This window comes from Ambystoma mexicanum, chromosome 9, assembly GCF_040938575.1.
Source record: "Ambystoma mexicanum isolate Mex_15411 chromosome 9, UKY_AmexF1_1, whole genome shotgun sequence".
In the NCBI taxonomy this organism is placed as follows: Eukaryota; Metazoa; Chordata; class Amphibia; order Caudata; family Ambystomatidae; genus Ambystoma; species Ambystoma mexicanum.
This window is the reverse complement of record NC_090931.1, coordinates 196,570,784-197,724,216: the sequence shown is the minus strand read 5'-3', so window position 1 is coordinate 197,724,216 and position 1,153,433 is coordinate 196,570,784. Positions and strand designations below refer to the sequence as shown.

The 1,153,433-nt window shown below is 47.2% G+C and overlaps 2 protein-coding genes and 1 non-coding gene across 10 annotated transcripts; all 3 read left to right on the top strand.

Moving 5' to 3' along the window:
- Positions 1–95,384: 95,384 nt before the first annotated feature.
- On the top strand, positions 95,385–241,480 carry PAFAH1B2 (platelet activating factor acetylhydrolase 1b catalytic subunit 2). Of its 7 annotated transcripts, none has more exons than XM_069614490.1 (7): positions 95,542–95,604; positions 199,350–199,438; positions 200,458–200,555; positions 200,834–200,923; positions 201,195–201,311; positions 201,959–202,081; positions 239,705–241,480. In XM_069614490.1, exons 3-7 carry the CDS (start codon positions 200,553–200,555, stop codon positions 239,981–239,983), a joined length of 612 nt encoding a protein of 203 aa, XP_069470591.1. In that variant the 5' UTR covers positions 95,542–95,604; positions 199,350–199,438; positions 200,458–200,552; the 3' UTR covers positions 239,984–241,480. The 7 variants fall into 7 exon arrangements, with proteins under 7 accessions (XP_069470585.1, XP_069470587.1, XP_069470586.1 ...); XM_069614488.1 differs by having other exon boundaries at positions 95,542–95,623; positions 199,347–199,438; XM_069614489.1 differs by having other exon boundaries at positions 95,594–95,623.
- Positions 241,481–396,031: 154,551 nt separating this feature from the next.
- On the top strand, positions 396,032–396,138 carry LOC138490567 (U6 spliceosomal RNA). The gene has a single exon (XR_011275513.1). It is a non-coding gene; the product is annotated as a U6 spliceosomal RNA (small nuclear RNA).
- Positions 396,139–497,653: 101,515 nt separating this feature from the next.
- Positions 497,654–1,044,141, top strand: SIDT2 (SID1 transmembrane family member 2). 2 transcript variants are annotated; one of them, XM_069614482.1, is made up of 26 exons: positions 497,654–498,975; positions 591,440–591,561; positions 592,769–592,933; positions 615,363–615,408; positions 616,860–616,961; positions 617,146–617,229; positions 687,427–687,526; positions 736,827–736,892; positions 737,821–737,911; positions 738,264–738,322; positions 785,636–785,707; positions 822,626–822,700; positions 859,910–860,028; positions 860,631–860,704; positions 882,098–882,164; positions 899,374–899,447; positions 899,686–899,809; positions 906,069–906,186; positions 943,190–943,326; positions 963,184–963,292; positions 971,609–971,685; positions 972,450–972,496; positions 976,318–976,423; positions 996,351–996,461; positions 997,118–997,231; positions 1,035,000–1,044,141. In XM_069614482.1, the coding sequence occupies exons 1-26, from the start codon at positions 498,796–498,798 to the stop codon at positions 1,035,060–1,035,062; spliced, it is 2,502 nt and encodes an 833-aa protein (XP_069470583.1). In that variant the 5' UTR covers positions 497,654–498,795; the 3' UTR covers positions 1,035,063–1,044,141. The 2 variants fall into 2 exon arrangements, with proteins under 2 accessions (XP_069470583.1, XP_069470584.1); XM_069614483.1 differs by lacking the exon at positions 497,654–498,975 and adding an exon at positions 521,468–522,845.
- Positions 1,044,142–1,153,433: the final 109,292 nt, after the last annotated feature.

Sequence of the window (1,153,433 nt, the reverse complement as noted above, 5' to 3'; positions counted from 1 at the left end):
AGAACAGTGATTGCTATTGAGGAAGGGTATAGATTGACGTCATTGATGAGGATATGTTTAGAGACGACCCATCAGATGACAAAGTGGTGTTCGAGATGAGCATTAATTATTGCATCAGGACAGAAAGGTGAGAGTCCCACAGAAAATGATGATAGTGCAGTAGCACCCCGCATTATTTGATGAAGATATGGAGAAAGTGGCAGTTTCTTTATGAACTACGGGCTCCTATGACAGGGCCTGTTGAAGGGAGTGCGAGAAGTTAAACTTAAATTTAAACCAGGAGCAGTTTTACTTCAAGCAAGACAGTATCCTATGTCTGGAGAGGCTGATGAATGTATTTTCAAGACTATGGGCCTCATTACGAGTCCGGCGGTAACCGTGCCGGAAATTCCGGCAGGTTACCGCCGGACTAATATTACCATACCGCCTCCGTGATTGCCGGAATCACCGGGGCATTACAACCCCATTGAACCAGTAATTCCGGAGGCGGAATTCTGTTAATCCCCATTCCCATGGAGTCCGATAGGAATGGGGAAGTGGAAACACTGCCACCATGCTGTAATTGTGCCGGTGTTTCCATGTCCGCCTGCAGGCGGGTGGTGTTAAACCCGCCAGGTCAGATCTGGCGGGAGTGACACCTCCCGCCTGAAGGACTCTTAATCAGCCGGTCTGGAAAGAACGGTGGTGGCGAATTTACCACCACCATTCTTTCCGGACCGGCTGGCTCGTAATGAGGCCCAATATCAGCCATGATGGATCAAGGAATCTTAGTGACGCCAAAGTCACCATGCAATACCGCAGTGTATCCTATCAAGAAATCAAAAGGGGGGGTTGTGGCATTTAATTAAAGATATGAGGCTGATTAACCAGATTGTAGAGGCAGAGTTTCCTCTAGTTCCTAATCCGGCAACGATATTATGTAGCATGCCTGTTAAAGCACGATATTTCACATTGATTGACTTAAAACAATATGGGCCTCATTACGGGGTATGCCGGTAGGTGAAAAACGATGCCGGTATGCTAATACCGGCATCGTCATCCGTTCAGTTGCATTCCGACCCCCAAACCCAGAATGAACGGCACCCTAAACCACGGTTCCGTTAACTGCGGCATAGGCGCGTACACACGGCCCTCCATTGAGTAAATACCGGCATGCCGGTATAAGGGGGGAATCACAACCTACGCATACATGGAAATACCGGCATCGTGAACCCGGTAATCACGTGCTGCACGATGCCGGCCACACAGGAATCTCCGACCACCCGCAAAAAGTAATCAGGATACAAGGCAGCTGCCACAGGAGCACAGAATCAGTCAATGTAGGCTGAGCCAGTATAAACTGAGCACACCTACACACAACAACCCTTCCCAGACCAAAATGCCCCAAGTATCAGTTGCAACCATGGCACTGTTGGACATGCCTATACTGCTCCAACAACAGCAACTACAGCAACAACTGACACAGCAGCAATAATAGGCAGCACAGAGGAGACGCAGGAGGAGAAGGAGGGTGAGACAGGGCCAGCAATTACCACCAGCGCAGACACCAGTGCCTTGTAGGCAGCCACCAATCCCTCTAACCAGACCCCACACCATCACCACCATAGTGTACATGATACATTTTCATCCACGTATAAATACGCACTGCCATCCCCCCACCACCAAGGGTGCTGTCTGTGCTACACTACCTGTCCGCAGGCACCTACGGGCCAGCTGCATGGCAGTTCACAACCACCATCTACACGTATGCTGAACCAAGTGCACGATGCCCTCATGAAGCACACAGGCAGCCATGAATCCCCATCACGGACTGGCCAGGATATCCCCAAAACCAAAGTATGCTTCCATGCACTGCCATGCATGCCCAAATTCGTAGGTGCCATCGACTGCACCCATGTAGAATAGTAATATTCCCATAACATAGAGGCTGTGTCCCGCAATCACAAGCAATACCACTCCCTCAATGTGCAAATGGCATGTGACTCAAGCAAGATCATCACCCATTGCTGTCCCCGAATCCCTGGATCCACACATGATGCCATGGTACTGCGCAAGTCAACCCTACACCATCACATGCCGCAACATGCTGGACCACGTGCCTGGCAGCTTGCTGAGTCAAACCACAAGGCCATGGCCATGCTGTGGGGTACTGATGTGTGCGGATGCAGTAGGGGGGTTGGCCCACTGCACCAGGGTGGGAAAGGTGTGTGTGCAAAAGCACACCAGTGCGCCAATAGCCATTGACTTGGGAATGCATGCAGAGGCAAACACTCCTCACCTGAACCAGCCGAACGGAACAGGACACATCACTGTGCCACACATCCCAAATGATGCATACGGATGAAAATATGTAAGAGGCACAACCAGGGCAGCATGGTGTTGGCAAGCAATGCATGACTGAATGGGATGGCAACTACGGCAATGCGGCTAGTCTGACCATGCATAGCAAACAATATCCCTCATGAATCTCCAGACTACACATTGTTGCAATACCGCAACACATGACCCTCAGCATGGAGGAATAGACCCTGTATCTTCCATTCAATCCCATCCAGTGTACCACATCCCATTACAGCATACATTGCATCTAGGTGACCATTTCCTACACGTACTGGGACATGTGCATGCCCACATCAAGTAGCTGCTGACATGACTGTGCTCCCTGAAGGTGGTAGTTCTGAGCAACACATACCGATTCGTCTCCACCTGCAGGTGATGGAGGACATCCCTTGAGGCCTTGGATACTTACTCCTGTGCGTAACCTGCAGAACTGCCACGAAGAGGAGTACAGTTATGTGCACATTCGTACCCGTGTAGACATTGAGCCGGCCTTTGGCCTGCTGAAGGTGCATTTCCGCAGCATAACCAGGCCTGGTGGGGCAATCCCATGTAGGCCGGAGAAGGTGGCACAGATCACCATGGCCTGTGTCATGCTGCACAACATGTGCGTCTGAAGGAATGTAACACTGCCACCTCACATTCACAGGCATGGCCTGGGTGAGGATGAAGGGGATGTAGACAGAGGCGAAGGAGTCCCCCTGCCAGTACGTGCTGCACGGGATAGACACGCTGTACGCCAATGCAAAATATGCACAATCCATAGAAACGCATGGACGATGTGAGTAATGTGTCTATGACACACAGAATCAGGACATGCACACCTTGATGTTCCCAATTGGCCCACTGTACACCAAACAAAATGAATGCACATGTCTGAAAAGAATGAAGTCCAAACAATGATATGCTTGCACACTACGGTATATTTCAATCAAACGTGATGTGGCGGACATAATACCCTCAAAACACCCCTGTGAACTCCCTCTCCCACCCCACAAACCCTCAAAACACCCCTGTGAACTCCATCTCCCACCCCACAAACCCTCAAAACACCCCTGTGAACTCCGTCTCCCACCCCACAAACCCTCAATACACCCCTGTGAACTCCCTCTCCCACCCCACAGATGCAAAGTGTCCCCATATGTGCAACGAACAGTGCTCCCTTCCCCAATGTGGTTCTCCACAATGTCATTGTCCGTGCATTCACTTCTTTGGAGGTTTTGGTTCGGGGGGTGCCATGGCCGACCGTTGTGCGCTCCTCCTCATCAGACGCACTGGACTGGATTGCGATGAGGTGGTAGGGTTAGTTGTTGCGGAGGTATCTATTGTCAATTCACTGTGGCAAGGTGTGGCCGCTGCATCTGAGCGTTACCTGCAAGGAGGGCCTCTGTCAGTGACCCCATGCACTCCCTGAAGGCACGCGTATATGCCTCCACTGCAGCAGTATTGGCTGCAATAGCCGTTACAATGGCACTCATGGCCTCTTTCCCTGCTTCTACCTGCTGGTGCATGATTTGGAGCATGGACTCCTGCCGAGCCTCTACCCTTGTCAGGCGGGACTTCAACGAGGTGTCGTCCGCAGGTGTGCTGGTTGCTGGCCGGGTGGAGGAATGCAGAGTGGTGGCTTGAAGAGTGGTGGCTGGCAGGGAGGTGGCTGGCAGGGTGGTGGCTGGCGGGGTGGAGGAAGGCAGAGTGGTGGCTTGCAGAGTGGTGGCTGGCAAGGTGGTGGCTGGTAAGGTGGTGGCTGGCAGGGTGGTGGCTGGCAGGGTGGTGGAAGGCTCCTGCGCGGAGTCCTCGTCCGGGGCACTGTCCTCAAACAGCGCATAGTCTGATTCCCCGAGGTCTGAGTCATGTAGACAGGGATCATTGAGGCACTCAGACTCCGCAAGAGGTTGTGGGCTGGCAATGTGGCTTGTGGTGGGTGTGCCAGACATCAAATCTGCATCATCTTCCACCTCTGTGGACACAACGTCCCTGGTGGCTGGGGGCACGGCTCCCACTGTTGTGGTTCTCGGTTGTTGTACAGTGGGTGCAGGTGTCCCCTGCAGGGTTGGTGCCTTGCGTGGCACACTGGCTTTGGCAGATGTCATTTTCTTGGCCTGGCGGGTTGCGGTGGCCCTGGTCCCCTTGCGTGCACTGGACGTGCTTGCACCCCTGTCCAGTGGTCCACCTTCCTCATTGGTGCCTGGGGGATAGAAGAGATGCAGGTCATCAGTGATGTTGTCAAATGGCAGCTATGATGAATTGCGGTGGGATATGTTCATGCATTCAGCCATCATTTCATTTCTGGGTTGTTGCTTTAGGTGTACTGAGGGGGTATGTGGGGAATCAATGCATGGCTGGTGGGGTAGCATTAGTTTGGTCTCTGTGTGGTGGGTGCATGGGCATGGTTGGGTCATGTGGCACCTCTGTTGGGATTGGGGTCGTCACTCAGCGTCCATGTGGTGCAGGGAGTGACAATGATTATTCTATGGATATGTTGATGTATCACCTTGCCCACTCTAACTTCCCCATCAGTTGGGCCAAATCATGTGTCGTAATACGTGGTTGTGATGGTACACTCACCTTCCTCTGTGGTGATTGCTGTGCCGGCCTCTGATCTCAGATCCCCTCAATGGATTCAGGGTCGATGAAACCACTTGCTGTCTCCTCCCATGGCATCAATTTGACTGGGGAGTGTGGGCCACCGCCTGTCGCCATTGCGGCATTCCGGTTCTCCGACAGGAACCTCCGGACACGGAGGCGGAGGTCGTCCCAGCGCTTCCGGCAGTGACGCACACTCCTTGGGGCGCTCCCCACTGCTGACACCCTCTGAGCGACCTCAAGCCAGACCTCTTTTTTGCAGGTTTGGGCCGCATGCTTTAGGTCTGTGCTGCGGATTATGTCAGCATGCTCTTCCAGGGTGTTGGCGAGCATGGTGAGCTCAGCGCCCGAGAAACGCTGCTTCCTCTTCCTCTGGGTGGATTTCCTGCTGGCCTTGGACATGATGATGCTATTGTGACACACGACGACACGGGAGGAGTGGTGGTTGTGGAGGATTGCAATGGATTGTGTTTTTAAAGATGGCCACCGGCCCATTTCCCGTTCCTTGTGCGATGATGTAATTTCCGGGTCCGGTTTTGCGAACACGGTGATTCCGTGCCGGAGTTACCGTGCCGGTTTTTAGTGGTTCTTTGAAGGCGGTTACGGAGTGGACGCAAGCCACAATGCCGGTATAGGGGAGTTGGTGGGCCGTTACCAGGATGGCGGTTTTTCCACTACCGGCATGGGGGGACACGCGTGCCCGCGCACTCGTGATCGACCGCTGTTAGCGGGTTCTTTAGTGCACGGACACGCACTTCCCGCCATGCCGGTAATTGAGCCGGATTTTCCAGGCAACTCGTAATGAGGCCCTATATGTTTTTCTAAATTCTTTTGCATAATGATTGCATTCCATCAGACTAAGCTGAAAAGCATACGTTTGCCCCAGGGGTATTGTGAGTCTCCATCAATTTTCAATAGGGTCCTCCAGATGGACCTAAGCAATATTGATTTGCCAAGTGTCGTGCTGCAATACATAGATGATATTTTGGTATGTAGTACATTAGAAGAAAAATGTAGATGAGACTCGATTCAGCTAATGATTATTCTAGCTGAGAAACGATATAAGGTAGACAAAGAAACATTTCAGTACTGTCAAGAAGAGGTGTCGTGCATAGGTCAGTTTATCTCTCATGAGGGAAAGAAGGTTATGCCTGAAAGAGCTGAGGTAATTCTTAAAACAGCAAAACCGCACACGATAAAGCAAATGCAACAGTTTTTAGGACTATGTAATTATGTTAGAGCATGGGTATTTGATTATAGTTTATATACAAGGCCCTTGTTGCAGGCCCTGAAAAAGGCACAGGTAAATCAGTAAAAAATTGAATGGACTGAGGAGATGGAGAAGGGCATTGATGAATTAAAAAAGGCAATATGCGGAGCTTCAGTTTTAGGAATTCTGAGGAGTCATTTTTATTTTCACACACCAATGGGACAGTCAGTAACTACAGCATTGCTTACGCAGAGAACTACCGTGGGGTACAAACCTTTAGCATATTACAGTGGGATTTTAGACCCAGTAATGAGGGGCCACTTCCCTTGCGAACAATCATTGGCTGCAGCCATGTTTGCTATTGAGAAATCTGCCAGCATAGTAATGGGGTGTCCCATGACTTTATTTGTCGAGCATGCTTTGTTTACTGTTTTGAAGAAACCTAAGGGTACGCTGACGTCTCAAAGAGCCTCTGCTTATGGGGTGGTCTTTTAGAATCCAGAGATCAAAATAGTCAAGCGTAAAATGGTGAACCCTGCCACGTTTGTAGCTGAAACACTGGCAGGGGATGAACAAGTGCATGATTGTTCAAACTATGAGGAATTCTATGATGAGTTCCCCAGGGTAAAGGAAAAATCTTTAGCAGGAGGGGAGATTCTTTTTATTGATGTTTCTTCAAGGATCGATCAAACTTATGGAGAAACGTATTCAGGTACCGCTGTAGTGAAACACTAGGCTAATGGGGAATTTGAAGTAATAGTGAGTGCAAGACTACCATCTCACTTTTCAGAACAGGCTGCTGAATTCGTGGTGCTGATTGTTGCACTCGAGAATCACGCAGACCAGGATGTAACAGTGTATAGTGACTACGCCTACGTGACGTTAACCAGGCATGCAGGACTAGCGCATTGGAAAAGAAGGTGCAACCACCGAGCGGATGGCACTCCAGTGCAACACGCTGCACTATTGGAGAGGCTTATTAAAGCACTACAATTCCCAGTAGCCATTGCAATAGTTAAGTGCGCAGCACACACTAAGAGAACAGACTTTGTTTCACATGGAAACCAAGCTGCAGATGAAGAGGCAAAAAGGGTTGTGTATTCACCTTATATAATGAGTTTTGATACGCCTGACGTGAAAGAGAAAATTGTTGTGATGATGGTGAAAGCTTTAACCACTTATTGGGAACACAATTGATGGAAGTTCAGGGTGAAGCCCCACAGGAAGAGAAAGACCTGTGGACACGGAGGGGGTGTTCTTTATCCCCGTCCGAGGCATTTTGGTGACAAGACAGTGCTGGTAAACCAGTGATGCCTGTAGCCTTATTAAGGGTGGCGTTATAACAGCTACACTACTCTGCGCATGTCACTAGGGAGAGCCTTGCAGCAACAATAGCAGAGGACTGGTTCGTACTGAACCGGCTAGAACAAGTCATTAGAAGAAGTTCAGCACATGCAGACTCGATCAATGACAAGGAAGAAGGATGCAGAAACTGTCTAAGATAAAAGTGTACATTTGGACTGTGGCTCCACTGAAACACTTGTTGTAGCTGCTATTCAAGGAGTGAGCACGTTACTGTTCTTGAGCCACAGGTGTTTTGCTGACATTGGACTGTGGAGTGCAGAAGTAAGCAAAATATGCCTGACTTGGATTTTGTATTCGACGATTGGAAGAGGGAGCAGTTCCTTGACTCATTTCTCACTGAATTTCTCTTTGGAGGTGCTTATGGTACTTACTGATGCTAATGTACGCAGACTACATCTTGCTGACTTCATATTTATACTCAGAGCTTACCCTGCTCTTGTTGGGAGGGGCACTAACATGCATACTTTTCTCCAGGATCCTAAGAATGGCCCAACTATTAGACGTCTAGTGACAACAATAATGGTGCAGATTAGACTATTACCTGAGCATCGTACTGCAGGTACAGATGGACCTGTCTTGTGATGATGCCCACAAACGACTTGATATGATATTTTACTAATTGCTTCAAGTTCATCCCTACCTTATTTGGCGAGACATCAACACTTTTGTGTTTATGCAAGATCCTATAAATTGTCCAGCAATTAGCAAGTTACTTGTGGAAATCATTGAACAGATTCAGCAACTACCGGAGCTTCTGACGAGTTTGCCTAAATAAAATGAGTTTTTCCTTCCTTAAAAAGTAATCACATGCAAATAAACATGTGGTCCGTAAAGCATATTGCAGGTCCAGAAAGTGAGCAGAGTCAACGACGAGTGGAGAGGTGTTGATGGTGGAGCCTTATGTATTGGTGCATAATATATGCCTGTTCTACGTTTATCATTGTTTTTCTGATTTTGCCAAATCACACTGGGCCTCATTAGGACCCAGGCGGTAAGGGGTTTACGGCGGCGTAAACAGCGCCGACCCTTACCGCCTGATTCTGAGGTCCCTTAGCGCCATGGAGGATTTAACACCTGCTTTTAGCAGGTGTTAAAATCCATGGCGCTAAGGGACCTTGTTGTTAATTACGCCACCGTAATTTACGGTGGCGTAATTAACGCCTTCCCCACTCCCATTATGCCCTATGGGGCAAAAATGGGAATGGGGAAGGGTAAATGGGTTAATGGGGACTTACCGCCCCGCCAACCTCGGAATGGGGCGGTAAGTCCACCAACCACCATGGCGTAAACGTAGTTTACGCCATGGTGGTAAAGGTACGACCCAGGCGGTAACTTATCGCCTGGGTCGTAATGAGGCCCACTGTGTATTTCATTGGTCCCAAGAAGGCAGTGGTCATGTTGATTCTTCCCACTCCAGTTACCTTGGCAGAACTAGACATTGTGAGACAGCCAAGGCCTTATGTGATTGTCCCTACTCCAGTAGCTTTTGTCATATTCATGTACCTATGAATATGACAAAAAATCCAAACCTTCCCTTTGGAGGGAGATCTGTTTTTGATTTACTTTATGGTCATTATAGGGAGAATCATTTGGCAAGAATGAAACAGAGACCTAAGACAAGTGCAAGGGAGGATGATTATGAATTAAACAATTATTTGGACAGTATAGCACATTTGGGGAGCAACATGTGGTATCAGCACATGAAAGAGGTGGGAAGAGTACTTCTGAGGAGGATTGCTATGTATGTGCACTCCTCCCTTATGCTATGGGAAAATCTAAGATATTCATAGCTATTGAAATAGATGTTCAAATGGCTCATTGCCTTACTCACCTTGCACTCTGCCATACAAGAGGTAAATTCCAGAGTCAAACGGCATCCTTGGTATGGGTGACAGAATGGTCAGCACTAGATGAAGATAATTATGTCCAAGATTTGAAGAAAAGAGCAAGACCATACACCAAAAATCATGTGATAAGATACGAACAGCCTGGTATGAAGGAAGGAGGAATCAGATGGGAAGTCAACAGAGGACTCAATTGTAAAGGAAAAACTGATGAAGAGGTTTGAAGGAAAGAGACCAGATGCAGATCTGGGGAACAGTGCTTTTTCCGCCAAATGGATAGAAGCTTTTGATGCCAATCCATATGAACACAGATTGTTCAGCAAGACTTCTTCAGTTTTTACTATTATCTTTATGCCTGGGATTCAGATGATTGCAAATACCAAATGGTTACAGATAACCAGATGGGAGCTTTTGCAGATGGTCAACACCACTATAAAAGGATTCAGTGCTATAAAGGAGGAGCTGGGAGCCATAAGACTGATGACTCTTCAGAATAGATATGTCCTAGACATGATTACACCTATTGATGGAGGTGTTTGTGCCAAAATTGGTGAATCATGTTGCACAATCATACCTTCTCACAACAATGAGAATGGCACCTTTACAAAGGCCATTACGATGCTGACAAACCTACACATCAAGATGGAAGATGAAGTGGAAGACATTGCTGATGACAGCTGGTTTGGATCAATCTTCTCATGGGTTCCACAATGGATGGCGAATATCTTCAAGTTACTTGGAGCCCGTCAGTGATGATCATGTTTGGATTTTGTGTGATCAGGATAATAATTACACAATGTAAAAAGACTGCAAAGAAAGCGGCATGGATGAAGATTGTGATTGATGTCGAATCAGGATTTGAACCAAAGGAGCTGACAGATGAAGAAATCAGAGACTAAGTGAAGGCCAGCATTCATGCACCTGAGGGAACAAAGTTCCTGTACCCAAAGAACCACAAGAAATATGTGGGGGGATGGATTTATTGCATTCCCAATGGACAATGCATGCTCATGACTTGGAGTATTGATGAGCATGTGAAATCAGCACAATGCCTGAAGGGAGTCATAAAGATATGGTTCCCAAAGAAGCACTTCTTCAGGCGAGGATGTCTTGATATGAAGATTGATGAGGGAGTGGTCGATGAATCGCAGAGAGGGGGGAGTGTAGAGGAGGAGTCAAGTATCCCCACCAAAGCTCTGCCCCCATGTTGCCTATATGCTGGGAACTGGAAATTGCGACACATGCAGTACCAGTGAGAATGCCTGTACCGCAGAGAATCCTGGAAACAAGGTATCCATTAAGAAAACCCTATATGCATTCACAAAGATATGATGGACTTCTGGACAAAGTCCTGGAGGAAGTATGAAAAGAAGACTTGTGACGTCATGCCGAGCAGAGCTGGTGCACCCAGAAAAGATGCGTGAGGTAAAAAAAGAACATAGATATTCTATAAGATCTGAAGAGAAGGTGGTAAAGATAAGCAACATATCGGGCTCGAGATGAAGATGCTCATGCTGCAGAAATGCTGAAGAAAAATGCAAATTAGTTTACACTTTTACAGACGCAGTAACGCAAGTAGACAAAGTGATCTTAAGGCTGGCTACATGGTGAATAGTTGTGGCGATGTGCCAATGTATAATAAATAGGAATGTATAGAACCTGGATTTTACAGGATGCACTTTAAACAAGGCTTGAAACCCTGTGGTTAAAACAGATTTTTCAGTGTGGCGCAGTTGGAAAATAAATGAAGGTGATGGAGAAATACAAGAAAGGCTTGGCTGGCCCAGCACCAACATGTCGAGGCCACTGTGAGCCTGGTTGTCCATCCAGTTGTCATGAACTACAGAACACGCCCCTTTTGGACTTCCTGGTGTTTGTCTCAACGGGGCTCACACTCCCTTGTACTCCCAACATGGCCGTCCACTGTGAAACACCTTCCTCGCTCTACAACTTGGACCTAGCTTGTTCTATTAATAGACCACGCCTCCCGCGGCTCCGTGCGTCTCAATGCTATTGCGAAGTAGCGACCAGACGTGTGCTCCGTAGCTCGCGGTATTGTTTTCCTTGCTTCGTTCCAGCCAACCCCATTCCTAGTCCCTTTCCTTCCTTTCTTGATTCCTGGACTTGTGTGCTAGTAGCGCACTCTGTAAATTTCCCGGATTCCTGGATCTTTGCATCCCGGAACTTTGAACGCAAGCTGGAGTCGGAAGAGACTTGTGCAGCCTTATTCAAGACTCGATCCGTCCGCAAGAAGGCATCGATCAAGAAATCCAGCAAAGATCGAACTCAGGTGAGAAGGGGGCAACTCCTTGACAGTTTGAGACGCCACCCGACCGAACTCGATATGGACATGGAAGCGGCCGTCCAGGACCTGATGTGTGGCATGCAAGAGCTATCAACCGAGGTGCAGAATCTAAAGCCGGAAAACACCGCTCTCAAACAATAAGTTCTATCCCGTGATTCTGCCACAAAAGAAAGTGTGTTGCTGGGCGACATAGTGGACAAATAGGATGGGTCGGCAAAAACCCTTCGTGGATTCCTGGATTCATGTATGGTCCACTTTACTTTTAAGCCCTACTACTTTTCAACTCCCAGGGCTAAGGTGGGGTTCATAATTTCCCACCTTTCAGGAAACGCCTTAACCTGGGCTACGCCCCTCGTTAATTCCGGCAATGCTCTCCTAGATGACTATGATGGCTTCATACAAGCCCTTAAGACCCTGTTTGACCGTCCAGAGCAGATCTATAGTGCCCAGGAACGCCTGTTAGACTGTCAGCAAGGATCCCAGGATATGCTCACCTATGTTACCCGATTCAAGCAATTAGTCAAGGAAGCTGATTGGTCCCCTGAGACGAGTTTTACCCTTTTCAGGAGAGGACTGAATGAGGAGATTAAGGATGAGTTGGCAGGAGTGGCTCTCCCAAACTCATTCCAGGCACTAATGGACCTTGCCATGCAAATAGATTTTTGTATCCAGGAAAGGAAGGCAGAGAAGAAGAAATCCAGAGGTAATCCTCTGGAGCTGTCCTTTGAGAGTACCACCAAGACGGACACAAACCCAGGCTCAGTCTCTGAACCAGAACCCATGCAGATAGGAGCCTTTCCGTGGACCTATATCCCTGCAAGAAAGGATGAGAAGGATTCATACGGGGTTGTGCATGTATTGTGCCTCAGACAAAAACTTGGATAGGGAGTGTCCTCTAGCCTCTCCTCGGCGTTCGGGAAACGCCAGCTCCCGATCCTAGCAGAGCTTCGGGAGAGAGATGTTTGCTCCACATCAATCCCATCCTTGAACTCTCCTATACAAAACAATTTGGTGATACTACAGGCCTTCCTGTCGCCCTCCAAGAATAAGACCTATCCCATTCTGGCCTTGGTAGACTGCGGAGCTATGGGAATTTTCATTGATCAAGACTGGGTTGTTAGTCATCATATTCCGTACGAGACACGAAGCACCAAGCAGCTGGTGGAAGCAATCAACGGAAGACCCCTCACTTCAGGACCCATACGCCTGCAGACAAAAGAGATCCAGCTTTCCATAAACCATCACCAAGAGCGATCACATTCAACATCATTAAGTCAGCTCATTACCCCATGGTATTGGGTATGCCCTGGTTACAGAAGCACAATCCGTATATCAATTGGACAGCAGGATCACTATTCCTAGGCTCAGAGTTTTGTATGTCCCAATGTCTATTCCTGGATCCCTCCTCGACACCCCCTAAAGAACCACTAAGAGACCAGCAAACACCACTCATGGTTTCCAATATCATACAAGTCCCAGAGGCTTATCAGGGATATGCTGATGTATTTTCAACTGCCATAGTCCAGGCCTTACCCCCTCACAGACCTGAAGACTGTGCCATAGATACAGATCCCTCAGCAGTGATTCCCTTCGGCAGAATGTTCATCCTTTCCGAACCAGAGAAAAAGGCCCTCCGAGAATACCTGGATACCAACCTTGAAAACTGCACCATAAGACCCTCAAAATCTCCAGCGGGTGCTTCGTTGTTCTTTGTTCCCAAGAAGGACACCAAGGAACTCAGACCTTGCCTCGACTATAGTGGCTTAAATCAATGCACCCTCAAAGATCGGTACCCATTCCCCCTGATCTCGGATATCCTGGAAGCTGTGAGAGGCGCTGTAATATTCATGAAGTTGGATCTCCGGGGTGCCTATCATTTGATCCGTGTCCAGGAAGGAGACGAATGGAAAACAGCCTTTAGAACACCCTTTGGTCACTATGAATATCTAGTCATGCCCTTTGGACTAGCTAATGCCCCCGCAGTTTTTCAACGTTTTATGGATAGGGTGTTTTCTGACATGTTATTCCTCTTCGTCATTGTCTATCTGGATGACATATTGATCTTTTCCAAGGATCCTCTAAAGCACGAAGAACATGTAAAGGCAGTATTACAACGACTCCGTGAACACAAACTTTTAGCCAAACCCAAAAAATGCTTGTTTCACGTTACTTTTGTTCACTACCTAGGATTCATCCTTAGCCCAGAAGGAATTGGTATGGACCCATCAAAGGTAAAGGCCATACTGGCATGGCCCGCTCCCACGTCAAGTTCAATACTTCCTGGGGCTTGCCAACTTCTACCGGAAGTTCATTTCTCCCTTTTCCGAGATCGTTCAGCCGATCGTTGCCCTCTTGAAGAAAGACACCCCCTTTATCTGGTCTACACCGCAAGATAAGGCATTCCAACGTCTAAAGACAGAGTTCACGCAAGCCCCCATCTTGGCCCAACCCGACATAAATCGGCCATTCCTAGTGGAAACGGATGCCTCTAACTACGCCACAGGAGCGGTCTTGAAGCAGGAACTTGAGTATAAACTGGAACACCCCATTGCTTACCTCTCACGAACCCTGACTCCCCGTGAGACACATTACTCCGTCCTGGAAAAGGAACTGTTAGCCATCCGCCAAGCCTTCACTGAATGGCGACATCTACTTCTGGGTGCTAGATATCCAGTTCAGGTCCGCACGGACCATCGGAATCTTCAAATTCTACAGTCGTTGGAGTGCAGGAACAGTCGTCAGGCGCGTTGGGCCTACTTCTTTGCCCAGTACCAATTCCAAATCACTCATGATCCCGGATCACAAAACCTGATTGCTGACGCCTTATCTCGACGTCCTGACTATGTAACTACTGAAGACAGGACCTATCTTAAGATGTTTCCCCACACGATCTTTGTAGCTCAAGCAGTCAACCTCCTGGAAGAAGTTCGAATGCAAACCCAATCCTCTGACCTCTGGAAGGATATTTCAAGGAAGAATCCATGGAACCTAAGAGTTAAGGAAGGATATTTATTCAAGGACAATGCACTGGTCATTCCTACACAGAAATTACAACAAAGAATAATAAACCTCTGTCATGATATGATATGATATGATATTTTATTGACCAGGCAAAGGGAGGGGAACAGGGAAGAAAACAAAAACAACGATCTTACTAGGCCCAGTGACATTAAAAACGCGCAAGTGCATGGGGAAGGGAAAAAGGGGGAAAATGCATGGGGAAGGGAAAAAGGGGGAAAGTGCAGAGCATAGGAGAGAAACAAAATAAATAGTAAGTACATAAATAATTAAATAGTCTCAGATTTAGGGGGTTCTTTGTTAAGGTTAATACCAGGATCCTCCCTCTCTTCCTTCTCACCTGATTCTTGTTCCTCAGATGAGCTCTCAGTAGGTATCGTCCTTCTGTTTCTCCAAGCTCCCTCTTCTCTCTCTTTGTAGGTTTTGGGACGAACTCGTCTGGAGGCCACCTTGCCAGTTCGCAGATTTGCTCGGCAGTGGGACCCTCAGGGAGTCCGCCCCCAATCCCAGGGAAAAAGGCGTATGCCGGAAAAAACCCTGGCGTGATGGTAAACTGCTGCGGGATGGAATGCAGGAGAGCGTAGAACGTGATTCCCAATAGACTCGTCCAAGAACCAAACAAAGCGAAGCGAAGCAAAATCCAGGCACAACAAGGCGGAAGGTGAGTGAATGCAGCTGAGTGGAAGCAGGATTCGTACACGAAGGGAAGCGAGAAACGAGAGCTGGACCAGAGAAGAGAAGCATAGAGCGGGGACGGAAGGCAAACAAGGTAAGCAAGCAAGGTAAGGCGGAGGAATGAGGGAGACAGAGCCCCAGCGGGGAAAACAGCTGGAAGGCAGAGAAATACTCACACGGAGCGCGAAGGAAGGAACTTCAGCGTGTTAACCCGAAGCGGAGACTGAGGGTTGCAACGCATCGGCGTAGCTGTTCGGTGCGTAGATAACGTTGAACCTCAGGGGGCGTGGCACGGCAGTCCGGACACTAGACCGTAGTGTATGGTTCCGTTCCGTTAGTGTTTCCTCCATCGATTCCACAGTTTCCAGGACAGACGCGTCGTGACAGTATAACCTCTTCTCCTCTGGACTCCTCCGGGTTTCCCCGGATGGTTTCTATGGAAGAGACGTAGTAGTCGGGGTGCACTGAGGTTTCTTGCAGGTTCCCAGGACCTTTCGGTCCAAGGGTATCCCTTCCAAAGTATGAGGTACTGGAGAACCCCGTGTCTGTAACGAGAGTCCAAGATTTGGGAAACTTCATATTCGGGGTTTTCTTCTAAGTTTGGGATGCATTTCTTGATCGGTCTTAGATAAGGATCTTTTTTGTAAGCCTTGAGAAGGGACACGTGAAACACTGGATGGATCCTTCGTAAGAAAGGGGGTAGCTTAAGTCGAAAAGCTACTGGATTGATCTGCTGTTCAATGATGTATGGGCCAATATACCTTGGAGTGAATTTTCCTGGACGTATACGCCTTGGTAAGTATTTTGTGGATAACCAAACCTTATCTCCAGGCTTCCAGAGCGGATTTGCTCGTCGCTTTCTGTCGGCCCATTTCTTATAGGATTGACGGCTAGCTGTTAATGTTTCCTGAGCTCTCGAGTGGGTTTGTTTGAGAGTATTTAACAATTGGTCTACAGTAGGTATGTTAGTGGTTGGAATCACTGACTGTGGGATATGTCGAGGTTCGTATCCATAAGTACATTTGAAAGGGCTCATACCAATCGCTGAATGTGCTGTATTATTATAGGAGAACTCGGCTATGGAAAGAAGTTGGCTCCAGTTATCCTGTGTCTGGTTGCAGTAACATCTGAGGTATTGTTCCAGGGTAGCGTTTAGTCGTTCGGTTTGTCCGTTGCTCTCGGGATGGAATCCGGAAGACAATGCCCTTTGGATCTGTAATTGTTTACACAATGAGGACCAAAATTTCGAGGTAAACTGAGTCCCTCGATCCGAGACTATTGTATGTGGTAGACCATGTAGTTTGACTACGTCTTTCAGAAATACTTCTGCAGTCTTAGTAGCAGATGGAGTACCCTGGAGGGAGGAAAAATGAGCAAGTTTACTAAATGAGTCTACTACAACCATGATGGCTGTGAATCCTTCTGAAGGAGGTAAGTCCACGATAAAATCCATGGATATATGCTGCCAGGGACCCGCAGGTAATGTATCCTGTTGGAGAAGGCCCAGTGGTTTGGCCGTGCTGTATTTACCTTGGGCACACGTGGGACAAGAAGATACGTAGGCATAGACATCCTTGACCATTGTCGGCCACCAGAAGTTTCTCTTTAGTAGGTGTAATGTGGCTGCTCGGCCCTTATGTCCTGCCGTGGGTAGATCGTGACACCAGGCTAGTGCTTGAGACTGTAGACCGGTATTGGGTAAGAACAGCTGGTCGTCTTTAAACAAGTATTCACCCTTCTTGGTTAAGGATGGAAAACGTGTGAATATGGATCTTGTTTGGGCCTCAAACACTTGTTGTAAAAAGGTGTTGACTGCTCCTATGAATTTCTTCCCTTGAAGTAACTGTTCGTGATCGGAGTATGAACCCGATTCTTCCCCAAAACTTCGGGAGAGGGCATCCGCTAGGTGATTCTCCTTTCCTGGTAAGTAGGTTAGTTCGAAATCATATTGAGCGAAGAAGTATGCCCACCTGGCATGGCGGGAATTCCGACATTCCATACTCTTGAGTACACTAAGATTTCGGTGATCAGTTCGTACTTGGAACGGGAAGTTCGCTCCTTGTAAAAGGTGTCTCCATTCTTCACATGCCTGTCTGATGGCCAACAGTTCCTTTTCTACTACAGAGTAATTCTTTTCACTCGGGGAGAGTGTCCTAGAATAATAAGCAACAGGATGCTCCAGTTTATCTTCCTTCTTTTGGAGGAGAGCAGCTCCAATCGCTCCTTGTGAGGCATCTGTCTCTACAATAAAAGGTAAGGTTTGATCAGGTTGCCTGAGGATGGGTGCGGAAATGAAAGCCTCCTTGAGATGTTTGAAAGCCATTTCAGCCTCTGTGTTCCAGGAAAATCGTGTGCCTTTCTTTAGTAAGGCTGTGATTGGTAGGACAATGTTGGAAAAACCCAGGATAAATTTACGGTAAAAATTTGTCAGTCCTAGGAACCTCTGTATATCTTTTACAGAGTTTGGAGTGGGCCAGTATTGGATGGCTGAGGTCTTGTTGGGATCCATTTCTACCCTTCCTTCTGACAGGATAAATCCCAGATAAGGGACTGTAACAGCCTCAAACAAACATTTTTCTGGTTTGACTAGCAGATGATGAATACTGAGCCTTCGAAGTACCTCTGATACCTGCTGACGATGTTGTGTAAGGGTTGATGAAAATACCAATATGTCATCCAGATAGACCACTACTGAATTGAACAATAGATCACAGAAAACCTTATCCATAAATCTCTGGAATTGAGCTGGAGCATTCACCAACCCAAAAGGCATCACTTTGTACTCGTAATGACCCAAGGGAGTCCGGAAAGCGGTCTTCCATTCGTCTCCTTTTCGTACCCTCAAGAGATGATATGCTCCTCTTAGGTCCAACTTGGTAAACCACTTGGCTCCTTGCACTGCTTCCATTACATCTTTGATCAAGGGCATGGGGTACCGATCCCGAATGGTCAAGCTATTAAGACCCCTATAGTCAATACAAGGTCGGAGCTCCTTGGTGCCTTTCTTGGGGATAAAAAATAAAGATGCTCCGGCTGACGAGGTGGATTCTTGTATGAGACCATTTTGAATATTGGTGTCCAAATAATCTCTTAGAGCTTCCCTTTCAGGCAGAGACAATGGAAACATACGTCCGAAAGGAACTACAGCATCCGGTACCAGATCGATCTTACAATCCTCATTGCGACTTGGTGGTAAAGGTCTGGGTTGAACGTCTGCAAACACATCAGCATACTCTAGATAGTGTCTTGGAATGGTGTTGATACTTCTTACAGAGAGAGTAGACACTTGAGGACATAATTGTTCCTTATTGGATAAGCAGGATCGAAGACATTGTTCAGAGCGGAATTCCACTATATTGGCTGTCCAGTCAATGCCAGGATTATGCCTTCTTAACCATGGGATGCCTAGGATTATAGGAAAGTGCGCTGCTTTTATGAGATCGAACACCATCTTTTCCTGATGAAATTTCATCTTTACTCCCAGTTCTTGAGTCTCCTGCCTGATAAGGCCCGAGGACAAAGGGGTACCATCCACCCCTTCTACAGGGATGGAGATAGGTTTCGTTCTTCTGGGGATAGCATGATCTAGAGCCCATTGATCGTCCATGAAGTTCCCGGCCGCTCCACAATCCAACATGGCCAGACATTCTACAGAGTGTCCTCCTTTCCAATCTAGAACCACAGGTAAAACCATCAACTGATGTGAGGCATTTGGTACTTGGGGTGTACTAGTAATACAGGGATCTGCTGTTTGAACCCCTTCCTTGTCCCTGTTCAGGGTCGGGGTCTTTCGTTTCCCGATCTCCTGGGAGGTACATGCGGACAATCTCACAGTAGGTGTTTCTCAGAACCACAATACATACATAAGTTCAAGTCTTTACGTCTTTTTTTTTCTATTACAGTTAGAGGCCCTCGTGCAGTACCGACCTGCATGGGTTCTTCTGTTTGTCGCGCGGTCCTTTCAGGTACTGTAGGAACAAAGGAGAAGGAAGAGGAGGGTGTTATTCCAGACTTGTATCTTCGTCTCTCCGTGCGTCTCTCGGCCATGCGGAACTCTATCTGAAGAGCCAGAGTAACCAGTTCCTGGAAGGTCTCTGGTCTAGCGACCCTCGAGAGTTCATCTTTAAGTTCATCTAGTAAACCCCGTCTGAAGAGGGTCTGTTTGGCAGAATCTGGCCATCCTGTTTCCGCTGCGATTCTTTGAAAGGTTGACAAGTACGTCTGTACGTCTTGAGACCCCTGTTTTATATCCACTAGGTTCTCATATGAGGAGAATAGTACTTCAGGTCTTTCGAATCTTGTGTGGAACTGTTGAACAAAGGCTCCATAATCAGCTAGAATTGGGTCGGCGTTAGTCACCAACGGAGTAGCCCAAGCAAGGGCATTGCCTCCTAGATTGGAGATAAGAAAACCGACCTTGGCTCTGTCAGATACAAACATCCGAGGGCGAAAGGTAAAGTAAACTCGACAGGCATCAAGAAATTCTTTCATTCCTTTGGGATTTCCTTCGTACTTGCCACAGGGCAAGGGCATAGGAGGAAGGTCATCTCGTACCTCCTCCCTTTGTGTAACTTGTAGGCGTAGAGCAGCATTATCTGCTTTTAATGCATTATTATCGACCCTTACTGCCTGCAGTTCGGCTGTAATCCCCTGAATAGCATTGACTAGTTCCTGATATTGCTCCAAACTGGCCATCCTTGGGCGTTGCAATCTCTCAGATTTAGGGGGTTCTTTGTTAAGGTTAATACCAGGATCCTCCCTCTCTTCCTTCTCACCTGATTCTTGTTCCTCAGATGAGCTCTCAGTAGGTATCGCCCTTCTGTTTCTCCAAGCTCCCTCTTCTCTCTCTTTGTAGGTTTTGGGACAAACTCGTCTGGAGGCCACCTTGCCAGTTCGCAGATTTGCTCGGCAGTGGGACCCTCAGGGAGTCCGCCCCCAATCCCAGGGAAAAAGGCGTATGCCGGAAAAAACCCTGGCGTGATGGTAAACTGCTGCGGGATGGAATGCAGGAGAGCGTAGAACGTGATTCCCAATAGACTCGTCCAAGAACCAAACAAAGCGAAGCGAAGCAAAATCCAGGCACAACAAGGCGGAAGGTGAGTGAATGCAGCTGAGTGGAAGCAGGATTCGTACACGAAGGGAAGCGAGAAACGAGAGCTGGACCAGAGAAGAGAAGCATAGAGCGGGGACGGAAGGCAAACAAGGTAAGCAAGCAAGGTAAGGCGGAGGAATGAGGGAGACAGAGCCCCAGCGGGGAAAACAGCTGGAAGGCAGAGAAATACTCACACGGAGCGCGAAGGAAGGAACTTCAGCGTGTTAACCCGAAGCGGAGACTGAGGGTTGCAACGCATCGGCGTAGCTGTTTGGTGCGTAGATAACGTTGAACCTCAGGGGGCGTGGCACGGCAGTCCGGACACTAGACCGTAGTGTATGGTTCCGTTCCGTTAGTGTTTCCTCCATCGATTCCACAGTTTCCAGGACGGACGCGTCGTGACAAATAGAGTGTTAGCAGTAGTAGTGCCGCCTGTAAGAGGCAAAGGTGCTAGGTTAGTCAGATAGGGAGTATCTGATAAGTGCAGAAGAAGAGTGGGTGGGGAACTGTGTGGGTACAGACACAGGCCCCAGTGCAAGGGGTGGCCCGGAGGCAGTGCAGGGGGGTGGCAGGGTGAGCAGGTACCTGGGCCCGAAGGGCAGAAGATGGCCAGATGCAGAGTGCCGAGGGAAAAAGGCAGATCAGCAGGGGAGAAGCGGTGCAAAGGCAGAAGCGAAGAGGAAGGTCTTGAGGAGCTTCCGGAACCGTAGATGGTTCTCCTCAAGTTTCAAGGTGACAGGGAGGCTGTTCCAAAGGGAGGCCCCGGCTGAAGACAGAGATCTACCTCCAGCTCGTTTCTTTGAAAAATGACTGACCCTGAGGGAGTTAGATGTAGAGGAGCGAAGGGCTCGAGAGGGGAGGTATTTACGGAGGGATAGTTGAAGGTATTTCGGACCCAGGCCCCAGAAAGCCTTGTGGACAATGCAAAGGGTTTTAAATTTAATCCTTGCATCCACTGGGAGCCAATGAAGGGATTTCAGGGCTGGAGAGATACGATCCTAGGGCTTGAGGCCAAGGACAAGTCTCGCAGTCCTGTTCTGGATTAGTTGTAAAGGGCGGAGAGTAGAGGCAGGTAGATTTAGAAAGAGGCTGTTACAGTAGTCCAATTTAGAGAGAATCAGACCTTGAGAGACAGTGAGCTTCTGAGGGAAAGTGAGGAAAGGAAGAGTACCTCTAAGGAGGTGCGATATGAAGTTTGATTTTTTTGAGACATCAGAGATGTGTGGGGAGAAGGAAAGTGTGGAGTCAAAGATGACCCTGAGGTTCTTAGCTTTGCAGGTAGGGGCAGGAGGAGGGCCAAGGGAGGCTGGCCAGAGAGTGAGGGGAAAAGATGGAGAGGGTGTACCAATGAGGAGGATCTCAGTCTTGTTGGCATTTAAACAGAGATCGTTGGCGGCACACCAATTTTGAATGGTGATGAGACAGTCAGAGATGAGGGAAGGAGAGGAGGTGGCTGAAGGAAGCCTGAAAATGAGTTGGGTATCATCAGCATAGCACTGGAAATGTGAGTAAAAGATGGAAATGCAGTATGCGAGAGTTGTCAGGTATTAGTTGAAAAGCCAGGGCGAGAGGTTAGACCCCTGGGGAACACCACAGGTAGAGAGGGAGACAGAAGATAGGAAGGACTCAAGTTGTACCTGGGAGGGTCGATCAGAGAGAAAAGAGGTCAGCCAGGCCAGAGCCTGATCAGTGATACCCAGGTTGTCACTGAGACGATTGAGCAGGGTGGTATGGTTGACTGTGTCGAAAGCAGAGGAGAGATCAAGTAGGATGAGGACAGAGGGAATGTTAGAGTCAAGGTTGGAGAGCAGGTCTTCACGGATGTTCAGGAGAGAGGTTTCCATGCTTCTGGCTGATCTGAAGCCAGATTGGTGGTCGTGGAGAGAGCCAACAGAGTCAGAATGAAGGTTAAGCTGAGAGATGGCAAGCTTTTCCAGGAGCTTACCCAAAAAGGGAGTAATGGAAATTGGGCGATAGTTAGCCGGGCAAGAAGGATCAGTTGTGGGTTTCTTGAGGAGAGGATGCACAAGGGAGTGCTTCAGAGGGGAGGGGAAAGATCCAGAGGCAAAGGAGAGGTTGCAGAAATCAGCAAGGGCCGGAGCAAGGGTATCGATGTGGTCCTTAATGGTTTTAGAGGAACAGGGACGGACCTGTTTTGATGAGGCTTTCATGGATCGGACTTGTTCTTGATACCCTTCACTCCGGACATCGTGGCATAACCAACACCCTCCGTCCCATACAAAGACAGTTTTTGTGACCTGGAATGAAGACCAACGTACAGCAGTACATCAAAGCTTATACTATCTGCAGTCAAAATAAATATGATAACAAGAGACCGGCGGGTCTTCTACTGCAACCAACACTGCCAACAAGGCCATGGGAATTCATTGCTACAGACTTCATTGTGGAATTACCACCTTCCCAAGGATACACGACCATCATGGTTACCATAGACTTGTTCACTCATATGGCTCATTTATACCCCTGTGTAAGCTACCATCCTCATCCGAGCTTGCTGGAATCTTCCTGGAACACATATTCCGTTTACATGGACTTCCTTCCAAGATCATTTCTGATCGAGGACCTCAATACGTCTCTCAATTCTGGAAACATCTCTGTCGCATTTTGGGAATCCAACGCGCACTCTCATCTGGTTATCATCCCCAAACCAACGGGGCCACAGAACATGCTAATCAGACCCTGGAACAGTATCTTCGATGTTTCGTCACCAAGGTTCAGGATGACTGGTCGCTCCTGATACCCGTGGCAGAATATACCTACAACAATTCCGATCATTCAGCACTTAAGACCAGTCCCTTTTATTGTAGCCAAGGTTTCCATCCATCGGTTCTACCCTCTGTTCTCCCTCATCCTCCACCAGTACCTACTGTCGACTCCTGGATAGAAACCCTCATCAACGTACACCAGAAGGCCAAAGAAAACTTAGAGAGGGCCAGAACACAGACTAAGAGGTATGCGGAATCCAAAAGAAGACCAGGTCCTTCTTATGCAATTGGTGATCAAGTCTGGTTGTCCTCGAAATTACTACCCCAACATCTACGGCCAACAAGTTGGCCCCTCGGTACTATGGTCCATTTCCCATCAAGGAAATTACCAATCCAGTTTCATACCGGATCAGACTACCAGACTCCTGGAAGAAAATTCACCCCGTATTTCACACATCGTTATTAAAACCCTACACCCAATCCTCCCGGAAATCCTGCCGGCCTCCTCCTCTGCTGGTCGACAACCAATTGGAATATGAAGTATCCCGAATATGTGACTCCAGGTATAAACAGGGTCAGCTTCAATACCTGGTTGAATGGAAAGGATATCCTCCTAGTGAAAGAACCTGGGAACCACTTTCTAATCTCAAGGCCCCTCGACTGCTCAGAAGATTTCACCTTATACACCCGGGCATACCCGGAGGAACGGGTCATCGGAGGAGGCATGCTGTCATGAACTACAGAACACGCCCCTTTTGGACTTCCTGGTCCTTGTCTCAACGGGCCTTACACTCCCTTGTACTCCCAACATGGCCGTCCACTGTGAAACGCCTTCCTCGCTCTACACCTTGGACGTAGCGTGTTCTATTAATAGACCACACCTCCCGCGGCTCTGCGCATCTCCATGCTATTGTGAAGTAGCGACCAGACGTGTGCTCCATAGCTCGCAGTATTGTTTTCCTTGCTTCCTTCCAGCCAACCCCATTCCTAGTCCCTTTCCTTCCTTTCTTGATTCCTGGACTCGTGTGCTAGTAGCGCACTCTGTACATTTCCCGGATTCCTGGATCTTTGCATCCCGGAACTTTGAACGCACGCTGGAGTCGGAAGATACTCGTGCAGCCTTATTCAAGACTCAATCCGTCCGCAAGAAGGCATCGATCAAGAAATCCAGCAAAGATCGAACTCAGGTTAGAAGGGGGGAACTCCTTGACACCAGTGGTTACATGAACATGAGAAAGAAACACACTTCTGTTTCAGGTGAAATAGAAAATCACTGAAGGCGTCAAGAGTTCATCATTTAATGCTGCAAAGAGCTTAAAAACGGGGTCTTCAAGTCACATGGTCAGATCAAAATAGACATTGGGTCGAGCTACACCGAAACCAAGAAGATACTCCCTTTATTTCTCAGGCACAGAGAGCTTCTGCAAGGCCAAGTTCAAAGCCTTAATTGACTGGCACACTGCAAGAGTGAAGTGATGATAGATGTTGGGCTAATTGGGTGGGGAGGCAGGATCACGCCGACCCTCCCTGCACCTGTTATGGTAGCCTGCGTGCTGCTAGCATGTGGAATATTCCAGAAGAGTACAAGAGTGTCAAACCAATTGCAGAGGGCCACGTATCAAAGAGCCCTATAGTTTGTATGACCAATGAAGTGTTGAGTATTAGAGTGGCACCGAAGATGAGTTGCACTTGGGATGGGCTTAGTTGCCCACCTGACAGTAGAAACCCAAACACAACCCCGTTAGTATGGAACGTATACTTAGATGTTCCCTGTAAGCCTATCACATCCCCAAGTAGGTTTTTGTAGTTTGTCACATAGTGTGACGTCTTTTATGATGAGTGTTGACTATAAAAATAGTGTTTTTTATAATATGCGCTGAGAGAAATTGAGCCAACATCCTTTGATGTCTGTTGTGACTCCCTGTTTTGGACAATTGCAAATAAAACAGACCAGGTTTTGTCAACTTCCTGAGTCAGTTTTGTTTATTGATGTTTGAGTACATTCTGCATCCCCATCTATCTCTAAGTATTTCTACCTCGTCTTAAAGGGCCCTAGGTCTATGGGTTCAGATGCATATAAGCTTATTAGATAAATATAAACTGCGTCTTCGTTGGTTTCCGGCGGTTTTGCATGCCATTACAGAGGCTAAAGTGGCGGTGGGTCCTCATTGCAATGAAGGCTGGTCTCCAATATAAGGTGCTATGCACAGATATCCACAAAGGTGGTCGATATGTTTTTGCTGTTTTGGGTTTCGGCCCTAGAAGGCTCACAGTGGCTACAGTGTACACTCCCAATACGGGCCAAGAGGCCTTGATGAAAACAGCTATCACACAATTGGAACTGTTTAGCGAAGTGGAAATATTGCAATTAGGAGATCGCAATGCAATCATCTTTTGAAGCAATCTGCCCCTTCCAAGTTGCTGAATCAAAAATTTGACAACTTAACATTGGTAGATGTTTGGCCAGCATTAATGGGGGAGAAGAAGGGCTATATGTTTTATTCACATGTGCACCGTTCCATCTCCTGCATTGATTATGCTTTGGCCTCTAAGACTCTGTTAAGTAGGGTTACCGCAATAGCTTGTCATCCGATAGCGCTCTCGGATCATGTCCCCATGACAATATTGATTGATATGGCAGGGATGACACAAAGAGTGTGGACCTGGCATTTCCCCTCAGAAACACTTCAATATATAGTGGTATGGGAGAAAATAGAGGGTAAAATAAAGGATTTTTTTAAAATTAATTCGATATCTCTATAAACATGATGTGGGATACGTTTAAAGCTGCAATTCGTGGGTCCTGAATAGCAGAAGTGGAATATAAATGGCAACAAAGATTCGCACTGGAGTCTATATTGGAAGCGGAATTACAACAAATAATGAGGCAGATGGAAACACGAACAGATCCAGCAATTTTAAAAGCATATAGAATAGCAAAAGGTAAACTGAACCTGCTTCAAACGAAAAAAGCAGATAAATCTATGTCAGGTTTATTAGGCCAAGGCTAATAGGGCAGATAGCTTAGGGGCGCTGCAATTGCATCACAAAATTGCTTTGCAAACCATTCAATTGTTCCATGTTTCTCTCCTGAAACCAATGAAACCAGATGAAGTCAAAGGCATTCTGGTTTCCAAGATAGTGCGATCAAAACTATATTACTTGATCGACTGGGAGGGTTATGGACCCCAAGACCGAACATGAGAACCTGTTGAATTCATGCATGCATCCTCCACGACTAATCAGACAATTCCATTGTGACAATCCCGCCAAACCTAGACCAGGCAGAAGAACTCCTGTGAGAGGGGCCTTGAGGGGGGATGCTGTCATGGTCACAGGGCAAGGACCACTATCTTTATCAGCTAAAGGGTCCAAATGGACCCTTTCTTGTCGCCTTTGGCGCCAGGCTTATAAGAAAGTGTGCTCTGCACACCTAATGTCTGGGGCAAGTGTTACTTCCTCCCCAGCAGGCTCCCCACGTGCATCCAGGCCGGGCGTGGCAATTGGGAAACATTGAGGTGCACGTGCAGCAGTCTCTGGGACTGGCAAGGTAGGTCCACAAGGCGGAGCCAAAGGGGCGTGGGTGGGACCAGGCTATTTAAGCCTGCCCCTCCCACATGCAAGCTGTTCACGTTAGTCTGCTTCTTGCAGCGTTACACTTACCGCCGCCTGAAGCGCTCTTACCTGATTCCAGTTCATCATCTTCAGTGCGCAGCTCACCTGATTCCAGTACATCATCTTTGGCACGCACCTTACCTGACTCCAGGAGAAGAGAGGAAAGGAAGAGAAGGAGGGAGGGCATGGTTAAAGGGGGGGTTGCAAGCACATACTGAGGGGGAATAGGAAAGGGAGGGGAGGAGAGGGTGGACAAGATGTCCTTAGTTTTTGAGATAAAGTGAGAGGCAAGGTCATTGAAGAGAGCTTGGGAGTTAAGAGGAGGGGTAGAGACTGCAGCAGGGTTGGCAAGCTCCTTGGAGATTTAGTTCAGCCGAGTTGTTAGATGCCGCAGAGACACAGGCTTGAATGTGGACTCTCTTCTTGATGCGGACAGAGAGTCGGTATTGCCTTTGGAGCAGGCAACAGGCGAGTTTGTCAGAGGATGCACAAGAAGCCCTCCATTTCCTCTCAGCCGCTCTACACTTACGTATAAGTGTAGCTAGGTCGGAGTCAAACCAAAAATTACACTTGGCTTTGGACTTCAAGTGGATCCTCATGACAGGGGCAAGAGCATCAAGAGTATCAGAAATGGAAGAGTAGATAAGGGACAGGGTTCTATCCGGGTGTGAGTCACCCAGAGGAGGAGAGGGGGGAGAGAAGGTAGCATCGAAAGCCTCAACTGACACATGCTTCATAGGTCAGATGTCCAAGAAGGTAGGTACAGTGTTGGGGTGAGCTTGGCTTTGGGGGAAGAGAGTGAGAGATGAGAGGAGAGAAGGCAGTGGTCACTCCAGGAGAGAGGAGTGGTCAGAGGGATAAAGAAGGGGAGACCAGAGATCAGGACATCGAGTGTGTGTCCTGCAGAGTGCGTTGGGCTAGAGGGGAGGATAGAGAGGGCATCGCACAGGTCGCGAAAGAGCAGAGATGAGGGACAGGGGGAATCGAGGTGGATGTTGAGGTCACCAAGGAGGAGGAGTTGAGTGGTAGAGGTCAGGAGGGAGGAGGAGAGGTCAGCCTACTCAGAAAGTAAAGAGGTGATTTGCCCAGGGGGCCGGTAGAGAGTAGCAACAGTAAGAGAGTGGCTAGGAGAGATTTAGAGCCTGCAGGCAAGGCATTCGGAAGAGGAGTAAATCTGAGTGGGAATGATAGTGGCAGGAATCCACTCGGGAAAGATCAAGGCTACACCCCTTCTGGGCCGGGTGGATCTGGGTGCGGAGAGGATCTTGTAACCATCAGGGAGGAAAGTGTCAAAGTTTGTGACAGAGCTGGCCATGAACCATGTCTCTGTAAGACTGAGGATATCAAGGTCTAATTCTTCAAGGAGGTGGCAGATGTCAGAGGATTGTTTGACAGCAGAGCGAGAGTTGAGAGTGGCAAGATGAAGAAGGTTGCCCACCTTAAAGAACTTCACAGGAGGGGTACAAATCAGAGGAACCACAGCAACACGCGACGCCATCTTCTATCCCGGTGGAGCATGTGCGTTCAATCTCTGATCCCTCAACAACACACTCTTTCAAGGAAACCACTGATAAGTTGGCGGTAAGTTTTTACCCATTTTCTTATGACAAAAGGAGTCGGTCTATCCCTAGTTCACTGTGAGAGTTTCACCACTGTCTTTCTACCGCTGTGCGCTCACAGATCCAAGCCTTCAACACGAAAGACTGGTATTATATGTGACCTCACGTTTCACATGAAGGATATTAAACTTCCCCTTCACACCCATCAGGGGTTTTCTAAGGCTTTATAACGTATTCTTCACATCTAATATACCTCCTTTCCTTTCTCCTTCTGTGCTAGAATTAGTATATCCTTTGAACATCGCCTGAACTGTATCCATCTTCGCTGGTCACAAGAACACATCGTCCAGGAGCAAGCAGAGTTTTCTTCCCCAGAGGGTTTCCCTGGCGTTCTCATTCCTTACTGGCTATCAAGCAACGGAGGGAAAAGAGTCCGCCAGGTCACTTTTCTATTTCATCACAGCTGTTGTCTCAGGATAAGGTTGGTGGACTGTGTACCTTCTGAATTGGTATTATATAATCTCAATTGTGTACTAGTACTAGCAAATATAACAGACACCAACGCCCAACAGACCATTCAAGGGTACACGATCCTTCGACATGGATCAGGCGCAGCAACAACAGTTATCTGCAGCTGTTCAATCCCTTGCAGCTGAGGTGCAGGCCCTGAAGCAAGAGAATGCACTTTTGCGCCAAGAGATGGTGAGATCCCCTAGTTGCTCCGAGCTCCCACCAGGTCCATTACAAGGGGGAAGGTCCGATGGGAATCCCCAGAAGTTAAAGGTACTTATGGAATCTTGTACTGTACAGTTCACATTTAAAGCAGCCTTCTTTCAGACTGATAGTGATAAGGTTGGCCGTATGATTTCGCATCTTACTGGCCCTGTTCTAGCATGGGCCACGCTGTTAGTTACCACCAATAACCCAATTCTTGACTCATCCACACTTTGCCAATAGTTTGAAGGCCAGGTGTGGGCGACAGGAGATTGCGGTAGCATCGCAGGAACAGTTATTAGACTTAAAACAAGGTTCTCAAGATTTGTTGTTGTATATCACTCGATTTAAACAGATGGCGGCAGACACTGCTTGGCTAGAAGATGCTCTCATCACATTATTCCGACGTGGATTGAACGAAGATCTAAAGGATGAAGTGTCCCAAGTGCCACCTCCATCCAACTTAGCCGAATTGATCACGTTAGTGATGCAGTTGGACTATCGACTTCAGGAAAGACATTCTGAGAGATGAAAACACTGTGGTTGTCGAAGCACATCTGATTACCAGACAGTGAATTATAAGACCCTGAATACATAGGAACCCATGCAGATAGGAGCAGCCAGAAGGAAGCTGGCCAAGCGCACATGCGCACAGCTTAGAGGGAACACTGCTTACCATATTCATCCGGTAAATAAACCACCAGTGGCTCCAGAGCAAAAATAAAAAGCATTGGAGACCACTGACACCCCTGCCTTGTACCCTTACTTAACTGCCTTTGTTCTGAAACGATTGTGCCCGTTTTGACCCTAGATACCGGTTTGTTATACAGCAGTCTTACTGTCACCGGGGTCGGTGATATCTTCGTCCGAAAGTGTAGCTTCTGAAATCTCCCCCTCCCCCGACTCCTCACCTTCTTCTTCCTTCCAAGAACCCTTCTTTTCTTTTCTTCGAGTAGACACCTTTTTTTTATGAAGATAGGGACGACCCCGGAAGGAAGCCACCGTGCTCCCCAAAGAAGGGAGACCAGGGGGCCCACCCCCGGGATCGACCAAGAGGGGAAAAAGCCTTAGGCACAAAAAACCCCTGTAGAATCGTTGGGTGTCTTGTAAACGTGGAACCAGGAGTACTCTAGGTAAGATCTGGTAGAAGTGACTGAAGACAACACGTGGAGTGAAGATTCAGAAACACAGGCAGTCCATTAAGAGGTCCGAGGAACTGGTACACAGGCCAAGTAAGGAAGTACTGATGCAGCAAGCAAAGGCAGTCCAGGGGAACAGGCCGGAGTCTGGTACACGGGAGGTCACAGAAGCAATACTGAGGGTAGGTGAAGGAAGAGCGGGAAGAATAACAGACAGGAAAAGGAAAAATGCGGTAAGTGAAGATGGGAAGGTGGGAGGGGAAGCAAGATGGAAGGAGGGCAAAGGAGAATAGTTGCGAATCAGGAGAGAAAGGGAAAGGCAGACAGATCCAGCGGAATGAATGACAGACAGGTTCAGACAGGGTACGAGGACCCGACCAGCAGCAAGCGAGAGAGCAGCACGAAAGCCACAGGCAGCAAGCAACTCAGCCTACGGACGAAACCGGAAGCGTTGCAACGCGTCCGTGACCCGGAAGTGGCTGGTTAAAACACCGGGCCGCGGAGCGTCTAGCCAATCAGAATCAGAAAAAGGAAACCAGGAAACAGGGGGCGTGGCCGAAGCGAACGAAGCTAGGTTCCGCGTCGCCAGCGGCTCCATAGACGCCAAGAACTCGGCCATCCTGACACTTACCCATTTGATGTATGTCGGTCCTGTATCAAACCTTTCTAACACCGACAGCAGCCACGGCCATCTGACCGAATCAAATGCCCTGACTGAATCTAGTGATGCCATCACACATTGTTTTGTATATCCTTGTGTACAATCTATTACGTGGTGCAATCTGCGCAAATGAATGGTAATATTATTATGCAGGACATATCCTGTCTGGTCTGAGTGTATAAGCTTGGCTATGATTGGTTTGAGTCTTAGCACCATTACTGCAGTGAGTATCTTCATATCCTGATTCAGTAACAAAAGGGGCCCATACAAACCACAGTCTGTATCTGGCTTATTCAGTTTGAGAAGAGGGACAATCAACGACTCTCTTAAGGATCCGGGCAATCTGCCAATGTCCAATGATTCATTAAGCATTTCCAGCAGTGGAGTTAGGATTTCTGTCTTGTATTCTTTATAGAATTCACTGGGGAGCCTGTCCGCCCCCGGGACTTTGCCTTTCGGTAGTTCTTTGATCACATACTCTAATTCTTCTATCGTGATGGGGACTTCCAATCTGTCTCGACATTGTCCACCGGACAATGTCTGGTACTGTCTTGAGTAAGCCCTCCCCGTCCCGGCTTGATGGATCCGTATTCCTTGCGGATCTGGGCTACTCTGTTCCAGGGGAGCCAATATCCTGCAAACTGCGTCCAATATTTATACTCTCTTCCATGGTCCTCTGCTCAGAATGGGGACCACTGTATTACCAGTTGCCCTCGTGCAACACCACCCTGCATGTTTTACAGCTCCCGCCATAGTTTGATGTTGCAAGCCCCTTCCCAGAGTCAGGAGCACTGTGGGTGTGGTTGCGGCCTGTGCAGTTATGTCTATTAGAGGCTGTGTGCTATTATAACCAGTTACGGGAAAGCCGTAGTTATAGCGGGTCCAGGTACAGTTTTATAGCGAGTTCAACCGTGTTATCTCCTCCTTAAACTGCCTTGGATCCTCTGAAATCACCTGCTTTGTCCTCCATCAGCCCACGTCTGTCTGTTCTTTGCTGTCTCCCTTATCAGCAGGCCGTGCTGCTCGATGCTAGAGCCTTCCTTTGGTCTTGCATTGCTATTATAACAGTATAAGACTTTTACCGGGTCGAGCAGCCATATCCCCCCTGGCCCACAGCTGCAGTGACTATCGCTGTAGTTTCACCTCCTCACTGTCCATCCATGATGCCGCAGTCAGGTCGCTGCTGGACTCTGCTGGCGTGTAGTTTCCTTCATCTTACTTTGTTGCTCACAGTGTGTAATGAATGCACTCTGTGTAGTGCACCTTACTTGCCTTCGGCGTATATGCGCTTCCGTGTCTCAGTGGTCTTTGATTAGTAGCGTAGTTTCAGAAGGCTCGGGTAGTGCCTTATTGGTATTTGCAACTGTATATTTTATACAATATCCCATGAGTTACACTGGCAGTTCCCAGCGGAATGTATTTACTTAGCCCCCTGCGGTATTGGTTACGGCTTTCCTTACGTTCGTTTCTATCTTCGGGTGTTACAGGTACACCATTTCTGCGATGGCAGGTTAGGCGTCATTGGTCTCGGTGTGGAAGCATGTTACGTGGAAACTCCAATATGGCTAGAGAGAACTGCTCCAGCAGACTAGTTGTTACTTGCTGCCGGCAGACGCACATGAATGATCACGTGACCCATCTTAAGGAACACGGAACACTACTTTGATACGTCGCTTCTGCTGAATGTGATGCTCCGTAAGTTCGCAGAGAACCCTATCCCTGTATCTGTGCCATATTGAATATAATTGAACTCTGCCTTCTGACTCTCTCCCTTCTGAGTACCTTTCTTTTCTTCTTAGAAGTCTGTCTCTTCTTGGTCTTCCCGCCATTCGCTCCCTTCTCGCTTCCCCGAGTCTCTCCCATACTTCCGAGCTGGGCTTCCGGTTCGAATCACAAACCCGATACAGAAAGGAAATCTGCTGCGCAGAAGTAGGTTCCTTTTGCTACGTTGACTCTCACTTCCCCCCCTTTTCTTTTGTGCCGTTACTAACAATCCTTACCTTGCTTGGTGCTCCCTCTCCTTCGATCTACATCACTCCCAGCTCCCAGGATCAGTCAGCTCGAATGACCTACTTCCAGTCACATTAGTCTTCAGTAAGTGCAAATCTCTTCCACAAGACTGCCATTCGTAGCCCTCCGCTCCATCTGTTACTTACCTGTCCTTCTCTCGTCTTGTAGGACTCCTCTCCACACTCGCCACCCTGAGAAGAGCCATCAACCCAAGAAAACCGACCCAAGACGTCCAGGGTTTTTTCCCCTAGAGGGTTTCCCTGGGGTTTGTGTTTCCCTTTGCTGGTACTCCGATTTCCGGTGATTCGGGGGAACAGGGACTCCTGGGTGATCCTTTCATTCTGCAGTTGTTGGTCCAGACGAGTTGGTGTCCGATCAGGTTAGTGTCTATCCATTGCCAGTTCTCCCTATGGACTTTGTTTATATAAATACAGTGTTGTCAGTGGTTGATAGACGTTCATTTGTAACAGTCGTAACAGTAAGCGATGCCAACAAAGTTCAAAGAGACTTAGCCAGATCTGGCAGCGGCAATATGGAGCAACAAATGCAACAATTAATGGCCGCCATGTAATCTATGTCACTAGAAATGCAGACTATCAAACAGGATAATGCCCAATTAAGACAACAAGTGACCCGAGCATTTTCAGAGACACACCCTATTGCATTGAGCACGGGCAAGTTTGATGGGGAGCCACATAAACTCAAGGAGTTTTTGGATAGCTGCACCGTTCAATTCACATTTAAGTCCCTATTTTTCCCGACGGACAAGGATAAGGTGGGATTCCTTGTATCACACTTGTCAGGTCCCGCTTTAGCATGGCCCACCCCCTTAGTTACGTCAGGTAACGCTATATTAGATACTTATTCAGCATTTGTCAACAGTCTGAGAACTATGTTTAGTCGCCAGGAAATTTCCGTTACTACCCAAGAGAAACTTCTAGATCTCCGCCAGGGAAGTAAGGATCTTATTTCTTACATCACCCAATTTAAACAATTGTCCACTGAGATTGGATGGCCAGATGACAGATTGTTAACTTTGTTCCGTCGAGGTCTGTTGGAGGAACTGAAGGATAAGGTCTGCAAGGTTCCTCGGCCGGCAAATTTGGCAGAAATGATCACCCTCACTATGCAAATTACCGGCTATGCCGGCTACAAGAACGGGCCCATGAGAAAAAGAAACCTAGGGGAATTCGTTCACATACCGATCCACTCCCAAGTGTTTACAAACCCTCTACGGTTTAAGAACCCATGCAGATTGGATCAGTCAAAGGTCCGTTGACACTCACAGAAAGAGAACGAGGAAGGCTTTAGGACTTTGTATGTATTGTGGCTCCTCCTCTCATATATTACGCCATTGTCCATTAGTTCCTCCGCGTAGGACAAGAGCTCTGACGCTGGGAAACGCCAAGTCCCTGCCGTAGAGGGAACAACGGTAGGGAAATTAGATAGGGGTTCCCCACATCGTTTAGGATTATCCCTTGAACCCTCCACCTTCAATCAGTCCATTATAGTTCTATCTTTGACCATTAGCTTGCCAGACCGATTAATTCAAGGTATTCCTGCCTTACTTGATTGTGGTGCTGTGGGGAATTTCTTGGATGACCAATGGGCAGCCACAAACGGGATTGCTAGGATTCTTAAATCCTGCTCCACGCCTATTCAAGGAGTGAATGGTAGTCCGTTAGTCTCCGGGCCTATTCGGCAACAGACCAGACCGGTGACTTGCCTGGTCACTTCTCATAAGGAGAGCCTGGTTTTTGACCTGATAAAAGCTGGCCACTTCCCGGTTATTGTGGGACTCCCTTGGCTAAGCACCCATAACCCGTTTATAAATTGGACGGCAGGAACTCTCTTTTTGGGTTCTGTATTGATTAGCCCACTGTTTATCACAAAATGCAATTGGAATTCAGATCCCGTCTGAGATTTCTGGCATTCCCGATGTGTCCTCTATTGGTCAGTTAAAGACAGTTCCGAAATGTCATCAGCAGTACTACAAAGTCTTTTCAAAACCTCTCTTTCCCACCTTACCACCTCATCGCCGGGATGATTGTAATATCACGCTGCTCCCCGACCAACCTCTTCCGTTTGGACGAATGTATGTCCTTTCATTGAAAGAAAAGGCTGCTCTCAAGGAGTACCTCCATTCTAACTTACAGAATGGGTTACTCACTGAGTCTAAATCCCCGGCCGGGGCCTCTCTATTTTTCATTCCCAAAGAAGACTCAAAAGAGCTTCATCTGTGTATCGATTATCGGGGGCTTAACGAGATCACCATCTTTCCCCTGATCAAATATATATTGGAAGCAGTCCAAGGAGCTGCACTGTACACCAAACTAGATCTTCGAGGAGCATACCATTTGATTCGAATCGCACCGGGAGATGAGTGGAAAACAGCTTTCCGTACCCCCTTTGGCCACTTCCAATACCAGGTGATGCCATTCGGACTAGTAAATGCACCTGCTGTATTCCAGAGGTTTATGGATCACCTGTTTGCATATATCCTTCTTCATTTTTTAATCATCTATTTGGATGATATATTGGTTTACTCAGCTAATGAGAGCGATCATATCCATTTTTTTAAACATTTATTTTATTGATTTTATGCAAACAAAACGACAAAACCAAACAAGCAGCATAATCATAATAGTTCGATTACACATGAAATTATCTTAATCACTGCTCCCACTACCCCTCCTTCCCCCTGTGAGCCAATTTGTTAATCTCGTTCAATGTTTGGCACATGCTGCTGGGTTTGGTTCTCTTCGGAGTCAGTTGGATCTGATATTACTCCAAACAATTCTGCTATTAGAGTTTTCCAAGCCAACAGGGTGCCCGCCTCCCCCTCATCAGCCCGGCTACTCGCTTCTTGCCATGCCACCGTTTCAGCCTCCGCCCATTTCTGCAAGTCCTTCCACCATACATCCACCTTGGGTTTGTGGCATTTCTTCGACCCCATGGCGATCCTACGTTTCGCAAGCACATACGCCACATTTCTCAGTTTCTCAATGTGCTTAAGTTTCCGTGGCCTAGGAAACCCGCCCAGTAAGCAGGCCCAGGCCTTATCTGTGACAAGAGTAACCCCTTAATCAGCCAGTTTCTTCGCCACTTCTCCCCAAAAACACCTAATGATCGGGCACGACCAAAACATATGTGTCATGTCAGTGTTCTCCAGGTTACATTTAGGACACACTTGTCTTCCAGCGTTTCGGAACTTAGATATCCTCAGGGGGGTCATGTATGCCCTATGCGTAACATACAGCTGTATTTGTTTTAATCTGGCATTTCTAGACACTTTTTTGTGGTAGCCCAGGGCACGCTCCCACACCCCGTCCTCTATCGGGGCCCCCACTTCCGCCTCCCAGTCCAGTCTCAGATGTGTCAAATCTTTCCCCACCTTGGCCATCACCATCTCATACAGTCTCGAGATCTCATGACCCCCTTCGGATATGTCATATATTGCTCCCAAAACTGCATCTGGTTCTTCTATCAAAACTGTCTCTGGCCAGGTGTTCTTAATCATCCGCACCAGCCTAATGTACGTGACATATTGTCCTGTGTGTAGCCCCGCTTCCTCGTTGAGTTCTATGAACTCCTTAATGGATCCCTCTTGCCAAACATCGCCTAGCGTTGCCAGCCCCACCGATTCCCAGTAGGATCTAACAATCACCCTCAGTTGATTATCCCCTCCTGTCAAAGCAACCAGCGGTATCTGCGGGAGGCACAGGCACGGGACTTCATCAAACGACAAGCCCTCCGCCAAATTTTCCATCCAAGCCTCAACATCGCAGGACGCCCCCTCATTTCGGTTTCAGACAGCCAAATCATCTCTTTCAAATAGAACGGGGCGCAGTCCTGTCCAAGCACCCTGTGCTCAGGGGTCACTTCATCAGAAAGCCACTTAGCCACATATTGTAACTGTCCCGCTAAATAATAAACCTCAAAATGAGGTAGTCTAATACCTCCTTTTTCACAAAAGTTCTGCAGTTTCCAAAACGCCACTCTATTTCTGGTACCATGCCACAGGAAATCCCTACACATGCTGTTCAATTTACTGAAAAACTTCTTGGGTATTATGTATGGGATATTACTAAAGTAATGCAGGAGCCTGGGCAGAACTACCCTCTTGAGCATAGCCCCCCGCCCCATCATCGCCAAGGGCAGCCTTGCCCAGAACTGCATGCTGTTCCTAATTTTCTCGACGGCTACTTCCGTATTATGTCTGTGTTCTTCCTCCACCGTGTGATATACCTCTACACCCAAGTAACGAAAATAGCTATTTGCCCATGGTACCTGTAGCACCGGTAGTCTATCTACGGGGGTCCCCTTATAGCTACCTAGCGGGAATATGACAGACTTTTGGGGGTTCACCGATATGCCCGACAACTCTGCATACCTTTCCATCACTTCAAGTATGTATAAGAGATTTTCTTCTGGGTATTGCAAGTACAGTAACAAATCATCTGCGTACAAGGATATCAAGTGTCGTTCCGCTCCTACCTCAATGCCTATCGCATCATACTGTGCCCTAAGGCATATTGCCAGAGGCTCCAGGGCTAGGATGTAAAGCATCGGGGACCAGGGGCACCCTTGTCTGGTGCCTCTACCAAGCTGCCATCTCTCGGATATCACCGCTCCAGTTCGGCCCCTGGCAAATGGCTCACTATATAACATCCTAGCCCACCTGATATAGCCCGGCCCCATTCCATACCCTTCCAAAGCAGCCAATAGCCATGACCACTTGACCGAATCAAAAGCTTTAACTGCATCTAGAGACACTATCGCCATCTCACCCTCGTTCTTACTACCCCATTCGATCACCCGGTGAAGTCGCCTATGGTTGTGTGTTATGTTCCTGTTCGGGACATAACCCGTTTGATCCGGATGTATGAGTCTCCCAATCACTTTCTGCAATCGATTTGCCAGGACAGCCGTGAGAATCTTGCTGTCCTGATTTAGCATCGACAAAGGCCTGTAGGAACCACATCTATGTTCCGGCTTATTGGGCTTGGGCAGTGGTATTATGATCGCCTCTCTGAGTGACTAAGGCAACCGATCTCGAACGCTTCATTAAGCATGTCTAGCATTGGGGGAAGGATTTCCTCTCTGTATACTTTATAGAATTCGCTGGGGAACCCATCTGCTCCCGGGGTCTTACAGGTAGGCAACTGCTTCACAACCTCCTCTAACTCCTCCAACGTGATTGGCTCATCTAACTCCTCCCTCTCTTCTTCACTTATCTTGGGCAGCCCTATGTCTTCTAACGTTTCAATTATCTTGCGTTGGTCACCCATCTCATCATCTTGGTGCTGTAGTTGGAGTACCAGCTCTGTGTCTACATCACCGCTCTTCAATGCCGTTTCTAGCTCAGTTTCCGTCCTCTGCAGGTCAGCCAAGAACCCACCTTGTAACCCTCTTGACTTAGCAATGTCTGCCCCCCGCATCACCACTTTAAAAGCTTCCCTTAACGTACCCGCGGAATCAACACTCCCAGTATTCTCCTCAAAGAAATTAGTAATCTCTTCCCTTATATCTTCTCTAAAGACCGGATCTTTAAGCGCCTCCGCTCGGAGGCGCCATGTAGGGATCTTCGCCCTCGGGGGGCAATATTGCCATCCGAGGATCAGGGGCGAGTGATCCGAGAGGACTCTAGCCTTATATTCGATTTGGGTAATCTCAGACATCACATCTGCTGTAGCAAAGACGTAATCAAGCCTAGTGTGCAGTTGATGCAGGGCTGAATAGTGCGAATATTGCCTCTCAGTGGGATGTTTCATCCTCCACGCATCTGTAAAGCCAAAATCAGTTAGCAGTGTCTGCAACGCTCTCGCCGCTGGGCTAGGCTTACCCACCCCGCCATCAGATCTATCTACCACAGGATCCAACACACAATTAAAGTCCACACCCCAGATCACTGCGCTCCCTATACACGTACTGAGATTGGTACACAGGGCTCTGAAGTATTCTGCTGTGTTTTGGTTGGGGGTATATCTATTTACTATACATACTTCCCTGCTCTCCACCAGCCCTCGCAATGTAGCCATCCTTCCATCAGTTTCAACTACCTCTTGTGACGGTTTGAACGGGACATGCAGTGCCACCCAGATTAACACACCCCGGGCGTAAGCCGAGTATGGCGAGCCCACTACAGTCCCTTTCCACTTTCTCTTAACCAGGTCTAACTTCTCTCGCGTCAAGTACGTCTCCTGTAGTAGTGCGATATCAATTTTCTGCCTTTTCAGATACATCATGATTTTGTTTCTTTTCAGATAACTGTTAAGGCCCCTGACGTTCCACGTTATTATCCTGAGGTCCCCCATAGGTCGTTAGTAAGCACTCTCCCGATCCTCCGCCAATTCCACCCCTTCATGCACCGCAAGTACAACATGCTGATTCCTTCAAATAGGCTCGAAAAAAAACCTCAAACTCCCCAAAACCACACACACACTCAACTTCCCGTCCCCCCACCTTCTTCCTACCCACCCCTCCCCCAACAATACCCTCCCCAACCGTTGCCCAGCTCCATTCCTGGATCTCAGGCACCCCCACATCTAGCCCTGCCTAGCACAAGCTTCTACTCAGGGCCCAGTAGGGTTAAGCCGCCCTAATGGCCGCTGAAACTAATAATCTATTGGGGTAGGTCGTCCACGTTTTGTTGCACCTTTCAAAAAACATTACGCATACAGATGCCAAACAGTTACCAATTACAGTTACACTCACTATATTCCAGTCCAAGTCGAGCACCAGGCTCAGATTACGTTCAAAGTTCAGCCAGTTACAGTTTCTCTGTACAGTCAGGGTCCATCTCCCGCTCACCCTCACAATGTCCGTATAACAAAATCTTCATTCAGTATGATCCTGCCGATCACGATCCGCTTCTTCTTCCGGGCAGACCTGCAGGTCCAGCCATGTGACAACATCCTCCGGGGTATCAAAAAACAGCGCTTTGTTCTTGTGTAGCACTTTCAATCGTGCTGGATACAGCAGCATATATTTGACTCCCGCCGCCCTCAGCCTTCTTTTGACGGTGACGTAACTATACCTCTGCCTTTGCACCAGTATCGTATAGTCCGGGTATGCTGTGATGTTGGTGGATGCTCTCTCTATCGTACCGCCCTTACGAAAATATTCGAGGATCTTCTCTCTGTCCCTGTAATTCAGGATCCTTGCGATGATCGGTCCTGGCGGGGCCCCCGGCCGGGGTTTCCTCATTAGGGCACGGTGCGCCCTCTCCACCGTAAATCCCTGCGAAAGATTCCCTGCTCCGATCCCTTGCAGGATCATGTTTTCCACATAGTTTGTGGGGTCTTGGCCTTCTTCGCCCTCCGGAAGGCCAACCACGCGAATGTTGTTCCTCCTCGCCCTTCCTTCCGCCTCTTCCACACGATTTTCCAGGTTGGCGACCTGTTGTTTTAAGACATGAATCTCTTTCGCATTGCTCGTGCTAACATCGGTGTTTATCTTCACCCCACTTTCCAGACCACTGGTCCTTTCTGCAAGCGCCCTGACATCTTGACGTAGCAGGGTGAGTTCCGTACCCACAGCATAAATATTAATCTCTAGAGCTGTGCGTAGGTCCGCCATTGCCAAGTCCCATTTAGCACTCAGTCCCGTTATAGCCTCCAGGATCTGGTGCTTGTCCCCTTCGGGGGCGTCTTCCGCAGGGGTCACGACCATGCTCTGCGCCGATGTTGAGGGGGTCCGCTGCATTTTCGCGAAAGCATCCATCGTGGGTTGCTTAGTCTTGACTCTCAACCCTTTCCCCGACATGGCGCTGCCCTCTACCCCTGTATGACTCCACCTTAGTGCAGCTGTTGCACTGTACCTGGCCCGACAATGGTCTGGCTCTCAGGTCTCCTGACTCACATTCGGGACGGCACTTCGAATTGTCTTACGGGTGGGCTATGGCCTCGCACTCCTCGTTCAACTTCCGTAGGCCTTGTCGCCCAAGCATCCAATGTTATCTCCTCCTGCAGTCAGATCGGCAGGGTTCCATTAGCGTTTGCCAGGCCGGGCGCTCTCATGGTGCTAGTTCGAACACTCTGTCATATTTCCCTATCATACTATTCCTCCAGGCAGTTTTCGCAGCCATGTCCCGCAGTTTCCCGGGAATCAGTTTCGTTTCTCCTCGGAGGCCTCTCCTTTGTTAGCCGCCATCTTGGTGCCGAAGCGGCCACACTGCCGTACCAACCAAAACATGTATATCTCGCGATTCCCCAGGCCTATGAACTTCTCCAACGAACTTCACTTGGCGTGCGGCTTCCGACGCCTGATCCCCAAAGTTCTAGGCGCTCGTTGCAGTTTCAACGGGTAACTTAGGCAAAATTAAAGTCGGATCATCAGGAGCTCCTCACGCAGCACGTCCTATTCCATGGCCAGATAGCCACGCCCCCGAGCGATCATATCCATCATGTCAACATCGTCCTGGATCGCCTTCAGGCCAACCAGCTATATTGTAAGGCCGAAAAGTGTGAGTTTCATCAAGCACAGATCACCTACCTGGGGTTCGTCTTGTCAGCTCACGGCATCTCCATGGACAAGAGGAAGGTTTCGGCCGTCGTAGATTGGCAATCCCCAACCTCGGTTAAAGAGATACAACGATTTCTCGGATTTGCGCACATCTATCAGAAGTTCCTTCCTTGCAATTCCGAGATCGTCCTACCCATAACAAGACTACTAAAGAAGGGGGTCACATTCTCCTTGTACGTATAGGCTCAACAAGCATTTGAAACTTTGAAGGGTTTGTTTACCTCTGCATCACCCCGATCAGACTCGTCCCTTCATCGTAGAAACTGACGCCTCGTATCATGCATTGGGGCTGTCTTATTACAGCAATCAAGGCAAGGGGATGGAAGACCTGTAGCCTATCTCTCCAAGACATTCACTCCTTCCGAAGAATATTATTCTGTACTTGAAAAAGAACTCCTGGCCATAAAAAGAGCCTTTGAAGAATGGAGGCATCTCTTACTGGGTTCACCCTTCCCTATAGTGGTCCGCAAGGATCATCAGAATCTTAAAGTCCTTCAACAAGCTCAAACAACTAACAGCAGGCAAGCACGATGGGCACATTTCTTTCTTCCGTATCGGATCGAGTTTACTTTTTTTACCAGGGAATCAGAACCTGCAGGGGGATGCTCTGTCGCGCAAGAATCCTCAAACCACCAGTTTCTGTTCTGAGAAGATGTTTCCCCGAGCCCAGTTTGTTTCCGTCATCTCCGATTTTCTCCAAATCCTTAAAGTTGAGACTTCTAACCAACGCCAACAGTGTGAAGAGTTATCTACCTCCCACCATCTTACCAGAGATCAGAATCTGTATTTCCATGCTGACCAAGTGTTAGTTCCTACTCAACCTTTACAATTGGAGGTTCTTCGGATGTGCCATGACACGCGGGCAGCAGGACATCGAGGCATTCAAACCACTCTCGACTTGATTAAGTGTAATTTTTGGTGGCCTACTCTTCATTCTGATGTCACAGACTATGTCAAGGCATGCAGCATTTGTATTCAATCAAAAACATTGCGCACTCCCCCCTTTGGTCTACTTGTCCACATGCCCATACCAGAAAGACCTTGGCAGGTCATCTCTACAGATTTCATTGTGGATCTTCCCCCCCTCATCTCAGAATACCACTATTATGGTCACCATCGACTATTTCACCAAATTGGCCCACTTTACTCCGTTACCTAAAATTCCAGGCGCCGCTCAGATGTCTAAAATCTTCATTTCAGAAATATTTTCAAGACACGGCCTTCCAGATACAATCATCTCCGACAGAGGTCCTCAATATACGTCTCATTACTGGAAGAGAGTATGCCAAGTCTTAAGTATCAAGAGGGCTCTAAGTTCAGGTTATCATCCCTAGACCAACGGACAGATGGAACGTCTAAGTCAGACCCTAGAAGGCTACCTACGCTGCTTTGTTTCAGCAGCCCAAGACAACTGGGTAGATCTCTTACCGTTTGCAGAGTTTGCTTACAACAATGCCAGACACTCAGCATTGAACACTAGTCTCTTCTATTGTTTGTACGGATACCATCCTTCGTTTATACCGACCATCTCCTCGGTATCTTCACGATTTCCCGGAGTAGACAGTCTGGTTGCTGATATCCTAGAGGGACACCGGACTTCACGCTTGGCACTACAAGCAGCCCAAGATCGTGCCAAGAAATTTGCGGATCAACATCGCCAAGATGCCCCAACCTTTAACAGAGGAGACAGGGTGTGGTTGGCTTCTCGCTTTCTCCCCAAACACCTGGTTCCTTCCAAATTGTCTCCAAGATTCTTTGGACCCTTCAAGGTATTGGAACTGGTGAGGACTACAGCAGTTCGATTGTACTTACCTCCCTCTTAGTCTCGTATCCACCCAGTGTTCCACTTGTCCCAGATCAAGTTTGATGTACGAGATTGTTTCCCTTGATCCACCAAACCTTTACCACCTCCAGTCATGACCAGTTCTGGAGCAGAATTTGAAGTGGCCGACATCTGTGACTCTCGGTATCGTCGGGGCCGCCTCCAATTCCTCATTGATTGGAAGGGTTACTCACCTGCAGACAGAACATGGGAACCGGCATCGGGGGTTCACGCGCCTCGTGTGGTGCGATGTTTTTTTCGTCTTCACCCGGGTAAGCCGGGTTCTCCTCCCCTAATGAGGGGGCATACTGTTACACCATTCCTGCGATGGCAGGTTAGGCGTCATTGGTCTCTGTGTGGAGGCATGTTACGTGGAAACTCCAATATGGCTAGAGAGAACTGCTCCAGCAGACTAGTTGTTACACGCTGCCGGCAGACGCACATGACTGATCACGTGACCCCTCTTAAGGAACACGGAACACTGCTTCATTGCGTCGCTTCTGCTGAATGTGATGCTCCGTAAGTTTGCAGAGAACCCTATCCCTGTATATTGTATATAATTGAACTCTCCCTTCTTACTACCTTTCTTTCCTTCTTAGAAGTCTGTCTCGTCTTGGTCTCCCCGCCGTTCACTCCCTTCTCGCTTCCCCGAGTCTCTCCCGTCCTTCCGAGCTGAGCTTCCGGTTCGAATCACAAACCCGATACAGAAAGGAAATCTGCTGCACGGAAGTAGGTTCCTTTCGCTACGTTGACTCTCACTTCCCCCCTTTTCTTTTGTGCCATTACTAACAATCCTTACCTTGCTGGGTGCTCCCTCTCCTTTGATCTACATCACTCCCAGCTCCCAGGATCGGTCAGCTCGAATGACCTACTTCCAGTCACATTAGTCTTCAGTAAGTGAAAATCTCTTCCACAAGACTGCCATTCATAGCCCTCCGCTCCATCTGTTACTTACCTGTCCTTCTCTCGTCCTGTAGGACTCCACTCCACACTCGCCACCCTGAGAAGAGCCACCAACCCAAGAAAACCGGCCCAAGACGTCCAGGGTTTTTCCCCCAGACGGTTTCCCTAGGGTTCGTGTTTCCCTTCGCTGGTACTCCGATTTCCGGTGATTGGGGGGAACAGGGACTCCCGGGTGATCCTTTCATTCTGCAGTTGTTGCTCCAGACGAGTTGGTGTCCGATCAGGTTAGTGTCTATCCATTGCCAGTTCTCCCTATGGACTTTGTTTATATAAATACAGTATTGTCAGTGGTTCATAGTCGTTGATTTGTAACAGTCGTAACAGTTACATTGTGAGCACTCCATTCCAGTCATGTAAGTGCGTTGACGGCTCTGCTTATATTTAGAGCAGCCCGTGTGTTCACTTCTCGGGAGGCACAGCGAGGTTAAAAGGCTTCCTATAGTATCTAACGTCAATTCCACGTAGGTTGCTCAGAATCTGGAGCCGCGCCGCACAAGTCTTGTCTTTTCCAATCCTCCGTGTGCGCTCCTCCACTTCGTTTTGGTCCATCAGCCCGTTATCTTAATTGCACCGGGGCTTCCGCTTCAGTCCGCGCTGTGTAGAACCGCAGTACTGCTGCCCTCTTCTTCATGATCCGGTAGCTCCAGCTTTCTGTAGTCTGCTCCTGACACGTCTGCAAATGGCTATCCGTCCTCTTTTGTTGTAGCTCGTCAGAGCAGCCCTTTGTCTTTGGCTGACCGCCATCTTGTTTCTTCTGTCGTCGAGCTGCAGCAACCCTTCTTAGGCTCACAATACATGAGTCATGCTGCCAAACCTGCCAAAATCGTACTCAAGTTGTGCAGTGCATGTTCATTAACCTGTAGTTTATGAATGTGCCCCTCGTGGCAGACTCTGTGCATATCTTCTTATCAGGATCATTTAGGACAGCAGGAGCACCTCTGGAACACGTCCTATTGCATGGCCCTGTCCAGTAGAATAACATCTATAATGTCCACTATAGGTGGTAGAATACTCAGTACCCAATTGGTTGGCCCGATAGGTTTTCGGGAGAAGGGCCCAAGTTCTGACGTCATGCTGACGACATATCACAGTATCACAGTAAAACCAGCCGACGAGCAGAGGAGGAGCGAGATGTGCATGTATTTTTCCTGTTCCTGTGCTGTTCCCGGTTGGTTTTGCTGTTGAGTGAGTCCTCCGTGTATCCTGGGAGAGGAAGCTGGGCCCTACAAGTGCGCAGACTTCCAGTGTCCCAAGACCCACACAGCTTTTCCCTAATTAATCAGAAAAACTACACCACCCACAATCCCTCCACACTGGTTTCTTCTACAAACACTGAGACGAGGAAAAGCGGAGCAGAGACAATAAAGATCTTTCAAAACACCACTGAGAGACAGAAGAAAGACTATGCTATATTAAGACTGGACTGTCCCGCTAATGTGGCCAGGCAAGGTCAGGCCTCTTTTTCTAACTACTCATACCTGACTCCACTTGGCACTCCCAGGAAGTATAGAGGGCAGAGCAGGAGAGCACACTTTGAGCGAGCTGGGGATGCTGGAGGGTGCCAGGATGCCAGAACGCCAGAGAGAGACCTGTGGTGCTGAGAGGAACCTGGAAGGCCTGGAGGAGAAATAACTACCCAGACACTCAGCCTGACTGTGCAGGGGAGGTTGCAGTGTGGAGTGGAAGCTGTGCTTCCAGGAGATCTAAACCAGGGGCAGCTGGGGTTACCGAGTGGGACCCACAACAAAGCTCCTCCCCTCGGCTAAACATGAGGCCATGGGGGGCAGGTGGTGAGGCCCTGACCCCCAGGTAAATTTGCCCTAGTGCTCTGGCGGCTCCTAAAACCAAAGGAATGCTGTTTTGGGAAGCTGATGAAGTGTGAGCAAAATGCCAAGAAGCCAAGAACTGCATTATGGGACTGGAAGTCCAAAGACATTCTTTTTTGTTTTGTTTAGATATTCTGAAGGAGGCTCTGAACCCGGCAGAGGTAGACCCTTTGTTAATTTTTAGAGAGTCTAAGTCCGGCAGAGGCAAGCCCTTTGTGAACATTGAGAGAGGTCAGAGCCCAGCAGAGGGAGACGCCTTGAGAACCTTTGGAGATGGGTGTGAGCCCAGCAGAGGGAAGCCCTTTGTGAACCCTGAGAGGGGTCCGAGCTCGGCAGAGGGCGACCCTTGTGAACTTTGGGAGAGGGTCTGAACCCGGTGGAGGGAGACCCTGAAAGACTGAACAAAGCCAAATAACAAAGAGAAGATTGCAGGAAAACCAATAAATACTTTTTGAACTATGTAGTGTTGAAAGAGGAAGGGTACAAACAACAGAGTGGCCAGGTGAAGAAAACCGACCAGTCGAAGGGGAGGTTGCAAAAGTCGAAAGTCTTGGTAAAACGTGTTTCGAACTCAGATGCGATTGAAGAGAGGGAGAATTAACTCAAGAAAATGCTTGTGGTCCAGAGCGAAAGGGAACCTCAATGAATGTTCAAGGGCTTGTGCCTGAATGAGGGAAGCCAGAGAGAATGTGAAAGTTGAATACTGTAACCCTGGTAGAGCAAAGCCAAATTGGAAGTGAACTTTGTATGAGAACTACAGATACCAGAAACCATTACAGAGTCAGGAATAAAGTCGAAGTGGTCACGTGAGGGTCCGAGTCAAACCTCCCTCACACAATCAAAAGACTTTGAAGCAAATGAATAATGGAAGAAGGTGCGAGCCCAACAAAGGGAGACCTGTTGTAAGCAGAATTGTGAAACAAAGAGAAATAGCAGCATTGATTTGAACTGTATCCAGAGGCTCAAAAGTGTGTTCCGAGCTCCAATGCGACGCCTTGTTCCGTGCCTAAAGACGTGGGGAAGGGGATCACATTTACTAAGTCATTCTGACTTATTCTTTCCTGAACACCTATAATTTATACATTGCAATATCCCACACACCTTTTGTTATATAGAGTAAGTTTTGGCAATAGTATTTTTTAGTATAGGCCATGTTTATTTTGACACAACATGACTAGGACAGAGTTTTCTATTATTTGATGGTCGTAGCTTGCTCCCATATATAGATTTAGGGATAGATAGGCGTTTATCAGACCTGTGTTAAAGTTCAATAAACACCCTTGAACTGTGGACACTTGTGTCTGTCTTACTATTGATACCACGATTTCCTTACAGGTCCTAGATACAGTCCAAGGTTTCCATTTATAATTCTATCACCATCCACTTCAAGTAAGACCTCTGAGGCGATTATACTCTGCGAAAGAGACCAGCAGATGCTGGATGCAAAAATAATAAAAGTAGCCCTAAAAACAGCTTTTATCCAGGTAACAGACATCGGAGAGGGGTTCATAAGCAACTTGTTTTTGGTGAAAGGCAAGCACAAGCTGAGGCCAGTGATCAACCTCAGGGAGTTGGACAGCTTCATGGTTTACAGGCACTTCAAAATGGAGGGAATACACCTCCTAAGAGACATATTGCAACAGAAGGATTGGCTTGCCAGGATAGATCCCAGGGACGCATATTTAACAGTGCCCATTGCAGCGGCGCACTGGAGGTACCTGCGGTTCCGTTGGAGGAGGTAAACTTGGGAATTCACCTGCCTGCCCTTCGGTCTAGCGTTGGCACCTCGGTGCTTCAGCAAGCTGATGAAACCTGTGGTAAGCCAACTACGAGAACAGGGCCTTCGTTTGATTATTTACCTGGCGATCACATGTATAATGTGCCAGGACAAAGATCTGCTACAGAAACAAGTGGCATTTACAATCAACCTGCTTCACCGTCTAGGCTTCCTGGTGAAATGGGAGAAATCTCAGTACAGCCGGAGCAGGCTTCGTGGTGGACACGTTACAAGGGACCCTCAGTTTACCGCTTCAGGAAAGAGATAAAGGCCACGCTGGCGAAAGAGTCGATATTGATGAGGGAGTTAGCAAAAATAGTGGGACGTCTAGCGTTATCCATTCAGGCTATTTTCCCAGGTCCACTCCGCTACAGGGCCCTGCAGAGACTGAAGATTCAACACCTCAGGAAAGGGCTATCATATGAGCACAAGGTTCCGATATCGCAGTTAGTGAGAGTGGCATTGGAGTGGTGGTTTCAGCATATGGAGGCCTATAACGGGAGCGCAATATTTGGCTCATCCCCGGACCTTGTTATAGAGTCCGATGCCAGCCGATGGGGTCTGAGGAGCCAGTTGCGGAGAAAGGGCGACAGGGGCAGATGGTTGTGTCGAGAAATCGATCTTCACATCAACTGCCTAGAGTTGCTAGTGGGTCCTTTGCAGTGAAGTGTTGGACCAAGGAGAGGGTGCAGCTCTGCATCCTACTTAAAATGGAAAACATATCCACAGTCAGGTATATCAATCGCCTGAGTGGGACAAAATCTAAAATGATTGCAGAGTTGGCAAAGGTCTTCTGGCATTCATGCCTACAGAGAAATGTGTCAGTGACGGCAGAGTATTTGCTGGTCTGGCAGAACGAGGTTGCGGACTGGAACTCCAGATACCTCAGGGATGACAGCGATTGGATGCTGGATGCAAAAGTATTTTGGGAACTAATGACATGAAGGGGTCCCCGTTGGAAGGATTTCTTTGCTTCAAGGGTGAACAATCAGTTACCTCGATTTTTCAGTTGGAAGCTGGATCCAGAGGCTGTAGCGACAGATGCGTTTCTCCATTCCACCATTCTCAATGATTTCGAGGACGCTAGCACAAGCAAAGAGGCAGAAGGCCTTGTTAGTGTTAGTGACACCAGATTGGAAGGGACAAGTGTGGTACCCCACATTATTGGAGATGGCATTCAACACTCCATTAATACTTCCGAGATGTCTCGGGAGGATAGCTCAGCAGCAACGTGCTTGCCTTGGAAGCAAGACAACCTGAGCAACACAGGTTTCGAGCCCCTGGTCCGCGCTTAGAAACCTTTGGATATTAAGTGCATTATAAATAACCTATCATATCATATCATATCATATCATATCATATCATATGGGACACAATCATACGAGGAACCAGAGGAAACAGTCACCCGTTGGCACAAGGGGGTTACCTCAACCTGATGCGTGGCCAATCTCCGGGGATCCTGGGCTAGGCCAGGACTTTCAGGAGAGGCTGAACGTATCATTGAAGAGTCATGGGTCCAAAGACTAAGGAAGGCTTATAGATCAGCATGGACATAGTGACATAGCTGTCGTATGGAGGGGAACGTGCATTCCTCTGGAAAAGATGTGGTGCATGTAGAAAACTTCCTTGCCCAAATGGCTGCGCAAGGGAAAGCCTGTAAATCAATCAACACAGCTCGTTTGGCGATTTCAGCGGGTCATCCACATGTCGAAGAGTTGGCTGTAGAACATCCATTGATATGTAGATTGTCGAGAGGTATAACATTGATGAAGTCTCTGAGACCAAAGTACACTCAACTGTGAGATGGCGATAGAGTGTTGAGGATGTTTGTGGAATGGCCAGACAATGTTGATTTATCCAGGAAAGCACTTGCTGCCAAAGTGGCAACTCCATTATGCCTCATATCATGTAAGAGGGCGTTGGACGTGAGAGCGTGATAGGTTACCAGGAAGTTGGAGTCTCCCATAGGGGTGACCTTTGCAATTGCGAGAAGAACGAAGACTGCGGTCACGATCCATGCCCCTGACCCCCTCAGGTATAACAGCCCCCTGGCAGTAGTGGGGCTAAAGCCTTTACATTGGCCTCAAGGGCCTTAAAACTCCATCGGAAACATACATGGAGTCAGTCCTGGCGCCTTTGTCAATCCAGTGCAGGTGGTCCTCCCTGGGGCAGTACCTTTGGCCACACCAGAACATTTTACAGGGGACCCAGGAAAATATGCAGCATTCATGAACCAGTGCCGCCTCCATTTTCTTTGCAGACCCGGAGCCTTTCCTAACGATCAGTCGCGGGTTGCCTTCATTCTGTCATATCTGAGTGGCAGTGCCGCGGATTGGTCCATACCGTTAGTAAGCCAGGATGACCCACTCTTGCGGGATTTCAGGGGGTTTCAACAGGAGATGGAGAAGCTGTTCGCCCAATATACCCAGGGCCAAGCTCTGGATAACGAACTTCTGTCCCTCCGCCAAGACAGCCACGATTTGTTAACATATATCGCCACTTTTAACAGACTTGTCGTTGAAACTGGGTGGCCTGAGGAGAAACGAACAACGTTATTCCATCTAGGATTACAGGCGGAATTGAAAGACGTCCTAGCCCAGGTGGTAAACCTGCCAAAAGACTGTGCAGAGTTCATCAACCTAGTGGTGCAGCTAGACCACAGAATGCAAGATCGATGGACATATTCAGCCAGAACCGAGAATCAGACTGTGTATGTACGCTCAAAGGAGAACAGTCCGCGTTCATCAGAAAACACTTCGGAACCCATGCAAATTGGGGGGTTACGGAGCTCATTAACCAAGGCCAAAAGAGACAAAAGGAGACAACAGCAATTATGCCTGTACTGCGGGAAATCAGGTCACTTCCTCAGAGAATGTCCCGTAAAACCCACTAGGAGAACAGTTGGAGCTACAGAGAAAGAAGGAGGAGAACAAGAGTCGGAAAACTTCCAGGCCCGGCAAGCATAGAGGTCCGTTTGTTGAGCGAAGGAAAAGAGCCACAGACCTCACACCCTGCCCTGCCTGTGATTTTGATCAGTCAGCAACAAACGTCTCGGATGCATGCTGTGGAGGCATACATAGACAGCGGAGCCGTTGGTAACTATATAGACTAAGGCCTGGCAACAAGGATGGGGCTTCCCCTCTGTCAGAAAACGACAACTGAGAAGGTCACCACTGTCGACGGCACAGAGATAGCTTCTGGTCCTGTAACTCAACTCACAGCAGAATTGACCCTTCTGTGCCAAGACAGACATCGAGAAGCTATTGCCTTCGACCTTATCAAGGCCCCTCAGTTCCGGGTGATTCTAGGGATGCCGTGGTTGGTGGCTCATAATCCTAACATCGACTGGCGAGCCAAGAAATTAGCTGTCTCCAATGAGTGTGCTCATGCGTGCTACCAAGAGGAAATGCCATTGTCTGACGCAGAGACACCTGTCCAAGATAAAGAGGTGTTGATACTAGGTGTAATAAGTACACTAACAAGCGAATACCACGATTTCCAAGACGTTTTCCAAAAAGAACAGGCTAATACCTTACCCCCTCACAGGCCATATGATTGTCAGATCGACCTTGTACCTGGTGCACAAATCCTGTGTAGTCGAATTTATGCACTCACCGAACCTGAAAATCTCCACTTGAAATCATATCTGGACCAATACCTGGCAAATGGTTTTATTCGCCTGTCGAAATCCCCGTCAGCCTTGCCCCTATTCTTCGTACCCAAGAAGGAGAGGGACTTGAGAATGTGCATCGACTACCGCACACTAAACCAGTTAACAGTTAAAAACCGTTATCCTCTATCCCTTAACCTAGAACTGCTGGACCAAGTCAAGGATGCCCAAATTTACACCACATTGGACCTCAGGGGGGCATACCATCTCATGCGTGTAAAGAAAGGAGACAAATAGAAGACCGCCTTCCGTAGTAAGTATGGGCTGTACGAATATCAGGTGATGCCCTTTGGGCTTTGCAACGCTCCTGGCGCATTCCAGTACTTCATGAACGATGTACCACGGGACTTGATCAACGTATGTGCCCTAGTTTACATCAACGACATCTTGATGTACTCCTCTTCTAAACAGGACCATGTCAGGCACGTTCGCTCCGTCCTTGCAAAATTCTGACAGCACCAGCTATACACCAAACTTGAAAAATGCTCCTTCCATGTCACCGAAGTCAAGTTCCTTGATTTTGTCCTCACTCCCAGAGGTGTCCGGATGGATATGCACAAAGTAGACGCCATCCTTAGCTGGCCATCACTGTCTTCAGTCAAAGTTTCTCCCAGATTGTGCACCCGATCACTTCTTTATTACGAAAAAACAACAAACTGCTCCAATGGACAGAAGAGGCGGAAAAGGCCTTCTAGGAACTCAAGAAAAGATTTACCTCAGCCCTGGTGCTACAACACCCCGCCCAGATCTCCCATATGTAGTGGAAACAGATGCCTCCAGCATGGCAGTGGGGGCTGTTCTTTCCCAAAGGGACCCCGAAACAGGCCAGTTACATCCCGTGGCCTTTTGGTCACGAAAATTTACTACACCTGAACTTAACTATGCAATAACAGACAAGGAACTCCTAGCGATCAAGGCAGTCTTTAAGGCTTGGCGGCATTACCTCCTAGGCGCCAGACATACCATCACAGTAATCACCGACCATCGCAACCTACAATACCTCAAGACGGCAAAGGCTCAATCATCCCGTCAACTCCGATGGGCGCTATTCTTCGCAGAATATGATTACATAATCACGTACCGACCTGGAGTCCAGAACGAAAAGCCGACGCCCTATCCCGCATGGGTATTGATGAGAACACATATTCAACCCCAGACCCGGTGGCCATTATTCCAGGTGACAAACTACTAGGACATACAACAACGTTATCTCTGGACGAACTCCAAAAGGAAATTCGGCTCCTAATGATTACAGGGGCTCTACAAGACTGGACCACTCAAGGTGAACATTACACAACAAAGAACCAACTCACGTATTTCAGAGGGCGTTTATATCTACCGAATAAGGCACTACCAGAACAAGTAATTTCTGGTTATCACGACCCCCTGATAGAAGGACATCCAGGAATTGCCAAGACCCTAGCCAAGGTGAAAAGAAATGATTGGTGGCCGACCTGGCGAAAGGACATTACGCAGTGTATTCTGTCATGTGGCATTTGTGCACAGAATAAATCCCATCTGCAGGCCTTCTTCAACGCCTGGAAATTCCACCTGCACCTTGGCACACACTCTCCCTCGATTTCATCACAGATCTGCCTCGCTGTCAAGGGTTCAACACTATCCTAGTGGTTGTTGACCTATTCTTTAAAATGGTCCATTTCATTCCGCTTAAGGGTCTACCAAACGCATCCAGTCTGACAAAGGTGTTTTTAGAGCAAATTGTACGAATACATGGTTTCCCCTCCGTCCTGATTTCTGACCGAGGGAGACAGTTTGTGTCTAACTTCTGGAGGAAGAGTTGTGCAATTGCCCAAATCGATATTCGTCTGTCCACTAGTCAATATCCCCAAACTGATGGCCAAACTGAGCGGACGAATCAGGCACTAGAGCAATACCTCGGTGCATGTTACATCAAGTGGAAGAAAGCTGGAAGGATGTGCTGTGGTTAGCCGAATATGCCTACAACAACTCGCTACACACCAGTACCGGATAGAGTCCATTCTATACCGTATATGGAAGGCACCCACGTATTTCCGAATTAGATACCCCCATGGCCTTGGAAATGCCCGCGGTGAAGAATTTACATACGACTATCACTCAAGCCTTCAAAAAGGCAGCAGAACACTTGATCCAAGCCAAAGAAAGACAGAAAAGATTCTCTGATCAACACCAGAGAAATGCCCCAGACTACCAATTCGGAGATGAAGGCTGGTTGGCGTCCCGGCATGTGCCCATAAGAGGAACTCGAACATTTCGTCCCAGATATCTAGGGCCTTAAACCATCAAGGTTATTATAAATCCTGTGGCAGTAAAACTAGCTTTACCACCAAATATGCAGATCTATCCTGTATTCCACGTGTCACTCTTAAAACCTGTTCAGCCTGGAACTTGGGTCAAAACACCACCAAATCTGGTTTCTGGTTAACTGAGAACCCGAATTTGAAGTCAAGGACATCCTAGATTCTAAACTCACCAGGTCCAAGTTATATTACTTAGTGGACTGGAGGGGATACGGCCCTCAGGACAGGACATGGGAGCCTACCGATCACGTCTATGCGCCACGAGTGGTAAGACAATTTCATCAGAACCATCCGACCAAACCAGGGCCAGACGGAGGATATACCTTGAGAGGTGCCTTAGGGGGGAGTGCTGTCACGATCCATGCCCCTGACCCCCTCAGGTATAACAGCCCCCAGGCAGCAATGGGACTAAAGCCCTTCACACTGGCCCCAAGGGCCTTAAAACTCCATCAGAAACATACATGGAGTCAGTCCTGGTGCCTTTGACACCAGGCTCATTATCAGGAATAAAGTAATACCAGTTTTGGACCTTAATCCAACATGGAGGCCTATTATACAGCTCAGTTCTTTAGAACAAAGCCATGCGGTCTAGTGTTTTGGATGTGGCTGGGCCTGGAACTACTTGGCCTGGAACTACTTTACCTGGGCTATTTAAACCACACCCAAACAGCAGAACACGCTTTGCGTTATTCTGCACTCCTGCAGCGTAACGCTCACTGTGTCCAGCTCCTGCTCATCTGCTTCTCCGGTGGCCCGATCCTGAAGCTCTAGATCCGGATTCCATTAATAACCTGGAAGAACAAGAACAGCATTAGCGCGCAAGAACACCTACCTGTGAAGTAACCGGCATTGAATCCATTGTGCGCTTCACTTACCTCGCCCATCTCCGGAGTTCGCCGCAACCTGCAAAGGTAAAGAAACAAGGACAGCATTATTAACAATTCTTACCTTGGCAAGCAGCGCTTCGATCGCTCATCACTCCGGAAAATCACTGCAACCTGTACAAAGAAGAGAAGAGAACAGAGGTTAGCAATTAACACCAATAAACAGCAAAGCGGTCAGCGCATCAATAACTCACTGTGGTCTTCACCATCGGCGCGGCAACTCCGAGATCGCAACCATCCCTGTGAAAACAAAAAGAGACATTGTTAAGGAACAGCGTAGTGGAGCCAGACGCCGAGAAGACAGAGAAAACGGAGGGAAAGAAAGCGACAGAATAAAGACGGAAAAGACATTATAACTCCCCTTGAAGACAGCAAGCAGAGTCAGAGTCACAGCCGGTCTGGATCTGACATAAGGGCACACGGACCAGTGATGCAACTAGGTCCACGGAACGCCCGCACCAACCATGTGCCCCTGCACAGAGACACAGGACAGAGCGTTCAATGCACAAAAACCTAAGGTGAGCAATAACCCCAAGGGAGGGGATTTGGACCAGAGGGAGGTGGGAGTCCACCCATCACAGAACCAGTATCTTAACCCTCCATTCTCCTGTTATAGGCGCTACCCAACGTCTGGCACATAACCAAGCAGAGTGTAGTCTGGGCTAGCGCTTAGACCTCCATCCAGTATCGTGCAGCGCCCCTGTCGATACTAGGTGAGCGTAACACTAGTTTGTGGTCAATTTCATATGACGCCTTTCCAGACCAGCTGAAACTTTGTCCGGTTCAATGTCTAACGGCTTATGAGAACATGACAGAGAGCCTGAGACTCACAGGAGTGATGCAATTGCTCATAGCGTTGCATAATACTTTTGCAGCAGTAACTCCAGCGACCCTGGTGAGATGAGTGAGATGAGTGATGAAACAGGCGGGTATTGACGTGGTATGTTATGGCGCTTAAACAGTGGCTTCTAAAGCGTTCAAAGTAGGAGCACGGCTGGAGGACATACTTAAGGCAGCAAATTGGTCGAATTACTTGTTTTTCAAAAGTTTTTATTTCAAACCTATTGAAAAGATATACCGTTGGTTGTAGGTAAGTTTTCAACAAGCATAATCCGAGCGTCCGGTCTTGAGGTAGAATCAGATTTTCAACACTAACGTAACAGAAAGTCATAATTCTATTAAAGACACGGAGGCAAAGGATTATCCCACCCTTTCAATCGTGAATGTTTAGATGCTGTTGCGCTCACCTGGACCCCACAGGGGTGTCGATCGGACCCGGACAGTTGCGGTCTCCGTCAACGTGATGCGTAGTGCAGAGATGACTGTCTGGACTGGCCCGCCTAGTCTTGTCTGCTGGACCCGAAGAAGTATTTTCCTGCAAGTGGAGACAGGGATTAGCCACCTGTGAGTTTTAGTGATGGCCTCCCAACTGTTCTCGCTCTCCCCCACTAATCACCTCCGATATCCCCTTAGTAACCTCACCTTATGTTTGTAAAAGATGAGCTCTCCATCCTGCGTGTCTTGCAGGGGGGCGTAGATACCAGTTACTTCACTGGTTTGAAGGCGTTGGGAGAGTTCCGGTAAGCATTGACTCTGAAGTCCCAGGCGGGATTGGTAAGTATCAAGTTCAAAGAGTTCAATGTGCCCGATGTTCACTCTTGTCCCCTTCCTTCCTTAAGTTGCAACTGAGTTTGTGAGAAGAAGGTCTCGTAGCTGCTGCTGGCGTTCAGGTAAGAGTCTGTGTTACCCAACGCTGTCCGGTAACTATTGCATGCGTTAACGTGTTGTTTTTCTCCCTCTTTACAGATGCGGCATATGAAGATATGGAGAACAATACTGCCGGTGGTAAATCAGGTAAGTCTATGATGGTAAGAGGTATTTGTTGATTCCCTTGGCTCACCTTGTTATTCTTGTGCCCCTAGGTGCAAGTGTACGCCGAAGAAATAATGGAGACAGTGCCGGATCGAAAGATGCTGTGAGAACTGGTGAGTATGGCGCCGTGCTGGAGCTGGCGAAGCGACGCGTGCAGGACTGATGTACTTTCCAGGTCGGGAGATGAAATGGATCCGGACTCAGGTGAGGAATTTGAAATAAGTTTGCTTTCTAACCTTGTCCTTTTCTTCGAGGCGGGCGATGCAGAAGACTGGATGCTGGCTGCAGGCACGCGGGCGTGGCAGAAGACTGGATGCTGGCTGCAGGCACGGTGAGAGTCACGTTGCTGGATGCAGAATAACACGGAGCATGTGCTGCTGTTCGGGCGTGGTTTAAATAGCCTCCAAAGTAGTCCCAGGAAAGAAGTTCCCCAGGACCACACCCGAGTAAAAAATAGTCCCTGTAGTAAAATAGTCCCATTTAGGCCTCACGTTGGCTTGGATATATTTACAGCATGGTCTGCATGAGGAAAGTAATGTCTATGAGCCTGGCGCCTATGGCGCCAGGACTGATTTTTATTATGAGCCTGGTGCCTACGGCGCCAGGACTGAACCCAGACAGCCCCTAGCTGGGGCTGCTGGGGTTTTTGTAAATGTCTGGATGCCTGCTCCCGGGGCTGATGGGCTTGATCCGGATGCCCGGGGTTAGGCATCATGACAGCACTCCCCCCCCAAACCCCCCCCTAAAGTTGTTCTTCCCCTTGGCCCTGGTTTGTCTGGGAAGTTCCGATTGAATTTCTTCACCAACCAAGGTGCATGAACGTGGTCACTAGGCTCCCATGACCTTTCCTGTGGTCTGTAACCTTTCCAGTTGATTAAATAAAAAAGTCTTGATTTAACCAACTTAGAGTCCAGGATATTGTTTACCTCGAATTCAGGTTCTCCATCTATTAGGATGGGGTCAGGTGGTTTGGCAAGTCTTGTCCCGGGTTGAACTGGTTTCAGAAGTGAAACATGAAAGACAGGATGGATCCGCATATTAGAGGGTAATTCCAACTTGACGGCCACCGGGTTGATAATGGCCTTAATAGTGTAAGGTCCCAAATACCTAGGATTAAAAGTCTGAGTTCCTTTTAGAGGTATGTGTTTTGTAGCCAGCCAAACTTGATCCCCATTCTGATATCGTGGAGCATCGCTTCTATGTTGATCAGCATTTTTCTTATATTTCTCTTTCGCTTGTTTCAAATGTTCTGTTGCCTCCTTAAAGGCTTGTGTAATAGTAGAGTGTAAATGACTAACTGCAGGCATTTCTCAGTGCTGAGGCGAATCGAGTTCTGAGGTTCGAGGGTGATGTCCGTATATGGTATAGAAGGGGCTTTGTCCAGTTACAGAATGTACTCAGTTGTTGTATGCATATTCGGAAATCCATAAAATATCCTTCCAATTGCTTTCGGTCTGGTGCAGCATGCAACGTAGGTACTTTTCAAGGGTCTGGTTGGTCCTCTCCATCTGACCATCGGTATGGGGATGGTGACTGGTTGATAACCTCATGTCGATTTGCGCCAATTGACAACATTTCTTCCAAAATTGTGAAATGAATTGACTGCCTCGGTCAGAGACCAATACGAAAGGAAATCCGTGTATTCGAACAATGTTTTCGAGGAACTCCTTGGCCAAAATTGAAGCGGAAGGTAATCCTTTTAAAGGAATAAAGTGGGCCATCTTGGAAAAAAGATCCACAATAACTAGGATGGTGTTAAATCCATTACATGGAGGTAGATCTGTAATAAAGTCTAAAGACAAGGTGTGCCATGGTGTAGGTGGAATATCCAAAGGTTGTAAAAGGCCAGCAGGTTTTTTCTTCTGGCTTTTGTTTTGGGCGCAAATGCCACAAGACATCACAAATAACTCTGTGGGCCTCATTACAAGTACTCCGGTCCGGAATTAACACTGCCGGTAAAACCATACCGGCACCGTTTGCATGTCCGCGCAATCATGACCCGCGGCCCCGGTAATAGCACCACCCTAAACCGCCACCGCGGAAATAGGGTTCCCCTTAATTCCGCCTGCACGGAAACCCCTCCGTTACCGGCAACACGAAACACCGTGAGCATCACAACTAGCGCGGACACGGAAATACCGGGAAAAAAATGGCGGAAATACCGTGATCACGGTGGCGGAACCGCCGCCACCGCGAACATGGCGTTATACACTGCCGGCTGAACTGAATCAGGGCACAGGTGCACCAAATCAGCCCAGCTGGACCTAGCAGGCCACTGGGAGCCTACAAAAGGGCCACACCCAGCCCAACACAACACAGAACCATGCAGGCAGCAGGGCTAGTAGCACTGGGACTGGGCCTACTCAACCAACAGGCAGTACTGCACATGGTGGCAGCAATGGCGCAGAGGAGGAGGCGTAGGCGGAGGAGGCGCAGGCGGCAACCAGCCAACCCTGCAGCTATGGCAAACCCCATTGCCCAGCCAGCCCGACCCCGCCGCCAGCCACCAATACCACGCATCAGGGCCTCACCCTGGAACCTCACCCCAGGACAGATCCACACCCTATACCGGCTGGACCGTGCAACAATCATGCACATCACCGCCATGATTGAGGACAACATCAGCAGCCTAATTGACACCCCCACCGCCATCCCCCCCTCTTGAAGGTTGTCTCAGTTCTGCATTTCCTTGGCACTGGCACCTATCAACACACGGTTGGTGAGCTGCACGGCATATCACAACCGTGTTTCTCAAAAGTCCTGGTACAGGTACTGGATGCCCTGTTGCGCCATGTGTCGGAACACATAGCCCTACCCCGCACCCTCCCCGAGGTCATTGCCACCAAGTTGGCCTTCCATGCCATAGCAGGCATGCCAAATTGCATAGGCGCAGTTGACTGCACCCACGTCGAGCTGACAGTACCACATGCAATTGAGGCGGTGTTCCGCAATAGGAAACAGTATCACTCTTTGAATGTCCAGATGGTTTGTGATGCCATGCAACTGATTACACACTGCTGCGCACGTTTCCCAGGCTCATCACATGACTCAATGGTACTGCGGAATTCCACGTTGCCACGGTACATGGAACGCTATGCCGGACAAAGCACATGGCTATTGGGTGAGTACAGCTGACGATGCTACAACCCTGTCGGAGTGGTGTGTGTGTGTCCAGGCCAATGAGCATTGTGAGTGTGCCGCTGTGACCGCACATGCATCACCCCCCTTCCATCTACCAAATACACAGCGGATGCCAAACATCATGAAGGAAGACATGACAGGGCACCACAATGTGCCCGTGCACACGCTGCCACAGCCAATCCCGTCACTGTCCCATGAACCCTGTGCCACTGCAGACACCCACCCTCAATTGAACCACTGCCCCAAAAAGCACGAGAGGCGTGTAAATGATACGACGAGTATTTACTACTTCCGTACAGTGGAGTCACTCTGCCATGTGTGGACAGCACTGCACCATGACATGCACACAATCAAATGTCACCCGCAGGGCACAGCAAACATGCAAGTTGATGTGTAGGCCCATACGCAGTCAGCGACATTCCTCGTGATGGCCAAAACATACCTCCAGACACTGCATGGTTCATATGCATGAATGAATGATGATACAAGAATGCACAGCAGCAGATGAGGACATGATGCCACAAACACTGACATGTTCCCCCATCTACATCCCATGTAGGTGATGCGGGATATGCACTCACGCCATGGATGATGACACCTGTACGGAGACCAAGGAACAGGCATGAAGAGGCATACAATAGGGCACATATCCGCACACGTGGAATGATTGAGAGGACATTTGGACTGCTGAAGGCCCGTTTCCGCTGTCTGAGCAGATCTGGCGGATCACTGCTGTACAGCCCAGTGAAGACGGGCAAAATCACGCTGGTATGTGCCATGCTGCACAATATATGCCTGCGCAGGAACATCCCATTGCCACCAGACGCAGATGAGGAAGATGGGGATGGGGATGGGGATGGAGATGGAGATGGGGATGGAGATGGAGATGGGGATGGGGATGGGATGGCACCGCCTCCCCCTGGGGGTGCACATGATGGCCAGAGAGCACGGGATGCCCTGATTCGCATTTACTTTTGAGTCACAGCACATTCACAGTAATGCACAAACATGGTGACGACAATGAATTGATAGTTGCACTGCAAAATAAATGATCAATGTCCACACATGTATGTCTTGATTTGAAATGGTGATGTATTGATGTAATAACAACAGGGAAGAAGGTGCATTGGTTAGGGAAGCTGTACACCCGGGGCCACCCACCACCCAAACGTGCCCACCCCCACCCAGAGCCCATTGTCCAAACCCCCAAAACTACCTACCCCACCACCCAAACGTGACCACCCCTCTCACACCCTTGTAGTCCACATGTGTCCTGCACTGCCTCACACACATGCCATCACTTCCGTGTGCGCTTCTGTGCAACCTTGCCCAAGGGACCCGTTAGCCTACTCGAGCGCCTCCTTGGACTGGCAGTAGTGGAGCTGGATGGGGTGGTAGTGTTTGATTGGCCAGAATCAGGGATTGAGGGCATCCGTGCCAGATTTGCCTGTTGGCCAACCAACATGGCCTCCACAAGCCTGGAGGTGTGGTCATTGCCCTCCCGCACATGGCGTGCAAGGGTCACTATGGTGGTCGCAAAGCGTCCAATGGACCTCGACAGGCGACGCACTGAGGCGCTGTAGCTCTCCCTCTGCAGCCTGGATTCCTCTAGCTGCCTCTCCACCAGCTGGGTGAGGGTAGCCTGCTGGTCTTCCATCCGCTGCATGCGGGCATTCAGTTCGGCCATGGATGGGGTGGGCGACCTCATGGGACTCCCCAGTGAAGTGGGGCTGAACCCCAGCTCATGGAAGGAGCCCAGGTCTTCCAATGTGGCCATCTCCCCCTGTGGCCCCGTTTCCGAGTGCTCTTGCGGGGCACTGTTATCACTGCAGGCCGCCCCCTCTGCAGTGCTGCTGCCTTCGGTGTTGTGTTGGGTGGCCATGATAGGTTCCTGTGGCACCTGTCTGGACTCAGCCAGTGTGGAGATGGTGGGGATGTTGGTGGTGGTGTGCTGCACATCTGTAGTGGCTGGTAATGTGGCCAGAGGTGCAGAACTGCCGGCAGCATCCTCCTGTGTGGTGGCGGTGGCTAGTGTACTTGCCGATGCTGATTGGCTGGCCTGTTGTGCAGTATCACTGTCACTTGAAACGGCTGTGGGGACACAAAGGGCATGCAATTAGTGTTGTTGTGGTGGCAGATGGGTGCATCACATGCGTCATTAAGATTGTACATTGAATAGTGTTAGTCACATGCATCTGATTGCTGGTGTCTGCATTAAGTGATATTGGTTGCCATACGGATCATTATGGGTCCTTTGGCCCACACATGCACTGCCTGGGGGGGGGATTGTTAATGGGTCCTTTGGCCCACACATGCACTGCCTGGGGGGGGATTGTTAATGGGTCCTTTGGCCCACACATGCACTGCCTGGGGGGGGGGGATTGTTAATGGGTCCTTTGGCCCACACATGCACTGCCTGGGGGGGGGGGGGATTGTTAATGGGTCCTTTGGCCCACACATGCACTGCCTGGGGGGGGGGGATTGTTAATGGGTCCTTTGGCCCAGTACTCACAACTGCATATTTACATGTGCCATTCATGTTTGGGCACTTACCGGCATCTGCAGGTGGGCTCACTCCTGCCTCAGCCTGCCCAATCCCATGGATTCCCTCTAGGTGGAGGACGCTGCTGCAACGCTCCTCCCATGCTTGCAGCCTCAGTGGGGAAGGGGGTCCTCCGCCTGTCCCACTGCTGCGTTGGCGGTGCGTGGAAATGAGGTTGCGTACCCTCAGCCTCAGGTCGTCCCAACGCTTGTGGCAGTCCTTCACGCTCCTCACTGCCACGCCCACAGCGGTGCACTTGCATGCAGCTTCGGCCCACACCTCCTTCCTCCGCTGCTGTGTGGCACGCCGTTGGTCGGCGCTGAACAGCATCTCAGCATTGTCCACAATGTGCTCCACCAAGACGGTTAGCTCCGCCTCGCTGAAGCGCTGTTTGCGCTGCCTCTGAGCAGGAATCCTGGCAGACATGTTGGTGGTCCCTTTTGGCTTCTCAGAGTCAGGATTGTGCTTGTGCTGGCTCTGGATGGCAATGGATTGTGCTTTTATATGATGGCCGCCTCTCTGTTTCCTGTTTTGGCGATCATGGTATTTCCGGTTCCGTGTCCGTGGCGGCGGAGGCGGAAACGGGTTTTGCGCCACTTGTGGCTTCGTTATTTCCATTTCCGTGGGGTATTCCGTGACGGCGGTCACAACGTTTCCGAGTCCGTGTGGTGCGCGCGACCGACAGCGTGTAATCGGGCGGTTTTTCCGCACCCTTGCGGACACGGAAACGTTTTTACCGCCATCACGGATTTTGCACGGTCCCGGACTGGCAGGTTGTAATGAGGCCCTATGTCTTTTTGCCAAGTGGGCCACCAGAACTGTCTCTTAATTTTCGCTTCAGTTTTTGCGATACCTGGGTGCCCTTCCAACAGGGTGTCATGGTAATTGGAGATGACTAGTTCTTGTATTTCCTTGTGTGGTAGAAATAGTCGTCCTTGATAGTAAGGTAGGTCATTGACGACTGAGTAGTCCGGGCCTTTCTTTACCCAGTCCTGCAGGGTTACTGGATCGAAGAGTTGTTGGATTTTTGAATGAATATCTTCTAGTGTCTGTTGAGTAGTTATGCCAAGAATTCTTTGCTCAGGAATTATTGGCACCGGTTCCAGGTTTGCATATGCTTCTCCCATCCCTATTTGGGTTAAGGCATCTTCTTTGCCATTTTTGCAGCCTGGTCGATAAGTGATGCATTAATGATGACATGGCACGATATGGCGGTGCCACGACTAGAAGCCAAATATACGGAGCCGATTACGACAAACAACTCAGGATCAAGGCTGAAAATTAACGCCAAACAACTGTCCACGTTCACTGAAAATTACGTGACAACTGCTACAGCGACTCCAAATATCAACTATAGCCCGCTCCTGATGCAGATCAGAGCAGACATCGCTAATCAAAAGATCCATCATGTAATCAATAAACATCCTTTCAGCGAAATCCTGTGCTCAGCTAAGAAACAACTACGCAGCGATCTAACAAAGATAAAGAAAGGAAAAGGCAAAAAAAGTGCCGACCAAATGAAAAAGCGGCGGCTGCGCTATAGAAATTGGCTAAAAGCATTCAACACCCAGCGCGATCAGGAGCAAGCGGAAATCATGCTGAAGACCATTTTGCGAAAAGACGCACGTCAGTTAAGGGAAATAATAAATACTGGATCAGTTAAATCAGCCTATGATATGGCGAATGGGGTAAATGACGCAAGATGGGTCTCCCATTACACAGCAGTCTTTGATATACAAAATAGCGAATGCACAAAACCAGCAATTGGGAACTCTTGTAATTGGCCCACTCCGGAAACAGCGGAGGACATCAAACGCGCCATTCAAAAATTAAATAATTCCAGAGCCGCTGGCCCAGATGGTATTTCCAACGTGATGCTGAAAACAAATATTTCTCTGTGGGCAAGATTCATCTCCACATTGTTTGAGAGGATCGCTACATGTAAAACCCTACCAGAATCCTGGAATACAGCAATTGTTGTGCCAATCTTCAAAAAAGGAGACCGTAGCGATCCGACAAACTATCGCCCCATCACGTTGCTTGATACCATCGGAAAAATATTTGCCGCTTTCCTTAAAAAAAAACTAGCACTCTGGGCCGACCAAGCAAAGATAATTGACAAACGCCAAACAGGATTCACCAAGGGAGTCGGCGTAGAAGTGAATCTAATCATTCTAAATACCATAAAACTGGAAGCCATCAAGAGTGGCAATAATGTGTTCCTCGCCTTCATAGATCTGAAACAAGCTTTTGATACCATCAATCGTCAGAAGTTATGGGAAAAATTACTATCATGGTCTTGCCCTCCTGAGATTCTGCTACCTATCATGGCATTGTACACAAATACTTCCTTCCGGGTTAGAATGAATGCAAAAGGAGACCTCTCTGATACAATCCTTACAAAGAGAGGAGTAAAACAAGGTTGCCCTCTTGCAGCTCTACTGTTCAAACATTTTATATCGGATCTATATATCACCCTAACTGAACCAAAACATTCCCCCCGAAGATAAACAACCATCATGTATCCTGGGTCATATATGCTGACGACATAGTCCTCTTAGACACCACACAAATTGGACTTCAACGTTCTTTAGACGCTCTTCAAAAGTACTGTAACAACAATGACCTGCTAATAAATACTAAGAAATCAAAGATCATGGCAATTAATAGCAGACATAAAGGGAGCAAAAACAATTTCAGCTGGTCTCTCAATAAAGAGAAAATAGAGGTCACAAACTCTATTCGATACCTTGGAGTGCAATTCAATGTCTCAATTCGTGAATGGAATTGGACCCAAGACCTATTAACGCGAACTACAATGTTTGCCTTGCAAGGGCTGAAACTCCATGCTGCATATGGCAAATTTACGCTAAAACCATTACTCTCCTTCTACCTGCAAAAAGTTGTGCCGGCCCTAACGTTTGACAGCGAGGGAGGTTGGAATATACCCGCAGATTTCTGGTGTAAGCTAGAGGGCAAGTTCTGGCGGAAAGCACTACGTCTTCCACAGAATCTTTCAATAGTAGCGATCCGCTACGAACTGGGCTTGGAGCCGTTATATGCCACAGTGCTATGGAAGTCTATCTCGGCATGGCGGAAAATGAGAATGGCCCAAGCAGCCGGTCCCTATGAAATACTGCAAAAAAACACCAATTCCAACAAGTCGGATCTAATCTGCGTGTGGGAACGTAAACTGAATGCAACTATGCGATCTGCAGAGTTGAAAGAAGAGCTAGTGATAAATATGCCACAAAGGGCAAAAACAAAATTGAGCCGTTGGAATTGGATCCAAAATGAAGCGAAGCGAAAAACGTTGAAGTCTATACAAGACCTGGGAACTTCATCGCATGGTCTTGGTGAAACTCCGAAATACTTATGTAAATTTCCTTCGCGATACCATCGCAATCAATTCTTGAGACTTCGTCTCAACCTACTTAAGACCAAAGTAGTTCGAATGATGAATCGGGACCCTGACATCACGGACATTCTTTGCAGATACTGCATCAACGCTGCCGAATCAGCAAAACACCTAATAATCGAATGTCTAGCCATCAAGGACGAAAGGACATTGCACCTCGCAAGATTTGCTCCAATAGATGACGATCTAGAACAATGGTGGAACTATATAATCTCCGGAACAAACACACAATTAACATGTGCAGTGATAAATTACCTGGACTTAATCCTGACAATAATCTAATGCGACTTCGACCAGAGTAAAATGTGCAGCAACATGATGGATTGTCACGAAAAAGACAGAGGGAATTGTGTAATAAAAAGTTTGTTTCTTTGTAAATTAAACTAAAAATTACAATAAAAAAAAAAAAAAAAAAATAAGTGATCACGAAATCGAATTCGGCAAAGAACAATGGCCATCGAAGTTGTCGTGATGATTGGGCTTTGGCTGTTTTTAAATACTGCAGGTTCTGGTGATCAGTGATTACGGTAATGGTATGCCTGGCACCAAGAAGGTAGTGCCGCCAAGCCTTAAAGGCAGATTTGATAGCTAATAGCTCTTTATAGGTAATCACATAGTTTAACTCAGGTGCTGAGAACTTTCTGGACCAAAACGCTACTGGGTGAAGTTGACCAGTTTCAGGATCCTTCTGGAACAGGACAGCTCCCATGGCTAAATTGGATGCATCAGTTTCTACTATGTATGGAAGCTCAGGGCGTGGATGCTTTAAGACAGGTGCTGATGTGAATTTCGCTTTCAGCTCTTGGAAGGCCTTTTCAGCCTCTTCGGTCCACAAGAAGCGTTTGTTTTTTCGCAAAAGTGCTGTGTTGGGGTGTACATCATGGGAGAAGTCCGGAATGAATCTGCGGTAGAAATTCGCAAATCCGAGCATGCTTTGTACCCCTTTGACTGAACTGGGTGATGGCCACTTGAGAATTGCGTCCACCTTTCGAGAGTCCATTCGGACTCCCTTTGGAGTCAGGATAAATCCAAGAAATTCAACTTCCGTAACATGAAAAACCATTTTTCCAATTTTGCATATAACTTGTGCTGGCGTAGTTTCTCAAGGACTGCACGCACGTGCTTAACATGGTCTTATTCTGAGGAGGAGTACACTAGAATATCATCTATGTATACGACGACACAGACGTCAATGAGTTCACGAAGGACATTGTTCATAAAATACTGGAAGGCTGCTGGTGCATTGCACAACCCGAAGGGCATCACCTGATATTCGAACAATCCGTACTTGGTGCGAAAGGCAGTCTTCCATTCGTCGCCTTTCTTGACACGTACCAGATGATATGCCCCTCGGAGATCTAACTTAGTGTAGATACAAGCACCCTTTACTTGGTCTAGTAATTCGGGGATCAGAGGCAATGGGTATCGGTTTTTTACCGTAATCTGATTTAATGCACGGTAATCTATGCACGTTCTAAGGTCACCTTCCTTTTTTGGCACGAAGAACAAAGCTGAGGATGCAGGAGACTTGGAAGGACGAATAAAGCCATTAGCAAGGTATTGGTCCAAGTATTGCCGTAGGTGAATATTTTCAGGTTCCGTGAGGGCGTAGATTCTACTGCATGGGGGTTGTGCACAGGGTAGGAGGTCGATTTGACAATCGTATGATTTGTGAGGAGGTAATGTATTGGCCTGTTTTTTTTAAAAAACATCCTGAAATTCTTGGTATTCCTGAGGTAACTGCACGATTGGGTTAACGACTGTAGCCAGGCCTTTGTTCAAAGTTTTCTCCGGTGTGTGCACAATCCGGGAAGGTTATTCTCTTCTCTCACCATTCTATACAAGGATTATGTGTTTCCAACCATGGCATCCCCAGTATTATCTGGAACTGTGGGGCTTTGATTAGATCAAACACAATAGTCTCTCGATGCCCATCTTGACTCAACAGTGTCATCTCTGTAGTGGAATGAGTTACAGGCCCTGAGGCAATCTCAGTTCCAACAACTGTGGTGATGACATCTGAAGTGGTCTTTTTGCAAAGAGGTAGATTCATCCTTGACACCAATTTGTGGTCCATATAGTTTCCTACGGCCCCGCTATCTATGTATGCCCTTACTGCGTGCATACGTGATGGCTGCCTGGGATCAAGTAGGACCATTGGGATGATCAGATGCGAGGTCTGAGTGTCCTTCTTTAAGCTCGGCAAGCGGACCTCTACGCTTGTCGGGCGTGGTCGTTTCCCGAATCAGGTTCTATGTGGCTTTTATCAGCAACTCCTATCACCTTCTTGGGTGGTTTTGTAGGGCAATCCCGTAGAAAATGTCCTGAGGTTCCACAGTACAGACACAACTGCATCTGTCGTCTTCTTTCTCTTTCCTTTTGAGTTAAGGGTCCTTTAACCCCCCCGATCTGCATAGGTTCAGATGCATCTGTTCCTTTGGGGGCAACGTTGGGTTTAACCAATACCTGATTCTAGCTGGACCACTAAGTCTATAAATTCTGTGCAATCCTGAGGTGGGTTCACAACTTGAGCCAAGACGTCTTTGAGTTCTCCCCGAAGTCCACGATGAAACAATGTAATTCGTTTTTCCTCCGGCCACCCGGTTTCCACCACCAACCTTTTGAAGGTTGCAATATAGGTTAGCAGATCCTGGTTACCCTGTCGTAAGGATAAATGTTTGTTGTCCAGGGCTTGACCCTGTGAGTGTGTGGCGAATAGTTTTTCCATGCTCCTTTGAAAACCCTGAAAATCCCGGAGAAGAGGATCATCCTGGTTGACTAACGGAATGGACCAATCCGCTGCGCTGCCACTAAGATATGACAATACAAAGGCTACTTTGGCTTGGTCATTTGGAAAGGCTCCCGGTCTGCATAAAAAGTGCAAGCGGCATTGGTTCATAAACACGGCGAACCTTTTGGGGTCCCCAGCAAAGCGTTCGGGTGGAGGTAACGGAATATTTCCTGGTAAAACCACTTGCACAGGATTGCTTGATGAAACGGGGGTTGGTTTTCCCCCTATCCAGGTACGGGCTTTTGCCCAGCTTGGTTTTGCAGTAGTTGCCTAGCCAGATCATCAGTGCGCTCCTTTGAGACAATCAGTTCTCTCCTGAGGGCATTAGTCTCTTGGCGAGCGGCATGTACTTCTGCCCTAAATTCCCCCAATAATTGGGCCAGTTGGTCGGTTTCAGAGGTTTCCATAACACCCGGGTGGGTATTTTTAGAAAGGCTTTGTGTTCTGTTACGCTCACCTGGACCCCACAGGGGTGTCGATCGGACCCGGACAGCTGCGGTCTCCATCAACATGATGCGTAGTGCAGAGATGACTGTCTGGACTGGCCCGCCTAGTCTTGTCTGCTGGACCCGAAGAAGTATTTTCCTGCAAGTGGAGACAGGAATTAGCCACCTGTGGGTTTTAGTGATGGCTTCCCAACTGTTCTCGCTCTCCCCCACTAATCACCTCCGACATACCCTTAGTAACCTCACCTTATGTTTGTAAAAGATGAGCTCTCCATCCTGCGTGTCCTGCAGGGGCGCGTAGATACCAGTTACTTCACTGGTTTGATGGCGTTGGGAGAGTTCCGGTAAGCATTGACACTGAAGTCCCAGGCAGGATTGGTAAGTATCAAGTTCCAAGAGTTCAATGTGCCCGATGTTCACTCTTGTCCCCTTCCTTCCTTAAGTTGCAACTGAGTTTGTGAGAAGAAGGTCTCGTAGCTGCTGCTGGCGTTCAGGTAAGAGTCTGTGTTACCCAACGCTGTCCTGTAACTATTGCATGCGTTAACGTGTTGTTTTTCTCCCTCTTTACAGATGTGGCATATGAAGATATGGAGAATAATGCTGGCGGTGGTAAATCAGGTAAGTCTATGGTGGTAAGAGGTATTTGTTGATTCCCTTGGCTCACCTTGTTATTCTTGTGCCCCTAGGTGCCGGAGTACGGCGAAGAAATGATGGAGACAGTGCCAGATCGAAAGATGCTGTGAGAACTGGTGAGTATGGCGCTGTGCGGGAGCTGGCGAAGCGAGGCGTGCAGGACTGATGTACTTTCCAGGTCGGGAGATGAAATGGATCCGGAATCAGGTGAGGAATTTGAAATAAGTTCATTTTCTAACTTTGTCCTTTTCTTCCTCTTTATTCTAGGAGCTCCGGATTTGAGGCGGGCGTGGCAGAAGACTGGATGCTGGCTGCAGGCACGCAGGCGTGGCAGAAGACTGGATGCTGGCTGCAGGCACGGTGAGAGTCACGCTGCTGGATGCAGAATAACACAAAGCATGTGCTGCTGTTCGGGCGTGGTTTAAATAGCCTCCAAAGTAGTCCCAGGAAAGAAGTTCCCCAGGACCACACCCGAGTAAAAAATAGTCCCTGAAGTAAAATAGTCCCATCCAGGCCTCACGTTGGCTTGGATTTATTTGCAGCATGGTCTGCATGAGGTAAGTAATGTCTATGAGCCTGGCGCCTATGGCGCCAGGACTGATTTTTATTATGAGCCTGGTGCCTACGGCGCCAGGACTGAACACAGACAGCCCCTAGCTGGGGCTGCTGGGGTTTTTGTAAATGTCTGGATGCCTGCTCCCGGGGCTGATGGGCTTGATCCGGATGCCCGGGGGTAGGCATCATGACAATGCATTATGTAATAATTACTTACGCTAAGAATTAAAAGTTAGAGGGCGCTGTTGTGCACCGACAAAAATGGCTGCTTAAATTTGGAGCTCCGCACTGCACAATATCCTTCAAGACACATTGTACGTTCTGAAGGACTGTACTACTGCAGAAACGCTGTCGGACACAGGTGAAACTTCATTGCAAGCACCCGCCCTAACAAGATAGCGCAACAAACCTCAGAAAGCCTGGAACAACTACACCGGCCCACCACCTGTACTGTGTTTGAGTGGAGGTGCACGTACCAGGGGGGAAAGGCGGGACGGGACACCGGAGGCATTTACGAGTGAGGCCCCATAGATCACACAGAGGGGGAAGTCGGCGGTGGACCGGCGCAGTGCAAGCGACTTTCCGGGGGCTCCATAGGTGACGGAGTGTGCCATGGCTGACTCTCTCCACCGTATCTCACACAGCCATAAGTGGAGGCTGCAGCACCGGCGGAAGTGGGAACATCCGAGCAGGTACGTACAGCGAGCCCACGCCTGATACACCCCGCTGAGCAGGAAGCCTGAAACTGGCGTGTCACAGCTCCAAGGCAGAGCGGTTGGTAGACATTGTTGGCCCCAGACAGCCCCAACAACACCTGAACCCTGCGCTGAGCACCCGGTGGACAGCCACAATATACCGTGCTGGACACAAACAAGCACTGAGGAGGGGGAGCACCCCACTTCCCGGCACCCACTGCACAGGCGGAGCTGTAACAGTGAAAACAAAGGACAAAATAAACTGTGTGGGGCACACGCAACAACTGAAAAGGAGCCAAAACTACATGACCTGACCAGCACAGCAACCAGCAGCACAACTGAGGGCAACCAAGCTAAATACCATGCCATATATCCAAATTATGACATGGGGAGTCCCTAATGCTAATGCGCCATGGGATGAGGAGGGTGCAGCCTGCTCCCAAGACCCCCACCCACAACAACATTGGCAAGTGCCAACAAGCCAACTGACCCTTACATGGCGGCAATGCAGGCTGGATTTGTGGCAGTAAACAGCAAGCTGGACGATATACGCACAAGTGTAATCTCGCTAAGGTCATACCTACAAAAAGAAAGCAGCCGGATCACAGCAGCTGAAAACTGAGTGAGTGACCCAGAGGACACAGTAGCTGCACATGAAAAAGACATTGAAGAAATTAAAAAGGAGTTGAAATCATTCCGCCTAAAGTGTGAAGACTTGGAGTCCCGATCCTGTCGAAACAACCTAAGAGTGGTTGGCCTGGTGGGGAGAACCCTAAACGTTCCCATGTAAGTGTTCCTGGAGGAAGCCTTGCGCCCAATGTTTCTGGAGGCACAATTATCTGCCCAATTCATTGTGGAACGAGCGCATAGATCCCTGGTTCCAACACTCAAACCCGGAGCCCCACTGCGGACAGTCTGTCAGATGCGCCCTGGCCTCGTAGTTTAGTAGAGGAATTCTTCCTGCAAATGTACCCGTCTGGTTGATAAAAAGTACAACCAGAACAGTCAATTAGTGGAAAGATAGGATGCCAGATGAGAATCAGGAACTACAGGAGGTGAGACAAGAGCAACAGGCGGATACACAGGAGACACAGGAGGATGATGGGAAGGGCTGCAAGGAAAGCACTGGGTTAATACAATGCAATCCATAGCAGTACGTAGACAATAAGCGTACCAGAATTCCCACTAACCTGAGGTTACTAACCCCAGAGGCAGTCAAGGTGGTAAGTGAGACTAGATGCAGGCACCTAGTGAGATTCCTGAAACAAGAACCCAAACAAGGTCAACAAGATTCCTATCAGGTTACTGCTTCACAAGAGGGCAAGGATAATGGAATTATTTCACAAGAAGGCAAGGGTGATTGGATCTTACCGTGCAGGTATCCTATCGATGAAAAAATACAAGAATTCCAGAAGTTGAGAGGTAACAGGACACCAGTACAATCCACAAGAGAGAGCATAGGAAAATTCACAACAACCTATCCCCGACGGCACGAGGACGCCTCAAGAAGTACACCACGGCAGTCTCTAGTCCGTGTACTTCCAATGAACAAGTTTCAAAAGCAATCCCAAATGTCCACAAAAAAGTTTGAGTCCAATAGAAAACCGGATCAGCAACAGAGTGAGCACATTAGTGGCAAAACGGCAGGCAATCCATTCCAGGAGTGGACCAAGGTCAAAAACGTGAGCAGGCAGCGACGTATCCAAAACATAGGCAAAATGCAGGTAGGAAAGCATTTCGAGCCCATGGTCGAGTCAACGTGCGGGCGATGGAAAGACAGAACGTAGGCAAGAGCGGGTCCAATGCACAGTCCGGGTCGTAAGCTCAAGGTCATCAGATGCAAGGTGGGTCCGGGCGAGGGGAGGCAGCATTGAAGGGGAAACAGGATCCAGAAAGGACAGAAGGAAACAAAGGATTCAGAAACGCCACTGGATATGGAATCAGAAGCACCAGCGTACCACGAGGGCGGTGCTTATGAATACAAATCCCATGACGGGACCACGCGTTGAACAGCGCAGGAGGCGTGACAAAGAAATGTGAGAGGGATGCCAGCGTTGCCATGCCAATTTCCAGCCACCTGGCCGCATGTACCTTAATGGGCCAGAAGCACGCTGTTTACTGCGAGCACCGTAAACAGAAGACATGCATTTGCTGTGCAGGCCACGCATCCTAAGTCCTAGTGGTGCGGGACGCTGAAATCTGATACAGTCATTGCCCGCCTTCTGAACTAACAGGATCGGGACGAAATCCTACGACTGGTGCGTGAAAAAGGCACCCTGCAATATGATTCGACCAGAATACACATATATCCGGACTTCCCTGCTGGAGTACAGGCAGCCAGGTACAATTTCAACCACGTCAAAAAGGCCCTCAGGTAACGAAAAACACCATATGCAATGATGTTCCGTAGTAGGGTGCAACATGCTGGAAGAGCCCAGTTTTCTGAGTCCCCGGAAGATGCAATCACCTACATCAAACTGAACATCCCAATTCCACCTGCCAATGGCTGACACAGGCGATACCCAAGAAGGTCCTTCAAGTACAACAAAGCCACGAAGTGTGGCTCTGATCTGTTGATCGTTAGATGTTATTAGTTGGGGTCGCACATTGTCTCCTACTGTTTCAGAATTGGTTCAGTTTAAAGGGGTCTACACTGTCTGGTTTGGGAGATGGTGCAGGTTGGAGGGGGGAGTTGGGGAAAGGGAAAATACGACGTTCTATCATGGTCAGTTATACTCTGTTGGAACTCCGACATCCGTATATTGCCAAGTGGGACTTGATGGCTGGACCAGACCACACGATCAGATTACTCACGTGGAATGTTAGGGGTCTGCAAAACCATATTAAGACACTGAAAATACAAGCCTATGCGACAAGACATTACATACGGTTCTTGATGCTACAGGAGACGCATGCTCAAAGTAGGGTGGTAGATTCCTTTGACCATAGCTGGGGTCCACAGAGACTGGGTAGGGACTACTCGATGCAATGAAGGGGGCTAATGACCCTCATACATCATTTCCTGGGATTCCAGATAGTCAAGTCCAAAATTGACACACTGGGGAGATACGTGATCATATGGGGCACAGTTCAGGGACAAGCCACTATCCTAATAAACACATATGGGCCAAACAAAGACGACTGAGACTTCTATCTCCAAATAATCAAGCTGATATCCCCACTAGATGATGCCAGGATATTATTGGGCAGGGACTTTAACACAATACTCGATCCACTGAGGGACAGGACCTCTAGGGACCCCTATACTACTCACACTAAAGCAGCACAAGTTATTCTTCAATGTATGAAACATATACCCTTGGTTGACGCATGGAGGGAGGCACACCCCCGAGGGGAGGAGTTTGTGTTTTACTCTGCAGTTCACGACTCTGGGTCACAAATAGACTACTGGTTGTGCTCACCAGAGTATGTTCCTTGCACTCTAGACTGTGCCATTTTCCCACGCACTATATCTGACCATTCCCCGATTCTATTAGAAATCAAATTAACTCAACAAGATTGTAGTTCTGGGCTGTGGAGGATGCCCTCTGCACTTTTACAAGATAGCACAATACTTGAGCCACTGAGGGTAGAAATAAAGGAATACTTTGATCGTAATGTAGGATTGGTAGGGTCTATGGCCATAGTATGGGAATCCTTTAAGGTCTGGCTATGGGGACACTTACTATCCCTAACACATGGATCTCTGCGAGCCATAAGGTCGTAATTACAACTGGCTGAGAATAAATAAAACAAATACAAACTACATGTATTGGAAAATATGCATGCTTTAGCCCCTGAGGAGGCCACATTAACCCTACTCCAGACACAGCTGGATGAATTTCACAGGCTGCCAGATCGAGAGGTCCAGTATATCACTACGCCGGCCAGGTACGGAGAGGGAGACAGGGCAAGCAAGACACTAGCTAGATTGATTAAAACTGAAAGCAACAAACAACCAATCACCAGTGTTTGTGGCGGGAACGGGGAGGTCCGCAATGAGGAGAAAGCGATTGATAAGGTGTTCTTGGAATTTTATACAGCAGTGTATGATAATGTGGATAATGATACAACAAACGAGCTGGCCCAATATATCGATGCTATACCTCTCTCCAATCTCTCTCCCGAGGCCACAGCTGCACTGGAATCACGCCTTTTCATTGAGGAGATAGCACAGGCGATAAAAGACCTAGCCACTGGGAAGGCTCCCGGACCAGACAGTCTTCTCGTTGACCTATATAAATGCTACCTGCCAGAAATTGCCCCTAGGCTGTTAGACCTGTGGGGGGAGACCAAGGTGACGGGAGCATTACCCCCGACATTAAGGGAGGCAGTCATCACAGTGCTGCTTAAACCGAATAAACCAACACAAGAGGCATCATCCGACCGCCAGCTCTCATTAATTAACACAGAAAGGAAAATCTTTGCCAAGGCTATAGCCAACCGGCTCTTACCCCACATGAATTCTTTGATACACCCCGATCAATCAGGATTTATCCCAGCCAGATTCATCGCCCTAAATCTGTGCAGGCTGTTCACTATAATATCTCAGCTAGACCCTAAAGCCAAGACGGTCGCAGTTTCCCTTGATGCAGAAAAGGCGTTTGATTCAGTATCCTGGAAATATATGTTTACGGTCCTGGAACGGTTCAGGGTTGGGCCCCAGTCCCTCAACTATATTCGAATATTATACACAAATCCGTGCGCCGTGGTCAGGGCAAATCATGCCAATATTACCAAGATTCCCTCTTCGCAGGGGTACACGGCAGCCTTCATTCCCCTTCATCTTCGCCCTCAGGATTGAATTGATGACTGCATTAATATTAATACAACAAAAACACTGTATCCGGGGAATACGGATCAGAGAGCCCCCCCAGCTCATCTCGCTATATGCTGATGACACATTGGCTATATTAGAAACCCTGAGATTAATCTAGCCCCTATCATGCAAGACATTAATGAATTTTCCAGATATTCGGAATACAGAATCAACGCTGTTAAATCTGAGATAATTCCATTAACACGATGGGTGGCCCACTTGTGCTCAATGAGGGGCTCCTGATGGTCCCATTGCTGACAGCGGAACTGTTGGCTTGCGCTGGGAAAGCTCAAGCATGTGCTGTACTCAGGAATCCCACCTTGTCCTGTGCTCAAAATGTGGGGAAGGGAGACCCCGGCTACCATATCCTGACATTTTTTACGCACACTTCTTTCTTTTTTATGAACATTATCCCACACTCTTTGTTTGTATTTAGCATAAGGATTGCTAATAGGTTTTTCTTAGTATAGGCCCTTTTATTTGACAAGACGCCACCAGGACTGCCTTATTATAATTTGATGGTCGTACCTTGCTCCCATGTTAGATTTAGGTTTAGATTAGGCGTTTTTCCAACCTTCCTATACAGTTTAATAAACACCCCTAAACTGTGATCACTTGTGTCTGTGTTTACTGTTGCCACTATGAGTTCCTTACACAACCCACTTCCTGGCAGCAAACACACATAGCCCTCGAGTAGCCTGCCAAAAGCCTCTGCTTTCCCAGGCACTGGAAGTCCATATGAGGATTTTCCTTGCCTCACAGGCCATGAAGAAGGGTTAAAGACTGTCAGGAATGGCACTCTGTCAAGGGTGGCACAGGGTACCCAGGTAGGTTTTGGTGGCTGTGCTGAAGTAAGATAGCAGATAAGCACACACAGCAGGATGTTCAAAAGAAAGAAGAGTAGGAAACTGTAGCTGTGAGCCAAAAGGGGCAAAAGATACAAATTTACAAACAAACTGGATTCCCTCTTGGGGTGTATGCTGAAATGGGAAAGAGTGTTCCACGAACCTTAGGAAACTCCAGCCTTCTGCACAGATTGCTATAACAGAGGCCCACGCTGTATGCTCATGGCTGGGAACAACAGCAGTGGGTGTCTGTAACACTGAAAACACGACAAGGGAAGGGGCAGAGGTTGCCTGCCGGAAACTGACAGGCAAGCTCTGTACAAAGGAATTACATAAGACACATGTGAAGACAAGAACAGATATATCCAGTGAAAAGGAAGTCAATGAGCAATCTGGCAGAAGGAAATGAAGGAAAGGCAGTTAGACTGAAGTAGATACCCTAAGGTGGAGTACAGAGGACTCAAGGAAGAGAACAAGGGAGCAGCAGTCAGGAAAACAGAAGGGCTGCAAAGTAGGAAGCAGGTCTGCAGTCAAGAGTGGGACTAGGTGCAGGCAAACTGTAGTGGACTGCTGAGGACTCTAGTAGGCTGCAAGGCAGGGAGTCCAGAAGAACAGGACAGAGAGAGATTAGTAGGAGGCGACAGACAAGAGAGTCCAAAAGAATAGGGCCGCAAGGTAGGGAGCCCAGAGGAGCAGGGCTGTAGGCAGCGGAGGGAACAGGCTGCAAGGAAAGAGCCCAGAGGACAAGGGCTGTAGGCAGCCGAAGTGAGACAGGCTGCAGGGCAGGGAGCCCAGAGGACAAGGACTGTAGGCAGCCGGAGAGAGGCAGGCTGCAAGGCAAGGAGCCCAGAAGAGCAGGGCAGCAAGGAGTGAGCCCAGAGGAGCAGGGCCACTGACTGTAGAGGGCTGCAGAGGACTGTAATAGGCTGCAAGGCAGGAAGCCCAGAGGACAAGGGCTGTAGGTAGAAGGCAGAGGAGCGTGATCGGCTGCAAGGCAGGGAGCCCGGAAAGGGCACTGGATCAAAACAGGATAATGCAGCAACAGGAACAGCATACAAAGTAAAGGGTCAAGGCAAACAGGAGCGGGGAAATATCAAGATGCAAGACACCGTGCTCCTGCAGGCAGCTGCTTATATACAGCCCCGCCCTGTTCTGGGGCAGGCTAATTGACAGCACCTGGAGCAGCAGACCTGAAGACAATCTGCCTCCTCCCTCTCTGGTCCTGAGCAGGTGGAAGCAGCACTGGCCGGTAGGGCTTCTGGGGATTGTGGTCCCAATAACGATGAATGAGAATAGCCAGGAATTGAGGACTGCAGCCAGGTGCATTATGGTAAATGTAGTCCTGAGGACCAAAGGGCTGAGGATATCGCTGTTTGCTGTGGCGAGTGTTATTTTCAACCAGGTGGAGAGGAGAGGAAAACTGAGGTGCGTGTGCCTGTACCTTTAATTCACCAACTGACCTGGTCACCTGATCTGGTCACCTGACCTTGGTCAAACAGGTACTTAAGGCCGCCTCTTTCGCCCTTGTGGCGCTAAGCCCTGAGGACCTAAGGGCTGAGGATATCGCTGTTTGCTGTGGCGAGTGTTATTTTCAACCAGGTGGAGAGGAGAGGAAAACTGAGGTGCGTGTGCCTGTACCTTTAATTCACCAACTGACCTGGTCACCTGATCTGGTCACCTGACCTTGGTCAAACAGGTACTTAAGGCCGCCTATTTCGCCCTTGTGGCGCTAAGCCCTGAGGACCAAAGGGCTGAGGATATCGCTGTTTGCTGTGGCGAGTGTTATTTTCAACCAGGTGGCGAGGAGAGGAAAACTGAGGTGCGTGTGCCTGTACCTTTAATTCACCAACTGACCTGGTCACCTGATATGGTCACCTGACCTTGGTCAAACAGGTACTTAAGGCCGCCTCTTTCGCCCTTGTGGCGCTAAGCCCTGAGGACCAAAGGGCTGAGGATATCGCTGTTTGCTGTGGCGAGTGTTATTTTCAACCAGGTGGAGAGGAGAGGAAAACTGAGGTGCGTGTGCCTGTACCTTTAATTCACCAACTGACCTGGTCACCTGATCTGGTCACCTGACCTTGGTCAAACAGGTACTTAAGGCCGCCTCTTTCGCCCTTGTGGCGCTAAGCCCTGAGGACCAAAGGGCTGAGGATATCGCTGTTTGCTGTGGCGAGTGTTATTTTCAACCAGGTGGAGAGGAGAGGAAAACTGAGGTGCGTGTGCCTGTACCTTTAATTCACCAACTGACCTGGTCACCTGATCTGGTCACCTGACCTTGGTCAAACAGGTACTTAAGGCTGCCTCTTTCGCCCTTGTGGCGCTAAGCCCTGAGGACCAAAGGGCTGAGGATATCGCTGTTTGCTGTGGCGAGTGTTATTTTCAACCAGGTGGAGAGGAGAGGAAAACTGAGGTGCGTGTGCCTGTACCTTTAATTCACCAACTGACCTGGTCACCTGATCTGGTCACCTGACCTTGGTCAAACAGGTACTTAAGGCTGCCTCTTTCGCCCTTGTGGCGCTAAGCCCTGAGGACCAAAGGGCTGAGGATATTGCTGTTTGGCGAGTGGCGCAAGGCAAATAATCGGACGATATTAGTCTGTAAGAAATGGATCCATCTAATCTCAGTACATCTAATGTGCTGCTAAGAACTAGAGTTCAAGTAAGACAAACAGCAAACTTAGAAGTTCTGCAAGCGAAAAAATCGAAAACCAAAAAAGTAAGTCAATACTTTTCCTGTGGGTCAGCAACTGACATTATTGACTTAGCTGAAGATGTATCTGTAACGCCGCTGGAAGATGTGTTTGAACCCCTGAAAACACTGGATGTTGGCCTATCACCTATTTGTGGCACGTTCATACCCCTTAGCTTACATGCGCAGGCTATTTCAAGCCCTCCGTCCCCACTGCCCCCTCCCCTTCCGTTGCAAGTAAAACAAGTAGAGGGGGACGGGGGCTTGGTCTCAATGTTCTGAAACCAAGTGAAGAGGACCAACAAAAAAAACAATATGAATAATATGAAGAACATAAAGTCAAGTGGTATCGAGATAGAAGAGAACAGTAATATCGACCTTGAGTCGCGGATTGGCCGGGCCGATGTGCCGCTGTCGCCGAGTGGAGCGGAGACCGCTGCCTCGACGGGTGTTGTGCCGGTATGCGAGGACGCTACCGAGGAGTGGAGAATGGAGGATGCCACAAAATCCCCTGCCGTGGCAGCCGTTGATGATGTTGGCGGGCTGGGCCAGGGGGCGTGGCCGCTGGTCGCGGGCGAGCCCGGCGCCGCTGTGGGGATTGTGAGTGAGGCGGGGAACGTGCAGCGCCTGGTGGATTTGGCAGATGCTGCAGTGGGCTCTGCTTTGCTTCCTCCCCCTGAGTGTAATATGAGGCTAACCGCTTCGCCCAACGGGACAGGTGGCGCGGGCGATGGACACGGAAACACTGTAAGTACAACTACCGATTCTCTCATGTCGCTGAGCAATCCTGTAAATGCCTCGCTGTGTGATTCTTTTGCCACCCCTCCAAACGCTAGGAGCCCCATTTATGCTTCACAGCCCACAGAGACCCCCCTTAAGGATTCTAGCCTGAAGACAACATCGCATAGTGAAAATACACAGATTATTCAAAATGCTACAGGAAATGGTTTACTAATCAATGACAAAAGAAACTCGTTAGAGGTAGTCTCTGCAGTCCTACAGAACCTAATAAGTTTAAACAAATCCAGATCTTGTAACTGGTCGGATGTATCTAATCTACCTCATGAGTTATTATCCAAAGCCCCACAGAAAAGGACTTGTATGAGTGTCACTAACTCAAATCCAGATATATGGGGAATTGGTAATTATAAAAGAAGTAAACCATGCGTGACAGAGTCTTCTGATAATTTTGAACCATCACAAGAGGGAAATGTGGCCGATTCGCAGAAAAGATTGCCTATTCCACCCAAGACTGGTCTGTCCAGCAACAAGAGATGTTACTTCATTGGAAGTAAAAGCTCAATTTGTGAAGAGACATCTGACGATTCTGATACGTCGGACTCTTCGATTGGTGACCGTCCGTTTCCTAAGATTAGGAGGGAAGGGACATGCTCTAGACGCATTCCACGTAAGTTAGAGGGGAGAGTGGAATGTGATCGGCCAGCTCCTTGTGTTCATGTGCCCTCTAATGATCTTTTAATAGCTCTTACATCGGCAATGTCAATTTCTCTCACACCCTTCACGAAGTTATATGAAACCTTAAATGATAACGTGAAGGATGTCACAACTCTACTAGCTCTGATGAATTCAAAATTGGTTCACCTAGAATCAATGCAGGGTAGAGATAGACACAAACAAGAAGAGATGACTCATCAAATTATGGCGGGCATCCTAGCAACAAATGAGGCTAAAAAGAATGATATGATTGACAAAAAGCTGTTTGCAGAGGTTGCAAAAGAAGCCTTGTCCTTATTTCATAAATCTCACACAGCCATAGTAAAAAAAAAAGATGAACTACGGGACGACGGTAACCTGAAAGACTTGGGAAGTAAAGCTTTAGCTGCCAATTCGAATGTTTGCGTAAACTCTTCAAAACTGGCCAAGATGCCTGATCTACATTTACAGCCCGTCCAACCAGACACGCAATTTCTCCTGCATAGTAAGTCACCAGGAAGTTCAATGATAGAAGTGATTGACATCACGAATGAGGGGCCTAAAGAAAGCGCTGCTCCGTTGGAAATTGAGGTGGGCAAGCAAAAGCTTGTTGATGAATCACATTCCAAAAACGATTGCTTAGGAAAAGTTCTTGATATTTCGTTTAATACAGCTTTTATGCAAGCAAAAAATGCATCTAATCCAGCCTTAGTGGACCCTCAAATGGCCTCCGGTTCATCTCCACTTCAGAAAATTATAGAAGGGGTTTCTGACCCGCAGAATGTGTCGGTGACAACAGCGAAGTCTGCAGGTCTGTTTCCTATTTTTCAAAGTTTAGATCTAGAAATGCAACCGACTTCAACTGTGGGTTCAAAGAAAAATCATCCTCTAATGAAAAAGCAAAAGAACATGCCTGCTCGAAAAAAATCGCAACAAAAAGGAGCCCGAAAATTCTTACGGAATTTAAATATGTTTCAAATAGTTGACAAGGCTATTTCGACCAGTTTGAAATTAGCGGACACAATAAAGGAGACTCAGATTGTGCACCTGGAAATAGACGATCCAAAATCTAATTCGATGGAGAGTTTGCCCAACGAAGAGGACTTGGCAATACAAGCGGAATTAATGGATCTATCAGTTTATGAAGACAAGATTGAACTCGATGTTGAACCGGTTAAAACTGTTGCGGAAGTACGCGTCATTCAAGAAGCTGTAGTATCTGCATTGGAAACAAAATCGAGCAGCGATAATAAGATTACATCATTCGAGAAACAAAATTGCACCCCGAATGAGTCACAGAAGGGCGAAGCTCCATTAACCTGTCCAAGAAGTGTAGTGAGAGATAGACTGTGCGAGATCATTCCGCCAGTTGTAGAGGAGAAGGAAGAGGGTAGAGTGCCAAGGAGTCCGGAATTCATGACACTACAAGCTAAAAGAGAAAGACAAAGGATACAAGGCCAGTTGAAAGCACAAAATACTGTCGACTCAAGTCAGTGCAACTTATTTGAGGGGTACCTTGAGAAAGAATTGGGATCAGACGCGAAAACACCTCTTGATGCCAAAGTAGAAATGTTTCAGAAATCAGACTTATTTAAGCCCAAAATGTTAGCGCAAAACTTGAAAAACAAGAACAGGATGCCTGCCGGACAAACGGCAGAGCCATTGTTCCTGATTAAATTAATGTTAGAGCGACTGGAGGGCTCGGATAAACTTATTCTGAACAGAACTAATGTGCTACGACTACTTCATCATGTACCCCGTCTTCGCTCTTTGGAGACGAAAGATCTGAAAATTATTGAATTCCCAGAGGAAAGGTGCACCGATAAGGTGATTTTACATCTAAACTCTAATCTAATCGCAAATGTAATTTTGGATGCAAATGAAGAGCTGTTATCAATGGGTTTCGACACTTATAAAGTGAGGGACCCGGAACGACGCGAAAAAGAAGCGATGTTAAATCAGCCACGAGAAGCTTGGCCCTCTAATAAGTGTACCTCTAAACCTTTTGAAGTGGCGAGAAAGTTGGATCAAAGTGAGAGAACCTGGCGATCCTCGTCCGACCTGAATGGTCTAACTAGCAGTGCGCATTCAGCCGCTTCGCCTCCCCAAAGTTTTGTGGTGGTTGAAGAGGTCATGAGCTTCAGAAGAAGTTCAATGGAAAGAATTAAGATTACTATAGACAATGAGAGACAAACTGAAAAATCCTCCTTGATAAAAACAAGCACTCAAAGAGAACATGTCCCCGTAGAAGACTGGAACTGGATGGCCTCGTCACTAAATGCAAATTTGAACAGCTAATGCCCGAAGCTTAATGTGGATCAAGAATGCTCTTTTGCCTCATGGAATACTCGTGGTTTTTCACATCTCTTAGATAATAATTGGGCACACGAGTTATAACTAATCTGTTTACAAGAAACCTGGATCTGTGAATTACCAATAATCACAGACTATGAATGTACAATCAATCCAGCCATAAAGGCAGAAAAGGACCGCCTAGTAGCAGGTATCCTGACATTGATTAAAAGGTCATCGGGATACCGGTTGCAGAACTCGACAAACTATACGCCCTACATCCAAGTCTGTGAGTTACGCAAAACTGCCGCTCCCTTCAAACTTTCCGACATGATCTATATTATCAACTTATATTGGAATCACCAACGGACTGGGTCACTTCCATTTATTGATCAGGTTACCGCAATTCTCGATAATTTGTTGGAATCAAACAGTGGAAGTGCTTTGATAGTTTGTGGCGACTTAAACATTGATTTGTTTAATCCCCAGTGTCCCGCCAAAGGTCATTTGTCAAAATTATGGTTAGAAGAAATGGAAGTAAGAGGACTCTCAATGCTAAATGGTCGAATGCAAGGTGACATACCGGTTAAGCCCTCGTGGCAGCGGGAAGGTCAAAACTCCATCATTGATTATATTTTTGTTTCTGACACGCTGCATGGAAAAATTAAGACCATGAAAGTTCGTTCCATGAAGAATAGCGATCATGAAATGCTAGAATTATGATTTCAAGACTCACAAAGTCCGCAAATCAAAAAGTGGAAAACTAAATTCACAGTGGAAACAAATCATCTTCGTCTAAAATTGGAAGAACACGACGTGGCTAAGATATGTAAACAACTCAAGTCGAAGCCAGACAAGATTGAATATATGCCAATTTTATCTCAATTTAAAACCAAAAATATTGGTCTGAAAAACTGGTCTTTCGTGAACAAACATAGTTTTGATCTTATGGTAAAACAACGAAAAAGAACAATGCGAGCTGAAATTCGAAAGAATAATAAAGGCCCAAAGAGTGAAATAGCTGTAAAAAACAAAGTAGTCAAACAAGCCTATAAAAATTGGATCAAAAGCCATCGATTTATATTACATCCAAACGATGCTGAAGCAATGATGAAGATCCTTACGAATAAAAACCGTGGCGAGTTTTGGTGAACTATCAACTGCATGGAAACCTCGCAAGTGGCCCTACAAGCTTGCCCTATTTCTGAAATAGAGTGGGTAAACCACTTCACAGCCCTATACTTCAAAGATCTTGCTCCAAATATGTCAACTACCAATCTAACATCATGGAATTTATATTTCACAAAGGACGATATCCGAGATATAATCATGAGAGCAAAAAACTTGCGGGCCCCCGGCCCCAATGGATTGTCTAACTATATGATCAAACAGTTTCCTGATCTATGGACAGACTTGTGTTTTGATCTATTTACGAAAATCAACTTGCAAAAGCAAGTGCCAGCCTCATGGAAGACTGGGATAATCATGCCAATATTTAAGAAAGGAAACAGAGCATCACCGGAAAATTATCGTCCGGTGGCCCTGCTCGACGTTCTGGGCAAGATTTTCTCATCCCTGTTGCAAGTAAAACTGATCACTTGGGCTAAATCAGCGAAAAGAGTAGATGAAAGACAGGCGGGTTTTGTGAAATTTGTGGGGTGTTCACTAAACCTTCTGGTTCTAAATCTGCTGAAAATGGAAGCTTTGAGAACTAACACGAGAGTGTATCTTGCTTTCGTTGACTTCTCCATGGCCTTTGACATGATTGATCGTGAACTATTGTGGCAAAAGTTGTAACTGTGGGGTTGTCCGGTTGGCTTACTTGCAGCAATTCAAGAGCTTCACTCTAATACTTCAATTGCCGTTCGGCTGGACATATCGGGGACGTTGTCAGCTCAAATCAAGACATGCAAAGGAGTCAAGCAAGGTTGCCCGTTAGCAGCTGCAATCTTCGGCCTGTTTATCTCTGATATTGGGGACGCAATTCAATCGGTGCGATCTTTTCCACCAAAACTCAATTCATCGAAGGTAAGCTGGCTGTTGTATGCTGACGACTTGGTAATTCTAGATTTAACACCGATTGGTCTTCAACGCAAACTCAAAGCTGTTCAAAAATATGTTTGCCAGAATAAATTGAAGATCAATATAACCAAGACAGAAATACTGGTGTTTGAAAATTTAAAAACAAGTCGTAACTCAAGAGACTTAAAATATTTATGGTATCTAAATCAAATGAAATTACAGCTCTCAAAAAGCGTAAAATACCTCGGCATGAATCTAAATTCCAGCATATGTGACGACCCTTGGGTGGTCGATTCAAAGCGAAAATGTGGCCAGCTGGCCTGCCAGGGCTCGGTGATACATAGAAAATATGGGCGATTTTCATTGCAACCGCTGCGTAACTTCTATGAACTAAAAGTTGTGCCGATTCTGGCTTACGGCGCGGAAAATGCCTTTGGTTGCCCGGCGACACACTGGAACTCATTAGAACATATGTTCTGGACCAAAACCTTAAACATACCACCTGGAATTGCATCAGCTTGCATACGATACGAATTAGCTTTAATTTCACTGCACGCTAGGATATGCTGGAACCAACTAGCACTGTTTCGAAAAACTAGAGCAGAGGAAGGAATATTCCAATTCCAGATATTCCACAATGCTCCATCGGGAGGCTCAGATATTCTCTCTCAATGGATAAAAAGATGTGAAGATCTTTTAGCATTTAACAACATTAGCTTGAAAACTCTTCACACAAATCCTACGGCTGCTAAAGTGACCCTATTGCGCGCTGACTGGATAAATACTTGTAATGAGCGTTTAGCCACCAATGCGATGAAAAATTCTCCTGCTGAATCAAGGGGTTACAACATCCTTCAAAAATATCTGACTCGATTCCTGAATTCGAAAGCCAGAAGACTATACATGCTATTTCGGCTGAATGCAATGAAAACGAAAGAGCGAACCGGCCACTGGGCGTGTAATGTGGGACTAAATTCTATCTGTCGCTTTTGTAATAAGGAGTTGGAGTCCCTGAAACAATTAGTCCTCTTTTGCTCAGCGTTGAAAGATGCAAGATCAATTCATCTGGGCCGGTGGTATCACGAAAATCAGTCTGCATGTGCAGACGAGTGGTGGAGGAGAATGTGGAATGGATTAGATATGAAATTAATCTTGCCCTTGACCTCCTTCCTGGCCGTCATTGATGACAAACTAAAAGATCAAACCGGACAATTGTGAGAATGCCTGAATGAGTTTAAGTGCTTTCAAGGTTGATCATGGAAAATAAGATCTGTCAATGTGACTTTTCTGTTGGGGCAGCGAGAAGGAAGGAGGTCAAATTGGGGGGGAAAAGATAAAGGTCACTGGACTTTTGTGGTTTTTACTTCTGTTGATTTTGGTTGTGTAATATTTTAAAGGTTTGATTTTAAACCAATAAAATTAATTTTAAAACATTTTTTAAAAAAATGTAGTTAATTGAATAAAATAAGAAAGAACCAAAGTTGAGCAAATGGAAATAAAAGACCAAGGCGTGAAAAGGAGTTGTTCAAGGAGTATTAGGAGGATAAATGAGTACCAAGTAGTCCATGATGGTTGCCAATGCGTGCGCCAGCGGCGCGGGCATGACAAAGACAAGATGGCCAAAGGACAATGAAAAAACGATGTGGCCCGGCCATGTTTGCACACTAGCCACAATTAGTAGCCAAAAGCGGTAAATGCATTAAGGCTAAAACGACATACTCCAGAAAATAGCAAAAAGTAACTGCTGCCAACAGCTTGTCCCTTTAGCACACCTAGAGTAACCAAAAATCCTCTGAGTGCTAGTCTAGGGCAAAACAAAAAGTGTACCCATTGTAAGATGTAGTGTACAATGATAAAAAGTTTCCCCATGACAGATGAGCAAAAGCCAGTGTAGTGAAGCTTAAGGCTTCACTGCACTCAATCCATGATCTTTGTGATGATTAGAGCCCTTTTTACTTCTAATAGAATATCTACGCTCACTCATCAGAAACCTGCTGGTCATGTGAAAGCCCTGGAGCAACCTTTCAACACATGGGGCCTCATCGCGAGTTTGGAGGTAACCCTCAAATGTGGAGGTAACACTATTACCGCCGCATTTAAGGGTCTGCCAAATCATGGGCTTGGCAGATTTACCCCCAGCTCTGAACTGGGGGCAAATCTGCTGTGATTTTGCCGATTATTGGCACTATTACCACTGGCGGTAGTACCGCCGGCGGTAATAGCGCAGAACATTCCCCATTGGGCCCAATGGGAAATGGGAAATTCCTGAATGGGCCCAATGGGGAATGGGAACTTACCATTCTGCCAAACCCATGATCCGGCACTAATAGCGCCAGGGCGTTTGGCGGTGGGGCTAATAGCCCCAGTGGTCATACCGCTGGGGCTAGCGCCCAACTCGTGATGAGGCCCATGATCTTTGAATGCAAAGTTGTTCATTCATTATGGAAACATGTATGGAAGATTTTGCAGAAATGTTTTAAATTCCATGCCCCTCTATCTTTACAGCATATTTTTATCAATTCTTCTGGTACACATGACTTTACAATTATCGATTCCTCAAACTTATTTATTTTATTTGTTACCCTAGCCTTACAAATGATTACTAAATACTGAAAAAACACTCTGGGATTATATATTAGAGAATGGTGGAATTTACTTTGTTATGCTCACTGAATTGAATCTTGTATTGCAAAAGGCAATAATCTAATTATCACATTTCAATGCAGATGGACTCCCTTTATTTCATTTTTTTAATTATAACATTCCATCAACTTATGTTCAACATTTTGGTCCTAATTCGAATGTCCCAAAACCACCATGAAATTGCTTAAATATGTGTTGCTTAAACACACCATGCAACCTTTCAAGGCCCCAGGGAGGGTGAAAGCAGGCGATTTTGTTTTGGGCAAGTCAGAGCCCGCTGAATTGCATGGGCGGGTAAGGGGCTTGGTGGGTGGTTAAACTATTTCCATGGCAGGTGATACCTGCCAATAGTGTGTGTGTTGAGAGCTATGGTTTACATTTGTCTCTCCCCACTTATCATGTATGTCCTGTTTATCTCTTGTCACTTATTCTATTACAGTTGTCCGTTTTATAACGTGATTTCCACTTTAAGATACATTTTCAATGAAATTATACTTTCTCTTTAATTTCCTGTGTTATGAAATGTTCCTTTTTGATATAATGTTATTGTAGCCATTTATATCAATTAATTGTACTTCTAAAATATTGAAATAAACATCAAAACATTTTTAAACAAGCATTGACAATGCCAACAGTTTGGGCTTTTGCTTAAGCATGGGAAAGACACTTGCCAGGCACAGCCGTAGAGGTATTAACTGGCCATTGCTGGTAGCAGGTGCAAAATGGTGCAAGTACCTGGGCTTCTAACAGCAGTGCTTGGAAAAAACCGAATACTTACACACAATGTTAAAGTTAAAGGGTACTTGTACTGTGCACTGTCACCACCGGAGTGGTCCCCAGGCGTTCTGGAGGATCTGAAAGGAGGGGGTGAAAACAGGTGAGGTTGGGGGGTCAGTAGGGTATAGTGGGAATAGAAAAATGAGAGTTGCGGTGTGCTGTTGGCAGCTTCAGTTCGGTTTTCAGCGTTTGCTGAGCATTAGTGCGATTTCTATGTTGGTGCGATTCGCATGTGCTGTTGTGCCGGGTTATGTATTGTTTGTATGTTGTAGCAGTGTAGTGAAGTACGTGCGAATTGCTGTGCAGAGAGAGAGTCGTGTGAGTTTCTGTATGCGAAGTGTATGTGAAAAATTGAGGTTTTAGACTTGGGTTAGCAGGTTTTCCTTACCTCTTTGCTTTGGGTTTCTATGCTCAACATCTATGACCATACTCTTTTTTTGATTTTGTTTTGCAGTCTAGTTGGCATGCGTGTTGCAGAGTGGTAGTTTTCCTCTGCAGAATTGTAGTGGTATGTGGAGATGGGTGATGAAGGTGTGTTGTTCTCTCCCTGGGGTTGGATGGTTAGGCTGGGAGATTATTACGGTCCTTCCCTGGCCATTGTTTTGTCTGCCTTGCGTCCCGCTACTCGGTGACGCAAGGCGTCTAATAAAAGCCCCGCCCCCGCAGAGTGGGAGGCAGTACCGGGGCAGAGAACCCAGCGAAGCGCGTCTGTGTGTTATTTCGCTCCTGTTCGAGCTTCGTCACCGAGGCCTACTCCCACGGCCTCGCTCGCCCTGTCCCAGGCCGCCGCAGCGCTGAGACAGGATTCTACACTGGCGAGGAGGACGCGAGAACTACGGAACACGCACAGGGCACCATCACCTGATTTGCTGTGCACGGCACGACAAAGAATTTTTGGAAACGTGGTGGGGGGGCACATAAACCCCCGCCTGCCCCAATAAAAAATACAATTTTTTTTTCTCTCTTTTCTCTCTGAACCACAATTCGACTCTGAGATAGAGAAAGTGCCCTGTTCCAACACGTGGCCACAACTAGGACCATTAAAAGATCCCCTGACAGCGTGGGGTCAGAGACACGCTGCACAACGCTGGGGAGGCCCTAACACGGAAATAATCTTCAACTGGACTCAACAACCCTGCACTTCGACATCTGACAGGGGTGGCACCTCCATATACGCCCCACAAGGGAACGCACACGCGAGGGAGAAAGCGGACCCCTGCAGAGACACACCCAGGTGAGCCAGTAGACCCCGCTAGTGGCAAGGTGAGACCCTGTCATGGCCATCGGCACATCCACCCCCAGGCCAGGAACGCCATCTAGACTCGCTGCAAACCTATCAGTGTCCACACCGCAAGCCCGCCCACAAGGTGGCTCGTCAACTATGATACATCCTTTTGACCCTTACACTGATCCATCGTCGGTTGGCCCCAGATGGCAACTATGGATCCAAAAGTTTGAAATGGCGATGGAATGCAAGGACATCACTATGGCTAGAAAAATTAGATCACACCTGCTGTTGAATGTGGGGGATGAGGTGCTGCGTATTTTCAACTCGTTAACCATTGATGATGGCCAGGACATTTACCAGCAAGCAAAAGATGCCCTAACGGCCCATTTTCTCCCACAACTCAACCCTCATTACGAGACATTTATATTCTGCACTACCATTCAAGCGGAAGAGGAGACCTTAGACGCCTACCACACCCGGTAAACTGGCAATATCCTTCGAATTCACTAACATTGAGAAAGAAATTCAGAGACAGCTCATCAATGGCATCCAATCGGAAAAACTGAGAAGGATGATAATGAGTGAAAAAGGCATCTCATTGACACAAATTCTTGAATTGGGTCATCAGAGGGAACTAGCACACGCCAGGGCAGCTCACATGGGCGCCACACTCCAAAAACTACAACCAGCACTTACGACAGCCACAGTAGCCCAGATCACCAATCGACAGTCAACCAGGGAGGAAACTGGTGGAAGCTACACGCAGGCCAGATGGCAGCCCCGGATCCCGGGGCTCATGGAGTGCGGATGGTGTGGAGGACCGAGACATGGACGGCGGAACTGCCCGGGACAGGGGACCACGTGCGGCGCATGTGGCAGGAAGGACCATAATGCCAAAGTGTGCCAGTCGTCAGGTGCCCAACAACAAGCTCCGGAAGGAGCCCAAGAAAAGAGCGGGGCTAAGAAGAAAAAACAGGCTAGCGCCCGACGAGTGGAGACCACGAATTCCTCGACCGAGGAGGAAGAAGATGACACAACCGGGGCCCAACTTGAGCCTGTAAACGACCGACGGAGAAAAGGAAGGAAAGTCTACCTTGTATCAGCCCTCAATCATGGGCAGGCCACACCCAGGAAAAGACTCAGGAGACGCAAATGCCAAGTCATAATCGAAATTCAGCAAGTATTGATGACCATAGACACCGGGGCATCCGTGAATGTCATGCCCATGACCACCTTCCAGACACTGCAGCCACAACCTAATTTGAAGGAAACGGACACACTGCTGTTCGCATACGGGTGCAAGAAACCATTACCCGTGGTTGACAGGTTCCGTACCACCCTGAGGCACGGCGAAACTGTTCTACCGTCCAAAATCTATGTGGTAAACGTGGGGATCGAATGCCTCCTGAGTGGCTATGCTGCAGAAGATCTGGGGCTGGTGAGCTTCATCTGCGAAGTGAAGGACTCACAAGAAGTCAAGAGGGTCCTAGGAAATTACCCCAACCTGCTAAAAGGGATAGGATGCCTAAAGGGGAAGTTGATCAGACTCCACATTGACGAGTCGGTCCAACCAAGAGCTGGACGACACAGGAGAACCCCATTCCACATGCGAGAACTAGTAGAAAAGGAGCTCAGAGTGTTGGAAAAGGCTGGCATTATAGAAGAGGTAACTGGACCCACGCCATGAGTCTCCACTATGGTGGTCACTAAAAAGCCTAAGCAACCTGGCAAAGTTCAAATCTGCATAGACATGCATCTGCCAAACGCCACCATCAAGCGGGAGCACCACATCACTCCCACACTGGACGAAATTGTGGCTGACCTCACTGGGTCCACGATATTTTCAACAGTAGACTTGAAAGCTGGCTATCATCAGTTGAAGTTACACAGGGACTCCCGATACATCACCACCTTTTCTACACACATCGGTCTACGACGGTACAAGCGTTTAAGTTTTGGGATCTCCTCAGCTGCCGAGGTGTTTCAACAGACAATACAAGAAGTCATTTGAGGCATACCAGGTGTCCTAAATGTCAGCGATGACATCCTGATCCATGCAAATAACAGGGAGGAACACATGAAAAGGCTCCACATGCTCCTCAACAGGCTAGAAGGGGCAGGACTAACCAATCACAAAGAAAAATGTGAATTCCTGAGAACCGAGAAATCTTTTTTTGGCTACACATTCAGCAGTACAGGTATCTCACCGGACCCCCACAAAGTTGCTGACATCCGGTCCGCCAACCCTCCCACCACGCCAACCGAAGTGCGCAGTTTCCTGGGGAGGGCCACGTACTGTGGGAGATTTAGCCCAAATCTGGCCACACTGTCGGAACCCGTTCGGGAGTTTACAAAGACCAGCACAAAGAGGGAGTGGGGAAATGTGTGCCAGGAAGCTTTTGAAAGCATAAAAGCGTTGCTATCAGCAGACACCACGATGGCGTACTACGACACCACACTCCCAACGGAACTATACGTGGACGCTAGCCCCATCAGCCTAGGGGCAATCCTCACGCAGGTGACAAAAGCGGGTGAGCAGAGGCTGATCGCATACGCCTCCAGAGCACTCACGCAAACGGAGCAACGTTACTCCCACATTGAGAAGGAGGTGATAGCCATACTGTGGGGATGTGGCCACTTCCATCTCTACCTGTATGGCAGAAAATGTACAACATATACAGATCATAAACCACTGCTGCCAATATTCATGGGCACATCCGCCTACCCACCAGCGAAGATTGCCAAGTGTTTATTACACATCCAACAATACAATTTCGAACTGGCATAGCAACCGGGAAGTGGAAACCCGGCAGACTTTCTGTCAAGGCACCGCTGAGCGGCAACGCCAAAGGAAACTCAGGTAGCCGAGGAGACGGAGGAGCATATCTGCCAGGTAATACGAACCATGAGACCCAGAGCCGTCCGTTTGGAAGACATTGTGGAAGAAACGCACAAAGACCTGTGTTGCAACCTGATCAAGGACGCCATTATGTCAGGGGAATGGAAGTCATTCCTGAGGAACACCCACAACAGGACAGCAGAGGCAAAGGACTTCCTCACAGGGATGTTCACCATACGGCAAGACCTCTCTATCACGGGACAGGGGCTCCTACTCAGAGGAAATCGGATCATCATCCCACCAAGCCTCCAGGACAGTATAGTAGCACTAGCACATGAGGGCCACCAAGGGATGGTGCGGACAAAAGCTTGAATCAGGCATCGAGTGTGGTTCCCGCAGATAGATGTCAAAGTTGAAAGACTGATCAAAACCTGCCTACCATGCCAAATAACGGGGGCTCCACCAGACCCCGAACCGATCCAATCGGCTGCACGTGGACTTGGCAAGTGGGACGCAATAAGCACATGAGGGCCACCAAGGGATGGTGCGGACAAAAGCTCGAATCAGGCATCGAGTGTGGTTCCCGCAGATAGATGTCAAAGTTGAAAGACTGATCAACACCTGCCTACCATACCAAATAACGGGGGCTCCACCAGACCCCGAACCGATCCAATCGGCTGCACGTGGACTAGGCAGGTGGGACGCAATAAGCATAGACTTTAGCACGCTACAAGAAGGCCTCTACCTCCTAGTGGCCATAGATGACCACTCACGCTACCCCGAGGTAGAGATTGTGAACTCAAGGGCAGCGGAGGTGGTCATTCCCGCGATTGAAAAGATGTTTGCGACGCATGGACTGCCCACAAGAATCAAGAGCGACAATGGCCCACCCTTCCAAGGGGAGGAGTTCAAGCAATACCTGAAAGAACTAAACATACGCTACCACCACATCATGCCAAGGTGGCCCCAGGCGAATTGGGATGTGGAACGGTTCATGAGGACACTCAATAAGGTCCTACGGCTAACAAGGGCCAATGCCAGTCTGTGGCAAGTCGATCTTTATCGGTTTCTGCGAAACTGCAGAGTCACCCCTCACAGCACGACTGGTTTCCGCCGGCAGACCTAATCTTTGGCACTGTCATAAAGTCATCCATACCACACCACCCCAGCAGAAGCCCTGACAGGATTGACTATGAGCGAACAGAAGAGAAAAGGACTGGAGCCAACCCACAAATGAGTTCCAAGAGAAGGGCGAAACAATCCGACCACCGTGTGGGCGACCAATGTCGAGTGATGTCGAATCCGAGCACCTGCACGAAGCAGATGACCGAACCCTGGAGCTGTGGAACGAATCAGAAATGGGAGAGCTGGACACTGAAGGTGAGACACCCAAAGAGACAATAGGGCCCAGGTCCAGGGGTGGGGGATACGGGTTGAGAAATGCCACGAATCCGCCAGCCCGGCTCAAAGACTATGTATGGCAGATATTCCCCTAATGACTCTAAAGAAAAGGGGACACCCTGTTGGGTAGTTTAAGAATTGAAAGTGAATGTCAATGTTTTGTTTTGGTTTAAAGTTATGATAAAGGAGGAATGTTGTGTCTGCCTTGCGTCCCGCTACGTGGTGACGCAAGGCGTCTAATCAAAGCCCCGCCCCCGCAGAGTGGGAGGCAGTTCCAGGGCAGAGAACCCAGCGAAGCGCGTCCGAGTGTTATTTCGCTCCTGTTGGAGCTTCGTCACCGAGGCCTACTCCCACGGCCCTCGCTCGCCCTGTCCCAGGCCGCCACAGCTCTGGGACAGGATTCTACAGCCATCTACATACATGCCAACATTCTGCATCACTTTGAAGGGAGATTGTCTCACAGAAATCGGGAAAACCAAATTCTTCCATTGGATTGCATTGGGATTACCATTATTTTAGGAGGGAGAAACGAAAAAAAAACATATTTTCAAATGAAAAATCGGGATCCTCGTGCCTAAATCAGGAGGGTTGACACGTATGCATCTAGCCAAAACTATTGGCTTTGCCAATGCTTCTTTTTAACAGGACTCCACTGAAGGACACAGAGGGCCTCATTACACGGTAGGCGGTGAGCCATGGCGCTATTAGCGCCATGGCTCATGCCGGTAAAATACCGGCACCGCCTTGGCGGAAAGGGGATTTACCGCCCCATTCCAAGGTTGGAGGGGCGGTAAATCCCCCTTCCGCCATTGCCCTTCCCCATTCCCATTTCTGCCCCATAGGGCTCTATGGGAATGGGGAAGGCGCTAATTACGGCACCGCAATTTTGCGGTGCCGTAATTAGCTCCGAGGTCCCTTAGTGGGTTGGTTTTTAACGCCTGCAAAAAGCAGGCGTTAAAGCATCAACCTGCTAAGGGACCTCGTAGTAAGGCGGTAGGGATTTACCGGTACCGGTATTTTACCGGTACCGGTAAAACCCTACCGCCATCCGTGTAATGAGGCGCAGAGTGTTTATAAATCGAGTGGCTGAAGGCAGACCTGGTAAGACATTATTACACCAGTAGCGAGTTTACAACTCCAATTAAGTAATACACTCTCAGAAGACTGGTTTGAAAAAACATTGTCAGACACTTTGAGTGCAGCGTTTGATGGCAAGTTTTGATTAAAGCAAGCTCCAAAAGTTCCCATGAGGAGGGGGTTTGGGCGGGCAGGGGGCGGGGCAGGAACTGGGTGGGAATGGCCATTGGGTCGGGATTAGCATGGCAATGGCCAGTTAATGGACGGGCACATCACCAAACAACACTTAGTCCCTCCTCATATAGCATTCCTCACTGTCTGTACTCTAAAGCAATGGTTTCCGCTTGTATGTGTCAGGACACCTAATAGCCCAATAGCCCAAACTAAAAAGGGGTTACAAGCCAGAACTACTTTCCGCATTAAACCCAAGACCAAGATGGCCGCCACGTTTGGAGTGACCATCGATTTTTAATAAAGAATTTGTATAAAAGTATTTCTTATGAAAATGTTAAAATAACCATAAGTAAAACTCTGACAATAAATCTACACGTCGACTGATATCAGGTATGCAATTAGAATAAAAGATGCGTCTCCAAATGGTCGACAGCCAGGTAAACACTTTTCTGAAACCATTCCTCTTCTCGTGGCCCTTCTTTATATCAATGATTCAGAGGACTTTGAAGGCGGGACTTCCGGGAGGCTGTCAGTGTGAGTGACAGCGAGCAGGAAAAGTGAACGGACCCCCTGTGACAGGACCTCGGCAGACGGGTTACGGAGCGGGACCGAGGGGGCGGGACATCCGGACACCGGAGCCAGTGTGAAGCGGTGAGACCGGCGGGAACTCGTAAGTAATTGGGGTGCAATGGTGTACGCAGGTATTGTGGTAAATAATGATATGGTCCACAGAAGCGGCTGCAGTGGCTTCTCTCGAGGTCGATTTTGATAGCAGGGGTCTATAGATGTGGGTTTTGCAGGTGTTCAGTAGAAGGGTGGCGGGGGTTTCCTGGGTGTTATTTTTAAAAGGGATGGGGACAAGGCAAGAGGCCCCTTAGACGGGAGCCCTCCAGCACGTTTTGTTTTGAAGGGGGTGGCGGATTCTGCAAGGTGCTCTATTCGTTTTTTTTTTTTTTTTTTTACAGGTTTTCTCTAGAAATTATGTGTTTTGCAGGGCGTATTTGGAAGGGGACAAGCTGCAGGGTGCCCTTTCGAAGGGGGTTTTAGAAGCGGTTATTTGGGTCTGTCTCTTAGGAGGGGTGGTCTGTGGGGAGCTCCTTAGAAGGCTGGTGTTCTGCAGATTGTTCATTTGAAGGTGGCTGTTTGGGAAGTAGTCATCCAGTTCAATGGTGTTTGGTGTCTGGGGCGATGTTTTTAAAATGTAAGGGTCTCTGCAGGAAAAAAAAACCGAAAGAGGCGCTGCTGTAATTCGTTAGAGAGGAAGCTTTGCAATAAACTCCCTAGGGGAGTGGGGTGGCGAGAGGGACTACCAGGGAGACCTTCGACATGACGTCTGAAATTAGCTCTTAATGTAATGTGCCTGCAGAGACCACCACTGAAAACGGAGTTGAGAGGCTTTAGTTAGCTTTATTAGGTAGCTCTGCAAGCTATGTGGTTCATTTAACCCAGTCTGCTGTGGGTGGTCGTTAGAGTGGTCTACCATTGGGTATTTTAGAGATTGGGTGGGGCGTGGTCCTACGGGTTCTCTTTACAGAGGGTATCTTCTCCCTCTCTAAGTGTAGAGGGGCTCATGAGTGTTCTGTCCTGCGGTCACGCAGGCCAGGCTGACCAAGTCTGGAGGCACCCAGCGACACACGGACTGCGATCACAGAAGCAGTACGGGAGGGATCACCCTGCTTATGTCTGGATCACCCGGCATGACATCACGGCTGGGGGCAGCCAGCTCTGGACTGAGGGCAACCAGTCAGCCCGTGTGTGCACAGGCCCCTCCTAGGCCTGGGGGCACCCAGTCCTGCACATGTAGATGGTGCCGGCGCTGCTCAGCAGGGATGCTGGCATCCCGAGGTAGTTGCCCAGAAGGGGCTCTACCAGCATCGCAGGCAACCATGAGGGACAGCGTTGCCCAGCAGGGGCACTATGGTGGAGGGCCCTGCAGGCCAGACCCTCTGCAATAAGGACACAGCACACCATGTTCAGTTGCTTTCAAGGCTAATGAACTGGAGGCTGCTCCATTCCTTTTATTCAATTCCAGCCACGTGGTCTGTCCCTGCCATGAGACAGGAGCACAAGCCTGGGAGATACCAAGCTCCCTGGAGGGGTGACCCATTACACTGTGCAGAATGTTTTTTATCATGTGTCAGTTACGCAGTTAGTGGAATTTGGCCAGGCCTTTTGTGTCATCCATTAGCAGACATAGTATTCCATAGGCATACGGGTTAGTCTGACTAAATGGGGACTGCTGAGTACTGGTGACTCTTCACTTGAGTGGGTCAGAAAAGAGGCTGCTCTGAGGAAGACGGTTTGCTACTTATGGCATGTTTGTCTGCTGGGTACGATTGCGCAAAGTTCTTTGTGATTGAAGAGGAGTCAAATGAAAAATTTGCAAGTGTATTGGTAGCCAGTACGATTGCAGTATTGTTGTTATGTAATGTGACTCATGATTTGCCTTTGCCGGAATCAGATATTTTGGGGTTTTATCCCCCCCCCCCCCCGCTGTTTGAAGAATCAATCTGTATCGTCGTCCAGTAGAACATAGAGCCATTAGTCAATCACTTCCTGTTTGGACTATACATTTGTTGATCAAACTCCGGCAGCGATGCAGTGTCTTTGACATCGACACAATATCATTAGCGATCGCGCCACTCTAATATGGTCTATAATTTTAACTGGTCCTAGCAATCTAACTTACATTGCAACTGAAGTTACGTATAGAATTCAATGTACTTGCATTATTAATACTGATTGCAATGCCAAAACCCTTTCTGGTTTCTTTGTAACACATCCAAATCAAGGAGGAGCTCGCACAACAACCCGTCGGGGCTTATTTGACGTGCTAATTCAAAATAAAGAGGGTATACCGTTGAACCAGAACCTCTATCCAAAAGGGTCTGAAGCTAACACTTGAAGAAAAAAACAAATGCCTGAGCAATCGATGTACTAGATGGGAAAAACTTGCTCGGAGCTCATAAAGCTTCCATGTCAAATGCTAATTGGATATTTTTATTTAACCTGTTGCGTAGCAACGACAATAAAAAGTTCTGGTGACTTATTAGGAGCCAATATGCTGCTATACAGCTGTTAGGGGGGTCATTTAGCTTGTACATCACTTGCCAGACAGCTGTGCAAGTCGCTGATTTTGTTTTGTTTGGCATCCTTTTTACGGCCGAACCACCTCCGTAATCATCTACGAATTGTTTTCATCTGTATATAATATATTCTTACTTTGCTTATCTGTGTGTGATTGCTCGAGAGCAAGTACTCTAATGTGCATGTGTTGTAGTCTTCCTGACTACATTACCCATAAGCACTTGGCATTAAATAGGAAGTCCAGGCGCTTCAGCGCTGGCGCTTCTGCGACGTACCGGTCTTCACCAGTCATGCCGCAGCTCACCGGCTTGCCGATCTGAACCATTTTGTCGTGTTGACTAAGCTCTAACCCTAGGAAGACCTGCACGCAGGTTGACTGCACCAGTAGGCTTTCTCTCACTGGTTTTTCATTGTACACAACTACACGTACTCTAAATAACCATGTGCTTTAAAAAAACAATGCGCGCACATAGTGACAAAGTGTCAAACATGGCGCCCTTGCTAGTCCTGTCACTCTCACTGCTGAATACTGGCTCACTTTACAAACATGGCGTAGAAATAACCGACCATGTCAATATATGCAATCCCGATATTTTTGGTATAACCGAAAGGTGGCTCAATTCCAATCTACCTACTCGAGCTACGCTTTCTACTCCAGACGAGTACACTCTTTTTATAGAGCAGATCGCACACAATGCAAAGGAGGAGGGGTTGCACTCATGTTCAAATCAAGCCTCAATTGCCATGTTTTGCCAAACACCTCACCTGACGGATGTGAATTTTTTGGGAGAAAATCGTAACCACTCCTCACACGTCCCTAAAAGTGCTTACAATCTATCGGCCCCCTAGGGGCATGCCTCTCTTTGAGGAACAACTGCTCGATCTGATTGCACACGTGCAAAACTAAAAGCCCTCTCATTATAATGGGTGATTTCAACTATTGGGCAATCAGCTTGACAAAGCTGGCACTAGCCTATTAGACTCCATCAGTTCTACAGGCTTACAACGGGTTAACACACGCACACAAAAAAAAAAGTGGACACACACTTGACTGGCTTATCTCGCAAAATGCAGACATTTCCCAACTTACAGTGGCTCCATGTATCTGGTCAGATCATGCTCTTATTCAGGTAAAACTCACTCTGCCTAACCCTTCCTCAAAACCCAATTCCTACCTGCGTATTCGCAAATCGACTAGGAACTTAAAAAATATTACTACTACCACTACTCCACTCTATCAGCCAACTTGCAGCTATTGACTAATTTTGCAGACTCCTCTGCACTAGTCGATCATCTTGCACATGCCATTAATCAAGTTATCAGTGAACTTGTCCCTCTGAAAATGAAAGTGATCAAATTAGAAGCCATCAAAAATACCTGGTTTTCAGAAGAAATCGTTACTGCCAGACAATCCAAAAGAGACCTGGAAAGTTCTTGGCGGAAGAACCCTGATGTAAACAGTCCACCTGCTTACAAAAAATCCATACAGGAATTTAAAGCACTCCTCACCACTGCCAAAGCTACTCACTACAACAAAATAATTATAAACGCTCAGTCTAATGTCAGAGGACTGTTTAAGATCCTGGCAGAATTTCAAGAGGGGCCTGCGCCATCTAACAATCTTAAGGACTCAGAATGGTGTCAAGAGATCCACAATGGGTTTCTGTCCAAGATTACCTCCCACAAGGAAAAGATCAAAGACTCACTCAATAACATGGATCCTTTGATATCTGCCCACACCGCAAAGTCACCTAATAACTCCCTAGACAAAATCCTGCAGTTTTCATTCTCTCATTACTCGGAGAAACAAGTGCTTTAGGTGATACAAGATTTAAAAGCCACATCCTGTCCCAAAGACGATTGTCCTAACAGTATCTATAAACAATCGTCAGACCTTCTCGTCCACTGGCTCACCAAATTGATAAACCTGTCGTTTGACAAAGGCACAGTACCATTGCTCTCAAATCCGCCTGGATAACACTGCTGCTGAAAAAAGTAAATCTAGACCCTACCAATAAAGAGACCTGTAGACCCATAACCAATCTACCTTTTTATCCTGAAGATTCTAGATAAATCAGCCTACATCCAACTTCAGGCTCATGTCGAAGAGCTTAACATTCTAGGCACTCGACAATCTGGTTAGAGGGCTCGCCATGGCACAGAGTCTGCCATGCTTGACCTTAAGTCCACCGTAGCTGGCATAGCAGACAAAAACCAAGCCGCGCTGCTGATGCAGCTCAACCTCTCCGCAGCCTTTGATCTTGTTGATCACAATCTACTAGTGACAAGGCTCGGAGAGGTTGTGAACTGTTCCACACTGGCATCCAAATGGATAGCTTCTTTTCTGTGTCCGCGAACAGTGAGGGTCTATGTTGCCAACAATCACTCTATTCCCATCTCTCAGACCTGTGGTGTACCGCAAGGCTCTTGCCTGTCAGCGTTGCTCTTTAACATGTATATTCGACCACTACTGGATCTCCTAAATAGCCTGGGTGTCTAATAAACAAACTATGCAGATGACACTCAAGTTGTTATTCAGCTAAGCGGCTATTACAAGAATGATGTCGAATCCATTAACAACATCTACAAAGCCATCCAGAATTGGATGGCCTGTAATTCTTTGGCTCTGAACAACAGTAAAACGGAGCTTATGATAGTGTCCACTAAGAACACCCGGAGCAAGTTTGCAACAGACTATGCAAATTTCCTGATAGCTGATAATGTCATAACTGTCCTAAAGATAGTGAAAACACTAGCCGTTATTCTGGATGATGAACTCTCCATGAAGCCTCATGTATCCAATATCCGTTCAAGTTGTGGGCTCATCAATAAACAAATCCAATATATTTGTCCTTTTTCTAACAACCGGAAACTGCACTCTTTTGCCCACAGCAGTGATAAATTCCAGACTGGATTACTGCAACAACCTGCTGTCCGGCACTACGGCCGCAAATCTACAATATCTTGATGTCGCTCAAAATAATGCTGTGCGCGCCATTTTATTGCGCCGCACCCACATCTCCAGAAAGAAGCTACACTGGCTTCCTGAAAAACAAAGAATAACGCACAAGGTGTTGACAACAGTGCACAAATGTGTGTCCCTATGAAGCCCCATATATCTGTCAGAGCGTATTAAGATCAAACCAACCAGTAAGAACCTTTGCTCTACCATTGCCGTGGTACTTGTTCAACCGAAATCCAGACCTGCCAAGTTCGGAGGCACTAGTGTTGACTCTCAGTGCACTACGCTCTCGAACTTACCTCCGGCGGCCATACGCCAAATACAGAACTATCCTCTTTTTAAAAAGGCCATAAAGACTCATCTTTTTAACATTAAGTATTGCATCTGCTTCCCTTTCTCTTCTCTGGCCTGTTCCATGTTATGTTTGTCCTATTGCTTTGTGTGCCCTGAGGCCTACGGGTATGTGGCGCGTTAAGGATTAAAATAAATAAATATACACCAACGTGATGAACGCAGTACCTAAGGCTACCTGGGTGGAATCCATCACGGCTCTCTCTTATGATGCTGCTTGTAAGCCTCCAATTTACCCAACTAAACCATATGAACAGTGGGGGTTTTGACCTTGACACTTTGGACATTCAACTTATTATTAAGGGACTTAAACTCTACAGCATCAGGACCTGATAGGATTGCTAATGCTGTGATTAGGACTAATCTGGATTTCTGGTCATGCATTTTGGATGACCTTTGCAAGAAAATCTAACTTCTGGTAACCTTCCCATCCAACATTCAAGAAAGGCGTTGGAAGTAATCCAATGCATTACAGCCTTCTTGCCATGTTGGCTAGCAGTTCCACAATCTTTGCTGCATTATTACTAAAGAAACTCCATGCACTGGCTGAAAGCCGACATCTTTTGCATACTTTTCAAACAGGCTTTCGAAATGCCCACTCTACTTCTCATATGTGCTCCATTAGGTATCATGTCTAAAGCATCCATTAAGGACGGCAACAGTTTATATCTGTGTTTTATCGATGTTCTCCAAGCATTAGATACCGTAACATTTACCCTCAGTTGTTGCATTTTTTATGACACTATATTTCAACACCTCTCTAGCAATACGAGTAAACCAAGATGATCAATTGCACCAATGTAGCTTTAAAGCAGGGTTGTGTTCTTGCGCCTCCATTATTTAATTTATATATTTTTGATATGGCGCAACCCATTAATTCTGCATGCAATTTCCTCCCCTCGGTAGGCAGGAACCTATCGTATGGTTAAATTACACCAATGATATACTATTGGACCATACACCAGCTCTCTATTGGTGCCCTAGTTAAATATGCCAACCTGAATCATTTAGTCAGTAATATTAGTAAAACCAAAAGTGTAAATCAAAAAGCAAACCACTAGTTACCTTTTGAAAATTTCGAGCCAGCTGTAAGTTCTATAGTGACTTTTTTTTTTGTGTACCTACGATCATAAAAACATGGTGGATTTTAAGAAAATTAATTTGCAAGCATGGCGGTTTTAGAGGGATTCATTTCCATCTAGTGAACGTTCATTATACCCGGAACACTATATGGAGCGGTTTTTGTACCAGAAGCCAAAACAAAATGGCTCGAAACTCTTGAAGGAAAGCTCTTGCGGTCTGTTTTTCAATTCCACTGGAGGCATTGAGACTGGAGTTAGGCATGCCATCCTTGAGGTTTGAGTGGCTGGTTCAGAACTGTAAACCTGTATTATCTATGCACATAGCTCTTTCTCAGCCTGATTATCTACTTGGTCTTGTTAAGCATCTCTCGTCTTTCAGTACAAATGCTTCTATGCTATACCTATGCACAACTTTTAATGAACATTTAGATTCCATAGGACTCTCTGAGATGGCTCTTGTGGACTACCCAAAGGGAGGGTATATTTAGAAAAGAAAAAAAATGTGTTTGGGATATAGCTGTGCTTGTTCAAACTGCATAAAAAAAAAATAAAACCTGTAGATTGTTTTCAACCTTTTTTACACCCAATGCTCCATGTTCCGGTATGCAATTAAAACGATTTATCGTTTACCTAAGCTTCAATATACTTCCAACTAGCGAACATCTGGAGCTGGACTGGGATACCATATCAAGATGGACTCTCTGGCTTGTGCAATTCGGCAATAGAAGCCTCTCGGCACGTTCTTACCAGCTGCCCGGTTCGAACTGATGCATATCTTAAAAGTTACACTCTCACTACGAGTCATTAGGATTTTATTCTATCGGATCAATTTTGGAATAATATTTACTGTGCTAGATCTACTGTAGTAACGGCTTTGGCCTACTTTATTTGGAACGAGGCACTAAATTTGATCACACAGCTAATTTACATGCTTCATTTATTCACATCAGATTGTATTTTATGCATTGTTTATATTTCTAGAATTTTAGCACTTGATTTCTTTTTTGATGAATTTTATATTGTATGTTTTGAATTTATATTGTTGTAATTAGTTTGTGCTTGAGGTTTTGTTGTATAACCATTTCACTATTAAAAAATAAAATGAAAAAAATGTTTTAGCATGTCAGTTAAGGATTTAGTGGGTTTCTGGATGGTCTTTTGTGTCATCCAGATCTGGCCTTGTGGCGGGCCGGCATCCCCCTGGGGTGCCATGCCCCCCAGGGTGCCATTAGCCCCATGCCACGGCAGCTTGGGGGGGAGGGTTTCAAGGGCTCCCCCGAGCTGACGTAGTGGGAGAAGGCGTGGCAGGTGTCCTTTTGCAATTAAATGCGCCTGTGGAGGTGGGACACATTTAATGACTATAGGGAGTGGTGCTTTGCGTCAACACCCATCTCGCAGGATTTCTTCCTTGTTCCGACGCAGTAGCAAGGCGGGTGTCATGCCCCGCATTCCTGTTTCTGGACGCTCGCGGGTGTTTACTTCCAGGTGGAAACTACCCTGGAGACTGTTTACAGCTCACGGAATCCGCCGCACTAAAAGGTCCAGAATTCCATCTGCTTGCGGTCATGTGAAACGCCCGCAACGTGCCTCGCGTTCTGAAACAGACTCCAGTACTTAGTGTGGCGTGTCCCTGTAACGGGTGCTCGTAAAACTGACTATTCAGTTCGAGTACTCGACATTCTGTTACTCTGATTCCTGTTTTATTACTGACCCGGCTTTGTATCAAGGACTATTCTGAACGTCTTTTCCTTCGATTTCTGGCTCCTGACTCCCTCGGTTGTTTCCCCTGGTTAACGAACTCCTGGCTCCCATTTCGGATTTGTTCTCCGCCTGCTCCCGTATGTTATGGTATTTGGATTTATGCAAGAATAAAAGACCTCCAGTGCTACTCTCTGTTGAAAACTTCCACGCACATTTTCTTTATCCCTAGTGTGCTATCATTCTTGCACGAGTTTCTTGCTTTCCTTCCCCTTCGCCTATTACACGGAACATATACAAACTCTTTACCACGGACAGACCCACGGCGCTGCCCGCTGCACAAGAAGACAACGCTCTACCTACTGAAGTGACCAAACGGACGCTCTCCTGTTTCTGGTGGTCACTCCCTGGATTGGTTACAAACACTTGGGGACGCTCTGCTGAATACACTTGGGGATTATTTTTAACACTACTAGTTGCGCCCTCGTGCCGTTCGGGTTAGGTGGACCATTGCACAGACTTCCTTCCACTGGAACTTCCATTTTCTATTATCAAGTCACCATCCTACTGCACTCTCTGAGGTTACGGGACTTCCTGTCTTGCTAAGCAGGTAAGAGGGGGCATGTACGGGGGGAGGGAACAAGTGCTGTAATTTCGTACCTCTTTGGCTGCTATCATGAACTATCCTTTTCTTTGTTCCCTTAGCTCTGTTGTCGCTGCTCCTGCCTTTCCATTTAAGCCCCTTGCCTGTTAGCTGGTATACTTTCTACAGGCTGCGCTCTTGGGGGGAAAGTCTTGTGCAAACATAGCGTCCAAGATATCCCAGAACCATCTTGGTGATAATCCAGGACATCCCAGAGTGAAGGGGTTCCAAAAGCGGATGTTGGCCTTGTATCCTTTATAAATCTGTATCCTTTTTCCAAATTGTGTAAAAGTTGTGACAGATTTAAGAGCCTATTATTTTTGCCTATCGGTCATGGAAACTGGAGCTGATCCAATGGCTGCTTTGATGCAAGCCTTTGCGACCTTACGCTCCGATATGGCATCTGCGAATGCGACTCCATCAACGTATGGATGTACTACAGAGTTTTGTGCAGCCCTTACCCCCCGATGAGGAGTTCGGTGATGCTGCTGCCGCAGCAGCCCCTCCTGTACCCCAGGCACAATCTTCTGCTTCCGCACCCATTGTGCTTCCTGGACCGTTCCCTTTGGCCCCTCCAGAACGCTTCTATGGAGATCCTAAGACTTATCGGACCTTTGTAAATCAATGCCGTCTGCATTTTCTTTGTCGACCTCTGGCACTTCCTGACGCTGTTACCAAAGCAGCGTTTCTCCTTTCACATCTGGGAGGAACAGCAGCGGCTTGGGCTAACCCATTACTCAAAGCCAATGATCCAGCCCTATATAATTTTGATGCCCTTATTCAGTCTATGAATAGCGTATTCGATATGCGTTACAAGGCACAAACCTCGGACCTCGAATTCCTTGCTATCAGTCAAGGCAAATCAGACCTTCCGTCTTACCTTGCTCGCTTTAATCAATTAGCAGCAGAAACCACCTGGCCCGAACAGAAGAAGGCAGCTGTCTTTTATAAGGGTCTTTCGGATGAGTTAAAAGACACCTTTTCAGTGGTACCGGCTTTACCAACCGGCTTCCCGGAATTGTTGGACTTGGTCCTACAGGTCGACGCTCGGCTGCGGCAAGGACGTGGCGAACGGCGTAGTCCTGATCTTCGCCTCTCAGTCAAGTCAGAAACAACTCCGACTACTTCCTCAGGAGAAGCCGAGCCGATGCAAATAGGGGCCATCAGAGGTCCTCTAACCAAAGCCGAACGAGAACGACGTATGGTTAATAACCTATGCTTCTATTGCGGTCAATCTGGCCATTTCATTCGTGGATGTCCTAAGAGACCTGTTAAGGTAGCGGGAAACGCCAAGACTCGTCCTTAAACCGAGCCCTAAGGATGAGTCGCCATATGGATGGCTCGGACCAATGCCCTTCCTCCTCACACATCTATCTTGCCATGTGTTTTGTCCTCCCTGGTGTTGAGCCCTTCACCAGTCCAGTTATGATCGATTCAGGGGCTAGCGGAAACTATATGGACATACAATTAGCTCAACACCATGGCATACCGGTGGTTCCTAAAAAAAGACCTGAGGAAGTACATGCAGTAGATGGTTCTGATCTGGTGTCCGGACGGATAACGGAACAGACTGTCCCACTTCGCATGTTTACCTCAGAAGACCACATTGAGCAAATAGTTTTCGACCTTATTTCAGCCCCCCAGTTTGGGATCATTCTTGGTCTTTCTTGGCTCCGGACTCATAACCCTATGATTGATTGGGTCCAACAAACGGTGCATTTCTCTTCAGCGTTCTGTACCCAACATTACTCTCGAAGCCCCGGTGTGACGCCTTCGTCTCCTTGTTTGGCTTTGGTGTCTAATGTCTCCTCTGTTAATGCCACGTCGGGAGATCTAAATCCCGAACTACCAGCAGTATACAAAGGCTTTTCCGATGTGTTTGACAAAGGGTTATCCGAAAAACTCCCTCCACATCGTTTTTATGATTGCCCCATTGATTTGGTACCTGGGGCAGTGGTACCTCATGGTCGTGTTTACTCCCTGACCAGGAACGAAGAAGAACACCTGAAAGAGTATGTGGAGAAGGCATTGCGTCTGGGACATATTCGACCGTCCCGGTCCCCTGCTGCCTCTCCCATCTTTTTCGTACCGAAAAAGGAGGGGGATCTACGCCCTTGCGTGGATTACAGTGCCTTGAACAAGATACCAGTCAAGAACCAGTACCCGTTGCCCCTCATAACGGAACTGCTTGATAAGATGACATCCTCCACTATTTTTACCAAATTAGATCTCAGAGGGGCATATAATTTGGTGAGGATACGAAGCGGGGACGAATGGAAAACCGCTTTCAAAACAAAGTTTGGGCTATATGAGTATTGCGTCATGCCATTCGGACTTTGTAACGCTCCAGCCACATTCCAACACTTTGTTAATGATATTTTCGGTGACATGCTAGATTGCTATGTGGTGATCTACTTAGATGATATCTTGATCTTCTCGGATTCATTCACTCAACATATCCAACACGTTTGCTCTGTACTGCAGCGTTTACGTACACACACTCTCTATGCCAAATTGGAAAAATGTGTATTTCATGCATCATCAGTTGAGTTCTTGGGGTTTCAGATATCTGCGAAAGGGGTGCTCATGTGTACTTCCAAGGTTAAAGCAGTTAAGGACTGGCCAGTCCCAGATTCTGTAAAGGCACTTCAATCTTTTCTGGGTTTCTCGAACTTTTATAGGCGCTTTATTGCCTCGTTTTCTGAGATAGTAGCACCCTTGACCCGTCTCACCAGCCCGAAGATTCCATTCCTTTGGGATTACGAAGCCCAGTCGGCCTTTGAAGCATTAAAAGAAGCCTTTACTACTGCTCCTGTTCTGCAGCATCCAAACCCTTCCCTTCCGTTTATAGTGGAGGCTGACGCCTCCGCTATCGCGGTGGGGGCCATTCTGTCACAGATCTGCCCCACTACACAGCAACTGCATCCAGTGGCTTATTTCTCCCGTAAACTATCTCAGGCTGAACGCAATTACACTGTTATGGAGAGGGAACTCCTAGCAATCCGAGCAGCTTTTAAAGAGTGGAGACACCACCTTCTGGGTGCTCGACATCCAGTAACTGTGTACACCGACCATCGGAATCTACAGGCTCTTTCACACGCAAAATGTACCAATGCTCGACCAATAAGTTGGCATTTATTTTTCACGCTATTTGACTTCACAGTTACTTATCGCCCTGGACCTCTACACGGAAAGGCAGATGCCTTATCCCGTGTCGGAGCCGATTTCAACACCCGGGAATCGGTTACCTCTATGCTACCTTCGGGTTCTGTCATTTGTGTTTGTTCGGTCTCCCCCTCACTTCTGGAACAAGTTCGACAGTGGGCCAAAGAACATCTTGATACCTTGGGTGCCCAGATTGTCACAGGTCTTCCTTATGTTCATGGTCTTTTATACTTACCTGACGACCACACCAGACGGAAGGCTTTGGAATGGGCCCATGATACCCCGTTAGCTGCACATCCAGGTCAGCTTAAAACCTATGACCTGTTACATCGATGGTGCTGGTGGCCAGGTATGAATAAGGACACCGCGTCATGCGTATCTACGTGTGCGATATGTGTACAATGTAAAAGGTAACCGGGGAGACCCTTCGGTCTGTTGATGAACATGCCGCTTCCTCCACACCCGTGGCATACGGTTTCACTCGACTTTGTGGTAGAACTGCCCTTGGTTAGGGGAATGTCAACGGTGCTTGTGGTGGTGGACATATTCACAAAGATGGCACGATTTATACCATGCTCAGGTATACCTACCGCCTCATCATTGGCTACTCTTTTTTTTTTTTTTTTTTTTTTGATCATGTGGTACGCTTCTTCGGCCTACCCACAATCATGATTTCTGACCGGGGTACCCAATTTACTTCACGGTTCTGGAAAGCCCTTACCCATTCTTTGGGTATTGATGCACGGCTTTCGTCATCCTATCATCCTCAAACGGACAGACAAACCGAACGCACAAATGGCACCATGGAACAATACCTTCGTTGCCTGTGCTTGCAACATCAGACAAATTGGTTATCCGTTCTGGGAACAGCGGAGTTTGCTTATAACAACTCTCGACATACTTCAACAGGATGTTCCCCGTTTTACGCCTTTTATGGATTACATCCAAGGATCCTTCCTCCTGTCTTGCCTTCCTTGGACCAAATCCCTGCAGCAAAACCACGAGGGACACTCTGGTTGCTATACGGGATTCCGTTATGTCACATCTACAAGCTGCGCAGTCCCGGGCAAAGACGCAAGCGGACAAACCTCGGTCGCCTGCCCCCTCCTATGCACCGGGTGATCGTGCCTGGCTGGCAACTAAACATCTCAACATTCGGGGTAAACGGAAACTCATGCCTCGTTATGTAGGTCCATACAAGATCCTTTCTTGTCTCAATCCTGTTGCTGTCCGTTTGAACATACCATTCCATTGGCGGATTCACCCAGTCTTCCACGTATCCCTGCTCTGTCCTTTTATACCTGGCACTCGGCTTCCTGTTACCCCTGCTCCAATTATTGTACAGGGTGAAGATGAATATGAAGTACGTGCTATATTGGACTCCCGTCTGCGTCGCGGAGTGCGTTTCTACCTGATTGATTGGAAGGGTTACGGTCCTGAAGATAGGATTTGGGAACCGGCCTCAAATCTGCATGCACCCCGACTCTTGCGGGCCTTTTGGTTGGAAAGACTGCGTGCCCGCAGGGGTGGTCGTCCTTTGCGGGGGGGTACTGTCATGCCCCGCATTCCTGTTTCTGGACGCTCGCGGGTGTTTACTTCCAGGTGGAAACTACCCTGGAGACTGTTTACAGCTCACGGAATCCGCCGCACTACAAGGTCCAGAATTCCATCTGCTTGCGGTCACGTGAAACGCCCGCAACGTGCCTCGCGTTCTGAAACAGACTCCAGTACTTAGTGTGGCGTGTCCCTGTAACGGGTGCTCCTAAAACTGACTATTCAGTTTGAGTACTCGACATTCTGTTACTCCGATTCCTGTTTTATTACTGACCCGGCTTTGTATCCAGGACTATTCTGAACGTCTTTTCCTTCGATTTCTGGCTCCTGACTCCCTCGGTTGTTTCCCCTGGTTAACGAACTCCTGGCTCCCATTTCGGATTTGTTCTCCGCCTGCTCCCGTATGTTATGGTATTTGGATTTATGCAAGAATAAAAGACCTCCAGTGCTACTCTCTGTTGAAAACTTCCACGCACGTTTTCTTTATCCCTAGTGTGCTATCATTCTTGCACGAGTTTCTTGCTTTCCTTCCCCTTCGCCTATTACACGGAACATATACAAACTCTTTACCACGGACAGACCCACGGCGCTGCCCGCCGCACAAGAAGACAACGCTCTACCTACTGAAGTGACCAAACGGACGCTCTCCTGTTTCTGGTGGTCACTCCCTGGATTGGTTACAAACACTTGGGGACGCTCTGCTGAATAAACTTGGGGATTATTTTTAACACTACTAGTTGCGCCCTCGTGCCGTTCGGGTTAGGTGGACCATTGCACAGACTTCCTTCCACTGGAACTTCCATTTTCTATTATCAAGTCACCATCCTACTGCACTCTCTGAGGTTACGGGACTTCCTGTCTTGCTAAGCAGGTAAGAGGGGGCAAGTACGGGGGGAGGGAACAAGTGCTGTAATTTCGTACCTCCTTGGCTGCTATCATGAACTATCCTTTTCTTTGTTCCCTTAGCTCTGTTGTCGCTGCTCCTGCCTTTCCACTTAAGCCCCTGGCCTGTTAGCTGGTATACTTTCTACAGGCTGCGCTCTTGGGGGGGGAAAGTCTTGTGCAAACATAGCGTTAAAGATATCCCAGAACCATCTTGGTGATAATCCAGGAGATCCCAGAGTGAAGGGGTTCCAAAAGCGGATGTTGGCCTTGTATCCTTTATAAATCTGTATCCTTTTTCCAAATTGTGTAAAAGTTGTGACAGCGGGTTGCATTGGAATAGGACGCTCCTGCATTAGTGTGAGTGTTCTATTCTAATGATTAGCTCCCTGAGAGGTGCCGGAGCAAGGAGGTAGAGAAAAAATGTAGCGCATCCTGCCCCCACCCTCTGTTGACCCGGGGGGGGGGGGGGGGGTGTTGCCAATTGCTGCCACTAAGGCCGGCCCGGGTGTCATCCATTAGCAGACTTTCCATAGGCATATGGGTAGGTCTGACAAAAGGGGGACTGCTGAGTTTTGGTGGCTCTTCACTTGTGTGGGTCAGAAAAGAGGCTGCTCTGAGGAAGACGACTTGCCACAGATGGCATGTTTGTCGGCTAGATTCTCTGGATGCTCTTGCGTAAAGTTCTTCGTGATTGAAGTGGAGGCTTTGTAAAGATTTGCAAGTGCATTGGTAGCCAGTGCGGTTGCAGTATTGTTGGGTTATGGTTCTCTTGCTCGTATGACCACCTTCGCTTCTTGATTTTTGTATTATTTTGTAGTTACTGAAGACCTTGCTTCCCAACTCCCTTGTAGAGGGATCTATAAATAGTTTAGGTGTAAATTGGTGGTGATGGGTAATGTTTTTTTTTTGGAGAGGAACACTTTCACTACCAACTCTCCAGATTTAGAGCAACTGCGTCTTGTTCAATACATCCTAGGTGCGTATGTTGTCTCTAGCCATCAGCCAAAGATCCTATAAAGATGGGCCCTGGCTAAAGATGACTCTGACATCCTGGGATGTACCAGTGACTAAGTTCCTTGTACATCAGGTAGATAAGGTCCGGTACACATAAGTTAAGGGCAACATGCACCAGCATCCTCTCTCGGGGTCTACATCTCCAACTGACTCTCGCAGATCACCACTCCTACATCAAGATTCTCTCAGGCTGCATTCTATGTCACTCACTCCAACATCCCATGCGATCTACTCTGGGTCGAGGGGAAGCTTAGTCACTACATATCTCCCCCCGCATCCCTTAATAATAACAAACACCTACCAGCAAAAGACAGACACTCCCAAACACACACCATCCAAGGCACATGCATCTCTTACCTCAAAACGGGAACACCCTACACACACAGACAAACCCTTAGACTGTCCTCACCCTGTGGGACAATTACTTCTCCAAACAATGTCTCCCCTTTTCTCCACAGTAAAGAAGAGACACCATCAACATCAACAAAGATACCCTTCCAAACTCCTCAATATTATCAGGCATACCAGCCCTTCTACAAGTTTTCTCATCTCACAGTGCACAACATCACATCATTCACCCGGCTCCCTCACAACCCTGTCCATAGCACAACTCACTGGCTGCACACACCACATTGTCCATTTAACCAGGCTGGATATTCCGAATACCCGGATAGCCAACACCACAACACTCAGTGTCACTATCCCACATGTGCCTGTGTTGACAAACACCTTCTACACACACATCTTCAACTACAGGGAGCTCTTCATAACGCCACAACTTTTCATCATACCACAGGACATAAGTCAAACATTTTCTCCACTAACACTTCAACATGTCATACAATTTCAATAACTTTGCATTTTTACCAACAATGAGTTCTGTTCTTAAACTTCCATCTTCTCTACCATGAATAAAAGTCCCACCTGTAAAAGCAAAATAGTTAGTGTGGCAAAATTTCACAAATCACGTTTCTGAACTCAATTTACTTCAAAACTAACCAGTCCACATTGCCTATTAATGTTAAAGTCCATCTGTGGGGAAAAAAACGGTTAAAAATACTTTTACTTGGTTGGCCACCAGGGGGCGCACGGATGAACAACTCCTTCGTGTGAGCTCCGTCCCGAGGTCCCAGAAAAGTGGATTGAGCCCCCACTTGAGACACCCCCCCCCTTAGTACGCTCGATGGAATGGTGTGGGAGAGGACATCTACCATGACATGAAAAAAAATCTGGCGAAAATCGTGCAAGTATTCGTGGAGAAACGTTGAAGGTCCCGATCGCCGGCTTAACTGCGCAACGCACGTGAACTCCAGAAGACTACAGAGGCGACTGGAAACTTGTACAGGGATAGTAACGGCCTGGAGGGAAGCTGAGAAACGTCGTGGAGAGGGAACATCGATCGGAACCATCACGACCGATTTGAAAAGGTGATCACAAGCAACCAACATCAAACACAACACGGCGCCTCTACGCTGTGATTTGAATCCACCGCCTGGAAGGACTGAAATACTACGCGGCCCCGGCCCTCTCAGCCTCATCGCAGCCCATAGCGGCGCCGCTTACACACACCCGGCGCTTCGTGCGGAGAGTCAGCCACGTCCAACCGGGACCATTGTGAGAATCGGCATTCGACCCCAGGCGAGAGCAATACTACCAGAGCGGTTGCGAGGGCCGAGTGACCGTGCCCGCTTACACGGAGCAAGAGAGACCCCTCTCTCGCGGGGTGAGCAGACCCGGAAGGGGGGATTTCACAAGCACAAGGATATCATACTATAACTGAGGCCTCGCAAGCGAAAACGCATGCTATATATGTCAGGGGACATAAAATAAGCCATAGGCACTCTGTAAACCTTGTGTATTAGTTGGTAGTAAAAGAGGGGAGGCATTGAACGAAGTAAAGACGTAATACACTCATATACGTGTGGAACCACGCTGAATCCACCCACAGAGAGTGACACCCCTCAGAGCTTGGGGAAACTCAGAAGACAGAGACCAAATTTGGAGAAAGCAAGAGGGCGAACGTTCCCTGTGACCCAGTAATTGGCACTCCTCACCCAGTGACCTCCCCAAAGAAGTCCACAATCGCTCAACACACTCGGAGATTACCCCAATCACATGGTCTGACCATGATATGGTCACCATCGATGTTCATTGGGAGCATCTACCACGTAAAAATGGAAAATGGAGGTGTAACGAAACTCTGTGGAAAGACCCTGTCTTTCAGACGGGAGTTGGAAACCGAAATTACCGAATATTTTAGAATTAATAACACAGGTGAGGTCTCCAAGCAAGGTGTTTGGGATGCGGGGAAAGCCACTTGGAGAGGATTTCTTATAAGAGAGGGCGCTCGGGAAAAAAAGGGAGAACACTGATTGAAAACAGAATTGGAGAGGAAATCCACCAGCTTGATAAAGATGCAAAAGAGGGGGACCCCCCAGACCATAGTAGGATAGATGAGGCAAGGAAGAAAAGAGAGGAGCTCCGCCTTTTAGAGCATGATCAAATCACCCGCAAACTCCTGCTATTAAAACACAGGTTCTATGAGAAAGGGGATAAAGTGGACGCATTATTAGCGGCCAGATTGAGGGAACAACGAGCGGAACGCAGGGTCCGAGAGATAGTGGCCGGGGGGGCCCGACACGGATGTTGGCAAAACTACTATCCCTGAAGCATTTGCAGACTTCTATGAAGCGCTGTACACCCCGGAGACAGTCCCGAACTCGCACGACATTGAGTCATATTTAAACAACATAGCAATGCCCAAAATAACTTCCGCAGAGTCAGTCTGCCTGGAAACCCCCATAACGGGGAAGAAATACAAAATGCGATAAAAAGATTGACCCTAGGTAAATCCCCAGGAGAGGATGGATATACGGCTGGTTTTTACAAGTCATTTAGTGCCCAACTTACCCCTTTCTTGGTCGAGCTATTTAACGAAATCCTGGAAACGGGCAAACCACCTGACTCCTTTGCTAGGGCCCTTATCACGGTGAGCCAGAAGGAGGGAAAGGACCCCAAAAAATGTGGATTGTATCGTCCCATATCTTTGTTAAATGTAGACGCGAAAATCTACACAAGAGTCCTTGCTGCCAGAATTGTATCACATATGCCCCATCTTGTCCACCCCGATCAAGTAGGCTTCGTACTAGGCCGGCAAGGAGCCGACAAACATGGTGGGAGACCCAACCTTGCTCTCCATCGATGCAGAAAAAGCTTTTCAAAGGGTCAACTGGGACTTTCTAATGTACCTCCTGCGCAAGAATGGTATAGGACCCAGGTTTAGAAGGGGAATCCAGGCAGTATATACAATACCTAGAGCGTCGGTATCCGTCAACAGAGAATATTCCAGGTGGTTTGAACTAAAGCGAGGTACCAGGCAGGGATGCCCACGGTCCGCTATTCTGTTTGCCCTCTCACTTGAACAACTCGCACAAAAGATGAGAGGCGACACACAGATAGAGGGAATCCACTTAGGACAGGCAGAGTACAAAGTGGCACTTTATGCTGACGATGTACTCCTACATCTGACCAACCCGGAGACGTCCGTCCCCAGAGCCATGTTCCTCCTCGAAGAATATGGGCGCATTTCTGGTTTTGATTGCGCTAAATCAATTCTGTTCCCTCTGAAGGGTCCGTGGAGGAAAATGAAATCAAATATTCCCCTATTGACTTATGCATCGAGCGCACTGAGTTGAAGTATCTAGGGATACAAATTACAAAGAGCATAGAAACCCTATACTAAGCCAACTTCCCTAAACTCCTTAAACTTCCATGCAGACCTCGTCAGATGGAACAAATTAACAATATCCTGGTTGGGGCGCCTTAACGCAATAAAAATGGTCTGTCTCCCCAGATGCCTATACCCCTTTCAAGTGCTACCCATTCACGTTCCAGAGAGCTACTTTCTAGAGGTTAAGAGGGCAATCCTACAATTCCTGTGGCAAGGGAAGAAGGCAAGGATAGCATATAACACTTTGACACTACCCAAGGAAAATGGTGGGGTAGGCCTCCCGGACCTCAAACAATATTATAAGGCAGCCCAGTTACAAGTGCTAATCCCCCCCCATTTACAAAACCAGAGCGAACCACAGTGGATTGCAATGGATAACCACTACTTCCACCCGGCAACGGTCTCGGAGTGGTTGTGGGCCCCAAGAAAGAGAATACGGGCTAAGACAAAGGCGCATCCGATACTGGCAACTATCTAGGACATATGGGATGAGGGTGCAGAGACGAAAAAGATCACCACATGGCCGTCACCCCTAAGCCACTTATGGTCCCCGGGCATAAATAATCATATCCCCAACGTTGAGAGATTCCAGACTTGGTACTAGGCGGGGTTGGAGAGGGTGGGTCAGCTGGTGCGGAGTGAATCCTTCATAACACTGCCGGAGCTAATGGAAGCGCTAGGAATAGGAGTATTGTCCACATTCCACTATTTACAGATAAAAGGAGTTTTGACCAAACGGGAATGGAAGGAGAAATTGAGTAGAGAACTCGCCCCTTTTGAGAAACTACTGGACTCCAGAACAACCATGAAGGGCCTAATTTCCATCATGTACAAGACATTAATAGAGGCGGGAAAAGGAAATACAGAACATCTCAGGGTAAGATGGGAGAGGGACCTGAGGACAGACATAGATGGGGATACATGGGATAAGATGTGCCGCGCAACATTCAATACCTCAATATCCTCTCAATATAAAATGCATGCTGTTAAGCTCTTACACATGTGGCAATATGATCCAAGCAGGCTATCCAGAATGTATCAAACAACCAGCCTAGCCCCTTGTGCTGGAGTGACTGTGAAATAATTGCTGATTATTGGCACATGCGGTGGGAATGTCCACGAATTAGGGTTTACTGGGACGAAGTCCTTGGATGGATCAGGGCCATAGATGGTATCCAGAGACGTGCAGACCCTTACCTAGTTCTCTTTTGGGTTTGAAAAAGATGAGGATGAATGGAGAAAAGTACAGGGCCTGGCCCCGCATCTGTTGCTTGCCGCTCGAGCGCTCCTAACAATAAAATGGAAATCCCCCACGGCCCCTTCCGAAAAAGAATGGGTAAATGTGGCAATGAATATGTGCACTATGGAGAAAATAACGGTACCCTATGGGCAGACTTCCTGGATAAATACGCACCTGAGGTAGTGAATGGGGCAGACACAGCCCAAGATTATTTTGAATTATGCGCCCCCACGGTAGAGTAATAACACCCTCTTCAATCCCAGAAATACACGATTAGACGTCAGAGAAAGACCAAAGAAACTGAACTGGAGATGCAAGAGCACCCCCCAACAAAGGAGATCCCAAATAAAATGGAGTAAAATATCAAGTACAGAACCCATAGACACATTGTTAGGCAGAAACCTGTGCAGTTCCTTCTGGGACCACTGCAAAAGATTTAGGACTTACCGGTGTTTGGCAGTAAACCCTCTTGGTAGCAGTCTGTACCACACAGATTCACTTGTTAGCTGTGGCTGAGCAGTCAGATTTCCCTCAAGAAGAGTTGGGCAGTATACATGGTATTCACAATAGGTCAAGAGAACACAGTAGAACAAGTAAACACTGACCAGGGCTAATTATTTTTTTAAAACCACATCTAGAGAAACACACAGGCACTGATAATAAGCAATTCAAAAACACGGTCATTAAAAGATATACACTCCCGTAAAAGAATATTGGACCAGTCTTAAGTAAAGCCCCACTTATTTTCAGACAGCGGTGAGCACTTAACGTAGATGGCACTCTCATAGTTGGTTTAAAAAAAAAAAGGGAGAGAAGAGCCGAGAACAAGTTGAAACAGATCCCAACACTTTTATCAGAACATACCAAGAGGGAAAGGCAAAGTAAAACCGTGAAGTTGGAGTTCAAGCGGCCGGATCCTCTTTCGGAAGATCCAAACGAAATGTGTCCAAGGTCACACGGTTGCAGTGCACAAAAGTCTTGTAAAGGTTCAAAAAGGAGTTGGACCAAAGAAAGGGACCAGTTAGAGGGTCAAGGCGGCCAGCCCAGTCCAGAAGGTTAAGGAGTTATTATTACCTTGTAGCAATCTTTAGAAAGGGAGGCCTGACGGACACTGTACTTAAGTGGTGAGAATGCTCTGGCGGGGGCAGTTGTTCCTGGCAGCGGGTGCAAGTCGGTGCTTCGTCCAGGGGAAGAGGGGATCTCGTCGAAGAAGACAGGAGTCCGTTGCACTGCCAGGGAAGAAACCAGCCGCGGGGTTTCTCGGGTACAAGGAGAGGTCCGGTGATTCGCGGTTCAGTGGTGAGTGGCTATCCGGCTGCAGGGGTGCTTGGCACAGGCAGTTCGACCACAAACCGGGCTGGGGTGCGAAGAAAGAAAGGAAAACTGGTTGTGCCCACCAGTCAGGGGAAGAAGCCTCTCCAGCCGGGAGATCTTCTCTGTCGTCGGGAAGTGGTGAGTCGGTTCTGCAGGGCTCCACCGGTGGTGTCGTCGTGGTAGGTCGGCTCAGCTTCTCCCTCTTCGGATTCTCAGGTCCTGTGGCGACTTCTGAAGTTCCAGTCCCCCAAAGGCCTGCTTTTATGCAGAAAACCCCCATTCACTCAGCCTAGTTGTGGGCCAATCACACCACAAGAGTGCGACTTGAGTTACCAAGGTAACTCAGTCCAGGGTGCCTAAACACCCTCCCACACCCCCTGTGGTACCCAGACAGAGTGGCACCACTTTTGGAGGCTTCTGTGGAGAAGCCCGCCAAAAAGTGGAACAAAGGGCTCGACTTGGGTTGGAGTCACAGAAGAGAACACAAACGCCATTTTAGAATCAAGTCTTGGCAAAAAATACCAACCAGAGAATTAATATTAATTAAATAAACCGGCGGTATGTTCGAGGCTATGTGAATTAAATAATTAAAGTTGGTAGCCTCTAACAATGGGAAAATCCCATAGGAAAATATTTGCGGTCGAATATAAAAAGTAGTTTCCACTGCCACCAGCCAAAACTCGATCAGGGGGGACGGCGACGTGCCCCCTCGACTAACAGACCCCGGGGCAATCGAATTGCCCCGACCAGTACGTCCACAATATGATGGTTTGTACTGGTTTCTGTTAATAATTTGGGACTAGTAAAGCCAATGGTGACTTTACATGCCCTGGGAGACAGTAGTCAGTCCCAGGGTATGGAGTCTATGGTGGGGTGTCACTATGAAACCCCTGTGTTACTGCACGGAGGGTGCTGTGTAACACACATAGGAAAACACATGAGACCCTATGGAGTAAAGGACCCCATATCCCATAAAACACATTACCAGTCAAAGGAATAACACAAATCATGTCCAAGAGTGGGAGGAAAAAGAGTCTCACTCTTGGCAGGAGGAAAAAACAAACTCCAGAAATCCAGCAACGCTGCTGGGGGACTCGCTAGGTTAGGAAATTCAGCCTAAAGAGAGAATTCTCCCTAACGCACATTAAAATTAGAATATATGCACGGACATGCACTAATTTAGGAATTATAGACCCAGCCCAGGGGGTGGGGGGAGGATGGAGGAGGGGGAGAAATTGATGAAACGAGAGAAGTAACTCGTTGTGCTCTGTCAAATTAGTCGCCAGATCGACCTGTGAATGTATGATACTATGCTAGGGTAGGTACCAACAGGTACAATATTTTTATGTTCTTTTGTTGTTCTCTTCCTCTTTGTTTGCTTCTCTGACAATATTTTGACATTCAAATATGTTTGTAAGAACACTCATTGTTTGCTTACTCTCGAATGCAAGAAAATTGTTTTTTTTCTTCCATGTCAAATCTAATAAAACAAATTAAAAAAAAAAACTACTTTTACTATTAACTCACCAATATCCACTTCACTACTGTGCATTCCTAATGGAGGCCGCCACTCCCAAACTCATCCAGTTCACACACAATCGGTTGCACTCACCATCTCATCACATTCATCATAGAATATCTACAGGCCTCACATCACTACTACTATAACAACTAATAACCCTAACCAAAACAAATAAACCAATTTGTCTTCATTGCTGCTCCTCCTGTCAGCATCAACCTAAAACAAAAGTACCGCTGGGGACACGGCCCCTTTTCCCACTGGTCTCTTGACCAGCCCATTTCCAATAACTCTGCCAGTACTCTTCTATGAATGCCAAGCATACTGCAGTTGTTTGCCGGCATTCGCTTCATTCTCTATCTTCTGCATTGCCCAACACCCTAGCAGTGCGGTAAGGCTTCCTCTCCAGTTCGCCCCTTAAGCCTCACAGTACTGAATCAACAACGCTGTGCTTTACTCCTGTAGTGCTTTAATTCCTCAGCAAAGTCACAATTAGAGCTCGTCAGCCCCTGTAGTGCTGCTATGGGCTCCAAGTGCTCTGCTAGAGGACATATAAACCCCTTCAAAGCGCTGCAGTGGCTCAAAGTCCCTTCATTACTGCAACTGAGCTCCAAGCCCCTCCAATGCGCAGCAATGGGCTTCGAGCCCCTTCGTCGTGTTATGGGGCCTCACCCCCACCCAGGCACTAACTCTTCACAGCTCCTTTATCCAATGTCCCTTTTGCCTGCTGGATGGCACCTCGTTGGCACCTGGCCCTGCCCTCTACATCCAGCGCTGGCCTTCTCTGCGCCTACTAGCAAACAGCGCTGCCCCTACCTAAGAGAGGATCTTTTTCTTTGGTTGGGGGGCGGTGCATGTCCCTTTTGTGCACATCCAGCATTCTCGTTGCCATTGTAAAGATGGGTCCTGGCCAAAGATGACTGACATCCTGGGATGTACCAGTGACTCCTTTTAATAAGTTCTTGTGCATAAGGTCAGGTACACATAAGTTAATGGCAACATGCACCGGCATCCTCTCTCAGGGGGCCTACATCTCCAACTGACTCTCACAGATCACCACTCATACATCAACATTCTCTCAGGCTGCATTCTATGTCACTCGCTCCAACATCCCATGCATTCTACTCAGGGTCGAGGGGAAGCTTAGTCACTACATGTCCTCAAGAACAGATTCTAAAACTGACTTGGTTCTGCTGCCTATTTAAATTGTTTGGGGGTTGGCTAAAAGTGTATTGATGTCACAAAGATGAGTTGCTCTCAATCTGTGTTTAAAAAAAATAAAAAAAAATAATAATATATAGCAATTTAGTTAATATGCCAATCCCACCCATTTCAATTCTGCAAAGCATCAGAGAATTTTCACGCATTTCTGGTGTATCCTGATTTACGAACTCTGTGTGCAGCTTGCAATGTATGACAAACGCAAACATTCATCTTTACCTATTTAGTAAGAGGTTCAAGGGGATGCACAACTAGAGTGTCGTTTCAGCCCCTTCCTGACTTTTATTTTTTCTTCTCCTTTTTGAATGTCAAACGGGGATAGAAATAATTTCACAATGATTTGCCACCAAAGGTGCTGTTATGGTAAATTCATTAACCACACCCACGTTCGTGCTGCGAGATTATCCTACATTAATCTCGGATGCATATCAAAGTGGCTTGCAAGAGCAGGATTGTGCTGGCCTCATCCCCAAATGAATGCTAGCAGACTGATTATTGCGACTGTTAGGCTGAAACCTGTGCAGTTCCCTTTGGGAACACTGCAAAAGATTTAGGACTACAGGTGTTAGCAGTAAACCCACTTGGTAGCATTCTGTACCACCCAGATTTACCTGGTAGCTGTGGCTGAGCAGTCAGACTTCCCTCAAGAAGAGTTAGGCAGTATGCAAAGTATACACAATAGGCACTCATAATAATACAAGCAAACACTGACCAGAGCTTTGGTATCAAAGTATATGATTATTTATTTAAAAACACACTGTTTGAAACACTCCAGCACTCTTATTGTAAAACACTCTAAACACAGTACCTATTATAATATATACAACCCTTATTCCTTATCAGATAAGTCTTAGTTAACACCACTTATTTCCATACAGAGGTGAGCGCTTAACTATAGATGGCACTCCAATAAATTTATGAAGAAGGGAGGGGAAAAAGACAGAATATGGAAAGATACACCACTCTAAGATTTAGGAACACTATTAGCAAGGCAGAAGAGCAAAAGGCACTTGTGAGCCAAAGTCCATAGGCTGGGCCCACTCTTAGAGAGAGAGAGAGAGAGAGCAGAGCACAAATGCGCCCAAGATCACACAGTTACACTAGGCTTATAAAGTCTTGCAGAGAGTTCGAAAAGAGTTTAGAGAGGCTCAGAAAAGTTTAGCCAGGGTGTCCGTGGCTAACCCAGGTTCGAAAGCCGGGGGCTAAATCTACCCCGTACAGTCGGTGGCAAGGGAAGCCAGGCGGGACACGGTACCTTAAGTGGGAAGGATCCTCCAGCGGTGGCAGTTGTTCCTGGCAGCGGGTGCAAGTCTCGTCGTCCAGGGGAAGAGAAGATCTCGACTTGGAGAAAAGATGAAGGTCGTTGCACTGCCAGGGAAGAAACCAGCCGCAGAGTTTTTCCGGTTAAAGTTATTATCCTTTATTTCGCGGTCGTGGTAAAACGTGGTATTCCGGTTGCCGGGGTGCTTGGTACAGGCAAGGCGGCCACGAGATGCGTCGGGGAAAGCGAAAAGACGGGGAAACTGGTTATCCCCACCAGTCAAAGGAAGAAGACTCTCCGGCGGGAGATCTCCTCTGTCGTTGGGGAAAAGTGGTGAGACGGTCCAGCAGGGCTCCACCGGTGGTGTCGTCATGGCAGGTCGGCTCAGCTTCTCCCTCGTCGGATTCTTAGGTCCTGTGGCGACTTCTGACGTTCCAGTCCCCAAAGCCCTGCTTTTATGCAGAAAACCCCCATTCACTCAGCCTAGTTGTCACTCAAACATGCTAAGTGGTTCACCACTTGGGCCAATCAGGACGGAGTGCGACTTGAGTTGCCTAGGCAACTCAGTCCAGGGTGCCTAAATCCCCCTCCACCCCTCCTAAGTACCCCAGACAGAGTGGCACCACTTTGGAGGGCTTCTGTGGGGAAGCCCGCCAAAAAGTGGAACACAGGGCTCGACTTGGGTTGGTGTCACAGAAGAGAACACAAACGCCATTTTAGAACCGAGTTTTGTCAAAAAACACCAACCGGAGAATTAATAAAAATTAAAAAACCGGCGGTATGTTTGAGGCTATTGTAATTTAAATAAATAAGGATAGTAGCCTCGAACAATGGGAAAATCCCATAGAGAAATATTTGCGGTTGAATATAAAAAGTAGTATCCACTGCCACCAGCCAAAACTCGATCAGGGGGGACGGAGACGTGCCCCCTCGACTAACAGACCCCGGGGCAATCGAATTGCCCCAGCCAGTACGTCCACAATATGATGGTTTGTACTGGTTCTGTTCAGAATTCAAGACTAATAAAGTCAATGGTGACTTTACATGCCCTGGGGGGACAGTAGTCAGTCCCAGGGTATGGAGTCTATACTGGGGGTCACTGACACCCCTGTGTTATTGCACTGAGGGTGCTGTGTAACACACATCACAAAAACACATGAAGCCCTATGGAGTAAAAGACCCCATAGCCCATTAAACACATCTAGAGTCAAAGAAACACACTCAAATCATGGCCAAGAGTGAGGGTAAAAGAGTCTCACTCTTGGCAGGAGAAAAAAAATAAACCCCAAAAAATCCAGTAAAGCTGCTGGGGGACTCACTAGGTTAGGAAATTCAGCCTAAACAGAGAATTCTCCCTAACAGTGACACATGCATTTCTTAGTCCTGCAGGTAAATACCGCCTTTGTGGCCATTATTTTACTCTTTGCTTTCAGGATTCGTTGTCACTCCGCCCAAATAAGCTTACGGCCATTACTCCATGTCTTCAGTACTTACTTATGAGCTATTCCTCCCCCAACCCCTGTTCTAATAGAAATCCCTTTTCTGTTTTTTTCCCCTAATGCCCTTACCCCTCTTCCTAGGAGCATAATACTTGCCTTCAAACAGCATGCATACGTTTTTAAAATGTCCTGCCTCAGCGCAGTTGGCAGCTGTGCTACTTACTGCTACAAGATCCTCCATCTGCTGGGCTTAGAGGGGCACTGCTCAGGACTTTGCCCCCTCCTGATCCCCACAGGGCATGCTGCAGCTGGGCTGGCAGTTCAGGTGTGTGGTAGAGCAGGCGCCTGCTGGGCGAGAACCTGCAGTTGAGCAGGTAGAGGTGATAGGCTGGTAGCCCTTTGAGGCGACGCTGCATTCTGAAGGCACCCACCAGTATGGAAGCCTCACAAGGCTTCTTCTGGGCATGAAGTGTTGGGGAGAATGAACAAGGACTGTGCTGTTGATATGGGGCACAGATACCTGGAGAATTCCAAGTGTTCAACACTATGCACACCTCAATTCAAAGTGCTTTTTGTATCGCGGTTTTTTTAAGAAATTAGGGAATTTTTGATTAATTAATTTGAGGTGCAGGAGATAATCTCAACCTTGGCATCTGGGTTGGTACTAGAACAAAAAAGAGGGTGGATGTTCCCAAGATGGGGAACTCCCGTACCCTGCACACTATCTATAATCTGTATATACAGAAAAGTAATTTAACCATGTGGTGTACTCTCATAAGGCAATGTATTAGAACACTGTCATATAGTGTCACCATGTGAGCTTCATATATTTTAATTTACTTTGTGTAATCTTTATATACTGTGAGTCAAAATTGACTAACAAATTTCAATCCAAACAAAATGTAAATAAGATACAGTAACAAGATTTTAACATAAGAACTTGGCTTTAATCCATAATGTGTTCACCCAACGCGTTTCGAGATTTCTCTCTCCAAGACATTTTAACAAAATTCTCGAGAGGATGTCTTCCATAGAGTAATATAAAGTGCTATTACATTTAAGGATTCATAATCTGTATGGAGAGGTTATATCTCCAATATATATTGACATCAGAGTAATACAGATATTGTTGTATATATCTAGCAAAGAGACAGATGTTCTTATTCTGTTCATGGTGAGACATTGTGGGAGGGTATTGCCCAAAGTCATAACAGAATGTTACAGATGCTGTTCCATTTAAGGATTCACAATCTATAAGGAGTAATAATATCTCCAATAGATGTTGGCATAGAAGTAATACTGATATTGTTGTATTGATCTAGCTAAGAGACCATGGAAACACTGTTTTTATGTATAATGATGAGTTGATAAATGCAAGGATTTTTGCCATAGCAATCCACTAATATATAATCTCTGAATTTTGAACTAATTATTCGTTGCTGATTAATCTGAACTCATTTAATTCTGTTAAAATCAATTTTTGTTTTATAGAAACTGAGAATTTTCGATGTATGTACCCCCGATGAGAGAAATCTCTAAACGCGTTGGGTGAACACATTATGGATTAAAGCCAAGTTCTTATGTTAAAATCTTGTTACTGTATCTTATTTAGATTTTGTTGGGATTGAAATTTGTTAGTCAATTTTGACCTGAAGAATTCCATCAGGTCCAGGACAGGGAACCACCTCTCCTGGGCAAAGTGGTAAGAAGGGTGGGAATTATGGCTGGCCTTGCAATTGAATAGATGGATCCAGAGCAGGGAGGCAATCTTAGATTAGAATGAGATGTCTATCATGACAAACGCACGCAAGTGAGAATTTGTTGGAAGATTGTTGCATTCCCACTGTGTCAGTGTCTGAGCTGCAGGTTATTCTATGGAGCTTACTGATCGATGTTAAGACAGTCTTCCCTTGTTGGGATCTATCTTTACCCCATGACTAAGGGGGGCTGTCAAGGAAGGGGCAGATCCAGGAACTCATGCAGACAGTGTTGATGGAGTTCTGAAACGACTTAAGAATGTTACTTGGGTCTAGTAGTAGCATTGCTCCATGCAAATGGAATCCAACCTTACCATATTTTGACCATTGGCTTCACATACAGGACACCGGAGGAGGTGAGATTCAAACCTGAACAAGAAGTCTCACTTCGAATCATCGGAAGTCTTGAAATGTAAGGTGACCGGTTGTCAACTGCCAATGGCATGGTACTGTTGCCAGAAGAGGGGGAAGTCTGGTTGCAGAGCTTGATAATGGAGGGCATTGCTGGAGATCGAGCTGGCCATATCTATCTATCTATGCCACATATACAAGCAAACTGGGATGGAGAGCTACAGTGGAAGATCTCCCTCATCGTGTGAGATGGGAGGTTTAGGAGGCAGCACATTCTCCCAATTTCAGAGAGCTGGGAGGTCCTTGTAGATGTTTGCATCAGTTCTATGGTGGAAGGCAGCATTGATTGGCAAGTACAAAACCTCTTTCAAAGCATATATCAACAGGCAAAGGTGGACTTTGTCTAGGGAGCTGGAGCGATAGCAAACTTGTTAGGAAACTGCGTGGCAGCAAACCTACTGCTAGTGAGAACGGCTCATATCCAGGAGGAGGAGGAGAACAAAATATTGGACCGATTTTTGAGCAGGGGTTTTCCTTTCAGCCACATGGGTGGCTGTCGAGGTCCGTTATTTGATGGCAGAGGTGTTTCTCATGGTGCCCTTCTGGCAAAGGTGGTAATGGATCCCACTGGTGATGGCACTGGCAATAGCTACAGTACTTCGGCTCTCATCCTCCCCGTGCCCTTTGACTCTAAAATCAGGGGAACTGATTTCCGAGGTCCCATGTTAGCGAGGCGGGGTACCTGGACAGTGAAAAGAAGGGGTTGTAGAGATGAGGTTTAACCCCTCAGTTAACATTTAGAGTTCAGCGTTCAAGGAGACCTGTGACCCTGAATGTGTATTACAGGTACATGGAAAACGTTTCTAATTGACGCACAAAGAAGCAGTTGCCAGCACTAAAATACTCAAATCTGGTGTTCATGCAGTTCCTGAATGATTGGTTTGAGATCTTGAGAACGCAGTGGGTAGCCAGCCGAGCAGTTGGAAATCCATGGGAGGTGGAGTTTGAGAATGGGAAGTTGATCAACGAGTTATTGAAAGACTTCACAAGTTCTAGATCAGGACAGGTTTCGGGGCTACCCCAGTGGGACTTGCCATTGGTATTCTAGGCATTCCAGGAGGCTCTGTTTGTGCCACTTAACATGATTGAATTTAAGTATTAGTTGTAGGCCGTATTGGTGGTCATCACTTCGACTAGACGGCTGGGAGAGATTAGAGCGCTGTTGTGCAAAATGCCATGCTTAGTGGTACAGGCATATGCACTGTTTTCAAAATGTGACCCTGTTTTCAGGCCAAAAGTAGTATTCCCAAGTTCCACATGCCACAATAGGTGGCACTTGCATCCAGATTCCCGCACCCCCAGATGGCAAAATCTAGATGTGTGGCGTATAGTGCTAATGTACCTGCTCCTACCCGGAAATTGGTTGCTTTATTTGGGGTGCTAAACCAGGAAGGAAGAATTCATTCCCTCCACAGTCATTGGATATGGGAAGCAGTTAAGCTGACACGTGGATCTTCAGGGGTCCCCCCTGCCACAGATATCAAGGGAAGATCCACAAGGGTTATGTGGGCTTAATGGGCAGAGGACCAGGGGGGTGTCCATGTAGAACATCTGTAGGGCAACTACCTGAAAAGATTGTTTCAGACATCCTCACTTAAATTTGCACATCAGAGGGGTTCTTTTCATTTGGCATGGGAGTGCTGCGTGCAGGAGTGTTGTGAAAAGTGGAGTTTGGCTATACTTTCTGTGACGATTTGGATACCTGACAATGTCAAGGTGGGGTGTGGAAGTTGGGAGGGCCGCAGTCCCTACCCCTTTTCCCTGTACCTGAAAACAGTAGCACGGTTTATCATGCCATACCTGCTCAGCCCCATTCTGGCTAAGTCTTTTGGAATCTACACTGGCAGCAATCGTAACAGGGCTTGCTGCCAACACAGAGAACCAGTTGAGTGAACACGCAGAAGAACAAACTGTGCAACAGTCTGAACAACTGAAGCCGCTATGCAACCTGCCTCAATGGGAAACTCCCAGCGAATCGGAGTGTGTAACGCTCAAGGCAAAATCATCCACCTGTAGATGACCCACGCCAGTGCCTGACAATACTTGCACGGACAAAGGCTTTGTGTTTACCTTTGTGTGACCACTGAGCTGTGCCCTCACCAAGCTGCCATCTGTCGGGAGACCGTTGCACTAACTGGAACATTAACTGTTGCGGTCTGCCATTGCTGGAGACCAGCAGTCCGTAAATTAAAAAGGCATGGGGTTTAAAACTCCCTTTTGAGTGTTTGCACAATTGTAACACCTTTCCTGAGGAAAAAGGGCAGTCAGCGGTTGGTCTGGAAAGCCTACATAGGAAAGTAGTCGATGGTGGGGGCAGGATAGGAAACTGGAAGGTGTGGGTTGTTTGGGTGAGGTCAAGGGAGGAGCAGTAGGACCAAGAGACCGCACTGAGGAAAGATGGAGCAGAGAATGGAAGAGAATGGTTGGAGTGTTCATGTGTGTGTGTGTGTGTGTGTGTGTGTGTGTGTGTGTGTGTGTGGGGGGGGAGTAGGAGGTGAAATGAGGGAGGTGTGGGTGGAGTAGAAGTGGTTTAGAGAGGGGAGAGTAGTAGTAGTGGTGGTGGTCTGGGGAGGGGAGAAGGGTGGTGTGGTATGGGGTGGGGAAAAGAGCTGTGGTGGTGGTTGTGGGGAGAGGGGAGAAGAGCTGTGGTGGTGGTATTTGTGTGGAAAGCTGGGTGGTGATGGTACAAATTAAGATCCAAAGGTGGGAATAGACAGTAAGATTGGAGGGACAGAAGAGAAGTGCTAAGGAGAGAGCCTAACTGGGAGAGAGAGGCCCGAGATGTGGGTGGAGTGCAAGGGGGGGGACTGGAGGGAGTAGGAGGAGGTAAGGGAGAGTGACGGCTAGACCCAGCAGGAGTAGTCTTAGCATATAAGGGTAATAGACTTGGTTCCCGAGTGACTATGCGGCACAAATTCCATAAACAAAGTCATCCTGGGGATTTTAGGGCAAGGACTTGTTCCTTAAGGGAGACTTAGATAGATATGGTCTACTGCGTTTAGGCCATCCCGCTAGGAGATGGAGTTTTAGATCGTAAGGATTTCTGATCTCTAGACACCATCTCTGGATGGAGGGACGGCTGGGTTAGGAAGGAAACGCCCGTCTGTAGACTAGATGTTAATGTTAAAGGACATTTATACTGCACACTATCACTACCGGAGTGTGGTGAGGGATGGCCCTTATAGGGTGCCATCCTTAAGGAAACAATGAAAACCTTGAGGCCAACTGTGACACTACATATGTTGGTGTGTGTAATAGCTGCCTTCTGGTCAGTATGTATTCTAAACCTATTCCACAGGGACTGTCTTCATGTCAGAGGATAACTCATAAATGCTCTGGCAAGGATTAACAGGTCTAGGAGTAATGAAGGGTTGCTGTGAAATTATTGGGTCATGCTTTGTCAAAAGCCTTAGGAGAGCAGACAAAGTAAATCTAAATGTTGTGGGACTGGAGGCAACCTCCCCCCATCTGTTCCATGTTTCGAAAACATTGCACCATGTCAACACTCAAGCTAACATGTGAAAGCAAGTCGAAGCTTGTTGTAAAGACGTGACCCAGACCCGGTATGATAAAAAGGCCAAATAACCACTACACCACTTTGCAAAGAAAAATAAGGTTTATTGTATGCAAAAGATCACCAAGGTCGTCACGCCCCAAGAAGTTAGAAGTTCTATAGTGGAAAACTGTACATTATCATATATAGGTTACACAGCCATCCCATCACCCCATTGGCTTCAACCAATATGAGATGCTAATACCCCCCTATAGTTCCTTGAGCGATAGGCCACACCTTATCTAAGCCCATTACTCTATGTACGTGGCACACTAAATCGTCACTATGGAATCCTAGAACATTATTGGCTGACGGGTATATTGATAAACTAATCTCAACTGTCGCGTGATGTGCACCCCTCCGACCCACGCACGTTCAAAGTAAGATGGGCAAGGCCGACTCTAAGACAATGAGCCTTCTCATTATACCAGACTCTGCGACACGCACAAGTTTCACCTTCGACCTTGTTCTAAATTTACTGGCAACACCTCTGCTCCTCCTGTCACAAATCGCAGCACGTTCCAGATATGGCTTCCCCTTATCCCCTTTAAACCCCTGGTAGGGCAATACTCTTGAGTCTGAATTTCAGGGATTTATTTTCTTTGGCTAGGCGTCTGCTTCTAGTTCAGGTTGGATGACCACTCCTTGCGTGAGGGCAGTAGTGCTCTAAGTCTTCGCATGGCCTGTTGGCATCACAAAACTGTGTGCCCTGTTCTCATGAGTTTGTATTTTAAAGGGCACATCCCTCCCTTTTCGATCTCGGCTTCTCTCTTGGGGGAATGGAAAGGGTATTTGTCTGGGACTGAGCTAAACCGAGCCGTAGCTCCACATCAGTGCCTTCATTTTGTTCATAGTGTACTAGGCCTTAAAATCCAATATGGCGGCACTCTTGCAATGTCAACCCGCTGACCTCGCTTCTAGCACAATACCTTTCTGACTCGTTATTCCTCCTACTTTCAGCTTCCTTCTCGCACCTCACTCAAAACGTAACTTTGTGTACTATTTCTAAACACGGTTTATAACTCGCTGCCCTATCTATAACCTCTGCAACCACGTTAATGTATTTTTTGCTTATTCTGTGTTGCTGTATAATGTGTCTGTTAACTGTTAAAACTAACTACAAGTGATGCGTGTGCCTTCTGCCGTGCCTAACTGCTCTCACTGTGGCACTTACTAATAGGTTTTTCTCAGTCTAAACCTTTTTGCCTGGCCGGGACGCTGTATGTGTATCGCAACATTCTCAGTCAGAGCAACCTTCAGCTTTAAGGAATCCATGATGAAGAATATTTGTAAAAAATTAAATTTTAAAAAAAAATGCAAAGGCTCTGGAGGTGCGAATAGTGATAGCTTGAAAGGAAGACTGATTACACTTAGGTTTGCAACTCCTGGTTTTTGCCTTTTCGTTTTTTCTCTAACCATTTTCTTAAAATGTGTGCCTTCTATCTCCACAGTAACTTTCTTTTTATACTCTGATGTTGATTCGTTATGAAAAGCATTGATTAAACTGGTCAAAACTAAAAATGCTGGTTTTCTTACTTGGGCAACTAGTGGCTTCATTTATGATAAAGTATGCTTGGATCCATTAAGGGCGCTAAGAGTTTATTGAATGTATTTGTTTTTCAACATGTGTGAAATAAAATCTGTACCTGGACATAAACGGCGGATGCAAGCATAGGGATAGAGGTGACGGAACAGGCAGAGTTCTATGAAAGCCAAAGCGGTAGCACCAGTGCTCCAGATAAGATTTTGAATTGGGGTATTTTACTCTCCATTTCTTAAAGTTGGAAGTAAAATGTTTTTTAAGGCAGTAAAAATGCAAGTCCAATTCCCAATGGGAGTATTTTATATGCAAGTAAAAATGTATTCACTGGAATTTTTGTAATACTTATTCCTTTACACCTAGTTATTCATGCACATTAAAGATACATGTTTACTTCTTCCAGCAGGGCAGCAATAATAGTAAGTTCTTCCTGTGGTACTATGTGGAATACTGGTCTTAACATATCCATGGAGCTGTCTGGGTGAAAGCAGGAGCACAAGGTCTGTTATATATTCACTAGAAGAAACTTTGTTAGAGGGACGTTATGGTTAAATTGCACTACTAAAAACCTGTGAAATTTACTAAAAACACTTTACAAATGTGACATTATGGTTCAAAGTACAATCGAAAACCCCCTGAAATTCGACAGTTATGGTAGGCTAAGCAACCATAACTGCCTGCACCACTGTGCACTGCTAACACGAACACCCAGGACATCAAAGATGACATCACAAATGTAATTGATGACATCACATGTGCATTTACTTTTCAGACGAGGGGTTGTGAATGTCATTTTAGCAAATAAATATCAGGGAATATCGGGACATGTGTAATAAAGTACATACTTCATCACGCAATGTAGTGTTGTAAAGAAAATTCCATTGCAGTGTTCTTTTAGTACAGGAACCTACTCATACAGAAATATAGGTATTGGCTGCAGCATACACCACAGAGGTGCTAATTTTGTACTTTCCAAAGTTGTATAATAAAAAGATGAATGTTTCTGTATCTCGCTTTTCTGGTCTGTGAAACATGTACTAAGTTGTTAATAATGCATCACTTACTACATATATCTAGTACTACACACAAAACATAAATAGACTACAATGCATACAAAGATGGAGAGTAAAGTAAGCATACAAGAGGCAGTATCATTAGCAACTATCTACATGATTGGATTCACGCACAAAAAATGATTGCTGTGTTTCAGGCCTGCTTCTTACACTGTATATGTACATCAAATGCTGCGATTAAATTCTAAAGAAAGTAGTGTAAGAACATGTGAGAATAGCAACATTAATAAATGTAATACCAAGTTTCTGACTGTCCGTAAATAAACCCACCTGGCCTAGATGTGGCAGTGAACAAAAACGAAAAGGCTACACGTGATGTCATCAATGACATTTGTGATGTCGTCTTTGATGTCCTGGGTGTTAGTGTTAGCAGCGCCCAGTGGTGCTGGCAGTTATGGTTGCTTAACCTACCATAACTGTCGAATTTTAGGGGTTTTTCGATTGTACTTTGAACTATGTCACATTTGTAACTTTTTTTTAGTACATTTCACAGGTTTTTAGTAGTGCAACTTAACCATAACGTCCCTTTTGCAAAGTTTTTTTGCTAAAGATGATCGGTTTACAGTAGTGCCACGTAACCATAATGTAAAGCACTGACTTATTTAAACACCTTGCGGAGAATACCACTTAACAATATGCTGGTGTACAGCACGGTAACGTGTCCTGAATCCGTAAACACTTAACAGTAAGCTGTTTGTGCCGTCGACAATGTGGAAACAGATTTTATATTGATGTAGGAACGTCCACCTGCAACATTTGCCTTGCACAGCGCAAACACGTATTGGTAGTTAGCCATTAACAATGTAGTACACATTGCATACTTTCAGCAAAAGTTTTAGTTATCTGAAAATGGCATCAGCTAATGCCATCCCTCCCCAAGAAATAGCAGCACAACTGTAATGAAGGAGCATGACCAACACTGCCCCAACCTTAGAAATAACAAACGCACAATATTTTTGCACTGGACACCCGCTCCCCCATATCACTGTTTGATGCGTCTTTCCTCATTTGCGGTCGCAAATGGCCTTATTAGCTATTGTACCAAAAAAGAAAACCATCAGTTAACAAAGTAAATGTTGCGTTAAGAACCACCTTTCACAGTAAAGGACATAGACGCAATAATAGTATAGATGTGCAAAGCATTAACGTATGCTATGCAAAAATAGGATTTCTGGTTATAATCCAGCCCGCCAAGGGCTGGATTACAAAACAAAATCCTTTTTCAAGATGGCCACCATCGAAAGGAAAGGCGGTTGTTCCATACATAGCCCCTCTTCGCTTACCATGACAGCAAGGAAAAAGCAACAGTATGTACCGTGACGCAGGACCTGTAAATAAACATACAGCGACATATAACGTGGTACTTTACATTTCGAAATTGTACACTTGATTTTAAAAGAGAACAGTAACATTTTAGAATTTGGGAAGTACTTTTATTTAACAAACAACTGTCGGAGATGAACGGACTAATTCCATTTCCAAATAATTTGTAGCAATGACTCTAAGGCCAACATTGAAAATGTTCATGGAGACACACATGCAGTTAATTTCGCATACACAAAACATGCGTTTCTGTTAAAGCACTCGATTTCTTTGCACAGGTATTTCCAACACGGCGGCATTGCTTTACACCACCATAAGTGATATTAAGTCGCTCCTTGTCGCTAGTTCAGCGTAGGGACAGAGCGGCCCTGCCCTGTCATCCCATAACATTATAATGGACAGGCACCCAGTCACCAGCAGTTGCATTTGGCGTGGAAAGAAGCCGTCACTCGGCATCTGAAAACCATGGCACGCACAGTACGGCAAAATGTAGGTAGGTGGAAAACGTAAGAGAAAATCTGTGTCAATACCCAACCTTTATGAAAAATTTCCAAAACAGACACAAAGATTGTGGAAAATACTACACAAATGTAAGTGGCCAAACATGACATTTTAAAGAAATATTACAGTTCATCATGGGTACATACGACACCCTACAAACACATATAAATAGCAACTACACAGTGAGATGGCAATTCAGTTATGGAGGCAGCATGAATGGACAAGCAAGAAAGAATTGCATGGCATACTGTTAACACAAGACCAAAAGAACGTGAAAACTGATACACAAAGCTATGTGGGCAAGCATAACATTTCAAAGAAAAAGAAATAACGGTCAGCAACGGTGACTCTAGTCTTGGCCTGCGAACAATGTACACTTTGTTATTGGCGGAAAATTACAACTGCGCAAAATATATAATACTTCAGTTACATTGTCACATTTAGTGTAGTCATCAAAATTAAACTTGCATCATCTTGACAGCCTCCATTATTTTTGCAAAAGTCAGACAGCAAACTGTTCGCATCAAAGAATCTTGGTGAACTGATATGTCATGTTTTTAAAACATAACCTTATCAAATTTTATTTATTTATTTTTTAACAAGCTTTCATTCCTTGTGTAGCTTTTAAACTTTCCCTTTCGCTCAAGGTCAAAAAACAATAGCCCCTTATGAATTGACTTGGATGCATGGGCCTACTGAGCTCGCAACCAAAAAAGCAAATCAACTGACCTTCACTCAGAAGGTAAATACATTCTCACTTTGCAACAACATATGAGCATCCTATCAAGAGAACCGCTACTCCCCAAACGCCATGTAAACCACTGTTTCCATGAAACACTGCAGGTGGCCGCCGCAGATTTCAAAACATAGGACGCCAGTCCGGCTTCAATTTTAATCTGAAAACATTGTAACACAGATGCAGGCATTGGTCGCCGTGCATTGAGCATCAACTTCCACTTTACCGTATGAATTTGGTGGCAAGAAAATGCCACTTTTTCAATCTTCCACGGCCACATTCCATTCCAACCTAAGTCAAGCTCGCCTTCGGAAACACTATTTCATAATTGTAACAAGTGCATTAGTGTCTTCTTTTGTATATGTTACCGGTGATGTCTGTGTACACCAAAACATGAACAAAATATGGTGGAGGCCGCAAAGAAATCTGACGTACTTCACGCTGTTCCACAACCAATCAGTGAAAGTGCCACATGTCCGCAGACTTGACGCTATGGATTAGCCAATCAATTTCTTGTCCGCGAAGCGAACAGGGAAGTGCGACCGCGGAGCGGACATAGATATCACTAATTTTTCCAGACCTACTTTTTCATCGTTTTGAAGAAAAGTACTGGACGGATTTTCACCAAAATTACAAAATCACGCTTTCAAGACCAAGCCACTGCTCCTGCTGCAAGTTTTGAAAATCTGTCCAGCGATTTGAGCTGTAGGCATGCGCAAAGTTTTTTTCCCCCATTCAGTCTATGGGGGGAAAAAAGACGTTTTGGAACCCCCCACCCCCTATAACTCCTCCACTCCCCGCCTTCCCCCCCTGACCAAACCTCACCAAACTTTGCAGAAAAATCCAGAGTGGGCCGTATACTTTTTCTGCAATGTTTGGTGAGGATTCGTCCAGGGAGAGCGAAGTTATAGGCCGTCCAAAAAGTGATCTTCCTATGGAAACGGCAACTTAACCATAACTACGTGGCCACTACCGTGGCCGTGTTAAAAAAAAAAAGAAAAAAAAAGTATGTGTGTAAATATATATGTGTGTGTGTGTGTGTTTGTATATATATATATATATATATTTTGAGGGAGTACAAAAGTGGCCGATACACCCCTTATCTGTAGGGCTCTGGGTAGCACTCTGTAACTAAAATGGCCTCTTACCAAGAAGACATTGGAGATGCAGAGATGCATAAGATCATGGAGTTTTGAGTAAAGTTCCACCCTTTTTAGAGATGTTCAGCTCCCCAACACCATATTCCCCCCGGGACAATGTAAAGCTGCATTTGTACCCAGAATCACAGCCTGGCAAAATGAATACATCTGGGGGCACATGGAGATTACAAGCAGTGGCGAGTACTACACGGGATTTGGAAACCATGTTCTCCTGGGAGCATCCCTGGACCATTTAGTACACGCCTACTGACGGGGAATGGGAGCTATTGCTTCCAAAAGGGGAAAACAATCCGAAATCTTCCCATGGTTCAAGGTGGCTAGCATGATGGAGTCATGCTGCCAGAGAGACTGTAAAGGAATGGCTATAGGCCCAGTATAGTCAAAACAGATTGCTGTTTCAGTGAGCAGCAGTGAAAACCTCTAAACATTCTGGCATTCATGATTTGCCTAATCGCTTTAAAGGAAAAGTACGGTTCCTGTATTCAGAACTGCATGAGACTAGGCCCAGCCCCATTAAAGAATATCTCCAGAAGAATGGTTGGAGATCAGGAGGAGAATGGGAGCTCTCTAAAGTAATAAACTACACCTGTATTAAAATGTGAAAATTGAAAAGGGAGCAAACCTGAACCCTACAAACTGTACTAACGGAATGGAGCAATAAACTTCAGTCAATTATGGGAGAGCTGCATTCGTACTGGGAAGAACTACGAGCTTGGGCTGGTGAAGAGCAAGGTAATATATTAGCATGAAGCCTAAACAATTGCAATAGGTGTGGGTTTTTTGTGAGACGAGAGGCCGAAGGCCCAAACTACATCAATTTGACAACAAGCACAGCACCTCTTTAAGGTTTAAATAAAAGCATGCAAAAGGAAACGACAATGACCCAGTAACTGGAGTTTGTGGGGTTGATTTTGGGGGCGGGTGTGTGTCAATTTCAAGATAAAGGTTTGAGTCAATTAAATAATGTTCCAGAGCAAAAAGACTCTGGGATACTCGCCCAGAAGTAACCTAATGACTAGTGAATAAATATAAAGAGATCAGAACACCGAATGGGAGCAAAATGGGGGGGAAATAATGTTTGTTTGATTCTTTGAATTTTTTTAAAGCGCTCACACAGCCTGCGGGCATCGAGGCGCTGTTACAAGAATATTTTTTTTAAAAAAAATGTTCTTGTCTTATTTGCATATTTATAACACGCTTAAACACCCACACCCGGAGGTTTCTAAGCGTGGACCTGGGGATCGAACCTGTGTTTAGTATCGTCTTGCTTCCAAGGAGCGCACGCTGCCGCTGAGCTATGCTCCCTTTTGTTGTACATAGAAGAATTTATTACAGTTGCACCCTTCAAAGACTGAAATGATCTGCAACCGAAGACAAAATACTGGATTTGAAATAAAGATTTGACGAGCGGGAGACTGGCTATTTGGCATTGCTCAGTGAGATACTGCATAGTGTGCTGCAAATTGAACTGCCATGAAATGCCAATTATAGCTATTTAATCCTTGCATAGGACTGTAATGCTCCCTTTTTTTTTTGTTTGTCCCAAACGCAAGAGTTGATGTCTGATAGGTATGTCATATGGCTCCAGGTGACAAGGGGTGTCAATAGTATATCCCGGTAGCTTTCAAGCCAACCAAGCCCTTCTATGTTACAAGTGAAAGATACATAGCTCCCTGCAATTTCGGTCCTGTGTTTCAATTCAAATATAATAACTGGTATTCCTTGAGTTGTGTGACGGCCTGAACAAGGTATTAAGGAATAATTTCAAATTCCCCATAAGGGTCGGGCTGATGTCATGTCCAGGTCGCTGAACCACATTGCTGTAGCAGCAGGCAAAGTTCCTTGATCAGGTTTAAGAAGCAGCCTTCTGCCGGTAAGGCTAGTCCCTGGCTCAGTTGTGATGTTGGGTATTCCACATTACAGGAGCTAAATACCAGAAAATGACTCTCTATATGAAGGCAATCCAACCAAAGTAGGTAGCGCAAGAAGAAGCTAGGGAAATGAGTCTTAAATGGCTAACCGCCTGCACTACTGGTAATGTTCAACATCTGTATGTGTTTGGAAGATCGGGGTATTGTACCGTGTATAGGCGTCCCAGAGACCATTTGCATTTGTTGACATAATCTCGACTCTGCAAAGTCCATCAAAACCCATAGTGGAAGTCGAACTAGGACCCATTAGAGATTAAAAAAGTAGCGACTAAGATACCGTTTATGGACCGATGCCAGTGCCAAATCCATATGATTTTAAAAGAAGGCATCACCCAAAGGGAGTATCCTTCAATGTGCTTCCCAAAAGATTTGCGGTAGCAGAATTCAGTCTTGTAGTGGAGGCCCTTATCTAAGTTGGCCATGGCAGAAGGAAGCAACAGCAGCATTACCAATAACCAGAGACTGATTGGTGTACATGTTCTCTTTTAAAATCTGTTTATAGAACATTCCAAGACTGATTTAAATGCCACAATACTGAACTTGGAAAATATTTACGAGGTCACCAATACTTTTTCTTTCTGAAAAAGTGGCAGTGTCGTAAAAGTGCTACTGCCCTGCCAGAGTACAGGGTTGAGTAGTGGTTTCTAAATTCATACTCTGTTCTACGCTACCACTGTAAAACAAGCACAACATGGATAGTTTACCTGCTTTATGGTAGCATTGGCAGAGGGCAGGCTATCCTAGTAAGATGTGAGCCAGTATGAAAGCATACAGAACCATGGGTGGTAGGGAGGATGGAGGGGGGGCAGGAGCACTTTATATAATCTATTCCATCTTGTCTCTTTTCAGAGTCTTGGCTGCATCCAGATTGGTTTCTGGGTGCTTTGATTGCATGGTCTTGTCTGGTTTGGCTCGATTGCATTCAACACAGTAAAGTGGGTTGACATGCAGCAACAGCCCTTTGCTCGATATATCTGGTGTCTGTCAGGCGATGTCCAGTATGTGCATAGCAAAACCTGATGTGAGGAAAGAGTTGATTCTGCTTCATTTGGAGGCTTGCTTGACTAGATTCCAACAAAGCGGTGCAGTTTGACAAACGGTAACAGCTAGATTGAAACCAGTGGTGATTTTGGGGTTGAAAGGCGCTCAAATTTGCTTGAAGCTGCATTCCAAAGGCAGGTTTCGTGGGTCTTTGCAGCAGCTCAAAAGCATTTGAAGTGCTCAATCGAGGTTTGAAATTACAGAGTGCCACAGGACTCCTTCTTTTGGTTCTTAGGGTGCTGTGGGATTCTTCATTGTGTACTTGAGGATGGTCTTCTGCCCTTCCCAACTAGGAACATTGTCAGGGACGCTTGCAGGTCAGAGCCCTGAGTATCTGTCCCTCAGCAATTTGGCTTCTCTCTAGCAAGTCACTTCAGAGCAATCTGGGAGAGGGTTTGTACCTTACCTGGAAATCCTTGTCTTCACCCAATGGATGGGTAATTTGGGCAACCTTTACCCCAACTAGGCTCCATGGGGGATATCCAAGGTGGTTCCAAGATGATTCTTCAAGATGATGCTGTAAGAGTAGTGTGAAAGATGAGTGCTTTGTCTGCAGGAAGTTGAGGGGGGGATGGATGGTATCTTGTGAAGGAAGTGATGCACAGCAAATCAAAGATGACTGACTAGTTCTGATTTTATGTGCATGGTTTTAAATTGTACTGTGCACTTCCTTACGCCACACCGTGGCTGATTGTGACTGCTCCATTTAATTATATTAGGCTTCAAGCTAAGGTTAGAGGCTTGGTCCTCTTTCTTGCTCTCCAGAAGGTGGTCCTCTGCCTCCTTTTCACACCGGCATTAATGTGCCTCGTCGATCACCCCTGCTGAAGGCAAGCTTGTCTGTGCCCGTCCGTGCTGAGAAGCACCAACACCACTCTAAGATGCAGCTGATGCCGCTCGCACCATATTTCCCACGGTTGGAGTGACACTCCTCTTATTACGAAATCAGCCTCTCTTGAAGTACTGACTGATGAAGTCACTACCTCCCCCCTCCTTCTTTGCTATTACTGAACACGCGCTCCCTGCCAGCGCATACTGATGAAATACACCACCTTCTTTCTAAATGTTGTTCGACCTTGCTATGCCGGACTGAAACATGGCTTTTACCTAGTTCGGCGCCTACCCTTGTTCAGGCCATTCCGTCCGCTTATCGCGTTATTCACTTAGACAGTCCCCCTGCCCAGCACAGGGCTGGTATTGTGGTCATTTATAGACCTGAACGAAATACCCAGCTCAGTTGCCCTCATGGTTTTGGATATGGAAGCACTTCTTTAGATGCATCATATCCCCTGTGTGCTCATGCCATTTCCTTCTTATATACCGCCCATCCTGGCCCCCTTGGGAACTTTGGGGAACTTCTCTTGGACCTACTTGCTGACCTACAAGTGCGATATACTCACCTGGTGGTAATAGGCAACCTTAATCTGAAATTCAATCTTCCCAGGTCCCCAGCCCTAAATTTCTTTTTTGATAGCTTATTGGACCTTGAACAACATCAAATGGTACAGGCCTCTATAAACTTGGCAATACACTGCATTTGGATTTCGCTAAAGAAACCCTACCGACCCTACAGTCGGTAGAACCTGTACTATGGTCAGATCATTACCTGATAACCTGTCTGTTCAAGGCAATGGGACCACTTGCTAAGACCCCGGTGACCAAAATTTGGCTGTGCTCATGGCGCTCTGCTGACATTCAAGGCCTGGTTTCACTAGTAGCTGCTAAATGGAACATGGCCCCGCTCGCCTCCCTTTCTCTGCTGTCCCAAATATTCCACGAGGCTGCAGATAAGGTAGCTCCATTCCAGCTTGTCCAACCTCTCAAGACTGCCATCTGAACCTGCAGGGCTGAAATGGAGAAAGGCTGAGTGCAAGTGGTGCAAATCCTATGATCCCTCTCTCAGAATATTATGTAAGTCCTGTCTAGCAGCTTATTTGGCAGCTATTAAAACAGCTAAAACATTGTACCTATCCGAGAAAATTGAAGAAGCCTTATGTCAAACCAAAGCTGTTTTCTGCAGTTAAGTCTCTTTCATCATCAGCTAAACTTATATCTAGTGTTAGACCCACACAGGAACTGTGTGATGATTTATCTCAATTCTTTATCACAAAAATTAGTGACATTTGTCTGAATATCTCAAATGCTGTAAATATCCCCCCCAGCAATGAAGATCGTTCACCTCTCTACAGAATTGGCGGGCACCACGAAGTGGTCGTCCTTCCTGATGTTCTCGGAAGAAGCAGTTTTAGCTGCTATCCAAAAGATTAAGTCATGCTCTCCATCAGAGGCCATTCCCGTGGCCATTATGAAAAAGATTGCCCCGGATCTTTTGATGGAAATCACAGCTGCTATTAACAACTCATGTCGGCTCGGTTTAGTTCTGCCTGAGTTAAAAGCAGCCATCACTTGACCCTACTAGTCTGGCTGATTTCTGTCCTATCTCTCTTCTCCCCTTCCTCACTAAATTGCTTGTATCCCTGTTGTCAATGCTACTCTCCTCGTTTCTTGAATCCTCTCACCTCCTAGACCCTGCGCAGTCCGGCGGCGGACCTGTCGGAGGCAAAGAGAGTGTTCTGGTCTCTGTCCAGGACGATATGGCCAGGCTGGTGGACTCAGGTGGGTTGGGTGCCCTGATTTTATTGGATCTGTCAGCGGCATTCGACACTGTTGATCACCCCATCCTGTTGTCCCGTTTTGCCCAGATGGGTAGATCTGGTCAGGTACTAGCCTGATTCACGTTGTTCCTGGCGGATCGTGCTGACTCTGCCGCCGTTTTTATCTGCCCCATGCCATCCCCGCTGTGGTATTCCGCAGGGTTCCTTCTTGTCACTGATTCTATTTGACATTTACATCTGGGTACTTGTGTGTCTCATCCGCTCCTATGACATCAGGTGCTACTCCTACGCCAACGACACTCGGATCCTGATCCGTTTAGATCTTGATCAGGCTGAGATGTTGTGTCTGCGGAGGTGCCTGACTGCCGTGGGGGAATGGATGGATCATAATTGGCTCAAGCTGAACGGAGACAAGATGGAGGTGTTGGTGGTGGGGTGCCCTCCTGATCCCTCACTCTAGGTTCTTCTTTCTGGTCTTCTTCTCTCGGCTTCCTCCCCACCCCGGTGGGCAAGGTGAAAAACGTGGGTGTAATACTGTTGGCTTCTTTATGTATGGACAGTCAAGTTGCAGCCGTCTGTCAAGGACACTGTCAGTTGCGAGTTCTGAATAAGGTGCTCCCTATGATTCCTGTGCCTCTTCGTCCGCCGGTGGTAGCAGCTCTGGTACTATCCTGGCTGGATTTTGTAACTCTGTATCTGGCCCAACCAAAGGGGCTCATTCAAAGACTGCGCCGCCTGCAAAATCTGGCAGCCTGGATGGCAACTGGCACCCCTTATGGAGCTTGTATATCCCCCGATACTACGATCCCTGCATTGGCTACCTGTGACCCAGCGCATCAGGTTGAAGGATCTATGTATAGTGTACCGGGCTCTACATGATCAGGGTGCAGAGATCCTTTGGGCGAAGTTTGTACGCTACCATTCTAATCGTCGGTTGCGCTCTGCATCGGCTGATCAGCTCACCGTGCCTTCTTACTGGCGCTTGAGGATTGGAGCCAGGCTTTTTCCATTGCACCGGCTTGACTATGGAATGAATGCCACTATCCGTAAAGAAACTCTTAACTGTTTGGCCTTTAGAAAGGCAGTAAAGACACTTCTCTTGTACGTGGTCTGGTCTGGCCGTCTTTTGTGGCTTTCTTGTTTTGGATGTTTGCCTGACTATCTAGCGCCAAGATACCTTAGGGTGGTTGTGCGCTCAAGAAATTCTCTTGCATAACATAACTGACTACTTCCAGTTTTGTGTAAGACCGCTACTAGCTATACTGCCCTGAGCCCCTATCTGCCTCAGAACAAAAGGACTCGGGTAATGATCGCCATGGTGTGACTTCCCTGTTTTGTTGCAGATGCCCTTTTTGAAGCTCCCACCACCTAGTGGGGGTGTGTCCTCTTCTTCTGGGAGAGGTGTTAAAGCTTCCTAGCAGAGAACAAAGAGCATCCTGTGCAAGGGCCACTATGTGTTATGCGTGACTTCCATGCAATATGTGATGCACAAATTGCCCTGCAACTGCAGGCCCATTGGAAACAACACATGACATCCGATTAGGTTTTAACTGTATTTCTTCATCTGCCACTTTATCAAACCTCTATATAGCTAATATTTCTCTTTAGCAAAAAGCTCTTCCACCAGACAAATGAGATTATCCAGTCTAATGTGTTTTGAATGTGGGTGCCGATAGTTGTAAATACAGCTCATGACATTTGGAATGAATCCGGTTCCTGCGTTTTGGGAAGGCACATGTTACTCGAACTACCATGTCGCCAAATTGCATCTGTTGGTATGTCTCAGTAGGCCAGATCCAGCAAAGCGCACGCTATACTTTATTTTGGAAAGTGGGGTTTGTTTAGCAGATTCCACTTTCTGAGCAGGCAAACCACCATCAATTTGCTGAGCAAAAAAATAGAGTAGGTTTCCACACCCTCACCAATGGATTTGTCACAAACTGCATTAGCAAAAGCAAACCAGAAGTTTGTATTTCTGATTTGTCGGTACAACAAAGTTTACAGTGGTAACTCCACTTGTAACTGGTTCCCCTGTAATACAGGGGTGGACATCTGAGACCTCTGTGTTCCATTGATTGTTGTGATGGGCTCAGGGACATGAACCTGTCAACGGGATTGGGGATCCCTCCCAACCTGGGGTAGGTGGCCTACATGTGCACATGCCAGAGCCGGTCATGCTCAAATGACTGTGGGAATGAATTTCTAGACTCTAATCCTGGGGGTCAGAGTTTAGGAGGTCAGCTGAACAGGGAGAAACTTCTGGGAGTTCAGTCCAACCAAACAAGGTAGCACGGAGAGAGGCCACAGTTGGTCCATACAGTGAAGCAATCAAGGATTATACTTGGACAAAACGTTAGTGCAGAATAATCAATTGACCCCCACAATAGCTGAAAGGGAAGTTAAGTAATTAGTTATACAACTAACGGGCCACCAGGATTACAACCCTATTTTATGAAATCCAACCCGAAGTTGATTGGGACCTTGTGCCCAAAGTTCAGTTTCCAGAGAGTTTTAAGAGTTGGTGGGGAGGGGGGGGAGGGTTGGTTCCGGAGGATGTGAAGATGGGTCTAAAAGGCTTTTCTAGCTTTTGGAGGGCTTTCGCAACAAGTGTGACTAAAGCCAATGGGTTTATTAAAGAAATCAAAGTTCTTGACAATCTTTAATCGGGGTAACAAAGTATCATTCTAACTTACCACCTGTACTCTGAATTTTCCTCAGCCTTTGCAGGTCGTTGGCAGTTCACCTGAGGAATGTTTTTCCACCTTTTGGTTCTGGTCGCAGAAGCCCATGAGCAGCGAGTTCAAGAAGCGTTCCGGTCGGGTACAGGAGCTGTGTGCAACCTCTTCTTGTGAAACAATGCAACATGCTCCGATGTATGATTCTTCAGGATCCTCAACTAGATGTAGGAAATCTGGTTTCAGTGATTGCCACTGACGCACTGCAACAGCAGGCGTTGCAGATATCATGGTAGAAGACAGCCTTCTATCTCGGGATCCGTTGATGCTGAGGCAGGAAGGCTGCTTATAGGACAAGCTGAAGACCCCCGAAGTTCTAAGTCAAAAGGCGGAACGGTGATGCTTCTACTGCGGTAGCCCAAACCGGAGTTGGTCAGCCCACTGAATAGCCAACACTTTCCAAGACGTTGAGACTGGTTGTTCCCAGCAGTCCAGAGGGTCAAAGTACCAATGAGGGTCTTCTGAGATTAGTAGCTAGACAGGGCCCCAATGGGACTGCTGCAAGAATCTGTCGCCAGGCCTCTTCAGGGATCGTCCTCGGGTCTTCACAGCTACACAAGATACTTGGGCCCCTCTTCAGATCTGCTTGAGTGGCTTCAGGACACCTTCTTATCCCAAGGTCAGGTGAGTGATCAGACTCTGCCCTTCAATGGAAAGATCTGCCCCACACATGCACACCAGCAGTGGTCCAATCGGGGACCACTGCTGGTCTGACTCGTGTATGCACACCAGACATATTGGCACCAGTATGTGGATTGGGACCAGACAGTCCCAACCCACTTCCTGGGATCCAGCACACATGGAAGGCTCTAGCGTGTGAAAAGCGAGGCTTTTCCGGGCAAGTACATGACCATACAAGGCAAAAGGGCCAAAGAACAAACGAGAAACCTTGTGGCACGGCCACATTGGGACACTAGCCACAGTCAGTAGCCAAACGTAATCTTTAGGGCTAAATAAAAATGCAGTAACAAATGGTGCAAATGCAGTGCTGCCACCAGTTTGTCTTTAGGCACATTTAAAAGTAACCAAAAAATCCTTGTGTGCAGTCCAGGGGTGATAAACGATCCCCACTGCATTGGAAGATGCATTATGCAACATGGAAAAAGCCAAATGGATAACATTTAAATAGACTTGGAGATTAAGGAAAACCTAGTTTCCCCAGTAGTGACATTCTGAAGGACTAATCGGTTTCCCCCTAACAAGCGTGCAAAAGGCCAATGAAGTGAGGCTGAATGCTTGACTTCAATCAAAAAAGTCAAGACCAGGTATAAATACAAATGCAAAAAGATTGGAGTCCATAGACTATGGGGGGAAAGTTGTTAAACGAGGAACGTTTTCGAACAGTGAGGGAGTTGGGAAGGGCCCAGTCCCTGAACCCTGCCAGTTACCCCCCCCCCCCCTGCCCTTTCAGTGTGCCAGGCCTACTTGTGACCTTGGTGCCACTGTCTGTTGCACCATGCCCTGCAGCCTCATATTTGGCGGAAGTTCTCTGTTTTCTTACATAACTGCTAGTACCAGAGAAATCAAATCTCAAGCGGAAACCTCTGCCAACTGACGCACCAATGTTTTTCACTAGCCTCACATCATTGGTGACCTACGGATCAGCAGGACCGCCATAGACTTCCCAATACACAGGAATGAAACATGTCTGGCTGGCTGAGATGGGATGAGGCCACAGAAACCCCATGGACATCCTTGCAGGGGGGGGGGGGGTATGGGGTGGGTTTAAGGCTTTTTGTTTTTTAATAACTTTGCATTGTAACCTGACCCCCTGGGGGGAGTAACGGGGAGGGAGAGAGAAGAGAAAAAAAAGAAAAGAAATGCTAGGTGGAGTCAGTGGTGAGGTAGAAAGAATTGGGAGGGAGTTGAGGACAGCGTGGGAGGTGAGTAAAAGAAAAGGCACACCTTATCCATCGTTCTTTTGGAGAGACTATTGGAGTAGCTTGTCATTAGACATTCCTTTAGGAAGTGTGGTAGAGAATGCTGCAGGCTCTAGGCCGTAACTTGTAGAATAGATAGTAGGGATTACCTTTCTCAGGTCCTGGTGTGCAGGGTGGTTGTCATCAGGGAACCCGCTTAGTCTGGCCCTCTTGCAATCAAGTATTGGCCAACATCTACAAACTGATCATTTAAAAAAAAAAAAACGGAAACTGCTGAATTCTTGAGGCCATTTGTCGTCTTGTCCAAATGGGGGTTCTTAGTTTGCCATCGGAAAGAATATGAACTGAAATGCTGCAGTAAATAAAGGAATTGACCTCCACCCCAGAAACTTGACAGAGAAGCGGGTCCTTTATTTGAGGAGATTGCAATGTCAAAATGTGGTTGTGGGAAGCACTTGCTGGAGTTTATCCCACAGCAAGGAGACCTGCTCTGGAATCATTCTCTCACATGCCTCTGAGGTACGGCAATAACGAACTGTGAGGAACCAGGAATGAGACACCGACACTTATGGTTTTGCCCATAAACCTTTTATTATAAATGAAAAGGTGGTTGGAAAATGCCCTATGTGCCTAAAGGGGTCAGTCCAATGTCAAGATGTTCAAAGTTAAACGTCCTTTGTCTAAAGAACTATTCTGGCCCCCACATTCTAAAAATCCACTCTAAGGTGAAAAGGAAAAGTCTTTGGCCTGGAATAATGTACAAATGTTTAAAAAGGAAAATGCGTAACTCCAACACAAACTTCTCAAAGGATAGAGTTCCCTGTTCCAGAGGGTGGTTTCCTCCGTTTTATATTTTCAAGAATATCAGTTCTTTAGGTTTCTCTTGATTGCTAACATAATTGATATACAACACAACTTGGCTGTTAGTCTGTATCTCGGTAGGATACCTGGTGTAATCTCCTGCCATGTTTTCTCTCCTTTTGTTTTAACTCTGCCTTTTGCCAGTTCTGCTGTATCCTTACACACTGTTCAAACTGACCTTGCCTGGTGAGCTTCCTTTACCAGGACTTTCTTATAGGAATACTCTTGCAGCTTGAATCCGCCTGGTATACTCTCCTACCAGGCCTTTCTTTATATGTATACTCTTGTAGCTTTAATCTCCCTGGTATATTATCCTGCCAGGGCTTTTTTCATATGTGCACTGCGCACACTTACAAACTTGATTGTCTGTTATGTTTCCTTTGTTCTTTCTTTGTAATACTCACTTGCTTGCGCTTTGTCATACACTTCATTCAATGTTATTTGCTTTGCTTTGCTTTCAGGCGGGTTTCCAATATGCTACCATGTCCCCGCTTCCCTTCGGTGGACTCATCGGCTCTTGATGGCGTGTATAGGTTTGTCTGCGGCTCTTCAAAGTTCCTTTCCCTCTCAGCACCTTTGTTTCTTGCCTTCTATGCCTCTTGCGGCACTTGCTCTTCCGTTTGGCATTTCTCTGAGGCTCGGGCTGTTGTGAGTGAATGCGAGACAGACAACTGAATAGAGGTTTTTCACAAGTGGCCATTTTATGAACTTCAATGGGGTTAATAAACGCCTCGCTTTCCCTAACCTAATGAGGATTTCCCTTCCTATGAAACTTCGACTAAAGGAAAAACACGCGAAAACACACGAACATCAAAAAGTATCTGTCCCTCACACTTAGGTCACACAATTATCATATGGCCATTCAGATTCAACAAAACATTAATTCGAATCACACAAAGTTCTGTATAAAAATATACTCATAACTAGGGTTGGTTCTCCCTCCCTGAGGATTAAAGCAGGCTCTTTCAATTTAGTCTCCCTGCATTATAAAGAACAAAATAAAAAGTGCATTTTTTATTATTTTTTATAGGCTTATATGGTTTCCTAATTTCGAAAACATTTAGCCGTTTAACATATAAACAAATGTAGTACTGAGTTGCTAAAAGTCAATTGCCTGTTAAATAAAAAGAAAAAAGAGGAAAAAAGAGAGCAGAAAAGAAAAAGAAATAACCTATCTTTAGGTTGCTCAAATACTCAATTCAGTTTCTAATTTAGTGTAAATTACTAGAAGAAATTTGATTAGAGCAATTGTTTTCTCCCCCTCTATTAATTTAGTCCACCAAGCATTTTCTGAAGAAGCACCATATTTAACAATGGTAGGTCCCATCATACTGTATCGTTCTGGGCTCGGTGTCGGGCAGATCATTACTAGATGTTTAATTTGAATCGTAGAGATATTTTCTTGACACAGGCTACATATAGGAGTTATCTCTTGTCCACTTAGCTTAGTCTTGTCCAGTCTGGGCAGGAAAACATTAAAGCAAAATCACTTATATGTCTCAGAAACCAATTGGGAAAGATTATGATATATCTAGGGAGCTCATTCAGCTTTCTCTCAGTAAGCCAGAAGTTTTCTCGGTTTTTATAGTTGTAGATTTCATCCAGAGTGTCGATCCAATCTTTACGGTAGAGCTTCTTCTTTGACCTGCCCGGATTTTGGATCAATGATTGCTCTGTTTCGTTGAGATCCTCTGTTATCTTCTGGCATATATCCCTCCACTCATTGAGGATTGTTCCGTCAATGTCATTTTTAAGATTTCAAAACCTCCCTTTTTGGGTTTTCTTCTAGGCATTTTCGGTAGAAAGATGGCGAATTCCACCTAGCAGTGGCCTTTAGGGATGTCGATGCTAGTTTCCTCGCGACGATAGTGAATTTCCTTTTTTAGGTTAAATACATTCAGTCACTTCTCCACTAGGTAGAAAGATTTTCGAAAAAATCACTGACATCATATAAAATCAGCTTGCAAGGTTTAGTATGGTAAATGTATAATGCGCAAAACATATCGCCTCATGGAAGCCTTGTGTCACCTAGCAGTTTACAAATCTTCAATATACTACTACTACAGCTGATTATGTTGGCAACAAAAAGGTTTTCAGCTTCTGTCTGAACTCTTCTATGTTTAGAACAAAAAGGTTATGGCATGTATTATGTACTTCATGTGCAGAAAAGCAACAGCTGTCCCTCTTTTGATAGCTGAACTTCGGACTGACCTGCAGTTCAGCAAAGGATTTCCTGAGCAGTATTGTGTGCTTCTAGTGTATCAGCTTGTATCAGGTATAATGTGTCCTATGCACAATGCACACATCTTTAAATTCCACACTTTCTACTGGCAACAAATGTAGCTTTCTAAGGGCTGGCAAAATATGACCTTGAAGACCCAAATAAAGTAATAATCTGTCAGTAGCATTTTGAATAAGTTCTAGCTTAGCTGGAAACATTTTTGGTAGACCTGTACAGTGGGCAAAATTTCAGGTTGTGAGCCACTAGCCAGGCATAGAAAGTCACTCTCCACCTCAATTCTTCACATACACACAGCAAACTATTTCTTACTTTCGAAGAGCCAATTATCACTAGCCAAAAACTAGTGGTCCGTACAAATTTGGTGGTCTTAAGTATATTGCATTGCAATAGTCCTAATGACTGAACACAGCAGTCACCAATTGTACACTATTAAGAAATGCAAAATGATCACATCTTTTGAGGGTTCTTAATTGAAAAAACAGGAACATGTTACCATACTGATCTGCTCCTCCATAGACTGATCAGTCCTTCCTAGCCCTCTGATTTACAACTGTTTATGAAGGCACAGGACAACGTTCAAAAGATGATTCCCCTTAATCATCGTACCATGGCTGAGAAGATTGAGTTTTGACAGGGTTACCCTGCAATGGTAGGCGATTGGGAAATGTAGCCGTTGCAAATCAAGATTTCGTTTTTCTGCAAATGTTTAGCTTCTTAGTCTCTAACCTGTCCAATACACTGTTAGTACCAATCATTTGGCTTCCTTTTTGTATTTCCCCCAGGCGAAGGATCGATAGGTGTCTTCTGCATGTGTTTTTTTAATTTATTTTTTATAATCATACTGGCAGTATGAATCTAGTCTGCCAATGGCTTCATATAAACATTAAACCATAGAGTACTCGGAAGGATCCTTGCCGTACCCCACATGCAATGGTCCTTTGAGATGACATAAAAGGTGGCAGAGGAAAAGATTGTGTCCAGTTGGTAGAAAAGGATTTCATCCGCTCCCATGCCTTGCCTCTTACCCCATGTTTTTATAGGCAAACCACCAGACTATCGTGATCCATTGAATGCTGTGAAGGGATCCATAAGGACAACATGCCTCCCATTCTGTTAACATCCACCCATCGTCTGTACCAATGATTCTTAAGTACACCCTGAACGAAATTCTGCTTCTACCTCCCCAGCCAACCATTGTACTTGAAAAAGAATGTGTCATTACCTCTGTGAATTTGGCCGGGTAAAGGAGCTGTAAAATAGGGTAAACTTCTGCAGGATGGTCCGGTGTTTAAAAAAGAAATAATAATTTTAAGCTGCAGTGTTCTTGCTGTAGGTTTAGGATAATCTGGTACCTTTTTACAGATGCCTACGAGCAGTTTATGATCTTACTTTAATCTGATACTACTGCTGATGTCAAATCCTGACTGAACCTGCCTGAGCAGGGTTCTTGTGGGGAACTGGTGCATTGCCGCCTACTGCAAAAAGTCTATTTTAATCGCACTCTGGAGTGATTGAGATAGGTTCTGATTTAATTAAGTTACTGCCTCAAAATACTGTGCTAATTCTTCACAGAAAGCCTGAGATGGAATAATTGAGCCCTTTAGGGCTGAAGTGGATCTTGGCTCCTTAAGCACCTTAAATAATTCCTTGGGTATGTTTAAGCTATTGAAGATGTGCCCTGCTTAATAGCTCCTTTGTACCTGTTTAATTTTTGTAACCTATTTATTTTCCTTGTACATAAGTTCTGCGCTCAGATACCTGAGGGTTCGGTGAAGTATATAAAATAATATATATGTCATTTTAATGTCTTGTTTTCTCACTGTCAAAACAAGAGTTGATGGCTGGAAGGTTTAGAATAAATCTTGACCTCTGGCATTGCTCTGGGCAACCCTCCAGACCATTGTTCTTCACCTGCCAAGAAATTACAAAAGGGGAAAGACCATATGCAAATCAGGCTTGGTCCCAACCCCAAAGGGGTAGTCCAGCCCGAACTGCTAGGTCACATCCCTTTTGCACGAGACCACAGGCATCCCCAGACATGTTTCAGCCTTGTTGGGCGTCATCAGTGAGGAGTAGCTTGGGTCTCAGGCGTGGATCCCTTGCTCACTATTCTTAGAGAGGCACAGATCCACCCTACTGATGAGGTCCAACCAGACCGAAACACGTGTCTGGGGTTTCTGTTGGTACTCTTGTTCAGAGGAGAATTGCCTAGCATTTCGGTGCTGGACTGCCCCAGGGCAGGACAAAGACTGATATGTTTGGGATATTTCTTCTCTGTGAAAGATAGTGAGGTAAAGACTCTGGGTAAGTCTCTCGTAACCAGGACTAAGTCTGGCAGAGGGACTCCCAGGACCCTCCCTTGTTAATTTCTCATAATTTCACACTGTGCACTGGGCTCACTCTTCTCTGGGGCTGATTTCACAAACTACCTTTGTGCTTGTGCGAGTTCATCTTTTGCAAATTGGATTTTTACTTCAAGCATTAGAGCTGGGAAAGAGTTCTCCATCTCCTGACACTTTGAGCAAAATGTGGGGATATTTAATTTCAATCTAGTCAACTCTAGTAGCATTCATATTTTCAATATCAGTACTTAAAGGAATAACTGCTGGATATGTCCAAGAAAGAAATGGTCACGGACCTGATCTTGAGAGGACTAAACAAGGCTGCCTTCTCATCCTTGTCTGATTTTCATGGTGTATGAACGACCTGAAATGTTTAGAAAGCCAACCCATGGATGTGTCCAAAATCAAGGGATACTACATTTCTTATTTGCTGGATGCTATTGACTTTGTTGTGCTTGACAGGACAGCATTCCCTGTTTAAACCATGGTAAGATCATGCCGATCAATGCTGGCTAGGAACATGTCCTCAAAATAAGAAAGTGTATTTCAAGAGTAGTGCTGTTATAGCAATAAAAAGCTTTCACTAGTCAAGGTTTTAAATAAAAAAAGTATTGGTAACGTAGCGTTATAGACTGTGGAAGAGGTTATTACGGGATGCTGATGCCGCCAGCAAGTTCACCTCTAGTCAGGAGTTTGAAAAAGGTTATTCTCCCAGGTGGAAGCTGCAAAGTATTACAGTTGTTGTTTTCGAAACTCGAAAATGGACGTCAAAATAGGGCATGCCAGTAACCCTATTCCTAGTGTGATGTCCCCTGTACCCATGATCCCTCGCGCGTGTAGATCCCTCAGATTGTTTTTTTCCCGCCATTGTGAGCGGTTGCATATAAGCAGAGTGTATTTTTGGCTTGCGCCATTTGAAATTAAGTTTAGTATTTCTTCCCTTTACCGGTGCCGTGCCTCGACGCGGTGAAGACTCAAATGACAAGACTGGCCGTCGACTGGAGACCTCGACAGCAAGACGACACTGACCGGAGACCTCGATGGTACCACCCGGCCGCGGAAGGCCCATCGGACCTCGGCCTTACAGTAGGGAGAGTGGGGGGTGGTCATAACATCATGTATTTTGCACCCTTTTTCCTGAGTCGCCCGGCTGCCTGCCCCCGTTATGGAGCGTACTCCCTTTTAAATTCTACCCGTCCTGCAATAAAAAATATACGTGGGTCACAAGCACAAGGTGTGTAACCTTTGCTTGCATCAAGACCACGACGAGGCTCATTGTCGGGCCTGTAAATTGCTCCCACGCAAGACCCTCCAGGATAGATGGACAAAACGTTGGGCCCATCACACCATGCACGCCGAGGCCTCCATGGACGTAGAAGGGACATCCAGCGATGGCATCGACGCCGTCCTCTCGGACGGCGAGGATGACGGGGAACCTCGACGTTCCTCAGGGCCAGTCCCCAACCCTGACAGACAGGCCCGGCGGTCCTGTTATGGGGAAGACACCCAGCGACAAAGGCACCACACTTCCCCCCACACTAAGCACACACCCTGCAGCGACGTGAGTGTACTCCCACGCCAAGAGTCGACAGCGAAGGGAAAATCCTTGGATTTCTGGTCCTCTAAGCGCCCGCCTCATGACAAGCCTGTGAAAACAAAGGACGCCGGACTCGAAACTACATCGCCCGGCATTGCAATGTCGAAAACCGCTGTTCCCGTAGTAGAGACTCGACCTAATATCCCCAAAAGCCCTACTACGGCCCCTAGCTCTAAAAAATCTTCTCACAAGAGCAAAGATTATAGGGACAAGCACAGATCCAGTACCGCTCATAAGGACAGGAAACCAGGGGATAAAAGGGACATACCTAGGGAACAGCCAACTACCCCACAGGAACCTGATAATGTTCCTGTACATGACATTATAGATGAGCCTGATCCCTCGCATCAGCCTTATTTGGAGGAAGAGGAGCTATATAGTGAGATACCCTACACCTGCCTCAGCTAATTGGTCTTTCCAAGATATAGAGTTATGCAGCGCATGACTTTCCTAGCAAATTATTTCGAAGCGCACCCCCAGGCTCTCCAAGTCTGGCAAACGCGCCTCCCACTACCTAGGTGTCGAGCTCAAAGACAACACCTGTGCTCACTCAGTCAAGCCTGTCTGCCCAACCAAATTTGTCTACTCAACCATCAGGGAAAAGGTCTCACCCCTCAGGGGCACTATATGACGAACCAGTCCACAAGACACCTCGCATATCCTCTGACCTTTACGATCTGGATGCAGGAGAAGATGAGTACATAGATGAGGATAACCCTTATTATTTTTTTTAAACTGTTTTGCATTTCACAACAAAAACTAAACATTGCACATACGTGTTAACAAAAACGTCACAACAATTAACAATCCCAGGGAGCTATTCCCTCCCCCCCCCTACGATTCCACCCACCCCCCCCCCCCCAACCTCTCCCCAGACTTCCCTCTTACTATTACTTTGGCACCTAGGAGGAAAAAAAGAAAAGGGGTCATTACGTGCAGAAAAATCTCATATAGAAGATAACACTGTATGCCGCATCCCGACCTAAACTAGGGACCAGAACCCCTCCCCTCAAACCCACAAACAAACATCCCACCCTCTACATGTCCGAGCTCGTTTATGAATCCACTTCTCTAGCCATATATTCTCTGAAGGGGCCCCAATAATCCTTGGGCTTGCTGCTAGATGGAAGTGTTGAGTTAAATTGAGTCTCCATGCGTTTACAGCGTGCCATAAGATTAAGCCAGTGTTGAAATGAGGGAGGCACCGGAGACCCCCACTTCCTCGCCAGTAACGACCTTGCGACCACTGAAGCCATGCCCACAAGGCCACTCTGGCAGCTGGAGCCAACACCTATCAATGCCAACAGCCAACATTCCGAGGTAAGGGGGAGAGGAACATCAATCATACTCGACACCGCATCCGCTATGTTGGACCAAAGCGCATAGACCCGCGGGCACAGCCATACTACATGGAAAAAATCGGCAGAGGTTTGACATCCCCTCCTACACTCCAGCGGTTGAAGAGGGTATAGTCTATGTGGCCTAACGGGCAGAGATATACTTGATGTAAGAATTTAAAATGTATCAAACGAAATCTACAATGGGCAGAGATGTCCCTGGTCTGAGCAGAAATCTGTTGCCATTGCTCTTCCGAAAGCACTCTTTCCAGAGCTACCTCCCATCTACCCCTGTAACCTATATGCGATGAAGGGCATTCTGCCCTAGCCAAACCATACAGGGTCGAAATTAGTTTCTTATTGGAAGCTGGTGTAGTAGTGAAGCACAGGAGAGGGGAGGGGCGTGGTGCAACTGGGAATTCACTCCATCTACTTCTCAGCACTTCTCTCAACCGAAAATATAAAAGCTGAGTTATCGGGTTCCATACGCCCCTTGCTGAAAGATCCTCCCAAGACAAGAATCTGCCTTCCGGAGCAACATCACCCAGAGTATGAATTTGAAGACTAGAAAAATGATGTATGAACACTGCTTCATGTGTGAGAGGGAGCCTCCGAAACGCGGTAAATGGCCATCGCAGGGGAGTACCACTCTGGGAGTGAAGTGGATTCTACAACACTTCAGGAACTTGATATGGGGCATACCTATAATACTCAAAACGGATTAGAAACCACTAGTGAACGTTCTTCAGTCCAAGACACCGCACCTCGCCTAGGATTAGGCGTTGGTTTCTCGATATCTTACAGTACAATCTCCAAATATGCTACACCCCAGGTCCCTCGAATCAAGTGGCCGATTGCCTCTCCAGGTTGTCTACCAACCAAGAAGAAGAGATCAAGCACTCCGATGTGGACATCATAGCTATTGTCAATTCTGCCATTCCCAAAGTTGATTGGATGAACATCACCAGCTCTGATGTAGAGCAACGAGAAATCGGGAAAGCCGTAATCAATGATTGGATTGGACATAATCGAGCCCTGGCGGAATTCAGAATGAGATAACCATGGATGAGAAACATGTCTTCAGGGGTGACAGGCTGATTCCACCTATACAACTCAGGAAAAAACTGTTTGAACTAGCCCATGAAGGTCCTTTAGGTAGAAGTCTGACCAAAAATAGGCTGCGGAGTAACTATTGGTGGCCCAATATGTGGAAAGAAGCTGAAGAAGTAGTTAAAAACTGTCCCGCCTGCGCCATGAGTGACACATCTAAAATCCTAAGGAAGACTCCCCTTCAACCCGTAGAGCCACCCAAAGATGTGTGGTCAAAAATCGCTATAGACATCATGGGTCCCTTCGAAAGCATTGAAGCCATAAAAATATATATAATGGTACTGGTAGACTACACTTCAAAGTGGTCTGAATGGGGAATTGCCAAAACAAGTGTTACCACCAGGAAGGTCACAGAGTTCCTCACGGAAATCTTCAACAGAGAAGGAGATCCCAAGGAAATAGTCTCGGATAACAGATCTCAGTTTATATCCTCCGAATTCCAAGAATTTCTTAAAAACCGATCTATCAAACATGTGACCACGTCCTTGTACCACCCAATATCCAACGGACTAGTGGAAAGAATGAACAGGCTAATAAAAAGCATAATCCAATTAGCCGCTGCTAATAACCTCCCATGGAGAGAAACACTCAAAGAAGCCCTGTGTGCGTACAGAACAACACCACATGCCACTTCCAACATCGAGCCGTTCACCATGATGCGAGGCAGAGCGGCAACCAACCGTTTAAAGCCAGCATGGATTTTCATGGGCAGCGAGAAGGCAAACTAGACATGGAACAAATTCGGAAAAGAATACATGAGAAACAGACTAAATGCTGTGAAAGAAATGCAAATTAGAGAAGGTGATTGGGTCTGTGTCAGAGAGCCAAAAAAGACACTTAAGGGAGAAACCATTTTTAGATCTCCGCAAAGAGTCATTCGTTGCCAAGGCAAATCTGCTACATTAGAGGATGGAAATAAGTGGTTGGGAGATGATCTAGTAAAGATAAGACATTTACAGACCCAGTACATCTGAACTCAGACCCAATACATCTGAGAACCTTACACACAGTACCACATCAGAGGAAAAACTCCACCCTAGGAGGAACACTCCATCACAGCCAAACAGGAAGCGATGAAACTACGCGAGACATCGACGAAACCTCCAGTGGGAGACTCTTGAAGAAAAACAGAAGAATCATCCAGAACTTCAGCAACAACAACATTTATTACTAATTCATCACTGTTTACTTAACCCCTCTTTGTTCCCCTGTTTCCCCTCCCAACACCCCCCCCCCTCTCATCCTCCCTTTCTTTTCTGTTTCTCCCAGGAAGGGAGATGTTATGTATTACATTGACGTGTTCATGGAACCCCGTGAACGCATCCATGCCAGTGAAAGTTAAACATTCTTTAGTTTTCAGTTATTGTTTGGTCCTTCCTCCAGGGGCCTTGCATTAAAGCTCCTGTTACTCAACTCGCTGCGTCTCGCCGCCTTTACTTCAGGGACCACAGCCACACGGCGTACTGCACCTGAGCAATCAGGTAGTATAAATGGAGATCTGGCACATCCATTCCCCCCTTAGAATAGGGGAGGCACAAAATGTCCAAGTATAAGCGAGGATGTTTCCCAGCCCAAATCAACCTGATCAGAGTTTTAACCTGATGCCAAAAAGAGGCTGGTAGCCAAATCGGAACATAATGGAATACTTAAAGCAGCTTGGGCAACACCACCATTTTTTACAACGAAATGCGGGCAGCCTGGGAGAGAGGAAGGCGGACCCAAGTGTCAACCCTGTGCTCCAAGAGTTGCGAAACAGCAAGATAATTCTCCTCATACAGTCTGCCGGGGGAAGTGGACACCCGAATACCCAGATACCGTATGCTCAGAGGTCGCCACGCAAAGGAGTCCCCGACGTCTAGAGGGGATACACCAGGAGTAAGTGGAAGCACCTCAGAATTTGTCCAATTGATACAAAGGCCAGACAAGGCCCCAAACTCCGAGACCACCTCCACCACGGGACCAAGATTAGCTCAGGCTTTTTATGTAAATTAACATATCATCCGCATATAAGGAAACAATCGAAGTGAGATCGAAGTGAGACTCCCCTATGAGCATGGTGTTCCCTGAGAGCACAAGCCACTGGCTCTATGGCTAGGGTGAATAGGATCGGAGAAAGGGGACAGCCCTGCCTGGTACCTCGCGATGGACAGTTAGGATCGGACTGAACACCATTTGTATATACCAAGGCCCTCGGTGCAGTGTATAACGGGCAAATCCACTGTAAAAATATGATGCCCAGCCCGCCTGAGAACCTCGAAGAGAAAAAGCCACTCGACTGAGTCGAATGCCTTCTCTGCATCGAGCGCAGCCACTGCTATAGGGACTTCAGGATTAACATTATGCATCAGAGTGAACAAACTGCGCGGATTGTTCTGTGTAGACCTACCAGGTATGAAACCAGCCTGGTCCGGAAGGACCAGGGCTGGCATAAGAGGCAAGAGTCTATCCGCTAATAGCTTAGCTATAATGTTATTGTCTGTATTTACCAAGGTCAAAGGCCTATAGGATGCACATCGTCTGGCGTCCTTATCTGGCTTCAACAGAACAGTCACCAGCGCGGATCTCGTAGTTTCAGGGAGAACCCCGAGTGAAGCTGAGGCTTCGAACATGTTACGCAGATGAGGGATTATTAACAATGGGAACGCTTTATGTAACCCAGCAGTAATGCCATCAATACCTGGAGCTTTCCCATTAGGAAGGGATTGAAAAACTTTAAGAAACTCTTCATCCGTGGGAGGAACATTTAACTGCGCACCCACTGCCGGTTCCAACCACCCCAGTGCCACGCTATCCAAATGTCGCAGAATGTATCCGTGAGATGCTTTTGATTTAGAGGTATACAATGAGTCGTAGTACCCCTGGAAGACTTCATTAATCCTGCCGCTATCCCTAATGGACTCACCCTCTGCAGAAACAATCTACACAATGGGTTGTAAATGACGTTCCTGTCGGACGGCCCACGCCAAGGTTCTACTAGGACGGTCCCCCTCAACGAACCTGGAAGAAGTTATCAGATCCCCCAAAAATCTGTCCTCATCCACCAACAATTGATGTAATTCCCTTTTCTTAACCTCAATACTGTCCTGAAGGGCGGGGGAAGTAGCCTCCCCCAGTCTCTGCTCCATCTCCCTCAATTCCTTTTCCTTCGACATTATGGCACCACGAATAGACCTCGCAACCCCACCCTCCTGCGAAATACACCACCCTCTGATGAACACCTTAAACGCTTCCCAAACCACCCTTGGGTCCGAGACAGAGTCCTCCTTTATTAGAAAAAATTCAGAAATAGCCCGGCGGGCATACTCCCGTAAAGATAAATCCTCCAGGGCACGAGCTCTGAATCTCCATCTACGTTGTTTAGGGATAGAAGAGGGGAGAACAAATTGGGCCAGGACGGGGTAGTGGTCAGACAAGGTGCGGGATAGTATCGCAGCTTTAGCAGAACCACGGAACAGCTCCGACGATGAGAAGATGTAATCTATTCTAGACAAGCTCCCATGCACGCTCGAATAGAAGGTAAATTCCCGGGAGTTCGGATGATGAAGTCGCCAAGTGTCTACCAAAGAGTAGTCCGAAGCAATGGAGGACCACATGATAGCTGCCCGAGCGAGAGACGTCTGTAACGAGGATGACCTATCCAGGGTTAAGGATAACGCCACATTAAAATCCCCTGCCCAAACCACCTCGTACCCGGAAAACGAAAGCAAGTGCATAGCGCAATTCTGAAAAAAATCAGGGCAATCATAGTTAGGACCAAATATGCTCACAAATGGGACCAACCAGCCCTCCATCTCCCCTGCAACCAAAACCACCGGCCCTCTGTATCAACAAGTGTTTTATGCAGTTTGAAGTTTAGTGACCGATGAATGTAAATAGCTACACCCCTCGCATGGGTTGAGTAGAATGAAGCATATCTATGTACACCCCAGCCTGCCAATGCTGGCAACTTCTGCCCCGGCCCCAGGTGTGTTTCCTGGACACATAAAACATTGGCATGATGCCTCCTCGCAAAGTTTGCAATAAGACGGGCCTTTTTCCCATTAGTAAACCCCCTAATATTCCATGTGACCACAGTAAGCGTTGTTTTCAAATGCGGTTCAACCCCACAAGGCTGGGTTACATCAGGAGCGACTGAAGGCAGTGGTTATAAACTTCCAATAGTATGTAAAAAAACATATGCAAAACATAAGAAATAAAGGGCAAAAACCCAAGGTGCCAGTAATATCCAAGACCTGGAAAGAGAACCCCCCACAACCCCTTGAACAACTAACAATGCCCACCATACCGAAATCGGCCTCCCCCAGTCCCCCCCACCCCACCCCCCCCCACCATCCACTCCAGAAACCCCAATCTACCGGCTAACACATCCTCCGCTACCCATGGAACCCTCACTAAACACACACATCAAAAGAACCAGTGCCGCTGGGCATGGGGGGGGGGGTGGGTGCCGGCGGCCGCTGCTGCTCCTTCTGTCCGGAGGCTATGCCACAACTCTAGAAGTATAACCACAACCTTATTACCACTTCAGTAACATTGATTATCTATAATCAAACGTGTGAACGCCCGTGAGAGGGCCACGAAGATCAGATCATTAGTCCATAGGACATTACAACCAGCAATCTGGTCAAGGGGAGCCCCTCGGCGACTCCTCCGGCTCTGGAAGTTCAGTTGCAAATTTCTCTGCAGCGTCCGATGAAGTGAAGAACATAGTCTTGCCTTCATGCACTACTCTCAGCTTCGCAGGGTACAACATGGCATAATGGACAGCTTTTTGTCTCGGGGATATTCTTGGCCCTCTGACCCGGTTTCCTCTGGTCCTGCACCTGCTAGCTAAAATCCGGGAACAACAGTATTGTCGCAGAGCCCCATCTTAAGTTTTCTTCTCTCTAGCTGCCCTCAGCAGCACATTGCGGTCTCTATAATTGAAAATGTGGGCAATAATGGCCCTCTCCGGGGCCCCAGGGGGAGAACGGTTGGCCAATGAGCAGTGTGCTCGCTCCACCATAAAATGATTAGTAACGGGAGGATTATCAAGGACTTCCATCAAAAGCTCCTCAACAAACAATTCCATATTATTGATCTGTGTGGATTCGGCCTCCCCTGTAATCCTTATATTGTTCCGGCTAGATCCCCCCCTCAAGGTCCTCGTTCTTAGCCTCCACCTTCCGTATCGTTTGCTGAAGAGAAGCAACCTCCCGCTGGAGCGATGCTGTTTTATCCTCACTATCCCCAATTCTGTGTTCAGCCTCGGCCATCCTTCCACACAGCTTATCAATCTGGACCGCAGATAAATCAACCTTGCACGATAAAGTGTTAATTTTCGCACAGAGACTATCTGTGCGTCCTTTCAGTGCCAGCAAGGTTTGATTAAGGGCCCCAGTGTCGATCTGCGGGGGGCTAGAACATGCAGTTTGTTGTGATGGATCACGGTCCTGACTAGCAAATTGCTCCATTCTGGACTGTTTCTTTTGGTTACCCATAGTAGATGGGAACCGCAAGAACTGTAGAGCTGTCTCTATAAGGGACAGAGATTTCAGATATATCTTCCTGGGTCGCACTCCGTCCGTGCAAACCACCCGCAACCCCCACAACTCCACACAGTTAATAGACCTGCGGCAGCTCACAGTGCCGTCGGGGGGCAAAGGCAGATCACCCCGGTCACCCAGCACCCAGTCCAGTGTCATGGTCCCGAGTACTCCATCAAATAAAGAAAAGTTCACGAATACTTAAGTGTAACCCTTCGCAGGTATCACCTGAGAGGGGTACAGAGGCGATAAAGTGAAGATGACCTTTGCCAAGTGCTGCAAATAGATGAGGAGCTCACATTAGGGTCCATCCACAGTCAAATGACCACCCCCTTCCAGCTCAGACTGTGAGCACACACCTGGTAGCAAGCTGATCTTTCAGGCAAACAAACATTATGTATAGGGGGGGCACATCCTCCACCCAGGGGTAGGCAACGATGGTGCAGGTGGCAGCCTCCCCCCCCCCCCGGGACCAGGGGTTCCAGCACACAACCGACTGCGCCTGCCCCGCCAGGGGAAGAGGAAAAAAAGGGGGGGGGCGGAAAGTGGAAGCCACAGGCCGTCGCCCCAACAATCACAAGTGTCCGCTGCAGGGCTCCAGTAAACGCTAACACGGCCACAGGCAAGACCTCTGTGCAGGGATCCGGCTAAAGCCGCTGCGGCCGCAGGCAAGACCACGGCAACACCCGGCGTGGGGAAAGCGACCTCGTAGCGTCACTTACCTCCCTCTCTGCAATCCGCTCGAGGACCAAGGCTCACCTGCTAGCCGCCTGCGCAGCACGCCTCCGGAAGACACTGCCTCCTCTCCGTGTCCACCGCGCACTGGCGCGGGATCCCAGGGTCAGGCAGGAGGGAACCTCTGCCCAGGCGCGACCACGGGCCAGGCGGCGCCACATATCAGCCGACACGGCTCACACAGGGACGGCCAGGCACTCTGCCATCTCCCCACGCAGTGGCCAGGTGTCAGTGTTGGGGGAGGGGCAGCCCGCCACCGATCCCAGGACTGAAAGCTCCCAAAAAATGCCTGCAAATAAAATCCTCAGAGTCAGCCGCCACCTCCCGCGATGCCAGGCATTCCTCTCTGCAGTCCAAGCACAGAATCCACGTTAGTGCATTCTTCAAGACGAATTCCGACTGTATCTGTAAGCCTCCAGCGGAGCGCTTTCAGGCTGCGGCCATCTTGCGCGCTGCTTCACGGCACCAGCCCCCCCCCCCCCCCTTATTATGAGGACATTGAACTTGACAACGTCGAAGCAGGGGAAGATTGGGATGACACAGAGTCGGTGGTCTTTGCCATGGACTCTCCACCCCCGCAAGACCTTACCCGAATCCCCGATGGACAATCAGCCCCTAGTCAATGACGTACTTCTCAGGGCTGCTGAACACTTTGGGATTGAAACACAGGAAAACCAACAAGATAAAGATTTTGTAGAAAACATCTTGGGGGGGGGGGGGGGGTGGTGGGGGTAAGAAACAGACTTCTCAGTTATACCCCTACTCAAGTCGGGACAAAGAAGGATTCGGCCATCTCTAGAGATGCCTAATCCGACCAGGGCAGTAAACCCCAGAATCGAAAAACTTTTTCGACCAGCACCTTCCCACCCTTTGTATAGAAGGGGCCCCTTAGACCAGACTCTCTGGTAGTTACTACTACCCGCAAGAGAGCCGGTACCCCCTTGGCCTCATCTGAAGCTCCTCCGGACAAGGAAAGTAAGAAACTGTATAATATGGGAAGGAAGATGGCCTCTTCAGCGGCATACCAAGCACGTATAGCTAATAATTCCACCTTACTAGCAAGCTACGACTGCGCAAAGTGGGACGAGGTTACAGCCCTTGCTGAATCAGCGCCAGAACCACTTCGCCAGACTTGTGGCTGCCAAAGGCAGACCAACAGCTGGCGTCCTGCTAAAGAACTGACGCAGCGGATAACGTGGGGCGTGGTATTGCTGAGGCCACTATCCTGAAACATTACACCTGGCTTAGACAGTCGGGATTTAAACTAGAAACTCAGGCTACCGTGCTCAACATGCCTGTTGAGCCAAATGTTTTGTTTGGGAAAGCAGTTGAGGACGCTCTTAAATCTGCCAAAGAGGATTGCGAGACACTTCAATCCCTTGGCCAGCTGAAAAAAGAAAAAAAAAAACAACCAGAGGGATGGCAATCATTTTTGATGTTTTCATGGTCAAAATGCGCAGAGAGGCACCGGATACAGTCAGAGCCAAGGTTCCTCGTGGAACAATAATCAAGAGGCATCCCAGGGTCACCGCAGTGGTCGAGGGAGAGGCTCCCCCACCAGAGGTGGAGGAACACCCTCCAAACAGTGATGCCCCGCTACAGGTCCCCTACCATGCCTCCCCAGTCGGGGGACAAATATCACATTTCACCCACACATGGGAGGGGATAACATCAGACAAGTGGGTGTTGTCGACAGTGACAGGAGGTTACTGCATAGAACTCCAAGGAAGACCTTCAAACCTCCCCCCGCGACAAAAAAGACCATCACAGGAAGAACAACTCATCCTGGTAGAGGAGGTCAAGGCTCTACTCTTCAAAGACGCCATCAAGGTTGTGCCGTACAACGAGGTTAACAAGGGTATTTAATCAACGTACTTCCTTGTGCCAAAAAGATCTAACCATGCGCCCGGTACTAGACCTGTGCCCTGAAAACAAGTTTGTCAAACCTCAGTTTGCATGACAACGCTACAAGAAGTAATCCCTCTGTAAAAACAGGGGGATTAAATGGCAACATTGGACATGAAAGATGCTTATTTTCATATTTCAATGTTCCCAGCGCACAGAAGATTCTTGCGATTCAAAGTAGAAGACCAGCACTACCAGTTCAAGGTGCTGCCCTTTGGGATAGCCCGGGCTCCAAGGGTGTTCCCCAAGGTACTCGTGGTGGTAGCGCACCTACGCAGGGAGTCAATCCCAGTGTACCCCTTACCTGGACGACTGGCTGATCACGGGAGAAACATACCAACTTTGCAAGCTAAACATGCAGAAAACTATAGATCTTGTCTTCCAATTGGGCTTCTCAATAAACGAGAAAAAGTAAAGTCTGGTACCACAGATCCAAACAGTTCCTAGGAGCTGTATTCGATACAAAGACAGGCTTAGCCTTCCCATCCATGGAAAGAGTACAAAACATGCTTCGGCAAATACACCAGTATCAAGCCGGTCTCCGGATAAGTGTAAGCAAAGCAGTGCGTCTGCTAGGTATGATGGCATCGTGCATTTACTTTGTCCCCCACGCGCGCCTGCGACCAATGCAGGATTGGTTGGCGAAACAATGGTCTCAGGCAATTGGTCAGTGGGACAATCTAGTGATTGTTTCGCCTACACTGGTTCAGAACCTAGGCTGGTGGTCAAGGGAAAATCTGCTCAAGGGGAAACCCTTTCACAAACAGGAAGCGCAAGCGGTCGTCGCAACAGACGCATCACTTTCCGGGTGAGGGGCCCACTACCTTCAGCACACGGCCTGTGGTCACAAGTGACAGCACAAACACATCAATGTACTGGAACTATAGGCAGTTTTCAAGGCACTTCAAGCCTTCGAGAACCACCTGACAAACCAGTCGGTACAAGTCCTAACAGACAGCACCACCATAATGTTCTTTCAACAAACAGGGAGGGACACACTCTCCAAATCGGTCCATACTGGCTCCGAAAATATGGAAGTGGGCACTCAGACGAGGGATGGCACTGTCCTCCCAACATGTTCCAGGGGAACTCAACACTATAGCGGACTCTCTCAGCAGATAACCTTTGCCAGAAGAACACGAGTACCAGCTACACACAGACATGGTTGATCACATCTTCTATCTCTGGGGCTACCCTTCTCTAGACTTGTTCGCTACAAGAGAAAACAATGTATGCCCAGATTTAACGTACAGGTTCCCCTAACCAGACTCCAAGGGGAACACCCTATGGATGAACTGGTCAGGGAAATTTGCTTACGCTAATCCCCCCCCCCACCGGATTCTCCATTAATCAGCAGAATAGTGAACAAGCTACACAAGGATCCGATGTCACTCATCCTAGTTGCTCCTATGTGGGCAAGATAAGCGTGGTATTCACATCTGCGCAAACTGGCGATGTGCGATCCCATCAAGCTCCCGTACAAGGTCAACCTATTGACTCATCACAGGGGAGGTGCAACCATACACCCACAACCTCACTCTTTGAACCTAGCAGCATGGCTCCTGTAGTCCGAGTTCAGTCACCTTAAACTTCCTCAACGGTGTATGGGTATCCCGAAAGAAGCACGTAAACCTAACGTCAGACACTGCTATTTCCACAAGTGGAAGAGATTCGTCATTTGGTGCCAATCTAAGCAAATCAATGCCATAGAATGTACTCCATCACACATTCTAACCTACTTGCTAGATTCAGGTTTAGTCTTTAATTCTCTAAAAGTCCACCTAGCAGCTTTATCAGCCTATACCACCTCTCAAAGTAAAGTCTCATGGTGGAAAGTGCCAGCCATTAAGGCGTTCATGGAAGGAGTGACGAGAATACATTGTCCATCCCCCACCTAGGTGGGACCTAAATGTGGTACTAGCAAAACTCATGGGACCACCCTTTCGAGCCTTTGCATCAAGCTACCCTTAGACACATTACCTACAAGACTGCCTTCTTAGTGGCTATTACTTCCATAAGCAGAGCCAGCAAACTCCAAGCCTTCAGTGCAGGACCCTTTCTTTGTCATCCATAAAGACGATTTGGTAGTACAGACTCACCCTAGGTTTTCCCCTAAATTTGTTTCCAAATTTCAAGTTAACCAATCACTTGAGCTTCTGGCTTTCTTTCAGCAACCAAGTGGCTCAGCTGAGGTCAAACTCCACACACTAGATGTTAGGAGGGCGGTTCTCTACTATGTAGACTAGACAAACCGCTTAGGAAGACTGATGAACTGTTCATCTCCATGGCTGCAGGCAGGCAAGGAGAACGTGTTTCCAAAAGGGCAATCCTCAAATGGATAGTCCAATGTATGCAATTATGCTATTCATGATCAGACAAAACACTGCCTTCTACACCAAGAGCCCACTCCACACGGGATACTGGGGCTACTCTAGCCTTTATTGTAAATTTCCCTTTAGACAGCATTTGCAAAGCAGCTTCATGGAGCTCAGTTCACACCTTCACTCAGCACTACTGCATTGACGCACACTCCAAGACATACACAAGTGGTACAAGAGATGCTAAACATCTATTTGCCGCTACTCCTTCTCATAACGCTGCTCGCTAATCTATGCATAGCATGTGATCTAAACAGATTACACAAGCATCAGAAGGAATACAATACTCACTGTAATCTTATTTCTGTTGCTTGTATCTGCTTAGATTCACATGCGCCCACCCTTCCTCCCCTGAGAGAAGGTGCATAGATGTTATGAGCTTTATTTGCTTGGGAGCTCTGTACTCTCGCTACTCTGCATGCTAACTCATCTGAGGGACCTACATGCGTGAGGGATCATGGGTACAGGGGACGTCACACTAGGGATAGTATTACTGGCACGCCCTATTTCGACGTCCATTTTCGAGTTTCGAAAACAACTGTAATACTCAGCAGCTTCGACTAGATGTCGGCCTATGCATAGCATGTGAATCTTAGAAGATACAAGCACCAGAAATGCGATTACAGTGAGCAATGTATTCCATACCGAGGTCTATAAGGCTATTGGCACAACATGATAGTAGCAATACATGTTTTGTAGTTTTCGTGGTGAATGTAAAGATGGTGTTTTAAGATAGAGTGAAGTAAATAGATGCACTGAGTTGAAGTGAGATTTCTATTGCAACTTGGTTGAACTGGCACAGGGCTAACTTGAACATGCATTAGGTGTCATGTAAAAGTAAGTGATTTCCCTATATGAAAGTGAAAGCATTTTCCAATGTTTTATCTTTGTGTGTTAAATGGCATGTTGCAGCAAAGAAAGGGTCCTCCTAGAGAGGAATTGTCCTGTTGAAAAACAATTGTGCCTAGAAAGTGCATTTTTATTTCCATGTCTGCTTCTGAAGAAAGCATGTTCTGAATGCAGTCAATACCAGTTGTTATTGACTTCACACTTCTGATGGGCTGAGAGCAGCCAATAACGTTTTCCATGTGCCAATAGCAGTTAAGGCCCGCCTCGATGTGCAGGCAAACAATAGACCCAATAATCACATTTTTGCAGTTTGCAAGCCAAAATCCAGTTGTGTACTGATCTATAGAGCCCAGCAAATGGAACAGTGTGAAGCTGATCCAGTGATGACTCTCAAGCAAGATGTTAAATCCCATGCAAGCCTTCTGATTTCTGATACAGTACCATACAACTCCTGAAAGGAAATTGGTAGCGTGGCTGCCTTGAACCAGAGTGCCTCTGCTAAAGCAAACCTTGTATGCGTTTTATTGGGAGGCCAGGGTGAATTACTCTGCATGCAACCAGTCAAATATTCAAGTATTGCCAATTTATAACAGTGTGAACAAAGACATGATAATACTCCAGGAATAGCATGGGCAAATGACTGATCAGGTGCCCTAGATTACCAATCACTGGCTGTCTAGTTTTTGTCGAACCTGTTTGAGTGATAAGTGGTAAGAGCAAATTTGCTCGTTGGTGGAAGATCACAAAGTATGTCTCTTCGGATAATCTGGTCAATTTAGCCCCTGCCCCTCGTTTAAGCGCCTACTAATTGAGCATCCAGCGATATCACATGGCCCATGCAAGCCAAAGATGACCAGAACCACTTATGGAAGATGGTAAAAGGAATAGCTGTCTATTTGCTGATTGCCCTGAAAGGAGTTTTTGACTGCTAGCCAGCAGTTTGAGTTTAAACTTGTATCAAGGCCCTCCTCCATGAAAGCGCAACAGTCGGGGGGCCTTACTAGAAAATCTAAATGGGATGCCAGTAAATTAAATATACCTAACGAACTACAGATTTGCAGACGCCATGAACTGAAAACTGTTTTGTACTGTACCATTAGATCTACATGATTTTGGAAGCAGTTTATTGACTCGCAACTGGATTTGTAGATGTGCAAGCATCAGTGCCTATTAACAAAGTCTCCAAACAAACTGTCAAAAGACACCCATTTTTTTGTAGCCAGCAAATAAGCCTTAACCTTTTTGTTTTGTTTGTAAAGGCCTAGTTAGTAAGTTGAATGTTCCAGTGAAGTCACATTAAGGCTGTTTCATTATACACTGAGAGTTTTACAAACTACTTCTCTTCTTCCTCTAACAAAAAGTCTAGAGATAGGCCAGACGTTGTACTGATTAGACCTTCATTTCCACAAGGCCAGCAAAGGAAGTTGTCTTCTCGATTGTGCCTTTCTTCCACTGGCATGGCCTTTCTGTATTCTATGCAATCATTCTGCCCTGGGAAATCTCTGGCGGCATATTGCCACCTTACAAACCCCTTTACCCCATTTACCATCTCAAATCTAAATGATCTATTTTACGAGATGTTCCTGATAAAGTGGCAGCACCTTTTACAGCCAATTATATCTCGAATGAAACTTTCTGACAAAACTTCCTATTGTGGGGGTCAGAACCCTTTGTTGCTTGAGAAACTTTGTTACTCCGACAAATCATTTAATAATGATTTATAATTGATGTGGTGCTTTTGCCAAAGCACTGTACAACCGAAGTTGGTACTCTTCATCGACCTTGGAAGGATGAAAGGCTGAGCGATATAGGCCTGCAGATCACAGCAGTGAGTGCTCAACTAGCTGAGCTGTCTTACTGGCAGTATTAAAGGGGTAAGCTCCTTTTTAATTGTAAAAGGGGAAAGAGTATATCTCAGAATTGTTTTCGTTTAAATGTACCAGCACCTTTTGCTCACAAATATGAAAAACTGTTAAACTAAGAAGACGTTTCTCTGAGGTATTGGTCATTTCACTGCATCAGTAGTTTTGACAGTCTTTTGTTTATTTGGTCGTAGCTTTGCAGCATGAGTTCCACATTAATGCTGTTGTGCCTTGTATTGCGAGCATGTGTATTATGCACTTCCTTGATAGTGCGCTTTGAAGTCCCCGCTGCAAAAGGGAGACGAACGCAGAATGTCAAGTTCTTCCCTGTCCATGGACCTGTGACACAGCACACCACACAGTGGGCTAGCTGGACTGAGAAATGAGTAGAGCGTATGGAGGAGAGAGGGAGTAGAGGGGCGATGCAAAGGGAAGTCCTGATTGAGCAGTCTTTCAGACTATGATGAGAAAGCTGTAGAGCATGCAAGACGGCCATCCAAATTAAAAGGGAGGCTATGGATATTTTACACAAAGCCCATGTCCTTTAGCAATGACTAGATTCAGAGCGATCTCAGAAATCCCAAAACTGTGATCTAGCATAGGGTTGAATGGGAGGTGATGGAACTGTACCCACATGGAGCTTCCGAAAGACCTCATGCTGGGGAAGTTAGCGAGTGAGCTAAACATGAGAAGGGAGGGCAGATGTGTGTGAAACCCAGGCTGGAGGGAGGTTCAGACACTAGTCGTTGGAGAAGAGAAGAGGGGAAGAACATGGCATTGATGGGGGGGGGGGGGGAAATGTCTGGTAGTCTTGGAAATGTTGTAGGCCTCTGAATCTGTCGCCCATACCATCCTTCTTAGACATATGTTCAGCATTATCGTGGTCCTGTTCTGGTATGGTTTAGCTCTTTCCTCACAGGCTGCGCTTGCACGGTTTCGTTTTCCCCCATTTTCTGCTAAGTCACAGCCTCTAATATATGGGGTTCTTTATGCCCTCCTTGTCCCTCCTCCCCGCCTTAGTTAACTTGTATATTAAATCTTTTGGTTGCCTTTTTTTGGATCGTCATTCTCCACCTTTGCAACAACACTCATCCGTTTGAGAAGGGAGCTGTGTGCATGGGCATCCTTCTTTCCGTTCGTTGAAAATGCAGGTAGGTTGAAGGCCAATATCTCTGCTTCAGCTCTGAGGCAAACCGCGATGATGGTTATTTTCGGAGACTTGGTCTCCATTTGGAGCTGACAATTGTGGCTTAACTGCAATGGGACTCTTAACACCTAGCGGTCAACTATGAAGAATCTATGGTTTAAACATGACATCCCCCGGACTCCTGATTCATAACCCTAAAGTCTTGTCTGCTGCTTGTTTTTTCCAACTCTGCCTTTTCCTGTAAATGTGTACATTCTATTTCAATGTCTTCCTGGATTATTGTCGATGCTGTGTTGATTCAGTCCGGGATTAATTATACAAATTCTCTCGTCCTCGGCCTGCCCGATTTTAATTGATGATGCTTGCAGGTTCTTTAAAATGCTGCAACTTTCCTTATCTTGGATTTAATACCTACTTCTGACATTGCCTTTCAGAGCCCAACTAAATCGGCTGCTGGTGATGCAGCATATTATGTTCAAGACCATGTGCTCGGTCTATAGATGCCTTACTAATTTTGTCCTTGGATATCAGTTGACCAGATTGGTTTAATTCTCTGTGTGAGTTCCTGTTAGAAGGAATACCGGTCTTCCAAGTCTAGACTGGTGTGGCGAACTAGAAGGACGACCCCGATTACAATGGGTCATTGTGTAGATTGGTTTATTCAGAATAAAATGGCCCCATCACTATCAGGGAAGTTCCCTGCCTCCTAAACCAAAAACTAAGGGTGCTTGTCGTAGTCCAAAATAAAGAGCCAGGAGTCCACCTTGTTACTAACTGGCCCTACCACTTAAAAATCTAACTAAAAGGAAAAGGAGGCTTGCACAATAGCCTTGTAAAATGGCTTCTTCCTGGCCCTTAGCATCAGTCTCTGAGTTTCTGTAGAGTGCCTGTTCGCAAGGTACAAGCTTCATAGAGTGTGTGTCGGCTAAAATTATAAATGTCTTCAGTATTGTTTTCTCTTCTCCCCTTCTTTGGGAAAAGACGCATGTTTGTTACTGGTTCAATCACTCCAGGATCACTTTGAATATACTTTTCTGTATGCCACCTTTTTGGCAGTAGGACTCCCCAAAGTCCTGTGCCTCTTTGGTAGGGTTATTGGTTCTTCGTCCAATTTAATCTCATGCATTTGTCGGCTTCCCCAGCCTCGATAGAAAACGCACAGATCCCCTTTTATTCCCTGGTTCACAGGACTCGTGCTCATAAGTTTCTCTTGGATTCTTGTACTGGTAGTGGTTTCCCCAGTCTTCATGTACAGTGTTTGTATTTCTTTCACTCTTTTACTTGGGTCTTGTGCCTGTTACACTCTTGCAGACGTTCATGCTCTTGGTGACTTTTCCAGCTGTGGTATTCCCATTTTTATCTTTCACTCTGTTTTACCAGAGTCTTGTGTCTGTCCCGGTTTCCTTGCTTCTCGTACTGTGAACGGCTTTGGCAATCTTTGACCCCAGAGTGTATTGCCTTTGCCGGCATTCTTGGGTTGGAAGTGTTTTCTTGCTCGCACCTGCACTCTGCGTGGAGCTCTGTGCGGAGCTCAGACTTGAGCTCCTTTCTCCCTCGTGGTCTGTGTCCGTTGCAGGGCATCCGGCCCACCACTGTTCGTGCCACCAGGGAAGACGGTTTGCTTCCCTCTTTGGTTCCGTTCCTAACCAGAGCCTCTTGCTCGGTTATCTTGACGCCTTTCCCCCTGCCGCCTCGTAGCCTCGAGCTAGCGTGTCTTCACACCTGCAACACCACTGCTGGCTCTGCAGCTTCCCATAGCTCCGCCCCTCCTGGACATGTACACAGAGGCGAGCCTCTGCATATGTGGATTCCCCTCCCTCCATAGGAGTCGCTCATAACATCTGAGGTCTCTCTCCATTCACAGTTCTTAACTCTGTTGAATTAAGTCATCACGTTTGAAAAAGGTGTCCTTCTTTAGCAGCGTTCAGATATAATCCAGTATTGTCAGAAGCCAACAGGGTGGAAGCAGGATCACTGGTATTTGTAGTTTTTCAAGTCCCATGTATGCAGATAATGTAGTGCATTCAGGGAGGTCCTCATTGGACTGGGAATCCTTGTCTCCTCGAGGGGAGTCACCCCCAGTGAGGTCCCGCTTGCCCAGACCCCCTAGGGAAGGTCTTGTGCAGCAGGCTCCCCTCCCTAGCCTCACAGAATAGCTCCCCTTTGGGATGAAGGGACGAATTGCAGAGATTCATCACACCGGGCTTGACTGTCTGATTCTTTTCCTGTAAACTGAATCCTCTGTTCTTTGTTTGCTTTTGCAGGATATATCTTTCTTGTTCTTCCCTTGCATGGCTTAAACTAGAAAGTCGCATGTGGGGGCCGTTGCTAGAAGTCAAAATGGCATAGGAAGGAGATGTCCATGGAAAAATCTGGTAAAATGGAGGGACCCTGGTGCAGTGTTCTTCAAGCCGCTGGGGAGAGATGGTTAAAGAATAGAAGCTTATGGCGGCAACTGGGGAGTTTCTAAAGACATTGAATAGCTGAGTGTAAATGTAAATCTTGCATTCTGGTCCTAGAGATTTTTCATGCTGGACCTTGGTCATAGTTCCTGGAAACATTAAGAAACTGATATTCGAGAAACATTGAAGCTAGGACCGCAAGGTCAAATTGTGTAAACCCATTGAAAAAATATTAGAGTAAGATTGTTGTGTGATGGAATTTAAAGGCAATGTTCCAAAATATTGTGACTTTCAGAAATCCCGTGGCAAAGCTATAGACCATGATCAAGGTCAAAGACCACTTGAACAACCAATGGCATTTAATGAAAGGTTTGCGCTCTGTCGGTGTCGATGGTAATAATTTTAAAAAAATCACCATAGATTACATACTTAATGCACTTTTATTTACACCCTTTTTTATATATAATTGTGTCTCTACTCCTCAGCCCTGTTCTCCAAACAGCATTCGTTTAATCTGCACTAAGTGTGTGTCCTCAAATGTGCACTCTCCACTAGCCATTAATGAGTTATGATTGCCAAGAGTCAAATAGCTTGTAACTTGATGTGTGTTGCATATTGTCTATCGCGTGTCGGGTGGAAAAAAAAAAAAATGAACCAGGGGAAAATCCGGTGATCTACTATCTTGTTAATTATGGTACCCAATACTCTGAGTCGGAAGGAGCACTGTGACCCCTCTCTATTGGAGTCAGTACCCAAAAAAAAAAAACGAAAACGCTATTACAAAGCGAACGCTGGGGGTAACCGGTTGCACCACCCATATATCTCTTTGTCTTTTATCATACAAGTTACAGGACAATCTGCTCTTACCCATCTGTCCACATAAGTGGCACCCATGTCCATACCTTACTACCTACCAGTACCCTTTAAATGCTGAACCATTGTATTGTGCGCTGGCTTGGCTGTCCATTGCCTGTTCACATGCTCTGCAACAGTTGTGTCACTGACCCATGGCAAAATTCTTGCAAAAAAACGGCATTTGTAAGCTAAAATGCGACTGCCAGTATATGGAATGTTGACCTGTACTAAGGGACTTTTTTGTCATCGACAAATGATTTCTCCTGATGGAGGTATATTCTGTTACTTGTGATGTGTTTTGGTACCAACTCTAACTTTGAATACTTTAAGACTGTAATTTGATTGAGGAGTTTGTGAGGGCTCCTATGCCGTGCAATATAGGGAGGAGATTTATTTGGATAAATGCTGCTCTAAGCCTTCTGTTCGACTCCACTTCTCTTCTGACGGTTTCAGTTGATGCTTCTGGTGAAGGTTATTCCCTGGCACAGTGTTTTACGCCTTGTTATCCTAAAGGGTTCCCATTCAGTCTGACCTGCAAGCTTGAGCAAGATTTTTATTTATTTCCCGCCACCACTGCAACTGTCATGGGAGTGGAGATTGTTCTTCACCGCAATATGAAGGGTGTATTGGCCCTATGCTGTCAAAGTTGGAAACCATTTGAAAAACAAAGGGTGCTTCCAAGGTGGTTAAAGAATCGGATGAAACATTACTTTTTTTTCTGCCAGAACATTACCATGAATCTGGACTCTGCCCCTGTTTTAAGTGTTCAATGATGTCATCCTCTGAGAATGCCTGGGGTTGGAGGGAAAGGGGCCTTTGCCAGAAAACCTGGTTATTCTTTGCCAACTTGATGAGTTTGAAAGCAATTCCTGAAAATGCCCAGAACTGAGTTTACGTAAGTGCTCCTGATTTATTCTTCACTATCTAACTTTTCTACCAGTCCTTTGGCCAAAGTAAATTTGCGTTCTTTTAGCAGATTCTGTAGGTTTAACATAACCTTGTCCTTTACTACCAGGAAACTCTGGGGCTTACCAGACCCCATGGCTGCCAGCTTTTGATATGCAACTTCCCGACTGTCCACAGCTAAATGATCTGGGGAATGGTGTCTGAGATCTTACCCAGAAAGCAGACATAGTTCTTTACCTGTAATTCTGTCCAAGTTTATTTCTGCCGTTCCTCAAAACATGCACATTTCATTTACCAGTAATTGTTAGTGGTGAAGGTAGCCACAACTAATGGGTGATTTGTTGGTGTGACTGTCATTTACTAAAAGATTTTGCTTGGTGTGGGCGGCTAGTTTTGGGCTGGCCCTGACGAGATTGTGTTAGTGTGAGGATTCATCAGGTCGCCTCACTTCTCCCTGGGGTTTGGGGGTAGCCCTTTCCTATGAGACTAGAGAATTGTCGCCACCTACACAGTAGTCCCCCTAGGGGTGGTAATATGCAGGAGGGCCTCATAGGGAGGACTTCCCCCTACTGGGGACAAGGACGATACCTGGAAATCGTCCTCTCTAAACCCCGCTCAACCACCCATACCATCCTTGCCCCCATATCCCCCCTTTCCACCACTAATAGAACTACATGCTATTGCTATTGCAACCTCATGACTGGCCAGTATGGAAAATACTGAGATTAAGAAGATCATCAGAAACCCATAGGTAAACAATCGACCAAGCTATACGAGTACTGGCATGACACGGCCCACTAGAGGCATGTAGAACACCTCGGACTGTACACTATGAGTTTGAGGTTACGCAAGGACAGCGATATCCACTTCTCCAGCATTGGATCTTGCTTAGATTCACATGCTATGAATATTGCCCGGTGTCGGGCTGGGAATCCAAGGTTACATTTTGATTTCCCCTTGCTTGAAGCAAGAAGAACCTACATTTTGTAGCCTAACACCCCTGTTGTGGGTGGTTTAGGTCCCCACCAATGTGAATGGAACTTAGAGGAGCCCTAGACTAGACCCTCCTCTTCCCCCTCTGATTCTAACCGTGTGTTGAAGCTGAGTGAGTCCTCTGTTTTTTCCCAAATGGAATCTAGCTTTAGAATTTAGTGAAGATACTAATTCTAAAAAAAATACAACCATCGAGTCTACAGCAACCATGTGTGATGGATAAGTGGGGACGAAGGGTAAAAGGTGACCTTTTTTAATGCCTGTGCCACTTGTAGCCCTAAAAATGTATATGAGGGAGATAAACTCTCTGACTGCATATACTGCTTGTACCCCCGCCACATGGTTGACCATTGCACCTGTAGAGGTCTTAGTTCAAAGACACTCAAGAATAGAAAACAGAGATTGGTCTGCTGGATGAATGAGGGGAACTAGCCAGAGTACCCCTCCGATGTTGAATCGACCAAAAAGCATGGCCAGTCCCACAGGGAAACTACTGCGGTCAAGGGAAAGAGCCAGGTCGGGAGTACCGCCGCCAAAAAGACCAAACGCAGAGTCGCTTACGAGTCGACGGTGGGTGAGAAGGGGCCATCCAAGGAGCCGGAAAGGTCGTCGTCATCCGAAGGTCTGTCATCACCAGGACGGAAGATGGCAAGTCAACAGAGAAATGCAAGCAGAAGTCTAGGTCAGTGGAGAAGGAGGAGGCCTCATCAAAGTCGCGCTCGTTTCAGCGGGAGTGTTCACAGAGAACACCCAAAAATCCCAGGGCTAGCGAAGACCTGCCGCAGGGGCCCCCAGGCATCACCATCCATGGCCACAGCCACAAGCCCCTCATTGTCGAGTACAGTGAAGGGGCATAAACGAACGTAAACCGCATAGGTGGAACCAGAGCAGGTAAAGTCGCATAAAGTGGTCCTGTCGACAAGGACAGGGCCAGCTTGCCTACGAAACGCCAGACGAATAGCCCCTCTGCAACGCTCCATAAAACCGGTCATTGACGAAGTCCCACTCGGGCACGGACGTCCCGTTGCTGCCTATAGCGACTGCAGTGGGGGGGATGAAGAAAAAATGGACACAAGACCAGAAAAGGACAGCTCGTCGCTGACAGTGGACGAAGCCCTGGTCGACGGAGAAATGACAAATTCCTCAAGAGCAACCTGTGCAGCTTCCTTAAGTAAAGCAGTTGACACCTCCGTGGACTAACTGGTCAAACCCATACCTCGAGTCTCCCCAATTCAGTACTCTGAAGTGATTCCTGAGGAGATATTGGAGTTTGAAATTGACCGACTTTGAGACCCAACACCAACCGCCCCAAGCATCAGACTTTGGAAGAGTCATTTAATGTAAGAGGAGGCCAATTGGGTGGTGAACCACAGGGAGAGGTGGTCCCAGTCCCATGACCCTCTTACCTTCAGGTCCAGCAAAGAGGTACGGGCACTATTGACAAACCCGCAAGCCTTGCTGTCCATACAAGTACTCTACTCACAGAGAGTAATCACCCAACTTGATGCAGCACTAATGAGGCCAGTGATGCCAGCCTTGCAACCTCCACCTCAGGCGGCAGTACTGCGTTCCCCTCGCCCAGGTCCAGCTCTAGGTCAGGCGGCGGGTCAGCCAGGTCCTTCAGGGGACACTTGCTATCTAGGCCAGCCTCCCCGTCTTCCGGGGTCCCGGCCGGGCTGCAGGGGCAGAAGTACATCCCTGGCGCTGACATCGCCCTCACCCAAAAAGGAGTTGCACCGTCTCACTGCTAGTGCGATCAGTGCCAGAAGAAGGGGAACTGATGGACACAGATGCAGGTGACCCCCAGGACACTTGAGTCTTCCTCGATTGGGAGACTGATTCCCCCAAAGGAATTCCGCCCTCAGACGAGGAGTCCGCAAAACCATCCCCCAGGATAACATCACAAGGTTTCATTCCACCATCATGAAAGCTTGCAAAGAATTTGGCCTCCTTGACTCGGAAGATGAGAAGGAGGGCCTTTTATTTGAATACATGGAGGGGTGTGTGGGGAATGAGAAAGGCTGTTGTCTTGATACCTATCCTTGACCATGTCTGGCAAGAAGGACTTAAGACAATGAATCTCCCATTCTCCAGCATTGGATCTTTCATGGATTCACATGCTTAGAATATTCCCCGTCGTCAGACTGGGAACCCTCGGTACACATATATATAGTCATTTCCAATAGGAAAAACTTCTGCCCTATCCCCGTCTGCGTCCTCTACGGGGCCGCCCACGTACGCCCCGTTGGACGTGATGGTATATAAGCCCCGCCCCCGCGGGTCCCTTCAGATTTCAACCGTCTCCAAAGATAGTGGGATCTCCTCGTGTATTTTCTTCAAATACTTATCGATTGTTTCTAACTCCTGCGAGTTTGTCTGTTTGGTCCGCTTCCAACTCCTACGAGTTTTGTTAGTTGGTCTGGCAATAATGTCGGGTAAGCCTCTTTTCCGCCCGTGTGCCACGTGCGGTCTAAAGAAGGTTTATGAAGGGGATGGCCATCTTGACTGCATCTACTGCCTTCACCCCCACCACTCGGCGGACCAATGTGATATCTGCAAGGGGTTTTCCCAAAAAACCCTGAAGGACCGGAATCGGCGACTGGTCTCGTGGCTGAACGACAGCGCTGGAGCGTACCCTCAGTCGGAGGTAGGATCGGTGCGCAGTAGCGCCTCAGCGAAAACATCAGAAGCCTCCCGACGCTCACATCCGTCGGAACCTCCGGCCAAAAAATCACGACCTACGGAGAAGGACGTGCCTCGAAGTCATTCCTCTAAGGCCTCATCGAAAGAATCGACGAAGAAATCATCTTCATCTTCTTCTTCTTCGTCGAAGAAAGATAAGGACAGGCCAAAATCCTCCTCGAGCGATCAGAAAAGATCAGCTACGAGTAGAGAGGCGGATAAACGCAGGGAGAGCTCCGCGAAGGCGGGACCGCCTAAGCCACCTGCAGGCCCTCCGTCGACGACGGCGACGATCCAAGTGCCCACTCCGTCACAGTCCCCCGCCTTTCAAACGGGCTCATCGTCGACGACGATTCCCTCGTCGACGGAGTTCCAGGCCTGGAGGCCAGAAACGTTCGACATGGGGCTACCTGACACACTGCTACAAGAACAGGCAGTTTCGATCGCCTCCAAAGAAGACGACGGCTTCAGAATAGTGAGCCCGGAAGACCTGGGGCTACGGCCCAGATTTCCTTCTGGTGCAACCTGCTCTCAAGTTTTCACCCAGCCTCCAAACGCCCAGGCTACTCTCTCCATGGAGGTACTTTCCTCCTTACACTCGCTCTTGAAGTCCCTGGACGAAAGGCTCCCGCCTGTTCCGACGACTCCCCTCGTCGACGAGCCCGGACCTTCACACCGCCCGACTAGATCGGTCGTGGGCCCAACTGCTCCAACAGTCCAGGAAGAAGGTGAGCTCTCGGACTCCCTCTCTGAACAAGGGTCAGCTTCTAATATCTCCCTCTCGCCGTCGAGAGACCCGTCATGGGTTTCGGACGTGGAGGTGGATCCTCCGAAAAGTCCCATTCACCCATCTCCACCGGATGACATAGGGGCCTTCCATTCCATGATGGAAAAAGCCTGCAAGGAGTTCGGTTTGACCCAACAAGAAGAAAAGAAGGACTGCTTCCTCTTTGACCACATGGGCAAGAATAGGCGTTCCGTTTTTTCGATACCGATACTGGAACACGTATGGAAAGAGGGCGTCCAAACCATGCGGCATCCATTCTCGGAACCTGCGGTCAAAGGCCGCGTAGAGAAAAAATTTAAAGTTCCAGATTCGACGCCAAAATGCCTCTCTGCGCAACCCACGCCTGACTCGGTGGTATCGGCGGCGGCGACGAGAAAGGCAAAGGCCCAGCATAAGTGCTCTACCCCGCCGGACTCCGAAGCTAGACGCCAAGACGCTTTCGGTAAGAAGATCCTGTCAGTGGGAGCGTCAACAGTGAAAGCAGCGAACTCCCTGGCAATCATGGCCAGGTATGACAGGGAGATGTGGCACAGACTGGCACCCATTTTGGACCACCTCCCAGAAGAACACAGAAAATCAGCTATGTCTCTGGTTCGTGAAGGAGAAGAAGCCTCGAACCATGCTATCAATATAGCGGTGGACCTGGCAGACTCGGGGTTCAAACAAATTAACAACGGAGTGGTTCTACGACGCCAGGCCTGGCTCAAGTGCACCAACTTTAGACCCGAGGTGCAATATAAGGTCGTCGACATGCCTTTCGAAGGTGACCACCTGTTTGGCGAAAAGGTGGATGAGGCCTTGAAAGGAATGAAGGAGGACTCTGAGACGGCGCGCTCGCTGGGCTCTCTCCAAAGCGGTAAGCCCTTTCGTTCCTTTCGCCCCTTTAGAGGAGCTACGGGAAACGCACGATTTGCGGGATCCAGGGATAGAGCATTCGGGAGGTCTTCATATCCGTCCCAAGGCTATAGACGCGCCTCACAGTCCTCGACCCGACGCAGAAATTTCCAGGCCTCTAAGAGACATCCCACTTACTCGTCGTCGACGGGAAAACAAAAAGATCAACAATGACGTTCTAGGAGGGAGAGTGTCAAGTTGCGTCGAGGAATGGGAGTCAATTACGACGGATCGGTGGGTTCTGGACACGGTGAGACTGGGACATTCCCTAAGATTCAAATCCAGACCTCCAAGACGTCCACCGATACGCCTGTCTCAACCACACCTAAGCGTCTTGCGTCGAGAGGTTGCGCTCATGCTAAAAAAAGGCGCCATCGAGTTGGTCCCTGCTTCACAGAGAGGCTTAGGGGTTTACTCACGCTGCTTCGTAGTAAAGAAACCAAACGGGAAGTGGCGCCCCATCCTCGACCTACGGGACCTCAACAAAACCCTGCTGAGTCAAAAGTTCAAGATGCTTACTCTACAGGAGGTAATCAGATCGGTCCAAAAGAACGATTTCCTGGCGTCTCTGGACATCCAAGATGCGTATTTTCACATTCCGGTGCGCACTCACCACAGGAGGTTCCTGAGGTTCCTAGTCGGCCAAACACACTACCAATTTACTGTGCTCCCTTTCGGCCTGAAGTCCTCCCCAAGAACCTTTACAAAGTGCCTAGCACCCGTAGCAGCCTGGCTGCGGAAGGAAGGGCATCACGTTTACCCGTACCTCGACGACTGGCTCGTGAGGGGATCCTCCCCAGCGTCGACCAACGACAGCCTATTGACCACCTTGCGACTGCTACAGCGTCTGGGATTTGCAGTGAACTACGAAAAGTCTTCACTAAAGCCCTCGAAGAGCTTGAAGTTCCTAGGTGCTCAATTCGACACCCACACGGGACTAGTGAAACCATCCCTGGAAAGGTTGTTGAAGATCAAACACCTGACAAGCCAACTTCGTTTACAGAGAAGGTTGTCAGTAAGAAAATATGCGGCTCTCCTCGGCTCCATGGCATCGTGCATCCACCTAGTCGCGAACTGCCGGTTGTTCATGAGACCTCTACAGGAGTTCCTATCAGACAGATGGAAGCAGGCCACAGGCCGCTGGTCGGACAAGATAATAGTCGACGACGAACGAGTTATCAAAGCCATCCGATGGTGGAAAGTGGCGCGCAACCTGGACAGAGGGGTCCCCCTGCAGGAGCCGGAATTTCAGAACACCATCATTACAGACGCCTCTCTGTCGGGCTGGGGAGCACACATGTCACGTCACCAAACCCAAGGCAGGTGGTCGTCGACCGAATCTCGCCTACATATCAACGTCCTGGAGCTAAGGGCGGTGAGATGGGCCCTGAAATCTTTCCTCCCACACATCAAGGGGTCAAAAGTAAGAGTGCTCACGGACAATACGACAGCTATGTTCTACCTGATAAAACAGGGTGGCACCAGATCCAGGACCCTCTCGAAGGAAGCTCAAAAGATCTGGCATTGGGCTTTAAAACACCACATCTCCCTAGTGGCATACCACCTACCGGGAGCGAAGAACTTACAGGCGGATTCCCTGAGCAGGACTATGTCACAAATACACGAGTGGGAGCTGGACTCCACTCAACTCGGGGAAATCTTCGAAAGATGGGGGACCCCGTCGATCGATCTCTTCGCCACGGAAAGAAACCGAAAATGTGCTCAGTTCGCGAGCAGATGGCCCCAAACAGGCTCCCTGGGGGAAGCGTTCTCGTTTCCGTGGACAGGCAAGTTCCTCTACGCCTTCCCTCCATTTCCCCTCATACGGAGGACGATCCAGGGGATCCACAGGTACAATTGCCGGGTCATCCTAGTGGCCCCGCGCTGGCCGAGGCAACCATGGTTCTCAGACCTCCTTCATCTGTCGCTGGATCAGCCGATACCATTCAGGAAAGTACCGAACCTCCTGTCCAGGGACGAGGGGACCGTGTGGCACCACAATCCGGACAGCCTGAACTTAACTGCATGGCTCCTGACTTCTCGGAGTTCGGGAACCTAAAAGTCTCGACTGATTGCCGAAGGATTCTGCAGGCGGCCAGAGCCCCGTCCACGAACAAATCATATGTAAGCAAATGGAAAAGGTTCTGTATATGGTGTCAAACACAACAAAATATACAACCTTTGGAAGTAACTCCGGAGCAAATCCTCCCGTATCTTCTTCATCTTGCGGAAAGCGGACTGTCATCATCGTCAATCAAAGTACACCTGGCGGCTGTTTCGAGATTTACCAGAAGAAGACAGTCCCCTCCACTATTCAGTGACAGGCTAGTGAAGCATTTCATGAAGGGTCTGTTTAGAACCTTCCCTCCGGAAAAACGGTTCCCACCGTCGTGGAGTCTGAACACGGTTCTAGCTGCCTTAATGAAGCCTCCCTTTGAGCCAATGTCCTCTTCATCTCTACAATTTCTATCTTGGAAACTCGCGTTCCTAGTTGCCATCACTTCGGCTAGAAGAATGTCGGAACTACAGGCACTGGTCATAGACCCTCCATATCTGAGGTTCTTTAAGGACAAAGTTATTTTATCAACTAACCCTTCATTCATCCCAAAAGTACCGTCGGTCTATCATAAGCACTCGACCCTGGTACTCCCTACTTTCTTTGCATCTCCTTCGTCGACGGCGGAGAAGGCTCTTCACACTCTGGACGTCAAAAGGGCGCTAAAATTTTACCTGCAAAGAACGCAAGATATCAGAGCCACCAGACAGCTATTCGTCGCCTACGGCCCCTCGGCTAGGGGTAAGGCTATCTCCAAACAAGGTCTGGCTCGCTGGGTCTCCTCGGCGATTACCCTGTGTCATTCCAAGGCCGGGAGACCTCTACTACATCGTCCCAGAGCTCATTCCACGAGATCGACATCTTCCTCCGTGGCTCTATGGGCAGGAATTCCGCTGACGGACATCTGCCAGGCGGCGGCATGGTCTGTTCCGCACACGTTTACGCGCCACTACTGCCTGGAAAAGCAGCACGCGGATGAGGTACAAATGGGAAGGGCAGTGCTTCGCCACCTTTTTCAATGAGGTAAGCCAAAGTTTCAAGAAGAATGCTGCCTATTATTATTTGGCCTCAGCTGGTTTTTCAGAGTGTATACATGAATGTGCATAGTTTATTGACCTAAACATAAGTGGTTGGGTAGATATGTGCGCAAGGGGTGCATACTGAGTCATATGACATTGCATTGTATGGCGGAAATCCGTTTCGTATCAGTATAATAAGTTGTTGCTTACATACATGGTGTAAACGGTAGTGTTTGGGGGTGTCTCTACGAATGTAAGTTACATTGCACTCTCACCTCCTTCTTGATGTTACTGCTTTACAATCTATTCTAAGCATGTGAATCCATGAAAGATCCAATGCTGGAGAAGGGAGTAGTTTCTTACCTGTAACTCCATTTCTCCAGCATTGGTATCTTTCATGGATTCACATGCGCCCTCCGGCCTCCCCGGACTGCAATGTGGAAGATTGGTATGTAAGCAAGTTTTCCCCCCGTTATCTTGGAGGGGTCGAAATCTGAAGGGACCCGCGGGGGCGGGGCTTATATACCATCACGTCCAACGGGGCGTACGTGGGCGGCCCCGTAGAGGACGCAGACGGGGATAGGGCAGAAGTTTTTCCTATTGGAAATGACTATATATATGTGTACCGAGGGTTCCCAGTCTGACGACGGGGAATATTCTAAGCATGTGAATCCATGAAAGATACCAATGCTGGAGAAATGGAGTTACAGGTAAACTACTCCCTTCAGTACTCAAGCCGTTAAAGAAAGCCTCTAAGGAATACAACCCACTGGAAAATGCACCCAAGTGCCTAAATTCTCAGACTTCACCCGAGTAGGTAGTCTCAGCAGTGGCAAGCCGAAAGGCAAAATCCAACTAGCTGAATCGTGCGGTACCCCCAGCAATGAGGCACATACACATGGCACTTTTGGGAAATAATCCTGGCAATGGGTGCCGCAGTGAAGGGGGCCAACTCCCTGGCTATCATCGCCAGATACAATGGGGAGATGTGGCATTAATTGCCGCCGATTACAAATCCTTCTTGCAGCCATCGAAGAAACGTATATTTCTTGGAGCGGAATTGTCCACCCATGAACCCAGAGTGCGCAAGATGGAGTAAACGCCCTTGCACTACTGTTGAAATCATTCACACCAAACAAAATATGAACGGTGCTCCACTGCATGCAGCAAACTGGTCCCAGGTAACCGGGTTATGGGGGGGGGCGGCTGGGGCTGGGGCTGGGTCGGTGACTGGGTAAGGCAGGTGGCGGACAAGGTGCAGATCCCTTCCAGACTGTGCTTGCAGCTCCAATGGTGGGTCAATAGGACCAGTATCCGCAAAGGGAAGACGTTTCAGGAGCCGACGCCCAACAAAATGCTGATGACGGACACCTCCCGGATAGAGTGGGGGCACACATGTGGATCAACTGCATATCAAAGACATATGGACACCCCAGGAGATGTCCCTCCATATAAATGTGCTCGAGCTCAGAGCGGTTCGGTGGGTGCTCAAATCATTCCTCCCAATAGTGAAAGTCCAGACCCTCAAAGGCCTAACGGACAATACCACCACAATGTATTACCTGCGGAAGCAGGGAGGGACAAGGTCCAAGACTCAGTACAGTGCCCAGTTGACCTGGCATTTGGCCATTGCCCACGGAAGCAGCATTCAAGCGTTACATCTTCCAGGGGTACAAAACCAAACGGTGGGCAGCCTCAGCAGGCGGGTGTTGCAAAGCCACAAATGGGAGCTCAATGCTACAGTCACTATTGCGGCGCTGGGGACAACCAGTAGTAGACCTGTTTGCCACAGTCCACAGCAAAAGTGTGCCCGGTATGCCAGCAGGACACCCCAAAGGGGCTCAATGGTAAATGCGTTTGCTTTTCCTTCGTACAACTTTTTCGGGTGCGCTTTCCTGCCGTTCCTAATCCTGCCCAAAACCCAGGAGGCACCCCTGCAAGGTGATCCTCATTGCGCTGGACTGGCCACACCAGACCTGGTACTGCGACCTGGTTCAACTGTCCAAGGACAAACGCATTAGTCTCAGCGATCCCACAGACGTCCATCACCCAGGGCCAAAAGAACAATACACCACGACTTCTAATCAATCTGTCTGCCTGGAGGTGTGGCTCCTGTATTCGGAGGCCTGATTATATTGCAGGAGTGCAGGGACATTTAGCGGCACCTCTCCTCTACTAATCAGCCATGCAGCCAGAAATGGAAGTGGTTTTGTGAGTGGTACGAAACACAGCGCAGGGGACATGAGGAGAGTCTTCGCCTGTTCCGGGTGATGCCAGAAGACATACTGCCATACCTACTCGGGCTAGCCAAGCAGGGCCTGCCCGCAGCTCCATATGAGTACATTTGGCAGCCATCTCTAGATACACTAGACAAAAGTAAAGGTCTTTCCCCCCCTCCCCCCTCTATGGCTGCAGGATAATAAAGTACGTCCTCGGGGGGGCCTATTTAGAGGTTTCCCTCCAGTCAAACGGATATCGCTGGAATAGTCTTAACACCGCACTCTCAGGACTCCTGAAGAAACCATTTGAGCTGATGACCACTACATCACTGAAATATCTGTCGTGGAAAGTAGTGTTTCTGTTGGCAACAACATTGGCCAGGAGAGTATCCGAGCTGCAGGCCCTCGCAGTTCCAAGCCATACTTGTGTTTTCAAAAAGACAAAGTACTCCTCATGATGAACACATGGTTCATTCCCAAAGTCCTGACGGACTTCCACAAAAACTCAACTATCGCCTTGCCAGCCAACATACCCAGCAGAGGTGCTCAATGTCAAGATAGTGTTGAAATGCTACATTGACCACACCCGATCCTTCCGGAGGTCGACGCAGCTTTTTCTAGTTTATGATCTGACGAATAAAGGCAATGCCCTATCCAAGCAAAGCATAGCGAGGTTGATCTCTTTCACTAATGCATTCAGCCACAAAAGTCCCCCGCCCCCTCCACACACACACACACACACACACACACACACCTTTCCCTCTTGCACACTCCACAAGAGCAACAGCGGCATGATGGTTGGTATTCCAATTGCAGACATCGGCCAGGCGTCTACCTGGTCAGTGCCACATACTTTCATGAGTCACTACTACCTGGAGCAGGAGCACACCTAGGATGTGGGAGAGTAGTCCTGCAACGTCTGTTCCAATAAGGTACGATCCTATGAGTGGGAATGTAGTGGTTTTTTTTTTTTTTTTCATTTTTTAATGCATTTTTTTCTTTTTTTTAACTACTGTAGACTGATGCATAATCTATTCATAGCATGTGAAATCTATGAAGGCTCCAATGCTGGAGAACGTTTCTTTTCTGGAACTCCTGTTCGCCAACATTGGTATCTTTCATAGATTCACATGGACCCTCCTTCCACCCAGTCAGGTAAACCATGTATGCCCTCTGGGCGCCTACCACCAGAGGGTCAGAATATGAGGGGAATAGGAAGAGGAGGGTCTAGTCCAGGGCTACTCGAGGTCCCATTGGTGCGGACCTAAACCCCCCGTAACAAGGGTGTTAGGTTACAAAATGTAGGTTCTTCTTATGTCTAGCAAGGGGAATCAAAAGGTAACTGAGGGTTCCCAGCCTGACAATGGGTACTACTGGTAGCATGTGAATCTATGAAACATACTAATACTGGAGAGCAGGAGTTACAGGTAAGAAATCTTCTCCTGCAAATGAACAGGAAGAACGGACTAGTTGGTGGTTGTGCGCTGGCGAGACAAGCTGATCAGTCTGTTCGACCCGGGAAGTACAAACTGGGAGCCCGGATGCATAGAGAAGGGGAACCAGCAGTGCCTGGGATGCAGAATGCACAGGCTTAGTGGAAAGTCCGAACAGAGGCTGGAATCGGGAACACAGTGGCAGGGCCTCAGAGGTTGTCCAACAACACCCCCGATAACATAGCCTCCTACAGATTACGCAGCAACCACAAGAGAACCAGAAGAGATGGAGAAGAGTGAGGATGCTGATGCTGTGAAACCCAGCCCCCGGAAGAACCAGTTAAGTGCTGTCGCATGCAAGAAGGTAACGGGAGGCACAATTAGTCCGGTTGTAGTACGTGGGTCAGAAGTGCATTATGAGCAATCACCCTCGTCCTAACACTCAACAGAAAGAGTACACCATTGATAGGCATCAGGAGTCCTCTACCTCGTCCTAGCACTTATGAAAAGAACAGTACCGGGAAGTGCACATGCTATGAATAGATTATGCATCAGTCTACAGTAGTTAAAAAAAAAAAAGAAAAAAATGCATTAAAAAATGAAAAAAAAAAAATGTTGCAAACTTTATACGTATTACACAAAAAACATTGAAATTCATTTCAAAACCAATGTAAAAAACTATATTAAAAAAAACTCACTACACAATACTACACATACATAAACACAAATTTGTCAATCGTGGAGAAGATCACAATAGCTCAATGACCAGCTCAATGACCAACTGAATTTGAGTGTTTTATGTATAACAAAATTTGAAATATATATATATTTTTTAAAATGAGTATTGGGTAAAGTTCCATGCTTGAGACTATAGGCTGAAGCACTTTGGTATCCTTCCTTTTCTATATATTTTTTTGAGTACCCATAAAGAAGGGCTGTGAATCCCCCATGTGGGATTAACCGTTGTGAGACCAGCATGTCTTTTTGGCTCTGTGATCCACATACTTGTTACTAGGAGGTTAGGATTCAGTACCTGTTCATATTAGGATAAATTTATATCAAGAGACACCATTATGACCTATATTTCAGATAAATGCTTAACATCCAATGTGGCAATAAGACCCGAGGCGGCGGGTCAATACTGCACGCTCGGGCGAGGGCCTTAATGAAGCCCCCAGGCATTACCTGCGGCGGTATTGGCCCGCCGCCGAGGGTCTTATTGCCATTAGTACTCCGGCCCGTTGGATCGGGGTGCTAATGGCAATTTTTTCTGTTCTGAAACACGTTTCGGAACAGAAAAAAAAAATCATGGCAAAAAAATGGCCGCCGCCATGGAAAGGGAAAACGTAGTCCGTTTTCCCTTTCCATGGCGGTCATCGGGAGCCGACGCGCTGGGAACAGAAGTGTTCCCAGCGCGTCTGCTTCCAAGACCAGAAGAAAAAAGAAGGTAAGTGGGGTCGGGAGGAGATGGGGAGGAAGAAAAAAAAAATGTACCGCGGTCTCTGGCAGGGGACGATGGAAGCCTCCAGCCGTGTGGGGACTTGGAGCGGGGCCATCCCCGCTTCGAGTCTCCACACGGCTGGAGGTTTCCATCGTCCCCCGCCGGAGACCGCGGGATAGAAGGTAAGTGGGGTGGGGAGGAGGAGGGAAGAAAGGCTTGGTGGGCGGGGGGGGAATCTTACCCGAGTCCCCGGCGGGGGACGAAGGAAGCCTCCAGCCATGGGGAGGCGCTGAGCGGGGATTGTCCCGTTTCGAGCCTCCTCATTGGCTGAGGGGCTGCAACGCCCCTCGCCGGGAACAGAGTAGCCGGCACGCACGGCGTGGACGGGAATACCGTGTGGTATGGCTCGCAAATGAGCCAATCACCACACAGTATTCCTGTTCAGCCGCGCGTGCCGGGTACTAATGAAGAGTATGTACAGAAATTACTTTATTCTGCCTCCATCATAGGATTGGAAAGAAATCTTGGAGTTACAGACAAAGACAATCAGTGGGATGAGTTAGTACAGATACAGATACAGATTGGTTCAGGTGATGATCGTCCAGGCCTAGCGGATAGGACAATGAGAATGACAATCGTCCCAAACGGGGCCAGGGACCAAGAGGCAAATTCTCCACTAGAAACGGACAACAACCTTTTTAGGAAGAGGCAACCACCATCGAGAATGGGAACCCGAGTGGATGCAGACCCGTAGCTACAGGGGTTGGTAGTAAATTTGTCTAACATCCGCTCACCCAAATAGAAGAACCAAACTTGAACAAAAGGTCTTAATTTTGTGGTTTCTAAATGCCACAATCCATTTAAATTTCGTACAGAGTTTTAGAAATTCATGAGGAAAGTCCATTTAAAGGATTTTTTTCAATAAACAAAGTTTTGGTGAGTTGGCTAATTGTAGTGGACTACGTAATCCATCTACATTCTGTGCCCCCAGTAGTTCTTTTTCTGTCGGATCCCTGGTTTTTGAAAGAAAAGTGATGGTAGAAATTGAACAACTAGAATCTAAAGGCATTCCCAATCCCTCTAATCTAAGTAAGAACAAACCATATATACTGAAAGCCGTGGGGTTTAACTTGGAACTCACTATCTGACAAGCCGATAAAGGGGCTGCTATAGTCGTGATGAATGAGTGACTATGTAGAAGAATTCCAGAGACTATTGTCAGATGGCAATGGCTACCAAAAAATTTACAGCGACTCTAGCAAGAGTTTATTGTCCATGATTAAGATAAAAGTAGGGAAGGCAGTTGAGATGAAACTCATTAGCAAGCAAGAGGGCAAATATTTGGTCAAGGAGGATGCTGGAGTTCCTATATCTTACTTCCGCCCCAAAATTCATAAGGGGTTGGAGAAACCTCCAGGTAGACCCATAGTTTTGGGTGTTAATTCAATACTTGAACCTTTGTCCAAAGTTGTCTACTGTTATCTCAGACCCTTCATACCAGGAATGAAGAGCTTTGTTCTGGACACCAAAGCCGCCATTAATTAAATAGGATTACCCTTTGATCCTTGTGCTAATTTGATGATGTTTTTAGATATTCAATCGTTGTATACCAATATTCCACAGCAGGCTACACTCTGTGGTAGAGGAAACACTGGTCATGAGGAGTGATGACCACCCTTTAACTAATTACTTCATCAGATGGTGAACTCAGGTGGCACTTGCTAAAGTTTTTTTTTCAATTTGAGGGGCTGTTTTATGACCAAGCAAAGGGAACGGCCATGACCCCAAGTCTAGCTAACCTCTATGTCAATATGTTTGAGGAAACCATTGTCTACTCTGCACACAATCCTTATAAAGCGAAATTAGTGTGCTGGCTTGGATATATAGATGTGTTTGCAGAGTGGGCAGAGACGGAAGAAGAGGCTAATACCTTTGCGACGTTGTGAAAAGAACAGAATAGATCGCAAGTTTACTGCTACCATGAACAACAGACAAACTATTTGGATATCACTATTTACCACAAACAAGGAGAATTCTTGGTGAGACCATACACCAAGATTACAGAAAATAACTAATTGCTGCACTATGCGAGCCATCATACCCAACATGTCGAGGACAATCTGCCATTTGGTGAATTCTTGCGTCTATGACGCAATAGCAGCACGATCTCTGTCTGACGAAGTTGTTCAAGTCCTCTGGAGGCGACCTTACAAAGAGCTCCCTCCACCTAGCTAGCCTGTTCTTCACTGAGGTGCAACCTTCCCAGCCGTGGTCCGGGCCAAGGCAGCAGAGGCAAAGAACATGGGGGGTCAGACGTAGGCAAGAGCCCCTTGCAGGCTGGACAGCTGCCGAAGTTAACATGCGCTAGGGAGGAGCGTGACGCCAGAGGACCAAGTGCCTAAATGACAAAAAGATAGAAGAATCTGGGGAAGAACGCATGGGATTCTGTGGCTGGGCCAAACCCAGGAGCGCTGGTGAAATCGGCCCGTTCCCGTCAACGCGGATAAGGGAACTAAGGTGTGGTGCCGGTGGGCAGACCCAGGGCAGCGCATGCTCCCAAGGCCGCACCCCGCACGCCTCCAAATCCAAAGGGGAAGATGGTTCCCTCTGGCATGGGGGTGGGCCTCAGCTTCTCAACGCGGATGCTTTTGGAGATCCTTCACCACAAGTAGTGCTTCGATACTAATTTCATTGCTTTTTACTTCTTGTGTATACTTATATTTTTGTCCTCACTTTCAGAACATGGACTATGCTGTCTGATAGAAGTATCTGCAGTCTAATTCAATTAATCTTTCAAAAAATCGTTCTCCCCTTTTAGACATTTGATTTCGCACTCCCCTCTTTCTCAGGTTTAGTGCGCTGTATACTCATCCGAGAACCTTGTCGCCCAACCAAAGCACTGTGCCACATCGGTGAGTGCCATTTCTGGGGGTGTCTGCTTATGCAGGCGCAGATGTTCCCTATTGATGATTCGTACCCATAAAAGAGGCTCTTCAATCCTGCTCTTACAGCTTGACTTAGTTCTGTCTGGGTAAGTAGTGTGCAAGAAGGACTTTTATTTAAAAAGAAAACTCCTATCTAGCCCGACCGCTATTGGGGCCGTTCCCTGCTTAATGAAACTAAAACTAATGGTGCTCAAAGAAAAGTCTTTAGTCCAAATCCTATTCAGTTAACTGGCCCTAACACTTAATAAAACTTAACAAAAAGGAGGCTGGAGCAATAGTCTCTGTGTTTGGCTTCTGCCTGGCCCACCACTTGAATCTCTTCTTCAAGAAGCAGATTTTAAGTTTGTCGATTTATGGATTTCTTCTCCCAACAAAGGTAAAGCTTGGTCCTCTTTCCAAACAAAGGTTTTGAAGAAAAGTTTGTCAAAGTTGATCAATTGCTGGCAATGCAATCTTCAGCTACTCTGCAGGTTCTATATTGCCAGTTCTCAGTCTTTATATGTTTCATACAGTTTTTTTTTTCCTCAAAGACTAGGCTTTCTTTACACATCTACACGATTTCCTGCTTTGTATTTGAACATGTACTTGTCTTGTTTTCAAACAATTGAACCCTCCAGGTTCTCTTGTCCCTATGTGGATATTTAAATCTCAGGTTTCTTGTACTTCTCAAAGTCCTCCGACCCTTTGTCAGACTTGATTTAGCATGGCCTAGGTACCGCATCTGCTTGTTTGAGTTTTCTGGGCTCTTGTAACTCTTGTGACTTCTGCAGCCTTGATAGTTAGACTGTTTCTTGGTGCTCTCAAAAGCCATAGGGCCCTTTGATAGGCGGAATTTTATTTCTGTTCGGGTATTCCGGGCTCCCATAACCCTTGTGGCTGTCCGCCTCTATCGCAGGCATTACTACTTCAGGAGCATTCACTGCCCTTTGTTAAATGCTCTGTTTCTCGGGGCTCTCAAAAGCCATAGGGCCCTTTGATAGGCCTGCTTTCCCTCTGTTTGGGTTTATCAGGCTCCAGTAAGCCTGTCGGCTTCCCCAGCTTTGATTATCAATGGTTGTACCTCTCAATTGTGATCTCTCCTCAGGAGTGTTCGTCTGCCTGTTGTTGCTTGTCTCAGCAGCAAATGTTTCTTGTGCAGAGCTCAGGGATTTGGGCTCCATTCTGCAGTCTGGTCCCCGCATCAGTTACCAGGCCCACCACTGCTTCCTTGTGGTCGAGCCAAGAGAGGAGATGGTTGCTTCTCAGTCTCTTTTTACCGATGTTGGCTTCCCGGTTGATCAGGACGCTAGCCTTCTGGCGTCTTGCGAGCAACTCGTGCTATCCACGCTACCGCTGGCTTTGCCCCTCCCGGATGTCTTTTTGTCAGAGGCTACCCTTGGTGTAGGATTCTTTTCCGTGCATGGGAGTTTCTCTTCAATTCAAAGTGCCTCTTGGTTTTATATACGTCATCACAAAAAGGGTGTGTCCTTCTTTGACTGACTGTGTAGTTCAGGCGAGATCCAGCATTACCTGAAGCTAATGAGTTTGAAGAAATGGCACTTCGGTGGCTTCAAAACAGAATTAACAGCCGACTTTCCAATTCTCACACATACAGATAATGTACACTGGACTGGGAGTTCCTTTTATCGGAATGGGAGTCCTGGTCCCTGAGAGGAGAGTTGCTCCCAGTGAGGTCCCACTTGCCCAGACCCCTAGCGAGGGTCTTGCTTAGCAGGCTCACCTCCCTAGCATCAAAGGAGGTGGCTCACCTCTGGAGAGATGGGATGAATACTCCAGATTCGTCGCAGCAGGTACGGCTTCTATCAATCTTCATAATAGTTTTTTTTTTATTTTTAGACAATTTTGATTGGTTTTCAGCATATAACCATACATCATTGCAATTGGTCACCATAAACTTTCCCATACTGTCATATGCTTCTTTTAATTTTCTCCCACCCCCCCGGCCTACTTCGCACTGCACCAATTTACTTCCGCCCCATCAGGCCTTGTCTGAAACTCTGCCCCATATCAGGACTCCCTGCTTTCCGGACCTGCTTGCTCAGGCATAGACGGTTAAGCCACTAGTTGTCTCCAGGCGGCCAATCCCCCATCCTCTGTATCCTCATTCCTCCCCCTGGCTTCTTGCCACACCACTGTTTCCATGTTCGCTCATTTAGTTAGATCTCGCCACCATACTTGTGCAGACTGTCTCATTCGCGCTTTCCAGCTCGTCACTATTCTGCGGTTAGCCAGTATATACGCCTGATCCCTTAGTTTGCTCACATGTTTAGCTCTACGAGGCCTAGGGAGCTCCCCCACCCCTCACCCGAAGGCATGCCCAGGAGGTACTCGCGTCCAGGATAATCTTTAGCCAAGTGTTGAGCCACTTCTTCCCAAAATCATTTCCACACAGGACCAGAACATATGTACCATCCCCACATGTACAGACCCACACTTTGGGCATGCTTGTATTCCTGCATGATTGAACGTAGGAATTTTACCAGGGGTTGGGTATGCTCTGTGAGTTACATACAACTGAATCTGTTGCAACTGTGCATTCCTCAATACCTTTTTGTGGTACCCTTGAACCCTTCTCCACATCCCTATCCGACATTGATTCCCCAACTTCCTCCTCTCGACTTATTCTCGTCTGGACTATCTCTTTTCCTGTCTTGGACATCAGCAAATCGTGTATATATACGGGAGACCTCGTGGCCTCCTTATGACGCATCATTCATAAAATGTTTCTATCACTGCATCTGGTTGTGAGGCCAGCTCGGCTTCAGGCCACGCGCTGTTGATGATCTGTCCTCTATGTAATACTGTGTCCTCCACCAACCCTTCAAAATCCTTGGGTTTCCCTTCTACCCATATATCCCCAACCGTCAATATCCCCGACAGGTTTCCACCTCCTTCTGACATTGTGTAACCTGTGTATCCACTCCTTCCAGTGCCACCAATGGTATCTGCGGGGAGCACGGAACAGGGTTGTTTACCAATTGGCATGCTCTGCGTCATATCACACCTCCTAGCCTACGCAGCCGGCCCTCCCCACTCTTCCTGTTTTTAGGCAGCCATATTATCTTGCTCAAGAAGTATGGGGAGCACTTGGCGCCAAGTAGCCTGGATTCCCAAGTCTGGTCCTCCGATAGCCATTTTGCCACAAATTGAAGCTGACTAGTTGGGTAGTACACTTCAAAATTGGGCAGTCTTATGCCTCCTGGTTCATATGAATTCTGTAATTTCCACAGTGCCACTCTCTTGTATTGTGCCAGATGAAGCGCCTGCATATACTCTATAATTTCGTAAAAAACTGTTTAGGTATTTCGTGCGGGATATTTGCAAAGTAATGTAAAAGTCTGGGCAGCACCACCATCTTCAGCAATGCTGCGCGACCCATCATAGACGATGGTAATCTGGCCCAGAATGCCATACTTTTCTCAATTTTGGACTGTGCCTTTTCCGTGTTTTCTGTGTTCCACATCCGGGTCATGATATACATCTACCCCTAGGTATCGAACGTCTCTATTTCCCAGGCTATCTGTAACACCAGCAGTTTGTGTATTGCTTCCCCTACATACCTCCTCAGGGGGAATATGCTTGATTTCTGCGGATTGATAGTTATTCCCGATACCATTGCGTATCTAGCCATTACCTCTAGAATTTATTGTACATTTTCTTCTGGATATTTCAGGTATAAGAACATATCCTCTGCATACAGTGATATCAGGTGTTGCCCTCCCTTTGTGCTAATTCCTACTTCCCTCATACACCTCCCTCAAGAGCACAGCCAGGGGCTCCAACGCTAAGATAGAGCATCAGAGACCACAGACATCCTTGTCTGGTACCTTTCTCCAGTTGCCAGCGTTCAGAGATCGTGGATCCCGTCTTGACCCATGCCACCGGCTCGCTGTACAATAGTCGCACCCATTTCAGATATATGGGCCCGATCCCGTATTCTTCAAGGACCGCTACCAGCCATGGCCATTTAACGGAGTTGAACACTTTCACTGCGTCGAGTGAGATTATTGCCGCCTCTTGCGTTCCCTGTGATGTAACCTCCTTAGATTTAGTTTTATTCCTGTGTGGTTCATGCCGGATCTGATCTGCATGTATACGTTTGCCTATTACTGGTCTTAATCTGTTTGCCATAATTGCTGTAAGAATCTTCCCGTCTTGATTCAGTAGTGAGAGGGGCCTGTATGACCCACATTCTGTGTCTGGCTTATTGGGTTTGAGGAGCGGGATGATAATCGCCTCTTGCAAGGTTTCAGGCAATTTGCCTATGTTGAGTGCTTCATTTAACATCTCTAGTAGCAGGGAGCGAATCTGTCTTGTATGCTTTATAAAATTCACTAGGAGGGGGGGGGGGGGGGGGAGTGTGCACCCGGGGCCTTACTGGTGGGCAGCGGTGGGCAGTTGCTCTATCACATACTCTAACTCTTCTACTGTTATGGGAACTTCTAGGGCATCTCTTTCCGTTTCTTCCAGTTTGGGGAGTGTGATCTCTGTGTTTCCCTTATATCTAGCCCCACCCCCCTCCTCAGAGTCTCTGTATAACTGCTTGTAATAGTCATAGAAGCTTTTGTTCACTCCCTCTTGGGTGTCCCGTATCTGTCCATCCCGCCCCTGATGGTCTGCCTGGGGTTGTTGCTTTTATATAACCAGGCTACCAGTCTACCTTGTTTGTCTCCCTCGGCATGTTACCTCTCGATATATTTCCTGTAGCTTAAGTTGCCTAGTCTCTCCCAATGGCCTTTGCATTCCTGTTGCAGTCGGGTTACTTCTGTGATCTCCTCCGGGGATATTGTACCCTCTTGCATAATTGTTTCCAACTTCTTTTCTGCGCTCTGTAATTCCCGCATTATGATATCTTTCATCCCCTTAGACTTGGTCATGTCCGCCCCTCTCACCACCACTTTGAACGCCTCCCATAACACCCCGGCTGCCCCTACACTACCAGTGGTATGTACGAAATCTTCCTTCACCTCTGCCCTTGGGCACGCCTGAAACCCAATATCCCTCAATGCCTCTGCCCTGAGCCTCCATGTCGGTATATTTGCACGGGGGAAGTAGAATCTGCCAAGTCACTATTGGAGGGGCATGATCTGACAGGACCATGGCTTTGTATTCGGCCTGTGTCACCTCATTTATCGAATCTGTTCTGGTGAACATATAGTCCAGCCTGGTGTATAGGTTCTGTGGGGCGAATAATGTGAGTACCCTCTGTCTAGTGGGTGTCGCACTCTCCATACATCCACCAACCGAAAGGCTTGCACCAGTGTGCTCAAAGCTTTCGCAGACAGGTTCGGACGAGTTAGCTTCCCGTCCGACCTGTCCATCACCAAGTCCAGGGTACAGTTAGTCTGCCCTCCCACCCCCATACCACTGCTCCATCCATATAAGGACTGATCTTTGTATATAGAGATCTGAAATACCCTGTTGTATCATGATTCGGTGCGTCCACGTTGATACAGATTTCCTTGCTTTCCACCAATTCTCGTACCATTACCATCCTGCCGTCCTTTTCTGTGGTGGACTGCAGCATCTTGAATGGGACATGTGGCGCTATCTATGTCATAACCCCTCTAGCATACAATGAATAGGTTGCCCCTAAGGTCGCCCCTTTCCATTTCCTCATGATTATGTCTTCTTTATCTTTAGTCGGGTGTGTTTCTTGCAACAATGCTACGTCTACCTTCTGCCACCTCAAGTATGTCATCACCCTGTTCTGTTTAATGTAGCTATTTAGCCCCCTCACATTCCATGTTGCTAACTGGAAATGGCGGGTGAACTCAAGATATCATACCCTCCTCTCCCCCTCCAGTTCCCCTTCCCTTGTATCGTAGTGCGTCTCTGTAGGCCAACCCTCTAACAACTCCCCCAACTGCCCCCCTCCCCAACAATTGCCCAGCTCCAAAACTGAATCTCGGGTATCCCTGCTTCTCTCTCCTCTCCCGGCCCATTGCCAGTATTCGGAGCCCAGCGGGCGGATACTGCACTACCAGGATCCCAACTATCTAACCTATTGAGGGGTAAGAGTGATTCTCGCGCCGCCCTTTCCCATGCAGCACACGTTACTCCTGCATTAAGCTAAGCTTAATAGGTCAAAAAATCTATTTACATAATAGTCTGAGTGTCTCTTCTGCCACAGTCTATATCATCTTTCTCCCACCCCCGAGAATGTACATTTGGAACCCCATCGCTGTGTCACTGAACACTTTTGTCTCTGTTCTGGTCCTGCTGCTCCGAAGGCATATTCTGTAAATCCATCCAGTTATTCACATCCTTTGGGGTTTCGAAGAACAAAGCATGGTCTTTGTGTAGCACCTTATCTTTGCCGGATACAGCAACAAACTTGAGGCTTGCCGCTCGTAGACTTCTCTTCACCAGCCCGTGGCTCATCCTTTGTTTTTGTACCAGAAAGGTGTAATCTGGGTATGCTGTGATTGTCGCTGACGCTTGACTGATGGTACCCCCTTTACGGAAATGTTCCAGGATCTTCTCCCTGTCCTTATAATTAAGTATTTTGGCAATTATAGGTCTTGGCGGGACCCCAGACTGTGTCTCCTCGTTGGGGCTCTGTGCACTCGCTCCACCGTGAACCTCTGGGTAAGTGAACCAGCCCCTACTTCTTGCAGGAGCATGCCCTCGATGTAGTTGGTCTGGCCTTCCTCGCCTTTCGGCAGTCCAATAATGTGCACGTTGTTCCGCCTAGCTCGGCCTTCGGTTTCCTCCACCCTGTTTTTCCAGGTTCGATACTTGTTGCTTCACAGTAGAGACCTACAAGGAGTTGTCTTTGCAGCTGCTAGTGTTGGCCTTCACCTTTTTCCAGCACCCTAGAGCGCTCTAACAGTGATCTGACGTTTTGCCTTGGGAGGTTCATATTAATTTGCATCACATCCATTTTGGACTGAAGCTTTCAGTTCTGCTATGGCTACAGTATTTGCTTGTCCAGCCTTCCTTGTGTGTCTCCTTCGCTGGCTTCCTGAGGTTGTGTCTAGGCTCCTTCCATCGATTGAGTGGGGTCTAGCGAAGGTGTCCAAGGACGACTGCTTCACCTTGCTGTTATTTGCTTTAGTTGCTAAAGCCTTCTCCCTGGTGCTCTTTTTATCCTCCCTGGCATCTGTCTTGCTGCCAGCCGTCCGCATGCCCGGTAGGAGCTGTGCACTGTCGTTCATATACTGCTACCCACAGTGCTCCTCCTTGCGTGTAGGCCATTGTCGTTCCCTATGATTTTCACCATTAACTGCGCTGCTTGGGGCCCATCATATGCATCCAGCACGTATCCTCCGCTCTTTCGTTAAGTCTTCTCTTCTTCTCCCACTGTCCGATTGCCTCGAGGTATACTGCAGTACTTCCAGACTATTCCTTGTCTATGCAGTTTGGGGCGTATTATACATATTCCGCCTGTGTTGTCCGCACCTTTTGTCCTCGCCTTTGCTACGTCCTCTTTATGGCTTCCTGTTCTGTCCGGTTATAGCATGAGGCATTCTGCAGCACCTTGCAGTGGGTCTTTTTATTTTATACACGAGCATCCATTTCTATCTCCAAGTGCCTGTTCCGGGTTGGGTTATGCAAATATTATTGAGCCGTCAGCTGGGGCTTGTCTGTCTCCCTTGGCACCTTTTTATCTCCTAGGTGTGTGTGGCGCTGTGGATCATCCGGATGCTGCTAGTCCCCATGCCACCTGCTCCCAATTGCTGCTGTTCCTGGTCCCCCTAGCACTTAGGGGTGCCCAGAGAACTGTGGCTCCAGGGTTTGCTTATTGCCAGTAGGTGTTCACTATTGTGTGTAGGCTTCACACGCCATCTGGTGGAGACGCACCCTTCTGCTCTTGCATCTGGGTCAGATTGATCTTTACAGTATCCGCAGCTGCCATCCTGCGCCAGTCACTCCAGCCGGTCACAAATCGATTCCTCCTCGACTGCATTCTGTTAAGTCGTGCGGTTGAGGCTTACCACAGTTTTGCATGCCCTGCACCCGACTGCACTAAGGGGCCTGTAACGTGCCGAGCACGCCGCTAATAGCTGAGGTCCTCTTCCCTACACGGCAGCCTTGTTGCGCATCCGGTGTCTTGCGCGTAATAACTGTCTGATGGCTCAACACACAATGCTGGCGGGCGTGCTCTCTCAGCCTCAGCCCTTCGTTACTATGTGGCGCCAGAGCCGCTTCTAGTCCATGAGCTTGCCGACCTGATCCTTCGTGCTTGTGCAATGCACGTTTCTTGTTTCTCAGCGTGGATCCATTCTATTGCCGAGGCTCTACTGTGACTTTATTGCTGCAAATGTCATTACAAGTCACCTTTTAACCGCGTTGGTATCCTTCGCGCTCTTAAAGGTTTATGCAGTATTCCCGTGGTCTCTTCGGCTCCGCTGCTGACGTGTATTCGCCTTGTAGCCTGTCACTTTTGCGCTCACCTTCGCTGGTGACACAAAGTAGCAGTTAGTCGTCTTGTTCCGCGCTCATGCTGACAGCCTTCTGCATTTGGGTTACTGTACCGTTAGAACTGATGTCCAGGCATGAATAAGTTTATAAGTCTTTTAATAAGTAGGAGATACAAAGACAGCAGGCACCCCCTTGAGAGGCAGGCTCCAACTGACCACACTGGAATGTAACGTAGAATCAAAACACTCTAAATAGAATTGCATGACATCACAATATCTCTACTCTAAGTCTTAGTCTAATGCATGTATGACCAATTAATGAAGTATACAAAAAAATACACCAGAACAGTTACTGTACCGCCTTAGTTGGTACTGTCTTCCGACCCGTTCGTTATGCTCGAATTCATATACCATGAAGATCGGAGGCCTGTTTCTTTCACCAGCACTACTGTAATCGGCCTTTGTCTTCACTCCCAGATGGGCGCCATTTTGTTTCTAGAGTCCGCAGGAGCTTACAAACATCTCCGCCTACGATTTTCTTTGTGCTTAAGCGTTTCTTTTTGGACTTTTCACTGATGCCTGTCGCTCCTATTCACAGTGCTGCAGCTTCACATTCACTACGTTCTGCAAACTTTCAACATCCTTTTACAGCAGGATCACCATCGGATCAGCAGGAGCTCCTAGAATACACGTCTACTCGTAGCCCGTGGCCATGTAGCCACGCCCCTACATGTAGAAGTCCACTTAAGTCTATCTTTTGTGGAAATTGAGGTCGGGCTGCCGCTGCCTCCCCCTTTCGTTACTTGCTTGTTCTAGTTGTCATTAACTCAATTTGTCTGCATTTTCATATCCAAACTTGTTGCTATATCATATTTGATAAATGTACGCTGCCAATTTGTATTCTATGAAGTTTAGACAATTACGCTACAATAGTAGTATAAGAGTTATAGTAGTAGAGTTGAAGCAGTTTTTTTTTTTTGCATGTTAATGTCGTTTCCCAGACTCAAGCTGTCTATGTAGTGTTTTTCAGACGCCCTCTTTAGTCTAGGTATATAATTTCATTTTTTTTCATTCTGCAATTCAGCAGGGTATAGAATGAGTCAGGGGGACGCAAACTTCGCTGCAGTTCCGCAACCAGGCTGTGACGTTTTCGGGGATGACAGATGGATGTCCCAGGTAAGGTAGAAATAAGTTTCATCTGTCAGTTTCTTGGGTCATTGTTGCAGGATGCATGGGATCGATTGATGAACCGCCTTTATTTTTTTTGTAACTCCTGCAAGAATGTTTCCACGTTAGATGTCTGCAGTGGTTCTGGACCACAAACCCCACACCCAATCTGACGCCTCAGCCACCTTTAACCTGTCTGTGCACTGCACGTTGTCTAGAGGCACTGAGTGATTGGATGTTTCACAATTGTTCATATGCAGCCTGTTCAGTTCTGCAGTCTCCGAAGTAAAAATCCAGCCACGCTGCTTAATAACTGCATGCCAAAGGCCTCTATTGCATCCAATGTCGCAGCCTTTGTTCGGTAATAATGGAAGTACAATTCCTCGTTTGACAACCCCCCCTCCAACGCCACATTCACTGTCCAGGTCTCCACTTCTGTTCATTGCATACTTAATGTGAAAAATGCCAAACGTTTGACGCATAGTTTGCATGGTTAAAACTTGACACCTAGATCTTGTAAATTAATATTTGCTTCGTTCACCTCAAAACTGCAAAAGGTCATAAAATGTGGTCTATTAAAACAGAATATTTAAAGTGTGATCTTGCAATGTTAGAGGCGAACTATTTAATATAAAAATTAAATTACCAATTTAAGGACTCAAATTAAATTGCCCTTGTTCCCCCTGCAGCTGTATGGTAAGTTAGCCATAGAAGAAGTTCACTTGGATAAATAACAATACACTAATTTTAAAATTACGTTTGGAGCATTTTTCTATTTTAAATAGTTTTTTCTATTGAACAAATCAATATCGTGAATTAGTTTTTTTTTTTTTTGTAGGATTGATTTAGTTTTCAGTCTAACTTCGTCCTAGCCTATTTGAAGCAGGTGCTTGATGTTGGGTTTGTCCATGGGATGGAAGTAGTTTCGGCATTTTTCTTGAGCAAATCAAACCACTGTCTACTTTTTGTAGGGGGCATTAAGGTGTGGGGAAACTCCTGGGTCAAGATTTGGATTATTTTAATTTCAGGACAGACTCCCTCACCCATTTGAACCCTTTTATGCCAAGAAAAGGTGCTTTTTCTGAAGGGGAATTGTCTACTGTTGCACTCGGACTGAAGGATTATGGTAAGAAGTGAATTTTTAATCCATTCTGTTGTGTACATTGTGGTATGAGAGTAATTGGACTTTGCTTTGCTTTTGTGCAGAGCCAGATTAGGACAGTAGATTTTTTTTTTTCCTGCACAAAATCGATGTGCTGCTGCGCAATGCACAAAGCAACTGGGAGAATTGGAAATACCTGCTTTTTTTCACCCTAGGCAACATACAAACCCCTTGTGTGGTGCACAATGCTGTACGTGTAATGTATCTGCATCGTCATGTAGACCTTTCTTTTCCCTTCACAGCACCACCGGTTTGTCCTGGACTGCAAAGACAAGGAGCCAGAAGTGCTTTTTGTGGGCGACTCCATGGTGCAAGTTCTCCAACAGTACGAGGTGAAGTGGTTTAGTGTACTTGGGGGAGGGCGTTCTGGTGCGTTATCATCAATGTGATGGGAGTCATCAGTGGGAAGTCTGTCTCGGGAATTAACAGATGCTGCTTCCTTGTTTTCTAATCTGTGCATCACAGCATTTCGTTCACTGCATACACATTCAAGTTGAAATAAGAATAGAAACTTCATTCTTTTGCATGTTTTATCTGCTTTTTGTTTTGGATGATAAATCTGTGTTTCGTGAACATTTCCTTATTTTGTTTATTTTCTTTTAGCTTTGGAAGGAGCTCTTCTCTCCTCTCCATGCTTTGGGTTTTGGCATTGGTGGAGATAAGACGGAACACCTGCTATGGAGGCTGCAGAACGGAGAGCTTGAGAATATCAAACCCAAGGTACTGAACAAGGCAGGCAGAGGAGCGCAAATTCACATCCTTGTATGAAGCAAAAGGTGGAATAAACGTCACTTGTATGAAGGTTTTTCTATAGCAGCATCTTGTCTCCAGCTTGGGGATGGCTCTCCAGATGGCCAGGCTGTGTTTACAATTTGACTTGAAGACCTTATTTTTGTCCAATTTGCTTTTGCCATACACTAGGAGGACGGAGAATACATATGTGAGGTGTCGAAATTGAAGCAGTGTGGAAGCCTACATATCTCTAATTGTGGCTATTTTCTCATCTTTGTGGGATTTATTTGAGCACATCTAAACAACTACACAGTGGGGATTGCATAATTTAAGTGGATTTTAAGAATCGTTGAGGTTTGAAACACCCCACCCCCCCCCCCCACTCCCCCTTGATTAAGTCCGTTGAGGATGAGACCTTTTAAAAGATGCAAGATGCTTACACTTGCTTTGCCTCTGTGTTGGTGCCTCCTGTATACAACAGTATGACAAATCGCATTTGAAAGTAGTTCCAGTCATTAAGGTGTCTGAGCTTCTGGTTGACCGAATGATTCATTAACTTGACCCTTTTTGCATACTTACATAGTGAAGATCAAGCCGACCTTAAGCTTAACGGGCTCTCTGCTCTTCGTTTGCAGGTTATTGTTGTCTGGGCTGGAACAAACAATATTGAGAACACTGCAGAGGAGGTGGTTGGAGGCATTGAGGCCATTGTGAAGCTCATCAATCTGTTACAGCCACAGGCCAAGATCATTGTCATGGTAACCGTCGGTGCTTTTCAAGTTAAATCCATGCTGCTTTGTGCCGAGGTCACTCCGCCTCTGTTCAGAAGGCTTGTTAAATGATTGGGTTGGATTTTGGGGTTCCCGTTTGTGCAGAGCTGCTATTTAAATAGGTGTACTTAAAAATGTGGAGGTGGAGGCTATTAAAACAACTGGCTCCCTGACACCCCATTCCTGAATTACTAGAAAAGGAAGGGTAAATATCAAGATTAATGTCCAAAAATGGATTTTTTCTTAACCGTGACTCGCACTTGATGAAGTTGGGGGTTGAGCGGACTGTCGTGAAAAATCTAGACTTGGTTGTTCCCCGTCAAGCGTGCAGTCCCATTCACTTAGCCATTACAATTGATGGCTGCTTCTCTACTGGATGTTCGTGGACATGACATAAGAGTAGGGTTTGGTGGAGAAATATTCTTGTGCTGTTTTTATTATTCCAGACACTGTTATGAGGCTGCCCTTAGACAAGAGCCCCCCACTGTGGTAAGTCAGAATCAGGAGACAGACCGCCAATTCTGGTTTCAATCAAGAATTGTTTTATTATATTTCCCAAACCTATACTAATCCCAACAACTCGGATCCCTATGCTAAGGTAAGGGAAAGGGGTACATGTCAGGATGTCATTAACAGAAGCGTTTAGGAGAATACCTATTCTAGCCTGATCCTAACCCCACACATATGAAGGAAAAAAACACCCAATCAAACTACAAAAGACTCTTTCCCAAGTGGTAAGTCTGGCTGGTTTTGGATCTGTCATCTAGGTTCTCTGGAGTAGGAAGGCGTCTTGCCCTGAACAGACTCCAGGTTTGTTACCAGTCAATGTCTGTGGTCTTCTTGCCCAATCCCTCGTTCCAATTAAATATTTTCAAGTTGTTTTGGGCTCCCAGGCCAGTCATTAAAGAAACAGTTAATGTTCCTAGCCCAACTGGCCTTCTACTCCATGTCACTGTCCTATGATGAAAAGTCCTTATAAACGTTCTTGAGTAGCCAGGGCTTGTGTGGAACCCTTTTGACTCCTACCCCTCTGTGGGGTTTCGGGGTTGTACAGCTCTGCCTGGAGTTGGCCTCTGGATGGCCACTTCTGATTCTTACACTGTTCTGGGCACTCTGGTTTCACACCCCGTCATGGGGTATTCATTCCCTCAGCCCTGCTTGGGCCTTCTGGGGCCTAACCCCGGTTCATATTCTTTGTTACTTCAGACCCTTTTGGGCTATTTATATTATTGCCCCTGCCTGGGGTATCTGGGGCATTGCTACAGTTGATTCATTGTTCCTTTAGGCCCTTGTGGGCTGCTAATATTCTCTCCCCGACTTGGAATATATGGGAACTCGCCGTGGTTCATTGTATGTGTTGATTCAATCACTTTAGTGTTTTTAGCCATTTCAAACTGGGTTTGGGTTTTTGTGATCTGAACCTCTCGTTGGGTATGCACAAACCTGTCTGTCCTCCTCCCAGTTCCCTCAACGCACCACGTATCTGTAGTCATGCGGTCACGTTCTTCAGAAAGTTCTGCTCTCCTCCACATCGCTGAGTGGTCGCCAGTCCTTTCAGTCAGTTCGCCTCAGGACTTTGTGGTGTCTCCTACCAGCGCTAGTTGACCAGTGTGTGCTGTAGTGCCTCTTAGCTACTCCAGCTCCAAGGCTGACTGCTGAAAGCAGCGCTTCCTTACGGGCTGTATCGCTCCTCTGTGTCGCGGTGCTGCCGCAGGAGGCGTGGCCCTCTTCTGCTCGCTATATTGCTCCTCCCTTTGCTCGCTCTTTGGCTGTTTTGATAGGTCCCTTATGCTTCCCTCTGAGAAGAGACTGATCATGCCATGGTTTGTCAATTTCTCACAATGAGGGCAGCATTAACAGATCAGAAACCACAGCAGTTGATAATTCATGACAATTCAAATATGTGTCAGATGCAAGTCCCACATAGCCATTAAAAACATTTATCTGGGACAACAGAGGATAATGTACACCCCTGTTAAGGGATGCCCTCTCCTGGGGGAGGTGGGGAGATGGAGTGCCTCCCCCACCCCCCCCAGTGGGATCCCATTTTCCCTGTCCCCCAGGGAGTGTTGGGCATAGTGGGCTCACCTCCATAGTCCCAAGGGGATGGCTCCCTAGATTCACCACACCACAGTCCTAATTGCCTCTCCAGCCAACAATAACACCCGTTTCCTCCCAAACCTACACGGCAGACATAAAGTGGCATGCAGTTCCTTTCCTTAACCCCATCCCCAATCCAAAGTTTAGGTCTCTGTCAAAACTCATCTCCTAGCGCCTCATTATGTTTGGAGTTCACAATTCCAATAGAGCAAGTCCCTCGCTGGGAATTACAAAATAACTGGGCTTTGCCAAAATAAAAATGGGATGAGGTGTGGAGGAAGGAAATGCATTCATTTAGGGGAATTGTTGGCAGGGCAGTCTGGCGGGGGTGTTCTCCACCCGCATTTAAAACCTAAAAAGTGCAAAAAAACAGAGGCTTTTTTGATATTCGATTAAAAAAAAAATATATATTTATTAGGAAATTGAATTTGAGCCAAGTCACACATTACACAGCGCCACCTACTAGTCATCGCTAGAAGTTCACCTCTAGTTCTGAGCCACAACAGCAAGGCATTATGGGTATGCAAATTAGCTCAAATGCAAACCTTTTTCTCCAGGAAATTCTTTGTCTAAGAGGGCAGTGCTAATTATACATAGTTAATCAATCCAAGACAGACATTTGCAAATCTGCCAGGACAACTACATACCTTGATTAGATCAGACAAAATCGAGAAATATTTTTAAACTGGACCCTATCTAAGAAGCAATGTGGCAATGGACAGTAAAATGGAGTTCTGTAGAAGGATGATCCTGGGGTGTCGTGGACATGCAGTGTTCGTTAGCAGTTGCATCTCATTAGAGTGCTGTTTTACACCATGCTTATTGAGGAATTCTTTCAACAGCAAAGTCCTTGGCACTTTCCTGAATTGCAAGAGGAATTGGCCTTGCATGCGTTTCCTCGTACATCGATCTACAGTACCATTATATAATGGGAGAGTGCCTGTTTCCAGTATTTATACTATTTTCACACTTGCTTATTTTGTGTCTTCTAAATTTGTGTTCAACACCGAAAGTAAGCATTTAAATTACGTAAGAAAGCACTTGAGTTGTTGACACAGCCTTGTAACGCAGGCTGTTCTAAATAATCCTGGTATTGGGGTAATTTTATTGTGAGCTCTCTGAAAGTTCATGTATAGGAGCCATTATTGAACAAGTGTTTGGCCAGATTTCTTAGGTACACATATTTTGTTTTGGTGGGGCTGAGCAAGTGTTTGCTTGATATGAGTGCAAGCCAACCTTTCAGTCTTGTGAAGTGTTTGCTGCTGACATTCATGTGTATCTGTTTCTCATATGCGTATTAATGGGCAGAGATGTTTGGGTGTGAGAGTAATGTACTGTGATGAGGACAAGAGGTGTCAGCGCAAGGGTATTTGGTGACTGTAACTATGAGGGATGCTAAGGAAAGGATAATGAGGGACTATGACGAAGATGAGGGATGCCTGGGTAATGTAATTTCTCCAGCATGGGGTCTGGCATGGATTCACATGCTCAGGAATATTCCCAGTCGTCGGGCTGAGAATCCTCGGTAAAGAAAAAATCAGTTTCAGTTTTGTTTCTGAACTGTCTTTCTACTAGTAACCAATCACTGGTCTCTGGGTCATACTGCCCCCATCCAATGACTGCCCTCTACCTAAGCCCCTCCTTTGGCAGCCATCTTCAGATTTTTATCGCACCTTCAAGTGTTGGGAGTCCTCGTGCTATAGCTCTCGAGCTTTTACTGCATTTTGCGATTTTTCAGAGTTTAATCTCATTTTGTTCGGTCAATCGAGCCGCAAGCTCCACCGTTTCTGGTTCCGATCAACGGGGACCCGTTTTGGAATTTTCTATGCCCCTCAAGGGCGAAGTTTTCGTCGAGCAACGCTTCTTGGAGGACTTGTATATAGGTGCATTAAAAATGCCATATCATATCCCAGAAGACCTTGAGGCCTACCCCGGGGACATGGCCCAGGACAAAGGAAGCTCAACGCCTGGATCCAAGCTGTTCAGGAACTGCCCTGGATGCGGATTGCAGAATGTTTTCAAGGAGGACTAGCATTCTAGATGCTTCTACTGCCTTGACGAAGACAAAACACACGTGGAGAAGGATTGTGCGTTTTGCAAGAACATGTCGGAGCGGACCATGAGGGATCGGCGGATCCGCCTCACCAATTGGCTGGAAGGGAAGAGCCCAGTGGTAGGTGAGAAGAAGAGGTCTGAGCAGTCTTATAAGTCCTTTGAGGACGCTCTGGCAACGGGGGCCCAACAGAAAGCTAAGCACTGCGAGTCCGCGGGCACCAGGGAGCGCCGAACGGTCAGGCTCCTCGGCTGCCAGGCAGGGCGCGCTTTCACTGACGCAATCAACCACGAGCCAATGCTCTGGCTCGGAAGAGAAAATCGGAGAACTCGGGTAAGCTTCTGGAGAAGCCCCGGTCGATCCCGATGGAAGTAGCCGAGGGGGAGCAAGGCGGTGACCACCCCCCCCCCCAGGTGAAGGCCTCAAGCGCGCCCAAAGTCGTGAAGGCCTTGATTCACCCGGCTAAGGCCTCTATCGAGGGAGTTGTGGCGGCCCTGGCGAAGCCTGTGGAGTCGACCTTGGGGCCCAGAGTTTCCCTGCCACCATGGAGGGAATCCTCTTTTGAGCCCATCGATAAGACCCCCCCCTTGAGAACCCCGGTGGAAAAAGAAGGGGGGGCGGTGGCCATCACAGACACGGATACAGCCTCTGTGGAGGAGCTGGCTGGAGTCGTGAAGATCCTCAACAAGAAGTTCGAGGAGGTCCGGACCCATGGGAGGGATCCCGACAAGGCGGACGAAGAGAGCGACGGCGGTGCCGATGAGGTTCCTGTGGAGGCGGAAGATTCCACTCCCCAACCGTTGCATCCGGTACCCGAGGCACGGGACAACTCGGGCGCCATCTTAATGGCGATCCAGGCCTTATTTACGGAGATGAGGACGAGGTTGCCCTTACCCCCAACGGACGATCCAGCGGAGCCTGGCCCGTCGGTGAGCCCTCCAAGCAAGCGGAGGAGAGTTCACCCCCCCCCCCCCCCCCACCCTTCCAACCTTTGCGGCCCTCGCAGCCTTAATCTCCTTCCCCTGATCCTAGGGAGGACACGAGTACAGAGACGGCCACGACGGGAATGGATGACGACGGTGGTGACAACTGGATGGGCCTTCCATCACCACCCCCTCGGGCCTCCCCGGCCGACGAAATTATCTCCTTTCACGTCATGATTGCCAGGGCATCCGAGCTCTTTAAGCTCTGCCCCGAAAAACAGAAGAAGGAAGGTTTCCTCTATCGATGGCGTGAGGCCAAAAGGAAGACTGTCATCTCGGTCCCTTTACTTGACGACATTTAGGACAAGGGGCTGTTGCTCCTGAAAAACCCGTCCACGACCCCTGCCAAGAGAGACCGGTACGAAAAGAAGTACCGGGTCCCGGATTCCGCCTCTCTGTGCCTTAGGGCGCAGCCGACCCCGGATTCGGTCGTCTTGGCGGCGGCCAAGAAGGCGGCGGTAGAGGCTACTGCTTCGACTTCAATCTCTCCCCTTCCCCCCCCCCCCATGGACGGCGAGGGGAAGAAACTGGACGCCATGGGGCGACGGGTCTTCGAGTCAGCGGGCACGACGATTAACGCGGCCAACGCCCTAGCGATTGTGGCCCGCTATGACAGGGAGTTTTGGTTTAAGATTGCTCCTCTGCTGGACTTCCTCCCGGACGACAAGAGGGCAGAGGCCCTGGAGATCCTGCAGGAAGGCGAGGTGGCATCGAACCACGCCATAACGGTGGCCACGGACATTGCTGACACCGGTTTACGTCAGTTGGGCAACAGTGTTTGTCTTCGACGGCGTGGTTGGCTCAAGGCGTCAGATTTCTCCCAGGATGTGCATACCAGTGCTTTGGACATGCCCTTCGACGGGAATAACCTGTTTGGCAAGACAGTGGACAAATCACTGCAGGCCATCAAGGCCGACACCGAGACCACCCGGGCCCCTTGGGGGGGTGGGGGGGATGCGGGCGGGGGGTTTACAGCAAGGACGGCCACCCTTTCGGAACTCCAGAGGCAAGCAAGGTGCCTCCAAAGGATTCGGCGGTGGCTCCTCAACGTACCGCCAGGTGGCCCGCTCATCGTCACAGGAGGCCTACAGAGGACGCGGCAAGTCAGGAGGAGCTCGTCGCCAAGGAGGCCGAGGTGGCAAGGCCCCCACCAAGCAGGACTGAACCGGCCGTAGCGTCGGGCCCCAACCTGAGCACCCCGGTGGGAGGCCATCTGGTGAAGTTTGTCAGCGTGTGGGAGTCCACCTCCACCGACCGATGGGTGCTGGATGCCCTGGCCTGCGGGCACACACTCGAGTTTTTAAAGAAGTGCCCCCGCATTCCACCCGTGACCAGGAAGGAAAACCACGTACCACAACTGCTGCTGGAAGTAAGGGCGATGCTGAAGAAAGGAGCCATCGAGCTCGTCCCAAAGAAGCTCCGGAGTGTACTCTAGATACTTCCTCATAAGAAAGACCGGCGGTTGGCGACCCACCCTGGACCTTTGTCGTTTTAAACCAGTACATCAAGGCCCAGAAGTTCCGGATGGTCCCCCTCCAGCACGTGCTGGGGCAGCTGGAGGAAGGAGACTTCCTATCGTCGCTGGACTTGAAGAATGCCTACTTTCACATCCCTATTCTAAAGGGACATCGACAGTTTCTCAGGTTCGTAGTCCAAGGACGGCACTACCAATTCAAGGCCCTTCCTTTCGGATTGAAGTCGGCGCTCAGGGTATTCACCAAGTGCCTAGCACCAGTGGCGGTGCGGCTGCGCCTGCAGGGGATCCACGTCTATCCCTACCTGGACGATTGGCTCATCCGAGCAAAGACCAGAGATCTCACCGTCGGGCACACAGCAAAGACTCTCCAACTGCTCACGGACCTGGGATTCTCCATCAACTTCGCCAAATCCCACCTGGTTCTGTTGCAGGTCGCACTGTATTTGGGAGCCAAGCTCGACACAGTAGCGTGACTGGCCTCGCCGTCAGAGGAAAGGACAAGGGCCTTCATGGGAAAAGTGCAGTGACTGTTGACAGGGTGAGGTCCATCAAGTCCCTTCTCGGCATGATGTCCTCGTGCATCTTCCTATTGCGCCTGTGTAGACTGCGGATGCGGCCACTGCAGGAGTTCCTCGACGCCCGTTGGATGCAAGCAGCGGGCAGCTTCGAAGACAGGATCTCGCTCAGCAAGACCTTTCGGCAAGCGATCCGGTGGTGGGGCACCCGCGCACATCTGGTGGCGGGTATGGAGATCCAGACCCGGCACATCAGGAGATGGTGACGACGGACGCCTCGCTGGAGGGATGGGGGGGGGCACACACCAGAGATCTCCACGCAAGAGGCCTTTGGCTCCTGGAGGAGAGGTCACACCACATCAACGCACTGGAGCTCCGGGCCGTGTTTTGGGCCCTCAGGTCGTTCCTTCCGTCCCTCAAGGGCAAGGTGGTGAGGATCTTCACCGACACCACCATCACGATGTTCTACATCCGGAAGCAGGGAGGTACCAGATCCCCAGCCCTATCCAAGGAGGCGCAGGATCTGTGGCACTGGGCTGTCGCCCAAGGGATGTTTCTGGTACCCTTCCAACTGGCAGGAATAAAGAACACCATCGCCGACTCACTTAGCAGGGAGCAGCGCTCATGCCACGAGTGGGAGCTACGACGGGATCAAGTGGATCTGCTATTCCAACGATGGGGCAATCCCCAGATCGATTTATTTGCGACGAACACCAAGTGTCGGAGACTCGCCAGCAGGTTTCCCCAGCCCGGGAGCATGGGCGATGCTTTCTGATTCGCCTGGGACGGCCTGTTCCTGTATGCGTTCCCACAGGTGCCGTTGCTGCTGCGACTCATCAACCAACTCAGACGGTCTCGGTGCAGGATGATCGTCGTGGCACCGGTGTGGCCGAGACAGATCTGGTTCCCGGACCTTCTGGACATGTCGGTGCGGCCCCCAGTCAAACTGCCGACGGACGCGGATCTCCTCGCCAGAGGAGGAGGCGCCATCCTCCACCACGACCCGGGGTCGCTGAACTTGCAGGCCTGGCTCCTGCAGCACTAGAGTTTGGAGGGTACGATATCCTGGCGGACTGCAAGGAGGTGCTTGCAAAGGCCAGGGCGTCCTCTACTCGAGTGCTATGCACATAAGTGGAAGAGGTTCTCTGCCTGGTGCCGTGCACAGAAGATTAAGCCTCTGCGGATTACTGCCCCCAGGTGCTGCCGTACCTACTGTCGCTGGCCAAGGCGTGGCTAGCGCATGCCTCCATCAAGATGCATCTAGCAGCGATCTCCCGCTACACCAGAACTCCTGGACGAACATCTCTGTGGTCCCATCATCTGGTGAAGGAGTTTATGAAAGGATTGTTCCGATGATTCTTGCCGGTGAAGGCTCCGGCCCCAGCGTGGGAGCTCAACGTGGTGCTGAGCAAGCTCATGGGGCCGCCATTCGAGCCTCTGCATTCAGCGCCGTTGAAGTTCCTCTCATGGAAGACTGGGTTTCCTGTGGCCATCACCTCCGCACGACGAGTGGGAGAGATCCAGGCCCTCTCCTTTAAACCACCATAACTGACTTTCCACGAGACGAGGATGGCGCTGAGGATGCACCCCTCCTTCATGCCCAAGGTGCTGTTGGACTTCCATCTCAACGAGCACTTGGTGTTACCTGTTTTCTTCCCGTTGCCTTCGTCGCCGGCTGAGAGGACTTTGCACTCGCTGGATGTAGCTAGAGCGCTGAAGTTCTATGTGGACCGCACAACGAGCCTTCGGAAGACATCACAACTGTTTGTGAACTTTGGACCTGTGAACCAAGGGAAGGCTCTCTCGAAGGCTTCCATTTCCAGATGGCTCTCCGGCTCAATCATGCACTGTCACCGGTTGGCAAACCGACCGTTGCCCGGCAGTCCGAGAGCCCACTCGACCAGAGCCATCGCTGCTACCACGGCGTTCCTGTCTGGCATACCCCTGCTGGGCATCTGCAGGGCTGCTACGTGGAGGTCGACGCACACCTTCACAAGATTCTACTGCGTCGACCGGGATTCCAGGGAGGAGTCGAGGGTCGGCTAGGCAGTGCTGCGCAACCGGTTCGCCTGATGGTGGGCCTGGTGAGGAGGTAAGGGTGCTTAATGTTGAGTTGATGAAATGCTTAATGTTGAGCCTTGCCATCTCCTGTGGTTGTGCATGTGTGTACTGCTATGTATTCTTATATTCATGAGCATGTGAATCCATGCCAGATCCCATGCTGGAGAAGGAACAAGTTACTTACCTGTAACTGTTGTTCTCCAGCATGGGTCTGGCATGGATTCACATGCAAACCCTCCCTCCTACCCCTCTGCGGCTCTTCACTTGGTCCTAATGCCACTTTACGTGCTACCAAATCTGAAGATGGCTGCCAGAGGGGCTTAGGTAGAGGGCAGTCATTGGCTGGGGGCAGTATGACCCAGAGACCAGTGATTGGTTACTAGTAGGAGGACAGTTCAGAAACAAAACTGATTTTTTTTTTCTTTACTGAGGATACCCAGCCTGACGACAGGGAATATTCATGAGCATGTGAATCCATGCCAGACCCATGCTGGAGAACAGTTACAGGTAAGTAACTTGTTCCGGAGTCTTGTATAGCGCTCTTCTGCCAATAATGTTGGCCTCACTGCACATGGCTCAGCAGGAAATGAGGGTTGGATGTGTTAGTCAGAATGCGGGAAGGCAATGTGACAAATCCTGAGATGTTGTCGCTTCTCATGAGGCCTGGGAGGTGATGCTGCTACCCGATAGTCCCCTTTGGGGTGGTACTCAGCAGGAGGATCTCATGGGGAGAGACTCCCCACCCACCCCCCAACTCAGGGGGGGGGGATCGGGGAGAACATCTTGGTAGTATGCAGCATTGCAATACCACAATCACATACCATATATCCTCATATCACTTATATCCCCAACTCGATGTTACACACCACCTTGTATGTCTGTGACTGAGAGCTACGCACCCACTGAGATGAGGAAGTGTAGGGATGATCTGACCGGAGCTTCCTTATTAAGTACTGGGACGACAAGGGGGAAGTGCGAAGCAATGAAGGAGTCCTTAGGAGAACTTGATTGGTTGTGCTAGTTGTTGCCCTCTCATTATAAAAAGCAAAGAAGGGTTTACCAGGTTGTCGGTCCCTCCCAAGAGGATCCGCGAGTTTGGAAGAAGTCCAGCGTGTAAGAGGGAGGCTTCTGCTGACTGGGACGTGTGCAAAGGAAGCAAGGCGTCCCAATCGGATATGTCATGCCTGGGCAGAGGGAGGATCTGGAAGAGTGGAAGTAGTAACTGGACCGCATGGTTGTGGCAAGACTTGCAACTGGACCAGAGAAGGGCTGCGAAGCCGCTGCAAACGCAGCACAGGAGCGTGAGAAGCTGATCAAGACGCCAGAGAAGCACATGACCGATGGAAAAGAACCTACAGAGTCCCAGAAGGTACATGGGCTATCGGTATCGAGGGAAGGAGAGTCAGGTGGGGAGTGGAGAAGAAGGGCTTTCGGGGTGGAGCAGAAAGATGGGTAGGTGGGGGTGGAGCGGATAGGGAGAGGTAGGGAGTTCCAGTGGATGGGGGCTAAGAGTTGGAAGGAGCAGAAGCGTGAGTCGTCACAAGGGGTTGGGGGTACAGTGCAAAGGTATAGGTCAGCTGAGAGGAGAAAGTGGGAGGGAGAGTAGAATGAGAGGAGTGAGGAAAGATGGGGGGGGGGGGGGCAAGGTCATGGAGAGATTTGTAGACAAGGCAGAGGAATTGAAATTTCAATTGGGAGCCAGCCGAGTTGAGAGTGAGGTAGAAATAGTCTTAAGGGCCGAGAAGACCTAGAGTACGGATAGAGGAGTGGTAGATGGATTTCAGGGAGTCGGGTGAGAGATGGGGAGGCCAAAGAGAAGAGGGGAGCAGTATAAGAGACTGGAGAAAATAAGGGAGGAGATTAGGAGTTTAGAAGCGTGAAAGGTGTGGGAGGGGCGGATGTTGAAGAGTTGGTGCCGACAGGCACGAGAGGTTGGAGAGAGGGAGGAGTCGATATGGAGGCCAAGGTTGCAGGAATGGTTCGAGACAGGGAGATTGGAAGGGAGGGGTGGATGAAAGGCGGAGGGAAAGTGAGAAAGTGTTAGGAGGGAAGAAACGCACTTCAGTCTTGTCAGAATTGAGGGAAAGAAAGTGGGATGACATCCAGTTTTTTTATGGCTGTGAGGCAGGAAGAGAGTATGGTGGGGGTCGGAGGTGAAGGAGAGAAAGAGTTTGATATCATCCACGTAGAAGTGGTGGGAGATGCCGAAAGAAGAGATGACCGGAGCGTGAAGGGAGGTATCGAGAGAGAAGAGGAAAGGTCAGAGTACAGATCCCTGGGGAACACCATAGTTCAGGGGGAAGTTGGAGGTGCGGCCGCCCCAGGAGACGGTAAAGGATTGGTTGGAGAGGTAAGAGGAGAGCCCGGAGAGGACAGAGCCTTTGAAGCCAAGGGAGGACAGAGTGCTAAGAAGTAAGGGGTGATCTACAGTGTCAAAGGCTGCAGCGAGGTCAAGGAGGATGAGAATCGAGGATTGCTTAGTGTGGCGAGCGGTGAGGAGAGAGTACATATGTGAGGGCAGTCTCAATCTGGTTTCTGCCCTAAACACTCCACTGAAAGGATGGGAGGAGGGATTGAGAGGAGACGAAAGCTTAGTTGAGAGTAGGCTAAGCGCTCTAGGAGCTTTGAGATGAAGGGGAGAAGGGAGATTGGTCTGAAGTTGGAGATAAGAAGATGGCTAGCAGAAGGTTTCTTCAGGATAGGGATGATGGTGGCGTGTTTGAAAGCTGAAGGAAAGGTATGAAATATGAGACCCTGGCTTTGTGTGGGGAAAAACACAGAGCCTGACAACAGGAGAAGGGAGTCATTTTTCTGGTAATTGTTTTCAAGGAGTAGCAAACCAGTGATTCAGGGAAAGGGAGTCGTCACCACTGGTACAACTTTAGTTTAGTCAGAAGTATAAGGGAAAAGGATGGGGACATTTGATACAGGACGGAGGGCTTTAAACCTGAAGGACCCATTAGCACTTTTAGTTGAGGCATGGGGAATCGTACCAAAAAAAGGGGGTCTGGGGGAAAGAAAGAACAGATGGTTTGCCCGCGTTCGGAATAGCTAGAAAATATCAAACCTGAAAATACTGAATTAGCTGAGTGGGGGTTGTGGGGGTGTCCTCCGCCCCCCTATTTTCAGGTTCGGGGTTTGAAGGTGTCTCCTGCATACAGGGGGAAAAAAGCAGGTTTGGGGTGGGGGAGAATGAAAAAAATAAACTTAAAGCTTGAATTGCAAAATGCGCCTCTGTTGGGCTTGTTTTGCAATTCCAGCTTTTCGTAACCCGATATGATCACGTACGTCCGAGGCAGGGAAACCCTAGTAATTGATCCAGATAAGAGTATGATGTGGGAGTATTATACTCCCTGTTTTTTAAAGCTGGGAGTAAAATTATTATTGTTTTTTTATTAGGCATTTTTCAAACCAATAACATTCGGTCCATGACCGTTCAAGCATTATCCCCAACCGCTCCCCTCCCAGTCTTTTGAACGCGAAGCATTTGATGCATTTATGTCTTATAGCCAGTGACCTTGGGAAGTGGGAACCTCGGTGGGTCTAAAACAGTTAATTCTAGGCTTCAAGGAAGGGAGCCCGTTCCATTTCTCTGTTCGGTAGGTGATCGTGTAGGAGGCTAGTTATGTTTTCCATTTCGTAAAGGTCTTTGGCTTTTCTCGCCCAGGTAGCCTTGTTCAGGAGGGCAGGCAGTTTCCAGCTAATCGTGATGCAAGCCCTTGCCGCCAGTAGTAGAAAGTGAGTCATGTGGGGACCCTTTTTCCATTGTTCTTCATGCTGTTCCAGGTCAAATAGGACCAGTTTGTGGTGGGTATGCATGTAACTTCGGGCAAGCCCACCACATGTGCCAGTAGTCCGCCTGTTTATTTTATTACTTATAATGCGCCAGCGTACCCGAGAGTATCGGGGTGTAGCTTTTACAAGAATTTGCAAAGCTTAGTTGCAGTAGTCATAGAATATACAAGGAGACAGTGAGGTACAACGAAATTATATACATATCAGCCAAGAGGTACATGAATATTATACACATGTGAGCAAGCTGGCACACGTGGTTCCAGTGTGTGCAGGTAGCACGGGATGGAGTATCTTAGACGGCCTTCGTTTTTAGCCATGAAACTACCATGGAGCGGAAGTGCTGGTAGGGCAGGTCTACTCTGAGGTTTGGCGGTAAGGAGTTCCACAGTTTGGCTGCTTCCACTGGGAAGCTATCCCCCCCCCCCCTATGGTGGCACGTTTAAAGTTGGGGACAGAGAGGCAGTATTTGTAAGCAGATCTGGTAGGTCTTAGGGAGGACTGTCTGTGGAATCTATTGATCAAGTAAGTGGGGGCAGCATTGTTGAGGGATTTGTGCGTGAGCGATGCAGTTTTTAAGAGAATGTTGTCATTAATGGGGAGCCAGTTGTTTAGTTGGCTATTTCTTAAGATGTGCTCTCTTCTGGAGGTGCCCAAGGCCGCTCTAAGTGTTATTCTGAAGGGTTTGTAGTTTGCTGGTGGTAGCCCTGGAAGGTCCCAGATATAGGGCGTTGCAGTAGTCCAGACGGGATAGTATAAGGGCTCTAGCGAGGGTAAGGCAACTGGTGTCAGACAGAAATGGTTTAGCTGTGTGGATTAGTTTGCACGTATATGCTGTGGAGGAAGCCAGGGAGCTCACCTGTCTTCTGAAGGAGAAGATGGAATCCAGGTAAAAGCCCAAGGTTTTGACCTCTTGTCCAACCCTAATGTTACCATCGATCAGGAAGGAGTTGTAGGCCGGACCCAATTTCTTTAAACTGGGTGTAGTGCCTAGGATGATAAGTTCAGTTTTATCATCATTCAGGCATAGTCCATGTAGAGCCATCCATGCCTGGATGATGATGTACACCCTATTTAGCAATGCAAAATCCTTTCCATAATCTCCAGAAAGCGGAAGGAGGATCTGGGGATCATCTGCATAATTGGTGGAGGTGATACTGAGATGATCCAAATCATCGAAAAGGGTCTTGGCAAATATGTTGCACAGTGTGGGGGAGACACAGGAGCCTTGTGGGACGCCACAGGTGATCGGTATAGGGTCTGCCGCCGCAGTGGGTGAAAAGACCCTCATGGTTCTACCGTTGAGAAAAGAGGTAATCCACGTGATGGCTTCGGTGGAGAAGTGAGCTGAAGTGTTGAGGTGTGTACATAGTACAGAGTGATCGACCAGGTTGAAAGCTGCAGACAGATCGAGGAGGAGGAGGAGGAGTAAGGCAACTTGGCCGTTGTCTCTAAGCGTATCGATCTGAGCTTTCAAGTCCATGAGAGCGGTTTCAGTCCCATGTTGAGGGCGGAACCCCGATTGTCTGGAACCTAGTAGATGGTGTTCTTCCAAGTACTTCTGTATTTGTACATAGGCGACCTTGTCGAAGATTTTTAGAAGGAAGGGAACAGTCGTTGTAGGTCTGTAATTAGTGGGTGTGGCTGGGTCAAGTGTGGGTTTTTTTAATAGTGGAAGTACCCCGGATTGTTTCAGATTGGTGGGGATGGAGCCAGTGGCAAAGGAGGCATTAATCAGTTTGATGAGCTGTGCTGGGCACAAGTCTCCCTGACAGTTGGAGGGTTTTAAAGACAGGATGATGTTTTCTACTTCAAGGATCGTGACTTTAGAGAACAGTTGAAGCGAGTGAGATCTGTGGGCGTGGGCTGATGTGGGGCATTTGAGGGAGGAATGTCATTGAGGGACATCTTTTTACCGGAGATTTGAGGGTCGCAATTTTCTTCACTAGGGCACTTCGGATTTCTGAACACCAGTTTTTATCTTTGGTACAGGCGTCAGGCGGTACTATGGGGGTTTCTACTTCATTAAGGATGGAGAATAGTGCCTTCATGTTTGATTTCGCTTTGGATATGTGAGAGTCAAAGGAGGTTCGTTTGGCAAGGTAGATTTCTTTCTTGTAGAGTGTGGCTATTTTGGAAAGTTTGAGTCTGCTCGCGGCTGAGGGGGATTTTTTTCCAAGTGGCCTCACAATTCCTTTTTTGGGCACCGCATCTCCTCCTGCACATGGGGACTCGTTCGGGTGAACATTTTCAAGAGTCTCTTAAGGTCAAATTGCCACCTGTGCAATAATTGCATACCGTGGAGTTTATATTGGGCCGAGATTGACGTTTTGTGGGCTGACCTGCATAAAACGGACCATTGGTCGTCTGACATCCGGCCCATGTCTTGCTCCCATCTTTTTCAGAGGCTCTCTGTCTTGGTCCCCTTAGCCTCGTTGGGTGCTGCGTAGAACCCGAAAGTGAGTCCTTTGGTGTGGGAGGACTCGCTCAGGAGGGGGCGAGGTCTCTCATGAACTTGTCCTTCCATTTCTTTGCCACTCTGTTGACCTGCCTCTAGGTCCTGGATTGAAATGCACCCTTTGGGTTTTATTAGCTGGCCCACCATTTCAAGCCCTGCTTCGTACCAGTTCCGGAACCGTAACGGCTTTGTTATACTGTCGTGGATTGGAGGGACCCAGGTACAGCTCATGGGTGATGGCCACGTTGTGAGCCCTCTCATCTCTCCTTTCCGCCACCATAGCTTCAGGAGAGAACCCATTGCAAAATGTTTGACACTTTTCGGGAAGGAGTTCTTTGGGGCCCAGAGCCACTCTCCTAGCAAGACCGGTCTCATTTTGTGATTATTTTTTATTTTTTTCAATGGCTACCCCTTGTTTTTGCTTATCTCCACGTAGATGGGGGACTATGGCCCTGAGCTGGGCTGCTCGATAGTAGGTGTACATGTCGGGGAAACCCCGTCCCTACCTTTTCCTTATATTGAGTTAGCCTGGTGTACGATATTCTTTGCGTTTTCCCTTGCCACCGGAATCTGAGTAACATTTTCTTTATTTCTGTGAAGTGGGACCTTAGTATGGCAATGGGGAGCATTTGGTATTGGTACAGTAGTTTAGGGAGCACTACCATTTTTTTACTGCGTTTAGTCGCCCCAGCCAGGATATTGTCAGTTTAGCCAATCTGGTTAGATCTTTAGATATCTCTATCAACAGGGGTGGCAGGTTGGCATCATAAAGTTTTTCGGAGGACCTTTTGATGTTGATACCCAGGTATCGTAGAGTTTGCCGTGAGGTTGGGCTACCTCCCATGGTTGTAGTGGCTATGTCCTGATGTTCTGGGACCTTGTAGAGGAAAAGTGTTGATTTGTTGGGATTAACTTTCAATCCGCCCATCAACCAATGTCTCGGATCATTTTTAGGACCTTGGGTACATCGCTTTCTGGGTTTGCCAGATAGAGGAGGATGTTGTCTGCAAACCTTGCTAGCTTGTATTCAGTTTCTCCTACAGTGACTAGTTGAATTGCTTTTTCTCTTCTAATGTTATTACCCAATGGTTCCATGGACAGGCCATGTAAGAGCGGTGAGAGGGGGCATGACTATCTGGTTCCTCGCTAGAGGTCAATTTCTCCCAACAATGTGTTGACAACCTCCCTCCCTTTCGGGATCCTGTATAGGGCTTGAATCGCTCTCATCAACGTTTCCCCAAAACCCATGTTGCTCAGCACGGCTCACAGGAACTCCCACTCTACCCTGTTGAAGGCTTAAGAGGGCTTGATTTAGTTCTACTGTTCTTGTGTGTTCCATTATGTCAAGGGTTGTCCGCATTGCATCAGCTCCCTGCCTGTCCTTTATGAAGCTCATCTGGTCATGGTGGGCCAGGTGTGGCATAATGTCCTCCACGCGGGTTGCTAGCCCTCTGGTATATACTTTCGCATCTGCATTCAGGAGTGATATTGGCCGATATGATTTACAACATTTGGGGTCGCTCCCCGCCTTGGTAATTACTACTATATGTGCTGTGGAGAACGATGGTGGAGCGTGGCCTGTCTCTTATGTGATTAAACCAAGTGGACCTACATAGGGCCAGAGTGTCCGCAAACTGTTTGTAGAATCCCATGGTGAATCCATCTTCACCTGGGGCCCCTCCTGGTGAGAGTCTTTTAATAGCTGCCTTTACTTCCTCTGACGTTCTGTCTGATTCGAGAAAGGTTGCTCAGATTCTTTTAGGTGAGAGAGACCCAACGCCTCAATGTATTCCTTCATCCCCCTCCATGCATTGTCCCCCTCAGCCGTGTACAGCTTTTATGAAAAGTTGGCGAATTGGCCAGCTATTTCCTTTGGAGCACGCACTGAGGCCCCCTCTTCTGTTTGGATTACTTCAACCCACCTGCCTGCTCTTTGAGCCCATAGTCTGGAGGCTAACATTCTGTCAGCCTTGGCTCCCTATTCATAGGTCTGTTTCAGGAACTTCAGCTTGCTTATTTCATCCTTCTTTCCCAGGGTTTTCAGTTCTTCCAGTTTCCTTTTAAGGCTTATCGGGTGTTACTCCTTTTAAGTGCCCTGTGCATGCGATGTCCCCTCTAATTCTACAATTTCCCCCCTTAGCTTATCTTCCAGGAGTTTACAGTCCCTCTTCCGTCTCGCCCCTTCCCTAATGAGGTGCCCCTCCACACAGTTTTGCACGCCTCTGTGTATTCGTGTTCAACTCCCCGTTGTTATTAATCTGGAAGTATTCCTCTAAGCTCTTGTGTGTAAGTTTTGTCCCACCACGAAGTCATTACATCTCCATGTTGTGTCTCTACGGCCCACCCCCTCTAATTCTAGGAATGTTACCACCATATCATGGTCCGACCGGTCGTATAGTGCTGTGATGAACCCTGGATTGGTTTTCTTTGTCGACCAATAATCAATCCTAGTGAATGTGTCGTGCACCTCAGACTTGAATGTGTTTCCCCTTTTCCCCGGGTTGTAGTACCTCCAAACATCAACTTGCCCCTCCCCCATGAGGGTGGCTGCAAACCTACCATGGTCTTCCCTCATGACACTTTTGCTCCTTATCCTTGTCTGTTGCCTATCCATTTGGGGATCCGCCCATGTGTTAGTCACCCCCCACCATTACCAGGTCGTCCCTACTCACCTTAAGGGATGCTAATGGATCCTGCCCCTGATTGGGCACGTACACCCCCACTAACATTATTTGGGAGGCTCCCCATGTGCCCCGAATTATAAGGCATATGCCTTCAAGTGAAGGCTCCACTGTCGGGTTCTCTAGCCCCTTACTGAGGAGGATCCCCACGCCACCCTTTTTGCTTTCCCCTGGTGCCCAGAATGTTTGACCCACCGATCTGCCCCTGAGCGCTCGTTCCTCTCCCACCTTTAGTCTAGTCTCTTGGATGAGTAGGACATTGAGCTCTGCTCTTTCAAATTCTCTCACCAATAGGGATCTCTTTGTTGGTGAGTTGAGCCCCTGTACGTTCAGAGTACCCACCTTGAAGGTAGCTCTCCCCGGACGGGCATTGGTGCCGTCCGTTCCCACTAGGTTGGATCCCATTCCACTCAATAGTAATGCTCATTTATGTAAGCGTGCTGCTGGCTCCTCCCTGGTTTCCATGCTTCAACCCTTCAACTCTTCCCACGACCCTCTTCCCCTCCCCCCCAATAACCGTGTAACTAGTTAAACTTGAGAACTGGACCGGTGCCATTGCTGATGGCATAGGTCCTTGATTTGAAGATGCCCTCCTGTAACTGAGGGCCACCCTGGTTTACAGCTCTGACCTCAATGAGTGTAAAGCCTGATCCTTCCTTTCCTCTTTTACCTTATTCTCGTGAGTCATCAAATGTGGAGCTGATTGGGGTCGTGCCAGTCTGTGTGTTGAGACGCCCTTGAGCTCCTTTACGCCCAACTTCTCATGGGGGTTTTGCTGGTGAAATTGGATTCGGTTGGAAGAACTTTCTTGCACCCTTGCCCCTTCTCTACCTCTGTGGCAATCCTGCTCTTTCAATCTTCTGTGATGCCTGGGGGCTTGAGGGGCCTACGGGGCCCCTGGCGTCACTGTGGCTTTCCAGATTGTTCAGGACCTGGTTTTCCTCCTCCGGTGTTGTAATCCTATACTCTTCTCCTTTATATTCGAAAGTCAGGCCAAATGGATATCCCCATCTATAACGGATAGATTAATCCATCTGCCAGGTAGTAAGTGCCTGCACGTGCTCCTTCCCGCTAGTGTGAAGTTTGATAAGTCTTGAAAGATTTTTATTTTGGTGCCGTGAAAGACAGCTTTTGTTTAGCCCTGCTGAGGATCTGTTTTTTCCTTGTATGTCAGGAATTTTACTATTATTGAGCGGGGACTTTTCCATATGCCCTGCCCCCTCTGTGGGCTCTTTCAATGGATACTTGCTCCCCCCCCCTCTTCTTCAAAGAGTTGGTTTATTATGTCCTGGACTGTCTTTTCCACTTGGTAGGAGGTTTCTCCATCCTTTTCCGGTAATCCGAGCACCCTCAGATTAAATCTTCCTTCTCTATTCTCCATGTCGTCAATCTTGAGTGCCAATTCCTCCTCCTTTAGTTCCATGTCAGTCATTCTAGCATTTAGATTCATTTCTATTAAGTCCACATTGGTTTGATTGTGCTTGAGATTTTCGACTTTACCTTCTATAATGTCAACTTTCCCTCGTATTTCGGAAATGGACGTTTGGATGTCTAATTGCAGGGCATTGATTTCCACCAGGATTCCTGCTATATTGTCTTTGGTGGCTGCTGTGGCCATTGTATCTGACTTTTTAACTGGGGTCTGCCCGGCACTTTGAACTGATCTGTATTTTTGCAGCCTATCAATGCTCCCTTCTGAGTACGAGTGGGTTTCACAATTTAATTTCAGCATGGTCACCCCCACAGCCCACCCCCACCGCCCTTTCCGTGGTGACCCAGAGTCGTCCCCCGTCTCCGGGCGCTGGTTGGTCTTGCCGCCTGGTAGATGCCTCTTGATGTCCCTGCTCCCTGTTGTAATCTCCTGGGAGGACCCTGACATTCACTCGATTAGGTGGCATCCTCATATGGATCCTATGTCTCCCCCCCCCCCCTCTCCCTTCCCCCACCTTCTCTTTTGGGGTGCTGTGATGCTTAATTTCTCTTTTGGCCCCTCCACACTAGGCCCTCCTTTTTCGGCTTTCTCCCTGTTGTTGGGGAACTCCTGCTCTGGTACCTTCTTGGGCTTGTTGTTTATCCGAGGCGTTTGCCCCTGGGTTCCAATGCCATCATAGGGTCTCTCTACTGTTCCATGTTCTTATTGCTGGGAGCTTCTAGGGCCTGTGTTCTTCTGCCATGCCACTCTTTTCTGCTTTCTGCTCTCTTGCCACTTTCTGCTGCTCCTCTCCCTGCTGTCAGCTTGTGAGGCTGAGCATTGCCAGAGTACTTTGGCCCCAGCACTACTAGTGGATTGCTTCTCTGTGTGCCCCTTTAGTGGAGGTCCCCAGCGTCGGGTGTTGATCCTGAGTGTTGCAGCTCCCCTTCCACCTGCGTTGACCGAGCCAGCGTTGGGCTCTACTTTCCGGAGCCCTGCTGCTTCCAATTTCCCCCCAGAGCCGATATTGTCCCATCCCTGTGTCTCTTCACCCGCCGGGCCACCAGGCTGCCTCTGTGGGGGGGTGCCGGGGCGTGCACTCACCGACCTTCTGAGGGCTCTGAGCCTGTAATTCCTCCTTTGGGCCTCTGCCGGGCTGCCGCTCCTTTGTTCTTGATCGCAGTCCTGTATGCGGCGAGTCCTCCTTCCTTCTCCCCGCGTACTCCGCTTTGCAATCCCGGCGGGGATCAGCAGTTTGAGCCCAAGCCTCGGCACACCCCCTTCCAGGCTACGACTCCGCGGCTCACTTTGATCAGAACCGCTGCCCAGGCGGTCAACCGCTGGCACGCCTCTCTGTACCCGGGGCCCCGATTCGCCTCAATCTCTGCACCGTCCCTCCGTTGGGCCATCTCCGGCCGAGCACTGCTCCTATTCACGGTCCTCGTTGCAATCCCGCGGCTGGCTCTTGGATATCACCACGGTTCACGTTCCGTTTCCTGGGGAGCCCCTATCGGGGCGGGGTGTCATCTGACCTTTTACTCGGCTACTTCTCCGACACAACGCAGGTCAGGCAAAACTGCTTCATTCGTCCGCCATGCTTCAGGCCCTCACCGGTGGGGGATGGGCAGCACTATGCAATCTCGATCTGCAGCTCCTTGTTTTTATGCCCCAATCCTTCTCACTTCGACCTTCCCTGATTAACAAAGGTATTTTCCGGTGATTTTCTTTACTCAAATCGCTCCAAATCATCACAACTGTCACCTCGAGGCGGGAGCCGAGCTTTAGGCAGTCATAGCCTTCTGCGCCCCTGGTGGTCCGTAAAATGAAATTTTAAGGGAGTAAAAACATAAGTCCAATTCCCAATGGGAGTATTTTATAAGCGAGTGAAATGTTTTTTTTTTAACATCTTTTTTATTGATTTCAGCATGTATATAAAAAAGATAGAACAAACACAACATCAAAAAACACTAACAAAATTCCCCCCCCCCCCCCCCCAAAAGCCCATCAGGTCGTAGCGAAAGCGAGCTCTACAGTTCGGAAACCGCCAGCAATCTCATCCACAGGCGATGTCTAATAACTTCAGTCTTTGGGGGCACCACTGTTCCCTAAACTCCCCCTTCAAGTAGTTCAGCATCTCGCCCCAGTCTGCAGCGAAGCTTGCCAGCTTCCCCTCCCCCGCGTACGTTGCCCATTCCAGCGATAGGATTTTCCTGATCCAGTCCTGCTCCGCGGGAACCTCTGAGCTCTTCCAGTTCCGAGCAATTAGACCCATTGCCGCCAGGGTAGAGACCACTCGTGCTTTGCATTTGCCACGACTGCGCCCCCCCCCGCACCAACCTTCCCTAATATTTCCCGAGGGTCTTGGCCATCTCCTGCCCCCCTCCCCCCGAGGTTGCAGCTTGGGCACACGCCATGTCACTCCAAAAAGGCCTAATGCGCGGGCAGTCCCACCATATATGTGCTGCTGTGCCCACCCCCCCACATCCCCTCCAGCAGGTGTCTGAGGCTGCAGGATACATTGCGCGGAGCCGGGCGGGGGTATAGTGCCAACCAAAGATATACTTGTACCAAGCTTCCTGTAATTGAGAAGCCCTAGCTACTTTTGGGATCAGCCTCCATAACGCCTCCCAGTCTCCCCATGCCATCTCCGTTCCCCCCCATCCGCTCCGAGCTCTTCATGTACGGCCAAGTAACCCTCGGGGTCGTGCCCTCCAACAGTTTATACAAGTCCGATATATAAGCCCTCTAGAACCGTTATGGGTAGTGAGAAAGCGCTTGAACTGCGTCAAGTCACGCGTTGCTGCTTCCCTAACTCCCGCTGACATGGCCCAATGTCTAATCTGGAAATACCGAAGTCTTTCCCCCCCTCACCTACCCCGAATTGTGACTTACACTCCTCAAAAGTTTTCACTCCCTGGGCTGAGAACACATCCCTAAGGGCCCTACACCCTCCTTCCTCCTAGCTCCGGAATGCTCCCCTCTCCAGTCCAGGCAAGAAATCCCCGTTGTTAAAGAGCGGCGTGAACGGGGATGAGAAAGACGAAATCCCTCTTCTCTCCACTGCCCTGTCCCATGTATCCACCAAACCCTTCGTGATATCGCTCAAGTATATATGTGGTGGTCGCAGCCTCCGGGGGAGCCACAAGACTTCACCCAGGTGGTGCCGAGCAACCGCTCTATCCATTTTTACCCAATGCTTGTCATAACTCGCTGCAAACCATTCCCTGATCACTCGGAGAAGCGCCGCCTCATGGTATCGCCTGAAATCCGGTAGGCCCAGGCCCCCCCGTCCTCTAGATGCGTGAGAAGGCGCCACGAGAGGCGCAGCCTCTTCCCATTCCAAATAAACTGCCTAGGCACCCGGTCCAATTCCTTAAAAAAGCCCCCAGGGACAGACGGAGGGATTGTCTGAAACAAGTAGTGTATGCGGGGGAGGATCACCATTTTCAATACTGCCCCCCTCCCAAGCCACGAGATCCCCAAATTGCCCCACCTACTCAAGTCCTTTTTGATCGCCTTTAGCATGTCGTCCGCAAAGGCCGCAACCTTATGCTGGTATCCCCCAAAGGGCATGCCCTGAATCCTATCCGCCTTTCTTATAGCTATTAACAGAGGTTCCAGGTAAATAGCATAGAGCAGCGGGGACAAGGGACACCCCTGCTTAGTTCCCCGTCGCAGACTTATTGAATGTGATACCTCCCCATTCACTAGGGTCCGTGAGCTAGGATTCTTGTAGTTTGCCGCCACCCTATTAATACATTTTTCTCCAAGGCCCATTGTTTCCATAACCCGAAACAAGAACGACCACTCCACCCGATCAAATGCTTTTTCGGCGTCAAGCGCCAATAAGATCGCCGGAGTGGTCGTCTTCCGTGCTTTCTCAATAACGTGGGCTACCCTCCTGATGTTATCAGCCGTCTGTCTCCCGGCCACAAACCCCGTTTGATCTTGATGTATCAGTGTTGGCAGATACTTTTCAAGCCGACTAGCTAGTATTTTAGTGTATATTTTTGCCTCCGTATTTATGAGGGCTATAGGCCTATAAGATGTGCACTCCTCCGGGTCCTTCACTGTTTTGTGTATAAGCGTTATTTTAGCCTCCTCCATCGATGGGGTTATCCCGCCTCTAAGCTCAAATTAGTTAAATAATTGCGTTAAGTGTGGGACCAGCAGGTGGGAGTATGCCTTATAAAACGATGCAGGGTAGCCGTCTGGACCTGGAGCTTTCCCCCGCGGGAGAGCCGCTATAGTGGCTCTGACCTCATCCTCCGTGATGTCTCTGCCTAACTCGCACCCCTCGTCCATGGATAGTCGCGGGAGAGGAAAAGCCTCAATAAAATCCCTTTGCGGACCTGGCGCTATATCCTGCGAGGAGTATAGTTCCCCGTAGAACTCCGCCAACCGCTTCTTAATCTCTTCCGTCCGGGTGAGCCTTGCCCCCTTCTTGTCCTTTAGAGCCACAATAACATTCCGCTCTCTATCCCCCCTTAATAGACGTGCCAAGAGTGAGTCCGCCTTGTCAGCCTTAACATAAAATTTGTGTCTGACTCTCAGCATGGCCGCCTCTGCCTTCTTAGTCCTAAGTATTCTCAGCTGGCCCTTTGCCGCCCTGTACTCCTTGAACTCTTCTAGTGGGCTTCCCCTCCAATCGTACTCTGGCAGCCTCAAGCTCGCTCTCCAACTGCGTTTCCAACCCTCTTAGTAACTTGTTCCTTCCCGCCTGAAGAGCAATCAGTTCCACCCCCCCCCCCCCCCCCCCCCCCAGGTCACCTTGAAAGCGTCCCACCTAGTTTCCAAGCTAGTGTCTGCACTGTTGTTCCGCGCGAAGAAGTCTAGAATCTTACCATCGATTTCCTGCCTCATCGCCTGATCCCTCAGGAGCGCCTCCGGGAATTTCCAACTCCACACGCCCTGCCTACGCCCCTCCAACCGGAGTTCCATGTGAACCACTTTATGATCGGCGATCCCCCAACTGATTTCACCCCTCCAATCAGACTTCCCGACACCCAGATGTAATCGATTCGCGATTGGGTTCTATGCACTTCTGAGACAAAGGTAAATCCTTCCTCCTCACCCCTTGGGGCCCTCCACACATCCCTCAAGCCTGCCTCCTCCCATTGTTCTTTTAAGCGGGGTGAGGCCGCCGCTCCTCCTCTACCACTCCCCTGCATCGTGCGGTCACCCCTCTTGTCCCAGGCCAAGTTGAGGTCACCCATCAAAACCACCTGTCTTCTGGCGAATTCCTGCAGGATACCCAAGCTCTCTTGGAGGAATTGATCTTGGCCCATATTTGGGCCATACACCGAGGCTACCGTGAGCGGAGTGCCTCTATATTCACCCCTGACCATGAGGAATCTGCCAGTCTTATCCCGCAGAGTGCCGTTCACGCGAAAGTCCATCCCCCTCCCAAAGGCCAGGGCCACCCCCCCTCTCTTCGTGGGACCCGATGCGAACAGTATCTGCGAGTAACCCCCTCAACCGCAGACGATGCTGGTCTTTACGCCGAAGATGGGTCTCTTGGATCGCCAGAACATCTGGCTTTTGAGTCCTAGTAAACTGCTCAAGTTTCGTACGCTTGAGCGGGGAGTTCAAGCCCCTGACGTTATGCGTCAACCACTTGAATACAAAGATGGAAAATCACGCAAGCCTCCTGTCCTAGCTCTGCCGGCTGCACCCAATTCCCTCGTATCCCCCACTTGTCCTTTCCCTTGCCGACTACTTGGGATCCTCCGATACCCCCTTGCCCCTTATCCCCTCGCCTCGCTCCCCTAGAATCCAAACCTACCCATTGAACGCTACGACCCTCCCCTTCCTATTCCCGCCCCGAACCCCTAACTTTGGGTGGGAATCCCCGCTGCCACCCCCCCTTCCCACACCCCAACTCCCCAGAGCAGCCGCTTCCCCTGCTCCCTCCCCCCCCCCCCCCCCCTTACCGGGCGACATCGCCCTTACTGATCCCAATCTGTTGCACCCCCGGCCCCCTTGCTCAATTCTTTACGGGTCCACCACCCCGCGCCCATCAAGCTGTTGCATATAACACTCCCCTTATCGTCATTGCCCACTCTACCCAGGTGCCTTCTCACCCTCCCTGGATGGTCTTCCACCCCCTCGTGTCCCCTTCTGCCTGTCCGCCCCCACCGTTGACCATTCCCAAACCTTCTGCCGCGATCTGCCACCCGCCACCGGGCCCCCACCCCCGGAGGACCTCCCCTCCAAGTCAATCTGCAACACATCTGCCCCCTCCTGAACAGAGGTTACCCGCTTCTGGTGACCCTCCCAATCAAACACAAGGCCAAATGAAAACGTCCACTTGTATCTCACTCCGCGCTCATTCAGTATCTTCAGCACCGGCGCCATCTGCCTCCTTTTTATCAGGGTGATACTTGCCAGGTCTTGAAATAACGCCACCTGATGGCCTTTGAACACAATTGGCTCCTTTTTTCCTCGCAGCCTGGAGGACTGCCTCTTTCTGAGCATATCTGGAGAAGACAGCTAGAACCTCCCTCGGCCTAGAGGAGGAGCCCCTGGGGAGCCCGCCCACTCTGTGAACACGATCCAGCTCAATGCTACTCGGGGGAGTCTCCCCCAGGATCTCCGCGAAGAGGCTCTGTATTTCTAGTTTGAGGTCTGTGTCCAATACCGACTCCGGGAGTGACTTCACCCGTATGTTAATCCTTCGTGATCTATTCTCAAAGTCTTCCATCTGTACCTCCAGGTTGCGGGTAGCCACATCCAGGCGCTCTATGGCCTCGCTATTGGCAGTCGTGTCCTTCTCTGCCTCCTGGAGCCCCTTTTCCAGAAGGTCAGTCCTTTCACCAAGTTGCCTTAGGTCCCGCTTGATTTCCCCCAGTGCGTCGTTTAGGTCAGCCCGCATGAGCTGAAACTGCTCCTGGAACGTCTTAGCCAAACTGGAGTGAAGGGCCTGGATCTCACCCACCAAGTCCTGCCTGTTGACCGGAGATGGGGTCCGCTCTACCCCGGCTGAGCCTGGTCCGTCCAGACCTACGGTGCCGCTCTCCAAGTCATCGCCCCTCTCCTGCGTAGACCACAAAGTGCGGAGGGTGCTTTGCGGGTCCCGTTGGTCCTGGGGCGGTTTGCTCCCTTTCCCCTTGCCCCGTGCTGCCATCTCTCCAGCTGTCCACACACACCAGAGTGGTGTCCGCCCCCCCCCCAACAGATCCTCTCCTCCTTACACGACTGTCTCCCCCTGCTTACTCTGCAGGGGACCGCCTGACCTGTCGCCCCGCAAAGAGGCCACCAAACTTATTCCCAGGGCTCTTGATGTGCGGTGTTATCCGTGCTCTGGGGGCTTCCTCTTCTGTAGGCCCCCCGCTTATAGCCTCCGGAGCAAGGGGTAGCCCCTAGTTCCCGCCACAGCACTGCTCACTTGTATCCTCTGGGGGCATCGGGGTATGCATGTGGGAAAGGGAAGAAAAAAAAGGGGGGGGAGATCCGGGCCACAGCACCCCCGGTGTCTCCGCTCCTGCCACCGATCCTCAGTACCCCCGGTGGGGGGGGACGGTCCGACCAAGGCCGCAGCGCCCCTCAACCACCGGCGCCGCAGCCGCCGGCCTCCACTCTCCTCTGGTTCTCGCTCCAGGTCCCCGTTCCTGCCGCCGCTCCTCAGCGCTCCAAAGCCGGGGGGGGGGCGGCCAGGGTAGCCCCCTCCACACCCTCGCCTCAGTTCTCTCCCGGAATTCCAGGGGGGGGCGCTTACTCCGTCCTGAGGCCCTGACTCCCCGCGGCGACCGCCGCAAGCGTTCCTCTTCAGCCGGCAGCGGGGCCGCTCTGCCAACGGGGGGTTAATTATAGTCCACCCCACTTCGGAAGCCGCCGAAGCGGCGAATGCCTGCCCAGAGCCGCGGCGCCGCAGCCGCCGGCCTCCACACAGCCGCGAAGCGCAGGCCCGAACTCCCCCAACCAGGCAGCACCCGGCCGAGGGAGCCGGGCACCCACCAGGTGCTCCGATCCCAAGGGCTCCTCCACCGACGGCGGTCCCGCGGCACCAGCGCAGGCTGGATCAACCCAGTCAGAGCTCACGCCGCCGCTCCGTCTTCTTTCCTGCACTCCTCCAGGCGCCTCACACCGCAGACGTACCCAGGGGGTCTCCTTCAAGCCCTAGGGAGATCCAACTTGCGGCGGGGTGGTGGATCACACGCAGATCACCTCGGGAAGCCGGAGAGCGCGGCCGATACGACTACTACCTATCAGCCGCCATCTTGGAATCGCGAGTGAAATGTTTTAACTGGAAAACGGAAATGTTTTTGTAATAATGATTCCTTTACACCTAGTTATTCATACACATTAGATGATGCATGTTAACTTCTTCCAGCAAGGCTGTGATATTATGTTCTTTCTGTGATACTGTGTGTACAACTGGTCCCACCATATCCACAGAGCTGTGTGGGTGAAAGCAGGAGCACAAGGTCTTGTGTGTCTGTTTCCTATTTATTTTTTTATTGTTGAAAGTATTTTCACTCCCTAAAGTATTTGCCTTTTTGTGGGGAGAAAAAGTGGCCGATACATCCCTTATCTGTAGGGCTGCTCTTATGGAAAGGTTGGCTTATGCTACCTGTGTGTCCAGTCTCCTCCTTGTGCACACTTAGAGCAGATGGAGAAACGTTTGGTGTTGGTGGATGCAGGACAGAAGTGTGAGACGTGATGAAGGACAATGAGCAGTATGGGGATGCTGGGCAAGTGGGTGTGCTGTGACAAGAATGGGTGATTCCATGGTAAGGGTCCAGAGGGACCGTGACTAGGATGAGGGTTGTCTGGATCAGTCAGGGACAGATGAGGGTTGTAGGGGCAGAGTGGTACGGGTGAATGAGGGTTGCACAGGTAATGAGGGACTAAGGTTAATTACTTCATTTTCCCCTTTGTATGTTTGTTTTTATATGACATTACCCATTACGAGTTTATTACTGTTATCCATATGCTTCTGCTTATTTGTAATACAGAAGATTCTTGTTCGTTATATTACATTCGATTGCCAATTTGTTGTTAAACTTTACACATTTTTTTTTTTTATAAGGGTATTTATTGAGCGCGCACTTAGCTTCGGAAATCAATATCGCTTTACAATCAAAGGGGGAAGAACCAGTGAGGGAAGCAGAGAAAAAAGGTGCGGGAGGTTGGGCAATTGGCAGTATGGGGGAGGGGAGTTGGGGGAGCAGATCAGAGTCTTGGATAGGGTGGGGAGTACAGGGTGTGTGACCCATGTTCATGCTTTCTTTTATTGCACATTACGAGTGACTTGCTTATCCATTTGCTTGTAGTTGGTTTGTAATATTGCCCATTACACTTTATCCATATTCACTGAGTGTCTCTTCTGTTATGCATTACACATTTTCTGCCCATTAGTATGCGTCTGATTGTTCGTAATATTGAAAGTTAAAAGCATTGTGCGCATGTTAAAAATATGGATACGTTTCAGTTTTTATAACTTAATTTCTAGAGTTTAGCCATTTTTGTTTTTTTAATTCTTTTTATTATCATTAACTATTTCCTTCTAAAGTGGATGTGTGCCAAACATGTTGGAAATCAAATTAGACCATTTTGAGATCTGCTTCTAAACTTTCCATTTGATTTCCCCATGATGATCTTCATGATAAGTATTTGGTGAAGAACCATTCATGGGTTTAAAGTTGTAGGGGAAAGTGTTTTCCTATTTTTAACATGGAACGTGCACTGTAACCTTAACTAGACTACAACCTGCAAAGTTAGGGTAAGTTTATAAGTGATTGGAAGGTGGGGGGGGGACTTTCTTCTGCAATATGGAAGTAGAGCATGCCACAGTGCAACCCATTAGCCATCACTGGAAGTTTAACTTGGCCACATGATAAATTCATTCTGGTATGCAAATCTGCTCAAACAAAGCCTAAGTTCAAGAAAATGTATTTATAAGAGAGCACTCAAAGTCCATTTCAATCCTTCTTGGCGATCATCACTAAAGTGTAGTCTGACATCCTTGTGGTTGGAGCATTGGCGCATGCTTAGAAAGCACTAGAAGAGTTATTGTGTTTACTGGTTGGCACTGTGGCATGCGTCACTTAAATTGATTATTCTACTTTCAAGTGGAAGGGGTTTTCAAGCATTATAAACCCACAATAACTTTGCAGGTTTTTTTCAAAAGGAAGCCTAATCAGTAGAAATCAAGTTTGAAAACCAAACAAGCAGCTATTATTGGGATGACGGAAGAAGAGATTGGAAACATACGAGCCTAGGCAAACACAAGATTCAAAACTCTCAAGAGTCTTTAGGACTTTCAAAATGAGGAATACCAACAGTTGTAACTAATTAAGCCTTCACTAAGGGTAGACCTAGGCCACATCTCTCAATACGAATACAATTTCCCTGTGCCCCCACCATACTTCACTGTTGTTCCTATTTAATACTGTGCCATATGAAAGCCTATTTTTAAATGTTTTCTACACATTATTGACATGGTATTAATGTGTAGCTCTATAATAATTGCTCCCAACTAGTAATTCTCATTTTTGGTTTCACTTGAAAAAACAAGGGGTACAGGACATATCCCTCTAACAAAACTCTATATTAGAATCGCCAACCTGGGGCGGGGTCCTAAAGTGTTGTCATGGTATATGAATCACAAGTAGCTATGGAACAATTTAAAAGATGTGTGGTTTATGAACCAGAAGAGTAACTGCAGATATATATATATATCTATCAATCCTTGCGGTCTCCCAAAAACTCACTGTAGCCAAATGCAGGTTAAAATTCTTCTTTAATGTTACAAAAGTTAAAATCCATGTGGAAACCTCCAGCCCTCGCCCAGTAACACAGAGGAAAACCTCGACGATGAAGCGTTTCGCTACACCTCGTAGCTTGATCACTATATATATATATATATATATATATATATATTAATGTATATCATTTTTTTTATTCTGGAAAAGGCTGCAATCAATTAAGAGATGTTGTTTAATATAATTTATCAGTGGTCAAAAATGGACTAAAATAGACAATCAAAAGGGATGAATACAAGTTCCAATTGCTCAGTTCTTTTGTTGAAATCCTTGATTCTTAAGTATTCATTATAATACAATAAATCAAACCATGCGTGTTCCAGATTGTTTTCCTTTTATATTGTTAATCTTAACTCTGGGTCTGAGACTGGTGTAGCTATCAGGTAGGTTTAGTAGAATCGCATGTACTAGTGAAAAGTAGTGTTGTCAGTTATATTTTCATGGAATTTTGGTGTTAGTATGGGTTTCTAAACTCAGACCTGGTGGGCAGAAGTTTAGGAGGCCACCCTCGGTTTAGTGAAACTGGGGAACCTTCTGGACAAGCCAGACCAATCTAGGTTGCTTAGCAGGCGGTCACGACTAAGTCTCAGGAGGGGTGAGGGTGATCGGAAGCCCACAATGAGCACACACAGTAACGCACCACAAATTACTCTTAGACAAGTGTGTATGAAAAATATCTATACGTTTGTCAGCCGGACCAATAGACACAAGTAAACTTTAGTTATATAAAAACAGTTGCCACACAATACTCTACGATCTAACCTATATACAATATGTTTCCCAATGTGATAGATGAGTGAAAGACAGCCACAACCTGTAAAGAGAAGGATGAGTTAACACACTAGGAGCATTAGATATTTCTTCAGTCATTCCCTAATTTTCGAATCCAGCCCTCAGAAGTGGGGAGCCTTGTGCTCCACAGTACAGTTGTGCTTAAAAACACAAGATTACGCAGTTGGAACAAAAAGCGGGTCTTCTTGGGAGAGTTGTAACAAGTCAGGAAGGATTTTGAGGCGATGAAGAATTGGTTCCTACTATTCGAGTAGGATCTGCCCTTGGCGGCAGAGCAGTTTTCAAAAGGTGAGAATAGCTAGGGAGTGCAGGCTAACCCAGCCAAGAGCGAATACCTTTTAAGGGATCTTCATGCGTAAAAGATTGGTTGTGCCAGGGGTTCACCGGTAAGTGATGCAAGTACTCACCGGCCCTCGGCAAGGACCAAACTTGGCCACTTAAGTCGAGGTTGCTAGTTGGTTCGAGTCCATCAGTTTTGCAGCACTCTGGCTCAGTGGCTGCGGGGTAGAACAGTCGTCTGCGGGGTAGAACAGTCGTTTGTGACGGGACAGTTGCCTTTTCTCAGCTTCTGAAGGAGATGCAAAGATAATTCCGGTGCAGCAGGCTTCAGGGCACAGGAGAGCAGGTCGGCAAGAGGCTACAGCGATCATCACCAACAAGTAGTGACACGGGAATCCCAGATGGATGCAGAGTTACGCACTCTCCTAATTCTGGACCTAGAAGAGCTAGGCCTGCAGAATTTGGCCGGAGAGGGCACGGGACCACAAGCAAGCAATGTCCCAAGTCTCTGGCTTCCACTTGCGACGGCACGGCACCGATTCTGCGGGATACCCTGAGGTAGAGCTGGACAGTTTACTGGATGGCCCAGAAACGCTCCCAAAGGGTCTCGTTCGGTGGGTGAGCAGGGGGCGCTGAGAGTAGTTGTTCCCACTACTGCTGAGGGACGAAGCTTCTTTGGCAGGCCTTCTTGATCGATGAAGAAAACGGTTCCTACGGGACAGCAGAGGGTGAAAGGTGCCAAACCTTCCAAAGCATCTCCGGCGGTTCCACAAGTCTGTTTCCTCATTACAGGATACTTGGCTCCTTCTGTAGTTCGGCAAGCCCTTGGGTGATGACCTGGAATGGATGCAGAGCCCCTTCATTATCCAAGATTAGCTTCTCGCCAAAATTGAGGGCTTCCAATCGAAGATCTGCTCTCATGCATGCATCCCAGTCGTGGACCAATCACGGTCCATGGTGGTCCTAGTCATTCAGGCCCTCACAACATCTTGGTACCAGTAGTGTGGATTGGGACCAGACACCCCTAACCCGCTTCCTGGGTGCACATATGTGACAGGCAGAAGCCTGCGAAAGAGATCGGTTTCTGCGGGAGGCTGCATGCACAAATAAGGAAAACCCAGGTTACTCGACCTGGGTGATGGCAAGGGAAAAAATTAACATGGGACTGAATAAAGGACTTAGTGGCTCGGCCATTTTCAGACCTGGCCAGAGTCTTGAACCAAACACGGTAAACTCGGTGATTCAGTAAAAAGAAGTGAAACGCTTATAAAAAAGTAACTGCTGCTACCAGTTCATCCCAGGCACACTTGTACACTCACCACAAAACCACGCAAAAAGTACCCCAGCACACGGTATTGGAAGATACATTGCGCACTGTTAAAAAGTTAGCAAGAAATTGCAACATAGCCGAAGACTAAGGGAAACGTAGCTCAAAGCGATTATATATTTTTCAGGGTAACGACAGCTGGGGCTGAGCCCCAACCTTTTGAAAGTCCATTGTGACGAATCAAATGATGTCTTCCCTGCTCCCTGAGGGGGAGACCCTTTCCATGAGTCAAGGGAGGTGATGCGGCTACCCGATAGTCCCGCCCCCCTCACACCCTATCCCCCCCGGCGTTGGTACTCAACGGGTGGATCTCATGGGGAGATATGCCCCCTTTGGGATACAGGGAGGACATTGGGAGCCATTGTGGTATAACACACCTTTACCAACCTTTCTTGCCTCATCTTCGCTGCCTTCCCCTGATGCTATAGGTTCCTGTATGTATTTGTTATAGCAGTGATATTGCTTCTGGGACGAGGAAGATTAGGGCCGACTCCAGTGAGTCATCCCCCTCAAAGTTCTGTGACGAAGAAGATACACAGAGCCGTAACCAATCTCTCAGAAAACCAGAGAACAGTCTAGTTACCCAGTCACAAGTAGCTTAAAGATGGAAGAGGCACTAACCTGGTTGTAAATCCCTCCTTGGAGGCACCGCAAGCGGAGGTCCTTGCCTGCACTTGAAAGAGCTCAGCCTGCACCTGCTGACCGGGATGAAACTGGGAGCGTTACGGAGTCCCTGTCTGATTCACCGAAGTGCGATGTGTCAAGAACGTGCAAGACTGAAGGCCCGTGTGCAGAAGAGCTCTGCACGGTGCAGGCGAGCAGGTACACTCTGCACAGCCCCACTGAAGAGTGGCAGAGCTGCATAAACATGAAACGGCTGACAAGAGCTGCAAGGAGGTGAACTGAGACCTGGGAAGGTGGTGTAGGTCCTGGGGTCCCCAAAGAAGGTACTGGGCTGCCCGGGCACCTCAAGGACACTTGAGAAACCAATGTATTTGGGTCTGAGGCACGTAGATAAGAATTCGGTGCAAGGGGGGGGCCTTGGACCCAAATTTTGAGAAAGGCAGACTCTGGCAGGAAAGTACACCAGGGAGAGAAGCCAGAGAAATGCCTGGGGAAGGGAGTCATTGCCCCTACTTTGCAAACCATACTGTCTGGAAGAAGGGAATCATTCTTCTGGTCCTTTTTCCATTTTATTTTTGTTAGTGAGGGTTAGAAGTAGGATTCTGACACCGTACGGTGGACTATTTTAGTATCTTTGTTAAATTTGAGGCAGGCAAACGCCTCTTAGTGTTGGGGTTTCTTTTGGTATAAAATACGTCTTTGCCCCAAAGCCTGCCTACTGTATGTCAGTATCCTCCCAACACCCCAGCCTAGCAAACCCATTTATAACCTGTAGCAGCCTTCAGGGTTTCACTGTATACTGGATGGTCTGTTCTGTCACTGTTGTAATCTTTCTTCAAGGTATACTTTGCGCTTGGAATATCAGATTTGCAAATATAGCAGTGTCTTCAGACACCCCTACTCCTCCCTCAAGCTTTATGATCGAGCCAACATTACTAGAACGGGGCCCTCCGATTCCCAACTCCATTCTCAAAGCTTGTAGGGAAAGGTAGACCCATGACCTGCACTGCTGAATTGGGACATGAGCATGCTACATACGTTTACTCATGGATTGGAAATGGCAGCATTTCTGGATATAAACATTGCAGCTGATTTTCCTCACACTTTTCCCACTATTTAAATAGCACGTGTCCAAATGTGAGCAGAGAAGCCAGCATTTTTCGTTTACGGTTGCCTAATACTGGTGTTGCATCTGGGATGTATGGGTGTCCTCTTTTTCATCTGTTGAATAATCCTTTCACTACTCAGGCTGAGCTCTCCTTTTTATTTTATTTTTTGAAAATTTTATTTTAAAATATATACAAAATGCTACACAATAAGCAATCATGTACTATATACAATAAAACTAATACAAATCTTCCCCCAAAACACAGTCCACATTTGAAAACAATTCAGTACAACATAAGGAATTTACCACATATTTTGTCAATTATTTTTTTCTTTTGTCTACGATAAAGAACTTTCTATCTCAGCCAAATTATGCATCTCCATAAGCCACACTGCAATATCCACACATTCTGATGTCTTCCATCCTCTCAGAATTATTATTTTTTTTTTACCCACCATAGCGCCTCTGAAAATCCATTTTTCTGACTAGTAGTCAGTTCTTCTAACATCAGATCACTGCCTAATATTAGTCTTGAAATCATATTTCAGTCTCTCACCAATCCCCTTATCACAGATGTGATCAAATTCTAACCAAAACCCTCACTCGTGTGCAATCCCTTAACATATGCTCTCGAGTTCCGCATTCCTGAACACAGGCTCAGCAATCTGAATTTTTCGCTCATGCCTCTCCTCTGCAGCCTCTCTGGCGTCCAAAGGACTAGATTTAAGATCTTGATTTGTCGGTATCTCTCTAATAACACCAAGGAGCACAGTTTAACATTTTCACACATTCGAGACCATTCACTCTCATCAATCTCGCTCCCAATTCTCCTGCTCCATTCTTTCCTCAATAAATTATTTCCTTTGTATGCCGTCGCAACCAATCCCTATACAAGGCTGGCCAAACCTTTCTCTCCTGGTTTCAAAGTTTTCCAGAACAGGTCCAAGTTCAATCCATCTTTCACCTTTAATCTCCCCGACGGCTTTCTTAATTTTCCGATAATCTGCTCCACTGAAATTTGAAATCTTAAATATGGTTTGAATTTCTTTCCCTGTCATCCACCTCCCATCCTTATCTAGGTCACCAAGCCACTTCACACCACATTCATGCCAGAAGATTACCTTCCCGTCTATTTTGATTTTCGGGTTCATCCAAATTGAGGCTCCTGGATCTCTTGAAGCCTCAATACCAAGGTAATTATTCAATTTCTCCCATGTATTCCTAATACTCCTAGTTATAGGATCTTTTGTACTACCTGTTCTAGACACTGTCGTCAACATTGCTCTTGGTGTGAGTGGTCCATGAAAACTAGTTTCAGCAAGCACCCACTCATCAGGTAGAGGTTCCAAAAAGTCAACCGGGAATTGTGAAACAAAAGCCAAATGAGGTTGAAGCCTACTTCAACTGGTTTGTTTATTTATAGTGCGCACCAAACCCAAAGTTATCTGGGCGCAGCATTACAAGTATATGCAGTTTAATAGTTGCACACTGTAAATATACAGTAGGCAATACAGGAAAAGTACAGTTTTTAACAGTCAATATAAAGTTAATGTTTACAAAATAGGCCAAATGCAAATTAGGCAGACAATGTCAAAATATACAATTCGTTTTTTATGGCCAAAACGTGGAAGCAGAATCATGAAAGGAACCCAACTGGAGTTCTAGATCAGAATCCAACAGGCAAGTATTCTGGCCTATGCATTTTGGCAGGGCAGGAAGATCGGACACTGATTCCGCGGATCAATATGGCGGAGGGAAAATGCTTTAGCCAAATTTGGCAGTTAAAGATCTCTTGCACTGCTTTTCCTTTGTCATTCTGGTTCATTTGGTACATGCACTTGTATTTTCTTGGATTATCTTCTGCAATACTATTTATCTGGCCAGCTCCAAGTTTTTTTTAATCCTGAGACTGCCACACATTGAAAACTTGTTGGCCAGAGCTCTACTTATGCTCCCTAGGAAACCTGACCCTCCTGTTCATGAGCAGCTTCACTGGCTCCCTGTCAATATACGGGTTAAAGACTTCTGGTGTTCATGTTTCTTTTTGTTTTAAAAGTCCCAGCTTTCTATGCAAGAAATTGACCCACTGCAGACCTGCATGATCTCTTGTACCAATCATATATCATATCATATATATCAGAAAGCCGTTCATATCTTTCAGCATGTTCTCTAGTCAGGAGAAAAGTCCAACTTTGTACAGGTGGCCAGCCTGTGGCACTCTTTAGACGACACTGGAAAAGAAGAAACCCATTTATATTTTAGGAAACTGCTGAAAATCCACCTCTTTCAGAATCTGGATTTGGGAGGAGTTGCTATAGCTGATGAGCCAAATGGTCGGGGGGGGGGCATGGGGATGGTTGTACATTTTCACTTAATCACCTTAGCTCAAAGACCTTTAGCATTATTTAACAGCTTGCTGCTATAATCTTTGCTCAGTTTGTAGGGTGTTTCAATTCAGACAAGGCCTCTTGTGCCCTTCACATTGCTGAGTTTGAGAAGTTGAATACCAAAAACTTGGGTATAAGTAACCTCCGTTAGAGAGCTATGACAGGCAGTGTTCTTTAAAAAGCATCTTGTTTGGATTCTAAAAATGCAGAGAGGGATCTGCTGTGTACGTTGTAGATCTGCAAAGAGCTGCAATCATGGAGAGGATGCATTACCAGAATGATTGGGTTATTTTGAGACTGAATTTGGAAGCCTTTAGTATAGCTGCCTGCCGTTGGCTGTTTTAGAGCGACCGTTTACTGTAACAAGCAGATGAAGCTTATTTGTACTTTTAAAAAGGAAGCTCCAGCCAACATGCAGTGATGCAGATCTGCTTCACCAATGGCTCCACGTTCCCGATGGTTGAGCCAGGTGCTAACTTTAAAAGGTCCACCCACCCCAAACACAAATGTCCATGTAAAGTAGTGGTGGGGCAGTCTGCAGTCCTGCAAGGGGTTTGGCCTACGACTTCCATGATCGCTCATTATCTGGGTGATGGGAGTTGTGTGCCAAACCCAAGGGCAGCTGATTTAGTGTGTTCTCTCTCGGGTAGGGATCCTCTATCCTGTGCTTGAGGAAATGCATTAGGGGAATGCTAATGACTGGAATGGGTTGAAATTGGGAAACCGCGCAGCTGCAGATTTGGTCTGTCGTATTTGACATAGCTGTACGTTTTGATTTTCTTTTGCTACCTTTTCAGGGCCTGCTTCCGCGAGGTGAGAAGCCCAACCCTTTGCGGGAAAAGAATGCGAAGGTGAACCAGCTGCTCAGATTGTCACTTCCTAAACTCCTCCGTGCACAACTCCTGGATGTTGATGTGGGCTTTGTGCACTCTGATGGAACCATCTCCTGCCACGACTTGTTTGATTTCCTGCACTTGACGCCTGCAGGCTATGCTAAAGTCTGCAAACCCCTCCACGAACTAATCATGCAGCTGCTGGAGGAGACGCCAGAGGAAAAGCAAGCCACTTTGGCCTGATGAGCTCAACGTTGCTGAAACTCCAGTCGCTCACCATTGGCATAAACGATAATCCATTTGCCCACACAATTTTCCCCCACCCTCAACCCTAAAAACTGTCTTCTTAATTGTCCTTGACTGTTTAAAAAAAAAAAAAAAAGGGTATTGTCAAGTTAGTCTGAGATCATAAGCAGGCATTCTGGGAGATTGCAGAAGGCCCAGGGAAGTGTTGCTTTGTGCCTGATGATTTGGCGACATCTACTTCGATGACTGACATAGCGTGGTTTGACTGCTTGTTCCTGCCTCATGGAAAGTTTTAAGTGAGGAATTCTCAACCAAATGAATTCATATCCCCACCCAACTACTGTCCTTATTTATATCTAACGGTTTTAAGAACTGTCATACAAACTTGTGGTTTTGCAGCCATAGAATCTTCTGTGTTTTCTTTTTAATCCCGACAATAAGGGCATGGATGGCAGCTTTTTAACCTCCAAATGCATTGTGAAATAACTTTGGATGGAAAGTTTGGCCACATGCTTGCACAGGTCTTGTGGTTTAAAGGGCCATGCTTTTTTGCTTTTTGCTTTTTTTAAATTTTAAAATTTTCTTCACAAAGGGCTGCATATCCTCTAGTCTTGTTTTTCCCTTTCCCTTTACCGATATTAAGACTGAGCTGTCCCACTTAGAATTTTCCTTGCAGGTAAAATGTTAGGTATGTGCTCTGGCCCCAACAACCCTCATTAACTGTGGCTGTATGATGTTTTGGCTCCTTCCAGCTGTGCTACTCTGTTGTCTTTGCATGATCCTTATGCGTCTTGTTCCAGATCCATTGTTTGAGCGTATTGTAAATGGCTAATTTGCTTGTAAAATACTTGGCTCTTGTCTTGCCCACCGCCTACCTTATTGCACTCCTTTCCTGTACACGGTTGGACTTTATCCTTGGAGTAGTAGAACCTGGCCTATAATGCCACTGCTATGTACTAGTCTATTGAGCTTCTCTGAAGGGAGTCATTGAACTGTTGGGGACATCATATACTGCCTTCAGGCCAAGCCCTCGGTTGATGTGCTATAAGAAATGGATATGGCAGGTTGCCCACTTTAATTGACCAAGCACATCAAAGAAGCAATATTTTGCTCTGGAATTGAGCACTTTGTAAGCTGTGATTTTTGTTTAATCCCCCATACACCCAACTCCAGACAGACGAGGGATAGACCGCAAGAGATCTCCCCCAGGAAAGCCTGATCAGATGTAAAATGCTTGTAGTTGGTAGCTTGACAGGCTAACTGTTTACCTTCCCCTTTTATCCTGAATCGTTCCATAGATGATGCCCCTGTCGTGTGCTGTTGAGGTAGTTGTGCATTTGTGTAGGTAACATTGCTTGAAAGCACTGTGTATGATTGTGCCAGTAGATCCTGGGGTCCCTCACTGTGACTGGATGTTGTGCTTTCTCTTATGTTATTTTTAAATTCATCGTGTTACATTCCGACTCCTGAAACAAAGGTTGCTTTTTTTCCAAACTTGTCTCACTACATTTATTTCTGTATGTTCAAATTGTTTAGAATGGAAGTGTTTTTTTCTGATTTGGCAATGTAAAACCGCTTGCTGGAGTGGCCTTAGAGATCTTTATAGATCTAACCTCCCGTTGCCTAAAATAATATGTTGGTGCATCCAGTTTTAACTTTGGAGTAAAAAGCTGTTTCTCCAGGCCTGTTTCTTACATATGATTATAACCAGTAATCCAGTATAAATGTCCTGATATCATTCAAAGTAATGCTGTTCTATAGGCCAGCCACTTCAATTGTGTCCTTTTCCTAACAATTGGTTAATGGTCGGGCACTACGACTGCACGTGTGCCTAGTTTTAATTTTTCCTTGGCATTGATATTGTGACTCACCCCTGGAATGGAACTAGTGGGCTACTTGAGGAACAACTTCCACAAAATATATTTCAGCTGCAAAATGTTCTTTTGAGAACAACTTGATGCAGTTGAAAGTCTCTGAAGGAATACGTGTGAGATTCCAACTAGGCTTTCGTGTTTGCCAACACTATCCTATATCGGTATGTGAAGAATTGGGAACTTTGCTCTGAAAGGCATAGCAGATCATATGTAGCCCAATTTTAGAGAGTCAAGGTCTGCATTTAAAACATTGATGCGTGTTGGGGTGCGTTTACAGGTGCAACAGTGTTCTTAGCCTAGCATCCGCTGTTTTAGAATCTACAGTGTGTGTGTGTGTGTGTGTGTGTGTGTGTGTGTGTGTGTATTATGTGTCTATATTCTTTCTTCCGTCAATGAAATGGACATCTAAGTGTTGAGGCAAAGTATTTCCAAAACAGAGAGAGGTCGTCTTAAGTTCTACCCAGTGGCTAGAAGCAAAGCCCAACTATCGTCCTTTTTTGAAGCCCAAGCATTGATCTTAAACATAGACTGTAGGCAGGTTTTGCAGCTGTTATGGTGTTTGCTTAAAGAGAGGAAACTGCATAACTGGGTGTAGTAATGCCAGCAATGTGAACTATCTGGGTAGGGACTCTGGTGTGATAAGGACTGCATGCAATGGGCGAAGATCTGATGGTTCAAGGACACAACTTGGGTCAGGTTCTTTTTCTCCCTGTTGCTGCAAGAGCATCTTCTCTAGACCTTTTTAATGTCCCACTGTCTTTAAACCGGGAGCAAAGACCTCCTCTCTGGACATGGCTAGTGCTTCTAATACACAATGCAATGTGCGAGTTTAGTTTGCAACAGTATCTCTCTTTCTAGCAACAAACAGTTCACGTAAAATTATTCTCCAGCATGGATTCACATGCTCGGGACTATTCCCTGGTAAAGAAAAAAAAGTTTCACTATAGCTTTTATAGACCTAGAGCGAGAGCCGAACCGGGTGTTATGGGCCCTGAAGACTGAGTTAATCACTTGGGCCTTTAACGAGGTATGAGGAACCATAATGCCCGGTACGGCCCAAGTTGCAGGTCTGTAAAGCTATTGGAACACCCTCAGTGTTTAAAGTAGAATAAATGAGACCTGTTCAATTGAAGTGCAAAATGGTAAACGTTGCAGACCTTTTTTATTTTTGCAATTTTATGTACTTAAATTAAACATGTCTCATTTTCTTTTTATAGGGTGGTGGAAGGTGATTGGGTGGGAGGGGTATGCTATTAAACAGAAATCGGGTGTGGGTATGCCTGCCCAGTGTTCCCATTAAGGTAATTTCAGGTAGTTTTTATTCTCCCTACCACAAACATACCTTTTTGAAATGATTGCAAACTTAAACATAGTAGCGCTACATTAGCAAGGTCACGCTGCATATTTTATTTGCATTTGTGACGCGCGCTTGCAGCCCATAAGGCATTGAGGCGCTGTTACAGAAAATGAATGACTTATGATTTACAGATAGTATGCAAAGTTAATTTATACCTTTGGTCACCTATCAACTTACCTTTTGTATGTGCTGGTTTCCCATTCTCCTGTGCACCAAACAATGTGAGGAGGTGAGAGTAAGGGTCCCCATGACTTAATTGCGGCGAGAAAAGAATCCTGCCACGTTCCATAACAAAGAAAAATGCAGCTATCCTTGCTCTGCAGTTTTACATTTCAAGAAACGCTTTGCATACAAAGTGAAAGCGTTTCCTTACTGCCAGTGGGTTGGGCTCCTTTGAACACGTTGGTCTTGCAACGTGTAATTCGGAACGGAAAGTTAACTCTTTCCGTTCTGAAACTACACGGAGACCAACGTGCAAACTTTCCAGGCTTCAGTGGGCGCTGGCACAGGTAAGAAATTACTACAGTTTTGCAGGCTGTAATCAATCAGCAGGCTGTACCAGTTCGTAGAGCCTGCAGATTGACCAATCACAGCCGTCCAACACCCTCTAGGGTGTTCTAATTTTGTTTATAAACGGTCTTTTAAAAATAAATATTTTTTAAATGTATTTATTTATATCGCGCCGAACAGTCTGCGGACATCGGGCCGTCTACACTTAGACACGGACATACAAAATTTGACAGGACATCAGATTGCTAACTTGGGTCCTAACTATTTGCTTTATTTGAAAATACTTGTTTTTAATTATTTTCTGAATATCATGTATTTTTCCTCTTGTCTTAATTTAATCGGTAGTCCATTCCAAGTTTCGGCCGCTTTTACAGGAAAATATTGTCGTAACCCGTTCGCTCTTTTGGCGGTGATGCTTGTGATCTGTCCCTGTGCCTCTGTCCCTGTGCCTCTGATCTCAGAGAGCGACCTGGGGTATAGAGGGAGATATGTTCTTTCAGGTAGGCAGGTGCCAAACCAAATAGTGCTTGCCAGTGAAGGGCTTTCCTGTCTTTTGTAATATGTTCCCTTCTAGCTTTCTGTCTAATGATTCGAACAGCATTGTTTTGGATGGTTTGGCACCTAGTTAAGCAGCCCTTGCTTGCTCCTATCAGTAGGGCATTTTCGTAGACTTATCCGGAAAGGCTTGTGGCCCTTGCAATGGTTGCGCTTTCCTTTTCGCTCAGGTAAGGTCCAATCTATTTTAGCAGCCTCAGATAGTACTGACAGTTTTTGATCAAGTTGGTGATGGGCGCTTCTGCACCCAGTGACGCCACCACGTATATCCTGAGTGTTTTAACTTTTTCTGAGACCTGAATGTGAGAGTCTTTGATCTTGAAAGTCTTGTATTTCTGACTTAACTTGGCCCGTGCTTGATATGATCTGAAAATCATCAGCTCGGTTTTGCTCACGTTCAAGCGCATCAATTGGCTTTCATCCAGGCCTCTATGGTGTTATATATATATTTGCCACCCTGCTGTTATCGATGTCGTAACAACCACTCGACACCCAGCTGGTGGTGGAGCAATCTGCATAGTTGGTAAAGTAGGCTGCAATTTTTATCAAGCACTGTGCAGAGACCCCTAAAATATAAGTTGAACAGCAGGGGGACAAGCTGGTCCCATGTGGTACACCACAGTTGATGGGAATTGAACAGGAGAATTGCTCCCCCCAATGTATTTTGGATATGTGCTCCGTTAGGAGAGACATCACCCACCTGATTGCTCCTTTTCGAGCAGTTACCCGAAAGTTCTAAAGCATGTTGGTGATCCAGTAAATCGACATCAACATGCCCGTTCTGCCCTCCTCCATAATGCTGAGCATGTGGGTTTGGCGGTCCAGCAAGGCGGTTTCGGTGTTGTGACACATTCTGAAACATGATTGCTGTTTGTGAAGGATATCATTGGCTTCTACAAATGCTTGAAGTTGGGAAGCCGCCACCTTGTCCATGATTTTCAGCATAAAATTGCAATTAGTGATGGTGTGAAGATTGCCTGGGTCCTTCTGATCCAGTCCTGGTCTTTTACCAACTGTTTGACCGTAACTGTTTTAATGGCCTCGGGGATCATGCAGTCTCTGAAGGATGCATTTACCATCCTTGTGAGCAAGGGGATAAAGATGTCCTTATGTTCTAAAATCAGTTTGAGTGTCAGTATGTTCTCTGCACAAATGTCTGTCTCATTGTAGTCTGATGGGTTCTCATGTCCTCTGGGGTGATGGGGCTAAAACAAATGTGTTGCTTTTTGCATCTGTTGGGCTCCTATAAGGTTTTGTTGGTGGGGCAGGACAACCTGTGTTGCGCTTATTACCTCTCTTGCCTTCCGAATTTAATTGCTGAAAGCTTTTTGGACCTTTTCAGTCTTCTGGTGATGGTTGGAAGGAGGAGGGGGCGGGGGCAGAGCCTTTGGATTTTCTATTGATTTCAAAATCTGAAACAATTTACTTGTTGAATTTGGGGCTGATGAAATCTTGACGTTTTTCTTTGTCTCTTTAATATTTTCTTTATATTGTTGCTCTGTCCTTCCATGTTTGGCTTCTGAAGGTTGTTTTAGCTACCTGTTTTCCATTCTTCTGTTCTCTCTTTAAGCTAGTTGTCTGTTAGTTAAACCACTTTTGGTGATTTATGTTGGCCCTTAAAAATTAGCATTTAATTGGTGCCTTCTGGTCAACCAGTTTTTGTATTTGCGTGTTGTATATTTGTCCTAATTTGTCACGTGTTGGACTTAGAAGTACCTAACATGATATTTTCTAAGCACTGCTTTAGCACGTCTGCAGTGATGTTTCTGGGGCTTTTTTTTTTTTTTTAAGGTTTCTGTTGTATGTCCTTTTATGATAATTCTTTCTTTCTTAGCAACAGTTTGTGTGTGGTCGTAACAAATTCCACTTTGCAATGGTCGGAAAACATACAAGGCATGGTCTTTTGTATTGTGATGTCTTTGTTACAGGTTATCACCCAGTTCAACTGGTTGCCTTTCGCTGTGGTCGGTTCTTTATTGATGACCATAAAAACAATAGCACTTAGGCATTTCTCAAGTATCAGTGCTTCTTTGGCTTTGTCATTTCACCTCCATCTATTAAAGTCCCCTAGTAGAAGTGTTCCTGTGTTAGGGCCCTTAAGATTGTTTAGCAATTTAATGCTTTTCTCATTGAAAACTGATAATAGCGAGAGAGGTCTATATAATGCAGTGATGTTGGTACAACTATTATTTGTCAGGGTGTGTTTGAGATGGAGGATTTCACATCCCTGGCATTGAATGGGTGATGGAAACCTATTTATCTCTCGCTATGATTGCTACCCCCCCCCTCCTTGCCCTAGCTATCTGTTATTACAGTAAATTGTGTGAAACCTTCGGGTACTGCTGTGTCTATAGTGGGTCCACTTGGGTCCTGCAGCATTGTTTCTGTAAGCAAAAAACAAGGGGGTTCCTGGGAGACCCTCTGCCGGACATTAGTCCCGGTTACGAGTGACATACCCAGAGTTTCTAGTTCACTATCTTTCACAGAGGAGAAATAAACGTATCAGTCTTTGTGGTGCCTTAGGGCAGTCCAGCCCCAAAATGCTAAGCAATTCTCCTTTGAACAAGAGTACCAACAACAACCCCAGCCACGTTTCTGTCTGGTTGGACCTCATCAGTAGGGTGGAGCTGTGCCTCTCTAAGAATAGTGAGCAAGGGGTCCATGTCTGGATTCCACAAGTAACTTCCAAGTAAGACCCAGAGTTACTTAAATATGCAAAAAAAAACAAGAGGGGTCCTGGTACATTTCGGTGCACTATCGGTGAAAGATAGTAAGCTAAAGAATCTGGATAAGGCTCTCATAACCAGGACTAATGTCCGGCAAAGGGACTCCTAGGACACCCCTTGTTTTTTTGCCATATTTCTGTGAGGCATAAGATGTCAATGTTTTTCTCAATGATGTAAGCGTGTATGCGTTGTGCATGATTATTTAAGGACCTATTATTCAGTCAACCCATTTTTATCTCTGGGCTGTTATTTGCCCTGTTGGTTGACTCCTTTTCTTGCGTGATACTAGTCGGTTTATTGACTATCAAGGGATTCACTTGTGGATTTAATTTATTTGTTCCATGTTCCAGGAGGTATCTAATTCCGTCCGCCTGTGTCTTGGTCTCAGCTGTTTTATTGCTGCCTACAGAGCGTAGTTTGCTCTGCTGCCTGGTGTGAAAGGTAGCCTGAACTCAGGGGTACCCCATTAGTATACAGATACCCCTAATCACGCTTGCACCAGATTACAGTTCACACACCCCTAGGGAATTAAGGCCAAGAGTCTTTATATTGCAAGGATAACAAGTTTAATCTGTACAGAAATGAGCATGGGGGTGGAGGGGGCAAAGAACTCTGCTTCCTGACCGGCATTCTGTCCATCTTCCGTAGCTGGTTCCTGCAGACTGGTGCCAAGGGGGAGTCTTTATACACCCAAAACTGTCCTCCTTCCCTTACAAGGGGTGCTGCACTCTTCCTTCCTGCATGGCCGGGTTTCCATTTAGGACAAACTATTCAGCATACTGCTGCCTATGCAAGAATACATTGTAGCTCCTGTTTATCATCATTTTGCTATATTGTAAACATTTATATATAAAACACCTTCCCACCATACTCTCCACACTTCACTCAATATACTCCTATTTTATCTGATCCTCTAATTCCCTTTAAAACCTTATTTTCCCCATACTTTTACATTGTGTACATGAGCCCCAGCCTGCTTGGTTTTTTTTTTTGATGGACAGGAAACAGCTGCTAAGTTACGTGCTAGCCTGCCAGTGCTAGCAGAGCACCACAGCAATGCCTGTAGTCTATTTTTAGCACAGGCTGCATTCCTTTTGGCACATTGCCTGCTGCTCTTTACCGGGGTTTGAGAATAGGTAAATACAATTTAGCATTTTACAAATGTGTTCAGCTAATGGTTATTTACACCTTATATTTAAATACTATCTTCACTTAGTGCCTGGCCACGCCTGTGATTAGAGAATTCTTGCCTAATTGTAAAGCGCTTGAGGGGGGGAGCGCAGGAAGGAACTTGCTCCTCCCCAACATTACCCCCCTGCCCCTCTTTCGTTACTTCTATAGTAACTCATCCCCACCTGAATTATCTACGACCCCAGAAATATTAGTTTGTTTTGCTGTTTATTATATGGCAAGGTGTTTGAGATCCCCCCCAATTGATACCATCATCTTTGCACTGTTGGGGATTATATGAACACATTGGAGACCCAATTGGTACATGCAGAAGTGGACCAAGAAGAATACGATTACAGGGACCAGCATTTTTACTGCTGTTTCCAGCCATGACGGGACCCTATCAAAGGCACTCGATAGCTAATCCATTTTCTGAGCTCCAGCTTAGAATGGATAGTGTCCTCCAACGTATTCCTCATTTTTGACATGTAATGTCCAGCTTCGGAAACATTTTTCGGCAGAGGGTGCCCTGCATCGAGTCGATGTCCCTTGAAGGCCTCCGTTGCGGATGACGTCATCAGATGTTATAAGTGGTACGCACAGCGCCCATTGGCCTCAGTTCTGTTTTTCTGCAAACTTGTTTGCTTCGTGAAACTCTCCGCACCTCGTACTTCTGAAGTACTGTTATTTGCTTAATCTTCGACGATGTCTTCGTCTTCCACCCAGACCTCCTCGTTCCGGGTGTTAAAAAAAAAAATGTAAGGAGTGCAGCTCCAACATGTCAATACCAGACCTGCATCGAGTCTGTTTGTGGTGGTTGGGCGAGGGCCACAAGACGGATGCTTGTTCCAAATGTCAGACCATGACCGGGAAGGCTTTGCAGGAACGGAAGAGGAAATTGCAGGTAGGCTAGGTGTCCAAGCCCTGTAAATCCCGACCGGCTGGGGCATCGACCGACGAATCGAGGGGCTCCTCTCCTTGTCAGAAGAAGTCCAAGCGCTTGTGGTCTTGTAGTGGTTACCGCCACTCTTCGTCCTTGTCGAAGCGTTTGAAGCAAAGGTACCGGCGGCCCCCTTCCTTGTCTCTTCCCCGAGAGGGTGACCTGCCCATCCAAGACATCGACACCGGCGGAGTGGGAAGCTTTGCGGATGGATGATGCTTCAGAGTTTTGAGAGACGGGGCAAGGCTATTTCTGCACCTACTGTAGAAGCCAGCAAGAAGCGGTCTCGACCTGATACTCGCAAGCCCTCGAGCCCGGGTACTCATCGGGTTTCCCATCGAAAGCCCTCGAGACAAGTGGTGGAAGCAACACTCGAAGCGGAGAGAGAGGTCATGGTCTCAGACTTCGTCGAGGCCATCTATGCTGTTGTTGGCCCCGGTTGCGTCTTGACACCTGTCGGGCCATCGGTGCCGTTGTTCACACCTTGGACACTGGTGGGGCCTATTTTATCGCCTCAGCCTGTTGACACTCCTAGAAAGGCTTTGGCTAAGTCTCAGTTGATGCATTCCAAACCTCTGGCCTCCATACCAAAGAAAAGCTTTGCCCACTCTTCTGAAAAGATTTTTTTTTTTAGAAACCTCAGAGGAGAGCAGGATGCAGGACCTGTGTGATACATTACATAACACAAGTGGGATTGATGCCTCTCCTGAGCAGGAGTTTGGCAAGCCAGACCCTGGGGAGCATGCAGACTCCTCATATAGGCACCCTATGTCAAAGGTGGAGTACTTGGGCTGGTCCATACCACCAGCACCTTTATGAGCAGGATGATCTTATGGATATTTTGGACAAGGGTCCGCCTACAGGTCCTGTGTTACCGTTCCATGTGGCTCTGCAAAAAAGGGAGGCCAGGAATTAGGAGACCCCAGAAACTAATCTGGCAGTGGACAAGTCGCTAACAAGAAAATACTGCCCCTCCAGCAACAACCCCGGCTATCTGTCGCAACAACCCACGAGAGTCTGGTGGTCCAGGCAGCTATGGCTAACTCAAGGCAGGCCGTGTACACTACCATCCCTCCTGATAGGGACAATAAGCGCATAGATGGATGGGCGCCGAATGTATTTTCAGCGGGGAGTATGGCAATGAAATCAGCCAACTCCATGTAACGCTCATCTGATATCCACGGGGACGCCACTCAGCCGGTCCGGACTTCCGACCACTTCAAACCCTTCCCTGGACTTGCTCAACCAAGCACTGGGCCTGAAACACAGTATTATCAGAGGTCAATTCCCTAATGGTCTTGCTTGTCTAGCCCCCCTCTTCTTCCCTGGGTCTCAACCTTCCCCCGGACCTCTCCTCACTTTGTTTTTTGATGTGGGGCGCTCTCTGTCCTGCCTTCGATGCAGGGGTGCGTTGGGTGATGCGGGCTTGGAGGGTGCCTAGTTGCTTCACTGGCACGGGTTCGGTGGACAGGGCTTGCTGCGGCTTCAGCCCGACCAGTAATTGGAATGAGTCTTACAAAAGTTCTGATGGCTCTAGTCCCTTTAATACTGTCTCTTTCCTTAGGTGATGAAGGTCTTGAGGTTGGTGATGCGCTGCTGAAGTAAGTAGGAATGCAGAGCGTAATGCTTATTGGCTTCCTTAGCACAAACCAATGTTCGTCTTTTCTGTGTCCTTTTAGGTGCCGCAGTAACCAAGCATGGAAGCGAGCTGAGGAGATGAGCTGCGGTGAGAAAGCGTGATGTGCGGCACCTCTTAAATGTTTTGCGCTAACCTGATGTGTCTTTCCCCTTTTTGAGATCGGCGGGATGCTCCGGAGCAGAATTTGTCCGATCGACGGGAGTTCAGGTAAGGATTAAACTCTATTTGCAAATTCGAGAGAGCCAAGTATTGCAGAAGGCTTACTAATGTCTTTTCTTCTATTCTTCTCCCCTTTGGTAGGGCGCGGCGTGCTGAGATGTCTCTGCCCTAGGAATCCGCAAGACTGGGAAGAGCTGGACAGAAGTTGGATGCTCTTCGAGGTGAGTATTGGCACAAAGTTCTTATTCTTGCAGGTGCGCTGGCGCTGAAGAAAGAAGTGGGCCTCTTCAGGAGATCCGAGCATGGGGAGTGTCACGCTGCAGGTGCAGAGAAATGCAAAGCATGTTTCTCAGGCAGGGTGTGGTTTAAGTAGTCTGTAGGTATCACAGGTATCCCTGGGCTGAGCCACACCTGAAAGACTAGACCGCTCATCCAGTTCAAGGAACTGAATTACAAGGGGGCATCATATGCCCCATAATACATTGCGAGTCCAATACTAAGTGGATCACAGCACTGTGTGTGAGGTTTGTGCCAAAGGCTCCAAGTCTGAGTCCAAGTAGGTGTCTGGGGAGATGGAGAGGCCCTTAGGGGCCGACTAGGTGGCTGTGACTTGGCTCCAGCCTGATATGCCGGGGGCAGGAATCGTGACACTCCACCTGTGCGCATGCAACATTTTCGTACACTCTGGGAGTTTATCTCCATGGTGGCGGAGAACATTCAAGAAGGGGATGAGAGGGGCCGGCTTCCTGGCTGTTCAGGACGGGAAGGAGGCCATGTGTGAGTCCCTCCAGTATGGTTTGGATTCTGCGGATAGTGTTAGCAGATCCATACCCACGAGCACCATGATCCACCAGTTTGCGTGGTTGCGGAATTTGTGTTTGCACCTGATATGCAGGCTCGTCTTCTCAACATGCCATTTGACGTGGCTCATCTTTTTGGCAGCAAGGATGACTATAGCCTTGAGAAGTTGCAGACCTCTAAGGTGGCTGCCAAGTATTTAGGTGCTGCCGTTGGGCAACCTCAGCCTTTTCTTGCTAGTGGACAACCATGGAGGGGTAGATCCTTTCGTTATTGCTCCTCATTTGGAAAGGCGAGCGGAATGGCCAGTCAAAGGGGCAAACGTAAGTTCCCTCCTCGTGGGCGAGGTAGAGGTGCCAAGTCAGCTCCAGCAGCAGCCTCTGTCCCATCGGCCTCTGCAACAGCCGCTTCAAAACCACTCTGAATGCTTCAGTCACAATTCACAATTGGGGGGCAGGCTGTCAGGGCATCTTGAAAAATGGCGAGACATTAATTCAGATGCGTGAGCTCTGGAAACATAGTCCACGGCTACTGCCTTCCCTGTATAAAGAAGCCTCAAGCCAATCCACCGGTGAAACTCTGAGGATTCCGGATCCGCTCCTTGTGCAGGAAATTTGAACTCTGCTAGAGAAAGTGCCTGTAGCGGAAAGGGACAAGGGTTGTAATTCCCCATATTTTTTGATTCCCAATAAGGACGGGGGACTGAGACCCATCTTGGACTTGAGATACTTGAACAAGTTTCTCAGGAAAGACAAATTCAAGATGGTCACTCTTTCTCCGATCCTTCAGGCCCTCCAACTTCAGGATTGGTTGGTGTCCTTGGTGTCCTTGGACCTTCAGGATGCTTATTTTCATGTGGCAATCCATCTCAAGCACAGGAAATACCTGAGGTTCACTGTTGGGGCTCGCACTCAGTTTCAAATCCTGCCATTCGGGTTGACCTCCGCCCGAGGGTATTCACCAAGCTGATGGTGGTAGTGGCAGCGCATCTCAGGAGTGGGGGGAGGGGGATTCAGGTCTACCCCCTACCTGGACGATTGGCTGATCAGGGCGCGTTCTCCCGAACAAGCCCCGGTTCATCTCAACTTTACCTAACGTTACCTGCCGCTTCCTACACAGAATGGGCTTCTCCCATAATTTCAAGAAGTCCCATATGATGGGGTAGCAGGGAGCTGCTGGAGCCGCTGCATACCCGGTCCATATGCCTGGCGCAAAATAGGGGTAGACACTAGGCCACGTACCTGGTTGAGGCCAGTCCCACCTTGACCCTCCTTTGCCGAATTCCTGGAATGGCGTCAGACAGGTGCCTAGATCTGGCGCAGCAGCCATTTTGTCGAGCTGCCTGCCACGTGCCTGCAACGTTTTGCTCAGCCCGCTGGGCCCAACCTCATCCAAGACTCTTGCGTGTGGATCACGAGGCCTACCCTGCTCCTCGGGCCTAGGCCCGGTAGGTGTGACACCCTCGATCCGGGGGTCGTTAGAGCTGCGTTTAGGCACCCCCCGCGGATGTATTGCCGGTATTAGAGCGTAGCTCCTCGGCCATGTTGCCAGTACAAGGGCAGAGCCCCTCGGGTGAAGAACCGGTAAAAGAACTCTCCAGTCCCTCAACACTGTCAGCAGGAGGTTCCAAGGATCCCTCGGCGCACGCGCTGGTAGATGGACCTAACCAGTCCCTCGCACGCGGGAGTGTCCCTGGGAAGGAGTCTCCCTTGCGGGGTGCGATGGAGAATATCAGCCCTACCTTGGGCCTGGTTTGATGTTTCACGGAGTTCTTGAGGTCCTCTGGAGGCGACTTCTCGAAGAGCTCTCTCCACCTGCCTAGCCTGTTCTTCAGCGCATTCGAAGACAACGAGCCACACGCTGAACAAGCTTGCCAACCGTGGTCTGGGCCAAGGCAACATAGGCAGAGGGCATGGGGGCCTGAAGTTGGGAATAGCCCGTTGCAGGCTGGACACCTACTGAACCCTGTAGAAGTCGACATGCGCCGGGGAGGAGCGTGACGCCAGTGTACCTGAATGACAAAAAGTAGCATCGGTGTGTGGAATTACATGACCGAAGCCAAACCCAGGAGCGCTGGTGAATTCACCCTGTTCCCGTCGACCCAGAAAAGGGGACTAAGGTGTGGCGCTGGAGGGTGGACTCAGGGCAGCGCATGCTCCCTGGGCCACGCGCCTCAAATTTAAAGGGGAAGATGTTTATTCTGGTGAAAAAGGTTCCGTCTCCCGTCCCTTGGAAGGGATGCCCATACAGTATGGAGGAAAGGGGACGGGACATAAGAGTACCGTATATATGCTGTTTCATATCCGCAGCACGCAACAACTGGACAGAAATGCTTCCCTTTGCAGAATTTGCATACAACTCAATACATACTGCAATCAGTGTCATCACTTTCTATTGCACATATGGATTCCACCCTACAATTCTACCCTTAAGTAGACCTTTGGCTACCAAAGTACCATCAGTGGACCAACTTAATGATCACATACAGACAGGACATAAAACAGCCTTGAAGACACTAGAAGAAACCAGGGCCTCTAGCAAGAAGTATGCAGACAAGAAACGTAGATATGCTCCCACATTCCTGGTGGGAGAAACTGTTTGGCTCTCTCCAAGGTATTTACCAAGGCACCTACTGCCATCGAAATAGGCTGCCCGGTTCTTCTGCCCTTTCAAGATCACCCATAACGGAGGACAAGTGGCAATTAGGCTCATACTACTTAAACCATGGGTCCAGGATTCATCTGGTATTCCACGTGTCTCAACTGAAAGAAAACATACATGACTGTTTCCTTAGATGGGATTCAAGACCTCCAGCACCTATGGACACCGCCACAAGACCGGAATACGAAGTGGACGCCATTTGTGATTCTCGGTACTACCGAGGCAACCTACAAAATGTATTGGACTGGAAAGGTTAGTCCCTCAGATTGTAAATCGGAACCAGCTTCAGAGGTCCATGCTCTATTGCTTCTTAAGAAATGCCTCAGAAAACATATGTGGAAACCTGGACATCTCCCCCCCCCCCCCCCCGACCACGAGGGGGCATACTTTTAGGAATAGATCCCATACCTGGTCAATATGGCAGCAATGGAGAAAGCATCATCCCTATGGAACAGATACCTCTGCAAGATGGCAGCATAATTTCTGTTTTCAAAGGAACAAGTCACGGTCTAGACAAATCCAAGATGCCAGCAGGAAGTCAGGGAGAGTCATCCGATTTGCCAACAACTCTCCCTACATAAGCGCTGGATCAGCTGTAAGGCAACTGCATCACTTTGCTTTCCCTGCAAGCAAGCGCTCCTTAGTTCCCGGCTGCCTGCATTTCTTGTATTCCTGTTACTTTCCTCACTTTTTTTCCTTGCATCTTGCTACCTATTCCTGCTCGCTCCATGTTCACTTACCATTTATCCTGGGAGTTTTCTGCTGTGAAACCGCTGCCTGCTTCCTAATGTTTTGTCATCCGACGAGAAGATGTTCCAGCGGTCATCCCGTGGAATAAAGGTTTTACCCTGGTGGGGTTTTTCCTTGGGCTCTGCCCTACAAGTGCATGCCACCCTGTATTCTCAGGCTGGCGGATGCTTATAGAGGCACTGATCCACTTTCTACATTGATTCCCAATATTGAATTTAGACAGTGTCTCACCAGCCTAGATTACAGGTCAGTCTTAATTAAGACCTACCAACTCCTAGCGGCAGAGGCAGGCCAGCCTACTTACAGCACCCGGAGTGCTCATCACGTTAACCAATATCTGCCACAGGTTGCGCGGCACCTCCACCGCCCTCAGCCACATAGTCTTCAGAGGGCCGCACAGACAGTCAGGGCCATACCTCCACTGCAGCCACTCACCAGGCACAAAACAGGACACAATAGCTCTGGTTATCCAGAGCCATTAGAGCACACTGCAGCCTCTTTCTGTGGCAAGCAACGGGCACTTGAGTCCGTGTTGAGCACAGCTGGACACAGCTCGATCGTTAGGCAGCTCAATAGCCCAGCATGCCCCCAGCACAGATTAACTATTGAGGGTGCTTTTGAATAATTGCATGGACAGTCCACAACTGAAATGCCAAACTCTGGTCTTCTAATCACAGATCCGAAGAGAACAAAAAAAAAAAAACACACACATGCTACCCCGCCCCCATCAAAACTCTGCAGACTCAATCACAAACCACAGGAGCACGTGCTCCAGAATCACCTGTCTGATACCAGTGTGGTGTCACCTCCTGATCAAGCAACGGGGACGGAGGAGGTTGTTACTGGAATTTCTTATGGTAAGAGTAGTTCCACTTGAACATTAACCATTTGTCTAGAAGTAGGGTTAAGGATACATACCAAACAACTTAAAATGTTAATGTACATAATTTAATTAGGAAAGAAAAAGCAGATAATGAAAAACAAAGATGGGTGGTTATTAATAGTTGCGGATGGGAATGCTTTCGAGAATTGCCTTGGGACTTAAATTTCTCATCATGCTAAACTTGCACACACATGTGACAATCTTCCTCATGTTGAGGAAACAAAGCCTAAAAATCTAATATTTGCCAGAGGTATTCCAGTTGATATATAGAGCTCTGGAAGAAGTAGTAAAAGCCAGAAGAGACAGCAAGAAAAGTAATCTCGAGGTGGAATCCATTTCAAGAAAAGGTCTGTGTACTAAACAGAGGAGCGCATGCCAGCATACATGGATTGAAGTTTGCAAACATGTAACAAAACAGGACTAAAAGTCACACAAAAACGAATTGAATGAACCAAAGAAGGAACAAGTTACTTACCTGTAACTGTTGTTCTCCAGCATTGGTCTGGCATGGATTCAAATGCTCATGAATATTACCCGTTGTCAGGCTGGGAATCCTCTGTAAAAGAAAAAACAAAGTTTCACATATAAACCAATCACTGAGCTCTGGGTCATACAGCCCCAGCCAATGACGGCCCTCTCCCTAGGCCCCTCCTCTGGCAGCCATCTTCAGATTTGGCAGCACATAAAGTGGCAGTATGACCAAGAAGACCGGCAGAGGGGCAGGAGGGAGGTTTCAGATTTAAATCCATGCCAGACCCATGCTAGCGAACAACAGGTAAGAAACTTGTTCCTTTTCCAGCATGGGGCTCTGGCATGGACACACACACACACTCACACACTCATTCTGGACACCTCTCAATAATCCCTGTCGACACAGTAGAATTTCGTGAAGTTGTGCATAGACCTCCACGTAGCAGCACTGCAGATGTTCAGTAGGTGCACACCAGAGAGGAACACCGCCATAGCAGCGATCACCCTGGTAGAACGGGCTCTCAGACGGCCAGGCAGCGGTCAGTTTACCAACCAGCAACAATGAGCGATGCAGCCGGAGAGCCACCTAGAGATGGAAGCCTTGGACAAAGCCTTCCCATGGTTCACAGGACCAAAGTTCACAAAAAGCAGAGGCGTCTTCTGGAAACTCTTCGTGCAGGCAGACAACACTTCAGCGCTCGAGCCACATCCAGCGACTGCAAAGTTCTTTCAGCCAGCGACGAAGGCATTGGAAAAAAAAAACACAGACAACACCAAGAGTTCGTTGAGATGAAATTCCGATGGAACCTTGGGCATGAAGGAGGGTTGCGTCTGCAGCACCACCCTCGTATCGTGGAAAGTCAAGTAGAGCTGCTTACAGGAAAGGGCCTGGATCTCCCACACCGCCCGGTCAGAGGTGATTGCCACGAGAAAAGCGGTCTTCCAAGAAAAGAACTTGAGAGGAGCTTGATGCATAGGCTCGAAGGGGACAACCCTTGAGCCTAGGCGACGCCATGGCAGGGATCTGCACCGGCGGGAACGATCGGAACAGATCTTTAATGAACTCTTTCACTGGACGGTGGGACTAAAGAGACAGTCTCAGAGACCGGGTGTAGCAGGAGATAGCTGCCAGACGCACTTTGATGGAGGCGTACGCCAGCCCCGATTTAACCAATGACAACAAGTACGGAAGTACTTGGGGGCCCGTGACCCTCAGAGGGTTCATCTTCTGCTACCAGCACCAAGTCGCAAAACGCTTCCATTTGTGCCCGTAGCACTTAAGAAACAGCACCCTGGCAAGGACCTCCCTGCAGTCCGGCAGCAGCTTGTACCCATCGAACTCTAATGCTGCAGGAGCCACGCCTTCAAGTTCAGTGATCCTGGGTCGTGGTGCAAGATTGCACCTCCCTGTCACGATCCATGCCACTGACAGGTATAACAGGTCTAAAAGCCCTCTGGAAGCAGTGGGGCTAAAGCCCTTCACACTGGCCCCAAGGGCCTTAAAACTCCATCAGAAACATACATTGAGTCAGTCCTGTCGCCAGGCTCATTATCAGGAATAAAACGATACCATTTTTGGACCTTAATCCAACATGGAGGCCGCTTACACAGCTCAGTTCTTTAGAACCAAGCCATGCGGTCTAGTGTTTTGGGTGTGGCTGGGCCTGGAACTACTTGGCCTGGGCTACTTAAGCCACACCCAAACAGCAGAACACGCTTCGCGTTATTCTGCACTCTAACGCTCACCGTGTCCAGGTCCTGCTCACCTGCTTCTCAGGCGGCCCAATTCTGAAGCCCTAGATCCGGATTCCAATAATAACCTGGAAGAACAAGAACAGCATTAGCGAGCAAGAACACTTACCTGTGAAGTAACCGGTCGAATCCATCCTCCGCCTCGCTTACCTCACCCATCTCCGGAGTTTGCCGCAACCTGCAAAGGTAAAGAAACAAGGACAGCATTAATAACAAGTCTTACCTGGGCAAACAACGAGTCCTGGCAGCACCCTGCACTTCTCTTACCTCGCCCATCTCCGGGTTTCACCACAACCTGCAAGGGAGAAGGAACAAGATCAGCATTAACAAAGCACTTACCTGGGCAAGCAGCGCTTCGATCGCTCATCACTCCGGAACATCACTGCAACCTGTACAAAGAGAAGAGAACACAGGTTAGCAATTAACACAAATAAACAGTGCAGCGCTCCGCGCATCAATAACTCACTGTGGTCTTCGCCATTGGCGCGGCAACTTCGAGAAGATTGCAACCATCCCTGTGAAAACAAAAAGGGACATTGTTAAGGAACAGCATAGCGGAGCAAGACGCTGAGAAGAGAGAACGGAGGGAAAGAAAGACAGAATAAAGACGGAAAACTCACCTGGAAGAGTCGGAGTCACAGCCGGTCAGGACCAGACATGAGGGGACACAGACCAGTGAAGCAACTAGGTCCAAGGAACGCCCGCATCAACCACACAGACGCAGGACGGAAAGTTCAACGCACAAAAACCTAAGGTGAGCAATAACCCCAAGGGAGATTTGGACCAGAGGGAGGTGGGAGTCCACCCATCACAGAACCAGTATCTTAACCATCCATTCTCCCGTTATAGGCGCTACCCAACGTCTGGCACATAACCAAGCAGAGAGGGCTCTGGGATAGCGCTTAGACCTCCATCCAGTATCGTGTGGCGCCCCCGTGGATACCAGGCAAGCGTAACGCTCCCTAACAGGCGAGCAAATCCGCGACCACTGGCAGCTTGACTGGAGGTGACACTGACATGCTGAAAAGGTCCAGGTACCAGATCTGCCTCGGCCATGCTGGTGCAACGAGGTTCATCCTGCACTGACACCATCTGAGTTGACTGATGACTCGTTATAGTAGAGGCAACGCTTTCAGGAACAGGCCTTCCCACGAGAAGGAAAATGTGTCCCTGCCCCAAGCTCCCCAGCTGGGGAAACCTGTTGGCGAACCTCTGCCACTTGGTGTTCATCGCCGTTGCAAATAGATCAATCTGGGGTCTGCACCATCTGAGGAATAGGTTGTCCACTTGATCCTGCCGAAGCTCCCACTCGTGGCTAGAGCACAGCTCCCTGCTCAGAGAGTCAGCAACAGTGTTCTTCACTCCCGCTAGGTGAAAAGGAATGAGAAACATCCCCTGGGCTACAGCCCAGTGCCACAGCTCCTGCGCCTCTGGAGAGCGCTGGGGACCTGGTGCCCCCCTGCTTCCTGATGTAAAACATTGTGGTGGTATTGTCCGTAAAGACCCTCACCACCTTGTCCTCTGCTCACCCCAACCAGATACAAGGGACCCCACCAATAAGAGTCAGACCAAGCAAATCAAGTTATCCATTTATTCAATCTAGGCTTTTGTGAAAGGGCATGCCTTCCTGAACATTCAGAAAGACTGCACAGGAGCTAAGCATTCAAAGTTCATACAGCTTATATACAGTTCGGTTAACATTGCATTCAATAGCTGGCACGTAGGAAAGACAAAATTCTGCATAGTCATCGGCAGCTGGTTGCCCGCCCTGTCTCACGTGTCTTTGTTCGTGCAAAGGATTTCTTGCAAACTCACTCCTGTGGCTTAACAGTTATCACACACACCACGCCTGCCTTAACTTTAGGTGACCTACTTCGGGGAAATTGCTTGTGTGGTTGCATAACTAATGCACATCTTCTGCTACAGACATGCATCCCACCCCTGCTAGGCTCTGCTTCTTGGAATACCAAGTATCTTAGTCACAAGCTATCAGCCCTTCCTCCAAAAGTGTGAAAGGTTTCTGAGAAGGGTTTATCTTGCTAAAAACATGAGCACCAACTGAAGCGACATACCCAGCCCTCTTAATCAGAATCCACACCTTGAGATGGAAGAAAAGACCCGAGGGCCCAAAACAATGCCTGCAACCCCAGATGGCAGAAAAGCCTTCAGTGCAAGTCTGATTGCTCTAAGCTCCAAAAGAATGATGTGTAGTTTGGAAACCAATGAACGCCGACAGTCAAGCCGTTGGTATGGGCTCCCCACCCAGTGAGTGAGGTGTCCGTGACTACAGTGATCTCCGGCCATGGTTGCCAAAAGTGTTCGCCTTCCAGAACGTTTTCGCCGCAAGCCCACCACAGCAGATCCCGTGAGACTCTGGTCGGAATCTGGAGCCGGTCCGACATCTGTTGTGAGAGTAGGGACCACCATTGCGACCGGAGAGCCCACTGAAAGGATCTCATCCTCAAGCGGCCCTCTGGCACCAGGAAAATGCGGATGCCATGAGGCCAAGCAACTTCAAGAACTCTAAGGCCAGAAGATTCTGGGCATGCTGGAATTTCATAGCCATCTGGAGAAAGTCTTGACCCCTCAACCTTGGGAGGCAAGCACTTTCCCAAGGAAGTGTCTAACACAGCCCCAATGTACTGGAGCTGTTGGGAGAAGTTCCTCGGCCTCATGAAGTCACCTCGGATGGGGGTTATCATCAAAGACGCCATCAGGGAAGTCCTTCCTGCAATGGTAGCAGCACAACAGACGCCTCCGTCGGCACCCCAGGCCCTGGCGCAGCTGCCTCCTCTGGCTCCCCAGGCGGTTCCGTACTAGCCTCTGCCACCTCCCCAGCCCCCGGCTGCGGTTCCTGTACCCCAGCCTCTGGCGCCAACTACTCCTCCTCCACAGAATCCCCCAGATCCACAGCATACGGATGAGGAGGATCCTGACGCGCCATCCTCAGCCAGGGCCTTCCACAAACATCTTGCTGGGCTGGCAGAGTATCTGGGCCTGCCCGAGCAGCCGGAAGAGGGGGGTCCTGGCTGAAGACCTCACGAGACGCCCCTCTGCCAAAACTGGGATTCCTATGCAAACAGATGTAGTCTCCCTGGCCAAGAAGGGTTGCCTCAAACCCCACTTGGCCCAGCCGGTCAATTGACACCTGGACGGCAAGTATAGGCAGCTGGAGGGGGGATACACCCTTACTCTCTGCCCATCCTCCGCCACACTCTTTGGTGATCCCTGCAGTATCCCTGTTCTTCAAGCCTCAGTCGTCCTCAGCCGCCGCCTCTGCAGCGCTGCTAGGCAAGGAGGAGAAGATCTTGGAGGCGTACGGCAAGAAACTCTATTCCAACGCATCCTTGCATCTTCGTCAGCCCAATGCAGATGCCATACTGGCTGCCACCAACCAAAGATTATGGCGGGAAATTGCGGACTTCCTTCCGGTACTCCCCGCTCAGAGCCAATCACATTTTAAGGTGGTGGTAAATGAGGCTAAGCTGGTGGCGCATGATCTCATGGAATCCAGTGTCCCATATTGACACCTCTGGCCGTGCCCTCTGCATTGCCACGGACACGAGAAGGACAGCCTGGCTCGGGGCAACAAATTTGAATCGAGACGTCCAGGAATGCATACTAGATCTACCGTTTGAGGGAGGGGGTAGGCTTGGGGGTGGGGGGGGGGGGGCTGTTCCACTCCTCCAAGGACGAAGAGCTGGACAAAAAGAAAAAACGCTCAACGGCCAAGTCTTTATCCAGCCTTATAAAGACCACGCCCAAAGTGTACACCCAATCTCAGCAGCGCTCAGAGGGGTCGTACGTATGGAGGGTTCCGAGGCTTCCAGGAATGGCAATCCAGGCAGCAGGACCGCTCGCCGACTCAGAACTGACACAATCACCAAAAAAGGGGGGTGGAGGGGAGTAAGGGCTTTATCCAGTCCCCCTCTTCTGCGACAGCCTCCGAGGGCAAGCAGGCATGACACACCCCCTTCGGGTCCAAGTGTCTCCGATGGGGGGGGGCAGGCTAGCTCTCCATGCACATTTCTGGTGCCTGAATTTCGTGGACCCCTGGATCCTCTCCTAAGTATTCACAGGGTACTGCCTCCCTATCCCAGCCTCTCCTCCACTCCCTCAGGTTGGGACAGCAACTTTTTTTGGTCGAGATCCGGTTGCTGATAGCCAGGCAGTGGAGGAAGTCCCAGCCTTACAGCGAGGCTTTGGCTTTTACTCCAGGATTTTCGCCATTCAGAAGAACTAGGCGGGCCTGAGAGTTATGCTGGACCTTTCCACCCTCAACCTCTCCTTACCCCTGCAAAAATTCAAGATGGTTACGCCAGCTTTTATAGCATAGACATTGGACAAGGGAGACTGGATGCGCTCCCTGGAACTGAAGGACGCATACCTGCACGTCCCGATCTGACAGCCCCATCGTTCTTTCCGCTGTTTCAGGATCATGGGCTACAATTTTCAGTACAAGGTCCTTCCGTTTGGCCTCAACCCGGCCCCCAGGGTCTTCACCAGGCTCATGAATGCAGTGGCGGCCCTCCTCAGAGCACAGGGCCTCCACATTTACCCATACCTCGATGACTGGCTTGTCTGGGATACATCTCCGGAAGCGTTTCACCACTCTTCCCATACCCTTATGAACACTCTGCATGACCTGGGCTTTTCGCTCAGCCGCAAGAAGTCGCAGCTGCAACCTACGCAGACTCTGATATTTTTGGGCCTTATCTGGGATACTTGCTCCCAGAAGGTGTTTCCTTCGGAGGCCAACATCTCGGCTATCAAGAGGGCGACCACCAACTTCCTCAGCAGAGAGGCAACCTCGGCACGGTGGTACCAACATCTCTTGGGTCTAATGGCAGCGGTCCTATTAGCTGTCCAGCACACGAGACTAAGTTTGAGGAGGATTCAGCTGCACTTCGCGGCCTCATGGAACCAGGAGCGGGGCTCTCAATCTGAGCTGATACACATTCCTCCATCTCTCCACCCGGACCTAATTTGGTGGTCCAGAGACTGCAACCTACGGATAGGCAAGCCCTTCCGTCTGCCCACTCTGCAGGCCACAGTCACCACGGATTCCTTGCTCGAGTGCTGGGGAGCCACCCTGAATGATCTCTTGGTCCATGGCACCTGGACTCGACAGGAGCAGGAATACCACATCAATTGGCTAGAGCTGAATGCCATCTAGCAGGTGCTCAGGGCCTTCCTACCACTTCTCCGGGGCAAGGTTGTCCTTATCCAGACGGACAACTCGACCAGCATGTACTACATCAGGCAGGGAGGCACCAGATCCCCTTCTCTGTGCAGACTGGCGATCAGCATGTGGGAGTGGGCCCTGGAAAATGACATTTACCTCATGGCAGTCCACCTCCCAAGGAATCCAACATGGAAGCGGACCGACTCGGCAGGCTGGGAGGTGACAATTAGGAGTGGCAGCTAAACGACCTCTTTATGCAGGAGATCTTCAACAGGTGGGGTCACCCCCGGGTGCATCTCTTTGTCACTTGGCACAAGAAGTGGTGTCCCCAGTTCCCATCCTGGCAAGGTCAGGGCCCTGGCTCTCTGGGCGACGCATTTCACCTGCAGTGGACCAGCATGAAAGCCTGCGCCTTTCAGCCCACTCCCCTGATTCACAGGGCAATTTGCAAGATCAAGGAGTCTCGCCAACTCCTCATCATTCTAATCGCTCCATGGTGGCTGGCCTGTTCATGGTTTTTGGAGCTTCAGTCTCTCTGAGGTGCCCCCCAATTCACCTGGCGAGCGCAGCACATCTGGCACAGCAGGGAGGCATAGTCATCCACCCGGCGCCAGGGAAACTAGCCCTCACAGCGTGGACCCTGATCAGGTAACGCTTCGGCACCTCAGCCTCTAACGGGCCAATCTGGAGATCATACAGGGCACCAGGAGCAAGGCTACCAGAGCCCAGTACAAAAGCAAATAGACCAGCTTCTGCAACTGGGCAGACTCCCAAGGGAATCGACCCCCTGGCATGCACCTTAGACGACGTGCTCCTTCTCGGCGCAGCTTGCCCACTCTGGCATGCAGGTGGACACCTGCCGTGCATACCTCGCAGCCATTGGGGCTTACAGGAACTCTGAGGAAGGAATCTTCTCCCCAATTCTATCGTCAAGAAACATCTGACGGGACTCGCAAGACTCTACCTGCCCGTCAAGAGACTGCACCCCGTGTAGGACCTTAACATAGTCTTGGGCGCTCTGGCGCACAAACCGTTCGAGCCAATTGTGTCCGTGGACATCAGGCTAGTCACCATCAAGACGGCTTTACTAATCGGCCTCACCTCGGCTCGTAGAGCCAATGGAATCCAGGCGCTGGTTGCCTCAGAACCATATACTACCTTTCACAAGGACAAAATAGTCCTGCGTACTCACCTGGCATTTCTGCCCAAGGTTCCGTCTGCTTTCCACTTGAACGAGGAACTAGTCTGTCCTACGTTTTTTTTTTTTTACCCGACCCCAAGGACGAAGCACAGACTGCTGCACTGCCTGGATGTCAGCCGTGCCCTGACATTCTACTTGGACAGGACCAAGGTTTTCTGCAAATCGGACGCCCTGTTTGTCACTTTCAGACGCTCAAGACCAGGCTATCGGGCCTCTAAGGCTTCCATAGCCCACTGGATGGTCTCTGCCATCAAAGAAGCGTATGAAGACCAGCACAAGCCGCTCCCGGCCAACATGCATGCCCACGCAGTCAGGGCCAAGGCAACAGCCATCACATTGCAGTGCCGTGTCCCTTGGCAGGTCATAAGCAGGGCTGCCATGTGGGCCTCTCCCTTGGCTTTCTACAAGCATTACTGTTTGGATGCCGGTTATAGATCGGATGCGGCTTTTGGACAGGTGGTTCTTGGGAATCTATTTGCTTAAGGAGGGCCTCCTTTCCATCCTGGGGCTACAATCAGTTGTAATCGCCCATACAATATGGAGGAAAGGGGACGGGACGTAAGAGTAATTAGAAGTTACTCGCCATAGCGACTAACGTACTCTTAGTCAATACTCCCCTTTCCTCCATACGTCGCACCAATCTTCCCCCCCTAATAATATTGGTGTCATTAGGCAATGTATAATTTGCTTCAGAGATGGTTCAAGTTTTGGAGAGATAAGCAATTGGGTGCTCACAATTCTTTGAATACTTGTTTCAATACCGCTCCAAGAGCAGTATTTGAAGCACCTGTCTCCAATCAAGAGTCTCATTTGATCTGGTAGATTTAGTATGGGTGCCTTTATGAACTCTTCTTGGTGTTGTTAAAGGTATGTCTGGTTTCAATACCCTAGTGAAAGCGGATTCCCTTTTTTTTAGAAGTGCAGTCAAAGGCAATATCCTCCTCCTGAAAAAGTTTGGTATGCATTTCCGATAGAAATTTGAGAAACCTCAATCTTCTATTTCCTTGACCGATGTAGGTTCTTTCCATTGCGTGATGTCTTTCACCTTGGTGCGATCCATGGCTGCTCCTTGTGAGGATCACACAAATCTTAAGTAGTTTAATGAAGACTGGTGAAATATACATTTCTTAAGTTTAGGGAATTAATGGTTCACTTGTAGCCGAGCTAGGACTTCTGTTAGATGAGAATGATGTTCCTGCTGGGAATTAGAGAAGATCAGTATATCGTCCAGATAAACCACGACTGAATAGAGCAGGAATTCTGAAAAAGAGATGAGCCATAAATCGCTGAAACACGGCAGGGACATTTGCCAAGCCAAAAGGCATTCGTAGTTGCTGAAAGGAGTGCGGAAGGCAGCCTTCTACTAGTCGCCACTACAAATCCGCAGGAGATGGTGAGCCCCTCTTAGGTCTAATTTTCTGAATACTGATGCCCATCTTACTGCTTCCAAAATGTCCGGTATCGGAGGGAGTGGGCATTTGTCCTTCCTGGGATCCTATGTTTAGCCTATGAAAAGCGATACAGGGACTTAGTTCCAGGGTATCCTTTTTTTGTAATAAAGAACAGGTATGCTTATGGAGGTTTGTTTGAAGATGGAACTTTCAGAGCCAGAGAAAACGGCATACGAGTGTGTACATATGGATATGGCCAAGGGGAACCGGAGTACCCGGTAATCAGTCTATGGTGCAATGGCCTGCTCTGTGTGGTGGTAGTTCCTCTGTGCTCCTTCAGAAAACAACTATCAAAGTCCATGTATTCTTCAGGTAACGACTGTAATGTAGAAATGGATTTGATTTATTTGTCTGTTTCTTCTTTCGTTCTATTGCTCCTTGATTTAAGCAATTTAAGAGTCGGTGTTCCAAGCCCAGAGAAAAACATTCCTACTGTCCAATTTATGAATGGATTATGTGACCGAAGCCAAGGCAACCCCAATATGATTGTGTAATGGGCAGCCTTAAACAAATCTTACGATTTCAGGGTGAGATGAGATCTTCATGATCAGATCGGTTGTTTGTACCTTGATTGGTCCAGAGGACAAAGGTTCTCCGTCCACACCTTCAACCGGAATCCTCATTGCCATAGGAACCCGGGGTATTTTATTCACCAGAGCCCATTGGTCATCCAAAAAATATCCTGCTGCACCACAGTCCACGAGTGCCAGGATGTCTTTTATATGTTTATCTTCTACTAACATGTCTATCCGAAGGACCACCATGTTTGCACTCTCGAACGTACTAACATGTCTATCCGAAGGACCACCATGTTTGCACTCTCGAACATTGCATTTCCTTGCTTCCCGGTTCGTATTCCCTTTATGAACAGGAACTGACATGTCCTGATGGTTGAGGGGGAGCCACAGAAATTCCATGACCGGATGTTTTCTGGAACCGCAATACATACAAAGCCCCTGTGTTCTGTGGTGTTTCTGTTCTTTGGATGTAAGGGGACCATGTGCCGCCCCCATTTGCATCAGTTCGTCTTCTGGGGTTGATGGGTACGTTTTCGGGGCCTTTAATGGCCTGGTCTTTCTTTTTTTTTCCAGATGCCTCTCCTGTACAAACGCTCCCTGTGCCATTTCTCCACCAGGCTACAGATAAGCGTTCTGCTGCTGCCCTGAGATCCCAAAACACCTTCCCAGGCCAGCGCAACCCTCGCGGCATCCCCGTCACCTCTCCTGCTTCCTGACCTCCAGTCCTGCCGCCCTAGCCCTCCCCCAGGCCCTGATTGGCTGGATTCTCGTGTGCACTGTAAGGGCCCAACCCGTGGGCACAAACGCTCCCTGTGCCATTTCTCCACCAGGCTACAGGTAAGCGTTCTGCTGCTGCCCTGAGATCCCAAAAACACCTTCCCAGGCCAGGGCGACCCTTGCGCCATCCTCGGCACCTCTCCTGCTTCCCGACCTCAGTCCTGCCTCCTTAGCCCTCCAGTCCTGCCTTCCTAGCCCTTTTCCAGGCCGCCCTGATTGGCTGGATCCTCGTGTGCACTGTAAGGGCCCAACCCGTGGGCACAAACGCTCCCAAATGCACAAACTGACCTGCGACCTCGTGAACCCTTATTTTAAAAACTCTGGTGCCTCAGGCACTGTGTCCATCGCACTCCCCAGGCCCCTGACCCAGGCTTCACTTCTTCCTCCTCCTGCATCCCTCCCGCCTTTCAACCTGCCCACCAACCCAACGCTCCTGTGCCTTAACCGCCCACTCCAGGGCAGCTCTCTGCCCATCAGTCACTCTGGCTAAGGGCGGCTCCTTCAGAGGTGGCTCCAGAAAGTGTCCGCAGGAGACGCCAGGGAAGCCAGTAACCAGCTGTCAACCAGCACCGACCACCAAAAAAAGTAAATGTGGCATGGGTGGGGTGTAGAGCAATTAAACTACTCCAGAAAGCCCAGCCACTCTACATTATCCTACCTCTAAACTGTGAATGCTTGCGTATGCCACACTTTGAAGGAATTGCAAATGGTAGCATGCACCACACACAGATGTAATCCATTGCATACCTCCCTCTTAGTCTAACATTCGAGACAGTGCACTGAAAGTTTACTGAATTATACTCCACCCTGTAAAACTGTCACATAGTGCCCTCAAAGATTACTAGAACGTTTCTTAGATGGATTCACGAACATTACCTTGGGTCGCCTCTAGATTGTTAGCATGTCCCACACCCAGATGGAATTTATGAATGTCAACAGGTCACACACTTTGATGGAATCATGACCATTAGCCTGCGTCACATCTAAATAGAATTGTGCATGTTAGCATGTGCCAGCACGTACTACACTTAGTTGGAACTGTGAATGGTATCAAGTCCCACACTTAGTTGGAACTGTGAATGGTATCAAGTCCCACACTTAGTTGGAACTGTGAATGGTATCAAGTCCCACACTTAGTTGGAAATGTGAATGGTTGCATGTGCCACACTTAGTTGGAAATGTGAATGGTTGCATGTGCCACACTTGGATAAAATCATGAACATTAGCATGTTTCCCACACCTAGATGTAATTGTGAATGGTAGCATGTGCCTCGCTTAGATGAAATTGTGAACAGTAGCATGTCCCACACCTAGATGGAATTGTGAACATTAGCCGGCGTCGCATCTAGAAGGGATTGTGAAGGTCAGTATGTGCCACACTCGGATGGAATTGTGATTATTAGCATATGCCACACCTAGATGTAACCGTGAACATTAGCCGCCGTCACCTCTATACCTAATCGTGAACATTAACTGCCATCGCATCTAGAAGGGATCGTGAAGGTCAGCATGTGCTGCAATCAGGTGGAATTGTGATTATTAGCACACGCCACACTTAGATGGAACTATGAAAGTTAGCATGTGCCACACCTAGATGAAATCATGAACATTAGCCAGTGTTGCATCTAGATATGTTTAAAATGTCAGAATGTGCCACACTTAAATAGAATTGTAATTGTTAGTGGATTGGTTAATTGGGCAAATGCTAACAATTTCACCCCTCTGCATATACCTCCCAAACACAACCACAAGACTATAACACTTCAATCCGCACAAACTTCACTTCACTACACTGCAACTACAAAACAAACCACACATAGTCATTGTGTGCTCTTGTGCAAGTCTATCGACTGGAAAACACCCCATGCCCAGCCAACGGAATTCCGGGTTGAGGCCGCCTGCTGCAAATCACTGCTCTCTTCCAGCTTATTCCCACTAACCCCCTGCCTCCCCCACCTTTTTCAGATCTGTCAGGGAACCACTCCGGTGGTGATAGTGTGCGGTACAAATATCCTTTAGCATTAACATACACAGCATCAATTTGTAGTACTAGAGCAATCATTTCCTTTTAAATTGTGAACATAGAGTGGTCGGGAAGCAAAGCAGGAATAGGTAGCAAGATGCAAGGAAAAAATGTGAGGAAAATAACAGGAATGCTAGAAATGAAGGCAGTGGGGAACTAAGGCGTGTCTGTGCTTCTGGGGAAAGCAAAGTGACACAGTTGCCTCACCGCTGATTCAGTGCTTATGTAGATGGTTGTCGGCAAGTCGGATTACTCTCGGACTGCCTGCCGCCGCCTTGGATTTGTCTAGACTGCGACTTGTTCCTTTGAAAACAGAGAAATTATGCTGCCATCTTGCAGAGGTATTTGTTCCATAGGGATGATGCTTTCTCCATTGCCGCCATAATGACCAGGTATGGGATCGTTACCCAAAAAGTTGACCTATTGCTTGTGGAGGGATCCGGCTCCCTTAGCGGCTGGTGGACATCTGGAGCGCGCTGACAGCGGGAGGTAGCCAGCCATCGCAGGACCTTGGCACTGTTGGGTTGGCAGTGGATTTACAGGTATGTAACTTCATGAATGTGGGCCAGCATTGTACACTCGGGACAGCAGTGGGCTACTGCTGGCAGCCTCGATGGGATTGTGGGATGAGGGTGTGCCTGGGTGTCCCCTTTTGCGGCGTATTAGACCGCCACCATATGATGACGTGGGGTGCTTGTAGATGCAGGTGAGGACTGTGGCCCTGGTGATACAACACACAAGACATTGTGGTGTCTTGCAGGCGTGGTGGCAGGCATTGGCTTGGCACACTATAAATCGTTTGATAGTGCCCTCCACCTCACTGACCACAATGTCCAAAGGAAATGGCAATAAAAAGAGTCGAGGGAAAATGATGCCTATGCGAAACCAGTCTCTCAGCCCAAACCGAGGTACGGTGATCCTGACGAGCCTGCTGAACAGCAGCTGTACTGTGAGATTCTCAATTTACAGCTTCTACTGTACAACTAGAGTGGATTTACCTTGGTTAAAACTAAACCGAACAATATTACTGCAAATATTAATACATTACGTTTGAAACTTGACTGGAAGAAACAAGAGGTGGACAAATGGATTGGTGTGGTTGAAGATGAGGTTGTCTCCCTGAAAATTGGTTTCACTACGATTTCCGCAGAGCTAAAGTGAGCAGTAGAGAAGTGTGAGGACCTCTAGTCCTGCTCTGAGAGAAATAATCATTGGCATTCTGGAAATGCTGCGAACCGGGTGGAGTATTTCGTGGCGAAGCCACTACTGGGGTCAATCACCGTTTCGCCAGATTGTTCAGTGGAGTGTATACACTGTGCCCTAGCACAGAGGCCAAAGCCTGGAGCGCCTCTGCGACCTATCATTGCTTGCAACTTTCATTACAGTGCCCTGCTCCAGACTTGATGTTGATAACATTGGCTCCTTTTAAAGTCCTCTCCTGCCACTTCCTGTTCTCCCCAATGGACAGTCGCCTTCCATCTCCTCTACAGATCACCCAAACCCAACACTGCCTTTGTCGGAGACTTCACCAACTTGGTCACCACCATGTCCCTCATGCACGCCAACATCTTCCTAGGCAACTTCAACCTCCCCTGGTTACAAGGCCACCAAACCAATTAAGGAAACTTTCCTCTGCTTTCTTGACAACCTCAGCCTCACACAGCACACGAAAGACCAAACGCATGTGAAAGGTAACCTCCTTGACCTAATAATCGCTGCTCTGCCTTCCCTCCACTACAGCTCTCCTCTCGTGCTTCACTACTCTGACCACCTGCCCATGCCTTTTACCATTCTGCACACCACACCAGACGAGCACTCCCAGCAGACAAACCTTCAGGTCTTTCAAGAACTTCCTGGTGGAAGCCCTCACGGAAGACTTGGCAACCACCAACTCACCTGGACTGAACACCCCCAACCAAGCTGCAACACTCTATTGGAAGTGCTCAACGCCACGTTCTCCGTCTCCATGGACCGACACGCGACTCTGAAACCACGCACCTGCAAACCGAAACAGTCAGCACCCTGGTACATGCAAGAACCCAACCTCAGCAAAACAGTAATCCGGAAACAAGAGAAAATCTGGTGCTGTTCCAGGACTGCATCTGTCCTGGCGCTCTTTGGGGAACTCGGAACAACCTGTCAACAACTAATCAACACAGCAAAGGCATACTATCAGAACACCATAGCAGAAGCCAACAACAAAAGCAGAGCCCTCTTCAAAGCAGTCAAGCACTACGTCAACCTGCTGCCCAACCCTGCCATACCACACTCCATTAAAAAATCCACCACCATCAACACCTTCTTCGACAGAATCAGCAAGATTTGCCAGCACATAGACACCAGCTTTGCATCCACATACACTCCTCCCCCCTCCTCGCAAAATCTCCACACCCTGGCCCTCATAAGTTTGCTGGTATCTTGCTGTTATTACTGGTGGGATACCGGCAAACTGTACTACCTTTTCTGCCACTTGGTCTGCCGAATTACCAGCAGATTTGAAGTTGTGGAAACGCTGGTAAATACCCATTCCATGGAGTCCCATAGAACTCATGGGGAGATTTACCGGCAACAGTAATACTGCCAGTTTTTTTAGGTAGAGTGGTGGATGAATCTCCAGCTTGAGGTAAATCCTCGACCCTACAAGCAAACTTCTAGTTGGTCGTTATGGAAAAGTGCTGGTACATATTACCGTCACTTTATTTCCAGACCGGCCAACTTATGAGGCCCACTCTCTACAGAGGACCTGCTAGAAACCCTGGCAGTGCTCAAAGCCACATCGTATACAGACTAAATCCTCCCAGCATCCATCATCAAGACACTCCCCACAGAAGTGCTCATTCCCTACCTGGAGATGCTCCCTAACTCAAGGCACCTTCCCAGCGACCCTTAAGGCAGGACAAATCCTCACTGTACTAAAGAAACACTCTGGATCCTGGCAATCTAGGTAACCATTGCCCCATCACCCACCTTTCCTTCCTAGGCAAGATCATTGAGAAAGTGGTAGCTGCACAACTGCAGCAACACATTGACACCAACAATCGCCAAACAGGGTTCAGAGCTAGATGCAGCACGTGGATGGCCACCATACAGGTGCTCGACTCCCTCAACATCCTTGACAATGGCCACCTCTGCCTTCTGGTTCTACTCGACCTCTCGGCCACTTTCGACACAGTAGACCATCAGCTCAAAGACACCCTACATTGGCGCATGGGGATCAGCGACCTTGTCCTACGCTGGTTCAAGTCATATCTTGCCAACCACCAGCAGTTTGTTCAGATGGACTCCTCTAGATCACCAATGCTGCCTGTCACCTGTGGATTCCCGCAGGGTTACATCCTCTCCCCAGTGATCTTCAATCTATACATGAAGTGGCTGGGAGCCCTCCCAGCCACAAACAACATCTACATATATGCTGACGACACACAGCTATACCTCAAGATCGATTCTAAGGACATCCACAGGCTCAAAACCTGCCTCTTGCTGATCCAGTCTAGCATGTCCAGTGCATACTTGAAACCCCTCCTAGAACGAATTCCTTTTCACCATGAACTGAACACCCAGACGTACAAACCTGGCTATCAACCCTGAGGGCTTCACACTTGAGCTCACGTCCAGTGCCAAGTCACTTGGGTTCCACATCGATAAACTCCTCTCCTTGAAGACACGCATAACTGAGAAAAATTGAACAGCTTGGTATCCGCTCTCCTGCAAAAAGTCAAGCTCTTCCTCCCTCTGGACCGCTTTAGAGGCCCTGGTCTGACTCCACCTTGATGTGGGGAAATGCCCTCCTCAAAGGCCTCCTGTTGTCCTCCCTTCTACCCCCAGAGAAGTGTCCTATATGTGGCTGCATGCCTCATCAAGACTCTACGCAGATAAGACATCACCCCGGCCCTCATCAACCTTCACTGGGTCACCATGCATGCTTGAATCCCCTTGAAGTCTTGTTCCATCATCTATAAGGCGGTCACAGAGCTACCTTGTGTAGAAATTCTGCATCTCTGGTGGAGACAGTGCAACATCAGAAGCCAAGACGTGCAGGCTTGAAATCTGCTGTTGCAAAAAAGATAAGGACCAGAAAAAAAGAAGCCTTCTCTGCCTATGCCCAAGACTATGGAACCTTCTCCCTGTTGGTATTGGACTTGCCCCACGCTCTACAATTCGGAAAATAACTGACACACCTCTTCAAGGAGTCTCTCTTCAACACCTAGGTCATCATGTAACTCCCACACCCACTTTTCCTCTGTGCTGCCTTACATGCTAGACACTGTCTGCCCCTCTCCTTCCTGCCACCCTGTACAGCTGTACCCCCTACTCTGTGCTCCTCTGTATCCATCCTACCCCCGTTGTATATCTGTTCTGTGTTTACCTCTGAAAAGCGCTCCGTTATGCACCTGTACTGATGAATGCCTCTGTAAAGCGCTCTGTTGCTTCTCAAAGCGAAGTCTGTGTTCAATAAATACCATTTATTTGTTCAGGATCTTAAGCTGTGCCAGGAAGATGGGCGAGCTAAGATCTTAATCCATCAGGATTCACATCTATCCGAATTTTGCGGCTGTGCAGGCTGAATGTAAGTCATTTTTGGGAGTGAAGAATTTACTATGGGACAGATTTATTGCTTATGCAATATTATTTCTGGCCAAACTATGGTTCCAGATGAAGAACAGAACCTATGTCTTTATGATCCCAGAAGAAGCAGCCATTTTCATAGAGGCAAACCTACGGTTGCTCAGCACTGGTTTTCGTGGGTGGAGCACTACTAGCTGCTGATGATGCTGCTGGGGAATTACTTAGAATACTCCTGCCTGATGACTCGCTGCACTGCTTCTTTTCATGTAGACTCCTTGCATGGCTACAGCCTTTTGGGCACTGACATGTAATTATTAAGACAATATCTGTGTTGTGCAGGTGAGTTGGTTGCCTGGTGATTGCCCCTATACAAGGTTGCTTGTCTCGTGATTTAGTTTGGTTTAGGATTGACACTGCTGTAATTCGGATAAGGGTTGGGGTGGTGGTTGGGAGAAGAAAAATCTCATGGTCGTAGGGCGGGGTGTTCCGTGGGCAATTGTGGCAGAAACTTGATGGTACAGAACGGGATGGCGCAGTGGACATAGGAAATGTGATTATTGATGATGATGCATAATTTCTGTTTTCAAAGGAACCTACTCTTTGTAGTCTACAGTGGTCATGACTATTCTACATAAGTCACTGCAGTTCACACTTAGTGGAGCACGATTAGACCCATTGGGCAGATATGTGATTATACATGGCATGCTGCTAAAATGTGGAGGTTCTATTGCCCATGGGCAAACTGTGGAATGGTTCAGACTACTTCAGAACCATCTTTGATATCTGTCATGCATATACAGATGTAACTATTATAAGGTGGGGAGATCTGAGTACTACACTGGATCTGACTCTGGATCGCACAGGCACATTACATAGAGCATTGTCTAGAACGGCACTGGCATTGCAGGTGGGGATGTGGGAACTTGAACTTGCTGATTTGTGGTGGTCCTTGAATCCAACTGGGTTATTTTACACATACTATGACCTTCTTCCACACACATACACAGATCACTCCCCGGTGACTCTTGGGTTGGCACTGAATACTGCAGGTCTGTTGTTGAAACAATGGAGGTTTAAACCTCAAGCTTATGTTGGAGGCCTAGGTATGGCGACAGAACCTGGAGTCCTGCGCACCATCAGGAAAGATTTAATCTGTATCTGACAGAGTTTTGCACCCTAGGAACGACCCATGCAAATAACCACACAGCTCATACGCTAGCTAAATTGCAGATGGCCCTAGATATGTTTCAGAAGAACGCAGACTGGTAGTTACGTAACATGGCAAGGCCGGCAGCGGCTAGACGATCCAGCAAAGGCGACTATCCGGACAAACTATTATCTAAGGTAATTTTTGGCAAAACTGGGAGTACAGGAATCCTGCTGATAGACAACCAAGCTGGAGATGTAGTTCATGACCCCTCAGGAATCAATGGGGTGTTCATGCATAATATGCTAAGATGTATGAGGCCTGAGTCAATAGTTCTCCTGCTGATAGATTCCTTTTTGGCACAGCTCTCAATCACTGTATTTTTTTTAGGGAGCACCAAGAGCAACCGATTATGGGATTGCCTACTGGCAAAGCCCTGGGTCCTGATGGTCTTAATGCAGAGTTCTATAAAAAGTTGAGTGGCCTGCTGATACCGCATCTAGTGGACATGCGGCAGGAAGCACCGCATACTGGGTTCCTAGCAACAGTGGTCTGCGACGCGACTATTATATTGCTCCTCAAGTTAAATAAAGACCTGTGGGACTGTGGTTCGTATAGGCCACTTTCACTAATAGTTAATATGTGTCGTCTGATATTCTCATAAATGATAAAACCACAATCTCCTTCAGTGCACCATACTAGTTTACTGCAAGACTTGGAACCACAGCGTTTTCCACATCTTCCCCACCCGAGTATGCATGGTGCTTGTCTGCTAGAAGACCATGAACTGTGACTTGAACTGTGAACTTCCCTAATACCAAGCAGCAAACTGCATTATCCATCATGGGGGCAGCATTAATGTTCGTCGGCTGATGAATAGCTTCGACAGTGTGCAAGATATTGGAAAAACTTTTCATCGAACACATTTGTGGTCATTTATGTGTATGTATGTATATGTGTATATGTATGTATGTGTATATATATATATATATATATATATATATATATATATATACACATTAACAAAACGTTAAAGGGACGTTATGGTTAAGTTGCACTAAACCTATGGAATTCAATGGAAAAACGTTGTTACAGGGATGTTATGGTTACAGATAAAACCGAAAACCCCTTGAAATTCGCCAGTTATGGTAAGCTAAGTAACCATAACTCGCACCACCAGTGTGCACTGCAAGGACTAACACCCATGACATCAAAGATGCCATCACAAATCTCATTGATGACATCACATGTGCATTTAGTTTTCATGGAAAGCCTCCATAAGGTATTGTTATTGTAATGGTGGCAGAAAACGAACAAAGATCATTGGAAGAACTATCATGAGATAAGTAGTTCATTGAGCAATACATTGCTATACACACCATTGTATTACAGAATTCTTTGTAATACATGAACCGACTCATGTGGAAACATAGCCATTGTCTGCGCCATGCCCCATAGAAGTGTAATTTTCAAAACCTTCCCATGGTACATAAATCATGAATGCTTTAGTTGAGTTTTGGGTACTGTGAAACATGTAAGAAGTACTACATTGCCTTAATAACTACATAATTTCACTACTGCACAGAAAACATAAAGGCACCACAATGCATACAAATATGAGCATATACAGGGAAATTAAAATAAGCAAAAAAGGAGCAGTATTACCAGAAACTTCATTTTTTTTTTGTATTTGTTTATTACATTTAGTTAAATATACAACCAGCAGGGCCTTGAACTGGCCGCATACAACATCTTTAGAACACCCCCCCTCCTCCCCGTACCTCCCTCCCACCCTTTCACTCGAGGAGTCCACCATCTTGGGGCTGAATAGCGACACCGTGAGTTCCACCCATTGGAGTAGGTCGTCAGAGGTGTCCAGTCTTTGCTGGCTTCGGGCGTTCTCCCAGGCCCCTGTTTCGGCCTGTGTCCATCTCCAGAGGTCTTCCCACCATGTTGCTAAGCACAGAGCCTGGGGGCGTTTCCAACACATAGCGATGCGTCGTTTTGCAAGTATGTACATTAGGTCTTTCAGCTTATTCGTCCGGTTCCTGGGGTATCTTCCCAGAATGCATGCTGTGGGCGTATGCACCTCCAGGGTGACGTCAGCCTCAGCCACTTTGGTTTTGATTAGTGCCCAAAAGGTTTGTATTGCGGGGCACCCCCAGAACATGTGGGTCATATCCGCGTGGGGTTCGTTACACTTGGGGCATCCCTTGCTGTTGGATCCATTGAATCTGGAAATGATTGCCGGGGTGAGGTATGCTCTGTTCGTTATGTACAACTGTATAAGCTGAAATCTGGCGTTTCTAAATACCTTTTTGTGGTATCTTGTGATGGTTTCCCACTCAGCGTCTTCAAATTGCTGTCCAAGTTCCGTTTCCCACTTTGCCTTGCACTTGAGGCTGTGCTGGGTAGTACTGTCTAGCAGTGTTTCGTAAACCCTGGAGGTCTCGTGGCCCCCTTCCGCTGCCGCCAGTAGGCTCTCGATCCTTTCATGTCCGGTGTCCATGTTTTCTACAGATGGCCAGCGGGCAGCAACCCTCTGCACTACAGCGTTGTGTAGAAGGAATTGACCCGTGTGTATTCCCGAGATTTCCTGCACTTCAGCAAAGGTCAGGATGCCCTGGTCATCCACTAGGTCCCCAAGGGTGGCAACGCCGCACAGCTCCCAAGTGTGTCTTATTATTTTCCGACTCCCCGGTCTGTTTACCATGATTGCGGCTATCGGGATCTGTGGGGAGTAGGGGTCCTTGAGGCTCATGGCTTTGCTGGCTCTTTTCCAAATCTGAGTTCCAAGTTGGACTAAGTATGGGTATTGGTGTTTTTGGCATGACTCGACCCACAGCAGGTCTCTTAGTAGCGATTGGGCGATACTTGGCTGTAGCAGGCGGGTGTCTGTAGAAGCGCCGTCCGCCATCCACTGGATCACGTGTTTTAGCTGTCCGGCCAAATAGTAAAGTTCAAAGTTGGGGACCCTCAGGCCGCCCTTGTCATAGGGTCTTTGCATCGTGTCCAGGGCCACTCTGTGCCTTCCTTCTTGCCACAGGAATTTCCTGCAGAGCTTATGTAGGTCGTTAAAGAATTGATGTGGAATGTTGTATGGCACGTTGGTAAAATGGTAAAGCAGCCTGGGTAATGCTACCATCTTGAGCAGCCCCACCCTGCCAGTCACCGAAAGCGGCAGCCTGCCACAAAAGTTCATTGATTTCGCTAGGCCTTCCTTTGCCCTGACTGTGTTAAGGATGTGCTCCGTCTTAGGGTCTCTATGGATCATGATGCCCAAGTATTTAAAGGAGGTGGGTTCCCATTTCAATTCTAGTGTGGGGAGCTTGTTGGCTTCAAGCCCGATCAAGGTCGCCAGGGGGACCAGGCAGGATTTGCTATGGTTGATGTGGATGCCAGTGACTCTGTGAAACCCCTCCAAGGTCTGTAGAATGTAGGGCAGTGTGTGTTCAGGTTTCTTCAGATAGAGGAGCATATCATCTGCATACATAGAGAGCAAATGGGATACACCATCTATCTCGATGCCTACGTCTCCATATTCCTGTCTGAGGTATGCTGCAACGAGTTTGATGGTGAGAATGTATAGCATGGGGGACAGGGGGCAACCTTGTCTAGTACCTCGGGATAACCTCCATTTGTCCGAATAAATTTTGTTGGTACGCACTCTAGCCACTGGGTTGGTGTAAATGAGTGTAACCCATTTAATAAAGCTAGGCCCTATCCCCATTTTGGACAAGGTAGCTAGAAGCCACCGCCAGCGAACCGAGTCAAACGCTTTGGAGGCGTCCAGAGACGCCACTGCGCATTTCTCGTCTACCCTCGGTACTGTAAATGACATGGTGTAGTTTGCGCAGGTTTTCCGTGATGGTTCTGCCCGGCACGTACCCTGTCTGGTCTTGGTGGATTAGGATTGGGATGGCTCTGCGCAACCTCATGGCCAGTATTGCCGTCAGAATCTTGCTATCCACATTTAATAGGGACAAGGGCCTGTATGACCCACAGTCTGTGGCATCCCTGTTGGGCTTCAGCAGCGGGATGATAGTTGTTTCTCTCATGGTGTCCGGGAGGTGGCCTAATTCATACGCCTTATTGAACACCTGGGACAATAACGGGGCCAGTGTATCTTCGTAGGTCTTATAGAACTCTCCTGGGAGTCCATCTGGTCCCGGTGCTTTCCCGGAGGGCAGCGATCTGATGGCAGTCCCTACCTCCTCGGGGGTGACGAGGCCTTCCAGGGACACTGCCATTTGTTCCTCAAGGTGTGGTAGCCTAATGATATCTAACACATCCTCTATTGCCATGTCAGTGGGCGGTGAGGGGTCAGTCTAGAGATTCTGGTAGTATTCTGCAAAAGTGCGGTTGATATCTATTTGTGAGTATATGTCTAGACCTACTGCATCCCGGATTTGGCAGATGGGTTGTCTAGGGGCTTCTCGTTTATATAGCCACGCCAGCAACTTCCCAGGTTTGTCACCTAAGGCATGGCTTCTTTCAATGTGTTTGGCATAGCTGAGCCTCCCGAGCGTCTCCCAGTGCTGCAGGCAGGCCTGCTTTAGTTCGACTGTTCTACGTATTTGGGCAGGGTCCGATGAGGCTGCAGCCTCTAAGTGTTGTAGCTCGTCTTCCGCACGCGTCAGCTGGGAAGTGATGGATTTTTGAGTGCCCCCTGCGGCGGCTATCATGTCCCCCCTAATCACTACTTTATATGCCTCCCAGGCAGTGCTGATATGCTGGACACTGTCGATATTTATCTGCCAGTAGGCGGATGTGCATTGCCCTATTCTTGCCTTGTCTAGTAACGCTTCGCTCCGGAGCCTCCATGTGGGTATAGGGGGTCGGGGTGCAGTTAAGGACCATGTAGTCATCAGAGGGGAGTGGTCTGACAGCACTCTAGCCAGGTATTGAGTGTCTTCGAACGCGTCGAAGTGTTCATCGCTAACCAGTATGCTATCTATTCTAGTGTGTACTACATGCGGTGGTGAATAGAAGGAGTAGACTCTGCCTTCAGGGTGCTGTGCTCTCCAGAGGTCGCATAGGGCATATTGTTTAAGGTCCTTTAATATTTTTGCGGGCGGGGAGGGCTGGGAATGTTTACTGTCTGATCTATCCACGCATGGATCTAGAGTACAATTGTGATCTCCTCCCCATATGACCGTGCCATTCCGGCTTGGGCTCAGTCGAGTGTACAATGATCTAAAGAAGACCGTGGCGTCATGGTTGGGGGAATAAGTGTTGAACAAACATAGTTCTTTACCCTCTATGGTGCATCGTATCTGGACCATTCTACCTTCGTCATCGATGTTAGTGTGTGTCACATTAATGGGAATGGTAGGGGCTATCCATATTAGCACCCCCGTGGCGTAGCTAGAGTACGTGGTGCCTATTAAGGTCCCTCTCCACACCCCAGCCATCGCTGCTAATTTCCGTGCGTTCAGGTGGGTCTCTTGTAATAAGGCAATGCCTATCTTGTGGCGTTTAAGGAAGGTGTAGACTCTGTGCTGCTTAATATAACTGTTCAACCCTCTAACATTCCATGTCATTACCCTAATCGCATTAGCCATGAATATGGTGTGGGTGAAAGTACTTGGGTGGGCTGCCCAGCGGCGCCAGGCTCCTGGTCCGGTGGCCTGTCATGTGGCGAGTGAATCTGGTCGGTTCCGTTGACATCTTTGCGTATTTTAGTGGTTTGCAGTGTATTCGTTGGTCTTGATCTTCTTGTCCCCATAAACATTAACCATTAACTGAACTTCTGACATTCCCGTTTCTGCCCCATTGACCTAAGTCCCTTGGTGCCCTACGGGCGGGTAATTACCCAAAAAATAAAATAGTTCTAGGGCGGGTGTAGCTTCACCTTCTGATGTAACAAATGCAAAGTATTTCCGTGGTCGGTGTGGCTCCGGTTGCATCTAGGTTGCCGCTCATTATCTAGTAGTTCTGAGTATGTGGTAAATGCTGCCTGGGGATGGTGTAAGCAATCTCCTATGAATCCGGGGGTTTAGGCTTGCGCTGTTTCGGTTCCCAATCGGGGATCTGTGCTGTGTCCATCCAGTCGGTCACTTCAGCGGGAGTATCGAATAATTGGGCTTTGTTGTTGTGAAGGACCTTTAACCTGGCCGGATATAGAAGCATGTATCGCAATCCTGCATTTTTTAGTCTGGCTTTGGTGTGGTTGAACATAGCCCTGCTTCTTTGGACCTGTAGGGTGTAGTCGGGGTAAATGGTGACCTTAGCGGAGTCTCTCTGTATGGAGCCGCCCAGCCTAGAGAAGGTCAGGATTGCTTCTCTGTCTTTGTAATTCAATACTTTGGCTATTATGGACCTGGGCGGATTTCCGGGCGGCGGCCGTCTAGCTAGGGATCGGTGGGCTCTCTCAATAGTAAAGCCTTGAGACAGCTTCCCCGCGCAAATCTTGTGTATAGTAGGTTTTCTACGTAGTTCGTGGGGTCATTGCCTTTGATTCCCTCGGGTAGGCCGATGATTCTGATGTTACTCCTGCGGGCCCTTCCTTCGGCCTCCTCGGCTCTATCTTCAAGGTTCTTTACCTTCTGTACAAGGACATCCACTTCCTTTGAGAGCTTCGCTTTGGACTCAGAGTGTTCCCTTATCTGGGTTTCTAGGGTGTCTGTTCTATTGGCAATGGAGCGCATATCTTGCCGCAGCAGATTCAAGTCTATGGCCACAGCGTCTATCTTATTTTCCATAGTTTTCTGGAGTGTCATGATGGCCTCCAGAAGTTGCGAATTCGCTGGTTCGGGCGCTTCTGCATTTAGTGCCTCATTGCTGGCCTGGGTGGCGTCTGGGCCGTGTGCCCCAGAGGCGGCAAAAGATTCCATAGTGGTCTGTCTGTTTGCCTCTGGCGTTTATAACCGACATGGCTTAAGTGGTGAGGCGGCCTGCCGAGTACTCTGTGGGCCCTCGGTGGTGGTCGGAGTGATCTGCCTCGTGGGAGCGCAGTGCTGCGTTAAATGGCCGAGTGCGTTGCCCACTATCCTTAAGGGCTGCTGCAGGTGGGTTGGGATGATCCGAGGTAAAGTTGGGGCATGAGGGCGCTTGTGGCGCGGAGGCCCTGCGGAGCAGCCCACTGCAGGCTGGTTTAAGGAGACGCTCAGAGGTTAAGGCCGCTTGGGTAACAAGTCCGGGGGGAAACTGCCCACCGATGCCGAGTTCGGCTTGGCTGGTGTCTTGACTAGGGTATGGTTTGTCGTGGTGTCTTGTCACTCCGCTGCAGCCAGGGCGCAGACTGGGGCAGCCGCCAGGGAGCGCCCGAGGTTAGGGCACCCCAGGGGTTTGCGTTTGTTTCCCAACGTGGCGGCCTCCTCGTGCGCCCGGCCCCGTTCAGCTGGCCGCACTGCCCCGGCCGCCGGGGGTGCCCACACCCTGTGTTGGTCACTGGTTACGCTGGGGCCTACCACGCTGGACCCTGTTGGTGTCTCACGCAAGTGTGCCGCTCCGCCTCCTGGTGCCAGGCCCTACAGGTCCGTTGGTCCGTGAGGGGCAGGGCTCTCAGTTTTGGAAGCTGGGGGGATAGAGACCTCTGCTCCCCCCCTCGGACTCCTTACCGCCCTTCTCCAGTCGTTCCGCTGCCGCCTCCTGCTCTCGATCAGGGTCCTCGTTGTGGAGCTGCTGCGCTCAGCAGGGGACTCCACCGGGTTATCTTGTGGCGGGGCGCCGAGGCCAGCGGCGCCTCCCGCCTCCGGGCCTCGCGGACGCTCCGAAATGCCTCCTGGAGCCCCGTCCCGGGGTGCTGGGCAATCAGGGGAGCGCTGGGCTGGCTCCGCGCTCCTCACTCCGTTCTCCGTGCCTGCCACGGCCACACCTCTGCTGACCAGGAACACCCTGGCACCGGCCTCCGCCTCAGTACGCCAGTGCCGATCGCTCGACACCCGCTCCCCGCAACAGAGGCTGGGCGCCCCGGGTCTAGTGACGTCTCAGTTCAGGCCGCTGGTATCCACAGAGCGGCGGATGTCTATACAGCCGCCATTTTCCAGCCGCGGCGTCTCTCTTCTCTCATGCGTCGCAGTGTCGAAATGAGGGAACGGAGCCGCCCCAAGCCGCGGCTGCAAGTTCCCCAGGCATTCACAGTCCGATGGGTCTATTTTCGAGCGTTATTGCGATCTTTATCTATAGTTGGCGGCGGATCATTGAACGTATTATACGGAGCTCATCCGAGGTACGGCTTCCTCACATGGCGGTTGGCCACACCCCCCCACCAGAAACTCTTCATAACATAACTGATAATGTACATGCACAGAAATGTTTGCTGTTTTTTACGCTTTCTTCTTCCCCTATATGTATCATATGCTGTGAGTGACCCCTAAGGAAAGTAGTGTAAGAACATATGAGAAGGGTGCCGTATACAAAGATGGACCCTTTTGACTTGTTACTTCCTGACTGTTAGTGAAGAAAAGCACCTTGCCTACTTATGTCAGTGAACAAAAAAGAGGGAGCCACGCATGTGATGTCATCAATGAGATTTGTGATGGCATCTTTGTCATTGGTGTTAGTCCTTGCAGGAGTTATGGTTGCTTAGCTTACCATAACTGGTGAATTTAGATTTTCTTTCTCGGTTTTACCTGTAACCATACCGTTCCTGTAACAACTTATTTCCATTGAATTTCATAGGTTTTTGCTAGTGCAACTTAACCATAATGTCCCTTTAACAACGTCTTTTGTTAGTGAATTTCATAGTTGTTTAGTAGGGCACACTAACCGTAACATTGCTGTAGCATAGTGTTTTCTGTGAATATGATAGCTTTTTAGTACTGTAACGGAACCACAACGTCCTGTTAGCAAAGGTTTGTCACTGATTCCTTGGCTGCCGTCATGATAACATGTGGAAAGCCCAAAATATCTGGTGTATGTATCCATATGTGCTACCCCTTACTTTTCCTAATAGTGTGGGTGCATTTTAGCAATTAGAGATGTACATGGTAAGAGTTGGTGAGTGTTTGAGTGGTTTCTCTTTTTCTGTTAACATTGCATGCTGCATCCATGCTGCACAGTACTGGCCGAGATGACTGCAGGTGAGGAATATGGCCGTTTCCTAGGGAGACTGCACCTGGCTGGCGTATGTGCAATCACACAGCAAGTATCTGTATGACTCCATTAGTGGCTGCATTTCTGCATCTTCTAATGCACTTTTAAATAGTTGGGCGGGCACATGTTTCCGTTGCACAGCTATACCCATGCGTAGGGCATCGTCTGTGTGCTCGTAACACCAGCACTGTCGCCAACCCTACTGATTCATACGGTATGCAACCCCATTTCAAGTACTCCTGGCAACTACGTGTGTGGCTCTGCAAACATAACAAGGTATGGCTGCAGCACACCTGGCTGTATGAGGCCCACTGGTAAACAAGGAACAGCAACCTGCATTGTAACGGTGCGTGTTAAATGTGGCATTAATTTGCTTGAGGTGCTGCTTGCCTTTCCATGACCCGTGAAACAGACACACCGGCTCTGCACTGAACACCGTAATGGAAAGTGTCAAGAGGTCTCCTGCGGGTTGTACAGTTGAAGAAAACCTGTAACTGCAGGTGGGATAGTTAGTAGTGAGTCTGCAAAATGGCAAAGTTGGTGTGGCTTGGTCATGCACATACTAGTACATGTAAAGGCAAGTAAGCAAAGAACAGAATGTGCAGAATGCAAACCATGTCAATGGTGTTTAGGAAAGGACAGTGGTCGCATGGGTTGCACTGACTAATTACTTTTCCTGCTCCACGTAATGAAGCTGTGTTGTGTGGTGTTGTAAACATTCTTGTATTCCAAAAATGATGCATCTCAGTGAATGCTACTGCGGCTGATGGCGTAGCATGAAGTGTTTGTAGTGCATGTGACAACAACTCAAATGGAAGCACAAGGGACCAGTGAGCAGTCCACTGTCCTTCCAACAATTCAGTAGGGTAATTTCATCTACAGCATACTCCTCATCTGCTGCGGCCAACAGGGGCACTCCTATAGGGCAAGGAGCGCCAAACATCCTTGCAGACCATATGCTGCACTACACACCCTTACCCAGCAAAGGGCATTGTATTTTGCATATACAGCAAGGCGCTACTGTACAGAGGGAAGGTATGTGAAAGTGCGTGCGATGGGTCCTTCCGGGAGCATGACAATGACTGGCGCCTGTGTAGGTGAGGGCCACTCAATAATTCCGTCACTCGCCACGTCCCCTATGGTATCCATGCAGATGCAGCCCCTTCCGTACTGGGCCTTTCCTGCCGTTCCTTCTGTGTCGTGTGTTGGAAGAACAAAATAAATGGAAAAGAACTGGGAAAGGAAAAAATAGAATAAAGAAAGCTCCTTTCAAACATGAACAATGGAATTGCCAATGAACGGTGGGAGGCGTGGCACTGTGCAAAAACACTAGTTGAATCGGGTGGAAAGGGGGTCGCTGTGGGAAGTGGTTTCTTGACGTGTTGCAGAGTGTTAGGAAGAGTTTCAGTGTGCATCACTTACTACAAAAATTCTTCCATAACTTTCAAGAAGGACATCAATGCAATTTGGATGCGGTGTGCAGAAATCGGGAATGCACAAATGGTAAGATGAACGTTCTAGCTGGGGGTAAGTGTGCAGTGAAACGTCATATTCCTGTGTGAAGTACGCCATTGGCACATGTCGTTGAAAGGCACAAATACATTTCTTTGTCCATTTGCGGACCAAATGAAAAATAACACGCCCACATCGGTGTCTGCGTAATGCGATAGAAAGTTATGCAGGAGATCGGAAAACAGACGCATGACCTGGGCAAGTGCCTCCTTCATCGCAAACGGCACTGAAACTCGTGTAACATGCTGCGCAATTTTCATTCCACAATGAAGAACAGTAATGTCGGCATGATTGCGTGTTACCACAGTGTCACACAGCCAAACCAAAATCAATCACTTCATTGTAGGTACTCCATAGCACTACACATCCGCATGATAGAATTCACAATGAGCAGCTACTGCACAGTGTTTTTCAATCAATGTATTTCGAACCACCCCCCCCCCCCCAAAACCCACACGCTGTGGCTCGTGGAACACACAGCCATAACCACAACCTCTGCATTTCTGTCAACAACTACACCATGTGCCACAGTCTGTGCGTACACACCACAACCAGAAACCTTATTGCCCAATCCCGTAGCCTTTACTGGCCCATTTCTATGGCTGTACTCTGCAAACGGGGCGTTTCCAACACGTGCCACCCTGCAAGTATCGCGATAGCTGCTGACTTTTCGTGCTGTGTGCGCATGCGTGAGTGGGGGAATAACTTTCAACCAGGGTAGGGGACGTCGTTCGATGTGGTGGCTCTGGAAAGAGACTTTTTTTGTTTTGATTTTTTTTAAACGTGCTTGCATAGAAACACCTTTTTTATTTTGAAAATTATATAGGTATTTTTGTGTTGTGAATGTCAGCTTACATTCTTACAATATTGTCTTCAGTGCAGCCTGTAGATTGGGAAACAAAATGTCATTGCCATTGTTTGACAGGCATTCCATTTGCTTTGAAAAGGTGTATATCCTGTGTACCAATGTTCTCATGCTCATAGGAGAACATCCCACCAGCATTCAAGAAGTCACACATGCTTCTGTTGATGAGAACCCTTCCGACCTCTGGCTGGTGACAGGAATCATTGGAATAGTCCTATACGATTCTCGGTGGGATACATGAAAAAATCAACTTGCAGTAGGGAAAATGCACTTCACTGCTTTCATCACCTTCTTCCGTTGACGGTACACACTGGTACAAGCCATGGAACCCAAATGGAATGCTCCATAGTGCACGACCACACCATGTACGGTAGCTGAAGTGGCCACTCTTCTACATACTGCAAGCACAGGGCTGAAACTGGTGACATCGCCACAGCCTCACAAAGTGTCCACTCCCTCCAAATCGAAATTGCCATGAAACCCTTTTTCGACTGCATACTGCAACAGATCTTCCACAAAGGCATCATCGTCTAGCAAGACAGTGCGTCTTGCCATCTCTGCCTGCCACCCTCACTACACAGAGTAATGAAAAATAAATATTGCTGCCTTTTCATGTCACGCACACCCTGAGCACCTGATTGGACAATCCCCATAGTCCGAATGCCATTGACCTGCATGGTGAAAAGCGCACAATGTCGCACGTGCGTTTCCCCAAGTACCACTAGGGCTGTTCCCCTGTAAAGGAGGAGTCCTTCCAATTGCTGCTTTTTCCTGTAACGCACAACCTGAGCACCTGATTGGACAATTCCCCACAGTACCATTTCCATTGTCCAGCATGGTGAGAAGCGCAGATTGTGGCACATGCACTTTCCCAAGTACCGCGAGGGCCATGCCCCAGTAAAGCAGGAGTCCTTCCTATTGGTGCGCTTTCCTGTGACGCACACCCTAAGCACCTGATAGGACAATCCCATTTCCATAGGCCAGCAAGGTGAGAAGCACTGAATGTGGCACGTGCGGTTTCCCAAGTACGGTGAGGGCCGGGCTCGAGTGAACCAGGAGTCTTTCTTCCTATTGCTGCACACCCTAAGCACTTGATTGGGCAATCCCCACATTCCCATTTCCATGGCCGCCACCTGCAAAATCCCCAGATGTCGCTTTCGTGCTGCGTGCGCCCGTGGGGGAATAACTTGCAACCAGGGTAGGGGGAGTTAGTGGTAAGGGGCGGCTCTTAAAATAACCTTTTTTTTTAAGATGCTTCTAGCGAAACACCGTTTTTTTGGTTTTTATTTTCTTTTGTGTTTTCTTGTGCTCCCATTAGTACAGTAAACTCTTCACTGCATCCTGTAGACTGGCAAACAAAACTGCATTGCCAATGGGTGACAACAAAATGCAATTTTCTTGGAAAAACTGCATTTCCACAACTAATGAGGTCAGTGTTGCAGAAGAACATTCCACCAGCGTACAAAAAAGTATACATGCTTCTGTTGATGAGACACCTTCCTGCATCTAGCTTGGAACAACATCCATGAGCAGTGGCCCATACTCTTCTGGGAACAGCACCTTGGCAGTGGGAAAAAGCGTCTTCATGACAACCAGCAATATCCTTAGTCTACGGAAGAAATCTAAGCAAGCCAGGTAACCCATATGCATGCCGCCATAGTGGGTGACTATAACATCTGCTGCAAAAGGGGCCAGGTCTTCTCAAAGGGCATGCATATTTGTGAAATTGCACTCGTACACAGTGTTCCACAATGCATCCACTCCTTCCAAACCAAAATTGCTGTCAAAGTGTCTTTCCAGGGCATAGTTGTGCAGATCTATGACGAAGGGATCACCTACAGTCAACACAATGTGTTTCGCCATGTCAGCCCCCCTCAGTATTCCGAGTATAATGTACAACAGTTTCACTGCCCCTTCCTGTTAACCACACACAAAGTACCTGATTGGCTAATCCCCACACTTCCCAGGTTGAAGTCCCGGGGGTACCCAAACAGAATAATCCAGCGAGCATTTAAGCGTGCTCAACATACCAACTGAGAAAGGTGCCTGTTTCCGGATAAGACCATCAAAGATGACAAAATCACGTGTGTCACGACATACAGTCCCATTAGTAACGATCTCAGAAGAATCGTGAAAAAGCATTGGCATTTCTTGAAAACTTCCGATTTTAACCCTACTGTCCCAAGATTTGCCTTTAAAAGGAAAAAGAACTACAGTGATTTATTGGTGCATACTTATCCGGTTAAACAAAGTGCAACGCCATAGCCTACACTCTGGAATTTGCCACGAGTAATAGGCCACCATAAATGTGGACGCTGTTCCGTGTGTGAGCTCACAAAAAATGTCTTCCGTTGATCTAAATGGAAAACTGTGGCAGTTACGCTCTTTTACCAACTGCACCACTGATTGGGTGATTTACGGGATTAAATGCCCATGCTCCTTACTGTATATTGGAAAAACGACTAGGCCAGTTAGGCAACGTATCTGTGAACACAGATCATGCTTAAAAAATAAGGTGGTAAATGAACCTTTGCCCATTTTGAACTGAAAAAACATAAATACACAGATTATTTCTGGTTCGTTATCGAAAAAATTGCCAGCACCTCCAGAGGGGGTAATAGAGAAACAAAACTGGCTCTGTGCGAGCAACGATGAATATATACTTTAAAAACTGCCCAGCATGGTCTCAATCTGTCAATGGAATGGAACACCCTTCTTTGAAGCCACTATTTGGTAAAGGTTGGTGACAGGCGTCCCCCGCCCCCTTTTTTTTTTTATCTGTGTGCATTTTTGACCAAGCTGGTGTTTGTCATGCAAGTTGGTGCAACACCCAGAGCATTCCGAAGGAGGAACTCCGTGGGCCCCTTGCATTTGATACTATTGCAAAAGAATGGCTTTTGGAAATGTCTGTTTAATTCGGATGTGGGATGTTAGTGTACATTGAGTTTGACACTAACTACATCCCGACATGGATTGCACCATCGAACAGTAATTTCAACGCCCGTTCCGATATCACTCACGTGACTTGACATGACCTGCTTGGCCAGTCGGGTGCAAAAATCACGGGACTTCAACCAATGGCTACAAATAGCAAGCCATTGAGCCGTCTCTCGTTAGTGCTCGCGGAGTAATGCAGCGTTTAACGCGGACGCCCATAGAAGACGGTAAGCGTGTGCCCCTTCTTGCCATCCTAACGTTATTTTTTCAGTCTGAAGCTCGGTTTTGGTAACTGAGCGTTCTGTGTGTGTGACTGTGTCTTCAGGTTTGAACTGAGATTGCCGCCGAGGGTTTTGACGGGCGCCGGAATGAATGAGTAACGTGGGATTTCTCCTCCACTCGACTGATTTCCGTGGCAGCTAAGAGGTCAAACTGCACGCCATTGAAAACACGTGGTCCTTGTTGTGAAAGGGTAAGCACAATGTGATTGATGTGCACCCGTATAGGCGGCGTAGTAATGCGCTTATAAAATCAAAGGTTTTAAATGCAATAAAAGCATAAAACAAATGTTCTCCATTGGAGAAAACAATGAATCGGATCTAATTTTAAAGGTTCTGACGAAGGTGCGTCTCTTTTGTTTGTTCAGGGCACTGCATACTAGCGGTAAACCGGTATCCTTTCTCCTGTAGGACAACGCTAGCTAAAGAGGTTGTGCAGCGGTGCCGTGTTTTTCTCCTCTGATAGTCCTGTATGCAAAATTGCGGGCTACAAATTTGAAAAAAAACTTATAGATGACAACAGTGAGTAGTGGTATTAATTATGTGCCGTATATTTTTTGGCCATCATACAGAACTAGGCTATTTGAGAAATGCATGCCTTGTACAAGGTATGGTTTTTGAGGGGCCACTTTTGTGTCTTTGATATTCCTGTGACATGAAGTCCTGGAGTAAGTACAAGGATTGACCCGATGGCCTAAGTAAAAATCTATGCCCAAAAATAAAAATAAAAATAAAAATGAACAAGCACATCATTAAGTGCTGCTCCTGGGTTTTAAGTCAGAGTTGACATTTGAAAGCCTAGGAAAGATTGTATAAATGAAAAGAATAAAAATGAATTGTTCTAGCTCTAAATACATTCCTTGTGAGACGTATTGAAAGAGTCAGTGCTATTAACAAGCTGTAGACTTAGTGAAGGAGCTGGAGTTATGAACAGCTTGCTTACATTGCCCTTTTGTGTCCCATTGTGTTTTTTTTTTTAAGTGATGCTTGTACATTGTTGTTTGTGTCTGAATAGGTCGAAGTGTAATAGGATTAGTGTGTCAAATTATTGTGCTGAATAGCATTTTAGTTTAGGAGACCTTGTAAATAGTTGAACCCATGAAATAAATTAATCTTAGACTGACGTGTTGAATCTGTCTTTATGTATTCTTTGTAGAATCGGTTGCTCAAATCTACTGTTGGGGTATAAAGTCGTTTTCGACTTGCTTTGAAGAAATTTTGTCCTGAAGATGGCCTAAGAAAGGAAAGATTAAAAGACACTAGGGATAGTGTCGGAAATAAATTAACAGCCGAAACATGTCAACACCTATCTAAAATACCCATGCGAATGAACTGTGGGATTTTTCCATGCAAACAAAGTGGTCAAAATAATATAAAACCCTGTTGTATTTTTTCCCCTTTTTTTTGTTGTCTAATTGGTGCTTGGTGCACTTTGTTTTTTGAGAGTTATATAGCTTTTTAATTATTGGCAAATTGTTATAAAATATGTAATACCATGTATGTGGCAATCTCTGCCTTTTTTAATGTTGTACAACATGTGATAATAATAAAATTTCAAATATTTTTATAAGTACTGTATGTGCATTGGGTTCATGACTTTAGATGGGAACAAATGTAAAGGGTATCTGTCTAATTTGTAAGTGTGGTTTCACTTCATAACACTGGGGCAATGGAAAGAGGGGTATGAGACTCGCCTTTATGTTTTGCTGTCTTCTGATTTGGTTCCCTTTGAGCCTTGATCCCCCGAGAAAAAAGTTGGGAACTTTACCTGCTTTTAGTAATACTAATCCCCACAGTGCCATGTCAATTGGGCAACATGGTGCAAAGGGAAGATTGTGGCATGCGCGCCTCCAAAAGTACCGCGAGGGCCTGCACCCCTGTGAAGCTGGAGCAGTCCTTCTTCCCTTTGCACTATCTTCTCTGCATCACTAACTAATTGGGTTATGCGTAAATAGGCACACACGCATCCACCAATCACATTGAAGCCGCCGCCATCCAACACCGTCACTCCTGAACAGCACTTCAAATGTACCGTTACACATTTACAGTACAAGTGTTGTGCCATTCCAAAGCACATCCACTACAAACTTCAGTAAAAGTATGCACGATTTCTCCATCCGCATTCATGTTGATGTTAATGTTAAAGGATATTTGTACGGTGCACTATCACCACTGGAGTGGTCCCCTGGCGCTCTGGCAGCTCTGATAAAGGGAAGGGTGGGTGAGTTAGTGGGAATAAGCTGGAAAAGTGCAAGAGAGCAGTAATGTGCTGTTGGCAGCCTCAGCCCGGTGGGTCCGTTGGCTGGGCTTGGGGTGTTTTACAGTCGTTAGACGTTGTGTGCTGTTGTGCAAGTCTGTGTGGTTTGTTCTGTTGTTGCAATGTAGTGAAGTTTGTGTGGATTGTTGTGTTGGAGGCTTGTGGTTGTGTTTGGTTAGAGTTTGAGAGGTGTATGCAGAGGGGTGAAATTGTTAGTGGATCGGTTAGTTGGCATTGCTGTCCTTGCAATTATGTCTAGGTGTGATGCTTGCTTATCGTTCACTACTCCATCCAAGTGCGGTACTTGGTAACATTCACAGTTTCGTAGTGTGGCGCATGCTAACACTCATATTTCTACCTGGTTGTGACGCAGGCTAAAGTTAGGAGTTTGATCTAAGTGTGGCATATGCTAACATTCACAATCCTGTCTGGGTGTGGCACAGGCTAAAGTTGAACATTCCATCGAAGTTTGGTGTATGCTAACTTTCATATTTCTATCTAGACGCGACGCAGGATGTGATTTTCGTGATGGGGAGGGGGTTTGGTGGTGCCGGGGGAAGCAATATCAAGCTGGGTAGTGGATTGGGTCTTCCATCGTAGATGTATACAGGTATTTGTGTTTTATTTAAATATTTACGTGCGTGCGAGCGAGCAACTTTTTTTGTATTTTCTCTTTATATGCGTTTCTATTGGCTTCTCCTCACATTTTTACCACATTCTGGTCAATGCTTCTTGCACATTGTAAAAGCAAACTTCATTGCCAATGGTGTTCAAATAAATGCCATTTCTATGGAGCCACTGCATATTTTGCAACCTTAGGATCTCATAGTGGGTGAAGAACATGCCAGCAGTCTGCATAAATTCACACATGCTTCTGTTTATAACACACCTTCCGACCTCTGGCTGCGGACAAATTGCACCGGCATGGGCCCATACTCCTCTTGGTGTTATGCATGAGTAAACGACCTTGGCAGTAGGAAAAATCTGCATCACTGCGGTCAGGAACCTCTTCAGGTGATGGATTAAAGGTCCACACGACATGTAACCCAAATGTAGATTTCCATAGTGCAGCACGACAAAGTCAACGTTTGTGACAGAGGCCACATATCTGCAAACGGGAACCTTCCCGCTGAAACTGCAGTCACCCTAACAGCCCCAGAAAGCGTCCACTCCTTCCAACACAAAATTACCACCACTGCCTCTTTGCAAACAACACCTGTGCAGATGGCACACAAAGGTATGACCACTGATGAGCACTGTGCGTCTCTCCATCTCGATGACCTCACGGCACAGTATTGGAAAGATATGGTACCGCCCCTTCCTGTCACCCACACCTTAAACATTGAATTGCCTATTTCCCACAATTCCATCTCCATGGCCAGCATGCTCATAATGGCAAGATGTGCCACATGCGCTTTCCCATCTGCAGTGAGGGCCACGGCCCAGTAAAGCAGGCACAATACTTCTTCCCTTTGCAGTGGCATTTTCTGCAGCACTCCCTCATTGGGTGCTGTCAAATTATCAAACAAGCATGCAGCAAGCACATACAAAACCTCTGCATTGCACACTATCATTTCTGTACACCACCCTCAGTGCACGTTCTGTTTGATTCTAAAGCCCCTCCACCAGAAACTTTTGCGAACTAATGCACAATTGCAGCATCACCAAAGATCCTGCAGTGCACCCAGCACAACTTTGGCCATGCACACAACAGTGCAGCCCTTGCCCACACCCACCACAACACTATGGATCCATGCATGCAACCATGTAGAAAGCTAACTTTATGAACAATCGTAACATACGTAATGGCACTTCCACCCAACTCCCCCACACCATAGAACATCCGTTCACGAAAACGTGTCACAATTACCACAGTCCACAAACCTACCACAGCCTGCACCACCCCTACCCACTGCCATTAACACTTTATTGTGTGACTGACACCCTAAGCACAACAGCTTCACAACATTGGGCCAACTTCAATAAATCTGCACACAGCACACTAACCAAGCACATATTAGCTGCACTTCAACCATACCCTCGTCCATACTCACATTACATAAACACTGAACCCTGTGCCCACAGTGCACACCTTCTCACTGCACCATCTCCTGCCGCACACCAAATACTGTAGCATGTTGCAACTATCCCCACAACCATGGAACGCACAATAAATGCTTTTCAACTCACTTGTGCTGCAGTAGCACGTCTACAATGTGCTCCACACCCATTCTCCAAAGATCACCACCCTGTGCCTGATGCACTGTCAAACCTGCATTGCTGCAGAGGGTGTACTCCTTGCACACATTCCCCGTACCGTATTGCAACCACACATGTCAGCATGTCACCAACTACCACCAGACCACAAAAGTGATGGGTGGAAGGTTTCAAATGAATCTAAACCACTGGCAATTGCTCTGGGCAACCTTCCACACCACCGTTTTAGCCCATCTGCGCCATTGCAAAAGGGGACCAGCCATGTGCAAATCAGTCAGCAGCTGCCGCCACCGAAGGTAGCAGCCCAGCCCGAAATGCTAGGCCAGGTCCCCTCTGCACAGAAAACCAAGCAACCCCAGATATGTTTCGGCCTTGTTGGACCTCCTCAGTGAGGTGCAGCCTGGTTCCCTGTGGCGCAACGAGCAAGGGACCCACGTCTGGGCATACCCTCTCTCACAAGGAGAAACAAACTGACCACAAGTTGGTAATTTGCATATTTAAGTAACTTTGGGTCTCACCCTAAGTTACTAGGGGAATCCAGACGTGGACCCCTTGCTCACTATTCTTAGAGAGGCACAGCTCCTCCCTACTGATGAGGTCCAACCAGACCGAAACACGTGTCTGGGGATGCCGTTGGTACTCTTGTTCAGAGGAGAATTGCCTAGCATTTCGGTGCTGGACTGCCACAGGGCAGGACTAAGACCGATATGTTTGGGATATTTCTTTTCTGTGAAAGATAGTGAGCTAAAGACTCTGGGTAAGTCTCTCGTAACCAGGACTAATGTCTGGCAGAGGGACTCCCAGGACCCCCATTGGTAACCAACTACCACCATGCACATACGCACCACTAGCACTACCACTCCTACCCAACACCTGCACCGCAATGGAGCTACCGAGCATTAAATACAACAGTTACCATATTCTACAAACATTACACTGTCTCCGGCACCCCTACGCCCTTTCATTCACATAGTATGGTGTTACCCACTTCCGCTCAAAGTATTCTGTCACTGCCAACCTCCACTCCCATTCCGTACAAGTCACCACCCGCTAACAGATGCAGACTCACAAATGCATTACTGCCGTGAGTGTGCAGGCTACGGCCTTCGGCCATGCACCCAATAGTCCAGGCCTTAAACACACCCACCACAACGTAATTCCACCATGTCACCAAGTATGACAATCCACATACACACCACTTCCACCAGCACTCCTACCCAACATTTTCACTGCCATGGAGCTATGCAGCAAAAAAGTGGAACAGTTAACATAATGTAGAAAGAAAACACTGTCTCCTGCACCCCTGTGCACTTTGATTCACATACTACCGCCGTACCCACTTCCATTCACAAAGTATTGTCACTGCCAACCTACCCACATACTGTTCGCAACATTGGCCCTACTCCAACCCATCTGCACACACCACACTATGGAAGCACCACCCTCTACCGGATGCAGAGTCAGACATGCATTGCTGCACTGGGTGTGCTGAAGGCCTAGCCTCTTGACTGCATGCCGTATGGCCTACAGCCTTGGGTCATGCACCCAATAGTTTAACCCTTCAACAGATCCACCGCAACCTCATGCACCCATGCATGCCACCATGTGCCCAACTACTGCAATCCATCCATGCAGCACAGCCACCCGCGCTCCCTCCCAACCTATGTCCTGTGCAAATCACTCCCCTTCTGCCACCACTCAACACGGAAAGAGGTTGGTGCAAACAGGTCGTGGCACAGCTATCGGGCCGTTTTGACAGCTGCCTCCAATCACCACACAAAGTAGTCTCCTTTCTAGCTGCCCACGAATTGACGCAATACGCACAAATACTGCAGCCACTCCTCCGTCGTCTTCCACCTATTCACATATGTCACATGAACCACTTCTCACTACCCCCACCCTTTCCCTCCCTTCTTGCTGCCAACACATGGCATACGGTATATTTTCCAGACCTTGCGCCGGCGCACTCTCCTCCGATACACCATGGTGGCGTGTCCCAAAAATGTTGACACAGAGCACGCTACCCTCCAGCCAACCACTGGCCGCGCCCAAAGTTCTCGAACAGCACTCCGTACCGCAAGCAATGACACTTCTGTCCGCCCAGCGAACAGGGAAATGGGTCCGCGGACCTAAATATCACACATTTTTAGAGACTTACATTTCAGTTGTTTGCAACAAAAGTACTGATTGGATTCCCACCAAACAAAAGCATGCTTTCTGACCCAAGCCCCCACTCCTGCTGCAAATTTGGTGCAAATCCGTCCAGCCATTCGGGCTGTAGCCATGCGCAAAGTTTTTACCCATTCAGTCTATGGAAAAAAAGAAATGTTTGGGTTTGGGGCCCCCCTATAACGTTGCACCCCCTGCACGAAACCTCACCCAACCTGGCCGGCATATACTTTTTTTTGCAAAGTTTGGTGAGGATTCCTCTATGCGTTCCCTTTTACGGGTTTATCCGAAAATGTCCACTGGATGGCAGCACTGACCTTGCTACACCGGATTCTTAATTAAAAGCACGGTTTGGGCTGCAACAGTATACATTTTCAGACAATTTCGTACTAAATGTGATGTAAACTGACATGTTCCCTGTAACAATTTTTTATTCTATGTATTTTTTTTAAAGTAGCCATTTGGAGTTAATTATTGGATTCCCGAAGCTACAAGGCTGAAAAAAATAAATTAGTTAGCAGCTTGTGAGAGAAGATCAAAATGGATCCCTAATTCCAAACAAATTAAAATTCAGCTTTTAAAGAAAAATTAATATAGTTCCAGAATATATTTTTTTATAAACTTTATTTAGGGTCAGTGATAACCATACAAGCCATGTAACAAAGGTAAACGTATATGTGATAAAACGCTATTTTGTTCATGGATCATAACCATTTTCAATATGACATTAACCTACCCCCCAACCCACCTCACCCTCAACCTCCTCCCCCAAACTATAACAAACCCAATAAATCAGTGGTGGTTTAACATGGTGCCTCTATTTACCAGCGAGTATTCTGACACTGGCATCCCATCGTTCGGTGCCATTAATACACCCCATCAATGGACCGAAATATTCCTCAGTAGAGCTGGCTTAAAGAACTTCTGTTCTCTGTCTAAGACCTATTCATGAAAAGGGAGTCATGTTTACAGAAATGTTTGATATGTACCTTTGGCCAATGCACACACCTTTTCCATTGCAGTTATATTCCTCTTTCTAACCCGCCACATAGCCCCGATTGGGCCCTGTTCTGTTTTCCAGCCATGGGCTAATGTAATTCTTGCCACTGTTAGCATGTGGGTAAACCAGGATAATTCTTGCATGTCCCACCTCCTAAGATCATCTAGCAGAGCTTTCCAGAGACCCTGGATTTTGGCCGTGTACAGGCCTTTGTAAGTTGGAGTTAGCTTTACGCCCAAGTATTCTAAGCTAGCCCTCTTCCAAGATGGGGGGCGGGGGGGGAAATCTCCTACTCCAGCCGTCCACCAAGTGTCGGTCCTCAGTGACATTAAGTGCTTTAGATTTGTGTAGAATGAAGAATCCAGATGCCTCTGCGAAATCACCCAGGAGCTTCATTACCCTCAGGAGTGAATTCTCACTATCTCAGCGGAATAACAGAACGTCGTCTGCATATAGTGCGATTTTATGAGTGTCCCCTTTAATTGCGATCCTTGGAATCTCTGGGTTTACCCTTACCACCTGTGCTAGTGGCTCCATGGCCATAGCGAATATCAATGGTGATAGCGGACAGCCCTGGCGCGTGTCTTTTCGTAATGGGATTGAGGCCGAAAGCTGCCCGTTAACTTTCAATTTCTTAGAGGGAGAGTGGAAACTGGCCAAAACCATACGTGCAGAGATCTGCCCACATCCAAACTTCTCTGTAAGCCACTGGAATCCCTAGTCTAAATTATCGAAGGCTCTAGTTGCATCGAGTGCTATCATGGATCTCTTTTGTGCTGTTCTGCGCCCCCATATTGTCACATTCCCTGTCCTCCGGATGTTGTCCTTTGTATGTCTTCCCCATAATGAACCCTGCCCGATCAGGGTGTATCATTTTTGGCGCACCCCCATTAATTGTTGTGCCAAGACTCTTGCATAGAGCATGGCATCCCGGTTAAGCAAGAAAATGGGCCGATAGTTGTCACACTCGGTTGGCTCCTTTCCAGGCTTCAATGATATCGTAGTTATAGAGGGTCCCATATCCCCCGAGACTATCCCTTATCCAATTTGAAAAAAACTGTCAAAGGGGCATTCAGTATGTTCCAGAATGTCTTGTAACATGCCCCCTCCCAAAAACCCATCTGGCCCAAGGGTCTTATCGGGGAGAGTGCCAATAACTCTGCCCACCTCCTCTTCTGTAAACAGGGCTTCCAGAAGCAGTCTATCTTCTGTCGATATTAAAGGCAATTCTATTTTCTCCAGGAATGCCTGTTGGGATTTGTGGCTTAAATTCTCCCTTTGTAAGGTATGGGTGTAAAATGTCTGCCTAAGTTCCATTTTTTTTTATGATTCTTGACTCTGCTTCCTAGATTTTGCTGCCAGGAAGCTGTTAGCTTTATCCCCCCGCAAGTAATATAATTGTTTGGTTCATATTAGAAGCTGGGCCGACCTGTCTGCCAAATGTGCCTCCAATTTCGCCCTAGCCTTCTGGGTCCCCTGGGCCTTATGCAAGACTTCCACGTCTTTCACCTCCTGTTCCAACCCTACCCTTGTGAGCGCCTTTTCCCTCATGAAGGTGGCCGCCTCAGCGATAAACTCCCCCCTTACGATGACCTTGCTAGCATCCCAAACCGTGCACCAATCCACCTCCCCATTATCATTTTCCCCAAAGTAGTTTCTCATTACTGTTTCCATATGAGCTCTCAATGGGGCTGTCTCTTAGTAACGGGTCATTCAGCCTCCATGGTTTACGAATTTTCAAAGGAGATGTCAACGGGTCCGCCCGCAGGATAAGAGTGTGGTTGGGCAGATATCTGGCTCCGATCTCTACGTCGGTCACCTTTGGTAAGGAGTCCAATACTAAAACCATGTCTATTCGTGAGAATCTTCTGTGTGCAGCAGAATAATGTGTATGTCTGTGTATTGGGATAAAGAAATAGCCATGTTTCGATGAGGTGTAACTCCCTTAGGAAGTGGGCCAAAGCTTGTCTGTTCCTATTCTCATTGGAGGTAATGTTTCGTCTGTGGAGGCGTCCATAACACAGTTAAACCCCCACCCAACACCTTGCCCACACACCATCCTGTTAGCTTACCCAACAATTCTTGGAGAAACTGATCTTGCATCTCATTTGGTGCATACAGCGCTATCAAGGTGACCAACTGACCCGACAGTTGTCCACCCTGGACCAAGTAGCGACCTTCCGTGACTTTGTACTGAAATCGCTTACTTAACCCTGTGTCCTTTGCAATTAATATTGCTACCCCCTCTTTTTGGTGCAGCTCGATGCAAAGTATTGTTTGGGGAATTCTTTATATCTCATACGAGCTCCCCTAAGCGTCTCAGGCTCGATCGTCTCTCGATTGGCGAATTTAGGCCCTGAACGTTCAGGGAACCTATGGGTAGATCAACCATGGTTGTCCAGTTCAGTTTCTGGCTTTCGTGTATCTGATAACCCAACGGAGTCCCTCCGCTATGATTACAGCCTAGTTTCAGAAGTCCCCTGTCTATCACCATGTTTTCCAGCACACCACACACTTCCATCCCCCCCCCCCACTCTCTGCCAGATTCCCCTCATGTGATGGGGTAGGCTCCCCTGTTTGGCCCAATTCCAAGTTCTGCTGACAAGTTGCATGGCACCCCCCAGGGTTTGCTTTGTCCAACCTTATTCATTGCTGATCAAGTGGAAGCTGTATTTTGAACCCCTTCCCCCCACTGCCTTGCTCCTTCCTTTTGGTTGCTATCGGCCCAGTTTCCATTTCTCTGTTTTGGGGAGCGGCGCTGTTGTAATTGCACTATATTCAATATCCTCTACAGGGTGTTTAGGATTCAACTCTTCATCAACTCAGTTGCATCATAATCCACCTCCTCCTTAAAGATGGTGTATACCCTAGCCGTTCAACTCCAAGCACAGTCCAAATGGGAATATCCACCAATATCGTACGTCCTTGGATTTGAGTCAGCCGGTCACCATTCGCAGTCTTTTCCGCATTAATAGTGTTGCCTGGACCAGATCCTGATAGAGAGATAGCGAAGTATCCTGGAATCGTACTGGCCCTTGTTTTCGTGCTGCCCGGATAATTTCCTCCTTCACCTGGTACAGTTGTACTCTAGTCAGGACATCAGGACTCAGGTTCTTACTTAGCTGGTGTGAGGAAAACACTTGGTGAGTTCATTCCAGGATGATTTCCCGTTCAGCCGTGGGATCCAATAAATGTTGAAACCGCGCAATTACATATGTATGCAGTTCACCATCCAGTATTGTCTTGGGGATCCCCTGAATGCTATGTTATTCCGCTGGAAACTATTTTCGGCATCTTCCTGCTTGGTAAGGACCTGCTCCATGTGTTGTTCCAAGGAGTTCATTTGTTGTGACAGCTCTTCCTGGTCATGCCCCTGCTCACCTACTGCGGTTTCTACCTCCACCCTTCTCTCCACTGCAAGAATGTTTTTGTTGGGTGACTGCGCATTCGCGAGCCGCGCATGAGGAGCTAAAGGCATCAGCTCCCGGCGGCCGCGACAACATATCCTTAAAAAAAAGCCTGTAATCGCTTGAAAACGCCCGACCTCGGGCAACACAGAGGCAGCGCACCTACCCAGGCGGCGAACCCTGCAATCCGGGGTAGAATCGGACCTGGGAACATGAGAAACGCCCTGGAGTCCGTCGGCGTCATTCCTGCCTCCATTGCCAGACGGACGTGAGCGGCTGCTCCGCCCCTCCCCCCTCGAGCGGCCGCGGCCTTGGCCCTCCGGGGAGCGAACCACCACCGGATCACGATCGGCGAGGGCACGCCTGCGGACTGCCGTCGGAGTCCGAGGTGGCGACCAGAAGCGGCACCGGATTGCACGGCAGCGGCTGGAGCCCCGCGCCTGCGGCCATCGCAACCTGATCCCCTGGCGGCTGGGAGCTGGCAGCTGGCAGCACGGAGCAGCCCCTCGGAGGCACCAGAACAGGCTCCCCCCACCCCCGAGACAACTGAGGCTGGAAGCAGCAGGGAAGGAGTGAAGCCTGGGGACACCACAAGGTACGCGCAGCCCCCCCCCCCGCCATCCCCGTGAACAACTGGACAGTGTCCCGCGCCTCTCCAGTGTCCCCCGGCGGCACGGCAGACACGCCCGCGGAGGAGCTAGCATACGGGGGCTGAGCGCGCTCCCCGTTGCCGGAGGGGTAAAAACACTTCCTGGACTGGGCCACATAAATTCCCCCCCCCCCCCCCCATCAGCGAGGCGGAGGCACCTGGGGTGGAGCGACGGCGCAGGCAACGCACGGCCGCGCTCCCCCCAGCAGCAACACCAGGATACGGGCAACCTCTCCCCCCCCGAATCCGGCGAATTGCGGGACAGGGACCCGCATGAGGGAGACGGCACACTCCAGAACAACAACAGCGAGGAGCAGCGGGGACTGAGGGCACACCCCCTCCCCAATAGGCATCTACCCCCCAAAAGCCTAGCGGACTGACCATCCTCGGGGCGTGACTGCGGAGGGAGCAAAGGCCCATACCGCCCCATTGGCATAAACCACTGGTCGTACACCCCACATAGGGGGAATAACTCCTGGAGGGATCACGCACGGTGAACTACAGACAACCCCTCCCCCCCCCCAGTAAACTCCAGACCCTCCATCGAGCATGCCAGAACAGGGGGCCGGCTCTCGGCAACCTACATAATATCACCAGGGCTCAGGATCAAGGACAGAGGGGCAATAGATAGACGCCCGACAAGCCCACCCCAACTTGGCCTCCACGACAATCCCTGAGGGACATCCACGCGATCCACCCGGGCCTAAACTCACACACAAACTACTGCCCTGGACATGGGTAAAGACAAGGCCAAGCGGCAGACCCTGCAGAGTAAAATGGACCTCTACACTGTGGAGGCCCCCTCCCGACAGGAGACACATAGCCTGGTGGAACCAGGCAACAGGGAAGAAACTCAGGACCCCCAACTCTCCCTGAATGATGTAATGAAGGCAATTGGGGACTCGAGAACGTCGCTGGAACTCAAAATAGGCGGGGTCTCCACGGAAGTATCTCTCCTACGCCAAGATCTCCGTAACTTATCGTCCAGGGTCGGAGAAGCGGAACAAAGAGTGTCGGACACAGAAGATAACGTCCGCCAGTTGGAGCAACAACTTGCCATAATTGCCCAAAAAGTCAACCAACTTGAATACCGAGCCGAAGACAGTGAGGGCAGGGCACGTCGCAATAACCTCAGGATCCTTGGGATCCCGGAAAAAGAGGAAGGCCCCAGTGTCGAACTTTTCCTAGAAGACTGACTGACCCACATCTTCGCCCCCAGGAAACTGTCGAAATTCTTCTCTATCGAAAGAGCACACAGGGTACCCACCGGGCAACCTGCCCCAGGAGCCCCGCCCAGAACAATAATTGCACGTCTCCTCAACTATCGGGACCGAGACGCTATCCTGCAGATGGCACGGGCCTCCGGTCCGATCACATACAATGGCTACAAAGTGGGGTTCTACCCGGACTATACTAAAGAGGTCCAAAAGGCCCGCCAATCGTTTGATTCTGTCAAGAAGAAACTCCACTCCTTATCAATCAAGTTCGCTCTCTTCTTCCCTGCGATGCTCAAGGTCCACCATGAGGGCACAACCCACCTATTTCACAACCCCAAAGAAGCATGGGACTGGCTTGAAACGCAAATCCTCAATGGGCCTGCGGCCCGACGCCCGCCCTCTGGACCGCCTGTTCGCAAACCCGGACCTGGGCAGAACTCGCCACCCCACACTCAGACAGTCTCGGAAACCGAATCGCCACAGCGCTCCCCCAAAAATACCACAGGGAACGGATGAGGCCTGGGCACCATAGAACTGAACTCGCCACGGGATACTACGGCAACTACATTATTGCGGCCGCCACCGTCTAGGCACCGCAGTCCCAAGCGCAGTCCGGGTGATCCTGCAGTGGTTACCACCCGAGTTCGGATCTTCCCGAGGAAGTTGCAGTTCACCAAGTTATAAGTTTAAAGTTTAATGTTTGGGCGACAGGTGCTCCCAGTTGGGGGGAAAGTACAGGGTGGGGGGAGTTTTGGGGACCTAAGGAAACGTATTCACGAGACAAAAAGGCTGGATGCAGACGAATGTAGGCAGGGTAAACATGCACTCTCCTTGGTCGGGACCGTGGACGCGATGGTCTGCCGGTCATCAAGCATTTCAGTACGGAAAGGCCCCTGGAGGTCTCCCCTAAGAAGATACCGACACACGCCCCCAAAAAAAGTGCAAATGCCACTCATCCTGCCAGGCGCCCCACCAGAAGGTCTCACGCAGATAAGATGCACCCCAACAAGGTAACCATACTGTCCTGGAACGTCAACGGCCTCGGCTCCAGCATAAAGCGCAGGCTAGTACTCCAGTACCTGAACCGACATTCGCCGGATATTGCCCTCTTAAACGAAACGCACTTGATAGGCACAAACACCAACTTCTTCAAAAGATCCAACTACTCGCACACTTACCATGCCGGATTCACGAAAGGTGCCAGGGGCACAATGATACTCATCCACAAGCGTGTCCCTCTCCAGGTTAGGAAGGCCAGGATAGACCCCCGGGGCCGCTATGTGGTGTTGCTAGCGGACATCTGGGGTGAGAAATGGGGCCTGGCAGCAGTTTATGCCCCCCCCACGCTGACGAAAGAACTGCTCTCCGAACTACAGTGTTTGCTCCTGGCAGAAGAAGCCGATACGTGGGTGATTGGAGGGGACTTTAATGAAGTTATGGACATCGCAGCCGATAGAACCCATAGGAGATCTGGAACACACCCCACCTCCACACCGCTCGCTGCATTCGCCAAGGCCATGGGACTAACAGGCACATGGCGCTCACTCCATGGAGACGAGACAGGATTTTCCTTCTATTCGGGTGTCCATAAATCGTTCTCCAGGATTGATTATGCTTTCGTCCCCCGTAACATAGACCACAGGCTTCTCGACGCTGAATTCCTCGCAAGGGGAATTTCAGACCACTCTCCGCTCCTTCTAACCATCAAAAACTCCTGCCGCCGCCCAGATCGTAATTGGCGCCTAAACACATATCATCTGCGTCTCCCGGAAATTGCTGAGGAGCTGGAAAAAAAGACTGTGGAATACTTTGAACTCAACGAGGGCTCCGTGGACTGCCCGATCTCGATCTGGGAGGCGTACAAGACAGTCCTTCGGGGGGAGGCTATTTCAGCGGTCTCCGCCTACCAACAACGCCAAGTCCGGGAGATCAGAAAAGCAGAAGCACGCGTCTTGGAGTGTGAACGACAAATCCTAATTCAAAGCACCCAAGAAGCAAAGGAAGCGATGCTCACGGCACAAGACGCCCTCAGCAATCTATCACTAGATAACGCACGGACTGCGCACCAATTAGTCCGGAGCCAAATATATGAACGGGGCGACAAAGCTAACAAGACTCTAGCCTGGTTGGAGAGACGCGAACAAAGCAGGGGACACGTAAGAGCCATCAGATCTCAAGATGGAACACTGTTGACAGAGGACTCTGACATAGTGGAGGCATTCGCCGCCTACTACAAACATCTCTATTCCCCACCCACCGAGAACCCGTCAATTGAACCCTCACGATACCTCGACCGAATCGAGATCCCGATGCTCCCCCAGCACCAGTCGGATCTCCTGAATGCGGACATCACTGATACCGAGGTGCAAGAGGCGCTGGCGCAGCTTCAACCCGGGAAAACCCCGGGCCCCAATGGGTTCCCGACAGAGACATGGAGATACCTTGGTGGCATGCTAACAACCCACATGCACCGCATGTTCCTACGCAGCAGGGAACTAGGAGCACTCCCCCCGGACCTCAGGAAGGCATGCATAGTAGTTATACACAAGCCTGGGAAGCCTCCGGACGAATGCGCCTCCTACCGCCCAATATCCCTGATTAACGGCGAAGCAAAGGTCCTCGCCAGAACACTTGCTAACAGACTACTGCAGGTTATTGAGACCGTTGTCCACCCAGACCAATGCGGCTTCATGCCCAATAAATCAACCCGAATGAATTTACGCAGAGTCCAGTTGGCACTGTCCAGGGCAAAGGAAATACCTGCCCCACTCGCCCTCCTGGCGGTGGACTTTGAGAAAGCGTTTGACTCTGTGGGATGGGATGCCCTGTGGGAGATCATGGCTAGGATGAACCTGGGGCAGACATTTATATCATGGGTTAAACTTCCATATGCATCCCCGGAGGCCACGGTAAGGGTCAACGGCAGATCCTCAAAATCGTTCCCCTTGGGCCGGGGTACGAGACAGGGATGCCCGCTATCTCCACTCCTCTTCCTCCTGGCCATCGAACCGCTGGCAATTGAACTTAGAGCTAGCACCAACTGGACCGGTTTTGCTTGGCCAGGAGGGGGAGAAGATCGCCTCTCGCTCTATGCGGATGACCTGCTCATATACCTCAGCAACCCGAGCATCTCGTGCCCGGCTGTCTCCCTCATCCTCAGAGAATATCAGTGCTTTGCGGGCCTAAAGGTCAATGATGCCAAAACCATCTTCTTCCCGATTCAGGGTGGCGAGCCAGCGATCCCGGAGACCTGTCCATACCACGTCTCTATTAGGGAACTTAAATACCTCGGTATACGGCTTGATCCGACACTCGAAAGGTACCTCCAACTTAACCTTCAACCAGTAATTGAGCGGTTTAATAGAGACACCCCCCACTGGCAATCACTCCCTCTCTCGCTAATGGGCCGCGCCGCACTATTCAAAATGATGACCCTCCCCAGACTGTTATATGTCCTCCAGAATGCCCCATTCCCCATCCCTCGAGAAACCTTCGCACTCATTGACAAGAACCTGCGCACACTGCTATGGGGTGGGAAACAATCCAGGATCGCCCTTGATACGCTCCAGAGATCAGTATGGGAGGGAGGCATCGGGTTACCCTGCATACGCACTTATTACCTGGCCACACAGATAGGGGTGGTGAATGATTGGATGCATGCAGACCACACACTACCGCACACCCGCATTGAACTGGAGACCATGGCCCCATTAACACCGCTACAAATCCTCTATGCCACCCACGATCAACTCCCAGCGCTGCCCAAAATGACCCACCACATCCGGCGCGCCTGGCAGGACGCGCACAAGCTAATCGGCTGGAAAGGACAGCCAACATTGACACAACCCATATGGCACAACGCGCTCCTCCCGGAAATAGTGAAAATGGGCTCCTTTGACCACTGGCAAGCGAAGGGAATACACACACTAGCACATGTGATACAAGGGGGGCACATCCTGGGCTTTGAAACTATGCGAGAACAATTCGACCTTGCACCCATGGACCGGTTTCGGCATGCGCAACTGACCCACGCCATCCGCACCCAATTCCCTAACATGACGATCATACCCCCCTGCTCTCCCATTGAGACCAATGTCCTCCCGCAGCGCATCTCCTCTAAGGTCATCTCCACCCTCTATCAGGCCCTTAACTCATTCGGGGCGGCACAGCTTGACGGGCTCAAAGCAAAGTGGGAAAGGGACGTAGGACCCCTGGAACCTGAGGATTGGGTGGAAGCACTAATGTTCCCCAGGGAAATTGGCATAGAATCCAAGCTCAGACTAATACAGTTGAGGATCCTCCATCGCTCATACCACTCACGCGCCGTAATGGCCAGATGGGGTGGAATAGAAGACGGGACTTGCATTCGATGCAAAAACGAACTCGCCACCTTCTACCATATGATATGGGACTGCCGGGTGATACAGGTCTTCTGGGTGGACTGTATTAACACAATCTCAGCCGCTCTGGCGACACCAATCCCTAGAGATCCCAAGATGATACTCTTGGGCATTGGGGGGGAAGTAGATCTATCTAAATATGAGAAACTGTTTCTGGCAATTGCGTTGGGGGCAAGCAAAAGACTTATCGCAGCCAATTGGGGATCCGCCGACCCACTGAGTCTAAACCGCTGGAGCAACGAACTGGACAGGTGCGCAGCCACAGAGCGCCGGATTTATAACGCACGGGGCTGCCCCCATAAATTTGGAAAAATATGGGGAAAATGGCTAGATCTCCACTGAGACCAGCGGGTGGGGGTACACTGGTAGTACTGTTGACACTGTTTGCCGGCCTCGACCTATTGACGTCCCGCGACCCATGACCCGGGGGGCTCATGATAGTTGTTATTATTGCCATGCTGTCTTCATCCTATGCATACCGATGATTCATGTCTCATCCATTTTTGTTCCTTTAAGTTGTGTTGTTTAAACTCAATAAACAGAGTTATAAAAAAAAAAAAAAAAAAAGAATGTTTTTGTTAAGATCCACGATAGCTTTGGTCAGGTCAGAGGTGCTTTCCTCAATGTCTTTATTGAGTTGCTGCAGCATTGCAATTAAGTCCTATCTCCTGGTCGGTTGGTCGTCCAGCTCCAGTTGAGATTTGAAGAGGCACATGTATCTGTGCCGCCGTTAATTGCTGTGAGTGTTTCTGTGACTCTGACCCCTGCATGAGAGACTTTGTCCCTTGGCACGGGCCCTTTCTGCTTAGACGGTGGCTTCGCCATGCCCGCTCCTGAAGAATCCCCTGAGATTGAGTCTGCCAACCTATTGCCAGTTCGCCTCTGCCAGGGTGCACGGTTTCAGCGTGCGCTGTGTCGTCTTTTGTCTCCTCCTGATGAGTTCTTTCTCCGGATGCCCCCCCCCCTTTCTCAGGTCAGTTCTGCCTCTTCATCGCCTGTTGTTACTGTAGCTGCTCACAGTCTGTCTCCTGCTGGTATCCTCGGTAAAGGTGCTAAAGGAGCTTCTGGTCACTGATTGTGAGGAGAGAGCCAATCTCAAAAGAGGAAGTGTCCTGCCGGTGCAGTGGTCACTTGGGACAGAGTTGAGGTGCGGCTTACCCGCTGACAACTGCTCTGATCTTTTGTGGTTGTCCCAATTCCGGGAGCCTCCTAGGGACTTCGCAGCATTCTACTTCTCTACTTGTTTAAGCGAACAATATTCGATGGGCAAAGCCTTCTTTACTTCCATTCTAACAGACCAACAGGCATCTTATCATGCACTATAATGCACCCACTAAAGGCTCCATAGGTTTAGGTATTTCCAGCACTCTGTTTTTTGGGGGGGCGGGGGGGTGGGCGATATCCCATAGAGAGGGTGTCATATGCTGTAGCATGTATGGATGTATTCACTCGGCACAGACTATCATTTGTGCATTTGCCAGCTTCCTCTTAAGGCTCCTCCTAGCATTTGTAGTAAATAGCAGGACCCTCCTCTGGCCCCATCACACTTTGGAGCCTCTGCTGGTATTCCGCTCCCATTATGCCATATCCTCCATGTGTGCCGCTCTTCAGGCCACTGCAGGGTGAATTGATGGAGGTTCCTGCAGAGGGGGTTGTCCTTCTGGGACAGGAGACACCCAACTCCTAAAGAAAAGGGTGCCCTATCCCCCAGTTAACGGTGCCTGCCAGCTGTGTTTGCACTCTGGTGTGGCTGTATTAGTCTTCTGCAGACTTCAAAGGGGGCCACCCACCTGTCCAGTTAGTGTCCTCTGAGCGTCCCACGCCATGCCTTCTCTCTGCCGATGCACACTGCTATCACTTCCAGCAGCCCGGGCTGCGATTGCCTCTCTGGTAGGGTGGCCAACTGTCCAGTATTTTGCGGGATGGGATTGTCCTGTATTTTGCGGGATTGTCCCGTAATTGGGGACTCTGTCCCGCAGTTTCCGAGTGCCTCTGCGGGACGCGGGTTGTCGCGACTTGCTCTGTTCAAGCAAATTAGGCATGCTGGGGCCAGCCGCTGCAGGGTGCACAGGCCACAGCTAATTGCTGTCCATCCATCCATGTCTCACAGATTAGCTGCTACTTGCCAGCAACTGTTATCCCGATTCGCGGGAAATGTATGTATATGACCCCCTGGAGGTGCATTTGCAAAGTGCAGCTGTCTAAGTGTAGTTGCTGTCTGGCTGTCACTGTTGCCTGCTATCCTTGCTGCTGGCGGGAAAAACTGTTGGACTTTGCAACTTTTCGCAGACTTGTGGATAGAAGCAGTATGGATTGAGTCCCTATTCACAAACTTTATAGCCAGTGACTGCTAACGGCTAATAGCAGCCGAATTTTTACTCGCTTCCTCTTTTCTTTCTTCTTTTTTTGTTTCTATTTTTTTTTTTAAACTTTATTTTTGAACTTTTCATATCATCGGTACATATGTGCGCCAACATGGTGCATCCTCTTAATAACAAAGGAGGGGAAAGCGGAGAGGGGGAAAGAAAGGTGAAAGGAGGAACAAGAGAGAGGAATAATATAACGTTACACACTAACGAGCTCTCCCGCCAAGGCCGCCCCACCACTCCTGTGTCAACAAAACAAGTATCAATGCGTTCATTGCTTAAAACTGACTCGAGTCAGGTCGAGGTTATACATTAGTTCTTTAGTCACAAAGCCCCATTTCACGCTCAAGTGGTTTCGGAATCAGATGACACTACTATTTAGCAGATATGCGATGTATGGTCCCCAGATGTCCGGGGGGCGAGCGTGCAAAGGAAGGGTTCTTATAAATTCACTCTCCACATCTTTTTTTGTTTCTAACGGTGCTTGCCCTGCCTCCACTCCCAGAATCCATTGTTATTCAGCTTGCACGCGCATGTGCAAAGTGCAGTCATCCAAGTATATTTGGTGTCTGTCTGGCTGGAGAGTGGGAGGTGCAGGACTCATTCCTATGTCCTAAGATTAGAAAACAGCATTTAAAATTCACACTGATTGACTAGTATTATGTCTGTAAATGTATACTCTTTAAGTATAGAGCGGAGTAGGTGACGAGTAGGTGCAGTCTACTCTGGAGCAGGCAGTCTACAGTCTCTACAGTGGTTGGAGCAAAGTGGTGCAAAGTGAATAGTCAAAAACCCCACTTCCCAGCGGAGTAGGTGACGAGTAGGTGCAGTCCTGCAGTCATGGCGGCCAGGCTCGCCAGGAGTGAAACGTCGTCTTCACCACGTCATAGCCAAGAGGAAGACGGCGAGGACTGCGGCTGGCTGAAAAGTCTGAGACCACGAGCTGGCACAGAGAGTGCCTTCATTGGACATCTGCTCACCCTCAAAGCTGTTACAGCAAAAAAAGGTAAGCGCAAAGGAATTTCCAACAGAGACAGCAAAGTCACTCCTAGCCCCCTAAGTATACATAGAGGGGTTGAGGAGCGAGGCGCAGGGCTGCTGAGTGGGGAGGAAACCACTCTGTGTCCCACTCGGTGTCCCAAACCAAAAACTCCCAAAACTGCCCCAGCCATGAGCCAGCTTGGGGCGGCGCAGTCAACATTCCACCCAGCAGCCCCAACTCGCAGCCCCCATCCCGCCTTCCGACCACCCTCCTGCACAATACCTCTCAGGGTCCTAGGTCGCCGATCCTGGGCCTCGCGCAGGGCGTGGTGGTGTGGCGGTTGCCCGGGGAGGAGCTCGCCGGGAGTGGGGAGGCTGACGCCCAGCCGTCGGAGAGGCTGAGCAAGGGAGAGGAGAGCGTCTGCAGCCCAGCAGAGGTCCGGGATCGTGAGGGAGACCTGTCGGGTGTGCTGAGTGCGCCAACCGAGGACGGCGTCGGGCTCGGGCTACAGGTCCGAACAGGGAAGGGGGTGGGAGAGGGAGAAGGAGAGGGGAGAGACTTCAACGTGGTTGACTTGCTGGCCGCTGAGGAGCGCCCGAGCGACACGCAGGTAGCGCCATCTGCTGGCAGCGAAGAGAGCAGGCGGCCAGCACTGTCGGTGTTGGCGATGGTGCACGCCCCTGCTCAATGGATTGACAGTGACCACCTGCCTGGCTCAAATGACGGAGGCGATGGGACAGCAGACCCCACAGAACTGGAAGTTGGTATATCTAAACCAACTAGAAACAAAGCCAAGAGAAAAAGAAATGAGAATGTATGCTCTCGGGCCTCTAAAACGAGGATGAAGGAAGGAACGGTAACCGCAGAAGGCCCCGAGTGAAGCCCTACAAAAATCGAGGCCGCGGAGCGGGATCAACTTCCACAAATGACACCTGAGATTAAAACCATAAGAAAACCACCAGTAACTCACAGCCTAAAACACTACTTCAAGCCGTCTTCAGCACACAGAAGTAGAAACACTGTGGAACGGTCAGATTCCGAAATCCTCCAAGCACTGCAGGATTGCTGGCCGCAGGCGAAATGCCGGAGAATAGATGATACACCAAGATTGCCCACTAAGGTGCAGCTTGTCGCACATACGAGTCCCCCCTCAGAAGGGACTTCAGGAAAGACGGGGCACCCTGGCGGCCCCGGGCCAATGCAGGAAGACAAGCATAGGAAAGGAAGGGCCCGGGAGATACAAGCTAACGAAGAGGAAGATCTAGGAAAGGACTCCTCTCTAGAGGCGATCGTACTAGACCCTGAAGAGACTTTCGAAGAGACGAGAAATGGAGAGCACCCGAGCCCAGTGGTGGAAGACACACATTGTCACGCTCACCTGATTCCCACGGAGGCGCAGCTCTGGCTTCGAGTGCTGATGCTTCTTCAATGGTGAAGCGCAGGACTCTGAAGATGGACTCTCTGGCTCGCAGGAATATTCCCCTGCGCGTGAAAAGGGAGTATTACCTACTGACGGAATAATGCTCACGCCTCCCACTCCCTTCCAACCCTCCACGATACCCTTCCTCGATTCCCTGTGAAGTCTCACCTTAGGGTCTGGAAGGATGAGTTCTCCATCCTGCTTCTGATGCAGGGGCGTGTTGAAACCCAGTTACTTCACTGGATTGAGGTTTGATGGGAGTTCAAATAAGCTTGACTATTCAGGTAAGGCGCTGTACGAGTTCTGTAGCAAGTTCAAAAGTTCAAGCTTAATAATAATGTTCATTGTCTTATTGCAGCAAGCGCTAACGCTTATGTCTTTTTCCCCTTAGTGGCCGGGGTTCGGAATGCCGGAGATATGGCGCCGACCCGAAGTGAAACGTGCAGTTCCAGTAAATGACAGGTAAGTTCTGGATGAGCGTTCGGGTAATGTCTTTGCATTTACTCATTCAATGTCTTTGTCTTTTTTCCCCATAGGGGCCGGAATGCCAGGAAGCGGCAGGACCCGAAATGAAATGGGGAATGACCCAACAGGTAAGTCTTAGAAGGAAACTGAGCTTTTCCTATCCCCTTCCTTCTCTCACCTTGTGTTCTTGTCTTTTTCTCTCTAGGCTCTGGGAAGTGGCTGCGGATCCGGATGATCGCTGCTGAAGATGGAGGTGCCCAGGAAAGTTGAGTGAAATGCAGCGCTGCAGCGATCGAAATGAAATGCTTTTAAAATGATGTCTTCCCTTTCAGGATTGTCGGTGTGATGTCTCCGTGATGCAGTTTTAGCAGGTAAGGTCTTCTTTCTCTCCAATTCTCTCTTAACAGGTGACCCAGGATGCTGACAGGCGTGGCTGAAGTCCAGATGCAGGAGCTGACACGGTGAGCGTCCAGCTGCGAGGAGCAGAACAACGCAAAGCGTGAGTTGCTGATCGGGCGTGGTTTAAATAGCTTTGGAAGAAGTTCCAGGTATGTATCCTTCCACCGATCAGGTATGTATTGTTCCCCGACCACACCCAGGGGAAAGTAGTCCCACAGGTAAAGTAGTTCCATTCAGGCCTCAAGAGGGCCTGGATGTAGCAGCATGGTCTGCATCAGGTAAGTGCACCTTAAAACACTTGAACACATGTCTAGCTTTATGAGCCTGGCACCTAAGGCGCCAGGACAGGGGTTCAACATGAGCCTGGCGCCAGGACTGTGTCCAAAGGGCCCCAGCTTGGGCCTGCTGGCACTTCCCTGGGGGAAATGATGCCTGCCTCTGGGGTTGCTGGGTCGGACCTGGCTCCTTGGAGGTAGGCATCATGACACACATATGGATGGGGAAGTGGTGGAAGCCCCACTAAATACTTATGGGCCACACAAAATTTATCATGCATCAGAGTCAACAGACGCGGGCATGTAAGCAGAACGAGACAAAGGTGAACCCACACTCCAACAAGTAGAAGTCAGATGGACAGCCACAGTATCCAGTGGTGAAACGAGCCCATGCAAGGGTGAGGGTCTCTCAACCCCGAGGAGCCCGCGGCCGCCTGCTCCACTACCTGAGAGAGTCCAAATGCATCCGGGCGGCGACACAATTGATCAGGGGAGCAAGGAAACATGGAACAGTCCAATAACAGGAGCCTCAATAAGTAACAGCCCCAGGTATACTGGACCGGCAAGAGCCTCTGCAGTGAATGAAAACCATAGGTCAATGGACTTTCCTTGCTCCGAGACCTGGCGAGGGTCCCAAAAGCAGCACACAGTGCTAGAAACCCCTGCAAAAATGAGAACGTCGACTTCATCAAATTATATAGGTGCTGAAACTCCCTCGAAAAAAGCAGACATTCTGGCAATTATGTCATCAACAACAATCGCCTTGGCGCCTTTTATGAAGCTATATGAGGCCATGAGTGACAACCTAAAAGACCACAGTACAACACAAGCTATGATGTACAGCAAATTGATATTTCTAGAGGCTTACATCATGGCTAGAGATAAAGGTTCTCCCAATCTACCTACCGAGACAAGTACACCAATCCCGATAACGGAACAGAACATAACATATCTACAATAGTCTCAAAGAGGTATACAGTATCCACCGCTACGCAAACGGACATAACTATAGACCTAACCAGTGACATCGGTCAGGACCAAGAGAAAGAACCTCACCTAAGGAGACCTCAGACAGGCCTTGATAGGCCGGCGCAGGGGCAGGGTGGGAAAACCTCTAAAGAGAGTAGTCAAGCCCAAGAAGCTCCAATTAAAACCCACAAGAACCAAACTCAACTAGCTAAACAGTCAGTCGGAAAAGCAAAAGGCTCAACTCTGCTCAGTTATCTGATTGAGAAAGAAACCCCCTCACCAACAACGGCTATGAAAGCCAAGCCTACCACTAAGCAAAATAAAAAACAGCAGGGGGCAGAAATGAGACAGAAGCCTCTAGCCCAACAACCGTTCATCACTAATGGGAGTCCCAAAACCGGAACAGCGGCGCGCTCGCCCAAATCTGCAGAAGACTTCCTTGAAGACGACTCAATGATTAACATGAGTCAACATCTGGACGAAGAGCCAACCCAAGTACAAAACGGGTGTGCTCCTTTCGTGGCAACAAGAGACGCCTACAGGGAGGCACACATTGGTACGGGGACCAACCTGGAGGATGAACCATTTAGCCCAGAATTCTCAACACTTGAGGACCGCTGTAAAAAATTGAATGAAGGGGTGCAGTGGAAAGCAAAGAGCCCAAGGGGTTTAGCGAGCAAGGGCAACCAGGATTCCACAAATCCTTCACACGAGAAAGTAAACCGACATTTGCCCAAGCCTTCACGTCACACTACTGCCTTTGCGGAGCCGCACTACACAAGCAAAATAAGCTTTCGACCCAACATGGAACCTCGGAAACAGAAAGCTCCGCACTTCACTTCTAAGACTGAAAAATACCGCAAGGATGAAAAAACACAGAAAGGAAGAAATGGATACTAAAGCTGGAGCAGATCCCTGGAAATGATGACGAGGTAGTACTAAATAGAGGTGCGGTGCTAGAATTACTGAGCTTTGTGCCAAATCTCAGATCCATAAACACGAAAGACCTGCTGATAGTCGACCCCAGCCAGAGCCAGCATAAATCCATCTCACATCTCTATGTGGCTTCAAAATCTGTGTTTCGTCTCCCGATACCCGAGACGAAAGCATTGCTGAAACTTGGATATGACATCATAGAATCAACTAGATCAACAAGGTTCAACCGACCAAGCCCAAAACGTGATCACTCAGCTGCCCGGGAAACAAGAAGCCCCTTGTCAAAACACTGTCAATACACAAAAAACCACCGGCACGAGACAAGAGGGAAAAAATTAAATCACAAACACGAGTCACAAACTATCACTGAGGAGAAGGCCTACAAGGAACAGGGAGGCGAGAAAGCGCCGCCAAGAACAAAACAATAGGAAAACGGACCTCACGATTACAAAAACGATCTTGGCAGACCAAATACAACCACCGCAGAGGTGCAACTCGAGACTCAACCCAGTCCTGGGTCCTGAGTCGTGGTTATCCAAAGCACCGACTGGTGCACCAAGGAAATAGCAATCCAAGCACCATGAGTCCGGTTCAGCCTTCACGATCGTCAAGAAAGCTGAGATATCCTGCATCCGACTAGGCTCATGGAACACCAGGGGACATTCGCATTTAATGCGACCAGGAGACATTGAACTAAAAGATTATGATTTTCTATATCTACAGGAAACCTGGCTCACAGAGGTCCCGACACTTGAGGGATACAAAATCATCCTCTCGCCGGCCACAAAAGGACAAACAGGACGCCCATCCTCTGGAATATTGACAGCATGTCGTCAAGGCTGTGGTTTCTCACTCGACTCCATTCTATTCAGCAGTCCTTCCATCCTGATGACCAAAGCAGTTCAGACAGAACGCGAAGACCACCCAGCCAACCAACTACTTGAGCCACTGATCATTATAAATACGTATTGGAATCCAGCTGGGATCAGTGACACATCCTTTTTGGAACAAATGGAAAGAGCGATCGACGAGGCACTGTCGGCCCAGTTAACCCCTAACCTATTGATATGTGGAGGCATCAACGCCACATGCCAGTCCTCAGACAAACTCACTTCCCGTGTGGACAAGACCACCCCGGGAGTGAAGAGAGGAGCCCAGTGGTTGAAATTGATGAACTCTCTTGAACTCCATAACCTGTACACAGCCTTTCCAGACCCAAAACGGCTGCCGACTTGGGCAAGGCGAGAAGCGAACGCCACAATAGACCATATATTTGTGTCCACGCCATTGTTGGCAGTGATAAGTTCTTTTAACGTGATCAAAGTGCCGGCTAGTGACCATAACTTGCTGGTGACAGTTTGGTCAATAACGCAGGTGGAAAGAGATTACGCGCTGCCACAGCTCTCCACGAACAACCAACGAACAAGAGTGAAAATATCGGCTAAAGCCATAAAGGAACTAGGACACAAATACCAGGCACAGGCAGAACGGGGGACAAGTGAGCAGATTGACTACTTACCTTTACTGGTCACATACAAAGTCAAGGGCATCAATAGAGCCAATTGCAACTGCTCGCACCACAGATATGACAACATTGTGGTGTTAAAACGCAAGGAGATGAGAAGGCTAAAACGACAAGCTAAAGTGAGAGGAACCGCGGCAGCAATAATTGATGCAGCAGAGGGGTGTCGACAGTATAAAAACTGGCTCAAAAATTATTGCTTGACCCTATATCAACAGGACTCAGAAGCAATTCTGAAAACAATAGTATCCAACAACAGTAGAGAGTTCTGGAGCCTCCTGAATTCGACAAACTCCAATGGAAAAACCGCTCTCATTTCAAACATCGGCGAAGCTACCTGGGTCAAATTCTTCAGCGCATTGTTTCAGAAGTCTGAAGAAGATCAAATAGAGAAGCTGGTAGATCCATCACTACCATGGATCAGAGTGGACGACATCGAGGACATCACAACACAAATTAAGAGACTCAAAAACTCCCGAGCCCCAGGCCCGGACGGCATCACGAACGTCGACTGAAGTCCTTCGAGGAAGAGTGGGCCCCCCTTCTCAGCAAAATCTTCCAAAGATGTGCTCAACTACAATCCATTCCTCCATCATGGAAAACGGCCACAGTTGTACCAATTTACAAGAAGGGTGACAAAGAAGACACAAAAAACTATAGGCCGATCGCCCTTCTGGACTGTATTGAAAAAGTGTTTGGTTCACTCGTGCTGAGAGAATTCAACAACTGGGCCAAAACGGCAGGCTGCCATGACTATCTTCAAACAGACTTCAAAAAAGGACTGGGCACAGCAGCCAACATACTGATGCTCAGTGCGCTCAAAGGGAGAGTGTTGGACGGTGGTCCGCGACTCTATCTAATCTTCATCGACCTCACCCAGGCGTTCGATAAAGTAGAGCGCCCGCGGCTCTGGAAGAAACTCGAAACCTGGGGTTGTCCCACCCCGATCCTGGAGCCGATCAAAGCACTGTATACCGGCACCACCATGCGAGTAAGATTAAACCAACATGGCCTCCTGTCCCGTGGCGATTCCAACCGCCAGAGAGGTGAAACAGGGGTGCCCTTTGGCCCCAGCCCTATTTATCTCCTTCCTGAGGGAGCTGCAAACAACGTTCCAAGATGTCCGCTGTTTCCCACCAAAGTTGGGCGACACCCACGTGAACAGAATCCTATACGCAGACGATTTGGTCCTTCTGGACCACACTCTTGTGGGCCTGCAGCGTCAACTGAAGAAACTCTCGGAATACATGGCTGACAACAAATTGGAGATAAATGAAAAAAAGACAAAATTTATGATTCTGTCTACAAAACCAAAGAAGATGGAAAAAAACGCTCTGTTCTTGGAAAAGCAGCGGGTCGAAAAAGTGTCCGGATATAGATACCTTGGAGTGACACTTGACTGCTCAAGAAATGAACTGGCAATGCAAGCCCACCTCAAAAGAACAACGAAAAAACTGATTGCACAAGCCAAAGCCATCAACAGAAAATTTGGACGCTTCTCTCTAATTCCTGTTGTAGATTTCTACAAAAAAAAGGTTATTCCTACCTTAACCTACGGCGACAACGCCCTTCCGAATTTACCCACTACCGTGTGGCCGAGACTGGAAGCGATGTTTTGGAGAGGGACACTGGGTCTCCCTAATTCCACCTCGGTGACCGTCATAAGGAAGGAACTCAGCCTGCTATCACTCGGGGGAACAGTGAAATCTAGCATGCTCATGATTTATTGCAAATCCAGAATCTCGTCTGATCCATCAATTTACAATCCAATCAAGAAAGAATGTGAAAACGGCCAAAGCAACTTGCTAAACCGCTGGACAAAAAGAAACCAGGCTCTGTTGGCTACCACAGAGTGTGACGAAGAGACACTCGTCAGAAACCCCACAAAAATTAAAAAAAAACTGAAAGAAATCGACTGGATCCAAACCAGCGAGACAGCTCTAAAGAATAAATTGACACAGCACCTCCTGCCAAACATCAGAAGATTCAACGATTTACAACCGTACATCAAAAAGCTCCCTTCTAGACACGCTCGTGATTTAATAATGAGAGCGCGACTAAATCTCCTGTTAACGAAATCTTAGCAATCAGAGGGCTTTCTCCATCGAACGAGTGCCGATTCTGCAAAACGCCGGGAGTAACAGAGTCGATTAGGCATTTGCTCTTAGTATGTCCCCGCACAGCCAGGATCCGAACAGTCTACCTGACGACGATCTTTTCGGAGCACATTTTAAGTGACCAGGACGTTTGTTGGTCCAGATTGATGGCCGGAGACAGACCTTCATGGCAGCTGGCCACCTATAAAATGTTGGTCTATGTAAACACTGAACTTCTCAGTCGACCGTCTTCAGGTTGATTGGTCCGCCCAATGACCTTCGATGAGTTCCGGCCTCAATACTTCTCCCGATCTTATCATCACTGACGATTCTACCTGCTACTGTAGCTTCTTACTGAAAACGAAATGTTTTCTTTTCTTCTTTTGTAAAAATCTTATTGATTAAAACAAATTAAAAAAAAAATATATATATATACTCTTTAAAATCATGCATGTCTGTGTCTTTGCCGCATGTGATGACTGATGCATTAAGTATAACTACGTCGCAGGCGAGAAAAACTTTATTAACCTCCGCTTTGAAATCACATAGTTTACAAAACTTTTAACTATCGGTATCGCTTTCAGCAGACATTCGTTCATTCTGTGAGACTGGCAACTTACCAGCCTTACTTAAGGTGGCACGGAGGAGTTTAGTTTCGGTATTGAAAGAACTCAAACAAAATGTCCCCACCATTCCTCCCTCATGCGAACTAACTGACACCACCTTGGAAACCGTGTGCATTACAGGAGATTTACAGCCAATCCAAATGCAGACCCTAAATACTAGCATACATTTGAAACTGTTGCCACTTCCACTGAAGGCGCCGACGATTTGTTGAGTGCAAGCGCAACATGAGGAGCATGAGGCCCTAACAATAGCAGGGGTGATGGATGACGATGCGCTACACTTTATGAACACCACTAATAGAACATGTCCCGATTCTGAAGATATATTGTACATTTGTTCTAACACTAGTGATTTGATTCAGTTGCATGAAGAAAAAGATACTGGCAACCGGACAATTAATGTAGTGAACACATCAGTACATGATGAGGAGGTATTGCAAGGGAATGAGCCAGAAATATCGAAATCGCCAATCATGTTCGATAGATCACCTAGTCATTCCTTGAGCAAGTTGCTATCCTTTATAGCACTGACTCCTCAGCGCTCAAGATTCAGCGAATTTGCCGAGGAACGACAATATTTTATACGTCATCAACAGCATAAAGCACCAGTGCTCAATAACACACTAAGCGCCATGAATACGGCCTTGTTAACTGCAGAAAGATTGTATGAAATCTTAGATGAGAAAATGAATAAATAAATTACTGTTAACGCAGATATTGAAAGAGACCAAAGGGTCTAAGTCTTGCCCTGAAAGGGGAAATTCCGAATCTGGTGGGTTGGATACTGTGAAGAAGGTGGCTGGGGGAGCTTGAAATGCTGGGGATTGTATTGACACTTCAAAGGAATTGTTAAACCAAAAAAGATTCCATCTCCTGGCTCTTATCAAATCCTTGTCCAAACATCTTCGATCAATGACGCTCAAACAAATAGTAGTGAAATTGGGAGTGCAACTGTGGTCTTGACAAAAAATATAAAACGGGCTGCGTGTGCTATTATAAATAGCTCCCATGGTAATCCTCCAGTAACAAGAGTAGGTAACTCTTTTGATATGTTCAGTAACTGTACGAATAGGCCATCGTATAACAAGAGATCCATATTAACGGAGGAAAAAAGAAAAACAATACATTCAAAAAAATTATACACAGACAAGTCTAAAACGAAAGCAAGGAGATTTATTAGAATTGTATCCACTGCAATGAAAACTAAATACTCGACGCAAGTATTAAATGCCAAATCAATAGAAAAAGATGGTAATTCTAAACCAATGAATTATAAACCACTAAACGACTTGGTGGTTCTAGCGTCCACTACACAGGCTTCTGAAATGCCAAAAAGACAGCCGGTCTCAGTTTATATCATGTAACTAGTTCCGATTGATAAAACCAATTCAGCAGCTCCTCCATGCAAGAATTACAAGGTGAGATAAGGGCCTCAATTGCACTCTATATATCTCAAAACCAAGGCGCTGGCCTCGACACCTATAATAACCCAATAGTGCCGACAACAATTCCAAATTTCTCTTCGCTCTTAAAAGGGCCCACCATCAATCAAAACGAGACTCGGGAGGGCCCGGTCTCTGTAAACATTCCTATAAATAGAGAATTTACGAATGTGAATAGGCAATACCTTCTACACTCTAACTCAGTGAGAGATTTGACTAATCCATCAGTCAATAGTTCGGACAAGTATAAAAATCACCATTGTTTATTGCTTAAATAAAGAGACCATCCCTTTATAAAATATGATCTGAATAGTGCAAGTATTTTGAACATCTGCTCAGAAATACCAGCCCCCCTCCTCCTCAGTTAAGCCAGGCTCTATATTCGATCAGGCGTGATATGAAATACATTTTGGCAAGCTAGGATTGCCTTGTATGATCTTGGATTTATTTTGATCCAAGAAAATGCTCAAATTAAGGAAGTAGAATTGTCACAAATAAGATCCAAACCAAGGATCTATGGTAGTACGAGGAGAGCTCAGCAGAATGTGTCTTAGCCCTAGGACTCCAATGACACATGGCAACAGGTTCAAGGGAGATGATTATAATAACTCCCGGTGTGTGAAAACATTAGTTTACTCTCTTGGAACACGAGAGGCCACAGGCATTTTATTAATTCACCAAATTATGACCTAACCAATTATGACATCAGTGTGTTCCAAGAAACCTGCCTCTCGGGTGCTCCCGTTTGGGACCTGTATACAATTTTAACAGTACCGGCTATAACCAAAGCCAATGGCCGTCCTATGATGGGTCTTCTCATGACGATTAAAAAATCTAAAAATTTCAAAAGCCAACTTTGTGCTTCTCCCTCGTCATGTTTTCAGATAGTAAAGTTGAGAGGCTCAATGATCATTGTCATCATTAATATATACTGGGGCAAACAACATCTAGCCTCAGATGTCTTTTTTTAATATTTAAATTCTATACTTGACAACTTAATGCTCAATAACACTATAAACCATACTCTTATTACGGGTGATTTGAATCTCCATTTATTGTCCCAAGAGGCTGCCAAGAAAACAGCGGACGAATTATGCTGGAACACATTGATGATGGAAAGGAACTATGTTATGTTGAATGGAGCCATGCCAGGTGATAAACCACCACATCCCACGTGGCACAGAGATCGCCAGCAGGCTTAAGTCATTAAACCATCTTAAGCAGTCACAATCAGCTATGCCTTGCATGCTCCTGGCCCCGTATACAACAGAATATGCTGGTAGATGATCACATGGCAAACATCATAGTAAATAATGCAGGAAATCGTGTAAAATGGACCAAAGCCAAACTAGCACAATATGAACATATACTTCCAAGTACCCTCCAGAATAGTCAGGAGGCGGGTTGTTATGTACGGTATATGCAAATATTTACAGATGGGAAGCGGTCTAATCAACATTGCAGTAATGGGCATCTCCATGCCTTTGATTCGGAATTAAAGGTGAAAAAGTCGCTATTAAGGAAAAATATTCGGAACTTGAAATTCGAAACCGCTGTAGTGAGACCTCACTTAAAAAAACAATTAAAGGCAGCATATCAAAATTGGCTACGTGGGAGAAGGTCAGTCCAATGGCAAAAAGATGGGGAGCGCATGATGGAATGCATTATATCTAAATCTTCAGGCAGGATTTGGAACCTCCTGAAAGAAGCCTCACACAAAACGCAAATTTCTATGAGAATTAATCCCATTGCACAAAGTATGGACTGCCTATTATAGCAATGTCTATCGGACCCCTTTTCCTGATATGGAAATGGGATTAATCATTTTAAAGTGTAATCACAGCTTTCCATTTGTTGTAGATGATATACTACATGTTATATCTAAACTCAGTTGCACACGAGCTGCCGGCCCCAATGGCCTTCATAATGTGGGATATATTGACCCAACTCATCTGTGCTTCCCCACATCACAAAGCTGCATTTCAGCAGAAACAGCAAAATGGCTGCGCTGGCTTCTGTGAGCTCCATTGCCTCAAAACTGCATTTTGCAGCAACAAAAAGATGGCTGCCCCATCTTGCCAAGCATACATTGGGCAGGATGAAACAAGGGACACACTGAGGGAGCGTGCCAGTGTGTTCTGACATATACAAATGGAATAAAGTGAAAAAGCAGCGTTGCTTTGCTGCCAGCACAAAATCCCCAGTAAAAAGGAAACTTTTTCACCTTTAAAATAATGCTGCTGATGCTATTTTCATCTGCTCTGCCTTAAACTACCGTTATTAATAAGGCCCTGCCATGCCCAGTATATCCCATTGTGCTTCAGCAAAAGCAAGCATGATTTCTAATTGACAGGCCCTGTCAAACCAACTCTGTGAAAAATCAACCAAGGAACTTCACTTTTTACTGCACGGGAAGCGCGTTCGTTTTCTTCACAAAGTATCAAAGATCAGTAGTTCAAAGGAACTCCAGCATATCTGGGCCATGTCAGTTTCAATGCATCTGTGCTTCACACCAAACTCTGGCATACAAGAAAATAACTATGGCTGCAAAACAGTGTGGGAATCTGATGGTGATGCAAAACTGAATTTAAAAAGAAATGCCAGCTTGCACCACAGTGTAAAAAAATGGGCTTTGCAAACTAAAGGAGAAAAATGCCAGTTTTAAAAAGTACAACTGTTGAATGAAAGCCTGCCATTACCTAGCCATGTGAAGGGGTTGCTTGCTGGTGAAAATACACACATCGGCAATTTTATTCCACAGGCTTGTTTTAATTCAGGACCAAATATAAGAAAAAAAAAGGTTTTAAACCACCTGAGCTGGGTTTTGCAAGCTCTCAACAACAGGTTATTTCAGTTGGCAGAGCAAAGGCTTCCCCCAAAGAAAGGGAACCACCATAAACTCTCAGCAGATACTAACACCCCAGTGATAATTACTAGGTTGGACAGAATCTGGTCTGGGCTGAACCCCCCGACAATGGAACTCCCAGGACAAGGAAGTGAGAAGTGGAGAAGGGGCAATAAACCTTAAATTAAGCTGAGAAACCCCCCCCCTAGCTCTGGAGGAAATGACAGTTGGTGGCAGCCGAAGAAAAAAATCAATGGTCCAGTGACGGACAAAGGACTGCCATTTGTTTCCAAAGACTATTGATTAGTAAAAATGTAAAGACTTTTATCTCTGCAGCAAGACTTTGTACAAATTTCGCAGTTTAAAAGTGATTTTGTGGGGTATAATTTGAGACATTGTAGAATTCACTGACACCTTGGGTACAGTAATGGCAAAGAATAGGGGATTACAAGAAAAGTATCCATGATGCCAATGACATTTTTTTACTTACATCCCTTATGATGATCCACATGTATGTATAAAGTTATGGAATTTTAGGCTGAATCTTTCATACTCAAAATTACTAAAGTATTAACTGGACAAAACAATGTGTCACGGATTGCAGAGTTGGAGTGCTATGCTCTACACAAAGTATGTAACCTGTGTATGTAAGTTGCTAAGAGACTTCAAGTGTAAAAATGTACCATTTGTGGCAAAATCGGATTTAGCTAAAGTAACTGTGGGAGGTTTTTGAACATTGTAAAACTCACATCATAAATCTGACATTCTGCCTTGAAATCCAACCAGTTGACAGCGAGGCGGGGACTAGCACCCTGGACCAATCCAGTCAGTTAGAGGTGTGCTTTAAGCCTGTCCAGCCATATACTTTATTGATGTCACTATGAATTATAAATAAGAGTCCCTGGCAAGACCCTAGACGGACACTTCTCCTGATTTTCCTGTGCCGACGTCATCCAGCTGAGTCCAAGTTCCAACTACAAGGCCTAAGCAAGGTCTCAATTCTAAAATCCCAAATAACCAAAGGGAGAAAGCTGTGGTATTCTTTGGGAAGTATCCTGCTACGACTAATTGCTGCACACTAACTGCTGCCCACTAACTGCATCCAGCGGTACCTATGCCATTCAGCGACCAGAATTACCATCCGGTGACCCGACCTTGCCCAGCTGTCTTTTGCCCAGCTGTCCTTTGACAGGTGCGCTGCCGTGTGGCGACCAAAACCTGTTGACGGTCCAAACTAAAAGTGGACTATAAGTATAATCCCTAACCCATAGAAATCCATAGTCTATCTTGTCTTGCATTTGTCCTTATCCCACACTCTAAGCCATCCTATCCTTATCCTGATAACTTGTTAAAACTGTCAGAATTATCTCTGCAACCCTGCCCTTGATTCTAGTGCTACCGCCATCTCTCTTGTCATTTTTGTCTGGTGTAAACTGTAAGCCCTTAGTTATATTTCGAGTAATCCAACTAATTTTCATATATTTTATTGTTGGGGTGGAGCACTGGGGTGGTAAGGTTGTCCTTGCGAATCAACCTTGGTGCTTACTGTGTTCCTCTTCATCAATATAGTCTCTATAATTCATTTCAAGTAACATTTGCCTTTCTTTCAAGACTGAAGTCTTTAATTTAAATGCTTTGTTTTCCGAAAACCGAACCCCATTTCAACCTGAAAATCTCCTTCAAAACTGCAGCTACCCCCATTCTTTCACTTCTGTATTATGTCTGTGATGTACCTCTATTCCCCAGACTAAACACTGCATCACGATTTGCAATATTTCAGCCGTTTTTTAAATAAACCGTTCAAGTAAATTTACACGGAAATTGAAAGGAAATGCAACTTTTACATGTGTCATTTGGCTGCAATCCGTTTTGAACTTTCCATTCGTTTTTCGAATTGTATGCTCTTGGTAATCCATTGTTTGTGATTGTTAGTATCTTTGCATTGTTGCTTTAGTGAGGAATTGTATTTGTTTCAAGGTTTTTACCACACATTAATTATTTATTTGTCCATTTCCAAGTGTCATTTCATAACATTGCAAGGGGTTTAAAATCCGAGGAAAGGTCGGATTTTGATTCAGTTTCCTGCCTCTTATTGCTGATTAGCTGCTGCTTCTTTATATCCACTCCGAATTGATTATTTGTGGGTTGAGGGAACATTGCAGTGGGAAATCCTAACTTGGGTGCTATCTTTCCTAAATCAAAAAGTTCTCCTATTCCCTGGTGTTTTGTACATGTTCCACTAGAAGGTTAAACCAAGTGCCTTGCTTACATTCTCATTCTAATTATCACCCCATTGGTGATTGCTGCCCCATATTAAAAATTGTATGATTTCTTTTGAATTTTAAAATAAATATTGTATTTCACCAACCAGCCTGGTTCATGGTGCATTGTGACCCGGGGTATTTGATACGAGTTGTGTACCATCTCAAATTGAATCTGCATAAAATGAGGAGAAAAGCATCTCAGTTGTGCGCTACATATTAGGCCGAGACCAAGGTGTGTGTCGCCGGATTGAAATCCTTAACAATAACCGCATGTTAAAACAACATCCTCATGCCTGCGCCAGGATCCTACATCATATTTATAAGAACATATTTCACACTGGAAGAATACCATCCTCCTGGAAGAAATCCATCATACTGCCTATCTTTAAGAAAGGGACTCAAGCAGATCCAAAATCGTATAGGCCCATAGTGCTTTTAGGTTGCCGAGGCAAGATTCTTGCTTGCCTGATCTTAGCCGAATTTAACAAATGGTTAAACAATACGAATCTGAGAGACCCCTTTCAGACTGGATTTATTCCTGGCCTAGGCACAGCCATCAATTTAATTGTGTTAAATTCCATCTTAAACCACGAACATCATCGCAAGCAGGCAATTTATGTTGCTTTTATAGACTTCCGCACTGCATTTGATGCAGTTCCCAGGGAGTTGCTTTATAAGAAATTAGATCATGGATATCCGTGGTATATTCTAAAATGGCTGATTGAATTTCATTCAGCAACCAGCATACAGATCCGATTAGGGAACGATGGGCTATTGCCTAAGTCCCTTTGTGGCAGAGTGAGGTCTAAAACAAGGATGCCTTTTGGCTTCTGCTTTATAAAAATATTTTATTCCAGACATAGGCCTTTGCTTTGAAGGTCTAATCACTGACGCTCCAAAACTTGACGGCATTCCAATAAAGTGGCTGTTATACGGAGATGATATGATTTTAATCTCTAAAACACGAAAGGGATTGAGTGCGATGTTAGGAGCTCTTGACGCATATGCACAAAAAAACTGCATTACTATCGACACAACAAAAACCCAAATAATGCAATTTGGTAATCGCAAACAGAGAACTGCGCGACGAATGTAAACCTAGAAGTGGTCACATCCTATATTTATCTAGGGATATGTGTTAAGAATCATCCCAGAGACACTCCTTATGAAGATCATATAAGAACCAAACAGCTATCCGCAATATCTCAAACAAGAATAATAAGAGCCAAGTTTTGTAAATTCACGATAGGACCAATAAGTGTATATTATGAACAAAAAATTACGCCCATGGCACAGAAACAAAAAATTGGAAACCCTACTCATACTGGTCTAAAATAGAGGGCATTTACTGGAAAAAAGCCTTATGCTTACCGATGTCGGAGTCGCTACCAATAATCGGATACGAATTAGGTTTTTACTTATATGCTATGTATAAATGGAAAGTATGTTCTCTGTATCGAAAATGTATTATGGATGAGGTTGAGAATGGCCTCTTGAAATTAACATCAGTCTACCTGTTAACATCTCCAGATGAATTTCCCAAGACATGGCATACCAAAGCACAAAAAGTCATGCTCGATGCAGGTATTTCAGAAAGTCTCCTTATTGAGAACCCAGTTAAAGCAAAATTGAAACTATGGGAATATGATTGGATACAAACAAGATCACGATGCATGCAATATCAAAAGTTCAAACAAAATCCATTTGCATTAAAAAGATATGGCAATCCTGCCCTCTATCTCATCAAACCACCTAATCTGCGCCATTACACTGACTTCTTGCACTTTAGGTTGAATATATGGCCGACCAAAGAAATACTGTGTGAAAGGAAAATCTTAGCTCAGGAAGATACGATGTGTCGGTTTTGCTTCCAGGAAAATGAAACCTTGAGACATTTGTTGATAGACTGTAAGGAATTGTGAACACAAAGATGCATATATTTCAAATGCCACTTCGAAGAGAATGTAACCTTAAACCACGATCAATTGTGGGAATTATTATTTCATACTAATGGAGCATGTGTAAGATCTGCTATAATCAACTATCTGGGAAATTAAAGATTGAAAGAGAAAAAAAACAGAGACTGTACAGTGAACAAGTGTTAGAAAAATAGTTATTGGAATACTTGTTTAAACTAATTCTGAGATAAATAGCGCTAATGGTGCATAAGTGGTAAAAGCATAAGACTAATGGGTAATGAATTAACAATGTATTACTATTTTGTATGTTCTGATAGGTTACATTTTATTACTGTTAATAAACTCCTATATTTAATGTTTCTATGATTATGTTGTACTCTCTTTTTATGTTGAAAGGTCGAGATTTATCTTGGCTGATCCAACAATAAAAAAAAATTAATAGACATTTAAGGCATCATGGATTGTATGTAATGGAGAAATGGTTGCATAAAGGTTAGATTTGCAGCATACTATGTACTCGCTCCTAGTTCTCTAGCGGTATCTCCTGCTTACTAGGTGGTGCCAAATGCCCAGGTACTAGTTTTGGCTCTTGCTCTTTAAATTGTAATTCCGACCCTTGTGGATAGCAGTGTTATGATGGAAAAATGCAGTCTCCAGAATACACTAGCATCCCATCATGTAGCGTGGCGATAGTTGAGGCTTAAATCAATTTTTCCGCTCTATGAGCAAAGATCCTTGCACACATTTCTGCAAGGTAGTATGGTTGGTTAACCTATATTTATTTTCCTCTGTTCTAGTGTTGCGCTCCTCAGAATACCTGTGCTTATCGACAAATGTGCCTTGTGTGTAGGGGCGGAGTCTACAAATTGAGGAAGGATAACCATGTTATGTGTTGGAACTGTTCTTGATTCTCACACCTTTGTGTCTCAAATATGCCAATTATGTATGTATGTAGGTAGGGGCAGCAGATTAAGGGCCAGGCAAGCCTACACAGAGTTTTCTGGACATCTGAATTCCTCCAGTCAGCCACCCCAGAAAGATTAGGAGGGAGCCTTCCGGCTACGGGACAACATCTTTGGAATTTCCTGATACCCCTGGGGTTCCCTCAGTTTACATGTAGCATCACGGGCACCCTCCATGCCATCTGTGGTCGATCGCAAAATCTTAAGCATCAAAAGTTACTCTGGTGGCATGTTCACTATTGAGAAAGTTGTTAACAGCTTTGAAATGGAAAATCACAATGTTCAGTGGCCTATTGTTGTGAGTGACCACTCTCCATACTTGGTACCCCGCAGTGTTTCACATATAGATGTCTTGCTCACCTCAAAAGTCACAAAGAACAGTTCTAACGCACACTATACATAGCTTGGTGCCACAATCTAAAAGCGAACTTTGGACACATTCCTGATACCTGCATCAGTGTGTCCTGGACAGAGACCTGAGGAGAAAGAAAAGGGTACGTGAGTGGGACCTACCTTGCCTCTGGAAAAAATCATCCGGTTGACTTCTAGTGATGGATGTTGCGAGGAGGTGCTACCCTCTGTTTGGCATCACCAGCCTCGTAAATTGCCCCACCAGAAAATGAAATTCGGAAGATATTTCCTCCAAGGAAGTCATTTCACGCCTAGAAACACTTGTGTACAGATGCGTTATAAATTCCTCATCATGCATGACTGCCTCCACCTTTGAGAGAAGCTTGCGCTTCTGCTTTTATTTAGAAGCTATGATCATGATCCCTGACAATCGGTCCAGAATTACGCTGCCTCCTTGTTGGACCATAGGCAGGATTTTCTTACATTTGCAAAACCCAGGTGCCCAATATTGGAAAACAAACTCCTCTGCATTTGTAAGAATTTCTCAGCCGCCATGGCCCAACTATGGTAACACGAAAACGTGGTAATAATCTGAAGATGGTCACTGGGGGTGGAGCTGAGGATGACAAATACCACTGGCTAGGGCAGTATGACCCAAAGTGACCGCAATAGGCTGTATAAGCGACAAACAGTTTTTAGATTTAAAGCAAAACTGCTTTTAAAATTACAGAGGATTCTGAGCCTGACGATGGGGAATATTCATGAGCATGCAAATTCATGTCGGATATTCATGCTGGAGAAAAGGAGTCACAGCTAAGTAACTTGTTCCTTATAAGTGTAAGGGACAGAGATAGGGACTTTTAACACAGGATGGTGGACTCCTTATGTTACAAATGTCATTTTGACAGACCCGTTAGCACTTAAATTGAGGCACGGAAACCCCTCATAGGTGTAGGGAAAGATAGGTTTTCTATTTCTTTTTATACGGATTAAAGGTCTATAGCAAACACTATGCCACCTGTGGGTCAGTCTCTTCCTTCTGCACCCTTATAGATGGTGTTGGGTGTGGGATCTGACCTAGTTGACACAAACTGCGGGACCCTAAACTTCACAAAACTAAGTGACTGAGCCACTAACACATCTATTGCTACTACAGAGTGCATTGGGTTTGACCTCTCCAGTAGTCATGATCTAACTATAAAACCTGGACAGTGACAACTCGTACCCACTGATCTAGTCTTGGCAGCCCCTAAAGGTACTTATATCCAATTGGTCTCCAAGTTGGGGCTTGCTTGGAAGCATGGGCTGAATGTAATGGCTGGAGTGGAGGACCGAGACTATAGAGGAGATATTAGGATCTTACTCCAGAATAACGGTAAACATGCTTATCATGTAAAAACCAAGGAGAAGATTGCTCAGAGAATTCTAGAGTGCATTATTTCCCAACTCCTAGAAGTGCCAGAGTTAGATTCCAGAGAGAGTGGGAATAAAGCCTTTAGTGAAGCTGACCAAGATCCAGACCCAAATCTAGATCTAGCTAAATAGAATTTTGAGGAGGGGGAAACTGAAATAACCCCAGATTTAGCATTCACATAAAGCAATGACCATGTGTAGGCTTAAGGAGGGCAGAAAGAAAGGTGATCAATCTTATTTCTTGAAACAGGGATTATTATACATAGGAGACACCACCAATGTGGAAACGCCTCGATCCAAAATAGTAGTGCCCAGCAGCCACTGCAGGGTTTTGTTAGACATCGCCCACCTCACTTCTGGACATTTTCGAACAGCAAAAACCCAGGGACAAGTAGTGAGCTGGTTCTATTGACCAGGGATATATCTGACATTAAAAATATTGTCATAACGTGCTCTTTGGGTCAAAAGACTGCCCAGCAAAACCCTCCCCCAGCCTCTTTACAACCTCTACATATCATAGACGTCCCCTTCGCCCGACTATGAATAGATATTGTGTGACCACTGGCATCATCAAAACTCGGTAACAACTATATCCTAGTTATACTAGACTGTGCTACACATTACCCCGAGGCCTTTCCTATGCGAAGTAACACCACAACAAATTTGAAAACACCTTATGCCCTTCTTGTCACGGGTAGGCTTCCCAAAGAAAATACTAACAGACCAGGTAACCACCTTCAAGAGTAAAATCATGGTGGAGGTTAAGAGTTCTTAAAATGTTAGTAGAGGCTGATGGAAAGAACTGTGATATGATGATCCCTTGGGCCCTATTTACCATCAGGAATGCTCCCCAAGCTTCCCTCAGTTTTTCACCCTTTGAACGCCTTCATGGCTGTGATCCCAGAGAGGTTTTAGACATGCTAAGGGAAACATGGGAAGATAGGTAGGAGGCTATCGTACCCTCCTCTCAAACCGCAAAGCATATGAAAGAGCATATGACCATGGTAAGAGATCAAGGGCCTCATCACGAGTTGGGCGGTATCCCGGTGGTAAATACACCGGGATACCTACCAATGCTATCTGGTACAATTTGTGCCGGATCCCGAGTTGTGGTGGTGCTGTTAATTCCCATTTATTCAGAGTTCATAGGACTCTCTGGGACTTTTTAGCGCTATTACCGGCGGCAGTAATAGCACCGAAAATGGGCATAAAGGGGAGATTTTTATTTCCAGCAAACAGCTGGAGGTAAACCTCCCATTTTCTGCCCAAACTCTGGTTCGGGTCAGAGCAGTAATGCAGCAGTAATTACCGCCACATTTTTACTGCTGATGAAGCCCATAGTCCACACTTAACTAGCTAAGGCCCAGGAACACCAAAAGGCCCAATATGGCAAAAATAAACTGTCACTCAATCTTTTTCTGTTGGACAGAAGGTCTTCATGTAGAATTGTTACAAGGTAATTTCTGATTTTCAATATTCGGTCTTCCTTTGCTAACAATTTAGCTAATTGATCCAAGAAGAAAGTCAGTGCAAACGTGAATTTTTTGTTCTTTTTCATCAAATCATACAGACCACCACTTTTCACCACTCATAGATGGTCTTTCTTCTATCAAAGATCCCAAATGTTTGGTTCTCAAGGATCTTAATGCAGGGCAGAAGAAAGTCAAATGCTTCAATGTTTCCTTTCCCTCATTGCAAAATCTGCATTTTGTGTCCTGTAACAAGCTGTTTTTCCGCAGGCTTAGAACCTCATTGGATGACGATAGGTTAAGTCGAAATTTCATGCATAAAGTCCTATGGAATTTACTTGGAAATTTCTCCAAGTAGCAAGGTAGCTTGTTTAAAGCATTGGCCTCATTAGCAGCATTTTGCCTCAGTTTGTGTAGGAGTCTCTGATCTACAATGTCTATCCAGTCTGGAAGCTAAAGTTTTTTTGTTTTTTTTTACTAGACCAGGGTTCGCTTGTAGAGTGTTCATGTCGAGGTTGAGATCTCTCAAGATTTTTTCACACCGTTCAGCCTGAGTCAGAGTAGTTTTGTTCTTACAACTACTATGGCTGTGTAGAATTTTGAATTGCTGTGGACTATCTTTGACAATCATTTTTCTGTAGAGAGTCAGCATGCTCCATACCACTCTGGCATTTATTGATGATAGGCCCAGCTCATATCTAATGCAAGCTGTCGGAACGCCTTTATGTAGCCAATGCACTGTTCGCCAAAAGGTGTTTTCAAGAGTGGCCCATAATGAACAGGGACAACCTAATGCACACTCTGCTCCATGAATCTGCGCAGGTACCACCTTTTGCCTGTAGAAGTCGATTACTGGTTATAACGAGAATTTGCCAAATATTTTGTTTATCAGGGCACCCTGTGCTGTTAGTTGTTTACATTTAGCTTTGTTTTTTCCTACCCAGGGCGTGTCATTGATGTTAGTGTTAATTCACATCCCTAGGTATTTGGTGTAGTTTGCACAGTTTAGGGTTTCCTTCCCCAGATGCCACTGTATCATCTTTTCAGTGTTACCTTTTCTGCCTTTCAGATTTTGGAGGGTTAGTATTTCAGATTTCGAGGGATTGATGTTTAACCCATTCACTTCTACATACTTTTCCAACACAAGGAGTTTCTGTTGTAGTCCTATCGGGGTGACATCTAACAGGACTAAATCATCCGTGTATAACATCCAGCCAAGATGTTTCCCATTAATTTTGGCCGGGGACGCGGGCACACTTCCTAAGGTCTCACCAATGTCAGACATGAACAAGTTGAAGAGAATGGACGACAATGGATACCCTGTTTAACTCCTCCAAAGATCTTTATCAGTGCAGTAAGGTGCCTGCTTGATCAAGGCGAATTCTTGTGTTTCTGAGACCATATTACTCAGGATTGCTTGTTGTGGGGCACTTATGTCATTTATGAGTTTCCAAAAGTCCCTTGAATTCTTATACGATAAAGTGCTCATCATGACTTCTGCGTCGTGTTGTTCCAGTATGTGCCTGTGTGAAATCATCAGTGTGAAATCAGCCAGTTTTTGTATCTTTGTTTGGCCTTTTTTTTCACGGCTGATTGATTTTCATTGGGTAACTTCATGATGTATCTGATTTCTTTCTGAAGCTCTCTTTTTTTAAAAATAAGGATCTCAAGATCATACGCATGTTTTTTCTTAAACCTGATGTTACGTAGGCCTTGATTGTTCTCTGCGTATAGATCTAATAGAGAGCAATATTCTACTTAAGGTTCTCCTCAGTTAATCCATTTTGGTATGCTAGTACGATGTTTTTCACATTGATGGCATTTAACCGTAGTCTGTTCCTTCTCAGTTCAACGATGTAGGCTGAGTTCCATGAGACTAGGCTGGATGTAGGTAGCGCTTCGAATGTTATTTCCACAAGATTATAATCGCTATGATTCATAGTGATAACCTGCAATATGGGTATTCTTTGCGCTACACGTTCAGATACAAAGAAATAATTAGGATTGACTCTTGCGTATTCCTTTTCCATGTGACTCTGGAGGAATGTCACCTGCAGTGTTTCCATTAAGTATGGACATGTCCCTTGCCTCCATTTCTTCCAGCCAACAGCTTACCACTTGTCTGCTATGACTGGCCTTTTCAATTTTTTGCTTTTCTGTGGGCCTTGATGTTAAACACTCGATGTTAAGGTATCCGCACAGTATTATTTTTGGGCACAAGTCCACCGTTTTGATGTTATCAATTAGCTCAGATAATTGATCAATGAACGTAAATGAGCCAGCTGCATTGTGATGCTAATATACATTCAGGATATGCATCTTATTCCCAAAGATCTTAAATTCATCTGGCGTTTCAATTATGGTCAATTGAATGTAAGGGGTTAGGTTGTTTGTACTAATGACATGCACTCTTTTTTTTTTTTTTTAAATCAAAGTAAGCAGGTCAGTCATGGGACGCCCTTTCTTTTTTCTTATGGTAGGGCTTATGGTTATCTCATATCCTTCCACAATAGGAGCTATGGAGAGCCAGGTTTCTTGTAGACACAATATATCAAATTTGTTTAGTCTGTGAGATGAATTATTGAACAGATGCACGAAGCCCCTGGTGTTCCAAGTTCCAATGTGATATGACCACCTTTGGTTCTTGTTGGCGTTAACTGTAGTTACATCCGCCCAAGGCTCCAGCAAGCCAGCTCCAATTGTCATCTTTGTCATTGGCAGATACTAGATTCCTTTTATCATCTTTTGGTGCGCTCGCTTTTTTGCTAGATGCAATGGTTATTCTTATCCGTTCTCCTGGTTGGTCTCTACCAATAGAGTCTCGCAAGCTTTTTGTGCACGCCTTTTGTATGTTAAGTGAATTCACCTTTTCTGTTGGGAGCAGATCTGTGCACTCTTTTTGACTTCTCACTTTCCTAAGTTTATCATGTGAGGCCTGATCATCTTCAGGATTGCGATTTCCGACAATTAAGTCCACTCTAGAATCCGTATTTGCTTCCAAGATGTCGAACCCTCATGGTATAAGATATGCCACCACACTGAGCAACAAGTCGCATATCATTCTCGAGTGAATATGCAAATGCATCTGATCATAATGTGGTTCTTCCATGAAGTCAACAATTGTTATATCGTCCGTCTCGATAGTCCTTAGGGTTGGCACGTGATGCAGCAAGCGAAGATCTTTTTTTCTATTTAGAATGAGGCCATCTTTAGCTGGTAATATGCGTGCCAATATTAGGGAGTAGTTGGTATGAGCTTTTTGATTTCCTCTTATATTTTAGTATCTAGTTCGCTGCATTCTTTACCTGTCCGCCTACCCTGGTGTCCTTGTTTTTTCTAAACCCGGTGCCACTCACCACTTCGCGGATGGACACCATCAATATATGTTGATCTTATGGAACACGCTTCACGTTCATTTACACAACCTCTGAATTGTGCAGATCACCCTTTTCCTCTGAAACCTCTTTTAAGCGTCTTTGAGCCTCTATTTTTGCCCTCTTTTCATCGGCAGTGCAAAAGCTGGGCTCCTGAGTTAAGATGATTGCATTTTCAGAGTCGCTTCCACGCCTGGTTCCAGTCTGTGGGATGATCTTACAGACTTGCTGTTGAAGTTGCTCTTTTGCGCTGGACGTCACTTCACAACTCAGTTGTTCAGTCTCCTCTTCGGATTCCATAAATGTTGTGCCCTGCGGTTCAATTTGAGTTAGGTTGTTTTGCTTTTCCTCATCTGTGTCATAAGTTGATAGATTTAGTGACACCGACGTATCGTCTATGTCATTGGTCGTCGGACAGGTTGTTAGCTCTGCCTCTTTTGTTTTAGGTTGTGCCTCCTGTTTCAGTGCAGACAATTAGGTTTTTGACGTATTGGTTAATTCATGTGTGACATTCAAGGTTTTAATATTCCACAGGAACTTCCGAGAGTTGTTGGGGTTCCAGCTCCTTCCTTTTGCTTGATTTTTAGTCTTTTTCCCTTGTGGGAGTCTAACTGATTGAACTTTGTCAGCGTGTAATTTGCCAGAGTGAAAGATCGAGTAGTTTCCGTCACATTTGCTAGATTCATCCACCGTTACAGTCTGTGAACTAGTCGGGTGCCTATTAGCCCCTTGACGGTTCGTCTACACCGTTCGTCGTCCCATTTTCCATTCTTGAAGGCACAGGTACTCTAGTGCTTTTTCTTGTTTCATCTAATTGATTCTTAATGATTACGATGTTAGCAGATTCACTTGGTTGTTTTCCACGTAAGGGGGGGCATTGTTTTTTCTCTAGTTTCTGGCATAGGATGTCCAGTCTCGTCATTGTCAGTGCATAACTCATTTAGTGTCTCTAAATGATGATGTTCAGTCTGCAGACCATTTTCAAGGGCTCCTCTCATTGTTTCCAGGTTGTGCGCTCCTTGGCTTCGTTTTAGAAGAGCCAGAGCATCTCTAGCTACTTCCACTGGAAGTCTTTTGTCCTCAGTATTGTTTTTTAAGTGTTCAATTAAGAGTTTGTGTGAGGGATCAGTTCTCTGATTCTCATCTGCTATTTTTGCTTTCATTGAATTAACTCCTGCTTCAATGTTGACAAGCTTTAAATTCATCATGGCAATCAATGTACTCTGGTCTTTGTAATTGATTTGTTCATACAATTTTTTTTAAAGGTGTTACCGTAATTGTCAGAGCAGACATGATATTAGGGTTTAACTCTTGAAGCACTCTCCCTACGATTTCTTTCATGTTGGACCTTGTGGTCTGCAGCCCATGATTACCAAAAGATGTTGCCCTTCTTACTTTTGGATATTCACGCTCAATAAAAGATGAGTCAGAAGAAGAGTCATGAGAATTTGCCTGGGTTTCTTTTTTTTTCCAATACATTTTTATTAGGCGTTTTCAAATTTAACAGGTTCAACATCAACCTTCTCCCCCATGGTCCTGAGCAGCTCATGCATGTCCTTGGCATTGGGATAGGGTTAAGTTGTGAGTTGTTTCCCCCCTAGCTTGTTTTGTTATGGCTCTTATTTCTGTATCTTTTATAATTGCCTGAGTTTCTTGATAACATAATCGACCTTTGTAGTAGTTTTCCTCATTGCTATGGCTGTTATTTGTACTATTAGGTCGGATTGCACAAGTTGTCTGGGCTACACTAGTTCTTCGCTGAGAGTATTCTATAGGAGGTGAGGAACTAGATTCCACTCTTCTACGTTTTTGAGATCTATTATCTTTACAGACATTGGAGTTTAGTCTCTGAGGAAGTTCCTGGGAGTTATAATTAAATGATGTGGATAGCCCCGAATTTGCTCTCTCAGAACACTATCTTGGCTTTTAGAACTTACTTCGAGATTTAATTGCATCAAGTCACAAAACAGTTTATCAGCCATTGCCAATGAGTTCCGCTGTTGATTGGGGCTAACCCCATCTTTATTATGTTAATTCGCCATGTCTTTCAATGATGATTGCGCACGCAGGTGTATTTGCGAGTCTCCAAAAGCATTATGCAGAAGCCCCTGATGCTCCTGATGCATACTTTCCAGCAATAACGGGGCCTCAGACAAAGTTGGCACAGATTCTGCGCTATATGGGATTGGACTTGAAAATAGGTCCTGCATCGTCTCGGAGGCAACTTGGCAAAAGTGGTTCAATTGCCATTCTGATTGATTATTTTTTACCTTACTTTTGGACAAGGAGTCAGGTATTGTGATTCTTAAAGTCTTGCACGCAGGGTCTGCAATGTCAAATTCAGCTCCTGTGACAGATGGCACGATCCGCACTTGGTACAGCTGTGTCTCGCCGAGCGTGCTAAGATTAGGGACCACTTTCACAGGAGATTCTCTGGGCTTGACTCAGGGGCTGCACACACTGTTCATAAGGGGAGCCCTCCCCGGTGCCTCTGCCGCACACCATGGTAGTACTCGCAGCAGAGGGACTGTTGAAAATCAGTCAGGACAGTCCATTCCAGCATCTTCACACCAGTGGACCCTCCTTGCACCCCCCTAGAGTTATCGACCACAGCGCTGCACAGTGGGGCACACAAGATTGTGTGCTCGCGCCACTCGCAGCTTCATTCTCACTATTATTTACACTTGTGGGTCCTGTGTGTAATGTTTGCAACTGGGGGGGCATGAGGAGGTGCGCGCATGGCCAGATGTATATTTTTCTTGGCTCAAGTGAGTCAAGGCACTGTTGTCAAGGGTGGGTGGGTAAGAAGTGAGCTATTTGCTTACTTGATTATCTTCCCATCGTCCACTCCGGATTTCCATCGGCGGATCATAGGGTACTGTAGAAGTTCCACCCAAGACAACACAAAAACACTTGTGGAGTGATGTTTTAACTCTTTAACTCCTCCTGGATGATAGAAAGCAAAGAATACTTGCAGAAGGTAAAGTTCAGCCACACGATAATGGAGGATTTTGGTAGCACCACCAACACAAGAAACACTCTGCATTGTGGAGTGATGCTTTAATTCCGCCTCGATGATAGAAAGTGAAAAAATACTCGCAGAAGGTAAAGTTCAGCCACAGGATAACGTAGGACTTTGGTAGCACCTCCAACACAAACACCTCACCTACTTAGAATGCTGTCTCACAGGAACTGTCCTTATGAGGTAGTGGAACAGATTGGCCCTTGTACCAATGGAATCTCCCAACCTGATAGAAGACCTAAGACTCATATGTACCAAGCTAACCTCTGAAAGGAGTGGAAAGAGCACCAAGTGGAATCCGTGTCCGTGGTAATGGCCAGTCTCTTGTAAGAAGAGACAGACTGATCCAATTTAATACTAGCAGACCTTCCACCATTCCAACAACCAAACATCCAAGATCTTTTAGATCAATTTACAGATGTCTTTAGCTGTGCGCCTGGGAGAGCGAAGGGGATTTATCATCATATACACACTCCTCCCGGGAAAGTCATTAATCTCAAGCTCTATCAGATCCCTGAAGTCCGAAAGCAGATAGTCCTCGAAGAGGTGGAGAAAATGCTGAACACGGATATTATTGAACCATCTCAAAGTCTGTGGTCCTTGACAATAGTCCTAGTTGATGAAACCCAATCAATCGTGAAGGTTTTGCATAGACTTTAGAAAAATCAATGCTGTGTCCCAGTTCGACAAATATCCGAAGCAATGGATTGACGATCTTATTCATCAACTGGGCATGACCGTCTACTTCTCCACGATTGATCTTACCAAGGGCTATTGCAGGTGGCATTAAACCCAGAGGACAAAGAAAAAATTGTATTCTCCACCACTAGAAGACATTTTTACTTTAAAGTCTTTCCATTTGGGCTCCATGGTGCTCCCACCACTTTCCAGGGGTTAATAGACCAGATTTAGCAGCCCAATTGCAGTTTTTGCTGTGCTTATCTGGACGATATTGTCATTCATACCAAAACCTGGGAACAACATATGTACCATCTGTATGATGTTACTAGAGCATTGAAATGAGCCGGCCTACCTTCTGACCCCAAGAAATGCCACTTGGCCCAATCAGCAATTAAGTACTTGGGTTTCTTTGTGGGAAACGGACTGGTTCAACCGCAGATATAAAAATTCCCAAGATTAAAGGGGATTTGAGAGCCTTCTTGGGACTTACTGGTTACTACAGGAAGTCCATCCCTAGTTACTCTGCCATCACCTCTTCTTTAACTGATAAGTTAAAGAATGCTGAACCTCAGAAATTGAGATGGCAAAAATATCAGGGTTGTTTTGATACCCTAAAGTCAATTCTATGCAGCAAGCCAGTCTTAAAAGCCCCTAACCTCAACAAGGAGTTTTTGCTTCAAACCAATGCCTTTAAAGTAGGCACAGGGGCAGTTTTAGTGCAAGAATATGAAAGCGTGGAACATCTGGTGCTTTACATCAGCCAAAAACTATTCCAGAGAGAGATTAATTACGCCACCATTGAATCAGAATCTTTAGCGGTAAAATGGGCCTTAGGAAGTCTCAAATATTACCTCACAGTTAGGAAATGTAAACTAATTGCGATCCATTCACCCCTTACATGGCTCATTCTTAGAAAGGACACCAACCCAGTGTCGCTTTTGAGCAGCCGAGTGTGATGGCCGTCTGATTGGGAGGCGCCAACCCCATCTACAATCCTGAGACAAATGCATCCGTGGCCGAGCATACATAAACACATTTGAATGAAGAATTGGAGGGGAGATGGGATTGTGCGCCTGTGGTCCAACAGCGAGATCATTTGACCCAGCAATGCCGAAGATATAGACCTCGGAAGATAGGTGAGGTACCGCTGCAACTGTGAAGCCGGCGGCGGCGGCCTGAGGAAGGGGTGGAGCTAACTCCCGCTGAGGCTGGCGAGTTGGACACTGGGAAGCTGTGTTTGAAATAACTTTGTGCTGGCAAACTGTTTGAATAAATATCACACTGGAGGAGCGGCGTGAGACCGGGGGGCCGGCGGCCGGTGTTCACTTGGCAATTCTGTCACAGCGGGGTGGGGTGCGGCATTCCCCTGAGGAGCCGATCTGCAAGGTGTTCGGGGTGGCCTGCACCACTGCTGCGGGGTGCTGAGGCCTTGAGAGGAGCGGTGCTGTGAGGAATGGCCCACTTGTGGAGCCTTGAGCCAGTGAGTGCACTGCTGCGACCCGACCCCCCGATGGAGCAGAGACATCTGCTATAAGATAGAAGACCGGGTGAATAAACATCCCCCACTGGCCAGCGAGTGATGCGGATATGGCAGAGGCTCAAAAACTACTATGAGCCCTGCTGCGCCAAAAGCTGGAGCATCGATCCCACGTGACGCATGGAATATCGATCATAAACATAAGACGCCTGCAGTTCCTCCAAGCGGAGGTACAGTACCCGTGGGAGGCCTCGAACTGGCCCTGAGCCGGGAACCTTCATTTTGCGGCACTGCCCGGGTCCTGCGTGACGCTGCTCATTCCGGAATGAGCTTTGGCCCCTGACACTGGGCAAAGTTTATTTCAGGAAACAGTGCACCAGCGGGCGGAACGCATATGTGGCAAATATAACTACACTGGCCCAAACAAATGCACAGTGCTGCTGGGTGAGCACCTGTGGAAGATATAAAAATAGTAACAGGACAACAAGCTTCTTTGGAGGCCTGCACAGCGACCAGGCGTGGTGTGGCACCCTACGAACATTAACCCCAAAGCCCTAAGTGAGTGGGAGACAAACTCAACCCAGCAGGGCCTCAAGCCCACTCTGTGCTAACCACCTGATTACAGACCTGGAACTCAGCAGAGGAAACTTGGGAAGCCCGCCAGCACAGGCAAAAAGCAGGTAACAGAACCATACCATCACCGGTGACCATACAGCAGTGGAGGGGGCAGTAACATCCCTATGCTGGATATATCCTGTTGGGAAGGCAAGAACTGAGCAGCATACATTGCAATACCACTGGAGAAATAGTGCAATACCTACACGTAAATGATGAGAATCAATAATAGCTCCAAGCTGAGCTAGAGGCTGGGATATAACCTCGAAGTGGAGTCAACCCTGAAAGGATTCCAGTCCATTTGGCCACCAGCATCTGCTCTTTGAGAAAAGCTGTAATAATACAACTGGAGTCCCTTCAATATCCGTCACAGACACTGGAACATACTATACATTTCAACAGCCCCACTGCAGCACCATACCGGGGACACTTGTCCCACCCCACTAACTCACAAATTAATGTGACTGAAGAGGGGGCCAATAGAGTGGATTGATATACAATACCCCCCCAATTACACCACTGGTGGAAACATCTAGAAAGTACGGGTCATTGTAAATGTAGAACTGAAGTCGGAAACCGGCAGCAGGCCTGCACGGCTGGCTAGGTCTCGCCACACTCTGAGCCATGACAAAAGGAGCTAACAAAAAGAAGGGCCCCTTGGATTAGTTTCCTTGCGCTCGGCCCTCGCCCCCAGAAACAACCGGACCTCCCAACACAAATCTGGTGGAAGGCGGGGAAGGCAGCTCTCGTGAAGATCATCTTCTGCAAACAATGCAAAGCGGATTTATGTCAATTAATGTTAAATTAGATGACATCGTCACTACAATAGGATCCCTGAAACCGAAAATTGAGAGAGTGGTCGTAATAACGAGATGGAAACACTCTTGACCGCTACGACCGAGATATAACATCCATCAAAACAGAACAGCAGGATGAAGAATAAATGTGAGGACCTAGAATCAAGGTGCAGACATAAAAACATCTGGGTGGTAGGGGTACTCGAAGTGGCATGTAACGGCCCAATGGAGCCTTTTGTAGAGAACCTCCTTAAAACACTATTCGATCCTACTAAGCTCTCCTCTCAATTCCTGGTGGAAAGAGCACATCACACACTTGCCCGCTGCCACGCCTGGGCACACCTCCACCACAATAATTGCAAGATTGCTGAACTATAGAGACCGAGATACAATCCTTAGACTCTCGAGAGAATTGGGGACACTGCGCTTTGAATCAAGCAAAGTACACATTTACCCAGAATTTGCCGCAAGGGTGCAGGAACAAAGGAAGACATACAACTCAGTGAAGCGCCTCCTCAGAGCACGTCGAGTACCATACTCTGATCTTCCCTGCTAAACTGAGGATCCAATATGGGGGTAGGACTCACTTTTTTGAAAGCCCGGCCAAGCCGCTAACCTATGTAGATGCCGCTATACCTGCATCCACCTCACCAGAATAGAGAATCGGATGGACAGCCGGGAGACGAGGCAGAGCGCGGCAATGAGAATGACTGAACCGAAGCAATAAACCAGATAAATATCTAGTGGGAAAGCGTAGAAACCAGGTATGCAGGCAAGAAATAATAGAATTTGGTGGGGCACTTGAGCCGAGCCAAGAGGACATGGCGATCAGCGTGGCTCCCCAGGGGATTTCCAAGCTTTCTGGGACAATACATCATCAAGTTGGGGGAGATGGTGAGGGTGGCGGGATGGAGGTGGGTTACAACAAGACACAATGTCATTGGGTAATGGAATAAGGCTCAAACGTTGTGGGTAAAAAAGTTGGAGTGAAAAGTTGCATGTGGGTAATGGGACTGATCAGACAAATTACGGAATATAGGATGTACATAGTCATAATTGAAGGAACTAAACTTACAGCAGATAGACATGGCAGACTGCCTGAAATTGATCTCATGGAATGTACGCGGTCTAAATAACCCGATAAATCAGAAAGGTTTGGGCATATCTGGAACGACATTCATCCAACATAGTTATGCTGCAAGAGATGCACGCACTAGATGGAACGCACAGACAAATCGCATGGTGATGGGGGGAAAACAGATACTATACTAGTAACTCATCAGAGGCAAGAGCGGTAATCACATTAATACATAAATCCATTCATTTCAAAGTTGGGTCCCTCACATAGATCCAGACGGCACGTTAATTGGGCAAGCCCCTGATGTCCCAGTACTGTGGGGAGGCGATTTAAATACAATTGTCGACTACACCAAAGACAGATCCAGCATCAGAAACCGCGGTAACACGGAAGCAGCCCAGACAATACGTCAGATCATGGCTCAGTACACATTGATTGACGCATGGAGGGAGGAACACCCAGACAAAGCAGAATTTACATACTACTCCACTGTACATGACCCACTAGCTAGAATCGATTTCTGGTTGATTACGGACACGTGGCTAAATAAAACCATCAATTCCACCTTACTACCACAAACCTGGTCGGACCACTTGCCCGTAGTGCTCCAGGTGAAGCTGGTACCAGAGACAAAGTCCCGAACCCTGGAGTGAATGGCTCTGTCTGCGCTTACGGACGCTTCGTTGGCAGAGACACTGAGAATAGACATTGAAGCCTTCTTCGAGAATAACTAGGGATTGGTAGCGAGATACGCCAATGTATGGGAGTCATTTAAATTATGGTTCCGTGGTATGATGATAGCCTCTATGGCTGGCATACTTAAAACCACACGTAAGGAACTGGGTGAGACAGAGGAAGGTTTAAAAAGGTTAGAGAATGAATACAGCGAAACATGGGACAGGGCACACCTGGGATTGATTAAGGGAAACCTGATCAAATTCCGAGACTTGGCAGAACGCGAAGTACGATTTATAGTTAGGACTACACAGTCCCGGATATACGGTGAGGGGGAATGACCGGCCACTTGCTTTCAGGAATAATTGAAGGAGAGACGGACCTACAGCATATTACTGACATCGCAGGACTAGATGGGGGCCACACCATGAAAGCAGGGGAAATAAATGAGATGTTTATGGAGTATTATCAAAACCTATATGCCAATTAAGATAATGTATCCAAAGAAGAAGTAGACAGATACCTAGCAGGAACAGCTTTACCCACGCTAGACTGGGAGGCAAGAGATAAATTAAATAGCGCTGTAAAGCTTGAAGAAATAACAGATGCCATAACATCCCTTGCATCCGGCAAACCTCCCGGCCCAGATGGAATAGGGATCGAGCTATATGAAACATATAAGGATATACTTTCCCCCCGATAACTAAAAGTATGGGAACAATCATGTAACATTGGCAAGCTTCGACCCTCACTCACGGAAGCAGTAATTAGGATTCTTTTAAAATCTTGTAGACCTCCGAACGAGATGTCTGTATGTTGCCCGCTTTCATTTATAAACATAGACGCAAAAATATTCGCAAAAAATCTTGGCGAAAACACTTCTTCCATACATGTCTGAGCAACTGCATTTGGACCAACAAGGCTTCATTCTTGGAAGATCGACAGCCCTAAATTTGCGTAGACTGTTTAGAACAATAGCTCAGCTGAACCCACGAGTATCCGCTGTGGCTGTTATATTGGATGCCGAATAAAGCTTTAGATTTGGTCTCTTGGAATTTCCTGTTTGGTGCACTGCGACGCTCCGGGCTGCGAGATGGATTTATAAAATATGTACAGCTATTGTACAACGACCCGAAGGCCACGGTGCACACTAATCGGAATTACTCTGACTCAATCACGCTCGCGAGAGAGTCACGACAACGGTGTCCCTTATCCCCCCTATTGTTCGCACTGACTATACAGCCATTAGTAGGATCAGCGGATTTCATGGCCACCGGGGAATACATATATGGGGCCCCCCTCAGGTGATATCACTGTATGCCAATGACACTCTTTTGTATCTCAGAAACCCTAAAGATAATATAGAGCCTGTTCTAGTGGTAGTAACCAAAATTCACACAGCACTCTGGCTACAAGGTCAACGCAATGAAGTCAGAACGTTTCCCTTTGACAGAAAATACCCCAAAGCCAACAGAATTACAGGATTGAGATGGGCAGACAACACAGTTAAATATTTGGGGGGTAAAAGTGTCACGTACACGTAAACTACTGTTTAAAAGAAATCATGAAGAATACCTAGATAAACTAGAACATAAATTAAAACTGTGGACAAAACATCCTATTTCACTGTACGGCAGAATTGCAATCCTGAAAATGGTGGTAGTACCTAAATTATTGTACTTTTTAACACTATCCCGATATGGCCCGGGTGAAGGTTCTTTACCAAAATTAGATCACTGGCAGTGGGATTCGTGTGGGGAGGTGGAACAGCTCGTATGAAATGGGAATCCCTTACTGAACCAGATGACAATTTTGAGTTATATTATTTAGCAGCCCAGGCGCACTATGCAGGGTATTTGTATGGCCAAGGCGCTGAAACGTCACACAAGAAATTGGAGCTATATGGGGCGTCCCCAATCGAAATTAAATCAGTCCTGTTGAGCAACTGCTATGTAGATTCATGCCCATATGACCCGGTACGTGGAGGCGGATAAATGATCAGCTAGGGACCAAAACCCCATACTGTAATAATGTGCCTTTGTGGAACTGCCCAGATCTTCTCCCTACACTTGATGCAGATATCCAAGCGTCATGGGATCCTCAAAGGGAAATGAAACCTGGCAACCTTTAAACGGGGGGCAGTTGTGTTACAATAGAGGAATTCAGAGCCAGAATGGGAGACAACCATGCACGATTACTCCAATACTATTGTCTGCTGTTAAAAAGAAATGGCCAATGTTCCCATCAGAACCTGAACCAAATGAATGTATAGAAATGGTAGTATGGGGAGACTCTAGAAAGGGCCTAATAGCCAGGATATATGCCTTGGTACAGGCCGATGCAGATCAACACAGCACAGTGAAAGTCAAGTGGGAAAGAGATACTGGAAATGTAATAGATGATGTTAAATGGAAGACATTTTGTAATCTCACTAAAGAGGTCTCACTGAATGCACAACTAAGTTTAATAGTGTTGCACAGACTCCATTATACACCGGTACAGACCTCCCGATTTAATCCTGATAACATTAAAAAATTCCCGAAATGTGGAAATGAAGAAGCAGACACTATTCATATGTTTTGGAACTGCCCTCCGATTAAGGACTTTTGGCTACAAGTAGCGGAGACGTTGCACGAAATGACTTATATACCCCCAACACTTCTTCCTCTAAAGTATCTACTTGGAGATGTAGGGAAAGAAAAAATAACAATACAGAAACTCTTTAATATGAGATGTATAATAGCCAAAAGATTTATTTTACTCAAATGGAAGTCAAAAGCGGTGCCAACAATTAAAGCATTGGCTTAAGGAATTGACATTTGTTGATGACAAAGGAGAGGGATATGTATGTACAGTTGCAACATCTAGTAGACCCAAGGACATATGGGGTCCGTACCGAATATACATGAATAGGCTACAAAACTAGGTAATGAGATATGTCAAGGAATACTGTATTGTAAATGTATTGCGGTTGTTAACATCACCATGAACCATGTAGTACTAATGTTATGGGAAGAAGAGATGATGTGATTATATGATAAAATGAATGTACATTCAGGTGAATCCACGAATGAAATGATGAGTTCCCTGTAACCCACTGCAAATGTGTTAAATAATGTTTACAAAAAAAAAAGAGAGGCCACCAACCCATGGGTAATGCACTTATTGCTTGATCTTCAACCCTTCTGTTTTAGTGTCGAACACAGAAAGGGAAAGGATCTAGGAAACTTGGATTTCCTGTCCTGTTTTCCTTTAGAAGATGAGGAAGTCAGCAGCGTTACGGAAGGGTATGTGACGAGTCCTTAGATGTCGTCACTTCTCCCAGAGGGGGGAGCCCTTCCCTGTGAGGCCAGGGAGGTGAGACCACTACCCGATAGTTCCCCTGGGGGTTGTACACAGCGGGAGGATCTCATGGGGAGAGACTCCCCCTCTGGGGACATGGATGGCCATCTACGGAGACTGCAGTATGACATCCCTCACCCAACACACCACACACCTCCTTACACCATAAAATCATCTCTAACCAACCCATGTATATGTGTAAGGCAATGGAGTTAAACTATGCAGAGCTGCAGAGGTGCACCCCGAGCCCTGGAAGTCCCAGCGATGTAACTAAACCCCGGAAGAGGTAAGGGGAGATACGAAAGAGCCAGAGGGGACAGAGAGGGCAACACACAGGCTAGAGTGGTTCTCCCAAGACCCAGTAACGGCACTAAAGTTATTTGGAACAAAAAGAGACAGGTCTGGGACCCGCACCCACGGAAGAGAGTAATATAAACTATCTTCTTTGTGGCAGTACCTAGCAGGAGATTGAACTAGGTCTACCAGAACCAAATCATAGAGAAACACTGGCCTGGGACCTGCTGTCAACCGATGGGGTGCGGTGCTCACCTGTGCCTCAGTGTCTGTGTAGCTAGACGAGAGGTCCGATCGGGAAAGTTCTGTAATGTTCTTGTCAGGAGTTCCCTTCTTGGTGAAGAGGTAGGGTCTGTTCCGGTAACTCACCACTGTCATTGCACTGAGAAACAGTACGCACCAAGAATGACAATCCCCCTGCGCAGCCCAGGATGGGGAAAAAGCTGATGGCATAAAAAAAGCCTGATGGTTTTCTGCAGGATGATGTTTCTGCAGGATGATGATTGTGTAGGATGATGATTCTGTAGAACGGTGAGTCCAATGGAGAAGAGAAGTACACTTGGGGGGGATCCACAGAAAAGCAGGTAAGTAGTGGTACTGTAATATATGAAGATCCAAAACTGGAAGTGTAGAGGGAGGGAAGGAGCACTAGCAGAATACCAAAGCAGCACTGAGGAGGGCAGAATTGACAGAGAATGCAGATATAGCAAGAAAGGCAAACAGGATTGGGAACAGGATAGCGGATACCTACGGAAACAAATCCCAAGAGGCTAGACAAACCAGGAAAGGACGTCGTAAGTAAACCGGAACAGTAAGACTGGAGGTGCGCCAGTGGAAAACAACAATGAAAACGGTAAGGATGGAGAAGTCCTTACCGAAAAGGCAGCGAAACCCAGAGCGGGGTGATGAAGTCAGAAAGCAGCAGGTATGAAAAGCAAGAGGTAGCGCTAGAGTGAAAGAGGGGGAGAAAACGAACCCGAGGAGGTGAGCCAACTAAGGCACGAAAGAACTGAAACGAAAGACGCTGAGCGTGGTGTAGAGGGCACAGGAACAAAGAGGACCTGCGGTAAACAAAACGGGGGAAAGAGGAGCTAGACAGGAGAACGCAGGGCCGGCAGAGCCGGACAGAAAGCAAAGATGAATCAGCCAAGACCGATAAGGCACAGGCATGGAATAGCTAGGACGCAAGGCGAACCAGCAGAGTGGAGAAACAGGAACAGTTGCAATGCGCTGAGGGGGCGTGGCTTCCAAAAGTATGAAGGGAACGGAACCACTAGGCTGCTACTCTGGGTACCGTGGTGGAACACACTAATGGCTTTTCCAGCATGTCCACACCTTCCAGGTACCTCTCCTCATGACACCTGCACCTAAAAGAAAGGAGAAATAGAAGCCATCTTCCTCGTAGCAGTACTTGGCAGGAGAGTGAACTATGTCTACCAAAATCCAAAGAGGGGGAAACCAGGGTCTTGGACCCTCAAAATAAAGTCAAGAGAGGGACAGGGGAAGGGAGTCATTCCATCTGATGTTGTTGAACTGTGAAACCAAGTGAAAGAAAGGCATGGGGAAGGGAGTTATTCCCCCTGGTGTTGTGAAATTGTAAACCCAAGTAGAAGTGATCCAGGGGAATGAGTAATTCCCCTGGCTGTTGTATAGAAAAACGGGGAGAGCAACATATCAGAGAAGGGAGTCATTCTCCAGGTAGTAGCATCTGCAAGAGGGATCAAATCCGTGATCATGGGGAAGGGAGTCATTCCCCCTGGAGTGAAGATATTGGGAACTTTCTGATGCAGCGTGTTAAAGGATTGTCAGTACTTTGTGAAATATTAACACCAGGGAAAGGGAGTCCTTTCTCCCTGGTAAGAAACTTGCAACCAGAACTGTTCCATCCAGTCCAGGAAGAGCGAGTCTTTCTCTTGGACCAAGAACATTGGGACAACCTTTAGTTTAGTTATAAGGATAGGGACTTTTGACACAGGAGGGTGGACTCCCTAAGTTACAAAGGACATTCTGACAGACCCATTAGAACTTTAGTCGAAGCAGGGAAACCCATCATAGATGCAGGGAAGAATATAGGGTTTCTCTTTATTTTTATACGGAATAACAGTCTATAGCAATCACTATGCCACCTGTGTGTCGGTCCCCTCCTTCTGCAACCTTACAGCAGTTTAAAAGACGAAACACTATGGGATTGTAAATTGCACCCTTTTGTTTTCAGCTTCCTAGACTAAAAAGCAAAACAATCTTTGACAGTCAAATGTATCATTCATTCTAGCAAAACTTTACAAAAATTGGTATAGAAAAGCAAGAAATTAATTACAAAAATACCTTTTTTGGATACATTTCATTATCCTATTTACATGTTGCCTGCACTTGAAATGCACAAATACATTGCATCACACACAACAAAGAGAACAAAGCAACCCAACATTTATAAAAGCAAATCAAAAAACGTTTTCGTTTTTGTACATAATTTATCGTCTAATATAGAAACCAATTAAATTGTGTACATTTTGTCACACCAATAAACTCGGACATGTGCATGTTTCTGTATTTTCAACAGCGCTCAAAGTCCTGGATTTTCATAGGGAGTTCACAATTAATCATCTTGAATAATCTTCGACAATGAAGCTTTGCAGTTCTACTAACAGCTGCCTTAAGAGCTCATTTCTCTTGAAGGGTCATGCATATTATTATTATCATTTATGTATTGTTTCGCACCACATGCCTGTAGGCCCCAGGGCGCATATCAGAGTTTCATTAATTTCCAAATTTCTTATCAATAGCATCACGGTCTTCATACACTAATCATGCACTAGATGAAATACAAGTCTCTCTCCAGTCTTTAAGCTCAATATAATAAAATATAAAAGGACAGAAACATGTGCGTGTCTGGGATTTTTGGTGTGACAAAATGTACACAATTTAATTGATTTCTTTGCTAGATGACTATGTATAAAAACTAAAGGAAGTTTGTTGATGTGCTTTATGAATGTTGGGTTGGTTCTGTTTGTGATGCCATGTATTTGTTCATTTCATGTGTAGGCAACATGTAAATAGGATAACGAAATGTATGCAAGGAAGTATTTTTGTAATTCATTTTCAGCTTTTCTATACTCATTTTTGAAAGTTTTGCTGGTGTGAATAATACATTTGATTGTTGAATTTTATTTTCCTTTTGTTGAGTCTATTGATAAGATATAGCGACACCTCAGGAAGCTGAAAACAATAGGGTAGACTTTACAATCCTGTAGTGTTTAGTGTTCAGTATTGTAGTGTAGTTTATCCTGATTTCTAGTCCAGTAGTCCACTCTCCTTGTTTAAGCAGTATAAAAGACAAATAACCGTTGACAAATCGTGAACCTCACATCATGGTTCTTGAGATTATGAAGTATTGACATTTGAACCTACCACCAGGGAAAATCTAGAAGAGCCTCTACCAGAACGTTTGATGCTTTAAAGCGTAAGTGCTTCTTTCTGTGGTGCCACTATGGGGGGGGGGTCATGATTAGTTTGCCATGCAGAGCCTGAAATGCCTCATCGCCTTTTATTTGACAACATCTGGGTTGCTGTTCATCTATACACGTGCATTTGGAAATTGTTACTGCATACAAAAGCCACCTTCCCGGTCTTCTCTTTTTGCCACACCTGTAATTTTAAAGACTTTGTTGATGATCTTTGAAAGGTTTTTCAAACGTTCAGGAGCCTCTCCACTCCTTGAGAGTTGAAAGTTGCCCTTTCTAAACAAATGTTTTCTCCTTTTTGAACCTATGCAAAAGACTGCCATACAACCCATAAAATGGAAAGTGGCATTCCTTATAGCTATTGCTGCAACTTGAAGGGTCAGTGGAAGTCGAGCACTATGTTCACATGAACCTTTTTAATAAGAATAAGGTAACTCTTGATACCCACCTCCAAGTTCTTCCCAAAAGTATTTCAGATTTCCATATCATCCAATATCTGTTCTTCTGGTGATTGTCTCTAATCTGGTCTCTCCAGCAGAAAGCTCCTTTCATACACTAGATGGGTTCTCTGCTATTATTTAAAAAGACTAAGGGCCTCATCAGGAGTTGGGCGGTAACGCCAGCGCTAATAGAGCTGCCGTTATGTGCCCTACCGCCAAACCCACTGTGAACCCTATTAGCACTGGATCACAGGTTTGGCGGAACGGGAAATCCCCATTCCCCATTAAGCCCATTCGGGAATTCCCCATTCCCCATTGGGCTCAATGGGGAAATTTCGCACTCTTACCGCCGGCGGATTTCCTGCCGGGGTAAGAGTGCAAAATTTCAGCGGATTTCACCCCAATTAAGAGCTGGGGGGAAATCAGCCGAAGCTGTGATTTGGCGGACCCTTAAATCCGGCAGTAACAGCGCTACCGCCGGATTTAAGGGTTACCGCCAAACTCGTGATGAGGCCCAAAATCTAATGTGATGGATCAAATGGAGTCCTCACTGATCCTCCGGTGGTGACCGCCTCCCATGAGGCCAGGGCACGGCAGCTGCTACATAATCCTGACCCTGGGTATCACGGAGTTCCCCCCTTCTCACCTGAATCCGTTCTTTATCGGTGTCCTTGGAGGCTGCCTTCTTTCGGATGGATCTGGTTTTGAAGAAGGCGGCCCGTGTCTCTGCCGAATCCAGAATGCGTTCAGTTTTCCCAAGAGGTCGAATCCAGGAATCCAGGAGGCAAGGTAAGTTCGCTAGAACTAGAATCCAGGAGGAAGAAGAAGGGGGGGGGGGTTCGAGGAAGGGATAGCGGAGTGGAAAGGAGGAGAACCGCGAGCTACGGAGCACACGTCTGGTTGCTAATCGCTATAGCATTGAGACACGCGGAGCCGCGGAAGGCGTGGTCTACAAATAGAGAAGGTCACGTCCAACGCATGGAGCGAGAAGGGAATGCTTTGGACGGCCATATTGGAGGTATTAATGAGTATAAGTCCGTTCTGACAAGGACCATGAGGCCCAAAAGGGGCGCACCCTGCGATTCATGACAGCATGCCTCCTCCGAAGACCCTTCCCTCCTGGTTTGCCCGGGTGGATGAGATGGAACCTTCTGAGCAGCCGTGGGGCCTTGATGTTTGAGAGAGGTTCCCAGGTTCTTTCGCTAGGAGGATATCCTTTCCATTCAACCAGGTATTGAAGCTGGCCCCTTCTATACCTGGAGTCATAAATCCGAGATACCTCATATTCCAATTGGTCATCGACCAGTATAGGAGGAGGTCTGAAGGGTTTTTGGGAGGATGGATAGTAGGGTTTCAATAAAGATGTGTGAAATACTGGGTGTATCTTCTTCCAGGATTCAGGCAACTCGATCCAATAAGAAACAGGATTTATAATTTCTTTAATGGAAAATGGACCATAGTACCGAGGGGCCAGTTTACTAGGCCGTAGATGTCGGGGTAGTAATTTGGAGGACAACCAGATCTGATCACCAACTGCATAAGAAGGGCCAGGTCTTCTTCTGGAATCTGCATATTTCTTGGTCTGTTTCCTGGCCCTCTCCAAAAATTCCTTAGCTTCTTTATGTATGTTGACAAGGGTTTCGATCCAGGAGTCAACTGTTGGTACTGGTGTAGATTGGGGAAGAACAGAAGGTAGGACCGACGGATGAAATCCTTGACTGCAATAAAAGGGGCTGATCTTAAGTGCCGAATGGTCAGAATTATTGTAAGCGAATTCAGCCACAGGTATCAGGAGCGACCAGTCTTCCTGGACCTTGGTGGCGAAGCATCGAAGATACTGTTCCATGGTTTGGTTGACACGTTCTGTGATTCCGTTGGTTTGAGGGTGGTAACCTGACGAAAGGGCACGTTGGATCCCTAAGCATTGAGAGAGATGTTTCCAGAATTGTGAGATGTATTGAGGTCCGCCATCCGAAATGATCTTAGAAGGGAGTCCATGCAAATGGAATATGTGTTCCAGGAAGATTCCTGCTAGTTCAGAAGAGGATGGTAATTTACGCAGGGGTGTAAAATGAGCCATATGAGTGAACAGGTCTATGGTAACCATGATGGTGGTATACCCACAGGATGGTGGCAGTTCCACAATGAAGTCCGTAGCAATAATCTCCCAAGGCCTAGTTTGCAATGTAGGTTGTAGTAGAAGGCCCGCTGGTTTCTTGTTATTGTACTTATTTTGACTGCAGACAACACAGGATTGAATGTACTGCCGTACGTTGGGTCTCATCCTAGGCCACCAGAATTGCCTTTGTATCAGGCGGAGGGTATTGGTGACTCCACGATGTCCGGAGTGTAGGGTATCGTGGCAGAGATTCATTATTCTCTGTTGTAGTCTTTTTGTAGGGATGACCAACAGATTGTCTTTGAACAAATAGCCTTCCCGGACCTTTACATTCCAAGGATTTCTTTTGGATTTGTCCTTCCACAGATCAGAGGATTGGGTTTGGATTTCTTCGAGGAGGTTGACTGCCTGGGCCACAAAGATTGTGGGGGAAAACATCTGAGGATATGCCTTGTCTTCCGTAGGCTCGTAGTCAGGTCTTCGAGATAAGGCGTCGGCGATCAGGTTTTGTGATCCAGGAACGTGAGTGATATGGAACTGGTACTGGGCAAAGAAGTATGCCCAACGCACCTGACGACTGTTCCTACACTCCAAAGACTGTAGAATATGGAGGTTTCGGTGGTCAGTACGGACCTGAACTGGATGTTTAGCTCCCAGAAGTAGATGTCGCCATTCAGAAAAGGCTTGGCGGATGGCTAACAATTCTTTTTCCAGGACTGAATAATGTGTTCCACTAGGAGTCAAAGTTCGTGAGAGGTAAGCAATTGGGTGTTCCAGTTTATCTCCTAATTCTTGTTTCAGGACTGCGCCAATAGCATAATTTGAAGCATCCGTTTCTACCAGGAAAGGACGGCTAGTATCGGGTTGAGTCAAGATAGGAGCTTGCGTAAACTCTGTCTTTAAACGCTGGAACGCCATATCTTGTGGTGTTGACCACAGGAAAGGAGTGTCTTTCTTCAGGAGAGCAACAATAGGTTGAACTATCTCGGAGAATTTAGATATGAATTTCCGGTAGAAATTAGCGAGTCCCAGGAAATATTGATTTTGTTTCACGGAAGTAGGAGTGGGCCAGGTCAATATGGCTTTTACCTTTGAAGGGTCCATACCGATTCTGTCTGGGGTAAGGATAAACCCTAGGTAGTGAACGGAGGTCACATGAAACAAACCTTTTTCAGGTTTGGCCAGGAGTTTATGATCTCGGAGTCTCTGCAACACTGCCTTCACGTGCTCTTCATGTTGTTTAGGATCCTTGGAAAAGATCAGTATGTCATCCAAATATACAATAACAAAGAGAAACAGCATGTCAGAGAACACCCTATCCATAAAGCGTTGGAAAACTGCCTGGGCGTTAGCCAACCCGAAGGGCATGACTAGGTACTCAAAATGGCCAAAGGGTGTTCTGAAGGCAGTCTTCCATTCGTCTCCTTCCCTGACACGGATCAAATGATAGGCACCCCTGAGATCCAACTTGGTGAATATCACTGCGCCTCTCACGGCTTCCAGGATATCCGAATTCAGGGGTAATGAGTACCGATCCTTGAGGGTACATTGATTTAGCCCGCGATAATCAAGGCAGGGTCTGAGTTCCTTGGTATCCTTCTTGGGAACAAAGAATAGAGAAGCACCAGCAGGAGATTTCAAAGGTTTTATGGTGCCATTTTGAAGGTTGGTATCCAGGTATTCTCTTAGGGCCTTCTTCTCGGGTTCGGAAAGAATGAACATCCTGCCGAAGGGAATCACTGCAGAGGGTTCCGTATCTATTGCGCAGTCTTCAGGTCTGTGTGGGGGTAAGGCCTGGACAATGGCAGTCGAAAAAACATCAGCATAAGCTTGGTAGACTTCAGGAACTTTTATGACATTGGATACCATTAGTGGTGTCTGTTGTTCCTTTGTTGGTTCCTTTGGGTGTGTTAATGGAGGTTCTAGGGGTAGACAATGAGACATGCAAAACTCCGAGCCTAGGAATAGGGAACCCGCAGACCAGTTGATATATGGGTTGTGTTTCTGTAGCCAGGGCATGCCCAATACCAAGGGGTAATGAGCTGACTTAATAATGTCAAACCTGATCAGCTCTCGATGGTGATTTATTGAAAGCTGGATCTCCTTGGTCTGAAAGCTTATGGGTCCTGATGTGAGGGGTCTTCTGTCGATAGCCTCCACAGGCTGCATGGTGCTTCGTGACTCGTAGGGAATCTGATGTTTATCAACCCACTCATGATCAATGAAAATTCCCATAGCTCCGCAGTCTAACAGGGCCAAAATGGAATAGTTTGTATTCTTGTATGGTGATAAAAAGGCCTGCAGTACCACCAAATTGTTTTGTCCAGGAGAGTTCAAGGATGGAATGGATGTGGAGCAAACATCTCTCTCCCGAAGCTCTGCTCTATCTAGGATTGGGAGCTGGCATTTCCCGAACGCCGAGGGGGTGCTAAAGGACACTCCTTAACCAAATGCTAATCTGAGGCGCAGTACATGCTCAAGCCCGTATGAATTCTCTTCATTCTCTCTTGTGGAGATATGGGTCCACGAAAGGCCCCAATCTTCATGGGCTCGGATTCTGAAACTGGGCTTGGGTTGATTTCCGGTCTGGGGATACCCTCAAATGATACCTTGGAAGGAGTTCCCCTGGACTTCTTCTTTTCTGACTTCTTTTCATGGATACGGAAGTCAATCTGCATGGCAAGATCCATTAATGCCTGGAATGAGCTTGGCCATGCCACTCTGGCCAGCTCATCCTTAATTTCTTCGTTCAAGCCCCTCCTGAACAGGGTAAAACTCGCCTCAGTGGACCAGTCAGCTTCCTTTGCCAGTTGTTTAAATCGGGTCACATACGTGAGCATATCCTGCGTCCCTTGCTGAAAGTCTAACAAGCGTTCTTGTGCACTATATACCTGCTCAGGGCGGTCAAACATGTCTTTTAGGGCCCGTATAAACCCATCATAATCGTCCAGGAGGGCATCACTAGAGTTAACAAGGGGAATGGCCCAAGTCAAGGCATTCCCGGAAAGGTGAGAGATTATAAAACCCACCTTGGCCCTGGGGGTCGCAAAATAGTAAGGCTTGAAGGTAAAGTGAACCAAGCACGAATCCAGGAATGCATGAAGGGTCTTTGCTGAGCCGTCGTATTTATCCACGACTCCGCCCAGTATAACACTCTCTTTTGTAGCAGAATCCCAGGATAGGACCAATTGTTTGAGAGCGGCGTTCTCCGCTTTCAGATTCTGTACCTCGGTTGATAGTTCCTACATACGACGCATCAAGTCCTGCACGCCAGCCTCCATGTCGATATCGCTTTCGATTGGGTGGCGTCTCAAACTGTCAAGGAGTTCCCCCCTTCTCACCTGAATCCGTTCTTTACCGGTGTCCTTGGAGGCTGCCTTCTTTCGGATGGATCGGGTTTTGAAGAAGGCGGCCCGTGTCTCTGCCGAATCCAGAATGCGTTCGGTTTTCCCAGGAGGTCGAATCCAGGAATCCAGGAGGCAAGGTAAGTTCGCTAGAACTAGAATCCAGGAGGAAGAAGAAGGGGGGGGGTTTGAGGAAGGGATAGCGGAGTGGAAAGGAGAAGAACCGCAAGCTACGGAGAACACGTCTGGTCGCTAATCGCTATAGCATTGAGACGCACGGAGCCGCGGAAGGCTTGGTCTACAAATAGAGTAGGTTACATCCAACGCATGGAGCGAGAAGGGAATGCGTTGGACGGGCGTATAGGAGGTATTAATGAGTATAAGTCCGGTGTGACAAGGACCATGAGGCCCAAAAGGGGCGCACCCTGCGATTCATGACACTGGGGGTGCCTATATGAGGGAGGATCACATGGGAGGAGACAACCTCACTGGAGATGGCATGGCTTCATTGGATGAGAGATGGTATCCACCATTTGCCCTGGAAGATAATCCTCCCATTGCTAAGATCCTTGTGCATATTGTCATTTGTCTACACCTCCCCCTTTGAAGAATAGGGAACACCTTTCTCCACATCGAATGAGCCAAACCCCCAACCTCGATCTATCTTGTAGAAACTACAAGACTGCCTTCTCCAGGTCCATTTTTCAATCATCCAAAAATGCCTTGCTATTTAAAACTATTGCAGGTAATCATTCAAGCTTTGGAAATCAATCACCATCATTGGACTTCTTGTCCCAGAATCACTTAAGTACTGGGACGAAGAAGAGGGACAGTAATGCAGAGCAGAAAAAGCCACAAGCCCATCGAACGCGCTAGTCTTTTACCGCATACATCTGTGCTCGGGAAATGTAAAGGACGGAAACAAGTTGCTATAGACTGCTGTTGGCGAGGCAAAGTTTCACCTCTCTGCGAGGCTCGAAGGACTGAAAAGCAGAAGCAGGCGTGGTGGTGCTTGGGCTGCTCACCACCAAAGAAGAACGGAGATGTTGACAGAGTGGGTCGTGCTGCTGAGATTCCAGGATCCAGGGATAGACTCCTCGGCATTCACTGACTGCAAAAAAGCAATCCGTTGCTTGCCTGAGACAAAGCGGGCAAGTGGAAGAGACTCCTCGAGAGACATGAAAACAAAAAGGAAATGGCCATTAAGGTAAACCAGGTGGTGTACCTTTGCCGAATGGCTGCGAACAAGCCCGAGAATGCCACCAAGAGCTGGTGAGTCAGCCCAGAGACAGTGGGGACCCCAGGGTGTATCAGCGATCATGCCAAATACCAATAACAGTTACAAGAACCACAGAAAGAGAGAAAGCAAAGACACTAACTGTAAAAAAGGGTAGAGAATTAAAACCATTGTCCGTATGTGAATGCATCTAATGTAAATACATGGGAATACCAAATTGAAATGTATATCAAGAGCAAGAGGATATTCCATCCAACCAAAAATATATACAATTGTGGAAATGGTTAGAAACCACACGTGAATGTAAGAAGCCCCTCCTGGAAAATATACCAGGCAATTACAAGTTTGTGAATACGAGAAGCCCTGGCAGGAAAGTATACCAGGCGATTACAATTGTAAAAGAAGCACAAGCCCTGGCAGGAGAGTACACCAGGTAATCACAAGTGTGTGAAGACGAGAAGTCCTAGCAGGAGAATACACCAGGCAAACAGAAGTGTATAACTACAAAAAGCCCTGGCATGATAGTATGCCAGGCAGTTACAAGTGTGTAGGGAACAAGAGCTTCGAAGTAGAGGAATATCAGATCTGTGTTAAGCATATGATGAAACGTCAAGTCCTGACAGAAAGATCTACAAAGCTAGGGAGCTTTGGCTGTGACAGTGCTATTGTGGGCCAAGAAAGACACAAGGAACTGTTGCAGTCATTGAAGAGAAATCCAGGGGAAGGGAACAAGAACTCTTCATAAAGAACATTTGTGTTGAAACTATTTATTATTCTTTTCTGAACACTTTTTGAGGTGCTTCAAAGGTTAAAGACATTTCCCTGTTAACCTTTATAGTTTCGTTTTAGCGTGAGGGTCAGAATAAAACTTTTGGACAAAAATACAATTTGATTATGACATCATGACACAGACAGATCTTTAGTTTTGGTCTAGGTAGCAAAATTCTTCTTAGAGCAGGGTCAGATAGGCCTTTTTCCAACATTTTTATTTTCAATGGAAGTCTTAAACCAAAAACATGGATAACTTGTGTCCGAGGTTTCATTCCTGACTCCTACCACTAAGTAATTATTCGTCAACCATGGCCCTGTTAACACAGTTTTACTGGCTTCACAACAGCCTGCCTATAGCTGTATTGTCTGTTGTATTATGCACTATTTCTAGAAAGCAAACACGACTCTGGCAGGTCGCGTGCTCATTCTTCTAGGAGTAAATGAACCATGGCTATACTACTCAAAAATGTTACTATGGCCTAAATCTGCAAAGCAATAATGTGGAAATTCACCCTCTCGTTTGCCAGTCTCTACTGTTTAGACCCTGATGCAGGAACCTAGATGCCCAAGTGGGGCAAGGTGTCTTAAGGAACTTATTTGGATACACATTTTGATAGTGTATCCACCATTCTGTCCTGTCTTCCTGGGTTAGGCATGAACTTGCCAGTGTATCCAACAGTTTAAAGCTATTCATTAATATCTCATGGTGGAGTAGGAAATGTTACTTGTAATTATCATTCTTCATCATGGGCATCTTTAATGATACTCCTTCTTGATCTTTCAGCAGCTTTTAATTTGGTTGATCATCCAATTCTCTGTCATCACCGTAAAATAGCTGCCCACTTCTCTGACGCTGCCACATCTTGGATCAGCTCCTTCTTGGCTAACAGAACCATGAGGGTCTTCTCTCCCTCTGCCTCGGTTGAACCAGCCCAAGTCATGTGTGGTGTCCCTCAAGGATCGTGTGTATCCCCCACATTGTACAATGTGTTTACAAAACCATTCTTTGACATACTTGACTATCTGGGTGTCTCATACACTAACTATGCTGACGACACCCAGATACTCATCCCCATCACTGGCGACTATGTAACTGACTCTAAAGCTCTTGATGAAGTCTACTCAGTCATCCAGGCATGGATGGCTCATCATGGGCTCTGCCTCAATGATGAAGAACTGAGCTTCTCATCCTTGTATCCCACAACAAACTAACTAATCTTGACTCAGCTTACAAATCATTCACTATTGATGGGAACATTATCAAAGTGTCCAATGATACAAAATCTCTTGGCATTTACTTAGACTCGCCATTGTCTCTGACAAGACAAACGAATGCTGTGGTCTCTACGTCGGCTTATACCTGCAAACTCATCATTGCCTGCAGACCCTTCATCACGACTGACAACTGCATTATCCTCGCTAGAACCCTCATCATGTCTTAAACTGACTACCCTCTATCTAGGGACTAGCCAAACAAACATTGATAAGTTACAGGTCACCCAGAACAATGCCATCATGGCGGCTCACAACCTCCCAAGGAGATTACATATCTCTGACACAAGACGTAATTTACACTGGCTCCGTGTCGCCCACCGTATTTCTCTCAAAACTCTTGCCTTAACTCATAAGGCCCAGAACAACTTGGCCCCTGCATAATTGACTGACCGTTTCACGCGACATGCAGCTACTATGCCCTTGAGGTCTGCTCATATACATACACTCACTATACCTAGCTATAAGCTGCAGACAGCCGGAGGATCTAGTTTCCCTGTCCTTGCTGCTAAATTATGGAACACCATACCCACTACACTCAGAACAGATCCTTCCTTCCACTCTTTTAATAATAAAACTAAATTATGGCTACATTAACTTGATGTATCTGCCGTGGCCATATAAACATATTGTACTAACGGTCATCTTTCCTCACATGTTGTAGTGTATTTATAGCGGAACTACTGCTACCTTATACTTGCCTACATTTTTGTAATGGTATTTTTATCATCTGCTTTGTTCCTGCTTGTTTGAAAATCTGATTGTATGTAACCACAACTTATTGTATGTACCCACTCTCTTCTTATTATGCGCCCAGATGCCCTAGGGCAAGGTGCACAATACAAATAAAATAAATACAAACTACAAAATATTCATTAACTATCCTTTCCTCCTCCTTGGAAACTTTGACAGAATGGACATTTATGTATCTTATCTTTCCTACCAGATATCATGGAAAAAATGAATTGCAGGCATTGTCAATGACATTTCACAATGTTTTTTTAAAGGTACATTAGTTCCAAATTTCTGCTTATGGAGATATTTTCATTGAAATACTTTGTAGTTTAAATATCAGTTTGCTGTTGATGTATATTACACATGTAAGAAAGTTGGTTTGTATATATCTGTAATTTAAAACAAATGTGATTTCTTATGAAAATGTGTTTCAAGACAATGCATAGATGGATCTCTTCAACTGTTTGTCTTTTAAGGAAGATAATCATAAGATCTTTTCCACTTCTTGGCTGCTCCCAAAATGGATCTTTTCAACACACTAGAAAGCTGTACATGCCATGGCTTCACCTCAAGGTATCAGGAGACAGGGGCACTGTGTAGTTCCCTTTTGACATAGAATCAAGATGACAAGATGATGGAGAAGCAAGATTACCATTAGATAACTTTTCCTTTCCTTCACACCCCCCATTATTAGGCACTCGCGGTCAGTATAAATAAAACACCACTATTCGGATGTCTTTCCCGTAACTTGCCAGCAAGAATCTTTACTCTGAATTGGACATAGAGCAATGGGTTAATTATGCAACTAGCCACACAATCCTGCAATATATTTGGAACTTCAGAGGGATTCATGGTGTGCCATTAAGATGTGGTGAGAGCATTGGGGTATTCCTCTGGTAACATTGGGGACATTTGCATGGGACACAAGGGATATGCAGTGTGATGAAATGACTACTGTTTTGCATGGGTACAGGCAATAATAGTAGTATTTAAAACACCTATTCATCCACACACAGCTTCTAAACCAGCAGTGATCCCAATCATAAAAGGTGAAACGGACACAGTCAACAGGTTTAACTGTTTCAGTAATGTGGATCACAGGCAGCCTTTATTCTTCAGCAGTGGTGTGATCTTATAGTTTCAACACAATCAATAAAAGTATGGTGATACCACAATAACAAAATTCTATGGTTCTATAAAAAATAGACATTCAATCAAATGAACAATACCAACAGCTAAAATAAAATCGCAAAAGACCCACCCCATCAAAGGAAACAGAGAATGCAGACTTTTGAGATCTAAGGGGGCACTCTGGGAAAAGTCAGGGTTGTGGGCGGTGATTAAAGCAGCAAATGTGAAAGGTACTTGGAAGTGTCTTGAAAAGGCAAAGAGTGGTGACTTATCAATCACTATGGCCCCTCAAGGCAGGCCAGGGGGGAGAGCTCTACTGCAAATATCTTTTTCTCGCTTGTTTGGGCTTGACGGTGTCGAGCCAGGCTTGTTGCTTTTACTGGGTTGAGTAAGCAATGAGCTGTTTCGAATCAGTTCCCAATAGATTGCAATCGTAGAGACAAGTCGGCTTGAAGTGGTCCAATGGTGCTGTGTGGTCTCTGCAACGATGTTGGCTTGCTCGGACAAAGCCATGGGTTGATCTGCACCTTCAAGCAGTGGAGTCTGTGTCACGCCTGGCAACGCATGCAGGGGCTTACCCTCAGGGGTCCCATGTGTCACCTCTACTCTTCCTTCTTGTGCCTTACTGACGGTTCCTGTGTTTCCTATTGTTCCTCCAGACCACCTTCCTGGTTGTCTAGTCTTTGTCCTCTGTTGTGGTTGGCCCGGTCTCATCTGGCGCCTCCCGTGAGCCCCTGCACACAGAGTCACACACGCACGTGTGTTTGGTTCGGGCTCCCCGGTCACTTTTTCGCGGTTGGGAACGCCCCCTTTATTTATACCACACGCGGCGGAGTGCAACGTCACTGCCGCGTGCATACGCCCTCAAAGGGGCAGCACCACACTCCTCCTTTTTCATAACAAATTAATAAAGAAAGTCAAATACACACACAGCATAACAACACACTGCACACAAAGAAACAACCCCTTTAATCGCAACCACCCAGTACCATGAGTCACTTCCAGTCCATCGGCTTGTCCCACCAGTTCAGGGCTCCAAAACATAGTCATTCAGGTGGGCAGGACTCCCCCTCCCAACCCTCTGGGGATACCTCCTGCCCGCCTCCCAGATCGGGCCCTCCTCACCTGAGCTCCCCTGAGCCGGAGAGCTTGGCGGATGGGCCAGGCCACCACCCTCGTCCGGCACATCATTCATGTCCCTTCTCTGCAACACCTCCGACCTGGCTTCCCCAACTTTCTTGAAGAAGCTGGCATAGCGGGTGAAAGAGGCAGTCCCATCAGATGCTGTTACCATGTTACCATGGAGCCGTGCACTGCCACCACGTCCAACGGACCAGGCTTGTGTGTCAAGGACAGCTTTCCCTGAGGATGTCTGTTCTTTACTAGTACTTCATCCCAAGGGACGAAGTGCTGGGGCGGAGTCCTCTTCTGATGTTCTCTTGCTCCATCCTGATGCTCCCCTACCTTTCCGTCTGCCCATTGTCGATGACTCCCAGCTCTCTCTCACCCACCTCTGGGATAAGACTCCTGGGACACTGCCTGAACATTGCTTCAGCTGGAGCCACTCTGGTAGATGTGTGTGGGGTGGCTTGGTATTCCCGTAGGAACTGGTATAGAGCCCTCTGCAGGTTGTGCCCCTGGCCATGAGCAATGCAGAAGACTTTGTTCAGTGTTCTCATAAAACAGTCTGTTACACTGTTCGCCCGGGGCCACAGAGGAGTGACTTTAGGATGGTGGATGCCATACTTCTCCATCAGCTGGGTGAAACTATCCCCTTGGAAGGGTGGACCATTGTCCGAGCAGAGAATCTGGGGCAAAGAGTGAGTGGCAAAGATCTTCTCCATCACGACTGCCACCTTATCGAAGGACACCGACTCGATGAATTCCACTTCCGGATATCTGGACCATTCATCCACGACCACCAGGAAGTGTGTGTCCCAGGCCTGTGGACCCAAAGTCTGCGTGGACGATCTCCCAGGGCTTGGCTCCTCTTAGCATGGTCTCGATGATGGGCTCCCTCTGAACCGGGGATGCCACCTGGCACGACACACAGACTGCAATGAGCTCCCTGACCCGCCTCTCCAGGTCCGGAAACCACACCTTCTCTCGCAGGCGAGCCTTGGTCTTGGCAGTTCCGTGATGCCCTTGGTGCGCCAACTCAATCACCTGCCTGACCTTAAACTGTGGGACCACGATCCGGTCCCCTCAGAGCAACAGCCCTGACTCCACAAATGCCAGCTCACCCTTAACCCTCAATAACTGTTCCAGCACAGACTTCGCTTCTTGGGTCCTCAGAGCCAACGTCTCGACTACAGACTTCCAGGAACCCTGTTGAAGCACTGCCTTCAAGATGACAAAGCACTTGTCCTCAGCTGCCGCCTATTCTAGCTCATGAATTGGCACTGAGTTGGGAGTGGCCGCCTCCACCACCAGTCTGATATGCTCATCGGCCTCCTTCACACTGATATGATTCCGTCCCTCCGGATCACTTCGCGTATGTCTGGACAGATAATCGGCTGCATTGTTGTTACCAGGTCGATATACGAAGGAGACACCATACTCGAGCAAAGCCAGCATCCACCTTTCAATCTTTGCAGGTGGCTTAGATGACGACCCCGCCAGTATGGGCAGCAGGTGCTTGTGGTCTGTGACCCCCATTACCGGTCTTCCGAGCATATAGAGATGGAAATGACAACATCCCCACAGGACTGGCAAGGCCTCCCTTTCAATTTGTGAGTACAGTTGTTCCATCTCAGACAGCGCCTTGCTGGCATACGCAACCGGTCGAACCTCACTGTTGGCATCAGTCTGCGTGAGCACTGCAACTAGGCTAAACGGGCTGCCATCTACCACAATTTTCGATTGTAGTGATGGGTCAAAGAAGGCCATGGTGTCCTCTGCTCTTAAATCCCACTTTACATCTTCAAAGGCAGCTTGCTCAAGGAATCACCACTGCCATGCAACATCTTTCTTAGTCAGGTCCCATTGCGGCTCTGATCGGGATGCAAGGTTCTTGATGATTTGCTTTGGGGACAGCCATGTGGAAGGATGTGGCAGGGACACCAGTCTGGAATCAACCTTAGGGGCTGGTTGATTGTGAGTGAGTAGTTTCACAATGATTGTAATCCGTTTTTGGCCTGCTTTATGCACTCTTTGGAGTGGTGTGAGAGTTTTGTTTATAGTATAGAAGAAAACAGTTAAAATTCACATTTTAATGGGAAGGAAAGGTGTAACACACAAAAGCTATATCATTAAGAAAAATATTTTATTATAGAAAAAAGACATAATTCTCATTAAAACTGTGTTAAATAATACACAGATTAAGGAACAACCCTAAAACCAGGTTATCAAAAAACAGGAAGATTACATACACAACATCAATATAAAAATAAAAAAACAACCATACCACATTAACTAAAAAAACAACATTTACCATACAAATATCAGTGAAAAATTAATTTGTTGCAATCTATATATAAGCCAACATGTTTCTGTCTGTTGACTCTTAGATGTCTGACCTTCCTCAGGGGTATCTCTTCTTAAAATTCTACAGTGATCGTCCCCTCCAGTCCTGGTGGGCATGGATCTGAACCTGATCCTTAATGCAATCTATAAAAACATACAACCATATTAAATAAATTGTGTGTGCACCAACATTTCCCAAGATTTACCTACTTTTAATGTCATGTGTCAACATTACACAAATACGGAAGCCTGAATTAATAAAGCCACCCGTACCTAGTCCCCATTCGGGAACCCTTAGCACCAGAAATCTGCTGTAAACATATATACCTTGGGATCTGTGTATTCCAAGGATCCAATGTCGCCAATAATACAGTCACATCCAGCCGGATGTCAGCCGCTTATATTAGTAATCCTTTTCAATGGATTTGAGTAAGAACACACTAGAGAAGAAAACATAACGACACACTGTGTCACACTATAATCACACCGGAGTATAAAAAGTCAAAACACCCCCTAAGGAACATGCTTGCACATACCTTGCAAAATGCGGTAGCCCAATGTGTTCCCAAAAGAGAATAAACCTTTGAGGAGAATGATCAGTCTTTAACGTGAAACGGCTACTCTGTCAAGTTCTAACTCTTCAAACACAATCTGTGGAGATTAAACACAATAAGAAGTAATCAACCGCTGTGTTCACTAGTGTTCACTAGGGTATTATTTAAACAAACAATTTTCCTGCACTTCCAAGGCCACGAAAAAAGGAACATAAATGATCTACAAAGTGCGTCCCCAAATAAAGGCATATACGCCAATAGTGAGCCTCAATATACACTTCCTAAGCCCGAGCTCAATATGTTATTTAGCCCAACAAAAACGCATATCCATTTAGACTAGCATAATAACATGCTACACACTGCTGAGCCTCCGTATAGTGTTTATCCCAAAAAAAGGGTTTACATGCCGCCTGTCAAATGTTGTTAAACTTTGTGCCGCCTCCAAAGTGCAATATCACTCCGTTTGAAAACAACACATGCACGTTATGCTCCACACTCGTGAGCCTCTGAAAACTGTTTAACTCAAAGACTCATCTCCATACTGCATCGCAAGAATTCTTAAAATCAGTGCTGCATCCACTGTCCAGTTTCTACTCATTTTCAAAAAAGAGCCTGCATGCATGTAACCACGTTACCTAAGAACTACTGCATGCATCTGCCATGATGCCTACCTCTAAGGAGCCAGGCCGGGCCCAGCAATCCCAGAGGCAGACATCATTTTCCCCAGGGAAGTCTCAGCGGGCCCAAGTCGGGGCCCTTTGGACTCAGTCCTGGCACCTTAGGCGCCAGGCTCATAGCGGACCCCAGCCCTGGCGCCTTAGGCGCCAGGCTCATAGAAGAGGATATGTGTTTAAGTGCTTGGGTGCACACTTACCTGATGCAGACCTTGCTGCTTCATCCAGGCCCTCTTGAGGCCTGAATGGGACTACTTAACCTGTAGGACTACTTCACCACCCGGGTGTGGTCGGGGAAGGATACATACCTGATTGGTGGAAGGATACATACCAGGAACTTCTTCCAAGGCTATTTAAACCCCACCCGAACAGCCACACATGCTTCGCGTTGTTCTGCACCTAGCAGCTGGACGCTCACCGTGTCAGCTCCTGCATCCTGACTTCAGCCACGCCTGCCAGCACCCAGGAACACCTGCAAGGGGAGAAAGGAAGAGAATAGGAGAAGAAAAGCCCTTACCTGCTAAATCTGCATCCCGGAGTCATTTCTCCAACGGCCCTGAAAAGGAAGACATCATTTTAAAGGCATTTCGTTTCGATCGCTGCAGCGCTGCATTTTACTCACCTTTGCAAGGCGCTTCCATCTTCAACAGCGATCTTCCGGATTCAGCTACGCCCCGGCGCCTAGAGGAAAAAAGACAAGAACAAAGGTGAGAGGCAGAAAAGGAATAAGGAAAGCTCAGTTTCCTTTTAAGTCTTACCTGTTGGATTATTCCCACTGCATTTCGGGTCCTGCCGCTTCCTGGCATCTCCGGACCCCGGCCCCTATGGGGAAAAAAGACAAAGACATTGAATGAGCGAATGCAAAGACATTACCTGAGCGCTCATCCAGAACTTTTTCACTTCGGGTCGGCGCCATATCTCTGGCACTCCGAACCCCGGCCCCTAAGGGGAAAAAGACATAAGCATTAGCGCTTGCTGCAATTAGACAACGAACATTATTATTAAGCTTGAACTTTTGAACAGAACTTTTACAGCGCCTTACCTGAACAGTCAAGCTTACCTGAACTCCCATCAATCCTCAATCCAGTGAAATAACTGGGTTTCAACGCGCCCCTGCATCAGAAGCAGGATGGAGAGCTCATCCTTCCAAACCCTAAGGTGAGGCTTCACGGGGAATCGTGGAGGAGGTATCGTGGAGGGTTGGAAGGGAGTGGGAGGCTTGAGCATTGTTCCACAGTTGGTAATACTCCCTTTTCACGCACAGGAGGGTATCCAACGAGCCAGGGAAGCCAGGATAGAGGGGCCCTTCCTGTCCATCTTCAGTGTTCTGCGCCTTCGACGCCGCGCCTCCGTGGGAACCAGGTGAGCGTTACAGAACGCGAAGCCTTACCACAATTTCCCACCTGGGCGCTATGGAGACTTCCGAGACAGATCAGCTGGCCCATCTTTTAGGGGAATTACGGGCAGAAGTGCACTCAGCCCGCCAGGAGACTAATGCTCTCAGAAGGGAACTAATCCTATCCAAGGAAAGAACTGATGATCTGGCCAAAAGGTTATTGCAGGGCCAGGCAGAGCACACTCCTTTACCTGTTTCCGGAGATATTTCTACAACAATGGGTTCGAATAACCCGGTACAAATCAATCTACCTGGACACATGCCTTTGGCCCCGCCGGAACGTTTTGCGGGGGATCCCAAGAAATATGCCGTTTTTATGAACCAATGCCGTTTACACTTTTTATGCAGGCCCGGGGCCTTCCCCAACGACCAGACCAAAGTAGCCTTTGTACTATCTTACCTCAGTGGCTGTGCTGCCGATTGGTCTATTCCATTGGTAAATCAGGATGATCCCATTCTCCGGGATTTCCAGGGCTTCCAGGCCAGCATGGAAAGATTGTTCGCTCGACACTCGCAGGGACAGGCCCTTGACAATGAACTGCTATCCTTACGACAAGGTAATCAGGATCTTTTGTCCTATATCGCCACCTTTAATAGACTAGTTGTGGAAACCGGATGGCCTGAAAATAAAAGGATCACATTGTTTCATCGAGGCCTGCGCAGAGAGCTTAAAGATGTTATAGCTCAGATAGTAGATCCACCCCAGGCCTGCGCAGACTACATAGACTTAGTGGTTCAACTTGATCACAGACTTCAAAATAGAAAAGCAGATCGGCTCAAGTATGAAACCAGAGTACCTATCAAGACCCACGTTAACTCCAAGAGTACTGACGTTTCCGAACCTATGCAAATTGGCAGTGTTAAAGGACCATTAACGCAGAAGGAACGAGAGAGAAGGCGACAAATGCAACTTTGTCTGTATTGCGGAACTTCCTGTCACTTTCTTCAAAGTTGTCCAGTTAAACCACCCAAGAAGGTGGTTGGAGCCACTGATAACGAGTTATTGACACCTGGTTCGGGAAACGACCTAGCCCGACAAGCGTAGGGGTCCGCTTGCCGAGCTTGAAAACAAACTCTTTGACCTCGCATTTTGTCATGCCAATGGTGCTTGTGAACCCAAAACAGCCTCAGCAGTTGCATGCTATAAAAGCATACATAGACAGTGGAGCTATTGGAAATTACATAGACCGTGAATTGGCTTCCAGGATTAAGCTTCCTCTCCGCCCGAAAGTAGCCCAAGATGTAATTACTACAGTTGATGGAACCGAAATAGCCTCAGGGCCTGTAACGCATTCCACAGTTGAAATCACTCTGGTGGGTCAGGACGGACATCGGAAGCAATCGTGTTTGATGTGATCAAGGCCCCACAATTTCAAGTACTTCTTGGAATCCCTTGGTTAGAAACACATAATCCGAGAATAGACTGGCGAGCAAAGAAGATAACTTTTCCTGATTGTGAACCAACCTGTTACCCAAGGAATCCAGCTATGAGTCTAGCCTCTGTAACTTCCACCCCTGTACAGCTACCATCTGAATACCAAGAATTCCAAGACGTTTTTCAGAAAGAGCAGGCTAACACCTTACCTCCCCATCGATCTTACGATTGCCAAATCGACTTGGTACCCAATGCACAACTACCTTGTAGTAGGATTTATGCTCTTACTGAACCTGAGAACCTGCATTTGCGCCAGTATTTGGATCAATACCTGGCCAATGGTTTCATTCGCCCATCAAAGTCACCAGTCTCTTCCGCTTTGTTCTTCGTACCTAAAAAGGAAGGAGACCTTAGGGCCTGTATTGACTACCGCGCCCTAAATCAGATAACGATTAAGAATCGTTACCCTTTGCCCCTGATACCTGAGCTTATCGACCAAGTAAAAGATGCTCGTGTGTACACCAAGCTAGATCTCCGAGGAGCTTACCACCTGGTACGTATAAAAGAGGGCGACGAGTGGAAGACTGCATTCCGCACCAAATTTGGGCTCTTCGAATATCAAGCAATGCCCTTCGGTTTGTGCAAAGCACCTGCCGCCTTTCAGTACTTCATGAATGATGTTCTTCGGGAACTTATCGATGTTTGTGTCATCGTTTATATTGACGACATCCTGGTGTATTCCTCCTCAGAATCTGATCACAGAAACCATGTTAGGGCAGTTCTTGAGAAATTGCGCCAGCACAAATTATTTGCCAAGCTCGAAAAATGCGTTTTTCATACCACAGAAGTGGAGTTTCTCGGATTCATCCTGACACCTCAAGGAATCCGAATGGACTCGCGGAAAGTGGACGCCATTCTCAAATGGCCATCTCCTAGCTCTGTGAAGGGAGTGCAAAGCATGCTTGGCTTTGCCAATTTCTATCGAAGGTTCATCCCGGAATTTTCTCGAACTGTTCAACCCATCACAGCTCTCCTAAAGAAAAACAAACACTTTGAATGGACTCTTGAGGGCTGAACAAGCCTTTCAGGACCTGAAAACCAAATTCACCTCTGCACCTGTATTGAAGCACCCGCGCCCAGATCTCCCTTACATCGTGGAAACCGATGCATCCAGTTCGGCCATGGGAGCTGCCCTGTTGCAAAGAGACCCAGAAACTAACCAACTACACCCTGTAGCCTTTTGGTCCAGAAAATTCTCTCCACATGAACTCAATTACGCAATTACCGACAAAGAACTACTGGCTATTAAATCAGCTTTCAAGGCTTGGCGTCACTATCTTCTCGGTGCAAGACACACCATCACCGTAATTACGGACCACAGAAATTTGCAGTATTTAAAGACGGCCAAAGCTCAATCTTCGCGACAACTCCGATGGGCTTTATTCTTTGCGGAATTTGATTTTGTAATTACCTATCGCCCTGGCTGCAAGAATGGTAAGGCAGATGCCTTATCCCGGATAGGCATGGAAGAACCCAATTCGAGTTTAGAACCTGTGCCAATCATACCGGAACAAAGAATTCTGGGCTTGACTTCATTGCAAACCATTGAGGACATCCAAGCTCAAGTAAAACAGCTTTTTGACTCTTCTGCCTTACTGGAATGGAGTCAAAAGGGTCCTCACTACACCGTTAAGGATGATTTACCCTACTTCCAAGAGCGGTTATTTCTGCCAAGTAAAGAATTGCAGGAACTTGTCATTACCCGTCATCATGAATCATTAATGGAAGGACACCCCGGTATCGCGAAAACAGAAGAAAAGATTAAACGCCACTTCTGGTGGCCTTCTTGGAGAAAAGACATGAAGTCATTTGTGTTGTCTTGCGGAATCTGTGCCCAAAATAAGAGTCAAAAGAAAAGGCCAGCCGGCCTACTTCAACCTTTGGACATTCCACCAGCACCTTGGCACACCTTGTCAGTGGACTTTATAACTGACCTGCCTCCTTGTGGTGGTTACAACACGATTCTCGTAATAGTGGATCTATTCTCCAAAATGGCCCATTTTATCCCTTTAAAAGGATTGCCGTCAGCTTCCACCTTGGCCAAGGAATTTATGGAAAATATAGTGTGGTTACATGGTTTCCCTTCCATATTAGTCTCAGACCGTGGAAGTCAATTTATCTCCCACTTTTGGAAGAAATGTTGCCAACTAGCACAAATAGACGTGCGGTTATCCACCAGCCACCACCCCCAGACCGACGGACAAACCGAGAGAACCAATCAGACTCTCGAGCAATATCTGCGGTGCATGTTACACCAATCCGAGTTGAATTGGAAGGACATCCTTTGGATTGCAGAATATGCATACAACAATTCAGTGCATTCTAGAACCGGACAGACTCCTTTTTATACCCTGTATGGTCACCATCCTCGGACCTCTGACCTAGATCCACCTCTGACCCTGGAGATGCCTGCAGTAAATCACCTACATTCCACAATAACCCAAGCCTTCAAAGAAGCTACAACCCACTTACAGCAAGCCAAGAAAAAGTATAAAGAAAACGCTGATTTGCACCGAAGTAAAACTCCTCCTTACCAAGTAGGAGATCAGGTATGGCTAGCAACTAAACATCTACCCCTCAAGGGTCAGCAAACTTTCAATCCCAGATTCATTGGGCCTTACCCCATCAAAGCTATTATCAACCCAGTGGCCTTTAAACTCGATTTACCATCCAACATGCGGATTCATCCCGTTTTTCACGCATCTCTTCTAAAACCAGTACAACCTGGAACCAGACTGTCTGAGCCCCCAGGCCCTGTCCAAATTGGTGGAGAATTAGAATTCGAAGTGAAAGACATTTTAGATTCCAAGATAGTTAAGTCGAAACTCTTCTATCTTGTTGATTGGAAAGGATATGGACCTCAGGAAAGATCTTGGGAACCCAGTAACTATGTTCACGTACCACGATTAATTCAAAGATTCCCGCACAAACCAAAACCCCCGGAGAAAAAGACCTTGGGAGGGGCCTTGAGGGGGGGTACTGTCATGATGCCTACCTCTAAGGAGCCAGGCCGGGCCCAGCAATCCCAGAGGCAGACATCATTTTCCCCAGGGAAGTCTCAGCGGACCCAAGTCGGGGCCCTTTGGACTCAGTCCTGGCGCCTTAGGCGCCAGGCTCATAGCGGACCCCAGCCCTGGCGCCTTAGGTGCCAGGCTCATAGAAGAGGATATGTGTTTAAGTGCTTGGGTGCACACTTACCTGATGCAGACCTTGCTGCTTCATCCAGGCCCTCTTGAGGCCTGAATGGGACTACTTAACCTGTAGGACTACTTCACCACCCGGGTGTGGTCGGGGAAGGATACATACCTGATTGGTGGAAGGATACATACCAGGAACTTCTTCCAAGGCTATTTAAACCCCACCCGAACAGCCACACATGCTTCGGTTGTTCTGCACCTAGCAGCTGGACGCTCACCGTGTCAGCTCCTGCATCCTGACTTCAGCCACGCCTGCCAGCACCCTGGAACACCTGCAAGGGGAGAAAGGAAGAGAATAGGAGAAGAAAAGCCCTTACCTGCTAAATCTGCATCCCGGAGTCATTTCTCCAACGGCCCTGAAAAGGAAGACATCATTTTAAAGGCATTTCGTTTTGATCGCTGCAGCGCTGCATTTTACTCACCTTTGCAAGGCGCTTCCATCTTCAGCAGCGATCTTCCGGATTCAGCTACGCCCCGGCGCCTAGAGGAAAAAAGACAAGAACAAAGGTGAGAGGGAGAAAAGGAATAAGGAAAGCTCAGTTTCCTTTTAAGTCTCACCTGTTGGATTATTCCCACTGCATTTCGGGTCCTGCCGCATCCTGGCATCTCCGGACCCCGGCCCCTATGGGGAAAAAAGACAAAAACATTGAATGAGCGAATGCAAAGACATTACCTGAGCGCTCATCCAGAACTGTTTCACTTCGGGTCGGCGCCATATCTCCGGCACTCCGAACCCCGGCCCCTAAGGGGAAAAAGACATAAGCATTAGCGCTTGCTGCAATTAGACAACGAACATTATTATTAAGCTTGAACTTTTGAACAGAACTTTTACAGCGCCTTACCTGAACAGTCAAGCTTACCTGAACTCCCATCAATCCTCAATCCAGTGAAGTAACTGGGTTTCAACACGCCCCTGCATCAGAAGCAGGATGGAGAGCTCATCCTTCCAAACCCTAAGGTGAGGCTTCATGGGGAATCGTGGAGGAGGTATCGTGGAGGGTTGGAAGGGAGTGGGAGGCTTGAGCATTGTTCCACAGTTGGTAATACTCCCTTTTCACGCACAGGAGGGTATCCAACGAGCCAGGGAAGCCAGGATAGAGGGGCCCTTCCTGTCCATCTTCAGAGTTCTGCGCCTTCGACGCTGCGCCTCCGTGGGAACCAGGTGAGCGTTACAGCATCCCCAAAACAAAGCACAAGTTACAACACCTCATAACGGTAAACTTACCCGTAATGGACCAACAAAAGCCCAAAGTTCTTTTTCAACCGGCGATTGCTGTGGTTCAGGTGCCACCATACAATCCTCTAAACGCCATTGTTGTAAACACACAAAAAAACGCCAGGAAAGACTGTCTACAAGAAGCTTTTACCCATAATGCAAATGGCAAGGTAAAACAACACTAAAAAGGGACTCATCGCCAGGAAGAGCTGTCTACAAGTAGCTTTTACCCATAATGCAAATGGCAAGGTAAAACAACACTAAAAAGGGACTCATGATGTAGAAAACCAACTGTGAAAAAGGCACTTAGCACTTCTACATTTTGAAAATTCATGCCAGCCTACAAACTGACTAAAAAATAAAATAACTTGGACAAGGAAGAAAACAACCACTAATGGAAAATACTCTGTCAAGGCAATCACCCACAACAAAGGGCATGGAGAAATACCACACTTAGTCTAAAAAAACGGGGGTGGGGGGAGTAATTAAAAAATGTTTTTTTGTCCGGGTAATTCAGAAAGGCAACTCCTTGGCCTCTCTACACCAATGAGAACATTAAGAGTAGAGCCTCAAACAGGCATGGAACAGGGAACAACATAATTAATCATCTTAACCCAGATTAGTATAAGGCAAAGAACTGTATATAAATATGCAGTCATCGACATGAGAAACAACAGAGCATGACATATTTGTTCAATGGATACAGCCAATAATGTCCATTACAACTCGCATGATAAGAAGAGCACGGCAAGCTGCACAGGGAGGGCTAGGGCACCCAGAAGCATGGGCCCTCATCAATACATAACCCTAATATTATGCCACTCAACATCTTCATTTAATCCAACCAAATGGCTGCGGGTTTTAAAGATGAGTTTTTGTTCTAAGGTGACTAGTCTCTGATCTATAACTTCTTTGCTGGGTCCATTGACCCGTTTAAGGATCACCCACCTCAAATCTTTGTGTGAATGGCCATTAGCAATGAAATGTTTGTGAGAGTTTTTTTGAAATATATATTATAATAATTTTTTATTTTTTAAAATTTTATTATTTGTCTGTCTTGTGTTTGTTTTGGCTTCTGAGCCCGTTTTTCTGTGCTGGGCTGCATTCAAAGGGTGCAGTCTGTGGGGTGAAGTCCTTTCTTTGTGTCTGGCCTCTTCCCAGTCCCACCCTCCCCCCTCCAACCCACCCTGATTGGTACATTCACCTGGTCATAACTGACATTCCCAGGGCAGCCCTCTGCCCGGCAGCCCCTGCGGCTAAGGACCCAAAGGCAAAGGGCAGCTCCTGCAATGGCGGCTCCAGAAAGTGTCTGCAGGTGTCCGCAGGGGAAGCCAGTGAAGCCAGCAGTGAACAGACACCAACAAAACTGTAGCATGGGTGGGGTGTAGAGCAATTACTTTACTCCAGAAAGCCCCCACCACTCTACCTTACCTTTCCATAACGTAAACTGCCATAGACTCACACCATGCACACCTAGAGAGATTTGATCACCAAGCTAAATCCATTCAAGGCTGGACTGTAAATGTTGTCCTGTATAACATACTAACATACTTACCAATGTTAACCTGTGCCACTCCCAGAGACAATGATGAAGACTAGCCATCCTCACACTAAGACAAGTGCAACAATGTTACCAAGAACCACACTTAGATGGAATTGTGAATGATAGCATGTACCTCATCTAGACATAACTATGATTGGTAGCATATCCCTCACTTAGTTGGTACTGTAAATGATAGATAGAATTGTGAATGATAGCATGTCCCTCACTTAGATAGAATTGTGAATGATAGCACGTGCTACACCTGAAAGGAATTGTAAATGATGCCATGTGCCACACTTCAATTGAATTGTAAATGATAGCATGTGCCTCATCTAGATAGAATTATGATTGGTAGCATAAAGCTCACTTAGTTGGAATTATAAATGATAGGATGTGCCACACTTAGATAGAATTGTGAATGATATCCTGTCCCACACTTAAATTGAATTGTAAATGATAGCATGTACCTCATCTAGACAGAATTATGACTGGTAGCATATAGCTCACTTAGTTGGAATTGTAAATGATAGCATGTGCCACACTTAGATGGAATTGTGAAAGTAGCATACTCCCCACTTAGATATAATTGTGAATGATAGCATGTGCCTCATCTCGATAGAATTAGGATTGTAGCATACCCCTCACTTAGTTCGAATCGTGAATGATAGAATATGCCACACTTAGATGGAATTGCGAATGACAGCATGAACTACACTTAGATTGAATTGTAATGGTAGCATGTACCTCATCCAGACAGAACTATGATTGGTAGCGTATCCCTCACTTAGTCGGTACTGTAAATGATAGATAGAATTGCGAACAATAGCATGTGCCACACTTGGATGGAATTGTGAATGGTAGCATATCCCGCACTTAGATAGAATTGTGAAGGATAGCATATCCCGCACTTAGACAGAATTGTGAAGGATAGCATGTCCCACACCTGAAAGGAATTGTGAATGATAGCATGTGCCTCATCTAGATATAACTATGAGTGGTAGCATTATCCCACAATTAGTTGGAATTAGTTGGAATTGTAAATGATAGCATGTGCCACTCTTAGATGGAATTGTTAATGATAGCATTGTACCTCATCTAGATATAATATGATCGTAGCATATCCCTCATTTAGTTGGAATTGTGAAAGATGTCATGTCCCACACTTAGATGGAATGGTGAATGATAGCATGTGCCTCATCTAGATATAATTATGAGTGGTAGCATTATCTCGCAATTAGTTCGAATTATAAATGATAGCATGTGCCACTCTTAGATGGAATTGTAAATGATAGAATGTGCCTTATCTAGATAGAATTATGATTGTAGCATATCCCTAACTTAGTTGGAATTGTGAATAATAGCATATCCCGCACTTAGATAGACTTGTGAATGATATCATGTCTCACACTTACTGTTGAATTGTGCCTAATGTACGCCCCTGCCCTGCTCTCGTGCTTGATCGCAGACGCTTTACTGATAACCACCATATCACACTACTATGCTTACTCTCCCTTATACACCATCATTCAACTAGAACACAGCTGTACTATGACACATTCGGTCTAGCTGTTTTCATAATATGACCCTACAAACTCCACATCATCCTAATAAAACACAGCTAGCTTAGCACTTTACTGCTAGCTTAAGTGTCTCCTCAGGACTAGCGCAGCCAGAACTCAGCCTGGGTGTCCACCCTCCAGACTGAACACATCCAACTGATTTCCTCAGCACCACACCTACCACTAAGAAGCAGCTATCATGCAACAACCACACCAGCTGCACACATATCCGATGCACACACGCACCTTACCACACTCTCTCTCTCTACTGACTGAACTGCGGTTCCTGAGGGTGTTCAACCTACCAGCGCTTTGAGATTATACCAATGATACATAAGGCGCTATATAAATGCCAAATAGCATAACATAACATGAAACAGCCACAATATGTGACCATTCCTAAGAAGCTCCAGACTTCCGACATGTTCTTCGGGGGTCGTGCCTCACGATGTCCTTTACTGTTTGAGGATCCAGTGACATGACCCCTTCCTTGAACACAAAGCCAAAGAACTCAATCTTTTCCTTCAGTAATTCACACTAGTCCCTGTGCAGTGCCAACCCAAGAGATTGGAGTCGCTCCAGTGTTTTGACCAATCTGCCTCTGACCGCCTCTTACTGCGCAAACACCAGGATGTCGTTGTTTATATTTAATAAGCCATTGAGGACACCCCAAATAATGTTCTGAAAGACATCAGCCGCCGCCGACACCCCAAAGCTCAGGCGCTTGTAGCAGTGTTAGGCAGAATCTTATGCAGTGCCCTTAGGGACCACTGCACAGAGTTAAGACTACAAGTGGTAATACAAGTTCACCTTTGGTACAAGCCTGTACTACACAGAAAGAGTGGTAGCAGTGACTGAGCAGCCAGACTTATCTCAAGAGCAAATGAGCAGTAGTAAAGATTACACAAAGAACTACAATTACTGTGACTCAAGCAAACACTGACTCAAGGTTTCTGGTTAAAAAATATAAGTACATTTATTTTTAAACCATCTGTTCACAAAACACTTCACTTCTAGTAAAATGAAACCACACTTCAAATACACTACACACAACCAATTCCCCTTGTGCAGAACAACTCAAGGTAGGTACCTTATGATTTGACAGACCGGTGTTATGAAACAAAAGACGTTACCGGGAATACATATGCGATCACCTTTTGACAGTAATGACAGTTCGGTCTTACTAAAGATACGCGTATCTGCAGGAAGAAATGTTACCGGGGTAAAAACACACTTAGCACCTGAGTTACCACAAGACAGTTGGGGGCAAAAATCATAGGCAATACTTTTGTCAAGGCAGACAGAATCAGAGAACACGTTCTAACCCAAAGATAAAAGTCAATAGGCCTGCACCAGTGTTAGGTGGAACAGGGTTCCTGTTGTCGAGGATCACACAGTCAGATAGTTCACGATTCAAGGTTGCTAGGAGTACTTAGATATTGTCAGAAGAGGAGGCAAAAGTTATAAGAGGGAAGGAAGAAAAGAACAAGCCTTTAGTGAGGAGAAAAGGGGGTCACCCTTGTTCCTCGAAGTCGGACACAGTACCTTATTCCTTGAAGAAGATGGTGCCACGGCAGTTGTTCCTGGTAGTTTCCTGCAGACTCGCGGTTCCTGGAGCTTCAGTCGTGGTGACAAGAAGGACGACGTCTGGAGCGATCTGCACTACCCAGAATGAGGCCAGCAGCAGCGACGGTGAATAAAAGGTGCGCTCCTTTAAAACAGGAGAGGCTCTTCAGATGGCTATCCGGACCACTACAGCAGGGCGCAGCGATTTCGACCACAAAGAGGATCCTATGGCTGAGGAATTTGAGCTGGTTGACCCCACCAGGATCAAGGGAAGAAGACTCCAGACTGGGTCTTCTCTGGTCGTTGAAGGGTAGATAGCTCAGGACTGCAGCAGGGCTTCACCGGGACTCAGGGTTACAGCAGCCGTCTTCTTCTCCACTTCTCTTCGATTCCTTGCAGTTCCAGTGACGACTCTGACTTCCAGCCTAAGAGTCCTGCCTTTTATGCGAAAATCCCCCATTCACACAGCCTGGATGTCAATCACCCAGCAGGGGGGTTGTCCGGCCCGGACAACCACCTCAGCCAATCATGACAAAGTGCGACTTGGGTCTCCATGGAGACCCTGTGCAGGGGGTGACTACACCCTCCCTCACATTCAGCCCACCTAGACACTCAGGTGCCAAAAGGAGGGCTTCTCTTCAGAAGCCCGCCAAAAGACAGTGAACAAAGAAGGCAAACCTGGTTTGCAGCGCAAAGTAAAACACAAGAAGGACTTTAACAAAAAGAAATGGCGACTAAACCCAATCAGAGCCGAAATAAAAAGTATTTTGGCAAGCAGGTTTAAGTACGAGGCTACCACAATAGTCTGGAACAATACCACGTTTATATAATATAATCGCGGTAGAAAAGTTAGGGTACGAGTTTGAGTCTTGGGAGAGGAATGTGTGAACGGAAGTTTTAGTTTAACGAAAATGTGGTCTCACGCACACTGGCGCTACTCAAATAATGGCAGACTATTACTGTATGCCCAATGTGGCATGTCACAGCCTCTATACATGTATAAATGGGCGACGGGTTAAAAATAAGACTACTGTCCTGGAATGTCCGGGGCCTAAATAACCCGATGAAAGCCAGAAACGTGGGGAACTATGTCAACAGACACAGGCCTCAGATCTTAATGCTGCAAGAAACACATGCACAGAGCACAGTTAATGAAAATATATTGGTTAAATGGGGCAAGTCACGATATTATGCGGAATACTCCTCGCAATCCAGAGGGGTTTGCACACTCATACACCACTTGCTGGGTTTCCTAACCAAGGGACACAAGGCGGTCCCGACGGGAAGACATGTAGTGGTTTGGGGGGAAATTGCTGATAACCCTGGTGAACACATATGGGCCCAACCTGGATGACCTGGAATTCTACCTGAATATGTTTAAACTGTGAAATCCTCCCCCGCATGCTGTCTGACCACTCCCTGGTGGTGATGGAGATTAAGTTGGCTAATGCTCCCAGGCCAACATCAAGATGGAGAATGCTTAGGGATATACTGAAGGACTCAAACACTGTTGAAACTTTGCGTGTTGAGATTGCTAACTTTTTTGTAGATAATGTGGGGACAGTGGACCAGATATCTACGGTCTGGGAAGCGTTTAAGGTCTGGATTGGAGGGGTTCTATATCCAAAACCATGGGAATCCTGAAGGGTGTACGCCGAGAACTAGAAGGGGTGGAAGTGAAATTGAACGAGCTAGAAGAAACCTATAGCCGCACACACGGGGGGGGAGATTCTAGCCGAGATACACAAACTCCACAAGGAATTTGACTGTTTGGCAAGAAGGGAAATACAGTATATTGCGGCCCCAACCCGAGCACGCAGATATGGAGAGGGAAACAAGGTGGGGAAATTGCTGGCTAACCTAGTGAAACGCGAGAAGCAACAAACCCAGATTACCACTATCCAAACGGCACAGAACGAGATAATCACAAGCGAACATGGCATAAATGATGAATTTGCTAGTTTCTACAAAACTCTATATGCAAGCAAAGATAAGAAATCTCCTACCGAAATTAAAAATGACCTTGCCACGCTAGACCTCCCGACACTTCCAGACGATAGCAAACTGGCCCTAGAACAGCCCATCACAGCAGACGAACTCACGGAAGCAATCAAGGACCTCTCATCCGGTAAAGCACCGGGAGCAGACGGGCTCAGTGCGGAATTCTATAAAGAGTTTCGGGAAGAGCTGGTCCCTATATTGCTCGAAACATGGGGAAACAAATATTACCCTTAACAATGCGGAAGGCCATAATCATGGTGCTACCCAAACCTTGGCGCCCGCCACAAGACATGTCATCCTACAGGCCCCTATCGCTTTTAAATGTGGATGCGAACATTTTTGCGAAAGTACTGGCGAACCGCATGCTGCCTATAACACCCACACTGGTACATGCAGACCAAAGTGGATTTATCCCGCAAAGATCCACTGCCTTGAATCTACGCAGGCTATTCGCCATAATGGCACAAATAAACCCTAATAAACAGGCGGTAGTGTTGTCCCTCGATGCCGAAAAGGCGTTTGATTCTGTTTCCTGGGAATACCTCTTTGCAGTACTCGAGGCGTTTGGAATAGGCCCCAACTTCATCAAATACGTCAGGCTACTATACGCTGCCCCTAGCGTGAAAGTGTGCACCAACAGAACTATCTCGGGGCTGTTTGAACTAGGCAGAGGCACCAGACAAGGGTGCCCTTTCTCTCCAATTTTATTTGCAGCTGTTCGACTGCGACATAAAAACAGGGGTATCACACTGAAGGGAGCCACCCAGATAATTTCACTGTACACAGATGATACACTGCTATATGTACTTGAGCCTGTGGAGAACATCGCCCCCATAATGGCAGACATTCATGAGTTCGCTGAGTACTCTGGATGCATGGTGAACAATGCGAAATCAGAAATGTTCCCACTCACCCCCTCCACAAAGTGCCCTGCGCTAACATGTGGCCTTAAGTGGTCAGAGCGACATGTCAGGTACCTTGGGGTGCTGGTCTCTGGAAACAGACAAACCCTGTACGCTCAACTCCAAACTGCAGATCTGGAGACATTTCCCCATTTCGCTTCACTGTAGGATCGCTATACTCAAAATGATTGTGCTTCCAAAACTTCTATATTTATTTGTAAATATCCCCATATGGGCAGGCCAGGAATTCTTCTCCAGACTCCGATCCCTGGCAGTGGCATTTATTTGGAATGGAAAGGTGGCCAGGATGAGCTGGGAGAAGATGATAGAACCATACGACAGTGGCGGAATCGCGGCCCCAGATTTCGAGTTGTATTACCTGGTAGCGCAGGCATAGTTTGCGTAAATTCTGGTATGAAGCAATAGATAACTCACCCCACACATGGATAGAGACACATACCACCTCACTGTCACGCCACATGGGAGACCGGGGTCCACTGCGTCCGCTCTCCCCGTCACCTCCTGGCGAGTTTACCCGCGCTTCCGCGCCTGGGGACTCGCCGGAGGGAGAGCGTTTCGTGCCGGGGCCGGAGGGCCACGGCGCATGCGCAGAGGACCTCTGTCTCGTTTCCGCGCATGCGCCGTCGACTGGGTTCGCGTCCTGGGAGCGGCTTGCCGTCCAGGCCTCGTTTTGGGTACGCCGGCGCCCGGAGGCGAAGCAGCGTGCGTTTCAAGCCTCCCGGGCGCCGGCGACCCATAAAGGGAGCCGCAGATCGAGGCAGGCTGCGTCTCAACGCGGTTTGCTCCGTACTGTGCGCTTACTTACCTTTGTTACCAGTTCTTACCTGAATTCTTCTTGGGCTGCCTGCAATTTCCAGAGTCTTCCCTGGGCTACCTGCACTCTACCTGTGTCCACCCTGGGCTGCCAGCACTTACCTGAGTCCTTTCTGGACTACCTTCACCCTACCTGAGTCCTCTTAGGGCTGCCAGCATATTTTCCTCTGGGGATCCCTTGGGCGTGTCAGCTTACCCTTACCTAGGTATTCCCTGGACCAGCCAGTATATTCTCACCTGGGGTTCCCTGGGCCTGCCAGCTTACTCTTACCTGGGATCTCTCTAGGCCTGCCAGCAAACTCTTATCTGGGATTTCCCTGGGCCTGCCTGCATCCCATATTGGGGCCCCTTTGATTGCAGTCCTAGGGTTCTCTTTCGGTCCCTTTCAGTTTGGTCACCTATTCCAGCCTGGTTCCTCCCATTCCTGTCGGGCCTTGTCCTCTTCATCCGTACCTGTGGACTAGAAGGTTCTTACCGCACTGGAATCTGTGGCCCACGCTTCAGTACACGGACTATTGGATTTGATTTCATCGGACTCTATCTGCCTACGAACATCTACAAGACAATAGCCTCTCCTGTCTGTGCCTGCACAGTCCCTTCGTCACGTTAATCGGGAGAGTGCTTTTTGTGACATTGGGAATTGGTCCATCCTCCACCTAGTATCAGATTTGGGTGGTGGAGAGGCTGGTCCCTCGTGCCACAAGATCATCCTTCAACTGATTCCAGACTGGCGACCTCGGCAAGATCATCTACCAAGAAACCAGGTAAGCAGTCCTCCCGTGCTTCCCAACTTGACAGATTGAGACGCCTGCCTTCAGATTCGGAAATGGAGGATTCGCAAGACCTGCGGAATGAGTTACAAGCACTCAGGGCTGAGATGGCCGCCTTGCGTCAGGAGAATCAGATGTTACGTCAAATGATAACCCAAGGAGCATTGAGTACCTCACAGGTGGAGAGTTCTTTGGCTCATACAACGTCAATCAAGTTTGATGGAGACCCTAGACGGGTAGCGGAGTTTTGCAACCATTGCCGAATCCATTTTCTTTTCAGATCGACTCATTTCAACAATGACAAAGCCAAGATCGGGTACATCTTGGGAACTTAACCGGGAATGCTTTAGCCTGGGCAACTCCTTTTGTGGTTACAAACAGTCCTATCTTGAACGACTTTGCAGCCTTTGAAAAGGCGTTCCTTGAGGTGTTCCAAACGCCGAACCTGGCCTCTGCTGCAAAAAATCAACTGATGGAGATCAAACAGGGAAGCGCCGACATCATAACCTATATCAGCCGCTTCCGATTACTAGCAACCGATTCTCAGTGGCCAGAAATCACGCAGAAGACCCTGTTTCGCCGAGGCTTGAGAGAGGAATACAAGGACGAGTGACTCCATATTCCCGGACCGGACCGTCTCCAGCATATGATTGATCAGGTGCTCCGCATCGACCAGAGGTTAGCTGAACGAAAGGCTGAAAGACGTCGGCTCGACAGAAACAACCCTAGAACGACCAGTCTACCTGCCGGATCGTTCGGACCTACTGAATCAGGACCAGAGCCCATGCAATTGGGAGCCGTGAGAGGACCATTATCTGCGGAAGAAAAGAAGCGGAGACGAACGTTACACTTATGTCTTTACTGTGGAGCCGCTGGGCATTATCTGGGTACATGTCCCTTACGTCCACAGAAGAAGAAGGCGGGAAACTGAATGACCTGTCGTGTATTGGAAGGGCAGCGACAGGTCCTATTCCCTCTTCAGACCTTTCCACATTTTGTTCTGTACTTCTTCCCATGCAACCTGCGGTATTACAGACTTTGAAGATTCGAATCAAGTTGCCTGACAAGAATCTAGAAGTGTTTGGGCTGTTGGACAGCGGAGCCTCCGGCAATTACATCGATGAGGCTTTCGCCTCCAGTCACAAGATACCGCTCTTGCCTAGACTCACCGCCTTACCCGTAGAGGTCATTGACGGGACTCCTTTGTCCTCCGGGCCCGTCCGACGGTTTACAGCGGGTCTAATTCTCCAGATTGCCGGTCATTCCGAGGAACTCGCATTGGATGTGATTAAGTCTCCTACTTACAAGGTGGTCCTGGGGTTGCCTTGGCTACAACACCATAACCCGGTAATTGATTGGAGAACACAGACCTTGACCTTTTCCTCCGCAGTCTGCGCCCAGAAGTGCAATTTATCAGCTCCTACCCAGGTCTTCTCAACATCCCTGGAAACACATGGCAGTGGGGTCAGTCTTTGTTCCACTTCTATGATCCCGCAGGATTACGCCGACTTTGAACAGGTATTCTCCGAACCAGGTGACATACCCCTTCCGCCTCATCGTTCATTCGACTGCTCCATCGAGTTGTTGCCGGACTGTGTCATTCCACATGGGAGACTATATGCATTAACTCGGGACGAAAGACAAGTACTTCAGGACTACCTGTCAGATTGTCTGCAGAAAGGATACATCGTTCCGTCAAAGTCGCCCGCAGGATTTCCCATGTTTTTTGTGAAAAAGAAGGAAGGCACCTTGAGACCCTGTGTAGATTACCGGCAACTAAATGACATAACTGCAAAGGACCGTTATCCATTACCTTTGATTCGTTGTATTCTAGAAACCTTACACACAGCTCGGATTTTCACCAAACTAGATTTACGCGGGGCCTACCACCTGGTCCGCATCAAGAGTGGAGATGAATGGAAGACGCCCTTCAAGACACCATTTGGCCATTATGAATATAGGGTCATGCCATTCGGTCTATGCAATGCTCCCGCTATCTTCCAACGGTTTATGGACAACATCTTTGGTGATCTGATTGGTTTAACAGTCTGGGTGTATTTGGATGATATCCTGGTTTTTTCCAAATCTTTGGGCGAGCATGTGGAACACGTTCGGGAGGTCTTACGCCGTTTGTCCTGCAATCATTTGTTCGCTAAGGCGGAGAAGTGCAGCTTTCATCAGCCTAGTATCGAGTTTTTGGGATTTGTGATTAATCAAGATGGGATAGAGATGGATCCCAAGAAAGTGCAAGCCATACAAGAGTGGAAACAACCCCACGATGTGAAATCTCTTCAACGCTTTTTGAGATTTGCCAATTTTTATAGGCGCTTTATTCCGCAGTTTTCTCAGATTTCAGCGCCCCTCACCAGGCTAACCAGCAGTAAAACAGTTTTCAAGTGGGATTCCTTAGCCTCTCAAGCTTTTGACACCTTGATGTCAGCTTTTATGGCCGCCCCGATTTTGCGCATCCACAGGAAGATCAACCCTACATTGTGGAGGCGGACGATTCCAATTTTGCGGTCGGAGCAGTTCTTCTGCAGAAAGATCTTGCGACTTCAGTTGAACATCCAGTAGCCTATTTCCCTCGCAAATTGAGTCCCAGCGAGAGGAATTATGCGGTTATTGAAAAGGAACTGCTGGCTATTAAGACCGCTTTTGAGGAATGGAGACATCACCTACTTGGAGCTCGCTTTTCCGTGGAGGTTCGGACTGAACATCGCAACCTGCAGTACCTATGCTCTTTACAATGTCGAACGCCCCGTCAAGCCAGGTGGGCCTTCTTCTTCTCACCGTTCGTGTTTCATGTCTCTTACGTTCCAGGAACCTCCAACCTGAAAGCCGATGCTCTTTCCCGATCTCTGGAGAAGGAGGAAGAGACGTCTTGTCCTAATCAGCCATTAATCTCCCCTCAGCATTTCTTACTGACTTTGTCTCCTCACCTAGAGTCCATCGCTGATGCCACTCGGACGGATCCCGAAAGGTCGGCCCTTCTTAGGCGTCGATCAGTGTATGAACTTGATGGACTTCTGTTTCTTCGGAGAAGGTTGTACATCCCAAAGGGAACAATCCGAGAAAGTATATTACACGGATTTCACGATTCGCCTATCGGAGGTCATAGAGGAATGAGAGCTACACGAGAATTAATATCCCAACAGTTTTGGTGGCCGGGATGGGCTACCGAAGTTCAGAAGTACGTCGAAAGCTGTCCAGTTTGTGCCCAGTGCAAGATTCCGAGAAAACGACAGTTGGGGTTACTGGTACCTACTGAAGTGGCACCTTACCCATGGTACACCATCGCCACGGACTTTATTGTGGATCTGCCTCCCTCCGAAGGGTTTACCTGCATCATGGTTGTTGTGGATGGTTTCACCAAACTAGCTCATTTCATCCCATTTAACAAGATACCTACGGCGACCCAAATGGCTTCAGCATTTCTACATGAAATCTATCGGTTGCATGGCCTTTGGGGAAGATGATCATTTCAGATCGTGGTTCCCAGTTCATCTCATCTTTTTGGAGCAAAGTGTGTGGCCATCTGGGAATTCATAGAGCTTTAAACTCTGGTTATCACCCACAGACCAATGGGCTTACCGAAAGGACTAATCAGACTTTGGAGGAGTACCTCCGCTGTTTTGCTAACGCTACTCAATCCAACTGGAAGGCTCGGTTAGATCTTGCTGAAGTATCCTACAACAATACTGTTCAAGCTTCCATTGGAGTCAGTCCGTTTTTCTGCTCAACTGGCCAACATCCCAAATTGGTGCCTTTCCATCCCGTACCTGCCAGTACTGTTCCATCCGCTGATGCCCTGATCTCTAACATTCAACAACAACAGGAATTGGCACGCAAGATCCTGGGAGAAACCAAGAATCGGATGAAGGCACAGGCGGACAGGAAGAGGAGTGTGGAACCAGATTTACAAGTCGGGGACAAGGTGTGGTTGTCCTCTAAAAACCTGCCACTTCACAATTTGCCTGTTAAACTGGCTCCCCGTTATTTTGGCCCATTCACCATTACCAAGCGGCTGTCCTCTGTAGCGTTACGCCTCCGGTTGCCCCCTTCTTGGCATGTACACCCAGTTTTCCATGTCTCTTTGTTGAAACCCTATGTTGACGATACCTACGGTCGCTCCTGCCCTCGCCCTGCCTCAGTCGTTGTGCACAGCGTCCCGGAATTTGAGGTTCGGGAAATTTGTGATGCCCGTTATCGCAGGGGGGTGCTCCACTATTTAGTGGATTGGAAAGGGTACCCGGCCTGTGATCGTACTTGGGAACCACACTGGCATGTGCATGCTCCCCGCTTGATACGTGAGTTCTATAGGCAGTTTCCTTGGAAACCCGGGGCCCCGGGCCTTCCTGGGAGGGGGCATAGTGTCACGCCACATGGGAGACCGGGGTCCACTGCGTCCGCTCTCCCCGTCACCTCCTGGTGAGTTTACCCATGCTTCCGCGCCTGGGGACTCGCCGGAGGGAGAGCGTTTCGTGCCGGGGCCGGAGGGCCACGGCGCATGCGCGGAGGACCTCTGTCTCGTTTCCGCGCATGCGCCGTGGACTGGGTTCGCGTCCTGGGAGCGGCTTGCCGTCCAGGCCTCGTTTTGGGTACGCCGGTGCCCGGAGGCGAAGCAGCGTGCGTTTCAAGCCTCCCGGGCGCCGGCGACCCATAAAGGGAGCCGCAGATCGAGGCAGGCCGCGTCTCAACGCGGTTTGCTCCGTACTGTGCGCTTACTTACCTTTGTTACCAGTTCTTACCTCAATTCTCCTTGGGCTGCCTGCAATTTCCAGAGTCCTCCCTGGGCTACCTGCACTCTACCTGTGTCCACCCTGGGCTGCCAGCACTTACCTGAGTCCTTTCTGGACTACCTGCACCCTACCTGAGTCCTCTTAGGGCTGCCAGCATATTTTCCTCTGGGGATCCCTTGGGCCTGTCAGCTTACCCTTACCTAGGTATTCCCTGGACCAGCCACTATATTCTCACCTGGGGTTCCCTGGGCCTGCCAGCTTACTCTTACCTGGGATCTCTCTAGGCCTGCCAGCAAACTCTTATCTGGGATTTCCCTGGGCCTGCCTGCATCCCATATTGGGGTCCCTTTGATTGCAGTCCTAGGGTTCTCTTTCGGTCCCTTTCAGTTTGGTCACCTATTCCAGCCTGGTTCCTCCCATTCCTGTCTGGCCTTGTCCTCTTCATCCGTACCTGTGGACTAGAAGGTTCTTACCGCACTGGAATCTGTGGCCCACGCTTCAGTACACGGACTATTGGATTTGATTTCATCGGACTCTATCTGCCTACGAACATCTACAAGACAATAGCCTCTCCTGTCTGTGCCTGCACAGTCCCTTCGTCAAGTTAATCGGGAGAGTGCTTTTCGTGACATTGGGAATTGGTCCATCCTCCACCCAGTATCAGATTTGGGTGGTGGAGAGGCTGGTCCCTCGTGCCACAAGATCATCCTTCAACTGATTCCAGACTGGCGACCTCGGCAAGATCATCTACCAAGAAACCAGGTACGCAGTCCTCCCGTGCTTCCCAACTTGACACTCACCCAAGGATATCAGATCGGTTATTTTTGATACACGATATAGAGATAAATGTGATCATGACCCTGTGAGTTGTACTGTAAGAGCCTGGGGGGCAATATACAAGAAGTTAAACCTAGAGATACCCTACAATCCGGAAATTCCCCTATGGAACTACCCAAATATCCCCCCCACTTTTGACATAAGCATACAGGAAACCTGGGACCCCATTAAAGAAATGAAGGTGGGAGATGTGTATGTAGACGGAAAGTTTGCGACTCTAGCAGAATTCACGAGAGCTATGGGAGGTGGTCCGCTCGAAACATTGCAATATTATCGAATGCGATCTGCTTTTCAGGCACAATGACCATCCTTTCCTGACGAGCCCCCCTCCCACCCAAGCCTACAACTAGTTACATCGCAAGGAGGGTTGGGGATTTCCAAACTATGTATCAGTGCAAACACACATCCCCACGAAAAAAACGGATTAAAGAAAAATGGGAGTCGGATATGCAAATATCGATACCAGATGAGAAATGGGTAAGCTACTGTGCACTTACGAAAAGGATATCACTTAATGCAGGTCTGCGCCAAATACAATTCAAAATACTTAATAGGCTGCACTATACACCTGCCAAAATAGCCAAATTTGTGCCAGATGACTCAGGCAGCTGCCCCAAATGTGGGACTCCACAAGCGGATTCATATCATATGTACTGGAATTGCCCCGCGTTGGTACAGTTCTGGGGAAGGGTAGCCGAAATGCTTACAGAGGTCACGCAGATCCCCCCACAGCTGGCTCCTCAAAAGTATTTGTTCTGAGATATTGGGAAATGCTCTGAAAAAGTTAGAAGACTATTTAATGTATCATGTGCAGTCACCAAAAAGTGTATTCTGCAGGCATGGAAAAGCCCGGCCCCCCTGAGCATGAACACATTCCTGCGTGAATTGACATACATTAATGAGTGCGAGGAACAATACGTTCTAACACAACCAAGCACGTGCCAACCAAAGGACATTTGGGGCCCGTTCAGGGCATATTTATGTGACTTATGCTCGGACAGTGAAATTTCCATGTAAAATGTATATTGATTGTATGTATATAATGTCATAAATGTACGCTACTCAGAATGTAATGTTGGGTTGATGCCATTGTGTCTGTTGAGCTCACCAATAAAAAGAAGTTTTAAAAAAAAAGAAAAGGTAGGGTAGATACCACTGTCACCAGCCAAGTCTAAATGTTAAAAGAGCAAAACAAAGCTCAGAGAGGCACAGACAAAAAGGGGTAGGAGTTAACCCTTTCCAATACTCCATGTAAGATGGGGTCTACTGGGTCTGTAGTTTTAAAGTGACTACATAAAGTTAATGGAAACTTTACATGTTTCTGGGGGACAGTAGTCAGCCCCAGACAAATGGAGTCAGTGGGAAGTCTAAAAGACAACCCTGTGTCACTGCACTGAAGATGCTGTGTAACACACACAAAAAGTGTGTCTCATGGAGTGGTGTGCTCCAGAGCCCAAGATCACACAAACAGTAGAAATACACATGGCAAAACACATGTAAGAGTGGGAAAAAGGCTCACACTCTTACCAAGTGGAAAAATAAACTCCAGAAATCCAGCAAAGCTGCTGGGGGACTCACTAGGTGAGGGAAATTAGCCATAGAAGGAGAAGTCTCCCTAACAAGCAGTAGAAGCCGCAGTGGGTGGTAAAGGCCGTTATGTACCATAAGTCGGGGTGCAGCACCACCTGATGGTATCTGGCCCTCAGGTTAAGTTTAGAGAAAAAGTGGGCTCCTTGTAACTCAGCGATGATATTGTCTATCGTGGGGTTAATGTGCCGCTCCCTCTTGATTGCCTTGTTTGGGAGCTGCATGTCCACACATATACGCACAGTCCAGTTGTTTAGGTTTTCTGGAAATGACGATGGGAGATATCCAGGGTATCACACCATCAACCTTCTCAATGATATCGAACTCAACCTGGCTGTGCAGTTCTTTATCAACCAGGTCCCGCAGGTGGAATGGAACCTGGCGGTGTTTCAGGGTGATTGGTTGGATGGACTCATCAATGTGGAGCCTCACCGGATCACCTGCCAATGCGGCTGATTCCCTCAGACAGTCGACTGTACTTCGTTAAGAGCTCCTGCACGTTCTCCATATAGACTGTGTAGGCAAAGCTCACAATTCCCAGTGCCTACGCTGTGCCACAACTCAACAAGGTGTTGCTGCTGACCGTTGTGACATAAAAGCAGGCCCTAATAGACAACCCTCTGTGCTCCACGTTGGCGGCAAACACCCCAGTCCGCGGGATTGGATGTTCACCGCCAAACGTGAAAATGCATGCTTTAGGTGTTTGCAGCTTTGGCTGCTCTTCCATGGCATCATAATGTACATGCGCCATGACATTGACAGATGCCCGTGTCGAACAGTACTGGGATTGTGGACTTGTTCACTTTTACTAGACACTATAGCTGTCTTCTGTTCTTGGACCGCAGAGCGCTGACACTCAAAATGAAGAAGACGTTCTGCTCCTCTTCCTCATCGTCTTCCTCTTGAGGGGCACCATCGTCACCTTGATCAATTTGGGCAACGTTGGGTGGGCGCTGTTGTCTGTAAAGCCCCGCTCTTACTGGCCACCCTGAGACCACCACCGGTATCAGAGCTCTGCACATGCGGGCATAATGATCAGACGCCCCGCAACGGCCACACGACTCCCTTGTGCTGGGCATTCCGTGGGGTGTCAGAGATCATACCCACATTTCATGCAGGAGTCCATCACTCTTGTGCCACGATCTCGTTGATTGCCTCTTGGACGTCTCGCCCCTCTGCCTCCTTGGTCACGGCCCACTGCGCACACGTCTCCACCTTCCCCGGGTGCACAGCTGCCTCCATTCTAGAGGCCCTACCTCAGATACCTCCTGGCAAAGCCCAAGTTCTATGATGCGAGGTAGCATGATCCCAGTTTCACGCAGAACCTGCGTGCGTAGCCTGCCGGACGAACACCCTTGAATCAGCTGGTTTCGAATCATGGTGTCCACATTGTCCCAGGCACATGGCAGAGCCATTCGGTGCAACCTGCCCTAGAAGTTGTCCAATGACTCGTCATCCTTCTGTACATAATGAACCATTGATAATGAGAACTGACCAGTGGCATCAAGTACTCCTGCAGTGCATCCTTGACTGCAACGTAAGAGGCGTTGGCAGGCTGCAGAGATTGGAATACCTCAGGGACTGCCGGACCTGCTGAATACAAGAGTGTTGCCACCTTACTGTCATCGTTAGTTTCTCCTGTGGCCCTGGAGTACATGTCCAGTCTGTCTATCTACATCTGCCATCTCAGACCCAGACTGGATGGGGCACCTGAGATGTCAAATCCGGGCATTGGCGTTAGTATCCCTTGCTGTCTCATTACCAGTGGTGCTTGGGGAACAGGAGGCGCTGCTGCACCCTGGTCGTTAGTACCCAAGGCAGCAAGCGCACAGACACCCCACACAAAGACAAATGGGGTTGCAACTAACTGTTCTGCACTGGTGTGCTCCTTTGGAGTAACTGCACCCAGATAATGAGTGTGCCGATGTTGGTCAGGCAATGCTCCTTTAATCTTGCTGTGAACAGATGATGAGTGTGACGATGTTGGTCAGGCACCCCTTCCAAAAGGCTTCTGATGGCTTCTTCCACCACCATGCAATCAGCCAAAAATGCCCTTTCAGGCACCTCTTTGAATTTTCCAAAAATTGTTTGAAATGTCCAACAATGTGTTATAAGGCACCAGAGATGTACCCAGTAGCCTCAGTCCAACAATGTTCATATCAGGTAATAATTGCACAGAAGGAACTTCCTTGCCACACTATTGGATCCAAAAATTGAGTTGGGTGGACCTAAGGGATCAGAACAAACAGATGGTAGGCCTCCCCAGCTCCTCACCTCACACTGTATAAGAATAAGTGTTTAAAACACTTCCAACATGAAGACTACACAGCATCAGCTGTACCGCCATCAGGGAATTCAAACATTATGGTCATATGGGCGCACAGGCACTCTCTATCAGAGCTGTAAGCCTTCCAAACATGTGCGCAAAATGGCAGCCAAGCCACGTGGACACCACCGTCTTCGCTGCATTCAGTAGTGGAGATAAGAAAAAAACATCACCGCCCCTCACCGCCTGTGCCCGGGTTTGCTGGTGTTCAGCCTCGCTGCCACTGTTTTAGTTGGCCCGGTCACATGCGGTGCCTCCTGTGAGCCCCCTCCCGCACACAGAGTCACACACACACAAGTGTTTGGTTCAGACTCCCCGGTCGCTCTGTCGCGGCCGGGAACTCCCCCGTTATTTATACTGCATGCGATAGAGTGCAACATCAATCCGCCGCGTGCGTATCCCCTTAAAGGGCAGGACCAGACTCTCCAGCTTTGTTTTCCTGGTGGGTTACCTACTCTCCACATTCAGTCTCCCCTTCTACTCTGTTTTGCCTGCTTGCGGTCTTGCGCCATTCCTGACCTTCCCTTCTGTAGTCCATAACCTAAGATTACTCCTCTTTCGGAGCTGCTTCTCCTGCCATGGTCTGTCCAGTAGCATGGTACCTGTGTATCCATCCTCCACCCAACTCCCTGCAGATTCATCTTGCAGGATGTTTGACTCCTCATTCGTGTGTAAGCCTTCCCTTCCAGTGCTTGCACTGTCCTCTTGCCACTAAATTACGCACAGAAATGATGTCCTGTGGAGCAGGATTTTGATCCAGTGATTGCCTGAATAATTTACAGGACATAGGGCCTGATCACGAGTTTAGTGGTAGCCCTTAAATGCGACTGTAATGCTGTTACTGCCACATTTAAGGGTCTGCCCAATCTGAAGTCTGGCGTGTTTACCCCCAGCTGATAGCTGGGGGTAAACACAATGGAAAAATTTCCATTTTCGGCGCAGTTACCGCCGGCAGTATTACCACACAGTAATTGTGCTGAAAATTCCCCATTGGGTCCATTGGAAGCAATGGGAACTAACAGCTACCAACCCATGATCGAGCGGTAATACGCCAGACAGGTGGCCGCTAACACTAATAAAGTATGGTGGTATCCCAGCAGGGATACCGCCCAACTTGTGATCATGCCCAAAGTTGGGTGGACTTTCTGCTCTGTATAGTCCTTACACCTTCTTCAGCAGCCTGACCTCTCGAACATGGCACCTCAAATGAAAAGCAGGCACCCAGCATGACGCTTTGCAAAAACAGTCAGCTTGAGGAGGTCTAACGGCGAGTTGCATTGCTACAGCGGCAAATGGGCCAAAAGTGCTGGAGCTCAGGCATGTGATTGGTGTTAAGGTGTGGGTCACGAGAATGTTGCGTACCTGTATGTTTGGTTGATCTCGACGGGGCAGCCAGACTGACAAGAAGGATTGGTGACACGAGGAACCAGCCTCTCCTCCACCCAGAATGGGTACTGGGTAAAAGATGGACCGATTCCCAACGTCACGAGCTGCTCTCTCCTGATTACCGTGACGTTAGGACTGTGCAGGCACAGGCAGGAGAGCTGAAGGAACAAGTTCTTGAGACGATGGAGCTCCAAGGTCCAGGGAGGACCGAGACGTGTGGTGGTGCTCAAGAGTCCAAGAAATGGCCGGGGCGTACACCAGAGAAGGTGCAGGATGCAGAGGAGCTCAAGAGTCCAAGGATGGCTGAGGCGAACACCAGGAGAAGACACTGGATGCTGTGGTGCTCAAGAGTCCAAGGTTGGCAAAGGCGTACACCAGGAGAAGACACTGGATACTGTGGTGCTCAAGGGTCCATGAATGGCAGAGGCGTACTCCAGGAGAAGACACTGGAAGGAAGACCGCAGAACACAGGCTGGCGTGGAGCAGGAGAAAAGGGAAAATCAAGGCTGGGCTGCCTAGCCAGGCAGAAGGAGGGAAAACCCGGGAAGGAAGGAAAACAGACGTGGACCATGCAAGGAGAGGAGTCCAGGAAGGCAGAGAACCCCTGCAACCCAAAAGGGACAAAATGGAGAATCCAGAGGGACCCGGGGCAAGACAGGGAGCAGGCAGATGAGGACCAAGGACAACAGGAGAGGAGAACCCCAGGTAAGGCTGAACTGAGGAAAACTGGTGCTGGAACAAAAGGTGAGCGAGTAAACACGATCAGGAACAGAACGCGTTGAGACGCGATCTGCTCCTGATCCTCACTCTCCCTTTATGGGCCGCCGGCACCCGCGAGGCCTGGAACGCAAGCTGATCGTCACCGGGCACCGGCGGACCCAGAGCGAGGCTTGGGAAGCAAGCCCCTCCAATCACGGGTGCCCAATCCACAGCGCATGCGCGGAACCGTGATCGCGGTCTCCCGCGCATGTGCCGGGGAGCTGCAGCTTGGGTCCCCGAAGCTCTCCCTCCGGTGCCTCTCCAAGCGCGGAAGCGCGAATAGAGGTGCCAGGAAGGGAAAGCGTGTGCAACGAACCCCGGTCTCCCGGTAAGCGTGACAATTGGTTGAGTCAGTGACTTGACAGATAATCAGAATGCAGTGAGTGTCAAAAGCAGCTTCTGTTACTTGCAGCAGATCAAAGTGTCTTGAAGCGTTTTGCTGGCCCCAACGATTCAAAGAGGGGAAACGGGATCTAGAGCTCCTCCTTGACTTCTTAGTGCTTGGGAGACACTATACAGCATCTCCATGAGGCAAGTGGGTCCTTTCTTTCTGCAACCCTTCTAGCCAGGAGAGTTGTATAGCACATTTGCAGGGTTCCTCCAAATCAGTGAGGAATGTTCTGGGTACCAGTATCTCTGTTGCAGTAGGTCTGGTCCATGCTCAGCCATTTGGTCACTCCAAATGTGCCTTTGGGGTGAATAGGGATCAGAGCCTGCTTCTGCCTTGGAGCTTTCTGTTTTCACCTCTGTGGCAGAGAGCTTTGGAATAGACTGCATTCCCAACAGAGTGTGTGAATACTTCTTCTGATACTTCAAAGATTAATCAAGTGAAGGTAGGATATCTTTCCATTTATAAAGGCAAATCTCTGTAGTAGATTGGGCGACATGAAGCCGGTTGTCAGGGGCCAATACAATCTGCTGTAACAGGTGTCCTTTGCCTTCGGATTTCATACCCAGCATGCTTTGTCTGCAGGATGTGGGGTGGGACAGGAAGTGTAGAGAGCCCTGGCAGAATCCAATATGATGGATCCCACACCCTCCCTTTTCCTAAACCTCTAATCTGGCTACTTTTAACTCCACCCCCTTCGCATATCTGCCTAATTCAAAAGGACTCATGTGATCTGCACTCTTTCCCTGGGGACCACCCAGGCAGAGTGCCTGTGCCCTGAGGTAAGGGAGTGTGTGTGATAACAAGGGTAGTTTCACGGGCCGGGGCCCAAATGTTTGTTGCTAGATAGCGAACACACACCAGTCCTGCATTGACTAGATCACTGCTCATCAAGCTAATGGTAATATGACATCCAATTGCTGTGGTTTTATAATTGGGTGACTCCATTAGGCACCATGCCACAAACAGGCATAGATTATTTTTACAGCTTAACATGCGTCCAGGTTTACAGGGGTAAACAATTATGTTTTTAATCTGAGGTGCAGAGGATAACAAAAGCTACCTCTGCCTGTTGGAACTTTGGGTTTCAGCAGCTGTCGGGAATGCACATGTGACCTTTGAGCCTGCGCTGCTGTTAATGCAGGGCAGTTGCTGGAGATGTCTTTAGACTGTCGGAGCAGAGTGCGCTATGATTTTGCCGTGGAGCATTCTGAAGGGAGGGGCGGTCTTGTTAGCAGACCCACCTTTCAGAAAAAATAAAGACTGTGCTCGCTTCGGCAGCACATATACTAAAATTGGAAAGATATAGTGAAGATTAGCATGGCCCCTGCGCAAGGATGACACACAAATTCGTGAAGCGTTCCATAAAAGAAAAAAAAAAAGAAAAAATAAAGACTTAATTTTATTTCTAAAAACCTCAGGCTATCCAGCCCTCACCACATGGCATCTGTCCCACATGGAAAGAATGTCATTGGTGCATTTGAGATTTGCAGGGAACCACTGTAAGATCTGCAAAGAATGCCAAGGAGATTGGCTGGAAACTCATGTTGATTTGTAATACATATGTGAGCCATGAAGTTGATAGGTAGTATTAGAGGGATCCTCTGTACTGAATTGTGCAGGGTGCGTTCTATAATGTACTGCTTTTTGGATCAGCTACTTCATTCTTGTCTTTTAGTTCTTTCACATGTACGTGGTGCAATTTCTTTCCTAGCAGGCTACCCACAGCTGCCTACTAATCCTGCTCATGCATCTGCAGTCAGAGTAAATTAAGCATACAATGCTTGCGTACTCTTCCTTCGGAACTCCAGCAAGAGTTTGTATTCCAGATTCGGCATAGAGCAGGATGATTTGCAGGGATCAAAATCGAGAATGGTTGAAAATATGTGGGATATGTGCAGGAAACATCAGGGGTGTTTTCAAGGCATGTTACTGAAATTGGAATGATCATTTCTAAGGCACATTCGGGAGATGTTAACTTTTTAAACTGCTGGGGTGTGTGTTAGTCCCTTTGTGTGCCCACCCCAGAAAAATCTGGAAAGACTAGTAGTAAGCACCTTATACATCAGAAAATTATTACTAACACAGTGAGTAGGCTTCTATGATGAAGAAGAGTTTATGGGGTCCTCTGTACTGTTAGACAGTGTCATGTGGCACGTGGTCCACCCTCTGGTCAGAGGCAGACTGCCATTTTTGTCTTCAACATTTTACCCATTTATATCTTTGTTTCCTTCTCACAGCTGCTATCATTTGCCATCATCTGGCACCTGCAGTCAGATTCAATACAACACCCGCTGCTCGTGCACCCTCCCTGCAACATCACAGCACATATTTACACTTTTTAGAATGGTGCAAAGAGCAGCGAGCATGGCTTTGAAAATGTCCACACACCTGGGGGATATTTTTTGGAGACACATATGGAATACTGGGGAAACTTAGAGAATGTCAGAGTTTTCTAAAACATCTGGTGTACAGACATGGGTGATATGTGGAAGGCTCATACTGTAGTGTAGGTCTTGAGAGAACATCAGGGAGAGTGGCTCATGAAGGATTGGTGGGCACATCAGGCAGATTAGGAGAGAATGTTATTGAAGCTCACAGGGGGGACACAATAGCTCAGTGGTGTAAGAGCTGATTTCTGAGATGCACGTGTGGTCATTGTTTGAATAACTGTCTGGTTTAGGACTCTGCTGTGCCAGTCATGCAGCGGGCATCTGTAACTAATTGTATGGAGACATATGTTGATTAAGGACAAGTGAAGTCGTGAATACAGATAAAGTTAGTTACAGGACAGAAATGCAAGATGCAGAGAATTCCAGCCTTGGCTGATTTCTGCAATCACTCTTTCACCATTTAATCTTTCCCCTCTCTCCTCAAGCACTGCCTTGCACACCCCCTCCTTAAAAAGCCTTCTGTCTAGCAAACTATCGCCTGATCCCTATCACTCCTTTCCTGGACAAACCCCTGGAAGAGCTGGCCATCTCCCAGCTTACTCTCCACACTGAATCTGTTGGTTGTCTCCATGACCATCAGTCTGGTTTCAGAGCAGCCAGAGGCACGGAAACTGCTCTCCTGAACACCAGTGAAGATCTGCTATCTAATCTTGACTTCAGCCTTCCTTCTGTCCTCTTCCTCCTTGACCTTTGCTCTGCTTTTGACACAGTCAATCACGCCATCCTGATCAATCGACTTAGTGAGAACCTGGGCAACATGGATCAGGCCCTGGAGTGGTTGACCTGCTTCCTCCTGGACCGACCCTCCCAGTAACAACTTTGGTCCTTTCTCTCCACCATCACTCTCTTCACATGTGGTGTTCCCCAGGGCTCTATCCTTTCACTCTTGCTCTTCAATGTTTACTTGGCCCCTTTGGTGCACCTGATCTCTACCTTCTCTATCTTTCAGTGTTATGCGGATGACATTCGGCTCTCTTTCAGGCTCCCCTCAGCCTCCTCTCTCGCTCATTCCTGACTGTCTATCCACGATTTAGGATTGGTGCACCTCCAACGATCTCTGTCTTAATGCCAGTAAGACGGAGATCCTCCTCATTGGGACCCCTGCTCCCACCTTCCCTCTCTCACTCTGGCTGCTTTTGTTGGGCCCCCTTCCTTCACCTTGCTGTGAGGCAAAAACCTCAGTGTCATCTTAAACTCCACTCTCTCCTTCTCTCCTCACATCACAGACCTTACCAAGAAGGCCAACTACCAGTTGCACCTCCTCAGAGATATTCTTCCTTTTCTCCCTCTCCGCCAGAAGCTCACTGTCTTCAGAGTACTGGTTCTCTATAGGCTGGACTACTGCAACAGCCTCTTTCTCAATCTGCATTCCTGTACTCTCTGCCTGCTGCAACTAATCCAGAATAGGACTGCAAGACTTATCCTTGGCCTCAAGCCCAGTGACCATATCTCTCCAGCCCTGAAATCTCTCCACTGGTTTTCAGTGTCTGCAAGGATCAAGTTCAAGGCCCTTTGCATCGTCCACAAGGCTTTTTGGGGCCAGGGCCCACAGTACATCCAAGTCTCTCTTCCAAAATACCTTCCCTCTTGAGCCCTTCACTCAGCTACATCTAACGTTCTGAGGGTCAGAGACTTCTGCAGGCAGAGAGTGGGGGGTAGATCTCTCTCCTCTGCAGGTGCCTCACTCTGGAATGGCCTCCCTGCCCCTCTCAAACTTGAGCCGGACCAGGTGAAGTACCGGAAGCAGCTCAAGACCTTCCTTTTCTCCTCTGCTTTCCTCTCTCTCCCTCCCCTGCTGTCCTACCTGTCTGCTGCACTGACTGGTTGCTTGGCTAACCTCAGAGTCTCACTGGGTACCAGGCTCTTCCATGATCAGTCGCCCTTGCACTGCATCCGGGCCTACAGTGCACTTAGGAGCTGTAACTGTAACCTCTACAGTCCCCTGCCTCCTTGCACTTACCCAGAGCCGTACTGCCATGGCTGCACTTACTCAGAGCAATACTGCCCTGATTGCATTTCCCCCTTCCCTATATCTGGCACTTCCCCCTCTGCCTTCCCCCTGCACAATGCATGTTACCCTTGCACAACCTGAATGACACAAGACCTAGTAAGATCGTTTGTCTTGTCCTCCCTCTGTCCTCCCTCTGTCTTCCCTCCCTTGTCTTGTCGTGCCTAGAAACACTTGTGTCCAAGCGCTTTATAAATGAGATTTCATATCACTAGTACCTGTGATGATTCATGGGTTCTAGTAACTTCTTACCAGAGGGGAACCCTTCCCTGTGAGGCTAGGGAGGTGAGCCTGCTATGCAACATTCCCCCTAGGGGTGGGGGAAAGCGGGACCTCACAGGGAGAGACTCCCCTCATGGGGACAAGGACTGCCGTTCTGAGATGGAATCCCCTAACCCTTTTACCCCTGGGACCATAAAATCTGTGCAAAGACAATCTAAAAGCACTACTGTATGTTATTGCAATACTCTGTCCTTTATTCCTATAAGAATTGATACCACCAAGATAAGGAAGATTAAAATAGACATACAATCTGATCTCAAGTCATCTTCCAAGACTACTGTGACAAGGAAGATTGATGGAGTTGTACAAACTACTCCTTTGCCAATTACAGATGGTACTGGGAAGAGGTGGCCCTGTGGAGGCATGAAGAATACACAATGGACACAAAGAAAGGACTATATGTGGTATCGCCCACTGTGCTCAGCAAGCAGAGTTGCGAGAATCTGGGACTGATCACTTTTGCATCTAACCAGCAATAACTGAAGGCGCAATACATTACAAGGCATCAAGCAGTCTTCCAGCATCTGAAAGTCCATTGCCTTACCCTAAACTATCCAGCGCCTCTCTGGAGGCTACAGAGAGATGCAGAACTTTTCCCACCAGCAGCTCTTGTCTTCTTGGTCAACTGCTTCAATTTCCCTGCTGTAGGTAAGTGCTCATAACAACTAGTGTGCTGTGTGATTAATCCTAAGGATTCCTCACTAAAACCCTGCCTAAAGTCTCCTCCCAGGTGGCCAGGGAAAGGTAGACGCTCCCTGACCTTGAGGGTGGTGTTCTGCAGGAGGATCACCTGGCAGGGGAAAGGGCACAGGGGAATGAGAGGATTCTGTGGGATGAGAAACAGCATTTGTCTTCCACTAGGGAAGATATTTCACAACTGTCAAAGTATGTAATGTCTTGCTGGTATAACAATCTGCCTGGTTCACAAGCTGAATATCTTAATATGGATAAAATCAATTTGAAATCCTTTGGCATGAACACAATATAAGCCTCTCTAAAATCTGGGAGACTTATAAAGTTAGAACCTCCCCTAACTCTCAAAGAGACAGTGAAAGGAAGTCTGTGAATAATAACGGTTTAAACTATCAGAAACCTTATTCCTCGTAGAAGGAGAGCTGAAGCGGAACAATGCAAAAAACAAGGGGGGGTCCTGGGCGTCCCTCTGCCGGACATTAGTCCTGGTTACGAGAGCCTTACCTAGAGTTTTTAGCTCACTATCTTTCACAGAGGTGAAATATCCAAAACATATCAGTCTCTGTCCTGCCCTTTGTGAAGCCAGAGACGGTGGCCGGTCCGAAGAGGCTCTATGTCTCCAGTTATCCCAATTGCAGAGGTCGTGCAGCAGGATGTGGTTGAAGAGGAACGCTTGCCTGTTGGGAACCTGTTGTGCAAAGATCGCTTACAGTATACTTAAAAAGACATGCCTGATCGATTGGGACAATACCATTTCTGAGTGAACTTCCCCTTTAATTTATAGCACACATACACCATTTATTAATTACAATCTCAAATGTTATATCAATAAAATAACTTCTAAACAACTTCTTTAAAAAACGTGTTTGTTATTTACCCTTTTTTTCCCAATTTGCCTTGAATCAGTCAATTTTGATTTGCCGACCACACGACCAAGCTGAAAAACAGCATTTTGTCTAAACCAAGTAATTTACTCTTCCACTTCTGGAAACATATATACATGTCTACATATAGAACCTAATTTCTGTATGCAAATCATTAAAACATATTAAAAAGTACATGCATGGTAAAGGGGATGATAAGTGACATTTTACAATATCTTATGTATACCTCTGGTCCATGTGTCTCTTCAATTCAAAAATCTTTGATCTCACAAAGTACATCCTGAGAAAGTTGTTTTGTTTTAATGATTGTAGATCTTACAATATCAGATAAGCATTGAAAAAAGATAGTTAATCGTTGCAATACAAATGTTAAATTCTTATTACGATAAAGTTGAACACTGTGTACATGTAACATTTTTTAAAAGACATATTTGAAATTGTATTTGATAACCTTCTGAGATGTCACAGGGAGTTGGTGTGAGATCATCATGCAAAACATAGTGAGTAAAATGCTGCTGCCTAAAGTATGTTGCGTTGTAATTTATTTTTTTTAACCTGTGCAGTTTTGAGTAGGCAGCTAAAGTTTATGAAGAAAAACATAAACCATTCGTATAGTGAAAGGTTCCATGTTATTCAGTTACAAAGTACGTTTTTGTGATAGCTTACTTTCATTGTTGCATGTATGTGTGTGATGAATACAACAAGGTTGTTGATTGAATGCTTTGCAATTTGCTGACAGTATTGTAAATTCTCAAAAACGTATCAACAACTATTAATACAATTCAATAAATGTTAACTTCTCATAACTCATTCTTCAGACCCGTTGCAATAGAAGAATAGTATGTTGTTTAAGTTCCAGCACCCAGCTATATCAAAGTAATTTTTATAATTAGGATGTAAAAGCAAAATTAAAAAACAAATGACATGAAAAACATGGTCGCTATTGAGATCCAATCCTACATGTCACTTTGTATCAATAGCTGATATTTTACATAACAATGATCAATATGTTTTAAATTTGAACTTGACCATATAAATGTATTGTGTAATCACATCTGAAGGATTAGTATAAAATAATTACTTGAAAGGTGAGTGTGGTTGCTGTTGACTCCAGAATAGTGGTTGATGTAGAATCGCTGTCCTTTTTTCAATGTATACATTCACAACAGTGTTCAATTGAAAATGTACATTAGTAGTATTATTTTTCAAAGACTATTTCAAAAGATTGAGTGATAATTTAAAAGACATATATATATATATATATATACAGACTTTATTTAGTACATAGCAACATACATGAAAAAGTAATTGGCCACTACTCATCTGGGACAACATGTGCTAAAATTCAGTTGTACCTGCGTTGGGAAGTAATTTGCGAAGGAGTCTGGGGTGACGCTTTTTAGTGTACTTCGATGGTTCGAACATATCTTATGAGAAGTGCATGCTGCATATGTGGGATCGATTGCCGCTCCCGTCATCCAAGACATCCTTGGATCTGCTTTCAATCTCGGACACTGGAAATCTGCAGTTCAACAGCCATGTTCATATTAAATTTAAATCCTTTGGAAATATATGCATCACTGTACCATGACCTTTGACATGGCTGATATTAGATCAACCCAGAACCATACATGAAGGCATTGTTTGACTGTCCTTAAGATTAAAACAATATAAATAAATATTACAACTAATAAAGTATCACACTGAGTAAATCAACCATCACATAGCATTGATATTAAACCTGTAACTGGGTCTAACCATCAAGGCTATCAAATTAGTATAGAATTATTGTTCTACCATAAGCAGAAAGGTATTACGAGTACATTGAACAGACTTTGAGCCACCTAAAGCAAACATGCATTTAAAACATGCACTACCAAACATTATATTTGGAAACAATACTCTATAATGCTATGTGCCAATTCCTGAGATAAAGATACATAGAATGGTTGATGATGGTGAAGTCTTTGAGTTCAAATTTAAATGAGACAATGATGTAAATTGAGTTTAAAGCAATAGAAAGTTGCCAAGCAGAAAACGATGACACTCCAGAAACTAATAGTTGACTAACGGTTACTTGGAAGAACAGATGAGCTAATTCAGAAAGCAAGGTAAAAGTGGATGGATTACGATAACCATTGTAGATTTCAGAGAAGTTTTATTTGTAACTTTCAAGGTGTTCATATAGGCTTACAGAAGTGGGTGTGTTTGTGAATAACTGACGTGTTTGTTCACACCCACCAGGCCTCTATGACAATGTTTAACCTCCTCAATGGTGCTAAGTGCAGCCCCCTTGCGAGCGTACGGCCGCAGGTGTGAACTGCCATTGATACCGGAGTAGGATGCATGAGAGAATCGCAATAGGCCGGGAACATAGTCAAAAGACACAGATAGATGTAGATTGCAGGGAAGGGGTCTTCAAAGGGGAGTCTGTTGACAACGAGTCTAGTGTGGCCATGTGGCCAAGGGTCCCTTTGCGAAAGATCCCTTTGAGGTGTACATGGTATTCAGCACCTTCAGCGTTCCCATCCACCCAGCCCCCTTGCGAGCGCTCGGTCACAGGTACAAACTGCCATTGATACCGGAGGGGGTATGGATGTGTATGAGGGGGCTGCAATATGCCTGGAACATAATCAAAGGACACAGAGATATGTAGATTGGAGGGACGGGGCCTTCAAAGGGGAGTCTGGAGACACCGGGTCTGGGTGCATGGGGGTACCGCAATAGGCCGGGAACATAGTCAAAGGACACATAGATATGTAGATTGCAAGGGTGGGGTCTTCAAAGGGGAGTCTGGAGACACTGGGTCTGGGGTGGTCATGTTGCTAATGGTCCCTGTGCCAAAGAACCCCTTGAGATGTACATCTTATTACCTCTGTGATTCGATGGGGTACTCACGGCTCTTCGGGTTACGACAGATGTGAAGAGGTAAGAGGCGTCCCCCCAGAGGTCCAGAGGCCAGATAATCTGTGCTCTGTGCTCCCAGGGGGCCGCCCCCTGGGAAACCCTCTTGGGGAAGAAAACCCAGATCCTGTAGGTCTTGTGTAGAATGGAGCTCCCAGTTCGTCGTGGCAGGTAGAATAAAGGAGATCTTCCCGACTGAAGCCAAAAGGGGGAAGAGGTATTGAAATGACGGTCAAAGGCAAACAGTTGTACCCAGGAATAAGGAGAAAGGAGGCGAAGCAGAATAAAGGAAAGAAAGAGCAGAGGACCGTTGGAACCAGGAAAATAGGAGGGGTAAGTAAAGGCCAGAGCGAGAGAAAGGAAGGCGTAGCAGAGCCGCGAGCGGCTGCTAGTAATAGAAGCTGCCGGCCAGGGGAGACCGAAGCCGGAAGAAAGAAAAGGCTGAGAGCGGCAAGGACGTGAAGTAGTAGAAGAAGCCGCAAGCGGCAGAAAATAAATGAGCCGCGGATGCGGGAAAGGAAAGCGGCAGCGAGGAGTGCTGGCAAAGGCAAGTTTTACGAGCGAGCAGCTACAAGGGAAGCAGAGTAGCAACGCAGTTTACCTGTAAGTTCCCGGTGTACAAGTACAAACAAATGGTGGAAAGAGAGGAAGGACTAAGGTGGAAGAAAAGACTAGACCTGCATGTTAGTTGATAGAAACATTATCAAGGAGCCGCCATCTTGGATTCCACTGAGTGTATCGTGGTTGATGTAGCTTCCATTGTCTCCATAGGTTTCTACGCGTTCTTGTAACAGTATGCCCTCCCCGTGGGGGGGAAGGTCCGGGCTTCCAGGGATGACATCGATGGAATCTCCTCACTAATGCAGGTGCATGCACAGCAGATGCTGGTTCCCAAGTTCTGTCGGATGGGCTGTACCCCTTCCAATCTACCAAGTATTGTAGGGTTCCTCGGTGATACCTGGAGTCAGCTATGGCGGAAACCTCATATTCAGGACCTTCTGGTGTGTCAATAGGGGGAGGTGATATCTCTCCTTGTCGGCAGAACCTGTCAGATACATGAGTTTTTAGCTGGGAGACATGGAACACATTGTGTATCTGTGACCAAGAAGGCGGTAGTTGTACCTGATATGATACCTTTCCGATCTCCTTGAGCACCTGAAAAGGACCAAAGAATTTAGGAGAGAGTTTGGAAGGTATCAATCTTTTGGGGAGATAGCGGGACGATAACCAAACTAAATCCCCCGGTTTATACGTGGGTTCTTGAGACCTTCTTTTATCAGCTTGGAATTTGGTTCTTTGTTGAGTGTCTTTCAGGATGGCACGGGCAACGTTATGTCCTGATTGAACGTGAGCCACCCACTCCTCTACTGAAGGGGAGTTAGTTATTCGAGTGGCTGTGATGGGTAATATTTCAGGATGAAACCCATAGTTACAATAGAAAGGTGACATCTTGATGGCGGAATGTTGCACATTGTTGTAAGCTATTTCGGCATATGGTAACATCTCAGTCCAGTTATCCTGTGTAGCGGAAACAAAACATCTGAGGTATTGTTCCAATGTTTGATTTAATCTTTCGGTTTGGCCATTGGCCTGTGGATGGTAACCTGAGGTAAGATTCCAGTGTATGCCTAAGGTTTGGCATAGATTCTTCCAAAAGGTTGAAATGTATTGTGGCCCTCTGTCAGAGACAATGTTCTTAGGTAAACCATGTAAGCGGAAAATTGTATGTAGGAAGCAGGATGCCATTTGAGATGCCGTAGGAAGCTTCACCATGGGTATGAAATGTGCCATCTTAGTTAAAGAATCAATGGTCACCATAATCGTGGTGTTGCGGTTGGAAGGAGGCAACTCCACTATAAAGTCGGTCGAAATCCTTTCCCAAGGTTGATTAGGAAGGGGAGGTTGAACTAATTTTCCAATCGGAAGTCTTCTTGGTACCTTTTCCTGAAGACAAATAGGACATGCAGTGACGTAGTCTCTGACGTCCGAAGCAACAGATGGCCACCAGAAGTGGCGGTTGACCAATTCGAGGGTGTTGGCAATTCCCCTATGTCCTGCAGTCTTATGGTCATGACACATGTACAATACTTGTTTCCTGAGGTTTTCGGTAGGCACATAGAGCTCTGTATTGTGGTAGAACAACCCTTGTTCTTCCTGGAGTTGGTATCTCTTGGTGTCTATTTCATTGACTCCCGAGAGCTGTTTGCGAATGTCCTGAAGAAAAGTGGATATCAAAAAGATGAAGGTAGCTTGAGGCAATAACTTTTGCGGAATGCAAGTTTCTTCTGTTTGTAGACTTCGGGATAAGGCGTCCGCCAATCGATTATTAGTGCCCGATATGTGAGTTATTATGAAGTCAAAGGAGGAAAAGAAATAGGCCCATCGGGCTTGGCGACTGTTTTGACATTCATAATTTTGGAGTACTTTCAGGTTGCTATGGTCAGTTCGGATGGTGATGGGATGTCTTGTTCCTATCAGCAAATGTCTCCATTCTTGGCATGCTTTTTTTATGGCGAGTAATTCCTTTTCAAGTACAGTGTAGTTTTGTTCTGAAGGAAGTAAAGTCTTGGACATGTAGGCTATGGGGTGTTCGACGCCAGACAGTGATGCTTGTTTTAATACTCCTCCGATTGCCGAATGTGAGGCATCAGTTTCGAGAATGAAAGGTCTTGTTTGATCTGGTAATCTAAGAATAGGTGCAGTGGAAAAGGCAGTCTTGAGCTTGTCAAAGGCTTGTTGTGTTTCGGTAGTCCAGGCATACCTCTTACCTTTTTGAAGAAGAGAGGTCAAAGGTTTGATGGTCTTTGAGAAGTTAGGGATATATCTTCGGTAAAAGTTTGAGAATCCCAAAAACCTTTGGACCTCTTTTACCCCTTGAGGAGCCTTCCATTGCTGTATGGCTGCTACCTTTTGTGGATCCATGGAAGCCCCTTCGGCAGAAAGGATAAAGCCCAAATAGGGGATATTGGTTTGGTGGAATGAACATTTTTCCAGTTTAGCAAATAAGTGGTTGTTTTGGAGACGGTGGAGGACTTCGGATACATGACCCATGTGTTCTTGTAGATCTTTTGAGAATATCAATATGTCGTCTAAATAGACGATTAATGAATGGAGGAGTAGATCGGAGAACAAATGATCAATAAACCTCTGAAAGACAGAAGGAGCGTTAGCCAATCCAAATGGCATCACCCGATACTCGTAGTGGCCGAATGGTGTGCGGAAAGCGGTCTTCCACTCGTCTCCGCTCTTTATCCGAATCAAATGGTATGCTCCACGTAAGTCTAGTTTAGAAAAGATTGAGGCTCCTCTTACTGCTTCTAGAATGTCTTGAATAAGAGGTAGGGGGTATCTGTCTCTATAGGTAACTTTATTTAATCCCCTGTAGTCAATACAGGGTCGGAGTTCTTTACAATCCTTCTTTGGTATAAAGAATAATGAAGCTCCAGCTGGGCTCTTGGATTCGGTAATCAAGCCGTTACGTATATTGGTTTGTAAATATTCACGTAAAGCTTTCTTCTCTGGGATAGAAAGAGTATACATTCGTCCAAAAGGGATCTGTGCATCTGGCAATAGATCAATGGCGCAGTCGTCTCGTCTGTGAGGAGGCAACTCCTTGAATTCTTCGTTTGAGAACACTCGATGGTATTCATGATAGATCTCCGGTAGCATGTTTAGATTCAACACTACAGAAGAGGAATTCTGCAGTGGTAATTGAGTTTGGGGGATGTGTACACCATTGTCAGAGTTAGGTAAACACGTAGCAGTGCAGTATTCAGATCCTAAAAACATAGTTCCGGCCTTCCAGTTTATGTAGGGGTTATGTTTAGACAACCAAGGCATTCCTAGGATAATAGGATAATGAGCAGCTTTGATAAGGTCAAAGATCACCTCTTCTTTATGTGAGTTTATTTTCATGGTAAGGACCGATGTATTTTCTTTTATGAACCCTGAGGATAATGGTTCTCCATCAACTCCTTCGACAGGTATAGCGGTGGTCTTAGATAGATGAGGGATCTTATGTCTGTAGGCCCAATCAATATCCATAAAAAGACCCGCTGCTCCACAGTCCACCAGAGCCGGTACCCTTTCGATCACAGAGTCTTGAAATTGAATGGTTAATGGTACCACTACCATTTGAGGGGCGTTTATGACGCAGTTGAGGGAACTCTTCAATATGGACCCATTCACAGTTCCCTTTATGAACGGGTGGCGGCGTTTCCCGATCGCCGTGGAGGTATCAGGTTACAGTCCTTAAGCACATGTTTGTTGGATCCGCAGTACATGCACAATCCCAGAGTACGTCTCCTGCTCCTTTCCTCAATGGTGAGAGGGCCTCGGGTGGTGCCTACTTGCATAGGTTCATCTTCGGCTACACGGGATGTCTTAATTGTTTCACCTCTAAAAGAAGTTGGTATACACTTTGCCTTTCCTTTCCTCTTTTCCCAATTTCGTTCTTGGATGCGATAATCCATTTGGAGGACAAGGGTGATCATCTCTGCAAGATTATGTGGGCGGGGAACACGAGATAATTCGTCTTTTAATTCCTCATTGACATTCCTTCTGAATATGGTCAAAAGGGCATCATCGGACCATGCCGTCTCATTAGCCAAGTGTTTGAATTGTGTTATAAAAGACATTAATTCCATGGTTCCTTGCTTTAAATCAAGAAGATCCTCCTGAGCTGTAACCACTAACTCCCTGCGACCAAACATGGCCTGTAGACTATTAAGGAACCCAGCCAAAGAGTCTAAGAGTTGGTTATTAGTGGTCACTAATGGAGTAGCCCATGCCAGAGCACTGCCCGAAAGGTTAGATATGATGAAACTAACCTTGGACCGTTCAGTAGGGAAAAACACTGGTTTGAGAGTAAACTGTACAATACAAGAATCTATGAATTCTTTAAGCTTCCTAGGGTTACCTTCGTACTTCCCCATAGGTAAAGGTCCTGGCGGTAATTCAGTCCTGGAGTGCACCATTTGGCGAAGCAGGGTGTTTTCGTTTCGTAATCCCTGTACTTCAGTACTCAAAGCCTGCACGGCATCCATCAGCTGTTGGACTTGTTGATCCATGCTTCCTCTTCTTATCCTAAGGCGTTGCTATCTCTTATAACCTCTGTGATTCGATGGGGTACTCACGGCTCTTCGGGTTACGACAGATGTGAAGAGGTAAGAGGCGTCCCCCCAGAGGTCCAGAGGCCAGATAATCCGTGCTCTGTGCTCCCAGGGGGCCGCCCCCTGGGAAACCCTCTTGGGGAAGAAAACCCAGATCCTGTAGGTCTTGTGTAGAATGGAGCTCCCAGTTCGTCGTGGCAGGTAGAATAAAGGAGATCTTCCCGACTGAAGCCAAAAGGGGGAAGAGGTATTGAAATGACGGTCAAAGGCAAACAGTTGTACCCAGGAATAAGGAGAAAGGAGGCGAAGCAGAATAAAGGAAAGAAAGAGCAGAGGACCGTTGGAACCAGGAAAATAGGAGGGGTAAGTAAAGGCCAGAGCGAGAGAAAGGAAGGCGTAGCAGAGCCGCGAGCGGCTGCTAGTAACAGAAGCTGCCGGCCAGGGGAGACCGAAGCCGGAAGAAAGAAAAGGCTGAGAGCGGCAAGGACGTGAAATAGTAGAAGAAGCCGCAAGCGGCAGAAAATAAATGAGCCGCGGATGCGGGAAAGGAAAGCGGCAGCGAGGAGTGCTGGCAGAGGCAAGTTTTACGAGCGAGCAGCTACAAGGGAAGCAGAGTAGCAACGCAGTTTACCTGTAAATTCCCGGTGTACAAGTACAAACAAATGGTGGAAAGAGAGGAAGGACTAAGGTGGAAGAAAAGACTAGACCTGCATGTTAGTTGATAGAAACATTATCAAGGAGCCGCCATCTTGGATTCCACTCAGTGTATCGTGGTTGATGTAGCTTCCATTGTCTCCATAGGTTTCTACGCGTTCTTGTAACAGTACATGGTATTCAGCACCTTGAGCGTTGTCATCCACCCAACCCCCTTGCTAGCGCACAGCCACAGGTGCGAACTGCCGTTGATACCGGAGGGGGTATGGATGTTCATGAGGGGACCACAATAGACCCAGAACATAGTCAAAGGACACAGAGATATGTAGATTGGAGGGATGGGGCCTTCAAAGGGGAGTCTGGAGACACTGGGTCTGGGGTGGTCATGTGGCTAATGGTTCCTGTGTGAAAGAACCTTTTGAGGTGTACATGGTATTTGGCACCTTGAGCGTTTCCACCCACCCAGCCCCCTACCGAGCGCACGGCCACAGGTGCGAACTGCCATTGATACCGTAGCGGGTATGGATGTGCACAAGGGGACTGCAATACACCTGGCACATAGTCAAAGGGAACAAAATAGAAGAAGGGTGGGCCGATTAGACCAGAGATGACCGCTATATATTGTTTAAATCATAATAGCATCATATTTATTTGTATAAATACAGTCACAAAAATATGAAGAGAATTTTGACAAATTCAGCTCAATATACCAAAAACCCACATCCCTCCATGTACCAATCATTCATTCATTACTTTCGCACACATTCATCATGTTCAAATATGTTGGGACAAACTGGTGATAGATCATTGAAATCACAGAAAAGGAATCAAACGAATGTCAATTTAGCACTTTGTTATTTTACAGTGTGACCCTCTGTCTACATTCAGGGGTTTAGAAAACTGTTGTCGACATATGTTTCGGTTGAGTTTTCTCAATAAGGGTGGGGGTCTCCTTATCCGGTGATTTAGGTCAACCTTCTTCAGGATGGAGAACAATCGCCAATTCCGCGTTGTCTCTTCAAAACACAAAAAGTGGGGGGTGGGGATAGCTAGAGAGCCTCAATTCTCCTCTGTAGTACCAGGGGCCGGAGAACGGTAGGTTGTAATGGATCCTAGCATGTATGCTCTTGCTTGTGGTGCCTCATGTCATGGGTAATACCAGTGAAACTTGTATCTGATACACGACCTGTGCTATAATTCGCGTGGCCAGACAGGTGCAGCCCAATTCTGTGAATTAATCATGGGGCACATAAAATGGTCGCTGGGTGTCTCCAATGCCTGAGTCTACGTAATCGGGCTCCCCTGGGACGCGCTATCCAATGAGGTCAGCTCGCGCAGAGAGAAGAAACTCGCGCCGGCTGCAAAATTCCAACTGGCACACTTTTTGTTTTTTTATTTTTTCTCAGTAACGATGTGATTGGGTGGACTAAACGTGAGAAATCTGGACTAAATCGGCTATAAAAATGTGCAAAGCCGAGCATGCTTTGGGTTCCTTTAAGTGAAGAAGGTGACGGCCAATTGAGGATGGCATCTACTTTGTGGACATCCATCTTGACTCCTTTGGCGAGAGAACAAAACCAAGGAACTCAACTTCAGTGACATGGAAGGAGCATTTCTCAGCGTACAGTTTGTGCTGGCGAAGTTTTGCAAGGACTGAGTGAACATGTTCCACATGATCTCTTTCAGAGGGGGAATACACCAGGATGGTGTCCATATAGACCAGGGCACAGACATCTATTAATTCCCGTAATACATCATTCATGAAGTATTGGAATGCTGCGGGAGGGTTGCACAGCCCCGAAAGGCATTACCTTTCTTTCTTAACACTTTCAAGGTGGTATGCTCTTCTGAGGTCTAGTTTGGTGTAGATTTGGGCATCCTTGACTTGGTCCAACAGTTCTGGGATAAGGGGCAAAGACTAGCGGTTTTTTACTGTGATTTGATTAAGTGCGTGGTAATCGATGCAAGTCCTCAAATCTCCTTCCTTCTTGGGTACGAAGAATAAGGGAGAGGCTGCCGGTGACTTTGACGGGCGGATAAACCCATTAGCCAGGTATTGATCCAGATAGGACTTCAAGTGGAGATTTTTGGTTTCCGTAAGTGCATAAATTCGACCACAAGGAACTTGTGCGCCAGGTATCAAGTCGATCTGACAGTCATAGGGCCTATGTGGTGGTAATGTGTTCCTTCTGAAAAACATCTTGATAATCCTTATATTCTTTTGTTAAGGTGTCCATTGGTTCCGCGATCCCTGATGCTATTCCTTGAACAGATTTCAGGTTTGGCTGTTGTATAGATTTCGAGTAGCAAGCGTGGGCGCATTCATCGGAAAAGGTCAGTCTCTTTGCACGCCAGTCTGTGGGGATTGTGAGTTACTAACCATGGCATCCCTAAAATCAACCGGAACTGAGGAGCTTTGATGAGGTCAAACGTGATTGCTTCTTGATGTCCATCCTGACACAGAAGGGTTAATTCTGTTGTGCATTGGGTTACTGGTCCCCAAGCAATTTCTGTACCGTCAACATTAGTTACCTTTTCAGTTGTTGTTTTTGTGCATAAGGGAAGTCCCATTTCTTTTGCCAGATCTCGATCTATTTAATTACCAACTGCTCCGCTGTCTATATATGCCTCTATGGCATGCATCCGTGACGGTCGTTGGTGATTGATCAAGGTTACTGACAGGGCGAAATGTGAGATCTGTGACTCATCCTTTTCGCTCGACAAGCAGACCTCTACGCTTGCCAGGCCTGGTAGTTTTCCAATTCCTTTCCATCATCTTCTTTCTCTGTAGCGCCTACCACCTTCCATGGAGGTTTCACTGGACATTCTTTTTTTTTCCCAATAGGTTTTTATTAAGTTTTCAGAGAAACAAGTACACAAAACCCCTTCTCCAACATCCCCCTCACTGCCCCCCCCTCCCTTCCCACCGCCGTCGATCCAAACGGTCCCTTGATGAAGTAACACACACAAAAGAAATAGAAACATATTGCATGTTAGATCAGCCAGGGTGCCAGGGTATGTCGTTGAGCTAGTTTCTCAATTCGGCCACTCGGGAGGATAGCTGCAATAGACCTCACAAGTCCGACTCGTCTTGTGGGCAAATTATGTCCAGTAGTTCCATAGCCTTGGGGCACCAAGCTTGGCGGGCTCCCTCCCTTAGGTATGCCAGTAAGTTGGACCAGTCCGAAGTGAACCGCAAGTGGTCCCCTCTGGATAGAGTAGGTGAGCCACTCCAAGGTCACCAACGACCAAAGTTCAGCAACCCACTCATGTTCCTGTGGAGGGACCTTCGCTTTCCATTTTCGGGCCAGGACCAGGGCAGCCGACAGCATCATTATCACGTAGAGCTTGCAGTGAGCCTTAGTAGCAAGGGTTGTCAGCATCCCGTTGAGGCCTAATATGTCAAGCCCTCTATTTTGACCTACCCTGACACCCAGCACCCGGGCAACCGCACGCTGGACCTGAGTCCAGAAGTGATACATTTTTGGACACTCCCACCAAATATGAGCCCAGGAGCCCACTGCGCCGCACTCCCTCCAGCACAACCATGAGACATTGGGGTATATTTTATTTAACCTGACTGGGTTTAGGTGCCACCTTAACATCAGTTTCAGCCACATCTCCCGGATTTGGATGGATCTTGTAAGTTTCAGGATCTGAGACCACAGATTAACCCATGTCGGCTCCTCTATGCCCATCCCTACGTCCTGCTCCCATTTGGCCATATACGTCCTGGACTGCAAGGTTTCTCCCCGTTTGATAAATTTATAAATGGACGCCACAACTCCCTTGTCCCCCGTATCTGTGTCTAAGTACTTTTCAAATGTGGTGAGGGAACGAGAGCCCTCCTGCCTAACCAACGGCTGGGAAACCCAATGCCTGATCTGGAGATAGGAAAACCTCTGCTTCTCCCCTAAGCCGAAGTCTTTCTTACACTGCTCAAATTGTTTAACATCGAGACCAGCCAACATATCCCGCACCATCCGGCAGCCCCCATGAAACCAAGGATCGAAGGCCAACGCATTGGTGATTGCTGGTGTAAATTGTGGGTTACTATGTAAGGGAGTGTACGGAGATGGGAAAGTGGTGATGTGCGCCCTTTTAACGGCTTGATCCCAAGCCTCGCCCATAGTCGATGTTCTGTCACTGCAGTACATTTGGGAAGGTCTATCAGGCCTCGGCAACCACAGAACTCCCTCTAGGTTCCCTTGCACCACCGCCCTATCCATCGGCCTCCACACTTTCCCTCTATCATTTCTTTGCCAGTCTCTGATAACCCGAATCTGTGCTGCCAGATAGTATACCCTAAAGTCCGGCTCCCCCACACCACCCTGGTCTGGCAGAGCTTTCATGAGGGAGGCCGCCTGTCATGCGATCCCCCGCATGGAGATTGTGGCGGCGGTTCCGATGGAGTGGACATTAGAGAATACACAGGCTTTTTCTCTTTCTCTGGTAACGGTCTAGTCTTTGCACGTTTCTCTACGTTGTGACATAGCCATTGCCGGAAGACTTACTCCGTGTCTTCCTGGCAAACGGCGCATTGCAACTGTGGGTTTTCTCGCTCTTGGTTGCTGTACGCTGTGTTGTGTTTTCTAACTGTTCTCCCTGCTCATTAAGACCCATATCGTTTCCCATTTTACCTGCCTCCTCCATTCCTCCATTTTCCCCTTCCTCGCTCATTTCCTCTCTGCTTATTTCCCGGCTATGGCTCTCTGGGTCCCTTCCAGACTCCGCTGCTTTCCGCGACCCTCCTTCATTGGACCACAAGCTCCCGGCGCTTCCTGGATTACGACTTCACCTCCGCTGCCTACTACTTGGACCATCAAGAGGGGTTTTTTGTACGCCTTTGGCTTTTTCCCCTACTTTCACCCGCCTGCGGTGACGGGGTCGCAGAGGCCGCTGTTCACTAGCGACCACTGTGGCTTCCCACCGCGGTTGGGATACCGCCTCCGCCGGCTACCATTATCGTGAGGCTCAGCAATACTCTACAGACTCAAGCTCATCAGGTGAGGAGCCAGAGGAGGGAAGTGGGACTGATGAGTTTGAAATTCAGATTGTTAATACGGAATCTGACAGCTTGCAACGCCAAATGGCTACTCCCGAACAGATCCAGAAACTAGTTGGGGCCATACAAAAGCTTTCTCAAGACGTCCAAACGTTGAAAACAGAGAATCAAGCTCTACAACTTGTCTCTCAAGAAATTCAGAATCTAAAGGCTGAGAACGTAGTGCTCAAACAATTCATGACGACTAGAGAAAATCCACAGATACCCGAATTGCCCACGATGCCTTTATCATCTGGCAAGTTTGACGGGTCCTCAAGGAAGGTCAGTGAATTCCTCGATTCCTGTAAACTGTATTTCACATACAGACCCGTTCTCTTTGCCACTAGCAAGGCTAGAGTAGGGTTTATGGTGTCAAACATGGTGGGTAACGCTTTGTCGTGGGTTACTCCACTAGCCATAAGTGATGCACCCGCTCTTCAGGATTATGAAGATTTCTGCACCCTTATCAAACAGACCTTTGAACGTCCAGAAATCTCGTTTACAGCTTGTGAGGAGATTCTTGATGCACACCAGGGTTCTATGGATGTTTTGACTTACATATCTCATTTCAAGACGTTGGCTGCCTTGGCCGACTGGCCAGAGAAGGCTCAATACGCAATTTTCAGAAGGGGTCTGAAAGAAGAAATCAAAGATGAGCTTGCTCGTATGTCAAGGCCCCCAACCCTCTCAGAATTGTTCTCTGTGGTTCTCCAGGTTGAATACCGTTTGTCTGAAAGAAAGAATGAAAGACGAAAATACAAATCTCGGCCATTTCTCGTGGGTATCCAACCCAATGTCGTTCCCTCCTCCTCTACTCACCCCAAAGAGGAGCCGATGCAGATCGGAATCACCCGAGGACCTCTCACCAGCGAAGAAAGACGTCGCCGTCGAGAGAGAGGACTATGTGCATATTGCGCATCCGACAAACACTTGATTACAAACTGTGAAGAATTAGCAGTACGCAAGTCGGAAAATGAACATTCTCGGAGTTGAGAGGGACCAACTTCCGAGGTTTTCAAACAACCACTCGTCCCTACATTTCACTTGCAATATCCTCACCTACCCAAGACAAGGCTGAAGATTCTCATCTCATGGTGATAGGCGTTAAACTGCTCATTGAAGGGAGATGGGAGGAAGTTTTGGCTCTACTCGATTGCGGTGCAGCCGGCAATTTTATGGATGTCCATTGGGCCACCGACAAAGGGATCACACGCCTGGAGAAGCCTGAAAATCAGAAGGTGGAAGGGGTTGATGGTACTCCTTTATCTTCGGGGCTCATTACACACTCTACTGGGGCATTACACCTTCAGATCTTTCAACATACAGAGACAATTACCTTTGACATTATCTGGGCCGCACATTTTCCGATTATTCTGGGAATAACCTGGCATCGCCGTCACAACCCCAGAATAGATTGGACCAACAACCATCTTGCTTTTGAGTCAGAGTATTGCCAAAAGCATTGTGGTTTACCTACGGGTACAGTGAATATACAAACTACCAACTCAACCGCATCAATGTCCGTTGGGATTCATGCCCTACCAACAGAATATCATCGTTATCAGCAGGTGTTTCAAGAACAACCCACATTGGAACTTCCACCTCATCGACCAGAAGACTGCGCCATTGACCTGGTCCCCGGAGCCCTGGTACCATTTGGGCGCATGTTCTCTCTCTCCAACACTGAAAAGAAAGCACTTCAAGTTTATTTGGATAATCATCTACAGAATGGTCTCATCCAACCCTCTAAATCCCCCCCAGGGGCACCATTGTTTTTCATTCCCAAAAGGATTCTACTGATTTAAGACCTTGTATAGACTTTCGTGGTCTCAACAAGGTCACCATACGAGACAGGTATCCAATGCCTCTTATTTCTGACATTTTGGAGGTAGTGCAAGGAGCCAAAATCTTTGCCAGACTGGATTTGCGAAGTGCGTATCATCTCCTCAGAGTTCGTGAGGGAGATGAGTGGAAGACCGCATTTCGCACTCCATTCGGTTTGTATGAATACCGGGTCATGCCCTTTGGATTAGTCAACGCACCAACCATCTTCCAAAGTTTCATGGACCGCTTATTCTCGGACATGATGTTTGTATCAGTGGTAATATATTTGGATGATATCCTTATCTTCTCCAAAGATCCTGATCAACACATTACCCATGTCTCTGATGTGTTGAGCCGTTTGCAAGAACATCATCTAAAGGCAAAGCTGGAAAAATGCGTTTTTGGAGTGAACACCATACCCTATTTAGGATCTATCCTCTCCAGTGAAGGGGTAGCTATGGATGACTGGAAAGTAACCGCAATCCTGAAATGGCCATCACCGAACTCCGTGAAAGAAGTCCAAAGATTCTTAGGATTGGCAAATTACTACTGTTGCTTTATTCAGAACTTCTCCGAAGTGGTACTTCCCCTTACTTCACTCCTAAAGAAGAGCTCATCTCCATTTCTATGGTCGGCTACGGCAGAAGACAGTTTCACATTTCTAAAGACTCTCTTCTGTTCCGCTCCCATTCTTCGTCATCCTCTCCAATCACAACCCTTCATTATCGAAACAGACGCCCTGGCAGCAGCAATTGGAGCAGTTCTTCTTCAAACTTTCGAAGTCGTAGAAGATCCCATAGCCTATCTTTCTAAAACCTTAACGACAAGCCAGAGAAACTACTCGGTTTTAGAAAAGGAACTATTGGCAATGAAACAAGCTTGTGAAGTCTGGAGACATCTTCGCCAAGGAGGTAGTCACCCTTTTACTATTCGCACAGACCACAAAAATCTAAAGGTCCTAGAATCAATGGAGTGCGTAAATTCCAGAAAAGCTTGGTGGGCACATTACTTTGCTCAGTTTGACTTCCACATTACCTATGTACCGGGTAGTCAGAACATTCTGGCGGATGCTTTGTCTAGAAGGGAGGAAGACACATCCCCATTTTCACATTCTGAACGTATGTTCCCCAATCATGTCCATATAGCCACGATTAACACTTTCCTACAACAAGTCCGACAAGCTACCACTACGAAACAAACAGTTATTCCCAAGGGTTTCCAGTTAAAGGATGGACTCTGGTTTCAGGGACGCCAACTCTACCTGCCTTCCAACGACCTCCGAAAGAAGATCATCACTCTTTGTCATGATACTCGTACGGCTGGACACAGAGGAGTGTCAGGAACGTTAGACCTCGTTCAACGGTCCTGTTTTTGGTCTCAAATGCGTAAGGATGTAACAGGGTACGTTCAGAAGTGTCCTATTTGTGCTCAAGCCAAATATCATACCGGCAAACCCATGGGACTTCTGGAACAATCCACAGCACCGGTGCGACCCTGGAGTGTTGTCACTACGGATTTTATAGTTGATCTCCCTCCATCTGACGCATGCACCGGTATCCTGCTGACAGTTGATACTTTCTCCAAGATGGCGCATTTTTCTCCACTATCCAATATCCCTTCCGCAGAGGGGATGGCCCAGGTATTTCTGCGAGACGTTTTTCGCTTGCATGGGCCGCCTGACAAGATTGTGTCAGACAGGGGGCCCCAGTACGTCTCAAAATTCTGGAAGGCCATATGCCAACACTTGGGTATTGAAAGAGCTCTCTCGTCGGGGTTTCATCCTCAGACAAATGGCCAGACTGAGAGGACAAATGCCACCCTAGAACAATACCTAAGATGTTTCTGTAACCAACAACAAGACGACTGGGTAGAGCTTATACCCACTGCAGAATTCGCTTATAATAATGCCAAACACTCTGCCATTAAGATGTCTCCATTCTATTGCAATTATGGTTTACACCGACGAAGCATACTTCCAGTAACGCCCATTCAGTCACATCTTCCAGCCATAGAAACCATTCTTTCTGCCATTCAAGAAGCTCATACCACAGCTTGTTCCAGTCTGCAGGATACGGCCAGAGCTAATAAAAAACAAGCGGATGCTCATCGCCAGCAGGGCCCAGATTGGAAGGACGGAGAAAGAGTTTGGTTATCCACCAAATACCTCCCTCGTTGGGCACATCCCTCTAAACTTTCTCCCAGATATCTGGGACCATTTACTATTCTTGCCAAAATTAACCCTGTCTCCTACAAGCTTCAACTCCCACACAATCTTAGACATATCCACCCGGTGTTTCACTCTTCACTACTCAAACCATTTATTTCATCTCATGGACTCTCCATATCGAACCACGCCCATTTGCAGGATATCTCAGAAGCCACTTCTGAAGACAAAGAATATGAGGTCTCCAACATCTTTGACTCTAGATACCATAGAGGGCGGCTAGAATATTTAATTGGATGGAAAGGTTACCCTAGGTCGGAAGACTCATGGGAACCGGTGGCTCATGTGCATGCCCCTAGACTTCTCCGCAGATTTCACACCTACCACCCGGGAAAACTGGGGGGAATCTCTTTCAGACGGGGACATACTGTCATGCGATCCCCCGCATGGAGATTGTGGCAGCAGTTCCGATGGAGAGGACATTAGAGAATACACAGGCTTTTTCTCTTTCTCTGGTAATGGTCTAGTCTTTGCACGTCTCTCTACGTTGTGACGTAGCCATTGCCGGAAGACTTACTCCGCGTCTTCCTGGCAAACGGCGCATTGCAACTGTGTGTTTTCTCGCTCTTGGTTGCTGTACGCTGTGTTGTGTTTTCTTACTGTTCTCCCTGCTCATTACGACCCCTGTCGTTTCCCATTTTCCCTGCCTCCTCCATTCCTCCATTTTCCCCTTCCTCGCTCATTTCCTCTCCGCTTATTTCCCGGCTACGGCTCTCTGGGTCCCTTCCGGACTACGCTGCTTTCCGCGATCCTCCTTCATTGGAACACAAGCTCCCGGCGCTTCCTGGATTACGACTTCACCTCTGCTGCCTACTACTTGGACCATCAAGAGGGTTTTTTTGTACGCCTTTGGCTTTTTCCCCTACTTTCACCCGCCTGCGATGACGGGGCCGCAGAGGCCGCTGTTCACTAGCGACCGCTGTGGCTTCCCACAGTCAGAGGAGGGAAGTGGGACTGACGAGTTTGAAATTCAGATTGTTAGTACGGAATCTGACACCGCCACCCTCGGGCGTTTTCGATTCCAGACAAAGCGATTGGTTATTCTCTGGATGGCCCTGAAGAAGGTCGCCGGGACATGGACCGGGAGGGCTAAAAAATGACATAGGAGCAGGGGCAAGATCGCCATCTTTAAGGTGTTAATTCTACCCAACCACGAAATCTCCAGGGGCCCCCAACCCACCAATTTTGACTTCACCTTCTGGAGGAGTAGAGGGTAATTAGCCTTGTATAGATCCCCTATGGTCTTGGTCAGACGAATTCCCAGATACTTTAACGAGTTGTCAACCCATCTATAGTTATAGGCCCTCCTGAGGTCATGGACCGCGCTAGATGCCAAGGAGAGAAGGAGCCCTTCTGATTTGTGGATATTGATTTTTAGCCCTGCAACTTGGCCAAACCATAGAGGAGAGGTGACATTGGACAACCCCTTTCTACCTGAACAGGGGCTGAAATTTGGCCATTTATTGCTAGCCGGATTGCTGGCTTTTGGAAATGTGCCCTTACTCGAGAGATGAATCCTGGGCCAAACCCCATTTTGCCCATATCGGCAAACAGGAACCCCCACTCGACACGATCAAAAGCCTTCTCGGCATCGATCGCCAACAGAAGGGCCGGGATATTCCATTTCTGTGTCTTTTCGAGCAGGTGGGCCAGTCTTCTAACATTGTCTGATGTTTGCCTGCCTCTAATAAAGCCCGACTGGTTGTGATGTATTAATTTGGGGAGGATTGCTTCAAGGCGATTGGCTAGAACTTTGGTATGAATTTTGGCATCCACATTTATTAAAGCTATTGGACGGTACGATCCACAATCGGACGGGTCTTTGCCCTTTTTGTGAATCAAGATGACTTTGGCTTCATTCATAGAGTTGGGAAGAACCCCTGTGGATCCTATATGATTAAACAATTTGGTAAGGATGGGGATTAAGACTTCTTTATGTATCTTGTAAAATTCGGATACAAACCCGTCCGGGCCAGGTGCTTTGCTGCACGGAAGGTTGTTAATAACCCCTCTAACACTTTTTCCTGCTGACGAGGTTTCGAGACAAGTCCGATCTATGAAAGTCTCATCAAAACAGGTCCACCCCTGTTCCTCTAAAACTATCAAGGACCACCACATCGACTCCTTGGCTCCTGCCCTGGCTGACTTCTGCAATCACTCCTTCGCCTCTGGAGTCTTCCCATCCCCCCTCAAGCACTCCCTTGTGCACACCCTTCTTAAGAAACCCTCTTCCGACCCCTCCTGCCTGGCTAACTATCGCCCAATCTCTATCACTCCCTTCCTGGGCAAGCTCCTGGAGAAACTGGCCATCTCCCAGCTTAATCTCCATGCTGAAAATGTTGGTAGTCTTCATGACCATCAGTCTGGCTTCAGAGCTGACAGAAGCATGGAAACTGCTCTCCTGAACATCCGTGAGGACCTGCTCTCGAACCTTGACTCTAACACTGCATGTGTTCTCATTTTGCTTCATCTCTCTTCTGCCTTTGATACTGTCAACCATGCTATCCTGCTCAACCCTCTCCGTGATAACCTGGGTATCACTGGTCAGGCTCTGGCGTGGCTGACCTCTTTCCTCTCCAATCGACCCTGCCAGATCCAACTGGGGTCCTTCCTCTCTGACATCTTTTTCTCTACCTGTGGTGTCCCCCAGGGATCTAACCTCTCTCCCTGGCTGTTCAACCAGTATCTGGCACTTCTTGCCCACCTCATCGCCGCTCTCTGCCCCAACTTTCAGTGCTATGCGGATGATACCCAGCTCATTTTCAGGCTACCCTCGGCCTCCTTTTCTCCTTCCCTCATCTCTGACTGTCTTTCTGCTATCCACCAATGGTGTGCCGCCAACGACCTCTGCCTTAATGCCAGTAAGACTGAGATTCTACTCTTCGGCACACCCAATCCCTCCTTCCCTGCAGCTCTCTGGCCGGCCTCTCTCGGCCCTCTTCCTGCTCCTACCTGCAAGGCAAAAAACCTCAGGGTAATCTTCGACTCCACACTCTCTTTCTCTCCTCACATATCTGATGTCTCTAAGAAGTCACACTACCAGCTACACCTCCTCAGAGGTATCCTTCCTTTCCTCTCCTTCCCCCAGAAGTTCACTGTCTCTAGACCCTTGGTTCCCTCAAAGCTGGACTACTGTAACAGCCTCTATCTAAATCTGCCTGCCTCTACTCTCCGCCCTTTGCAACTCATCCAGAACAGGACTGCGAGACTTGTCCTTGGCCTCAAGCCCAGGGACCGTATCTCTACAGGACTGAAATCACTACACTGGCTCCCAGTGGCTGCGAGGATTAAGTTCAAAACCCTCTGCATTGTCCACAAGGCCTTCTGGGGCCTTGGGCCAAAATACCTTCAACTCTCTCTTCCTAAATATCTTCCTTCTCAAGCTCTTCGCTCATCCACCTCTAACTCCCTCAGGGTCAGCCGCTTCTCCAAGCAACGAGTTGGGGGTAGATCTCTCTCCGCAGCAGGGGCCTCCCTGTGGAACAGCCTTCCTGCCTCACTGAAACTTGAGGAGAACCATCTCCGGTTCCAGAAGCACCTCAAAACCTTCCTCTTTGCCTCCGCTTTCTCTCCCCCTCTCCCCTGCTAAAATTACTGAAACTACACTGAATCTGCAACTGGGCCACTCACCGATCTCGGTCCTTGGCCCAGCCACTCTCCCTTGCACTGCCTCCCTGGCAACCCCTGCACTGCGGGACTGTCTCTGTATCCCTACACCCCCCTTCCCAGCACTTGTCTGCACTTACCTTGCACTTGCCACAAGCTGACTAGTATTATTTATCTTGTAATCTACTAACCCTGTACTGCACTTTCCCCTCTCCCTTTCCCCCTTGCACTTTTCCCATCCCCTCTACACTTGCACTTGCGTGATCTGAATGTCACCTGGCCTAGTAGGATCGTTGTCTGTCTCCCTTTGTTCCCCCCCTGCCTTGTCGCGCCTTGAAACACTTGTGTATAGGCGCGTTACAAATACCATATCATATCATAACCTCGTCGGTAGTTATCTTAACTTCCAGCGCCTCCCTTTCGTCCTGCGAAATCTGTTGACAGGCTGTTTCATGTAGATAGACCTCCTGATCCGGGAGTGTGGGTTCGCCTGACCTATAGAGGTCTGAGTAAAATTTGCAAAATTCTCCCTCTATATCAGGATTCTTAGTGTAGAGAACCCCTGCCTCCCCCTTTATTTTTAAGATTGTACTGTCGCCTGCCTCCTTCCTTAGCCTTCTGACCAGGAGGCAGTCTGACTTATTACCTTTAATATAGTACCTTTGACGCAGCCAGAGGAGATTACGCTCGGCCGTCCTTGTTTGTATAAGGTTCAACTGCCCTCTCACTGCCCTATATTCCCTTCTAGTGGCTGCTGACAGTTTTCTGCCCATACGAGCCATGACGTCTTTGAGTCTGGCTTCTAGTTGTTGCTCCTCCAGTCTCAACTCCCGATCTCTCATGGCCTTAATTGCTATGATCCTCCCTCTAATAGTGGCCTTGAGGGCGTCCCACCAAAGTTGAGGGGCTGTGTCATCCCAATTATTGGGGTTGGTATACTCACCTACTTCCCCCTCTATCTCCTTAACCAGGATTGGATCTTTGCACAGCGAGGCCGGGTACCTCCATTTCCAAATCCCTGGGGGTCCCTTTGGTCTAGCTATTGAAAGGGTAAGTAGAGCGTGGTCTGCAAGGGTAATTGCCTATCTCCAAGACTATGGCTCTTCCCACCAGAGGTTTTGAAAGCCAGATGTAATCTATACGTGAGTGTGACCTGTGTGAATAGCAGGTGTATCCCTCAACATCCCCAGGGAGTTCCCGCCACGCATCAACCAAGGCCAGATCCTGCATCTTCTTCACCAGGTCCCCGGATGGTCCCCCCTGTGCATCACATGAGGTAGAACTCCTATCCTTCGAGGGGTCCCAAGCTAAATTAAAGTCTCCCATTAGCAGGATATTAGCCTTAGCGAATTTCCCTAAACGGGTGAGAATGTTTTGTATAAAGGAGTCCTAAGCCTGATTGGGTGCATACAGGGTTGCTACCGTGAAGGACTCCACCTTCCCCTTGAGTATCACCGCTAGGTACCTTCCCTGGTTATCTTTCTGCATGTCCTTGATGGTCAGGTCAAGCACATCCTTCAAGGCGACCAAGACTCCCCCCTTTTTGCTTGCATGTGTGGCCTGAAGCACTCGTGAGTAACCCTAGAATGTTATCCTATGGGTGTCCCTAGAATGCACATGGGTCTCCTGCAGAGTTACTACATGGGGTTGTTCCCGCCTGAGAAACCTCTCCACCTTCTTCCTCTTAACCTGGGAATTGAGCCTGTTCACATTTAATGAAAGCAACTTCAGCGCTTCTATGCTAGCCATAGGAAGAATTTGTTACACTCCCTTTTGACCAAAAGGACACCCTGGCCCCCACGTCATTTGCCCCGTGATGTGAGCAATCAATTCTTGGACCTTGGATCTTCCCTACCCCCTCCCCCCTTGGTATTCCCCCATTACCCCCTTCCAGGCGAATCCCGCTGGCGCCAAGCCCCCCCCCCCCCGTGATGCCCATACGAGAGCCGGACTCAATAACTAACCCAGAAACACCTCACATAGGATATCCCAATCCCATTCCAAGACCACGACCCTCCCCCCTCCCTGTTGCCTGCAACAACCTCTAATGAACAGCCCGCAACCAATTACAATTCAACATTGGCTAGCGCCCTCCCCGGGCTCGTTTTGGGCAACAATCATCTTTTCAAAACACACTGGGCATTCTTTGAGGTAGTGACCCAATTTACTGCAGTATAAGCATAACTGCAGCTGTCTCCTCTTGTCTCTTTCACCCTTCGTTAAAGGGGGTCGTACTCCTCCAATCTGCATGGGTTTTGTGGTATTTTCTGATGGACATTGAACATTTTCTTTTGAACGTACGTACATGGCACGATTTTCGAGTCTACTTCGGTCTGTTCTTCGATCCTGTAATCTGTGGTCCAACTGAACTACCAGGTTGATAAACTCTGCACAGTCTTTAGGTGGGTCTACCACTTGAGCAAGGACATCCTTTAGGTCTCCTCGTAGGCCCTGATGAAACAACGTGGTTCTTTGATCTTCTGGCCACCCCGCTTCTATAATCAGTCTATTAAAAGTGGCAATATGAGTCAGCAAATCTTGATTCCCTTGGCGGAGGGACAGGAGTTTGTTATCAAGAGTTTGTCCATGCAAGTGTCGAGCAAATAACTTTTCTGTCTCCTGTTTAAAACCCCTGAGGTTCTGTAGTAATGGGTCATCCCGGATCACTAAAGGTACTGACCAGTCTGCGGCACTTCCACTCAAATATGATAACACAAAGTCCACCCTCGCCTGGTCATTTGGGAAAGCCTCAGGCCTAAAAAGAAAATGGAGGCGGCACTGGTTCATGAATGTTGCGTACCTTCTGGGGTCTCCATTAAACTGTTCTGGTGGTGCCAGGGGTATTGCTCCCAGCAACGTTATCTGTACTGGATTGACTGATGATGGTGTAGCGACGGATGGGGCGAATCCGGGCAATGAAGCCTTCCCCGTCTGTGTTTGTAGTAGCTGTTTGCTTAGTTCATCCTTACAGTCGTTTGTGACTATTAACTCTCGTCTAAAGGCATTGGTTTCCTGCCGGGCTGCGTGTACCTCGGCGCGTAATTGTCCCAAAAGCTGGGCTAACTGGTCAGTTTCGGATGTCTCCATGACGCCCAGGTGGATAAGGTTTAAAGGCTTCGAGTTCTGTTACGCTCACCTGATATCTCCCGGAGCGTCTGGAAGGCTCTGAGATCTGGAACCCTGGATGCGTAGTTGCCCTGTGCTGAATAATGAATCTTAGTTATTTGTAGGGTGAGCTATGCGTCCTGCGTTTCTTATGTAGGGGCGCTTGACGTTTGTTGGCGAGCTGCCTGAGTTGCTTGACTGGTGCAGTTCGCCTTCCTTGGGCCCAGGCCTTCTGTGACCCCGAATCTGCTGGTAGGCAGGTAGGTTTGTTAATTGTAAGTCTTTGTTCTGTTTATGGTGGGAATTTGTTAATGTCTTTATCTCCTTCTTTTCAGGTGCGAAGGTCTTGATGCTGGCGTGCCGGATGGAGAGACACGTTTTCTAGGTAATAGCGCGAAGTGCAGCACCTTTATTGTCTTTTAAAGCTAATCTGTGTTTTCAGGCCCCCAGAATCCGTTAAGGTAAGTACAGTGCTGTGCGGTTGTTTAATATTGAAAGTGAACCTGAATATGTCTCTTTTCCTCTTTTCCTTTGCAGATGTTGCTGTGGTGCTCCGGATGGAAGCATGGCGCAGCGCAATGGAATTCAGGTAAGACTGATGGAATTCGATGTTTTGGAAGCGCGCGTTCTAATATTGTTTTTTCCCTTTCTCGTTATTGCAGGTCGCAATGTTCGAACAGCAGCTGTGGTAGTGGTTCGCCGGAAGTCCTTAAGCTAGTGCTCACAGGTGAGTGATGTTTCTTCTTCTCTCGGTTTCCACAGATTGCAGCCCAGTTGAGATGCTAAGTGCTGGATGGTGTTTTCTCAGGTAAAACGGAATAATCTTGTTCTTGCAGGATTACAGGAAGATGCTGAAGACCAGGAGCTGGACACGGTGAGCGTCACGCTGCGGGTTGCAGAATAACTCGAAGTAAGTTCTGCAGTCAGGGTGTGGTTTATATAGCCCAGGGAAAGTAGTTCCAGGACTGCCACACCCAAAACACTAGACCGCATGGCTTGGTTCTTAGAACTAGACTGTGTGGGTGCTTCCATGTTGGATTTAAAGGCCCATGTACATAAATGGGACCTAGTTTGAACAGCCCTTCCTTCCTACATGTAAGCCTGGTGCCAAAGGCGCCAGGACTGGCTCCAGGAGCCCTTTGGCAGTGGTTTTAAGGCCCTCAGGGTTCTGGTGGGAGCCTGCATGTGGCACAACTTGTGCCCCCTCAGAGTGGTCATGACACCAGATACCGTGTAGCGTAATCAACGATTACTAGTAGGTATTTGTATCCTCTGGATGTAGATTCTATGGGTCCAACTATGTCCATGCCTATCCGTTGGAATGGTATAGCAATAAGCGTCATCCGTTGTAAAGGCGCCTTCGCTGGTATGACACCGCTAGTGTCATGATCCCTGTCCCTAGCCCCCTTAGGCAAAACACTGGTGCCAGGCCACGATCCCCCACATGGACCTTAAAGGCCTCCCCATCTCATCTGAGACCCACTTGGAGTCTGTGGCGCCAGGCTCATACATGACTCGGAGAACAGATTTGGAACTGGACTTGGTAATGCACTTTGTGCAATATGGATGCCCCCACATAACTTGGTTCCATGAACTGAGTTATGCTGTCTAGCTTTTTGGGTGTGGTTCGACGTAGGGATACATGGGGGCTAGATAACCACGCCCGGACAGAGAAACACGCTTTGCGTTACTCTGCGCCTGCAGCGTGACACTCACCGTGTTCGGATCGGTCTCCTGAAGGTCTTCGCCTTTCTTCCACATCCCGCGTACCTGAAAGAACAAGAATAATATTAACACAACACTTACCTTGAGGAGAATCCTGCTTCCATCCATCATTCCTCCAGTCCTGTGGACAGCATCTCAGCGGTGCCATCTCCATTTCGGAACGCCGCATCCTGGGAAGAAAAGAACAAAGCGAAAAGACATTAGTAAGCATTCTCATATCCCGATTCCCCTAAAACAGCAAGAAGAGTCAAACGCTTACCTGGACTCGAGCCGCTCATGGTAACTTCAGCTCCAGAGCACACCAGTAATCTTCAAAGGGAAAAGACAGCACAGGTTAGCACATAAAGGACGAGAAGGCGCGGCACATTGCGCTTTACTCACTGCACCTTATTCTCTCAGCTGGCAGCCATACTGGGACATTGCAGCGCCTGCAAGGGACAAAGAGAGACATAGGTCAGCACAAGAATAGACGATCAGCGCTGCGCATCGCGCTTTCACTCACTGCTTAATGCTCGGCTCCCCTAAGCAGCACGACACCATCAACGACCCCCTTCAACACCTAAAGGGAGAAAGAGGAGACATTATTAGGCCTGTACCAGTGAAGCAACTAGGTTGCGCAGCACCCACATCAAACAATGCACCCCTGCACTGAGGAGCAGGACGGAGAGCGCACGATACAAGAAAACAAGGTGAGGAGAGGACAAAGGGGAAGGTTTGGTCCTCAAGGGAGGTGGGGGTCAAGCAACCAGAGACAATAAGTTACAACCCGGAAATACTGTATTTCAGGCCCAGTCCCCAGTCAAACAGATTCCAGGGAAGGGTTCGAGATCATGAGTGGTCCAATCAGGCTGAGTGGCGTCCCCGTGGATATAAGGTGTGCGTTACAGAACACAAAGCCTCATACCATCATCCACCTGGACAACACGGAAGCATCAGAAACTGACCCGTTAGCCCAAATGCTGGGGCAGTTACGTGCTGAAGTACATTGAGCCAGGCAGTAGACCAATACCCTGAGGAGAGAGTTGATAGTTGCTAAAGAAAGCACTGACGACTTGAGCCGGCAACTTCTCCAGTCACAGGCGGGACATGCACTGTTGCCCAGTAACGTTTCCTCAATGCTAGTACTATCAGCCAATCCTGTACAGATAACCCTTCCTGGGGCAGTTCCTTTGTCCCCACATGAATGATTCATGGGAGAGCCCAAGAAGTATGCAACATTTATGAACCAATGCCGTCTGCATTTCCTTTGTAGGCCTGGGGCCTTTCCAAACGACCAATCACGGGTTGCTTTCGTGCTATCCTATCTGAGCGGCAGTGCTGCAGACTGGTATGTACCCTTTGTCAGTCAGGATCCTTTGCTAAATGACTTCAGGGTTTTCAGCAGGAGATGGAGAAACTCTTCGCTCATTGTACCCATGGACAGGCGTTAGACAACAAACTGTTGTCCCTTCGTCAAGGAAACCAAGACCTATTAACATACATAGCAACCTTCAATAGACTCGTGGTCGAAGCAAGTGGCCTGAGGAGAAGAGAACCACGTTATTTCATCGGGGCCTCTGGGGGGAGCTAAAAGATGTTCTTGCTCAAGTGGTGGACTCAACGAAAGACTGTGCAGAGTTCATTAACCTTGTTGTTCAACCAGATCATAGGTTGCAAGACCGAAGAGTAGATCGAATCAAACTGGACACTCGCCCTATGTATGTACGATCAAAGGCCAATGTTCCACGAGCAACAGAAAGCTCAGGGGAACCAATGCAGATCGGAGGGGTAAGGGCCCACTTGACTAAGGCTGAAAGGGACAAGAGAAGGCAGCAGCAGTTATGTTTGGACTGCGGAAAATCAGGCCACTTCCTTAAAGAGTGTCCAGTGAAACCACCAAGGAAAACCGTGGGGGCCACGGACAAGGAGGATAACAACAAAGAGTCGGAAAACTACCAAGCCCGGCAAGTGTAGGGGTCCACTTGTCGAGCGAAGAAAGTGAACTACAGACCTCCCATTTTGCATTGTCTGTGATCTTGATCAACCACCAACAGCCATCTTGGATGCATGCCGTAAAAGCGTACATAGAGAGTGGAGCAGTTGGGAACTATATGGACCGAGATCTCGCAGCAAAGATGGGGCTTCCTTTATGCCCTAATTCAACCACTGACACTGTCACCACAGTTGATGGTACGAAAATAGCTTTTGGTCCAGTATCCCAATGCACTGCAGTGTTAACCCTTCTGTGTCAGGATGGACACAGAGAATCTATCGCTTTCGACCTCATCAAGGCGTCCCAGTTCTGGTTGATTTTAGGAATGCTGTGGTTGGTAGCGCACAATCCTCTAATAGACCTTTTCCAAAAGTTGTGCTCACACTTGTTACCATCAAGGGAAACATCCACTGATTCTAGAACTCTTGCTCATGGAACAGCGGCAACAACTCTGGGGGTAACCGGTACCCTACCAAGTGAATACCAGGACTTTCAAGATTTATTTCAGAAAGAACAAGCTAATACCTTACCCCTGCACAGACCATATGATTGCCAGATCGACCTGATACCCGGCGCACAGATCCCTTGTGGGCAAATCTACGCACTCACAGAATCAGAAGACCAGCATTTAAAGTCCTACTTAGATCAAAATCTGGCAAACGGATTCATCCGCCCCTCGAAGTCGGCAGCCTCTCTTCTATTCTTCGTGCTGAAGAAGGAAGGGAATTTGAGGACTTGCATTGACTATCGCGCATTAAACCAAATCACCGGAAAAAATCGCTACCCTCTACCACTCATTCCAGAACTGTTAGCTCAGGTTAACAACGCCCAAATCTACACAAAGTTAGACCTTAGAGGAGCGTAGCATCTTGTTCGAGTGAAAAAGGGTGACAAATGGAAAACCGCCTTTCGTACCAAATATGGCCTGTACGAATATCAGGTAATGCCCTTTGGCCTTTGCAACGTTCCGGCTGCATTTCAGTACTTCATGAACAATGTTTTAAGAGAATTAATCGAAGTCTGTGCCCTACTTTATATTGACGATATCCTGGTATATTCTGCCTCAAAACAGGATTGTTAAGCATGTTCGATCTGTTCTGGCAAAACTCTGCCAACATCAGCTCTATGCCAAACTCAAAAAATGCTCATTTCATGTCTCCGAAGTGGAGTTCCTTGGTTTCATCCTCACCCCAAAAGGAATTTGAATGGATGTACACAATGTAGATGCTATCCTAAATTGGCCATCACCAAACTCATTCAAGGGAGTCCAGAGCATGTTGGGTTTCGCAAATTTCTACCGCCGATTCATCCCAGGGTTTTCACAAATAGTGCACCAAATCACATCATTGTTAAGAAAATGCAATAAGAAGTTCCAATGGACAGAAGAAGCAGAAAAGGCCACCTGGGAACTCAAGGTGAGGTTCACTTCTGCCCGGATTCTACGTCATCCTCGCCCAGGCCTCCCGTACGTGGAGGAAACGGACGCCTCAAGTATGGCAATGGGAGCTGTTCTCTCACAGAAGGACCCAGAAGCTGGTCAATTAGACCCTGTCACCTTCTGGTCGCGTAAATTCACACCATCCAAGCTCAATTACACTATCACAGACAAAGAACTCCAATCCATCAAGGCAGCTTTCAAGGCCTGGCGACATTATCTCCTAGGTGCCAGGCACACCATCACCGTAATAACTGACCATCGAAATCTACAGTACCTAAAAACAGCAAAGGCTCAATCTTCACGTCAACTAGACTGGGCCCTTTTCTTCACTGAATATGATTATGTGATCACGTTTCGACCGGTAGTCAAAAAACGAGAAGGCCGATGCCCTTTCCTGCATGGGTATTGATGAACAAGTATACAAGACCCCCGATCCAATAGCCATTATTCCAAGTGACAAACTCTTGGGCATTAATTATGGCAACCATGACCCAGAATGAGCTACATGAAGAAATTTGAAGCTTGATGAGTCCTGAACAATTACAAGAGTGGAGTACACAGGGAGAACATCACACCATCAAAAACCAACTACCCTATTTCAGGAACCATTTATTCGATTTATTCCTGCTGAATAAAGAATTACAAGAACAGGTCATGTCCGGTTATCACGACTCCTTAATCGAGGGCCACCCTGGAATTGCAAAGACTCTAGCCAAGGTAAAAGAAAGTTACTGGTGGCCCATGTGGCATAAGGACATTGGGCCTCATTACACGGTAGGTGGTAAAAAATGCGAATTACCGGCATGGTGCTATTAGCGTGTCCGCCCTCGCAGGAGGCCGCTAATAGTGTTCAATTACGAGTAAGCGGACACGCGCATAGGGCCATGCCAGTAAATGACCCTACCGCCCTGGCGCAAAAGCACCTTTCCGGCTCCGACCAAAGTGCTGATAGCACCTCCGAACTCATGCTGCATGCTAGCGGTCACTGCTATTAGCGGTCACCGTAAAACACTGGAACCGGAAATAGCGTCATCGCACAGGAACGGGAAAGAGCCCGGCGGCCATCTTTAAAAACACAATCCATTGCCATCCCCTGCACTGAGAACCTGCAGCAACACCACAACTGGCAATACCACTTCCCACAATAACAAACAATGCCCAAGGCCCCAAAGAAAGCTGATGCGTGCCAGCGCAAAGAACGCTTTTCAAACGACGAATTGAAAATGCTGGCAGACACCCTGGCTGCAAATGCAGACGTAGTGTTTGCTAGCAACATGCGGCGCCCTGCACTCCTGAGAAAAAAGGAGATCTGGGCTGAGGTGGCGCAGAAAGTCAGTGCGGTGGGCTCCACCCCCCGCACCGTAAAGGACGTGCGCAAGCGGTGGGATGATCTGCGCCTCCGTGTACGCAGCATATTATCGGCCAACAGGAATCTGGCCATAGGCACAGGAGGCGGAGGAGGATCCCCGATGAAGATGCAGGAGTGGGAGGAGACATGTGCCAGCACCATTGGCATCGAATCCATCGAGGGAGTGGGCCGAATGGAGTGCGGTGTGGCAACAACGTCAGACGGAGGTGAGTGTCCACGCAAAACACTGCAATGCAAAGCATGAGTTCCTCCCCCAAATGTGAAATGGGAATTAGCTAATGGATGGGGTCATCACACACACATGTACACAACCCTGCATATATGCCGTGCATATTCCCACACAACCACATGCATGCAGCACCTCACACACGTGTCACCCTGACTCATGTCCGGATGACCCACCCATCTGGCCAACAACCTGCATGTCCAAACTAGATGTCCAAATCCAAAGGACTGCAGCAACAACAACATATGCATGATGCACGTTGACCCATCACTGATGCTATCCCTGTCTTGCTCCCCCACAGGGTCACATTCTGACAGTGAGGAGCTGGACTCTGCAACGCAGGCCCCACCACCCAAAAAGCAGGCCAAGGGAAAGGATGCAGGCACCAGGCCCAGTACATCGAGGGGCACTGGGAAATATGGAGTGGCCCAGGGTTCACAAGCCACACACGCACCGACCACACCAAGGGTCGAAATGCCATCCGACACTGTGGTAGCACCCACACCACCCACCCCCACCACTCAGGAACCAGTGCCAGAAGGCACGCCGTCCGCAGCCAATAGCTCCGTCGGGGAAGCAGCAGCCACGGCACCAATTAGTGATGTGGACGACCCATGTCTGACACCCGAAGGGCAGCGTACACCCAGCACCCAGCTGTCCCCACACCACAGCCCATGCAACACATCCAATGGCAGCATCCAATTCAATGGATGGGTCATTCAGTCCCGTGGCAAGCTCACCTGATGTCGGCCACATGCAGCAAGCTGCGCCGAGGAGTAACAGGGGCAGGGCCGCAGACGACAGCATGAGCCTGATACGACAGCGCCAGGAGGAGCTCAATGCCCTGGTTGCCCGGCAAGTGAGCGAGGCTGCCTCGACCAGGGAGGAGATCCGGGGGTTATCAAGGGACATGAAAGCTGCCTTGGACAGCAACACGACGCGCCTATGTGACGAGATGGCCGCTGTGAGGCAGGTCCTAACGCGCATTGCTGAGGTGATGGAGAGCATGCGTCACACACAGGGAGCAGATCAACCAGCCACCCCCTCGTCTACTAACTCTGACCAAACAACCATCCTGGTGGTGGTGGAGAAGGGAAGTAGGGCCAGCCTGTCACTGTTGACACTTGGAGACTAATGCAGCACTGATGTGCACACCATGTTTGGTGGAGTTGTGGGGACAGGGGGGTGAGGGTGTTTGGTGGAGTTGTGGGGGCAGGGGGGTGAGGGTGTTTGGTGGAGTTGTGGGGGCAGGGGGTGAGGGTGTTTGGTGGAGTTGTGGGGGCAGGGGGGTGAGGGTGTTTGGTGGAGTTGTGGGGGCAGGGGGGTGAGGGTGTTTGGTGGAGTTGTGGGGGCAGGGGGGTGAGGGTGTTTGGGGTGGAGGGTACATGCACGTTTGAATGACATAATGCTCAATACACACGTAATGGCATGGATAATCACATGACTGGACATTGATTATTGTGTATGTGTGCTTTATTGTTGAAGGGTGCACTGTGTTAATATCCTCCATACACCCCGTGCCCTGAGCTCCACATCAATTGCACCCTCCTAATCCATGTGCATCAGAAACAATGGTCTATCAGGTGCTGCCGCACAGCACGTCCCTCATGGGCATCGCCACCTGCATGACCTGCAGCCCCCTCTCCTCCATCCTCATCCCCGTCATCATCCTCAGACCGTGGTTGCAGTTCAATGTCAGGGGGCATTGGCACATTCCGTCTGATACACATTTTGTGCAGCATGACACATGCCATGGTGATCTTGGCCACCTTCTCATGCCCGTACAGGAGTGCCCCGCTCTACCTGCTGAGGTACCGGAAGCGTTCCTTCAATAGGCCGAATGTCTGCTCGATCACCACGCGGGTACGGGTGTGTGCATGATTGTAGTCCTCTTCGTGCCTGTCCTGTGGGTTCCGCACAGGGGTAAGGAGCCACCTCTTCAGGGGATAACCTGCATCACCTGCATTGGTGCAACAATGGGTATGTGTAAGTGTCTACATAAAGTGGAGCCTGCACATATCACACAAACAAAAATAGCATTTTCAACGACATCCACTGATCCAAGCACGCATGGCAATCAGGGTAACTGCAATGTGGGAAGGTGAGGTGGTCCTTGCAAGTGGACATGCACCATGCATGCATACGTCAGGGATTGCCATGTCCCGCCTGAGTTTAAGTAATTTGTGTTTCCTGGCCCTGGCAACGTTAGTGCCACACTGCTAGTACACTGCCATTCCTTAGTTGATGTCCCCATGCTGTTCAATGGCAATTCAGTGGTGGGGTACGGGTGTGGCTCACTACAATGGCTACAGGAGATCCATTTGTATGCACTCATGTGCGCGGATAATTTCTGATGTTGTTCAGCGTACATTTCAGATGTGATTTTTATATGCATGTTGCTGATTTGTGTAATGGGGGGAATGGTGTGTTGTGCGGTGTGCATGTTGTTTGGAATGGCCTGTTTGGCGTAATGGATAGATATGTTTGTCGTGGCACTCACTTCTAGCATGTGGTTTTGTGTCTGGTCCATTGTGGGCTGCCTCACTGTACAGTGATGCAAATATGTATGTCCATTCTTCTCCTGACGCCAGTTCACGCCCAGTTGGAGTATGCATCTCCCCCCCCCAATCACGCCCAGTTGGAGTATGCATCCCCCCCCCAATCACGCCCAGTTGGAGTATGCATCTCCCCCCCCAATCATGCCCAGTTGGAGTATGCATCTCCCCCCCCCAATCACGCCCAGTTGGAGTATGCATCTCCCCCCCCCAATCACGCCCAGTTGGAGTATGCATCTCCCCCCCCCAATCACGCCCAGTTGGAGTATGCATCTACCCCCCCACTCACAATCACATCACACTGCCATGTGGTTGGCCTGCTACTCACCAAGTAGCCACAAACGTTGTCCAGCATGTCGCTCCATGTATCGTGGTATTGTAGAGTTCCGCAGGACCATTGCATCATGGGTTGAACCGGGATATCGGCCACAGCAATGTGTGATGATCTTATTGGAGTCACATACCATTTGGACGTTGATGGAGTGGTATTGCTTTCTGTTACGGTACACTACCTCATTGGCATGTGGGACCACCAGTTCTACATGGGTACAGTCGATGGCCCCGATGCAACTTGGGATGCCTGCCAGTGAATGGAAGCCAACTTTGCTGTTGGAGATCTCCTGGGCAGTCCGTGGCATGTATATGTGTTGACTTGTGTGCTTCAGGAGGGCATCGAGCACCTGGTTTAGTGTGCGTGAGAATACTGGTTGTGATATGCCATGCATCTGACCTACCGTATGCTGGTAGGTGCCTGTGGCCAAGAAGTGGAGCACAGTTACCACCTTCAGTAGAGGGGGGATGGCAGTACGGATGTCAATGAGACTCACAATGTCGTTGTATATCATGTCTACAATGGTGGTGATGGTATCCCGGTCCAGACGGTACAGGGTGTGTATCTGCTCAGGGGTTAGGTTGACTGGACTGGCTCTGATCCTGGGAATTGGTGGCTGCCTCTGTGGTATCACTAGGTGCACTGGTGGTGCTTGCTGCGCCTGTCTTGCCCTCCTCCTCCTCCTCCTCCTCCTGCGTCTCCTCTGTGCTGCCTGTTGTTGTAGCTGCTGCACTGCAATCATGTCCTCTAGCCCATGTAATGCTGCTAGTATTGCATCCATCTTGGTGTGGGAATGGGTGTGGGAAGGGGTGTGGTGTGCTCTTTTGTGCTGCCAGTCTCCATTGCCTCCACCTGTGCTGATTTTGTCAACCTGTGGCAGGTAGGAACACTGCTGTGCTCTTTTAACGTGCGGTTCGCGATGCCGGTATTAGCGCCTTGCCGGTAAGGGGTTTTTGGGTCTACTACATGCCGGTATTGCCATGTCCGCATGGCTCGTGATGGCGTGATATTAGCGCTATGCCGCTATTTCCGGACTGAGGGGGCGCGTGCTCACGGACTTGCCGCTAATAGTGCCACCGTACTTAGCGGTGCCGCTAATAGCGGTATGTCCGGGTCGTAATTGGGGAGGGGATTTACCGATACCAGTAATCCCTTACCGGTAACGGTAAATCCCTACCGCCTACTGTGTAATGAGGCCCATTATCCAATTCATCCTATCCTGCGGTGTGTGTGCACAAAATAAATCATCAAAGCAAAAACCAGCTGGACTCCTTCACCCACTGGAAATTCCACCAGCGCCCTAGCATACTCTATCCCTCGATTTTATTACCGATTTACCACCCAGTCAAGGATTTAACACCATTCTAGTGGTTGTGGACGTATTTTCAAAAATGGCACACTTCATTCCTCTTAAGGGTTTCCCAAACGCATCCAGTTTGGCAAAAGTGTTTCTCGAACGCATCGTATGACTCCATGGGTTTCCTTCGGTACTGGTCTCGGATCGAGGTACTCAATTTGTGTCCAACTTCTGGAGGAAGTGTTGTTCTTTGGCCCAAATCGACATCCGATTATCCACCAGTCACCACCCCCAAACGGATGGCCAAACAGAGAGAATGAACCAAATGCTCGAGCAGTACCTACGCTGTATGCTACATCAAGTAGAAGGAAGTTGCACGGACCTGTTATGGATAGCTGAATATGCCTATAATAATTCTCTACACACCAGTACTGGGCAAACTCCCTTTTATACCATATACGGTAGGCATCCACGCACTTCCGAACTAGATGTCCCTACTACCATGGAAATGCCAGCAATTAGAACCTTGCACCCGACCATTTCTCAAACCTTTAAAAGGGCAGTTTAACATTTTCTCCAAGCTAAGACCCGTCAAAAGAAATTTGCTGACCAGCGTCGGGCATAGGCCCCCAATTACCAGGTTGGAGACAAAGTCTGTGCCCATAAAAGGAACCCGGACGTTCCGCCCACGATACCTAGGTCCTTTTACCATCACCTCTGTGATAAATCCAGTAGCAGTTAAACTAGCCTTACCATCCAACATGCAAATTCATCTGTGTTCCACATATCTCTCCTGAAACCTGTTCAACCTGGAACCCGTGTTACAACACCACCGAAACCAGTGGTGATCGATGGCGAACCAGAATTTGAGGTCAAAGACATTCTGGGGGGGCCTGGCTGGATGGCGCCGTGAGGAGACGTGCTCTTGAGGAGCTCCCGTCAATCCGACATAGATCCTAAGAATTAAACTGATATTCTGGCAAAAAGGCATGCTGGCAACGCATCCCCAGACTGGGGAAGGTCCGGTGTGGGAGCGGAGCGACTTGTCCAGCTAATTAGAGCCAAATTGGGCAAATCAAGGCCACCGAAGAGCAGCTGGGCTCTTAAGACCAGGAAACAGAAAAGATGGCGGCACAGGAACAAAGGGTCATAAACTGACCGAAGTGCTGTGGACAGGAGCGTAGGCTTGCATTGCTCATGCGGGCCTGCCTCGGCCCTGTGGGGGAGAAAGCGCCCAGACGGTGAGCAGACAGAGGATCCAGCAGCGAGGAGCCCGCTGGTACGGGAAGCGGACCCCGGGGCCGGGAGAGGAGGAGGAGCGGCAGGAGCGCCCAGAGCACCCCGGCTCCCGGATGCAATAGAGGACTGCGTCGGGTCACCCTAGAAGGTGCTGTGAGCACGGGGCGACGCAGGGGCACACTATCGGCGGGGCGGTCGCCTGGAGGCACACCTGTGGAGTGCGGTGCCAGGTGGAGCGGGGGCTTGCATGTGATCGAGCCGCAGGGGCCGGGCGGGCCACGGGGCGCGGGCCCCAACAGAGACCCAAACAGACAGCAGAAACGGGGCCGAAATCGGGCTGGTGTCCCCCGGTGGGGGCCTTGAAACGCAGGAGCGGGGCCTGGCGAGTCATACAGTGGGCACGCACGCAGAGATGCAACATTTCCCCGAACATTGAGGACACTGCTGCAAGTGGGCATGCTTAGAGGGTGATGCTTGGTTGGCCCCCCCAGCTGTGCCACACTAAATTGAGAGAGGTCAGATGTGGCCCTGGAGTGGGCCAAAGAGCACAGGGGGCTGCCCGCTGCAGGGACTGGTAGCAAGAAATAAAGAGGCCAGCAGTAGCACACCCTGGCTGGCTGATGGAACGGGGCTGCACCTAAGCTGGTGCTATCCTTTGGTACCGGAGCTCCCACATTGCAGCCCATAAAGAGCGCACACCAGACCAAGCTGCCCGCGCAGGATCAGGGCTCTGTGAAACCCTGTCACGAGCTGCATAAGAGTGGAAGTACAAACGGGGGCTGACCCGCGGCTGGACACATCCACAAGTGCCAAGGAGCCGGAGGGAAGCACCTCATACAAGACTGTGGGCTGGCAGGCCCAAGGGCCAATGGAGAGCCGGAGTGGGGGTTTGCAGGGTCAGTGGATGGCACCTAACCACTGGCCACGGGAAAAGAAAATACGGCAGGGACTGGCTGAGCAATACTGCAGGGGCGCTGGTGCATGGGAGGACACAGTCCATTTTAGGAGTGCAGTGAGTGATAGGGATATACCCAAACACGGCTGAGGCGGCCCATGAGCACTGAGAGTGGCCTGACGCCACATTGGCTGTCGCGAGTGGGGTGGCTCTGCTGGCTCGAGCCCGTACAGCGCAGTACAATGTCTTCCAAAATTGTCAAACCCAGGAACAAGCAGCCCACGCTGGATGCCTATGCCAAGACATCTCCAGGGGCAGAAGGGGGTAAAACCAGAGACAACACTACCACGGTGGTAGTGGAGACACCGGGCATGATCCAGGAGGTGCTTGCAGCGATTGCAGACCTGAAAGTCGCCTGGAGACCAAGCTGGGCCTGGCAATGAACAAACTAAAAGTGGGACTGGACCTCAAGATCGGAGCGGTCCAGGAAGAAGTTACAGATATATGCTGCTTTATCCGGCCAAACTGAAAGTGTTCCACAAGAACAAAACCCTGTTTTTCGAGACGCCGGAAGATGCTATGGACTGGCTGGACATGCAGGGTCACCCCCAAGAACCGGGTATCCAGACAGAAGCTGCTGAAGATAAGTAGCACGCAGCTGGGGCATCTTTGGTGACATAGCACAAGACACTGGGACTGGAATATAGTACTAAATAAAGCCTGTGGGGAATGTGTTGCAAAAAATACATGCTTGCAAGATCCGCTATCAGCAAACACTCCTAATTAGACAAGAGCGAGCTCCTGGGAGACATCCCTTGAACCCCATAGCATTACGCTTAGTTAGGTCACTGTTAGTTCAGTGACACCCCGCGGGGTCCTGGCCCCCGGTTCACGAGACAGGACCAGACGCGGGTGGGCCTGAGATCCAGGGATGGAGCTGGGCATTTGTTGGGGTTGGGTAGGGTGGGGCGATGGGGGGGTTGTGTGCAATGGGGTAGGGTTGAGAGGGGGGGCAGTTGTTTAGGTTGGGAAGGTTAAGAGTCGTAAAACGGGCCATCGAGGTAGACATCAGAGGGAGTGGGGAGGAGAAGAACATCAAGTCAATGGCATCAGGTAATCTCAGAGTTGTGACCTGGAATGTGCGGGGCCTTAATAGTTATCTAAAACGTAATAAGATGATGATGCGGATGCGGATTGACATAGCTCTGCACCAGGAGACCCACCTCACCAAGGAGAAGTTGGAGGTGGTCAGGAGAAAATGGAGGGGTAATGTCATAGGGGCCAGATACTCGGCATATGCAAGAGGGGTGATTACATGGGTGGCACCGCATGTGCCATTTCAGCTGCTCAGTTCGACGACAGACCCAGAAGGTAGAATGGTGGTGGTGGCGGGACTCCTGGAGAACAGGGAATGAACATCATAAATTTGTATGCCCCTAACCATGATACAGCGACATATTTTAGGTCCCTATATAGTATAATTACCCCCCTGGTGGGTGGCGCAATGGTGTGGGGAGGGGACTTCAATTGCACCCTGAACCCCAGGATAGACAGGTCAGATGACAAATCAGAAAAGCTGGCACCAGCAGCTAAAGCGTTGAGGACACTGTTGACAGACCTCGGCCTAGAGGATGTGTGGAGACGACTGCACCCAGTGGATAGGCAATACTTGCATTACGCAGCGCCACATGACCTGCATACGAGGTTGGATTATGTGTTTGCTGCTGCCGAGATAGTGGGAGAAATGGTGGGCGCGGAATACAAGGCCCAGGTGCTATCTGACCATTCGCCTTTGTCGTAGAGTGGCGACATCAACCCCCCAGAGCGCGAATCCCAACATGGAGGCTCAAAACTGAGACTCTACAGGATGCAGGATTTCGAGAGGATTTGAGGGAGGCCATTGAGGAATTTTTTTAATTAACATGGGCAGTGTACGCTCTGTGGGAACAGTATGGGAGGCATTTAAGGTGGTGGTGCGCGGGGTAGCTATATCTAAATACAAAGGGCTCCAAGGGGGTATTGAATGGGAACTACAAGAAACAGAAAGAGAGCTAGAGGGCCTGATACAAAGGGGGGGACCACCCGAGAGGACAGCGCCAAGATAAAGGACTTACATATGACTTGTAGTGAACTCTGGGACAGATTATGCAGACTAAATTATAAGAAATACACAGAGAGGCTACATGCAGGGGGGGGATAAGCCGGGTAGATTACTGGCCTGGTTATACAAAAATGAGACCCCCCGCCCGGTGATCAGAGAGGTCAGGGACACGGAAGGTCAAATCTGTAACACCCAGGAGTGGGTAAACGAGGAGTTCCTCAAGTATTACAGACGACTATTTGAGGACGCAGGAGAAGAAATGAGTCAAGAAATACAGGAAACAATAGAGGACATAGGGCTGCCCACCTTAGATGACCTAGAACGTGCAGATCTAGACGCCCCCATCACCTCGGACGAATTGGAGGTGGTGATCCAACACCTGCCCACATGTAAAGCGCCTGGGTCGGATGGGTTACCCAGTGAGTTTTACAAAACGTATAAGTAGGAGCTACTCCGGCCGCTGCTTGCCATGTTTAATGAAGCCTATGAACAAGGGGAACTGCCGGCGTTTCTCCGTGAGGGAGTGATCATCCCTCTCCTGAAACCAGGCAAGCCAGACGTGCAGTGTGGGTCTTATAGGCCCTTGTCTATGCTCAATCAGGATAGCAAAATACTCACGGCAGTGCTGGCCAACAGACTAAAGAGGGTAATTGGCAAGTTGATACACCCGGACCAAACAGGCTATGTCCCCGGTAGAAATATCACAGACAACCATAGGAGGCTGCACCATATCATTGATCAAGCCGAAGGAGACTCGGGCGAGCTGGCTATCGTGTCGTTGGATGCGGTTAAAGCCTTTGATTCAGTGCGGTGGCCATGGTTGAAGGCGACCCTGAAAGGATACGGGATAGGGCCAGGATATATCAGATGGGTCCAGATGTTATATAGCTCCCTGATTGCGAGAGTTAAAACAGGAACCATCATTTCAGATAAATGGCAGCTCAGCAGGGCGACCAGACAGGGATGCCCCTGGTCGCCCATGTTATATATTTTGCCATTAGAGCCGCTGGCAATTTGCCTGCGGCAACAATACGGGGAGGTGGGGATTCGTACGACAGGAGGCACACACCTGATATCACTGTATGCAGATGATATGCTCCTCTACCTGCGCTACCCGGAGGAGAACCTGCAATATGTGCTGGAGGTGATGGATCGTTATGCCACCCTTTCGGGCATATCAGTGAACCCCGGCAAGTCCAGTTTGTTCCCCTTGGGAAGGTATAAGAGTACCCCATTGGAGAGACTACCCATCCTGCAGATACCCTGGCAGCCTGTGACATTCAGGTATCTGGGCGTAAACATTTACCATAGGATAGAGACAGAGCACAAACACAATACAGAGAAAGCAATTGAGGGAATTAAGAATAGCATCGCGTTCTGGTCTCGGTTACCCCTAGCCATGATGGGAAGAGCAGCTCTGCTCAAAATGGTGGTTTTGCCCAGACTCTTGTATTTTTTTGTGAATGTCCCGTACCTGATCCCCAGACGCTTTTTTGTGAGACTTCATGGCATGTGCAGGGGCTTCATATGGGGCAACTCCAGGAATAGGGTGGCCCTGTGGAAACTACAGAACACATGTGATAAGGGGGGCATAAACCTACCAAATTTTGAACTGTATTACTTGGCAGGACAGCTGTTGTATGTGGCTAGGTGGTTGTCTGCAGAGGACTCGGCAGAAGCTAGGCTTTTGCAAGGTGATTCAGCTCCATACTTTCTAAGAGAGACACTGTGGCTGCATAAAACTAAAATGGCGAGGATGGGGAGACTATTGAAGGTGAAGTTTGGCACAGAGCATGGAGAACTGTGGGCGACCCAGATCCGCTTTCTCAGCAGGTCCCGCTGGTGGTGTTATGCAGGGACGACTCCCAACTGTTCAAAGGGGTCCGCAGATACTGGGAACTGGTGGGCTTAGCTACCCTCGGAGATATATGGCAGGAAGGGAAGGCATTGGAATTTCAGAGGCTGCAGGAGGAGTCTGGGGTGCATAGAGGCCAATACATTACTTATACCAGGCTCATGAAACGGGTGAGGGAGAGGTGGCCTGAGACGGTGCTAGCGGAAGAACCTGACGCCACCCTGGAATTGATGTATGATGTCTCAGAGGCTGGGCACGAAATATCCAGGATATATGAGCTCCTGAGTGCGAAGGCAGGGAAGGAGCTGCTCCAACTGAGGAATGACTGGGAGGAGGAGGTAGGAGAACCCATGACAGAGGGACAGTGGGATAGAGCTCAAAGGTACCATAAAAATGTGTCCCGGAATGCGAGACAGCAGGTCCAGTTGTATGTCACCCACAGAGCTTATTTGACTCCTGGAAGAATAGCCAGGTTTGGAGGCTCGGCTATACAGAAATGCCCCAGGTGCAGGGAGGAGGAGGCAGGGCTGCTGCACATGTTCTGGGCTTGCCTTGAGGTGCAGAGATTCTGGGAAGAAATAGGGAGGAGAATGGCTAGCAGGGGAGTGGAGATATGGTGGGCGGACCTCTTGAGATGGGCAGAAGCAGAAACTGTGGTATGGTTTGAAGCTGTCACCAGGGGGGGAGAGGAGGAAGTGGGCCCCCTGATAGCCTGGAGGCAACTGGTGACCTCAATGGCAAACCCCCACCAGGTCAATCACGAAACAGAAGACTCAGATGAGTCGACAAACACTGAGATTCCTGAAAATGCTCATGTAAATGGCACGGATGAGACGGCTCGAGTTTGTGGGGAGGGAGGGGGGAGGACAGAGAATAACATTGTATAATATGATGTTTTGATACTGATTATGAACGTCCTAAAAGGTTGTAATGTTTGGTGTGTTATTTGTTTAAAATAATAAAAATTGTTTAAAAAATAAAAAATAAAAAAAAAACATTCTGGACTCAAAGTATGTCAGATCTAAATTATACTATCTAGTGGACTGGAAAGGGTATGGCTCGCAAGACAGAACATGGGAACCTTGCGAGTATATCCATGCACCTCGTTTGCTCAACAGGTTCCATCAAAACCCTCCATCCAAACCAGGGCCAGAAAGGAGAACTACCATGAGAGGGGCCTAAGGGGGGAGCGCTGTTATGATCCCTGTCCCTAGCCCCCTTAGGCAAAACACTGGAGCCAGGCCACGATCCCCCACATGGACCTTAAAGGCCTCCCCATCTCATCTGAGACCCACTTGGAGTCAGACCTGGCGCCTGTGGCGACAGGCTCATACATGACTTAGAGAACAGACTTGGAACTGGACTTGGTAATGCACTTTGTGCAATATGGATGCCCCACATAACTCAGTTCGATGAACTGAGCTATGCGGTCTAGCTTTTTGGGTGTGGTTCGACCTAGGGATACCTGGGGGCTATATAAACGATGCCCAAACAGAGAAACACGCTTTGCGTTACTCTGCACCTGCAGCGTGACACTTACTGTGTTCGGATCGGTCTCCTGAAGGATTCGCCTTTCCTCCGCATCCTGCATACCTGAAACAACAAGAACAACATTAACACAACACTTACCTTGCGGAGAATCCTGCTTCCATCCATCGTTCCTCCAGTCCTGTGGACAGCATCTCGGCGGTGCCATCTCCATTTCGGAATGCCGCATCCTGGGAAGAAAAGAATGAAGGGAAAAGACATTAGTAAGTGTTCTCATATCCCGATTCCCCTAAAACAGCAAGAAGAGGCACAAGCTTACCTGGACTCGAGCAGCACATGGTAATTTCAGCTCCAGAGCAACCATCGATCTCGTAGGGGAAAAAACAACACAGGTTAGCACATAAAGGACAAGAAGGCGCCGCACATTGCGCTTTACTCACCGCACCTTATTCTCTCAGCCAGCAGCCATACTGGGACATTGCAGCGGCCTGCAAGGGACAAAGAGAGTCATAGGTCAGCACAAGAATAGACGAACAACACCGCACATCGCGCTTTCACTCACCACTTAGTGCTCAGCTCCCCTAAGCAGCACAACACCATCAACGACCCCCTCCAACACCTAAAGGGAGAAAGAGGAGACATTATTAGGAGGGAAGAGACAAGAAAAGGACAGTTCACCAAAACCTACCTTGTCGGGCTGGAGTTACAGAAAGCCCAGACTCTTTGGGCCCGCACCAGTGAAGCAACTAGATCGCGCAGCGCCCACATCAAACGACACACCCCTGCACAGAGGAGCAGGACGGAGAGTGCACGATACAAGAAAATAAGGTGAGCAGAGGACAAAGGGGAAGGTTTGATCCTCAAGGGAAGTGGGCGTCTGTCATGCCTTCGGGTCGTTCCTCCGGCCATGTCCCGACACCTAGTCTAGTAACCTGTCCCTCCCACTCACCTGTCTCCCGGGGTTCACGCAGGCAACCCAGTTTGGCTCGCGCGCTAGCAAGACAAACACCATACACCCTACAGTCGCGGTTGCGGCCGTTTCTCCATTGGCAGTTGCCATGGAGATTAGGCCACCGCTCGAGCAGTAACACACTCGCTCGTACCGTTGTGGCCCAATCACGTGACCCGAGGAGACGGTCACGTGTCCCAGGTTCGCGGTCACGTGACTCCGTTTAGTGTCATGTGACCAGGAAGTAGACGATATTTAAGCAGTGCAGTGCCGGTACACTACGCTTCACAGCTGGTTGACCTGGATACACTGGTCGGCTTACTTACCCGTGTTGCTTACCTGGATTCCTTGGACCTGGCTTTTGTTTTCTGGACTTCTTGTGGATCACACTTGGCTATTTCTACATCGGCTCTTCTGCTCATCACGGCTCCTGACCTCGGACTGAACTACGGACTTCCTCTGGATCACGTTTTTGTTCTTCCCTTTGGTTCGGACGGCTCTTCCTGGCTTCAGACCTTTTTTGCAACGGACCTCTCTTGGGCCTCCCTGCTTGCACCTCTGCACGGGTAATCTCACATTCCAGTTGGTGGCTGCCATCTGATTACCTGGGGCCCTTCTACAATACATACACTCTCCAGGTGGAGATTGGCGAAGAACATCCAGACCTATCCCGCAGGGTGGGTCCTTTGCCTACGTGAGTCCCGGAACCATCCTCCCGTTCAGGTTCACCATCCCTTTCATCAGATCCCCGGTAAGACTCTGATTGTCTTCTGATTAATATTTGTAGTATCCTGTCTGCTTGGTATATAATCATTGCCTTTTTTCACAGCTGCCTTGGGGTTCCTAGTACTTCGGTTCCGGCTCCGGATTATCTCCACCTGTGGCCTCAAAGGTTGCACAGGGAGGGAATAAGTGGTTCTCCCTGTGCGGCACTTGGGGACGGAGGTCTCCTATATCTTCACGACTCTCAACACGAGACAGCGTCAAGCAACCAGAGACAATAAGTTAAAATTCGGAAATCCTATATTTCAGGCCCAGTCCCCAGTCGAACAGATTCCAGGGAAGGGTTTGAGATTGTGAGTGGTCCAATCAGGCTGAGTGGCGTCCCTGTGGATATCAGGTGAGCGTTACAGCTAGTTAGCTGGCACGTAGAACATCTCTTACAGAAGTGAGCCACTTCCCCATAGATTCCTGGCCATTAGAACCTCTTCAGGATGTTCTGTTGCGTTTTCAAGGAAACCATGTGGCCGCCGCAGGGGTGGTTGTGTGTAAGTTGCATAGTTACCATATGATGTGGTTTAGGTAATACTAGCTGTTCCCTGATTGTCCCATCATCAGCTTTGTACCTTCTATACAATAGCCTGTGGTGAAATAGGAATCCTGGCCCCTTAGACATGTCAGTGTCCCTCTAATTGGTTGCTCTTTCACGGGCTATCCGAAGGGTGGGGTGTGTTAGGGTTTCCACCCTGAGGGAGTCTTCATGGTCTTCTGGTTTCCAATCAATGGGACGAGTCATGTAGCTAGCCTGGCACCAAGCCAGTCAGTTCCGTCTTGGATACCCTGGGGTTTTGCTTGGGGAGTTCCCTGACTCTGTGGCCTTGTTCCTGGCGGGAAACCCTTTTTCTCATCCAGGCTTTTCATGGCTTTATCAAAGTGGGGTAGGTCTGTACCTATGACCACCGGGGTGGGTAGAGCGGGTAAGACGGCAGCCCTTTACCGAGTGGTTTTGTTGTCTAATTCGATCTGTATTTCCTTCACCGGGTATGCCCTTACGTCCCCACGTATACATTTTATCGGTATTGTAACGTTTGATAAGTTAGGTGTGCTACTCACGGTTGGGGAGATGGCTGTCTGTCTGCTGCCGCTGTCCAGTAGCGCCCATGTTGGCCTAAAAGTCCACCCGTATGTCCACGATGTATGGGCCCGGGAAGCATTCTTCAGGATACAATTTCATGTAGCCGATTTCCATGGGTTCAGTAGTCCTCCTTCTGGGGCAGTATCGGGCAATGTGGCCCCATTCGCTGCAGTCGAAGCACTGGGGTTGTTGGTACCCCGGGGAGATAGTGGACGGTTTCTCATCATGTCCGGGTTTTCTTTCTTCTGGTTTCCTTATGCTTTCATTGGATTGTCTCCATCTCTGGAATGTAGCTCTTGCCCCCTTGTGGAGGTGATGGTCTATACTGGGTAATCACTTGACACAAAAGGACCAAGGAAAAGGGTCTCAAGCCTGAGTGTACCCTTATACATTCACAAAATAGAACTCAGGTTGATTAATTCTGTGGGGATATTTTCACAAAATATTTTAATTTTTGTTTTTAGTTCGCCCTCTAGAGAGGTACTTGGGATTACTTCAAAAAAGGCTGCTTCATAGATGAAAAAATAGTAATTTTATTTGATTTCTCTATCCACAGGGTATAAAAAGAAGGTACAGATCAACATATTTCTATTGAATCTCCTGTATTCCTCTTCTGCTCTTCAGGAAGAGTCCCAGACGAGTAAAACAATGAATTCAAAACCCACCTGGGCTCCCTGATTCAGGACTCCCCATCAAAAAGATGGGAATCATTTAATAACCTCTAACCTGGATTCTGAAAACTAATCATGAGAAAGATCAGAACAGAAGAGGAATACGGGAGATTCAATAGAAATATGTTGATCTGTACCTCCTTTTTATACCCTGTGGATAGAGAAATCAAATAAAATTAATATTTTTTCATCTATGAAGCAGCCTTTTTTGAAGTTATACCAAGTACCTCTCTAGAGGGCGAACTAAAAACAAAAATTAAAATATTTTGTGAAAATATCCCCACAGAATTAATCAACCTGAGTTCTATTGTGTGAATCTATACTGGGTAATGCCATCCTCCAGGTAGCCACAGTTGTTGGTAATCGGTTACATACGGCCTACTCGTAATCCAACGCTATGTCCACGGCTTCAGCCAATGTAGACCGGTGGTTCTGCCAAACCCATCTTTGCATTGAGCCCGGCAGGGCTTTGATGAAATGTTCCAAAATAATTTTGTCCCGCAATGGTTGGTTCGCCTGGGTAGTGTTTTGCATCCACTTCTCTACCAGGTCCTTGATGCAGTAATACAACTGCCTTGGACTTTCCCCATTTTTCAATTTGGTGTCTCTCAACTGGATCCGATAGGCCTCTTCATCCAGGCCTAAGTGGTCTAGTACTGCTGCCTTGATCTCCCCGTATGGTGTACTACTGTTGGGGTTCACTGCCTGGTAGTCCCCCTGCATCACTCCTGACAACAAGGGTGCGACATACTGTCCCCAGCGTTCAGGTGGCCATTGCGCATTCCTCGCAATCCTCTCAAAGCTTGTGAAGAAGAAGGCGGGATCTTCTCCCTCCTTGTACTTCTGAAGTAATGCAGACGGTACCAATGGCTGGCTCCTGGAGCTGGCAACAGCATCAGTGAGACTGGTGATATTCTCGTGCTGCATGTCCTGGCCGTTGTTTGTAAAGTGCTCTGCAGCTGAATGGCTTGTTGGAAAGCCTGGCGGTCAGCTGCCGCTTGTTGTGTTTGCAGCTGGATTAATTGCTGCAATTGTTGTTGGCCTTCTGACAATGTTTTGATTAATGTCTCCATCGCGCTGTCACAAATCCCACCTTCATCGCCACTTGTGGAATTATGACTCTGGAGCATGGGATGCTGCAGAAATTATATTTTTATTCTTCACAAAAGCCAACAAAAGAAATGTCCTCTTAAATCTTTGACAGTTCCTTCACTGTCGAAGTTGCCCCTTTTAGAAAGTAGAACGTTGCTTTACTAAGCTTTTTGTTATTCTTTGGTATCCGGATAGGACCACTAGTAGTTCCTTCTCCTTGCGTCCTCTCTGATGTTCTAAAACAAACAACACAGAGCGGGTCAGTTCCCAGGCTTTTGTTCCCCTTGCCTGACTCTCTTCCCCACCAATCCGAGTCTCCACCGCATAGCAGGCCCCTTATTGGTTGCCCTTGCGGTGTCCGGCCTCCTTTAAAGGCTGCTGCCCATCTCTGTGTTTTTTAACTTCCCTAGTGGTGTGAAGTGGCGTGTTTGCAGTCTGTCATGGCTATTTTCCCTCGGGTTCGTGAGGCCGCCCGATACTGGAGACTCCTGGTGTCGGGTCCCTTTACTCCAGCGCAGCGTCCTGCTCCATCTCTGGAGATGGGCATGCCTCGCCGGCAGCACTGCCTCTCCATGCGATCCCGCCTAGGCGGCGAGAGGAACTCGCCAGGCTGACTGCACCACCGCCCCACAGCATCAGGCCCTGGTGGTGGGACGTGTATCCCGCCATCTGCCCGGCGTCTCCATAAGGTATGGGTCATTCGTGTTGGCGGTTCTGCATCTGCATGCCGTGACAATCTCTTCTGTCAACGGGCCACTCCATGTCCAGCACCGTTACCCCAGTGGTATGTTTTGATTGGGTTCTCAGCTGTTTCACGGCAGTCCCGTCCTGCATCCCCCTTCCTGGCTTCCCCATAAGCGTCTCCACCTCACATGGACATAGGAAAATATTGTTTTTAACTTCAATGAGAAAGGAATGTAATCATTTAGACGTTAAGTCTAGTGATTAATACTTTGGTTTGAGATTTAGAATGAGAAATGTATTTAATTTACAGAAACAATCTTTCGTCAGTGATCCGTCCAATTTATAATGATGTTGGAGAACAACATAAAATGTTAGCCATCTCGGTTGTCAAACATACAACGTATAGACTAAATGTACTTGTTACTTGGATTATGAGGGCGAACTGTGGCTCGAAGTTTGTGCATAAGGACCATCATCATTCGCTACACAGATCTTGTAAGGCAGGCTGCCCTGAAGTCATGCAACTCAGTAATGCATAGCGGTGGTGTGTCTTATTCTGCAATGTAGGCCAAGCAGCCACAGTTTTCTGTGCAACAGCAGTAATCCACCGCAGTTGCTATAACCTCACAACAATGGCAGGTACACCAGGTAAAAACGTCTTCCATGCGACTGGGTTCAGGCGCCGGTGATGGATCGTCATGACTTTCATCTGATTCCCCATCGTTTCGGCTTCTTCCTCTTTCGAGCATTTCCTTTTCTGAATATTTGGGCTCGCAATGGTAGTACTGAATTGTTGCCATAGTGCCTGAATATTGAAGAAGTAAAAAATAAACGGTGCGAAAAATAAAAATGTTTTTGTTTGTATAAAGTAACAAAATTTGGTTTTACATTTAAATTCAATGTTTAAGCAAGACAAGTGAAGAAACAGTCATGTTACTAAAACCCATAGTGCAAAGACAAGAATAATTGGCACTAACTTTGAAAGTTTGCAAAGAAACATGTAATGATCTTGCCACGTTAAAGTAGAATTTAAATATGGTTTGGTAAAGACATTTGTACATAATATAATAAATGTTTAAATAAAAAGTGACTACTTAGTTAATTCATTTTAAGGTGCATAAGGACCTTTTCTCAGTGTGTCGTACTTGGAAGATAGCTGAACAAAGCAGAAATAATTCGGGGGGGCTCGAAATGAAATACACTGACACGAAAAAAAAAGAAACTCCAATTTCGTGTGATCAGAAAGGGTTTGTTTTTACTTGTTGAGGAAAGAGGCACCTTGGCATTTCCATGGACACACATCAATAGATTGCGCACAGAGGATGTTGACATGAGATGTTCATTGGCATTGTGAAAAGAGGTGTGATCATCTAGTGATGTCAGCTTTAGGGGCGGTTGAAATCAATTACTGCCGCGGGGGCCCTTGAACGTAGGGTGATGGATCAATGGATAAGATTAGCACAAGATGGCGGTACCTGAACCGTCATTTCCGCATTTGTAAATGTGAAAAAAACTAAGGTAAGATGCATTCGAATTCTTTTCAAGATCGCTCGATATATGCTCAAAAATACATGGCTAATCGATTGGGCCAATACAATTTCTGAGCGAACTTCCCCTTTAAGTATAGTAATATTCTTCTGGTGTTATAATTTATATGGTCTGTGATAACTCACCTAACATCTTTTTCCCTTCTTTAGGTGATTGTAAAAGTCTTGCCTTTAACTGTTTTAATTATATGGTGTGTTAAGTGTCCCAATCGTATACTTTAACAGTGATAGTATTTATTTGTATATGTTTTTTACCTATTTGACGCATCCTAGCCTAATGCATCTATTTTGTTAATAAATACGTATACCTTTCATACTTACCTGTCTGGACAGGCTACTACTTGACCAACTCTTGTGACGTAAACAGTACTCTACAGCAAGCTCCTGATCTCCTTAGTCAAGACTTACTACACAGTCAAGTTACCAAATAAGAATGTGGTTAGACGTTTGTGTTAAAGCCTTGCAGGTCCACTAAGTTAGGCTTCCTATTACCTTACACCAGTAGGGGTTCCAAAAACCTCCTAAAACATTTCCTCCACATTAATGGTTTGAATTTCCCTGCTGGGTTTACAACATTATATGGGAAATTTCGAAGCCTAGTCGCAGGGATCAGTATTCTGTTCTCCCTGGAGACAGATCACTCACACCCACTCCTGTTACCTGTATAGAGTTCAAAGAGCTCTCACTCACAAACAAAAAAATCCTTGGTTTTCAGCCACCGCGGTGACTCAGAAGACTGATTGGTATTTATTCACTAGACTGCATAGTCTTCATTAAGGCCTGACAAATATACCCCCACTATTGTCTGTGAATTATGTTAAAGGCCACCGAAGTCACCATACATCGGTAATCTACATTAGGAGTTGTTACACACACACACACACACCCTCTAGCACAGTAGAAACCTAAAGCCATCACAAAATACACAGACACACACAGACACACCCACCCCCCTCTAGCACAGTAGAAACCTAAAGCCATCACAAAATACACACACTCGGCAACTAAACCAATTACACACAAATCATCCCACACACACTCATACAACAAACACCACCTAACCCTTACCTCAAAAAACAAACCCAAAACACATTGATTGTTTTTCAGAGCTGAAGCTACCAACAGCACATCAAAGCTCCCTAGCACGGTGTGACTTTCATTCATCGTAAAGGGTTTTTTTCGATCTTTTTTTTGCTGAAACTTTTTTTGAAAAAAACTTGTACAAAATATAGGGGAATGTGCGTAAGTGTACATAAGGGGTGGGGATGCAGGGAATAGTGTAACATTAATAGGGGAGATGAATTGGGGTGAGAAACCCCCCAAAAATAAAAAATACAATTTTCTATGCGTTTTAGAAAAATAATTTTAGGCAAAACACCCATTAGAAAAAAACACTGTTGATGAATGAGCATGGAACCCTCTAGTGCCTTCCTTCCCTATCCCACTAAGCCCTCCCAGCCTTCTTTCCTTTTCAGATCTGCCAGAGCTCACAAAACAGATCACAATCTGTTCCTGGTATTTTGTTTGGTTTTAAAATTCAAGCCATACAGTGGAAACTACACATCAATACAGTCATTTACAGGAGCATGCAGATACATAAATCATAAATTATAGCATATAACATTCCGAGGAAAACATCTACAATTGAAATTATGTCCCATTTGGAGAAACCTTTGCTCTGTCCCCTTTCTTAGCTTCCACAAAAATGCAATCCTTTATTCTGGAGGAAAGTAAGGGAGCAAAATGTTCAATGGAGCAATTACATTGATGCCACAGTTGACATCTCATGATCCACAAGACCTATTTTACTGCACGGATAACCTGCCAAGGACAGAGGTTCTTTTCCACCACACTTCTGTGCCTAGGCCCATACAGCACATCCTTCTCGCTCATGCGGGCCACATTCATAAACCTGTTCAGAAAGGGGGACACCCTCATGCAGGCTTTTTTTGTAAAGTCACATTCTAGCACAATGTGTTTAGGCGTTTCCACCCCAGTACAGGCCACCCTTGGACAGTGGTTCACAAGGGATAGGCATCTTCTGGACATAAAAGCTCTGCACAGTAGACATTCACAGACTGCCATCTGTGCTGCATCTTTTGCCCATTAGTTGTCTACATGATAGGTTTCCCCAAATATTTTGGGGAAATTGGAGCAGAGAAGGATTGAATGATTTGAAAGAGTACAGAGTTTGAAACAAAATGTACAATGGCTTTCCCATTCCAATGTTTGAGCGGCAGGCAGAGGCGTAGACAGGGTAGGGCCTGTGCGGGCAAGGCCCACCCAAAATGTGTAAATGCCCACTCAGCAGCAGTGTGTGGGCATTTACAGATGTTAAAGTCACTGCAGTGGGCCCAACTACATTAGCTTCAGACCTCACTTTTTAAGACAAGCCTGGCTACGCTTCTGGAGGCAGGTCGTGTAATGTTTAGTTTGCTATGAAATCAGATGCTTTCTTATACAACATTGGGCAATCCCAAGAGAAGAGAACAGTGTTTGTATTTGTGAGCATCCCCATCCTTCCCACGAACCTCCCAAAATGGAATCTAGCACAAACAAACATAGCAGGAGGAGAGTGATGTGACCTCTTTCACTATTTTAGAAACAATGACATTGCAGTAAACACAAAATCAGGGACCCCTTTACCTCCTTTATCAATAGGCAACATTAGAACAGCTCTCTGAGTCATCTCCACCTTGCTACCTCAGAAAAACACAAACATTATGCGATTCATGGCCTTGCAAGTTGTCCTATCTCGGGGGTAACACATTTTCAACATACAATAGCATGGGTAAAATGATGGCCTTCAGAATCAAAACTTTCCCCGTCATGGTGAGCTGCCGACTTGTCCACTTTGTGTCTGACTTTACCTACCACTTCCAGCCAACTCTTTACTCCACTCGCGTTTCTATGAAATGTTATGCCCAACACCTTCACTTGGTCCACTCGCACTTTTAACACTTTTTGCATTATGCTTGTATCCTGCCAGAGACCCATGCAGAATGCCTCATTCACATTAATTCTGGAGCCCGAGGCTAGGCCATTTAGATTAGACCGTTTGTGAGGCTGGACAAGGAAAGCTCTAGTGCAACAAAGTGCACTCATTCCGATTTAATTCTCTGTCAAGACACGGAGGTTCGAATTATGATTTATCTCATCTTTACGTTTCTCGAGCAGCAAACTTTAACAATAAACAATATATTAAACAAAGCATACAATACACAACGTAGTTTCAGTCTTTGGTAGTTCATTTTGTTATTGGTCCATTAAAACAGATAACCTTCTTTAACCAATAGTCCATAACCAGCCATATACTCCTCTTTCTTTGCTGCTTGGGCAGCCAGTTAAGTACACTTTTGCATATAGTAGGTTTTTCATGGAAATGTTGTTTTACTTGAGTTTGTGTCGAGCATAGCGTCTTATTTGGGTTTGGTGGAGTGTATCGCAGAATATTTGTTTATTTTATCGCAGTCACACTGGAGCGAGGCTCCAGAGACCACAGGGCTCAGGGCAGGGGTGTTGCTATGTCTGGAAAAGATCCGGGGCTACACTAATGTCAGGACTGTCGGGACTCGGGGCTAGCTAGCCTTTTGGTTGTAGACCCTGAGATTCTATCAGGAGCTACAACCAAAAGACCCTGGGCTATAGCCCCCTAAACCCCCCCTAGCAACGCCTCTGGCTCAGGGCCAACAAGCAGGGCCATTGCGTCACGGAAGCCAGCCGAGGCGCGTCAGGAATTGTGCAGTTCTGTGGTGCCTCGCTACAGTCTTCCTTGACCGTCGTTATTCTAGGCTTAATCACACCCTGTGACTATAACGAAGCCTCAGGCTTCTCTCAGAACGCTCGATGGAGTGATGCAGCACCACCTGCTGGTCAATACGTGCAAATTACACAAGGTACCGGCCCAGGAATCCTCTGGTTTTGACTGGCTGTGAGCAATCTCCCATCAAGAAATTACAGAGGATGTCCAGCTCCATTGAGGAGGGTATGGCCTTGGTCAGCCAAAAGAGGGTCCAGACCAGTATGGGACAAGTCATAGAGAAGGCTTTGGGAGTCAGTTTGGGACATGGGTCGCACCAGTTGTCCCTCATGGATGACTGGTTAAAGTTCTCCCACTGTGTGGAGGACCTCAGAGGAGCGGGTGGACATGGGAGAGAGAAAGGGCTAAGAAAAAGAGACTGTAAGGCATGAGAGGCCAAGATCGCCCGGGCACGCCACAGACAGTGAAAAGTAAGAGAAAGGCAGTGAGAAACATAGTGAAAGAGAGCAGGTGCCAGGATGCTAAGGGCTCAAATGAGTATGAGGATGTCAGGAGTGGCACTCTATTAAGAGTGGCACAGGACACCCAGAAAGGGTTTGGGTGGTTGTGCCAAATAAAGTGGACAGATAAGATCACACACAGCGGAGAGGAAAGAGAACGAAGAGTAAGCAAGAGTAGCAAGGGAAAAGATACAGAATGAATACCCTCTTGGGGTGTATGCAGATATAGGAAAAGAGTATTCCACGAACCTTGGAAATACTCTAGCCTTCTGCACAATTTGCTATAACAGAGGCCCACGCTGTTTGCTCATGACTTGGAACAGCAGCTCTGGGTGTCTGTAATGTAGAAACAGGACAAGGGAAGGGGCAGAGGTTGACTGATGGGAACCAACAGACAAGCTCTGTACAAAAGGGTCTACAAACAGTACAAGAGAAGATACTACAGACAAATCCAGGAAAGGAGGTGATAGCAAACTAGCAGAAGGAAATGAAAGGAAAGTCGTGTAACAGGATAGGATAGCAGAGGACAGTAAGGAACAAGGTTGAGAGCTCAGAGGAGCAGGAAAGCAATGAGTAAGCTCACAGGGGTAGGACTGTAAGGTAGAACGCCCAGAGGAAAAGGGCTTAGGGCAGCAGAGTAAAGCAGACTGCACGGCAAGGATCCCGTAAGGGCCGGGCAATAAGGAGTGAACCCTGAGGGACAGGGCCGATGAACGTAGAAGGTAACAGAGTACTGTAGAGAGCGGCTAGGCCGAGAACCGAGCGGAAGAGGTAGGTAGTAGGCAGCGAAGCGGGATAAGCTGCAAAGTAGGAAGGCCCAGAGGACAAGGGCTGTAGGTAGCCAGAGAGAGGTAGGCTGCAGAGCAGGGAGCCCCAGAGGACAAGGGCTAAGGCAGCCGGAGTGAGGCAGGCTGCAGAGCAGGGGAGCCCAGAAGACAAGGGCTGAAGGCAGCCGGAGTGAGGCAGGCTGCAGGGCAGGGAGCCCAGAGGACAAGGGCTGAGGCAGGAAAGCAGCAGAGCGTGATCAGCTGCAATGTAGAGGGTCCGCAGGGCAAGGGCGGAGGCTGGAAGGCAGCAGAGCGTGATCGGCTTCAATGTGGAGAGCCCGGCAGGGCAAGGGCGGAGGCTGGAAGGCAGCAGAGTGTGATCGGCTGCAATGTGGAGAGCCCGGCAGGGCAAGGGCGAAGGCTGGAAGGCAGCAGAGCGTGATCCGCTGCAATGTGGAGAGCCCGGCAGGGCAAGGGCGAAGACTGGAAGGCAGCAGAGCGTGATCCGCTGCAATGTGGAGAGCCCGACAGGGCAAGGGCGGAGACTGAAAGGCAGCAGAGCGTGATCAGCTGCAGTGTGGAGAGCCCAGAGGAGCAGGGCTGTGAGGCAGGGAGCCTGGAAGGCTATGGCTGGAGGCAGCAGGGTGGAGCAAGCAACAAGGCAGGGCCCAAGCAGGAGTGAAGGTAAGCAGCATACAAGATCCGTAGGAAGATGCAAAAGGTGGAGGAAGGACTCTCAGATGCAAGAGGCTGAGCCACTGCAGGCAGCAGCCTTTATACTGCCTAGCCCAACACAGGGGCAGGCCAATTGGTTGCACCTGGCGAAGCACACCTGCAGGCAATCGGCCACCTCCCTTTCTGTTCCTGGGCTGGTGGAAGCAGGGCAAGTCCCTAGGGCTTTTGGGGGGTGTAGTTCCTTTGATAACCAATAGGAACAGCCAGGAATCGATGCTTGTAGCCAGGTGCATTATGGTATGCGTAGTTTGTTGGAAATAATAATAAAGCACTAAAGTCTCGCAAATGGGAAATAAAGTTCCCAAAGTAAATATAGATGGATCCACGAGTCTGTTGTAACTAAATGATAAACATATAGTCCAAATTGAGCGTAAATGGATGCGCCCATGGCGCAGGCATGACAGTATGCCCCTCTCCAGGCCCCTCTCCGGGCTCCCTGAAGACCGACCTGTAGGAAGAATGTCTGTCACACCGTACAAGAGTCTTACTCCAAAAAGGCACATCATGAAGCACCAGAAACGGGTTGCAAGGTGAGAGTCTTGAATGACGGAGATAGTACCAAAGTTCTGAACTTTTGATGTAGAAATCAGAATAGACGAAGTCTTTGGAACACAGACCCCAACTGTGTGTGCATGAAGAGAGGAACTGCGAAAAACTGCTGCAGGCTCCATGATAGATTTTGCTTTGACGGGCAACAATATGGTGCTGGAAAGTGGAGCCATAGGTACAGCAGAGTTGGTAGCTTTAGGAAGGCTTTCCAAGACATCCGGAGCAGCAATGACAACGTTAGGGTTAGCCGCAGAGAGTTCAGGAGTCACAACGGCGGTTTTCCCATGATTAGTAGACAGTTCAGAGGTAACAGCAGCAGTGAGATCTTGAATGGCTGTAGAGAGTATCAAGGCTGTAGCAACTGGGTGTGTGGGTGTCATGAGAGAGCCAGCGGGCTGGAACGCACCTGAGACTGGTAGAGTAGAGTCTGGCAGTCTCAGTGCTATAGATACACCAGCAGGAACAACTGGAGCAGTAGTCTTAACAGAAAAACCCTTCGCTGACTTTGCAACAGTTAGCATGGCGGATGTAGGATCAGGAAGAGAAGGTGCTGAGGGATCAGGTTGTGTAGCAGAGGATTCTGCTGCAGCGAGCACAGCTGCGAAGGAAGTAGAAATCTGGGCATCGGGAGCCTCAGAATTAGCAGTAGCTTCAGGAATCACAGTAGCTATAGCAACCTCAAGATTTGCAGCAGAGACCTGAGGAGTCTCAAATGTGGCAGGGAGTTTAGAAACCACAGCAGCAGGAAGATCATGAATTGCAGTTGGAAGTTCGGGTGCTGTAGCAGCTACAGACAGTTCAGGTGTTGCAACTACTGGTAGATCGGGTACCACAACCACTGGCAATTCAGGGGGTATCGAAGAAACTGAAGATGTTGATTGCTCAAGAGTGTTGTCTGATAGCACAGCCACACTTTGGCAAGCCCCGCTTGCCACTTCAGCATGCTCGGTGTGAACTGCGCCAGTCTCTTCAGCTGCCATTGTCATTTCAGAAGAGGTTGTAAGTGTGAGTACTGGACAATAGGCAAGGGTGAGGGCGGAACCATCCTTTGACTCAGAGGGATTTCCAATCAGAAGACCACCCTTGTTTTGTGGTGTAATGGCTGTGTGCGTGATTTGACCCACCGGAGGAGTTAATTCTTTTCTGTCAGTACAACAACCTGAGTTTCTGTGGCTGGAAGGTGAAAGAGCTGTGTCAGTCTTTAGAAGGGATACATATGCTATATTTAGGTCTTCCATCTGCTTGTTATAAGTCTGTATACTTTTCTGTATGGCAATTCCAGGCCTTATCATGTCGATCTCTAAAGATAAGATGTCAGGTGTTGGACATAGTGTCAGATGGTCTGGTGACTTGTGTCCCTTCATAAGATTCTTATAATACAAATAAACAAAGTCATCATAGAGGTCTTCGGTCTTTCTTTTAAGGCGTAGGAGTTGTTCGTGTAGCAGGTAAGTATCATTAGTTTGAGCTAAAGCTTCACAAGCTGGTGTGGCAGAGAATTCGGTTGTAGCAATGGGAAGACTGACCTTAGGGTTATTGTGGTTAGTAGATACAGTGGAAGCATTAAGACAACCAATGGTTAGTATAGGTCTTTTGTACCCAGGACCAGATGCACAAACCTCAGGATAATGACTGCCTTGTCCTGTCAAATAAGGGTTTCCAGCATTCTGGGGAGCTTGCCAAGCCGATCTTGCGCATATCACTCTGGCAACAGCGTATTCTGGTTTAGAGTCTCCCACAATGAGTGCTATATCCTTGGCTGTTGCGGTGTTAGAAGGCTTGTCAGAAGACGCAGGAGTGTTTTTCACTGTTTGGTTTAACAAGATCTGTAAGAATTCATTATCTTGCTGTAGCTCTGCAACAGATAAGGACTGCGGGTCATAGTCGCAAATGTCATAATAATTGTACATGGAAGAAGGGTCAGCTAGCCAGTGAGTATAGTACCGTGCTTGTAAATCTTTGTTTACTGGGGCGAGACTGTCCTTTAGACTAAGGTTCTTGTTTGCTGTCTTTAGGGAAACCATAGGTGTATGCAAAGGTTTCTTAACCCGAAAGGAAAGCATCTTTGTTCTGTGTGTGCCTTTCCGGCCTATGGAACAAGAAATGTTTGGCTCTTGCATTCTGTCAGGAGTGGCACTCTATTAAGAGTGGCACAGGACACCCAGAAAGGGTTTGGGTGGTTGTGCCAAATAAAGTGGACAGATAAGATCACACACAGCGGAGAGGAAAGAGAACGAAGAGTAAGCAAGAGTAGCAAGGGAAAAGATACAGAATGAATACCCTCTTGGGGTGTATGCAGATATAGGAAAAGAGTATTCCACGAACCTTGGAAATACTCTAGCCTTCTGCACAGTTTGCTATAACAGAGGCCCACGCTGTTTGCTCATGACTTGGAACAGCAGCTCTGGGTGTCTGTAATGTAGAAACAGGACAAGGGAAGGGGCAGAGGTTGACTGATGGGAACCAACAGACAAGCTCTGTACAAAAGGGTCTACAAACAGTACAAGAGAAGATACTACAGACAAATCCAGGAAAGGAGGTGATAGCAAACTAGCAGAAGGAAATGAAAGGAAAGTCGTGTAACAGGATAGGATAGCAGAGGACAGTAAGGAACAAGGTTGAGAGCTCAGAGGAGCAGGAAAGCAATGAGTAAGCCCACAGGGGTAGGACTGTAAGGTAGAACGCCCAGAGGAAAAGGGCTTAGGGCAGCAGAGTAAAGCAGACTGCACGGCAAGGATCCCGTAAGGGCCGGGCAGTAAGGAGTGAACCCTGAGGGACAGGGCCGATGAACGTCGAAGGTAGCAGAGGACTGTAGAGAGCTGCTAGGCCGAGAACCCAGCGGAAAAGGTAGGTAGTAGGCAGCAAAGCGGGATAAGCTGCAAAGTAGGAAGGCCCAGAGGACAAGGGCTGTAGGTAGCCAGAGAGAGGTAGGCTGCAGAGCAGGGAGCCCCAGAGGACAAGGGCTAAGGCAGCCGGAGTGAGGCAGGCTGCAGAGCAGGGGAGCCCAGAAGACAAGGGCTGAAGGCAGCCGGAGTGAGGCAGGCTGCAGGGCAGGGAGCCCAGAGGACAAGGGCTGAGGCAGGAAAGCAGCAGAGCGTGATCAGCTGCAATGTAGAGGGTCCGCAGGGCAAGGGCGGAGGCTGGAAGGCAGCAGAGCGTGATTGGCTTCAATGTGGAGAGCCCGGCAGGGCAAGGGCGGAGGCTGGAAGGCAGCAGAGCGTGATCGGCTGCAATGTGGAGAGCCCGGCAGGGCAAGGGCGAAGGCTGGATGGCAGCAGAGCGTGATCCGCTGCAATGTGGATAGCCCGGCAGGGCAAGGGCGAAGGCTGGAAGGCAGCAGAGCGTGATCCGCTGCAATGTGGAGAGCCCGGCAGGGCAAGGGCGGAGACTGGAAGGCAGCAGAGCGTGATCAGCTGCAGTGTGGAGAGCCCAGAGGAGCAGGGCTGTGAGGCAGGGAGCCTGGAAGGCTATGGCTGGAGGCAGCAGGGTGGAGCAAGCAACAAGGCAGGGTCCAAGCAGGAGTGAAGGTAAGCAGCATACAAGATCCGTAGGAAGATGCAAAAGGTGGAGGAAGGACTCTCGGATGCAAGAGGCTGAGCCACTGCAGGCAGCAGCCTTTATACTGCCTAGCCCAGCACAGGGGCAGGCTAATTGGTTGCACCTGGCGAAGCACACCTGCAGGCAATCGGCCACCTCCCTTTCTGTTCCTGGGCTGGTGGAAGCAGGGCAAGTCCCTAGGGCTTCTGGGGGGTGTAGTTCCTTTGATAACCAATAGGAACAGCCAGGAATCGATGCTTGTAGCCAGGTGCATTATGGTATGCGTAGTTTGTTGGAAATAATAATAAAGCACCAAAGTCTCGCAAATGGGAAATAAAGTTCCCAAAGTAAATATAGATGGATCCACGAGTCTGTTGTAACTAAATGATAAACATATAGTCCAAATTGAGCGTAAATGGATGCGCCCATGGCGCAGGCATGACAGAGGAAGACAAACGGCAGAGTCAATTCTCTGAGGAGCAAGTGGAGATGATATTGTCCTCCAGGCATAAAAGAGCTCCTAAGAAAAAGAAGGCCGTAGACATGGAGGAGGAAGTCGGGGATGAGTTTGACCCAGATACCCTTGTACACCAATGATCTGCTGAGTGGGAGCTGCTGACAAAATAGCGGCATATTTGAAAAAGCGTCTTAGGATGCCGCTAGCGAAGGAAGCCAGGAACAAGCTCAGGGTGGAATGCCCGAGGCCTCATTTCCTGAAGGGGATAGCAGAAACTCTGGAGACTGATGACCGGATGGTGACGTTTATGGGAAGATATGTGAAGGATATCAAAAAAGGGCTATATATGTCCTGTTTGTCATGCCAGGACAAGATGTTTGATGTGGTTGGACTACTTACTAAAATATTACAAATGGCCGAGGAGGCTAAAGAGAAGAACGATGCCATCAACCCAGCGATCTTGACTGGCTGGGCACAGAGAGAGGTTTGCCTTTATGGAAATTCCAACAGCATGATAACAGCAGAGAGTCAAAGATAGATCCTTGTAAAAATAGACCCTAAGCTCAGCGAGTTGGCCATGTTTGAGGCAGCTGCGGCTGCGAAAGGGAAGCTATTTGGTGACTCCTTTATAAAGGAGTTAACAAAATTCGCCAACGCCTATGCTGCTATAGATAAGGCCCAGGTACCCCTAAAGAGGGTGTTTGGTAAGCACATTTTTGGGCGGGCTGGCAGAACACAGGGCCACTCGGCCAGCCACTATACATGCAACAGGCCCTTCGATGATGGGAACCAATGGAAACAGGACGATCTGAAGCCCAACCCATTCTTCCCATCGAGAGGAAGTGGAAGGGGCTGTAGACAGGCAGATTGTCAGGAACAGCTTAACACAGGTGAGAGCAGATGCTCAAGCGCAAAGGTTGAGGGAGGTGGTGCCCGCGGTAGGCGAGAGATTAGCGCAATCAATAAAGAACTGGTACCTCATATCCTCAGATGCTTGGGTTACAGATACAGTCCAAGGCTTTCATATAGATTTCCATACCAGTCCGGTACAAGGGAAATGACCAAACGAGTTGGTGCGAGTGTAACGCACAGGTCACTACTAGATACAGAGATAAGAGGGTACAATAGAAAGCTGCCATTGTACGGGTGACAGATCCTACAGGAGCTTTTTAAGCAATGTTTTTAGTAAATGGGCGACACAAACTGAAGCCAGTCATACATCTGAGAGAGTTTGACAGCTTTGTGGTCTACAGGCATTTCAAGATGGAGGGTCTATACCTCCTAAGAGACATCTTACAGCAAGGGGACTGGCTAGTCAGGATAGATTTCAGGGATGCATACCTGATAGTGCCCAGTGCCGTAGAGCAGAGGACATTTTAAGATTCCGATGGAAAGATCAGATATGGGAATTCACATGTTTGCCCTTCACGCTGGCGTCAGCCCCATGGTGCTTCACAAAGTTGATGAAGCCGTTGGTGACGTATCTGAGAGAGCAAGGAATACGTCTGATCATTTACCTGGACGACATATGCATTATGTGTCAAGACAAGGTGTTGATCAAGAAATAGGTTGACTCCACAATAGACCTGCTACTGAGATTAGGTTTCTTGGTGAACTGGGAGAAATATCTACTGCAACCGGAGCAGACCATGGATTTTTTGGGGTTCATGGTGGACATGTCCCGAGGGACGTTGAGCCTCCCGCTGAACAGGGTGAACGACATCAAAAAAGAATTCAGAAATACTCTAATGAACGAGGTGATGGCGTTAAGAGAAATAGGCAGACTGGTGGGATGCTTGGTGTCATCAATCCAGGCGATTTTTCCAGGTCCACTCCACTACAGAGCCCTCCACAGATCAAAGATCCAGCATCTCAGGAGGGGCGTATCTTACGACCAAAAGGTGCCCCTATTGCAGGATGAGAGGGAGGAGCTGGAGTGGTGGCTACAACACATGGATGCCTGGAACAGGAGAGCAATATGTGGCTCATCCACAGACCTAATTATAGAGTCTGATGCCAGCAGATGGGGCTGGGATGCCCGGTGTGCTTATCTGTCGACAGGTGGCAGGTGGTCAGAGAAACAGTTAGATCTACACATGAACTGCATAGAGCTGCTTGCGGGCTCATTCACTGGGAGATGCTGGACACAAGGGAGGGCACAACGCTGTGTACTCCTCAAAATGGACATCATGCACGCAGTTAGATACATAAACAGACTAGTCGGCACAAGATCCAGAATGTTGGCAGAACTGGCGATGGAGTTCTGGCACTTATGCCTCCATAGGGAGGGGTTGGTGACTGCAGAATATCTGCTGGGCCATCAGAACGAAGTAGCTGACTGGAACTCCAGGTTCCTCAGAGATACCAGCGTTTGGATGCTGGACGAGAGAGTATTGCAGAAGTTGTTGGTGAGATGGGGCACAGGTCAGAGAGACCTGTTTGCATCGAGGTTGAACAAATAACTCAGTTATTCAGCTAGAGGCCAAACCCCGATGCAGAGGGGACAGATGCATTTCTCCAGATCTTGGGCCTGAACACAGAATATGCATTCCCGACGTTTTCAATGAAAGCAAGAACACTGGCCTAGATAAGGAGGCAACGGGTGTCGATGATTCTGATAACTCCAGATTGGAAGGGCCAGGCATGGTTCCTGGACCTTCTCAAATGTTCTCATGGCGATCCGATAGCTCTTCCGAAGTACAACCTGATCATACGAGATCCCTCGGGAGACAGCCACCCTCTAGTGAGGTCAGGTAGCCTCAACCTCATTGCCTGGGCAATTTTAGGAGGTCCTGGTCTAGGCCAAGGTTATCAAGCAAGGCTGAACATATTATCGAGGAGTCCTGGGCTCCAGGGACTAGGAAAACCTACAGATCAGCATGGGCAAACTGGCATAGCTAATGCATGGAGAGGAACATCCATACCTCTAGAACAGATGTGGTGCACGGAGCTAATTTCTTAGCACAGTTGGCGGCAAAAGGCAAGGCCTACAGGACCATTACTATGGCTCGCTCAGCGATATTGGTGGGTCATACCCAGGTAGAAGGGTTAGCAGTCAAGGAACACCTGTTGATATGTAGATTGCTGAGGGATGTTAAACTGCTCCGGCCTCCTAAAGAGAAATATGACCAGTTGTGGGACGTAGATAGGGTTTTGAGAATGTTCACATCATAACCTGACAACAGCGAGCTATCCAGGAAAGCGTTATCCGCCAAAATCACTATGCTTATATGTCTTTTGTCATGCAAGAGGGTTTCTGACGTGAGAGCATTGGAAGTTAACAAAAAAATCATCTCCCTCGGGGATAACCTTTTATATCATGAAGAGAACAAAAACAAATTTGAGAACAGTATAATTCCCTGATCAGCCTAAACTATGTCCAGTTCGATGTCTACGGGCGTACAAAGGCATGACAAAAGACCTGCGACCAGCAGGGGTGTCTCAGCTGCTTATTTCACTAAGCAGGCCATTTGCGGCAGTAGCTCCTGCAGCCCTATCAAGATGGGTGAGATAGGTGATGAGCCAAGCGTGCATCGATATAGAGTGCTATGGTTCCCATTCAGTGAGGGGAGCGATGGCTTCTATGACTTTTAATGTGGGAGCCCGACTGGAAGACATTATGAAGTCAGCAGACTAGTCAAATGAATCGACATTCAAGAAATGTCATTTCAAACCAGTTGAAAAGGGTGGCAACGTTAGTGGTAGGTAAGCTTTGAACAAGCATAATCCGAGCCTCCGGGTCTTGACATAGAATTCAGATTTTCAACACTAACGTTACAGAAAGACATCATTCTATTAAAGACACGGAGGCAGAGGCTTAGCCCACCCAAATAATAGTGAACTATGATAAATGCTGTGATGATGATGTTATGATATAGTTCTGTTATGCAAATGATAATGTCACGATTAGCCACCCGGATGTACCAAACATCTGAGATATGGTTTATGTTGCAGGTTCCACGGTGGACAACCAACCAACAGGCACGTGAATATTCCCTTGGAGGTTGAATCCAGTTAGCGTTTACTGGTTGGGGTGCAAATGTTGTAGAAGACCAGCAAAAGAAAGCGGAGGAGTTAGGATGGTGGACATTGTTTATAAGGCTGGTTAAAGAAGGTAACATGATTTAAAAGACCAATAACAATATGAACTATCAAAGATGCAAACTACGTTGGGGATTTATTTATTGGACATTTGTATGGCACCTATACACAAGTGTTTCCAGGTGCCACAAGACAAGAAGGGGGTAGGGGGAGAGCATGGGATATCCTAAGAAAACAACTAGAACAAAGAGACAGTTATATTGACCTTGTGACAACCCTACTGTGCAAGTGCTTCAATAAGGAGATAATTGTAAGGGGTAGAAGGAGAAGTGCTAGGGGAAAGAGGAGGATAGGAAAGTTCAGTGAACAGGAGGAGTGGGTTGGGATAGTCCGGGATAGGGAGCCCAAGCACAAGTGCTGGTAAAGGATGCTGGGAAGGACTGGTAGGGGGGGTGGTCTGGTCCCTGACTGACTCTGAAGGAGCCAGGTCTCACTCGCAGCGGCAGGTGGAGAGCATAACAGGGGAGGGGTAGAGGGAAGTAAGAGAAGAAAAGGAAAGTCTTGAGAAGTTTCCATAATCTAAGAAGATCCGGCTCAAGTCTGAGGGAGCGAGGGGGAGGCTGTTGCAGAGGGGGGCTGTTCCAAAGTGAGGTGCCAGCCGAGGAGAGGGATCTACCTCCCACTCTCTGCTTGGAGAAACATTTGACCTGCAGAGAGTTGGAGCCAGAAGACTTATGGATTCTGGCTGGCTGGTATTTAGGGAGGGAGAGCTGGATGTAGAGAGGTCCCAGGCCCCAAACAGCCTTGTGGATGGTGCAAAGGCTTTTGAATTTGATCCTTGCAGTCACCGGGAGCCAGTGTAGAGACTTTAGGGCTGGAGAGATACGGTCCCTGGTCTTGAGGCCACGGATAGGTTTCACAGTCCTATTCTGGATTAGTTGAAGTGGGCGAAGGGTGGAAAGCGGAAGGTTGAGGAAGAGGCTGTTGCAGTAGTTGAGCATAGAGAGAACCAGGGCTCTGGAGAATTCAGCTTCTGGCTGAAAATTGGACTTCTTGCCAAGGTCCGTGATGTATGGAGAGAAAGAAAGAGAGAAGTCAAAGATGGCCCCAAGGTTTTTTGTCTCACAAGTTGGTGAGGGGAGGGGACCTAAGGAGTCTGGCCAGAGAGTGAGTGGGAAACTGGGCGCAGGCATCCCAATGAGAATGATCTCAGTCTTGCTGTCATTGAGGCAGAGATCATTGGCAGTGAACCATGCCTGAATAGCAGTCAGGCAGTCAGGTTTTAGGCAGTGAGAGGAGGAGGTAAGGGAAGGCAGCCAGAAAGAGAGCTGTGTGTCATCTGCGTAACACTGAAAGTGAGAAGAGGAGGTGGAGACCAGGTGGGGCCGGGGGGCCAGGTAGACGTTGAAGAGCCATAGCGATAAGATAGAGCCCTGAGGTACGCAACAGGATGAGAGTGAGGTGGAGGAGAGAATAGGGCCCATTTAACCATGGGATGGTCTTTTAGAGAGGAAAGAGGTGAGCCACGCCAGTGCCCTGTCTGTGATGCCTAGGGAATCACAGAGACCGTTTATTAGGATGGAATGGTTGACAGTGTCAAAAGCAGAGGCGAGATTGAGGAGGATCAGAACAGGAGAGTTAGAGTCCAGATTAGAGAGTAGGTCTTCTCGGGTATTCAGGAGAGCAGTTTCAGTGCCACTGGCTGCCCTGAAACTGGACTGGTGGTCATGAAGGCAGCCCATCAATTCGGCATGGAAGTGTCAAGTCGTGGTCTCCCGAGTGGACTATACCTCCGTGCCTAAGCACCAGTCAGAGAAGATAAAACAACTTGCTAACCAGTTATTGGGGCCACGGGTGGGCTAGAACTGCAGCACTGGAACCCCAGGTAGCTAGAAAGGAAAGGGCACTGCTGGGACACCAACAATCTACAGAAGCACGTATAACATAGAAACAGAGATTGTAACTTACCTAATGGGGCACCAGCTGTAGATCGAAGGGGTGTAAGGAAACCATGGTATCAACCGTAAGATGACAGACACAAGTGATCACAGTTCAAGAGTGTTTATTGACTTAAAAAGGGCTTGAAAATGCCTATCTAATCCTAAATCTACAAATGGGAGCAAACTACTACCATCAAATAATAATAAAACAGTTGAAAAGGGTGGCAACGTTAGTGGTGTCTTTCAAAAAAGGGCCTATACTAATAAACCTATTGTCAATCCTTACCTCTAAATATGAATAGTGTGGGGGATAGTGTTTATGACAAAAGAAAAAAGTGTTCAAAAATGATGTTTTAGGATGTTCAGGCCATTAGCCTCCGTTCCCCATGTTTTCAGCACGGGACAATGCGGATCATTAGCATCAGGACCTTCTGTACACAAGTCTCTTTGCATATGAAAGTCCCTTCATTCAGAGGGTCTGATGCAACCAAAAAAATGATACCCCTCAGTCGGCTCAGATCTCTTTAGTACAATGTTTGTTCCCTTTGGATTCCCCTCATTCGGGCTCAGATCCCTTTTCCAACATGCATTTGAACTGTTTTTACCATGTCCCTTGACCATTGTATACATTTAACCAGAGTAACAATTGCAACTTTTTTCTGTAAGGAAGCGCCCAGTTCGCAGGATATTCTTTTTGGGTGACTCATGGTTCACCCCGGATCACCCTCAGGCTCAGATCCTTTTTTAACACAATTAGTTTCCCTCAGCCAGGCTCGAACCAATTTCAATTAAGTATCGAAGACTTTCGAATGTGCACAGGATTTGGCTTGAATCGTTGCAGGACCACTTCAATTCACAACTTATTAAATGCAAGGCCTTTTGGTACTTGAAGTTTTCCTAAAGCAAAGTTCACATTCAATGTTGCGAGTACTCCAAACTACAGACTGGACTTTTGCCCTTTCAATTAACTCACCGTTGGGTTTAGGAGTCTCCCTTTTTCGCATCTGTTTGATATTGGAGTCAGAGGCTGTTAGCCTTCTTCGCCTAAGTGCCTCCCCAAATCTGCCATATTCCCGGGAGGGCTTGCGGGTAACCTTGTAGAATTGTATGCCATCTTTCTCCTTCTATGCTGGGCTGGCTAGCATAGCCCCCTTGGCTTCTAGGCAGTAGCGGCCTCTCGACAAAGGGCTTTCACTCTCCAGCCTCTTGGATTCAGCCCCCTGGTCTCTCGCTCTCCTTCGCCTCCTTTGCCTCTGCCCTGCAAGTACAGCCTTCTTGTGTGCTCTGCCTCGCTCTTGACTCCTCAGGGTCTCCCTCAGTCAGGCTTAGACTCCTCAGGGGTCTCCCTCAGTCGGGCTCAGACTCCTCTTTCACGCTTTTCAAAATAAATGTTTTTGGACTTCAAGTCCCATAATGCATGTCTTCATATTTTGCTCACACTTCCTCAACTCTCCAAAACGGCACAATCACAGTTTGGGAGCATTAGGCGCAAAAATCGGATCTTTTGCTTGAGCTCAGGGGCCTACCACCTGTCCCTGAAATGCCTGGGCTCTCTGGTTTGGCCCAGGAGAGGAGCTCTCACATGGGTGCCATCAGGTGACCCTAGCTGCCCCTGGTTTGGCCTCCTGGGGCCGAGCTGCTACTCCACACTGCAGCCTCCCGTGTGCTCACCAGTCCAGTATCTAAGCAGTTTTTCCTCCTCCAGGCCTTACAGGTTTTCTCTGACAACAATGGTCTCCCTCTGGCATCTCGGCACCTTTCAGCATCCCCAGCTCGCTCAAAATGTTGTTTCTGGCTGCTGCTTTTATACTTTCACCTAGAGTTGATTGTAGTCAGGCGTGAGTGGTTGTCCTTCCCTGCCTGACCTCATACTCGGGACAACACAGAGACTGCCCATAGGAACCCATTGTTCATTGATTCCTAGGGGTAATTCTCATGACTCCCATCTGCTTCTTCTTCATACAAGTCCTTGGGTACTTCAATAGGGGAATGGGATTATGGGAATTGTGGTGTTCTACAAAAAAGGGATAAAAATGTTCTATATTTTTGTCAGGGAAAGGAGGTTGAATGTAGGTTTGTTGAAAAGTGGGTTTTGAGACAGGAGTGGTAAAACTCATGTTGGAATTGAGGGCTGGTTTTGTCTTTTCCTTACAGAAAGGTACTGGTGTATGATGGGACTATGTTTACAATATCCCATGACAACTGAGGGAATGTCGGGTAGGGTGTATCGGAACGGGAGGAATACCATGTCTTGCCCGAGGGCGTGTCTTCCATAGTCCCCAAGGACCCCCTAGCCAGGTGAGCCTCGCTCGTCCGCCCCCAGGTTTGGGATCCAAGAGCGACGGTCATCCCCTGGCCACCTGAACAAAGTATCCCTGGGAATAACCTGGAGGAAACACCACAGGGTTTCACAGGAGGGAAAGGAAAAGCCCAGAATCTATGTCCAGAACAAGTTCCAGGTCGCCAGAGCACAATGGAAATCCAAAGTAGCAATGCAGGAGAAAAATACAGGGTCAAAAACCAGAAGAAAAATCACAGGGCAGCCAAATCCAGAGGAAAATCCAAGAGACAAATACAGAAAAACAAAGCCACTGTCAAGAGCCTCAAACACAGGAATCAAAGAAGAAGCAATCAAAACGCCACTCACAGGACCGCTGAAAGCAACAATGAAAAGTTGGCGGGGTCTTTCATGGGTTGCTTTCTGATTTTATAATCACGTGACTGGTGCGGGTCACGTGAGCGGGAAGATGGTATGCTTGCCGAGCGTCCAGGAGGCACCATGGCAACCTCCAATCACGTTGCTCAGAATGCTGTGCAGGCGCAGCCCCAGGCACATGGCAGCAAAGCCCACGACACCGTGGAAGCTGAGCGAGAGACCCACGGCACCCTAGTGACCCCCGCGGGCAATGCAGAGAGGAGGCAGGACGGCACCGGAACTGGCATGGAAGCGGGAGCCGAAGAGGAGCTTGATCCCGGGTCTGTGGCAATGGTAAGTGCATGACAGTAGAGTCAGTTGGAGGATAACCAGTTTCTCCATGGGTTTGCCCAAGAAAGGGGTGATAGAGATAGGTCGATAGCTAACCGCGCAATAGGGGTCAGCAAACGGCATTTTAGAAGAGGTTGTTTGAGGTGCTGAGGGAAAGAGCCTGTGGCAAAAGAGTGGTTGCAGAGATCAGCCAAGGCAGGCGCCAGAGTGTCGATGTTGTCCTTGATGGTTCTGGAGGAACAGGGTAGCACCAGTTTAGAGGAAGCTTTCATAGAGCAAAGAACTCTAGAGATCTCATCTAGTGCAATGGGAGAGAGGGAGGAGAGTATGAGGGAGCGATAAGGGAGTCCGTAGAGGTGGAAGGAGGAGGGAGAATATGACAGAGAGGATAGGATGTCAAGAGTTTTGGAGGAAACGTGCGTGGCCAATGCAGAGCATAAGGCCTGGGAGGGAGGAGGAGAAGAGGAGACTGCGGTAGGATTGGCGAGTTCCTTGCAGATTTTAAAGCTTTCAGCCGTATTGTTTGTGGCTCCAGAGATGCAAGCTTGGACATGAACTCTTTTCTTGGAGCAGATGGAAAGACAGTATATTGCCTTTGGAGTAGGCGGCAGGTCAGTTTGTCAGAGGATGTAGCTAGAAGTCTGCCACTTCCTCTCTGCCACTTTGCACTTTCATTTCAAAGCGGCTAAGACAGAGTCATACCAAAAATTGTATTTGGTGGCAGGCTTCATGCGGATTCTCATGACCAGATCAAGGCTGTCCAGGGTGTTAGTGATCGAAAAATGAAGGTTAGAGAGGACAGAGTCAGGGAGAGAGTCCAAAGAAGGGGACGGGGTGTCACAAGGGTCAGCTATGTCCTCTTCCTCAAAAGAGGTCTCCGTCTCGAATCCCTCCCCTTCCTCCGCACCTTTGTCTTTTCTCCTGTGTTTCCTTTGTTCTTTGATTCCGGGTCTCTCCTTTTTTTTATGCAGGTAAGGACGGCCAAGGAAGGACGCCACAGTGCCACCGTATAGGTGGGACGGCGGATGATTCCCCGTGACAGTCAGCAGAAGGGGGAAAAAGCCAAAGGCACAAAAAATCCCCAGAAGAAATCCTCAGGCGGTAGTAGAGAAGTCTGAAGTCCTCGGAAACCAAGATGAAGTCAGGTGCGGTGGGAGAAGATCCAAGTAATCCACGAGGGTGGACCAGAGGAAGCACAACGGGAGGCAAAGGCAGTCCAGTAAACAGGCCTGATCCGATTCACAGGTAAGCAATGCGTGCACGGATCGGGAGGCTGGAGCAATCCAATAAACAGGCCGGGTCGGATACACAGTTAAACAATGCGGACACAGATCGGGAGGCAGAGACGGGGTAAGTAGACAGGCAGGGGTCAGGGTTCCAGTGGTAGCAGGAAATGCAGAGGAAGAAGGGGTAAGCTAGGAAGAGGAGGAAACAGAAGCAAAGCGAAGAAAGGAGACGGACTGAAGTCCGAAAATCACGGGAAGGATATCGGGAAGAACCCCGAACGAGAGGAGGCAGGAAGGCTCGAAAGATGAGCGGCAGGAAAAAAAGGTAGAATCAGAGGGAGGCTAAACGGGAAGAACGCAAGTAAGGTAACACAGAGCGCAGGCAACCAAGGAGGAACCAAGGAAACGTTGCAACGTGTCCGTAACCTGGAAGCAGGGGAATAAATGCTTCCGGTTACGTACGCGATGCAAAGAAAGCTAGTCCCGCACCCTGCGCTTGGAAAGTCGTGATGGAACATTCAATGGCGTACCGCAACGCCAGCGATCCCAAACTCGCCATCTTCCCCAAGGTGTGACAGTATGCCTCCCCCTGAGACTCGCCCCCCCGGCTTGCCGGGATGAAAGCGGTGAAACTTACGTAACAAAAGAGGGGCATTGATATGAGATTTGGGCTCCCAGGAATTTTCTGAGCAGGGGTACCCTTTCCATCGTACCAGATACTCTAACCTACCCCTGTGATACCTCGAGTCACAAATCTGGGCAACTTCATATTCGTCTTGTGTAGTGTCTGTAGGTATAGGGCTGAGCTTAGAGCTACGAGACCACTTATCTTCTTGAAAGGATTTTAATTGGGATGTGTGAAACACAGGATGTATTCTCCGAAGACCTACAGGAAGACGAAGACGAAAGGCAACTGGGTTATTTTGTGAGTAATCATGTAGGTTCCTAAGTATTTGGGAGACAATTTCGAGGGATGTACCCACCGGGGTAGAAATCTAGTAGAAAGCATGACTCGGGATCCTACTTCCCACCCTGGGACAGGTCTCCGGTGTTTGTCTGACTGAGACTTGTAGCGATCTTGAGCTTCTTGTAGGCACACCTTAGCTTTCTCGTGAACTTCTTGAATAAGAGCAAGGGAAGAATCTACAGAAGGTATGTTAGTGGAGTTTATCGAGAGGGGTTGAATGGAATGCGGGTGATAACCGTAGGTGCAGAAAAATGGGCTAACACCCAAAGCAGAGTGAGTGGAGTTGTTATAGGAGAATTCGGCCAAGGGCAAAAGAAAGACCCAGTTATCCTGTTGTTGGTTTATAAAACATCTCAGATAGTGCTCGAGGGTACCATTGAGCAGTTCGGTCAACCCATTTTATTGAGGGTAGAAGCCTGATGTTAAAGCCCTCTCAATGCCTAATCTTCCACAAAATGTCTTACAAAAGCTTGAGGTGTATTGACTACCACGATCTGAAATGATTTTTGGGGGTATTCCATGTAACCGAAATATGTCCTTCACAACCACTTCAGCCATTTCGGTAGCAGAGGGAACACGAGGCAGGGGAGAAAAGTGAGCCAGTTTGGAGAAAGAGTCCACTACCACCATGATACAAGTGCAACCCTGAGAAAAGGGTAGTTCAACGATGAAATCAGTCTAAATGGTATTCCAAGGCCCTGTAGGGACGGTGTCAGGTTTCAACAATCCTATCGGTTTTTGACGTGGTACCTTGTTGCGGAGGCAAACCATACAGGATTGGACATAGTCTTTGATGTCTTCTTTCATGTTAGGCCAATAAAATTGCCTTTGTACATAATCCTGGGTACCCTTGATACCTCTGTGTCCTGCAATCTTGGAATCATGGCACCATGACAACGCTGTTTTCCTTAGGGCTGATGTAGGAAGATACAGTTTATCGTTCACCAGGTTTAACCCATTCTTAATATCATATGAGTTATCCTTGGGGTGTCGTTCCACCTCAAATTTTCCTCCAGAGGATTCTCTGACTTGTTGGAGGAACGTAGAAAGTTCACCAATGCACTTGGTACTGGGAAACAGAAGTTCTTTTGGGTCTTCAGTTTCCGCTGTGTAATCACTACGACGTGAAAGAGCATCCGCCACTAGATTCTGCTCACCTGGTATGTACGTAATGTTGAAGTCGAATTGGGCAAAGAAATGTGCCCATCTAGCCTGACGAGTATTGTAACACTCGAATTGCCTTAAAACTTGCACGTTCTTGTGATCCGTCCTGATGGTAAAGGGATATTCACCTCCTTGAAGTAGATGTCACCACTCTAGACATGCCAACTTCATGGCAAGTAGTTCACGTTCGATGACTGAGTAGTTTTTTTGGCTGGCATTGAGAGTTTTGGAAAAGTAGGAGATGGGATGTTCGATACCCTGGTAAGTCTGCAGAAGGACTGCTCCAACTGCTGCCGCAGATGCATCGGTCTCCAAAATGAAAGGAAGTCTCTGATCCGGCTGACGCAGAATGGGAGCGGAGCAGAAGGCTTCCTTGAGCTTGTGGAAACTCTCTTCGGCTGCTGCAGACCATCTGAACGGAACTGAGGACTTCTTGAGCAGAGATGTGATGGGCAAAACTCTTTCGGAGACGTTCGAAATGAACTTGCGATAGAAGTTTGTTAGACCTAGAAACCTCTGTACTTCTTTGACTGACTTAGGTGAAGGCCAATTTAAGATCGAAGTAACCTTCCGAGGATCCATCGAGATGCCCTGACTGGAGAGAATAAATCCTAGATAGGAGATGGAGGAACCTGAGAAAACACATTTATTGAGCTTGACTGAAAGGTGATTGTCTTTTAGTTGTTGGAAGACCTCCCTGACATGTTCCTTGTGTTCTTCAGGCGTTCGAGAAAACACCAATATGTCATCCAAGTAGACTATGGTTGTGTGGCACAGTAGATCAGAGAAGAGACGATCCATGAATCGCTGGAAAATGGAAGGGGCATTGACTAACCCAAAGGGCATCACTTGGTATTCGAAAAGTCCAAACGGAGTCCGAAAAGCTGTTTTCCACTCATCACCTGCTTGGACCCGGAGCAGGTGGTAGGCATTTTTTAGGTCTAACTTGGTGAATACTGTGGATCCCTGGGCAGCTTGAATGATCTCTGCTATGAGAGGCATAGGATATCTATCCTTGATAGTCACTTTATTTAAAGGCATGGTCTAGTAAAAATTTTTATTGTCCTTACGGGTCGGCCATGTTTTTTTAAGCCTAAGTGGCTCGATTTTAGAAAACTTTCCTATGGACCTTACCCGAGTTTTCGTCCATTAAACGCACGCGAAAACAAGCACCAGGGAGCCGCCATTTTCTGATAATCCTATCTTTTCCCCGATCGCCCTGGCTGACCTGCTTTTGCGGCACTAAATCAATTCCCCCGCCCCTGAGCCTGTCATCAGCAGACTCGTACCGCCCATTTCTCAACGCCAAAGCATGTCTCGTGTCAACATTCGCTGCGCTTCAGCTAATGACGTGTCGCCATGGAAATGGCAGGACGCCTCTCTCCTCAATAAGTATAAACAGACCGTTTCACAACACACAGCAGCCGATTTTCGATTCCATTCCTCTCTCTGTGTTACTTTGAGTATTCTGTGATTCGTTTCAATGCTCTGGTCAGCTTGTAGCCCGTGTGAACAGATACCAGTACCACCCCTATAAATTATTTTAGTTTGTTTAACACACAATGGCTACAATAATGCCCTACATGTACGAGCCCGAGTATACCGAGGAGGAACTACTGGAAAGGGAAGCACGCGAAAACGATGGGGATTCGAACGGCAGTTGGCAGGACGAATCAACAGATGAAGAGCCTGGGCCTAGTCGAATGGACGGCGTCTCCACCTGGTGCACATGCAATCGGTGCAAGCTAATGCCAATTGAGGACAAGAACTGCTGCTGCCGAGAAAACTCGGGATGCCTGGCCTACATTTCGGAAGGCGAGCCACGACCGCAATGCATCACCGAGCTGCCAGACTTCAGGGCAGCCTGCCTCACACGAGCCGTGTTGAGAATAACGATGGTGCTTATGCACGAACTTCGAGCAACTGTTCGTCCTCGTAATCCGAGTAACGAGTAAGTATATTCTGCTTGTCATGCCACTCCTATTTCATGTTCTTCTACTATATCCAAAATTACATCTACATATCATTGTAACGCATGTAAGTCATTCAATAGTGTGCATTGTCTAGATAGCATTTGTCTGTGTAAAATGCCATTAGTTACAAGAATTGTCATTGACAACAAACGTTTATTAAACTTATCTTGGTCATTTAAAAACAGTTTGTTTCATTCCTTTTCACAGGTGGTACAGGCTGGTGGCCTATCGTTCCTTTACATGGTGGCTTCACGGGAGGCTTGTACACCGCGTTCGAAGAGTGATACCCGCCTGTGCCGTTCGTGCCATTAGAGAAACGTTCCGAGTGACAGCGGTCAGTACAGGGGATTTTCTCTCGCTGTGCTGCAACCTGACCTGTATAATCTTTAAAGTCTTGTATTTTTGTGTCATGAAAATAAGATACAAAATAAAACACCACATATATTTTAACAACGGTTGTCTCGTTTTTTTAAATGAATCAAGTGTGTCTCCATTCAAGGATGGACGTCAGACATCTGTGCTCCGAATGGGTGAAGGTCTGGTTGCTGTGAAGCAGGGTGGTCACTATCTATCTAAGCTAACATAACATATTCTCGATAATGCATGCACTAAAACACACTTGTTCAAAGTCTTTCAGTAGGTTATGTCTCTATAAAAGTCACACATATATCTATACTAACATTTACCATTGGATTATACAGTCTTGACCACTATAATACACCGGTTGAAGTGTGGGTCTGTGCTCACAAGAATCTCCGGTATGTGGCATTTGTTATTGATAAGCAACGATATACTATCATTGATATAAAGGCGATATACTGTATATTGATATAAAGGCGGTTCGCGCCGGTGGATGCCCGCTGGCATGGGGGGCTGTGACGGGCGCAAACGACCAAGGTGCCAAACTACATGTATACTTCAAAAGGTGTCCCACGCCAAGGGGCCATTGTTCACATGGTCTCCTCAGACCCCGTGTCTCCAGGCAGGCCTCCCCTGAGGCAGGCCGCCCCCCTGCAATCCACATAAGCGTGTCTCCATTCAGCAGTCTTCCTGTGTCTTATCTGCACGCCCCAGGGCCATCCATCCCACCCCCCTGTATCAAAGGCGGTTCGCGCCGGTGGATGCCCGCTGGCATGGGGGGCTGTGACGGGCACAAACGGCCAAGGTGCCAAACTACATGTACACTTCAAAAGGTGTCCCACGCCAAGGGGCCATCGTTCACATGGCCTCCTCAGACCCTGTGTCTCCAGGCAGGCCTCCCCTGAGGCAGGCCGCCCCCCTGCAATCCACATAAGTGTGTCTCCATTCAGCAGTCTTCCTGTGCCTTATCTGCACGCCCCAGGGCCATCCATCCCACCCCCCTGTATCAAAGGCGGTTCGCGCCGGTGGATGCCCGCTGGCATGGGGGGCTGTGACGGGCGCAAACGGCCAAGGTGTCAAACTACATGTACACTTCAAAAGGTGTCCCACGCCAAGGGGCCATCGGTCACATGGCTTCCTCAGACCCCGTGTCTCCAGCCAGGCCTCCCCTGAGGCAGGCCGCCCCCCTGCAATCCACATAAGTGTGTCTCCATTCAGCAGTCTTCCTGTGCCTTATCTGCACGCCCCAGGGCCATCCATCCCACCCCCCTGTATCAAAGGCGGTTCACGCCGGTGGATGCCCGCTGGCATGGGGGGCTGTGACGGGCGCAAACGGCCAAGGTGCCAAACTACATGTAAACTTCAAAAGGTGTCCCACGCCAAGAGGCCATCGTTCACATGGCCTCCTCAGACCCCGTGTCTCCATGCAGGCCTCCCCTTCAAGCAGGCCGCCCCCTAATACCACGACATACATACGTCATTCATTCACAAACACACCCCAGTTTCTAATACTTTAAAAACCACTCGATATGTCTCATGAGAACATCTTTGTGCTTTGCAAGTCAACTCCTGAACGTGCTACCTGGGAACCACTGAGATCTATGCTAATCTGCTCGTCGTCGTGCTATCCGTGAACTTCTGTGACCCCTTCGAGCATACCCATCAGTGCGCTACCTGTGGCCATCCACCTATTCTCCCGCAACATACTGCTCTGCTTGCTGAATCCAACTGTTTGTTGGTCAAGGTAAGGCCATGTATCCTGGTCATATTTCGCAGATTTTTAAATTTCTATCTATTTGCGAGTAGAGTACCCAATAGTGCTATGTTCATTGGTCTCATTGCTATTGACTTGAGTTTCCATTGCTATGCTATCAATAGATCTATTTATTTTCATCTGTGTCAATTGTCATCGAATTGCATCCTTCGGGGGTCCAGTCTATAATGTAAGCATGTTTCCTTCTCGTGCAAGACAGAACATCCAAGGGACGGGTCACATGTTCAGAGTTTAGTCACATAATTAAAATAATTTCTGTAATTTATGCAAATACTAAGCCGCACATAATGAACTGGTATAGTTCCTGCGACCAAAACAAGCCTTGCATTGATCATTGTATGATTCATTTACTTTTGTATCAAATCTTTCCTCTTGAAGATTGTATAATAATGTCAATATTTACTTTTCAGATTTATCAACAATGCCTGCCTGTTCGATTAGCGGTTGCCCTTCGAAGACCCATGCGAAATCTGAAGGAACTATAATGCGTGTATTCCCGAAAACTGTTGATCGAATAAGAGAATGGGTCAGACATTGCGGATATCCACTGGATGAGCTGGAAAGTAGAGTCCAACAAGTCTTACAGGACAAGAGGGGTGATCGATGCCGCATCTGCAGCCGGCACTTTTCCTTGGACATGTACACAACTTCTTGGGTAACAAAGAAGAATAAACGGCGAACGACACGGAAATTGTGCGAAAACGCTATTCCCACTCTATTCGTCCACATTCCACCACCGGTGAGTCAAGTGTCCGGATTTAGCTTTCGGCCTTGCGGTAGTGTGTAGGTAGCTGAATGGATTAATTGATATTGTTGGTGTTCTATCCCTTGTAATAATTTCTATATTGATATGAGTGTATAGTTTTTTGAATAATGACATTTATCAATATATTCTTTTTCGAATTCATAACCCACAAACACAATGTATATATATATGGGAACAGGGAACTGTGCTGTATTGAGCATTTTTGAAGTATTCTGTCGGCTTACATGGCTATTTTTAATATTGGCATTTCATTATCAATCATTAATTGAACTTTACAACTTCTTGACTATCCCTTGAATCTGAAGCAAGAACATTCTACATCCTTGACGTGGTCGCAGTTATCAACCACTTCTAGCGCGTATCAGGTAATCTTACTAGGCTAAACCGCTACATACTTGTTTTATGCATGTCAAGTAATAGTTTTATTCTATCGTGTAATTATTTTACCGAATGTTTGGTTACTGCTTTCCAATTGATATACACCTTAGTTATCGTCCACTGGTGTTTGTTTTCAGTTATAATTAGTGTTATCCATACTAATGCAAGTACTGTCTTTCAGGGAGATGCTGAAGCGTCCGCCACATCTACAACATTTCTAGATGTTTTTCAACAGCAGGAGGTATGGATACTGACAGCTCCATCGAGCGTCATCATCAGAGCTGGAATTCTTGTCGTTTGATTGTTCTACACAATGTTTCATTCGTGGTTAGCCGTTGATATGTACCTGTGCTGTCGACCCCAGGTGTGTGTTATGTTTTCACAATTGTAATCCTCACTAATGCATGGAGCGTCAACCCCTGCACTTGATGCAGAGCCTGACATTCAAGTATACGAATCGGCGCAACAGCTTTCGGAAGTGCACACTACATTTGCAACATCCATAAATATTCTTCAGCAGCACGAGGTATGGATAATGACAGCTCCATCATGCATGATCATATAACGTGATTCCATTTGCTATACTTTCTTCCCTATTAACGCAAGTGTGTGTTTCAGGGAGACGACGGCGCTTCCACCACAATCACAACATCTCATTTAGATGACGCAGATGTAAAGGAATCGTTGAAATAAGTCGATGAAATGTGAACATATTTGGATTTTCCTTGATTCTTTTGGACAATGCATCATTTGTGGTTATCTCTTTATATGTACCTGTGCCGTCGACCCCAAGTGCGTGTTGTGTTTCCAATATTGAAAAGCATACTAATGCAAGTACTGCGGATGCCTCCTGTCCAATACAACCATTCATGGCAGTCCATGCAGAGCCAGAGGTATGGATACTGACAGTTCCATCGAAATAGATCATCACTGGTCGAATACTTGTCGTATGATTGTTGCACACAATGTTTAACTCGTGTTTGGCTACTGAGATGTACCTGTGTGTTTGTCCTCACGTGTGTTTTTTATGCTAACAATATTTTGATACATAGTAATGAAAGTACTATGTTTCAGGGAGACGATGGAGCCTCATTCCGTGCTGTCTATGCGGATACAGAAAATATAGTCGTTGCAGCGCAAGAGGAAGGAAGGACATGCGGAAACGAATCGGAGCTACAGCGTGCAGATTTTGAAGGTCGAGTCAAAAAAGTTGCAAAGAAAAAAAAACAAAAAAAGATTAGTTACAAACAGTTCATAACTTTAAAACATGTTTGTGCTGGGGACTATTTTATGTTTTTTTCCAGTCAATTCTACTACACTCCATCTTGTGTTTAAACTGAACATCCCTTTTCCAATCTCTCCTCCAGTTACCCGTGGGTGTCAGAACTATACACACACAGACAGTGAAGCGAACGATAGATGTGGCTTGCCAGACCGTGTACACTATGGAGGAACTATTAATTGAGGCGAGGCGTGTTCAGGCTTGAGATGCTCATGTCCAATGGCCAGAACATGAATTAACTGTGTTTGGAGACTACAGCAAAGTTGCATTGGACCATAGCTACAGTGCGACCGCACCACCACAAGAAGATGTTATTGAATGTATTGAAGATAGCTCTGAAGTAGTTGCAGATCAATTTACACAATCTACACCCGCCAAAAATTTGCCACCAAAAAACCTGTCGACATTATTGTGTTCTCCCATCAATGTTGAAGTAATAAATGTTGAAATGACAGAGAATGAACCAGCCGCACCATCCATAGACGCATCAGAACTTGATATCAGCGATATTACTTTCCAATGTGTTGAAATCTCCACAACGTCAAAGGCCGAAACAACGTTGACGCAGGATGACAGTCTAATGAAAGAGAGCAAATACATTGTAAATGACAGTTGTTTGATGGAAATTATAAGTATGCTGAAATGTGTGCATTCCATTAGAGGGAAAGTATGTGGGAAGCCATTGATTAATGTGACTCGTCAAATAAAAGGCAGGAATGTCAAAATAAATGCCGCCTGTAGATTAAATCATAGGTTCTCATGGTCTGCACAACCGATGCTGGGGAAACTGCCAGCAGGCAATCTACTGTGTGCAGCTGCATCACTTTTTAGTGGCTCCAGTTTTAGAAAGTTAGAGGCTTTCTTTCAGTTTGTGGGACTCCATTTCATTTCTAAAGCGCTGTACTACACATACCAACGTGATTATCTGTTTCCAGCCATTAGTGATGCTTGGAAAATTGAACAATTGTCTCTAGCAAGTACATTCGAAGGCAAACGATTCAGGCTAGCCGGCGATGGACAGTGCGACAGCCCTGGATTTTCTGCCAAGTACTGCACCTACCACTTTCAGGACATGGATAGTAAGAAAATTGTGAGTTTGGTGGTCGTGCAGGTAACACAATGTACTTCCTCAGTGGCCATGGAGAAACTAGGTTTTATAAAATCAGTGGAATATCTACAATCGAGGGGAATGCACATCGACCTCATAGCCACGGATAGACACGTTTCAATTGCCAAGACAATGAGAGAGCAGTTCCCACATATTAAACATCAATTTGACGTATGGCATCTTGCTAAATCAATCAATAAGAAAATCTCGCTTGCAGGGAAAAAAAAAGGTTTTGAAAGTATCTTGCAGTGGTCACATTCTATCACCAACCATCTTTGGTGGAGCTCAAAAACTTGTGAGGGGTCAGTGGAAATACTACTTGAAAAATGGCGGTCACTGATGCACCACTGTACCAACGTTCACCGCTGGACAGCAAATGAACATTTCCACCAATGTGAACATGGCCCTTTGTCCCCATAGGAGGCACGGAAGAAGAAGTGGTTGATTCCATCTTCACCGACACACAAAGCCATTGAGAAGATTGTTTTCGACAAAACTCTATCAAGAGATTTGAGAGGACTGACAGAATTCTGTCACACAGGAGATTTGGAGGTGTTCCACAATATGTGCCTAAAGTGCAGGCCAAAGCGCTTGCATTTTAGCTTTCGGGGCATGAAACATCGCACTCTACTAGCGGTCTTGGCCCATAACAGCAATGTTGGACGTGAACAATCTAGGACTAGGGGTAAAGTAAGGATGCCTCGCTACACTAAGGTGTTTTCAAAAAGAAGTAAGCAATGGGTGATCAAACCAGTCTATGATGAAATGCAGTTTGACTTTGTGAAAGGCCTTATTGTTGCTGTGTTAGAGAAGCACAGATATGGAATTTTGGGCGTTTCTGTGCAGAGCACTGATCCATTGCCACCGAACATTGCGACTGTGCCATGCCCACCCTAAGCACAGCTGATTGTGAAGTACAAATCCCGGTTTAAATAATTGCAATACAATTGTCTTTTTGTAAATAAATGTTATTGTACAGGGTACCTGTAAACCTAACCCCTAGTTTCACCATCATGGGTGGCGAACAAGCTGGGTGTCATCTTTGAATTCTCTCTATTCACCTCACATATGTGCATGTATATATTTTTCTCATGTCTCATCTCATGTAAATGTAAATGCTGCGCACTGTTAACGGAGGGGAGGCTTGCGTATTGCACATAATAAAACAAACAAACAAACAATAAATCTCACTTTTAACTCAACTCCTGTGGTACTTTATACTTTCCCTGACCTTCCGCCAAAAATTAAATGTCTCAATTTGGGCTGCAAAGCTCGCAGACAACGGGGACAAAATTGGGGCACTTAGAACGCGCCAGCCAAGCGGGCCGTGGCATTTGGGAGAGAAGCCAGTTTGCATTTGCACATTGAGGCGCACTACATAGACGGATTCTAAACTTCAAGTTCTCACAGATGCCTATACTACGTGATGTTGCAAATAAAGAATACGAAGGACAGCGCCCAGATGAGCCCACAAGTCGCACTGGAAGTATAAGGGTCTATTGTTTTTTTACCTTGAGACAGGGACCATGCCGAAAGAACTACATTTGAAGGGAGTGCGCAATAACGTAAGAGACGATAAGGCAGAAAATTCAGAAACTAGACCGAGTTTCAGTTTTAGGTCAGTATACGAAAAATCGTTGTCAAGAGCACGGTCGGTTTTACAGACTGCATTACGAAGAGACACAATGGAAATTTCAAATATAATGTAAGTAAATCTTTACACGCTTTTATACCGGAATGAAGATTTAATGAATGGATGCATGAATAAATGAATGAATGAAGAGCCAGGAAAAGCAAGTAAAACTGTTCGTAGTGGGCACATGGGCATGCAGGTCCAATGGTCTCATCGATCTCGGTTCTTGGCCCAGCCACTTTTCCCTGCACTGCCTACCTGCACTACGGGACTGTCTCTGTATCCTTCAGCCCCTTCTCCCGGCATTTACCCTGCACTTGCCACCAGCTGGCCCTATTATTTAATTTGTATTCAACTAACCATGTACAGCCCCTCCCCATGCGCGATCAGAAAGACATCTGGCCTAGTAGGATCGTTGTCTGTCTGCCCTTGTTCCCCACCTGCCTCGTCACGCCTAGAAACACTTGAGTATAGGCGCGTTACAAATGCCATATCATATATCATATCATTCCTCACGCATGTAGACTGTTGTTTATCATTGTGTGTTGGCCTCGATTTATCTCGTTACTTTTCGCATTGATTTTAGAGACGAACATACTCCATTGAACTATCCTTGCAAGCAAATAGTTTCTGATCGGCCGTAATAAATAAAATGAGTAATATTAATGAAGTTCGGCTAGCGAGACTAATTATCATTTTTTTGTTTTCATAACAGGTATTTGATCCCTTTCTGGCACTGCCATCTGTTTGAGACACCGGCGGATGGATTCTTCAACAGACACCTGCAGCTTCGTGTCAACAACTGGAGCACGATCACCATATTATGGGACGATCGCCAAGGGCCCACATGCCCTTACGCTGTACTAGTGGCTAGAAGCAACATATCAACCTTTAGGCTGGACTAGTGCCTAGTTGATGGAACAGCCTTGCGGTTCACCGTGCTTCCAAAGTGATTCTTTTTACGAAAATGAACACCCTGTGTACCATAAAGGAACAGCGTATGACTCAAGATGAAACGGAACAGTTATTGCGGATACAGATAAAAGAAAATAAATGGCTTCCGGAGTTCATATGTCAATTGCTGAATATTCTCTAAACATTTAATGTCAAATAAATGTACTTTACCAAATGTACTGTGTTGCTGTTTCATTTTAAAGTACAGTTTCATATTCCGAATTGTGGCGCGCTGTGTTGTGAGTTGATCTGTGTTGGTTTCCGGGTTCTGTGTGGAGTCACGCAGAAGACGACTGGGCGCGTTTGCCTACGCAGCACAGTAACGTCACGGGGAGAGGCGGGGAATATGAATGTTTTGATAATGTCAGGCTCAGGGGCGGGGGAATTGATTTAGTGCCGCAAAAACAGGTCAGCCAGGGCGATCGGGGAAAAGATAGGATTATCAGAAAATGGCAGCTCCCTGGTGCTTGTTTTCGCGTGCGTTTAATGGACGAAAACTGGGGTAAGGTCCATAGGAAAGTTTTCTAAAATCGAGCCACTTAGGCTTAAAAAAACATGGCCGACCCGTAGGGACAATAAAAATTTTTACTAGACCATGCCTTTAAACCCCGGTATTCAATGCAGGGGCGTAATTCCTGTGTCTCTTTCTTGGGGATAAAGAACAAAGAGGCCCCCGTCGGAGACTTTGAAGGCCTAATAAGTTTGTTGGCTAAATTTTTGTCCAGGTATTCTCTGAGATGGCGTCTTTCTTCTAAAAACAGAGGAAACATCCGACAGAAAGGAACAAGGGCCCCTGGAGTGAGGTCTATGCAACAGTCTTCCGGACGGTGGGGGGGTAGTTCCAGAGGTATCTTTTCGGTAACTATCTCAGTCTACTCCAGTAGGTAATTGGGCAGACAATGTACTGCTCTGGGTTCACAACTGCTTGCAGTCTTAACTGTTTCAAATTGGGGTCCAGGCAGACATTCCACCTTACAGGTATCAGATTGGAAGCTAAGAAGGTTTTTAGTCCAGTTTATAGTAGGGTTGTGCTTCCGTAACCATCCTATACCAAGGATCAGGGCGAAGTGAGCCGCACGGATGATGTCAAAGGCGATCTTTTCGGTATGTTGTTGTATGGACATGATGGGTTCTTCAGTAGTGTGAGTGATTAAACCAGAGCTTAAGAGCTCGCCGTCTACACCTTCCACTTTCTGGTCTTCCTTCTTGGCGATGCGGTTCACACCCTTCTGTGCAGCCAAATGAGTATCCATGAAATTGCCGGCTGCACCGCAATCCAATAGAGCCTGAGACTGTATCTCTGAATCGCCCAAAAGTAAGGTCACTGAGAGAATCATTAGACGAGCATCTTCAGGTATCTTTGGGGAGGATACGGAGAGGGTAACATAAGGACTTGCAGAGGCCCCTCGGAAGTGAGTCCTGACACTTACCGAGGGCGATCGTTTCCCGAGCGTCTGGAAGGGACATCTGGACAGTCCCTAAGTAGATCAGTAGAAGATCCACAATACATGCACAGACTCCCTTCTCTGCGCCTCTTCCGTTCCTCAGGAGTAAGAGGACCGCGAGTGGTCCTATCTGTCTTCTCGGTTAGATCGCGAGGATGATGAATAAACAGGAGGAAGGAGCTCCACAGGAGACACGTAGGGTTTAGATTTCCTTTTCTCAGCCGACGCTCTGTCAAACGGAAATCGATGCGAAGGGTAGCCGTAACAAGATCATCAAAGGTTGTAGGGCAAGCTATCCGGGCCAACTCGTCTTTGAGGTCTTCCCTTAGACCATGTCTGTAAATGGCATACTGTGCTTGCTCTTGCCATGCTGCTTCTGCTGCAACTTGTTTGAAGTTTGTTATATAAGTAAGCAGGTCTGAGTTGCCTTGGCGAATGTCGAGTAGATCTTCCGATGCTAAGAAGGTACTCTCGGTACGCAGAAACGTCAGCTGCAACAAGGTCTTAAAGGCACTGTACTCTTGCAGAACAGGGTCGGTTTGATTAACGAGAGGGGTAGCCCATGCAAGGGCATTGCCAATCATGTGGGTAATCTTGAATCCAATTTTGGCGTGATCCGAGGCAAAGGTCTGAGCACGAAATGAGAAGTGGAGGTTGCAAGCGTCCAGGAATTCTTTAACCCTCTTGGGTGTGCCATCGAATTTGCCGGACACCAAAGGGAGTGGAGGTAGATCTGTCAAAGAGCATTCTCTCTCAGTCAGGCGCTGCTGTAACGCGGTGTTGGCACTCTTTAAATTCTGTACCTCTAAATTTAGATTCTGAACGGCGGCTACAAGTTCCTGAATCTGTTGAGGTGTCGCCATGCTGATGTCTTGGCGTTGCAAACTGTCACAAGGGTCAGCTATTTTCTCTTCCTCAAAAGAGGTCTCTGTCTCAAATCCCTCCCCTTCCTCCTCACCTTTGTCTTTTCTCCTGTGTTTCCTTTGTTTTTTGATTCCGGGTCTCTCCTTTTTTTTATGCAGGTAAGGACAGCCACGGAAGGACGTCACAGTGCCACCGTACTGGTGGGACGGTGGAGGATTCCCCGTGACCGTCAGCAGAAGGGGAAAAAAGCCAAAGACACAAAAAACAGAAGAAATCCTCAGGCGGTAGTAGAGAAGTCTGAAGTCCTCGGAAACCAAGATGAAGTCAGGTGCGGTGGGAGAAGATCCAAGTAATCCACGAGGGTGGACCAGAGGAAGCACAACGGGAGGCAAAGGCAGTCAAGTAAACAGGCCGGGTCCGATTCACAGGTAAGCAATGCGTGCACGGATCGGGAGGCTGGAGCAATCCAATAAACAGGCCGGGTTGGATACACAGGTAAACAATGTGGACACAGATCGGGAGGCAGAGACGGGGTAAGTAGACAGGCAGGGGTCAGGGTACCAGTGGTAGCGGGAAATGCAGAGGAAGAAGGGGTAAGCTAGGAAGAGGAGGAAACAGAAGCAAAGCGAAGAAAGGAGACGGACTGAAGTCCAAAAATGACGGGAAGGATATCGGGAAGAACCCCGAATGAGAGGAGGCAGGAAGGCTAGAAAGATGAGCGGGAGGAAGAAAAGGTAGAATCAGAGGGAGGCTAAACGGGAAGAACGCAAGTAAGGTAACACGGAGCGCAGGCAACCAAGGAGGAACCAAGGAAACGTTGCAACGCATCTGTAACCCGGAAGCAGGGGAATAAATGCTTCCGGTTACGTACGCGACGCAAAGAAAGCTAGTCCCGCACCCCGTGCTTGGAAAGTCGTGATGGAACATTCAATGGCGTACTACAACGCCAGCGATCCCACCTCGCCATCTTCCCCAAGGTGTGACATGGGGAGGGAAGAATAAGGAAGCAAAGGAAGCGACTGACACACGCTTCATTGGTCGAATGAGGGAGAAGGAGACTGGCAGTGCGGGGGAGGGAGACTGGGGACAGTGGAGGTCAAGGAAGGAAGAGAGGAGAGAGTGGTCAGACGAGGAGAGAGGGGTGATGAGGGGGTTGGAAAGAGGGATTTCTGTCTAGATGGGGGCATCCAGTGTGTGCCCTGTAGAGTGAGTTGGGCCAGAGGGCAGGATAGTGAGGGAGAGAGAGGTGCAGAGGTCGTGGAAAAGAGCTGTGGCTACATCAGGGGAGTCGAGATGGATGTGGCAGTCTCCAAGGAAAATAAAATAAGTTTGGGGAGGAGGCAAGGAAAGAGGAAGCGAGGTTGGCCCATTCAGAGAGGAAAAAGGGTGGAAGCATGGGGGTCTGTAAATGGTAGCGAGAGTCCCAGAGAAGGAAGGGGAGACAGACAGCCTGCAGACTAGGCTTTCAAAGGAAGAGTAGGATTGAGTGGGGATGATGGAGGCAGGGACCCACTCAGGGAAGATCAGAGCCACTCAACTGCCAGATTGAGAGGGTCTGGGGTTGGATATGATCTTGTAGCCATCCGGAAGAAGAGTGTCAAAAGCAGTGAAGGAGCTGGCCTTGAATCATGTCTCAGTGACAGCGAGGATGTCAAGGTCTTAACGGAGGTGACAGATGTCACAGGAGTGTTTAATGGCAGAGCGAGAGTTGCGGGTAGCTAAGTGTAGCTGGTGACCCCCTTTAAATGATTTGCGAGGGGGGTTACAGGTATACGGTGCAACTCCTGGGGGACGGTGTATGGGGAGAGGGAGGAGTGGAATGCAAGGGTGGGAATTTGAAAAGGAAAGGACACCTGTTCAGAAAGAGAAGGTTGGGCTGAGAGCCCTGTGCCATGATAGTGCGATTGTGCTAGATTTTAATGGTGTATTTGGAAGATGTGAAGTGACCCAAGAGCACTTCCCGTCTAGTGCCGCTAGTAATTGGAGAGGAGGAGAAAGGGTAGAGGACTGAGACCATATGAGGGGTCCATAGATTAGTTGAAGGAGCAGCAAAGAGAATGTCAGGGATAGTTTGTCTGGAAGAAGCAATGATGTAGGTGTCTGCGATGGGCAGAGCACGGTAGATTCTTAGGAGTGCCTTTTTTTAGTTTCTTCCTTCCAGACTTTGTGAGAGAGGGAGAGTAGGAGATAAAGAAACAGTCTGAGAAAATAGGGGAGACGGAGAGCACCATGGGGAGGGGAACAAGAGGGGAACAAAAGTAAAGATGAGAGAAAGAACAACATGGGAACAAAAGTAAAGATGAGAGAAAGCATAATCCTTTGCATTCTCTCTTTAATACAATTATGACTTTCTGTAACATTAGTGTTGAAAATCTGAATTATTATTACTGTGATGGGCTTGCCCGTGCCTCGGGCCGCCCCAAACAATCACACATGCATGCACACAATAAGTGAATGAGACACACGTCCGTAGTTGTTGGGGTCCCGGCGGCAACTGCCGCACGGACCGTCTTTATTTTATCTGCGCAAGTGTGCCCAGAGCGAGGCTCGCGCATGCGCACTTCGTATCGCAAGACGTAACATCCCTCCTTTTCTTTAAACAGAACAATCAACAATTAACATAACAACTGTAAACAGACCCAACGTGGGTCGCTGACCTGACTCAGGTGTCGGCTCATTCTCCTGAGTCCATGACATAGTCTTTCAGACGGGCAGGTAGTTTTCGACCCAGTCGCACCGGGTACCGGCTGCTACTCCTTGGGGTCGGCAGCGGCGTCCTGACCGGTGGTGGCGTGTCTATTGGACCATCAGGTTCAGGGGCCTCCGCCCTCTCCTATGGTGGATGAATCACTTCCAGTCTTTCCACTCCACTTGGGGCCTCTATCTTCTTGAAGAAGGATTTGTTGCGGGTGACTGTCCCTCTCTCACTGGCCGCTGTTATCATGGACCCCTTCACGTGTGTGACGGTCCATGGGTGTGGCTCATAGGGAAGTGACAGGTTTCCTTTGGGTCGGCGATTCCTCACAAGAACCGAATCTCCTACCGCTACCTCCTTCTCATGCAAGCCTCTCCTCGCGCTCTCCTTCTCGTTGCGGGCTACTCTCTCTTCTCTGACCTTGTCGTCATCAATTACTCCCGGTTCCCGGCCCTCCATTTCTGGGAGGAGCCCTCTTGGGCAGCGTCCAAACAAGGCTTCCGCCGGGGCGACTCCTGTCGACTGGTGCGGTGTTGTTCTGTATTCCCAGAGGAACTCAATCAAGTTCTTCTTTAGTTCCCCTCCGCCGTTTGCTGATATTTGGAAGACTTTGTTTAATGTTCTCATGAGTCTTTCTGCCTCTCCGTTGGCACGGGCCAGAGCGGTGATACTTTCCTGTGCCGAATCCCCTTCTTCATATACTGCGCAAACTGGTTCCCTGTGAACGGCGGGCCGTTGTCCGAGCATAGGACTTCTGGGAAGCCATGGGTGGCGAACATCTTGTCTAGGGCCAAAATGGTGTGGTCACTGGAAGTTGCGTCCACCAGCTCCACCTCTGGGTATCGCGACCATTGGTCCACTACGGCCAAAAAGTACATGCCCCTCCCGGTTGATCTGAAGTCTGCGTGAACTATGCCCCAGGGGCTTTCGCTTTTTTCCATGGAGTTAATTGGTGGAGCTCTTTCCACCGGGCTCGCCGCTTGACATGGCAGGCGCCTCTGCACGTGCATTTCCACCAGGTTTTCGAGCTCCGGAAACCACACTTTTGGTCTCAGTATAGCTTTTGTCTTTGCGACCCCCTGATGGCCGATGTGAGCCAATTCCAACACCCGGGCTCTCAGTGTTCGTGGGATGACGATCTGTCGCCCTCGCAGTATTAGCCCATCGTCCGAAATCGAGAGTTCGTCTCTCACTCTCCAGAGAGCTTGAAGGTCTCTTTGGGCCCTGTCCTCTCGCCTCATGTGTTCTGGAGTACTTCCTTCCATTCCCCACTCCGAATCGCTGCTTGTATGATCTTGAACACTTCATCTGCCGCTGATTCTTCTGCTACCGCTTCCCTCGACAGTGCCATGGGCATTGCACTCTCAACAATGTTAGCAACAAACTCTTGACACTCTATCAATTTGCAGGGACCTTCTGCTCTCTCGTTGTTCGGGTGGCGGGACAAGTAGTCGGCTGGGTTGTTGGTCCCAGGGCGGTACAACAACTTGACCCCGTACTCGATACGAGCAAGCATCCAGCACTCAATCCGAGGTGGGGGCTTTGATGACACTCCTGCTAGGATTGGCAAGAGTGGTTTGTGATCCGTCACAACCGTTACCGGTTTCCCGAGTATATACAGGCGAAAGTGACGGCACCCCCACAGGATCGCCAACGCTTCCCTCTCGATCTGTGAGTAGCGTCTCTCCGTGTCCGTGAGGGCTTTGCTGGCGTAGGCGATGGGGCGCATGTCACCATTGGTGTCAGATTGCATGAGAACGGCACCCAGTCCCCCCGGGCTGGCATCAACAACTATCTCCGATTCCGCAGTGGGATCGAAATACACCATTGTGTCCTGGTCAGAGAGTGCCCTCTTGATTTCTACAAATGCTTCTTGTTCCTTCTTCTCCCAGACCCACGTGGCATCGTTCTTGGTCAGAGCCCGGAGCGGTTCCAATAGGGATGCTAGACCTCTTATGAACCGGCCACAGTAATTGACCATCCCCAGAAGGCTGCACACTTATGTGGGAGATTCAGGGGCGACGGCCTCACGGATATCCTTTATTTTCTCTGGGTATGGCGATTCCCCACTCGCATGGAAAATGAATCCAAAGAAGCCAATGTGATCCTTAAAGAATTCACATTTCCCCCGATGCAGGGTGAGGCCTAGCTCATTCAGCCTTTGTAAGGTGGACTCCAAACGCTTCATGTGTTCGGCCTGGGACGCTGCGAACACCAAAATGTCATCGCTCATGCTGAGCACGCCCTTCAGGCCCGCAAGTGCGCCCCTGATTGCATTTTGAAAAACTTCAGCGGCGGAGGACACGCCGAAGCTGAGGCGCTTAAACTGGTATCGGCCCTCGTGGGTGCTAAAGGTTGTTATGTACCTTGAGTCGGGATGGAGCTCAAGCTGATGGTACCCCAACCTCAGGTCCAGTTTGGAGAAAACTTTGGCCCCCTGTAGTTCACCCACAATGTCATCCAGCGTTGGCGTTATATGCCTTTCCCGTTTGATGGCAGCGTTCGGGAGGCGCATGTCCACGCAGATGCGGACGTCGCAGGGCTGTTTCGGTTTAGGCGCCACGACAATGGGCAAGACCCAGGGGGTAGGCCCCTCCACTCTCTCAATGATGTCCATCTCGATGAGTGCTTGAAGTTCCTTCTCGACTTGAGCCCGGAGATGAAAAGGTATTCGTCTATGCTTCAGCGCTGTGGGGCGAATGGTGTCATCGATGTGCAAACATACTGGGGCTGCCTTCAGTTTGCCCACCCCCTGAAAGATGTTAGAGAACTTGTCTAGAAGCCGATCGACATCCACTTGGTATACCTTCAGTGCAAAGTGCACAATGTCCAATGCCTCAGTCGTGGTGCAGCTGAGCAGTGAATGCGGGCTGACGTCCGTGACGAAGAATCTCACTTTGATGGTTTTGGCACCCCGTGTCACGGGCGCTACAAACACACCCTGGATCGGCAGAGGTGTGTCACCTCCAAATGTGAATATTTTGGCTCTGGACTTGTCTAGCGGAGCAGACCAGGGATTGCCTCATAGTGTTCAGTGGCTAGTACAAACACTGAAGCCCCTGTGTCAATTAGTACTTGGGTAGGGGCACCTTGAATGTCCACGACACATGTGGGTTGTCTCCTCTTCTTAGCTCCAGTAGCTATGTTTGAAATGAAAAAGATGTCTTCCTCCTCTTCCTCTTCCTCTGCCATGTTCACCCTTTGGGTGTCCTGCTCTAGTGCGGCGATGCTGTGCTGTCTCCTGAAGCCGCCTCCACCTGCTCTCGCTGGCCCCCTGTGCGTGGTTACTGGGGCAGCTGCTCCACACATTCTGGCATAGTGTCCCGGCGTGTTGCATCTCCCGCAAACTCTAGATTTGGCCGGGTGGTCTTCCGAGTGCGGCAAATCATACCCACAGTATTGGCACACCGCTGGGTTACCGTGTGTAGGTGTCGCATCTTGGCGTTTCTGGCTCCAGCGAGATTTTGACGAGGCCTGTTTCCCCACTGCAAAAGCCTCTTCGCTTTTGCCTGGGCGCACTGCAGCATCCATCTTCGCACCTCTACTGTCCGTGAGTTCATAGAGTCTGCCATTGTCCAAAATTGGTGTTCATGTCATACCTGGCTCTCGCAGGATTTGCCTTCGCAACTTTCCGGAGTTGCAGCCTTGGATCAATTGATTACGAATCATGACCTCTTCATTGTCCCACCTGCAAGTGCTTGCTAACTGCCTGAGCCGTGCACAAAATTGATCCAGAGATTCGTCATCGTGCTGTTTCTCCCCGCACATGAGAAATCTGTAGAAGTCAACATTGGATAACGGAATAAAGTGATTGTGTAGCGCCGTTTTGACGGCCCCATAAATCACTACCTGCAGGTTCAATGATTCGTAAATTCGCAGAACATCCATACCTGCCGAATAGAGTAATGCCACCACTTTTGCGTCATCAGTCTCCCCAGTCGCGGTAAAAAACATGTCCAATTTTTTTATCCACAGTAGCCATTTGGGGCCCAGTTTCGATGATGGACCAGATGCATCAAACTCCTGCATTGGCTGTAATGAGCCGTGTAGTCGACGTGTCACTCTTGCCGGCGTGGGTGCTTCACCATGGCTGTCCGGCATTTTCACAGGTCGCACAGGCACCTCCTTTTCTTCTGGAGGCCGCAAACCTGACTTCCCACAGCCCCAGACGTACCTTGCTGTGTCGGCTGCAACTTGCTGTGATGGGCGTCAGCCCTGGCACCTGTCAACGGCTGTGGATAAGGATCTGGATGGCTTTTCCCAGCTCCTGGCCATAGAGAGTGACTCCTCACTCACTGTGTCTGTAGCATAGCTCTCAACTCACACGCTTTTGGCGGGTGTCACCCGCCTTGTAAAGGGCTGACTCACCCGCCAAGCCTCCTGCACGCCCATTCATTGCAATGGGTGTCTCACCCGCCAAAAACAAAATCGGGTGATTTCACCCGCCTTTGCAACAGAAATGGTTGAGAGCTATGGTCTGTAGTCCTCTGACTTCGAGGACCACAGGGGTTCCAAAAATGTAAGGGATGAAGTTTCCTTAGCACATGGGCAGCGCACAAGCACCCTTGTGGGCCGCTACTGCCACACGCATTGGAAATTCAAAACAAATGGCCGCCATCACCCGTGTCGGGTCCGTGTTGCATTAAAGGTGAAAGTTCGTAATTGACACGGTTGCGCGTGTCGGAACGTTCCCCTTTTGCATCCGTCCTCGTTGCCAAATGTGATGGGCTTGCCCGTGCCTCGGGCCGCCCCAAACACTCACACGCATACATGCACACTGTTGTAATGTGCTTCCTAGCTGAGTGGATGACATCACTGCTTAATGGAATGTAGTGATGTCAGTGTGAGTGGAGTGTTAGTGTGTGAGGGTTCTATGCTTGGCAGTTGGAGTTATGCTGACTTGGAAAGGACATGCCAATGTTTTGTTCCTGGTATTGAACTACAATAAATCTACTTAATAACTTACCTGCTGGCTCGGTTGTTCATCAGCTTCCAAGTTATTACACTGGCGACGAGGATGGGATCCTGTCGTGGAGGGGGCAGACCAGATCCAGGAAACATTGCCCTCCATATAATTCATGTCCTTGAGGAAGTTCAGCAAGTAGGGGCCCACAGTTTTTTGACTAGGCTGATTAACCTTCTTCAGCAGGCCGGGCGGTGCTGAATTGAGGACATAGTCGGCACACGGTCCGGTGTGCAGTGCTAACAGCAACAGCTGTTCCATTGTGGGCCGCTTGTCCCAGTTACCGGGTGGTGCTGTGGACGGTATTTTATCGGCACACAGTTCGGTGTGCGGTACCTGGGGAGCTTCTGCCATCAGGACCTAGCTGGCCGGGTGGAGCTTGTGCTGGCATATCCCCAGCTGGTGTTTGGAAACTGTACGGCACACGTGTCGGTGTGCGGAGTACTCCGGAGGCTCCCGGTGCACAAATCGGTGTGCGGCGCTGTCGTGGGCACCTGTGTGTACTTTCCAGTTGGTTGGTTGGCCGGGCGGTGCACCGCCGCGGGCGGGCCCTGTTCCGGGTCGGGACCGGATGCCGAAGTAACGCGGCTGGTGGCAAGACGGGAGTGAGCTCTGGTCGCGTGAGCTCTGGTCGCGGTACGTGAGGGAGAACACTCTATGCAAACGCGTCGTCTTCATAGCCCAGCTGGTTGCCGGCATATCAGAGGATGTTGTCCGTGTCATGTGTGCAATGAGAGAGTGTCCGGGTGGAGCTGCTCCGTTTTTGTGGGTTACACAGGTCCCGCGTCCATTCCTGAGCGGAGGAGATGTTGCTCGGGCGGCAAACCAAGTGGAATGATGACGTCGCCTTCATTTGAACGTGCGTTCCAGCACGGGGAGCTGGAACGCGTAGATATGGTTGCCTGGAGCACTCTATGCTCCCAACGTGTGACGTCGCTACGAAGTCTGCATGCGTTCCAACGTGGGCGGCTGGAACGCGAGGAAGCGCTCGTAGGCGTTGAATGTACGCGGCCGGGGGAAATCTGTTCGTTACGCTTGGTGTTGCCGGAAGACATGGCATCGGTGGAGAGAAGTCAAGGAGGTGGATTCCGGAGTTTCCATGTTCGTCAGTTAGGCGGATTTGGACGAATTGGATTCCTGCAGGTGTCAGGGCAGGTACTGAGGGGAGAGTCCCTGTCCCCTGCAATGTGTCTGTTGTACTGCGCAGGCTGGGAAGCAGTCGAGATTTGGTTCACTGCAGTCCGCAGCGAGGAGGGGAACGTTTCTGTTTCTGAGAACATTATTGCTACTGAGGTTGACATTTTTGTGTGCCGGCTGTGTTGGGTGTTGTGAGTGTGCGTATTATGGGCCCGTGTGAGTGAATAGTGCGCGCGCTTAGAGTTGTGTATGGATGATTGTTTAGGTTGAGTAAAGAAATTGCAATTTTGTGTGCTATTGAGTTGTTGAGTGTGTTCCTGCATTATATTGCGGTAAATTGCATATGTTGTCACTCATCCAATGATTCTTTGCAGGTGGAACTGTTCAATACTTAAAAATGTTTTCTTGCAGGTTGGATTTCCATTATTGGTGGTACGGACTCGTGGGTGGGGGCACTTGCGGGTTGAATTGCTGCTTCTTTTTAAACAGCATTGTTTGTCATGTGCTGTGAGTATTTTTGAGCACTTACAGTTATCTTTTACCAATAATCAACTGAAATGATGCATTTTACACTGTATTTGAACATGTGTGCAATGTTTTGCGTGTATGCCAACCATCCTATTTTTGGGGTTTGCATATGGTGCGTGAGGTGAACATTGCGGTGTGCAGGAGTGGGAGTGGTTGGTTATTGAGGTGTGCTGCTGTGATACAGTAGGTGAGGCGGGACCTGGGGTCCATGATGAGTGGTGAGCTGCTGCGATGGTGCAGTTTCACTGGACCAATGGTCCATGATGTGAAGTGTGCTGCGTTTTGCGTTCGCAGGAGGCTGGACCTGGGGTCCATGGTATAGGGTAGGTGTGCTGTGAGTGGCAGTAGGCAGGACCAGTGGTCCGTGGTGTGTAGTAGGTGTGCTGCGGCTGGCAGTAGGCTGGACCTGGGGTCCAAGGTTTGTAGTAGGTGTGCTGCATTCTTGCGGGTTGGTTCTCTATGGTTCAGGGTTTGGTGGTGTTGTGGTACCCTTAGGGGTGCTGTGGTGAACTGTTTCGTTTGTGGTGCTTGTTGTTGCTCTGTTGAGCTGTGTGGGGTGTGCCCAGGGGTGGCAGCCCTGGTGTCCTAGGGGGCAGACTAGGACGGGAGGATGTTTTTGCACTGAGGGTTGAGGAGTGTTAGGTAGTTATCTGTTGTGGACGCTGGGTCGTGGCAGGACCTAGGTTCCAAGGGGCAGCTTGGAACAGGTGGAGGTGCATAGTTTTTATTTTTGTTCCTCGAAGGTTGTCCAGTTCTGTGTTTGGAAGGAGCGAGCCCTTTGTAGACTGCGTTGGGTTCCTCTCTGTTTTGTTATAAAGGGAGGAGTGGAAGTGGTGTAGACTTGAGCGTAGGACTTTGTATAAGGGTTTTGGTAGACACTTATGTGTCAAGTTGTCCAACGTGTTGGCACAGTATTAGTATTCTGGGGGTGCCATGTAGATTTTATTGGGTTTTTACTCCTTCGGTGGAGCCTTTCCTGTTTACTTGATCTTCCTTGGAGTGTCGGGGTTTTGGTGTTCTCTGGGGGCAGTTTCTTGTCGCCAGTGGTGTTACTAATTGGTGCATTACGTGCTGGCCACACGTACATGTAGGGGTTTTTGTCTGGTGATGGTTTTGGTGTGATCATTCCCTGTTTCCAACAAAGTAAAGGAGGGAGAAGTGTTGTAATGTGCTTCCTAGCTGAGTGGATGACATCACTGCTTAATGGAATGTAGTGATGTCAGTGTGAGTGGAGTGTTAGTGTGTGAGGGTTCTATGCATGGCAGTTGGAGTTATGCTGACTTGGAAAGGACATGCCAATGTTTTGTTCCTGGTATTGAACTACAATAAATCTACTTAATAACTTACCTGCTGGCTCGGTTGTTCATCAGCTTCCAAGTTATTACACACACAATAAGTGAATGAGACACATGTCCGTGGCTGTTGGGGTCCCGGCAACTGCAGCCCGGACCGTCTTTATTGTGTCTGCGCATTCGTGGCCCAGAGCGAGGCTCGCCCATGCGCACTTCGTATCACAAGACGTAACAATTACTATTTTCATTATTACTCTCTTACAAAGTCAGGTGAGTGCCTGGAGACAACTCTTGGGGTAGCTTTGCACGTATAAATCAACATAGCATAACATTATTATCAACAGTAATACAAATTGTTTCAATGTGGTTTCAACCCCACATGTGGAAAGCGAACGAAGTAGTGCATGCTTCTTGCAAGTTTGAGGTCAAAAGGAGTCGGAAAAACACCAAACACTATTAGTGCATGGGGGGGGGGGGGCAATATGCAAATCACAGCAGGGGGTTGTGGGCGCGGGGTGTTGCCGCTCTCGGGAGCAGTGTCAATATTGAACCAAAGGTGGTAGAGTTGGATGAAGGACAACTTCGTATAGCTAGATCCAGCCACAGGAAAATCTCACTGCTGCCTTCCTGCCAGTAATCTAAGAACTAAGTGGTCAGATGGGAACGGAAAACCTTCCAATTCTGTGTACCTACCCACATTTAGGTAAATGAGAAACAACTATGGATTTATACTGATAATTGTTACACATGTATTTACTATAAAATGTTAGGTTTATTTTACAGTTTTTACAAACGTTCTGGGATTTTAATACATGCCCTTTCTGTGTTTTTAAAAAAAGAAGATCCACTTTTCTTAGTAGACATGTATTGTAGCTTTTGTTGGGGTCGTCTCCCATTTTCCCATGAAAACTATTCTATTCCAAGATGGCCGGTAATTACCATGTCTCTGTGATGCAGCATTGTCGTCCTTCTTCCTTATCCATGGACCGAACATCGGTCCCTTTAAATACCCTGTTTCCGGATGACGTCCCCATCTTGCTGTGTTTACAGCGCTTGCTGTTCTTTCAATGGTTTCAGCGCAGTGGCTGCGAGTGGCAGGGTGTAAACTAGGACAGTGGAATTGCACAGACGGCGTTCGAACAGGGCACAGGGCAATTAACGAGTGCTAGGGCAAGTGTAGGTACTGGGTGGGCGCTAAGACAAGGCGAGTGGAGATACTGGGTGGGCACTCGGCCAGTCAAGTAAGGGTACATGGGGGCCACTCAGCCAGGGCAAGTCGAGGTATTGTGAGGACACGCGGTACTCCAAGGGAAAACGCTAGGGTAGCGGGTGCATTGTAAGGGTAACATTTAGTGGTGCTGGAAACAATTTCATATAAGTGGGCTGTTACTTAAATGAGCTGGCATGTCGGGAATGCATTGAGACGGGGCAACTGGGAGGAGTGTGTCGGCCACTTGTCAGGGTAATTGGCTACACACACCAGAGACACTTTCCAAGGGCAGCAGCGTCGCTGTCACCCAATTACTAGACAGAACATGGAAGGGAGTGTTGCTGCCTGTGCCTGTGTTTCTACTCCCCTCCCTTTTTAGAAGTAACCGTGATCTCTGGGTTTGCTACCGTTTCCTAGCTGTACATTGGAGGCATAGGGATATGCCAGAGATCGGAAGTAATAATTGGACAAGTGACAAGGACTTCAGCCCTAGTGATGTAGACCGACAACATCTGCTGCTCTTGCTGTCAGCAGCCTAATGCCCCCTTCCCCCACCCGTCGCTCTGGAGAAGGAAGCGCATATCTACCCAGCATAGCAGCTGCCTTGTGTTCCTCCTCCCACACCCCAACCCCTCCTCCCGCTGCAGAAGGAAGCATCATCAGATGAGCAAACTTCTGCTTCCATCAACTGCTTACTAATTCACTGGATTTCTCACCTCCGCGAAGTTCTTCATCTGTGTGCCATTTATTCTTGCATCGATCCACGGCCGCCAACCAGGAAGCGGAGCTGGTGGCTGCTGAATGCCGCCTGAACGTTGCACTACGTCCCTGGTTTGACCCTCTGCCCCTGGTGATGCTGGAACTCGGTGCGTCCCAGTGCAGAAGGCGACACCCAGGATCTCTCGCGCCTTCTCCATCCTTTCCAGCCAGACTTCCAAAGAGGTGTGGGTCCTTGACATGTGGCTGCTACTCTGGCTGCTGTGGGCGCCCCTCCTGGGGGCCCAGGACATCCAGAATGCTCCCAGTGCGAAAATTATCTCCCAACAAGACGCAGAGTTCGACAAAGTCTACTCTGGCCACGTGAACGGCGAGCTGCTCAACATCTACAGCTTCAACCACACAGTGCAGCGGAACATAGTGAGTGCATTTAAGCCACCTTCTCTGGAGTAGGTCATATCCGTGCTAAGGGTTGCAAGTTGCTGTTGTTTCAACCCCAGGTAGGAAAGTACACAAGACCACCCTGGACACTATGGGCCTGATTTACAGAGCGTTTTTCAATGGCTGTGCGCCATTATAAATCGCTTTTGAGAATCGGGCTCTATGCCCCCATCAATACAAGGGCAAATATTGGCAATGGCAGTAAATACTGATTAACAATATATTTTTGTGTTGTATTTTCCCAGTTATATGTACCCACGTGTATCCTCCATTCCCTGGTCCTCTTGGCTTTAAGAATAATGCCCCTTCCACTTTAAATGCCCAAATATGAGACTGCTTACCTTCTGTTTTTATACTGTACATTATTTCTGGTATAATTGCTATTCCTTGTGTCTAATAAATGTGTGGGTGCCTAGCACAGATATCCAAGGTTGGCACTACTCAGATTGCTTCACGGTTAATTGACTTTGGTAAAGGGGTGGTTACATCACTATAAAATTGATAGCCAACATTTTAATCTTTAAACATTCAGCATTTGGGGGGGGGGTGTTCAATGAAAGAGTAATGGGGTGGGGGGCAGGGTAACCTTCCACCCCCTCAATGAAAGGGAGCCCTGGCAATTAAAACTAGGAGGCTCCATGAAGGATAAAGGAATTCATTTGTATGGGGGAGGGTTTGGTGGTCAATATTTAGACAATGAAACCATTTAGATACCCAGAGTGATTATTCTTTCTCCGCAGGTACTTGCTTTTGAATAGTACTTGCAGGTTGTTGCGACAAGGAATGAAGAGACTAACCAAGTGGTGCTGTAGTGATTGCTATAAACTATAAATGAAAAAACACACCTATCTATCCCTAACTCCAAGGACTAAAGAAACTCTGGTGCTTGTCAGGAATGAGTCAAAAAGAAAAGGCACTGTCCCAGTTACAAATGCTTCTAGTCTATCCCTGTCGCTACAGCTAAATGCTTTAAAGTTCAGCTACTGTAAGCAGTCAAGGAGAATGACTCCCTTCTCCTGAATGCTAAGCGTCCATACACCCCTCGAGTTGTTCAAAAGCAAAAGTTTGCGTTCGTCGTAACGTAACCAAAATTCAAATAGTTACACAAAGTTCTTGTGGGGCTATGAGAACTGCCTTCTCCTAGCTTGTTTCCCAATGTCTTTCACAGTTCTTAACTAGGGTTTTAGTTCCCTTATGGCATTTTTCACAATCTCTGGGTTTTTCACCTCTTGTTCTGTCCCCACTGGGACGATGAAGCCATTCCTGGAGTTCCTCTTGACTTTTCAGTATCACCCTTTTGTGGAAATGACCTGGGCACTGTATCACAAAATGCTTTACGGTTTTCTCTATTTCTTTATGGTTTACAGTCTCAAAGGATTCTCTGTGGTCTTGTTTTTTTACCACGCAAAAAAACCCTGATTACCACTGTAAGGATGAGGCAGACAGGAGCTGGCTTGAAGGAACTTAAATTGCCTTTATTCAGGTTCACAAAGAAGAAAAATAAAAATAAAAATGATTGTTCAAAGTTCTTGAATAGAGTTCTTTCTTCTTCTGTGATAAGGATGAACCATGGAAAGGTGACGCCTAATCTTCATACGCCCAGAGCGTTTCAGGTGCAGTTCTCTCTCTTTCCCGGTGTTCTGCAAGAGAAGCGCAAAAACACACACAGTCCTCCATCAGTTTCATCCTTATATAGGGGTTGGGGCTGTGTGGACCAATCGGGGCTGTTCTGGCCTCTTTTTCTATAAATAGGCCCCCAAGCTCCGCCCCCTTTCTCTTTGCCCGTGGCTTGCCATTAAGCCTCTCCCGTCAACACTGGAGTTTTGCGGGGTACCTCTGTCTGCCTGTCAGATGATGTTAACGCTTCCGTAGCGTTGTACTTCCCACCGGCAGGTGAGCTATGATTGGGAAATGCGGACTCGGATATTTCTAACTTAGTGACGGCATCTGTGGGGAAAGCCCCGTGGCGCATGGCTGCAGGGGAGACGGGAATGTGCAAAAGACCGTGACCACTTGCCCGACTCTTTCTCTGTGTGGAACCTGCGGTCACATGTGAAGGCTTCTCGTTAGCTGTGTCCTCCTTTTATATAATGACCCTCTGTGAATGAAGAGTTTGGGACCCGCCGGGTCTTATTGTTCGTTTCCAGTTCGGCTCCACACGATAAGGGAGCAGGAACCGCCAGGCTGTCACTGCCTGTTTCCTTGGCTCCCAGCCTGCTGGGTTTAGTCTGGGAAAGTGTTGCTGCTGTTCCCTCTCACAGTGGTGATTCCACCATTTCTCCCCTTCTTCCCGTTCCTCCCGTTCACAACCACGTTTTTTCTTATCTTGAGAAAGGCAAAGTTAAGGTCATTCACTGAAAAGACCAGACTCTGGTGTTGACCAATAAGGAGTGGGTAACAGCCGGATGACACAAGATGATTAGGGTTTGGTTTGATGGGCCAGCCCTAGATCATTCTGGGGTGTGCCCAGGAGGACCCCACGTCTCTAGCAACGAATGCCCTCCTGAGAACTGTTCTCGCCGATGATGCACCCGAAGACCTGTTGTTGGTTTTCGGTTTCTTCGGATTACACTCACAAAGGTAACCCATGAATACGTGTCAAGGGGCGACTGGTTTCAGAAGCTGTACTGACAGACTTTAATCCCAACGGCCAAGGTGAGGGTTAGCTAACAGTTCTTTACACCCCTATTATGTTATTGGTACCCTCTGAAGTTTTCTTAAGTTTGCTTTGGCCCTCTCCTGGACTTTAATACTACCTGGTACTTGGTGTCAGCAGTTTTCACCGATTCAGCCTGGGTTTTCGCAGTGGTCAATTGCCTTTTTTCACTCTTGTCGCTGATAGCCTCCTGAGCCCAGTACAGCTGGCCATTGGGAAGCAGACCAAGGACTCGACTTTCCTTCCCTGTACTGAATGTCCCACCACTACCTCTCTGGATACTGTTCAGGTCTGTGTAAATAGCTGGGCGAACGGGTATGGTTAGCGGTTTCGCCATAGTTATTGGACCACCCGGCCCACTGGCTACAGGTCCACCATGACCAATCTCTGTTCCTCTGTAGGGCGGTCTCTCGGCTGACTGGTATGATGCTTTGAAAGCATTTTATGGGCAATATACTTCTGGTTAACCGGGGCATTCTGTCACTCCTTCTCTTGTTCGGCTTGACTCTGGCCCACTGGCCACCAGCCTTCAATTGTATAGTGTTTGGTGTTCTGCTTCTATGCAGAACGCCTATTTCTTTCTTCATTTCTGCTTTCTAGTCCACACTGGGCATTGCCGCTGCAACTAAACATTTAAGGGGGGAATTTCTTGCACTTGAAAGACCTGGGGGTGGGGGGTGTACAATGTATCGCTCAGAGATCCACACGAGGGTGGCTATTTATTGCACTTAGATCTTATGTGAAATTAAGCAATGTTCTTTGTACCTCGATGGAATTCAGGGACTAGTATGAGCGGTCAGAAATGTGAGGCGGAGAACTTTTACATGATTTCTCAATATATGCCATTTTATTAAGTCATATGTTTCAATAAATGCCTCGCTATCCCTACCCAGGCAAGGTTTTCCCTGCCTGAAATAAATTAATGGAAACACTCTAACAAAGGATATCTGGCCCTCACACTTACTTGCACATAAACTACACAAGAAAATATATGGCAATTTACAACCATAAATATTGCATTGCTATATTCAGTCTCGCTTGATAACCTGTGGCGAACTTCCCTTGCCCAGGTTTTAAGATGGATTCAGTTCCAGTGTTCAACAAAATGAAACCAGGAAATATGGGTTTGTGACAAAGTTCCAGCACAGTTCTTTGCACCTTCAACTTGTCAAAATAAAGTTCTGTTAATCCTATATTCAACAATGGAAATCTTTCTCTTCTTCCTTGACTAATGATTTCCACTTCATCAAATAGCATCAATGATATTCTTGGTCAGGATGATTTGTCACAACTCAGAAATGTAAAAGAAACGCAGCTTCTTAATCTCCGCTTTTCCCAACTCTTCGGTCAACACCAAAAATCGTAGTTTGTATCTTTTGTCAGAACAACTTCACACCACTTCTAATTCCACCTGGTTTACTCTTAGTCCAAGCCCACTTCCACAAGGATTCACCATGCGGGTTTACTCGCTTGCCCGATAGGTTTCCACAATCAACGGTGCTTTTGAAGTTCTAAATCTACTGACAATAAAATGTTTATCACAGCTTCAGCGGTTTGCAGCTTTGTAACTTTGAACAACTTTTCAGAAAAGACGAGATTCACATTAGTGCTCCTTAACACCTTCATGTAGGCAAGGCACTCTTCCTCTGAACATTCACCTTGCAGAAGGGCAGCCTCTTTGCCACTTTTCTTTCTGGAACACCAGTAATCAAAATGCCTGTAAGAATGTAATTCAACCTTTCCTCCTTTTTGGCTTTAGCAATGTGAGATTTTATACCAGCTTCAAGTTTATGGAACAATCACCATCAGCAAACTTCTCCCCTTTTAAGATGCATTCACTCCTCCTCTTTATGTTAGCCCCCATAAGCTTAGTGGTATGCCTTGTTGTTGGTCTCTTTTGGCTCTGGACAATACTTGTACAACTCTTATATGTTGGACAATGCTTGTTTGTACCACTCTTGGCTTTAGGCAATGCGTGTACCACTCTTGCCTGTGGGCAACGCTGGTTCTCTGGAACTCACAATTATTAGCGTTCAGTCACTTAGATGCAGTGCTACAATGTGTTCTAGTGCTTTACTAATGACTTCAGTTGTCCTTCATTTCAGAATTACTTTTAGGGACACACAATTAATATTTCATCTGTTATCTTGAGTTTAATATTCAATTGGTGCCATTTCAGGTACTTTCATTCGTACATGAGTGCTACTTTTGTTACATCCATTGTCTGACGATCAACAGTTGGGTTAACAGCGCTTCACTCCATCACTACTGTTGCCCCCTTTGTTTGTGAAAGGGATTAGAATGCTCAGTAACACTTACCGGCTTCTGTCTTCGATCCCTTTGCATGCTGCAGTACTTCCACCGCTTTGGTTCCTTTCGAACTGACTCACTTTCTTGTTGAAGTTGCCTTTGTTCCAGCTAGCTGGGTATGGAGCTTGATTTGCTCTGGAGACCCTTGACTACACACCAGAGCCCGGTTTCATGCACGCTTCCTGTGCAGTCTCTGCAACTCGGTTCACATGGGGGACAGCAGTCTTCATTCGCAATTCCCACTGTGCAACCTCTGCACTTCAGATTTTGGGGCAAAAGGACCCGCTATGCACAGGCAGCTGAAATCTGCTTTACAATGATCCCGGTGCCCTCTCTTTCCTCCAACGTCTGCGTGGACTGCCAACAACGTGCTCTCCTGCTGCTAATCCAACTCCATCTAATTACCTGCACTTCTGGGGGGGCTCTTAAGCCTCTCTGCTTCCCTCAGGTATGGGTCATTAGCCTTCATAAGCTGACCACTTCTGGAGCCCTCTTCCTTGTCCCAGTACATAGGGAATTATGAGACTTGAACTGAATTAGGTTTTCTTAATTCTTCTATTCAGCAATAAGCAATGTAGAAGTGTGGGATTTTGGGGGAAATTGAACAAGCCGGTTTCCCAGGCTTCCTGATCTGTCCTCACACCAACTCCATGTGATCCTCCCATAGAACACCACCCCCAGGGTCTCGATCAGGAAGCGTCTGCCCTTCCCATGCCAAATGAGAAGGGTCCCAGGCCAGGTTTTCTGGGGGAGTCCTTGCTGATTAATCACAGTAGACAATGTTGAATGTATAGCTAACCCACTTTTTTCTTTTGCTCTCCATTATTTTGAAACTTAGCCAAAGGTACGGGCTCACTCCCACACACATCTGTGCTCACATATAACTCAAACACTGTTGAACAACACATCTGCCATAAGAATGAAGCTACCTTTCATGACAAAAAATTCAGACTGTAGCTACCTATCTTTCTATTCCTCTTACACACCACACACCACACACACACACACCACCCCCCCTCCTGCTTAGCACCTATAATACCTCCTTCCACCCATCCACATGCCATTCAGATATGGGTGACTAGCAGGGTCTTGACCATCCTCTCATAACTTTAATGTCTGAAAATCCACACACGCATAATAGCATACTTTGAAGTTTGGGCCCTCCGAGGGTGTTCAACCACCAGTGCGTTCGGACCATCATTCTGGCGAAAGGCGATATACAAATAAAATAATTTCTCCACAGCCAACACCCCTTTGGCATGCAAGATGTCTTTGTGCGTTCCCTTGAACTACACCCTCCACGTCTCTGGCTCAAGCTTCTCGGGCCTGCATCTGGGTTTTCTCTAGCCTTCGATCTGGTTCTCAATTTATCCCTCTTTCTCCATTGGTTTCTCTCTCGTTTTCTCTCTCTGATTCCGATATTCTCTCTCTGGTGCTCTCCTCGGTACCCTTACGCTTTCATTTGTTTCTAATGCCCTGACATAATGTCCATTGCATTGACTACAGCTGCTGCAGTACTTTTCCTGGTCGCTTGTATCATTTTGGAGTGCTTCTTCGTATTATGACCTAGAACATCAGGATGATTTGATGTTTCACAATAATACATGATTTTGGCCACCATGAGTTTAGACGCCCCCGTTCAGGTACCATTGTCGGACTACCGGGATGGGGTTTAAAGGGGCTTTGCCTCCAATTCACACCCTTGTTCCCAGGAAAGTAGTCTCTCTCCATCAGATCCTCCTGCCTGTTACCACCCATAGGGGGATTATCTTAGGCCTCACCTGCCTAGCCTCATGGAGAGGGGTTCTCTCCTGGGGAGAAGTGACGCCATCTGCAGCATGGTCACAAGGTACAGTTGATAGTGTTCTGCATTGAAAGATGGCTTAGACGGAAGTGCACCCCATACAAAACCTATTCACTCACTCAGAGGAATTAGTTAATTATTTTTTAACGTGTTGGTAAAATTGGAATGATGGCAACCAAAGGCATACAACATATCCCGAACAAATGGTAATTGTAGGGGCTGTGAATAAACCATCAACTGGCTTCATCGGATCACTGGGTTTAAAACAAATCAATGAAAGATTACATGGCATTTAAAATTGATTCGATAAGCAGGATCTAAAATCGGCTTCTGGGTGTTGGGCATAACCCAGTAGTCGGGAGCTACCGCTGGGGAACCAGGAGCGAGTACACAGCGCACTGCAAATCTAACTTCCACAGGAGATGCACACTTCAACTTTTTGCCAGTTATGTATGATCCATTATATTTCAGTGTTTCCTAGATGTGTCCTAATGTTTCTTTATTTCAATTCTAAAACAGTAAATATCACATATGCATGCTTGTAAGGCTGGAGACAACAGTAGCTCATTTAGCATATTTTGTTTCCCACCTGGAGCATGTAGCTAACACAGGAGGGCTGCAGCAGAGACGCTTAGCCCTTCCAGACACCCAGCCCCCCGAACTAAAGAAGCAGAAAGAACAAGAAGCATGCATCATGTTGATTTTTGTAAGAGCTTCTTCAGAAGCTGAGAAATCGTACACATTTCTCTAGGAGTTATATTTCACACATTCAAGTATTTTCAGGTGTCTGGACTGAGGGGCTGCTGTCAGATAAAAATGATGATTGATTCTGCATTTATCCCAGATCATCTGTGCAGCTACGGGATGAGTTCATTCTAATCGGGCGAGGTGGGAGTCCAGGGGCTTATCAAGGAGTGATCTGTCTATGAGCCCTGGCATAGGCCAAGGTGTCTACATACAACTTGAAGCCAAAGTTTTGCTTTCAAGTGTTTTTATCTTACACGCCGGAAACAAATAGATTCGGTTTAACTGAGGTCACTTTGTGGGAACTTGGTGGAATGCAAACAAATCAATCTTCTCTAAATGACAGTGGTCCTCTGTCCTTCCATCTCACCCTTTGGTTCTGCCTTCCCCTTGGGAAACATAAAAAAAATCACTGTCTTTGGGTTTGAACTGCTGAACACTTCTCTTTCTTTGCTTAAAGTTCAAGGCTTGGCTTTTGTAGATGTTGTCAGGATGTCTCACATCTTTTAAGGGAAAACTGGCACAACCACCCCAGAATCTTGGGTTGTCTATTAGAATGTGGCCAGGCATCAGGCAGTTTAAGAGCCTCCACAGGATAGTGATATTCCTTAGGTCGAGCATAACCCAATAGCTATTGGACACCTCTTTGGGTACTAGGTTGTTTGTTCATTTGTGGTAGAGAGTTTGTTTTGTGTATTTTTTTAAATATATTAGTGTGTTGGGCACTCCCAAGTGGTACCCCCTGCTCCCGCTTGCCTGGAGAATCAGCCGTACCTCACTGATGACACTCGTCTGTGGTTGCTGGTTGTACTTTTGTTTTGAGGAGATTGCTTATCATTTTGGTGCTGGATTTTCCCTGTGGTTTGGACCAGAGTGATGTGCGGATAATATTCTCTTCAGTGAAAGGTACAGAGAGCTAAACCATGGTTGAGAGTAGGTCACAGCCCATAGAAGAGGCGATTATAGCTTTGGTTCTTTCTTAATGGAGAATGTCTCATGTTTTGTTTATTTATGTTACTATAGTTTTGTTAGTGTGAAGTGACAACCTGTCTGGGAAGGTGTTCCTGGATTGATGATTTTAAAACTTGAAGGCTTATTAATGAACTTTAAGGAGCAGCTATTCTGAACCTTGTATGTGGGGGATGGGGGGGTGGAGACTTCAGGGTGTCCCCAAGAAGTAATTTTGCGAAATCTCCATGCTATTTACTTACTGAGAATGAATTTGTGAGGTGGTTCAGGGGTAATTGTCTTTGTTATATTATAACCACAGTCATCCATAATAAACCTTTCTTTAATCTGTCTGCTGTTGATCCACTGGGTTTCATGACACCAACCCAAGGACAGGGGAGGTACGTGTTCTACAAAGGGGGTCACACAGTTCAGTAGCTCTCCATTCTGCTCTGGTCCTCAAAACAGACCCATTCTACACCTAGGATGCTGGAGGTAGTTAGCATTTACCCAGGAGACTACTGGTAGGTTTAGGTTTGCACCCATCTGTGTCCTTTTCATCATGGCCTGTCCAGCTCCTGCCCGTTGTTCCTCTGCCCTGTTTCCCCGTTGTATACTACATGTTCCTTTTCCCCTCATGGCCTGCTCTAGCCTGGCCATCCAGTGGCCCTTAAGGTTCTTGTTGGAGCCTGTTGCCATAAGGCTGCCGATAGAATGGGAGAACTGGAGGATGCCTCATGTACCACCTCTGGTGGTCTCTTCACAACCGTTCAGTTGATGGCTCTTTTCCCCCAAGGTCACACCTGTCCTAACATCAAGCCTCCAACATGATTTCTCAGCACATTTTGTCACGACTGTGCCACTGGAGTAACAATTGGCACCCATTGTGGACTATTTGGGACCCTAATGCTCCCTGGACAATACCTATTCATAATTTTGTCTTTACTTTCCTTTTAAAAGACTTTGGTACTTCCTTATTTAATTTCACAAGCTACATATTCCATAATGCACCTTGTGGCTCTTCTCATTCCCTGTGTAAATCTGCATTTCCTGTGGGTTTTCTGAGCATGGGATGTGTCGCGTTGTTATGGCTGTCATGTTTGTTTACACTCCATCTTTGTACGTTCACGCCCGGGACAATGCCGAGGTGAAATCACCTCACAGACAACCCCACTGCCCCTGCTGGTGGAACCTACCATCAATGTTCTAAACCCTCTCTGCTTTCCAGCATTTTGCTAGCGATCAACTCGCTCTCTATGCTACCGCAGGCTCGGAGGTCTAGCGTGGCTTTGCCCATCCAGGACGGCCTCCTGTTGGGATGTTCGCCTCTGTGTAGGATTCCCTCTCCTCCATTCCAAGTTCCTCATTGGCTTATGTACGCCATTACAAACAAAAGGGGTGTCTTGTTTCTTTTTGAGGCGTTCAGGCGAGATCTAGCATTGCCTGAAGCCAAAGAGTTTGAAGAAATGTTACTAATTGGAGAATACAAAACAGAAGAAACAGTCTTTCCTATCCCCATGTAGGCAGACAGTGTACTTTGGAAAGAGTTCTTACAGGAATGGGAGTACTTGTCCTGAAGAGGGTAGTATCTTCCAGTGAGATCCCAATCTCAAAGACCCCTCTGGAGGGTCCTGCATAGCGGGCTCACCTTCCTAGCCTCAAAGGGGGTGTCTCCCCCCTGGGTAGAAGGAAAGAATAGTCCAGATTCGTCACCTAGCCCAGGTACTTAACACAGGCACCTGTGCAGAGTTGTGTGAGGACAGACCCAGGTATACAGCAAACGGGAAGTAACACAATCTGCAGGAGCCCCAAAGGGCTTGTTGATGTCGGCTGGGGAAGCAAGCTTCAGAAAAGATGGTGTGCATCATTGCTTGCATCCAGGACACTGAAGCCATGCTTAGGCTAGTGTGGTATGTCGGAATCAGGAGACGGACAAGGTGGCATTGTGTTTTACTTTGATTTATTACTCGCAAACCTGTTATTTCCCTCAATCAAGGAACTGCAAAGGAAATACGAAAGAAAGTTGCGCAGCAGGTTGTCTTTACAAAATTAAGAAAAGTCCTCCGTTCAGGATCCCATGCTAGTGTTAGCCGGTCCACCCTAAAGGAAACGCATATAATTACGACAAGAATACAGTAGGTGCTTGGCCCTGTCAAGGAAATGGTGGCTGGTTTCTGATCCTTACCCATACAGAGGTAAATATTTCAAATTGAAAGCTACTAGACGGCCATAAAATGTCACTCGCCCCCTCAATTCTACACATACACACAACACACAATTTCTTACTTGCCAAGAATCAATTTTCACTAGACAATGGCTAGGGGTGAGTGCACATTTTACACCCTGACCTTTTACCTCTTTCCTAAGAGGGCTCCTGCCCCTGGTGCACAGCTCTACCTGGTAGGGTAAGTGGCTCTGTGGCATGGCTCTGTCTAGTCCACACAAGTCGCCAACCCCACCTTGGGGGTTCCCTTCCCTCACCACGCCTTGGGGCTATGCTTCCTTCTCCCTGTCCTTGCGGTCTTGCTTTAGTGACTCTGATCTTGGGGTCTCCTTTCTTGCACTCTGGTTAGGGGTTGTGCTCCCTTCACCACCCCTTCGACCCTTAGGGGTCTCCCTTCTCTCATCCTGCCTGGGGGTCTGGGCTTCACCCCGCCTTGGGGTCTTGCTTCGTTACCCAGCCATCTGCATTCTCTTACACCAGCTTGGGGTTGTTTTGGGTCTTGCCTCCCTGGCGCAACTGCATACCTTTTGATCTTGTTGCGGGGCACCTCCGGAGACCCTGGGAGGTTGGCCCACTCAGCACTGCTCCTTCATTCCGCAGCCCACTTCAGGTGGAGCTTGCCGTTCCTTTCCGTGGTTTCCTGGTGCCGGCCTCTCAGTGGGCAGGAACAGCTTTTTGCTCCGTCCTTTGGCTGGACGTTCCTGACTTGATGGTGTGCTATGGTCTCGGCCCTAACATCCTACCTAGGCTCAGCCTCATTTGCCACACTTTGCAGTATCTCCTCTTGCAGTTCTGTGGTGGTCTCTCCCCTTGCTCCTGTAGGGATTGGTGCTTTTGCTTCCCTTTGGCACAGGGTTGGGCCGTTCCAATGTGTCCTCTCTCTCTCTCAGGGAGCCGTGTGCAGCCAGAGGTTCAGAAACCAGACCAGGCATTACCTGTTTCCAGTCATTATATAAATGAATCCCATGTAGCCAACTAAGATACTGGGGTCTTGAACATGGGGAAGATGAGGTATATCCCTTGCTAGGGATCTCCTCCCCTCGATCAGCGGGAGGGGGGGTTATTCTCAGAGTGGTCTTGCTTGCCCTATCTACTACGGGGTGTTAAGATTAGGTGGCTCACCTCCTTGGGGAGAGGGGGGACAAATCCACTGGATTCGTCACACTAGCTGCGGTCCATTCCAATGCATTGGTTCCCCCAAACTCCCCCACCTACCTTGAATATGAACAGTAGACAAAAGATCCCCACACCCAAGGGTGAAATGGGGCCTTTCAAGAGACACTTAATCATACCAACCTGTAAAATGGCCAAGGATTTACAGGATGCTTTGAATATATTACATGTCAGCTGTAAGGGATTTCAATCAGGCACACACCCAAGTCTTGCCTAGCATGTAGTGTGCAAAGGAAACCCTTATTTTATTTTTGCCTATAAGTTCAATATTCTGAATGATGTACCACTCATATCACACCCTTCTCAAAATACGCCCCCAGGTCACACTGAACCAGGAATCAGGCTAGTTTGTAAGGGTAAAGATTTATTTATTTAATATTCAAATCACACACAAGTTTAATATATATATAAAATTATTTCTGAGGCTTGTGGAATCTGCTTAGATCACATGCTGTGCATAGGCCGACACTTAGTGGAAGCTGTGGAGTATTAGTTTGTTTTTCGAAACTCAAAAATGGGCGTCGACACAGGGCGTGCCAGTAATACTATCCCTAGTGTGACGTCCACTGTACCCATGACCCCTCACGCATGTAGGACCCTCAGATCGTTTTTTTCCGCTATACTTGTCGGAAGCATTGCGCAGAGTTCCCTGGCTTTAAGTCATTTTGACAAAAATCAATATTAATTTCCCCGTTCTTCCACTCCCACGTCGAGGCATCGAAGATCGGCGCCGGTCCGAAGAACAAACAGCTGCCGAGAGCTGCACAACGGACTTTGGGCCTTGGAAGGCCTCCGGCCTCAGCTCGGGCCTTGGAAGGCCTCTGGCCTCGGCCCCGCAAGTAGGGTGAGTGGGGGGTGGAAACATACTCTACAATCTTTATTTTCCTACACACACTAGCCCGCTGCCATAAGGTGACATATGGAGACTACTCCATTTAAATTTTGCCCCAAGTGCAACCGCAAGTACCCTTGGGTTGACAAACATGCCACCTTTAATCTCTGCTTGCCAAGGGACCACCCCTAAGCTAACTGCAGAGCAAGTAAGCTTTTAAAAGATAAAACACTCAAGGACCGCTCCACTAAATGTTGGGCCCACCACGCCAGGCAGCTCGAGGCCATGGAAGCGGTGGGTGCCTTCAGTGATGGCAGCGACACCGCCCATTCGGGTGGCAAGGGCACCGGGGTGTGGAAAGACACCCAAGCGCTAGTCCCAGACCTCGGAGGATTGTCCGGCAGGGCAGTTATGGGGAACACATCCGGCGACACGAGCGCTACACCTTCTTCTACATCTAAACACACTAAGTCCAACCGAGACTCAACACTCGTGTCGAGTTCGCGGAAGAAAGAGGCACGTAGAGAGCAGTCCACCAAATCGGTGTCCTTTGGGCGTTCCAGGTCGAGATCGCCGCACGACACAAGGCAGCCGTCCACAGTTGCCAATAGTGCCTCGCTCCCTAAAGTAATGGAGGTTCGTTCGTCAGAAGACAAAGCCGACCTCCATCCCCAAGCCGCACACCCAAAGTCGGCCGCGGCAGCACTTTCGGCGTCTGCCTCCGAGCCCCGAAGTGCGCACTCTAAAGAGAGAGAAAGTACCCCCGAATCTCGGTGCCAGGCGTCCAAAGATTCCGGAAAGGCCAAACCATCAGGGAAACACTCTTCCACTCACGGGAAAGGGGAGAAACGGCACAAAAGGTCTACACTTACAACTTCTGCACCCCAGGTACACAAGGACAGACAGTAGTCATCAGATGGGGACAAATCTAAGACCCCTGTCCCTGTGTCTTCACCCAGGCTCACCCCTCCCTCTTCTAGCGATATATGGGATGAAAGAGGAACCTCATCAGGAGGTTGTCATCCCCAGTTCCAAAGAATGGAGCACTGAGGACCTAGACAGGGTGATGAGGAGAATGTCTTCCTTAGCTCATTTTTATGAAAAAAAACCCACAGCGTTTTCTTAGCTATACCCCTGACAATGCTACTCCTTCAGGATCCAAGGACCCCCAGCCTCCCAATAAGAGATCTTGGCTTGATACTCCAGCTCAGGGACTGTCTTCAGACCCTTACCATATTCAGCCTTACCAACAGTATGAGCATGACCCAGACGCAATGGTGCTGGATGACCAAACTGGGGTCGAGTACTATGGAGATGACGAGGGCCAGGATGAGGAGGAGGAAGACTAAGCGGAAGTCTATAATATGGATTCCCTGGTTAACAAGGAACCACAGGCTTCTGACTCGCCTATAGATAACAAGCCCCTTCTAAATCAGGTCTTGGCTAAAGCTGCAGAGCACTTCCACATAGATACGCAGGGGGCGCAGGAAGAGAGGGACTTTGCACAGGAGCTAGTGGGGGACAAAAGACCCATTGCTCTTTCTATTCTCAAATCAATCCAACGTAGAATTGATCCTTTCCTTCTCACTCCTAATCTCCTTAAAGCTGTGAACCCCAGAATTGAGAAGATTTTCAGGGCCGCCCAGTCAGACCCTCTTTACATAAGGGGTCAACTAAAGCCCGACTCCTTTGTAATCACTAACACCAGAAAAAGGGCGGGCCACCGCTATAATCATCAGAGGCTCCCCCAGACAGTGAGAGCAAAATAATCTACGGGTTAGGGAGGAAAGTAGCCTCCAATTCCGCTTACCAAGCAAGGATCGCCAACACCACCACTCTGCTGGCAAGCTATTATTGCCACCAGTGGGAGCAGGTAGCTGCTCTCATAGCCTCCGCACCGGAACCACTAAAGGGTCAGTTGGTCCAGATCGCGTTGGATGGTAGAGCCATGTCCGGTTGCATTCTTAAGACAACCTTTGACACTGCAGATAATGCAGGCCGGCTCATAGCAGAGGGCACTGTCAATAAGAGGCACGTTTGGCTAAGACAGTCAGGGTTTAAACCTGAGACCCTGGAAACCCTTATTGACATGCCGGTGGAACCGAATGTCTTGTTTGGCAAAGCGGTAGAGGACGCTTTGAAAACTGCCAAAGACGAGTATAATACTCTAAAGTCCCTGGGACAGTTGACGAGTAAGCCCACAAATCAAAGAGGGAATAGTAGTTTTCAACGCTCACGCAGACAAAATTCCCAGAGGGGCTCCAATTATACACAGGGACAGGGTACATCATGGGGTGGCAACCAGCAGACTACCTAGAGTTACGGTAGAGGTAACGAGGGGCCGTGGTAGAGGTAGAGGCAGCCCCGGCAGAGGCGGCGGTACGCCTCCCGCAAAGCAGTAGTGATCTGCTCGGGGTCCCTTCCCATGCCTCCCCAGTAGGGGGGGGGCGCATTTCCAACTTCACCCAAGCATGGGAAGGGATCACATCGGACAGATGGGTGCTGTCCACAGTGTCCGCAGGATACTTAATCGGACTGCTAGAGCGCCCTCGCAACCAGCCTCCACGACAAAAGATACATTCACTGGACCACCAGAAGATCCTCCTCGAGGAAATCGTCAATCTTCTCGCAAAGGACGCGATAGAACTCGTCCTGGGCAACCAGGTAAACAAGGGTATCTATTCAACTTACTTCCTTGTGCCAAAAAACATGTGAAAATGCGTCCAGTATTAGACTTACGCCCTGCAGACATGTATGTCAAGCCCCAAAAATTTTGCATGACTACTCTCCAAGAAGTAATCCCCCTCCTAAAAGGGGGGGATTACATGGCAACATTATACATGAAAGATGCCTATTTTCATATTTCCATGTTCCCAGTGCACAGAAGATTCTTGCGCTTCAAGGTGGACAGTCGGCACTACCAGTTCAAGGTGCTGCCCTTCGGTATAGCCTCGGCTCCAAGGGTATTCATCAAGGTACTGGCGGTGGCGGCGGCACACCTACGCAGGGAGGCAATCCCAGTGTACCCTTACCTGGACGACTGGCTCATCACGGGGGAGACCCCAGTAATTTGCAGATCAAACATACAAAGAATGATCCACCTCCTCTTAGAATTGGGTTTCTCTATCAATGAGAAAAAAATCAAGCCTGGTGCCAAGCACCTCCCAAGCAGTTCCTAGGAGCTGTACTAAACACTCAAGGGGTTGGCCTTTTCATCGGAGGAAAGAATTCGGAATCTACTACTGAAAATTCCTCTATAGCAGCCCGGTCGCCAGATAAGGGTGCGCAAAGTGATGTGTTTGCTAGGCATGATGGCATCATGTATATACGTGGTCCCCCATGCACGCCTGCGCATGCGACCAATGCAAGAATGATTGGTGAAACAGTGGTCTCAGGCAAGTAGTCAGCGGGACGATCTAGTGGTCGTTTCGCCAACACTTGTACAAAGTCTTCACTGGTGGACAAGAGAGAACCTGTCAAAGGGGAAACCCCTTTACGATCCAGAGGTACAAGCTGTAGTCACTACAGACGCGTCCCTGTCAGGGTGGAGAGCACACCTCCTACACCACACAGCTGAGGGTCTCCGGTCTCACACAGTGGCCAAGAATCATAACAATCTGTTAGAACTCCTGGCAGTCTTCAGAGCGCTTCGAGCGTTCGAACCCCACCTGTTGAACCTGTCAGTACAGATCATAACAGACAGTACAACAGCAATGTTTTACATAAACAAACAGGGAGGGACTCGTTCGCCAAATCTGTCCAGGCTTGCCCAGAAAATTTGGACATGGGCACTCAGACGGAACATTTACCTGTCATCTCAACATGTTCCAGGGGATCTCAATTCACTAGCAGACACTTTAAGTCGAGATCCTCTCCCAGAAGAACACGAATGGTGTCTACACAGAGAAGTCATGGAAGACATCTTCTCACAGTGGGGCTTCCCCACTATAGACCTATTTGCCACAAGCGAAAATGAACAAAGCCCAGGATTCACATCCAGGTTCCCTCAGCCAGACTCCAAGGGGAACGCCCTGTGGATGAACTGGTCAGGGATGTTTGCCTATGCTTTTCCACCAACCCCTCTCATGAGGAAGGTGGTCAACAAGATGCACAGGGAAACGACGACGCTCATCCTAGTTGCTCCAATGTGGGCGAGGCAACCGTGGTTCCCACACCTACGCAGACTAGCAGTGTGCGAACCCATCAGACTTCCACGCTGGCACAACCTTCTATCCCAGCACCAAGGTCACACAGTGCATCCTCAACCCAGCTCAATGAACCTGGCAGCATGGCTCCTGAAGAGAACAAAAAGAAATCCAAATTATGGAAAACTGCACACTTTCTAGATGGCATAAAGCCTAGTTGAGTTAAAGTTTTGAAAATCTCTAGTGATTCAAAATTTTGACAACAGTTCATAAAGAATTTCAATAGATCATTTTGCTTTTTGAGAATACAAGGGTCTTCTCCTTTTTATTGATTTATTTCTGTGATGGCCCAATGCGTTTCGAGATTCACATTCTCTTCATCAGGGGCTTACATTTTCAACATAATTTTCACAAGCATCTATAAAGAACATATATAGAAAGGAAATTACATGAGTGTCATGCTAAATTCAAAAGAATGTTTTATGACATTTTTCATTCAAATAAGTTTTTTTTTCTCCAATTTTACTTTTTTTCTTTTTCAAATTCAAAAAAACACAAGAACATTTTTAACAAGAATAGTCCAGAGATAGACAACAAGTCCCTAGTGTCCTTGGATGTCTGATGATACTGAACTGTGAAATAATTTTAGTAATAGACACTTATTGGTATCGGGAAGAGGTTTTAGTATGGGCAGGGTTGTGCTAAAAAATGGCGGTTTAAACACACTGTGTTACCAGTAGCATAATACTCAAATTAGATGTGGTGTTTTTAGCAACTGCCTAATCTATGACCATTGTGGATATACATGATGTGAGCATTCTGGGCATAACTCTCCACTCTTCTAACGGTCTGAAGAAGTGGCTCTATTACAGGTGGGGGGAAAGGGGTTCCCAAGTAGTTTCTTTACTGAAGTGACATCTGTACCGAATATTAGCTGGTTCTTGTCTCCTAGGGGAGAATGTGCATATTAGAATCTGAGGAACTGGTTAAGAACATGGGCATAAGGAGGTAACGCCTGTATAGACTTACCAATTAGGAGTATCGAAATGGTCCAGTGGCGGAGATGCGGTCCGGAAGCGCTGCTTTCCGACCGCGAGTGTGTTTATATATGTAAAAGTGGTCTGCATGACGTCACTCGCGCATGCGCGATGTCAATCATGCATGGTGCCAGAGTTTATGACGTCACTCGCGATTGCACGCGTGGCGTCATAGTGACGGATAGTAATAGAAATTGTAGTTTGAGGCCATAGGGTTGACATTTGTACAAGTAAATAGCTGCGCCACTATAAGTGAGGTACACAATTACAATGTGGTTACTGTGCGTGAAAACGTGGACCTTGGCATACGGAGGTTGTAATATGATGTATTTTAGGATTTAAAGTAAAAGGCAGAGATTTCAAAATTCGATTTTTTTAGAAAAACCGGGAATAAATATATATTTGTAAGAAAAAAAGAGCGCCCGTTAGTGAAGAAGAGGCTATTATGGTCTAACTTGGCTTAATGCAAGAATGGACATTTTAGCAATTAAGGTCGGCTTCTGATGTTTGAGGTTGGTATAGAGCAATAGCGTTGTTTTAAAGGCATGGAGTTTAAAGCGTATTTTAACAACATAATAGAATAATCATTATCTGCCCCATAACAGTTGGGTGTACATTCTTTTCCAGATTTCATAATATATGTGGAATCAAAAACAGTATTAGAATATTTACATAGAATTGCTATTTGAATACTGGTGTGCAAGTGTACTTCTGTGTTTTTTTAGCATGGCTCCTGAAGTCATAGAGTTTGGGCATCTCAACTTACCACAGAGGTGCATGGACATCCTAAAGGAATCTAGGAAACCAAACACGAGGCACTGTTATTTTGATAAATGGAAGAGATTCGTTATCTGGTGCCAGAATAAGCCACTCAACCCGATTGATTGCACTCCTTCCGATATTGTCACCTACATGCGCCACCTGCTGGACGCAGGGTTGATATTTAACTCACTCAAGGTGCACCTGGCGGCGCTGTCAGCCTACACCACCTCCCATAGCAAGGTTTCGTGGTGGAAAGTACCAGTGCTTAAAGCCTTCATGGAAGGCGTAAAGAGACTCCACCCTCCAATTTCTAACCCACCACCAGGATGGGACCTTAATGTTTTGTTTGCTAAACTCATGGGCCCACCCTTTGAACCCATGCAAACACCTGACCTATAAAACTGCCTTCTTAGTAGCCATTACATCCATAAGAAGGGTCTGTGAAATTCAGGCTTAGTGCAGGATCCTTTCTTTACTGTTCATAAAGATAAACTGGTTCTACGTACACACCCTATTTTCTCACCTAAATTCATTTTACAATTTCACGTTAACCAGTCCATTGAGCTTCCGGCCACCTTCCAAGAACCCCAAAGCTCTGCTGAGGTGAAACTACACACTCTAGATGTGCTAAGAGCGGTCCTCTACTATGTAGACAAGACCAGGCCGCTAAGGAAAACAGTCGAACTGTTTGTCTCCGTAGCTTCAGGCAGAAAAGGAGATTGCCTCTCTAAAGTGCCATCTCAAAGTGGATAGTCAATTGTATCGAGCTATGATGCTCCCTTTCTGAAAGAACTCTGCCTTTTACGCCTAGAGCCCACTCTACAAGAGGCACAGGGGCCACTCTGGCTTTCATTGCAAATGTACCCCTAGACACCATTTGCAAAGCAGTTACTTGGAGCTCTATCCACACTTTTACTCAGCACTACTGCATTGACACCCATTCCAAGACAGATACTCAAGTGGGACAAGCTGTCGTAAGACACCGGTCTGCTCATGACCCTTCTCACATCCCACCTCCTTCTAACCCTACTCGTTAATCTATGCACAGCATGTGATTTTAGCAGATTCCGCAAGCCTCAGAAGGGATACATTACTCACCGTAATCGTATTTCTGATGCTTGTATCTGCTTAGATTCACATGCCCTTCCTCCCCTCTGAGAGAAGGTGCATGGATGCTTGTAGTCTTATCTACTTATCAATCTGCTTGGATAATCTGTACTCTCGCTACTCCTCATGCTACCTCGTGTCAGAAAAAATACAATCTGAGGGTCCTACACGCGTGAGGGATCATGGGTACAGTGGACGCCACACTAGGGATAGTATTACTGGCCCGCCGTGTGTCGACGCCCATTTTCGAGTTTCGAAAAACAAACTGTAATACTCTGCAGCTTCTACTAGATGTCGGCCTATTCACAGCATGTGAATCTAAGCAGATACAAGAAATACGATTACGGTGAGTAAGGTATCACACACACACTCACACACTCTGATGATATATATTTATGGGCAGCAATCACCCAAAGGGTGACAATACAATTCAGAAATAAGCAAAGCAATTGACTTCACTTATAATGAGGCAAAATGAAACGTAGGGAAGAATAACTTTGTTTTGTACACAGATAGCGTTTAAGTTAATGTTCCCCATGCAAAGTTTTGTTTAAATACAAATGAGCAATCCTACACCAATGTGAGTAATCAGCAGGTATTCAGGAATTAAATATAATGTCTAAAGTTTAAAGGCAATCCTCCCTCCCAAACAAGAGAGAGAACCTTATTTTGGCAAATGACAGGTGAAAATGGCTTTGTGAAATACTGCAAATGGTCAGAAATGCTTACTGGGTAGCAATTATAAGGAAAGCAACTCTAATCGGGTCCTAACATACATGAGCTAATATATAAACCACAATACACACTTTTGGTGAGGATGGATGGAAAAATCACTTTGAAATGGGGAAATGACACGTGTAAACTTGTGTATTTTGCAAATTTGCGGCAAACTTTTACTATGCGATATTGAAGCAAAACGGGTCAAATACACTGTTCCGCGATGCAGTCTTTAGTTGTGGAGATAGCTTACAGTCTTGGGTATCAGTGAGAGTTGAAATGTCGTTTCTATCTTTAAAAGTGAAGGGGTTATAGAGGTTTTCGTGAGAGGCGTTTTTTCAAAATAGGCACAAAAATGAAAACGGAAATGCACTTTGGAAAATGACAGATGGGTTTGTTTATACTATATTATGACTATGAAAAAGAGAATGCCACATATGGATCTTAGTCACGTGATCAGCATATCCCGTCCCATTGTGGATACTCTACTTCTTCCTGAGATTTACGTTAGTTATTGAGAATCACTAGGGAGATATGGTTTTGGAACACAGGTGAGGCATTCGGCGCAAGAAGGATTCTAACAATACTGGAGTTCTGAATTAAAGATGGGGTGGGTTTGAGATAGGGCTAATACAATGCAAATATATTATGGCTCACTGTTCTTCCTATTAATACTTACAGAATAAGTTATTAAATTGGACCGTCAGCTCTGGTCAATGAATTGTATCTGGTCTACCAGTAGCAGGGCACCTCTAGCGGGATTGGATCAGCAAGGCGGTTCTGGTCAATTTGGACTGCACCTCAGACTGGATTTGGATGGGCCCCTTCTGGTTACTGTACACGGTAGATAGCAGGATGCATGTTTTCAGTGAGGAAGCCTTAATGGTAGCAAGCTAAGCTGAATCAGAATTAAATCCCTTCAAGTTTGGGATGTTTGCAATTAGGTCAGGCTAGCAATCATTTTGCAATGCTAGAGTCTGGATGCTGCAAAGAAATCTGGATCTTTCAAGGAATTCTGGAGTCAGCTACAAGATGAAGAGTTCTGGAATGAGGTGCTGCGCAGACATCTGGATGGGTTCTGGACGCAGTGTGATCTGGAAGCAGTCTCTTCTGGAGATAGTGTCCTATGTGTAGTGGAACTCCTATATTTATCCATTACAAAATGTATGGCATGGGCAGACTTCAAAACATACCCCTATGGTTGTGAGTGGCTACAGGCATGTGCTTGGTTTTGGTTGGCAGCCTGAACAGAGCTGTCATCTTATGACAGGATTTAGGAACTCCCACCTGGATTTTTACCCAAAACATACTTTTGCACAAACGTACATTTCTACCATCATGTACCCTCATAAAATTGGACACATATATATTGTATTCGATTGTCTACATTTACATTCACTTTCCATCTTTGTGAGAGCTGTATTGGTCATTCTATGGATTTTTATCAATTTTACCCATAACACTTTGGATTGATCATTTCTAATTTGATACATCTCTGGGTGCTCATCAGTGGATTGTGTACATACAATTGTAAAGTTGCAACATTAATAGTTTTGCCACAATCAGACATTTTTCATAACTTTGTTTCCTCAAGGTCTTCAAATCACAGGGCTGAAATTAGTTTAATGGCTACCAAGTTTCAGATGTATCCCTCTTTAGGTTGTTCAGTTAAAGAGTTTTAAACTTTAACCAAAAATAAGGATTTCACACCAAAGTCCTCCTGTGTAACCTCCCCTTTTCAGGCAGCAGCTGACCATTCCCTTGAAGTCACTGAGAAACCTCCTCCACCTCCTAGCAGAGGTCAATGCTCAGCCAGTCCTTTGTTCTTTGGTCAGCCAGCAGACGAATGTCTAATGCGGCCCCATTGCGTGGCTTGTTGGCATTATGCGGGAACCATTAAGAGCCATTAGCCTTCCTGTCCTCAAGGGAGTCTCAAGCGGAGATGTCAGTTTTCCCAGGCCAGGCAGTCAGATCACAATAGTGGATTGGCCCCAGACTGGGCTCCTTGACATTAAAGTCTTTTCATTTCAAATATAACATGTAAGCACAATTTATAAAGGATTTAAACATTTTAAAAGAATTAACCCTTCACAAATGTGCTTGAAATAGTGGATTTGGCAATTTCTTCCAGAAAAGAAACACCTTTTTTTAAGTGGGTTTGACAGCTAGTTTCCTTAAGCAAATGTCAGGCAGGGAGGCCTGGATTCCTCTGATTGCCTGGAGAATCCATTGTTTCACTTTCCTTTCCATAATTCTCTGGGAAAATGCCTGAATTTTTAAGGGCATTTTCGGATTAGGCCCTTCTGTGGCCTGTTTCAGGTGACAGATGACAGCAGTGATTCCTGTTTTTACACCACTTTGCCTGTGTATATGGCAGGGCGTGCAGCTCTTTTGGTGCTTTATGAACTCTGTGCATTTTTGCAGATTTAGTGCGCACAGGGGTTATTGCCTCCATTTCTGGCAGATTTCATTCCCCATTGGCAAAGGGGTGCAGTGGCATGGATAGAAAGACTCCACACAGCAAGAGTGTTAAACGAGGTTTCACGGGATCGCTGGTTACCTTTTCTTCCCGGGGTTCGTGGAGTCGAGGCAGCCAGTCTGTCGGAGTGACGATGCCGATGAAGCAGTAACGCAGGAAATTAACCCAACACCCTCCTGACAATAAATGGCAGGATAGCACTGGACCAACTCCCAACGCCACAGGTGGCACTTCTCTGCATTAACGTGACGTCGGGACAGTGTTTCCACTGGCAGAGAAGGCGAATGAGTCCTTAATCACCAGAAGATGGATGAGCAGTTCTTCGGGACTTCCAGGAAGGCAGTAAGGCACGGGTACCGGCAGGGCACAAGGCGGAGGAAGGGAAAAGGCCAAGCAGCAAGGACAGGAAGGACTGACCAGGGAATCCCACGGAAGAGGAGACAAGGAACGGAGAAGGCTAGATAGGCAACCCAGAGAAGACCCCTCCAACCCCAAAACCAGAAAGTAGGTAAAGACAGAACAGGGCTGGGAAGCCAGGAACTGAAGGAACCAGGGGGCTGGAAGGAGAGGAAGGTAGGAGGGCAGGACAAGGCAGGGCAAAACTAGAAAGGGTAACTGGAGAGACTGAAGCACAGGAAACCAGGCTCCAGCAGCGCATACACGGCAACAACCGCGTTGTCTCCGTGTATGCGAAGCCCTTTTAAGGTCCGGAGCCAAAACGAGGCCCTGAACGCAAGTTCGCGTTACTGCGCATGCGTGAACGTCGAACACTGACGAACCGCGCATGCGCAGAACACGCAAGATGGCTGCGCCCACGGACCGCGGAACGGCGTGAGGAAAGACGCCACCGCGGATAGAATCTCCATGAAGGAGGAGACTGCCGAGGCCGAGGACCCGGATCCCCATAGCAGGTAAGTGGCGCACGCGAGCGCGCGGCGTGACAAAGAGTCACTCAACCTGATGAGCTAACTTTGCAGCTTTCTAATTTAGGACCGGTCATTTAACGCTCCAGGAATTCATCATGGGATGTGGATCTCTAAAACTGCCCAAAACCACTGCATTGCCAACAGCTCAATCAGGGCAGTTCCTAGACAGTATTGTTCCATGGGTGAGGGTTAAACACTAGAATACGCGCCCCACTTCGGCCCACATTGCTCCTGCTGCTGCTGCCCTGCACTGCCTCACCAAAATCATTTAAACAGGAACTCGTTTTCTATCTCACTTTTTTTCCAACTGATCTTCTCTCAATTGAAAGTGTAGCAAGAGCCAATATCTCACTCCAGTTGGTGAACACAGAGCTCAGGGCCAGAAGAATGGAGGACGGGATGGAAATAAAAGGATCTAGAAAAAATCACCACATTACACCTATATGATGCAAGCACAATGCCAACATTTTAAAATTCTTCATAAATGGAGCCAGTTGCTGTTGTCTGATGGCAAAAGCTGGCCATTTGTGTGAACACCTGGCAATGATGTGACTTTCTTACTGTTTGCTGACAATACCTATAATAGGTTTTGGCAGGATATGTTAATATAAAACCTTAATAATGATGGTAACTTGGACATGCAATATATTGCTAGCCAAATCCTGACCGCACATGGGTATGTGATCTAAATATCTACAGTATCAAGAAGGAATACCACCTCTCTAGACAAATGTCAGAACTATTGGGGCTTTGTCATTCATCATTGCTATAATAGTTTTCCACTTTTGCACATATACTGTTTTCACAGTAAGTAACATACACACCCTCCCCAAGCAACCCCCACAGCCTTCAACCCAAATTACGTTTTAGCAAAGGGCTCAGGAGTTGGAAAATGTTCCATCTCCTGAACCCTTTGCTAAAACGTAATTGGGGCTTGCAAAATGTACTAGCCCACTAGCATTGGCGAGTAGTTTTTATGAAGGGTGAGTACCATTTGTATGATACTCGACCTTGCTGGCAGTATGGGGATGTTGGAAACATATTTTTCATTTACTTCAAACACACTTTGCAGTAAATGCAAATACAAGGTTCACTGTGCATGCTTGACAACATTGCACCAAATATGAAGTGTGCTTATGGTGACATGCAACATTTTACAAAAAGCACCAGTAAATATTTCGCCACCAGTCACCTTGGGGCAAGTGCATTTCTCTTAGGTCGAGTATGTAAATTAAGGAACTCGCCCTGCAAGTGTAGTGGGATTTTTAAGAATGTGCAAGGCCTGTTAATGGGCAGATGCATATATTGTTTTTTTCCATGCTTAGTCAAATTGTTTTTCTTCCTAGTAAAGAGCGTAGTTTGGTAAAGTGGCCCCTGAGCATGTGGTTCCAGTCCTTTTGGCTTTCTTGTACCATATCAGTGCAGTCTGGGAGTTGTAGTATTTTGTCGCAACTGGATTAACATTCCAGAAAACAAAGATTTTCAATGAAACCCCAGTAGGGTTTAGATGTCATGGAGTTACTCATTTGATTGTCCTAAAACATCACACAAGCAAGAAAAGTAGCCTAGTTGCTTGCTAAAATGCAATAATTGAAAGCCAATTCCTCCACTCCTCATTAAGCCTTCCTTTGACCATTTACTGTTGTCTCGGGACGATAGCTCAGGGGCAACATGCTTGCCTTGGAAGCAAGACGACACGGAGGACCACAGGTTCGATCCCCGTGTGCGTGCTTAGAAACCTCTGGGTATTGAGCGCGTTATTAATAACCTATCATATAATATATCTCACAACTGCGTACTCCTGAAGGCTATCTACGGCCCTTTTCTTGAAGTCCTCCATTCATGCATGCCATTGTTATGCAGAAATGATCACACTTTTTAAGCATAATTAGTTTCACAAAGCGATGCACATTTGGGAGGTGGGAGCCTTATTTATTAATTGGATATTTATAAGGCACTTATACAGCAAGACAGTGTTTTGATTCTAGGTTATCCGACCGCGGCTGATTTTTGCCACGGCCGGAAAGTTCGCATGAGAAAGGTGCGAACTACCAAAGTTTGCACCTTTCTCATTTGAACACACTTACATACTACGGGGGCTGCAGGGGTTTCCCCCGCAAGCCCTGCAAACCTCACGCACTATACTGTAAAGTATAGTGAGCTGGGTGTTGCGGGGGACACCCCTGCAGCCCCAGCAGTCTTTTTTTTTGGTTTTCTTTTTTTTTTCTTTTTTACTTACCTGCAATGCTACCACCAAAGGTTCGAACTTTTGGTGTTCGAACCTTTGGTGGTAGCATTTTTCGGTTGTATTGTACGGTCTGACTTTTTTCAGTCCGATCGTACAATACCAGTGTTTCAAAGCGCCCCAAGGCACAGGGGAAGGAAACTGAGAGCAAATAAACAATTAAATTGATTGTGAATAAATGAAAACGGACAGCAGGCCTACTAGCCCTTGTGACATTCGGAGCATGCAAGTGCAGTGAAAGAAAAGGAGGGGGGGGACAAGTGGGGAGGTGGAGTGGATATGATATGATGGGTTATTTTATAAAGTGCTTAATACCCAGAGATTTCTAAGCGCGGACCCGGGGATCGAACCTTTGTTGCTCTGTGACGTCTAGCTTCCAAGGCGAGCATGTTGCCCCTGAGCTAGCCTCCTGATACAAGTGCTATTAGGTCCCCTAGGGGAGGGAGTGCCAGTGGTGCTCTTTGGGAAGGTATCTGGTGAGTGCATGGCCGGAAACATCACATGTGAAGGAGGTCTAACAGCCAACAGCTAAATGCAGAGCGCAGGTAAACCACCCGACAGGTGTGTATGTGGGCCTAGGGGGCAGTGCTGGAGGTGATTGGCTAGAAGGCCAGGACTCTATTGGACTCTTGAGAGACCAGGCCACCAATCTCAGCGACAGAGGGGATGGTTAGCATGGGATGGGGAGAGCAAGAAGGGAGAGAAGAGAGGTGAGCCCATAGAGGACAGCCAGAGTGCAGGAGGGAAACTGGGAGCAGGTGTCCCGATAGGAAGGATCTCGGTGTTACTAGCGTTAAGATGGAGAACATGGGAGGTGCACCAAGACTGAATAGCACACAAGCAGTCGGGGATAATAGCGGAGAAAGAGGAAGAGGGGATCTTGCAGAAGAGCTGTCTCGTGTGCTTGACATTGGAAATGAAGAGAGAAGGCAGAGATCAGGTGAGCAAGAGGTGCAAGGTAGATGTTGGAAAGTCAGTTGTACAGGATAGAGCCCTGGGGTACACCACATGTAGAGAGGGTGGTGGTGGATGAGCAGGAGCCCAGGAGCACCTGGGAAGGGTGGTCAGTGAGGAAGGAGGTCAACCACTCCAGTGCCTGGAGCTGCTTTATGGGGATAGAATGGTTGACCGTGTCAAAGGCGGAAGAGAGGTCAAGGAGAATAGGGACAGCAGGAGAGTTAGTCAAGATTTGCAAGCAGTTCTTCACGGGTGTTCAGGAGAGCAGTTTCCGTGCCTTTGGAGCTCGTAATCCAGATTGGTGGCCATGTAGACAATCAACGAGCTCAGTGTGTTGGTCAGTTGGGGGATGACCAACTTTTCCAGGAGCTTCCTGTGGAAGGGTGTAGCAAAGATAGGGTGGTAGTTGGGCAGACATAAGGGGTCAGCTGAAGGCTTTTTTAGCAGAGGGTGCACAAGGGAGTACTTGAGAGAAGACGGTAAAGACCCAGATGCTAAGAAGTCTGCAAGAGCCAGAGCGAGGGAGGAGATGTCCTTAACAGTTCTGGAAGAACCGAGAGACGCATGTTTGGACTACTTCACAGAGCGGACTACTCGAGATCTCGTCCATTGCGATAGGTGAGATAGCAGAGGGAGTGGAAGGGGTGCAAGAGAGGTCACGGGAGGATGGGGGTAGAAGAGAGAGTGGTCAAAAACCTGTCAGGAGAGTATTAAACCATTGGCTGCATAACAGGTGGATGGAAATGAAAAGGGCAGGCTTTTCTCCCCTGCTTCCGTAGTGCTTGACAATGTTAAATGCAGCGGCTGCCTCCTCTCCCTGGGGGGAGATTAACAGGCTGCCTGCTGCGCCCCCGGATCTTTGCCTGCCCCTACAAACGGGCCTGAGTCCAGTTCACATACATGATTTAAAGGCTAATCCTCTTCAGCAACGTTGGCGCTGCACATATTTTGGATGTACAGTTGGAAATTGAAGAAGTGAAAGCCTCTCTATGCGCGCAAAGATATGATCCTGCCCCTGTTGCTAAAGAACTGAGGGGCAGTTGCCTCTTTTTTTCCCCTTATACTCAGAGCCTATATTCCGACCTGCAAGCCTCACAAATGATGGGCATCTTGGGGAGCAGGCAAGTCCTAGTCGTCACTGTTCTGCGCTGCCAGCTGGCGCCCAGCTGACCTAGCACATGGGCACTCTCGGACCAGAGCCCGCGCAGGTGAAGCGGATCCCAGAGACCTCCCAGCAGATCGTGGCCCTGCCGAAATCATGATGGGGGCTTGGAGCCGGTTTTATGAAGAAGCCACCCTGGGCCGGTGCAATATTGTGTTTTTGTAACTTGCGTTACTTTAAGACTTTACTTCTGCCTGCGGCCCGCTCAGCCAGCTCTGTTCGCTGCTGGCCCGCCTCATTGAGGCCCAGGCTGGCATCCGTCGCTGACGGCGTTGCTGGCGCACGTCTGCTGTGAATGTTAACACCTGCACACTGTGCACGCACATAGTCACTGTGATTGCAAGTTGCTTTCCTTTGCAAACTTGCAAAGTAGAAAGCAAGCGAGAGGGGGAGAGATCGAGAGAGAGGCTCCTGCATTGGCCCACTCACTGGGGCAGTGAAAGGTAAGAAAGTGGGTGTCCCCCACTTGCCAAGCTGCGGGTAATGGCGCCTTCACCGGAGATGGGGGACTGATTGAGACAGAGCGAAGGATGGGTATGCGAATAGCGAGAGGGTGAGCGGGTGGGACAGGGTGTGGTGGATTATGCCATGGGCTAGACAGAGGCCCCACGAGAGAGGGTGGGCGAGGACAGTGAGGGGCAGAATAAAATGGGCAGGAACCTGGTATGGTGAGTGCATTAGGAGCAGATTAAAATGGACGGGCACTGGCGCTGAAGAAGCTAGCCCTCACACACTCCCTGCACGGCATTGCGCGCAGTTGTGTACATTCGTTCTCCCAGGCATACAGTTGTAAGTTTTGGGACGCATATGATACTCCCCCCATACCCCCGCACCACACTAGTGACCCTCGCATGCGCATCTGTAAATTGAGCAGTTACGGGGCCTCTCCCAGGCCAGTGTACATAGATATGTACGTTTTGTTGAGCTGCACATTAACCCTGCCTCTGCGGAGTTATGTGATTCCTTGGGCCCCACATACCCCTCCTCTCCCAGTGCACACAGTTGTGTACGAATTTAGTTGCATTTCCACCTACTCGCAAAGCATATCTTGAAAAATTCCTTAGGTTGCATGTGTTCCCATGCATGCATGCGCTGCATCTCCCAATGTACAGGGTTGGTTCATTGGTTTCAGCTGCACTGCATCTGCCAGCACCACCAAAATGTGTAAAGTATCGGGCTGCACGCCCTATCTTCTCTTAAGCACATACTGTTTTGTAACTTCTTGGGTTGCGTGTGCACCCATTTTCTCAGTGCAGAAAAGGATGTACATTTGTGAGTTTCGTGTGCTCTGTGTCTCCCAACACCAGTTGCTTTATTTGTTTATTTATTTATTTGCATTTGTAGAGCGCACTTGGAGCTGTGGGCATCGAGGCGCTGTTACAGGATTATGTAAGAACTTTTGATTAAGGTTACAGGCGACCAGAAGTCTCTTGGTTACAGAAAGCATGGACATTCTGCGCAACAGCGAAGAGCAGGGTTACAAGCAGAAGCATATAAACAATGGTTAGGTATACAACCTGCATGAAGACATTGGGCCTCATTACGAGATTGGCGCTAAAAAGCAGCCATTAACGGCATGCCGTTAACGAAATGTCCGTCTTGGCTGGAACCCGCAAACAGCCGGTCATTAAGAGTGCGCGGGGACGCGCACCTCTGCATGCCGGTAACGGCCGTACCGGCATGCTTGTAACGCCCCTCAAACTCCCAGATAGCGGCACCAACGAATGCGCACATAACCGCTCTGGCCTCCCCATCCCCCAAATAGCGGTACCAGTATTAACATAGTGCTAAGAACGGGCCCGTCATCACCGGACCCGGAAGTAACGTCGTTGCGCCGGAACAGGAAATGCTTAGGTGGCCATCTTCAAAAACACAATCCATTGCCATCCTCCACATACAGGACCTTCATCACCAGAACTCCTAGCCCACCACAGACAAAATGTTGAAGGCTACCCAGAAAGGCACTGCCCGCCTGCGCAAACCACGGTTCACGGACGAGGAGCTGAAAATGTTAGCTGACACCCTAGTGGCGAATGCTGATGTGGTGTTCTGCAGCGAGCTCACGCGTCCAGCCCAGCTGAAGGCCATCTGGGAAGAAGTAGCCCGGAAAGTAAGTGCAGTTGGCACCACCACACGCACAGTGCGCGATTTGTAAAAAAAACAATGGGATGACCTTAGGCTGAGAGTTCGGAACATCTTGTCGGCCAATCGGAGCCAGGGGCTGGCAACAGGAGGAGGACCACACTCGCCAGTAAAATTGGCCAGATGGGAGCAGACCTGTAGCTCAGTCATAGATGTGGAGTCCATAGAAGGAGTCGGTGGAGCTGAGTTTGGCGTGCCAACATCGGCAGATGAAGGTGAGTATGCCTACAAGCACACAGCAACTAATCAACTTCATTGTCCTCCAAATGTAACAGCAACGCCAGCCAATACACGGCCCATCATGCACACCTACACATATCCATATACACATGCTGGGACCACCGCTATCCTATCCCAATGCATGATGCATGCTGCGCCCATACACAAATACACACCCAACACACAGATGACCTGCACGTGTCACACAGGACGTCACTCCCAACACATCAAGGCCCAACAGCAGCCACCATGGTGTACATGTGAACACCTGTACGATTCCAAAATGCACCTTGTCACACAGGACGTCACTCCCAACACACATCCAGGCCCAACAGCAGCCACCATGGTGTACATGTGAACACCTGTACGATTCCAAAATGCACCCTCCAACCTTGCATGTACACAGTCCGCTACAAAGCCAGGCATGCAACTGATCACATGGCGCCACCCGCTCAAAGACTAACGTATGCATGATGCAAGCACCACCATCACTGATGCCCTGCCACTCTCTGTCCCCCACAGGTACGGATGCAGACAGCGAAGAAGCACGTGGGAGTGCACAATGCACAACACCAGCCAAAAGGGCAAGGTGATAGCACTGGACCATATACTTCAAGTGGACCAAGGATGGGCCGAGCGGCACGCGGAACAACCAGTGCCATACCAGCCACACAGAGACACACACAGGATGAGTGGCCACCTGCCCCTGCACCCCTGGACACACTATCGAAACAGGCCGAGGACACAACTGGCATGGACGATGGCACACAGTCTGCTGCTGCAAGCACAATTGGGGAGATGGCTGCATCGGCACAGCATAGTGTTGACGAGGAAGCTGACCCGACGATTAGGGCAATGCAGGACTTGTCCACTCAGAGCCTGTAGTTCGAACACCAAGCCCGCAGGTCACCCCACAGGACACATCTCGGCGGGACCCATCTGACCAGGGCAGCCATGGTGAGTGGTCTCTGGCAATGCACATCCCCATAATGCATGCAGTGCCACCACATAACCCACCAACCACGACCCACACTGCCATATGGGACCTTGAGGGACGTCTGTCCAGGATGGAGGCCCGGCAGGAGGTGATGCAAGGCTATGTCAAGCAGTACCTTGCTGAAGGGGAGACAATGCGCCGTATCATTCAGGACAGCACTGCGGCCGTAATCCAGGCCATCAACTCAAGTGCACAGCAAGTGCACGATGGCTTCAATGCCTTGGGTCAGATCCTCACCAGGATTGCTGACAGCATGGAGCAGCGGCAAACCCCGGCTTTGGGGTCACAACCATCTGGCTCATCCGCATCGACCACGCCAGCAAGTTCCAGGCAGACCAGCCCTGAGCGCAGGTCCCTGCGAAGTGCACGGCGCTCAGATATCCAACCCCACCTCTGAAGGGGGCTCAACAGTAGCAGGGCCACCCTGCAGAATCTCCTTACGAATACATGCAGACACACGTTGTGCCATTGTTGACTTTGGGTGTTAGGGGGAGGGTGGTGGTGGGTGTAGTGTGTAGTACTGGGGATGTTGGGGAGGTGTGGGGGTAGCGTGGGGGGGAGTTGGAGGGGTGTTGGGGGCGTGGATTGTTGAATTATGTTGTACAGAAAATCTCACTAATACACCTGTTGTGTAGCAAACATCACATGAGTCGACATTGCTGATTTGTTGTTTGTCAATTTATTGCTTCATAGTGAACAGTGCCCATATACCCAGTGCCCACTGTTCCCAGTACATGGCACCCTCTGCATCCAAGTACATCAGAATGATTGGACTATGACCAATTGCCGCACTGCGCCACCATCGCGTGTATCCTATGTCCAACATTTACTCCTTCCTCTCCTACTTCACCAGGTGGTGGCAGCTCCATGTCAGGTGGCAGGGGTACGTTCCACAGGATGCACATGTTATGCAGCATTGCACATACCGTGATGATCTTGCCCACCTTCTCGGGCCCATATAGGAGTGCCCCTCCAGCCCTGCTGATGCAGCAAAACTGTGCCTTCAAAAAGCCAAACGTCTGCTCAATGACCACACGCGTATGTGTATGTGCACGATTGAAGTCCTCCTCGTGCCTGTTCTGCGGATTCCTGGCAGGGGTGAGTAGCCACGCCTTCAGAGGATATCCAGCATCACCTACATGGGAGCAGAAGGAGGTATGTGTAAGGATAATGCTCAGTTGCCATGTGTGCTCAGCCTGTACATCATTCACGTTCATGTGCACAATCTCGTCAATGGCAGCCACATCCACATGACTATCAGCCCTGTACAGTGCATGCCAATCCATGGAGCGAGCCTTCGGTGACATACATGACCTAGGGTCCTAGGCATTTAAACCACCAGGCCCCCCGATGCATCTTGGCTAGGGGCATTTTGTATGCACATGTGAGGGCTGTGTGTCGGCGGATGACTCAAGATACTTCCATCCCTCTCCTCCCATGGCCCAGGGGGCATTCCCCTTGCATATGCATGTAGCCCCCCCATCTCTCTCCTCCCATGGCCCAGGGGGCAGACTCGCCCAACAGCCAGCCACTTCGTACAACGTCTCCTTCTATGTAGCGGTGTAGTGAGGAGTTCCGTAGCACCATGGCATCATGCATGGATCCTGGGTATCTGGCACAGCAATGTGTAATCTGGCTGGTGTAACGCTCACCTGATTCCCACGGCGGCGCAGGTCTGGCTTCGAGTGCTGATGCTTCTTCAATGGTGAAGTGCAGGACTCTGAAGATGGACTGGAAGGGCCCTCTACTCTGGCTTCTCCGGCTCGCAGGAATATTCCCCTGTGCGTGAAAAGGGAGTATTACCTACTGACTGAGTTATGATCAAGCCTCCCACTCTCTTCCAACCCTCCACAATACCCTTCCACGATTCCCCGTGAAGTCTCACCTTAGGGTCAGGAAGGATGAGCTCTCCATCCCGCTTCTGATGCAGGGGCGCGTTGAAACCCAGTTACTTCACTGGATTGAGGATTGATGGGAGTTCAGGCAAGCTTGACTGTTCAGGTAAGGCTCTGTAAAAGTTCTGTTGCAAGTTCTAAAGTCCAAGCTTAATAATAATGTTCATTGTCTTTTTGCAGCAAGCGCTAATGTTTATTTCTTTTTTCCCCTTAGGGGCTGGGGTTCGGAATGCCGGAGATATGGCACCGACCCGAAGTGAAACGTGCAGTTCCAGTTCCAGTAAATGGCAGGTTAGTTCTGGATGAGCGCTCGGGAACTGACTTTGCATACGCTCATTCAATGTCTTTGTCTTTTTTCCCCATAGGGGCCGGGGTCCGGAAAATGCCTGGAAGCGGCAAGACCCGAAATGAAATGAGTCAAGTCTTATTCCCTTCCGTCTCTCACCTCTTATTCTTGTCTTTTTCTCTAGGCTCTGGGAAGTGGCTGTGTATCCGGATGATCGCTGCTGAAGATGGAGGAACCCAGGAAAGGTGAGTGAAATGCAGCGCTGCAGCGATCGTAACGAAATGCTTTTAAAAATGTCTTCCCTTTCAGGATCGTTGGTGATGTCTCCGTGGTGCAGATTTAGCTGGTAAGGTCTCTTGTCTCCCTTTGCAGGTGACCCAGGATGCTGACAGGCGTGGCTGAAGTCCAGATGCAGGAGCTGACACGGTGAGCGTCCAGCTGCGAGGAGCAGAACAACGCGAAGCGTGAGTTGCTGATCGGGTGTGGTTTAAATAGCTTTGGAAGAAGTCCCAAGTATGTATCCTTCCTCCGATCAGGTATGTATCCTTCCCCGACCACACCCGGGTGGAAAGTAGTCCCACAGGTAAAGTAGTTCCATTCAGGCCTCAAGAGGGCCTGGATGTGGCAGCATGGTCTGCATCAGGTAAGTGCACATGAAAACACTTGAACACATGTCTAGCTTTATGAGCCTGGCGCCTAAGGCGCCAGGACAGAGGTCCAACATGAGCCTGGCGCCTAAGGCGCCAGGACTGCGTCCAAAGGGCCCCAGCTTGGGCCCGCTGGCACTCCCCTGGGGGAAATGATGCCTGCCTCTGGGGTCGCTGGGTCGGACCTGGCTCCTTGGAGGTAGGCATCATGACAGTACCCCCCCTCAAGGCCCCTCCCAAGGTTCTTCCCTCCGGGGGTTTGGGCTTGTTCGGAAATCTCTGGTGAAACCTTTGTACTAATCGAGGTGCGTGGACATGGTTACTAGGCTCCCACAATCTCTCTTGAGGTCCATATCCCTTCCAGTCTACAAGATAGAAGAGTTTCGACTTTACCACCTTGGAGTCTAAAATGTCTTTAACTTCGAATTCTAATTCCCCTTCAATTTGAACTGGATCTGGAGGCTTGGACAATCGGGTTCCTGGTTGTACTGGCTTCAAAAGTGATGCATGAAAAACTGGATGAATACGCATGTTGGACGGTAGGTCCAGTTTAAAGGCCACTGGGTTGATTATAGCTTTGATGGGATAAGGTCCTATGAATCTGGGATTGAAGGTTCGTGGGCCCTTGAGGGGTAAATGTTTAGTTGCTAGCCATACCTGGTCTCCTACTTGGTAAGGAGGAGTTTTACTTCGGTGCAAATCAGCGTTTTCTTTATACTTTTTCTTGGCTTGCTGTAAATGAGTTGCAGCTTCTTTGAAGGCTCGGGTTATTGTGGAATGCAGATGATTTACTGCGGGCATTTCCAGGGTCAGAGGTGGATCTAGGTCAGAGGTCCGAGGATGGTGACCATACAAAGTATAAAAGGGGGTTTGTCCGGTTCCAGAATGCACTGAATTGTTGTATGCATATTCTGCGATCCAAAGGATGTCTTTCCAATTTAACTCGGATTGGTGTAACATGCACCGAAGATATTGCTCGAGAGTCTGATTGGTTCTCTTGGTTTGTCCGTCGGTCTGGGGGTGGTGGCTGGTGGATAACCGCACATCTATTTGTGCTAGTTGGCAACACTTCTTCCAAAAATGTGAGCTAAATTGACTTCCACGATCCGAGACTAATATGGAAGGGAAACCATGTATGCAAACTATATTCTCCAGGAATTCCTTGGCCAAGGTGGAAGCTGAAGGCAAACCCTTTAAAGGGATAAAGTGGGCCATTTTGGAGAATAGGTCCACAATTACAAGGATTGTGTTGTAACCAGCACAAGGAGGCAGATCTGTTATAAAGTCCATTGACAGGGTGTGCCATGGCGCCGGTGGAATATCCAAGAGTTGAAGTAGGCCGGCTGGCCTTTTCTTTTGAGCCTTGTTTTGGGCGCAAATTCCACAAGACAGTACAAAAGACTTTGTCTTTTCTCCAAGAAGGCCACCAGAAGTGGCGTTTGATTTTTTCCTCCGTTTTAGCGATACCAGGGTGTCCTTCCATTAAAGATTCATGATGATGGGCAATAACAAGTTCTTGCAATTCTTTACTTGGCAGAAACAACCGCTCCTGGAAGTAGGGTAAGTCATCCTTAACGGTGTAACGCGGACCCTTTTGACTCCATTCCAGTAAGGTTGAAGAGTCTAGAAGTTGTTTTACTTGCGTTTGGATACCCTCAATAGTTTGAAATGAAGTTAAGCCTAAGATTCTTTGCTCAGGTATGATGGGCACAGGTTCTAAGCTCGAATTAGGTTCTTCCATGCCAATCCGGGATAAGGCGTCCGCTTTTCCATTCTTGCAGCCAGGGCGATAGGTAATTACAAAATCAAATTCCACAAAGAATAGAGCCCATCGGAGTTGTCGTGAAGATTGAGCTTTGACCGTTTTTAAATACTGTAAGTTTCTGTGGTCCGTAATTACGGTGATGGTGTGCCTTGCCCCGAGAAGGTAGTGACGCCAAGCCTTGAAAGCAGATTTGATGGCCAGTAACTCTTTATCGGTGATTGCGTAGTTGATTTCAGGAGGAGAACATTTTCTGGACCAAAAGGCCACTGAGTGTAGTTGGTTAGTTTTTGGGTCTCTTTGCGACAGGACAGCTCCCATGGCCGAACTGGATGCATCGGTTTCCACTATGTACGGGAGATCTGGGTGCGGGTGCTTCAATACAGGTGCAGAGGTGAATTTGGTTTTCAGATCCTGGAAGGCTTGTTTGGCCTCAAGAGTCCATTTGAAGTGTTTGTTTTTCTTTAGGAGAGCGGTGATGGGTTGGACTGTTCGGGAAAATTCCGGGATGAATCTTCGATAGAAATTGGCAAAGCCGAGCATGCTCTGAACTCCCTTCACCGAGCTTGGAGATGGCCATTTGAGGATGGCGTCCACCTATCGTGAGTCCATTCGGACTCCTTGAGGTGTCAGGATGAATCCGAGAAACTCAACTTCTGTGGTATGAAAAACGCATTTTTCGAGTTTTGCAAATAATCTGTGCTGGCGCAGTTTCTCAAGAACTGCCCTAACATGTTTTCTGTGATCAGATTCTGAAGAGGAGTACACCAGGATGTCGTCAATGTAAACAATGACACAGACATCGATAAGTTCCCGAAGAACATCATTCATAAAGTACTGAAAGGCGGCAGGTGCATTGCACAAACCCAAGGGCATCACCTGATATTCGAAGAGCCCAAACTTGGTGCGGAATGCAGTCTTCCATTCGTCGCCTTCTTTTATGCGCACCAGGTGATAAGCTCCTCGGAGATCTAACTTGGTGTACACACAAGCGTCTTTCACCTGGTCGATAAGCTCGGGGATCAAGGGCAGAGGATAACGATTCTTAATCGTTATTTGATTTAGGGCGCGATAGTCTATACACGTTCTAAGGTCGCCTTCTTTTTTCGGCACGAAGAACAGAGCTGAAGAGACAGGAGACTTGGACGGGCGAATAAAACCATTGGCTAGGTACTGATCTAAATACTGACGCAAATGCAGGTTCTCAGGTTCCGTAAGAGCATAAATCCTACTACAAGGTAGTTGAGCATTGGGTACCAGATCGATTTGGCAATCATAAGACCGATGGGGAGGTAACGTATTAGCCTGTTCTTTCTGAAAAACGTCTTGGAATTCTTGGTATTCTGATGGTAGCTGTACAGGGGTGGAAGTTGCTGAGGCTAGACCCATAGCTGGATTTCTTAGATAACACGTTGGTTCACAATCAGGAAAACTTATCTTCTTTGCTCGCCAGTCAATTCTGGGATTATGTGTTTCTAACCAAGGAATTCCAAGAATTACTTGAAATTGTGGGGCCTTGATCACATCAAACACGATTGCTTCCCGATGTCCATCCTTACCCACCAGTATCACTTCAACAGTGGAATGCGTTACAGGCCCTGAGGCTATTTCGGTTCCATCTACTGTAGTAATGACATCTTGGGTTACTTTCGGGCGGAGAGGAAGCTTAATCCTGAAAGCCAATTCACGGTCTATGTAATTTCCAATAGCTCCACTGTTGATGTATGCTTTTATAGCATGCAACTGCTGAGGCTGTTTTGGGTCCACGAGCACCATTGGCATGACAAAATGCGAGGTCAAAGAGTTAGTTTTCAAGCTCGGCAAGTGGACCCCCACGCTTGCCGGGCTAGGTCGTTTCCCGAATCAGGTGTCACTAATTCGTTATCAGTAGCTCCAACCACCTTCTTAAGTGGTTTAACTGGACAATTTCGAAGAAAGTGACCGGAAGTCCCGCAATACAGACAAAGTTGCATTTGCCGCCTTCTCTCTCATTCTTTCTGCGTTAATGGTCCTTTAACCCCACCGATTTGCATAGGTTCAGATATGTCGGTACTCTTGGAGTTAGCGTGGGTTTTGATCGGTGCTCGGTTTTCATACTTGAACCGATCTGCTTTTCTATTTTGAAGTCTGTGATCAAGTTGAACCACCAAGTCAATGTAGTCTGCGCAGACCTGGGGTGGGTTTACTATCTGAGCTAGAACATCCTTAAGCTCTCCGCGCAGGCCTCGATGAAACAATGTGATCCTTTTGCTTTCTGGCCATCCAGTTTCCACGACCAGTCTGTTAAAGGTGGCTATGTAGGACAGAAGATCCTGATTACCTTGTCGTAAGGATAGCAGTTCGTTATCAAGGGCCTGTCCTTGAGAGTGTCGAGCGAACAACCTTTCCATGCTAGCCTGGAAGCCCTGAAAATTCTGGAGGATGGGATCATCCTGATTTACCAATGGAATAGACCAATCGGCAGCACTGCCACTGAGGTAAGATAGTATAAAGGCTACCTTGGTCTGGTCGTTAGGGAAGGCTCCGGGTCTGCATAGAAAGTGTAAACGACATTGGTTCATAAAAACGGCATATTCCTTGGGATCCCCCGCAAAACGTTCAGGCGGGGCCAAAGGCATGTGTCCAGGTAGATTAATTTGTACCGGGTTACTCAAACCCATTGATGTGGAAATGTCTCCGGGATTAGGTAAAGGAGTGTGCCCTGCCTGGGCCTGTAATAACCTTTTGGCTAGGTCATCTGTTCTTTCCTTGGATAAGATTTCCTCTTTTGAGAGCGTTAGTCTCCTGGCGGGCTGAGTGCACCTCTGCCCGTAATTCCCCCAAAAGCTGGGCCAGCTGGTCAGTCTCCGAAGTCTCCATAGCGCCCGGGTGGGAAATTGTGGGTAGGCTTCGCGTTCTGTAATGCTCACCTGATTCCCACGGAAGCGCAGGTCTGGCTTCGAGTGCTGATGCTTCTTCAATGGTGAAGCGCAGGACTCTGAAGATGGACTGGAAGGGCCCTCTACTCTGGCTTCTCCGGCTCGCAGGAATATTCCCCTGTGCGTGAAAAGGAAGTATTACCTACTGACTGAGTTATGATCAAGCCTCCCACTCTCTTCCAACCCTCCACAATACCCTTCCACGATTCCCCGTGAAGTCTCACCTTAGGGTCAGGAAGGATGAGCTCTCCATCCCGCTTCTGATGCAGGGGCGCGTTGAAACCCAGTTACTTCACTGGATTGAGGATTGATGGGAGTTCAGGTAAGCTTGACTATTCAGGTAAGGCTCTGTAAAAGTTCTGTTGCAAGTTCAAAAGTCCAAGCTTAATAATAATGTTCATTGTCTTTTTGCAGCAAGCGCTAATGTTTGTCTTTTTTCCCCTTAGGGGCCGGGGTTCGGAATGCCGGAGATATGGCACCGACCCGAAGTGAAACTTGCAGTTCCAGTTCCAGTAAATGGCAGGTTAGTTCTGGATGAGCGCTCGGGAACTGACTTTGCATACGCTCATTCAATGTCTTTGTCTTTTTTCCCCATAGGGGCCGGGGTCCGGAAAATGCCTGGAAGCGGCAAGACCCGAAATGAAATGAAATGAGGTAAGTCTTCTTCCCCTACTTCTCTCACCTCTTATTCTTGTCTTTTTCTCTAGGCTCTGGGAAGTGGCTGTGTATCCGGATGATCGCTGCTGAAGATGGAGGAACCCAGGAAAGGTGAGTGAAATGCAGCGCTGCAGCGATCGTAACGAAATGCTTTTAAAAATAATGTCTTCCCTTTCAGGATTGTCGGTGATGTCTCCTTGGTGCAGATTTAGCTGGTAAGGTCTCTTGTCTCCCTTTGCAGGTGACCCAGGATGCTGACAGGCGTGGCTGAAGTCCAGATGCAGGAGCTGACACGGTGAGCGTCCAGCTGCGAGGAGCAGAACAACGCGAAGCGTGAGTTGCTGATCGGGTGTGGTTTAAATAGCTTTGGAAGAAGCCCCAAGTATGTATCCTTCCTCCGATCAGGTATGTATCCTTCCCCGACCACACCCGGGTGGAAAGTAGTCCCACAGGTAAAGTAGTTCCATTCAGGTCTCAAGAGGGCCTGGATGTGGCAGCATGGTCTGCATCAGGTAAGTGCACATGAAAACACTTGAACACATGTCTAGCTTTATGAGCCTGGCGCCTAAGGCGCCAGGACAGAGGTCCAACATGAGCCTGGCGCCAGGACTGCGTCCAAAGGGCCCCAGCTTGGGCCCGCTGGCACTCCCCTGGGGTAAATGATGCCTGCCTCTGGGGTCGCGGGGTCGGACCTGGCTCCTTGAAGGTAGGCATCATGACAGCTGGCCTCACACACACACACACACCATCCGCACATTGATGGAGTGGTATAGCTTCCGATTGCGGTTCACCGCCTCCACGGCATGTGGGACTACCAACTCTATCTGGGTGCAGTTGAGGGCACCAATTACATTGGGCATGCCTGCCAGTGCATGGAATGCTATTTTGGTGGCATTTGCTTCCTGTGGGGTCCTTGGTAGGGATATGTAGGCACTTGCGTGCTTTAGTAGTGCATCCAGCACTTGGTTTAACACAATAGAGAAGCATGATTGCGACATGCCATGCATTTGGCCCACTGTGTGTTGGTAAGTGCCCGTGGCCAGGTAGTGGAGCACAGATGCCACCTTCAGCAGAGGGGGGATGGCTGTGCGGATATTGATCAGGCTGACCAAGTCATCCTGTATTAATTCCACTATGTTGGTGATGGTGTCCCTGTCCAGCCGGTACAGGGTGTGGATCTGTGCTGGGGTTAAGTCAAATAGATTGGCCCTTATACGTGGAATTGATGGCTGTCTGCGGGGAACAACTACCTGTACTGGTTGGATTTGCTGGGCCAGTCTCACCCTCCTTCTCCTTCTGCGTATCCTCTGTGTTTCCTGTTGTACTGCCTGCTCAAGGAGTAGCAGTGGAGGCATGTCCTCCAGCCCCAGTATGGCAATTGCAAGTGGTAGCATTTTGGCTTGGAAGGGGGTACGGTGTGTGGGTGTGCTCCTTTTGTGCTGGCCCTGACTCCATTGCCTCCACCTCTGGCACTTGGTTACACAGCAGTTTGCTGTTTACAGGTGGTCCGCGATGCCGGTATTGCCGGCATCATGGTGGCCCTTCTTACCGGCATTTCGATGCCGGTATGTACATGTCTGTGCGACTTGTGGTGTCCCCTTCATTGCGGGATGCCGGTATTACGGCATGCCATCTGCAAGCCTGCATGCCGGTACGGTGCTGCGCGGCCGCAGCGGGTCCTTGTCGATGCCGGTATTACCGGCATCTAGGGTCATAATACAATGGCCCGGTAATGGATGCCGGGATTGCCTTACCGGTGCCGTTATTACCGAGTGCCAACCTTGTAATGAGGCTCATTATGTTTTAATGGGGTCGCATGCGTTCCTACTCCTTGAATGCAGAGCTTATAGAGATGTGTGATGCATTCACCCTCTGGCATTGCACAATGATATGGAAGTCCTTAGGTGTTAATGGCCCTCCAGGTGCATTGCACACGGTCTGTGTGGTTTGCTGGTTTGCACGCCTTTTCCTAATGGCACAGCTCTGTAATTCCTGCGGCTATACATTTTAATTTATTTTTTGCATTTTTAAAGCGCTTACACAGCCCGCGGGCATCGAGGCGCTGTTACTGGAATTGTTTTATTTTTTTTGCAATTGTTTTTTGTCTTAGTTGCGTATTTATAACGCGCTTAAATACCCAGAGGTTTCTAAGTGCGGACCCGGGGTTCGAACCTGTGTTGCTTGGTGTCGTCTTGCTTCCAAGGCGAACACGTTGTCCCTGAGCTATGCTCTGTATTTCTCATTGCACCCAGGTGTGTACTTTTATAGAGCTACATGTGCCCCTTACCTCCTGATTCACGGAGTTGCATTCTTTGTTCTCCCCGTGCATATTGCTGTGAGTCCTATGTTGGCATGTGCGACGTCCCGCTGCGCACAGAATTGTGAATCTCATTTCACTTGCCCCAATGATGGTATTGCAGCAGGCCAGCCTATTGCTTCATGTGCGCTGAATTTTGTAGTTCATACGTGTGCCACGCTCTGGAGTGTTGTCTATCTGTGCAGTGTTGCAGCAGGCACTGCTATAGAGTTGTGTGGTGCTGCAGCTTTGGAGTCTTGAATATCCGTGCCGTGCTGGAGAGCTGTGTGCTGGTGCAATTTGTAGTGCTGTATAGTGGTACACTGTTGCAGATCCATGTACTGTTGCCATTTGAAGTGGTGTATATATGCGACAGTGCAGCTGTGACATTTGCAAATATCTGTGGTGTGCGTGCATTTTAACTTTGGTGTGCTGCATATCTGTTGTGTTATTTTATGAGTTGTGTTGTAATGTAAAATTTGAGCACAAATGCAACTGGCAAGGTACTTTCTGCTGTCATCATTTGGCTGTACTGCTTATTACTGCAACTCCATTGTCATTATACGGTCCGATAGCACAGTTCGCTTTGACATCTGTACAGAGCCCGCAGATGCAGGTTCGAATCCCGGCAAGGCCAAACTCAGCCTTTCATCCTTCCGAGGTCGATAAATGAGAACCACACACCGTGGGTAATAATAAGCAGCGCTCAGATGCTTGAGGGTTTGTAGCGCTATATAAATGCTTAATTATTATTACTGGTGGCAACTAGTAGACATGCCTTGAGTCTGGTTCTGCAAAATAATTATTAAGCTATGTGATGATGATGATATATGTTTTTTTTTAAAGAACAAAAGGATGTCTCAAGCATTTACACAAAACATAACATGCAATAGACACATGAACCCTCCAGAAGTAGCATTTTCTATAAAGTCGTGAAATGATGCTATTCGTGGATGATGGTTTGAGAGCAGGGGTGGGGCCCATTTCTTGTCCCAGTCCGACCCTGCCCAGCGTGTAAGTCGCCACAATGTCATCTGCTGCACGGCATCAGGAATGGGGCGGACTGGCCCTTGGGGAACTCTGGCGATTTCCCGGCAGCCTCTTTTGTGTAGTAACTTATTTTATTTCCACATAGGGAAAGGGTTGGGCTTGCGCACTGTGTAATCTGGGGCCACGTTTAATATTATTTCTAGGGTCGCCAGTCCACCCACCCATGGCCCGGGCGGGCCTGTTCTAGAGCTACTTGACATGGTAATACTGAGGCGAAATCTGCTTGCAACTTATCAGTCGCTGGTAATGTTTGACGGCCGCAGGAAGAATATGTTTAAAAGGGGATATCTCTTATTGTTGTGTGGGGCTTTGTCAGATTATGGCAATCTCGGCGTTGCAGGTGAGCGCGGCACTCCGGTGAGACTTGGCATGAACTGCCTCCATTTTGGCCTATAGAGGCCCCGGTCCGTTGCCGCCATCCCCCGAAGCGTCCCTTGATTGCGGCTTCCCTTTCCTCCCTCCTCCCGGCCCACCCCCTCATCCCTATTTGTCTATCAAGGCTCTTAAGCCACCTCCCCAGGGCAGCACCCTGCCCGGCAGCCCCTGCGGCTAAGGACCCTGAGGCGAAGGACGGCTACACAAAGTGTCTGCAGGTGTCCGTAGGGGGAGCAAAAGAAGCCAACAGACAACAAAAAAACTGGAAGTGTGGCATGGGTGGGGAGTAGAGCAATTACTCTACTCCAGAAAGCCCTCGCCACTCTACCTTACCTCTCCAAAGCGCAGACTACCATAGAATTACACCATGCATGCTTAGAGAGATTTGTCATCACCAGCCTAAATCCATTCTTGGCCTGACTGTAAATGTTGTATTGCATTACGCACTAACACACTAGCCAATGTTAACTAGTGCCACAGTTATAGAGAACTGTCAAGATTAGCCTGCATCACCTTTAGAGAGGTGAATATTAGCATGTGCCATACCTAGCTGGAATTTCTTAGCCTCAGCCTGCGTCACATAGAGATAGAATATGAATGTTAGCATGTGCCACACTGCCACACTTAGATGGTTTTCTTAACTTTAGCCTGCGTCGCACCTAGATGGGACAGTGAATTTCAGCACATGCCACACTTAGATGGAACTTGAGTGTTGGAATCTGCCACACCTAGAAATGAGGAAACTATCCTGCCGCACATCTAGAAAATGATTGGGAAGGTTAGCGAGTGCCACACTCGGAAATATGTAGATTAGCAAGTATTACAATTAGAAAGAACTGTGAATGTTAGCGTGTTAAATGTCATATTACCCACTAACCAATATAAGCTCAAACTCTCTGCATACGTATCTCTCTCAAAAAAAAACACACAACAAGCCGCATGCACTTCACCACACCACAACAACACATATGCTGCACCTACAGCACACATGGACTGACTCTGATACTCGCACCAAAGCTCAGCACCGGGTGTCTACCGAGTTGAAGCTGCCAACAGTGCACCACCCCTCTCACTATCCTACTCCCTCTTCACCTTACTAACCCACCCCACCTTCTCGTTTACAGATCCTCCAGAGCGCCTGGGGACCAATTCCGTTTGTGACGGTGCGCTATATAAGTACCTTAACATAACATAACTAGCGCGCCATGCCTGTTGTGAGGTATTTATGTCCGAGACATGTTTTTAAGACAATTTGTGAGGGGTTGTGCGCACTGAAGCCATGGAGGGTGGGGATGTTTGAATTGTGGAAGGCAAGTGGGATTGATTTGTGTGTGGACTTCATAGGCTTTTCGTACAACTCTAATTGGTTATTTATAACGCGCTTAATACCCAGAGGTTTCTAAGCGCAGAGTCCAGAGCCGGGGGTAGAACCTATGTTGCTGCATTGTCTTGCTTCCAAAGTGAGGGCGTTGCCCCTGAGCTATCCGCCCGAGACAAATGGAATAGCCGGCATACTGTTTAGCTTCCGATTGGACCCGGAACAGCACGGTTGGCTGACGCCAGTTGCTACAAGGAGCCACTGGTGTCTCGGACAAACCGGCCCCATGGAAACCTACCTCTGTGACATCACCACTGTGCATTTGGGAGTTTATGTAAGGGTGTCTTAGGCAACTCGTAGAAGACATTTGAACCGTGATGGGTCTCAAAGGTCTAGTAGCTATTTCATGTTAGCTCCTCTCGCTGGAAGATGCCCTTTGTTGCTGCACCCAGTAATGGCTTCTAGGCGGTCATCACATCTTTATTTCGATTCTTGGGTCTGGGAGTTAACGTGGAGACGGTATAGTTGGTGGGATGCAGTTGCGATGCAGTCATTATCCCGAATGCATGGCCTCATTGGAGCATCCTGCACCCCTGCTTCTGTACACACTTTCTCTGCCATCTTTGGAGTTTCCATCTTGGGCATGTAGAGTCTGGAATGTGAAGGAGCAGTTCCTCGCAGCATCGCATCTACTGGAGAAATGACATTTCTGGAGGGTTTAGACTCCCTGCACTTCAGGGAGGAGAGTTGTACCGGAAATATGTGTGGAGGCCTGAGTTGAGCGACCGTGCTTGGAACTTGTTTAACATCACTTTTGTGACTGTAGCACATTTGCCAGACATGTTGGTGACATGTAGGGGGTGTGAACGGTTGAGGATGGCATATAAAATACAACTCGGAGGTGCAAGTCTTCTTTCTGATACGTTCAGGGCTCGCTAGGATAGGCAGTCCTGTATTTGTGCTTCAGAATAGTGCTCGGGCTGCCGGGCATACTGTGTGTGATGTGTCCTGGAATCTGAAAAGTGATGTGGGATGCTGTTCAGCACCAGAGCCACAGCTGTAGAGGAACAGACGGCGCTGCCATATGCCCAGAGACGGCGTCGGGGCCTTTCAACTTTTTCAATTCAAGGAGCCCTTAAGGGCGGCTCCCCAACAACTGCGCTATGTTGCCAGTCATCTGTCATGACTGTGCGCTTTGCAGCTTGCTTGTAACAAGCTGCACGTCCTAGATCCTTCAGGCTGGCTGGAGTGGGCTCATCAACTCATTGCCCTACTCCATTTTCTCTGCATTCAGCCCTTGCTGCCCAAGAAGCATTAATGCCTTTTAAGTGGTTTAAGAGGATGTTTTAGTGTTTCAGCTACATGCTGCATGGCCATCTCGGGACGAAGCGTTTCTTTGTCTCCATTATAATGTATACACCCCAACATGCTTTGGACTGTTCATTTGTTCTTCGCAAAGGTGGAGGAGGTGGTGGTGGGCCCAAACATCATGTTGAAATGGGTTTCCACGAGTGAGGCAAATTTTCAGTGCCATGATGATATGTGATAGTTTGATATGATAGTTTATTTATATAGCGCGTATACACAGTGTTTCAAAGCGCTTCAAGGCAAGGGAGGGAACAAGGGAAAATACAATGACATTCTTACAGGCCATGAACATTAAAGCTGTGAAATGAACTATCGTATAGCAAGAGCTAAGCCATAGATAAGGAGGGGAGGGGGAGAGTGGGAAGGAAATGGAAACAGACAGGCGACTACCGTACTAGGCCTGACAACATTTCTGGTAGAGCCAGAGAAAAACAAAAGGTGAGGGAGAGGGGTGCAGAAAGGTAGGGGAGGAACAAAACAAGCGACTATCATACTAGACCTGACGACATTTCGACATTTTCAGATAGTGCTGGAGGGGAAGGGTGGGGAGGGGGGAGGGAAAAGGAAAAAAACAGTAAGGGGAGGGGGGTGGAGACAGACGAGGTTGCTATCATACTAGGTTCAGGGACAATTCTGATAGAGTAAGTGCATAGAAGAAAGTAAGGGGAGGAGATCGGGAAAGGAGGAGCGAACAGAAAGTTAGCAGTCAAGAGTGGAGAAGCAAGAGGGGAGAGTGAATATAATTTCAGAAGTTAGTAGTAACACATCATGTTGCAAGCCAGGATACAAGATGAAGATGGGAACAGCATGATTCAGGGCCACCATGAGTACAAGATGCCAAGGAAGTCCAGCATGAGAGATGAGAAAGGGTAACGCACTGTGAATGAATGAAGTCCATAAAAGTAAAATCCAGCATTGGCCACAAGACGGTGATGGTGAAACCAGAATGTATCAGGACAGACTCCTGCAGAAGTAGGCTTGAGGGGGGAGCAGGGTAGAAGAATCAAGCAAAACAGGCCACACCTGTGTGCGAGAATGGTGGGGGCACAAGGGAACATCACGGGGGGACCAGAGGGGGTGGGGATGGCCTGTGGGGACAGAGGGAGTGCATGCTGTTGGTGCATGCTTACCTGCTGTGTGAGCAGGGGGGTCTGGCCCTGGCTCCTCCTGGTCCAAACAGGAATTGCCCTTTTCTTCATCTGCCCTTTGCTTAGGACGCCTGGGCAAGACATGCCCTTGATCTAATAGTTAAGAGCAGGAAGGAAGAGGCAGGGTTAAGAAGGTGGGTGGTGCTGCCAGGTGACCTAGATCCACTTGCACCTACTCCCTATCTGCAAAGGAAAAGAGGCTGGAGGGCTCCTTAAGTAGGGAAACAGAGTGGCAAGCTGGAAAGCACCAGGTGGGCGGGGCTTGCTAAGTGGTGAAAAAGAGCAGCAGACAGGAAGGCACCACCAGGTGGGCGGGGTTTAGGCCAGGTGACCTATATCCACTTGCACCTGCTCCCCATCTGCCTGATGGTGAGTCTTGGCAGGGTGCCCTGAAGCAGACCTTTGAAATGGGCCCCTGCTCCCCTTCAGCCGGTCCTGCATATGTTTCATCCATATTCTTGCAGTGGTCAAAGTGTAAAAAAAGAAAAACAAAAGTAGTGAACAATGTTCCCTCTGCCCGTCTCCTTTTTTCGTCCCAGCTCCTCCCCCATATTCACTGTCAACCTCCCCACCCCCTCACTCCCAATTCAAACACCCTACCTGGGTCATTCCTTTCCTCCACTTCACAACGCTGTGTTTCTCAACAGGTCTAGCTAGACTGAAGAAAACCTGGTGAAAGAATATACATTGGTTGAGTATCTACCTGAAGTCAAGCATCATTGCCTTAAGCCACTGAACATTGCCATTGTTAGACTTGCTGCAATAGCCTTAAGACGAAGATTAGGTTGTGTAGGCTTTAAGCGAGGATATTCACAACCAATTTTGAATAGCTTCAGGCAAGGATATGCTTGGCTTAAGGCAAGGATATGCTTGGCTTCAATGAATTGGTTTTAGGCAATGCAAAAACAAGGGTGGGGGTTCTGGTAGTTTCTCTACTACCGGCCTATATCCCGGGTTAGAGTCTGAGTCTTTTGTTCCCCATCCTTTCACAGAAGAGAAATGTCCACTACATATCGATCTTTGTCCTGCCAAAGGGCAGTCCAGCACTGTGAAAGGATGGTGAGCTAAAGACTCTGGTTGAGACTCTAACCTGGGATACCGGCCGGTAGTAGAGAAACTCCCAGAATCCCCCCCCACCACCCCCCCTGTTTTTGCACATTAAGTAGCTTGGGGTTCTCACCCTAAATTACTTGGGTAATCCAGACGTGGACCCCTTGCTCACTGTTCTTAGAGAGGCACAGCTCCACCTCACTGACCAGGCCCAACCAGGCCGAAACACGTGTCTGGGGTTGCTGTTGGTACTTTTGTTCAGAAGAGAATTGCCAGGCTTTTCGGTGCTGTACTGGCCTTGGGCAGGACAAAGACTGATATGTAGTGGACATTCTCTTCTGTGAAAGGATGGTGAGCTAAAGACTCTGGTTGAGAATCTAACCAGTGATTATAGGCCCGTAGTAGAGAAACTCCCAGAACCCACACCTCCCCTGTTTTTGGTTTTAGGCAATGACATGGATCATTTAAGGTGGGCAATGAGGTGCCCAATCATTGTTCTTCAACGTTATGCTGCGCTTTAATAACGGTTGATTGAGTCTGTAAACAATGAACAGTCTGATATTTACTCACATTGGGCACGCGCTCTTGTATCGGTGTGCAGGTTTCTTTCAATTATAATAGTTAAGCAGTGGGTGTAGCCTACTATACACCTGACCAAGCAGCAGTCCACAGGCTGACGATGAAACTAATATACACTAGAATACAATACCAGGCTTGGCATGGCCTGCGTTTAGGATCATATAAACTTCGGGTTATACAACGTGTTTGTTTCTACCTTTCAGAGAGGAGTGGTGGGTTCTGCTCACACTTTGTAACTCGGGGCTGGAAAAATACTAGTTGATGTAGCAAAAGGCAGCTTTCCCTAAAGGGATTAACTTAAATCTGAACTAGCTCAGTGTTGGTTGGACCTCAAGCAGGGAAGTCTGTGCATTCTGGGAGCGGGTGAGTTTACAGAGCATGGGGATGGCAGCAGTTGTCTTGGTCCTGGGCTCGTGGCACAGAGAGGGTGTGGCAGCTGGGGTGCTGACAGCAGGGCTGCCACAAAAGATGGTCAGTTTCCTGGCGTGTAGTTCCCACTGGGAACTGCAGAGATTTCTACACGCAGAAGAGTGAAACTTTGCTACATAGATGAAAAGTATAAATCATTTGGAGACGGATTGGATGCCTAAATAAATCAAAGAAGCCTGCTTCCGAGCCCACTGCTGATGTCCCGTGAATAGCCCTCACTTCCAGTTTCCTGCTCTCTAAGTATCCCTCCCCTTGTACTGATTGGTCATCTTTCCCTACCCAATCGGGCCTTGTCTTTTCTGTACAGGGCGTGTCTGTGCAGGTAAAAGTTTTTAAATGGGGGCTTATCCCCACCCACTTTCTCTGCACAGTTTTGTTATGGAACGAACACCATATCCAGCTGAGAAGGCTATATTTAGGCGTGAAATTGGAGTATGTTAAGGTGCTGGAGAGGGTAGAGTGGTCTCTCTCCGATCCATTTGTTGGGTTTTTCCTCTGCTCCGACTACACTGGCATGCTCCGGGCTGATTCTGTAGTTGATGTGCCAGGTTATTAATATAGCTTTATAGACCTGCAGCGAGGGCGTACTGGGAGTGATGGGCCCTGAAGACCGAGTTAATGGCCCCAGCAAAGCAAGGGCCTTTAATGAGGTATGGGGGCCCACAACGCCCGGTAGGGCCCTCGCTGCAGGTCTATAAAGCTATTAGAACACCCTCAGGGCCCGATCCAGAACTTGGCGCAGTGAATGTGCTAAAGAGCAGGATTCACTGCGCCAAATCAGGATGCCCAGGCTCCACCAGTATTTTTGTAAAATAACCACATATTCGTTATTTTACAAAAAATCTACTGAGAACACGGGTGTATATAAACACTTTCATACACACCAAAGCAAGCAGCTGCCACGTTGCACAATACGATGTTGAATCTGCTTGCTTTGGTGTGTATGAAAGTGTTCATGCACCATGGGTGTATATGAACACTTTCATATACACCAAAGCAAGCAGCTTCAACGTTGCAGAATACAACGTTGAAGCTGCTTGCTTTGGTGCCGCCAGCACACGTAAGTAATTGCAACCCGATTTGCGGGTTGTAATCCATCTGCGGGCTATACCAGTTCGTATAGCCCGTAGATCGACCAATCAAGATTGTGGAACACCCGTTAGGGTGTTATAATCTTACTTGTTGGCTTGTTTTGATTTCTCTGGGCCCCCTGTGTATTTTCTTGTGGTTCTTCATGCCTGGAACAAAGGGAAACACTGGCGAGCTTTTGGTCTCTGAGGTAAGGCCAGAGATAAGGGTCTGCAAATAAACACGCTGGCACTAGGGTCTTAATTCGGTCTAGCTGGTCACATAAACGCTTCGCACTGAAACACCAGACTTGCCTCAGCATCTCTGACATTAGAATACAGCAACAACCTACAACTAATTTTCAGTCAAGCCGAGTACACATCGACCCTCCTGCACTGGCGATCTGTTGAGACCTCCCTCTGCGCCTGTCCGCACGCCTGACTGCTTGGGTAGCTTACTGGAACCTAGCCAGCCCTAATCCTTGCCAAATGCAAACACGCTTCTTTAGCCTCCTCTGAGCACGTTCCCATATCTGGACTTGGGTCCCTGAGGGTGTTCCTACCACAAAGCACTTGGAGGCCTCACAAATGGGAAAAGGCGCTATATACATAACTACTACAATACAATAGGGTAAAGAATGGGTCTGCCCACCCCTCCCCAACTTCCTCTGCAGGGACAGAATTGGCTCTGATCAGCTTTGTGGCAGACCCCCCTCTCCCCCCCGCCCCCCCACTCCCTCTTGACTGGCCTTGTCCCAGTGAGGAGCAGCTGCACTGCACAGGAGCGTACACAAAGAGATTGGTTGGGCAAGCTTGAAAGATAGGGCTCCTTCAAACGTGAGGTCGTTTTTCTCTGCTCTGAGTTTCACTGGAATGGACTTTAAGAGCAGCAGGCACTTTGCAGCAAACGCCCCTCCTGCACATGTGCCTAAAATGGTGTCTGAACTTGGGCACTTCTAGCAGGCAAAAAAAACCCAGGTCATTTAGCCGTGTTCGTTCTCGCAGAGGGGCGCCTATGGACTATTTTTTGATTGTATAAGGGACTTAGGGTGGCTAAACCTGTTTCCTAGTGTCATCCAGACGTGGACCACTTGCTCACTGTGCTCAGAGAGGCAGAGCTCCACCTCACTGATGAGGCCCAACAAGGCTGAAACACGTGTATGGGGTTGCTGTTGGAACTATTGTTCAGAAGAGAATTGCTATAGCATTTCGGCGCTGCACTGTCCATGTGGGTGAGATAAAGACTGATATGTAAATTGATATTTCTCATCTGTGAAGGGTACAGTGAGCTAAAGTGTGGCTGCAGACTCTGGAGTGGGCACCTTCCCAAAGAACAGGTCATTTAGCTGTGTTCGTTCTCGCAGAGGGGTGCCTAGGGACTATTTTTTTATTTTTTATTTTTATTTTTTTCTCTTCTCTTCTGGCAGGGTGTGAGGAATTTCATTAAATGGAGCTTGCTCTTTCCTTCCTGCTTATCGTTCTGTGTAATTTGGTGTTGTGCAACACAATATACCCTTTGGTGTTGCTTGTGATATACAGTGTTATGTAAAATACTATTCCTATTCAGAGGTAGCCAGTTTCTAGACCAGCACAGGGGACCAGGGCAAGGTTTGTGGGCCTCTTGTGCCTTACTAGGTGGACAGCGAAGAATGGGTTGAGGGAAAATGAAGTGAGAATCTTAGCAGACTCCTGAGAAGTTGAGCGTCCATGTTGTGAATAGCCTGTAAAAACGGGCAGGTCCGTGTTCTCTGCCGGGTGCAGGGAGTGTGCATGTTCTCTTTAGGGGTGCTCACTCCGAACGCAAGGATCGTCTCTATGGGGAGACCAACTCCAAGGATGCAATCACGTCAATTGGCATTGTGTTCCATTGCACAATCGCAAATCGCCTACGTACATTGTAGCTTTGTTTCTTAACTCTCTCTAAAAAATGCCCTAGCGTTGAAGCTGCTTGGCCTTTGTCCGCAAAGAGAGCTCAGTAGATTAATGTACATGCTGAAGAAGTCATGGGAATCTGTGGGCCATTTTACTGACTAGCTCGATCATCGGAAATATGTAATCTTTAGGAAAAATACATGGAATGTTGGTCAAGTACTTGAATGTGCCATACGTCCGCACAGTCTATTTATTTTAATTTAATGTGATTTAGTTTTAGCATAAAACTTTACACATAAAAAAAATAAGATATACAAAGAAAAAGACAATGCATATACATTGAAGATAAGAATAAAGTAGCAGCGTTAGATTACATAACTCGTTACTTCATAATTCTATTCATCATCAATTCATCATACATTCCCTATTCTTATTCTTCCTTATGTAAACCCGCATTTCCTATGGGTTTTTATGCGAGCAGGTGATGTGCCACATTGTGGGGCTGTCACTGTTTGTTTACAATCTTGTGGCAATGGTACGTTCCTACGAGGGTTTTCCTTTTTTTGTTTTGGCGCCCAGAGAGAGATTGAGAACAATAATGGTAGGCTCCACCAGCAGGGGGGGGCGGGGTTGTCACTGAGGTGATTTCACTTCAGCATTGCCGTGGGCCCCCCCTGCTGGCGGAGACAATTTGATAAGCCCAAGTAGGATAAGTGGAGGGGAACAGCTGAGTAAGAATCAAGAGAGAGACGACGGAAGACAAGAGCTCGAGGCTGACACTGAGGGCATCCCGCCCTTTGGTGTCTAGTGTTGGTCCCTCCCGCTAGGCCTTCCACCTGGCGGAAGCCAGTCTCTCCCCCCACCAGGGGTGGTGCTGTGATGTCCACGTGACTGCGGTCACGTGGACAAGTTAATAAAGGTGAGCATGGAGCCCGCTGAACAGCAGTTCCCGCTCTGACTCCCATACCCGGTGTCTGTGTTGTCATTTCGTGTAACGCTACGTGCGTCACATAGGCCAGCCCCTCCTCCTCATCACACAACACTGGCGATGAGGTGGGGATCACCTGTGGACCCGTCGTAAGGAAAACTTCAGGCGCTCACGCTCCCCCGGCAGCCCAGGCTCGCCGAGTTACTCGTGCCGGGCAGTAAAGCCGAGGAGCGCGAGGAAAAAAAAAAAACACGACATAAGCCCGCCGTCACGGACTTAAACAGGAAGTGCTGCGCTTCTCGCTTCCCGCCAACAGTCAACGGTTACAACCACAAGCCCCAGCTGTGCCCCAGCATGCCCACATAACACTACGGGGGTGGGGGTGAGAGGCTGAAGAGAATTTTTTTTTTCCCACAAATATACATCACCTGAAGTGAAGCAATGAAGATATTGTGTTTGGAGGAGTAAGTGCAACAAGGACTGAGAGGCCATTTCTTACAACCCATCTATAGACATCATATGAAGTGAAAAAAAATAAACTGTTTGAGAGAGCACTATAAAGACTGAAAGGACATTTTCATCACCCAAGGCACACCTAACGACATAAATAAAGGCACAAAACAGGGAGCCTGTTCACAAGGCCGGAGTAAATACTGCCATAGCTAAAAGCAGCAGTACAGCATGTACTAGCACTGAGCACCTACACAGACAGTTATCCAATTAAAAGGCATAAACCTACTGCCACAGTCGAAAGCAACAGTACAGCACATGTGAGCACTGAGCATCTAGTAGTCCCCACATGAATCCTGTGGTTTTGCAGACCTGAAGCTCAAACACGGCACCAGGAGTACCTCATCTTATGGGAAGAGCACGTTAGTACCCCATACACGTGTTGACCCTACTGACTCATCCATAGCCAAGCTACGCTTGTCAGGAGGAGGTGGCAAGGAATAAGTGTGAACATGGCAGATGACATCACGATGCCGCAGAGGCTGCAAAGCCAAAGCCGGAAGCCGGAACCCAGACACCAGCACGTGGTTGGATACCACACGGTACATTCATGCAACCATTTCAACCATTTGGGGCTCGCACTGGCCTCGGGTGGGAACTGTGGCTGCAACAGTTTGAACTCTCTCTCCACACCCGCAAGATTGAGGATGAGATGAAGAGAGCATTTCTCATGCTTAACCTAGGCACGATGGACCTTCGCATTTTCAATGCCCTACCAAACCGAGGTAGAGATGATGACTACGCAACTGCTAGAGACGTCCTCACGAAGAAATTTAAACCAAAAGCCAGCCATGACTTCGAAAGATTTAAGATGAGTCAAGCTAGACAACGCCCACAGGAGAACATAGATGATTTCCACAGTCGGTTGAGAGAGATGGCGCTGTCGTGTGACTTCCCAGATGAGGAGTTTGCAGTCCGGCAACAAGTCATACATGGGCTGTCTTCAGAGAAGCTAAGGCGTGCAGTCCTAGCTGAAGAAGACCTCCCGCTTGACACTATCCTGACAATGGGACGTTTACGTGAAAGGACAGAGGAATACGCGGCGGAGATGGAGCAGATTATAAGCCGCTTACCGCTAGACACTGATCTGTCAAAGAGCAATACACCAACTGTCAACGCCCTGAGGCACCAGAGGCCACAAGGAAGGCCATCCAACAAGAAGTCAAAAGACTGCAGATGGTGTGGAGGACAACATAGCAGAAACGAACCATGCCCTGCGTACGGCACCACGTGCCATAAGTGCGGGAAAGGGAATCATTACGCATCAGTATGCTTGAGCTCCAAGCCACCTAGGGATACTACCTGCCGGGAAAAGGCACTACGAGACAGAGGTGGAAACCGGAGGATCTCCCAAGCGTCCAGAGAGACAGCCGCACCGTCAGAAAAGACCAATGGAGAAGCCCGGGTATAGCAGAAGTGGGCGCGCACGTGCCATTGAGGGTGAAGGGTCAGACAGTGCGGGTAGTAGTGAAGAAAGTCAATCCAGCAGGGAGACATCCCCAAGCAACACCAGGTGGAATTACAATCAGAGAAGGGAGAAGGCACACATGATATCAGCTGTGAAACCAGGAGACAACGACGACTACAGTGGTGCCAAGTCCCGACTATGTACAGTGCTAGTAGGAGATATCCCAGTCACCATGATGATAGATACCGGAGCCACTGTAAATGTTATGATAGTCTCCAGATTCGACAAGCTTAAACCACAGTCGACGCTCAGACGACGCTCAGTCCTGCTGTATGCTTATGGGTGCAAGAAGCCTCTCCCAGTAACAGGATACTTTAAAACAACGCTTTCACATCGTGGCGTCAGCTGCAAAACCTGAATCCATGTTGTGGATGCTGGCATTGAAACCCTACTCAGCTGCACCACGGCTGAACGCCTTGAAGTAATACAGTTCAATCTTGCAATCCAGCCTGGGAACATTGAGACCCTTCTAAAAAAAAAAAAACACCAAAAACTCTTCACTGGCATTGGGTGTCTCCAAGGTCGTTCAGTAAAGCTAGACATCGACCCGACTATTGAACCCAGAGCAGTGAGGCAAAGGAGGGTCCCCTTTCACATGAGGGCTGCCGTAGAAGCTGAATTGAAGAAACTAGAAGATCAGAAAATCATTGAAAAGACAACAGGACCTACCCCGTGGGTCTCCCCCATGGTAGTCACGGCAAAGCCAAAACAACCTAATGCTGTGTGCATCTGTATTGACATGCGTCTTCCCAATGCAGTTATTGGTCGGGAAAGACACATTACGCCAACGATTGATGAGCTGATCGTAGACCTCACTGGCGCAACTGTTTTCAGCAAGCTCGATCTTCGATGTGGCTACCATCAGATTCGATTGGCCAAGGAATCGCGGTACATTACCACTTTCTCATCACATTTAGGGCTCTGACGATACCGTCGCCTTAACTTTGGGATATCCTCAGCAGCAGAGGTCTTCCAGAATGAGAATCGGCGAGTGCTCCAGAATCTGCCAGGTGTCACCAATGTCAGCGATGATATCTTAGTCTACAGAAGAACGGAAGCGGAACATACAGCTCGGCTAGCAGCGACATTGCAAGGGCTAGAAGAATCAGGACTCGCACGCCATGCAGAAAAATGCGAGTACGCAAAGAAGTCATTGAGTTTTTTTGGATATGTATTCAATGAAAAAGGCGTCTCCCCAGACCCCAGTAAAGTGAGCGACATCAAAAGTGCAAAAGCACCATCAACCGTGTTGGAAGTAAGAAGTTTCATCTCAGATCTTGCCACAGTCGCTGCTCCACTACGAGAACTCACAAAAACCAAAACCACGTGGCAATGGGGCATCGGGGAGGAACAGGTGTTCAAGGAGATAAGATTCGCTCTCCAGTGATGCCACCATGGCATGTTTTGACATTAATCGCTCCATGGAACTACTCGTGGATGTTAGTCCATTTGTATTAGGAGCAGTGCTGATGCAAAGAGACAAGAATGGAATGGTCTACACTATTGCATTCGCAAGCAGAGCACTTACACCGGCAGAGAAAAACTATGCTCATATCGAGAAGGAGGCACTAGCTATTATTTGGGGGTGCAAGCATTTTCATGTGTATATCCTAGGACACCCGATTTAAAAGTACTCACCAACCATAAACCACTCATCCCTATTTTTGGAGGCACGGCACCACACCCGCCTGCAAGAATTGAACAGTGGCTACTGCAAGTGCAACAGTTCGACCTGAATGTGCAGTACCGTGCAGGAGCCGACAATCCCGCAGATTACTTATCGCGCCACCCACGAGCAGCAACGGCATCTGAACAAGAAGCTGCGAAAATTGCAGAAGAACATGTCTGTCAAATCATTGAGCTTGCTAGACCAAAAGCCTTGACGCTAGAGGAAATTCAGTCTGAAACAGAGGCTGATCCATGCCTACAGATTGCGAAGACTGCTACTCTGACAGGGGAATGGAAGACCTTACTGTTGGCAGTCACTGGGAGAACACAATCAGCGCAAGAACTCTTACATGCACTATTCGGGATACGCCATGAGTTATCCATATCAGTGGAAGGGCTAATCCTAAAAGGGCATAGGATTGTGCTGCCGCTGTCTCTACAAGAGAGAGCAATCCAGCTGGCACATGAAGGACACCAGGGTGTTGTCAAACCTTTGGCATACTTGCAGTCACGCATCTGGCTGCCTCACATGCAACAAAGCATTGGCCCTTGTAGAAACCTGCAGTGCCTGCCGGTCTTCTCGTCGCCCGGGACCACCAGAGCCCATGGAATACCTGCCAACAAGCACTCGCAGGTGGGAATCCATCAGCATTGACATTTGCACCATCGCGAATGAAGCCTACTTGTTGGTGGCGATTGATTAGCACCCAAGGTATCCTGAAGTAGAACTGGTCTACTCCACAGAAGCAGAAGTGGTTACTACAGACAGCTCTAGAAAAAATGTTTGCAACGCATGGCATTCCATCAGCGATTCGAAGTGATAACGGCCCGCCGTTCACAAGCAAGGAATTCCGCCACTTTTTGGAAGATCTAGGGCTACGCCATCATCACATCACACCATACTGGCCGCAAGCGAATGGGGACGCTGAACGATTCATGGCGTCTATCAACTAAACTATCCAAATTGCAAAGGACAAAGGCCGCAGGTGGCTCCCTGAGCTTTACAGATTCCTACACAAGTACCATCTCGCGCCACACACTTCAACACGCATCAGCCCGGCGGAATTGATGTTCCAGGTGCCTATCCAAGGGGGTTTGCCCCTGCACCACTCCTGGAAACCAACCCCAGCCGACTGGAACAACATTAAGACAAGATGGCGGCTAAACAATGCAAGAGAGGACTTAGCCAGGAGAGCAGTGACCTACAAGTTGGCGATGCAGTACTAGTGAAAACTGGGAACCGGAAGGGGAAAATGTCACTGCCGTACGAATCAGAACCATGGACAGTAACCCAGCGAGAGCACGGCCTCGTGTCAGCCACCGGAGGGAGTAGATAAGGGCGCACCTGCAGGTGTTGCATATCGGCCAGCTACTGCTACCGAGAGAGAGCGGGACTGTGAGCGAGTGTAGAAATTTGGAGTCGGGTAGGAAAAGTAAATATTGTGAACGGGATCCCAAGTTCTGTGCGGGCCATCCAGTGAGCTTACACGTGGGCTGTGGAGTGTCCGGACGGCTATAAATTAATCATCTCCTGTCACGACGGAATCAGACAGGTTTTTATAAGTCAATTAATGCCCCATAGACAAGGGGTTGGACTGACTTTGAGACACTGTAACAAAGGCGCTGTGGTGCCCAGAGGGGGTTGGAGCCACCCAGGTACACAAAGGATTCCCCTCATGGGTCACGCAGCCAGCGTAGGCCCATGTCTGTTATAGTGGTTATTGAGCTGGGGTCTTTTGACACATCGGGCCCTGAGTGGGAACAGTATTTTGACACTTCACCCACTCTGGGGGAGGGAGGACCTGTATAAAACACCATGGGATGTTTGCTGAGGAGGGGTTACAGCCCGGTATCGTGACTGGGTAGCTTGACGTAATGTGGTGAGTGTGGTGCTTCCCAGAGGAAGTCTGCAGCCCCCTGTGTAAGGGGGGGGCAATTTGGCCCCGCACCCATTGGTATATTTATTTAACCAATGTGAATGCGCCCTTTCTCAGATGACCATAGGTTTGAATAGTTATTTAACAAATTGAATGAATTGGGTCCCAAGGGTTTCATAGGGCCCACTGAGAAAACCCTAAGGCAATCAATGTGTAATTAATTAAACTGTAAAGATGATGAAATGAAACTGTTGAACGTGACTTTCCTGTAGTATACTAGAATGACTCAGTTAGGAGCTCATCATTGTAATAGGGCTCATCTGTAACAAAGATTGGCTTTATGGATTCAAATATATAAAGGAAAGCGGATCACGCTTGTTACAAGCAAGAAAACTGTGGCTGTTTATTTAACGAAGGGCCCCAGTGCAGTTGTCTCTCATGTGTGGACCTTCCTGTAGGCTATACTGTTATGATCTGTGGTCCACGTGGATTATAATGCCTCTGTCCCCAAGCACCAGTCAGAGAAGAGCTATACTACTCGCTGACCGTTTATTGGGGCCGCAGGAGATAGGCAGGAACAGGAAGCAACGTGTCCCGGGTGGCTGAAAAGAAAGGCAGGGTTAGAATGCAAGTATAAGGCTATCACAATAATCAAGGGTGAACAGGAGAGAAATAAACACCTACCGCAAGGATAACTGCTGCTAGCGTGGAACCTAAGTGTTCCCACCTGAAGGAGTGGAGAGCAGGGTGCTGGCAGACAAGGTTTTCTGAGATTGGGCTGAGTACTCGAGTCTGAGGGAGCAGAGAGCAAGGCAGAACAAGAAGCGTTCCAGGAGTTGAGTAAATCACAACTGATAAGTTCCAAGGGTAAACAAATCCAAAGGTAAATCCAGGCAGCAGTCCAGTAAGGCAGTCCATGGGTCAAAACAGTTCCAGGGCACAAAGTCCAGTGGGCAAGTCCAAGAGGCAATCCAGAATAACAAAACTAGGTCAAAAATCCATGGAATCCAGCAAGAGAGATGCAAGGAGCACAAGAACCGCTACTCGCCGAAGAAAACAGCTGAGAAGCACTGAGGAATAGGACCGGAGCTCTTTTCAAGCGGTTTGCCGGGTCACGTGACTGCCCACCTGGTCTCTTGACCGATTCCTGCTTTGCTTCCGGGTCACGTGACCGCTAGTCGGTTCACGTGACCCCTTGTTGTGGAACGTCGGGATCTTGGGGCACCCGCAAGTGCCAGGACAAACCCCTAGACAGGCGGAGGCAGAGACGCCAAGGACACCACAAGGCCTGCTGCCAAGGACCGAGTGGGAGCGACCCGCGGTCCTCGCGAGTGCCGAGGCCCCAGCAGAGCGAAGGCTTGCTGTGCGGAGGAATGCGTGACATATACTAGGGTCCATCCATTTTCCCCCCTGGGTACTCTTGGTATGCTATGCACATGTGTGCAGTGAGGTGTTAGATTCCCTTGCTCAGGTCTCCTACAGGTGGCAGCTCACTCAAACAAGTAAAATAAACAGATACACAAGGGAGAAACACCTTAATTATATCAGTACATTGACTAAAAAAGTCCAAATTAAACCGCATATTTCATCTCCCCAAGCACGCATGGTTTAAAAGGAAAGAATCGGCCATATCAACTAGGGCTGTACTGAATAGCATATTTAGTATTCGGCCGAATACCGAATAGTTGTCAACTATTCGGCCGAAGCCGAATATGAAGCCGGATAGTTGCTTTATTTCATGAATCATGTCCCAAACTTTAAAAAACACACTTAAAAAAAAAAGTACCATTTTAAATGCATTCTGTACTTTTTATTTCTCTTCATTGTAATCAATGTAGCATATTTATTTAAATTGTAAGTACTGGGATGAGGTAGAGGTGTGTGGAGGTAATGCCTGACTCAGCTACCTGTAATCTTCATTACTCCTAGTCCCACTCTTCCTCATCCCAGTACTTACCTATGAGGAAATGAGCCTAATAAGTAAGCTCTGACTTTTTAAAATGTTTTTAATTTTTTTTTTAACTGCATATTTCGGATAAAGAAGTCTGCTAAGTGTAATTACCTGGCTAGACTGGCATTTGAATACTGCCATTCTAGCCGTTTCTCACTGGCATTGTATATTTTTCTGGGTATCTGGGATAAAATGATATGATACAAGTCATTTATTACACGCCTGTACACAAGTGTTCCTAGGCGCGACAAAAGGGAGGGAAGACAGAAAGAGGACAAGACAAATCATCTTACTAAGCCTTGTGTCATTCAGATCGTGCAAGTGCGAGAACAAGAAATGCAAGGGGAAAGGGAGCAGGAGAAGTGCAAGGAAGAAGGAGGGGGAAAACAGGGCAGTAATGCTCTGAGTAAGTGCAGCACGGCTCTGGATAGTGCAAAGAGAACAAGGGACTGTAGGGTTACAGTTACAGCCCCTAAGTGTGTGGTAGGCCCAGAAGCAGTGCAAGGGTGAGTGATCAAGACAGAGCCTGGGCTCAGTGAGACTCTGAGGGTAGCCAAGCAACCAGTCGGTACAGTAGACAGGTAGGTCAGCAGGGGAGGGAGATGGAGAAAGCAAAGGAGAAGCGGAGAAGAGGAACGTTTTGAGCTGCTTCCGAAACTTCAGATCCCCATAGTCTTGTCCTCAAACTAGGACCTAGTACTAGAGCTATGTTGCCTGACCTGGTTCTTGGATGTTGTGTAATACTGTAATTTCCTTGTCGAGGAAGCTGGAGGATTTCTGTGATCCGCATGGTGGGGTAAAGGAGCAGCAGGGTCACTCTTGGCAGCTACCCTGATTACCAGCAACAGGGTACTTGGGCCATAAAAATTCCAGCTGCAAAAACGGAAGACTCAACCATAGGGCAAGGTTTACATTCTTTCATTTAATATCAATTAAAATGCACCTGGAAAACCGTGTTCTCATGAACTCTCTTCATCCAAATATGTCACTCGGTTTTAACTGCTAGTGATGTCACAAAATCAAGTTGCATCCCATAAAACCTACCGGGGAAGGGGGTTTGTTAGTCGAGGAAAACTATATATGTAATCTATAGGGGTTAGTCTGGTAATTGGATTACCATATTTGGTGGCTCCTTCTGGGACCACCTCTAAATGTCAGGAATAAAAGGTTGCATGGTACCCTAAAGGCATTTGGCTCATGCAACATAGGGTGCTTAATGTGAAAGGGCAGTCAGAGAATGGGGAAAACAGGTCTTCTCAGCCTTTGGACCTTGGACAGCTACAAGGCCAAATGAGACTCTACAAGGTTGGGAACGATCCCTGAAGGTGCTGCATGTTCCCATCAAGTTGCCATCTCTGATCGTGTAAGCCCTGAGACAGAACATTCAGCTTTGAACCTGTAAAACAGTTGCATCTTTTCACCTCTGGTTTGATGGGAACAGCTTTTCTCATCCACCTTGAATAAATAGGCGCTGTCCCGTGCTTTCAGGTCACATGTAGGGACCATGAAAGGGAGCCCTTCGGCTTGTAATTATGAGGATTATATGTGGTATGCCTCAGAGGTGCTTTATCACCTTGGCAAACTGGAAACCTTCCTTCTCTGCTCATCCATGGCGAGGATGTGCACTGTCTGTGCCGGAAGCCCTGTCTGCCTGCTTCAACTGGGTTAATCTGTCAGATTTTCCCCATTCACTTCAATGCACCTGTGGCATCTATCTTTGTTCTTATGGTCATCCATGTTAGTCGCAATTTAAGCATGTGCAAGCTAATTGTATGTATTCTTTGTGTCTTGCTGGTTCCGCTTAGCAAAGGATATACTTGTGTATGTGTCATTCCTCTATTCTATATGAGTCATAAGCATTTGTTTTGTGTCCATCTACAATAAACGATCATGTTCGTGTAGCTTCATGCATGGATGCCTACATGCTTCATGTCTAACGCATCTATGTCATGTCATTGGTGACATCAATAGCTTTTTTGAAGTTCTAGTCAGTCAACTTGTTCAATCAATGACAACGGTATCTCTTCCATGGTGTCAGTCTGGTACGCTTTGAATGGCTTTCGGAGTGAATAGCTTTTCTCACATCTGGAATACATCAACGATGGTGAGGAAGGGCATAGGAGTAATGTGCAACTCCTTTCTCTACCTTTGCGCTGCAAGTTGGGTGGGGGGGGGTTACGAGGGCCACACTTGGATCTCCCTCTTCAATCCCCCCTCTGGTGGACAAGTCGGCCACACTCCCCAGACGACCCTCCCTGTACACATACAGTTTCGGGACCCAGACCTTTGTTACTCCTCCTAGATGCCTGTGATACTTTGCCTGGTTGTCCAGAATCCACGCCATATAACTACAATCTCCATCAGGGTGCACCATACCCATTTACCCAATAGTTGTGCGAGTTGGTGTCATGACCCGTACCCCTGGCCCTCACTGGCAAGTCAGCCTTCCAGTTAGGGCCAAGTCAAAGGTCGTAAAACCTCATCCAAGACTCTCTTGGAGTCAGTCCTGGCGCCTTTGGCGCCAGGCTCATAACCACCATGAAGACTAACATTAGAATGGGACTATTTACTTGGGACTATTTAACTTGGGGGGGGGGGGGGGAGGGTCAGGAGGGGGGTTCAGCCAACATGGAGGCACACACATAGCTCAGTTACAAGGAACTGAGCTATGCAGTCTAGTCTTTTGGGTGTGGCAGGCCTGGGACTACTTTACCTGGACTACTTTGGGTATGGCAGGCCTGGGACTACTTTACCTGGACTACTTTACCTGAGACTATTTAAACCGCACCCAAACAGCAGAACACTCTTCGTGTTATTCTGCTGTGGGCAGCGTAACGCTCGCTGTGTCCAGTTCTTTGCCAGCTTGCCTGAAACCAAGGACCTGCAGAGAGAGAGAAAGAACATTACAAAACTTACCTGGAACAGTATACTGTCTTCAATCCATCACCGACTTCAGTTCCACTCACCTAAAAGGTACGAACTCCATCATCCGGCACCGCATGCATCCTGGAATACCATAACCTGGAAAGAGGAGAAAGAAAGGACCGCATTAGTAAGCGTTTACTCACGTTTCCTCCTGAACGAAGAAAGCCACACAATTCTTACCTGGGTAGTCAACTCCTGGTCGGTATCATCGCTGGAACATTATGGCGCTCAGCGAGGAACAACGCAACCTGCAAGGAGAGAAAAGACACATGTTAGCAATATAAAAGGCGAAACAGCACAGCGCATCGCGCACATCGCGCTTTCGCCTACTGGCCCATGCTTATCTTCAAACTGCATGACAACACCAAAATACCTTTCCATACCTAAAAGGAAAGAAACAAGACATTACTAAGAGGAACATAAGAACTGCATGTAAAGACTGTAAAGCAGCAAACCTACGGAGTCGCAGCAGGCCTGGATTCCCACAGGGGGCTTGCACCAGTGAAGTAACTTGGTCGCTGCTCGCCCCCCACATCTACGCACCCCTGCCACGAGGAGCAGGATGGAGAATCCACCTTTTACAATATTAAGGTGAGGAGAAGGCCCAAGGGGGAGGAAGGAGTTGAGGCCAAGGGAGGTGGGAAAACATAAAGACAATCTGGTATTGAATCCAGCTCTCCTGTATTGCAGACCCATCTTTAACCAGAGGCCTTACCGAGGGACCGGCAGAGGGTTTGAGAGTGCAAATCATCCAACCAGGGCTGGATGGCGTCCCCGTGCATACCAGGTAGCGTAACAGTTGGATGGAAATGCGAACACTCTGCCTGGTGGGAACAGAGGACACTGCGTCAGCTGCGACTTCAGCGCGTTGTGTCTTTGTGTCTTCGTCCTCTTCTGTCTCCATGTCCAGTAATACCGTCATCCCTATAGTCTTTTAAGGAGTCTTCTTACATTGTTTTTTTGAAAATGCGATGCAGAATAGAATATACATATTTACAAGTAAAGAACTAGTACAAATCCATAAAGTCATCCCAAATCTTTGCATGTAATAGTAATTTCCCTTGTCTCTTGTAAATCGTCCTTTCCACATTTGCAAGACCGGACATCCTTTCAATCCAATCCTCAACACTAGGTGCAATCCGAGCTTTTCAGCCCCTTAACACCATCTTCTTGCCCAAACTAGCACCACGGAGCAAACATTTTTTCCGAGAGACAAAGAGGTCCTCAAGCAACTCACCACCTCGCAAAATCATTGTTTTGAAGTCCAATGCAACATCCAAATTCAGAACACGCAAACAGATGCAACAAACATCATGCCAAAATCCCCGTACTCACACACAGTCCCATAGTAAATGTTCCAAACTACCCAATCAATTTCCACAGCACCAGCAATCATCCGAATCCACCATTCCTCTCTTGAACAATCGTTCTGGACTCCAAAACACTCTATTGAGGATCTTTATTTGTCTCGATCGTTCCTCCAAATGAATAGAACAAAGTTTAACTTTAGCACACATCTCCAACCACATCTCTGGCGTAATCTCACACCCCAATCTCTTGCCCCACTCATCTCTCAATTCAGAATTCTCTTTTTATGCAGACAAAATTCTATTGTATATCCTGCTAGCAACTGAACCACAACATGGCTCCCTCTCCTTAAGAAAGAGATTCATCATTGCACCCCCTTGCTCTGCCACATCACTTGTACATCTTTTCAATTTTCTGAAATCAAGAACTAGGAAATTTTCAATGTTGAATTTCTCACATAACTCTTTCTCCAATCCACTCACCATCTTCAAGACATCACCAATCCAGTATATACCACTCAGAAACCACTCCGGCCAGAATAAAGTCTTACCCACAACAGAAATCGACGGGTTCAGCCAAATGGATGCATGAGTTGTCTTCAAAGCAACCGATCCTAGCAATTCATGTATATTTCTCCACATCTCTCTCAGAAAAACTGTCAAGGGCATTTTCCTACATGACTTGTTCGATGCAGTGAGAATCGCGCTAGGAGGGAGCGGGCCCAGCAAACTCGCCTCTGCAATCGCCCATTTATCAGGTTGATCCTTCAAAAAGGGTACAAAAAAATGACTGGCAAAAGCCAAATGGTACGCTTTGAAGTTCGGTATGCCTAGTCCCCCCCTTCTCCACAGGTAAAGTTTCCATAATTTTATCCGTGGTGGCTTATCATCCCAAAGAAAGGACTGTAACAAACCATCAATTTTCTTCCAATAGAATTGGCTAATCTTCACCGGAAGCATACCCAGAATGTAATTAACTTTCAGAGCTGCATTCATTTTTAGAGCATTCACCTTGCCCCAGAGAGACAAATGAAGCAAAGACCACCTCAAAATGCTAATTTTCAAATCACTACATACCTTGTTCATATTGACCCCTGTCATGTCATCCACCAATGGGGTCAGCCATACACCCAGATATTTCAGTTTTCTGTCACACCACTGAAAACCAAGTCCAGTAACCAAATTATTATCACAGTATCCTGAAATTGATAAGACCTCAGATTTAGACCAATTGACCTGGTATCCCGCTACAACATGAAACCTGTCCAATACATTTAACAAGGCAGGTAGGGACGCAACCCAATTCCAACAGTAGTAGCAGATCATCTGCATAAAACCATAACTTGTGTTCAACACCATGAAAGTTCAGGCCTTGTAATCCCGCATCACACCTCAAGGCGATTGCCAACGGTTCCCTGGCCAAAACAAATATTAGAGGAGACAGAGGACACCCTTGTCTAGTACCCCTCTGCAGTTCAAATGAGTCTGATAATTGTCCATTAGTTCAGACATTGACCGTTGGACATGTATATAACGGGGCAATCCATGAAATAAAGTCCTCTCCCAAGTTCATAGCACGCAAGACAGAAAAAAAGATACTTCCAGTCAACACGGGCAAACGCCTTTTCCGCGTCTAAAGAGAAAACAGCCACATCATCTTCCAAATTCTGGGCATGTGTCAACATCAACAAATTCCTAATATTACTGGATGTTCTACGACCTTGAACAAAACCTGACTGATCAGTGTGCACCAGCTTCACAAGTAAATGTTGTAAACGCATGGCCAACAATTTCGCCATTGTGATTTTGCCACTCTTATGACACAAAAGGCAAATAACACCAGTATAAATGCTATCAGTATTTTGTCCGTTAGCCATCCATGACGGTATCCAGGAAAAGATGTAGGACAACCAGTCGTCCTTTCCTATAGCAATTGTCTCTGCCTCCATTTTAGCATGCAGATCTGATGGTTGAGTTATAGCTTCTGTCAGGGTCCCATTTTCTTGATCCTGGGTGGGACTGTATGTACCGCAGTAAGACCTGATCTTGGCACAAATGCTTCCTACCATTGCTCTGAGAAGATCTAGAACGTATCACTTTTGTGGGGCCATTAATCTGACAGCTCTCAGTTCTTCTTTGATGGTGTTGAACCCCTTAACGGTTGAGTGTATCATCTCCATCGGCTCCCATTGCGTGATCTGGAGCCACTTGGCATTCACGTTAGCTTGAATCGCTGGAATGATGGACACAAAGAACATCTCGGTCATGCTGAACAGCCTATGTTCTAGTGGTATTGTGTCAAGTGCATCTTCCGTCTTTGACGCATAGTTTCCTCTCTTGTCAGTTCTACGGATATCTCCTTCCTCTGGTGAGCACCCATCTCAGGGAACACGTCTACTTGTATGTCCTTCCGAGGTACTACTAATGCTGGTTTGTTTAGCTGTACTAGAGAATTTTCCTCCCCAATTCGGCAGCAGTTGCATGTACGCTGTGGACCCGCAGGCCCATAATGGTCCATTAGTACTGTGGTATCGAACTTCATGCCTGGTATCTTCGATATTCGCATGCGTCCTTTATTCTCTCCAAACTTCACTGAACCATCATTCTGGAAACACAATGAAGCACTCTCGAGTGGTAGAATTGGCATAGGACCTGCTTCATTCTCTACCTAAGTGAGCAGCTCTGCACTTGCTTCCCATTCCTTCAGGCAATTGTCGATTTCCCTTTGTACCACTTCTACTGCAACTATTAGGAGTGTGTGTGCTTTGCTCCCAACCACTCCCTCTTTCCATCCCTCAACTGTGTATATTTGTCCATATACTAGTAATTGTGGTGCTTCCCAGCATCCTGGCATTCCTCCTATCTCCTTGTGTCCTGTCTTGGGGTATTGTAATTCTTTTTTTTGTCACTATTCTGTCTTCCCCTTTGCAAGGGCCATCAGGGATATATTCTATTGTCTATTTAGTGCTCCAGTAGTCCTCTATCATCTCTTGAGTCTTGATATAGCTGCCTTAATACGGGAACGTTTTCCGTGACATCTATCGTGGTTTAGCTAGTCTACCCTGAACATCGGCTTTTGGTTGTGCTGAGAGATGAGTGCATGAGGCATTGTGCTCTGGTGGTTGGAATTTCAGTTGCTACAAATGCTCTGGATGCACTCCTGGCAGGGGATGAGAAAGTACACCTAAAAGCTCTCCTTTTTCTCCACCTTGGCCATGTGCTTGTACCACATGTTGTTGGATATATCTTCCAAATCTGTTATATATGAATTTACCTGTTCAAAATATACATCAGCATTGCATCTAAATGTTTGCACCTCTCTAGCAGCATTAGTCATCTGCCCAGATATGGCTTCTGTGAGAGCATGGATTCGGGTTGCGTTAGCAGGTATCAAAGCATGTACATGTGAAAATAGAATCCTGCGTAGTGCAAAGGGGGTGAAGAGGTAGAGGCAAGAGAAGGCACAAAATATCAATACAGCAGTTCGAATTACAGTTTCCTTTTTTTGTAGTACCGAATGTCCTTTGTACTGTTCAGAAAGGCTGTAAAGTCTCATGGAAAGCCTCAAAAACATGTTGTTATTGCTTTAGTGTGTTAGTTAAGCTCTCCTTCTATAATACTGGGCAATAGTTGTGAAAAACAATCATTTCCACACAAAACGGATGTTTGTCAGAAGTGGATAGGTTTGTGCCACGTTAAGAATAAAGGCATAAAACAACAATCTAGGTGGTATCATCTGTTCGGTCTTAATCACAAATCTAGGAAAGGGCTTCTCAAAGGGTGTGTGCAGGTACAAAACCATGTATTTTAAGGCAGTCCTTTTACTTTCCCAATGAATACCTAGTGTAAGGAAGAGCTAGTGTACCTAATCTAGCTCTGCGTTTTGTTCTTTCCTAACTCTGGTCATAGATCTAGTCAATCTTCATTGTGGTGCTTCTCCTTGTTGTTCTTCTTGCATCAAATAGTCTTTGTGCTGGAGGGAGGAGGTCTCACGTCGGCAGGTCTTAGACTTCTCCAAATGTCATGGGTATCAGGCAGGTAGTTGGGGCAAGCTGGGTGGAGGCTTGGCAGGCCTGGCATAGGCACACAAAGAACCCATAACAAATCCCTCCTTTCATTCCTTCCTAGTGTTTGTACTAACTTCCTGGTGCCAAACAGGAAGTGCATGATAACTCATGAGCTTTCTAGTGTTTCGGTGTGGCTGGCTATATAAGCCACACTCAAGATTCTTCCAGTGCTTCGTGTTGCTTACTGTGAGCTGTATCAGCAACACACTTGCCGTGCTCTGGATCAGCCAGCATCTGCTTACCTGCTCCGGATCATCCTGCTTCTGCTTACCTGCTCCGGAACATCCTAGTTCTGCTTACCCGCTCCGGATCATTCAGCTTCAGCTTACCTGGTTCTTACTCCATGCCGCAGCTATCTCCAGTCAAAAGGGGACTTCTACACCGGCACCTGTAAGAACAAAGAAGAACAGCGCTATCACGCGCACATCAGTAATGTTGCGCATACTCACTGAATCTTTCTGCAACGCTGGAATCCAGGTTAGTTGCACAAGTGCACAAACCCCTGTAAGAAAGAAGAGACATTATTCATTGCGCTCGCTCCAATAACGCGGACACTTATTTCACTGCTCTCTCTCTCTCTCTCTCTCTCTCTCTCTCTCTGTCTCTGTCTCTGTCTCTGTCTCTGTCTCTGTCTCTGTCTCTGTCTCTCTCTCTCTCTCTCTCTCTCTCTCTCTCTCTCTCTCTCTCTCTCTCTCTCTCTCTCTCTCTCTCTCTCTCTCTCTATCTCTCTCCACAGTGCATACTTACCAAAAGCCTCTGTGCAAACTTACCTAACCACCAAGTCTCCAGTAGCGCTGAACCCGGACTCGAGGCGCTAATACCACATAATTTCTCCTGCAAGGGAAAGGGAGAGACATTACCAGGCGCGCTCGAATTGAAGGTGCTGCGCAAACATACCAGCAGCTAGCTTCTACACGCAGCGCTAGTCGCCTACAAAAATACCGGCAAACAAAGGCAATACGGACAATTTTGGACACTCAACATTCTACGCGCAACGTTCACTTGTGGGAAGGACTTTCTAGCCAGTGAAGAAACTGGCGCCTTGAACTCTCGGCCTCGCTGTGAAGGCATAAAACAGTGTTTGGCATCTGAACTCCACCTACTGACATCGGCACCAATCACTTGAGTGAATCGCGCCCCTGCAAATGCAGGATGGAGTGCACACCCTACTAAAGATCAAGGTAAGCCCATGGGGGGACATCACAGCACACAGTAAAGAGAAGGGAAGGGCCAAGGGGATTCGGGTGAATTCAGGTCTGAGTGTAAACCTTGGATTTGACAGGTATTCCTCCTGGTGAAACAGGGGAAGGGAGGACTCGGGGTCAAGGGAGGCTCGTCCATCGCTCCTGCAGAGACACAGGTGAATGTGACACCAATGTAGTTTCAGGCTTTCTTGCCACTCGGGTTTACCGATCGAAATGTCCCTCAAATCTAGGTTTGAACCAAGGACTAACACATTTTGGCAAATATACTGAGTCCCCTGTATAAAGCAGTGGCTGCTTGAGTCGCTCAGAGTTAGTTTCTGGTGTATTGTCTTCCTCGACCTTCTTCGACCTCTCCTGGTGGGACTGCAGCTGTTGAGAGATACGGCACTAGCCATCATCAAAGCAAGGTAATCATAAATGTTATCACCCAAAACAAATGCAGAACTATGGGCATCTGTCAGTGCTCTAGTGGGAGGAGCAAGTGGGAGTCGCATGTGCCGCCCTGTCACCACTTCATGGGGTGTTAAATGGTGGTTGGATCCAGGTTGATTGCGCAACGGGGCAGGCAATAGAGCCACCCCCTTTTCAATGTGGCTTTAATTTTGGTTATTTTCTCTCTTAGCAGGCCATTGAGGCGCTCGTTTATTCCATTTGCTTGTGGGTGATGACCACAGGAAAGCATATGCTTGATTCCCCAGTAGGGCTGGTTTCTGCTCCATTACAAAATGAGGCCCATTGTCTGAATGCAGTGCCTCACACCCCCACCCCCCAATCATGGAGAACACCTCTCTGATGAGGAATGTGGCTGCCCGAGGGCATCAGGGTGTGAACATGAGCCAGCTTCGATCCCCTCGGGGAAAAAGGGCATATCAATACTATCAAATAGCGGTTGCCTTGGCATACTTGGACCATATCTGCGTAATCTACATGGAGGTGTTGGAAAGGCCCAATTGGGTGGAGTGATGATCCTTATACTGCTCGCAGCGTATGACCTGCATTCAATTGTTTGCAGACAGTACCATTTTCTATGAATGCAGCAATGTGCTCTGCCATATTCGGACAGAACCACTCTTCCCCAATTTGTGCGGCAAGTACGCCCCTACTTAAGTGGGTGGGATGATGCAGTTGCATGAGTGCTATTTGCAGCAACACTACTGGAATCACTAACTTGCCTGTGGTCTCAGGTTTCCATAATGCGTATGTACAGGATATCGAACATCCCCTTACCCATAATTCCTTTTCCTCTAATGGTGCCCTCTCCTGAAATTCCATTATCTGTGTGGTGGGCTATGAACTATACCCTTCTTTCAAATCGTATTGCATATGCGGGTGTGAGATGGGCTGTGCAACTCCTTTATTTCTGTAAAATATTCTGCACGCTTCGCTTCCATGTCTGCGGCTTCATTGCCATGGGAAACCAAGTCCCCCACCCCTTTGTGTGTGCTTGGCACTTCACGAGTGCTATGGCAAATGGGAGTTGCAGTGCGTCTGAGTCTGCCCAATAGGGGCACGTGCTGCACTGGAGTGCCGTCAGCCGGTCAAGTGCCCCTCCCCTGCCATCATCACAGTCCAGCATGTACTGTAGATGTCATGTAGGCTGAATTGTAATGCACTGTAATCTCCTTGTCTTAGCGTCAAAAAGCCCTCTTAGTAGCGGTCTTGTGTATGTGCCATAGCCGAATACCAGGCCCTGCAATAATTGCAGCGGCCCAAGAATTGCTGCATCTCTCTCACTGTCCGTGGCAGCGGTGTTCTTTTTTCTGGAGTTACTTTTCGGCCCTCATGTGATATCAACTGTCCAATGTACAACACTTCCTTCTAACAATACTGTAATTTTTCCTTGTCTACCTTGTAACCCTTTTCTGCTAACACTGTCAACAAGGGCACAGAGTCATTTCGGCAATGCTTTTCATAACTGCTCCATATCAAAATGTCGTCTACATACTGAATGATGGTACTTTCCAACTGTATGTTCCCTAGGCCCATTTGGAGAACCCTATTGAAGATGGAGGGTGATTCACAGTACGCCTGTGGTAATCTCAGTTGTTTCCACTTCTAGTTTCTATAAAGGAAGGTGCTCGTGGAGTGGTATAGAGAAGAAAGTGTTCTTCAAATCTGTTACCATGAAATGGGTAGCTTCCAGCGAGATGCTACATAGGATAGTCCCTGGATTAACTGACAGAAATTCTGCCTCAGCAATTTGATTCAAAGGACGTAGGTCTTGAATAAAATGCCACAATACCCCATCTCCCTTTTCACTGGGTACACAGCTGTATAACACAGTGACTCCGAACTGCCAAAAATGCCTTTCTGCACTAACGCAGTCTCATAAATGCCTTCATCTGCCTCCTTGGATAGGGAATATTGTCTTGGCCTTGGTAAGATAGCCCCTGGTTTGAGCCTTATTTTGACAGCTCTTACTCCCTTTAATAGGCCAACATCGCATGTACTGCTAGTCCATAGAACACTGGGTACTCGTTCCAAATCTTCCTTGAGAAATGATGGAGCCTTTTTCAGCAAAACCATTCTCTGTGGCACGTCTCTGTAGTGTATCCTCAACCATTAGGTAATGCTTATGGAAAACCCTGTCTTGAGATCTGAGCGATCATCTCCACACAGTTTAATTTGTCAAGTCAGTCAGCCTGTGCCCTTCTCCTACCACGATTACTGTCCTCCATGCCCGTCCTGTGTCATCCGTCCCATGCAATACTACTCTTTTCTTACTCTGTCTCCAGTTCTATTGGTAACACCTAAATAATAATAATAATTAACCTGTCCTTCATTTTCATCTAGGGGAACCCCTGGTCTGAACAAAAACTTGCTGGGTGTACTTAGCTGTTTGCCTTATATCCCTGGAAGCCATGCTATCAGCACTTCCACGCCATACTGGAAAAGATCAAGGTTTGTTGGCACCCACCCTCTGTACAGTCTGTCCACAGTATGCTTGCATAAGTTCCCTCACATGTAGTGAATCACTGGAATTGAACATACTATTCCCTGATCAGTGAATGAAACGGTCATGTTTAGTCGGCTCATGCCCCTACCCATTATGTTTACTGGTATTTGTCGGGAATATAACAATGGCATAGTCGGGTCCTGTTCTCCTCTGGAAATCGAAGTTCGTCAGCGAAAGGAACCAAATCTGTAGCGCCAGAGAATCCCTGCACATTCATGGCAGTGCCTGACATTGGGTATCCCCCCCCCAATACAGGATTGAGTCGTTCCCCATATCTATGAGAAAAGAGAAAGTCTTGTCACCCCTATATGTTTCATCATTTGGGTTGGGTGTAACAGATAGGATCGCACACATCAGGTTTGTCTGTGGGCTGTCCTATTGTGGGTATGTCATCCCTGTCCCAGTAAAAGGATTGCCCCCTAGTACAGTTACTCCTCCCAGCTTCTGTACAGGAGTCTGCACTGTGGAGACTGTGTGTATCATGGCTACAATGTTGTGCTGCACCAGGGCTTGCTGTGCGAGTTGAGGTGGCTGCATATGTTCCCGTACTTGCAGTACATGTGTCATGGGCTGGTATGGCTGCATTGGCATGCTATGTTTTTGCGCAGGTTGTGGCGCGTATGTCTGCGCATGCATGTGATCTTGAGCATAATAGTCGGCTTGTCCTGCCTGTGCCATTCACCCATTCTGTTGTATTCCGCTCCTGCACATTTGTGATATGTGACAGATCCTTCCATAAAGCCAGCATTATATTGGACCCCCCATTAGTCTCGACTGTTCCCCCATTAAATCCATCTCCACCCTGTTGCATCGGGTATCCAAACCCTTTTCCCGTCCCCTTTGACAGTGGTTTGCATTGCCCCTTTTTAGAAAGCCTCCCCCTACTGTCTGTGGTTGATTTCTCATATTCTGGGCAACTACTCCCTTCCCACTCATCAGCATCGCCCCTTCCATTGTGTACTTTGATAGCGTCTTCTGCACTAACTTTGCCTCTTCCTGCTTGCTCTGTTCATGCTTCTTTCTTGCATTCTCCTGCATTAATCGACAATAGTGCACTATGTTTAGCTGGATCTCTGACCATGGTTTAGCCTCTATACCCACTAATTTCTTCAGCTGCTTCTGAACCTGTTCTGGCAGCACTTGACATACTATCTGATAAAATAACCCCACTGTTTTATCCCACTGTTCTCTCGTCTCAAGACACCAGCTCTCTTGTATCTCCTGAATGTATTGAAGTGGGTCTTCGTCCTCACGCATTTTGCTTGCCTTAATCGCGCTTATGTCAGATGTGTCCGGTGTAAAGTACTCATGGTGGCAATAGTAAAGACAAACGCAAGTGATCACAGTTCAAAGGTGTTTAATAAACTGTATAGGTAGGTTGGAAACACGCCTAATCTAAACCTAAATCTAAGTTGCGACTATCAAATTATAAGGCAGTCCTAGTGGCGTCTTGGCAAATAAAAGGGCCTATACTAAAAAAAATATTGCCAATCCTTACAATTAAATACAAAAAGAGTGTGGGATAAGTTTCACAAGAAAGAAGGAATGTGGTAGCTACGGTTCTCCCTTTCCCACGTTTTTAGCACGAGACAAGGTGGACTCCGGAGCACAGCATATGCTCGAGCTTTCCCAGCACAAGACTGCAGTTCCTTTCTCCGGTATCCGGACCTCCGGTGGTTGTCTCTTTTCTACAAAAAGCCTCTTGCCTCCGAGGACCTAATGTGTTCAAAATAACCAACAAAAAGTTCCTTTCTGTATGAACGTTGGGTGATGGCTTTTCACCCCTGGACCGCACTCTTCCGGGCTCAGATCCACAAAACGTTCCAGGCGATATCGGGACCTGCAGTGGTTCAGTTTCTTGCTTCCGAGGGCCTGATATGTTCAAAGTAACAAACAAAAGTTCCTTTTTGGTTTGCACTTAGGGTGATGATTCTTCACCCCTGAGCCCCCCTCTTCCGGGCTCAGACCCCTCCAAATGTCAGCCTCTCTCCATCGGTCCCACTGCGGCCTGTATTCAAAGGATTTCCTCTGCTTCATTCACATGTCGGCAGGTGATGGCTTCTCACCCTTGGATCCCCCTCTTCCGGGCTGAGACCCTTCTCGAATGTGAGCCTCCCTCTGTCGGGTTCACTATGGCTTTTGTTCCAAAAGATTTCAACTGTTGCATTCACAAGTCTTAATGTCTTTTTAAACAGTTACTGTGGACCTCCCTCTGTTGGGTTCACACTTGTCAACACAATGTTCTTTGGGGCATCATGCTTCACCCTGTTGTTTTGCAGGCATCCCTCTGTCAGGTTCACCTTTACCAGTGTCGCAGTTTCTTTTACTTTTCTCACTATGCAGGATTCACTTCCCTATGCTTTCCAATATTTTTGTCAAAGACATTCAACTGTACAGGGGATTTTGCTAGACCCCTGAATGACCATTTTGACCTTTTCCTTGCGGCTCTCCTAAAGCCTTCTGGTATCAGAAGTTTCAACAAGATGGGCTCAACCACAGTTTCTCGAGTGAGCACCCACATGGTGCCAGACCCCTGTGCAGTTTATTTTCCCCTGAGCAGTTTAACAGTTCTTTGATTTTTCCCTTCATTTGCCACTTTTGTTTTTCATTCAACACATGTCTGTTTCTTATCAGTTCTCCCCTCGACTCACTGGCTGTGATGAACCGCCTGGCTTTTCATGCCCCTGGAGTTAAGGACGGTACCATGGTAGCAAGTGGCTCTCCATCTCCTGGTTATCAGTGTAGGATGGCTCTGAGTATCGTTGACATCTGCTGCAAGACACGATGGATATTGTTTGCGGTGTTGTGATTCCTGTCACTGAGGCTTCGCAGGTCTGGGTCTGAAAGGGCAAGGTCGCTTCTCTCCTTGTCGGCCCTTTCAGTCCTCGCCGTCTTTCTCCTTCTCTTGAACTACCACCCTGGGATAGCTGTCTCATCGTGCGCTCTGCCTTGCTCTAAGTGTGCTCTTGTGCGCCACCTTTTTATCCCTGTGGGGAAGGGAAAGGGCCGTCAGGTGTGTGAGGTTATTATTAATTGCCTGACCCTTGTGTCGTGACATGTCTGCTCTGGTGTTAGTCCATTGTCTTTCATGGTGTAAGAAAGTGTTTGTGTCAGGAAGGGGATGTGGGGTTAGCGTACGTAGGGTTTATGAAATAGACAGGGGGTTTTGTGTGAACAGTAGTGTTTTGTCAATGCTGGTTGGGAGTTCTAGAAATAATAACCAGAGGGACGTGGAAAAGAATGACCTTGAGCATTCGGGTAGGCAACATGAAAACCGGGATTCTGAGAGAGGTTGTTTCCTCCTGTAACAGGGTTTGGGCTCCTAATAGGTTTACCAGAGGTGTAGGGGGGGGGGGATGGGTTCTAGTAAGGGAGATTCCTTGGGTGGAAAGGAGGTTGAGTTGGCACAGCCTATGAAAGCCTCAAGGACTTTGTTCACTTTTGGTTCTTTCCCGGTATAATACTGCGTCTCACCTGGGTGAATGCCTGAGCGTATCCCCAGGGTCCCCTACCCAGGTGATCCTCCCTCACTCGTCCGGCCCTAGAGTTGGGGTCTGAGAGCGTCCGCCCTTCCCCAGCCACCTGAGTAAGGGATTCTCGAGGTTTGCTTGGGAGAATACCCTCTGGTTTCTCACACTGGGTACTGCACTCTTCGAGATTGTCATACAGCAGATCGGCAGTTATTGAATGGTGCGCCGTGTTCTCTGCTGTCACCTCAGATTATCCTTATCCATATGTTGCCACGGTATATACTGTGGTCGCCTGCCACCCTTCTCTAGTAATGGAAACTGTCAGTCTCATTCCTCTGCCATGTCTCCCCATGTCTTTAGTAGCAGTGAACGCTCTTGTCATCTCTGCCCGTATCCGCCCTGGCAGGGCTCTGAGCCTCTGTGCATATGGAGTAATTTCATCTGCACTATGCGACCTGTCCCTAGGACGCTCCAGTCATCCCTCGGGTTCTCCCTCCTCTCTTCACATGTCATCCCCTTCTCCCACACTGTCTCTGTCAGAGCTTACTTCCCTGGAGTGGCAGCGAGGCCTCTCTCCCTTGTCATCACCACTTTCCTGTCGATCTTCATCTGACCCCATGGTCCCAAGGCTCTTTCGTCCTGAAAGCCGAGCCTCCTTAACATTAGTTTCTCCTGTTTCCCCTTCGCCTTATCTAGAGAATCATGTCCCCCCCCCTCCCCTCAGCAAGGACTCTGCTGTATTCCTACTTGCCTTTTGGACAACTGAACTGTCTCTTCTGCTCCTATAAAGTACCCCTATTCTTCTTTGCATCCCTTCTCCTTCGTCATTCTTAGAATGTCTCCATTTACTTTCGTCTGTCTCCACTTTCGTCTCTCTCCCGCTCACGTCTCCTATCCTCCTCCTCCTCCTCTTCTTCCCTGTGTCAGCACTCTTAAACGAGTCATTCAATTTTTAGCCTTCTCTTTTCCCTCTTTATTTTCACATGTCTCATTTTCTCCACTTCGGCCTTCCTCATTGCTGTCTCCTCCAGCTCCCTCTGCCTTTTCTTCTCTCTCATCCCTTTCCCTCTCTGCTGTTCGGTCTCGTCCCAACATGTTGTGTTCCTCCTCCTCTTCCCTTTCTCTTCTCTGTACTTCCTCCATTACCTCTGCTCCCTTTTTAGCTTCTTCCTCTGCATCTTTACGATTCAGAGCTTCCTCTCCCATATGCCCTAGCTTGTTTGTAGCCCTCCCGTCCAATTTAAGCACTATCTTTCCACCTACCTGTCATTTGTCTGGACTATCAACTCATGATCTCCACTATGCCTTGTTTTTCCCACATAATCTTCCCTCAGTTTCGCTTGCAATTCGTTGCGCTCCTTATGTTCGCCACTGATCACTTGTGCTTTTTTTATTCGCCTGTTTTGCTCCGCTAAGTGTGTCTTTGCTGCTATATGTGGGAGGTGCTAAAATGGGGTTGGTGTATCCTGCCACTGCTTTCAATTCCCTTAAGGGTTAAATCTCAGACTTTCTACTGTCAGTTCTGCATCTGCCATTTGAGGAGGAGGAGGGGGAGCCGTGGGTGATTCGCCTTCCGCATCGCGTTTACTCGACATCCACTGTTTTTGGGATGGGTCTCCTTCCTCGTCCTGAAACATCTTCCATAGTTCTAATATGGCCAATCGATTACTTAATTTCTTTCCCTTATAGGCGGCATGTAAATAAACAAATGTGGTCATATGTTGCTACCCACATTTGGAAAAGCTGCATCCCTGGGCCATGGCATAACCATTTTGCAATCTGTATTGCAAGTCCATTCCATGCAATACTTATGTATTTTCTCTTGATATCGCAGGAGGGACTTGCATAAATGTTGACTGGGTGTATCCCTCATGGTGACACGTTACTTTGTAATCGTCAGTACTTAGTTGCAGTCAAATCGGGATTTTTGTCAATTCACATAACAAGCATCACTTTTTTCAATCAAATTCACAAAAATCGCAATAATCCCAAAAATCGTTCTAACAGCCTCTCTGGCTCACCACCATCAACAAGTGCGTGCTCCGCACACCGCCCACACTGCGTTTCCTCCCATAAGACCAAAACCTTAAAGCCCTAAAATGGCTTAACACGTTTCGCTGAGTCAAGCAACAGTCCAACAAAATGGAATCCACCACCTTCTAAGCACCTCGTCCTATTCAACAACCCCACATTGTGATGTCCCAAACCCTACAAAGGAAAATATACCTCCACTTTTCACAACATAAACACAATAACAAACATAGCATAACAGTCGTCTTCCTGCCTCACGAAGACCCAGGGAACTCCAAAATTGTGCTCCTTCTTCAATAGTGCCGCATATAGGAATACATTTCAATGAGATAAAATAAGAAACTACCTAGCACCTTCTGCCAATATCTAGACACAGGAAACAATACATAATTAATCATCCATGAACCAAGCTGAGCTGCCACACTCGCAGGTATCCTTTTTATGTTTAAAAAAATTCATTCATAATCCAAGGTCCCGACCAGATCACATGTATTTTTTAAATTTTTCATCCATAAGCTAAGCTGACCGCCCAAAGAACAGGTAACCTTCACAAGAACACAAAAACACAACACTAAGCAATACTTTCCCCTCCCCTATATTTGCTGTATAGTTGAGTCTATACTTACACTCCGTCATCTGCTGAAGCCCCTCGCACACCGACTCTCCCAGAATCTGCCACTCTTCCGTCCGGTCTGCCTGTCGTCCCATGGGTAGTGGGCAGGAATTTTTCCAAGGCGGCTTCATCCCCATGCGTGGTCTTGGCAGTAGATCCTCGCAGGTCGCTGCTCAGCCCTTCAGGCATGCGGCGGGATGAAGCAGCTTTAATGCCGAAAGGTTTTAGCAACCATCCTCTGCTACCACTTGTAAAGGAGTGGCATGGGCACTCTTAATAGCTACCCCGATTACCAGCAAGAGCGTACTTGAGACTCATGAAAATCCCTGCCACAAGAACGGAAGACTCAACCATGGGTTAAGGTTTACTGTCTTTAATATCAATTAAAATGACAGGTATTGGTTCTGGAAAACTGTGTTCTCACGAGCTCTCATCATCCAAACGTGTGTCACTCAGTTTTAACGGCTAGTGACATCACAAAAACAAGTTGCATCCCATAAAACCTGTCAGGGAAGGAGATTTGTTAGTCGAGGGGAAAGTATATATGCAGTCTATAGGGGTTTGTCTGGTTATTGGATCGCCATATCTGGTGGCTCCTCCTGGGACCACCTCTAAGTGTCAGGAATACAAAGTTGTTGCAGATTACTCTAAACGTAATTTGGCTCATGCAACATAGTGTGCGTAATGTGAAAGGCAGTCAGAGATTGGGCAGAATGGGTCTTCTCAGCCTTGTGACCTTGGTCAGCTACCATGCGAAATGAGAGTCTACAAGGTTGGTAATGATCCCTGATGGCGCTGCTTGTTCTCAGCAAGTTGCCATCTCTGAACGCCCAAGTCCTGAGACAGAACTTTGAACCTGTATAACAGTTGTATCTTTTCACCTCTGGTTCAATGGGAACCACTTTCCCCATTCACCTCGAATGAATAGGCTCTGTCCCGTGCTTTCAGGTCATGTGTAGGGACCAGGAAATGGAGGCGCTCTGCTTGTAGTTATGAGGATTTTATGCTTTATCCCTCGCTGGTGCTTTATCGTCTTGGCTAACTAGAAACCTTCCGTCACTTCTTGTCCTTGATGAGGAGGTGCACCATATCTGTGCTTGAAGCCCTGTCCCTCTACTTCAACTGGATCAATCTGTCAACTTTTCCTCATTCACTTCAATGCACCTATGGCCGCCATCTTTGTTCTTATGGGCGTCCATGTTAGTTGCAATTTAAGCATGTGCAAGTTAATTGGACATATTCTTGGCGTCTTGCTGGTTCCGCTCAGCAAAGGATATACTTGTGTAGGTGTCAGTCCTCTATTCTACATGAGTCCTAAGCATTTGTTTCAAGTCTATCGGCAATAAACTATCATGTTCGTGTAGCTTCATGCATGGATGCCTATATGCTTCATGTCTAACGCATCTATGTCATGATGTCAGTAGTGACATCAGCTTCTTCGGGGTTATAGTTGGTCAACTTGTTCAATCAATGACAATGGTATTTTTTCCATAGTGTCAGTCAGGTACAGTTTGAATGGCTGTCTGAGACAATAGCGTTTCTCGGATCTGCGATACATCACCGATGGCGAGGAAGGGCCTAGGAATGATGTGCACCTCTCATTTCTCTGCGTTCGGGCAGCGAGTCTGGTGGCAGTTACGAGGGCCACAATTGGATCTCCCTCTTCAGTGGGTTATGCATATAGGTTTGAATTGTATTCTTTTCTCATGTGTGAGTAAGTGGAGCGTGTGTAGTGCTTGGGTAGTGTGTTTTGAACCTTTTCATCCAGGGGAGTAGTCTGGCCGCTGCTTTTTAGATTCTTTGTAGTTTTTCCATGAGGTATTCTGGGAGCCTGAGGTAGGGGATGTTTGTATAGTTCAGTCTTGTTTGTACTAGTGACATCACGGCCAAGGTCTGGGTTAAGGATACATGAGGTATGATATGTCGTAAAGGGCAGAGTTGGCAAAAGCATAGCCGGAGGTTGGCTCTCCCTTGTGATTCAAGTTAGACACTGCTGTCCACTGTGGTTGTAAGGTTCCCTACTGTGGAGGATGGTAGTGGGCATGGACGCATCTCGCTGAATAATCCTGTTTTGGTAGGGTTGAGCTTTAGTGTCTTTGCTGTCTTCCATGCGTCTATCTCTGCCAGACTTGTTTTCAAGTCTAGGAAATCTTTTTGAAGGTTGTTCTTGTATTTGTAAAATATTTGTGTAATCTGCGTAGCTTTAGCAAGTGAGACCAGACTGTGACCCAGTAGAGATATCCTACGAATGTTGAAAAGAAGAGTCGACCGTGTCTATCCTGGGGTACTCCTCAGGTGGGATCTGTATAGGTCCATGATGGTGGTTTTGGTGCTCCCGGTGAGGAAGGAGGTGATTGGTGTCAATTTGTGCCTTTTCATTCTAATTTCTCCCAGTTTCCTTCAGGTTGAGCAGAGGGCTGATTCAGTAACTCTAGTCTTTCTAAGACTGTGTTTTGCCTCGCAAAGTATTAATTGGCGTAGTAAAATTCCAGAGTTGAACTTCAATTATTTTCTTTCCATTCATTTGCTGATGACCGATATGTTTGCAATGGGGCAGTAGCTTGCAGGGTCATTTGGGTCAGCAGTGGGCTTTTTGAGGTGTGGCTTGACATAAGCTGACTTCCCGATTGGGTGTCCCATTACCTTTGATCAAGTCATTAAGGTAGGATAAGAAGACGGGCATCCCTTCTGGATGTTTCTTGATGGTTTTGGGTACGTTTGCGGGGAGGAAGCAGAGGGTCCTCTGGAGATCCAGCTGGGTTGCATGAAACGATAGTAGAGACTGTCATGTACAAAAAAAGGCGCAATGATGTTAGTGAGTGGTGATTGATGGAGAAGGTGTTAACTCCTGTATTCGGATGGGGTACTGTCCATGTGCTCTTGGATTTGAAAAATCTTTTTGCTGAAATGCACAGCAGTCTGATTGCGGAGTTCTTGAGCCTGTGTTTGGAGGCTGTGTGGAGGCTGCCTGCTTTTTGTATTCTTGGATGATTTTAAATATTTCCTTTTTTTTTTTTTTTTTATTGAATATAGTTGCATTACAGCAACTTTTTCAGTTTTATACATATTACAAAAATCCATTCTTTCATAAATAAGAGCAATAAATCAATAAAACAACCATTTACAATTACAGTTATACCCATTTTCCAAGTCAAAATTTCACAATTTAAGAGTGTTGGCAATTTAACATGATGTATATCAGTCATTCCATGTTTAGAGATTTTAAAAAATTGATGGTAGCAATTCTTATGCCCATACATTCAGTTGCAACCAGAGCGACCCATCTGTTACTTGGGTCTATTTGTGCAAAATACACAACATATTTGGCAAAGTGAATGTTTCTTAAACTCGAAAGTTCAGGGGCTGTGCACTCCAATAATAAATGTTGCAAGGTTTCAACAATTAACATGTTTTGACAAAACCTGCACCAATTAAGGTCTGATGTGATTTGTCTCCTTCTTAGTTTAACTTCCCTAGTAGGCCAGATATTAAACCGCAGCCTCAGGATATCAGATCTAATAGCAGAGGAAGGAGCCAAGCACAAGTACGAGGCAGTGACTTTATAAGCTTTAGGTCCAAATATTGCAGGATCAAAATCTTTATAGGTTAGACACTTTACTCGGGTCTCAATCCAGTCCGTCATGTGGACTTTCTTCTTTGCTCTCTCTGGCTGATCTAATAAAAGGCTCAGTAAAATATCGGCCTTTACCATGATAGAGAGAACATTTGAGGACCACTGTTTCGGGAACATTTCTGCTGAGTTTAGTATGTAACTGGAGATAGATGACAAGGCAGAGTTGTCTTGTGTTGAAAACAAACATTTACGAAATAATGCGCATAAGCGCCAATTATGTTGGGCAATTAATGAAATTAAGCCCAATTCATAACGCATCATCACCCCAGGAATACATTGTGGTAAATGCAGAATGGCTCGCCAAAATTTGGCTTCTAATTGATCAAGAAATCCAGTTGGTAAGATTTGCGTTTCCAGACCATAAAGAATAGTTGGGACAACATTTTGATTCCAAAACAGAAGGGCTGCTTTGAGTGAGAATTTGCCATACTTGGATACAATTATTCGAGTCTGACAAATTGCCATAGTTAGCTTCTGTTTAATTTTATTCAGCTGTGAATTTAATGTAGGACAACCGTCAAAAATAACACCCAAATAAACATAGTTTGGAACTATCTTTATGGGAATTGTCTCAATTTGCCACTCTAACAAATGCTTGCGTAAACCTTTCGGGATAAACGTGACAATCTGTGTTTTGGCAGTATTTACACTTAATTCATTTTCTTTGAAATAGCTGCAAAGTACTGACAGAAGATTACGTAGGCCACTAGATGTTTTTGACACAAGCACAAGATCATCTGCATACCATAATGCACTAATTTTAACACCATTTAACATTGGGGCATCAGCCGCTATTTTAGTAAAGATCCAACGAACATCATTAATAAAGAAGTTGAACAAGGCTGACACTAAGCTACATCCTTGTTTTAACCCTCTATACGTATGAACAGGGGGCGATAAAAGACCTTCAGCGTTTAATCTTACAAAGATCTTAGTTTTTGAATGCAATGCGAAAATGATGTCTATAAGAGTAGAGGGACACTCCGCCTTGATTAACTTGTTAATAAGTTTAGGTCTTGAAACCGAATCAAAGGCGGAATGTAAATCCACAAATGCAAAATATCTAGGCTGTCTCTTGCACTGGGCTTGTTGTCGAATAGCATTTAAACTTTTGGCTGTGCTGTGCCGGCTATGTGCTTAAGAAGTAGTGGGCGTTCTTGGTTTTTATTTCTGACCTGTAGAAATGTGGTTGCTGAGGATGTAAACTCTATCGAAAAACGCAACCTTGAGTGAGGTGGAAGGAAATGTTAAGGGATTCCACCCAATCGGGACAGTAGTACATTCTGGCAGTTAATCCTGCATCCACCCTTCTTAGTAGTGCTTAAACTAACCCCGTTTCTGAGGAGGACTCGTACGGGTTTAATCGCGCCTCAGTGAGCAATGAAATGAGACTTTACTGAGTGGACAGGAGCTTTTTTTTCTGCTCATGAGATCAAGGAACTCAAGGGCACCTGGTCCTGATAGCATGTATAATGCCCTCCTTGCATATCTCTCATGATGATGGATCTGGTTATTGTGCCTTGCATTGTGTTGTCTCCTGGAAAGCAAGCAGCCTTCTACTGATTCATAGATGTGGCTGCAGGAATGAACCTCGCCTGTGCTAATGTTCTGGCACTATGTGCAGTGGATCAGAAGTCTTTGACTTCTATGCAACGACCACTATATGTCACGTTCTAGGAGTATACATCAACCTTCCATAGGGTAAATAAACCCATACTGTGGCAGGCTATCCAAAAATGGAGGTTGAATGGAGTGATATTGGATATGGTAGCCCTACATGAAAATACCCAGTTTCGTATATACTAGACTTGGAGGACAGAGATTGAAATATAGATTCAAAGAGCAGGAGCTAAAGCCACCTCCTGGGTGTCGGGCTTCACCCAATAGGAGTGAACTTCCACTGGGGAACCAGGAGATAGTATACAGCACTCTGCAAATATGACCTCCACATAAGATGCAGTGTTCAACTTTTTGGCCATAATGTCTGAGCCGTTCTATTTAAATGTGTACTAGTTATACCCCTATTCTTCCATATTTACATTCTAAAACACACAAAGTTAATGTCACATTTTTATGTTTTTAAGGCCCAATGTTCGAACCCTGGAGGGCAAAGGGACGAGAGACACAAACGAATTTGGGCCTGGAGCAAGGATGTGGGCTGACAATGATGCTATGTAACTTAAAACCACTATCATGGTGACGTGCACAGTATAAAAGACCCAGTAACATAACCTATTGCAGACACATAGGTTTGTCCACACGCTTCTTTCTAAAGTGGGCAATTCCAGGCTAGAATATGCCGATGTTGTTTTCTTTTACACAGGCCTGCTGTATTACTGCAAGGAAGCCTTTACCAAACCATGCGTTTTGGACATAAATTTGATATAAGAAAACGAAATTCACGTGTTTTGGCCTAAAACTGGTCTACCAATTTCGTTGATGGCTTTTGGATGAGCCGCTTCTTGGTCAGGTAGCACATTTAAATACTTGTGCATTACTGTGGGTGATACACTGTCCTACTCTGGTTATCAAAGCCACACAAGTCATGAACGCCCTGAGGGGGATTTGCTCCGAAGCATGGTGGTTAATCTTTGTACCCCCTCAAGGAATCGTATAAATTAAAAGTATGCTCAGAGCTTTTTTATGGGCCATGGTATGGGATCTTGACAAATCAACCGGGCTAAAAAAAGTTTGACAGTGAAGTCTGGCGTTCGATGCTACGATTGCAGAATACCACCATCATGGAATACTAAATGCCTGAGCGTGCACCCACATCTTTAATTAGCCTGTCATGTGTACAATTACTTTTAGCTTTATCTCGGATTATAACCTTGGCCGAAATACCTTGTTATGGAAGATAAAGGAGTAATTTATTGACACCCTAAATACGAGCAACGATATGGGCTACACTTGAGTATGGCTGCTGTGTCTTGAGTGAAGTATTCACCTTAATAATTACAATGAACAAATAAGACATGATTTAAAGAAGGGCTGTTGTAAAATCTTATCGCATCACAAAAAAAAAGAAAATTGCAAGATTACTTAAAATCTTTTTCCTGGAGACGAAAATGGCATTTAGCATTGGCACCAAGTAATGTAAATCCCATGATTTACTTGAAAATTAACGGTCCCAATTATTCTCCTCCTCCGTGCTAAACATTCCACATTGTCGAAGTTGGAAAAATAATTAGTGACTATGAGATTGAGATGCCTGAGAGCAGAACATGTTTATTGGCATTAATGCCAGTGTCTGCACATTTGTCTTTTCACAGGTATTGTAAAATCAAGAAATAAACAATAATTTGATGTCAATTCGTGTTTGAATATTAATTTCACCATGTGACTTGCCTGTGTGAAATTTACTTGATATACAGTTTACCAATACGCAGATTATATATTGTACAGATTCAAGAAAAAACTAATTGCCAAACAGATTGCCAACACGTGTTTCGACCCTCTGGGTCCTCGTCAGGGCACACTACCTATTTGATTCTTGGGGTCTAATTTATTCACAGTCCATGTGGTCCTTAACTCCAATTTGTCATCACGACATCATAACATACACATAAGATCACTGTGGAGGGAAGGGGGAGGTAAAAAACGGAGGGAAAAAAGCTGTTAGAATGCTTCCAAACCTCATTTGAAATCAAACGTATTAAATCTTAGATTATAATATTGTCTGGTAAATTGTTTAACTGCCCAGCGACTGTAATTTCTATGCCTACCATTTTGTATAGAACGAGTTACTGATTGTCATCATTTCACCGAAAAAAGCAATGACAGGCGGATGTGCTAGGGAGCTCCCGCGTGCCCCGTTATTACTAAGATAGATGGCCTGTGTTGAATACTGCTATATTGTGGAGATGTAAATAATGCAGAATAAGTACAAAATAAGTACAAAATACGTCGTACCTGTCCCTCCTATACTAGTTGTTCACTATTTTGGACCGATTAAATCTTCCATTTGTAGTTACTACATGTGATTAACTTCCTCACACTGGACGTTTCCCTGTCATATAAATTAAATGCCTCTGTTCATTTGCTAAATTTAACCTGTTTGCACAAGCTTTATTGAGAATTTTGGCCAGTGAACTCCTTACCTATTAAAGTCTAATCCATAGTTCCCATTTTTGCGAGATTGACTTGGCTAGCGGTTAGCTCTTGGACCGCACATTCAAAGCGTTGCTACCAGATTCAGAATCTTTTGTGGTGTGCCTTGTGCCGTACGTCCTGTTCAGTGATGCAACAATGTCAAAGGACATTCTAGTTACCATGGCATGTCATATTACAATTATTTTTTTCTGTAGTCTGTACAATATATATTCTGCGTATTGGTAAACTGTATTATCAAGTACATTTCATACAGGCAATTCACATGGTGAAATGAATATTCAAACACAAATTGACATTAATGCCAATAAACATGTTCTGCTCTCAGGCATCTCAATCGCATAGTGATTCATTATTTTTCCAACTTTGACAATGTGGAGTGTTTAGTGTGGAGGAGGAGAATAATTGGACCATTTGTTTTTCCTAGAGGTGGGCTGGAGTAGCCCATCAATTCTACCTGAACCGCAGCCAACAGTCCTCCATCTTACAATGTTTTCAATTGAAAAGAGAAAATGTATTTCTAATTGGTGAAAGCCTTAGCCCACCTAGAAATTAGCTACCCCACCAAACACTTTGATTACTTGAAAATTAGCCTCAATTTACTAGAAACCAGTGTGGTTATGATGTTGGCAGGGATTTTTTTTTGGGGGGCGAGTGGGGGAGAATGAATCGCCAAATGTAAATATAGATTTTGTAATGGGTCGGATGTACGTGAAACCTTCAAACCTTCTGTATTTTCGTTGTTAAGCATTTAAAGATAAAAAGCTAACATTCTTGGGACATTTTGTGAGCAATTGTGAGATTTCACATGATTAATTTTTGGCTGCGTCTATTGGGAGGGAAAGATATTGGGCTCCAGAACTCAAGAGGATTCGGGGTCTCATGTTCTAATTGTGAATTTATGTTGGAACCCAGCAGCCCAGTCTAATTTTTCCATCCAATCGGCACTGGATACTATCATTGCTGATTGGCTAGCCATTGGATATTTCAAAACGTATTATTATAGGAGATTTTAATGCCGCTTCTGCGACTGGAAAATATTTGGAAAACATACAGGATGGTGTGTTAAGGAGTACTTATAATGGTGGGGCTGGTGGGGGGGCAATAGGACGCTTGCATGCGCTCATGGTAATTTTCCCCTGCTATTACATACCCTAAAAGGATTAAGTGATATAACTGGTTCGATCACATTTACGTGTACAGCTCGTTGCTGCCACGTTGCTCTCCGCTATCTATTGAAAAGCAAAGTTACAGTCCTCAATGGACCATTGATTTTTGTATAAATATTGATGTCAAGCATTGTGTTCTGAATCCTTCCTTGGCTTTGCTGACTTAATCCAGAGGTGGCCTAATTGTAAGGTGAAATACTGCCGTCTGCCAGAGGTTTAATAAGGAAAGAAAAAACATGTGTGCTACTTTGTCAAACAGAAATGTTGAGGCTTTATTCTCTATATGGTCACACAATAAGGCAATTTGATCATGCTTAGAACTCGCTATACCTAAGGGACGATTGGTGGCTCCTAATAAATACCATTACAATGAGTGGATGTCAAAGGCTAAAATGGACAAACGAAGGTAACTAGGAGCTTTGCGATCCATGTATAAACAAAACAAAGTGTCCTATATTCAATCTAAGGGTAAGATCACCCAAAGATGCAGGCACTATATCGATCATCTTAGCTATAGGATAAACATAACTGATAGCCATGGTATTCTGCGGGTTATAAATGGATCACACAGCAAAACATTTTGGGAAATAATAAATGACGCTTTTTTTCTGCTTCAGATCAAGATGCATGCCTTATAGCAGAATCCTCTTGGGTGGATTTTTCAGGGGACCTGTACTCCAAAAAAAGACATGATATGTCTAAAAAAAGATATGTACTTTTTCAAATGACAACTACAAAGTAATTCCAGACTTTTGACTGGTCAAAAGCGGACGTTAAAGATGCAATACAGCGATCTAAACCATATAGGGCTGCTGGCCCAGATGGTCTTGTATTGCTTTAAAGTTCAACCCAGAGTTATGGGCTGACATCTTATTTCCAAAGTTTATGGACATTGTGACTAACTATGAGTTCCCTTCATCATGGGGAACATTGTTTTTAATCCCGATTTTTAAGAAAGGAGACCCTGCGTTGCCATTCAATTATCCAGTGGCAATTTTGATGCCAACAGTAAAGTGTTTTGTTCTCCTATATTGCAAGATCTGAATAGATGGACAGAGAAGCATGCTCTCCTTTCCCATTTCCAAGCTGGCTTCAGGAAAGCTTTGGGAACTATGCTGACCGGCTCTGTAATCACACGTTTGTTAGCAGAGGCTAAGAAGGGGAAAATTGCTATAACCTACATTGCCTCATTGGACATGAGCAGTGCTTTGGATAGGGTGGATCGATAACTTCTATGAGAGAAATTATTGAACTGAAAAAATCCAGCTCCATTAGTAAAAATCTTTGCAGGTCGCCACTCGGATAGATCTGTTTGTGTTCGACTTAACCGGCATGGAGCCTTCTAAGAATCGTATTGAAACCTCTATTGGTTTGAGACAAGGGTGTGTGTTGGCACCATTATTTTTGTATTTGTACTTGGCTCATTTGTTAGATCTTTGGGAAGCGAACACCACTTTTCCAGTAAAATTGGTTGAAACGAGAATAAATTGGTTGGCATTTGGCGACAATCTTCTGCTTTTTTAAATTTTTTTATATCAAACTCCTATAGGCCTACAGAGAGAAGTTAATTTGCTCTCGGAATATACCTTATTAAGCGACTTAATTATAAATGGGTCCAAGGTCACATTATCTAATATTGCAGAAGGACACAAGGAACGACTTACACTTAAATCTCTACCTCTAATTCTACAGATAAAAATCATTTTTCAGAGGCTTTGTACATTTTCATGTTTACCTCTGATTCGCTTCTATGTAGCAAAAGTGGAACCCTCTGTAAGTTATGGGTTACTGTTTCTAACCTTGGATTCGGGGTCCTTCTACAACTGAAGGTTTGATGTGGAAAAAAGCACTTGGTCTTCCTTTGGCCATTCCTAATGCGGTAATTTGACTGAGTTCGGCTTCATCTTGTTAGAGACCTAGATTATTGGAATTATTGGAAACCACTGTATGCTATTGTCGGTTAAAAGTAAAATGTTGGATTTGGTGCACAACTATTGAGGGTTTGGCTTCTTCACATTACATTACTGCACATTACTTGTTTGTGGTCTGGTTGAAATTCTGGGGTTTGCCCCCTTTTGTAAAGCATAAAATGAAACTCTCTTGTATTTTATGCTAATTTGTCCGGTCTCACTCGATATGAGATGGAGGTATTTGAGACCCGTTTTGTTGGAGTTGAGCATAAGAAACACAAGAGATGCTATGTTGTTTTTAACTTGTTCGCAGGAATGGAAAGTTATTTACTCCACAGCCAGATGTGTGCATCCTGCTTGGCTATTAAGAAGTAGATTGCTGTGTACCGTTGTTGGATATCCTCATGCGGCTGCAAGCTTGGTCTCCTCACAGAGGATCCCTTGGGAGGAGATACTATCTCCAGGAGGTTTTTACAAAAAACGATATCAATTTGGCTTGTTTTTTTAAATTCTATTTATCAAATTCTCTTGTACAATTGCTTATGTTGTTGCTTTTTTGCTAATGGTCAATCCGAATAAAGGTTTTCAAAATGATAATGGACAACTGATACTGTCACTGTGTAGATTTTTAGATACATTACGTAAACCTTTAACTGGTGAAATTTAATTGTAAAATTGTATTTGCTGATTTTTGTATTGTTTTATATATTCAAATTTGTGAAAGGTTTGATTAATAAACCATAACACAATAAACAATTAAAACGTGCACTCGCCTGTAGCCATTTGCTCGTGAAAATGGACTCTTGGCTAGTAAGAAGTGGTGTGCTGTTTGCATGTTTAGAAATGAGGTGGCACGTGACTTTTTATGGCTGGCTAGTAGCTTGCAACTTGACATTTTTGATTATAGCAGCTGTTAGTTTCTTGCAACAATTTGTAAATAGATGAGTTACTTACGTGACCTAAGAAGATTGTGACGACTGTTATGATTCTTGTGGGTGTTTTTTTACTTAAAATACAAAAGGGTTGTTGTATCGAAATACTAATGACATAGAAATGTGTCTTTGGACAGCTCCTTATGTTTGTAAGGAGGGTTAAAGGGTAGAGAATGAGGTGTGGGCATTATACCCCTCCACCCATGTAGATGGGAAGTTGTTTGGAACTGGAGTCGGGTTTGGGCAGGGAGAAGCCCCAAGTGACTTCTGTTAGCAGGTGTTGCCATTTGAACTCTCATTATATTCTGGGTGTGGCCCACACTATGACTGGTCGTCTGTCTGCTGGCAATGTGGTAGCTACTGTGACTCTTGCTCCCCTTGGCACTGTGACAAGAGTAACTATAAGGTGTTTCAGAGCAAGATGCCAACGTGCTCAGCACTTGGCCCTGACTAATGTTTCCAGTGCTGCATGTAAGCATTGTGATCGCGCCAAAGAAGGTTTCTTTAAATCCTCGTGCTTCCACAGTAAAAGAAACTAAAAATAATCCCGCAAATCACAATCGGCGGATACTTTGGAAGTGTTTCAGACCCCCCTATACTTCAAGCCTAGCCTCACCTCTCTATGACCCGCGACCCCCACCATTCATGCTGCGTCCTGCATGGCCACAATGTGTATAGTGATGCCTTCCACCTTCTGGTATATAGTTGATGTGATCTTCTTTTGTGCAATCCTCGCCCCATAAGTCATGCCAAGCCTTCTTCCATTTTATTATTTTTGCTTTTAGGTGTCACATAAGTGCCACCAATAAATCAACCATTGCAATTGTTGAAGGTATGATATTTGTATTTTTTATTTGGTAAGAGAGAGATGACGTGTGAGAGGGACACATAGCTTGTGGTCATTGTTCGGTTATGTACTCTCACCCAGCCACTACATGCCAAAAACGCAACTTCCTGCGACCTCTTTTATTTAGCTCTTTCAAGCAGAAACAACACTTTCTCCTGCCCGTGTTATTTCTAAGCAGTCTGCTGATAGTAATAGCTTAGTTGCAGCTGTAAATGAGCTACAGGAGTAATAATGTCTTAGTCAATTGGATCCTTCAGCAACTTGATATAGAATTGTTCCTTGCACTGAAGTCCTGTCAAAAACTAGTATTGGCAACGCCATCTGTTTTTAGTGTGGGTATTGGTATTAGTTCGGCATTTGCCTGGAACTGCTAGCATGAGCCCAGGTAATCGCACCATTTTCCAGGTGGTGCCATCTTATTGACAGCTAGTGCCATTATGGTAGTGCGTTGCAAGCTGAAACTCTGCGCTTTCCTTTTACTTATTCTTGCGTGGCCGTCTCCCAGCGAGCAAATGTAGTGGTAGAATTCAGGTTGTGACTCCACTTTCTGTTTTGGGTGCAGACTGAAGGAGTCCGGGTGTCGGTGAACGTGTCCTTGGAGCAGAAGGAAAGTCCTGTTCTTTTTGTGGTCAGGCAGAAGGAGGCAGTCGTGTCCTTTCAGGTGCCACTCATACTCCGAGGCTTGTAAGTATGGCTGTCCTCTCGGTCTCCCCTTCATCACCGCATGCCTTGTCTCCCTGTGTATTATTTATATTCCATCAGCTACTACCGAAAAGCACTAACAAGAAGTGTGGACTTATGACAACATGCTGATGTCTCCCAGCCTCCTTAACCTGCCCTCACCTTGCCCAGCTGGTGCCTGAGCATTCTGGAATATGGCCATTACATGACCTTTTAGAATGTGCTCGTCTTCATTTACCACTGTTGGCTACCAACATTTATGCACATGTAAATTATGCATATAGATACTTGAACACTTTTTTTTTAAAGTAAGTAAAGGAGGGCGTAGAGTGGTAAGCATCTGAGGAGGCCCAACAAAACTGTCCAATTGCTTTAACTACGTTATTGTAGGTGATCTACCACTGTACACTTTTGCAGACGATTGGATGATCCAAGATGAGCTCTATCTGAACTTAAGGTATGAATGCATGCGCCACTCCGGTGCACATCTGCCAAGGCACGGCTATCCTTCCACGCACTCTAGAATGCAGTTACGACTATGACAGTCGGTCTAGCTGGTCATATAACCGTTCGCACTGAAACACAAGACATGCCTCAAGATCTCTGCCTTTATTATACAGAGGCAACCTAATACAAATTGCCATCTAGCTGGCTACATCTTGAGTCTCCTGCACAAGCACTCTGCTGTGACCTCCCTCAGCACCCGCCAATGCGCCTGACCTCTTGGGTTGCTTACTGGAGCCTAGCCAGCACTCCTAAATCCTAATATTGGCCAAATGCACGCATGCATCTTAAGCCTTGTCTAAGAATTTTCCCATTCCCGTCCTCGAGGGCGTTCCTACCACAAAGTACTTTGATGCCATACAAATGGGAAAAGGCGCTATATAAATGACTACTACAATACAATTTATACCGCGCACCACTGCCATTTGCATGGTCTCCAGGTGCTCACGTGGCTCTGAAAGAAAGTGGGATGGAGAAGGAACAATATTAGAGTGAACTACAAAGTAGTTCATGAATGCACATAGCAGCAGCAACATACTGAGTTCTCTGCGCTATACACATCCAATGAAGATTGAGGATAGAGAAGCCATAGAGGTTATGAAGGCCAATGAGGAACGAAGGTGATTAGCGCAGGAGACTGATGCAGGTTGTGAGTGGCGGGCTCATTCTAGCCTTCCAGAGTTCTAACACTGTTTGTTGCTTGTAGGTATCAGAGGAAGTACATGTACCAAGATGTCGGCCGCACCCTTTGCCAACCACAGACCAAGAACCAGTCGGAGTTGCAGTTTTTCTATGTTGATGTCTCGACCCTGTCCATGAAGAATGCCTCGTACCAGCTCAGTGTCACCCGAGTGGAAAACTTTGTGTTAACGTAAGTGTCAACCGAAAGATTAATGACGATTAATCCATTCCTTCTCTACTGATAGGATTATGCCATTCTATGAAAGGTACATGTGTGCATTCCTGGGCACGTAAGTTGCAAATGGCATTCCTGAGATGTTTCCATGGGTTGTTGCACAGTCAAAGTAATGCCCAGAGGTTCCTCAAGTCTAAGTGGGCAGCGCATTGACACTTCATGGGTTTATTCAGTGGCTGGTTAACACGTGGTAGATGAATATTTAAATTTAAAGTATATATCATGAGGTTATCAAATGTGTTGGGATGTTCCTCTGTTTCTTAGTCTGCTTTGTCTTTTAGGCTTACGACGGCTTCTTCTCGCCTTCCATGAAGTATATGCTTCATAAGACCCTTAAGTTTAGAAGCAGGGTCCAGAGTAGATGTGAGACTCCAGCAGTCTCAATGGCTTCTGCAGCCCGCTCCGGGCACATGCTAGGGGCGAGACTCCAGCAGTCTCAATGGCTTCTGCAGCCCGCTCCGGGCACATGTTAGGGGCGAGACTCCACCCGTTTCAATGGCTTCTTTAGCAGGGTAGGTGTTCTTCGTCCCTCCCAGGATGCAGGATAGATGTGAGACTCCCGCAGTCTCAATGGCTTCTTCAGCCCTCTTAGGATGCAGGATAGATGTGAGACTCCTGCAGTCTCAGTGGCGTCTTTGTCCCCCCCCCCCCCCTAGGGTGCAGGGTAGGTGTTCTTCGTCCCTCCCAGGAGGCAGGATAGATGTGAGACTCCCGCAGTCTCAATGGCTTCTTCAGCCCTCTCAGGATGCAGGATAGATGTGAGACTCCTGCAGTTTCAGTGGCGTCTTTGTCCCCCCTATGGTGCAGGGTAGGTGTTCTTCGTCCCTCCCAGGATGCAGGATAGATGTGAGACTCCAGCAGTCTCAGTGGCTCTTCGTCCCCCCTGGGGTCCAGGGTAGTTGTTCTTCGTCCCTCCCAGGATGCAGGATAGATGTGACTCCCGCAGTCTCAATGGCTTCTTCAGCCCTCTCAGGATGCAGGATAGATGTGAGACCCCTGCAGTCTCAGTGGCGTCTTCGTCCCCCCCCCCCCCTGGGGTGCAGGGTAGGTGTTTCTTCGTCCCTCCCAGGATGCAGGATAGATGTGAGACTCCCGCAGTCTCGATGGCTTCTTCAGCCACCTCCGCATGCAGAGCAGGCGCAAGACTCTAGCTGTTTCCATATGGCTCTTCCATCATCTTCACTAGTTCTTTGACGGTGTCAAAGCCCAAGCACTCTTGAAGGGTACTACCAGCCGCCTCATGAGCTCTTGTGCTGAGGTGTGAGGCTCCGCCACCTCCTTGGCATTCTGAAGCTTCTCTTCAGGCTCTCTGGAAGGTTCTGCAGCACCACTGTCCTCTCATTCCCTAATAGCCTGTTTAATTACCTGCCTCGCCATATTCTCCTGGGATCTTCTCTCTGTCCTTCTACGTGTGATGCCACCATGGTGGGAGGAGACAGTAAGAGATGAAAACCCTGTCCACTATTTTGTATTGAACTCTCCCATGCAGCAGCAGAAGCAGCATGCAGCCTCCTAGCGTCTCTGCCTGCAAGTAACCGGTGTGCCCTTGACCTCGCAGGGTTACGCTCTCTAAAAGATCCAGGCAGATTGCGGCGGTTTCTACCTTAAGGCAATATCACGGATTTACTGCTTGCACTGCATTTGTTTGATCGTTTAGAGGGCGCCACTCATTTTGTGTGTGTTTGTTAACCGAGGGGCAGAGAAAGCTGGCCACATAGCCTTCGTGTGACATCTGTTGTAAATGATTACGCAACACACAGCTTTCCTTTTTGATACAGAAGACTTGAAAGTCTCTGCTTGTGTGAAGTAGCATCCACTGCTGAGCAGATGCTGGCATCAAGACGCAATTGCCAGTGTGAGGTTATTTCTCCTTTAAGAGGCCCCTTCAGCAGTACATTATGACATCACAAATGCGTCAGAACATTCAAAGCAAACCACTCCGGCCCCTAGTGATGACCTCTTTTGATAGTTTGTCCTCAGCCAGGTAAGCACTTATCGTTCTGCTCCCATTTGCAATATTTATACACAGCATTTTAATCTTAATAGGGAGTCATTTTTTTTCTACTTTGCCTCCCAATAACATCCTTTCTGTGCCCTCTTTCTGCCCTGTCAAGGCAAATATGGACTTATCTCTATAATTGATAACACTTCTAGGGTCCAATGTCCCTTTTTCTATTTTCCGCCTTCGTACTCCCACTAATGCTCTGCCATTTATTTTGGTTTTGATTATTTAGTTTGACACTGAAACACAACATGGCTGAGCAAATTGAAGCACTCTCTGTGGCCTTTTTAAAACCGCATCACTTGTGGTATCTAGGAAACAGGAGGTGTTATATCTTTCAGCCAGTACATCTGGTTCACTCTTGGAACACCCTTTTCATCGCCAAACTCTGGGATTTCTTTGCAAATGGATTTGCCTCCTTGCAGGGGTGGACTGGCCTACAGGGAACTCTGGAGACTTCCCTGTGGGCCTTTGCAACATGGGCTTCTTTTGTGTGGTTACCCATTTATTTTCTACATTTCCTTATGGGAAAGGGGTTGGGCGTGGGCACACTGCGCAGTATGGGGCCACTTTGAAAAACGTTCCTCTTTTGGTTGCCAGTCCACCCTTGTACACCCTTGTACATGTTATTCTACTGTCACATACTGTGGGTTTAAACCCGCTGGGCAGCATAGGTTGGTGAACTACCAATCAATGGAGAGGTTTCCTCTTTCTCTCCACCTCTGCCCCCTACCCTCCACCCTCCCATTTCCCCATGTGTAGGCATTCTTCCTTGTGGGTTGTTTTCTGAAACATTTCAGATACCATATTGTGCTGGTAGGGGGGACTTTTACAAGGAGATCTTCCGTAACACAAGCCTCCGTATCTTTTATAGAATACTGATGTCTCAACATGTTCGCTCTTCATTCCCTTGAGCATCGGCACAGTTTACAACCAGTGTGACATGTATCCCCGCTTCACTTCACCCAGAAACCTTTGCCTGCACTTACTTCCTCTACATTCACTTCACCAGACATTTACTTTGTCATGCATTTACTTAATGTATTTACTTCGTCAGCATCTTCATATTGTGAAGGAGGCAGTGGATGTGCTTAAGGTTAGGATTGGGGTCAAGGGGTGGCATGGGGAAAATGATGGGGTAGAAAAGAGGGGATGCAGGGGGTCTCCCCCTTTAATGACAAAGTGAATGCAGGCGAATTATAGACTTCTGTCTGAGCAGAGAATGTGACTCTTGGACCACTGAATGACCATGATATAGACCGTGGCCATCCATTGCATCTTTGTCTACTTTTAGGGTGCTTTGCGCTTATGACAATCTGTGTTTCTCTGCTTGAATAATGTTCTTGCCTGTCTGAGAATGTCTGCAATAGGAGCCCTCCACAACCAAGCCATAAATATTTCTCGTTAGTTAAGGGCCCTGTTGCTCATCTGAAATGGCTCCGGCGCCCCGGCATAGACCCGGCCTTCAAGTCTACGCTTGTGTTGCTTGATGCTTGCTGTTATCCTGGGCAAATGGCTGAGCATGCAGCCAGAGGCCATTAGTTTGGATGGGAGGATGAAACGGATTGGGGGCTTCTTCCATCGCTAGCCAGTGAAGTTTGAGCTGCGTTTTGAAGAGTACTAGTGAAGAGATGTCTTTGATGGCTGAGGAGAACATTCCAGTTTAGCAGGGAAAGTGGGGCTGGGGGGGGGGGGGTGTCGGGGAGAATGAAGAAGTGTGAAGAATTGAGGAGCGGCGATGGAGAGATTTTAGATTGAGAGTACAAGGAAATGCAAGGTTTTTGGGTGGGGGAGGAGGGCACAAGCCCATAGATGGATTTATAGACCAGGAGTAGGAATGTAAATTATTTTTTGTGTAGTTTTTGTTTTTTCCCTTCATGGAACTCACAGAATCACTATTGGGTAAAAAGCATACTATAGGTTAAACGTACAGTGCATGTTTAAAAACTGGCGGTCAGGCCGAATGCACTCTTAACACTAAAACGTGAAGTCCACTGCCTGGTGATAGACACAGACAGTACATATAGGGTAAGGGGTGCTAAGAAATGGGAACACTAGACGTTCAAAACGCACAGTAACTAGTCGTGATCAGAACCCAAAATGCCAACACTGAAAACAGTAATGTTTCTTAGACCTGTGCGACAGTGTATTATAAATGAAACCAATGCACATTTTACAGTAAATGTAGGACGTACAGCGAGAAAAAGGGGAGAACACTTTAGAACACCAAGCCAGGGACCGCTAGAAATCTGAACACATTTAGATTCATAGCACCAACTCATTATGCTCCTAGAAAAAATAGTTAGTCATACTTTGCAGGAGACATTATAAATGGGCAATCTTCAGAGACAGGAGTGTAATGCAAAAGGTTAAAAATATATATAACATCAGTGGTACTTTTTAAAATTCCAGTCCTTGCCCTAGATAAAGCTCAAGGAAAATGTCTAGAGGCAGCGAAGTGCCCCCAAAGTCACTTTAAGAGTTCCATGTGAGTTCAAAAGTTCCCTGAGTATTAGGGGGACAACGTCAGTAGGCACAGCCGCAGTTATGCGCAGGAGGAAGGTAAGTACTAGTTCTTCCACAGAGGTGCGCAGAAGACAGCCACTGACCCCAGAGGAGACCCTCCTGAATGGTGCAAATGTCAGGATTGAGATTCTGCAGCCCCGGGAGGAGATGCAGCCAAGCAGGATTCGGGCAATGCTTTGAGGAGTTTTACAAATGTCCACCAGTTGTAGGATTTGTGAAGACTCGCGCTTGGGACACAGGGCTCCAACTCTTAGTATAGGCCTAAACCACACACGTTTCATTGGTAGCAATGGCTGAGCAGCCAGGCTTATCTTGGGAGGGAGAAAGGGCTGTAGGGAGTACTAAGAACTTGGAGTATAAACGTAGGCCAAATAAACACTAACACACTAAGAGGTATAGTAAAACATTTGTAATGCATTTCAGAATATCTGTTTCAGGTACAAATGGATGAAACAAAGCCAACATAAAGCAGGCAAATACTAGTAATTATTTCAGAGACAAACACACCAAAACATACACTTCTGTTAATTATTACACAATATTTTACTTTTCAAATGATTCAATACACAACCTAAGTTGTGCCTACATAAAAACATATTTTCAGGACACTCCTCAATTCACAGAAAAGTATCTACACATGATAGATCACTTTTTACCCAAGAAACATACCCTGGGTCACAATGCGATACATATACATAACCTTAAATCCATGAGGGATAACATAAGGGGAAATTTGCTAATTTGTTGCGGTGTGGTTAATTGCACAACTTAAGCCAGTGTATGCGTTAGACACTGGGACGAAAAGAGTCAACACTACAGTGTTTTGACCATTTCTAGCTGTGTTATGCGGCTGCTGTTGTGTTGGCTTTCATCAGGACGATAGAAATTGTAGTGGGAGGGTCCTGTTGACTCGTGTTAATATACACAGGAGCCAGGGCTTTGGTGTATGGCAAATGGACTGCAAAGTGGTCCAAAATTTGTAAAAAGCAATCATCTGTTGATGCGTGCCATCAATATACTGTGTTCACACGATTGCATCGAGGGCAGATCCTAAATCGTCACCCCTCCATGTGATCATCAAAATGCTGTCATGTTGAAAACAACGGGTCTTGATAGACTTGATTCTATGTTTGGAGGGCAAAGATGTAAGGTACAAGCTGTAGAAAGTTCAAAAGTTCCAGAGGAAGTTTCCTGTAGCAAGTAAGTAGCTCTTTTGGTTGGAAAAAGGGTCCGGAACTACGGAGAAGGCTTGCAGGCGTTAGGCCTGGGCGAATGTGTATGGGCAAAGTCCCAAACACACGAATCAGCACTTCAGCAACACAGGAGCAGCAAAGCAACTCTAGTTAAGTTCTACCAAGAGTCTATCAGTACCTTAGGAGCGAAGAAGAGTTTGCAGCATGATGTCCCCACGATGCAGCCGGCAGTCGCCGGATTCTTGGTCAGGCAGACAAGAATAAGGGACACTGTAATGGATCTTGCAGCAGCAGTCGAATGAATAGGCTTCAGACAAAGGATTATTTGGGGTTCTGTGATTTTTGCCACCCTTTTCAAGACACCAGTGAAGAACGAATACCGCCTGGTCGATTCGCCTTGCCTTCTCAGTCCAGCACTCTGGTGGGGGACTCTTGCCTCTGGAGGTCCACGGTTTGCAGCTCTTTAAGGTCACACCTTGTCATGGGATGGCTTGAAATGCAGGTCATCTTCAGACTGATTGACCCACCAGTCTAAGGGAGAGAGCCACCCTTTTCGGTGCTCTTGACGCTTGGAAGAAAGGGTCTGTGGGCAGGGGCGTAGGAGACGCATAAAATCTGGGGGGGGACAGGGGACACCTTGGGGACTATGCTTTCTTTATTTGTGTTTTAGTCAAATAACTCAACTTTTCACAACATTAAAATAGCAGTACGTATTAAATTACAAATATCATCACTGTATAAAACAAGAGAAAAGAAGAAAAGAAAACAGAAGAAAATTAAAGGATGCAGCAGCAAAGAACATGTCTTTATATATGCATTTCTGGATTTGTCAACTGACTGTGAGCTCATGGTAAGAGAGAGGAAATCACAATTACTTCCAGTGGGCCACAGCTAGGACGCCAGCCCTTTAAGAGGCAGATCACCTGTATGTGGATTCCTGCCAAATAAAGCCGTGGCAGCCTTTTCTACCAACTGCAAGTTGCTACTTTTTTGTGTGGGGCAAGGAGACGTGTGTGTCTCTTGGAATGGAAGGATGGGGGTTTCAAAGAAAGAGGAAATCTTGCTTGTACCTCTGAGTAAGCCCTGTTATTGGAGTAGAGGGACCAGGTGTGTGATGTTGCTGCTTTGACTGTCCTCCGGGGTGTGGGGGGTACAGCAAACAAGGAGGACGAGCGATCGCAAGCCCACCCCCTTATAAGCACTCCCCAGATCCGTGGCCGGATGCGTCGGACCCGGGGGATGCCTAGTAGGTGGGGTGTATGTGGACCCAGGGGGGCAGCCCGCTATGTGGGCTGCCCGTCTAGCGCCCCTGCGAGGTGCCGGGCCAGCCTCTCACGATGAGTCTGGTCCCTCTTATTCCATCTCATGCTGGCTTTAGAGCCTAGCCTTTCTTTGCCTTTGTTATTCTGAATGCAGAGCTGGACTCTGTTCCTTTCTCGTTTAACATTTGCTGCAAAGCCTGATCTATTTGATTCTCGCCATATGTTACTAGGACGGCAGAGCATGGTTCCTCTGCCCTGTTACACTATTCAAAGAGCCCCTCTGGCGTTTCTTTGCCTCTCCCTTAGCTCACTGCTTGCTTAATACATACCTCCTTGCTTGAACACTCAACATATTCTCCCTAACACAGCAATGGCAGCTGCAGTCTGTCTTAACTGCAATTTTTCCGTGTCTTGAATTGGCCTCTTATTTCCGCTTTACTGTCTGCCGGGGAAAGGCATTTGCCAGTCACTGCCATAATGGTTCTACCTGGCCATAAGAGGGCAACAGCTAGCCAATATTGGAAGAACATGGGCATATTATGCCAGAGGCGTGCAACTGCCTTCCTACTGCCTACAAAAGAGACACAACTGTTGCCTTTGTTTCTAACAGTAATTCAGTGGATGAAGAAACGCAAGAACACACATATTGCTTATAAATGAAGGGGATGATGTCACACTTAGTTAAGACATTTTGATCACGCCAGGAGCTAATTTCCAGCTGCAGCGAAGCGATTACCTTTTAGACTTCTGGCTTTAAATAATGTTAGTATCACCTGGAAAGCACAGAGGTTGCTCAACAGGGTTCCTGGAGCACGAGGGGTACCCTACTCGTGGGCATGGGTGATTGGAGGGCATTCTTGCCATGGTTTGGAGCCTGGCCCTTACAGCCATGATGGGGGGGGGGCTATTACTTTTGGTCAGATGTGCCCTTTGAGGGTGGGCAGACATTGCCTCCTGCTTTAGCCCACTAACAGCTCTGCTTTGCAACTTTAGCACACATACCTGTCAGATGGCATGTAACTCAATGCTACTAATGTTATCAGCCTCGAAAGTCTGGAATCCTTTGCCACATCAACTAGGGTACAGGCTTGCCACCTGAGACTTACCCATGTCTGAGTCAGCATCTGTCGCCCTGTGGGGAAGACGCACAGAAAGAGCAGGGCACAGTGCCCTTGTGGGTTTTTCACACTTCTTCCTCAGGGTGGGAACAATTCACTCCACAGAGAAAGTGGCAGATTCTGGGCAAGATTCTCCCACATTGACAATGTCACCCAAAGAGCTAAATTGGCCATATGAAATACCTCTGTCGACTTATTGCGCAATCCACACTGATGGGTTTAAGCACCTGTTTAACGTGAGATTGCAATTAAGGACATTTGCCAATGCACTCAAGAAGAACAGGACACCCTCTTACCAGCGACATGCCATGCTCACTCATTCTGATCACAAATTGCCATTTATCTGGGGTCATGTTAAATGTATTTATTTATTTATTACATGTGTAGCATCACGCAAAACCCACAAGCATTAAGGCACAAAGTAAACTGCATGGAGTGGACCACTTCCATTGGCGGAAGTTTTTACTTTTCAGCCACAAAATGGAAGATTTTAGCATAAAAGGCAGATGAAATCACATTGCTTTTCCACTGTGGAAGAGTGTAAATACCTCACGCAATTAGCGATTGCTGGCTGGATTGACAATAGCTTCCTCTGGACTCCGCCCACTTTTACCAGGTTTAATTTCCAAGGAGATACCAGAGGAATCCCTTTCCTTATTTCCAGCATGAATATCCATGCTGGCAGGAACGCCGCATTTGTCTGGTGGAGCGGGAAATACATGGGGTCCTGGTGTGTCCACTCAGCTCCCGAACTCCACCCAGAAAATGCACAAAAATCCGGCCAATTAGAAAAAGCGACAGTAATAGTGTTTTCCACCACTTTTTCTGAACCAATTGACCTGGAAAATGCTGTGTTGCATCGGAAGCTGAATGCATTCACTCTGCATATTATCCCACTGGAAGATTAAGCCAGGTGTTGAACACAGGTGTTACATATTTCTGTGCATTTGGAGTATTAACTCACTGAGCTACCTTACAAATGATATCTCTTCTGGGGCTTTACCGTCTTAACCCCTTAAATGCCATGGGTATTTCTGCCAATGCCTTTTTTGGTGATTTCGGTATGTTGCCATTCAATCCCTTGTAACTTTTTTGTTACATAAGATATCTCAGCCAAATTTTGCCCCTTTTTTCCCCAAATGTAGGCGGTCGTAATGTTTCAGACTTTGCCAGGGATTGTGGGTAATAAATTCTGGTGCGATTCACGCAACTCGGACCACTGTGGATTCCCACGGGTGTCCTCTTTTCGGAAATGCATGAGGTTCCCTGTTTTCCTTGGTGGCTTCGACACCATAGGCCCAAATCTGTATGTTGTCCACATGAGCAAATTCTGCTCTACCGAAAGGCTTGGGGTTACTAGTGGGTTAGCCTTTTCCCTTTGCTCCCAGGTGGGTGCAACCACACATGTGAGGTACCGTTTTCGTTGGGACACCTGTGTGAACGCAGGATGGTAGGACATGTGTTGTTGGCGGCGTGTTTCGGTGGGTTTCCAGAGTGAAATGTCTGTTTATTCCACCAAATTTCAGAGACATTTCCCTCTGCCCACCCACCGAAACACGCCACCAACAACAGATGTCCTACCTTCCCGCGTTTCCAGAGGTGTCCCGACAAAAACAGTACCTCGTATGTGTGGGTGCATCTACCTGGGCGCAAAGGGAAAAGACTAACCCACTGATAACCCCAATCTAGCAATCTGCCCCCAGGGAGGGCTACATGAGATGCCCCCCATCTATTTGGGGTGGAGGGGAAGAGGGCCACCCCCTTTCCACTAATAACATCCATGGTGGTTCAGCGTCCCCCCACACCCACCCAAAACAAGTTATAATTTGTTTTATTTTTGTTGTGCCCCTTTCCTAAGGGCAGAAGGGCACATGTGTGTGGCCATCTGCCCCGTGGGGCAAAATGTACTGCCCCAGGCTTGGGGGCTGGATCTACCAATATTTGCGGTGGCCTCTACCCCCACTCCAAACGGATGGGGGGCATCTCATGTACCCCTTCCTAGCGGCAGAAATCTGCCCCCAGGGAGGGCTACATAAGGTGCCCCCATCCACTCAGGGTGGGGGGAGGGCCACCCTCCCCTTTCAAACACAAAAAAATCCTGATGCTCTAGTGGGCCCCGCCGGGCCCCTCACCCCCACCCAAAACAAGTTATAACAATGTTTTTTTTGTTTTTCCCCTTCTCTAGGGGCAAATGGGCACATGTGTGTGGCCATCTGCCCCCGGGGGGGTCAAAACATACTACCCCAATCTTGGGATGGTGGTTGTGTCAATATTTACAGTGGCCTCTCCCCCCTACCCCAAATGGATGGGGGGCATCTCATGTACCCCTTCCTAGGGGCAGAAATATGCCCCCAGGGAGGGCTACGTAAGGTGCCCCCATCCACTCAGGGTGGGGGGAGACCCCCCTTTCAAACACAAAAACTCCTGGTGGTGTAGAGGGTTTCCCCGGTCTCCCCACCCCACCCAAAACAAGTTATAATATATTTTCTGTTTTGCCCCTTCCCTAGGGGCAGATGGGCACACTTAGGGTGGGGGGAAGAGAGCCAACCCCTTGCAAAAATCCCTGGTGGCTAGTGGCCCCACCCACACACACCCAAAACTATGTTAAAATTATATTTATTTGTTTGTTGTTTGCTCCCTTTTCGTGGGGGCAGATGATCACCCATCTGCCCCCAGGGTATTGCCCCCATGCTTTGGGGGTCGGGGGGGAGAGGGCTGCTTACATAGTAAGCAGCCCCCTCCCGTCACATCAAAAACAGATCCCTGCACAACACACCAAACATATTCTGGGGGGATAAAAGACATTACATCCCCCCTCTTACAATTGTGGGAGGGATTTGTTCCCCCCATGTCCTACGCCCATGTCTGTGGGGTACATTTACCAGCCCAACAGAAATCCCCTGCATCAGAAAACTGCATTTTAGCAGTTATAAAAATAATGGCTGTGCTGTGTCTGCTGAGCACATACGGGGGGAGATGGAACATAGACACCCCGAGAATGGCTGCATTAAGAATTCAAAGGCAGAATGGCTCTGCGCTGCTGTGCTGTCATATCAAACTTAAACCCGCACAAGAAAATGTCCTGTATTTAAAACAATCTTGCACTGGCACTACTTTCATATTTAAACATCACACAGTTTTGTTCTAGTAAAAATACAGCCATGTCAATCTATTTCAGATTGAACACCATCAAATGAGGGCCATCCCTACCTGAATGGCATTGTTTTGTCCCTCCCCCCACCCCCCTTTGCCTGGTGTCAGTTTCAAAGAACCTATTTCCCAAGCATATCCCTTGGGAATATATGTGTATAGAAATTGACCAGAGCTATGAAAGCCTTCAGAAAGGAAATGCGAGGAAAACCGCATTTTGTAAAATGTACACGAGCTATGAAGCACACTTGTATACCTGCTTTTTGCAAAGCAGTGAAATGACACTTTGAAAGCTAAATGTGAAATCATCCCAAATACTCACACAGAAACAGTATATATGTATGAGACTCGGGTGGTTTAAATGTATATTATATTTAGTTACAAAAAGACTTGGGTTCTGGGGAAGAAAGAGAGAAAAAGAAAAAAAAAATGACCCCAGAACCAGTTTGGCAAGGCAGGCACTTTGAAGGTACCAAGCCCCCGGGGGAAAGGAAGCCCCTTACAAATGTGAAAGGACCAAGGTGTGGAAATTTGCTACCTCATCAGAATGACCAGCATTTCTGCTGCAAGGAACAATGGACCAAGGGGAACTAGCTCTGTCACAGAAGTGCGAATTCCTTTGACACCTCTCCTCAGCTTCAACTGCCCACGATCAAAGGGCACTATGGTAACCCTATTCACATTGGACACAGAGGGGCCAGGTTGGCTGTGGAGATTTGAAGGACAGCCCTACAGTGACAAATGTCATCCTTAAGACTTGAAAGAACTTTTTACATTAAGACGTTTATTTCAATACTCTAAGTACTAATGCGAAATTATAACCGTTTTTATTGGATTTTTAGATAGACAGAATGAGACTTGGTGAGTCTTTGTAGCCCTAGGAGAACTGGAATGGCAGAAAAATTGTATTTTGGTGTGAATAAAAAAATGGTACAGACATGAAACTTGAGGAAAATATGTCCAATACTAATGTGTGTATATATGGAGCCAGTTGCTGAATTGTAGGTGTTTTGTTTCCCCGGAAAACAGTAAAATTGTGCCCGAAGGGCAAAGCTGCATAGCACAGATTTGACGTTTTGAAATGGCATATTCTGTGTGAAATATAGGATCTGCCTATATGATTTTTATGGAGGTGACGATTGTGTATGTAAGAGTTTTACCAAAATAAGTTATGAAACAAAAACCAACTGTGGTGAAACAAAGCATGTCATGAAACACACACACTTAAACTGATGTAACTTCGTTCAGTCCAGTCAAGCTAGGAGGGAGGTGGCGACAGGAAAAGCCTGACCTATCCCATCCAAGAAGATTACTTCCGCCCACATAGTAAAAAATTCTGTCATCCTGCTTCTATAAGAGGGAAGCATAGGGAGATCCAGACATTCAACATTTAAAATTCACCCTGCAAGACTCCAGAAACTAGATCCAGGCAGAACCACATATCCAGAACCTCCTATTCAGGCAGAACCACCTATCCAGAACTAAACCCTACAAAAATCCCAATAATTCAGGGAGAAAGGGGGAAAGGCGGCTGATCCCTTTGGGAGAATCCAGTGACCAGACCTGTCTTTGCCCAGCTGATGCATCCTGCTGTCCACAGTGACCAGACCCCAGTTGCCCCGCTGTTCCCTTAAAGGAGAGGCCAGCTGCTGCCAGGTGACCAGATCCTTGTCCTGCTGTCCAGAGAGTCGGTTAGCTGTCCAAACTTCCCAAATCAACTGTATTTTGTAAGTATCACCCTCCCCAGTAACACAATCTGAATACGCTCTCTGTTGCCTTGTATTCTGTCTAAACCCTATAAAAATCCTATAAGTACCCGAGTAACTTCCCAAATTGTTAGCATCCTTTGTGTATCCTGTTCTTAGAAGAATCTGTGTTGGTCTCCATGTGTAGTGTATCTTTTTCAAATCATTTCAGTCCTTTGTGTAAGTCTGTAGTACCATTTTAAAATAAATTAATTTCCCATAAGGATGAACGCATCGCAAATAGGTTAACATTGCAAATTAACCTCCTTGCGTGCAGTGTCTTTCTTTAATAATCTAGCCACGAAAATATAGTCTCAGTAAAACTAATCATTTTGCTAACAAAACCGAGTTTGCCCATGAAATCGATTCCATTCTAAAATCCGATTTTTCCTTTCCTATGAAGAAACTCCTACTGTCAACCCATAAGAGTAAACTCCTACAGTTCAGTATCCTATCTGTTATGTGCATTTATACCCCATCAGAAAAAACGATTTCAAATTTTGACTGTTTAGCCCATTTCTTTAGCGCTGTGCTTGTTTTAAACCCGTGAAAAATAAGAAATTGCAATTCTGCTACATGTGATTTTTGCTGCACTGCTTTCCTTCCCAAAGACGATTTCCTCACCTGTATTAGTGTTGTTTAGTATCTTTCCTTGTAGCTTGTAAGCTTTCTTGCCTCTTTAGCCCAGCCACACGCATTCCCCTCTTATTCATTCTACCACAGATGTAAACTGATCTCTATCGAGCGAGTGAATTCCGAGTGCCATTTTGCAAATGTTTCAAGGGTTTCTCATTTTGTTTTGTCCTCCCATTCTGGGGTGGTAGGTCGGAATTCAAATCTGATTTTTGCCTCTTACTCCTGACTCTTTGCTATTCCTTTCCACCCACACACAACCTGGCTAGCAGGTGTTTGGGTGAGTGGTGCAGGGGGGGAGTGCATAACCGCAGTGCAATCTAAAAGGATGACCAAAATGTGCTCTTGCTTCCATTCATATTTGACTTTGCTGTAACTGATGTCAGAAAGTTACATTAAGTGTATCATATCATTTTGCTGTGCAATTATCAGCACACTGCTGCCCTATAGTGAATCTTTTTGAATTTCATTTGAATTTTAAAAATAAAAATGTCATTATTACACACCGGTCTGGTTCATGGTCCATTGCGACACAGGCTGTTTGTCAAAGGGGGGTGTGAGACGGGTTGGCTGCCTTCTCAAAGCAAAATCCGAAATTAATAAAATTGAAAGATTTTTTTATTGCGCGCCACATCCCTTGCCAGTGGAAAGAGTCCTGGTCTGCAGTGCACTGGGTCTTTAAATCTGTTACAGGTCAGATGGCAGCGATTACTTAGAGGGCATCTCCGTTCATCTGGAACTGGCAGTGGACATCTCTGTTCGTCATTGGTTCTTCAGTTCCAGTGGTCGGCTTGACTTTGGCCTCAGGATCCATGCTCCTTATGCTGGAACCCAGCTAATCGACACGCATGCACCATTTAAACTCTGTATGGAACGGGTTGCAGGCAGGGACACCAAAAGGCAAAGAATTGCAGACAGAGTTTCAGACCCCCCCCCCCCCACATACCCCCCCTCCTGTTTCCTGTCCTCACAGACACACTGTAGCTTTGGTAGACTTCACAAAGGATTCCTGCCGAAGACCAAAGTCAAACCATGACCTCCCCCACCCAGCATGGCAGAAGAAGGTCCAAGAAGGGACAAGCAGACAAGAAAGGGTGAAAAAAGAACAGTCACCCTTTTGGGTCAATGGTGACCCTTCTGTACACTACCTCAGCTGCGTGTAAAACCACTGCCACCAGACATTCAGATTAGCTTGTCACTAGAACCAACATGTTACAGGAGCAGTGAGAAAGGGGATACAGTGTAACCCCTCAGCACTCCACATAAGGTAGGGTATGCTGATCCCACAATAAAATAGTTGGGAAGCATACAAATATCCTCCTATAACAGAAAATAAAAAGGGAAGCCCACAGGGCTCCCAGCAACACTGCACAGAGAGCACTGTGTGATGCTAAAGACATATACCATAAAACCTGGAGGAAAGTAGAACTCCACGAAAAGGGTATAAAAAGAAATACAAAGTATCCCAAAAAGATAGGGTAAAATAATGAGTGAGTGTGGAAAAAGGTTCCCACTCACTCAGGGGAGCAGACCAAATATCAAGTAGTCCTGCAAAAGTGCTGTGGGACACTCATGTAGAGAAGATTGTGCATAAAAAATGAAAATATACCCAAACTAAAGGAATGGGCCAAAAACAAAATGGATAAGAGCAGGTTTTAAAGAGCAGGTCTTAAAGGAATACATTCTTACCCCCAATGCACAGGTATATTTGACTACTAATATATGGTAAATCGGCTTGGAGTCCTGGTGCAAAACTAAAAGTACATCTACCACCAGCCTGTTCCCTACATCCAATTTAGGGTGATATAATCTCACCTGAGGGGCTTAAAAAGCACCCCTGTCCCAGTAGCAATATGGATTACGATAGGACCAAATGCTATATAAGGGTTGTAAAAGAACTTCAGTAGAAGTGCCTCTAACCACAAAAGAGGAAATCCTAAAAACCAAATGGGAAGAAAAATTGCAAAATGTTTAGTGATCCCCTAAAATGGACCGCAACCCCGCCAACATGGGATTCTGCAAACATGCAGTTGTCCAGCTTGTGTAGTAGAAGAGTAGAGGCCATGATAAACTGGAAGAGTGTACGTTTACTGATGGAGAGCTGCAAGGTTAGTTGTCACTGGTGAGGGGATGAGACCGTGGGTGTTGGGTAAGTGGGGGGGAGAGGCGCTTCCAGTTGAAGGGAGGGAAAAAGATAATTTCTTTATTTGAGCATGAGACAGTGTATAGCCTTCCAGTGGCGGACGGTAGTTGGGTAGTTGGTTGTACATTCAGAGATTGCAGGGATTAAGTGAGAGGAAGGAGAAGATTGGAGTATAATTCACAAAGAAGTTCTAGTTCAAACCAAAAGAGGGAATTACTTTACTGAGGGGAACAGGGGTGTAGGGTGAAGAGAGCTGGGTGTAGGACTGATCCTTGAGGAATGACCAGCACTTTCTCCCCAGGAACCCCTCCAAGTGGAGTTCCATTAGTGCTGGAGAGCCAGGAGGATACCAGAAGAAGAGTACTGTGTTGTGGAAGCCAAGGAGGGAAATGTTTTGAAAGATGGTAAGATGATCTACCGTGTTTAATGCAGCTGACGGGTCTAGAAGGATGAGCATAGAGGGACGAGTGGTGGGCAGAGGTGCAATTGGTGACATCAATGAGGGCAGTCCCAGTGGAGTTTTTGGACCAGTAATGGAGAGATTAAGTGTGTTCATGGTTGAAGACAAGCCTCTTGAGGATTTTAGAGTGGTAGGGGAGGGCAGGGACAGACCTGTGCAATGGGTTGTTTGGGTCCTGTGAAGGCATCATGAAGCAAGACACAGACAACAGATTCGAAATTCTAACAAAATGTTTATTAACGTAAGTATCAGAATGGTGTAAGGCTTAACTTGCCCTATGCTAAGGTGGGATTTTCCTTCCTAAAGAAACTAAGGATAGTCCTGAGTCAGTGAGTTCAACTTAAGTCTGTCTGTGTCCAAAACCTATACTTGCACTCGCAGCTAAAGCTAAACAATGTGTAAGGATGTCAGCAACAAGTGAAATAGTGTTCCAAATAAAGTTCTGAGCTTCTTCTAGCTCTAGGCTTACTTTCCAGCTCCCCTTCTCCAAGTACAAAATAGTTCTAAAAAGCCACATGGTTCCCTTCCCCAAGTAGACAACACAGTAACAAAGTTTTAGGGTACACTTCTCCAAGTTCAGAAGCAGTTTCCAAGAAAGCCTTGGGGTTCTCTTCCCCACGAAGATGACAGAACTCCAAAATGGCCACAGGGTTCCTCTTCCCAAGGCAACTACAGTTTCCAAAAGGGCCTTGGGGTTCCCTTCCCCAAGGCAACAACACGGTACACAATGTCTTGGGGTTTCCTTCTCCAAGATGTCCGCTCTTCCGGCTTGCCAATGTACAATCAGTTCAAGTTTCTTAATTCTCCCGACCAGTTCCAGGCCACTTGAACAATCCTTCAGGTTCAGTTGAGATAGATGGCTATCTTTCCCATTCACTTCAGCAATCTTAGTTGACAAGTGGAAATTATTTACAATTGGCCTACAACGTCAGCTTAACAATCTTCAAAATTATATCCAGACAAACAACTTAGAAATAAATGAACAAAAGACCAAGTTTATGACATTAGAAATTCAAAACAGAAAACACGACAAAACACGGCTTAAACTGAATGGCAATTGTATTGAAAAAGTACGAGAATTTAAATACTTAGAGGTTATGCTCGATAGCTCCCAGTATGAAACTGCTATGCAAGCGACCCTAAGATCTAAAACAATCAAACTGGCAGCACAAGGTAAAGCCATAGGCAAAAAATGTGGCAGCTTTTCTATGGTTCCAGTGTTGGAGTTTTATAAAAAAAGAAAGTGGTTCCATCATTAATGTATGGTGCAGACGCGATGCCAAATATACCAAAAGAAATTTGGCCAAAACTGGAAGCGCTATTTTGGAGGAAAGTTCTTGGTTTGCCCAATTCAACTCTTCGATACACCATGAACTAAGCTTGTTCTCTCTACATGGCTCTGTAAAATCTAGCACGTTGATGCTTTATCAAAAGTGTCGGATGGCCGCTGCTCCTACTATCTACACTTTGATTAATCAAGAACTTGAGACCTTGCGATGTAAAAAAACTCCCCCTCCTGGAAAAAATCAAATCTCGCCAAACTCGAGTCAATTGAGTGCGATGAAGACACTCTGTTTAACAACCCTGGAAGAATAAAAAAAAAACGAAAGGAGCAAGACTGGATATCGACGCTTGAGGTAGCAGCCAAAAACAAATGAACTGCTCATCTTCCTCCAAATACAAAAAACTGAACAAGCTCCAGGGCTTTATTAAGAAATTCCCGAGCAAACGGGGACGTGATCTTCTCCTGCGAGCCAGGCTGAACTTGCTTCCCACAAATGAAATCTTGGCCATCAGAGGTCTCGCTGAAACTAATCTTTGTCGATTTTGCATCACAAGCACTGAAAAAAAACAGTTCGACATCTGCTCCTTCGGTGCCCTGCCAACCATCAAATAAGACTACAATATCTGAAAAACACCATCTCAGACTTTGTGTTGATGGACGAGTCGACATGTTGGTCTAGATTGATTAGTGGCGACTCAACAAAGTGGTCACTTGCAACTTATAAACTACATCAGCATGTAACATTTCCTCTGAGTCAAGCTACTTCGTCTTGACGTCTTCTGTGGTAGGACTCGGTAGCCTTTGCAACTTGGGCGATTCGTCTGCTTGACTTAAAAGTGTTGACTATAGCCACTTTTTTAGACCAATTTTATTTTTGATAGCATGATGAAGTTATGAAAAAATTCTGCAATTATATGACTTCACAAAGATCCAGTGATTGATAATCTGCATTTTATATTTTTGTAAAAAATCTATTCTTTTGATTAAACGCAAAATAAGACATTATTTATCTTGATTTCCTTTGGCTTTTTCCAGACAGGGTATTCTTGGTCTAGGCACAGTTGTTGGACCACACATTACAGGTCACTCAACCGATAACCCCTATCTCTCATGACCACACTGGTGTCTTTCTCACTGCACATGGACTTTGGATCAGAATCACTTTAGCTTCTCCTTTAGTCTCTTGGCTTTGCCACTGTGTTCTTCCACATCACTCACTTCTCTCTTCTCCAGTATGGGGTCTGGCATGGATTCACATGCTCATTCCCCGTCGTCAAGCTGGGAATCCTCGGTAATAGAAAAAAACAGTTTCTGTTTCATTTCCAAACTGTCTTTCTCCTATAAACCAATCACTGAGCTCTTGGTCATACTGCCCCCAGGCAATAACCGCCCGCTACCTAAACCCCTCCTCTGGCAGCCATTTCAGATTTTTACTGCACATTCAATTTTTGGGAGTCCTCGTGCTTCGCTCCTCCAGATTTTTGCTGCGTTTTTCGGTTTTTCAGAGTTGAAACTCTATTTTTCGGTCAATCGATCCCGTGTGCTCCATCGATCATCTATCCGACTAACGGAGACCCGCGTCTGTCATCCCCAACTGCATCGATCTCCAGCCACCACTCTGGATCGTCGCCCAAGAGGAAGTCTGCTACCCCGGGGAAGCTGAGCGAGAATCCGGAGAAGGCCAGACAGGGTGCGGTGTCCGACCCACCCGCGACGGAGAAGGCCAATGTGGACAATGGTACCTACAAGGCCCTGAAGGAGAAGGCCAAGCAGGACAAGGTGTCGGACAAAGCCAGGATGGAAAAGGCCAAACCAGACAAGGGATCCAGCCTGTCCGTGAAGGCATAGGTGCACCGGGCGAAACCATCGCCCTCCCTCGAGGTGGTGGTGGCATCGCTTTCGAAGGCCGTAGGGGCGGACTCGGAGGGTACCCCGACGATGGCCAGGGTCTCTTCCTCCCAGGAGGGAGGCTTAGAGTAAGCCAGTTGAGAAAACCCCAGAGAAGAGGATGCCACACCTCAGTCCAAGAACGACCCCTCTGCTCTCTGGACCAGAAGAAAGTGGAGGGGGCGTGGAAGGCCTCCAGGGTGCGTTCTTCGGCTGATGAGGATGAGATCATTTCCGTCCACACCGTCCAGGAGGGTGATGACGACGATGGACGACGATGGAAACACCGGGGACTCACCTGAGGACAGAAGCGACGACGAGGACCCAGAAACTAGTGCCCCTATACCCCAGATACCGCCGAGAGACCTTTCACTGGACATCCTCTCGGCCTCCAGTCAGGACACTCCTCTGCATCCCCCGCCGGTGCAGAAATTCTCCCCACTCGGGCACATCGCCAACGGCCCGGCGTCTCTCCTGCTGGTTTCCCCTTCCTTGCTGTTGGCTCCACCTTTTATGCACCTGTGACCTATTAACAGGTTGCATGTGTGAGCCCTTGAGTGTAACTGCCTGACTACAATTACTGTTGTTCACTGGACATGCCTGACCCTCACAATAGTTTCCAGGCTTCTTCCCCGTCTCAGTACCAGAGTGATTTGACTGCATGTTAGTATGTACAACTCTAGTTGCCCCTTCCTTGTCCCTAGAGTGGTATGACTGAGGGGAAATTAAAAGATGTGATTGGCAACCAGCTGTAAAGGTAGGGGGAGGGTAAGGTTTGTTCTCACAAGGGAAGGGGAATACCCTGCCTCGCTCAAAGACATCCTCCTATTCAACCTCTTCCTCGTGTCTATATTGATGGCATTTTCCTGGGTCATCCTGGAAGGAGGAAAAGGATAACCATATCCCATAAAGGCTGCTGGGACTGAAGGTTCATCATGGAATGGAAATGGGGGGGGGGGGATGCCGCGTCTCACCCAAGGGCACCCCCCCCCTCCCATTTCCCAAGTCTCCTCTACCCATCTACCCAGGTGATCCTCCCTCACATATCCACCTCCGGGGTCGGGATCCAAGAGCAATGGCTTCACTGGTCCCTGAGCAGAGAATTTCAGGGAGACGTAAGTGAGGACACCTTCTGGTTCCTCAGAGTCCACACTTAGGTTGATTTAGGAGAGGCTGGGTAGACTGGGGGAAGATGGTGAGCTTAGGGATCGGGAGAGCTAATACGGTGGACTCATCCTGTATTTTTGTGATTTTTATCTGGTGAAGTAGGAGGCAAAGACTGTTTCCTCCTCTTTCTGCTAATGAGTAATTCCTATATGCGGGCGTGGTGTAGGAATGTGACTTGGAGGATCATTGATAGGTTCCAAGGGTGTGAGCGGAGAGGAGAAAAAAGATGTGTACAAGGAGGATTTAGCTTTGTTGATAGTTGTAGTCCGGGTCAGTAGAGTGAATTTATACGCAGCAGGGAGAGTTTAGTGTGGGGGGAATCTGTCATTTCACCAGCAGCGTCAGCAGCGATGCATGGTTGTCTTCAGCAGCTGGATGGATGGGGACATCCATGGTGAAGGAGTGGACAGGGTAGTGATCATTGGGGTAGACCGTACAGTGTTGAAATCAGTAAAGGCAATGTCAGTGACGTGAGCAAGTAGAGGAGAGGGAACGCGGAGCGAGATGTTGAGTTGGCTGAGGTTGGAGACCAGAGTTGGGGTTGACTTTGTTTGGTGATGGGTAAGGTTGGGTAAAGTCAGTGAGGCATAGAGATGGTGAAATGAATTAGGGAGGGGATCCGTTGTGAGTGCAGAGGAGACCAGGGTGAAAAGATGGAGATATGAGATTGCAAGAGTTGCCTTGAGTGTGAGCTGGACGTTTTATGTAGGCTGTCTAGTGTGTTGTCAGAGTGAGTGGAGTCAAATTGTAGCTGTTGGGCCTTAGGAATATTGGATAGGATGAGGTCAACCATTGTGATGGCAGGGACAGCAGTTTTGTCTCTTTGATGGGTCAAAGAAAATGGTTGTTTAACATCCTACAACATTTTCTGGTCAGAACGATGATGCCGCGTGGGGGTGTTTTTACTCCATTCAAGTGGTTCTCTCCCAAAGATGATTCTTCTTTGTAAGAGCCTTTCCCTGTGTTTCAGCCAAATTTGGTGTATTATTTTTGTTTTCTGTCTGTCCTTTTCAAATGTATGATCGGGTTGTAGTTTGGAGTTCATTGGGGTACGTGTTCTGAAACTGCATTGTCTGTCTTTGCCTTCGAGCTTATAACCCGCTGTAAGCCTGCGGGCATCAGGGGGTGGGGAACGCAGAGAAGTTAAATTCACAGTAGAAGACTTTCAGGGTTCATAGTGTCTCCTCAACGCTGTGGAGACACAATGATACTTCGAGGCTATTGGAATGAGAAAGTTTTCAGCGCCTTCCTGAAACTGAGATAATTTCCTTCTTGTCTCAGGGTCACTGGTAACCCATTCCAATATTTGGCAGCCTTGACAGGGAAAGATCTTCCCCTTCTAGTTGCTCGTTTGGCCTCTGGTATATTTAGGAGACCCGTGTCTGCTGATCTTGGACATTTTTGGGGCACATACATGGAAAATTGTTTTTTGAAGTAGGCCGGTGCCTCCCCAAAAAGACATTGATGGCATTGTAAACCATGTTTTTATGTAACTGTGCATTTGAAGGATCTACTTGTATAGTTCTTTATATTTAATTCTTAGTTAACGGTTGCTCAGATTGATTGATTCCATTAGCCAGTATTCAGGATATGACCAACAAAGGAAGTGATAATGTTGGGGAATAAATGCACATCTAATTGCTAAATCACATTTTTTAAAATTGTTAATCCTTTGTGGGAACTTTTGTTTCTATATTTGTTCAATATCCCAGCTCCATGGAGCATTGCTATCAAATGTATGCATGTGATGCTTCAGGAACATCTGGACTTTGCTCAGAATGTGTAAACCATTACTCGTTTGTTGTCCTTACAGGACGCAACAAGCAATAAGCTTCAATGCCACGCCTGCTCAGCCTCAGGTGAGTTTTGTTTTTTTCTTCTTTTTTGGGGGTATCTCTCAGTTTTGGCCGTTTTTCTTTTTCAGAACCCCTGGGTTATTTTGTATGTATCGTATCTTAGTGCCTCAAATTCTTTGAAGCACCCATAAAGCGGTATGTTGCTACACTATACCAGAGACCAACATTCTTCTTATTCTATTGGCTAAGACCGCTTTACCTGTGCAGTCCCCTGTCTCACACCTTGGCATGCTGAAGGCACCATAGTAAGAATTTTGAAGATTCATGGCTTAACTCCCTAATGCAGAACACCCCCTACAGTTATTGTTTTGCATGGACGGTCATCTGCATTATCGATTTTCTTCTGAGATTAATTTTTGTAGAGTATACATCTCTTCACAACCTTAAAGAACTCTTTATTTTTCATGGAATGTACCAAAACGTACCTTTTCCATTGATCCGTACTTTCTAGCTTTGCTGCACTTACACGCTGAGAAATATTCGAGCTGTAGCACGACCCCTTGTGCCTACTTCCCTGCAGCTGTAGGCATCACAATACGAAATCTTTCCATGTGTGATGAATGCTGGTGTTTCACGGTTTAATTACCCAGGAGGCCTTGCTCAGTTGATGCCCCTGATGGGCAGGTTGCTGTCACAGAAGTAATTCTGTTATTTTAATACTGTTTAGTGAAGGTATATTCCCCCAAGAAGTGTTTAAAGACTATTTTCCTGTCGTGGCAGATCCTCTCAAAAAGAGGTTTTTTTTTTCTTTCTCTTCTTTCAATTCTCTGAAGGCTGCTGGTGGTTGTTTTGCGAGTAACTCTTTCATATGTTAATGGATCTTAGAATCCGCCACACAGAGAGGAAATTGGGGAAGGTCGGCTTATTAGCTTCTCTCTGCTTCGAAGAGTCTCATTTGGATAGTGCAGTATATATCCAGGCTAAATGAACAGAACACCTTCTTTTTTTAGAGATGGAATGCGTCATGTTCTTCACCCAAGTTTTGAAACTTTTATATTCTGCAGATTTGGTAAAGAAGATTAGCTTTCGAAGTCATCACATGGTGGTCAGAGAACATATTGCATGTTTTTAAAAATCGTTTTCGTGAAATGCATTTTATTTTCTCCTAAAGAAGGCGGGCACGAAACTGAAACCTCTTTTAATGAATCTGAATCATTTTGAAAGACCCATGGTTATTCTAGTAATTTGTTAAAATCAGTCTCCTGCAATAGTTTAACAAATTATTGCTTTTGCATAAAGGTAATTTAATAATTTTTGAAGGACAAATGGAAGAGACCACTTTGTCTTCCTCAGAAGCGCTCTAATCTGTTTTTCAATTTGGCTAGAAAGCAATTGTAACCTAATTGTTGTATTGCTTGTAAGAATTGATGATATGTAATTCATCGTGTTCTTGTCCAGTGATGCCTAATTCGCTTTTACTTGTAATTGCCTGGTCTGTGCCTCCTTCCCTCCAGTACCTGAGGTACGAGTTTCCAGCCGAAGTGGACTCTGTGATTGTAAAAGTGACTTCTGCATCAGCCTTTCCTTGCTCTGTGATCTCCATTCAGGATATCCTGGTAAGCACAATGACCTGATGGGAGGGCAAGAGATCTCATGGGTCGGGCTGGAGCTGGTGGTGATGGTGCTGTGACAGTGATTTCTTGATGTCTTATCGGTTTCTGAAGTGGAGAGTTTTTTCAAAGTGCCGGTAAGAAATATCTCCCTTTCATGCTCATGACTTCTCCACTTTCCACCCTGTAGTGTCCTGTATACGATTTGGACAACAACGTGGAGTTTATTGGCATGTACCAGACGATGACCAAAAAAGCTGCTATCACAGTGCAGGTAAAGTTTATGTAATTTGGAATCTGTTGGTTGTGTGCCTTTTGAAAGCACTTTGTTGCTTTACAGACAGGTGCTAATGAAATGTCACATTTACTTTGTAATTCTCACCATTGTAATCATGCCAGTCACTGGTGTACTTTTTGTAAAATGTTCTGCTCCTAGATGGGGTTGTCGTCCATATCCCCTTTGGTATATTGTCAAGCAATGGAAAGGAAATGGAGGGTTAATAATGAGCAATTGTCATATTATTAGGCATGACGATTCAAAAAGGATCTCAAGCCTAAAACACTAACTATTGCATCTGGAGAGTGCTGTCTTGGTGGCGGACATGTTAATTAACGCCTGGACCTGTCTTCTGGTTAGCAGATGGTATGTTTGTGAGTGATCAATGGCTTTTCTATGCCACTACTGACGTGGGGGTTAGTGAGAAGAACCTACCGTGAACCTCCAGGGTTTCTCCAGAAATTAGATCTGTCCAAGGTTGTGCGACTGAGCAGTTAGGCTTTAACTCTATGGGTGGGTACACATTGGTGTATAGTACAGATCGGTATAAAGGAAGGTTTTCTGTTTGCAACCTTCCTCCATACCATTCAGTCAGTCACCCAGCATATTTGCTCTTTGTCTGGCTCATACCTGATTTTTGAGGGAAGTGAGCCTCTTTTGCCTCGCTCGCTTGCTTCACTCCTCTTATTTGGGGTGTACTGGTCCATCCCTTTGGCTACTGTGAATGGGGACTTTCAGAACCAGTTCTGTGGGACAGTAACGAGGGGCCAACCTAGCTTGTGAACAAGGTTATTCCTCTAACGGTAATGAGAAACACCACAATCCGTAATTCCAAAATGGCTGCTTCAAATCGCATTTGACCTGCTTCCTATGCTCTGTGCACACCTGCCACTGATTGGGCAGATTCATAGACTGTGGCTTCTTAGCCAATCGCGGGGCACCGGCAGGCTTCAGCCAGCCCCACACGAAGGCACACACAAAGGCTCCTGACTGAGCTGACCGAGCGCGCCAGAGTGCTGCCCATATATCTGTCTATTCTGCGTGTTCGCTACTTCTGTGACCTGCTGCCCTGCATACCCCTAATAATTGCACTGTCATCGGTTCAAACGGATTCCTACTTGTGCCCACCACCAAAACTGCACCAAACACGGTGAGTCCTGCCCCCTGCCTCCCTAGAAGTGCTTTGACTGTCTCCCTAGACGCTTGCCCTATGGACATATGTTATACCCACAAACAATCCGCGGTCATTGTACCACTGTTATACCGCCACAACTCGAACTATCTCAAGCACCATTCTACAAACCTGCACGTGTACTGCCAATATTGTATTAAATTGTCTAGCCACTATCTCGGTATCACTAGCTGCAGCGCGCACCTGTATTGCCTCATTTAACTGCATGTATAGCCTGCTATGATCTATTATACTTTAGAAGTATCTACAAAGAAAGTATGCACTGCAATACCATATGACTCGCCAACGCTACCCACAATGCATGTATCCTCATGAATAGCATGTTCCAACATATACTTTTAGAACAAAGACCCTTACTTATTGCCTATTTGCTATATACGCTAGACTAAGCCCCTCAATGCTGCATTCTATTACTTTGTTCCTCCATGTTTGCCTTTCATGCATTGATTAACATTATGTACTCTGCTAAATTGCTATAAGACACTGTGCACCTGACCCGCGGACCTTATCCGTAGCCCGCATACCTCTGTGCTTGCCGCTGACTGTGACATCGATACTAGCAACATATGTTACTACCTCCTAACAGTTATGGTGATACCCACTGCATGCCTACAAAGTGTATAGAGACACCATTGAAACGTGCCTACATGTCATACTTACGTACACCCGATATGTCCTGGTTTAACATGCACATGATCAACACTATCATCTGCCTTATAAGCTTACTACTAGCACTCAACCTTATAGAAGGCTTCAACCCCTCGAGATGACAATACCCATTGACCATGGCCCCTATGGCACTTAACTGTTCTCATCTTACTATGCCTCTCAGCAACGAGCTCAGACCCAGCACACCTTGTACTGTAGAAGCCAGAAACCTGAGACTACGAGCGTGCCTTAGTAAAATGCACGAACCACTCCCTACATCATTAACTCAGACTAAAATCAAAACCAACCTCTGCACCACCCAGAAAACCTCAAGTGGTATGTTTAACCTTATTAACCCTACCTATGAGACCACCTCCAAACAACACTCGCTGAACAAATCCAACAAACCACCCCCGCCAAGATAACACCTACCCCTCCTCTCAAAGCAGCACTAATAAACGTGAGATTCCTGGTGGCACATGCCACTGACATTGCCGACCTTATACTGGCCAACAACCTCAACCTCTTAGCCATTACCAGTCCTGGCTACATGATGCGGCAGAACCCTTGATCTCCATAGCTGTCCCAGAGGGCTACTCCATAATCAGATAGGACAGAGAAAAATCACGAGGCGGAGGAGTCGCCATTATCTCGAAATCCAACCTCTCTATGAGACTAGCTCCTGACCAAAACGCCACCTCCTGTGAAATCCTCACCGCCACACTCCACCTAGTTAACTCCCAGACATTAACCATTCACCTTATCTATAAGGCCTCCCGGCCCCATTGGAACTCTTGAGGAGGACATCCACTCTCTCCTATCCAACAACTTGAAAACTACATCTCAGGTATTAGTCCTGGGAGATTTCAACCTGGGCCTCAATGACCCTTTAGACACACATGCCTCTGTCATAGCTAACACCTCATCCGAACTAGGCCTAACCCAAAAAATCACTGAACCAACCCACATCAAAGGGAGAACTCTTGATTGGGTCCTGGAACATAATTGTACAGCCAATGTAACATCCATCACCCCCTATACATGGACAGCCCCTTTCTTGTATCCTTTTCGCTCCTCACTACCAGACCACTCCTGCCAACAATGCCTATAGCCCCACCCTGTCTAACCAGAAACAAAAGAAAATGACTAAGGAGAAAGTGCTCCCAGCAATCATCCCTACCCTTAACCAGCTTGGAGACCACCTTGACCCAGGCTCACTTGTCCATGAGTACAACAAAATTATGCTCACTACACTTGACACTGTGGTGGCCAGTAAACTCGGACCTAGCAAGCCTAAAGCACATCTGAATAAATGGTTTTCGCCTCAACTCAAAGTCCTCAGAAATGTAAAGAGGAGTTGTGAAACCATCTGACGACTATCCCCAACAATATCTAACAAAACAAAACTTACTTAAATCTCATCCCATTACAAAAAGGAAATCCTACTCGCCAAACGCAATTCCTACAACAAACGCATCTCTAGTGCTAACTCTAGTACTAAAGAACTATTCTCCATCCTCAAGGAACTTCAAACCCCTATTAGCATTCCCGATACCTGCACCAAAGATAAAACATGGTGCACTGATATACAACAGGCACTTTACAACAAAATATCAACCCTTCCAACTAAAATCTCCCAAAAAAACAAACCCTCAACCATCCCTACTAAGGACCCACTGGCTAACATGACCCCACGATTTGACTTCAACAAAATCTCTACCCATGATGCAGAGAAAGTAATTCTTTTCCCTCAAGCCCTCTAACTGCCAGGGAGGTCTCTGCCCTGCGCAGTTCATAAAAGACGCGGCTAGAGACCTTGCTCCCTTCATAGCCAAACTCATCTAAGCCTCCTTCACATCTGGCACCGTCTGTTAGGGAGAATTCTCTGTAAGGCTAATTTCCCAAACCTACTAAGTCCCCCAGCAGCTTTGCTGGTTTTTTTATTTTTGTTCTTTCTCCGTCTAAGAGTGAGACTCTTTTCCTCCCACTCTTAGGCATGATTTGAGATATGTCTCTGACTTTTTGTGTGCTTATGGGCTATGGGGTTTTTTCTCCATAGGGTATCGTCTGTTTTTCATGTGTGTTAGACAGCACCCTCAGTGAAGTAACACAGGGGTGTCATAGTGACCCCCAAACATAGACTCCATACCCTGGGACTGACTACTGTCTCCCAGGGCATGCAAAATCACCATGGACTTTACTAGTCCTAAATTGTGAACAGAACCAGTACAAGCCATCATATTGTGGAAGTACTGGAAGGGGTTAATTATATTGCCCCTGGGTCTGTTTTCAAGGGGGCACTGTCCAGTCCCCCCTTATCGAGTTTCTGGCTGGTGGCAGTGGTTACCATGCAAAATATTCCACCAGAATATTTCCTATGGGATTTTCCCATTTGATTTTAAACGCACCACTTTTTGGTGGAATGTTAAAGATACCGCCGTTTTATTTATGTAATATCAAATCAACAGTTGGGTCTTTTTGCCAGAACTCTTTTCTAAAATGGCGTTCGTGTCCGTCTCTGTAACTCTGACCAAGGTCGAGCCCTTTGTTCCACTTTTTGGCGGGCTTCTCCACAGAAGCCCTCCAAATGGTGCCACTCTGTCTGGGTTCCACAGGATGTGTGGGGAGGGGAATTGGCACCCTGGACTGCGTTGCCTTAGCAACTCAAGTCGCACTTCATTCTGATTGGCCCAGTGGTGAGCCGCCCGGCTCACCACTTAGCATGTTTGAGTGACAGCTAGGCTGTTGAATGGGGGTTTTTCTGCATAAAAGCAGGGCTTTTGGGACTGGAACTTCAGAAGTCGCCACAGCACCTAAGAATCCGAAGAGGGAAGAAGCTGAGCCATCTGCAACGACGACATCACCGGTGGAGCCCTGCTGCAACAACCTCACCACTTTCCCGGCGACAAGAGGAGATCTGCTGGAAGAGTCTTCTCCCCCTGAGCTGGTGGGATCAACCAGTTCGCCACTTCGCCTTCCAAAGACGTCTCTTGGTCGACTCGCCTGTGCCAAGCACCCTGGCGACCGGACAGCCAAGCTTCACTACTTTGACCGCGAATGAAAGGAACACACCAGTGAAACGACTACAAGTTTCCGCCTCGACGAGATCTTCTCTTTCCCTGGTCGGAACCACGACTTGCATCCACTGCCAGGAACAACTGCTGCCGCTGGAGCTTCCTCTCTCTTTAAGGTACTGTGTTCCACCTGGCCTCCCTTTCTTCGGATTGCTAAAGGTGACCCTTAAATCCTTGGCTTTCCAACTGGGTTGGCTCCAGACCTTCTAACTTTACTTCTCGAATCACCCCCTCCTCTTTTGAACACTCTGCAAAGACTTTTAGTGCATTTTAAACCGTGTGATCCTGGGCACATTTCGCTTTGCTCCGTTTAAATTGGGCCTGGCATATGAACTTTGGCTCTACAGTGTATACTGCCTTTATTCCCTTGCTGAGAACTCCTAAAAGTGTTGGGACCTGTTTTATTTTTATGCTCTGCCTTTTTCTCTCCCTTTAACCTAACTATTGGAGTGCCATCCAAGTTACACGCTCACCTCTGTTTTGACAAAAAGTGGTGTTTTAACTTAGACTTGTCTAGTAATTGCTAGGGGAGATGTACATACTTTTCTGATTGTGTTTTGAACTTGCTTTGACTTATAGTGCTAGTGTATTTTCTAAAGTGTGTGTTTAATTATATACTTTTGATACAAAGCTCTGGTCAGTGTTTGCTTGTTCCACTGTGTTTTTGGCCCTATTGTGTATACTCTATTTCTGAGGCTTGTGGAATCTGCTTAGATCACATGCTGTGCATAGGCCGACATCTAGTGGAAGCTGCGGAGTATTACAGTTTGTTTTTCGAAACTCGAAAATGGGCGTCGACACAGGCGTGCCAGTAATACTATCCCTAGTGTGACGTCCACTGTACCCAAGATCCCTCACGCGTCTAGGATCCTCAGATTGTTTTTTTCCGCCATACTGGTCGGAAGCATCTTGCGGAGTCCCCTGGCCTTAGCCATACTTTTGCTTATTATTGAAGTTTAAAATTATTTATTAACATCCTTCCCCACCCCAACGTCGACCCTCGACACTCGACGACGGCTGGAGAAGACATCGACCGTCGGCTGCTGCACGACGGATCTGGGCCTCGGAAGGCCGCTGGCCTCGGCCCGGGCCTAGTAGGCCGCTGGCCTCGGCCCTGCAAGTAGGGAGAGTGGGGGGTGGTACATACTCTTCACTCTTGGTATATAGGTACACCCTATAGGTACACCTTATATATTTATTACACTTACCAGCCCGCTGCCTCAAGGTGCGTATGGAGGGTACCCCTTTCCAATTCTGCCCCAAGTGCAACCGCAAATACCCTTGGGTCGACAGGCACGCCACGTGCAATCTCTGCTTGCCGAGGGACCACCCCGAAGCGAACTGCAGAGCGTGTAGTAGGTTTAAGCCTAAGACACTTAAGGACCGTTCGACAAAGCGTTGGGCCCACCACGCCAGGCAGGCGGCCATGGCAGCGGAGGGCGCCTTCAGCGATGGCAGCGACGCCGTACTTTCGGACGGCGAGGGCATTACGGCGTCGAAAGACTGCCGAGCGCTGGTCCCCGACCTCGGAAGGTTGTCCGGCAGGGCGGCTATGGGGAAGACCCCCGGCGACCCAAGCGCTACACACCCTACACACACTAAGCACACTAAGTCCAAACGAACTTCGACGACGTCGACTTCTCGGAAAGAGGCACAGATAGAACGGTCCGACTCGGTGTCCTCTGGGCGCTCTCGATCGAGATCGCCTCACGACGCAAGGCAATCATCCACTCTTGCCAAGAGTGCCTCGCTCCCTAGATTAACAGAAGTTCGATCGTCGGAAGACGAAGACGACTTCCACCCCCAGGCCGCGCTCCAGGAGACCGAGGCCGCAGTTAACACCAGTGAGGCCCCACGCTCGAAACACACAGATACCTCCCCAGACCATCGACGCCAGCCGTCGAAAGTCTCTGGGGCCTCCAAGGGGCAGGGAAAACATTTTTCCACGCATGGGGAGGGGGGGAAACAGCGGAAAGCACAGCCTTCCACTCCTATAAGACCATCCTTCCACCCATCAACATCCAGCAAGGGTACCCTTGATAAGTCCTCTAAGTTGCCTACTAAAGTCATACCCTGTTCCAAAGAATGGTCCAGTGAAGACATAGACAGGGTCATGTCAAGGATGTCTTCCTTAGCTGATTTTTATGACAAAAACCCAGAACATTTCCTTTCGTATGACCCTCAAGGGGCCACACCCTCAGGCTCCTCTGATCCTATCCCCCTAAGTAAAAAGGCCCGGTTCGAAAGACCTAAACCCTTCGAGGTGCAGCCTTACTCTACTCCATACTCTACTCCACTCCAGGAGTTTGAAATTATGGAGGAACAAGCCGGGACTGAATACTATGCGGATGATGAGGACCTGGAGGAGGTAGAAGATGAGCAGGAAATTTACAGAGTAGATTCCCCGGTAGAGAGCGAAGCCCCAGTTACCGACTCGCCAGTTGATAACCAGCCCCTCCTTAATGAAGTTCTCGCTCGCGCAGCAGAACATTTTCACATAGACACCCACGGTGTACAGGAGGAAAGGGACTTCGCAGAAGAGTTGGTGGGAGAGAGGAGGCCGGTCGCTCAGACCATCCCTATCCTTAAATCCATCCAACGTAGAATAGATCCATCCCTGGTGAATCCTAACCTCACCAGAGCCGTCAACCCCAGAGTCGAAAAACTTTTTCGGGCAGCCCAGTCTGACCCTCTTTATATAAGAGGACATCTTAAACCAGACTCCCTAGTGGTTACCAACACTCGGAAGAGGGCTGGGACACCCTTATCGTCGTCAGAAGCTCCTCCCGACAAGGAGAGCAAAAAACTGTACGGGTTTGGCAGGAAGGTAGCCTCAACGTCCGCCTACCAAGCAAGGATTGCAAACTCCACCACCCTGTTGGCAAGTTACAACTGCCATCAATGGGAAGAGGTCGCGGCGCTCATAGCCTCTGCTCCTGAACCGTTAAAGGGCCAGTTGGCTCGGATCTCGGCAGAAGGAAGAGCCGTGTCTGGTTGCATATTAAAAGCAACTTTCGACGCCGCGGACAACGCAGGAAGATTGATAGCAGAAGGCACTGTTATCAAGAGACATGCGTGGTTACGGCAGTCGGGGTTCAAAACAGAAACCCAGGCTTCACTAATAGACAAGCCGGTGGAACCCGATCTATTGTTTGGGAAAGCGGTCGAAGACGCACTTAAGAATGCCAAGGACGAATACGAGACTCTCAAATCCCTTGGCCAGCTTACCAACAAACCCCCTAACCAGAGGGGGAACAGTAATTTTCGTCGCCCACGCGGCCAAAATTCACAAAGAGGCAACTATGCCCAAGGACAGGGTACACAATGGAACAACAACCAGCAGTCTACCCAAAGTTACGGCAGGGGTAACAAGAGAGGTCGTGGAAGAGGCAGAGGCAGCCCCAATAAGGGAGGTGGCATGCCTCCACCAAAGCAGTGACGCTCAGTTCAGGGTCCCTTCTCACGCAACCCCAGTAGGGGGACGCATTTTCAACTTCACCCAGGCTTGGGAAGGGATCACCTCAGACAGATGGGTGCTGTCAACAGTGTCCACAGGATATTGTATAGAATTACTACAGCGTCCCCGGAACCACCCTCCACGACAAAGAATACACTCCTTAGAACATCAGAAGATCCTTCTCGAGGAGATCGCCATTCTGGCAACCTTGGATATGAAAGATGCTTATTTTCATATTTCCATGCTCCCAGCGCACAGAAAATACTTGCGCTTCAAGGTGGACAGTCGCCACTACCAATTCAAGGTACTGCCCTTCGGGATAGCTTCAGCACCAAGGGTATTCACCAAGGTACTGGCGGTGGCAGCTGCACACCTACGCAGGGAGGCAATCCCAGTGTACCCTTATCTGGACGACTGGCTCATAACGGGGGAAACCCCAGGAATTTGCAGGTCAAACATTCAGAGGACTATCGACCTCCTCCACGAATTAGGCTTCTCTATCAACGAGAAGAAGTCAAGTCTGGTGCCAAACACCTCCAAACAGTTCCTAGGAGCAATCCTAGATACTCAGAAAGGGTTGACCTTCCCTTTGGAAGAAAGAATTCGGAATATACTACTGCAAATTCCGCTTTATCAGTCAGGTCAACAAATAACGGTACGCAAAGCAATGCGGTTACTGGGCATGATGGCGTCATGCATTTACCTGGTCCCCCACGCGCGTCTGCGCATGCGTCCCATGCAGGAATGGTTGGCGAAACAGTGGTCTCAGGCAAGTGGTCAGTGGGACTATCTAGTGGTCGTTTCGCCAACACTCGTACAGAGCTTACACTGGTGGACAAGAGAGAAAACCCTTTTACGATCCAGAGGTACAGGCAGTGGTGACTACAGATGCATGCCTGACTGGGTGGGGAGCTCACCATCACCACACAGCTCAGGGTCTCTGGTCTCACTCAGTAGCCAAGAACCACATCAATCTGCTAGAGCTTCTGGCAGTATTCCGAGCGCTTCGGGCGTTCGAGCCCCATCTGCTAAACTTGTCGGTGCAGATCCGGACGGACAGCACGACAGCCATGTTCTATATGAACAAACAAGGAGGGACTTGTTCGCCAAATCTGTCCAAGCTTGCCCAGAAAATCTGGATATGGGCACTCAGACGGAACATCTTCCTGTCATCACAACATGTTCCAGGGGAGCTCAATTCCCTAGCGGATGCCCTAAGCAGAGACTCCCTCCCAGAAGAACACGAATGGGTCCTTCACAGAGATATCGTAGAAGATCTCTTCTCTCGGTGGGGTTTCCCCACTATAGACCTATTCGCCACAAGCGAAAACAAACAATGCCCAGGATTTGCATCCAGGTTCCCCCAGCCAGACTCCCAAGGGAACGCCCTGTGGATGAACTGGTCAGGGATGTTTGCGTACGCTTTTCCACCAACTCCTCTCATCAGGAAGGTGGTGTACAAGATGAACAAGGAATCGATGACGCTCATCCTAGTTGCTCCCATGTGGGCGAGACAACCATGGTTCCCACACCTACGCAGGATGGCGGTGTGCGAGCCCATCAAACTCCCAGCCTGGTACAACCTACTGTCCCAGCAACAAGGTCAAACAGTGCACCAGGAACCCAACTCAATGAACCTGGCAGCATGGCTCCTGAGGTCATAGAGTTTGGCCATCTCAATTTACCACAGAGGTGTATGGACATCCTAAAAGAATCCAGGAAACCAAACACAAGGCACTGTTACTTTGACAAGTGGAAGAGATTCGTTATTTGGTGCCAGAATAAACAAATCAACCCAGTTGATTGCACTCCTTCCAACGTTGTAACATACATGCTCCACCTGCTGGACGCAGGTTTGGTTTTTAACTCTCTGAAAGTACACCTGGCAGCCCCCTCGGCTTACACCACATCCCATAACAAAGTATCGTGGTGGAAAGTACCAGTAGTTAAAGCCTTCATGGAAGGAGTAAAGAGACTTCACCCTCCTATTTCGAACCCACCGCCAGGATGGGACCTCAATGTGGTGCTAGCTAAGCTCATGGGCCCCCCTTTCGAACCCATGCATAAAAGTAGTCTCAAACACCTGACTTATAAAACGGCCTTCTTAGTAGCCATTACCTCTATAAGAAGGGTCAGTGAAATTCAGGCTCTGTCCGTGCAGGATCCTTTCTTTACTATCCACAAAGACAAACTGGTTTTACGCACACACCCTAGGTTCTCACCTAAATTTATATCTAGGTTCCATGTAAACCAGTCCATCGAGCTTCCGGCTTTCTTCCAGAACCCGCAAAGCTCAGCTGAGGTGAAACTACACACCCTTGATGTGCGTAGGGCGGTCCTCTACTATGTAAATAAAACCAGACCGCTAAGGAAAACAGATCAACTGTTTGTCTCCGTAGCTACAGGCAGAGAAGGGGATCGCGTCTCTAAAGGCGCGATCTCGAAGTGGATTATCAACTGTATACAGCTGTGTTACTCTCTTTCTGGGAAAACTCTGCCTTTTACGCCAAGGGCCCATTCTACTAGAGGCATTGGGGCCACTCTGGCTTTCATTGCAAATGTTCCCCTCGACACCATTTGCAAAGCAGCTACTTGGAGCTCTATTCACACTTTTACTCAGCATTACTGCATTGACACTCATTCCAAGACAGATACACAAGTGGGACAAGCGGTTCTAAGACACCTGTTTGCTCATGACCCTTCTCACATCCCACCTCCTTCTTCTGGTACTGCTCGCTAATCTATGCACAGCATGTGATCTAAGCAGATTCCACAAGCCTCAGAAGGGATACATTACTCACCGTAATCGTATTTCTGATGCTTGTATCTGCTTAGATTCACATGCGACCCACCCTTCCTCCCCTCCGAGAGAAGGCGCATGATTGCTTGTAGTCTTACCTTCTGTCTATCTGCTTGGATTATCTGTACTCACGCTACTCCTCATGCTTCCTCATGTCAGAAAAAATACAATCTGAGGATCCTAGACGCGTGAGGGATCTTGGGTACAGTGGACGTCACACTAGGGATAGTATTACTGGCACGCCTGTGTCGACGCCCATTTTCGAGTTTCGAAAAACAAACTGTAATACTCCGCAGCTTCCACTAGATGTCGGCCTATGCACAGCATGTGAATCTAAGCAGATACAAGCATCTGAAATATGATTACGGTGAGTAATGTATCCCATACTGCCCTACTCTTCTTGAGAGAAGTCTGACTGCTGAGCCACAGCTACCAGGTAAGTCTGGGTGGTGCAGACTGCTACCAGTTGGGTTTACTGCTTACTCCTGTAGTATTAATCTTTTTTCAGTGTTCCCCAAGGGAACTGCACAGGATTCTGCCTACCACCATTCCATCCAATCCCAAACAATCCTGGGTACGCCCTTTACTAAAGAAACAAACTCTAGACCCACTTATACCCACTAACTACCTCCCTATTACAACGGTGCCCTTTCTGCTTAAGATCCTTGACAAAGTTGCTCATCTTCAAATACAAAAATACTTGTAGCAACATAAACTTCTGGGAGCACGTCAATCTGGTTTCCGCCCCCCAGCACTGAACCGAGATTGCCCTTATTGATCTAAAGGCACAGGTAGACGAACTAAGAGACAAGGGGAAATCAGCCTTACTCTTATTACTCGACCTCTCAGCGGCATTCGACCTTGTGGATCACAAGTGCAGACACCTGGATTCAGCTGCCCACTTCTCGAAGGACACTATTACCTGGATAGAGTCCTTTCTAAGCGAAAGAACTAAGATGGTATTCTCTCCCTCAGCAGCAGCAGACCCCATCCCTATAACCCGTGGTGTGCCTCAGGGTTCTTGTGTCTCCCCCACATTATACAACATGTTTACCAAGCCCCTCTTTGATGACTTGGACCTTCTTGTTATCACCTACACCAACTATGCAGATGATACCCAGATTCTACTCCCACTTTCTGGGGTCTACGGAGAGGATTTGGCCTTGGTGAACAGGGTATTTCTCATCATCCAGGCATGGATGGCCACACACAGTCTATGCCTGAATGATGACAAAACGGAGCTCATCATTTTCGGCATCCACACTAACCTGAAGAGACTAGGACAGGAGTACTCTGCTTTCATAATAGATGGTAACCTCACTAAGGTTGCCAAGGAAGTAAAAACACTTGTCTTTTACCTGGATTCCACCCTCTCCTTAGCCAAACAAGTAAGCTCCCTGGAATCTGCCACAGCGTACACATGTAAGCTGATCAGAGCCGGTAAAGCCTTTCTCTCAGATGACAACTGCATCACTTTAACAAGAGCCCTGATCTTATCAAGGCTCGACTATTGCAATGCATTATACATTGGTGGCAACAAAGCTATCATAAATAAAATCCAAATCTTGCAAAATTATGCACTAAGAGCTGCCATTGGAGCGCCCAAAAGGTCACATATATCGGCAATAAGATGCCAAAACAATTGGCTCTCTACCCTCAACAAAATTCAATTAAAAACGGCCTCCCTAACTCCCAAGGCACTGAACAACTCTGCCCCCAGCTATCTCATTAACGGGCTCCAAAAAAGAATCTCCAACAGACCTACGAGACTTGTTAACTCCAACTGCATCACCATCCCCAGATTCAAACTCTCTAAGGTTGGCGGAAATAGCTTCCACGTCAAAGCTGCCCAACTGTGGAACTCCTTACCACACCACATTAGAGAAGATCAAACCTACCCCAAATTCAGACTAAGCTACACCACCTGGCTTAAGTCCAAAGACATCTAATGTCTGCACATACTCTGCCTTTCTACATACACACCCAGCCACTAGGACTACACCATCGCATCCTAGCACCCTCTCCACTACACTTGCCTCTACCCGACAACTGTATCACAGCTGCCCCTACCCTAATTGTTGTAGCCCTTTATTATGTATTGTTTGCCTTTGTTTACTCCTTTGCATTACCCTTTCCTCTGTGTTCGTCAACGGCACTATTGTTGATTATACTTCCATGCCTATGCCTGTTACCTGTTAACTAAGCTTTGCAGTATCTGTAATTGCTGCGCCCTGATACCTTCGGGTCTGGTGTGCATTACAAATGAATAAACTAAACTTATAGACACTTGGTCTAGCCAAACTCTCACAGGTAACGTAGGCAGCGCAGTAAGACCGACGTAAGGCATTCTGAGGCTGATATGTAAATACAATTAATAACGCACAGAGACAGCCAAGTAATGAAGCAGCACACCAAAGTATAAAACTATACTGTATTTGGCTTTAAACACCCATGCAGATTAAAACGTAAGCATAGTACAGTCCACAAAACGCTCCCATCTATCTATGTACACTATTAGGAATCCCAAAATGTAACTTCACAACACGTCACCTTCTAATAGGTGTTTTAGCAAAAGTGACTCTGTGTCAGGACTTGGGTGGGGGGGGTGGGGCGTCGGGGGAGGAGCCCACCTTTTGATGAACAGGGTTTACACCTCTTAGGATCAGACTGAACTACCCAAGATATGGTAGTGTGGTTGAGCAGCAGGCTTGGTCTACGGAGGGAAGAGTGCAGAAGTTAGGTACAAAGATCTCAGAGCATACCTTGGTTCAAGAACATTCCCACATATATCTGGGTTCCTGAATTGTGCCACTAGCTCGGTGGTCTCAGGGCACACACGAGAGACGGAAAAGAAAAACCGACAACAAAAACAAATAAACCAGGAATCGACAGACCAGAGGAGCAAAAATCTTCCTACGTGCCAACAGGGAATGTCAGTAGATGTTACCAAATTGCGGCAATATGCTTAGAAGGTATATACAAATAGCTATCTATTATATACACTGAGGCACACTGTTGTAATTCAACGATCAGGTAAGTACTATAAAACACATAAACTGTATGAGAACACTTGCAATACCCTTAGAATAGTAAACCACATGTGTAGTCCCAGTAGAATAGCTTTTTGAGCAATCAATCACTTAACGAACCAATTGGAAACATATATGAAAACGTTTCCAAACTCTTAATGATGATTTGAAACTTCATCCCAATCCTGTTTTAACAATCCAACCCTATCTAGTTTGAGTCTCTCAATGTTCAGGAAGGAGCCGAATACAGTGTTCCGCGTACGGTCTAGCAGGGATCCCTTAAAGTTGCAGGTGAGTAAAGTCTGTTGTTACAAGTGGTTTTGGGGAGGTTAGAATGACCCTCTGATTGGGTGCCTCAAGGACTAGTGTCCTAGGACAGGCAGATTTACCGCTAGAGTACAGGGTTGTCCACCCCAATGTTACTGTATGGGGATCTGAGGGGTAGCAAGATAGAAGCTATCTGCAGCCCCCAGCGGCACAGGATAACATAAGATAACCCAGGTAGGTTATACCGGAGGTGGATAGCACCTTGGATTGAAGGTGTTGCTGTGTGATGGTTCCAACCGTGAGGTGGCAATAGACCTGGTCTCAAATTCTTCAGCTCTGGTAATGGAGAGACTGTGGCCTCAGTGGATCTGGCAAACGGCACTCGAGCAGAGGGGCGCCCAGCAACGGATCTTCAATGTGATAGCTGGTTGGCGCTTTTTGCAGGCTTGGCGGACAGACTGTCACGGCTGTCCACTCTTCTTAATTTCTCCATCCTCACCTCTGGTGAGGAATCAGGCGCTGCCTCTAGTTGTTGCAGGCTTCCAAGGATGCCAACACATTTTCAGTAGAAACTGCGCTTCCGGAGACAACCCACAGCGTTGCGGCAACAAGACCCACAGGTATTCAGAGGATGGAGGAAAGTGTAGTTCATCTTGTGCCTGATTAAGCCCACCAGTCTTTGTGAGGAAGTTGTCTTCTTTAAATCTTCCCTGTTGATGGGTCGCTGCTGCTTTGCTGACCTTGGCACTCCTAATGGGTCGTTGGAAGTGCTGGCGACGTCCTCCTTTCAGCTACAGGACCTCAGAATGTATCCAGGAACACAGGCTGAGACCGCCAATCCTGTCCCACGCACTATTCAAACTTGGTGATGGCTGTTTAATGGGATCTGAACTGGTTCCAGACAGCTATACTGCAGGACAGGAGGCAGGGGAGCTTCGGTCATCTCCCTCACCTCCTGTCTTGCAAGGCACTCAGGGAATCTTTGCGGTTTTTCCTTGAGGTCTGCTGAAGACAAAGAGACTGAAGGGAAGTACCTTTCCCCACTGAGAAAGGTAGAAGGGATCAGAAAGGACAAGCCATCTTGTTCAGGTCTTAAAAAACAAGGCAATTTATTTGTGGTAAATGGTTTCTTCGGTGCCCTACTACAGCTGCGATGATAGCCTCCGATTAAAAGTACAGACAAACAGAACAGATGAACTTGTCACAGTAACAAAAGGTTACTAGAGAAAAGGGACACACTGTTATCCCCTCAGCACTCCACATAAGGTGGTTGGTGCTGATCTCGCAAAACAAAGCACAGGTATGATTAAAAAGTATCGCCCTACCTTGATAACGGCAAGAGTTAGACAGGAAAAGAAAAGAAACAATGAAAGAGGGCTTTACACTACACAGAAGGGGCTGTGTTGCTTCAGTAAAAAGTAGATGCCTAAAAGTTGGAGGAAAGCATGACTCCAAATAGAAATCTCCAAAAGGGGTTAAAAAGGATCCCATGATCAAAGTAAAGAGAGGTGAGTGTGGAAAAAGTTCCCTGTCACCCAGGAGAATTAGCAAAGAAAATCTGGTGTCAGCAAAAAGTGCTGGGGGACGCGCAAGCAGTGGGGATTTCACGCAGAGAGAAATCTACCGTAACACCATTAACTTATTCAACCAAGCAATACAGAAACTAACATTAAAGTGGAAAGAGGATAGAATAAAACATAATATATTACACTCTGGCTTATAAGTATAAGGTAGGCACTTATCTCGAGGAGTAATTCTCATGCAAGCAAGTCAACTATTCAGTTTCTCTCAATGTTCCGAAAAGTACTAGGTTGGGGCTGGGTGGTTGTGGTCGAAGTTTGACAAGTTCCCCTGCATGAGTGTTGCCAAATATTTTTACAAAGGTATGCCCAACGTTTTATGACTGCATTTATTTTGTTTTACATTTTTCAAAAAAAAATAAAAAATATATTCATCTTTTTGAATTGTCTGGTATCAGGTTATCCCATAACAATTTCTTTAGCACACAAATTCAACTGATAACTCAAGAAGTGGATGGCATCTTTGCGCATTTTACAATTTTGAAAATTAAAAAAGAACAAACATAGAATCAATACAAATGGTCCTATAACGGGTACACCTGAGCATTGCAGATAGTTAATCCCTCATCTCTCCCCAAATGTATTTTTGTTTCTCCCAAACAACCAAGTGTTTCTACACAACAAAAATATTGCTACCTAAACATTCTTTAAAACCGGGTCCATGTCAGAGAAAACATCATTTAAATTTCGTATACACTGGGCCAGGGCTTGTCAGTGGGAGCATGCGCCCCCCTGGGGCCCTAGCCTGACGTATCGGCAGAATAACTGATTCACTGCCTTCTTCTGGACCTTACCTTTTCGCCACTTCACCCTGAAAAACAACATAAAACGAAGGTGTGAGAGTCACTCCCACCCCATGTTTTAAAACTATGTACAATGATTATTAGCATTCCAAACTGTATCTGTTCGAATGTATCTAATTACTTGCCTTCCATATTGCTTGCCTTCTTCTTAATACCCCATTGGGCATGTGATTTGTTACCTTCTAAGTCAGGTCATGTGGTTTCTTTCCAAGCACTGTGTGGGGAATGGGGAAAGCTGCTATGAGTAATTGTATTGTAAACTGGCGTAGTGACAAGGCAACGTAGAGGTAACAAAAATGGCCTTTTTATAAAAAGCACCTCTTGTAGAGAACAAGTAAGCAACCATAATTGGGGGTACACTTACAATCCCAGAACTCCACCGATAACTTCAGATAAGGGTAGTTCTAGGGAGTGGATTTACACCCATTCAGTTTGTGTGGGGTGCAGGTGGGGGCAGCTCAAACAGGTAAGTACACTAGCACCCTTTATTGCCAGCAACATGTCCTTCAAGAATTGTTTCCATCGATTGGAGGGAGGGGGGGGTGTCCAAACTTCACAGTGGCTGGAGATGGTTTTGGGATTGTGTCTAGCTACTCAGCTACTCCTATCTCCAGTTCTGGGATGTCTCTGAGAGACTTGGAGCTGGACAGGGGCGGCACCTGAGAACAGCAGGCACAGCACCTCCCACAGTGAGGTTGACCCACCAGGATGCATCAGATGAAATGTGCTGAAGGAAGACCAGCTTGGTGCCAGGCACCTCTTCACAGATGAGAGTAGCTGTGATGATATGAGGAAAGGATCTGCTGAGGCCCAAGCTCCAGATCAGGATGGTGACCATAGCAGTAGAGGTCTTGTCAACAGCTGGGCAGCCCAGAGCATGATTCCAGGACACTTCTGGTGTTCACCCAGGGGACATTCGATGTAGGACAAGTTGTTTCCACTGATCCTGGGAGGAAGGCACAGTTGAGGGTCTTCCCTGGCGCAGGAGAGGCAGCAGTAGGCACTGGCGGTTTGCTTGGGCAATGCTGGTCTGCTTCATCAGCAGTCCTCTGGCTCTTCGTGAGCAGGCTTCTCATCTTTGGAATCTTTGTTCCAGTGGGCGATCTCCAGCACGGCTGAAAGGCAGTTCTTATCCAAAATCAAGGCTGGTGTTTAACCCAGCCCACCAATTGAAAGACTCTGCACCATTCAAACATACATAACAAATGAGGACTGTTCAGTCGTGGGCAGCCACATACCCCACATCTGCCCAGCAACAGACACTTCATGGCAACAATGTGTATTGCGACTAGACCGCCCCAAACCCTGTTCTGACCCTTTCAATCACACAAAGACACTTGCACCAGAAACCCAGCTCTGGTGTGCAGAGGGATTATAAAAGCCATGGGTCATGGAAGGTCATGCTTTACCTGGCAGGAGTTGCTGAACCCCACAGCTGACTGATTTAACATATGAAACCGGTACACCCCCAGGCAGAGGCAGACTGGGAAGAGGGGCAATTACCCCTAAATCTGGCTGGGCTGTTGCTCTCTGGGCCAAAGCTGCAAAATGCAAACACAAAATATCAAAAAAGACAAAATCCTTCAAATACCAGCCTGCTTCAAAGAAGCAGATTTCTGAAAGGCCTGCTTGGCTTCTCTGTAGATGGAGTGAGTCAGTTGTCTTGATTTCAGCAATGTTTCAGGTGCGCATGGGTGGCCTTCACATGTGTGCCTCCACAGTGACGGGGAAAAGAGCCAAGGCGACAGGTGCATTTTCATACCGCCCAGTGCAAAGTGCACATTTTAAATAACCGTGGATGGTAATGTTGGCTGCAACTGTGGCCCATAAACCTTGGGTGTGTTGCAATTCTCGGCACGACTCCTGCTTGCCAAGGAAGTCAGCGTCCACACCTTATAGTTGGTCCTAAGGCTGATTCTGTAAGACTGCTTCCCCTCTGTTCTGGTGAATTTCTTGATCACTTTTGAGATAATTACAAAAATAGTACAAGGGCACCCTGATTAACACCCATGCATAAGGGCATCCTGATTAGCACCCATGCATACTACTAGTATGGTTATAGACATGGCTGTAGACATAGCTATTGTATTGTTGTGGTGCTCACTTTTGGGCACAGTTGAAAAGCACACAGAGAAAGATGTAACATTCAGGTATTACTTGTTAGAAGAATAAAACGAGGCACGTCAGAGTTGGGCTGATTGTTTTATGAAACAACACTCAGAAAAAGTGAGCAACTTCGCAAGTGGTATTTCTGAAAATCTGCCCAATTCAGAGTTTACCACTTGTGTGGGTGGCATTTATGGAATACTGCGGGAGAGTTTTCAGAAATGCCACTGTTGGGGAGGACTCCCAGGTATGCCAAAGGGACACTGGAAGACTTTGTACTTGGAGGGCCCAACTCCCCTCCCCCAGGATACACTGAGGTCTCCGTCAGCGGCAAGTTCAAACTGTGGTTTATTATAGGCAAAACCAACAGGGATCCGCACAGTAACAGAGAATATCCATGCACATCTCGCTCTTCCTTGTCTCGCAGGCCGGTTTTACTTCCGAATGTCATAATAATAAGCTTTGCGTCATAACCTAGGATCTCTCCGGAAAACCTATTGGGTCAAGTGATTGGGTATTGAGTATTCTACCACTAATAGTGGACATTATAGATGTTAGTTATTCTACTGGCCCTCGCATGTCAGGTGGCTGGCCTGTTCATCCCCAAATAACTATAACTTTTTTGCAGGGTTGTGGATTTAGCATTTGGTTCTTGCCCATTGCTACTCACCCCTTGGGTGCTAAACTGTGATTGGCTAGAGCCGACGTCCCCAGGCCTGGGATCCGCCAAGGTTCTCAGTGCACTGTGTACCTCTTCAAGGTAATAAGAATGATTGCGTCTTGTATTGTAACTTGTGTGTACCACCTTAGCTTATGAGAGTGCTCTCCTGATAAGCGCAACAAGTGTTAGATATTGTTGCATATTTGTTGCGGTCAGTTACTAGCTGCCTGGGAACAGCTCTCCTTTCCCACCGCTGATCATTGTCTGTCTGCTTCGGCTGCGTCATGTGTTCAGACCACGTATTTGAGCTGTGCAGCTCTGAATTATGAGGATGCATTAGTATTTTCTGCAGCTGGTCCCTTTGTCATCTGGGGATTGGAATGTCATCCGTATCTCTTGACCTTGGTTGCAGGGTTCTCTCTCACACGTCTTGCTTTCTGTCCAGCCTGAACCAGCTGAGCTTGTTGCTTGCTCAGAGGCCTGAGGCCTGCTGTCATTTTCATAAACCCTATAATGCTGGTTCTACAGTGTCCATACTATGCTACATTTACATAGGCCAGTCACACCTGGCTCTATAGGTTAGTCGCACTTGGCTCTGTCAGGTCCCAGAGGTGCTCCTGCAGTTCCTTAGGGTTAGTCGCATGTAAGCATCTGCAAGCTCTGCTCAGGATCTCTCGTCTCTTGCAGGTTCTGCATTGCTGGGTTTGGCTAATGGTAAAAGTAATAAAGCAATGACGGTATGTATATCTATCTGTCCACTAACTATAGAACTGTACACTTGTGTTCTTCATGTATTCGGGAAATAAGCACGCACTCGAAGTGCGGGTGGCACGTGTGCTTCATGTCTAATGCTGCTATGTCATGGTGTCTCCAATGACATCCGCAAGATGGCTTCTTTGATATTTTAGTCCAAGCTGTCCATGCCAGTGTCCTTAATCATAGTCTGTGGCTCTTCATCCACGCATGGATAGATCTGTATGTCCCTCAATAGGTATGTGTGGCTGGTCGAGGGGCTACCTATCAACATATTTGTCAATCATGGGTCCATTGGGAATGCCTCCAAAATAGAATGCGTGATTGCAGTGTTTTCTGGCCGCCTTCCTTGTCATGAATTTGGTAGGAGGGGGTGGGGTTGGTAGGCTTCCCCAGCCCTCTTCAGACCCCCCCCCCCCCCGGTCGACCTGTGGACCACATCCTTATATGACAGTCCTTTTTCTCTTGGCTGCCATACCTTTATTTTCCTCCGAGGTGCTCCTAGTAGTTTGTGCGATCATCAAACGACTAGTTCATGTAGCAGCACACTTCTGGGTTCACCAAACCCACTTCCCTTCATAGTACTTTGCATCAAATGGGTTGTCCAGCTTCATTGCTCCAAGTGGGAATAGTTCACATTGTGCAATCCTTTCTCTGATTTTGTTCCTTTCTGCCACAATCTCGTCCTTTGCACCTTCTACATTCACATCCATCAGGACCTTCATCCCGATAGCTTCCTTTACTGTTTTCTTGCACCTGGCCAAGCAGATTCTGATCCCACACATTGACATTGCGGCTAGTATGGATTTGCCCATTACCACCTTCAGTCCATCTGACAGCCATGATGGCATCCATAACCATATATAAGCTATCCAGGTCTGGTCTTTTCCTGTCCCCCTTGCTTTCTCTTCCATTTTGGCATGCATCCTCGCCAGCTGCACCTCTGCATCTGATAGTGTTCTGTTATCTTCGTCATTGGCAGGTTTGAATATGCAACAGGAACTCCCTATCTTTGCTCAAACTCCTCCTTCCATGGCTGTGAGGAGGTCCAGAATATATCTATTCTGGAGCTCCACCAACCTTATGGCTCTGAGCTCTTCCTTTATTGCATTGCACCCATTCACAGTGGAATTGATGGTCACTATCAGCTCCCAGTGGGTGATCTGTAACCACTTTGCGTTTGTATACGTCTGTACAGATGGCATTATCGATGCAAAGAACATTTGTGTCCTGCTGAACAGCCTGTGTTTTTCTGGAATTTCATCTAGTGCTTTCTCTGATGTTTCGGGGGAAGTCATTTCCTCCTCTCTACTCTGCTCAGATCAGCTGGCTTCTCTGCCTTCTCTGGCTTGGCTGTTGGTGCCACTCCGATCGACCTCTTCTTTCTTTAATTATTTTCCATTTTTGGGAACTCATCGAGCTTCACATCCTTCTTTGGCACGACCATCCAAGGCATTTTATGTGTACCAACGAGCAAACTCCTCTCCAGTTGGGTGGCAGCTTCTCGTATGCTTTTGATCTGCAAGCCCAGTAGTGGTCCATCAGTGCTGCAGTTCCTGCTTTCATAGCTGCGTGTTGTTCAATACTGCTGCATCCCACATTTTTGCCAACTTCAACTTCGCCATTGTACCGGTAGCAGAGTGCTAGGGTCTTCAGAGGTATTATTGGCATCGGACCCGCTTCATTTTCCACCCATGTCAGTAACTTTGGCACTCCGTCCCATTCTTTCAGGCACTTGTCATTTTCTTCTTGTACCTTGTTCACTGGTGACTGCGCTAGTGTCAGTGCTTTGCTTCCCACCACTCCGTCCATCCATCCTTTGTGTACACTTGTCCATACACTAGTATCTGTGGTCTTTCCCAGCAACCTGGTTCTCCTGCCTCCTTCACTCTTGTCTATCGGCATGGTAGCTCCTTCAAGGTGAAGTCTTTGTTGCTCCTTTGTCGGCTCCATCAGTTATGTACTGTATACCTTAATCTAGCTGCCAATGATTGTTCATGTCTAAAGTCTTTAGGTAATTGTCTTCATACTGGAACGTTGCTTTAGACATCCATCTCAGCATTGCTGTCTTCCCTTGAAATCTCCCTTGAGTTGTCGCCATTGAGAGATATATTAGGCATTGCGCTCTTGCTGCTGGTATTTCAGTTGCTATGAATGTTCTGGAGGCACTCATTGCATAGGGGATTAAATGTTCTGGAGGCACTCATTGCATAGGGGATTAAGGAGCAGACATAATGGCTCTCCCCGGTGGTTTCCTTAGCCAACTTTTGTCATGTGTTTGTACCACATTTTATTAGACACTAGAGCAGTGTCGGTGAGATACATGATAACCCATTTCTTGTATGTATCAACACTGCGCTTACCTCTCCTTACCTTATCAGCCGTGTTCGCCTGTCCTCCTGACATGGTAGTTCCACCTGCTCGGGTTGGGGGAATGTTAGTAGAGGGTACAGCGGTAGCACTAGCAACGCAAGTTATTTTCCAAAATAAGACTATAATAACACTGCTAGGAATAAGTAAGACAAACAGAACCATCAAATTCTTTAATATGCCATTAATTTTCACTTATGCTGCTAGATCCTTGCAGCTTGTAGATATAGTTGCCTGCCTGAAAAGCATGAAGAAATGGGTTACTGTGTTAGTGGTGTAAGTACTTCTTAAGCCATGCGGACCAGATAATCACTGATGGCAAAGGCAAACACTTCTTCCCTCAATTTTTTCACAGATGGGTCTCAGTGTGGCAAGTACTGGGGGGGTTCACCGTGCTCAAGCTGAGGGTATGTTTGGGCCAAATACTCTATAAAGGCAAGATGGTATATTCCAGGGGATCGTGCTTGGAATCTGCTGGGTCTCCTCACAGAATGGACAAATTGGTTTGAGAAAGTATCTGGAGGATGGGCAGAGGGCAACATGCACACAAATAAACAGCAACTGTAACATCAGATTTCGTGTAGATTGTGTGCGGAAAAGGAAAATAACAGTGTTCCCTAATCTATGTCCACAAGGAGTCGGGTCTCCACTATTGCTGCTCGTGAGCGTGTGACCATTGGATGCCCTTCTCTCGGTCGTGTAAATTCAGAACACGCTTGTAGCTCTCCTTGGTGCTGAACGTTGGCCCCGTTGATCAGTGACCTGGTTGCCAGGCGATGCCACTGCTTTGTGGGGCTTGACATCTTCCAAGTGGTTCCAGACCGGCTTCCCTTCTAGTTTGACAGCACGGTCGGCCACTTTTTCCACGACCTGCAGACCCTTGAAACTTGGTGCATTCCAGCGCCGTACAAAGTTCCTGAGGAGGACGATGTACCCCCCCTCCCACAGGCTTTTTAAATCCAGTCTTTTGGTGTGCTGTTGCAGTTGCCCTCCTCGTTGTCTCCTGGGCCTGCCTGGTGTCGTATCTAGCCAGAGATGAAAGAAGCGCTAGCCACCAAAGAAGTAATATAATCATTAATTTCCTGCCCTAACACATCTGCACTATTCTCACAATCCTTCAGTGCTCTTGTGGAAGGAGCCAGGGGGTGATGCATACTCCGTCAAGTCACCACCTCATGGGGCGTTAAACGGTGGTCAGACTGAGGCTTATTGCGCAATGCAAACCGTGCGAGTGGTAAGCAGTGCAGCCATTTTCTGTTTGTACTCTGCTGTGTCTTGGCTATACACTCCTTCAGGTGGCCATTCAGGCGTTCACCCACTCCATTTGCTTGTGGGTTGCACGCAGAGGCGAACATGTGTTGGATGCCCAACCATGTTGTAATGTGCTAGAACATTTCATTGGGGAAGTGAGGGCCGTTGTCTCACCACAGGACCTCACACACGCCCCATCTTGGGAACACCTCTCCGACTTGGAATTTGGCCGCTCTAAGGGCGTCAACATGCAAACAGGGTCCTGCCTCGATCCATCTAGAGAATGGGCATACAACCACTGTCATGTAGCGGTACCCTTGACAGACTTGGATCATGTCTACATAATCCACATGTAAATACTGGAATGGGCCTACTGGCCTCGGTATGTCTCCTCTCAACTCTCAGGGTATGCCCTGCTGTGAACTGCTGACAAATCATAAATTGCTCACAAATTCAGCCAAGTGTTCTGCCAAATTAGGAGAGAAGCATGTTTCTCCAATGCGTGTAGCATGACCTCCTTCCCTCTGTCTATTGGGTAGTGCAGTTGTATCAATGCCGTGTTAAATGATGCTAGTGGCATCACCACTTTCCCAGTGTTATCCTGCCGCCATAGGGCATCTGTTGGAGACATTGTACACCCCCTCCTTGTCCACAGTTCCTTCTCTTCCCTTGGTGATGCTCCTTGCAGCTCCATGATCTGCGATTCTGGCAATACATTGTACTCCTCCTTTAGTACCATATTTCTGGTGCACTGTCTCGCATTTCAACCTCCTCCTAGTTCCCATTGCTCCCCAAAATATGCTGCGTATTCTCGAAGTATGCTTCTTTGTTCCCCCTTGAGACAAGATCCTTTCCTTTCGTGGCTGCTTGGCAGTTCACTATTGCTACCTGTGTTGGATAATCAATTACTTCAGTAGAGCATGCACTTTTACTGGGCAGGTTGATTGAAGTACCGCCATTGTGATAATCTAGAGTGTACAGTTGACGTCACATAAGCGGAGACGGAATAGATTGTCACTTCCTTCTGTACTCTGTTTTCCAGTGCTAGTATTAGGGCCACTAATTCTGCTGCTTGTGCTGAGTAATGGGATGGTATTCGCGCACTGGCTACTACTTCACTTGTCCTGTCCTCCTTCAATCTTACTACTGCAGTCCAAGTATGCCTGACCGCATCTGTCTAGTCGATGTTGACGACCCCTCAATGTAGAGCACGTCTACCCCCCCCTCAAGTGCATCCTCCTCTACCTTGCGAGTGTCACTGAACATCCGTTTGCTGTACAGTCATGTGCATAGTTTCCTACCTGTCAGACGTCTGCTAAAAATGTTGCTGGGTTGACAATCCTGCATCTCACTATCTTCAGGCCTACATTCAATAGTATCGCCTCGTATCCTGATGCTCTTTGTGTAGTCGGAGTGCTCTTTGACTTCTGCAGTATTGCAAAGAGGGCGTGCTCCATCTTAAGAGTGGTGTTGCACCCCATGGTTATTGTGGCTGACTTCCCCACTGCAAATATGGCAGCTGCCAAAGCTTGTTCGCACTGATGGTCTCCTCTCATTACTGGGTCGAGTTGCCCACTGTAGTAAGGTATTGGCTTGTGTCCCCTGCTTGTCTTTTGTGTCAGTACTGCCTTCATCACTACATTGTCAGTATGAGAGAATAGGAAGAATTCATTTTTGTAGTCTAGGATCCCTAGCACTGGTGCTGTGCTTATTGCTTCCTTCAGTTACTCGAATGCCTCAGTCATCTCTGCAGTCCATATCAGTGTCTCGTTTCCTTTCTGTGCTTCCCTCAGTGCGGCCAACAGTGGCCTTGTATATGTGCTGTAGTCAAAGACCCATGCTCTGCAGTAGTTGGATAACCCCAAGCACGATAGCCTTTGCCACACTGTCATGGGCTTAGGTGTCTTACGCATGGTCTCTGCGCTCTCTGGGGTGATCTGTAGGCCATTTTTGGGATATGGTCTGTCTAATGTCTTCCTTCTGATAGTACTGTAACTTGTCTTAGTGCACCTTGTATCCCTTGTCAGCTAACAGTCAGCATGTGTAGAGTCTTCCTACACTGGTCTTCTGTTGTGCTGCAAATCAAAATGTCATTTACGTACTGCAAAACTGTGCCCTCCAACTGTATGTTACTTAAGTCCATCTGTATCACTCTGTTAAAAATAGATGGTGACTCGCAGTACCCTTGTGGAGGAAGAGTATGTTTCCACTTCTGATTTCTATACAGAAAGCTGGTCAGGTCTCGTGAGTCTGGGTGTAGTAGTAGGAAGAAGAATGCATTCTTCAAATCAATGACTGTGAAGCATGCAGCTTCCACTGGAATGCTGCACAAAATTGCCGCTGGATTTATAATTCAAGGATATTCTGCTTCTACAATGTGGTTAAGAGGCCTTAAATCCTGTATGAAACGCCATGACCCCCACCCCCTTGGCCTTCCTCCCAGGATACACTGTGGTATTGCATGGGGACTCTGATGGTAGAAGAATGCCTCTCTCAATCAGGGCTGTGATTGTCTCATAAATGCCCTAATCTGCTTCTTTAGTTGGGGGATACTGCTTTACTCTTGTTAAAACTGCTCCTGGCTTCAGCGTGTTTCTCCCCCTATGCTCTATGACCCACATCATAGGGACTTGTGGTCCATGGGATGTTTGGTACCTTGGCCATATCCTCCTCCCAGAATGGGGTTGGCATCTCGAGCGCCATTGCCATCCTCTGTGGTACTTCCCTGTAGTGTATTTGTAACCAGTAAGTCACACTCATTTTCAACATCTCTTCCCTGCAAAAGCTCTTTGTCTGTCACTGTGGTCAACCTGCATCCTTCTGCCACTGCAATCATTGCTCTCCATGCCCGTCCTGTGTCATCCATCACATGTACTGCTATCTAATCCTCTTGCAACCACTGCCTCTTTTTTATTGGCACTATGGTCCCCTCCTCCTCGTCCATTGGCAGCTGTGGCCCAAATAGGTACTTGTTTGGAACCCACCACATCTTCCCTGCATTTCCTGGAAGGTGGAACTTGGTCTTTTCTTTCCGCTATCACTGTTTCAACCTGCGGTGTCCCCCAGGGGTCTAACCTTTCCCTCTGGTTCTTCAGTGTCTACATGGCTGTTCTTGCACGTGAGATTCCCAGTTTCACCTCTAATTTCCAGTGTTATGTGGATGACACGCAGATGTCCTTAAGGCTGCCCTCAGTCACCTCCTCTACCTCGCTCATATCGGACTGTCCGCAATTTAGTCATGGTGTGCTACAAACACTCTGCCTCAACGCCAGTAAAACCGAGATCGTTCGCATTGTGACTCCCGCTTTCCCACTCACTCTGGCTGGCCTCCCTTGGCCCTGTTCCCGCACACACATGCAAGGCAAAAAACCTCTGGGTCCTCTTCACTCAACTCTCTCCTTTTCCACTCACATTTCAGACATCTCCAAAAAGTCCAACTACCAGCTGCACCTCCTCAGAGGTACTCTTCATTTTCTCCCCTTCCCCCAGACTCTCACTGTTTACAGAACTCTGGTTCTCTCATGGCAACAGCCCCTTTCTCAACCTCCCTGCCTCTGCTCTGTGCCCTCTGCAACTCATCCAGAACAGAACCGCGAGACCCATCCTTGGCCTCAAGCCCTGGGACTGCATCTCTTCGGTGCTGAAATCCCTCCACTGGCTCCCCGTGGCTGCAAGGATAAAGTTCAAGACCCTCTGCATTGTCCACAAGGCTTTCTGGGGCATGTGACCCACCTTTCTTCACTGATGCCTTCCTAAATACTGTTCCTCACGAGACCTCCGCTCCTCTAACTTCATCCTTCTGCGAGTGAGCCGGTTCTCTAAGCAGAGATTTGGAGGGAGCTCTTTATCCTCAGCAGGGGCCTCCCTCTGGAATAGCCTCTCTGCCGCCCTCCGTCTTGAACCTGACCTCCTTTAAGATCCGGAAACTCCTTAAGTCATTCCTCTTCTCCTATTCCTTCTCTCTCCCTCTATCCTGCTAACCTCTGCCTTCTCTCTATCCCTCTCTCCCTCCTTTTCCACACAGCATGACGACTGGCCGCCAGGAGTACCTCAGAGTATCAGAGGTGCCCGGCACCCTCGCCAGTCCTCCAGCACTTGCTTCTGGGCCTGCACTTGCCTCATTGCTACTGCACTCAGTCAATTACCCCTTGAGAATGGCATCTCTCAGCACTTACCTAGTTTCTGACCAACTGGGCGCATCTGTACTCCTCCTCTACCCCCACCATACCCACCTCGCCGCTCACCCCTCCTGCACTTGTCCCCCCCCCTCCTCATACCGTCTGCACTTGCATGATCAGAAACATACCATGCCTTGAAGATCGTCTATCTTTTTCCTCCCTGTCTCCCCTCCTGCATGGTATCGCCTCTATGCTCTTGGAAAAACTGCAGCATCGTCGTCAGACCTATTTGTTGTTATCTACACTGTTCATTGTATTATTTGGACTTACTCTGCCTGGGTAGACTGGTTATCGTTCAGAAACTCAAGGACTCTGAATGACTGTTGTTTATCTCCCTTGTTCCCTCGCTATTTTAGCGCTTTGAAACACTTGCCTTGTTTATAGGGGCTTTACAAATCAACATTACCATACCAAGCAATGGCAATGTCGGTTCCATACTGGAACATTTCTGGGTTCACTGGCACCCCCCCTCTGTACCTTGGGTCCACAATATGCTTGGACAATCTGTCTTACATTGAGCATGTGTATTCCTGGTGTGGAGCACATTATTCCCTGGTCTGTGAATTTGCTGGTCATGTTTAGTCTGCTCATAATGTCTTGTCCCAGTATGTTTACAGGTGTCTGTCGAGAGTAAAGGCAGAGCTAGATTGTGATCTCCTATATAAAGTGAGATGTCTATAAAAGGAACCACTTCCTGAGCCCCAGAGAATCCTTGAGTGTTCATGGCATCGCCTGACATCGCCTGACAATGTAAATGCTCCTTCCCTAATGCAGGACCTTGTTGCCCCTGTGTCAGCCAGAAAGGAAAAAGTGTTTGTCCCCTATCGCCACCCCTATGCAATGTTCCTCCGCAGGGTTGGTGTGATCGACCGGATGGGATGCATCAAGTTTGTCTGTGGGCTGTCCTATTGAGGGTACAGGGACATCCCATTTCCTGTAAAGCGGTTGTTTCCCCCCACCATGTTAACCCCTCCCAGTTGTCTGATGGGAACTGTCGCCAATGAGTCTGCGTCATTGTTCTGTATCTGTGCTAACTGCTGTGTTTTCACTCTGATCTCTGGTGCTTGTACATACTGCGACACTGGTGCTGGCATCTGTGGTACCTCCATTTGTGTTTGTGGGGCTTGTGCCTGTGCTTGTGGCATCTGTTAATACATGCCCTGCATCCGTTTTTGTTGTTGGTCCTGTGCATAGTAATCATCCTGGTCCCCTTGATAGGGCTGCTGGCCCTGCGCCCCCCAATTCTGCTGCATCCCTCTGTACCTACGCACTCTTGAAATGTGTCCTGAATGCCCACAGGACCAGTGCTATGGTGGCTCCCTCCCTTGCCCTTGGAGACCCCCCAATAAATCCCCTGGGGTCAGCTGCCAGTGTTGCTTATATCCTCGGAAACCCTTCCCCCATCCTCTGGGAAAGACCCCTTGCTTGTGTTGCATCTGTGGTCCGAAGCCATGCCCTCTCGGTTAGCCTCACCCTCCTTCGGAACCCTTGCTGTGTGCCACCCCACCCTGAGAACCCTCCCCCCATGGATGATGCAAACTGCTGTGGCTGCTGTTGCAGCTGCTATGCCTGTGGGGTAGGGCTGCTTATTTAATTTTAACTTCTTTTTATTCACATACATTTTGCATATTTAAAATGATCACTGACGTCCTTCCAGCGTGTTTATGCATAAAGCAATCACAATACAATAAAAAGGGGAGAAAAACAAAACTGTATCATAACAATTAAAACTTTCTTCACATAGTGACCCTGATTACACAGACAAATATCTTTTGTTTAGGGTAGGTATAGAGGGATACATTAGTGTCTGTGCTTTACTGTATTCAATGGCAGCGCATGTATCAGTACTTCTGGGTTGCCAGCTGGTGGATACCTCTTTCGGCCCCACCTTTCAACAAGGCAAAGTATTACTGCTGTGCATGGTATTACGGAACTCTCACGGAGGCTTGTCGTCAGAGGGGTCGAACATGTCCCAGACCAACACTTTCCAGGACTCGTAGGTAGCACTAGCAAGCATCTCAAACCCATTTACTGCACCGACCCACACTTTAGTTTCTACTTCAGCCCAGGGCTCAAACTCCCTGTGCCAGCGTGTGTATTGCGGGCCCCCAGCTGACTTCCATGCCATGTTGATGCATCTTTTTTGAAAATCAAGTTTTTATTAGGTTTCGCACGTGTTACAACAATGCAGAACATATTTAAACATGAATAAACAGGAAACCAGTTATAACCCATCGCCCCCCACCCCTTCCCACCCCCCACCCACCACCAGTTCAAGTTCTCAATAATTGCATATTTGACGGCTTCCGAAGATAGCGTAGCAATGTCAACACAATGTGCACTTAGCACTCCAAAGTCATGGGCCGAGCTTTGAAGGACTTGAAGTTGGACTAGTGAGCGATGGCCCGAGGCCCCCAGGGGGGAGTTCTCCGGGTCCAGTGCTTAAGATTATACTGAGCGGCTGTATTTTTCGAAGAAGGGGAGCCATATTTCCTCGATGTTGGATCTAGATTCGTCAAGTAGATGTGTGAGGAATTCCATGTCGTAAATGGCCCGTACCTTGGCTACCCATGCTTTTTCCCCTGGCATTCCGGGGTTCTCCCATTTTTGTGCCAGGCAGCACCTGGCCGCCACCAACATAACCTGCAGCATGTGGTCATGGGTATTTTCTTGATCATCCCCAATGTCAATCCCGAAAAGGAGAAGCCAGGGGCAGGAAGGCCGCTCCACCCCATCTATCCCCTTAATCCATGTCAATACCTCCTCCCAGTACTTTTGGACCACTGGGCACCTCCACCACATGTGAATATAATCCCCCCTTTCGGTCCTACACTTCCAGCAATGTGGGTCGTACCCTGGCCTCATTCTAGCAATCCTCTGCGGGGGGTAGTGCCAGCGATGCAATACCTTGAGGGCCTGGTGGCGATACTGGAGTAAGGCCGTGGAGCGATTGGCCCGCCTACACATCTCCCCCACCTCTCGTCGTCGATTTCCTTGCCCAGGTCCTTTCCCCATTGTGTGCGTGCAGGTGGGGGGGTCTCTTGGGACCGAAAAGAGGAAGAGCTTGTAGAGGCGGGATATTATTCCCTTGGAGCCCCTCGCCGAAAGGAGGAGTTTTTCAAAGTCTGTGAGGTCTCTCCTAAGGGTGGCCCCCCAGGATGGTTCGGTTAGGACTCCCTTGAGCTGGAGATAGCGAAAGGGGGACAGGGTGCCTATCCCCAGGGCCTCTTCCAGATCATCCAAAGGTGACCAGTCCTGCTAAGGCCTGCCTCGAACCACGTCTGGTACGCCGCTGGCTCTGCTATCTTGGCCAGGAAGGGGGGTGCCCAAATACAGCTCAATGGGGAGGGCCAGGTTGTGAGCCAGCGGTAGTAACCCCCTGCCTCCTTCCATAGGGACCACAGCACTTTTAGGACTGGGTGATACAAGACACTTCTAGGGATCTTCCTCCTTGGGACCAAGGTCAGGGTATCCCACCCCTCCATCCTCCTTCGGTCTGGTCAGCACCTCATAGGAGATTCTATGTTTTTTACCTGAGCAGAGAAAGTTGAGGAGGACTCGCTTTGTTTCCTTGAAAAATGTTTTGGGGATCAGCACCCGGAGCATTTGAAAGAGAAATAGAAACTTGGGAAGGATTACCATTTTTATGAGGTTGAGACGTGCCATCCAGGAGAACCCCGACCCTGACCATCACTCTGTCTTTCCTGATTGCTGACCAGAGGGGGGGAAAATTGGCCGGGTATAAGCCCTCGGGATCACGGGTGACCTGAATCTGGTAAGTTTCCCCACTGATTTCTCAAGATTAACTTTGTACCCCGATAGGTCCCCATAGCGCGAGAGGCCCTGCAGCATTCGGGGGACTGTTTGGGATGGGTTTGTGATATAGAGTAGTGCATCATCTGCAAAAAGGCAGATTTTGCACTGCATCTCTCCGACCTGTACTCCCCTGATGGCCGCATCGTTACGGATCGAGATTGCCCATGGTTCCATCACGAGTGCGTAGATTAGTGGGGACAAAGGGCATCCCTGCCGTGTACCACGCTCGAGGGGGAATATCCTCGGCTCGGTCCCATTTGCCACCTCTCTAGCGGAGGGGGAGGAGTAGAGCGGAGCGGTCCAACCTAGCCACCTCAGGCCCATACCCAGGGTCGTGAATACCTCCCTCATAAAAGCCCAGTTGGCCCTGTCGAAGGCCTTCTCTGCGTCAAGGGCCAGTAGAAGCGCGCCTTCGCGAACCCCTCTCGAGGCAAGCACATGGAGCATCTTCCGCATATTATCGGAACCCTGCCTGTTCAAGACAAATCCCGCTTGGTCGGGGTGTAAAAGGCGCAGGAGGCAGCCCTCAAGTCTGGTGGCCAGGATTCTAGCAAAGATCTTAGCGTCCAGGTTGAGGAGTGAGAGGGGTCTATAGGACCCACATTCCGTCTGGTCCTTGTCAGGTTTGGGTATAACAGTGATGAGGGCCTGCAGAAATGTCGGTGGGATGGACTCCCGATTCCTGATCTGGTTAAACAATTTGGCCAGGGGCTTCAGCAGGACGGGTTGGGTCTGCTTCTAAAAATCGGCTGTACAACCGTCATCTCCCGGTGCCTTTCCCACCTTCCGTCTTTTGATGGCGCCCTCCACCTCCTCCTCTGATATCTCTCGCTCCAGGACCTCTAGCTCCATGTCAGAGAGCCTAGGCAGAGGGTGTTCTGCCAGGTAGGCGCAGATGTCCTCCAGTGATTCGCCTGCCTTTTTGGAATAGAGTTTGCTGTAATAATCAGCGAAACACTCCACTATTTCCTCGCGGCCCTGTGAATCCCGCCCACTCCATCCCTGAGACGAGTGATTCCTCTCTCAACCCTAAAGCCCCGAGCCCTCTGCGCCAGTAGGGTCCCCACCTTGTCTCCCCGTTCATAGTACCTCTGCTTAGTATATCTCATTTTCTTGATAACTTCCCCTATGAGGACCGTATGGAGTTCCTGTCTTTTAACCTGCATCTCCTCCAAGACAGCCCCACGATCAACCCCCGGGAGGCCCAGTCTGGCTCGCAGAGCGCCCAGCTCTGCACAGAGTTTACCCTCGATTAGGCCCCTTTCCCGTTTACGTCTTGAGCCCTCCGCTGTGAGAAGGCCCCTGAAAGTGGCTTTTGCGGCATCCCACACCATGGACATATCCGTCTCACCGGTGTCGTTTGTCTCAAAGTAGGCCAACATTTCCTGTCTCATGAAATCACGAAATACCGGGTCCCTGAGAAGTGTATCATTACAACGCCATCGGGAAGATCTTGGGGAGATGGGCAGTGCCAATTAGCTATGAGTAGTTCGTGGTCCGACCAAGTTATGGCTTCCACCTTCGGCTGTTGTGCCACCCCGTTCCCCTCTTCCGAGATTAACAAGAGGTCAATTCTGGTGTAGGTGCAATGTGGGGGTGAAAAAAAGGTGTACCCACCCTGGCTCGTGTTTGCTTTTCGCCAAACGTCCACCCAATAATGCTCTCTTAGGAGGGTCTGCAGGGCCAGATTATCCTTGGAGATGCCCCTGGGCGTCCCCCCTCTCGCGTACCACCAGTCAAGCCTCGGGTCCATTATAAGGTTGAAGTCCCCGCCCAGTATCCTGGCTCCCTCTGCCCATTCATCCATGACATGAAAGACCTGGGTGAGGAAGTGTATTTGTTTTGAGTTAGGCGCGTATAAAGTGGCCAGGGTAATGCGCTCTCCCTCACAGGTTCCCTTAATGCCCAGGAAACGGCCACCAAAACCCCTCTTGGTTTCTATATCTGTGAGACGGAACGCCCTGCTCAGGGGGATTCCCACCCCGTCCTTCTTAGAACTTCTATGTGAGGCCCAGTAATTGCACCCAATGTCTTTCCCCTTGATCTTCGATTCCCTACCTTGCCTGTAATGCGTCTCCTGTAGGAAGAGAACCGTTAGGTGTTGCTTATGGAACATGTTGCTCGTGAGAGATCTCTTATTCTGGGAGTTAAGGCCCTTGACATTCAACGTGCCTATCTTTGCTTCAATCATTATCATTTTTCGTTACGCGCACTGTAATCACCTCTAAGTGTCTGCTACTCGGAGCCCTTTGCAAAACAAGTGTCCATAGTTTAAGCTGGTTTTCCCCTTCCCCTCGAGCCCCGCAAGGGGTACCCCCCCTGCCCGCCCTTACCTATTTTGTGGGGCGTTCGCTGCCGGGTCCCCGGGTGGGGATGTGACTGGCAACGAACCACTAGGGTCGCTACCCTGGCCCCGGGAAAACAATTTCTTAGGTGTAGCGCTTTCCAACATGCCTTTCTTCGTTAAGTACCGGCCCTTTCTGATCCGCAGTGGGGAACTAGCTGTAGGGTCTCCCGAGCCAGGCGCCCCCCGGACTTGGTACTTGATCGGGCCCATTTGCCCCTGACGGGGCGTGTCACGGCATGAGGCCTGGAGAGGCACCGACAGTTGTCAGTGTGGAGTCGCTGTGTAACTTTCTATGAAACCATACAACAGCCACTAAATGGGCAACACTTCAACCCTGACCGAAGTCAATTGGACAAAGAACTCCCCACTGGTCGTGGGAAAAACACACTATGACCGGCGAGCACCACGAGTCGTTACGTGCTCCCGTGGGATGTAGATCAAGCCTTCTGCACAGAAAAGTGAGCCTTGGTTGCTGCTTGTGCGCTCATATAGGGTCTCCTCGGTCTGTGGGTGGATGTTTGGTTTTTCGAAATTTGCGTGAGCCTTTGACCTTTAGCTTCCCCTGGGAGAGGTCTGGGCCTCGAGGGGTGCTAGGGCGATCTCCGTCGGTTTCGTTCCGATTTTCTGATGGTCGCGCAATGTCGCCTGTGAGATCCTCTGTGGCCCTTCGGATTTCCACCTCTGTGACTAGTTGGTACCTCTGGCCCTGCCATTCGAATGCTAGGTGAAATGGGTGGCCCCAGTGATATAGTGTCCCCTTTTCTTGTAGCCACCTGGTGATAGTGCCGCATTTCTTTCGCATCTGGAGAGTGAGGGACGAGAGATCCTGGTAAAATGTCACCCTGGAGTTACCATGTTGAATATCCTGTAAGGTTCTCGCCCTCCAACACCCTAGCCTTGTCCTTATAGTAGTGAAATCTTGCAAGAACTGAGCGTGGGCCTCTACCACGCCCCGCCAGCCCGATGGACCCTGTCAAGCAGGAGAGTCTCCCCAGAGTCCGACCCCAGGACAATTCTGATGGTGTCTTGGATTTTGCTTTCAAGTCCAACCGGGGTCTCTCCCTCCGTCCCCTCAAGGCCGAAAATTCTCAAGTTGTTCCTCCTCTCCTGGTTCTCCATATCGTCGACCTTGAGCCGGAGGTCCTCCTCGCGGCGTTGCAGTTCCTGAAATCTAGTATCCATTTGCGCCTCGAGGATGTCCGTCGATACCTGGTTGCACTCGACCCCTTCTACCCGATCCTCGAGCGTTGAAACCTTGGCCGTGAGGTCAGCCAATTTGGCCCCTATGTCCTTCCTCATACCCCTAATCTCTTCTAGGAGCGTTTGGATATTGCACTGCATGGCATTCATGTCCGGGGGTTGCGAGGCTGCAGGGCCGGTCTCCATTTGGTGGGACCCAGGCGTGAATTGGTATTGCGCAAGGGTCTCCCTCCAGTTCATGGGGTATCGATCGCGCCAAGCTATAGGGTTCTCCTGAGGTGTCCTCCGGGTGGTGGAGTGGCCCAGGCGCGCTCCCGCGACGGCCTGAGCCTTCTCCGGTGGTCGGGTGGGCTCCTTTGCCACTAATCCGGAGCCCCGCAGGGGCTGTGGGGGGTAGGCCTCGGGTGTCTTTGAGGCGGTGTTCAGGCATGGAAACGTGGCCCGTTGAGGTGGTACTGAGGCACGCTCCAGCGTCGGCCCGGGTACAGACGAATCACTGGTGGTGAGAGCGGTGGGGGGAGCACGAGCCCCCCCAGGCGACCCGGGCTGGGGTAAGTATAGCGGTGGTTCCCCTGTATCCCCTATGTTGGGGGCAGGTCACTGTTGGCCTCCAGTAATGGATGAGCCGGTCGCCGGCAGCTGTTGCAGCTTCTCAGAACGCCCGGTGTTGGGCCCTGTGTGCTGTTCGCGCGGGCTGTTCCTCCTCTCTGGTGGGGTCGGATGACCCGCCGCATCCGGCGTGGGGCCTCCTCTGAGATGTCCGGAGAGACGCAGGCCGTCAGCCATGTGGCATAAACCGCTGGTGGGGATCTCTGCAAGGGCACGCCCGAGCCGTCGACAGCACCTCAGGCCTCGGTGCACGAGTCAGAGCGGGTGGGGAATTCGACTCCTCCCCCCGCTACGCAGCCAGGCTATGTGTGGCTCCCGCCCGGGGCCTTCCCTCAGGTGCTAGGAGAAGGCGGGGGGGTCGCCGATCACAGGTCGCTATCTGGGGAACGGGGGCATCTCCGAAGTCCGGACAAGATTCTGGGTAGTCCACTGCGGTTCCCCTCCTCAACGATTGCTGGTAGATGGGGTTAAAAAGCATTTAAGGCATGTCTATCCCTGGGTTTCCCGGGGCCATACGGGGAGCTTGAGATTCAGGTGGCCATCTTGTCTGCGCCCCCTGGTGGCCTCCCCGTCGATGCACCTTTTAGCTAGAATGCAGGCCATGTCCATGAATTATATGACTTGCTTGTATCTACTGTTTCTCAGGTATGCGCACAACAAGCACTCCTTGGGGCACAAATCATACCTAGTGACCCCAGCCCTCCTGCAAGCCTTCACAATTTGTGCCCAGAACCTTTGCACTTTTGCACAATCCCAGAACATATGCATCAAGCCCGCCCCTGTACAGCCGCATCAAGGACATGTCGCCTGTGTATTGCTTCTGAACCTAGCCACCTTACTTGGTGTCATGTAGGTTTGGTACAGCACATTCAACTGGATTCATTTGAAGCGTGGGTTTCTGGACACCTGCCGAGGAAAACCCAGTATGCGTTCCTATTCTTTTTCTCCAATTTCTTCCCCAATTTCCAACTCCCAGCGGGCCTTCAATGCAGCACTCCTAGGGTTGGGCCTGTCCACCAAGGTACATCCATGTTACTATAAAAATCGTGTGTGACAGCCAGCCTCCTCGATGGTGTTAGGCCTTGTGCTGAGGTCTGTCCCTCAAGTCGTACTTGCTTCCTCCTCCCCAGGCCCACAGGCCTGCTCCTTCCCCTGGCTATTGTACTCCTGCCTCGTGAGCTTGTGCTGTCTGGTCTGTCCGTCTGTCCCCCTCGAGTCTGTCACCTCCCCTGTCTAGGGCTCCTTGTGTCTTCACTGCTCTTATTGGTCGTTCGTCCTCTCTCTGCGCGCTCACTCCCTTGCCAATCTATCCAACTGTAACTTCCTCTTTCCCACTCAGCTAACTTGTGATTTTCCCACTCTGCTACTGTTATTCGCCTTTCGATCTCTTCCACTTCCCTTGTCCCTCCATCCTGCTTTTCTCGCTCTGCTCTCTTCCTTTCCTTGAGGTCTCTTTCCATCCTCTCCTCCCTCCCTTTCTATGCGCTCCTTCTCCTCCTGCTGCCTCTGTTCTCTATCCTACCTCTCCAGCTTCTCTTTTCTCCTCCTCTCTCTGTCCTCGCATTCTAATCTCTCCTCCTGGTCCTTCTCCCCCCTATCCTCCTAATCCATTATCTATGCCTAGTCTGATGCTCTGCTGCTTCTCTTCAGACCCTCCATTGCCTTAGTCGCCCCTTCTGCCCCTCCATCCGTTTTCCCTTCCAGCTTTAGGAGTATCTGTCTTCCTATCCACTCATTTGTGGCTATGCTTCCGAGCCCCTGCTTCTCGTCCTTCTGCACCTCGCTGGATGTCTCTCGCTCGATAGCCTGCTGTCCTGCGCCTATCTCCCTTTCCTCCTTAGTGTATGGTGGTGGCTTATATGTTGGATTTGAGTACCCCTTGGCTGCCCTTAATTCTCGCATTGGGTACATCCCTTGCTCATTGTCTGTGTCATCGGATGCTACACTTGGAGGAACATGGGGAGTTGCGGAGGGAATGAGTTCCTTGCTCCTTCACCTCTTGCTGGCTCAGCATCCACTGATGCGTCAATTGCACCCCCCTCGTCCTCCTAAAACATGCGCCACAAATCGAATATGGCCATACGCTTCTTTAATTTCTTCCCCTTATAGGTACCCATGTATGTGTGTCAGTAGTGATTGCTGCACGTCTGTGGTGAAACTTCCACAAGGTGGCCATGGTTTAGTTAACTTCCCCTCTGTACTTTTTTACCATTCTATGCCATACTTGCAAATCTTCTCCCGATAAGGTGGGCATGTCTTACACAGGTGCTGAAGGGGCATGTCCCCTCCGCACTTCCCTTGATACATAGTCCGTACCTTTACCTGATCTCAAGTCGAGGGTTTCGATAGTCCGCTGTTTAGGGGATAAGGTATAATATAATGGCAATACTTTCCAGTTTCTACGAGCATCTCTGGCTAGACAACTTATCAGGCATGCTCCGTGCACCGCCCCTCCTTCACAATCATTGCTGCCTCCTCGGGGACACCCACAATCTTGCGCATGCACCTTCCGCGTACCGCCACTTGTTCACCTCGTCTGTCAATCCCGAGTTTCCAATACTCGCTCCTCAACGTCTCATGCTCTCTGTGTCCTATGTGCAAATCTACAGGTGTCACGATTCCATTGCGGGTGGGCCAAAGGGAGAAGGGTATTCCCCATGGTAGAGTGGGGAGGTGGTGGACAGGTATGGGGGCTGGCTGGCATAAGCGGGTAGAATCGAGCAAGGCTGCAATTTGCACCAGCGTGCCTACTAAGAGAAAGGGAAAGCCCGGGATGTGCAAAGGTGCGCCGAGCATGTTCAAGGAACCAACGCCCCTGGCAGTCTACCGCTGACAGGGCGTGGCCCAAGACTATAAAACCACCCTGTGCTTAGCGTTTCTTCTGCTCTTTACAAGAACAGTGTCTCGCTTACCGCTCCTGCTCTCAGGGCATCTACTGACAACTTTACGTGGATGGGAAGCAGTGGAAACTCACCTGAGGAAACTCACCTGAAATGAGTATCCACGCCCCCGTGTAAAGGCTTGGTCTCTGTGTTCATTTTTGTTTCTTCCGAACGGCACCCAGAGTCTACCGGTGGGGCTGCTCATCTTGGACATTGGTTCTTCATCGCCTGCTCATCTTGGTTCTTCCTTGTTTCTCTGACTGTAGTCTTTCCCGCAGCATCCAAGGACCTGAAAGGCAACGAAATGGTGTGAGAGTTCCCATTCCTTTCTTCCACCAACGCCCGTCCCTGTGCCTAGAGTGCTCACCTGCGCATTGAGTCCAGCTCTGTTCTGTCAGCATCTCATCGTGATGTCGGCCTTCAGTCGCTCAGCTCCTGTGAAGAAGAAAGACATTGTGGAAGTAAGCTCAGACCAAGTTTGCAAGCACAGCAAGTTGGACACTCGTGTTTAACCAATACTTGCCTGTTCCCACGTTTAAATCAAGAATTACCTGTTTACCGTCGTATCCTGTGTGTCGCAGCCAGCCCGGACCACGCACCTTTAGTGAAGTAACTGGAGGGCGATACGGACCTGAGGACCGCAACATTATGGTGAACAGCGCTCGCTCGCTTTGCGCCAGCCAGCCAACCCAGGGTCTGGAGGTGAGGGGCAGAAGGGAAGGTACTGCGCGTATACTTACCCTGTACTTACCTTTAGGTCAACCTGACACCCAGAACGATACAGCCCCAAAGTCCCGAAACCACCCAGGTCCCTCCCAACCTCACGGTCCCCTGGGACTTAATCCCCAGTTGACCAGTGGGGGAAGGAGTGACTGCGGCGAACGTCAGAGTGAAGGCAGCCAGCGAGGGGCTACGCATCTGGTGCAGACCGGGCCAGACACTCCTGCAGGGCACCAGAGGTAAGCGTGACAACGGGTGACGTCACCAATCTAGACACGGTAGTACAAAAACGAATACCGTGCGCACACTGTAGTAGCCTGTTACTCCCAAACCACACAAAAACCCCACAGCTGTCTTCTCGCCTCCAGGCATAGTATACCAATATTCTCTTGTGATCGAACTGCACCCGCTGCGTTGCCTAGCGTGCGAAACCTCTCAATCCAGGAGACTTAATCAGTCGACTCACCCTCCACAATCTAGGCCAGATTCCTTGCTAACCCTTACGCGGGTACGGTCATCTATGACCCGAGCTAATATGCCCAACCTACAGGAAAACTTCTATTTAAATATCTTCTGTCATCCGTGCCCTCTAGTCAATAGTCTAGGTTATTCACCAGAACCGTTTACCTCTAAAACCGAATGTGCCCTAAACATAGGACTTCTACCTACGCTTCTGTCCCTACTACCTTTGACAATACTAGACAATACTAGACAATACTTTGACAATACTCGATTATACTAAACACTACTTCACAATGCTCCATACCCTCCCTGACACCCATAGTTGCCGTTAGAGTGGGTCAATGCTTACTCCTTGGTCTGCTGCTGCTGCTCTGCTGCCGTGTCCTCCAGAAGGTGCTCACCTCACCTCCCCTCCCCGTCCTGGTCTGCCGGTACTACTCACTGACTTCGGGCAGGATGATTTCTAAGGTGCTTCTGACAGCTTTTACACTGGCACGCGTTTTCCCGTCTTCTTGAAATATGTGAGAATCGTGCAGCCTCTCAGGTTCGGTAGTGAAGGAGATGACCTGGTGCCAGGCTGGCGCAGCCAACTATCGTTACTGCTACCAACTTTTTGTGGACGGACCCCCAGGTATGACAGAGGGACGGGACACTGGAAGTCCGTGGACTTGGAGTGCTCAACTCCCTCCCCCAGGATACATGGAGGACTCAGTCAATAGCAAGTTCAAACTGCGGTTTATTACAGGCAAAACCAACGGGTATTAGCACAGGAACAGAGAAGATCCATGCACATCTCGCTTTTCCTCACCTTGCAAGCCGGTTTCACTTCCAAATGTCGTCAGCATTGCGTCCTAAATTAAGTTTTCTGGAGATGGGCCTATCTGGCCAAGTGATTGGGTATTGAGTATTCTACCACCTATAGTGGAAATTATGTGTTATTCTACTGGCCCTCGCATGTCAGGTGGTTGGCCTTTTCCATCCCCAAGTCACTAACTATAACATTGTTGCAGTGCTGTGGACTTACCATTGATTCTTCCCCGTTGCTACCCACTCCTAGGATACTAAACTGTGATTGGTGATGTCCACAGGGCTGGGATCCACAAAGGTTCTCGGCTCATTGTGTACCTCTTAAAGGTAATAAGAATGGTAGTGTGTTGTATTGTAACTTGGGTGTACCACGGTATCCAGTTAATATATCGAGAAAAAAAAGTCGAATGACAAATGTCAAAAAAAATTACCGAAAAATAAAATTTCAAATGTCTTATTTTATAATTTACATGTTTTTTTTTGGTTTCGCGAGTAAAAAAAAGTTTTTAATAAAAGGGGGGTTGGGACGGGGGACAGGACCCTCCCCCCCATTTCAAACAAAAAATAACAAAAAAAAGACATTTGAAATAAAATAAATTCAGTAGCATTTTTTGACATTTTTGCTTTCGACATTGTGATTCGAAATAATCACTATAAACCGTGTACCACCTTAGCTTATGAGAGTGCTCTCCTGATCAGTGCAACATGTGTTACATATTGTTGAATATTTGTTGCGGTCCGTGTCTGGCTGCCCTGGCTGCCTGGGACCAGCTCTATTTTCCCACCGCTGATCGCTGTCCATTGTCTGCTTCGGCTGCATTACATGTTCAGAGACCCCGAATTTGAGCTGTGCAGCTTTGCATTTTGAGGATTTATTAGTATTTTCTGCAGCTGGTCCGTTTGTATTTTGGGGATTGGAATGTCATCCGTATCTCTTGTCCTTGGCTGCGGGTTCTGTCTCACATGTCTTGCTTTGTCCATCCTGAATCGGCTGAGCTCATCTCTTGCTCAGAGGCCTGAGGCCTGCTGTCATTTTCCTAAACCTTGTAATGCGGTTTCTACAGTGTCCCTGCTATGCTACATTTCCATAGGTTAGTCACACTTGGCTCTGTCAGGTTCCATAGGTGCTCCTGCAGTGCCACAGGGTTATTTGCATGTAAGCATCTGCAAGCTCTGCTCAGGGTCTCTTGCGGGTTCTATGTTGCTGTGTTTGGCTAATGACAAAAATAATAAAGCAATGACAGTATGTATATCTATCTGTCCACTAACCATAGAACTGTACGCTCGTGTTCTTCATGTATTCAAGGGCGTGTTTATGTCCCGAAGTGCGGATGGCACGTGTGCTTCATGTCTAACTCTGTCGTGGTGTCTCTAACGACATCAGCAACATGGCTTCTTTGGTGTTTTAGTCCAAGCTATCCATACAGGTATCCTTAATCATAGCATGTGACTATTCATCCACTTGTGGATTGATCTGTATGTCCCTTGATCAGTATGGCTGGCTGAGGGGGATACCTCTCGACATACTTGTCAATCATGGGTCCATTGGGAATGCGTCCAAAATAGAATGGGCGATTGTGGTGTTTTCTGGCCTTCTTCCTTGTCATGAATTTGGTAGGAGGGGAGGGGGCGGTAGGCTTACCCATCACTCTTCACCACCTCTGCCTGTGGTTACATAAAAAGGTGTCTTTAAAGCATTTGTTTCCAGCCATTTTCACCTCTACTGTGAATATGGAAACTGTTTATCTACAGTAATGGTTCACACCACTAGTGTGTATTTTTATCAAAAAAAGGGTCAATTGTGTCTCCTTTAGGCATTACATGGGAAATCCGGTGCGAATGTGGGCATCAGAGATGCCCTCCATTTCACCGCTCAACATGACCCTTTGTAAAAATGTTAAGTTTGACGCAGAGTTCAGCTGCGGTCTGTGTAGACCGAGAAGGGTGCAATTCTAGGATGGAGGAAGGCCATTATTTGCCCAGCTCACATCACGGAGAGAGGGAGAAAGAGACCTTGATTCTCCGAGACCTCATCCGCCTCTACCAACAAAACACGATTTTATTGCGGGGGGGTTTGTAGGTAAGGACAATAATAAATCCGCCTCAATAAATATTTCATTGACCTTAACCCCCACTCCTAGTACCTGATTCCCCCCCCAAACTAACATTAGTAGTCTTGCCAATTCACTGCTTTCTCAACTTCAGTTACTGTGCCTGGATCCATCCGGAAGTACTGCAGTCTCAAGCTCCCAGGAAACATTCATTTTTGGTAATGAAAACACTGTAAACAAGAGTCATGCACAACCTTGGTTAGAGTTCAGGGAAAACCTTTCTTACCACCCCCACGCAAACTTACAGAAGTCAACTATTAAAACGTCAGCTAATAAAACTGAGCAACCTGCAACCTCACCAACTCTCCAGAGAGAGTCCTCTGAAGAGAGTGATAGAAGTCGCAGGAAAAACATAAACTCACCTTCGGCCATCAATGTGTATATCATTCCGGGCTCACCTACCGCCCTGATACAACTCTTCGACTCTTACCCCGCTCATACAGTCAGCCCACCGAACGACCTACTTCTGAACGACTGACTGGAACAACAGAGGCTTGTTCAAGTGGAGCTGCACAACGTCCACCCGCATGCAGTGGACTTTCTACAGGACCAAATCATCTAGAATATACCGGAAAGCCACCATAAAAGGTTCGCGTACTTCCAGGAGGGACTCAGCATTTTTCAAATCCAAGCAGGGAAACCTTTTGCATCTGGACCCCTCAGGTGAGCTCTCTGCTGCAGAGATTCTCAAAGGAGTAAAGGAATTTGGCGTGTTTTCTACGGGAGAGCATCTTGAACCTGGCATAAACGCCCCCGAGTCAACAACCAAAAGATGGCATTTCACACTGACAAACCACCAATCTAAGATACCATCATCACAAGGTTCCACTACATCCCACAACTATGTAAAAACAGTACCTCATCACCAAACATTGACGTACATTATGAAGGAGATTGGAACTAAAGAGGACCTTGGAGTGACAAGTTCCTGTGGAAATCACTCAAGGTCCAGCAAATAGTGTCCCATGCATAATAACAACCTAGAGTATGCTTGTGATTTGGCTCAAGAGCAAACAGAAAGCCGTTGAATTAACAATAAAACAAAAACCTGAGGCAGGTAGACCTAACAATGTAGCGCCTACTCCTAAAGTTGTACGGAGAGAACACCAACTTTCTGATCTTAAAGGACTGGACTTCGAGATCAGAACAAAGTATAGCGGCAGGGGACATATAGCTGCTGAAACAAGGTCGAAACACTCTTCATTGGATTCCTCTACCTCCTACTGCCAAGACAAACGGCCAGAGCAATCACACAGATCAACATAAAGGGTAAATAAAAACAAGAAACCTGATTGCTCTAGCTCCATTCACTAAATTGTACGAAGCAATAAACGATACATTGAAGGATCACTCAACCCTGATGGCCATAATGCATTCGAAGATGCTATTTTTGGAAGGATTTATTACCCCCACTGAAATAAGAAAGCCGGAGATGGGGACAAATACCCTCCTCCCAGATAACTCTGGAACAACAGGCAATCTAGCTTCATGTCTTTTTTGCACACACCCTATGTCGACTCAAAAGTGTGGAAACATACAACTGGACCTTATGGGCTAAGTGACATAAAATATCAAACAGTGCTCGGAAAACAAGACACAAGCTCACCGCTGTCGTAACTTCAAGTTGTCCTGGAGCTCTCCTGGGCAAAGTAGGAGAACTTCTCCCGCATGGGGTCTGGCATGGATTCACATGCTCATGAATATTCCCGTCAGGCTGGGAATCCTCGGTAAAGAGAAAATCAGTTTGTTTTGTTTCTGAACTGTCTTTCTACTAGTAACCAATCACTGGTCTCTGGGTCATACTGCCCCCAGTCAATGACTGCCCTCTACCTAAGCCCCTCCTCTGGCAGCCATCTTCAGATTTTTACTGCGCGTTCAAGTGTTGGAAGTCCTTGTGCTATAGCTCTCGAGCTTTTACTGTGTTTTGCAATTTTTTTTTTCAAGGAGTTTCTCTTTTTTTCAGTCAATCGAGCCTCAAGCTCCATCGATTCTACTTCCGATCAACGGGGACCCGTTTCGGAATTTTCTACACCCCTCAAGGGCGAGTTTTCATCGAGTTTCGCTTATTGGAGGATTCTTGGAGGATTGCAGAAGATCTTTGAGGCCTACCCCGTGTGGACATGGCCCAGGACAATGGAAACACGACGCCCGGATCCAAGCTTTTCAGGAAATGCCCTGGATGCGGGTTGCATAATGTCTTCTTGGTGCCTCTAATGCCTTCACAACGACAAATCGTACATGGAGAAGGACTCTGCGTTTTGTAAGAATATGTCCGAAGGGACAATGAAGGATCGTCGTGCTCGACTCACCAACTGGCTGGAGGGGAAGAGCCCAGCAGTAGGTGAGAAGAAGTAGTAGTCCGAGCGATCTTCTAAGACCTTTGAGGGCGCTCCGGCGACGGGGGCCCAACAGAAGGCAAAGCACCGCGAGTCCGCGAGCACCAGGAGCGCCGATGGGTCGGGCTCTTTGACTGCCAGGCAGGGCGCGATGTCACAGACGCCATCAATCACGAGCCAACGCTCTGGCTCGGGGAAAAGGAAGTCTGAGAACCCGGGTAAGCTTCGGAAGAAGCCCTGGTCGATTTCCAACGGCGGCAGCCGAGGGGGAGCGAGGCAGCGACCCTCCCCCCAAGGTGAAGGCCTCAGACGCACTTAAAGTCATGAAGGCCTTGATTCACCCGGCTAAGGCCTCGATCGAGGGAGTCGCGGCGGGCCTGGCGAAGCCTGTGGAGGCTATTCCACTGGAGACTTCCTCCGGGCCTAGAGTTTCCCAGCCACCACGGAGGGAATCCTCTTTTCAGCCTATCGATAATACCCCCATGAAACCCCAGGCGAAGAAAGAGGGGGGGGGCCGGTAGCCATTACCGACACAGATACCACCTCTGAAGATGAGCTGGCTGGCGTCGCAAAGATCCTGGCCAAGAAGTCCGAGGAGGTCCGGTCCTACGGGAGGGATCCCGACGAGGCGGACAAAGAAAGCGACAGTGCCGACGAGGAGACGGAGGATCCTACTCCCCAACCGTCGCAACTGGTGCCTGTGCCACAAGACAACTCAGGAGCAATCTTGATGAGTATTCAGGCCTTGTGTACGGAGATGAGGACAAGGTAGCCCTTACCCCCAACAGACGACCCAGCGGAGCCTGGACCGTCTGGAAGCCCACTGAGCAAGTGGAGGCGAATGCATCCCCCTTCTCCTTTCCAGCCTTCACAGCCTTCTCGGCCTTCACCTCCTTCTCCTCCACCGAGGGATGAGACGGGAACGGAGACAGCAACAACGGGGACGGACGATGATGGTGGTGACGACGGAATGGACCTCCCATCACCTCCCGCTCGGGGTCCATACCACCCCCCGGCGAAATTGGCTCTTTCCACGCCATGATCGCCTGGGCATCCAAGCTCTGTCCCGAAGAACAGAAGGAGGGCTTCCTATACCAACGGCGAGAGGCCAAGAGGAAGTCTGTTCTTGTAGTTCCGTTACTGGACGTCATTTGGGGCGAGGGGCTGGCGCTCCTGAAGAACCAGTCCAGGGCTCCTGCTAAGAGAGACTGGTATGAGAAGTAGTACCGGGTCCCCGACTCCGCCCCTATGTGCCTCAGGGCACAGCCGTCCCCGGATGCAGTGGTCTCTGCAGCGGCCAAGAAGAAAGCAGCGGGAGTGACGGCTTCAACTTCAACGTCCCTGCCGGACGGCAAGGGGAAGAAGCTGGACGCCACGGGACGACGGATCATCTCGTCAGCGGCGACGACTATTAAAGCAGCCAACTCCCTCGCAATCGTGGCACGCTACTACAGCAAGCTGTGGTTCAAGATCGCTCCCCTGCTGGACTTCCTCCCGGACAACAAGAGGGCTGAGGCCCTAGAAATCCTACAGGAAGGTGAGGTGGCTTCGGACCACGCCATAACTGCGGCCATGGACATCGCCGACACTGGCTTTCATCAGATGGGCAACGGCGTTTGCCTTCGCGGTTGGCTCAGGGCCACCGACGTCCACCAGGACTTGCAGACCGGGGTTCTGGACATGCCCTTCGACGGAAACAATCTGTTCGGCAAAACGTTGGAAGAGTCACTGCAGGCCATCAAGGCGGACACCGAGACGGCTCGGGCCTTGGGTGTTCTTCAACAATGACAGCCGTCCTTTCGGAACTCCGGAGGCAAGCAAGGTGCCTCCAAAGGATTCGGCGGCAGTTCCTCGTCGTACCGCCAAGCGGCCCGCTCCTCGTTGCTGGAAGCCTACAGAGAACACGGCAAGGCAGGAGGATCGCGTCGTCGTCAAGGAGGCCAAGGTGGCAAGGCTGCGACGAAACAGGACTGAACCGGCTGTGGCGTCGGGCCCCCACCCGAGCACCCTGGTGGGAGGCCGGCTGGTGAATTTTGTCAGCGTGTGGGAGTCCATCTCCACCGACCGTTAGGTGCTGGATGCCCTGGCCTGCTGCACACTCTGGAATTTCAGAGAAGGTGCCCCTGTATACCACCCATGGCCAGGTAGAAAAACCACGTCCCACAACTTCTTCTGGAGGTACGAACGATGCTAAGAAAGGGAGCCATAGAACTTGTCCCAAAGAGGCTCCGGGGCTCCGTAGTGGACTCGCGGTACTTCCTCGTCCGGAAGAAGACTAGCAGTTGGCGACCCATCCTGGACCTTCGTCGTTTAAACAAGTACATGAAGTCTCAGAAATTCCGGGTGGTCACCCTCCAGCACGTGCTGGGACAGCTGGAGGGATGCGATTTCCTATCATCGCTGGACTTGGAGGATGCCTACTTCCACATCCCCATTCTAAAGGGACATCGCAAATTCTTACGATTTGTGGTCCAGGGGCGGCACTATCAGTTCAAGGCCCTTCCCTTCTGATTCAAGTGCCTGGCACCAGTGGCGGTGCGGCTGCGCCTGTAGGGGATCCACGTCTACCTGGACGATTGGCTCATCCGAGCAAAGTCAAGGGAACTTGCTGTCAACCACACAGCGGAAACCGTCCAACTGCTCACGGATCTGGGATTCTCTATCAACTTCGCGAAATCTCACTTGGTTCTGTCGCAAGTCGCCCTGTTCCTGGGAGCAAGACTTCAACACAGTGGCACGATTGGCTTCTCCGTCGGAGGAAAGGACGAAGGCCATCATGGGCAAGGTGCAACGACTGTTGACCATGGACGTGGCCAGGGTGAGGTCCATCAAGTCCCTGCTTGGCATGATGTCCTCGTGCATCTACCTCGCGTGCCTACAGGCTGCGGATGCGACCACTGCAAGAGTTCCTTGACGGACCGTTGGATGCAAGCGGCGGGCAGCTTCGAAGTCATGATCTCACTCAACAAGACTTTTCACCAAGTGATCTGGTGGTGGGGCACCCGTGCGCATCTTGCGGCGGGCATGGACTTTCAGACCCCAGCACATTAGGAAACAGTGACGATAGACGTCTCCCTGGAGGGATGGGGAATGCACACCAGGGAGCTCCACGCAAGATGCCTTTGGCTTCCGGAGGAGAGGTCACTTCACATCAATGTCCTGGAGCTCTGAGCCGTGTTCTGGGCCCTCGGGTCGTTCCTTCTGCCCCTCAAGGGCAAGTTGGTGAGGGTCTTCAACGACAACACCACCATGATGTTCTACATCCGGAAGCAGGGCGGCACCAGATCCCCAGCCCTATCCAAGGAAGCGCAGGATCTGTGGCACTGGGCTGTCGCACAGGGGATGTTTATGGTACCCTTCCATCTGGCAGGAAGAAAGAACACCATTGCTGACTCACTCAGCAGGGAGCTGCGCTTGTGCCACGAGTGGGAGCTGGAGCAGGATCAAGTGGTTCTCCTATTCTGACGATGGGGCAATCCCCAGATCGACCTATTCGCGACGGCAACGAACGCCAAGTGCCGGAGGTTCGCAGTTTCCCCAGCCGGGGAGTATGGCCGATGCCTTCTAATTCCCCTGGGACGGCCTGTTTCTGTATGCGTTCCCACCGCTGCCATTGCTACTGCGACTCACCAGTCAACTCAGACGGTCCCGGTGCAGGATGATCCTCATCGCACTGGCGTGGCCGAACGAGATTTGGTTCCCGGACCTTCTGGACATGTCAGCGTCCTCCCACCCCCAGTCAAACTGCCGACGGACGTGGATCTTCTCGCTGGTAAAGGAGACGCCATCCTCCACCACGACCCGGGGTCGCAGAACCTGCAGGCCTGGCTCCTGCAGCACTAGAGTTCGGAGGGTACGATATCCCGGCGGACTGCAAGGAGGTGCTTGCAAAGGCCAGGGCGTCCTCGACTCTCAAGTGCTATGGACACAAATGGAAGAGGTTCTCTGTCTGGTGCCGCACACAGAAGATTAACTCTCTGCGGGTTACGACCCCTCAAGTGCTGCCATACTTACCATCGCTGGCCAAAGCGGGGCTGGCTCATGCCTCCATCAAGATCCACCTGGCGGCGATCTCCCGCTACACCAGGACTCTGGGGCGATCATCTCTGTGGTCCCATCGCCTGGTGAAGGAGTTCATGAAAGGACTGTTCCGATTGTTCCCACCGGTGGAGGCCCCGGCCCCAGCGTGGGAACTCAATGTGGTGCTGACCAGGCTCGCGGGACCGCCATTCGAGCCGCTGCATTCGGCACCGTTTAAGTTCTTGTCGTGGAAGACAGCGTTTCTTGTGGCCATCACCTCCGCACGACGAGTGGGAGAGATCCAGGCCTTTTCCTGTAAACCTACATACCTGACATTCCACGAGACGAGGGTGGTGCTGAGGACGCACCCCTCCTTCATGCCCAAGGTGCCATCGGACCGCCATCTCAACGAGCACTTGGTGTTACCTGTTTTCTTCCCGTTGCCTTCGTCGCCGGCCGAGTCGGCTTTGCACTCGCTAGATGTGGCTAGAGCGCTGAAGTTCTACTTGGACTGCACGAAAAGCCTGCGGAAGACATCACAGCTGTTTGTGAACTTTGGACCTGTGAATCAAGGGAAGGCCCTCTCGAAGGCCTCCATTTCCAGATGGCTCTCCGGCTGCATTATGCACTGTCACCGGTTGGCAAACCGACCCTTGCCCGGCCGTCCAAGAGCCCATTCGACCAGAGTGATTCCTGCTACCATGGCGTTCCTGTCTGGTATGCTCCTGCTGGACATCTGCAGGGCTGCTACGTGGAGGTCGACGCACACTGTCATGAGATTCTACTGCGTCGACTGGGATTCCAGGGAGGAGTCCAGAGTCAGCCAGGCAGTGCTGTGCAACCTGTCCGCCTGAAGGTGGGCCTGGTGAGGTGGTAAGAGATGCTTAATGTTGAGTTGATGATATGCTTAGTGTTGAGCCTTGCCACCTCCCGTGGTTGTGCATGTGTGTACTGCTATATATTCTTGTATTCATGAGCATGTGAATCCTTGTCAGACCCCATGCTGGAGAAGGAACAAGTTACTTACCTGTAACTGTTGTTCTTCAGCATGGTTCTGGCATGGATTCACATGCAAATCCTCCCTCCTACCCCTCTGCGGCTCTTCTCTTTGTCCTACTGACACTTTACGTGCTACCAAATCTGAAGATGGCTGCCAGAGGAGGGCCTTAGGTAGAGGGCAGTCATTGGCTGGGGGCAGTCTGACCCAGAGACCAGTGATTGGTTACTAGTAGAAAGACAGTTCAGAAACAAAACTGAAACAAATTTTTTCTTTACTGAGGATTCCCAGCCTGACAACGGGAAATATTCATGAGCATGTAAAACCATGCCAGATCCATGGTGGAGAACAACAGTTACAGGTAAGTAACTTGTTCCACACCAAGCACGACTTCGAGAAAAAGAAGAGAGAGCTCAACATATGCGTCTTGCACGAAGCCAACACACTATCATTGGAAACAAGAAATTCCAAGTTAGACAACCTCTCAAAAGGATCTCAAAACCCCACAGAGGTGATCAATCAAGATTTCTCTATTTTCTCGCAAATTAAGGAGAGCGGATATAACAAATTCACCATTGGTTCTTAATTTAGCTCAAACCTGCCTCCATCCATTGGTCACGGACACAGCCCAACCAAACAGCCCCTAAAGCTTCCCCAAGAAAGGCCTTAATGAAAGACACTTTGTGACTTTCGAAACAATGACGACTAGCAGGAGTGAAGGTAACACGGGCCTTGTTGTGATGGTTGCAAATGATGAATCACAATTGATACAAGACTTCATGGACTTATCCCAGTACTCCGTCAAACAATCAGAATCTGAGATGTCTATGTTGAACTCTGCCCTCCTGGGACCCCGAGGTCAGCATCAAGAAAATAGAAAAAACATGGAAACACCGGCTGTTACTACAGAGGGACCAACTTCTCCGCTATTTCTGATGCTTACCAAAAAGAGAAATGGAGTGTTCAGGAGGGCGGAGCATCCTTGACGGGCCCATAGCTCAGAACTCACCCTCTAGTACCTTCAAGACAAGATGGCTGCACCTTGAGGAGGTTAGGGTGCAGGATTCACTTACTCCAACACACTTTAATAAGGACAACTCAATAGCTTGGCAAAGGGAAGTCCATTTAATGACAAGTACAAAAAACGGGTAAACGAATGGGAATCATCAATGATGCGATCGCTTGTCTCGCTTCAACTCCCAACTCCTTCATGCTTACAGTAACTTTTATAGCAAATTCACGTCATCGTTGATGTGTAAAACTCATAAGTTTGACATGCAATTCTATTGGTTGGAAAAGGTAATTAAGTATATGTGCTATATCTATATATGGTAACAGTGTGTGTGGATTGGATAACTCTTATCGGGCAGGCGTCTACGCCCATCCCACTACATCACTTGTGATAGACGTCACTACGACGTCTTGGTTCTACAAACTATAGGATCCTAGATTATTTGGTCCATTGTAATTGGGTGGGTTACACCCCTAGGCATAAATCTCCACTTTAATTAGCAGCATGCAGAATGGACACCCAGATGCAGAGTGCCCCAAGATTCACCCTGCCTCCCTTCCATCAATCAGTACCTCCACGGCTATGTGTCAATTAGGTTGCTGAGGATGACCTCGAAACTGTAGCTTCTTATCAGGAAAAGTTATGGCATCCTCGGGTTCTGGGTGGCATCAGACGTTGGTACCTCTTTGCCCTTGGCTAGTCACGTGTCTGTTCACCATGAATCTGCTTCATTTTCCTTCTTTTTGTATATTTGATTCTGTGTTCAGCCTAGTCACCTGCCTGGGGTCTTTTTATCTCGACCTTCATTGGCTGGCAGTCATGCTCTGAAGTTTCGATTCTTCATGGTTGCCGCTCTCTTCCCTTCCTGGAGTTGACCTCGAATTCCCAAGCATGAGCTACTTCGCTTTTCCCTTCTGGCTTTAGCTGGAATATGAATCTCGGCCTTGATGGCCACTTGCAGCCTGGGCTTAGTTCTGCTTCACAAAATGGAGTTGCACTTGTATAGTGTGCTTCATTGAGGTAGATATATAATTGGCACATGACGCTCTAAGCTTCTACTAAGCATTGCAAGCAGTACCGTTTACTGAGCTTCTTGCGTTCTGAGCCTATTTACATGCATTCAGTCAGTTGCACAATTCGATCCTGGATACGTTCTTTGTGCTGCAACGTGGTATCTTCTTATACGTCTGTCACATCATTATTCTTTACAGTTCGTCCTTGCGTACCTTCTTTTGCTCGTCATTTTATGGTTATCTGTACGTCACGTCTGGGCTCTTATGTCGTCACCAATTGCCTTCCATTAAGGCTCTGTAGGTCTCTTCGGGGACAGTCTGTAAGTAATCGTTTCGTGTCAGCTGCTGGTATGGTTGTCTCAGTGGATACCTTGCAGCCCACGGTTGTCTGGTTATTGGCGCTTCAATAGCTTTACATGCCCTTCTGATGGGTACTGGACAGGGCCCCACCGTGGCTTTCTGTTGGTTCATTTGCTCCTTATAAATCACATATCTTGGCGAGTATGCTTTTGGCATCTCGACATAGGTGGCTGGAGTGCAGGCCATATTTGGGACCTCCTCTACAAGAGCATCTAAGAGACAACACAGTGGGGAAATATTGGACACAAATCTACCTCTCTTCATCACAAGTCTAACCAGAGAACCACCTAGTCATTGTCAATTTGAGAACAGAAGGAAGAGCCCTGACCCTGCCTTCACTTGCCGTTACCTCTAAGCAGTTGATCAGATCCTTTCCAAAGACGACGTTATGGATACACAAACTATGAGAAACAACTCAGTAAACCTAAAATGAAATAGTCAGAGAGAATCTTGGACAAAGGAGACAACTTTATATTGAACAGAAAGACGGTCATGGCACTTTTCCATTGTATTCCAAACCTTCAAGTCCTCCCAGAAGATCTGAAGATAATTGAATTTGGGGATGAACACCGTATAGACGGCATTTATCTTCATATTCCATCCCCAGTGGTAAAGGGGATGTTACTGGACTCAACAAAGTTTGTCAAGGCTTGGTTTTGACTTAAGACCAGCTAAGACCCCTGATGGCTCGTTGACCCCTCTGCGAGAAATGGAGGCGGCTACAGGAGAAACAGGGAATCCATCAGAAAGATCAAGAGCTCCTCTCATCCCCTAAGTGATGCCCTGGAGGAAAACAAGGGAAATTTAAATTTGTATGCATGCATTGGAGACGGGCCATGTCCCAAAAGGCCTGAGACTTAACTTGAATGTTACATTCAAGCCGGATCAACTTCCGGACCAAATGAGAGGGATAGAAACGCCTTTAAGTGGACAGAATGTGGAGCCTGAATAATCAAATTTGTCCCGAATACCGGGCGCACTGGCCCAACAAGCCTTTGCATAGCCACCCAAGATGACGCCTTTTTACTTACCAAAACCAGACGGGCATTAAGCCATCATGCCCGCAAGCAATCATTTAAAGATGGCATCTTGGAACACAAGGGTTTTCAAACATCTGATAGCCCACAGTGATGTAAACCTGGGGGCCTATGACCTCCTCTGTCTGCTGGAAACTTGGTTGTCGGAAAGGCCCAGCCTCGATGAATACAAAGTAATCCTGTGCCCAGCTTCCAAAGGCCTAAAAGGATGTCCAAAGGAAAGGAGCAGAAATGGGCGGAACCCTCTTTTTTTTAAGGGGGCCTGACTCTAGAGGGTTAGGAGGATCAATAGAAGAAAGGGTAGAGGCAAAGGCTACCCTGCACAAAGGCGCGACAGGGGGTCACAGGAGACCTTGCAGGGAAGCTAGGTTGCTACTAGCTTGAAAAGAGATCACCGTAGGGTACAAAAAACAGGAGGGTTTATTTCAACAAGAAGACACATTTACAAAAGTTTGTGCCGTAGCACATGACATATGCATACTGAAGTACTTTAATAGTTTGCATATTGGTGGGTTAGTGCAGGTAGTGACAATCTATTCCATGTATTGTTTACAATTACAATACATTAACATTGTCGACACATTAGTTGGTGTTTCTGGTTCGGTAGGTTGTTGGCAAAAGGCAGTGGCTGGATGGAATGGAGCAGCGCTGCAGACTTGTACCGAACTGTCTTCAGGACAAGGCTCGTGGTCAGACTTGGTTAAAAGAGGAAGGTGTCTTCCTAGAGTTTAAGAAGGTAGACGCGTTTAGAATACGGTGATGCAAAAATACTAGAATTTGGAAAAGGAAGGCTGCAAGGGGAGGACCTACCATGTGCAGTTAACTAGACGCCATGGCTTCACCAGCTGCTGTTTTGCTGCGGCTGAGGGGGGCGGTCTGCGGAAATCAGATGCCCGGATCTAGGTTGAAAGGAGTCACAGGTGACTATGGTGAAAGGCAGATAGTGTGATCTGCTTATAGATCGCACAAGGGATTTACCGTGCCTATGCGGTTAGTGCAACACGAGCACAGGGCTGTAGATGGTCGTGGGTCTGGGGGTGGCCAAAGGCAGATGCACTGGGCTAACTATGTGCCTAGGTTGGTACCCAAAAAAGGAAAGCGGATGCTGTGCTGGGCGTAGTACATCAGAGTCACGTATGCACTACGTGGGTGAAGACATCCCACAGTGCTTGAGCTCAAGTATGCAAGAGCGCAAAAAAAGCACGTGGGTATGGTGCCGACCAAGGCAAGTAGTTTAGCTGAAGGAATACTTGCGGTGCTGTGGTGGATTGAGCAGAGAGGAGCGAAGAGTGATAAAGTGAACTGCCACGGAATTAAATAGAATTCCGCGTGAGTGAAAAGACAGAGGCTCTCAAAATGCTATGGTGAATTTAGCAAATAAAGTACATTTAGCAGCGTTGAAGTCGAAGTGGCATGATTCGCTGGTGCTGATCAGAGCGGGTGGATGCGAAAGTAAAAGCAAACAAAAAACCGTTTGGACGGCAAGAGTCTTACCTATGCCGAAGCCGCGGAGCAGGGAAATGGATTAATCACTGTAGGCTGTTGTGCGCATGAGTATCAGGGGGATCTTGTTTAAATCAGAAACGAGGCTGGCAGCAGGCGCGTGGAGTGTGCATGCGCCAAGGAGGTAGTGTCTGTGTCTTGGATGATGCTGTGAAACGTTACAAAAAAATGCCACAAAAATACCTAGCCATGATGGAAACACTTAAAGAAGACATTTTGGCAAGGTGACAAAAAATGTAAAGAATTGGCATTGGCAATGTCCGGCATTTGTTTGTGGAGCATAGATATGCATATACATGACAGGAGTGAGTGATCAAAAATACAAATAATTCGCATGATTTAGTGTTTTGATCGTTCATGTGTTGGATACTGTGGCATTTCAAAATGGATTAAGCAGACCAGTGTTGCTGGACATACAAAGCATCAACATAGGAGGTATGAGTTACGTATTTATATACATCCCAAAAATTATTTTTTGCAATACAATAATCATGATTACCACATACTCGGTCCTTGCTGAAAAAAGGGGTGACCGGTGTGTAGTAAAACATCTGATAGCCCACAGTGATGTAAACCTGGGGGCCTATGACCTCCTCTGTCTGCTGGAAACTTGGTTGTCGGAAAGGCCCAGCCTCGATGAATACAAAGTAATCCTGTGCCCAGCTTGCCTAGTGGGTATGCGGCCAAATTGACAGAGGGCTAGCCTTTCACATGGGTGTGACCAAGGGGTGGATCCAATTTATATTGTTAAAGAATTTTTGTGGCATTTTTTTTAACGTTTCACAGCGTCATCCCAGACACATACTACCTCCTTGGCACATGCGCACTCCACGTGCCGCCTGCTAGCCTCGTTTCTGATTTAAACAAGATCCCCTGATACTTACGCGCACAACAGCCTACAGTGATTAATCCTTTTTCCTGCTCCGCGGCTTTGGCATAGGTTCGACTCTTGCCGTCCAAACGGTTTTTTGTTTGCTTTCACTTTCGCATCCACCCGCTCTGATCAGCACCAGCGAATCATGCCACTTCGACTTCAACGCTGCTAAATGTACTTTATTTGCTAAATTCACCATAGCATTTTGAGAGCCTCTGTCTTTTCACTCACGTGGAATTCTATTTAATTCTGTGGCAGTTCACTTTATCACTCTTCGCTCCTCTCTGCTCAATCCACCACAGCACCGCAAGTATTCCTTCAACCAAACTACTTGCCTTGGTCGCCCCCATACCCACGTGGTTTTTTTTGCGCTCTTGCATACTTGAGCTCAAGCACGGCGGGATGTCTTCACCCACGTAGTGCATACATGACTCTGATGTACTACGCCCAGCACAGCATCTGCTTTCCTTTTCTGGGCACCAACCTAGGCACTTATAGTTAGCCCAGTGCATCTGCTTTTGGCCACCGACCATCTACAGCCCCGCGCTCATGTTGCACCAACCGCGTAGGCACGGTAAATCCCTTGTGTGATCTATAAGCACATCACACTATCTGCCTTTCACCATAGTCACCTGCGGAAGTCAGATGCCTGGATCTAGGTTGAAAGGAGACGCAAATCAACCTAGATCCAGGCATCTGACTTCCGCAGACCGCCCCCCGCCCCCCAGCCGCAGCAAAACAGCAGCTTGTGAAACAAGACCACAGCCATGGCGTCTAGTTACCTGCACATGGTAGGTCCTCCCCTTGCAGCCTTCCTTTTCCAAATTCTAGCATTTTTGCATCACCGTATTCTAAACGCGTCTACCTTCTTAAACTCTAGGAAGTCGCCTTCCTCTTTTAACCAAGTCTGACCACGACCCTTGTCCTGAAGACAGTTCGGTACAAGTCTGCAGCGCTGCTCCATTCCATCCAGCCACTGCCTTTTGCCAACAACCTACCGAACCAGAAACACCAACTAATATGTCGACAATGTTAATGTATTGTAATTGTAAACAATACATGGAATAGATTGTCACTACCTGTACTAACCCACCAATATGCAAACTATTAAAGTACTTCAGTATGCATATGTCATGTGCTAGGGAATATTAACTTTTGTAAATGTGTCTTCTTGTTGAAATAAACCCTCCTGTTTTTTTGTACCCTACGGTGATCTCTTTTCAAGCTAGTAGCAACCTAGCTTCCCTGCAAGGTCTCCTGTGACCCCCTGTCACACCTTTGGCCAGGGTAGCCTTTGACTCTATCCTTTCTTCTACTAAAAGGATGCCCTACATCAGGCATATTAACCTCTGGAAGATCATCTGGAAGCGGCTTGAACCTTTTATAAAAACAATGTTTGCCAATTTATTTGCTCAAGAACTACTGGCGAGATGGAAGCATCTAGGGAAATCATTAGACCAGGATACATCATCTATCTTGGTGGTCCTTCTAAACCTTTACTTGAACCCCCAACACACTCCAACAAAACATTTCTGGACATGGTCACAAGTCTTATCGATGAGGCATATAGCAACCAGTACACAAACAACATCATCTTGTGTGGTGATCTCAATGCAAGATGTTTATAAGATGACCGCGGAAAGAGCGGGTCTTAACACAACCAAGCTTCAGTCGAGAGACGAATTTCATGGATGTCTCTCATGGCCTCACGTGACCTGCATATCTTAGACAGGCTGAGGGGGACAAACCATCAGTGGTGACTTGGGAGCGAGGTAACCAACATGCAGTTATTGACTGTCTTTGTATCCAGAGACGTCTTGCACCTCGTTACGACATTCAAAGTGGTCTAGACGATAAACAGCAATAACAACCTGTTATGTTTAACTTGGGCCGCGGCAGCGGAACCGAAAATACAACGAATGATGACATTGGTAGAAGAATGCAACAGAGGCACACAATTACAATTGAATAAAACCGCAATTGAAAAATGAACAGAGGATTACATAAACAACTTAAGATCTGACTGCGCTGATAATGAGAAACCAAAAGTGGATTGCACTTCGCTTCTTGAATGCTACCGTATCCAAAAACGAGGTCTAAAGACGGAGTCAATTAAGACTCCATACATGCGACGCCTTACTCGTGGAAAAAAGAAGAGCGTGAAGAAGGTATAAATTTCTAGCTGTAAAGACAAATCACCGGGAAGACAAAGAAAAGGCAACCATTGCAATTAAGAACTAGAAAAACTGGATTCTTACATACAGAGTAAAAGTGTATCAAAATGACTCAGAACATGCTACGAGCGATCTGTGGCAGGAAAGTGAAAGACTTCTGGTCACTGGTAAAATCCACAGCGGCTAATACTACTGATCCCCAGCAGAACAACGTCCAGGAACAAGGATGGGTGGATCACTCCACAAACCTTTTTCAGGGAGAAAAGGATTTTCCTAGACATTTACTAGTGAACTTGGCAGAACCATGGGACATCCTGCCCCCCCACTCACGATGTAGAACATATACTGGGGAAAATACAGAAATGGAATACTTCAAGGGTCCCTGGCTGCGACGGATTGGCTAATGCTATCCTGAAAGAATATCCAGAGGCATGGGCTCTTTTCATTCAAAAAGTTATTGAGCAAATTGCACAAACCCACTCAATTCCCAGTTCATGGAGGAAATCAACAGTGGTCCCCATTTTCAAGAACGGTCAAAAGGAAATCCAAAGGAATTATCGTCCCATGGCAATGTTAGTGTGATTGAGAAGGTTTTTGGCTCTTTAGTCCTACAATGTTTACAAGACTGGAAAAAGGCAGTGGGTTGCAATGACCCCTTCCAAACTGGCTTTGTAAAGATTTTGATAAAGCTGCAAATAATTCTCCTTCAGAGTATTCTGAAGGTGATGGTGCGGGAGGGAAGACTGAGAATCTTTGTAGCCTTTGTGGAGGTGGTCCAAGCCTACCAGGCCAATCAACAAACCCTGTGGGGAAAAATTGGCCGCCTGGAGCTGTACAACGCCAATTTTAGAACCTCTAATCACCATCCAATTCAAATACCACCATGCAAGTGCGTCTCGACCAATCTGGTATATTATCAAAAGAAAATACCACAGCTAGAAGCACTGTTCAACTTTTTGTTTTTGCCGATCTCCAGCATTTTTATCCCATGATCAGATCCTTTCCACCGATTATAGGGAGCTTTCCTCTTACCTCCTGTACGCTGATGATCTGGTCCTTATAGACCATAGTGCAGTGGGCCTTCAGCGTCGGCTGACTGTCTCCAGAAATACATCAATGAGAACAACCTGTAGATAAATAAAGAGAAAAGAAAATCATGTGCTTGGAAAAATCAAGGAATGAGAAATTGCAATGGTTTCTGGGACACTCACAGATTGAACAGATTAAACAATTCAAATACCTAGGAGTCAGGCTGAATAACTGCTCAGTGGCAACTCCGATGTTGGACCTTTTGTGTGAGAGAACCAAGACCTTGGCCGGCCAGGTGGGGGCAATGGATAAGAAATTCGGCTGTTTTTTTTCTATGTTACCGGTGTTGAACTATTACAAATGAAAAGTAGTTCCTTCATTGACATACGGTGCCTACATGCTAGACATTCCAAAGAAAATATGGCCCAAGTTCGAGGGTCTCTTTGGGAAGAGAGTCCTGCAACTTCCAAAGTGAACTTCAATGGCTATCTTGCGCAGAGAGCTTGGCCTTCTTTCCCTCCAATCTGTGGTAGAATAGAAGAGCCTGGCACTGCTTACAAAAATCTCTTTACCCGCACGGCCGAAAATCTTTGAGATTATTAACAAAGAACAAACATTTGGAGCCAATAAACCATTGGACAATTGGGTGACCAAAAACGGAACTGAACTGGGGTAAATCGATTGCATGGAACTGGACCTGCGATTAAACCCAACAAGACATAAAAATAAAAAAAAGCTAGGAGAAAATGATTGGATCCTTACTCTTGCTGCAGCATCTAGCTATCAGTTAACAGCACACCTACCAGTAAAATGCAGAAAACTAAACATGCTCGCGGGATACCCGATGATAAAGTTCCCCAGCAGATTTTTCCGAGACCAATTCTTAAGGATTCATCAGAATCTCCTCCCCACCAATGAGACCATCGCAATAAGAGAAAAATCTGACCAAAATAAATGTTGATACTGCATAGGCAAAGAATAGGTAGAAAGCCTGAAACAACATCTACTCCATTGTCCAGTCATCACTTCCTGAAATTCCCATCATAAGATGCAGGGGATTGGTGGGTTATTATAATGTGTGGTGATAAGATAACATTTGTGATAGCAGTGGTGTCATTCATGGTCAAAATCTTTCAGAAATCAGACGAGTAGACTCATGTACAGAAAATGGGGGGGGGGGAATAACTTGGAGCAGACAAGTTGGCTGTTTGCCAAAGAAGTTGGACTTTTCTTAAAAGGAAATTTTGAATTATTCTTAAAAGGGGAAAATCAAATTTCGTTTGTTTTTTGTAAAAATTGTATATCCATTAAATCAAAATTCTTTTTTTTTTTTTTTAAAGTTCACTGTGCTTACTTGAAAATACATAACTAGGTCACTCTTACACCCTCTTAATCACCAGATCACAGGCAGACACCCCTCACAGTTCCATCTGCTTCCATGAATTGAAATATGCAGCCAACTTTAAATAAATATAAGCCATGTCCCCTCAGTGTCTTGCACTCTGTTGTCCAAGTGCAGACTGCATAGCTACAATACTAGCAAGCCCCCGACCACAACTTCCTGTCAAGTCTGGCAGAGGTTGAATGGCAAATGAAGGTGATATACAATCTACATGTGAGCCTCTGGGTATGAAGCGCTTTATAAATAACCTATCATATCATTATAAGTGAACTGAATTAAGGATAAAAGGATTGTGCAAAAGGGGAACACAGGTCCTTTTGAGTGTAAACAAATGGAGTGTGAAGGGGCATTGGGGATGTGTAGCAAAGGAGGGACACCAGAGAGTGATGTGTGGGGTAAATGAGACCGAGGTACACATTGTGAAGGCATCCTGTATCAAGACACAGGCAATGGACTTAAAGTTTAAACAAAATATATTAACTTAAATGTCAGGATAGTTGAAGGTGTAACTTGCCCTATGCGGAAGTGGGATTTCCCTACCTGAACGAAACTAAGGAAAGTCTGATGCAACGCAAATAGTGCAACGTAATAGTCCCTCTGTGTCCAAAACCTATTCTCGCCCACAGAACTAGAACAAACAAGTGTGTAGGGATGGCGAAGTCAAAATAAACCGTGTTAAACTTATTGAGCTTCTTCCAGCTCACAGCTTCTTCTCAGCTCCCCTTCCCTAAGTACAAGAAAGTTCCATGAACAAGAGTTTTGAAGTTGACCTTTTTCCAGCTCACTTTTCCAATGGAACGCCCACTAGGAAATTGGAGTGCGAGCATTGGAGCTAGCTATTTTTCGTGCCATCAGGCAAAGATTAGCAGCCAAAGCCATTTTAAGTGGGAACATTTCCTTAACAAACGAAGGAAACGAACGTAGCATTTACTTGCATGCATGGAATCTAAGAAGTGCTCAGGAATGCCTGCCAGCAAACGTACCTTTACCTAAAGTGAGGTGCTCACACCTGATAAGACAAACCAAAAACATATGCTAACAGCCATTTAAAACTAGGAACAAACCTGACAAACCTTTTTGTTTTGCTTTAACCTACACAAGAAAAGCTTTTAAAAAATTGCAGATCCCTCCATTTGGAACAGGATATCATCAACACATTGGTATTTAGGCCCTGACTTGAAAACGACCAAAACGGTTGAAACGCGTGTTGGCACAGTATGGGCCCACTATTGAAGAATTAATAGATGAACTATTGGACAAGATATACCACGTTGAACCGTTTTAGGACTTTTGCAGTCTCACATTTTTAGACCGTGCGTTCTCCCCAGATCACTGGATTGTTTTGTTACTTTACAGGGTTTGGGTAACCTATGATCTGATAGGATAGCAGCAGTCTTGTCACACCAATTGGATCTGAAAGAACGTTTCTAAACAGTTAAATATTTTCCTTGTTATGCATTTAGTGCTCTGATGCCCGGATACCCAAACAGTTGTCTCACTCTTCTCTTTTCTGCATCTCTTAGTCTCTTATTTCAGATCTTCGTTTTCTTAAAGGCTTTTTCTCTTATTTTACTAAATGGATTTGGGAAATGCTTCCCCTCGTTGAATATTACACTCTTAATCAACTCACCTATCCAACTGTCCCTAGATCTATCTAACTATAACTGTATACAAATAGTTGCTTAATGTTAACACACTAAAATGAACTGTGACTTTGAATTTTGGAAAATCAATAGTCCTTCGACCCCTTGCTGCTTTCTTTTCAGTTTTGGTCATCTTTATATTTAAAAACTCTTGAACATGCACAAAGACAATTGGTTTGGTTTTTCATTAAAAGTTCATGCCCTCTTTATTGTCCCATGTATGACAGTTTTCTTTCATCTGCAAATATTTTTGATGCATGACGCTTCTCTCTGCATCCCAGATTCTCTGACTGAATGACTGAAACTGGTGCGGTGCAGCGCGTAGACACTGCTCTCTGTGAGAAATCTCAGGATATTCTCACTCTATGCAGGTGTCCAGAGAAAGGACATCACTTTTGGATCCTGACCCTAGGGGTAGAAAGGCGAGTCAGCATCACCTGGGTTGGACAGTCCTTGGGGATTGGGAGTGGGGTACTTTTAGGTGAGACATGGTATACCCCTTATTCTCATGATAACCAATCTAACTTCCCCTCGACCCTTATGGGTCATTATAAAAGTGTTCCACTTCATCCACCCTGGTTTGCTAAATTCTGGTCAGGTAATGTAAAAGCCTAACTCGCACCTGAAGCCTGTTAGCCCAACACAGCTGTATAAAAGGAAGAGCTGCTGGCACAGAAGGGAGAAGGAAAGTGGAAACTGTGCGGGAGTGAGAGAAGCCAGGATGCCAGTATGCTGAACAAGTCCCTGGAAGTCCTGCTGGATGGTGAATGCAGACCGGAGTCAGAGGCGAAGCTACGCATAGCGGCTTGCGAGTGCTTAATGGAGCACACAGCTATATGGCTTTCCCTCAGGAGTTGCCAAGACTTTGCAAGTGTCGGGGACACCTAAAATACCTGGGGCGCTCGAAGAAGACTGTGAATACAGTAACTGTTAATGAAACAAGTGAAAGTAACATATTGAATTGAATGAAACGAGGCAAGTTACTTCTAGTGAATACAGCATTGATTGAAACAAGCAAGGATGCATATATTTGAATACTGAATCGAAAGAAATAAGCAAAGGTATACTTTGAGTGAAAGCAACATCTTTGGCAAACTGAACTACTTATATGAATGAAAGAGACTTTGAATAAAGCAGAATCAAGATTAAGAAACCACTTAAGTGAAAGTTGTGAAGCTGTGGTTTAAGAACCTGCCTGTCGATCAAACTATTGAACTCGGAAAGAAACCTGGAAGTTCCTGGTTGTGTGACCTGCAGTGGGTGGACCATGTGTCTAAAACTGCGCCAACACCAGAGAACTACTATTTGTGATACAAAGGATGATGGAAAAGTAAATGCTAATTTCTTGGTTGCGTGACCTTTAATGGGTGGACTGTCTGGTCTAAAACTGCGCCTAGACCAGAGAGCATTTTTATCCAAACAAGGAAGTTTACTTTAATGAAAAACAGGAAAACAACTGATGAACATCAGTCTTGCGTAAGGGAACCCTGAGTTACAAAGAATAGTGAAAGTCAAGTTGAAAGACAAAGCTACAAGATATTTCTTTTGATATGTACTTTAAGCTTGGGGAAAGGAAACCTAAATATTGGCGCCTTGGAACTGTGTTACCCTGGAACTGTGTTGAACTTGGGGAAGGGTACCTCTATCGTCACAAAGACATAACAATGTGTTTTGTTTCTAACATTTAAAGGAAGGCAAATGAAACCCTTTGGTGAACTTGACATTTGGGAAAGCAAGCTAAAGAATAAGCCAGAACTAGAAAACCGCTCAGAACTTTTGGACGTCCCTACCCTTGCTGCTTCACCCCTATTTTACTTAAATGGAACTCCTGTTCATTTAATGAACATTACCTCAGAATGGGGCAAACCCACAACCATTTTATACTACAGACACTTCAGATCTGGCACATGTGCAGGCCACCAGTGTTTACCTGAATACTAGTAAATGGTGAAGGCTGACTGTATGGGACCCTATTTGATAAGGGTGGAGGAAGGACCCTGCATAAATCCTTGAATATCTGAGACCAAACATAAGTGTTCTTCTCAAACTGCGATCGGGGGTGTTGCTTGGGGCAAAGGGGAGGCGTGAGGTGGCTATAGCCCCAGATAGGAGCTCACGGGCTACAGCCAAAAGGCTAGCTAGCCCGAGTTCCAACAGTCCCGACATTAGCCTAACGCCAGATCTTTTCCAGACCTGGCAACACCTGGACTGCTATGCCTTACACTAACAGGATAGATACATTAGCAGATGCTTTGGGGGTTTCTGAAAACCTATCTGAAGGGGTGCTTAAGACACACACTTTTTAGCTGCAGTCATGATTGCTTCGGAGTTTCAAAACTCCTAGAAATTATGTGTTTTTTTTTTTTCCAAGAGCGTTGTCTTCAGCTGATTGGTGCCTAAGATTTATCACAGACTAATCAGTGTCTCTGCCCAAGGCATTCCCCCTCTTGAAAGCCCTACCTGGCAGCTGCAAGTCATTCTTTTCAGCAAGCAATCTGCTTTCGTGTGGCAATATCCCCAGGAGTGTTACATGGGGCAACAAAGGTAGCCCAGAGACATGTTTAGCACCCCTTTCCAGAACCAAGTGTTCTCATGCGGCTCAAGACATTTGTTGCGATACTGATCCGAAATATACTGCAGGCGCCGATGATGGCCCCACAGACCCCTTTTGAGTGTCTAGTGTGAAAAGGATTAGATGATTAGATTTCCCTATTTCACTCTCTTCACTTGGGGGAGTCGGGGGTCGGGGGGAGGGAAGGGGATTTGAATAAAATACAAATCTCAGACACTCCTCTGTTGTCTGCGAGCTCTGTTATGTTATGTTCATTTATAGAGCGCGCTTTCACCCGAAGGCATCTTGGCGCTGGGAGGAGGAAAGAGCTACACGCATGAGGGCACGGAGAGGCTTAGGGAAACCTCAGAGTCAAAAAAGATGGGTCTTAAGAGCCTTCTGAAAGGCAGAGTGATTAGATGGTGACTTCAGGGTCAGTGGAAGACTGTTCCACAGTTGAGTCGTTGCAATAGAGAAAGCACAACCTCCCAGTCGCACACGACGAAAGGAGGGCACCATGAGTAGACCACCCGAGGCTGAGCGCAGCGAGCGGTTAGGAACATACTGCTCAAATTGAACACAAAGATACTCGGACCTATTGCCATGCAGAGCCTGGTGAACAGCACCCAGCGCCTTGAATTGAACTCGCTGTGCCACCGGGAGCCAATGGAGAGAACAGAGTAAAGGGGAAATGTGGGACCCATAAGGAGTTCCCGTGCCCGTAGCCAGCCTGGCTGCCAGATTCTGGAAGCGCTGTAATCTGCCAATCAGCCCTTTAGGCTGCACGAGGTACAAGGAATTACAGTAGTACAACCTGCTGAGAATCATTGCTGCTACTACTGGTGGACGCAGCAGGAGAGGGATCAAGTGGAGCACTTTCCTAAGAATTTTCAACTGGAAATGCCCCTGTTGACATACCGAGGAGACTTGGGGGTCCAAAGACAGGTTGGCTGACAAAATAACACCAAGATTTTTAGTGGAAGGAGCCGGGAGTGGGTCCAGGGAGGAGGGCCAGAAAGAAGAAATCCATAGTGGGGGATTGGGGGTGTGGGGGGAACCACCACCAGCACCCCGGTTTTATCTTCATTCAGTTTCAGCCAATGTTGCCCCATCCATTGTTCCACGGTGGTCAGGCACTCATGCAGGCCAGCCGACACCTCAGCCTGATCCAGATCTAGGCGGATCAGAAGCTGGGTGTCGTCCGCATATGAATAGCACCTGATGCCGTAGGAGCAGATGAGGCAAATCGGCAGAAAGATGTAGATGTTAAAAAAAAAAAAAAAAAAATAGGGGACAAAGCAGAACCCTGAGGTACACCACAGTAGAGATGTGACGATTTAGGGAGAAAGGGAGGTAGAGAAAGAGTTTGGGATCGGTCTTCCAGAAAGGAGCCGAACCACACCAATACCCGACTGAGACATCGATCTGGCCCAGGCGTGTAAGCAAGGTAGCATAATCCAGTGTTGAACGTGGCTGAAGGATCTAAAAGAATCAGGGCGCCGTCACCGCCTCATCCACCAGCCTGGCCATGTCGTCCTGATCGTAGACCAGAACACTTTCCGTCCCCCTACCAGGGCAAAAACCAGACTGGGCTGGGTCGAGCATCATGGACGACTCAACAAAGGAAGACAACATAGGAGACACCAGTGATTTGAGCAGTTTCATAAGACAAGGTAAGAGAGAAATGGGGCGGAAGTTAGACTGAAGAGAAGAGCTCCTGTGTGGGTCTGATCGTGGGGGTACATTTGATAGATGAGGACAGAGAATTGATTACAGAAAAGAGTCTTAGGTTGATTTAAGGCAGTTTCAATCCGTTCAGCAAAATAGAGCTTTTTCGCAGCGAGAATGGCCATAGAATAGGTAGAGGGACCAGCCCGAAAGCACTGCTCGTCAGTAGCATCCTAGCCCAGGCGCAGTGATCTCAGTTGATCAGTAAACCAAGGCTCAGAGGGAAGTCTACGAGGTTGAAAATGGCGCAGAGCAGCAGCTGCGTTAGCGGCATCCAGAAACAAAGAGGTAAGTAAAGACATAGGAGGGGAGGCCAGGGACCATTTTTCCTTAACGGAGCAGCCATAGCCTGAAGGTTGGCAGAACGCCAACACCGCCGCAAAATGCGCTCAAGGAGAACCTTAGGTATACTATGATTGCTAAGCAGAGTACAGTCTGATCCAGAACTTGTCCCACGCCGTTCCTTCTCAAATATCAAAAGAGCAAAATGATCTCAACTACTTTAGTAAACACTTGTGTGCAGGCATGTTATAAATGACTTACCATATCATACCTTGACCAGTTTCCACAACTTCAGTGATGAAAGGCAGTTTAGAATCATCCAGAGGTTTCCAGGTTCCCTGACAAGAACCTGAACCAATCATCTTCTTGGATTCACTCCTCCATTTTGGTTGGGGATAGGGCCAGTGCTCTTTAACACTCGTTAAGGAAATAAATGCGAATATATTCATGCACTCTCAAACATCATACAGCAACTTATCGCACAGCTGCATTCTAACAAACCTCACCCTACACATTTCCAGCATCTCATTTTGTGTACCTGAAGCACATTGTGTGTACTTGACAGACGCCAAACTCCATCAAGTTTTAGTCTCAATTGTCGAAAATCATTTCAGATTCAGCTGTGCCATTGGTTCCCTCAATTGTCACGCGCTAGCAGGCCTTCCCAGGCTACATACTTACAGAGAACAACATAGCCCCAAGAAGCCAGGCTGGTTCACTGCAGTGCAAGCAGGTTGACCAGTAAAATCTAATTGTTAGTGCAAAAGACCAGAAAGGAGATTTTACTTTTTTTTTTTTTTTTTACGCGACAAGCTGTCCACCAGTACATGCCTCAGTGGAGAAAATACACAAACAAGACAAAGTAGATAAAGGTTGTGGTTGACCTAAAATTTAGTAAGGAGTTAGACGAGCACCTGCCAGACCCACATTTGGACTGTTTATTCCCTCTCACTACTAAACCGATGGACCTCAAGAAAGGCTACACTCTCCACCATCCTATTCCCAAACTAGAGGTGCTCTGAATTCTTAAATATTATCCTTGTCTATGGTTTCTGTTGTTTTTGGGTTTGAGTTGTTACTTGGTCTATAGCCTGTATTTGCAGAATCCTCTCTAATGGCTGGTGTTTGAGTAGTATGAGACTCATATCCGCAGCATGCAGTCTATTGAAGTTTCTCTGCATTTGGGACGCTTTACCAGGGTTTGAATGATTTCTCAGTCTGTTATTTTAGTAGGGATTCTGTTTTTCCAGTTTCCAGCGTGCCCGTCAATTAATACTTTATTAATTCTCTGTGGCGGTTAAGATTCTATTTTCAAACCTACATTGTTGCACAGTTCGCTTTCCTGTTTTGTGACTTAGTTTGCCAGCAACCACCCTGTCATCCAGGGAATTGTTTCTTGATTCAGCCGTGTGCCAGTAAATGTTCTCTTGGTTCCCTCTGGTTAAAATTACTTTCCCCAGCAGGCAGCGGTCACTTAATGAATTATTTCTCAGTTCATCAGTCTTCCAGCATGAAATGTATCCGCCATTGAGGGCTTTCTCAATTGGCTTTGGGTGTTCAGGCTCAAATCTGCCAGCATGCAATGCATCACTCCGTGAATTCCTTCTCAGTTTTGCATTGTGGAAGTAAGCCTTGGTTTCCCAGCATGTAAATTGAGGCATACATCCTTGGCTTGCTCTGGCAAGTAAGACTCAGATTCTCAGTGTGCTGCATTGTACCATAAATTGCCCCACACTTTGCACTTTTCCCCTGCCAATCACGTTGGGCCTCTTGTCCTCAGTCCTGTTTTTCAGATTTACTCCTTGCCCTTTTCGGATTCCTTCTTAAGGTTCTACCATTGCTCTGTCCTCTCCCTCTGGGTATTGGTTCTTGTCCTCGGGCTCCCACGGCTTAGCTCTGGCTCTCGCCCTTTTCATGTTTCCATGCGGGGCTTGATGAGTTGAAGCAGATCTCTGTTGCACTTCACTCGGTTGGTAGGGATGCACCCTTTCTCTTGGGTTTGTGCCTGTTGGCTGTCAATTTTTCTGGTCTATTGCCCAGTGGTAGGGGTGTTCTGCTCATCCTCCTTGATACTGCCTTTGCCTGTATCCATCATCAACTGGATACTCGGGCCTGTGGTTTCCTTTTCAAATCTTCTCATTCTCACCAGACCACTTGTAAACATTGGCCAGATTCCCCAAGTGATCAGTCACTTTAGTTTACCCTCAGGCTGTGGTCCACAGCATCCTCATAGGTGACTAATAACTCATTCAGGGAAGAAAGACCTCGGAGAAGCTCCCTTGGAACTAGAGTGATTCATCATAGTGCAGTCCGGTGAAGCAACTCTTCTATGCTGTGTAAATGCAAATCACTAATTGCAGAAGGGGCATCTCTAGGTCAGACATGCAGCAGAGTGAACTTGATCTGGGCATTTATACAATTTCTCAGCAAGGATAAAACGATCAACTCCAAGAAGGAGACTCTCCCCAACTCACTGGAATATTATTTAAAGTTGAACTTAAGGCCTCACTTTCTTAGTCACCCTTTCCTTCTAAGCACTACACCAGCTTACAATGAAATCCTATGTAGGTGGTAGTACTGTGCGAATACATTTTCTTTAGCGAGAGTTGCCTTCCTTAAATATGTCAGGATAGATGGCATCCTTTATGCTGTCTAACATATAGGATGCCTCTACGATGTGCAGTGAAACATATAAAAGGGTAAACAAACAAGAGGTACCATGCTGCATAAACCTTGCAGTTCTTGTAATACTCAAGCTTAAGTGTTATGTTTCATTTTGGCTACCATCTTGTGAGTTGCAGTTCCTGACACCAGCAAGGAATATAAAATACATTGCACATCATTGTCTAGAATGGACTGTGTCAATGTAAACCTGTTTATTTTAACCTATGCATATAGTCTGTAGTTTCTGGAATTTAAATCTTTTGTTAAAAAAGCCTCATTTGTGTCCTACAATAAATAAATCATTGTCTTTCTGGCATGCATTGTTTGTTTTTTCTGTGTGCATACGTTTGTGTCTTACTATGGAATCTACCATGTACTAAGCTTCATGAAAACATGTTTTTGTCCTTCCCCTCTTGTCTGCGCACGCCACCTTTTTGTCTTGGCAGAAGAAAGATTTTCCCAGCAGCAGCTTCTATGTGGTAGTGGTGGTTAAGACTGAAGATGAGGCATGTGGAGGCGCCTTGCCCTATTATCCCTTCTCACAAGGTATGCATGATGAACTGGACCCTCTGTAACTAACCTTATGTTTGTTCTGTACTGTACCACACCCTCTGAACCTATTATTATGGTTTATACTGCACTACACCTTTGATCCTTCTGGTTTGCTATACTGCACCCTCTATAAATTACCTTCCGGTTAAAGCTGCACTGCATCCTCTGTAACTCTCTGCGCTGCACTGTCTCTTCTCCAAATATCCTTCTAGTTAATGCTGCATTGCACCCTTTAACTACCTGCATGATACCCCATGTTTGTTTATCCTGCACCTCCTAGTAGCTATCCTATATGTTATACAGCATAAAGGACCTCATCTGTCCTGAAATGTTTAAAGAAAGTAACTGTTGCTAAAATATTTTGATTCTTGGAAGTCTTTGTTTCTGGTTTACAGCCATTTCATTTCTCTATGGCTATGATTTATTATATGTGACTGTGCATTATTATGCAGGCCCATGCTTGTTAGGCGGTGAAAGGAGATGCAAAGGAGCAGGAGGGGAATAGGATTTTAAGAAATTGTGTAAGACAAAGCAGAAAAACTGCAAGACGTTTTGCCAGAAGAACCAAGAGGAACACTTGCACTGCAAGTCTACAAATGGTGACACTATCCGGTCTAAACATCTGAATCGGTAGGGGCTGTTGAACCCCGCTGCCCACCTGTCGGGTTTGAACTTTATCTTCTTCTTTGACTTGTTTACTTTTGTCATTTGAAAGTCTTTGCTGGGTTCTTTTAGCCAGTGTCAGTTCAGCTTGTGAGGTGAAGTCCTTTAAACTACGCGCATGCGCGAAGACTAGTTGCGTAATATAAATTTGAGATCTGCCTTCGGGAGACTCCTGTGCTCCTACTTGCGCATGCGCGACTTCAGAGTCCATTGCATTATGCTGTTCCCCAAAAGAAAAGTGACGGCTGACTTAACACGAGCAGCCGTGAGACTGCAGCCATGCTCCGGGACGACTGCACAGAGTACCCTTTGACACACGGCTTGTAAAAAAGAAAACTCAATCATATGGCTCTGTGGCACACTCGTACGCTGCCTGACGTGTGTTTTCCCCACTGCAGCATTGCGGGCGGAGAACCTCTCGCGCATTAAACCCTATTACTACTACGGGCACAAACAGCCGATGCCTTCTCAAGATAACGGAGGAAAGTTCTAAACACCCAGACACGCTACGCTGTCCCTTCATCATTTTCAGTTTCTGCTTTTTCTTTCCAGCTCCTCAAATGATGGGCTCTTTTTACTGCTTAGCGAACAGCCTACACAAGTACACTTTAACCTTTAACAGTTGGCACCAAGACTCGCAATATGCTGCGCTCCCAACTAGGTTCACTGTAGCTGTAGCTTCTAACCCTCCTCTCCTTTACTGAAATTGAAATGTTCTTCCTTCTTTTGGAAACTCTTATCTGTAAACTGGGCTGTCTTTGGGCCTAATTTGGGGAACACTGAAATACACAACCTGACTCCACTATAACTTTGAGGCAGTTGGGAATCCTTCAGAACATTCCAAAGTGATTGATCTTGAATCTTCAGCCAGTCAGCTCCCCAGCTATTGTTCAGCCATTTTGGTTTGGGAGACCTGAACAACTTAAGGTTAACGAAGATAGGTCACAAACACTCTGCCTATTCCCATTAAGCATCTTCCCACCCTGTGTACAATAACTGGCCACCAGTCACCCCTGCCTTTACGCAACCTGTTGCCTACCTTGACACTAACCAGGGTGCTCCACCTCCAGCCACCCAAATTACCACTAGATGCAGTTCACCCTCAGAGAAAAAGGGGAAGTGGATAACCTAACAAAGAACACATGCTTGATGTCTTTTTGTGTTTTGGATCTGAGACCTTCAGAAAGGATGAGAAGAACAAGAACAGGCCTAATTAATTATGCTTAAACTAAGTACAAAACCTTGACTAGAATTCCAACCCTGCTTAAATGTGGTTGCGCAGTTCAGCATTTTAGACCCCGCCCCCGTCCTCGTTGTGAGGGGTCAGCAATGCAAGGAGGCCAACTTTTGCATGATTGTTCAAAATATGACATTTTATTTATAAAAGTTATCAAACACCTTACTATCTATACTCTGACGAGGATTCCCCTGCCTAACCCTAACAAAGTAAAGGGAAGCACTCAAACTAACACAGGATGTCTGGCCCTCACACTTAATCATCAAATATACAAAGAAAATCTATGGCAATTCAAATAACATCAACAGTGATATTCATTGTTTTTTTTGATAACCTCTTAACCAGGGTGAGCTCCCTTCTCCAGGATTCAAGGTAAATCAGCTCCAAAGGTCAACAAAAAGAAACCAGGAAATCCATGTAGGTACTTGATTTTCCTGTGTCAAGGTAACATTTTGTTAACCAACGTTCCAACAACAGCAAAGCTTTTCTTCTTGGTGAAATAAGCTCTTTCCACTTCCTCAAAATAGTATCAATATTATTCCCAGCCACGATGCTTTGCCACCACTTCCAGTTATCCAAGAAGCCTTGCCACAGTTCAAAAGAAATACAACTTCTGTATGTCAGTTAAACACAGGTCTTGGTTAACACTCCGTACGTCTCTCTTTATAAGATTAGGAGTCACAGTAGGTATCTTTGTCAGGATATGACGGCACTTCTACTTCCTCTTCAACTTCTACAAGAATTTATCATGAGGGCTTACTCCTTGGCTTCATAATATTTCATTTATATAAACCTTCATTTGTGCTCCTGAAGTCTTGCATCTATCGACAACCAAATACACCACCACTGTTTCAGTAATTTGTGACTTGAAACAGAGTATGACAAGATTCCCTTTAATGTACTTCAACACCTTCAAATAGGTAAGGCACTTGTCCTCTTTCTTTTCTAAGGGGGCAGCCTCTTTGCCTCTTTTGCCTGTCTGCAACCTATAATTGTATTGTATGCTAATTTATAAAGCGCAGCAAAGACTCGTAGGCGCCTGGTGCAGCGAACTGCCGGAGAGGGAGGCAATGAGAGCAGACTCAAAACAGGCATGTTTTCAGCTGCCTACGAAAGGCTGATAAAGTCTAAACACTCCTAACATGTGGCGGGAGCGCATTACACAGCATGGGAGCCAGCACTGAAAAGGATCTGCCACCCATCCGGGAGTGCCAGAAGCGGGGAACAATCAGCAAGAGCTGGTCAGCTGAGCAAAGGTTTCTCTTGGGTTGATAGAGAGCCAGGCTTGATTGAAGGAATGAGGCTCCTGTGGCATGGAAGGCCCGTTGAACAATACATACAATTTAAAAACCGAGACTTAACTGGGAGCAAATGAAGGCGTTGCAGAAGGTCTCGAGAGTGAGCAAGTCTAGGGGCACTCGAGGCCAGCCTGGCTGCCGCATTTTGTTAGGATTTGGAGTTGCTGGAGTAAAGCCGCCGGTTTACCTAGATAGATGCCATTGCAATCGTCAATGGCACTCATAATGGCGGCAGTGACATTTTTTACTCCTAGCATTACTCTGAAGGAATTGAAGCAACTTCCTCAGTACCCTAAGTTTAGCAAAGCCACTGCGGCATACCGCAGAGATCTGTGCCTCTTTGGAGCCGGACAGTATAATCTTGACGCCCAGGCTTTTCACTACGCTGCCAGGTTGGGGTCAAGGCCCAAGACAAGTAGGCCAGTAGTCTGGAGTCCAGCCAGTGGTTGACTTTCCGATAAGTATTTCTTGTCACTGTTAAGTTTTAACCATTTGTCAGACATCCATTGGCAAACAGCAGAGAACACACATTGGAACACACTTCTCTCTTCCATCCACAGTATTTGGAATTGTAGGTTGTATCAACTTCAAATAATATTTATAAGCAACACGTTACCCTTCCCCCAAACTTGCCTTTATCCTTCTTCTAGCTGTTAGCCTGAATAATTATCCAGAAGCTTTGGTGCCACTCTCTTGACTTCAGGTAATGCTTGCACACTTGTATCTTAAGCAACACTGAGATTCTATTGGGCTCACAGTATTGTTTAGACTTTTCTCTCTTTGGGAAAGGCTGGCTTCAGTCTCAATTGGGGGAATGCCTGGTTCACACTTGGCTTGGGCAATGCTTGCTCTCTCCAACTTCAAATGCAATGTTTTTAAACACTTGACTTCTCTTAAGTAGCAACTGTTAACTGCGTTCACAAAGATTCAGATGTTACTGTACCTGCTAGAATCTTAATTAGGCACACGTAACCATTTCATGTACTTTTCTGAGTTTAACACTTGCTTTCTGTAGCATTTGCTCTTCATGCCTGTAGCGTTTGCTCTTCATGCGAGTGAAAGAGAAATTCTCAAATCGCACGTAAATGCTACAATTCAAGCGTCCCACTATTAAAGATATCAACGAACAACTTCACATCACTTCTGCTCTTATGCGAGTGATTATTAAGCTGGTTACTGTAGCCGGCAGTACTCGTGCAATAAATCAGAATGCCAGGTTTAACTCAGTCTTCTGTATTCCTTTCTCCATGTGTTTCAAAACATCTATGACTTCCTGGCTTCTCATGGGACCCACAAGCTTCTTGCTGCACAATCTCTGCAATTAGGCTCACACGGGGAAAGGCAGCCTTCCTGCAAGCTTAATGCTGCGCAGCTTCTACACTCCATAGATTGGGTAAACAAGACCCTCGCAGGCCAAGCGGGTGAAAACTGCTGCATCAGAGTACCAGCATCCCTTTGATTCTACCACTTCTGCCTGCATTGCCAACACAGTCTTCTTCCTGCTGTTTCTGCTACTACTGCATACACTTCAGCCAAAGTTCCAGCTCCTTCGCACTGCATGCACCTGAGGGGGCCTTTTAAGCCTCTCTGCTTCCCTCATGTGTGGGCTGTTGGGCTTAATTGTCTGACTTCTACTGCATGACTCTTCAGCCCTCTTCCTCCTCCCACTATTTATGGGATTACGGGATTTGTAGACTTAAACAACAAAGTAGACTTTCTGACTTCTGATGTTTGGCAAACAGCCATTACAAAGTGTGGCATTATGGGGAAAGTTAAACAGGTGGGTTTCCCAGTCTTCCTGCCCCTCCCATGTGATCCTACTGCAGTACACCACCCCCAGGGTTGGGATCAGGAAGTGTCTGCCTTTCCCTGGCCACATGAGAAGGATCCCAGGCCAGGTTTCTGGGAGGAATCATTGCTGATTCATCACACTCTCCCCCAGGGCGGAGCGCGCCTCGAGATTCTGGGGCCCTGTATGGCTGTTTAGAAGGCTGGTAGTGAGTGAGGCCGTTAAACCCATTACACTGTCAATTCCCCCCACCAACCCCTCTGCCATCTTAGACCAGGAGACCTAGTGGTTATTTTGCCTTTCTTTGGCCCCTTGGGTGCATCTTTCACCCCAATTTAGAGGATATTTAGTTTCGCAAATATGCTTCTCATTGGAGTTGCGGGCCTTCTAAAAGCTGAGCCCAGCAGTTCATCCCTTTGTCTTCATCATAGGGGGTCTATTGGTATCGCCTGCGCAGGATTCAGTGCTCTGCCACTGTTGTTTGCTGATACTGCCATTGCATTAATGAGTATTCAAACAGAAGTAAATACACTTCTCTCCGAGGTGAGAAATTTGACAGGCTCTTGTAGTTTTGCCAATCGGATCCCCGGGCTGGGTGTCCCATTAAAGAGCTGCCTTCTGCCTCAGTGCTAGGGCTTATGTCCTCCCAAGCCAGGGGCTGGGGCCGCCTATGAGACCCCTCCCCTTTTCAAAATAAATAATTTAAACATGTTCTTGTCTCCTTCGGCATTTCTGGGTGTGTTATTGCTTCTGATTTGTTGACACTGCACCTTTCTTTCCTTTGGTTGTGAGCTTGCACACTGTAATTGAGAAGCTACTTCCTCATACTCTGCCGACTGGCACTTGTAGTTGTTCACTTCCAGCTAGTAATGTGGATCAGCAAAAGACTGAGTCCAGCTCACCAGTTAAATCCCTATTTTCTCTGACCCCCCTTACCCCAAAGTACTCGCTACACTGCCATAAATAACTTTTTTACAATGTTCCTCTATATATTATACAATCGCTGCACTCCCACTGCTTCTCTGAAGATGTACATTGAGCTGAGGAGAGCAGTTGTAGTTTCTGGATTTGGGTCCTCCTTGGTGGAGCCTAACAAAGCTGGTCCTACTTGGTCAAGGTACTAGATCAAAGGCAGTTTTCCCCCACAGGGTTCTACTCTACCTGGAGGTTCCATTTCAGATTGTAGATTCTTCCCTCCATCTTGTCTTTGGGAAATGTCCAGTTCCTGTATCTTCAAGTTAAGGAATCAAATGGCCCAGTAGAGTTACTCAGATGAAAGGTCTAAGCTTTCCTGAGAGGAAAGCCACCCAGCCTCTACACCACTGCTAAATTCCTACAAGACGTAACAGTGGTGGGAGGAGGTATGAGCCCATGGATAAGCATTCAGGAGCACTCGGCAGGCAGGTCTCTGAAGGAAGAGTAGTGAAGGACCCCAATGGCACAAACTTGCAGCGAGGAGGAGATTGGCGATCATCACCTTGGGAGAATAATGTTTGCTAGGGATTACGCGCCAGTCTCCAATATCCCAACCTAGCCTTCCTCCTGTCGTAGAGCTTCTAAACAAACACCCTTCTAGCTGTATTCAGTCAAGGCTTGGTGAGCTCTCTGAACCATTGTCCAATTTTGGTCATACCCTACAGAAGTGCTGCAAACCAAGATACACTGGACAGACCACCAAGAGATACTTCACAAACTGCTGATAAGTCGGATACTTCATAGAGCAAAGAATTTCTTTTCCACCATTGGATCGGTGAAACTCAGACTGAGTGATGTCAGGAAGAGAGGGCCTCGGGTGGCTGGAACAGCAGCCTGAGAATGTATATCCTGGCTAATGGTCCTTCCCCAGGTGCAAATAAGCAATCTCCCCCTTTTTTCCATGGGATAAAACTAATTTATGCATGCAATTTTATTTAAAGAGACCTTTGTGAGGAGACGGTAATGAAACTGCAATGATTGTGGTTTAAAGACGTTTATTAAAGGGGTTGGGAAAATGCTTCTCTGACTCTGCCCTAAGAGGAATTTCCCTCCCTAAACCAAACACTAAGGATCCGTCTGTATCGGAATGTCCAAACAAACTGTCCCCTGTCGAAAGTTCTATTCTGTCCCTCACACTTAAAACTGATTCCAAGGTGAAAAGGAAAATGTCTTTACCTTTGGTGGTTTCGAAAAGTGTTCATAAAGGAAAGTAAATGGCTCTGTTAGTGTGAATTCTCATTTCGAAGGGATTGTGTCCTCCGACGTATTCCTTATCTCGATAGATTACATCCCAGCTTGCTGGCCTTGGAAATTTTTTCAGTAGAGGGCGATGCGCGCCGATGTCCCTCGAGCTGGTGTCCCTCGACAGCCTCTGTCTTGGCGCCGACGTCATTGTGCGTATAAATATACTTGCGCAGCGACTGTTGCTCAGTTCCGTTTTTCCGCGCTTCGTGGGCCTCGGAATCGTGTTGCTCAGTTGTTTCGTCAAGAAGACTAATCTTATTCTTCGAAGATATCATCTTTATTCGATGGCTTCCTCATCTGAGCCGTCGACCCCACGGTCCGGCTTCAAAAAGTGTTGTGATTGTGGGAAGAAAATGTCGTTGACGGATCCTCACAGGATCTGTTTGTGGTGCCTGGGATCGGAGCATCACTGTTTGGAATGCGAGGACTGTATGTCCATGACGGTGAAAGCCTTGAAGGAGCGTAAGGGGAAGCTAGAAAGAGGTAAGACTCTTAAACTTCTACTCCCTCGAAAGTTTCTTCGGCAGAGTCGAGACATTCGTCTCCTCGCCGCCACAGGAAACATTCCCGTTCAAGGTCTCGAATCGGTTCTTATCAGTCTTCGAGATCGAAACACTCAAAGAAGAGGCGTTGTAGATCTCCCTTTTCTTTGTCTTCTTCGGTCTCCCCGGAAAGGGTCACCTGCCCCACCAAACACAGCTCTCCAGCTAAGTGGGAGGAATTCCGTATGAAAATGCTTAGCGTCTTCGAGAAAGCGGCCTCGACCCCCTCGGGGACGGCTAAAGGTGATACCCTGGGTGAAAGACCCGAAAAGTCAAAACGCTGCAAGTCTTTGCACCCAGCGAAAGAAACTACCCAAGAGCGTCATGAACCCTCTAGTAAAGGCAGTAAATCTGCGTCATCTACGCCGTCGTCTAAATTTTCTTCGACTCCTATGTCGAAGGGTCCGTCGACGCATAAATCGGTTGCATCAACACCATCTTCAACGCCACTGTTGACTCCGATAAAAGACAGATCTGCAACTGTCACTACATCTCAGACAGTGGAGGTGTCGAGGACTTCGACCATAACCTCGAGGATGACGTCGACAACCCTGACAACTCCGAGTAGGATTCCGATCCTCTCCAGTACTTCGAGATCTCTCAACTTTTTCAATGCCTTTTTTGGGTTTGTCGAAGCCTTTGACTTCCACGTCGACAACTTCAACGTTTTCTCAACCGGTGACAACCAACTTGGCCCCTTCTGCCCTAGAAATGGGTTTTAAACCATATCCTAGGTCTGATTACTTTAGAGCTTTGTCCTCTATTTATGAGGAAGAGGAGGATTCTGACCATGAGAGACCTTTTGGTTTACAAAGGACCACAACACCCATACCAGAAGAATTTATCTCTGAAGACAACAGGTTAAAAGATTTTCAATACTCTTTACATGAGGAAAGTGGTTTAGATATTTCCCCAGAAGTAGAGTTTGCTAAACCAGATCCTGGGGAGCATGCTGAGACCCCTTATAGGGTTCTGATGGCTAGAATAATAGAATTCATGGGGTGGTCTACACCTTCACCTTCTTTTCAGCAGGATGACCTTACTGACATTTTAGTTTGGGGTCCACAGGAAGATCCTGTTGTTCCCTTTCATACTGCTCTCCAAAGAAAGATCTCTGCTAATTGGGAAACTCCTGAGGTTATCCCTGCAGTTAACAAGAAACTATCTGCCAAATACAGGGTATCTGCTTCAGATCCTGAATATTTGAGCAAACATCCAACTCCAGAGAGTTTGGTTGTACAAGCAGCAACTTCATCAAATAGTAGATCTGTATTCCTTACTATTCCACAGGACAGGGATGAAAAAAGGTTTGATGCTTTTTTCGGCATGTAGCTTGGCGCTTAAATCTATTAACGCCACTTGCAAGATTCAGCCATATACTTTGGGAGTTTGCTTCATCTGCGGCTGACTGTCTCCCAGAAGGAGAGGAAAGGGAAGCATTTTTAAACATCATTAAAGATGGGAAAGATGCAATGTGCGAATCCCTTCAAACAGGCATTGATTCTGCTGACAGTATCAGCAGGGCCATGGCGGCAAGTACCACAATCCGCAGATTTGCGTGGTTGCAGAATTCTGGTTTTGCTCCAGATGTACAAGCCAGAAATTTGAACATGCCCTTTGACGGCACTTCTTTATTTGGTAAGAAGGCGGATAACAGCCTGGAGAAGTTACAAACATCCAGGGCAGCAGCAAAATCTCTTGGGGCTGCAATCCGACAGACTCCGAATCGCCCCTCAGGAACATCCTGGAGGGGTAGGTCCTTTCACTTTTACTCTGCATTCGGAAAAGGCAGAGGACAGCCAGCTCAAAGGGGCCAGAAACGATTCACTCGTGGTGGACGGGTTAAAAGTACAAAAACCACAGCAGCAGGTGCCACTTTACCCTCGGCATCTGCGTCAGCTGCTTCTAAACCCCTCTGAGGTCTCTCCTCACAAGACACCAGTAGGGGGCAGGTTAACTCAACATCTGGTGGAATGGCAGGCTATTACGTCAGATGCTTGGGCTTTGGAAACAGTTGCCCAAGGTTACTGCCTGCCTTTTCTACACACCCCTCAGTCATCCACCGGGCAACAACTCTTTGAAGTTTCCAGATCTGCTCCTTATGCAGGATATTCTAGACCTGCTAGAGAAAGGTGCCATAGAACCAGTACCTGCAGCGGAGAGGAACAAGGGTTGGTGTTCCCCCTACTTCCTAGTACCGAAGAAGGACGGAGGACTGAGACCCATCTTGGACTTACGAGAATTGAACAAATTCCTCAGGAAGGACAAGTTCAAGATGGTAACTCTCTCTCAGATCCTTCAGTCCCTCCAGCTTCAGGACTGGTTGGTATCTCTAGACCTTCAGGATGCTTATTTCCATGTGCCAATCCATCTCAAACCCAGGAAATACCCGAGGTTCACAATTGGCAACTCTCATGATCAATTTCGAGTTCTGCCATTTGGGCTGACCTCCGCCCTGAGGGTCTTCACCAAGCCAATGTCGGTAGTGGCTGCAAGTCTAAGGGGGCAAGGGATCCACGTCTACCCCTACCTGGACGATTGGTTGATCAGAGCAGTATCTTCGGGACACGCTCAGATCCAGCTAGATTATGTCTGCCACTTCCTTCACAAACTGGGCTTCTCCCTCAATTTAAAGAAGTCACAGATGATACCATCACATAGGCTCCAGTTCATTGGAGCGGTCCTGGACACTTACCTGGGGAAAGCCTTGCCACCAGAGGTGAGGGCTCATGATATTCTGCTGATGGTCACCAAGTTTCAAAATGCCCAACATCTTCCAGCCTTCGACTTTTTGAAGTTGCTTGGCCTCATGGCATCCTGCATCTTCCTAGTGCCAGGGGCTCGCCTGAGAATGAGATCCCTCCAGTGGGCACTAAGAACCCAATGGTCGCAATTCTCAGGAAGAATGACAGATCTCCTTCAGGTCCCGGACAGAGTGGCTCGAGACCTTCAGTGGTGGGCCTGTCGGGAGACCATTTTGAAAGGAGAACAGTTTTGGCAACCATGGCCGGAGATAACAGTAGTCACGGATGCCTCACTCATGGGGTGGGGAGCCCATGCCAACGACTTGACCATCAGCAGTCGTTGGTCTCCATCGGAGTCCAGACTACATATCAACCTGTTGGAGCTGAGAGCCATCAGACTGGCGCTGAAGGCTTTTCTGCCATCTGTACAAGGGGAAAAATGTCCTAATAATGACGGACAACAAAGTGGCCATGCACTACCTCAACAAAGGAGGAGGCGGAGGATCACTGCCACTGTGCAGAGAGGAAATGCAGCTCTAGTTTTGGGCAATTCAGGAAGGAATCTCTCTCGGCGGTTCACTTAGCTGGAGAAAAGAACTTGACAGTGGACGCTCTGAGCAGGCAGTGCACAGTCTCCCACGAGTGGGAGCTAGCTCAGGAAGCTCTTCAAGAGATCTTCGCCCTTTGGTGAACCCCTCAAGTAGATCTGTTCGCCACCAGTATCAACAGGAAGTGCGATCAGTTTTGTTCAAGGGAATTTCCCCCGAGAGGAGCTCTAGGGGACGCGTTCGTAGTAGACTGGGAGTTTCCACTTCTATACACGTTTCCTCCAGTCCCTGTCATTCCTCAGATGATCAGGAGGTTGAGAAGGTTTCGGAACACTATGATCCTAAATGCCCCGGACTGGGCCAGGAGAACGTGGTACCCGGACCTTCTGGACATGTCCATCTGCCCTCCAGTTCGTCTTCCGCAAAGAGAGGATCTTCTCTCGCAGAAGGGATGTCGGGTTCTCCATCCAGACATCAGAACCCTCAACCTTCACGCTTGGTTTCTGAAAGGTTGAGATACAATGATTGGGACCTCCCGGATGACGTCATGGAGGTGTTGCTTTCGGCTAGAACGTCAGCAACAAAGACTTTATACCGCTGCTGTTGGAACAGATTTTGTAGCTGGTGTAGAGAAAAGAATATCGAACCCTTTTCATGCGGTACACCAATGGTGTTATCTTTTTTGCTCTATATGGCGAATTCAGGTCTTCAAGTTGGTACGATCAAGGGCTACTTTGCAGCGCTGTCAATCCTTTAAGCGCACTGCGGAGGAGCCATCATATTTCAAATTACCCCTAGTAATTCAATTTCTGAAGGGGTTAACTAATGTCTATCCCCTTGTGGGACTTAAATCTAGTCTTACATTTTCTGATGGGTACTCCTTTTGAACCACTCCATTCTTGTTCATTAAGATTTCTCACCCTTAAGGCAGTCTTACTAGTGGCTCTAACATCTCCCAGAAGAGTGAGTGAATTACAAGCTCTATCTTGCAAACCTCCTCATACAATTTTTCACAAAGACAAAGTTGTCTTACAAGTGAAGGCTATTTTCCTCCCAAAGGTGGTCTCTGAATTCCACGTCACTCAGAGGATAACCTTACCTTCATTCTATCCTCCTCCCGATCCAGGGAAAGAGGAAGAGAGGCTACATAGACTGGATCCAATGCGTGACTTGAGTTTTTATATCAGCAGACTTGCAAGGATAAGGCAAGCAGCCCAACTGTTTATAGGTTATACAGGACACAAATTAGGATTGCCAATCACAAAACAGAGCATTTCAAGATGGATTATTTTAGCCATTCTAGAATGTAAAAATTGGCAGGGAAAGAGCGCCCCCAACATTTTAGGGCTCATTCAACCAGGGGTATCGCAGCCTCTTCGGCTCTCCAAAGAGGGGTACTGATTTGGGACGTATGTGCGGCTGCCACATGGTCTTCCGCACATACCTTTACAAAATTCTACAATCTGGATTCCTCCTCTAGCCAGGAGACGAGATTTGGCAAAGATGTGTTACATTCTGTTCATTCTTAAAGGGAAATATTCCAATTTTACTCCCACCTCCTCTTTCACACCACTGCTATGGGAGTCCATCAAGATAAGGAATACGTCGGAGGAACATCCCATCGAAAGAACGTTACAAGGTAAGAAGTAACTTATTCTTCTGTGCTAATTCCCTTCACCCTTGGAGTCGTCCAACTCTTTTGCTGGAATTTAGGACCCGAGGCTGAGCCACCTCAACAGAGTGCTGGACCCCAGAAGCAAGGGGAGCCCACAAGGTGTCCAAGAACTACGGTGGTGCTATTGACTGGTAGCTGAAACCGCAAAGTGCCGCCGTTTTGGAGTAAGCACAATGCTGCTGCCGACCTTCAAGCCACAGTGCAGGAGTCCCCAGACGTCCCCCCTCTTGTCCCCATGACTGAGGCCCAGGAACACAGGATCTGCAGGACTGCAACAGGAACAGAAGCCAGCTGGACCCTCTTCTTCAGACTTAGGGTACTGTCTAACTAGGGGTACTTACCTCTTGTTGCTGATAGCTTGCTTGTTCTCAATGGAAACTTGCATTAGCTGCCCTTTGCAGAGTTGCTTGCATCTTTGCTTTTTCACAAGTCTTACAGCTTGTTGCCCAACAGTGATTCTTTTCTACAAACTCTTTATAACATTGTGCAAGACGTTTGTGCTATCTTCCAGAAGTGCCTCAGTAGACTTTGATCAGTTCACATAAGCTGTCCTAGCTCCCTGCAGACTGTTCTGACCCTTTGACTTTGTGTTTATCTGTCCCTCAAAAAGTCATACATAAGTTACTTGTATTGGTGGGAAAGGGTAAACCTGTATTTCATTGTGGGATTGTAAAAGAACTTATCTGTTCAGGGAACTTGTTAACCTCTGTTTCCCTCCCTAACCTTTTTCTTTTTCACAAACCTCAGTATTACATTTAAGTGTCAAGTGATATATCAATGTCCACAGTGCCGTAGCAGTTGAGGTCACATCAGGGTGTAGGAAGTGTCTGTGTGCCATCCTAAAAGGGTACCTACTTACTTCAATCTGAGGAAGTGTATTTGAAGTGTATTTTATTGTTGCATCTTGCCCTATCTAAAGAAAGGGTTTATAGTCATTACATTGAAAACAATAATGTCGAAAGTCAAAAAATATTTATTTTTCATTACGTTTTTTATTCAAAATGGGGGGTTCCCCCCCAAATCCCCTTTTTTCTATTTTTTTTTATTTTACCCCTTTTTTTTTTACTTACTAAACCCAAAATATACATATAAATAAAACCTTTGACTTTTATTTCTCGACATTTTGTTTTGGACATTTTTGTCTTTCGACTTTATTTTTTCGCCTTTTTGACTGCACACCAAAGAAAGCTTATTTTAAAACTGGCTGTTAAAATAAATAATTATTTTAATAAGAAAGCTTGAGTTATTGGGCCTCATTACGAGTCCGGCGGTAACCGAGGCGGTAAAACCGCCTGGTTACCGCCGGACTCGTATTACCATTCCGCCTCCGTGATTCCTGGAATTACCGGGGCATTACAACCCCGGCTTCCCGGGAATCACGGAGGCGGAATGGTGTTAATCCCCATTCCCATTGAGTCCTATGGGACTCAAAGGGAATGGGGATCATGGAAACACCGGCAGCATCTCGTAATGCTGCCGGTGTTTCCTCGTCCGCCTGCAGGCGGGCGGTGTTAAACCCACCAGGTCAAACCTGGCGGGAACATCACCTCTCGCCTGCAGGAGTCGGGATCAGGCGGTCCGGAAACAACGCTGGCGGCGGGTTTACCGCCACCGTTATTTCCTGACCGCCTCATTTGTAATGAGGCCCATTGAGTGTTATTTGAATATTTGTCACTGTGAACCTCTATGTTGCATCTCTGCAGCTCACATTGACCCCTCTTGAGATGAGCCTGGCTGCTCAGTCACTCTAGCAACTTCTGTAGTACAGGCCTATACCAAAGGTTGGGTTCCCTGTTGCCAAGAAGACGAGGCTGGTGTAGTCTCACACATGATTACTACATACAATCTTGCCTAACAGGCTCCAATAAAAGTTCTTCAAGGATAAAGTCTCTAGTTCCATGGGGATATGTCCCTTCCCCTGATTCTTCTTTACTCCTTGAGATTTTAAGCACAATTGTTCTCTAGGCCCCGCTTGGCCAATTATAAGATTTATTCACAAAACAGTGTGATTTTTATAATCTTGGTTTTTCTTCTGGGATACCTGATATATTTCTCTGGCATGTGATGTTACTATTTCTCTCTTGGTCAACATAAAACACCTGCTTTATTGCCCTGCCAGGACGTTTGATTCACACACTTGAATTTTCCTAGTATACTCTCCTTCCAGGACTTCTGATTCCCTCAACGGTGACTGCCTGATATACTCTCCTATGAGGAACTCTCTTCATACGGGGGTGTTAGGGAGAATTCTCAGAAATGTGCTAGTTCCTCTCTACCTTAGAGACCCCCAGCAACTTTGCTGGATTTTGAGGACTTGTATTTTTAACCTGGAGAGAGAGACCCTGTTTTCCCACTCTCTCATATATTTTAATGTGATTTTTGAAGTCTGTTTCTTTTGGTTATGGAGTCTCACAAACTCCATAGACATCATCTTTTACATTGTGTCATACAGCAGCTTCAGTGCAGTGGCACTGGGAAGTCTTTCAGATTTCCCAAAGGTTTCGATAGCTTCTCTTAGATAAACTACTGTTTCCAAGAGCAGTTAAGTGAAACTGACTTTACTTACATTTGTAACTTTCTAGACGCAACACACACTATCTTACCATAGGGGGAGGGGGGGCTATTTAGTATCCCCTTTTGTCTAGCTTTTCAATATTTTTGTTACCCTTTCCTCGTTGAATGGCTTGTGGCAGTGGTTTACTTTTAACTACTGTGGTGTCAATTTACAGCAGCTGCGGTCACAGTGGCAGTAAAGCACCCAAGGGTGCCATTTTTGTCAAAATCGCCCGGTCTTCTTTTTTTGCCATTTCTTTGTGGAAAGGTCCTTCTTGAGATTTACTCTGCGCGCCAAACCAGGTTTGGTACCTTTCTGTTTATTTTGCTTTTGGTGGGGGATTCATGAGTGAAGCCCGCCTCTGGCACCAGTGTGGCTGGCTGGGGCAGGAAGCGAGGGAGGTGCCCGAAACTCCCTGTGCTTAATCTCCTAGGAGACATCCTAGGTTATTGGCCGGCTGACTGTCCGGCAAGTACAGCCATCCTGCTGGGTGACTGACAGCTAGGCTGGAATTAATGGGAGACACCTGCATAAAAGGCGACCACTGGACGAAGGAATCCGAAGAAGGACTTGAAGAGGATGCCTTAACTCCTGGACCGTTGGTTTGGCCGGTGAAGCCCTGCTGCTGTGCTGAAACTCCAAATTCATATCGACAGAAAAGCCCCTGCAAGGACGACTTCTCCCTTTTGAGTTGGTGCGACCAATCAACTGCAAAGCAAGCCACCTGGACATCCTCTTGAAGCTGGTTGAAGTCGCTGCTGGAACTGAATAGCCAGGGAGAGGAACACCAGAACGTTTGCATTTCTTTTAAGCTGGCCAAGAGCTCCAGAAAGATCCTCCAGACTCCCAGGAAGCAGGACTCACCGAGCCTGAGCCCCCTCAAGAGTGCGGGACCCCAGATGCAAGGAAAGCCCATCTCGACAGCCAGGAATCGGTGTTAATATTTGTGGTTGACGCGAGGAGCTGAAACACCGAAGTGCCACTTGTTTGAAGATTGCCGGTTGCGGTCGGTGACCATCCTGCTGCAGTGCAGGAGTCCCCAGAAGTCCTCCCTCTAGTCCCCATGAGGTCCAGGAACACCAGGATCTGCAGAGCTGAACAGGAACCATCTGCTGCACTTTTCTTCAACCTAAAGGTACTGTACAGTCTAAGAGAACTTGCCTCTTGTTGTGCCACCTTGCTTGTCCTCGTTGGAGACTTGTCTTGGTTGCATCTGTAGAGTGGCTATCAGCTTCTTTACCTCACAAGCCTAAACAGCTTGTGGCCCTACTTTGATTTCTTCTATTCTACAAAGACGTTTTAAACCTTGTGAAAGACTTTCTACTTACCTGCAAGAAGTGCCTGAGCTCAGTTTGACTTTTGCTAACTTAACATTGGCTGGCCTGGCTCCCTGAATGACTGTTCTCTCTTTTGCTTATGTGTTTTGCCTTCCTTCTAGGAAAGGGTTAACTGACTTTGCATTGGGGGGAGGGGGTTATTTCGAAAGTACTTACCTGCTTAAGAATAACTGTGTGAATACTTGTCTATATCTGAAACCTCTTTTCTTTGACACTCCTCTTGAATATTCTAAATGCAACAGTGATATATTAATGTCCCCAGCACCCTAACTATTGAAGTCACCTGAGGGTGTAGGTAGTGTCTGTGGGCCATCCCAAAAGGGTATTTGCTGATTGAGAAAACTAAGAGTGTGTATTTTGAATCTCTGTAACTCCCTAACAGCTCACATTGACCCCTCTTGGGATAAGCCTGGCTACTCGACCACACTACAAACCTGTGTACTACAGACTTCTACCAAAGGTTGGGTTCCTATTGCCAGGAGGTCAGGGTTGTTGTAGTGCACCCAAAGGGTACTGCATACAATCTTGCCTAACAGGGGGCTGGGAGGGAATCGCCCGCTCCCAAAGCGGTCTACAAATTGTATTGGATAATCTGTCCTCCTGGTATATTCTCCCTCTAGTTCTTGCATTCGCCCGCTCCCAAAGTTCTTTATATATTGAGTTGGTTAATGTACCCTCCTGGCATATTATCCTCCTTTTGCTTCTTTTATATTTGCACTGTGTTGCAGACAAGGTGTTGTTTACCACTTAATTCCCCTTTTCTCAATATGTCCATTCTCTTTCGTTATTCAGTTGCACTCAGCGTGCTCACCGATGTTCCCATTGCTTCTGTGTGGACGCACCGCCTTTTCTTGGCGTCTTTGATTTCTCTCGTAGTCGTCTACTGAAGGGATCCCACCTGCTTCCTTCTTGTGGTTGCATTTGCTTTGCTCGCCTGTCCCCCGCGACTTCCACTTCACACACCTGTGTTCCTCTTGGCTCTGGTAAGTGAAATGCTGCTTCGGTTTACCTCCGTACGAGCCCCTCACCGGCTCTTGCCGTTCTCGCAGTGTGTCTGGTGCAGCAGCTCTTTTCCTCTCCCTTGGCAAGCTGACTGGGTTCACGACACCAGGGCTCAGCCTGTCGGCACTCCGTTCCTCGCAGAGAGGTGCAGCTCTCCCTCGCCAGTCGCCGCAGCAGCTGTCTCTCATTCTTTGCTTGGGCTGCTGAAATTTCCTGGGCACAGGTGTACGCCAGACAGCACTAGAGTGCTCGCTGAGCTTGCAGTCTCTTTTGCTCGACAATGCTCGATCCCTCTTGCTGGTCCCAGTATTTGAGAATCCTGGGAACAGTAGTCCTTTGACCATTTGAGTCACGGAATCTGGATAAGCATTTTTTTTTTAACTTATTTTTTTAGCAGAACACAGGAAAACATTACATTACAATCATTCGACATATATCACATTTCAAGTCATATTTATCATCTCCTAATTGTCTGTCCCTTCTTCCCCACTCCGGTTGCCTTCTAGGTCTTGCTCCTCCGCTGATTGCGCGAGGTCCCTGTCCTCAGCTCGTTGGGCATTCATGACCGAGCGTGGTTTGTATGTTAGGGCTGGGAAGCGCTGGTCATAGTCTATCATCGGCGACCAAATGTTTGTGAAGCGGTGAAGGCGGCCTTTATTTGCCATGATTTGTTCCGCAATGAAGATGTCCCAAAGCTTTAGCCACCATAAGATCAGTAGGGGGCCCTCCGGGGTTTTCCAAGTCCGGGTCACTGTGATTTTTGCAGCTAAGAGCAATTGCGTTATGAGAGTCGCCCGCTTGCCAGATCACGGATATATGCCCGGGATCGGGATCCCCAGTAGGATTGGTTCCAGCTCCAGTGGTAACGTGGTCCGAGTAATGTGTGCAATGGTAGCTATGCAATGGGACCAGAAGTTCGTCACCACTGGGCATGTCCACCACATATGTAGGTAGGAGCCCACCATGCCGCAACGGCACCAGCATAGCGGACTCAGGGACTGATTGCAATGATGTAGTCAAAGGGGTGGGTAATACCATCTCAGCAGGAGTTTGCGCGCAAATTCCCGATTCGTCACGCAGAAAGAGGACGAATGCGTCTGTGACCAAATATCGGCCCATGATTGATCTTGAATCGAGTGTCCTAGCTCTGTGTCCCATTGTCATATAAGTCGCTTTAGCAGCCAGCAAGTCCGTCTGCAATAATTAGTATAGTGTGGAAATTCGCCCTTGGCTCGGTGGATCAGCGGCTGTTAACTCGAGGGCGTCTAGTTCTCGCGTGGATGCCATATACGGGTCTGGGGATGCGAACACCAATGTCTGATTTGGATATAGAGTATCTATCGGTCTCAGTCAGGCCAAAGGTGCTTTTGCATTGGGCGAATGTCAGCGGCTGAGGACCTTTGAATAGCTGACTTAAGGAATCAAGGCCCCCTCGGCGATCCAGTTTTTGAAGTTCGAGGGAGTGGCCCCAGGTGAGAAGGCCGGGTTGTGGAACACTGGGGCGGCTGGGCTCAGGTCTCTTGGGATGCCTCTGGATTTGCGTGCCCAATCCCATGCCTTTAGTGTCTGTTTAGTCGACAATAGGAGGGATGGCCATGTCCGTCGCAATGAGGCTGGCAGGTGCAACAGGAAGCGGAGGGGAAGGGGTAATCGGGACTGTTCTATGTCCATCCATTTGGGGCGCCCTGACGCGATGGTCCAGGCTCGGGAATGAGCTATTTGCGCCGCCATCTGATACCTATGAAGGTCGGGGACCCCGAGGCCTCCCTGGATTGGGGTGCATAGCATAGTTCTCTGTGGGGTACGTGACCTCTTCCCCCTCCAAATGAAGCTAAACATCTTTCTCTGCAGCTGCTGAAGCGGAGGGTGGGGGATTATCGTGGGGAGGGCGGAGCAGGCATAGAGGAAACGTGGTAAGAGATTCATCTTACAGGCCGCTATGCGACCCATTAATGAAATTTCCTGTGAAAGCCAGCGATCCAGATCCTTTTCCAGGGTCTTGAACAAAGTCGGGAAGTTCATCCAGTAGGTGTCTTCAGGGCAGGCAGGGATCTGGACTCCAAGGTAGGGGATAGACTTTTTGCTTAATGGAATCGAGCAATGGGTACTAAAAGATTTCTTATCTCCCCTTTCCAGGCCTATTCCCAAGGCTGCTGATTTCGCATAGTTGATGGAAAATCCCGAGACCCTTCCAAATCTGTGGATTTCTGCCAGGGCAGCCCTCAATGACTGGGAGGTATCGGTTATGGTCAGCATCACATCGTCCACATATAGCGCAATTTTATGTTGGGAGGGGCCTACTTGGAGGCCTTTGATTCTGGAGTTAAGACAAATCCGTTGGGCCAGGGGCTCCATTACCAGGGCGAACAGGAGAGGGGAGAGAGGACACCCCTGCCTGGTGCCACACGTTAGCGGGATTGAGGTGGATAATAGGCCCTTTACTCGGAGGAGGGTATTCGGGGCTTGGTAATTTGCTAGAATGAGCTTCGGGAAGAGGGGTCCCAGATGAAAGGATTCCAAGGCGAGACGGAGGAACGACCAGTCCACTTTATCAAAGGGTTTGCTTGCATTCAAGGCCAGCAGGACCAGCTTTCGTGAGTCTCGCTTAGCTAATTCGATCGGGTTGAGGACCCTGCGGGTGTTATCCGTGGTTGCTCTATTCATTACAAAGCCTGTCTGGTCTGGGTCGATGATGTCTGGAAGAATCCTCGTCAGGCGATTCGCCAGGACCTTTGAGTAGATGGTCGCATCTAGATTTAACAGGGAAATAGGTCTATATGCCGTGATGTCTCTGGGGTCTTTTGCTCGTTTGGGAGCTAACACTGTGATTGATTCTTGCATCGACGGAGTGGTGCATCCGGAGATCATGAAAGAGTTAAAAAGCATTGTCATAGGGGCCAATAGCTGAGGCTGAAAGAGTTTAAAGAAATGAGGTGAAAACCCATCTGGTCCCGGAGCCCTTGATTTCAGGCTTTTAAATGCCTAGTCTACTTCCTCGCTGGTAATCGGAGCTTCCAGCTCTTCCCTTCTTGCGGTTGTGATATGAGGTATGGCTGCCTCCCGCAGGTAGGCCTGCTGTTCCTTCTTAGGTCTTGGGGTTGCCGACATTGTATCTGCGAAGTGGGCCTCTGCTACTCGTAATTTATCACGGTCAGCAAACTGCACGATGTTCTGGGGTCCCGCAGGCCTATGAGCGTGTTTCTTTTCTTGACTCTTGCCAGTTTTTCCACTAGGAATTTGTTGGCTTTATTCCCGCTGGCGTAGTAGCTTTGTTTTGTTTTAGCTAGGAGCTGGGCAGTATCCTCTGCCGAGTGGGCTTCTAACTTCTTCCGGGCTGCCTGCAAGACTCGGTATGTTCTTGGGGACCAGTTTTTAGCTATGCATGCTGACTCCGCCTCCTGCAATCTGTCCTCCAGGTCAGGCAAAGCTGCTGCCTTCGTTTATGGTAGGCTGCACCTCGGAAATCAGCACCCCCCTCACCACTGCCTTCATTGCGTCCCACGTGTTCGCTGGAGAGGTATCTTCGTTCTTATTTCCTTCAAAGAACTCCTTTATTGCTTTGGCTACCACATCTCTTGTTGACATATCCCCTAAAATCGGGTCATAAAGGGACCATCTGCGTCGCAGAGCCGGATCAGGATCGTGGGCTCTGAGCGTTAGGGTTATTGGGCTATGATCTGAGAGGATTCTTGGCCCTCTGAGGACGTCGTCTGTAAATGCTAAAACCTGCGGGGTAGCCAAGAGGAGGTCGATGCGCGAGTACGTTCTATGTACGTATGAGTAGAACGAGTAGTCCCGTTCCTCAAGGTGAAGGACTCTCCAGGTGTCTACTACATCTAATGTCCTGAATAGCTCGAGCAGCGCTGTCGCCAGGCCAAAGTCTCTACAAGCCGGCGGGTGTGACCTGTCTGTCAATGGGTCAGGGACTCCGTTAAAATCTCCCCCGATGATGGTTTGGCCTTCAGCGAATGGTGGGAGGGCACATTCCAGAGATGAGTAGAATTCTTCTTGCCCCTCATTAGGAGCATACACCGAGATCAGCGTATAAAGTTGGCCGAAAATTCGGCATTTAATCGCTACGTAACGGCCGTCTGGGCAGAGCAAAGAGTCTAGAATTTGTGGTCTGAGGCCCCTGGCGAACAGAATCGCTGTGCCACCCTTCTTTGTTCCGTTCGATGCGAGGAATTGCAGCAGATATTGTCAGTCACGAAGCTACACGAAATCAGTAGGGGTCAGATGGGTCTCTTGGAGGAAGACAACGGAGGCCTCGTCATTCTGTAAGCGCCTCAGAATCGCTTTCCTTTTTTGGGGAGCGTTGAGGCCCTTGACATTCAGTGTCAGGAATGTCAGTTTCTGGTGCGGTGGCAGAGACTCCTGGGATTTTCCTGGGAGAGAGCGCTGGTCTGAGCAGGGGGGACGGTGGTTCTCAGTCGACATCTAGTGACTTAAGCTCTATATGGGATTCCTGTGGCTGCGTTTTATATTCCCTCCAACGGGAGGGTAAACTTTTTATCGGGTGGGGGACCGCATTTTCCAGCATGGTCCTATACAAGGCCAACTGGGCCAGAACTGAACTCCCCACCAACAAGGCTGGGGCCAAACCGCATAACTGAGTTAGTCTCCAAGGGTGGGTCGATGTCATACTCCTCGGAGTGGAGTACGGGCTGCTCGGGGCCTGCGGCATCATTGGTGTTTTCTTGAAGCTATAGGATTGGCGATGTGTGGTAAGGTTATTTTACTTTCCGGCGTCTCTGTGTCTTGGACCAGGGTTGCTGTTGCTGTCTCTGTGGCAGTTGCTCTGATTCTCTCGGGGGATGCAGGGGACTATGGGGCGCTGAGGACTCCAGAGTGTTCGTGCCCAGGATCGATTCCGTGTCCTCTAGATGACTTATTTTACGCTGGACTCCCTGAAACGTGAATTGCAGAGTGGACGGGAACAACCAACGATAGCGTATCTGCTGGTTCTGCAGGAACAAGGTTAAGGGCTTCAGGGCTCTTCTTTTCTGCAGGGTCATCAGCGAGAGGTCTTGTAATATCTGAAGCTGGGTGCTCATGAACTAGAGCTCATCCTTAGTGCGGCTTATCGCTTGATTACATCTGGAGGGGCGTCAGAGTCCACTCCTCTTCTTGGGCGCAATCTGTGAGTGCGGTCCAGGATGAGCTGGGATTTATTCGTATGTGGGAGGAGCGCTTAGAAGAAGTTGCCTACGTACTCTGGTAGATCTTTGTCTTGGATCGATGATGGGACCCCTCGAATACGCAGGTTATTTCTTCGGGCCCTGTTTTCCAGGTCCTCCTGTTTAAACTCGAGCACCTCATTCCTGCTCTGTAACGCATGGAGGTCGCGTCTCAGCTCCATTAGCGCAGCGTCGTGGCCCTGGGTTAGATCTTCCACCCCTCTCAACCTCTGCTCCGCCTCTGTGAGTTGTTGATCTGTTTGATCCAGCCGTGTGGACAGCTCCGTCATGCATGATTGAAACTCTGCTTTGATATCTTGCATGAACGCCTGAATATCTTCTCTAATGGCCAGGTTTCCCTGGTCACCAGGGGCCTTCTGTGGGGTCAGCTTCGGGGAGGGGTCCGACTTCTTCAACTTGTCCGTTGCTAGCAGCATGGTGGAGATGTCTGAGGATTTGATAGCTTTAGGTAGCTTCGACATTCTGCGTGGATTATGTGTGCAAGCTTCCTGGGTGGATGGTGTCGGGGTTGCCTGGGTCAGACCGTAGGGGATCCCCACTCTAGAAGGAGCTCCCAAGCAGTTCTTTGGTGGTAAGCTGGGGTTTCGAGGGCAAACACGGAGTGCCAGTCAGAGGGCTTCCAGCAGGATGGAGGGGAGTGGGCTAACCCCCCCAGTGGAGCCACTTGGAAACTGATGAAATGTGGGTGGGGGGGGCAGCTCCCCTGTCTCGGTGATGAAAATCCGGAACTCGCGAGGAGCAGCGGGGATCAATGGGCAGGGGCGCCCCAGGAATCCACTGGATGGCGGGGGGGGGGACTGGAAGAATCGTGATCCCAAACTCTTAGAGCATAAAGTTCGGGTTATGCTGGAGCCGCTGCGTCATCGCCCCTGAAGACAGCAAGGGGAAATAGGAAGCCGGGAGATCCTTATCAGGGTCCAGAGGGGAACAAAAAAAGGGGAAGGGTTCCTCGGGGGTGCCACTTACTGGTGCAGGGCCTCCGGCAGTGCTCAGGCTAGGGGAGGATGGGACGGGGCACCCCTGGAAGTTGAAACAGAGGGAGGCGGGGACCTAGAAGAGCACAGCCCGAGGAGCAGAGTGGTCGCCACCTCCTCAAGTGGTAGTGGGTATTTAGCACCCCCAGGGCCCCGCTGCTGCGCTCTCACCTTCAGGAGACTGGAGGACCCCAGCCGCCGCCCCCAGCAGTCCCAGGGGAGTCAGATCTCTGGAAGTCACCAGAGCTTCCTCGTTCACCTCTCGGGTAGAAAGCATCGCGGGCTCGGGAGTGGATAAGCATTTTTAAATGGCATGTCCGTTTTGGTTGAATGATCAATGGAATTGAAAAAGGTAATTGTCTAAGATTGGCAAGGCCGACCAAAGTTGGAAGGTTGATCAGTAGGTTTAAAAAAAAAGGGGGGGGTTCTCTGTGCTTACTAGGAGAGGGAGGGGATGGTGATAATAGGCCATGAGGGTTTTGGATATGGGAAGGCCATCTTCAAGGGAAAATGGGGGATACTATGTCTCATCCGCTTAAGCCATGGCATCTCCCCGTAGGCTATCTCCTTCCATGTGATCCTCCCTCATAAAGCCACCCCCAGCATCAGGATCCGGTAGCGGCTGCTGTCCCCTGACCACATGGGAGGTCACCGCCAGGAAATCAGTGAGTACTCCATCAGATTCATCACACCTTCCTTAAAAAAACTGATTAGCAAGGCATTTTCCCTGGAAGAGTGGCTGCACTGCTCCTTTCCTCCTCTTTCCACAGTTCGCTCCAAGTGAGATGAGCTATTTGGCAAATCCATCTGTCTCCAGGCAACACACAAAGTTGCCCCTCTCCTTTCCCTTCATCACGCGCAACTGGCTAATGGCAGGAGTTTTGGGATGATATTCCTGCACCCCCTAGTTTGTTTTTTGTGTTTCTTGCCAATAGAAAAGAGCAGGGGGGTCATGGTTTAGTGTTGTAATATAGCTGCATACGTATTGCATCTCCATGTTAGTGTACATCCTAGTTCTAAGATGAATGTCCAATATATGTTGTAGTGGGAAGAACGCAATGTCATGCCCTTCCCTTACCCTATAGAAGATTTTCTAATGGGATGTAATTCCCTAGAACAAAGCCCTTATTTGTTTACTAAGACAAAAAGGATGGCTGTACTTTGTGAGAAATGCACAACTTGATGCACAAGCTTGCATAGCTGGAGCTGTGACTTCCCAATCGCACCATCACACTCTACACGTGTGCTGTTTTTTTTTTTGGGAGCACAATAATGGGCAGTTGAGGGACTTCACTGACCTGAATGCCCCACCTTTCCTCTGCACTAGATTGAAAAAATAATTGAAAGAAGAAAAATGTGCATATGCGAGCACTTCTTAGTGAAAATCGATGGAAAATAGTTTAGCAGTTTCTCCAACATATAGCTCATGAAATACCCCCCGTAGACAGAGTGTCTCATGGTGCGAGCTGCCGCACCATGAAGATCAGTCTGCCATGTACTTTTATGAATTCACCCCTGATCACTAATATGCTGCTTTCCTAGTGCCAGTGTACCTGGTTAGTATCTTCCATCTGGCATGGGAAACTATTTGGGGATGTGAAATGCATGTAAAAGGCATTGGAGATTGTAAAAAGATTGCAAATAAGTAGCGGACAGTCATATCCTCTGGGCTGTAAGTACTCTGTCTGAGTGGTTAACAGTTACACTGATGCTGCAAGGTCCCAGCTTACCTGCCCTCTGGAGGTTGAACCCCAGTAACCCCTATGGATTTGTTTTATCTGCACCCCACTATGCGTTTAACCACTGCAGACTTGATACTTCCGGGGGGAAAGGGGAAGTGGACAAAATAACAAACTTCAGATCTCGGCTGACTGGTCCTCCACCACTCCGCACTCGCAAATCAGCCTTGAACCTGCAATCAAATAAAGTATTGGAAGGGTTTAGTGACTCCCTTCTACATCACTAACCACACACTGTCTATTCCTCTTTATATGATTGCCTCCTCTGAACAACTCGATGACTTTGTAAAATTTGTGTAACTTACACTTTGTTTTTATTCCTTTGACCAACTCACTGTAGACAAGACATGCAATTAAGTTCCAGAAAACCTGGATGTCATTTAGGTCTGTAAAATATTTATTTACACGCTTCTATGGAATTTCAACTTTCAGAATAGCTACTGCGCTTCCTGCGCTGTTGTTGGCAATGGTGATGCACTCCATATTCAAATTAACACGCCCTGCACACTGCTAAGAACTGGCTGTGTATTCAACTTTCACTGCGCTCTCCGTGCTGTTCTCTTGTTGCAAGGCCATGACGACACATTTAACATTCACTGCTTTCCCCATGCTATCTAGTTTTCGGCGGTGCGTTTATAAGGGTAATTGCTGCTGCTCTCCGCCCATGCTGTCTAGTTCTTTTCTGTAGTCGGACTAGAGTTAACCACGCACTTAGATCACTGGTCACCCTCGCGCACTGATCGTGACCAAGTGTTGCTCACAAGAAGTCCTGAAAGGTTGGCCCTACATGCTGTTTATCCAATTCTGCTCAGTCAGAACCATCGTTGGGTGAACAATATTTATTTCCACCCACTAAACACCCTTCCCGACATATTCGAGGACTGATGCAATTATATGAACCAACTCCAATTCTAGAATGTGGGGAAACTATTGGAAGTGGCTGAAAGTTAAGATTGTTTTCCCAACGAGATCGGTTTCCAGCCCTGTAATCACTGGTACCTCCTAATGTCAGCTCTGCCTTCCGTGCACTATCTTGATGAATTTACACACTCCACTCACGCCCCTGAAAGCAGTCCCTTTACTAAACTCTGCAGTTTAAGCTTTAAAATGAATCCCTTTTTAACGTTGGGTAATCAATGCCTTGAAACTAACATGATACACTTAAGCCCTATAGTTTCTGCTGATGTAACTATATACAATTGAAGTATTTTGAAAATAGGAAGGGGTTTTTGGATTCACATATTTCTCTGGTTGATGGAGTTTCTTTCTCTTCAATTTTGCCAGAGATACTTTTATTCTTAGTTTCTTTCTTCAAGTGCTTCGGAGCTACTGAAAACTGTGTCCTCCCCAAACACTGTCATGGATGAAAGGCTTTCTTCAAGGTTCCAAACTACCTCATCAGAGTTTCTCATCCAATCAGTTTTGCGAAGAGTCTCCACCATCTTGGAAAGGGGTTGGCCCACCTCCCTGAGTGAATCTTAGTTCAGGGAAAAAAAGCATGTACCAACCCCATGCTCGCACAAACTCCTACCTTTTAAATCCGGAGGTATTTTTAGATTCTGAGAACACTCTTTACGTGCCTGCTAGGATATCTCCCAGGCCGGAATGTGACGGATGCTACTTTTTCCTTGTAACTCCCTTACAATGGTTTCAATTACACAAATTCTACTAAAAACCGAATCATCCTAAAACACTATAAAGAATCTGACCTGATGGATAGATTTTAGGTGGCCACCCTAGTTATAGTCAACAGGGGTACTCCAAGAGGTTAGCCAAAACCCAATAAAAAGGTAGCAATGGAAAGCAGTCAAGGTTATTCTCAGGAGCGTGATTGGAGTCCGGGGTCCACAATGAATCTGCAAAGTGAAGTACACAATAATTCAATTTAGACATGTAAGTACAAACATGCTGTATTTAGTCTAGGCCCAAAACGCACGCTAGGAAATGAACCATGCTATTGATTTTCACACAGCTCTCTTATAAACCTATATACTGTCACCATAGGTTCTTAGAAATGCATTGAATAACAAAAGAAGGCAAGTACCTAATGCAGTAAGATGGAACCAAGTCACAAGAAATAAGCCATAGCTTTAGAGGTCCAGCCCCTATGAAGGGTGGGGGCTTGTGCCCAAAAGTCACCATGCTTCTCACCAGAAAGTGTCTGGTGTAGATGAAATTCTTGTGTTGGTGAATGTTCCGGAGAAGATATGCAACAAAGTTACTGGTAGGTAAACTTGCGTTTCTATCTTTTAGGTACAATAGCATTTAGACGCTATGATTAAAAGCAGTGGAAACAAAGAATACCCTCGGTTTATTCTAAGGAGAACGGGTAGGGGACGACAAATGCTTTTCGTTTACTTGCCCCCTTACTCTGATTTTTCCCAGAGTACTAGATGGCTCGACGGGCGGTTGCTGGAGGTAGGTTTTCTCGCTGTTGGTTCCAGTGAGAGGTGCCCAGGAGCTGCGGGTACAACGATACTTTTGGTCAGTTCCATGAGCAGAGTGCAACTCCTGGTGATTAAGAAATGCAGAAAGCACTGATGCAGACCTCCTCAGGACACGTCACCAAATGGGGGGGGGGGGGGTTGTTTTCCAGCGACGGTCACCGCACACAGGCGACGGCAGGTGTGTTTCCAGTCGAGGTTAAAGAAGACCTTCCAGAGTAGGATCCCTTGAAGCTGGGAGGCTGAAATTCAGCAGGAACGTAACTTGCACCAAAAGCTAGCGACTATCGAAATTCCACTGGCAAATGCAGAACAGAGACGGTTCTAGCGAGGTAGTCCACTGGAAAGCTAGCCAGTCCACCAGGTGGTCCATGGGACCCTTCCTAAAGGCCTAGGATGGCTGGATCCTCGAACATGTTGAGACTGATTGGTCCCACCATTTCAGGGGTTGAAGCAACGCAGCAAACAGTGCCTTTTCAGATCAGGTAGTCCAGCAGGGCTTCACCGGGCCAGATGCAGGAACAGATGCTGGGCCTCTTTGAGAATCTTCTTTGGATCTTCAGTGGGCTGTTCTTCTACACAGGATACTTGGCTCCAACGCAGATGGGGAGAAATGACTGCAGGAGTCCTCTTCTTATCCCAAGTCCAGCCTGGAAGCAGATCCAAGCCCGCCAATGGAAAAGGATGTGCACCTTCAAACAGCCAGCAGTGGTCCAATCAGGGACCACTGTGGGTTTCACTCATGTCCCTCCCTCCAGACTTTCAGGCACCACAGATGTGGAGTGGGACCAGAAACTCCCACCCCTTCCTGGGCCACACATAGGCTGTGAAAAAAGGGTATACAGTGATTATATCGAATACAAAACTACAAATGAAAAAATAAATGGAAAAAACAACTAATAGCAAAATAACTTGTTTTGAAAAATAAACTAAAAATATGGTTGAGAGGGAATAGTGGTTTTGGTGGTGGGGTAAAAGTATTATAAAAAGGGGTATTTTGGGGGGGGGGGGGTTAAACCCCCACAAAAAAATGGAAATTTGGTTATTTTGTGTTTATTATTTCATTAGTTATTTGCAACTATTTTTAGATCCACATTTTATTTCTATGTCCCCACCTCCCCTCAACTAGACTCATGGGAAGCAATACAACTTAAACTTAATACAGATGCAACACACTCCCTGAGCCTAATAATCGTATATAGAGCTCCATGAGAAATTCCCCTTTTTGAAGAGCAACTACTGGCACTCTTAAAAGGCATATGTAAAATAAACACGGCTGTTGCCATTTTAGGAGATTTTAATCTCTGGGCTAACAACCTCCAGGGTATGAAAGTCCAATCCCTACTGCAAACATTATCCTCTGTTGGCTTTGTACAATTGGTGGCTAGACCAACTCATAAAGCTGGTAACATACTTGATTGGATTCTTACAAAGAATATTGAACCTCTTTTAAAATAAAATGTAGAATCTTGCCCCTGGTCCAATCACTTCATGGTGCACTTTGTACTACCACTGAAATTCAACCCTGTCCCAAAGAAAACAATCATTGCAACTGAAACGCGCGATATAAAAAATATTACAGCTGATGCATTCAAATCCATTATACAACCTCTACTACCACCCCTAGGTGGTAAACTACCCTGCATTTAGAAACGCTACTAATGAAGCTTTTGATATCCTTGCTCCTCTCCGTCTGGAAAAAAATAAGAAACAAAGGATTTAAACTTCGTTTCTCTCCCGATATAATTTCTGCTCAGAAAAATAAAAGGAAATGCGAACGTCAATGGCAAAACCATCCCTCTCCTTCTACTCTATCAACCTATAAAATAGTGGTCAAAGAGTACAAACGCCTTTCTCTGGAGGCAAAACAACTGTCCCTTAATGACAGAATTGAAAAGGCCTTGATTCAAATCCAAATAACTCTTTTCAGTTCCTAAAGAGCTCAAAGGCCCCATTACTGAACATAGGTGCATTATAAACGATGCCTGGTGCCAGAACATACTTGATAGCTTCTGTCAGAAGACCCAGCTTCACCAAGGCCACCTCAGGGAAAAGATTGAGTCTCAATGCCTAACCGAAGCATCAACACCTCCACTTCTGGAGCTACCAGATCAAGGGATAAAACCTTTTTCATTCACTAGAATGACAGAGGAAGAGGTTTTGGTGATCAGCGAAGGGCTTAAACCCACATCATGTAAGGGGGATATCTTCACCACTACCCTTTTTAAAGAATTTGCAAACACCCTTACACCATGGGTCACAGAACTTGTTAATCGCTCCTTTGATGAGGCGGTTGTTCCTATCAGCATAAAAGAGGCACTGCTAAAGGAGGATAATCTTGACCCCCTGTTGCCTCAACATTATTGTCCTATTACCACCGTCCCATCTATACTTAGACTCCTGGTTAGGATAGCCTATATCCAGCTACAGAATTTTGTTGAAACCAACATCATCTTGGCTAAGGAACAGTCCGGTTTCAGAACTAACCATGGAACTGAAATGGCACTCTTAGATCTGAAGGCCAGCATAACAGAAATCATAGAGGAAGGAAACTCTGCTCTCCTGCTCCTGTTGGACCTTTCCTCTGCTTTAGACCATAAACTTCTAGCAGAGAGACTTCAGAAGATAGGCCTATGCTCCCCAGAAGCAGTCCTTTGGCTTAAATCATTTCTTGGCCCTAAGAGGGCCTGTGTTGCTAAGGGATTCTAAAAGTTCCCATCACATGTGGTGGCCCTCAGGGATCGTGCCTGTCCCCCCCCCCTACTTTTCAACATATATATTAAATGTCTATGCGACCTGCTTAAATCTATGGGCATACAATTTGCCAACTATGCCGATGACACCCGGATAGTTGTCAAACTACCTGGCGTCTATAAAGATGACCTAGCTACTATAAATTAAATCTATCATGCAATCGAGAAGTGGGTGGCTCTTAACTTTCTTGCCCTCAACAACAAAAAAACAGAGTTGTTGGTCAATAGCACCCCTCATATGATAAAAAACATGGATGCAGGTTATAAGGCCTTTTGAAATAGGTGACAACAATATCGTAGTATCTGAATATGTGAAGACTTTGGGAGTGTTCTTTGATGCTCACTTGACATTTCAGAAACGTGTCCTACATTAAGTCGTCATGCAGCTTCTTTACTCACCTTTTATGGCAAATATGTCCGTATCTGTCAGAAGCTAATAGAGCATCTATTGCAGCAGCTATAGTCACCACCAACTTTGACTACTGCAATAGTCCTTTGATAGGAACCTCTAAAGAGAACATCAGGAAGTCTTCAAACCGTACAGAATGGAGCAGTACGGTCTGTTTGTGGACTGAGCCACCAAACTTCTATTACAGAACATCGAAAAAAACTACTTTGGCTCTACATTGAACAGCGGCTGAAATTCAAAGGGCTAGTAATAGTCTTTAAATGTCTTTCAGGTAAGGCCCCAGAATATTTTTAATCTAGGATCCATATGGCTACACCAAAGCGCGCATTTAGCTCCAATAGCCTGATGTTACTGGTCCAACCATGTACCTCCTTGAGGAAATTAGGTGGAGCAAGCTTCGCGGCCTGGGCTCCGAAAAGTTGGAATATGATTCCACTCTACCTTAAACAATGTACTACATTGCAGCAGTTTAGAAAACATCTTAAGACGTTTCTCTTTGATGCCAAAACTCACACATTTAGTACTGGATAACCCGGCCATTCTCATGGATTCTGTCAGTCGCTATGCCAAATTACGTTTTTCTCCCCTTTCCTGAGCCTATTTGTTCCTTGTTTGTCTGTTTCTGTGAGCGCCCCGAGACCTTTTGGATGAGTGTTGCGCTATGTAAAAATGTACTTAGTAATAATTGCATGTAACCGGAAAAGCAGCCTTCCCGGGCAAGTGCATGTCCTTAAATGGGAATTCTGGACTGGAAAGGCAGGAAGGCCAAACAACAAAATGGCAAAAGAACATGCAAAATTCCTGTGGCAGGGGCATTTTAGGGCACTAGCCACATTCATTAGCCATATGCGGGAAACGTGAATATGCACACTAGAAATAACACAAAAATGGTAAAAGTATCATTGCTGTCACCAGTTTGTTTTTAGGCACATATAAAAGTAACCAAAAATCCGAAGTTTAAAAGACTAGGGTGATACAAAAGTATCTCCACTACGCTGCATTATAAGATGCTGTGTGCACTGTTAAAAAGTTAACAAAACGGGGAAATTTGTTTCCCAGTACTGATCATTTTCCCCCTTAAAAAGACCAAGGGAGTAAAGATGATGGCTTCACTTCCTTCTAAAAAGTCACAGGTTCAAAAGGGGAAGCAAAACGTTTGGGGTTCCATAGAACTATGGAGGTGTTGGGGTATATTTCTCCTTGTGTGAAATTTCCACTCCCTTTGAGTCCCCTAGCAGATTTTGCTGGACACCTGAATTTTTGGTCTGATTCTCTTTAGGGAGCGGTGACCTTTTTTCCACACTCACCCTTCCTTTTACTCTGATATAGGGAACCATTTTGCCTCCGTTTTGAGATTTGTTTTTGGAGTTATGCTTTCCTCCAATTTTTAGGCATCTACTTTTTAATGAAACGCACAGGACCTTCTGTGCAGTGTTGTCAGAAACCCCCAGAGCTTTTCCTTCATTATTCCTTCATTAGTTGTTTTCTTTTCCTGGCTAACTCTTGAAGTTATCGGGGCACAGGGATACTTTTTATCAAGCCTGTGTTTTCTTTGGCGAGATCAGCACACACCACCGTCGGAATGTTGAGGGGATGGATATGCTGTCTCTTTTCTCACCTCTCCAGTAACTTTGTTACTGTGACAAGCCCATCGGTTCAGTCTGGTGGCAGTGTACCTTCTACACTTTTTCTTGTGTACTTTCTATCCGTGGATGCTGTCGCAGCTCCGATAAGGTGCATAAGGCATACCAAATACCTAAAAATGGTGGCCTTTGTTTAAAGCCTTGAACAAGATGGCTTGTCCTTTCTGATACCTTCTACCATGCTAGATGGGGGAGGGTCCCTTTTGTCTTTGCCTGGGTTTACATGGAAAGCCCGCAAAGGTTCTCAGAGTGCTGGCAGGACAGAAGTGGGGGAGGTCAACCGAAACTCCCCTGCCTCTCTCCCTGCAGTGTGCATGGCTGAAACCAGTTCAGCTGGTAGACTGTCCCCATTGGACAGGCACCCCAAGTTTGAATGGTGCATGGGATATTCTTGGGGGACTCAACCGGTGTTCCTGGATAAATTCTGAGGTCCTGGAACATAAACTCAGAGTAGATCACTGGAACAAGAAGATTCTGAAGAGGAAGATTGGGAAGGACATCGCCAGCACTTCCAATGACCACCAGAGCCTGTTCAGTCGCAGCTGCTGTCCGGACCTCGTCACTCTAATCAACAGGGAAGATCTCAAGACTTGTTGGCCTAATCAGTCTTGAGACGAGCTACAATTTTCGGTACCCCCCCCCCCAGGAAAGAGCTGCGACCCTCTGGACCTGCAAACCTCCAACACCTGGGGTCATGTGCTGCATTGCTGTGCAACATCTCCGGAAGAGCGGTTTCACGTGCAACTTCGAGGGCATCCTTCCAAGTCTGCAACAACGCAAATTGGCTCCAGAGCGTCCCCTCACCAGAGGCGAGGACTGAGTAGAGTTGACCGTTACCGTAGATTTCTTTGAATACCATTTCTCCTAACGAGATTTCACCGAATTAATTTCACAGAAAATGGTATATGTGGAATGCACAATAGGTGGGCTGTGGGGTAAGGGTATAAGTTAGGGTAGGGAAGGGTGCAGGGGATCTCGGACCGCATTATGAAAAAAAAAAAGTAGGAAAAGTAAACAGATTTCGTTTATCAGTGAAATATTTTCGAAGAAATCACAAACTTCTGAGTTGACCGGCGCTAGTCTGTCCACCAAGGCTGCAAAAGGCACCCACAAGCTTTCAACTCGAAGTTCCGATGCTGGACATTCCTCTGCACGAGTTTGGTCGCCAGACAGGCCAAAGACACTTCCTTTCTGTCATCAGGACCCAAGAACACGATACTAGGTCTGCCGTTGCCTCTCCGCTGGAACCGTCCTCCAGCAACTGCTTCTTTAGTCAAAGGTACTGTTCACCCCTGGTATAACCTACGCTGGGGCCTGCTTGTGTGATCCTGTGATTCTGCAGATAGCTTGTATCCTGCTACCCCTCAGGTCTCCATATAGTAACATTGTGGGGACATCTATTTGTGCTCTTGACAGCAAAACTGCCTGCCCTTGGACACTGGTCCTTGGGGCATCTACTCAGGGGGTCCTCCTAACCTCCCAACACTTATTTGTAACCATTGATTTACTTATCTGCAACTCTAGGTGATCCCTGCTGGACCCTAGTACTCTGAACACTGTGTTTTGCTTCCTGATGACTTTTCATGGCCAACCTTCAGCCACTCGTGGCCCAGTGGCCCATCTGAAGTTCGAGAGACTCATACTAGATAGGGTTGGACTACTAAGACCGAATTGTGTTGAAGTTTTAAAAAGTTATTAAGAGTTTGGAAAGTGTGCACATGTTTCTGGGTTGGTTTACTATGTGCGTTGTTACTTTAAAAGCTACTATGAGCATTGCAAGTGATCCTATACTGTATATATGTTTGATTTATAGTACTTACCTTAATTTAGTTTTGTAACAGTGTCTTTGAGTATATAATGCATTTTATCCTAAGTGTGTAAGTGTTTTCTTTTATTTATTTGTATATATTTAAGGAATTGTAAAATAGGAACACAGTCCAGTTTGAATTGATTGTGTAGGAGGAGGATTGGACATTTAGACCCTGGTCTCCTTATGTTGCAATGTATTACCTCCCTGTAAAAAAAATAAAACCACTTTATGCAGAAATATAGAGCCATGCGTGTGATTTACCTCTCCTTGTTGTGATGAATCCTGCAGAGTCATCACTAATTCTCTGGTGATGATTTCCTGCCACATGGCCTGGGAATGGCAGACGCTGCCTGACCCTGAGGTCCTACTATGAGGGAGGATCATGTGGGTGGGGAAAACTGCCGGGAGGAGGTAATGATCCCATAAGTAGAGCTGCAGTATTCCCCTCCACCCCCCCATGAGGAAAATCCTATGACACCTACGCTTCTGATGGCATATTGTCATTCCGTTCATACCTCATACACACACTTGTCATCTCCTGTCCCTAATGCTTTTTCAAATAAAAACCCTAACCAATATCACCTTAAGAATCATAGAAATCTTATGGACTCCAACTCCCATAAAGCCTCAAGTACTGAGACAAGGAGGAAGGAGTCAGTGTAGACTGACCGGAACACAAAGCTAACCATGCAGACTAGTTGTTATGATGCAGCTCGAATGCGCAGGACATTTAAAAATGGTGCCCGAATTTGGAAAAGGAGGAGAGCCAAAGAGGAAGTCAGATCTGGAGAAGCGGGCAGCACGAGAAAGTACTGTGCTGGATAACGCAGGCATTTCCAATTGGACACTTGTGAAGACTTACCGGCATGGCACCAGGCCAAGAGAGACGACCGTGTGAGGACCGGCAGCAGCAAAGCTACAGGATCCACTGTCATTCCGAGAAGCAGCAGTCTTGCCCGCGGGTGAGCGCGAAGCGGTCCAGATTGCTGGAGGAGGGCCTACAGTGTGAGGGGAGGCCATCCCAGAGGAGATGTTTTGTCGCAGCAACGACAGTGTGAGGACCGGCAGCAGCAAAGCTACAGGATCCACTGTCATTCCGAGAAGCAGCAGTCTTGCCGGCGGGTGAGCGCGAAGCGGTCCAGATTGCTGGAGGAGGGCCTACAGTGTGAGGGGAGGCCATCCCAGAAGAGATGTTTTGTCGCAGCAACGACAGTGTGAGGACCGGCAGCAGCAAAGCTACAGGATCCACTGTCATTCCGAAAAGCAGCAGTCTTGCCGGCGGGTGAGCGCGAAGCGGTCCAGAGTGCTGGAGGAGGGCCTGCAGAGTGAGGGGAGGCCGTCCCAGAGGAGATGTTTTGTCGCAGCAACGTGCCACGGGTCGGGAACACTGCAAGACACCACTGAGTCTGCCTAGAACCAATGGGGGTCTGGGGCATTCCGACGGGCATAAAAGTAAATAAGAACTTTTACCGACGAAAAAAAGTACAAAGACGCAACATGCACAAGTCCTCATGTATGGGATATCAATATGGGGAAAGATGGAGCAAGTATTACCACAAGCAAACCCTAATGAACCTATTCAAAGGCAGAACTTGAACAAATGCCCATGTATGAGATGTCAATGTGGGGAAAGTTGTAACAAGTAGTACCTCAAGCCAATGAAGAAGCACAGTGTAGTAATACAACTATGCTAGATTGAAAGACAGTGACGTGAAGTAGTAGTCCTGGTGAAAGAAGTGCATCAGGCAGTGAGCATTTTGGGGAGAGATACCTGGCCTAGAATTATACCAGGGGATCCACTAAAAGCACATGGAAGAATAAGCTCTTGTGGCTAGATACCTGGCAGGAGAGTAAACCAGGGGTTCTAGGAAGCTGATGAAAGGAAGTACTGGCAAGCCGAACACCAGGCACCTTGAAGATAAATGGGAACTTTAACATTGTAGGAAGATACTTGGCAGGAGACTATACTAGGGGATCTAAAGAACCTACTAAGGATTCCTGGCATGGGAGTATACGAGGAGGTCCACTAAAGTTACAGGCTTGAGAAACTGTTTGCAAAATTTTCTTTTTTTTTGTTTCTCCTCTGAAAAGACGATTTCTTTTGGATTTATCTACTTGCTTTAATTGTAAACACTTTTTGCCAAACATAGTTCAGAGACATTTTCCTTACACTTTTTTTTTTCCTTTTCAGTGTGCGGTTCAGATTAGCATGTTTTGGACACAAAGACAGTTTTTATAATTTTGACAACTTGACACAGACTGATCTTTAGTTTTAGTTTCCTAGGTAGGGAAACTCGCTTTAGAATAGGGACAGAGAAGCCTTTATCCAACCATTTCATTTTAAATGAATGAAAATATTACAATGTTGTGGCCACCTCTCATTTCTGACCCCTCACAATGGGGGGGGGGTGCGAAATGTAAGGGCTGAAAGATTTCAGGACGGTTTTGTTTTTATGATCATTTTTTCGCATGTTAAAAAGTATAACCATAGAATACATTTTTCTGTGACTCTTTAACAAAGGCACATAAACCATATATATATATATATTTTTTTTTTTTTAAACGGCTTGTTTATAAGACTTTTGGTGGACCCATTTACTCACCTGCCATATAACTATTAACTTCCACCTTTGGGAGATAGATTCCTGATTTTTTGACACATAGGTTTGCCTATTTTAATATGTTGAGAATATAGTCCTCCTTTCTGGCCTGTGCATGTCTACAGGGAGATAGATGCAACTATTCTCCTTTTTCCCTGCATTGTCCTTCATTTTTGATTTGTGCTCTCTGTAGTCTTCTTTGTGTTCACTGTACCACCTTTTGAAATGAACTTTCCACTGCAAGTTTTTTGTATATTTGGGCAGTCAGTGAACATTGGAAAGTACTTTTATAAACTGAGATCTAGTCGTGTAAAGGTATATTTTTAGTTTAGGCTATAAGTTGGTGCTTTAGCGCCACCTACGAGCCGAAGTTAATTCATTGGTGTGCAGCTACAGCGAGAAGGCATATGATGAGGTACACAATGTTTGTAGGTGGTGTTTGGTTGTTTTATCCACCTATTGACTGCCGATGCTAATTACCATGGCAATTGCCACTCACTTCCTACCCCACACCACCCTAAACACACACCCTCCTGAGATCTCTTTGAGCCAACTATAGCAAACCTTGAAATAAAACCTTGCACTCAAAGTGCCTGCCAGGGTTTTTTTAAGATGTTTTCTGGGAGCTCATGGTTTAATTGGTGCTGTGAACAGGCTACTGGTGTAATAAAAATGCTTCAACTAGGTCTGCCTTTAGCAACTTGATTTATAAGCAGAATGTGTGTCCTTCACTGAAGTCCTGTTAAAAACAAACATTAGCAAATCCAACGGTATGCATTTGCCGGGCACTGCTATTATACCTGCACCCTTTTCAGGGTGCTCCCACTAATGGCCAATTAGTACCCTTACAGCAATGCCTGGAAAATATCTTTCCCATATCTACACAATAGCATAGCCCAAACTGTTGGCATTGCTAATGCTTGTGTTCCATGTCAGTGTCTCTGCACACTAGTGGTCCGGTCGGAGACAGAATGGAGTGTTAACAATGGCTCTTTCTTAGCAGCTGTAAGCACCCTACCAAAGAAGAAAGCAACTCACCCCAATAGAACATAGATAGTGCTGTAATTGTGAGAGAAACTTAAAGGGGCCCGAGCAATGTCATTTTAGCTGGATGCCTAGTTCCACATTCTGCTACTTAGTTGCCCCCTCACAGTCTCGCTATTGCTTGGTTTGCTAAATTGCAGTTTAGCCCAGTTCATACTTCCTACCACATCCCAGAGGTGTCTACATTGTGGTATAGAGCTGCAACCTCTGTACAGCACTCTGACCCATCATCCACAGGCTGTGGTTGACCCCTGTTGCATTCATCTCTCTACACTGCAGCATTTCAGTATTGCTTCAATGCATCAGACCTACTCCTGCTGTCCCTATGCAACAGACCTACCCCTGATGTCTCCATATCGCAACACACTCCTGTCTTTTTTCTTTTTTTTTAATTGTATTCAGAGGGTTCGCTCTTGATTGAGGAATCTGAGCCTTTCATGTAATCTGCATTTGGTGGAAGGGGGATAGGTGTATGTATGTCAATCGGTTTATGTCCACCTACAACTGAAGCACAGTGTAGCCTGTAACTAAAAGCATTCAAACGGGAGACTTTGCATTCTGAAAAAGGCCGTCTATTGAACAGAAACCAATTTGAATTGGAGAATGGAATACAAGGGTTAACACTGGTCCACTATGTGGTCTCCCTTCTATGGAGGTATGATGAGTGGCCAGCAGACACACTTGTCACGTTTTTGCTTTTTCTTTTTAGTAAGAGGGCTTTGAGTATATGGAGTCAGTTCCTGCATGACCGCAATAGCGGTGTTGAGGAGCTCCCCCTAGGAGCAGCGTGCCCAAGTGCGCTGCAAGATGGCTGCATAAACCGGAGCTCCCGCTCCACTAAAAATATCTAACACCAGAGGGTATTAACTTGTATCTATCCAGTGCTGCTGACCCTCACATACCTGACTGCCTTATCTTCGGGGGATGCAGCGACTTTACTTTGCGCTCCATTTCCAGTCCTCACAGAGCGGCCTAGAGGCCTCGAAGCAGTGGCATGGAGTTTCAGGTGCGCCGCACTTCCTGTCAGCTACGTCGGATTGCGTCGGAGGCTCGACGCGGTCCGCTTCTTTATCGAGATATGGCTTTCCCCACACAACACAGGCAGCCATAAAAAGCCTGCATCTACACATGATACAATCGACTGGAATCCTTATTCTAAGCCCTTATTTGACAATTGACATATATTAAAAGGCTAGTGGTGCTCTTCTACTATGGGGAAACATACATTTTGCTTGCTGTGTTTATTAACCGCTTTCCTTCTACAAATATCAATTTTACCAGTAGCTTTTATAAAAGAGGCGGTTAATCCTCTGGTTGAATGGTAAATCTTGGCACCACCTACTCTCATTATTGTCACTGATTTAATTGAGACCTCCTATTAATATTATTTTTCAATAAGTGGTATGAATATCCAGTAGGAAGTCTCAAACCTTGATATAATTGGAGAAGAAATGACGTTTGACACTCTTGGGATCCTTTTGTGGCCCTCATTCATCTTTCAAGATGTCCTCACAAAAAAGGCTAAGCTCATAAACAGCAGCGGCCACCCTAAAAATACCAAAATGTGATTCCCCTCCTCCAAGCCAAACCATCTTGGAATCAAATATGGAGACTATTCTAATGGTATTAAGAACACTAAAGTCCTTTATGGAGACTAACGGCAAGCTCCAGCAATTAGATGAGATGGATAAGCTTTGAGAACAAAATTGAGGTAGTAGAGAAAAGGGTCAGCGTGGCTGAAGACGTTGCGAAGAAGGTTGCTCACATGGAACAATTCATACTGACTCTTCAGAAACAAAATGAAGAATTGGAAAATATAAATCTGTTAGGCAAAGTTTGTATGCAGGACCCTTTGGGACCACTACATACAACTAGGACTACAGGTGTAAGCTAAACCAACCTTTGGTATAAGTCTGTACTACACAGTTTTGTGGTAGCGTTGCTGAGGAGCCAGGCTTATCTCAAGAGGGAATGTGAGCTGTACAGATGTTACATAGAGGTCTATAATTACAAGTATTTAAATACACTGTTATTCTCAAGGTTTCTTGGTAAAACACTTATTAATTTATTTCACAGTCAGTTAGAAAAAATTCACTAGAAGGAGACAATCTATATCACACAAACATATACTTCATTACTTCACTATATCAGGTTCTGAGGCATTTAAACTACTTTGAAGGAGGAGCAAAATGGCATTCGGAGCATTTGAAGTGGAAGCAAAAAGGCATAAGTTAATAAAACGAATATTAGTTACTCTTAAACAGTGCAAATATTTTGAGTTCCCCAGCGGAATTGATTCAATGCAATCAGTTAGGCCAAAGTCAATGGGCTAAAGTCTTGTATAGGATAAAACGGGTCTGGAAGTTAAATGGAAAAGTCTTTGCCAAAGTTCTCAGAAGTAGTTTGTAAAAGAAAGATTCATATGTTGGGTCACAAGCTGACTAGGCCTGCAAGTTGCCAAAGTTTCAAGCACTTTCGCAGTGAGGGGTAAGTTCTCTCGGTCGGGTTTTCACAGTACCTTACAATGAAGAAAAAGATGCAGCTGAAGCCGTCGTCGTTCCTGGCAGTTCCTTCAAATCTCGCTGTTCCTGAGCCTCAGTTGTGGGGATAAGGGGGGAGGACGTCAGGGGACTCCTGCACTGGGACTGGTCAAAAAAGCTGGCAAAGGCAAATCTTCAATCCCGGTAGCTGTAGTCAAGCACACAAATTGGTGTCCTTCTCCCTGGCTATTTGGTTTCCTGCAGCACTCTGAGGAAAATACAACCAGCTCTGAGAATAGTATCCAGGTGGCTTACGAGCTGATTGGCCCCACCAACTCAAAGGGAGGAGTCGTCCTTGAAGGGCTTCTCTGTCGACATGAACTTGGCTTTTCTGACCTGCAGCAGGGCTTCACTGGGCAAACCAACGGTCCAGGAGTTGCAGGAGCCATCCTCTCGGTTCTTTTGTTCCAGTGGTCGACTCTGCCTTCCAAGTGTTAGGGAGAATTCTCTGTAAGGCTAATTTCCCGAACCTAGTGAGTCCCCCAGCAGCTTTGCTGGATTTTTGGGGTTTATTTTTTTCTCTCCTGCTAACAGTGAGATTCTTTTGCTCCCACTCTTAGACATGATTTGAGGTGTTCCTTTAACTTCCCATGTGTTTTATGGGCTATGGGGTCTTTTACTCCATAGGGTCTCATGTGTTTTTTTTGATGTTGGTTACACAGCACCCTCAGTGCAGTGACACAGGGGTGTTTTAGCGACCCCCCCAACATAGACTCCATACCCTGGGACTGACTGTCTCCCAGGGCATGTAAAGTCACCATTGGCTTTGCTAGTCCCAAATTATGAACAGAAACCAGTACAAACCATCATATTGTGGACGTACTGGTCGGGGCAATTCGATTGCCCCCGGGTCTGTTGTTCGAGGGGGCACGTCTCCGTCCCCCCTGATCGAGTTTTGGCTGGTGGCAGTGGATACTACTTTATATATTCGACTGCAAATATATCTCTATGGGATTTTCCCATTGTTCGAGGCTACCAACTTTAATTATTTAATTCTCATAGCCTCGAACATACTGCTGGTTTATTTATTTAATATTAATTCGCCGGTTGGTATTTTTTGCCAGAACTCGATTCTAAAATGGCGTCTATGTTCTCTTCTGTGACTCCAACCCAAGTTGAGCCCTTTGTTCCACTTTTTGGCGGGCTTCTCCACAGAAGCCTCTAAAAGTGATGCCACTCAGTCTGGGTACCACAGGGAGTGTGGGAAGGGGTTTAGGCACCCTGGACTGAGTTACCTTGGTAGCTCAAGTCGCACTCTTGTGTGATTGGCCCTAGTGGTGAGCCGGCCGGCTCACCACTTGGCATGTTTGATTGACAGCTAGGCTGAGTGAATGGGGGTGTGCTGCATAAAAGCAGGGCTTTGGGGACTGGAACTTCAGAAGTCGCCACAGGACCTAAGAATCCGAAGTGGGAGAAGCTGAGCCGGCCTGCAACGACGACACCACCGGTGGAGCCCTGCTAAACCGTCTCGCCACTTTTTCCAACGACAGAGGAGATCTCCAGCCCGGAGAGTCTTCTTCCTTCGACTGGTGGGGATAACCAGTCTACCTTCTTTTCGCCTTCCTGGAGCATCTCGTGGCCGCCTTGCCTGTGCCAAGCACCCCGGCAACCAGGATACCACGTTTTCACCACTACCGGGAACCGAAACGGTAATACCTTTGTACTGGAGAACTCTGCGACTGATTTCTTCCATGGCAGTGCAACGACCTTCATCCTTCCTCCACAACGAGATTTTCTCCTCCTCTGGACGACGCTGCGACTTGCACCCGCTGCCAGGAACTGCCCCCGCTGGAGGATCCTCTCCATTTAAGGTACTGTGTTCCGCCTGGCTTCCCTTGCAACCGTTTGAACAGGGTGTATTAAATCCTCGTCTCTCGAACCTGGGTTAGCCTGGGACACCTTAGCTAACTTTCCTGCACTGAACTAAACCTTTTTTCGAACTACCTCCACAAACTTTGAAGACTCTTTGTAACTGTCTGATCTTGGGCCTCTTGCGCCTGGCTCCCTTGAAAGTGGGCCTGGCACCTAAACTTCCTTGCTCACCAGTAGACTGTGCCTTCCTAACTTTCTGTGGTTCTTTAAAAAGTGTTTAGTGTGTATGCTTTCAGAATTCTGCTTTCCCTCCCCTTTTTATTTAACTTGTTGGAGTGCCATCGAACGTTAAGCACTCACCTCTGTCTGGAAATAAGTGGTGTTAACTAAGACTTGTCCAACAAGTAATCGGGGATGTACATATGATAATAGTGATTGTGTTTTTAACTTATCTTACCAATTTAGTGCTAGTGTGTTTTATAAGTGTGTGTTAAATAATTATATACTTTTACACCCAAGCGCTGGTCAGCGTTTGCTTGTGCTACTGTAGTTATGTACCTATTTTGTATGCCCTCTATACTGCCTAACTCTTCTTGAGGGAAGTCTGACTGCTCAGCCACAGCTACCAGTGAATCTGTGTGGTACAGACTGCTACCAAGTGGGTTTACTGCCAAACACCTGTAGTCTTAAATCTTGTGCAGTGTTCCCTAAGGGAACTGCACAGGTTTCTGCCTAACACCAAGCCAAGAGACTGACTTTTATCCAGTTTCCTACCATTCATTCCAGCCAAGCTGCCACTCACCCAGCAGGGTGGCTGTCCTTGCCGTACAGTCAGCCAGTCAATCATGCCAGAGTGCATTTGGGTCTCCTAGGAGACTAAGCACAGGTAGTTTCTGGAACCTCCCTCACTTCCTTCCCACCCCAGACACTTGGGCGCCCAAGGCTGTCTTCAGTCCTGAAGCCAGCCAAAGACATAGGAACAAAGGGACCAAACAACATGGTTTGGCGTGCAGAGATAGACTCTAGAAGGACCTTTCCAAAAAGAAATGGCAAAAAAAGAAGACCGGGACCTGTTTAAACCAAGGGGGCTCAGACGTCTTCTTGAAAAACATGGCTCCTGCGATTTAACGCTACCGCTGTTAGTGGTCAGGAAAAATCATGGTGGTTTGTTGTAAAACCACTGCCACCAGCCATTTTGAGAGGAAAGGGAAGACTCTACATGAGTTTCTAGACATAGGGGATACTAAGTAACCCCTCCAGCACTCTATTGTAAGATAGGGTGTGCTGGGTCTAGGAATTTGAAAAGATTAGTAAAGTCAATTTCACTTTACTTTCTCTGGGAAACAGTAGTTGATCCCAGAGAAGGTATATAAACCTTGGGGCCACCTAAAATGCTTCCCTGTGTCACTGCACTGAGGGTGCTGTGACACAAATTAAAAGATTCCTATGGAGTTGTCTTAAACTCCACAATCCAAGAACACAAGAGAAAAACCCATTCAAAATACATGAGTATGGGGGGGAAAAAGGCTCACACTCTGTACAGGTAAAAAAATCACATCCTCAAAATCCAGTAAGGTTGCTGGGGGTCTCTAAATTGAAGGGAATTAGCACATTTATGAGAATTCTCCCTAACAAAACCGTAGAATTAATCTACGTGTCTTCAGCTGTCCAGACGGCGTTGAAAGGGATGATGCAGCTCTTTTTTTTTTTTCTTAAACCCTTCCAAATATTTTGATTCTACAAACGTCCACAGCTCTTAACATTCAAAGGGCACATAGGGTTGGTCCTAAAAGGGCAGAGTTATATAAAAAGACTGCACCAAGAACAATCATTTTCTTGCTTCTTGAACACACGCAACTCTAATTGATTCTGCAGAAAGCGAAAGGGATGCAACATCTAATATGGAATGGGCACAGAATCTTTATTTCACAAGATGTTTCTAAAATCACAGTTCAAAGGAAGAAAGAACTACTCTCATATCGTACAGTGCTCAAGCAATTAAATGCTAGACATGGCTTGATCTATCCATGCTGTTTCAAGGTCCCCATTAATGGTAAGACTTCTTCATTCGAGGAGCGAGTCGATCTAAAAAAAACGACATAAAACTGCAAAAAATGGAAGCATTGGATACAGGCAACACTAGCCACCCATGATTTTTCTTCCTTTCCTGCAGGTTTTTGCTTGACTATTTACTTCAAAAGGTACTTCTTGTAAATGATCATCCCTCTGGAACTGTCAATTTAGAACTCGTAGGAGCAGATTTTTTTCTTTGGTTGCTGCTCGCTATCTCACCCTTTGTGGGATGTGCGTAGACTCCCTTTTGGCACTTGGCATTGCGACTCTGAACTTTGAGCCTTTTATTTTTGCTCTTTCATTTCCTCATATGTATTGGGTGGGAATATCCTGATTACCATCAAGCTACAAGTTCCTACTGGCAACACCCTACTCTCAGATGTTGCAATGTTGTTTTTTTATTTTTTCTTCTTTTTGTTTTGCATACCCCTTTTTATCATTCTTTAACAGCTCTCGGAACTTTACCTTTGCTCAGGAATTTGTGGGTTTTGGGATAAGCGGAAAACACTTTCTATGGTCCTCTTTTAAATGTCTATCTTTTATTAATATTTCTATTATTACTCTTTCCTAAATTATGGCATTGCGATGTAAAACATGGAATGTTAAAGGTCTTAGCCCAAGAGGCAAAAGGTACTTGCTCATATCAACAGATTCAAACCAACTATTGCTTGTTTGCAGGAGACACATTTATCATTACAGGAATCCATGAAATTGAAGAGGTTTTGGGTAGGCGAGGTATTGGCCAGTCAGGCAGATGTTAAACATAACGGAGGGACTAGCCTAATCAAGAAGGCTACTAAATATCAGATCCTACATAAAGACGCAGATAATGGTGGTAGATGGGCTTTAGCTAAATTATTAATTAATTATCAAGTTTTTTTCAATTCTAAATATGTATGGGCCCACCAACCCTGATCCCAAGTTTTGGATCGAAATGAAGCGGATGATCCTTCAAGCAGATCTTCCGAATCTGATAATTTGTGGAAACTTTAACAATATTAATGATCCCTTTTTTAGATAGAAAATCCACTTGCCAATTCAAACTCAGTAAATCATACTGAATTCACAAATTGCTTGGCGGAAATTGGGTTTGTTGACTCGTGGAGGTTTGCTCATCCAACTGATCTAGATTTCACTTCCCGCCACATAACTCATTATCACATCTCAATTATATTTGTGTTACCAAATCCTTAGTATGTGCAATAATTGACTCCACTATTGACCGGTCACTAATATCAGATCAGGCTCCTGTAATTACCAATATTGCCATCCCAATGTGTTAACAATCACATAAGTAGATTCAACAACTCACTTCAGGATGGCAACTTCCAGAAATATTTTCTGCCAACAATTGGGATGGTTATAAAGCTGCTCTAAATTGACCTATCATATGTGGCCAGAAAAGACTTAGACATTTTATATAGCAAATTATGAGCTCTGAAGAGAGGGTATAATGCTGCAGCAAATGATGCCTTGCTCTCACAAATTCGAACTCTCAGTTCTCTATTAATAATAAATACATGGAGCAGGCATGTGGTGTGCTTTTGAAATTCAAATCCAAAATATATCCGTCTTCCAAGAAGTCAGGCAAAGCTCTGGCCTCGTATCCCAAAATTAAAAAGGCAAGATCCAGGAGTTCTGCTATCAAAAATGACTCGGGCAGAACAGTAACCTGCGATACAGATATCCAGGTTGTTTTTACAAAATTCTACGAGAATCTATATTCTTCGAATCATACTGATACTAATCTTAACTTCAGTTAATTTTTTGATCACTTGAAACAAAACTCTCCTATTTATATTGACCTAAGTAGCCTTGATGGTCCCATTCATATTAATGAAATCAACAAGGCTATTAAAGCTCTTAAAGGTAAAGCCCTGAGACTGGTTTTCTATGGATTTTTGTGCACATTTTTCTTGTGCCCTCTCTTAAGCTTGAATCACTCTACAACTTCTTTTCTAAAGTTGACATGTCACTAGATTCCTTTACAGATGGTCTGTTAATCCTACTTCCCAAACAAAATAAAGGTAATGAATTACCCAAGAATTCTAGGCCGATCCCGTTAATTAATTTGGACTGTAAGATCTTTGCAAAGATGTTGGCCAATAGAATAGAATCCTTTCTGTGCAAACTAATCCAGCCCAAGTAGGATTTGTCAAAGGCAGAATTATATCGGCAAATTCCAGACTTTTCATGAACTTTTTACACTACATAGATAAGAAAAATCATCCTAAAAAAACGTGTATGGCGATCGCACTAGATGCGGAAAAAGCCTTTGACCGCGTTGAGTGGGACTTTTTATTTCAAGCCCTTAAATGGCATGGTATTGGGGATGGTTATATTAAACTAGTTAAGCTGTCATACTCGGAGCCAAAAACTTCAAGTTTAATAATTATCAATTTTCCCCTAGATTCCTCCTCCATAGAGGTACCAGACAAGGATGCCTCCTGTCACCTATTTTATTTGTACTTGCCCTTGAACCACTTTTGGAATTGATGCATACAAATAGAGACATTGTTGGAATTCGATGTGGGAGATCGGAATTTAAACTGTCTGCATATGCTGATGACATATTGATTTTCCTTGACAACTCGATCACAACACTTCCACACTTACTCGACACGATTGATCTTTTTTCTCAGTTTTCAGGGTATAGGTTGAACCAGAGTAAATTGGAAATACTGCCCCTTAACTGTATTAAAGAGGATCTCACCCCCTTTGCTCTCAGTTGGAATCCTGATTCTATTGACTGTCTAGGTGTATCAATTGCCTCCTCTCTGCCTCAAATGACTAAAATGAACCTACAAAAATTGCAATCAAAACGAACTGGATTTGTACCCTCCATGGTCTCCTTTATACCTATATTGTAATGGAAAATTAAAGACCATTAAAATTATGTTTTCACCTGTGATTCTGTATTATTTACAAATGCTTCACTTTCCTTTGCCAACATCTTTTTTTTCAAGTCTATTGACAAGATACTTATTGGTTTCCTATGGGGTTCTAAGGAAAATAAAATAATTGCTGCTAGCAAATTTAGATATCCACATGCCAATGGTAGTGTTAATTTCACTAATTTTAAAAATTAACATAGAGATTTTGTTCTCAAACAAGCCAGAAACTGGTTCTCTGCTAATGACATTAACCCACCCACTTGGCTAACTATAGAAAGATTCCCTGTCTCCCCATTTGATATTGAAGATACAATATATCTTTTCAATGGGTCCAAGTTGGGCTTTTCCAAAACAATGTGTTACTAGTTCTTATTTGAAAGACTTTCTATTCCATCATATTAATAAACCAGCCTGTGCCTACTCTCCCTTTTTTATCTGGTGTAATAAGCATATAACCATATTTGAGAGGCCTATCTTCCGCCAAGTATGGATTAACAAAGGAATTTAATTCATCTATCAAATTATTGCACAAGGCAATATCCTTTCTGCAGAAGAATACATTTTCATTGCCAGCATTCCCTCTTCGTCAATATCTTCATTTAATGAATGCGTGCCTAGATGCCAGCAGTAGGGATGATCACTCCCCCCAGCAATTACTTGTAGACGCTCAGAGAATGTGTATGCTAGATTCACAGCATCCAATATCTACAAAGTCATAAGGTCTGAAAGAACTCCATATGGTCGTCTGAATGACAATGGGAAGAAGAGTGTGGAATCCACTTTGGTGATGAATTGTGGTCATACATTTTGTCCAAGACTAAAATTATATCTACATTGGCAGTATTTATCACTCCTAGGACGCTTTTGCTATCTAAATTGGCAGATAATGATCTATGCTGGTCATGTCATCTCGCTTCTGGGACCTTTACCATATGTTTATGGAATGTCCCTTAGTGAACACGTTTTGGAACCATGTTTGGCCTTCCCGTCAACAAATCCTTAAGATCTCTATCCTCTTGAATTTGACCAACATCCTACTTGGAAGTCTGGCCTTCTTTGATGGCAAGATTAGGTAATCCTTTGTTATATTTCACCTGTTTATACTTCAAGCAATATGCTTAATTACATCAAATTGGAAATATTTTACCAAAATCTCTATAAAAGGTTGGTGGAATAATATATGCGATGCTCATGGAATGGAGAAATTTATTGCCAATTCAACCTCTCTCCCTGAGTTGATAAAAGATGGCATATTTTTGTTGATTACTTAAATAACACAACTGTTTAGTTTACCTGACTGATATATTGTTGGTCCAGTCTACGACTATATTGCTATTTCCCTTTGTCCTGTTACTCATCTGTTTGTTGTTGAAGAATGTTTGTTTGTTTTTTTCTCTCCAATTTCTTACCTTGCCTATTACCCCCCTTACTCTTAGTCCATCTGCGTCACTTGCTCATATGAATATAATTTTATACTGTTTATATACTAGTTTTTACATCATACGATATCTTCAAAGTTAACGAATTTCATGCTGTATTTGTTCTTAATTGTTATACTACAAATTGTATTTTATGAGCCTAAAGCTGTGTTTCATACAAACTCCGATTGTAACTGTGTATTCTTACACTTAATAAATCAAATCTTTAAACTTAAAAAAAGAAAAAGAAAAAAAACATAAGGAGCTCCCTCTAAGGCTCAATGTGTCGTTTGATGCTTCTCCCTTCCTGTGCTTTATATTGTTCTGTGTTCAGGTCAGCCAGTAGACCAAGGAAGTCGGCAGAAGAACCTGACTGTGATTGTGACGCCAGCAATCAGAAGTAAGTGGGCTATTTTGCTGGATTTTGTGATTAATTATCGTATTTTCCTTCAACACTCGACCCACCAGCTGACTCTTTCATAGGCATTGCTTGGCCAGGAGCTTGCGAGTGACCGATGGTGCTTTTGCTTGATGCTTGTTATTTGCATGCTGCTGTTTCTTTCCACACTAGTGGCTGTTCACGCCCCAGTGTACACTGAAAAAGGTTGCCTTTCAAGCCGCTGCTTCACATATCCTCTTCCCGTGCAAATATTTAGCACTTTTATTGTGTGCAAGCTTTCCTTTTCAGAAATGCTTGACCTGCACTGTGCTATGAAGCTATCTCTTCCATCTTACAAGTAAATTTGCCAGACGTGGGCTGTTTCTTTTCAGGATGTGCAGTTCCCCAACACTGCAGATCGTTTGCATGGTAGGGTGAAAACGCATACGCACTGTGGCACTTTGATTATCAATCTTGGGGCATTGGGTGTTCACACTTGCACCACAGGTTACTTCCAACTCACCGTTGGACTGCACCACGGTTGTAGATGCAGTCTTCTTCCCCCGACACCTGACACCCCCTACCCCCCACCCCTGCTGCCGTGCACAGTTACCTTCTGGCCATTACTAGTCTTTGTTGCCTTTTAGATGTTGCTGTCAGCCTGTCCAGTGTCCCTTCTGTCTGGTGCTGCAATACACCATTGTGGAAACTCGTCCCTCCCAGATGTTCACTATCTGGCTTGCAACCCCCTCTGTGCTTCTTGTTTTTTCGTGGTGCCTGTCTTTGTGCACTGCACAACAGTATGACTCATGCTCTTCTTCCACAAATGTGCATTAGGGCAGCCTGTGTTTCCTTTCTGTTCTGCAGAGAAGGTTGCCATCTTGTAATGTCATTCCAGCGCTTGGATTTGTTCTCATACTTTTTCCCTCACTTGTTTCCCCCCCCGCAGATGCCTATATCGGGCCAATGTTATTCTGCCTGGGCATTTACTTGTCTTTTTACCTGTTGGCCTTCATCATTGCCTGCTGGGAGAACTGGAGGTAAGGCTGACTGGATCTGTGGGATAGGTTTAGAGAGGACAAAAGAGACCTGTAAACGTGGACAGATCTGAGATTAGGTAGGGAACGTGGGCCAATGGCAGAAGAGGGGGTTTGGGTTGAGAGCGGAAAGGGAAAAGTTGGAATGAGAGCCAGGTAAAGATGGAAGAGGAAAGTATGGGCAGTGCATGTAAATAAAAGGGGAAGAGGGAAAGGATAAGGAGAGTGAACTAGTAGTTGGAGGAAGAAAATATGGGAAAAGGAAGGAAAGATTTCACTGTAAATGAAATCAGGGAGGCACTAATATTGCAATACTCGTGTAGTTTCTGTTGACTAATGCCCGTCTTTCCTATAGGCAACAGAAGAAGAAGAAAGGGCTTCTGACTCCTGTGAGCACACCAAGCGATGAAACGGGTACTGTAGCTGCAGATTGCCTATTTTGCGCTTTAGATTTCTGAAGTTTAATGTTTTTATATGTCTTTTATTCCCCTACGCTGCTTGCTGAAGCTAAACTCTCGGATTTAGACTACTTTGCGTTGTGTCAAGGTCAAGGGAAAGCCCTATAGGGGGAACAGGGTCAACAGGAGGATGACCTTCGAGAGCCATCGGTGTTTGTTTCACTTCCTCTTCCCATTGCTCTGCCTCCTGCTGTGGATCATGGATAGGAGTGTATCTGACGCCTCTCCATCCACCCCCGGCCCATATTGTGAAGGCCCTTTCTCTCATGCTGCCCATCCACTTCTGGGATTTGCCAGCCAGTCGCTGAGCTGCATGCAACTTGCTCAAACCACATTTGGGAGACACTTCTTATGTAGTCCACACACTCCACTGGTGGCACACCATTGGAAGGAGGGTTGCTGGCTCAGCAGGAGTTTGCCACCCTGTGCAGCAAAAAATAAAACTCCTCCCACTCCCCATTTGGTTCCATCTCACAGGTCCCATCTCTTTGCGGCAGCAGGAGAATGACCACTGTACTCTCTGAGAAACATGCGCTCCTTTTGGGAAGGACTGCATCTGCAGTCTCGCCTCTCGCACCTGCTTGGCCATTTAGTGCTTTCTAGAGGGTGGGCTCTGGTCCGACAGCCATTGCATATTTGTCCAAAGAGGGTGGTGGTGTGGGCCTTCTGTGAGATGTTCTATGTTGTGCATGCCACCATGCCCCTTATTTTAAAATGGCGACTTGGAGTGTTTTTTTTAAATAACCTCTTCCTGTTTCTCTCGCTCTTTTCATCCTCGATCACTTTGACATTTGCAGCTTCCTTACTCGGTAAGATTTTGCTTCTCTGAAAGCTAGCTTGGTCTTTGGGGTGAATAGAGCAAACACATGTTTTAACCCTGCTAGCAAACCGCTCTCCCTGAGAAAGCCTTCCCTCCTGATCAAGAGGGGGTGCCACTTCCTTAGAGCGTCCACAATGGACGTTACCAAAGAAAAACAACCAAGACTGTTCAAATTCATAATGACTGGGTAGTTTCTTTGTGTCCCTGTTGAGCCAAAGATCATAAAGCTAACCAAGCCGTTTTTTTTATAAAACATATGGATTCTGTTTACAGCTTACTTGCATTACCGCAAAAAGGGGACACAGACACGAGGTCTTGCCAGCATGCAGCTCTGATGACCCAATCTAAAGTGTAGGAAAGCATCTGTAGTCTCGGGGTGCTAATTCTAACCTTTCTCTGGGAGAGCGAACACCTTTTTTGATTCCTTGCTTAATGGTGTCGGTTGCATGATGTCTTGGCGTGTGGTGGTAAAGGGTGGCATGCAGGCATGACTTGGAGTTCTGTGACAGTGCCTGGTAGAGGGGGCTTGCTGCCTTGTTTTTGCCATCTTATTCAGTGCTATAGCCCTGGGGGTCTTTCTAATGGGAATTGGTGTTGCTTTCTTCTTTGTGCGTGCTCTTCGTTGGGTAGGGAATACGCAGTAGCATATACATCTGACCGAAATCTGGATGAACCAGAATCATTCCTGCACAGGAGAGCAGACGGTAAAAGGAGCAGGAAGAGAAAGCTGCAGAAAGAGGCCAGAGATAGAATGAGATGATATTAAATATCACCGTCCAAATAAGAGCCTTCCTTCTTGTGCCCGTTGATGAGCCTGTAAAATAGCTCAGCCAGTGAACCCCTGTGTGTACATCCAGCAGTCATAGGTTTGAGATCTGAAAGGACACTTTAAGGCCCTTCATGCTGCTGGGGTTGATAAAATAGGTACCATTAAATTGAGAAGAAATAGCACCTGCGATTACAGCTTCCAAATGTGGGAGAAATCTGTCGACCACTTGTGAAGCTGCTCCCCATTACTGCAACCTTGAAATTGCTGAATTTTTTATTTTTATTTTGACCCCTCTTTACACCACATATATATGCGGGGGAAACCCCCCTCCCCCGCAACTCTTCCTACTTGTATTATATACCATACCCCCCTCCCACATATATGTGGTGTAAAGGGAGTCGAAAAAGAAAAGTCTGCATTTTTGGCAGTCGCAGTTCTGGGGGCGCAATAATGGTATTCTTCCCTTTTTTACCCTATCTTTGGAATCCTTTTGTGTTTATTTTTAGACCTTTTTCTTAAAGTCTGCTTTCCTACAAGTATTTTTTTTATACATCTGACAGCACTCTATAGTGTTGCTGTGATCCTCTTGGGCTTCCCTTTTTATTTTCTGTTATTTCCCTTATGGCAACACATGTTCCCATGGGCAGGGGGATATTCGTATCCTTCCTATCTTTTTCTATTGTGAGATCAACACACCCAGTCTTATATGGAGTGCTGAGGGGCTACACTGTATCCCCTTCTCATTGCCCTTGTGACTTTTTGGTTACAATGACAAGCTAATCTTAATGGCTGGTGGCCGTGCTTTTATCCTACCTACTTTTGTGCAATTTATACTCCCAGGCTGTATTCACAGACGCAGTAATGCACATAAGGGTCACCGTTGACCCAAAATGTTAATTGTTTTACATGTTTTTCCAATTCAATGTGGCTTGTCATTTCTTGGTCCTTCTGCTGTGCAGGGTGGGGTAGGTCCTTGTTTGACTTGTGTCTTCGGCGGGAGCCCTCTGTGAGGACAGGAAACAGGGGAGGACTCCTTAATTCAACTGGTCTTTGTCTTCTGCTGTGCCTACCTGGAACCAGTTCCAACTGGGAGGCTTGTTGTCCTGAAAGGACAGCCACCACCCATAGTTTGAATGGTGCATGTGTGCTGATTAGCTGGTGTTTTCCTGTCTAAGAGGCATGGATCCTGAGGCTGAATGGACCTGACCACTGGTACTGAGGAACCGATGAGGAGGAAGAGGAGAGATGCCCGCAGCAACTATCAGATGACCGGAAATGCCTTCTGAGTAACCGCTGCTGCCAGACCACCCCCCCTTCTTCCAAGCATCAGGACAGCGCCAAAAAGGATGAGACTCTCCTTTGGACTAGTGGGACCAATCGATCTCAAGACAAGCTGCGTTTTGAGCCATTCCACGACTAGCTCTGACATTCATTGGCTGCAAACCGCCAGTACCCTTGAATCTGTGGCCATTGTGCAGTGCATCACCTTTCGAACATCAAAACCTCTCGAAACTATAGTGGACTCCTTCCGGACATCCAGAGGCAAGATTGCACTCCTTAAAGTCCCCTTACAGAGGGCTGCACCGTAGAAAGTGAGATGAATTGACTGGTTGGTAACCGTTCTTCACTGGTGCTTTGAAAAGGGCGCCAAAATCACAGAACCCAAAAGAATCCTTTTGCTCTGGAGCCTCTTCACTCGACTGCTACTGTGAGATCCATTCCAGTGTCCCTTCTTTAGTCTGCCTGACCAAGAATCTGGTGACCGGGTCTGCTGCCGCTGCATCGCAGGGGCATCGTGCTGCATCCTCCTTTTCACGTTTAAGTTTCTTTGAGAAGTGGTAGAGCTTACTGTGAGGGGTTAGTAATGCTAGGCAGACAATTTAGCAATTTATTAATAGAAGATGCAAATAAATCCTTGCTAAACCTACTCTAGCAGGGTGTTCCATACCTAGTCTAAGAGCTAAGGGGACCACCCCTAACATAAACAAAACCGATCCTCATACTAAACAACAAAAACATTCAAAGTAAATCATATACAACATAAATGAGTGAAAAACCAACAAACAGTAATTAGAATGACCTTCACCTGTCTTGGGTAAATTCCCTTCCAGGATTGTTCAAAGTCAATTTTCCCCAAATGTTCAAAAAGAAAAGTAAAATCTTGAACCAATTCTGGTAACTTCTAAATGAAACAATAATCCACTATTGAAAAGTTCCCCTTCCAATTCCATCCAACAAAACAGCATCAATGGTAATCTTGGATATCCTCTTTCCAGGATTGTTTTGCCACAGTTCAAAGAATAAATAAACAACTTCTTCTTCGACATCTTTTCCAAGTATTTATGACCTCTACAGTGTCTTTGGTATAATTGTCAGAGTGCTTCTTCGGGTGTTGCTTTCCTATTGACGACCACCCTTCTACTACTGTTACCGTGAGAACAGACTCCTTTGTTCCCCAGTATGCCACTACTTCAACCACCTTTACTGTAACTTCCATTGACAGTATTGTACACCACCACAGTATTGGCATTTCTGCTTCAACTTTGTACTTTATTATTGTTTGTCATTTAAAAGACAAGACTCTTCGAACTTCACAGGTAGGCAGGGCACTCTTCTTTCCTATGTTGTAAGAAAAGGGCAGCCTCTGTGCCTCTTCTATCTGTCTTACGGCCACCAGTGTAACTTGCCTTTGCTTCCAGACTGCCTCTCTCTCAACTTCAACAGCATCATCTCAGCATTACAAATTATTGGCTTAATCTTCTTACAAGCACCCAGCTCCCTTTCTCCGGCTTCATTCACACCTTCTTGGTTTCAGTAGCTACCATGAAGCTGTATTGCCGCACTTCCAGCTTTGGATAACAATGTCACACTTGTATCAGACAACACTGGACCTTTAACAACCTCAGAATTCAGGTGGATATATTTGAGTAGGGCTGGTATTCACTATAGAAAAGATGTGCCTCCTGGCTTGGCTAATGCTTGGTCTTCTCGTCAGTTTAATAACTTCTACATATACAGAATACTTGTTATTGATGTTACAAGGTTCAGTCTCCAAAGGAGAAACTGATTTAGGTGCACACGACTACTCTTTAAGCAAGATCTTTAACCTTTGACATGTCCAGTTTCGGAACCTTAACAGGAGCTGCTGATCCCCACAGACTCACAACGGTGTAACGCCCTCAACTAACTTAATATCCAGCTGAGTTCAGTACACCCCACAGGGAAAGGGGAATTGGATAAAATAGTAAACTATCTTCCAACTCGTCCTGGTATCTGCCTGCATGAGAAAAATGTATACAATGTAAGTTCACTCTCCTTCCTCCCCATTCTTTTCCAATTTCAAACCTTAGAGAGGGAGAAAATACCTGCAACAGCTTAGAGGAAAATAATATTCTTTAGAACTTGAAGCTCCACCTCTGGTAAACTGCTTATCTATCTTTATCATCAGCAGATGGCTGATTTAGATCTTCGTTAGAAGCTATTGTCTTTCTTTGAAAACCTCTTATCTTCTGCTGACTAGTTTTCTCTTCCCAGTATTTTCTTTACTAGAGAAATAACTAACCACACTCTATATTTTTTCCCCATTTATTCTGACTGCATACCCTAAAGTATTTTATAGATTTCAGGTTTGGGTGGTCTATGCCAAGTCCTTTTACCTTTTTAGTAGCCTGTTTACCTAATCTTATCACCATAGATAGTGTGTCCTTTCTTCTGAAGACTTTCGGGTTCATGCCCCATTGTTCATTTTTTAAACATGTAACATTTATTTTTGAGCATTCTTTTTTTTTTTTTAAACTGTTCATGTATAGTTGCTTCCCTTTTTAAACATGTATGGTAACTTCACAAGTTTATAACAGTTTGTATTCAAGCGTTTGCTAGGGAAACAGTCTGGGAAGTAAAATCCTCTGTCACTGCACACTCCATATAAGAAAACAGAGTTCAGTCTTTGAAGTATAATCGCTGCACCGAACAAGAAAACATGCGCCTCTCACCACTTTGCATACCATTGGGATCCCAGAACACCATAGCGTGATCTCACCGTACACGGCCACCAAATTGAAAAGCCGCTTTGCTTCCTCAACTCCAGTCTCACCTTCCGAACCACAACACAGCTTCTGGCCTCTTCCGGTCATCGCGTAGAAACAAACGATCAACGCTGCCTGAGTGAAGCGCAATGAAGGATCGCCTTACTTGCGCAGCATGCAATTAGTCAACATAAAATAAACACGTACGTGCAGCAGGTCAATCCAGTTATTTCACACTAACCTCCCAACTAGAAAACCGGTCAGCCTAAAGTTAATTTACAATGAATAGTGAACAGCCTAAATCACTAAAGTATTCTTATTAAAAACTGCAGAATTGAACTTAGCTTTTTCTTTGAAAGTTCTAATCAATATGTTCTTATTTCCTGGAATAATGATGCTCTTTCTTCTTTCTATCCTGATGAGGAATGTTGCTCTTCTGGAAAACTAAGGCCTGAAAATTAGGAGCTCACAAAAACATGACCTACTGAAATGACAACTCTAATGAAAGGCAGTTTAAGATGTTCAGTTTTGCCCTTTGTCCTTTCATTCTCCAATCACAAGTCCAGTTCCTTACTTCCGTCTTGGCCAGGGAATGTACCAGCTCTCTGAATAACACAAGTCAAGGCCCAAACCAGCATTAATGAAACATACAGAAGAATACATAGGAGTGTATAGAGACAGTAAAGGGAATATACCGAATGTGCAGTTAATCATCCTTGAAACCTGACAACCTTAAAGAACCGTAAGCAATTGTGTTCCCACTTATTAACACACAGATATTCTGACTCCTGTCAGGAACTACAGTTGTTCACATGCAACCTCTTTGATGCAATAACTTTTTGTAACAATTTGTGGAAGTCACCGTTAGGGTTTCTGAACGATTTGAAAAGCATTCCCCCTTTTTAATTGAAGACACGCAACCACTCCTGTAACCATTAAAGGATAGTTCCGGGACTTTTTTTTTTATTGTCCCTACGGTTCGGCCATGTGTTTTTAAGCATAAATCGGTAGATCGTAGAAAACTTTCCTATGGACCTTACCCGACTTTTCGTCCATTAACGCACTCAAAATCAGCCGCCATTTTGTGATAATCCTATCATTTCCCCCCATCGACCTGGCTCACCTGTGTTTGCGGCACTAAATCATATCCCCCGCCCCTGAAACAGACTATCAAAACATTCATATTCCCTGCCTCTATCCGTGACGTGACTGTGCTGCGTAGGCAAACGCGCCCAGGCGTCTTCTACGCGACTCCACACAGAACCCGGAAACCAACACAGATCAGCTCACAACACAGCGTGCCACAATTCGGAATATGAAACTGTACTTTTAAATCAAACCGCAAGATTGTAAATTTGGTAAAGTACATTTATTTGACATCAAATGTTTAGAGAATATTCAGCGATTTGCATTTTTATTTGCTCACGTTCCAAAAAGTTCGTTTTGAGGCACGCGATGTTCCTTTGCTGTACACAGGGTCTTAGATCATCTCACAATACAGCGCCACAATTCGGAATATGAAACTGTGGTTTAAAAGCAAACGGCAAGATTGTACATTTGGCAAAGTACATTTATTGGACATCAAATGTTAAGAGAATATTCAGCGATTTGCATTTTTCTTTGCTCTCGATCCAAAATAGTTTGTCTTGAGGCAAGCGATGTTCGTGTGCAGTACACAGGGTGTTGGTTTACGATAAAATAAGCTCTTCGGTCGCACTGATAATCGCATGGCTGTTCCAACAACGAGGCACTAGGCCACCACAACGGTATGTATGTTGCATCTAGCCATTAGTACCGCGTAAGGGCATACTTGTACTTGGCGATCGTCCCATAAAATGGTCAGGGTGGTAACGTTGTTCACGCGGAGAAGCAACTGGCGGTTGTAAAAGCCATCCGCCGGTGTCTGGTACTCGTGACACAGACAATAATGAAGGATGTACCTGTTTTAAAAACATAAAAAATGAAATTAGTCTCACCATCAGATCTTTATTAAAATGATTCATTTTATATATTAGGTCGGGAAATTATTTCATAGCTAGGACAGTGCAACTGGGTATTATACATCATTTCCAGTAACCCACCCCCTCTCCTCCGCCTTTTTCAGAGCCGCCTGAGCGCCAGTGGACCACTTCGTCACTGATATGATATAATATGGCATTTGCAACGCGCCTATACACAAGTGTTTCAAGGCGTGGCGAGGCAGGGAGGGGGGGGAACAAGGAGAAGACAGACAACGATCCTACTAGGCCAGGTGTCATTCAGATCGCAGAAGTGCAGGGGTAGGGGGAAAGTAAAAGTGCAAGGGGAAGGGGAAGGGGAGGGGGGAAGTGGAGTACAAGGTAAGTAGCATAAAATAATAAATACATAGGGCCAGCTGGTGGCGATTGCAAGGCAAGTGCAGAACAAGTGCTGGGAAGGGGGGGCTGTAGGATACTGAGACAGTCCCCCAGTGCAGGGGTTGACGGGGAGGCAGTGCAGGTGGAGAGTGGAAGGGCCCAGGACCGAGGTCGCAGACGGTGGACCAGTTGTAGCAGGGGAGAGGGAGAGAGAAAGCAGAAGCAAAGAGGAAGGTTTTGAGGTGCTTCCGTAAAAGGAGATGGTTCTCCTCAAGATAGTGCGCGGTACAAAACAATATGCCACATAGAACGAACAAGTACAACTTAACCCGTCTTTAAAGCTACTGTATAGTAATTAAATTGCGGTATAAACTCATCTAAAGAGTTACTTACATTATATTTGCATTTTCCATTGTGTCTGTGCGTAGGGCAGCCCCGAAATACCACTCCTTCTATGCCGACGTTATTTCTTCTAATGAACGAACATTAAATGGCTATCGTTTCTGAAATTTTATTCATAATCGTTTCTTACGTTATTGCACCACACCCCCAAAAAGAAGTCTTTCGGGATGGTCCCGGCCTGTCAAGGTCAAATAACAATAGAACCTTATACTGAGTCGTGGGCCATTCCGGCACCCGAGCAAAAAATCAAAGCAGCTGACCTTCACTTTGAACGAGCACACATTCCTAGTTAGCTACATTCAGTGTAAGGCCATCTCACAGGACTTGAAATTTACACTCCATCTTTGCATTTTGTCTGCGTGCTTTGCAGCCCCAGAGAACCATAAATACGGAGACATTCTATATTTTTTGAAAAATGATTTATATTACTGTTTGGTTTAATTTATTGCGCAAATGAACAAGGTTGGATAGACACATTGCATGTACACTGAGCAATCACTTTTATTTACACAATACATAGCTACACATATTCAATGGGCCTGCGACATGAGGAGACTCGAGAGCAAAGTCACAGGTGACACCCGGGTGGTTCGCACTACTGCACGGTGAAGGGAGGGGCAAGGGTGGAGAGACACATTGCATGTACACTGAGCAATCACTTTTATTTACACATTACATAGATACACATATTCAATGGGCCTGCAACATGAGGAGACTCGAGAGAACAGACAATCAAATTACAATCATTTAAACCGTGATGTGTATTTCTCAGTGAGCTCTGCTTTAGGTGGACATGGAACAGAGGCAATGTTGGCTGGCAATGCAGTTGTCCCCTGCACAGGTTCGTTCACAACTCCATGTATGTGCCTATCTAGGACATCAACAATAAGTCTCTCAATAAACTCATATTGCATATCCTCAAACACTGGTTTGATCACCCATTGTTTACTTTTTTTAGTGAAGGCCTTATTGTAGCGAAGCATCCCTAAAGTTCCGGTCGTCCTACTTTGTTGACGGCCAACATTATGGTTATGTGCCAAGACCGCTAGAAGAGTCCGATTTATCATGCCCTCCATGCCAAAATGCAGTCGTTTTGGCCTGTACTTTAGGCACATATTGTGGAACACCTCCAAATCTCCTGTGTGGCAGAATTCCGTGAGTCCCCTCAAATCTCTTGTTATGGTTTTATCAAATACAATCTTTTCAATGGCTTTGTGAGTGGGTGATGAAGGAATCAACCACTTCTTCTTCCGTGCCTCCTCTGTGGACAAATGGCCATGTTCACAATTGTGGAAATGTTGGTTTGTGGTCCAGCGGTGAACGTTGCTACAGTGTAGCATTACTGACCGCCATTTTTCCAGTAGAATTTCCAACGACCCTTCACATGTTTTTGAGCTCCACCAAAGATGGTTGCTGATTGACTTGGACCACTGTGAAATACCTTGCATATCTTTTTTTTTACCTGCAGCCGACATTTTTTTATTGATTGTTTTTGCAAGATGCCATACGTCAAATTGGTGATTTATATTTTTGTACTCTTCTCTCATTGTCTTGGCAATTGAAACGTGTCTGTCCGTGGCTATCAGGTCGATCACCATTCCCCGCGATTGTAGTTCTTGCAATGATGCTACAAAGCCAACTTTCTCCATGGCCACTGAGGATGTACTTTGTGACACCTGCACGACCACCGAACTCACAATTTTCTTACTTTCCATGTCCTGAAAGTGGTAGGTGCAGTACTTGGCTGAAAATCCTGGGCTGTCGCACTGTCCATCACCGGCTAGACTGAACCGTTTGCCCGCGAATGTACTTTCAATAGACATTTTTTCCATTCTCCAAGCTTCGCTAATGGCTGGAAATAGATAATCGGTTTGGTATTTGTAGAACTGAGTTTTCGCAATGAAATGGATTCCCACAAACTGAAAGAAAGACTCTAACTTTTTAAAACTTGAACCACTAAAAAGTGTAGCAGCTGCACAAAGTAGATTGCCTGCTGGCAGTTGCCCCAGCATGGGTTGTGCAGACCATGAGAATGGATGATATTGTGTACAGGTGGCATGTATTTTAAGGTTAGTGCCTCGAATTGCACGAGTCACATTAATCAATGGCTCCCCACATACTTCCCCACCAACCGAATGCCCACATTTCATCTTAATAATAATATCAATCAAACAACTATTGAATACAATGAATTTGGCCTCTTTCCTTATACTGTCACTCTGCATCCTAGCTGGTTCGGCCTGTAACGTTGAGGACATGTCACTCACATTAAAGGTACAATCTCTGATATCGTCTTCCGCTATGTTCAGTGATATTGATGGTGTTTCATTGTCGTCCATTTCATTCTCTTCCATTGCAACATCTGTTCCTTCTCCGGCAATGGGAGAATAAAACAATTTCTTCAACCTTCTCGCGGTCTTAGTTTTTGCGGGTGTGGATTCTGTGAATTGATCTGCGACTGCATCCGAACTACTAGGAGGACATTCACTATCAATGGCTGGTGGTGGTATAGCTCCGTTGTCAATCACTTCATATTCTTCCCATTGGCACGATGCATCTCCAGTCTCAAGTCCCTGCCAAAAGGTTTGACAAGCAACATCTCTCGTTCGCTTCACTGTCTGTATAGATCTAGTTCGTACACCCACTCGCAACTAGAGGACAGATTGGAAAAGGGATGTTCAGTTTAAACACAACTTACAGTATTGAACTATTAACAGTGAAAAACAACATAATATAGTGACCAGGACACTAACCTTTTGCTTTCTTTTCTTTGAAACTTTCTTGCCTCGAACTTCAACATCTGGACGCTGTTGCTCCGACTCGTGTGTGCATGTCTCCACTTCCTCTTGCGCTGCAACGACTATATTTTCATGATAAGCACATCCATCACGCACTGACGCTCCATCGACTCCCTGAAACATAGAACTTTCATTAGTATGTATAATAATATTGAAAACACAAAATGTACTTGGGGACCAATACCCACGTACATCTCGATAGCAAAACACGAATGAACGCATTGTGTAGAACATTCAAACGACAATTATTCACGCATTGTTGATCTAGTTAGATGGAACTGTCAAGATCCATACCTCGGGCTCCGCATAGACTTCCATTGATGATATTATTGAAGATGACGCTTCAGCAACTCCCTGAAACACAGTAATTGCATTAGTATGGTTTTCTATTTTGTTAAAAAGAACATAAACTTTGTGCAGGCGTCAGCGGCTCATCTAAATAGACCTGCACAAATGATCAGTTGTCTAAAATAAATAATGGATATCTAAATATGATTCGATTTGCTCGATCGTTGGAAGTGTCACCACCCAGAGATCTGCATTAACTACTAGGGGTGATGTTCTTGTAGAAGAAGCTCCGTCATCTCCCTGAAACATAGTACTTGCGTTAATAAAGAAGGAAGTATAGCGGATGTAATCACGTGATATGATCTTGCTTGATCGAACTGTCAGTATCCATACCTCGAAATGCATAAGAACATCAAGGGACGCTGTAACTGCGGTGCACACTTCTGCAAGCTGTTGCGCCGACCCGTAACTGCATGCTCCCCCTTCTTCTTGGACTAATGCTCCATCGACTCCCTGAAACATAGGACTTTCATTAGTAATGAACACAATATTGAAAAAAGAAGACACATAGTAGGGCGACGACAGAAGGACATATCAATGGCTAAAAACGAAAGAAACATTGTGTGTAACAATCACGCTACAAGAATGCAAGATCTAATGATCTCCATCGATGGAACTGTCCCGAAACGTACCTCGAGCATCTGAGTGACATCAACGGTTGTCGTCAATGCGTTGGACTCCTCAGCATCTCCCTGAAAGACAGTACTTGCATTATTTTGGATAACAATAATTATAACTGAAAACAAAGACTAGAGGACGAGTACTAGGGTGTACCATTAGGTAAAATAATTACACGATAAATTAAAACTATTGATTTACATGCCTAAAACAAGTCAGTGGCAGAATAGCTAAGTAAGATTACCCGATAGGCGCTTGAAGTGGCTGATGACTGCAATAACGACACGGATGGAGAATCTTCCGCCTTCATATTGAGTGGATACATAAATGGGGAAATTATTGTTAGCTAATGCTACACACTACCGCAAGGCCGAGAGCTAAATCCGTAAACTTGACTCACCAGTGGAGGGATGTGGACGAATAGAGTGGGAATAGCGGTTGAGAGCAATTTTCGCGTCGCTCGCAGTGTTTTCTTCTTTATTAGCAATGATGTGGAGTACATGTCTGAGCTAAAGTGCCTGCTGCAGATGCGGTATCGATCACCCCTCTTGTCCGCAAAGACTTCTAGGACTCTACTTTCAAGCTCAGACGGTGGATATCCGCAATATTGGACCCATTCTGTTATCTGATCTATTGTCTTAGGGAAAACATGCATTATAGTACCTTCAGATTTATTATGGGTCTTCGAAGGGCAACCGCCAATGGAACAGGCAGGCATTGTGGAAAGTTCTGAAAAGTAAAGATCAACAATTCTCTATGAATACCAATGTGTTAAAAAATTAAATGACACATAAAAGGTTCAATGCAAGGTTCGTTTTGGTTCTTGGAACTATACACGTTATTCACACGCGGATAAGTATTTGAATAACTTTAAAAAAATAGAAAAATAATTTGACTAAACTCAGAACATGTGACTAGTTCCTTGCATGTACTGTCTTGAACGAAAAGAAAACATGGATGCAATTTGATGACTACTAGCAAATAGATATAAATTAAAAAATTGGACGCAAAATGATTATGGTACATGGCCTTACCTTGACGAACAAACAGTTTTATGCAGGGATCAGAGTAGTTTCTTGTCGTAGAACAGGGAGCAGTTCACAGGTTGCAAACTGACGAGTTTGCTCGAAGTGGTCACGGAAGTTCACAGAGACGAAGAGCAGATAACCAGCACCTTCACGGGTTGACTAGCAAAGCGCAAAAAAGTTCTCATTAGAAATATGAAGTGGGTTATAAAGAATTCGAAACAGGGGTGTGTTTGTGAATGAATGACGTGTATATGTCGTGGCATTATGCGGTTTGCAGGGGGGCGCCCAGCGTGAGGGGGGATGCTTGGCAGGAGACACGGGGTCTGGAGGTAGACATGGGAACAACAACCCATGCTCTATAGACCACTTTGAAGTGTACATGGTCTTTGGCACCTCTTGGCCTTTATCGCTCCCTGACAGCTCCACTTGCCAGCGCAAGTACCCCGGTGCGAACTGCCTTTGATAGGGCTCGGGGTGGATTGGGGCGGTGATCGTGCAGACAAGACTCGTTTGCCGCAGGGCCTCACCAAGGAGAGGCCATCTAACTGCATGTAAGAGGCAGGCTGCAGGATCTAGTACATGGAAGGCAGGGGGGTGAGTTATAAATACCTCACCCTCCCAGGAGAATATATGGGTGCAGTTCACCCTGAAGACCCTGGATGCCTAGGCAGTTAGTCAGCAGAAGGCTGGCCTGTGGTGGCAAGGCGGCACAGGCCAGAGGGGGTCATCTCTGTACCCGGTGCCCAAAAGGATGATTTATTATGATCAACCATATTGATTATTTACCTATAACCATGTTTTGTTTCAATAAAATCCAACGGCCTTTTATTGCCAACGCTTGAACAAAGTGGTGTGGTAAGTATTTTTGGGGGAGGAGGCAAGGCCGGGAGGCTTGATGCCAACCCGCAAAATAACATATGTATGTCTGCTGCATATGGGTTCAACGGTTATGTGGATTGAAGGTGGGCGGCCAGCCTGAGGGAGGATGCTGGCCGGAGACATGTGGTGTGACAAGACAAGGCACAGGAAGACTATTCAATGGAGACACACTAGATTCATTTAAAAAATCAAAACAACCATTGTTAAAATATATGTTGGGTTTTATTTTAGATCTTAATTTCAATTGAACATAAATAATAAACATTACACATTGTAAAGTTCCGGTTGCAGCACATCCAGGGAAATTCCGCGGTATTGTCCACTGTCGCTGGGGAAATGTTGTCTAATGGCAAGTACCGCACAGGCAGGTATTACTCTCCGAACGCGGTGTCCGAGCCTCCCGTGAAGCCACCAAGTGAAGCAACGATAGGCCACCAGCCTGTACCACCTGTGAAAAAGAAAGATGCAAACTGTATTAAAATGACAAAACTTTCTTATCAATGTCGATTCAGGTAAAAAATGTCATTCTGCTTTGAAAAAAATTCTATCTAGAAAATGCACAATATGGAACCAATTTACATGCGTTCGAATGATATGTAGATGTAATTCTATATGTGGGAGACGACCATGAAATAGTAGTGGCATCACTGACATCACAACCAGAGTATACTTACTCGTTACTGGGATTACGCGGACGAACAGTGCTGCGAAGTTCGTGCATAAGCACCATCATCATCCTCAACACGGTCCGTGAGAGGCAGGCTTCCCTGAACTCTGGCAGCTCGGTGATGCATTGCGGACTTGGCTCGCCTTCCGAAATGTAGGCCAAGCACCCGGAATTTTCACTGCAGCAGCAGTTCTCCTCCTCAGTTGGCATTAGCTCGCACCGATTGTACGTGCACCAGGTGGAGACGCCGTCCATGCGACATGGCCCAGGCTCTTCATCCGTTGACTGGTCCTCCCAACTGCCGTCCGAATCCCCATCGTTTTCGCGTGCTTGCCTTTCCAGTAGTTCCTCCTCGGTGTACTCGGGCTCGTACATATACAGCATTATTGTAGCCATTGTGTGGTAAAGAAAGTAAAATAATTTACAGAGATGGTACAGGTGTTCACAAAGCCTAGAAGCGGGGAAGGTAGCTGACCAGAGCACAGAAACGAGTCACAGAATACTCAAAGTAACACAGAGAGAGTAATGGAATCGAAAATCTGCTGCTGTGTGTTGTGAAACGGTGTGTTTATACTTATTGAGGAAAGAGGCGTCCTGCCATTTCCATGGCGACACTTCATTAGCTGAGGCGCAGCGATTGTTGACACGAAACGTGCTTTGGCATTGGGAAATGGGCGGTACGCGTCTGCTGATGTCAGGCTCAGGGGCTGTATTGTGAGATGATCTAAGACCCTGTGTACAGCAAAGGAACATCGCGTGCCTCAAAACAAACTTTTTGGAACGTGAGCAAATAAAAATGCAAATCGCTGAATATTCTCTAAACATTTGATGTCAAATAAATGTACTTTACCAAATTTACAATCTTGCGGTTTGATTTAAAAGTACAGTTTCATATTCCGAATTGTGGCGCGCTGTGTTGTGAGCTGATCTGTGTTGGTTTCCGGTTTCTGTGTGGAGTCGCGTAGAAGACGCCTGGGCGCGTTTGCCTACGCAGCACAGTCACGTCACGGATAGAGGCAGGGAATATGAATGTTTTGATAGTCTGTTTCAGGGGCGGGGGATATGATTTAGTGCCACAAACGCAGGTGAGCCAGGTCGATGGGGGGAAATGATAGGATTATCACAAAATGGCGGCTGATTTCGAGTGCGTTAATGGACGAAAAGTCGGGTAAGGTCCATAGGAAAGTTTTCTACGATCTACCGATTTATGCTTAAAAACACATGGCCGAACCGTAGGGACAATAAAAAAAAAGTCCCGGAACTATCCTTTAAACAGTTTAACAATCGGAAATGAAAAGCTTTTCTTTATATGCGAACAGTCCGACTAAAAGTGCGTGCGATACATTTCCATTGTCGGCAGGACTCTTCACGACGACTAACAGTTTCTACTCAATCCCACTCTTACGTGAGTCAATTTAGAACTGTTAACGGTTGCCAGCAAGGTTTTCAGAGTGAACCTGAACACAGAGCTTCACTCACCAGCTCCAGGAACACTGTGGTTGCTGGCTGTATCCATTTCTCGACTTCTTCTGCTACCTCTTTAGGCACACTCAGGACTCCAACCCCTCTGCAGCATGGCTGTCTCCCATCCGGCCTGATCAACGAAGACTCTCCTTCACTCCTCTGTCCCTCGGCTTGCTCCTTTACATGGGCCTCTTGTTGCTGCATGATCACAGCTCTGCAATAAAATACATTCGGCGCACCTAGGAAGACCTTCAATCTCACCACGTCTCTCGGTGCAGGCAAGGCAGGATTTGTGAACAGAGGACCCTCTCAGAACTTGCAGGTGCAATCTGATTTCCTCATGCCCCGGAGTCCCATAAGTGATCACATTTTCTCCTGAGCGATCAGCCTTGTGTTCTTCTGCTACTACTACTACTACCGCCAGGCTTCCAGCTCCTGCTCCAGCTCCTCCTTTCTTCCCCCTCCTGCAGCAGCCTTTTATGCCTTTTAGGTGGTACAATTGATTTCAGGTGCAGGCCCTTACTGTTTATTGCCTGACCCTGGCAAAGAATGTTAAGGCCTTTTTGCTTATCTTTCACTTCTACATGCCTCTTCAGCCCTCTTCTTCGTCTCAGTCCCTATGGGATTCTGGGACATGTAGTTCGCTTTAGTGAAACTAGGTTTTTCACTTCTAGTATAGTGTTAAGGGTGGATTTAATTCCCTTAGTTATTTTAACAGAGGAGCTGTATGCATTAACATCATTAGAGGAAGACGATGTAGAGAAGGCAACTTTCCACTATTCCTTGTAGTATAGCTTTGGTATTGAAGAAGGCATTTGTTTTTAGGGATACAAAAGATTTGTTTTTTTTGGTATATGTTGTGGGATTACAACCTTAGAATTTACCATCTCAGTTTTCAGTTTTCCCAGGAGTTTGAGAGATGTTAAAATGACAATAAGCCATACCCTCTTCTGGCCTAGTCGTAGGACTATCCCTTTCAGAGGAAAATTACTGTCTCATATCCCTCAGAATCTCCTCTACCTTCGGCCCTGTCTCCACCCAGATGATCCTCCCTCAGTACACCACCTCCAGGATTGGGATCAGGAAGAGTCTATCCTACCATGGGCACCTGGGAGAAGACATTAGACAGGGTTTTAGTGAGGGATTACCTAGAGTCGCTTTGCTGTTCCTTTGTTGCTGGAGTGCTGATTCATGTGTTTGGGAGTTTGCTCAGCCACGTTCCACCAGGCCTAATGCCTGTGTACCTTCAGGGAACTTGCCCCAAGGTCCCTGTACCTTTTTCCCAACAAAGAGTGCTACTTACTTGCTACTGAATACTTCATTTGGACACTCATACCTAGATGGTGATAGACTACTGAAATCTAAGGCCTCTGTGAAATGATTGCAAGTATTTACCTGCTTTATGTTGGTCTTGTTTCATTCATTCTTACCTGAAACAGGTATTCTACAGTTATTACAAAAGTAACTTACTTGCTGTAAATGTTGCGTTGGTTTTCCTAAGTTACTCATTGTGTTTATAGTATTTACCTTTCTGTAGAATCACCTTTACCTTGGTGTGTATATATAATATAAACTATTATTTTGATGTAACATTTAGTGGGCCAGTGTTTCTTTGTCCTATGTGTATACTCTTTAAGTTCTTTGTAACGTTGTACAGCCCTTTGTCCCTCCTAAGATGAGCTTGGCTGCTCAGCCATTGCTGCCAACATACTTGTGTGGTTCAGGCCTATACTAAGAGTTGGAGCCCTGTGCCCCGTGTGAGTCTTCTGAAGTCCTACCTTTGGTGGACTTTTTCAAAACTCCTTAACACGGACTTCCACTGTTCAGTAGAATTCCCAAAAATTGTGATTCTGTCTGAAGTCCCCCATGCCATTGAAACCATTGTTGGCTCATTTTAAGTATTTGGTCATGGGTTGCCCATAAGGTGCCCCGTCATGGGAGTGCTCCTTAAGCACCCTATTTGGGCAACTGGCAAATTATTTCACCCTAAATTGTTTTTTAGATAGTGGCAGTAGTTATTTAGTTTTGTCTTCATCAAGGGTGCAATTCATTTTACTGCGTTAGTAGCCCAGTGCCTTTTTGGTAACTACTGGGGTATGTCGCTGATGGCCTCAAGAACGCACAAACTCTCAGAGGATTGGTCTCTCTCTCCAACGGTGAGGTCCTAAAGGCAACCGCCTCATCTCTCGCTCCATCCTGGTCAATCAAGGTGGGTTGCAACCTGAGATCCTAAAATTGTTATAAAAATGGGTTCCTTCAAAACACACAGGTCTTACTTGATCTTTTTGTCTAATACTCGCATGTTTCTTACCCTGATCTTTCTTTTCGTTCCCCTGTTTCTACTCACCCCGCTTTCCCTCTGTGCCCTCTCCACCAATCCTTTCTGGTCATCCTCCTGTCACTCTCACTCCCCCCTACTCTTAACTTTAATCTTAGACGGTCACTTTTTAGAAGAGAAAACACTGGCGGTATAGGGTGATGGCAAGTGGCTCGCTACACTTGTAACCCGGCCCATTTTGAGGCGACAGGATCTGGGGCCCTCCCAAATCCCTCCGTCTGCCTCTGGGGCAGGACTGGCTCTGGCAAACACCCCGTTAGTCCTCCTGCCCCATGTTGAGAGGGGTCTCCATCCTGCCTTCACATGGACCGGTCCTTCTCAAAGGTACAAATATGTTTTTAAGTCTTGCTGAAGTCCATTTTGTTTTAGGGGCCTCCTTTGTTCATGGCAACTGCACACTACTTAAGTGTTCTCTCAGAAGTGCCCTCCAGGGAACTCTGCACCCGGGGGCATATTGCTGTCAAATATTTCCCGCCAAATATTTTAGGAGGTGTGACTAATCCAAGGAATGTGTCACCTCGCCCCAAGTGGGAGCCACCCCCTTTGGGACTAGGGTGGTGGGCCTGCTATGCTTGGCACCCCCAGGGGACAGGGTAAGTGGGATCCCTCTGCTGGGGACACTCACTTAGGGGACAGGAAAACTGCAGGAGGCACTTTAACTACTTCAAATTGGCCAATAGAGAGAGAGAGCCTAACACAGGAGGATTCAAATGGCAACCGCCTGCTACCCAATCCTGTAAGAAGGGCTTTCCACTAATCGGTGGACAGCAGAATGAGCAGGAGTCTGGCTATAAAAGCAGAGCCTGCTCACTTTGAATTTGTCTGTCAGAGACTGGTTCCCTAAACTTCTATGATGGCGGAGGAGGAGACCACCACCAACTAAGATGTGGGAATACCCCATGGAAGTGGTGAGAGTCAGAAGCCAGAGAGACTGACCAGAACCCCTTGCGGAAGACATAGGGAAAGTCAAAACCTCTGAAAGGAAGACTGGGGTAAGGTCAAATGGATAAAGATGAATGGACCCGAACAGGAGTTTGGGCACAAAAGACCCCTGAAAGCAGAAGAAGGGCAGAACCTAGAAGCTGTAATGTATTTAATTGCCCCTGCTGGGACCCAACATAGTAAACGATGTACCTATTAGATTATGAATGATGACAAACTACTCCAAATTCAGAGACAAGGTGAAGGCAAAGCTGTTCTGAAAAGGCTTTGAGAACTAACTGGATAGATTCTAGTTAATTGCAGCTGTATGCTGTCATTTTGCCAACAGGCATTCCTTCTAAGTAATTTACTTTGAAGGAATTATGCCAAAAGGGTGCATCGAATTATATAGGGGAGTTAGGAGTTAAAAGGGGTGGGGAAGAATTTGGGTTAGCGGGACTAGTATTGGGAAAGGGGGGGCCTTGGGGGCAATTCCCCCATCCCCCAAATTGACAAAAATAAATTAGTTTTTTTGTCATAAGTCTTTTGAAGTAAATTACTTTCAAAAGAATGAATGTTGATAAAACGACATGTAACCAATTTCTGCAGCCTTCCGAGCCACTGCTCTCCAGTAGCAGCAGTGATGCCCGATTTGAGCTACTCTCTGGAGCAGGTACATGTCCGATACACTGCTCGCCTCAACTGGAGTAACATGTCCTTTTTGGCTGACATTTGTAAACCGGTAAGTGACTCTGACCAAAGTCTGCTAGTGCCAAATTTGAAGAGAACTAGGCTATTCACTATGGACTTCAGAAAAAAGTGAATCGAGCCATCCAGTTCAGCTAGCAGAAAGCACTAACTGTACATGGGTTGTTTTTCAAACATGGGGAAGAAAAAATGTGGGACACATTTTCTGGGATCAAGTTAAATAAGCAGTTGGCATATTCTGGCCCTGATGAATTATAAAAAGTCCTGAAAGACAAAGGTTCATAGTAGATTTATGGATACAAAAATATTCTTTTTGTAGGGGGTATAATAGAAGAAAGTAGAAAAAGCAATTCGAGCTAGGCAGTCCTTTTTTTTTTTTTTTTTTTTTAGGGGACTGTGTGGCTGAGGACCAAGTGTAAACATATATATAAAGAAATGCCACTGAGAACAGCTACCTGCCTACACACGTCGTGGGTGTGTCTAGTTGCAATAGGTGCTAACAATCATGTAAGTCAATCGATTAGAACATGAAAGATAGAGATAAACATATTTTAATTTATAAGTATAAAAACACTCAAAATATTTCATAAAAAAGACTAAAATGCATTTTGTTTACACGAAACATCACATAAAACAATACACAATTTATGAAAGTCGATATTTTCTAACAAACCAACCCTAACAAGATTGTTGAATTGAAACAATGTTGTGAGGTTAGTAAGAATGTGAGGTAGACATGTTGCTATTACATATATCCTCAATTAATCATTCATTTGTCCTTGACTCTGTCGACACAGAAAAATGTGTTTCTGGGTTCTAGCAGCAATTTTAGACCACACTCTGTAGCTGGCTTAGACTGCTATGAGATGTGTGCTGGACCCGTCTTCAGGACGTTAAGTAATGGCATCAAAATTTAGATGGCAGAATGAAATTCATTAGTTGACCTTTCACAGTGTAGCAATCTAAAAACCAAAACAAACAAAAGTGTTTGGTGACATAATTAAAATCTGGATGGAAGTGTCCTGTCTCTATCGGTGTGCACATGCAACTATTAACACTAACCTTTTCATTGCTTCTTTGGCGTGTGTGGCATCGAATTAGTTCGGCGTCTAAACCGAATTCAATTGTGAAAACTGTGGGATCTCACAGTTTTTGGAACTGAAGGAGAAATATGAGGCAAATTTTAGCTACTCATATTCAACAAGCCTGTTCTTACTTTTTTTTGTGGCTTAACTGTTCGTATTGAAAAGTTATTTGTTTTTTTTTACTTTTTGTGCTACTTAATGCATGTTTCATGATTACAGGAAACAAAAGCATGAGCATTTGATTACATTTAAAGAAAGAACCCGAGAGTTGGCTACTATAAGTTATAATGCCGTATGGCTGTGGCCACTGTTTAGCTGACTTTTAGCCAACTGTATGGTTTGTTGTGGTTGTTTTAACCAAAATTTACTTATTCAATTGCATGTAGCATGCAGAATGGATTTTACCTTGAGGCGCAGTGGAAGCTGTAAATGCGCAAGGCTTTTGGGTCTCTCGTGTTGTATCCGACACTTGGACAGTTTGTGGACAAACATATGGTCTGCAAAATATAAATGCTTAGAATGAGTGATACACAGCGGCACAAGTGCATATAAAAGTTTGAAATGCACCGTGAACACTCGTTCGCTTACCTAATTGGTATACACCTATCAGTAAACCGCTGCCCGCCGCATTGTGAATCATTTGCGGCGGCTAGTTATGCTTGCCGGAAATGAATGCTAAAGCATGCTAGAAGCTGGAACATTGTTGGGATAGCAATGCGGTGTTGTTGATACGCCATCTTGAAAGGAAACATGGCGGTTCTAACCGAGCGGATTTTGTCAAGTAAATTTTAGGCATATATCTTGTAGTTAGTCACAAAAAATATATTGTAATGGGCAATATTCAAATTATCATACTTTCCAAAAGGATGAAAACCAATTTTATTTCCTAAAAAACAGGGATAAAGGAATCCTGCGAGGAGAGACTTTTTTGATTAAAAGGGATCTTCAGTGGATTATTTGTGCAAAAACAAGCTCCATTCAATACCAATGTTTAAGCCAGCCGGTATTCAGATTGTAAATCCATTTTTGCTCGAGTTGTCTCAGTTTGCGGTCTCTATCTCCCCCACGGGGGTGAGCTGGACCTGTTTGTATTATAAACCACTCTATATCTTTGGCAGTATGTTTGGCTTTGACAAAGTGAGAAACTAGTGGTTTGTCGGGCACAGAGTTTTTTAAACAGGAGCGATGCTCACAGATCCTTTGCTTAATAGTTCTCTACTGCATGAAAGGGGCCCCTAGGGGTCCCTCACGTTATGATGGAAACAAGGCAAGTCGCCACACACGATAGATACGCCAGACACAAGGTTGTATTCCCAAAGCTAGGGTTTATTGCAAAGCAAATAGTCTCAGTTGGCCAACTCGGTCTCACGCCCCGCGACGTGCATCTCTAGTCCTCGAGGGACGCAAGAGAGTGAATTACGTACATCAGTTACATATATACAAAATGCATATCATACAATCAGCTGTGACATGTTTAACACCCCCCTTTATTGGGTTTCTTTGAACTCGGTTTGATGGACAATTTCGACGAATATGACACCTTCAAATATCTATTCTAGCAACAGTATGCAACCTTGCAAGTGTGGAGACATCTTTTCGTTGTTGAACAGAACACAGTGCTTCTGTTCTTGTAAGTGAGCTACATACGGGGGAAGAGTCAAATTCCAGACCTTGCTATCTATGAGGTGTTATTCGTGTCCTGGTAGCCGACACGCTCTACAGGGCACGGAAAATGGGGGCCGTAAGAAGAGCATAATTCAATCCTTTTGCTGCTTTATTCTAACATATTCTACCATATAACGAGACTGGCTGGCAGCTGTGAAATGATTAAATACCCTGCGGCTCTGCTTCAAGGCTACATTCGGGAGGGAGCCGGGCATGCCTCTCCGGAGCTGCCTAGGTTGTGTTTCAACAAACTCTTATTAGCCTCGCGGCCTTGTCCTTTCACGTTCAGACAACAATGTTAACAGTCGAGCAGTGTAAGCAGAAATGTGCTGCGAAGCAATTTGAACAGAAAGCAATGAGCAATCGTTAGAAAACAAAATGGCGATTCTTGTTACATCAAAATGGCCGTTCATTGGTCAAACTGTATTTCCATCGTTGCGTACATGAGACGGTTGGCCTTCGGCCACCAAAATGCATTTGCCGTCCATCGTGAGAGGTGTACATTTTTGCTAGACCGACAAACCCTCCTTTTGGCCCTATGCCAAACGGCTTTCATTCATTGTATCCTCCTCTGATGACGATAAGTCTGAAGTACTTATGTCTGAATTTTGCATGCTATTATAAGCATCATCATCGTCATTAATATCTATAGCCATTAATTCTTTCACTGTTTTCATTTCATTTGTGTCTCTGTCATCCCGGCCATAAGTTTTTCTTTTTGTTATCATATGCATACATCCCTTAGTACATCCCTCAGTTATCTCAGTGCAAACTATCGGTAGGCAGTGTATGCAACAACAGCACGTTATGGATATTTCAAACACTACTACTAATATCGCAATCAACTTCCATCCCCAAGAACGGAGTATTCCCCAAAACCAGGACCCTATTCCCCAGCCCCCTTCTTCAGTAGGGAGTTCGGAGCTTAGGACATGCATTTTTTTTAATTGCTTCAAAAAACGTAGGGGAGTAGTCATCTATGAATAAGCAGCACGCTGATCCCACAAAATTCCCCCACGATCAAACAGGATTACATCGAGAGCCATTCTATTTTGCAGCGTCCTTAACCTAATTCCTTTTTCTTCCAACGTCATGTTAAATAGTAGATCTGTCGTTGTGTTTATGGTATCTCTTAGTATTCTGGACAGCTGCCTTATGTTATAGGAGTTCACTATCTGGGACAACAATGGTATGAATGATTTTGCTACGTCCTTCGCTATCATAACACCTTCGCTACTCCTTTGGGTTCTAGATCTGGATAGCCTGGCCATGTCTGCTGTTTCTAAGAGGAACACTCCCGGGAACAGTAGACCAAGGTAACATGTACCTCCCCAGTTTCTGGGCAACCAAGGATATGCTTTTTCTCCACATATAAAATAGACAGGATCTCCCACATATACTGATTCTATTTCCCATTTTAGTACTGCTGTATTCATGCATCCTGTAAATGTTCCTACTGAATAGGAGCCTTTCTTTTTTAGACAAAAAGGGACCGTTCTCGGGTTGTAATTCACTGGGTAAGAAGGGGGAATTGCATCTTTGTTCCCGTCTGTTCTTACACGAAACGTCATCACAGATGTTTTAACTGGCGGGGACAATCTATCTTGTCTATTTTGTCGTGTTATTTTTCGCAAACTTCTAAACGTAGGTTCTGGGGTTATCACTTGCGCTTTATGGAATATGTAACAACCCACAGGCCTCATAATTATTTCCTCAAACTCATTCATGTTTGTTCTATCTAACTGACCCATACTACTCTTATTCCACTTCCCATAAAACATTGCACTTAAAGATGCACTGCATGCAGAACTTAATGGTAATGGTTGTACATACCAGTCTATTCCTTTCCCCGCATGCTGCGGTAAATGGGCGCATACCCAACAATTATTTTTCTTTAGAATTGCATGCATCATGTTCATGATGAGTAATAGCGTATTGTTCCCATACCCTTCTCTGTGTCTCTCTTCCATTGGGGACAAGGTATAAGTAATCACCTGAACCGGGCTTTCAGTAGTGGATATATTAACTATTGGTAAAAACATTCCCAATGGGTGTATAGAATCCACATACCATAACACAAAGGCTGTCGTTATTGGTGCTACCACACTCATGAAGCACATGATTATTGTCAAAGCCAGCATACAATTTTTTTTACCATGCGTTTTCCCTAAGTTTACAGTCTTTATAACTAACTCATTCTTAGCAGTGGTGCAGGAGGAGGCTGAAACCGGTCCTGACATTTTTCTCACCATCCTTCTTCCTGACAAAGTTCGTTGTGGATATCTCTCTTAGTCGCACTTGTCCCGATGTCAATAAGTTCAAAGGAATTGTCAACAGTTTAGTCTGCCAGCCCTTTGCAGCCTGGTTTGCTTATTCGCTCTAGGCAAGATCACATATCCTCTCTTACTGCTCAGAGGACTTCTGAACAGTTCTCTATAGCCTTTGTACCATGTGCGCCCAGCTTGTCCGCTCTGGTTCAGGATACATGTACTTTTTATGATCGCACCGAGGAGCAGCGAGTCTTGAATTGTCCGACTTGCACAATTCTCACGCTTCTCTCCTCTACACCTCTAGTTCCTTCTCCGTCCATGAGCGGAACCAGAGGTTAGCATAAACACCAAAGAACTGTGGATCACTATGTCTTTCGAGGCCGCAAATCATATCGCCTCACTCCTGGTATTGTGTGATCCGGGAACAGTGCTGGTGCACTTCCAGATCCAGGCTCAGAGTCAGCCTGTGGCGCAATGGCAGATGCTGGTGTGCGCCGCAACAGTGATGCGGATTCGGTCTTTGGCTCTGGCGCAATGGCAAGTGCTGGTGGCCGCCAAAGGGGTACACGTTTAGTATCTGTCGTTATTTGCAATGCAGATTTCGTGTCGGCCAACAGTGATGTAGGTTCTGCTGGGCAACGTTGGGGCACTCTTTGCCCTTCCTCCTTTTTGGCAATCTTTTCAGGCTTTGTTTCGAGTTTCACTTCTCGCTCGGACAGATTTAGCAGCAGTGGACTGGCAGCAGTTTCTTTAGTTTCTGGGACCGCTGTCTCTTTCCGGTCGTCCGGATTGGGCAAGTCTTTCAATGAAGATGGGATCTTTTTGGCATGGGTGGCATGGACCCACGACTTCCTCCCATCCACCCGTATTGCCGTCTGTGTTGCCAGAAGCACTTGATAGGGGCCGCGCCACCTGGGTGCTAACAATGATTTTCTCTCAAAGTTCTTAAGCAGCACCCAGTCTCCTGGCTCCAGCGCGTGCCCTGGACCAGTATATCTTACGGGTAGAGCCTCCTGCACCTGCTGATGAATCAAACGCAATTTCTGAATTAAAAACCCATAATAAGTGCTAAGTACAGAATGTTCCACTTCACTCAGTTGTTTTGGCTGAGGTGCGCACCAAACATTCGCCGGCCTCCCCATCATAATCTCATACGGGGAGAGCCCAGTTCTAGCCTGTACAGATGCACAATAGTGCTATCGGTAATGCATCCACCCAACTCAACTTGCTTCCTGCACATATCTTGCTAATTTTTGACTTGAGGATTCCGTTGTGCCTCTCAACAAGACTGACCAAACTCGGATGCCTCGAACTATGAAATCTCTTATCAATCTGAAGACCTGCACATATCTGTAATACCACTGCGCCCACAAAATGTGGACCGTTATCTGACCATATTACACTGGGCAAGCCAAAACGGGAAAAGTATTCTTTAAGCATTACTTTGGCCGTACTCATTGCTGTGCAGTCTTTTAAGGGATATGCCTCCACCCACTTGCTGAATGCACAGATCACCACTAAGACCTATTTCAAGTTTTGGCACCTCTCCATCTCTATGAAATCAAAATGGATTACCTCAAAAGGCATAGAGGGCGGGCCAAAACTGCCTATTGGAGTCACTGTTCCCTTTCCTACATTGTGTTGTAAACACGTAATGCAGTTCTGCACCAACCCACTTGCATTCTTCTTTATGTTTACATTCTGCCATACCGTAAATAGGTGCTGTATTATTTTTTTTGCACAGATGTGGGTAGGGCTGTGAGCCATTGTGACCATTGCAGTTACGTAAGAATTTGGCAACATCCAGTTCTTAGTTCCCTTGTCCACCCAACAACCCTCTAAATCTAACTCAGCAGAGCCCTCTGCCCACCCTTGTATCATCGGCCGTGGCTTCGGCCTGCATCTCTTTGAGAATGGCAATTCCATCTTCTATCATACAGGGTACTTCCTCAGTCTGGACTGTCATCATTTTTTTATTCAAATCAGTGGCAGTTTGTTTCACAATTCTGTCTGCAAATGCGTTTCCCTCTCCCTCTTTACATGTTTCCCTTTTATGTGCCTCGCATTTCACTATTGCTAGGCGCTTTGGAAACTTGAGTGCAGACAGCAATCGTACAATCAAAGGGCCATGTTGAATTCTGGCCCCATGCGATGTCAAGAAACCCCTCTCAGCCCAGAGTCGACCAAAGTTATGAACCACCCCAAAAGCATACTGACTATCAGTATAGATATTCACGTTCAAATTTTCAGAAATCTCGCAGGCTCTGGTCAATGTTATTATTTCTGCCGCTTGTGGCGAGTTGTAGGGAATTCTTTTGCTTTCTACAACGCTCTCTAGGGTAGTGATAGCGTAAGCGGCAGTTGACGTGCCATCAGGTAGTTTAAAACACGAGCCATCGCAAAATAAATCGCAAAATAACTCTCCATCTGGCTCCTTTTGTGGGATGTCACTTAAATCAACTCTCCCCTTCGTTTCTTCCTCAGTGACCATTAAGCAATCATGGGGTGGTGATTCGTTGTCACCAATTTCTTTTATGGGCAGTGGCATTAATTCTGCAGGATTCAAAGCGTTACACCTCATAATTTGGATATGGGGCGCGAATAAGATAATTTCATATCTTGTCAGTCTAGCAGAGGTGAGGTGTTGCGTCTGTGTCCTATTAAATAGGACATCTATGGCATGTGGCACCATCAGAATTAAAGTATGCCCCAATACCATCCCTTCTGTTTGTTTCACCGATGCAGCAGCCGCCGCGACAGGTCGCAAACATCGTGGTAGTGCTCGCTACAGGGTTCAGCGCAGAAGAAACATAGCCGCACAGCCTATTTCTTCCACCTTGTTCTTGTGTCAAAACAGCTAATGCACATCCTTCATTCTCGCATACAAATAATCTAAACTTTTTCATAATTCGGCGTGCCCAAAACTGGAGCAGAACATAATGCCGTTTTCAATTGATCAAACTCTCTGAGATTCTTCCTTCCACTGCAAAGGCATCACTGCATCCTTCTTAGTTAATGGCACCATTGGCTTCACAATTAACGCAAAATTACTGATCCACTGCCGGCAATAAGAAGCCATGTCTATTATGGCTCTTACTCCTTTCTGTGTCTTTGGAATAGGCATACAAGAAATACTTTCTATGCGTTCTGCCGTTAGCCTTCTCCCTTCTTTCCAAAGTAGGTAGCCCAAATAAGCTACCTCCTTTCGATTAGATTGAAACTTCTTCAAACTAGCTTCATGGCCATGTGCCGCTAGGTGTGACAGTAGTAATACAGTGCTTTCTTTACAAATCTCCTCTGTGTCAGCACTAACAATAGATCGTCTATGTATTGCAAGAGTACACAACCCACTGGTAATTCTAGCATGTCTAGCTGCTCTTTTAATGCTCTACTGTAAATACTCGGACTTTCCGTGTAACCTTGCGGGATCTGCGTGAATGTAAATGATCGTCCTCCTAATGTGAATGCGAACAAATATCTGCTGTCCTTGTCCACTGGAATGCTGAAGAACGCGTTTTTCAGATCAACTACACTAAAATATTCTGCTGAAACAGGTATCATTGTCAATATTGTAGTGACATCTGGCACTAAAGGAAATTGTGGATCCACTACCTTGTTTAATGCGCGCAAATCAATTATAAAACGGTATGGTACTTCATTACCTCCTTTTTTATAAACTGGAAGAATCGGGCTGTTGCATGTACTGCCTGTAATTTCTTCAATTACCCCTAATTTCACCAAATCTGTAACAATACTCTTCAATCCTTTCTCACCTTCAGCCGAAATTCTGTATTGGGGAATTCGCGGTAGGGTAACACCTTCTTTCAAAATGATCTTTAGTGGCTCTATCTTAAAGCATCCTACATCATTGTCATGCATTGCCCATATACAGGTTGGCACTTTACTTAGTTCTCCTGGTAAAGTTTCAGACATGAATTCTGACACAGGGGCATCGTGTGGCCAAATCGTTAGGAACACCCCGTCTGCCGTGCAATGTATAACGGAACCTAATTTTTTCAACAAATTTAATCCCAACAGGTTCTCCCCACAATTTTCTGTTAAAAGGAAAGGACAATGTTCAGTGAATGGTCCTATAGTAACTGGGACTGGTTTGGACACTGGGTTTATGACTGGTGTACCTGCGAACCCTACAGAAACAATCTTTTGCCCTGACAGTGGTATATCCGGAACCAAGTGGTGATCTATTGAACACTTCTGCACTCCTGTATCTACAAGAAAGCGGTGCTCCTCATTCCTGACTCTCATTTCTACGTAGGGTCCTCTCTGATTCACGGGAATAGACACTGGTTCCAACCCCTGTCCTGGGCTGTCCTATTGGGGAAATAACACATCGTCCGATGTGTAATCATTGCTGTTACTGTAATACGTGTTTGGCTGTGTATCGAAAACGTTCCCACTCTTTCCTCTATTTCCCCCACTCTGGTTTCCATACTGTTGGTTTTGCTGTCCTTGACTCTGGTTAGGGGCATTTTGGTATTGGGCTTGGTTTTGATTACCTCCGTTATTGTGGTGCTGCTGCATACTATTCCTATTTGGTCCATTCGCTCCTTGGTGTCCTCTATGCTGTCTCCTCTGACCAGACCCATTTCTATTCTGCAGATGCGGACATTGTGCTCGCCAGTGTCCTTCCTCCTTACAATATGCACACTGATTTGGTCCCACTGTTCCCCCATGCATATTCAAATTGCTCCTTCCTTGTGCATTCCCTCTTCCTCTATTGTGTCCTAGTACTTGCTGCAGTAGTACCTGTGTTTTCAATAGGCATATTTTCAAGTCTGCCCCCATCTGTTTTAGCAACGATAATTCACCATTTCCTTCTGCCCTGGTGATGGTAACTGCTGCCGTTCATTATGTGACCCCTTCATTCCCTTCCGATGTCTCCCGATATCCTTACTCCTGTACCCAGGTGTAGTAAACATTTCGGCATAATCATTATCTAATTCATCTTTAAGTTAAAAAAAAAATTCCATACACATGTTCTCTCACTTCTTCATCCCTCTGCCTACAACGTGCTAATGCATTCAAATCTAACAATCGCTGCTGTGGTAATTTCCCAATTAACTGTTTCCATTTCTCCACCAAATATTCACCCATGCATTCCAACACTACCTGTCTTTCGTTGCTTCCTCGGAAGTCATACATCGAGGCCAATCCTGACGTCCCATCATTCCCGTCTATATACATCTCTGCCTGTTGCTGCAATTCCACCTTCCTTTCATTGCTGATGGCGCTGCGAGTTACCTTCGTGCAGTCCCGCCTCTTGCCCCCCGTGGTTTCAACTTCAACCTCGGGAGGAACGGACGGTACCGAGTCTGTGTCTGAGGCGGGGGGTGCGGATGGGACAATGGGAACAGGGAGTGTCTGTTGTGGCCCTGGTTGGCTAATAGGAAGTGTTACGTGCGCGGTCTGTGGCTGTGGGAAGGCTCGAGCTACCGGAGGGAGAGCTTGGGCTACGGGCGGGGTTTGGGCAATAGTTACTGACGTGTCTGGCCTCACTTCTGATCTTGGGCCTTGTTTTGTATGGGTCAATATGTTTTCTATCAATTCCTCTGCTATGTGTAATTCTCGTTGTGGGTATATTTTTTCTATATTCAACTGGTCACGCCTACCTGCCCTTCTTAGACTCTCAGTCCACTCCTCCTCTTCTTTCTCTTCCGCTACTTCACCTTTGATTTATGCCTGCGCGCATGCTTCGCTCTACTTCTAAATCGGAGCATTGCTTCCCTTCTCCAGTCTTTAATAGTCTCAAATGCTGCAGGACGCGCTTTCTTTCTTATCAACACCCTTTCCAAGTTATCAATTCTCGCTATCTCAAAACTACCATTAATCGGCCACTGATGGTCTTGTTGTTTTCTGGTTTGCCTATGCCAAGTCTCACAGAATATTATCGCACCCACTCCATACTTCACATACATCTCATACGCCGGCGTTCCCCCAGGTGGTACAATTTGGCCATCTTCCAAAGATTGTCTACCACAGCGGAAAAACCCTGCTAGGGTGGACAATACCCCAGGCATGTTTCAACCTTCCCCCTGGTTAATCAACCTTACCTAGGGCGTTTGATTTTGCAAAGTCAACTCTCAACCAATATCAGGATTACTTTGAATCGGGGTATGACTCACCTGATAAATCAATTTGTCCTCCAGGACACAATTCGTCTGTATACTGACGCAACCAATGACGTTGTGTCTGCGTTTCTTGGCTTCTGCCTCGTTTCAGGACCCTCGCCTCCTTGTTCTCTGGCCATATACGTCGATCAGGGATCAGATGTGTGCAGATCTGCAAAGGAATCTCATCACTTCTACAGGGCACCCCGAACACCTCTTGATCCCGGCTCGATCGTCCCGTCCTCGACGTTCTCCGCCTTTACTCAATTACAACGTACACGATGGAACAAGTGGGGGAGGGTCCCTATTCAGGCGCCATCTTGGCAACACGAGAGACCCAAAAGCCTCGTGCATTTACAACTTCCACTGCACCTCAAGGTAAAATCCATTCTGCATGCTACATGCAATTGAAAAAGTACATTTTGGTTAAAACAACCGCAACAAACCATACAGTTGGCTAAAAGTCCTCTAAACAGTGGCCACAGCCATAGAGCATTATAACTTATAGTAGCCGACTCTCAGGTTTTTTCTTTAAATGTAATCAAATGTTCATGCTTTCGTTTCCTGTAATCATGACACATGCATTAAGTTGCACAAAAAGTAAAAAAACAAATAACTTTTCAATACGAACAGTTAAGCCACAAAAAAAGTAAAAACAGACTTGTTGAATGAGTAGCTAAGATTTGCCTCATATTTCTCTTTCAGTTCCAAAAACTGTGAGATCCCACAGTTTTCACAATTGAATTCGGTTTAGACGCCGATCTAATTCGATGCTACACACGCCAAAGAAGCAATGAAAAGGTTAGTGTTAATAGTTGCATGTGCACACCGATAGAGACACCGACACTTCCATCCAGATTTTAATTATGTCACCAAACACTTTTGTTTTTGGTTTTTAGATTGCTACACTGTGAAAGGTCAACTAATGAATTTCATTCTGCCATCTAAATTTTGATGCCATTACTTAACGTCCTGAAGACGGGTCCAGCACACATCTCATAGCAGTCTAAGCCAGCTACAGAGTGTGGTCTAAAATTACTGCTAGAACCCAGAAACACATTTTTCTGTGTCGACAGAGTCGAGGACAAATGAATGATTAATTGAGGATATTTGTAATAGCAACATGTCTACCTCACAACATTGTTTCAATTCAACAATCTTGTTAGGGTTGGTTTGTTAGAAAATATCGACTTTCATAAATTGTGTATTGTTTTATGTGATGTTTCGTGTAAACAAAATGCATTTTAGTCTTTGTTATGAAATATTTTGAGTGTTTTTATACTTATAAATTAAAATGTTTATCTCTCTTTCATGTTCAAATCGATTGACTTACATGATTGTTAGCACCTGTTGCAACTAGACACACCCATGACGTGTGTAGGCGGGTAGCTGTTCTCAGTGGCATTGCTTTATATATATGGGGGTATAATAGAGCCATTATATTTATTTGGGCCAGAGTAGGTAGGTTGAGGTATCTAGACGTGGAGTCTGGTTAGGAGTCCATGTTTCAAAATCTGTAAGATCTATATAGTATTTAATCCCAGCTAAGATTCCCATACCAGGAGACTAACTGCAGCCATAGAAGTGAAAAGGGAAACAAAATCCAGACACTTAGGTTATTCACTAAGCACCAAGAATAATTTGTGATCTTCTTTAAGGGCCCCCGATCGCCCATTTAACAAAAAGGCACTAATTTCTCATATCCAGGCTATCTGGCAGAGGTGATCTGAGGAATGAGGTTTCTCTGGATAAGAGGTATGAGGAGTAGAGTTAAGAGTTGAGAACTAATGAACAAGGGTAATTCTACTTAACTTAACTCCCCTTGTTTCTCTTGGCCCCAGATTCAAGACAGTGGAGGCTGAATTTTTGTCTCAATACCCCTTTCTCCCTGCGAGCTGAGCATGGACATCAGAGTTCAGAGTATCTGCTGAAGTGTGGGCCCAGAGGTTAGCAGTTCCTGTGGATCTTTGACTGTGATAGATGTTCACTTGAAAATATTAAACTTGTGCCTTTCCCTGTAGAAATATGCCCTGATACAGAACACTGTTTTAAAAAAATAAAATGGTGATTAGCAATCGCCAGGATAGGCCAGTGAGTTTAGAGTGCAACAGTGCCTATGTTCTATCCCATTTTATGAGGAAGACATTCCTAAACTGTACCTCTGATGAGAGAGCCCTGTGTTTGTTTGGGTTTAAATCTTTCGGGACCTGGCATTTTTTTCCCCCATGAGTCCTAATCCTCGGACTCCCCAGGGATACAACTCCCAAAGATGCATTTTCTTCATGGAAGTAGCTTTGCACAGATCCTTTACTTTGGAGAGTTGAAAAACATATTCCGTTATACTGAGGGATGCCTTAGAGGGTGCCCCTGGGTTAAAGTGACTGCTTGGAAGCGTTTGAATTTGGCACTTTCCAAGTGGATGGTGGCTGCCAAAGATCTGCGAAAATGCACCCTTTTGTAGGAAGCACAGTTTACACTCTGTTCCCAATCTCCTGTATAACCTAAGAGTCTGCTTCCTTAACTTGTGTAACCCTGGGATAAATCCTGAAGCACATGAAGGTGCTGGAACAAATGGTCTGGAGGCGAAAATGCTGCCAATGTCAGAGGACACAGACAGTCCGGTTCCTGAGAAACTGGCTGCTTCTCCCTGTATGGACTGCACATGTTTAGGTAGGAGCACTGTGGATACCCTGAGGACTGGAACTGGATAGCGCTTGAGGCCCATCTGTACAGAAGCCAAACAATTTATAAACTTTACCAAATTGTTGTTGGGACTCTGCAGAGTCTAAATCTCACCTGAACGTTATCCACTGAACCTCTTAGTGAGCAGACATGCGATGTGCACTACCAGCCAGTCATATCGTACCCCAAACTTAGTTTGTCTCTTCTGTCCAGGTCCTTTTCCAGTGGTATTCTGTTGTCTTGTACGCCTGCCGCACCTATTTGTCGCCACCAAAATAGTTGTTGGCAAACCAAGCCAGCAACTTAACTTAAATTCTTCAAATTCAAAGTTTTGGCAGCACAGCTTAGGTACTGCAGTAGTTGCACTTTATGCAGAAACTAACCCACTGGAGTGAGCCGTATACTTAAATGAATGTGCTGTACATGTGGGTAAGGTGGTGGGTCGGAAGAAGGAGTCGGACTCTTTAAGGACATTTTAATTCACTTTCATTCAAATTATAAGAAAAAGGCCCATCTTTCCCTATTTCTGGAGAAAGTTACCTAAAGTTACCTACCTATCTAAATGAACTAAATGTACTGTTGTTGGGAAGTCCAAAAGAATAAATAGTCCTCAGTACAAATCTAATTCTGCCTCACCCTACCACTAAGAAAACGAACTTAAACAAGTCCAGGAGATTGGCTTGATTCTCCTCGGGAGCCATTATCTTCGAACAGTCTTTGTTTCAATGCATCTATTCCTGACTAGCACAATCGTCTGCATCTATTCCTGACTAGCACAATCGTCTGTAACAGTGTCTCTTTATCCCCTGGATTAACTCTTGTATTTCTTCTACAGCAGTCTCTGGTTTTGTAACATTTAGTGATGTATCTGTGACCACTTTCCTCGTGATACTTTCTCACCTTCTGGAGGTTTTAATCTCTCATAATCTATTGATCCAGGCTTTCTCAACTTGGCTGTGGTTTCTTCCCACTTGACATTTCCACTCTCCTGGGTTCTCTTTGTAACCATCTTCTTCGCTTAATAGTCTTGTCCGTCCTTTATTACAAGATTGTATGCCACAGTTTCATCTTGGTGGTCGTATAGTAATTTCCCTCCTTTATCAGGTATTTGTTTGGAGTCTTCATAGACTTCCTACACAGGGTTATTCAATCTCCTCTTCATCAGCTTTACACAGTTCCAATTACACAGGATTATATCGAGTAACTTGTGTGTACTGGGGCGACTTTCTCTTCTTGTATCCGACTGCTCTGGCGGCCTCCTGGTTCTTCCATGCTCCCAGTTACCTCTCTGTATGTTGGGGAACATTGCCATGGCATTCGTTCGGGTGATCCTCTTTGATACTTCCTTTTTCGTTCTTTTGGTTTCGTCGCGGTCCCATTCTGTCAAATACAGAGGATCTACGTGATCTGACCGCGGCTGAATTTACTGTGGCCTAAAGGTTTGCATGTGAAATGTACGAACCACACCAAGGTGTGCTTAAGTCGGGGGGGAGGGCTTCCCCGGCATAGGATACTCCTTTTTTTTCTTTGTTACTCCACTCGTCCCAGTTAAGTATTCATCTTCTCTTAAAGAGACATTCTCCTTTCATTCTTCGGCTAGTTGGTTCCAGCATTACCTTCACTCAAATATGTAGATATTACATTTCTTTGTAGCATATAGTCCCATGTATGCTTCTATGCTGTGTGGCTTAGGAAGTTCCTCAAAGGAATGGGAGTCCTTAGCCCCCAAAGGGGAGTCTCTCCCACTGAGATTCCACTTGCCCAGACCCCTTACTGCGCGTCTTGCGGAGTGGGCTCCCCTCCTTAGCGTGAAATGGGGAGGCTTCCTATTGGAGAGAAGGGACAAATACCTTCGATTCGTCACAGTACGTAGAGCCTTTGTCAGTGGACATGGATGCTCTTTGAGTAACAAGTGTTTATCAAAGCTTGTAGAAAGAGTGGCATGCATACTTGCTGCTGATTCAGCACATTGCAGCTCTGATTGTGGAGCCCAAATCAGCAATGTCACATAGCGCCTTTGCATTGTTCGCGCAGGAATGATTCTGGTTTACCTCCTGATTTTGGTCAGGTGTTTATGCTACTTATGTACTTTGCAGGAAAAACTGGGGAAGGTCATTGTAAAGACTGGAGGGGGGTCTGCACTTTCGCTTTCTATATGGTAGAGAGGAGGCACAGAGACCCCTGCCAAGTTTCTCTATTATGGTAGCAATGGACGAGCAATCAAGGCCTAGCTTCTTGGGAGGTGATGCAAGCTGGTTCTTAAGTACAGTGAAGTCCCTGAGCACCCACAAAGGAAAGTCCACACACTGTATCGGTTAAAACAGTCTTTATATAATTAATATTCAAGGTAATATACACGATCACGATAACTCACTTTGTACTCCGAAAATCAACAATGGTAAATATGTACAATTCTAAAGTGGTAACACTAACGTTATTGGATCTTATTCAAGTGCATACGGTCAGAATGACACACAGATCAAAATAAAGAGGAAACCAGCAGTAGAGAGATGAAGGGAAGCAAGATGGTTGAGCAATAGGCAGAATACTGGTAACTACAGTTAAACACAGCTCTGTGTGGAGATCCCCTCCCACCCCCCACCTGGGAAATCTGTTGAAGAAAGATACAAGCCCAGTCCATATATTGTTCACCCTTAGACTTCTCAATAGTTCTGCAACCCCAAAGTACCTTGGTGTTGCAGCGTTCCGCGTCTGGGGAAATCGACAACCCCTCTTGAGTGTCCTCCCTTTCAGGCAGGAGTCACGGGTCGTCGAACGTTCGACGGAGAACAGGTCGAGCTACGACGGTGAAGTGGCTGCATCGTTCCTAGCGGTGCTCATTGACGGGGAAGCGTAAATGTCCTGCCAAGAAGAGGCGTGCGGGGCACCTCGGTGTCGATAGTTCTCGACCGCAAAGTGTTGAAGAACTGTGGCCCAGTAAAGGTGTTGAGTCGTCGGCGTCTCTGTGGTCTTTGCGTGGCGGGAAACCCACCGGTGGAAACTCCTCGGCGCGTCGACAGTCAGGCCCCCTCCAGCAGGATACAGCGGCGACGATGCGGACGAGAGCGTCCTTGGATCAATTAAGTTTCTTAGGCAACGGGAGCACGGCGGCTCCGGTCGGCGCTCCGGTCGGCGACAGTGGCGGACAACAGTCCGGGCGCTTCTCCTTGGAGTTCTGTAGCAGTCCCCGTATCGGGTCGGCAGCCTGTCGAAGGTCTGACTACCAGGGAGCTTAGGCAAAGATCATCTGTGCACGATGGTCCCTCGTGGCTCGGGAAGAGGGCGCCTTACCAGGTCCTCTCTGGGTCAGTTCTTGAAGCACAGCAGCTTTCAGATTGCAAAGGAGAGCAACAGCAATTCTTCTCGTCCAGCAGGGCTCAAGATTAAGCTTCACTCCAGTTACTCGTCGTAGTGGACTTCAGCTTCTGAACATGATTCCTAGCAGTGAAAGTTCCCCAGATATACTGTTGATCTCCCATTCATTCCGCTGGGTCATACTCGAGCATCCAATCACGACTACGGGCATTTATGCAGGCAGGCAGCCAATCAGGCACACAAGGTATGCAGGCCATTCACTTCTCTCCAGACACTCACAACAAGTTATGTGTATTGGGACAAGTACCGGGCCATTCAACACTCCAAGCTGCATTCATACCGGTTTCGGGCAGGACTGCCTCAACCATTGTGTCAAACACCAGATACTAGACAGTCACAGCATAGAATGTATATTCGTCACACACTCCATTCACCCAGGTCCCACCCAAAGGCATACCCACAACATACGGTCGTTCAGAAGGCTCCGGCCAGTCTGGTCGGCACTTCCCCACACTACCATATACGGAACTTCAACCCAACAGCCAGTCAGGGGGAAGGGACAGAGGCAGGGCTTCCTGTGACTTCGGAAGATCAGGGTAATAGGTGATGGAACGCAAGAGACCATGGGGGCCATTTTGTCTCCATCATGAATCTACCGATTCCAATGACGGGGCCTGGGCATCCCAAAATGGAGGATGTTCAGGACCAGTCATTTCAGCACGGAGCTGCCACCAGCCCATACCCTGCTCTGTGGGTCACACACAGGTGCCCAAAAACATACACTAGGGGCACAGGGTTGTACCCCTACCCATGGGTGCCATAAGGGTATCCTACAGTTCTGTTCACCAAACCAAAAGGAGAGAGAGCTGCACCGCCAGGAGTCCCACATGAACTCCTGCGCGGAAAACACGACCGAACACACAATAAAAAGGAGTAAAGGACAAGGATACGGAGGCCCTGTCCCTCCGATGCATTTCCAGCATCAGTCATCAAGGCTGTGGTAACTTGTGCTATGAAAGGCCAGGTTTAGAGCATTTTAATTTGCAAGTAAGAAGTGTGTGGCATGTTAAAATTCTTATTTATTTGACTTAATTTCTTTAAAGTGTATTTTTTAATGATGCTGGAACTGCAACCCAAGTTCTTTATTAACCATCAATTGCATGTGACGGCCGAATGGTATTTCCAGAGCATATTCCTCTTGGAAGAAGGCTCTAAGACCATGGAACTGAGACCCCATAGAAAGGAGCCGCATTTTTCTAATTTCCACATTTTTCTCACACTTTTTGCCTTTTCTTAACGTTTGTGAAACCACAGCATCAGGACCGGTATTCTACTCGGCCAATTGGAGATTGTCCGGTTTCTCCAGGTCATTCCTAGGAGAGACCCACTCCCGGTTGTGCAAATGCACGTTCAAGGTGTGCCTAAGAAATTAGTAGGGTGACTGGGTTCTGTCTGAACTTTCACACTTCCTCTGATCCCCAAGGGCTGTGGTCATGAACTATGTAGATAAAAACCTACTGAAACAGATCACTTGCCTGTAATCGATGCAATGTTTTATGCAACTGCATAGTGCATAAAGTAACTTTTTTTTTTTTTATTATAGCAAATTGTCCTCAACTGCTTTGCCATGTTTAGCTCCAGAGAAGGGAGGATTTGTACACATATGTTGCATAGCTTGAGGGTCAATTACGCTTGCACCTGGAACAAACGTTTGAGGGAATGTGTCCTAACACGTTGTCTGGATATTCTCTGCCCACTCCCTCTCAAAAATATGATGAAATGTAACTAATCTTGAAAGCAGAAACAAAGTGTCTCTTACTATAATTTGTGTCCCTTCCTGTGGGGGGAGCTCGGCAACTTTGTTTTGAAGCAATATGAAATGCAAACTTGGTCCTTTCTTTCGCACATAAACATGTTATGAATTTTGTGTTCTGAAAGACGCTGGGAAAGTAGGATTTTGCTGCATTCCTCTTTTTAAAAACGAGACTTATGGTTTACCTCCAGAACTTTAAAGGTCTCCATACAAAGGAGGAATGAAAATGAGTGTTCATTTTCAGTTTATTTGCAGAGTCTGGTCAGCTTTGTCTTCAGCCATCATAAAACTAGAACGCCACAATTGGTAGTAACCGCCCCCATGACCCCCATCACCCGCACTAATACAAAGCAAAGGTTCAAAGGGAATGTTTAGCTTTTTTAAATAAGGTGTTATAGGAGACCGGACAGCGAGTCCACCACCTGACTTTCATATGAAAATCTTGAAGTTAGTTCAACATATCAAGCTAGCAAGTTAATCTTGGCACTAGGCTAACATTCACCCACCGCGCACCCGCCGAACGTTCCATACGTTCTGTTGGTGCATGGAAGACCTGGAAAAATTGTTAACGTTTGAAGAGTTTATTGAAGAGTGTGCAGTTCTCTGCTATGCATTCAGTTTCTTCCTTTTCTCCTTAGTTGAGTCCAGGGGCGTTGCTGGGGGGGGGCAAAGGGGGCTATAGCCCCATATCTTTTGGTTGTAGCCCCGGATAGAATCTCAGGAGCTACAGCCAAAAGACTAGCTAGCCCACAGTCCCAACAGTTCTCACATCAGCTTAGCCCCGGGTCTTTTCCAGACCTAGCAACTCCCCTGGTTGAGTCTGTAGTTGGAATGTCCCTTCCGGGTTGGTTGTCTTCTCAAACATAGTAGCTAAAAGGTGTACTCCTCTTCTGCCTTGCGGCCAATCTGTTGACTGAAGATGCTTAAACAACCCAAGTCCGAGATGGCCTTTCTTTTATACCCCTCCTCCTCTGACTCTGTGTCCCATAGTATGTGCTCCCTTCTCCAGCATGGGGTCTGGCATAGATTCACATGCTCATGAATATTCCCCGTCGTCAGGCTGGGAATCCTCGGTAAAGAAAAAAAATCAGTATCAGTTTAGTTTCTGATCTGTCTTTCTTAGTAGTAACTAATCACTGGTCTCTGGGTCATACTGCCCCCAGCCAATGACTGCTCTCTCCCTAAGCCCCTCCCCTGGCAGCCATCCTCAGATTTTTACTGCACGTTCAAGTGTTGGGAGTCCTCGTGCTATAGCTCTCGAGCTTTTACTGCGTTTTCGCACTTTTTTCAAAGAGATTTTCTCATTTTTCGGTTAAATCGAGCCTCAAGCTCCACCGTTCTACTTCCGATCAACGGGGACCCGTTTCAGAATTTTCTAAGCCCCTCAAGGGTGAAGTTTTCATCGAGTTACGCTTCTTGGAGGATTCCAGAAGATCTGAGGCCTACCATGGACATGGCCCAGGACAAGGGAAGCTCGACGCCCGGATCCAAGCTGTTCAGGAACTGCCCTGGATGCAGGTTACAGAATGTTTTCAAGGAGGCCGAGCATTCGAGATGTCTCTACTGCCTTCATGAGGACAAGACACACGTGGAGAAGGACTGTGCGAACCATGAGGGATCGTCGTACCCGCCTCTCCAGCTGGCTGGAGAAGGGCCCAGCAGGTGAGATGAAGAAAAGGTCTGAGCGTCCTGTGAGGGCGCCCCGGCGACAGGGGCCCAATAGAAGGCTAAGCACCGCGAGTCCGCGGGCACCGAACGGTCGGGCTCTTCGGCTGCCAGGCAGGGCGTGCCTTCCCCGGCACCATCAACCACAAGCCAACGCTCTGGTTCAGGGAAGAGGAAATCCGAGAACCCGGGTAAGCTACTTGAGAGGCCCCGGTCGATATTGAAGGATTCGGCCGAGGGGGAGCGAGGCGGTGACCCTCCCCCCAAGTTGAAGGCCTCAAGCGCGCCAAAGGTGGCGAAGGCCTTGATTCACCCGGCTAAGGCCTCTATCGAGGGAGTCGCGGCGGCCCTGGCGAAGCCTGGGGAGGCTACACCAGTGGAGGCAATCTCGGGGCCCAGAGTTTCCCTGCCACCGCGGAGGGAATCCTCTTTCCAGCCCATCGACAAGACCCCCGTGAAGACCCGGTGGAAAAAGAGGGGGGGGGGCCGGTGGCCATTACGGACACGGATTCAGCCTCTGAGGAGGAGCTGGTGGAAACCGTGAAGAACCTCAACGAGAGGTTCGAGAAGGTACGATCCCACGGGAGGGATCCTGAAGAGGTGGTCGAAGAAAGTGACAGTGGCGCAAACGAGGCCCCAGTGGAGGAACCTCCATCCCTCCCAGTCGCAGCCATTGCCCGAGCCTCAGGACAACTCGGCGGCCATTTTGATGGCGATCCAAACCTTATGCACGGAGATGAGGACGAGATTACCACGAACCCCGGCGGACGATCCAGAACTGGGCCCGTCAGGAAGCCCTCCGAACAAGCGGAGGAGAGTTCATCCCTCCCCGCCCTTCATGCCCCCACGACCCGTGGAACCCTCATCCCCTTCTCCGGACCCCAGGGATGACACAGCAACAGATACGAGGATGAATGACGACAGTGGTGATGGGGCGGACCTTCCATCACCTATCCCTCGGGCTTCCCCGCCCAACGAAATTGGCTGCTTTCACGCCATGATCGCCAGGGCATCCAAGCTCTTCCAGCTCTGCCCAGAGGAACAGAAGGAGGGGTTCCTCTATCAACGGCGAGAGGCCAAGAGAAAGACGGTCCTTGCGGTAGCGTTAGTCGATGATATCTGGGATGAGGGACTTGCGATCCTGAAGATCCCGTCCACGACGCCTGCCAAGAGGGACAAGTACGAGAAGAAGTACCGGGTCCCTGACGCTGCCACTTTGTGCCTCGGGCTCAACTTACGCCAGATTCGGTCGTCTCAGCGGCGGCCAAGAAGAAGGCGGCGGGGGCGACAGCCTCAACCTCTACTTCCCCACCTGACGGCGAGGGTAAGAAATCGGACGCCATGGGGCGACGGATCATCTTGTCGGCGGCGACGACAATTAAGGCGGCCAACACCTTAGCGATTGTGGCCCGTTATGACGGGGAGCTATGGTACAAGATATCTCCCCTCCTGGACTTCCTACCAGAGGACAAGAGGGCAGAGGCCCTGGAGATTCTGCAGGAAGGCGAGGTGGCGTCGGACCACGCCATAACGGTGGCAACGAACATTGCAGACACCGGGTTTCGCCAGTTAGGCAACAGTGTTTGCCTTTGACGACGAGGCTGGCTCAAGGCGACAGACTTCCGTCAGGACGTGCAGACCAGGGTTCTGGGCATGCCGTTCGACGGCAACAACCTGTTTTGGAAAACGGTGGATGAGTCACTGCAGGCCATCAAGGCCGACACAGACGGCCCAAGCCCTGGGAGTCCTTCAGCAACGACGGCCCTTTCGGAGCGCCGGAGGCAGATAGGGGGCCTCCAAGGGATCAGGCGGTGGCTCCTTTACGTACTGCCAGGAGGCCCGCTCCTCGTCCCAGGAGGCTTACAGAGGTCGCGGCAAGCAAGGAGGATCTCGGCGTCGTCGGCAAGCCCGCCTCCAAGCAATATTGAACCGGCCATAGCGTCAGGCCCCCGCGTAAGTACCCCGGTGGGAGGCCAGCTGGTGAAGTTCATCAGCGTGTGGGAGTCCATCTCCACCGACCGTTGGGTGCTGGATACCCTGGCCCACGGGCGCACTCTTGAATTCCAAAAGTGTCCCCGCATTCCTCCCCTGGCTAGGAAGGAAAATCGCGTCCCTCAACTGCTGTTGGAGGTAAAGGCGATGCTCAAGAAAGGTGCCATCGAGATTGTCCCCAAGAGGCTCCGGGGCTCCGGAGTATACTCAAGATACTTCCTCGTGAGAAGGAAGACAGGCGGTTGGCGCCCCATCCTGGACCTATATCGGTTGAACAAATACATCAAGGCACAGAAGTTCAGGATGGTCACTCTCCAGCACGTGCTGGGACAGCTGGAGGTGGGCGACTTGCTATCGTCGTTGGACTTGGAGGATGCTTACTTCCACATCCCCATCCTAAAAGGACACCGAAAGTTCCTCAGATTCGTAGTCCAAGGACGCCACTACCAATTCAGAGCTCTGCCATTCGGATTGAAGTCTGCACCCAGGGTGTTCACCAAGTGCCTAGCACAAGTGGTGGTGCGGCTGCACCTGCAGGGGATTGACATCTACCCCTACCTGGACGACTGGCTCATCCATGCAAGGACAAGAGAACTCTCCATTGAGCACACGGTGAAGACCGTCTGCTTACTCACAGAGCTAGGTTTCTCCATCTACCCGAAATCCCATTTGGTTCCGTGGCAGATGGCACTGTTTCTGGGAGCGAAGCTCGATACAATGGAACGATTGGTGTCTCCGTTGGAGGAAAGGACGAAGGCCATCTTAGGCAAGGTGCAGCGCCTGCTAGCCACGAACGTGGCCAGGGTGAGATCCATCAGGTCCCTCCTCGGAATGATGTCCTCATGCATTTATCTAGTGCGACTGTGCAGACTACGGATGCGTCCTCTGCAGGAGTTCCTCGACGCCCGCTGGATGCAAGCGGCGGGCAGCTTCGAAGACGAGATCCCGATCAACGAGGTTTTCCGTCGGGCGATCCATTGGTGGGGCACCCGTGCAAACCTCACGGCGGGCACAGACCTCCAGACCCCGGCACATCAAGAGACGGTGACGACGGACGCCTCCCTGGAGGGATGGGGTGCGCACACAGGAGATCTCTGCGCAAGAGGCCTTTGGCTCCCAGAGGAGAGGTCTCTCTACATCAACATCTAGGAGCTCTGCGCCGTGTTCTGGGCGCTCAAGTCGTTCCTCCCATCCCTCAGGGGCAAGGTCGTGAGGATCTTCACCGACAACACCACCAAGATGTTCTACATCCGGAAGCAGGGAGGCACCAGATCCCCAGCCCTATCCAAGGAGGCCCAGGATCTCTGGCACTGGGCCGTCGCCCAGGGGATGTTTCTGGTTCCCTTCCATCTGGCAGGAATAAGAAACACCATCGCCGACTCACTCAGCAGGGATCTGCGCTCGTGCCACGAGTGGGAACTACGCCAGGATCAAGTGGATTGGCTCTTCCGCCGATGGGGCAAACCCCAGATCGACCTGTTCACGACGGCGACGAACTCCAAGTGCCAGAGGTTCGCCAGCAGGTTTCCCCAGCCGAGGAGCATGAGCGATGCTTTCTCATTTCCCTGGGACGGCTTGTTCCTGTATGCGTTTCCTCCGTTGCCACTGCTGCTTCGACTCATCAGCCAGCTCAAGAGGTCCCAGTGCAGAATGATCCTCGTTGCGCTGGTGTGGCCGAAACAGATCTGGTTCCCGGACCTTCTGGACCTCTCTGCGTCCCCACCAGTCAAGCTGTCGATGGATGCAGATGTTCTCTCCAGAGAGAGAGGTGCCATTCTTCATCACGAACTGGAGTCACTGAACTTGCAGGCCTGGCTCCTGCAGCACGAGAGTTTGGAGGGTACGATATCCCGGCTGACTGCAGAGAGGTTCTTGCAAAGGCCAGGGCGTCCTCAACTCTCAAGTGCTACAGACATAAGTGGAAGAGGTTCTCTGTCTGGTCCCGTGCACAGAAGATCAACCCTCTGCGGATTACGCCACCTCAGGTGCTACCATACCTACTGTCGTTGGCCAAAGCTGGACTAGCTCACGCTTCCATCAAGATACATCTGGCAGCCATCTCCCGATACACCGGAACTGCAGGACGTCCGTCCTTGTGGTCTCATCGACTGGTGAAGGAATTTATGAAGGGACTGTTCCGATCGTTCCCGCCGGTGAAGGCTCCAGCCCGGCGTGGGGGCTCAACATGGTACTGACCAGGCTCATGGGGCCACCATTCGAGCCTTTGCATTCGGCTCCGTTGAAGTTCCTGTCGTGGAAGACCGCGTTCCTTGTGGCCATCACCTCTGCATGACGCGTGGGAGAGATTCAGGCCCTATCCTGCAAGCCTCCATACTTGACTTTTCATGATACGAGGGTGTTGCTGAGGACGCACCCCTCTTTCATGCCCAAGGTGCCGTCGGGCTTCCATCTTAAAGAGCCCTTGGTGTTGCCAGTTTTCTTTCCGTCGCCTTTGTCGCTGGCCGAGAGGACTTTGCACTCGCTGGATGTAGCTAGAGCGCTTAAGTTCTACGTGGACCGAACGAAGAGCTTTCGGAAGACATCACAGCGGTTTGTGAACTTTGGACCTGTGAACCAAGGGAAGGCTCTCTTGAAGGCTTCCATTTCCAGATGGCTCTCCGGCTGCATTATGCACTGTCATCGGTTGGCCAACCGACCGTTGCCCGGCCGTCCGAAAGCCCATTCGACCAGCACAATCGCTGCCACTACGGTGTTCTTGTCTGGTGTGCCCCTGCTGGACATCTGCAGAGCTGCTACGTGGAGGTCTACGCACACCTTCACGAAATTTTACTGCGTCGACTGGGATTCCAGGGAGGAGTCCAGAGTCGGCCAAGCAGTGCTGCGCAACCTGTTCGCCTGAAGGTGGGCCTGGTGAGGAGGTAAGAGTTGCTTAATGTTGAGTTTATGTAATGCTTAATGTTGAGCCTTTTGCCACCTCCCGTGATTGTGCATGTGTGTACTGCTATGTATTCTTGTATTCATGAGCCTGTGAATCCATGCCAGACCCCATGCTGGAGGAAGAACAAGTTACTCACCTGTAACTGTTGTTCTCCAGCATGGGTCTGGCATGGATTCACATGCAAACCTTCCCTCCTACCCCTCTGCGGCTCTTCACTTGGTCCTACTGCCACTTTACGTGCTACCATATCTGAGGATGGCTGCCAGGGGAGGGGTTTGGGGAGAGAGCAGTCATTGGCTGGGGGCAGTATGACCCAGAGACCAGTGATTGCTTACTACTAAGAAAGACAGATCAGAAACTAAACTGAAACTGATTTTTTTTTTCTTTACCGAGGATTCCCAGCCTGACGACGGGGAATATTCATGAGCATGTGAATCCATGCCAGACCCATGCTGGTGAACAACAGTTACAGGTAAGTAACTTGTTCCTTGTTCCCCTTCATCCATAGTGTTGTGCCTTTTGTTCCTTGCCGGCCTGGGATGCAGGACTTGCCTCCTCCATATTGGTATGCCTGTGCTGCTAGAGTTTTTCTTTCTGGTTAAGGTGGGTCAAGTGAGGAAATGAGGTTGACTCCCAGAGATGGGGCCTGTCTGTTGCTCCTTTCTGCTTTTTTTGAGTTGTCATCTGGCTCCCATCCCTTTCTGTTATGGGTTGTTTCCCTCACAACATCTGGCTCATGCACCTTTTCAAAGTCTCTGGGTGCCTGTGACTTGGGCATCTCGCTTGAGAGCTGGCTCTGGTTTGGTGGCACAGAGGACCGCACACCGCTCTTGTGGTTCCTGCTCCATGCGACCGCTCTGGCCTCCAACATGCCAGAACTTGTTTCAGATCTGCCGCAGCCCCTGGTAACCATGCACATCCCAAAACCAGGTGTAATTGGCCAGAGCTTTCTACAGAGGCAGAGGATTTGAATTTGTAATCATTTTGTTAAAAATGGCTATAACCCAAAACCTGTAAACAAGTTGTTTTTCATTCCTTGGACAACAATGTATCAATGTATGCATTTCCCAAAGAATAGATCCCGATTCAATATCCCTCTCTTGTTGAAGGAGTGTGCAAAACAGTTTGGTGATTCGCATAGGGAAGTTTGGAAAGAGGGTTTGGGGAGGAGGGGGTTGGGGTCTGAAGACAATATTGTCATTCTTTCTCAAGGTAAAGTATCTAAGCACCTAGTCGTAGTCGATTTTTCAAAATGAAAAATCAGTTCTATGTAATTACAGAGAATACATAACGGAGATGTTCTTTCAATGAAAACAATAAGCGTGAAATATCAGAAATTCCCCCCCCTCCCCCCGAGCCCCCTGTTTCTCTATGCTTAAACCAATCCCAACCCCATTCCCATCCGTTTTACCCCCTTACCCCAACCCATATCTAATTTAAAAAATGTTCATTGTTTTTTTTTTCTCTGTTATAGCATTCTCTGTAATTGTACTCTGGTTTATCACTGGATACCGAAAAATCAGTGAGTGGGTATTGAGGCTAAATGTGGGATGAGCATGGCCATGAAACAGGCAGGCTGTACTTGTATTTTATTTTGTTGGTGTTGGCTAACTTTTGTTTGTCCTCCCATTTAGGGAAGCATAAGGGAAGCCCTGACCACTTTTGCGGAAGTCCACAATATGAAGGCTACGGCTATGGTTCTTTGGGTAAGCTTGCTTTTTAATGATGGTTTGAGGAGGGCAGGTTGGATGACTGGTGAAGCTGTGCTGACCTCTGCCCTTCACTGTGCGTGTCTGTATAAGAAGCATCTGCTTGTTGTATGCGAGTGGAGCCAATACAAACTCTTCAGGTCCTGACATGTGTGTTCTTGATCTTCCGACCAAAGGTGGAGGAGGTGTACCCCTAAGGAGACTGGCCTTACCTTTCTCTGGGTCTAGACTCTTACCTCTTTGGTCTTGCTCCTATGATGGTGGTAAGAGGGTTTTTCAGACTCTATTCTGGTGAGGGGGTTCTGAAAAGGTAACTTAAAGGCTTACAGGTGCCATCAGTTTCACACAAAGCCTTTGACCAAGCCCTCAAAAGTCGAGCAGCTGAGCAGTCGGACTTGGGGGGAGGTGGACTTGGTGTAAAATAAAAGTAACAAAGTTACGGAATAGAGACCCACACAGGTGAGTACAAAACTATACTATTTAGGAAAGCATACAGGTTAGCATGTCGCTGCTAAGCAAAATCCACTTTTAACGTTATCTACGTTCAGTTTGGCAAAACCAAAATGGCCTGCATACAATTTTAGAATTCAGCACAGTTAGTCTTAGTTGTATACACAGTAAGGTAGCTAAAGTGGGGGGAAAAGGTTAAGACTACTTTCACAAGCCTTAAATACGCTAATATACTTCAACAAGAATAACACTTCAGAAGTCTATCCTTACCCTTATTAGAGGTCAATCTATTACAAGCCAGGGATATTTTTTATCAAGAAGGTTCTTGTAAAACGTTACTGTAGAATGTTCCCAATGAGACCCCCAGCTACAGAGGGGGTAGACGCATGGGTTTTTACCTTTTTCCAGTTGCACAGCCATGTACATTAACCTTTTACTGCAATATTGCCTCTTAGTGCACTATACTATGTGAGGTATTGTGAGTAAGACTTGGACACAGATGCATAGTATTGATTGCTATAAACCTTTAATAAAATAAATGGGTTAGAGAAATGCCTGTCTTTCCCTAACTCTAGGAGGGGTTCTCTGCATCAACAAAACGAACTACGGACTCGGTCAAGATGTCCAAAGTAAAAAAGTCTTCCGTCCTATCTCAAAAACCCTGCACTGACCCTCTGGTGCTAAACCTATCATAGTGCAAAAGGGCTTTGTTCTCTAGCTGCCACTTGCAGCTGTAGTTCACAAGTTAAACTCGGTTCCAAAAGTGTGTCAAAGAAATAAACAACCAAATGTTTCGGCACCGTTGGAAAGGGTTTTCCTTTTCCCAAGTTTTAGTTCTTTCACAGTTAACAGTCTCATAAGTGCTAAGAGGGATTTTTGCCTCCTCTCAGCCATTTCTCCACTTTCAGATATATGGTAAGGATTTTGTATCTTATAATCTCTTCCTTCCAAGGGACTTGTTTCCCTTCCCTTAGGTTTCACACATTCACAAGGTTTCTTTACTTTCTCCTCTGGCTTGCTTTCCTCACATTTCAGATGCGAGTCTCCTGACACATCAACAAAAAAAGGTCTGGTGTACTCTCCTGCTAGGACTTGGTTAAAACTTCAAATTGCCTGCTATTGCCAGGACCTCTTTATTTTCTTTATTTGTGTGCAGGTTGAAGGCGAGCGTCCCCAGCCAGCACGATCCTCCCCGCAATGAGAGACAATGACGGACTCTCCCAGGTTGGGAATAAAGCCAAGACAGAGTGCGGGTGACCTTAAATGGGAGTTTATCAATCAGAATAGGGCATGCAAAGAACTCTGCAAACTCCGAGAGCGCTCTGTCTGACAATAGCAAAGACAGGCGTATATATTTACAAAAAACGTCATAAGAACCTACACACTATAGGGGGCACAAGTTCAATGGGATTGGGTGGCGACGACTAACTATAGGTGCTGCTGCGATGTGGTTGGCCGTGGCTGGAGAACATCACTGGTCAGCCTCGTGGGTTGGGCTGGGCCTGGCAGGTTGGCAGAGTTCATCCGGGCGGTGTTGTTGTGCCATCGCGGCCAGTGTCAGACATGAATGTCTTTTCCTGACTTATTTGCCCTAGGCCATGCACACCGCAGTCATTCAGTCATTGCAATATTATCTTCTTTGGTAAATCTTCCAATAGGTTATTCTACAGGTTAATGCAACACAGGAGGAATGCACCTTGTGAGGGGTCTGATGGTCATTCGTCAGGGCAAGGTTACGAGTGTCCTGTTGACCGGGGCCATAGGTTGAGGGGCTAAGCTTCAGGGCATGGGACGGACGGTACATGCCTCCCTGTCTTGTTAGATGTGGTTATAAATGTGCCGCTGTGTGTTGCCACAGTGTTGGGTGTCCTGATTGCACAGGGCCATAAGTCTAAGATGATTTGGTGGGTTGTGGGGTTTACGAGGGGGCGCCTTTGGAAGCGTGGGTTCAGGCAGGGGGTTTACTGCTGTGTTGTAAATAATGCAGGTGGCGGCCCGTGGGTGCTGCAGAGGGGGCTACACATCTTTGAAGCGGCTCCAGTCTAGTTGGGGGAGGTGGAGCGGCGCGGGCCTCTGCTCTCATGTTTGGCAGTCTTTGCAGGGTGGGAGGGGGAATGGCCTTGCACATATTCACAAAGGTATCTCCCTCGTGTGTTGCCGACTTTAGGTAAAAACATCACAAACATTTGAACGCTCTATAATACTTATCAAATCACTTTAAAACATGCATTTCAACTTTGCTGAATCTGTCTCGATTATATTCAGTCTGGGCACCTTATTCGTACACTATGTTTTAACAACTACAGTATTTAGTTATATGCATATACATTTGCAGTAAGTGAGGTAGTAGCGGGGTTGGTGGAGTACATAGAAAGTAACCCGCCACTGTACGTGACGGTGGTGGTACATAGGGGCTTAGACATACACGCGTGACGAGTGCATTCTCGCACACTCTTCACATGTGCCCTCTGTATGGTTACATTCGTTTTCTTGTGTACTCTAGCAGCATTAGTTCAGTTATGGCACGGGACCGCGGGGTGTACGGCTTTCAATGATACATATAAAGAATAATCCCCCGGAATGCTTTTATCATTTGCACACCCCTGCAGGGGTGTGGGTCCTTCACGGCTGGTGTCATGTACGACAATTACACAATTTTACAGGTTTCTTTAGTAAAAGTGGTTGTATGGAAAGGAAAAAGTGGTTTTTGACATTCATATTTGGGTACCTTTCTGCTTTCATCAGAAGACCATTCTACAGATCTTCCCATCGCCCAGGCCTTGCTGACCGGGTCATTCTGGGAGCAGTGATACACTGCGGAAGGTGAACTTGTTACAATGTTAGTGTATTACGCTAGATCATGTCCGTCTTGTTCGTGGGAACGGGCTCGCAGCGGATCTGCCATGGTGCTGCGGAGACAGGGAGAACTGAAACTTTCCGAAGGTAGGGGCCGCGCTACAGTGCGCTGAGCTCACACCATCTTTAGTAGACAAAATGGTTTCTGAGGCCTAGCTAAATTCAATACGTGCGGGCAATGTCTTCAGCAGGTGAGCCATCCACCACCTGGGCCCCGGTGGTAAGGAGGGGATGCCCGCTGAGCCATGGCCCTCACCTGGGGTGGAGGTGTAGGCAAGGGGGGTCTTTTGGACCATTCCTCCCCTACATTTCCCCCCTTTCGTTACTTAAGTAACAAATACTTTAAGTCCTCCAGCCTTCTACATTCTTCTTCGTCCATTACTGCCTCGTCCCATGCAGGTGTGCCTTTTATGGGCATCCATGCTCTGCACACCCCCCGTAAGCTTTCCCCTCTTCTGGCATATTCATCTGGGGTACAAGTCAGGTATATACATCCGCCATCTCCCGCCAAATCTACCCACACCTCCTGGTACCATTCTAGTACACGGGGCTCTCTAATGGTGGTGTGCCACGCTTTATCTATGATATCTTTGTCGTGATAGATAGGCACTAGCTGATATCTTGGTGTGTCATCTGTTCCTGTTTGTACCTGCACTTCCTGCATGTTTTGTTTTGTCCCATGAGTGTTGCCCATTGTCACCATCATCATTGCACCATTAGGTACTGCATTAGCGCAACATCGAAGACCCACCTGGCACAGGCAAATAGCAAAAAGGAGGAACACCACAGCTGGCATCAAAAATTTCACAGTTGTTCCAAGCCACGAGGGGACCCAGGAGAAAATGTTATCGAACCACGTACTGTCTTCTGCTCCACCTTCCATTTTCATTTTTTCTCCTAGGTTGTGCACTGCTTCGATCACATGGGACAGGGAGCCGTTTTCTGCATCTTCAGAAGGTACGAAAGTGCAACAGGCACTTCCGATTTTTCGGCAAACACCTCCATCCATCGCCGTCAACAGGTCCAGGACATACCTGTTTTGCATTGTCATCAGCCGTAGAGCCCTTAGTTCCACTTTTATTACGTTGAACCCTTCTTCAGTGTCATTGCCCAGCTAAATCAGTTCCCAACGTGTTATCTGGAGCCATTTTGCGTTTGCCCTTGCTTGGACACTTGAGATGAGTGAGGCGAAGAATGTTTCTGCTGAGCTGAATAATCGATATCTGTCTGGGATCTGAGCCAACAGTTCTGATGATGCCTTTGATATGTAATTTGATGCCCTTCTGTTACGGGTCAGCACCTCTCCCTTGTTTCCAGAGGACAGGACATACATTTGTGACTCTGCAGTCGGCTGGGCTGCACTCTGTTGTATGCGCTCCTGTGTCCTTTTGCTTCCATCGATGTGGCTTTCTGGTATTACCATTAGGGCTGAGTGTAGAGTGGCCATTGAGCAGCTGCCACTCCATGTCGGGGGAAGGTGCAGGTATGCCTGATTGCCGCATACCCAGTACGTGTCCATTAGGGCCGCTGTCCCTTTTCTCAGATCTGGGATGGTGAGGGTCTTGTTGCAGCTCTTGTTTGTTCCCATGGTGATTTTCCCCTCTCCTTTGAAACATAGTTCATAGTCTATTTCACTCTGTAGTTTGAAGGGTTTTTCAATGGTGGTTACCCAAGTTAGTTTTGAAATGTGTTCCTTCCATACTGGTGTGCATGTTTCTTTTATCCACTGCAGTTTCTCTGGTGCCACACCTCTCAGTGCTTCAGCTTTACACATTACTTCTTCATCCTTCCACTTGTTGTCTGAAAAAAGTGTCCCTTGTATTACAAAAAATGGTTCCTCCAGACATACCACCACTGCCGTTTTTGGGTAGCAAGTTTTCTCGTTCTGCAGCATTTTAAAAGTAACTTCATGTGCCTGGAAGGTGTTTTTAATCCTGCATAACGTGAGATGAAGGAGACATTGGGCATCTATAATTGGCAACTCTTTGGGTAGCAATACTTTGGGTGTACCTGAAGCATGAGGAATGAGGGAGCAGACATAACAGCTCTCATTTGTTGTTTGTTTTGCGGTGGCACTCATATCTGCATACCACTTATTTGTCTGGTGGGGGTGTCGTGTGTCTTCCATTTTATCTAATCCTAACCCATAGTACTCATCATACTTCCTCCTCCCGGTTTCCCTTTTCCGTCTGTTGTTCTTGTTCCTTATGTACTTCCCAGCCTCCTGGGTGAGGGAAAAAATAGACCCCCCTTTCTCATTCCCGCCCCCCTTTGCCCATTCATCGTATAAGATTTCGTGTGCTGCTAGCATCTTTTCCTTTTCGTCCCTGAGTTTATCTTGCAGGTTGTTTTTTAAGACGGGGGCAGGTTGACTGGTGGGGCTATCATACAACCACGATATGGCAGACAGGTTTCGGTCATTTAAAATGCGAGCATTATACCTATACATCACTGGTGGAGACACTGTGTTGTTTTGCATTCCACTCTGTGGCCCTTTCTTTTCTGATATGACAGCATTGGATGGTGTGGTGTGATAACCCCATACAAGTTTAGTTCCATCCCATACCAGAAAATCACCTTCCCTCATATTGACACTTGCAGTTACATTGGTCCCAGTGGTGCTGTTGATCCCAGTGCTGTTAATCCCTCCCCCCTCGTTCATCTCGATAGAGATGAACGCTACAAACCAATATGTAACCAGGCCAAACATTAGCATAAAAAACATTGTAATGCACACAGATAATCCGCACTCATACGAATATCTGCATCTCTCATTTAATAATTCTCTCATTCTACTAATTCTATCCGTTGCAGGCTGCCTGTTAGATGCCATGGTAGTTCCTGTTTGAGATATAAAAGTGCATTAAGTGCATGCATGTAAACATTTTGTTGGCACCATTAGTGCCAATATATATTGACGGGTAATGGGAGCGGGTAGGGTTGTAGGGAAGGGTATTCACAGACAAGGGTGTAAACATGTCATAATTTGATCACTTCATTAATCACATATAAGTCCAAAAAAATTACTTTTTTTTTTCAGTAATATATAAAAAGAGAATGCAGCAATACTTCATCAGTCACTTTCCCATTCACGTTCATTGCTGACGCACAAACACAAGTTAATGTTCAGACATTCTGTTCAGTTGAATCGGTTGCTGTTGTCTGTGCCTCCTCATCTGCCTCCTCTTGCACATTATTATAAGCTCTTCGCACATCTGTCAAGTGTACCCAGTACACGCTGTGGGCGTGCAGAACACTACCTCGTATGGGCCGTGGAACCGTGGTGCATTCCATCGACGCACAAAACTCCTGACATAAATTAGTTCGCCCGGCATTAGCTGTAGCTGTTGCTCAGGCTCTGTGACAGACCCTGTTATGTTTCCCTCCTCTCTAGTGAAGGGTGGGGAGAGCTGCTTTGATATTGCGTGCGCTGCCCTTGTTAATTTTTTCAAATAGTCCGTGAATTCTTCTCCCAATATCGCGGCGCTCCTGTGTGCATCTGAGTGTTCGCGCAGTGGGGAGTGTGCTGTGTGCATTCGTCTCCCAGTCACGATTTCGTGCGGGGACAAATGGTGATCTTTACTTGGCTGATTTCTCAGTTCAAATAGCGCAAGGGGCAGACAGTAGATCCAATTCTTCTTCAATGAAAAGCATAGTTTTGATAACCTGCCCTTTAACAGTCCGTTCATCTTTTCCACTACGCCATTACTTTGAGGATGATAAATCGAACACAATTTATGTTTTATTCCCAATAATGTAGTAACTTCCTTGAAAAGTTCATTCACAAAATGAGTGCCGTTGTCCGAGCGAAACACGTCACAGATTCCCCAGCGCGGGAACACTTCCCTCACTAGGAACTTGGCGGCGCTTTTGGCATCAGGTCGTGCACATGGTCCTGCTTCCACCCACCTTGAGAATGGGCACACAACCACGATCATGTACCGTGCGCCATTACACCTTTCCCCCATGTCTGCGTAATCAATATGCAGTTCTCTGAATGGGCCAATGGGTTTAGGAATTGTTCCCCGGAGTGTGCGTAATGTCATTCCTGAATTGTAGATCTGACATGTTGTGCATTCCATTGCTAATCGAGATACGTGCTCCTGGAGACAGGGCACAAACCATTCTTCTTGTATTTCTGCTGCAATGTGCTGTTTGGTATTATGTGCAGGGAAGTGTAGTTGTTGAAACGCAATTTCTAGTAACTGGATTGGCATTCCCACTTTTCCTGAGTTATTTTGCCGCCACAGCAAGTCTGTTCCCAACTTGCTGCACCCTCGTTTTGTCCACATCAATTTTTCGTCGTCACTAGCTCCTTCCTGTAATTCTAGTATTTGTGATATGGCCATCATGTTGTACCCTTCTGGGGGCTCTTCGTTTGTCTTATGCTGCAGCATGTACTCACCTGCGTCATATTCCTGAAAATAGGAAGCCTCCTTGGCGGCAGCGTCCGCTGCCGCGTTCCCCAAAGACACAACGTCTGTGTTGGATGTATGTGCTTGGAACTATTTCTACTGCAGTAGGGTTTTGTAGGGCCTCAATTAACTCTTTCAACAATTCCGCATGCTGTACTGGTGTTCCGTCTGCCCGTCGAAATCCCCTCCGCCCCCATCACGCTAGACCTCCATGTACTGTCGTCATGTAAGCTGAGTCTGTGTATATTGTCACTGCGCAACCCTTTACTGCATGTAGTGCTTCTATGAGCGCAATCAGTTCTGCTGCTTGTGCGGAGTAATGTGATGGGAGGCGGTATTGAACTAATGTTTCATACTCACCGTCTTCTAATCTCACCACCGCCATACCGACATGCTTTTCTCCCGTGTCCACATCAATCGATGCAGACCCATCCACGAAGTACACTTCCCCCTCGCTCAGAGCGTTCTCACACACCACTGTGTCCTCCCCTCTTTCTCCTGTGTAGGTTGCGCAATCGTGGTCCTGCATGTCCTCTTGTGTGCACGCTTCTGTAATGAATGTGGCGGGGTTCACTGTCTTGCATCTCACCACATGGATATTGGCGCTAGACAATATAATCTCGTAGGCTGTTGCCCGCTGTGTTGTCAGTGTGCTTTTTGACCTCTCAAGTATTGCAAATAATGAATGTTCCACAAACAATGTCACAGGGCAACCCATTACTATTGTGGCACTTTTCTCAATCGGGAACGCGGCTGCAGCGAGTGATTGCTCGCACGTGAAATTGCCTTGCATCACGGCATCCAAAGTACCACTATAGTAAGCCAAAGGCTTGTGTCCTAGGGACGTCTTTTGTGTCAGTACAGCTGTCATGAGTGTTCCCTTGCAGTGTGAGAATAGGTAAAATTCGCGTCCATAATCAGGGTTTGCTAGCACTGGAGCGCTTGAAATTAACTCTTTTAATGATTGGAATGACGCGCTCATTTCTTCTGACCATTCTATTTTTTTATTTTCCTGTTGTGCTTCCTTGAGTGCTTGTAGTAGGGGCCTCGTGTATGCTGCATAGTCTAATATCCATGCTCGGCAATAGTTGCACATTCCCAAGAATTTCTGCATGTCTTTCACTGTTGTGGGTTCTCCTACAGATCTTATCGCTTCTACCCTGTCGGGGATTATTCTTTTTCCATCTTTTGATATCAGTTGTCCTAAGTATAAGACCTCTGTCAGGCAGTACTGTAACTTCTCCTTGTCTACCTTGTACCCCTTGTTGGCCAGTAGAGTCAGGAGCGTTGTTGAATCCTTTCTACATGTTACTTCATCTTGTGCACACACTAATAAATCGTCTACGTACTGAATAATCGTACTCTCAACTGATAGGTTTCCCAAGTCTTCATGCAATATGCGGTTGAATATGCTCGGGCTCTCACAGTATCCCTGTGGTAGTCTGCAGTGTTCATATCTTTTACCCCCCAGTGTGAATGCTGTAAGGTATCTACTCTCTTCAGCCAGGGGTACTGAGAAAAATGCATTTTTCAAGTCTACTACTGTGAAATGTGATGCCACTTTCGGGATGCTGCATAGTATTGATGCAGGGTTCGGGACCAGAGGGAACTCCTTCTGAATTACATCATTTAGGGGGCGTAAGTCCTGTATCATCCTCCAAGACCCTCCTTTTGCTTTTTTGATTGGATAAATACATGTGTTACATGGAGAGGTTGAAGGCACTATTATCCCTTGTGCTAGTAGTGCATTTATGGTCTCTCTTATCCCTTCTTCAGCCTCACGGGACAATGGATACTGTTTCACTCTGGGTAAAATTGCTCCTTGCTTTAACTTTATTACCACAGGTTGTATTCCATGCAACAGCCCTACATCATGGTGGCCTGTTGTCCACAAATTATTTGGTACGAGCCTCATGTCGTCATCAAAAAATGACGGCGGTGCTCCTACCACTGCCATCAATTGGACGGGGGTTTCCCTGGCTTGAATCAAAATGTCACAGGGCATCGCTATTTCCATTACTATCTCATCATCCCCTTCTGTGTCTGAAAAGAGATCCTCATCTGTTAACTCTCGTAGGGCGACGTTGGCATTTGTACACAGCACTGTACGCCACTCACATCCTTCCCTATCCATTCCAATCGCAGCGATCCTTTTCGCTGACACCTGTACAGCGTGCAAGTCTAATGATACCACTGATCCTGGTGCTGTGTCGGGACACACTATGGGGCGGAAGAGGAACTCCGCTGGAATCCTCCAGTCCATTCTTCTTAGCTCTGGAATTATGAGGGCCAAAGTCTTTAGCCCTTCAATAAACATTTCCTCATTTTCCGGCAGCCCTCGTACTTCCTGTGTGGTTGTGTAGGCTTGCACTACCAACATCGCACGCAAGGGGCATATCCCGGGTGTAGAACACACTAATCCTCTCTCGGTAAATGATATGGTCATGTTAAGTTTACTCAGGAGATCCCCCCTAATAAATTTATTGGTGAGTGTTCATAATACAGTAAGGGTGTCTTTACAGTTTTACCCCCCACTGTTACATCCAAAGCTTCTGTGTAAGGAACTTCAATTACAGGCCCAGAGAACCCCTGCGTCTCTAACTTCCTGTTAGATAACGGGAACCGGCCCTCTCGGATACATGATTTCTCCGCTCCCGAATCAACCATGAATATGAACTGCTTGTCTCCTATCTGCGCCCCTACCAATGGTTCCTCTGCTGCATTGTAGGTTGTAGATAGAACTGGACACGCAAGTGTTCTCTGTGGGCTGTCCTATGCGGGGTGTCTCATCGCCCCCCCCTGATTAAAGACACTTCCTGAAACCACTGACATGCCGTTGTAAGGTGCGGGGGCCCCGTTTGATGTTGTCGCGAAAGGGTTGCCTGGCGTATACTGCATATTGTCATTGTTTTGTGGGTGGTTCTGTGTTCTATACTGGTGCCCCTGTTGCTGCTCAGCATTACCTTGGCTTGGGTTTCTCAGTTGTTGTTGTCCCATTGGAAGACCATATGGGCTCCCCGGGTGGGGATGGCCATACTGTTCTACCTCTTGGAACCCGTTGTTGGGTCTAGCTCTGCACTCCCTAGAGTAATGCCCCCACCTTCCGCAGTTCCAGCAACTCCCTTGTGCACCTCTAGGGCCCTGCCATCCATTTCCTCCCACTCCTCCGTATCCCGGTTCACCTACTTTTCGGCCCCTGTACCCACCTCGTCCCCCTCGAGGGGTCCACTCTTGCCACTGCGGACCTCCGCCTTGCTCCTGCTCATTCAACTGCCGCTGTCCTGCTCCAACCCAATTAGTTGCCACCCTTCCTTGTATTGCTATCGGCCCCTCCTCCTCCTCATCTCCCTCCCTGCTGTGTGGGAGCGCGGCTACTGCTGCTGCAACCTTCACCAACTTTGTCTGTACTAATTTCGCTTCGTCTGCCAATCTTTTCTGCGCCACCTCCTTCTCCCTTTCCTTTATTCGCTTACAATGGTGTACTATTATGCTCTGAATCTCAGGCCATCCCTTTGCTTCAATACCTGCTATCTTGTCGAGCGCCTTTTGCACTTCGTTGGGGAGCCCTCTTTTTATAATGAAATAAAATAAAGATGTCGATTGATACCAGGGCGTGCCCGTTTCTGCTCTCCACATCTCTTGGACCCGGAAAATGTAATCCATAGCCTCCTCCCCATCATTCATTGTACACTTCATTACTGACTGTAAGTCTGGTGTGTCTGGAAACGTTTCTCGCAGGGCATCCCACACCCTTGCACGCACTGTGTTAAAGGAGGCCCCATCATGGCGGTCGCAGTCTGTTACTCCCGGGAAACCAGCCTTGACCCATACTCTCTCAGCCTGATCCCCCACTGCTGATACGAGCAAGCTCTTCACATCTCCTATCGCTAGGGGTACCCCAGCAGTGTGTTTCCCAAAGGCGTATATCCACTTACTTGCCCCTCCTGATAACGGGGGCAATAGCTTTAATAAATTGGCTTTATCCATCTGAGCCCATGGGATATAGTTAGGCCTCCCTCCTCCCCTATGTATCAATGGGAGCTGTAGCCTTCCTTTTGTCGTTGCCTCTACACCCGTTTTCGCTGCTGAGGTTCCCAGTGATGCCATTTTCCCCACCCTGTTCCTTAATCGCCCCGTCCACTCATCATCCAGTGTTCTCATTGAACATGTACCATCCCCCCCTTCGCTTCCCCCTCCCATTGCCATGCTCAACCTGTCGCTTTCTTCTAAATCGTCCCTTATATCACATAGTAATTCCTCTCTGTCCCCCCTAGGCCTTTCTTCATTGTCAATATCTCCCTCTCGTGTCCCTATTTCGATTATTCGTGTCGGTTCTTCTTCAATTCTGAACAGTATCTCACCTTTTTTCCACCCCTCTTCAGGTTTTCTATTTTCACCTGGCGCCCTAGACGTGCGCCCTGATCTAGCCGCATTAAGTGCTGTTTGTTCACACATGTCTTTTATCCTCAAGAGCTCATCTTTTGCTATTGAGAGTCTTGATTGTAAATCATCTGTGAGTTTCTCTATGTCCACCCTTTGTGTACTTGCCTGGGCTCGCTCCCTTGTACTTTCATATGGCGGGGGTGCCGTGGGCCGGCGGGGTGTAGTAGTTGTCGGGGGAGGCACATACGTGGGGTCACTGTATCCTTCTGCAGGCACAGGCTTGTTTAATATCGGGTACAAACTTATTACCTCTACTGGTGGCGCTACACTTGACAATTCTTTAACATCTTTCTGTATCATCAGTGGATTGTCTGTGGTGGACGGGAGATCAGGATTTAATGCTGGTGCTTTAGGCGGTGGTATCTCTTCAAATAACCTCCAGAGATCTAATACTTCTCTCCTATTTTGCAACTGCTTCCCCTTGTACCTCAAACAAATGCATGTGGCCACCATATCCAGAACACTTATCAAATGACCCTCCCTCGGGCCATATCTGGGGTAACCCCTCTCCCTTCAACTCGGTTATCCATTGATCATGATATTTCTTAATTCGCTCCGCATAGCCTGGTAGGTTTTTACAAATATGTGATAAGGGTGTTTCGGCCCCCATCTTGTGTATTTTCCTAGTACTTGTTTCTCTCTGTGTGTTCACAATTACAAAGTAAACCTCTTACCACTATGGGTTTCGTCTTTTACTTCACATTCAATAATGGGCTCCTTTGTGCTCTGCCCCCTACTTGCACAATACAAAACTGGCTGTACACAGTATCTATTCTATTCTTCTTTGGGAGGCACATACAAGATCAAACCATCAGTTATTTCGACAACCTTAACCCGGAAATCAAATAGGTACACACTCTCTTCACCTTGTCACTCTTCTCTACAAAAAGTTCTATCCGGTCACACTTACCATGACCATTCGATTTCTATACATTTATAGCCATTTTACACACTTACAACATCAGATTGTCGTCTGACACATACGAGGCGCACACACCTCCTGGTAACACTCTAGTCACAATTCAAACTGTCCTCCCTTTCCTCCCTAGCCGGCTGTCCCTGTCCTTCTTATTCGGATGTATGGATGCGCATATATATATATTTCTGATGTTTGTTAATCTGCTTAGAATCACATGCTGTGCATAGGTCCGACATCCAGTGGTCACTGCGGAGTATTGCATTTTGCTTTTCGTAGTCGAAAAGGGGACGTCGACAAGGCGTGTCTGTAACACTATCCCTATAGTGACGTGCGTTGTACCCACAATCCCTCACGCGTCGAGGTCCCTCAGATTGTTTTTTTCCGCCCAGTTTCTGGTCGCCTTTCGCGGAGCTCCTAGAGAGACATTGCTATACTTGCCACGGACCTCGGTCCTTTTGTCATAACTTAATTTCTGATGTTGATCCCTCCCCCTCGACGTTAGCTGTGAAGCTGTTTCTCCGCCGAACTGATTTTCGACGGAGAGGAAGAGCGGAGGAGATCCTTCGGCGCTGCCGAACACGTGGCCTGGCCTCGACGGCCAACTTACAGTACGGAGAGTGGGGGTTAGAACTTTGTCTCTTCTCTTTGAGAATGTCTTTCTTTCTCCCCTTTCTTTCCCTTGGGGTTGTTATCGCCAGCTATTATTGCCTCAGCTATGAAGAGGACACCATTTAAGTTTTGCCCACGCTGCAGGGGCAAATATACTTGGAAAGATAAGCACAAGCTCTGTAATCGTTGCTTACCCCTCGATCACATAGAGAACAGCTGCGCAGCCTGCAAGCTCTTAAAACCCAGGACTCTTAAAGAACGTAGGGTTAAGAGGTGGGCGGACTACGCGATGTCGAAGTCAGTTTCCTCACCCGCTGCCGCTGTTACTGAAAGTGACGAGGAGTGCGATAACTCGACGTCCGTTACGGAAGTCATGAACCCCCAGAAGGAGCGCTCCCGCTCCTCGTCGTCCGTCCCCGGCCCCGACGGGCTCGGCTCACGCCCTGCTTATGGGGATGAACACCCCGGCGACAAGGACGCACACAAACCCCATAAGGCTAAACACACTACCCACGGCTCTTCTTCGTCGAGAACGAAGGATCCATCAGCGCCGAAGGGGACGCAGGGCACTCCGGCGTCTACCGCAGACCGTAAAGGTCACAAGCCCCACCCGCAAACGCAGCCGCGACCAGCGATTGGGCTTCCATCTAACACGGGCGCTAACCCAAAAACATCCGACGCAACGCTCCATAGAGCGACCGTCGAGGTACAACGCGCAACGCACACAACGTCGACACCAGAGCCCTCGACGGACAAAATCGTGGTCGAGAGCCTAGCGAGAATTGTCGCCGAAGACAAACGTACGCGGACGACGAAACAAACGTCGAATACCGCGTCGAAAAAACATAAAAGTAGCCAGGAACTGCCCCTTTCTCCAAAGGACGCTTCCGAACTACCTGAAGGCTTTTCAGAAGGAGACGGGAACCTCTCGTCGACGTTGTGGGAGCGTTCAAAACGATTCGAAGGCGAAAACACTAATTTCCCCCCTCTAGACTATTCAGGGGTACCCCATGAGACCCTTGAAAGACTCCATTCTTGCATGGAGAAAATGGAAAGGTTTCTAGGAAACCAAGACGCACCCACTCACAAAAGACGAAGAGAATGGCCACAGGATGACCCTAGAGTCAAGATTCCTAGGCTGGTTGACCTCACTGAGGAGGAGCAATACCTCCAAGAAGATGAGGAGTGTTTGGGTGGAGAAGAAGAGGTAGAACTTGAGGAAGAGGGGTTCGAAGAAGATCCTTACACCACTGCTACAGGGTTTGAAGAGGATACAGCTACCTCGCAGCCCTGGCATTCACCGTCAGTGCAGCCTTGGCAATCCCCATCAGTACATTCAGACCCTGATGCCTTTCTCCCTTCTCCTCTCAAGGATTCACATGGGAACTCCTCTCCCATAGATGACCAACCTTCCCTCAATGCACTATTGCGCAAGGCAGCAGCGCATTTTGAGATTGATACAGGGGAAACTCTTCCAGACATTGACTTTGTAGAAAAAGTCATCAAAGAAAAAGCCCCTGTTAGCCAATCTATTCCACTCCTGGCTTCTATTAAAAGAAGAATTTCTCCTTCCCTTACTAACCCTACTTTAGTAAGAGGGGTCAACCGTAGAATAGAAAAGCTCTTCAGCCCTTCATCCTCTGACCCTTTATACATCAGAGGACACTCTATTCCGGACTCCCTTGTGGTTACCAACACAAGAAAAAGAGCAGGGGTGCCACTATCCACTAGTGAAGCACCTCCAGACAAAGAAGGCAAAAAACTCTACGCACTGGGGAAGAGAATCACGACCTCCGCCGCCTTCTCTACTAGAATTGCTAATAACAACTCACTTTTAGCTAGCTACGCAGATGCACAGTGGAACAAGCTGCACAGCGAAGCAGAGGAAGCACCTGAACCTCTGCGTTCTCGCCTACTAGCTATAATATCAGAGGGCCCACTGGTAAACCAGGGCATCGTTAAGAACTCCCTAGATGCCGCTGAGACGGCTGGCCGCTCCCTAGTGCAGGGAATACTTCTCAAGCGCCACGTTTGGCTACGCAATTCAGGTTTTAAGCCCGAAACCCAAGCCTCCCTCATAAATAAACCCATTGAACAGACGCATCTGTTTGGGAAAGCAGTAGATGAGGCCCTAGAACATGCTAAAAAAGAGTTTGATACCATCAAGACTCTTGATCAAATTTCTAGGCCCCCTAACAGGCGAGGCTATGGTAATAAACGCTCCTTTCGTGGCCAAAGACAGCAGCAGAACCAACAACAACAATATTACTCTGGCTCCAACTGGCCCACTAACCAGGGTAACACCCAGTTCAGTCAAAGAGGCCAACGCCGTGGCAAAGGAAGAGGTCGTGGCTCCAGCCCCAGAGGTTCCACGCCCAATACCAGCAAATGACCCGAAAATTCGGGTCCCCTCCCATGCATCACCGGTCGGGGGCCGGCTAACATCGTTCCTTTCAGCATGGGAGGGAATCACGTCAGACCGTTGGGTATTATTCACCATAGCCCACGGATACTGCATCGAGTTCAACGGTTCCCCGAAGTACAAACCCCCACGGAACCGACGCATGACACCGCAACACCTCTCCATTCTTCTTCAAGAGGTGGAAGAACTACTGAAGAAAGAAGCTATAGAGCCCGTCCCCCTATCACAGGTAACAGAAGGTATTTATTCAGTGTACTTCCTTGTACCCAAAAAGGACTTAACCATGCGCCCTGTATTAGATCTGCGCCCAGCGAACATATTTGTCAAACCCCAAAAGTTTCGTATGGTGACCTTACAGGAAGTAATCCCACTGTTATCACAAGGGGATTACATGACAACACTGGACATGAAAGATGCATACTTTCATATTTTAATGTTGACATCGCACAGAAAATACCTCAGGTTCAAAATAGAGGACAAACACTACCAGTTCAGAGTACTACCCTTCGGGATAGCATCTGCACCAAGGGTATTCACGAAAGTACTGGCAGTGGCAGCGGCCCACCTGCGCAGATTATCCATCCCGGTATACCCTTACCTCGACGACTGGCTCATAACAGGGGATTCTTACGAAACATGCTTCTCCAATACCCAAAAGACCGTAGACCTTTTGTCCCAACTGGGCTTCTCCATCAACGAAAAGAAGTCCAGCTTAGACCCCAGCCAAACCAAACAATTCCTAGGGGCTCTAATTCGAACAAAGGACGGCCTCGTATTCCCCTCCAACGAGAGGGTCCAAAACATGCTGTTTCAAATTCCCCATTATGTAGCAGGCCGAGAGGTGACGGTACGCAAAGCAATGCGCTTGCTAGGGATGATGGCGTCATGTATTTATTTGGTACCTCACGCGCGCCTGCGCATGCGCCCAATGCAAGAGTGGCTCTACAGCCAGTGGTGTCAGGCCAGCGGACAATGGGACGATCTAGTAGTGGTCTCGCAGGCCTTGGTTCTCTCGCTACGGTGGTGGACAAAAGAAAACCTGTTATTAGGGAAAACTTTTGCCACACCCGCAGTGGAAGCCACTCTAACCACAGACGCATCCCTTACAGGATGGGGGGCTCACCTATCCCATCAGACGGCCCACGGAGTTTGGACTCCGAGCTTAGCATCCAAGCATATAAACCTGCTGGAACTACTAGCGGTGTTCAAAGCACTGAAAGCCTTTCAGAAACAGCTACAAGGAAAGTCAGTGATGGTCCTCACAGACAGCACCACAGCCATGTACTACCTCAACAAGCAAGGAGGCACTCACTCTCCAGGACTGTCCAAACTGTCCCAGAATATATGGAAGTGGGCTCTCAGACACAACATGTTCCTACTGTCACAACATGTACCAGGGGAACTCAATCTTCTAGCAGACAAACTCAGCAGAGACTTCCCCCTGCCCGGAGAGTACGAATGGCAATTACACAAAGACATCGTCTTAGACGTCTTCACTCAATGGGGATTCCCGGAAATAGACCTGTTCGCAACTCTGGAAAACTCACAATGCCAAAGTTATGCCTCCAGGTACCCCCAGAACCAGTCCAAGGGGAACGGTCTGTCGATTCTATGGTCAGGGAAATTTGTTTACGCCTTTCCCCCGACTCCCCTTCTCAACAAAGTGGTGCACAAGATGCATCAGGAGCAGGTTACAATGATACTAGTGGCCCCAATGTGGGCCCGGCAGCCATGGTTCGCTCACTTGATGGAGATGTCCCTATCTCCCCCAGTGAAACTTCCCTGCCCGTACTACATGCTGTCACAAGACAAGGGCAGAACACTGCATCCATGCCCTCAGACCATGAACTTAGCAGCCTGGCTCCTGAGATCATAGAATTTGGACATTTACAACTCCCACAGAGATGTATGGACATCCTCAGGGAAGCCAGAAAACCTAATACTCGACACTGCTATTCTAGCAAATGGAAAAGATTCGTTATCTGGTGTAGAGGTACTAGCATCAACCCAGTTGACTGCTCTCCTACTGACATTATTCTATACTTGACCCATTTACTGGATTCAGGTTTAGTGTTCAATTCCATTAAAGTCCACCTAGCGGCACTTTCTGCATACACCACTTCCCAACTTAAAGTGTCGTGGTGGAAGATACCAGTTATCAAAGCCTTCATGGAGGGGGTAAAGAGGATACACCCTCCGATAGCTAACCCAGCTCCCGGATGGGACTTAAATGTGGTACTTTCCAGACTCATGGGCCCTCCCTTCGAACCCATGCACAAGGCAACTCTTAAAGATATCACCCTTAAGACTGCTTTCCTAATAGCTATCACCTCCATTAGGAGAGTAAGTGAACTACATGCTCTTTCTGTACTAGACCCCTTCGTAACAGTTCACAAAGATAAGGTGGTTCTACGCACACACCCAAGGTTTGCACCTAAATTCATCTCGAAATTTCATGTAAACCAAACTATAGAACTACCAACGTTCTTTCAAAACCCTTCCAGCTCGGGAGAAAAAAGTCTGCATACACTAGATGTACGCAGAGCTGTCATGTTCTACATGGAAAGAACCAGACCACTGAGAAAGACTAATCAGTTCTTTGTCTCGGTGGCAGCAGGAAGAGAAGGAGATGCGGTCTCAAAATCCACTATATCTAGATGGATTGTTCAATGCATCACTCTCTGTTACACTCTTGCTAAGAGAGAACTACCCTTCAAGCCAAGAGCACATTCCACTCGAGGCACGGGGGCTTCCATAGCATTCATTGCAAATGTTCCCCTTGAGTCCATCTGCAAAGCGGCAACCTGGAGTTCTGTGCACACATTTACAAAACACTACTGTCTAGATGCACACTCTAGATCTGATTCCCAGGTTGGGCAGGCAGTATTAAGACATCTTTTTTCTACTGTTCCTTCTCATAACCCACCGCCAACTCCGGGTACTGCTCGCTAGTCTATGCACAGCATGTGATTCTAAGCAGATTAACAAACATCAGAAGACAATGCATTACTTACCGTAAAAGCATTTCTGATGGTTGTATCTGCTTAGATTCACATGCGCCCACCCTTCCTCCCCGCTCGGATGGAAGGAACATAGACATCCTTTTATATATATTTCTCTCTTTTCTGTACTCACTCACGGCTAAAAGGCTCCCTCAGGGCAGAAAAATACAAACAGAGGGACCTCGACGCGTGAGGGATTGTGGGTACAACGCACGTCACTATAGGGATAGTGTTACAGACACGCCTTGTCGACGTCCCCTTTTCGACTACGAAAAACAAAATGCAATACTCCGCAGTGACAACTGGATGTCGGACCTATGCACAGCATGTGAATCTAAGCAGATACAACCATCAGAAATGCTTTTACGGTAAGTAATGCATTGTCATATTGGTCTGCTCTTCCCTCTTATAGTAGGACTCTCTTTTTCTTACTTTCTCCCTAAGTTTTGTACTAATCTCACTTTTATTTTCCCCCCTAACTCAAAAGAAAAGAAAGAAGTAATAGCGGTCACTAATATATTCTCAGTGCCCCCTTTTGCTGGACACTTTTATCTTATATTCCACTTCTTCATATATTCCCAGTACTAGTCAAGATAGCACTATGCGGCGCCGCCTTCCACCCCCTTTCGGAGCTAGGTTCCCGTCACTTTTATCTCTTATTCACCTCTTAATCCTAATGGCCATATGCAAAGAAAAAGCAAGGAAATTTTAGGATGATCCTTAGTAGATCTGCGTACCCCCTCTTCGTTCCCTGTCCTACACTTCTTCCCCCACTCCCTTTACAATCGCTCGCACTCAGTACTCACGTGCCCGTCTTGAACCGATAGTCTCCGAAACTGGGTCCGTCCAGGCAGTGTCGCCGTCAGCTCAACAGTCAGCCCCGGCTCCTGCGAACGGTACTCAAAGGGGATTTTTCAACTGGGATCCCGTACCCTCTCTCTTTTGAGTGCGCACTTCTTAGTGTACCGGTCGCCGTTGGCGGCCAGCCTCCCGGAGCCGGCTCACCGTACGTATCCCTTTTCGACCGGAGATTCTCGTGCCAAAAGGGGACGGTAATGTTAGATCGGGAAAAAATAATAGTAATAATCACGCTTTCGGGGTCACCACTGAAGGCGAGCGTCCCCAGCCAGCACGATCCTCCCCGCAATGAGAGACAATGACAGACTCTCCCAGGTTGGGAATAAAGCCAAGACAGAGTGCGGGTGAGCTTAAATGGGAGTTTATCAATCAGAATAGGGCATGCAAAGAACTCTGCAAACTCCGAGAGCGCTCTGTCTGACAATAGCAAAGACGGGCGTATATATTTACAAAAAACGTCATAAGAACCTACACACTATAGGGGGCACAAGTTCAATGGGATTGGGTGGCGACGACTAACTATAGGTGCTGCTGCGATGTGGTTGGCCGTGGCTGGAGAACGTCACTGGTCAGCCTCGTGGGTTGGGCTGGGCCTGGCAGGTTGGCAGAGTTCATCCGGGCGGTGTTGTTGTGCCATCGCGGCCAGTGTCAGAGATGAATGTCTTTTCCTGACTTATTTGCCCTAGGCCATGCACACCGCAGTCATTCAGTCATTGCAATATTATCTTCTTTGGTAAATCTTCCAATGGGTTATTCTACAGGTTAATGCAACACAGGAGGAATGCACCTTGTGAGGGGTCTGATGGTCATTCGTCAGGGCAAGGTTACCAGTGTCCTGTTGACCGGGGCCATAGGTTGAGGGGCTAAGCTTCAGGGCATGGGACGGACGGTACATGCCTCCCTGTCTTGTTAGATGTGGTTATAAATGTGCCGCTGTGTGTTGCCACAGTGTTGGGTGTCCTGATTGCACAGGGCCATAAGTCTAAGATGATTTGGTGGGTTGTGGGGTTTACGAGGGGGCGCCTTTGGAAGCGTGGGTTCAGGCAGGGGTTTACTGCTGTGCTGTAAATAATGCAGGTGGCGGCCCGTGGCCTTGGGTGCTGCAGAGGGGGCTACACATCTTTGAAGCGGCTCCAGTCTAGTTGGGGGAGGTGGAGCGGCGCGGGCCTCTGCTCTCATGTTTGGCAGTCTTTGCAGGGTGGGAGGGGGAATGGCCTTGCACATATTCACAAAGGTATCTCCCTCGTGTGTTGCCGACTTTAGGTAAAAACATCACAAACATTTGAACGCTCTATAATACTTATTCAAATCACTTTAAAACATGCATTTCAACTTTGCTGAATGTGTCTCGATTATATTCAGTCTGGGCACCTTATTCGTACACTATGTTTTAACAACTACAGTATTTAGTTATATGCATATACATTTGCAGTAAGTGAGGTAGTAGCGGGGTTGGTGGAGTACATAGAAAGTAACCCGCCACTGTACGTGACGGTGGTGGTACATAGGGGCTTAGACATACACGCGTGACGAGTGCATTCTCGCACACTCTTCACATGTGCCCTCTGTATGGTTACATTCGTTTTCTTGTACTCTAGCAGCATTAGTTCAGTTATGGCGCGGGACCGCGGGGTGTACGGCTTTCAATGATACATATAAAGCATCATTTGCACACCCCTGCAGGGGTGTGGGTCCTTCACGGCTGGTGTCATGTACGACAATTACACAATTATACAGGTTTCTTTAGTAAAAGTGGTTGTATGGAAAGGAAAAAGTGGTTTTTGACATTCATATTTGGGTACCTTTCTGCTTTCATCAGAAGACCATTCTACAGATCTTCCCATCGCCCAGGCCTTGCTGACCGGGTCATTCTGGGAGCAGTGATACACTGCGGAAGGTGAACTTGTTACAATGTTAGTGTATTATGCTAGATCATGTCCGTCTTGTTCGTGGCAACGGGCTCGCAGCGGATCTGCCATGGTGCTGCGGAGACAGGGAGAACTGAAACTTTCCGAAGGTGGGGGCCGCGCTACTGTGCGCTGAGCTCACACCATCTTTAGTAGACAAAATGGTTTCTGAGGCCTAGCTAAATTCAATACGTGCGGGCAATGTCTTCAGCAGGTGAGCCATCCACCACCTGGGCCCTGGTGGTAAGGAGGGGACGCCCGCTGAGCCATGGCCCTCACCTGGGGTGGAGGTGTAGGCAAGGGGGGTCTTTTGGACCATTCCTCCCCTACAAGGTCCTAGATGTGCATTTAAGGTGCCTGGTATACCCTCCCGCTAGGACTTTGCCAATGTTGTAACACCCTTATATGTTCATATCCTTTTCCATTTGAGTATTGGGCCTTTGCCCGCCTTTTATTCACAACTTCACGTTCCCCCAGCTCCCCTTCTCGGGTTTTCCTATGCTTTCCAATTACCTTCAATAGGTGTGCGGTGTATGCCTCGAAGCGCCTCGGTACCCCAATCCAATGTGTGGGCTCACCAGTCTCTCCTGGCTGCTTCAGCGTTCTCTGCGTGTTGTCCAGCGATGAGCTTCATCTTCTGGTCAGTATCGTATAGGCTCCCTGCCCCTTGCACTGCAGCGGCTCTCCAAGTATAGCATCTATGGCTCCTTACTTCCACGCGGCCGACCTCTGGTCTCGGAGCCTCCTCTACTGACACTGCCATGATCTTGCCTGCTCTCTGGTCTGCTTAACATCCCTCAGGTTTCTCAACCGGCCTTGGGTATGGTGCGTCTCCATTTTCCCGGCTTGTTGGGTGTTTTAAAGTTCCCAACATTGGTCAGCTGTTCGGAACAATTCGTCTGCACTCTGTGATTCTCTGCGGGTGTGATCTTTATTACTCTGGCCCTCTTCCTCGTCCCAGTAGGCCCATAGGAATATGTATGCATTTGTTGATGGTTTTTAACAGAAAGTTCCAGATTACAATATGCCATGCATAGCTGGGAAGGCAATGACTGGTGACTATTATCCCTCACGTGGGGTGGAGGTGTTATGACAGGTCTTCTAGCGAGCCATCTTCACCCCACCGAGGTTGTTCTCCCCCGCATGTTTTCCTCCCACAGATAACCACCCCTCGGGTCGGAGTCGGATAGTTTCTGCCCTTGCCTGGCCTCATGGGGGAAGACCTTCCCAGTGAAGTTAGTGATGACTTCACTAGATTCATCGCAACTGTTAATGGCTGCTCCTAATCCTTCACGCCCTGATCTTCGTGCCAGAGCTTATTGGTATGCCTCATTGTATCTGGCTCATCTTGTCTAAATTTTTTAAGTGTGCATCGTCCGCCTGAACCACACGCTAGGTTTAACCCATTTTTAGACTTTGTGGCAGAGCTTCAAGAGAAGTTTTCAAGTGTAGTTGTCTTGGGTGATTTCAATATTAGGTTTAACCCTCCGTTGCTCCCATTCTCGTCGTATTCTTTGAAGCTTTATTAGATTTGGGTCTTCATCAATTTGTTCTTGAGCCCACTCAGGTCTTGGGTAATATCCTTGATTTTGTTTTCTCAGTAGATTCAAATATCCTTGTTTCTCCAGTTGAGCAAGTTCTTTTGTCAGATCACCATATAGTGCCCTTTTTTGTGCAGCTCCCTGTGCCACTATTTAAACCCTTCCCTCCAGCTGTTATGAGACGCTATTGGCACTCTGTAGACCGTAATGTGCTGTTGTCTAAGATTAATGATAACTGTAGTAGTAGCTCCTTGGTTGATCTGTCTTTTTGTTTTCTTTATCTGCGTTGCAAAGTGTTGCGGCTGATCAAGTCACTAAAACTTAATTGACCCCAGAGATGTGTCTCGGAACCCTGGTTCTCAGAGGAGCTCAAAGCTGAACGTCTCAGGCTTGGATAGGCCGAGCGGAAGTGGTGCCTTTTTTATGGGGAAGCAGAGAAGACTGCTTACTGTCGGCTCAGCAAACACTGTCATGCAGCTATTCACAACGCCAAGCAAGCTTTCCTTGCTCACAAAATAGAGACTGCTCTTAACCAGGTGCCCATCCAAATGCTTTGCGACTCGCAGTCTAAATATTTTGTAACCACAATTGAAGATATACGCACCAATATCCATCTGGCAAACCAGAGTGCTGCTAGTATAGATCTGGTCAAGCTAGAGGCTGCATCTTTGCAGCCCTGGTCTCATTTCCCTATGTTTTCTGCGGAAGTCGTAGGCAATGCTGTTAAACAGATCAAATTGGATGCTCCCTCAGAACCAGTTCCCTTGGATGTACTTAAAGACATCATACCTGGCATGATTGCCTGAGTTACCCAGACTGTTAACTTGTCCTGTCAGTTTGGCTCCATCCCGGTGGAGCCCAACAGGCCATTGTCACCCCCCCACCCCCTTCTAAAAAAGGTCACTGGATTCTTCTGTTCAAGGAGATTGTGTCCTCCGATGTATTCCACATCTATGACAGTAATCACCACAGCTGTGCTGCCTCAGAAATTATTTTCGGCGTAGGCGCCCTGCGTCGATGACTTTTGATACACTGCCGTCGAGGGCCTCCGTCGAGGGTCGACGTCACCAGATGTTACATCTAGGACGCACAGCGCCTGTAGTCTCAGTTCCGTTTATTCCACGAACATGTTCGCCCCGGAATCTCTGCGTGCTCGATTCTTCTACTTCGATTGAAAAGGTTTGAGAAAATTTCTTCTACCCCGAAGTTGGGCTTCAAAAAGGTGTCTTTAGGGACCGGCACGACGTCTGCCTCTGGTGCCTGGGCGAAAGCCACGCCACCGACGAGTGCAATGGCTGTCAGTCCCTGACTTCGAAGGCCTTGCGGGAGCGGAAGAAGTTGTTAACGGTAGGTAGGGTATCTAAAACCCGTAAGCTGAAATCTGCTGGACTTTCGACTGACGACTCGAGGGGCGACTCTCCGCGTCGGCATAAGTCCAGGGGGGTCTCTGTCTCGGAGTGGGTCCCGCCATTCCTCTGCCTCTTCTAGGCACTCTAGGAAGCGCAGTCACCGGTCCCCTTCCCCGTCCTCATCAGAGGACTCTGCCAGACGGCGGGTGGCTGGTCCCACCAAGCATTCATCGCCGGCGGAATGGGATGCATTCTGCAAGGAGAAGCTGGCGATTTTCAAATTGCAGGGCACCGTTCGTCCACGCCTTCGAGAGAAGCCGCAAAGGAACGCTCTAGGGCCATCACTCACACGCCTTCAGGCTCGGGAGATCGATGCGATCGTTGGGAGCCGTTGAGGTCCCGATCGGACAAGGTTGATCGCCATAGCCGTGCCAGGTCCAGGTCCCGGTCCTCGACGCCCTCAAGACCGTCGGAGCCTGTGAGGCCTTCTAAGAAGGCATCCACGCCGTTGGTGCCATGTCCGTCTAGGGACTCTTTTGAGGCTCTGGCTCAGAGGAAGTTGCCGACGCCATTGGCGCCGAGGCCGTCGAAAGACACGCTCGGGGCTCCGGCCTCGAAGCCGTTGTCGAAGTCGTCGGTGCCTCGGTCGACGTAGACACCTATTCCATCGGCGCCCTCAACACCTTTTGAGGAGAATTTACCAGAGGTGCCCCGGAGGGCTGTGGAAACTCCAAGGAAGGCCCTCAGTAAGTCAGTGAGGCCTTTATTTGAGCCCTTCTCTGGTCATCCCCCCCCCAGGCTTGATTGATTCCAGCCTTTGGACTATATTTCAAAGGTGGAAGAAGGGTCGGATGAGGAGGGGGTTGTACCTCCTGAGGTTCCTGATGACCTGTTGTCTGGTCACAGCCAAATGGAAGACCTACGTCAGTCCTTACATGATGCCAGTCGTCTAAACACCTCTCCGGAGGTTGAGATTGGCAAGCCTGAGCCTGGTACACATGCAGAGTCCTCGTACAGGCGTCTCATGTCGAGGGTGACTGAGTACTTGGGGTGGTCTGCTCCACCTGTGGATTTTCTGCAGGATTACCCGATAGATATATTGGACCAAGGTCCACCCACTGACCCGGTGTTGCTGTTTTATATGGCCTTGCAAAGAAGGGTGGCGGCGGCTTGGACTGCTCCGGAGAGTCTCCCGGCAGTGAACAAGTCGCTTCTGAAAAAATACCGTCCAGCCAGTGGTGACCCCTGCTACTTGTCTACGCACCACACTCCAGAGAGTTTGGTGGTGCAGGCGGCCACGGCCCCAGCGAAGCAGGCTGCGTACCCTACCATCCTTCCGAATAGGGACGACGAGCGCTTTGATAGTTAGGCGAAGAAAGTATTTTCATCTGGGGGTATGGCTTTAAAGGCAGCCAACTCCGTTTGTGCCTTAGCAGGATTCACTCACACTATGTGGAATTGTGTATCTTTGGCGGCTGAACATATTCCTGAAGGGGAGGAACGGGATGGTTTTCTAGCCCTCGTTCAAGATGGCAAGGACGCCATGTGTGAATCCGTTCAGTCGGGTCTGGACGAGGCAGACTGTGTCAGCCAGTCCATGGCGGCGAGTACCATGATGTACAGGTTTGCGTGGTTGAGGAAGTCAGGGTTTGCTCCTGATGTACAGTCCCGGCTTCTCAACATGCCCTTTGATGGTGTCCATCTTTTTGGCAGCAAGGCTGACGAGAGCCTTGAGAGGTTGCAGACCTCCAAAGTTGCAGCAAAGTCCTTGACCGCTGCCGTATGTCAACCTCCGCCTTTTCGTACTAGGGGACAGCAATGGAGGGGAGGTTCCTTTCGATACTACTCTTTGGTAGATCGAGAGGAATGGCTAGACAAAGGGGCCAACGTAGGAGTACCAGAGGTGGAAAACAAGGTACTTGAGGTGCCAAAGCTGCTTGGGCAGCTGCCTCCTTGCCCTCAGGCACTGCCGCAACAGCTTCCGCTCAGTCATGAGGCCAGGTCCCATGGTTTGCCGGTTGGGGGAAGGCTGGCGCAGCATCTTGTAGAATGGCGTGCCATTACTTCAGATGTGTGGTTTCTGGAGATCATAGCCCACGGCTACTGTCTTCCTTTCCAGCAGAGGCCTTGCGACAATCCACCGGGGAAGCTCTTTTGAAGAGTCCGGATCTGCTCCTTGCGCAGGAAATCCTATCCCTGCTGGAGAAAGGCTCTGTAGAACTGGTGCCTGTAGCGGAGAGGAACAAGGGATGGTATTTCCCATATTTTTTGATCCCGAAAAAAGATGGGGGATTGAGACCCATCATGGACTTGCGTGGTTTGAACAAGCTCCTCAGGAAGGACAAGTTCAAGATGGTTACTCTTTCTCAAGTCCTCCAGGCCCTTCAACTTCAGGATTGGTTGGTGTCTCTCGACCTCAAGGATGCTTACTTTCATGTGCCGATTCATCCCAAGCACAGGAAGTACCTGAGGTACGCGGTTGGCGACTCACATTTTCAGTTTCGGGTCCTGCTGTTCAGATTGACCTCCGCTCTGAGGGTCTTCACCAAGCTAATGGTGGTGGTGATGGCAACGTATCTCAGGAAAGGGGGGATTCACGTCTACCCCTACCTGGAAGATTGGTTAATCAGGGCGCGCTCTCCCAAGCAAGTCCTGGATCATCTGTCCGTCACCTGCCATGCTCTTCACAAGCTGGGCTTCTCCCTCAACTTAAAGAAGTCTCATTTGACACCTACCCAGCGGCTCCAGTACATCGGGGCAGTGCTCGACACATCCCTGGGGCAGTGTTCGCCTCCCCAGGTGAAGGTTTATCACATTCTGCAGATGGTGGACAAGTTTCAACGTGCCCAGAGTTTCCCGGCATTCGAGTTCTTGAGGTTGCTCAGCCTCATGGCATCCTGCATTCTATTGGTGCCGAAGGCCAGGCTGCGGATGAGATCTCTGCAGTGGGCTCTGAAGATGCAGTGGTCGCAGTCCTCGAAGGATGTTGGATCCCGTTCAGGTGCCGCCCTCGGTCGCCCAGGATCTTCTGTGGTGGGCCGCCGAAGGCAATCTGATGGAGCACCATTTTGGCCAGCCTGGCCGGAGGTGACGATCGTGACGGACGCATCCCTCACGGGATGGGGAGCTCATGCCAACAAGTTGACAGTCAGCAGTCGTTGGTCTCCGTCGGAGTCCAGACTCCACATCAATCTGCTAGAGCTGAGGGCCGTCAGGCTAGCCCTGAAGGCTTTTCTGCCGTCTGTGCGGGGGAAGAATGTCCTCATTATGACGGACAATACAATGGCCATGTACCAACGAAACAAAACAGGGGGGGCAGGGTCACTCCAACTGTGCAGAGAGGCGATGCAACTCTGGTTCTGGGCCATACAGCAGGAAATTTCGATCACAGCAATTCATATGGCCGGCGATGAAAACACGGCGGCGGACGCTCTGAGCAGGCAGAGCACGGTCTCTCACGAGTGGGAGCTGGCTCAGGAAGTTCTTTTGGAGATCTTTGCCCTTTGGAGGGACCCCACAAGTGGATCTCTTCGCCACCAGTGTCAACCGGAAGTGCGAAAGATTCTGCTTGCGGTAATTTCCTCTGAGGAGCCTTAGGGGACGTGTTCGTAGTGGAGTGGTCCTTCCCACTGCTGTTCAAGTTTCTTCCAGTCTCCGTCATTCCGCAAGTGTTGCAGAGGTTACGGAGGTTTGGTTCCCAAATGATCCTCCTTGCTCCGACATGGGCCAGGAGAGCTTGGTACCCGGACCTTCTTGACATGTCCATCTGCCCTCCACGCTGTCTTCCCTATCGAGACGATCTGCTTTCACAGGAGGGGGGTCGGGATCTCCATCCAGAGGTCAAATCTCTCAGCCTTCCTGCTTGGTATCTGAAAGGTTGAGGTATAAGGATTGGGACCTCCCTGAAGACGTGCTGGAGGTGTTGCTTTCGGCCAGAAGGCCAGCAACAAAATCCCTGTACAGTTGCCGTTGGAGAAAGTTCTGCGACTGGTGCAGGGTACAGGATGTGGATCCTTTTCAATGTTCAATTCCTGTGGTTTTGTCTTTTTTGCTTTCATTGGCCCACGAGGGCCTGCAAGTGGGGGTACCATTAAGGGTTACCTGGCGGCGCTGTCAATACTTAAGCGCTCGTCTGAGGCGTGTTCTTATTTTAAGATTGCTTTTGATTTCTCAATTTCTAAAAGAGCTAACTAATGCGTTTCCACCGTCACCTTTCCAGGTGCCGGGATGGGATTTGAACTTAGTTCTAAAGTTCCTAATGGGAGCTCCGCTTGAGCCCTTACATTCTTGTCCATTGAGACTGTTGGCCTTTAAGACTGTATTTTTAGTTGCGGTTACTTCTGCTCGTGTGAGTGAGTTGCAGGCACTTTCCGCCAAGCCACCTTTCACGGTGTTCCATAAGGACAGGGTTGTCCTTAGGGTTCGTCCTTCTTTTCTTCGGAAGGTTGATGGAATTTCATTTGAGCCAGAAGGTTATTCTTCCGGCGTTCTATCTTCCTCCGCATCCTGGTAAGGAAGAGGAGAGGCTCCATAGGTTGGATTCTAGGCGAGCTTTGAGTTTCCATCTCTCACGGATGTCCCGGGTCAGAGTGGACGATCAGCTCTTTGTTGGATACGCTGGAAGGCGTTTAGGTCAAGCTGTTTCCAAGCAGACCTTGTCCAGATGGATAATTTTGACGATCTCTGAATGTTACCGTTTGGCGGATAAGGACCCTCCAGTAGGCTTACAGGCTCATTCTACTAGGGGTGTGGCTGCCTCTACTGCTCTACAGAGGGTTGTTTCCATTCGTAATATTTGTGAAGCAGCCACATGGGCCTCTGTCCATACTTTTGTAAAACACTATTCCCTGGACTCCATCCATGGGCAAGATTCAGCCTTTGGTAAGGCGGTCCTCTATTCTGCAATTTGATTGGGCATTCTAAATTCCTTTTCCCACCTACAGACATTGGTACTGCTTTGGGAGTCTATCATAGATGTGGAATACGCCGGAGGACACAATCCCCCTCGAAGAACAAGTTACTTTCTTGCCTGGTAACGTTCTTTCAATGGGATGTTCCTCCGACGTATTCCACATCACACCCTCCCAGCCTGCCCCTCTACAGAATTTCTTATGCGATTCCAGCTTACGTTTCCACAAGGCTTTCTGCAGTCATACTGGCAGGAGATTGGTGCCACAAGTTCTGGCGAAAAACTACAACTGAGGCTATGGGCGCCGTGCGTCCTAGATATAACATCCGGTGACGTCGACCCTCGATGGAGGCCCTCGAGGACAGCGTATCGATGTCTTCAGCACAGGACGCCTACGCCGAAAGATTTTCCGAGGCAGCACAGCTGTGGTGATTACTGTCTTAGATGTGGAATACGTCAGAGGAACATCCCATCGAAAGAACGTTACCAGGTGTACTCAAGACCATCTTTAATTTATGTAGACACTCCTTTTTTAGGCTACGGTTTTGTTTAGTCTGCGTGCCTCCTAGCGCCAAGATGCTCTTGCGTGAACATGTGCTATATAAATCTAGCACAACATAACATCCTTTTTTTTGTGGACCAATTCCTTCCTCTTTTGGTTGGGAAGTTACTTAAGGAAAGGTTACCTGTATTACTCCACTGAAGGTGGCTTGTGCTGCACTGTAAAAAAATAAATATGAAAATTAAAGGGAGACTCATCTGCAGGTAGTCCTCGGGATTTACCAGCACACCTCCAACAAAGTGCGTTTGTAAGGTCCTGACTTGCCTGAGCCACAGAAACTGCTGGCGAGATAACTGCTGAACCCAAAACACCCCATGTGGAAAGAGGAAGTTATGTTATGTTACTTTGCATTTATATAGCGCCTTATGTACCATTGGTATGGTCTCAAGGCGCTTGTAGGTTGAACGCCCTCGGGAACCGAAGTTCAAGTCAGTAGAGGGAATAGAAGGAGTCAAAAGGTGTGTGTGCGCACCGGATATGTGTGCAGCTGGTGTGGCATTCGTGTGATAGCTGCTTCTTAGCGGTAGATGTGGTGGTTGAGAGATGTGTTTGTTCTGGCAGGTTTTAGCCAGACCACTTCTAGCTGCGTTAGGCCGAGGAGAACGCCTAGGCTGGAGGGTGTGTAACCAGCAGTATTTAGTTAGAGTGATGGGGAGTATGAGGCAGATGATGGTATGAGAACAGCTATACCGAATGGTGTCATAGTATCGCTGTGTTCTAGTTGAGTGGTGGTGTAAGGAAGAGAGTAAGCATGGAGATGTGATATGGTGGTTTACCTTCAGTGTTTGAGATCGGGCCCACTCCAATAGTTGCTTGAACTCTATTTGTTCCATGTACTCCGACTGTTCTAAGCATTACGACCGTTTCAGGCACTCAAAACATTTCTTTTCAATGCTCTTTCAAACGTTCCATGCACCCCCAACCATTCCAAGTAAGTCGTGCAATTCTATGCACTACAATGCGTTCCATGCACCCCAATGCGTTCCATGCACCCCAATGCGTTCCATGCACCCCAATGCGTTCCAATCTTTTCCATGCACTCTAAGCTGTTTTATGCACTCGAGCCGTTTTATGCAATGCATCTTTCATTCGTTCTACCCAGGTTATCCTTCCTCTATGCATCATTCATCCACATACGTCATCTTCAGCCGTTCCACCCACTTCCGGTTCCAGACACATCTCCCGTTCATCCATCTACTTCATCCGTTCTACCATTTCACCCGTTGCATTCACTTCACCCATTATACATCCGTTAATCCTTTGCATCCGCATACTTCACCCGTTCCTTCCACATACTTCACCTGTTCCTTCAACATGTTTCACCCGTTCCTTCCACATGTTTGACCCGTTCCTTCCACATGTTTCACCCGTACCTTCCACATATGTTACCCGTCCCTTGCACTGCACATGTTTCACCAGGATCTTACACATACTTCCCCTGTTCTATCTACATACTTCACCCGTTCCATCTAAGTACTTCACCCGTTCGGACCACATACTTCATGCGTTCCATCGACATAATTCGCCTATCCCACCCTATTCATAATTTCTGCCTTGTTCGTCCATTCCATCCAGTTCATCCATATCACCCGGTTCACCAGTTCCATCCGGTTCACCTGTTCCATCCGGTTCACCCGTTCCACTTACATACTTCACTTGTTCCATCCCCATACTTCCATATTTCCTCTGTTCCAACTACATTTTTCATTTGATCGCTCCACTTCATGCGTTCTATCCACATACTTCAATCGTTTTATTCAATATATTTGACACATTTTGTCCACACACTTCAACAGTTCCTTCCTCATAGTTTACCAGTCTCATCTATATACATCACCCTTTCTTTCAGATCCATCCTCCGTTTCTGCCACCCACTACACCTGTTTCTTCCCATTTACTATATCCATTCCTTCCAACCACTTTACCCGTTCATCCACATACATTACCCGTTTGCTCTGCGCTCTACACCCGCTCCGCCCTCTACACCCGCTCCGCCCTCACACCTTACACTATATCTGCTCAACACCCTACATTGGCTGAACACACCACATGCTACATCTGCACAACACCCTGCGTCAGTTCAAGACCATAACGGCCTACATCCTCTCAACACCCTAAATCTGTTCGACACTCTACATCCGCTCCACTCTATTAACCACTCACACAACCTACCTTCGCACCACAGCCTACATCTGTACCACGCTCTTATCTATTCCAGTCTCTCGTCCGCTCTTTGCACTTGTCCGCTCTTTGCACTCGTCCGCTCTTTGCACTCGTCCGCTCTTTGCACTCGTCCGCTCTTTGCACTCGTCCACTCTTTGCACTCGTCCACTCTTTGCACTCGTCCACTCTTTGCACTCGTCCACTCTTTGCACTCGTCCACTCTTTGCACTCGTCCACTCTTTGCACTCGTCCACTCTTTGCACTCGTCCACTCTTTGCACTCGTCCACTCTTTACGCTCTCATCCGCTCTACGCGCTTTATCCACTCTACTGATTTCATCCTCTCCCCTCACTTCGTTTATTCATCCTGCATTATCGGTTCAGCCGAAGTCACTTGTCATACACACTCGATCCATTCAGTGCTCTCCATCTGTCCCATGCACTACACCCGTCTCATGTTCTTGAATCGTCTATTCTGTACTTTCCATTTATGCCATGTACTCAATACATTCCATGCCGTCTGTTTGTGTACTCATCAGTCTCCTCTATTCATCTTTCCAACCTCCTCTCTTTATTCATTTCGTCCATTTTGTTCCTTTCGTCCATTGTAATGATTACATCCATTTCATTAATTTCAACCACATTACTGTTTTCGTACGATTTATTCTTTTTATCCACTTCATTGCTTTGCTCTACTTTGCTCATTCTATTCTGTTTGTCCTTTTAGTTTACATTAGCGGTTATTAGTTGTAGATGTCTTGCTTGGATCATGATGTTGTTTTGTTATTTGACTTATTGTTATTTAATCTCTAGTTTATTGGGTTAGTTGAATTGTCGTTATCTGCTTTATTCCTCACGTCCAACATTGGTCCTCTTGTCTATTGCATTTATTTTGTCCATTTCGTTAATTTCAGCCACTTTACTGCTCTCATACAACGTATTCTTTTTATCTACTTCGCAGGTTTGATCCTTTTTACTTGTTCTCTTTTGTTTGTCCTTTTTAGCTAACCAATAGAGGTTAATTAGTTTTCTATTTGTCGTTTGGATCATGCTGCTGCGTTGCTATTTATGATCTAGTATTTTGTAAAGTCATTGAGATGCGGTTATTCAGTTTGAGTTAGTTTGAGTACGGCGTCGGTTTTAGGGGAAGAGCCAAGATTTCAACAATTTGCAGAAGGACATGAGGTCTACAGTGAGGCGGATGTGGGGTGGGAGTGTGTTCCACAGTGTGGGGGCCAAGGATGAGAATGATGATCGTCCTAACTTCACTGAGTTTGTTTTAGGTATGACTAGGAGGCCGGCTGAGCTTGATCTTAGAGTACGTGGAGGGTGATAGGGTTTCTCTTTAATAGATTGAGGTCCGGTTTTATGCAGTGCTCGGTGAGAAATGCATAAGGTTTTGAAGGTCACCCTTCGGGCAACCGGAAGCCAGTGCAGAGTTTTGAGGGCTGGGGAGATGTGGTCTTTTGGGCCGAGTACTAGTAGCAGTTTGGCTGCAGTGTTTTGTGCTCTTTGTAGTTTATTCAGTTGGTATGCCTGGACTCCGAGGTAGAGGGGGTTATCGAAGTGCAGTCTTGATATAACAATTGATTGGACTGTGGAGAGTCTGTTGGGAAAGGAAAGGTATGGAAAGATGCGCCTAAGAGTTTTAAGGTGGTAGTGGCAGGACTTTGAGACGTTGTTGACTTGGCGCAAGAGTGTTAGGTCGGAGTCTAGGGTGCATCAAAGGTATTTTACTGAATTGCAGGGGGTCGGTGAGTTGCCCATGGCAGATGGCCAGGGTAGTGGATGTGGAAGAAGTTCAGAGTTGCCACATACCATGATTTTGGTTTTAGAGGGGTTTAGCAAGAGGTGGTTTGTGGTCATCCAGAGCTCTGTCGAGGAGGCAGGAAGTGAGGTCAGGTTCGGCAGTTGGGTTTTGACTTCAGGAGTTTTAGAATTAGTTGAGTCATCAGCGTAGTTGTAACACAGGATGTTGTGTGAACTAATTATTTGTGGGAGGGTGGCCATGTAGAGATTGAACAGGAGGGCCGATAGTCATGCTCCTTGTGGAACTCCTGTGTCGACTAGTCGGGCTTGGGAGGAATAGGTGGAGAGTAGCGTTATTTGGTGCAAATTTTTAGAGGAATGAAGCTATCCATTTGGGAGCAGTTCCACGAATTACTAGGGAGTGGAGGTGGTCAAGGAGGATTGAGTGATTGAATGTCAAAGGCGGCAGATGGGTCAAGAAGGATTTAAGCGGTGCATCCCGCGGTGTCTGTCGTGTTTTTAAGGTCATCCCAGATTGAGGTTAGGGTGGTTTTGGTTCGTGTCGAGCTCTGAAACCTGATTGTGCGGGGTCTAGGAGATTGTTGGCTTTGACAAAGGCATTTAGTTGGGAGTAGGCAGTTCGGTCGATGAGTTTGGCAAAGAACCTGGTGTTTGAGTGGCTAAAATAACAAGACGCAAACTTCCTGTCTTCCGGATCGGGGGAAATCTGTAGAGGGTGAGAACGAGCATGAGTAAGACAAACCCGGCATATAGCTTAACTTAACCCAACCCCCATCCCGCCTGAGTTTCCATTGTTACCCGCTCTCCTCTGTCAATTACTGAGAGGAAATGTAAAAGTGACCAGCTTGGAGTGGAATATTTCTATTTTCTTCAGTATTTTAAAGTTACCAATTCTAGTTTGTGTCAAACTTAACCTCCCATTGACAATCACTCCAAGGGTTTGATATAAGATGAATGAATTATTGGATATTTGAATAATGAACTCTTTATAGCCAAACTATCCCTAAAGAGAATTTATTTACTATACACCATGATGTGTTTTTGTTCTTAAATAAATGGTGAATGGAGTTGAGAGAGTTGATAGAGACTGTTGATACTCCAAAGGACTCTTGATACTGCAGAGGGTAATCTATTCAGTCTCTGCTGTCTTAACATTTTGAATGCTTGAATCAGAATATTTACACATGGGCTGGCTCTAATGCAAAGTCTGGGCCCCCTAAGCCGAAGTGTTGCAGAGACACTATTCTCATGCAGGCGTGTAGCTGCCCAGTTAAACACTTTACTCCACATAGTCTCTCATCAAGCAAATCGGAGCTGTCACTGCTGCGCAGTGCGGAGATGGAGCTAACGATGTTCTCACCGAGTTAGTTTCTCAGTGTCAGGGTCCGGCTTGACTGAATTCCACAGGAGCTGATGCTGGCCCCACAGACCCTCACCAGCAGTTCACCTCTCAACCCTAATGTAAAAGCTGAGCTGAGAACCCCAAGAAAGGGAAAGGGGAATTTGGACATTTGGATGTCATCTTTGTCCTGGGTGTTCGTCTTAGCAGTGCACGGTGGTGGCGCGAGTTATGGTTGCTTAGCATACCATAACTGGCGAATTTCAGGGGTTTTTCGATTTTACTTGTAACCATAACGGCCTTTTAACAACGTTTTTTTTACTAATATATATAGTGTCACCATATATAAAGTTGCCACAGCCTTTTCCCGGCTACCATATATATGGGGATAATATTGCCGGATACCTTTAAAGCCACAGAGTGCCTAAATTATTCATGCACTGTTTATTCCTGAGGTATGTTATTTAACTATAATAGTTGAACTTGAAATAAATTCCCCCTTCAGAAACACTGCACTCCACTGTAAATACTCCAATGTTCCTTGAAGTCCCTCCAGACCTGTCCCTTTTCACCTTCCTGCAATCCTCTGAAATACACACTGCTTTGGACTGTAGAAGTGAAAGCTTCTTATGAAATGCAGTTTAGAATGTTGGCTGACCTTCCTGCTTAGATTTCCAATCTATCAACATCCAGATGTGTCTCCATCATGTTGGCTCGGAAAAGGGAATTTGTTCCTTGGGGAACTATCAAGGTGAAACAGCTTTTTATCCTGCGAGTTAGTTCTGCTGCAAATTGGCATTGCAGCCTAAAACAATCAGCGAGGGTCCGGACAGAGCAGATATGCAGGTGACTCTATTGAATGAATAGAGGAAGGTTGCAAAAAAGAAACTCTTTCCTAACACAATGCAGGGGTTGCCCTGTTCCCAAAGGAAACGGTCTGCCTCTGGGAATGGTGGGCTATATTGTATGCACCTGGCACTTTGGGATAGGGGAGACTGACTCTGGGTATTGCAGATCGCCTTTCTTTGTGCAGTGGTCTCACACAACCTGTTCCCATGGGGGATCTTGCTCATATCAGTATATTCTCACACTGTCGTTAACATACCAGTGTTTTGTTTCTTTTGGAGATTAGTTGTTTTTTGATTGGAGGCAGGGAATCTCATTCTTTTGCCCTTAGTCTGTGAAACGTGTGGTGTCTGTGAGCCTGGGGAAGCAGAGAAGAGGCTGTGCAGAAGGGTTTTCTATTTGTTGATGAAGTATTTTACATTGTTAGAATGGCTATTAAAGTTCCATTAATCGGCTCTCATTATAACCCAGTCAAGTTTATAAAGTCTGTGGTGACCTTTAAAAAATAAAAATCTTCTCCTTTCTCTGCATTTCACTTTGTTTCCTTGCTTTTTAGATAATGGTTCCACCGCCAGCACAGACCCTATTTCAGACAGCTTGGTGTCATCTGAAGCTGGCTATGGCTACACAGGTAAAGAAAATGCTTTGAATAGGAATGAGTTATGAGGGCCCTTGCTGGTTCACTTGCTCACCTCTCCAGTGCCACTCCTTGTGGTTCCCTATACTCTTCTTGCCCTGTGGCCATTGCACAGGGTGTCTGTGTTCTGGTGTGCAGCATGCATGTCCCACATTTGTTGCTATAATTTAGGGTACACTAGGGAGATAGCGGGGCCTTCACCTAAGGGGTTATGGCCACTGGGGCACATTTGCAGAATTTCAACCTTTAGGATCCTAGACCACATCACAAACGTTCCCTCAACTGATGTTTCTAGGGGCCATCGATGTCTGAAAGTCCAAAGTCAAAAACCCTCTGTGTCTAGAGCTATGCTTGCACTCCCTCTTTGACAAAATGTGATAGGAAGTCTTCTTAAAGGAAAATAGTGGTTAAAAAAAAGCTGTTTTTAGTTATTCTTACCAATAGGTGTAGTTCTGCCAGTTCAAAATAGTTGAACTCAAAAGGGTTGACCTTGGGACCTTCCATCTATTGCTCTTGCGCTAAGTCAAGAATTTACAATGTCTCTGGGTCTCTTGGGGTTCCCTTCCCAAAACTTTGATCTTTCCAGTTCCAAACTAAAAGAGACAGTTCCCGTTAGGTCTCTCGGGGTTCCCTTCTCCAAGTATAGGCCTATTTTCACAAAGTTCAACAATTGGGCTCATTTTGAGCTTGCCGGTCTGCAAACAATGGTGGCAGTAAGCTTACTGGCACTGTTGTTTCCGGACCAGCATATTACAGGTCTGCGGGCGGGTGACCTGCCGGGCGTAGTGGCACCTGTCCGCAGAGTATTCACACCGGCACCGTTAACGGTGCCGGTGCTTCCGTGGTGCCCACTCCCATAGTCCTATGTGACTCTATGGGAATGGGGACTTAAAATTTCCGGGCGCCTGACTTTCCGGTCTGCCGGGGTTGTAATCCCTTGTGTAACCGGGAAGTCAGGCGCCGGCAAATCATTACGGTCCGGCGACAAACTGCCGGTATCACCGACACGGTTACCGCCAGATCCGTAATTAGGCCCAATGTCTTGAGTGGGTGTCATGACCAGTCCTCTATCCAACGCAGGCGCTGCTGAACCCCACAGATCCACCAAAGTGTAGCGCTCTCAACTAACAGGATAACCAGTTGAGCTTGTAACACCCCAGGGGGGAAAGGGGAAGTGGAGAAAAAAAAAATGCAGACACTGGAACTGCAACCTTCTTCTGGCATTGTATCTTCATTAATGAGAGATTTATACAATATAAATGTATCAACTTAAACATTCCTACATAACATTTATTCCCTGCCATACCCATGGACAAGTTACCTGAGATCTCCTCAACTACTGCCTAGAGGAGTGATTCCTTGTGTTCACTTTGTTGACTTATAACATCTTGTTTCCAGTCTTATTCAATGGTAACTTAAACTGAAAATATTTTTAATCTGTCTTTGTCTTCAACAAAGTTTGTGTGTTAACTCTTGAATTGTAAATTGTTCAGAAACGAGTAACACTGAGACTCTCACAACGGACTCATAGATTAGCGTTCTTAACTTGAGCTATCAGTTCTCTGGGTTTAGATGCACCATGTAACCTTTGAAAAGGTGTTCTTTTAAATCAACACTGGTTAACATCAAATCTTTCCAAAAGAGTGCAGATTAGAAAAGAGTTCTCCATAAAAAATGGGCACTACTTGAGAATGTCCTCACTTTTTTTATGCTTGCTTCAATAGTCAGCTGGAAGGTTGATTAACCCTCTCAGGGAAGTACTTTTATTGTTGCGCACTATGCGCCTTAAAAACAAGATCCGGATTTCATATCTGCAGTGAATGTTTCTGCCTCCTTTAACAACCAAAACTGCGCACACTGCGCGAGAATTATGTACACAAAGCCGCTTGTGTAGTCATTTTCACTTTAAGTCGCCGCACTCGCAGGTTCAAGGAAAAAACGAGCGCAACGTCGGAATAAATCTACTTGCGTCGGCTTACCTTACTGAAGACGTTAAACCCAGAAGAAAACTTCTTCTTACACCTCACATGAACGCAGCACTTCGCTTCACCTCTGCAGTATGTCTCCTTCACCGGATGTGATGCTGTAGAACACTTCACACGGGAAGCGGGAACGTCGCAGTTCGAGGGACCTTCTAGTGAGGGTAAGCAAGCAATGATAAGTGAGAGCGAATTCATGCGTATCTCTCAGAAATAACACGCACACATGCTCGTGCTCCCAAAAGGTAAAAAAATACGTGCGGACACACTCGTGCTCAGATGATCAAAAATGAACCCTTCAAGATCCGGGTTTCAGTTAACAGCTAACTTAAAACTTGAGGAGATGCATAAATAACGTGACTAGACTGAATCGGCAAAATAAAGGAGTGTACTTGGCTCAAAACTAAAGTTGATAGTGCTAACTGAATCTTTTAATTTTAAAAGACGATGTCTTCTTCTAAAGTTGAATCTAGTCCAGAAGTCTTGTTTCTTCGGGTTGTGATCACTTCACAAAAGGTCCTAGTTCCAATAAACTCAGGAGGAAACAAAAAGCATGACCAGCTCAAAAGACTCAATCACGACTCCAGATCCTTCCCTCCATCTTGGCTTGGGCTCCCATCAGAACTCTGATGACAAAAGTTAAGGCCCAAACCAACTGCTTGAACTCACTTCACTAATAAGCAAATGATTAATAAATAAAACAGAAAACATATTGTAAACCTTTCCTGAGGCCAGGATTCTATTCATCCAAGGACCTGAATTTACCCAGGGACCTGACAGTGGGCCTCTCAGAGTTCCCTTCCCCAAGCTCAGACCCCTTTTTACAAAGTTGAACACAAAACAAAATATAACACAATTCTTTTTATCCTTAGGGTTCCCTTCCCCATGCTTATGCCTCTCAGTTTCCCAAAATAAGTATTCAGCTTGTCAGGATGTACCTTTTCCCTATATACAGTTTCTTTCACGTACAATTCTTTCATTCGGTAGAATCAGAGACTTTCGAAAACTCCTTGCTTTTTGCTCCTCCTAAGCGCAACCACTCTGCTCTTTATACTCTCTTTATTTCTTGTACTCCTTTCCTTTTAAACTTTTATCTTCAGGTGCTTTCTGCACCCCTTTTTATCTGTTTCTTTCACTTTGTCGTGCACACTTGCACCTTCTTTTGCTTTACTTTTTATGTTCTGCCTCTTGCACAGTTCCCTCTTTCTGTCATGCACACTTGCACCTGTCCTTTTCCTTATTGTGCCTCTTGCAAACTTCTTTCACTCTTCTGTCTACTGATCTCCTTTCTCATCGTTCGCACCCTTTTCTTACCTGTCCCTCGCCGCTAGTGCGTTTTTAAATATGTATGTTTTGGACTTTGCTTTATGTCTGCGCTACTAGCGTGCTTTCTTCTTCCTTCCACTTAACTTGTTTTTTCTTTCTTACTTTCTGTCCTTTTATGCTTTCTCTCGCTTTTGGCTCCGTTCCACTTTACAAAATCTTGTCTTGCTCCCTTTCTGTTCCAGCCAACTGCAACACACCCGGATTTCTCTCCCTCACATGTTCAAAACTCAACGGGTAGTGAAGCGCTGGCGAGCAGTCTTTTCTGGATGTATTGGGTCGAGGTCAGGGTCTTGCCTCCTGCCCCTCAGACACCCTTGGGACTGGAAAACGTCCCAAGGGAACAAGCACTTCGCTGAACACTGCCAGCAGTATGCAGGCTACCTCGCTCCGGCTCCCTGGAGACACGGCTCCCTAGCCACGCTGCAGCCCCTTCTGAACACCAGGCCAGCGTTTCAGCAGGCCTTTCTCCTCCGGACCCTGCAGGCTTCTCTTCTTGCAGTTTCCTGCACTGCTCCTTTGGTCCAGTCAACATCCCCAGCTCGCTCTATCACCTGCACAGAACCACACCCTCAGTTGAGTCCAGTGGAGAGCCAGGTGTGAATGATTGGTTATAGTAGAGTGCCTGACTCTATTAGTGGGACAATTCACTGGTAGTTGGTAGTAGTATTTCCCCTGTTTCTGAATGGTGGTTCCATAGGTAATCCTCATTGCTCCTGATAGCTTCTTCCTCATCCTAGTACTTCTTGGAAATGTGGAGGTTAGGGGGAGCGATGGGGTGTGATTGGGAATACCCTGTACAGACTGAAGGAGCCTGAACTTGTCTCATCCTCTTTTCGGTACCAGCTGTGGGAATTAAGGTGAGGGAGTGATGCTGAATCCCCTTGTTTACTGGAGGGGGGATATCCGGGAGGAAAAAGGTGGGTTCCCAGCATATCTTTTGGGTTTTGAGGAAGGAGAGACCAGGTTAGTGGTAAGAGTTGAAAAAAGGTTTAGTTTCTCTAGATGTCCCTGAGATTTTATCTTCCCTTTTTGGTGAGGGAAGGTTAAGGGGTAGGGTGGGACTTTGGTGACAATATCCCATGAACAAAGTGGGTGGGTAGGATGGATTGGGGCAAGGAACGGGGGAATACAATGTCTCGCCTTCAGACGCTCTCCCCGCAGTCCCCAAGTACCCCCTGCCCTGGTGATCCTCCCTCGCTTCTCCGCCCCTAGGGTTGGGATCCAAGAGTGATGGCCCTCCCCTGGCGACCTGAGCAACGGATCCCGGGGACTACTTGTGAGAACGCCCTCCGGTTTCTCAAAGTTTAGTCTCTGGATTACTCTCAACTGTTACCATGCTCGTCCTTCATGCCATGAAGTCCACCTTTGCCGGCTGAGTTAATTGCAACATTGCTCTTAACCTACCAACATCACATTTTGAAATTCAAATGATGTTACAACTTGAAGACTCTTATTTAGATTAATTAGACTAGAGTAATATTCGAAGGGTCACAGTTATCCATAATAAACATGGACACTGTGAACACCAGACTCTCCAAATGGGGGCTGCTTGAAAGCTATAACGGACTGCTGTTTGAGGTCTGCCGCTAGTCCTTTGGTTTCCCTTACTCATTCTACAGGATGGCCTTGAATAAATGTTTGATGTGGCAAGAGGGCTGTGGCTACTTCATGGATGCCCATGCTTCTGGTGCACAGAGAGGGCTTTTTGTATTAACGTTTCAATGCATGCAGAATACCGTTTTTTCCACTCTTTATGCTTGTAAAGGCTATTGGTTGTCTTTCACCTGACCTTCAAGATGGGATTTGTCTTTGCATGGATTGGGATCAGAGAGACTGGAGGTAGCCATCATACATTACTAACACTGCTTCTATCTGAACCCCAACCTTTTGTATTTCTGTGTGTTTTTAGAACGTTTTTACATTGTGGTATGATTTTATTTTTGCTGCGTTCCTCCCATAGACTAATACCCTTTACACTCCTTGATTTGTAATAATTTTTATGTGGAAACTGTTGGGAAGGAGAGAGGATCTTCCCATACGCCTAGGCAATCCCGAATGAGGAACAAACAATAAACCGCACTTCGAGAGACCAGAGGGAGGGTGGCATGCACGCAGGAGAGTGCACAATTGCGTAGTACATGCATTAGGAGCTACATAGTAGAGGCAAGTGTAAACACCATCCTAATTAGCGGTAGCCATTTTGGAACGTAGGCCCAAGCTCAGCGAAAGCACCATACGTGTTAGTATTAGGCATGTATTATTGGCACAGACATGATTCACACCATGTTTGAGCTCCAGAGTGTTACAAGCCTTTAATCGTCTCAAAGGCTACAAATCTTCGCGCCCCAGGACGATTGTGCTCTGCAAGGCCACTAGCAGAGAGCAGAGCACCTCTTGGCAGTTATCATTCCACAATATAGATAGCATGGCCCTTAGCCCCAACACCACCTCTGCATCTGAACTACAACACCCTTCTATGCTTTCATCCTAAGACCTCCACATACCACTGTGCCAGCCAGGCCCAGACCACCGAAGCATAAAGCTGTAAGACCCCCAATCAATCAAAAAGATCACAAAGCAAGACTATCTTGCCTTCACATTTGGATCACGTGATTTGGGCTGCAAGGTGCCAGGGAGGGATGAAATTCTAGCTCAAAACGAGGGTGGAGGAACTTGGAGGCTGCTGGGCCATCTGGGAGTGAGTGAAGTATGCAAGTTGGTATGACCTTGGCTCTGCCCCTGGCCCATATCTGTCTGCCAGGTGTACCATTACAGTGAAAGAGTAGCATTGTTTTCGAAATAAATAAATAAGTAATTGCTTGTTGGGCCTGATTTTATCGTGGATGACGCGCCCAGCAGCACACACGTGGACAGAGACGGACAAGAAGGCTGGTACCAATGGCTTAGTATCTCCTATGGAGTGAGCCGTCCATGTATAGGGTCACTCCAAACAACCTCATGGGTTTTTACTGTATGTAATGATGACATTGATGATGCCAGTTGTCCTTTTAGCTTGCTGCACATCCCCAATTTACCAGAACCTTCAGCGGCAGCAGAGTTCTTTGCTGATGCTCTTCTATTTTGTAGAAATTAATACTGGTTATCCTTGCAAGCAGTGTCTTGGGCCTTTTTCCCTAGTGGGTTGTATTTTTTCTGGTGTGAGCGAACAGGGGCATGCCTTCAAAACTGGTCAGTCCCTAAGACTATCAGTACTGGGATAAGGGCTCCCTAAGTGAGTTTCTTGTATTTGTAAAGCTGCACAAATTACTTAAAGTGCAGTTAGGATACCTTGAATCATTAGAACGATCTTTTTTGTAACTTTGTGGTTACAAATGCAATGTGTACAGGATGGTCGGTGGCAGTGGATCTTTTTCTACTTTGTTTTTGCCTTATTACCCACACACTTTTGAATTGTTCTGCGTAATGGCATAAAGAGTACCATATACTCCAAAATGCCCATGCCATGTGATACTTCATCTGTCGCTTGGCCATGTTATGCTTTGGCCTCTTCTTTCCTTCTTGGGTCTGGTATTGCCATATATGGAAAGCCCTTTCTGGGGCAAAGCACCTGCTTTTCCGTGCAAAGTGGTGATCTGTGTATGTGGTCAGATGAAGGGGCAGAAACTGTCTGGTCCCAGTCCACGTCCATGCCCCTCAGTGTCTGTTGCTGGGCAGAATGTTTGGCCAGTGGCTGTCCATGATTGGACAAACCCTGCCAGATTGAATGGTGCCGATCCTTCCCATTGGTGGACCTGGTGGCAACAGAAGTCCAAATCCTGGATAAAAGGAGGACTCTTGCAGCAATTCGACAGATCGTTGGAGCCAAGTCCTTTACAAAGAAGTGCAGCCTGATGAAGACCCAAGGACAACCGGCACAGCTGATCACCATTGCCTCCAGCCAAGTCCTGGTGAAGCCCCGCTCCTCTAGGCCTGCATCATTGCTTCGTCCCCTGGACCAGTGGGAACAACCAGTCTCAACCACTGCTTGAGGATCTGGGCCTGCTTACCCTTTGGAAGTGTCCTTGAACCACCCTGTGCACTCGTCGGCTCCCTCCTGGGCTACCTTCATTGCAGAATTTGACCTTCCAAGTGCGTCCTTGGAACTTCGAGGATCTTCAACTTGAGCTATAAGATGCCTGCTCCTGCATTTTCAGCCTTCTAGTCGAATGTAAGCCATGCAAGACCTGTTCCTTTGTCCGCCAGCCTAAGTTTGCCGGTCACCAACTGACTGTGGTGACTCCCGTACTCTTTGGAGGTCTGCTGAGGTCACAGGCTCAGCAGAATTCTTCCTCCTTTCGTGTTGACAGTGACCAGCAGGCCAGTCTCTGGACCAGTAACACAGGTACCGTGCCGGAAAAATGCCTATTCTGACAAATATTTGAATAGCGTCCCTTCTCCCCATGAGGGAGCCCTTCCCTGAAAGGCTAGGGTGGTGCAGCCGCTAACCAGTATTCCCGCTAGAGGTGGTAACATGCGGGAAGACCTTCTAGGCCAGGCGAGGGCTTCCCTCTGGGGGATGAGGATGTATATTCTGGATCACAACTACCTTATACCCTTAATAACACCATCATCCAACATACCAGTATACCACCAGATATGCTTCCCATACTCGGAGGCTAGATTGTCAACTATTAAAGTCCAGTACTGCTAAGACACCCCAAGGAGGCATAGAGTTCACCTCAGTAAAACAAACAAAAGACTTTTGTAATTCTCCAAAGAGGAAAACGCCTATGAAAATGGAAGAAAGACTTACCTTGTTTTCAAACCCAGCCAGGAGAGGCAACGGGTGCGGAAACCTGTGGGAGTTTCAAACTCTGTGGGCAGACCACAGTCAGAAAAGAGCGGAGTGCTCCGCGAATCGCAAAAGGAGTTCTCGGAGGGTCCAGCTGAAGAAGACCTGAAAGCTAAGCAGGAGAGATGAGCCGAGCAGCTTACCAGATCTGGAGCTGCCACAGTGCTGTGGAAACTGGAGATAGAAGCCGCTGCATCAGAGAGAACCACCCCAGTCCCAGAGGTCCTGGTGGCATGCCAAAATCCCTCATCCTGTCCTTATTTACAACTTTACATTGGAATCCCCTTCCCCTGCTCCTGATACCTGTAGTAAAGACAATACATGGTGCAACAACATCCAAAATGCACTCCTCAACAAAATAACCACCCTGCAATTGAAAATTAATGCCAAACAAACTACTCTACTCACCTCCCCCTCTATTAAACCCTTTACGACTACCACAGCCTCTTTCACTCACACCCCTTTCAGCTTCACCCCACTCACCATCCCCGAGTTTGAAAACTTCATTCGCAACTTAAAACCATCCAATTGCCAAGGCGACTCCTGCCCGGCACCTATCATTAAGGAAGCGGCACATGACCTTCCTCCTTTTATAACCGCCTTCATTAATTCTTCATTCCTAACTGGAACGGTACCTAACAACCTAAAGGACGCATGGGTTATCCCTCTCCTAAAAAAAAAAAAAACGACTCTAAACCCTGAGACACCAACCAACTATAGACCTATCACTACCATACCCTTCCTACTACAAATACTTGACAGAGCAGCATACCTACAGATTCAGAATTACTTGGAAACAAATAACCTCCTCGGCACAAGACGATCTGGCTTCAGACCCAAGCACGGGACAGAAACGGCTCTTTTAGACCTCAAAACTCAAATCGAGGACCTAAAAGACAACGGCAAACTGGCCCTTTTACTCCTATTGGACTTATCCGCGGCCTTCAATTTGGTCAATCTCCAAATACTATGTCAGCATCTGAAATCCGCTGCCCACTTTTCCGACAATGCATCTAACTGGATTACGTCATTCCTTGACAACAGGCACATGAGAGTATTCTCACCTACCTCATCTGCTGATCCTACACCAGTCCCATGCGGAGTCCCTCAAGGGTCCTGTGTCTCCCCAACTCTCTACAATGTTTTCACCAAACCACTGTTTGATGTGCTTGACTATCTGGGTGTCACCTACACTAATTATGCTGATGACACCCAGATACTCATTCCCATCACTGGTGACTACATTGTTCACTCCAAAGCCCTTAATGACATCTACTATGTCATCCAAGCTGTGCCTCAATGATGACAAGACAGAGCTTCTCATCTTAGGTACGCAACAGAGACTAAGCCAACTGAGTCCATTGTTTGGCTCCTTTAATATTGACGGTAATTTCATTAAAGTTTCCAAAGATACCAAAACCTTAGGAATTTACCTTGACTCCTCACACACCCTCACTAGACAAACTAATGCAGTGCTGCCGCGTAGGCTTACACTTGCAAGTTGATCACAGCTTGTCGCCCATTCCTCACCACCCAGAACTGCATCACTTTGCCCAGGACCTTGGTTATGTCCAAACTGGACTATTGCAATGCAATGTATCAAGGCACTAACCAGGGTAACCTCAAAAAACTTCAGACTACCCAAAATAATGCCATTAGAGCTGCCCTCAATATCCCCAGATCATCCCACATCTCAGAAACTAGGAAGAACTTCAACTGGCTCTCAGTAGCCCAAAGGCTCTCTCTGAAAGCATTGGCCCTCACCTACAAATGTGTAACCATCGGGCCCCTATATATCTAGCCTCGCGATTCACTCAGCACATACAACCGCGAGTACTCAGATCTGCACAATCTCAAGGTCTTGTGATCCTAGATACAAACTCCAAACAGCTGGCGGCGCCAGCTTCCCAATCCTGGCAGCTAAGCTTTGGAACACCCTGTTAGAACAGTTTTTCTGAAGTCCAGTTAAGGGCCTAGTAAAACAATTCAACTGAGGCAGTACAAGACTCCACTCTTAGTATAAGACTGTACCACCTGAGTACATGGTAGCGTAGGCAGAGCAGCCAGGCTTATCTTAGGAGGGGGAGAGGGCAGTAGATACAGTACAAGTGAAAAATGTAATACAAATGATCCAAAGAAACACTGAAACACTATGTATTATAAAGATAAAGGATTTATTTAAATACAAGTAGGCCCAGATAAATCTAGGGGTTAAGTAAATACTGAAACGTTATATGAAATCACAATATAAAATACAACACTATACTTGAAAGTGCACAGACCCAAGTATAGACCTTATTTGGAACACCTAACAGTAATTCTAGGGAAGTCAAAACCTTGTTATACACGTTTAGTATAGGTCAAGCCTATTCTTTGGGAGTAAAAGACCAATGGTTACTTTTTAGATTACTAGTGGTAATACAAGAACAGTAGGCCGTTCCAGTTGTACAGTGACTCTTGGAACAAATCACATAAACAGTCAACTGGACAATATACTTTTGGTGAATAGTGAAACACTTATTCTAGGTGCAGTAAAAACCTATAACTACTTTTGTCATAACACACAGTTATACCAGGTGAGCAAAACCTAATGGATGTAATATATCTTTACAGATGCTTTGGAAATCAGGGAACCCCAGATTGAGGTAAGCAATAACTCTTGTAACTTGTTTTGGATGGCACACAGCTAACACAAGGTAAGTAAAACCCACTTACTTTAACTTCACAATGAAGGGGAAAGTAAAACCCAATGTCACACTTTACTGAATAGATATTCTAGGTAGGCAACAACCTAATGTAGACTTATTAAAGACAGGCTAGCAGCAAGTCAGGGGAAGCAAGACCCAGTTGGGGGACACTCATACAGTTATCCTAACAGGACTAACCTGGTGATACCAACAGTTGGAGGACACTCATACAATACCCCTCAGGAATAATCTGGTGAAACCAACACATTACTTTTGTAAAAAGGCACAACCTAATCACAGGAGAGTAAAATACCTTCACATCTACTTTCTTTTAGACTGGCAAAACAGTGGCTAAGGAAGGAAAGATGTTAACCATACTTTTAAGAATAGTGCATCACACATCCAAGATCAGTAAGAACTTTTGTAACTGTTCACTCTTAGAATTACAGTTACTAACCAATTCTTTACAAGTAAGTAAAACACTTGATTTCTTTTCTAGGCAGAAGTCCCAATCCCTTCAAAGTCTTTCCCTTATTCTTGAAGCATGAGTGTTCTCAGTGGCAGAAGGGGGGTCACTAGGACTAGTGACCCAACAGGCAGTGTTAGAATAAGTTCTTTAGTAGCAAAAGTCAGAGTTTCCTTAGGAAAACTGGCAAACAAGTGAGTACTTTACTCCTAGGGTTAGAAGAGGGTCCAGGGGCTTCGCAGAAGACACCCCAGCACGATTCTAGCAGTGGGACTGGGTGTACTGGACGAGGGACCTCCCAATCACAGAAAGCACCCCAGGACTACACAGAAATCCCAACAGGCTTATGGTAAGTATATACCCAAGCCAACACAGTACCTCAGCAATGAAGAAGAGATTGCAGCAGGAAAACTTCAGGGACTGCAGCCAAATACCCGGTCACTGGATTCCTTGTCCTGGAGACTGAACACAAGACCTCAGAAGGGACTTTGCAGCAGGGATCGATGAAGAAGGCTCTAGGCAAGATTTCTCTCGTGGCTGAATGCGGTTCTGCGGGTTTGGCGCCTTTTCAAGGAGCACAGAAGAAGACAGAAAATCGCGGTTGAATTCTCGTCGTTTAAAAGGTCCAGCACTCTTGTGAGGGGACTTTTTGGACTCGATTCGTGGCTCTGGAGATAGACCAAGATGCCCACGAAGTTTCAGCGAGATTCGGAATTCGGAAGACCGTGCACCGCACAGTGGCAGGAGGTCCCAGGGTATTGGGGTATTGCAAGAACGCAAGGTCGCAGCAACCCGTGGGATGGCTCAAAATGCAGGTCGTTTTGAGTCTAGTGGGTCTCACCAGGCTCTGGGTTCGGGTCGTCGTTTTCGGAGACCCCAGATCGATCGGAAGGAAGGGCTGCAGCAGGCTCCGGTTACAAAGCAGGCTCTCCGGCCGCTGGAAATCATTCCCGCCGCTTTTCCTTCGTCATCCTCTTCGGTTTTCGGTTCCAGTGGTCGACATGACTTCAGCTTCCAGGTTTCCAGTATTTATCAGGAACTGCAACACAACCTCTGCATTCTCTCCCCGCATTTTACAAGAAAGGGGCGTTTGGCTGTCCAATCAGGACAGCCAACCCCCCACTGGGATTTGGCCCAGTTGAAGGAAGACCTAAGACAAAGGAGGGGGAAGTTTGGGACCCCTCCCCCACTTCCTGTGCTTACAGACTGACTGGAGCCTGGGCGGGGTGTCCAGGGGACTCCCGCCAAAGACAAAACTCAAACAAAGGATTTTCCCGCCCTGGATGTCAGGGGAAGGAACAAGAAACGACAAGAAACACTAAAATGGCAGAAAAAGAAGACCGGGGCCATTTTGGTAAAAATGAGCACCCTTAGGTGCCTTTACTGCAGCTGTGATTACAGCACGCGGTAAAGGTGCACCAAAGTAGTAAAAGGTATCACTGCCACCAGCCATTAAAGGTAAGCTTGTCACTGTAACAGAATTGTTACAGTTTAAATGTAAAAGGGGATACATTGTATCTCCCCAGCACTCCACATAAGGTGGGGTGTGCTGGTTTCACAGAATAAGATGTAAAAGGGATCCAAAGATCCTTTCTACCCTTGGGAACTGTAGTTCACTCAAGGTTAGCACAAGAAAGTTAAATGGGGAGCCCCTAGGGCAACCCAGCAACAACAGGCACTTATTGCCAATAAGTTGTTAGACATGATAACTTCAAAAAGACACTATGGAGAGTCTTAAAAATGACACCCATAAAAAGAGTTAAAGACAGGTGAGTGTGGAAAAAGGTTCCCACTCACTGAGGTATTAATGGAAAATATCTCACTAGAAAAGCAAAATGTTCTGGAGTTGAACCAGGCAAGGAAGATTTACCAGCCCTGTGGAAATCTGACCTAACACTCGTCCCCCCCCAGACTAAGGAACAGGGGAAGCTAATCCTCACCTGGATAGATCTCTTGTTTCTAGTCGGTTAAACTGTTTGCTGAGTCAACTAGCAATCTTTTTGTAACCCTTGCTGTGATACTTTTTCTTATATTAGTTATCATTTGCAAACTATATGACCTACAAGTAGTGTTGGGCACTTTACTCTTGTCTAAGGTATAGGGGATCTGTTTAAACAGTCCCTCAGAAGTTGTGACAACCTCTGAACCTACAATAGGCTTTTTAAAAGGGTTCTTATAAAGAAATCCCTTAGACCTAGAGGGTCTCCATGATTCCTCACCACCTCTCTCACATGAGCAGGTTGGGTCTCAGGTATCCTAGTTGGAGGGGTTGTGGCAAAGCATTGTACATCCTTCCACTTCCTCTTAGATCTGTTTTTACCTTGGTTAGGGTTTTCCCTTCTAACACTAGGATTTACAAGGGGGTCTTCAGCAGAAGAGCCCACAATGTCAAGGGGTTTAGCCTTAGACATATCTTTTCTGGATTTCCACCAGCTTTGAGGTTTACCAGTCCTCAAAGGCCTAGTTAGGTTTCCATCTTGTCTATCCACCCCTTCCTCAGAAGTAGTGTGGGTCAAAGACTTTAGAATTGGAACTGAAATGGTAGAGCATGGTTTGTGCTCCCATTTCCCTAATAGTCTAGATTTTGATTTGCCTTTGTTAGAGGTTGCCCTGCAAACATTAGGACTTACAGTAGGATTCGCTATAGAGGATCCTACTGGTTTAGAGTGGTCTCTTGAAACAGAGACCCTAGCCTTGTCAGAACACCTATCCATCTCTCCTGTAGGAGTAGTTGGAGTCACAGGCTTTTTATTAGAAGGCCTAGTAAGAAAGCTACTCTTGGGTTTCTTATAACTCTTTTTGGTGTTCAGTTTTTCAGGCCTAGAAGTTATATTCTGGGCATTCTGAACTAAAGGAGAAAATTCAATTCCTACCTTGGGGTCAAGGAAACTCCTTGCCCTCTTAGGGTTGTTAAAAACACCTAAGCTTTGTACATCCATCTGGATCACCTCCACTGTAAGTGGGTTTTCAGGCGTATCCATGTTTAGAGTTTTAGGAACCATTTCCACTGTAAGTGGGTTTTCAAATGTTTCAGCCACTACAGGTTTAACTGAAGGGGCCTTTATTCTAAAGGACATACACCACACAGGGTGTGTGACATGAACACTAAGGTTCTTGTCAGGTTCAACAATGTTTTTAGACAGTGTTATAGATTGAACAGGAATATATAAGTTTCTATCCACAGGGTGAACCACTTCCACTCTAGGTGGGTTTTCAAGAGGTTCTATAAACTCAGTGTTAACTGAAGGTGGGGTCACAGGAGTGACCTCTAGCTTTGTGGGCCTAGGGGCTTTGTCCCTATTTGAAGTTATGGGTGCTACACCCAAGTGCCCTTCAGAGTGGCAGTTAATGCCTTTTATCTCTAAAGAGGGGTCTCCTAAGGGGACTTCTCTTACTTCAAGGTTAAGAGCCTCAGCCTTTTTACAAGGGGGCTCAGCTGAGTCTAAGACCACAGCTTTTCTGCTATACTCAGTATTGACAGATTTCATAAGGGATGAGGAGACAGCACTTTTTGACCTACCTCTATTCTCAGAGTCCCTTAAGGAGTGTAGATATGTAGAAGCTTTTTTCTTATATCTATCTATGAGAGCTGTTTTTACCCTATCCCAGTTACCTATTTCTACTTCAGGTAAATCCAAGAGCACATGGTAGTCCCTCTTGGGAAGTCTAAAAAGAACCCAGGGTATTCTATCACTCTCACACAGACCAAACCTTTTACTAGTGAGGTCAAACGTTTTCAGCCATACAACAATGTCACACTTCAGATCATACTGACTCACCAATTCTGGAAACCTGGAAGCTGTAGACACAGAAGAACTGGAAAAAGTAGAGGGGTGCAGAAAATGGTCTTCTACAGACCTGTTATACTTTTTCTCATATTCCCACATCTTCATATTGTTTTCCCACAGGAATTTTCTTATATTCAGTTCCTTAGATATCTCAGAGCACATGGTAGGCAGTAAGGTAGAGGCAGGAGAGGTAGAAGCCGAGCCGACCTGCCAAGACGACACCACCGGTGGAGCCCTGCGGAACCGTCTCACCACTTTTTCCGACGACAGAGGAGATCTCCTGCCGGAGAGTCTCCTTCCCTTAACTGGTGGGAACAACCAGTTGCTGCCTTCTTTTCGCCGTACCGAAGCATCTCGTGGCCGCCTTGCCCGTGCCAAGGACCCCGGCAACCGGGATACCACTTTTTACCGCAACCGCGAAAGAGGGGTAAAATCCTTTGTGACCGGAAAACTCCACGGCTGGTCTCATCCCTGGTAGTGCAACGACCTTCAGCTTTCCTCCACGTCGAGATCACCTCTTCCTCTGGACGACGCCGCGACTTGCACCCACTACCAGGAACAACTACCACCGCTGGAGGATCCTTTCCACTTTTAAAGGTACTGTGTTCCGCCCGGCTTCCCTTGCCACCGATTGTATGGGGTAGATTTAGCCCTCGGCTCTCGAACCTGGGTAAGCCTGGGACACCCTAACTAAACTTTTTCTAAATTCAGTAAAACCTTTTCTACTCACCTGCAAAGACTTGACATTGTGTGATCTTGGGCATATTTTCGCCTGGCTCTCTCTAAAGCGGGCCACGAACCAATTCTCCTTGTTCCACAATTGACTGCCTTTTCTAACCTTATGTGAAAAGTGTTTTACCTTGCTGCTTTCATTACTTCTGCTTTTTCCCTCCCTTTTCTAATAACTTGTTGGAGTGCCATCTGACGTTAAGCGCTCACCTCTGTTTGGAAATAAGTGGTGTTAACTTAGACTTGTCCAACAAATGACTAGGGATGTACATATAAGTAATGGTGACTGTGTTTTGACTTACTTACCTTTTTCTGTGCTAGTGTAATTTATGAGTGTGCCTTTAAAATAAATAAGTATATACTTTTACACCTAGCTCTGGTCAGTGTTTGCTTGTACTACTGTGCCTCTGTACCTATCCTGTATCCTCTATATACTGCCTAACTCTTCTTGAGGGAAGTCTGACTGCTCAGCCACAGCTACCACAGTGAATCTGTGTGGTACAGACTGCTACCAAGTGGGTTTACTGCCAACACCTGTAGTCTTAAATCTTTTGCAGTGGTCCCAGAGGGAACTGCACAGGTTTCTGCTTAACACACCCTACCACTCCATCAGAAATCTACCCTCATTCAGCCTATTCAAACATAAAGCTAAGCTCTGGCTAGCTACCTCACACTAACAACTATCCTCTTGATCCTGTGCGGGCCTGTTGGGACCCTGTACTGCATTGCTCCCGCACATTTCTGCATTCGTCGCTGCTTTGATTTATGTAACGTCAACTGTAACCTTTGTCAAATCTGTTAGGACTTTTGTGAATATATGTCATTGCTGTAACGTTCTGTTAAGATATGCGCCTGGTTGCCCTTGGGCCTGGTTTGTGCTATACAAATAAAATAAATACACATACAAATACATTGGTATATTTGTCGGGATGTTTTCTGTGTGCTGCTGCTTCTACTTCAACAACCACACTTCTTCTACTGGTACTATGAGAACAGTCACCTTTGTCCCACAGTATGTTACTCGTTCAGACCACTTCAATGTTACATCTGCTGGCAACTTTTTATACCACCACATTTTAAGTGCTACTACCCCAGCTCAGTACTTTGAATTGTTGGGCAGGTTTTGACAAGACTCTTAGATCTTTTCGGGTAGGCAAGGCACTCTTCCTTTTAATGACTTTCTCAAAAGGGCCATCCTCTTTGCCTCTCCTGTGTGTCTGCCACAGTAACAACCTGGTTCTGCCCACAAGGCTCACTACTCTCTGGCTTCCGCAGTCTTTGGCTCCACAGGTTGCGTCTACTTCAGAATATTCTTCATAAGCAATTATTTCCCCTTCCCCTGCTTTATTCCCACCTTTCTGCCAGTATCAGCCCAAGTAATTACCCAAAAAGCATCGGTGCCACTCTTTCAGCTTCAGGTAATATTTTAGGTCATCTGAGCGTTAACTTCACAGTGCAGTTGGATGACTCTCACTCTTGGAAAGCGTGGTTTCACTATAGAAGTGGGTTGCCTCTTGGCTTGGGTAATGCTTGTGAAGCGGAGTGAACAACCAGAGGTCGGCTTCGAGGAAAATCCACCATGCCCATGAAACAGAGGAGTCCAGAAATGTCACAAATTACTGCCTTTATTAATACATTTTCAAAAGCAGGGATAGGCACACCTAGTTTTGCAGCTGCCAATGCACTCTTCACTCATTAAAGGCTGGGAACAGGGGTTTTATTCCATGATGGCATCGCAACCAAAAGTTACATTCCTGGACCTTAGATGAAATGGGATTGGGGGAACAGTATGGGCAGACATACACATCGGGTAACTCCGCCTAGGACCACCCAGAAGAGGCCAGTGTGGGCTTTCTCAGCTTGGGAAAATTCTCAGCATATGAGCACAATGATGGGTGGAGGGAATGGACTTTGTGTACTCCCCGTTTCCCAATAAGGTTACTACTTCTCGGACTCCTTTTGCCCTGAGTAAGGACATTCCGGCCTCCAAATTCATTTTTGCAACTTCTTCCGCTCTGAAACACTTGTGTACAAGCGCAATACAAATAAAATATATCGTATATCTATCTTCAGTTTGATGGGTACAACAGTTTCTGCCTGCCTAAGATGAATGGACCTTTTCCCCCCAGGTTCAGATCACATGTTTAGGAACTGTAGATTTCATTTTCTCTGCTTGTATTTATGAAGAATTTCAGCTCCCAACCCTTGCAGGTGTTTTATCTTTTCCGTTGACTCGAAACACTCTCTCTCTCTGTCCTCCACGTCCTTGGCAAGGTTGAGCACAATAGCTGCACTGCAAGCTCTGTCTTCATTTCTCAGGGAAATCAGTGTGGCAGGCCTCTCCCTGTGTTTTGAGCCTTTGCAATGCCTTCCATTCATTTCAATGCAGCTGTGGCCTCCATCTTTATTTTCATGGCTGCTCATGTTTGATGCTTTTAGGCATCAGTAAGCAGTTCATGTGTGTACTTTTGCAGCTAGCTAATGCCTCTATGTGTGTTCAGCCATGTCATGGTTACTTTGGTAATGTCATCCAGTTATGGTCTGTGGGGCTGCTTCACTGGGTGGCATTTGCCATCTTGGTGGTATGCTGGGGGTGTTTTGAGGTCCCCACTTCAATAGTTGAAACTCTTTATATCCTAGACCTGGAAAGAATGTCACTTCTGGATGCAATATAAGATTCAGTCTCTTAGTTGAAAACATAATTGGGCTCACGTGACTTCTCTTTAAAGTAGATTTCAAGGTTTAAAGATGAAGAGAGAATTGTATTCCTGTATAATGGCAAAGGATAAAGGTACAGTATGCTGGAGGGTAACTCCCTACTCTGTATGGGACTGGGGAGAATAATCCAAAACCAACCAAATCCGTCCCAACAGGAAAGTAAACTTTAGTTACTGCAGTAAAATAATTGACTGCACACTGTCTCACTCCATGATAATTAGAAAAGGATCACTACTAACTGGGTGCGACTAGTCACTATAACTCGAAGTGTCAAAACATCACATAAATGTTAGATTCAATCGCACATTGATTTACCATTATGGCAATTTTGTTAACTGTTATCATATACATGCACTCCATATTAAGCATAAAGCCTATTCATGAAAAAGGTCAGTTTATTACAATGATTATCATAATTCCACAAAATCACGTATTGACATTTTACAAAAGGAAAAAACAAACATGAAGAATCCTTAAAAATCCAAAAAAACATACGTGGGAGTTAATGTCAAGTTATTTTTACAAATCTTTTCAATACACAGAGAAACATCAAATTACATCAAATGGTAATCTGTTCATTTAGGAGCAATGTCTCCCTAATCTTGCAACTCTACTTGGGGTTCAGCCATGTCCTGGTTACTTTGGTAATGTCATCCAGTTATGGTCTGTGGGGCTGCGTCAGTGGGTGGCATCTGCCATCTTGGTGGTATGCTGGGGGTGTTTCCCACAACACATGTTATTTTCTTCAATAGTAGACCTGGAAAGAATGTCACTTCTGGATGCAATATAAGATTCAGTCTCTTAGTTGAAAACCTAATTGGGCACACGTGACCTTTTTAAAGTAGATTTCAAGGTTTAAAGATGGAGAGAATTGTATTCCTGTATAATGGCAAAGGATAAAGTTACAACTTTCTTTGGGAATCCCAATTAGGCATATGCGACCTCCTTTTGATGTAGTTTTCAGACTTTATAACTCGTAACTCCGGTATTGTCAACATTAGGTATTCGGTAATGGTTTAGAGAGCGTTCCCTCTTCTTAATTAGGGAGACACAACCACTCTGTTAGGCAGAAATACTTTTTATCTAGTTCAACAATGGATTTCAATGACTTAAGCTCTCATACGAATATTGGGTCTTTCACAGTATAAGTGAGTGCTAAATTTCCATACTGTGAATATAAGAAACCGCTTCTGCTCGCATAAAGTCATACGTGACTTGATGAGTTGGAAACTGTTACTGGCACGGCTTGCGCACAGAGTTAGAACGCAGTGCTTCACTCACCGGCTTCTTAGACGGGTGCTTTGCGCGTTACATAGCTTTCCCGACTTGTACTACCACTTCTTCTGCTTCTGGCTCGCTGGGGACCTACACCCTTCTCCTGCATGTGTGTGTCCGGTCAGGCCACTCGAATTTGGATTTCCTTTTTCTCCCGAGAACCTCAGCTTGCCTCTTGCTTATGGCCTTGGCCTCCTGCACATACACAGCTCTAAAATCACAGCAATAAGGCTCACATGGGGAAAATCTAGTCTCCTGCACGTCTTCCGCTGCGCAGCCTCTGCACTTCAGATTTTGGGGTAGCAGGACTCTCTCAGAATTTGCATGTGAAATCTGCTGTCTCCACATTGCAGCGTCTCTATTGCGCTCCCACTTCTTCATGATTTGCCAGCCTTGTGCTTCTTCTTTACTTCAACTACTACAGCCTGTCTTCCAGCTCCCTCTACTCCTCATTTTCTTAGGGGGCCTGTTATGCCTCCCTGGTTCATTAACAATTTTCAGGTGTGGGTTGTTAAGCTCAATTGCCTGACTACAGCAATGGCTACTAGGCTTAATTTCCTGACTACTATATCAGCATGCCTCTTCCTCATCCCAGTACTTCTAGGATTTCGGGAACTTGTAGTCCCTTTCAATAAAATGAGTCTGACATTGGAGTTATTTTTACGGCTAGGTTTCATTTCCCTGAACTCATTAAGAAAAGGACTGTTAGAATTAGTTGTTATTGAGGAAGGTAATTTATTAAAGACAGTATTTCCAGATTCCTGGGAGTAAGGCGGGTGTTTGATTTGGGATCCCCAAAAAAGATCTTTCCTTTAAGGCTTGTTCCGTTTTTAAAAAAAAAACTTGTGTCCAAGTTTGTAGTCAGGGACATGACAACAACAATAAGACATTACCTCTTTAGATACATTGGGAAGAATCTTCCTATCAAGGAAAGCTACAGTGCTGTATCCCACAGAATCCCCTCCCCATCCTGCACACTGTCTCTTCCCGGTGATCCTCTCTCAGTACACCACCTCCAGCGTTGGGATTGGGAAGAGTCTGCCTTCCCTTGGCCGCCTGCGAGGAGACTTTAGGCAGGGTTTCAGTGAGTGATCCGTAGGATTCTTCACACTTTACACTTTCCAAAGCAAAGGCTCTAAACTGAGTTAGGTTAGTCACCAAATCCGTGCTTCCTTGTTTTAATTCCAAGAGCTCTCCATCTACAATTTGCAGAACAGATTTGCGATCAGAAATTCTGCTACATTCTGTCTTAAACAAAATGAATGCTTCCAAGACTGCACCCTCACAAGAGACTATCAGAATAATGTCAGGCTGAGAGTATTCCTGTGTCCCCTGAAGCTGCTGAACCCCCGACAATCCCCCTCAAGTGTAATTCTCAGAACTAGATTAAACTCATCTCTGTTAACTATGCCCCAAAGGGAAAGGGGGAAAGTGGATAACATAAAAAAACAAAAGGTTAGAGATGTCACGACTAGCTGCTGCTGAACCTGCAGAGAATACATAAACAAATACAAATCCTCATATTACTTACTTAACATTGAGGTTAAAAGACTCTAAATCCTTGACTATAGCGTAAAGAATCATACCTGGTTCTTTTCATTAAGAAATCACCGAGAAGATTGAAGAAATTGCTAAAAATCTTTCTACCTGTATTCTTGAGTCTCTTGAGAAAGACAGCAACTACTTTATATTAAGTAAAACAGATGACTCTTGATCTTTGTCGTTAAAACAGTTTTTAGTTCAAGTAAAATATAGATTTAAATGAATTCTGTTCTTTATACTCTTCTCTAGAGTTTTTAAACACGCACACGATGATGGAGTATGTTGTTTCATGAAGAACACGCGTAACCGCGAAGAAAAACGCACAATAACCTGTTCTGCAAACGCGCGCTGGAGAATACACGCGCTGGAGAATACACGCGCTGGAGAATACACGCGCTGGAGAATACACGCGCTGGAGAATACACGCGCTGGAGAATACACGCGCTGTGGAACACTCGCGCTGAGGAACACTCGCGCTGAAGATTTCAAGCGCTGAAGAACACTCCCGCTGAAGATTTCATGCGCTGAAGAAAACGCACTGTAGAAAACACGCACTGTAGAACACACGCGCTGAAAAAATCACGCACTGAAGAACACATGCGCTGAAGAGCACACACGCTGTAGAAAACACCTGTGCAATATTTATTGCACGCACGCACTGAAGTATTCTCATAGCAATTTTTACACACGCACACACTCTGAAGAATTTTTGCAGCAGTTGAAGAGTTCTGGCACGAGCAGGAGTCCAATCGCACGCGAGAAGGAAAACACGATACACGTGCTAGTACAGAACTCTCACAATCCACGCGCGTGCATTCAAATGAAAGACTAACTCCAAGTACACTTTTAGACAGTGTGAAATAACAGTTCAAAACTCCAAAATGCTTTTTCTTACTTTAAATGTCTCAAGGAAAATCTGAGCAACAGATTAAAACATCCAAAATAAAGTCACTTATCTTTTGAAAGGTTTTTCTAAGAACTTCTTGAATTCCAGGCTTTAATAAGTTCTCCTGACAATCCGGATACTTTTCCTGAACCCCCTAAAGAGTAGCCGCTTGACTGCCAGGGACCTGAAAGTTCAAATCCACAAGGCTCAAGACTTCAGCAGGAGCAGCTACAATACACGTCCTCTCAGCTGGGGTTCTGATGGTGAAAGGCAGAGAGTGACAGTTTAGAATGTTCATTGTTGTCCTGCTGACCTCTCTAGCCAATCAAAGTTTCTATTGAGAAACTCCATCTTGCCTTGGGTCAGAACCAGGATTCTGTATTGAGAAGTTAAGGCCAAACCAAATAAAGAACAAAACTTCCAACCCACACCAAACTAATCTACAGACCTCTATATAAAGGAAATAAATAAAGGAAACCTAAAAATAAAGGGGAATAAATAAAGGAAACCTGACACATTGCTGCCACATCTCCAGTGAGATATGGTAAAATGAAGGGTACCTTATTAACTGCTGATGGAAAGGCTTCTGGTCTACATAAAGTTTATCTCACATTGCAATAATATTTTTAAAGACTTTGAGTTTATCCCAAAATGCTCAATAGGTACCAATGGAACCAGTAACTGTGAAACCCCTGTACACTGAGAAAGCTTTTTACCAGCCCCAACTGCCCCCCCCCCGTAAGTTTCTTACATCGGTCTCGGGAACCAGCTGGGGTGGTTCTATATTCAACCCATCTCACCCTCCAAGTCTCCTGATTTTATTTGGCATTGCCTTAACTTGACTTCGGTTTTCCACCTTTTCGCCAAGTGCTCTCATTTTTCCCAGAGAGGCTCACAATTCTACCCTCCTCTCCTCCATCTTTCTTCCCAAAGAAACCAGGGTACCCTCCCCAGGGTCCATGTCAACTCGGGCAGGAGGTCCAAGGGGGCCTTTCAATATGTAAGGTCCCAGTTTCCGAATTCTGCAGGAGTTGCTGGCCTCCCAAGCTTCTTGTCCACAACGGTCATAAGATATAAGTTACAAGTTACGCATCAGGTTCCTGCAAAGAAAGGGGAAATGGATAAAATAATAAGACACATTCTACCGGTGTCCCTGTCATGACTGTTCTTCTATTCAACGCAGGAGCTGCTGAGTCCCACAGTCCACCCAAGATGTTGCAAACTCTACCAAACGAGAAAACAGTCTAATGCGCAACAATACAGGGGGGAAGTGGAGAAAGTAAACTCATGGACTCTTCAACTGCTTCTGGCATCTGTATAAAAATTCATACAGAGTTAATCTGATTCTTATTACCCAACCAACCAAAATAGTATCCCTTAAACTTAGGATGATTACCTGTATACTCCTCTGCAAAAGCCTAGAGGACCTTTTATTCTTGTTTGCTAACGTGTTAAATCTTGACACTTTTTCTTTCCAATTTTCTTTCTCAAATTTCCTGTGCAGAGCCTAGAATACTCACTTTAGCTAAACTCTAGAATGTAAGTGTGTATCCTTTTTATTCTCTTCTTGAGATAGTCTTACCAGTCACCTTCAAGGAAGTCTTTAGGAACAGACCCTAAACTAAATTGGTACTACAGTTGAGGCACTGTTTTTTGCTTTAAGTGGAAACTGGATTATAGTGTTCAAAGAATTAAACAATGTAATTTTCTGAAATTAAGATTGGCCAGAATAAATAAACCTTCTTATGAATACTTTCTAAGTCTTGACCAGCATTGAAAATATGTCCAAATAGAAGCATAAAAATCTTTTGGCTTTCTTCAGACTATTTTATAAAATGTCACTTCACCAATGTCTCTGGGTTGAGTTCATTTTGGAATTTGCACACCTTGAATCTCGCACTGGGTAACTGTCCATGCATTTTCACTCTCTTGCTGCACATGTGGCGCGTTATCAGGATTGTTAGTCAAGAGAAATTTCCAAACAGGATGCAGTACTCAGTTCAACTGTCGCCGCGCTCACGAAACAAGAAACCGATAAAAACAATTAGACTTTTAAAGTACGTAACGCTTACCTTGCCTTATGAAGGGAAACCGCTTGGTAATTACCCTACCTCACCACTGAAAACCGCGTCGCTGTAGATGCCTGTAGCCTGACTCACGCCGTTGTAGAAAATCAGCTGATCGTTACGTCACAGACGACCATCCTGGAAACCGGAGCCGTGCATGAAAATATTTGCCTGCCAAGGTAAACAAACTGTAATGAGACTTCCCGACACTAGTCCCTAAGAAAACACACGCGCACTCACGCGCAACAAAAGGTCAGTTCCCTTCTTTACAAATACACCGTTTTGAATTTGTTTAAAAGAAAACTGTGAAGTGTGCTTAGCTTGAAAACTGCAGAAAAGGCTGAACGAACAATTCTTCCTTTCTTCTATATTGTGACTTCTTCTCAAGCTAATTGTAGTCAGAATTTCTTTTTTCTTCTTACCAAAATGATATTACAGGAATACTAGGCCTAAAACTCAGGAGCATACTAAAACATGACTTATACACAAGGTGTCTCAAATGAAAGGCAGTGAAAAGGCAGTTTAGAGTTCTGAAATCAATCCATTGTTTCTCTTCACCCAACCACAACGCCTGATCCTTCCCTCCATATTGGCTTGGGTTTCTACCAGCATTCTGAAGACAAAGGTTAAGGGCCAACCATTTCAATGTAACTTTCCTAGAAATAGCATACAATAACATGAACATAAAATGTTGCCCATTTACCCAGGCTGGTCTATTTACCCAGGGACCTGACAGTCCCACGGTTCTCCTACAGCCGCTCACTTTGCTTAGTTGGAATCTGTAATGAACAACAGAAAAATGATACACTTTTCATATACCTTTTTGTCTTTTCTTATGTGCCCTTTATTTCTTCAAATGCTACTACCCCCTTCGTACCTGTCAAGCCACTGCTAAGTGCCTGGAGATTCATGCTCTAAATTATTTTCTGTTTCCTTAAGATAGATGATCTGTTGTACTAATATTCAACTTGATGCATGTTGTTTGAACAAGAATAAACATGTTATTTCTTTTTTTATTTTATTTTTTTTACAAACAATAGAGTATTGCTTTTATCTCTCCAGGCTGGAATCTATTTGTGTAATCAGATATCTGGTAAGCACATTGGTGAAGCGATGAAAATCCTCACGTAGAAAGTATCAGTGCTTTAGGTTCACATGTGTGCTTGTGAGTTCCTCTGTTCTCTCTACTAACTCTGAAGCCCTGCGCAGTATGGAAGAGCAAGCTGTTTCAAAATGGCTGCAATGCTTCCTGTCATACATGAGGCACCCGAACATGCTTTTCTCTGAAATTGCGCATCACAATGTCATACCCATCATCCATTATTGGAGATCGTCTCTCTTGCGTCTTCATACACACCAAGCGATATGGAGCAGACAAACTACAGTATGTACATGCGTTTACAAGCTTCCTTCTTGCACGCATTCGAACAGCTCATATGAAATATGTATAAGCACTGTGAAGTGTTAACATGCTCAAGTGAAAGATATAGCAATAGTTTTGGATCGTCCAACTTCAATTTGGATCCTCTTGAAAAGGAATAGCTATTTAACTGAAAGAGTCTTAACAAGAAAGTAATAATCTCCACTAATTGTTCTCCAAACATATCCCACAACGGAATCCAGTTATAAAACTCTGAAATTCTGCTTAGTCCAGGCCCAAGTTGAGCTCTTCATAAAACTAGGACCCTCATGTACGAAGACTCAAGATGGAAGGCACTTTGGAATCTTCTGCAAGATTCCATGATTCCTTGTTGGAGCTTAACACACCAATCATTGTCGCATTCTTCCTTCTCCATCTTGGGAATGTCTCACATTATAGTTTTTCCGGTGCGGAAATAGTTGAAGAAAATCATTCCACACTACCTAGTCGCATTCACTCTCGTTAGTACTCCTTTAGTTCTTACCAACAATGCTTCCTAGTGAAGCAACCTCCTACCTTATACATCACATACCTGATAAACCTGACACTCACACCCAGGGAGACAATATGCTGCCTTTTTAGTATATTTTGTTAGGAATGTGAAAAATTGTGGGTTTAAATATTTTAAGCACCTCATTGCCCTTGTGTGCCATTTAACAGCTGATTAACTTCAGAGTGACTCACACCGCTTCCTGTACATTTTGCCTGTTTCTTCTTGCCTTAGCAGTATTTTCTGACAACAGGGTCTGTTATGTATGCAGTGCATTAGCGCAACCTAGGGTTATTTGCCTTCCTTCTAAAAGGTAAAATGATTAGTCGCTTAGAAGCAGTCTTCTTTCATTCCCCTTAATTAATTTCTTTGATTTTATTAAACTACCTACAAGTTAGTACTGTAGGGTTTTCCTTTATGGATTAAATGACAGATGACAAGTGGAAGAATGTACTCTCTTGGTTCAGCTTTTTTTTTTTAAATTTCTTTATTGGTTTTACAACATCAGAACAATCAATCATTAATCAGTGCAATATTCGTAGGCCTGAACAGCAGGTCTTAACTATCCCAACTATCCCGTCCCTCCCCCCCCCCACCGAGACCCCATTGGAACTCTCAAGAGGAAAGCGTCTCAGGCTCATATCTCGTCAGGGCCACTTGGACTGTTCGGGGTGCTATCCAGTGACACTGGGTGGAGTAATGGCATCGTTAAAGCCACCCATCGGTTCAAATCTGCGCTAGAGTCCAGTCTCTGTGTTTGGATTGCCGTTTCCCAAGCCGCCGTCTCAGCAGCTATCCATTTTTTGAGGTCATTCCACCAGAGGGCCCTGTTCGGTCCCCTTGCACTCTTCCAGCTCATGGCGATACGTCTTTTCGCTGTTATATATGCCAAGTCCTTGAGTTTATTTAGGGGCTTGTTCTTGCTGGTCCGTCGGTAGCTTCCCAATATGCAGGCTGCCGGCTCATCGGTCACCAGCTCGATCTCAGCGGTCCCCATTTTTTCCCTTACGCCGCTCCAGAACTGCTGAACTATCGGGCAGCTCCAGAACATGTGGGTCATTCCCGCCCTAGGCTCATGGCATTTGGGGCATGTTTGAATTGTGGCTCCCTTGAAGTTCGATATAACTTCGGGCGTGAGGTAGGCTCTGTTGGTGACATATAGTTGTATGAGTTGGAGGCGGGCATTCCTAGAGATTGCCTTGTGGTAGTGTGTTATTTTCCCCCATGATTTGTCCTCAAATTCGATCCCCAATTCGCTCTCCCATCTACTCTTGCTTTTCAATACGTCATTTGTCGTGCTCTGCAGGAGAGTTTCGTATATTCTGGAGGTTTCATGGCCTCCTTCAGCAGCGTTTAGCAACAGTTCGATAGCCTCGTTTTCCTGAAACCGATTGGCGGCCTCCGGCCATCTTTCCTTCAGGGCTGTCATTACTGCTCCATATAGCAGGAACTGGCCCGGTGGCAGGCCAGTGGATTCGCAGAGGTCGCCGAAAGCCACAAATTCTTGCTCTTGGATGAGGTCCCCAAGCACTGCTACACCATATGGTTCCCACAGCGTGCGTGTGTCCACGTGACCCCATGAGGATTTCGCCATGACAGCTGCGATGGGGATCTGTGGGGAATACGGGTCCGCTGCCCCTATTGCCTTGCAGGCCCTTCTCCAAAGCTGAGTCCCAAGTTTGATCAGGTAAGGGAGGCGTTGCGTGTTTCCCCACCTAACCCAGAGTAGGTCCCTGAGTAGCAGTCTCGGCAGGGCTGGCTGGAGGAGTCTAGTGTCAGCAGTGGTCTCATCTGCCATCCAGTGCATTACGTGCCTTAGTTGGCTAGCCAGGAAGTACAGCTCAAAGTTGGGGATTTTTAGTCCCCCCTTCTCGTAAGGCCTCTGGAGAATGTCTAGTGCCACCCTGTGCCTGCCGCCCTGCCACAGAAATCCCCTGCAGAGCTTGGACAGATCTCTAAAGAAGGTAGAGGGGATGTTAAAGGGTACATTGGTAAAGCAGTGCAGTAGGCGTGGGAGCGCCACCATCTTGAGGAGGCCCGCTCGCCCGGCCATTGAAAGTGGGAGCTTCCCCCAGAACCCCATGGATTTCTCTAGCACGTCCTTTGCCCTAACCGTATTAAGAATGTGTTCAGTGTTTGGGTGGCGATGGATGGTGATCCCCAGGTATCTAAAGGACGTGGCTTGCCATTGGAGGGCTAGCGGAGGCAGGGAGCCGTACCCCTCACTGTGGAGAGCAGCTAGGGGGTAGAGACAGGACTTGTCTTTATTTATCTGTATGCCCGTAAGTGTGTGGAAGCAGTCTAGTGTCTCTAGGATGTAGGGCAGGCGGAGCTCGGGATCATGCAGGTAGAGCAGCATATCATCTGCGTACATAGAAATAAGGTGTGATACCCCATCTAGCTTGATGCCTCCGTCCCCGTACTCCTGGCGGAGGTACGCGGCCACCGGTTCTGCGGCTATGATGTAGAGCATGGGGGACAGGGGGCATCCTTGCCGTGTACCTCTGTGAAGGGGCCATTTACCGGAGTAGGTCCTGTTAGTACGGACCCTGGCAGTGGGGCGAGTGTAGAGCAATTGGGTCCATTTAAGGAAGGCAGGTCCAACCCCCATCTTGACCATGGTGGCGTACAACCAGTCCCATCTGATCGAATCAAAGGCCTTAGTGGCGTCGAGTGATGCCACAGCGTACTTCTGGGGCTTCCCTTCGGTGCCATGTATGATGTGGTGCAATCTACGTAAATTTTCGGTGATGGAGCGTCCTGGCACGTATCCCGTCTGGTCCTGGTGGATCAGGAGGGGGAGTGCTCTGCGCAATCTGCTTGCTAATAGTGCCGCGAGTATTTTGCTATCGACATTTAGCATAGAGAGCGGTCTATACGCTCCACACTCCGTCCCATCTTTGCCAGGCTTTAGTATAGGAATTATTATTGCCTCGCTCATAGAATCCGGGAGGGAGCCCCGCTCAAAGGCCTCGTTGTATACCTGTGCGAGCAAGGGGGCGATGGTCTCCTCGTATGTCTTATAAAATTCCCCGGGAAGGCCGTCCATACCCGGCGTTTTACCCGAGGGTAGTGTTCTGATTATAGCCTTCACCTCGTCAGGTGTAATGGGGTCGTCTAGGGCTTCCGTCATCTGTGGATCTAATCTGGGCAATTGTATGCAGTCTAGGGCGTCTTCGATTCCGGTGGCCGACGAAAGGGGGGTCTGGGAGTAGAGGTCACGATAAAACTCGGAGAAAACCTCATTGATCTCTACCTGTGTGTGCGCAGTGCCGCCATCAGGTTTCCGCACGTGACAGATAGGGGCGCTGGGGGTCTCTCTTTTATATAGCCAGGCAAGGAGTTTGCCAGGTTTGTCTCCTAGGGCGTGTGACCTTTCAACGTGCTTAGTGTAGCTCAGTTTCCCGAGTGTCTCCCAGTGGGTCAGACAGGCCTGTCGCAGTTGAATCATTTCTCGCAGGCTCTCGGGGGTTACGTCCGCTTTGCTTTCTAGCTCGCCCAGTTTCCCCTCTGCCTCCGCCAGGGAGTTCGCGACAGTTCTCTGGGCTCCCCCCACTGCCATCAGCATGTCCCCTCTCATGACCACCTTATATGCCTCCCACGCGGTACCAATGCTGTCTACGCTACCCAGGTTAACCCGCCAGTATTCATCTGTGCTGTTCTGTATATGGTCCCGGAAGGCTACATCTAGCAGGGCCTCAGCTCGTAGTCTCCACGTGGGAACCGGGGGTCTAGGCGGGTGCATCTCCCATGTGACCATTAAGGGGGAGTGGTCCGACAGGACCCTAGGCAGGTACTGTGCATCGCTGAAAGTGGCCTGCCACTCGCAACTTACCATCATGTAGTCCAGCCTAGTGTAGACTTTGTGTGGTGGGGAGTAGAAAGAGTACTCACGCTTCTCCGGGCCCAGCTCCCTCCACAGGTCGCAGAGCGAGAGTTGAGTCATTAGCTTAAGCAACACTTTGGCTGGGGGGGACGGGCGGGAGTGTTTGGCATCAGATCTGTCCCTGAGCGGGTCGAGGGTGCAGTTGTGGTCCCCACCCCAGATCACCGTGGAGTTTGCATGAGGGCCTAGTCTGGTGTATAGGGAGTGGAAGAAGGGGGTGGCATCATGGTTTGGGGCATAGGTGCTAACCAGGCACAGCTCCCTCCCCTCCACCGTACCCCGCACCAGGGCCATCCTACCTTCATCATCCGTCTTGGTGTCCGTTATCCTGAAGGGGACGGTCGGGTCTATCCATATCAAAACCCCCCTTGCGTATGAAGAGTAGGAGGATCCAATCAGGGTCCCTCGCCATGTCTTGGCCAGGGCTTTTAGTTTCTCCTCTGTTAAATGTGTTTCCTGGATCATGGCAATCCTGACTTTACAGCGCCTTAAGTATGTGTGTATTCTGCGTTGTTTCACGTAACTGTTCATGCCTCTGACGTTCCACGTCATTATTTTAATCGTTCCGGCCATGAGCATGGTTGGGTCCAATGTTCCCCCACTGTCTCGGGCGGGGGGTTTAGTTGGCAATGTATCTGTGATAAGGATGTCCTGGGGTCTCGGCGTTTCCCTTTCAAAGTCCCAACGTGGGTGCAACTCCTCCGCAATTCCCTCCCCCCCAATAAACTTCCCAAACAAAAAACTGGTCTAACGGAGGGAACCCCGTCATGACTGTCCCGTTTCCGCTCCTTAGGACCAAACATGGTCGTCGGGTGCCCTACGGGCGGGTAAACGTACCCTAAAAGAGGAATAGAACTCCAGGGGGTTGAGGGAGCTGGTGCTTCGGTGTTCCGCGTGGTATGATCCGTTCAGTTGCTTGTAGGGCGCGATTCCGTGTCGTTGTGCATCTGTGGAAGAGCTCTTTTCGTTATAGTTACGATGGGTGGTTCAGTTCTGCTTACGTCTCTTATCTTCGATGTCTGGCAGTTGTTGCTCGTCCATCCAGTCACGAGCGAGTGCCGGGGTGTCGAACAGGAGGGCCCTGTTGTTGTGTAGTACCTTTAACCTGGAGGGGTACAGGAGCATGTATTTCACCCCGGCCGCTTTCAATCTAGCCTTAGTGTATATGAACTGGGCCCTGTTCATCTGTACTTGGAACGTGTAATCCGGGTAGATCGCAATCTTGGCCGAGTTCCTCTGGATCTGTCCTCCCGAGCGCGAGAAGGCCAGGATGACCTCGCGGTCTCTGTAATTTAGCACCTTCGCTATCATGGGCCTGGGTGGGGCGCCCGGTGGCGGTTTCTTAGCGAGTGATCTGTGGGCCCTCTCTATGGTGAATCCCTGTGAAAGTTTCCCCGCTCCGATCTCTTGTAGCAGGAGATTTTCTACGTAGTCGGTGGGGTCTGAGCCCTCTATGCCTTCAGGTAGGCCTAGCAGCCGGATGTTATTTCGGCGGGCCCTCCCTTCGGCCTCCTCCGCTCTGTCTTCCAGATTCTTAACTCTCTGCCGTAGGCCGTCTACATCGTGTAGGAGTTGGGCCTTTGCTTCAGTATTTTCTCGTACCTGGGTCTCCAACGTCTCGGTCCTGTCCGCTAGCGCACGGACGTCTTGGCGCAGGAGCCCCAGGTCGATGGCCACGGCATCTATCTTGTTCACTATCGTTGCTTGGAATGAAGCGATGGCCTCCATGAGTTGGGTATTGCTGGGTTCGGTCGGCGCCGCGGCGGGGCCCGGGTCCTTATTAGCCGTTGTTGCTTCGGGGCACCCAGGGGCTGGGTGGTCGTTAGCCGCATACACATCCAGGGTGGTCTGTCGCTGTTTAGATTTGGCTCCCCTGCCCGTAGATCTGTCCAGGCTGGCCATGTTTACAGGTCCCCGGCGGGAGGGCCGCGCGCCTGTGTTTTTCCCTCGTCTCAGCGGGCGGGCCCGGTTCACTCTCCAGTCCCCGTCGGACCCCACCGCGGGGCCACTATATATGCCCTCGCAGGGACCGTCTCGAACCCGGTGAGGCCTCCTTCGATCTTCCTCCGGAGCCTCTTCTCTCTCACTTGCGATGGGGGCGCGGATCTCCAGGCCAGCGCGGGGCTCCACGGGCTTAGTAGGATGCGGCCGCCATCTTGGTCTCAGATTACGCCGTTGTTCGCAAGCCGCGTTTAGGTCTTTTAGGGCCGCGATTTCCTTGTATGAGAAGTCCAAGGGCCTCCTGCAGGCTTCCACCACTCCTTCGATGTTTCTGCGGGCTCAAGTGTTGCTTAAGTGTCCCGTAAAGCAGCTTATCGATGTCCTTCGAGCGGAGCTCACCAGAGACGCGTCCACTCTACATGGCGGTTAGCCACGCCCCCCTCTTGGTTCAGCTTTAGTTGGGTTTTTGATGGGGATTGATAGCACATCTAGCTCTCTAGTCCAAATAACACTTCACACCCACAGCCCAGCCTGCACCTCAGATCTTGTCCAACTGGTCAGCCTTCACCCCACATCCTACAATCCAAAGTATGCTGTACATATTTCGGGGCCAAAATTTCAAGTTGCAAGCTACTAGCCATCCATGAAAAATTCACTTGCCATCTGAAGTCTGTACATACCCAGCACACCATTCCTTTCTCGCCAAGAGTCAGATTTCACTAGCCAGTGGCTAGTGGTAAGTGCACATTTTGCACCCTGCGTATATTGCAGCTAGGCCTGCTCCTACTGCTTTTTTTCATATAGCCCATCCAGCTGCTCACATCTTTCTCTAGAGCTGGGAGTCCACCCTGCTGCATATTTTTGCGCAGCCCCGCTGCTAGGCCTGCAGCCCAGACTTTCAGCCAACTCTCCAGAAAGTCACTACATTTTCGTAATAGCAAGATTTAAAGGTGTTTCCCATCCACAGGATGGCTGGCTTTGTTTTTAGTCCATTGGTATAGATGTTGGTCAAGGTTTAATGGAAGATACAGCCTTGGTCCACACCTTGGTCACATGACTGAAGAACATTAGGGTGTTCAAGTGCTTTCTTTTCTGATCCCTGTGAATTTCCCTCTTTCTTTTTTACTCAGATTTTATGTGCATGGATATAATTTTAATGCCAGCAGCATTTCTTTCTAGCATCTCAGAAAAACAGTCACTGTGTTTGAAAGGCAGAATTGCACTGTAAGAAATGTAACCCCACTTGTCAGCTTGCAAGAAATTTGTGTTCACCTGGGAGATGTCAACAATAGGTTTTGGCCAAAGTTGGGGGAGTAAGGAATAGGCAAATCCAACCATCAATAATTCTTCTTTTCCTTTAAAGGGCAGGACCAATTCAAGCGGCGATTCCCCAGCAACACCCAGTTGAGACCAGTCTCTATTTACATTGGTACCGGTGGCTAATTAAAGACTACTTTAAGAATCTGTGTGTAAACACTCCCTGAGATGGGCTTAGAAGCTGACCACTGGCAGAGCCAAGCTGATCCTGGACAAGGGAGAGGCACAGACATTCCCTCTTTAATATACCCCTCTCTTTCAGATAGGCCAGAGCACCTTCAGACCACGCCAATGGCAGCAGACCATGGTATAAATCTAAGCCTGTCCGTAAGAAAAGGCTGCCATGCCTGCTCTAGGTGAAATGTTAGGTTAGACAGTATTTTGAGTCCCTTGACTTTAGTGAGCTGTGATTCCATGTGACATTTGCCTTGTAGTGACCTTAAAATCTTCTGGTAGCATGACTCAGAGTGTGACATCTCATGTAGCGCCCTTACATCCTGCAGCTGCACAACTCCTTCAGCCTGACCTGCTCTGCAGCACTCGTAAATTGATGCATGCAGCGCCTGTACCTCTTTCTACAGCACTAAGATTTGCTCTAAATGGCAAGCCTGCTGTGGCGAAAATGGAGGGCTAGGCCCATCCTTGTACACTCAATACAAGCTCCTCATCTCGATAACTGTCTCTAGTGCAGGTGAGGAAGGATGCTTGGGAATAAATCTGAGTTGTTTGGCTTTTCGGGAAACTGGGCTTTTTTTGAGACTGTCCAAAAAGGCATTAGGGTTCTGGGGTCCCTCATGTCAAGCATAGCAGGCCATGTGATTGACTCTACCCCTTACCCTACTGGACTTTCAGATCTGAGCTTTTCCTGGATCTGTTTGTTGTCCATCCTGACCAACTTTTTAGACATGCTGTGCATGCATGGAAATCTCTGCATTTACCAATAGGCCATCCCTCTGAGATGCACTCAGTTTATACCCTAACATGAACACCTGCCACCTATCCTCTGCTCTGGCCTGGCTCTGCAAGTGGTTCAGTGCAAGCCCTCTCCTAATTTTTGTGATCCTCCTAATTTTGCAATCTTTTACTTGTTTGGCAAATGTAAATTGATGTGCTTTCTGAGAGAACAAGACCTGCTTATCTCTCTTAGGGCAGGTGTTTTTGTATGAGTGAAAGTCATGAGCTCTGTTCTTTGACCATTCATTTGGGAAATTAACTGATGCTAAACATTCTAAGGTGTTCCTGGGGACACTGAGCTGCTTTGAGAAATGCCCACTGCCGTTCCTTAAGATCTGATTCCCAAGCTTTATATTGAGAATAGTTATGGGTTACCCTTTGGTTGTACTGATGTCTGCGTGAGAAGCATTAAGAGACATTCTGTGGGATAGCAAACACTGCATTGAGTAGCATTCTGGATCTTTCTTTGCTGTACAAAGCGCTGTGGTGAGAAGCCTTCTGGTCTTATGGACATGAAGCTCTGCCAGGGGAGGCATTTGGTCCATTTCTTGTGTTAAAGCACTCTTAAGTGAGATGATTTCTGGAATGTTGTTTGGAGAGGAGACTGCTCCCTGCATTAAGAAGTGCTGTGGTCTGTCTTTAGGATAACAATCTCTTTATTGCAAAGTTTTCGGGCAGTTATATGGTACACTGACCTCCTGCATTGAGAAATATTCTGGAATAGTCCTTGTTATACTGAACTCTGCATGGCGAAGGATTCTGAGACATTTGTTGCAAGCTCTGCATTGACATGTCTTCAGGGACATTTTTCTTTGTGATCCTGTGCTCTGAATTGAGAAATGACCCTGGACATTATTTGATTCCGGCCTTCAGCGAAATTGTTTGTAATGCTGAGCTCTGCATTGAAACGCATTCCCTGGTATTCCATACGATACTGAACTGTGACAAGATTTCAAAGTCATTGCTTGGAAAAACAGCAAGCTGCAGTGCGAAGAATAATGATGTTTTTGTAGGCTGCAGAGCTCTGTATTTAGAAACTTGTTCTGAAATACTGTGTGGTATACAGAGGCTGTCAGTATTTGCAAAGTTTTCTGGGTCATTTTCTGGACATAGATTTCAGCACTGAGAAGCATTTGCATGGGTTTTTGGCATTGGGCTCTGCAAACTAAAAAGACCAAATGAAAAACATAGCTGCAAAGTATTTTTGTTTAGTAGCATGGTTCTTGGTAGAGCATCCATGCTGATCCGCTTCATGAAGCTTCTGAATAAATCTGCAAGCTCCCAGGAGAATGCTAAATCCACACTTGTTAATGTATTCTAGTGCATGTGATCCGATCCCAGCAGGCGGCAAGGCTAGGGCAGGTGGAGGAATGTTGTGTGTCAAGATATATATGGTGGGCAACAGAATCTGGAATGGTAGCATTTAGTTCGGATTAGAGGGTAAATAAATGTGTTTTCAGATTCATTCTGAACGGGGTAATCTGGTTTCTCTGATGGTAAGGGTGCAAAGAGTACCAGAGAGTTGATTCTTGAACATCAATTCTAAAGGGTCCTAATAGAAGTGCATCGGTTGAGCAGAAGTTTTTTTCGAAGGAAATTATCTCTTGGTTATGTTTTGTCTAGATAGGGTCTAGATCGGTGCCCTTGGAGCAGTTGATGCCTTTACCTGCTCCAGAACACTGTGTTTCTTCACATTTGAGTATGAGAGGCCTCTGGTTTGTTGCTGCCTTTGGAGATCAAACTCACACAGTGAGGGGTCAGTGTTCTGTTTGATCAGAAAGCACACATGAAAAAACCCTGACCGATCAGCATTTTAATTAATGGAATAAGCCTATCTAATTTGAGGTCAACCAGTGTAATGGGGATGGGAAGCATGGCTACAGAAAATAATGGCATGATCATAAACTCCAATCAAATGTAAAATAATTGTAATGATAAACATTTAGGATGGAATCAGCCTGTGGACCCCAAGAGTCTTTGCTGACTGCATGCTTTTCAGTGAGTATGTACAACCAACAGATGTTCTTGCTAGTGCATCCTGTGGTTAATGGCACTTGCACCCAGTCACAGATTGGATATGGCAGCATGTCGTTAAGGCCAGGTTAGCTTGGTTTGGAGTCCGCCACATTTCAGACTTGCTCTAGCCTCGCTGCCTTTTCCAAGGCACCAGCCTTAATGGGAAATCCCTTGCTCTGCATATATGCCAAGTTTGCCTCTGTGCAAAGGGATCTCTTGCTCAAGACGCGGGTAGATGTTACTTTCACTACTCTGTCCAAGTCATTGATGGAAGTTGCTGCTTACATGGAGACCTATAGGTTGAATCTGTTTCCCAACAAGGCCAAGGTAAGGGTTGGATGATGCGAGTGGTGGCAAGGGATTGTGTATCCAGTTTTTGATCCACGACATTGACGAAGATCTGTTTGACCATTGCGGTTGCCTCAACAGGCAGGTGGTGGGTCTGATCAGAACATTGATTATTTGCCATAGATAGAGTATAGGTTGTATATATCTCGCTCTGCTTAAGATTATGAAATATTGATTAAGGCCAACTGTATTAGGAAATAAGCATCTGCACCAAGGTTCCACTTGTGATGGTGAAGAGAGCAGAGAAGACTGCAGTCCTCTTTCTATGAAGGGGTGCAGTCTCCGGAAGTGGTATCTTTCTGCCAGGATGTATTGGACTGGAAAGCTGCATTTTTACTTGGGTCTCTTGTGAACTGTACAGACATTGGTTAATGTGACCAGAACTTCCTGGACTTGACATGACTTCTGCTCACAAAGTGATCTGCAATTTGAACGTTGTGGCATTGCCATGTGCTTCACTGGGTGGCCTAACATATGTGCTGCTCACCACAGTGTGCGTTATCAGGGCATGTTCACCTTTCCATCTCCTTCATTGCACTCTTTTCTTTCCTCTCTCTCTCTTGCTACATCCCCACAGATCGTTCCCTTGAGAACCTTGCCAGCCGGCCCCGCCTGGAGTCTCTCAGCTCTGTGGAGGAGGATGACTACGACACGCTGGCGGATATTGATTCGGACAAAAACGTCATAAGAACCAAGGTACTTGCCACAAGATGTCTCTTGTTTAAAATGGTCTACCTTCTGAAGGTCATTGACATGCATTACACAATCTAACTCTTGTTGCAGCTTGGCAATGAGTTGTCATCTCCTCTCCAAAGTTATGTCCATCTTGTCCCGCTTTCACTTGATTTCTTGCATCCACTGTTAATTCCTGTTGTCCCTCTGTTGTACCATAGCTTTGATGGGAATTTGTCACATCTCTTCCTAATGCTTGCACATGTTGCCCGGACGTGTTGTCTTTCTTTGTTTAGTTTGCATTGAATTTTACTGTCTGATTTTCACACTTTTCACTCGTGTCCGCAGTTCTGGTTCTCTCTTCATGGAGTGACAGAGTATGTCTCGCTCTTAGTTTCCTTCTCATGCAATTTGTTTAGTCTCTCCCATTCACAATCTTTTAATTACATCTCTACATTGCAGAATAGGTCTGTTCCTTGCTGTGCTTATCCTCACTTTTATTTCTTACATTTAGTAGAGGTTGTATGGAGGATGGATCTGATTCATTTTCCATCTTCGCTGCAGTTGAGCAGTACTTCTTATGGCCTGAATTGGTTTCTTCTCTCATGGTATGTTTTTACTTTCAGAAATATCTGTATGTTGCTGACTTGGCTCGAAAGGACAAGAGGGTCATGAGGAAAAAGTACCAAATCTACTTCTGGTGAGTGGAGGATTAGAGGGACTAGTGACAATAGGGGAGATGTGGGACTACTCCCTAAAGTTGTATCAATGTGAAATCTAGCATTTTGTGAATTGCCAAACCTACAATGTAGTGGATCTTCTGCTTCCCCTAACTTTGCGTTTTTTCGCGTTTCTTGGGTGCCTCTGAGTTAATTTATGCAATTAGAAAGGTGCATGAAAAAGAGGCAAGTGTGAACCCTTTGGAAAGGTGTTAAGTTAAAAACTGAATAAATGAAAATGGAATGGGGTTTTAATGTGATGTTGTTTAAAAAAGAAAAAAAACTAACACCCGAGTGACGTGAAAAGAACCAAGGTGACATTCACAGTATTCTACATTTCACGTTTGAAAAATGTGTACGCCTCATAAATCTCAGGCAGCTTTCATGGTAAAGTCACCTGTTGGCTTAGCAGCCACTGTTACTATGGCAAAGTGAGCAAAACAGCAGAATGTCCAGTTATTAATGAATAACCTGCCGTGCTGAGGTATGACTACCTTATTTCATTAATACTTGTTCCAGGAACATCTGGGTACTTGGCGTAGAGGTTGAAGGGTGTCACCACTTTTTACATTTATTTTGAATGCAACGAAATTGAAATATTACGGGTAATTTTCCTTTCTTTTTTACTGCATGCTTAAGCGAGAATTCCTATGTTGGTTATTCTTGGGCCACTTTGTGGATTCCCTCAAACCTTTTGCCCCCCGAACTCCCCCATTTGTTTAATTGCTGGCCCATTTTTGGTGGCCCAACGTCTCCCTGCTATTGCAACACTTTTCTTCACTTACGGTGTATATGTCATGAATATAGCACTTATTCACAATATTGGTATAAGTGAAAGGATACAGGTCAATGACCACCGTAAAGGATACAATAAGGGCAGTATCCGGTTCTTGAACACCAAAGAACACCTTGATGGAAGCGATCTGGCGAAAAGAAGACCTTCCAATTGATGACACTCTATGACTGTATAAGTACCACAGCCAGAGGGAGGAATCGATGGAAAGGGCAGGATACACACCATAATCACCAGGCTGTGAGAGCAAGAATAAATTGGTCAGTAATTTTCAGACTGTATGATTCTACCACTATGAAATAACAATATAACCACTAACCTGTTGGACTACATGAACTTCACAGCAAATCCGTCATTGAACACGATATAACTCCAAAAAGAAACAATTGTAGGAAAGGGAAGTTAGTATAGGAAACTAATCCAGAACGGCACGAGGGTCACACTAGTGCCGGGTCGGTGCACAACTGGATAGCGTCCAAAAGTCACATGCACAATTAAACACAGACAAGTAGGAGAGTCAAATTGGTGTGTAGGAGTTCTGGACGGTAGCAAATACAAATGCCCTTGAAACGGAAATAACCAGTTCCCAGGAGTATCCAAGTAAAAGAAACAATGATGCCCTTGAACAGGAAACGAGCAGTTCCCAGGAGTCATCCAATTAGAAAGACAGAGGGCCTCATTACGAGTCCGGCGGTAACCACGGCGGTAAAAGCGCCTGGTTACCGCTGGACTCGTATTACCATTCCGCCTCCATGATTCCCGGAATTACCGGGGCATTACAACCCCGGTTTTCCGGGAATCACGGAGGCGGAATGGTGTTAATCCCCATTCCCATCGAGTCCTATGGGACTCGATGGGAATGGGGAGCATGGAAACACCAGCAGCATCTCGTAATGCTGCCGGTGTTTCCTCGGCCGCCTGAAGGCGGGCGGTGTTAAACCCGCCAGGTCAGACCTGGCGGGAACATCACCTCTCGCCTGCAGGAGTCGGGATCAGGCGGTCCGGAAACAACGGTGGCGGCGGGTTTACCGCCACCGTTATTTCCGGACCGCCTGAGTTATAATGAGGCCCAGAGTGTTGGTACAAGGAGGAAAACACTTATCACGGGTATATGAGGAATAATGTTACCTTTAACAGTTAATGCAGCTGCCTGTGTTAATGGGCTTGGAACAACCGCTGTGTCAACACTGTGGTATGCTTGAAACGGAGCAATCACTGTCTCTGTGTGGCTGTGAGCGGAGAAAGGCAGCCGCCGTGTCAGCATGGCTGTATAGTGCTGAGGCGAGGCAGCCGCTGTGTCAATGCGACTGTATCAGCCGAGTAAATTAGCCACTGTGTCAACGTGGCAGTATAGGCTGAGGGAAGCAACCGCTGTGTCAGCGTGACAGTATCTGTTGGCCGAGTCAGCGACTGCAATATGCAGAGAAAAGCAGTCGAGAGTGGGACCCTTATGAACCAGGAATGCGTAAGAAATCAAAACCTTCCTTTCGGGACGGTATAGGAGAGTACCGCTTGCAGTCGAGCGGAAGAAGTCCAAACTAGAAATCCAGAGCAGCAGATGTAAGCAAAAACAAATCTGCAAGGTACAGGAAAAAACGAAGCTTCAGGAGGCAGAGTAGCCGAAACGACTCAATCAGAAGCAGCGAGCGAATTTCCAAATGCTGAAAATAGTACATAGCAGATCACGTGATTAGAACCGAACACATGATCTCAACGGCGAGAATATAGTAAACGCTGCTTTCCCTTCAGACAATTTCCATTTCGTGTAGAACGGACTAGCCGTTCTATGAGCAAAATGATTCCCTCGACGGTGGACAGTCTTGGATGAACGAGCAACAGGGTTGACAGGCGTGACAGTATAGTCCTTTGTCACCCACAAGGCTCCCAGTCTCAGGGGTGCCTAGAAAGCACCCCATTTTGGCCCTAGAGTGAATCCATCACCCTGCATTGGTTTTAGGGAGTAGGCTTTTGGCATCTTAGCTTTGGCTTCATGAGGGGTACATGCCTTTTTACCTCCTTGGTAGCCCAATGTTGCTTTTTGGAAGCATTTTCGGTATCTATGTATTTAAAGTCCTGTTCTCGTCTATTTTGTATTTTAGGACCGTCTTTGTTCAGGGCAACCACAAGGTAGGCCTAAAATTGACTTGCTGATCATGCGGGCACTATGGTAGCCTCAATATTGGTTCTAGCTGGTTGAAACTAGTTTAGGTCTCTGGGTTATCACCATCACATCCTGTGGGGGTGGGCTGGGCTGTGCGCCAGTTCTACTGTACAACCAGAATGGAATGGGTGCTTATTCATGATACTCCCTCTGCGGAGGTCTCTGTGGCCGGCTTAGTCTTTTTGGAAGCAGGCCTTTACCTTTTCTTGCTCTGCTGAGTTATCTCCGGGGACTCCTGGTTCATGAACTGACCCCTGCATCTCTTAATTGGGGTCTGCTCTGGTCCTCCCTGCCGCTGTGTGTTGCTGAATCGGGACCTGTGAGGTAAAACGGACTTGTCTTTACTTTCCCCATACAAGCGGGTGGCCTACTAACCATCTAATTGAATTCTATCTAACTCAAATCCGAAGCCTGCTGGGTGACATGGGGGTGTACTTGCCTGCGCCTGGTCATTTTCCTGTACTCACCAAGGGGGTTCAGGGAGTTGTAAGCCAAGAAGTGGATTTTTAACACTTACCAGTAATCTTCATATTTATTTTTAAAGCTGTGCTCCTCACTTCTCGAACTGTGACTGCAGATGTGCAATGTCTCTAATTTTGGCCACCGTGTAACTATGTACCCCTGAAGTTAATTGTAATGGTAACTGTGTCTGACATGCATCTAGATGTTTTGGAGTCCTATAGATCTGTTTTGGATTATTGCCCCTGCCTCACCCGACCATTGTTTGTGATGTATTCATTTTTATTATTCAAATACTGTACCCTAGATGTCCAGAATTAATGTGGATTGTTGGTTTCGGCCCTAGGGGCCTTTGTGACACTTTTCCCTTATGGTTAAAATGTACATCTTTTTTTTCTTTCTTTCTCCACCCCTTGTCTGTGTTGTGCGCTTATCACCAAGTATACGGCCCACCAACCATATAGAGTATAAGTAGATTGTGTTTTTAGGACATTGTAGTGTTGTGCAAGAAACAGGGATTTTAATATTGTGTCTATAATATGGTATCAACTGCCCCACCCCCCCAATAACTGTTTGTTGGGTGTAATGTGTGATAGTGGACTGACATTAAATTATAGGGGTGAGGAGAGTCCTCAAAATTACTTTTTATGCATATGCTGGGTGTTTTTTAATGCTCTGTATTATGTTCTCAAATATGCTTTTGAATTAATAGAGCTCTATATGTGTAACATAATAAACATATATATTTGTTATATCAGTGTGGTATGCTTCCGTGGATAAGTGTGTGCACTAATTGTACCTTTTTGTGTCCTAATGCCATTCCTTCCAGAGAATTAAACCTTGTCGCTTTGTCATGCAACTTTACTTTAAGAACGAGTTGTCTTCCCTTTTTTTTGGTTGGTTGTTTTTCCCCCATGGTTAGTGGTTGTACAGCACTCAGCAGGGGTTGTGGAAACACTGCCTTGACATTCGTTATCACTAATTAGAGTAGTAAAATAGAAATTTTCATTTGTTACAAGGTGTGTGTGTAGTAGTTACTTTATTCACAGATTACATTTTGTAACATACAAAATACATGTGGAACTATAGTCTGTGAGAAAATCCACATTTCAATGTCCTTCTAGGATAGATTATCTGCAATAATTTGAGGAAAACTAGTGTAGCATGAGAAATGTCTAAATCTTTTAATGCTGCGCTGTAAGTTAAGACCATTTCGTCTTAGTACAGTGCCTGTCTTCATGGGTTTATGGCGTCCAGTGTACTTCAATCCAGCGTACCTGTTAGGAAAGACTTTTAGCAACTTTGCCTCCATATTTCTGTGGCCCCCCAAACCTTTTCCTTTAGTTTTTGAACCTGTCCCAACCTTTTTACATGGACATGAAGCCTTCAGCTTCACTCCCTTGGCCTTGGCTAATTTTCTGATGGGGAAACTGATCATTCGTTCAGACTGTCAGTAATGGGAAACTGTTTCCCTTTTGTCTTTTTACCTTTGACCTTTTTGGTAACTTTTTAACAGTGCACACAGCATTTTACAACACAGTGCAGTGGGGATACTCACTCTAGTCTTTTACACTTGGGATTTTTGGTTACTTTTATATATGTGCTGTGAGAAACCTGAGGGTATCCTCACACCTATTCCCCTAGGATTCTCTTCTTAGGTGGCCAGGAAAAGGCCATCGCTTTTGGATCCTGACCCTGGGGTGGAGATGTGTGGGAGGATCACCTGGGTTGAGGGCCCTTGGATATTGGAGAGGATGTCCCCCGGTGAGACATGGTATCTGTTTTCCTTGTGATAACCAACTCTACCCTCCCCCTGTTTTTCTATGCTGTTGCCAATCACTTCCCTTCATTTTCCCCCATCCATGCCACTATAGTACCGAGACGAGGAAGAGGCCTGAAGACTGTTGTGAGGGTCAGGCATGTCCAGAGAACACCAATAACTATGGCCAGGCAACTGGACATGAGGACTCCCACCTGCAACCTGTTAAATGGTTGCAGGTGCATAGAAAGTGGAGCCAACAATCCGGAAGGAGAGACCAGCAGGAGAGAAGCCGGGCCGAGCGTTTTGGGCTTGCGATGGGAAAAATCCTGTTGAGGAGACTGCTGAAGAGGGTCCTCCTGGAGGTCAGGATGCCGGCATATACCCAGGAAGGACTGCGACTGTTGGGTAAGATTTTCATATCATTGATAAATCTTCCTGACCTGCGTCAACCTCAGTACTTTTTGCTTTGACTAGGTAACTATATTACCTCGTCCCTAGGTGAAGGGGAATTGTTTTCCCCTCTCGTTTTCCCCTCTCTCCTAGTCTTTTACTCTTTATGGGTGACCTTTTTATGTCTCTTGATAGTGTGATTGAAGTTATAGTTTCCTACAACTTTTTGGCTTGGGCTCCCCTGTTAATTTTTCTTTGTACTTGGATGAACGAGCAGTATCTGCAGTTCCCAAGCAGTAAAGGGCTATTTGCATCCCCCTTTACATTGCATATAGTGAGCCAGCACACCCCACCCGTAATTAGCGCCTTCCCCATTCCCATTGAGCCCTATGGGCCAAAAATGGGAATGGGGAAGGGCAATGGTGGAAGGGGGAATTACCGCCCCGCCAACCTTGGAATGGGGCGGTAATTCCCCTTTCCGCCAAGGCGCCGCCATCCGTGGAATGAGGCCCTTAGTCTTTGTTACTCGTAGGCTGTTAATTCAGCCTCGGTACTGTACAGAAGGGCCAACATTTTTCTAAATTGGTGGGCTTCTTCTTTGTTCACCATTTCTTGTGTGCTTGCCGTTTCTGAGGTCTTCTTCTGCCATTCTATGTGGGAACGGACTCAGTGGCTGTTTTGTCTTAGACAGGAATCCTTTAGATTCCCCGACCAGGCTCCAGTGTGTCTGGAAAGGCAGCAAGCGAGGGAGTAGTCCAAAACTCTGCAGCCCTTTGTCTTCCACCTTGCCTGAAGGGGAACAACTCCCAATAGGGGTTCGGGGGGGGCAGCTGACTGTCCTGATTGAACAGCCAGACCACACCTTGCTGTAAAATGCGGGGAGAGAATGCAGAGGTTGTGCTGTAGTTCCTGATAAATAAAAAAAAAGAACCTGGAAGCTGCTGACAAGTCGACCACTGGATCTGAAACCGAAGAGGAAGATGAAGAAACGAAGGCTGTAGTGCTCTTCAGTGACAGGAGAGCCTGCTGTGTCACCGGAGCCTGCTGTAACCCTTCCTTCAAATTGACATGCGGATCCCGAAGCAGACAACCCTGACACAGAGCCTGGTGAGATCCACTAGAATCAAGAAGACCTGCATTTTGAGCCACCCCACGCCGTGCTGCAACCTTGCGGGGCTGCAATAGCCTGGGACCTCGAGCCATTGTGCAGTGCATGGTCTTCTGAATCGAGGTGAAACTTTGGTGGCATCCTGCTGGAACTCTAGAGACACAATTTGAGTCCTAAAAGTTCCCTCACCTGAGTGCTGAACCTTGCAAACAATGAGAATCTGACTGGCGATATTCAGTCTTCTTCTGGCTCCTGAAAAGGGCGCCAAAACCACAGGATCGCATCCAGCCACGAGTAAACTCTTGCCTGGAGCCTTCGCCTTTGATCACTGCTGCAAATTCCCTTCCCAAGTCCTGTTTTCCATCTTCATGACAAAGGAATCCACCGACCGGGTTTTTGGCCGCAGATCCTGAATTCTTCCTGCTGTAACTCTTCTGTGCTGAGGAACTGTTGGCTGGCGTATTTACTTACCTTAAGCCTGTGTGATTTCTGTAAAGCTTTGGGGGTGTTTTCTGTTATTGGGGTCCACTCATGCAGTTCACCCAGGCCCACTGCTGGAATCCCCCCTATGGTGTCTTCTCGGAGGTCCCTGGACCCTAACGTTAAAGTGAACTACTTACTTGTTTGAACAGTCTTCCACAGGACCTATGCCTGCAACAGAAGCCCATCTCAGCCTGCCTACAGCTGGCACCTAGACCACTAAGGGTCCCTCTTCTGCCTCTGAGTGAACCCATGCAATAGATGGGGAACGACTGGATAGGTGAAGGATTCTGTCTTGAAAAGAATAACAAGTGTTTGAAAAGTACTTACTTGTGAAAGAGATAGTTGGTAACTGTACCTCTGAGAGTGGACAGTTATACAAGGTCTTATTTACCTTAAATGTGTGCTCTGCCATTCTGAAAAGTGTATATAAATTGTTCATTTACTCTACCTGTGAATTGGTTGTGCCTCTTTCCCAAACTCTTTCCCAAAAGTAATGCTGTTGGCTGCACTAACTATTTCTTTCAGAGAATAGGATAGGTGTATGAGTTCCCCAACGGGGTCTTGCTTCCCCTAACTTGTATAGAATAAGTCTTCCTTAGGTTTTACCAATAAAGCAGTCTTAGGTCTATACATACATTTAAGTTGCTGATAGCTCCTTTTAAAAGTATAGAGGTTTTACTTACCTTGTGTTAACTGTGTGCCATCTTAAAATAAGTTTATTACTTACCTCAGTCTGTGTTCCACTGTTCTGAAAAGCAACTGTAATAGTATATTCCAACATTAGGATTTACCTGGCTAGAGTAGCTGTGTGCCATTCTTGAAAAGTGTTCAGTAGGTGCAGCTGACCTTGGTTTGCCGGTTGCATCCTAAATTAGTGTAAAGTGTTCTTGCTTATCTTAGACTGTGTTCCACTGAGCTGAAAAGCAACTGTAATCGTATTTTACAGCAACAGGTCTTATTCACTTAGAATTACTGTTATCCTCAACGTAGTTATAGGTATATACTGTTCCTTCAATCTGTGTTACACTATTCAGAAACCTATCCTGGTAACAGGGTTATTTGGTTATGTGATTTCTTAGCAGTGTGTCATTGCATGACTGACAGGGTCTACTACCCTTGAATTACTGTAAAGTAATCTGAAAGTAACTTACGTTTTTACACCCCATGAATAGGTGTGCCCTATACTGAATGTTTTTGTTAAGGTCCGACTTACCTAGAAATACTGTTAGTTTTCTAAATAAGGTCTATGCTTTGTTCAGTGTACTTTAAAGCATAGTGTTGTTTTTATAATAGTGTTTATATGATCTGTGATGGTACTTATTTCCCCCAAGATTTATCTGGGCCTACTTGTATTTAAATAACACATTTATTTTTACAATACATAGTGTTTCAGTTGTCTCTGGACAGTATGTCAACTACAATTTCTTTGTACCGATTGTACAGCCCTCTCTCCTTCCGAACGTAAGCCTGGCTGCTCTGTCTACGCTACCATATATTCGGGTGGTACAGCCTTATACTAAGAGCTGAGTCATTTACTGTCTCAGTTGAATGGTTTTACTAAGTCCTAGTTGGACTTCAGAAAAACTGTCCTAACAGTGACGCAAAGGCTGGAACTGGCTGTGAGAGGGTCACAGTCGTTGGAGCCTCCTGGTCGGGTGCCCACAGCAGAAGCTGTGGGGCACGGAAGAGAGCCTGTTGCGGAAAGCTACCGGTAGTGTCCGCGAGAGGCGAGTTGAGCTGCTGGCAACCCACAGAGGGAACAGCAGAGTGCAAGTGCGGCTCGCAATACTGCAGAGATCTGTATGCAGAGCAGAAGCAGAGGAAAGAAGCCGCCAGAGGAGGACCCGCCAGGGACCGGTGAGTGAACAAAAGGGAACACTCGTCCCCGGGCACTCCTGGGGGCTACTACAGGACAAAAGTAATTGCTGAATTAACATTGGGATATGCAGGCTAAAGTGAACCCAAAGTGAAGGGTCGTTGTGAACAATACGAACAAGTTGAACTGCAAGTGAAAGAATATGAACTAAGAACTATTGAATGCCGAATTGAAGGAAAGCTTTGATAAACCTTTGCAAGCTTGTGTGAAGCACTCGTAACACATATTGAAAGCCAAAGAACGAATCCTATGAAATGCAATGAAAAGCAAGTCATGAATAGTGTGAAAATAATGTGGTGAAGGAAAGCGAGCACCACAGAGTGAACTGTATGAAAGAACACATTGTGGCAAAGTCAGGAAATTTGCAAAGAGGAAAACACATTGTGGCAAGCTAAAAGACTGGCGAAGAGAAAGCAAAATAAATGTGAACCAGAACATAGGTGCAGAGATAAATGAACCTGTGTGGGTAAGAAGGTATAGGGTTACTGGTTGTCTGCCCTGTAATGGGTGGACTGTGTGGTCTGACTACTGCGCCTAGACCGAGGATACCCTATCTGAGAAAGTTAAAGAAACATCCAGATAACAAATCTGCATGTATGAAAGAGATTGCTTAAGTGAGGCAGAAAAAAGCAATCTATACAAACTGTCAAGGAAACAGGAGTGTAAAGTTGACCTGGAAATGGCTTTGAATTTTAAGAGACTGAAACTAATAGCAAGTTGCCAAGCTAGACAAGCTGATGTCTTGGGAAAGGGAAACCTAAGACTTTATGAACTTCGTTGTTGCCTTGAGGAAGGGAACCTTGAGGCCCTTTTTTGAACTGTGTTGTCTTGTGGGGAAGGGAACGCCAAGACTTTGTGGAACTGTCTCAACTTGGGGAATGGAAGCTGAAAAGCAAGCCAAGCGCTGGAAGAGGCTCAGAACCTTATTTTGGAACACTATTTGATGAGTTGTTGACATCCCTACACATTGTTTACCTTTAGTTGTGGGGGCAAGTATAGGTTTTGGACACAGACAGACTTTTAAGTTGAACTTGGACTATCCTTTGTTTCTTTAGGTAGGGAAATTCCACCTTAGCATAGGGCAAGTTAGGCTTTCAACCATCCTGATATTTAAGTTAATAAAACTATTTTGTTTGAACTTGGAATCTGTTGTCTGTGTCTTGCTTCATGATGCCTTCACAGCCTAAAGAGAAGCTGGTGACAGCAAAACTATTTTTACCATGTTTGTGTTCTTTCTAGTGTGCACATTCGTGTTTACCGTGTATGGCTACTGAACAATGCCACAAGATCTTCACTCGTTCTATGTCCATATTGTAGTTTGGCCTTCTTTGTACCTTGCCAGGTCAGGAAATCCCATAGAAGGTCATGCACTTGCCCGCTTTCGCGGGCTAGTGATACCTTTGTATGTGTGTGGCCCGGGCAGGGGATGGGGACTGCTTGGTCCCATTCTACATCTGTGGTGCCTGAAAGTTTAGATGTGTGGTATGAGTGAAATCCCCAGTGGTCCCTGATTGGACCACGGCTGGCTGTTTGATTGGTGCAGATCTTTACCATTGCTGGGGTTCGACTTGATTCCAGGCAGAATTTGGAATAAGAATAGTACTCCTGCAGCTATTTCTTCAGATCAGCGTTGGAGCCAAGTATCCTGTGTAGAAGAGCAGCCGACTGAAACTCTGCAGATGACTCTTGAAGAGGCCCAGCATCCCTTCCTGCAAAGGCCCTGTTGGCCCAAAGCCCTCTGGTGAGGAGTGTGGAGCCATCTATCCTACGAACAATACAGGGTTTCAGACAAGATGGACCAAACTCTCTTAGGATAGCAATGCCTGAGCAGTCCAGCTTCATTAAAGGGAAGATTAGGAATGCATTCATTGACTTATTCAGCAAAAAGTAAGATAAGTAGTGATGCGGTAGAATGAAACCAAGTCACAAGAAATAGACTAACTTTTGTCAGGAAGGCAACTTATACCACAAGCCGGAAACCACCAAAGGGCTGGCTGCAAACGCGGAGCGGCAAGGGTTCTGGTGAGGTAGCCTACTGGAATGCTGGACAGTCCACTGGGTGGTCCAGGGAGACTTGGCTCATGGCAGCTAAATCCTCAAACACGTCAGGACGGGTTGGTCCCAACCATCCTAGGGGTTGAAGCACTGCACAGGTTGTTCACAGATCAGGTAGTTCAACAGGGATTCACTGGGCCAGATGCAGGAAGGGATGCCAGGCTTCTTCAGGAGTTTTCTTCGGATCTTCTCTTGGCTGTTCTTCTACGAGGGATCCTCGACTCCAACGCTGATGTGACAAAATGGCTGCAGGAGTCCTCTTCGTATCCAAAATTCAGTCTGGAAGTGTCAGGACCAAACCTCTAGTCACCGCAGTAGCTGCTGAGCCCCACAGACCCTCCAAGGTGTAGCGCACTCAACTAACCTAAAATCCAGCTGAGCCTGTGACGCCCCAAGGGGCCGGGGGAAGGGGAAATGGACAAAATAACAAACTCAGACACAGGATCTTTGACCTTCTTCTGGTATCTGCATGGATGAGAGATTCATTCAAGATGCATTTTACCCCAAAATTCTTCTGTCTGACTTTTTACTGAATCTCATACAAAATGACGCAATTAAACTTTACCTGAAAACTCCTCTGCTACTGCTTAGAGGATTATGTGCCTGAATTACCTTGTCTTTCTCATGACACCTTAGTATCCCAGCTAACCTTGAGTAGAACGTGTGCAAGAACAAAGTACAACTCTGCCCTTACACTCAGGATAACATACATGTACCCCTTTATGTTTTTAGCTTGGAAAACATGTTCTGATTAGCAGTAGAAACAGCAATAAATTGAATCTTCTCCAAGTAAGAAGTAGAGTTCTCCAATTCTGGAGTGCATAAGGGAATGGTGTTCTATGAGGAATGAGGCAATCTCATTGAGAACACTTTTGCCACAAAAGAATTTGAACATTTCATATTCACACTAGGGTTCAGCTGGCACTGGGAATTGTGTCCAAGTTGGTTTTGGTAGAAATGTTTAGGTACTCAAATTGTCACAATTTCAGAGTGTTTCGCCTATTAAACGCTCCGTTTGAAAAGAGCACAAGCAGTTATGTCCTCACTTCAGCGTGTGAATTCTGCATCAGGAAAAGTACATTAAAGAAGAAACTTCCCACTGCTCATGTTATAACTGCGCACCTCGCGCTATCAAAATGAAATGAGTTGAAGAACTGCTCAAACTAGCAGCTGCCACTGACAACCGCTTCATCTTTCACCACGCTCCGCGCTAAAAGTTCAGTTCAACGTGTTCATTAACAAATGCGACATAGTCCGTTCCCTGCTCTGTCTCCGCGCAACCGGAAACTGAATGATTGTAGAATCAAAAGGCCAACGCCGAGTAAAATGGAAAAACGAAAACGCTTACCTTGCCTCAGAAAAGAAGAAGCCGAGTGGAATCTCTATTCTCAACTCTGGAAGCACGAAGCAACAGGGAACACGCGGCCTGGCAATCTCGCCACAGAAATGTTCAGACGATACGCGACGCAGCTGCAGGCCTCCACACGACTGGAGCGGCCGCCAGGCAAACAAAAACAATGTTTGAGAGCGTCCAAGCAAATCTCTCTTCTCAAACAATAGGTGCACGGGTAAGTCAAGAGTTTACCTCCTTAGGAAATGGGAAACCACTTCAGCAGTCTACCAAGGTTGAGATAGTCTATTATAGAGGCTGAGCAGACTCGGATCTTGACGCACACTAAAAGTACTTGGCTTGCATTTGCTGTTATCAGAAAACGTGTAGAACATCTTTCCTCCAAAGGGATTCTTCCTTCCCAAAACAAAGCTTGAATGAACTCTTGTTTATTCAAATACAGATGATTTTCTTGAGAAACTAGGGCCTAAAACTTGGAGCAACAAAAACATGACCAGCAAACATAGCTTTTTAAATGAAATGCAGTTTAGAATGTTTGCCCCAGTCCTTTGTTTTCCCATCCACCTATCCTGATCCCTTCCTCCATCTTGGCTTGGGCTTCCACCAGCATTCTGAAAACTAAAGTTAAGGCCCAAACGCCTCCAAGAAACTTAACTGATACAGTAAATAATAAAACAATATTAATTCACTAAGAAGTTTAACTGGTTATTTCCCCAGGGACCTGACAGTAAGCAAGTCAAAACCCACCAGTGATCAGGATCTGCACCATTCAAACAGCCAGGAGTTTTCCAATCCAGGACAACTATTGGTTTCACCGATGTCCCACCCCCAGAATTTCTGGCACTACAGAAGTTGAGTCTGAGAATTGTGCACACATGTAGATTTATGACTCTAAATGCAGACTTTTGCATCTCTATACATACAAAGAGCAGAGGCGCCGCTCGGGTGCTGCTTCCGCAGTCAAACCGCTTTTAAAATTAAACGAAGCCGTCATTTGAAGCCATTGGCCATGCAGAGGGAAAAATGCACTTTTTTATGCAATGCTGAAAACACAAGTGTTGAGTGAGTGCCATTCACGTGCTTGAATGTAGCTTATTAAGGACAGCAAATACTTGCATGCTTTTATGTAAGCGCTTTGCACGGGGTTCCTCTGCCTTTTAAGCACTGTGATATATGCTGCTATTAATACCCCATTTAGCGATACACATTTCACAGACTCTGGAAGGATGAATGCACCATCAGTCGCGCAAGGAGTCTAACCCACGCCCTGCAGGTACAGATGTCTGAGGTGAGCACTTAACCTGCTGAGCTATCCTGCCTTGATGGCGGCTAGGTTTAGCAGACGGCACATGTTAGCGATGCCAGCTTGCGGCGCTCTCTTGTTGACCCGAGTGCTGATCCCTGTTTTGGCACTTCGCCAAAGAATAAGTGTGATTTTTGGCCCCAAAAAAAACCTTTATCTCCGAGGTGCCAATTTGTAAATATATATATATATAAACAAACAGCTGCACAGTGTGCCAGCTAGCCCAATCCCGAGTGTTTCACGCCCCACATCACATTATGTTTACCAATAAACATTGTATCCGTGTAGAGCATTTCATGTGTCCGAGCTATTTCTAGAATGAATGTTCCCTGTAAAGTGCTGCCATGCTTCTTGGCGCTAGGTCAGCTCTGCAGAAAACAGTCTTCTTGAGAAAACATAATTGTTTTTCTCACATATTCATTAACATGGATCTACCCCTCAGCATTTCCTGTTTAATGCTGCTTTCCTCTTCTTCATAAGGATAGCGCCAAGAAACAAAGTGCTGTGAAACTAGAAAAGGGAATCGCAATAGACAAATTGTGGGGTTCCTAAAAACCTTTGGCTGCCGGTGGCCCTTCCCTCAAAATACAAAAATGCAAGAAAGACCGCATTATGAGCACTTTGGGCAAATCCTATAAATGGGTCCCAATATTGTTTTAATTTTATTGTAAACAGAGTGAAAACAGCACCGAAGAACTATGCGTACAAATTAAAATATATATATGAAATGTGATCAGCCCTAGTACAAGTACACACAACTGTACAGTACACAACTAGCAAACAACTATACCAGTGTTGGGGATACCGTTACTTCAGTTTTACTTCAGTCCATTCAGTCCATTTTATTTAGTTGAAATGCCCTACACTACAAATCCCAGAATGCAACTGATGCTGCGATGAACGCTTAGGGCCATCATTGTTCTAAGGGCAGAACTTGTCAGTAGCAAACCAAGCAAGATCCCTCCACCTGGGGCTCCTTTCCGAAAACACACACCGGAGGCTGGGAGGGATGATGATGATGCCTGCCTTATTGCACAAGGACACAGGGGTGGGGGAGCAGGTGCACAGAGCACAAGATTAGAGGATGGATATTTTTTATAAATGTTCTCAATTCATCGGGGACATGGACCCAACTGGCCATATCTGCTGATATACCCTGCACCTCTCTTTGGCCCAGTAGAAGTGGGCAGGCACACATACATCATTTCTGACCTCTTACATACGTACATACGTTTCACTTATGTACGACTACTTCCACAAAGGCTTCAACGCGCACAATACTGGCCAACATTGAGGGAAAATGAAGAAAAACAGAAAAGACGCAACCGTCTAGTCAATATAGAGGTCGAACAAGGCCAAGGATTGGTCCTTGTATAGGAGGGTTTTCTGTCTCTTTCTAAACTGTAGCAAGGCTGGAATTTCTCTGATGTCCGTGGGCCGGTTGTTCCACAGTTTGTGCCCTGCCATTGCCCCGTATCTCCCAAATACCGGGGTTTTCTGATACCTGGGGATCTGGATTGACAGGCAGAGTGATGACAAAAGTGGTCAACCTCTGCTTCTTGAGATGTGTCGGCCTGAACCATGTAAGGTTTTGTGGGTCATGGTCAGAATCTTAAAGTTGACTTCGGCCCGAGTAGAGAGCCCGTGGAGCTTTTGAAGGCCAGAGGTTACCTGTTCCCGATATCCTTCTTGGAGTACAATCTAGAAGCAGGGGCGTAGGAGACGAATAAATTCTGGGGGGAAAGGGGACACCTTGGGGACTTTGCTTTTTTTATTTATTGTCTTTTAGTCAAAGAACTCGACTTTTCACAAAATTACAAAATTAAAATAGCAGTATGTATTAAATTACATATATCATCACTGTATAAAACAAGAGAAAAGAAGGAAAAAGAAAACGGAACAAAATTAAGAAAAAGAAAAGCAGTTCAGAGTATAAAATCCTTCAATTTGGCGTCTCAGCTCAGACGGCTCAGTTTGCGTAAAGATTGTACCACTTCCCAGGTCAAAAGGCTTTCATGGCCTGAGCATAGCTGGTCCCAAAAGATTGGGTGTCCAGTCACCATTCCTTGTCCCCAAATCTCATAAACTTTACAACCCTCTTCTTTACAAGCCATTACACAGAAATATGTAGTCAATACTGAAATGTGGGCTACTTATTTGCTGTGGCGAGCAGCAAAGAAACAGGATGTAGGAATCATTGCACCTACCTTTTGTGTGTGTGTGTGTGTACCCTGTGTGAATTGTCAGTTCTGGGGGCCATGCCTCTGCATCATTAGTAGCCAAGTAGGTACTCTAAATTATACACATACAAGATTTTCTTTCAAGTGTACTGTTTCCTTCCTATCGGAAAAAAAGTGGTTAAGGTAATGGTTAACATTAGCAGGGGTGGACTGCCCTACAGAGAAATCTGCAGATTTCTCAGTAGGCCTGTGCACCCTGCCCCTCTTGTGTGTGGTAACCTATTTTATTTGCACATCTTCTCATAGGAAAAGGGTTGGGCTTTCTGAAAAATGTGTAATATGGGCCCACTTTGAACATTATTTCCAGGGCCTCTTTTGGTTCCCCGTCCACCCTGTCACCCAGGCTCTTAAATTTCGAGCTCGCTCTGCTTGCTCACCTTATCTCCACTTTCTCCCCTCACCTCCAGTATTATGCAGATGGCACCCAACTGTTCTTCAAACTTCCCTCTGATACTCTCCCTACTTTTTCTACCATTCCTGACTGCCTATCTGCTATCCAGTCCTGGTGTGCCTCCAATGATCTCTGCCTCAATGCCAGCAAAACTGAGATCCTTCCTATTGGGACTCCCTCTTTCCTCCCTTCACTCTTGCCATCCTGTATGGGCTCTCCCCTCCTCCTGCATCTGAAGCCAGAAACATTGGAGTCCTCTTCGACCCCTCTCTCCTTCCTCCCTCACATCTTGGGCCTTGCCAAGAAGGCCCATTTTCAACTCCGCCTCTTCAGAGTTATCCTTCCTTTCCTCGCTTTTCCCCAGAAACTCAATGTCTTTAGAGCTCTGGTTCTCTCTAGGCTGGACTACTATAACAGCCTCTTCATTAATCTACCCTCTTCCTCTCTCCACCCCCTCCAGCTTGCCCAGAATAGGGCTGCAACACTTATCCTTGGCCTCAAGCCCAGGGACTGTATCTCTCCAGCCCGAAAATCCCTCCACTGGCTCCCGGTTGCTGCAAGGATCAAATTAAAATCCCTCTGCATCATCCATAAGGCTGTCTGGGGTCGTGGTCCAATTTATCTACAAATTGCTCTCACCAGATACTTTCCTTCCAGATCTTTACGCTACTCCGGCTCCAACTCTGTGTATCCGGCGCTTTTCTAAGCAGCAAGCTGGTGGCAGATCTCTCTCCTTGGCTGGCTCCCTCCTCTGGAAAAGCTTCCTCCCTTCCTCGGTCTTGAGCTGAAGCGATTCAAATTCCGAAAGCTCGTCAAGACTTTCCTCTTCACTTCCTCCTTCCCCCTCTCACTCCCGTGTTAATACCCCACAGTCACTGAGCTTGGTGACCTGGGACCTTGTGTCCTTCTGAGTCCAGGCATTCAACCTCCCCTCCCTCCCCACTGTGCTCCCCTCCCCGCCCCCCTATCGCCCTCAGCCTTCCCTCCCCATCCCAGCACTTGCCTTTGGGCAACCACTGGCTTGTGTTCTCACAGACCTGCACTTATTGTTGGCAAGTGATCACTCTATACCAATATACCAATTGATCTCTGGCGGGCACTTAATGTTGCACACAACTGACTCCTTGCCGCTTCCCTCTGTGGAACTCCTAGCACTTAACCCCTTCCCTGCCCCTTATCTCGCTCCCTGCCCTTGCACGTTCTGAATGCTCACAAGGCCTAGTAGGACCGCCCCTTTCCTGTTCATTATTTTATTCTATTTGCCTTTGATCCCATGTTCCATCCCCTTTGCCTTGTGGGCGCTTTGAAACACAATTTCTTGATGTATAAGCGCTTCACAAATGAACAATAAATGAAATAAATAACGCCAGAAGACATGGAAAAGGATTGCAGAAAAGGAAGGGGTGCTGGAGCACCCACAACAGTGGCCATCAAAGAAGTTCCGGGTCAAGCCTCCACTAAACCACCAGGGATTATTTTAAATAATAAAGGCCCAACAAAGGTCTTAAATCCACTATCACCAGGGAATATTATTTTTAAAAGGCCCTGCAGGCCTTGGGCAAAGCAATGTCCCTAGCAGGGTCCATGTTGGAAAGGGGCAGGGCTTACCAACCCTTCTAAGCCTTTCCATGGCCTCCCCGGTCACACCCCAGGGAGCCAGTTAATTGACAGGACCGGGTGACTATCCAATCCTACGAGGGCGTGGGGTATTTAAGCAGGATTTATTTTTCTATGGTTTTCTAAATGAAATGTGTGGTTAAGTGTATATTGCGCTTTTTATATAATTGTATTATATTGATGATTTTTGTATTTTTAATACTGTAGTTATCATAACTATTATATTTTTAGATTAGGGATCTTTTTTAGATTGTTTTTCTATCATTTCCACTATGTGCTAAAAGTTTGTAAGTAACTATTGCACAATAAAGAATTAGAGGTGTGTATGCATGTGCAAAGTGTGGGTTAGTTGGGTAATGTACCCCGAAGGGTATGCGCTTGTTACTGGGACTAGCCCAAACACAAATAACACCCCTTCTCCCCAGCAAGTTCGAATTTTATGTGACGCACAATGAAAAATCACACAAAAAATGTAATATATTAACAATGAGTAGATACATTTGCATTACTTTAAGAATGGGAAGAATACAAGTTAGTCACAAATCGCATAACGCACACATATTACATTCCTAGATAATCAACTCTTCTAAATCAAGGACCTGTTCACCCTAGCGAATGGCCTCCTTCTCTCTGGGCAGCACTAGACTGGCCTTTCTCCTTCTGTCTGGTCAGCGCTTTGGTGAGCTATTGCAAGTTACCTGGGGCGGAAGAAGGCACCATTAATAACTCCCTAAGTCTACTAAGCGGGCTAGGTTAGGGAAAGCCTAGAATGTGAATAAATACCCTTGGATTTACTGTGAGAGTCAGCGTGATTCTTTATGGCGGGCCATCCCGCCACAACAGATTAAAAAATAAAGCAAAAAGATTTGGGGTCCATAGAAACTATGGAGGGAAAGTTGCCAAAAAAGAAATCTTTCCCAACGCCACCCTCACTGTAAAGGTGGAAACGGGTAATGTACAGTAGTCGTTCATAGCGCTACTATACATTTTGTTATTCAGAATAGGGTCAATACTGGCCCTCTTTTACACTAGATTGGGAAGAAGGTGACAAGGGGGGTGGAAATCGGAGATGCCCCCTCCGCCCCCCTTGTTGCACTCTTTCCATAGTTCACACCCTTAAACTAACAAGTGCTTCCCTTCTGTATAACAAAAACTCGAAATGTTTCAGGTCAATCTGTACCTTTTTACCCCCATCTCTGAGGTGGATATAAAAATAAGCAGAAAAAATGTTGCCAAACTGTGAATTAGGCCAATGGTAAAATTAGCAGAATTGGCCAATACCTCTTGCTTTTACTGTTTACGTGCACCCCTAAATTAGGCCTTTGGTGCTTAAAAAGCCCCTTATAAGTCGCAGGTACCAGCTGAAAATCCAGCCTTTGGTGTAAAACTAAAGGGACCAAAGGAGGACCCACGAAATATGTCAAAGATCAGGTAAGTACCCTTTTCAGTCTCTTTAGGTGGAGATTAAAATGTTCTCCATAGGAATAAACTGAACAAAAGTCAGTAGGAAAATTGTGACCTTCAGGACCCCCTGTACTGATTCCAAAAAATGTTAGCACCCCAGGATCTGGGAAAAACTATTTAAAGCGCCTGTCACTGAGCATTCATTCACGGTTGTGAGAACCTAGTAAGCGCAGGACTATGGCAAGAATCCGATACCAAAGGGACATGAACCCAAAACCAGCGATGACCCAGATGGATGAAAAGAAATATGGTTCCTTCTTCCCAGCACAGTGATCCACCAATTGCAAACAGAAGCAACGGAAGCGAAGGCACAAGGATGATGTTTTACCCAACCCAGGGGAACCATGCAGCTAAAAGGCTAACACTGTGCAGTAAGCCAACAAAGAACTTTCCCATGACTGGTGCAACGGATGTAGACGAACCAAGGTGGTTGAAGGAGCTGGAATGGAGTAGCGGTGATCCATCTTGCATCAATTGGTTTGGGAGGATTTTGCAGGGAGACAGCACAGCAGCAACTCAAATTGTCCTATCCTTGGACAGCCAGTCCAGCTAGCAAAGAGGACAGATGGAGGAGCAGGGGTTTGGCGAGGATGAGGATCAGCCGAACAAGGCTTTCTCGCAGCCAAAGAAGAAAACCTGGGCTCCAGGATAAAGGAGGCAGGGCCCTGCCATTATTGCTGAACCAGGTGCTTTGATCCAGCAGCCCATCTTTGTGGCAATTCTCAGGCCCCTTGTGTTAGAAGCTGACGAATAGTTGGAGTCTCCCCTAGATTAACAATTTCACCCAGGAGCTCGGTGAAGAGGTGGTCATGCTGTCGGGAATCCAGCCAGCAAAGCTATTGATGTCGGCAAGTCACTGGAAGATTAGAAAGGGTGCTGGGCTTGCAGACTAGACTCGTGCCTTACGTAGCATGCTTATGTACATCTCCCACTTATTAGAGAAGGCGTATTGGCTTCCATGGCCCCAGGTGAGAGGCCGAGGACATGGCTCAGGTGAGGTATCCTGCAGCATCAGATCACATTTCCCCCATTTCCTCGTGAATCTTGAATTTCAAAGGTCACGGGAGGCCCCATCAAACCATAATCTCTTTTTGTACGAATATTGCCTTTGAGGTAATCTGGGAAGTGTGCAGATGTACTTTGGTGTCATATATTTTGTTGTTTCCTCTTCTTTTGCTTCCAAGACATTTCTGCAGCCGTAACTAATCCTGTAAAAAGACTTCCACTTGCACAGAGGCGATAGCTGCACACAGTCCGCCTGCTAGGCTCAGTAGCTGCTTCTGGCTTCCAGCTATGTATGTTTGTTTTGGTGCCAGTGTTTGTTGGGGAGCCATTCTCTTCTGCAGTGTAAAAAATAAAGGCCCTCTCTACATTTGGGAGGTAGGGAGAGGGATAACGGATTTAATTTCCCCAATAAATACTGTGTCGTACACCAAAATGTAAACCCAACTTTCAGCTCTCCAGGGCAGTGATGCATAATATAGAAATTGAACGCTGAGTGTCTGATTCACAAAGCGTTTTTTCAATGGGTGAATTCCATTGAAAACGCGTTGCGAATGTGGCCCAAAATCTGCGCACACTTTGAGGGTATAATTTGTGTCCTGAATTTAGCAGTATGATAGACGGTCCTGTAAACCAGACAGAAATCCAAGGCCTATTCCTACCAAAAGGGTCACATCCTTGATGCAGTGTTTCAGTCTCCTGTGGATCTGTCAAAAGGATGTAGTTTAAATGCATTCATGTTGACTCTTTACTGAATGAAGCCGCCTTGTGTGGAAGAGCTCTAGTGAAATGCTTGCATTGCATAACGCAATCCAGTTAGCAGTGTCGGGGATACTTGTAGTTTTTCTTTGCAGTACAAATAGCATTTAGATTTTACAATGTCTTTCAGGCCTTCACTCTTAGTGTTTTTTTCTTTCAGGAATATCGCCACAATTGCTGTATTCTATGCACTTCCGGTCATCCAGTTGGTGATCACCTACCAGACGGTATGTTGGGGGCACAGACAGAGGAAAGTACTGCCTCTCTCCTCTCCGCTTACATATGTAAGGTGTAATGAAAACAGATAGCAAAGTTGCAGACTTGGTCTAGAGAAAGTTTAGTGTTAGGAGGTTTTAGAAATTGGAGAGAGGGGATCTCCAGGGAGCTTAATCTTCATTCAAGATTCTCCTTCAAATTGTTCCTGGATTTTGGGAAGATCAGTCTTCCTCAACTATGCTAAGTGCACTCTAGTGTTCAGAGGAGCGTATGTTTATTTGCACCTTTGACACAGGATTACCACATGTCCTAGCTCTTAACACAGTGCTGCCGTTCCTGTGTGCAGGATGGAAGGCTTGTCTTCATATTCCATATGCTTCCTCCACATTTCCTCAACTGAGCAGAGTTGGTCAATGTTCTCTCCTGTTTTAAACGGATGGGTCATTTACAAAGAGGTGGCGGGGTTAATGGTAAAACATTCTATTTAAAAGAAATGTTATAAGCATTGCACGCATGTAAACCACTGTATTTATGTTTTGTACATTTTTTCATTGCCGTGGCCAATTTTTGGTCTCCTACTGTTGAACGGAGTCTAACTTTTTTTGTGAACAGTCAAATAATTACTGTTTAAATAGGAAGGTGTTTAAGGATCAGCAAAGTTCATGTTGTGTTAATTACTTGTAGACCTTGCGCGCAGCTTGACATTCCACAGGCAGTAGACAACCTGGCTTCTTATTCTTCTATGATGAAACGCTGCTTGAAGAAAATGTTTAGAAATTCACAAATGCAATGGAGTAGAAAGTCTGATGTATACATTGCTGCTTTAAGTATGAGCTCACCTTGTTGTAAGTGTGAATGTGGTGATTGCACATATATATATATATACACGTGTATATATATATTTATATGTATGTATGTATGAATGTAGAGTAAATGTACCTTAAATCGGGAAAAGGCCTGGATTCACATACAAAGGGATCAAACGGGGGTATGCAGGCTTTGTGGTTTGGGTCCGCAAACTGAACAACATGCCTTACTGACTTGCCCTTTCATCGGGAGCTGAACAGTGGGAATTGAGTAGACCAATGTGCAAGGAAAATTCCCCATATAGCAGAATGGAAATCTTAGTTGGATCTGTTGTTGGATTCATCAACAATTTCTCTGCTTTGCAAAAATCAGTATTAAGCGATGATACCATGATATTTGTGCCCGTGACAGAAGGCTGTTATGGGTGGGTCAAAACATAGTTCCCCAGCAAACCTTCCAGGACCATGGGGGGCACTTGTACTTGTATGGCATGGTTATAATTGAAGCACATGCTTTAGTATCATCTGTTGAAAAATGTCGTTCTAAATGATTATTTTTTGTTGTAATCATTTTTTATGTGGGTTATAATTTGACAATAATGCTGGGAGTGGCAGTGTGTACTGGGTGGAAGCTTCATGTAGCTTGCATTAATGGGCCGGTGTGTAGCAAGGGTGTTTAAAAGAAGCTGATTAACTCTCATTAACCCCTGAATGGCCCGCCATGCACAGCCTCATTGTGATTGGCACTAAAGCAAAATTCCATGGGTTCTAATGGTCTCTTTTGTTGTGGGGGGTAATGAGGCCACCAGGACAATAGGCAAGGGAGCCCACAAACGAGTCCCTTTTCTATTTTCATGGCAGCCTGCGGGTGATGGAAGCGGGAAAGAGGTGGCTGGTGGGTTTTAGCTTTTTATTTTTAATTAAGGGTGGCTTGGCAGGTGGGAAATGGGGGCCCAGCTTAGAGCCTCTGACTAATTGCTCAGAATGCCGGCCTCGGCTCGGGATTCCGCCTGATTTCCATGCTTCTTGATTAGCACCCTGCATGTGTCGAGCAGCTATTGCACTGCATGTCCTAATTGTCTTTTATAAATTGTAACCATATGAATTGATGTTAATTAAGGTGTAATTGTAATGTTTTGCAATTATTTTGTAAGCAACGATCAAGGTTAAGTTGATGGGAAAGTTGCAATATCTATTTTGTTTGATTCTGTGGTTTTTAAGTAAACCTTCTTTCAATCTAACCTACTGAACTAAACATCAGGAGAATGCTTGGACAGCATTGTTGACCTCCCATCGGACCTTCACAAAATGTTGTAATCAGACCTAGTGGATCCAGAACAGGATATGCGTCTGGCTAGAAATTCAAATGAGGATCCACAGAGGAGCCACCTATTTGGAAGGGGAGGATTTTTTTTTTTAATAACACATTTTATTGGTTTTCCAACAAAACAATACAAAAGACATACATTACACAAACTTGTAACTATACATGCAGACCGTGAGGCAGCACGGTCAGACATAGTAAGTATATCTTGGACGCTTCCGTGCTAGTCTTATTCAAGGAGTCACAGGACAGAATATGCCTCCCCTAGGTAGTGGGAGGATTATACATCATTATCTATTGGTTCGGTCAGTATGCATCTTACTCAGTTTGTTCCCACTTAGCCCATATCTTCTCTGCCTTGCCCGGGCAGCCTCTTGCTTGATATACTCGGCGTTCCATTAGGATGCAGACATCTACGTCCGATAACCATTGGTCATATTGGGGAGTGGATTCTGAACCCCATAGCTGCGCAATGTTTCTTTTGGCAATGCCTGTGGAGGTTGAGAGCAGGAGCTTTTCAAAGCGAGACATTTCCCCTTCCTCTGATTCCTAGGAGAAAACGTTTAGGATCAATTGGGATTGTTCGGCCATGGCCCTCGAGAGTCTCTCACCACATTTTCGCCAAGAGCTTTGTATCTTCGTGCATTGCCATAGGATGTGGTAGAAGGTTCCTTCCTCTTGCTTGCAGCGTAGTCACCTGGAATCATTAATTTTACCACATTTGTATAGGGCTACTCAGGGGTAGTATATCCTGTGAAGTATTTTCTGTTGTATAAGCCGAATTCTGGCCGAGATTGCAGTTTCTCTAGGATACATCAGGGTCAAGATCCAGTCCTCAAGCAGTATCAAGCCCACATCTCTTTCCCATTTCAGCTTTAGGCTCGCCAATTCCTTTGTGGCGAAAGAGGAGATGGCATTATACATGGTGGATGTGACCTTGGTTTTCACGCTGTCTACCACTATGTTCCTTTCGATGGGCGTGCATTCCGACATGTCTAGCAGTTGGGCCCTTAGTTTTGTGAGTGCATGATATAATTGGCCATAGTGGTAGCTCTCAGTGGTAGGAAGATTATATGTGGCCGAGATCTCGGCAAATGAAATAATTTGGTTGTTTGCATATATTTGCTGGATGGTTCGTATACCGGCTGTTTGCCAGTTTGGCCACTTAGGGAGTTTACGGAGTCCTGCGAGGCAGGCATTATTCCATATGGGCTGGACTGGGGTAAGATTGTTGTCCCATCCAATATGTTTGTGTGCTTATCTCCAGATTTGGGATGTATGTGCTGTTATTGTGCCTTCAGGGAAGTGGTTCTTTGTGGTATATAGGCTTTCAATTGGGGACATGTCGTGTCTTACTGCTATTTCCGCCCGCATGTGTGGGAGTTCTGGGTTACCATGTAGTATATCGTTTACCGTCGCCATTTGGGTTGCCCAGTAATAGGTTTGGATATTCGGGAGTCCTATTCCCCCTTCCCATACTGAGCGTTGGAGGGTCTTGAGAGCTATTCTTGGATGTTTCCCTGCCCATAGTAGTTTGCGTGTGATTCTATTTTACGGAATTCTGCTGCTGGGATGTGGAGGGGGGCGTTTTGTAGGATATACAAGAATCGAGGTAGGGCAAGCATTTTGAAGAGTGCTGCTCTGCCGAGTAGTGTTAATGGCAGTGCTTCCCAGTGGGTCACGTCTTGTGCGACTCTTCTGACCAACGGATGTAAGTTATGGGTTATGTAGCTATCCAGTCTGTTTGTGATCTGGATGCCTAAATATCGAAACTGGTTATGTTCGACTTGGTATGGGGAGCCATGTGGTGGAATGCAGTCTGCACCTTTCACCGGGAAGAGCACTGATTTGGACCAGTTCACTCTTAGGCCGCTAAAGACTCCGTAATCTAACAGTATTTGGGTGACTATGGGACAGGAGATTGTCGGGTCGCCTAGGTACACCAGAAGATAGTCTGCGTAGAGAGATACTTTATCTTCCCAACTTGAGTTCCAGCGGAAACCCGTCCACGCTGTCCTATCTCTCAGTATGACTGCTAGTGGTTCAATGATCAATGTGAGTAGCATTGCTGAGAGCGGGCATCCCTGTCTGGTTCCCTTCCCCAATCGGATGTTACGAGAGGGCCACCCATTTACCTTCACTTCTGCCAGTGGGGTGTTGTAAAGAAGCTGGGCCCATTTTATAAATGACTCGCCAAACTGCATTTTCCTCATTATTGCCCACAGAGCCTCCCAATAAACCGAGTCAAATGCCTTTTCTAAGTCTATGGCCAGTAACGCCAGTGATTGTTGTATCCTCGTGGATCTTTGAGGCATAAAACCGCTTTGGTCCGGATGGATCAGTTTTGTGATAACCGTTTGGAATCTATTTGCTAGTATTTTCGCTAGTATTTTGGGTTCACTGTTTATCAAGGATATGGGCCTGTATGAGCTACATTCGTCCGTGGGCTTGCCTTTTTTGGGGATCAGTATGATTGTAGCCTTGCGTAGGTCTGGTGGGAGTCTTCCTACTTCTAAGGAGTGTTCAAACATGTTAAGCAGGTGGGTAGATATATCTAGGTGTTTTATCTTTTTCCATATGTCTAGTGGGAATCTGTTAGGTCCTGGGGTCTTGCCCGCTTGGTGTTGGGTAATGGCTGCTGAAATTTCATCCTCAGTTATTTTGGTGTCTAGTGTAGAGGCTTGTTCTGTGGTGAGTGTGGGGAGATTGGTACCATCTAGTATGGTACTGGATGCTGTGTCATTGGGGGGGTTTGTAAAGCTCTTTGTAGAAATCAGCAAAACATTCTGCTATTGCTGCGTCCGAGGAGACCACCTCTGCATTCGCATTCTTGACGCCTTTCACTTGTCGGTGACGTTCATCACGTTTTTCCAACCATGCTAGCAGTTTGCCCGCTTTCTCACCAATTTCGTATATCCGTGCTTTCATGGCACCATGTGCTTTCTTGGCGCAGTCCAGCAGTAAATTGTGGAGCTTCTTCTGGGCTAGTGTCAGGGTTCTGTTTGTCGCAGGAGTGTCATTAGTAATATGTTCTGACTCCCTGATCGTTACTTCTCTTTTGGCCTCTATGATCAGTTCACGCTGAGCTTTTTTCTTTGCCGTTGTCCTAGAAAGGATTTCGCCCCTTAAAACCGGTTTGTATGCTTCCCATAATGTTCCCGGGTCATTGACCGAGCCTGTGTTGAGTTCGAAGTATTCCGAGGTGACTGTTTCCAGCCTCTCCTGTAGGTCTGGGAACCCCAGGTAACAGGAGTTAAGCCGCCATGTGGGAGGAGGCCGTGGTCTTTCCGTTTCAAGCTTGAGCAACAGTGGGGAGTGATCAGAGACACCCCGTGGGAGGAAGGATGCGTCACACACTTTATGAATGTTCTGATTTGGTAGGAAGAAATAGTCTATTCTTGACATTGAAGCGTGCACTCCTGAGTGGAAGGAATATTCGCGTATATCTCTGTGCAGCTCCCGTCATGCATCTCTCAGCCCTAGTGCGGACGCAAAAGCGGCCAGTTTAGTGGTGGTTGCTGGGTTCCTTGCTCTCATGTGTGTGCGATCTAGGGTGTTGTCCATTACTTCACTGAAGTCGCCACCTAACGTCCACATGTCGGCCGTATTTGCGGCCAGGATTGGGGTAATGTCTGCTAACAGTGCGTTCAGGAGAGCCGGTGGAGCATATATTGCCATGATCGCCAGGGTTTGGTTCCAGAGTGTAGCCTGTATTTGTACATAACGTCCAGCTCTGTCCTGCGTTATTTGCGAGATCTCTAGTGGAAGTCTTTTATGAACCAATATTAGCACCCCTCTCGCCCCCAGGGAGAATCCTGCGTGTATCGCTGTGCGATAGTTGGATCTCTTGAAGAGATTACATATCGTTCCTGCAAGGTGTGTTTCAGTTAGAAGTACTATGTCTGGTGAATGCCGATTTTATATATTGCAATACCAGTCTTCTTTTGATGCTAGACCCCAGCCCATTTACATTCCAGGTCATGAGCTTTAGGTGTCTATTGGTTGGACCAGTGTCAGGTGTCATCAATTGTCTGGATCTTAGATTCATGGGTTCGCCTCGTATGGCGTGAATGTTCCAGATTAGTGAGGAAGTGGAATAGCTTGTTGTTCATCCCGTCCGTTGTGCTTGCAACGCTGCTGCATGCTAAATATTGAATAAGAACTTTGCCCACAACTCCCCTCTCCCTATACTCCAACCCCAACTGAAGCATCTGTCGGCCCAACATGAACTTGTAAACAGTTAAACTTAAACTCGCCAAAGCTTGCTCCGTGCTGTCTGGGTTTACAGTTTGCGTGTGGAGACTGGAGCTTGCCAGTGTAGCACTCTTGTTTGGTGCTGTGAGTTCGTTTCCTTGTCGGGGGGGCGTTTGCCAGGTCGGCCGCCAGCCTTGTTGTTCTTTGTGATTTATGTTACGTTCAACTTGTAGGCTCGTTTACATTTCACGCACTGTGGTTCCATTAGTTAAATGCTGTTGATCCTTGTTTATTCATTCCCCTGTTGTGGCATTCTCTCTTGCTGCCGTTCTTGGAGCTCTGTCTGGTGGTCTCTCAGGATGTGGTCGGTTGCATTCTCCTCTCCCTTTCCCTTCAGTGCCCCAATCGTCTTCTATATGCCTTTCGGCCCAGTTCCATGCTTCCTTGGGGTCTGTGAAATGCACGGATGTTCCTTTATGAAATATTTTGAGTTGGGCACGGAAAATTAGTCTGTATCTGGTTCCCATTGATTGCAGGTGCTTTTTGAGGGGAATCAAAGGATTGGCGCGCTTTCTGAACTTCTCTGATGAAGTCCGGGAAGAAGGCGATCTTAGCTCCATTGTTTGTGACGGCCCCCTTTGATCTGGCCAATTGTAGTACAGTATCTCTGTCCCTATAGTTTGGGAATCTTGCTATGACTGTGCGCGGTGGGGCGCCCGGTGTGACTTTACCAGACGGGATGCGGTGAGCCCGCTCGATAGAGAAGAACCTGGAAAAGGACTCCGCATTACATATGCTCACCAACCATTCTTCAAGAAATAGTTCCATACATGCCCCTTCTGTCTTCTCGGGGAGACCGAGTATGTGGATGTTGTTGAGTCTGGATCTGCCTTCACTGTCATCCACCCTTGCCTCCAGGGTTTTAATGTGTTCTAGCATACCAGACATTTGACGATTGACCCCTCGTAGGTTATCTTCAGTCTCTGAGATGCGTGCTTCGGCCTCCCCAGTGCGAGAGGTTAGCTTTTGTAGATCATGACGGAGCAGAGACACATCGGCACCTATGCTGTCCATCGTCTTCTCCATTGATGTTCTAGAGCTGGCTATGGCATTCATCACATCCCTGAGGGAGATGTCATCTACTGGATAGTCTGATTCCGTTGTCGACGACCGCTCCGGGGAGAGAGCCATTGGTGTGGTTGCATATTGCTCTATTCTACTTTGTGTGGAGGTTTTCCTGGGCTTATCTTTCCCCATTTTGTTCACTCGTTATTACAGCAACAGGAAGTCTTGTTTTGCGTCGAGATGGGGGTGGAGACGGAGCTGTTAGAGCTGTATAACCTGGAGCTTTGGGAATGGCACACACCAGGTCTCCGCGCGGTTTAGGGTTCTGTCTGCTGGGGATTTGCACCTTCGTATGCCTTACTTTGGGTGCTCACTCTTCTAGGGTGCCGGGTGCCGCGCCGACTCCCTCCCCTCTCTTTTGGGGCTGTTGACTGGCACTTGTGGTGGTTTGTTGCTTATGACAGCCGGTACGCTGGGGGGGATACGATTCGTGTGTGGAGACGTGCTATTTTGTCCACAATGGGTGTGGGGTTCTTCCGTGCACTCCACTGCAGAGGCGTAGCAGCTACAGTTGATGTGGTGTGTGTAGATTCTCGGCAATAACTGTTCAGTTAGGGGAAGGACATGCTTCTGCGTGTGCTGACTCTATATGTGGCGTGCTTCAGTAAAGTTAGACAGCCGTTGAGGCTTATCTGGCAGTGCTATGGGTAGCATTAGTAGATCCTTTTAGCACTTTTGTCCACCAAACAGTTGCTTATTTGCTTTGTTGGGCTACCGGAGATGTTGCAGGCGGTCGCACGCCCCTCTTATTGTCTAGTGCCACCAATGCGGGGGCCTGGGGGTACGTTCTTTATTTTCCTGCCTGGGTTCCGCAGTGGCTGTTGATGTTCTACATTAAGTGCGGTGGGGCCGCAGTGAGCGCAGTCTCATGTGGGGAATTGGTAGAACTTCACCCTCTCCGCCGCCGCCACCACGCTCCCCATGTCTCCCTCTCCTTACCGCTTTCCTTGACCTTCGTATGCAGGCAGGTGGGTGCGCAGTCACTAGAGTACGGGACCGGCAGTTGCTCTACGCCGAGCGGAGCGCCTGCGACCCCACCGCGGGTCCTGTTGGCTATTTCCGTGCTGCAGCTGTGTTCTGCGGGCGGGTCGCGGCAGCGCCCACCCCTCCACGAGCCACCGCACAGTCCGCAACAGCCGGGCTGTTTGTGCTTCCCGGAACTCGGGGCTGTGCCTTGCTCTCAAAGCACCCGTCAACAGGGTCACTACGCTCCTTGCTGCTGCTATGTAGCGGAGGGGGTGGGTAGGCAGCAGGGACCCGGCAGCACCCGTGCCCACAACAGTACAGGGTCCGCTCACTCCACGCTGCTCTACGTCCCCTTGCCGCTTTAGTTCTCTCCCTCAGGCAGGCACGGATGTAGATGCGCAGCGCCCTCCGCTCAGTGCCCACCCATGGCGGCCATCTTGATTATCCCGGCACCGATTCTGATCCGTTGTCGGACTGGTTGGTGTAGCAGTTTTTGGTACGTCGGTGCAGCAGTTTTGGCCCTTCAGCATTTATGTTGACAGCAGGATTCTTGCAGGATCTGGCCGGTGGCACGGGAGCGATGCAACATCACGTCCGCATCGTACGCCTGCTGGCCACGCCCCCCAGGATTTCGTTTTTAAATGGATTCTGTTTGAAAGCTTGGCGTCCAGTAGGCTCCTGAAGCGCCCTGATACAGAGACTTAAGATTTGTAAGCTCCCAGCAAAGTGTTTATTGCTGACTGCACACTATTGTGTGCATCATCCACAAATGTAAATGCATCTAAATTAAAGTACCTATTTAGATTGATCAGAGTAGTTATTGAAAGGGAAGAATGTATTTTTTTAGTGTCCGCCTACAAGGCTGATTTGCCCAAACTTGCTTTGTCTTCGTGTGTTACCATATAGGGTGAGGGAGGAGGTACAAACATAAACAGCAGTGACCGAAATATTCTATTTCCAAAGAAGCCATCTTGCAAATCTTGAGTCTTTTAGGTATGTCAAACAGGGTACAGGTAAATGTACTTGTAACAATTAATAAAACCCAATTACAAGTGATTGAATTAAAACGGTCAAAATTCACTTCAGTCGCATACAAACACTTATTACAGTTAGTAAAATCATAAACCCACAGTAACATTAACCAAATCTATCTCTAGGCGAGAACACTCAAGAATCTCTTTCTATCTCGTTGCTTACTAGTGCTCGCCGATACAAATGTTCAGGATTAAACGTGTTCCATAGAGCAATGTACGTCCCACTCTGATGCAGTCCATTTGATGTCACTGTCAAAGTCTAGATACAGTGAGTTCCAGTGATGTAACCTAGAGGTCATTTGATCGTATGGGTACCTTTACTTGCAAGGTCATAAAGCATTTCACGTTGACCCTGAACGTTGAGTGCTGCTCCTTTCAAGAAATCAGCACCGATCTGTAATTCCTGTCTTGATTCAGCCTACAAACTGTCCTCTAGAGGTCCTGAATTATGGAAATGGCATATCTTATTTTATGAAAATGTATAGAGCGCAACATAAGCCCAAAGGCATCTTGGCGCTAAAACAGGAGGGAGGCCTGTCAAGTCCAGAGAAGCTAAAACAAAAAGGTCTTAAGTGATCGACGGAACAATAGGTGCGGTTCAATGCTGCGCAGAGGGAGAGGAAGCTGGTTCCAAGCCTTTGCAGGCACCACTGAGGGAGCACGCCCGCCCATACAGGGAAGCCTGACCCTCTGGGTCTGTATGATTTTCCGGTCCTGTGAACTCAATGACTTGGCAGGTATGTACGTTCCAAACTTCTTCTGAAGGAATTCGGCACCTAGACCGTTGAAGGCCTTGTGTACTGTACACAGTGCCTTAAACGTGATACGTTGCTCCACTGGGAGCCAGTGAAGAAGCCTCAACAGCGGAGCCATGTGGACACCCCAAGAACTGCCCTGACAGCCTGATTTTGCAGCAGCTGGAGACGATGCAGGAGATGTTTAGGGAGAGCCAGGTAGAGGGCAATACAATTGTCAATGTTGCTAATGACTAAGGAGGAAACGGGGGCATGGAACTTAACAGGAATACATGGCAGGACTTTCCGAAGAGTCCGTAGCTTAAAGTGAGCTTTTTGGCATGCAAGAGAGAGACCTGGTCAGCCATAGAAAGAGCGACTGAGAGATTTTCATGCAAACATTATTCACTGAGGAAACAGGCTGAGGAAAAATGCCAAGACTTTCCAGCCAGAAAAAAGAGGATTGGTCGTACCCACTACCAACACCTCTGTTTTTCCACCGTTGAGCTTAAGCCAATTTTTCTCCATCCACTCACCAATGGCTAACGGAAATGTTTTCAATTGGTCTGCCGATTCCGGTTTAGCAAGGTCTAGCCGCACAATTATTTGGGGATCATCGCCGTAGGAATAACCTAGCAGATCAAAAGCATGAATTATAGCCAGAAGATGCATAGAACAGGAAACCTTAGTTTAAAGACTCACAAAGGTTTTATGGCGTTTAGATTTCTGCAGTGTATTCAGCAGGTGCTGACACTGGTCCACAGACTGCAGTGAGATAATCGTGTGTGACAGACCTGAGTTTCCTTCGACACTCAAGCTCCCACACTCCCGGGTGAAGATGGGGGATAGGGCCAAAATAATAAACCCAGGGACTCTCCTCAGACTCCACGAAATCTGCAGAAAAGGAGAACGAAGGATACTCATTAGTACCCATAAACCTCTCTCCTCACCCTTTTTCTGTTCTCCCACCCCTACCAGGTTCCCTCTTTACTTGTTGTGCCTCCACTTACTGTTGGGAGGTTGCTTAATAACTCTCAGACCATTGAGCTAGTTAGCCTAAAGGGGATTCTCCCAAGCCAAAATAATTTTCTTGAGCTTGCTATAACCAGTGTGAGACCGTAAGAGTCTGCCGCTCTTCAATGGTCCTCTTGTCTGCTGGAATCCATTTCTCTATTTTTCATTGAAGAAGCAGAGAGCACCCTGGAAAACTCAGTCTTTCCCTTAATGGATATTGCTACTTAATTGGTAAATTGTCTCTGAAAAGAGCATCCTAATATTCTACTCTTTTACAGTCGAGGACATGTACGTGTACCACATCAGTGTCAAAATGTAACTGGTGTTACCTGATATGTATGTTTTGGAGAATCTGCGCTGCAGTGAGGAGATGCTACCCTGTTTTTTGGAGCACAGACTCTTACACAGCAAAGGATGCCAGATGGAAGGTGACCAAGACCATGCCAGCCAAAATCCATTCTCTTAGATACAAACACAGATTGAGGTGTCACCCTCATCCAGTTTCAGCCACATACCCGTCACATGTGTATTTATGGGCTGAACAGCCATAGTAGCTAGTTCTTATTGGCCAAATCGATGACTAACTGGCTTGGATGTTGGAATTTTAAATGCATTTGTACTCATTTCCCCACAACGCAGGGGCAAAAGGCTAACGATGCATTAAAAAAAGTGACTTGATTGGTGTAGCTAAAAATAAATCTTGTAGCTTCTACCAACTTGCTCCCCAACACACTTTCGGGATTAGGCTCTGGGAGCACCATTGCTTGCATATCCACATGTACTACTAGACAGCACATCATAGGAGCTGCAGTTGTGAAGGGACCTCAGTAACAGTCTCTCTGAGCACAGAGAAAGTCTAGAATGTCGGACCAGTGATAAAACTTCTAATACTTAAAAATGGAGCAGCCATATTGGAGAAAAAATGTGCAACCGGTTACTCATGTCATAATTTGTTATTAAATCAAAACTGGCCAGTTTGTTTGACTAATGAAAATGCTAACGCTTGGAAAAAGGAGCAACCACGTAAATGTAAAAAATTGTGCTATTAAGTGTGTGATGGACAACCTTTTTTAAATGTGCTGCCTTGTTGGGCCGTAATTCTGGAGAGCAAGGTGTACTGCGAAAGTGCTGCATGGTGTCCTGGCGTAAGTTTGATCACCCAAACTGTTTAAGTGTTACAGGCTGATGACAACACTTTACTTTTCAGAGATTGGACCACGGTGTATGCATTGTATTACAATAGTAGCCATTTTCCCCCTTGCAAGAGCAAAATGACTGCCTGGTGTTTAAATGATGTGATCTGGCCATGGTCTTTTTTTGGTCCATCTTGTGTGGGTTTCACATTGGGAGTAGCCAACTTTGATCTTTATCCACTTGATGATTGACTCCAAGCTCACAAAGGCTTCTCAGAATAACTGGTATCCGGTTCTTGCTGGGCGAGGCTCTGCCAGACATCTCAATCCACATCCCTTTGTGTGTGCTCGCAAAACACTGCTGAGGTGTGTCTCCACTGAAAGGAATGCCGACAACGTGACTAACAAATGGCTCAGGGTCTTCACAGATCTAAACACAGACAGGGATGGGGTTACTCCGACCCTCCAATCGCTATCCCTGTACATTTCAAACATTTGGCACTATTCCGGTTAGTGGCAGACTGTTTGAATAGTACCCACCTGGGTCTTTTTTTGTCAAAATGTAAGCAAATTGTGATACTTAAAGAATAGTTATTCAGCAACAAGGGTAAAAACCACTAGCTGCATAGTGAAGTAACTCATCAAACTGGCTCCACATTGGCCAAAAAAGTGGCCTATTTTGACCAATAAAACTGGCCCACATTTGCGTTTTGTTTTTTTGGTTGGGGCATTTCCCTATTGCCCTATAGGCCAGTCCGAGCCTAGCGGCTCATCCATAATGGGCGAGGGGGCATCGACCCAGTGACCCCCTCACCCATTATGGAGGAGCAAGGAGCAAGCCCAGTGAAACACGGAGAACTCCCTCTGCTGCTTTTTGAGTGCTCCTAGGCTAGCTGAACTCTCAAAAGAAAACACTATTTCCCTTTGACAGTTCCATTCCCCAGCTGCGCATGCTCACGCGCCATGCAAGGCTGGGGCATTTTGCTTCGCAAGCCTTGCATAGCTCATTGGAAATGCTGGCTGGGGAACTACATGTCTGTATGTGCGAGGGGGAGCTCCTGCTCCTCCTCGCACATACGGACAGAGCAGCCTGGAGCGGGCATTTTAGCACCCACACGCAGGCCCCTTCACGCATGTGCAGGAACCAGGAAGCGCTTGCTTCGCGATTCCTGTTCATGATGCAAGAGCTGGAGTGCTGGGAGGAAACTTCAGGACTAGGGGTGAAGGTACGTTTATGTTAATTTATTTTTCATTTAAATGTGTGCATGGATGCGTGTATTATAAGTGAGTGTATGATGATGGGTGCTTGTGTGAATGATAAAGGGCTTGCTGTGTGAATGTGTGTTTGTGTTGGTCCTTGGAGCTCATTTTGGCGAGTGGTGGGGGGGAGGAGGGTTGTACAATAAAGGCATTTTAAAAATGCCTTTGTTGCACAATCCCCCTACCCACCTGCCAAAATAAGCTCTCCAAGTGCTGTGGAGCCCAGGGGACAGGGATGGTATTTTTTTAACTGGACATCTATCGTAGATGTCCAGTAAAACATATCGTGCCTGCCCCCTGAGCACCCCAGTGGCATATACAAATTGTTTGGCTTCATACCTAATTGTTTTAAAAAGTATGCTCTAAAATGCAACATTTTAACGCATTATTTAAAAATATTCCTGAGGGGAAAACACCCCGAACCCTCCTTGATTGGTTAGTCTCCCTCGCTATGCTCAGTTGCTATGGCATAACTGGGGGAAATGTGTAGGCCCCTCCACTTAAAAAATGTACTAGCCGCCACTGAGACTGTGCTGGGAGCAGGGTAGGGGATCCCAGGGACCGTGGTGGGAACAGGATGGGCGGGAGCAATGGGATAGTGGTTGGAGCAGGCTGGGGAGAGCCCAGGGTTTGTGGTGGGGTTGGGAGAGCCCAGGGACGGGGCTAGGAGAGGGATGAAGAAGCTCAGAGTCTGATGGGAGCAGGTGGGGGATCCCAGGGACTATCCTGAGAGTAGGGTGTGGTGACTGCGCATGATAGTTCATAGCAATTTGGACTTACTGTCCATTTGTCATTTTTGGGTGGGCCCGGCCTGGCCACATTTTGCTCATGGAGGGGGGGGGGGGTGGGGGTCAGGGGGTACGCCTAAAGTTTGAAGACCAATAGAAGCTGAAAGGAGATGACCCTTGCTGGAAGGAAACCGTATTGCTAGCAGTCCTGATTTTCTTGAATATGAAGCTCTGTTCCTTTACAACAAGAGAACCTGATCCAGGGGATCCCTTTCCTTCATCTGGTGGTTATTGTCTGATCCACCTCTTCTGCAGCCTGTGTGCTTCCCTGAAGTTCCTGGACAGTGTGCATCACATATTTAGAAGTCAGAGCCACCAATGTCCTTGTGAAATCCGGGAAGCTTTGTTTCTTTTGTTCTCAAGTGCCTACAATGCCATTCTTGACTTGTATCTCTGCTGATGGAGTACATTGTCAACATCATTCCAAAGAACACCTTTTCTACAGCTCCCCTACTAATCTAGTAACTTTTTGTTAAGCCATGTTTACCTATAACCAGGAACTGCCTATTGATTTTTGTCTTCTGGGTGTGAACCCTTGAGTGCTTTGACAGACACCATTGTGCGAGTCAGGCACCATTCCTAATACTTAACGGTTGGTCTTCTTGCTTTTAGAAAATCTCTCCCAACATTTTTCTGTTTAACAGTTGGGAGTGTCCAGTACCCAGCAAGACCCCCATTTGTGTCCCTTGTGCAACAGCCTAGTACTCCTTCTATATTCCACACCCAAAGTGGAAGGGGATTGGGAGAATTTAATGAATCGGCCACACTCTGGCTTACTGGAGATCTGCAAACAAATGGACTGACTAATTTCATGGACCTTTGCCGTTACTCTTAAAAGCGTTGTACTCTCCCAATCTCGACTCTTCCCAATATATAGCCTCCTCTAATTGCCAGGAGGCTGGCCACCGGTAGACTATGGTCTAGGCTACGCTGCTGGAGAGCAAGTTAACACTGGATAGGTGAATACCCTTCTAATTCACTTCAGTATTTGTGTTTTCAGATTCCCTGAATTCTTATTCTCAGTTCTTTTGATAATGCTTGCATGCTTCCTTCTGTCCCTAAACTATCCGTAATCTATTAATTACACTAAAATGTGATCCCATTCAGTCTAAACTTTCACCCCTAGAGTGGTCTCTGCACTAAAGCAGGTCCTTCAGGAATCCCCCAGATTTTATTGTTTTAGTTAGTTATATTATCCTGCTCAGGTTTCAATGAATTCCACTGTGATAGTCCATCAGTACTGCCAAGTGAAAAATGATTCACTCCCCTCCCGCTTTAGGCTTTCTTGTACAGTGTTCTATTTTGTCGGAGCACAGCAGAGGGAATACACTACAATTTCTACCTTCACACAGGGTGCAGAGGGAGACACTACTTGTTGCAAAGCAGCATCTCCTCCGCGTTCTCAGAAACAGGCTTACGTACATTGCCTTCAATGCGTACTACGCTTGCTTCATCAATCTTCATATTAGGCTTGCGAAATTCTTGGCGGCGCGGCTTAGCATGCCCTTCTCCAGGGAAGAGGATATGAGGTTACCCAGCACTACGCATTCCGCTTTGGAAGTGCACAAGTCAATCGTTAAAGTGCAGGTTGCAGCCCTCAATACTATGGTGCGCCCTGCCAAGCTTCTCCAGATGAAATCCCATGGCTGAGCAAACTCCGAGCTTCTTCAGAAAGCACTGATCAGTGATGGAGCCGTGGCCTTTCAAACGTCTCATTTGAAATTGGCCTAGGGGCTGTTGTGGGCTCTCGCACAGCTGCTCCATGTTGGCAGTCTTGTGACACAGAAACATATTCCTTTTAATTTAGGGACATTAAAGAGTCATTAATAGCTTTTCAGCCAGACATTTAGTGTTTAGTCTCATCTGTTGGCTCCATGTCCTGCCATAATCTGTGGTCACCACCTTGCTGCATTCTTTTGACTTAATTGTGCTATAAACACCCCATGGGCGTGTCACCGTTTTTTCCCCAGCTCTAAGGCAAGTGTGGCCCCCAAACATCATGTTGAAATTGACCCCCCATCAGCCCTGACATATCTTCATCTGACCCTGGGGCCAATCCAGGTTTTAGGCCCAATTTAGGCAGAGCACTGCTGGAAAAGACCTTCCCCATGGACCCAGTTGCATGAAAGGCAATTTTGAACATTATGCAATGTTCCGAACAAGCGGACTATCCGATATCCAATTCGCTTTCAAAGCCTCTGGCACCATCTTGAGTTGGAAGAAGCTTAGTCTCCTGTAAGGTACCAGAGATTAAGACGTTTCTAAACACAGTTTCTGCGCTACTGCAAACACACACCAGACCAACACAAATCTTTTTGCACACAAACTTACTTCCTTTTGCAGCCACCCACAGCATAGTTTAGGTCATTTGACGACCTGGGAAGGAGTTAGACAGATGGCTCTTTCTAGGGTGCTCAGAAATGGGCTCAGAAACCTCTTTTTGTCAGTGATGTCCTTTGAAGCCAGCCAACTGTCTCCGGCATTGCCCTGCCATTACCTGGTGCTATTCCCAATTATACCCAATGATGCAAATTACGCCTGAGTGGGTAGAAGCCTAGCAGAGATTAGACTGACTTCTGTATGGAGTTATAGCTAGACGGCAGTACTGTGTGCTTTCAGTAGCATTCCTCAATTAGTGATTTAAAGGTGAGTTATCTTGTGAGGTATCTTGCCACTGGTTGTGTCTCAGATGAAATGTGTGACTGTAGGATTTTAAGATTTGCATTGAGGGCCACCTGCCCCATCACCACTGCTTTCTGCATCCCCCAACTTTCCAACCCTTTTCACTCGACAGAGTTCTTGCTGCAGAGTTAATGGTGTTTTTGCTCTTTTTCTCCTGCAGGTTGTGAACGTGACTGGGAACCAGGATATTTGTTATTATAACTTCCTGTGCGCACATCCACTGGGTGCTCTCAGGTGTGTCTCTGAAGCATCTCTCCTTTAAACCACCCCCAAGCTGCTCTTTTACATTCTCACACCCACCCTGGTGGTTGATTTCAAATTTATGATTGTGAAGGATTCTCACTTTGAGGGCCATGATGTGGGGGCGTAAAGACATATTCACCATAGACGTCCTTCATTATGTGGTGTGCTGCTCTCGTGTGTGCATCTGTCATGTCTATAACATTAGCATTGCCTTCTCCCTCTTTGCCAGTGCCTTTAACAACATCCTGAGTAACCTGGGCTACATCATGCTGGGAATGCTGTTTCTGCTCATTGTCCTGCAGAGGGAGATGTACTACAACCGGGCACTGATGCACCACAGGACAAGCATTGAGGTAAGGTGAATCTGGGCATTGACGTAAAATGAGGGCATGAATTGTGGGAGGACAGCAAGCATTAGGGGAAGGATGAGGGCTAGGATTGAGGTAAGATGCTGGGAAGCATTGAGGTATGAGGATGAACATAGGATGCTGGGAAGCTTTGAGGTATGAGGAGGGATAGAATTCTAACACAGAGACTAATATTGATTTACGACGAGGGTGATGTGATGAATCTAATGGTGTCATCACTCTTTTCCCGGCGAAGACCTCTTCCCATGCGGCCAGGGGATGGCAGCCGCTCCCTGGTCCTGAACCTGTGGGTGGCTATATGAGGGAGGTTCACATGGGCTGGGGGTAGGCGGGGGGAACACAACCTACGCAAGCGTATCGGGCACCATCGGACACGGCATGATATACCCCTTCCTCTCTTGAGGATACCCAATGCCTTAATGGCATATTGTTATACCTCCCCTCATTCACATAGGAAGGATACCAAAGACATTCTAACAAGCTAGGTATGTAAGTCATCATAATCTGACTTGGTGAGACATATAACGCCTTCTCTGACTCTACCTATAAGTCATCCAGAGCTGACTTGCCCTTAATCAAGAATGGACTGCCTACATAACTACAAGAATACTGGGATTAGGAAGTTGAACCGAGTAATGCAGGGCAGAAAAGACCAAGAGTACAGGCTGCGCTCTATTTATTGTGAGCGCATACCTGTAGCCAGGAGATTTAAACTGCAGCAACAGCGGACTGGGGTCGCGCTGCTGGAGTGAGAAAGCTGCTTTTCTCAGTACGGACCAAGAAACTGTGGGTCTGCAGAGTGCCATGCAGCCATCCGGCTCAAGGAGGCAGAAGAAGAAGACTGACAGCCACAGGGAATACGCTGTGGGGACACCAGAAGCCAGCACAGGGCTCCTCTACGTTCCCAGGTGTTGAGCGGCAGTGTTTACCGCAGCCTAACGTGAAGCAGAAGAGCCCAGCAGGAACCACAAGAGGCAGAGAAGCCCTGAAGTGAAGGCGGCGAGACTGGGTGAAACACTGAACGACTGCCACCAGCTTGTAACAGGAAGAATAATGTAGGCCAGCAATAGCCAGTGAGTCCCTGAAAGGGAAGCAGGGACACTGGTGCGTATTGGCAGCCATGCCGCATGCGAATAACTGTTGAACGAAATAAAGTGCTTGAAAGAGAAGAAGCCAGTGAGCATTTTGTTAAAAGGGAAAATAGAAGTAGAGTAAAAAACTTTAAGGTTTGTGATTGTAGGCGATACACATACAAGAAAAGCCTAGGCAGGATAGTATACCAGACACAGTAACAGAAAACATAAAAGCATATCAAGTATTGACGTGTGTGCAGAGTCCACATGAGAGAATCCCTGGAAGGAGAATGCACCAGGAAATTTAAAGCGGCCAGTTTGTTCATTTAAGAAAGCCCTGGCAGGAGAGCATATCAGGAAATTGCAAGATATTCACGCGAGAAAGTCCTGACAAGGACCAACTGAACAGTGTATAAGAAACAAGGCAGCGAAAGGGATACTGGGAAGGATATATCAGTACTAGCAAAAGGCTGTGTGAAACCAAAGAGAAGAGGAATGAAAACCTGGCAGGAAAGTACACCAGTATCTTAACAAGAAAAAGTCAAAGAGCCAAGTAGTTTTGTGTATTGATTGTATTGTGGAACAAGGGAAACGCGAGGAACTGATATCTTTGAAAATACAACAGAGGGAAGAGAAATCCAGGGGAGGGGAACCACCCTTTGGAACGAGGAGCTCTATTCCTCTGGATCTTTTGTGTTGGAGTTACGCATTTTTCTTTATGAACATTTATAAACCACTCAAGGCCAGAGACATTACCCTTGTCACCTTAGTTAATTTTGTTAGAATGTAAGTACAGCTTTGGACACACCGATTTGCTTTGGAAATTTTGACATTGACAGACCCTTCGTTTTGGTTTTAGGTAGGGAAACACCTCTAGATCAGGGATGTAGAAGCATTTCCCCATCCCCTTTTATTTTGATGAAAGTCTTTGACCAAAACCATGAATCCCTTGTTTCCGAGTCTCATTCCTGGCTCCTCACAGTGAGCAATGATTCACGATGAGGATAAACTTTGAGGTAGGAGGCTGGGAAGCATTTTGGGAGGGAGGGAGGGAAGAAAGGAGGGAATGTGAGGGGGAGGACAGGTACAATGACTGAGAGACCTGGGCTACTATAAAGGCAAGCCTTGATATATGAGGAGGGGGTTCATTGAGGTGCGATTATGGCATGCATTGAGGTGCAAGGAGGATGGGCGTTCTGTTACAATGAGGGCTAACCAATGAGTTCAAGCATGGAGGGCTGCTCTTTTATGGAAGTGGTGCTGTTTTTCTAGAAAGGTGACAATAATGAAGATTGGTGTCCGGTCAAAGTTTCGACTCAAAAGGGTTGAATGACAAAAGGGTTGAGTCAATTTGACCGAAAACAAAAGGATCTAATTTTTGTTTTTTAAATGTATTTTTTTTTGTTGCTTTAGTATAGGTAAAAAAAGTTGTTTTTACACCAAAAACGGGGGTTGGGGGGTGAGGGGGACCTCCCCCTAAAAAAAAAACAAATGTGCCCCTTTTTTCGGTCGAATTGACTCGACCCTTTTGTCATTCGGCCCTTTTGATTCGAAACTTTGACCTATAACTATGAAGATTCTAGTGTGCCTGTTTTTCCAAAGAAAAAAGCAGTGACAGTCAATTTGACTGCTGTTCTTAGGTCGTCTTTTGTGATATGAAGGATTTTTTTCATAGGCGTTGGGTTTTTATTAAAGGGGAGGTGTGACTACTCTTCTGAGGGAGTCATTCTTATGGGGTAACTGATGATGGTTAGTGTTTGCCCCTCATAGGCAGGGAACAGTGTTGGGTGGGGTTGGGGGGGGTCATTGTTCAAAATGAAGTATGGTTGATTATGAGGAACTGACTGGGGGGGTGGGAGTCAAATTCTTGTGGAAACGTGAGTTTCCTAAAGCTGTACTTCAGAGAGGCATGTCACGATGCCCTTTTATCTCAACATTTACAAAGATAACACATAGAGCTGTATTGAAGGACAAGCCTGGTCACTAATCAAACAAACTAAAACAGAATATTTAAATATCAAACACCAAGCTGAACATCCTAAACACATGACTCTGTAATCTAGGATTTACAACGTATTCAACTTTAAAGGTTCAATGTAAACGCCTGTTAAAGAATGAAATAGGTAGTTTGGTGTTGCCAATGTAAATGGAATGTTACCATGGATGCAGAGTGATTTTAAATTACAGGATAGGTCCTTTTTACCCTTAGGTCTTCCTGAATTCAGTGACCCCCCGAGCCTTCCAAAAACTGGGAACCAAATAATGATCCATCCGATGAAATGAGGGGCAACATTACTCCAAGTGATCTGTTCTGGAAACTAAATCCAACTTTGTTACAACTTCCGGCTCAGTCTGACAAGCCAGGAAGCGGGGACTGTGTTGATTAGGGGGTAGGTGTGAAAGTAAAAGTAATAGACCATCTCTGACTGGAGGCCCTGTATATTTTTGTTTTAATTGACTGAATTCTGGCTGCTTTCCCGGAAATGTTTGAATACGTTACCACCTCTTGGTGGTGAGTTTGTGCCCTTGAGAGGGCATTGGCCCAGTAGCCAAAAGATACCCTCTCCCTTATGCGATTGTGCTTGCACAGTTAGTTCTACATTATCGTTGGTATACCGCAGGGTGGGACAAAGAATGAGCTGCAAATGTTTATTCCTCCTCTGTAAAAAGTACAGTGAGCTAAAAGCGAAGGCTGCCAACTCTAAAAGTGTGAATAGACCACAGAACAGGTCATCATGCCATGGTCTTTCAAGAGAGGGGTGCCTGCTACTTTTTTTTGTATTACAATAAAGAGGTTCTATGGTGCATTCCTGAGTTAGAAATCCAATGAAAGTGTTGCAGCTAAACCTTGTTCCATTTTGTGTGAAAGGAAATGGGGTAAGCCATATATGGTGATAGCCTCTGCCTGCCAAGGGAGGCAAGAACCGAAGAAGCCCACACCAGACCTGGTTGGATCCTTGAAGAATGCTGGCTGAGATACCTGATAAAGATCCACATCTTGAGTTTTGACCAGGAAGTTTCCCAAGAGAGTTTGACTATAGCGATCAGCATTGAGCTTGTCCCAGCCAAATGTTTGAATGGATGCACCCACCTGATTGGAAGCAAAGTTTGTACCATCACCCAGTAGAGCTTTAATACCCAATATTGTATTCTTTACTTTATTTAACTTTTCTATTCAGAGGAAGGTGTCACTCCTCCTTTGCCAAGGGCGTCAAAGGGGAGGGCTCATAGAGTGGACCGTTGTATATAAGAGGGACGTAGCGTTGTGCTCCATCTGTCTTGTTCTTCAATGAGCGGGATGTACAGACTTGGATGCCATAAGCCTCGACAGGTTCATAAGATGGTGGATGATATCGGAGCTCAGCACACAAATATTTTACCTTGGGCTCTTTGCAGTGCAACATGCCACATTATAAACACATACTCTCCTATCATAAATAACCCATGTGTACCTCAGAAGAGCAATTTGTAAGTCAGGAAGGAAAGCTGCAAGCAGTAGAGGTTAGAAATGAGGAAATGCCTGTATTTGGGAAAATTATACACTACCTCCTTATAGAATGAGCTGGCTACTGCAAAGACTAAACCTCTGCATCCACTAAATGCTGCTACTAAATTATTTCTTAGGTTCCAGTGGAAGCGCTAGAATGTATAGTGCCAGGGATCCACTGTAGCTCTTTCATACTACTCCCACAGACTCTACTTACCCCATTGTGCACTAGACACTTCTCCAAAAGTACACTTACCCAGATGTATTTAATTTATTTGTAACACACCCAACAGACCATGAGCATAATAGGGGCGCACATAAACGCAAAAGACGTAATCAATGTTAACAAGACAAACATGCAACCAAGATCAATTGAACAGAGCATGTACAGCTGAAATCAAAAAGAACAAATCTCTATGAAAAAAGGTGTGTTTTCAGCAGGAGTTTAAACTGATGCAGCAATCTAGTAGATCTTAAATTGGCCAGTAATTCTATCCAAAGAGCTGGAACTGAGTAGTCAAGGGCCATATGGCCCACCTGCTGCAAACTTCACGAGAGGCAAACGGGAATTATTCGACATCAGAAGCCTACGTTCTGATAACCAGCACACTGTACTTCAAATACTTTGGGGTGGCACTTACGGGTCATAACCAAAGTCCTGAGAGATACAGGATCTAACTGAGAGCCAATGGAGCTGTCTCCATGCCCTCTCCGAGACATAGTACTTATGAGCAGAGCCTGTATGACTCGGACAGCACCATTCTGTATGGTCTGCAGTATAGTTAGGTGTTCTTGATTTCAGCAGACTACATCCGTAATCTAGTTTCGAGCCAATAATTGCCTGGGCGATCATGGCCAGCTCTATTTCAAAAGAAAAGGACAAATCTGTCTGAGTAGTCTGAGATAATATGAATAGCTGGAGACAGTGCTGCGGACATGTGCATCTAGGTATATCCCCAGAGTTTTTAACCGTATCAGATACTCCAATGCAAGTATCAGCAATATCAAATGTGTTATCATAAACCCACTGTGTGTGTGTGGGGAATCAACCCTTCGTACCATACAAGTGGGTGCAAACCTCTGCCCACTGCCTCACCCAATCTAAAACCAAAAGAGCGAAAGGAGGAGGGGCGAGCTTCCCAACGATGGCAGTCAACCACTGGAACTCTCTCCCCAGTGAGCTGAGAGCTCCTACTGGAAATTCCGCAAAGCTCTAAAAGCATGGCTTTTCACCTAATTGATTAGCACCCATTCTGGCCTTCTAGCCTCTGAATCACTGTTTGCTGTCCTTAATGTGCTATTCATGCTGTTCTATCCTTTAATGTGAAATGTAATATTTAGTTAGCTAAGATTGTATCATGTAACTGGTCTCACAACAGCACCCAGGCCCCTCAGGGTTTGTGTTCTTTACAAATGTAAAAATAAATAAATAAATGATGAACACTGGGAGAGAGTGGGCATTCTACATCCAAAAATATGTGATAGAAGCCAAATCATTGCACTGCTCTTTTAATTAAAGCCATAGTGAGGGGTGAAATGTGAGTGTTGTATGGCTGCTCTTTCTATTGTGGGGGGGACCTTGGTAACAAAGTGTGGATGCTAACGTATGAAGGCAGGAGTGACCTAGGCCGTTATACTTCTGCTGCTCAGTCATACTGATGTACATCCTTCTTTGTACCGATAGGAGTGTGGCATTCCCAAACATTTTGGGGTATTCTACGCCATGGGCACGGCTCTTATGATGGAAGGACTTTTGAGTGCCTGCTACCACGTCTGCCCCAACTATACCAACTTCCAATTTGGTGAGTACAGTGGCATCGCTAGGGATAAACACAAACCTGGTCTGTGTTTTTGTGACCTATATGAACTGTGAAACCTGCGTTCATTCCCGCCTATCCTCTTGCAGCAATTGTCAGGCTCATCTCTTCATTACAGCCCTTCATCCTGAGTCTTGTTTCCTTTTCCATCATGCGTTTCTTTATTTTTACCCTTTGTATTCATCTCTTGCCACGCACGCACAAATCGCTCCCCTCTTCTCCCGCTCCCCTCTTCTCTCGTTCCCCTCTTCTCTCTCCTCTCGTCTCTCTCTCCCTCCACCCTCTTCTCTCTCTCCCTCCTCTTCCCCCTTCCTCCTTCTTCTCTCCCTCCCCTCTTTTCGCTCTCCTGTGATGGTTCAGATATGAGAGACAGACACAGTTATTAATATTAAAAGGGTTTGGAGGAAGGCCTTTCTGTCCCTATCCTAAAGAGTTTCCCTACCTATTAAACCAAAACTAAAGATCAGTCTATGTCTCGTCGTAAAAGGTAGGCAAGCTATCATTGTGTCCAAAACCTATCTGACTCCCACACTAAAAAGTAACAACAAAATGTGCAAGGACCGTGCTTCTGCTTTAAATTCAATAAAAAGGGTGCAGCAACCAAATGTATAAATCCAACAAAATAATCCTTGTATCCAGGTGATGGTTCTGTTTCCCTGAACCGTTTCAGGTAGAATGTTGAATGTGTTCAGTTCAAACAATGGTTCATGAAGAGTGGTAGAAATGTCTTTCCTAGAACACTTCCTGAAAATGATGGAGTGTCTTTTCCAAACAATTGTGGTTTAATGATGGCAAAGTATCTCTTGGCAACTTAAGAAATTATGTTTTAACACTTTCTTAGGGGTGGTCTTTCCAAACAATGGCTCACCAAGAGTAGTAGAAATGTCTTTTACACAACACCTTCTAAAGAATAGCAAAGAGTATCTTTTCAAAGTAGTGGTGGTTTGTATAAGAATGGCTTAACGTGTCTCTATTACTCAAAGGTTTAATAAGGAAGGTCTCCTGCAAGGAACCCTTTTGAAAAATGTCTTTTCTGTTCACAAACTCTAGATGGATTACCTGGTGTACTCTCCTGCCAGGAATCTCCCCTCTGGGCTTGGAAGATCCTCTGGTATACTCTCCTGCCAGGTATCCTTCCCCCCAAAAGCTTGCTGCCTGATGCACTTCTTTCACCAGGTCTTCTATTCATCTTTCAAGTCTCTTTCTCTTTAAGTATAACACATATGTACTCCTTCACTGGTTATACTCTTTTGACTCCAGGTACACTTGTTCCAACTTCCCCCCACATTGGCATCCCTTATATGGAGACTTGTTCAAGTTTGGATTGCTTTCTTCATTGTTAACCTTCATTGGCTTGTGGCAATACTTGTTCCAATCTTCCTCATAGTGACTTTTCATATATGAGGATATGTACAGATCTTGCCTCTCAATTGCTTCATCAAAGTTCAGTTGCTCACAACAATTACATTAGTGCACCGCTCGACAATGGAGGTAGACTGCAATAAAGTAGACCCTCGAATTCCCAAGCTCCACATAAGTATTATAAACCTATACAGCAATCCGAGAAAGTACAACATTGAGAAAGTGATGGATTCGTTTCTGTCGGCGATAAAACCACACTGAAGTATGGAAGAGTGGAATTCATAACATGTGGAGATTTCAACTTTGATCTGTACAATCAAGAAGGGAAACTTATTGAAGATCATAGGCTTGAGAATCGTGCGTGCAGATGGTCATCTGAGATGACAGACAGAAAGTTCGATCGATTAGACGCATTCGCAGTAGGCACCACTGTACCAACACCCACACGGTCACGGAGTAAGAGTCAATCAATGTACTATATTTACATTTCAATTGGAATAGCCAAATGCGTCACGGAATCAACAAACATTCACTCTTAACACACTGATCTTTATATTTTGACACGCGCTTGGAAGACGACGGGAGCCATTCCTGTAAGAAAAGAAATTCCACTGATGACTTTGAATACTGGTCTGAACCGCCTAGAGATATCTCAAACTGATCTTCAGCACCTCACGGAAATATACAGAAATACAGAGATGGATGATCGTCCCAAAATGAACTACGGATGGATAATGAATCGATGTAAGCCAACGACTCTGCCCAAACTCCTTCATACATCCAATTTTGTCTATAACAAAGCTATAGCCGAAAAAAAGAAAGAAATGAAAAAAATGGTGAAGCAAGCTAAAAATGATCCTCCATCATTAAAAATAACCAAGATCAGAGCAGCTAAACAAAAATATAAAAACTGGCTAAAAACTGCCAAAATGACACAAGAAACTGCAGAAGCCATGTTGGGGGCCCTAAAATTTCATAACACCCGGTGCTTATCGGACCTCTTAAATCCTAATTTGTCATTGAAAGACAAGATGATAGTGGATGTCCAAGAAATGGCTTGGGTAGCATACTTCGAAGAGCTATATAAAGAAAGAGGCACGACCAATAAAGACGTGACCACACTGAATGATAAGACATGGTCACTGTCATGGGAACACACGGACATAATGAAGATAATCCAGAAACTCAATGTCTTGAGAGCCCCTGGCCCCGATGGCCTCTCGAACGCCATAATCAAAAAAAATCTGGAAATCTGGGCTACCTTTTGCATTGAAATCTTTGAACTAATCTATAGAACTAATGCAAGTCCTGAGTCATGGCAATTGGCAACACTAATTCCGATATATAAACGGGGACCGACTAAAGAACCTTCGAACTATCGCCCGTTGGCATTATTAGATCCCTTAGGAAAAATCTTTGCAAATTTACTGCTGACAAAACTTAACACCTGGTCCAAAGTAGCACAGCGCCAGGCGGTTAGACAAACTGGCTTTGTCAAGAACGCAGGGACAAGTGTTAACTTGATGATCCTGAATATGCTCAAACACGAAGCTTTGTACGCCAAAACGCAAACATATGCTGCATACGTGGACTTCTATCTCGCATTTGATAAGATAAATCGGGATCTACTGTGGGAGAAACCTGAAAAATGGGGCTGCCCCACTGGAATTCTAGAGCCTACAAAGCTACTATATTCAAACACCAAAATCCAAGTCAGAATGACCTCTGATGGGCTTGTCACAAAACTTTTACAAACTTGGCACGGATTAAAACAAGGATGTCCATTGGCTGCATCCCTATTCAATCTCTTCACCTCTGACTTTGATGTAAACATCTACACCCCTCTCATGAATCCACCAAAACTCAATGCGACTGCTGTTCCTTGTTTAATGTATGCCGATGACATTGTCATCCTGACAAACACCTTGCGGCCTGCAGATTCCTTTAGATAAAATGCAAGAATACATGGTCATTCATGAACTTACAATTAATGTAAAAAAGGCAAAAATCATGACCTTAACCCAGTTACATCAAAGAAAGTGTAAACAGGCAACGGAAAAAAATTGGTTGCTAGATCTCAAATCCAAAGCCAAGTCATTAGCGAGACAGGGTCTGTATATCCGCAAAGTATGGCAAATTTTCAATCAAGACACTCGTAGCCTTCTACAGGTAAAAAGTATCTGCTATACTTGTCTATGGTGGAGAAACCATGATAAACATTGACCAAGCAATCTGGGTAAAAATCGAGGCACTTTTTTGGAGAAAAGTACTAGCTCTACCTCAATCCACCCTTATGTCTCGGATAAGATATGAGCTTGGTGTCACGGCCCTCGCCCAAAACCCCCTCTGGCAAACCCATTGGCCAGGTGGAGTCAGGACTTGGGCCTCTAGAGCCTGGCATCCTCTTCCAAAACCCTCTTGGGGCCACTCCTGGCAACTACCGCGCCAGGCTCATACACCATGAAAAACATGTGCTTGGGAACTACTTATTTTGTTGTCAGCCAACATGGAGGCATCCACATAGCTTGGTTCCTAGGAACCAAGCTATGCGGTCTAGTGTTTTGGATGTGGTAGCCTAGGGACTACTTTACCTGGACTATTTTGTTGGGGCTATTTAAACCAAACCCGAGCAAGACAACATGCTTCGTGTTACTTTGCAGCTTGACGCTCTCCGTGTCCAGCTATTCCCTCGAACCTCGGAGAAGCAGAACCTGCACAGAGACAAAAGGAACATCATTAGCAGCAGCATCTTACCTGCAGTCTTCATCTTTAAACACTTGCAGCTACTGAGAACAGCTTCCTTGAATCTGCACGCCTCCCGGACAGAACAACCTGAAAGAGGAAGATAGAGGCAACATTAAAGAAAGCACTAGAGACATTTGTAGAACTGCTCAAAAGGTTTACCTGGCTGGTCGCCTCTCGGCTGGCACCCCTCCGGACATTCCACTCGCGCTGAAGAACACCGCAACCTACAAGGAAGGAAAACACAGGTTAGCAAAGACAAGACTTCGCAGCGCTGCGCATAGCGCTTACTTACCGCATCATAGCGCTCTTAATGCGCCATCATTTACCAGCGGGGCTCAACCAAGCCAGTTTGCCGCGCTGAAGCTCCGCATACCTAAGGGAGAAAAGAGACATTTTAAACAAAGAAAGGCATGTAGGATAGCAACAAAACTAAAGAACAGCAATAAGACCTACCTGAACAATATCAAACGGGCCGGCGTCAGTGAAGTAACTGGACCGCACACGCCCATGAAAGACAATGCGCCCCTGCAAAGAAGGCAGGACGGAGAGCATGCCTAACTCTACCACAAGGTGAGGAGAGGGCCCCAGAGGGGCTGAAATCATACGGGGGTGGAGGGAGGATACTTACCCTGGTCGGTCAGTCTTGAACATAGTCCTCCTGTATTTTCAGGCAGAAACTTCCCCGCAGACCACATCTGGGCAAAGCTGAGAAGCATACCAGCGAGTAACCCGGCTGGGTGGCGTCCCTGTGGATACCAGGTGAGCTTAACACTTGGTCTCCAATCACTGCATTCAATTGTAATATGGAAATCTCTCGACCTTTTCCAAAAATTGAATAATGAAGACAACATCTTCTGGACATCTTGAACTAAAGATCAACGATGTTGTGTTGTTAAAATGGAAAGAAGCTGTCAAGAAAATATGCATGGAAAAAGATATCTCCATGGATCTGTTAATCAGTAGACATCAGAAAGCAAAAAAAATACCTTGCGAGGCTGGATTGGATTGAGACTCAAGACCACAAAAATCAATACAAGTAAAGTCTGACGTGTGATGGAGAATCAAGAGCTTTAAATCAACTACCAAACTATCTTAATTTGTTTTCAGACCGCCTAATCCGAGATACATTTTTGAGACTTAGACTGAACCTACTACTCACTCGTGAGATCATAGGGACAAGAAGTCAAAACAAGGAAATCAGTCAATCATGCAGATTTTGCAAAAATGAGGAGATAATTGAAACTATATACCACATTCTTATGTAATGTCAAGCCCTTAAGCAGAAAAGTACTGCCTTCAGTCGTAAGTATTCCAGCGCCCCGTCTGAATCAGAAGCATCTGAACGATGGTACCAAATACTAACGGATAACAGAAGAATGGTAACTACTGTTATCCACTTTTGGACTGAAATTTCCGACGACTGCCTCGATCTGACACTCTGAAGAAGAAAATATTTAAGATTTGTATATATGTTCACTGTAACTAACAGAAGTTGATTTATATGTGATAACAAATGTAAAGGTTTAAGATACAAACCAAAAACATTTTAATAAAAAAAATTTTTTTAAAAAATTACTCTGGATTTCCCCCATATCGACATCTCATATATGGAGGCTCATGTAAATTCAGTCTTCATATGTTACTTGTTTGATGTTTAAAGTAACTTTCGAGTTGTGCCTGTCAGTACACCCCAGGGCTCCCAATGCCCTTGGGGCAGACTTAATGGTGTTTGCTGGCGTGTCCGACCTGTGTCGTAGAGCTGCAGCGCTGTCCATGCCTCAAGAAAGCGACCCCGCTTTTAGACCCTCTTGCAGTTTTCCTGACAGCTTCTCTGTCGTCTGCCAATGAAACCTCTGCCTTTCACCATGACTGCGGCCCTGACAGCCTCTCCACTGCTGTCGGTCTGCAAACAGTCCTTCTGGGCACCCACTCTGCTTAACCCACTTTGTCGCCATCTCGGAGGGAAGTTCCCCCTTTCCTCCACAGAATTAGCTCGCGTGTGTCTGCTCTCAGTTCTACTTCCTGCTGCACTTACTCTGCATCTCTCTTCTCCTGCTTCGCTACTGCAATGAAAAAGTGCACCCTTTTTAAATAGTCCACACAGCTGATTAGCATTACAATGACTAGTCTGCACATTGGTGTTTCTTCTGCTCCACATTGACTCCTTTTGTCCCAGTACTGAAGCATTTATGGGAGTTGGAGTTCAGAGAGGTGTTCCCCCTTTTAAAGCGATTTTGCTTTAGTTTTGTGTTTACATCAAAATCAACATAAACCGGAGATGTTAGGTGAGCATTATGTGCATATGAAGTGTAAATGGTATTCTGTCTAGGGTGTTTGGCAATAAGTGGTTTTAAGGTTTTACCATTGGAAGGAATGATATAATGACAACATGCTAACAGGAACTTGGGTATTATAGGGTTATCTTCCAAATGAATGGAAGGAAACCACATCTCTCCTGATTCGGCCATCTCATCTCCCAGACCACCATCTCCTCCCATGTGATCCTCCCTCAAAATACCACCCCCAGGGTCACGATCAGGTAGCGGCTGCCGTCCCATGGCCACATGGTACTCCACAGGATTCTCATCTCTCCCCTCTTCTCTCTCTCTCCCATCTTCTCTCTCCTCTCCTCTCCCCTTCCCTTCCTTCTTCCCCTCCTCCTTCCCGTGTTCCCCCTCCCCTCTCCTTCCCTTCCCCCTTCCCTTGTGTTCCCCTCCCCTCACCTATCCCTTCCCCTTCCCCCTCTCGTCTCTGAAGACATGTTTCGCTTTGCTGTTCTACTCTCTCTAACAACCATGTCCTTGTTTTCTCCTGATTCTCTCTCCGCTTGGTGTCTAAAACTTGTGGTTCTCCAGCTATTTTGGATGTAGCCCCATAGTTGAGGGAGCCTGGGAGTCGTAGTCCAAAAACTCTGGAGAGCCAAAGGTTGCAAGCCCCTGCTCTAGCCAGTCTTTCCAACCTTCCTCCCTCACGCTTCTCCATTGTTTTACCTGTTGTGATGTCACCCGTTTAAATTGTCATCGTATGGGAGAAAACCAGTAATCGTTTTACATTCATTGAGGAAAGAATTTTCTTTTAGCAACTTTCCTTCCATTGTCCTCAATATTATCCAGACTTTTGTGTCTCTTTTTGTTTTTTTAAAATGTTTATTTTAAACCAAGGCAGGGTGACAACAGTAATATGAACAAGGCCTGTAAGGCAAATCCATAACTCCCCTCCAATTCCCCAACCGCCTCCCCCATTGGCTCTTGGTCTGGAGGGCGCTTCCCGCTAGTTTGTATTTTCTGTGCCTGCTATGTTCCCCTTTCAGGGAGCGTCTTGGTCTCTCAAGGCTTGCCGGATATTGGTAGGCTTGTGGGTTAATGCGGGGAATTTCTGGTCATACTCGAGCACTGGGGCCCAAATGTTCTGAAAGCGGCAGAGGAATCCAGCCCTTGCCGCTATTACCTTCTCCGCGATGGAGCTGTGCCTGACTTTGGAGAGAAGTAAAGCATGTTTAGCTTCACTTTCCTGTTCATTGCATTTCTTTCAGGGTCACGGGTCAGCCCATAAGGTTACAGTGCAGGGGTACTAGGTCCTCTTCATTGTTTAACTGTTTATATTTTGTAGAACACTGTAATTTGTGTAGTGTTGCACTGGTACCTTATCCTTGTATCGCTTTTCTACTTTGTACCTATCAGTATTTTTTTTGCCTTTTTGATGTGCCTAGTATAGGCTGGTTGGTGGCAGTTGACCCATATTTTAATTCTTTTTCCAGTGCAGCACCGTGCTTAATGCACATTTGAGTACCCTATACTCAAAATGTCTTCTACATGTGGTTTAAGCCCTCTCCTGGTTGGGGGCGCGCAACTCCACTGGCAAAGAATTTAGGTACTTAGGGATACGCATTATTAGAGATTTAAATATGATATAACCTCACAATGTACTGTTGAAGTTGAAAGAAATTGGAGAATTGTGTAAGAAATGGGGAAAACATAACTTGACTCTGAGGTAAAGTAGGCGTAATCAAAATGACGGTTCTTCCTAAGTTATTGTACATTTTTAGCATTTTGTCATTGCCCCTTACTGATCGTTTAGTATCTCAGATATTTAACTTTTTGAATGCCTTCTTGTGGGGGAGTGGAAAGAAAGCGAAGATTCCCCTAGACTTACTTCAAAGGCCTCTGGGTCAGGGTAGCTTGGGATTTCCTTGGATAAGAGAATATCCTAGCGCACACTCGCTGCATAGTTGACATTACTGGTTAACAATGGATGCTAATTGGATTCCGAACTGGGTCAATATAGAAAAGGCTTATAGTCACCCGATACCTCTGAATTATGCATTATGGGTGGAGATCAAAGTTACTACAACATTACTGATGATTAAACCTGTGATAAGGGAATAGAAAGACGTCATTGTGTTGACAGTTAAAGATAATTTTATCAAGTGTCTTGGAAAAATCCTGCAATTAAAATTGATAATTGTATGTTTTCATGGAAATGTTGGATGAAGGCAGGGATCTGGACTTTTGGTCAAGTCTTGAATTTTGGATTTCTCAAATTTAAATATAAGCTAAGTACTCAAGAATTTCAGTGATCACAAATCCCGGCGCTGATTATCTAATCCTGAGAGGTAAAAGAAATTGGGAACGTGATGTACAAGAGATGATTTTAGGAAAACCGTGGAGATATACACAACAGAAAATAATGTACTAGTTCTATTGGTCTCATTGGGGAACGTGGTTTTGTATACTAATGTCAATTGATAATTGCTGGGCATGTAAATCTCTGGTGGGTACAACTGTTCATGTGTTGTGGTTTTGGCAAAAAGGTGGTGCAAACATTTTTTTTTGTAAGGCGGTGTTGGACAGAGTGGATATTATTTTAGACATTCTCTTTCCTAGAGCTCCCATTTAATGTATTTTTGGATTGTTACCTATATTTCCCGGCTTAACTGTTTTTAAGAAAATGTGGCTATACAGAGCTCTGATTTTTGTGAAAATAGAAATATTAGGTTTGTGGAAAAATATAGCAAAACTCTCCCATGAAGATTGGGTGAATGGTTTGGTTTGATCTTACTGTCTGCAAAGGAAAGGGTTTCTTAACACAGGAAAGATTAAAACTGATCTATCAGGATAACATGTGTATTTATCAATAGGTTTTATAGTTATTATACCAGGTGTTTTGTCCTTTCTTTTCTTTCTTTCTTGGTGTAATATACTCAATTGATATGTGATGTTTGTTTTTGAAAATGAAATGAAAGGTTTACATAACCCCCCCCACATCCCCTCTTTTGGCCAGCTTGCTTTTTCACATTCCGCCTGCCTTCCCAGGTTGCAAACTACCATATATGGGTGTACACATTTGTGGGGGGGGGGGTCAGCCTGGACTTCCATGCTAAGTGCTTTGTTTATCTGAACTTGCAGAAATTCGGGTTGGAACTTTCTGGTCCTAATCAACATCTCAGCCAGTGGCAACCTTCACCCCGGTTTCGGGATAATTGCAGTCCCTCCATCCTTCTTTTTATACCTTTTAGGTGATTCAGGTTATTTTGCAAAGGATCTTATTGGGGATGTCAAGCCTGGAATGAAGTGATTTTTTTTAGAACCAGTCATAAGGCAGTCTGTGACATGGACTACTTTGAGGGGAACCAGGTGTACTGTGGGGAGGCCCACAAAGAGGGCTTAATCCCCATCAATTAGTGCAATTAGTACCATGGCCCATAAATCAAGGGTGGTGCTTAATCTTCAGGAACAGCGTGAACTGGGATTTCTTGTTGATCTGCTAAAAGGAGATGCTGATAACGATAAACCTGAGAGACTTCCCAGATGGGGCAAATTGAGTGGGGGGGGGTGAATAGTCCCAGGTGCATCTCGTTCAGCCATCCTTGGATGGCTTTCTGTTTGGAGGGATGACTAAGCCGCACATATTCAGTTTTGTTTTGGTCGAGTTTGAGGTATGCGCTTGTCATCCACATTTGAGCGCTACTTTAAGGTACAGCCGGGTGTCCTCCGTGTACTAATGTAGCACGATGTCTGGGTTGTCAAGGAGTGATCTTGGTGGTTCAAAATATATTTTAAAGATCACCAGGGAGAGGATTGAGCCCTGTGGTACTCCACAGGTAACAGGGTGGCGATCAAAACTAAAGGTGCCCATCTGGACAGCCTGGTATCTGTCAGTGAAACTTTGTGCAAGGAGGCTGAACAGTGTGTGGTGGTCCACCTTATTGAAGGCTGTGGATGGGTCAAGGAATCAGGGATACACTTTGTATATGATCTGGAGAGTATCATCGCTGACCTGGATGGTGGCTGTTTCAATGCTGCATTTCGGGTGAGACCCAGATGGGTAGTCCTGGAGCAGTGCCTATTTGATTGTTTAGTTTATTATTTGTATAGAGCGGCCTGGCCCTAGGGCATCTGGGCCCTTGGCATGGTTACATTGTTACAGACAATTATGACATTTACATAGTTATTGTTGTACAGGATATACAAAATATATAAAAACAGTTGTGGACCGAAATAGTCAGAGAATGTTAGCTATATACAAAATATAAGTAGCTTTGAGCAGTACGTTTTTACAGGTTATAGTGGCTATATGCGTATATATATATTTTTCTGAGGCTTGTGGAATCTTCTAAGATCACATGCTGTGCATAGGCCGACATCTAGTGGAAGCTGTGGAGCATTAGTTTGTTTTTCGAAACTCGAAAATGGGCGTCGACACAGGGCGTGCCAGTAATACTATCCCTAGTGTGATGTCCACTGTACCCATGATCCCTCACGCGTCTAGGACCCTCTGATTGTTTTTTTCCGCCATGCTGGTCAGAAGCATCCCGCGGAGTTCCCTGGCTTTAGCCATAATTTTGCAAAATATCATATTTCCCCATGTTCTCCATCCCAACGTCGAGTCACTGAAGTTCGACGCTCGACGCCGGCCCGGAGAAGAAAACCACCGTCGAGAGCTGCACGACGGACTTTGGGCCTTGGAAGGCCTCTGGCCTCGGCCCTGCATTTGTCCATGTACTTTTTAACCAATAAAGGACGCTTTTGGCTGCACTAAGAAAACACTGATTGCATGTGGATTTGTGAAGATTGATGTTTTTCTTCATGAGCACAGCCTGAGTGCCGTTGCGCCCAGGATTGGATTCCAGTCCCTTTCTTTTCTTAAATATATATATATTTTCTTATATATTCCTACACACACTAGCCCGCTGCCACAAGGTGCGTATGGAGGGTACCCCTTTCCAATTTTCCCCAAGTGCAACCGCAAGTACCCTTGGATTGACAGACACGCCACCTGTAACCTCTGCTTGCCGAGGGACCACCCCGAGGCGAACTGCAGAGCGTGTAGTTGGTTTAAGCCGAAAACTCTAAAGTACCGTTCGATCAAACGTTGGGCCCACCATGCCAGGCAACGAGAGGCCATGGAAGCTGAGGGCGCCTACAGTGATGGCAGCAACGCCGTGCTATCGGACGGTGAGGGCAACGTGGCGTCGAGAGACAGCCAAGCGCAAGTCCCCGACCTCGGAAGGTTGTCAAGCAGGGCAGCTATGGGAAACACCCCCGGCAACACGAGCGCTACCCACACCACTTCCACTAAACACTCGAAGTCCAACCGAGACTCGACGCGACCTCCTAGGGACCCGCAACCTCCTGGTAAGAAACCTCAAGTTGAGGCGCCAACGTAAAGTGGGTCTTCTGACCCTTTCTACGTACAGCCATACTCTCAGTATGCTGAGGATCCATTACACGAGGATCCAGAATTGGCCACGTTGGACGACCAAACTGGGATGGATTACTATGGGGATGAAGAGGACCAAGAGGACGAAGATGATCCAGAAGCCTACAGAGTAGACTCCCCATTAGGCAAAGAACCTCCGGTTACCGACTCTCCTGTCGACAACCAACCTCTCTTAAATGAGATTTTGTCTAGAGCGGCAGAACACTTCCGCATAGATACCTAGGTTGCACAGGAAGAGAGGGACTTTGCCGAGGAACTAGTGGGAGAAAAGAGGCCCGTTGCCCAGGCCATCCCTATTCTCAAGTCTATACAAAGGCGAATAGACCCTTCCCTTCTCAGTCCCAATCTCACTAGGGCAGTAAACCCCAGGATCGACAAACTGTTCAGGGCAGCCCAGTCAGACCCGCTGTACACAAGGGGGCAACTGAAACCGGACTCCCTGTGTCAGGACTGGCTGGGTTAGTAACAGGAAGAGTAACAGCATTAACATTGTGCTTTCAGAGCTGGCTGGGTTAGTTGTGCTTTCAGAGCTGGCTGGGTTAGTAACAGGAAGAGTTTGTACATAGAATTAACATTGTGCTTGCCCAAGACAAGATGGAGAGAAAGAAACTTAATCTGATTGGTTAAAGGAACAATGATATGTTTGGTTTGCCTGATTGGTGGAAAGGACAATGGGTTTGATTCTTGGGAGGTGAGCAAGATTCTAAACTGCCTTTCATCCATAGAAATTCAGTGGCTGGTTGTACATTAGTTAAGCTCCTTAAGTAAGGCCCTTTCAGAGCTCAGAAAATCTACCAAAGAAGTAAGAATATCGTTAGCTGATCCAGTATGAACAAGAAGACATCAGGTGGGATCGTTCTTTTAAAGATTTTAAGATTTTCACAGTGAACTTTCATTTTCTTTTATAAGAAAACTTAAACAAGTTTCAAAATTATTTGAGAAAAGAGACATTTACAGTTAGTTATTATAAGGAAACAAGCTTGAAGATTGTACGTAGAAGTTTAAAGTTAATTAACTGCGTGTAATGTACTTCAAGACTGTTTAATGTGTGCGCGAGCTTGCGTGTCGTCGTTTACGTGTTTTTGGAAGCGCAGGGGTATTCAGAGCGATAGAGCGCGTGCCCAAATGAATTGCGCGAGTGAATTTTAGCGCGTGTACATTTTTAACGTGAAAGACGTTTCATGGGAAAGCGCGTGTTGGGTTGCGATATAGCGCAAGTCCATTTTGATTAAGCGCGAGTTGTTTTTAACGCGTGAACTATTTTACGTGAATTTCGTTTCTCCGCGTGTGTTCGGTAGCGATAGAGCGCGAGTCCATTTTAACTAGCGCGTGTCATTTTTATCGCGTTTACGTATTATTTCACACGTGCGTGTTTGGTTAAGAATCGCGTGTGTATTTTAAACGCAAGGACAATTCTTCACGTCTTCTGATTTCACGTGTTTAACGCACACGCGTATCAAGAAAGAAACTATACGTTTTATGTGTAAATAAGGAAACAATTCACACGCAGAAGGAAAGCAGCATTCCAGAAAGTTAAAGAGTATCTATTTAATGTAATTTATGCAAATGGAATTCAATACTTCAGAGAAAGACTGCATTTTATAAAAGCATTAAAAACTACATGGAGTGAAAATAACTTTAAAGCAAGAAGAATATCTAAGTCTGTAAGGTGTTTGCAAGGGCCATCACTTTAGGATTCTAAAGAGACTTGAGTGGCTTGAACTATATGCACTAAAAAAGATATTACTTACAAGATATTCCACACAGATTATTAGCCTCTAAGTCTTTTACTGAGGTTTAAGAGGTAAAGAGTTTAGAGTTTGTTTAGAATAATTTTAGAAAAGTTTATATTATCATATAAGAAACCAGGTGTATTTGTTTACCACAGATACCAGAGCTACCAGAAGGTTGCAGGGCTGCAGTGTCTCCGTTGTTATTTTCTCCAAATTCCCCTTTCCCTTTCTTGGGGTTTTCAGCTCAGCTTATACTTAAGGGTTGAGAGGTGAACTCCTGGTGAGGATCTGTTTGGCCAGCATCGGCTCCTGTGGAATTCAGTCAAGCCGGACCCTGACACCCTGGTAGTGACTAATACCCGAAAGAGAGCGGGAACACCCCTATCATCGTCTGAAGCTCCCCCCGACAGGGAGAGCAAAATGATCTATTGGTTGGGAAGGAAGGTAGCCTCCACTTCCGCCTACCAAGCAAGGATTGCCAACTCCACCACCCTGCTGGCGAGTTACAACTGCCATCAGTGGGAAGAAGTTGCGGCACTCATCGACTCCGCCACAGAACCTTTAAAAAGCCGGTTGACACAGGTTGCGTCGGAGGGAAGAGCCGTGTCTGGTTGTATCCTTAAGGCAACCTTTGATGCCGCGGATAACGCCGGCAGACTGATAGCAGAGAGCACTGTTATCAAAAGGCATGCTTGGTTAAGACAATCTGGGTTTAAACCCGAGACACAAGCATCCTTAATAGACAAACCGGTGGAGCCTGATCTACTGTTTGGCAAGGCGGTAGAGGACGCATTAAAAAATGCCAAAGATGAGTATGAGACTCTCAAATCCCTGGGCTAGTTAACCAACAAACCCCCTAATCAAAGAGGGAATAGCAATTTTCGTCGCCCACACGGCAAAAATTCACAAAGAGGCTCCAACTGTTCCCAGGGGCAGGGTACACCATGGAATAACAACAACCAGCAGTCTAGCCAAAGTTATGGCAGGGGTAACAAAAGAGGACGTGGTAAGGGTAGAGACAGCCCCAATAGAGGCAGCGGCACGCCTCCCGCAAAACAGTGACATTCCGTTCAGGGTCCCTACTCACGCATCCCCAGTAGGGGGGACGCATTTCCAACTTCACCCAAGCTTGGGAAGGGATCACATCAGACAGATGGGTGCTGTCCAGTGTCTGCAGGATACTGCATAGAACTGTTAGAGCGTCCCCGAAACCACCCTCCACGTCAAAAACTACATTCCTTAGACCACCAGAAGATCCTCCTCGAAGAGATTGCCAATCTTCTTGCAAAGGACGCGATAGAACTCGTCCCGGGACACCAGGTAAACAAGGGTATTTATTCAACTTACTTCCTTGTGCCAAAAAAAGCTCTGGCAATGCGCCCAGTATTGGACTTACGGCCTGCAAACAAGTATGTGAAGCCCCTCGGCTCTAAGGGTATTCACCAAGGTACTGGCGGTGGCGGCGGCACACCTACGCAGGGAGGCAATCCCAGTGTACCCTTACCTGGACGACTGGCTCATCACGGCGGAGACCCCAGTAATTTGCAGATCAAACATTCAGAGAACTATCAACCTCCTCTTCCAATTGGGTTTCTCCATAAACGAGAAAAAGTCAAGTCTGGTGCCAAGCACCTCCAAACAGTTCCTAGGAGCTGTCCGAAACACACAAGAGGGGTTGGCCTTTCCATCAGAGGAAAGAATTCAGAATATACTGCTGCAAATTCCGCTATATCAGGCCGGTCGCCACATAACGGTGGGCAAAGCGATGCGTTTGCTTGGCATGATGGCGTCATGTATTTACCTGGTCCCCCAAGTGAGCCTGCGCATGCGTTCCATGCAAGAATGGTTGGCGAAACAGTGGTCTCAGGCAAGTGGTCAGTGGGACGATCTAGTGGTTGTTTCGCCAACACTTGTACAAAGTCTTCACTGGTGTACAAGAGAAAACCTGTCAAAGGGGAAACCCCTTTACGATCCCGAGGTACAGGCTGTAGTCACAACAGACGCATCCCTGTCAGGGTGGGGAGCTCACCTTCTCCACCACACAGCTCAGGGTCTCTGGTCTCACTCAGTGGCCAAGAATCATATCAATCTGCTAGAGCTTCTGGCAGTATTCAGAGCGCTTCAAGCGTTCGAGCCCTACCTGTTGAACCTGTCAGTGCAGATCCTGACATACAGCACAGCAGCAATGTTTTACCTGAACAAGCAGGGAGGGACTCGTTCGCCAAATCTGTCCAAGCTTGCCCAGAAAATTTGGATATGGGCACTCTACCTGTCATCTCAACATGTTCCAGGGGATTTCAATTCTCTGGCGGACGTTTTGAGCAGAAATCCCCTCCCAGAAGAACACGAATGGTGTCTACACAGAGAAATCGTAGAAGATCTCTTCTCTCAGTGGGGTTTCCCCACTATAGACCTATTCGCCACAAGCAAAAACAGACAGTGCCCAGGTTTCGCATCCAGGTCCCCCCAACCAGACTCCCAGGGGAACGCCCTGTGGATGAACTGGTCAGGGATGTTTGCGTATGCTTTTCAACCAACCCCTCATCAGGAAGGTGGTCAACAAGATGCATAGGGAATCGATGACGCTCGTCCTAGTTGCTCCCATGTGGTCAAGGCAACCATGGTTCCCACACTTACGCAGACTAGCGATGTGCGAACCCATCAAACTCCTGTGCTGGTACAACCTTCTGTCCCAGCACCAAGGTCAGACAGTGCATCCTCAACCCAACTCAATGAACCTGACAGCATGGCTCCTGAGGGCATAGAGTTTGGACATCTCAATTTACCTCAGAGATGTATGGACATCCTAAAAGAATCTAGGAAGCCAAACACGAGGCACTGCTACTTTGACAAATGGAAAAGATTCGTTATCTGGTGCCAGAATAAGCAAATCAACCCAACTTGAAACACTTGTGTATAGGCGCGTTACAAATGCCATATCATATCATATCCTATCATATCACTCCTTCCACTATTGCCACCTAGATGCTCCACCTGCTGGACGCAGGGTTGGTATTTAATTCACTGAAGGTACACCTGGCAGCTCTGTCAGCATACACCACCTCCCATAACAAGGTGTTGTGGTGGAAAGTACCAGTGGTTAAAGCCTTCATGGAAGGAGTAAAGAGACTTCACCCTCCAATTTCTAACCCACCACCAGGATGGGACCTTAAGGTGGTGCTATCTAAACTCATGGGCCCCCCATTCGAGCCCATGCATAAAAGCAGTCTCAAACACCTGACGTATAAGACGGCCTTCTTAGTAGCCATTACATCTATAAGAAGGGTCAGTGAAATTCAGGCTCTGTCAGTGCAGGATCCTTTCTTTACTGTTCATAAAGATAAACTGGTTTTATGTACACACCCTAAGTTCTCACCTAAGTTTATTTCTAAATTCCACGTTGACCAGTCCATCGAGCTTCCGGCTTTCTTCCAAGACCCCGAAAGCTCAGCTGAGGTGAAACTACACACCTTAGATGTGCGTAGGACGGTCCTATACTATGTAAACAAAACCAGACCGCTAAGGAAAACAGACCAACTGTTTGTCTCCGTAGCTACAGGCAGAGAGGGAGATCGCGTCTCTAAAGGTGCCATCTCTAAGTGTATTATAAATTGTATCGAGCTGTGTTACTCCCTTTCTAAAAAAACTCTGCCTTTCACGCCAAGAGCCCACTCTACAAGAGGGATTGGGGCCACTATGGCTTTCATTGCAAATGTACCCCTTGACACCATTTGCAAAGCAGCTACTTGGAGCTCTATTCACACTTTTACTCAGCCCTACTGCATTGACACCCATTCCAAGACAGATGCACAAGTGGGACAAGCGGTTCTAAGACATCTATTTGCTCATGACCCTTCTCACATCCCACCTCCTTCTTCTAAGACTGCTCGCTAATCTATGCACAGCATATGATCTAAGCAGATTCCACAAGCCTCAGAAGGGATACATTACGCACGGTAATCGTATTTCTGATGCTTGTATCTGCTTAGATTCACATGCGACCCACCCTTCCTCCCCTCTGAGAGAAGGCGCATGGATGCTTGTAGTCTTGTCTTTCTATCTATCTATTTGGATAATCTGTACTCGCGCTACTCCTCATGCTACCTCATGACAGAAAAAATACAATCTGAGGGTCCTAGACGCGTGAGGGATCATGGGTACAGTGGACGTCCCACTAGGGATAGTATGTCACGCTCACCTGATTCCCACGGAGGCGCAGGTCTGGCTTCGAGTGCTGATGCTTCTTCTATGGTGAAGCGCAGGACTCAGAAGATGGACTCACTGGCTCGCAGGAATATTCCCCTGTGCGTGAAAAGGGAGTATTACCTACTGATGGAATAATGCTCAAGCCTCCCACTCCCTTCCAACCCTCCACGATACCCTTCCTCGATTCCCCGTGAAGTCTCACCTTAGGGTCTGGAAGGATGAGTTCTTCATCCTGCTTCTGATGCAGGGGCGCGTTGAAACCCAGTTACTTCACTGGATTGAGGTAAGATGGGAGTTCAAATAAGCTTGACTATTCAGGTAAGGCGCTGTAAGAGTTCTGTAGCAAGTTCAAAAGTTCAAGCTTAATAATAATGTTCATCGTCTTATTGCAGCAAGCGCTAACGCTTATGTCTTTTTCCCCTTAGGGGCCGGGGTTCGGAATGCCGGAGATATGGCGCCGACCCGAAGTGAAACGTGCAGTTCCAGTAAATGACAGGTATGTTCTGGATGAGCGTTCGGGTAATGTCTTTGCATTCGCTCATTCAATGTGTCTTTTTCCCCATAGGGGCCGGGGTCCGGAATGCCAGGAAGCGGCAGGACCCGAAATGAAATGGGAATGACCCAACAGGTAAGTCTTAGAAGGAAACTGAGCTTTTCCTATTCCCTTCCTTCTCTCACCTTGTGTTCTTGTCTTTTTCTCTCTAGGCTCTGGGAAGAGGCTGCGGATCCGGATGATCGCTGCTGAAGATGGAGGTGCCCAGGAAAGGTGAGTGAAATGCAGCGCTGCAGCGATCGGAGCGAAATGCTTTTAAAATGATGTCTTCCCTTTCAGGATCGTCGGTGTGAAGTCTCCGTGATGCAGCTTTAGCAGGTAAGGTCTTCTTTCTCTCCAATTCTCTCTTAGCAGGTGACCCAGGATGCTGACAGGCGTGGCTGAAGTCCAGATGCAGGAGCTGACACGGTGAGCGTCCAGCTGCGAGGAGCAGAACAAAACGAAGCGTGAGTTGCTGATCGGGCGTGGTTTAAATAGCTTTGGAAGAAGTTCCAGGTATGTATCCTTCCACCGATCAGGTATGTATCCTTCCCCGACCACACCCAGGGGAAAGTAGGTCCACAGGTAAAGTAGTTCCATTCAGGCCTCAAGAGGGCCTGGATGTAGCAGCATGGTCTGCATCAGGTAAGCGCACCTTAAAACACTTGAACACATGTCTAGCTTTATGAGCCTGGCGCCTAAGGCGCCAGGACTGTGTCCAAAGGGCCCCAGCTTGGGCCCGCTGGCACTTCCCTGGGGGAAATGCTGCCTGCCTCTGGGGTTGCTGGGTTGGACCTGGCTCCTTGGAGGTAGGCATCATGACATAGTATTACTGGCACACCCTGTGTCGACGTCCATTTTCCAGTTTCAAAAAACAAACTGTAATACTCTGCAGCTTCCACTAGATGTCGGCCTATGTACAGCATGTGAATCTAAGCAGATACAAGCATCAGAAATACGATTACGGTGAGTAATGTATCATATATATTTATGTGTGTGTAGCAGGTGAGTGCTAGGTGCGGGCTTAGGCTTCTTTGGCGAGTAACCAGGTTTTAGCATTTCGTCTGAATCGGTTCGGTTCTGAGAGAAAGTGGTAGGGAGTTAAAACGTTTTGAGGCAAGCACAGGGAAGCTTGAACTGCCTGCTCTTTGGAGCTTGTATCTGGGGACATTTAAGCAATGGGTTTGAGCTGATCTGGTTGGCCGAGATTAAGTATTGTGAGTGAAATTGTCTGCGGGCTATCTGGGAGCTTGGTTGGACAGGCACTTGTGGGTGAGGGAGAGTGTTTTGTACTCCATTCTTTGATTTCCCACTACATTCTGAATGTTTTTTTTTACCTATGAATGGGAGGCTTGCGATTGGTCGGCAGCTGGCAAGCTCTTCTGGGTCCAGTGCGTCTTTCTTAAGGAGTGGGCAGATGAGTCCTGTTTTTAAGTTACTTGGGAAAATGTCCTGGTTGTTGTAGGCATTAACAATCTGAAGGAGTACAATTAGAGCATGATCTGAGATCTTTATTGGATGGTAGGAGGTAGGATGTAATTGGTATTGGATGTTGGATTTAGTGACCTGAGCAATTCGAAGAGCTCCATTGTTGTCAGGAGGTGAAGTCCTACCAGGAAAGGGATGGGGGGTGGTGGCACAGATGATTTGCAGGCATTGATGTGATGTCTAAATCGGTTGATTTTCGTAATGAAGAAATCCTTGATGGGGTTGTGTTTCTCTGTTAGGGGTTCGCACATTGATGTGTAATGAGGTCCATATAATTCTAATGCTGTTTGGCTGTACACCGTGCAGGGCATTATAATCTTACGGATGACTGCTACACTTCCCTCCCCTCCCCCCCCTTGATCATTCTGCATGTTGGATGCGTATCCTGGTGGAAGAGGATGTTTAAGATATGGGAGGAGCTGGGGGAAGAGCTACGTTCTAGTGATGAAGATGGCATCTGCCTTACGAGGGGTAATGGGACTGGAGATGTTGGTTGTGCGACGAACAGCGGAGGGAGTGCTAATGGGTATTAGAGTGCACACATAGGTATTAGAGGACACAAGCAGAGTGTGGAGGGTTGGTGGGAGGAACTTGGATGAGGTTTGCAAGATTGGATGATCAAGCTTGTTTGCAGCAACAAATGCTAGTGAGGATGGTTTGTAGTTGTAAGCGATCATAGTGATGTCTTATTGGTGTCCATAGGAGAGGTCTTGTCCTTTTGCACTGCAATGATTGAACAGGCACAAACAAGCAAAAATGATTTGCCTTTGTTTGGCCGAGGATGCCCACTAGTAATCATCTAGGTGTGTCCGATGTAAAAGGTTACTTGTGGTGGGATGAGACACAGCAGTGATCACATGACTAATGCATCTTGGTCTTTACCACGGCCAGGCGGAGCTTGCTTTTGAGCACCTGTGATGGGCAGGTAAAAACTGAAGCACTAATGAGCTACAAACCTAGATGCTCTTGCTCTTTTGAATGCAGGGAGCCGGGTTTCCTGCCATTTCGATGCCCCAACAGGATGAAACCGAGATTGCCCTTTTCTTTGTACACCCTGGCGGGAGAATCCCTCTGATTTTTGTCGTTAAGATGATGACACGTCGAAGCAGGTGGGTGTAGAGGTCACATGACCTAGATCCACTTGTACCAGCTGACCATCTGGAACTAAAGAGTCTGGAAAGCAGTTTAAGTAAAGTAGAGAAAGTTTGGCATGGCTAAGAAGAAATAAGAAATGCATCAGACCTTGACATTACCTAGACACTGAAGCTACTCTCCAGCCATGGGGTGACTATCTGCAACTTGACAAAGTGCCATCATGTTAATTGTTTTGCGTACTGTAAGAGTGCAGAAGTAAGGAGACTGACACACAGGTGGTATGTTGGTTGGCAGAAACTTTTATTTGTGGAAAAAAGTTGACAAAAAACCTATCTTGCCCCAACTCTGAGGGGGTTTCCCGGTCAAACAAGCGAGGCACAAGCTGTAGAAAGTCCAAAGGTTCCATAGGAGGTCTTCAATAGCAAGTAACACTCTTTGTCGTGGAAAGGTTCATGGACCTCAGGGAAGGCTCCCTCTCAGGCCCACAGGTGTTGGGCCTGAGGGAGCGTGGATGGGCGAACTCCTAAACACACAAATCGGAACTCCGGAAACACAGAAGCATTAAAGCAACTTGAAGTAAGCTCTACCAAGAGTCTCACAGTACCTTGGACATGAAGAGGACGTAGCACGATGCCCCCACGATGCAGCATCAGCATACCCGGTCGCTGGATTCTTGGCCGGGCAGATGAAAGAAGGGAGACTGGAATTGATCTCACAGCAGCAGTCGAGTGAAGAGGCTCCAGGCAAAGTATTCTTCCTGGTTCTGTGGTTTTGGCCCCTTTTTCAAAGCACCAGTGAAGAACCGATACCGCCCAGTCAATGCATCTCGCTTTCTCGGTCCAGCACTCTGGTACGGGGAATTCAAGGAGTGGAATCTTGCCTCTGGAGGATTGGAAGGAGTCCACCAAAGTTTCGGGAGGATTTGATCTTTGAAAGGTGATGCACTGTACAATGGCCACAGGTCCCAGGGTATTGGTGGTTTGCAGCCGGTGAAGGTCACAGCTCGTCGTGGGATGGCTCAAAATGCAGGTTGTCTTGAACCTGATTGGACCCACCAGTCCATGGGAGCAAGTCGTCCTTTTCCGGGCACGCCTGACCCTTGAAAGAAGGGGTCAGACAGCAGCGATTACTCATAAGGCATCGCTGGTCAGCTGGAAATGGCTTTGGGTATCCCTCCTTCATTTATTATTCAATTCAGTGGTCAGCTTGTCTTCAGCCTCAGGATCCATGCTTCTTATGCAGGAACCCAGACAACCAGCACCCAAACTGTGGGTGGTGGCTGTCCTTACAGTAGAGACAGCCTCCTAGTTGGAACTGGTTCTGGGCAGGCACAGCAGAAGACAAAGAACAGCAGAGTTCGAGTCCTCCCCTGTTTTCTGTCCTCACACACACACACACACACACACACACACACACACACACACACTGGCGGGCTTCACAAAGGGATCCTGCCGAAGACCAACGTCAAACCAGGACCTCCCCCACCCAGCACAGCCGAAGGACCAAGAAAAGACAAGCCATCTGGAATTGGTGAAAACAGAACTGTCACTATTTTGGGTCAATGGTGACGCTTCTCTGCACTACCGCAGCTGCAAGTACAGCTTGGGAGTAAACATTGTACAAAAGAAGGTTGGATAAAACCACTGCCACCAGCCATTCAGATTAGCTTGTTACTTTAACCAAAATGTTACCGGAGCTGCGAGAAAGGGTATATAGTTTAGCGCTTCAGCACTCCACATAAAGTGGGATATGCTGATCTCGCAAATGAAAGATAGGACGGATAACAATATCCCCCCTGCCCTTGTTCCTATAAGGGAAATAACAGAAAATAAAAAGGGAAGCCCATATGGCTTCCGGCAACGCTGCACAGAGATTGCTGCAAAAGTCAGACAGATACCACAAAACTTGGAGGAAATCATTACTCCAAGAAAAAGGTATAAACAGAAATACAAAAGGATACCAAAGATGGGATGAAAGAATGAGTTAAGTGTGGAAAAAGGTTCCCACTCAGGTGAACAGAACAGAAATCCAGTAGTCCAGCAAAAAGTGCATGTGAAGGGGATTTCACATAAAAATGAAAATATAACTAATACAACTAAACTAGACTTGGTCCAGAAGAATGACTCCCTTCTGGTCTGGCACAGTTCCATGTATCGGAAGAACCAGTTCCTGGGGGGGGATCCCTTCCCCTGATCGCAATCGTTTTCCCAAAGGTTAAGGACAAGTTCCAAAGAAGCAACAAGTTCTCTGGTTCAGAAAGAAACAAAGGTTCCAACTCAAAGTTCCGGTATCAAGAAAATGGCTTCCTTCTCTTGGCCCCTGAAAATGTTCACAAACATGCCAGGCGGAGTGACTCACTTCCCCTGGTTCTCTCTCGGCTCCTTGCACTGCCAAGAGAATGCCTCTCTTCTCCTGGCTCTCTCTAGGCTTCTCACAATGCCAAGAGATTCCTTCTCTTCTCTTGGCTTTTCACAATGTTCACCAACGAACCAGGGAGAATGACTCCCTTCCCCTGGTTCTCTCAGGCTTTTCAGATAGCACAACGATGGGGGAGTGCTTCCCTGCTCCTGCCTTGCTCATGCTTTTCAGACATCACAGTGATGGGGGGGGGTGATCGGGTGTCTCCCTCCCCCTGGCCTTGTTCAGGCTTTCGTTAATCACAGCCATTCTGGTTCACTAGCCTGCCAGGTACTGTGATTTGGAAGAATAACAATGATCGGTCTTCCTTTCTTGCTGGCCCCTTCTTCTTGGTAGACTTGGTTCACTCTCCTGCCAAGTACTATCATACTAGCCAAGGTATGCCAAATTCTCTTTTCTTCTGTCAGTGTCCCAGACCCTTTATCCTCTGCTTTATCCCCCCTTCTGGGCTTTCCACCACCCTCTCTTGGCCCCCTGCGCCATCCCAGCAACGGGCATACCTTTTTTCATTGTCTGCGATCGTCCTGGGTCTTCGTTGGCGCATGTGACCAGCCGTGGGGCTTCCTTGACTATCTGCTTCCAGTCTGCGGCAGCTCCGCAGTTGCAAGCTTTGGTCATTCAGCGCAGTTCTCCTGGCTCGCACTCTCCAGTCCTCAGGAACACCCGAAGGCTCTCTCGGGGTTTATCGAGCACTCCTCCCAGCTTGGACCGGCTCTTGATCTTTCTGCTGCGTTCTCCGTCTCCCGGTCTCTTTTCTTCCTTCCTGAACAGTGATGACTTTCGCGTTTCCTTCGAGGAGGTTCTGACTCATTTTGCAGTCCTCCTTTGCTTTTTGTATCCTCAGCGTGACTGGATTGAATGGATACGTTCCTTGGTTCTGCGGTACAGCCCTCATTCCTCCACAGTGCTTTTATGTCCGAGGCTTAATATGAGTACTCTCTACTGGGTTAGGTGGATTCTTCCTTGTCTCAGTATATTCTACGAGAATGGGGTTTCCTGGTTAGAGGTGTCTGGAATCATAGAGGCCTGTAATAGGGTATTGTTGGGTAAGACTTTCATAAATGTGAATAATCTTCCTGACCTGTGTCACCCCAAAACATTTTGCTTGGATTGGGTAATTATTTGTCCTTGTGCCAAGGTGAGTGAGAATCCCCCACCCCCAGCCCCTCACCTCGTCATTTACTCTTTTCATGGGTGACCTTTTTATGTCTCTCCATAGTGTGCGTTTGGATTTCTAGTTCCCTATAACTCTTTGCCTTATCCTGCGTTGCCCCTTTGGGCTTCCCTTTTTAATTTCTCTTTAATGTATTTGGGTGAACTACTGTTCCCAAGGGGTAAAGTGGGTACCATCCCCTTTATATTTTATATAGTGAGCCAGCACACCCCACCTTACATGGAGTGCTGGGGAGATGCACTGTATCCCCTTTCCCACTTAACTGGTAAAATCTTTGTTACAATTACAAGTGAACTTGAATGGCTGGTGGCAGTGAAACTAAGTTTGACTTTTAGTCATTATTACCTGCAGGCTGCCAAATCAGGCGCAGTAATGCACTGGAGGATCACCCTTCTGCTAGAATGGTGGGCTCCTTCTTTTTTGGCCATTTCTAGTTTCTAAGGTCTTCTCCCGTTCTAGGTGGGAAAGATCTTGGTGGAAGTTTTGCCTTTGGCGGGAATCCTTTGTATTCCTCGCAGAGTGTTAGGCACGATTTGGAGCCGTACCCGTTGGGTGCACTACAACAAGTTGTTCAACAACCTTGTCCTTTTGGCAATAGGAACCCAACCTTTGGTATAAGTCTGTACTACACAGTTTGGTAGTGCGGCTGAGCAGCCAAGCTTATCTCAAGAGGGGTCAATGTGAGTTGTAGGGTAGTTACAAAGAGATTCACAGTGACAAGCATCCAAATAAACACTTCTACTCAAGGTTTCTTGCTTAACCAATTAATGTATCAGTCAGTTTGAACAAGCCTTCTTCAGAAGGGGCAATATATCAGTAACGCACACATACACTCCAAAATACACACTCTCTAAGTTTCTCTAAATCAGCAAACACCCATTGGGGATGGCCCACAGGCACGTCCTACACCCTCAGGCGACTTAAATAGTTGGGACACTGTGGACATTAATATATCACTGGTGCATTTTGAGCAATACTGAGAAACATGTCAAATAAAACGAGAGATCACACAATTTTTCTGAAGCAGTTAAGTGCTTTTGAACCTCCAATGCAAAGTAATTTAACCCCTTCCTGGAAGGAAAGTTGAACACAATGTCCTAGAAAAGAAGATTTATTCAGGGAGCCAGACGAGCCAATGTCAATTGAGCAAAAGTCTAGGTGAGTTGAAGCACTTCTTGTAGGTAAGTAATAGTCGTGCACAATGTTTTAGAAGTCTTTGTAGAAAAAGTAAAATCAATGTAGGGCCACACGCTTGGGAGGCTTGTGAGAGGTAGAAGATGCAAACAACTGTACAGAAGCAACCAAGACCAGTCTCAACTGAGATGAAGTAAGGCTTCAACAACAAGAGGTAAGTCCTCTCAAACTTTACAGTACCTTTTGGTTAGAAGAAATGGTTCCAGCTGGCTTCTGTTCCTGTGCAGCTCTGCAGATCCTTTTGTTCCTGGGCCTCAGTTGTGGGGACAAGAGGGAGGATGCCTAGGGACTCCTGCACTGCAATGGGACCATCAGCAGCAGAAAAGGACAAACTTCAATTCAGCGGTACTTTGCGGTTTCAGCTCCTCGCGTCTGAGCAAATAGCACCACTGCGGTCTCACGGATACCATTCTGGACTTTTCTCGCATCTGGGGTTCAGCACTGTGTTGAGGGTTTCCTTCAGCACAGGTTCATCTTAAAAGTGATGCACTCTGTTTGGTGTTCCTCTCCCTAAAACTTTGGTTCCAGCAGCAGCAGTGGAAGTACAGCCAGCTCCGAAAGGATGTCCAAATTAGTTAACTTTGGAGTTCATTGGTCCCACCAACTCAAGGGGAGAAGTCGTCCTTGCAGGGCTTCTCTAGTTGAAACGAATTTGGAGCTTCAGAACAGCAGCATGGCTTCGCCAGGGCAAACCAATGGTCCAGGAGTTGCAGCAGGCGTCTCTTCCAATTTCTTCTTCGGATTCCTTCGTCCAGTGGTCGACTCTGCCTTTCAAGCCAAAAAGCCTCGCCTTTTATGGAGGTTTATCCCATTAATTCCAGCATAGCTGTCAATCACACAGCTGGGTGGATGTCCTCCAAGGACAGCCAGCCGGCCAATCACCTTTGGGTGCATTCCTGTAACCAAGGGAATTAAGCACAGGGAGTTTCAGGCACCTCCCTCACTTCCTGCCCCTGCCAGACATACAAGAGCTAGAGGCAGGCTTCACTCGTGAATCCTGCAAAAAACAAAACGGACAAAGGGATCAAACCTGGTTTGGCCCGCAGAGTAATTCTCAAGAAGGACCTTTTGCTGCAAGAAATGGCGAAAAAAGAAAACCAGGGCCATTTTGACAAAATGGGCACCCATGGACGCCTTACTGCAGCTGCGAATGCAGCCCGTGGTAAAAACACACAGTGGTAGTAAAAACTAAACCACTGCCACCAGCCATTAATTGTAGAAAGGGTAACATAAAATTGCTACATGAGAAACTAGACAAAGTGGATGCCAAGTAACCCCTCCAGCACCCTATTGTAAGATAGTGTGTGCTAGGACTAGAACGTTACAAAATGTAAGTAAAGTCAATTTCACTTCACTGCTCTTGGAAACAGTTTCACCAAGAGAAGGTATTTAAAACTTTGGGAAATCTAACACTTCCCTGTGTCACAATGCAAAGATGATGCCTATGGAATTTGTCAGACTCCAAAAACCAAAAGAAACAGTGTTTAAATCACAGAAAAATACATGAGTAGGAAAAAAGGTCTCTCTCTCCAGGTTAAAAATTAAAAAGTCCTATTGTCCAGCAAAAGTGCTAGGGGTCTCTAAGGTAGAGAGGAATTAGCACATTTCTGAGAATTCTCCCCAACACTGAGGCTCCAGAGTGTTTGAGAAGGCAGGAAGCAAGGAAGGTGTCAAAAACTCAGCAGCCCTTTGTCTTTCACCTTGCCAGAAAGGAAACGGTTCCCACTGAGGGGGCTGGAGCTGCCCTGATTGGACAGCCAGACCACCCCTTTCTGTAAACTGCATGGAGACTTTGCAGAAGTTGTGCTGTAGTTCCTGATAAATACTCTGATCCTGAAACTGCTGATAAATCGACCACTAGAACAAAATCCGAAGATGAAGAAACAGTGGCTGTAACCATTTCCAGCGACCGAAGAGCCTGCTGTGTAACCAGAGCTTGATGTAACCCTACCTTCCAAGTGACCTGGGGGTCCCGGATGCGTTGACTCCTACCCGGAGGCTGGTGAAATCCACTGTTCTTGAGAAGACCTGCAGAACGAGCCATCTCTCGATGTGCTGTGACCTTGCTGGGGTGCAAAATGCCAATACAAAAATTATACTTTTCAGAAGTGTTTTATACAATTCTAAGTTAAGTAGGAACTTTATGACTATTTTAGCAGTGTTCTAAAGCAGTTCAGGAAAAGCATAACCCAATGATAATTTAAGAAAGACAGTGTATTTCAAGGTAAGTAAGGAACCTTGTATACTTTTAAGAGGTGCTACAAGCAACTCAAAGAAGTATTAACTTCAAGACTGTTTTAGAAATGCACTAAAGCAGATCAGGCAAAGCAAAACTCAATAACGCACATTTAGAAGAGCCCACAGCTAATCAAGGTAGGTCAATCCTATTGGAAGGCTTTTACAAACATTCACTTTAGAAATGAGAAACCACTACCAACTATATTACTTTTTAGAAGTGTGAACCACAATTCAAAGCTAGTAAATTAACTTCTATACTTTTAAAGGAGCAACAAGCAACTTAAAGAGAAGTATTAACTTTTAGACACTTTGTAACTTATTCTGTTGGAGATGAAGTTACAACACTAACTCATTTACAGCTACTCTGCTGCCAACTATCGTTACTTTCTCTCTGTAGCTTTTTCGCTGGAATGACCTCTCACCCAGTATCTTTTGTTCTCCAGGTTTTGTTTTGTCCCACTGGGACAAGGAACATCTCTCCACTCTGCCTCCCTCTGTTGAAGGTTGGAGCGAGAGACCTCTAGAAATGTTCATGAAGTTCAGTTTGGTAGTTTGGGTACTAAAATTCTGAAGGCCAGGTTTAGTGGTGCTGACAAAACCAAGAGAACAAAAGAAAGATTGCATTGTGGGAATTGTGGCTCTACGTTAGGACAGTTTTTCTAAAGGCCACCCACATGGCTTTATTAAACTATACCGTAGGCAATACAGTAAACTCCAACTCTTGGTGTAGACCTGCACTGCATAATATAGTAGCATGGACAGAGCAGTGAGGCTTATTTTAGGAGGGAGAGAGGGCTGTAGTTGGGTACAAAAAACCTCTAGCTTACATATGGTCCAAAGAAACACTGATACACTTATGCATTGTTAAAAAATAATAGTTTATTTTATATATACACAGGCAAGGAGACTTCTTTAGAAAGGTAAGTACTTTTGTCATTCATCAATAAAATTATTTAAAAAAACCCAATTCTTATGGTATGCAAACCGGTTGTAGGTGAAAGGATCGAATACAAAGGATCAAATGACAATACTTTTGAGTCAAAAGGACCGGAAAAAAAAGGTTGGATTTTTTTTGGGGGGTTGGGGAGTTCCCCCCCCCCAAAAATCCCCGTTTTTGGTGTAAAAACCACTTTTTTTTTCCTAAACGGAAGCCAAAAAAAATATACATTTTAAAAAAAGGTATTTGAACTTTTTTTTCTGGTCCTTTTGACTCAAAACTATTGTTTTCGATCGTTTGACTGGACACCACGCAAACCAAATTATAAACCTTATTTAGAATAGCAGTATACAGTTCAAGGTGAGTAATACCCAGTGATACACATATTTAGCATGGCAGTTAGCTATTCATGGGGAGTAAAATCACATTAGTAGATTTTTAGAATGACAGTATGTAATTCAAGGTATAGAGAATTGTTATAGTTTCCACTCATTCTGCGTGTGTGCAATTTCTTATGCTGGGATTTACCCCATTGTCTTTTGCTGCGTTTGAAAAATGTAGTTCCACAAGGTTTGTGATTTTCATTTTTTCCAATCTTTTATTGTCTCAAATTCATCAATTGATGATATAACAGGTGGTGCCGACACGTGTTTTGACCTAATAGGTCTTTTTCTAGGCTACCGTTCATAATTTGTAATAACAATGGATTCGATACATATTTGGTGCCAATGTGGTTCCAAGATCGGGCATTCATCATTCGTGATGGGGTGTATATCATGTGACATTTGTGTTTGGACATATTATGTGTGGTTGATTTAATTCCCAGTGATCGTGATATATATACAGATTCATAGTGATTTGCAGATTGGTTCATACATTTTGTAGTCAAAAACAATTATCAATAGACAGTATTGAGTACATGTTAAGGGAGGGAAAAGAAGAGATTTCTGTAAGTTTGGTTGGCAATGGTCCTAATTGGTTTAGAGTGTTTGGTAATGATTGGCAATGATTGACTCATTTGCAAGGGGACTCACCTGGTAGGTAAGATAGAGGGATTGTCCTGGTTCCTGCTTGTTGCAGGTAGTGGTAATAGCAAGGGCTCAGTCCGCCCAGTGCCTGGTTTAGTAAAGGTCAATACCTACGAATAAAGAATTAAGGTAAACTAGTGTGAATATTTAGTGCCCAAGGGATGAGCTACTAGGAATAGTTAAGAGACATGATTCCGTGGTTCAGTTTGTGTGGTATCGGTTGTTTCCATTGTGCGGTCCCGACAGTGGGGAAGTGCCCAGTTGGGTTTCAGTTTTCAAGGTGATTATCATAGTTAGGGCACTGGTGCCCTGGGACCCTTCTCTCACTGGCCTGGAGCGGCTTCCGTGGGAAGGGTCTTGGTGCTTATTGTGCCGAGGATGCATATAGTATACTTAGTGCTGACCTACATTGTGATGGCCGGGATCTAGGTCTGTGCCGTGTTGGGCTTTGTTTGAGTGTGCTCTGACCATGGGAGCGCTGGTGCGTGAATACATATGATATTACGCATAATGCGTTTTTACACAGTGCCTGTTCTATTAATTGCCGGTTAGCCAGGGTCCCTGGTGCTCTTAACGCAACTGTAATTCAAGGTAACCGGACCCTATTCCTAATAAATTAGGTTGGTTATTCCGTTTCAGGAATACTATAGTTATACCAGCATTGTCACAAGTAAGTACCTGTCCACTTGTATAAGTTGAGGTATACTGCAGCTGGAGCAAGAAAAAACAATGGATTGCTGCGCTGATCTGGCGGTCTTGTTATAATTCCTTCCTGCTGCCTGATTGATGGTTCCCCATGTGTGTTGCTCAAGGTGCCCTATGTTGGAAGCAAGGAAAAGGGGATTTGGGGAACCCTGTTGGTTCTGGCGCTGGAATAGTTGAGGTGAGATTCATTAGGCTGGTGTGTGGATCGCATTCAAATGATAAGTCATTCCACCGTTATCTGTGGTGCAATGTTATTTATTTCATACATATGGACACGCTAGTTTCTCTGAGCAAAGCTTTGCCTAATGAATCTTACCTCAACAATTCTAGCACCAGGACTGACAGGGTTCCCCCAAATCCACTTGTATACGTTATTTTGTTTCAGGAATTATACAATTGCACTGCCAACCCAACATGTAACCACGTTGCAACATATTCTTCTTTCAGGAATGATAGTTACACCAACATTACTTTTCATAATAGTGGAACCCAATTCTAAGGTAATTAAGAATGTATGAATTACTTCAAAGGGGCAGTATGCACTTCATGAATAAGTAAGAAGCCGGGATACATATTTAGAATGGCAGTACGCTATTCAAGGTGAGTAAAACCTTATTGGTAATAAACTCTTACACTATTTCTATAACAGGAATATGAAGTTAAACCAATGTTACTTTTCAGAAGAGTGGCACACAATTCTAAGGTAAGCAAGAACTCTAAGACCTTTTAGAAAGGCAGTACACAGTTCAAGGTAAGCACATCCTAATGTTACACATATAGAATGGCAGTACGGTTTTCAAGGTGAGTAAAACCCTATTGGTACTACACATACACTGTTACACTTATTCTATTTCAGGAATAATACAGTAATACCAACTGTTACTTTCTAGAATAGTGGAACACAATTCAAAGGTAAGTAACTTTGTATACTTTTCAGAATGTCAGTAAGCAATTAACAGGTACGAACTTTGTAACACTAACTTATTCTATTTCAGAGATAGTTACAGCACGAACACATTAGCAAGTGAGTACTTTGCAACACTGGTTATATTTTCAAGCAAAGGCCATACACCTTGGAAGTCCTTCCCTATTCTAAGACGCAAGTGATCTCAAAGGCAGAAGGGGGACACTGGTGGTCCAATGGCCAACAGTATGCAGGCCAGGAAAGGCACAGATGCAGGAAAGTCAGAGTTCCAGAGGATTTCTCGTCCAATAAGTAAGTACTGACTTTAGAGTTGGTAGAACGTGTTTAGGCTCTCTAGATGCGTTCCAGTTTTAGGCCTGGGCGAATGGTATCGGCGAAGTCCCAAACACGCAAATCGCCACCCTGGCCAATCAGGAGCAACACAAGACCTTAGGTAATCATTACCCTAAGCTGCAAAGTACTTCAGCAGTGAAGAACAGCTTGCAGACTGATGCCTTCATGATGCAACAGCACAGGACCCGGTCCCTGGATTCTTGGTCGTGGTGACGAAAACACGGACAATGAATGGGAACTTTCAGTAGCAGTTGACAGAAAAGACTCCCAACAAAGGATTCTTCAGTGCTTCTTACGGCTCTGTGGCTTTGGCGCCCTTTTCAAGGTACCAGATGAAGGACGTTGGTTGTTGATCAGATTCGCCTTGCTATTTCAGTCCAGCGCTCTGGTTATGGGACTTCAAGGAGTGGAGTTGTGTTTATGGAGGTCCAACAGGAGTCAACCAAAGCTTCAGTGAGATTTGTTCTTCGTAAGACGTTGCACAGCCCTCAGGCTCAAGGTCTGAGGGTATTGCCGGGGTGCAGGCCAGGAAGGGCACAGCTCATCCTGGGATGGCTCAAAATGCAGGTCGTCTTAAGACTGATGGGTCCCAACAGTCTATGGGTCGGAGTAGATGTCTTCAGGACTCCTCTGTCGCATCAAAGAAGGGGTCAGCACAAGTAGCGGTTACACAGCAGGCATCTCCGGTTGCTGGAAGTAGCTACAGTACTCTTCTTCATTGGACTTCAATCAGGATAGCCAGCCCCCCCCCCCCCCCACACACACTACACAAAGGTTTCCTGCCACTGACAAAAGTATAACCAGTACCTCCTCCACCCAGGATGGCAGAAGAAGGACCAAGAAAGGACAAGCACACTGAAAATGGAGAAAAAAGAAAGAAGCCACCCTATTAGCAGAATGGTGACCCTTGTATGCATTAATGCGGCTGTAATGTCAGACCTCGAGTAACAATCGCACAAAAGTCAGTAAAGTATGTCCACTGCCACCTGCCATAATAGTAAGCTTTGTCACTGTACCAGAAATGTTAGAGGAGCAGTGAGAAAGGAGTTGCCATGTATCTCCCCAGCACTCCAAGGTGGGGTGTGCTGGTCTCGCAATATAACATGTTGAGGGGATAAAAATCCCTCTCTAACCTTGAGAACATTTGTTCTGCAAGGTAAGTCAAGAGAAAATAGGAGAAGCCCTAAGAGCAACCCAGCAACACTGCACGGCAAGTGCTGTGTGCTGCAATAAATACATGTGGATGCCCAAAAGGATATCAGAAAGGATAGGTTCAAAAATAAAGTATGGAGGGTCAGAAAAATGACATCCATAAAAACAGTAGAAGAAAGGGCGAGTGGGGAAAAAGGTTCCCACTCACTTGGGAACATAGAAAAAGAATCCACAAGTCCAGCAAAAAGTGCTAGGGGTCTCACATTTGAAGGTGACTTGGCATGTAAATGAAAATGTAACCGAACACTGTGAAAGGCTGGCAAAATGGTGCTGGTAGAGCAAACCAAGAACCAAACGGGGTTTGAACTGTGACAGTTGTAGTTCTATTTATATATGAAGGAGACAGTTTAGATTTTTACAGATTTTTCTGATCTATACAAATAGTCTGGTGAAAAAGGCCTCCCTGTACCTACAAAAATAGACTAAGTACGTAATACTTATACACAGTATTCAAAATATTTCAATAAACTTTACAAAAAGGTAAAAAACTCATAAAAATGTTCAATATGAACAAGACCCAACATAAAACACATGGTAGAAGTAAAAACAACTATATCACTAAACTCACATACATATAACCACATTTAACCGATGTAGAAAAAACATACAAATGGCTTTAACACTTCGTATTCTGACTCAGACAACAACAAATCCGGACATGTTTCAGTTCTCTATAGCACTAATTGCACAAGCTTTCTTTAGAGGAAAAAAACACACAATTTTCTTGCTTGCCACCATGCAATCCAGGGCCACATGAAAGGTTCCAATTTTAAACTGAATGGTGCTCCTCTTAGTGTAATGTTCGTCGTGCTGGTGTCTCAGTACACCCTTGAATAGCTGTAGACTTCATATATCAAGTCTCTATAGGTTTCTTCACTGCTTTTAAGTAGCTGTTGGTCCTCCTATTCAGTTTTTTCTGCCCGCAGGACTCCTCCAACGAGGTCCTACCTGCCAAGATTCCAGTCTCACACTAATAGCGCACCTCCAATGTGGGGTATCTCTTATGGCAAAGCAGTCGCCTGTATCTGAGTGGGCAAAACCAACATCCAAAACACTCTGCGTTACACACTCGATCTGTGCTATCGCGAAGTTCGTGCAATTAGTGCTATAAAGAACTGAAACATGTCAGGATTTGTTTTTGTCTGAGTCAGAATACTCAAAGTGTAGGATAGGACCTCATTGGATGAGTCATGCGGGCAGAAAAAACTGAATAGGAGGACCAACAGCTACTTAAAAGCAGTGAAGAAACCTATAGAGACTATGTATATATACATGTAACTATATGTATGTGAGTTTAGTGATATAGTTGTTTTTACTTCTACCATGTGTTTTATGTTGGGTCTTGTTCATATTGAACATTTTTATGAGTTATTTACCTTTTTGTAAACTTTATTAAAATATTTTGAGTACCGTGTATAAGTATTACGTACTTGGTCTATTTTTTCAAGACTATATAGGTACAGGGAGGCCTTTTTCACCGGACTATTTGTATAGATCAGAAAAATCGGTAAAAATCTAAACTGTCTCCTTTATATATAAATATTTGTGGTCAACCTCTGACCGTGTGAGAGAGGGAGTATCCCAAGTTGTATTTTGCCTTTTAATAAGGTTGGCAGTTGTAGTTTTAACACTCCTAAGGCCTAGCGAACTGTTGCTAATAAAACCCAAGAGAACCAGGGAAGGATTCCATTGCATTGTATTGTGGTAGTTGTGTTTCTGACACCCTGGAAGCCTACTGCAGGGACACAGATGTTTTTGTTTTTTAACAGATTTTATTGTTTTTTTATGGAAACATATACAGCAAACGCAGCCATTGTACATTAATGAAATCCATATTGCCACAACTGGCTGCAGCGTGGCAACACAACACACTTAACTCAACACACTTAAACTATAACCTACCCCTTTTCTCTCCCTTCCCGCCATCAAGATACCACCCCACCAGTGCTGCAAGTCATGTCTCAGCGTTCTCTATGTATGTCTGGTGAAGATGGGTCGGGTTGTGCTCCGCCCTGGGTCACATGTACTTGCTCCATCACTGAGGGGCTGAAGCAAACAATGAATGTATGAGTGTATTCCATGCCGTAATGTCTGCATTAGAGTGTGAGGGGAAACGGATGCTATGTTAGGATTTGTTCTCCAGATGGCTGCCATTTGCATGGTCTCCAGGTGCTCCGTCATATCTGGAGGAGAGTAGGTGGGTTTGGTTAGCTGGAAGGAGAGTGGAAAAGTAAGCCTGCAGTATTTTGTGTTGAGATTTGAGATCGGAAGTACCATGAGCACATTGTGCTTGTAAACATTCTAAACGTGAAGTGTAGGAAGCAAAGGAGGCTTTGTGTTCAGGAAGGCGGCCTCAAGTCTGTAGTGTGGGCATGTGCTTGCCAGACGCTGAGTATGTTGGTTGCAGTAAGAGGTGTATTTTGTGGTGTTCGAAGTGCGGTGAGGGTTTAAAAAAAAAAAAAAAGAGCTGCTTGCAAGTGCCTGGTTTGCGTTTCTGTGTGGTGAATATGGTGACAAGAAATTGAGTTCGTAAAAAGGTGGGGAGTGTTCTTGGGGTTTCCTCTGTGCTTTAACATTATTCGTCTTTGTCTGTTTCGCTATAGTGAGAGGTGGTTGCCTTTAGAGGTTGATGCCTGTTGTGGTTTAGGTATTCCAGGAAACTGGAGAGGTGGCGTTTTAGGGTTTTTGTGGTGCCTTCATGTAATGTCTTCCATTCGTTTTAGGGTCGTGCAATGTGTTCTAAGCAGACTGTGGGGAGCCAGTATGGCGTTCCTTTGGGTTGGGTTGTGTTGAAAGTTGAGCTACTGAAAAGTGTCATTTCCATTGCTTATTGAGTGTAGGTTAACATTTTGTTCTGCTGAACATTGAAGAGCCAGGTTTTTAGACTTTTCCTGAATTTCAGATGGCCGTTTCAGTTGCGTATTTCGCTTGGTAGCATGCTCGCCCATCGTAATGGAAATGGTGGAGCATCTGCCTTTCTCTACAAAATCTTCTGGTTTCTAATAGTATGTAATTTCTCGATTCTCTGGTTATGTGGTAGTGAGATTTTGTTTTGGTGTAATACTGCTTCAAGCGCTCTGTGGTTGATGATGGAGCCAAGAGAACGATAGGAGCGCACTGTGGAAGTTGTACCTCTGGGACTCCAGAAGCGGAGTGCAGAGGCACTGGTAAGACCAAGGGAACAAAAGGAGAACTGTACGGTAAACGTTGAGGTCTTTTAACGCCAAAAGCTTCGCATAGTGGTGCTGCCAAGGGCCAGAGAATCGAAGAAATGTCTTGTGAACGTTGAGATTCTAGCACTCTGAAAAATGTGTGCCGTGCTGCTGACAGTCAATGGAAACAAAGGGAGCATTCTATTATGTGGAAGTTGTGATTCTGATTCTACAATCCTAGTGAATCAGTGCAGACAAAACTCACAGGTCCTAAAGCAGAGAGTATTCTGGGACCTGTAGCTCAACAATTCCAAAAACCTAGCACAGGGGTGCAACCAATAAGGGAGATCCCAAGAAGATATGTAAATTGTAAACTGGGGTTCCAGTAACCCACAAGATTAGCACTGAGGCGATGGTAAAAGAACAAGACACTCGCAAAGAAAGTTAACATTGTGAACTGAGCTTCCAACACCCCAAAGGATTTGCACAGTGCTGCAGACAAAGACCAGACACTTGGCACTTCAAAAGCCTGGTACACCGTTCGAGATGGACCAGAGTGGCTCTACCATTGACTGTAAAGTTAGTGATCAGTAGAGACACTGGTGGTTTTGCTAACCTTGAGGTGCTACCAAGATCCAGATTACCCTGGAAGCCTACCTTGCTTACGTTTTGCTTTTCTCTCAGCACTCTTCCCTTTCTGTCACCTCTCATCCCCTTCCTATACATCACTACCGTTTACCCTGATCTCATCTGCCTCTCACTCCTTTCTCACTCATTTTTTGTTCACTCCAGATACGTCCTTCATGTACATGATTGCTGGCCTGTGCATGCTGAAGCTGTACCAGAAGCGACACTCGGACATCAACGCCAGCGCCTACAGTGCCTATGCCTGCCTTGCCTTTGTCATATTCTTCTCCGTCCTGGGCGTGGTGAGCTTCTCTGCCATTTCTATCTCTTTGCTCATGTCTGACATTTAGTATAGTGATGGTTATGCAGAAAGCTGATCTAGTTTCTCAGTGTGAGTTTCCTTGCTTGTGACTGAAGTGGTCTGTTAAAAGAGGAGGCTTGGGGGGCAAAAACAATCGGTGAGACTGACCATACTCCCAGGAAGGGAGTGCAAAACTCAATTTGTACATCCCGCTGGTGAGGGCTGGTCATAAAATACTAATTAGCCATCTCAACACACAGTGAATGGCTCTCTGCTTAAATCGCGAACTCTGTCACAATGGCGTACCAATGGTAGGAGAATAGTAAAGTGCCCTAAAGCAGGTGCCTCATTAAGACAGCGCAGGTTGAGCCAGTGCCCTATTCAGCTTTCCTGATGTGTCTGTAACGCAGCATGCAACGGAGTGGTCTTCTGCTGTGTAAAATAGTAGGCAGTAGCCGGATACAGGGTTAACAATTCAAGTTGTATTGCGGTGGTAACCTTTCCAACAGCCCCTCAAATTAAACACCAAAACATGCTTTGTTTTACTTGGCTCGGGTTTCCGTGACAGGGTTAAGCAAATTTAGAGTTCCAAAAGAAATCTCCTCTCAGCTTCTCGCCTCGTTGAAATGAGTAAATAATAATGTCCACTTTATTCTTTTTCACGGACGCTTAGCTTTCAGTCCGTCTGTCAGCCTTCCAACTGGGTTGCAAACAAACTAAAAGAAATAAAAGCGCCCGGAATGCCCTGTCCTCTGTTATCGGCTTACGGTCAGCGTTGTTCCTCAGCGAGTCTGCCTCTGATAAGGATCTCTCCTGTGCCTCTCCGTGAGCCTTTTAGTACGCCCAGTGTAGATCACCCGGGGATTCGTCCCATTCCTCTCTGGTCTCTGGCTCAGATCCAGGCTGTAATCAGAAACTCCTGGCGAGACCTCAGCTGCCGCCTTTAACCCATACTTTGCTCCTCCCTTCCAGTCAGCCTCCACACATCTTTCCCGCCCACTTCCCACACCTGCAGTGCGTTTTCTTTCCCACTTCCACCCAGTTTCATGCACTGTTTGACCGTCCCACCATGTACGTTTCTGTGTGTACCTATCTTTGTAAGGCATGACTGGACTGTACCTATACCATTTTCCCTTATTTCTGTCCCTGCCCCCTCCTGGGTTCCATTTCTTATTTCTGTCCCTGCCCCCTCCTGGGTTCCATTTCTCGTGGTGATTTATGGGACATGGAGTTTTACTTATAACTGCTGGTTTAACCTTTTGTTGGCTGGGTCTACATATTAACAAAGGGTTCTCCTTTGGCTCTGTTGCCTCTTTGACCACCTCACATGCTGTTTTCAGGTTCTGCTGCTGTAAGGAAAACATTTTTGATCTGTTTTGGTTAGTTGACTTTTAACATCTGTCAGAACTTTCCCACAGTTCATCTCCTTTACACTTTAGATATTGGATATTTGGATATCCTCCCTGTGGAAAGGACAAACTGCGGCATGATACACAGCAGGCCAATTAAGTGTTGAGCATATACAACCATGCCTCCCATGTGAGACATAACCAGCTGGAACCTGACTTTGGTTCACTAGCTTAGTCAGTATGACAACTTTAACCCAGGGTTTTGAATCTCTTGCCAGCGTCAGTCCAACAGGTTCACCATCCTTCAATATCTTATATTATGTCCAAGAGGAGAGCCATGGGCCACACCTCCTCACCCACCCCTTTTCAATTTCTGTGCTATACAAGCCAGTATGGATTAGAAAATCCATATAGCCCACAAATTGACCAACGATGGAAGCCTTTCCCTTTCCCTGGGCTTACTGCACTGGCAGCATGGCTCTCGGTGTGGCGCTTCCTCTCATGGGAGCACAGCGCTGATGGACATGCTGAGTGCTGCATGGGTCTCAATAAGGCGCTTCCTCTCATCATGAAAGTGCTGTGCTGACAGCCATGACTTTCAGCGTGTGGCGCTCACTCTCTTGATAGGAGCACCATGCTGACAGCCATGCTGTCAGTGCAAGTCTCCTCCTCGCCCCTGACTGCTCCTGTCCGACGTGGTCCGTGCACTGTGATGCATCATAAAGCAAGACACAGACAACAGATTCAATGTTTTAACAAAACACTTTTATTAACTTATATGTCAGGATGGTGTAAGGCCTAATTTGCCCTATGCTGAGGTGGGATTTCCCTGCCTAAAGAAACGACGGATAGTCCGAGTAAGTGAGTTCCGCTTAAGTCTGTCTATGTCCAAATCCTATACTTACAGCATGCGGTCTGGCATGGATTCACATGCTCATGAATTGCCGTTGTCAGGCTGGGAATCCTTGGTAAAGAAAAAAATCAGCATCAGTTTTGTTTCTGATCTGTCTTTCTTAGTAGTAACCAATCACTGGTCTCTGGGTCATACTGCCCCAGCCAATGACTGCCCTCTCCCTAAGCCCCGCCGCTGGCAGCCATCCTCAGATCTTTACCGCACGCTCAAGTGTTGGGAGTCCTTGTGCTATAGCTCTCGAGCTTTTACTGCGTTTTGCGCTTTTTCAAAGGGATTTATCTAATTTTTCGGTTTAACTGAGCCTCAAGCTCCGTTTCTACTTCCGGTCAACGTCCCTCAAAGGTGAAGATTTTGTCGAGTTACGCTTCTTGGAGGATTCCAGAAGTTTCTGAGGCCTACCTCGTGGACGAGAAGAACATGGCCCAGGAGAAGGGAAGCTCGACTCCCGGCAAACTGTTCAGGATCTGCCCTGGATGCAACCTACAAAATGTGTTCAAGGAGGACGAGCATTCGCAATGCCTTTATTGCCTCCACGAGGACAAAACGCACGTGGAGAAGGACTGTGCGTTTTGCATGAACATGTCGGATCGGACTATGAGGGATCGCCGGACCTGCCTCCCCAACTGGCTGGAAGGCGCCCAGCAGGTGAGAAGAAGTCGTCCGAGCGGTTTTCTAAGTCCTGTGAGGGCGCCCCGGCGACGGGGGCCCAACAGAAGGCAAAGCACCGTGGGTCCGCGGGCACTGGGAGCGCCGAACGGTTGGGCTCCTTGGCTGCCAGGCAGGGCGCACCTTCACAGACGCCATCAACCGCGACCCAAAGCTCTGGCTCGGGGAAGAGAAAATCCAAGAACCCGGCTAAGCTTCTGGAGAATCCCCGGTTGAGGGGGAGCGAGGCGGTGGCCCTCCCCATAAGGTGAAGGCCTCAAGCGCGCCTAAGGCGGCGAAGGCCCTGATCCACCCGGCTAAGGCCTCTATCGAGGGATTCGCTGCGGCCCTGGCAAAGCCTGTGGAGGCTATCCCAGTGGAGGCAACCTCGGGGTCTAGAGTTTCCCTGCCTCCGTGGAGGGAATCCTCTTTTAAGCCCATCAAGAAGACCCCTGTGAAGACCCCGGTGGAAAAAGAGGGGGGGGGGGCGGTGGCCATTACGGACATGGACACAACCTCCGAGGAGGAACTGACCGGGAACTTCGAAGAGGCCCGGTCCCACGGGAGAAATCCCGATGAGGGGGACGACGACCAGGTTCCCGTGCATGAGGAGCAACCGTCGGGCCCGTCACGCCTGTCACAGCCCGAGCCGCAGGACAACTCGGTGGCCATTTTGACGGCAATCCAAGCCTTATGCACGGAGAAAAGGACGAGACTGTCCCTACCCCCGACGGACGACCTGACTGAACCGGGTCCGTCGGGAAACCCTTCAAACAAGAGGAGGAGAATTCATCCAGTGCCCCTTCAGCCCTCACGGCCTTCTCAGCCTTTGTCGCCTTCCCCAATCCCGAGGGACGACACGGGAACAGACACGGCCACGACGGGGACGGATGATGACGGCGGTGACAACGAGACTGATCTCCCGTCTCCGATCCCTCGGGCGTCCCCGCCCGACGAGATTGGCTCCTTCCATGCCATGATTGCCAGGGCATCCAAGCTTTTTCAGCTCTGCCTCAAAGAGAAGAAGGAAGGCTTCCTCTACCAACGGCGCGAGGCCAAGAGGAAGACGGTCCTCGCGGTGCCGTTGCTGGATGACATCTGGGATGAGGGACTTGCCCTTCTCAAGAACCCGTCCACGATACCTGCCAAAAGGGACTGGTACGAGAAGAAGTACCGGGTCCCCGATGCCGCCCCGTTGTGCCTTAGGGCACAGCCGACCCCGGTCATCTCTGCAGCGGCCAAGAAGAAAGCGGGGGGCATCGGCTTCATCTTCAACTTCCCCACCGGACGTCTAGGGAAAGAAGCTGGACGCCATGGGATGAGTCATCTCGTCGGCGGCAACGACGATTAAGGTGGCCAACGCCCTAGCGATTGTGGCCCGCTACGACAGGGAATTGTGGTACAAGATCGCCCCCTGTTGGACTTCCTCCCGGACGACAAGAGGGCAGAGGCCCTGGTGATCCTACAGGAGGGTGAGGTAGCGTGGGACCACGCCATAACTGTGGCCACGGACATTGCCGACACCGGTTTCCTCCAGTTGGGCAATGGTGTTTGCCTTCGACGGCGGGGGTGGCTCAAGGCGACAGATTTCCACCAGGATGTGCAAGCCAAGGTTTTGGACATGCCCTTCGACGGGAACAATCTGTTTGGAAAGACAGTGGATGAGTCGCTGCAGGCCATCAAGACCGACATGGAGACGGCTCGGGCCTTGGGAGACTCGGGAGGCAAGCAAGGTGCCTCCAAAGGATTCGGCAGTGGCTCCTCGACCTACCGTCAAGCGGCCCGTTCCTCGTCGCAAGAAGCCTACAGGGGACGAGGCAAGTCAGGTGGACCTCGCCGTCGTCGCCAGGGAGGCCAAGGAGGCAATGCTGCTTCCAAACAAGACTGAACCGGCCGTTGCGTCGGGCCCCCACCGAAGCACCCCGGTGGGAGGCCGGCTGCCGAAGTTCGTCAGCGTGTGGGAGTCCATCTCCACCGACCGTTGGGTGCTGGATGCCCTGGCCCACGGGCACACTCTGGAATTACTAAAGAAGTGCCTCCGAATTCCTCCAGTGGCCAGGAAGGAAAACCACGTCCCTCAACTGCTGTTAGAGTTAAGGGTGATGCTCAAGAAAGGAGCCATCAAGCTTGTCCCAAAAAGGCTCCGGGGCTCCGATACTTCCTAGTCAGGAAGAAGACGGTAGGTTGGCGTCCCATCCTGGACCTGCGTCGGCTAAACAAATACATCAAGGCACAGAAGTTCCACGATGGTCACCCTCCAGCACGTGCTGGGTCAGCTGGAGGAAGGCGACTTCCTATCATCGTTGGATTTGGAGGATGCGTACTTTCACATCCCCATCCTAAAAGGTCACCGAAAGGTTCTCAGGTTCGTAGTCCAGGGACGGCACTACCAGTTCAAGGGCCTCCCGTTTGGATTGAAGTCTGTGCCCAGGGTGTTCACCAAGTGCCTTGCACCAGTAGCGGGGCAGCTGCACCTGCAGGGGATCCACATCTACCCCTACCTGGACGACTGGCTCATCCGAGCAGGGACAAGAGAGCTTGCCGTCGAACACACAACGAAGACCATCCAGCTGCTCACGGACCTGGGATTCTCCATCAACTTCCCCAAATCTCACCTGGTTCTGTTGCAGGTTGCGCTGTTTCTGGGAGCCAAGCTCGATACAGTGGCATGATTCGCCTCGCCGTCGGAGGAAAGAACGCAGTCCATCATGGGCAAGGTACAGTGTCTGCTGGCGACGGACTTGGCCAGAGTGAGGTCCATCAAGTCCCTGCTCGGGATGATGTCCTCTTGCATCTATCTGGTGCGCCTGTGCAGGCTTCGGATGCGCCCTCTGCAGGAGTTCCTCGACGCCCGTTGGATGCAAGCGACGGGCAGCTTCGAGAACAAGATCTCGCTCAACGAGGTATTCCGCCAGGCAATCCGATGGTGGGGCACGCGCGCGCGTATCTCGCGGCGGTGTTAGGCAGAATTCTCTGTAAAGGCTAATTTCCTAAACCTAGTGAGTCCCCCAGCAGCTTTGCTGGATTTTTGGGGTTTATTTTTCTCCTGCTAAGAGTGGGACTCTTTTACTCCCACTCTTAGACATGATTTGAGGTGTTCCTTTGTCTTTCCATGTGTTTTATGGGCTATGGGGTCTTTTACTCCATAGGGTCTCATGTGTTTCGTATGTGGGTTACACAGCACCCTCTGTGCCGTAACCCAGGGGGTGTCGTAGCGACCCCCCAAACATAGACTCCATACCCTGGGACGGACTGACTGTCTCCCAGGGCATGTAAAGTCACCATTGGCTTTACTAGTCCCAAATTATGAACAGAATCCAGTACAAACCTAACGACCAGATATCTAATATGAACAGACCCTTGGAATTTGTAATTTCTCTCGCCTAGAAATACTAGGCTCGAAATACTCTATACTTATTTGAATGTACACATTTCAACTGTCTTCAAGTTTAGTATATAATTATACTTATTTGAATGTATATATTTCATTTGTCTTAATGTTTTGTACATAGGAATCGTTCCAAAACTGTATTCCCAAATTTGTTTATTGTTTTTGAATAACGACCAAATAATTATCCAAAATAATTACATGTTATTATGCTTTCTCTGCATCTACCTTCTCTTGATATGTTCTTTACAAAACAGTAAAATTCTTTTTATGTATTGTTTGTACTTTCATTTTTGTGTTTTTGAGATTGAAATAATCTATACCCACGTGCAGATTTATTCTGTGATTGCCAAAGATTAGGCAACACACTTTCTGCTTTTATAATTTAAATTAAGTAGACAGGCCCAACCATTTGATTGGCCTGTCTTTCTACAAATCTCTAGTGGTTACTAGAACACAGTAAAGGTACACATCTTGTTTCATTGCAGAATCCAGTACAAACCATCATATTGTGGACGTACTGGTCGGGGCAATTCGATTGCCCCGGGGTCTGTTGTTCGAGGGGACACGTCTCCGTCCCCCCTGATCGAGTTTTGGCTGGTGGCAGTGGATACTACTTTTTATATTGGACCGCGAATATATCTCTATGGGATTTTCCCATTGTTCGAGGCTACCAACTTTAATTATTTAATTCCTATAGCCTCGAACATACCGCCGGTTTATTCATTTAATATTAATTCGCCGGTTGGTATTTTTTGCCAGAACTCGATTCTAAAATGGCGTTTGTGTTCTCTTCTGTGACTCCAACCCAAGTCGAGCCCTTTGTTCCAATTTTTGGCGGGCTTCTCCACAGAAGCCTCCAAAAGTGGTGCCACTTTGTCTGGGTACCACAGGGGGTGTGGGAGGGGGTTTAGGCACCCTGGACTGAGTTGCCTTGGCAACTCAAGTCGCACTCTTGTGTGATTGGCCCAAGTGGTGAGCCGGCCGGCTCACCACTTAGCATGTTTGATTGACAGCTAGGCTGAATGAATGGGGGTTTGCTGCATAAAAGCAGGGCTTTGGGGACTGGAACTTCAGAAGTCGCCACAGGACCTAAGAATCCGAGGAGGGAGAAGCTGAGCTAACCTACAACAACGACACCACCGGTGGAGCCTTGCTGAACCGTCTAGCCACTTTTCCCGACGACAGAGTAGATCTCCAGTCCGGAGAGTCTTCTTCCTTTGACTGGTGGGGATAACCAGTTTTGCCTTCTTTTCACCTTCCTGGAGCATCTCGTGGCCGCCTTGCCCGTGCCAAGCACCCCGGCAACCGGAACACCACGGTTTACCACTACCGCAAAGAGAAGGGTAGTACCTTTTAACCAAAGAACTCCGCGGCTGGTTTCTTCCCTGGCAGTGCAATGACATTCATCTTTCCTCCACAGCGAGACTTCCTCTTCCTCTGGACGAAACACAGACTTGGACCCGCTGCCAGGAACAACTGCCCCCGCTGGAGCTTCCTTCACACTTAAGGTACTGTGTCCCGCCTGGCTTCCCTTGCGACGGATCGTTCGGGGTGACAGTAAAGCCTCGACTTTCTAACCTGGGCTGGCCTGGGACAACCTTGCTAACTTTTCCTGACTTTAATTGCATCCTTTGTGTGCAAACTATCTACAAGACTCTGTGGGCATAACCCCACTGTGTGAACCTGGGCCCCTTCTGCTTGCTCTCTCCAAGAGTGGGCCTTGCAATTGACTTCCTTGCTCTCCAGTAGAACTCTGCCTATCCTGCCTTACTGTGGTTCTTTTAAAAGTATTGAAATTTGTGTGCTTCCATAACTCTGCCTCTTTCCCTCCCTTTTTCATAACTTATTAGAGTGCCATCTTATGTTAAGTGCTCACCTCTGTCTGAAAATAAGTGGTGTTTCTCACTAAGACTTGTCTAATAAGTAATTAGGGTTGTATATATATAATGTGTGCTGAATTTACCTTTCTCTTTATGCTAGTGTAATTTACAAGTGTGTCTTTAAATAAATAATTATATACTTTTACACCAAAGCTCTGGTCAGTGTTTGCTTGTGCTACTGTATCTCTGTACCTATTGTGTATACTCTATATACTGCCTAACTCTTCTTGAGGGAAGTCTGACTGCTCAGCCACAGCTAACAAGTGAATCTGTGTGGTACAGACTGCTACCAAGTGGGTTTACTGTCAAACACCTGTAGTCTTAAGTCTTTTGCAGTGGTCCCTAAGGGAACTGCACTTGTTTCAGCCTAACAGGCGTTCACAGACTTTCAGACCCCAGCATACCAGGCGACGGTGGCGACGGATGCCTCCCTGGAGGGGTGGGGAGCGCACACCAGAGATCTTCACGCGAGAAGCCTGTGGCTCCCGCAGGAGAGGCCGCTCCACATCAACATACTGGAGCTCCGAGCGGTGTTCTGTGCCCTCAAGTCATTCCTCCCGTCCCTCAAGGGCAAGGTGGTGAGGATCTTCACTGACAACACCACCACGATGTTCTACATCCGGAAACAGGGAGGAACCAGATCCCCAGCCCTGTCCAAGGAAGCCCATGATCTGTGGCACTGGGCCGTTGCCCAGGGGATGTTTCTGGTGCCTTTTCATCTAGCAGGGATAAAAAAACACCATTGCCAATTTAGCAGGGAGCTGCGCTCGTGCCACGAGTGGGAACTACACCAGGATCAAGTGGATCAACTCTTCTGGCGATGGGGCAAACCCCAAATCAACCTGTTCGCGACGGCAACAAACTCCAAGTGCCAGAGGTTCGCCAGCAGGTTCCCCCAGCCGAGGAGCATGGGCGATGCTTTCTCGTTCCGCTGGGACGGCCTGTTCCTGTATGAGTTCACGCGATTGCCGTTGCTGCTCAGGCTCATCAACCAACTCAAGAGGTCCCGGTGCAGGATGATCCTCATAGCACCGAGGTAGCCGAGACAGATCTGGTTCCCGGACCTTCGGGACTTGTCAGCGTCCCCACCAGTCAAACTATCGACGGACGCAGATCTTCTCTCCAGAGAAGGAGGCGCCATTCTTCATCACAACCTGGTGTCACTTAACTTGCAGGCCTGGCTCCTGCAGCACTAGAGTTTGGAGGGTACGATATCCCGGCCGAATGAAGAGAGGTTCTTGCAAAGGCCAGGGCGTCCTCAACTCTCAAGTGCTACGGACACAAGTGGAAGAGGTTCTCTGTCTGGTGCCGATCACAGAAGATTAACCCTCTATGGATTTCTGCCCCTCAAGTGCTACCGTACTTACTGTCGCTCACCAATGCTGGACTAGCTCATGCTTCCATCAAGATTCATCTGGCAGCGATTTCCCGATACACCAGAACTGCAGGACGGTCATCCCTGTGGTCTCATCGCCTGGTGAAGGAGTTTAGGAAAGGACTGTTCCGATCGTTCCTGCCAGTGAAGGCTCCAGCCCCGGTGTGGGAGCTCAACGTGGTGCTGACCAGGCTCATGGGCCCGCCATTCGAGCCTTTGCATTCGGCTCCGTTGAAGTTCCTGTCGTGGAAGACAGCGTTCCTTGTGGCCATCACCTCCGCACGACGCGTGTGAGAGATTCAGGCCCTATCCTGCAATCCTCCATACATGACTTTTCACGAGACGAGGGTGGTGCTGAGGACGCACCCCTCCTTCATGCCCAAGGTGCTGTCGGACTTCCATCTCAACGAGCCCTTGGTGTTGCCAGTTTTCTTCCCGTTTCCTTCGTCGCCGGCCGAGAGGACTTTGCACTCGCTGGATGTAGCTAGAGCGCTGAAGTTCTACGTGGACCTAACGAAGAGTTTTCGGAAGACATCACAGCTGTTTGTGAACTTTGGACCTGTGAACCAAGGGAAGGCTCTATTGAAGGCTTCCATTTCCAGATGGCTCTCCGGCTGCATCATGCACTGTCACCGGTTGGCAAACCGACTGTTGCCCGGCCGTCCGAGAGCCCATTCGACCAGAGCGATCGCTGCTACCACTGTGTTCTTGTCTGGTGTGCCCCTGCTGGACATCTGCAGGGCTGCTACGTGGAGGTCGACGCACACCTTCACGAGATTCTACTGCGTCGACCGGGATTCCAGGGAGGAGTCCAGAGTCGGCCAGGCAGTGCTGCGCAACCTGTTCGTTTAAGGTGAGCCTGGTGAGGAGGTAAGAGATGCTTCTCCAGCATTGGATCTTTCATAGATTCAGATGCTTGAATATTCCCCGTCGTCAGACTGGGAATCCTCGGTGATAAATTTAATACATTTTTTTTTATTTTTATTTTTAAATATATACACATTGCTACCTAGCAGTGCATGTACATAGCCCATTATGGCCTATGAGCCATTTTATTGTGTAGTCCCTCCACCTCACTTTGGTCCTTTATGGCCCCAGCCAATGAGGTGGCCGGGCTTAAGCTCCCCCCCCGGCAGCCATCTTTAGATTTTTCACCGCAGTCTAACAGACACAGGGAATCCTCAAGCTCTCTGAGCTTTTTCAAATTCTTTCTACTTTTGTGTGGAATATATTTAGTAAATATATTACATGTTGTTCCCCTTCTCAGGGGCTTTGTTTCCAATTAACCTGGGAGACAAAACTTGTTGTTTTCCTCTCAAAATCGTCGACTGAACTTCTCTTCAGAAATGGAGGGACCTCAGGCTGTCAGGAAGCCTTCCCTGTTCAGGGACTGCACGAGGTGCAAAAAGAAATTGGTTTACAACAAAGACCCCCACGAGCATTGCATTTATTGTCTGTACCCACATGACATTAAAAAATGCGAGATTTGTAGAACTTTTTCCACCAAGACCCTTCATGACAGGCATAGAAGACTCCTTTCTTACCTGGAATCCAGGGATCAATCTTCGGACGAAGAGTCTGTCAGAACAGCTCCTGTCCAATCCAGCACTCCATCTGAGAGACAAACTTCTAAGAGAAGGGCCTCTTCAGTGGAAAGGAGTTCCTCTCCCAAGTACAAAAAGAGTAAGCTGGAATTGATACCCTTTCTGCCTCCAGTTGACTTACCAAGCCAGAAGAAGTCTGCAAAATCTGCCTCCAGAGGTAAGGAGGAGTTTGCAAAAAACGGGGGGGGGGGCAGTCGTCGGCGGGGAAACCGCCTACGAATGAAGGGAAAGGTAAAGGCCCGTCATCGGCCATACCGTCGACGAAAACAGCGACGACGACCACGCTTAAGACATCGTCGACAATAAAATCGTCGTCATCGGACACGTCGACCGCGAAGCAATCGTCGACGAGCAAACACCACTCGTCCACGAAGCATTCATCCATGACGCAGTCGTCCACGAAACGCATTCCACATTCGTCAACGAAGCTCTCGTCGACGGCAAACCCTCAGTCGTCGACGGCGAAGCCCTCGTCGACGGGGAAAGCTCAGTCGTCGACGGCGAAGCCCTCGTCGACGGGAAAATCTCAGTCGTCGCCGGCGAAGCCCTCGTCGACGGGAAAATCTCAGTCGTCGACGAAATCTCATAAGGGATGTTTGTTGATGAAGATAGCACCGCAAATTACGGAGGAATTGCGGCCTTCCACATTTGAAACTCCTGTCATTGAAAGCAATGTCATTGAGAAGAATACTGAAACTGAACCACTGGTACAGCAATTTTCACCTTTGGGTCACATGACAGAACTTCCGGATGTAATTCTTCAGGAAGAATTCTCTGATGCGGAAGTGATGGAAGAGTCCACCGGTCCCTTACCTAAACAATACAGCCCTCCTTGGCAACCGTCCACGGGAGAATCCGAATACCCTCATGACCCGATACTCATGTTATCCATGCAGAGGATTGTAGAAGAATTTTACAGGCGGCAAAAGGAGAAGCAAATTCCGATTGATCCCATAGAATCAGGAATTATTCCTAGAGAGTCTTCTCCGATTCCAGGCACATCTGGTTGTTCTCCTCACAGGAGTAGACCGCAAAAACGGATGGGATCACCGGAACCTGCTCGTAGACCAAGGAGCAGCACCCACAGTGCTTCACCTACAAGAGTCCCGTCGCCACAGTCATCGCGCAGACCGCGATCTCCGGATGTGGACCCCACTATGGTACCGTCCACCATTTCGGTATCAGACTGGCAGGAGGATCCTTTTAGAGAATTCTCGGAACCAGAAGAAGGAGAAATAACACAGGAGCCAGACGCATCCAGTGAGTGGGATGACTACGTAGTCGAGAAGCCAAGGAGGAGAGACTCGCCGGGCAAGGCCTCACCGCCGGATGATCTCGTCTCTTTCCACACCATTATAGGTAAAGCCGCAGAATTGTTTAAAATTCAGGTTTCTTCTGAGGAAAGGAAATCAGTGCTCTATGAGCACAGGGACAAGCGAAGGAGGACAGTTACCACAATTCCTCTCCTCGATACCATCTGGGATTCCGGATCCAAGATCCTATCCACACCCTTATCGACTCCGGCGCTGGTGTCCAGGCCAGAAAAGAAATATAAAGCTCCGGATTCGGCACCTCTTTGTTTGAGAGGTCATACGAAACCAGACTCGGTTATCACAGTGGCGGCCAGAAAGAAACTCGCCAACCCCTCCTCACCGTTGTCGGCACCACCGGATAAGGATGGACGTAAACTGGAAGCCATGGGCAGGAAAGTATCATCTTCTGCATCGCTTACAATCAGAGCGGGCAATGCGCTGGCCATGACCGCAAGGTTCGATCGCGAGCTTTGGCTCCGCATGTCTAAATTGGCGACACAATTACCACCAGAGCTCCAGGAGGAGGCAAAATCGATAATCGCGGATGGTGAAGCAACATCGGATCACATGATCGACGCAGCGGTTGATGTGGCCGAATCAGGCTTCAGGCAGATGGCGCACGGCACAGTGCTCAGAAGGCAAGCCTGGATGAAGGCTACTAACTTTAGACCTGAAGTACAGGCGCAGATATTAGACATGCCGTTTTATGGACAAGATCTCTTTGGAAAGAAGATAGACGATCATCTGAAGGGAATCAAAAGGCGGCACGTACCAAGACAATAAATATCAGTCATCCAACAGATACGCCCATAGAGGCAGACGTGGCTCCGCCCAAGGGAAGTCACAAGGCAAACAAAACTGACGACCAATGTTTTTCCCCTCTTCACCACACCCCGGTGGGGGGAAGGGTGAGCCAGTTATTCCAGCGCTGGCAATCAATTACATCGGACAAATGGGTGTTACAGGTGATCCAAAAGGGTCACACCTTAGAATTTCTGGACCAACCTCCTTCCCTGCCTCCAACATCTCGCAGAGTGCATATGCTAACACAGGTCATGTCCGAAGTGCAAAAACTGCTCCAGAAGGCAGCAGTAGAACCAGTCCCTTATTCTCAGAAGGGAAAAGGTTTCTACTCCCGATTCTTCCTCGTCAGAAAGAAAAACGGTCAATGGAGACGCATCTTGGACCTGAAGGCACTCAACAAATTTATCAAGCGCATAACATTCAAGATGGTAGCTTTACAAGGGGTGCTACCTTGGTTAAACAAGCACGACTTCTTAGCCACTTTAGACTTGGAGGACGCATACTTCCATATACCGATCCATCCAGCGCACAGGAAGTTCCTCAGGTTCACGGTGGGAGAGCTTCACTTTCAGTTTCGAGTGCTCCCGTTCGGGCTAAAATCGGCTCCGAGAGTTTTCACAAAATGCTTGGCGCCGGTAGCAGCAAGTCTCAGGAGGGCAGGAACGGACGTTTTTCCATACCTGGACGATTGGCTGATAAAGGCAAGTTCCGCTGCAAAGGCTCGCTCGGCAGTGTCGAGGACTGTCAACCTCCTAAAAGAGTTAGGTTTCTCCATAAACCAGACAAAATCCTGCCCTATTCCCAGCAAGGTAGCTCTCTTCTTGGGAGCCGAACTCGATACCAGCATTCCCAGAGTGAGGCCATCCGCAGAAAGAATATCAGCGATTCTACGCTCAACTTCAAACTTCCTACAGAAAGAGACAACATCCGTACGCTGTTACAAATCCCTATTGGGCATGATGTCATCATGCATATTCCTCATACCGAACTGCAGGCTTCGCATGAGACCTGTGCAGGAAGCTCTGGACCACCAATGGAAACAAGCTTTCGGAGGCTGGGAAGACATTGTCCAGATTCCATCGACGTTGCACAAGGCCCTTCGATGGTGGAATGTTCCGAGGAATCTTCTGCAGGGGATGCCGTTTCAAGCACCGACATCGACCCTTCTGCTGCGGACGGACGCTTCCTTATCAGGTTGGGGCGCTCATCTTGCGGGCCTCCAAACCAAGGGCTCTTGGTCGACACAAGAGTCCCAGCTCCACATCAACGTGTTAGAGCTCAGGGCCGTAAGGTTGGCGCTGAAAGCCTTCCTACCGGTTATAGCTGGCCAAGTTCTTACAGTCCAGACAGACAACACGGCCTCCATGCACTATACAAACAAGCAGGGAGGCACGAGGTCACAGATCCTGTCGCAAGAAGCCCAACAGCTTTGGGCATGGGCCTTGCACTACGGGGTGCAGATCAGGGCAGAGCATCTTCCAGGAGTGGACAATGTCCTAGCGGACAGGCTAAGCAGAGAATACTCAGCGTCCCACGAGTGGGAGCTGGACGAAAAAGAAACCCAACGGATATTTGCCTTATGGGGCCATCCGCAGATCGACCTTTTTGCCACCAGGAACAACAAAAAATGCAAGAGATTTGCTTCAAGATACCCGGAGCACCAATCACTGGGAGATGCGTTCTCAGTGAATTGGTCGGGGAAGTTCCTCTATGCCTTCCCACCCATTCCCCTCATGTCGAGGGTACTTCGCAGGGTAAAAGAACAGGATTGTTCTTTGATTCTAATTGCACCGGATTGGGCACGGCAAGTCTGGTACCCGACGCTGAGGCACCTATCCTGTCAACCCCCGATTCGTCTCAAGACGCATCAATATCTACTGACGCAACAGAACCGCAAGGTCCTCCACCACGACCCGAGGAGCCTGTCTCTCAAAGCATGGTTCCTGAGCACCGCAAACTGATGCACCTAAAGTTACCATCGGAATGCTGGGATATCATCAGGGCCGCTAGAGCCCCGTCCACGCAAGTCACCTACACCAGGAAATGGACCAGGTTTTCCAAATGGTGCGAGACCTCTGCAATCGATCCCCTCACGGCCTCGGTTAATCAGATTCTGCCCTACTTGTTGCACCTGGCTAAGTCAGGGCTCTCATTGTCCTCTATCAAGGTCCATCTGTCAGCCATAGCGGCTTACACAGTAACCGCGGAGACGCAAACCTTACTTTCCTTACCAGCGGTTAAAATCTTCCTGAAAGGACTGATGCGTACTTATCCGCCTACACCTACACCAGTTCCGGAATGGAGCCTCAACACCGTCTTAACAGCCCTCATGCAACCTCCCTTCGAACCCATTCACAGATGCGAAATGAAATTCTTGTCCTGGAAGACATCTTTCCTGATAGCCATCACATCAGCCAGAAGGATCAGTGAGTTACAAGCTTTGTCTTCTGAACCCCCGTTTACTTTGTTCCAGAAGGACCGCGTCATCTTAAGGCCTCACCCGAAGTTCCTCCCCAAGGTACTTTCGGAGATGTCGTTCACTGAGCGCATTGTTTTACCAACCTTCTTCCAGAATCACGCTTCTGAAGCGGAAAGAACATTACATTCTCTAGACGTTGCTAGAGTGTTGAAGTTTTACTTGCAAAGAACCAAGGAGTTCCGCTCCTCAAACCGGCTATTCATTTCTTTCTCTGGCCATACCAAGGGTCAGCATATATCTAAACAAAGTCTGGCACGCTGGGTATCGTCCTGCATCACCCACTGCCATCAGTTGAAAGGCGACCCTTTAACTAGAACGCCGTCTGCGCACTCCACCATAGGAAGGGCGGCGTCAACAGCATTCCTCGCAGGGGTGGCATTGAAGGACATATGCAGAGCCGCTACGTGGAGCACTCTGCATACTTTCGCCAAACACTACTGCCTGGCTGAAGATACCAGCAAAGAAGCTGCAGTTGGACAGGCAGTGCTCCGCCATCTCTTTGTATAAGGTGGGACCAGCCTCTTTTCCCACCTTTCCCGAAGTATGTAACCGTTGTGTTGCTGCATGGTAAAGGTTTGATCAGAAATATGTTTTTTCTGTATTTATGCATATATATATATATATATATATATATATATATATATATATATATATATATATATATATATATATATATATATTGGTGGCATGTTTTAACTGCTTGGTATTCTATTCAAGCATCTGAATCTATGAAAGATCCAATGCTGGAGAAGTCTTAGTTACTTATCTGTAACTGTATTTCTCCAGCATTGGTATCTTTCATAGATTCACATGCGCCCGCCCGCCTCCCCTGAGAGGCTGCTTCTAGGCTCGGCATCCATCATACTGTAATCTCTACGGTTCAAAATCTAAAGATGGCTGCCGGGGGTGGAGCTTAAGCCCGGCCACCTCATTGGCTGGGGCCATAAAGGACCAAAGTGAGGTGGAGGGACTACACAATGAAATGGCTCATAGGCCATAATGGGCTATGTACATGCACTGCTAGGTAGCAATGTGTATATATTTAAAAAAAAAAATTATTATTAAATTTATCACCGAGGATTCCCAGTCTGACGACGGGGAATATTCAAGCATGTGAATCTATGAAAGATACCAATGCTGGAGAAATACAGTTACAGGTAAGTAACTAAGACTTAATGTTGAGCCTTGCCACCTCCCGTGGTTGTGCATGTGTGTACTGCTATGTATTCTTATATTCATGAGCATGTGAATCCATGCCAGACCCCATGCCGGAGAAGGAACAAGTTACTTACCTGTAACTATTGTTCTCCAGCATGGGTCTGGCATGGATTCACATGCAAACCCTCCCTCCTTCCCCTCTGCAGCTCTTCACTTGGTCATAATGCCACTTTACGTGCTACCAAATCTGAGGATGGCTGCCAGGGGCGGGGCTTAGGGAGAGGGCAGTCATTGGCTGGGGGCAGTATGACCCAGAGACCAGTGATTGGTTACTACTAAGAAAGACGGATCAGAAACGAAGCTGATACTGATTTTTTCTTTACAGAGGATTCCCAGTCTGACGACGGGGAATATTCATGAGCATGTGAATCCATGCCAGACCCATGTTGGAGAACAACAGTTACAGGCAAGTAACTTGTTCCTTCCAAGTAAAGTAATGAGCTTCTTCCATCTCTTGGCTTGCTTTTCAGCCCCTTCCCCAAGTTCAAACAGTTCCACACAAAGGTGTTCAGTGTTCCCTTCCCCAAGTTCAACACAGTTCAAAAGGGTCTCAGGGTCCCCTTCCCCTAGTTCAACACAGTCAGTTCTCTTAACTTCCAATAAGTGTTCCAAACCAATTTTGCAAGCTTTCAGGCTTCTCAATGGTTCACTTATTTGGCTCTTTTCTTGAATAACTTCAATACTTGATAGGTACACCAGCTTCAGTACCTTAAGTTTCATTGGTTCACTCCACGTGGGGGTTACATAGTTGTCACACGGTCCACCCACTACAGGTCACACAACCGATAACCCTTGGCACTTGGTTATATTCATTTGTTCTTATGGACTTCCTTGCCAACACAGGCTCCCTCTTTGAACTTGTGTCTGTCCACTTGCAGTTATTTTTATCCTTGGCAGCTTCTTGCCCCTGCCACAATGTGGCCTTCACATCATTCTCTTTGTGGGGTGGTTTCCTTGTCACCACCTTGCTTTCACACTTCACGATGGTGCTCATCCTTTCACTGTTTCTTCAACTTTTCTTTGGTTCAGTATTCAATAATGCATGAAACACTGCAGCTTGTTCGTCATTCATAAATCTTTCCTTCGGTCTCCCGACCCTCTTATCATGGGGTTTCATCTGATTGGCATCTGCTTGTGCCCTAAACTCAGCCCCTGGAGTGACTATTCCCCCTTTGTCACTCACTGGTCTCCGGCAGCTCCTGTGGATGCTTTTGGTGGTGCTGTTTCTCGCTCCCCTTTAACTCTCCAGGAGCTCCAACAAGCAGTGCTAGTCTTCTCCGAACCGTCCTGCTGCTTTAGGCAGCTCCATGGAGTCTGTGTCCCCCCAGCTCTAGTGGGGGACACACGGCACTGAATTCTGCAGGGCTCCCGGCCTCCTCGCAGCTCATTCAGCCTGCGGCTTCTCTCGCTCTCCTGCAGTGCTCGGCTTTCTCCACACCCGGCCCCTCTCCAGCCTGCTGCGTGCCGGGTTGCTGCGTCCTTCTCCCCAAGCAGGTTTCCTCCTCCATGTTGGACTCTCTCTCTCCAAACGGGTCTCTCCCTTTTATGTACACCTGTAGCCTTTCAGCTGGCTGCAGGTGCAAGTCCTTTGCCTAACCCCAATTAGTGGGACTTGCCTGACCATAGTAATGTTTCACAGTCCTCTTACCAGAGTGGTGTGCACGATAATAACCTATAAAGGTAGTGGGAGGGCTGGATGCATTCTGGTAAGGGAAAAGGGGATACCATGTCTCTTCTGAAGACATCCTCTCCCCACTCCCCAAGGTCCCTCCACTCAGGTGATCCTCCCTCGAATATCCACCCCCAGGCTCACGATCCAAATGCGCAACGGCCCTGCTCTGACCACCTGTGACGAGGATCCAAGGATAGTAGATAGGAGGATGCCCTCCGGTTCCTCCCAGCATCTAAATCAAGCACTCCTTACATTCTTAGGGGAGGCAGAGCTCCTCTCTCCGCCTTGCATGGACCACACCTGACCGACACCGCCCGGGCACGAGAAATCACCCACTCCCGGCTCCTTATATTGTCAGGCTGGCTGGGCAGCCATCTGTCCCCCTTGCTGCCTGCAGTCTTTGCACAACCGCACCTTGCAGATACAGCCGGCTGTTTTCCAAGCCTAGCCAGTTCCCAGCAACCACTCCAGGGAGATTGCATTATGTTTTCCTTGTTTTAAAAAAGTAACATAATGGCTTTATAGACCACACCCTCGTGCAGTACTAGGAGTTATGCGCCCTGGAGACCTTTGAAATTCTCTTGCTGCGCTCTGGCCTTGAAGTTCATCTTTAGGGCCCATAATTACTGGTACGGCCTCGTGCTAGGTCTTTGAAGTTTAATTCTAGTTTTAATTACATATTATACCAAGCCGTGGTTTTGAATGAATTAGCAACTGATTGTGATGGTTATTTCTTTTCAGACATCATGAAATAAGGGGTGCAGTATTTAATAGGTGGTCCTCGTTACCAGAAAGTTTGGCTGGTAGCGCACCAATATGCAGACTACTAGCATGCCTACTGGGCTGCCAGGTGAATGGTGCTGCATTGGAGTGTTGTGAGTGACATTTCTGCAACCAAACTGACTTTTTGAGTGGTACCTTTCCCCATTTACTCTGTGTCAGTAGGGGCTAGCATTTAATGAAAACCATCTGCAATTCATCTATTTCTCAATCATCAAAGGAGAAGTTGTGTTGTGGGATGGAGCACTATATAAACAAATTCAGTGAATTCCAAACTGTGTGGATTTGTAGATTGGACAGATATTTGCTGCACCGTTTCATCAGACATTGTTTCCTTAGCCTAGGTCCTTGCTCTCAGGCAGATTTGCATTTTTTCTGTGATGCCTTGTACTTCATTTTTTCTGCACTGCAAACTAAACAATTTTCTTTCTCCAGGTTTTCGGCAAAGGGAACATGGTGTTTTGGATTGTTTTCTCGGTAATCCACATCATTTCCACGATGCTGCTGAGCTCTCAGCTCTACTACATGGGCCGTTGGAAATTGGGTAAGGATCCCGCCGGCTCCTCTCCTCGGCAGACATTTTACAGTCTGTACTTGAATTTAAGATGGCGCTCAAAGCAGTGATGCTAATAAACTTGCTCACTTCACTTAAACATTACTGTTAGCAAATGGGAATTTAAGAGTGGGTAATTTTATAACCCTAATTAATAGTCGTCAGTCGGCCGATTAAACATAATAAATACTTTTATTATAGCCTTCTAGACCAAAATGGACAATGGCCATTCTCCCAAGCTGTATTTCAAGCCTGAGGTCTAGGCCCATAACGGCAGTATACGTTTTGGAGTTGCAGTGAAGTTAAATAATTTTACTTTAATAGAACAGAATAAATGCACAGTGTGTTAGTAAATAAAATGTAGTTTTATGTCGTAATATTTAAATAACAAGGTTGTGTTTTATAAGGTAGGTGTTTGTTTTTTTTTGTTTTTTTTTGTAAGCTTGTTTGAAATGGAACACTGTTAGCATGAGCATGCATTGGGTGTACTGAAAGATTTCTCTCCATGTGTTGGCTTTCACTTTGGTGAGGTATCTTGGGTGTCTGTCACATTGAAGGTGCAGTGAAAAAAATACTCTAGTCCCATGCCTAGTTCTGGGGCTCAGCAAGGTGGGCACTCAGGTGGCACCATGTTAGGGAGAATCTTTAGTTTCTGTGCTAATTCCCTTCAACTTGAGAGACCCCCCCCCCCAGCACTTTTTACAGGTCTCCGGGATGTTTTGATTTGTTCTTCTGAGTGAGTGGAACCTTTTGCCACTCACTCATTCTTTTTCTCTGACTGGGAATCTTATTTTGCTGCTTTTGTGGAGTTAGGCTTTCCTTCATGTATTTCAATACAGGTATCTGTAATTGACGATTGCAGCACACACCACCCTATGTGCAATGTTGCTGCATAGTCCCTTGGACTTCCCTTATAATGTTATTCTCCCCTGTGAACTACTGTTCTCAAGAGCAGTAAGGTAACTTTTATCTTGCTTACCTTTTTTCTTTTGTGGGACCAGCACGCACCACCTTATGTGGTGTGCTGGTGGGTTACATTATAACTCATTTCCCACTGCTCCTGTAACTTCTTTAGTTACAGTAACTATCATACTTAAATGACTGGTGACAGTGGATTTTTCAACCTTTTTGTGCAGGTTACTTGCTGGCTGATTTCTCGTCTGCAGTACAGCAGCCAGGGGTGGCCATTTTCACAAAATGGCCCATGTCGTCTTTTTCTGCCATTTTCCATTTGTAAGTTCCTTCTGGGCTTTTCTTCTATCATTCCAGGTGGGGGTGGGTCATTTTTGATTTTTACCTTTGGCGGAATTCATTTGTGAAGCCTGCTAAGGCGCCAGTGTGTATGGGAAGGCAGGAAGTGAGGGAGGGTCCCGAAACTTCACTGTCCTTTGTCTGTTGGTATGCCTTGCTGAAACCAATTAGAATTGGGCGGCTGGCTGTCCTGCAGGAGAGCCAACCCCCAGTTGATTGACATCTCCATAGGAGTGAATGAATGGGTTGCAGCAAATAAGGCAAGGATTTTTGGATCACAGATAGTCGACCACTGGAACTGGAAATCCGAAGTAGAAAATAAAAGGATGTCTGCAGCACCTTCAACAACCAAAGAAGTACTGGTGAAGCCCTGCTGCTGTCCTGACCCTGTTTTCGACTAGGCAGGGAATCTCCACCAAGGCGACTTCCTCCTTTGGGCTCGTGGGAACAATCGGCCTCAAGACCCTCTTCAATATGGGCCATCCCTCGATGCCCATCGACTTTCCAGGGCTGCAGAACACCAATACCCGGGGGTACCTGGACCATTTTCTGATTCCATCATCTTGCAGGAGCGGAGTGAGCTGAATCCTTTGCTGGCGACCCCCTTTCGGAATTGCTGCTGCAGAAGCCCATCCATGGGTACCTCCCCACCACACCCCACTTGCATCACCAGGATCAAGGAGCAGGAAACCAGGTCTTCATCTTTGCTTCAGGAAGCATGCAGCTCCATGTACAGCTTCACTCTCCAGGTAGTATGCGACTTGGGTTTTACTTACCGTAGGCCATTTTCGGTGCTCCTTTGCTTTGTTAGTGCTGTTCTCAACGTTTGGGAGTTGACATCCGCTCCATTGTGCAGGTCTTGCAGCCTGTATACCTACAGGAAGGCTCCCATTGATCTCCTGTGCTTTCTACAAGAATATCTGACTGATTACCTAACATTTCTCTGAGGATTGTCCTCAGAACGTGTGCTGTCCATTTGACTGTGGCATTGCTGGTTCCCCAAAAGGCCATCTTCTTTATCCTACTGGCTTGGGCAATGCTTGTTCCTCCACAACTTGAACTGTGGACTTATTTCTAGTTTGGAAACAGACTGCCTAAATCATTCTTAGAGAGTGTTACATTGTTACTTACCACTTGTAAGCTTTGTTCCGTCTAACCTTTACTTCCTCTGAAACTGAATATTGCAAAGGTGATGCATACAAGTGCTTTTACTGCCTATGAAAAGTACATGAACAGTTATTCACCTACATTATTGTTCCTTTACAATCTTATTCCATTTTTAATTGAATGTTATTAGTAGTTGCTGCATTTTAGAATTTCTTGTGTGCCTTGTGTATACATAAATAATTAATTTGATATAACTTTAAGTGCGTGTTTCCTTGGATCTGTGTATGTGCTGATTTCTTTGTACTACTTTACAGCTCACATTCCCCCGTCCTAAGATAAGCCTGCCTGTTATGCCACTCTACCCACTTGGGTAGTACAGGCCTATATTAAGAGTTGGGGCCCTTAAACCAAGAGAGGTATTATGAAGTCTAACCCCAGTTGAACTTTGGAAAAATGTACCTAACACACCATGAGCCAATGGATGTTCGGCCCGGGGTATAGAGCAGATCCCCTTGGTCCCCATCACGTGGCGAGGGACATTCTGTGCCTCAGTGGACCAGTCGTGAGGGCCTGAAATCTTCTACACTCCACCAGCCCGTTAGGGGAGGTGAATCAGAAAAAGCCTTAACCCTTTGTAAGATCATGCCGGGCAATACTAATTCATCCCCTCCTCGGATAAGAGACTGACGATCATGCTAATCACACCTTAACCTCCAACATAAGAAGGAGACCTTTCCTTTTTAAGGAAAATATTTCCTTTCTCACTGAGTGTGTGTTTAGGTACTGTTTCAGGTTCACTTCACGCAATACATCAAAGAAATAATTTCACAGAGTTTGCCGCACCTGCCATGAACTCTGAAGTCTGTGGACAGTGTTACAGATGCATTCAGCTTTGCAAATGCAGAGAATACTGTGATGAATCCGATGTCATCACTCTTTTCCCTGAGGTAACCTCTCCTCATGTGGCCTGGGGACAGCAGTCGCTACCTGATCCTGACCCTGGGGGTCGCTATGTGAGGGAGGAGGAGGAGGAGGAGGAGACGGGGGTGATTATAGGGCATCATTGGAACCAATCACATGCCCTCCATTCCCTTTTGGGGACACTCCTTCTCTTCCTCATGCCTTAATGGCATATTGTAACCCTCTCCCTCAAATCCTTGCCAGGTCTACTTCATACAGTCCCCAACTTCAGACAAGGAGTGATATGTTAATAACTGAGATGAGGAAGAGGCAGGGAGTAGTAGAGATTACTCCCAGTGAGATGCATTGTCCGCTTCTTCAGTATTATACTAAAGACACTGACCGCAACTGAGACGAGAAAGAGGAACTGAACAATGAAGATGACTTTGACCGGTAAGCAAACTCAGCCGGCTAGTCTTTGGAAGTTGCTCCATTCTGCCAGGAACTTTAAATTCACAGCAGCTGACAGACGGCATGATGGAGAAGTACAGAATCTGGGTAATGCTGCAAGCCGCGCAGAGACCGGAGAAACACGCTACGGGAGATTACACTGTGGGGAAGCGAAGCTGAGGCCAAGAGAGGAAACCGAGTGACGGAGGGCTCGCCGACTGTCGGAGATGCAGCAGGAGCCGCGCAGAGTGGAACCGAAGGCAATGAAGCTACAGCGGCTGATGGGATACAAGCTGAGCTAACAAGCTGCACGGAGATGAAGCATTCAAAGCAACCGGTAAGCCGGACGGACGGGTTACCAGGGGGCCTAAGAATGCGTGCCGCTCCATGAAAGAAGCGATAGAAACACTGAATGAAACCTGTGAAGATTTTAGCGTGGTCCTAAACCATACAAAGAACGGTATGATGGGCCCATACCTAAAGAGGAAATACAAACGGAACGAATGTTGAAACTAACTTTGTGAAACCGGAGGTGATAAGCCAAAAGTGGGCAAGCATAATTTTGTGGGCAAAAGGATAACTGCTTGTAAGTCCTGGCAGGAGAGGATACCAGGCGAAGTAAAACACTTGAGAGAGACTGCATGTGAAGGGGTTGAAAGATTACATAGAAACCCTGGCAGGAGAGTATACCAGGGAAAATCAAATGTTTGTAAGACTGCATCCAAGACCTAGCAGGAGAGTACACCAGGCAAAGTCAAAAGGTGTTTTTATAAAGTACAGTAGAAGAGCATCTCAGTGAAGACCCATGCCCTTGAGATTGAGAGTTGGTTTCAAGGTGGAGAGAAAACCTGGCAGGGGAGTATACCAGGTGACCTGCAAGTCTATGACTCGCACCCAAATTGCAATATTGGATAGAGAAGTCCAAGGAGGATTCACGCCTTTGGGATTTTGAGTGGTCTTCAATATAAGGAGGAATCTGGGAAAGGGAGCCATTATTGGAACCTTGAGCCACACACAGAGGAGGGAGATACCCTCTTGGGTTACAAGGAACTTGCTTACTCATTGTTTGAACTTTTGTTTATTGGTGAAAAGTAAGCTGGGGAAGGGAGCCATTCCCTGGAGCTACAAACCTTGTCCATTTGGAACGTTTTGGTTTGAATCACATCTTTATGTTGGATTTGAACATTTTTGGCAATCCGAGACAATATCCTTTGCACCTTAGAGTTTGAGGAACAGAATAGGATTATGGACACAGGACATATTTTGCTTTGGACATCTTGACAAAGGACAGAACCCTTAGTTTTGGTTGATGTATGGAAATACCTTTTAGCTTAGGGATAGTGAGGCATTTTCCAACCCATTCTTGATTTGAATACAGGTTTATAACCAAAAAGCATGAGCCCTCTGTGTCCGTATCTCATTCCTTGCTCCTCCTAATACATTATGGGAAGCAAAGTTAGAGCCATTGTTCCACTGCAGGAGATTCTCATGCTGAGAATATGAAGTTTCATTTTCACTGCACACACAATGTAAAACAGAAACCTAGTGTTTACAGAACTAACTTGGTGTGTGTGAGTGCTTTTCCAGCCTCTAATTCACACATTCAAAGTGCAGGAGACGTCAGCTCAACATAACCCACATACATTTTCATTATTTAGTTTTCGTTATAAAGTCATTCTTTATTACATTTTCGTTATAAAGACTGTATATACCCTTTGGCTCAACGTGCTCCGAGATTCCAGCATGTTGCATTGTGTTCACGAAGCTTCGCATCCCATTCCCTACAAGTTACTGTTGCCTTGCAAAGTACGGTTGGTATGCACACTTAAACAAGAAGGCGCTCCGAAATCCCTGCATGCAGATTGTAATCCCAGAGCTGTTAGTTTACCCAAATTGAGTAGCATGCTAACGTGGACTTGACTTAACATTCAAACAGACACTGTGTAACCCACTGCGTTTCACAAGCTGCAGCAATTGACAGTCTTTAGTTTTCCATTACTTCACTCAGCGCATCGTATGAGCTGTTTTATCTTTGTTTCCTTATTCTTTTTCAATTACTAGGAAGAGGTAATTGGCTGCTGGGAGCTGGCTAGTAATTCACAGTTCTTTTATCTTTCTAATCGCTGTGCTTCCACCTGTAGCGTCTTTTCTTACTGCCAAAACTTAAGCTACTGTTGTCTTCTTTCTTATGTCGAAATTCCTCAGATGTCTAGTTTAAGGAGCTTCTAAAAAAACATGACTTGTCTGTAAATTACTTTGGATGAAAGGCAGTGCATTCTAATGCATTGTTCTCTCAGACAATCAACCTCAGCCACAGCCTCTGCATCTTAGCTTGGGCAACCTGCATTCACATTGATAGGAAAAACATGGATAGACGCCCACCACCAGTACATAGCTCTGTCAAAGCACCTCCCAATCCTATGCACCACAATTGGCCACCTACGGAACCCGACATTGGGACAATTCAACCAGAGGCCAGGATGGCTTATGAACTTGCAAACAGTGGAAGCGACTTAGTGCAAGGGGAGAGTCTCTGAGAGGAAAGGGGCCCAATTTCCATCAAGAGGAAAACTATAATCTTTTTCTTTTTTAATGTTTTAGGAAGTTCATAGTTTCATTTTTACTAGGACCGTATTGCAACAAATTCCCCTAAAAAGATATTGAACTACAACCTATGGTCTTGGCATACTGCTTGACCCCCGGGCCAAACTATGACACAACTCAAGGAGAGGTTGTGTTTTGAATGAAATATTGCTGGGGAAAATGTTATTGTTTCTTTCTCTGCTCAGTATACAGTCACAATGTTTGGAATGCAGACAATAGGCTTAGTTCTTGACATCATTCCATGCATTCTGATTGGCAGCATTTAATCGTGACCTCCATGTGCTAATTATGAATGAAAAGCACCATTCTTTTCTTATACTGTATAGATGAAACCACCTCCACCTCACAGCCATTTCAGCAACTGTGAACAGCAGAGTCTGGTCCTAAGGCCTGTATTCAATTTAAACCCATGAGAAATTAAATCACCTGAAGTGTTTATGTGAAATGGGCGACTAACTCTTAACTAAGTCCAGAGTAAGACACACCACCTTGTGTCCTCAAGCAATACTGTGAACAAAATATTGTAGTAAAGATTGGGTTTTTAATCATCTAAAATGTTAACTGACAATCATGTTTGAGGTGGGAGGAGGTCTTCATGTGAAACATGTTCTTGTGAGAAGTTCAGATGTCTGATGTTCCACATTACCATTGATTTTCTGCTTGGAAATAAAATTTAAAATGTAAAAAATGTAAAAAAAAAGCACAAACTACACCGAACAATAAAAAAACATAACATTGAAATTGGATATAGAACAATTTTATGTGAGTTTTAGGGTCTTATTTCAATCATTGGGTGTTAATAACCTGTTTCACAATGCAGGACAATGCATTCAAGTGGTACATCATAGCATTATACACACAAGTGACTTTGGCAAAGCTAGCTATTCGGTCCCATCCAGTCCAATGTGTTCAACTGATCCTTAAAGGATCCTTCTTATTGATCTCCGTTTCATTCATCAATTTCCATTGTCAAATGATCATTTGTATATTCTCTCTGTTTAGTAGTCACATTTAATCTGCTTTATTATTAAGTACTTATCCTTTTGTTCCGCTGATTTATGCATTCTTTACTTCTCAAGCCATTGGTGCGACCTGAATTTATAATTGTTGCAGTGTTTTCTGATTAAACAAGCCCCATGTCTCTTTATTCTTTCCTTCTAACTTTGATTTCTTTAAACAATGGCGCTGTTGGGTCCCTTCGATTGGACCATCAACTTGGGCGGTGGGCCATTAGCAGCATGGTCATCCCACCTCTTTGTTATTGTCTTATTACTGTTTGAGTATTGGATTTATCAGCAAAACATTTAAATTATCTAATTTAATGTATTTGATTGAATATTTTGTTATCATTGCTTTAAATATGTATGAATTTCCTGGATGGGCGTCTGTAGTAAGCCTTCACTTGAATTATTAAATTGAAAGCTGCAGCAGTATTGAGCAGTCGGGGTGGGGGGAGCAGGTGGTGGGTGGGGGGAGGAGGTGGGAGGTGGGGCCAGGGTTCCTGGGAAGAATGTGAGGAAATGTAGACAAGATCGTTCTGATAATGTTCAGTTTAAAATTGATGACTTTACTAAAGTGCGTTTGGTGAATATCCGAATGGTCTAAATCCCAGACTTTAGAGGCCTAAATTGCCTTAGGCAATATTCAGAAAACTCTCTAAAAATGAAGACACTATATCACTAGCACATGCATGCTAATGGCTCTATGGAGTCCAAACGGTCCATAGTAAAACAAACTAGCCCAAATGATTCCCTCAAGAGCATATGTAACCTTGGCTACTTTTTTTTTATTTTTTAAGATGGATTTAGAGACTAGGTAATTCCTATGGATTTTGGCTTGAAGGGAATGAGCTTATGAATGTGTACGGCGCAGGCAAGGTTCATGGACAAGACTACTCCAGAGACCTGAAAATCAGGAGAGCCCCCGAGATTACAACTGGGAAGGAAAAGGGGAAAGATGATGGGCGTGCTGAACTGTCCCCTTACTCTCTTTCAGATGCTGGCATCTTCAGACGCATACTGTATGTGGTGTACACAGATTGTATCCGACAATGCAGTGGACCCATGTACATGGTAGGTTTATCGCCTCCTTTTAAAGCCTGAATAGCAAATGTAACTCATGTCCTCAATGGGCCTTGTACACCAGGTTTTGAAGGTAACCACTGACTGTGTAAATCATTCCCATTAAGATATGCTGTATGTTTGTATCTTACCGTTTGAAGTTATTTTTATTCATTTTCATTCTTAAATGTAGAATTTTCTCATATGTAGACACTTTAATACTTAGCAATAAAGACTTTCTGTTTAGAATATCCTTTCTGGGTATGTATAAAACCTGCAGTAAATTCAGCCACCTTGGACTGGAGTTAAACACCCTCAAACAGATTGCTGTTGTACACTGCTTGCAGAGCTAATACCCAGCCATTCCATTAGCAAAGGGAATCACTGAGGTCCTTGCATTTTGAGTCCTCTGCAACATAAGCTCAGCTCATTACTAATATACACCAAAAGCCAGTAGAAAAATGCCCCAAACTCCGAGGGAGACAATCGTGCAACCCATTTACACATGCATGGTTTTCACCAGCTGGCCTAGTTTATCATGTTTAGGTGTATTTAGAATATAGGCCTGTTCTGCAAGGAGAAGGACATTCAATCATGCAGTGTCCTTGGGGTGCCAGAATTGGAATCTGAGAACGTCCAATGCAGCGTTCTCGGATGCCTTCTTTGATTGTTTTCCAGGTTTCCCCCAGTCAATGTTTCTATGTCTCGTCTCCCGCTTCGTTTTTTTAAATTTTTTTACTTCAATGTTCTTAATGACTTCACTCTTCTCTTTTCAGGACCGAATGGTGCTTCTCGTCATGGGGAACATAATAAATTGGTCCCTGTAAGTATAAGAGTGTTCATAGCACAGGCTAAAAACCTAGAGTGTGCAATACCCAGACTCCCACCAGAGTATAGCACTACTCTTGATGGCCACCTAAAGCGCTTGGATTATGAATCAGATTGCAGACAGGTGGTTGATAACTGAGGCATCTCATAGGAATGCAGTAAACCATTCACAATGGAGCAGCATGCAGACTGCATGCCTGTACCTACTTTCCCACAGAGGTGGTTTTAGCAGACACTTAAATAACTCTGAGGCATAAATGCAACGGAAAAGGGTATAGGGAGATGAGCTAAAACCTTCAGATCAATCAGTAATGATGAACACTGTAGAGGGTATAATGTTAATTGATCGAATGTAGCACAATGTCTGCTATTTTATGCCTCTCTTGGTGCATTAACACACAAATAATTCAGTGGAGCTTCTAGAACAAGTGGTTGACAGGTCAGATGTGTTGAGGTAGATGCTTCAGGAGTAGTAGAAGGTTGCATATCGTGAAAGAATGTGTTTAAATGCACAGAAACCGCCTCTGTTTAGGTTGTGGAAATGTTAGTAACAATTCAGGAAGGCTGGCGATTGGCACAGTCTGCAGTTTTTGTTTCACTTTCACACTGATTCCTAAGTAGGATATACAGCCTTGTATTAGTTAGGGACATGAGATGTCTTACCCGCAATCTGGATTTGTGCAATTACAATGACCTCAGACAATGTTAGGATTAAGAGAAAAGCCATAATTGGATAAAAGTGCACAGTCATTAACAGTTGCCCCGCACTAGGTTCCAACTTGACCTGTGCAGGGGCCTGGCAACCGAAGAAGAGGACCACACACATAGGGCACATTTTGTTACATTTTACCACATGTAGCCCCCTGTACTTTTTGATGTCTTTTCTACGTTTCTCTGAGCCAGGCTTAATCGCAAGCCTGAAGAGTGCAGCTCTGCATTTCGTGCTCTGCCTTAAGATTCCTATTGACTCTTAAGGCAGGGTTATCACCTTTCTTTGCTAGTCATTTGGCTAAGCTGGTGGTGGCTTTATTGCCCATGTAAAATGGTTACACTGGGTGGACTCCATTTAATATGGCTGGGTCCTTTTTTATCCCCTTCCCCAAAATAGTTGTAGTTTGCCTCGAAGACCTTTGGGGTCGCAGGACTATCCCTTGTGTGTGTCTGTATGTCTTTTTGGCTACTTGGTTCCCTAGGCCTGGGGGCTGTAGTCAGCCTGCAACCAGTGATGACTGGCATATACAGATGCCTTTCTGTGACGTGCAGATTCATTCCTTTGTGCAGTAAATCTTTCCAGTAGCATCGAGATATGGTCCGCCACTGGCTGACCACCACACTATTTGAACTATGCTTGGTGTGTGATTGGTTGCAGTGTTCACTCACTGGTTCCTTAGGGGGATAAAAGAAGACCCCTTTCCCACTCACCTTGTCTATAGCTGGAACGCCTAATTCTCAAGGAAGGAGTGAAACTGTGCAGCAGCCTTTGTCATCTTCAACCTGACGATGAAGCTCGGACTCACCAAAGAAGACAAGGACACACAGCAGTGATGCTTTCACTTGGTTCAGTGGGAAAAGCTGAATCGCAGCTTCTGCTCAATGGGCTGGGCTTGCTGAAGCTCTTAGCAGTGCCTGCATCGCTGGACTCCAAAGTGGGTGCCTCTTTGCTGTAAGGAACCTAAAGACTCTGAGCCAAACCAACCCAAGAATCCTCTCCACAGGGCCCCAGGCAAGCACTGTGGTTCCATCTCCCCTCACCCGGGAAACTGCAGAGGTCATACTGCTTCCAGACTTGCCTTCACAGTCCATCTTCTGTGGCCTGCTCCTCTCCGGTGTACTTTCTACACCCTACACTCTTCGTTGGGGTCTCATCAAACTGACTCCCCACCTCAGATGTTGGCTCCTGTGCCCAAGGACGATGTGGGAGCCCTGCTTCTCTGGCAACCAGACATCAGCAGTCTGGCATTTGTGCTTCTCTCACTGGGATCCTGACCTGGGAATCTCAAAATTTTGAATAATCCTCCTTACCAAATGTTTGGTGGTCCAGATCTGCATCATTATTCCATCACTGGAGCCCTCAGTGGTCACTGAACAATGTGCACAGCAACTGCTTATGAAAATCACAACTGCATCCAGCTGAATTGCTTACCCATGCTACGGTATTGCTCTTCTCACCCATTGGAACAGCTGCCAGATATTTTCTTCATTGTGTTCTTCATCTCTGGGCCTCTTTATCTTCTCAAATACTTTAGAGACTCCCTCCAACGGAACTCCAGGAACTGTTTCTACTGAGGTAACTCTCCCTCCAGAGACTGCCCCTATTGGCTCTACTGTTCGCTTCTTGGTCTCTTGTAGACTTTCCTCCCTACGCTGAGCAGGTTTTGCATGCCTGTTATTACCGTTTCTTTTTCTGGAAGGACTTTTTTGACTTCAAATAGAAATCTGATACTTGCTGCACTGGGATCTGTTTTGCTTACCTGTTAATATACTGTTTTTCTCTTTTTTTTTAATATAAAGATTATATTTCTGATATAAATATTGTGGAACTTTGCTCATTTGGTATCTAATGAAGTGTGTTCTGTACCTGTGAACCTCTCCCGATACAAAATAGAATCTATACATAATGACAAAGGAGGTAATACAAACGTATTAATACAAAGACCAAAAGACACAAAAGCAATCAGGCAGGGGTAAAGTGCCAGTAAGCAAATGCGAGTGCGTGCGATTAGTCACGCACTGAATCTGACTGGCCCTGACTGAAATAGGTACAGTTCCCAATATAAGGACTGTAGCATACATTTGTGAACACTTGATTTTCAATGGCCAAAAAAGAAACCAATGTTCTAATTGTTGGAATTGGGGTGAAAAATAATGAAAATTGGGTCCCTCCCTTGCATTGTATGCACTATGGCTATTGATAACTGCTTGGTAATAAGATGTTTAGTATTCTATTACAATTTGGTTTTGTTAAAGGATAGTTAAAATCTGATATATTACAGTGCACTTAATACCCCCATGCCTTTGCACCAGAGTACGTACAGGCACCTACTTCACCATGCAAGCACCTCCTTTGGTCTCATATTTAGGGAATTGTGCTTCAGCATCATTAGTTGAGCCCTGGAGGCAGGAGACCTTCTGATCTCAAGCGTCTCACAGTTAAGAGTGCCAGGCTGGCAACATACACAGGAATTATTCTACGGGGATAGTAACTGATCCCTCCCTTTTTGTTTTCCAACTACATTCACCTGTCATCATGTTGCCCTTTCTTGACTTGGCCTTTAGGCTTGGCAGTACCCACATTAATCTGGAGTTTGCTCCATGGGAAAAATGTTAAGGAAATTTCAGGTAAGAAAATCCACCACGATTTAACTGGGTGATGGCTGCACATCTCAAGTCCATCACACATCCAAACACTTAACCTATTACTCTTAGAAACTATTGCGCAAAAGTTGGTTGGATTCCAAACGATTTGAACTATACCTTTCTTTACCAAACCTAATCTGTGGTCAAGCCTGAGGAATATAGACACCCACGTTATCTCATAACAAAGCGCTCCTTTCCCTTGCTCCCTCGTCCCTTCCCTATGTCTGTGGCCCTTGCATCCTTTTTTCGCATTGGCTTGTATCCTAATTATTTCTTTTCATCTGCTGTCTGGAGACCCCTGGCAGGGGCATAATATTTGCAGACAAGCCTAGGCACTCTGAAAACACTGCGGTCTGGATTTGGTGCAATACAATAGCCTTCTAATATAACGCCACATTTGGGATTGTGGACCTCTGTACAGCATCACAGGACTCCTAATCCTTTTCCTTCTCTGCTCAGGGCTGCCTATGGACTCATCATAAGGCCAAATGACTTTGCCTCCTATCTGTTGGCGATTGGGATCTGCAACCTCCTACTCTACTTTGCGTTCTACATTATCATGAAGGTAGGCATAACTAATTCAGCATTCAGATTTTGAGAGATGTGTAGGAGTACAAGTTCATGGCTTCTTGAACCAGCTTGACGTCTTTGCTAATGATTTATCTCTTAACCAGTTGGTAAACAAAACTGTTGATACAAATGCAAGTGTACAGTACTCCTACGTTCCATCCCATTTCCTCCATATAAATTGTAACTGCCTCCAAGATGTGGATGAAACGGAACCCTCTGTAAAGCAAAATTCTGATGGAAAAAAACTGCAGCCCAGGCAAACGCATGGAAGGTTCTATGTGGTTTTACTAACTACAAACTAAAAGATGACATTGAATTGTTCAGTTTTCTTCTAGGTATTTTTTGACCATCAATAGTTCATACACAAGAACAGATTTGTTGCAGCTGTAAACCCATCAGCTTCAGAATGTTATTGGGCAATTAATCGGATAACCGGCCAGGTACCGATGCACACAGCTGGATATCTTACCTTGAAATGTGCTGGTCCCATATTTACTCGTAAGCCATTTCTAAAGAGAACTCCTAGCCAGGTGCCTTCCTACAAACCCTGCTACTCCATCACCCTCCTCTCTCCCTTCCTAGTCTTCCAACTTACCACTGCATGCCCCTTCTCCCCATCTCCCACTGGGTATTCCATAAGTTGAAGGATCCCTTCAAAACCCCCCCTACCTTCCTCCCCATCCCCTCCGGCCTACCTTACCTTCTTAATTCTGGCACTCTTCCACATTCCTCCCTTCTCTAGATTAGCTTTAACCTGCCATATTAAAGCCTACATATTCACCAAAATATTTTGTATCCCTTACATTCCCCACACTCACGCTTTCTAAACCTCTCCGGCTGCCTACTCCGTGTTCTCTCCAGCTTCTGTAGTGTCACTTGGGACAAAGAGGTGCATCCCTGTTTCCTTCATGCTTATAAATATTCAAAGAATGTAATCAATGTTTAAACACATTGGAGGAAATAAATCTTCACAAATAATTAAAAGGCGAGGAGAAAATCTGTTTGGAAACAAAACTGCTTGGTGAACTTGCTGAATATAAAGTAGAAATTGTTCCCAGCAACCTAGAACAGAAAAGTGAAGACCGCGCTGTCGATTACAGGTTAATTCGAGATGAAGCTACTTCAACAGAAAACTAGTGCCTAATGTGTGCAGTGTAACGGAGGCTCCTGCAGGCAGGATAAGAACAGACACAAAATAAATCTTTGAAGTCGACAATGTAGTAGGTCGCCAATTGAATAAATTAACATTTGTGGTGCAGCCAAAAAGGAAACCACAATCCCAAGGTTGATGAAGCCACTACATATTGAGTGGACCCTCTGCGCACGTTGATCTCAGTGCGCCCATGGCTCTTCCTTGGACAGGACATGTGCACCCATTGGTGGCAATCTGGCCGACAACTGGTAAAGCAACTCAGATCTGTACTTTCTAATTTACATTGTCCCATGCCTTGCCTTCATGGCTTCAAGACCTGTCTTTTGTGAGAGCAGTCCTTTTCCACCACAGACCTGCCCATGCTGTGCCTTGTGTATGGACCCAGAGCACTTCTAGTCTTTATGCCTCTTCCTTGGGTCGCATGAATCATGGCTGTAGAGGTGGGAGATGTGGAAGTGCCGTTGCTTTAGCGCTTAAAAATATTTCCATAAAAGCAAGTCCAGACTTGATTATTTTCTAGGGTATCCCGTCCTACCAATCCTCTTTGGAAGACTCATTGGGTTGCGGTGAACTCTTTGGATACTCAGCTATATCATTGAATTTCTACAAGAGTGCAGGCACTCCTAGAGATTAGGGGAAGGAAGTCCATTACTCCCATTATTCCCTTGTTTAAAGAGCATGGTGGTGAAGGAGGTTCATTGTCCAAATCCTAGTCTGCATCCTGTCTGCAGGAGGATATTTGTCTGATGATCATCATGATATATGGGTTGGGGAGGCATGCCTGACCCTCCACCCCCCCTCCCTTACACTGTCTCCTCCACAAGGAGAAGGAATTGGTGCATGCAAGCCATGTACCATCAGTGATTTAGGGGGCCTGGCTCCTGTGCCCGGGCAGGTGTTCTGGCGGCTATAATTCATGTCAAAGACTAAGAAAACTGGCTTCACCTTTCAGGCAGATTTGCTAAATATGAATCCAACTATAGGGGAAGTCACACTCGAAGTGTTAGAGCAAAAATCGATGTTGGGATTTATTAGGTTGACTTTGGTACTCTGTCTTTTTGCTAATTTCCTGCACCTATTTTGCCAACAGAGAGGCCTTGCTAAAGCTTAACTAAAATGTGTTGTAAAGTGACCCCCTTGACTCTGCCTCATCGACCTGGGTATAGTATCACGTGGTCCACAACACCAATTATGTGCAATGAAAGTGCATCCTCGGGCATACACCTGCCTTGCAGAAAAGCATGCATGTAAAAAGTATATGTTCCATACTTGAATGAATACACAACATAGACTGGATCCAAGAAGGGGATGCACCATACAGTAGACCCAGTCAGATCACCTAGGCCAGGACGGAGGCTGGAAACCATGTCCCTGGACAAGACCGTCCAAACCATGTTAACAAACCATCATGAATTACATCTCGTGTAATCTCTTTTAAATCAGAGGAACTGGACTATCAAAACATGCTTACAGATTTGGAGGAAGAAAGGTAATGGGGAAGACCGGGTAACCAACAGGAATGCTTTCCCCCCCACAAAGGGGACATATTGGAACAAGCACCCTTCGCCCATTTGATATCCATAGTGACCCCAGGATGCCCAGTCCTTACCTGTAGAGTTAAGACATACTAACAGGAACACTGGGGAGAAGAGACCAAACAAAGGAGAAACATTTATTCAAAGCCCCCTCAATAAATACCCTTTGGACAAGAGGTCCCCAAAAACAAAACTGAGGGGTCGGGGGAGAAACCCTCTGGCCTGAGACTGGGGCACAATCCTACAGCTCCTTGACAGCCAACAACAAACACAGATTTAAGTGGGATCCACAATGGCAGCTTACCCATTTACTGACTCCCCTCATGAACTCAGAACCACAAAACATCCCTACCGGGGAGCATGCTCAGTGGACATGTCCCCTCTGGCCAATCTGAGGGAAGCTAGCCATTCTAAGCACTATGAGGGCCAGCTCCCATGACAAGAGTGGAAGGGGTTGTGGTACAGAGACTTTGAGTTGTGGTGTAAAAAAGTTGATTGCTGGAGCTGAGAGGAAGATTGCTGGGATATCTAACAACTGGAGTGGAAAGGCAGATTACAAGACCCAGTGAAAGCAGGAAGTCTGCTGGGCAGACAGTAAGACCTGGAGAGTAGAGTCAGATGTTAAGACCCCGGGAGGAGAGGAGGATTGCTGAGCAAACTGTAAGGCCTGGCGAGCAGCGTGCATGTTAACGTCGAGAGGCTGATTGTAAGATATGGATAGGTGAGACTGATGTGTGAAACTTGAACACAGGAGGAAACTAAAACTGAAATGCAGGAAAGGACAGTGATTAAAACAGAGACCAAAAGGAAGGTGAATGGTGACCTGGTCGCAGCACTAGTCATAAAAAGTTCAGAGGAAGTAAAAGTGGAGGTATTGGGAAAGATTTTCTTTTTGCTGCTTTTTCCCATAGTCTTCAACGGGACACCCTGGCCTGACTTTTTGAAGGTAAGTAAAGCCTGCTTTACGACCTTTGTATTTTTGCTCATTCTTAGTGGGAAACTAATAATTCCATAAGACTATCTGTCCTGGGAGACTGCCTCCCTTAGTGTATTTCTTGTATTTTTACAACTGCTCACAACATCCTAAAACGACGTGTAGTTAAAATACTTTATATCCTTTTTTTAGAACATTTTCTTGTGTGGCTTTTTGGTTAAAAATGCAATATGGACTGGTGACACCGTGTCATGACCCTTACCCCTGGCCCTCACTGGCAAGTCAGCCTTCCAGTTAGGGCTAGGTCAAAGGCCTTAAAACCTCATCCAAGACTCTCTTGGAGTCAATCCTGGCGCCTTTGGCACCAGGCTCATAACCATCATGAAGATCAACATTAGAATGGGACTATTTACTTGGGACTATTTACCTTGGGGGGCGGTGGGGTTCAGCCAACATGGAGGCACACAGACAGCTCAGTTACAAGGAACTAAGCTATGCGGTCTAGTCTTTTGGGTGTGGCAGGCCTGGGACTACTTTACCTGGACTACTTTACCTGAGACTATTTAAACCGCAACCAAACAGCAGAACATGCTTTGCGTTATTCTGCTGTGGGCAGCGTAACGCTCACCTTGTCCAGTTCTTTGATGCCAGCTTACCTGAAACCCAAGGACCTGCAGAGAGAGAAAGAACACTACGAAACATACCTGGAACAGTATCCTGTCTTCAATCCATCGCCGACTTCAGTTCCACTCACCTGAAGGTACGAACTCCATCATCCGGCACTGCATGCATCCTGGAATACCATAACCTGGAAAAAGGAGAAAGAAAGACCACATTAGTAAGCGTTTACTCACGTTTCCTCCCGAATGAAGAAAGCCACACAATTCTTACCTGGGTAGTCATCTCCTGGTCAGTATCATTGCTGGAAAATTACGGTGCTCGGCGAGGAACATCGCAACCTGCAAGGAGAGAAAAGACACAGGTTAGCAATATAAAAGGCAAAATAGTGCCGCGCATTGCTCATTACTCACCGGACAGCATCGCGCACACCGCGCTTTCGCCTTCCGGCCCATGCTAATCTTCAAACTGCATGACAACACCAAAATACCTTTCCATATCTAAAAGGAAAGAAGCAAGACATTATTATTCGAACTAAGAGGAACATAAGAACTGCATATAAAGACTGTAAAGCAGCAAACCTACGTCGTCGCAGCAGGCCTGGATTCCCACAGGGGGGCTTCCACCAGTGAAGTAACTTGGTTGCTGCTCGCCCCCCACATCTATGCGCCCCTGCCACGAGGAGCAGGACGGAGAATCCACATTTTACAATATTAAGGTGAGGAGAAGGCCCAAGGGAGGTGGGAAAACATAAAGACAATCTGGTATTGAATCCAGCTCTCCTATAGTGCAGAACCATCTTTAACCAGAGGCCTTACCAAGGGACCGAGAGAGGGTTCGAGAGTGTAAATCATCCAACCAGGGCTGGGTGGCGCCCCCATGGATACCAGGTGAGCATAACACAACGGTTATTTTTCTACCATGTTTTGAACTTTTTACTTTTGCATCTACTGTAAATGGCTTCCAAGAGTGGCTAGCACTCTAAAATGGCCATGCCAAAGGATTTTCCTCTGTCCGATTAGCGACATTATTCTTTGGCTGTCTTCCTGCCCTCTCATGTCCAGAATTGCCATATATGTGGGAAGCCCTTTCTTGGGGGAAAGCTGCTTTTGTTCTCAGCAATGTGACGGTGAGTGCTGCTTTTGACCTGGCAATGTGATGGTCTGTGTGTGAATCCAGATTTGAGGGCTGGGTCTCAGGTCCCAGTCCACATCGAGGTGCCTGAATCTCTCATGCTGGGCAGATTGTGTGAGCCATGGCTATCCATGATTCGGTAGCCACTGGCAGTTTAAATGGTGCACATCCTTAACATTGGTGGATCTGAGCGAGCTTCCTGTCTAGATCTTGGCTAAAAGGAGGACTCATCCTGCAGCCATTTGACAGATGTTTGAGCTAAAACCCCTACGAAATGCAGTTGCTGATGACCAGATGACCTTTGCAGCTGACCAGCATCAACTGCAGAGAAGTCCACGTAAAGCTGTGCTCCTCTGCCTTCTCTCAAGAAGACAGTAGTCTGTGCTTGAACCCCAGAACTGGTAGGAGCGGTATTACCCAATTGGATCGGCCAGTACCATTTGATTGATTAAAATCGATCAAATTGGGCAATCACTACCGAGCATGGGTTGCGGGGATGTCGCCTGCTCCCCGTGTTCAATAATGATGGCCTTGGGTGGTAGCAGGGGTGTCCCCTGCTTCCTTAGGATAGGAGGTGGGTGACGGGGGGGGGGAAAGAAAAGCAGACCCTGCAGCGTTGTATCCGGTACGTGTTAGAGGGACAGAACTAACACTGCAGGGTCAGACGGAAACGGAGGAGCAAAGGGGGGAGAGGATGTATTGGGGGGGCCAAAGATTAGTGGATTTTGGCCACAGCAATATTGGTTTTGCGGTGGAATTGACTACAGTCCATTCCGCCGCAAACCATTCTGCCAAGGCCAAATCACATAGATCCATAGGAACAATTATTCTTGAATCCTTGATCGAGGATCTGTGCCTTCTGAGCCTTCAGAAGTGTCCCTGGACCACACAGTGGACTGACTAGCTCTCTCCTGGGCTACCTCTATGCAGCCATTGCATCCTTGGAACATGGAGGATCTTCTACTACAAGACATCTGTTCTAATCCCAACAGAAGCTGTGCAGAACCTGCTCCTTTCTTCGTCCATAGAAGATCGCCTCTCACCGCCTGATCGTGGTGACTCCCATTGCAACCCATCTTCTTTGCTCCCTGGAGGTGTCCTGAGGTCGCCTGCTTTGCAGAATTCTTCTTCCTTTCTTCGCAAGGGTGTCCAGCTGGACAGTCCCTGCAACTGCGATTCAGGTACTTCGACTGACCGAAACCAAATCCTGCATTCAAAGGTAACCTCTGCACCTGCGACTAGTGGACTGCCCTTGACTGCACCAAGCAGAGAAGAACATGTCCTCAGCAGAATCCGGAACCTCTGCAGTGTCCTCCTGAAGAAATCTGAGTAAGTGGGGTAAGTTAGCACCCCTGTTTCTTTTCCTTACTCTCCTCCATAGGATTACATAGGCGTAAAATATATCTCTTTATTTCCTGACTCAGATCATTGGTGGTGTAGTCAAGCATCCCTTCCTGGGTCTTCCCTAATGTAGTGGGATTGAGAAAGTTACTTAACAGAAATGTCCTTAACATTTTGAGCTAGTATCGTCCAATAACATAATAAAACCTAACAGGAAAGTATATCTTTTGGAACTGATGTCTTTAGGGCACTAGTCCCCAAACAATCCCAGGGGTGGACTTAATAAATAATAGGGAACTGTTTAGTGTTGCTTTAAAGGGTTTCTGCTCTGTTTTATGCATCTGGCTAAAAAAATAAATTTAAATTGGGCTTTTATATCGCTCTTCATCCCGGAATCCGGCCTCGAAGCCTGTGGTCCATGCTTCCTCAGTGTGATTTTTGCTTCCAAGACAAGTACGTTGCCCATGAGCTATCCTCCCGGCCTAACTACTTGCCTGTATTGCACTGGTTTTGAATCTTATGCTTTCATATCTTCTCACAATAGTGAATGTATATATGTATTTGATAGGAAGCATGTGACAATAATTGTGGAGAGATTTACTTTCTTAATGCATATTTTAAAGGCCTAATATATGTCAGGTACTGTCAGGTTACAGTGGCATATTCTCAATTACATTGGGTTTGGGGAGATTTAGTATAGAAAGGTTTTGGGAAGTTTTTATGGAGTTTAATTTTAAAACAGCCAATTTTGCCCTTAACATTCATTGCAGTCTATGGAGAATGCCCCAAGCCAATATGGAGGTCCTCAGTCTAAATTCTAATTGGCTGGTGATTGTTTATAGGGAAGACAGTGAACATTCTAAACTGCCTTTCATCGTCTTTGCCCAGCTGAGAGGTCGTGTACTAAGCTGCTCCTGCTTAACTTGTTCAGGGGTTTCAAGTTTCAAGCAGTCGAGCGGCTTCTTTGGAAAGTAAGCAGGAATCTTTATGGAGTTCGTTTTGGCACAGGACAGGAGTAATAAGATTTCAAGTTGCCTAAGAAAATAAATTTCCAAGACTCTTCACAAGATAAGTTCTTTTAAAACTCAAAACTCTTTATCTAATGTTCTTGTTGAAGAGTTAAATTGATTTTAAACTCATATGAAGACATTTAATAGCACGGTAGTGCTATCGTTTGTTTTTCTTTGTTACGCTATGTTTTTTCTATCAAGCGCATGGTTTTTCCGTTAACAGAAGCCTGCGCGTGAAAGTCTTCGCTTGAGAATCTAGCGCAAGCTCTTTTGTGTCACGTGATACTTTAGAGCGTGTATTTTTCTACCCGTGGTTGGTTTTCAGCGCGTGTGCTTTTTACTCGCTCCTTGGATAAGCGCGTGTGGATCTTTCCCGCGGTTTAGACTTCAGCGCGTGTGCGTTTACTCGCTTCTTGGATAAGCGCGTGTGGATTTTTCCCGCGGTTTAGACTTCAGCGCGTGTGCGTTTATTCGCTACTTGGATAAAGCGCGTGTGTATTTTTTCCCACGGAATGGACATTATCGCATGTGCTTTTTACTCGCTCCTTGAATAAGCGCATGTGCATTTTTCCGCGGTTTGGTTTTCAGCGCGTGTACGTTCTACACTCAGTTTGGATTTTTATGCGTGTGCAAGATATTTCCACGTGAAATTTTTTGTCGCAAGTTTCAAAGGCAGTTAATAAGAAATATAAGAACTTTCCAGAAACACTACAACTTCCATTTACTTTTAATGAACTTAAGACTTTGTTCAAGCTTCTTGAGTTTTTAGAAGATATCTGCAAAGTTAATTTCACATTCATGGACCTACTGAGAAGGCTGAATGATCATTGAGATTCAAGTCAACTAGTAAGGAAGTCTAGTCAGCTTATCACTTCTCTGGGCATTCTGTAGAGAAGTTCCAGGTATGGTTTTTTTACTTTTTTTGGTAAAGGATATTGAGAATTAAGGTTAGTATAGTACTCAATGAATAACAAGGTGTATATATGTTTATGTTTTTACTACAGATGAAGAACCAGCTAGTTAATAGCTTCCAGCCTGGTGTTTGTTAATTTGTCCCTTCCCCCTTTCCCCTGGAAGTGAGGTAAACTGAGCAGTTTATAGTATCAGCTCAGAGTGCCACATTTTGGGTGGATTGTCGGGGGCTCAGCAGCTTCCGCAGACACCAGGATCTCAGCCTGACAATATATCATTGTACTTTTTTGTATTTAACTGTCTGAGTGGAATTATTGATGATGCTCTGTGTGGACATATTGTAGCCTTAGACCGCTCTCAAACTCCTCCAGAGTCTAAGCCTTGCCGCTCTGCTACCACAACTTGATTAAGCTTGGCTGGACTTCTGCATTTCCCTTTTTACCATGATCGTTTGGCCCTCCATAATTGACCCACGTGGTTGATTTTGGAAATCCATCTGAACAGTCCCCAGGGGACCTTTCCCTGTTTCAAATCCTTGGTTGAAGCCTCCACCTTCACATACTGTGCCTCCTTCTGGGGCACCTTCTTTCTCCTAGATCGGGGCCCCCAAACTTTCTTTTTGTCAGGTCCTCTGCCCTTTCCTGCTCTGTCTTCCCCTTAGTCGGAGCCTTTGTCTTCACTTCCTCTATCTTTTCCTCACCAAAAGCTTCCGGTTAAGATGGATTTCCACAAATCAACTCTGAAGGTGTATTTTGGGTGACCCACCCATTATGGTGAACAGGAAAGACACTGAAGTCTAGCCAAACCCAGTCAAGGTAGGTAACGGAGCGAAGTATGAAAATATACAGTGATTTATTAGGCCTTTAAAATACAATGGATTTCCAAAATTAGCCACTGCGGGAGGATTTTGGGAGGCTACCTTATTCATAGTAAACTCGGAAGGACACTGTGGTTAACCAAAACCCAATCAAGGTAATTGAGCAAGCAGTCAAGTCTTAGTCTCAGGAAAAGTGTTGGAGTGGTCTAGGGCTACACCGAGTCACACAGGACACCAAAAATCTAAGTTAGACACTGAGTATATAAAAATAAATGTTTATTAGGCCTTTAGGAACACACTAAGTATATTAAATCACAGGTAAGTAATGTCAATCAAAACCATATATAACATATATGCACATTCACAATATGGGTGATTAAATAGGCATATGAATTAGATACCAGTGTTCAATAGTCGAGTAAGAAAAATAGACTAGACAGAATAAGCGTTCTCTAATGAGGTCCAACACTAGGTAAAGGTAAGTGAACATATGTTTATTTAGTTCACAAAGCTGCAGCCTCTCTCCACCTTGACCAGCTGAGACACACCCAAAACCTAACATTCCAACACATTATAGGGTTCATTGATGTCGCAGGCTGCTGTGGGTTCCATTGAGAACACGAGGAGAACCATGTACACTGTGCGGGTTTGAACTATGTACACTACATAAAACAACTATGTACACTATAATGGTTTGAACTATGTACACTACATAGCACTCTTCCTTCTCTTAGAACAAATGAGTAAATGGCACAAGGGGTGCCTGTGAAATGACTTTGATGTAATGACACACAACCACTGCAGACAGGCACATCAAGGAAGAGGATTGTTGAGTCCTCTGTTCCTAAGAAGCACAATGGTCTTTTTATTTTTTAGAATTATTTTTATTAACATTTCCAATTACGCATGCAAATAAGAAAAGAACCCCCCTCCCAACTTTGCGCCCCCTCAAAATCACAGTTCCTTAGTTATTTCAATCTCGTGAACATTGATCTGTGTCTCATTGTTCAATCATCCATAGTTTGGGGCAAAAGTTCACTTAATGTCCAACTAGCAAATGTTTTGTGGGCACCATTGCAGCAAGAAATCTCTTCTCAAATATTCCAACATCACTCTCCAATCATTCCTAACCATATGGAGCTCTCCCTGAATCCTGTGTTATCCATTGCATTGTTCGTACTTCCCACAATTTGTGCTCCCAGATCATTATTGTCAGGGGATCCATACTTTTCAATTTTTTTGCTAGAACTAACCATGCAGCTATCAGCATACGCATTGATGCTTTCTTCGTTGGTTTCGGAACTTGTCCTAACACAGGCCCCAGCAACCCACACAAACTTTCACCTACTAAGAGAGAACCTATTCCTAGATACATATTCTTCATTTGTATTTTAACATGGTTCCAAAAGTCTCCCTACACCTTACAGCTCCTCCAACATTCAGATGACAATGTATTATACATTCTATGTAACCTTTGAGGTGTGTAATGCCACTGCATCATTATTTTATATCACATTTCTCTTAATTGTAGGGAGCGAGTGTTAGGCAGAAACCAGTGCAGTTCCCTTTGTTAACACTGCAAAAGATTTAGGACTACAGGTGTTGGCAGTAAACCCACTTGGTAGCAGTCTGTACCACCCAGATTTACCTGGTAGCTGTGGCTGAGCAGTCAGACTTCCCTCAAGAAGAGTTAGGCAGTATGCAAAGTATACACAATAGGCACTCAGATACAACAATACAAGCAAACATTGGCCAGAGCTTTGGTATCAAAGTATATCATTATTTATTTAAAAACACACTGTTTGAAACACTCCAGCACTCTTATGGTAAACACTCTAAACACAGTTACTATTATAATATATACAACCCTTGTTCCTTATCAGAGAAGTCTTAGTTAACACCACTTATTTCCATACAGAGGTGAGCGCTTAACTATAGATGGCACTCCAATAAGTTTATGAAGAAGGGAGGGAAAAAGACAGAATATGGAAAGGTATACCCCTCTAAGATTTAGGAACACTATTAGCAAGGCAGAAGAGCAAAAGCCACTTTGTGAGCCAAAGTCCATAGGCTGGGCCCACTCTTAGAGAGAGCAGAGCATAAATGCGCCCAAGATCACACCGTTACACTAGCCTTAGAAAGTCTTGCAGAGTGTTTGAAAAGAGTTTAGAGAGGCTCAGAAAAGTTTAGCCAGGGTGTCCCAGGCTGACCCAGGTTCGAAAGCCGGGGGCTAAATCTACCCCGTACAGTCGGTGGCAAGGGAAGCCGGGCGGGACACGGTACCTTAAGTGGGAAGGATCCTCCAGGGGTGGAAGTTGTTCCTGCCAGCGGGTGCAAGTCTCGTCGTCCAGGGGAAGAGAAGATCTCGACTTGGAGGAAAGATGAAGGTCGTTGCACTGCCAGGGAAGAAACCAGCCGCGGAGTTTTCCGGTTAAAGGTATTACCCTTTCATTCGCGGTCGTGCTAAAACGTGGTATCCCGATTTCCGGGGTGCTTGGCACAGGCAAGGCGGCCACGAGATAAGTCGGGAAGGCGAAAAGACGGTGAAACTGGTTATCCCCACCAGTCAAAGGAAGAAGACTCTCCGGCGGGAGATCTCCTCTGTCGTTGGGAAAAGTGGTGAGACGGTCCAGCAGGGCTCCACCAGTGGTGTCGTCGTGGCAGGTCGGCTCAGCTTCTCCCTCGTCGGATTCTTAGGTCCTGTGGCGACTTCTGAAGTTCCAGTCCCCAAAGCCCTGCTTTTATGCAGAAAACCCCCATTCACTCAGCCTAGTTGTCACTCAAACATGCTAAGTGGTGAGCCGGCCGACTCACCACTTGGGCCAATCAGGACGGAGTGCGACTTGAGTTGCCTAGGCAACTCAGTCCAGGGTGCCTAAATCCCCCTCCACCCCACCCAAGTACCCCAGACAGAGTGGCACCACTTTGGAGGGCTTCTGTGGAGAAGCCCACCAAAAAGTGGAACAAAGGGCTCGACTTGGGTTGGAGTCACAGAAGAGAACACAAACGCCATGTTAGAACAGAGTTTTGGCAAAAAATACCACCGTAGAATGAATATTAAATAAATAAACCGGCAATATGTTTGAGGCTATCGTAATTAATTAAATAAATAAAGATAGTAGCCTCAAACAATGGGAAAATCCCATAGAGAAATATTCGCGGTTGAATATAAAAAGTAGTATCCACTGCCACCAGCCAAAACTCGATCAGGGGGGCGGAGACGTGCCCCCTCGACTAACAGACCCCGGGGCAATTGAATTGCCCCAGCCAGTACGTCCACAATATGATGGTTTGTACTGGTTCTGTTCAGAATTTAAGACTAGTAAAGTCAATGGTGACTTTACAGGCCCTGGGAGACTGTAGTCAGTCCCAGGGTATGGGGTCTATACTGGGGAGTCACTATGACACCCCTGTGTTACTGCACTGAGGGTGCTGTGTAACACACATCACAAAAACACATGAAGCCCTATGGAGTAAAAGACCGCATAGCCCATCTAACACATCTAGAGTTAAAGAAACACACTCAAATCATGTCCAAGAGTGAGGGTAAAAGAGTCTAACTCTTGGCAGGAGAACAAAATAAACCCCAGAAATCCAGCAAAGCTGCTGGGGGACTCACTAGGTTAGGAAATTCAGCCTAAACAGAGAATTCTCCCTAACAGCGAGTCAATTACGGAACGTGGTTCCACAGTTGTTCCCACTGCTTCTGTGAGATGCCTTCTCCTAAAGTTCCCTCCCATGCCGTTTCATAGGGCTAACTAGCTGGGGATTACATGCTTATCAAATCGGATACAATTGCGATACCAAATGTCTATCTCCCGCATGGGTATTTATATACATCTCAAAATGTGTTAAAGGTCTATTTGCAGCTTTCCTATTTACAGCCAATGTCTCATTTGACTATGTTCAAATCTGTCTCTTTTAAGTCTGTCTTTTACAAAATTTGAATGTGCTATGTCCCCTTCACTTGTCATGTCGGCTAACTTCAAGCATCCTTGTTTCTTCCATTGGCTAAAAGCCCCTTTTGACAGTCCTGGAGAGAACTGCAGATTTTCAAATAAGGGCGTAAATGGAAATGGATATGTCGATAGGTTTCCCTTCTTTAAATAGTGGTCCCATATGTCACACGTTGCCCTCAATACTGTACTTCTTCGAGAGCTTAATGGTCTGTCCTTTTACTGGTAACCATAAAAGCTTTGATAGTGTCACCCCTGCCAACGCTCTATCCATACGTGCCCAAATGTTCTCCCTATTATTAGTAAACCATTCGTGGCTCACCCATAACTGAGCCGCTTCATAATATTTGCTCATGTTTGGAAGGCCTAATCCTCCTCTGCTCTTAGGGTTTGTTACCAACTCTAAACAAACTCTCAGATGTTTATTTTGCCAAATAAATTTCAATATCAATGTATTTGCTGTTTTGAAAAACTCCAGGGGGTTTGGGATAGGGATGGCTTGAAACAAATAAAGCAAACTTGGCAACCTTACCATCTTAACAGTATTAATATGCCCCAATCAGGACACTCTCAGGGGGCTCCATCTATCTATCCTTTATTTTCGGTAAAGAATTCAGCTAATTTGCCTTATATACATGGGTAACCTTATTAGTCAGCTTTACCCCCAGATATGTTCACTCACTAGCGGATGTACGAAACTTGCAGAATTTATACATATGTATACATATTTATGCTCTTTTGAGAGACCCAACCCCATAAGTTCAGATTTTGCCATATTAATTTTAAGACCAGACAGACAATTTCTCCTGTTCTTCCAGTACTTTTACCAGTGCCGGAATCGTAGTTTCAGGTTTCGTCAGCGTCATTAGCATATCATCCGCATATGCTGCTGTCTTATGCATTTCTCCCCCAAAAACAATCCCCATTATAGTATAATTTTGCAGAATCGAAAATAACAGGGGTTCCAAATATATCAGGTATAATAAGGGGGAGAGGGGACAACCTTGTCTTTTCCCTCGTTCAATATTTATAACCTCCGATATGCTTAGATTAACAGAGAGGTGCCTTGCCGTGTAGTCATAATTGACCTCTACTATTTGTATAAATCTCAGACCAAAACCCATATGTTTCATTGTCTCGAAATAGAAAGGGCCATTCAACTCCATCAAATGCCTTTTCAGCATCTAAGCATATCAAGGTGGCAGGAACATTGTTATTAGCCACTTTCTCTATCAGGTGCATCACCCTTCTCGTGTTATCCCACGTTTGTCTCCCCATTATTAATCCAGATTGGTCCTGACCTATCAATAATGAGAGAATATATTTCAACCTTTCAGCTAAAATCCCTGTATACATTTTTGCATCAATATTTAATAATGCTATAGGTCTGTATGAAATGCATAATGTCAAATCCTAATTTGGTTTCCCCAATAGGATCACTTTTGCTTCGGTCATTGTCCGGGTTATACTTCCATGGTTTTTAAACGATTTAAACAGGTTTGTTAATACTAGTACTAATTCTTTTTTGAATACCTTTATAAAAGACTGCTGTAAATCAGGTTTATTTATATTTATAGGGAGGCCCTTTATCACTTTTTCCACCTCTTCCTCTCTTATATCCCCCTCCAACATCTCCCTGCTGCTCACCGTTACCTGTGGCATCTGTAAATCCTTCAGATACTCCTTAATTGCCTCTAGCAGCTGATATCAGACCAAATGGCATCCTGAAACATTTGAATAAACCCACATGTGTGATTAAGGTAGGAACATCATGAGTATCAGGATGCATTTGAATCTGGTGATAGGCAGATTTGAGGTCTAACAACGAATAAACCTTGGAACCATCCGTAATCATTTAGTACATTTTAGGTGAAGGAAGCTTTTCTGTAACAATCTTTTTGTTGACTTGTCTGAGATCTATACACAGTCTTATCGCATCGCACCATTGGGTTTCTTCAAGATCACAATCGGGCTCACCCATTCTGATGCTTCTGATCACTCAGTGATGCCCTCTTTGAGCATCCTTTCAATCTCCAGTTCAACATCCGTTTTGCATGTCAGGGGAACTGGCCAAAGCTTGGCAACAAATGAAATAGAAGATTTGTAAAGCTTGATTTTGTGAGGAAAAAAAACCTTTCAGACACCCAACACCACTCCTGAACACATTGGGGGCCCATTTAGCCACCTCATTTTCATCACACACATTAGGCTCAGATGCCACTCCTTCATTAGGGTCTGACTGAGCCAAATTACATCCATTATGCACTTGTTCTTTTCCATTGTGGCAGCTCCAAGACAATAAATTAGCCCCTGCACTTGTTGCATATATCTTACTGATGGTGGTCTTACCTTTGAATGACAACTTGGCATCTAACTCGCCAATACTCCTTATGGAGTTCTCACCATAAGCATTCGCTTTCACTTTTGCCTCCTTGAACAAACACTTAACCGATCTCTCCTCCCATGACCTTTTACTGATCAAGGTGTGTTCTGCATCACTGTCAACTAGCATCTCAATTGCCACCCCATGGACATCAATCAATGTTCTGGGTTTCTTTGTCTTAATCTCACGAATGGCATCCACCACCTGTGCCAAATCCAGTCCATCATAGACATCCTGGACCTCATCAACATCCTCTTCTATGGTTCCTGCTTTGCCACCCCAAAACCGACAGCACTTAGACCGGTGTCCTTTTCTACCACAGCGTCTACATTCCACAAAAACCGCTTTGCACTCCTATCTCTTGCAAAGTGTTCACTACTACCACATCTATAACATCCTCTAAAGGATCGTGAGCCTCCATGACCACTAACTATTTCTCTCTGGTTGCTTTGGAAACCTCTTCCTCTGTTTCTTTCTTCCTTCCTCAGCTTCTCCAGTCGCTTTCTTTCTCTCTGGCAGTATTTTCTCCTTTGCCAAACGCTTTAACTGGCGGCCTATCCTTCCGCACCATACTTGTCTCAGTCTGTTCCATAACTTTTCTGGAATTGTCCACAACAGCTCTACTCTTTGTCCAATTCTTTAATGCACGTCGCTGTGTGCTCCACACTCTTTGCAATCTCCACAGCCCTGTCTAAATCTGGATCCTTCTCTTTCCATAACTTGTCACGTACCTTATTCTCAGCAGATTTAATCATCAATTGATCTCAAAGTTGTTTTTCCTGACAACACGGTCTAAATTGACACTTACAGCCAATCCTCTCAACGCTGTGAGAAATTCCTTAAAGCGCTCTCCTTTTTTTTTTGTTCCCTGATGGCAACGCGGTATCTTGCAAGAATCTTGTTCTCTTTGACTTCATAATGCTTATCCAGTTTCAAAATGCTCAATTCAAGAGCTTAAAGCTTCTTCTTCCATTGTTGGCTCAAGCAATTTTTTCAATACTTCTCAACTACCATAACCCAGACAATGATACAGGAGAGCATCTTTCCTTTCCATGGACAAATTTGACCCATAGACAGCAAGAATAAACCTTACAAAAATCTTCTTTCCACTCCTTACATCTGATGACTGGTTCCCCACAACCTTGCAGCAAAACAAACGCTGGACCAGGTATGTTCGCCATGACTCTTAACTAGCAACGTAGAGAACAAAATAACCTAGTGTCACTTGTCACAGTGAACTCTTTGCTTTTATTTTGAAAAAAAAGTTTATTAATTTTTAAAAAACACAATGAGCTTGCTCTATTTTTTTCTTTTTAACTGTTAGATTATGGCAAAACAATTTTCACCGTGACAGTCTTTGGCTCATTTTTCTTTTCTTTTTTAAACTTCCAATATTCCCTTTCACTGGGATGAGGAGGAGAGTGATCAATTGTTACTGATCATCGTTCACCCTCTCAATCATAGCCGGCGGCCCTGTGGCCATAGCAACCATTCATAAACAAGATGGTCACCACGTTGTTTGATGCATTGGGGTCCTTTCCTCTAAATCCCGCGTGCAGTCACGCTCAGGCGGGCCAACACCACTGCTGGGATCGCTCTGGATCCGCGCGACAGTGCCATACTGCGTTGGCACACTATTTCTGTATCCCAAGCAGACCTGTGTGCCGCTTGGTACGTATATCCACAAATATCCAGCAATGAGGATCGGGGCACTGTCGGGGCACTATGGGTCCTGGCACTCCCTATGTATAGCAGAGTTGGGAGCGGGCCAGTGGCGCCATGACGCTGCGCTTCGCCTCAATGTCTGTTGCGGAGACCTGTAATCCTCTGCACAGTGTGCTACAACCGTTGCCCAACTTCAGTGGCTCCACCTGCATTTGGTGTGTGGAAACCCTGAGTGAGCTGGGATCCTTAGGTCGTGGGTTCACCACCCTGCTGCCTCTCTTCACTGCAGCCCGGGCAGCTGCTCCCTTCGTCGCCAATATAGTGAGGTCCAACACCAGGTAAAGGTAAGTAAACGTGTTTAGTTCACAACTCTTGGGATGCAGCCTCTCTCCACCTTGACCAGCTCTAACTGACACACACTCAAAACCTAACATTCTAAAGCATCATAGGGTTCCTTGATATCACAGACTCCTGTGAATTCCATTGAGAACACAGGGAACCCCATGTACATTGTGAGGGTTTGAACTATGTACACTACAGAACACGTTCCCTCTGTCCTTATGAAGTCCAGCTCTAAAATGTATGGGCCCTTTTGCCCAAAAGTCACAAGTTCCAAACTATGGTTTCTCCAGGTGAAGGTATTTCAGGAATGATTCAGTAGGCTGTGTTGGTGCTTTAGAAAGTACTTTAAAGCTAAGCCTAGGAAAGGGTCCTCATCACAGGTTTGATGACCAGATGCCAGGCAAGAGGGAGCTTGGGACAAGGCTTTACACCCAATGCTACTGGAGGACAGGAGGGGGGGCAGTAACAGGTATGTTAACTTGCACCAGCTCTCTAATTCTTCCAGGTAACACTGAAAGTCTTCCAGAATTTACTGGGGACACAAACCTCCATCCTTCGTTTGCATGAGGGAAGCAGGTGCAGAGGTCACTTTTCAGGTCAGGAGCTGGTCACATTGCTCAATAGACTGTTACCGGCTGGTTTAGAAGACACCAAAGGTGAAGACTTCAGCAGTGCAGGTCCTTCTGGACACCTCATGGGATTGCAGAAACATTGTTCCAGGGGAGGTCGCCACAGGCAGGCGTACACACTCCTCATCTGGGTGGTTTTTGCATATTTGGGCTGTAAAAATAACTTGCTTACCTTTTGTCTATACCAGTGAGAAAAATATTGGCTTTGCCCCATAAACCTTATGGACAAATCTTCAGAAACTCCTAAAAAGTATCTATAAAAATGATAAATACTTAATAACTGACATGTTTCCTTTGTACCCCAGAGGAATCCTGGAGTCTTAGGAGCAAGCCCTCTATTTTTTTAGTGTCCTGTTTTTTATAAGCATTGTGATAAACCACTCCCATCTACTTTCGGTGCACCTTCCCTAGTATTTGCATGGCCCTGTTGATTCCTACGGGTGAACTGAGTTCTTTACAGATCAGTCTCCATTTACTTTATTTTGTGTCTGTGTGCATGATTCAGTTCCTGACAGTTAGAACCATACCACACTTTACGAGTAAATCTTTCAATGAAAGGCAGCACAAACGTGGAACTCGCTCCCTCTTACACTATGAGCTGATCAAACTTACCTCCGCTTCAGGCGTAACATTCAGAAATGGCTGAGAAGCAATGATATTCATACAGGGTCCTAAACTCTAAGAATAATGTGTTAGTTAAATGACATGCTACATGCTACCAAATGATTTATTTGCTGATGCCCTCTATGTACTTATGTTGTTTGCTCTCCCTGCTTGACGCTCGAATACCCTGCAAACTATGCAATAATGGGAAGCGTACACCTTTTACTAGGTAAAACCTCGCTCCGATTTCTCTGTATCATGTAACCTAAGCCTAACGCCTACCTGTACTGCTTGCGCCCAGTTACCTTAGGGTTCGGTGCGCCATACAAATAATAAACAAAGGGTAGAATTTCACCTGTGTTTGACTGGCTTTTGAAGGAGTTAGTATGCAACAAAACAGTAAAGAACGTAAGTAAACAGGTTATCTGTTTACTTACCTATTTACCTAGATTTATTTTTCGTATTGCATTTGTTGAAACAGTTAAAATATTTCCAGTCTACAGGATTGTATTTTGTTGTCTGCTTGTGTCTGCCTGACTGCTTAACTTGATACCAGTCTGCTCGTTATCATTGAGTGTTTGGGTGGTCTCACTATGCACACACTACTGGGTTAGTCTTGGGAATCCGGCACCAGAGGAATTCTAAAAAGAAAATCTCCCCAACAGTTGGCTTGACTGCTCTGGCCATTCTACCACGTGGGGAGTGAGACACTCGAATCAATACACCCTGTGAGCCAATTAGAGCGGTTTATTGGAGTCTAAGAAATTGAGCCATAGAGCAATCTCCCTTACAGCCCCCTTCCCGTTTGCGTTGAGGAAAGGAGTCTATTGGCATCTGTGGCAAATGGAATATTCAAACCTGCTTTTTTGTTTTTCTTTCTTGTGATGCAGCTCCGCAGTGGCGAGCGGATAAAGTTCATCCCTTTCATGTGCATCATCTGCACCTCCGTTGTGTGGGGATTCGCCCTGTTCTTCTTCTTCCAGGGTCTCAGCACCTGGCAGGTGAGCACAGCTTGCTTTGATGCCGCCTCTGCACTGGTATGCGGACTACACATACAACATTAACAGGGAAGAGAAACCTCATGAATTATATAAGGAGACTTGTTGTTAAATATCTACTAAACAATCGCCCTTTCTAGAAAAAGGCATTATTGAATAACCAAGGCAGTTATTCCTAGGCAGTGGCCCCTCCGCAGTCCATCGTAGTTGGGAATCACTTCTACTGTACATATGTATCATTGTGTGCACTGCCCTTTCATCAAATTAAACTACATTGTGGTAATTTACTTTAAAGACATTACATTGGGGCAATGTAATCTGCATGAATATGTTTAGGTGAATAAGGGTAGGGTCAGTAGGAGGGTGGGAGGTGGGTAGGAGAATATTGGCGGGACCACCCAATAATACAAAAACTAAGAAATGCCACTTCACTGAAGTGAATTATCACAATATAATTTAGTCTGATCGAAGGACGTAGAACCATATATTGGGACACGGACTCCATCTCCACACAAATCCCCTTTTTTGCTCCCATAGGAAGGTGTGGTGAATGTGAAGACACCCAGTGGGGGATACCTGTTTTGTTTTCACTGGTATTATAGCGGAGTAATGCTGGCAGAGTTTTTCAGCTCACATCACCCTTTCTGTTGACTTTACAGAAAACTCCAGCCGAGTCACGAGAACACAACCGAGACTGCATCCTGCTGAACTTCTTTGATGACCATGACATCTGGCATTTCCTGTCCTCCATCGCCATGTTTGGATCCTTCCTGGTGAGTGGCCCAATGTGCAATAATCCTCAGTTCTCTATAGCTCCACTGCAGGCCAACAGGACCACCAGGCGTTTTAGCAACACACTCGCCTTTATGCACAGTAATGCCCTGTTTGAAAAATCACTTTTTACTTGTTTTGATAGTCTTTCGTATCCCTTAGTTCAGAACATGGATATCCATGACCAAAAAGACCGAGTGAAGCACTTTTTTCACACATCCTAAAGATGCATTTGCATCTGCACCCGGTCCATGTCCACATCCACATCAGCTCACTTTTAGTTTTTCTTCCTCCATCCATCATCACTCACTACAATTAATTACATAGGATGTCAAAGGCCTTCAAATACAATAGTTGCGGGTATGCCAAGCTTCCCCTTCAAACAATTGGAAAGATATGGAATCATAAAAATCGGATCGGTCAGAGGGTAAGCAACATGCCAACATTTTAAATACCAGGAAACCATTCTTGCCATAGTACTAGGGTACTATATTGATCATGGATTGGCAAAACTGTAAAGGTTATCTTCAGCTCTTAGTCCATGGAACAGTGCTAAGTGAAGTAGATCAAGTAGTCGCTTTGCAAATTCTATTGAGAGCAAAATGACACTGAAACTGTTGCACCCTTAACTCAAGCACATGCATTCCCTCTGGTCGAGGAATATACTGAATGAAACATTTAATACATGAGATGTTTCAGTGAGAAATTGAGGCTTTTGATGGCAGCTTGTTTATAATGCTAGTAGGTAACATTCTTAAGGTCTTTGTACGCAAGTAAAACCTAGGAGCCTGCCTAGCAGTCATATTGTAGAGGATTCTCTCTGAATCATGGTAAAGATTCTTAAAAATCATGGCAAAAACTCTTTCCTAATTGACATGAAACTCTGACCAAACGTTTTGTAAGAAGGACCATAAAAGACACTTATCGCAGGGAAAAACCATAGGAAGCCTTGCCAGCAGATCACGATTGTGGCTCACCAACTCACCGGGCAGAGGTGATCACCAATAAAAAGGTATTCTTCCATTGCACCAATTGAAGGTCACTAGTGGTCACTGCTCAAAATACTTATTAGCCAAGCTAGTAAAAATGGACTAGAAATCAGAATGCATATAAAAATTCCTTCAAAATGATATGTGCCAGTTCTAGAATGATAAATACTTCACTAAAGCCATTAAATCTGACAATCAGAATTCAACCTGGAAAAGTGAATATGGTTGTTGGAGGAAACTGTTAACAATGCTGAATAAAGCGCTAGACACAGGTGCTCTGCCGATATCCTTGAGAGAATCCATTATTATCCCTTTATTGATGCCGAACAAACCCTAAACTGATTGCGGGTCATATAGGCCTCTCTCGTTGCTCAATCAGGAAGGGAAAATACAGCCCTATTGGCCAACAGGCTTAAGCCGGTAATCTCTAAACTTATACACTCAGACCAGACAGGAACATTACTTGTAACCTGAGAAGATTACACCACATCATTGGTCACACTGGCGACAGTAAGAGTCACTATGCGGTGGCCTCGTTGGATGCATTCAAGGCATTCGACTTGGTTAGATGGCCATGGTTATTTGCTGCACTGAAGAGTTTCGGCATAGGACCCACATACATCAAATGGGTACGGCAGCTATATAGCAGTCCGGTAACGAGAGTTAAGACAGTGAACCACATCTCGGACCAATGGTCGCTAGAGAAAGGTACAAGGCAGGGTTGCCCATGGTCCCCTGTGTTGTTTATACTGGCCTTAGAACCCTTGGCGATGTATCTCCGGAAGGAGTACCTGGAGGGGGGCATAGTTACACATGGCAGTAGTGACTTGATTTCCCTATATGCCGACGACATGCTTTTATACTTGCAGCACCCGGAGATGAACCTACAGTATGTCTTGGATGTGTTTAAGTGCTATGCAGACCTTTCAGGCATCATGATTCGCTTGCAGAAATTGTGCTTGTTCCCCTTGGCAGGGTACAAGGGGAAACCTCTGAACACACTGCCGGTGCTACCGATTAAGTGGGAATTGAACTTGTTTAAATACCTAGGAATAGAAATCTTCCACGACCCCAAGACAGAACACATACAGAACACAAATAAGGTGGTAGCGAAAGTAGAGGAATGTATGGCTTTCTGGGCAAGACTACTGCTTTCGATGATGGGTATGGCCTCTCTGTTGAAAATGGAAGTGCTCCCGAGGCTCCTCCTCTTTTTCGCTAATGTCCCATACGACATAGAGAAAAGCTTCTTTAAGAAACTTGACTCTACGTGTCATAGCTTTTTATGGCACAGTTCGAGATGCAGAATGGCACTAGCGAAATTACAAAAGCCATATGATTAGGGTGGTATAAAGGTGCCCAATTTTGAAGCATACTTTGTGGTGAGCCAACTACAATTTGTCACAAACTGACTGTCGGACGAGCAGACCAAGACACTGTTGCTACAGCCAACATGTACCCAATTCTTTCTAAAAGAGGTGATATGGACCCAAAGTGCTACAGAGCCCAAAACCCCCGCTGTTGATGACGTTGGGTAAAGCGTTATGGAGTAGAGCTTGTCCCTTGTTAGAGAAAAAGTTGCCCTACTTACCTCAGATCCCATTGGTAACACTTAAGGCTGCAGACCCACAGGTCAGATTAAATGTGAGAAAGTTTTGGGAACCCATGGAAGTAGCCACAGTGGGAGACATACTGCAGGAAGGGAGGCCTATGGACTTCAGAATACTCACTTCAGAGACTGGTTTACATACTGGGCAGCACATCACAAATGCAGCACTCCTCTCTGGGCTAAAACAGAAATGGATGGGTACAGGCAGGGAACTGCAAAGGGACGAAACAATAGAAACGCTCTACAACATCTCACAAGGCGGCCCACGGTATTGAGATTATGTGTTGTTGATGTCCCGGGAGGGGAATATGCTTGCGCAGCCCCGGAAGAGCTGGGAAGCAGATCTGCAGGAACAATTGACGGATGCTAACTGGGGTAAAGCAAAAGCCTATCATAGAAAAGTGTCCAGAAATGCGAGATTTCAGTTCATCCAATTGTACATAACTCACAGGGCATATTTAACAACTAAGAAAATTGCCAAATTCAACAAAGCAGCGGAACAAACCTGCCCCAAATGTGGTCTGATTAATGCAGATCTGGTTCACATGTTTTGGGCTTGTGCGAAGATCCAACGGTACTGGGAAGACATAGCTCAGGCAGAGACCTTGGTGTGGTAGGAGGCAGCCTGGCAGGAACAAGAAGAACAAAACGTAGAACTCTTGCAGCACATGGTACAGGAACTGATGGCCTCAGTGCATAGCGACACTCAAGTGGTAATTGAGGCCTTGTCACAAGGGTCGGAATAGGGATGTAAGCATATACTCTGCAAAGTCAGATGGAATTGATAGGTGAGAATACAAGTGGAATAGGCTGGGATGTGGGAGGGGTGAGTTGGGGGCAGGGAAGGCACAGATACAACTGGATGTGCATGGGTGTGTACGCATATGTTAATCTGTAAGTTACACTGTTAATACAATAATAAAATCTGTTTTAAAAAAAACCCGCCCCCCTCCGACACCCGAGGCGTCTGATCAACAATTGGTATTTTAGCAGTTGAAATCCAAACACTCCTGAGGGAAAGGGGAAGTGGATAAAATAAACAGATTTCGGTCTTAAATTTGAGAGATAATATGCAGAGGGTGAGAAAACAAAAGCAAGTTATTACCACTCTCAAACCCTGGCCCGCCCTTTTAAACCCCAAGCAACAATCAGTATCTGCATTTTCCCCCTTGAAGAGCTGAGAGGAAATCTTTATTGTCCAGAAGGTTGTGAATTATTATCAAAGGAAATTGGAATAGATTTCTGATCCTCAATGAAAGTTTCCATGAGTGTTTTTTTTTATTTAAAAAAAAGTTCAGACCTTTGTGAATTCTTGCATTTCTTTTGGAAACTCCAATTCGAATCTTTTGCAGAGTTTTGGATTTGAACATAACTTTAAAATCGAGATCCAGAGATTGTCTACACTTTTGTACACTGTTGAACCAAAAACATCAAGGTTGATAAAATCTTCAAAATAACTGTTCTCTTGAAATTCAATGCTGACCCAACTCACTTTTTCTAAACTGTGCCTTTTTAATGCTGAATGCAACCTTAACAAATGTCCCAGCACTGATGTTACTTGATCTCACTAAACGCTGAATAAGGGTGTCTGCATTATCCCTGATTTGACTTGTCTGAGCACTGATCAGAGAGTTTTTTTCAGGCTGTTGCGCTGAATGAAGCAATGAGGACCCCTTTAACTTTTAACATTTACCATAGAAGAAACGTTGCACGCTGCCACACAATGTTTGTCCCTCACTAATTACCTAAACTAAGACTTTTAAAAGAAGCTAAGAACATTATTTACAGTTCCCACGAAGACTTAATATCCTGGTAATTAACTTGAACTTGGTTATGCTGCGCTCCCACCAAGAACACAGCTTCTCTTGGCCCACACTGATTATCCTGCTCACAGATGATTTCTTCTAAAGGGACTTCACTGCTTTTCCTGCTAGAGGCCTTAAAACAAGAGCTACACACACAGGCCCTTCCTGCATGAGCTAGAACAATCAAATGCAGTTTAGAATGCCTGTTTAAGCTTCATGGGCAGTAACTCCACCAATCAGCTGCCAGCTCCTGAACCACAATGCTGTCTTGGAAAACTTTGCCTCTGTAGATTAGATAGTTAAGGATTAAACCAACTGCATACCTGGCACTAGATTTAACAATAGAATTTGCAGTGCGTCTACAAGCAATGAATGATTATTATTAAATAGATTTAGATTAATGATACCATGTACCCTAGGCCAGACTGTACTATGTACCTGACGCTGAGCTATTCAAGTCCTAAAGGAAGGGGGAAGATAACTCTCAGGTCCCAGTTCACTAAATCTGTTGGAGTTGCAAAACCCCACAACCCACACTGACTTTCTGTCGGTCAGTTCTATAGAGGATGTGATCGCTTCTGACTGGGAATGTTGAAATCTGGCTTCTTTCTTCTCAATATATAATGTCAGCTACATTTTACTTTGCTTGTTTCTTGTTTGCTCAGGTTTGATCTGTTAAACATAACTATTTACAGATCCAGTCTTGTTCTAGTTACTTGGAGACTCTTTCAGTTCTCCCTTCCTGGGTTACCTTGACACATCCAGAACAGGAAGTGCACTGCAGATTACATATGGCATATAGACGTTACTGCGCTTCATCTGGCTTGCCTATTTGGTGATTATTTCAGCAACTATACGTGAATCCGGCGAGAAGACGATCCACTGAATACACTAGCATGCTTCCGGCAGATCCACGCTCCTCAATATTTGTGGCATAACTCATGCAAACCCAATGCTTCAGGGTACTCTACACAAACGCACCTTCATTGTCTCAAACATCCTGCTCTAGGGTACTTTACTCAAACGCACCCTGTTTCACTGGTACACCACGATGTGGAAACCTTTCCCTCAAATGCTTGAAACATTGTGACCTTGTGCTACCGCCATTCAACAGACCGTATGTGAGGAAACCATGGTATCACGAGTTAGACACTGACCCAAGAGGCAAGTTCAACAGAGCTTTATTATAGTTTTCAATAGGGTTGGAAACTTCCTATCCTGCCCTAATGCTATAATGGGAGTAATCTCAACCATTAAATAAAAGAAAATATGTCCTAGTCAGTCTTTTAGTCAAAATAAAGGACTATCTTATAACCCTACACTGGCCCTAATTCTTTATTAAATGGGTGAAGGGGTATGCAATGAAAAGGTGAATAAAATACAGTCAGGATAGCAATGTTACTGAATTATAACTCCCTTTCCCATGTTCAAATCACAGCGGGAGTCCACCCCTTAAACATGCTTCTAGACAATTCTATTTTCGGGCCAAATTAGTTTCACAATTCATAGACAATTGGCAGATTTCTTAATTTCTGTATTTTCCCTACAAGTACCATAATACATCTCTGTATGGTCCATAGTGGACTTCAAGCTCACAAAAAGGGTTCATACGTTCCTGCAAAACTCCCGCTTCAGCCTTACAAGCATGCCAGGTTTCCCCTTGCTCAAACTCTCCAACAAATGCCATGCTGTCGGGAAAAGGCTCACTGCCTTCAGTGCTGAGGTCAGGGTCTCGCCACCTGCCCCTCGGACTTCTGGGGACCGGCACTCGTTCCAGAGGAAGCGTCACTGGCGTGACGTGGCCCACCGCAAGCAGCTCTCCTTGCTCTGGCTCCCTGGAGACATGGCTCCCTCGCCACACTGAAACCCTCCAACCACACCCGGTCAGCGTTCCAGCATCCCACCATACCTTGGTCCAGGTAGCAAGTTGGGCTGGGACTGAGACGGGATACCCTGCTGGACTTGACCACACAGCCTCTCTTCTGCTTTCCCAACTGCTGTTTTTTGTTCTGCCAGGAACTCCACCTTTTATACACCTGTGCTTCTTTAACAGGCTGCAGTTGTGAGTTTTGGGCTTTGCTGGCCTGACTTGTCTGACACTCGTTAGTGGGACATTAGAAACAACCAAAGTGGGTTACCCTTACTGGCACTAGGTTGTTCTTATGGGTAATCATTATTCCTCCTAGTCGCCTCTTCTTCGTCCTAGTGTTATGTGGAAATTGGGAGGGAGAGTTGTGTTTCTAATCAAATAAATGGCCAATCCCTTTAGCCTTCTCTTTATCACCTCAGGACTACAGTGATGTGTACGATATAGACAGAGTGATGTTCTAATTTCTTCTGATGGGTAATATCAGGGTAACTGTAATGAACGGGTGGTTGTTCCGATGTCCGTACTCTAAGTGAATTATTTGGGAAAGACAGGAAGGAGAGGAAAGGTTTGGTTTACCTTTGGACTTGGATGTCTTTTGTCTTCCTTCCTTTTGAAGGCAAGTCAAGGGGTAAGACTGGGTCTGGATCACACCCTGCAAAAGCCTCTGTGACTTCACCTTCCTCGCTTCTCGTCCCGTTGGGATACCGTGCTTTACCCAGGGTACTCCCCCAGGCACAACCCCGGATTCCCCTATCCATGTGATCCTCCCACTCTGGTCTAACCGCAGCATTGGGATCTGAGAGCGACGGCCCTCGCCATGCCATCTAAATGTAGGATTATCGGGCTCTACATGGAATACGCTGAGCTTTCTCACATGCACTACTTAACTACTGAACTGTCCACTGATTTTAAGCACAAAATCTCTGCTGTTTTGCCATGAGCATGCAAACAGTCAGTAGTATGTTACAAATCTCTTCTTTTAAAAGGTTTACATCTCTTATCCTGTTTATATTGCATTTCATCTTTCTCTAGTTCTAATATGATCTATCCCACAAGTCTTATCTGGAGCATGCCCCTCGAAGTCTCTGATACTCTGGAGTTCTTTCATGAAATCCTACTTGGGTAAACGAGGCCCTGCTTCAGAGCCCTTGAGAACTGCAACCTGCTGGCACAAGGAAACTAGATGAGAGGCAGCTGAAAATGTTGCCTAGAGTTCCACACTGCATCCCAGCACGTATTCTGAGCAATCATTAACTGGATTCTTCCCCACCATCCTGGATAAGGCTACAACCAGTTTCCCGAAGGCCACTTGCTTAAGTAAAATGTCTTTGTTTAAACTTGCTCACAAAACTAATCTACTTCTTAACAGCTCACCCCAAAGGCTCTAGACCTGCTTAGGCCCCCATTCACTTGGGCACACTGCATCTTAGAACATGTGATCTCTCTTCAAGGTTACATCACATCCCACCTTGTAAACTCCAAATACTCTCCTCATAGCACACGTGCCTCGAGAAAGCCTGTTTGCCTTAAGGGACCTAACTGGGTCTTTCTGCTGGAGTCCAGATCATCCCAAAGCAGAAATAGTTTTGAAGGTGCATTTGGCAAATTTCAGAAAGTCTGTGCGGAAGGGGGTGAGGAGAGGGGGAGGTTGTGGTCAACCTGCTGTGCAAGAAGGGGTTACCAGGCTCATCCTAGCACCATTGTGACTGTATGATGTTCTTAACTTCTGAAGAATGTCACGCTTCAGTGGAATAGGCAGAAACACAGTTTGACCATCCTACCCAAGTTAGAAATCACTGTGCCAAGAGCATCAAGGACAACACATCCCACTGGAGTCCCTATTCAGGTGGCATATTGGTTAACCTTTGGAGCCAGCTTGCTTTACCATTATGCCTCCCTCCAGAGGTGTAGTCTATAAATTAATATTCTTGCTCAAAAGCCACCTCCCACACATCCATTACCACAAAAAAAAGCTTTGTGTGACTGCCTGTTTCTTGACACAAGATGGGACTGGTGTTGCTTGCAAAGTTGGTAGAGCTTTCTCAAGTGTACCTGGGTGTAGCACATAGTGACACTAGCCAGTGAAACCACGTGTACACAGCCATGAGACCCTTTCCAACCACCAGGTGAAGGTGGCAGCTGAAGTGTCTGATATCTAGTAGCATTAGAATTATCTCTGCTAAAGGGAATGCCTTGCCCACGCCTACATATAAGAAAGCCCCACTAGAAAGGAGGCCCTGAGAGGAGTGGAGAAGGACTTGGCATGTCCAACTTGCAAGTCGAGGTCAAGTTGATAGCCGTGCTGGATGTTTAAAACATTTCCTGGTGTGTAGATGCCCTCCTAAGCCAGTTGTACAGGTATATGTAAACTTTCAACTAGTAAAGACAGGCCAGCTCTTCTGTCAAGAATTTGGTGAAAACTCAGTGACTAGCTCAGACCAAATGGGAGGATTGCGTACTTTTAACGTGTGCCCTTGTCACAAATGTTAGATATGTTTGTTCAGATTCAGAGATTAGAAGAAGGCATCTGTGACAAATCGTCCCTTCTCCCCAAGGTGGAGCCCACCACCCCCTTTGGGACTAAGAAGGTAAGCCTACTATGAGATGCCCTCCCTATGGGACAGAGCAAGCAGGATCCTGCTGGGGGTGACCCCTCTTACGGGGCAAGGAGACCAGGGGTGGACTGGCCTTTAGCGAACTCTGGAGATTTCTCAGTGGGCCTACGTACCCTGGTCCTCTTTTGTGGTAACCTATTTTATTTTCAAATGATCTCATAGGAAAAGGGTTGGGCTTGCTGAAAATGTGTACTATGGGGCCACTTTGAAATTATTTTCCAGTGCCTTTTTCGTTCCCAGTCTACCTCTGAGACTCCAATTAGGGATTAATCTGTACCTCCCTTATGCCCCCATTCCTCCTTGTTAATGGCATGCCTAGGGACCAACCAAGGTACTATGGAGGCCCTTTAGAACGGGTTGGTGTGGTTTCTGACCGGCAACAGTTAAAATTGCTATGTATGGAAAAGAACCAATCCGCTTTCCCTTCTGTGACAAGGGACAAACCTATTGCTCTGGCAAGGAGAGCCCGGAAGAGAATGCAGTTGGTCACATGGCGCAGGGCCTGTCTTGGGAGAAGGGTAGAGTCTGCCATCTCCTCCTCGCATCCGTCAGGGACCATGGTAGAGGAGAGAAGCATGGGAGCGCATCTGCCGTTGATGGGGCCTGGAGCTGGGCAAGTTCCTCCCCTCAGCTTGCATCAATCGATTACGGGAGTCACCAAGCAGAGGCACAGGCAGGAGCTGATGCTAGACCACCTTCAGCCATATAGGGGCAACACCAAAGCCTGAGCCTCATAGAGGAAGAGGCCTGGGAAGCCCTCGCTGTGAGGGTTCCATCCCTGAAGAACCACTCATCAGAGAAGATTTGAGGGCTGTTCACGGAATCAAGAGGCAGGCAAGGAAACCAGATACCCTAAGCATGGGTGAGGCAACCAGAAGCCAAATAGGGGTGAATATTGAGACTGCGCCCAAGAAAGTCTAGAATTAAGAACTGGGGCAACAAGCCCGATAGACTATTCAGGGGTGAGAAAAGCAGAGGCTCAAGAAGGGTGTATAGTAGGACAAAGAGCCCACAATGTTCTAAAATTAATTGAGAACTGCCTAAACCAGAGTTATAATTACCATATCGGGATGGGAAAGCAGAAAGCTCATGAGGGGGAAACAGTGAGAATACCCCCACAAGAGGGTGTAAGCAACTAGAGACGTGGACAGACGCTCTGGTGGGTCAGATAGCCCACTTGTGGGCTAAAAGACAACTGGGCAAAGGTTTGCAGGACCAAATTAGAGATGTAGTCTTTGATTTGATACAGTTACCCAGGGACCCTAAACTGAGTACTATAGCAAAAGAGAAAGACTTAAAGGACCCAGATTTTAATTCTATCAGCACATCAGGGCCTGCGAGAAAGAAAATCAAAGACACAAGTGGGTGGGGGACGGGTGGGCGGTCAGAAACCAAGCCACCTGAAGCCAAGTGTAGTAGCAACCAACTTACTTAAGCAGATGTTTATTTAGTTTATAGTGGTGGGGATAGCCAACGTTTCTGTAACCTGAGAGCCCTGGTCATGGCCATTGCCGTAGCAGCAAAACCTACCATTACCGACCGTGTAGATTGTTTGGCTAGACCCACTTACTGTAACATACCCTCTGGTCACAGAGCTCAGAAAAATACTAAATCACATACTCTTTTACTTCATATGATGAAGTTCTAGTATTGTTTATTTACATTTTTAAAGAAAGATTTACAACATCAAAAAATGAACAAAATCTAATATTTCACTATAATCTCCCCCACTGCAACCCTTTTTAGCAACAACTGGATATATTGTCTGTTCACAATAGAAATTAACAACAATCATATGTGAAATATATAACAAGTACAGTAACACCATAAAGTCAATTTTAGAATATAAAACCCCCAAACATGTAAAAAATAACACACAACTCCACGTACACACACAAACACATATATTCTCCAGCATGGGGTCTGGCATGGATTCACACGCTCATGAATATTCCCCATCGTCAGGCTGGGAATCCTCGGTAAAGAAAAAATTAGTATCAGTTTCGTTTCTGATCCGTCTTTCTTAGTAGTAACCAATCACTGATCTCTGGGTCATACTGCCCCCAGCCAATGACTGCCCTCTCCCTAAGCCCCTCCCCTGGCAGCCATCCTCAGATCTTTACCGCACGTTCAAGTGTTGGGAGTCCTCGTGCTTTAGCTCTCGAGCTTTTACTGCGTTTTCACGCTTTTTCGGGAGGTTTTCTCATTTTTTCGGTTTAATCGAGCCTCAAGCTCCACCGTTTCTACTTCCGATAACAGGGACCCATTTCGGAATTCTTCTACGCCCCTCAAGGGTGAAGTTTTCATCGAGTTACGCTTCTTGGAGGATTCCGAAAGATCTGAGGCCTAACTCAACGGACATGGCCCAGGACAAGGGAAGATCGACTCCCGGATCCAAGCTGTTCAGGAGCTGCCCGGGATGCGGATTGCAAAATGTTTTCAAGGAGGACGAGCATTCGAGATGGCTCTACTGCCTTCATGAGGACAAGACGCACTTGGTGAAGGACTGTGCGTTCTGCAAGAACCTGTCGGAATGGACCAAGCAAGATCGCCGTTCCCGCCTCGCCGCCTGGCTGGAGAAGGACACTGCAGGTGAGAAGGCGAAGAAAAAGTCTGAGCGGTCTTCTAAGTCCTGTGAGGGCGCCCTGGCGACGGGGGCCCAACAGAAGGCCAAGCACTGCGAGTCCGCGGGCACCGGGAGCGCCGAAAGGTCGGGCTCTTCGGCTGGCAAGCAGGGCGCGACTTCCCCGGCACGATCAACCACAAGCCAGGGCTCTGGTTCGGGGAAGAGGAAGTCCGAGAACCCTGGTAAGCTTCTGGAGAGGCCCCGGTTGATCTCGAAGGGAGCCGAGGGGGAGCGAGGCGATGTCCCTCCCCCCAAAGCAAAGGCCCAGGTCGCACCTAAGGCGGTGAGGGCCTTGATCCAACCAGCAAAGGCCTCTATCGAGGTTGTCGCAGCGGCCCTGGCGAAGCCGTCAGAGACTATGCCAGTGGAGGCGGCCTCGGGGCCCAGAGTTTCCCTGCCACCGCGGAGGGGATCCTCTTTCCAGCCCATCGTTAAGACCCCCGTGAAGACCCTAGTGGAAAAAGAGGGGGGGCGGTGGCCATTACGGACTCGGATTCAGACTCTGAGGAGGATCTGGTGGAAACCGTGAAAGGCCTCAACGATAGGTTCGAGAAGGTTCGATCCGAGGGGAAGGATCCTGCTGATGTGATCGAAGATAGCGATGATGGCAACGACGAGGGCCCAGTGGAGCAGCCATCCCGCCCGTCGCAGCCATTGCCCGAGCCCCAGGATAGCTTGGTGGCCATTTTGTTGCCGATCCAATCCTCATGTACTGAAATAAGGACGAGGTTACCACGGACCCTGACGAGGATCCAGAACCGGGACTGTCGGGAAGCCCTTCGAACAAGCGGAGGAGAGTCCACCCCGCACCGCCCTTCGTGCCAACAAGGCCTTTGGACCCCTCATCCCCCCCCTCGCCGGACCCTCGGGATGATACGGCGACAGATACAGCGACGGGGACGGACGACAAAGGTGGCGATGATACAACTGACATTCCTTCATCACCCCCGGGCCTCTCCGCCCGACGAAATTGGCTCTTTCCACGCCATGATAGCCAGGGCATCCGAGCTCTTCCAGCTCTGCCCTGAGGAACAGAAAAAGGAAGGCTTTCTTTACCAACGGCGGGAGGTCAAGAGAAAGACGGTCCTTGCGGTATTGTTGCTCGACGACATCTGGGACGAAGGACTGGCTATCCTGAAGAACCCTTCCCCGACACCCGCCAAAAGGGACAGGTACGAGAAAAAGTACCGGGTCCCCGACGCTGCCCCCTTGTGCCTCAGGGCCCAGCCTACGCCGGACTTGGTCGTCTCGGTAGCGGCCAAGAAGAAAGCGGCAGGTGCGGCGGCTTCAACTTCCACTTCCCCGCTGGACAGCGAGGGCAAGAAGTTGGACTCCATGGGACGACGAGTCATCTCGTCGGCGGCGACGACGATTAAGGCGGCCAGTGCCCAACGATTGTGGCCCGTTACGACAGGGAGCTTTGGTTCAAGATAGCTCCCCTGCTAGACTTCCTACCGGACGACAAGAGGGCAGAGGCCCTACAGATTCTGCAGGAAGGTGAGGTGGCATCGGATCACGCCATAACGGTGGGAATGGACATTGCCGATACCATATTTCGCCAGCTGGGCAACGGGGTTTTCCTTCGACGACGAGGATGGCTCAAGGCGACGGACTTTCGCCAGGACGTCCAGACCAGAGTGTTGGATATGCCGTTCGACGGCAATACCCTGTTTGGGAAGACGGTGGATGAGTCCCTCCAGGCCATCAAGACCGACACAGAGACAGCCCGAGCCCTAGGAGTCCTTCAGCAATGGCGGCCCTTTCGGAGCTCCGGAGGCAGACAGGGATCCTCCAAGGGATCCAGCGGTGGCTCTTCTACGTACCGCCAGGCGGCCCGCTCCTCGTCCCAGGAGGCCTACAGAGGCCGCGGCAAGCAAGGAGGGTCTCGCCGCCATCGTCAAGGAGGCCAAGGCGGCAAGGCCTCTTCCAAGCAGGACTGAACCTGCCGTAGCGTCGGGCCCCCACTGAAGCACCCCGGTGGGAGGCCGGCTGACAGTTTGTCAACGTGTGGGAGTCCATCTCCACCGACCGTTGGGTGCTGGACACCCTGGCCCGCGGACACTCGCTAGAATTTCAGAAGTGTCCTCGCATTCCTCCCGTGGCCAGGAAGGAGAATCACGTCCCTCAACTGCTGTTGGAGGTAAGGGCGATGCTCAAGAAGGGTGCCATCAAGCTCGTCCCCAAGAGGCTCCGGAGTATACTCAAGGTACTTCCGCGTCAGAAAGAAGACAGGTGGTTGGCGCCCCATCCTGGACCTGCGCCGGTTAAACAAGTTACATCAAGGCACAGAAATTCAGGATGGTCACCCTCCAGCACGTGCTGGGACAGCTGGAGGAGGGGGACTTCCTATCGTCGTTGGACCTGGAGGATGCTTACTTCCACATCCCCATTCTAAAAGTACACAGAGTTCCTCAGATTCGTAGTGCAGGGGCGTCGCTACCAATTCAGAGCCCTGCCGTTCGGATTAAAGTCGGCACCCAGGGTGTTCACCAAGTGCCTCGCACCAGTGGCGGCGCGGCTGCGCCTGCAATGGATCCACATCTACCCCTACCTGGACGACTGGCTAATCCGTGCAAGGTCAAGAGAACTCGCCGTCGAACACACAGCAAGGACCGTCCGCCTGCTCACGGAACTGGGATTCGCCATCAACTACCCCAAATCCCACCTGGTTCCGTCGCAGGTGGCACTGTTTCTGGGAGAAAAGCTCGATACAGTGAAGCGATTGGCATCTCCGTCGGAAGAAGGGACGAAGGACATTTTGGGCAAGTTGCAGCGCCTGTTAGCCACGGATGTGGCCAGGGTGAGGTCCATCAAGTCTCTCCTCGGGATGATGTCCTCATGCATCTACCTTGTGCCCCTTTGCAGACTTCGGATGCGTCCGCTACAAGAGTTCCTCAACGCCTCCTTGATTTAAGCGGCGGGCAGCTTCGAAGACAGGATCCCGCTCGACGAGGAGTTCCGTCGGGCGATTCTATGGTGGGGTACCCGTGCGCACCTCACGGCAGGCACGGACTTTCAGACCCCGGCGTATCAGGAGACGGTGACGAAGGACGCCTCCCTGGAGGGATGGGGGGCCCACACCGGAGATCTCCACGCAAGAGGCCTCTGGCTCCCGGAGGAGAGGTCTCTCCACATCAACATCCTGGAGCTACGAGCCGTGTTCTGGGCGCTCAAATCCTTCCTTCCGTCTCTCAAGGACAAAGTGGTGAGGATCTTCACCGACAACACCACCACGATTTTCTACATCCGGAAGCAGGGAGGCACCAGATCCCCAGCCCTGTCCAAGGAGGCCCAGGATCTGTGGCACTGGGCCGTCGCCCAGGGGATGTTTCTGGTTCCCTTCCACCTGGCAAGAATAAAAAACACCATCGCCGACTCACTCAGGGAGCCTTTGCTTGTGCCACGAGTGGTAACTATGCCAGGACCAGGCGGATCGGCTCTTTCAATGATGGGGCAAACCCCTGATCGACCTGTTGGCGACGAACTCCAAGTGCCAGAGGTTCGCCAGCAAGTTCACACAGCCGAGGAGCATGGGCGATGCTTTCTCGTACCCTTGGGACTGCCTGTTCCTGTACGCGTTCCCTCCGTTGCTGCTCCGTCTCATCAACCAGCTCAAGAGGTCCAGGTGCAAGATGATCCTCGTCGCACCGGCGTGGCCGAGACAGATCTGGTTCCCGGACCTTCTGGACTTGTCAGCGTCCCCACCAGTCAATCTGGCGACTGTCGCGGATCTTCTCTCCAGAGAAGGAGTTGCCATTCTTCATCACGACCCTGAGTCGCTGAACTTGCAGGCTTGGCTCCTGCAACACTAGAGTTTGGAGGATACGATATCCCGGCTGACTGCAGAGAGGTTCTTGCAAAAGCCAGGACGTCCTCAACTCTCGAATGCTATGGACATAAGTGGAAGAGGTTGTCTGTTTGGTGCCGTGCACAGAAGATTAACCCTCTGCGGATTACGGCCCCTCAAGTATTGCCGTACCTACTGTCGCTGGCCAAAGCTGGACTGGCTCACGCCTCCATCAAGATACATCTGGCTGCCATCTCCCGATACACCAGAAATACAGGCCGGGCGTCCTTGTGGTATCATCGCCTGGTGAAGGAATTCATGAAGGGACTATTCCCATCGTTCCTGCCGGTGAAAGCCCCTGCCCCGGCGTGGGAGCTCAACGTGGTGCTGACCAGGCTCATGGGGGCCCCCATTCCAGCTTATGCATTCGGTGCCGTTGAAGTTCCTGTCGTGGAAGACAGCATTTCTCGTGGCCATCACCTCCACACGATGAGTGGGAGAGATCCAGGCCCTATCTTGCAAGCCTCCATGCTTGACTTTTCACGACACGAGGGTGGTGCTGAGGACGCACCCCTCCGTTATGCCCAAGGTGCCGTCAGACTTCCACCTCAACGAGCCCTTGGTGTTGCCAGTTTTCTTCCCGTCGCCTTCGTCGCAGGCCAAGAGGACTCTGCACTCGCTGGACGTAGCTAGAGCGCTGAAGTTCTACGTGGACCGCACAAAGAGTTTCGGAAGACATCACAGCTGTTTGTGAACTTTGGACCTGTGAATCAAGGGAAGGCTCTCTCGAAGGCTTCCATTTCCAGATGGCTCTCCAGCTGCATCATGCACTGTCACCGGTTGGTGCCCTGCCATCCGAGAGCTCATTCAACCAGAGCGATCGCTGATACCATGGCGTTCCTGTCTGGTGTGCCCCTGCTGGACATCTGCAGGGCTGTTACGTGGAGGTCGACGCACACCTTCACAAGATTCTACTGCGTCGCTCGGGACTCCAGTGAGGAGTCCAGGGTCGGCCAAGCAGTGCTGCGCAACCTGTTCGCTTAAGGTGAGCCTGGTGAGGAGGTATGAGATGCTTAATGTTGAGTTGTTGTATTGCTTAATGTTGAGCCTGTTGCCACCTCCCGTGGTTGTGCATGTGTATACTGCTATGTATTCTTATATTCATGAGCATGTGACTCCATGCCAGACCCCATGCTGGAGAAGGAACAAGTTAATCACCTGTAACTGTTGTTCTCCAGCATGGGTCTGGCATGGATTCATATGCGAACCCTCCCTCCTTCCCCTCTGTGGCTCTTCACTTGGTCATACTGCCACTTTACGTGCTACCAAATCTGAGGATGGCTGCCAGGGGAGGGGCTTAGGGAGAGGGCAGTCACTGGCTGTGGGCAGTATGACCCAGAGATCAGTGATTGGTTACTACTAAGAAAGACAGATCAGAAACGAAACTGATACAAATTTTTTCTTTACCGAGGATTCCCAGCCTGACGATGGGGGAATATTCATGAGCATGTGAATCCATGCCAGACCCATGCTGGAGAACAACAGTTACAGGTAAGTAACTTGTTCCTTGCACACTATACAATCTTCCCGTTTACATAACAAAATCTTCTCCAAGTCTGATTGAATCTGAACATCATGGTGTTCTGGGACTTTTGTGACCCTGAAACCTTAAGAAGACCATTCTTCAAAGGAGGGTATTCTTTAGAAATGCTAAATGAGCATATCCTACTGTACATGTTGGAATGTATAGTTGACTGACAAGCTGTTCCTAGCTTAACCAGTCAGGTGAACCGTAGAAAGGTGTGTGCCACTTTAGACTAGTAAACCGGGCCTGGAAAGGATTCCTAGGAACTGCGCAATGAAGCTGAATGGCTGGAATCTCTTGGTGACTAAAAAGAAGAGGACTTCAGATCAAAATATTTGTGCTCGTGGTCAATCAATAGCTGTTAAAATACATGTCACATATAAAGTTTTCAGATAGCTGGGACCATGGAAGCAGATGCATTCAGGAGTGCTACACAATGGCTCATGAAACACTACCAACAACCCCAAATCAGCACTCCAGCAATAAGAGAGCCACACTGGCCTACTGTGCCTTCTGCTTATCTTCCACCACTTGCAAATACTGCCACCTAGTCTGTGCAAAGCATGTGACTCTAAACAGATTCACAAGCCCTAGAAGACGAACATTACTTTTCCAATAATCTTCTTTCTGAGATTTTATCAGTTTAGTGTCCCCACGGCTCCCTGTGCAGGCATGCCACAAAATACATTTGTCTTACACTAACACCTGTGCTCGGTCCAATACAACTACAGAAGACATCTGAGGTCTGGAAGCATGGGCACCCAGGAGGGGTGGGGGGGGTGGGGTTGTGGACCCAGCATATGTAAGATGCCGATAGTGTGAGAAGAGCGCCCCTGTCGAGGCCTATGTTTACTTTTGAAGAAAACCAGTATATACTCTGGACAAGCTACTAGAAAGCGGAATATGCAAAGCATGTCTCTCTAAACATATGCAAGCACCAAAAAGACACTTGCAGGATAAGAAACGTTTGTCATATATAAAGTGACAGGGTAGTCTGATGGGAGGCACAAAGCGGCTGGGACAACGATATGTATTAATAAAACAAAACGTGGGTCTTATTCTGACAAAACAAAGGAATCGTAGAATAGTTTGCTCGACCTTGATCATAATCAAAGGAAAGACTTACAAATAACCAGTAAAGGGGCCAGTTTGCCTCTGCTCAAGTGTCCAATTGATGAACCTTTTGTGTCCATGTGTTAGGTACCTGAACGTCAATTGTTTGAGTTATTGGTTTAGGCCCTTTGTGGCATTCTGGGCTTGACAAGGTCTTCTCTTTCCTGCACTAGGGCCCTGTTTCCTAGGAGACCACCTTGTAATCTGCATGACCCCCAGTGAGATAGAACTGTGTCATATCTCCTTGTGCTGCCTCTAGATTCTTACCTGCACTGACTTGATCTGCCGTAACCTCCCTTTTCTTTTTTTCTAGTAGGGGTTCCTGTTCTCTTCTCACTACTTCCAGTACAGTAGCTGTATCTCTCCTTCTACCTGTTCTTTTTCCTCTGTCACCAATGTTAAGGGCTTTATTCTCTTCCTGCATCTTGGTCAGCTTTTCTCCTGCGGGTTCTTTACCTCCAACCTCCCCACTCCAGATGGTACAAAACTTTTCTCCATTCTGTTTCAGACTCTCCCCACAACTCGCTCCCCCAAATGTCATGCCTCCTTCCTCCAACCACTGGAAGACTGTCTCTCGTGCTCTCCTCTAGTAATCCTCTCTCACCACTCTTTGCCAAACTTCTTCCTCCAACTACACTGCTAGACTGAACTGGCTTTTTATATTTTGTAGAGGGTCCCTCCTGCCCTTGGGAGCTGCTTAGGCATATGGTGCACATGTATATGCCAAGTGCTGTGCTGCTGTGATTGGGCCATGTGCTGCTGGTCATGCCAGAGCCATGTGGTTTGGAAGGGTTTTGACCTGAGGTTACATGAAAGCCTGCCGCTCTATTGGATTTCAGAAAGGGTATTGATGTGTGGAGTTTTTTTCCATCTGTCGTCTGCTGCTTGTGCCTCTTTTACTCTGGGTCCCTCTGTTCCCTCAGAACTGAATCTGGAGTCAGAAAATTGCAGCAGGACCTTTCAACTTCATATTCCCTGCAATGCTAGTAAAGCAGGGAGAATATTGTTTTTGTTTTCGCCACTGTGCAAATCAATTCTTTATTGTTCAAGCATGACTTTTGTATCTGCAGAACGTCTGTGGGCTGTGTGAGTCCTAATGAGAAATGTTTCCTTCACTGGTGCCGAAGGAAAGAAAATCTATTTCTTCGCTCACCAGTAACTTTGAATTGGTCCAGTGTTGTTTCCTTAAAGGCAAAGGCTTCATTTTCTATGCTGAGTATTTCAGTCTATCTAGGGACCTGGAATGTGTCAGCCTTATGAGAAGGAATCTCAAGGAAGTTGACCTTCCACCTCCCTTTTGGGGCAGTTGGTGGGGAGGTCTTTGGAGTGATTGCCCCCTTCTCCAGCATGAGGTCTGGCATGGATTCACGTCGTCGGGCTGGGAATCCTTGGTAAAAGAAAAAAAGTTTACTTACAAACTGTATTTCTCATTTAAACCAATGACTGTCCTCTGGGTCATACTGCACCCATCCAATGACAGCCCTCTCCCTAAGCTCCTCCTCTAGCAGCCATCTTCAGATTTTTTTAGGGAGTCCTCGAGTTTGTTCTGCAAGCTACTTCTATGTTTTCACGTGTTTTCGATGGAAAAAGGTTCTATTTTTGTGACGAAAAAGCCCATGTGCTCGCTTCTCCATCTGCTGACAGAGGGGATGTGTTGTCGTTGAATTTCAGCGTCCCTCAAGGGCAAAGATTGTCAAAGACTCCAGAAGGCCATCAGGCCTTCTTCGCACCCTCTGACCATGGCAAAGGAGGAGGGAACTTCCCTCTTCCAGCCCTGCACCAAGTACAGGCTACGGAATGTGTTTGTAGAAGAAAAGCACCAGAAGACAAGGGACAGGCACAGTAGACTGGCGGCCTGGCTTAATGCTAGGGCCTCTGCCCTGTCGTCCTAGCAGGGTCATGCCTCGTTCCTCAGACCGGCCGGTCCTGGGGGATTTTCTAAGTCCTTTGAGCGCACCTTATCCGTGGGGGCCCAAGACCCCAGGCCAAGAACTGCAAGGTCCGTGTCCACCGGGTTTGCTGCAGATGCAGGTCCCAAGGTGGACAGAGCGCAATCTACATCACCCTCTGCTTCTATTGCCAGCCAGCAATCGAGCACCTCCTCGAAAAGGAAATCATCTAACCTGGCTAAACTGCGGGAGAAGTCAGAGAAGCCAAGGACTGAGGAGAAGGCCCAACAGCCCCAATCGGCTCAGGCGAAGACTTTGTCGACCATCAAGTTGTTGGTGGTGGCTACTATCACGACTGGTAAGGGAGCTGACCCTGTGAAGGTAGCCCCCACAGCACAGAAGGTATCCCTGCCCCCAAGACTCAACACCACCGCAGTGACTTTGGCAAAGTCTGCTGGCTTGCCAGAAGGGGGGAAACTGGACAGGCCCCGGTTCAAGTCCCGCAAGGGGGAAAAAGAGCAGGACGTTGATGAGGCCCCAAAACAGCCCTCCTAGCCTGTGGCCCAAGCCATGGAGATCTCATCCACGGACGAGGATCATGAGTTCTTGCATACGGCCCATGAGGGCATGGAAGGGGCCAACAGCGGCGCAGGACCTAGTTTTCTGATCCCGCCAGCTCAGCCGAGGGATGGATCTCTGGACATTCTGTCAACCTTTCACACTTTGATGTCAGAGATCCAGAGGAGGATGCCCCTGGGCCCGGGTCCAGATGCCCCCATTTCAGCCTCCACATCCGCGTTAGGCCCCTTCTCCCCAAGCAGACCCATACACGGGTATGCGGACGGATACAGCCACGACTTCGGACGACGACATCGTTGCAGCAGACGGCGAGTCTCTGCATTTGGATACGCCACGTAGGGTGTCCCCACCAGAAATGGTGGGGTCGTTCTACTCCATGATCCCCAGAGCCTCCAAGCTATTCCAGCTTGTGCCCGAAGAAACCAGGACGGAGGGTTTCTTGTACCACAAGCTCGAGGCCAGGAGCAAGGCAATCCTGGTGGTGCCCCTTCTGGACAACATGTGGGAAGAGGGCCTGGCCCTCATGAAGAACCCTTGCACAGCTCCAGCTAAACAGGATAGGCTGGAGAAGAGGTATTGGGTGCTGGACTCCGCACTCCAGTGCCCAAGGTCTCAACCATCGCCGGATTCGATGGTATGGTGGCAGCGAGCTAATGGTCGGCTAACCCGTCCTCTCCGGTTCCTTGGTACAGCGAAGGGAAGAAGATGGATGCCATGGAAAGGAAGGTGATTTTACACTGCAGCGTCCACTATCAAGGCGGCCAATATAGTGGCGATCCTAGCCAGGTACTACAGGGAGCTGTGGTACAAGTTGAGGCCTATTCTGGAGTTCCTCCCTGACGATAAAAGGATGGTGGCAATCTCTCTTTTCCAGGAGGGGGTAAGTAGCGTCTGATCACGCCATTACAGTGGTGTTGGACATCGCTGACACGGGGTTCCAGCAGATGGAGAACGGTGTCTGCCTTTATTGACAAGGCTGGATGAAGGCAATTAATTTTTTGGCAGGAGGTCCATGCGAAGGTGTTGAACATGCCTTTTGACAGAGTGAAATTGTTTGGGAAGATTGTCGACGAGTTCCTCCACGCCATCAAGGCAGATACGGAGATGGCCCATTCCCTGAGCACTCTCCGGCAGCCTTTCTCTTCTTTTCGCTTCTCCAGAGGAAAGTCAAACAGGTCTGCCAAAGGTTTCGCATCTTTGTATCGTCAGCTCTCCAGATCCACTACTCGGGAAGCCTACAGAGGCCATTTCCAGGCCTACTGTAGCGGAGGACAGCGTCCTCCTAGCCCGCAGGGCAGGACAGTTATGCCAGGCGCGCACCCCCGGTGGGAGGCTGATAAAGTTTGTCAATGCGTGGAAGATCACCACCGACAGATCGGTTCTGGATGCTCTCACCCAGGGGCACACCCAGGAGTTTCAACGCAGTTGTCCACGGATCCCTCCAATGACCAGTCGGAAACAGCACATCCCTCAGCTCCTGGAAGAGGTACAGGCAATGCTTGCGAAAAGAGGCAATGGAGCTAGTTCCCCAATGGCTCCGGAGTCTAGTACAGAATCTTTCTTGTCAGAAAGAAGACTGGGCTGGAGGCCCATCCTAGACCTGCAATGTCTCAACAAATACTTTAAGTCCCAAAAGTTCAGGATGGTCACGTTGCAACACGTGCTCGGCCAACAGGAGGAAGGAGACTTCTTGACGTTGCTGGATGTCTATTTCCAAGTCCCCATTCACAAGAAACATCAGAAGTTTCTGCGTTTCGTAGTGCAGGGTCAGCACTACCAGTTCGAGGCTCTGCCTTTTGGATTGAAGTCGGCCCTGTATGGAAGGCATGTTATCAAAGTGAGACAGACGCAAGTGATCACAGTTCAAAGGTGTTTATTGGACTGTATCAGGGGTGTGTAAAACGCCCATCTAAACCTAAATCTCGGATGGGAGCTAGCGGCGACCATCAAATAATAATACAGTCCTAGTGGAGTCTAATCGAATAAAAAAAGGGCCTATACTAAAAAAGCCTATTGCCAATCCTTACCGCTATGCTACAAAGTATTGTGGGATAATGTCCACAAAAAAATAAGTGTTCATATAAGTCAGACCGTTGAGGTTGTTGGCCTCCCTTCCACACGTTTCTAGCATGGGACACGGTGGGTCACTCGGGCACAGCACACTCTTGGGCTTCTTCAGCACGAGGTCACAGGTCCTTTTACCAACATCAGGGCCTGCTGTGCCCAAGTCTCTTTCCTTCAAAGTCTCTTGCTTCAGAGGGCCTGATGTACCAGAAACAACAAAGAAAAGTTCCTTTCCAAATATTCCAGTCGGGCGATTTACTCTTCGTCCAGGATCCCCTCAGCCGGGATCAGATCCTTCTTTCACAATTCGCCTCCCTCAGGCGGGTTTGGACCAACTTTAATTCGCAGGCATCCCTCACTCAGGTTCACATTTGCCACAACAATATCTTTGCGGGTGAGTTTTACTATTCACCCTGGATCCCTGTCTTCCAGGCTCAGATCCCCTTTTAACAATTATTCCCCCTCTTCTGGGCTAAGACCAATTTCAGTTCATATGCAATCGAAGACTTTCGAATATGCACAGGATTCAACTTAATGCGCTGCAGGCCCACTTCGATTTCACTGTTCAATATTTATACGCTCTGGGGGTACCAAAAAGAGACCTTCGAGTGAGCACCTACGTGGCGCTGGACCACTCTGTATCTGGTACCTATTTTGGTTTCATTAAGTTCATTTGCACACAAGTTCTTTGTTCATATAATGTTGCTGCTTGCAAACTTGAGCATAACACATTCCGGTCTGCTATCAGTTACTCCCGACTCCCCAGCTGTGCTGAATTCGTGGGCGTTGCTTTGCTATCTGAGACAAGGTAGTACCACGATGGCAGTCGCTTCTCCCCGCCGTCGCTGTCAATGCGGGAGGGACACATGCTACACCGTTCGTCAGCTGTACTTCCTGGTCTTATGTTTCTTTTCCTTGAGGCTTCTTGAAAGTTGTGATCCTTTCTTGAAAAGGCCAAGGGTAACTCCCCCCTTGTCATCCTCTCTGGTCTTGCCACCTTTCACCTCAGTTTTAACTGCCATCCGGGAATTGCTGCTTCCTCATGCTCAGAGTGTGCTTTCGTGCTCTGCCTTTTATCAGTGTTGTGAAGTGTGACGGAAGTCAGGTGTGTGTAGTTATCAGTAATTGCTTTACTCTGCCTGACCCTCGTTTTGGGACATGTCAGGTATACGGCTTAGGTGTTAGTCCGTTGTTGCTGACGATTTAACTGCCTGTGAGAAAGTGTTTGTGTCGGAAAAGGGGGCGGGGGGGGTTGAGTTTCTAGAAATCCTACCTGGTAGGATGGAGAAAAGGTGTCATAAGGAGGGGGATACTGCACCTCACCCTTCGGTGTCCCACTTCCACTCCCTGAAGACCCTTCCCCCATCCAGGTGATCCTCCTTTACTGGTTCACCCCCAGGAACTGGATCCAATAGTGATGGCCATGTCCTGGCTACCTGGGTGACAGATCCCTGGGTTTCTCACAGTCCCCAGGGTGTTCACAAAATTCCTGGCACCAGTGGCGGGCCATCTACGTCTACTGGCATACACGTATACCTGTACCTCAACGACGTGCTTATCCGGGCCTGCTCATGGGAGTTGGCCGTTGACACACAGAGGCGACCGTCCAGCTACTGATGGATCTGGGATTCTCCATCAACTATCCAAAGTCCTGATTTAACACCATCGCAGAACATGCTGTTCCTAGGAGCCAGATTCACTACAGTGTCCTGTCTGGCATCACCCTCTGAAGAGAGGGTAGCGGCCATTCAAGGGAAGGTGCAGGGGCTGTTGTCTATGAAGACAACCACAGTGCGGGCCATCAAGTCCTTGCTCGGTTTGATGTCGTCCTGCATCTACCTCATCCAGCTCTGCAGGTTGCAAATGCAACCTTTTCAGGAGTTCCTGGACGCTTGCTGGATGCAGGTGTCCGGAAGCTTCGCAGACAAGAGCTTGCTCGAGGAGGAGTTCTGTCCCGTGATAGGATGGTGAGGTGTCCGCTCCATCATCGCCCGGGGCACAGGGTTTCAAATCCCTCCATACCAGGAGACGGTCACCACAGACGATTCCCTGGAAGGCTGGGGAGCCCACACCAGATGTCTGCACACCAGAGGCTTGTGGCTGCCAAGGAGAAGAAGCTTCATGTCAACATCCTGGAGCTACGGGCAGTTGTTCCTTCTGTCTCTGAAGGGCAAGGTGGTGAGGATCTTCATGGACAACACCACCACCATGTTCTACATTAGGAAACAGGGGGGCACTCAATCCCCAGCGCTCTCCAAGGAAGCGCAGGATTTGTGGTGCTCCGCCGTTCTTCACCTAGCAGGAGTCAGGACACCATTGCCGGCTCCCTCAGAAGGAAATTGCGCTCCTGCCACGAGTGGGAACTTCGGCAGGACCAGGTGGACCGCATCTTCGTCAAGTGGGGCTGACCCCAGATTGATCTGTTTACGAAGGTGGCAAACTCCAAATGGCAGAAGTTTGTCTGCAGATTCCACCAACCGAGGAACCTGGGGACGGGTTCTCCTCCCCGTGCGAAGGGATGATTCTGTACACGTTTCCTCCGCTGCCTCTCCTGCTATGAGTCATCAACACACTCAGACAGTGCCAATACAGGATGATTCTCCAGCATGTGGTCTGCCATGGATTCACATGCTCATGAATATTCCCCGTTGTCAGGCTGGGAATCCTCGGTAAAGAAAAAAAATCAGTATCAGTTTTGTTTCTGTTCGGTCTTTCTTAGTAGTAACCAGTCACTGGTCTCTGGGTCATACTGCCCCCAGCCAATAACTGCCCTCTTGCTAAGCCCCTCCCCTGGCAGCCATCCTCAGATTTCTCGGCACGTTCAAGTGTTGGGAGTCCTTGTGCTTTAGCTTTCAAGCTTTTACTCTGTTTTGCGTTTTTTTTTTTTTAATTTATTTTTATTTATTTTATTTTTTTCAAAAGAGTTTAGTCTCATTTTTCAGTCAATCGAGCCTCAAGCTCCACCGTTTCCCCTTCCGATCAACGGAGACCCGTTTTGGAATTTTCTACGCCCCTCAAGGGCAAAGTTTCGTCAAGTTACGCTTCTTGGAGGGTTCCAGAAGATCTGAGGCCTACCTCGTGGACATGGCCCAGGACAAGGGAAGCTCAACACCAGGATCCAAGCTGTTAAGGAACTGCCCTGGATGCGGATTACAGAATGTTTTCATGGAGGATGAGCATTCGAGATGTCTCTACTGCCTTCATGAAGACAAAACGCACGTGGAGAAGGACTCTGCGTTTTGCACGAACATGTCGGAACGGACCTTGAAGGATTGGCGTATCCGTCTCACCAACTGGCTGGAAGGTAAGAGGCAGCGGGTGAGAAGAGGTCCGAGCAGTGTTCCAAGTCCTTTGAGGGTGCTCCGGCAACAGGGGCTCAACAGAAGGCAAAGCACCACTGGTCCCGGGAGCACCGAAGGGTCGGGCTCCTTGGCTGCCAGGCAGGGCGCACTTTCACTGATGCCATCAACCACGAGCCAACGCTCTGGCTTGGGGAAGAGAAAATCTGAGAACCCGGGTAAGCTTCTGGAAAAGTCCTGGTCGATCTCGAAGGAGTCAGCTGAGGGGGAGCGAGGCGGTGACCCTTCCCCCCCTCAAGCGTGCCCAAGGTGGGGAAGGCCTTGATTCACCCGGCTAGGGCCTCTATCGAGGGAGTCGTGGTGGCCCTGGCGAAGCCTGTGAAGTCTACACCAGTGGAGGCGACCTCGGGGCCCAGAGTTTACCTGCCACCGCAGAGGAAATCGTCTTTTCAGCCCATCGATGAGACCCCCGTGAAGACGCCGGCGGAAAAAGGGAGGGGATGGTGGCCGTTACGGACACGGATACAGCCTCTGAGGAGGAGCTGGTTGAAGTCAGGAAGGGCCTCAACAAGAGGTTTGAGGAGGTCTGGTCCCACGGGAGGAACCCTGAGGAGGCGGACGAAGAGAGCGACGTGGCGCTGACGAGGCTCCCATGGAGGAGCAGCTATCGCGCCCGTCACAACCATTGCCCGTGCCTCAGGACAACTCGGTGGCCATTTTGATGGCAATCCAAACCTTATGCACGGAGATGAGGACGAGGTTGCCTTTACCCCCAACGGAAGACCCAGCAGAACCGGGCCCGTCGGAGAGCCCTCCAAACAAGGATGACACGGGAACAGATACGGCCACGACGGGGACGGATGACGACGACGGTGGTGACGACGGGATGGGCCTTCCATCACTACCCCCTCGGGCCTCCCCGCCCGACGAAATTGGCTCCTTCCACGCCATGATTGCCAGGGCATCCAAGCATTTCCAGCTCTGCCCCGAAGAACAGAAGAAGGAAGGCTTCCTCTATCAACGGCACGAGGCCAAGAGGAACACGGTCCTCGCGGTGCCGCTGCTTGATGACATCTGGGACGAGGGACTTGCTATCCTGAAGAACCCTTCCACAACACCTGTCGAGAGGGATCGGTATGAGAAGAAGTACTGGGTCCCCGATTCCTCCCCTTTGTGCCTTAGGGCACAGCCGACCCCGAATTCGGTCGTCTCGGCGGCGGCCAAGAAGAAAGCGGCGGGGCGACGGCTTCAACTTCAACCTCCCCACCTGATGGCTAGGGAAAAAAACTGGACGCCATGGGACGAGTCCTCTCGTCTGCTGCGACGACAATTAAGGCAGCCAACGCCCTAGCGATTGTGGCCCGCTACGACAGGGAGTTGTGGTACAAGATCGCTCCCCTGCTGGATTTCCTACCGGACAACAAGAGGGCGGAGGCCTTGGGGATCCTGCAGGAAGGTGAGGTGGCGTTGGACCATGCCATAACAGTGGCCACAGACATAACTGACACCGGGTTCTGCCAGTTGGACAACGGTGTTTGCTTCCGACGGCGGGGATGGCTCAAAGCAACAGATTTCCGCCAGGACGTACAAACCAGAGTTTTGGACATGCCCTTCGATGGGAACAACCTGTTTGGAAAAACAGTGGATGAGTCACTTCAGGCCATCAAGGCCGACACGGAGACGGCTCGGGCCTTGGGAGTTTTTCAGCAACGACGACTGCCCTTTCGTAACTCTGGAGGCAATCAAGGTGCCTCCAAAGGATTCGGCGGTGGCTCCTCTACGTACCGCCAGGCAGCCCGTTCCTCGTTGCAAGAGGGCTACAGAGGGCGCAGCAAGTCAGGAGGATCTCGTCTCCATCACCAAGGAGGCAGAGCGGCACTTACTCTATCAGATTTGTCCCTGGACCTAATATGATAGCAACCTCGTCTGTTTCCTCCAACCTCCCATTACTGTTTTCTTCCTCCCCACCACCTCTCCAGCACTATCTGAAATGTCGTCTGGCCTACTATGATAGTCGCTTGTTTTGTTCCTCCCCTCCCTTTCTGCACCCCTCTCCCCACCTTTTGATTTTCCTCCGGCTCTACCAGAAATGTCGTCAGGCCTAGTACGGTAGTCGCCTGTCTGCTTCCATTTCCTTCCCACTCTCCCCCTCCCTTCCTTATCTATGTCTTAGCTCTTGCACTATCTGAAATGTCGTCAGGCCGAGTACGATAGTTAATTTCACATCCTTACTGTTCATGGCCTGTAAGAATGTGGTTGTATTTTCCCTTGTACCCTCCCTTGCCCTGAAGCACTTTGAAACACAGTGCGTATAGGCACTATATAAATAAACAATCCTATCATATCAAGGCCGCCTCTAAGCAGGACTGAACCGGCCGTAGCGTCGGGCCCCCACCTGAGCACCCCGGTGGGAGGCCGGCTGGCGAGGTTCATCAGCGTGTGGGAGTCCATCTCCACCGACTGTTGGGTGTTGATGCCCTGGCCCACGGGCGCACACTCACATTTCTAAAGGAGTGCCTCCGAAATCCTCCCATGGCCAGGAAGGAAAATCACATCCCACAACTGTTGTTAGAAGTAAGGTACCATCAAGCTCGTCCCGAAGAGGCTCCGGGGCTCCAGAGTATACTTAAGAGACTTCTTCGTCAGAAAGAAGAAAGGCGGTTGGCGCCCCATCTTGGACCTGCATCGGTTGAACAAATACATCAAGGCCCAGAAGTTCCGGATGGTCACCCTCCAGCACGTGCTGGGACAGGTGGAGGCAGGCGACTTCCTATCGTCGCTGGACTTGGAGGATGCTTACTTCCTCATCCCCATTCTAAAAGGACACTGAATGTTTCTCAGATTGGTAGTCCAAGGATGGCACTACCAATTCAAGGACCTGCCATTCCGATTGAAGTCAGTGTCCAGGGCATTTAGCAAGTGCCTAGCGCCAGTGGCGGCGCGGCTGCACCTGCAAGGGATCCACGTTTACCCCTACCTGGACGATTGACTCATCTGAGCAAGGACAAGGGAGCTCGCCGTCGAGCACACAGCGAAGACCGTCCAACTGCTCACGGACCTGGGATTCTCCATCAACTTCCCGAAATCCCACCTGTTTCCGTCGCAGGTCACACTGTTTCTGGTAGCCAAGCTCGATATAGTGGCACAATTGGCTTCCCCGTCGGAGGAAAGGATGAAGGCCATCCTGGGCAAGGTGCAGCGCCTGCTGGCCACTGACTGGGCCAGGGTGAGGTCCATCAAGTCACTTCTTGGCATGATGTCCTCTTGCATCTTCCTGGTGCGCCTATGCAGGCTGCGGATGCGTCCTCTACAAGAGTTCCTCGACGCCCTTTGGATGCAAGCGGCGGGCAACTTCGAAGGCAAGATCCCGCTCAACGAGGTCTTCCACCAAGCTATTCGGTGGTGGGGCACCCGCGCGCATCTCGCGGCAGGCACGGACTTTCAGACCGCAGCACACCAGGAGACTGTGACGACGGATGCCTCCCTGGAGGGTTGGGGAGCGCACACCGGAGATCTTCACGTGAGAGGCCTTTGGCTCCCAGAGGAGAGGTCACTCCACATCAACATCCTGGAGCTCCAAGCAGTGTTCTGGGCTCTCAGGTCGTTTCTCCTGTCCCTCAAGGGCAAGGTGGTGAGGATCTTCACTGACCACACCACCACGATGTTCTACATCCGGAAGCAGAGAGGAACCAGGATCTGTGGCATTGGGCCGTTGCCCAAGGGATGTTTCTGGTGCCCTTCCACCTAGCAGGGATAAATAACACCATCGCTGACTCACTGAGCAGGGAGCTGCACTCATGGCACGAGTGGGAACTGCGTCAGGACCAAGTGGATCAGCTTTTCTGACAAAGGGGTAAACACCAGATCGAACTGTTCGCGACGGCGGCGAACTCCAAATGCCAGAGGTTCACCAGCAGGTTTCCGCAGCCGAGGAGCATGGGCGATGCTTTCTCGTTCCCCTGGGACGGCCTGTTCCTGTATGCGTTCCCTCCGTTGCCGTTGCTACTGCGACTCGTCAACCAACTCAAGAGGTCCCAGTGCAGGATGATCCTCGTCGCACTGGCGTGGCCGAGACAGATCTGGTTCCCGGACCTTCTGGACTTGTCAGCGTCCCCCTAAAACTATCGAGGGACGTAGATCTTCTCTCTAGAGAAGGAGGCGCCATCCTCCATCATGACCCGGGGTCGCTGAACTTGCAGGCCTGACTCCTGCGGCACTAGAGTTTGGACGGTACGATATCCCGGCAGACTGCAAGGAGGTGCTTGCAAAGGCCAGGGCGTCCTCAACTCTCAAGTACTATGGACACAAATGGAAGAGGTTCTCTGTCTGGTGCCGTGCACAGAAGATTAACCCTCTGCGAATTATGGCCCCTCAAGTGCTGCCGTACCTGCTGTCGCTGGCCAAGGCGGGCTGGCTCATGCCTCCATCAAAATACATCTGGCGGCGATCTCCCGCTACACCAAACTACAGGACGATCACCTCTGTGGTCTCATCGCCTGGTGAAGGAGTTTATGTAGGGACTGTTCCATTCATTCCCGCCGGTGAAGGCTCCGGCCCCGGCGTGGGAGCTCAACGTGGTGCTGATCAGGCTCATGGGGGCGCCTTTCGAACCCCTGCATTCGGCACCGTTGAAGTTCCTGTCGTGGAAAACAGCATTTCTTGGAGCCATCACCTCCCCACAACGAGTGGGAGAGATCCAGGCCCTGTGCTGCAAGCCTCCATACATGACTTTTCACGAGACGAGGCTGGTGCTGAGGACGCATCCCTCCTTCATGCCCAAGGTGCCGTCAGACTTCCATCTCAACGAGCCCTTGGTGTTACCAGTTTTCTTCCCGTCGCCTTTGTCGCCGGCTGAGTGGACTTTGTACTCGCTGGATGTAGATAAAGCGCTGAAGTTCTACGTGGACCGCACGAAGAGTTTTCGGAAGACATCACAACTGTTTATGAACTTTGGACCTGTGAACCAAGGCAAGGCCCTCTCGAAGGCTTCCATTTCCAGATGGCTCTCCGGCTGCATCATGCACTGTCACCGGTTGGCAAACCGACCGTTGCCCGGCCGTCCGAGAGCCCATTCGACCACAGCGATCGCTGCTACCACGGCGTTCTTGTCTGGTGTACCCCTGCTGGACATCCGCAGGGCTACTATGTTGAGGTCGACGCACACCTTCACGAGATTCTACTGTGTTGACCGGGTTTCCAGGGAGGAGTCCAGGGTCGGCCAAGCAGTGCTGCGCAACCTGTTCACCTGAAGGTGGGCCTGGTGAGGAGGTAAGACTGGCTTAATGTTAAGCCTTGCCACCTCTCATGGTTGTGCATGTGTGTACTGCTATGTATTCTTATATTCATGAGCATGTGAATCCATGCCAGACCCCATGCTGGAGAAGGAACAAGTTACTTACCTGTAACTGTTGTTCTCCAGCCTGGGTCTGGCATGGATTCACATGCGAACCCTCCCTCCTACCCCTCTGCGGCTCTTCGCTTGGTCATACTGCCACTTTACGTGCTACCAAATCTGAGGATGGCTGCCAGGTGAGGGGCTTAGGGAGAGGGGAGTCATTGGCTGGGGGCAGTATGACCCAGAGACAAGTGATTGGTTACTACTGAGAAAGACAGATCAGAAACAAAACGGATACTGATTTTTTTTTTTTCTTTTTCTTTACGGAGGGTTCCCAGCCTGACAGGGAATCCATGCCAGACCCATGCTGGAGAACAGTTATTTCCTACTCATCACCCTTGCATGGCCAAGGCAGATTTGGTATCTGGACCTTCCCAGCCTGTCAGTGTTGCCTCTGGTCAAACTGCCAGTGGTTCCGGATCTTCTCACCAGAGAAGGAGGCGCAATCCTTCATCACGACCCAGGATCGCTGAACCTGAGGGCTTGGTTCCTGCAGCCCTACAGTTTGGAGGATATGAGTTACCTGTGAACTGCAGGCAGGTCCTCGCCAAGGCCAGGGTGTCGTCGACTTTGAAGTGCTACGATCACAAGTGGAAGTGTTTCGCTACGTGGTGCCGGTCTCGGAAGATTACCCCTCTGAGGGTCACAGCCCGCAAAAGGCCGGAAGGGCGCACGCCTCTATTAAGGTACATCTGGTGGCTATCTCCCGCTACACCAGGTCTCCAGGAAGGTCTTCACTTTGGTCTCATCGACTCGTCAAGGAGTTCCTCAAAGGATTTTTTCAATCTTTCCTGCCAGTGAAGTCTCCTGTCCCGGCGTGGGAACTCAGCGTGGTTCTAACGAGGCTCATGGGGGTCCACTTTGAGCCTATGCGTCAGGGCCCTCTTGTTCCTCTCGTGGAAAATGTCTTTCCTTGTGGCCATCCCCTCTGCCAGGAGGGTGGGTGAGATCCAGGGCTTATCCTGCAAACAACCATACCTGACGTTCCACAAATCCAGGGTGGTGCTGCACCCCTCCTTCAGGCCAAAGGTTCACTTGGAGTTTCACCTCAACAAGCCTTTCGTGTTACCGTTTTTTTTTTCCCAAAGTCTTTGACACTGGCTGAAAGGGCCTAGCACTCGCTGGATGTTGCTTGTGCCCTGAAATTCTAAGTGACGTGCACAAAGAGTTTTCGGAAGACTTCACAACTGTTTGTGAACTTTGGTCCTGTTAACCATGGGAAGGCCTTGTCCAAGGCTTCCATTTCAAGCCCACCCACCAGAGCAATCGCTGCGACAACGGCCTTCTTCTCTGGTGTGCCCCTGCTAGACATCTGCAGGGCTGCTACGTGGAGGGCCACGCACACCTTCACAAAGTTCTACTGTGTCGACAGGGATTCCAAGGAGGAGTCCAGATTCGGCCAAGCAGTGCTAATCAATCTGTTTGCTTAAGGTGAGTCTGTTCCAGATGTAAGAGTTAATTGCTTCTGTTGTGCCTTGCCACCTCCCATAGTTGTGTAATGTTGTACTGCTATGTATTTGTTATTCATGAGCATGTGAATCAATGCCAGACCCCATGCTGGAGAAGGTTTAAGTTACTTACCTGTAACTATTGTCACCTAGTGTGGGTCTGGCATGGATTCACATGCAAACCCTCCCTCAGACCCCTCTGCAGCTCTTCATGGTCATACTGCCACTAAACATGCTTACCAAATCTGAAGATGACTGCCAGAGGAGGGGCTTAGGGAGAGGGCTGTCATTGGATGCGGGCAGTATGACCCAGAGGACAGTGATTGGTTTAGAGGAGAAATACAGTTTGTATGTGAAAGTTGTTTTTTTCTTTACAGAGGATTCCCAACCTGACTGGGAATATTCATGAGCATGTGAATCCATGCCAGACCCATGTTGGAGAACAATAGTTACAGGTAAGTAACTTAAACCTTTCTTAGTGTGGGGACCCAGTGAATGGAACAGCATCTACTACCTCCGTGTGGATGTATGCATTTCTGTGGCTTGTGAATGTAAAAAGATTCACATGCTTTGCATATCCTGCCATCTAGTGATTGGTAGCAAGTGTTATTAAGAGTTTACTCCTTAAGTCAAAAGGCATTGACAGTGGCATTCCTTTGATACTATCTCTCCCTTAATGTACAAGTTCCACTGATGGACCACAAGTAGACTCCCTCAAATTGTTCTTTTCTGCCATCAGTATGGTCACAGGAGTCGAACTGGAAACATCTGCAGTGGTGGTGGTGGTGGTGGTGGTGTCAATCAGTCTGCCTCTGATTCTTCCTCTTTATTGTTCTATCACTCTTGTTATGGTGAAACCCTTCTTGCAGCTAAGCATTCTTTCTATTCTGAACTTCACTCTGTCTTCTCATCCTCTTTCAGACCCTCTCTTACATTCTCCGCCTCCTGCTTTCATCTTTAATGCTTCTCTTTCTGCTACTGATTTTGCCTCTTATTTTTCTTAGACAGTCACTGCTCTTCATGCAGCTATTGTTTCTTCATCATCTTCTGCTTCCTTTGCTGCTCTGTCATCTTTTCTCCCAATTTCCACTTCAGATACTATGCTTGTCTTAGATCGAGCACATTCTACTGCTGCTCCTGCTGACCCTGTTCCTTCTTCACTCCACTCATACCCAGGGTTTATCCTTCTCTGGTTTCTTACTTCTCTCTAAAACGTATCTTCTTTCCTCGATTTTTCCTTTTTCGTTTAAGCACGCTACTATTCTTCCTATCTTGAAAAAGCTTTCTCTAGATTACTCTCTGCCTTATAACTTTAGGGCTATTTCTCCTCTTTCTTACCTTTACAAGCTTCCTGAACGTCAGTCTATTCTCAAGTTTCCTCCTTTGGCTATTCTTCCTCATCTTCAATCATATTTTTGATCATTTCCCTCCACCGAAGCTGTTTCTTTGTCAGTCTGTGACTCACTACTCTCTGCTCGGTACTGAAACATTTGTCTTTCTTAACTCTACTTGATTTATCTGCTGCTTTCGCAAACCGTGAACCATGCACTGCTTTTTTCATCTTTTGGTTTTGCAGGTTTTGTTTGTACTTGTCTAATCCCACGTATTCAGTGTCTTGGGCAGGCAAGTCTTCTGCCACTGTTCCTCTTCTTCATTGGGTACCACAGGGTTCTGTGTTGGGACCCGTTCTTTTTTCTGTCTATTCTTCCCCTCTTGCTCCTATTATCTTGTCTTTTGGATTGTCCTATCATTTCTGCTGATGACACGCCACTCTTCATATCTTTTTCTTCTTTTACTCCTTCTATTCATGATACCTTGTCCTACTGTCTTTTGGCTATAAATCTTGGATGGCTGATCACCATCTTGTTTTAAATTCTACTAAGACAGTTCTCTTTTTTCCAGCTACTACTATTACTCTGCCTCCTCCTCCTGATTCCATTTCTTTTCCTCCTTCTTTGCTCTCAATCTCCTCTTTGACCAGTAATATGGGTCTTTATCTTAATTCTGAGCTTTAATTTTCCCATCTCGCTCTACTTTCATGTGGCTGTCGAATCCATCTTTTCAATATTAATAAGGCCGGGACATTTCTTACTTTCACTGCTGCTAAATCTTTAATCTCATCTCCCATTTATTTTATTGGTCTGCGCTCTTTTGGTCTTCTTGCTTTGTCATTGGCTCCTCAAGTTTATTTTGAACTCTTCTGTTCGCCGTCTTTGCTCTTTCTTCTCGGGACTCTATTTCTCTGTCATTATCTTCTCTTGGATGGCTGTATTTTCATTCTAGTCTTGAATTTAATTTTCTTTGTATGGTTTTAAAATCACTTTATAATCTGGCTCCTTACTATCTCTCATTTTTTGTCTTTTTATATGTTCCTATGGGATCACTTCACTCTCTCTTATGTTCCGTTTACATCTTTAAGAGTCACTCCAGGCATACTCCTACTTGACTTTCATCCAACAGATCTATGCACAATCCTCAATTCATACGTCACATGGATACAATTTTTGGATTCTAATTCTTGCTTAGTGATGTATTCTTTTCATCAGTTGATGGAAGACAAACCAGCACTTCTCAGACTTAATCCATTGTTTGATTTCGTGCCTCAACTCATTTTCCTCCGCTCGTCATGCCTTTTTGTCTGCATCCAATCAAATGAATCAATTGAGTGGACACAAATTGGATCGTAGGAACGTATGAATTGAGGATTGGACAGATACATCTGTTAGATGAAAGTCAAGTAGGAATATTCCTGGGATGACTGTTTAAGACTTAATTGGAACACAGGAATCCACATATGGGAACACAGTTACATTTTCAGTCCTGATGAAGGCTGTAAAAATCTAGAGTCCTGAATCGCTAATGGAGGCCAAAAAGCTGGATGTTGACTTTTATAAAAGCAATAAGTGTCATGTATATACGATGTCAGACGTGTGAATTTGCAGGAAGCAAAATACCCTGAGTCATTAGAGGGTATAGAAAAAAAGCTCTGGATGCTAAAAAATAAATTGTGTGATTTCACATTATGACATCAAACAAATGTGTTCATGTTTTGGATGTTTGTCGATGCATTGTATTATATATTAAGTGTTGTGTATTATACATGAAGTGCAATATGTATGGTTTTGGAAAATGCTGCTATTGTTTTTAAAACAAATTGTAGACGATAAAATGTGAGCTTTTTAGAAGATATTGAGGGTCCGACAATTGTAGTTGTGATTATCTGGTCTATCTGAAACATTGCCCAATTTTTGTTATAACCACATAGCTACTCTTCTGAATCCCAAAGTTCGTCTGGAATTCTCTTCAAAAAGGAGTCCTTTCTGCAGCCTTCCAAACTGTGACCTGCTAGTTCATTAGTACTGATGAAACGCAGTTTAGAGTGTTGTAGAGGATTCCACACTGCCTTACTGGAGTGCACCAAACCAATTAGTTGTTAGGTTGTCACCCCTCCATCTTAGAAAGGGAAAGACTGACCTTTCTAAATCGAGTGGTAGTTAAGCAAAGTGCCCGACACTAGTCTTTTCAGCACTTACCCAAAACACAGATCAACATACATACCTAGTTTAAAACATTCCATGCCCCTTGGACGAGAAACATCCACCCAACCTGTGAACAACTAGGGCCTGTCACAAGAACCCTTTGGCCCTGTAGTCCCTGACCGCATGGGAGGGCATTAACACAGACAATTGGGTGTTGGAGATAGTTTGCAATGGATATTTTATCGATCTAATCTCCCTACAAAATCGCAAAAAACATCGTCTTTCGCATAACATGGAATTCCGTAGGCATAGAGGGAGTGCCATCAGACGAGAAGAACACAATATTGTTCTGTATATTTCCTACTTCATTGATGTACATAGCCAGTGAAGGTGATCTGGTATTGGATGCATGACCCCACTACACAGGCAATATTGTGATTTTTGCACAGATCAATACATTTGCAGGTTATGCTGCACTGTATTTTTTGTTTGATGTTTCCATAGTAAGGAATAGATGTCTAAGCGGTTTTAAGTGATTTCTTCGAAACTATTTCACCTGATGGAGATTTCACCGAATCCATTTCACCGGAAAACGAAATCTACTTTTTACTTTTTCTACTTTTCTTTTTAAATCCGGGGGAGAGACGCCCTGCAGCCATCTCTCACCCCTTCCTACCCTAACTTATACCCTTCCCCCACACCCCACCTATTATGCATTACACATATACCATTTCCCCTACTATTTTCCGCATAATAAATTAGGTGAAATGATGTTCGAAGAAATCTACGGTAACAGTCTAAGGAGGGATTTGATCCCTGCTTTAGAGAAGGCCTCAGTTTGTGCTTGTACTGCAGGGATCAGATTCCTGATGAATATGTCCCCATAGGCAGACATGGTTATTATTGCTGGGGCCTTCAAGTAAATCTTCAGAATCATGCCAGCAGCAATGCAATCCCTATGCAGCTGCATCCTCACACAGGCTCCCAAAGCAGAAAGAGTTTCTGAACATGATGCAAATAGGAGCAGGACAGGAAGTAAACCCCATCACCTTATTGGTAGGCTTGGTGGGATCCCAGATCTTCATACCCATGTAGCCTAATTGCTTATAGCCTAGCCATGTTGCCTGGAGGGGAGGAGCTTTGGTGCACCTCATGCTCCAACATTTTTGTTCGTACAAACGCAAGCATTGCGGTCTCAATGGTTCAGTCTACTGCCAGTTTCCAGTCACCAACCCCATGCTACTCATTTACATGTACCCCTTCCTCTGCCATTTCTTAAGTGCATGTCAGAGTTCCCACCCCACAAGACTGCTCCTAATTGTTTCCTTACCCTTGTATCTGGTATATGTGGACCCCACCCTGTCCCTCTGTTGTTTTTTTGTGGCTTGTTTAATAGGTAGGCAATACTCTTATGATGATGTGCTTTTGAAAGGCATATCTTAACTTCGACCCGTTGCTTTCACCACCCCTCAGCCTCACCTGATGACGCCAAGCTTTTGTGCTTCGCCATTGTGCATTACACGGCACAAACTGATACTATTTCTACTAAACTTGTTGAAATTGGGGGGGTTGTATGTGGGTCTGTCAAGGACTAATCTTCACCCTTCTTCTCTCCCAGGTGCTGCTAACACTGGACGACGACCTGGACAATGTACAGAGAGATAAAATCTACGTCTTCTAGCTCCTTTTCCAAAGTTAAGAGAAAGGACTTTGCTTTTTATACAAGCCTTACAAAAATTCAGTTACTCCGTCCCTAACTGGATGTCATCCTTCTAAAGCAAACTTGGCATATGGCTCCAACGTCTACTGTGTAGCCGTTATATACCGCCTCCTGCCCTCCCTAGCAGTTTGTGACCTTGGAAATCCTTTTGGAAATATTGTTTTTTTTTCCAAGGTGCGGGTGCTGTGGAGGAGGTCTTGCCTTCATGACCTGGCCTTGTTCCTAGCTTGAAGATGTGCTTTGCTGGTGGCCTTCGGCTGAGAGTTGTCTGAAGGTACTGGTAACCAGGGGAGTGAGGACTTTTGAGGCCATTGAAAAGTGCTTGAAACGAATTCTTAACACAAGCATAATGCATCTTTTCTACTGTAAGTGTGTGTGTGTGTGGGGGGGGGGGGGAGTATGTGTCCGAGTGCTTGCACATTGTCCAGCTAATAAATTGCCAACATACCAGTGAACTGCCATCAAAGTATGATATCCAGGTTCCCTTTGGCACTGAAATCTGCCTTTACTTTATCCTTCCATGAGTAGCCTCTTTCTGTATATGGCTGCGTCCTATTGTCACCTGTGCTCCTCTTAGTTACCCTTTGAAGGCACCATATGTATCTGAAAAGAAAGAATTGGTGAACATTTAACTGCGCACAGTGTAGTGTTTTCGGAAGCTAAGCTGTAATGTCCATTTCGGATGAAACCCCTGTACTTTCACTAAGATACCACAGACTACTATTACGCTGAACCCTAGAGGGAATTTATTATGCTCTAGCCGAGTTCTTCTAGTCCACCTCATGGTGCTCTCGCCCAGGAGTGGGCACTTTCTAGCCGAGACTTCGTACTGATCTCACTCCTGGCTCTGATTATTACTGGTGGGCTTCTTCAAAGAAAACTGAGATCTCCCCCAAAAAACTAAATTTCCATCAGTGCCAAACTTCAGCGGCACCAAATAATGCACTTCACCATATTTGTACAGCTAACGTAGGGTCCACCCCTCCACACCGCAGTTTTCGTTGGTTGCCGGTGCAATGGAGAGTGATTGACTTGGATTCCCTTGTGGTGGAGCGGCAATTGGTCAGTCTGCATTCTTCTTTTCAGGGTTAGAGGTTATTTAGGGACAGCACATCCTTAGAGTCCTGGTTTGAGAGGCACACATAACTAAGGTGGGCCTGGTGGCGAGAGGGTGGCATGCTCTCATAACCCCTCTACCCCTTAGTGTGGATCGAAACACCTCTTCTACTCTGGCCGCTCACAGGATCTGAAGGATGGTCCCATGGCTGATAATCTTCAGGTATATTTAGTTCAGCAAAAGTGTATGCCAGTGAAACACTCTAAACCCTGGGCAAAAGCACCAAGGTTAGAACAGTCCTTGGGTACAGCACATTTCTCCATGTAGGTGTGATTTCATTGCGAATCTTGTGGGATGTTGGGTCAGCCTTTCCAAGCCTCTTCTGCTGTTGGTGGCTTCAGAACTGAGCATCCGGAACAGCAGGCAGCAGGCACATGCTCTCCAAAATAGCCTTGTCCGTGCCTGATCAACTGGCGGCTATAGTTCCCAAGCACAACTCTAGCCTTTGCTCATAGATTACAAATTGTCACCGCCATAGATTTGCATTCATGACATTGTACTCAAAATAACTTTTGCCGGTCCTGAGAATCATGCAACTACAAGGACCGTTGATGTTGGACTGAGGTCCTCGCGGGCTTGCGTTTCTTGGGTCCTGAACCTTTTCTGTTTCTGGAAATCATTTCTCTAATTGAGCGATTCCATGACACTGATTGGGGAATAAGCCCCTCTCTAGGTCTTCTAGATTATGTTGCAAGGTGCGTCTGCCCGGCTTCCAACCGAATAGGGCGTTAATGCACAGGGAGAGTGCCATGTTAAGGTTGTGATTGCTATTAAGAAATGGGCACCCACAATTTTCATGTTTTCGGGTAGTAGTGTATTTGATCTTAATTGACCTACGGGATGAATGCCGTCCAATCAGAATGCACAATTGCGTTGCCTTTAACTCAAGCACGCTTCATATGCGAGCATGGTTTGGTCCAGCATGTTTTTTGTTATTGAGGTTTTAAACTGGTGATTCAAATAGCTGAAGGTCTGTCCTGTCTTCCTATCGACAACTGATGTCGTGAAACGGAATTTTGTTCATGAATCAAGTGTCATATTGCTTAACGCTAACAGATGCTGCCAGCATAGTTTTCCAAAAAATCAGTACTTAAAAGAGAATTTTTTTAATGAATTTTATTTATTTTTCTGTTATCAGGGTTTAATGTCCATGCCTGCTCACAACTGGCAAATTCTCTTACTTGCAGTATATTGGAGGGCCTCTTTGGGCTACAAGTAGAGCCCCTCTGTATCCAGGCTACATTCCCTGTGAACCCTCCAGGCATCAGGATGTTTAAAGCACAGAATCAAAATGTTCTGCATGGAGTGTCAGGAATACCATAGTAAATGTGAGGTGAGCAACTCTTGAGCACCAAATAATCGAGAAAAGCAATGCAGGGGAGTTTCAACAGTGGTTTCAAAAAAGTATGCTTGACGCCATTACCTACCGAGATGAGGCCAAAGGGGCGATCTCTATTGGGGGCGCGTTTCATAAATAGAACAGGGGGGCAGAGGAGCAGATAATGGTGTGAAATCAATGTGCCAAAATCCAACAACCCCCCCTGCCCCCTTTGGAAGCCCTAATAATATTACCTGTGGGCGTTTTGCTTGGCCTATTGAGCGTGGCACCCAAACTCCCACAAAGTCAGTAAAGGTTCTTGGTGCCCCCTTCACGGTCAATATCCATCCTGCTTGCCAGCCACATTTGCCCTGTATTTTAATACCTTCATTTACCACTCTGGCCTAGTTGACGCCAGAATACAGAGCTATCCTTTATCCAGAACCGAACATTTTACTTCCCAGTCGGCCCTCCCCACCATCTCGTCATCAAACCTCACCTTCACCGCCATGTCTTCTCAGCTGGCTTCCTGGGTCTTCTTGTATCAAGTTGGAAAAACTCTTAATCCATAAAGCTACCCTTGAAAAAGGATCTACTTACCCTCATTAAATACAGCCTCTCCAGCTTTCCTTACTCGTCCGACTTTGTTGTTCAAGCGCTGAAATTGGGACGTGAACTACCAACGAAGCTCCGCCAATAGGGAATAACGCATGCTTTCCTTTTGAAGACCCATCTTCACTGTGTCCAAGTAATGTTTTCCTGCCCCCTCTCGTGCTCTTCCTGATTCTCTAATATTTCCTTCTACCCTCCTCCACCCGCCCCCCTCACTGGTCCTCTTCATCTTCCATCATACGCTACTGGTTTTCTAATTCCTGATCTCTAGAACGGCCCTTTCCTACATAGGCGCCTAGCAAATGGCAACAAATAAATAACAATGGAATCCGCCTTGTAACCGTGATACCAGCCTAGTTCGGATTCCTGTCGCAAACAGATCAAGGTAACGCAAGAGCACAGCGAAAAGGCTGCCAGCAGGCGCTGGATTACTATCACAAATGAGCGGGCCAAGCGGGAAGGAGTCAGTAGCCGCCTAAAGATGACTGGTACGGGCAAATCTGCTTTGAGAAGGGGCTTCCAGCTCATGCACGACGCCATCAACAGCCTTGTTATATGGGGGGAGATGGGATAAAATACTGCAAGGTCATAAAAGCACAGGGGAATAGTTGTTACCAGATGGTGGCTGGTATCATGACTGTAACCGCAATTCGCACAAGTGTCTATGTAGCATGTGTGAACAGGCGCAGCTGTGTTCTTTGAACCTCTATCCTGGTTCTCCTGCCAGGGAGGCGTTTGTTCTGCCTGTGTAAAGGAGGTGAACTACGTAGGCGCGTAGTGGACCAATTGTGTGCTTGGAGGGGTAAGAGTTGGAATACCCGCAGAGTTAGGGCTTGGTACATGAACAGCTGCTGATGTCCATACATGACTGGCTAAGTGCACAAAGGAAGGGGCAGAGATGGACATGGCGATGCACAGGCGTGTTGGGGAAGGTGGGAATCCTGGAGTCTATGCAGTTGGTCCTGAATTTAGATCCCTGCTAGGGAGTGGTTAAGTGGCAGGTACTTTGTAGAGACAACATTCACCTCCTATTTGCGATACAAAAGAAATCTGGAAAAAAATAGCAAACGGGCAGAATTTTCTTTCGCCCTCTGGATACCCTGGGAGAATGGCCAGCTTGGACGTTTGGACAAATTCCTTCCAAAGGATGCGGTCCGTCGAGATCTTTTTTTGGAAAGGTTTGTGAACTGCCCTGGTCGGAGCAAGTAAAGGGTCGTAAGAGTGGTGGTCCTAGCAAGTGAGCATTGCCATGTTGTGTGTTTAGACGGAATGCTGTAAATGGACTCCAAATCCCCCCCCCCCACCCCCCTAGAGAAGCACTCGGGCATATACCACTAAGGCAGGCGTCGGCAACCTTGGGCTCTCGAGAGGTTTTGGACGGCAACTCTAAGGCCGTGCAGGCATAGGCCATGAGTTGTGATCAGAAACCTCTGGGGAGCTGCAGGTTGGAGAAAATAATTGCATACAGGGAATCATTGTTGGTTATTAGCGACTTCGGCGTTGCTTGCACCTTCGCTGAATAGGAATCCCAGATTGGGCATGGTGTGGCGCCAAATAGAATGGCAGCACGCCTTCAGAATGGCGAGTGTAGAATCGGCACACGGTCGCTTGGCGGCTGCTTTCATTTCGCCTCTCCCCCATCGCCGCGTTCCAAAATGTCCTACATCTCACCTCCCCAGTCGCGCTGGGAGATTATTGGTTATTCCACAGCTGCTGCGAATAAAAATAGGTAAATTGAGCTGAATCAACGGGGCCTAAAACAATGGCGACAAAACAGGACTTTTGAACCCAGAGTGTTCAGGAAATACAATAGTTAAATTATTGAAACCTTCTAGCCAAGACCCAGGCTCTGCTGCCTCGCAAACCTGGCAGCTCTCCTATCCACCCCCCCCCCCCCCCTTGCAGGGATGCGACTGCACAGAAGCGGCAAAGAACAGCGCACGTTGCCTTGAGAGACGACCAGCCATGCATCTACTCGCCACGCCAAACCCAGACTCAATTCTGTCTTTTGCCTTCGAAATACGCTCCTGTATTTTATTTTATTTCCAGTAGGATCAGTATTCGCATGTTCTTTCAATTTAATACCACGTGTGTTTTACAAATTAGACTGAGTTCATTTTTTTAAATCAGTGTGTTTTTTTTTATTCGATAGTATACCTTTTATTTATAATGTTGTCTGTGGGCAGCACGCAGCAGCTTGGCCAGGGCTGTGTGTGAAATGTATGAGAATGGATTACGTGGTTCACCTTTTCCCCTATAAGAATGTAAATATACATGTCCTTTTCAGATCAAGTGCTAAGTAGCTCTATTACTTCATTGACTGGCACATGTAGGATGCAGACATATGCAAAGCAAATAAGTTAGGAACAAGGGTGCGAGTGGCTTCCATGTTGCACAGTGACCTGTCCTGTGGCGCTCTCCACTAGCCATTTTGTGGTTATTTCTCAGTTTGTGCTGCTCAGAGCCCATTGAAAAAGTCGTATGTTTTTTTTCAATGTTGGTTGTTTGTCTTTGGATGTCATCTTCTGACTGTAAGTATGAAGTTAAGATTAAGCGCACGCGCGCCCTCCGGCGGCTGGCCTGAAAATTGGAGATCTCTAGCACTGAGCATCTGCTGCGCAGAAATAAGGGTACTCTCCAACATCGAGCACCTGATGTCAGAAACGTGGCCACTCTCCGGTGTTGATCACCCATGAGGGAACTAGTTATGCAGCACTGAGCACTTCTGCCCAGAAACATGGCTGCTAGCTCCCAGTGCTATGCACCACCTGTCCAGAAACATGGCTGCTTTCCAAGTGCCGCGAAACATGGCCAAGTGCCGTGAAACATGGCTGCTCGCCATTACTGAGCACCTACTGTCCAGATACATGACTGCTGTCCAGTGCTGTGCAGAAACAAGCCACCCTCCAGTGCTGAGCACCTGCTTTGCAGAAACAAGGCCACCCTCTGGTGCTGATCGCTCAGTGGAGGAACAAGGTAACCCTAGCACTGAGCACCTACTGCTGAGAAACATGGCTGCTCTTCAGTGCTGAGCACCTACTGTCTAGAAACATGGCGGCTTTCCAGTGCTGAGCAGAAACAAGGCACTCTCCAGTGCTGAGAACCTGCTTTGCAGAAACAAGGCCATCCTCTGGTGCTGATCGCCCAGTGGAGGAACAAGGCAACTCCAGCACTGAGCATCTCCTGGTGAGAAGCATGGCTGCTCCGCAGTGCAGCGCGCCCCCTGTCCAGAACCATGGCCACTTTCCAAGTGCCGTGAAACATGGCTGCTCTCCATTGCTGAGCACCTACTATCTGGAAACCTGGCTGCTCTGCATTGCTGAGAACCTACTGTCCAGAAACATGGCTGCTTTCTAGTGCTGAGCATCTACTGTGCAGAAATGAGGCACTCTCCAGTCCTGAGCACATGCTTCGCAGAAACAAGGCCACCCTCAAGTGCGGATCACCCAGTGGAGGAACAAGGCAACCCCAGCACTGAGCAACTCCTGCTGAGAAACATGGCTGCTCTCCATTGCTGAGCACCTACTATCTGGAAACCTGGCTGCTCTGCATTGCTGAGAACCTACTGTCCAGAAACATGGCTGCTTTCTAGTGGTGAGCATCGACTGTGCAGAAATGAGGCACTCTCCAGTCCTGAGCACATGCTTCGCAGAAACAAGGCCACCCTCAAGTGCGGATCACCCAGTGGAGGAACAAGGCAACCCCAGCACTGAGCAACTCCTGCTGAGAAACATGGCTGCTCTCCATTGCTGAGCACCTACTATCTGGAAACCTGGCTGCTCTGCATTGCTGAGAACCTACTGTCCAGAAACATGGCTGCTTTCTAGTGCTGAGCATCTACTGTGCAGAAATGAGGCACTCTCCAGTCCTGAGCACATGCTTCGCAGAAACAAGGCCACCCTCAAGTGCGGATCACCCAGTGGAGGAACAAGGCAACCCCAGCACTGAGCAACTCCTGCTGAGAAACATGGCTGCTCTTCAGTGCTGAGCAACTACTGTCCAGAAACACGGCTGCTTTCCAGTGCTGAGTACCTGCTTTGCAGAAAAAAGGCACTCTCCCACGCTGAGCATCTACTGGGCAAAAACGTGGTGTCACTTCAGCGCTGTACATCTACTTTGCAGAAACAAAGCCACTTTCCAGAGTGGAGCACCTACTGCCCAGAAACATGACCATGCTCTAGTGGTGAGTACCTGCAGTGCAGGAACAAGGATACTCTTCAGCTGAGCATCTGCTGCCCAGAAACATAGCTTCTCTCCAGCCTAGAGCACCTAGAAACGGGGCCGCTTACCAGCACTTAGCACAGGCTGCTGCCCAGAAACAGGCTGCTGCCCAGAAACATGGCTATTCCTCGGCACTGAGCACCTGCTTCCCAGAAACATGTCGCTGAGCACCTGCTGTGTAGAACCAATGCACGCTCCCGCGCTGAGCACCTGCTGTGCAGAAACACTGCACGCTCCCGCGCTGAGCTCCTGCTGTGTAGAACCAATGCACGCTCCCGCGCTGAGCACCTGCTGTGCAGAAACACTGCACGCTCCCGCGCTGAGCACCTGCTGGCTCCTGGTATGTGAAAGCAAAGGACTTGCTCATCTGTGCTCACTCGATTCTTTGGGGCAGGCTCTCTCGCGTTTCCTTTGAGAACCAGGCCGCTGTCTTGGTGCCCCATTATTTCTTTGCAAATCCCAGAATTGGGGGTCAATAGCCATCAACTGCTCATGTGCTCGATTATCCACAATGCTTGGATCACCAAAACCACAGAGCAGCAGAAATGGCTGGCAATTTGGTGGTGCATTTTTCTAGGAAGAATTTGTCAAGAAAGCAATTATGAACGTATGCACATTTAAGAGGTCAAATCTCGCTTTTCACTCCTGGAAGTGCCCACTTGCGTTTGTTGCCGCCGCATTGGAGTAGCTAGTGGACGATGAGTCCGTGCCATAACCCCTGGTGCAACCCTTTCTTCTTTTTTTTTTTAAAGAAATGAACAGAGAAGATTTTAAAGTTAAGAGTCCCAACTCATTTCAAAGAAACTTATTTTTAGGGGGTTGGGGGAGGATCAAAGAAATTCTTAAAAGCCGCTGTGCGATCCCTTGCTCCCAGTTGACCCAGGCCAGTATTTTACTAACGGGGATTGCATTTTTATTTGACTGCTGGTAAGAGGAGATTGGGAACATGTTCAAAAGCCAGGATCTTATCCCTTTGAGGCAAAAGAAGTAACCCAAAGTAAAAAGCATTCCAGAAACTGCATTAGAGCAACTTTGCACGTGTGCAATTCTTCATGTTATTAGCTCTAGTGCAAGATTTGGGCTACAGCAAAAGACTTTCTTTCAATGCAATTTTACCCCAATGAAAAATTTGCCCTCCTGCTAATAGCATTTTGCATTAGCACGAGGGCCAACTCTGTCCTTGTATACACATGCATTCAAAGAGTGTGCTCTGCACCAGGGTTATTTCTGAACTACTGCCGATACCCTGCAGCATCGCACTTGCACTGGTGCAGAGTTCCGGAATATCGTCCCAGGGATACTTCAGTGACATCTAATACAGCAAATTGAGTCCCATGTTCCTGGTCAACAAGTCTACAGCTGTGATCCTCTTGCAACATTTCCTATAGTAGTATCAGGCCCTTCCAAGAGCTCAAAACACAAATGCTTCCCTAATGTTTTTACATGGAGCTGCAGGAGGAGCGGGGGGGGGGGTTCCCCTCTCGTGCCTCTGAGGTTCCCACCTCACCAGCAGATTGTTTGATTGCGCAGTTTAGGACGCAACTCGGCATGTGCAAATCTTAAACTCTCATTGCCTCCTGTCTGATGTTTGCTAACATGAGGTGGAGGAAATTATTTCTTGATTACATTGTTACTGTAAGATATTGAATTCTGGTATGTTGTCACCTGTTTTATAAAGCGATTACTTGTTTGTTAAATTTATTACTTTAGGATGTGTATTTTCTTTTTAAAAATTATTCTGCCATGAAGGAAAAATAAAAATACAAAGGCAATTCTATTGCATGAACTTTATTGATGGGGAGAGGGTTTGTGGGAATGAGAGCAAAGATTGAAATAACCGGTGAGGGAATGGATATGAACTGGGGAAGAAGGGCGCTGGATAAGGGGCTCGGTGGTGGAGGAATAGGGAGGATCGCTCCATTGATTAGGGGGAGGGGGAGAGTAGGGATGTTCTGTCCTAAATCCAATACAGGCTCCTTGGGATACACCAGGACCATGCATCCTCTTCCTTGGGCCATGTGAAATGAGAAAACACACGTTAAGTTCCCGTTGGCGCCATAGTTATATTTCACAAGATCACCAGCACAATGGCTGTGACCAGCAATCGTGGGTACTTTTGTCGGCTTTCACTTAACTGTAACCGAGCCGGATCCTTGAGCTACACTCATTTGTTGATTCATTCGTTTTTGATAATTTCCCACAAATATTTTGGAATAGTTGGAATAGAATTAATGTGGGTTTTAATACATACAGAGAGGGTTGAGAAGGGGTTGGATCGAGACTAGGCTGCCACGATCCTCTCATCTTTCGATGTCATTGATGGCAAGATAATGTGGCTTGTAATTGTGAGTGCATTTCACAATCTCTGTTGCGGTTATACTCTAGACTATGCCATTATCTGTCCTTGTGTAGTGTTATTTATTGGGCTGGGCCCAGGTTGACCCACCTTTACAAGGGCCGTTATATCGTTATTTGTATGCCTGGGCATGGCTAGTTGCACATTCTGTGGACAAGACATCTGCCTGACCTGTGTATATTTCGGTGCAGAACCATTAGCCTGGCTATCATTTTGGGCACACCATGAGGTTGCTGTATTACACCTGTTTTTGTTGACTGGTCTAAGAGAGGTTACCCTGGACACATCAAAATAACTCCCACCGGTAGGTGACTCGAGAGTGGCCAGCCAATGGTATGTGAAGAGGTTGCCACTAAAATGTCAGACGCAAAAGATACCCTGAAACAAGGAACAATTCTACATATCCAAAATTCTTCTTGCACAAAAACACTTGGAACAGTGCATGACGTTTGTTCACAATTCAAGATGTATCTCATATTTTCTTAAAAAACAACCAAACATGACATTTATGGAAAGACAACTGTAACATATAAAGGAATAAGGACAAGGGCAATACAATATATATATATATATATATATATATATATATATATATATATATATATATATATATATATATATATATATATAAAAAAGAAATAATCACATAGAATATATATATATATTGTGTGTGTGTGTGTGTGTATATATATATATATATATATTTCTGAGGTTTGTGGAATCTGCTTGGATCACATGCTGTGCATAGGCCGACATCTAGTGGAAGCTGCGAAGTATTAGTTTGTTTTTCGAAACTCGAAAATGGGCGTCGACACAGGGCGTGCCAGTAATACTATCCCTAGTGTGACGTCCACTGTACCCATGATCCCTCACGCGTCTAGGACCCTCAGATTGTTTTTTTCCGCCATACTGGTCGGAAGCATCCCGCGGAGTTTCCTGACCTTAGCCATAATTCTTAAGAAAAATCTTAATATTTCACCATTTCTCCACCCCAATGTCCAGACACCGACTTCGACACTCGACGCCAGAGAGAAGAATCACCTGTCAACAGCTGCACGACAGACTTGGGCCTCAGAAGGCCTCTGGCCTCGGCCCGGGCCTTGGAAGGCCTCTGGCCTCGGCCCTACAAGTAGGGAGAGTGGGGGGTGGCACACATCTCTTCATTCTTTATATATAGGCACTTTTCCTTATATATATATTCCTGCACACACGAGCCCGCTGCCACAAGGTGTGTATGGAGGGTACCCCTTTCCAATTTTGCCCCAAGTGCAACCGCAAGTACCCTTGGGTTGACGGACACGCCACGTGCAACCTGTGCTTGCCGAGGGACCACCCCGAGGCGAACTGCAGAGCATGTAGTAGGTTTAAACCGAAAACACTAAAGGAGCGTTCGATCAAGCATTGGGCCCACCACGGCAGGCGTCAAGCGCCATGGCAGTGGAGGGCGCGTTCAGCGATGACAGCAACGCCGTGCTTTGGGACGGCGGGGGCAACGTGGCGTGGAGACAGCCAAGCGCAAGTCCCCGACCTCGGAAGGTCGTCCGGCAGGCCGGCTATGGGGAAAACCCCTGGCGACACAAGCGCTACCCACAACACTTCCACCAAACACGCAAAGTCCCACCGAGACTCGATGCGCACGTTGAGTTCTCGGTAAGAGGCACACAGAGAACGGTCCACCGAATCGGTCCCCTCTGGGTGTTCTCGATCTAGATCGCCGCATGACTCCAGGCAGCTATCCACTGTTGCCAAAAGTGCCTCGCTCCCTAAGGTAACGGAGGTTCGATCGTCGGAAGACAAAGCCGACCTCTATCCCCAGGCCGCACTCCAGGAGTCGGCGTCAGCAGACCGCGTAATGGCGGTTCCCGGGTCCCAACCTCCAAACTCGAGAGATAGGGACACTACCCCCGAACCTCGACGCCAGATGTCGAAAAGCTCCGAAGGGGCGAAAAAACAGGGAAAACACTCTTCCACCCACGGGGAGGGGGGAAAACAACAAAAGGAGCATTCTGTACCTTCTTCCACACCCCAGAAGCAGTCAGACAGGTCACAGTCTTCTACTCCACAGAAACGGACAGACAAGTCTCAGTCTTCTGTCATTTTAAAGACATCTGCACAAACCCATAGGTCCAGTCAGGATAGAACAGGGGAACTCTCCCAGGAAAGAATCATTCCCAGCTTGAAGGAATGGTCTAGTGACGGCATAGACAGAGTTATGTCTAGGATGTCATCATTGGCAGACTTCTATGTGAAGAATCCTGAGCACTTCCTCTCATATACCCCTTACGGGGCATCACCCTAAGGCTCTAGGGACCCGATACTCCCGAGTAAGAAGTCCCGGGTTGAACCACCAACACGGTCTTCGGACCCTTTCTGTATACAGCCCTACTCTCAATATAATGAGGATCCACCTTGTATTGAGGATCCAGATTTGGGCATGTTGGGAGACCAAACTGGGACGGGCTAGTATGGGGATGACGAGGACCAAGAGGAGGACGAGGACGACCCAGAAACGTACAGGGTAGACTCCCCAGTAGACAAAGAACCCCCGGTTACCGACTCCCCTGTCGACAACCAACCTCTCCTGAACGAAGTTCTGTCCAGGGCGGCAGAACACTTCCACATTGACACCCAGGGAGCAGAGGAAGAGAGGGACTTTGCCGAGGAATTAGTGGGAGAAAGGAGACCTGTTGCCCAGGCCATCCTTAACCTCAAATCTATACAAAGGAGAATAGACCCTTCCCTTGTAAATCCTAACCTCACCAGGGCGGTAAACCCCAGGATCGAGAAACTATTCAGGACAGCCCAATCAGACCCACTGTACATAAGGGGGCATCTGAAACCAGACTCCATGGTAGTGACAAACACCCCAAAGAGGGCGGGAATGCCCATATCATCTTCTGAAACTCCTCCCGACAAGGAGAGCAAAAAGATTTATGGTTTGGGTAGGAAAGTAGCCTCCACTTCCGCCTACCAGGCAAGGATTGCCAACTCCACCACCCTACTGGCGAGTTACAACTGCCACCAGTGGGAAGAAGTCACAGCACTCATTGACTCTGCCCCAGAACCCATAAAAAGCCAGTTGGCAAGGGTTGCGCCCGAGGGAAGAGCCGTGTCCGGTTGCATCTTAAAAGCAATCTTTGATGCCGCGGACAACGCCGGCAGATTGATAGCAGAGAGCACTGTTATCAAAAGACATGCTTGATTAAGGCAATCGGGGTTCAAACCCGAGACCCAAGCATCTTTAACAGACAAACTGGTGGAGCCCGATCTACTGTTTGGCAAGGCGGTAGAGGATGCGCTAAAAAAATGCCAAGGATGAGTACAAGACTCTTAAATCCCTAGGCCAATTAACCAACAAACCCCCGAATCAAAGGCTCCAATTATTCCCAGGGGCAGGGTACACCATGGAACAACAACAACAACCAGCAGTCTACCCAGGGTTATGGCAGGGGTAACAAGAGAGGTTGTGGTAGGGGTAGAGGTAGCCCCAGTAGAGGCGGCGGCACGCCTCCCCCAAAACAGTGGCGTTCCGTTCAGGGTCCCTTCTCACGCATCCCGAGTAGGGGAACGCATTTCCAACTTCACCCAAGCTTGGGAAGGGATCACATCAGACAGATGGGTGCTGTCCACAGTGTCCGCAGGGTACTGCATAGAACTGTTAGAGCGTCCCCAAAACCACCCTCCACGACATAAAGTACACTCATTAGACCACCAGAAGATCCTCCTAGAAGAAATCGCCAATCTTCTAGAAAAGGACGCAATAGAACTCGTCCCGGGACACCAGGTAAACAAGGGTATTTATTCAACTTACTTCCTTGTGCCAAAAAAAGATTCGACAATGCGCCCAGTATTGGACTTACGGCCTGCAAACAAGTATGTCAAGCCCCAAATATTTCGCATGACTACTCTCCAAGAGGTAATCCCCCCTCCTACAAAAGGGGGATTTCATGGCAACATTGGACATGAAAGATGCCTATTTTCATATTTCCATGTTCCCAGCGCACAGAAGATACTTGCGCTTCAAGGTGGACAGTCAGCACTACCAGTTCAAGGTACTGCCCTTCGGGATAGCCTCAGCTCCAAGGGTATTCACCAAGGTACTGGCGGTGGTGGCGGCACACCTACGAAGGGAGGCAATCCCAGTGTACCCTTACCTGGACGACTGGCTCATCACGGGGGAGACCCCAGTAATTTGCAGAACAAACATTCAAAGAGCGATTGACCTCCTCTTCGAATTAGGTTTCTCCATAAATAAGAAAAAGTCAAGTATGGTGCCAAGCACCTCCAAACAGTTCCTAGGAGCTGTCCTAAGCACACAAGAGGGGTTGGCCTTTCCATCAGAGGAAAGAATTCGGAATATACTGCTGCAAATTCTGCAATATCAGGCCGGTCGCCAGATAACGGTATGCAAAGCTATGCGTTTGCTGGGCATGATGGCGTCCTGTATTTACCTGGTCCCCCACGCGCGCCTGCACATGCGTCCCATGCAGGAATGGTTGGCGAAACAGTGGTCTTAGGCAAGTGGTCAGTGGGACGATCTAGTGGTCGTTTAGCCAACACTTGTACAAAGCCTTCACTGGTGGACAAGAGAAAATCTGTCCAAGGGGAAACCCTTTTACGATCCCGAGATACAGGCTGCAGTCACGACGGAACCATGCCTGTCAGTGTGGAGAGCACACCATCTCCACCACACAGCTCAGGGTCTCTGGTCTCACTCAGTAGCCAAGAATCATATCAATCTGTTAGAGCTTCTGGCAATATTCAGAGCGCTTCAAGCGTTCGAGCCCTACCTGTTGAATCGGTCAGTGCAGATCCGGACAGACAGCACAACAGCAATGTTTTACCTGAACAAACATGGAGGGACTCGTTCGCCAAATCTGTCCAAGCTTGCCCAGAAAATTTGGATATGGGCACTCAGACAGAACATATTCCTGTCATCTCAACATGTTCCAGGGGAATCTCAATTCTTTGGCGGACGCTTTGAGCAGAGACCCTCTCCCAGAGGAACACAAATAGTGTGTACACAGAGAAATCGTAGAAGATCTCTTCTCTCAGTGGGGTTTCCCCACTATAGACCTATTTGCCACAAGTGAAAACAGGCAATGCCCAGGATTCGCATCCAGGTTCCCCGAACCAGACTCCCAGGGGAACGCCTTGTGGATGAACTGGTCAGGGATGTTTGCGTACGCTTTTCCACCAACACCTCTCATCAGGAAGATGGTCAACAGGATGAACAGAGAATCGATGACGCTCGTCCTAGTTGCTCCCATGTGGGCGCCGTGGTTCCTGCACTTATGCAGACTAGCGGTATGCGAACCCATCAAACTCCCGGACTGGCACAACTTGCTGTCCCAGCACCAAGGTCAGAAGGTGCATCCTCAACCCAACTCAATGAACCTGGCAGCATGGCTCCTGAGGTCATAGAGTTTGGACATCTCAATTTACCGCAGAGATGTATGGACAGCCTAAGGGAATCTAGGAAGTCAAACACGAGGCACTGCTACTTTGGCAAATGGGAAAGATTCGTTATCTGGAGCCAGAATAAGCAAATCAACCCAGTTGATTGCGCTCCTTCCACAATTGTCACATACATGCTCCACCTGCTGGACGCAGGGTTGGTTTTTAATTCACTGAAGGTACACCTGGCAGCTCCGTCAGCATACACCACCTCCCATAACAAGGTGTCATGGTGGAAAGTACCCGTGGTTAAAGCCTTCATGGAAGGAGTAAAGAGACTTCACCGTCCAATTTCAAACCCACCACCAGGATGGGACCTTAATGTGGTGCTATCTAAACTCATGGGCCCCCCATTCGAGCCCATGCATAAAAGCAGTCTCAAACACCTGACTTATAAGACGGCCTTCTTAGTAGCAATTACATCTGCCCGGGAGGATAGCTCAGCGGCAGCGTGCGCGTCTTGGAAGCAAGACGACACGAAGCAACAACAGGTTCGATCCCCGGGTCCGCGCTTAGAAACCTCTGGGTGTTTAAGCACGTTATAAATGCATAACTAAGACAAAAAAAAACACACACACAATTACGCAACTAAAAAAAAAAAAGCAATTCCTGTAGCAGCGCCTCGATGCCTGCGGGGTGTGTGAGCGCTTTATAAATGTAAAATAAATAAATAAATCTATAAGAAGGGTCAGTGAAATTCAGGCTCTGTCAGTGCAGGATCCTTTCTTTACGGTTCATAAAGATAAACTGGTTTTACATACACACCCTAGGTTCTCACCTAAGTTTATCTCTAAATTCCACGTGAACCAGTCCATCGAGCTTCTGGCTTTCTTAAAAGACCCACAAAGCTCGGGCTGAGGTGAAACTACACACCCTAGATGTGCGTAGGGCGGTTCTATACTATGTAAACAAGACCAGACCACTAAGGAAAACAGACCAACTGTCTCTGAAGCTACAGGCAAAGAGGGAGATCGCGTCTCTAAAGGTGCCATCCCTAAGTGGATTGTTAACTGTATCCAGCTGTGTTACTCCCTTTCTGAAAAAACTTTGCCTTTCACGCCAAGAGCCCACTTTACAAGAGGCATTGGGGCCACTCTGGCTTTCATCACAAATGTACCCCTTGACACCATTTGCAAAGCAGCTACTTGGAGCTCTATTCACACCTTTACTCAGCACTACTGCATTGACACCCATTCCAAGACAGATACTCAAATGGGACAAGCGGTTCTAAGACATTTATTTGCTCATGACCCTTCTCACATCCCACCTCCTTCTAACACTGCTCGCTAATCTATGCACAGCATGTGATCTAAGCAGATTCCACAAGACTCAGAAGGGATACATTACTCACCGTAATCGTATTTCTGATGCTTGTATCTGCTAAGATTCACATGCGACCCACCCTTCTTCCCCTCCGAGAGAAGGCGCATGGATGCTTGTAGTCTTATCTATCTGCTTGGATTATCTGTACTTGCGCTACTCCTCATGCTACCTCATGTCAGAAAAAACAAAATCTGAGGGTCCTAGACGCGTGAGGGATCATGGGTACAGTGTACGTCACACTAGGGATAGTATTAATGGCACGCCCTGTGTCGACGCCCATTTTCGAGTTTAAAAAAACAAACTGTAATACTCTGCAGCTTCCACTAGATGTCGGCCTATGCACAGCATGTGAATCTAAGCAGATACAAGCATCAGAAATACGATTATGCTGAGTAATGTATTATATATATATATATATATATATATATATAATAGTTAATTATGACGATAATTCATAAGTCTTCATTATATACAGTAATTGATCAGGAACAATAGATTCACATTCAGTAATATGTGCTTAACAGGAAATACATCCAAGGTCATCAGAGTGGACAAAAACAAATTGAACTCATTCGCAAAGTCCAGAGTCAATAATAGCAAGCCAGTCTCATTATCAAGGTCTTAACAAAGGTCAAGCTCCTGAAAAAGGTCGACATAAGCATGTCATTACGTTTTGGCGATTAATAAATCTAACACTTTCTTCAGGAACCCAAAACCTGTGAAAAAATAAATGTACGGGGGATGTATGAAAAAATTAACTGCTAGAATGAGGTAACTTAATAAATGCCACAATGTGGCCAGATAGTCATTAAGAAAGTGGGGGCAGTAGCTCACGTATTTGTACTATACTAAAACCCTCAATTAGCAGACAGGGGGGCTGTCCTCTTATGGCAGTGACACATTTTGAAGTAATTCTGTAGCTAAATAATAGGACTAATTTCACATGTCAGACAAGGGTCAACTGATTAATTGGGATCTGGAGTAAATTTACAACTTTCATATTTGCTAACGTGGCTATTCTTAATATAGCTTAATCTCAACACGGACACTTCGCAAATCTCGCAAAAGTTACAAATGACAAATCGCGTAATTGGGAGGATGACGGCTGAAACGAGACAAAACCTTTGTGTAACATTTCCCAATCACAGAGGAGCTGATGTCGAAATGCACACTATCATGGTCTTAAGCATTGGAAATTGCCCAGAAGGCTTTCGAGCAATAGGGTTTTGAGGGGACTCTATTTAGTACATGTGTCTTGTACTTGCGTCCTGCTCTCCCGCATTCCCACCAGGTTGGTAGCAGTATGCGGCAACAGGCAGGGTAGAGAAAGCACGCCAAGAGTTTACCAATTTGACAGATTTTTGGGGGAACATTCTTGCAATTGCATACTCTGCTTTATGTCTGTCACCAGATTATAAATCTCTAACTTGAAAGATCAAAGTTTGACCATTAAACCTCAAATTAAAATTCAAAATATTTTTTTTGTATGCTTTGTAGGAAATGGAAGCATGAAAATAGTTTGCTTACAGTGCTTTTCTTGATGCTGCCCTCCTGACATCCTGCAGTCCCGTCCTCTCCTCTAATTTCCTGTTCTGGACTCTGTAGTCCTGAATCTTGTTTTCATATTGTTCCTAATCCATTCACCAAATCTTTGTCCTTCTGCTTTTTTGTAAATAGTTTTCTTTTTTTAATATTAAAAGGTGTTGGCACCCCTCCATTCCCTCCTTGACCGCTTCGTCCTAATACTTTTTATAGTTGCTTTATTTATTGAAACTGTGCCTCAGTTTTGGTTTTGCAAAAAATGTTTTCAAACTTCAATTTTTCAAATGTTTATTTTGTGATTTTAATACCAGTTAATGTGTTGCCACCCATCACACCCAGTTATTTTTTCACCAGTAGGTCGGTTGTGCATGCGTCCTCAGTAGCATTTCTTATTTTCGGGGATGCCTTTTTTGTTGTTGTTGTTGTAACTATTGGGTAAGATGAAGCATATATATCTTTACAATGCAGCAATGGCCATGTTGAAATTACCGCTTTGGCCCATGATGTGGAATTGATTGCACACCATTAGGCCTGCCACCTTTGCTATGTTAGTTGTATTTATAAAACGCACATTCGCTGCAAGGCATCTTGGCACTGGAATAATACTGCAGATAAAACTACACAACGGGCACCGCCAGCTAAAAGTGGAGGGTTTTCAGGAAACACCTAAACTGCAGATGAGTCTTGCAAGTCCTTAAGAGAGGAGGCAATGAGTTTAGTAGCCACCGCAGAAAAGGCCCGACCACCTGTTCTGGAAAGCCTGATCTGAGGAACCAGGTTGGAATTAGCGTCTTGGGACTGCAGCAAACTACCTGGAATGTATGGCAGAAACTTGACTGGAGGTAATCTGCACCAACACCATAAAATGCCTGGTGGACAATACATAAAGACTTAAACTCAGTCTGTTTAAGAACAGAAAGCCAATGTTAAGATCAAAGCACCAAGGAGATATGGGAACCATAAGCGGTGCCCATAGTCACTCGAGCAGCAAGGTTTCGAAGAAGCTGTAACCAATGGATAAGATACGGTGGTTGGACTAAGAGAAGAGAATTACAATAGTCAATCCAACTCAGGACCAGCGATGCAACCACCGGAGCATGTATAGAAAAGGAAAGAAATGGCACAATTTTGCAAAGCACTCTTAAGGTGGAAGTACCCGGTTTGACAGATAGAGCCAACTTGACTCTCTTGAGACAGACACAGCAGTTTTAACGCCAAGATTTTTGAATGTCGGAACAGGAGTAGGAAGAGGGCCAGAAGGAAGGAGTCCATAAAGAAGTAGCAGAAGGTGGGTCCAACACCAGCACCTCCATCTTGTCCCCATTTATTTTAAGTCAATTGTCACTCCTCAAACAACCTAATGCCTCCAAGCAACCCCTAAGCTGAATGGCAGTTTCAGGTTGAGAAAGATTAAGCCGCACAATGATTTGGGTAACATTGGCATATGAGTGGCAGCATAAGTCATGGGAGTGGATGAGTTTCACAAGGGGCTGAATATAGATGTTAAATAAGGTGGGGGACAAGGCAGAGCCCTGGGGTCCCTACAAACCCGGAGCAGGTGATGAAGAACGGAAAGAAGACAGAGAATTTGACCTTGAGCCACCAAAAAAGGATACGAACTAGGGGAACACCGGGCCAGAGTCCGGCCAACACAAGACTGTCCAGCAGGAGGGGGTGATCTACTGTATTGAAGGCAGCCGATGTTTTCCTTTCCTATGTTTGAAGATAGTGGGACCTCCACCCCAGCCTCTGTTTTGTCCCTCACTTGCACCCTTGCCTACTTTTCAGCTGTTTCTTTTTTACCGGCTCCCCACCTAGGATCAGTTCCTAGATTCCTCCCCTTCTCAAACCAGGCTGTGATCCACGACATGCTGACATTAGCACAGCGGTAAAGACCTTTGCCAACATTTTGGTATGGTTAATACCTGCACTGCTAATGTCAGCGTGGTGAAGACATGTCACCAAGATTAATGTTTTAATGGGTTTGTCATTCAACAAAAATAGTTTGCTCAAAGTGCCAAATGGTATAGACCAGGACCTTCAGTAACTCCCATTTGCTTCTGGCATTGGAGTGCAGCTACCACTCATCTACTCTGCTTTTCCTAGTGAACTTCCGACCAGTGTGTTCTGGCTTTTTCTTTGCTAAAACAGTCAGTTCTCAAGAAAAGTCTAGGTCCAGGGGAGATCTCATAGAGCAAGCATCAATCAATATTATCTTAAAATGTAAGCTGCAGCATCTTGGCATTCTACACCAGGTGCAATATTACAATTCGCTTCGCCTTTCAGTGCTGGTATGATGTTTGAACCTCCAGATTTCGGGTCCTTACTTGACCTCTCGGGAGAGTATGTCCTCTGGTACAAAGGAAAGCTCATGGCTGCACAGCCTGGATTCCACTTGTACCAGAACATGTTTTCACTCCGGACAAGAGCCTTAGTGTAAATCTTAAAGGGATAGCATGCTCAAAAATATAATTTTCCTGATTGTTCTGGCATGTGTTTTTCAGCATACGGTGATCGATCGTAAAAAAAAACGTTCTTATGCATTTTACCTTGGTTTTCCTCACTTTTACACATGCGAAAACAAGGAGTCTGGCGTGGCCATCTTGTTCTAATAATATCCGTGGGTCGATCGCCCTAAGTTCAAGTGCCCCTGCGGCACTAAATCATGCCCCCCACCCCTGAAGCTGACATCACTATTCCAAACGATATGCTCCACCTATTTTCATGATGTTATTGGGCAGCGTAGCCCAACGTGCCCAGTCATCAGCCACGTAATAATGTCAGTTTACGCAGAACATGGAAGATCAACACACTCACAGCGCGTCCCAAAATGAATTTGCCACCAATAACTTTACAGAAAACATCATTCATCTGCAATTTCGCAAGTGCTTTTATTCATCAAAGAACACTCCAAAAAAACATATTGAGATCCACTGATTGCGATGAACCACTAATAGTTGTGTGTCCTTAGGCTTGAGTGGCAAAAGTTCAAAATTACACACATGGTGTTCCTTTCAGGTGAAGATGTGGATTCAACGCATCAGACTCATGCTACACCATAAACGTTGACTGGTTGTTCCTTGTCGCTAGTATCGCCACAGGGCATATCGGTCCTGGTCTATTGTCCCACATGATGGTGGTGCGGAACGATACGATTAGGCCGATCTGCCTTTGCTGGTTGAAAAAGCCATCCCACAGCAGCTGGAAACTATGGCATTCACAGAACGGTACAATATATTTGACTACAGTTACACTGAAGTAAAACTGATAGTAGAAGGCACTGAAAGCCTCGTGTAACCTAGGATTCCTTTTGTGTCTGTACAAAACAGACCATGATATCCTATGATGATATGATATGGCATTTATAAGGCACATATGCACAAGTGCTTCAAGGCGCGACGAGGCAGGGAAGACAGAGACAAAGATCTTACTAGTCCAGGTGACACTAATATCGCAAAAGGAAGGGGGGGCAAGGCAAAAAGTGCAGTGGGAAAGGTGGAGGAGCCAGTGAAGTGCATAGGATAAACAGTCCAAACAAATAAAGGAATTTAATAAATAAAAAGCGCTGACAGCAGGTGGTAAGTGCAGACAACATGTGACAATTGCTGTTAGGGTGATGTAGGGATAGAGAAACAGTCCCAGAGTGCAAGTGTTGCCAGGGGGGCAGTGCAGGTGGGCGACTGGTGGAGAGGGGATCTGGCCCCAAGATGAAAGGGTAGCCGGGTCAGATGGTATCCTTGCAACCAGCACAGTTTCAGTGAGAACATCAGTAGGGAATAGGGAGAAAAAGCAGCTAGAGGAAGGACCCAAGTTGGAACAGGGAGGGTCGATCGGAGAGGAAACAAGTCAGCCAAGCCAGGGTATGATCGGTGATGACCCTGGTTATCATGGAGACAGTTGAAAAGGATGGTAGGGTTCCCTATGTCAAAGGCAGAGTAGAGATCGAATAAGATGAGGACACAGGGGTGAAGAAACCTGTTTGGAAAGCACATACTCAGGGATGTTCAGGAGAGCAGTTTTCTGTGTCTTGAGGAAGTACACGAAGCACCCAGTTGGATGTTAAATTCTCCAAGAAGGAGACTTTCACAAGGGAACCTCTTAATTAAGAGACATTAAGCAAACATTACTGATGACCTTGCACAGATTGGAAGGAGGCCAAAAGGGCCTTCCACCAGGTGCCACTATTAATGTAAGAAGAAGAGAAAAGAGAGATGACTATATGTAGAGTCCACAGGTGTGGCGAGGGAACGACAAAGAGTATGTCGCTAAGGGTTTGCCTGAACGTAGCACAGATATATGTATCAGCGATAGTGAGGCTGGGGTTGGAGTCCAAGAAGTCCTACGTAAACTTCTTCCTACCAGATTTAGTGAGGAGAGCAGGGTAGTCGATAGAGAAACAGTTACAAAAGATAGGAGAGACAGAGGGCACCAGTGAGTTGGTAGGCAGAGGGAAGAAGAGGAATGGTGTGGGAGGGGGCTGTGAAAAACACATAGGAAGGACACAAGGAGGGGCGCATGCAAAGCAAAACATGGACTCACAATCTATGAAAACCCAGCAATAGCAGGCACTAATTGCCAAAATGTTGACAAAGAGAATACTTTTGTTGAAAATTATCTTTTGGACGCAATGGTGTGCTATGTAGAGCTATGGAGAAACCCACAAAACTCACACATCAAAATACTGAAATAGTATCAAGAGAGAGTAAAAAGGGGTCTAATCACAGAGGTGTTTAAAAAAACTGCTAAGGCAGAACGTTCTGGAAGTTAGGGGGTTGACACAGGTCAGTCGATTGATCAATGCAATGAACATTTTACCCACCATAGGCTTTCAGTGCCAAGCACTGCATACGTGTATGTGGTTTGGGTTAAGAATTAAGGGTTTGACAGACACCAAGTCTCAGTGTCCCATTGACTGACGGCTAATATCCAATTTGCCCATTATTATTTCAGCAACCGAAATGGGCAGTGCAGCACCAATGTGCTAGGGCAATTTTATTTTCAAATATATCATGAATAGCAATTGCAGACATGTGTCTTATTGTTCGCGGAACATAAATATCGATGAAGGGAAGGTGAAAGAAAAACATTTATGAAACATACACCAAATGTATTCTGCATAATAAAATATTTTTTAATACTGTCTGTAGCATCGACAGTGTAATAGCATTCAAGTGTTGATGTACAATGTACAAACATTGGGGAACATATCGAACATTTTCTTGTAAGCAGATTGTAAAGACAGCTACTAATTATTTGTATCGGGAAGTCAACTGTTCTACAAGTGCCTCTTTAGGTGGACAGGGCTCGTTTGCAATGTTTTGTGGCACTGTATGTGTGCTAAGAACAAAATAAATCTGGATCTATTCCATGAGTATGCATGGCCAACACATTCAATGTCAAATCTTTCACAAATTCGAATTCCATATCCTGGTATATTGGCTTAACCACCCATTGTTTGCTTCATTTTGTGAAGGCTTTGAGGTAACAATGCATCCCGAAATGTCCTGCAGTTTTCGCTTGTTCCCTCCCAACATTCTTGTTGTGCAGAAGTACAGCTAGTCTTGTTCTGGTCTCCATACCATCTATGCCGAAATGCAATCTTTTGTGTCTATTCTTTAGGCACATATTGTGGAATACCTCCAAATCTCTTGTATAACAGAATTCTGAAATTGTATTAAGTCTCATCTTGTCGAGACTTCACGTCTCTGGAAAGTGTTTTATCGTACACAATCTTCTCAAGAGCTTTGTGTGGAGGTGAACATGGCACCAACCACCTTATTTTTTTCGTTTCTGCTCCTCAGAAAAAGGTCCATGTGCACTTTCGTGAGAATGTTGGTTTTCTGTCCATGAGTGTATGTTCGAACAATGGTGCATCAATTAATGCCATTTCTCAAGTAGAATTTCTACAGACCCATCACAAGTTTTGGAGCTCCACCAAATATGGTTTCTGATAGACTGACACCACTTTAAGATTTCTTCGGTACCCTTTTTTCTACCAGCAGCTGTAATTGTTTTATTGACTAATTTGGCAATGTGCCATACATCGAATTGATGACGAATGTGTGGAAACTGCTCTTGCATGGCCTTTGATATCGAAACATGCCTGTCAGTGGCTATCAGCTTGATTTGCCTCCCTCTCGATTGAAGAAATTCAACGGATTTGATGAAACCATGTTGCTCCATGGCCACATTCGGACACCTGCACCATCTCCAAACTCACCATTTTTTTTTACTTTCCATGTCTTGAAAGTGGTATGTGCAGTACTTTGTTGAAAATCCTGGGCTGTCACACTGTCCATCGCCAGCTAGCCAAAAAGGTTTGGCAAACAATGTGCTTTTGATTGATATCTTTTCAACTTTCCAGGCTTCACTAATGGCGGGGAATAAGAATTCCCTTTGATATTTGAAGTACTGGGTTTTAGCAAGGAACTCAAGTCCCACAAATTGACAGAAAGTGGAAATCTTACCGAAGTAGACCAGCTGAAAAGTAAAGCTGCTGAACACAGTAGATTTCCTGCTGGCACTTTGCCCAGCATCGATTGAGCGGACCATGAAAATGTACTATGGAGGTGGACACAGCTAGCTTGGATTTTCAAGTTAGTGCCTTGTAATACACGAGATACATTCACCAGTGGCTGCCCGTATATGTTACCCGTTAATGCATGGACACATTTCAGCATCTGTACAATCTCTAGCAGGCAGCTGTCAAATACAATGTATTTTTGCTCCTTTATCAGCCAATCGTCCGGCATGAATGTGGTTTGTGATTCGGCTGTGGGTGACATATCGAAAGAACTCGGCAAACTGAAGTCGAGATCTTTAGTAAGTTCCTCTGTCAGTTCCATTGAAGCTTCAATCTGTTATTTCAGGTTGCGATATTTGCACGTGAATTTGAGAAAAATATATAATCTGTTTCTTTGGTGGAACATTTTGGTGGGTGTAGATTGTGTCAAGGGGTCTGCGAGGAATTGCAATGCATCTTCATTGTATTCAGTCTCATCTTGTCGAGTTGTCACATGGTAGCAATGGTCCATGGACACTTTGCACGGATCGCCAGTCACATTACATTCAGTTTCCGGCCATTGGGCATAAGCATCACAAGTCTGCTTAGTGACTCGACCACGCTGCGCCCCAAATAGTAGTTGCTCCATTGTGAAATCAGTTTGGCAAGCCTCATCTTTTGTTTCATTTGTTGTCTGTCTCTTTATACTTCGCTTCCTTCTGGGCCTCCTAAAATATGTGTTGAGAAACATGCTCAATGTATAGCACACATACAGCAGACACCACTTTATATACAAAAACATTATATGAATAAATGAACAGCTTAAAAAGTTCTACAAAGCAAACTTGTTTGTTTGTTACCCTTGTTTTCTTGGAAACCGTGGCATTCTCTTTTTCCACCACACAAGCAAGCTGAAAAAAATAGCGTTTTTATATGGTGTACATCCTCCACATTTCATTTTATCGCAAACCAACATCTGTACATATCTACAAACAAAACCAACTTGATTGAATAGGAAAAATTACTACATTAAAATGTATTCCAAATGCAATGTGATGTCCAATAGTATTCAATATTAGGTTATGTTTACCTCTGGTTGATGTGCCTCCTCTTCTATTTCAACACCTTTTGTATATTCCTTGTAAAGAATATTCATTAAAAAAAGGAAACGTGAATTGTACTGAAAATTAGAATCTTTCATTGCACTGTGCACTCACACACACAGTATTATTAAATGAGTAAGAACTGTATACTACAGGATCTGTTCTTGCAACACTAAGAGAACATTCGTATGAACATACCCTCGTAAACAGTCATAATATACCTTTCACATTGCACCTGATAACGTTCAGATGACACATGTGCTTCATCAGAGATCACTGTGCAAAACATACTGATTGTAATGGTGCCCTCAAACGTTTTGTAATGTATTCTACATTAGGGAGGAAGTACGCATACTTATACTCTGGACCAGTTGCAAAGGATGAAGCGATTGTGGCTGAAGTTCCAGCATCCACCTGTAACACAGTACTTGTTTTAGTACAGGTGAAAACAGCGAACAGGAACTGTGACAAATTCATTTAATTTTAAATTGCAAGCATAACACATTTTTCGTAAAGGACAAGTATAATAAAATTACTTGATAGGTGAGCGAACTTGATGTTGTCTCTGGAAATGAAATTGATACTGAATTGTGTTGCCTCATTTTCCAAGCATTGTCATAAAGGTGGCCAAGGGAAAAACATAGTTGTATTACATATGTGGGCAGATCCAACACACGAGAATATCACTTTGTGCATGCCAGTAGGACTCACCATTGGGACACTGGATGTGTCAGTGGTTTCTTCACTTGTGAGGGTCTGTGCATCCATCACTGTGCTCTATGCCAAAAAAGGAACATGTCAAGCAACCGATTACGAAAACACAATGCTGCTTTTAAAGGGCACAATGGCATTGTTTTATAATGGTCATAATTGTTAGATTTGTTAGAGGCTCAAGAAAGTGGGGACCGATGAAGTGTAGTGAAATCTAGTATAGTAAAAATTCAATACTATCATGGAGCAATGGAAACCTTAGTAAGGCACTTTTTAAGTAAATATACACTGAAAGCTCAAATCTGTTCATGAAGTTACCATTTCAGTACCCTACCAGATTTTGATAGAGAGATCATTGACAGTACTGATTTATGCAGCCTATCGTCCAACATGACAACAAGCACAGCTAATTCATCACGCAGGACTCACTGGAGGCAGCATAGCATGTGGAAGCAATTTACTATGAATTTGGTGTACTCAGATCGGTTATACATTTTGTCATTAAAGTGCCGGCTGCAGATGCAGACTCGATTGGACCTCATGTCCATCAAGACAGCCTGGGCTCTACTTTTAATCTCATCCACCCGAAAACCACAGTATTGAACCCATTCTCTAATTAAGACAATATCCTTTGGGAATGTATGCAGGACCATGCCCTGACTTTTTGAATGGCTCTTAGAAGGGCAACCGAGTACCATACAGGCCGGCATTCTTCAATTCTCTCTTAGACCTTTATAGAAATATAGAAATAATTCAAAGAAATGACTGTATGCCAGTAACTGATGTGATTGTATTACAGCTTTCTATGCAATATTAGTTTATTTAAAGAGGGAAAATATGTTTAGCGTTGTCGAATGAACAAGGCGGTAACTGTCTTACAGATATGATTGGTATACCGCTATTTGTAGCGTGCTTCTCATGCGTTGCATGTACTTTCATGCATCAAAAGGGAACATGCTTACAAACCTGTCCCATGAAATATTCTATTCTATTGCAATGTGGTATTTTTTTAGATGAAAATACTTGAAACATTAGACAATGGTGAAGTCATTGCGCTAAATGAACATTACAATGGCTGGTACAATTGGTGGAATAGTAAAACAAATTAAGATCGGCAGTAGATGAACATAGAGAAGGAAATTCAGTGGCCTGCCACCCTTACCTAGATGAACAAACAAGCTGATTCAGCAAGCAGGGAAGCAACTATCCGGGGAACAAGTTGTGCTCAGTAAGGTATCTGTTCATCCTGCAAAGGTTTTCTCCTGTTAAATGTCAAGGTGTTTATAGAGGATTAGAAAAGAGGGTGTGTATGTGATGTGGTCTTGCAGAGGGGAGTCTGGAGACACTGAGTCTGGGGAGGCCATGAGAACGATGGTCATCATGCAGAAGATCCCGTTTGATATTGATATTTTATTTCTATTGCGCTCGTACACAAGTGTTTGAAGTGTACATGGTGTTTGGCACCTTGGCCGTGCACACCCAGCCCCCTTGCTTGCGCATCCCCACATGTGCGAAATACCATGGATACTGGAGGGGGGGAAGGATGGTCATGGGGCGAGTGGTAAAGCCCGGAACACTGCTGAAGGGATACGCACTTATGTGGATTGACGGGCCGGAGTCTTGCAGAGGGGAGCTTGGAGACACTGGGACGGCCATGAGAACAATGGTCACTGTTGGTAAGGAGACGATCCTTGCCCCCCCCCCCCCCCACCCTTGCATCACTCTAGAAACATACCATATGTAATAGCCACCCCCTGCGGCATTCTGTTGCACCACAGCCCATAGAAAATAAACAATACTTTATAGCCCCCAGCTCGGCCATATGAAACCATTAGTTTCAACGCCATCTTTTCTACCAGGCCTGAAAAACAATCCCTATGTAGAAATGCATCTCTCATCATCATCCGCAGCAACTTGCACAGCCAGCCCACACCATCGCCTCCCCCTTGCCAGCTCTGCGTGAGCCCTGTTCTCACGGAAGCAAGTATGCCTTGTTACAATCCTGTGGTATGATTTCCGAAAGAATGTGCTCTGCAAAGAGTGTGTGACAGCGAATAGTCAGAAGCCAAGTGCCCTTTCATCTCCACTAAACTTCCCATGCCATCCCAAACATTGTCCCCGACAGTCCAGAGCCCCCCATCTCCGACCCCTGCAGTTTCTTTGATGGTGATACCCATCCTACCCTCCAGTGCCCCAATCACTCACAGACCCCCAACACAGCCCTAATCCTGCGTGGCAATATATTTTCCCAAAGAACAACAAACTTCTATCTTATGAGGACCCAAGTGGGCCAGATGGCAAATCAAACCTTTGGGGTTGGCACCTGGGTGAAGGGTTTGTGGTATCAAAGAGAATCCAAAAGGGTAAAGGTTAGAATGCCAATATATTAGATCATGCGACCAGAATTGACCTATTCATCCTAGATTTTGTGTGCCATTATTTCTGCATTATCAGACCGTGTTGTTTGTTTTAGTTGGAAAGATGTGTGCTCCATTGCCCTGACCTCCACACCGCTGACATGAGCCCAGCGGACCCACATGTGCTGAGAGCAACGGAGAGATGGCAGCCAATTATCAGCTTGTTTCCCATATAGTATCAACTTTTCTGTAGGCCTCTCACCGATGCAATGCTAGAATGTGCACCCTATTCATGATGTCATTAGTAATGCTGGTACATTGATACTGGAGGGGGGAAGGATGGGCATGGGGCAAGCACAAAAGGGCCGGAACACTGCTGAAGGGAGACACTCTTATGTCGATTGCAAAGGCGGGGTCTTGCAGAGGGGAGTCTGGAGACACTGGGTCTGGGGAGGCCATGAGAACAATGGTCACTGTGCAGAAGATCGCTTTTGATGTGTACATGGTGTTTGGCATCTTGGCCGTTCACACCCACCCACTACTGGAGTGGGGTATAATGGAGGGGGGATGGCTTGTTGCAGGCGATGTTAGCACAAAAAGGCACCAACCATGATTTCATGTCCCTCAGAAACAAGTGAGCGTGTTCTTGATTGACTGAAAAATTGAAACAACTATTCATATATGCTCATTTGTATTTTATTTAGTTTGGTGATGTTTGCAGAAACAAACTACAAATTGTATATTTGAGTTGCAGCCCAGTGTGCGAAAATCCCCTGTACTGTGTGCTGTCACTGGGGAATTTTGCATGAATGGCTCCAACGGCATAGGGAGGTATTACTCGTTGAATGTGGAATCCATGCCTCCCATAAAGCCAACATGCAAATTAATGGTAGGCCACTAGCCTGTACTACCTGTGGAAGAGAAACATACATACTGTGAGTATTCCAGCCTTACTTGAAAATGCATCCTGCATTCTATGACATAGTTGCCCTTACAAACGTCACTTTAATTGATAAATAAACTTGGGCTTTGGAGTCTAGACACATTGCAAGAGTGAACACCCATTCAATCCATAATGGTTTGGGCCACAGAGAATATTGTTTGTTAGTTGAAAGTGAAACACATCTAAGCAATGAACACTGCGCTTTGCAAAAAAATAGAGAAATATGTTCAATTTGAAGACTAAATTCATTTGTAGGTGATCGATCAAAGTGACGACAATGTAGGGTACAAACATGAAATATTATTCATCTCAGTGGTCAAAATGACATCACACCTAGAGTACACTTACTCGTTACTTGGATTGAGAGGGCGAACTGTTGTGCGAAGTTCGTGCATAAGCACCATCATGATCCTCAACATGGAGCTTGTGAGGCAGGCTGCCCTGAAGTCATACAGCTCGGTAACGCATATCAGTGGTGTGTCTTCTTTGTATATGTAGGCCAAGCATCCAGGGTGTTTTTTTGCAGCAGCAGCTCTCCATCTCGGTTGGCATGACCTTGCAGAGATTTCAGGTACACCAGGTGGAAACGTCTTCCATGTGACCAAGCTCAGGCTCATGCTCCGGTGATTCATCTTCCCAACTATCGTTCGATTTCCCATTGTTTTCTGCACCTTTCTCTTTCAATTACTTCCGCCTCGGAATACTCAGGCTCGTACTGGTAGGGCTGTATTGCTGCCATCAAACGACAAGTTTTTAAATAAAACGCAAGTTACGATTGAAATCAATAATAATGCTAGTACAAGTATATGTTTGCATGGGATTTGTGCTAAGAAAGTAGCTGAACAGAGCAGAAACTAGTCACAGGCAATCCAAAAAAAGACAGTGAAATGATTGAAAAAGCAACTCGGATGTTGTCTGATGAGAAGGAGTCTACTTATAGTTATTGAGGAAAGAGGCCATTTCCATGGAGACACGTCAATAGCTTGCGCACAGAGAACCTTCACACGAAACGTGCATTGGCTTTGTGAAAAGGGGCGTAAGCGTCAAGTGATGTCAGCTTCAGGGGCAGGGGATATGATTTAGTGCCGCAGGGGCATTTGAACTTAGGGGGATTGATCCATGGATAAGATTAGCACAAGATGGCCACACCCAACTCCTTGTTTTTGCATGTGTAAAAGTGAGGAAAACCAAGCTAAGATGCATAGGAAAGTTTTTTCTGATCGATAACTGTATGCTGGAAAACACATGCCTGAACGATCGGGACAATAATAATTTTGAGCGCACTATCCCTTTAAGTGCACCACAGAGGGGAGCTACTACTTTGGCATCGATCCACACAAGTGGAAGGCATTCTTGGTCCAATCAGTCACTATCTGAATCCACCAGAAATGTTGATTGGTCTCCGGTCAGACACCGTACAGAGATTTTGCCTGTCTCTGTGCTGTGGCTTAAAGAGGGTAAAATGAGAAGGCAGACCCATCCACTGAGAGGAAAAGAAAGGAAGAGCTGGAAATGATGGCCAGTGAGAGTGCCTATATTTGGCATGGCAGAGTACCAGACTCTGGGTTATACTCCATCCTGTGTGCAGAGCCAAATAAGTTAGTAGAGACAGTTGTTGAAACATTTAGTCTGCTCGCATTTGTGGATGATCAGCAGTTCTTTATGGAGAAGAGGACCAAGATGGGACAAATGCTACAAGGTTTGGGGGTACACTTGAGTGCATGCAGAGAAGCTTGGAGACATTGAGCACAGACTGACTGTTATTCCACTTCAAGGGCTTAACTAATTGGAAGTGCCCAGTTAAATATATTCCCATCCACTGTAAAAATTGAGGATTAGTGCATCTGCTTGGCGTTCCCTGGGGTAATCCCTTTGGTTGCATAGCGGAAAGTGTCCTTCTAGGAAGGCGGGGGGAATCCTGGGCCCCAACATTGCAGAGCATTTCTTTGCAGCCTCAGTGTTTAAACTGGTGGGCAGGTCCTTAATGACTTGAGGTGTTATCCCTTAGCTTCTTTGCGCCTCAAACAGGTTAATTCTCTGCACACAAGGCATAGACGGTAAGGCCTTGGCACGTAAGGCCCACATAAAATCTATAAATGCCCACTCGCCAGCCCTGTGTGGGCATTTACAGATGTTCATGTCACTGCGGTGGGTCCAACTACGTTAGCTTCAGAATCCACTAGTTAGACAATCCTGGCTACACCTCTGCTCTGCAACATTTTGTGCTGGTGAGTCCAGAGGTGGTCATTACAACAACGTTCTCTTGAAAAAACGACCTAAGAACCCCATTCCCCCAGGTCCTTTAAATTGCCAGGAAAAGGGGAGAAAAGGAAGCCTTCCCCGTACTCTTCAGCAGTGACTTTGGGCCCTTATCATTACTCACACAATGTTAAGTCTTACAAGAAGGACAAAAGAGGGAAAATAAAACCACCCTGGACTAAAAGTATGCAGCTTTCCATTCAAAGAAGCCATTGTACACACTCTAGTGTTTTATTTATACCAACGGTTAATCTACAGCCTTTGGAATAGGCTTTGTGTAATACTGCTAGCATTTTGAATTCGATGTGTACAAAGTCGCTCAGTTGGACAATCAATTCAAGTCATTACCACGTACTGCTCTACCTGAAATGCTTTTTAAGCAGTCATGTGAAGCATTTTGAAACCTTTCTCCACAGTATTTTTGCTCTGATGTGTGGTCTTAACTGCCAGTTCTTTAGAAATGCAAGATGCAAGTGGTACTACTTCCTGCAAGCCATCTTTCCTCTTTTCAGTGGTTCCAAGCTCCCAATGGTCTACCGCTAGACAATTGAAAACTAATTGCACAAAGCAGAAAGTACTCCCAAACCCAAATCATCATCTTTTTACTGGTTCCCCACTGCAATGTCTGCTCGCTTTCTTAGTGAGGTAGCCTCCGAAATTCTGTCTTACTCCAAATAGTGGCTAATGTATGCCTGGTGCATAGTCCTCTTTCCTCCATACTCCTGGGACGTCAGGCCCAGGAGGGACGGGATTAGAGAATTTTGCAATGCTGGAGATCATTCTTAATGGTGAAGCCATGGTGCATTCATAGAGGAAGCTACACCCAGTCACGCAGACACTGACTCCACCCATCAGTCCCCTTTCTTTGATCTTGCTTAAACTTGCCATCTAGCTAGGTCTGGTAGGGGATGGTGGGTGCGCCATATGGAGAAAAAAAGGCACTTTGGACCAGGAATCAATAAATCAATATGGTGAGTAACTTTATCATATTTCTGTCCCATCGCCTTTCTGACATACTTGTAGGATATTCCAAAGTAGTATTAAATAGGGATGGGGTAACGGCTCCAAGTAACCAAAGGTGTTCATGAGGACTTGCTGTCCGCAATGAGCATCAGCTTCTGAGCTTGAATTAAGAGGCAATGTTTACAGAGAGCAAGAGAGGAAGCTGGCATAGATCTTCTGCATATAACGTATAGAAAAACATTCCCATGAAACGCCACGGAATCTGCTTTAGTGCTTAGTTCCTGAACATGAATGCATTTTAGGGACAGAATCCCCTGAGTGCAAGATAAGATCCCTCACATTGTAGCTGACTTTGTTGCCTGTTTTTCAGAACTCTGTACATCCAGGTCATACAGAGTGCTTTCTTCCTCTAATGTATCTCTATAAAACACTTAGTGAGGGGCTCTCTCAAAGGCTCTGCTTGGAGGACACTTGCACGCTGCTGGGGAGTGCAAGTGAAAATGCCGTCATCCAGGAGATAAACCTCTGGTCCGCCAATGCCTTGGGATGAAAGAGTTTGTCAGCCATTACTAACAAGACCACATTTAGTTACCAAGGAGGATCAGGTTCCCTAAAAGGAGGAAAAAGTGACTGTCATTGTTAAGCCTTTTTACCACTGACCTAAAAAGCGAGAACAACTCTGCATATACATTGTTCTAGACTCTAAGACCTAGCCAGATCGGAGGGGAAGAACAAGACCTCCAAAGAACCAGACCTTTCTCTCCAGATGCCAATGACAGAAATGGAGGCACTTGCTGTGATACTGTGACCTTCTTGAAGATTTTCTGGCTGCTTCGAAGATCTGAAATCTGTTTTTGATTAAAGCACGGATGGCATGATTTCACTCACTCAGGAATCACTGCCAATCTCAGCTGTTGTGGTGGATGTTCCAGAATAACTACTCTTTTGCTGATAAAGCAATTCTGTCCTTTCAGGAAGGAGCAACAACTGGTTGACTGATAACTGGACAAGATCTGGGAACGAACATCCAAGCCATGTTGGAGCCCCAAGAAACAGCTAAAAGGATCTCAGGTTCCTGAATTTCGGCACCAGCTTGGAGATCAGAGCGATAGGCGGGAATAGATGTGCCCTTTTGGTCAATCAATGAAATCATTGGGGTGTCCAACTGGGACAGAAGCCTCTGACCTATCCATGAGTCATACAGACATTTGGTGTTCAGGTGAGTGGCAAACAAGTCTGCCTGAAGAAGACAAATACTGTGTGATCATGTCCCATTAAATAGTCAATTCCCCTTTGTGATTTCCCCTTGCCTCTGCTCAGGGAGATTACCTCTTTGTTGCCCACTCCAGGTATGTGAGAGGATTGCAAGTGCAGTTTCAGGGCCCATTTGAAAATCTCTAGTGTTATGTTGCACAAAGGATGAGACTTCGTTTCTTCCCGCTTGTTTATGAAAAATATGGCTATAGTGGTGTTGGTGATAAACACCACTCTGAAGCCATGTAAGTGATGGAGGAAATCTCACAAGGCTAGAAAGATCTCCGTCAGTACAAGATGTTGATCTGCTCAAATTGGCCATGTAGTGAACCACATGTCATGAATCGACCAGTCTTAGAGTTTCCACTGCCACTCCTCATCTCTTGAGGGAGAAGTCTGTTGTGATGGAGAACACCAGATCAAGGTCTAGTAAAGGAGAACCCAATAAGGGGTTACCCAGCTTATTCCAACATTCTATGTCTGGCAAAATATTTGGATGGATTGGAATCTGGACATCTTCAGGATAAAAGGACTAACTGCTGGTGGTTGCTACTTGCAGCTGCAGCCTCCTCATTCTGAGCTTCTCAAAGGAACTGCAACGATGGAAGATGTCATGAAACCTAGGTGCCTCTCTTACCTAACCTCTTGGGACCCTCATTCACCAGTGTCTTGGGTCTCGTTTTCTCCCCAGCTTCCCATGTCTGTCTCTTCGCAGCCTTCTGCGCTTCTCTTTCCAACCTCTTTGATCTCTCTCTCCCCAGCTCCCAGGCCCCTGAGTCCTTCTCCTCGAGACCCGTGGGTCTTTCTCTGCCCACACCCCCAGTTCGTTCTCACTGTAGGACCCTGAATTTTGCCCACCAGCCTCCTATCTTCCCCCTTAGCACAGCCTCCAGTCTACTGGGTCTTTCAGCTGGCCTCCTGCCTTTTGCTCCAGCTCATTCTTTATTAGGTGTTCCCAAATGAGCTACTTCTCTGGCCTTTCACAGCCTTCTTCCATAGTTCTTTCCTGCTACAGGGCCTTGACTCCACCTTCCAGCCTTTGTGTCCTATGAAAACTCTGGTGTCTTTCCCTATGCCATTCATTGGAAGATAGAATGATGCACCTTGATCCTGGGAATGGTGGCTGGAAGTTTTAATAAAGGACTTGGAGTTAGCCACTCCTCATGGGTGGTCCTCTCTCTGCTTGCCACACCCTCAACATGCTTTCCAGGCGGACTCCATCACTCAAACAGGCCTTAGGTGTAAGCTTGTGGAAAGACTGATTAAGTGTTCAAATGTTCTGTGTTGGATCGGATCCCACTCCCATCCCCCTAAACCTTGCTTGTAGTTTTAGATAAGATTTCTGCACTAGAACCACTCCCTTAAAGGGACATGAGCTTCTCTGTTAGCAATGTGATGCATCACTGCTACCCATGCATCTTGTGATTCGTTGGGTGATCTTCCCCAGGCCAAGCATCACCTGGCTTGGGGCTGCACCCGGACCCCTTGGTGACCCACCATCAAAATCAGGCAGAGGACTTCGTTGACCATCCCCCTTTTGATGAAGTCTGCCTAAATCTCCTTATTTGGGGTGGTGGGAGTTTGGGGTTCCTTTTGCTCCCACTTCCCTTGATGTCCCTGTTGGGAGTGGTGATGGCTCTCCCCACAGAGTCTAGTGGCCACTCCCAATTTCCTTCAGTCCCTCTTTGTCAGCCATCATTTACTCTTTGTCATCTTTGGTTTTCCCTCTGTGTCTCTTCTTTAGACTGGCCAGATTGAGATACACGTCGGTGTGAAGATTCAGGAAGTCCTCCGTCTTGTGTGCTAGAGTCCCACCCTGGGTCTTGTCCACCTTATCTGACAAGATTCCAATGAATTGAGAATCTTTTGAAGGAATCTGTTAGGTTGTGGTCTGATATCTCCTCCAGGGTGTCTCCTCTTGGGCGTCCCACATTTGAGGTCACTCTCCCAACTACATTCAGGATAACTCTCTGGAGGGGTGGTGTGGCGATTCATGGAATCGCATCACTTCTTCCCAGAGAATCATCTTCATTCCAGTGATAAGATCAAGAGTAATAAGAGTGGGAGGACCACATCAAGGGTGATCTTCCTCTTCTCAGTTGATATGCCATAGAGACTAAGGATGAAGAAGATCTCGGGAGCCACCAAAGAAACATTGTGATACAAGAGTGCCAGGGAAAACATATCCCTTACTCAAATGTCAGGCAGAACCAAAGCCATTTTGAATATAGTTCCTTTTGGAAGAACTGTGCAATTTCCAGATAAGCCCTTTGAGAAACTTGGAAAAAAGTACAGAGACTTGTAAAAACCATGTAAGAAAGTGCACAGATGAACCAGGAGAAGGGGTGTCTTTCTCCTTGTTCTTGACCATTTTTGTTGAATCAGAAGCCAAAGCAGAAGTTGAATCTAAGCTAGAGGCTGCAGGATAATTTTATCAAAAAGGAGAAGATGGCCATTCTCTTGTATAAGAGTCTGTCGTATTAAGTTTGGAACTGTTATACAAATTCCATCAACCAGAAGACATAACACTGAACTTGATGAGCCAGGAGAAGGGAGTCCTTCTCCTCGAGAAAGCTGAACTATTGTGAAAATCTCCCCATAGGGCTGATTCCCATTGAACTAGGAGAAGGGAGTCATTCTCCTGGTACTGTTTGTTTATATTGTTTGTTTAGTGGTAGGGCTAGAGTAGGTTAGTTCAGACAGAGGACCGGTATATTTAGCTGGACATCCACCCTGACGACGAGCACCCCAGTTATCTTTAATTAGGAAGGTAAACCCCTTTAGAAAATAGGAAGAGGTAAGTCTTTTATCATTATTATTTGAATAAAACAGAAGTAAGCATGTCACCCCTTTGCCCGACTCCTTCCTTCAGCATTCCACAGCAGGTTCACGTGTTTGGTTTTGAATAATAGACTCCCAAGTGTCCAATTTTCCAGTTGGCCAACATCGATTCTCCACCGTTGGGGTCTCCTTCAGATCACTGTTTTCCAGAGTCGTCACCCTTCAGCTCCTTGTAACTTCCACAGCTGGCAGGGCTCTTATGCAGCTTTGAATGTAGTCAGGGTTGAAGGGCTTTCTCAGGTTGGCCTGGTGGATGAATATAGTCTCCTTGCAGATAACATTGAACTTGAGTCCCTGCGCTTCTCCGTAGATGCCCCACGCAAAGCCCACATGATTCTTGGTGAAGTGCAGCCAGTGGACTACCTTGGAACTAGGCAGCCGGGTCTTCTCTGAAGACTCTCCCAGCATATCCTCAAGTCGGAGCTATTTATCCTTCTCTCCGGTTTTCCTAGTTCCTCTGGGCTCCCATCTGCTTATTCTTTGGTAGATCGACGTCCAGAGCTGGGTAAAACTGGAATGCCTGACACTGGAGAGGAAGGGAGTGGGCATGGCAGGGGCTCTGCGTGTATTACTTTTGCACCCCCTTGCTGACACCTTCCAAGCTGCTTTGTTAAAGATATTTATGCCCAAACCTTACCAGCAGGGATTGGTGTGCAGAACAGAAATAACTCACTAAAAAGAAGTAACTGTACAATACAACCTTTTTGTTTTCTGTTTAATATAATTTTAAGCTTTTCTGGACCAATGATGGTGCCAACCGTAGAACAATAGTTAAAAGATGTCCTCCACAAATGCGGCAAGGCAGTAGAAAAGGCTTGCCGGAACTCGGTTTGGGATTTTAATACTATACCTATTTGATGATGAAGAATGTCCTTGCTATGAGCAGGTCTCTGTCAACCTCTTCATCTGGCTGATAAATTGGTAAAGCCAACCACTTTGTAAGCACTGCAGTCTGCTTTGAACAAGATCCAGAAGACCAGAGGCAGCCAGTGGAGTTCAGCTAAAATGGGAGATTAACGATCCAAATTTCGCTGCCGTGGCACCAGTCGGGCTCTGGAACAGAGACCTGATTGGAGATGCTGATTCACACACTGGGAAATGGCAATCAAAACTGCATTACCACAATCATCATGTTAAATCACCAGAGCCTGGACTACCGATCGAAACAGTTCAGATAGTTTGAATTGTTTGATTTGATGCAAAAGAAGCAGTTGCCAATTAAAGATTTGGCCTTTTTTATTGACATGATGTTTCAAAGATAATTTTTTGTCAATCCAGAACCCGGGCATTTTTACAGGTGGAGTCACTATGTGGAAAATGACATTCTGAGACAATAGAATCATCCCAAGTTAAACCAAGTCTTCTTGTCTAGGAGAAGTGCAAAGAAAAAGTTCTGTTTTTGTGGAATTCAATTTACCAACACCTTTTAGACAGGCTTGCAGTTTAGAAATGTCCTCTGTCAATGATGCACTAAGATAGAATTGTGTATCCTGCGCATACTGATGGATGTTGAGCCCACATTTTGAAACAATCTCACCAAGTTGTTCGAGATACAGATTGAAAACAACTGGGGACAAAATAGAACCCTGTGGAATACCAGACACAACAGGAATGGTGAAGGATTTGAAGGAATGGCAAGAGGAGCCAGTCCGATAGCACAGTGAGTAGAGCGCTCGCTTTGCAGGTTTGAATCCTGGCAAGGCTAAACTCAGCCTTTCATCCTTCTGAGGTTGATAAATGAGCACCACACACCGTGGGTAATAATAAGCAGCGCTCAGATAGATACCTGAGGGTTCGTAGCGCTATGTAAATGCTAAATTATTATTATTATTATTATTATTATGAGAACAAAACGAAGTCAACATTGTTCCTTCAAGACACAGTTGAGAGGCAACAATAACCTGAGGGGTCTCCTGACTGATTGTGTTGGACCACGCTTACAAATAGAGTAGTCCAAGGAGACAGATTCCTCAGTGTCAGTGATATGGAAAATATCATTGAGAACATGAAAGCCAGATTGGTAAGGTCATAAAAGCTGATGTTTAATATGGTCAATAAGTTGTGACATGACCACTTTCTCAATAATTTTACAGAGTAAGGGAAGCCTGGTGATGGGGTGATAGCGAGAATTTCCTGAAAGGGGGATGCTTTTAAAAAGAGAATTGCTCTCCATCGTGGCACTGTAGAAGGGCAAAGAAGAATGGAGACTTTACCGGAAGCTCATTTTGAATATTAAGGCCCTGATTCATGGAACATATTGCACAGCAAATAGGGACATTGCGTGCCAAACTCCTTTAGTCGATTCATGGAATCGACTGCGCAAGACTTTCCAGGGACTTGAGTGAACTTCGCGCAGGCCCGTCACATCTCTGCGAGCGGACCATCTCCTTGCGCGAGGCCCCTTGCAGAGTGTGGGCCGGGCCTACGCAGAGGCCGAAAAAGGGGGCGGAACATGCAGAATGAGGGAGAACACCACAAAATATGGGCATGTTGAGGGACAGTCCACAGCTAAGCAAGCGTGCACCCATTCATATACAAACCCATTTCATTCATCCAACTCATGGATCTCAACGCTCATCCTCGCGCTGGGAAAAGGTGCATGCAAAACCTGTGATCCATCTGCCAAATGATAGCAGGCATAAACTTCAACCCTCATAGAAACCAATTCTTATAAAGCATGCAATGCACACCAAACTAATGTTTACAGCCACAATGAACCCAGCAATAGTAGGACCTATTGTGTACAGACACTGCAGGAGTAGGAGGATGCCCAGGCCCAGATCTTCACAACACACACCACACTGTTTGGGATGCTGGATGACCAGGTATATGCTATGTACAGGTTCTCTGCCCGCCCTGTAATCCTAGACCTAGTCCAGGAGTGGGAAGATGGCTTAACATATCCCACGATCTGCTCCTAGTATCTTACCCACCTAGAAAAAGTGCTGACTGCACTCCATTTCATAGCATTTGGGACCTTCTAGTGAACCACGTCAATAGTTGGTGAGATATCGCAGGCCACCCAATCCCACTGCCTGCACTAGGTATTGTCATGCATAACAGCATGTGCATGTGTGCACAGTGTGAGAAACCTGAAGGTGTCTCCCCCGTTGGCTCTCAGGGATCTGTCAGCCCGGTGGCCAGGACACAGCCGTCACTAATGGATCCAGTTCTTGGGGGTGGACCAGAAGGGGAGGCTCACCTGGATGGGGGGGGGTCGTTGGGGAGCGGAGGTGGGACACCAAAAGGTGAGATGCAGTATGCCCTTTCTTTTGACACCTTTTCCCCATCTTGCCCGGTAGGGTACTTAGAAACTCTACCGCCCGGCCCCCTTTTTGGACACAAGCACTTTCTCACATTGTGAACAACAACAGACCAATACCCGAGCTGTTTACCTGACATGTTCCAACGCAAGGGTCAGGCAGAGTGAGGCAATTACCTACAACTACACACACCGGACTACCTTTTCCCTTCCCCATCGGGTTAAAAGGTGGAGCCGACAAGCACACTCCGAGCAAGACCGAATACACGAGGAAGCAGCCATTCCAGGACGGCAGTTCAAATGGAGGAGAAAGGAGGGGAGACATGAAAGGACATCAAGGAGGGAGTTGCCCTTGCCCTTTTCAACACAGACCTGCAAAGCCTTCGATTAAAGAAACACAAGACCGGGAATCTGAGCTGAAGAATGGCGTAACGGATGTCAGCGGTACTGCATCCCGCACTGATAGCCAGGGCGGAGGGACGGGGCTGCCATCGTGGTACCATCCTTGACTCCAGGGGCAAAGGAACCGCAAACGAGTTCAGCACAGCCAGTAAGTCGGAAGAACCTGATAGTCCACTGGACAGTGTTAAACTCAAGGTTGCAGTAGCAATATTGTGTGTGTGAAGAAAGAAGATAAAAGACAGAGGTCTTTTGTTAGTGAAATCAATACCAGAGATAAAGTGGTCTGGTGCCACGTGGGTGCTCATTTGAAATACTAACTGGTACCCCACTCCTGAAAGAAAGAGGAAGTATTAAAACTAAGAACTGTTTTTGTTAGCAAGACTGTCACGGGAAACCGGAAGTGTCCAAGTGGTCATACAAGGGGCAAGCCAAACCCCTCGTACAGTCGAAGTCTTTAAAACGTTGTGAAAGTTTACATATGAACTTTGTGGGCAAGCATGAACCTGACTGAGGGATGTCTACAGTGAAATTGATGGTCTGAGCCTGATCATGGGGGCTATCGAAAAAGGAAAGGATCAGACCAGGCTGAGGGAGATCCAAGAGTGAAGAACAATCACCCACCGTGAAGTTTACCAGAAGAAACGTTTTGTTGTTTTGGCATATCAGGCCCCCTGAAACAAGAAACTTTGTGAAGAGACTCAAGTACAAAAGGCTCTGATACTGAGAGAGGAACTGTAACCTTGTGCTGGAGAAGCCCAGGTGTGTGCTGTGCTCAGGAGTCCCGCCTTGTCCCGTGCTAGAAAACGTGGGACAGGGAGACCCCGGCTATAACATCCTGATTTATGATTTTGTGAACACTTCTTTACTTTCTATTGAACACTATCCCACTATTTTGTAACTTAGCGCTAAGGACTGGCAATAGGCTTCTTAACATATACCCTTTTTATTTGACTAGACTCCACTTGGACAGTATTATTATTATTTGATGGCCGTAGCTTGCTCCCATCTTATATTTAGGTTTAGATTAGGTGTTTATCTCACCCCTTTTACGGTTTAATAAACACCATTGAACTGTGATCACTTATGTCTGTCATGCTTTGATACCATGCTTTCCTTACAACAGGCACATATATATGCCCCGAACACTGGCAGAAAAGCAGACAGTGATCCTGGAATTCTATGCAGTAGCACACTTTCCCCGTGTAGTAGGCGCAATTGACTGTACATGTGTTGTGCTACGCCCCTGCCCCCAAATTGATGAAGCACATCTACCTGAATCGAAGCACTGGCACCCTATTAATGTGCAGGTAATGTGTGATGCCAATGGAATCATCATGGAAGTGTATGCCAATTTTCCAGGTAGCACACATGATAGCTATATCTTCCACCAGTCACCACTGTACTGGACCCTGGAATCTTGAAAACAAAGCAACGCATGGCTCATCAGTGAGTATGAATGGCCATGCACATGCATGCATGTGACACACTGAACAATAGACCCTGACAGTAATTGATAATGACAACCATGTACACGTTTACAGGGGACAGTGCCTACCCGCTGTCAACATTCATGATGACACCAATCCGGAATCTCACAACACCAGCTGAGGTGAGATACAATGCAGCTCATGTAGCCACTAGGGGCATAGTGGAGTGCACGTTCAGAGTGCTGAAGTCACAGTTCTACTGATTTGACCACTCTAGTGGGGTGTTGCTATATGCACCACCAGTAGAATGTAAAATCATAGTGGCTGCATGTATACTGCACATTGTTGCCAAGTTGTGTGGTGTACTAGTGGAAATGTGGATAGGGCAATGCCCGCACCCACAGGCACCACTGTTGTCCTTGTTTGGCCAAAGGGCACGTGGAGAGGCGGCACGCACCCTGCTGGTGCAATCATACTTCACATAAAAACCTGCCCCTGTGTAGTACACACAGTGAGGCCACATCCCAAGTGCCATTCAATGATGAATTGGGGACCATACTCTGTGCCCATAACACCCTGAGAATGCGTCTCTGGGAGAGCCAAACTGTGTGTGTCCATTAGACACAAATCAACATGTACAGAGCCCCAGATAACACTTGTAAGTGTAGTATTCCACTCCCACTTTGCAAAGTTGGGAGTAAAATGATTTTGGAGACATAGATAATGTAAGTACAAAACACAAATGTGAGGAATACGTGAACAAGTAAAATAATGTTGGAACTGTAAAGAGCATCAACTTGGCAACATACACTTCTTAGCATCTAGTCATTCATGGCCATCAAAAGCTACATGTTTACTTATTCTAATCAGCCTGTCAAAATACTATTGTTCACCCGTGGAACTACGTACACTTCTGGCCCAAACCTAGCCATGTTGCTGTGAGTGTGAATGTAGGGGTGCAAGATTCTACATGTCTCATACATACTGTGAATAGGGAGGATTTGAACTCCATATTTAAATTTCCACAGAATATGAGCCAATTTGTAAGTGAGCAAAAGTTTCGATACACCCATAATCTGTATGGCTGTGTACAAATTACCAACACAGTCATAGCAACTTGAACCAAAAGTGTCCATGTAGTACACCCAAAAGCACCCAGCACAAACACCAAAGTCTCCAACCACCATCACATACACAACAACTGTTCTGCACACAGCACCAAACTACACACAAGAGACCACAAGTAGGAAGGCATAGTACAAAGTGGAAGTTATCAATAAAGCCATGTGAGGAGTACCGTGGAACCAATATGCATGTTCGACAACAATAAATCGGTTGAGTGTCCATCCCATTCCCTGTCACCAACTATGCTCACAAAACACAGTCACATCAAAGCAGTCATGCAGATTCTGAAAAAGGCAAGTGCACTGCAAGAAATATGCACATCTCACCTCACACCTTATCCCATGTGAGCCTGCACCCGCTGGACCCTGGAATCCATGGTTAGCCCCCTCTGTAGGCCTGGAAACCACCAAACCCTAATGCAGTGTGCTATACACGCATACAGCAACAACCACCCCTTCAATTGCAGCAACCATCTTCCCCTGCAGAATGCCACTGTAGAGAAATACTGCACAATGTGAAGGCAGGCAACACATCCATACACCCAAATACACAGCAACATGTGCCCCCCTCAGTGACATGCAATAAATGTAAACAGGAACTCAACCAGCCACCCATCACCATGTGCCCCTGCAGCCAGATCCGCCCACCTCACCCCAATGCAATATGAACATCCCACACAGCACCTACACTGCCTCCCACTCAACCCCTTCCCCCACGTGCCATGCAGTGAAGGTAACACTTACCTATTACCATGGTGATGGGACATTGTCAACACTGTGATCCACCAATAGTAGGGCACTGGGAGAACTCCCAAAAAGAGACCACTGAGAGGTTTGAAACCCAGGATCCCCTTGGAAGTACTCCTAATGCCACGATATGTCATCCCCTGATTAACATGGCAGTGGGACAGTGCAGTAAACACTGACAGGGGAGCCAGTGATGTAAAGTCCAAGACGATGCATTGGAAAAATATCACCAATTGCACAGAAGATAGGATTTGGCCAAAGGCAGCTCTTCACAGAGTCAGCAGTCATACAGGAGGGCAGGGCACCGAGGCAACTGGCATGAAAGAGACAGGCAGACACGAGAAAGGAATGAGAAACAGAGGCCAAGGACACTGCCCCACAAAAGGAAGCAGGCAACAGGAAACAGGAAGGGGGAGGCAGACTTCACCGACACGGAATTGAATTGGGCCTAATGTGCTTTGAACTGAAGGGTGCATTGAGATGCACTCAGCAACTGGCCACAGGCCCCAAAACATCTTTTGGTGTACCATGCACGGTACATGTTCACCATGGCAAACAACAACCCCTGGCCAATGATATGTGCCTGGTGTCTGTGGTGAGCATGGCATCTCACAAGTGGTAGCAATGCTGTTCGGTGTGTGGAATGGTTTTGGGACAGCACCCCCAGAAGTGGAAGAAGGACCAAGATTGGACTATTAAAAAATCATTCAATGGGATGCCATGTGGCAGGCTGGACACGTGAAAAGTGCAAGGAAACACTCACCATCACTACCATCACCACCTGTCAGAGCACACAAATGCCGGTCCTGCCACCCTTATGATGACTCACCAAACAAATGTCCTAGGGCCTAGAGTGACAGCCTCCCTCACAACTATGAGCCCACCACCATTGCCAGCCTGATTGTCTTGAGAAAACAACATGCATAGATACACCATCCTACCATCAGCATGTGTCGCATGCACCCATGAAGCTGGACCTGTTCACCTCAATACAAGTAAAAGAAAAATAACCCCACACAGTGCCAGACTCCCGGCCACCAACCACTGCATCCCCCCAGAAAATTGAAATCGCAAAGACATGCATTGCATCAACATAAAGATACTGGACATCCATGACAACTCCTGTATGTAACAAGAAAATGGGTATGGACCACCCAGTGTTGAAGGATGACAGAGTGCAAGAGGGAGACAGGACACTGAGTGATGAATGCCCAGCAGTGGAGTGGAGAGCGAGAGAGCTAGGTGAAAAGCATTGCAAGGAGGAGACTGGCTGGAGGGGAGATTAGGACGGATATGTCTGACACCACAATGGGTGAGGGCAGAGAAAGGTTGTACAAGAGAGGTAGACAGAGACATGAACACCTTTGCAAGAAACAGCCTGGCGAGAGAGCCTGCAAGGAACATCGATAGAAAAGTAAGTCAACAGTGGGTGATTTAGAAGGGCAAAGTGTCAAAGAGTGGTCACCTGTGAAAGCTCAGTCAGCAGTGCTACATCAGACATACTACAGGAAACACCCACCATGGCATGCAAAGCAGAAACATACCCATGTACGCTACATCCCCGCAAAGAAGTGCCTACAACCACATACCCATACCCAAACCAACCAACAGGTCAACATGCATCTGTTCACTCAGCCCCCAAAATACCACACATCCTGCGTGAGACTCTCCCAGTAAGTGTGCATGGATCCCAGGGTGCCCATGCAAGTCACATGGGTAGAACAGATAAAGACAAGCTGCGGGGGGGGGGGGGTGGATGATGTAACACATACACTGCGCACTCGCTCACAGTGCCGGATGATATTAACAAGTAATGCAAAGAAAAAATCATGTGACGCATCCTGGTGTAGATAACCAGAAACAAACAATGTACAATAAGTGAACTGATTGTGTAGCACAGAGGCAGTCTGTTAGGGGTAGACATGGAAGTGTATGTACAACCCTACATGCAGCAAGTGTGAGAAACCTGTCCAGTGGATTCAATGTACACAAATGCACAAAACTGTGTCACCAGAGGCTATGTCATAAAGCGGTGCAGCAGAGGATGAGTAGACCTGACAATGGACGTGTGCGGTACTTGTGGAGCAGGGGCAGAGCAGGTGATGTAAGTGGATAAGGGAATGGGGTGGGAAGTGGCACAGGTCAAAGAGTGGTGTGGACAGTGAGTACACCTGCCGGGCTCGGTAGGTAACATGGGACCAGGGGGAGTAGAAGGGTGGCAGTAAGGAGACATTGCGGTCAGTGAGGCACGTGTTGGAGAAACAGAATACACAGAATGCAGATGCACAGAGAATGCATGCCGTCAATTCGTATGAACACCCAGAATGTTTGAAATACTGACAAAGGCTAAAGTGTGACAAGTGCTGCCCAATCACTTCCATTATTTGTGTTAATTGTGAAAGTACATCCACCAAAACAATGCACCCGAATAGAAGTGTAACTGCACATACACACACATGCATGTTGTAAGGAAGGCATGGTATCAAGAATAGACGGACACAAGTGATCACAGTTCAAGAGTGTTTATTAAACTGTATAGGTAGGGTGGAAAAATGCCTAATCTAAACCTAAATCTAAGATGGGAGCAAGCTACGACCATCAAATCAAAATAAGGAAGTCCTAGTGGCGTCTTGTCAAATAAAAGAGGTTATACTTAGAAAATCGTATTGCCAATCCTTACGCTAAATACAAAAGAGTGTGGGATAGGGCTCACAGGAAATAAAGAAGTATTCACAAATAATAAGTCAGGATGCAGTATTCGTGGTCTCCCTTACCCATGTTTAGAGCAAGGGACAAGGCAAGACTCCGGAGCACAGAGTACACGCTTGAGATTTCCCAGCACAAGACAACAGTTCCGTTCTCAGCTATCAGGACTGTTGATGGCCAAGTCTCTTGCCTTCGAGGACCTGATGTATTCAAAACAACAACAAAAGTTCCTTTCTGCTTGTACGTTGGGTGATGCCTTTTCACCCCTGAATCCCCCTCTTTCTGGGTCAGATCCCCAAACAGTTCTTGGCGATATCGGGACCTTCAGAGGTTAGTTTTCCTGCTTCCGATGGCCTGATATGTTCAAAATTACCAAACAAAATAAGCTCCTTTAGGATTGCACTTGAGGTGATAATTCTTCACCCTTCGGTCCCCCACTTCTGGGCCTCAGACCCCTCTCAAATATTTGTCTCCCTCTGTCGCGTTCACTCTGGCTTGTATTTAAGAATGATTTCTCGCTTGCTTTCAGGTGTTGTTGGGGTGATGGTTTCTCACCCCTGGATCCCTGTCTTCCAGGCGCAGATCCTTCTAAACTGTTTGCCTCCCTCGGTTGGGTTCACTACTGCTTTCAACACAATTCCTTCTGTGGCATTCACAAATGTTAATGTCTTTTTAAACAGTTCAATGTGGACAACCCGCTGCCGGGTTCACTCTTGTCAACACACTGTTCTTTGGGACTTTAAGCCTTGCCCCTTTCCATAGGCATCCCTCTGTCCAGTTCACGCTTGCCAATCACACAGTTTCTTCTGCTTTTATACAATGTGGGATTCACTTCACTTCCCTTAGTTTCAAGATCATCTGCCAATCAAAGACTTTCAACTGTACAGATGATTTTACTAGACCCCGTGTATGACCACTTTGACCCTCTTCTCGCCTTTCCCAAAGCCTTCTGGTACTAGTAGTTTCAACAATTGGATAATTGCCCAGAGTTTCTCGAGTGAGCACCCACGTGGTGCCTGGCTCATCTGCAGCTGGCTTTCCCCTTTTGCATTAACAGTTCTTTGTACTTTCTGCTATCAGCCGTTTGCTACTTTTGTTCAACACAGTTTGGTTTCTTTATCAGTTCTCCCCTCGACTCACTGGCTGTGATGAACTGCTTGGCTTTCTTCATATCGGGAGTCAAGGCCGGTACCACGGTAGCAGGTGTCTCCCTCTGTCCTGCTTGTCAGCTTAGGCACGCTCTGTGTACCGTTGGCATCTGCTGCAATACACTTGGGCTATTATTTGCGGTCTTACAATTCCTTCCACAGAGGTTTCATGGGCCTCGGTCAGAAAGGGCAAGGTCTCTTCTCTCCTTGTCACCCTCTCGCTTTGTGCCGTCTTTCTCCACCTCTTGAACTGATGTGCTTGGATAGATGTCTGGTTGTGCGGTCTTTCTTGCTCGTATGGTGCTCTCGTGCTCCACCTTTTATCCCAGTGAGGAAGGGAAAGGGCCGTCAGGTGTAGGTGATTCTTGTCAGTTTCCTGAATTTGCTTGACCCTGGTGTTGGGACATGTCAGATAAAAATTTCTGGTGTTTGTCCGTCGTCTTTCGGGGTGTGCAAAAGTGTTTGTGTCGGAAAAGCGAGCGTGGGGGTAGAGTGTTTGAATATCCTACACGGTAGGATGGGGAAAATATGTTATAAGAAGGGGGATACTGCCTCCCACCCATCAGTGTCCCACTTACACTCCCCTAGGATGCCCCATCCAGGTGATCCTCCCTCAGTGGTCCACCCGCAGGAACTAGATCCAATAGTGATGGCCATGTCCTGACCACCTGGATGACAGATCCCTGGGGACCAGTACGTGAGACACCTTCAGGTTTCTCACAATGTGGACAGATACACATCTGCACAGGTATTTACTCTAACTCAAGTATTACACACACACACAGCTAGCACAAATGTGTCATGCATGCAAAGACCACGGTGACCAATAATATAGCCACAACGTGAGAGACAGTGTATATGCTTACCTGCTGACAGAACTGTATTGATGTGATTCACTCATCACCTCCACTGGAAACTGTACCTTCTAATTCGTAAAAGGATGGGCAGTGCCTGGCAGAGGGCATGGGGACTAGGGACGTGAAAGGGTGCAGAGTGGAGCTCCCATGTAGTGCAGTCACCGGATGAATCAGGATCACTGCAACAACATAGAACATTCCATTTCACCAACCATAGCTGACAATCATCATACATCACATATGTGTGACGTTTCCCTCAACCCATTGTTACCTCCACATGCCAACCTGTCGACCTCAAGGCAGCCATGGCAGTTGACACCACTGTGCATGGCTGCATGTCCACAACTGCACTCATCATACCTTTGAGACGGCAAAAGTACATCTCAAGGGAAAAAAGAAACAAAAGAAAGAGTCCATCTCCGAAAGGGTGGAAAAAGAAAACCTGGCATGGGGTATAGGCAAACAATAAAAGAGTGTCCATGTACAACCACACTGGTCAAAAAGAAAATAAAGTCCAATCCAGATCGGAAATTGGGGGAGGGGATGTTGTCCACCTTGGAGGGGGGAGAGGGAGGGTGCATGTCAATGTCCACATGAGTGGGGAAAAAAATCCCCTCCATGGGCCCATGGACCGCACAGTAACGGTGGACCATTAGGCTGGTCTGTGCTGGGACCCCCATCCTGCGGTTGCCATGCAGGTGGTCATGGTGTTAGCCCTATACCACGCAGTGCCATGACCTGGTCTTCAGTGGCCACGACCAGCTGTGACACGGTTGAATGCACCAGCACAGTAAGGGCGGTGAGGTCTCCATGCACTTCCTCAGTCTGTTTGCACACCACCCGTGATGCATTGAGTTGCTCAGACAATCTCTTGCTGCGGGCATCCATTTCCTTGTGGAGCACTGTCCCTGTGGCTGAAAGTTCTTCATACATTGCAGTCATCATGGCCTGCATCTCATGCCTCAGGGTCTCTCTGTGTGACTGAGCATCTGCATGCAGGGACTTCTGCAGAAATCTCAGATCAGCCCGTCGGCCCTTGATGTTGGCCTCCATACGCAGTCTGTGGGAGTGGTATGTGGACTGCATGACCTGCAGCTGTTGCTCTACCTGGGCTGCTGGTGGGGTCATGGTCATCTTATCCATGCCCTCTGAAATTTGGACCAACATATTGCCATGTCGGATGGCGGCACACAATATCTGCTGCTCCCACACTGTCTCCCCATCCTGTATACGTCCACCATGTGTGCAGGGACCACGGCGGCCTAATGAAAGGGACCATGCCTGTTGCTGTGGTGCCCCTGTTGTTGCCTGCAATGTCTGCAACCCACCCCCTTGGACATCAGCCCCAGGACCTGATGCCAATTCATGGGAGGGTGGCCTTGCAGCCATAACCACAGCAGACGGGGGGCACACCACTGACTGGCCTTGTGAAGCAAGCTGCAACACCGCAGACTCATGGGCCCCTTCCGATCTGCCATTGGGGCACTCACCTCCACCCTCTTTGAGGCATAAACATGTGGTTCAGCATCAAACTCAGCTGAGTCCAAAGAGTCAGCAGCATGACTGAGGATGGTCTGAAGCACCAGTGGGTTCTCATGGTGTAGAACACCACATCCTCCACTGGTGGTCTGACGCAACACTAACTCTTCTTCCTCCTCCTCTGCATCTTGTGCATCCTCACCTGCACATGGACAGAGAAAAACATGTTGAGTCATGTGACTCGAGACACAAATGCACATAAACATCAAAGTGCACTCAAACACTAAATGACAAGACATGGAATAATCAGACATTGTGCATTCTCACACAATAAGCTGTAAGCTACAGATCTATGGCATTTGCCAACTAGTGTCCCCCCTCCCGGTCCTGTCCATGGTGTCCGCGGACACATTGACATACAAAAGTGGCATCAACATACAATGATGGGTCATGCAACTGTCATGTCAGCACACATACCAGGGAAAGGTACTGCACATGTGTCATTGTAATGCAAAAGGACTTCACATGGCATCTGTCAGCTACCCATATCCACGGACACCACCACGGTCAACACATGACACACAAATCAGGATTGGAACAGAGAAATGGAGACATTGAGGTCCTGGAGGAAGGTGAGGAAAGGGAAGATGCCTCTGAGGAGGTGCAGCTGTAAGTGGGCCTTCTAGGCAAGGTCTGTGATGTGAAGAGAGAAGGAGGGAGGATTTGAAGATGACAACAATGTTAATTGACCCACAAGAGGTTGAGGGGAGTGGGCCCATGGAGTGCGGCCAGAGAGTGGGTGGGAAAGAGGGAGCAGGGGTCCCAATGAGTAGGCTCTCTGTGCCACTGGCATTGAGGCAGAGATTGGTAGCAGTACACCATGCCTGTATAGCAGGACGGGCAGTCATGAATGAGAGAGGATGAGGGGGGGGGGGCAGAGGAGTGAGGCTTGGTTGAGAGATGTGTGTCATCCGCATACAGTGGCATGACCCTGCCCTGCCCTGTTGCTCCCGCTCCAACCATGCTAGTGGTGAGGTTGCATATGTACAAATGTGCAGCGCATACAACATATCCCTAGACACAGTATTTGGTCATAGTGATGAAGGTCATACAGGGGCCATGAGTGGCATCTATGTGTAACAATCCATCCCTACAGCAATGCATCTGGTATAGGTGTTCACATTTGTAATGCAGTACCTGCATATGAACATCATCCAAGAATGGGTCAAAAATTCATGGCCCTGCATGCTCAGACTGTGAACCAGCACCACCTCAAATACCTATCATATTACACATGTTGCAACCGAGCCACTATACCACATCTGAGTGGGTGATATAGCTGGCATGTCTGACCTTATCAGACAGATGACACGAGTATGGGGAAGTGTGCATGCATCCAGTTCACAGACAGGCCAATGTATGTGCAACTGTCCAATGTAAGCCAGTCCGATAGCACATCTGTGCAGAGCTTGCTGACGCCGGTTCGAATCCCGGCAAGGCCAAACTCAGCCTTTCTTCCTTCCAAGGTCGATAAATGAGCACCACACACCGTGGGCAATAATAAGCAGCGCTCAGATACCTGAGGGTTTGTATTGCTATATAAATGTTAAATTATTATTATTATTATGAACTGCACAGCACGATGGAATTGACAAGGCATGTGCCAGTCAAGTATCAACTGACGGACACCTACAGGCCTTTGACCTCAAACAGGTGCTTCCGATTTCAAGTTGGTTGATATGTTTGAACAACTACCATGCACATACATAGAATGGAATGCAGCCAGGCACACTCATTGCCATTCTTGCTGCCCGTGACCTTCCACATGAGTTGTCTATTGCCATGTGATTGTTATATTACAAGGATGGCAACCTCTGCATGACAACCCACCATCAGCTATTGTTCACTATGTAGTGAATGGCGTAATCCCTTACTACATTCATTTGTTATAGCACCAACATCATGCCTGCAATTTGGGGCTGTCATATGTGGGCACTTATGCACCTTCACTCTGGGCATACCACAAGGCGTGGTGACGGACATCTCAGATATGCATCATGACAAGTCATCCCAAAGGGGCAGTTGACAAATGGAACATGCAACTCTGCATGAGCTGATGTTATTGTTCAACATATATCGTATGTACCTGTCTAGCAGTGCAGAGTGACACGCCACATATATGTAGTTATCTCATTTCCTGCCCATGCAACACTGGAGTACCCTGTGGATGATATGTACTATCACACGGACATGTCCACCAGAAAGGATATTTCCAAAATGATGGACATGTGGCATGAGTCTGAACGTCGGCAAACATGCATTACCCATGGATGCCATACAACTGCAGCCATATGTACCACTACACAAATATGTTGGGTTATAAATGATTGGCAGAACATAAAATACACAATGACGGTCACTGACCAGATGTGCCCATCATGTGTCCTCTGCACTTGAATGTTCTGAACACTCACAAGGCATAGTAGGTTTGTCTTCCCCCTCACCATTCTCTCTTCTTTTGTTGTATTGAATTATTTAACATTGTTGTAATTACGTTGTCTATCATCCCCTGTCCCCTTCCTGTTGCCCTGTGGTCGCTTTGAAACAGTATTTGCTTCCTGTATAAGCGCCTAACAAGTGAACAATAAATAGATAAATACATCGCTCTCCAAGCCTCCCACCTGTTCAAGGAGGATGAATTGGCTTGTGGCCTCTTCATGTAGTGCCAGCTGATCCTCCTCTGGTGGCTCCCCTCCAGTTGCCAGTGCAGAGGCCAGGTTGACACTGAGTTTGTGCTTGGTCCGACGTGCAAGATCATTCCAGCTCTTCTGAACCTGTTCAGCATTGTGCATCTCCACACCTAAGGCATTGATCTGGTCCCTGACCCGCTGCCAATGCACCATCCATTGTGCGGGTGTTTGGGTGCTCCCTGCATACAAGCACATGTCACAATGGTGATCAGCCACGTAGTCAGTTAGGATCTGGAGCTCCTCATCAGTGAAGTGCTTCTTCCTCTGCAGGCCAGTGTCCTGTGTGGTGTCTTGGGGTGGAGCCTGTTCCTGCTGTGCAGGGCGTCCCTTCTTGGCCCGAGGGGCACGGGTGTTGGTGCCACCCCTGTCTGGCTGGGACCACGTTGCTGTCCAGGTGCCGGGCCACCTGTGGACTGCAGCCTGCCACATCCTCCTGGGCCTGGGGCAGATGTCACCACACCATGGCCCCAAACCCCTGGGGCTGGGGCAGATGTCTCCGCACCATGTCCCTGACCCCCTGAGGCTGGGGCAGATGTGTCCTCACCACGTCCCCACCCCGACCCCGTCTGCTCCCCTTCCCTTTTGGGACCTTTCCACTCATGTCACAGGTTTAAGGGATGAATGGAAGGCACACCAAGTTATTTCCCTGGGCAATATGAATAAGGGAACAGTCTATGTGAGTTGCGACGTAGATGTGTGGTCCAGCAAGGCTCCAATGTACCCCAAGAGCAAATAAACAGTATGTCAGTCTAGAAAAATGGATACCTCTACTGTGTGACCGCAAACGTATTTTGATGGCCATGGGCCAACCGTCTCATGCACGATATGACAGAATATAGGTTTCCTAGTTTGCCAATGAACGGCCATTTTGATGTAAAAAGAATCACCATTTTGGTTTCTAACCATTGCTCATTGCTTTCTGTTCTTATTGCTTCGCAGTACATTTTCCGCTTACACTGCTCGACTGTAAAACATTGTTGTCTGCACGTAAAAGGACAAGGCTGCAGGGCCGCGAGGATAACAAGAGTTTGTTGAAACACAACGTAGGCAGTGCCAGGAAGAATGCCCGGCTCCCTCCCGAATGTAGCCTTGAAGCAGAGCTGCAGGGCATTTAATCATTTCGCAGCTGCCAGCCAGTCTCGTTATATGGTAGAATATGTTAGACTAAAGCAGCTAAAGGCTTGAATTGTGCTCTTCTTACGGCCCCCCTTTGCTGAGCCCCATTAGAGCGTGTCGGCTCCCAGGACACGAATAGCACCTCATAGATAGCAAGGTCTGGAATGCAACTCTCCCCCCGTATGTAGCTCGCGTCCAAGAACAGAAGCGCTGTGTTCTGTTCAACAACTGAAAGATGCCTCCGCACTCACAAATTGCAAATTGTTACTAGAATAGATGTTTGAAGGTGTCATAGTTGTCGAAAATGTCCATCATCACACCAAGTTCAAAGAAACCCAATAAAGGGGGGTGTTAAACATGTCATAGCTGATTGTTTGATATGCATTTTGTATATATGTAACTGATGTACGTAATTCACTCTCTTGCGTCCCTCGAGGTCTAGAGATACACGTCGCGGGGCGTGAGACCGAGTTGGCAAACTGAGACTTTTGCTTTGCAATAAACCCTAGCTTTGGGAATACAACCTCGTGTCTGGCATATCTATCGTGTGTGGTGATTCGCCTTGTTTCCATAGACGTAAGGTACCCCTAGGGGCCCCTTTCAAGATGGCACCCGAATAGGGACCCTCCCCCACTTGTTCCATCGCATACGTTGTAACTGAGTAAGGCAGAGAATGGCGAGGACGGGACGATCGAGCCGGGATCAAGAGGTGTTCGGGGCGGCCTGTAGAAGTGATGAGAGATTCCTTTGCAGATCTGCACACATCTGATCCCTGATCGACGTGCCTGGCTAGAGAACAAGGAGGCGAGGGTCCCGAAACGAGGCGGACGCCAAGAAACGCAGACACGACGTCATTTGGTGCGTCAGTATACAGACGACTTGATTTATCAGGTGAGTCATTCCCCGATTCAAAGTAATCCTGATATTGGTTGAGAGTTGACTTTGCAAAATCAAACGCCCTAGGTAAGGTTGATTAACCAGGGGGAAGGTTGAAACATGCCTGGGGTATTGTCCACCCTAGCAGGGTTTTTCCGCTGTGGTAGACAATGTTTGGAAGATGGCCAAATTGTACCACCTGGGGGAACGCCGGCGTATGAGATGTATGTGAAGTATGGAGTGGGTGCGATAATATTCTGTGAGACTTGGCATAGGCAAACCAGAAAACAACAAGACCATCAGTGGCCGATTAATGGTAGTTTTGAGATAGCGAGAATTGATAACTTGGAAAGGGTGTTGATAAGAAAGAAAGCGCGTCCTGCAGCATTTGAGACTATTAAAGACTGGAGAAGGGAAGCAATGCTCCGATTTAGAAGTAGAGCGAAGCATGCGCGCAGGCATAAATCAAAGGTGAAGTAGCGGAAGAGAAAGAAGAGGAGGAGTGGATTGAGAGTCTAAGAAGGGCAGGTAGGCGTGACCAGTTGAATATAGAAAAAATATACCCACAACGAGAATTACACATAGCAGAGGAATTGATAGAAAACATATTGGCCCATACAAAACAAGGCCCAAGATCAGAAGTGAGGCCAGACACGTCAGTAACTATTGCCCAAACCCCGCCCGTAGCCCAAGCTCTCCCTCCGGTAGCTCGAGCCTTCCCACAGCCACAGACCGGGCATGTAACACTTCCTATTAGCCAACCAGGGCCACAACAGACACTCCCTGTTCCCATTGTCCCATCCACACCCCCCGCATTAGACACAGACTCGGTACCGTCCGTTCCTCCCGAGGTTGAAGTTGAAACCACGGGGGGCAAGAGGCGGGACTGCACGAAGGTAACTCGCAGCGCGATCAGCAATGAAAGGAAGGTGGAATTGCAGCAACAGGCAGAGATGTATATAGACGGGAATGATGGGACGTCAGGATTGGCCTCGATGTATGACTTCCGAGGAAGCAACGAAAGACAGGTAGTGTTGGAATGCATGGGTGAATATTTGGTGGAGAAATGGAAACAGTTAATTGGGAAATTACCACAGCAGCGATTGTTAGATTTGAATGCATTAGCACGTTGTAGGCAGAGGGATGAAGAAGTGAGAGAACATGTGTATGGAATTTTTTTTTGAACTTAAAGATGAATTAGATAATGATTATGCCGAAATGTTTACTACACCTGGGTACAGGAGTAAGGATATCGGGAGACATCGGAAGGGAATGAAGGGGTCACATAATGAACGGCAGCAGTTACCATCACCAGGGCAGAAGGAAATGGTGAATTATCGTTGCTAAAACAGATGGGGGCAGACTTGAAAATATGCCTATTGAAAACACAGGTACTACTGCAGCAAGTACTAGGACACAATAGAGGAAGAGGGAATGCACAAGGAAGGAGCAATTTGAATATGCATGGGGGAACAGTGGGACCAAATCAGTGTGCATATTGTAAGGAGGAAGGACACTGGCGAGCACAATGTCCGCATCTGCAGATTAGAAATGGGTCTGGTCAGAGGAGACAGCATAGAGGACACCAAGGAGCGAATGGACCAAATAGGAATAGTATGCAGCAGCACCACAATAACGGAGGTAATCAAAACCAAGCCCAATACCAAAATGCCCCTAACCAGAGTCAAGGACAGCAAAACCAACAGTATGGAAACCAGAGTGGGGGAAATAGAGGAAAGAGTGGGAACGTTTTCGATACACAGCCAAACACGTATTACAGTAACAGCAATGATTACACATCGGACGATGTGTTATTTCCCCAATAGGACAGCCCAGGACAGGGGTTGGAACCAGTGTCTATTCCCGTGAATCAGAGAGGACCCTACGTAGAAATGAGAGTCAGGAATGAGGAGCACCGCTTTCTTGTAGATACAGGAGTGCAGAAGTGTTCAATAGATCACCACTTGGTTCCGGATATACCACTGTCAGGGCAAAAGATTGTTTCTGTAGGGTTCGCAGGTACACCAGTCATAAACCCAGTGTCCAAACCAGTCCCAGTTACTATAGGACCATTCACTGAACATTGTCCTTTCCTTTTAACAGAAAATTGTGGGGAGAACCTGTTGGGATTAAATTTGTTGAAAAAATTAGGTTCCGTTATACATTGCACGGCAGACGGGGTGTTCCTAACGATTTGGCCACACGATGCCCCTGTGTCAGAATTCATGTCTGAAACTTTACCAGGAGAACTAAGTAAAGTGCCAACCTGTATATGGGCAATGCATGACAATGATGTAGGATGCTTTAAGATAGAGCCACTAAAGATAATTTTGAAAGAAGGTGTTACCCTACCGCGAATTCCCCAATACAGAATTTCGGCTGAAGGTGAGAAAGGATTGAAGAGTATTGTTACAGATTTGGTGAAATTAGGGGTAATTGAAGAAATTACAGGCAGTACATGCAACAGCCCGATTCTTCCAGTTTATAAAAAAGGAGGCAATGAAGTACCATACCGTTTTATAATTGATTTGCGCGCATTAAACAAGGTAGTGGATCCACAATTTCCTTTAGTGCCAGATGTCACTACAATATTGACAATGATACCTGTTTCAGCAGAATATTTTAGTGTAGTTGATCTGAAAAACGCGTTCTTCAGCATTCCAGTGGACAAGGACAGCAGATATTTGTTCGCATTCACATTAGGAGGACGATCATTTACATTCACGCAGATCCCGCAAGGTTACACGGAAAGTCCGAGTATTTACAGTAGAGCATTAAAAGAGCAGCTAGACATGCTAGAATTACCAGTGGGTTGTGTACTCTTGCAATACATAGACGATCTATTGTTAGTGCTGACACAGAGGAGATTTGTAAAGAAAGCACTGTATTACTACTGTCACACCTAGCGGCACATGGCCATAAAGCTAGTTTGAAGAAACTTCAATATAATCGAAAGGAGGTGGCCTATTTGGGCTACCTACTTTCGAAAGAAGGGAGAAGGCTAACGCCAGAACGCATACAAAGTATTTCTTGTATGCCTATTCCAAAGACACAAAAAGGAGTCAATGCCATAATAGGCATGGCTTCATATTGCTGACAATGGATTGGTAATTTTGCGCTAATTGTGAAACCGATGGTGACTTTGACTAAAAAAGATGTGGTTGCGCCATAACAGTGGGATGAGGAATGTCAGAAAGCATTTGATCAATTGAAAACTGCATTATGCTCGGCTCCAGTTTTGGGCATGCCGAATTATGAGAAGGTTTTTAGACTGTTTGTGTGTGAAAGTGAAGGATGTGCATTGGCGGTTTTGACACAGGAACAAGGTGGAAGAAATAGGCCATGCGGCTATTTTTCTTCTGCGCTGGACACTGTAGTGCGCGCACTACCACGATGTTTGCGATCTGTCGCAGCGGCTGCTGCGTCAGTGAAACAAACGGAAGGGATGGTATTGGGACACACTTTAATTCTGATGGTGCCACATGCCATAGACTTTCTATTAAATAGGACACAGACGCAACACCTCACCTCTGCTAGATTGACAAGATATGAGATTATCTTGTTCGCGACTGTGATGCTGGAAATGCATCAGAGGGACAGGGCCTCTGAATCCTTGTCCTTTAATGCTTTTTATCGTGTGTTCTGTTGTGTTTTCTGCCCAGGAGTCCATGTGGGACTCCTGGCAGTGCAGCTCTCTCTTTTGGTTTGGTGAACAGACCCATGGGATACCCTTATGGCACCCATGGGTAGGGGTACAACCCTGTGCCCCTAGTGTATGTTTTTGGGCACCTGTGGGTGGCCCACAGAGCAGGATATGGGCTGGTGGCAGCTCCATGCTGAATTTGACAGGTGCTCTGGGTGTCCTCCATTTTGGGATACCTAGGCCCTGCCATTGGGATCAGTTGATTCCTGATAGGAAACAAGATGGCCCCTGTGGCCTCTTGCTTTCTATTGCCTGTTACCTTGTTTTCCCAAAGTCCTGGGAAGCCCTGACTCTGTCCCTTCCCCTGACTGGCTGTTGGGTGGAAGTTCCATATATGGTGTTGTTGTGAAGGCCCAGCTAGACTGACTGGAGCCTTCCCAGTGACTGTATGTTGTGGGTACCTCCTGTGGGTGGGACCTGGGTGAATGGAGTGTGTGACCAATATACACTCCTTCTTGTGGTTGTCTGGTTTCTGGCATGAGAGACAAAGACTGAGACAGCCCTGTCCGAAACTGGCCTGAATGCAGTGTGTAGTGTTGAATGGCTGGGTACTTGTCCCAATCCACATTCCTTGTTGTGAGTGTCTGAAAGGGAGGAGTGTGGCCTGAATGCACTGTGTGCCTGATTGGCTGACTGACTGCATGAATGCCCTTCTGTATGATTGGCTGCTGAGTGTGTGCCAGCAGTGTGGATGAGAGACTCATATCTGGGGATAGTATATCTGGGGACCTCTCACCACTGGTAATTGTTCAGAAGCGTTCAGAAGCTGAGTCTCCACTCTAAGAGTAACTGGAACTGCTGATCCTCGACGCCCAGCTGGAAGAAGAAGACTTGCTGTTGCACTTGCTTCGACCGATCTGAAAGCTGCCGAATTCGTCGAGGACTGACCCGAGAGAGGACCTGGTAAGGCACCCTCTTCCCGTGCTCCGAGGGATCATCGAGCACTGCTACATCTTCGCCCAAGCGCCCTGGAAGTCAGACCCTCGAAAGGCTGCCGACCCGAGACGGGACCGCCGAGGAGATCGAAGTGAAGCACCCGGACATCGCCGCCGTCGAAGTCCATTGCCGTCGACCAGGGTCCGCAGGTCTGTGTAACCGCTGGAGGCCCGTCGAAGTTGTGTTGCCCAGCCGTGGGAACCACTTGACGTCGTGCCGCCGACGACCGGAGCCGTCCGCTCCTTGCCTAAGAACATTTGAATCGAAGGACTCCCTCCTCCGCACCGTCGACCGCTTTATCCTGCCAGAGAAGGTCGAGGACGACCAACGCGCCGACGAGAAACCTGCCGGTGGGTTTCCCGCCACCCGAAGACCACAAAGACTCGAACGACTCGACGCCCTTGCTGGGCCCCCGTCTTCACAATCTTTGCAATCCAGAACAATTGTCATCGAGGTGCCCCGCACGCCTCTGCCTTGCAGGACGCCAACGCTCCGTTGTCGACGAGCACCACTTGGATCGAAGCTGCCGCCTCATCGACGCCGTTCTACCCTGTTTGTTGTCAGACGTTCGACGCCCCGTGTCTCCCGCTTGAAAGGGAAGGCATTCAAGAAGGGCCGTCGATTCCCCGATGCCGAACGCCGAGTTCCTCGACGGACGTTCGACGCCCCGTGTCTCCCGCTTGAAAGGGAAGGCATTCAAGAAAGGCGGTCGATTCCCCGTCGCCGAACGCCAAGTTCCTCAACGCTTCTCAACGCTTCTCGACGATCCGTGACTCCCGCTTGAAAGGGGGTCGCTCAAGAAGGATCCGTCGACGCCTCTTTGAAGAACTTGACTCCACCAGGTACATTGGGGGGGTAAAAACATTATAGGAGGGAAGAAGACTTGCAGAACAATATATGGACTGGGCTTGTGCTATATCTTTATTTTACAGGTTGCCCAGGTGAGGGGATCTCCACACAGAACTGTGTCTAGTGGTAGGGGCCAGTATTCTGCCTATTGCTCAACCATCTTATTTTCTCTCCTCTCTCTATTGCTGGTTTCACTCTATTGATCTGTGTGACATTGTTACAGTATTGTTGATGCACTTTAATGAGATCTAATACAAAGGGTGGTACCACTGTAGAATTGCATATATTTGCCATTGTTGATTTTCCTAAGTACAAAGTGAGTTATCATGATAAGTGTACATAACCTTGAATATTGATTATATAAAGACTGTGTTCTAACCAATACAGTGTGTGGACATTCCTTTGTGGGGGCTTGGGGACTACACTGTACTTAAGAACCAGCCTGCATTACCTCCTGAGAAGCTAGGCCTTGATTGCTCGACCATAGCTACCGAATAGAGAATCTAGGCTGGGGTCCTCTGTGCCTCCCCTCTACCATATAGAGAGCAGAAGTACAGACCACCCCCTACCAGTCTTTACACTGGTGACAGCGGTGGGATGCTTATGGTTTTAAGAATCAGTGTATAACCGTGCCACTTACAAAATATCTGCACTTTATTAAATTAAGGTTTAGTTGTGTACAAGATAACTGCATTACAAACAATGGAGTCTATTGCAAATGGCAAATTGACTCGGATGAGCTTGGAGGCTCTCCAGAGTGCTTGTGAAGCCAGGGAGTTAGACTTTGTGGATAAGTCTAGGGCTGAGCTGATAGCTGCCCTGGTGGACTACCAGACTAATGGTGAAACTCTTGATGAGGGGGGGAATGCAACCAATGAGGACTCTGCCCCTGGGGTTTCTGCTGAATCTGTTTCTGGGAATGCTGCCATTCCTGCTGCCTCTGTTCCAAACCCCAGCAATTCCTTGGAGCTTGAGTTATTAAGGATGAAATTGGCCTTTGAATACCGCAAGTTGGAAATAGATGCTGAACTTAAGAAAGAGGAGTTGGCTCAACAATTGGAGCTCAAGAATAGGGATCTTGAACTCAGAAATAAGGACCTTGAACTCAAGAGCCAGGACACTGAATGTCAGAGAATCCAGCTAGAGAAAGCTAGAGTGGAGACTTCAGCTAAAACCAGTGAGTGTGTCAGGTCCCCAGCCACCAAGTTCATGAAAGATTTGGTTGGTGTATTTGTGGAGGGTTCAGATATCCTCCAATGGATTGAAGCGTTTGAAATGGCTTGTGTGATTCATGATGTTGATAAAAGAGATTGGGCTAAGTGTTTGTTAAGCAGAGTGCCTCAAACTGGATATGACTGTATTCTGAAGCTGAGTGTGAAAGAAAGGGGTCAGTATGAGTGTATGAAGTCTGCTTTGATTGCCAAGTTTGGCAAGACACCTACCCAATACCTTAATAGGTTCAGGGATTTTAAGAAAAGAGAGAATGTGTCTTGGGTTGACTGGGTGAGTGCTGCGCACATGAACATGATGGGGTGGATTGATGGATACAAGGTTAAGACTTTTGTTGAATTGTCCCACCTCTTGTTTTTTGAGCATTTTTCTGAAGCCTGTTCACCAGAGCTGCGTCAGTATGTGGCTGACCAGAACATTTTGGACCCCTTTAAGCTGGCTAGGTTGGCTGACAAGTGGGTCTCCCACCGGGTGTCCCCTAAGGACTCCAGTGGGAAGGACAAGGACAAAGAAAGGGGGGCCTCTCAGAAAGCTGAGGAGTCCCACAAGCAGTCACAGTCGGGTAAACCTTCCTCTCCCAAGACCCAAAAATCTAGTGGGGATAAGTCATCTGTGGGTGGGAATAAGAGTAGTGGTCCACCTGCTGCAAAGCAGGCTCCCAGTGGTTCCATTACCGTACCCCGCACTCCTGGCACTTGTTGGGACTGTGGGGCTCTGGATCACAGAAGGGGTGACTCCAAGTGTAAAGGTAAGGCACTTGGAGTACAGGCTGTCAGCCTGACCTACCCTTACCCCGTGTCTGAGGTGGAGGCCACTGTCCTCCCCTCCTCTACCGGGATCACATTTGGTGCTCCGGTAGAGATTTCCTTAGTGTCCCTTGGGGCCTGGGACCAGTATGCAGAAGTACTGGCGACTATCCCACAGAACACCCGTAGGTTTTTGAGAAGTGTCCTCTTGAATAGCCAGCCTTCTACTGGTTTGAGAGACACTGGGGCAAGCATGACAGTGGTGGACAGGACCCTGCTCAAGCCAGAGGACTATGTAGGTGCTCCTCTGAGAACCACCAGGTTAGCTGGTGGGCCTCCCAAATTATCGCCTGTAGCCTTAGTCACACTCATGATTGGAGACAAGACAGCAAAGCTTCCTGTCCTGGTTCAGGACAATGTCCCTGATAACATCCTGTTAGGAAATGATCTAGTAGAGTTGAGGTTGATCTCGGACGGTCTTCCCATGACTGCTGCTGCAGTCACTAGGTCACAGGTGACACCGGGTCTGGTGTGAGTCAGGTACCCGAGCCAAAGGCGAGGCCTAAGGCAAGAAGAAGGAAGACCAAGAAGGCCACCTCTGTGGAGGGAACACCTTCTCTTCCTGCTGTTCCGACAGCACCCATTGGGATCCATGCTCCGGATGGGCTGGGTCCAGTGGAAAACCCAAGCTCAACTCCTGTGGGAGAAGAGACAGAAGACTCTCCTGTGGGAGAGGTTCTCAACCCGGAGGATCATCCCGACCTTCAATGCTTGTTAGCTGAAGGGGGACCCTCCCGGGCAGACTTCTGTAAGGGACAGAGAGAGTGCCACTCTCTCGAGGGACTGAGGAAACAGGCCCTGTCCCAGGCACAAGGAGAAGTGCCTAGGACATTCCGGATTTATTGGGAGGGTGAGCTCCTTGTTAGTGAGCCCACTAAGCCTGAACCTGGTGCCCTCAAGAGGTTGGTGGTACCCCAGGTTTACAGGCCCTTCCTACTGCAGTTGGCGCATGAGGTGCCCTTGGCTGGTCATCTTGGGACCAAGAAGACTAAGCAGAGGCTCTCTGCCCATTTCTACTGGCCACGGATGGGAGTAGAGGTGGAGTCCCACTGCAGGACCTGCCCAACTTGTCAGTTGTCTGGCAAGACTGGAGGCAGTGTCATTGCCCCACTGCAGCCATTGCCAGTGGTTGGCACACCATTTGAGAGGGTGGGCATCGACATCGTCGGTCCCCTTGACCCTCCCACTTCAGGTGGACATCGGTTCATCCTGGTCTTGGTAGATCATGCCACCAGGTACCCTGAGGCAATACCCCTTCGGACTGTTACTGCCAAGGTGGTTGCCAGGGCTCTCCTGGGCATTTTCACCCGTGTTGGATTCCCCAAGGAGGTTGTCTCTGACAGAGGATCCAACTTCATGTCTAGTTACATGAAAACCATGTGGAAAGAGTGCCGGGTAACCTACAAGTTCTCCACCTCTTACCACCCCCAGACCAATGGTCTGGTTGAGAGATTTAATAAAACTCTCAAGGGCATGCTAGGGGCTTTGGAAGAACCCCTAAGGAGGAAATGGGTTCTCCTCCTGCCATGCCTGCTGTTTGCTTACAGAGAGGTACCTCAAGAGGGTGTTGGTTTCAGCCCCTTTGAGTTACTCTTTGGACATCCCGTGAGGGGGCCCCACGCCTTGATCAGAGAAGGCTTGGAAGCCACCCCTCCAGGTCCCGCCAAGCAAGTGGGGGACTATGTGTTAGGCCTCAGACGGAGGATGACACAGATGATGGGTCAGGCAACAGCAAATCTCAAGGCTAGCCAGGAATTGAATAAGTACTGGCATGACCTTAAAGCCTCGCAAGTGGATTGGACTCCGGGACAGGAAATCCTTGTGATGGAGCCTACCAAGCCTAGAGCTTTGGCAGACAAGTGTACTGGACCCTTCAGGATCATTTCCAAGATGGGCGAAGTCAATTATCTGGTTGACATGGGAGCCTCTGGGGTAGCCCCTCAGGTATTCCATGTCAACAGGCTCAAGCCTTTCCACCGGCGAGCAGAAGTCTCATGTCTCTTGCTAGCTTCAGGGCAAGAAGAGGATGAGAGTGAGCCCCTTCCTGATTTACTGCATAGCAACCCTCAGGATGGCTCAGTGGAGGGAGTACATCTCTCTCCGGATTTGACAACAGAGCAACAGAGGGCCTGCAGGGCTTTGCTCCAACAGTATGCCTCTCTGTTTTCACTGACGCCAGGCCTTACACCGTGGTGTAGGCATGAAATTGACACTGGTGACAGTGTGCCTGTCAAAAGCAGGTGCTACCGTATGTCAGATACCGTCAAGAACCACATCCAGGCTGAGGTCGCCAAGATGTTGGATCTGGGTGTTATTGAACCCTCAACCAGTCCCTGGTCCAGTCCAGTGGTCCTTGTCCCCAAGGCAAGTTCCGAGGCGGGTAACAAGGATTGGAGGTTCTGTGTGGACTACCGAGGAATCAATGCCGTCACCAAAACTGACGCGCACCCATTGCCCAGGGCTGATGAGCTCGTGGACACCATAGGTGCTGCCAAATTTGTGAGCACCTTTGACCTTACCTCAGGCTATTGGCAAATAGCTCTGACGGACCATGCCAAGGAAAAGACGGCCTTCTCTACACCTGAGGGACTCTACCAGTTTAGGGTCATGCCTTTTGGGTTGAAGAATGCCCCTGCCACCTTCCAGAGATTGGTCAACCATGCGCTCAGTGGGCTGGAAGCCTTTTTTGTGGCTTACTTAGACGACATTGCCGTCTACAGTTCCACCTGGGAAGAGCATTTGACACATCTGGATAAGGTGTTGCAGGCCTTGAAAAGGGCTAACCTCACTATCAAGGCCACCAAGTGCGAGGTAGCTCAGGGGAAAGTTACCTATCTTGGTCATGAGGTAGGAGGGGGTCAAATCCAACCTCTCTCCAGTAAAGTACAGGATGTACAGAACTGGGAGACTCCCACTACTCAAACCCAGGTGAGAGCCTTTTTGGGCCTCACTGGGTACTATCGCAATTTCATGGCAGACTATGGAACCATAGCTGCACCCCTGACAGCTCTAACTTCACCCAAACAGCCTAGGAAGGTTAATTGGACCGAAGACTGTCAGAGGGCCTTTGATGGCTTGAAAGAATGTCTGTGTAGGACACCTGTGTTGTGTGCGCCTGACTACAGCCGACCCTTTATCGTCCAGACGGATGCCTGCGACACCGGAATTGGAGCTGTCTTGTCCCAGTTAGATGACAAAGGGAGAGAACATCCTATCATATTCATCAGTAGACAACTCAAGGGTAGAGAACTTAGGTGGGCTACTGTTGAAAAGGAGTGTTTTAGCATAGTTTGGAGCCTTAGGCGTTTTAGGCCCTACCTTACGGGGTCTACCTTCAAGGTCCAAACAGATCATAAGCCCCTGAAGTGGCTTATGCAGATGAAGGGTGAGAATCCGAAATTGCTCAGGTGGTCCATTAGCCTGCAAGGGCTAGACTGCACCATAGAGCACAGACCAGGGAAGAGTCACGATAATGCAGATGGCCTTTCCAGAAGGTATGTTGACCGTCTGGGTGAGGGTGTCTATCCCGTGGGAGATTAGACACCCTCCACCTCAGTCTGGGGGGGGGGGGCGACTGTGATGCTGGAAATGCGTCAGAGGGACAGGGCCTCTGATTCCTTGTCCTTTACTGCTTTTTATCGTGTGTTCTGTCGTGTTTTCTGCCCAGGAGTCCATGTGTGACTCCTGGCAGTGCAGCTCTCTCTTTTGGTTTGGTGAACAGACCCATGGGATACCCTTATGGCACCGATGGGTAGGGGTACAACCCTGTGCCCCTAGTGTATGTTTTTGGGCACCTGTGGGTGGCCCACAGAGCAGGGTATGGGCTGGTGGCAGCTCCATGCTGAATTTGACAGGTGCTCTGGGTGTCCTCCATTTTGGGATACCCAGGCCCTGCCATTGGGATCAGTTGATTCCTGATAGGAAACAAGATGGCCCCTGTGGCCTCTTGCTTTCTATTGCCTGTTACCTTGTTTTCCCAAAGTCCTGGGAAGCCCTGACTCTGTCCCTTCCCCTGACTGGCTGTTGGGTGGAAGTTCCATATATGGTGTTGTTGTGAAGGCCCAGCTAGACTGACTGGAGCCTTCCCAGTGACTGTATGTTGTGGGTACCTCCTGTGGGTGGGACCTGGGTGAATGGAGTGTGTGACCAATATACACTCCTTGTTGTGGTTGTCTGGTTTCTGGCATGAGAGACAAAGACTGAGACAGCCCTGCCCGAAACTGGCCTGAATGCAGTGTGTAGTGTTGAATGGCTGGGTACTTGTCCCAATCCACATTCATTGTTGTGAGTGTCTGAAAGGGAGGAGTGTGGCCTGAATGCACTTTGTGCCTGATTGGCTGACTGACTGCATGAATGCCCTTCTGTATGATTGGCTGCTGAGTGTGTGCCAGCAGTGTGGATGAGAGACAGAATAGTATATCTGGGGACCTCTCACCACTGGTAATTGTTCAGAAGCGTTCAGAAGCTGAGTCTCCACTCTAAGAGTAACTGGAACTGCTGATCCTCGACGCCCAGCTGGAGGAAGAAGACTTGCTGTTGCACTTGCTTCGACCGTTCTGAAAGCTGCCGAATTCGTCGAGGACTGACCCGAGAGAGGACCTGGTAAGGCGCCCTCTTCCCGTGCTCCGAGGGATCATCGAGCACCGCTACATCTTCGCCGAAGCGCCCTGGGAGTCAGACCCTCGAAAGGCTGCCGACCCGAGACGGGACTGCCGAGGAGATCGAAGTGAAGCACCCGGACATCGCCGCCGCCGAAGTCCATTGCCATCGACCAGGGTCCGCAGGTCTGTGTAACCGCTGGAGGCCCGTCGAAGTTGTGTTGCCCAGCCGTGGGAACCACTTGACGCCGTGCCGCCGACGACCGGAGCCGTCCGCTCCTTGCCTAAGAACATTTGAATCAAAGGACTCCCTCGTCCGCACCGTCGACTGCTTTATCCTGCCGGAGAAAGTCGAGGACGACCAACGCGCCAACGAGAAACCTGCCGGTGGGTTTCCCGCTACCCGAAGACCACAAAGACTCGAACGACTCGACGCCCTTGCTGGGCCCCCGTCTTCACAATCTTTGCAGTCCAGAACAATTGTCATCGAGGTGCCCCGCACGCCTCTGCCTTGCAGGATGCCAACGCTCCGTCGTCGACGAGCACCATTTGGATCGAAGCTGCCGCCTCATCGACGCCGTTCTACCCTGTTTGTTGTTGGACGTTCGACGCCCCGTGTCTCCCGCTTGAAAGGGAAGGCATTCAAGAAGGGCCGTCGATTCCCCGACGCCGAACGCCGAGTTCCTCGACGGACGTTTGACGCCCCGTGTCTCCCGCTTGAAAGGGAAGGCATTCAAGAAGGGCCGTCTATTCCCCGCCGCCGAACGCCAAGTTCCTCGACGCTTCTCGACGCCTCTCGACGATCCTTGACTCCCGCTTGAAAGGGGGTCGCTCAAGAAGGATCCGTCGACGCCTCTTCGAAGAACTCGACTCCACCAGGTACATTGGGGGGGTAAAAACATTATAGGAGGGAAGAAGACTTGCAGAACAATATATGGACTGGGCTTGTGCTATATCTTTATTTTACAGGTTGCCCAGGTGGGGGGGATCTCCACACAGAACTGTGTCTAGTGGTAGGGGCCAGTATTCTGCCTATTGCTCAACCATCTTATTTTCTCTCTTCTCTCTATTGCTGGTTTCACTCTATTGATCTGTGTGACATTGTTACAGTATTGTTGATGCACTTTAATGAGATCTAATACAAAGGGTGGTACCACTGTAGAATTGTATATATTTGCCATTGTTGATTTTCCTAAGTACAAAGTGAGTTATCATGATAAGTGTACATAACCTTGAATATTGATTATATAAAGACTGTGTTCTAACCAATACAGTGTGTGGACATTCCTTTGTGGGGGCTTGGGGACTACGCTGTACTTAAGAACCAGCCTGCATCACCTCCTGAGAAGCTAGGCCTTGATTGCTCGACCATAGCTACCGAATAGAGAATCTAGGCTGGGGTCCTCTGTGCCTCCCCTCTACCATATAGAGAGCAGAAGTACAGACCACCCCCTACCAGTCTTTACAGCGACCTATATCCAAATTATGAGGTGTAGCGCTTTGAATCCTGCAGAATTAATGCCACTACCCATAAAAGAAATTGGGGAGAATGAATCACCCCCCCCCACAATTGCTTAATGGTCACTGAGGAAGAAACCAAGGGGAGAGTTGATTTAAGTGATACCCCACAGAAAGAGCCAGATGGAGAGTTATTTTGTGACGGCTCATGTTTTAAATTACCAGATGGCATGACAACTACCGCATATGCTATCACTACCCCAGAGAGCGTTGTAGAAAGCAAAAGAATCCCCTACAATTCGGCACAAGCCGCAGAGATAATAGGATTAACTAGAGCCTGCGAGATTTCTGAAAATTTGAATGTGAATATATATACTGATAGCCAGTATGCTTTTGGGGTGGTTCATAACTTTGGTCGACTCTGGGCTGAGAGAGGTTTCTTGACATCACATGAAGCCAGAATTCAACATGGCCCTTTGATTGTACGATTGCTGTCTGCCCTCACGCTTCCAAAACGCCTGGCAATAGTGAAATGCGAGGCACATAAAAAGGTAACATGCAAAGTAGGAGAGGGAAACGCGTTTGCAGACAGAATTGCGAAACAAACATCCACTGATTTAAATACCAAAATGATGACAGTTCAGACTGAGGAAGTACCCTGTATGATAGAAAATGGTGTTGCCTCTGTCAAAGAAATGCAGGCCGAAGCTACGACCGATGAAATACAAGGGTGGGCAAAGGGCTCTGCTGAGTTAGATCTGGAAGGTTGTTGGGTGGACAAGGGAACTATAAACTGGATGTTGCCAAATTCCTATGTGACTGCAATGGTCACAATGGCCCACAGCCCTACCCACATCTGTGCGAAAAAGATAATACAGCACCTATCTACAGTATGGCAGAATGTAAACATAAAGAAGAATGCAGAGAGGTTGGTGCAGAACTGTATCACGTGTTTACAACACAATGTAGGAAAGGGAACTGACTCCAATAGGCAGTTTTGGCCCGACCTCTATGCCATTTGAGGTGATCCATTTTGATTTCATCGAGATGGAAAGATGCCAAAACCTAAAATACGTCTTAGTGGTGATCTGTGCATTCAGTAAGTGCGTGGAGGCATATCCCTTGAAGGACTGCACAGCAATGAGCACGGCAAAAGTAATGCTTAAGGAATACTTTTCCAGATTTGGCTTGCCCCGTGTTTTATGGTCCAATAATGGCCTACATTTTGTGGATGCAGTGGTGTTACAGATATGTGCAGGTCTTCAGATCGATACGAGATTCCATAGTTCAAGGCATCTGAGTTCAGCCGGTCTTGTGGAGAGGCACAACGGGATTCTCAAATCAAAGATCAGTAAGATATGTGCGGGAAACAAGTTGAGTTGGGTGGATGCATTACCAATAGCACTATTATGCATGCGTACGTCTGTACAGGCTAAAACTGGGCTCTCCCCGTACAAAATTGTAATGGGGAGGCCGGCAAATGTATGGTGCGCACCTCAGCCAAAACGACTTAGAGAGGTAGAACATCCTGTGCTCAGTACTTATTGTGGCCTTTTAATGCAGAAATTGCGTTTGATTCATCAGCAGGTGCAGGAGGCATTACCAGTGAGATACACCGGTCCGGGGCACGCGCTGTAGCCAGGAGACTGGGTGCTGCTAAAGAATTTTGATAGAAAGTCATTGTTAGCACCCAGGTGGCGCGGCCCCTATCAAGTACTCTTGACAATGCACACGGCGATACGGGTGGATGGACGGAAGTCGGGGATCCATGCCACCCATGCCACCCATGCCAAAAAGATTCCAACTTCACTGAAAGACTTGCCTGATCCAAATGACCGGAAAGAGACAGCGGTCCCAGAAATGGAAGAAACTGTTGCCAGTAAGCAGCCACCAAATCTGCCCAAACGAGAAGTGAAACTCAAAACAAAGCCTGAGACGATTGCCAAAAAGGGGGAAGGGCAAAGAGTGCCCCAACGTTGCCCAGCAGAATCGACATCACTGTAGGCCGACACGAAATCTGCCTTGCAAATACCAGCAGAAACGTGTACCCCTTTGGCGCCCACCAGCACTTGCCAGCACGCCAAAGATCGAATCTGCATCTCTGGCGCGGCGCACACCAGCACCTGCAGTAGCGCCACAGGCTGACTTTGAGGCTGAATCTGGAAGTGCACCGGCACTATTCACGGATCACACGATACCAGGAGTGAGGCGATACAATTTGCGGCCTCGAAATACAAAGTGATCCACAGTTCTTTGGTGTTTATGTCAACCTCTGGTTCTGCTCATGGACGGAGAAGACTAGAGGTGTAGAGGAGAAAAGCGTGAGAATTGTGCAAGTCGGACAATTCAAGACTTGCGGCTCCTCGGTGCGATCATAAAAAGTACATGTGTCAGGAACCAGAGCGGACAAACTGGGCGCACAAGGTACTAAGGCAATATATAACTGATCAAGAGTCCTCCGAGCAGTATGAGAAAGGATAAGTGATCTTGCCTAAAAATAAATAAGCAAATCCAGGCTATAAAGGACTGGCAGAACTGAACTGTGACAATTCCGTTGAACTTATTGACATCAGAGCAAGTGCGACGAAGAGAGATATCCACGACGAACTGTAATAAGGAAGAAGAAGGACGATGAGAAACATGCCGGGACCGGCTCCAGCCTCCTCCTGCACCACTGCTGAGAATGAGTCAATTATAAAGACTGTAAGCTTAAGAAAAATGCATGGTAAAACGAATTGTATGCTGGCGCTGACAATAATTATGTGCTTTATGAGCGTGGTAGCACCCATAACGACAGCCCTAATATTATGGTATGTGGAATCGATACACCCATTAGAAATGTTTTTACCAATAGTTAATATATCCACTACTGAAAGCCTGGCTCAGGTGATTACTTATACCCTGTCCCCAATGGTAGAAAGACACAGGGAAGGGTTTGGGAACAACACGTTGTTATTAATAATGAACATGACACATGCAATTCTGAAGAAAACAAATTGCTGGGTATGTGCCCATTTACCACAGCACGCTGGGAAAGGAATAGGGTGGTATGTACAGCCATTACCATTAAGTTCTGCATGTAGTGCATCTTTAGGTGCAATGTTCTATGAGAAATGGAATGAGAGTAGTACGGGTCAATTAGACAGAACCAACATGAATGAGGTTGAGGAAATAATAATGAAGCCTGTGGGTTGTTCCATATTCCATAAAGCACAAGTACTGGCCCCAGAGCCTACGAGGAAAAGTACGCGAAAGATAACACGACAAAATAGACGAGATAGATTGTCCCCACCAGAATAAACATCTGTAATGACGTTTCGTGTAAGAACAGAAGGGGACAAAGATGCAATACCCCCATCTTACACGGTGAATTATAGCCCAAGAACTGTCCCTTTTTGTCTAAAAAAGAAAGGCTCTTTTTCAGTCGGAACATATACTGGGTGCATGAATACAATGGTATTGAATTGGAATTGGAACCAGTATATGTGGGACATCCAGTTTATTTTATATGTGGAGAGAAAGCATATCCTTGGTTGCCCAGAAACTGGGGAGGTACATGTTACCTAGGTCTACTGTTCCCAGGAGCATTCCTCTTAGAAACAGCAGACATGGCCAGACTACCCAGAACTAGAGTCAAAAGGACTGACGAGGGTGTTTTGATAGCAACTGATGTAGCAAAATCATTCATTCCATTCTTAGGGCAGATAGTGAACTCCTATAATATAAGGCAGCTGTCCAGAATACTAAAAAATAGCATAAACACAACGACAGATATACTATTTAACATGACGTTGGAAGAAAGAGGAATCAGGTTAATGACGCTGCAAAATAGAATGGCTCTCGATGTAATCCTGGTTGATCGTGGGGGAATTTGCAAAATAGTGGGATCAGCGTGTTGTGTATATGTCGATGACTATTCCCCTACGATCTTTGAAGCGATAAAGAAAATTCATGTCCTAAACTCCGAACTCCCTACTGAAGAAGGAAGCTGGGGAATAGGGTCTTTGTTTTGGTGAATACTGCGTTCTTTAGGATGGAAGTTGATTTCAATATTGGTAGTGGTGTTTGGAATATTCATAACGTGCTGTTGTTGCATACACTGCCTACCAATAGTTTGCACTGAGGGATGTACGGAGGGATGTATGCATATGATGACAAGGAAAAAACAAACTCATGGTCGAGCTGACCAAGACACAAATGAGATGAAAACATTAAAAGAGTTGATGGCTATAGATATTGATGAAGAGGATGATGTTTACGATAGCATGCAAAATTCAGACATAAGTACTTCAGACTCATCATCACTAGAGGAGGTTTCAATAAATAGATGAGACGTTTGGCATACGGCAAAGGAGGGTTTGTCAGTCTAGAAAAATGGATACCTCTACTGTGTGACCGCAAACGTATTTTGATGGCCGTGGGCCAACCGTCTCATGCATCATATGACAGAATATAGGTTTACGAGTTTGCCAATGAACGGCCATTTTGATGTAACAAGAATCACCATTTTGTTTTCTAACCATTGCTCATTGCTTTCTGTTCTTATTGCTTCGCAGTACATTTTCCGCTTACACTGCTCGACTGTAAAACATTGTTGTCTGCACGTAAAAGGACAAGGCCGCAGGGCCGCGAGGATAACAAGAGTTTGTTGCAACACAACGTAGGCAGCGCCAGGAAGAATGCCCGGCTCCCTCCCGAATATAGCCTTGAAGCAGAGCTGCAGGGCATTTAATCATTTCGCAGCTGCCAGCCAGTCTCGTTATTTGGTAGAATATGTTAGAATAAAGCAGCTAAAGGCTTGAATTATGCTCTTTTTATGGCCCACCTTTGCTGAGCCCCGTTAGAGCGTGTCGGCTGCCAGGACACGAATAGCAACTCATAGATAGCAAGGTCTGGAATGCAACTCTCCCCCCGTATGTAGCTTGCTTCCAAGAACAGAAGCGCTGTGTTCTGTTCAACAACTGAAAGATGCCTCCGCACTCACAAATTGCAAATTGTTACTAGAATAGATGTTTGAAGGTGTCATAGTTGTCGAAAATGTCCATCATCACACCAAGTTCAAAGAAACCCAATAAAGGGGGATGTTAAACATGTCATAGCTGATTGTTTGATATGCATTTTGATATATGTAACTGATGTACGTAATTCACTCTCTTGCGTCCCTCGAGGTCTAGAGATACATGTCGCGGGGCGTGAGACCGAGTTGGCCAACTGAGACATTTGCTTTGCAATAAACCCTAGCTTTGGGAATACAACCTTGTGTCTGGCGTATCTATCGTGTGTGGTGACTCGCCTTGTTTCCATAGACGTAAGGGACCCCTAGGGGCCCCTTTCAAGTAGACAATATGCAGAGGCACACAGGGACTCAAAAATTGCATACACAATACCCAGAAAGCTTCTGAAAAGTGAAAAAAGCGGCAACGATCCACAGAGGCACCCAGAGACTAAGAAATTGCATACGTGACACACCACAGGCCTCACAAAAACATGCACATATGTGTAGAGGCAAACCCCCCAAAACAGAAATGCGGTACACATTATCTGTAGGAAACTGATTGCGTGGTATATACATCTGCGAAACTCATGTGGATCATAACCTTCACACACGCACAACCAGTGATGAGCATTGCATGCCTTATATCACCCCTTCATTGCCGTGGGCCACGTAAGCATGCCTCGTAGGTGCACTACGTCACTGCGCACAGGATGTAACCTGCGTGTTAAGGGCCTTTACTCTTCTATCAGCTGCTGCAGATACTGCCGATGCGAGACGCACACCACTGTTCCTCCTGCCTATGTACTGCTGTATGTGCCTCCTCTGCCCTGCTTTTCCTCACTCACTCTTATACTGCTGCTGCCTGCTTGAGAGTGATTGCCTGCCTGCAGCCAGCACTGTCTTGGTGTGCCAGCTGTCCCCCTTTTGCCTGGACTCATGTGTAGGGCCTGCAACCACCTCTTCTGCACTTGCCGGAACGTCCACCTCTGCCAACACCACCAAAGCTCCACAGCACCTACCGAGGACCCAGGGAGCTCATACCTGCCTTGCAGGTGCCATGCCTGCCCCATCTACATTATCTGAGGAGTGCAGCACCCCACCGTTGAGGCAGAGGGCTGCCAACTTCACCTCCACCGAAGTTGGCATCCTGATGGATCGGGTCCTTGGCGCCTATGATGCCCTCTTAGGTGCGCAGGTGGGCAACGACGCAAGGCTGAGAATCTGGGACAAGATCATGGATGCCATCAATGAGGAGGAGATGGCATTCTGTCCCAGGAATACTGTCCGGAAATGTTGGGATGACCTCAAGACCTGTAGCCGTTCCAAGGTGGTGGCAGCCCTCGACATGGAACACACTGTGAAGGTGTACCGTGTTGGCTGCCACCGGTTCACCTAGATAGAACTGCAGGTACTTGAGAGGTTCTATCCGGACCACTACTCCCAGTTCTTGGCCTGGAGAAGTCATCTGGATGTCGCTGGTGAGTACCCATGTGGACAATGCTCTACGGTGTATGTGTGGCATGCATGTTTTCAGATGTCACATTCTGTTTGCTGCTTGTGTGTGGTGTGAGATGCAGCTGTTTGCTGTCTCATGCCAATGCTGGGAATTTGTGGCGCCAGACATTGCATACTGGCATTTTAGTGAGTATTGGCAGATTGTGCATTAATGGCTTGTTGTACTTGGGCACGTGCAGTGGGTGAGCATGGAGCAAGTACCTGGACATGACAGATGTGGAAATGCTATGTTGTGGGCATGTGAGTGATGTGCATGATGTATGGGTCCCTGTGTGCCACACCTGACAGTGCATCCATGCAGACACATCTGCTGAGAGTGACACATGTTTATTGATGCCTGCGTATGTGGAGTTGATGCATTGACGTCTCCGAAACAGGGATGTGACCGCTCATCCCACTGCATTTGTAACACACATGTTTGTGTGTACGTACAATATTTGTATGCTTGGCCACCTGACGTGCAATTTGTACATGTTGCTTGCTTGCAGGTCATGCTGTTGCATGTGCACATTGGTGACTGTCTTTATGTGGCCAGGTGTCCTGGTAATGTTCCCATGCACATAGATTCATGTCATTCTTGGTTGGTTGGTCATTGATATGGTGGTGTTGCCTGTTTTTGGTGGTGTGTTGTTGGCCACTGTACAATGTGGTTTGTTGACATGTGCATGTGTCATGCCTACACTCCTGCAGAATTTGCAATGCAGTTTGCCTGGGCTTGTGCATCATGTGGGTCAGTTCATGGTTGGTACATGCTGCATGATTAGTCATGTTTATTTTGTGTATGCCACACATCCATTAACAACGGTTACTGATGTCAGTGCTTTTCTTGTCCCAATTTTTTGACAGTTGCTGCAGCTCGTGAAGAGGGCAGAGGCATTGCTGTAGAGCAGGGACAGAACCACCAGACCTAAGCGCAGACACCGGCCAGCCAGACTTGAGTTCACATCATCGGAGGGTGAGTTGGCTGGGGAGTGCAAGTTCCATCGGGCAGAGCTGCTGGTGGTACATCCCAGGAGGTTGTTGCAGTGGGGGACTCCTCAGTGGCTGTGGGCCATGATGTGGAAATGGAGGGTCCATCCAGTGAGGAAGGCTCTCTGGATTCATCCAGGGAGATAGAGGAGGAGGAGGAGGAGCTGGTGGAGGGAGGAGGCAGGTGAAGGCCAGTGCACAGGGTCGGGTGGGGGCATCCAGGAGGATGTTCAGGCTGCTCCCCTGGGCAGGGAAAGGAGAATGTGCAGTGCACCGTGGAGGGAGCTGCCCAACCTCCGGTCCCTGCTTCATCTGATGCAGCAATGACCACCATCATGGATGCCTCTACCCAGACTGTGCCCTCCCTTTGGGGCCACTGTGATCACCCCTGAGATGACGCATGCCCTGCTGGCTGGAATTGCATGGTGGACGGCCTCGATTTGTGATGATGTGAGAGCTTTGTGTTCCGAGCACTCACAGCATCAAGAATCGATGGCTCTCTGCCTGATCCAGCTGGCACGTGCGCTGCTCTCGGGTGGTTTCTGTGCACTGGCACATTCAATTGCCCCCTCCTCCACTGCCTCCTCTGTGCCCCAGTCATCCTCCGGGGGGCCTTCCTTGCCAGTTTCCATCAGAGCCCCCTCTACTCCAATTCCACCCACACCTCCCAGTCTGGTAGTCAGCTTGTCCCTGGTGGAAGTCCCGGCAAGTACAGAGGTGGTGGTAGCTGTGCCTGACCAGGCACCTGCACAGGAACAGGCATCAGTGGGATAGCTGTCACATCAGAACAGTGCTGGTACTGTAGCCCCTGTGGTTCAACATCCAGATGGTGGGGGTACTTGCGCAGTGTACGCTTCCCCAGGCAGCAGCAGTATAGGAGTGGTCAGAGGCAATCCTCGCAGGGCCCATCAACATTGAAGAGGCAAGTGAGGCAGCAACATATGGTCACCTGGCAGGAGGAGCGCAGGCGCTTCGTGAATTGGTGTGCATCCGGATAGACTTTAGAATGCAGCTGATGGCGGAGAGGCAGCGGGCAAGGATGGCACGGGATGCTAGGGCAAGGGCATAGTTGATGGGGGGAAGGACACTGAGGTGGGTTGCCTTACTGGTGGAGGCTTGCAGGGATACTGAACATAACGTCCTTAATTTGTAACATGTTGTGCAATGGATGGGATGCAGAATAACCTTTACACCAAATAATCAAACCGACTCAGGAAGTTGTCAAAGTCCCATTTGACTGTTTTGATATCAATTGTCTAAAACAGGGATTTACAACGGACATCAGCGGACATTCGCTCAAGTTCTCTCAAAGCATTTCACATAAAAATATGTTTATGTACAAAAAATGTGTCATGTGTGACGTCATACTACGTGGCAAATAAGAAAAACCTACTAAGGGCCAGGATTGGCTTAAGAAAAACATCTAAATATACTTTCTATAGGGACCGGGATTGTAAGAGGTCATCTACCATCTACTATCAGGTGGACAACTTAAGCCTGCCTCTAGTGCAAGTCATCCTCAACACTTATTTAGTACACAGAATACTATTAGCTCTCAAACTATAAGGCTGTTCGTTATATGGCCCTCTATAATTGGTTGGCACGTCTGTGCCATGCCTGGAACATTCGGCTCACTAGCAGCATCTAAACTAAGACCCAAGTGTCAGTGGGTGAACTTGACTTCACCTTCCTGCCCAATTAACCCCACATCTCTCATCGTCCATGCCTTCTGCCATGCAGACTGCCTTTAAACTTGGCCTTGCAGTAGTTTCTCTTCTCTAGGAATATAAGGGTGTATGGGCACATGCTTATCACTGTTCTGGTCCACATGCCCAACTCCTATTTCCCTCCTTTGCTCACGTGACTGGAGACCACAATTCGGCCCATTTTATAGCATTTAATTGTCTTGAATTAATAAATTTCCACTCGTGGTGTTCCTTCCTTGCACCTTGACGAAGGATAATTCAGCTTCTCACGTTCTCTGTTCTTTGAGGATAGATAACCAGTTCTTGGCTGCCTTCAACCTTGACATCAGGTCAAGCAGCCCTTCTCGCTTCATCCATGCTCCCAGCTAATTCTTTGTGTGACACAGTTTACGATCCTTCTTTCTCCATGGGTATGAGTTTATTAAAATTGTGATACCGATGTCCAGTTTCTTCATATATAATGCCGGCTTTGCCTGCAGTCTATTCACTACGTATAGCCAGCTTCTATGATCACTTACACTACTTGTGTTGCTGCGTCAGTACATTAATTGAACGTTTTTCATTTTCTTCAGTGCTTCGCATACACACATGCAATCTTCTTTTCTGCACAGGAACGTTCACTAAATTCCTTATTTCGTCATCAGTTTCTATAAGGCCCATACATCTTCTTATCTTCGTAGTGCGTCACTCTTACTTTGTGTGATGTCACCAGTTTCTCTGTCTCTTGTTTTCATATTGTTTCAGGAGGCTTTTCCAAGACATTGTCATTTCTTTGGGCATACATCTGGTATGGCTTTCTTAACTGATACCTTTTCTTGAACATTTGTCGCGGTATGGTCACAATTACTGGTGTCAAGCAAGGTGCAGGTTCAGGCTTCCAACATACAGTTTGTAGGGGGGTGGGACTTCCTGCAGAGGCATTTGGCTGCTCTCTACACTACAGAGGAGGAGGTGTCGAGGTTGAGGGCAAGCCTGCAAGCCATACAGGACCAGACAACGGCCTGCCTCCAAGTGAAGGACAATGAATGTGACTCTGCCCTGCAGCATGTCATGAGAGACTATTGAACCCGCTGCCTGTGTATATATTTCATTGTGTTGTTTTGATTTTTGGACTTGTGTATATTTTTACAATTGGACATTTCTCCTTCCACATAGTTTTTCCATCATAGTGTACATATTGCTAATACAGTTTTCTCTTTGTTCATCACACAGTTGTTGTTGTCTCTTTGTTCATGTGCTGCATTTGGTTTACTTTTATTTCGTTATGCATTTATTCTGACTGTCACGTGGGTTGGGGGCCTAACTGTGGATGCGTGTCATACACTCATCAATTGTGCAGTTGTTGGGGGCTGCGCTCCCATTGCATGGCCACCTACCTACACAGATCAGCTACTAGCCAGTGGAGGCTCTCATGTCATGCTGCACATCTACCACTGGAATGCTTCATCATCACATGTGAGTTGGTTTATATCTGGCTGTGCACATCATCCATCTGCTTGGCTCACACACTCTCCGACTTCCTTTGCATCTCCCCGACACATGCATGTTCAACATGTTAGTTGCACCCCCCTGGAATGCCATGCTTTCCTACCGGAGTCCCTTCATTCATTGATTGTTGCTTGCTACTGTGCACTCACATTACATGTGACTCTGTCCTATCAGTGATGTCTTGGACTTGTCCTCATCGGGCATTCACCTACGGCACTTTGAGCCATTGCAATGGCATATGGGCACAATGATATGTCACATTGCATTCCATTGCTTTACTGTGTCCCATGGACATGGTGCTTTCACTGTGTAGCTGGTGTTACATTCTGCTGTCCTGTTGTTGTGCCACTAGTAGTGATGTCCCAGGGAGTCCTGTGAGGAGCTATATACATGGATTCTGCATCAGTGCCCCCAGTTGTTATGTCTGTGGGTGGGTATGTGGCCAGTGTGCTTCATGTTGGTGGCAAGCCAGTGGAGTTGAGGTAAGTTGTTGGTCAACATTAGATTGCCTCACGCAGACTGGCTGGCGTACAGCTGTTACTTACAGGGGAGCTTGCACAGTTTTTCTGGAGTGCAGCCGTTACTTGCGTGGGGCATTGCGCAGATTGGCTGGGATGCAGCTATTACTTGCATGGGGCATTGTACAGGTTGGCTGGGGTGCTGCTGTTACTGTTACTTATGGGGGAGATCACGCATGTTTGCAGGGGTGCAGCCGTTAGTTACACGGGGCTTCGTGCAGATTGGCTGGGGTGGTGCCATTACTTACGAGGGAGCTCAAGCAGGTTCTCAGGGGCACAGCCATTATGTACAGGGGGACCTCGCACAGGTTCTCAGGGGTGCTGGGTCAATGGTGGACGTGGAGGTTTGCAGAATAGTTGGTCTGTGGCTATGTTTTTGGTTTGCATGTGGAGGTATCGAGGGCGTTCCTCACACAGCGCGGTTTTCTTTACGTGTCGGGTTGGAAGGTGCATTTCAATCCATAAATACACAATGCGCGCATTGGAAACTTTGTGCACAGGGCTACGCAGACCCGTTCTCTGTGAGCAGTCTTTGCGGGATCAATGTACACTTTTCTATGAATTGGACCCTAAGTATCTTTTCCAGAAAGAGCTGATTGATACTGCCGCAGCCATCCTTATAGCCAGGAGGAATTGGGTCTGGATTTACTTGCTATGATCCAGGAGATCAGGACCATTGCTCTCATGCGGGTCTGGGGTCAGTGGGTTTGTTTAATTTTCTCTGAACCACAGATTTTCATTTGGAAAGTGGGTGATAACACCTTGACCTATTGGGAAGAGTTGCTCTGAATAATTAAGCAGCTAAGAACAAGTCTCCTGGGTGTTGAGCAGAGACCCAGGCACAGGTAATCTTGGCTTGTAGTCTGAACATAGAGTTTGGTTGGGGGACAGGATCACACAGCAACAAGATAGAATGCCCTGAGCATTTTCTTTCCAATTACATTTTATTGATTATAACAGAAAGAACAACATATAACGTAAAAGCATCTTGCAATGTATAAAATGACAAAATGAGAGCTCGTATAGAGCACAACTGAGGCTGCAGCTGCAGGACCAAAATGCACTTTATTTTCAATCAAGATGTTCTCCCTCCTTCCAGGGATCCAATAGTTGTAGCAACAAATAATGTGTTGATGCAACTCTCTGTCAACTGTTTGATGGGCATCCAAGCTTCGGAGGTCAGGCATGTCTAGCACAACCCTGTTTCTCTTTGGGTCAAACCTTGGTTTGGCTCACAGCAGCTCTTGTCTGTGTCTAACCACTTGGCTTGCAGGTCTTATAAGTCTGGATTTGAACCACCTCTGGATGGTTGTCTACGTTATGTATTGATCCCACTTCTGAAAGCAAACTAGGAAAATTGTATCCAATTTAGAAGAAAGCTCAAAACATGGCTGTTTAACTAAGTGTCTGCCCCCCCCCGCCCCCCACCCCGTCACAGTACTGTATTGTAAGTGTTTTCTGTGTATTGCACCCTGATGCCTGTGGGCTATGGTGCATGATAAATAAATAAAATAAATCAGTCAGGAGCCAGATGTGGAATATGTTCACAACCGGACTATTAGGATTATAAGGACAAACTAAAACCATTCTACCAGGGGCCAGCAATGTGCCTACAAGTAAGAAAATTGTGGCCAGGATAGTCATGCCCAAAAAATAAATCGGTATGTCTTGGGAAGGTTCAAGAAAAGTCCAAAGTAAAATGTTCTTTCAGTTCGTGTTAGAGATAGATCCATGCAATTCCTGATGACCCATAAACAAGACCAAATATGGGGATGGGCTGGAGTGGATGCGCGCTGAGTAACTACAGTCTGTTGCAGAGTTTGTCTCTAGTAATCTCCTTGGCAATGTTCCACTGCAGCTATCTTAAGGTGAGGAATCTTCCTCTTGGGTCGCAAGTCTGTCCTGGAGACTGACAGTTTATTCTGTAATTCGTGTCATGCTGGTGCTTGCCTTAAACGAAGGCCTTTAGCTGTAAGAAGACGGGAGTCTACCCTATGGTCTTTATAGGCCCTTAAATGCTCCTTCTCCCATTTGCCTGGTTCTACGTCCTTCAAGCCAAAACACTCTTCTCACTGCCCTGCCACAATCTTGTGCCTGGCAGACCTTCTTTTGTTCCTTCTCTTCTCTCATCTTTATCCTTGTACTTTTTCCTGCACTGCCTCAGGACTTTGCCGGGAGTTTGTTTCTCCACCCATCACAGGCTTTAGGCTTCCCCTTATGATTTCGCTGTCACCTCCTTCTCTTCTATTCTCCTCCGGCTCTTGCTTTCCTTCTACTGATGCACCACTCCATTCTGATCACCCTTCTCTCTAATTATCTCCTTACTCTTCACCACCTCCTCCTGCAGGCCTTCTATATGAATGGTTGGCTTTCACCCCCTCTCTGTGGTTGCTCTCACCACCTCCTCTTTAGCCTCTCCCGCCACCTCCTCCTAAACTTCCTTGATGGAGACTTCTGTCAACAGAGCTACCATCATAATCGCTCTTCCAATGTTGTGGGGTTTTTCTTCCCCAGACTTCTGGTTCTCTCTCGCCCCACCTTCCTGGGTTTCTTTCTCTCCCCAAACCCCCTCGGATTCCCTTGACCCAGCCTCATTGGTCTATTTCCCTAGCTTTCAGGGTCTTTCTCTTCCCAGCCCCTAGATTCCTTTCTTACTACCCTCCTCTGTTCTTTCCTGCCCAGCCTCTTGGATCTCTTACTTGTCCCATGCCCTGGGGTCCTCATTTCCTCAATCCCCTGTGTCTATCCTGCAGCCTCCTGGAATATGTGCGCGCAGAGGCCTTGAGAGCTTACTGGTTAACAGTGTGTTTGTCTTTGGTTCCTGCTCCTTCCCCCTGTGCATTTGGATAGGATGTCTGCACTTGTGAGGAGCTGGCACACTTAACTGATTCCCTTAAGGAACAGGAGCAACTAAAGTGACAAGGTGACAAGCGCCTGCCTACTGTACGTGGCATGATGAGGGTTGCCAGAGGATCCTCCCCACGCCTGGCATCACCTGGCTTGTGGTGGCACCTGTCCCGCTTGGCAACCCCACCATCCGATAAGGTTAGGCAGGGGACTTAGTCACAAGTCCTAGACAAGTGTTTGCATTGCCAGCTGTTCAACCCTCCAGTGCCATCTTGTCAGCTATGGTCAGTGCACTGCTTCTGATCCTCCTCGCTCAGCAGTCTTTTATCGACTGCTCCCATCCCTCTCAAGCTGTGTGGCTCTCCCGTTTGCATGATTCACTACGAAGTTCAGCCCTTTCCTTGTTTTGCTATTGCAATCCAGCAGTCCTCCGATGCCATGCTACTACTGGTGCCTCACCCATCCAATGTCAGGAATGAGCTGTGAAAAAGCACGCTTGAGGCCAGCAGGGCCCCCTGGAAGGTTCTCACCTGATCATGTTGAGAGGAGGGAAGTTGGTTTAGTGTTTAGACACAGGGACAAACGTGAGCCAGTTGTCCTATAGATCCAAGGATCATGCAGTATACTCTCAGCATGTCATCCTGCCACAACACATACATTGATTTTTTTATTTGTTTTTTTTTCTCCATTCATCAGATCTGTTTCTGAACCCATATGTAAGTGCAAGGCTGCAGTGCTGTTGTATAGTCCTCCACACAAACACCTTTTTCTTGGAACTACTTGCTTAAATGATACCCCTCTAATATACTGGTCTTGGTACTCAAATGTTTGTCTAGCTTTCATAAACCTATTTCAAACTTGTAAAGTACCTCCCCCTTCACTATTCATTTTCAAGTCGCGGAGACTAAACAAAATGACCCGTCTGATATGCCCCAGACAGTGCAATAAAAGGTCTTTCTTCATTTGATTGCTACAGATAAGTCCACATACTGCTGTTGCATAGTTGAGGAGTCTCCACCGCCTTTCTGTTGATTGCACTTGAGGTTCACTGAACCAGTTGTTGCTGTAAACTCTGAGATTCCTCGAATGTTCAGCATTCCATTTTATTTGTTGTTGTTGTTTTGAATACTGCAGAAATAAAACTGGTTATTCCAAAGTGCCTAAAAGGGAAAAATACAGCGGTATAGCAGGCAGGAGTACAGAAAACACGGAGAATAAGGTAGTGCTGTATACAATTGATTGTAGATGAAAGTGCAAACTAAATGCTTTATATTAAACAGAGTTTATGACAAAAGAAGAAAATCTGAAAGTGAAGGCCTACAACAGCAGTTCTAAAGCAGCCTATAACCGCTATGGATCCTTCCAAGTGTTCTGTGTCACATTCTAGGTGCTTAGCGACTGCAGCTGTACAGAGATGTAAAGGAAAGGTGGCCTTTACATGTCTAAATGCAAATTAGTACCCGGCGCAGCGAATCCACGGGACACACTTCCAGGGTAATTCATAGAATTTCGCAGAAAAGTGTCGCAAGCGGCTGGCGCAGAGTGTCCGCGTGCGATTGACTGCGCCAGGCACGTGCGCTAAAACCGATTTCCGCGCACAGCGTATTCATGGATTTCAGGCTCCCAAACCAGCCGTGGCGCAGAGTATCGCAGCGACCCTGCAGCAGCGCCAGTAACGCCCCCAAGAACGCCCTCGCGCAAGGAAAAGCCATCAAAATCGCTAAATCATCGCAAAGGGCAGCGCTAACCCTGGACCAGTCCACAGGGCTGCCAAACAAGGAACGCAAAGCGGGTAACGTGCATATCAGGGGTACGCGTGAAGTTTTACACGCGATTAGCCAGGGCACGTGTATCACAGGGGTACGCAGGAATTATCACACGCGATTTGGCTGGGTACGTATATTACAGGGGTGCGCGGGAATTATCACACGCGATTTGGCTGGGTACATGTATTCCAGGGGTGCGCGGGAATTATCACACGCGATTTGGCTGGGTACGTGTATTCCAGGGGTGCGCGGGAATTATCACACGCGATTTGGCTGGGTAGGTGTATTACAGGGGTACACGGGAAGTTCTACACGCGATTCGGCTGGGTACGTGTATTACAGGGGTGCGCGGGAATTCTCACATGCGATTTGGCCAGGTACGTGTATTACAGGGGTGCGTGGGAATCATCACACGCGATTTGGCTTGGTACGTGTATTACAGGGGTGCGTGGGAAGTTGTACACGCGATTGGCCAGGGTACGTGTATTACAGGGGTATGTGGGAATTATCACACGCGATTTGGCTGGGTACGTGTATTACAGGGGTACACGGGAAGTTCTACACGCGATTCGGCTGGGTACGTGTATTACAGGGGTGCGCGGGAATTCTCACATGCGATTTGGCCAGGTACGTGTATTACAGGGGTGCGTGGGAATTATCACACGCGATTTGGCTTGGTACGTGTATTACACGGGTGCGTGGGAAGTTCTACACGCGATTGGCCAGGGTACGTGTATTACAGGGGTGCGCGGGAATTCTCACATGCGATTTGGCCAGGTACGTGTATTACAGGGGTGTGCGGGAATTATCACACGCAATTAGGCTGGGTGGGTCCTCACAGGTGTTCCCTGTACACCCTCCACAGCCCCTGCAGGCAGCCCACAAAACAGGGGACTACCCTGCACACCTGCTCATGTCCCCCTGCACCCCCACCCCCCAGCAGTGCAGGGGCAGCCTCCACCAGGCCCCCACTCATGTCACCCACCACCCCCACCCCCCAGCCACCAGGGACACCCTCCACCAGGCCCCCACTCATGTCTCCCACCACCCCCACCCCCCAGCAGTGCAGGGGCAGCCTCCACCAGGCCCCCACTCATGTCCCCTATCACCCCCACCCCCCTGCCACCAGGGGCACCCTCCACCAGGCCCCCACTCATGTCTCCCACCACCCCCACCCCCCAGCAGTGCAGGGGCAGCCTCCACCAGGCCCCCACTCATGTCTCCCACCACCCCCACCCCCCAGCAGTGCAGGGGCAGCCTCCACCAGGCCCCCACTCATGTCCCCTATCACCCCCACCCCCCCGCCACCAGGGGCACCCTCCACCAGGCCCCCACTCATGTCTCCCACCACCCCCACCCCCCAGCCACCAGGGGCACCCTCCACCAGGCCCCCACTCATGTCCCTCTGCACCCCCACCCCCAGCAGTGCAGGGGCAGCCTCCACCAGGCCCCCACTCATGTCCCCTATCACCCCCACCCCCCCGCCACCAGGGGCACCCTCCACCAGGCCCCCACTCATGTCTCCCACCACCCCCACCCCCCAGCCACCAGGGTCACCCTCCACCAGGCCCCCACTCATGTCACCCACCACCCCCACCCCCCAGCCACCAGGGTCACCCTCCACCAGGCCCCCACTCATGTCCCCCTGCACCCCCACCCCCAGCAGTGCAGGAGCAGCCTCCACCAGGCCCCCACTCATGTCCCCTATCACCCCCACCCCCCCGCCACCAGGGGCACCCTCCACCAGGCCCCCACTCATGTCTCCCACCACCCCCACCCCCCAGCCACCAGGGTCACCCTCCACCAGGCCCCCACTCATGTCACCCACCACCCCCACCCCCCAGCCACCAGGGTCACCCTCCACCAGGCCCCCACTCATGTCTCCCACCACCCCCACCCCCCAGCGGCACCCTCCACCAGGCCCCCACTCATGTCTCCCACCACCCCCACCCCCCAGCAGTGCAGGGGCACCCTCCACCAGGCCCCCACTCATGTCTCCCACCACCCCCACCCCCCTGCCACCATGTGCAGCCCCCACCAGGTCCTCACAATGTGCGTAATGGTCAGCCTCCACAGCCAAAAAGCCCTACCAAGTAACCCATTCACCCACATGGAAATGGAAATCACATGTTACACCCCCAATGTTCATGAAGCAAAAGAACCCATGTCCGTCACACACATATTTTCCAATTGAATGGGAAAACACACAACATGACATGCATGAAACCAATGAGATGAAACCACACAGTGAACAATGTAAAAAAAAATGTATTAGAAAAAAATATGAATGCTAAAGAAAGAAAACTAACTACAATGTAAATGTGAAAAAAGAAGCTGCATGTCCGCATAAAAACACAAAACTAGAAAATCTAATCCAAAAAATTTTGTCCAAAGTGAAATGTCAAAACTCTCCGTGCAACAAAGAACTATGTACAAAAATAACAAGGGTCCATCATCACAACAGAACTAAGGAAACCTCCTAAAAAACCTACCTAAATATCAACTATATACAAAAAGTGGAGCAGTGTCCGTCGACTCCAAATCATAAGAAAAAACAAAGGAAACCTAAAACTAAAGAACTATATACAAAGGCGGCGGGCAAGTCCAGCGGCTCACTCTGTGGTGTTCCGGGCCAGGGCATCATCGAACTCCTGTTCGATGTCCCGGAGGCGGTCCAGTTCCATGGCCCCGAGGGTCCGCAGGGACGACGCCGTGTCCTCCTCCAACCCCCTGCGGATTGCCTCGAGGCACTCGGCCCGCCTCAGGGCCCTCCGCATGGAGTTCTCCGCCCTGACCATTGTGAGCCGCGCCTCTTCCGCCCGCCGCCGCTCCGCACCTATGGCGTGGCCCAACCGCTGCCACACGGAAGACACTCTCTGTCCTGGGTCCTCCTGCCCTCCGGCCGATGCCTGCCCCTCCGATGTCGAAGGCCCCGAGCCTTCATGGCTCCCACCATCTTGCTGCTGCTGCTGCTCTGCCTCTGCCCGTGCACTGCCTCCTGCTGCCTGCACATCCTCCGCCGGCTGGGGTGCAGTTGTTGATGTGGCCACCCCTGCTGGACGTCCGACTCCCGACTGTGGCAGGGATGCCTCCTCCACCAGCCTGGCCGCACTGTCAGAGGCAGCTCCACAGGGCACCCAGGTGACTGATGGGTGGGAAGATGGCACAGAGGACGACTGGCGCGTAGGGGGTCCAGTTGAGGAGGGGGTCGGAACAAGCCCCATCAGACGGAGGAATCCGGTCTGGGTGACCTGTCCCAGCAGGCTGACGTGGTCAACGAGCCATTCGAGATGACGTGCAGTCTCTCCATGAAAAGACTGCAGGTCACCTCGCATGGCCCGTTGACGCAACGCCACACCAGCCAGGACAGGCTCAACCCGGACCTGGATAGCCACGTCCGCAGGCAGAGGAAGGCCAGTTGACGTCAGCTCATCCCCTGCCTGAAAACGGGTCTGGACGTAGGCATCCCTGCTGGTGCAAGATGATGCAGGGACAGGATCGGGGACAGGATTGCACACAGGCACCTCCGCGGCCGCCTGTGCTGCCTCCTGTCCCTGGTCCTGGACTGCACCACTAGCACCAGTGGGATCCCCACCTCCAGACCCCGTCTCTGGTGCTTGCACGGCCTCCTCCTCCACCAGACCCCCCACCAACCTGGATGACTCCGTGCCATCTTCCCCTGTTGGGCCCTGTGGGGTCCCAGCTGCCCCTTCTGCTGCCGAGGAGTCCAACTGCAACCTCCGCCTCTTGGACCTCCCCCCGGCAGCTGCGGCCTGGGACGCGGCACCGGACTCCTCACTCCCCGACGAGATGACAACACGGGAGGGGAGCCGGGCCTTGCGTCTCCGGCTGGCGGTCGGATCCCCGCCGCTGTGCTCCACAGCACCTTCTCCGCCCTCTTCATCAGTTGACGCTGCAGACAGGGAGAAACAAAACACAGGCATCAGGGCACTGTACAATGGACACATACACGCATGACAGTTGCACATGAGTGGCATTGGCAAACCTCAGACATGTCATCACAATCCCCAACACACATGTCATTGCAACTGGCACACATGAGCCATACCACAGCCATATCGCAACTGCCACCACCATCCCTACACATACAACAGCATCAGCAGCCAAAGGGGAGCCATACATCACATGCAACACAGGAAGTGCACCACACATGTACACACACCACCACACTTGCAAGCATGTCTACACCTCTGCCAAGTGTCGCACTGTTCAGACGGGCATCCATGTCACATCTGCCAATCAGGCTTCCACATACCGCTGTCACATGCATCCATGTAGCATCACTGTTGCACCTTTGACAAATACACACACATGCACATGTACACAGTGCTCATACATGCAGCCGAAAACAACATACATGCCTGACATCACGGACATGTCTACTTACATACACATTCATCCAAACATGTGTGCACGCACAACTGCATTTGCCATGCAAGCCCACACACACAAGCACCATCCATGTCTCACACATTACAGCCCTCGCATGTGTCAGCCCCACGGCCCTGTACACCCCCACCCATACTCCACCCCATACAAACAGATGTGCAACCGGCACAATGGGGAATGATCACCACACGCCCTGCTCACAACCAGGATGCATGTACACTCACCGCTCGACTCCAGACGGCTCTGCTTCTCTAGGACCTGGACGTGGAGCGCTGGGGATATGCGTTCCAGGACCCCCATCTGTTCTTCCGACAAGTGGCCCCGGCGCCCCTTGGCATCCGCTGCCTTCAAGAGGCGCCGGGCCTTGTTCAGGGTCCTGGACCTGAAGTCCTCCCAGCGCTTCCTGACATGTTGTATGTCCCGGACTGCCACCCCCTCCGCGTTGATGGCAGTCACGATGTCAGTCCAGATCCGAGTCCGTCCTTCCTTGTCGGCGCGGGAACTTCCAAAGAGGGCATCATACTGCCCCAGGACTTGCTCCACCAGGACACCAACTTCGGTGGCACTGAAGCTGGTGCCCCTCTGCCTCTCTGGCCGGGGGTTGTCAGTGGTCACAGATGGTGTTAGCCCCGACATGACAACCCCAGAGGCAGGAGTGGGTGGGCAACTGGGTCCTGGGGCTGGGCTGTGGAGCGATGGAATTCCAGTCGGGAGTCTTCTGTTCCAGCAGGGGTGGTCACAGCAACAGCACCCCTGGCTGATGTGCAGGCAGCAAATGGCAGTGCACGTGGGCAGCAGGCAGTCAGGCAGCAGCAGATAGCAGGTGGGAGCGTGCTCGGGGCTCTGGGGGGCAGTAATTCGGCCTTCTGGGCAGGAGCGTGGTCTCCCGTGTGCTCACGCGTGGCCAGCTTGGTACGGAGTGAATTGGCACGTGAAAATCCTGCACGTCAGCGTGAAAACCGAGGAAAGGCCCTTAGCGCGTAAGCGCGTCAGCACGCATACGCGATTCCATTGGACCAAAGGCCCTCAGCGCGTAAGCGCGTCTGTGACGTGACCCGCACGGGTGTTTCCCACACAGCACGTGATGACAGAGCACACGTGGAAAGACTGCACGTCAGAGTCTCATCGCGTGTAATTGGACAAAAGTGCGTGTACACGCGATTGGCCTATGTACGTGTATATGAGGTGTGCGCGGACACTTACACACGCAAGTACGTCAGCGCACCTGTATCCCGGTGTACGGCCATTTCCACCAATCACACGCAATGAGACTCTGACGTGCAGTCTTTCCACGTGTGCTCTGTCATCACGTGCTGTGTGGGAAACACCCGTGCGGGTCACGTCACAGACGCGCTTACGCGCTGAGGGCCTTTGGTCCAATGGAATCGCGTATGCGTGCTGACGCGCTTACGCGCTAAGGGCCTTTCCTCGGTTTTCACGCTGACGTGCAGGATTTTCACGTGCCAATTCACTCCGTACCAAGCTGGCCACGCGTGAGCACACGGGAGACCACGCTCCTGCCCAGAAGGCCGAATTACTGCCCCCCAGAGCCCCGAGCACGCTCCCACCTGCTATCTGCTGCTGCCTGACTGCCTGCTGCCCACGTGCACTGCCATTTGCTGCCTGCACATCAGCCAGGGGTGCTGTTGCTGTGACCACCCCTGCTGGAACAGAAGACTCCCGACTGGAATTCCATCGCTCCACAGCCCAGCCCCAGGACCCAGTTGCCCACCCACTCCTGCCTCTGGGGTTGTCATGTCGGGGCTAACACCATCTGTGACCACTGACAACCCCCGGCCAGAGAGGCAGAGGGGCACCAGCTTCAGTGCCACCGAAGTTGGTGTCCTGGTGGAGCAAGTCCTGGGGCAGTATGATGCCCTCTTTGGAAGTTCCCGCGCCGACAAGGAAGGACGGACTCGGATCTGGACTGACATTGTGACTGCCATCAACGCGGAGGGGGTGGCAGTCCGGGACTTACAACATGTCAGGAAGCGCTGGGAGGACTTCAGGTCCAGGACCCTGAACAAGGCCCGGCGCCTCTTGAAGGCAGCGGATGCCAAGGGGCGCCGGGGCCACTTGTCGGAAGAACAGATGGGGGTCCTGGAACGCATATCCCCAGCGCTCCACGTCCAGGTCCTAGAGAAGCAGAGCCGTCTGGAGTCGAGCGGTGAGTGTACATGCATCCTGGTTGTGAGCAGGGCGTGTGGTGATCATTCCCCATTGTGCCGGTTGCACATCTGTTTGTATGGGGTGGAGTATGGGTGGGGGTGTACAGGGCCGTGGGGCTGACACATGCGAGGGCTGTAATGTGTGAGACATGGATGGTGCTTGTGTGTGTGGGCTTGCATGGCAAATGCAGTTGTGCGTGCACACATGTTTGGATGAATGTGTATGTAAGTAGACATGTCCGTGATGTCAGGCATGTATGTTGTTTTCGGCTGCATGTATGAGCACTGTGTACATGTGCATGTGTGTGTATTTGTCAAAGGTGCAACAGTGATGCTACATGGATGCATGTGACAGCGGTATGTGGAAGCCTGATTGGCAGATGTGACATGGATGCCCGTCTGAACAGTGCGACACTTGGCAGAGGTGTAGACATGCATGCAAGTGTGGTGGTGTGTGTACATGTGTGGTGCACTTCCTGTGTTGCATGTGATGTATGGCTCCCCTTTGGCTGCTGATGCTGTTGTATGTGTAGGGATGGTGGTGGCAGTTGCGATATGGCTGTGGTATGGCTCATGTGTGCCAGTTGCAATGACATGTGTGTTGGGGATTGTGATGACATGTCTGAGGTTTGCCAATGCCACTCATGTGCAACTGTCATGCGTGTATGTGTCCATTGTACAGTGCCCTGATGCCTGTGTTTTGTTTCTCCCTGTCTGCAGCGTCAACTCATGAAGAGGGCGGAGAAGGTGCTGTGGAGCACAGCGGCGGGGATCCGACCGCCAGCCGGAGACGCAAGGCCCGGCTCCCCTCCCGTGTTGTCATCTCGTCGGGGAGTGAGGAGTCCGGTGCCGCGTCCCAGGCCGCAGCTGCCGGGGGGAGGTCCAAGAGGCGGAGGTTGCAGTTGGACTCCTCGGCAGCAGAAGGGGCAGCTGGGACCCCACAGGGCCCAACAGGGGAAGATGGCACAGAGTCATCCAGGTTGGTGGGGGGTTTGGTGGAGGAGGGGGCCGCGCAAGCACCTGAGACAGGGTCTGGAGGTGGGGATCCCACTGGTGCTAGTGGTGCAGTCCAGGACCAGGGACAGGAGGCAGCACAGGCGGCCGCGGAGGTGCCTGTGTGCAATCCTGTCCCCGATCCTGTCCCTGCATCATCTTGCACCAGCAGGGATGCCTACGTCCAGACCCGTTTTCAGGCAGGGGATGAGCTGACGTCAACTGGCCTTCCTCTGCCTGCGGACGTGGCCATCCAGGTCCGGGTTGAGCCTGTCCTGGCTGGTGTGGCGTTGCGTCAACGGGCCATGCGAGGTGACCTGCAGTCTTTTCATGGAGAGACTGCACGTCATCTCGAATGGCTCGTTGACCACGTCAGCCTGCTGGGACAGGTCACCCAGGCCGGATTCCGCTGTCTGATGGGGCTTGCTCTGACCCCCTCCTCAACTGGACCCCCTACGCGCCAGTCGTCCTCTGTGCCATCTTCCCACCCATCAGTCACCTGGGTGCCCTGTGGAGCTGCCTCTGACAGTGCGGCCAGGCTGGTGGAGGAGGCATCCCTGCCACAGTCGGGAGTCGGACGTCCAGCAGGGGTGGCCACATCAACAGGTGCACCCCAGCCGGCGGAGGATGTGCAGGCAGCAGGAGGCAGTGCACGGGCAGAGGCAGAGCAGCAGCAGCAGCAAGATGGTGGGAGCCATGAAGGCTCGGGGCCTTCGACATCGGAGGGGCAGGCATCGGCCGGAGGGCAGGAGGACCCAGGACAGAGAGTGTCTTCCGTGTGGCAGCGGTTGGGCCACGCCATAGGTGCGGAGCGGCGGCGGGCGGAAGAGGCGCGGCTCACAATGGTCAGGGCGGAGAACTCCATGCGGAGGGCCCTGAGGCGGGCCGAGTGCCTCGAGGCAATCCGCAGGGGGTTGGAGGAGGACACGGCGTCGTCCCTGCGGACCCTCGGGGCCATGGAACTGGACCGCCTCCGGGACATCGAACAGGAGTTCGATGATGCCCTGGCCCGGAACACCACAGAGTGAGCCGCTGGACTTGCCCGCCGCCTTTGTATATAGTTCTTTAGTTTTAGGTTTCCTTTCGTTCTTATTATTATTTGGAGTCGACGGACACTGCTCCACTTTTTGTATATAGTTGATATTTAGGTAGGTTTTTTAGGAGGTTTCCTTAGTTCAGTTGTGATGATGGACCCTTGTTATTTTTGTACATAGTTCTTTGTTGCATGGAGAGTTTTTACATTTCACTTTGGACATAATTTTTTGGATTTGATTTTCTAGTTTTGTGTTTTTATGCGGACATGCAGCTTATTTTTTCACATTTACATTGTAGTTAGTTTTCTTTCTTTGGCATTTGTATTTTTTTCAATACATTTTTTTTTCCATTGTTCACTGTGTGGTTTCATCTCATTGGTTTCATGCATGTCATGTTGTGTGTTTTCCCATTCAATTTGAAAATATGTGTGTGACGGACATGGGTTCATTTGCTTCATGTACATTGGGGGTGTAACATGTGATTTCCATTTCCATGTGGGTGAATGGGTTACTTGGTAGGGCTTTTTGGCTGTGGAGGCTGACCATTACGCACATGATTGGGGATTGTGAGGACCTGGTGGGGGCTGCACATGGTGGCAGGGGGGTGGGGGTGCAGGGGGACATGAGTGGGGGCCTGGTGGAGGTTGAGCCTGCACTGCTGGGGGGTGGGGGTGGTGGGAGACATGAGTGGGGGCCTGGTGGAGGCTGCCCCTGGTGGCTGGGGGGTGGGGGTGGTGGGTGACATGAGTGGGGGCCTGGTGGAGGGTGCCCCTGGTGGCTGGGGGGTGGGGGTGGTGGGAGACATGAGTGGGGGCCTGGTGGAGGGTGACCCTGCACTGCTGGGGTGTGGGGGTGATGGGAGACATGAGTGGGGGCCTGGTGGAGGGTGACCCTGGTGGCTGGGGGGTGGGGGTGATAGGGGACATGAGTGGGGGCCTGGTGGAGGGTGACCCTGGTGGCTGGGGGGTGGGGGTGGTGGGTGACATGAGTGGGGGCCTGGTGGAGGGTGACCCTGGTGGCTGGGGGGTGGGGGTGGTGGGAGACATGAGTGGGGGCCTGGTGGAGGGTGACCCTGCACTGCTGGGGTGTGGGGGTGATGGGAGACATGAGTGGGGGCCTGGTGGAGGGTGACCCTGGTGGCTGGGGGGTGGGGGTGGTGGGAGACATGAGTTGGACATGGGTGGGGGCCTGCTGGCAGGTGCCCCACAGTGCTGGGGGGTGGGGGTGGTGGGGGACATGAGTTGGACATGGGTGGGGGCCTGCTGGCAGGTGCCCCACAGTGCTGGGGGGTGGGGGTGGTGGGGGACATGAGTTGGACATGGGTGGGGGCCTGCTGGCAGGTGCCCCACAGTGCTGGGGGGTGGGGGTGGTGGGGGACATGAGTTGGACATGGGTGGGGGCCTGCTGGCAGGTGCCCCACAGTGCTGGGGGGTGGGGGTGCAAGGGGACATGAGTTGGACATGGGTGGGGGCCTGCTGGCAGGTGCCCCACAGTGCTGGGGGGTGGGGGTGCAAGGGGACATGAGTTGGACATGGGTGGGGGCCTGCTGGCAGGTGCCCCACAGTGCTGGGGGGTGGGGGTGCAAGGGGACATGAGTTGGTGTTCATTAGTTCAAGGAGACATGTGCCTTTGCTGGGGGGCATGCCCATGGTGGGTGGGCTGTCTGCGGGACATGACCAGGGATGCATGGTAGTCCCCTGTGGTGTGGGCTGCCTGCAGGGGCCGTGGAGGGTGTACAGGGTACACCTGGGAGGACCCACACTGTCAAATCACATGTGGAACTTCCCGCGCACCCCTGAAATACACGCGCCCAGGCTATTCGCGTGTGGGACTTCCCGCGCACCCCTGAAATACACGCGCCCAGGCTATTCGCGTGTGCGACTTCCCGCGCACCCCTGAAATACACGCGCCCAGGCTATTCGCGTGTGGGACTTCCCGCGCACCCCTGAAATACACGCGCCCAGGCTATTCGCGTGTGCAACTTCCCGCGCACCCCTGAAATACACGCGCCCAGGCTATTCGCGTGTGGAACTTCCCGCGCACCCCTGATATACACGCGCCCCCAGGCTATTCGCGTGTGGAACTTCCCGCGCACCCCTGAAATACACGCGCCCAGGCTATTCGCCTGTGGGACTTCCCGCGCACCCCTGAAATACACGCGCCCAGGCTATTCGCGTGTGCAACTTCCCGCGCACCCCTGAAATACACGCGCCCAGGCTATTCGCGTGTGGAACTTCCCGCGCACCCCTGAAATACACGCGCCCAGGCTATTCGCGTGTGGAACTTCCCGCGCACCCCTGAAATACACGCGCCCCCAGGCTATTCGCGTGTGGAACTTCCCGCGCACCCCTGATATACACGCGCCCAGACTATTCGCGTGTGCAACTTCCCGCGCACCCCTGAAATACACGCGCCCAGGCTATTCGCGTGTGGAACTTCCCGCGCACCCCTGATATACACGCGCCCCCAGGCTATTCGCGTGTGGAACTTCCCGCGCACCCCTGAAATACACGCGCCCCCAGGCTATTCGCGTGTGGAACTTCCCGCGCACCCCTGAAATACACGCGCCCAGGCTATTCGCGTGTGGAACTTCCCGCGCACCCCTGAAATACACGCGCCCAGGCTATTCGCGTGTGGAACTTCCCGCGCACCCCTGGAATACACGCGCCCCCAGGCTATTTGCGTGTGGAACTTCCCGCGCACCCCTGAAATACACGCGCCCAGGCTATTCGCGTGTGGAACTTCACGCGCACCCCTGGAATACACGCGCCCCCAGGCTATTCGCGTGTGGAACTTCCCGCGCACCCCTGAAATACACGCGCCCCCAGGCTATTCGCGTGTGGAACTTCACGCGCACCCCTGGAATACACGTAGCCGGCTCCCCCAGGCCCGATCGCGTGAGGAACTTCACGCGAACCCCTGTAATACACGTAGCCCGCTACCCCAGGCCCGATCGCGTGAGGAACTTCACGCGAACCCCTGTAATACACGTAGCCCACTCCCCCAGGCCCGATCGCGTGTGAAACTTCACGCGAACCCCTGAAATACACGTAGCACGCTCCCCCAGGCCCGATCGCGTGAGGAACTTCACGCGAACCCCTGTAATACACGTAGCCTGCTCCCCCAGACCCGATCGCGTGTGAAACTTCACGCGAACCCCTGAAATACACATAGCCCGCTCCCCCAGGCCCGATCGCGTGAATAACTTCACGCGAACCCCTGTGATGCACGTACCCTGCTGAAATCGCGTGTTAGACTTCCCGCGCACCCCGGTATACACGCACACGTATTTTTTGTCAGCGGGTGTCCGTGTTTGTGGGTACCCCTTTGCACGTCATTTTTCCTGGAGGGCCACAGTATGGGACATTCATCATGGCAGTATATAGGTGCTATTTGTTGGCGCACCTTTTGGCGCACATTTCTTACAGCCGCAGAGACGCTACCGCCTGCTTTCTTGTGGCGGTCGTGTTTGTGCCTGTGCGCTGGTTTGAGCGTGCGCTTTTTTGCCCTATTCTAGTCCATGAATACGTGTTGTAGGCGAGCGTGTGGGCGTTCCGCGCACTTGTGCCCTGTACTTCCCCCGTGACGCCCACGTTTTGACAAGTTGTTCCCCATTCCGAGTGTTACGCCCGTGTTCCGCCTACTTTTGTTGCGTGCGCCGCGCTATGTGCGAATTTCGCTGTGCCCTGTGCGATTTTCGCTGTGACCTGGCGCACGCTGTTAGATGGCCTGTGCGCCAACGTGCGCCGCGCACTTTTTTATCGCACATCCGCTGGTTTTCTCGCGCACGCCCTTCCATGAATCGACGTGCGCTGCTTTTCGTGCGATTTTCGCAATTGCACTGCGATTTTCGCTATTCCACTGCGATTCGCACGTTTTTGCCCACTTGCGCCGCGCTAATTATTCCATGAATCGGCCTCTTCATGTGTATTGGCTCGCTTCTGAGCCATACCACAGTATAATCCCGTGGACGCACGTACGTGCTTCGCGCGCCGCCTACACTGTTGTTTCCCATTCATTACTACAGAGCAATTTGGCCCAAAATGGTGCTCTGTTGCTCTGTAGTAATGAAGCAATACGTGCGTTCTAGTGTTCATAGAACAAAGGCGTACTGCTGCGAAGCCTTTTCAAACGGCAAAAGAAATGCTGCTTGAAAAGATGTTGCTACTACATTAGTATCCCGGGGCTACAAACCCCGGAATACTAATGCAATAACCACCTCGCCGGAGGGCCATTGCTGCCATTGCTGCCTAAGGTAATGCCCCCCATTAGGCAGTAATGGCCCGCCGGCTCAGCGGTTATTGCCATAGTAGTTCTATATGATGACAGGCTGTGTCGTTACAAATCTGAGTAGATTTTCAGACTATGGGGTATATTCCCTGGAGTAAGTTAAAGGTGGTGTCATAAAGAGGGGAGGGCATTCTCCAGGGTGGGTAGCTCATATCTAGGAACACTTTCTTAATCCTGAGTGTTTCAGTGTCCATTTGAATCTGGTACAACTCTTTTCCTGTCTCAGAGATTAGGGTAGCTCGCTGAAGTATAGACTGCAAAGGTCATCCCAAAGTTGATGTTTTTTTTAACTTGGGAGCTGTGCAAAGGTTGTCTAACATCAGACTTTGAATTGGACTGAGTTTGGATGGTATCCATTGTAGGGCTTGGAGTCCAAACGTACTCCTTTTGTCAGTCGATGCCCCATCAATTTATTGATTGATTGAGATATTTAAAAACGCGCACACAACAAACCCAATGGAAACCTGGCGCAGTTGGAATATATCATCAGAACTGAAGTATAATCACCAATCACATGATGGTAGTAGCCCATAGTTCAGATGGAAAACCTTATTTAAAAAGGTGCGTTTTTAGTCCTGATCGAATTGCTAAGTGCAAATTTATTTTCCTTAAGTTCAGAGGGAGACTATTCCACAATCTGGACCCAAAGACTGAGAAGCTGCACTCTCCCCTAAAAACGCATTTTGTCCTGGGGATGAGTAGATGTTTGTCTTCCGACCTTAAGGCCCTAGTAGTTTGGTATGGTGTCAACTTGTCCCTCAGGTAGCTTGGTGCCAGACCATTTATACATTGGAACACCAGGCAACCAATCTTGTATTGTAGGTGATCCTCCACTGTTAACCAGCGGAGAGGGCGACAAAGACCAGAGATTGGGGTGTGTTTTGGTACCCCGAACACTAATCAAACCTCTGCATTTTGTGCCCTTTGGAGGCGATTAATCTGTTTGGCGGGGGCTGCAGTGAGCAAGCCGTTGCAATAGTCTATTTTCGAGTTAACTAGGGCTCCCACCACCATGGCACAATCATTCTCAGGCTCATAGGGGAGGGCTTGTCTTAACAGCTGGATGTTATAGAATGCTGACTGAACTTTTGCTGATACCTGACCATCACAGCCCAGATCACTTTGCCATGTGCACCCTAGATTTTGACTTTAGAGTCATACTTCAGTCTTCAGCTCAAAAATAGAGGGGTTTTTGTGATCTGGTGCCGACCCTCTCAGCTACCAAACACAACCCCAAGACCCTTCTTGTGGATGGCTATGTTTTCTACACAGGGCAACAAGGTTGTCATGATGATTGTCTGCAATTCTGGCTTGGTAAGCAGTCAATGTGGCCATTTGTAGTTACTCCTTCTTTTGTGGAAATCCTTGGGTGTACCCTAGCTAGAGTGCAGTGTGAATGGATATTTAGTGCTGCTGAGACTATTTTCTCACGACACACGAGATGCTGCAAAGATTCATTCTTGAAAGAGCTTACTTTCATGAAAATGAGCAATCATCTCGTTGCTGTAGTCAATGTCAGGAGGTAACACAAGGTCTATTATTTGGTTCAGTTGGAGAAAGTGAATTTGACTTACCATGCATTGTGCAAGTAAATGTTGTCCATTTTCTTCATCCTTCATATATTTGTAACCACCAACCAGAGGAGCAAGTCTGCAAATCTTAGGGCAGCACTAAAGCAACTTCTACATAGTGTTACATTTTTGTCTTGTTCAACCCGGATGAAACCCACAGTGGATTCAGTGGCGATTCTGACTCAATCTATTTGGCTCTTCTAACCAATGGTGCGCTGCCTGTATTTTTTCTAAACTCTCTATCTTATTCATATCTTGCCCTTTTACTACCCTCTTACCCAGACACCTACAAACATGGTGATGGTAATGGAGCATGTGTGTCACCACGGCATCCACTGCTACCGCAGGATTCAGCTTCCTCCAATGATAGTTAATGCATGGCTGCATTTTCCCCAAATAGTGGTGCCTCATCCTGAATTCTACCACCATCAACCGAATGCTGCAGTGCTAGTGGTTCAGGCTGTATAGGGCAAACATGGGGGCGATTGGGTGGCAAGATGTTTTGGACTGGTCCAGATGGTGGGGGGAATTTTCTACAGCATGACCAACAATTAATTGGTGTGTTATCTGACACTTCCTTGTCGCTGTTACTGTTACGGGTGCTTCAGTAGCAGTATTTGTGACAACTGATGTTGTGCCACACCTTAGAGTGCGTTGCTTATCAGTTAGGTGTTGAAGGTGCTTTTCCACAATGCATTCCTTTGCCCCTCACAGTCAGTGGGGAGGACGTCTGACCCACTTTCACCTTTGCAAGGAAAGCCTGAGTCTGCCTTTCTCTCTCTATCCCCTCTGCAATGCCAGGCAAGGGTGCAGTGGCCACAGTCTCCCCCGCCTGAGGCATCTGCTGGAGGAACCATTTGGCTCCTCTGACAGTTACTTTTCTGTCTCCTGCAACACCGCCACTGCCTGCTCTCCCATTAAACTTCATTGCCTACCTCACCACGCTGATGAGGCAACATCTACCTCCCCATCTACTTCAAGGTCCATAATTGTCCATGTTCGGCAGGAACTCGCATAGCAACTCTCGAGCTACCACAACGACCCAACGATTAGTTGCCATGTCCTCCCCATTAATTTTGCGAGTTTCTCCTATCAGTAATACTGGCCCAAAATCTCCCTGCACAGTCTTTGGTCCCATCCAAATGACAAGCCTCTTCCAACTACCCGCCACCCCCCTCCCTTCCCCCCCGCATCACAGGGAGACTTCTCAGGTTCACCCAAAGGTTTCTACAAACAGGAAAGGAAAGGTATTAGAATATATATTTTTTTTATTTGGTGATGGAGAAAAAGGAGCAGGGGAAAGTATAATAGGAAATATTTTTGATTTTCTTTTTTAAATCATAGGGGATTAGGGGCAAAAGGGGGAAGAATAGGGTGCTCAAAATCACACACAGACAAATGGTTATAAAATGGGGGCAACTAAACACCACAACTAGCAAATTCCTCCAAAATTATTCTACACTTTCCAAATGCATGTGAAAGCTACACAACCACCAATTAATGACTCTGTCCACTCATATCCTGGCATCCAAACTAGCCCACAAAGAAAGTAAGAAATGAGATGAGAAGGCCGAGCTCCAGGAAGTTTCATCTGGGGGGCCCAATCTTCATTGGGAGTGGGTGTAGGAGTACCCTAAAAACATTGCGCCAGATTTCCCATTTGCATCCATCAACTGGTTCAGTCTGACAGCTTTAAAAAGGTGCAGAAGCCTGAATTTAAACCCAGGATGTTAGGTCTGGGGGTGAGACATTTACCCCTAACACTACTTGAATGTCTGATCAGGATGCTTGTAAGGATAGCACTCCGTATAATGTTTAAGACAAAGGGCTTCATGCCCGAGACGGACAGAGGGCCCTGCGTAGGCTGAGCCTAGGCTAGATGTAAGTGGAAAAGTATGAGTGGGGTTGATGCCTACCCAATCATAGTGGACCGTTTAATCTGTGGTCCTATAGTGAGTAGAACCAATGGGACGTCGTACTTTTAGTGACATTCATAGTGGCCATTTTGAAGGAAGAGCTTAGTTGCCCACCTGACTTTGATTATCCAATCCCCTCTCCCTGTTACCACATAGTTATAGTACCTATGTTAAAGTTCCCTTCCTATAACCAATCACGTTGCATGTTAGGTTTTTTAAGATTGTGTGTCATTGATGATGAATTGTTGTTATAAATACTGTGTTTTTTCTGAAATTAGGTGGAGTTGAAGCGAGAAGGAAGATCGAGCGGTTGCTGATGTTCATTGTACTCCTTGTTTTTTGTACTTGTCATTAAAAGGACTCCCTTTGCAAATCTATTGAGTTGTCATAGTTATTTGATGCATGAGTAAGAATTTGCATCCCCATCTATCTCGAGAGTACTGCTACTCATCTTAAAGGGTTGTTTGGAGATCCCCAGTCAAGTGGCCGGCTGGAGACCATCCAGTTCAAGGTGTAAATGTACAACATGATTCTCTGATTTTTGCACAAACACCTCCATCCATAGCTGTGATCATGTCAAGTACATATCTGTTCTGGAGTGTCATTAGTCTGATTGCTCTCAACTCTTCTCTGATTGTATTGAATCCTTTTATGGTCGTGTTGATGGTCTGCAGTAACTCCCATCTGGTTATCTGCAACCATTTAGTATTTGCTCCAACCTGAATTCTTGGCATTTGGATTGTCGTGAACACTGATGAGGTCTGGCTGAACAATCTGTGTTCATATGGAATTGCATCAAAGGCTTCTATCGAATTGGCAGAGTAGTAATTCTCTCTTTTTATTCAATTTATCAGCTCCACAGATCTCTTCTTCCTCAGGTGAGCATCTGCTTTCAGGACATTTTCAATGTTCAGGTCACTTTTTGGAATCACCAACACTGAAACATGGACATTCACCAATGTACATATACCTCCCCAATTGTTCGGTAATCTGATATAGGCTTTGGATCCACACGCCCAATAGTAATCCATGATAACTGCATTACCATGCACCATTCCTGTTGCATCGAATATTCATCCACAGTTCTGGTTCTCTCCTATTTTTCTTGTACCATTGTTCCTAAAGCATAGCTTGGAACTGTCCAATGGCACTATCTCCAAGGATCCTCCTGTTACACTCACCTGGTATCCACGGGGATGCCACCCAGCTGTGGGGACTCTGGTACCGTTCTCAGCCGCTCCCAGGTATAATCAGCAGAGAAATTCTGCATGGAAAACAGGTGGGCAATGTTCAAGACTGGGCAACTGGGGTAAGAGCCTCCCAACACTCTGTATTCCCACAGCCCCTGCCCGGACCTTTCCTCACCTTGTTATGGGTTTTGGCATGCTCTCCGTCCTGCCTTCTTGGCAGGGGCGCGTTGTCCTTTGTGGGCGAGTGCGATCTAGTTACTTCACTGATGCAGACCCTTTAGAGTCTTTCAGGTAGGTCTTATTACTGTTATATTGAATGCCTTTCTTAGATTTAAATAATGTCTTTTCTCTCTCCTTAGGTGCGCGTAGGTTTGCTGTGGAACGTTGGCTGAATTGGGACTCGCCGGCAGGTGATGGTGCTTCGAGAGCGCCTTGATGCAGTAAGTAGGTGCTATGCGCAGCGCTATGATGCCTTGCCTTTGCTAACCTGTTGTCTTTTGTTCCCGTAGGTTGTGGTGCTCCCCCGGAGCAAGAAGTCCCAAAGCGATGCTGGTCGATGGGCGACTCGTGAGGTAAGCTGCCGGCACAATTGTAAAATGTCTAATGTCTCGTTCCCTCCTTCTTGCAGATCCGACGGTCCAGGAGGCTCGCTGCTCCTTGGATGCTGTTTGCAGGAGCGGAGGGCAGCTAGCGGTGGAATCACAGGTAAGCTGCTGCTATTAATGATGTCCTTTTGTTTTTCAGATGCTGTTCTTCTGAGGTTCGCAGATGCAGCTGAACACGATGAGCGTCACGTTGCAGGATTGCAAAGTAACGCGAAGCGTGTTATCCAAGTCGGGTGTGGTTTAAATAGCAGAAGTAGTCCAGGTAAAATAGTCCCTAGGCTACCACACCCAAAACACTATACCGCATAGCTTAGTTCCAAGGATCCAAGCTATGTGGGTGCCTCCATGTTGACTGGCACTGAAATAAAGTAGTTCCCAAGCACAAGTCTTCATTAAGTATGAGCCTGGCGCCAAGGGCGCCAGGACTGGCCTGAAGAGGGCCTAGGCAAAGGATGCCTAAGCTTGTTGGGGACCCGAGCCGAGACCCCTCCTGGCCCGTGGGCCTGTCGGGGGGGGGGGTTTCAGGAAGTGGATCGTGACACCTCCTCTGTCTTCGGCCCATGTCAGTAGTCTGGCAAGTCTTGGCCACAATGGCTTGCATAACATTTGTGCATTTTCAATTGTTTCTTTGTAGTATCCAATGATCATCCATGGTCTGCAGATCACCACTCCTTTCTCCTAGCCATCTGGTGGTGACAATACTGTTCCCCAAATTTGCATTTGACCTCTGTTCTTCCAACTTCGAGTGTCTTCTGTAGATTTTCCTGCAGTCTCCAATTTCTTGTTTGTTTCTCTTCTGATCTCTGTTCCCTTTACTCCAGGTTTCTCATATCTGATCACAATGTTCTTCATTTTGGCATTGTTTCTTGTCTTTATGTCTTGAACATAGTCATCTTCATTTGGATCTGCTACTTCAGTTTCCCATTTGAGCGAAGCATCACTTCCCATGAACTGATCTCTGGTCTTGCCTATTGCTATGTGTGACAGATAGGGTGCTGTCTAGACATCTATCTCGACGGCTACAAAGATTTTTGACTTTCTCATACCGTAAGGCAGAAGTGCACATACAAAGCATTCTTCATCCGAAGTTCGCCTTCCAACTTCCTTCATATGTTGGTACCATATGTTGTTTCCCAAATGCACTGTGCTGTCCAGTTAATCGTTCAATTTGTTGTTGTCTTCTTGTGTGCTTCTTCTGGCTCTTACTCTTTTGATATGGGCTTTCTCAAGCATGTCACACAGTACTTCTGTATAACTCCTTCTTGCTGGAGGATTCTCAGGCATCTCCATCAAATATCCAGGCGTTTCCATCTGTATTATTCAAGTAGAAGAAAGTTCAATAAGCTTGATCCTTTCAGCATACCCACTAGGCATGAAAATGTCTCTTAAAATGTCTGTTTGTGTCCTCCTTCCAGGCACTGCCCTGATATCATACCTTGCAGGATCAGGTGTGCTTGCAGGTGTTGTCTTTGTTTGTTTATTCTCTAAAGCCTTTTGTCTCCTTAAAAGTTCAGCTTTCTTTATTTGTCTCTCAACTCCTTTTATCATAGATCTTCTCTTCAGTATTTGTCCAAATATCCCCCATTCTCTGGAATGCGATTCTGAAACCATTGATACTAGACCAAATCTGTTTGTACTCATTGTCTGTGTAGGTGTAACTTTCATCAATCCCTTATCTGTTTACTTTGCCGACCCTGTCTTCGGAGTTTCAACTCATTTGCTAAAACAAGTGTTGTGTGTGTATCATTGCTTATCACGTCCATTTCAAGCTCAGTCACTCTATCATTCTTTCTCGGAACAGGAATGACTAAATAGGGTCTGGGCACTCTTGTAGGTCTCATGCGTACATCCTCAGGTAGGTGCACAGGAATCTGAACGCTTTGTGCACCTACAGAAAAGGCAGTTCTAATCGTCAATTACAGCAATATGATTATGAATACAATGCATGTATAAATGATGCACCTATATGCCATCTTATAGCATTTGTTTCTTGGGCAACGTAGATGTCTCTCCTCCTGAGGGAGAACGATGCTGCTGCTTTGACTGCCCATCTCGATCATCTAAGGAAGCAAAACTGTTTTTTAATACATTTTTATCATTATCACTTCTTCTGGACTTTGCTGTCTCTGCTTCATGGATCAATAGTTCTGGACCAGTTGTCCTCTGGATCTGGATAATGGACTGTCTTTTGTCTCTGGAAACAGTTCCTTTTCCACAAAACGAAAGTTTCAAATGAGGCAATAAACTCAGCAAGTCTATTGCGTGTTCCATGTATACCAGTTCCCGGTCAATGACTCGAATCTGCTTTACTCCAGATGACGTGTTACTTCCTTGACAGCATGAACAAAAGTGTACTCTTTGACAACACCTTTATGATCTGTCCCTTGAATGAACGTCTCTGCACTCTTCTGTGATTTTGGTGATCAGAAAGTGCAACCTGTATTATTATTCCATTTAGAAGCATACTCAAGTTTGCTGTGTTAGCTGGATCACGGATAAATGTGAGCACATCAACATCAGTGTGCCTCCCAACAAGGTCTGGAAAGTCTTCAATTAAATGAAAAAACACTGCATTAACTAGTCTATGATTTTCTTGTGATAGGGACATTTGCCTTGTCCTCGTTGTACACTGCAAGTAAAAGAAATTGTTCTTTGATCACTTTGAGCAGTCTTCTTACTATTGTTCCGTTGTCAGGATCTTGAAGAAACTCTGTTATGCTTGTAAGTCTCTCCACCAACGATGGGTAGGACCTCAATACTAATTCGAAATAGGTCACTAGGTTCCTGGTGAGGTCACTGTTGTGTGACACCATAAGTAAGTCCAAACAAAGACTCTGTATTGAAGGAGTCAGGATACTGGATTCTTTTCCAGTTTATATATCCTCGATCAAAATGTTGCATAGCTTTTCTTATCAAGGCTTCAGTGTGCCTCAGTCCATAGTCAACAAGCTACTTGTGGCTCAATAAATGCAAATCTCTACTCTTCACCCTGCAACTAGGATGCACAGAGTGTTCTTATTCGTGTCCCTTTTTCCCTTATTTTGCTTAAAGGAAATGTCCAGAACTGAGCCACAACTTAACACAAAAAGTTCCTTGTTCTTTCACTTGACTGGTTATGTGTCCTTCTTCCTCGTCACAGATCTCATCTGCACATGCTGTGGTTCTTCCCCATTGTCTGTAGCCTCTTCGCATTGGAGTGTAGGCAGAAGGATCTCTCGGATATATGGCTTGATGTCACCAAGGAAGATCCAAGCTCTTCTTCTCTGTGTTGTTACGTCCTACACAATAAAAGGGCAGTGGGACCTTGGCTCGCCCCACCTTTTCATTGTGTGATTCCAAACTAAAACAGTATCCCCAGGGTACAGTTGAGGTACATGTAATTCTGGAACCTTGTCTGTTGTAGCATCTCCTTCTATGTTCTGTACTGCCCTACACCCTTCTTGTTGCTGCAGCTGTCCTGAACTTACATAAAAACAAGATGTCACGCAGTTCAAGTAGATTTGCATTTCCAATGCTAACACTTCTCCTGTTGGCTGAGCATCACATCTAGCTCTAGTTCAAGGCATTAAAGGTGTCTGCATTGTTCTGCCAGTCACAATTTTGTGCGGCGTAAGGTGATGGTCACAACCAGGCTGGTTTCTGAGTGCATACAATGCCAGTGGAAGGCAGTGCAACCATCCTTTCTTCAGAGTAAGCTTCAACTTGGCTATCCTTTCCTTTAACAAGCCGTTGAGCTTCTCGCATATTCCATTCCTTTGCGGATTATATGCCGATGAAAACTCATGCTTTATACCAAGTAACAAGCTACTCTGTTCAAATACTGTGTTAACAAAATGAGGACCGTTATCTGACCTCATCACTTCACAAACTCCCCATCTGGGAAACACTTTCCTTACCAGGAATTTGGCCACACAGTTGGAGTCTGGGTGTGTACATGGACCTGCCTCTTTCCATCTAGAGAATGGACACACCACAACAATTAAGTACCTGTACCCATTACATACTTGAAACATATCGACATAGTCGATATGCAAGTGCTAAAATGGACCATTAGGCCTTGGGATGACTCCTCTGATTACACGTAGTGTATGCCCAGCCGTAAAATTGGACAGACTATGCAATTTATCATAAAAAATTCAACATGCTCTGCTAGGTTTGGTACAAACCAGTCTTCGGCAATGGTTGCTGCTGGATTCTCTCTTACACGCGCTGGATAGTGTAACTGTTCCAGTGCTATTTTCAGTAGGGCTATAGGCATCACTGGTTTACCAGTGCTGTCTTTTCACCACAGAGCCTCAGAGAGGTTTAAAGAACACCCTCTTTGCTTCCAAAGGTTCTTCTCTTCCTGCGGTGCTTCCCCTTGGAGCTCCATTAACTGATCCATGGCGGGAGAGCGCAGGTCCATTAAGCGGCATTCTCAGAAGATAATCTACTCATTAGCTGTAACTGACAAAGGTACCGTTTTCCACACTTAGCAGTGCCCGTAGCCCGTATTGCCATTCACAAACTGAATCCCTCCAGACAACTTTAGTCACTTGTAGGACTTTTTCTGGCATGATGCCTATTTTCTCTTCAGGCACACCACGTTGGAATGAAGTTGTGCAAATGTATTCACTATGTCTGGTGACCCGACAGGATTGGCCCCACCCACTTTTTGCCACGCAATAAAGGAGATCCCTTGCGCGCTCCTGCAGTAGCATCCGAAGTGGCTGTTCGGCTGAAGATACTCCTTGTACTGATCCTGGTACGAGCTGCTCTTACACTGCTCATGGACTTTCTACGAACTTTCTTTGGGCCTATTGGACCCTACTGATTATAATATTGTTGCTAATATATTTATTTGTATCTGCAGTATATTATATTCACTTAAAATACTGCTTTTTTAACTTTTTTTAGGTTTGGCCCTGCCCACTTTTTGCCACGCAATAAAGGAGACCACTCGCGCACTCCAGCGGGCGCGCTCCTGAAGTAGCATCCGAAGTGGCTGTTCGGCTGGAGATACTCCTTGTGCTGATCATGGTACGAGCTGCACTTACAATGCTCATGGATTTTCTACGAACTTTCCTTGGACCTATTGGACCCTACTGATTTTAATATTGCTGCTAATATATTTATTTGTATCTGCAGTATATTATATTCACTTAAAATACTGCTTTTTTACTTTTTTTTAGGATTGGCCCCACCTACTTTTTGCCACGCAATAAAGGAGACCCCTTGCGCGCTCCTGCACGCGCGCACTCCTGAAGTAGCATCCAAAGTGGCTGTTTGGCTGTTCGCTGCTCGCAGCGGAGCAGCGTGGCAGCCCCCACTACGCCACTCGTCCTCCCCTTTTAACATTTTACGATTAGGGACACCAATGCGTGCTGACGCCGCCGTGAGTAGATGAAATATACTGAATCACATTACCTGTTTTAATGATAATGTTGTGCCGAGACTATTTGTTGCAGTAATTTTACTTTTGACCTTGTGATAGTAACCATGTAAACAATTGTGTTGTGTTGTTTTGTCTTAGGTATCTGTCCAGGGTATTTGTTCACAACGTGACTCTTTATAGCCAAGTGTTTTTTCCGACAGACGGGGAAGGTTTTCTTTAGCCAAAAAAAAAAAACCCTTTTCAAAAGAAATGCTGTACCGGTTGTTTAAACGACTTGGGGGCAGTGTTCTTTGTACTTGTGATAGCCTTTTGCTTTTCCATTTGCCATGCAATTTCCTGGCTATAGCGTGTTGCTCCTTCTGCTAGTCATTTGTACTTTTCTTGATCTCTCCTTGATCTGCCCTGTTCCATATCATGTCACTCATAACACATAGGATGGCTGTCGAATCACGAGTGTGAGCAAGCGCTAGTGTGTTGATATGCTAGTGAGCTAACGTATTAGCGTATTGCTGGTGAGCGCCTTCAGCTCGCGAAACCATGAACTGCAACGTTCTCTTCTGTACTTTGGTCAATATTTGGTGTCTACTGTATGTGAATTGTTCCTGGATCACACAGGATTTCAACATATAACCGATAATTGTTATACCTCATATAGCGTTATGGCAGACCATTTAAAAGAACTCGAGATGCATAAAAAACTCAGAAACAGACGCATATGCATACCCAAGGTCATTACATGCCCTAATAAGCTTTCTACTCATGGTAACCTATTTCACTGCTTACTTGCCTAAAACTGTTCAACCCAATGAACATGAATGTGATACAAATGCCAGTAAAGTAATATTGACAACTGAATTGATAACTGAATCCACAGATTATTTGATACTAGAACTTTCAAGTGAGCTGGGTTGTGTGAGCTCTAAACTCCTAAATGATGTATTAGGTGGGTCGCTATCTCTCAAGCATGCCCCTGCTTTGATTGACGCTACAGACCCCTTTGCTAAAGATTATCAGAACCCACATTCTGGAATGACCATTACCACTGATAGTGTTAATGGTCCACCACAAGTTGCTTCAGTTGAGTCAACTAGTGTGTCCTTAGCTGTACCCCACGATCCTCCTATAAACCAAGCCATAGATGTATCCAACTCTCAGCTAGAAGAGATGGAGTTGGAATATCTAGGTCAAGATCTTGACCATTATATTGTCGTGCCTACTATTACCCCAATATGTTTTACCCCACCATCTAAATTAGTTAGACTTTCTGTCCAGAAAGCTTCATCTTTGGTTCAATCCAATCTTGCGATGACCAATACTCTACCTCTCGTTGATTTAAACTCCAGCATCCCGCCCCTTTTTACATTGAAGTCCTCTTCCAAGACATCCCATCCTTCCCACATCTCTTTTACTCAGGGCGTCATTACTGACCCAGGCTCTGAGATAGACGACCGAGACAATGATCAGAGTATGACCACTGGCGCCAAATTTGAAGCTTTAGAAAATTTATTGTCTAGCTTATTGGCGAAATGTACATTTCTGGAGTCCAAAATCGACATACAATCACTGTTGATTCATTCTCGCTTTAGGAGGAAATGTGGTATGCAGTGTCCAGAAAAGCCTCTTCCTGTGCCGCCTGTACCTCTCCCTCTGAATCAACAGACCTCCTTAAAGGTCCCTTCCAATGTATTCTGTGCGCATCATCCCAAACATAAGCCCTGATTATTGAATCGTGTCCATCGGGCCTTTATGCATGGGAATAGTCTTGCGAAAAGAAGAAAACGCAAATTATTACAAGTGCACTCTCCTCCTAAAAATGAGCTATCAGCTATTCCAAGTGCTTCTGCTCACATTGAGCCCATTTTAATTGTATCCAATCCTGACCAGTCTGGTGGGCTACCATGTAGTACCATTGTCAGCCCCCTAGCTGGTCCCAAGATTGTGAAAATAAGGAAAATTCGAAGTAATCAACAGAAAAAACCCATAGCCATCAGTACTGCTGAACTTCAGCAGAAGACCTTACCCAAGGAATGGATAACAAGTAATTCCGTAGTGAATGACATCACCCACCCCTGATCTAACATACCAAACATCAAAAAAACCATTATGATGGCGGCCCTACAATTGAACCAAGTCCCTGTTGACCAAGTGCAAGGTCCTCTAAACAGATTGGCTATACTTAAAATATTCCATGAAATAGTACCATTGCAAGTAATAACTACAAATGATATATGTTTAGTAGATCAAATCGAGTTGTGCAGCCATTATACATCTAATGTGTGTTTTAAAACTGATGCCACTCTTAACTACATTTTGGGATTTGAAGAGAATCTTCTTCAATTGGGCTATGTTGCTCAAAGAGTTAATATCCCTATCAATAAAAGGGGCCCTGACATTGCGTGCACCAGAGTGTCACCAACGATTAATGAGGTTGGTTCTGCATCAGACCACAGGCAAAACATCTCCAACATAACCGTGCAAACAGCCTCAGCATATTGACGGGAGATGGAAGTGTTGAATGCTGACGCTGTGTGTCCAGTTGCTAATGGTCCGAAGGTACATAAAGATGTTCTCGAAGGCTATTGGCAATGGCTGTCTCTATCGTTCAAAGAACACTTTTCTGGGACACGCCAATGACCAGCGCAATTAGAATTTCTTTATTCATGGAATACCCGTGGTCATTCCCATATTTTTGAAGCAGACGGACTGTTGGGTAATATTGACATATTTTCTATTGTGGCTCTTTAAGAAACCTGGGTCACAGCTGAGATACAAATTGATAATTGATGTATGGTCCATGAAGTGGCCATAAAAGGCCACTTAAGACGTCCCAAAGGAGGGCTGTTAATCTCAGTTCAGGCTCCCTGGTCAATTGTGAAATTGTCACAATCTACATCAAATGTACTAATGCTAAGATCTTGCAAGCTGCAACAGTTATCATTATAACAAACATATACGATCCACCAAAGATGTCGCTAATCTCAAAAAACATAAACAGTTGAAACGGCCTTAATGGTTTATTCCCATCGCTTTCAAATATTGCTCCTTGGCGACTTCAATGCCAAGATAGGCGAGATTGCTACAGTTGATCAAGTGACCTTCGGCTCTCAAAAATCTGAAGCTATTAAGCCAGTGTTTAATACCCAAGGTAATAAGTGGCGTAAGACACTACAACCGTATAATCTGGTACGATTAAATGGTTCGACATTGAGCGAAGTCCCTATGGCTCCCACGAGAATCGAGGGATTGTCTGTTGTAACCATAGACTACATTTCTTCTAATCAATTGGGTATGCAATACATTTTGGACATGGGAGTTGTCTTTCGAGAGGCGAGTGATCATCTTCCCTTATGTCTCCTCATTGATACTATGAATGTACATAAGCTTCCACCTGAATACGATAGGAATGGACAGATTTCTCTCAATCAAGGACATAATCGTATCTTGAGGAAAAAGCACAACATCATGGAAGCTAGTAATATGGCCCAGGCATTACTACCGGATTTTATTCGCTCTAGCACATCTAACTTCAATTCTAGTGATATAATGATCAATAATTTTTCATCAATCATGGCTGATATTCAAAGTAAGACCATAGAACAACGATCCTATAAAACAGTATTGGAAAGATCTAACTTCTCATTACCTCTAAGAAAAGGCAATGATAGAATGATTAAAATCGCCAAAAGAAATCTGCGTCATGACATCAAAAGCATTGTACATTGCCATAATTGTGTGACCTCGGCGCCCACGATAATTGTTCAAATTAGAGCCCTGAAAAGCACTTATAAAAGGTGGCTAAAAACCCACAAAAAAGATCTGGAGTTAAATTTATGGCAGAAAATTGCCAGATTGGCCCTATTGGACAATGGCAATGCGATATGGCATTTGATTTCAAAGAATAGAAAACGAGATTTGACATTAAACTGTATCAATGAGGACACATGGGTGATAAATATTGCATCTACCCTTGGTCGAGTTGAATCTGTTGCCTCGCCCTTATTGATCCCTAATGCACCATGGGTATGCAAAGCTTCGATTCTTGATATTATAGCTATCATTGACAGATTGAAATCCTCACGTGCTGCTGGCCCCAACGGCATCTCCAATCTAGTAATTAAAAGCGATTCCCCATTATGGGGTGCTGCTCTTCATGCATTATTTTCTCACATTGGAGTACATGGAATACTTCCCGCCTCTTGCAACATCCTGACTGTCCACAAGAAAGGGGCATGTGACGATCCATCTAATTTCCGTATGTTAGCTATGCTTGATTCTACATCTAAAATCTTTACCAGAGTCCTTTTACATGAGCTGAATACATGGATCATGGACAACAAGATCCTCCGATTAAACTAAATAGGCTTTAGAGACAAATCAAGCACTTCTCACCATCTCCTCATACTAAGCTCTGCTCTTGAACATTCCTGGCAGCGGCGTAAACTGGATGTACATTGTGCATTAATTGATTTTTCCACCGCATTCGACACCATCTGTAGGAATCGGTTGTGGCGGAAATTGGATGAATGGGGGATTCCTCCTGGCCTGCTCTGTATGTTGATGTTACTTCACGCTGACGCAACAGTTTGTGTCCGCCTAAATGCAGTGGGTAAACTATCGAAATCTATGTCTACTAACTGCGGCGTAAAACAGGGGTGCATGATCGCGGCTATCTTATTTAGTTTATATTTAGCTGACATGTTTGCTTCCTTCAATATCCAAGCAGCCAACCCTATAAAAATCAAGAACGTGACCATAGGTTGGCTTGCTTATGCAGACAACCTCTTACTATTGGATTATGTGCCTGCAGGTCTGCAACTGATGTTGAATGCCCTCCCTTATATTATATGCTAATGCTAATGGCCTTAAGATTAATATTGCCAAAAGTAAAATCATGGTCTTTACACAGAAATTCAGACCCAAAAGATCACATTGGACACTATCTACTGAACCACTTGAGAAAGTGTCATATAAATATTTAGGTCTTATTATTGAAGATAAACTGAAATGGGACTTACATTGGGCCGATCTGAAATGCAAATGTGAGATATCAGTCAACGCACTTGGACGCAATAATGGTTACTGTGCATCGGCCGTCTTGTCCATATATAATGCCAAGATTTTGGCGATGTTGTCCTATGTAGTAGCAATTTGGGGCCAAAGATTCAAGAAACACATTATCATGTTTGAAGCAAAACTCTTGAGGAAGTTATTTTGTCTCCCCCAATGTATATGTGTAGAATATTTCTATCTTGAATTTAATGTCAAGGGTATTTGGAACATATATATTGGCCATTGTGTTCTATTCTACGAATGTCTACTCACTGTGCAAACAGATACCATCATTGTCCCCTATATGAAGGCCTTTTTAGGTCTTGAGGACAACATACCAATAGGCACAATTGGTGCTTTAATGCTATCACACAATAAATGGTTACATGAGGGTAGTAACACATTTCTTTCTGGTGATCTAAAATACTGGTTGAAGAGTAAAATCTGTATGTCAGCATTTATGGAAAATATGCTTCATATTCAGAACATGTCATCTACTAGAGACTATTGTAATGAGAGATAGTCTTGAACGTCTCCTCCAAAATATATCACTGCCTATTCTAGCCCGCATATCTTTCGTACATACCTACTAATTAAGTTTAACGCGACAGTGGCACTATCATCAAACTGCTGGAGTAACCAATTGTTATGCCAACATACATATTGTCGCATATGTGGTAACCTGGTTAACGAGACAGTGTTCCATTTGATCACAGAATGTGAATGTCTTGATTCTTTATGCATCACATTTTTTAAAGCATACAATAATGCAATGAATTAGACTGACATACCTTCTCTATGGTTGGTTTTTTTGCAAGGTAATGATACTAATTTGGTATATTTCATTGTCCGGTTTTATTTGCATCTAGTAGACATTTTTAAATGTCTTCAATAAGTATTGAGTCTTTTAGCGATTACTCTACGTGAACCATGAATATATTTTGTATATAATCTGTATGTTGTGTTATACAAAGCCTTGTTGCTATGTATATCTAATAAACTAATTGAATTGAACTATTAACTGAGTATTTGACACATTACTGTAACGTTCCAGCTCACTTCTTACAACAATCATTTTTTCATACACATCTGGCATTTCCACACTCATCATTATTTCATCTTCGGTTGCCACAGCGTCTGCTGCTTGATTTCTGCATGAGATAAAATCTGTCCCTTTCGTGTGGGCTGCGCACTGGGCGTTGTAGTGCCTTAATGAGCCTGTCCAATAAGACGGTGTGCTGTACTGGCGTGCCGTCCGCTCGGAGGTAGCCCCTCGTTTTTCAGCGCGCTAAGCCTGCGTGCACTGTCAAAGTCACATAGGCAGGGCCACTGTACACCGGTACTTCCTGGTGTTCATGTCCTTCAATTGCAAGTATTAATGCCACTAATTCTGCAGCCTGTGCTGAATAATAAGAGGGTAAACGTGAACTAATAAGTACTCAAAATTCCCCATTTGCTGTGTGCTTCACCACAGCGGCACCTGTATATCTTTGTCCATCATTTTGATCGATTCTAGAAGAACCATCAATGAAGACTATTTCTCCTTCTGCCAATGCATTTTCTTTTACTCTGGAGATCTCATCATAAAATTCTTTAGTTTGCGCAATCATGTATTGGCTCTCCTTCAGTGACTGAGTCTGCTATAAATATAGCTGGGTTCACTATTCTGCATCAAACTATTTTAATCGTTGGATTTGATATGGCCACTTCATAGGCAGAAGCTCTTTGTGATGTCAATGTCCATTTCGGTTTCTCTAAAATGGCAAATAATGCGTGCTCAACAAATAACGTCATTGGGCACCCCATTACAATGGTCGTAGCTTTCTCTATGGCAAACGTCACGGCAGCCAAACTTTGCTTGCACGGGAAATGACCTCTCATCACTGGGTCTAAAATCCCACTGTAGTATGCCAAGGACTTGTACCCCAATGTGGTTTTCTGTGTAAGAACTGCTGTCATAACAGTACCATCTGTGTGTGAAAACAGGTAGAATTCCTCTGCATAATTGAGAGTCCTTAACACTGTGGCCGTGCATCAAACCCTTCCTCCATGGCCTCAGTCCACACAATTTTTTCGTTGCCCGTGCTTTCTTTAAGGCTTGTAATAAGGGCCTGGTATATGGAATGTTACTCTCACCTGGTCTCTGCGGGGGCGTTGGGGCACGGTTGCAGCCCTCCCTGGCTTTGGATCACCCTGGTCAGGTCTCAGCTTCTGCAGATATGCTGCTGTCTGCGGCAATCGGTGGAACTGCTCCTGCGTGGGTAAGAGAGAACGTGAGTCTGTCTGTCTCTTGCTATGGTGTCCCTCAAACCCTTCTTCCCACAGCGTGGTTTCCGTGAGCATGCACCGTCCCATGGGCTCACCTGTTATTAGTAGATGATGAGCTCTCTGTCATGCTTCTTCCAGCAGGGGTGCATTGTATATGGGGCCGAGTTACTTCACTGGCCTCTGAAGTGGTAGTCCATTCCAGCTGCGACGATGCCACTTAGTAATGGTGTCTGTCGTTTTTTTGTAAAGTCTTTTCTCGCCTTTAAAATATTGTAGTATTGTTCTCAACATATTATGATCTGCGAGTTTTAACAATGTCTCCTCTCTGCTTTCTCTCCATAGGTGAAAGTGCGGCCCAGCAGTGATTTCGGAGCGTGATATGCGGCCAGAATGAAGAAAAAGGATCTGCGATGTTCCCACAACAGGTGAGAGCTGGTTTAAGGGTAAGCGCAGGGTTTGCAGTGAGCGCGACCCTAATCCGAAGGTTTTCGGTAAAGTCTAAACTTTGTCTGTTTCTCCTCGCAGGTGCTGTCTACGGGATGAGCTAAGCAGTGAGTTGCAGTGTCGCGGCCAGGATTCTGCTTTCCGGGAGATCCGGAGATGGAAGGTGAGTGCCAGGCACTGCGGAGGTGTTTGCAGGCGAGAACTGGTCCCAAGGTGAGTAGAGGAGCTGCCGATGAAACAGGTTACCAGGTAAGTAACAAGATTGCAGGGGAGAGAATATTCCAGTTAAGTTGAATCACTGGAGCTGGATTCCAAGGTGAATCTGCACCCAAGCGGCGGTGAGCGTTACGCTGCCTTCAAGCAGAATAATGCAAAGCGCTTGCATGAAGGCTGGGCGGGCTTATATAGCCTAACCCCGGCCACGCCCCGTTAGCTTTGGCTTACCAGCCACACCCTGCAACTCCCAAATGATCCTGCACGTGCTACTCAGTTCTTCAGCAGCCACGCCCAGACTGAATGCATGTGAATAGTTCCTGTGAATATAATAAAGTACTTTACACCAAAATAATGTTTCTGTTCATATTTGTTTATGAGCCTGGCCCAAAGGAACCAGGACTGAGTCCAGTTGGGTCCCCTGTGCTTGATTGTCCCAAAGGGACAATTAAGTATGGTATTTCGCCTTTCCTCCATCACCTAGGGGTGCAGGGTTAGTGTGTTTGGGCCAGTGGTCATCACATGGGATTGAGAAAAATGCATTTTCAAATCAATCACCGTGAAATATCGTGCCTCAAAAGGTATGTAACATAGAATTGTAGACGGATTAGGGACTAGACGGAACTCGGCCTTTACTATTTGGTTCATCAACCTTAAATCTTGTATTAAACGCCACAACCCTCCCTTTGATTTATTAATCGGATGAACCGAAGTATTGCATGACGACTCTGACGCCACTAACATGCCCTGATCCATCATTGAAGAAATTGTCTTAAAAATCCCTTCATCTGCCGCCCTAGACATGGGATATTGTCGTGATTGTGGTAGAATAGCTCCTGGTTTCAATTTAATCTTCACTTTGCCGACTCATTTCAGTAAGCCTACTTCATAAGGGCCTGTAGTCCATACTGAGACAGGCACTTTTGCCATGTCGTCATCAAAATATTCAGGACGTTTTTGTGCCAGCATCATTCTCTGGGGCACCTCTTTTAATCATTTCCACCCAACAAATGAGGTTTAGCTCAAGTGTCATCTCATCCTCACCTGGTTGTTCTTCAATCTGTAACCTTCCCAATGGCGATTACTGCGCACCATTGTCTGCCTTCATCATCTCAACCATCAAGCAAAGCCATCTCTCCTCGCACTAAGGCTGCTTGTATTGCTAAGGGAAACACTTGTCCCTTTTCCTCATGCATAGGTATTCTTGTTCTAAACAGAAACTCATCTTGGGTTCTCATTGTTTTGTCTGCAAGGCCTGGTAGCCATGACATTAATATGCACACTCCATATGCAAATATTTCAGGGTCCAATGGAATATCTCTCATAGCCATTCATCCTGTGTATGCTCTGATCATTTTGCACATGTTTAACATACTATTCCTTTCTCAGTGAACAAGATTGTCATATTTAACTTCGTCATCAAGTCTCTTCCCAATATATTGACAGGTGTCTGTCTCAAATGCAACAGTGGCACCTTCATGTCACATTCTCCTATAGAAACTGGAAGTTCTTTGGTAAAAGAAACACAGCTTGTAGGTCCTGTAAAACCTTGGGTATTCATGACATCACTGGACAAAGAAAACTTGCCTTCACGTATACACGAACGTGTCGCACCTGTGTCAACTAAAAATGTATATTCCTTAACCCCTATAGTGACATCTACCCTTGGTTCCTCATAAGGGTTTGGTGTCACTGATAGAAATGATCACATCAGGTCTCCCAGTAAGCTGTCCTAGTCCATATATAATTTTGTCCCACAGTTAGTGAATGGATTTCCTCCATCACTAGTGGCATTCCTTGCTCTAGAATTCAATACCTGTCCTGTGCCTGTCGTCTGCTGAAGTTGCATCGGGGACTGTTGAGACTGCCCTTGTGGAAAATTGGTCAGTCTGCTGTGGCTGTCATGATGCCCTCTCCCGGGGAGCTGGTTCAAGCCCTGCGTTCCCGAAAGCGGACATCCAGTTCCCAAGGAAGGACCCAGCAACCCCATATAGGGGCCCTTTGGACAGTGTCCTGGCGCCTATGGCGCCAAGCTCATAAAAGACATCAGTCCTGGCGCCATAGGCGCCAGGCTCATTATGGGAGTGCTTGGGTGCACTTACCTGATGCAGACCATGCTGCAGGATCCCGGCCTCCTTGAGGCCTGAAAGGAACTTCTTTACCTGTGGGACTAATTTACCATCCGGGCGTGGTCGGGGAAGGATACATACCTGATTGGAGGAAGGATACATACCTGGAACTTCTTCCAAGGCTATTTAAACCCCACCCGAACAGCCACACGTGCTTCGCGTTGTTCTGCATCTAGCAGCTGGACGCTCACCGTGTCTGCTCCTGCATCCTGACTTCTGCCACGCCTGCCAGCATCCTGGATCACCTGCAAAGGAAGAGAAGAAGAGAACAGAAGAAGGAAAAGTCCTTACCTGCTAAAACCGCATCCCAGAGACATCTCGCCGACAATCCTGAAAAGGTAGACTTTTATCTAAAAGCTCATTGCGTCGATCGCTGCAGCGCCGCATTCCACTCACCTTTACAGGGCGCCTCCATGTTCAGCAGCGATCATCCGGATTCGCAGTCACGCCCCAGCGCCTAGGGAGAAAAAGACCAGAACAAAAGGTGAGAGAGAGATGGGAATAAGGAAAGCTAAATCTC

Excerpts from the sequence above, each read along its gene's own strand:
- SIDT2 (XM_069614482.1), top strand. The coding sequence starts at position 498,796 with ATGTGGCTGCTACTCTGGCTGCTGTGGGCGCCCCTCCTGGGGGCCCAG. Across the intron at positions 971,686-972,449 it reads GCAGTGGACCCATGTACATG|GACCGAATGGTGCTTCTCGT; the intron begins GTAGGTTTATCG and ends TTCTCTTTTCAG. Across the intron at positions 997,232-1,034,999 it reads CCATGTTTGGATCCTTCCTG|GTGCTGCTAACACTGGACGA; the intron begins GTGAGTGGCCCA and ends CTTCTCTCCCAG.
- PAFAH1B2 (XM_069614484.1), top strand. The coding sequence starts at position 199,358 with ATGAGTCAGGGGGACGCAAACTTCGCTGCAGTTCCGCAACCAGGCTGT. Across the intron at positions 200,924-201,194 it reads AAGTTCTCCAACAGTACGAG|CTTTGGAAGGAGCTCTTCTC; the intron begins GTGAAGTGGTTT and ends ATTTTCTTTTAG. Across the intron at positions 202,082-239,704 it reads AGGCCAAGATCATTGTCATG|GGCCTGCTTCCGCGAGGTGA; the intron begins GTAACCGTCGGT and ends CTACCTTTTCAG.